This window comes from Dermacentor andersoni, chromosome 5 (genome assembly GCF_023375885.2).
Source record: "Dermacentor andersoni chromosome 5, qqDerAnde1_hic_scaffold, whole genome shotgun sequence".
NCBI classification, from domain to species: Eukaryota; Metazoa; Arthropoda; class Arachnida; order Ixodida; family Ixodidae; genus Dermacentor; species Dermacentor andersoni.
The window spans coordinates 192,698,511-193,786,007 of record NC_092818.1 but is presented as its reverse complement, the minus strand read 5'-3'; the positions used below and the strand labels follow the sequence as shown (position 1 = coordinate 193,786,007).

The window sequence follows — 1,087,497 nt, the reverse complement described above, 5'->3', positions numbered from 1 at the left end:
CAGACCGCCCTCGAAGAGAGGAGGTTAGCACCCACGTTTTCCACGTAGCATGCTTTCCCGCACGACACCGGCGCGACAATCAAATTGGAGCTCCGCGCTATTGTTCTTCACAAACACAAACATTAATTACTCGTGTACATTTTGGCGAAAATGCTTGTGCCGTTGCACGACATATTTTATTCTTTTCATCTTGTCGAATCTAAAGAATTACCTTTGCTTGATAGATTTTTGTGTGCCGAGAGGAATAGTCGCGCCACATGCACTTTGGTTCAAATGGCCTGTAATTCTAAGACGTTAAGCCAGTGGGAAAGAAATAGTCAGTTTTAGACAATACCCATCCGGAGGCCCGCAGCTATATAACCAACACCTGTGAAGAGAAATAGAATACGAAGAAATGAAGTCAAGGACGTCAAGTGGAAAAGCGTCCGGTTGGCTACCCAACGCAAGGAAGCGAGTTAGAAGCCGCATATGCGCACCAACTCGTGTTGTGAAGGGCCGCGCCGAAGTATGGCTGAGTGAAAATTTACTGACAGAAAAAATAATAATAAGATTTGGCCATTTCTGCCGGCTGTGGCGGCCATATTTTGATAAGGTCGGGATGCATAAACGCTTGTTTACCGGGCTTTGGGTGCACATTACAGAATCCTAGTCGATCAAAATTATTCTTGAGATATTTATGGGCAAACACTAATTCACCGGTATAAGACAGGTATTAACAGAAATAATAACATGATAAGTGCTACCTTGAACGTAAGACGCATAGATGGGAAGCTTAGTACACGCAGTTGCGAACTCTGGGAGATGCCAAGGACAAGGACTAATTGCACCTACCAAGCGTTGCGCTTTACATTACCGTCTTGTCTAAGCAAAATCTACGCTGTATAACTTTCATTATTGTGCTTTATATATACATATATATATATATATATATATATATATATACTTAGGTGATTCTAGCTAAATCTGTAACACCTCACCTTATGCTCTATCACTGCCTGTTAAAAGGGCTGCGGACCTCGTCAAGCCACAAAAGGCTTTTTGTTCGCGGTCCTCAACATTTTGGTGTTGAAATAAAGTGAATTGAATTCGGGACATCAAACCTCACAGTTTAATTAATGCGGGTTCTGACAAACTGCCCTCTCTCCAAAGCAGCTGAATATCGCCCCTGTTGATGCATCAATCTCTCCAAGAGTACTTACGCCTCCCTTACGCCTTCCAACTCCCTTCTCGACCCTCACTCCAAATCAATTGAAACGCACTAATTCATCGTTGAATCTGACCTGTTATAAAATTGGGGCAAATGTATCGCTTAACATGTGGCACTGTTCGTCAAATGTAGTATAATCCCCTCGCGCTTGGGCCAAACGTGGTCTGTAGCATAAATAAACAATAATTAAAAACAGAATGGGGTTGCGACAGCCTGGCGCGTTGGAGCAGCCGCCGCAGATGTCCTATTATATGCCAGCGGGAAAACTGCGGCGTGTCCGAACACATGCTTTCCGTTTCCTTGCTGCCTATCTGCTCTGGCACGTGCGTACACTATAGGCTCGCTAACCGAGCACAATATCGGGGTCGGTCGTAAGCGGTGCCCCTTTCCGACGTCTTTTCTGTTAAAGATTAACGGTAAAAGCATCTGCGGTCTCGATGTTGCCCGTTTAGATGTAGCGAAGTGTGCCGAGCGAAAAACGGTGCCGGGAGGAGTGTCTCTCTTTTCTTCAACGTACATTGCAGGATGTTAAAAACAAATCACGAGACCGAGTGGGTGTAGTAGGATATGCGGACCAAAATTCACCACACAGTCTGCTTCTGGTGACATCACACTCACGCAACCTACACAGATTTCGTATACGTATAAGTGCAGAGTCGTCGGTGGACGGAAAGAGAAGTGGTTCTGTGTGAGGAAATGAAAGGTTGGCAGTATATCTTCTGCAGCCCTTAAGAGAGTAAGGCTCAATGCCAAAGTGGACGGATATGTCTCAGCTGTCGGATAAACATACTCCTCTCTCTCTTCAATTTTAACCTTCCTTTACATACGGCGATCACGTGCCCCGTCAAGTGTGTGTGTACACGCGTCATTATCACCTAGGCAGCACGAATCGCCACCGACCTACACAGACTATTTTATTCTTCCTTGGGTGCATATTGACCCACTGTTCTCTGTCCGATCACATGTACGCATGGCCCTGCGTCTTGCGAGGGGAACAATTAATGCAAGCTATAGACCACGACTCGACGATATATATCAAGCCCGCCCTAAATCATAATTAATAAAGTTATGCCACATCGTTCCAAGGTTGTTTAGCAAGCAACTATGTATGCGGAGTGTGTAAAGTGAAGTTGTTTAGAGGCGGCTTGTGCACTGTTGTCGCGCAAGCTCGGCTCCCTGTCGTGACACGTACCGCCACGCCACTTTCGCAGCAGGAAAAACGGCAGTGCGCTGTCACTTGCGAAACGGAAAATGAAAAAAAAAAAGAAAAAAAAAGAAAAGAAACGAAGCTGTGGGTTCTCGTGCACTTTCCCCGTTGTCTTGACGTCGGCCCGATGTACAAAAACTTCCGGCAGTGCACACCACGCAGATAAAACTGTGCACGCGTACGGATCGTGCTTCAGCTAACATGCATACCGGCCCGTTCCACGGCGGTTTTATCGTGATTCGCGCTGTTTTCGTTCATTGTCAAATGGCGCGCACATTCGGTCGGTTTAAGTTCGGAAGCATAACGTACAGTTGCGTTCAATATGAGCTGTGCGACACAGTGCCCGTGGTCGACGAAGGGACTCCAAGACGAATGGGGTTTAATATTTATTCAATACACGTCCCTAGATAAGCAACTTATTCAAGGCAGCACGGCAGCGCTGAAATACGAAAAATTGGAGAATTAAACACCGTTCCAATTTGCATGGTATTCCTCAGTGAAAACAAGTCGTTCATAGAACATCCGAATAATTCCCCAATGTTCATGCACAATTTCGAATACTACTAGGACACCCGCTGCACGTCCAGTTCCTAATATCATATTACAGACGTCTCAAGGATATCGCACATGAGCCTGTTTTGGGTATACTACCACGGATGTCTAAAGGTTATCCCACATGGACCTTTCTTGGCATACACGTGAGTATTTGTCCTCCAAACGAGGCTTTCTCTTTGAGTTTCCTAGTAACAGTATTTTCTCGCATATTTGAATTATAATACGGAGCTGCGTCGTATCGTGCCACTGGTCAAATCAAGACGGCTAGGTGACCATGTCACCATCGTCATCATCATCAGCCTGGTTACGCCCACTGCAGGGCAAAGGCCTCTCCCATACTTCTCCAACAACCCCGGTCATGTACTAGTTGCGGCCATGACGTCCCTGCAAACTTCTTAATCTCATCCGCCCACCTAACTTTCTGCCGCCCCCTGCTACGCTTCCCTTCCCTTTGAATCCAGTCCGTAACCCTTAATGACCATCGGTTATCTTCCCTCCTCATTACATGTCCTTCCCATATGCCCATTTCTTTTTCTTGATTTCAACTATGATGTCATTAACTCGCGTTTGTTCCCTCACCCAATCTGCTCTTTTCTTATCCCTTAACGTTACACCCATCATTCTTCTTTCCATAGCTCGTTGCGTGGTCCTCAATTTAAGTAGAACCCTTTTCGTAATTCTCCAGGTTTCTGCCCCGTAGGTGAGTACTGGTAAGACACAGCTGTTATACACTTTTCTCTTGAGGGATAATGGCAACCTGCTGTTCATGATCTGAGAATGCCTGCCAAACGCACCCCAGCCCATTCTTATTCTTTTAAATATTTCCGTCTCACGATCCGGATTCGCCGTCACTACCTACCCTAAGTAGATGTATTCCCTTACCACTTCCAGTGCCTCGCTACCTATTGTAAGTTGCTGTTCTCTTCCGAGACTGTTAAACATTACTTTAGTTTTCTGCAGATTAATTTTTAGACCCACTCTTCTGCTTTGCCTCTCCAGGTCAGTGAGCATGCATTGCAATTGGTCCCCTGAGTCACTAAGTAAGGCAATATCATCAGCGAATCGCAAGTTACTAAGGTATTCTCCATTAACTTTTATCCCCAATTCTTCTCAATCCAGGTCGCTGAATACCTCCTGTAAACACGCTGTGAATAGCATTGGAGAGATCGTATCTCCCTGCCTGACGCTTTTCTTTATTGGGATTTTGTTGCTTTCTTTATGGAGGACTACGGTGGCTGTGGAGCCGCTATAGATATCTTTCAGTATTTTTACATACCGCCGCGTTTCAAAGGGGATGCCAATAAATCACCATCATAATCGTCATTAGCATTGTACCGTGTTTGCCGTTCGTGTGTACGTCGTATTTCACCAATTTTCTGACACTGTTTACTTTGAAAAATTCAGTTAGTTTAATTAGGCACTTAATTGCGTTTTGCGGTAGACCCGGCTCGGAGCACGCTGCACTTCCACCCACGTGCGCAACGCGGGCACACGACGTGCATCTGTTATTGATGTGCGGGCGTTCTGCCCGTTGCATCTGTCACACAGCGTGCGCTGCGACCGTAATCGACATTATGGCAAACACTGGGCAAAAGGCCCTGGCATATGCCCGTAAAATGTACGCAGCATGTCCCGACAATTTCCACATGCAAGGGATGCCCACAGGACACGGAAAGTGCGGCCAAACGGTCATGTGAGGGACGTCCACTGGACCTATTCTTCGTATGTCGGTGCCGCCGTACATCTTGCAGGAGCCCTTTCGACCAAGGACACCACGTTGCCGCTCATAGAGAACGCGAGTATATGCGTCAACTGTGACCGCACCAAGGAAACGCGGTCATCGGAAGACATACCTGTACAGGTGCCCGGTTTCGTGGTGTGATCTCGGAATATCCCTTTTTACTCATAAATATGTGTTCCGTTCAATGGCACTTCTTTGTATGAAAATGGAAGTTTCGCGTTGTTGGCCTTCTACATGGTTGCGCCGTAATACAACATTACGACGCCGCCGGCCAGCGGTGAACAGTTCTAGCGAGTACAGCCGCGGCACCCTGTGAAAGTGCGGGCGGGGGTGTCGGTGCATATCCGCGTTCTGCAACCGTCATGCTTGGGCCGAGCGAGCCCCACCGGAGAGGCCCCATGGGCGCGTGCCGCAGCTGCCCGCGGGGCGCGCGATGATATGCACCCCGGAGCGGCGGGGCCTCGTCCAGCCACAGCGTGACTTGCGGTCCCCCCCTTCTCCACGCAGGGAGGTTCCGCGGTGTCAGAGACGCCGCTGTGAACGCGTCGCGTACGTCGGTCTCGCTCGGGTCGCGGCTTTCGAGCTTGCAACGACACGGAAAGGAAGTCCGGCGGCAGGTCGGTCCCCGCTCATTGTGGACACACACAGCGACCGAGGACAAAGAGGCGGAAGGGGCTCAGGACAAGGGCACGCTGAATCACGGCTGCTCGTAATTAGTAAGAGGAATATCAGACAAAGCAACCAAGAAATAAGGAAATCAAACATAAATAATAAATACAGCCTTCAATATGTGCGCATAGAATAAAGCACCATAGTAATTTAGATCAAGGGTAAGAATTGTGCTGTCTGCCATAGGCAATCGTTAAAAAAAATTGGTGCAGCTAAAAAGAACACACGCACACCCTGTATTTATACTATATGGACAGAAAAGCGATCGTTTTCTAGTTTTCTAGAACTTGAAAACGATCGCTTTTCTATCCATATAGTATATAACATATGCATTATAAAGATATGCGTATGGCCGTCGTCAGAGAGAGAGAGAGAGCAGAAAATTTATTATAAAGTGAAATGGTTTATGTGGTTGGGGCCCCCAGTCCAGGGTCCCAATGGCTGTCGCTACCGCTCGTAATCGTCGTATCAGGGCCAGCCAGATCTGAGGCTCGGATTGTTGGTTGGGGGGACCGTCGTCAGGGAAAGCGTTATCCTACAATAATCAACGGTGAAATCTGGATTAGACCGCAAACTAACGCGCACTGCTTTTATACCTGGGTCGACTCAAGGAATGCGGCAGAGAGTTCCACTAACAAGCATGAGACTGGATGACGTGCAATTATCGACCGAAACTTGACCGATGGCCCAGCCATCACGCTTGCCACTCCAACAGAGGCATTGGGAGCGTGTGGCACAAGTCCTGGGAGTCTAGACATCATGGCTTCGCCTGAATAGGGCAAATGGATGATAGACTGATGGGCGACGCCCCTTTTGCCAAACCGGTATCTTGCTCATGGGAAAATTGGTCGCAGGTGAATATGTGATCGAAGGACGTGGTTTTGTAAATTATATGTAGACAATGAAACACCGCCTCTCTATAAGGCGCCGACATTGCAAACCGAACAGATGTACAGTCGGCTCCCAACTTCTTTTAAAAACGCAGAATGCTATGCAATCATAATTTATAAAGCACACACACCGAAAGGCTTATCTTGCAGCCCATCTCGACTGTTTGAGTGATGGGGTTTGACGTCCCAAAGAAACATCCTGGGGCCTGTTGTGGTTGGCTCCGGATTTTGATCACCTGGCCCTTTAACATGCACCTTAACCTATGAGCACCTGGCATTATTTTTGCACACAGCCACCATCGAATGAATGCGGTCACAAAATCCGGGAACCGAATCCACGACCACGCACGTACACAGCAGCAGGCCGCCACATCCATCTGAAACAGCCCGTCGGATTTCAGTTCCCCGTGTACTAAATACATGCTGATGTCATATTTCGCTGTTCTGAAAAAATAGTACTGAGCAAGTACCTAGCTCAGAATATTTTGCTTCACTCGGTCTTGATACGTCCACTGATCTTGTCTCTTCGTTCTGCTTTATACTGCCAACAGCATGTTCAGAACGAGGCAGGCGCCACTTACACAAGCTTTCGCGCGCCTACAACGTATGCCGCCTTCTATGCCTGGCATGTGAGGACGACGTACGTTGTTCGTGCACATCGGGAGGCGTGCGAGAATGACTGTCTATGCAAACCCGACGGCCGAGCGGCGTGTCCCCACGCCGATGTTCTCACGGGCCACTGCGTGGGAAACGCAAGCCAATGCGCCACGGCACAGGCTCAACCTTGGCAGTGCAGGCTCGGGCGACCTCCTGTGCGGTCCTCGCGACGACGAAAGTACGCACTCGCGGGAAGTCTCCCCTCAGCTACGTAGTTGCTTCTTGTCCTTTGTTACAGACCTTTTGGTAGAACCGTTCGAGTAGCGAAATTTTCAAATTACTAAAAGAAAGTAAGGTTTAAGCAAAAAATAATGGCAAATCCTTCACAGCTTCTAAATGCAGGAAAAGAAACATGTAAAGAAAATGCTTATTTCTATCAAAGTCAGCTCAACTGGGCAGCTTGTAAATGAGCAAAATGTTGAGTTCACTCCAGTTCCTGCATAACTGGTGCACAATATAGACTTGCAAGTGGTGAGTAGACCATACGTGTGCATGCGCCCACTTCATAAAAGGCAGAGATATTTCAGCCGTACTGTTTCGAATATCGGATTCTTAGATCTGATATTCCTATCGTTATCTTAAAATTACGAGTAATCAAGCCGCCCCTCTCTTCATAATATTGCCCAAGAAAAGTTTTTGCACTCACTATCTTCAAAAAAACCTGTGTCGGTGTGCGTATCAAAGCGTCAACAAGGTATGACAAAATGTCGATAGGCACATGTACATCAATTCTAAAAAAAAATAATAATATAAAAATAAAATAGTTATAAGTAAGAAGGAACCGAATTACCACAGTACACAGTGTGCAACTGGGCGTTGAAAAACTGCGCTGTTACAAAGCGCAGGCCCGCTTCACGCGTTGCACACGAGTTTGGCCTTTAGGGGAACCAAGGACAAAAGTTATTAGTGCGGGACTCTTGAAGATGACCTGCTCAGCGAACGCTCAAAGCTTGCGCCATTGTTTGCACATTTATTTTATTTCTCTTGAGGGTGATTCAAGGCTCATCGTCGAAAGGAAGCGTGTACCAAACTTCGCCATCGCACGGTGGCCGTTACACGGAGAGAAACAGGATACGCACAGTCAGCTACAATGAACCTGTGCCCTCGAAGGAAACATCTGTTGCCGACCAGCATATAGAAACCATGCGAAAAGATATTAACGTTCCCTTCTATACACGCCGAAAACACATCGGAAATGCGACTGATCCAACCAGACGAATCTATAGGTCAATTTTCTCGGTCGCTTGCTTTTCGAACCAAAACTTCTCCCATTCCGGCGCAGAAAAAGAAAATGGCATTATTTAGCACAAAATTCATGCAGGTCCCATGCACTGTAGGGGCCAGCGCACTTGAGCGAAGCATTGATTGGTCAGTTTCAGTGATGTACCAACATATATTTATTAAGGGGGGGGGGGGGGGGGGTGAGCGAAGGCTAAAGGCAATCTGTAAAACATCCGACCACTCCTCATCTCTCTACCTATATAAATTGTGAATTGCTACTGCATTAAGAGAAAGAGCCTGCAAATACATCTGTCAGTTAATATTGTAATTGCCAGCCATATAAGTGATTATCAATCTTACATGATGAACCATGGTGGATTAGAAAATTATCATATATTGCCTGAAATTATATAAAATCTCAAGATGATGCAGTGACAAAAGGTGACCGAAGTCCCTGAACCCGCACAGTAGCAGCAGTACAGCGCATCCATAACTTGACATTTCCTAATGCAAAAACGGGTAAGGCGTGCAGACACTGACACAAGAGAAGTGGACCACACGAACGCCGACTATCAACTGAACGAAGCACTGAGGCGAAAAAAGAAAGAAGACAAAACTCATCTGCGCATGCTCTGGAATGGAAGCACCACATGTCAATCAGGTACACGTGCCGCTCTACGTGAGAGATAACTGTTAAGGCAACTGATCTCTTCCCTATGCAAGGCTATCGGAGGCTGACTCACGCATGCACTTCCACCATTATTGATATGCCATACCTAGACTATAAGACGCGTATCTTCATTGCTATGCCTGTACAATATCGCGCATTAATCTAAATCAGGCGTGCAGTTACAATATTGGCAGTCTTGGCAATGTAAGGAAAGATTAGAAGGCGATCCACCGGTTAACGGACTTTTATGTTCCATTAGCCTCTGAATGATACACCACCCCATTTGCCCTACGTTGAAATGGCCACAGCTAAAGGGAACTTTATATAACACACCTATACGACAGTCCGTAAAATTGTTCTTGATGTGCTTCACATTTCATTTTTTGCCTTTCACCTGCTCCTTTTTCCTCTGCACGGCAGCGCATATTTTACCTAGCTTATTGGGAGCAGTGAAAACACTTGCAACTTTTTTGAGTCTGTATGGTATGGTATGGTAAAACTTTAATGAAGTCCTGCAGATCGTGAGTCTTCACGAAGCGGGCCGCTCCCACGTGGGAACCGGAAGGAGTTGGTCAGCCAGAAGAGGGCTGCAGAGAACCGCCTCCCATCTGGCCGAGCTGTTAGTGATGATAGAGCGTGACCGGGCACACCGCCAGAGCATATGGTCTAACGTGGCTATATCTCCACAATCATGGCAGGTAGCATTGGTGTAAGTATCCGGAGAGATTTTATGTAAGAGCGACGGATTCGGATAGGTATTCGTTTGCAGCAGACGGAATGTTAATGCTTGAGCTCTATTGAGGCGCGGATGAGGAACAAAGTAGGTTCTATGGCTGAGATAGTAGTGTTTAGTAATCTCGTAGGTGGAGGGCGTGTCCCTGTGTTCTGGGGAGTCGGCTTCCGATTGGTCGAGAGTAGCGCGGTGGGCAAGTTCACGCGCAGCCCCGTGAGCCGACTCGTTGAGGTTGGGAGGAGCACCCTTTATCTGACCCTGATGTGCCGGAAACCAATAAATGAAGTGGTGTGCGATTGCCTTGCCCCCAATAAGTCTGAGGGCCTGTTTGGAAACGGTGCCTTTTTCAAATGCTCTGACTGCAGATCTTGAATCACTATAGATGACATCCCGTGAGCTATCCAACAGGGCTAGTGCAATAGCCATTTCAGCTATTTCGGAGTCCCTCGTCCGAACTAAGGAAGCATTGGTGATTTCTTGCCGACCATCAACTGTGACGATGGTGAACGCCCGACGTCCCTTACAAGAAGCGGCATCCATAAAGCTGACCTGTCGCTGATCACTGTGTATTTGCCTAAGGAGGTTGGCCGCCCTTGCACTCCTTCTACCGCGATTATGATCGGGGTGCATGTTCCTAGGTATTGGCGCGACCGTAATGTTCGCACGAATCGACGGAGGAACGTCAGAGAACTCCTCCGCTACTCTATCGGGGTGATATCCGAGTTCCTACAAGATGGATCTCCCTGCCTTCGTTGTTGTGAGGCGAGTTAGCTGTGCGCGCTCCTGGGCCTCTGCAATCTCTTCAAGAGTGTTATGAATGCCAAGCTGCATTAAGCGCTCTGTACAAGTGTATACGGGTAACCCGAGAACCCGCTTGGTAATCTTCCTAAGCTGTGCATTCAATTTATCCCGCTCTGCCCGTTTCCATCGATGCATGGCTGCCACGTATCTAAAGTGGCACAGAACGGAGGAATGCATTAGTCGAATGAGGTCATCCTTCTCGAGTCCATGATGCCGATTTGATACCCTCCGAACTAAACGAACAGCACTTTCAGTTTTAGCAATTAGCTTGCGTATAGTCTTGCCATTTGTACCTCCTGACTCAACGATCATGCCCAAGACCTTGATTGAATCAACTCTGGGTATACGGCAACCGTTTCTTGTATATAAGTTAATGTCTCAGTCTTCTAACGATGTCCATCCCTTGGGCCTTGGACCGCGTTTCTTGGGACTATACAGCAAAAGTTCCGACTTCAAGGGGGAGCATCTGAGACTGGTGGGTTCGAGATAGGTTTCAAGAGTGTCTATTGCCTCCTGTGCACCATATAGTTATATCGTCAGCATACATAGTGTGTTTGATGCCTTCAATCTCGAGAAGCTTTCTGCTTAGGTCAACCATGGCTATATTGAATAAACAGGGGGAAATGACTGACCCCTGTGGGGTGCCCCTCTCGCAAAGTTCCAGCAGTTGTGATTCGAGATCGGCCACCCGGAGGGTAGCCTTCCTATCCGAGAGAAATGATCTAACATAGTTATAAAATCTCTCACCTAGATTGAGCCGAGATATCGAGGCTAGGATATGCGAATGTAGAACGCTATCGAAGGCCTTCTCAAGATCAAGTCCCAAAACGGCTCGAGTGTCGCTAGAGTCGTTGTCTATGATTTGATGCTTAATCAGTTTCATGGTATCTTGTGTGGATAGGCCTGGTCTGAATCCTATCATACTATGGGGGTAAATGTCGTTATTCTCCAGGAACCGGGAGAGTCGATTCAGGACCGCGTGCTCCACTACCTTATATCCACACAGGATGTAAGCGAGGTGGGCCTCAAGGTGTCAACGCTAGGTGTTTTGCCAGGTGTGGGGAAGAGTACTGCGATAGCAGTCTTTTTGAGCCTGTGCGATACTGAATTAATGCAGGGAATAGTCGCTACTCTTTTCTTGCTATTACTGCCTTCTGTAATCACGTCCGTTCCCCTCGAAATCGACTTCTTTAGGCGTTCAGCCACAGCGGCCACTGCCACGCTAGGCTAACCAGCTGCTAATAGGCGCCGGACCTGTGCATTAAAACTGGCGATCATTTCGCGCATGCACGATCTGGTGAGAGAAGACTTAAGGCACGACATGGGAATTCCGTTTTTTACTACTTTAGAATGCTTGGATTGAAAGTTTAACAATGGCTTCGATGACCTAGGGGAGTACTAGGGATCTAGGGGAGACATTTCCTATTTTAATAATTCTACAAGTGATTATTACCTGGTGTATAAGTCTACTGCACACATTTATCGCTAGTTAAGGCAATAGTATTGTCGCTGTTAGCACAACAAAGCATTAAAAAAAAAAGAGACTAACAATATTCCCGGTAAAAAATGGTCCGCGACCCTAATCTTTTACTTCGGTCTCTCTTAATGGCACTCGGCGTTCTTTAAAGGGACACTAAAGGCAAATACTAAGTCAAGTTAAAGTGATCGATTAGTGCTCGAGAATCTCTCAGGCGTCAATACTATCGCGAACGGAGCTTTAATAATCGGTAAGGTGAAGTAAATGCAGGACATGATTAGAGACTCCCCTGGGACATTCAAGCACTCGCCCGATGATGAAAGCACTCTTCAGTTAACTTCTGTCACTAGTACTCAACTACTCGTTGCAAAAAAAAACATACTTGTATCGTATTACAAGATGAAATAAAATTCTACTTAAAAAAAAAAGACAGCCCTCGACGACGCGGGCGGTCGAAAGGTTTCGTTTTTGCTCGACTCCGCGCCGCCCACGCTGGCTCTCGAAACTCGCACAAACTGCAAGTAGCAGAGAATTCAACTTCAATGTGATATCGCGGGATGCCTGAATGGTCTATGCGACTTGACCAAAAAGCAGAACCCGTCGCTGTCTTGGCTCAGTACTGCTGTCTGCCGCCGTTTTACTCACCGACGGCAGCAAAGGGTGGTGATGGCGTATGCAGTCACCACTCCCCCGGTTCAGTGGCAGGAGATTTGAATTTCCAATATTCCGACCCTTCAGATGTAATTTTCTCGTGAACGAAGTCTTTCTCAGCACGAAACAAGCGTTGCGAGGTTTCAGGAACGGTATGTAAACAGTCCACGTCGACTTAATATTTGCCTTTAGTGTCCGTTTAAGTTCACTTTAGGCGAATGCAACGCATGAATTGAACTCGGAGGAAACTGCTTTCCATTAATTAGCCGGTTAAATATGCCACCCTCGTGTATGACATCATTACTTCAGCTTCTACTTCCGGGTTTCCAAGAATTTCGCCAGTTGTGCTCACGTGGCGGGTCTACCGATTCTGTGCTTTGGTGCACGGTCATCAGCAATTTCCAATTAAACACTTCTGTAATTGAACTTATGCTGATATATCTATAATAAAACCCAGTAATTTTGTACTGCAGTATTTTTTATATTTTCCGATTTATTTTGAATTTCACCCCGTCTCACAAATTATTATTCCAGACACTTCAGTAACTCAACTTGTAAATAAACTTATGCTCTGATATATCTAAACAAAGCCTATAAATTTTGCACTGTACTCTTTTTTTGAATTGTTTTCCAGATTTCTTTCGAATTTCCTCCACAGTCTCAGGAGGTGAACTGGAACTGCTGCTCAAGAAACTAAAGTGTCGCTCGATGCTCATGCCACTAAAAAACCATCCAATGTTTGCAACCTTGAAGAATTGCAAAACTATTTCCAGCAAAGTCGTTTCTCTCAAGCAGTTGAAAAAGTGACTCCTATAATTTCTTTAAAAGGTTGCCAGCATATGTTGCCTTCGTTTGAAACGGAGCAAGGCTTTCGAGCACTTATTGTGAGCAATTTTTATAAGCTAGTAATACATCAACATACATTTCACCACAACATTGTCAGAAATCACACTTGTCATGACCAAGCCTCCCATTTCTGCAATATATAAACATGTAATCTATAGCTATGTCAGGACAATGGAAAGCAGCTGATAGCCTTATCGCACATTCTAAAACTCGAAAGACTTTTTTAAAAGAGCTGTGTTATATCAAACTCATTTAACTACATATATTTTAGTGTTCCATGCATTTTTGCTTAAGCAAATGAATAGTTTCTGAATAATAACCAAGGGAGTGTTAGCCAGCACCACTCTATATGAAGGCAGCACAACAAAAATAGGGCACCTTGGTTCATTCTTGTTCATACTACTATAGTAGGAATTAATTTCTGTACTTAGGTTGCGAGGGCTGGGTGACAAAGCCAAAGGAAGAAAATGTTTGTGCACTAGATGTTATTTATTCACAGCTCATGCATCTTCTGCCTTGGTTGTCCTTGTGTAGATGATTTGGCTGTGGTGCTTGACAACCTGTTTGATGAGTCCTGCAAAGACAAAACAAGTCTCACTAAATGATTTCACTTCTGCTGGATGAAAAGCAAATGAAAAATTTGCCAACACATTTAAATCCAAGAACCAGGTCATTACGTGTACACACAATGCTTCTTCCAATGTAGGGCGTGAATCCAGATAAATGACCCTTAATTTCTGCTTTAGCGATAACAAATACTTAGTCAATCCAAACCAAAATTGATGCAGCAACTACGTCCTTAAGGGGAGACGCTCCTCGAAAAATTAAAAAAAAAAAAAATATTTGTACTAGATATTTGAAAATCCACCCACTTGTATAAGCATTACAAGTAGATACAAATTTTTTCCAAAATCACATGAAAATAACCTTGCACATTTATAATTTTTTTACACGAACGAAATATGGCATGCATACTCTTGAAGATATGTATAGTGCTGACACCTACTTGAAATTGTAAAATTTCCAGCAAGTAGTTGCAAGCAAAAGTGCAAGGTTATATTTCAGGGAATCGAGGAAAAAGTTAGTTGAAATGCTCTAATCTTTTTGCATAGTTTCAGGTTTTGCTAGATATCAGCACTTTGTAAAAATTTAGTACATAAAGAAGTGCCCACAAAGATGGCTGTATTTTGCTATTGTGCATCACCTAACTGAAAAACTATAATTGGCTGAATTTTGAAACCTCTAGTACAAGTAATAAAAAAAAAGTCATTTTGAGGAGAGTCTCCACTTAATCTTTGTACTATAGATTTGAAAATCCCCGAACTTATAGAGCATTTCAAGCAGATTTCAATAATGTCAGTTTGTGTAGCTGCTATAGTCCTTGAGTTAAGCCCTACACAATGGCAAAATAGTGATTTTGCATGCACTTTATTGTGTAATGAAAAAATGCAGGCGGGGCCATTGACGTATGCGTCACGCGATCCTCGAGGTCTGGTATGGGAGAATGCAGGGAAGGAATTTTGCTTGCAAAGGCTAGACGGGGCGAGTGGAGAGAGCGTCTTGCTTAGCAGTGGAGCCTGCCTGCTGAAATCGTGGATTCGTGGCACCGAAATATTTCTAGCTTGGCTATTAATGAGCCGATTTGAAAAATTTTTGTGGCAGAATGCTCCCTAGAGGACACGTAACAACTTCCAGCATATAACCAAAATTTGCTATGGGGCCTGGTAAGGGCCCTTTAGAAGTCATTCAGGAAGCAATCCACTGCAAGAACATTTAAAGGGTGTGTAGTAGCAGCAAAGACAAAAGCAAAAAATGAAAGAACACAATTTGAGGATGCAAGCCATACAGTCTCTTTTCAGTTGATTAGGCCTGTGAAGGCAGGAGAAATTAATTTCCTGCCTCCTATGACGTGGAAACGTTTGGCATAGCCACTGCTTTGTACGCTTGCCTTATGTTATATCGCCCGATGCAGTCACCCTCTAGTAAGCACATAAAAAAAAAAAAAAAACCTACTTAATCCAATTTTAATGCAATTAAGCAGTGTTTATGTTATTCAAAAAGAGAATAGAAGGGAGGGGTTAGTAGAATGCAGAGCAAATAAAATGTCTTCGAAAAAAATTGCAAATCGAGTCAGACATTCTCAAATACGAATAAAAAGGAGATGCATAAAAAAGCAAATATTTTCGAATATGAGCTATTTCTATCAACTGATGGCAAGCTCAGTGGTATAAGGCCCGAACTTTGTCATAATTGAGATTCTCAAGAGCTTGTAAGTCAACCTTCTCTGTCCTTACATACTCTCAGCCCACGCACAACACCTCAGTGTTGTGTTTCACTGCTTTAAAGAGTTTATTTTGGTTTGCATGAGGGACACTTGCATCTCGGCATCAGCCACTTTTTTTGAGCTCAAGCACCTTAAAAACGGCGGCAGCACGCATCCTTTCCCATTCATTCCTCAATGCTTAGGTCGTTTCTGTTCTTGTCCTCTTTCCGCCACTCATTCGCCCCACGGACCATTTGAAGCATCTTCTTGATCAGTTGCACAGTTTACGTCCGATTTTTCAAACTCCCTAGGGGCCGCGAAAACATCCGAAAAATCGGCCAGTTGGGGAAAAAAATAATAAAAAAAGGCATGTCATTCGGTGCCCTTAAAGGCTCAAACCGCCACAGGCCCATTCGAAAATGCTCTGAAGGCCTGTCGGTACATGTATTAGGCATATCAGTGCTCGTATTTAAGTACAGCACAGCTTGTGGATCACAGCAAAACAAACTGAACCAAAATCGGTCCAGCCATTGTTGTGCTACGCTTTCCACGAGTGAGGTGATTGACAAAAAAAATGCAATTGAGAAAACTGGCTGCAAAGTTTTAAAAGCAATGCAAATTTATTAAAAAGCGCCAGGGCTGTAATATTTTGAATCATTGCTGTCAGGCATCTTCTTACACCTTTGCCTCTTTGTTTGGTGGGCTTTGGATGCCTTCTTCAGGCGTTCTTTATCCTTTTCTTGCACCATATGGAGTAGTGCATGACCACAGTTTTCACTGCCAGGCCGAGCCTGGTATCGCAGTGTACACCCACAGAACGCTGTTGGCATCTTGGGCACAGAGCTTTAGCGATCAATGAGTTCATCGCGGAAACAGGCATAATAATGAACTCGCAGTCACAAGGGGCCTAAATTTGTTCTTGGCATTGCTGCTTCCGCTCAGTCGCGGACACTGCGCAAAGGGAGTCGCGAACGCTGCATGCCTGCGCTTCTGCAGTCACCGCTGACACAAAACGCGGCTTGAGGTGCGTCTGAATCGTGCGACGATTCGTCTGGTGAGCCTTGAGTCACCATACAGTATGTAGCTCGTCGACGGTTGGGGCTCACTCGCAGGCTGCGTGTCCCTGTCGCACGATGCATTGGAAACGCACACCGTCTCTGCCAGCGATGGAGACCTTCGACCCGCGTCGCCTCCAACAACGCGATCTCTGTTGCTGACTCGCGCAGCCGTACGCACAGGTGCGAGAACCTCCGTTGGCACGTCTTCCGGTGGCTTAGTTATCAGTATCGATGTCACAGGGCGATTGTCGGCTTCGCTGCTGGAATAGCACGGTGCAAGATAACGCGGCACGTTATCCGCGTGTTCAGTCGGGTTCTCCGCTTCTCCCGCTGGCCGCCGTCTTTTTCTCGCCGTAGGAGGCTTGCGCTTCCGTTTTCCGAAGGCATGCTTCATTTAAAAGTTCTTTTCGAACGAGCGACGATCCATCACTGACCTGGGAGCTTTCATAAATCCGAATTCTGCGAGTGTCAAGCGAAGAAAGACGCCGGCGTGGTTTTCAAAGCAGACAACTGCCGTCCGCTGTGGTTGCCAGCTTGCCCGCTACTGCAGCAACAACCAATGGCGAGACGCCTTTCAGTACGGCAACCAATCGGAGGCCCGCTTTCATCGCAGGGCCCGTGTGACCGCCTCTAGCAGACCCGCGCTTCTTTTGTGTTTGTGCGTTTGTTACAAGATGGCGACGACCGAAGAATTCAGGAACGGAATGGCGAAACTTCGAGCGTTCGAACGATACCAAGATGGCGGTGTTCGGTGGCGGGAAAGACGAGTTAGGGCTCCGCGAACTGCAGTGATTTTACGCGATTTAAAGCTGTTTTCTCGCCCTACGCACTGATAAATTAATTTTTTTTCGGGCACTTTTAGTGCGTTTTCAGTCAAACCATTTTGATACAATGTAGATTAGGCATTGCAGATACCGAAACGCGTCATTGCCAAAAATCTATCTTTTTTGCGATTTTCGCGATCTGATCCCCGCGTCCGTCCCCCCTTAAGGAATACATACCGTGTCCCTTGACAATAGCTCCTTCCTACGCTTGTTATGCTTCACCAAGTAATATTTCTGTACAAAGGCGAAGCTGACTATCGGAAACCGGCATTATGCAACGCGCCTAGCTTTCCAAGCTTCTAAGCCAATCGCGAGAACCATAAAGGTGGAGTCCGTGCCACTGCTGACAGCAGTGAATTCTCTCAATGCAAAACATGGCACCCAATGGCAAGAAGTTTAATAGCCAACGTCGAAGCAGCTATGTCTAGCGTTGCCGCAGTGGTGGCTAGGGCTGCCAGCAGATCTGCGTGTGAGAGCGCCGGTTTGAGGCGGCGAAGTAATCGAAATGGCAGCGGTGGTGGCTTTAATGCCGTTTCGGACCTACGGTAACAGCAAAAAAAGTCAAGAAAATTGGACGGCAAAGGGTTCTTGCGGCCGAAATTTCAGAGGTTCTAATACATTGACTCTATGGGTTACGTGGTGCCGCCGCGAAGCTGTCCAAATAATCGGGCATCCGGAAAGTCGGTCGTTGACTGTACATTGGCAACTCCTCCAGCCTACGACAGGGTGTCAAAGACGATTCCTCTCCGTTACTCGAGCTGCATTACCGCGACTTTCGACCCTTCCAATAAAACTACAGCTAATTTTCCCTAATAGAGGCACAAATTCCCTGACTTTTTCCAGACTACTCAAAATCCCTGAGAATTGCCGGTTTTCCCAGTTGGTAGACACCCTGATTTGATATAAAATTGGCTTAGAACATCATACTTGCTTATTTGCACTCTTTGTTAGTTCCACATCATTTTTGGATGTCGATATTTATTATTGCCACGTAGAGTTTGTAGATAGCTCACCACCAGGCAAATTATGCAATGAAGCAGAATTTCTTCAATTTCTGGAAGGTTATTTTGCAAGAAAACTGGATGTATATTTAAAGCTAGCCCATTGAAATACATTAACTCGGCATGTGTCAACAAAATAGACAAAAAAAAAAAAAAAAATGTTTTCAGGCGCAGGCTAAAGTGTGCCTTATATGTTGAAAAACACCATTATAAGAATGATAATTGTCAACATGAAAATGGTACAAGTACACCTGTAACCGGTATAATGAAAAGGAAGAAACTACAGCACAGCAGACTGAGTGGGTTGTCTGCTAACATGTGTAATAAACTTATTTCAAGGAACAAAGAAAGCCTGGTTCCAGCACAGTATGTTCAGAGTGATCGCTCAGTCCACTTTAACACTCGGAAGGCCAACTCACCCTTCTGGAGCAGTTCTTCAAGTGCCTTGCGGGCAAGAGAGCCTCGCACCTTGAGTCGCTCAGAGACAACAGAGGGTGTGATCAGCTTGTAGCTGGGCACCTCCTTGAGAAGCTTGTCATACGTGGCCTTGTCGAAGAGCACCAAGTTGTTCAACTTGTCACGTACTTTTCCCTTGGACCACTTCTGCACATGGAAAAGCACTGCGACAGTCACTCTCAAGATACACAAGATACACCCAACCAACCACAGAGACTTGACTAATATGAGCGATAATTATTTAAACAGGTTCAGGAACCCTAAGCACTATGGTGGAAACATAATATACCAAGGAAACAGCAAGACTGCACATGCTAATTGCCCAAGCTTAAAGCCGGAAATTTCTTAATACAAAACCGATAACGTGTTCAGGGTTGTGGTGCACTTTTAAGGCTCAGTGACAAATTCATTCCAAACAACAATGTTCACTTGCCAAACTTTTACAGCACAGAAAAGTCATATCTTAGATTCAAGGGGCCCTGAACCACTTTTCGTAGAAGTGGAGAAATGCATTTGAAGTTAAAACAGGCTATTTCAGAAATACTTTGTCGCAAAAAGGACTTCAATGCATTTACTGGCAATCAAACATGCCCTTCGTGATGCTTTTGCTTCTTTAGTGCCTTGCACTTCTCAAGGCTACAGCGGTGCGGTCCCACAATGCTCCTACTGATCACCACTATCGTGCACAGTTCACATTTGATTTTACATGTTCACATAGATGCCACAACTTTTGATTTTGGGACCTACGACATGCCGACCCAAATGTCGTCCTCGGTGAGCTGCAGCGACCTCAGCCAGCAGACTCGTCGCAGCACCTTACGGTATCTACGCTATGTAGCAGATCGCAGACACATGCAATTGTAGTAGCGCGTGTTCTCACTTGTGTGCTCCAGCCTGGTCGTGCTATGTGGTGCGGACTGGCTCTGTCCTGCACCACACTTCACCGACGGATAGCAGCCACACTAACTTGCACATTTTGAAGTTTTATGATAGCCCAATACGAAGCAAAGTCCACCAAGGCATCTAAGCAAGAGCGACCAGGAGTGATCCCACAGTGGCAAGCATGTGCGTGTTCCAACCTTAAGTTTTACATGGTTCAAGGCTAGTTAAATGTTTAAATCTAGGCGAAATAAGCAAGAGCCGACAATAGTTCGTTTCTTTCAGAGTAAGCAATTTGAAATTAGATTTTTTCCTTACTTCAGCCTGTTTGCTATACTTCAAGAAATATGCACAGTAAAAGCAGGATGAAGCACACCAATCTAAACACCCTTCTTCATTCAGCTATTGGCCACTAGCAGCCGCGTATGGGAATCTGCTATATTACAAAATAAAGCAACTGGGAAAGAGTAAGGAGCAGGCTTTGCTGAAAAGAGCGTTTGAGAGAAAGGCGACTGCGCCGCGCATGACTAGATAACTTGGCCGAGATATTCACAGCAGCGCGTGCTATCTGCGGGTTTTTTCCCCATGCCTAAAGGGTGGTCTAGAACTCCTTTGACTGCAACTGGACCAGTTTGGCTTCCTCACAAGAAGAAAGCCTGGTTAACAGCAGTGTACACTGAACACTAACTCTCACAATTAGATTTTCATAGCGAAGCTGTATATGGCTAGCTGATTTGTCCGTCTATCTGTTGGTCGCCTGTACACCAAAAACACCTCCTGCACAACCCCATGTGCAAAAGAGGGCACGCAATTGGCCAACACCACCTAGATAGCACAAGGCCTGCTTACTCTGATCCGTGACGTCAGGCTACCTCGTCTGAAATTTCAACTGACAAGGCTGGCGCAATGACATCAAGATCAATGTTGCCTACTTGGGATCATCCCCATTAGATTCCTTGGCAGACAGGCCGGGTTATATGACATGGATCCGAGTGAAGGTGGTGTTGGATTAGCTGCGCCAGTAGTGAAATCGTTCTCAATCGCAGTGTGTCATATGTACTCCTTAGAAGCAAGCAGCTTTCCATCAGTAACGCCATGAGCAGAACCAGGAACGAGTTTACCCCGTTCCTCGTGAACAATTTTGCCGTGCTCGAAATGCGGCGCAGGAGTAATTGGCAAATGGTATTATTGACATTTCTTGTGATTAGACATTCACCTCGGGTGCGATCTGCAGTGATGCTGCGTCGGCCAAACATACAACCCATATCGTGTAAACAATCTCGCAGCACGCCAAATGCCGAGCACACGAAATCAGCAAACCATTTTTTTTTTGCAATAATAAATGCTTAACACTGCAGCATACATACTAGCACATGTGCCAGGGGTATACTAACCTGTTATAACTGGTAACATGTAAACGCTTGATTATACTATATTGAGATCTAGGACAGCTACATCTTTTTTCCCCGCCTCTGATCTTTCTTTCTGTTCAGCAGTAGCCGTATTGTAAATACTGTACTTTGATGGTACACTAAATTGCCAATTGTTGGATTTGAAAACTGCTTGCAGAACTTCACTCTATAAACAGTCTGCTGTCCACTCATGCATTATTGCTTTCTGCCCAATACGTTTTACCTACTGTCTCCACAAGCAATAGTAATGGAATTTTAATTATCTCCATAATTATTTACTCTATCAAAAGATCATTGCACTGTTGCAATGAACTCAAAGTTGAATGAGATTAAGGGGCGGGCTATGGAGACAAAAATATTCACAAACTGATTTTATTTTTGTTATTCTTCTAACCCCCATACCAGGGCGCACCTGCTGACAAAAAATTTGCTCAAAATGAGATGTCACTGAGGAAGAAAAGACTGCGTTAGTCTTATGAATGCTCAGTTTTCCCCATGAAAGTTCTGAAATGACGTTTCTGTCATGCACCATTTCAAAACCATCATAGCCAGGCCATCTTGGTCTTGCTTGAAAAAGCATCTTTGCAGCTTGCTTTGCTGCCAACTCAACCCTCAATGCTGCTTCAGAAAGAAACTACCTGGTGTTGTAGCATAGAATGTCATTCTTGCACTGTGTTTAATATTGTGCATTTTCTTCCATGTCAAAAATTTTCGGGAGGCACTGTGTCCATCAATCCTCTTGATTTCCTTTTCCCCTCAATGTTACGAGAGTCAGAGAGTGCACAAAAGCTACGATATAGTGCTTCAGAACACTGCAACATTTCGAAATTTTGTATAAATCACCAATAAAGATTCACATTTGCAAATTTGTAGCTTTAGAATTTCGTAACGTAAGCTAAAATACAGATATAAACATTAAAATGCAAACTTGCATTCTTTGAACAGTGGGGAAGATACCTTCTTAATTATAGCTCTTGAGTGCAGTGCATTTCTTGGAATTCACATCACAAACTTATAACACAAAAACAATTGTCTTTTTTTTGCACTAAGAAACAAACATAGCACATTTGTAATTAGCATACAAGATTGACTTTCAGAGCCAAGTGAAGGTGGTAAGACCTGCCAAAACAAGGTTTTCAATGTGCGGCCAAACAAAGAAAAGCTGAATAGGTGCAATTCAATATCAATTTAGTAAAGATTTATTCATCCTGTATTAGGGATTGGAAACTTGGTCATGTACCATAAAGACAAGGAGTACAGGTGGTGGGTGTGCCTCAGTATATAGTGCTACACCCAAGAGGTGAGGAATGCAGCAAGATCTCACCGAGGTGATCACTTAATGTTGCGCGATGTCTGGACCTGTTGGGGCAATCAGCAGCTCACCACAGGAATTCGTTCGCGCTGCCTGAGCATTCGTGTAAGACAACAAAACAGCAGCCACAGAACTTGCACAGCAATGCACTGCCCACGATCTTGCAGTATAGTACTAAAGGAAAACCTGACCCCACCAACTATACCGTTTCAGCAATTCCTCACAGCAAAGCTACAACGCCTGCAAGTGCGAATTATTGTGCAGCAAGATTTAGTGCCATAGTCTGAAACTAAAAGGCCTTAACAAGTGGTCTCATTGGCAGGTGTTTACTTGAGAGCTTCTTGGCAGGTTACAGCAATGCTTTTTTCTAAGACTGTGCTTCGCATTTAAATGAAAGGTTGTCACAAAAGCATCAAATGGCCTATTGAGTGGAAAAAGTGGTGCCTGTAGCAGCGAAACGGCACCTAAATCTGCACTAGCTGCAATACCACGTCACGTGCACACCTCGACAGAGCAGTGCAGACTTGCTACCATGAAAGGTGTTCCATGAAGGGAGAGGGCATCACCATGATGTACTCGCTCTCGGAGGCCTTTGTTATCTGCACATTCCCTGCCTAGCGCAAGCTCTCGCCCGAGTTCTAATTTCGCTTTGATAATCGCTTATAAAGAAATTAATGCATAAAACAATAAATTTGAAATGAAAAACACCGGCGGTAGTGAGTTCTGAACCTGTGACCCCTTGCTCAGAAGCCGATTCTCTTACCCACTGGCCTAACTAGACAGCAGGCCTGTGCACTCAAGTGCATCAACCTTATGCTATCTAGGAGGCATTCGCCAAGCATCTCAATGCGATCGCTTACCTGCGAGTTCTTAACTCGGAAGGACTGCCCAGCAACATTTAAATGGACAATGCTTTCACATTCAAAGCTCGTGAGAAGTGCTTAGGTGCCTTGAATTTTTGAGGCTCTACGCTACTGAAAATAGAATTCTACACTTGTTAGAGCGAAAATGTGAAGAGAAATCAATGTAACACTACCATATAGACATTTGTATTTAGAAAGTAAAAACAATTGCTTTGCCAATGGCTAAATTCATGCGTAGTCAGCACAGCCACAGTACCATGGATGGATCCCTCCTGGGTCGTGTTTCATACTCTGAAAATGGCATCCACAGACTCGCCACAGACTCCACAGCTGCTATATTACGCAAGACAAGGCCGCTGGCGTTGAAAGTGCTTGGAACAGTGTGGAAAGGTGCAAGCCCAAACATTAAAACGGCTGCAATTACGAATCGGCGAGCGCAGCCTGTGCAATAGCATGTTACATGAGGAATTGAGACGGCACCACCATCTCAGGTGATGTTGCATGCTGGCCGAGCGCTTCTTGTGAATCCTCTACAACCTTCCAACTTCGCTATCTCAAGAGTATTAAAAAACTCTTATCTCGAAGATGCCTGCCTTATCGGTATCGGAGAAAATGTTCTACTGCTGCTATCCCATCAGCTGATCTCTGCCCAGTTCCAGTGTTAGATGCTGCCATAACCTGTGCTGCAGCAGTTGTTAGCAGAAAAAGCGTAGGACACCATTTTTCCTGTATTACATCATGCATTAACATTTGCTCCCTGATGACTAGTGAACAGAAACACATGCTTGAAAGATGTAAATGAAAGCTGACCTCATCATGCTTCAATTCAGCAATCCCGCTGGTGTACAGCTAACAAGGCATATGCATATTCTTATATTACACAGCAAAAACAGCGCCCGAGTAGCCTAACGTTTCTTGTGATATCCAAGAACACAATCCTAAGAGCACTTCATTGGATTTACATTTTACTTGCCTTCTTCTTGGCCTTGCCTCCGGAGGATCCCTCCTTCTTCTTGGCAGTCCCCTTCGTGTCCGTCTTTTTCTTACTATCCTGTTTGGGCGGCTGAAATATGCAAGCAAAATGCCAAAGCGTAAGTGGGCTTAAGTCCCGACGGATGAACACAAATGTGTTTTTTGGTACGGGGACAACGTGCGCGTGCTTGAAAAACTGGGTCCAAATAGCAACGCACACGTCTCACACTGTATGAACGGTACTCGTGTTCTCAAAGCATGAGGAATTTGTTGCAAGAACCAGTAAGGTTTGCAGCACAAAGGCATAAGAACTTACTTATGACGGGCTGAAAAACTGGCACAGCGACAGTCCTAAATTTACCACTTATGGTCAAAAACGTGGCGTGCTATTGACAACGATCAGCAGCGGAGAGGGCCAGGAACGTAGGTGCGTCCGGCCTTTTAACGCTATAAACGAAATATCGCACTCGGAGCTTCTTAATTAGAGTAAGTTTGGCACACTGGAACAATCAAATGCACCTCGCGCATAAACGCTCACACAGTGCCTCGAACATGCCCAGTAGACGGACTAGGGAAAATAGGCAAAGGAGCATACTGCTACATAGTCTATGCCAAACCCCTGGGGCTAGGAATTAAACTGAGGCACAAGCACGAACATACATAAATGAACAGCTGTATCACTATGTAATTAGCCTCGTCCGAGTTCGCGGTACCGCTGCATCACACAAGCACGCACACGCGTAGAGATCTAGGCCTTGCATGCAACACGTGTGCCATAGTTGAAGACACAGAATATTTCACCAAATAGCTCAGCAGTTCTTGATTCAGTTAAACCTTATCCTCTTTAAAGAGCTCCACAGAAAACAAGAAATACTGAATATAGTGGCTAACTACAAATTACACGGAAACAGCGAACATACCATCTCCGGCGTCTATTCGGACAGAATGCCGCAAAAGAAAAGGCCCTTACGCCTACCGGAAAGAACCCCGTGCCAGCGCTTACGACTCGATGTGGCCAGGAGAAAAGCGAAAACTCTCCTATGTACCTGATCAGGAAGATTCTTTGAGACTGTAAGTACCTGTCAAGACAAGATTAATAAATATTTAGAAAAACAAATTCACTTTAATTCTCATAGCTTGGTTTTGCATAACGTTGAAATGAGGTTGCTGTAAAAGATAGTAAAAATTAATTCACTAAAATGTTTATATTAAACCAAAACTGCATTGTAAGGCAAACTTATTATTCAGTAGTGTAATGATCAAGTAATAGTTTAGAATGATAATATTTAAACCAGTTAGCGTCAACAAGTTGCACATTTTATTACTTTATATATTATTTAGACGAAGCCGTGTAGCCGTCAAGCAACACTGTATGAAACGTCTTTTCGGCAGTGCTGAGGACCCCGTGCCCTTTTTTGCTTCAGTCAGGCTCTACTCTAGTAAGTGCGTTTTTTCCATCTCTGCATTTTCGGGAAATATCTGTTTGTGAGTAATCAAATTTTCGGCTGGTTGTGTCCGCCAGTGGCAAAAGTGTCCTGGAAGTACATTTTCTAGCGATGTGCTTATGTTGTATGTTTTTCATGGTAGCGTAAATGGCACGTTTCGGAAGATAGCGGCCGGCGTTGTCCGATCAGGCAGGCTAACCGGCGTTCTTCTTTCTGCGGACACTGTTGTGCCAGTAATATTTATGTACATTTGCGTGACAGGAACCCGCTTGAAGCGGCCATTTGCGGAATCGTGGGGCAGAAGAGACGAGTGGCAGATGCGCGTTGGCGAGCCTACCTCGTGTCATAACATTCCGCGTTCCTACGGCTATGCTACGTTGAACTTTGACCAATTCGGAAACCGCAAGAGTAACTTTAGACAGACTGCAAGACGCAGCGAGACAGACCTGAATGACCCCGCATAGCTTGCGCTCAAAGTTCTTGCATATGTATGCCACTTAAACCATGCATCAATTCGCAGCAGAAATACGTTGATTTTATCTACTCCGCTCTTTGCTTTATCAATTTAGTGATTTTTTTTAGGAGGGGCTACGCAGTCTGCGGTTAACATGGCTAGAGCTGCTAACTTTTTTCCTTGGGCCATTGAACAATAATACCTTTGCGCTTGGAACGTTCCATGTTGATAGCCCCCACCCTAAACAGGCATGCAAACGAGTGAGTTACCGGTTTCAGCCGAGCTTGATAAATGTGCTACAGCACTGGCCTATTTGCGTGACGATATTTTTCTGCTTAAGTATGTGCCTTAACTTGTATGCAGATCTGCACCAGCGAAATTTTGCTTAAGGCTTATTTTGTCTTGCAGCTGACATGCATCAGCAAGTGTTCGTGCGTGGCCTTGATGGCCGGACGCTGGTTGTGGACCTAGCGCCTGGTGCGCTGGTTTCCGAGCTCAAGGAAGATTTGCGATCCCGCCTTGGCTTGCCATGCGACCAGCAGCGTCTCCTGTTGGCCTCGGGCAGGCCACTGGACGATGCCGACACCCTGGAGGCCGGCTGCAGCCTGGACCTGAGCCTGCGCCTGGTCGGTGGTGTGATTGAGCCCAGCTTGCGCATCCTAGCCCAGAAGTACAACTGCGACAAGATGATCTGCCGCAAGTGAGTGAGAAGGATGCGCCAATCTGGACTTGTTGCCCTGTAGGAGTACTTAACCCTTTCAAGGTCGATTTATTTCGTCATGTGCCGACTGCCTAGGGCCGATCTTTTTTTGCGGATTCCAATTCATCTGAAGGACCTATTCCGAAAAAAAAAATAATTACTTCAATTTTTCTAGGGTGACTGTAAAGTGAGAAAAAAATATTTTGCGTTGGTATATATGTACTGTTTATTCATGAATAAGAACAATAAAAAAGGAAATAAACTTATAATTAAAATATTGATGAATTGTTATACACATAGTTCAAGGCTTAGAAAATGCGCGCACGAGAATATTTTGCAAGTCTCAAATGTTCATGCTCTTAGACTAATATTTACATCCATAGCGTAATCGAACTACGTAGATGAGCGCACTAAAAAAAACTGTGTGGTTGTGGGCCTGTCGTAAAAGCAAAACGTGCAACAAACTGCCACCAATCTTTGTCTTATCGCCAACCAGAGGTAATTAGTTTTCGCGAGTCTCAAAAAAGAAAAGGAAACGCATGCACGGCGGCATCCTTCCTATGCACACCCCTGCGAGCACTAAACGAGCGAGAGACAGGTGGTCGCCCTTTGAGCAATTGATAATGAGATAGCCATCAGTTTTGCGAGCACAAGAAGCCGAAACTGCCTGCGGAACAAAACACAAACTGCCGCCCGCCAGTGCGCAAGCGGTAGTAATAGATGCGCCAGAGCAAACTAGCTCTAAAACAAACCATGGTATGAAAACCGAGAGAGGGAGGCACGAGAAAAAAATTCCTTGTATTCCCGCATAGTGTCAGCATATGCCAAGAAAGAAAAAAATCAGAAAATTGGAGCGCTTTTTAAGCATACAGATGGCGCCGTAAATATATGGCATTGACCATTTTGGGCTTCTTTGTGGCGCTGTATATTTACGTCATTGGCCCTGAAAGGGTTAACAGACGTGTTTAACCTCAAATGTGGGTAAATGTTGTGCTTGACATGAAGTTACAAGAAAAGACAACCTCGTTTAACATTGCCTTGAGCCACACTATTCAGCAATAGAAGCCGTATTCTTTAATACAAGCTCTCACTTACAATGCATACCAATTTCCTAGACCAGAAACTGCAAGCTGGTCTGTCAGAATTAGTTCGCAAGCAAAGGTGTTCCTTGTCATACAGGTATGTCGACATGATGGTTGAAAGTATTGCCTCAGACATATGTGCACAAAGGGAAATGTCGTTAGATTGATGCCACACAGTACAGGGTTTGCACTGGTCGTTGAAACCCGCTCAATTAAGAATTGCATTTTCAGGGTCTAAATGTCTGGAATTTTCTTCCTCTTGAAAACCCTCGAATTATGATCATACAGAATAAACTTGATTACGCAACCCGCTTTTCGTGACGAGATACATGGTTTTGGCAAACTATGCTATAGAACAATGCATCTAAATTTTAAAGCTGGTGTGAGAGTACACACATTTCGCTTGATACAACATGCAAAACTGGAAATTCCCACAGTGGACGAGAGAGAAACAGGTGCTGGTTCCTTTCCTGCATTTGATGCTGCTTTCATCGTCCTTTTGGCCTGGCACAATGCATTTCTGAGGTACCGCAGTTTCACACCCTTTGTCATGATTGGACTGCTGTAGCTAGCTAGTGTTCTTCCTGGGTGCAAAAAGTGCTTCATGAGAGTTGATATGAAGCTCATACGGTGAATGTAATAATGCATACATTAGCACTGAAATGAAAAGTGCAAAAAAAATGTTGCACATTGTGTGCCACAGCATTTTTGAAATTTCTTTGTAATGGCCTTCAGTTTTTGTCCAGGAAAACTACAAAACCTGTAGCAGATGCATGTGTGTGCCATGGGACCACTATTAACGTTTATGTATTGTAATGTGCTACAAATTATTCCATCTTGTTAGGCTATGCCATTCTAACATAAACAACACAGTACAGTGTGCCTGTGTGGTTCTTGTAATTACTTTCCAGTGCCACAAGCATCCTTGACGCCATGTTTCTCTAGCCTATGCAGGAAGATGGCAGTGCTGACTGTTTCACTTGGTGCTGTATGCAATGCTGTGGCATTCTGCCATGCTGTTTTCCTATGCTTGTGCACTTTTTCTCATACTCTTCTAGGTCACCTTGTTCTTTTCAACTTTTGAGTTCTAGATTTGCATGTTGCGCGTAAAAGGTAGGAAATGAAAGCATTTTTGATATTCTGACAAGTGCTGCTAATGTGCCACTGGTCTCTGATTTTGTAGCATTCAAACAAAACACTGCGATTGCAGTGCATTTTTTGCATGTCATTTACAGTTGGCAAATTCTTGCTTTTGGAAAAATAACCCACCAAGCCATTTATTTGTCTTCCTCATTATCTTTCTTTCTCATTACCTGTTTATTTCATAGCACCTTTACAACCACTGAGTAAATGCTGCTATTAGTGCTCACAATTTATCAGTGTCTTTGTAAGCTAATTGGTTGGAGCCTCAATTTTTTTAAAGTTCTGTAGTGGTCATTTGTGGGCAACTCACATAAATTGCCTACAGCAGCAACCAGTTTCAGTGTCGTGAATACAGCTGAAGTCTCTGCGACAACTGTCGCTGCGATATTTTACTTTGAGAACAATATTTTCACAACTGCGACCATTCTCTATTGTCACCATAATGAAAATTTTCAGGTTTCATAAAATGCTGGTTAAACATTAGGTGTAGTAAATGTCATTGGGTGCAGTAAATGTCACAAAATTTAGCAGGTGATAAGGAGGCCACCTATTTCGAGTTCTACCTTCTTTTTTTTTTGCAGAAGTATGGAGTTTTAATTGGGGAGCAGGCCACTTGCCCTCTAGGCATAAGTGTCAACTTGTGTCCTGCACATTGAATGGTCAATGCTGCCAGAGTATTGTGACACGGCTGTTCTATTTGTGTGCAGGTGCTATGCCCGGCTGCATCCAAAGGCCACAAACTGCCGCAAGCGCAAGTGTGGCCACTCCAACAACTTGCGTCCCAAGAAGAAGCTCAAGTAGACTGCATGCCTATGCTTGTTACCTTCTATGGTTGCTGGGCCAGGAATAAAAGTCATCTTATGAACCTTGTATGTTTTCACTTGTATCTTGGGACACGCATTGCATAAGTTCATAGGTATTGGCCTACACAGTCTTTGTGTTTGATTAAACAGATGGTGCCCTGCATAAACACAAGCACCTATTAGTATTGCGATGGTGGCTTGCGTGTAATTGGCAATTGGTGTTTTGACATCTTACGAGTACATCTCAAACTTTGGAGAACAAGTGATAACAAAAATGTACTGAGCATTCAGTGGTGGTCGAACTGTGCTACTTTGCTACAATTCTTGCCTGCACCCACTCAAATGCCATTTGTGACAAAATTCGGTATTTTTGCCTGCTTTCACGGCAATTCACCGTTTTCTGTAGGGAGTGTGCATATGCTCAAATATACAAAACAAATAGTGAATGCTCAAATAACTTTAGTCACAAATAGATTACTACTACCGCTTTTAAATACGGTACAATTTTGGTTAACAGAATTGCCTGTTAATTCAACTGCTGTGACAAACTTCGAAAACAATTTCAAATGTGCAGGATTTTCTTTAGGCCTGCATTTTTTTTGCAATTTTTTCTAAAAAATTTGTTACCACGAATGTCCATTGCATTTATACTGGTCTTGTTGAAAAAACAATTCGAAAGTCTTGTATTTATTTGCCAAAATTACAAGAAAGTGCACACACCATACACACGTGAAAATTGCAGAAAGTTCATGATGAGTTAATGAGTCACTGGCAGTTAAGTGGAACAACAGGCTCTCAATTAGATAATTTTTAGGTTTGGACAATGCCTCTGGTTTCGTTTACTGAGTTGTGAAAATTTTGGCTCTGATTAACGGATGTTATTTTTCAATATAATTCCAACCAATTTAGAGGCTGTTCCATTTAAGTGGCAATTCTGTTTACTGAGTCCACTGTATATGCGGATCTGGACAGCTTCACAGCACCACCATTTGCCTCATAAATGATTAAAATAAGGTCAACTGAAAGGGGGCAGTCTTGTGGGCATCTCTTCTACTGTTCACATCCTATCTTGGAGGTACACTCTATTTGAAAGCAATCTGTGGTGGGTTCAAAGGCTAGCCGACTTGAGATAGATGATGGCTTCGTGTGCGCTGTGTTCTTGCGTGCCTGCACAGGATGTCCCATATTACTTGAGCCAAGAATTTAAATAGGAAAGGCGCATCGGGAGTGAATTGAACCAAACGCATACTATTCGCAATAGCCTGTATTAACTCGTACAATTTTTTGTTTTCCCCACAACTCTAAGTTTAATTACCCTACCTTTTAATTATTGGCTGAGGACCCCAAGTATGATATGCAGATTTGTAGACCACCGATCGAGTTGTTTATGATACGTCTCTTGTAGTCCTTTTTTCCGGGTTGCAAAGAAAGCCCACGAAATAGGAAAAAAGCCACGTGACTGAGCCCTTGTGCGGTGGTGCTGTGCTGCTGTCAAGCGTGTGTTCGGTGAACAAGGTCGGCTCCCATCGCATGAATGCGTAAATGCATACTGCTGGCCAAGCGCTGCCGATGAGATAAAGGATGCCCTGCCACTTCCTTGTCGCCAGTCAAGATTTACGTTGCAAAATAGAGCTGAGAGCAATCGATAATCTTTCATTCAAGAGAATCAACCGGACCTTCCTTCTCTAGACAACTTACTTAGGATCACTGAAGTTTTCAGTAGGGAAATTGCTCTTTGTTAAGGCAACTGATCACTGAAAATAAGTCTGTTTGAAACTCGCTATCTTACGACCACTTGAATGCACCATTTCCCGCATATGCAACATTACGTTTCTAAATCGCACAAATTACGGATTTCAAAAACTAACGTACTTAATACCACACACACTGAATTCATACCAACAAATACTAGAATTATTCCCGAATATGTCACATGCTTGTTATAAAAAACCACAAATTGTTCAGTAAATTATGAATGCTGTGTTGTAATTTCTTTCATTGTTTGCACTGTGTACATCGCTATCTATTGATGAATTTGTTTAATCATCTGCTGCTTTGTTTTATTTTTCATTCTAATGTGCATAATTACTGTCAATGCTGTCTTTTTATTGTTCTCTTATTTTTATTTTGTTTGATGAGAGGGTGGGCCTACGTGAGATGTTTGTGACGCCTTTTAGCCCACTTTCCCTCAGTTTACCAAGCTCATGTACTGGAAAACTTAAGATAATAAATCAATGAGAAACAATGGGCAAATGAAGAAAAGAAAGAGCGAGTGCATGCCACGTACAGTACCTTGAGTGTCCGTGAAAATTGCCCCTTAATGTTTATTCTGGATTTATAATTTGAATGCGAAACTCTCAGCATGGAGCATTGCAACAATCGCACATTTCGTTGAATGCGGAACAAACTGCTTGGTTGAAAGAAAGAAGCCTTGCACAGAGTCACTGTCAACATTGCGTGTACTTAGGATCTATGGAAATGGGTTGAAGAGATGGTCAAAGCTTACTTGAATTAAAGTACTTTTCAACTTGGACAGTACGCATATGTTCCACAGGCGGCAAAACTAGCTTACCCTTCAGCTGTAAATGTTTAGCTCTCTGCCTCATCGCTATCGCACCACTGAAGCGAGGGTGCGGCAAGGTTTGCTCTGTGATCGTCTTGACCAGCGCAGGCTGGTCAAGACGATCAGCAGCAGACGACGCTGCAAACCAATAGAGAAATTTAGTGCGCTGTGAGTATAAAACATTACGTGCAAGATCTCCTGTGGGAGTAATCTAAGGGATGCGTAAGGAATTGCTACTAATCACGTGCTGTTTCGTCGTCGTATGCTGCCGTGTTTGGTATAATTGTGAGAAACACCACGAAACAATCGTGAAATGGAGGAGCTCGGCAGCAACACAGAAACCTTAACTGAGTCTAACTTCCTACAAAGTATTTACTAAGGTAGATCGACAGAAAGCTGAGCTAGTTGGTAAGGATTCGTTCGTGTTGTCCACTTCTCTACTCGTGTCTTTTTTTTTGCATAATGAATCCTTACCAACTAGCTCAGCTTTCTGTTGTTCTAAGCTTCATTTCTGGTACTCTGAGCCCTTTTCCATGTTCCCATACTTATCCTGTGTTCGTGTTGTCCACTTCTCTACGCTTGTGTCCTATTTGCACGCCTCACCTCTTATTTACTAAGGTAATCGCAAATAGAATCAGGAACACCTTAAACTTCTGTCAACCAAAGGACCAGGCGGGATTCCACAAAGGCTACTCAACAATAGACCATATTCACACTATCAGTAAGGTGAGAGAAATGTACAGAATATAACCAACCCTTATATATAGCTTTCATTGATTACGAGAAAGCTTTTGATGAAGTCGAAACCTCAGCAGTCATGGAGGCATTACAGAATCAGGGTGTAGACGAGCCGTACGTAAAAATACTGAAAGATATCTATAACGGCTCCACAGCCACCATAGTCCTCCATAAAGAAAGGCCTCAGGCAGGGAGATACGATATCTCCAATACTGTTCACAGCGTGTTTACAGAAGGTATTCAGAGACCTGGATTGGGAAGAATTGGGGATAAAAGTTAATGGAGAATACCTTAGTAACTTGCGATTCGCTGATGATATTGCCTTGCTTAGTAACTCAGGGGACCAATTGCAATGCATGCTCACTGACCTGGAGAGGCAAAGCAGAAGGGCGAGTCTAAAAATTAATCTGCAGGATACTAAAGTAATGTTTAACAGTCTCGGAAGAGAACAGCAGTTTACGATACGTAGCGAGGCACTGGAAGTGGTAAGGGAATACATCTACTTAGGGCAGGTAGTGACCGCAGATCCGGATCATGAGACGGAAATAATCAGAAGAATAAGAAAGGGCTGGGGTGTGCTTTGCAGGCATTCTCAGATCATGAACAGCAGGTTGCCATTATCCCTCAAGAGAAAAGTGTATAACAGCTGCGTCTTACCAGTACTCACGTACGGTGCAGAAACCTGGAGGCTTACTAAGAGGGTTCTACTTAAATTGACGACGACGAAACGAGCTATGGAAAGAAGAATGATGGGTGTAACGTTAAGGGATAAGAAAAAAGCAGATTGGGTGAGGGAACAAACGCGAGTTAATGACATCCTAGTTGAAATCAAGGAAAAGAAATGGGCTTGGGCAGGACATGTAATGAGGAGGGAAGATAACCGATGGTCATCAAGGATTACGAACTGGATTCCAAGGAAAGGGAAGCGTAGCAGGGGACGGCAGAAAGTGAGGTGGGCAGATGAGATTAAGAAGTTTGCAGGGACAACATGGCCACAATTAGTACATGACCGGGGTGGTTGGAGAAGTATGGGAGAGGCCTTTGCCCTGCAGTGGGTGTAACCAGGCTGATGATGATGATGACATCTGAGCCATCCAGCAGGCCCGCGAGGCGGTGGCGAGGCAACATTTCGACGTCCCCACGTGGGAGACCTAAAGCCCCATCGGCGAAAGCTCTGCAGGACGATAAATAAAGTTGTTGCCAACCAACTAACGTTAGATGACGAAGAAGAGGCGAGTAGTCGCAATGTTCACTTATGTTATGAGATGGTGCGTTTGGATGATACCACTGCTTCGTGGACAATGGGCACTGGTCCATGCATGCTGCAGTACGGGACATAATTTAACAATGTCACGTTTAGCAGACTTCGTACATATAGACGTGGTCGATGGCGCTGCCTCTTCTCGATGCGAACCATTATCTACTGTGCTGTGGTGGCTGCGTATGGTGCAGCCGCACAGGTCTTATTTTGAAAGCGAGTGCGCCGAATGCTGATAGCCTTGCGCTGTGTTGCTTGCTCGCCACTTAGTACGCGTTGGACTGAGAGACAGCACGAAGGTCAATTCGCTCGCTGCTGCAGGCGCTATCTTGAAAGCGATCGTCTTATGTGATGGATGGATGGACGGGTTTCCTCACTGGGTAGGCATAGAAATGCTTACACATTTAAAAGAAAAAGAAGTTCTGGCAACACCCATCTCACGATGAATGTCGACATCAACGCAATTAGCATTGAAGCAATGTAGCGACGCACTGTGTTGCCAAATTCTCCATTTCTCTGTTGCTGACTTCTTCAATTTCCTGTTGCCGCTTCTTGACTTCTTGCCTCTTGTTTTACTTGTCTGTGCGGGCATGCCTACCCAGTGGCACATACCCGGTCTGGAGTTCTGGGTACCTAGTGTCATATGGCACAATGGCCCAAGTTGATGTGAAAGAGGTCAGATACGAAGGGATATGCTGAAATGTGCATGAAGTTCCGGAATAATGTTAATCACATAAGAACTATACAGTGAAATGGTGCATGATTTAACGTCGTTGGTGCAGCATCGTATTTATGTCTTAGACGCAGTGAAATGCTGTTTTCGCAAACTGAACATTCCACCTTTCTTACTATTTAAATGGTGTCCAGACTAGTGGAGGTAAATATAGCTAACTAGCCAAGCCATAGTTTTCTTCGCCAAAGCGGACAAAAAGTAGCCCAATCTGTCAACCTATAATAAAGAGCTCAACGCATCGGCGGCCAAAAACAAAGTTACATCAGCTGCGCTGTGTACGCTGGCATGGAAAAAACGGCGCGTGCTGCGCCTTGCACGCCGACGGCGATGTATAACGTTCACATTCGTGTTATCTTTAGGTACTCATTTATTTCATTTGTGTGGCCAATGCATGTGCGTATGTGCCATGCTGTAATGGAATCAACATCAACATTCGAGCACGCTGAGCATCAATCATGAACGAGCCGGCATGTGACAACTGACCGCGAGCGAAGAAGGATCGTCCGTCTATGTTGGGTCATCTGGAATGGCCGACTGACATGCTTCGCGCTGACGAGTGAGCCATCATCGTCTCGTCTATGTATAAATAGACGTCTAAATCTATAAACAGCGAGTATTTTGCCTGAGTTCTTCAATGTACTGCTGCTAAAGCGTTCGTGATCCCATTGTGTCGCTGACCAAGATTCATCGAGTGTCGGCGACAAGGCAGACAGGACTCCTGTGCCTCTGAAGGGTGCAGACAGCCGTGTAGAATGCGGTGAAGTTGTACCACTTGTGCAGAAGGTCTACACGGATGGTAACAGCGACCTGAAGGTGGTCCATGCTATGCTCACACGGACCGGTGTTTTGTGGCCGGAGCTGAGCAACTCGTCGCAGCCCATGCTCCTGTGGATATTGGCCGGGGCCCAGAACTGGGGCACGGTCGTTGAGCTCCTCACGGACAAGCCCGGCGAGTTCACCGTGTGGCCGGTCATGGTTTAGCACCTGATGCGCCAAGTACTTTGTTTCTTTGTCTTTAGGTCAATCTCCTCACAGAAAAGTCAGCAAAGTTCAGTCCTTCCTTCGGCTCCGAACTCATTTGCTGCGACGACAACATTCTCTCGCTGTGAAGGCGACCATGTTAGTTTTGTTTGCTTGTTTATAAGTTCGCTCACTCACCACAGGGAATAGAACGAGAAGCCAGCAGTTATAGCGCGGTTCGTTGTGTGGAGGGGTGCCGCCGTATAAATATGCAATAGACTTAAGTAAGAATTTGAAAAAAAATATGTAAATGGTGTTTGTTATTTAATCTATAGACCATAAGTTCCTTGATATTACAGAAAAGGAAGCATGAATTAGATAAATAGGCTCTTAATTTTCCGTTGTACGCAACTTCCTCTCTGTGACATAGCTTAATGTATGTTGTGGAGTACGACAGACTTAAGCACTCGCCGACTGTTACAGCTAGATTTATTTGCTTGAAATCTATAGCTTTATGGAACCTTTAGTTCGCAACCGTTCGGACAGAGGCTTATGCTGATTTTTTTGGTGTTGTTTTTAATGGCGGTTCAACATTTTACTGTTTCAATGCACTTGATTCAGACAATCTTATTGCATCATGTTTAATTTCTTTTGTGTGCTACATGGTGAGCTTTTGTTGTGGTCAATGTGCTAAGTTTCGAGAACTTGCTTAAAAAAGTATTTTCTGCTGCCAGTCAGTGGGACAACGTCCAAGCACCTACCTGGCCAATGTTCTGGCACCGTGGAATTTAATATTACCTTTAAATATAAGATTTCCTAACACCATTTCTTAAATTATTTATGTCAATCAATGTTTAAGCCGCTAGGGATGAGGAAGTTAATGTGTTGAAGACTTCCGGTTTTCAGGCTCCAAGAGTCGCTGTGAAGGCCCTGCTTGGGGATAAATCAACTTCGAGGTCATAACTTCTACTACAACTTATGCCACTGAACAAATGACGCAATTCCAGCTGCGAGATTTGAGGGATTTTTTTTCTCTACACCTGCATTTGCTGTGCTGGGCACTTGGCGGCTGTAACTACACTGTAGATATGTGGCGTTATCGCTGCGACATCGTTGTTGGCATTCACGCTGTCTAGGCTTTTTTCGTTGTTTTCCACGAACCACAAGATGATTCTTGGCGCATTGTGGGTATGTGCCGCGTTTGAGGCTGATGGTCATTATTGTCTGGTACGCCTCATTTGTGCCGCCGACACTGCTCTCGCGAGCATGACAATGAAAAATTCCAGGTCAACACTGCACCATTTTGTCAAGAACAATTTCTATGCGATGCACATAATGTCATTCTGGTTCACTATACAGTATTGTTCCTTCTGGTCTCCGGAATACATGCATGGGCGACATCGCTTTCAGAGTCTGGTAAGGAGCGCAAAAACTCGCAGTACTAGTTCGAACTGCTGTTTTGCTCGAAAACATGGTGGTTAAGCGTGCTTGACTCCCAAGTGTATACTGTTCCAGTAACATGGATTCGAATCCCAGTGGCGGCGTTTTTGGATAAGTTTTCTTTTTTCTCTCCTGGTGGCGATGGTGAAGCTTGACATAGGGCATGACGACGAAAAGAATCATTATGGGTCGTCGATGGCGAGAAGGGCCGTCGTCAGCGTATCGCAGTGACTGACAAGGCGAACCATATTTTGAGCACGCAATGGCCACTGTCGCAGTCTCGGCGAGTTTGTTATCGCTGTGCCGAGTTCTTGTTATAGTCTGGTTGCGAGTAAAGTATCTTGTTACTGAGCAAAATCATAAAGAACCCGTTTACAGGTGCATACTAATAGATGTTCGATTGGTTTCAATGTAATTTATTTATTCATATGTTTATTCATATACTTCACAGGCTCCAGAAAGTGTATCGCGTGGACAGGAGGGGAGCATGGCATTACCGATAATTATGAAGAAGGAGCTAAAAACAAGTTACACAATGATATAGATATGAACAGAACGTGAAGTAATTAAATATAATATTTTCCAGAGATGAGCGCAAATTATACTATTGTAAGGTGAAAGCCTGTCACACGACAGCAAGTTATACAGTTAACACAATTGTTACATAATTATGTAAACGATTACATAAAGCTATTAGATAATCTAAGCTACTTTTGTGGGATTAACTATTTGTGTGTGTTACATCTATCTTAGTTGTTGAGAATTATCTTACTTTTAAATGGAGTTCCTTCATTATCCCTGACCGCCTCAGAGCACAAGCACAGTAAACGCAGTAAGAGAACTTTCATAAGGAGAGTTAAATGGGACAAAGTCAGTCCACAAGAAACCCGCCAGCATGCCTTTGTTTGTAGATTGGTACCGACACGGCTGTTCCTTCCCTCATGCTCCAGCGCAGGAGGGCTATGCTCAAAAGTGCCAACGAAGGTAAGTATCAAGAAGATGGTGGAAGCATTTGGGAGACTCAACGTGAGAGCAGAGCCTTACGAAGCGCTTGTCAAGCTGGAACACACAGTGGTGCCACGCCTCCAGCGCTTCTACTAGGCGCCCTACTGGAGCTCGCTGGATAACGCAAGCTTGGATGACGTGGCGGAAATGACGAAGTCGATGGTGTCCCGATCTGCCTGGGTGGAGCAGCTGCGTACGAACTTCGGCGAGATGCCGACCGAGAACTTTTACGTGGAGAATCGCGTGTACTTCACCGCTTTCTTCGACCTGGTGGCGGAAGTGGGTGAGTCCAAGATGGCGTACTACGTGGGCTGGGCAACCGTGCAGGTCATGGCTATGGTGGCTGGCCATCATATCATGGCGTTGCTTTCCAATGTGGAGCTCATCCGGTCAGTTATCAGCGCTCCACACTCTTTTGTTTTGTCCGCAAGAACGTCGAGGGCGCTGCCGCAGTGAGTAGCAAGTTGCGAACAGCTTGTTGTAGGCGGTTCTCTTAAATCGAAAACCAAGATTATTGTGATTTGTGGTCAAACTGATCAGTGTTAATAGTTGTTGCTTCGTTGTGACAAGGCCACGGGCGATACTTTGCTTGTCTAAAGTGTTGGCCAACTTGTTGGCTAGTGACAGGGCATGAAGAAAACTACATTACCTAATGAAAAAGCAAATCAATAGTTGCTGACAATTGTTCAGGACCATTTAAACGTTTGCTTGGCGGAAAAGCGCAGCATAATGATCGTGGAATGTCTGCCCTTGAATTTCTTTCGTTTTTGCTTTCTGAGTTAGCCAGAACAAGATGCTGTCAAACTTGCCAGAAAACTTGTACGTCAATGAAAAGCTTTTGACGGATACAAGTCTATTTGTTGGAGCGTTGACACATGGGAAGTCTCTCTCTCTCTCTCTCTCACTCTCGTTCTCACACTTTTCTTGTGCGAGCTGTAGCACACATGTCTATGCATTATCAAATTTTGCTCATGTCGGTCGACGCACAATGCAGGTACTACTACCTGAGCATATCCGAGGCTGAGAGAGGGCACGCGTGCTTTTGCACGGGATTGGCTCACATCTACACGGGTGTCGCTTTCTATGTGGGCTATATACGTCAGGGAGGAAATTGGGTGGAACGAGATGCAAGACGTCGTAGACATTAATTGTGCACTCCATCCGCTACTCGTACAGCGAAGGCCTGCACCTTGCGTCATTGTCGCTCAGCAGCCTCACCTCTGGTGGGCCGTGGCTGAGTGGCAGCACTCGGCAACAAGAGGACGAGTTCACCATGGCTGTCGTGGCGCATGCCCAGTCTGAGGACACTCTGGACAGCATATACCAGGTATGCAGTCTCTTGCGATTGCATGCAGGCAGGGTCCAAGCCATGGGTGGAGGAAAGCTGGAGACCGGCCCTAACAGTTCTAGAAAGGCGAAAGTTGCGCCTAATTTCTTGATCCCGGTAGGAAAACGCATGGGAATTGAGGGACGCTCGGTTGCAGGCACAGGAGGGGCAAACGGGGACGAGAGCTTCCTCATAGGCAGAGACGCTTCGGGCGACGTCGCGAAGAGTGACATCAGGTTCCACACCTATTCAGTTTTTCATTTCTCTGTGGCTATAATACATTGGGGCATATATATCGTTTTTAAAAAGGTACAAACTAGATATACAGGGTATCCCAACTATCATGCACCAAGATATTAAAATATGCAAATGCTACGTAGATGGACAGAACCAAGGTAATTTTGTTTGCCGTTGCTCGGAGATATTCAGATATCTTTTTGCATTCTGCCTCATTGCATAATTTGTCTTCATTAATTAATTAACTTCTCAAATATTATAATTAGATGAAAAATGTCAATGACAATATTGCAGAGAAACATGAAAACCTCCGGATACAGCTTTGTGTTGCTCAATATGTGAAGAATCATTGAAAGACTCTGATATGTGCTACATAAGTGTTTCTCCTAACGTGAAAGAAGCCTGCGAATACACACACTGTCTCGAGCGGCCAGTCGCGCGGCAATTTCGTGGGCATTCGTGGACTTCTTTCACAATCGGAAAAACCTTTATGTAGTACGTAGTCAGCAACACAAAGCTGTATCGGGAGTCTTTCATGTTGCTATACAATTTTCTCATCGACACTTTCCATATAATTATATAATATCTTAGAAGTTGATCAATTAATTAAGACTATGTAGTTAGGCGGAATGCGAAAAATAATCTGAGTATCGCCAAGCGACGGCAAACAACATTACCTTGATTCTGTCCAGCTACTCGGCATTTGCATATTTTTAATATCTTGTTGCATGATAACTGGGACACAATGTATAGTGCCTCATGCAGGCTGGTCGCTGTACCGATCGGTGGCCTTGCCAACCTGGGTGCGTTAGTTTAGGTGAATTGCCCCCACGGGAAGGAGTGGTTTGCGTGTGTGTGTGGGGGGGGGGGGGGGGGGGTAACGTCGTTGCTGGTGGTGGCGGCTATTCAAGAGGTATAAGAAGAGTGCTGGCGCATATTCGCACAGTTTGTGTCGTCCTAAAGGACGCTCCACGCCCTCCATGTGGAAACTTGCTCTCGGGAGTTTCCACGCATGACGGACAGCGTGCTGGACCAGCGCAACCGCTGCGCGCCGCCGCACCACGCGGATGGAGTGCTTCTCGGCCAACCACAGACACCGCGTGGCCCGCCGTGGTTGCTCAGTGGCTATGGTGTTGGGCTGCTGAGCACGAGGCCGCGTGATCGAATCCCAGCCACGACGGCTGCATTTCGATGGGGGCGAAATGCGAAGCACCCGTGTACTTAGATTTATGTGCACGTTAAAGAACCCCAGGTGGTCAAAATTTCCGGAGTCCTCCACTACGGCGTGCCTCATAATCAGAAAGTGGTTTCGGCACGTAAAACCCCATGATTTTTTTTTCCAAAGCCACCGGGTGCTGCTCCTTAGAAGCGACCAGTTCCTGCCGACGGCGTTCGAGGTGCCGCTGTTCGAGGTGCCGACGCTCCGGTGGCCACCCGCCGTGTTTCAGTGGCTATGGTGTTGGGCTGCTGAGCACGAGGTCGCGGGATCGAATCCCGGCCACGGCGGCCGCATTTCGATGGGGGCGAAATGCGAAAACACCCGTGTACTTGGATTTAGGTGCACGTTAAAGAACTCCAGGTGGTCGAAATTTCCGGAGTCCTCCACTACGGCGTGCCTCATAATCAGAAAGTGGTTTTGGCACGTAAAACCCCATAATTATTATTATCCGGTGGCCGCAATCGGCAGCGCTCTTGGAAGCGCTCGTCTCGCCGCTGCCTTCTCGGCGCTCCTCTACCGGGCGCTCCTACGCCCCGACAATGAGACCTGGAAAGCGTTCACGGAAAGGACCTCTTGTGTGTCCGACGCAGCTCCGCAATGGACTATAGCTATGCCATACTATAGCTCCGCCGACCGACAGCTTTGGCGTAAGCCTGGATTCGAATGGCTCGTGCAGAAAACCCAAAGATACCGTTTGGGTTCGGCGCACGCGCTGTGGCAAGACGCTAATTGTTAGGGGCCTCCAACTTTGGGGGACCCTATTCTAAAACAGCATAATACCTGTACAACGAAGAAATGCTTTTATGACATAACCGCTGCACGGACGTGAAGTGAATTTGTAGCATTTGAGAAATAAATTTAAGTTCTAGCAAACCTAGGAAGCGAAAGCTTTATTTAGCTCTCAATATTTTTTCAATAACATTTCCAAGAGTAAGCAAGTTTAAAGCGGAGAAATTTGATCAATGAGCTGACAGCATACGTGGAATAGTCACAATGTTTACAAGGGTTTTGAAGAAGGCCTCTTCACAAATTAAAGGTACATTTCAGAGCGCTGTAAGACGCATCAATTTTGTTCACGTTACATGTACTATTAAGTGAAGCTTACAGAATTTTGATATCGTTTTTGATTGCCTAATTAATTTTGTGCTTGTGTTTTTAAATTTCAGAAATCACCTCCCCCCAAATTATGGCATAAATACAAAAAATTAACTTCCTTCAGTCACTATACATTTTAGCTTTTCCTTTTAGGTGCAACAAAGCGAACCAAAATCGGTGGGCGGTTACCGAGAAAACCGATTTCCATGTTCCCATGTAATAACATAAAGGAACTGCCGAGCTAAAGGTTCCTCTCGATTTGGAAGCTCTTACGCATCATGGTCTCCGTCGCAGGTCCTTCCGAAAGCCGTTTCTGTGCGCGTGCTGCACAAAGCATTCACGCACGCCCTGAATCGGACGGAGTCGCAGCCGCGCCTGGAATACCTGCAGCAGCTGAGCTACGTACTCTGTTCATCGTGTGGTGCTACTTGCAGTGCGGACTGCCCGGAGAGCAGCGCCCGTGTGACTAGCCGGTGGCCGTGTTCCGAGCCTTCGGAGGAGCCTTCTAGTGTTCCGTTGGAAGCCCCATGAGCTCGAGAAGGGACTGCACTTTCCTCGAGTGACGGCGACCGTTCTCTGCTTCTGCCACCTCCTCCTTCGCGAGCTTACCCAGATTTCAAGACTCGTCTCTGCGAAATATATACGTGGGCGCGCTAAGAACAAAAGAACTGACGGAAAACTCGCTTTCCGGGAGTAACCGCTTGTGCTCTATTCAACTCTTTTGTTTGGAATTCTTAATGCTACTCCTCACTCGAGCATGTTCGCCTTTGGAACGTGTCCGCTCTGCCGATGCCGAAGCGAAGTCAGCAGACGGCGTCGGAGAGTGCACGACTCGAAAACTGCGTCGGATATCGGACTAGTATAGTTAAGCCCGCAAAAAAGAGTAGCAAGCACTCATGTCGCTTTCAGTGCGTGGAACGTCTAGTGGGCAACACGAATGAATCATTGTTAGCTTACGGTGATAGAATTCGCTATTACTTTCTCGTTTTTTCTCTTGAGCGCTGACGCTTTGCAGCAAGGTACAGATAACTTAAGTTTATTCGTTTCTTAAGTTAGACTGAACTGGACCGTTCTCACATTGGCTGTGTCGTCGCTTGAGTTTCTAGAACTGTGTAGCCGACGCGTGACGCTGCGGGATACGTGCGTAGTTTGCTTTCCCAGAACTTCAGGCATTGCGTTAATTACGTGAGAGAGCGTTAGTGTTCGCGTATGCGGTCATCTGCGGTGCCCATCGCGCAACTTCATTATTAATCGGTATTCTGAGCCCATGCACAGCTTATCGGAATAAATTCGCTGTAATGGTAGCGTTAAACCGTATCACGTGTGCCTTATGTCAGCTGTATGTGATTTTCTTTTATTGACATGAACTACAGCAAATTATTTTTATTTATTATGATATTTTGGTGGCGTCAATACAGCTCAGTGCCGTATTCGAGCAGCAGGCCGAAACCTGATGTTCTAATTGTAAAATGGACACTATCCATGCAGATGGTGTACCACACACAGAACCTACGAAGGCGCTTTCGTCTTGCGTGGCAGGACAGACTGGTGCTAAGCACCGATTCGTCCTACTGGCACCTACGATTACTTGCAGCACACCGCGTCGCGGGATCCTCATTTCTAAAACAGATTAAAAAGGCCACAACAACACTTTTATGTTTGCCTTTGTTCATGCACGGGACACGACTGCCGTTTCATTATAGCACCTGAACTGGGAAACGCTTGCCTTCATGCTCCGAGCAAAATGCATGTCAACTGCCGGTTGTAGCGTAACCGTGGGAAGGGAGGGGTATTCTAGTCTGAGAACCCGTTATAGACATCGTCGTGAGGCTATACCAGCCATGCCTATCTTTTTGTAGCTCGCGCTCTCGTGCCTGGCTAAAAACTTCATTTCAGAAGCTCTGCGAGCAGGGATGTCCAGTTGCAAGGAATATCGCAGCTGAAACCCCGCGAGCGCATGTAAGGCAAGTTGCCAAAATTGCCACGGCATTGCCAAAAAAGAGGCAGCGCTCAACGTTTAGTGCTGTGGTTTCTGCCTCCATTAGGTCATGTTCCGCATTAAAGCCCCTACATCCACGCGTCACCGCCGACCAGAAAGCGGCGGTGGCGCGTGGATGGAGGAGCTTTATTCCGCATAAGAGGCAAGACCGCCGTTTACTCTATGATGTCTTACTCGGCTTTAAGTACACTCTTACAAAATCTTTTGTAGAGAGTCTATAGACATGTCTCAACGAAGTTCATAGACTGTCTATAGATATTTCTTTAGACTAGTCTATAGGCAGTCTATAGACTTACGGCCTTACGGACTCTTTATAGACGAGTCCATAAAATGTCTGAGTCTATAGACTGTCTATAGATGAATGAAAGTTCACGTTTGTGGACAATTGTCTGCAGAATGTCTATAGACAAAAGCGTACAGTTCTACTTTTGTAGACAAAAGTCTATGGAATGTCTATAGAGAAATGCTTATAGACTGTCTATACTCTATTCCGATAGACCAGTCCATAGACAGTCTATGGACTTATGGTCTTAAACTTTTTGTAGACTAGTTTAAAGTGTCTGAGTCTATATACACTCTATAGACTGTCTATAGATGAAGGAGAATTCACGTTTGTAGACAAATGCCTGCAGGATGTCTATAGACAAAAGTGTATACAGTTCTACTTTTCTAGACTGAAGTCTATGCAGAGAAATGTCTATAGACTATCTATAAACAATTCCTATAGACCAATCTATAGATTAGTGACCTTAGACTTTTTGTAGACTAGTCTATAAAATGTCTGAGTCTATCCACACTCTATAGACTGTCTATAGATTAATGAAAATTCACGTTTGTAGACAAATGTCTGCAGAATATCTACAGACAAAAGTGTATAGGGTTATACAGTTCTATTTTTGTCAACTGAAGCCTATGGAATGTCTATAGAGCAGAAGCAGACAAAAAGGAACAAACAGCTTATCAACTTTTGTCTATAGACAATCTATAAACCGGGAGTAGGCAAAAATAAATAAAGACTGTATCGACCTTCGTCTATGGGTAGCCTATTTAGGGGAAGTAGACAAAAAGAAACAAACACCTTACCGACTTTTTTCTACAGATCGTCTGTAGAATGCAAGTAGACAAAAAGAAATAGAAACCGCATCGACTCTCGTCTATAGACAGTTTGTAGGCTTTGTATCAACAAAAGGCCAAATCTATAGAAAGTCAAAGTCGTCTATAAGAAGCCTGTATACTTTCTATAGACAGTCTAAACTCATTTTTGTAAGGAAACCTTCCGATTTATCAGATTCAGATAAGTTCAATCTAATGACAGTGACGCACCACCTCATTTCAGTCTATTTATAGAAAGTACTGTAGCCGATCTAACGCGTGCGAAGTTTATCTTTTACAAGTAAAGTAATATGTACAAAATAATTATATCTGACTACTTCCATTTTGTATTCGCGTAATGAAACTTTTTTAGTCTCAGGGACGTAAGCAATGAAGCAAAAAAAAAAAAAAAAAGACGATTTTTATACAGGACACAAGATAGGCTGCACTTAAATTCGCTGGAGAAACAAGGACGTCCCGCATGACCCATTCCAGAGCAGCTGGATGGATGGATAAGTTTGAACCCTCTAAATCGGGTAGTGGCACTCGCCACCTAGCCGTGACTAGTAATATATTTTCACTCTTGCCTTGATTTTAGCAACCAATCAGATAACCTCGGTTTGGTTATTTCTACCCGCTTGAAGTCTATTTTTCCTCTACTGTTCCTAAACCCCAATGCTTTCAGCAAAAGCACGTTAAAGATCCTCTAGCGGTCAAAGTCAATCTAGAGTCCCCCACTCCGCCGTGCTTCATAATCAAATCGTGGTTTTGGCACGTAAAACCCTATAATCCATTCAAATCAGCAACGCTCGTGTACACTTCTGGTCTGATGCGGCCCGCATTGAGCTTGTGTACGAGAAATATTATTGCTGTTTATGCTTGTTGTCACCCTTTTCCAACCTCGAGCCGCACAGGTATTAACTAGAGGAGGGAAATTGGCAAGCTAAATGAAGTGAATGCACACATGAATGTAATGAGAAAAATAAGACCATAACAACCGGCTGATTACGATAAAAAAGGAGCATCCAACAAGAACAAAAACAAAGAGTACGTTTTTCACAACGTGCGAAGGTGTCCAACAATATCTAACTTAACCGAAATCAGATGTATCAGTATACAGCATTTCATAACACTACACTAAAACGTTATTTCTTGGGGAACAGCGTAAGATAGCAATCAAATATCATGACTAAGTGACTAACTGCGTTTATATTGTACCGCTTGACTGCCTGTTCTGTGATATCATAAAAGCTGACGGAAAAGCCGAATACTTGTAAATATTGAATTTTGATATGAATGTGGCCTATTGCTTTTCTCGTACTTCGTTCGACTCGAATGACGAAAATGTGCCATTTATAATTAATGTAGCCGTGGTACAGACAAAGAAGCTTAATGGTAACTAGTGGTTAATTAGCTGTGTAGCCTATGTTGGGATGAATGCTTGACTGCGTGGTACTGTCATACTTTCACATATATAAAAAAACCTTATTCATAATGTTCTGTGTCTTAGCCAATCAAGTAGTTCTGATGAATGTATATGATTTAAACATATGGGGATTCTAAAATAGATTTGGCTAACAGAAGGTGGAGATGTGCCTAGTTTCCCGCGTAAAAGGGGGGGGGGGCGGTAGGCTAGCATGGGTCTTTTCTACTTCGGTCGCGGCTGCCTACGGCGCGCGCGGGCATGGCGCGACCTAGTGCGCCCGTGCGTGCCCTATCTCGGATCTAGTATGCGGTAGGTGCAAAGTTTAGGCGACCCGAGATGGCTGATGGCCCCGGTTGTCTGGTTCGCGTTGGAGCGGGAGGCAGCATGAAGGGGAATTCGCTCGCTGCTGCTGCCGCTCTTTATCACTATAGCGTAGTGACAGCGAGTGCCCGTGTCCGTCGAGTGAGATCTGTCCATGTTTGCCCGTACGCGCGTGACACATGATTGATAGTTTATTTAGTAAGCGAATGTTTACTGCATTTTATACGGCCGATAAAACTATGAATCTTGCGTCCAATACTTTGCTATCGCTATCAATGTTTCGCCTTTCGGTTAAAACTGCGATATTTTAAGGAAAACCGTTCTAGACGAATGCTTGCAAGAAAACGTTCATCGTGAGGGAGCAAATACGTCAATGAACATTCATCTGCGGGTGCGCACACAATGACCTTCCTTCTCATCTTCCCTTCCCCCTTCTCCACATGTGGAGTAGTCAACCGGGTGAGGTCTTGGTTCTCCTCCTCACGTTTCCGTCTTATCTCTCTTTCATGTTTTGGGAATGGCCAGGGCACAGAACGTGTTTGTATTCGTTTCGGTGAGTAAAGGTGCCCGATCACCATCGTCGTCAGCATCAGCTGTGCGCTGTCGGCTCGCGGCAGAGCACGAGACAGAAGAAGAAACAAGCCGGACGGCGACACCATGTTATGAGGCAACAACAACGACAACAATGTCGTTCTTGGAAATCCTGGGAACCCTTGCCCTCATCGCGTACTACATCGGCATCGCCTACGTAGGCACCCGTTGGACAAACGTTGAGTACGACGAGGACGAGTCGGATAACCAGCAGCCTGGGTACGTGAGCGCATCGCATGACCAAACCGTGCATTTACCTGCGCTGCCACGCTTTGCCCGAACTATAGTACAGCAACGACAGTCTAGAATTACTACAAATTTACGACTTGGAGGCGGTTGGAGAGCAGTTGGAAAGTGACGCAATGATTTTGAAGCACATGTTTACAGCGAACGTTATCGCATTGGAGGTCTGCCTTGTTTCACGCTCGAATTATTCGAAGTGGGTTCAACTCTCTCGTCTGAAACTGGCGTTGTTATGAATACTCAAATATGCAGAAGTCTTTAAAGGAATAAATGTCCCGTGGCAGTATCGATCTCGAGAGAGAGAGAGAGAGAGAGAGAGAGAGAGGAAAACGTATGCAGACAAGTGGCTTGCAGAACAAGGTTTGCGACTTTGCCAGTTCAATTCAAGCTAACGTCAGCATTCAATTGGCATGCCTACTCGCCGTAGTTGTTTAGTGACATTGACGTTGCAGTGCTAAGCGCGATAAGCACGATGTCGAGGTATGGAATGCCGGCTCTGGTGGTTGCATTTCGATGGGGGCGATACGCAAAAACGCCCGTGTGCTGTGCATTGGGTCCACAATAAAGTTGTGTATCTGGTTAGGTCACTTTTATACCGTAGTGCCCATACAATATCTGCCGCACGCACAAGATGTTTCACACCACCCCCTAGGGCTACGTCTCTGCCGTTCATGCTGCGAGCGTCGGCGTCATCCCTCGGCGTCCTCGTAACCGAGCGAACGAGCACAGCGAAGGATGAAAGAGCTAATAACAAGGAGCGTGGTTGAAAGACGGCGATAGCGAATAGACCACCTGTGTTTTAGAACCCCAGGTGGTCGAAATTAATCCGTAGTCCACCACTACGGCATGCTGCATAATCGGATCGTGGTTTCGGCACGTAAAACCCCTGATTTCTTTTTTAAACTGGCATGCGGCATTTTCCCGGCGGTGTAAATTTCATTTTTTTTGAAATTTTGTTGGTTGCATACAGTTCAAGTAACATATCTAAGAACCGACTGCAATCCTCGTGCTTTAAAAAATGACTTTGTTCCCTTGTTTAAAATCGTTGCGGACGAATTCGCTCGGCGTCATTCTTTTTTTCTTTCTGATAAGGCCACTCTTTGATTTGAACCATTCTTGGCACAGAACACTTCTGTTCTTACGTCTGTTTTTACCTCTTCTCGCAAGCTGCACATAGTGGTCGATGTTCTTTGTCCAAGAGCCAGTGCATGTAAATGCTATTGCTTACAGTACAAGGCGACTGACGTCAGCGTCCTAGCACTCACGTCTTAGTATTAACTTCACTTTTTTTTTTTTGTATTCACATCAGGGAAGTAGTTATAAATAGCCGGTCTGAAGGACAATGGTGAAAAATTATCGCTACAGAGTTGGTCGATCATAACAGTTCTGAAATCGCGCTTAGAATTCCAGATATGGTCGGGCACCTTTCTGGTGGTATTTAAATAAGTAACGCGCCATCAGTAAGAGACAATATGTAACTTCTCGTCACACATCGCCTGTTAAGAAGTGTTTGAAATGGCTAATCTGACTAAAGACGAAAAGGGCGGGGGGACATTTGAGGATAATCTGGTTTACTTACACTGGCAATATCTTAATTGGTTGTGTGTTTTTTTAATTTACTGACGATTGCGATACTCCCTAAAGCGAAATTTGAGCGCAGCTCAAAGTGTTCTCTGGTCATACAAATAGCGCTAAGCCACATGAACCGCGATATTTTGAACGTATGAGCTTCTATGGAAGCTTCCCTACCAGGCGCATTTACCTTGCAATTTGTTCGAAAATGCGGAAAGTTATTTTCTCTTTCACTTTCTCACAGTCGTGTCATTCAAAAAAGTTCACCGACGATTACGATACTCCCTAATGCGAAATTTGAGTGCAGTTCTATATGTGTTTTCATTTCGCGATATATTGGCTGGCGCAATATTATCTGTCTCGTGCGGAACATTGCAAACGGAGCGCGGTGTGGCGCGACTGTCTCGCTAATCGGAAGATCGAGAGAGGCAGGGCGTGAGTGACGCGTGGGCGCGATTCACAGCCGCTGCCGCACACAGACTTCCGCTCATGCAGCGCTTCGTTTCCATATATGGTATCGGTGGCGTCATCAGTGAACAGATGACGCGCGCTGCTCTGGCACCATCTCGTGGTCATCGTCGCCGCAAAGCCCGTATTGCGCGGCACTAAGATTTTATTCTCACGCTGTCGCCATACCCTCCTCCTTCACTTTCCGCCTCATGGTTCCGCTGCACCGTCCTTCTCCACTTCCCTCCTCGCGCTCTATTCGCTATCGCCGTCTTTCAACCACGCTCCTTGTTAGCTCTTTCATCCTTCGCTGTGCTCGTTCGCTCGGTTACGAGGATGCCGAGGGACGACGCCGACGCTCGCCGCAGGAACGGCAGAGACGTAGCCCCAGGGGGTGGTGTGAAACATCTTGTGCGTGCGGCAGATATTGTATGGGCACTACGGTACAAAAGTGACCTAACCAGATGCACAATTTTATTTATTTATTTGTACCCCCAGGGCCCGAAGACATTACAGTGAAGAATGGGTTGAGCAGTGTAGACAAACGAGATACAATGAGTAAAAATAAACTTTCTAATCATGCAACTTTAGCTGATGGTAACAGCGCAAATAGCAAATAGAAGTGTGTATAATAGATAAGCAGCTGCCCAATTGAATTGAACTCGGCTTTTACGTGCCAAAACCACGATTTGATTAGAGGCACGCCGTAGCGGGGGGCTCCGGATTAATTTTGACCATCAGGGGATCTTTAACACTCACCCAATGCACGGTACACGGGTGTTTTTTGCATTTCACCCCCACCGAAATGCGGCCGCCGGGGCAGGGATATTATCCCGTGACCTCGAGCTTAGCAGCGCAGTACCATAGCCGCTAAGCCACCGCGGCAGGTAAGCAGTTGTGCAGTTATACAGTATTAGCTAATATTACAAAAGTAAACAGAAATGCGGCAATTAGCAAATTCCGGTTACACAGTGCTATTTAATGTGAATGATGACATAGCTTATGAAAATATGTTAACCTCGACAATTGACAACGGGAAGCAAGAGATGGAAGTTCAAGGTGAGTTTGCAGTTGTACTTGCAGTTCGATCGTAACTTGAAGATATAAAATGAGAGGAGTAATATTGGACAAGTCCTTTAGAAATGATAAGGTAGTGTTGTTAGAACCTCATACGGCAGATGCAAGTCTAATTTTGGTCATAGCCGAGTAAGCGTGAAATCTTTCCAACAAATTGCACATCTGTAGGCTTTACAACTCTTGATGATCACTAGTTTGAGTTTCATCAATTATAATTACTATGTCATAGTGAGCTCTCTAACGTGACCATTCCTGCTCGGATTGACAAACGGACTGCCGAGCTACGCCCCTCTGAACGCCTCACGCGAGGCGAAATTTAGCTCCGATTACGTCAAGCGTGGCACGACAAGGGCGCTATCTACGCACGTGGCACATGCATCGTCGAATAATGGCTCATTTCCTTTATGCAAATACACCAAACTAAGGTGCGTGGGTAGTATGGTCGCAAATATATATGCGATAATGCTATAATGTGTTTTCGTTACATAGGCTTCAGCATGCAAGCGACTCCCTTTGGGCCTTTTTAAAGACATTTCACTTCAAAATTCTTCACGTATGTATGCTAAACCGAGCAACTCATACATGGGAGGCAGCTCAGCTGCATGAGGTAGCTCTCACACCCTTCGGAAGTATACTAGCGGACTGTTCTGCCACTGTTCGAAATCCACCCAAGACGATACACTATATTCGGTGCAATTCCTTCGCTGCAGCCGAGCTTTTTTATAAGCTTCACTTTATCCGAGCTTTGTGCGGTAAGCTGTGATTCTCTTCTAGAACCATTAAAAAAATAAACGATAAGGCACGAACGTACATATACTAGAATTTACCTTAGCGAAATAGCCCAGACGCGGTACCCACAAAATGTTTCTCGATTTGGGCCCCTCCAAGCTAACCATGCAACTTTGAGCTGGTGGAACGCCACATGGGAAACAAAAATTACGAATTACTTACTGCAATAAACCATGCCAATAAGTTGTTATTCGAGTGAGGTATACGCAAGGTTAACGTTGCAAATTACGTTTCAAAGCAGGTTCGGGCCTCCGACGCGGGCTGTGTTCGCTCGCTCTTATTTTATGGACAGTTGACGCCGACCGTGCCGCACAGAAAACGGTTGTGGAACGTTGGCCGTACAGTGGCGTGTACGTGTCACATACTTGTTGCCTATAGGTGACGCTACAGTCGGCAGACCCCCGGACTGTTTGCCAGTCACAATGCCCGGGTTTCGAAATGTGCGACTCTGTCCATAGTGTCGCAGTTGATATGATAGAAGAGCTACATGCACTGCCCGCATTTTGTACAACGTTCCATTCACATACTTTTCTTGTCGCTCGGCACTCCGAGTGGCCGATGGCGGCGAGCAATCCGAGTCAACGACGAAGGGCGAAAAGATGGGTAATATGAAGTGGAATGTAAATAAAACAGAAGGGTCAGTAACACAGCATCTTGGTTCCCGTTCGGTTGCGCAGGCAAACCGCGGCTGCAAAACCGGAGGATAAGAGCGGGGACGACCTGCTGCGCCTGTTTCTCGCCAACCGGGGCCTTCCGCTTTCGCTGGGCTTCGTTTCTATGACCGGTACGTGTTGGCTTCCGAGTGCCGCACCCTTACACTCTTGTGAACCTGATAACTTCCTCTTGTCCTTTATCACCTGAGCGAGTGGACAGCGCACACGGAAAAGTAAGACATCTTGTTTATGTAAACACGTGTGATAGTCCTGCTTGCAGTATATTGAACTGGAGTTCAACTGTGCCTTGCAATTCACGAGAATTGTCGGGCACGGGAATGAGCTCTGGTGGCTTACAAGTTTCTAAATGCGTAAACTTTTTAAGCTGAAATTTTGTCGCGGAAATTCTCTAGGCCTGAAGCTACGGTAAGCCAGCATGACTATTTGCGATTCGCTACTTTCATGGACTGTTACACACGTACGTATAGCACTGCAAACATTTCGAATGGAATGTCATTGCAGTGAAAATACGCTAAATAGCGGATGGCGGAGGATGCGACTCTTTTTCAAGGACACGTTACATTGGGCCCTAAAGAAGTACGGCACTTCGAGATGCCGAACAGACTAGAAGATCTGAAGGTTGAAGTTAGATTGTTGGTACAGGTTGCAGTGAAAGGGCACTACTGAACCAGCAGATCACACGAAAAGTGTCGTGTTCACGTGTCGTGCGCGTCCTTCTCGGGCGTTCTGTCCCCCAGGAGCGCGTTTCACTTCGCCATACCCGAACAGGCGCTTTCGGTTGCCTACAACGCTGTTCGCGAAAGAAACGTAAATATTGCCCTAAGGGACATGGCGAACAGCACAAAGATGTGAATATAGTAGAGTAGCTAGATAGTATGGTAGGTAGTAGGCGATTATGGTTCCGACAGCAGGCTTTCCAGTTCCTGCTCAACCAATGTCTGCTCCTTCCAAAAGGAGAAGAAATGTCTAGTCCTCCGCAAGTATAACTTGTTATTTTCATCACGAAGACTCCGGCACATAACGAGACGCACGAGAGCCTGTGTTCTAGAGGCAGATGTAAATTTATCTAGAAAGGTCAAGCACGTTGATAATACCTTATTCACCATAAGTTTTCTCAGGGTTGCTACGACCCTGAGACCGAGTCGCTGAGACCGTGCGCTCGGAATAATGCGTTTCATTCATTGTAAGTACGCAGGTCTGATATCTCTTAATTAAATCAACACACAATAACGTAGCCGACAGCACCGTTTGCTTGTAACCACCGCACATAGGTGAGCACATGGGCGCTAATTTCACCTATTTTCCTTGCATTCATTTCTTGTCAATCACCCCGATGAGTGGCCGATCCCCGCAACCTACGCAAGGTCTACAGTCTGACGAAGACAGGCGAGAAGTACCGGCACAAAATCTGGCTCTAAAATAAAATTAAATCAAAGTAATTGTTACGAAAAAAAGACCCAGTTGTCCGTTGAATTCAGATTCGAGCTCTTGAAAGTGCGGGGTAAAATAGGCAGACTTCAGAAGTCTTCTCTGGCTCTGAACCCTTATTTAATGCATGCAACATGTCCGGCTGTCAGTGAGTACACTGCTTTCTTCCAAATAACGAGTACTTCGCCGTGCGCAAAATAATAAAAAAAGGGCCCCTTGTCTTTTACAGCAACTTGGGTCGGAGCCGGTTACATCAACGGAACCGCCGAAGCTGTGTTCAACTACGGCCTCGTCTGGTGCCAGGCTCCACTAGGCTACGCGCTCAGCCTGGTCATCGGTGAGTGTTCTTCACTACGAACGTGCGAACCGCTGCCGAAGCGCTCTCCCGCTCGAGCTGGTGGCGTTGGGAAAGAAGTGCAGATACTTTCGCCATTCCAGCAATGGAGGAGGCGCATACCTCCGTGCTTTCCGTCATCTGCTTTCATCGCAGAGTGACAATGCACTGGCCCGTCGAGAGCAGCGCTACGTCCTTTAGCCCTTAGCACAGCAGCGTGCTTGGTCATGGCGCACCGCTGCGCGGAAGGGATACAGTTGAGAAACTAACTGCGCACCGCTGCCCTAGCCTCGACACTATTCTCTCTCTCTCTTTTTTCTTTTTGCTTTTTCTTTTTGCATTGGATCGGCAGCTCGAGATCTTTCTCGTGTTTGCCCGAGCGTTGTGCGCATGCATGAATTACGCGAGAGATACGTGGGGACGTTTGCGACTCGAAATCTGCCTATATCTGCATGCCTGTACAATGGAGAACGGTGCGTTTCTCCGTTTGTCCATAGCCAAGCTGCACTATGCGTCGGATAAATACTCCGGGGTAAGCTAGTTATTTCCATTTTTGTGGCGCCGTGCCAAAACGTTCGGCTCGTGTCTGAATGGTTCTGTGTTCAAAATCAGCGCTTGAACTTGTTTTCTTTTAGTTTTAGTTTTTTCCTGCACAATTATATCATTTCCGTCGTTCACTTCTACAGTGCCTGTTCTGTTTCTCCTATGTTTCGCCACCACGCGTAACACCGAGGGCTTCTGCCAAGGGGAGCGAAGCGAGAGCGGGGGGGGGGGGGGGGAGGCTTCTAGTAGACTACAGACGCCGCTTTAGCGGCCGCAGATTAATGAATGATGACATGTTGTTACTGGGAATTCGTTTAGTGTTAACTATTCAATTACGCATTGTACTGAAGCGCGTTCACGGTATGGGCGGCGCATATACGCAGAGGGTGCCCATGTCTCACGTACTCCTCCCGTCGCCGACGATCGTGCCAATGGCTGAGCTCCGAAGACGCACTGTGAAGCAGCAAACTTTAGCTCGCGTGCGCCTCAATGACACATGGGTCTACCACTAACGAGAAAAAACTTGCGCTTCGACATGACACTCCATGTATCGGCCACTGTGATCCCGTTTTGACGGAAATTTAGACGGCCGACGGAGCAAAGCGCGTCGTCCTCCTCACTATTTACGCAAACGCACATTTTGAGGCACAACAGAAGCAAGGTTCCCTTGCAGTAACTGCCCACATTTTTACCGACTTTTTCGAGTTTGGCAAGCGTGAGAAAAAAACATCTCGCATCGACAGCGGCGTTTCAGAGAGACCCTCGCACCCAATAGCTCGATCATTTAGCGCCCGGCACTGCAGGTTTGAGGCAACGGTCGGTCCTCTGTCCGCGCGAGGAGTTTTCGTCCGCTGGACGCCCGCCGTGTTAAGTCACTGGTTGCGGGTTCGATTCCCGGCCTCGGTGAGCCACTCACTACCACGCCTTGTGACCCCGTCTGTGCTGTTTCGGGACGATAAATCCCACGATTGATTTCATTTTATTGACTGAGGTTGTCACTTTCAAAACAGCGTTCCGCACGCGGAGTTTCCAAAGAGGCTGCTTCCCTTCAGGACCGCAAGTCGTAGTCGCCTTCTCTGCAATACCAACTGCTGCCATAAGATCCGAAGCCCACTTTCTTCCGAGTCCAAGGACGTAACGCGAAAGCGTGCGGACATATGGGCGTTCTTTCGCATTAGGCCACCATTCTAGTTTTCGTAAGTCCGCAAATATCACTGTGATGCTTAAAACGAATTTTGTATGTTTAAGCTGACATACAAGCGTTCTTCAGTGTCGCTCAAATGCCTTCCTATTACGATTTGTACTTTTTTTTGGATAAACGTGAATCTCGTGGAAAAGTTTTACCGGTGGATGTCAGTAAGACATCTCATTGCTGAACTTAATCAAAAGCGCAAATGTCAACCAGGAGTGCACGCATGTGGTCGCCCAGCTGGACTGTTCTTCGCGGGCAGAATGCATGCAACCAAGGCGTTTACAATGCTGGACCCGTTCCAGCAGCACTACGGCTGTTGGATTGGCCTCTTGCTCTGCGTGCCAGCGGTCTCTGGCGAAGTCTTCTGGACAGCCTCCAACCTGTCTGCCTTGGGTAAGAAACGCAGAGCGTAATCTGTGCAAATAAACCAATATTGCTTTCTGTACAGCACAGTTGCCCGTTCCTTTATTTTCGTTATAGATTGTAGTACTTTCTTCTCAGCAGAGTGCTCTACTTGTTATAGTATTTGCATAACGCGACTGGTTGATGCCAATAACACCTTATAGTACATATTTTCCTTGCTCAAGATAGTGTATAATTTTCTGTCATATACAAGCTTAGTCGAGCCAATTGGTTTGATCAGGAAATTTTATGCCCGTCTTTGGAAGTATTACAAGCAAATGTGAAGTTGTTTTTGTACGGAGAAGCTTGAACGAAACTCAGATGACATGCGCGCTAATGGGGCAGTGCAGCTGTGTGTTGGGCATGTAGGTGAACATACTTGGAGAGCATTGTTTTCTTGTAAGCTTGTGCCGTGCAACGGGTTTTCAAACTACTCAAACATCAGTTTACTGTTCATTCTTCTGTATAAGGGTATAGGATGAAGATGCGTACGAAATCAGCACATTTACTTGTCATATGGGGGTGTTTCTGTTCGTTAATATAGAGCTTGCAAAAGCCAAATCTGTTGTCAGAGAGTGGGATATGCATGTGCTAGCATTAGGAACAACTGAGCAGGTTTCATCAGCTGTGGCCAGCTTCACTGATTTGCCTCCGAGGTTCGTGCTGGCCATGCCGTTCATTGCATTCCTTTCTTGACACTGTTTTCAATGAATCACGTGCACGCAACCGAAGCCTGGCTGCATTGCTGCCATTCTTTCAGGCAAGACCGTGGGCACCCTTACGCAACTAAACGTCACCCTGATCATAGTTGTGTCCACCAGCCTAATCCTGTTATACACGTCGAGGGGAGGTCTCGCCTCTGTGATGTACACGGACGTCTTCCAGCTGTGCAGCACCATCATAGGCCTAGTGAGTGACTGGTATATATAGGCGGCAAGCCATGTTATCGGCATGTCCCCATGCCTATAACGCATTGAGATGCGCGGAAGAGAGATAAAAATGAGGGAAAAGAGTAGAAGGAAGGAAGCTATAGTACGCATAGAGTTTCTCACTATAACACCTAGAGGGAAATGTGGCGCTACCGTCTATGGGAGTTTCCTAAGGGGCGCTGTGCCGTCATGGGAATGACGGTATATGTGTCTGCGAGGCTTGTGCCGGCTGGTGTTGCAAGAGGCTTCGTCTAAAACGTGGATATGGTTACACAAATAACGCGTTCTTAAAGTAAGATCTTCATAAAATGTTTCCATTCACGCAAATTGCATCTTTATTCACCTGCAATGCATGACGAAGGGAAGAAAAGCAAGAACAGACGACAAACTGTTTCAAAGCGAGCGCGAATCTTGTCGTCTGTCCTCCAACTTTAGCGGCCCGCTGATACCTTTTACGTATCATATAATTGTACATGCAATAACAAGTTCTCATAGTTAAACAGAACATGTTCTTGTGTAATAATAAAGCTAAAACAGCTTTTTACGTGCAGTTCTAGTAGAAAATGAATCATTGTGACAGACGGAACGGTGCTTGCCTGGTTCTCCGAGAACGATGCTTATCCGAGGGTCCGAGGTCACAATATTCCGGCATTCCCATGCATGTATACCACAGCGCAGCAGCGCCAGATTTCCCTCTAGGTAATATAGTGAGAAACTCTATGGTAGTACGTAAGTGTCTGTACATAAGCGAGCAAATTTTTATAAAGCGACGGATATGTGCCGATTTTGTGAGTGACTCCTTTAAAGCAAAGCTGTGCAGCTTCTTGAAGGAGCAGCTGTAAGGTCGTTCTATATACCCGCGGTGAGGCAATTCCCGGATAACCGTGATTCTAATTGCGAATCTTGACTCGGTTATGTAGTCTTTTGACAAAGGTTGGATACCAGGATGTTGATTGGTTTTTGGTTATGAATAAGTTGGGCGTATCATGTGCATGTGTTACAATCTTTATTTAGCACTTTTAAACGCTCTTGCGGCGCTGCCCATACGCAGTGGTGCTGTGTGCCCTTCATCGCGACCAACCAGGCCGTAGCGAAGATAAGCGACGCACAAAAAGAGTGGGTTGGCGTCATTAAAAACCAAGATGTGAGTCAGATCTTGGACCAGCTCTTCATGACCATCTTCGGCGGCATACCCTGGCAGGTTTGTCGTGCCCTGTGTGGGCCTTTTTTTTTCCTTATGGCACTGCTTTTGGTGCCGTGTGTGCTAAAAGTAATCTGAATCCGCATGAAATTGTTTCCCGCGTTCACCGAGTTCATGGTTGCGGAATCGTGTGACCTGCATTATTTTAGCGTCATAATTGATGCACGTGTTGGAATGGACGCGATCTAGCTATTCGGCCCACGTGCGGGCTAAGAACGAACTGATCAGTCCGCTCTTCTGTGTGTGTGTGTGAAGTGATTTTAGGAAAGGAAACGGAAGAGATGAGTGCTTCTCTCGGCTGCGCAGGTATACTTCCAGCGGGTGTTGAGCTCCGATTCCGCCTTCACCGCGAAAATGCTCTCATTCTTGTCCGCCCTGGGATGCGTGTTCCTGTCCCTCCCACCGGTCATCGTTGGTGCCACTGGGAAAAGCGCTAGTAGGTGTTCAAAAATTCCGATGTATTACGTGCCAAAACCGCAATCTGATTGAGGCGCGCCATAATGAGGGACTCCGGAATAATTTTCACCACCGGGGCGTCTTTATCGTGCAGCCATTGCACGGCACAAGGGCGTTCTTGCATTCGGCCCCCATCGATCTGCGGTCGCCGCGACCGCAGTAGGTGTTTGGACTTTCTGCGATTCTGCCACGAGATGTTGATCGAAATGTGTGTTGCCTATATGCAAAACTATTTGAATGAAAATTTTCTCTCTGCTTAGGCAAATAACGGTTTACTATGTTCACTAAGAAAATAAATGGTGGTAAACTAAGCCCATCCTAACCGAGAATCATTCAATCAACGCGGACAAAACATGTGGCGTCTGCATGTCATTTGGTGTCGGCTGTTGCTTGACTGCGCCGCACTGCGTTCGGCAAGCCGATATTATTCTTCTGTTGTTAATTACCATTTAACTTCTGTTTCATGCGCGCTAATGGACTTTTCCTCGATTTCCTATCGCACACTATGCGGAAAGAGCTATATCTGTCTTTTTTGTGCTGTTTGATTTATGCAAATAACTACTTCGCGTTTAGCATCCAACTGCTTAATCCTTGTGCGGAGTGATCTGAAGTCTTTCATTCATCTAACAAATTACCGTGGTACGGAAGCCAGGGACATATTTGTAGTTAACATTTTCCGTACCGAAATGAACGAATAAAATATCTTAAATCGGTGAATATAAATTGTTTTTCCTTTTTAACAAAACAATATGAACTAAGCACATCGCTTTCGATTGCAGACTTCACGGCGGTGGGCTACCCTGGTTCGTACAACCTGGACGAGGAACACCGCAAGGAAATCATGCCGTATGCCATACGCTACCTGACGCCGGGCATGATTTCGATCCTGGGCCAACTGGCCATCACGGCGGCAGTAATGTCGTCCGTCGACTCGTCCATGCTGAGTGCTTCGTCACTCATCGCGCGCAACGTCTACCAGCTTATTTTTAGGCCCACGGTGCGCAGACAAGCTCACTGTAGCACTAAAACTGGCGCCGTGTTACTTATGGTGACGCAAGATTTGTTTCGTTTTGTTTAGAGCTGCAAGTTGCAAGTTGGCTTTGTAGCATAATTATATCATCCTCGGTGAACGGTTTATATACTGCAACTCCGTATGCTGCTATCAGAATATATTAATGTTGTCCTGGAGTAGCGTTGCTATATACAACGTTTCTTTCTCCGCCATGTACTGCTTGAAGCAATTCACATCCTGCCGAACGAATAACGAGTTCTGCGTTTTTCGCCAAACGAAATCAAGGTTTGGCGTCCTTCTGCATACATTGAGAGACGGAATAAACTCGATATATTTAACTTGATGATTCATTTTAATGCGAGAAAGCCTAAAGGTGCGAATATTTTGCCAGCGCCAAATTCAAATTTTTTTATCTGAAGGGCTAATGTCTTGTTGGTAGGGCTGACAACTCGGCGTATCAAACACACCACGCAAGCGATATTCGATATTTCATGAGGGTCTGAAGCGCTGTGCAATGTAGACAATGTAGAATGGAAAGAACGGCTGAGGGAAAGAGCAATACGGTGCTTCATACTCCACATTTGTCGTTCACAATTACGATCGCTCAGAAATAACGGCATGTCGCTGATAAGCTACGGCATTTCTTTCGGAATATGTAAAGTATTGTAAGTTATACTGTTGTAATTGAGGCTGAACCGTTGCTAATACAAATAAATTTCAGTCGAACAGTTTGCGCGAGCTAATGCTCCCAAGCCCGTTCCCTGCAGTTTAGACAATTAACTGCACTAATCAAATGGTGGTTAGAACCTTTCACCCACAACCTCTGAATATTTTTGCACATGACCAACAATGCGAATACAGTTACATATGACGTCATGGTCCGATGCTTGTTCGCTAGTTTACTAGATAGCACATATCAGGGCCCCTGTAATGTGTGTTGCAAGCACGTGTAACAAGCTCTAATCCACCAGGAGAGCGGCAGCACGAGTGTTCTGCACTCTGTCGGAGCATTTCTGAAATGACGTGCTCTGGCCTTCCGGTAATACAGACGGCGGGGAACCGATTTCGCTACTCAGCTGTTAGAAGCACGCGCTGGTACAACTGAAACGACTCGACGCATTCACGTACGTGCGCTCTCTATATAAAACAGCACAGAAAGTGGGTGCCTTCGTCTCTGTGCAATATAAAAGAAAGGCCTGTTGGTGAGGCAGGGTTTTGTTCTGCGCAGGGTGATTGAAATTGCTGTTGTGACCGTGCAGGCATCCGAGGTCGAGCTGTGCGCTGCGCTTCGATGCGCCCTGTGGGTGGTCGGCTTGTTGGCGATGACCATGGCCCTCAAAGTGCAGTCGGTGTTTGCGCTCTGGACGCTCTCCTCGGACCTTGTCTACGTGCTGCTCTTCCCTCAGTTCATCGCGCTCTTTTTCATGCCTAGCAAGATCAACGCCTACGGCGCAGCCAGTGGTAGATTTTTCTTTTTCTCACTCTTAAGCTAAGCCTCAACCTTGAATTTAAGGATGCCTCGCAGTCTCTCTCACAGCGCACACAGTTTATGACCACACACATTATTTATAGAATGAAGAAGTCACAAAAAGGGCTATATCAAAAGACCTGAAGATTGGTCGTCATAAGTAGAAGCCAGATCTTTAGGCACTAAAATGTGGGTTCTAGGCGCCTAAAACAGGTACTTAGACTCATCTTAGATGCTATAAGGACCACGATAGGCACTATAAACTGCTCGGAAACAACGACTTGTTTTATGCATTGAATGCGTAAAGCTCATTTTCATGGTAAGGAAATTGAAGTAGCATAGAAGTGTGAGAATTCAAACGCAGCAGCCGTTTTGTACAAGCCATTGCTTCGTAGGGCTTTGCTGGGCAGACAAGCGGCGGCTTTTTTGACAGCCCATTTATAATGCAGCTAACAGGCTTAATACGTTTATCCTAATGCTATGAGCAGGTATATTGTCTATTAAATAGCCAAACTTCATTGCTTTCACTGACGCATCAAGTGGAGCAAGCACGGAAAATACAAAATTCGGTAGGATAGCTGTTGATGTGCGGGGATAGCTGTGTGATAGCCAGGGTTTATTGCAGAGGAGCCGAGTTAGCGGCTGGTATACCGCAGAGTTCAGGTGTGCTGCCATTGGCAGGTATATCTGTGCAACCACAGAAAAAGCGGAGGAGCCGAAAAAGGCAGTCATGTAACTGGAGTATGCAGTACTTGCAGCGAATTTTGCACGCTTCCGCCTAACACACGCGCAGCGCAGTGTATACAATAAAAAGAATTTCCAAGCACCAGTGGGCACTACACCTGTTGTACCTTTCTCTGTCAAATTCCCGCCTGCAATGCAACACGGAGTTACGTGCCCACTGCCGAAGAAGGGTGCTTTCTCAGACATTGCTAGCCAGTCAGTGTGAGGAAGATGGTGAGAGGCCCTCACAAGCTTTGTCTACGCAAGCACTTATTTGCTAGGTCACATTGCCAGGTGCGTTGCCATTATCAGCAGTGTCTGTTAATGCTAAGGTATTGTGGAAATAAGTAAGCCAATGTGCTTTCGCATCAAAAGAAAAAAAAAGAAAGAAAAGGCACAAGGTAGTCCGAAAAGTGAAGCATTGATAGCACTAGCAAAGTTTAGACAACTACATAGGGTTCGTATTTTTTACCGGCCATGTAAATTGCATTAAACATTCGCTCACTAAATATATTACCTAGCATGGTGTCACACTCGCCCAGACAAACATGGACAGATCTCTCTAGATGACCGCGAACACTCGCTGTCACAACGTGATGAAGAGCGCGGCAGCAGCGGCGAGCGAATTGCCCTTCGTGCTGGCCCCCTCATGGAAACGCGCATTGACGCGCGAGGACCTACCATGGTTCCTTAGCGGCTATGATGTTGGGATGCTAAGATCGGGGGATCAAATCCCGGCCATGTCAGCCGCATTTAGATGGGGGCGAAATGCGAAAACACCCGTGTACTTATATTTAGCTGAACATTAAAGAACCCCAGGTGGTCCAAATTATTCCGCAGTCCCCTACTACGGCGTGCCTTATAATCAAATCGTGGATTTGACACGTCAAACCCCTACAGCGAAGCTGTTAAGGGCTACTTTTTCCAGGATCGTGACCGTGTGTTAACACAAAACTATCATCATCACGACATGCTCTATCGGCGTCGTCTAGCTGGCTCGTTGGCGCTACCGCGCAAACGCGCTCGTGCCAGTGCCCCCGCGCTCGTCGTCGTCAATAATTTAGAAACACAAAGACGAAACCAATTTTACAGCGAAGCTAATAACGGCTAGTTCCCCGAGGATCGTGTCCGTACGTAGACACAAAACACCCCACACGTGTGCCGATCCCGAAGATAGTGCACTACTGGACCGGCCCGCTGCGGAGGTCAAGCAGGCGTTAAGCACTCTCCATACGTGCGCTGAACCCAAAGGTAGGGCAATACCGGTGTTGGATTTGGAGACGATCCCACCGCTGTCAACCAGTTGTTGGATCTTGAGACGATCCCAATTGCTGTCCCCCAGATATTTGGACCTTGCCGTTGGGTGCGGGAGTTGGCCGAGGTTGAGGAGGACATTGAGATGAAAACTGGAGGTTTATTTACATTATTTAGAGTGAGAGGACCAAGAAATTAACAGTCATAGAGTCATTACGGGACGGCAGCAACTCTGACTCTGCGGCCCGTGGCAAGAAGCTCGAAAGAGATGAATGAAGGAATGCTCTCTTGTTGCTCCCGGTCTCTGGCTTTTAAGCCTTTCGGTGTCTCGAATTCACGTCACGTTCGGCCAATCGGCGAGCCCGCTCAGGTGACGCCATTTGCGGCCAAGTGGCAAGCCCGCTCAGGTGTCGTCATTTTCGGCCAATGGTAGGCGCCCGTGCGATTGTGTCACATCCGGCGAGGATGGTCGCTCCTTGGGCCCCAATTGTCCGAGGGCTTACTTCTCCCTGCGGTATTTCCTTGCTGGCTTGCAAGCGCCGTCACAATAGGCGGAAGGGGGCGACGTTTCAGTGCTGCAAAGCAGCTTTGCTCGGGACCTGCGTTACCTGGAACCGTGCCAGGCTCCCGCTACACTTTCGGGAAGAGTCAAGCAGTGAATAGCTCCACCTGCGGCGCACGAGGTGGGGGACGCCAACTCGTTTGCACGTGCCGCGCCTCTGGAACGGGGTAGGTGTGCTTCTGTGCTCCTTAATTAGCTGTGGCGCGATTCGATGTGGTCTGGTGAACTCGAAGGAGGCTCAGGAAAAGGTCCCGTATCTAACACCGGGCCGGCCCGCGGCGAAGGTCAAGCAGGCGTTAAGCACTCTCCATACGTGCGCTGAACCCAAAGGTAGGGCAATACCGGTGTTGGATTTGGAGACGATCCCACCGCTGTCAACCAGTTGTTGGATCTTGAGACGATCCCAATTGCTGTCCCCCAGATATTTGGACCTTGCCGTTGGGTGCGGGAGTTGGCCGAGGTTGAGGAGGACATTGAGATGAAAACTGGAGGTTTATTTCCATTATATACAGTGAGAGGACCAAGAAATTAACAGTCATAGAGTCATTACGGGACGGCAGCAACTCTGACGCTGCGGCCCGTGGCAAGAAGCTCGAAAGAGATGAATGAAGGAATGCTCACTTGTTGCTCCCGGTCTCTGGGTTTTAAGCCTTTCGGTGTCTCGAAGTCACGTCACGTTCGGCCAATCGGCGAGCCCGCTCAGGTGTCGTCATTTTCGGCCAATGGTTGGCGCCCGTGCGATTGTGTCACACCCGGCGGAGAGGGTTGCTCCTTGGGTCCCAATTGTCCGAGGGCTTACTTCTCCCTGCGGTATTGCCTTGCTTGCTTGCAAGCGCCGTCTCAATAGGCGGAAGGGGGCGACGTTTCAGTGCTGCAAAGGAGCTTTGCTCGGGACCTGCGTTACCTGGAACCGTGCCAGGCTCCCGCTACACTTTCGGGAAGAGTCAAGCAGTGAATAGCTCCACCTGCGGCGCACGAAGTGGGGGACGCCAACTCGTTTGCACGTTCCGCGCCTCGGGAACGGGGTAGATGTGCTTCTGCGCTCCTTAATTAGCTGTGGCGCGATTCGATGTGGTCTGGTGAACTCGAAGGAGGCTCAGGAAAAGGTCCCGTATCTAACACCGGGCCGGCCCGCGGCGAAGGTCAAGCAGGCGTTAAGCACTCTCCATACGTGGGCCGAACCCGAAGTTTGTGCAGTACCGGGCCGGCCCGCGGCGGAGGTCAAGCAGGTGTTAAAGGGACACTAAATGTTGCTATGAAGTCAAGTTAAAGTGATAAAGCAATGCTCTGGATCGTGTAAGGCGTCAATATCATCGCGAACAGAGCTTTATTAACCGAGAAATTGAGGTAAATGCATGACACGATTTGAGACCCCCCAGGGACATTCCGGTACTAGCCCCATCACGAAGGCACTAGTATTCAGCTACTCGTATTAAAAAGATCATTTCAGTAGATTATAAGAAGGAAGAAAATGCTACTTGTCTACTTCTATTCGATCCCATGAAAAAATGACATTTTGACGTTACCCTTGAGTAGTATAGGTGGTTGGAAAGGTTTCGCTCGACTCTGCGCCGCGCGCGCTTTGGAGTTTGTTGTTTCGTTATCGCGTCGTGGTGTGCTGGTTCTGCTGGCTCGCGAAACTTGCATTTGGAACAAGCAGCGAGAATGCCACGGCCATGTGATGTCATGGGATGCGCGAACGGTCCGCGGAACTTGGCCAAGGGCAGTTGCAGCGGTGAATCCAATGCTACTTATCACTGTGTGCCAACGAGTGAACCTCTCCGTTCGAAGGGGTTCAGTGCCGTACCTCTGCCGCAGCGCGTTGGCAAAGAGCCGAAAAATCGCACAGTCTGCTCGCTGAACTTTCTTCCAGAGGATTACGAGTTCAACGCCGACTTACTGAAGTCGTGTGAAGTGTCTTTCAATGTAATGCTTTCCCATAGCGCGGTTCCGTCGGTCTTGCCTGCATTCTCCGAAGCGCAAGAACAACTGCAGGTCGAAGACGGGGCGGTGAGTGCGGCATTTGGTTTTCACAGAGGAAAAGCTACAAATGTGCGAATATGTACAGCCATGACATACAGTTGCCGTCGTAGTAGTACGCAACGACGCCGGCAGCGCGAGCCCTCAGCAGTAGGTCGCGTTCATCAGTGCTTCAATCGCTGAAGTCGAGCCCAGCATCGCGAGCCAATGTGTCGTTGTCAGGGTCGTCCATTGCAACTAGCGTCGAAGTTGGCGCCATAATATAAAGAACCAGCTTATCGTCGCGCGCTTTCCCTTCCGCTAGACACCATAGTTTCGCTTTCGCGCTGCTGTCGGCTCTGTCTTGGCTCTGTTTCTGGCCGCGCGTTTAGGTTTTGCGCAGAAAAGCCGTAGCGCCGTCTGCGGGCGCCGTTTTACTCACCGACGGCGCAATGTCACTATGAGACCATGACGTCACCACTCCTCGATCGTAGGGCGGGTGATTTGACTCCTCTAGAGGTACGCGGACGCTTCAGAACGCATTTTCTCTTAAAATAAGTTTCTTCTTCGCATGAAACAAGCGCTTCGAGGTTTCTGGGATGGTATCTCAACAGTCCACGTTGACCTAATATTAACCTTTAGTGTCCCTTTAAGCACTCCCCATACGTGCGCTGATCCCGAAGATAGTGCACTGCCGGGCCGACCCGCGGAGGTGCAGTTCGCCATCAAGGGGCCCACATACACAGCTTCGCTGGTCATCCTTCTTCACAGAGCGGAAGGGCTCTGACTTTTAGTTATTCAGGTCTGTACATTATCGGAAGTTTTTATGGGCATTAAGTGCAAAATAAATGCACGTGTGACATAAATGAAAAATGATAGAAACTAGACCTGACTCACTTTCTCGACGCCTCTTAGAGAACTAAATCGTATTAGTTCATACTACAATAAACCTACCTAACAATTTCCTTAATCGACATCATAAAGGTCGAGAGTCGAACCCACGACCATTGGTGTTAATTAAGGCAAAGTTAATAAGGTACTCGAACCCACGACCCAACATGGAGATTCGGGCGAACCGGCCATATCTCCAAGTTGGATTCCAACCGACATCGGGAAGGTCGAGAGCTGAGTCGAGAGCCAGTATTCCTTGGCTTAAGAAACAGTCGCAGCTGCGACGCAGATGGCATGCAAATAAAACCAGTGAAACATGTTATTGATCAGATTAGTCCAGCACTAACACATATATTTAATCTCTGTATTCCGACAGGAGTTTTTCCTTCGAAAATGCAAACGGCACGCGTAATAGCTCTCTACAAAAAGGGGAACAAGCATAACGTTGCCAATTATCGACCGATATCTATTCTCCCCGTATTTTATAAAGGTTTCGAAAAAATTATTTTTACTCTTTTATCCTGTTCTTGCACCAAATATGTCCTGACAAAATCACAATATGGCTTTCAAAAATATAAGTCTACAGAACACGCCCTACTGGATAAAAAAGAATACATCCTACAACAGTTTGAACAAAAAAATAAAGTAGTCAGAATTTTTGTGGACTTCACAAAAGTATTTGACTACATCCACCAGGGCATTTCATTTGAAAAAATAAACCATTTGGGCATTCGTGGGCTCCCACTCGCGTTACTTAAAAGCTATCTTGCGCATAGATGTCAATTTGTTTCTATAAATGATTTCGGATCAGATAAGAAGAAGATAATTTCAGGTGTACCACAGGGGAGCATTCTTGGCCCTTTATTGTTCACTTTAAATATTAATGACATAGTCCATATCTCCCCAGAAGTTAAGTTTATTATCTATGCAGATGACACGAGTATATTTGCCACCTCAGCATCAGATCTTATTCTTTCTAGTAAAGCTAATGACGTCTTACAGAAGTTAGACAACTGGACAAGTAACAATAAGTTAAAAATAAATGCAACTAAAACAAAAGCCGTAGTTTTTCATTCGAAAGGTCAACAAGTGACTTTCCAGAATAACCTTGTACTTAGAGGCTCAGATATAGAAATAGTGAAGTCAATGAAAGTACTTGGGGTACATTTTTCCAGTTCTTTGCAATGGGATGACCACGTCAATAATATTCAAATAAAAATAAGTCGGATAACTGGAATATTAAGCCGTATCCGGTACCTTATTTCCAACTCAGTGAGGTTATTGATATACAAATCGCTGTTTAGTTCTTATCTTGACTACTACTATTTGGTTTGGGGAACAACTACAGAAACAAACTTAACGAAATTATTGAGAATACAGAAAAAAATACTGAGGCTGATAGACAACGCTATAGTTCTAGCACGTAGCGACCCACTATTTAAAAACTCTGGGATCATCAAAAAGAATGACCTATATCAATACAGACTACTAAGAGAGTACTGTCTTAGCTGCAAACGCTCAAACTTTTTGTTCATGGAGATGGCGAATCTTTGCTTAAAGGAAAAGGCCTATGAAACAAGAAATACAGAAATGTGGAACGTTCCTTACTTTCGTACTAATTATGGCTTTCAGATGCTTCGATGTACTCTTCCGCGAATTCTAAATAATTACACTAGCAAAGGTATAGATGTGTCTCATTTAAGTGTCGCAGAATTAGCGGATATTTTTGTTGTATAAACTATGTAGCAATTTATTTAAGGGCAGAAGATTGCAGCCGTTTTCTTCTTTGTATAAGCTATGTATAAACTATGTTTTCAGTTTTCCTTAATGTCTTGATCTTCAACTAAAACAATGTGTCACTTAAAAAAAAAGAAATAAAGAAAGAGTGCTGTGATATTGTGACGTCCTTCAGCTGCTGCCATTGTTCACAAAGGGGGCGGAGGATCCCTCAAGCCTTCATTTGAACGGCTTTTCGCTCCGCCTCCTATTACACGGTACTGTGACGAAGCAAATCAATCAATCAATCAATCAATCAATCAATCAATCAATCAATCAATCAATCAATCAATCAATCAATCAATCAATCAATCAATCAATCAACCTAGCTACTACCTTTGGTGTTAATTAAGGCGAAGTTAATAGAGCCACAGTTAATTAAGATAGAGTTCATTAGGGCACTAGGACCCACGACCTGTGGTGCGAGTCGAAACCGCGACCTTTGGTTGAGAGAAAACAATAAGAAGTAACAACACATTAGAATGAAAATGTGAAGTAATGTAATGAATGTATCGGGTGCGCGCAGGCTTTCACCTTCATCCTATTTAGCGTAAGCTAAGGTGACTGTCAACGTTTTCCACGTCGCTACCGTTTTCAAGTGCATCGAAGGGTTATTCGTCGCAACAGCGAGACCGAATTAAAGCACGTAAAGATAAAAATGCTCCCCTCCCCCCAATTTTGGGGCAGAGGGAGGGAGATGTTTAAGAACTACTTGGATATTTAAAAGTAGCACTAAAACCAGCAACCAAGCAATGCGAACTGGCAGCTTACAAATCCCTCGTGACGGCCACCCTAGAATATGCATATGTTGTCTAGACTGCGTATCTGATGTATCAAAGCTTGAGGCTGTGCAGAAGAAAGCTGTTAGATTTATTTGTAATCGGTACGATCGCAATTTCTCGCCTTCTTTGTATGCTGGTCTGCTATCGCTTAAACCGTTAGTACATAGGCGTACGTATGAAAAGATTACAATCTTGCACAAAATTGTACATGCTTCTGTCATTGTCGACATACCTGTGACATTTGTTGGCTCCTCGGCACGTGTAACGCGAAGAGCCAATCTCTTGAATATTGTTCCCTTTCGAGTTCCCTTAAGTAGCTTCAAATTTTCTTCCTTGCCATTTACCATTGTATCGTGGAATAACCTACACACTCATCTCCGAGAATTGCCACATGAGTGTTGTGTAGACGAAGTTCGTTTACATGTGACATGTTGAGTGTATGTTGTCTTGATGCACTTACCCACTCCTGCTATGCCTCAAATCTGAGACAACAGTATTTGTAAATAAATAAATAAATGGTCTACCGAGAATACAGCCTTTGGACTGTGCTTCGTTCCGTTCGTTGGCTCGCAGGCTTCATGATAGGCCTGATGGCGCGGACCCTTTGCGGCGAGCCGCAATTCGGCGTTCCGGTTCTCTTGGCGCTGCCTCTGTACGACGCTGAGCGGGGCCAGCAGTTTCCTTTCCGGACCTTCTGCATGCTGCTGAGCCTGGCCAGTCTCCTCGGCTGCTCGGAGCTCGCTGCGTACCTGTTCCGCTCGGGTCACCTGGAAGCGCACCGGGATGTGTGGGGCTGCTTTGTGGAGGAGCCGTCGGTCGCGAATCTGCGCAGCGGCTTGTCGACGAACGCGCCTTTCAGCGCCACCGCCGGCGGTGGCGTGAGCGCGATGTCCACACATATACAAACCGCTGGCATCAAGTCACGCGGCCGGCAAGTCCCCGACAATGAAGGCACGGGAGAACAGCGGAAAGACTGTAGCGCATCGACGAAGAGCCAGCGGCCAGCTGCTGCACAGCATCACTACGAGACCGGCGCCCGGGAAAGCAAGCAGCCGAGCAATGCGGACTCGAAGGGCAGCGGTCATAGCGTCAAGTTGGCGAACATTGCTGCCGGGCAGAAGACCCTGCCCAAGAAAAGCAAAGAGCGGAAGGGCGAAACCGCCCCGGCGAAAAGCGAGACCGCCCCGGCAAAGGGCGCGAGAGCGAAGAAGCATCCTAAGTAGCTCCATCCCTTCAAAAAACAAAAAGATTTTGTCCGAGACGCTGATTTGGCGTATATCATGACACATTTGAAATTCGTCGCTTAATGCAATAGCCAGTCCGTTATTTTTTTCTTCTTTTTCCGTTTCCTTCTTTTTTGCGGTAGAACGTGTAGCAAAGCTTCACAATCGTTCGGCGCATTTTTTTTTTTTTTTACTACACAGCTTCTCAATTCGTACGCAGCGAAGAACGCCGACTCGCTTAGCTTCTTTCTTCACTGAACTTTTTTGCATTCGCGTTTGTTTAGAAAAGCACATCGCCACCAGTTGGAGATGCATTGCTAGCCAAGGAAGGCGAGTGCATGCTGTATGTATGACCCACAAGAGGTGGTGAACAGGACTGAGAACTCTTTCTGCATGAAAGCAGATGTTCAACGTTTTTTGTTGCGTTAGCGTATATGAAGTAAAGCGCAGGCTGCTTTTTGAGAATGTCGTAAGCACGGCTAGCAGCCGCGTTAATTCGAAGGGCTCCTCGTTATGTGTACGGAGTCTTTTTCTCTCTAGCCCAAGTGGTCTTTATGCGCTGAGGGTGCAGTACATACGCGAGAGGTCGATCCTTGTATCTGATCCTTCTGCAGGCCTCCGACCGTGCATATGAAGTGAGTCGCGGGATCTTTCATTGCTTTTTCATGCAGCAAAAATGCCTTCTGGCTAGTACGCAATGTCTTCTAAGGTGAATTGGCAATTCTATTCCAGATGAAAGGATGCGCTTTGTCCCTCTGTCGAAACAGCTGCTATCCCTTGGTCGTGCAGTGTTCATCAGTTGAGATCTCTATCTTTCTGTGAAGACTTGAAGTTATAAACGGTACCTCAGGCTGGAGCGAACGTTTCGACAAGGAGACTTAGTCTTTGTCGCGAACGGACTGTCAGGCGCACACTGGGACATAGGCTGAAGCGATTCCACGGTGTCTTTTTATGTGCGCGTTACAAACCTTGTGTTCAGTGCGTTCCCGCACAGTACTATGCACAGATCTTTTGAAGCCGGCGAATTCTACCTTGTGAAGGTATTAAAACTTTTGACTGTGCGAGCGACGCATATCGTTATTTGAAAAAGTTCTGTGGACGTCAACGCGCATGCAAGCCGCAAATTCATTTTAGAGTGTTCTACCGTGATCAATTGCATGCACTTGCTTTGATTGTCACTAAAGAACGCCTATAGCGCATGGCTTTTATGTTAAATCTTTTCATACTGAAACAATAAAAGTGCGAGACGATAACAGAAGATCGTCCCACGCAAGAGGCCGAGTTCCTAGCAGAAAACGCCTTCGTGCATAGCATAGTCTTCGTGCAAGTTTTGTCTTACGTAATAGAAAGTGCAGGGTTCATTGATATAGGAGTGTCGGGACAGGGAGCTCGCTCTTATACACGAATTTAAGGTCACTCTTACGCCCGCCTTGATCGGATTTAGGTTTCTTCATCACTTCTCTCCCGAGCACTGTCCTGTATTACTATCCCAGTTTCGTTCTCTGATCATTGCATGGTTATTGCAAAGATTGGTGAGAAAGCTGCAACCAATTTCCGACCACAGTGGGCACTCTGGAAGCTTAACTCTGAGCTCCTAAATAATCAGGAAATTATTAATCGCGTGCGCATGGCGCTAAAAAATTCTCTTTCTACTGACTTGCCGTTATTTGCAGCTTGGGAACTCTTTAAACAAGAGGTTTGTACAGTGGCTATAGAAATTAGATCGCCGAAAGCGTTCTATAGAAAGAATGAAGAAACAGTACTTCTTAAGAGCCTACACAACCTTTATCAGATGGAATACGAAATGCCATGCACTTACATTGTTGACATAGAAAATCTTAAATGTGACTTACAAAAGCATGATGCATTGCGTTACAGAGGTGCGCGAGTTCGATCTGGAAATAGGCGTGCTCTGCAGTCTGAGCAGCCAACAAGTCAAGCTTTACTTGACGAGCGACGTCATGCTGTTTCCAAAGTAATTCCGGAAATATACTCCGAAGGTAATCTTCTAACAAATACGAATGACATAATTTCTAAGTTCGAAACTTACTACAGTGTTTTGTTTAGTGCCCGGCCCTATGATCACGATGCAAAAGTCTTAGAGTGCTTGTGTGTCTTGTAAAACCTTTACAGGATGATGACTGTGCATTCATTAGTGACACCCTCACGATACAAGAAATTGAGCTAGCTGTTGATCAGCTGCCTGTGTCGAAAACACCCTGCCCTGATGGACTTTCCTGTGAATTTTACGAAGCTTTCAAATCAATTATCAGTCCCATACTATTAGACCTTTTTATTACAAGTTTAGAGATAAACGTCCTTCCGCAATCTTTTTGCAAAACCCACACAGTTTTAATTCCGAAAAGTTCAGATAAGGAGAAACTGCGTTCTGTTGAAAGCTACCGACCAATCACACTGTCAAACGTGGATTATAAAATTTTTGCAAAAGTTTTATCTAATAGATTGCAATTTGCGACGTCAATTCTCATTGGTTCCCATCAGACGTGTGGAATTAGGGGTCGATCCATTGAAACTAACATACATATCGCCCGTACACTTCTTCAATACTGTTACGGTTCCACTGAGCAGCTTGCAATGCTCCAGGTAGACCTTGCTAAAGCTTTTGATCGTGTCAGTCACTCCTATTTATTTTCTATTCTGGAGCATGCCAATGTTGGCTCCATTGTGCTTAAAGGCGTTAAACTTTGCTATACGTGTTGTACTACTCGTTTAGTTATTAATGGCCAACTCTCTAAACCCGTTTCCATTTGCTCTTCAGTAAAACAAGGATGCCCGATGTCCCCATTACTATTCGCCCTTTATCTGGAACTGCTATGCTTAAGCGTAATTCAATCGAGTTACATCCATGGCTTCAATATACTGGGTAATGAAGTAATAGTCTTAGCTTATGCAGATGATTTAGCGTTCTTCTGCACGGATAAGTCCAGTGTTGAAAAGGTAGTATCAACAATAGAGGATTTTGGCAGTGTATCAGGAGCACAAATGAACTCCAGAAAAAGCTTAGGCTTGTGGTTTGGCTCATGGTGCAATACACCAGAACCGTTTGATGGCGTTAAGTGGACCGGTGTCCCGCCAAAGTATCTTGGCCTGCCGCTAGACGCATATAAATTAAGCGCACACTATTGGAAAAAACGGGTTTCGGCCCTACAAAGTTACGCCCAGACATTCGTTCCACAACGACTTTCTATTTTGGGGAAAGCTGAGGCCTGCAATAAGTTCTTGGCAACAAAAATTTACTGTGTATTGCAAGTTATTCATTGTGCCAGGCTCTACATCCAACGCTTTCACCGAATCTTTGCAGCCTTCGTATGGTCTTCAACTATCGAGCCCATGAGGCGAGACAATATTTTCAGGCCCGTTAGTGAAGGTGGGCTGGGCTTAGTACATCTTTATGTGCAGTAAATAGTGTCTCGTTTCTTCTTTTTTAGCGATACTTCGCATCCTATAATTCGGTCATACATGCAAGTCGCACTTGTTAATGTGTTACCTTATTTAATTGTTTCTTCCAATTTTTCTTCGCGTTTACGCTTGTTGGGGTTCATGCAAGAAGTTTACTTGCCGGTTCGTTTCCAGACAGTTCGGTTTTCCACTGAATACTTGTACTCTGTGTCGTGTAAAACGTTATACAAAGATTTATTGTCCATGCTATTTCCGCCTCCATATTACCGATCACTATACATTCAATGGCCAGGTCACGACGTACTAAATCGAATTCGTAAAATCTATATATCCCCTTGCTGCAAAACATTCTTTTATAAACTTCATAGTGAAACCATACCGGTAAAAACATGGCTACAGAAAAAGGGTATCTTTGTCTCTTCTGTTAACTGTCGCCTTTGTGACGTGCCAGAGGCGACTGAACATTGTTTTATTAGCTGCACCGACGCCATACTATTTTGGGATGTCCTCCAACGGACTTTAAAAAAAGACTGAGATTAACGCTCATACTGTGCGATACCTGCTGCCGACCTCTGATAACAGTGCACCTTTTGATATGTTTTTTCTCATTGGAATGCACAGTTTGTTGAAAACGCGAATGATGGACCGAAACGCCGAAACGGTTGTACCTACAAGGGCAAATTTCATCCAAGTGACACTACACCTAAAGCAGGTTTATGATGGACTCGATACGCAGCCGGACTGGTACCCCATTTTGGTGAGGTGCCTATCCTTACCACCCTTCCCTGGAGAGTCAATTGTGCCATTTTATATCAACGCAAAGAGTTGTATTGGACGTGTAGATACGAACGATGAGTGAATGGCATGTAAAAGCTATAGTTACAATGTTCTCTTCAGCAAGTAACACGAACACAAATTGACACCTTTTTTATTTCAGAAATAGGAAGCACATAGCGTTGATATTGCCGTATTACGTGGCTAACTGTAGATAGTTCAGCGAACTTTGGTCGATAGATAAACATACTGTAACACACTTTCGAGGTTGACTCTGTAGCCCGGCTCAGTAGCCTGCCATTCACTGAGGTAACGCTCGCAACATAACAACGGAAATGGCTGTTCTGCAGGGCACGGGAGCGTAGCGCTGCAAGTTTACGTCTGCAGCATCATATTACGATACCACTAGTGCACCGTTACGGCGCCCTACAACCACCATCCCCAGCACCTTAAGACACGAAATCCTCGTGAACATCACACTAAAAAAAAAAAAAAAAGCCACTAGGTATACGACGATAGGTGACGGCATAAAATGTAGCTGGCAAAACTGTAACTGGCACGCTACAGTGCGCTACATTTACAACTCCAAAGCCGCGCGAAGCTGCAGCCAGAAGTAATGGCGCACACTTTCGTCGGCGTCTTCGGGTGGTGCCTGTACGTAGGTCTTCGTCCTGAATAGGTAGCTCAGCAAAGGGCACAGGGTGGACTCGTCCATCGGCTCACGGCGTATGAAGACCATCTGGTTCTCGCGGTTCGACTCGAACAGGCGATGCTGCGCCAGCGTAAGCTCAAACATGCACCAGCGACTCGCGGAAAACTGACTACTCAGCACGAACAATGACTTACGGCTCTGCGCTATGCCTCGGCACACGTTCTCCGCGATTGGGAGTCCCGGTATGAAGTCCCGTTCCGCGACACACAAACGGAATCGAAGTACCGTTGATTCCAGCGCCGGAACTATGTGCTCGTGCACCCATTCGGCGTCCGAGTGGTGATAGGAGACGAAGGCGTCCCACAGAAAGCGGTCCGCCGAACGCAGTCGCTTATAAGCCTTGGTTTTGACGCGGAGGAAGAGCAAGAAGTATCGGATGTACCACCTGTTCGTGTACACGGCGTAAGACGTCACCGAGCCGAGAAGGACGATCATAATGATTGGCACACCTATCATGACGTAGTAGTCCGGTGGCTGGCATGCCTTTTCGGTACCGGGAGCTGCGTCCATGACGGGGATGTGGGACAGCGACCCCTGGCCGTCACTGCAGACGACGCAATCCACGCAGCAGTGATTGCGGCCAGTTTCGAGCAGGAACAGTTGCACGTTCTTGATGTCACAGTTGGTGCATTCCCAGGGATTATAGCAGATGTGAACGTTCGACACGTTGGCAACGTCTTTGTACATGTTGTCGTCTAAGACGTGAATCTTGTTACCATCCAGGCGCAAGTTATCGAGGTAAGTCATGCGGGAGAAGATAGGTCGCGACCACGCCGATATGTAGTTGAGCGCTAGCGTGAGCTTTGACACGGAAAGACTGACGAATATTTCTGGAAAGAGGACATCGATCCTGTTTTCGCCCAAATGGAGAATGTTCAGACTAACCAGTGGAGCGAACACAGGTGTAGGATCGTGAAATGCTATCCTGTTTTTCGTGAGCTTCAGTGTCGTTAAGCTCACCAGGCCTTGGAAGGTTTCGTTAGTTATAGTTGTTAGTTCGTTGTTCTTGAGCTTTAGGCACTTTAGGCGTCGGAGACAGATGAAAGGGGAGCTGTACATCATTTTCAAGGAACACTGTTGCAAATTCAAATTTTCAAGCATGGGAAAGTTGCAGAAGGCGCGATCAGCCAGGGAATACAGCGCTGTCCCTTTCAAATTCAGATTCGTGATCGAACTGTTCTTCATAGGACTCGGCGGAACGATTGAGAAAGATTGGTTAGACCCAATTACTGTATGTTTAACGCTTAGGCTTTGAAGAGTGTCAATGGAAAATATCGCTTGAGGAATTGAGCTCATTATGGACTTTAAGAAAGATAGCTTTTGTACGCCCAGAGGGGGTTCAAGTGCTTCAATCGTTGAATTTTTAAATGAAGTGCCATAAAATTTAACGTGCTTTAAATTTGGTGCTAACTTCAACTCACCTATTACGAACGTGTCGAACGAACAGCCATATATTATAACTCGCGTAGCATATTTAAAGGCGTCCTGACTTTGCAGTATTTGGGACAAATTTTTAGTGCCTCCTAAGAAGGTGACATTTGTGGCAAGAGCAGAGTCCGAGATGGCCCCATCAGGCGTCTCAATGGAAATACGGCACGTGCTCTGTGATTTGTTGTATATGTTAGGCTTGTCAGCCACATCTTCCTTCACCGATAACGGTATAAACACTTTTACGCTACAGCTGATACGGGTATGATCTCTTGCGCATTCTCCAATCTGGGCTATAATGGGTTCGTTAATCTGCGAAATACGTCGAAGTTTACTTACATCATGAGCAGAATGTGATGATGTCTCATTTATGTTATACTGGTAACAGCAATCAAAGCTAACGTTACGAAGAGACTCGCAGGTGCCCCAAATGCGTTCACGAACTGTCCACAATGAGAGGTGAGAGGTTACAGTAGCTTTTATGACGCCTGCTTTTGGAAGGAATTGTGAGCGCGACCTCTCGATTGCGAAACACTCGACGTCCGCTTGGTTGTAGCCTTTTGGAATCATCATACAGTCCTGTAGTAGCACAGCTTCCACGTGTAGGCCCGCTTGCTCGTGGCACGGCGATTTCATCTGGGCGGCGACCGCAAGGAGCCACAGGGCAGCAAGTAGTACTTCTGCTCGCATGCTCTCCTGTGATAAAGATGATAAAGGCGCAAAAATTCGCGGTAACAAACAAACAAACAAACAAACAAACAAACAAACAAACAAACAAACAAACAAACAAACAAACAAACAAACAAACAAACAAACAAACAAACAAACAAACAAACAAACAAACGAACGAACAAACGAACGAACAAACAAACAAACAAAAACAAACAACAAACAGACAGACAGACAGACAGACAGACAGACAGACAGACAGACAGACAGACAGACAGACAGACAGACAGACAGACAGACGGACGGACGGACAGACAGACAGACAGACAGACAGACAGACAGACAGACAGACAGACAGATAGACAGACAGACAGACGGACAGACAGACAAATTGTTGATCGGTACAGGTGTCGACATTAAGACAGATTTAATCCGACTGCTGCTGATCACCTATGGGAAGCAGTGTCAATGGAGCCAGAGATAGGCTCCTCAATGAATGCTGCAAAGCTTCGCCTGGTGGTGCGCCTGGCATGCTCCTCCAGGTGTGACTGATGACAAATGAAATGGTACGCACAGTGGTCTCAGTAACGAAGGGTAAATGTCTAATTTGTGTAGGGTAATTACATCTTTTATTGAAAGTTAATTATTCTAACTTTCCATAGCGTCGTTGCTGTGATTCGCAATGTTTCCCAGACTCCTAAAACAACTGCACAATATACCAACTTCAAGTTCGGTGAAAAGAGGGAGAATTTAATGTGAATTGTTTGGCAAGACTTTAACTTTCAATAAAACTGAACCGTAGTTTTTTTCTCTATTTTCGTACATCATACGAGGTTCGTTTGTTTATCCGGTGTCCTCGGTAAACTAAGGAATGCTACTCATTTTTATTTGAGGAGAATAAGGGGCACGTTACGGTGAGGCAAGTTCCCGAATGGGTGGGTTAAATAGACCTATTGAAATATGTATTTAAGTGCTTCGGATCGCAGTATGCTTTACTGTAGCGTCGTAAAATTTAGACCGCTGTCCTTGCGTAATTACATATGCCACCAATATCAGTTGCATAGCGAACATCGGGGAGCACAACGAAAAGTATTTGCGTGGACTTAAATGCGTGTTGACCAAATACACCTTTTGCGAAAAAATTCCTATTCAAGCGTTTGAAAAGGTGACGCTGCCGTTATTAGTCGCGTCTTCACATGTCCCGAGAGAACTTTGCCTGACGCAAACTTTCTATTTAGGAGAAACGGGGGGCAACTTAAGTGAAATATGTCACGAAATTTTAACGTTTCTGGGTTATTTGCGGTTGTTACAAATAAATATTGAACTCGTTATTCTTTGCTTTTTTCATACGGGATATGAAGTGCGCCTGGTGTCCTCGCAGCTAAATGAGGCCGCTTCTTTAAGTGTATACTGACAGCAAGGGCAAGGTGATGTGTAGGCAAAGTTGCATGTGGGTGGGCATTGGCAACAAATTATGTATGCAAGTGCTCTGTAGCGCTATAAGTGTGCTGTCGAGCCGCGCAGAATTAAGCCAGTTTCCATAGCAGGAATGCAAATGCCACTGAGATCAAATTTACGGAGAGTGGGTGGAACGCTATAAAAAATCTCTGTGCGTTGTTAAATGCGGTTGTATCATATACAGCCATTGTGAAAATCTTTTAATTCATGTGTTAGAAAGTGTGATACTACCGCAATCATCTATGATTTCAGATATGCCCACATAGTTGCAGGTTACAACAGTTCTAGATCTCGTGTGAAGGTGGCCATGGTAAGCGCAATGTGTGAGTAAATATTTACTTTCCTCATCTAATTCTGAGCACTGCAAATAATTACCGTACCCTCATCTTGTTTTTACTTTTTTCATGCGCTTTACGACGTACGTTGTTTTTCTCCGGTGCACATGTCTTCGGCGAAATAAACAAGGCACCTTGCTTATATTTGGCGAAAATGAGGGGAGCGTTATGGGTAATCTGTAAGCTAAGTGGAAAGTGTGAGGACTAATTATGACGTTTTCCTTAAATTACGCATACGAGTGATCTGGATCTTTAAGAGTGCGCTTTAAGAACAAAGCAGAATTTATTTCGCTACCCTGGAAAGACTGTGGACTCAACCGAAATTAAACGTAGCAAAAATGAATGAGGGGAGGGGTTCACGAGTGACATTAGCTATGGCTGTTGTTGTGACGCAGTAAAATGTGTGTGTATGAATTACTCCTTTAAAAAAAAGTGCCCGACAGCATTATTTGCGGGAAAGATTTCAAACAGAGCAGACAACGTTCTAAATTATGTGATATAATTACAGAAAACAAATTCTTTTTGGAATTGCTCGACAGAAACCGCTTCGCTGGAAATGAGGGCTGTGATTCTGTATGGTCGCACACATCTGCTGTCTTTTATATATATATATATATATATATATATATAGGTGTGTGCGTGTGTGTGCGTGCGTGTGCGTGTGCGTGCGTGTGTGTGTGTGGAGGGTCGGGTGGTTTACTCTTAGCCCCCGTACTCGAGAACTAGTTGGTACGCCACTGAAATTAGATGTCTTTCGTTGCGCTGTCAAGACAACCAATTCAGAATACTAAACAAAGGTGAAAGCACATTTACTTCAAACAGCCTGCAATAGATAGCACCACTCCGCATTTCATGGGTGGGCAAAATGAATTTTAACAGATTATGGAATCCATTGAGTGGATATTATGCTTTTCCGTCTTTTCCGAGAAAAAAGCAACGACGACAGAGAAAGAAAATTCGAAGCCCAGGACAGGCACCTGCTGAGCCCATTCTTGTATAACAGTGGATGGGCAGCGGCAATGAGTGCCGAGCGCACTTCTTGCAGCCACAGCAGCGTTGGCTACAACACAGGTACAACTTCGGCGGTGTTCCGCCGAAGGGAAGTTTATTACACCCAAGATGCAAAGTGAAGACAGACCACAAAAAAGAAAGGACTGGATAAAATTCATGCTTTCACTCAGATTGTGGAGTTCAATGCTGTGTTCGCTGAGGCAACAATGGCCGCGAACATGAGATAAGTGCAAGAAGTATTTGCCAGTGCACAATTGAGAAACATAACGTAATGGAATACATCTACTTAGGCCAGGTAGTGACCGCGGATCCGGATTATGAGACTGAAATAATCAGAACAATAAGAATGGGCTGGGGTGCGTTTGGCTGGTATTCTCAGATCATGAACAGCAGGTTGCCGTTATCCCTCATGAGAAAAGTGTATAACAGTTGTGTCATAAAAGTACTCACCTATGGCGCAGAAACCTGGAGGCTTACGAAAAGTGTTCTACTTAAATTGAGGACGACGCAACGAGCTATGGAAAGAAGAATGATGGGTGTAACGTTAAGGGATAAGAAAACAGCAGATTGGGTGAGGGAACAAACGCGAGTTAATGACATCTCAGTTGAAATCAACAAATTAAATGGGCATGAGCAGGACATGTAATGGGGAGGGAAGATAACCGATGGTCTTTAAGGGTTACGGACTGGATTCCAAGGGAAAGGAAGCGTAGCAGGGAGCGGCAGAAAGTTAGGTGGGCGGATGAGATTAAGAAGTTTGCAGGGACAACATGGCCACAATTAGTACATGACCGGGGTAGTTGGAGAAGTATGGGAGAGGCCTTTGGCCTGCAGTGGGCGTAACTAGGCTGATGATGATGATGATGAATTGAGAAAGCTCCACGACTTAAAGGGCCCCTGAAACGGCTCGGACAAATTTTGTAGACGCGTAGGGTACAGCTAAAGTTAATCATTCGCACCACAATTTGTGTGAAGAGTCTCATATTAAGAGAGCTACGGACGATTACAAGTTACCCTCCTCCATAGTCATGCATTTTCTCCTCAACTCGTTCGCCAAGTGATCGGGGCTAAGCTCCGCCTTCACTGATTCTGCGTCATGATGGCACGTCGTGTCGTCAACTTCCGGTTCTCTAGGAGCGAGCGCGCGAAGCCTCTCCAAACTCTCCGCTATCTGCTTGGCAGTCGACCTCAAGCGAGAGCTATCAATGCGAACATTCTGTCACAGCGCCGAACGTGTCTGGTATTCCGGTAACCACAGGCGAGCTGGGGGTTTCGACGGATGGCTGAAGGCATAAACTCCAGCTGATGAAGGAACTTTAGCGTAGACGTACATGAGCGGCCTGATCGGTCTGCACGGTCCAGCCACTTGTTGGCGCAGAGCTTAACCAGCCAAACAAAGAACTAATATTGCTCTAACCAAGTGTAGAACATTTTAAACATTTACAAAAACCAACTTGTTGATGATTACACTTCTACGAAAAATTTACACCAGCAGCAAAGAAGAATACATTTCGTTACTGCTACTGTGTATGGTTGAGCTCTGTGCCATCAGGTGACTGCACCGTGCAGACCATTCATGCTTGCACTTCTGCTCATCCCGTTAAATGGCACGGTCAGACGGCCAGGCCCTGTCCCCTTGCGCTTGCGTTTACCCGAATGCCGGACTCACAAAACGCTATTGCGGTGGTAATCCTTCGGTGTAATATGACAGCCGCAAACGCGCAAATCCTGGCGCCGATCAAATAGCGGCAGTCCGATGCGCTGCAGCCAGTCCGCTCGACCGCTGCCTTGCAGAGGGACACGATGTCGCAGCTTGACATATTGCCAGTCGCTACGTTTGCAGCCCACAACGCGACAAATTCGAATCATGGTGCTCGCGAAAAGACTGAGACCGACTCTGACCGCGGAGCTCTCGTCAAAATGGAGCACGTTGTAACACAAACAGACGACGCTTGCGATGTTCCGTAAGTGCTTAAGTGTAGTGGGAAATTGTTCTTGTGCATTCTCTTTATGTTACTTTCTTTTTATAGAAACAAATGAACTAAAATTCTAACAATTACGAATATCATTTGTTCACCATAAAGGTGGAAAATTATCGATGAGGCGCCCTGGCCAGCCAATCGGATAGCTCGCCCTACTGACGTGCACACTCGGCACACACTCGGCGGCAGTGGCTTCATTTGGTCTTGCTGCTCTGATTCCAAGCAAGCATCATCTTTCTTCACAGGAACCGACACGTCACATACCAGATAAGAGCCCGGCGCATCCCGTGACCTAGACGACTGCCATTGGCTCCATGATAGAACCAGCTCCTTACGTCAGCGCAAGCTTCTACAAAAGGACGCTGCCATCCTGCAGGCACCCGTACACACTCGGCAGCAATGGCTTCACTTGGTCTTGCTGCTCTGATTCTAAGAAAGCACCATCTTTCTTCACAGGTTGGTTGTTTTTCAACATGTACTCTTACGGTCTAGTGCTACCACTGCTGCCGAGTGGTCGTGTTTTTCGATGTGACAACTAAATCATGTCGGACTGTCTTGCTTGCCACAAACTGCTTCACGATGAGCCATACCTATCATGCTGTGAATGTGGTTTTAGTTATCATGCGGGCACTTGCTCGGGAGTAACATTAAGTGCGTACCAAAAAAAAAAGAAATTCCGAAACTGCCTTGAAATCTTGGAAGTGCGCCACATGGCAAAACAGGCAGGACCAGAAGCGGTCCGAGCACAGCAAATGACGACGAAGGGCCAGAATTGAGCCTAATAAACGAAATTTCAGATATACACCGCAAGTTTGCTGTGCTTCTTGAAATGAAAGTCAAGATAGACACTCTGGAAGAATTAAAAGAAACGGTGGAAAGCGTTGAGCACGCAATGCAGGAAATGGCTACAAAATATGAGGTCATCCTTGAGATGAAGCAGCAAAATGCAGACATTGCAGGCCTTCGAAAGCGTGTGGAAAAACTTGAGATCAAGGTAAAAGAGCAAGAAATCCACAAACTTAGGAAAGACTTGAATGATATCGATCAGTACGGCAAACGCCTGAATTTGGAAGTGCATGGTCTGCCGCATCATGTGAATGAAAACTTGCTAGAAAAGTTGAACTGTTTAGCGGATGATCTCGAGCTTCCAGAACTTTCGAAGCAGGGCATTGAAGCCGTCCACCGCATTCCGTTGAAGGTCAGGGCTGACTCAGTTGATGTTGAAAATGAAACAATCAGCACAGAAAAAGCAGAAAGAGTCCCACCTATCCTGGTTCGCTTCACTTCTCGCGCGACCAGAGATGCTTGGCTCGGGAAAAAAATCCAACTGAAAAAATTAAAGTAAAATATTTACCTGAGTGAAAATCTCGCTGCACAGAACAAAAAGCTTTTCTGGCATATGAAGACGCGGGCGGCTGAAAAAGAGTACAAGTTGGCCTAGCACAAGAATGGAATATTCTCCGTGCGTCGTGGTCCTCGTGATCGAGTCATCAGGGTTACCACAATGGACAGAATAAGATAACCGGGCAGTATGGTTTTGTATGTGCGTTCTTCAATATGGCAATCCCTCTCCAAGAATGCAAGTACTACGACAAGCTTTCCTTCAGACAGAGCAGAGAGTTACGTGATAGAAATCAGATGTCTTTGTTTCATTTGAATGCACAAAGTTTAAAAAGCAAGCACGAATCTGTATGCATGCTTCTACGTGAATTGCAGCATGAATTTGATATTTTAGCGTTCTCTGAGACTTGGTTCTGCGACGAGTACGATGCTGTAAACTTCTCAGGCTAAAAGTGTTGTTCACTGTCCCGAAAACATAAGAAAGGGGGTGGGGTAGCTTTTTATGTAAAACACGATCTACGCTTTGAAGTAAATTCTGAGGTTTTGTAATGCACGAGCACTATGAATCCCTCGTGATCAAGCATGCGAATACTATATTTGTGGTTATCTACAGGCCTCCATCTGGTGTTGTATCCAGGTTATTAGATTTCATTGAATGTATGTTGGATTTTTGTACACAGCATGGCACTCCCCTCATTGTAATGGGAGATTTTAAGATTTACCTGATTTCAATAGACCGATCCAAACAAGCGTTTCTGGATGTTTTCTTTTCGTTTGGCTACGAAAATGTATTAATGTTCCAACCAGGGTGACGAACAATTCTGAAAGCGTACTTGACTTGTGTTTTACAACGCGATTAACTGGATTAGAGTCGGGTGTCCTCATCTCTGATGTAAGCGATCACATGCCTATTTTCCTGTTCTTTAGACGTGAGACGAAAGCGTGCCGACAGCACAACAGTGACACGCGCTTACAGTACAGATTGATAACCAAGAACACGATTGCTGATTCTGAAGCGTCAGTCAGCAAAGCGGAATGGTCCGAAATATGTGCATTGACGTCAAGGCTTTCAATCGCTTTCTCGGTGTAATCAAAGACCTTTATTAAAACGCTTTCCCTCTAAGAGAAGCTAGAAGAAGCAAGAAATGCAGGCAACCGTGGGTTGACACCACGCTTCTGAAACGAATAAAGGAACGCGATAGACTTCTCGCTACTTTTATATAGACAAGGCAACCAGAGTACTTAATGAAATACAAAAAGGTCAGGTATAAATTAGGCCGTGATATAAAACTGGCAAATGAGAGGTATTATGAGAATAAGTTCACTCATATTCTTAGTGATCTAAAAGAAGTTTGGAAAACATTGAACGATCTGCTTCCGAACAGTGACCGAAATTCTGTCTTTGAGGTTATGGATGAAGGCGTATCTTCCACGGGGACTGCACTGGCCGATAAGTTTAATCAGCATTTCTTACAATGTGGCGCGTCTGATGCGTTTGATGCTGATAGCCCAACTTACAGGTCTTATGTTCCAGGTAGTATTAGCAGGTCGCTATTTCTTGCACCAACAGTTGAGGCTGAAATAAGTAACTTATTTCTAAAGTTAAATAATTCTACAGCATGTGGTGTGGATGGCACAAACGCAGAACCAATAAAAGCTGTGGCGCTGCAGATCTGTAAAGCACTGTCACGCGTATGCAATTTAATTTTGTGTACTGGCGCATTCCCCGATAAATGAAAGATTGCACGGGTATCGGTAGTTTCTAAAGGGGGAGGCAGGAATGACGTGAACAACTACAGACCGATTTCAGTTCTCCCAATCTTTTCCAAAATAGTAGAGCAGGTCATTAACGCAAGAACTTTAAATTTCTGTACCTAAAATAATATTATAACAGAAAAGCAATACGGTTTCCGAAAACACCAATGTACTGAAATGGCGTTGCTAAAGATCAAAGAAAAAATAATAAGTAACTTCGAGGACAAGCTGTACAAAATAGGAATATTTCTTGACTTTAAAAAGGCATTCGATTCCATTAAACACGATATCTTGTTACAAAAGGTAAATGAGTACAGCATTAGGGGAACTGCTCTTAACCTAATTAAAAATTATTTAACCAACCGACTACAATACACATACATTTGTCATTACAAATCAGCAATGGGTGAAATCAAATACGGTGTTCCGCAGGGGTCCATCCTAGAGCCACTTCTTTTTTATTGTACATTAATGGCATCACAAACGTGCCTCTAACACCTGACATAATCATGTATGCTGATGAGATATCTTATTTTCTGGTGGAAACTTGCTTACTCTAGAGAAAGAAGCAAATATTTGGCGCAGTAATCTTTCAGACTGGCTTAGAGCAAATAAGTTGGAATTAAACACTAAAAAGACAAAATACATTATTTTTCGGCTTCGTAACAAGGGTATTGATGATAGCTTAGTACTACAATTCCGTGATGAAGTCATTACACGTTCTACGTCTCAGAGGTTCCTTGGTGTTACGTTTGAAGAAAATTGAAACTGGTACAGTCATGTCGGCAACATTAAAACCAGCATTGCAACAACCATCGGAGCTATTAGTAAATTAAAGCGCTATTACCTTCAAGATTAAAAAACAATTATACTATAGCCTAGTGCATTTGCGCCTCCAATATTGTTTATCTGTCTGGTGTACCACGACGAAAACCAACATCCATAGTTTACTAACCATGCAGAAAGGCATGATTCGGGTAATTCAGGATGCGCCCTATGCGCCCCGCTTTTCAAGAAGAACTGTATTTTAACAAAACAGGAAAAAAAAAACAGCCATTGCAATATTTAAAGAGGTAAGGCTCAATCAAAGCGCCTTTTCTAAAGCATGCTTCCCGAATGAACATAAATACAACACAATTAACTTACAACAAGGACAAGATCCGTACAAATTACGGCATGCAAGAGCAGGCATTCATAGTTGCAAATATTCTGAATCATCACCCTGGCTTACTCACTACAATAAGTGAATCCCCGTCCCTAAGCACTTAAAAAAAAGTGAACATGTATTTGCTGTTGCTTCAGGTATGACTGTTCATTCTTTTGTACGCAAATCGCATTCAATATTTCTGTTACGTATTTCATGTACTTTTCATTTTTTTTCTGTCTGTATCCACTTTGTGTACCATGCTTACCCTGTGTACTTGAGTGTTTTGTGCACTGGAGCGGGTCGGGGAAGGGGTCTGACACTTAAGTCAGGCATTCGCGCCTTTTTGTCAGCCTCTTTGACAGAGATTCTTTGTATTTTTTTTCTGGTAAAATAAACATTCATTCATTCAACGTCAATTGGGGGATTTAGGTCATATGGGTAGGGGCGGCTGAAAATTCCACCGAGCAGTGTGCTGCGATCGGCAGCGATGTACATTTTTAAAACCTTATAACAAATTACACGCTTTACGCGGAGCACATAGATGCGTCAATGAATGATCAGAGAGACCTACTATAACGAGTCAGTACGTTTGTACAATATCGTCAAAATCGTTTCAGGGTCCTTTAAGAAAAACTGGCTATTGGGGGACCGTAGGTTAAGCTCACATAAATATCCACCTCCAGTACAAATAGGATATCGAAGTAATCAGAAAGGTGCGCAAGATTAATGATGGACCATACTGATATAACGCACCCTCACAACTCGTTGAAACGCCATGGCTTGGAAACGTTGTTTCTGTAATCTCTGATGAAGTAAAGCACACCTGCTCGGGGCATCAAGCCGTCAATTAAAGATGTGAAAACACTGCTATTATCGATATTAAAGGCTGCTACAGGAAGAAAGAGAAAAGAAAAGGACAGTCAAACGTAAACCGGTCTCTTCGCGCCTGGAGACAGACCAACTTGTACACTTACCTCGTGCGAACACTGCAATATTACTTTTGTGTACACTGGCGCGAGGTCGTGGGCCTGGGTCTATAAACGAAGCGCGCAATCCATGCCCAGTAGGTAAGCATCTGTCAGCTTTAGGCGCGCAGGTCTTCCTCTGCAGCTGGTTGAATGCAGGAAGGCGGCCCGTTACGACGCCTGTCACGTGGCCCGATCTCTCTCGTTTCACCACGCACACGCAAGTGGCGCACCCTCCTATGGCGCGCGCAACGCCTGACGCACCCGTTAGACACGGGCGCGCTGTCAGCGCCTGCGGCAGGAAGGCGTCTGTTCGGCTGATTTGGATCCTGCGCCGGAAGATTGCTTTGTTGACACGTAACAACGACGGAGGCATCACGTTGCCTTTAGTTCATAAAAGACCGCAGCTGATAGCTTAGCCACAATATTAGCCACTGCCTTCGGTAAATGTTAAGGGAATGTTTGCCTATATATCGCAAGGCGTTGATTCTACCGAAAATGGCTGCATGTCGTTATTTAGAGAAAGTGGACGGCTTCGCCACACTCAATTTACATTAAAGTAGAAAAGAAGTAAACAAAACAAAGGGAAGAAAGTAAACATTCACCCGCCGCGGCAGCTCAGTGGAGTTCTGCAGTTGAGCACGAGGTCTAAGGTTCGCATCCCGGCGGCGGCCGCATTACGATGGGGGAGGCATGCAAGAACGCTCGTGCACCGCGTGCTTTGTGTGCCGTGTTAGAAAACAGGCAGGTTCAACTCCTGTTGACATCCACAGTAAAGTGAAGCATCCTTGATGTGAGTTGCTCATGAACCATGTGCGCGTGTATGCCAAGTGTGGCTTTCGAGGTGTAAACGTTGGTATTAAAGAGCAGCATGCCACACGAAGACATGATTTTATTTGCAGTGAAGTATAGACAGGCTGGGTATTATATTCACACGCAATACACCACGCCATCTATGTTGTCCGTTGCACCCACACTGTTTCTGATGCGTCGGTTTCTTCTAGTGCACGGCCGTGTTCTAGCGCAAACAAGAAACCGAAACGCACCAAGCGTCTCAGCGCGCTCGTTTGCAGGCGAGAAAGTGTTTTCTATATGCGGCTTGCGGGCGCACGCGTTCGTGGCGTAATAGTTTCAGAATCAGGCTTGTGGTGCTAGAGGTCCTGCGTTCGAATTCTGCCGTAGGACAGTTTTATTAATGCTTATTTAATTAGTTATAATGCCACACTTTGTTGAAAATGGTTAGTTTTCAAAGTCAGAAAGCCGGTTGAAGCCAAAAGGATGAAGTTTGGGCAAATCAACTATACCAACCATGATACCAACCATCATTCCCATGCTGACTGAATCGCCCTGCTTGCCGCTCCCGAAGACGCTAGCGCCACAGTTCCCTCTGGGAATTATCGAATGGAACTCCACGCCTGAAACGTAGAACTCGTAAACTGCTTGTCCGCTGTACCATTCCTAAATGGCGCCACCATCCTGTTAAACGTCAAGGTGCTTTAGTTAAACGCGTTCGGCGTTAGAGGCCAGATACGTGCGAAAACGTGACCCCTTTTACGGCGCAACTCATAGGCCATGTGCCGGATTTGGGACATTAAACTCCATAATCTACTTTTGTTGAAGCAAATGCGAGCGCTGTGGAACTTTGTGTAAGCCTAATCGCTGCACGTGTTCGCAAAACTGAAGGGCAGGCAGTGGCGAAACGAAGGCGAGTGCAACGAGCGGCGCGCGTGGCCGGGCGAGAGAGGGCCGCGCTTGCGCCGGGGACGTTCGCTTACGACGGGGCGGAACAGGAGACCGGCGTCTGCTCTCCTCAACGGACGGAAACGCGAGCGCCCGAGTGAATGAACGGCGTGCAACGTGGTCGCTTTCTGGGGCAGCAGGAGCTAACGCGATCGAATACTGTCATTTACTTCCGCTACACATTGTTTAGAACCAGAAGAGAGAGAGAGAGAGGACAACTAACGGAGCCGTTGAAGGCACAGGACGTTGCGCTCATCTAGTCACTGTTTTTTGTCTCCGTCGCGGGAACGGACCTCTTCGGCAAACTTGCGTTAAAGGAAGCCGCTTAACTGTTATGGTGTAAGAGGGCGCGAAACAATGTGACCTAAGAACAGGACAGGAAAGAGCGTCACTTGCAAGTATGTTTATACAGAGCAGACAGGTTTAATTTTTGATATACAGGGAATGTGCCAGCGTGCAAAAGCACATTTACACCTCGCATGCAGACCACGATGACGAAATTTCAAGAATGCATGCTTATGCATTCTAATTATTGTATAATCTTTGAGTAACTCTCCCTACTTACACAATCCCTCCAGGGGCCTGTAAGGTATCTTTAAATAAATAAATAAATAAATAAATAAATAAATAAATAAATAAATAAATAAATAAATAAATAACGTACAATAACAGAATTGATGTCCAACTCTGTATACAGAGCTACGTACGCCGTATCTCTGATACAAATTTCGAGTTTCTTTTTGGTGTACTGTGAGAAAGCGTTTTTTATTCTGCCGAGTACGCATATGTTGAAAGACTTGGCTCACACATGCAGGAACCATAGCGAAGGAAATTCAGTCTGAGGTACGTCTCGCATTTCACTCGTATAGGTGCTCATTCTAAATAGAGAGTATAGGAACGTGACTTCTACTATTCTGATTCAAATTCGGAAGCAGATACGGCGGTAAAAAATATTTACAGCCGCAAAATAGGTAGGGCCGGTGGCTGTTCTTTCGCCGCTAGTATGGTGGCAATATGTCTGGCCTCTCAGCACAAAAGCTTCTCTTCTCGCATTTGTACGCTCGTGAGCAGCGTTGTCGCCCCTCTTTTTTTTTGTTTTATTGAAAGGAATATTAGGAGAGGTTGGCGTCTTTATGGTGGCACCGGCTACTCCTTGTCACTTGGCAAAGGAAACAAATTTGCGTAAAAAGGGAGAATAGCAGCACAAAATATGATACTCAGTAGAACACTGGATATAAAAATAAACAGTCCAACAGTACATGAATCGCAAAGTTTTGTGCATGAGTTCAGCACACGTATGCATTATAAAGTCAGATATTCTGAACAGCCAAAACACACAACACATGTATTACACTGCAAGTACCGAACAAAATTATACAAATTGCGTAAAACTTGCGATCACCACACAAACCAGTTATGTACCACGAACAACATTTGTGTTATTCATTTAGCGAATTCAGATCATCTGAAACTTATTATTTTCCCAAAATGTTAGTGTCCTCTAAAAACGTTTTCAGAGCAAGAAGTGCTCTTTTCTGAAGGGCCGCAGTTGGCCATGGGCCAAGTATCTTTTTTAGAGTGAATGGTCTTCTGTGTAATATAAACAACTTTACTTTCAGTACCCTTCTTTGTGGATCGTATTTCGTGCACTCGAGGAGAAGATGATGCACATATTCGTCAGGATGGCCACAAGAACAATGCGGACTAGATACACGTTTTATCTTGTACAAGAAGTGTTTCGTAAATGCAGTACCAAGACGCAGGCGGTGTACCAATGTTTCAAATTTTCTGTTGTCTCTTTGATTTTCCAGTAGTGATACTTTTATACATGGGTCTATAAAGTATAACTCAGCGTTTTTAGTTTGCTGATCAAACCAGGTAGTTTTGCTGAGGCGACAGGAAATCTGTTTCAGGATCAGACGGACTTCACTACGCAATAGGGGAAGATGGTTGTCTCTGCGTTATTGTGCGCTCGATTCGCAGCTACATCCGCTGCAGTGTTACCAGGAATATTGCAGTGCCCAGGTATCCACTGAAACGCAATTACATGGTTCATTGCGCTTGCTTTTGTAAGTTCTTTGAGCGTCTCATACAATAGCAAAGTGTTCAAAGAATTTTTCTTATTGTTCTGAAGTAATGTGAGAGCGGCTTGCGAATCGCTAAAGATAACCCCTTTTTGCGAATGCTTTTCTGATGTTATGAAACGCAAAGCACACAGGATTGCAAACAGTTCTGTCACAGTGGAAGATGTTTCTCGGGATAATTTAAATGTTTGCTCTAACGCTAAATGCGGAATGACGAATACTGAAGTCGAGGAATTTTTATGACACGAACCATCTGTATAAACGTGGATGTACTGGGGATATAAGGAGTAAATTTGGAAGAGTGCCAGTTGTTGTGCAGCTACTATGAACATGTCTCTCTTAGATATATAATCCCGTCAACCGATATTTCTATTTTAAGAGATGTTAACATCCAGGGAGGATAACTAAAATCCACTTTGCATAATTCAAATCTTGGTAATAATGCTTTATGTTCTCGAACAACATCGGGAATTTTTTTTTTGACCCGCCGTGGTTGCTCAGTGGCTATGGTGTTAGGCTGCTGAGCACGAGGTCGCGGGATCGAATCCCGGCCACGGCGGCCGCATTTCGATGGGGGCGAAATGCGAAAACACCCGTGTACTTAGATTTAGGTGCACGTTAAAGAACCCCAGGTGGTCGAAATTTTCGGAGCCCTCAACTACGGCGTGCCTCATAATCAGAAAGTGGTTTTGGCACGTAAAACTCCATAATTTAAACATAGGGAATTTTGCTTTTGTTTATTTTGGTAAGCGCGAGGTTTAGTGGATGCTTCTCGTGTTGGGTTAAGATGCGATAAATGTGTCGGCATGTTCCAACCGTTCGTATGACTGGAAATGGTGGGTGACGAACTTCGGCAATTACTAAAGAACTCGAGGTAGCCTGCGGAACCCCATGACACACTCGCAGCTCCCTTGCCAGTAAACGTTGAAGACGTTCCTCAGAAGTGTGCGATAAACCATGGAGAACTGGTGCCGAGTAAGCATTTTTTTTTGTTTTATGAGTGCGTTAATTATGAACTTCTAGTATTGAAGAGACGTAACATACGTAACACCATCTGGGCCTGCGGTTGTTCTTGTACGGCATGACGAAACAGCACATTTCAATTCATTTAAGCTGAACTCACAGTCAACTTGAGGATGTTGTGACATAAAGCACGCATGAACCTTCAGTTCTACTAGTGTTGTTGAACTTGCAAATTGTAGGCAAGTAAACGGAATTCCTGGTCAGGATATAAGTTGACAGAATTCGTCAGCAGCAGATGTTTCCGGAGTGCTTCGAGCTACGGGAAGGGCTCGGAAGGGATGGCTCTGGGTAACTGAACCACTAAAGGATCGTACAACTGACCATATTCTGGGAACTGGAGTAAACGGAGTATTCTCGCCATCTTCTCGTACCTAATTTTTGTAAGCGCCTGCGCAAAGTTGACTGAACTTTCTGTGCCATCTTGTAGCCATCCAGCTTTCCACTGCGGCGGTAAGCCCGTTCTGCGCGTCTTCTAATTGCTCTTAAACATTCATATTCCCCGTCGACTACAGCGTATTCATTTGGAACAATGACTTGCTTTGTGCAGATCTTGTAAGACTCACACAGTACATTTGCAAAACTTTGAAAGTTCGGATTTTTGCCCAATGAGTTGCCTAAATGATGACGAAAACTTTGCCAATTAGTATATTTTGAGTAGCGCCGGGTCCCTTCACTTCGTATGAGACGATGTTTTACCAGGATCGGGAAATGATCACTACCGTGCGTTTCTATGTCCGTTGACCATTCAACGCCATCAAGAAGGTCTTGTGAGCAGAGCGTAACATCTATACAGCTTGAGTAACGAAACCCGCGCAAGAGCGTTGGAGAGCTGCCATTTAACACGACCAGATTACTTTTTTCTGCGGCAGACTCTATAATGCTTCCTCGGGAATCGTTATATTCACTGCCCCAGATGACGTTATGTGCGTTGAAGTCCTCACAAATCAGCATGCACATGTGAGTTTGCGATACCAAACACATTCACCAAGCTGTCTACTGATATTTTGCTAGAACATTGTAGATAATGACTGATGACTGTGACGCTTGTATTTCTAAAAAGATATATTGCATGCTACGAACTCCGGTATATTTAAGTCACTCGACTGTATTAAATAGGACGGCAGGTCATTTCTCACGCATAACGTCGCTCTGCTACTTCCGGCAATGCGCGATGATTTATATATAACATAGTTTGAAAGACGAAAGTCATCTCGTACGCCTGCCTCCTGTATACATAAAACAGGAAAGTTATATTGAGCTAGTAGTTTGCGAAAATCAGCTGACTTATTTCGAAGGCTATTAGCATTCCACTGAAATATGAAAACGTCGTTGTAACGATTATTCATTGTAAGCCTGCCGTGGAGCTGTTGGTGGTTGTGGAAGCACCAACGATTTCATAGAAAGCAGTGCTTTTACCTCTGGTAGGTTGTTTGCCTGTGGAAAGGCACTGAGAATTACATGGAAAGCTGTGAATAGCATGGGCAGGATCATCTGTGCCACAGGTAAAGACGCGTAATCACCAAACGACGCTGAAGCTCCATGTGTGCTCGAAGCAGGTTGCTGAAGAGCTGACTGAGGTGGTCACTGGGATGACTGGTGTGGTTGAGGCGAATGCTGAGGTAGTCGTTCAGATGTTATATGAGGTTGCTGTGTCAATGGCAGAGGGCGTTGCTGAGAAGGTCGGCGAATTCCACTTGAAGCCTGGGCAAGATGAGTAGTATTCTCTGAAGGTGGGTCGTGTCGCTCGCTGTCAGAACGTTGTCGACCTGAGTGCTTTAGAGCTGCAGAATAGTTCATATTGACCCCTTGCTCTTTTTCTTTGTTGGGAGTTGGAGGCGCGCATCTTACAGCATCGAGGTTGGGTGGGGGCGCATTATGAGGAGGCAGCCTTCCGTATTTCAACTCATGTCTGCGTAACCTTGAGGCAGCTCTGCTCTGAGGGCACCCGGAGTAGGAAGCTGTATGGTTTCCGCCACAGTTGGCACACTTTGGCTGACACACAGACTTGCACTCTGAATGGTTGTGGTCTTCTGAGCATATCTTGCAGCGACGTGGACTGCGGCAGTTCTTCGATAAATGTCCAAATCTCTGGCAGTTGTATCATCTTAGAGCAGGGCCGTGATATTCTTCTACGGGATGACTCTTGAAACCTAAATGCACTCATTGCGGCATTGGTTTGTCTTCTCTGAAATGGAGAATGACGGTTCTCAGAGGGCGTGATTCTACCGCTCCGTCTTCTTGGCGATTGTAGCGCGCCTGACGACGGGCAGATGTCACTCCAAAATCCTTCAGGAAGTCAACTAGTTGTTCTTCCGTATACTCAACTGGCACATGGCGTATCTTGCGAACATTCTTGGTATAAGATGCCGGAATTAATGGCTTGACCCCCAAACCAGCCACTTCGCTCATCGGCAGTAGATGTCTTGCAGATGAGACTGAAGTAACGTTGACAGAGAAACTTCCATCTCTATTCACGCGGAATGACTGTACCTTTTCCTTTGCCGCGGAGACAGTTTCCGACGCAGCGCGGTTTGAATTCACTTGCCAGAAGTTGCGCCCTTCCTGTGAGGGTCGAAAAACAACTGGAATTCCCTCAGGCCGCTTCTTTTTATACGTTACCAAGGAGAACGGCGTTTCATCGCAGTCTACGTCTTCATCTTCACTTAGCTCATAGGTAGATGTCTTGTCGTGGTCAACCCGTGGTTTCTTGGCTTCACTTTCGCTTGTCTCAGCCATATTCACTGAAGGTGCGCTGGAAGGTAGGGCAGCGTTGAAAACTAGCGTCGCCGGCTTGATGACATTAGGCGCGTGCTGTGGCACTTCCGAGTGCGGCGCCGATTCTGCGGCACTCATGCGCCTAGGAACGCGTTGTCGGACATATGGCTCGTGCCGGTGTTCGTTGCTGTCTACCGCCGTGGTAGGCGTAGATGCGCTGCGGAGCGCAGCAGAACTACGCGATATTGTGCGTGATCTTTAGCACATACGTATCCCACGGGATGTCTGTTCTCTCTGGACAACAGCGAAGTCTCAACACAGCACTGATTCTTCGAAGAAAACAGAAAATAATATCTCACCGAAGAAGCAGCGGTCGCTCGGGGGGACTTCTTCTTCTCTCTCGCCCTACTTACTCGTTTTGCACGTTGAAGCTCGTCTGGTCGACTTCCTTGCTTTTCCTCTCCTTGCTTTCTCTCTCTCTCTCTTTTATGGTGGTGCAGGAATCTCACGTCTGTGCATCGTCGTTGCCGCACCCTTTTACAACGCAGCTGTATATGCCTAGGTGAAATTTACTCTCGTGGTCCGACCATGGAAACCCTACTGCGGGGGTACGAGTCACTGTTTAGGGGGGCATATGAGCCATTGCATTCGTCTTACGTGGCGGATGGACAAATTTTTCCTCGAGTAGGCATAGAAATCTACGTATTATTGCAGGGAAGGGACACAGAGGCGGACGGGGTTAGGACAATACCATGATGACATAATTAAAGAAATAGTTTTCCGGCGAAGCTGTATATGCCTAGGCGAAACGCTCGCGGTGTCGGTGACGTCGTTTCTATCTCACAGCAGAGCACGCGCGCAGCAGTCTCTCTCCGACTTCGCAATAGGTTCAAAAATGTGTCCCTGTCCCTGTCTTTAATTAAATGAAATGTGCGGCCTCGGTGTGTCATTTGGTAAATACAATGCACAACGGAGTCATAAACACTATGATTAACGCATTGCGAAACACAAATGCGTAACATAATTCAGAAAGACTTTGATGCACCCGCTGGATTACCACAATAAACCGCTCATTGACCTCCTCCATGATGATGATTACGCGAAGCCCAATGTGCGGCATTTCAAATAAACGCTGTGATAAACACGAGCCAAACATGTGCGTAACCTCATTTATAAACACAAAGACATGACCAATAATTGAGAACGAGTTTAACGAACCGTCGGAATTAACCCAGCGATAAACATCCGGGCCGCACATTTCAGCTTCGCTGGTTTACCATCTGTACGGTGTGCATGGGCGTTCTTTTTTTTTGTATGCGCGTTGCTGCGTTGAACTGAAGCTGAACTGAAGAAAAGAGACGTTGCGCAGTTCCATGTTGCTCGACCAGCGTCATCAGCACACCGGAGTAACCGGAACCCGTGAACTTCCGTGAACATAGAACATGCAGTCAACTGTGGAGTGGGAACTTCCGCTACGCAGGCGCTTCGAGCTCTTACCATTGGTAGCGAGGGTTTATGTCAGCGGGGGGGGGGGGGGGGGGGGGGGAAAGAAGACAGCGCAAAATTTTAGTCGCTGGCATGCATCTCTCCTTTGAAATTTCTTGGCTGAATAACTTCGCACTGCGTATTCTATCGCTGCCATTCTTGTAGCATTTATCTCTCCAACCGTCAGTCCACGCGAACCCCTACCGAAAACTTGAACAGTGGCGTGAAAAGTGTTCGACGGCCCCTTTAAGCGAATTGTTCGATATAGAGAGGTTTGCGTTTGGACAATATCTTGTAATCTAGCGGAAACAATTCAAAGATTGCTGGCCAGAAGCCTTCGCATATGCCTTGGTGTTCCGCGTGCATCTGCAAGGGCTTTGGTCATTGCCGAGTCCCGCCAACCAATTTCTCATGCACTAAGATTTACGGAAACTTGTCACTTTTTTTTGGTTACATAACACGCTAATCATTCATTATGCCAAGACCTTCAGGATGGAACCGCTGCACGCATAGATGAAGAAATACGGCGGTGAAAAAACTTACCCTGTTTACGAATACTGGCCTATCGCGCAACTCATCGCCTATGGCGACTAGCAATTCCAGAAATAGTCACTTCAACTCCTGGAGTAGGTCGCAAATGTGACATGCCCATAGTTGCGATACAACAATTAACTTTATCACATCTTTACACTTAGTACGTAGATCGCATTCACGTGTATACCGATGGATCATGCTGGAAACAATGCCCTACTTCTGCGTTTTATATACTTGCATACCAAGAGAAAAGAGCTTATAAGCTTTTCCACTTTACAACGTCCACAACGGCAGAACTTTACGCAATACTTTCTGTTTTACGTTACATATGTCAGCAGTCAGAACCACATTGTTGGGTAATTCTGAGTGACTCACAAGCCTCATTGCTGTGCCTATAAAAGAAATCAGCTTAAGAAAAGCAAACAGCACATTGACATAATAAATACAGAAGACATACGCCATAGCAAAAGATCTACGACACGACGTAAGTTTCCAGTGGATTCCAAGTTAATGTGAAATCATGGGAAATATAACAGCTGATCACATTGCACGTGCAGCACATCAAGAGAATGAATTACTACTACTTCCTCTAGCGGCGAGTGATGCGCGATGTCTGTTGAACAAACTATGCGGTAGATCTTCCAAGAAAACTTGGTTTGTAAATGATGCGCAGAACTATCAATTATATAATATAGATCCTGGAATGGAATTCAATGTGCCGTTTAAAATTAGTTGGTGTGTTGAAACAACAGTTCATAGGCTTCGACTAGGCACTGCCTATACTAAAAGCTTCCTGTATAGATAAGAAAAACTAACAGTGCTACATGCTCATGTGAAGAGGTTGAAGAAGACATAGAACACCGTCTTCTACACTGCAAAAATCATGATGCTCCCTGCAAGAACCTCTCGAAAATACTGCATGGCTTAAATAGACGGCCACTATCCTGAGGAAAAATTTTAGGTCCATGGGCAACAGAAAAAGTTCAAACCATCGCTGAGCGCGCCTTAGTACAAATTTTGGAGCAATAAAAAATATACCAAAAATACTAAGTCATAAAATAGCTATTGCTTGCGTTGTTATCATTAACAGGCACCCTTAATTATATGTTCATTGTGTCTTCGTGTTCATGTAGCATTTGTATTTGTTGCTCTTAGAGTGCGGCATTCAAGTGCCCAACACCTTCTGTGTGAACATCTTGGTTTTTCGAACATTTATGCTGTGTGAATTCATGTGTTGCGTGTGAAAATTTTGGTTTTGTGAGTATTTATTGTATGTGAACTCTTCTGTTGCGCGAACATATATTTATATTGCAGTACTGAGACTTAGTACGTGAATCTTCGTTCATGTGTTTATTAGTCCAGTTAGGTGATTGTTGACAACTTTTCCGCGATAACTATCATGTAAGAGATGAGGAGTAGCCGACGCCACAGATAGGTACCAACCTCTCCTTAAATGCATTTAATAATAAAAAAAGAGCGACGCGCAAAAATGTTTGTAGTTTCGTCTTAAGTGCGGACATAGGCGAGTCTCAACAGTGCATGTTGTTGGGCGATTAGGTCGTACATCGTTAAGCAAAAGGCTGCGTAATACAAACATGGACGAGAAGAGCAAAAGAACGGGCGTAGACTTGCGACAGGGTTTTATTCAGAAGAACACACATATTTTTAACGTCATGTCTGCTAAATCATCGCCTAGTGCGTGCTAAAAACCTGCTTTCATGGTCATACAGGCTGATCAAGGTATCACTGACACCATCATCACCCTTGTTCCCTATGAAAAACTGTTCAGCAAGCTCACGTGCCATCTGGTCACGAATACGTCTCAAAATTTTTGTTAGTGCCAGTAGAGGCCGGCATGGATTATCACGTGTAGCCAAAGGGCATGCGCTACAGTGCAAGCGGAAATTCGACACTTTTCCTCTCTTTACCGAAAGCTGGTGCTCCATTAGTCGTTCCTTTATACATCGGCCCGGTTGACCGATGTACACCGTCTTTCATTCGGATGCCCAGCATGCGACTGAGAGACGTGATGCTTAGTGCAGTCTCGCACTTTCCTTTCTCCGGAGGCGATCCGGAGCACAGTGAGGCCAACTTGCGTGGGGCGTAAAATACCACCGACTCACCGTAGCGCACGGCTGCATTCTTCTGGTTGTGAGTCACCCTATGAATATAGGGGACCATGACGTTCCTGGGATGCTCTAGCCTTCAATCGTTGCAGGACTCTCCTCCACCACAGCGACCGTGACTGAAATAGGGAAACCAACTTTAAGCATCCTACCAACCTGACTGTTGGTATGTTGGTATACCATGCCCATGTTCACACACGCATCTTCAATAGTTCCATAAAATCTAGTACGCTTTTCAGCCCTCGCAAGTTAGCACAGTAGCAAGGTAGCATAGTAGCGCCCGTGCCTAAATCGGGGGCTTTAGAGGTCCAATTAGTAACTACATGTCTATATCTTCTGCGCTGCGTTTCAGGAGTTTGAATATTGCATTACTTGCTTTTTGATAGTGTTAAGAACCTTTTAATAGATGATCAGCGTGGCTTTGTATTAGGGCGCTTTACAACAACGAACTTGTCTACATTTCTGGCCCATGCTTCCAGTTTGGCACCTATTAGGGGCCAACCGCACGATGTTTACTTTGACCTAAATAAAGCATTTGGTGTAGTTTGCCCTGAGCGCCTCATTACAAAGCTAACGAAAATGAACATTCCTTCTCCCAGCACTACTCTGGTATCTAATTACCTAAGCAATATAGATCTTGCTTCTTTGGTAATAATGGGGACATCTCTGTTAGCTACGAGGTCACTAGCGGAGTTCGTCAAGAATCCGTTCTTGGCTCTATCCTCTTCTTACTGTTCATAACGGATATATCGTTAGCAATTAGATCCTCCTCATTTCTTCTACACGCTAAGGACCTGAAGCTATTTAAGACTATCAACATCGTTGGTGACTCCACTCTCCTGCAAAAAGACAGTTTTCACTGTAAAACTGGTGCAAAGAGCTATTGATCTTAACATAAACTTCACTCTTGGCTCTCTTCTAACATTGAAAACAACAACAACAACAACAACAACAACAACAACAACAACAACAACAACAACAACAACAACAACAACAACAACAATAATAATAATCCTATTTTACGTCCACTGCAGGACGAAGGTCTCTCCCTGCGATCTCCAACTAGCTCTGTCTTGTGCCAACCGATTCCAACAAGCGCCCGCGAATCTCCTAATTTCATCGCACCACCTAGTCTTCTGCCGTCTTCGACTGCGTTTCCCTTCTCTTGGTATCCATTCTGTAACCCTAATGGTCCAACGGTTGTCTAACCTGCACATTACATGACTTGCCCAGCTCCATTTTTTTCTCTTAATGTTAATTAGAATATCGGCTATATAACCATTTGCTCTCTGATCCAAACCACTCTCTTTCTCTCTTAACGTTATGCCTAGCATTCTTCGTTCCATCGCTCTTTGCGTGGTCTTTAACTTGTTCTCAAGCTATATCATCACCGATTTGCTAACACCGATACTGGACCTTGTTCTAGCACTGTGGGATTACTATAATGCGTAGCCATTATATGTCACGTGGCAGAAAATCCAGCGTGATCAAGTGATGCTACAAAAGAATCATCAACATCAGTGACGTCATCAGCGTCTTGTATGACTCCAGTATTAATATAGAAAATACTAAATGGCATAACAATGGTAATTAGTAGTTTTTATGGCTAATTCATGTGAATCAAGGGGAATTAAGGTGAACTGGAGGGAAGTTAGAACACATTACAGTAAGGTGACTTCATCACCACCTTTTTCTCTTCCATTATCGTCGTGGGTGCCACTGGTACTGTATAAATCTCTATAGAACTCCTCAGCCACTTGAAATGTCTTATCCATATTAGTAATGATATTGCCGGTTTTGTCTCTTAACGCATACATCTGATTCTTGCCTATTCCTAGTTTCTTCTTCACTGCTTTTAGGCTTCCTCCGTTCCTGAGAGCATGTTCAATTCTATCCATATTATACTTCCTTATGTCAGCTGTCTTACGCTTGTTGATTAACTTGGAAAGTTCTGCCAATTCTATTCTAGCTGTAGGGTTAGAGGCTTTCATACATTGGCGTTTCTTAATCAGATCTTTCGTCTCCTGCGATAGCTTACCGGTATCCTGTCTAACGAAGTTACCACCGACTTCTATTGCACACTCCTTAATGATGCGCATAAGGTTGTCGTTCATTGCTTCAACACTAAGGTCCTCTTCCTGAGTTAAAGTCGAATACCTGTTCTGTAGCTTGATCCGGAATTCCTCTATTTTCCCTCTTACCGCTAACTTATTTATCGGCTTCTCAAAGGGACACTGAAGCGAAACAATAAACCAGTTTAGTCTAATGAAGCATTGTTTGAAATCCCTGCAGGCAATCATTTAAAAAAATAGTTTGATTATTAGATGAGAAAATGAAGGTCCAAGTATCAGTATTTGAATTTCGCGCCGAAACCACAGCGCCGGCACGTCAGCGTGACGTCAGGGATTCCAAAGTATGTTTTCGCATTTAGGCCACGTTGGCTGAATAAAGGTTCCCGAAACTTGCCATGTTTAATGTTTGGTTCCTTTAGAACACAATGTAATAAATCTGTACCGTTATATGTAATTAGTAGGCCCTAGAAGATGCCATCAAAATCCAAGACATCACAGCCCCCAGGTGCGGAAACTTAAGTAGGCGTCGCCACCCGTATTTCGTTCTTTCGCTTTTTCTGGCTTGCCAAACGTCTTATCCTTGTAAGAGTGGTTTTTTTTTTTTTGTGTTGTAGAACGGTAATTTACTGATGCAGAAGAAATCATTTTTCACTTTAGTGTTCCTTTAAGTACCAGTTTCTTCCGTTCCCTCCTCAAGTCTAGGCTACATCGAGATCTTACCATCCGATGGTCACTGCAGCTCACATTGACGAGCATATGCACATCTTGTATGATGCCAGGGTTAGCGCCCAGAGCATGAAGTCTATTTCATTTTCTGGTATCGCCATTCGGGCTCCTCCACGTCCACTTTCGGTTATCCCGCTTGCGGAAGAAGGTATTCATTGTACACAAATTATTCCGTTCTGCAAACTCTACTAATAGCTCTCCCCTGCTATTCCTAGAACCTATGCCATATTACCCACTGACTTGTCTCCAGTCTGCTTCTTGCCTACCCTGGCATTGAAGTCGCCCATCAGTATAATGTACTTTGTTTTCACTTTACCCATCGCCGATTCCACGTCTTCATAGAAGCTTTCGACTTGCTGGTCATCATGACTGGATCTAGGCGCGTAGACCTGCACGACCTTCTGTAAGGTGACTTAAGGTGAGGTAAAGTGAATGAAGATGAATTAAAGTGGATTAAGGTGGTTTAAAGTTGATTAGGATGGATTAAGAGGAAGCTTTAGCTCGGGTGCTCCTATCTAAATACATGTACAAGGAGAATTCGTTTTTCTCGGCAACCACTGCACCAAATTTGACGGGGTTTGCTGCATATAAAAGAAAAGCTTAAAATCTAGTGACTGTTGGTTTCGAATGTTCGATTTAGGTCGTCAAATTTTTATAAAAATTTGGCAAAAATAGCAAATTTTCAGAAAACGAAACTATCAAGTTTACAACTCCGTAACTCAGCAAGAAAAAATGATATCGCAATTCTGTGAATTGTACCTGATAGTACATCTAAAGCGGACAAAATTGATGTTACACATGAACCTCAAAAAATGGAGTAATGTGTAATTACAACTTTTGCAGAACCTTCGTAAACAACGTAACAAATTCACGTAAGATGTAAACTGACATATCAAATTTGTCCGCTTTGAATGGTCTAATGGATGCCGTTTACAGAATCGCAATATCTGTTCTTGATGCAGAGCTATTAGCTTGTAAACTTCGTGCTTCTATTTTTTTCAAACGTCTGAATTTTTGAAAATCATTTTAACAAAATTCAAGCCCTAAATCAAAATTCCGCTTCCAACAGTCACTAGAATTTAACTTTCTCTCTCAAATGCAACAAATTTCATTAAAATCGGTCCAGGGGGTGTCTCAAAAAAACGTTTTTGCGTTTTTACATGTATTTGAATAGGCCGCGTCGGAGTTGGGCCCGAGCTAAAGCTTCCTCTTAAGGCTTGTACAAATTAGAGCAAGGTGGATTAAGGCAGATTACAGTGGCTTAAGGTGGATTAAGCTTTGTACAAAGTAGAACAAGGTGGATTAAGGTAGAGTTGGAAAGGCCACGTGACAATTTATGACGTCACGTGTGATGAACGTAACCAATTAATTAGAGAAGACGTTATGCTTTCGCATTTGAATTACGTAAGGATACTTAAGTGGCTGTCATTTTTTGTCGTGGCTCTTATTCGCTGCCGACGTAATCGCGCTGACCTTTTGTTTCTTTTCAAACTCCTTCATGGTATCCTCACCTGCCCCGAACTCCTCAGTTGTATCTTGTTTCGTATTTCGCGCAAGATCACCAGATCCATGTTCCTGCCTGTCGTCACCAACACTCAACTGTTCACAGAATACTGAATCTTTATAACGCTTATTTTCATGATCTCGTTATTTTCCACAACTCGCTATCGTTGTTCTTTTCCGAGTATTGCGTTGTTGTGTCACAGTTTCTGACATTGTTCAACTGCCCGCCTCCTCCTTTTTCATTTATATTCACCTTACGCCTTGTTGTACGTACACTCTTCTTTGGAAAATCGTGTTTTCTTATTTATTGATTTTTTACTTTTATTTCCTTGCATTTCTTTTGTTTTGTTCTGTTCTTGATATATGCGTGCGCCAGAACTCAGACCTTATGCTTGTTCCTCGGCACGGTAAATAAATAAATGATTCTTATTACCATTACTTGGTCTGAAAATAATTAACAGAGATGATGAAGAAAAGGAAGGATCAATGAAAGAACAAGATGGCGTATCACAAAGGCACTGACAATAACAAAGGCAATGACAAAGAATACATAAAGTATGACTGTAGGGACGAGAACGAAAACATATCACCGCAGATCACACTAATTAATTATTAAATAATTAGTGATTCATTCAACATATCACCTAGAGGAAGCTTCCTAAGAGCATATTACATGGGAAGTGCACAGAGCAGGTAATTCAAACATAGAAAGAAACAATAGAAAACAACGTCATTTTTTTTTAATTGAAATGAATATTAGGAGAGGTTGGCGCCTTTTGGTGGCACCGGTTACTCCTTGTCACTTGGCAAAGGAATCAAATTTGCGTAAAAAGGGAGAATAGCGACACGAAATATGGCACTCAGTAGAACACTGGATGAATAAAAAATATACAGTCCAACAGTACATGAGTCGCAAAATTCTGTGCATTAGTTCAGTCCACGTACGCATATATAAAGTCAGATGTTTTGAACAGCCAAAACACACAACACATGTAATGCACTGCAAGTACAGAACAGAATTATACATATTGCGTAAAAGTTGCGATCACCACATAAACCAATTATGAACCACGAACAACGAACAATGTACAGTTAATATGACGTTGTTTTTTTAGCGTATTCGGATCATCTCAAAATATTAGGTATGAGATGATCCGAATACGCTAAAAAAGCAACGTCATGTTAACTGTACATTGAGACTAAGCACAGAAGCGTTGCAAAGCGTGGAAAATGTAAATTAACCAGGCACTGATCAACGGTAGCTTAACACGTTAAAATTTAGAATCGCTTGTTCTGACAAAAATAAAGGAAAAAACAATGCGTTTTGGTGTGTACAATTCGTGGAATAAAACAACCTCAGTAGACAGCTTTCATATCAGCAAGGAAAATATAAAAAAAAAAAAAAAACTGAATGATCCTGCCTACTGTGAGAAAAGAAAAAGAATTAGTCTGATACCTATCGACGATGATCGTCAACGTAAGCGAACGAGCAGACGAATGAACGAGCGAGCTACCGAGCCCGCCCCTTCCCGCCACTTGGTTACGCGAGAGGTACCGCGTGATGTCCCTCCCCTCCATTCCCTCACCCCACTTCGCAACTCGGTTGCCCGATAGTACGCGACCTTTCCCTCGGCGCGTTTCGTCGCCTTCCCTCGCCCAAGTCCGACCACCTACCTACCACGCTCATTAGCTCTCGCGCTTGTTGGTCGCGGGAAGGCGAGGAAAAGGGCGCGTGTGCTCAGAACAGGAGTGAGGACGAGGAGAGGTTGTCGCTCGCTCGTTCGTCGCATGTCTCCCTGGCCGCCCGGCGGTGGTCGCTCGCTCGCTCGATCCTCTGTTCGTTCCTGCTATTCGCTTACATTGACGATCATCGTTGATGGTTTATGCATATCTTTTTTTTATAATTCGGACAATGCTTTCCGGTGAATAAATCGAGTTAATATCTAATGCATCAACTTTCGAAGTACGCGCGCTGCAGTAGAAGCCATGCCGAATTACAGCGCGCTCTGTTTTCCAACAAGGCAAGCGCGCGCTGCTCTCTCTCATCCGCCTGGCCAGCACCTCTTACACTATTCCCCGCGAGATGGCAGAACCAGGCCTGATCGTCTAGGGTGCCTCGATGTGACCGTCTAATTCATATTCTTACGACGTCAACTTTTACATTTGTTCATTCAGCGGATTCGCATAGTACTGTCCCGCGAGTACCGGTTCCCTCAGTAAACTGAAGAATGGCCTTGCCGATGATAATAGGCACTTCACAAGTTAAATCTTTGCAAACGTACAAAAACATGCTCAGACGCATCAAGGCTCCTTACGCCACCACAAAAATATTCTTCGTAACGTGCCATTGGTTTCGGTCTGGAAAAAGGTCGTAGCGGGCCGGCGTTGCGCGTACCCGGTGGTTCGAACGGGTGCGTTGCGTTCACCCAAATAGCCAACTAATACTGATTTGGCTTGGCTCCCGTTGGATTTTTAAAAGGCAGCGGTAGTGCGCTTTGGACATTTCTTGGATTTCTTGTGAGCGACTGTAAAACGGGGTGTAACCTTTCTCTGTGGTGAAACCTTTACGAGGTGTTTCTGCGTTGTATTTTCGATTTAAGTGGTCTTCACTGCCGTGGTTAGTTTGTTTGGCTGGTTAGTACATGTGCAAACGCTCTTTTGTGATGTTCTGGAGTTGTGGAAGGTCGTCGCCCCTATCGCAAGTACTTGCGTTGTCGCGACATCATTCGAACACTATACAATCAGAGCAGAAACAAGTGCTATAACCTACCCCGGTGGTCGTGTAGGCGTCAGCTCTCGAAGTATTGGGCATTGCACGGTGGGAGCCCGTTTTATCTGCGGATGCGTGCTTGCACCAACTCTGACGAAACTCTGATCATTCGGGACCTATGAAAGCAGTGCTGTGTTGTTTTTGTTCCCTGCTTAGTTCGCCTGTTTACATACTCGCCTGAATGTGTGCTATTGTGATTTGTAAGTTTTCCCCCGTCGGTATGTACCAGATACCTCGCATTCATCTGCTTGTCACCTGTGGTCGTTTTATAACTTTGCTGCCAAATTTTGTCCTTAAGTCGAATAAACTTGGGAAGGAAATCGTGAAGCTTTACTCCCGGAAAGCGCTTGTACGTCCATAGAATTTACAGTTCAAATGCAACACATATCCTCATTTAAATTTTAGAAGAACTTATGATTTCAGTAAATTGAAATTGCAGTTAAACAGAATTCAATAACTTGAAGATTTCTATATGCACACCAAATAAGCTCTGCAAAGTAAAACGGTTTGTTACATTAAAGTTCAATATATGGAGGTCTAATTGTACAAAATTGATTGATATAGGGGTTGATTGGATACAGGGTGTGCATATTCACACGCCTGCTCCCTTAGTCAGTCGTTACGTGCCGGTCTACTTGGGCAATAAACCAAGCAACAATGTTAATGTTTTCGAACTGTTCACCAAGAAGGTGATCTAAAACCTCCAGGCATATAGTGACTTTCTGTTCCAAAAGAAAAAAAAAGTAATAGTAATAATGTGTACAGTGGCATAGCAGAGTAAAAAAACAAAAAAAACTGTCTTTTTAAGGCAATGCTACATTTTTTTTTTCCTAATTACAGCAGCCGTGCAAGGTGTTCTAGATCAGTTACAATATTTGAAAATTCATTGTGATGGGCAAGTCTGTTTCCCTTAGTGTTATAATGGCCTCATATTCTTGTGAAGTTAATCATAGTACTCCTGTATCCTTACCACATTGAACTCCTGAAATGTTTTATCCTGGCCACTCCTCCTCATCCACCATGCTTCTTCTGCTTAATAGTTCTCAAGGCAATTATATTGCCCTCCTCTCCCTATTATTAAGGCAAAGAAACAGATCCACATGGCCATCACAAACTAATTTTCACTTGCACATGCCCTGACGTTCAAAACATTGCAGTTGAGCTAGAAGCTAGAGGGAAGCTAGAATTAGCACTAGTGAAATGTGAAGGTTGTTAGCAAAGGTGCCCACAGTGTGTGAGGCCACAGTTTATGCGAAGATAAAAGTTTTGAGAAAAATTATATAAATTTTGCAGTTGATATTGTTGTTTTATTAATGCTGCTCTTGCTTTAGTTATCTTTTTTTTTGTCACCATATGTGTTAAATGTCACAGCATTTGATATTATAGCATTGACATATATCAGTGGGGGGGGGGGGGGGGGGGAGTCCTCATCTGGATAGTTCATTTCTAATGCATACACTTTGCATGGCTTGTTCGCGTTGCCAACACCTACTGTATTACTTTGCAATTAAAACCTTCACAATTGTTTTTCACACAAAAATAAAACAAGCAGTCTAAAAATGTTCCTTTGTATCATGCAATATAGCGCTCCTCTCACCTAAAGCTGTATGTTCTCGAGACACAAGTAAACAGCTACATGTTTGCTGCAAAACCTCTTAAATTTACAACAATATCGAATATATTGAGACAAAAAAAATACCTTGGTGAACATATTGCTGCAGATGCTGACCAGCACATGAGTAGTGCTTCTTTTATTACAAACATTTAATCACCTTGCAGAGAGTGTCTACCACTTAAATCACAATCATTTTATTGAGATATTTTTGTGTCATTTGCATGTGGCAGAAGCAGGAAATAGTAAGCTGACTCTGCCTTAAAGCAAACATATGCATGAGAGAACGCTTAAAGCATTACTTGTTCAAACCGAGGCTTTGGTGTCTAGACTTCACGACGAAGAGAGTAAAATGTGAGGTCACTTACCCTGTATTCTGAAACCATCTACGACTGGAAGCTTCATTCCACTGAGCTGAGCGCAGTGCCACCCCTCGACTGAAGCCAACGCTGTGTTTCACAGTAATTGACATGAAGTTTAATTAAAGCTAAGCAACCACCTCTGTCAAGGAGCGGGGCTGCTGTGCATTTGAATCCAGGTGGAGTGGTGAGTGGAGAATACGGGAGTTAGTCATCTTTACCTATCCTCGAGCCTCTTAAGAGATTTCCTACAACATTTAAGCTCAGCCTTTCTGTTTTCTTACAGCATGGTTATTACAGGTGGTACAAAACATTCCATTGTACAGTTTCTATAATTCTTTGGGAAAACATCCATCACCTCATTAAACAGGAATAGGCTCAATAGGTTCACTGGTATCATCTATAGTGTCTCCATCCAAGACCTATTGCTATTACAAGGCATTGCAGACATTCAGTGACGTAGCCAGAAATTTATTTCAGGGAAGGATTCTCCACTGGCCATTACCACTCCCCCATCACCTCTCTCTCTCGCACTATATAAATGTGTGGAGGGTTTTACATCACACCAGGACAAACTCCTAGCACTCCCCGGACAGGAATGCTTTAGCAATGAGGATGCACATGTTTACGTTGCCAAAACAACTTTGCTTAACTTCTGACAAAAGTTTTTCATTGCTAAGGCATGCCGCCACTATGCTTAAAATTATGCTATCATTCTTGTGCTGTTTTTAAAAATGATTATATTAAAAATAACATTTTGTTTACAAATTGATGTACTTATATAATGTATATTATGACCTAGTTGGTACATTACTTAGGAAAGCGAACTGTGCTAAAAACATGACAGCGCTCTGTCTTGTGTCTTCTTGTTTGCAGCCCAGACTTGTTGCAGCCCAAGTAACAGTGGAGGTCAGCGTTATTTTCTTACCAGGTTTGCTAGTGAGTGGTTCAGCCATGGCTGTGTATGGAAGAGAGCGGGCACTATTTTGCAAGTCGCCTATTACTTAATTGCAGGCATTAGGGGCATGCTGCCCTGACACCTGGCTATTCTAAAGACTGCAGAGCAGCAAGCACAGCACATGCTATGACAGGGTAGGCGAATCTCGGCTAAGGCAACTGGCCACGGCCATCTGGTGTTGAGCGATCGAGCAGTGATGAGACAATCCCCCTATGTTCCATAATTTTTCACTTAACTTCATTCTTGACTCCCTTAATGCGCATCACCATCCTAGCCCCCTTACTTTATCCACCTCCCACTCCCTGGAGCTCTCTGAAACTCTTTTCAGCTAATCACTGTCGCACTTTTCAACATTCACGGGGTTGTTGAATGACACAGCATTCTCTAACATTCCTATATTTATGTTTCTGTGTGGACATCGAAGCCATTCACCTAGCTCCCCTAGTTTGTTGTGGCGGCTTCTTAGCTTCCCTGGTCCAGCACCCCATCCTTGATATAAATTGCCGCGCGCAAATCAACATTCTGTAGGCCTTTCTTTCTTGTCCCGTTTTCTCTCCATTTTTTCATTCTTAGCAGTGTGTACAAACTAGCCTGAGAGCAAGCTCTTCTGAAGTTAATTAACACACTGAAAGTCAGAGTCAATGGAAAGTAAAAGAAGAAAAAAAACAGGGGGGGGGGGGAGTGTTTTTTATGAGTTTTCTAAACAAGCAAGTTGTAGTATAAGTAAGTTGTATAATAGCAAGCACAAAGTATGAAAGAATAAAAAACAAATTTGCACTTCTCGTCTGACGAAATTTACTGTGCTTTTACAGAAATGAAAATCATTGAAAAGGAAGTAAGTGTTCACGTTGAGATACGAGCACGTAATCTGTAAGCCTTGTAAGCTTATGTCAAGTAAAACAACATGAAATCCTGAGAGATTGAGCTTCTTAAGTAGACGTGTTATAATAGGAACACCAACCTTCTTCAGGATGATAAAAGCACTGTAGATCAAGGTTCTCCACGTAGTGGAAACATTGTTAAATCTGTTAAGATGTGAATGTGGGCAAGTTGGTAACAAATTTCTAACTTGCTAAAGCACATTACTGTCCTCATCGAACTAATAACTATAGTTTCTTGTACATGTGTCTTGATCACATTCAGCACAACATTATGCATTTTATCTTTCTTTAATACATTCTGTAGCCCCTCAATGGATTCAAGATGCTAGAAATTTATGTTGTACCACACAGTGCTTGCCTTTAGAAAAGACAAGAAGTCAGTTCCTGTGTTAGAAATATGTATTAGTTAGAGAAAGGCTAAAATTTAGTATGAACATTAGCCATGTTTTGAAGTTCTCATCATACTCATTTTACAGTTGAAGCTAGCTTGCTTCTCAGGTTACTTGTGCTTAGAATTAAAGCAAAACAAACAGATGAATGGCTTGCCGGGGTGTTATCCCCAGAAAGTGGTCACTTTTCTCACTCTCACCGTAGTGTTTGGGCTACTGCTGGTACTGTTTGCCGCATAGCAGCCAGTGCAGTGCCACTGAGTGTCGTGTGCCGATGTGCCAGTTTTTCTTAGCATGTGGACACTTCTCCCACGAGTTTCTTCGATGTCTTGACGAGGGCCGAACAGTGAATGAGCCAGTTCATCTTGAAATTTTATAATTGGCGTAGAGTTTCCTTCAAGCATGCCACGAATGTTCCACGCATTTATGATGGCACTTCCAACAAGCAACTCAACAGCTACCTTTCTGTACCACTTGAGTCCTTTTCTAAGGCAGTTGTGGTATAACGTCATTTGTTCACTATAGTCGACGCCCTTTTTTGCTGCATTGCAATCGAGACCGGCCTGATGTTTCATGATTGGTGCGCCGTCCCTTGTTTTCTTCCCACTGTCCACCAAAGTTGCTTCATATTTGGCGACAGATGTGAGTATCAGAACAGGCCTCTTGTCCATCCACTTCTGTGCCTTCACTCCATTTTTGGACTGAAGTCCGGTAACACTGCCATTTGCAACCTTTACTTCAGTGAGATCTTTTGGCAGCCCTTTCCTCACTGAGCGAACTGTGCCACGAATGAATTCGTCTTCCTTTAGAAGGCGAAGAGTGAGCGGCAAGCTCATGTAGAAGTTGTCTACGTACAGCGGGCACACGACTTCCTTGTAATTTTGCAGGAGTTTCAAGCATACATCTTCGGCATGTCCGATGCCAACTGTTCAGTCACACTTTCCGGCATATACATCAACCTTTAGCCTGTAACCGTCTTTGGTACATGCCTTGAACAACCTGACTCTGTAAGAACGAAAGTCTGCCACGCCATGGCACTATTGTTTCATCTATCACAACCTCCTTTCCCGGCTCAAGCACAGTTGCAAAAATTTTGGTTCAATTTCTCTACCAGAGGATGGATCTTAAAGACATGATCCTGCAACTCTGCAACCAGTTAATTGTCCGTCCGCAAAACGCCGGAACCTCAAAAGTAGGGAAAAGGCGGCCACGGCTCATATTTTGACGAATGAGTTCAACACCATACAGGTTACTTTTTGCCCAGTAGTGACTCAGATAGGAAGATGGACGAGATTAATACAAATTGGTATTTCAACAAATGCTTTCGTTTGTTGGAGATTGGTTTCCATCCAATTTTTCAACTTTGATTTAGATTTGGGAGTAGGAAGACAGAGGAGACCAATACAAATCAGTATTCGAATAAATGCTTTAATTTCTTGGGCATTGGTTTCCGTCCAATTTTTCAACCGTGATTTAGATTTAGGAGTAGTTGACTTCAACACTTGTTGTGTGAACCTGTTTGTTTCATTGACCATCATTTGCCAAATGTCATCCGTAATAAACAGTGAACATAAAGATGGGGCATAACGGCTAGATGGCAACTGAATGATAGTGGGCGGCCTAGAGTGCAGTGTCACACTAGGCGAAGTGGTTGTTGCCGGTGTCCATTTCTCTAGAGATGGGCTGTGGGAAATGAGAGCATCATATCCTGAATCATTCACCTCAGAATCATCAGTCAGGTCTGACTCTCCATTCGACATGCTGGCTGAGGTCTGTGATGGTTCGTAAACACTATCTTTGTCACTGATTTCACTGTCTGTCCACTGCTGAACATCTGACACTGAAGCACTTGACTCATCCGCTGGTGATAGCGAAGTTGCTGGTGCATTCTTCTGGCCCAAAACTAAGTTTATTTGTTTCCTCTGCATTGTGCTTTTTTTTTTTTTTTGCATCCGTAAGGGGCATGAGGATCTATCTATTAGACACGCTGAAAAGTTTGGGAGTAGCAAGAAAAATGCAGGTACTTATTCCAACGGCACGTATTTCAAAAACTGCGGCGAAAGTTTGCAAGAAACCCAACTGAGAAATGCGCCGCCACTCGACTCTCCGAAACAAACATGCCACCCCGTGTCCAATGCAATAAAAATATATGTTAGTTGCAATTTCAAACCTCAGATGGCAACACAAGAGCGAGAATTCTTGCGTGTGGGTCACTGGAGAGTCACGCCGCACACAGCATAAAAACGTTTTCATTGAGTGCATCGTGGATTGCCAGTGGGTCATAGCATTTAACATCAGACAAGTAGTCTACTGGCTATCTATAACCTCACACAACAGAAATCGTACCTCTGAGTTCAAGTGTCATAATGTTATCGCAGCAGCAAGCAGATGAATGCCCATAACTTTGCTGCTGCGTAGGAGCACAGGCTGTGCTGTGATGTCATTCAGAGTGACACGTGACTTAGATTCAAGGCAGCATCAGTTATTTGTTGAATCTGTTGCTTCAGTGGACTAATTAAAGTTTAGAGAAATAATGAAAAATACAACCCGAATGTCTGGGTGCTTTTGTTTTACTTCGTACTGTAGCAATATGAATTTCCGTTTCGTCTCCTTTTTCCGACGTTTGCACGCGCGCAGAGAACGAAACTATACGTCATTGTCTACTGTGTTCCAGCATTGCGATCATGCTCCTTCTCGCGTTTGCCTCAGTGCTGGGGCACTGACTTATACCGCTAATCACGTGTTCTCGTGTAGAGCGCGCATTATCGTCCGCTACAGGAAACGAGACAAGCGCAACAGCTCGCACGACACCGTCACCGGAAGTGTGCCGGTGACGGTGAAAAAAAGAAGACGGCAGTGTATACCCGCCGCGCGACCCCTCGGCTCCGGTATGGGAGAACGCAGTGAAGGAAATTCGCTTACACATGTGTTCATCACATGTGTTCAAATCATGTGTTCGCGGCGCTTCAATCATTCTCTCTCTGCTGTTAATGAACCAATTTGAAAAATGCTTGCGGTAGAACACTTCTTAGAGGGCACGTAACAACTTTCAGCGTATAACCAAAATTTGTTATGTAGCCTGTGAGGGGCCCTTTAAAACAAACGCGGTAAAAATCGGGTGTACCGTGGGATGTTGTTACAGCTGCGTCGAGCTTCACAGCCCCCTACACAAGCATTGCTGTGAAGCCTGTGGCAGAAATAGAGTTTTATTAAATCAAAGGACTGCATAGAGCGCGCTCTCGTGTTGTGCTACGTGAATTAAATCATTCGTTTCCTGCCTGCACAAACGTCTGCATCTCGAGTGGATTTCGAGCACACCGTATAATAATGTGCAGTTCCGTCGTGCTTCGCAGCACTATACACAAGCACTGCCGTAAAGCTAGTGGCAAAAGTACGATGTCATGAAACCAGATCAATGCATATACCACGCTCTTTTGGTGCGCTGCGTGAATGGAAACATTGCTTGCCTGCCTGCACAAACGTTTGCATCTCGAGTTAATATCAAACAAACCATATAATATATGTGCAGTTTTGTCGAGCGCTTCACCGCACTGCATGCAAGCGTTGCCGTAAAGCCTGTAGTATAAATAGGGTTTCATGAAGTCAAATGAATGCGCAAACCTCGCACTTGTGGTGTACAAGGTAAACAAAGAATTCGTTGCCATGTCTCCACAGTAGTTGGTCACGTTGATTTGTGTGAGCATATAGGTTCATGTGCCCCATCTACCTCTGTGATGAGAAAATAAGCAAGAATATCAGCTGCTATGTGTCGATGCATATGCTTTTTATTACAAGGTGTAGGAGCAGTACATCTTACTGCATGAGTAAACCACTCATGGAAACAGTACGTTCCTTGAACATTGTAGCTATTTAATAGCCTAGGAAGCGCGCTATATTGGAAGTCGCAATTTTTTTTCTGTTCGCAAAATTCAATAACTCAGTGCTTTTTCTAAAAGCAAATTTCGCAATGATACGTGTGCTGCGTCAGTAAGTTAAGTAGGCAGCACATAATTAGGCTAAACCAGAGGAATATCTGCAGGTAGGGATTTATACAAATGTACAGAGTATTTTTAAAAAAATGTTTTCTCAGATGTTTTCAGTGTGGATCCAGTTGCATATGCGCGCAGCGCTGATTTCCAGCGCTTAATTTTTGTTGAACCTTGATGTAACAAAGACGTAACACTCAGCACTCTATACTTTGTTACATCAGAATGTTTTTTACAATGGAACACTGCATTCTACTATACGTGCCGCTCATGCGCCCCAAAATTTTGGCCCCTCTAAGGAAGTCACTGTTTTAAGTCACTGTTCTCTAAGTTTCGTCCGAAACTTGAATAACGCTACTTCCAACACTCGTGAAACCAGCAGCCACGTCGGCTTGCCGCCTTTACACCGGCCGCAAATTACTTTTAAAAAATGTGGCACGCGCGGGCCGTGTATATGCACTCTGCTGCGCGCGGACAGCCGTATGCACGGGCACGGCCGGGCAAGAGACGTCGCGCGCTCTCCTACCCTAGCGCGCGCTTGATCACGGGACGTGGACAGCGCGCATAAAGCTGCCATCCTTCTCGGCTCACCCTCGCACCATTTCATTCGCAATTAACCCCAGCACGTGGGATGCAACGGGGCACTATAATTTTTGTCACACTTGGACTTTAAACCAAACATCAGGGCGATGGCGAAAATTCACTTAGGGTGTCCAAAAATTGCTATCGCAATAATACACTATGGAGAAAGGTATTATGGAAATTATCTGTGGATGGGTCGAAACCCCCTAATTTCCCAAACACGCACCCATCCACTGGCACGCTGCACACCACGGATCCCGCGCGGCACGCTGCATCATTAAGGCGTATCGTTCTTCTCTAGCTCTATGATCATTTCTGCAGTAGTCACTTGGCGAGAAGCTTAATTTCCAACCTATGCGCAAGTGTCGTACCTGAATTTCGAAAGTACACGGACCATATATATGTTGGCAAAATAATCGGAACTCACTATTTAGACTCGCCAAAATTATACTTAGCTGCTCACTTGAACTCATAAGAATATACTACTCAGCCGAGCTCACTCGGGCTCAAACTCGCCAAAATACTGCTCAGCTGGGCTCACTCAGACTCATGGGATGATCTGAGGGGGTTGACTCATCAGTGAGCTTGCCAGCGTATGATGTGTGCTGAACCACAAACCTGGCTTTCTTGAATAAAAACAGTTGGTCGCTGCAGCATATGGATGCACATAAGTGTAATTCAGAGAGCATGGCATTGTAAAGGCTGCCACAGTTACCATGCCATGCTGCAGCTGATTTCAATCATGTCAAATGCAATACCCCTGCCAGCTTTTAGTCAGTCGATCAAATGTGATTGCTATTTATCTCATCACAACACCTCATTTTCCTGCCTAAGGCTTTGGGTGAATTTTCCTTGGCATCCATTTTGTTACTCTAACAGGTTACCAGTTATCTGTTGCCTATACGAAATTTGAAGTTGTGCACATTTCATGTGGACTCTATGCCAAACTCGTAGTACTGCATGCGTTTTTGCAGTTAGGTCTAGAGTTACAGAATCGCATGTGGGAGTTACTTTAGTTAGCAACTGTAGCTTTGGAACAAACATGTGCATGAGAGGGTGCTTAAGTGTTACCTGTCAAGACTGGGAGCACCAAGGCAACTTGTGCAGTAAAGGCATGGGCAGTACGAGCCCACAGAGTTTTTAAGTGTGGCTGAGGTGATGCGTCTAGACTTCACTATGAAGAGAGCCAAATAAAAGGTTGCCTATCCATCATACATATTCTGGAGCCTTTTCTTGAGCTTTTCTAAAACATTAAGCTCAGCGTGTACACTTTATCACAGCATAATTATTACATGTGATATAAAACATTGTATTGTGCAGTTTCTCCAACTCTTCGTGAAGGCATCTATCCATAGATTAAACAGGAAGAGGCTCAATGTTGACATATCTCCACAGTAGCATCTCCAGGACCTCGTACTGTCACAATGCATCACAGACATTATTTAAGTGAACTCCAAAAGTGAAGCTCTTCGTTAACATTGGCTAAAATTGTATCTTTATATAGCAAAGTGATCATGCATAAATCTGTATGTCATGACAGAACACTTCGTTTCTCACGGACTTTAGTTTACAATTGTTTTCAAGTTCAGGAAAATTGTGCAGTGGGCTAGTTGGTTCGACATACTTAACACTGTTGTGCGGAGTGACGAAGGGACAGGACTTGAGTGAGGAAACAACACACGACACCTGAGCACAAACTATCAACTGGTGATTATCACAAAACAATGATTCTGCTGAAAAGTAGGAACCAAAGGAAAAGAGAAGTTGTGGAAGCATACAACCTCAAGGTGGACCCACAGGGCTCATGTGTCAGCCCGCCGTCTATTTCACTCAGCAATAAAGAGATTAGCATAATCGCTGACAATAGAGGGTGTAGGTAGACCGGGAAGAGGACTCCTGTGCATGCGTGTAGGCTTTATGTACGCTTCACTTGCAGAAAAATAAACCAGTTCGTAGTTTGCGCTCAGGTGTCGTGTTGTTTTCTCGCTCAAATCCTGACCCTTCATCGCTCTGCGCAACAGTGTTAAGTTTTCAGGTTGTTCACTATGTGATGTAAGAAGGGTAAAATTGATGGGAAATCCCAATATTCTCGGGCATATTGCGAAAAATATGGCCCAAGTTAAGTGTCATTTTAGGCTTCACTGTCCCCTATTATAGGGCAAATAGTAATAGTTTGAATTCTATGGATGCTGGTTGCTTTTTCTGACTTAACCTAGGCGGTGCTCAGCTCTCAGTTGAAAAGAACAGGTAAACAGGAGGACTTGCCACATAAGCAGGAGGTAGCACTCCACACAGACTTAAGCTTAATATACTGCGTGCTTCCACAGCCCTAGGGGGCTAGTCTGTAAGTGTTGACTAAGTGGACTGTCCATTCCAGTACACGCTGAATGAATAGAGCACGAGAGCCCACGGTGACGATTGCCGCTTGCTCTACCAGCTTAGAGCTCTACCTAATCAGTGTGTGCTGAAATAGTCCACTTAGTGGATCCTCACAGAATCCTTCCCGACTGATGTTTGTGTTGGTAGGTTGCAAGCATTGCACTTTCCTTCCTTTCATGTGGGCAGTTCCCACATATGGATGTCATTTAACATATTGTATTCATATTGCCTTTGATCTATAAATTTCTAATTCATGCTTATAACCAGGCCTACCAGCTCTTGTCCTGCATATTTATATAGCCTTCTCATTTCTGCATCAACACTGCACATATTTATAGCAAATTGGAGTCATTCTCCATTATACCCTCAAGCATTTGAAGTAGACACTGCAATAACCCCAAGGGAGGGGGGACAGTAACGCAAAAACCTTATTGGGCTTGTAGTGCTGCTGAAGGATGCACACATACCATGTATGCTAAAATTCTCAGCAGACATTCCAAAGTTTGTACGAGTTCGACTTTAGCTGGCTAAACTGAATGATTCATATTGAAGGCAATTCTTGCAACACTTGGTCAAACTGAATGAAACTGGACAGCACAATTAGCTGTGTTCATCTACCATTTATACGACTGCTGCCCAGAGCATTTTGCCTGTTACTTTGCCTTTCGTTTCTGTACTATCAAGTTCAAGTACACATGTACTTTATCACTGTACAAGTAGAATGGCTTCAAGGCTTTTCCTGGGCATTCAACAGTCACTATTTATTCCTATAAACCTTCCTGCATGTGAAGGCAAAAAAAACTTATTAATTCATGCTGGAAGTATAAAAAGACAGGTATTTGCACAGAAAATGTTTATTTTGAGCACCGAGGTTCTTGCTGATGTAGATATGGTGCTGGCTCCCTCCTTGCCCGAAGCATGTGCTTGCTGTACACAGCACCAGATGATGGCTTCCTAGGTCAAAAGATCAAATTGAAATAAGAGGCATTTTGTTTTAGCTCCGGAAAGAGAAAGCAGGACTGAGACATTAACATGTATAAAAAATACTTGCCTAAAGAAAAATTAATACACAAGCAAATTCACTAAAGAGGTTCACTTTCAAGAGCAAAAGTATGGTTACGATGAAAATTACAAGGACGCTTCACTGCTCATTGAGGTTTCGGTTCAGTAGTTGTTGAGCCACGAGGGTTAGCATGCTACATTTTACATATTATGTTTTGTAGAACAATTTTGCACTTTGAACAATGTAGTGCCTATTTAAATGTACTGACAAGGAATGCTGAAACTCCAGGCTAGTTTGGTCTGCACAAGATATGATACAGACACTGTACTGCATTCATTTAGTGTTTTTGTCACTGATCTCATGCACAAAGGTCATTCACACCTATCCTACATGAAATGCAGTTTCTTTGAAGCTTCATCTAGTCCTTGAATTTGCTGCATGCTTATGTCTAAGGGAATTCGTTTGGTTCCTTTTAATGTAGTACATCTAAGCAACTGCTATCAAATGCCCATAGTGTTCCCTTGCATGTACAAAACATTTTTGGCCCTTTCAATGCACAATACTCATTACATTTGACACTTGGGACTCGTGCAAGGCGCCATTTAGTATTATATGCTTGTCCACATCTGATAATACCTTCATAGCTGGGTCATTCCCATGCCAAATGCCTTGGTTATTACTGTGACCATCTCACACTTTTCCTTTAGAATCTTCTTGTCCACTTTTAAGGAAGCATCCCACGACACAAGGTCTCCATCCTAGTGGTGCTATGGAGTTAACTTATGTGCTAGTTGTAGCAGATGACGTCAACTGAAGGCCACTGAAGATAAAACTCTCTGCGAGAATTCCTTTTGCACAATAAATGCAGACAATACAGAATAGTCAAAATGTAGTTATCTGGCAAGACTGGCTGCATCCATCATCTTTGTTTGGTGCAATTCTGAGGTGGCTCCATGTTACAAGACGCTTGGCGATTATTGCCATGTGACTGTTCGGGACTCTATAAAACACAAGAATTGCCTTACTCCGGCCTTTCTCTTTGTGCAGCAGCCAACGTTATTATTCGTCCAATCGCACCGTGTACTGTTCGTGTGTCCATAGACTAAATTCTTCACCACATTGTTTTTGCGGTATTTCGTGAGTGACCCATGAACTCATCTTGGGGTGGGACTTCTTTGGCGTCTGCTTCTATCTCTTGTCCTCAGCGCCTCACACAACTGGATGCCACTGGCAATTCTTTTCCTAACCACGAAGAATGCATTCGTCTCGTCACCTCTTCCGATTACGTTCTTTGGCCACCTAGAGAAGAGATTATAGGTGTCAACTCCTGTAACATTGTGGATGGCGGCATACTCATTCTACCCTATGACCATACCCTATCTCGAGCAATTCTGATTACCCCTGGCCTTATTCGCTTCTCTGAGGGGTCTGCATTGCTTACTGCAATAAACCAAACTCTCGAACCCCAACTGTTGCCTCGTGGATCAACTGTTACTTGAGCTGTTGACACTCATGTCGTTGCAATTGTCACGAAGACAGCTCAGTGTGTTCTTGCGTCTATTACCGTGCGCTGAACAAAATTGTGCGCAAAGATGTTTACCCTGTGTCACGGATGGATGATGCACTAGATTCACTCCACGGTGCTGAATAATTTTCTAGCCTTGACTTTAGACCAGGCTACTGGCAAATACCGATGTCCAAATCCGACAAAGAAAAACGACATTTGCTACCCCTGATAGGCTCTACGAGTTCAGTGCGATGCCTTTTGGACTCTGCAATGTGCCTGCCACATTCGAACGCATGATCGATAAGTCTTGTGTAGCTTGAAATGGAAAACCTGTCTGTGCTATCTCGACGACATTGTGTTTTCAACCATGTTCTCACAACATTTGCAACGTCTTGATGAAGTCCTTGCCTCTCTTGCAAATGCTGGTTTGTAGCTCAACACACGCACACGCACACACACACACACACACAAATGCAGTTTCGCCAGCAAGGCCATCAAAGTTCTGGGGCACATAGTCAGCAAAGAAGGTATTCGACCGGACCCCGAGAAGCTTACTGCCATCCTCAAATTTTGCGTCCACTGCGTCAAAAAGACATGCACAGTTTTCTTGGACTTGCTTCTTCCAGATGCAACTTCGCTACGCTTACGTCCCCGCTCCATCAACTCCTCGCCAGTAATGCGCCCTTTGTTTCGTCCGACGAATGTGAACATGCTTTCCTGCTTTTGCAACATGCCCTGACGTCAGACCCAGTACTGTGCCACTTTGATCCGACCGCGCCCACCATCTTTCAAACCGACGCTAGCAGTCAGTCTCGGTGCCATTCTACTGCAACGTGACAACACATTCCGCGAACGAGTAATTACTTATGCTAGTCGTGCACTAACCAGTGCAGAGAATTACTACACCATAACCAAGCAGGAGTGCCTTGCTGTTGGGCAATGCAAAAGTTTCGCCCATATCTTCATGGCCGCCATTTCACAGTCGTTACCGACCATAACACACTGTGCTGGCTTTTATTGCTAAAGAATTTATCAGGTCACCTGGGTTGCTGTGTGCTTCACCTACAGGAGTACGATTTCAATGTCACCTACGGGGCTGCAAAGAAGCATCAAGACACCAATGCTCTCTCTTGCTACCCTCTGAAGAATCATGACGATTCACCATAACCTCTCCGTGATTGTGTACGTCCTGAGTCCTCTTCATCGGCTTTACCCATTGTAACCCTCGAATGGCTAAGACACGACAGCCCATTTGTCCTTGTGTCCCACCAACGCATCGACCCATACTGCTGAACTATTCTCCAACGCATGAAAGATTCTTCGTCACCTCCAAACGCCTGACTTCGTCGACAACTTAATCAATGCAAGCTGCACAATGAGGTTTTACATCGCAACATTTATCACATCGATGGCAACAAATGGGTCGCGGTCATACCATGTTCTCTGCAATGTGAGGTGCTTGAAGCCTTTCACGATCATGCGACGACTGGTCATCTAGGCTACCACAAGACTTACAACAGAATATGAAGTCGCTGCTCCTGGCGTGGCCCATCTTCAGCCGTTGTGAAGTATGTTGCACCCTGCGTTCATTGTCAAAGCCGCAAACGACCAACAGCTCCTTCTGGCTCTTTACAACCTCTGCCTTGTCCCGCTTCGCCTTTTGAAGTAGTTGGAATAGACTTGTACGGTCCTCTTCCCACGACCTTACATGGCAATCGTTGGATTATAACGGCCATAGACCATCCAACACGCTATGCGGAGACAGCATCTCTACAATCCGGGACTGCTGCTGAAGTCGCTGATTTCTTTCTACACAACATTATCTTACACCGCAGCGCTCCGCGCATTCTCCTCAGTGACCGTAGCAGTCTTCCTCTCTTCTATCCTTACCGAAGTTCTGTGCGCCTCTAACACAATTCGCAAGACGACTTCCAGTTACCATCCGCAGACCAACAGCTTGACGGAGTGTTTTCACCATACCCTCTCTGACATAATTGTGATGTACATCCGCCCTGGCCACACGAACAGGGATGCAATCCTGCCGTTCATGACATTCGCCTATAACATGGCTACGCAATGTACTACTGGCTTTTAACATTTTTTCTTCATCTATGGCTGTTCACCAAGTTTCATTCTTGATGTATCATTCCTTTCGACTCCTGTACCCCCATCAGTTCCTTTCTTGGAACAATTTGTGTCTCGCCTTGCGGAGTGCAGTCGCCTCGCCCCGCTTAACACAGGCATCTCCCAGGACGCTCGCAAGTTTCGTTACGACTCGACCCACTGTGCTGTGACTTTTTCTCCTGGTGACGAAGTTCTTTGGACTCCTGTGTGCGTTCCTGGCTTAAGCAAAAAATTTCTGGTGTTTTACTCGACTTTCCGCGGTCGTTGAGCAGACATCACCTGTCAGTTACCATGTCTCGCTTGTTAGAACGCCACCCGATTCCCGTTGCTGTGGCACAGAGATAGTGCATGTCTCCCGCTTAAAACCAAATACTTGACCCATTTTATAGTACTTACGCGCAGCCAGGCGGCCGCTTCCACAGCGAGAGAGAATTAGCATGGGCACAACACATGCCTGACTTTCAACTTCATCATCTGCACATCTTTTTCATCTGCATATATCATCACTAGCAGCACAGTTTAATCCTCGAGGTAGTAGTCCGAGCTTGGCTGGAATAAAGCGGTTCCTTACGATACATATATATATATATATATATTTCTTGCACTTCAAGAAACTTCGTTTGACCTCGAAGACTTGAGCACTGAAGTAACGGCGCTAAGTATATACAAGACCTCATAGTAGGAGACAGTTCAATTTCACAGCCTGGGTCCCCTTGCTGGTGTAATCTTCCTTCGTGTAATTGTCGCATACTTGGCTATCACTAACACTGCTTCGCCTTTCTGCAAAACTGCAGCCTCTCCTTTTTTTTTTTCTGCTAGTCCAAGCATAAGTGCTGCCGCACATGACTGCTGTTGATTCTGATTTCGAGTGAATCTGGCTTGGCCTCATTTCGGTTACTGAGTGAATTATACAGAGAGAGAGAAATAGAAGAGAGGTTAACCAGACACATGTCCGATTTGCTACCCTGCACTGGGGAAAGGGGTATGGGGATGAAGAGAGTGTTCCACAGCTATCAGGCACTAAGATATAAAAAAGGAACAGTACCGATACTCGAAGAAAACCTAGTGCATATTGTTTCCAGTAAAGTGGAGTAGTAGCCAGTAATTCTTTCGTTACTGAGATTTAATTTGGTAATTACAATTATCTAACTCGAGAAGTACTCTCATAATTTTCAAAGTGTCAATGAGGCATTTGTTGGCATCCCAAAATGACATCTAACTGCAGTGTTTTCAGCGACATACTAATTGCGTACAATTTTACCGACTGGAAAATAACCTCACGAACTATGAAAAATACCGTGTGAGTGAACTCTCACCCGCATCATAAAGCAGTGCCCTCAAATAAGCTGATTGAAAGTAACTGCATTGCCTATCGCAAACCCGAAGAGACAGCGCACCACCTTGATAATGGTACGGAAGGAGCCCCAACAGCAGGTTTCGCAGCTTCTCCTTTCTCTCTACGTCACACTTATTATCCCTCTCTCAAGGCCGACTGATAAATGATAACAAAAGCACCTTGATAACGCAGCCAAAGTGCAGCTCTGACCACACACGAAATGTGAAGAGCAATGTAATAGGCACAGAATGTTTCAAAATCCAGACTTTGCTCGCACCGCATCGAAAGAGTGTGGGCAAAGTTATATTTCGCACCAGAAACTTGCTTCGGACCAAAGCCAATATAAAGTGAGCGTTTTATTTTTCATGAAAGTGTACACGTGCTGCAAGAACAGGTTTGTGTCAACAAATAAAAGCGAAATAAACACACTGGAAAGCGACCAACTTGTAGAGAAAAGGCAAAACCAATGCGTTCACGAAATTAAATATACCACTTCTATGAGCCGAACTGGCAATCAGAACGTCGGCACACACACACACACACACAGACAAAAAAAAAAAAAAACTGTGTGCTCTTACTATCTATTAATTCGTAAGCTGCGTTGAACATCAGCCTAGAGGACGTGTTCAAATAGGTCTCCTTTTGCAGCTACGCAGTACTGTCTATATTATCACACCTTTAGTGGCTTTCTTGATGACCGATGCCGGAATTCTATGGCAGACATCCGTTATCCTTACCTTGAACAAATGTGACGTCCGTCTAAGCTGACGTCCGGCACAATCTTTCACATAACCCCAAAGAAAGAAACTTAACGGAGAGGTCAGGTGACCTAGCCGGCCTCTTTACAGGCTCGTGCCTTCCAATCTATTTGAAAAGTAGCACCCAACCAGTTTCGTGCTCGGCTGCTGCTGCATGCAGGTGGCCCATCTTGCTGATACAGCAGAAGTGGAAGATGTGACAGCGGGACTTTGCTGAGAAACTCATCAACCACTCCTTCAAGGATTTCGTTCACATAACGCTGTCCAGTCAGTGCGTGATTGAAGATGGTACTGATTATTGCACTGGCGTAAATTCCAAACCACACATTGAGCGACCACTGGTACTGGCGCCGATTGCGCTGTACTTAATGTAGATTGGAGTCCCTCCAATAGTGTGCGTGAATGACATTGAATGTATATATGATGGCACCTGCACTGTTCTTTTGCGCAAACTCATCATGCCACAGGTTCTTAGTGTCAAGATGTAAAACTTACCAGACCCAGCTTGTCAGTTAACAATATACACTATAGAATTAGCGTCTAAGGTTATCATTAAGATGAGTGCTAAAACCCCTTAATGCTTACATAGGACCAGAATTCACAAGTGGCTGTAATATCAACGTGCAAGTGCTCAGAGGGTTCCTGAAGCACTCTTGAGCACATGAACATAACTTTCAGCCGGGATATACACGTGCGATGGGAGACAATGATTCGTTACAAAGCCATACACAACACCCTTTCTCACAAAACCTTATAACACTAGTAAAATTTGTTGGCCAAGTTACGATTTATCCTACTTTGAAGCAAGCACATAAAGAGAACATCCCAGTCTTCATCCACGATTAAATCACCAGTATTAAATGGACCCACCTTAAGGGTTATTTGGCAACAACATGTGTATGTCCATGCTTGTATCGTTTATTGATTGTCCCGCTCTAGTAGAATGGACGACCACGCAGCCTGATCATGCACTTTGGAATGAAGCTTCTTTCTAGAAAATCACAAATACCGACCGCACACACAACCTTTGTCACATCTGCACAGAGCACTCGAGCGTTACGCTGCGGAGAAAGGTTACCAGAGAATGGCTGTTGACAGCGCAGCGATATTGCTATGTAAAGGCTCATATTACTATGTAAACGAACGCTGTTTCCCGCGCGTTTAATGACGCCGCAAAGCACTCATTTAGCGACTTCATTCACTACCGCCCTTAGTCGGCGGACGGCAGACCTGAACCATGTGTCAGGAATGTGCGTTTACATTGCGAGATAAATGATGAATACTCCTTATTTTCTCTAAACAAGTGCGCGCACATGCCGCACTTGGGTCATCTGCCATTTACACATTTTGCCGTGTAGCAGCACCGTAACCAGGTAATGTTACGTTTAAGTGATTGTGAAAAAGGCTCTTACAAGTTTGAAGGAACTTAAGATAAACAGTGTCGTCTAATATGCGTTCTCGGCGCTAGTACACTGTAGCACTGGCTGATCGGTGCGGCGGTCCGCGGGATGCGTCACAAGGAAAATAAGCTGGTAAGGAACCTGGAAATGAAGTATCAGGCAGCCGAAAGCGTAGGTTTGCATAGTAGAGGCACATCGAATGGAAAAGTGAAGTACTTACGATAGCTTACGCTAGCACAAGCCCTAAAAAATAAACAATCCACATCTTTGTCCAGTTGTTTGAGCGTAGCTCACCTGGCTCACCTTTGAGCTTGCCATTCTGCCGCCAAAACCAAAGACGGATGTGACATCACGGACGCGAAAAACAAAGAATGAATGCGACATCCCGGACGTGACGTTTGGGTGAACCTAACGTCTGCGTTCCGTCGACCGGGTGAACGCAGACACTTTCTTTCGGGGCCGCGCTCTGTACGAAACCGGAGCCGCAACCGAAGCCGGAGCGAATCGAGCGCGGCCTGGCGGGCGCCGGCAAAAGCGGCCGGGCACCGGCGAGTGAACCAGCGCGGCTGCGGTGTGCGCGAGTGCGAGCGATCGAGCGGCTACCGAGACGAAGCTGTGCGCCGAAACAGCCGCCGCGAGAGCCGCAAGAGAGGCGACGGCGAGGAGAGGGGCTGGGCTGGGCGCCGTCGCCTGCCGCTGCAGAAGGACGACAGGCAACGAATTCGTCGCGGGCCGTTTTGATCACGGAGAGCGCGCGCGCGCTCGCAGCACGCGCCTCGGGCTTCGCCGATTCCCAAGCGGGCACGCCGTTCTCGCCTCGCCTGCGTTCCTCTCGCCCCGCGTCGTGACCCTTCTCAAGAACCATGGCGGGGGGACCTTCCTCCAGAAGCCGCGGCGGCGAGCAGCCGACGCACTGGTTCAACGTGACTTGGGCCGATCTCGTGGAACGGCTGGCCCTCTTCTTCTACACGGACGAGTCGTTCGAGACGCTGGACTACCTGAACGTTATGCTGCTCGGATGGGCGCTGTTCGGCCTCTTCGTATACGTGGTGGGCACGCTGCTGGCGAACCGATTCGGCCGCCAGCGGCCCGGCGTTGCCTCTTCGGCGAAAAGAGCCGACGACACGGAGCCCGTCGACGAGGCCGTGTCAGCTGGGAAAGCCGAGGAACAGCAGTCTCACGTCGCCTCGGTGGCCCGGTGGGCGAAAGCGGGTGCTAAGGATTCCGATGGTGTACCCTTCGCGGTGTCGGCTTCGGGGTCCGACCCCGACGCTGTGCTTTGGACCAACCGGGTCCTGTCGTGGGTGCTAGCGCGCAAGGACCATGAGTTCCTGTCCAAGCCGTGGATTCAGGCGCTCAACGAGAAGCTGGCCAAGACACCGCCTAAGGTAAGTGGGCGCCGCCACTGCATAGCGCTTCCCTGATAGACAACGTGGCCTGCTGTTGTAGCATCCATGCCGGCGGCGCGATATGCTCGAAATTTACCTGACGTATTTCACGGATGTCGTGCGGAAGTAAACATGCGCAGTTTATTGGGACAACTTCTATTGTAGTGCGATGCCGATCTTTCCCATGCATACTCTTGCGTGCGGCGCTTTTGTGACGCGAGTATCGGCTATGTTTACACGACAAGCGATTCAGTATTCGCAGAAAATGTCTTATACCGTGACAGCAACGGGTATGAGGAAGAAGTATGTCTTCTATGAGGGACGAGAGCAGCCGAATGACAAAGATATATCGACGTCACTACAACAATGGCGAAACAGCACCTGCTCTCACACGTCTGCGTTATTAAGAGTACATATCCATTCCCGACGCTGGCAGTTCCATAGAATTCATAGACATTTGAAGGATGTTGCATTATTTTATCGCGCATTCGTGGGTATCGTAAAGACTGATGTAGAACTTGTCTTCTACAACGTATGATCATCAATAATTGTCTTAATTGATGATGAGAGCTGGTGAAGCTTCCGCAATTGCTCAGGAAAACCGCAGGTTGTATCAAGTAATAGCTCAGAAGTTGGATAAACAGGGATAAAGTGCCTCAGAATGGCTGGCTAGCCTTTGTTGGGCACGTTATGCCTGTTTATCTAACTTCTATACCACAGTGGGCTACTTCATCTGTCGGTCCCCTTAATCAAGTAATAGTTTGTGGCGTATGCGCTGTCAGAAAAAAGAAAAGTGCCCCTGGAATCTTACAATGCAGCACGCAAGCTATTTTGAAACGTAGTACGTCACAGCGGCTTCGCCCTTTCGTGGAAGTAAAAAAAAAAATCAACATAGATAGCTGCGGCGCGGATGAAAACAGCTGTCCAAGCAGGCGCGCATGTGAGCGGCGTCGTCTGCTTGCGCGCGCGCTCCCCGCGTGATTGGTCCTTGCCGCTGCAGTTGGCACGCGTGGCCTGCGCAGCCTATTGATCGCCGCCAGTTTTCCTTCTTTTCTTTCCTGCCTAGTATCTTGGAGCCTGCTTTCATGCACACACTGCTGGTCTCCGTTTGCGTTATTTTCGTTTTTTTTTCCAAGATCGCTGAACGGACGCGCCTCGAATATGGAATCCGTCGAAAAGGATGCTTCGCAAGAACGTGCGCCGCATGCAGCGATTTTAGCAAAATGGCTAAAGTTTCTTGACTCTCAGTGGCCGTTTTCTTGCGTGTATGGCTCGACCAAAACCGAAGCCACGAGCCCTTCAGCACTGGCGTCCTTGAAGTATTTCTCTAAGCTGTAGTGGCGTGCATGGAACATGCATTTATTCGCATAGACAGCAATTGAGTGAAATATAGCGCGCTTATTAGCGAAAAGAGATAAGTAGACATCCGCCGGAGGCGTAAATACAACCGCCGTAATCAAGTAGCGTATTAGCTTTTGTCTGAGTGCTGACGGGTGCTGACTGAGTGCTGAGCTTTTGTCTGAGTGTTGGTGATGGAGCTTCCAGAATCGTATCCGGGTCGGTTTCTCTGTTTGTCAACCTACTTTAGCAGCGCCATTTGGGCTTACCGCGCTTATCAATGAAGTCGTGGTGTGACCTTTCATAGAACTAGTGATAGCCCGCGATTGTAGGCGAGCTGGCAGGCCTCCGTATCGAGCTGCCTATCTGAAAAGAGCGCGTTTATTTTTCCGCACTACATTAGGCTAGAAACTGCCCTCGTGTGGTCGAGCGGAAGGGCGGCCACAGTGACTTGACAGAATCCACGACCACAGATTTTGAAAGATTCTCTGTTCACAATGACCCCCAAGTGACAGTTTCAACTTCGTAGTTGTCTAGAACTGGACGATGTCCGGACGAATATACGAATTTTTAACGTAGCATAAGCTAAAATCGATATCTACAGAAAACAGTAATAACTACCGTTGATCAGCGCTGTCAAAATTAATTTCCGTAACGAGAAGCTCTTCAGCTGAGCCAGTTATTTTAGTGAACGTCTAAAGCATAATCGAGCTTTCAGAATATCATAATTTAGTTCCTATGAGACACCGAGACAGGTAGAAGTGTTGCCTCAAGTTGTTGGATTTTACTGTAAAAATGACAACGGAATTTTGAAATTTTACGAAGCAGCTGTTTGAAGGAGTCGGCCATAGAGGATGTTTCACAGGACTTAAGTTCACGTCGAAATCATCCATCCCTTTTGACCCACCTAGTTAGTAGTACACTAATTGTACGAACAAAATTTGTAACACTAGGAACGCCTTCGCAGACTGCGTGACAGAGCCCACAGAAACAGTTCTGTATCGTGTGTGTGTGTGTATTATTATTATTCTCTCTCTCACCTATTGCATCCCTTGGCACTGTCCCGGGTACAGGGTAACCAACCGGATATAATCTCTTGTTAACCTCCCTGTCTTTCCTTTGCCTCTCGGTCTCGCTCTCTCTATTAATGTTAGTGAACAACGAAGGGGCCTATGCGAGTTGAATAAGCTGTTTGTGGCTACCAGTTCGGTTGTCTATTCCAAATGTGTTCCTTTTTTTATTATGTACAAATATAATAGCAAACAAGCACGCGGTGTATAAATAGGGTAAATCTCGTGAGCAACATGTGTACCTTGCTATTGGTCCATCTTGTGCGCTCTTTCACGGCGCGTCACACGCTGACCTCTCAGTGCAGTCATCCTTCATAAACGGCTTCGCTGTCATACATTTTTGCTACAGATGTTGCGATTTACGCAAAGTAGGCCGCATCCAAGATTGCAGGGTGTCAAGGGCGAGCAATTTGATACGTTCAAACTGTTGCATACCGCCCCCTCTCCGCCTGTTATAAAAAAATTCTTTTGGTTTTTCTTTACTATTGTTATTATTTTCTTTTTCTTTTTTCCCCTTCGCGTCGTCGACTTACTTCCTCCCACGCGAACCGCTCGCAGACTCGTCGTAGGTGTCAGACACGCGCGCCACCATTGGGAGAGAGAGAAAGGAAGACGCAACGAACCGCAGTCGAACAAAGAAAAGAAAACCGAGAGCGCCCTTCAAGGACGTGTGGGAAACCTCCGGGGTCAACTGTTCTGCGCGCTCACGGTGCCCCAAATGTGGCAGGTACGAAGGAAAGCAAGCAAGAAACAAAGACAATGATAAAGTGGCCAGCGCACATCTCCGACGTATTCCAGCTGTTGTATACTATATGCGCTCACGACGTAGGAATAGCGTCGGAACGAAGGAAAAGAGCGGGAGAGAATGAAATAGGCAAAGAGAGCAGAGCATCGGACTTTTCTTTTTTATTTTTTTATTTTTATATGAGAGGGAAGAAAGAATAACTGACGAGGAAAGCGGCGAGGTATATGTCTTGCTTCGCCGGTCGTCTTGTTGACGTGCCCGGTTACGTGTCTTCTTTTTTCCGCCAACCTTGAAAGAACGACGCGTCATCCGGCGGCGGTTTCAGCGCGCGCAGCCCCCGAGGCCGTCCTTCTTCGCTGGGCGCGAGGACGTCGGCAAATTGCTCGCGAAAATTTGCATCGATATGAGAGTGTCTTTGTACGGAAAGCCTACATCAGTGGCTGTACGAAAAGTGCGTGAAAGAGGGTCAGTTGCAAGTGAGCGTCTGTTATGGGTACCGTTCTACGTGGCGTGCTTCGACTAGGTCACGAGAGGAAACCGCGATATCCCCAGTAATAATCCAGTTTGCATTCATGCAAGTCGTTGGAGAGGCAATGGAGAAACAGCTCAAGGTTGGCGGCATATTTCTCTGCGATTTCTTTTAGCTACGAGAATACTCGAAATGGTAGCTGCGTACGTAGTGACAGAAATGTCACTCGCCAATAAACAGCGAAATAAATCAATAAATGAAATACTTGAAGAAGGCCAGCGCGCGGTATGTCGGGGACAAGTTTCTTCAAGTTTCTGTCTCAAGCTCTTGAGTGGTTTCGATCGCCTTAGTGAACTGCAGCTCAGCCTAAACAAGCCCCTTACAGGAATTGTGCAAAGTCCTTCTTGAAGTCACTTTTCAAACCTGCGGATACCTTGTCGCACGAGTGATAAATTATTTATTTATTTATTTATTTATTTATTTACTTACTTACTTATTTATTCTACCTTCAAGGCCCCAAGGCGTTACTGAAGGGAAACGAAATACAGGACATGCAGATTAACAAAAATATTCTTCAATAGTAGTTCTAAAAGCAGATGTCTCGGGTATGTTAACCATTGAGGCCGGCAGATGATTCCATTCATTGGTAGTTTTAGGAATAAATGAATAAAAAAAGAGGCTCGTGCGACAATATATCCCTGTTTATGCGGTCTTCGCGGGATATTAGCGTGTGTTACGCAATAACCCTGTCGGTGTGTCATAACACCAGATGTGTAATTGGACTATGTGTTTGCTTGCGTGAAGCCTGAGACAAGCTATATACGAAAAACCGGGTACCGTTCGCATGCGAATTTGGCACTGAGTGGGGCTGTTTGTGTTTTGTTCGATGAAACCTTGTTACGTAGTTGAGGAATTGAGGTAGAGAAATTTTCCCCCTCTCTTTCTATCATCTTTCATTCCCTTTACCCCAGCACAGAGTAGCCAGCCAGTCCACACTGGCTAACCTCCCTGTCTTTCTCTCTCTTGAGGAAAGTGCCCATACAATTGGAAATGCGTATCTGTACAGTGGTGCTCGAGCAAGTCTCAGAGCAAGTGTTGTGCTTGCGTAACATTTTTTACCACCGATACAAATTGAGAAATAGCTCTGTCCATTTTCCTGTATGCTGCTTTCAGCGTTTAATCTTTTTCGTTCTTCTTTTCTTACGAAAAAGTATATGTATATATATATATATAGAGAGAGAAAGTACACAAAAAGTATAGATAACCGCACCCGAAGAATTACATGTTCGTTGTTGCAACCGATACAGCACTTCTCGTCGCTTAATGAGCTTTCGCGAGAAGGTCATTAAATTGTCGTTTCTGTGGTCCCAGACTTCGCGTACGTTAGTAATTATGTCATGTGGATCGGGCGTGCAATTTTTCCAGTACTTCCCTGTGGTGCCCGATCAACTGGTGGTCACAGCACCTCCACATCCGCCAACTCTCGTGCTTTTGGCGGCAGACGACGCGACGACGCTACCTGTACTCATTGGGCATCGGCTTTCGCGAAGTGTTGCGCTCTCCACGCGCTTCCGCGTAATAGTATAACTAACGCAATAAAAAAAAATCTATTATAAAGTTATGTTGTAAATCTCTAAATTCGAGAACTGTAGATCGTCCAGCTGCTCCTTCGGCTAACAATATTCACTGAACCATTCTGCTACGTCCGATCAGAGATGCCACAGCCAAGCGCAACTCGCTTTCTTTCTTTCTTTCTTTCTTTCTTTCTTTCTTTCTTTCTTTCTTTCTTTCTTTCTTTCTTTCTTTCTTCCTTTCTTTCTTTCTTTCTTTCTTTCTTTCTTTCTCCGCTGCCAAGCAACCAGCAAACTATCTTCTTTCCTGATTTGCTGTTTACAAAGAGGGCTATTTATTTGCTGTGTGATCGCAACCTGTTCTCCTACCACGCATAACTGTCCTGATCCTGAAAGAATGCCTTCCCGCGCGCGCACCTCGTTTTCGTTTTGTAATCTGCAATAGATTGATGCTTTCAGTTTTCATTTTCCCGCTTACTGACGTCAGCACTGACGTCAGCACGCACGCATGCACGCATTATCCATGACTATGTGCCCTCTCTGGAAATTCAAAAGTGTGTTAACGTGAGCTCTTGGTGACGCTACTGGCAATAACTTCACGACTATAATGTGAGGACAACGATCGCGAAACACGGTTCTTTCTGAGACGAGCTTGGGGTCAACCATCTCTGTGCGCTTCGCTGCTTCGAAAACGCCGAAAGTGTTTGTTCTGACGGAATTTACTGGCCAATGACAGACCCGGTGCTTGGACTGATTGCTTGCGACAAAGAGAGCAAGACGATTTATTCGTGAAAAGACGACAGAGAGAGAGAGAGAGAGAGAGAGAGAGAGAGAGAGAGTCGATTGCTTGAGAAGGAAATAAATAAATAAATAAATAAATAAATAAATAAATAAATAAATAAAGGAAGGGGCTACTGGACTCGAAGGGGATACCGCGTTTGTGGAGCCCGTCGTGCCGTTTAGTTTTATTTCACCACTCATGTGAGCCACCGTCAAGTATACATATACAAAAACCTAACAGCCAGAAGACGATTTGAGCCGCGGTTGATCTCTTTTCCACTTTGGGCTTTCTCGTGGCCTTGTAAACGTGTTATCCCGGTGTTTAGTTCGTTACTTGCGGACGTTCTGCTTTGTCGCATTCGGACGTTTTGGCAGGAAGCAGGGCAGCAGCGGCGCGGGGTTTGTGCAACTCGCTTCGGCGATCTTGTCACAGCAAAGGCGGCGTTCGCGGAAGACCTATTTCCCTGACACGTATTGTGTTCTTCTTTAATCATTTTTATCGCTTTGTTTGGTTTCGCGGGCGTTGTTTACTCGGTGAATGAAATGTCTTTTGTCACGTTTAATTTTGCACACCAGTGAGCTGAGTTGTTTTCGGATGCTGTGAAGTCTGCGATAAAAAAAGTGCGAATTGTAGCTGAAGCCTGTCACCATTTGTTTAATTTCATAGAAACAAGGGGGGGGGGGGGGTTCTGCTCAAAAGAAAGGAAGGAAGGAAGGAAGGAAGGAAGGAATGACGACGAGGGGCAGAGAGAGAAAGAGAGAGAGAAAAGGGATGCTCAAATGTGCGGGAAGGCTCGTAATTATTATTTGTGGCTGAGTATTCTGAGAAAACACTAGTAAGCACTGATGTATCACGTTGGCTGTGTCGTAGAGCACTATGTCGCCGGTTGATTCGCAGTCGCGGTTGCTGGGTTTGGGTGTGGAGTAAATGACCCTTAAGTTCCGAAATTAGTCTGGAGCGTCCGGCTACAACGTCTCTCATAGCACATGTAATCAATCAATCAGTCAGTCAGTCAATCAATCAATCAATCAATCAATCAATCAATCAATCAATCAATCAATCAATCAATCAATCAATCAATCAATCAATCAATCAATCAATCAATCAATCAATCAATCAATCAATCAATCGATCAATCAATCAATCCCATTCAATATTACAAATTCATCGTTAGTCTTAGGTATATAACTAGGATTTCTTTATATGATCATTTCACTAAAGAAAATCCGGTGCCATCGGTCAGGAAAAACCAAACAAACAACATTTTCTTTTGTTGGGCTATGGGGAAGAAAACTTCTTGCGGGCCTTCGACGAATGTGTGAGGACACGCCAGCATGCTCAGCTTAAACCTTACGCCGAGCCAGCTCGCTACGACTACCGGCACGACCGATTTCGAGCTTTCCGTCCGAGCCTTGTGTTGAACGTTCTTAAAGCTCTCGAGGCGGTCACACTCGCCTCAGGCACAGCGACGTTCAACTCCCCTGCACACGCTGTTCCTATGGGCTGCAATACTGCGCTGCACATGCATGTATACGTACGAAGTTGTGGCGTAATTTCATCTCCAGCCGTGCTCGTATTGAATATTCATACAACGGACGCCGCGGTGGGAATGCCTTCCCCCACGCGCGCGGTCGTTTTTCATTCGCGTGGTCGATCGTTCCTCTGCCCGAGCCGGCTCTGTTGTACGCGTTGCCGAAAAAAGAAGAAGAACGCTATGCGGCCCCACGTTATCGCATTTTCGGGCGACCTTGCCTATCCCGCTACGTCTCTCTTAAGGAGAAATATCACTGTGACGTCGATGGCGAGAATCCATAGTTCTCTGTGGCGTGCTGTTTGAGCCACCTAAGGAAAGCTAGTATGCCTGGCTCTATAATTGCGTCAGGTACGTACGAGCGGTTCTTTAGAAAAATAAATATTTTATTTAGCAGATTTTATACGCATCGAATAATTTTAAGCTTTCAGCGAGAAGTGCGCGCTATAGCAGCAACAACATATTTACTTGCAAACACCTTACTGTGTTACGGATGCAAGATCATGACTAAATTTTGATAACCGCCAGGAGTAAAATTTGTCGGGTTCATATAGGCACCACTGAACTTTTCCCATTCCAGGGGCGTTCGCATGTGTGTACTACAGGGATGGTGCGGCTTCTACCATCCTGCCTTTAGTATGAGCAGCTGTCGGACGATTAAAGATGGTATTCGTGATTCGTTTGCTGCGAGGAGAATGTCTGTTTTCTAGTGTTCTTTTTCTTGATTTATTTCTTGTGCGAGTTAAACCAATATCATCTGCAAGTCTCTAGTGAGTGAAAACTTTATTTGAAATTTCTGGCGATTTTAGCGGGGTGCGGCCATAAGCACCCCAGCCTAGGTGACGGCCTCGAGTCCTTGGACACGGGTGGCTTCAGCACTTTAGCGCAGCGCACGCATTTTCACGTTGCCCCTAGATAAAGCGGCGCCAGAATTTGAACAACGAAATTCCGCGAATATTCGCCAATAACTTGTGCTCCGCACGACGCATGTGCCCAGCTCGTCGTCTGCAAATCGTTGCCGCGCGCGGTCTCCGGCCCGCGTTATGGCGGCGGTCTCCCTCAGGGATAAATATTAAGAAGCTTGGTCACTTGCCAAGGCCGCCACTGCGATGCTTTGAGCTTTTTTCTTTTGCCGGCCCGCCGCTCGATGCCCTGCCAGGCTCGTCTCGTCTTTCTCCGCACTCTCTCTCTCTCCCTCTCTCTCTCTCTGAGCAGACGCTCTTCGAAAGCGCTTGGCTGCCAGAGGTCTTTTATCATACAAGTTGAGAAACACCGTTTCCAAAATCGGCCATCTTCCATATAACCAGCTTCCGGCCGTCAGTAGACGCATGCAACCCACTGCGAGTAAAAAAAAAAAAAAAAAAAAGAAAGAAAAAAAAAGAAAGAAAAAAGGGGGAAACAGGAACTTGTACAGGCCAGGAATTTTTGAATGCCAGCGTTATCATATAGAGGACAGCGTGCCTCCGCAATGGCTGGAACATTCTGGGAATCGTGGGAGTTGGGTCGTGTATCTATCCCATTGATGAGAACGAACTCGCAGATTTACATTTAAAAAAATTCTACCTTCCACGACAAGTGTAGTATCCCACGTGAAGAAATGTGTCGCGAGGAAAGCGAATTTCGCGCTCATAATCTTTATTGTTGTTATTATTAGTGTTACGCTAATGAGCAAAGAAATAAAACATTTTTTTTCATAAGCGCCCGCATTCACAACAGATGCCGAAAGTGACAAACATGCAGCTAGATGATGCAGATTCGTTGCTAAGGGGCACACGGAAGAGAAAAAAAGAAAAAAAAAGAAAGGTAGCAAGATCAGCTAACTTCAACGATTCCTCCGACTCGGAACTTCCAACAGCAGCAGGATCACACAGGAGGCACTGCCATCCTGCTCGTTTGCTGCTCAAATAATAGCGTTATCTTCTCGAAAACAAGCTGTCTCCGATGTGTACGGCGAGTCTTGGTCCGCTAGAGTATCGCCTTCCTACAGTCTTCGGGGCCAACAGAGCCCCGCATGGAATGCCAAGCGTGAACGTTGCGAGGTAGCTTAGTGGCTCTTAATTGCAGAACGGTATATAGGGTGTCTTTTCTTATTTTTTTTTAGCTGCACCAACTTTTTGAAAATTGCCTGTGGCAGAAGGAGGAGGAGGTCAAATAGAGGGAAAGACAGGGAGGTTAACCAGTTCTCAGACCGGCTTGCTACCCTGTGCTGAGGAAAGGGGTAAGGCGAATAAAAGATAATAAAATAGATATTAAAGAGATAATAAAAGAAAAGAGATATTATAAAAAAAAGCGAGGAGCAGCAATAAAAGAGAAAAAAAGAAAGGAGAATACGGCACTGCTTAACGTCTGTCTCTAAAATTATCCCTCCGCAACAAGCGCAACAGCGCTTTCAAAGCCTTCTGTGCTGAGGAGGGTCTCGGCCAGTGTCCCAGGAGCTTTTCCGCCGACAAAGGACATCTGTCAAGACTATCTAGCACTCTTGGCAGATTGCACAATTCTAACCTTTGGTCTAAATTACTCGATGAAGCGGCCATTACGTCAACGAAAAATCAAAATACACTATTACGCTAATTAACTTTTTAATGAACTACGGCACATATTTGAATCTACGAATAATAACCGGTGAGTTGGCAAGGCTTATTCACTTGGAACGAATCCTCAGGACTTCACTTTCGAGATATTACTTTCATTAAGAAACCGCTGTTTTTGCACAGATGTACAAAATTAACTGGAACACCAATGCATTTCGTAGGTTACATTGAAGATTAATACCTTGAATCTGGTACAGTCCGGAGAATTCGTTACAAGGGGATACGCCTTGCGAACTCGCCGGTTATAATTCGCAGATTCAAACATTTGCAGTATAGTAATTAATTAAAAAGTGAATTAGCGTGATTATGCTAATCATTCAATTAAGTATTTAGATTTCTCGTAGAAGTAATGGCCGGCTCACAAAGTAATTTAGATCAAAATTGTGCTATATACCACAGGCATTTTTTAGAAATTTGGTGCAGGTATAAAGGAAAAAAAGAGAACACCCTGTATAGTCAGCCATTCCGGTTGCTTCACCCTGAAAAAGCGCGCTGAAGTAGCGCTACTATGCGTGCTCGGCAGCACATTTTCTCGCGCTGTGATAGCGCATCGACCTGCCAACTTTATTCCGGGGCTCAACAAAGGCGTGCACTGTTGCGCTGGCCGTGGTGTCAGCCATTCGACGACCGAATTTACGACGTTTTCACCTAACAAAGTTCATGACTGCTCTGCGTCTGGTGCACCGGTCGATCGTCTTTCGCGAACAATGCTAAAGTTGCGATTGCACATCAGACGCTGGCCGGGCAACGTACAGCTGGAACTTGCGGAGGCCTCCGCGAATTAGTCTACCGGTTAGCTGACGGCGGCTGTGTAGCTTCTCGGACGTTGCACGGTTTTGCGCGAGACGGAGCACGGACGAGAATCCTGCTCCTCCCACCTACAGGGCCACCAAGTGTCGGGACCATATGGGTGCGACTACTAGTACCCGAGTCCTGGACCTCCGTTTTCTCCCTCCGTCTTCCGCCTCCTTTCTTTCTTTTTTTTTTTCTTTTCGCGCGCGCTAAGAGTGGCGTAGGCCTTTTGTGGCGGCACTGCATACGTTAGCGCACTCTCGCCGGTAACCTCGTTCCAAGCGTTGCGCGTGTTCGCGAATGACGAGGCGCCGTTTAGCGGCGGCGAGTTCGCGTGAGCGCGCTTACGCACGATGCTTTGCAAAGACTAAAAACCTTCCTGCTCGCCCATGCTTAAACAGTAGCGTGCTCGCCATTTCCTCGTGTTTTCTTGGCCGACTATTCGGTGTACGCGCTGACGAAGGGTTCGGAAAATATAGTGGTTTGTTACCCTGCGACAAAGCTGCGCGGTTGTTTCATGCTCATGTCTGGCGTCACCAGAGCCGCATCTCCAAGTTTTAGTTAAGGAAATCATCAGAAAGAGAGCTTCTGAGTTCGAACTGAGACAAAAAAAAAAATCAAAATGGGGGGGATGGTGCGTTGTAGCTGCAGGCGGGTTTAGCCTGGCGATATAGTAACGGAATGCATGACGGGTACGCCTGCGAGAGGGATACGCGGTTTGATGTTTTACTTTGCTGCAAGGGTATACAGCAGAGAACGCTCCAACATGCATTCTTAGTGGCACGAGATACGACGACAGCTGCACAGACACAAATCGAGCACGCACTCCCAACCCATTGTGATGTCGTACACCGCGTCTGCGAATTTGCGCGTTTAATTTCCCAGGCACCTCGTCTTGCACATGTTGCGAAATGTACTTTCTCTTGCGTAAGAACTGCCGGCGTAAAATTAGCTGCGAGCAGTGGTGCGTATAATGCGAATACATGCGCCATGAAGCTACATTATTTTTTCGTCTACTTTTTTTTTTTGCACTGCATTTCTCGGTGCACTCTTGTTGCCTCCGGCAGCGTGAGTTTAAGCCAGAAACGTCTGAGCAGCTCGAAATTTACCTGTCCTCGTTCACTGACGACAAGGGATCCGAGGCGGCTGACGTGCCTCGGCTACGCTGGTGATCACGTTAATCACCCCCATCTCGTTTTTATTTTTCGTGTTGCCTGGAGAAAAGAAATGTAACCAGTCACTCTTTCGTCCCCGTATATGCAAACGCGAAACATTAGGAGAGTAGTCTAAATGACCTCACACGGGGGGAGCGAAAGGGAAATTTAAGTTGTTCAACTTGTCACCGGCATGGAAAAAATAAGCTCGTCGCGTAGGAAAGAAATATGAAGTTTAGTATTGTTAGTTAAGCGATTAATAATCAGTGGTACGATACGCTGGCTAATCAGTGCGCCTGTAAGTCACAAACTATGCTAAACGTAATATTTCACGAATGTAGGTTTTGTATTCAATAAGCTTCTGACGTTTAAGAGAGTCAGCAATGTAATAACAAATTAACTACTAATGAACGAGGCCATAGGCTAATGCACCGACGGGGCTCAAAGCTTGGTTGCTTAAATGCGTAACAAAAGTTTATTGAACGTGGCTGTTGAGCTGGTAAAGACCGCATGAACGAGATATCAGTCTTATTTCGACATGGCATCGTCTGGCGCGGACATTATCCATTTTACCTCGCACAATAACCGTATTATTATTATGGCTTAAAAGCGTCTCAATTAGCTGCTTCAATTATTAACCACGTATAACACGTTTCAGCATTTATTTCAGCGAGATAACTGCACAGCGTAACAATGGTGCACCCGCGCCTGGCGAGGCCACGCCGTGAGCACGTCAGAAACTACTAATCGGCAGAACGCCGCTACACTGTTCGATACTAACGAGCACGCAGGGACAGTGCGTAACGTGCTTGCTGTAGTCTCTTTTAACATTGGCGAATGTTATAGATTTAATCCAAAGAAGGAATTCCTGTTGTTTTCAGAACGACGTGCTCCCATCGTCAATAAACTTTGTGTATAAATGAAGTACGTACATGGTTACTTTCTGTGCCCTTCGATCCACCCAATATTCAGTGGCCTCGGTGTATTCGAAAGGGCGCACTTCTATTTTCGAGTGCTTTTCTGTGCTTTTCAATGAGTGGTCTTTTTCAGCAGTGTCAAAATAGTTGATTTTATTTCACTGGAGGAGCTGTTCAGTAAACGAAGTCATATTCCCAGTGAAAAAGCCGCTTCCACGCTTGAACGCATCAAATGATGATCTTTTGAGAGGCATCGCACCTCCGGCGCGGTTCGGACCACATCGGTTTGGCGGTCACTGAAAATTATGCTCAAACGATTGAACACCTGGAATGGTAGACTTTGAACGTTTTGCGGTTGTGATGCATGCTTGTGCAGTTCTTCAATAATAATAATAAAAAAGTATTGGACAAAATGTGGCGGGATTTGTCGGAGGAACATTGGGCAGATATAGTGCTGGTCTTGGTTACGCGGTCCTTTAATTTAGTACAGAAGCATTTGTAAGCGGTCATCTTTCGAAGGTGACTACGAGTGCGTTGGGATATATATATATATATATATATATATATATATATATATATATATATATATATATATATATATATATATATATATATATATATATATATATATATATTATTATTATTATTATTATTATTATTATTATTTATACCCTGCACGTTCAGAGTCGGGAAATGGCTGAATACTTAAATTTGGTAAGTAACGCATACGACTGCGTTGCACTCATTCAACAACAAACCGACGAATTATACCACCTGACTGAAAAACGGGTTATATCGGGAGTGCATTGACGCAGTCGGATTTTATGACAGTCACATGCAAGGCAAATAATCAAGCGCTCTTCGATACAGTAAAGAACCCGCCGCGATTGCTCGGCAGCTGTGTCATTCTGTTGCTGTACAACGATCCAACTACTTTTCTCAGCGCAAGTTTCCTGCATCCAGGTGATCTAACTTGGGGTGGAGTGGAAGGCGGTAGTCGTCATAACAAGGACGCGGATGCAGAGATGGGGGGTGGGGGGCGGGGGGGGCGAGTATTTTGTGAGAGTCCACCTAGTGGACTGTCCATTTCGGCCGCTGCTGATTGGATATAGGGCCGCTCGTCTCCACCTCTTTCGTACAGCTGCATTCAATCAGCAGCGGCCAAAATGGACAGTCCAGATGAACTCTTACAGTAACGCCCCCCCCCCCCCCCCCCCAGATCGATAGATTCCTCACACCCGTAACTGTTGCGCAAAGGTGGGTCAATCATCCCAATGAAGAACGTTTTTGTGAATGCCACACCCATGAATAAGCTACAGAATTATGTTACGTCGCAGCGGCAGAGGTGTAGTATATGTAATTCCGCGGCGGCCGCATTTCGATGGGGGCGAAATGCGAAAACACCCGTGTACTTAGATTTAGGTGCACGTTAAAGAACCCCAGGTGGTCGAAATTTCCGGAGTCCTTCACTACGGCGTGCCTCAAAATCAGAAAGTGGTTTTGGCACGTAAAACCCCATAATTAATTAGATGTAATTTGATGGAACGGTCGATAATTCGTAGGTGAGTTTTTGGACCGCACATTGGACCTTTATCAGACCGATAGACACCCAGAAGAGCGCTTAACAATGACAAAAAAGAAAGGGAAAAATGAAGGTCTTATATACTGACTTTGCAAGTCAGTATAGGATGTCGAGACGCACTTGCCCGAAAGACTGAACCCTTCACATAGTTTCTCGACTATTACTTATGCGCCTTTAACCACAAAATCAACTCACTGTGGTTCTCGCGGTACACATTCTGTCAACGGTTACCGAACGCAACGGGCAATGTTGTCGTCCTTGTTCTTTGTTCTTTGTGGAATGTCAGGCGGGCGTAACAGTCGTATCGTCGAATAACGATTTAGAAAGTGCTCATTTTCCCGTGTGCCATAAGCCAGCTCGGTGTGCCACTGCACCGGCGCGTCTTTTCACTCAGGTCTGCGGTGTCGACACGGAGTCTGCAAACTGTTGCGTCATCTGTTTCGCGCGGATGAACAAGTAGGCACCGCTCATTGTTGGCTCTTCTTTGTTTATCGACAGCGGGGTGCGCGTACGTCCGGCAGCCCTCTGAAATTGCTGCAGAGGCCAGCCGGTTATTGATGCGGGCTTTCGCAACCGATGTAGTCAAAGACCTCTCTCGGCGTTCTCAAAACACCGTCATATCTCAACGTATTTATGTCGAGCATTTTCTGCCTCAGCCGCGGTTGCATTCTGCTCGCCGAAAGACTGCAGTATAGCACTATGCGCAGACAATGCATTGCAGTAGTGAGCGCACTGCTGTGATTGGTTTTTGCTAGCCCCGAGATTCTAAGTTCTCTACGCGGTTGTTGCGAGGCTGATATATCCTGCAGGCTCCTGCTGCGTCTGCAACCGGCGACGTCGTCTAGATTGAAAGTCACGAAAGTCGAGCCACCGCTTCCTCTACAAAGAACCTCTCTCGCTTCCTCGTAACCCCCGTGACTTCCTTCCTGGAACGTACACGCGCACCCGCCCTCTCAGTCCGCTTATTTCGATCTCACAATAGGGACTTCAGCATCGGCAGCAGCAGCAGCAGAAGGGCCGCGGGTACACGGCGGGCGTGCAGCGTAATCGCGACCTAATTACGCGGCGGCGACGGAACAGGGCCCGCTTTTCCTGCGATGAGAATCGGCCGGCTCTCCTAGGATACGCTGTGCTTGGCGCACTCCGTGCGTGCGCAAGCACCCAACGCAATATGTGAAAGTGGTCGGTTGAGCGACGAACCAGTTGTGATTGCCGAGTCTCCGCTCTGGGATAGGCGGCGACCTGCGTTACCGTGGGAGCAGCGGCCGAGAGCGCACGAATGTCACCGCGCGGAGTGAGACGGATGCGAAATCGCGTTCTTCTCGACACGATATACGCACCGCTGAGCGATGTAGTCTCGTTCAGCGGTATCTATAGACGGCTGCTGCCACGCAGCGCGTTGCGAGCGCCGTAAGATGTAAATGCGTGTTATAGATCTTTCGGCTGTAGTATAGTGGTGTTCGTTTTGCCATTGTTCTAACTTTTTAGGTTCGTTCATTGTCCAATTATGATGCAAGAACATCAACTTCCTAGTTAAGAGCTCGATAAAATTGTGTTGATGAGATTGACGAATATTGGAGGTATATGAACGAGGGTGCTAATTATTAACGTTTTCCTGGATAACTTTTTATGCAAACCGCCAAAGCTTGCATATAAAGACGAATACTATACTTTATATTAGTGAGGTACGCTTAATCTTGTATACACTAGGACCGTCCCGGATAGTGTAGCGCGAAAAATACGGCGTCATTTTCTTTGTATTCTCGAGTACGCTCTTTCTGCTCAATCGCGTGTATCACTTTATAAGCACTTCCCGTTGCAGACGGTCGGTGATTGTGTAGCGCCGAGGCGAAGTTGCGGCAACGGCTTACCATTCTTGCCGTAGCGAGGAAGATCCTCAAGGACGGTCGAACGGGAATCGTGATCGTTGCCACGTTCGAAATGCATTCTCTGTCAACGGACGCGATGGCGAACTCGCATTCTCGGTTTGACGTCGGCGATAGTGGGCAAGGCGCCAGCCAGACCGTCCTAGAAGATAAGATTGACCCGGACTGCTTGGCAATACTCGCATTCCGCTCCTCATACGACGTTCTTTTCGTGTCTTCTCACTGCATTAACACTTCGTTCTGTTCTTCGTCCGGGTTGCGCTGCCCACCTCTAGGAATATCTTCTCACTGCCTCTGGTATATTGCTACAGCGACAACCCTGCAGTGCTGTTTTGGCAGTTCCACCCTTGGGACAATGCTTTGCGCAAGTTGTAACGAGGAATACCTATCATCTCCGGCTGTCGGTCTCGACATCACATCTAGTGCCTTAAATATGTTCCATTGATAGAGTGTACACGGGTTCTTTTTGTTTTTTTCTAGGAGTCTGCCTGATGAAATGGTGGCTGTTGGGAATGAAGGGATGATAGGGGGGGGGGGGGGGGAGAGGTGCAGCAGGAGGAAGTGGTTTGATCCTTACCTAGACATGATGCCCAAGTAATGCCTCTAAATGGCGCAAAGCCGCAATGCGCGCATTGCCTAGTTGACGCCATGCATTTCCCTAGTTGACGCCATGCGCCCGGAACCGTGACGTCACGTTTCCGGACACAAAGGCTTTGCATTGAAATGGCAACGACGGCCGTCGAGGAGCGATGCTTATCACACGCCAGCAGGCTATAGCTGAGGGATCAGGTAGAGAAGTTGGCAACCTTTGCTTTCTGCTACTCCATTTCACGTTTATATGGATAAGCTGCCATGATTGATAAAAACTATTATGAAAGCCGGGTACGAACGGCCTGTGTGATGTCGTGACTTCCACATGCTAGCCTATAGCTTTACCGAAAGTTGGACGAGTTGGTATGCATTCATGGTTGAGAAAATTACAAGCAGCGCGAGAAAAAAGCGCGGACGGAGGGGCAGATCCGCGATGTAAATGTTTCGTTGTCGCAGAGGTCCAGACTCCGCCGTATTTATCAAACACCACTTTATCAAAGCGGTGTGCACCACGCACCCCGGTGAGGCGAGACAAGAATACCTGAGTGAAGACGAAGAGCAGCGAGGTAGTAGTGAGGTGAATGCACTTCAAAGTGTGGGACGAAATCTGTATTTTGATGATGCTGGAACGGAAAAAATCATTCAAGTTTACCGCCCACTTTTAAAGTAAGGATCATTTTGTAATGCTTTTTTGCTGTTCACTGGGTCATCACGGGAACGTTGGGGCGTTGACGTGACGAGTAGTTTTATAACGTGTTGTTGAGGTTAATTCTTGGAAGTACTCGGCATTTTTCCTGGTATCTGTGATGGGGAGGGCTACCCTGAGCGAAGGATGAAATTCGCGGTGAGTAAATAGATGAAGTAGCGTGGCGTATTGCGTTCCGACATGTCAGTGACTTTTCCAACCCCTGTTGACCTAGAAGCGCGATAAAGCGAATGGAGGTGGATGGGATTGCGAACGTGGGAATGGGCAACAGTGGAGTCAGCATCTCGTGTGTTATCCGTTCGGTTTCTTCTCTCGCCCTGAACTCCTCACCGATGAACTCAGTTTTTATCTCTGTTATGACGTTTCCATAAAAGCATTCTTGTTATTATTTTTTCTTTATTTACGTGGTGGCAGGATATCGCGGTAGAGCTTATTTGTCGAACTTACGGCCTCAGGCGATGTCTGCGATAACACCGGCCCAGTTTTCATCGATCCTTCACGGAAGGCCGTGTAGTCTGCTCTGCGACACGTGAAAATGCCCACATCGTGGTTCGCTCAGCTTCAAAATTGTAGCTGTTGTCTTCGTTGCATGCATATAGACTTTACTTAACTGCTTTTTTTCCCCTCAGTGATTTGAAAGGATGCACAGACGTCGTGAAGCAACGCTTCTGATTCACGCTCACTATGCGGTAAATCAAACCGCAGTAAGACGTTTGTAAAAGTGACAAAGAGGGAACACCGAACGTCTGATATTGCCTGCGAACACAGGCGGCGAGTTGCCCATAGTGCACCAAACTCCCTATCTGCCCTTTCCTTAAATGCCATATAGCCTAACTTTGTATTTCTCAATAGTTTGTCTTGAACGGGCTTCGGTTCTGCGATCTGATTTCTTCACGATTGAGTTTCTCGCCGTTGTTTCTCACGTTCCGCGTTGGCTGTCGGTACAGAGGGGGAATAACTTTCCATAGCATTCACGAGGGGAACTTTACCGCAACTAGTCCTCCTATGACGGTCATGTCGCCCCCTTTTCTTGCTTGTGCCATTCTCCATTGTCAGCCAACGAGGTCCCCGGAAGATCTGGAAGGCGTTGTGCGCCTCTCGGTGGCAGTTGTCAGCTTGCTCCCTCCCTGTTTCCTTTGTGTGCTTGTATGTTTCAATAATAATAATAATAATAATAATAATAATAATAATAATAATAATAATAATAATAATAATAATAATAATAATAATAATAATAATAATAATAATGAGGTCTCTTCCGGGAAGTAAGCATAATCTGTCATATTGAAAGACGGTGATAATAGCACAGTGATGCTACAAATCTTTTGTGTCACGTTCAAGCGAATCTCGATCGCACGTTTTAACAGAGCACGTTCCGATGACGGTGTAGTTCATGTTCATATGGTTACGCGATACGAATAATGCATTATCTATGAGGGACAATAGGCAACACCAAGTGTATTGTTGCACATCCGTATACTTGTCTTTCGGCTATGTGCAGTGCTTACTGCGAACGTTATTTGTAATATTTGAATAACGGACCGAGTGGTTGTAGCTGCGCTTGCTGGAACCTTCCAAGGTTCTTGTCTCCCCAGGCGCAGTGCCGCGCCTGTGGAAGCCGCCCGTCGCCAACACACGCACACCTCGGATGACATCACCGCAGCTGGTGCACCAGTTTTGGCGGCGTCCCTGCTGCCGGAGGGGCTTCTCTCAGTCTGCCGCCGGAGCCCCCGCTATATTTAGCCAGGCAGGCGCTCTCCACATGGCACGGAGCGAGCCCCGCGCGCCGCTTATAACCGTGGCTGCCGCCGCTGTTGCTGCTGCGTCGACGTCTTCGCCTTGGCTCTGGTCCTGGAACGTTTCACGCTTGTGGGTTTGAGCGGAGAAGGAGCGGAAGAGCCTGGTGGGCGTGCCACGTGCGGCGTCCCTTCAGCGCGACGCGGCTGACAGCGCCGGCGCTGCTAACGCGTCCTTAGCGTGCTGCCAGTGTCTTATAGATGCACGCTGGCTGGTTGCTGACCGGGCAAGACTGGTCAGTAACCAGCCTTGCCTGGTCGCGGTCGGTCGTGCACTAAAGGCAAATTCGCTATAGAAGCCGCGCTTGTCTCCCTGCGAAACTCACTCGACGTGAGCTGACGCCACTGCGTGCTGGGTCCGCCGACTCGGCGTATACGAAATACAAAAATAAAGCACATCTCTGTTCTCAAAATTCTGCGGTGCACCACGGCCGTTGTAGGGCAAAATATAGCCGCTTGCTGTGTCAGTGACCTTGGTTTTGACGTTTTCTCTTTTTCACCATTGGCAGCAGCGCTGAACGTGTTCCTCTGATTTGTGGCACCTGTTGCTACGCCTCGTTCTGGCTCCTCTTGCACAGTTAAACGTTTGGAAAACGTAGAAAGTATTACACTTCATTCGCGGGCATTCTTTTTACATCTCTCTTGCGAAGATGTTGCGAAGCTTATGTGTTTTGCTCAGCTTTCGGCCGATTTTCTACTCTTAGATTTTAAAGCGAAGCTTGCCCACTTTCCCAGATTTGGCATGGCTGCCTGAATGATAGGTGCTGTTGGGCCGGTCGCTATCTCGGTCGACACATTTGTGGGTGTATATGTACAAATGTTATACGTGCACCCAATGGAAGTTCCAGCTAACTGACCTTGTATATACTGACCAAGTATGCGCATCTCCGTTCAGTGTAACAATAACAACTAAAATCTCCCATGGAACCTGAACAAATACTGTCGGCTCACTAGCATATCCAAAGCCCACCGATCTGGTAATGGAATGGGGAATTATATTTAACAGATTCTTTGATTTACTGCATTTCATTTTGTTTGGTCACTCAGTATGTGGCACTGAGTGTGTGTGTGTCCTTTCTTGGCCAATCATTCAGGATGTCTCACTGGCACACAAGAGGCACACGAAACCTAAATGTTGCTTGATATGCGTCGTACATTTCTGTGCAAGGACCTGTCATCTCTATTCTTCTCTCGACAAGCACCATACATCACAATTCGTCCTTGTGACATCACTGCGCCTACGTCTGACACTTTGCATCCACCTGCTATGGAGTTTATGCACAGCTTGCGAACGATGCAGTACATAAAGATAGCTTGACGATAAACTTGTGACCTTTGTGGTGAACACACACACACACACGCACGCGCACGCGCACGCGCACACGCACACACACACACACACACACACACACACACACACACACACACACACACACACACACACACACACACACACACACACACACACACACACACACACACACACACACACACACACATGCGCGCGCGCGCTGTCAACAAATTTTTCCACCTACAGAATAGGTCAGGTGGCAACAGAAGTTACAATGCCTATAACTTTTTTTTTAATTCCACGTTAATTTTATTGGTACAGCTCCGCACTCTGTCGCAGAACGATGCATAAAGCCAAGACTCTCTCTGAAGCGCTCTGAACTGTACACGTGAAAAACCTTTAGTAGAAGCCTCTCTGCAACAAAGTGTAGTCGTAATATTGAATTGTAGCGCATACTTCCTCCACGAGCGATGTCCCTGTTTTGAATCGTGGTGCGAAAGCGTAGTTCATCAAGGCAATACAGGGACGCCGCGCTTTTCCCAAGTGGGACAAGTTTGCTGCAACTTCCGTAAGCTCGTTAAAAGCGGAAGCTGCTGCAATCAGCTGTGCCCGGTTTTCTCCAACGCGGGAAGTCGTTTGCGAAGCGCACAGTAAGCTAGGAAAGATAATACGTTTCGCCTTGCTGATGCACGGAGGTTTCACACTGCTAAACTTTTGTTGAACCTTCGCGTATCCTTTAATCAAGAGGGTGCTGCGTCACTTTCCTCTGAAGCGGGAAATGCACATAATTTGCATGACGCTCTTTTTTTCCGCGTCTTGTTTCTTGTTCAGTTTAATTACAGTCCCTTCAGTGGAGCGCATAGCGCCCTACTATACAATGGCACAGAGTGCTCGTTTCTTCCATTCTTCTTCCTTTTCGAGTTTAGTTTCGAATTTTTCGTTTTCTAGACATAAAGACATGTGCGCGCAAATAAAGCAGTTAGCATGCACTTCACACCGAAAAGAGAAGTCTTTGGGCTAAAGGCAGCGAACAGTAAGACAACACGTGTCTACAACACTCGCCTTCGAGCACTGCCGTCGCGTGTAGCGCCTCGCCTCTAGCTGAGCGCTGGTTGGGAACTTCTGTCGAGAAACGAACATTTGAACGAGTGTGTCAACACGTGAGAGAAGATTCGACGAAACTATAGCTTTGTCCCTGCGCTTAATTTATTCGGAACGCTCCGTTACTGCTGCCTTCGAGATTGTATGTGTGTCGGCTCACCAAGGAAACTGCTAGCGACGCTGTCTGGGACAACGTTCGTCTAGAACGCAACGGAAGACGGGAAGTCGTTGGCGTCGCGGCGACATTTGAATCTCTACACGTGCAGCTCGACTTAGCACCGAATCTCATTCTAAATCGGTACGCGGAGCTGAGGAAACACCGCTGTCGGAGGTCCGCACACAAAAGACAGCGCGCATTTGGTGCCGCAACGGCGTGAGACAAAGCAAGAGGTTCGGCGGCGAGCTACAGGATTGGCGGCGCGGTGCGTGTAGCGAGATGGCGGGCGCCGATTGGCGCGCGTAAACTGCGATTGCGTGCGGCGGGAAACAGGAAAGCGGGGCTGCGGGTGAGACGCTCGAGGAAGTGGCAGCTGGTTTGGCGAGTTTGAGCGCTCGCGACGCAGAGGTGGAGCAGAACGAATTTTAACTGACGGGTGTTGGAACGAGTCTGCAGGCGGTCTTGCTGGTTAAGGCATCTACAGCAGCGCCATGAAGTGGAACAGGGTACAGGAGTGCGTGACAGGACAAGTTTTATTTGCAGCGATGCCTGTTATAACGACAACAACGCGACGACAACAGCAACAGTGACAACGACAAGATTGTTCGTTCCGGGTTTGTAAATATTATTTGCAAACTATGCTGTCTCGAAACACGGTTATGAAGCTACTGGGCATAATCGTGCCCTTGCTATCTTCTCTCTCTTCCCCTTCTCCCATCCCCCAGCGTAAGGTAGCCAACCAGACCATTGACTGGTTACAATCCCTGCCTTCCTGTATTCCTGGCTCTCTCTCTCTCGCTCTTTGCTATCGTCACCGCTAATTTGCAATTCAGAAAAACTGCGACTTTCTTGCCCCCCCCCCCCCCCCCCCCCCGTTTTTTCTTTTTTCTTTTGACATAACGAAGAATGACATACTCCCGCTTCGCATTGGCGCTTCGCTTTGGCGACGTATAGTGTCCCCCGCAAGGACGATTTTTCTAAAGGTGAGAGGCGCCTGTATACGTGTGCAGTAACTCTGATGGTTGGTTACTGTAGCGAATGGCCTTGTTCTTTGTCGTTACTTTGAGTTTATCACTTGAGATGTATAGAAGGCGGCTCACGGTAGGTACGAAAGGGCTTGGTAGGGTAATTGGTCTTCCTTCCTATTCACTTCGCTTGTGCACAGTTAGCTTGCTGTTCAAACGGCCGGCTTGAATATGCTGTTTGTCCCAGCTTAACATCGATATGTGTGCACAGCGCGAAAGACGAGGACTGAAAGGAAGAACACAACACATGCACTGTGTTGTGTCTTTCCTTTCAGTCCTCGTCTTTTGAGCTGTGCACAAATGTCGATATTGAATCACCAACTCGCCCAAGCTTCCACCTTATCGGCTCATCTTAACATTTGTACAATCTGTAGCCCTTGCATATCGACGTGGCTCTTGTGCAGAGCGGCAACATTGCGCAGAACATGCGTAGCTTGTTTTCTCTGAAGCCCACCACTTACACCTCATCATATTCGTCTTCCTAAATAGGTATGAGACACAAGCTAGCAAAATGTATCGACGCCGCTTTTCTGGCATGCAACAGTACATTGGTACTGGATCCACCTACACTAGACGAAACGCATTGTCATTGCACGATGCAAGGCGAACATGTATTCGTATGCCTCATTACATCTCTAAATGCTTCGCTTGGGATGATGACCTTTTCGTTTCCTTTCTTGTAATTCCAGCTGTGCACGCTACGGGATCTCAAAACCATATAGGCCCGGCCTTTCGCTGTAAACAGTGTCTTGCAAAAGAGATAAAGTTAGTCATTTTCCCTGCTTTCCCGCTCTATTACTGTCTGTATTAATTTGGTTTCGTTAATTGCATTTATAGCCTGTTTACACAGGCTCTATAGCGCTGTTATGCACACATAGCTACTTGAGTAACCGTTCTCTCCGGCCAATAACAACGGACCAAAATCGTATTTGCCTACACATGCAAATATAGAACACAGAAAAGAATAAACAACCCACTGCAAGGCGAATAAATACAACGACGAGAAAGAAAAACAACAAAAGATCACGAGTAACTAACGAAGGGGCTAGTCGGCTCTCTCACGCAAGCCGTGACGACGAACGCGCCAGGCTTCTGGCGTCCCGGCTTAGTGCGCGCGAGACAATGCAGCCCTCTCGGCTTAACCGGTCCACCTGGCTGTGCGTGACGTTCATCGGCACTGACAGCGCCGTTGTCTGACGGCAGCACGTCGTGGCTGTAGGATAACCAGGCGGGCAGCGAGCGAGCTCTGGCGGAGCACTCGACCGCAGCCGCTGCGCCGCGCTAATGACTGCAACGAGACGCGGGACGCGCAACTCGACCCGAGCGTCTCACTTAGCGCGGAAGACAAAGGGGACGAGTTGGCGTCGAAAAGCGAGCGACGTGCGGTGGCGTTGAGTGTTCCCCCCACGCTGGGCGCGGCGACGCGCCGGTGACATAAGGATGACGGGACATCTTCGGCAGTGGGGTTGCACGGCGCGCGTTCGCTTCGCCGGCGTGATCTGTTTTGTAGACACGTCGTGGGGAACGTCTTTACTGTTAGCACCTCGAGGGTGTAATTGAACCCGTACGCGAGACCGGCCCTTTTCTTGTTAACAAACGAATGATCGCTCAGTTTCACTCAGAGCGCAAAACAGTGGCAGAAGTAGCTTTAAGAACTTCGAGTATCTAGCACTTATGAATATGTTCATTTCTTGGCTTCATTTCACGCCGCAATGGTTGTTTCTTTAGGATAGATTACTCATAAGGACAGCACTGCGTAGCGAAGAATTCTCAAGCATGCACTCTAGAAACTGTGCTAACTTTTTTGAGCGTAAGCTCTACGCAAAGGTACACACCCTTGAACATTGAAAGAACGGGTTACTTCAGGCGCTAGCGACACCGCCGACGACTTCGAGCACAGTCAATAGACTGAATGGCTTAAAAAAGATGTTTAGAAGAGACAGCGAATAATAAGGCTGGTTTGAGAAATGCTGCAATATACGGCGCCTTTTGAGATCCATATTTTGTAACGATTTCCTTCCTTCGATTTCTCCGGCGATGACGGTGGCCCAGGGGCGTACAAGCCATAGAGAGCGAGAAAATGATGGTAAAACTAAATCTCTACGGGAACATACGGCTTGGCACTCAAACAAGGGAGAGGTTTAGGAGGACCACAGGCGGGAAACGTTAAAACGGTCGGCAGTGTTTTATTACATTGCAGGTACGTGTCTCTCATCTCATCCGCGCTCCAGCGTGACCGAGCGGCTTACGTGACTACTCGAGTTCGAGTCTCCTTAACTTTCCTCAAGCCTCGCGTATGTGTTCTTGACCATGCGCGTCGCTAGCGCTTGCTACTCACAAGGCTCATTGACAGACTTCTCCTGCACTTAAGCGGATGCACAATGGGCGCATTTGCCCAGTTTGGCACTTGACCCGACAACTTTCTCCCATGTGCGAGGCCGCAATACCTAATTTGGGGTGATGGCTTAAGGCTAACAAATTCCGGTACTTTGTTGCGCAAGATAGCTGCACAACACGAACACCGCTCCCAGCTCGTGTCACGGTCAACGTGGTCACGCATGTGAAGAGGCCCGCTGGAAGGCGCACGTGTGCCAGCAGGATGCCCCGTGGGTTCAGCGAGCTCGACCTGCGTGCACCTTGGCGCTCGTAACTCCGCGTGCGGGACCTATTCCTGGCGACTCCTTTCCGTGGCTGACTTGGCATTCGCCCTTCCCCGCGCTCTCACCGCGAACCGTGGCTTCGCCGCGACCGACCGCGGCTCATTGACGCTCTTTCGCTTACATATGTGCTTGCGACTCGACCTGGCGCACGCATTGCGTAATAGACTGCATTAGCACTAGCATATGCGTTAAGCCCCTACATTTACTTTCTTCTCTCTCTTACTGTAGCCGCTGTTTACCTCGCCATGACTGATATGCTTTAAGCAGCCACACATTTGCGCGCTTTGTTACACATGCATGGGTTGCTGTGGAGAGACTGAGGCAGAGGGCCGCTCGGCTACTCCATCTTTTTCTGTCTTATATAACAATCATGTGCGCGTGAGATCACGATGCAGCGCTCGCGTTCTGTATCGTTCGCTGTAACGGGCTCTTCGGCGCTAAATTCGACGTGGGATCGTTTCCCACCGGTGGCACGTTGTTTTTTCATCCAATGTCATTTCCTTTATCATTTCTTTAATTCAATTAGTAGGAACAAATAATTTCCCCTGCGTTGTCTTTGGTGTCTTTATTTAGTGGCTTCTTATGACATGATATATATATATATATATATTTGTCGTTGCCTTTTTCAAAACGGTTCATAGTAACACAAAGACATAAATGATGTGAGCTATGAAAAATAAGAATAAAGGAAGCAGAAGTGAGCAGTTTATCGCCGACACGTTTGCAACTATCAAGCCCGCGCGGGATATGGCTGAGGGCCCGACACGTGTAGCCATTGCAGCTTACAAGTTTGTCGCTTGCACCGTGTAAGAAGGCACCTTTTTGAACCGAGCCGCTGCGAAACGCAGAAGACAGGCACGCGACGCGTAAATGTTTAATCAGTGCATGTCATCATTTTCCTTGTTGTGGTTTCGGCTATTAAAATAAAACAAGGCGATATGGGCAACTCAGTTATCTTTTTATATTGAAATGAAAATAAAAGAAAAAGATGTAGTCACCCAGTTGATATGTTCATTCTGGGTTTGCGCCTTCAGGGCGAAATTTAAATGTTGCTGATTTTCAGCTTTTTTCTGTACTGCTGCATTGTTTAGATGTAAGCAAGTCTCGAGGTGAGCAAGTAAAAAATACAGGCGATGATGATGATGAAGCAACATTTACTGGGCCCGAAATAAATCGGTGGTGCACGCAGGCACCAGATTGGGTGGTTCCCTAGTTACAGGACCCATATGTTTCCAGCAGCTCCTGGCCCCTGTCCGTCAGTCACGGTATTGCATCATTACACGCATCGTCACAAACTGGCGCGGGCGCAGACTATACGAGACTACCGAGGTTCGGTTGTTCGTGAGGTGACTACTACTGTTTGGAAACCCGAGATCTGTAAAACAGAGTAAGGGGAGGATAAATGGTCCTGAAACCTTTATGGAGGTGAATAGGCTTGAAAAATTTCACGCCGTATGGTCGAAACATGATGAAAAAGATTATGAGGACATGAGGCACCGCGCGTGAGTCCCAGAGGCGGGCTACTCAGGCTGAAACGGACGGCTGGCTTCCGCGTGATCTCGCTGTTGGGGCACGAATCTAGCGCGGTAAAAAGTTGGAAAATACTATTCACACGCAATGCTATCCGACGGGCGCTCTGAGCTAAAAGGAGGTCCTCGCGTAGAACAAAACAAAATTTGTGGCTGTCAAGCAGAAAGATCGAGACACGTGGCCTCTGACCTTGACTGCTGTGTGTAAAATGTCTGTGCAAACACGAACGCGGAAGCACGCGTGGCTGATCCATTCTACTCGCCTGTGCGTCGTCTACGAGAACATGCACAGGGCGTGCTTGTGGACAGAGTGTTTGCGGGAACGACGCTGGAAAAAGAAAAAAAAATGATGGCGAAGAAACCTGGAAGGCAGCAGATGTCTATCTCTCTCTCTTTGGTTTAACGTTATCGCTCGAGCGAATGATGCATCATCCACGGATTTATTTGTCGAAGGCGGCGTCACAAGGATCACAAAAGCTGTCACCGGCTGGCGTAAGAGCCCTCGCTGTTATGTCGAAGTGGAAGAACCTGTGGTTCTGAGGATTCCAATGCGAACGCTTTGACTGCAGAAATAGCTGTGAACCCGTAAAGTATCATTCCCTACGAAGGTCATCGCGACATAGTGAAGAACTGGGATACATTTTGAAACGACTGCTTTTCTTCGATTCTGGACTCTCATCCCCCCATTCATTGCGCACTCTCACGGCAATGACGACCGCTTGGGAACCTATACGTAAAAAAAAAGGGGGGAGGATGCATCTGAAAAATAAAGATAATGTCGCAATATCTGCTCCCAAACTTACAGAAGACAGGGAGAGAGAAAAGAACAAAACGTAGAGAATGCTTATGAGCCTAATAACTGACAGTTGAGCTGCAGCCACGCACACGTGCGAGAGTATAATATAGCTGAGGTGTCGTGCATCGCTGCTCAGTACAAGACGATAGCGCCGGCCCTGTACTACGCACCAATCATCCGTCAAAAAGTGCTTGCGCAGACACGTCCCGAGGCGCAACGCTGCCCACGCCTCGCTCGTCGCGCGTGCGGCGCGAAGGAAAGGTATGCAGATCCGGCGAAACGGGAAATGAGGTTGCTTATCGGCTGCGGTTCTTCTCCCCCGGATATGCGGTGCCTGGCCCTTGCTTGTAATACGCTGCGTGAAGGGCGAGGCGGGAGGATGGCGACGTATATATCGAGAACGCGCGAAGGTTGGGATGCCTCGGAGGGTGAGGGCAAGAATTTTCGCGTCTATGCGCATGTTGAACACGGTGATTGATAATGTGCAGGCAACGGTTATACATGGTCAGAATACCAGGAGATCTGCCTCCGTCTGTTCGGTCTTCGGTGAAAGGCGAGCGTTGAAGATTGAAGGCCGTCTTAAGGAACCTTGTGCACCGTTAGGAGGCTATAGTCGGAAGCACCGGAAAGAGGCAGTCGCTTAAAGTGCTCTTTCGAGTTAATATGATGCGTTCGAAGGGCGGGGTTCAACATTTGCAGTGAGTTGAGTAGATTTCCCCTATCGGAGCAGAAATAAACGACTAGATGACGTGCTGGCAGCTTCAGTGAGATATGAGAACGCTTGGGCATGACCTTCTTCCACGCACAGCGATGCATATTTCTAGAAATATGTCTGATAGCAAGGAAGGAAGGCGGGCTGCGGCTAGAACTATCGTATTTGAGAACTGAACACAGTGAACGCTGAGGCAGCTCAGAGAAATTAGACGGGAATCTGGCCGTAATGCATAACCCAGCGCACGTGACGAACAGGATCGTTTTTTTCCCCCCGACTTACTTGTAACATTTCTATAGTAGTGTTTCTTGGAACAATAAGTTCTATGATCGGTTCTCTCTATACCCTGGCTTCTTAGCAAAGCTTTTGTCTTGTGCATTCACCAGGAATACATCTCATGTTCACTCTACTTCTCAGCACGTGCGTACACACGCCTAAGCGCACATGCACCACGTCCGTGAAGCTTCGTGATTTTAAAACCAGACAATCAATACTTCTGCACATGCGCAAAGAGAAACCTAACTTTTCAGGCATCGTTATAACCGCGGAGTAACAAAAGCCCGCCCTTAAATCCAGCCCCACATGTTATTCGCTTGCAATTGCCATTTGTCAAGGGCTTCGTGAACCAAATAATGGCTTTTGTCAACTGTGAATTGCGATTGAAGCCTGCTCACAGCTCATCGCTGCGGACAAAACGAGGGTGGCCTTCGTTCGGCATCGAAGCTCTAAAGTCGCATGCGTGCACACCGTGGCTTGAACTGCCGATGCGGAACGGGACACGATCATCGTGAGAGCGCGCTGCCCCGCCCTCCTGAAGTGGATCGACCAGGGCTTCAACTTCCTGCGCCCGGTGCACGTCATCGAACCGACGATAGCGCAAAGGTCGTCGCGGCTGGCACGGAGTAGAGCGAGGCCTCCTCTCGCTTTGTGAGGGCGCACCTCCGCATATTTATGCCGTATAGTATGATATGACAACACTGGGGAAATCTTGAAGCTGGGCAGGTTGCCTTATAGACGTACAGATGCGACCGCTTTTAGCACAATATATAGAGTTTTAGGCACATATTATAAGCACAATGTGCCTCCTTTTCGTTCTTTTCATGCACAGTATGAACGAGAAGGGGGAGAAGGTGCCATTTATATATCGAGCATGTTTACTATGAGATAAACGCGTTCTTTCGTCGAAAAAAAAAAAAAAAAAATCACAGGGCTTAGAATCACAAAGAAAAGAAAAAAAAGAAAGAAAAGTAGATAAAGCGGCATATTCTACGCAACAAGTGGCTGACACAACGAAGAAGTGTACAAGAGTTCTAATACAGTGGTACTGAGTCAAATGACATGGAGACACATACAGGAGAGCATTATTTCTTTAATTCTAAATGGCAGAAATAGAAGCGCGAAAAAAACGAAAAACATGCGCACTAAAGCTTCCGCTATGCGAAGTGTTACAGAAGAATGCAGAGAGAAGCAGCAATAAATAAGGCGTGAGATGAGGTCATTGGGCGACAAAGAATGGACGAGGCTCTCGATAAGGCAAGGAGTGATCTAAAGAAAATGGTGCAAATTACTTCTTTTTGGGGCAGGGCGCGGTATAACTGGTGATGCCGATGATCATAGCATGTATTGCCCACTTGGAAAAGTCTTGCTCTAGTTCTTTATCTTTGTGCCTGCGCGTTGCGTGCATGATAATGTGTTTCATTCGTTACGTGTAACATTTTTTTTTGCTTCTGTTCGTAAACGGGCCGGATGCGTCGTGAACGCTGCCCTAACTCACCATAAGGATGTTTAAAGTAGTGAGTGGAAAACGCAATAGGCACTGTCTTCAGTCTTGCTGCTACGATGGACCCTTTGAAGCACCGTACACAAAATCCGCCTTTCGCCACCACCATCTGCATTCCGTTCGTTCCCTCGCTTGCGCCCTCACTTGTTTCTGCCGACATCTGACCATCTCTGATGCAAAAGAAAGCACACAAGGAAACAAGGTGGCATGTATTTGCCGTAACGTTGCGCAGCGAAAAAAATCCTGTGTTCCGAAACAGACGAGAATGTTGAAGAAGTGTACGAAAAAAGTACCTCTGGCTTGAGGGGCGCGCTTCAGTGCGAGTGTTCTACGAAATTAGTGCGACTTCGTTTGCGCTCTAAATCAGTTGGAAGTTCTTCATTAGATAGAAGTTGACAATATAGTGCAGGGCTTTTCCGCATGCATATACGCCATCCAAGTAAGCCTTAATAATTAAACTTATCTGAGCCAGTGGATGAGAAATTCCATCTGTGGCCTATCGTGAACGTTGCCGAGATAAATTTTGGGACGCGTGACTTCATTGCTGAAGTAACCGAAAGGGCTTTGCAGGCCTTCCAATTTCCATTAAAAAAAAATGTAATAGAAATTACTGCTAAGTGGACAAACTCAAAAATTAGTTTTTATTTTTTCACCTTAATAACAGGCTTTTTAATATTCAAGCAATTTCTTTTTTTCACCTTACGTGACAGAATGTAGTGTTGACCGGGCATTCTTTCGTTACAAACAATCGCCTCGCGACCTGCTCTATGGCAAAGACGTCATTGTATACACGTACCACGTTGTACCGTAGACATTATGGCCGAGATGCCAGCGTTGGCACAAATATCGTAAAAGCATTGGAAAGATCGCGTAGAGATAAGTGGCCACGATAACACCAGCGATAGAGGGACGGGCCCGCACCTAGCCACACAATACACCGTTATATGCATAGGGTCCTGCGCGTGCAGTTGAGGAGACCCCGTGCGGCCTGCGCGCTTCTGCGAGCCTGTTGCGGGCCCGGGTTGCTTTGAAGCCGCCGTCTTCGGGCGATACCTGCACACACCGCGTGAACTGCCCGTAGAGGGAAAGGAGGCGAGATTGCCCGGGACAAGAGGATGGCGCACGAGCGTGGGCTTTCGCGTCGTGAGTCGTAAAGCGTTTGTTTGTTTGACGCCTCTTGCGCGCGCCCGTTTCCTGCGGCTGCGCAACGACCGCAGTCAGTGCGGCGCCGCCGCTGCCGCCGTGCGTACAGGTGTGCGTGCAGGGCGTCGAGCCACATATAGGGCGAATGAGCCGCGGGCGCACAGGGGGTCGTTTAAAGGCCGGCCGACGCGGGCCATCATAAAGAACACGCTAATTGTGTGCGAGCCGCCCATTTAACGCTGCAGTCGGTATTAACCTTAACGCGAATGGCTCATCTTTCTGCACATTCTGGTACCCCGGCAGGTGAAAATGGCATTTCCTTTCGATTCTGCTCCCAATACATATTACATATACGGGCTGGCCGTTCTGGGCTCTAAAGGTGGGTCTTGGAACATGACTGAACTGGGAAAAGCGCTATGTGCTGGTATATTGCACAGATATTTAGATGCAGTAGACGTATTATAAACAGTCTACGGGCAGATATACGTACAAGGCACTGTTGGAGTAGGAGCAAGATTAAGGGGGCTGCGATCAGATGCGATCTTTACTGCGACATATTGCGACTCACTTGCTCCCGTAATGTCAGGAACGTCTCGAAAGCTAGCACTACGCTGAATCCTGCTGGCAGGGCAGGAGAAAGAGAGAGAGTTTGCGTGCGTGCGTGCGTGCGTGCGTGCGTGCGTGCGCGCGCGCGCGCGAGCGTGCTATAGGCGTCGTATAGGAGCTTGCAAAAGGCTTCCTTCACTAAAGGCGGACCTGGTCATGACTGACCGCGCCGGGGACTCGAACCTGTAGTTGAGCGTCAATGCGTTCTTACCATTTCGTGGATTTGGTTCCAGATTGACTGACCGCACGCCACGTCAATAACTATAGAAAAGCGGGTCGTACTTGTTAAAGACTTAATAATATATTGGCCACGTTATTTACTTATTTCTTACTAACATCAGCTAGTAAATGTATACTTAATAAAAGTTACTAAGTAGAAAACGTACTATAATTAAGCATTAGTGAGGCACTCCATTTGCGAGCCGTAATATGCAGTAAACATTATTGGGGGAGGGGGGGGGGGGGGCTGAAGTTAAAGGAGCACGGACGCATATTTTCAATGTCGCAAGCGTTTCTCGCACGTAAAATGATGACAGAAAGCAATTGCGGAGTTCAGGCAATGCTTGTAAGACAACTTATTATAGTACTAAAGCAGGATTCTAAATGACGGACCTGACATCATTGACATTATCTTCACGTCATGACAGAGAGCAAAATTTGCTGACTTTGTGGAACAATAATATATAATAATAAGAGCGCTGCGCGCATTTCTTCCGGTCGCGCTCGCGTTTGGCAGCCGCAGTGATCACGGGAAGGCAGAAAACCAATATGTAGTGACGTCATGACGCACCACCTCCTGGGTACCGAGTACTAGAGATGAGTATTATAATAAGTTATCTCGGGCAGTCTGATGCTCGGCAATATATTTTCTAAGGCTTACAGGGTTTGAAGCTTCATGCAACGCAAAATAGAAAGTATTCGAACATGTCATTTCAGCAACTTTTTAAGTTAACTTGGTCATCCGCACTCGAAGAAGGCCTAGCTGGCGTTAGCAACGCTCCTGTCCCCACCACGTAGAGGGCACTGTTGTATTCGCAACTCATACCGATTCATAATCATATCATGTTTTTGGCACGTGATACCCGAGAAACTAACGCATACCCTCGCTTTACGAATGAAGAGAACAATAATAAAGAAATAAGGACAAGTACGTTCTGGGTTTGTTTCCTGGTGGCGAAGTCACATTCGTGACGCCATCACGTGCTCAGCAAGAATTATAAGCGAGTAATGGACACACTGCAGGGAACAAAACAAACGGTAATAAAAGGTGAATAGGGAGATTAACGAACGAGTCTAACGGCATTGACATAAGTGTCTTTGGGGAGACTAGTCAACTGATAAAGCACTTAGCCCGTCTCTCTCTCTCTCTCTCTCTCTGTCGCAAACCTGAACAATCAAGACAATTAATTTCCGAAAGCTACAGTCTGACCATGGGCATGTGTGCCATGATCGAGCACAGGGGTTTCCAAACTCTCTGGCCTTGGGGAACTCGACCTGGCTTCCCAGAGTGCCGCTGACCGCCCCTTAGACCCCCTTCTCTCTCAACCCCTCCCCCGCCCGGCAAACAATCGCACTGTGCGCTAAGTAATGTTACTTTAATAAAGTCCTTAAGTTTCTTAATGTCATCACACCACTTAGTTTTCTGCCGTCCTCTACTGCGCTTCCCTTCTCTTGGCACCCATTCTGTAACTCGAATGGTCCACCGGTTATCTGCCCAACGCATTACATGGTCTGTGCAGCTCCATTTTAAGGTCAATTAGAATAATGGCTATCCCTGTTTGCTCTCTGATCTACACCGCTCCCTTCCCGCCTCTTAACGTCGCGCCTAACGTTTTTTATTTCATCGCTCGTTGCGATATATTCTTTACTTGTTCTCTAGCTTATTTGTTAAGCTCCAAGTTTCTGCTTGGAAAGTATATTGGTCTAAATAAGATATAATAAGCTATAATTTAACTGTCTTTTCACAGCTCCTTTCTGAGAGAGTATCAGCAAAAAGAACTCGGAATTATTTTGCTGAGGCAGCCAGACTGCATATTGCTCGGGGCACATGCAAAAATTCGGGTCCCATCAATAGCTCTTGTTTGCTGCGCGTGCCTTCCCGAACGCTGTTTAACGAGAAGAGAGAGGGAGAAGGGGGAGGAGGTGAAAGTAGTTCCCGCGGTTACTGCACGTGTGTGCACGCGAGGAGGCGTGTGTTTTCGCAAGCTAGCACATTTGCATACGCCAAACGGCAGTGCCTTGCGCACGGAATGCAGCAATCAGCCTTCACCCCAGCTATATGGCGTATAGAGGAACTGAACCGCACCGCAGGTCAGCGACCTGCTTAGCTTTGTCCAGGATTCGCAGTTGTTAGGCGCACTGCATAATGTGCGGCGGATGCGTCGGAGAAGTGCCACAGGGAGGCACGAAGTCGGGCTTATAGATTGGCGTCCCAGAATTTCGGAAGTGTCAGTTTTACCAAAAACAAAGCTTTCGCGAGCGATTAAGTGACGATAGCTGAGAACAGGTTCGGTACAACCACAATGAAAATATGCAACCGGCTCCCGATAATTATGAAATCGTATTGTCCTTTGGCAAGTGACGAGCAGTAACCAGAGAATATAAGAAATGCCATTATATTCCAGCTTAACATAGAGACCGACAGAGTTAGGCTACTTCTGTGGGTTTTCTTACAGACTAGTTTTCTACGTCATAACGCCATTTTGTTTATTGCCTGTGTGCGTTGCCTTCTTACTCACAGGAGTGGTAGTGCTATACAGAGCATTGATTTGGATATTGCCGTCGAAACGCATGATTTCTGTGCTGCGCCAACATGCGGAGTGGATGTTGTATTTCCACTCGTTTTCCCGGGCGATCTTCTTGCATAAGAATCTCACAGCGACCAATTCATTGCGCGGTGGAAAACAAACTTCGACGGGTATTTAGAAACACAATGTAACTCTCGCTAAACTTGATCGTTACGTTTAGTGTCCTTTCGACAAAGAATGTGAGTCTAGCGTGTGCGTGTTACCGTTGAACTGTACAGTGCCGAGGCATGGTACTTGTAGTGTTAATATTATCTGCGCATCATCTGGCACGAATGTGCTTGCAACGTAATCTTATTATCACCGCTTTTTTTTCACACGCTGTCAAGGCAATTCGCACAAGCATTTGTAAAATACATACGTATATATAGAACAAAAAGATGTCCATTTTTTTTTTTGGCTGTATATCTTGAGAATCGACTCCTGAGTACTCATTCCTTCGGCTTTGGACACGCCCCGTCCCCTCCCCTTGATGACTAAATGGCTTTCTCCGGCAGCAGCCTAGCTATAGACAATGTGGAAGCCACCAAGAAATATTTGCACGGAAAGCTCCTGCGTAGAGTGAAATCGACAGCAAAGAAGTGCGCCAAAACCGTATGCAGCTGCTCTCGCCGACGTCCAAAGGAAGCCTTCATGAAGCCGCCTCGCAAACGACGCTGTTTAGTCCTAACCGTTGCTGCCCCAATTAGTCCGGCCCAAGGAGCCATCAGGCTTCAAGCGGGCCATGCAGAAGGCCTCATGCGCGTGTCTTTCCCGCTTTGTAGACCGTTTATTTTGCCCTGCCTGTCTGTTTTTTCCTTCTTTTTTCTTAAATAAGAGGGGGCTTCCTGCTGCAGCCGTACGCCTAGGCGGCGCCGAACTATTTCTGAACCGACGCATTGGAAACCTTTCCCTTGTGCACGCATGCGCAGCGCACCGAGACCAAAGCGTTATTGTCTGGCGCGCAGCGTTATCCTCCAGGCGGCTTGTATTCGGAAACGACCATTCCAGCTGCCTCTTTACTGGAGACTCATGTGTGCACAGAGACAGAAGGAATGGGTGAAAATAAATGTAGCCGGGTAGGTGGGGGGGATTAACCAAAATAGAATCCGGGCGGGCACGCCTGACACGTGGTCCGCAGGAGATAGCAGACCATGTATGCATGCTTACTCGGACTCACTAAATGCGTGCAACGTTGCAGAAGCCGCGCGTACCCCGCGTTAGCGGGTTGAAGGCGCCGAATTTGCACTGCGGTGAGCGGACGGTTTTTGATTACCGAGCAGACCCATGCAGCCAGCCAGTTTTTACGCGTAACCATTTTGTGGAAACAGTTCTGCCCTTATAGGAATGCATTTACCAGTGCGCAGCGCATGCACATTTATATAGTGACCACAGCCTTTCTATAGACATATTGTCTATGTAAACTCGTGGGTTTGTACATTCATCAACCGATGTCTATGTATTCGTAGATTGCGCATAAAAATAAAACGATTAGATATGACGGTGAGGTAGTCTTTATGATTTCTACGGAGAACGTACAGACTGTCTCAATTTATCTGAATTGTTGACACTTAACAGCTGACGTGACTGGCCGCGGCGTCTGTGGGCCGACTAATCGCCAGAGATTTTTAATGTCTACAAAGATCAGCGCACAAAACGCAACTCATATTGCCTCCGTGATATACGATGAAATATCCCTCCAAGTTCTTGCGTGAATAACATTGTGAATTAGCCTCCTTATTAGCTGGTGCGAGCTATCTGACTGCCCAAATGCTGCTCACTTTTAGTGACATCAAATACGGTGGAAAGAGGCAAGCGGCAACGGGCTTACGCTTGTGCAACGCTTGGTCTCCGAAGTCGGCGGCACGAGAGCTCGGCGTCGCTCCTCTGGAGCCCATATTTGATTTTCGTTTCAGTAACTGCGGGTGTTTATCTCTATTAAAGTCTCTCTCTATATAGCCGTCTGTATACTTTCAAGCCACAAAACATTCCAGCTGGAAGCGCTCATTGCCGGACTTGGCATAACACCTTCAGACGGCGTTATTTTAGCTGGCACCTGACTATTTTTAATGCGCTAGCATTCAGAGTGTCAAAGTAGAAAAAAAAGATTGCACGCGCGCGCGCACGTGTGTGTGAACGAGAAAAGAAGGGAAACCGAAGACGAGGAACTCGACTTTGTTAATCAAGACCACATAAAAGCCAATAGACTGTGAAGTCAAGGAAAGCATCGGGGAAATTAGCTGTGGTTGAACTTGACATGTAAAAAATAATAAAACAAAGGAAAAATGAATATATATATATATATATATATATATATATATATCATGGTGCGACTGACGTTGGTGCACTCCGGACCACCGTAAGTTGCGCCTCACTCCTCGAAGAGGCAGGACGTACGTGTGTCGAGTCAGCTTCCGGAACAGCACATTGCAATGTGGTGAACGCGCTTTAAATCATGGATCCCTGGCCTCAAAGCGGTGTGACGTAATTCCTACGCATTTATCTCGCATTAAACGCTAAATCGCCACTGAATTATTTTTTGGACGTAGTGGAGTATCGAAGACTAGACACGGTGTACACTGCAAAACGGGCGGGGTTGCGGTGACCACGCTGCTTCGAGTCCGGTCTACAGTTGCGGGTGCTCTCTGTCCCATCCTGGGGGCCTGTGCGGTGGGTCTTTCCAAGCTTGAACCGCGATGCAGCGTCCCCGCGCGCAGCCACGAGTGAGTCGGTCACTCGCGAGCGTGTCCGCCGAGCGCGTTCTCTTCGGTCCTTCGTCGTGCGCCGCGGGACAGCTCCGCCGGTGCCCAACGTGTTCCGCCCGGCGCACTACACGCGGGAACAGGAAAGATTGCGGCGCACGCCGGCCATGATGGCCACGTGTTTGCGACTTAACGCGCAACCCGGAGGAGGAAGACAACGCGAGAAAGAAAAGGGGACGCGGAAAAAGAAAAGAACGACAGCGGCCGCGGCTGTCGTTCTATGCCGAGTCTTAAATCGGTTGGGCGCAAGCTCCGCCTGCGGCTGCGCGCCATGCGGCCATACAGGACTGGTAAGCTATTGTGCTGTAGTGGTACGCTTTGTTGGGCTAGTTAGTGCGAGTTGTACTTTCAGCGTGAAACACACGAAAACGCGAACGATGACAAAACGATTTGCTGCTTTATTTCGGAATCAAGGAGGCGAATTTTAAAGGGACATTTAAGGGCAAAACTGATTTCACATGTATTAGGTAAATTACCTTTTCTACAATACCCCAAAAGTCACTCGTACCTTGAGGTAAGCCAGAAAAGGACGAATGATTGTTGGTGAAGCGCCGCCCCGAACTTCCCGCGCAGGCTTGCCGTGACGTCGTGTATTTTAATTGTTTAATGATATGAATTTATTACATCGCGTTCTAAACGAGCCAAAGATTAATCATACTATTGTCAAATTACAAAAAAAAAACATTTTTTTGCGAAGGATAATTTATCAGTCTGTAGTAACTTAGTGTTTTTTTTTTGTTCAGCGTCCCTTTAAGAAGGGGTGGAGGGTATCACGTGCAAAGGCAGTGAAAGCGAGATGGATGGATGGATGGATGAATGGATGGATGGAAAAACTTTATTAAGGTCCATCAGAACATGCACTAGCACGTAGCAGGCCGCTCGCACGCAGCATACGAGAGAAGAACACAGAAAGCCTATTCGCGAGCAAGGTGCGCACGTCAGAAGGCGCCTCTCAAGTTTCGTTATCGTTTTTCGCTGAAGAATTAACCGCTTGCTTTGGAAAAAAGCGTTACCGATGCCGCGTTGATGCACACTTCGTCCTTCGTTTGCTTCCCTCAGCTCATGGGTGATTACGTCACGGCTTCTTCCAAGAATTTTGGTGTTTGAGAAAATTGGTCCGCGTGCGCAGTGCTTGCAGTTAGGTGGCAAATGCGAACTCGTTCCATTTTCCTGCGACAAATTGCGTTGCCTATGCTTGCGCCTTTTTTTTTTTTGCGCTGGAAGCCAAGATGTACAACAGCCAAGACCTCTGCTCAACTACGTTGTCTTTACGTGTCCTGTAGTCGTCTCTCGAAAGACGCGGTATCTGATGAATTAATCCGTTAACGCCTACTAAGGCTTCTTCAACGGCAAGAAAGGCAAATTATTTACCCTCCTGACTAAATTATAAATTCGGCTTAGTTGTTGATGAGGGGCGGGGCACAATAGAGAACATACTCTTTGTAAGCCTTTTTTGCATCGCAATGACCGTGGCTGTACGCGTTGTTTTGCGTATCATCGTGTCGAATCTTTTGCCAAGAGAATTGAGGAATTTTTAAAAAAATAGGATCGAGGAGTACTGTACTGTATTGTACTGTACTGTAATGTACTGTACGTAATATTTGCTGATAAGTTTAAGTATAACGAGGGACAAATAAAATACTAATATTTCTAAGCTTTTCAGAAAGCGAGAACTTCATAGCTTCCACATTCGGTGGATCAGTGGAGAAACCGTTGTCTTAAGTAACGACGCGTCCAAAAGTATTGAATGCAGAGCTGTAGTTTCGGCCTATAACTTGCGCAGGTTGCTGGCAGGCGGTGTGCAATGCTATATAGGTAGACTTCACTGCACTGTGTTTGGACGTGCTTATATGTATTTTTATGTAGTTTTTTTTTGACGGCGCACATATCAGCAACCTTGGGTTTGCAGATGACATTGTTCTATTCAGCAACACTGCAGACGAATTACAACAAATGATTGAGGACCTTAACAGACAGGGTGGAAGGGTGGGGTTGAATATTAATATGCAGAAGACAAAGATAATGATCAATAGCCGGGCAAGGAAACAAGAGTTCAGGATCGCCAGTCAGCCTCTATAGTCTGTGAAGGAGTAAGTTTACTTAGGTCAATTACTCACAGGGGACCCTGATTATGAGAAGAAAATTCACAGAAGAATAAAAATAGGCTGGAGCGCATACGGTCGATAGACATTGTCAGCTCCTGACTGCAGGCTTACCATTATCATTGAAAAGGAAGGTGTACAATTAGTGCGTTTTACCGGTGCCGAAATATGGGGCGGAAACATGGAGACTGAAAAAAGATCTTGAGAATAAGTTAGGGACCGCGCAAAAAGCGATGGAAGGAAGATTGCTAGGCACAACGTTAAGAGACAAAAAGCGAGCGGTTTGGATCAGAGAGCAAACGGTATAGCCGATATTCTAATTGACATTAAGATAAAGACAGTGGAGCTGGGCAGGTCATGTACGGGGCAGGTTAGATAACCGGCGGACCGTTAGGGTTACAGAATGGGTGTCAACAGAAGGGAAGCGCAGTCGAGAACGGCAGAAAACTAGGTGGGGCGATGAAATTAGGAAATTCGCGGGCGCTAGGTGGAATTGGTTGGCGCAGGACAGGAGTAATTGGAAATGGCAGGGAGAGGCCTTCGTCCTGCAGTGGACATAAAAGATGATGATGATGATTATGATGATGATGATGACGACGACGACGACGACGACGACGATGATGATGATGATGATGATGATGATGATCTTTAGCGAGTCTCCAGCATATATAGTTGTCGCAGAGACGAGAAGCTTTTAGAGACTATCGCAAGTATCGGATGGTCTCCACGGACATCAAGCTAATCGTCTTGTTGAGCATTAGCGAGCAGAACCATCTGCAGCAACTGCTCGAGCTGTGAACAAAATCCTTAGGTGGGCGTCATGTAACACAGAAAAAAAGATTAAAAACACACTGCACTAGGGGTACCAAAGAGCGCATGTTTCCACGTATTCATAAAAAAGCAAAAAAAAAAATAACGATAAGTTCGGCTGGTTCAACCTGCGTTCAGCAGAATTAACGGATTGGCTAGTTTTTTAGATGTCTGCGTGCGCTGCGGTAGGGATCTTACGTTTGTATAGTGCATTTGTAGTGCATTTGTATAGTGCATTTGTATAGTGCATCGCCCTTGCACTTTACATGGAGTATCACGGCGACGACGATGGCGACGACGACGGCAGGAATGCGCTTGGAGTGCCCATGTAATTGCTGTCGCAATAGAAAGAGTCTTGTGTAGTGTATCATGCGTATCTTCGGTACAGAAAGTTCTCACGGTAGCTGCCAGCCAGCTTTTTCTCGTTTCTTTCCGTGACCGAATACAGCCTTATGCTTGTTCGCTTCTTCACTGTCGTTTGAAGTCTACAAAGTCGCATATTTCTTCTTTTTTTTAATACTTACGTGACTTCGCTTACGTTCTGGCCGATTTCATTTTTCGTCCACGACACACAGTCTAGTTCTTCGCCTTGCGTTCATTCACAGTTTTTTCTTTCTTTCTTTGGTTTTGTCGCGAACCCCATTTCTTCCCGCTTTGGTACGATTTAGTACGCCTGAGCCTCCATGGCGCGTCGTGGGGTACGCGTCTCGTATACCGAGAGTGCAACGAGACTCCCATTTCGCCGCTGAACCACCCGTGCGCTTTTTGGCCAGGCGCCCCTGCGGCTCGCGCTCGTGACCCGGGGTCGCGGTAAAGGGATAGTTTTGCAGTACTCCCCTGCCACCTTCTCTCACCGTGGCCTACCAGAGACGCGATCTCCAACAAACTCAGCTCGCCACGCGTCAATGGCTCTTTTCTCTCTCTCCGACTTTCTGCACTTGGTCGGGCAGCAACGTATATAGGCGTACATAAAGAATAGCCTCTCAAGCTGTGTTCCTCTCCTCTTTAGTTCATGTTTCGTACAAGAAAAACGTACTTGACCTTTGTGGCGCTTGCTATAGCTTGGTGCTATTGTTCAAAATCTGAGCTTCCTGCTTTCTCATCGTTTCTTTTTCTTTTTTCTTTTTGCCTTCGTTATAACTTTCTTATCTGTACTCTTTGCCCCTAGCGTAAAGAACGACAATTACAATACTTGTTTTCTTTTCAGTACTCATGACCTCCCTTGATACTAACTTCGAGTCACCTTTCCCCACCACTAAATGCATACCGCTCGTCTTTCATTTTCGTGCTCTTTCTTTCGCATCGTAACTTTGTTTTTATTTCTAGCCTTTTATTTTTTTTCTCTCATTCTGTGCTCTTTCCTGTGTAACGCGCGCAGTGGCGTCCGGTTCCCTAGCTCGCGCCGTTTGCAAACTAGTCTCCTGTGCATAGCGCGCTCGAAACAGGAGCTGTCCACCCAAAGTGCAAAGTCTTGCTTGCCTGTCTTTCCGTTTCTTTCACTCGTACTCACTCTTGCTTCTTTTTTTAGATTCCTTCGCGTTTTGCCTTCTCCTTTTAGCATTCGGTGCGTGCACTTGGCTGCATAAGAACCGATGCAAAGTTCTTGCGTGTCGCGCGGCCAAGAAGAATGTTTCCTGTTTCGAGAGGACGAATTCTCTCTTACCTCTTCGTTCAGCAGAAGCAACTTTCTCTTTCAGCTCTTCCCTTCCCGTATCGCGTCCTGCCTTGGAATTCCCGTGCGCGTACATTGTCCATGGCCAGCGAACCCCAAATGGTTCCGGTTCGGTTTTCACTATGCGAAATATGATATCACGGAGACGACGCAAAAGCGAAATGAGGGCCTCGTGTTTCCCGGCCATTTTTAATATCTTCCTCATAGACTTTGCCTCGTATACACCACACATGTGCGCAAACATTTGTGCGACATGCTCATTGGCCATTTTGCTGTTTGAGAAAATTTAACGACAATGTCGCGTTTCTTTCTTTCTTTCATCTTCTTTGTCTTTTTCTTTTTTTTATTGGCGATAACGAGCTTTCGTGGCTTTTGCGGCGTTACTGACGTTTGTGGGCGCCTCCTCGCATTCGCCTTTGAATCAGCTTGGATCACACTGCGCGCTGCAATCAGTTGACTTCCCGTTTGCATGCTTCCGGACAGCGCCGGTATCTAGTGGAGTGGCTCGAGTCCAGCCCTTCTTTTCAGTGACGAAAAAAGCCGCGCTCTACAAGCGCAGTATGAGTCACACCTAAAGGGAACGTAGAATTACCGTTCTAGGGACATTAACCTCGACCATGTTATTGAATAAAACGTGACCGGCAATTAGGATGTCATGTACACCACATAAACATCCGGATTAAATTCAAATTTCTTGAATCTATCGGGATTTCTCAAAAGTAAGAGAAAAAAGAAGTTCAGATTACGTGCTTCGCATTCCAGTTTACTGAGCTGTAATGTTAGCACATCATTAAAGCTCTCTGGGATGTGATGAATGCTCGAGTACTAATTATGAGCACCCCGTAAGCTCTGTCGGCGCTCTTCGTGAGCAGTTTCGAGACGCGTCTGCGGGCGCCCACGTTTGCCACCTCCGCTCAAAGGGGGGCAACTTCTGGGGCTTTTGGGAGGCGATACTTTCTGCAGGGCACCCGCACGCAGTCTGCAGACTGCGCGTCTCGCGATGCGCACTAGCTGGGACACCTGCAGTTCAGAAGAATACTGCTATACTGTATAGGGAATGCTATATCGCTATATGACCGTATATACCTGGTATTATTATTATTATTATTACTATTATTATTATTATTATTATTATTATTACATTAGCGCGCCCGCCTTCGTGGTGGATTATTAGCCAAGAATCGGGCGGCACGAGGAAAGTAAATTTAAAGTAGCCCTAAATTAAACTTGTGAAATTTGTAGCGAAAGTGAGAAAAAGAAATTGAGAAGCAGTTAGATTGTAAGGAACATAGGGAGAGAAAGAGAGAAGGGAGAGCATGTTGATGAAACACATCCTGACCGTTCTCTTATGACGTTCGATTGACATAGCCGGCCACGTCCACATTTTAGATTGTATCTTGCTCCCTAGCGACTCCCACTTGACAGCTCGCAACCGAGCGAGAGCGCGTGCGCGAACGCCTCAACCTGCGTCGTCGCGAACCCGTTGCACCGAGCATGGCGGCCGAGCACTGCGCGCGCATGGGCAACGCTCATTGGTCGCCGTGGCCCGATCTCGGCCCGCGCCGTCGGGTTTGCCTTCACCCTGCCCTCTCGTGAAGGCGCACCCGGCGTTGGCGGCCAATTCTCAAGGGATATAACAGCCTTCTTTGGATCTATGCAGTGGCTTTCCTTCGAGTGCAAGTAATTTCGGTGAACTGCCGGTAGAATTCAGTATAGCATGATTAAGTGTACGTAATATGTATACGTTACGCTGCATTGGCGCCGATGGCATTATTGATGGCATTATTGTTTCTTGTGATTTAATCGATTGTATTTTTATCTTGTCACATGAGTGGCACTGTATAACACCGAGTTTATGCATACTTTGCGCTTCACTCGCGCTCCTGTCCATCGCGCGCTTTTGTTTGTTACTTTACCTCTGATATATTATTCACCATTCGCATGTCTGCAACCCTGTCACTCTATTATCTCGTATCTGTGTAAAGGTGTCGTCAAGTTATCCTACGCGATGAATGTACGGGTCTTAGGCACTCTCGAGATGTTTGCGACAAATTTCCGCCTAAACAGACCTCAGAATAAGGAACATTTTCCCACTGAATGTTGGAAATAAACTTTGACTTCCTTTGGATTCCAAACGGCTGTCATTGGATCGCGGGTTTCTGCAACGGTAATTCACTATCTGAGAATTCCGTGGTCTCAAAGCACTTGTTTGTATATGCATTCGCGAAAACATACCATGACAAAATTTGCTTTATGTTATTTTTGTTCTAGAAAGTAGCTGGAAAATTAATAGTGGTTCTTTCTGAGCTAGATATAGCGTGCTGATCTATTCGTAGTATTTGAGGAACGTTGTACGGATCCTGGTAGAGGTGATCAGAATAACATACCCAGACTGCAGAGAAAACAAGTACGTCTGGTCTTTCAATCTTGACATTCTCTCTCGCTGCATATATATATATTCCCTTTCGTTTGAGGTAATTCTTAATGAAGTAAATGTCCATCTCTTTCTTTTTGTACATCGCATCTTATATCCTTAGTGCCGGCCAATACGTGTTCCTGTCGTCTTGCGCGAGCCGGTATCCACCGCTCGATAATGGCGCGCGAGTTTACGCTAATAAATTTTCTCTTCGTCTGAGGCAGCGATCTAATTACGCATGTGCATACAGGACACTGACGTTTGTTTACCAATACCGTAATACCTGTTGTAATTTAATCGTTCACGCATAATGCGCCAGGTGCCATTGTCCATTTATTTATTTATCTTTATCACTCCTTATCACTTGCAGGAGACATGTTCCTTTTCCCCACCTTCTTATGCTTCACCAGTTGATTTCACTAGTGCGTGAAAAGATATCCTGTTTATATTGTACATGCAACGGCTATAAAGGCAACAGCAGCGACAATAATGAAAGGCCATTCTTGGGCGAGAAGCGGTTCGTTAGCGGCCATTACGTCGAGTAGCCGTCCTCGCCTTCGCAAAGCAGGGATTTCCCTAAAGTATGCTGCCGTGGCGGCCGCTGGCGACTTTAGCGGCCGCCTCGACAGTATTCGCGAGATCCTCTTTCGCACGTACGGGCAACGAGCTTAAGACCTCACGAAGCGTCGTGTTTCGCGGTCGCTCCTCGCATCCTAATCCGGCCGCGACATTCGGCTCACATCGCTCGCTGAGCGACATTCGTGCCGAGCTAAGCGGGCGTCTGATCCTGGCTTACATGCCGACGCTCGGAAGGCACGGACACTGGAGCGCCCGTACCTTGTGCACCGGAGTCCGTCCGAGTGCGTGTGCCGACGGCGAAGGATTTGTATATGAGCTACAGAGGGCAGACGGGCTTCCGATGCGGTGGCGCGTATTTATAGACGCCGTAAACAAGACTTCCCGTCGTTGCGATAATCAGCGCTTCGCTCGCTGCATTTGCCGCTTGAGCGAGCTCAGCTTCTGGTGACCGCTGACTTAGCCCAACTTGTAGGATCGGCGCTGTTCGGAAGACGCACGGCTTTCTCCTCGCTATATGGGAAGCGTTTTCTGCAAGGGCGAGCTGCAATGCTCTACATGGTGGTCCTAGAGATGTGTTTTTTGTTCCACTATCACGAAATCTTGTAACAATGCCTTCACAGAAACTGTTCTCCTTTTACATTTGTTTTGTACCGCCGGTACAACACATTCATATGGTTCAGACATATATTCACATTGTGCTAGCGTAGGTGTTTAGCTGAGTGCCTGAGACAGTCTGCTTCTGAGCAGGGGTCGTAGGTTCGAAACTCACTATACCGTCAACGTATTTCCTTTCGAATTTATTTTGTTTTATACATTAATTTCTTTATAGCGATTCGTTTTACGTGACGGATGGACGGACGGACGGACGGATGGGTTTCGTCATTGCGTATAGGCATAAAAATGCTTACGCATTTAATATGGCCAACGCACGCGCTGCATTCAGCTAAAGAAGACACACGGGTCTGACGCTTTCTTATCGAAAATAAATGTGGAGCTTGCTTGCCTATGGCGCGTATAGGCAGCTTTTGTAATAGTGTGCTGCTGTAAAAGCAACGAACAAGGCTAAGACAGTAAGCTGCAGTAGAGCGTAAACATAAATAGTCCGACGTATTTCTTTTCTCACTTTTTTTCACCTCCTGCTCATTCTTTCATTATACTGTATATTTCGGCTTTCGTTCCGGGGGGCTTCAGCGTGCAAGATTCAATCACCTCACGCTTCTTCTGCGCAGAGGATTATCGGATTTTATGTGGCGAGGATGAGCTCGTCTGATTGGCTGACGCCAACTCCGTAGCTTTCAGCGCTTCGCGTGAGTGTAGCTAGAGAGAGAGAGAGGGAAGAGCCTGTGCATAGACGTTTGATTGCTTATAGTTGGTTCGTTTACATCATTTCGAGGCAAACGGATCGGGTCCGTTTGCCTCGAAAAAAAGCTAAACCAACCCGACCGACCGCTTTATGTGAACATTAAGTTCCTAGCAAGCCGACGTGACGGTATACCGTCAAGGGTGAGTAGATGCTGTGGACAGAGCGGTCAGCTTCTATAGTAGCAGACCGTACACGGCTGGTGCGACTCGACCGCGTGTACATGCACCTCATACCATGTGGGTCAAGCTGAGTCAGCCTATCCTTTGGGGGGTTCCTGTAGGTCCAACCTGACCTGACTCTAGCTCAGAACGAGCCGCTATAGCCCTTACATATGAGCCCGAATGCTTGATTACACCCGCTTCTGTCCGGTTCGTCTAAACGTTTCGACAGCTGCACAAACGCGCTGCATTTTCTACGCACACTTTACACAGCATGAAACGTAAAATATTGATATCGTATCTGAACAGTATTTTATAAGAATACCTCGCTAACACTGCAAGTTTCGCCGCCGCTTTAGAGACATTTGGGTTTCTTGCTTAAATATTTCTTCAATGTTGTATAACAGCCGTGGAGTGTCGACCGTGGCGTTAACAGCGCACGCATGTTAGCCTGCCGTCTTACTGAACCAGTATAGTATTGGAAAGCATATTTAGCGCCAGCGGACAAGGACAGAAGGGAGACGACACCACAATGCGCCCTTCGCAAGGACTGGGTGTTTGTAACACGAACACAATGAGGTAGTCAGCTTTTAAGCATGAAATGCTTTTAGCTTCCGTTGTCGGCGACCTTCAAGTGACCTTGAGCCAAAAGCTAGAGCCATTACCCAGGCAGTCAAACGATAACACCCAGGCAACTCGCGAGAACAAAACGAGATCATAAGGGCAACCAGTCATATCGCATTGTGCATGGTGTCGCCTCCCGCCTGTCCTTGTCAGCTGGCGATAATTATGCTTTCCAAGTCAATTTACCAACACGCCCAACAAATGACAATGTAGCATAGTGTATTGCGTCCATAATCATACGTTGCCGTCGTGAGCGTGAACCGACCACCCCTGCCCGGTGATGGGTAACGAGTCCCATGAATGCCAGCCGGCCTGCATCCCTGTGGCTGTGATGGTGCTCACTTGAAGAACGCTTGATAAACACCCCGGGCGATGATACGGCGACAGGGGAAGCCTTGCAGGAAAGCCAGCGGCTTCCTTCTTTTCTTTACTTTTTGCCACGAAAGTTTGTTGTCGTCGGGCGCCGCTCTCTCGTCGTCTCGTCACCTTGGCCCCCTGTCCCCAATCCGCAGTCTGCTGTGGAGACTGGTGGAGAACGTGTCTTATCGGGCGTTTCCGTCGAGCGGCGAAGGCGCAGGTGCATGCCGCAGGGCTCACGCCAGCACACGCGCGCCTATACGCGAACGCGTGTGTATGCGCACGTGCGCATGCTCGTGTCTCGCGTCTTACTGAGTTGTGCGTGCTATCAGAACTTCGATACCGAGACACAGTGGCTGCACGGCCTCGGGAACGCCCCTTCCTCTCGCGTATCGGCCGCAATTTCCAGATCGATGTCTACCTACTGCCTGGCACTTTTTTTTTTCGCTCGTGTTCTAGCTTTGCTCGCCTTTGGCCTTTTAGAGGCGCTGGATTGCCTTTCTCATATCCCGGAGAAGCAAACGCGCCACTTTGTGTCCGGTGCCACTACAGCGACACAGACTAATTTCCCACGGATAAATTCTGTATATTTCTGGTATATTGTGCTTATGGCGATAACGCTGTCTACTGACGCATATACGTGCAGGGCTGCAGACGGGGTCCGATCACTTGCTGCGTGCCTGCGACGTGTGCCCACATGGTTGCAAGGACTGGGAGTGTGCAACACGAACACAATGAGCTAGTCAATTTTTGAGCGTGAAATGCTTTTAGCTTCCGTTGTTGGCGACCTTCAAGTGACCTTGAGCCAAAAGCCAGAGCCGTTATCCGGGCACTCAAACGATAACACCCAGGCAACTCGCGAGAACAAAACGATATCATAAGGGCAAACAGTCATAACTTAAGAAAACGCGGTCTCTAGCCCCCAACCCTTTGTAAAGGACCGCATTACATACTCTAGTTACTGCCCAAATAAGCTTTAAAAAAAATTCTGACTTCTTTCTAATGTTTGTTCACACTATCACTCAAGCTGTAACTTCCAGTACGCTGAAGATTTATTTGTCATTTCCAATAGCGACGTTCTAAGGGCAGATACAGGGCGCCATACACTTCATTGTCATCTTTTGACGCTGAGACAGGGTTGCCTCTGCTTTGAACGCCAGCGGTCCGTGAGTTCCGCGACGCGGGAATTGCGTCGCCTCGAGGGATGGCGTCACGCTGCGTGGCGCCTCTTTCAGGCGCCACGTATTTTCTTCTTCCAGCTGGTTTAGGAGCCGGAAAAGTGGCCTCGTAGCGTGGCGTCACACATAGGGTCGCTCTCTCGCCTAGGCCGCCGGTGAGTGTCGTAGCGGGCAGGTGGCCTACGCTACTGGGGCGTCACACGGAGGCTAAGCGCGCTGTTACGTTTCGCCTACAACGCGCGGTATTGCCGGCGCGGATGCAACGGACGCCGGGGCTTTGTTCAAAGCGGCGGACATTTTGGCCGTTCGACGCCGCCGCAACGCCTACCCGCCAAGCGTGTCCAGGCGTGTTTCAGTGCCACGTGTCTTCGTGTGTGCGTGTGTGTGTGTGTGTGCCCTCGCTTGTCAAAGCGCGGCAGCCGGGGAGCGGAGTTCCCCGAATGAGGAGCCTGGACGTCTCTCGGCTCAACTGTTCGCGCCGTCGTGTGGGTGAAGGTTGGCGATGCGTCACTACACTCGGTTCAGCAGGTCTCTCGGCCCGACAGTTCGCGCCGTCGTGGGCTCATGCTCCGCCGTCCCGTGACCTTCATCCCGTGACCTTCATCCCGTGACCTTCCCTTTTGGACCGCGACGCCGAGAGTATAAGAGCAGCTGCCCCCGGACGCCAGGAGAGAGGCTCCGATTTGTACTGTTGAGTTACGTGCTCTCCCGTCTCTCCACTCCGGTCGACCTGACCGGCCGCTCTTTTGCTATGTTAGAATAAACAAGTTGTTCTGTTACCAGTCTTCTCTTGCTTTGCCGGGACCTTCGGATGCTTCCAGTGCCCCAGGCCGCCAGGCCAACGCTACCCTTGGGGCTTGCGACCCATTGGCAATAACGGGCGTCAGCACCGAGACCCCATCAACTCGTGCCAGCGGTGCGATTCCTACATCTGGTTGCCAGCGGTGAGATCGCGACAACGGAGGCCAGCAGCGAAGAGATGCGGTTGACTGTATGCTGAGCAGCTCAACGACCATCCGGGAGCAGTGCAACGAGCCCTGTGTGATGACTGGTTGCCTGCAGCGGAACGACTGCGCTGAATTCTTGGCTGCGAGGTTTGGTGAGTGCGGGACTTTCTTCTTCTGAGTTTTGCCAGGCTTTTGTTAGTGTTAGAAACAGAGCTGGTAATTGTGGTTGTCGTTGCTGCCGGGTTAGTTTGCGGCAAGACAATAGTAGGCAGTAGAGAAAGCAGCATTCAGAGCAGCCATGGATTTGAAGTCGTTGCGCAAACCGAAATTGCTGGAGCTTGCGAGAGAGTTGGGTCTGGATGTCTCAGACAAACTCAGAAAACCAGAACTGCTAAGGGCTATTCTTGAGTTAGAAGCTGAGGATGACGAGCTGTCGGAATGCCTTGAGACCATTGAGGAGAGGGAGGCGCAAAAAGAGAAACAGGAGCGCGAACTTAAAGAACAGAAACAGAAAGATGAGCGCGAACGTAAAGAGCAACAAGAGAAAGAAAGAGAGCGCGACCGTCAACACGCTTTGGAAATGAAGCGTCTCGAGTTAGAGATGGAACGCGCTCGTAATGGAAGTCAGGCACACGGTGCAGGAGAACGAGTATTGTTCAAAATGACTGACCTGATGCGGCCGTTTAAGCTTGGAGAGGACATTGGTTTGTTCCTGGTTAACTTTGAGCGAACGTGCGAGAAGCAGGGGTTCTCTCGGGAAACGTGGCCACAGCGCTTGCTCACTTTGCTACCCGGCGAGGCGGCCGACGTAGTCGCTCGCTTGGAGAGAGAGGAGGCAGAGGATTTCGACAAAGTGAAATCGAGTCTGCTAAAAAAGTACCGGCTGTCAGCGGAGGCGTTCCGTCGGAAGTTTCGGGAAAATGAGAAAGGCAGAAGTGAGTCATATACAGAGTTTGCGTACAAGCTTATGTCAAACATGCAGGAGTGGCTCAAAGAAGAGAAAGCGTTTGGTGACCACGAGAAAGTTCTGCAGTGTTTCGGGCTAGAACAGTTTTATAGTCGGTTACCTGAGAACGTGCGGTACTGGGTCTTGGATAGGCCAGACGTTAGTACGGTGGCTAGAGCCGCTGAGTTAGCCGAGGAGTTTGTGACGCGTCGGGCTCGTGGAGCTAAGGACGGTCAAAAGGGTGAATTTGGCTCCAAGTTTGAGAGGCCAAAGTTCACGCCCATGAGAGCAAAGGGGGATACACGTAGTGCGGATGCGAGTGAAAGCAGTCCGACCGAACGTAAGGAGACGGCGGCAACCGAAGCCGAACGCAGAAAGAGGTTCGAGACGAGGCAAGCGCGCGTGTGTTATACGTGCCAGAAGCCGGGTCACTTTTCGGCGCAGTGTCCGACCGAACGTAAGGAGACGGCGGCAGCCGAAGCCGAACGCAGAAAGCGGTTCGAGGCGAGGCAAGCGCGCCTGTGTTATACGTGCCAGAAGCCGGGTCACTTTTCGGCGCAGTGCCCAGAAACAAAACCAAAAGTCGTGTTTTTTTCATTAGGCAGCACTGACGAGAACATGAAGCTTCTCGAGCCTTACATGCGAGACCTCCTCGTGAACGGGAAAGAGTGCCGAGTGCTTCGCGATTCCGCAGCTACAATGGATGTAGTTCACCCCTCTTACGTAGAACCCGATATGTTCACGGGCGAGTGCGCATGGATCAAGCAAGCAGTGGAAGCTCATAGCGTGTGTCTGCCGGTAGCAAAAGTGCTTATTGAAGGACCTTTCGGAGCACTTGAGACGGAGGCCGCAGTGTCATCTATGCTGCCCCCCCAGTACCCGTACCTATTTTCGAACAGGTCCGATCACCTCCTGCGCGAGAAGGGGCTTTTGTTTGGTGAGGCTAGCGTTCAGGCCTTAACCAGATCGAAGGTTCGGGAGCTCGCTGCAAAGGCGGTAGTTGCGGGGCCGACGTTGTTGAACGATGAGAAAGGGTCAGAGGCGCAGCAAGCTGGTATTCAGAGCACGCCCGAACAGAATAAAATTGAGCCTGTAGCGTTAAAGGCAGCAGATACTGGAGAGGAAATTCCCGACACGGGAAAGTTAGAAGAGCTGTCTCCAGATTTGCTCATCGCGCCTACGTCAGACGGACTTAACAGGTTGCTAAAAGTCAGCCGCTCGGCTTTGATAGCCGAGCAAAAGAAGGATGGCAGCCTAGAAAACATACGCTGCATTATCAAGGAAGGTATCGCCAAGAAAAATGCTCGCTTTGTAGAAAGAGGTGGGGTCCTGTACCGGAAGTATCTAGACCGCAGAGGAGTGGAGTTCGATCAGCTGATCGTGCCTCAATGCTATCGTCAGGATCTGTTGCGCTTGTCGCATGGGGGTTCGTGGTCCGGACACCTAGGAGTTAAGAAAACTAAGGACCGTCTCTTGCAGGAGTACTGTTGGCCAGGGTGTTTTCGGGACGCAGACCACTTTGTGAAGACATGCGACACCTGTCAGCGGGTGGGCAAGCCAGGGGACAAATCGAGGGCGCCGTTGAAGTTGGTACCTATCATTACGGAGCCTTTTAGACGGCTCGTTATTGATACAGTGGGACCTCTGCCGGTAACAGCCACGGGGTACCGACACATTTTGACTGTGATCTGCCCAGCGACAAAGTTCCCTGAAGCAGTGCCGCTTAAAGAACTCAGCTCAGTTGAGATAGTCAATGCACTACTGTCCATATTTGCGCGAGTTGGTTTTCCTGCAGAAATCCAGTCAGATCAGGGTACAGTGTTTACTAGCGCTTTGACGACAGCCTTTCTCGAAAGGTGCGGGGTGGGGCTGTTACACAGCTCAGTGCACCACCCCCAGTCGAATTCCGTTGAGAAGCTCCACTCCGTCATGAAGCGCGTGTTGAGAGCATTGTGTTTTGAACATCAAACTGACTGGGAGCTGTGTCTGCCTGGAGTGATGTTTGCTTTAAGAACCGCACCGCATGCGGCTACGGGGTTCTCGCCAGCTGAGCTGGTGTACGGTCGCTCGCTGCGATCTCCGCTTCGCATGCTTCGAGAATCATGGGAAGGCAGGGGCGACGACCCAGTCGTGGTAGAGTACGTGCTTAAGCTCCTCGAACGCTTAAGAAGGGCACAGGAGTTGTCAGGTGAAGCAATGGCAGCGGCCCAGCAGAGGGCCAAGGTTTATTATGATCGGACAGCCAGGGCCCGTCGTTTTGAGGTGGGCGATGAGGTCATGATATTGCGCACATCGCTAAAGAACAAACTCGACGTGCAGTGGGAGGGCCCAGCACGGATTGTTCAAAAACTGTCGGACGTTAACTACGTGGTGAGTCTGCCAGGAAAGCGGAAAGCACAGCAAGTTTACCACTGTAATCTGCTCAAACCCTATAAGCAACGGGAAGCAGTGGTGTGCATGATGGTAAACGTGCCCGAAGAGCTTCCGGTCGAGCTTCCGGGACTAGGCTCAGTGACGAACAGGAAAGACACCGATCAAGTCATTAGTGACTTAATAAGTAAGGCATCGCTGTCGCCTGAGCAGAAAACCGAACTACACCAGCTCTTACAAGAGTTTCAAGGTCTGTTCTCTGAGAGGCCTGGTAGGACTTCTGTCCTTACTCATGACATAGAACTTACCTCCCCAGAGCCAGTACGATCCAAGGCGTACCGGGTGTCACCCCGCCAGAGCGATATTATGGAGGCTGAGGTAAAGAAAATGCTACAGCTCGGTGTTATTGAAGCGGGTGAGAGTGATTATACCTCCCCTTTGATTTTAGTTGAGGTACCGGGCAAGGAACCTCGTCCTTGCGTCGACTACCGCAGGCTTAATTCCATCACTAAGGATCAAATTTATCCGATCCCTAACATCGAGGAGCGCCTTGAGAGAGTGAGTAGCGCTCAGTGTATTTCCACCCTAGATCTTGTCAGGGGTTATTGGCAGGTTCCACTTACAGAAGAGGCTAGTAGGTATGCGGCGTTCATTTCACCAATGGGGACATTCCTTCCTAAAGTTTTGAGTTTTGGTTTGAAGAACGCGCCATACTGCTTTTCAAGCCTCATGGATAAAGTGTTGCGGGGACAGCAAGAATTCGCTTTACCGTATCTAGACGACGTAGCGATATTCTCCGCATCCTGGCCTGAGCATATGGCGCACTTGCGGGCAGTGCTAACCCGCCTGCGCGATGCGGGCTTGACAGTCAAGGCTCCCAAGTGCCAGTTAGCACAGGCCGAGGTTGTCTACCTCGGACACGTGATTGGTCGGGGTCGTCGCCGCCCCTCTGAAATAAAGGTGGCCGCTGTGCGAGACTTCCCGCAACCGCGCACGAAGACCGATATTCGGTCGTTCTTAGGTGTCGCCGGCTACTATCAGAGGTACATCCCCAGGTACTCTGATATCGCGGCTCCCTTGACGGATGCTCTAAGAAAGACAGAGCCGCAAACAGTCGTCTGGGATGAGACGAAGGAAAGAGCTTTTAGCGCCCTAAAGAGCGCCCTAACAAGCCAGCCTGTGCTACGATCGCCCGACTACACAAAAGGGTTCGTTGTTCAGTGTGATGCTAGTGAGCGAGGCATGGGCGTTGTACTGTGCCAACGGGAAAATGGAGAAGTAGAACACCCCGTCCTGTATGCTAGTCGTAAGCTGACCAGTCGTGAGCAGGCGTATAGCGCCACCGAGAAAGAGTGTGCGTGTATCGTGTGGGCCGTTCAGAAATTGTCATGTTACCTAGCCGGCTCGAGGTTTATCATTGAAACGGATCACTGCCCTCTCCAATGGCTGCAGACCATCTCTCCCAAAAATGGCCGCCTCCTGCGCTGGAGCCTCGCTTTGCAACAATATTCCTTTGAGGTGCGTTACAAAAAGGGGAGTCTCAACGGTAACGCCGATGGCTTAAGTCGAAGCCCCTAACGTGGGAATCAGCCTCAAAATTGCTTGTTACTGATGTTTTTCTTCCTGAGGCAGGATTTTTAACCTATTGCTTTTGTGTAGTGTTTCAAAGTGATGATGTGCTTTTTAGTGCAATTTTTCCGATTTGTGGACGCGTTCTGAGTGCTGCTAAACTACTGTAAGGAACTAGGCAGCAGTATAAAAGGGGAAAGAGCCTGGCAGGGCTTAGTGAGGGTTGTGCCGTGCTTGCTGACTGAGCGGTTGACTTTTGGCGTAGTTCTAACGCTTGCCGGAAACGAGAACAAAAATGTCAACTCTCCCGAAGTCACTTTGCAGTGTCCTGTGTGAACCTGAACGTGAGAACGAGGCCTTCTCTGTGCGCTGCGCTCAAGAAACGCCAAAGGACGCCCGACTACGGTTATGAGCATCATCGAGCGACATCCCTCCGGACAGCGGATGCAGTCCCCTGACCATCGGGATCTCCTTCCCCCGGCGGGGCGGTCTGTTACGTTTCGCCTACAACGCGCGGTATTGCCGGCGCGGATGCAACGGACGCCGGGGCTTTGTTCAAAGCGGCGGACATTTTGGCCGTTCGACGCCGCCGCAACGCCTACCCGCCAAGCGTGTCCAGGCGTGTTTCAGTGCCACGTGTCTTCGTGTGTGCGTGTGTGTGTGTGTGTGCCCTCGCTTGTCAAAGCGCGGCAGCCGGGGAGCGGAGTTCCCCGAATGAGGAGCCTGGACGTCTCTCGGCTCAACTGTTCGCGCCGTCGTGTGGGTGAAGGTTGGCGATGCGTCACTACACTCGGTTCAGCAGGTCTCTCGGCCCGACAGTTCGCGCCGTCGTGGGCTCATGCTCCGCCGTCCCGTGACCTTCATCCCGTGACCTTCATCCCGTGACCTTCCCTTTTGGACCGCGACGCCGAGAGTATAAGAGCAGCTGCCCCCGGACGCCAGGAGAGAGGCTCCGATTTGTACTGTTGAGTTACGTGCTCTCCCGTCTCTCCACTCCGGTCGACCTGACCGGCCGCTCTTTTGCTATGTTAGAATAAACAAGTTGTTCTGTTACCAGTCTTCTCTTGCTTTGCCGGGACCTTCGGATGCTTCCAGTGCCCCAGGCCGCCAGGCCAACGCTACCCTTGGGGCTTGCGACCCATTGGCAATAACGGGCGTCAGCACCGAGACCCCATCAACTCGTGCCAGCGGTGCGATTCCAACAGCGCCCAGACCGTCGCCCGAGATTTTTTGACGAGTGTTGCTTCTTTAGTGAAGATTACGAGGTCGAAAGGGTGAGCAATGAAACAGGGGGTTTATTTACATTAAGAAGGCAAACCTATCTACATAGAACAAGGGGTACTTGTATTGGTCGGAGCATGGAGCGCAGTACATCATTCTCGTAGCATGAGGTACAGGTCAGACGGCTACATCTCTTTGGTGAGCACACATCAGAGGGCGTCAGCGCACCAGAGCACACTCTAGCACAATTCTTCACGGAACGCCATCGGAGAAATATCCCCGGGCGCACAGGGCTCACTGGCCCAAAGACAGGGGTTTCGCCCTTGAATCCGTTTGCGTGTCTTGGCTCCTGGCATGGCCCAGCAATCAGTTGGTTGTCTTTCGATCGGCTTTGGCGGTTAGCAGCGGCCGCAACGAAACGCCCTATAACGTCCGAGGCGACGTATTGTGAGCCTCACGAAGTGATTCGTCGCAGAAGAGCAGGATAGGCCCAAAGATCGCTTCCCCCACTGGCCGATTGTAACACTGGGCAGTGCGCTCTCTCTCCCTGGCGTCTTTCCCCTGCCTGCCGTGCCGCCTTCAGCTGGTTTTCTTATAGCTGGGCAGCGTCCACGTGGACCAGTGCACAGTATGGTGTGGTATGGTGTGGTGAGGTGTGCCGTTGCGAACATGCACTATACCCATATTAAGATTGCACCTATAGTATCATCTACAACCAATGTCTCTTGCCGGTTGCCATTCCATGCTTACATCTACTCTCGATTGCGGGAGAGCCAGCAATTTATTTTTCTGACGCTTTCGTGTTTCTGCAACAGACGCCGAGTCCTTGCAACCACGTGGGTACACGTCCGAACTTATCAATGCATTGAATTTTGTAGGAATTGGAAACATCAGTGATCCATTTAAACCATGGTCAGCACAGTCTTTCTATACAGGTGCTCCTGCTGTTCACTTCCGACGTAGTTACGACGGCTCCCATGTGTAATTCATAGTAGCTCATTTAGCTGGTACGTGAGTTTTCCCAATTTTCTGCAGTGACAGGAAGTGCCAGAAGATATACAAGTACGGTAAATGATAAGAAAGCTCTATATTAGTTGCCGCCGTAAAGTGGGATGCTTAATATTGGGGTGGTGCTGTGAGCAGAGCGACAACGACGAACATTTTAGCATCAATGGTCAGGCAACTCGGCTTAACTTTTTACATACTAAATGTTATAAATATAAGTACTGACCCTACGGAAACAGTGGGTATAGGAAATCTCAGATGTAAAAAAAAGAGAAAGAAAAAAACAAGGTCCCGGCCAAAGGCGCGCCTTAGAGCTCGGTCATTTTCCCTCTGCTCTTCAACCTGACATTGAGCACCTTACCGAACATTCTCGGTGAAGTGAAGGGAATTCGACATGCCCTGTATGCGGATGACGCTTGCATATGGGCGCTTGGCGGATCGACGGGAAGACAGCAAGAAGCGTTACAGGAGGCCGTAGAGAGAACTGGAAGGTACCTTGGTGCTTGTGGACTATCATGTGCCTCCGAGAAATCAGAACTCGTGATTCTGAGACAGAGAACAAGAGGGCGCCCCCCACAAGGGACATTAGATCCTGAAGTAACATTAAATGGAATCCACATCCGAAAGGTTAATAGACTTCGTATCCTTGGATTAGTCTTCCAGTCTACACGCGATGTCTACACGCGATGTAGCCCTCAACATTTACAAGAGATTGCCAACACTGCAATTCACCAGACACCCTTTACCACATTGTCTGGGAATGCAAAAATAACCCGTGGACAACGCCTGACCAAGCAACAACGGAAGACCAGTCGGAGGCACAGCTGACAAGCTGAAAACATGAGGACCAACTTCGGCTGATAAACAGACAGGCTATCAGCACAGAGCCACGGCTACCTAAAATAGGGTGGCCGTCCACATTGGGGCATCAACAGCTTGGTCTCCGAAATAAAGTTTATTCACTCACTCTAAATATTTTTGTCTCTAGGAGCCTCCTCTCTTGGAAACTACCACAGGGATGTTTGCTTAGCCGTGGAGGAATTCATAGTTGTGTCAAAGCGATTCTATTAAATTCTTCAATCATTACTTTTATCCATTTCAACTTGACACTTTTACCAATTTTTGTAATAACAGAATCTTCCTAATACCACCCAAATCTCGGCCAATCCCCCGCAGTGAATATGCGCCATCGTTACAAGGATATTATATATTATCCTATCCTGCGCACGAATGGGTTGTCCTTTAATTCCTTATCCTTTGTTGTTTTGTAAGAAGCTGGTTCTTGTACATAGTGGGGAAATGTTCCGTAAAACACATTTCTCTGTATCTATGGTGTTTCATTGGCATCGGATGTAATTTATGCCACACCTGTAATGTCACTCGACGTCTATACGCAGGAGCTGTGATAGGAAATCCTTCTTTCGGCACTTCGTGTATAAGCGACAGCTGCCCGGCTGTCGCTTACGGAACTACAAGCGCTCCGCACGTGACGTTAACGCTGATATTTTCGCGGCGTAGCTGAAAATAATTTGCGCGAATTTAACCGTCTTTTATCATACTGTCAAAAACTACAAGTTTCAACTCACCAGCGCTTGTTGCATAGACACGAAATTAGGCAAGTGTACATACAGTACTGATCAGCAACCCAGTGGAAAGTTACTGAGGGGAGAGGGAAATGCGCATTGTTCCCCGAGCACTTGATAACTGTAGCGAATTTCCACGATGTCGTGGAGAAAGTGTCCTGCACAGTGCAAGGAAGCTCGCTTGTAATACCCGTGTCACACGGGCGTTTGGAAGGCCTTCCAACCGATAGTCAGTTGACTCAAAGGTCAAGTTCGAGCTGCTACACGGGCGGTTTCGAAGGCCGCCGAGTCAATAGTCTATCGACTCAACGGAGCACCCTACAACTCTATCGAAATCTCAATGGCCTCTGAGCAACGGAAGCGGAAACAGCGCGAACATGCCCGCTCGTTCACAATGTGCTCGTACTCACGGTTAGAAAGAACAAATCAAAACAAATGCTCTAAAAATACTATATATGAGTGTTATTCATTATTCAATAAAGCGTTTTGCCACTTGACATGTGTGAACACACACCAAAACGGCAGCCGCATCGAGAGGCGCAAACGTTGCCGCAGTTTCGCTACTCAACAACTTGAAAACTAAACATATATGTATGGCAATGTATAAACAAATTTTTTTTAATGTAAAAACAAACATAAAAGAAATTATAGTGTTTTTAAATGGTTTTAATGTTGTTTAACTTTTCGTGACATGAAAACGAAAATAAAGATCCGCAGCGCCACACAGTTTTGCGAGAAACGCCTGAACCACTCGACGGCCTTTCAAAAGTGCCGTGTAGCAGCGCGACAACTGCTTTGAGTCGATAGAGTTGTGGCGTTTCAAAGGCCGTTGACTGGAAGGCCTTCCAAATGTGCCCGTGTGTCACAGGTATAAGTTTCGCAAGGCGTGCAGTCTCAAGTGTGGGTCCCCCATCGCTCGAAAATTCTGTGCATGCTCGTTGTCCCGATTATTATCAACTGGTATCTCGACTTTCGAGCTCTCGTGTATCCCTTTATCGGCACCGCTGTCAGCATGGCAGGCGGCGCGTCAGAGACCTTGTCCTCGAGATGAACAGTGCTGGTGCAGCGTCAAGGCAGACGGCGACAACTGCGTTAGCTACCAAGTGACTCATCTCAGCAATCATCTGCTTCGTTTTTCTCTCCACCAAAGGCCTTGAAACGAAGAAAGCGTCGTGCGACGCCTTGCACGAAAGAGCCACGCATAAACCAGCGAGGATACAGCGTGGCGTGTTTTCCGACTAAGCTAAAGCAGCCGACTGCGTTATAGTGTATTCTTGCCCCTTGCTTGTGGCGAACGTACTAACGTTGACCTATCGTGAACGGTTGTTGGAACGGTTAGGGTGTTTCTTCTCTAGCACTATACTCGTCTTTGACTTTATATGTAAAGTGAACCTCCGTTGTACAGTTGTGTAGAGAACGCGCAGGGGCACTTTGAATGCAGTTAATCCCCTTGCAGAGAGTCGCTTCGTCTAGGCAACCTGTGGTAATCGATAAAGATGCATGCCATTCAGCAATTAACTTTGCTTCTGAACCTTGTAAAAAATTCGACAAGAGGGGCGGCATGAATATAGCCTTACTAATGCTGTCAGCATTTCGTTGCTGCGAGAAGAAATATCTCACCCTCTTCCTTTACGTGATTAACATTAGAATAACTGCTTACAGCCAGCGACAGGACTGCATTCATGCCTACGTAACTCACCGCATTGGGGCGTTGCTGAGCGACATTAAAGGCGGAAATTTGAGTCATCTTTTGAATCCGGGGTTGGGGGGCTTTAGGGTGTGGGGCGAAGGAGGGACGGCTGCGGATCTAGTGGCAGACGGGATGAATTGAGTGATCCGCTGCTCGCTGAGCTAGTGGAGGAATGCCGAGCTCAGTCCGATGCAGAGACACCTCAGCTTTTACGAGTTGTCAACTGCGGATTGGCTTGGCATGAGCTTCCTTGCGCGGTAGCGCTTGCTTCACTGCATGGTGATCTCGCCGTGTCGCACGTGCTGAAACATGAAATATGCTGAGCGTTCTGAGGGGCATGAAAAATGAGTAATTAGCCGCAGCACTTGCGTTCAACATGTTTAGTACAGGTACGGATTGAATGAAATTAAAACAAAGTAATGTAATTATTTATGCAAATGAAGATAAAAGAGGCAAGTGTAGGGGGTTGTGCAAAGGCCATCGTCTCCGGCGCAACCGCAACCACATGCACGAGATGCACATAGTTGTGCATTGTTGCGGCAAATTGCGCTTTCATCGTAACTCGCATACGTAACTCATGACTTCTTTATAGCGGCATTTACGTGTCACAGAAGGATATATGCGAACGCAATACAGATATAAACGTACTCATCTACATATTTATGTCGTGAAATGACTGTTACATATGGCAGAGTATAAGCATGTACGAGTAGTATAGTATAAGTAGTATAGGTCTGCTACTTAAAATATACTTGTTGCTGGAATAAATTTCTTAATAGCAGAATCATGAGCGCGCGCAATGTAACGAAGTAGTAACGGTTTTCTTTTTCTGCTGACAAATTCCTGCAACCTTTGAATTTACTGGCTCTAACACCTAAAGTCCCCTTAAGTTTAGACAATTAGGCACATTCGCCTTCGATCTATTTGATGATTTTGTTTGTTTAAAAAGCCTCCGGTGCAAATACAAGAGCAAGCGCCCTACAAACGGCATTGCGGTGTTCATATTAGGGGACACATTGAAAACGAAAAAGAAAAATTAATGCTAAGTCATTCGCAGTCTGGTTCATGCGCGTCTGTTTCCTTAAATATAGCGTGGAATCTTCCTGGACATGCAAGCATCTAGTCTCTTGTATATACATATCTTTCTACGTATGCAAACAGAGAGAATCGCAGCTGTTAGGAGAGGCGGCCCATGCGCGCGTCGTGCTTTTTCAAACATGTGCGCCGATTTGACAGCGGTTGAATGAGGAGGAACGTGTTGGACACGCCAGCTGCGTCTTCCCTTGCTTCACTGGTTGCATGCTCTGACGCTGAAGCAGCATCAAGCTAGCAGGAAAGATGAGAGCCGGATAGCACTGAAGCCTTCCGACAAATGTGATGCTACAATATATGCAAGAAAACTGGTCTTTCCTTTGCTCATCTGCAACATATTTTGTAATTGTCGCAATCTCGTGTTCATTGAAGGAAAACAACAAAACAATAATGTAAGGTCGTGTTCGAACAATTCAATTTCGACGCGCGGCAATGTCCTTGCGATCGCCGACATTGGAATTTTCAGACCGGGTTTACAACTCGATTTACTCTTGCGCACGCAGGGACGCCACACTTGCAATATTTACTCACGCTTGTCAGAGACAGCGATCGATGAGGTTCTGTGAATACTGCTGGAGTTAGCTGATATCTCATCTAATATAAAATTTCTGCTGGTACAGTAGCATTACCGTGGTCCGTAAATGACTACAGCACTGTATTTCTGCTCAATGTGCCAGTTTCTGACAAAAAATAAATAAATAAATAAAAATAAAACAAAGCAAAATAGAAAGGATGAAGTACAGTTTTTATATTTCTTAAGGTTCTTCTAGAGAAACAGGGCCCTTTTTGGGCGAGTTCGTAACTGCAATCCACATCGGCGGGTTAATGCGTCGAATTTGAAAACGTGAAATGACAGACACGAGTGCTCCTCTTTGTGACTTAGATTGTTTTCCGCCTTTCATTCTTGCGCAATAACACACCGTACTGCTCTTCCAGAGAAACCACGCTCAATGCGACTAACATATGTGTGAGCAAAGGTTCGTAGACATTCGTCAGCTAGCAATGCCTGTGTGAAGTATAGGAAGCAACAAGAGAACGAGGCGGGCATTCTGCACACGTGTCATTTTCGTTCCCTGCGCGGATTCCTGAACGCTCGCCTGGAAAAACTGCTTCGAAAGTATCCGCGCACAATTTACGTGCGTGTTTACTTTTCTTACTACTTGCTTCATATGTGTGTATTGTGACTTCCGAGTGTAAAAAAGATAAATCAAGGAAGGAAGCGAAAGAGTGATGCCTTCTTTCGAAAGAACGAGGGGGGTAGGAAAAAGAAGTGCCAGTCGGAGCTCCACATTCCTTTATGTTCTGTGTCCCGCATCGTTCAATGAAACGTTATGCTCTATTCTTTTGGTTGTTTGTTATTGCTTCCCTCGTTTCTTCTTGACGGCGGATGGCGGATTGTATGGAACGCAGCTGCACAACTGACATGACGAACGCGCGCATTTCCCGCACGCAGTTTCTAAAAAACCACCGGGAGTATAACCGACTGCTTCTATAGACAGAAGTACGGACGGACGGACGGACGGACGGACGGACGGACGGACGGACGGACGGACGGACGGACGGACGGATTTCGCTAGTTCGAGACAACGAAATATCGCTACGAACGATGTTGTAGATTTACTAACATCAGACGACGCTCTCAACAGTGACGAAAATCTTTCTCTCGGCGAAGACGTGAGAAAACAGGTTAGTTTCTTGGGCAGCGCTTTTTTGCCACTAATTGCATTTCTTTTCTTCAGACATACGTAAATACAGCCGGCGATAAAGAACCCATTTCCCGTTTTGCCTTCTACGCATATATTTCGCTTGTGCTGGAGGTGTGACACAGCTAGTCCACGCGCAGGCTCCGTGCTCCATGCGACTTCCGCGTGCATTCTTCGGACGCGGTGGCTAGTTTTTATATCTCGAATGAAATATTGATGGCCTGACCAACCCTCGCCAATATTCGACCGGCAGAACAACACTGGGCATCGATTCGGGACCAAACGGGTGCTGCAGGATATTTCTTTCCGCTTTCCTCCTCTCTCATTTGTTGCTGGGCACGCGAGTGACCTCTTGGCATTTTCGTTGTTCCATTCCGATTTTGTTTCCCTTGTGATGCCCGTGTATTTGCTCCCGACGACATTACCTGTAGGCTGCTGAACGCTGCTTTGGTTGTTAATGCTGCAGAGGCAGTCGGGGATGAACCGCAAATGCTCAATGTTCAGGGCCAGGTTGCAAACGACAAGGAGACGTGCTTGAGGTGTTGCATGGCGTTGAGGAACTTCAACAACAACTACAACAACAACAAGATTCTTCGGCACTCTGTTTATATTAGTTTAAATTCTTGGCATAAGTAAATAGCGTGTTATTCCTACAGCGCTTTCACATGGGCCTGCAAGAATACAGAGAGGGATAGCGAAAACGAACATGAGAGATGGCCTGCGCGCTGGTACGGCCCCAGTGTTTATCTTGTTCGAACCGGCAGGGACCTTCGTCACCTCTCGCAACAACAAAAAGGAGTCCACTTCGCCTGAATAAGGAGCGAGGCCAAACAAGATTTGTGGCGGCAGCGTCGTTCTCTTCGCGCTGCCTGTGTACCGAGCGTCACCTTCTTTTACAGCCTTTGACACACGCCCCTGCGCCGTCCTACTTTTCTTTCTTTTTTCCTCAGCCGTGTGCTAGCAGAATGTCTTGTTGGAATTGTTTTGCCAGGTTTTATTTTACGCACCGACATAGAGTGTGCAGAGCACTAGCGCATACGTACAGATTAAAGGTCATCCGCGTTTACTGCTGTTTCTTCTTTAACTTCCTTTATTTTTAGAGGGCGTCTTCTCTCTTTTTGGAAGCAATACTTGCGGGACAACAGGGTGCACTCGCTCGACGAGGCGACCTGCGAAGCACCGCTGTTCCCAAGCCGCTTCGTTGAAGATTAACGAAGGTTGGTGAACAAAAAGAGAAAAGCGCGAGCTGTTCGACCGGAAAGAGGGAGGCCTAGGTGCATTTTACACCGAGAAAACGTGTCGTCCTGTTTCCAGCGTTCTGCTTCTATTGTGCGGTTCGTTCGCGTGTGCAATGAATGTTCGCGCGAAGCTACGCAAAGAAGTGTGAGGCGAATTGAAGCGGACCCTTAAAATCAGGTCGGTGAACGATCCCTGGGAAAGAAAACAAAAAATGTCAGAAGGAGACAAGATCGAGACAGAAAACAAGGAACAGCGTTGAGCCCAAGCCAGATTTCGTTTGCGCTGTTTTCATGTTTTAGATGAAACCTCTCGCTAGTTAAGCGCGTGTTCCCTCTTCTTGCCGCATTTTATGCTGTTTTGCCTTTACACTGATACGAAGACCTTTGCACCTGCAAAATGGCAGTTTGTAGCACCTATGCAGACAGCGTGCGACCCTCAATTATTATTTTTTCCTTACGTAGCAAGCCCACGCGCCAGCCTTATTTCTTCATTTACTTCTGCTTTATCTTTTCAAATGACACAGTCTCACACACCGAGCAGCTTTTACGGAGTGAATGTACGCAAGTCGTTTTCCACTTTGGATGTCTGCAGCGCGCGTGTACGCTGATGAGGGCAGAAAAATGTTGTTTGGCAAATTCAGAGTATGCCATCTCTAATAATTTGTCAATCAAGCCAATGCAATATTCACTGTGCCAAATATTCGTACACATTCAAATTGTACCAGTTCAGTTATTCTACCAGCCGGCCCATTTCAATACGTTTCTGCAATACGCTTCGCGAGAGTTGCAATGGGACTCACTCAGATTCGTTGGCAATGAATGCAACTACTCTATGCGTCCACACTCGCCACGCTGGCGCAGTGGACTGGCTTTCTGCAGCTGAGGACGGAGTGACGGGTTCGATTCACTGCGGCGGCGGCGTCCTCATTCCGACGGCTGCGGTATGCGAGAACCCTCGATTACACAGGACTTTGGGCGCACGTAAAAAAGAAACGTTGCGGCCAAAACTAATCCCGAGCCCCTGAACTACCTAACAGGCCTCGCATTTATTTGGTACGTCAAGGTAACACGCATGCAATTGCTCAGTGTATGTGCTGGAGCGACAGACGCTTAAGGGCTTTATAGGCAGCGTTAGCAGGCGACAGCTGTCAGAGGGCACTGTTTTTCCGCGCGTGTTATGATACAATGCGAGGCAGACAACGTTATTGGAATTCTTGCGTGTCACGGGACTGGATGGGTGTCTTAAGTAGAGCCGCCGTGTGACGTATCCCTCGCTTCTCGCCAACATTATTCGTCCCTGCTTTTGCTCTCAGCCATGTTCCTCAGTGCAGAGGAGAAAGCTATAGAGCGAATATGCTCGGGTCTACTTCTCTGCCTATCCTGTAGATGGCATATATATATATATATATATATGTATATATATATATATGTATATATATATATATGTATATATATATATATATATATGGTACATTAAACTACGCAAATGAATGATTTGGCGGCGGATTACATTTATATAATGCTGCCACAAGAATCCGGGAGACTTGACTATAACAGCGTTCTGCCTCCTCGCTGTTCCGACCTGCAACCGCGACACGTTACGTGCGCCCTTGTGTGACCTTCTGCTCCATTGAGGCAAGCCCTTGCGGAACCAGCCGTGCGCCGGTTGAAGAGAGGAGAGAGTTTGTGCTCACGCAGCACACAGACGACAACACGACGTTGAAGCGCGAGGAATGCAATGTCAGCCGGCAGAACAGTTGTCCCGTGTGTAGGTCGAAAACTGCGCAGTAAACGAGAGAGAGAAATACAAAACAAAAATCGAGTAGGAATGCACACTTTGTTCTGCTATTGTTCGTGCGCGACGTACATTTAGTATTTGTAGCGCCATTTTTTTTTCTTCGTTTATTTCGAGCAGCGCCAAACGGCGCCCGCTAGTGCACGAAGAAATGTGTGCAATCATGGGAACGCGTGAGCACGAGTCAAATAGTAGTTAAGTGTGATTTTGTGTGCGTCAAGTGTTAGAAAAGCAAATAATATCTGTAAGGTGTAGGTAGATTTAGGGTGACTCTATAAAACCAGTCAATCGAGCTTCATTATTTTTTAAAGACGCAATTCATTTTCTTATAAAGATGGAACCCCAGAACATTTTCGAGTGTTGTTAGAGAGGAAAACCAGTCGTTACATGTTATATGCATATAATGATTTCTGTCAAGTTTTAATCTTCCAAACTTTTGCTCACCAAACAACCTAGCAGAGAAATATTCATTAGCACCAGAAAGCTGTAAAACAAACACAATGTCAACTTCCGCTGGGCAAAAAAGAAAAAGTAGCTTGAAATATTTTCTGTATATGAGCGGTGATGTTCTATTTCTATTTGTCTATTTGTTTCTAGTGTCTTGTGAACCTGACAACGGTACCCTTTTGTTGTTGTCGAGGATTCAGCCGTGGCGCATAGATGGGCTTGTGCGTCTGTTTCTCAGCGATAACCAACACATGTACACACAACGGCGGAGGAATGTGGTTGCCCCGACAATGGAAGCACTGACATTTTGCGCACCTGCGCACTGTGATAGCTTCTCTGCTTTCGAGAGCTTCGGCCTCTGTTTTTCTCTTTTTATCTTGTCCAGTGGAGTTGACGCAAGCACTCTTTTGTTTCATGGACTTGTATACGCGGTGATTGGGGTGAATAGACGGGCTTCACGATTGTTGGCTCAACAGACTGAAAGAAAGCCTGACTGCGTGAGCGAAAAGAGTTGCTACGTTGCTACGAGCTGTCTACAAGAAACTGTTTTAGCGCTCACCTTCTTTTGCAGTCGATGAACTAAACCTATATAAGTATGTAGATCGCCTAGCCAGTTTGAGAGGCAAATGGTTAGGACGCGCCCTAAACAAGTTTCTGTCGTGCGGCATTGGTCGAAATGAATGAGCTCATGTGTTCCCTCTCTTTGTCGATCAGATGAGCGGTCACCGCTGATCAGGCGTTATCGTGGCGGTGTTCGAACCTACCGATTTGAGGAGGGGCTCGTTACATGACAGACGCTCACGTACATGCAGCGTCCAGCTCGACGTGATTGGTCGCAGCGACCTCCACGCTTTTGTCGTCGCGCAACAGGCGCAGAGACGGTGGATGGGGAAAGGGCAGCAGCCGCGTAATTGAGTTTGAGACAAACGCCCCTTCTATCCGAGCTCGCTTGTAGCTCTTCGCTGTGGTGGTCGCACTCCCTCTGTCGTGCTGGCCCTCGTTCGGCCATAGTTCGGCTTCCTCGCGTTGCGGAATAACGAAGTCCGTGCGGCGTTGAAGCTGCTAAAGCAGGCGTCAGTTGATCGGGCAGCGAATTTACGACACTGATTTGTGAATTCGCTGCCCTAGCAAATTTGGAGTTTGTGGTTTCTGGCGGAAGTGGACAGGAAATTACAAAGCTAACGAGTCCATCAAGCATTCGGCAGACTTATATCTTTAAGAAGCTGCATGCGCTCCGACTTTGTTGAATGAATAGCGCCTGCTGTATCCCCTGCATTGCTTAATATTTTTAACGTCGCCGGAGTCCAGGAGAGCATATTGTGACTTTGTTGGTTGACGTGTTTCTTTGTGTAGACGGTCGCCACCAGCTGTATTTGTCGTAGCTTATAATCGTGTTACTGTAGCTGTGGACACCTTGCGTAATTAATTACTTGCTTAACCTGTTATTTCAGTGTGCCTATTTGTTCCACGCGTAAGAAATAATATATGTTTGTAAACCAGATGACTGCACCACTTACAGGTCGTGGTATATTCATAACGGACCCTTTTCCTAATTCACAATTCTCTACATTTCCCGTTTGCCCCGTTGTCATCAACGGTAAGTTGAAGGTGACAACTGCGCAAACTGGCACTCACGGCTTCATGTAATTAGCCACGCCTACGTCTCCAATCACACAAAATGCATAAAGTGCTACATACATATATGCACAGATGAAAAAAAAAAGATGCCTCCACTGCCATTAGGTTGGCAAACTGACTTGTGAAAAATGTAGCCCTACAACCAGGAATGGTCTAAAGAAGGAATAAAGATAACTGTTGTACGCAATTCTAATGATTCCAAAAATGCTTACGCATTCATTAGTTCCCTATTCTTCATTCTATAAGGAAAGCTCAAGCGCACTGAGCGTTCGGGCAATTTCGCTCGTTTACATTGAGTTGTGCAAAGCACGAGGATGCAATTGTACGGGCCAGCAAGCAATATCAATTCCTAGTGACGGACGCGTTTTCACTGCACATAAAGCGGCTATGAAAGCGAGGATGGGTAGACTGTATAGCCTCAAGAGGAAATGCCATCATCGGTTTGCAAATGGAGAAAAAGAAAGATATTCGTGTTGCAGCACATTTCTTTATTCGTTAAAATACGCCTGTACCGTTATATGCGCAACTCTTTTGGCCAGCGTTATATGTGCTCTAACACCGATTTTTGACTCACACAGTCGCTGCGGAACTTCGATTGTTTTTTAAGAGAACTCTTTCACGAATATAATCTATTCGGAAAAAGCATAATATTTTTGTGGTTTCGTGACATGGAATGTGAAAGAAAAAAGAAAGGGTTCCGTTTACGGCTACACTTGCGTTGGCCTTCTTCCGGAAGCCGACTTGCGTGGTTCCTAAAGATCAATTCTGAAAGTTCATTTCGGCAGCGTCCTTTGCTAGCGGCTTCTCGTTCAAGGAATTTAGTTGCTCGCTCTTGCATCCCTGGCGTTCACGGGGATACGGCTATACGTTGGCCCGAGAATTATCCCGAGTTCGCCGCAAAACTCACTGGAGCTTCTATGAAAGGCTCGCAAGTGTTGAAGGTAAAAAAGAAGTACCATGGCTTGAATTTGAGGTGGGAAAACTCGCGGTTATGTATTTTCCGCTCTGTGGTTGTCCACCTCCACCAAAAAGTAGTTGCAATGCTCGCGTTGCCGTATGGAAGCGCCATTTAAACCTTTTTTGTTTTCTTCGAGCGGTTTTCTGACATTGCTTGCGTGAGCTGCTGCAGAATTTTTGCCGCTAAAGTTCTTAGTGTCCCACTAAACACAAGCTGCTCTCATGCGTGGCTGTCAAAGCCAGTTTATTACGACTACTTTGGCGAAAGAAAGAAACGCGCGAATGCTTAATACCCCTGTCACACGGGCACTCGCGAACTCCGTTGACATGGAACTCCCTAATGGAGATTTACGGCAGTGGAGTGGCGACCGTGCTACATGGCACACTGCGAGCTTTCGACGGGCGCCGCATGGGACAGGAACGGCGCTGCTGCGCTTACTTTCGCGTGCAACTGCTCGCATGCATAGAGTCGTCATTAAAGGCAGGCTTTTTTTTTTTTACGCAGTACGTAATCTAATAAAATCGCAGCAAGAGAGTTTGCTGTATGTATGTTACCGCAAGACTTGTTTTCCAAGCATAGCGAAGTTGAAAGCGATGCTGGCCACACTGCGCTCTTGCTTTCGTGCGTGGGCAGCGAGGGTCACGTTGTTCGACCGGTGCGCTTCGAGTTGTGATTCTGTGCGGTGTAATTGTGCGTGTGTTAGCGGTGAGCTCACCTGCTTCCGAATGAGTGACGAAGCGGATAAACAAATGACATAAAGACGAAGGAGTTAAATCTAGTTCGCGGGTGCCCGTGTGACAAGAATATAACCCAAAGGTGCCATAGCAGAGCTAACCTTGTGCTATTGTTTCAGGAATTTCAGTAATATTTATTTTGCCAGAACTGCATTAACTACGCATGTTTATGCACACTGGAAAACAGCACAGCAATGTAAATGAAGAAAATCTTGCGTGTGGCGTCTGACCGAAGCACATATCTGTTTAAAGAAACCTTTGTGAACACCGTAAATGTGGCGCCATAATATATTTAAACACAAGGCGGAGAAAGCGAGCACGGTATCGTCAGACGCAAAGCATTCAGGTCTTGATAGCACAGTTGCAGTGATGGTGATAATAACGGCGTAAGTATGCATTGCTGATTAATAATAACAGCGTGACACTTGCAACAATTATCGAGTTTTCTATTTCCGTGACGCATTGTCATATCTTTCTGTGATAACGACCGCACTCAGTCGACCCTGAGATTAACCACATGCAAACATAAATCGCTTTGTAACCAGTACAGCACGCTTTTGTTCTTCTTAGCATGGGCCTTCCTCGCGCGATAGGAGTCGTGCCGCGATTGCGGTCGTCTATTGTTCCCAATGGGTCAGCGACACACAGTGCTGATAGGACGCCACGTTTCAGCGGTTGCCAAGTCCAGGCTGCAAGTTACGACAACACGATGTCAACGCACCGACGCGTACGCGCAGCCGTGCATGGCACTAGTCTGCCGCATGTCTTTAACAAGTGCAGGCGTTGATGCTTATGCACCCATTGCACAATACTAACTGAACATAGCAGTTCCTGTTAAACCAACCGAATTGAGGTAACCCGCTGTGCGAGAGCCTGCAGTGCAGTATAACATTTATCCCCGCGTTTGTTGGCCTCGAGGAGGTCTAAAAAATTTAATAAAAGTACTTGGAATCCTCCTTGCTTGATCTTTCGGAAAACAAAGGCTGCGGTCAGAATTGAGATTTGATTTACAAATTTTGTGCTGTCCGTGCTAAATTTAAACATATACACCAACAGTCGTGCTTATCGCATGGTTGTCGACAAAACTATTTTTCTACTGACGATCATACGTAACATGGTGTTTTTGTTAGTGTTAATGGCAGTTAAGGTTTCTGCGTCAGTATCCTGATTACCATTCCTAATGCTAACTGAAGCTAATACGGGTTTAGCACAAGCAAAGCTGAACTACCTTACGTTACCTGCGCGAGAACCTTCATCAAGCTTGCGCAGCGGTCAATTTAATTTCCCACCTGACGCTTGCTGTATATATGTATATGTAGCAAACTATCTGCCTGAATGTTACATATATTTGTGCTGTATGATTCATGCAGAAAAGACTGAAATTAGAAGGCAGGCTGTGCTTGTAGACTGATTTCATGCAACACACTTGAACAGTCTCTTCGAAAACAATAGTATAGGCGGCCTGTTAGTCAGCTAAAGCGAGGGACACTATCACACTGCCTTCATAGGCTGTGTTCTTCTCGTTGGATTAACTCTTGTGAACAAAAGACGAAACAAACTAGCTGGGAAATACTGCAATAGACATTCCAAGGCAACTGCTGCCGCCATCGAGAAACGCATTGTAACTTTCACCAAAAGAGCCGAATGGCGTCGGTTCGCTGATGACAGCCAGCAGCGACTCAGCTGCACCGAAAGGCCGCGTGTGTTTTCCCTTGATCCGTGGCAACCGCGGTAATTAGCCTCTATAAATAAGTCTTAGCGACGACTTACCTCTGTGCGTTAGTGTGCATGCGAGTGCGAGCCGGCATGTGTGCTTTAGAGCCTGCGTGCGGGATTGCCTGCTCGCGTGACAGCCTGCGTGCGGGAGCGTTTCGCAATCATTTCTCTTCTCGCGCTTCGCAGGCTCTCGGCCGGGTCGAAGTTTCTCGACGTCATTAGCGTGGCTGCTATCTGCATCTCTCTGAGCGGATTAAAAAGGGCGGTGCGTCGATGGGTACTTGTGGAATACCGGCGTACCAGGAAATGCGAGAAGTAGATCTGCGCACTTTGATCTTTATTGGTTATTAAATTCTATAGCTGGCTCACTGCCACATTTGGTATAAGTTTTCAGTGATTGTGTTGCGGAACCAGAACGTATCTTTTTTTTTCAGTGTTCCAGAAAGGTGCCGAAAGTTCATGCTTCCGCTTTCATAGTGCTTGCGAATAGATGCTTATGAGTGCCTAGAATTGCCGTTCACCGATAATGGCGCCGCCTAGAGATCTCGCTTGAAGCGAAAGGTCAAATCTATGCGATTGTGACATTATAATTGAAACACATAATCGGTGTAAGTGGAGCCATGGACTTTGTTTGTTTCACGAACTCACTGGCGTCTCCTTCGGATGAGGCCTTTCGTTCTCATTTTATTCTAGCCAGTTCACAGAGAAACATTTTCTAATGCTATGCCGCGATCGTATCGAGAGTTCTTTTTTTTTTCTTTTCATTCCGAGACTGGCTATCACTCGTCATGAGGACAACCCGTATTACTCTACTGCTTTTGCAGGTGATTGATGTCGGACGGTGATGTCGATGGTAGCTACCAGCAGCCTCGAAGCAGGCATGCCGGCAATACTCACTCTTTTTTTTTTCGCTGTGGCGGCTGTCGATATGTGATATTCCCCGTATGCCGTCGAAACATGGAATAAATGCCGAACAAGCGGCTCGCAAGGACCGGGAGAGAATGGTATATATACTACGCACAGAATAGGCAAGGTTGTCACCCGATTTCTTTTTCAATATAATGCGGATGAGCGTGTAATCTTGTGCGGCTTTTATACAACTTTACCCGTTTATAGTTCATTTATTCAATTTTTAGGGCTATTTACGAATGTGTACACCATCGGCCGTTGCAGCTGGTCGCGCCATTCACCTGAACGGGTCTCACACTAATGTCTTGTTCGCTGAAACAGAAGCGGTGGGATCATTTTATGCTGAAATCGATGCTTGCTAACGCGCAGTACGCACGTATTTAGCAGTGTAGTCGTTCCAAAGCGCACCGCATTGGTGTTGTTGCTCAGCGTGCACTTGCGGCGAAGCCGCAACTGCGCACGACGGTTGGAATCTGCTTTGAGCGACCTTCAGAGAGCGACCTATGTGACCCCGCGAACTTGGGCTCGGTGGATATAAGCACCGCGCGTGCCTCGTTGGCATGCGGACGCGAGCGTGACTGCCTCGTCGCCACCCACGCCCGCTGAGGGGCGCCTGGAGACCATTTATGCTAGGGTGCCTAGATACTCGCCTGTCACTCTGTGCGGGGTAGGAGGTACGCGTTGAGGCGCCCTAACTTATGCAACGCTGTGGACACCACGCTAGAGGAATTTACTGCGCAGCGCTACTGACGACTTGCTCACGCCTACGCATTCACGAGGCGCATGCGCTAAGTATACTACTTTTTCCTGCAGTGTGTGCAGACGTGGGTACGTTCATGTTCGGCTATAGTTGTCATGGAGATGGTGCATCGATGATTATGAGGATGAGTCCAACAATAGTAAAATTTGTGGGCTACACAAACGGTGAATATGTGCCCATCTACGTTGCCAAGTGATGAAAATACTGATAAAACGATCATTAGAATAGTTTGAAAGTATACAAAGTAGCACAACATAAATGGAATAGAAAAAAAAGAAAACAAGGAATGAGTCAAAAGCAGTCGAAATCGATTAAATTATGACGTTTTATGCGCCAGCACCACGATCTGACTATGAGGCACGCCGTAGTGGGAGACTCCGGTAATTTGGACCACCTGGCCTGGTGTTCTTTAACGTGCATCTAAATTTATAAGTACACGGCTGTTTTTGTCGCCATCGAAATGCGGCCGCCGTGGCCGAGATTCGATCCCGTGACCCTGTGCTTAGCAGCCCAACATCATAGCCACTAAGCAACGTCGGCGGGTTGTAAAGCAGTCGAACACCGTATAGATTAAGTGGTCTTATGTGTCTTGAGTAGAAAGGACCTGCGTGCATCTGGCCGATGGTCTTCTTGTGTGCGGCTTCCTGCAGTGTGCCCACATGGGTGATATTCTCCAATTCACACGCCGGGCAGTTGGGAACAGCGTTCACTTTAGTTAGTCGGCGCGTTAATCTGCGAGGAAATATTTAGCGCCAGCCTTTCTTCCCCTTCTTCTCTGGCGGTATATATATTTAAACGTCCTCCTGATTATAGCTCATGGTGCCATATATGCGGTAACTGTCAAAATCTAAAGAAAAGGAACAATCTTCCACTGATTCACGAAAAATAAACATTCTCCATTATAGGCTCCCGACGAAACACTTACGAGTCGCCCTGCGGCGTGCGACATTCTCGCATTGAAGTATGGCGCCCTTCTCGACAGGGCATCGCACAAACATTAGAGCTGTACACCTCGCGCACTCGAGGTCGTAAAAATAGCACGACGAGCGGGTACGGGGTGCCGCTGAGGGAGAGACCGCGGAAGTTGTTCAGCTTTCACCCCTGCCACGCCTGTTTGGAAGCACCGCGACAAGATTGGAACGCTCTCGCATCGCCCGGTGACCGAAAGTGGTTCCGCGTTCGGAGAGCCACGTGTCGGAGGTGCTGTCGTCGCCAAGCGCCCTTGATGGCTGCTGCAACGAGGAAAGGCGCGCGTTCGAAGGCAGTCCGTCCCGTTTAGCACTTGTTTTGTCTGCGAGTGAAGCAAGCACAGAGGGAAACGGGGACCGGCATTATAAAGGGATGTGTGGTCGATTTCCTGTTGTGTATACCATAAGGTGAACTAGGGCGATAGCAAAGCGGCAGGAAGGGCCCGGTCGCTCGGTGCGCGCGATATGACGGTAAGGAGGTCATAGCAGTGCGCCTAGCAGGGCCAGCAGTTGACTGCTGGCCCTGCTAGGCGCGCTTGTTATCACAAATCAGCTCTCGCCATCACAAGTCGTCAGCTGAAGCTGCACGGCTGAAGGCATTCACAGGGTCTTATACAAATTCGCGGCGTCTAGGGCTGTAAAGATGCGCCGAGGGGCAGAACCAACGTCGCTCTACAGTGTCACCTTCTTCGTGCTTATACTTCTCAGCGTCCATTCAGTACTGAAAAAGTCCCGTTCTCGCACTGTGTGATCATCTGGACGGGTATGGTATATGTCTTTTGTCGATGCTGCATTGTTGACGCGTTTCTATAGAAAGGCTTCTAGATGTGTCATCCATCATTCTTCGCCGAAAGGAATGCCTGTATGGGTCTTCTATCCTGCGCTGGCTGCGGCTTGCTCATAATTTTGGGTAAAAGAGGAGTGGTAGGATGGGAGACTTGTCCCCCTTTTTTTCAAGCTTAAGTAGTTTATTTCTTCTAAGAGGAATAGGTTGGGCAGGCATTGGAGAGAAGAGCGCATGCCCCGGTTAGTTTTCGGATTCCTAAATTCTATCGAAGATCTGAATTCCTAGCCCGCACTACTAGCGTAACGAACGACGAGATTATACAGCTATTGACAATAAAGGTTTATTACGAAGCTGCTGCAATAGCTGCACTTGGCGCACGGGCAAAAGTGCAAAAGCAAGGGAAAGCGCCTTTCGCTTGCAGAGGGTGCATAGCCCTTCAAGTATGTGCGCCCACGGCCGCTCGAACAAGACGCTGCGTTTTCGTCGAGTGGCCGTGCACGGTGCGCCTTCACTTGGCGGGTAAAAATAGGCGATCTTCAATTTAGGCGCTTTTTCCATAGTACTGTGTTTTAAGCACAAGATGTGGTCCTTCACATTACTAGTAGCCTATCACGTGATGATATTTGTGATGATATCATGTGATGAGTCCATCTTCCGATGACATTTGGAGATGATGATCAGGAATTCATTTACTTTACTTAGGGGGAGGGGGGGAGGGAGTATTAGTGCAAATGGTTGCGATTGACGGCCTCTCTCCACAATGAAAAAAAAAAGTTCTTAAAAGCTGTGGAAGTTTTCCGTTGTAATTAAGAATTGTGGCATATCGTTGATAACATTTGTTATTATCACAAGTCCGAAGCAGTGTTCATTCGGCAGTTAGCCGCCGTGTGAAAATGTTCACTATTTTGGCCTTTCATATTTGAGTCATGAAAGAAAAGAAACTTGATTGCACAATGCCTCGGTATCGCCACGGCCTAAATGAAAGAGTGGAAATAAGTAACTCTTATTTATTATTTCTATTCTTTTTTTCTGCGTCCAAGCTCACGTTTACTTAATGTGTCCAGCGATGATGGAACGTAAGCTTTCGCGACAGCAGTTGAAGGCTTACTCAAAGTGTAACTGGATGTTCTCGAGGAACGTCATTGCACCACCGTGTTGCCGCTCTGGTAAGCCAAAACCCGAACAGCTCCGAAGAAAGAGAAACAGAAGGGATATTTTTGTCTAAGGAACACAATTATGCAAACAAGGCGTGCTCTGCCAGGCCTTCTCGAAACTGAGAAATCGCCGTCTATATGTATCCCCGAACCGAACCGCTCCCCGGCTGCAGCGTAACGCAAACGTTTCTTTCTTTTTTTCTCGTCCTCAGTGTGTCCATTTCCGTCACCGCCCCGTCCCGCCGTCTGGCACGTGTCGCGCTGCAGCTCCAGGGCTCAGCCCGAGCCTCGCCTTGCTTTCTTTTTCCTTGTTCACTGACGTGCTGCGCCTCCCGTTTGCTTGTTGGCTGCTGCTTGCTCTTGGTCAAGTTCCAGACGGCAGCGCCCCGGGCCCGGGACGATGAGACGCGGTCGTTCACCCTTCTGCTTCTACGCAGTCACGAAACCTACCGAGCAGAACGTAAACGACAAAAGAACAAAACACAGTGGAGGATGTGGACTGGACGCGGAGAGGCTCGCGGCTCTGTTATGTCAGTGGCAGGGAATGACAACGCGTAGCCGGCCGCTGCGACGCTTTTCTTTAAAGGTGCGGCTGGACGAGCGCTTCGTGATTGGCGTGTATTGCGTGCCACGTTTAGTTCTTCTCTTTTCGTGTGTAACTTACGAGAATGTCGTGCCTAGGTGAATGCCGCTCTTATTGCGCTGGTACGGTGGCTTCTATAGCCACTGTAGTGGTGGCGTGGGACGTTGGCACGCTGAAAATTTCACTTTGTGAAACGATGCCCGTCGAAATGCCTCTAGAGCACGCTGTTCGCTGCAGAGCAGTTGTTGCACAGCTGTCCTTTCGCCATTGATCACACTGCTTCACTTTGTGTTTTTGTGCCAAGCAGTGTCGACCGTCGATTACTACACGTACACTTTATGAACGCAGTAACGTTTACGAAGGCACAATTTTCCGCACCTCTATTTACTTTAAATAACGGCGGTCCGCGTTGGCTTGATTTTGCTTGTCAGTTTTCGTTAGGTATGAAGGGTGATTTTATTAGACTTTTCTGGGGCAATGTACAACTTCCGTCACTGAGTTTGCAGTGTATAGGTTATCCCGCCGCGGTGGCTTAGCGGCTGTGGCGTGGGGCTACTAAGCACGAGGTCGAGAGTTCGATTCCAGAACGCGGCGGCCGCACTTTGGTGTGAGCGAAATTCAAGAACGCTTGTGTGCTTAGATTTAGAGTCAGAGAGAAAATGATAAATGAAAGGCAGGGAGGTTAACCAGAACTGGGCCCGGTTGGCTACCCTACACTGGGGATAGGGAAAATGGGAGGAAACGATTAAAGAGAGAAAGTCCACTGTGGATATCGCCGACGTGGTAACAGTTTTCTGCTCTATATCACAGACGGTCACTCAGTCCGGATCACAGATGGTCGCTCAATCCGGTAGCTTTCAAATATCGCATCAGAGCTCTTGTACACTTTTGTATACCTGCGATATGCGAGGCCATGATCCCAAGAGCTTGTTGAAGGTGAACGGCTCTCTATCCAACTGATTTAGAGCTGTGCAGAGGTCACGTCTTTGATTTTCAAAAGATGGGCAGTAGCACACTAGATGTTCTACATTCTCCTCGACACCGCAGGCATTGCACTCGGCGCTATCAGCCATTCCGATCAAACTCCGTCTATGCATTGGTGAATGCGACTCCCAACCGTATGCAGCACGCCATTGTTTTCTCATTTCACGGCGGAAACCCAGGTAATTTAGCTTTTCGTTACATAAAGGGCCCCAGGTGGCCAAAATGATTTCGGAGTCCCATGCTACGGCGTGCGTCATAATCGTATTGCAGTTTCTTCACGTAAAATCCCCCAATTTATATTTTGATAGGCCCAAATGGGCATATTGCAAATGAGCAAAAGCTAGATATCTCCACAATTTTCCTTGGTCGTGCCACTGACAATAGACAAAAAAAAAGACACGTCACATTACTAAAATAGACACTGAGCGTCTAGAAAAAAAGCCCATAAACAGATAAAGAATGCGGCCCCGGAACGACAATACAATGCCACATCTCGCACCTTGTCCGTTTCTTCTGGTAATTTTTTATTCTCTTTTTTCTCTCCCGGGCGCGCGCGCGACCTCGCCTGTTGGTCGACGTGTCGAGTTTATCCTTCCACGATTTGCCGTCGCTTGTGACATAGCCTGACAGAAACGTATACTGTTTCCACGACCGGAACGACCTGCGTGAACCCTTCGCGCCTGGGTGTATCGCTCACGGGTGTATGAGCCATTGATGATGACAGTTTTCGACATGCTGTTCTGTATGTTGTATGCGGGATTAGAAAGAATTTAAGCACTGTTCGCTTCACTTTGCTGAGTGCTTGTAGCCTCTGCCGTACGGGGCTATGAGCCATTGCATTTTTTGCTTGCTTACGGGACCATGAATGCTTACGGGGGTGTGATCCATTGATGATGATAGTTTTTGTCCGCAGAGAAAAAAAGATTCACGTAAAACATGTGGTTCCGTGGCACTGCGCCACGATAAAATGAGCATACCGCAGAACTCACGTGGCGGGCGTCATTTGCTGCGACCGCGATAGTGTTAATTATCAGTCTAATTTAATTGCTTTATTAGAAAATACCTCTTGCGGTTCCCCGATACCATTTGTGTTATAATCCAGTTGTTAGTAATGTCCGCGCACATCAGAGCTACATATACCGTATACCTTTCATCTCCGACGACAGCAAATCTCCAAATATGGCTGTGGTCTGAACTTGCTGTTCGTCGTTCTTACACGTGATCCTGCGCTGTGGTGTACTGTGCGCTGATCGTGACCGGCTGGGATCGTGTGTCTGCCGCGCTACCGCTCTGTCTCTCTCTCTCTACTTTCTTCTCATGTTCCTGTTCAGTTGGCAAACCAGATTTGTTGTTGTTGTTGTTCTGGTTAACCTTCCTGTATTTCTCCTTTGATTAGTGCCTCTCTCATCTCAACAGCGGCATTCTGCGCGGAAGTATGTCCTCAAAGCTCGTTGGGTTTTGCTGGTGACCAGGCGCATGGAGTAAGCGTGCGCTGCTTTTTCTGGGGCTCCGTCGCTGTCCACACTCTCCTGCGTGGCGGCCTGCTGCTGTGGCATACAGTGAACTAGCCGTGTCGCGCCCTGTACGAAGCACGCAGTCCGGTACACCAGCACACGGCGCCACCTGTGCACCGCTACACAGGCGCCCACAATGGAGGCTCCGCTGAAATCGACGGAGCGGTCGACTGATCGCGTGTTACCGCGAACGGTGGCGTGACAGTGCCGACCGGCGGTACTAGAGGCTCGTTATTTTTTTTCTCTCGCTTGGCGCTGTCGAACGGGATCGAGTTTATCATAATCCTGCAGTCTTTTTCGAAACGCTAAATGCGGACCTTGTCTGCGTCGCCTACATATGTACGCGGAAGTCAGCGGACGAGTGTTTGTTTTCGCGGAAAGGTTACCGGATAGGCTTTCGACAAACGGCGAGCTAAATAGTCTACATTCCGTGCGTATGTAGGCTCTCTACGGCGAGCACATACGGCACGCACCTTGCGGTAGAATGTCGCGCTCACTTGATTACAACCGCCCTTGTTTCACATCTCCGGTTGCCTCCACGTAGGGTTAAATAGATGTTTCAATTTGAATGTACAACGCTGACTCCAACAACATGGCTGGGTTGTTGCGTGCTTCTATATGATAATAACATCGGACTTGCTTTTGGCCCTTAAGCCCATTAATCAAAAGAGGTTATCAAAACGAAAAGGCGTAGCCGGTGCCGAAGCAGCGAACAGCTGCTTCGGCACTGGCCGCACCTTTTCGTAATAAAATTCGAAATGGAATGATAAAATGCTTCACTGAACGAAAATGAAGGGCGAATTAATTAAGTGCAACATGAGTTGTTTTAGCTAAAACTGGATAAGCGTAGTCTGGAAAACTAATTTTTCTTCATTCAAAATTTGTCATTCTTGAGCGGGGAGGCATTTTCCAATCATGCAGTGATATCCAACGGAAGTACAAGTGCGAATGTTTCAGAGAGCGAGAAATATCCATATAAAAGGGGCACATTACGGGTTAAGTGGATTCTCCGACGGTCCATCGCGTCTGAATTTACAAGAGTGTTGGATTTCTTGGAAAACAGTTGCATGTCTTGCATATAGATGTGCGTGCCCATGTTAAGAGTGTAATGCGATGGACAGGTACATTGAAGTGTGCCGTGCTACGTAGTACTGCATTGCCATTTGTTGGGCGTGTTGGTAAATTGAAAGCATATTTAGCGCCAGCAAATATGCTTTCATAGTACTACTATGCTAAATATGCTTTCATAGTACTACTATGACGAAGTATTAGCCTGAGGCATTTATTGATTAGTGGTGTGATGTTAACTTAGCACCCAAAGCGCAGGAAAATGAGATGCGTTAATGCGGCGAATAAATGTTTTTTGACGTTTTTTTTTTTCCTTGCTCTAACGCATGGCGGAATTTTTCCTATGTGTAACTATCATAGAATTGTGTTGTCAACGTTCTAAATTTTTCCAACTTCCATTTGTCAGGATCGTGCTGAAAACCTCTACAACCGGCGAAATGAGACAATTGGACACAGGAGAAGCGTTTGCTGTGAAATTAGAGGAAAAATAAGCTTGCTCATTTCCTGCTTTCTGCGACGTTGTTTATTTATAAAAACGAAGAAATATATATGACAATCACAATTTGGCTGCATGCATGCGTAAATAAACATTAAATAAAACATAGGCACTAAGACAAAGGAGTCCATAACATGCGAAGAAAAAGCAAGGGAGAAAAAGACAAATCGCTTTCTGCGACCGGCACAGATGTATTTTTTCCGGGCATTGCTGACAGTCCTAGAATAGTAAAAGATCGGCTTTGCTTCGCATGTGATGTTTTGGTCGATTCCGTGCGCGTCGGTCGATCTCGTCGAACATAGCGACTCCATCGATTCTTGTGGCCAAAGAAAAGAGCTGCTTCTGTCGCCGGCGGCGACTCTCTGGGTTTCTTCGATCAGTCTATATTCTGCGCCAAGTGTACGCGTTCGAGCGCATTCGTTTTTTTCCCCTTAGCGGTATGCCAGTGGTGCACCTGCGTACAGGTCGCCCGTGCCCAGCCATATATACGCCGACAGGTGATGAGCTAAACACTGTCTGCCGCGGACGCTCCCGAGTGCGGGAGTTTGTAAGCCGGCAAGATGTTGCTGTTCGTTTGGCCAGCTTCATCGATTCAGCGTTCTTTGTTGCATTGGTCGAATGGTGCAGTGGGGTATTTTTAGTGGTGGGGGTATCCTCGGGTGTTCAGTTGAAACAGGTCGCTTTAGTCTTGCCTGATGGTGAAACCAGCTACATTGATTGAGTGTGCTATATTTTTGGCGTTCGAACGCGGTGCATCTTTTCTGGTTGCTGTGTTACCGTATAGGCGCCGCGCTGTACCAATATAGCAATCGGCCCGAACGAACGGGCTTTTTCTTTTCTTTTTGGCCGATCTTTGAGCACTGAAGTTCGGGAATCTTGTTCTTTCTTTTTTTCCCCCGCTTATTGGTCTCTTTTCCTCTTTGTGCGAGGCAGCGCCGACTTCTGATATGGAGCATCACTACGTCGAAGACGGTCATGTCACCATTGGTACTGTCTGAAAGGGAGGTACGGCATACCGTATATATATATATATATATATATATCATCGGGTCTCGCAAGACATTTTTTGGTTTCACTTTGGAGTAAGCAGCGATGTGTCGCACAAGATTCGCTCGTTATCTCAATACACTGCGGAATGCGGCGTCTTTTGGCGGCATGAATGCGGCGCTCAAGAATCTGATTGCGCACCCCTGCGATAATGCTGCATGTTTTTAAAGCAGCCACATTGATTTTGATTTGTTGCTTTCTGGGGTAACGTGTTTGCTTTACGGGCACCAACCTGCAATCTGGACGCACAGTGGCGTAGCTTGCCTCGCCGACGTAAAAACAAGCCAGCGAAACGAACCTAAATTCGTAATCAAGAGTACACGGTATAGTACAACCGCAAGGATATATAAACATAACTACGTTCTAAAATTAAAAAAAAACAAAAAACAAAATATAGCTAATTTTATAATGCCCAACATGTCACAGAGGAGCCGGCACCATCCCCTATCCTCATTTGTACGTGAGTTTGTTTTCGTCTGTTCAGGCTGTTAGGAATCGCACCGCTGGCACGAGTTGTTGGGGTCTCGGTGCTGACGCCCGTTATTGCCAATGGGTCGCAAGCCCCAAGGGTAGCGTTGGCCTGGCGGCCTGGGGCACTGGAAGCATCCGAAGGTCCCGGCAAAGCAAGAGAAGACTGGTAACAGAACAACTTGTTTATTCTAACATAGCAAAAGAGCGGCCGGTCAGGTCGACCGAAGTGGAGAGACGGGAGAGCACGTAACTCAACAGTACAAATCGGAGCCTCTCTCCTGGCGTCCGGGGGCAGCTGCTCTTATACTCTCGGCGTCGCGGTCCAAAAGGGAAGGTCACGGGATGAAGGTCACGGGACGGCGGAGCATGAGCCCACGACGGCGCGCACGGTCGAGCCTAGAGACCTGCTGAACCGAGTGCAGTGACGCATCGCCAACCCGCCCACATGACGGCGCGAACGGTTGAGCCGAGAGACCTCCAGGCTCCTCATTCGGGGAACTCCGCTCCCCGGCTGCCGCGCTTTGACAAGCGAGGGCACACACACACACACGCACACACGAAGACACGTGGCACTGAAACACGCCTGGACACGCTTGGCGGGGAAGCGTTGCGGCGGCGTCGCACGGGCCAAAATGTCCGCCGCTTTGAACGAAGCCCCGGCGTCCGTTGCATCCGCGCCGGCATTACCGCGCGTTGTAGGCGAAACGTAACAGACCGCCCCGCCGGGGGAAGGAGATCCCGATGGTCAGGGGACTGCATCCGCTGTCCGGAGGGATGTCGCTCGATGATGCTCATAACCGTAGTCGGGCGTCCTTTGGCGTTTCTTGAGCGCAGCGCACAGAGAAGGCCTCGTTCTCACGTTCAGGTGCACACAGGACACTGCAAAGTGACTTCGGGAGAGTTGACATTTTTGTTCTCGTTTCCGGCAAGCGTTAGAACTACGCCGAAAGTCAACCGCTCAGTTAGCAAGCACGGCACAACCCTCACTAAGCCCTGCCAGGCTCTTTCCCCTTTTATACTGCTGCCTAGTTCCTTACAGTAGTTTAGCAGCACTCAGAACGCGTCCACAAATCGGGAAATTGCACTAGAAAGCACATCATCACTTTGAAACACTACACAAAAGCAATAAGTTAAAAAAAATCCTGCCTCAGGAAGAAAAACATCAGTAACAAGCAATTTTGAGGCTGATTCCCACGTTAGGGGCTTCGACTTAAGCCATCGGCGTTACCGTTGAGACTCCCCTTTTTGTAACGCACCTCAAAGGAATATTGTTGCAAAGCGAGGCTCCAGCGCAGGAGGCGGCCATTTTTGGGAGAGATGGTCTGCAGCCATTGGAGAGGGCAGTGATCCGTCTCAATGATAAACCTCGAGCCAGCTAGGTAACATGACAATTTCTGAACGGCCCACACGATACACGCACACTCTTTCTCGGTGGCGCTATACGCCTGCTCACGACTCGTCAGCTTACGACTAGCATACAGGACGGGGTGTTCTACTTCTCCATTTTCCCGTTGGCACAGTACAACGCCCATGCCTCGCTCACTAGCATCACACTGAACAACGAACCCTTTTGTGTAGTCGGGCGATCGTAGCACAGGCTGGCTTGTTAGGGCGCTCTTTAGGGCGCTAAAAGCTCTTTCCTTTATCTCATCCCAGACGACTGTTTGCGGCTCTGTCTTTCTTAGAGCATCTGTCAAGGGAGCCGCGATATCAGAGTACCTGGGGATGTACCTCTGATAGTAGCCGGCGACACCTAAGAACGACCGAATATCGGTCTTCGTGCGCGGTTGCGGGAAGTCTCGCACAGCGGCCACCTTTATTTCAGAGGGGCGGCGACGACCCCGACCAATCACGTGTCCGAGGTAGACAACCTCGGCCTGTGCTAACTGGCACTTGGGAGCCTTGACTGTCAAGCCCGCATCGCGCAGGCGGGTTAGCACTGCCCGCAAGTGCGCCATATGCTCAGGCCAGGATGCGGAGAATATCGCTACGTCGTCTAGATACGGTAAAGCGAATTCTTGCTGTCCCCGCAACACTTTATCCATGAGGCTTGAAAAGCAGTATGGCGCGTTCTTCAAACCAAAACTCAAAACTTTAGGACGGAATGTCCCCATTGGTGAAATGAACGCCGCATACCTACTAGCCTCTTCTGTAAGTGGAACCTGCCAATAACCCCTGACAAGATCTAGGGTGGAAATAAACTGAGCGCTACTCACTCTCTCAAGGCGCTCCTCGATGTTAGGGATCGGATAAATTTGATCCTTAGTGATGGAATTAAGCCTGCGGTAGTCGACGCAAGGACGAGGTTCCTTGCCCGGTACCTCAACTAAAATCAAAGGGGAGGTATAATCACTCTCACCCGCTTCAATAACACCGAGCTGTAGCATTTTCGTTACCTCAGCCTCCATAATATCGCTCTGGCGGGGTGACACCCGGTACGCCTTGGATCGTACTGGCTCTGGGGAGGTAAGTTCTATGTCATGAGTAAGGACAGAAGTCCTACCAGGCCTCTCAGAGAACAGACCTTGAAACTCTTGTAAGAGCTGGTGTAGTTCTGTTTTCTGCTCAGGCGACAGCGATGCTTTACTTATTAAGTCACTAATGACTTGATCGGTGTCTTTCCTGTTTGTCACTGAGCCTAGTCCCGGAAGCTCGACCGGAAGCTCTTCGGACACGTTTACCATCATGCACACCACTGCTTCCCGTTGCTTATAGGGTTTGAGCAGATTACAGTGGTAAACTTGCTGTGCTTTCCGCTTTCCTGGCAGACTCACCACGTAGTTAACGTCCGACAGTTTTTGAACAATCCGTGCTGGGCCCTCCCACTGCACGTCGAGTTTGTTCTTTAGCGATGTGCGCAATATCATGACCTCATCGCCCACCTCAAAACGACGGGCCCTGGCTGTCCGATCATAATAAACCTTGGCCCTCTGCTGGGCCTCTGCCATTGCTTCACCTGACAACTCCTGTGCCCTTCTTAAGCGTTCGAGGAGCTTAAGCACGTACTCTACCACGACTGGGTCGTCGCCCCTGCCTTCCCATGATTCTCGAAGCATGCGAAGCGGAGATCGCAGCGAGCGACCGTACACCAGCTCCGCTGGCGAGAACCCCGTAGCCGCATGCGGCGCGGTTCTTAAAGCAAACATCACTCCAGGCAGACACAGCTCCCAGTCAGTTTGATGTTCAAAACACAATGCTCTCAACACGCGCTTCATGACGGAGTGGAGCTTCTCAACGGAATTCGACTGGGGGTGGTGCACTGAGCTGTGTAACAGCCTTACCCCGCACCTTTCGAGAAAGGCTGTCGTCAAAGCGCTAGTAAACACTGTACCCTGATCTGACTGGATTTCTGCAGGAAAACCAACTCGCGCAAATATGGACAGTAGTGCATTGACTATCTCAACTGAGCTGAGTTCTTTAAGCGGCACTGCTTCAGGGAACTTTGTCGCTGGGCAGATCACAGTCAAAATGTGTCGGTACCCCGTGGCTGTTACCGGCAGAGGTCCCACTGTATCAATAACGAGCCGTCTAAAAGGCTCCGTAATGATAGGTACCAACTTCAACGGCGCCCTCGATTTGTCCCCTGGCTTGCCCACCCGCTGACAGGTGTCGCATGTCTTCACAAAGTGGTCTGCGTCCCGAAAACACCCTGGCCAATAGTACTCCTGCAAGAGACGGTCCTTAGTTTTCTTAACTCCTAGGTGTCCGGACCACGAACCCCCATGCGACAAGCGCAACAGATCCTGACGATAGCATTGAGGCACGATCAGCTGATCGAACTCCACTCCCCTGCGGTCTAGATACTTCCGGTACAGGACCCCATCTCTTTCCACAAAGCGAGCATTTTTCTTGGCGATACCTTCCTTGACAATGCAGCGTATGTTTTCTAGGCTGCCATCCTTCTTTTGCTCGGCTATCAAAGCCGACCGGCTGACTTTTAGCAACCTGTTTAGTCCGTCTGACGTAGGCGCGATGAGCAAATCTGGAGACAGCTCTTCGAACTTTCCCGTGTCGGGATTTTCCTCTCCAGTATCTGGTGCCTTTAACGCTACAGGCTCAATTTTATTCAGTTCGGGCGTGCTCTGAATACCAGCTTGCTGCGCCTCTGACCCTTTCTCATCGTTCAACAACGTCGGCCCCGCAACTACCGCCTTTGCAGCGAGCTCCCGAACCTTCGATCTGGTTAAGGCCTGAACGCTAGCCTCACCAAACAAAAGCCCCTTCTCGCGCAGGAGGTGATCGGACCTGTTCGAAAATAAGTACGGGTACTGGGGGGGCAGCATAGATGACACTGCGGCCTCCGTCTCAAGTGCTCCGAAAGGTCCTTCAATAAGCACTTTTGCTACCGGCAGACACACGCTATGAGCTTCCACTGCTTGCTTGATCCATGCGCACTCGCCCGTGAACATATCGGGTTCTACGTAAGAGGGGTGAACTACATCCATTGTAGCTGCGGAATCGCGAAGCACTCGGCACTCTTTCCCGTTCACGAGGAGGTCTCGCATGTAAGGCTCGAGAAGCTTCATGTTCTCGTCAGTGCTGCATATAGACAAAAACACGCCTTGTGTTTTTGTTTCTGGACACTGCGCCGAAAAGTGACCCGGCTTCTGGCACGTATAACAAACGCGCGTTTGCCTCGTCTCGAACCGCTTTCTGCGTTCGGCTTCGGTTGCCGCCGTCTCCGTACGTTCGGTCGGACTGCTTTCACTCGCATCCGCACTACGTGTATCCCCCTTTGCTCTCATGGGTGTGAACTTCGGCCTCTCAAACTTGGAGCCAAATTCACCCTTTTGACCGTCCTTAGCTCCGCGAGCCCGACGCGTCACAAACTCCTCGGCTAACTCAGCGGCTCTAGCCACCGTACTAACGTCTGGCCTATCCAAGACCCAGTACCGCACGTTCTCAGGTAACCGACTATAAAACTGTTCTAGCCCGAAACACTGCAGAACTTTCTCGTGGTCACCAAACGCTTTCTCTTCTTTGAGCCACTCCTGCATGTTTGACATAAGCCTGTAGGCAAACTCTGTATATGACTCACTTCTGCCTTTCTCATTTTCCCGAAACTTCCGACGGAACGCCTCCGCTGACAGCCGGTACTTTTTTAGCAGACTCGATTTCACTTTGTCGAAATCCTCTGCCTCCTCTCTCTCCAAGCGAGCGACTACGTCGGCCGCCTCGCCGGGTAGCAAAGTGAGCAAGCGCTGTGGCCACGTTTCCCGAGAGAACCCCTGCTTCTCGCACGTTCGCTCAAAGTTAACCAGGAACAAACCAATGTCCTCTCCAAGCTTAAACGGCCGCATCAGGTCAGTCATTTTGAACAATACTCGTTCTCCTGCACCGTGTGCCTGACTTCCATTACGAGCGCGTTCCATCTCTACCTCGAGACGCTTCATTTCCAAAGCGTGTTCGCGCTCTTCTTTTTCTTTCTGTTCTTTTCGTTCACGCTCATCTTTCTCTTTCTGTTCTTTAAGTTCACGCTCATCTTTCTCTTTCTGTTCTTTACGTTCGCGCTCATCTTTCTCTTTCTGTTCTTTAAGTTCGCGCTCCTGTTTCTCTTTTTGCTCCTCCCTCTCCTCAATGGTCTCAAGGCATTCCGACAGCTCGTCATCCTCAGCTTCTAACTCAAGAATAGCCCTTAGCAGTTCTGGTTTTCTGAGTTTGTCTGAGACATCCAGACCCAACTCTCTTGCAAGCTTCAGCAATTTCGGTTTGCGCAACGACTTCAAATCCATGGTTGCTCTGAATGCTGCTTTCTCTACTGCCTACTATTGTCTTGCCGCAAACTAACCCGGCAGCAACGACAACCACAATTACCAGCTCTGTTTCTAACACTAACAAAAGCCTGGCAAAACTCAGAAGAAGAAAGTCCCGCACTCACCAAACCTCGCAGCCAAGACTTCAGCGCAGTCGTTCCGCTGCAGGCAACCAGTCATCACACAGGGCTCGTTGCGCTGCTCCCGGATGGTCGTTGTGCTGCTCAGCATACAGTCAACCGCATCTCTTCGCTGCTGGCCTCCGTTGTCGCGATCTCACCGCTGGCAACCAGTTGTTAGGAATCGCACCGCTGGCACGAGTTGTTGGGGTCTCGGTGCTGACGCCCGTTATTGCCAATGGGTCGCAAGCCCCAAGGGTAGCGTTGGCCTGGCGGCCTGGGGCACTGGAAGCATCCGAAGGTCCCGGCAAAGCAAGAGAAGACTGGTAACAGAACAACTTGTTTATTCTAACATAGCAAAAGAGCGGCCGGTCAGGTCGACCGAAGTGGAGAGACGGGAGAGCACGTAACTCAACAGTACAAATCGGAGCCTCTCTCCTGGCGTCCGGGGGCAGCTGCTCTTATACTCTCGGCGTCGCGGTCCAAAAGGGAAGGTCACGGGATGAAGGTCACGGGACGGCGGAGCATGAGCCCACGACGGCGCGCACGGTCGAGCCTAGAGACCTGCTGAACCGAGTGCAGTGACGCATCGCCAACCCGCCCACATGACGGCGCGAACGGTTGAGCCGAGAGACCTCCAGGCTCCTCATTCGGGGAACTCCGCTCCCCGGCTGCCGCGCTTTGACAAGCGAGGGCACACACACACACACGCACACACGAAGACACGTGGCACTGAAACACGCCTGGACACGCTTGGCGGGGAAGCGTTGCGGCGGCGTCGCACGGGCCAAAATGTCCGCCGCTTTGAACGAAGCCCCGGCGTCCGTTGCATCCGCGCCGGCATTACCGCGCGTTGTAGGCGAAACGTAACAAGGCACGTAACAGTGGCACCTATTGAAGTCCGAGGGTGCAAAAATATTGCCCGTCGCACAGAAACGTTTTGACTGTGCAGGTTCCTTCGGAGGCGCTACCACACCACGACATTTTACTGGACAGATATCACTCCAGAGGATTTTACCTCTTGTCATTGCATAACCAATCTCTTTAATGAAATATATTAAATTATATTTGGGTAATATTTCTTACAACGCAAAAGAAGTAACGCATTTTGCCATAAACATGCTATATTTTAGAATCCGTCAACAATTATAATATAAATTTGTTCTGGCGAACGTCGGCGGTATGAAAAAAAAAAAAGCACGCCGTAGAGTACACCACAGCGCCACCAACCTGCGCATTGAATATATTCGTGAGAGTGCCATATTACGCTCTGACGTAACCGCTGTGAAATGGACCCTCCCTCTGAGTAGACCTATGACGACACAGCTTTTTACGTGTTCCATCTGAATGGGCTTATACGAAATAGCTTTTTATAGCGGTGGGTTAGACGCTACGCCCAGCACGCAGGAGAGACTTGCTAGGCCGTGTCGTCTCCGTCGTTGACTCGACAGTTTCAATTGCTTTCTTTTTTTTTTCTGCTGCTTTAACGACGGTGAGTTATTGAAAGTTCCGGCTTCGTACGCGTGCATAGGTTCCATTCGCGTATATACGAAGCGATTGTTTTGACAGATGCGTGGTTCCGGTCAGAGTGTGTATTCTTGTGCGTCGTGATGACGCGCTCTGCTCTTGTGAGGGAGAAAAAGTGAAATCCCGGCGAGCACAAGACAAAGCTTATTTCATTTTTGTTATTTCTACGGGAGGTGTGCGCCTGAGTTGTAGAAAAAGAAATATTGGTGATTTATTGGATGATATTGGAAATGTCTGCAACTTTCGTCACCTGGCTTACAGCAAAGCTGTTAGCCTCTAGTTTGTTGGGATTTCGTGCGTCCGCGTGCGCGTTTTCGCTCGCACAAAAACAAGCGGCAGCTGTAAGCCTTTGTGTTTGGCTTTCCGCGTAACGGAATTACGTTTTTCGTAGATTCGAGTTACAATCCGATGCTGTCATATCTGCAGGTTGTGCGTAAGTCGTATTTTACGCTTTATTGCTTGAAATTGTTGTTTACGAAAACAAAAAACAGTGGAAAAACAATCATTCGCTCGGCTTGCGAACTGTGCTGCCGTCTTTTATTATTATTATTATTATTATTATTATTATTATTATTATTATTATTATTATTATTATTATTATTATTATTATTATTATTATTGTCGTCGTCGTTGTTGTACGTTTTATTCTTTCATTTTTTTATTTCCTGCCTTTTTTTTTTCCCTGTCGGCCTTTGCCCATTTGTCATGTTCACCCGGGCGAACAGCTACGGACACAGTAATGTGTATGAAGCGGAGAGGAAGTCGCGTACATGGAAATGACTCTTTTTGGAACGCTTGGGTATTCATATCATGGTTTGTTTTTGTTGCTTGGCCAGTAGTTGACCAGTTGCTTTTTTTGCTCAGTTGCTTTTTTAAATCATTATTATTGACATTTGACTAAATGAGAAGTTGTCGGAATTTATTAATTCCACAGTTTCTTGTTGTTGAGCCTGTGGTTCCTATTAAAAATAAGGCGACGCGGTAACAACATATGTTTGTTTGCATAGATGTCTGGATTTACTTGCATTCCTTGAAAGCCTTCCAGTCTTCTCATACATGCGCAGTGTATATATGTTAAGGTTCATGAAAATGGCAAGAAGGGCTGTAAGGTCCAACGTCACGCTCACAATTTGCGCACAAATAGCTGACTTTCGTTAGTATAGGCGTAGTGGAGTCATACACGTCGGCTTTGGTAAAACCCCTACGGTGAGAATTTCTTGCTATGTGGAAAATTAGCGCGCTTGTATTTTTATACTTAAACCTCGGCGCAACGTACGCGCTGTGTGAATGATGCCGTAAAACTACGTCGGTAGTATCACTTCGATATTTTTTTAATTTATTTATTGTGTCACTGGCGCACGACGCAATAAGATAGGCGCCAATGACTTAGCTAAGCACGGCTGCGTGTCAGTGTTGAAGCAGGTCATCATGCAAGGTGCGTTGAGCTACAAACGAGTTCTAGTGGGCGCGTCGCACATGGAACACGCTTCCAGCGTGACCTGAACTCATTTCCCACCCTTTTCCCGTTTTCTTTTTTTCAAACCTCCTGTGAGTATGAATAAAAATCGTGTGATCGACTATTCGTGTAGTCTGCGCACTGTCAATTCTTGAGCCTTTCCAGAGCAATAGAAACTTCAGACGTGCCTTGTAGTTGTAGCTAGACGGTCTAACTGGAAAGTAAGCTGACTTGCACATCTCCTGGTGATGGTGTTCACGCATAGTCGGAACGAGTCACGCATGCGTCGAGATCGAGCTCGGCATGCCACAGGTTTCCTCGAGCAAGCAGTCATTTCTCGCTTGTCGTAGTTTTGAATGCAAATGGTCCTTTCTCCATTAACACGACCCGCGTCCACGGCCACAAGTCACGTGAGTAGCCACGCCCCTTGCGTTTGGCAACGGCTGACTGGGCGCGCAGCGAATACGTGTAGTGCCGAGGTCGCATGCAAAGAAGCGGCTGAAGCCCGCGGTAAACAAAACAGAAAATCAGCAAAACCTGCGTTAGCCGGAGGTCGTGCTCATCATTGGGGCGCCAGAGCTTCCTGCCGTATTTAGACATATTCCCGCGTTGAACTTGCATAGTTACTGTGGGGCGTGTGTCCTTCCTTCCCCGTTTTCGTACACGAACCATCATTGACCTTTAGGCTTAACTATATTTGCAGAACGCCCAAAAGGTCATCACGACAAGTGCTCGTCACGACGGCCAGAGTCGCAGGCTGTTTCGCGCGTGTCTATATACTCGCAAGACACACCCTCGTTTTTTGCATAGCGTATATATATCTTTCTTTTTTATTCCTTCGTTTCCGTACCGAGCCAACATCACGCAAACGCTTTCTTCGGCCAGCTCAGCCGTGCCGAAGTAACGGCAGTAACTTTCACTCGTAATCAGGATGGCTGGTGCGGATGCTTGCTTACTATACAATGAGACGTACTCACTACGACTACAGGATTGTTTTCTTTTTCTCCACTTACAGTTATTTATGCTAATGGGGCGGGGCATAAGTAACACCTAGTGAACAGCATCCAAGCTCTTCCTGTTTTACTGAGACCTATATAAGAACGCTGCAATATGTCTTGCCTCACCTGGGGACGTTACTGAGTCTTACCTAAATCTCAACCAGCTCCTCTTAGGCCCCTCACGGGAGTCAGTCAACAATTCCTGTCAACAGAAGGCGACGGCATGCGGCAAGCGGTCACGGCCGCGCTTACCCCTCGACTGAAAGAAAACAGTGGCGACCAGCCCACACACGTATACCGGTCGTTTCTTTTTTCTCGCCTTGGTTGACATTCCTGCCTTGCTTATCTCTCTCTCCCTCTCTGATTGCGTCATGTCTAATTTACGTAGTTTGTTGAAAATTTTAAACATTAAACTCGCTTAAGTGTATCTCAAACTTGGCTGGTATTAACTTTCTTGGCGATTCTTTGGCCGTCTAATCGTGATTTGTTGTTATGGTGGCGCGCCGTTGAAAGCTGATGGTCCCGTCAAAGTTGTATCTCTGAATAGTACAACAATTCCGTAGTGTGATGGGAACTCAGTGTTGTATAAGGTTCACTTGCGCATTTCATATTTATTCTTATCCTATTTTTTCGACTCTCCTCTGAAATTTTTTGATCTTATGGATTTCCCATCCCTATACAGAGGAGCATGCCACCCATTGTATACGCGCCGGAAGAAATCCCTGTTTTTCTAATAAAGAGCCCTCTCTCTCTCTCTTTGTCTTAGTGTTGTCTATAGCTTGAAAAACAAACATATGAAAGAAAAAGGTTATTCAGTGTCATTCATACCAACAAATATAGCATGTAGTATATACCTATGTATACTTGACGTTAGAATTGGGATCATGCTATATGAAAAAAAAAATATATATGTGAAAAATAAACAGAGAAAAGAGCTGCATTTAGGAGATTTAGGTGATCCACCTACTGCCTCCCATCGGAGCTTCAGTGTGAAGCGACACCTGTTGAAGTGACAACAGACACACGATAACGAACACACAGCAAGCGACTTCGCAGAGCGTGAAGAACACGTGGTAAATACTCATATGGAACATGGAATTATTGAACTGGAGGAGTTTACTTATAACGAGCCATCGACTGAAATAATATTTCAGCGTTCCTTGGGAATATTATATCAAAGGAAATTACGTATCATGTAAACAGTATACTTATCAAATAATTACGCGCAAAACTGTCCTCTCTCTCCGTGTATATATATATATATATATATATATATATATATATATATATATATATATATATATATATATATATATATATATATATATATATATATATATATATCATGACCATATACCTTTGAAGCCACATGTGCTTGCTGTATAGCTTAATACCCCAGCAGCGCACGTTGACCATTCACCAGTGGTTCTCCTGCTGGAGTTCGCTTCCCGGCGGATGAGTCCTCGCGCGCACCACGCAGAAGCGCTTCTGTGGAAATACCGTGGGACCTAGCCGAGAAAGTGTGCGCCGGATCTTTTTCATTTGCCAAGGGCCAACTCGCTGCGCGGGTGACGTGTTGAAAGGATCGCAAGACCCTGGCAATCGGTGGGTGGGAAGGCGCGGATAGGGCCGAGGTGTGTGAACACGCATCGCGCTCCGGGTGCGACGCAGTCCCCTAAATAATTCTCAGGAGCGCTTCGCTCGTCCAAATTGAAAATCGATGCCAGCTCGGGTGACAGCCGCAGCGGCCGCTCTCACCTCACGACGCCAACTCGTTGTGTCGGTGAAGACAGGGTACTCCAGTTCGTTTGCTCTGTTTGCGGCAACTGTCCGCAAACCTATGTGGCGGATGGCAGCAGGTGCCCACGACTGGTTACGTCGCATGCTTTTTCTTCCATTTCCGATCTCGTTTTTTGCCGCGGTGGTGGCAGTAGGGTTGATTCAGCAGGGTCTAACATGGCTGCCTGCAGGGCCGCCAATTGCTCCGGCTGAGCTTGTCCTTTTGGTGACTCGAAGCTGCCCTGTCAGGAGTCCAGCAACTCAGTATATTTCTTAGAAAGGCGGACAGTATAGGCGCGGAGTCTCCTTTGACACTATCCCCGGTCAGTCTACATTGGTTGCTGCGCGCTAACTTACGGGGCAATTCCCTTCAATTTGCGCCAAAGTCTTTTCTACACTCCACACTGAAGCTTTGGCAGGACCAGATTAAGTGCTTTTTTGTACCACCCGCTTCCTTTGCTTCTCCTGCAAAATTGAAAAAGGATGCGCCCATTGTGACATGTCGAAGCTTTTGTGTGAACTTTGCTGAGCCTGTTCATACGCTGTGAACCAACGCGCATTTACAGTGGTTTAACTTTGTGACGGCGGAGCCGGGTCTCGTGAAGCGACGTTCAAATAAATTGAAAATGGCTTTTGACTGCCACTCTACATAGACAGTGACTGCAACGTACTGTACTTTAACCCCCCCTCCCCCCCATACCTGGCTACGCCCCTGAACTTGGGCTATACGAACTTGGAAAAAAAAAAAAAAACAGCACCGACAGTGAAAACACATTTTCAGCGCCAAATTTGCGAGTCCACACAATGTTGTGCGTCGTGCTAATATACTATAGTGCTGCACCTAAGGCGCACATGGCGATGTCCATTCTCGAAGACGACATTTGTGTCTTGGTGAGCAGATCATAAACAAGAGGGCCGCAGTGCATTTGCTTATGTCGGCACGAAGCGTGATCGAGGAAGAGATTTCGTGCGGTGTATTCTGCTGGCGACAGCGAAAATTTCCAATCTGCGGGGGAACACGAAAAAGCCAGACGACGGCGTGTATGCATACACTAACATGCTGCCTAAACGACACATGTTCGTGCAACTCCTAATGACACTCGCTGAAATAGGAGCGTGTCAGCGGCATAATGATATTGACAAAGCTGTGCCTTCCGCAAATATTTAAATGCAAATCTTATTTCGATTTAGTTTTTTTCCGTGGCAGAATATGAACAAATATAGGATCTGCCACGTGCGAGAGCTTCTGTCTCGGCGTCGTTATTTGATCCAGCAAAGAGGATCAATACACGCCCCGTGGCAAACGGCTACCTTCCGGAGATCGTCGTCGCGTTCACTTCGTTCCGGATTGATTGCGCGGTATCGTGCGAGGTCCTTTTTTTGGACACATCTGTCGATCGCATATCGATCTTGTTCTTCTGACCCGAATCCAAGCTTCCTATTGTAATGCTGTATGGACTTACCACCTTGTCGTCGCTGTTGTTTCAACTTGTCCAAACCTAACCTTTCTTTGACTATTTTCTGTTTTTTTCACGCACCAAAGAATTAACCGGGCTCGTACACATACGTATTTTCACACAAGAAAGTAATAGTCTTCTCTTCGAGCCCACCTTTGTTTCAGTAACGGCTCTTATGCATCGCTAGTATTTTGAAATAATTTTAATGATGATCGTGTTGCTCGTTACGAGGCTCATTTGAAACCTATTGGACATGTCCACAGTGAGACATGTGTTGGATAACTTTGGCATGCTAATTTTGGAACTCTACATTTTTGTAGCGACGAGTACGTGGCGCACGAATTTGTTTTTTTTGTATAGTCTATAACGGGTATACCTCCTAGGAGCAGAGGTATGAAAACACAGGGTTAAGCGTTTACTGGTCTGACTTATTTGTTAGCACTGTTGAGTTGGTACGCTTTGACTCATTTCTCGCATAAAGAGGCCACTCTGCTTTTGTTTGTAGAAGGGGTAATGTTCCCGAGAGAACTGCCATCGCGTACATGCATCACCCGCTGCTTTCTACAAATAAATGTGCGCGAGAGTTTGACATCTCGGTAACGAATCGGCGCTCCGTCTGAAGAGTAAACGAGGAATGTGTGACCAGTTCACACTCAATAAAATAAAGTCATGCTGGCGCTAGTAGAAAGAATAATGTGAATTGCATCGTCGATTGAGGGGGGGGGGGGGGGGGGCGTAGTCACACATCCATGTCAGACCTGCGTCGAAGTAAACAAAGCGCTTTCACCTCGAGGGAATATGCGCTGGTGCCTGTCTTCCATTTCGTTTTTTTCTTCTGTGATGGCAACTATACGGACGCTCGAGGCGCGTTCTCGCCTTCGACGTCGACGCCGGCGTCGTCGTGTAGACCCACTATCGACGGTGCAGGCGCCGCTCGCGCAATGCAGAGCGGCGGGTACGTTGTTCTGCAAAAACGACAAAGTGGACGCACCGTCAACGTGCCACTCAATCGGCTCGATGGCTGCCTCTATAGGACCGCGTTTTGCCGTCGGCTTCTGGTATGAGTGTTTTGCACATGGAGTACTAGCGTCCCAGATCATAGGTATTATGCTCATACACCGGTCGGAGCGGAACGAACAGCAAATGACATGCAACAGCAAGATGAGCCCTGTTAATCTCGACTCATACACCATCGCGGTGCCATGGCCGCAACGTCACTGTCATCGCGCCAGCGTTGTGAGACGCCTGGTAGCTGCCAGGGCGATGTTCCTTCTGCTCTCCCCAGCAACAGTTTCATTGTGTGCAGCGTCGCGCCAGCATGACGCCCGCACATACTGTAGTTGTAACACCGTCCAAGCAGTTCGGACGCAATGCGAGACCTTGTCGCTGCCAACGATTCGCCCTTTCATTGACTGATCATATTGAAGGTTTCTGATACTTTGACCGCGGAATTTTCCACAACATTTGATTGTCTAATGAATATACAGAAATAACATGGCGATGAGCAAATAACAATATATGCACACTCGTATACATGCAGTGACGAGCATTTAGCGTTACGGCTGTTGAATCAATGAGCCATGTAGCGGGCGCGACAACATTTTCGACAATGTGCACATAAGTGTTAAAGAAAGAACAAAGAATGAACAATCACTTTTACGCTTGTTTGCATTGCCTACCCCCCCCCCCCCCCCATGTGTAATGCCTTTGAGACTTCAAGGTGATAAGAAATGAATTGAAATAAGCAACAAGGAATTGAAAAAGAAACAATAAATTGTACAAAGTAAGAATCAGTCGCTACTGTAGGGACACTTGCACAATGAATACAGAAGTGGCGAGCAAACACAAGTTATACATGTATTGAAAAATTCATATACATCAATAAATGAACAAACGAATTGGAAAACAAAGTTTGCCTCGTAGGAAGCTGGGAGAATAAAATAAACACAAATAAATATTCTAGCACGCTGTGGAGGCCACCGCTACGTATTCGGTAGGCACCGAGTTCAAATCTCGGTGCCGTCGGAAAACCACCGTATTATCCTAATTGTAGATGCTCCCTGACCTGGCGCTGGGCTCTCGTGGGGGGTTCACATCTCGAATAAGCGGCCTAATCGAGATTTCCGGGTTTTCTCCGGGCGTCTCTTGTCCAACCACAGACGGCTCTGTTGGAGAGCATCCGCCGCGGCTGTGGGTGGCAAGTGCTGCCGCTGGGTGCCTACCGGTAAAATAGGTGCAAGCGCGCTCCCGGCCTGGTGCTCGGCCATTGTGAGACCTCAGCGCTTGGAAAGGGGGTTTGTCTCCAACCCGAAGGCGTCCCCGCCTCAAGAGGTGTATTTGGGGCGCCACATTGGAAATGATCGCCATGGAAGCTGCTCAAGCCTCCTTTTCAGTGGCGTAGCTAGGTCGTCTGGCACCCGGGGCCCTTAGCTCTTCTGTCCCCCCCCCCTCCCCCCCCCCCCCCCGGTTGTAGTCGAGGAAGACGAGGATATCGACAATTTTCGGGTATCTTCAGACGTATATAACCCCCCCCCCCCTCCCTACTGGCTCCGTGTACCCGGGGCCGTTACTGTACCCGGGGCCGATACTCCGGCTGCGCGCCGCCGGAGTATCGCAGGCAGCCTCGTTCTCAACACAAACAGGCTGCAGACGTGATCGGAATATATCTCGAGAACGAGAAATTCGCAATGCACGCGCCGCTATAGCATAGAAGGACCGACCTCTGCAAACGGATTCCGCCTCGATATGTCTACGTTTGTTAGAAGTATTTGAATATCTTACAAACGGGGTCACCTCCATAACGCGTCGCACCCTTGCTTTCTTTTTTTTGGAATTTTGCTGTTGTTTTTGCGTACGTGCTTTACGTTCGTGCTTAGGAAAGCACGAAGAGACAGAGACGACTAAAATACAGAGAACGAGCGCTTCTAAGACCTATATAGTGAGTTAGATTTCGTACCGCCTGCTCTGAGCAGTGTCAGATAATGTAGGCCCGTCTTCATCCGCGAGACCTCTCATTCGAACGTGCAGGCCCTCCTTTATTTTTTCTTCTGCCTACACCTTTGAATCGCGTTGCTCCCTTTTTTGCCCCCTCTTAGCCATCCGGATTCTGTGTTCAGGCTCCCTGTCGTTACACCCTCTATTTTCGCTTTTTTCTGTGTTGCACCATTTGGAATAACAGTGCCTCCGTGTCGTTGCTTTCAGAGCTGCTCCTTATCTTTTAACCCAGGAAAGGCTGCCATGAATACCAACGAAAGGCGCAGTGTTTTCATGTTGTCGAACACCGAACTTAGAATAATTACGGGCTTATATCGCAAGAAAAAGTTACGGGGCGCCAGTTACTAACGGCACCTTCCATTGGTTATTTCGAAGCTCTGGCGCTTCGAGGTCACCAGTAGAACAGGCCGATCGAAGTGGTGCCTCAAAACGTTTTCAGGCTTCAGTGGTTATGAACGATAGTAACTATGTTTTGGCGCAAAAAAAAAAAAAGAAAACTTGCTCTAACAGCAACACTCATGTCTCATTATCGCCGTTAGAGACAGTTTATTCTCGCGGTATCAGTCTTAATGCCGCACTACGTCTCTTTTGTAGCACTGCCGGGGCACTTTGAAACGACGAGTAGGAAATACTCATCACAAATTTTATTTTATTTTATTATTTTATTTCTTCAGTTTTTCCTTTATCATGTTTTGATCTTTCTAGTAATGTTGATGAGCCCTGCATTGGGACGCATCTTTTGTACCATACTTCAGAAGGCTGCTTACTCATTTTTTAAATTTTATGCCTTTGATTTTGTAACCCTCCTTACACAAGGCCTGTATAAGGCCTGTAAGGTATTTTAAATAAAAAAAAAAGGAGGAAGGTGTAGGCTGGCGTACGGCGATAACGCTGAGACGATACGTTACGTTGTAGTAATAGAGTTATAGTAGGCATATGGCTGGCTAGGTTACCGTGCCGTCAGGTTCAGTATGTCTGGAAAGTCAAAGAAAAGAATAAAGAGAAGCATTGTACCCCCGAAACAAGAAGGTGATGATTGTATCGTTTTGAAACAGAGCAGCTGAACACAAGAAAGAAGAAGAAGTATTTTAATGATTGGAAATGTAGAGAGGTCGGCCGGATAATGGAGCATCTGGCCTGCTACTCTACGTAAGGGAAGGGGAAGAGGGGAAGAAAAAGGGTCACAATGGGGGATGATAATGGGACAAGTATTTAAGGAGAACATCGGGGAGAACAATATTTGCAATCATGAAACTGCTACACATGGAAAGACGATGGCCCCTGCCCCACCTGCGCTATGAATCCTCTTAAGACGGATGTTAATCCAGAAAGTCTTGGTATCTGTAGCAAATTATAAAAAAATGAAAATAAAAATAAGTAAAGAACAACTTACTAGGGATGGACTTGTATCATGCAGAGACAACGAACGTGTTCAAAAAAGAGCGAGCAGCTTGGGATATATGGAAGAAAACTCACAAAAAAAAAATGAGAAGGGTGCCCCCCGTTCCCCAGTCCGAGCTATTGAGCAAAAGCACTCCGACGAATGAACACAAGCAAAACAAAGAGCATAGCTCGTCGACTGTCGGCAGCTGAAGCGAGCGGAATGCGACCCCATCTCCGATAGGAACCCGTCTACGACGAAAAGGCCTCGCTTTCGGCTTGTCGAGGCTTCAACGTGAGCGGGTCCGCGTGCCCTTTCGCGGCTGTTCTCACGCGAGATGTTTTTTTGGTGTCTGCCAACGACAACGGCCAATGCGCACTTTCCCTTCATTGTTCGGCTACCCAACAACGGCTTATCGACTCGCACGAGAAGGACTGCTTTTTATTTTCTCCAGTGGTCTTGTTGTCCGGTGAGCGCCCGTGGAAGGTCGAGTGTTATTCAGGCATCCACAAGATGGCCGGAGGGGCAGCGCAATCTTTCTCAACCACCTGGTTGATACGTAATCTCGCTAAGGTGGCGGCAGAGCGGGCTGACCTGCTAAGTAGACCGGCGACACTTCTTATCCGCATCGTTTTACGCGCTTTTGTCATGCTTTATTTCTGCCACCGCTATTATTCCGAGGTTCTGATTGCTGCGTGACGTCTTCATTTCGTCACTGAGCATCGAGGCGTGATGCGGACGGAGCCGCCAGTGACGACGGCGGTAGTTCAGGTCTTGCCAGTCTCGCTTGTCGGCTCAGGCCCTAACAGCGAAGGACTTTTTTTTTGTCCGCATTTGCCCTCGCACGTTCGTTGTGCAGCCGCCTAGGCATTCTAGCTGCAGCGGACACGTCTCGTAGGTGCGTCCAGCGGTAGCCTCGCCCGTCCTGTCACCTGCGTTCCGTAAGCGTGAGTGTTGTCACACTTTCGGTGGTTATGTTACTGTTATTAGTTTGTCTTGCCGGCCACCGTCTCTGCACCTTCTGTAGCGAGGACCGCCGCTAAGAGTGTGAGGTGCTGAACCAGTGGTTTAACTTTGTGAGAAGGAACGTTATAACTTCGGCGACCTATCTTCGTCGTTGTTGGCAGCACAGGATGGCAGATTTGGCAGATTGTTACGGGCGGTGTTTATCAAACGGGAAATTTCTAGCCTGGCGCGACATTTGACCAAAGGCGGGACTGATCGCACACCTTGAAGCTCGCCTGCAGTTGTCATTCTTCAACCTTGCCGACTCTTCGGGAACGGTAATTGCTGACGATTTCAACTGGTGTACACGCGTCGCCGGTGCGCATAACATTGTTATGTACCCGCTATCGTACAGGCGTGTGGCAAGCGAAGTCGGTCTAAGCTGAAACCTCGAATCTATAGTTTTGCTCTGGCAACGCGAAAACCTACGAAAACAGGGGACTACTAAGGTTATATCCGTCCTATCATTCTGTCGCTCCTGCCTAGACGTCACGCTGCCCTGGCTGCGGTGGCACATTTGTCTAAGCGCTCAACGGTTGAAGAAGCGAAATTCAGTAAAAGCTCACTAGCATCCCCCCCCCCCCCCCCCAAAAAAAAAAAAGAGAAAATTGAGAAATAAGATATTGAGGTTTAGGCATATAATCAAAAACAGCAAAAGCAAAAGGCGTCCTTCATATGACCGTGAGACAGTCTGTTATTTTGGGACAAATATGTTTACTAATTTCTTTTAATTCGTGCTCATTTCATTCTTTACAGAACTAAAAAAAAATATATATGTTTATTTTATATATGTTATCTCTGGCGCAATGAAAGTTAAAGCCGTGCTTGGTTTCTTCTACACTCGATGGAGACCTGCATATTTTTGTGGATCAAACATGACGCGAACCCTATTCTCACGTGTAGCAAATAAAATTCGAACTTTTCTACGCATGGCAGCAGAGTAATGGCTAAGCACGTTGTTTGTGCACTGCGAACCACGTGAGGACATTTAGATAAGATGCTTTTACGAGGACCACGTGTTGCCGCAGTCTCACATAAATTGCCGTGCGACTGGCCTCTCGAAGCACATTGCGGGTATTCGCGGGCTTCTTCACGCTCAGAAAAACACTTTTATGTAGCACGTATTGAGCAACACAAAGCTGTATCGGGAGTTTTTCATGTTGCTCTACAATGTTCTCGTTGACACTTTTAATCTAATTCTAATATACGAGAAGTTAGTTAATTAATTAACACTAATTATCTAATTAGGGGAACTAAAATATAGGAGTATCTCCAAGTGACGGCAAACAACATTACCTTGGTTCTGTCCAGCTATGTGGCACTTGATGATTTTTAGTGTTTGGCTCAAGCCTACATGGGGCACCCTGCATAGGTAGATGCTACATGCTTCAATCTCTTGTGCCCACTTCCGCAGTGTATGGTATCTGAGCAAGGCGCAGGCTTCCCGTTATCACATTTTCTTTATATATGAGTTTTTATTATTTTTCTTTTTTTTTCTGTTTCAGGCCTATATGCATACACAACCTGTACAGACCTCGAAATTGTCAACACGATTACGCTATAGAGGTTATTTGTCATCGAGCTCTATGCGTTGCCTCCTTAGGCAGCGAGTGCACGTCTCATGAAAGACGAGGTAGCGGCTCTAGATAGAAAGCATAGAGACCTCAAAATCATTAGCAGAAATGGGCGAGCGTTGTTAATTGTTGTTGGCAGTTCTATAGACTGCACTTAGAGTCGAGTGAGTCTTTGCGTGTCGCCTGTGTGCGCTGTTGTTTCAGAGTGCAGCTCTTTTAGGCTACGTACGTGCGCTGTCGCTGCAGCTGTTTCTGAAACAGCACGCTGGCTGCGAGTCCGACGCTTTGCCCGTGTAGCGCGCAAGGGTATAGGAACCATCGCGTTGGCTGCCCCCTGGCTCCTTGATTATCGAATGCGTTGAGTCTGCCTCCGAGACCAGGCTTCGCTTCTCGATGCCCATTAAATACCAAAAGAGGAACGTTCGGATGATATTGTGTCGGCTTTGTTACTGTTCATCGAGGTTGCGCCTGAGCAGCTCTCGACTCTGGCCTAATTAGACTCGATCAGCCCAATGCTGTTCGCGTACTTAGGCTGTCTTGGGAATCGTGCAGCTGCCGTCGCGCGAGACCGGCACAATTTCAGACTCTGTTCGCAGTAATTTTCTGCCGCATCTTGACTTCCCCGCCGGGGTGGGCAGTAAGGCTTATAGCCGTCGACTTGTGCCCAATACTGCCAGGCCAAAGCAGGTGCGCCCCTCCGCATCGTTCTGCGCCATTCGCGACGCTGCGGAGAGAGAGCAGAAATGGGTCTTTTTTCGGTTTACTCTTTACACTTAATATTACTCAACCAAGTCAGATCTCACCCCACTTTAGCGACAAGATTTCACTTGCTTAATTTATGATCAGTCTAAACAAAGTGCCTGTTCTGCTAGCATTAAGGCGCCGTAAGCATCATCTTGAATTGTAGCGCGAAGTGACACAGACATAGACTAGAAGTAGACAGGACGAGCGCTACCGTACGCACGTTACCGTGTACCACCAACTCGCCCAACTTTCTATCCTTTCGCCGCAAGCAGCCGTGTATATATCGGTACAGCCTCTCAGTTTGGCAGCTCGCTCTTGCAGTGAAAAAGATTGCTTACGCAGTGGTTTGCAGATAAGAGTGCGTTTCCAGACAGTCGCGTCCTAGGTAGCGTCTTATCGCCCATGCAAATTTCACATGCGCCTGGATACACGGCGTTCAGCCGACCTGACGCGAACTGTGCAATCGGCGCGCGTTCTGTGCATACATATACGCGTGTGCTTTCGAAACGCTGTCTTGTTGCCGCCTCATGCCACGACACAATCGACCCCTCTCGAGAGGGCGAGGTCTCTTCGGCGATGCGTGGTGTATCGCCATAGGCTAAAGCAACCGTTTGACCTGTGTCTTTGTTCGAGGTGTCGTCATTAGAGCATTGCGGCTGCGCGAACGCATCTGAAGCTCGCTGGTAGCGTTCTGTTGCCTTACGTCGTGCCGTGTGTTGATGGGAGGTTATATATATAGGGCGTTTTTAGTTAAGTGAGGAGGTCCACCGCTGTTTTTTCTCTGTTCAGATTGTATGTAGACTCTGAGCACCTCGGATTTCTCCGTTTGAAGTCTTGGATCGATGCGCGAAGGATGTAGTCGCTCGCGTGGATTGCCGCTAGGCTAGTCTGTCTTTAAAAGACAAACAAAGGCTAGCAGAGTGCAACTTTAATGAGGCGTCTATAAAATCTCAATAAATGCTTCATTCTGCGCTTGCTGCGTGCATGTACGACGTGTAGGCGCAAGCACTGCTGTCGCAGATGCGACTGCTGCAAGAAAAGAAAAAAGTAATAGAAGAATTAAGAATAATAATATAAAAAGAGCAGTAGTAGCTTCTCCCTAAGGAGAGTGCGAAGCCATTTATGGCAAGCAGTACAGAAAATTCAAAATATGCTATAGGTGCAAAATTCCGCACGTGAACTTCTCCGCACGTCTCGTAATCTCACGAGCAGGCGCCGCCATCTTTGCCACCCATTCGTCCTCGATCCATCTTCGATTTTTGCATGTGGTCCTGAGCTGGAACATTGCTGTCAGCTTGACGTAGGCCACCTTGTGCAAGGAAGTGTAGACGTGTCGGAAAGCCTCCTTGCAACAATTGCGCTATTAACGGCCTGCTTTACTTCAGGCTGTTTATGTGAAAGCGCTCGTCCTTGTGTTGCCCCTATTCTTCGTCCCTGTTTGTTTGCGCACAAAAAGTATAAATGTGAAATTACCACTGTAATGTACTTTTTATTATATATATATATATATATATATATATATATATATATATATAATAAAAAGTACATTATAGTGGTAATTTCACATAAACAGCCTGAAGCAAAGCAGGCCGTTAATAGCGCAATTGTTCGATCCTTACTGTTCCACAGTATCTCCAGTTGCGGTTTTTACGGTACCGCCTCCTCGCTGGATGCCCAATCGTCAACTAATTCGATTACAGCGATGTTCGGAATATTCTTTAATGAATCGGTTTCACACCTGCGTCACAATTTTTATAATGACCAACACACAAAACGCTGCTTTATGTACGATAGGTGGGGAGAGCAATATCCACGGACGCGCGCGCGCGCGCGCGCACGAGAGAGAGAGAATTACGCGGCTATTAAGCGCACACATTTGCCTCGGGAATTTGGTTTTCTTCTCTAAGGAAGGGAGCGCTGAGGAGATATTTCATTGAAAATTCCAAGCTTTAGGTGTAATCTAATGGCCGCGGATCCAGTTCCCGTCTCTTTTATTCATTTGCAAGCGTCATTTATGATGATTAAGTCTAATCAATGAACGCGCAACGCCATGTGCCATATATATATATATATATATATATATATATATATATATATATATATATATATATATATATATATATATGTATATAAACTTACCGGTTAAGGCAAATCCTGTGCGCCACTTTATGATGGTGTTGGCACAGTTCCCTAAAGCTTTGCGAGACATAAGGGAGCGCGCTGTTATTATACACATGAACGTGTGAACAAATAGATGCGCAATACGTGCAGAACCGTTCTTGAAGCGTCAGACTTGTAATCCTGACGTTCTAAGACACGAGCATATATATATCCCTAAGGTAGGTGAGTACTCTTTTTGGAACTCGGACCTTGGGAAGCGAAGAGAAGCTTCTGGAGAACATCATGATGCTGACGATTTGCCATATCAGGTTTGGAACCTGCCGTGGTCAATAGATGAGATGTTCTGTTGCAGAGCACAAGGTCGTGTCTATACGATTCCCTGCCGCAGCGGATACTTTGGAAAGGGCGGCGTTTGTGATGATGGATTTGCAGGTTCGCTCTTGCCGGCTTGACGCAAAAATTTATAAAACGTTCTCATAGTATTTCTGTTGAAGTCCACAGTCACTACATGGTCGCGCATACCTTGCGCGTAGCCATATAACGCATTAGGACATAACTGGATTCCGACATCTATAGCGTGTGCCAGCACGAGCACACTGAAAATGTCAAGGAGCTGACAAGGATTATACAGAAGCCATCGACCCTGTGAGTGCCAAAGTAAGCGAACAACTTTCCGAATCCGCTCAACTAAGTCGCTGGTGCAACGTTTTTTCTCGTTCCTCAGTGGTCATGGCGGCCTGCCATTGACGCTGAGCCTTACGTTAAAACGAGAAGCTGACAAAGAATAGAGAGTAGAAATTAAATACGCGACGTCCTAATATCGAAGATCGATTAATTCAGTGAGAAATCTTCATTTCTCCTTGCACGATATCACATAAAATGATAGATCGTGAAGATTTATTATGCACTTTAAAAGAGACGCGCAACAAGGCGCACACGTTTATTCATTCCTGCTCTGCCTGAGTCATTTCAATTCAGTTGCTTAATTATACTATATTGAGGTTGTCACTGACCTCGCTGCCTCATTGCGCATTCATTATACTTCCAGCACGTTGCGGGTTTTTTTTTTTGTCGTTGGAAATATTGCGTCATGTGCAGTGTTTTATCCCTGCTCTCTTTTTTTTTATTGTACAATCACCAAAAACGCGTCAGTGGAACAGCAGTTCTTCTCACTTTCTCTATAGCTTCGTGCCCTGGGCGCAGAAAAAGTACATCTCGCTCAGGTACATTTCGCTGTATATAAGGGGGCTCGAACGTGATTTCGACCCCACTGGGTGCTCTTTGAAGGGAACCTCCGTCGAAATACGGCCTCCGCTGCTAGGGATCGAACCCGCAACCTTGTGCTCAGCAACCAGGTTCATGACAAATGCCCATACTTTTGAGAATACCAAACATTGGCACACGATTAACGTTATGATGCTTTCGTTAGTATGTGTGGTCATCACGGTTATCACTTACAATTTATTCTTATTAATACCAGCTTGCCACGCTTGATTGATCAGCCAGTATAGGCAAATGATAGTTACTCAAGGTTCCCAAGCCTACTCTTAAATTATCAATATATTTTGCATATGCATGATCCGCATGGAATTAAATGCATAAAGATTATACTTTCGTTTGCCAAAGTCAATGCATCTTGACAAAGCTCGGGACAAGGCTTAAACAGTCGAAATCAAGCGCCTATATATATATGCTTCTTTTTGGATGTTTCATAACTATTGCCGAATAATTAAGTAATGGTTACGCGCATTCTTTGTTTCTTTGTCACTTAGTGGCGAAAACAAAATCGTATAAATAATTCGGTTACACACCAGTGCGTGTTTCGTAAGGGCAAGCGTTGCAGTGAACAGCTTGGTTGAAATTTGATGTCTCCATTTTGCTGATATCGCGCCACATCTGGTGTAGGATAGTTTCATTTAGCAGCAAAAAAAAAAAAGGGGGGGGGGGGGCGTCTTTAAAGGGGGGGGGGGGGGGGGGTCTTCCTTCCGCAGCCAGATGCGAGGCTGGGAGAGGCGTTAGACAAAATTTATCTATCCTGTTGCATTTGCGTCCCAGGTACCTCTTTGAGCTGCTATAGTCGCTCCTCAGCTTCAAGTTTTCGTTTTTCGTGTCAGCAGCGACGAACAAGATCACAGGGCAGCTTCTTCGTCTGGGCGCGGGCCGGCGCTTTTTGCGTTGCTAGAGCCCGTATATATCCTTCGCCAACTCACTAGTCGCGGCCGGGATACCCGCAATGATGGCTTGGGGCCGCGTACGAGCATAATTCACGGCCAGAGTGCCGTACCATGTCTCGACAGTGTGCGGACAGTGACAGGGGATGCGATAAGCGCGCGGACAACCAGGGGACATGGGATGATGGCCGGAACAGATCGGAGTGGTGCTCTGCGAGAAGATATAGTATAGACGCACAGAAGCTTCGACGACGTCCTCCGCAGTACGAGAGGCACGACTCTCGAAATTGGACCGCGCGGAAAGGTAGAGCTTGTTCGCCATGCTAAAACTGTGCAACGTTGTATAAGCTTCACTGAGGGCTAGCTTAGTCAAACGACACAAAAAAGCATAGGTGCGCTCTCTGGCATATGTGCAGGTATTTACGCGTTGTTTGATGTCCTGAAGCAAGATGTGCGCCGCAAGATGTGCGCCGTTCTTTTGAGGTACTCACGGTGGAGCGTTATGACGGGCTTATCACTTATGAGTGAGTCGCAAACATGAAATGAAACGATAATGAATGCGCTCCGGTGTCATTACGCTTGCCTGAAGTTCGGCGACGGCGTTTTGTTAATTGTACCACCTTCACGGCAGCAGATAAGCATTAAAAACGTTGCTGTCTCACTGTGGAGAATGCTGTATAAGTGTGAAGATACTACGGCGAGCCTCATATAGCCCGCAGAGCAGTATAGGGATGCTGACAATAAAACAACATATTCAGTTGGGCTCAGTAAATTGCTGTTGCTTCGAACTACCACAACTATTGTGTAGCATTGTGCTTAGGAAGGCTACACTTAATTAAGCAAAATTTGCGGGAACTTTCTAACTTTTTGTTGTTGTTCATTAAATGACGAGATTTCTGTAAAATTGGCTGTCGAAGTGCGGAATATCCGGATCTTGAAAAATGAACTCCGACTATGATATGTAAAAAAAAGAAAGAAAAACAAAAACAGAAATGAAAAGAAATAGAGGAACATAACGGTAGATAACTGAGGCATAGCCTGCTATACAGCATGCATAGTCAGAGGCATCACGCAACCGTCCAGTGACAGAGCCCTTTACTATAGGGCAGTCACTTTGCACCCGTACAGTGGCTATGCGAAAAACCAAACTAAATAATCTATCCCAACCGCGCTTTTCGTCCTCTCGTACTACCTTCCACAACACTGCATGTTATTAGCACAAAGCCAGACTCGCTGAAGTGCTCGTGAATGGGGCTGTGTCGCGGACATGTAGCTCTTACGTGGTGAGAATGAACGGTGGCAGGCACTGTGCTCTGGCGGCACGGGGACTGGCGTGCAGACGTAAGATAAAACATATATAGCGCCCGGAGGACAGAGCCTCGTATTGCTCTGGCGATTTGTTTTTTCACCCGGGAACGGTGCTATACCTTGAACAGAGGAAAATACGTGGGCTTCGAGAAGGCGCGTTTGTGTGTGGACCGGAAATTGGGCGACCGTTCTCGAGGAAGCCTATTGGCGGAAGCAGAAGCCGCGTTTGTGGTCGGCGAATTTGGCGTGGTGAATGAGGATAGACAGAAATCTGGTAAACCAACTCAGCGGAAACAAAGAATCGATACTTTGCAGAAACAGGCGTTGGCAACGACGCCATGAGGTCTGTTGTACGCTCGGTAGGAACTGCTGTGAACTTTCCGTACGAGACTGCGTTTTCAACATAAAAAGTGCCATTGCGAGCACACTATTGTGCGTGGCTTTTATGCATGAAGAGCAGCTTCGAAATAGCAACTTCCACAATATGTTTGTGCGTTGTCTCGTGCACAACACAACGCAGTTGACAATCCGTGCTTCGTTAGTCCGCTTCGTATGCCCAGCTACTGCGCTGTGTTTTCGTGCGTCATAAGCCTCATTATGTACCTTGTGAGCGCTGCAGGAAATAGCCCGGAGCTTGCGTGTCAGCGGGCTTACGTTTTCAAGACTTCAATCCGGGACTTTATCTGCAAAGCAGGTGCCGTTGGTTGGTGAAAGTGCGCTGTCGACTTCTGAGAACCTTGCTGATCGTATGGTGATTTCTGTTGAAAATAAAAAACCCGACATCTTAGACGTATACTGAAGGGTTCTTGTGCAAGAGCGCTCGTCTGCCTAGGTTTACGTCAACTTTTATGAATTCACCCAACGTGGTCAAAATGAATAATGATACATACACTACGGCGAGCCTCATAGCCTGCAGAACAGCTTTTAGTATAGGTGATCAAAAGGAACGCGCACCATGTGGAGGTTAGTGGATGGGGGAAAAAGCTATAAGAAAACGATGAGCCGAAGATACATGTAGCTAATTGAGGTTCGTATTATCGCGAGCCACCTAAGACGAGCCCATACTCACCGATTATCCCTTAGAAATAAACTGGCTCCCGGCCTTAGGTGTAATCCATTAAAGTTGAACTGCTGATAAGCAATCTCTTTCATTAAACGCAGTTGGTTAGCTGCTGCAGTGAATGATTTCACTATTTTATGCACGTTGCAGGTTGTGCTTTTACGTGTTCGCAAAATAAACTTTACAGCTATTTACAACACTTACTATGCTTTTCTGAAAAAAGAAAAAAAGAAGAAAGAGCCATCTGCTCCAAATATAGCGACAAAACGGCGAAAGGTTAGACCAGCAGCTTTGGCGTTCGAAGTGTGAAAGTTGGCCGTGATCTATTCATTTTTTCTTTATAGGCGGCGACGAATGAAACGTGTTGTTGCAGATGTTTTTATTTAATGCCAACTTTTAATATCAGGTTATACGGAGAAAACAGCAGGCAATCTAGAAGCATCCGGCATCGCTCATGATGCAGGCGCATTCTTCAGTCCTCAGAAACATTTAAAAAAGAAACCCTATCGGTAATGGAAGCAAAAAGAGAGAGAGAGAAAATTATATTATTTTGTTCTTTGACGCAATAGTTCTGCGTAAACCCGCAAGTTCGCGAGAAATAATAAAGGGTTAAATGAGACATCCACCCAAACGTAGCTAATTGCTACAAAGGAAACCCATACGGGTTCCTCGAAAGAAAAGCCTCGCAGTTGAAGAAATATTCGTCCTGGTCCGGGACTCGAACCCGGGACCACCGCCTTTCCGGGGCCGCCGCTCTACCATCTGAGCTAACCGGGTGGCTAGCAGATGGCAGGGCGAAGTCGAATTGATCAACAACTCGAAGCAAACTCAAGAGTTTTTGTAGCATTAGTAGCAAGTAGCTACGTTTGGGTGGATGTCTCATTTTCCCTTTATTAATAATTTTGTTCTTGTAGTTGTTTTGTTTTATGAGGTCATTGATTATATCTTCAGTGTACATGCCTAAATCGACAAAAAAGAGAAATAAAGCAGAAGTACGAGTTAATGTCACGATATATTTACGTTACCGTGTTATATCTAACTATATACCGTTGTGGTGGTTCATAACGATAACAGATACTAACACATCAGTAACCTCTGAGTCATTGCGCGCTGGCAACTTAGGCCCAGTCGCGACTACCATGAACGATCTGGCATGTTCACTTCGCTAAAAGGCCTCGTCGCAAAGTAACGAAGGGTGCTTTTCCGCACTGGCATTCAGTGCAGCGCGGCGCACTGCTGGAAAGCTTGGGGAGGAAAGGAAAAACTGGGTGGAAGGAGGGGGGGGGGGGCGAAATGCAGTGCCGGTGCGACCGGTCGGCGACAGTGCGCTTGCTTTCCTTCCCCTCGGTAATCGATGGGGGAGCCGGGGCCCCGCGCGCAAACCCGGAAACCCGCGTGGCGGACCCGCCGCGACAGCCGGGCGCCGCTTGGGCGCACAGCGCGCCTGGCCGGCGTAGCGGCTCGATGCGTCGACGCCGGCTATTGTAATGCGCTGCAGAGCAAGGACGTGTGCGGGAAAGCTAAGGGCACGGGCCGGACGGTGGCGCGAATCGAATCACGCCAGTCGCGGTATGTGCCAGCCGAATGGAAGATACGGTCCCCGTGCGCGCCATGTTCTGGAGAAAACACCGCAGCTCAATGAAAGCGATGGTTGGTCTATTTTTTGTTGTCGGTTCATCGTTGCTCAGGAAGGGGGTGACCAAGTTCGCAAATGACAGAAAATACAGGCCAGGCGCCGACGTGCAATAGGAGGTTATTGAAAGAAAAAAGCGTCATTAAATATTGCGCTGATCACGTAGTCAGAGATGTGGAAAAAACATATAGTTGCTCCAGTAAGCGTTTGTGGCATCCTTCCTATTCTTTTGGTGAGTATATTTTCTATCGGCCCACTCTCTCACCGTCATAAGGACTTCTCACCAACTGTGGTGGCAGTTCTCGCAGATCGTGCCTCTTCGTCCCTGTTCTGGTCATCTCTGGGCATAGCAAAGTTTAACGCATATTCGCCTCTTCCTGCACCGTGCCAGTGAGACCCCATTTCCATGCGAGATTGCGTGGATAGAGCCTTGTGTATTTAATTAGTTCATTAGCCGACGGCAGCTCTATCCTCCGGCTGCCGATGCTTGGAATTTGTGAGATACCGTGACATTAAAGTGGAGGCTAGTCGATCGCACTGGGTCTTATCGACGCACGCGTACCTGCTTCGGCTATGGCGTTGGGCTTCCGAGCGCGAGCTAGGCGGCCGGTTCGAATCCTGGTCGTGGCAGCCGCGTTCCGACGGGTACGGCATGCAAAAACGATCGTCTCCTTTGGTTGCATTGTAAGGGAACCCAGGTGGTCAAAATTTATTCGGCAGCTCTTCATTGCGTCGTATGCTATAGGCTCTGTGTTACACGTTAATTCCCATGGATTAGTTCCCAGGCATGTTTGCGAAAATTTCTTTATTGTTACAATATGGTTCTTTTTTTTCGCCTTAAGCTTATTTAAGCGCAGTGACAGACCGGGACCAACAAGTGGACATACACTTGCTCGTTCTGGTCTGTCACTGTGCCTTACCAACAAGGCCGAATCGCAACACTCGTCAAGTTCTTTGATCTCATATCCTCGTTCGTTAATAACTGAAAAATTCATAGTTAGCCAAAAGTATGGAGACAAAATATTTACCCCAGTAGCCAACTACACTCAAATAAAACACTCGGCCACATATTTGACACACAGTATAGTCAAAGATATTTGGCTTCGTGTCATCGCGTGAAGGCACGCACGGTGGCTTAAGTAAATTTGTGACATCTGTAGTATTGTGCACTCGTGTTGCATTTCTGACACATTCGCTGCTAGAGCTTTGTAAATCACTTTTCTTGGCCGCGATTTTGGCTCTCACGACTGTACAAAGACGTTAGAACATTAGCTAGCGAAAACATGCGGGTAAGACTGTATAGAGACGAAAACGTGCACGCGTGCCTAATGAATTGCTCGAACTGTGCGTGAGGAGTACTTAATTGTCTGGTTACAGTAGTCTCAAACGACTGTATAAGGAGCTTAATTTGAAATGGCCGTCTGGCGGACGGCACGTTATTTCCCCGTCCGCCAATCGATCGTCTGCGCTGTGAATGCTGTGATAAGCGCGCCCATATACAACGTGTTTCAGCGAACACTTTCAAAAATTTATTTAAATTACCCGTGGCAGATAACACAACTCTGGTCCGTGAGCTGGTCTATTCGAAGAGGCGGACATTGCTTTTACACATCTCGTATGCACCCTATAATAATATTAAAAGAAACTTGCACAAGAAATTGAAATGCATAATCGAATAATTAACAAAAATGAGAAACTGCCGGAAAAAAAATGCGTACTAATTCCTCTTTAAATTTTTTTCTTTATCGCTCCTTTGCATTTTTCAAAGCAAGAATAAAACATGTCTACTTACGTATCCACCCTTATTGGCCAATATTACTTCGGGTTACCTTTTTTACTTCTTCTATATAAGCGTGTTGGTGCATGATTATTCATAAATAGTTACGCTGTGGGATGAGCGGCAAGTTTTTCGATTAGCGGCTCGTGTGCACGGGATTCGCTTTCTACGGTGGGCGCATGCGTAATATCATCGCTTCGGTGACCAAATATCCCAGGTGTTTCCGGAGCGAAAGCTTTTATTCGCGGCGGAAGCGGTCGAAAGCGGTTGTGGTCGCGTCGTTTGACTTGAAATTGCGGCTCTCCAAAAGTGGAGGTTTTTCCCCACTTATAATGGCTGGCGGAACTCAACTGCAAACTAGAGATTATCGGACCGATTTTCGCAACCGCATATTCGTGCACAGACGCGAAAGGTCTCCGGGAACGTGATATCCGCATTTTTTGTTTCTTTCGGCACTCTCTGAGTTTAATGAGACTTGGTTTATAGTCCCTGGGTGGAGTAGGTTACGAAGCCTGGCATAGTTTACGGTAACTTATGATGCCGACGGTATTTATATATAATTTCTTGTCATTTTTCTCTTACAGGTAACACATATAGTTGTACTTTAAACGACCCCTCAGTTCTCCTGTCCCCTATGCTGTTGCTTTACCTGCAGAACTAGTTGCTGTCACACCATTAGATGTCAATTAGGGTGAATGCATTTACACGCAGTCGACAACATTCGTCAAACTGGCATCATTCTGGAAATTTATTCCAAGTGGATACGCCTCGCAAACTTAACGGCTAGAATTCGTAAATTGCAATATGTGCCGCAAATTAATTCATTCAGAAGATAATTAGTGGAACGCATAAATATTTCTATGCCAACCCAATGATGAAATCTGTCCGTCCGTCCGTCTACCCAACCACACACCACCAAAGTTGCTCATACCTTGCCTTTCATACTTTACAAAGATATTCCTCGGAATTTTGACAACGGAGCCCTCAAACAAATGTAATGAAAAAAAAAAAAAAAACACCGACAGCGCACATCTTTTATGTTAGCTCTTCTCAGACTGAAATATCAAAAGTGCGAAACAATGACAGGAGATCGACCCACGCAAGAGGCCGTGCTAATTTCTGCCAGAAAGCCTGCCTTCGTGCATAGCGTTCGCCGCCAGTGTTTCCCGGTAAACGTTACGGTTACATGAGCTGCAGTTTCCGGGAAGCATGAAATGCAATCAAGGGTCTTTGAATGCCATCACGTTCCACTCTTAAAGGCGAAGCTTAAGCGTCCTCCAAATTTTTTACCTAACCAGGCGCAGGCTATACGAGTGGTAATTTTTAAGTTTTCCCGAATTTTTCAAGATCGTCAGTTGCAGATAACATAATTCTAGTCCTTGAGATGGATTATTCAAAGAAGCGGACATTACTTTCACGAGAAATCAAAACACATATTCAACTAATAAACAAAAATTCACTAATTTACTAATTATTTTTTACGGCATACAAAATAATTTACGAGTTATAGCCGGTAAGGTTGCAAGACTTATAATGGCTGGCGGAACTCAACTGCAAACTAGTCCTCGAGATGGATTATTCAGAGAAGCGGACATTACTTTCACGAGAAATCGAAACACATATTCAACTAATCAACAAAAATTCACTAACTTACTAATTATTTTTTACGGCATACAAAATAATTTACGAGTTATAGCCGGTAAGGTTGCAAGACGTATTGACTTATAATGAATTTCCAGAATTATACTAGTTCGCAGATATGCACCATAGAACTCTCCGTCAATGTGCATTGTTGTTCTACTTACTTTTTTAAGAAAGCGATCTTATGCATTGAAGCACGAAAGTAACTGGAACACCCATGTATTTCGTCCCACACTATAGGAAATATCTAGAAACTGGTGCAATCCTGAAAAGTAATTTCAAGTGGACACGCGTTTCAAGCTCACCGGCTACAATTCGTAAATTACAGTATGTGCCGTAAAATAATTAAGAAGTTAATTAGTGAACTTATGTTAATTAATTGAAGTTGTGCTTCGAGTCCTCGTGCTAGTAATGGCCGCCTCTTCGATTAGTACACCTTAAGAACAATAAATATGCTATCTGCAATAGGCGATATGTAAAAATTGCGTAATGCTTAAAAATTATCACCCTGTATACAGATGGAGCGACTAAAATGCGTTTTGCATCTAACCTATCTCGCAGAACAAGTATGAGTTGGACTGCTGAGTTAATTTATTGACAAAGAATGTTATCGCTGGCTTGTCCGCCAGTTATAAATTCTTCAATAATTAAAATATGAGAACAAGCGATGAAATGAGCAAATAAAAATTTGCAGGCGTAGTCGTCCGAGTTGCTGCCGGCCCGTAATGACTTTATGACTGTTAATTTCTTTGTACTCTCACTGTGAATAAGGTACATAAACCTCCAGTTTTCATCTCAAAGTCCTCCTCAACCTCGGCCAACTCCCGCACCCAACGGCAAGGTCCAAATATCTGGGGGACAGCAATTGGGATTGTCCTCCAGATCCAACAACAGACTGACAGCGGTGGGATCGTCTTCGAACCCCAACACCAGCCATTTGAGAAAGAAACGCCATGTCTCTAAAGCAGTTATTTCCGGTTCGTGTATGCAACGCAAATATTACTAGTACGGATGCGATATTAAGCAATGTTTGCTGTACTTTGCAGAACTAGCAATTGTCTGTGGAAGAGCTACTGTCTCTCTCGTGTCGAGTTTAGTTGCCACACCGTTTTCTAAGTGAATTCAACATAGTATATTAACGTTATTATAATAGCGCGGTGAATAACAGACGTCCCATTCTTCCAGGCGTGCGGTTTTAAATTACAGCGCTTCGTCATCAAAAATTTAACCGACCTAGTTTTGCGCAAACAGTATTCTTGTGATTGTAAATCTTGCTAGAAATTTCTTTTTAATTTGTCTACGGTCGTAAATACTGTGGCGTCTTCTTTTTTTTTTCTATTGCGCAGTTACGATGTTCTAGTATTAAAGTACTTAGCATTCGAATCAGACGGTCATGGATGTTGTGTACCAATAATAAACGACTATTGGAGCTTGACAGGGCTGCAAGGATCTTGAGCTTCTGAAGTAATGAACTTATTGTATAGCTACGGTATAGAAGCGTTATTTGTGTTCCAAAGCAAAAAACAAGAAACGAAGAAACGTCGCAACATTAAGTTTGTGCTTTTTCTGCGCTTACATTTTCGTGTACGCATCGTGTACGTACATTTCGTTATGGGTTTTGTGTATGTTTCGTGTGGCGACTCATGCATCACATGATGGTGCTTTTCTAGATTTTTTCTCCTTTCTGCATAAGCAGACATTTAGCACGTTCCACGTGCTTTCAACCTTCTTGCTTCATCGATTGAGCAGGCAAAAATATTTATCCTGCCTGTTGTGCCCTCGGTTCTCCGCACGCACTGATCGATTCCTGCATCGACCTGGAGGCCCGGCTTTGGTGAAGCCGTGTCAGCTACTCTGCGGCTATGGTGAAAGCGATACGGAAACGGGCAGGGTCGTACACGTTACAACGCCTCCGCTTTGCAGCTTGTGAGGCACTGGCAAGCTTGCTGCAAACCGTTCACCTCCGACAACGCCACTCGCTTGTAATGCCGTAAACAGCCAGTGCTATTTCGAGTTGGTCTCAAGGAGGCTGTCTCGTCCTTTCGCGACTGCTCAAACTGATCTTGGCGAACAAGTACATTCCACGCTGGGCATCTTTGAATCAGATCAGGTCATCGCGCTGCCGAGTTTCCAAAGGCAACAGTGCACAAGTGACTTGCGCATCCCTACGTAATTTTCTTAAATAATTTAACACTGTGAATCAGCGCAGCACCAAGTAATACAGCGAACGCAACCAGCAATATATGTTAAACTATGCGTGCAGTAAAAGCAAACAAGTGTGCCTAAGCACTAGGCGCGTCGTCGGCGGAAGGGTAAGAAAAAAAATTGTCGTCTTTAAAAACACTGATCTCTTTCGTTGCACTGTGTATGAATAATTAATGAACTGAAGTAATTCAGTGATAAACCGTGCGTGGTCTGTATACGGTTGTGTACACGCAAGGCGGGCTCTTACAAAGCTTCCTAAACTCTTGAGTCGCCCTGTATGATATCGCACGCACTGTAGACAGCACCGCACTCAATTAAGAAGCGACTGATCTTAACTGAAGTGGTCTGGCTGGCAAACAAGTGGATTCGCTGCAGCTGAGAAATATGAAGAACGATATGGCATACAGCCCATTGATTGATTAATTGATTGATTGATTGATTGATTGATTTTTTGTAGCATTATAAAACTACACTTGAGACGTCGCAGTGGAAGTCCTTGGACCGATCCAACCGTTTGGGTTTCTTTAACGTCCTCCGGAAGCTCAGCACATAGACAGCCTTTTTATTCGTCTCACACCGAAATGCGCAATCGGCTGCGGCGAAAGGCATCGACCCCGTTACTGTGTGGCTAGCATCAGAGCCGCCATAGCCGCTTAATCACTGCGGAAGGTACGTACAGCAAACAGAAAAACGAGAATAATTCCGAACGGTAACTGGAATTGAGCTTGAAACCGCAATAATCAACGTGCATTAGTAAGATCAGATAACATATTAATTATGTGATCTGTCATCTCTCCGCTATTAGTTCAGCGGTTGTGTCGTCTACCTAATGCTTGCTGTTTAGCGCCGTTCACAGTATCGTCCAGATTCCAGAATGTAGCCGTGGCTATTCCGTGTTCTCAGTCGAAAGAGTCGATCACGCGCAACGTTCGCATCACATTCCGAAGCAGTCGGTTACTTGAGTGGCGGAAGAAAACATACTGCAATCGACTAGCGCGGAAACGAAAAGTTAAATGATTCAATGGAGCTTTTATTTCTGGATAAAATATGAAAATATCGCAATGCGAACAGTATGCTACTAAAGTGATGAGCGAAACGTTGCGTTTTTGCTTTCTTCTGCGTGCTTTTACGTACTGCAGTACGTAAAAGTACGCAAATGCAAAGGGCAGCACGTGGCCATGGCCATGTGCTGCCCTTTGCCAGCCACTGACTGATTAACCAGCCGCTGACTGATTAATATCATATACCTCGTCTTTTTACTCCGATCGTTGCTTATTAACTGAAACATCATTTCGTACTCTTGGCAGCTTGCACTGTTATTCCAATCAAAACCTTAAAAAAATTAAGTTATGGGGTTTTACGTGCCAAAACCATTTTCTGATTATGAGGCACGCCGTAGTGGGGGACTCCGGAAATTTCGACCACCTGGGGTTCTTTAAGATGCACCTAAATCTAAGTACACGGATGTTTTCGCATTTCGCCCCCATCGAATTGCGGCCGCCGTGGCCGGGATTCGATCCCGCGACCTTGTGCTCAGCAGCCCAACACCATAGCCACTGAGCAACCACGACGGGTATCAAAACCTTTCTGACCGCTGGTGGCAACCTTGTCGGATCGTTATAGCTGACCTTTCCCGTGTGTTCTATGCCCCGCTTTGACAGCATTAGCGCTCTAATTTTCCTTCACTTTTTCTTGCCGTTTCACAACACTCGCATCAGGGCCCCTCCTGTAGGCAAAGAGGTCACAGCTGACAGCCTGTCTTTGAAGGATATCAAAAACAAACGCACAATAAAGCACCGACAGGTGTCACCACTGTCGGGATGCGCGGGCCATGCTGTTCAGAGCGCAGTTTCGCAAGCGGCGATATTCAATAGCCCTGCCACGTCGTGTGTCGTACCGCCCGACGTTGTCTCAGAGCGGCTGGCTGCGTCGACGACATGGTCACGAAACAAGTCGACGCAGCACCGCCGCGCCCTTCGTGACAAGCTGTCGGTGGGTTGCGTCGCTTCTCTTTGCGCAGCCATGCACTTGCCAGCGCGCGGTGTCACAAAACCTTAGAAGAGCTGCAAGCAGTAACGCGCCGCGTCTCGCATAATTAGGCACGTTGAGATTGCCGTTCGCGAGCGCTGCCTGTGTACTCAGAAGAAAGGGCAGCGCGCTGAAAGCAGCTACCGGACACTTTTTTGCGATGCACCTCACTTCGTCAGAAGCACACGGGCGCTGGCGCACGAGGCAAGTGCAGGTCGTCCGACAACTGCGGTTTCCCTCCGATTTTCTTCGCATGTATAATTTAGCAGCGCAGACGAGAGAGACTAGACATTTTGTGAATTAATGACCTGCGACCGCCTTAAGAAAATTAATGAATTACGTGGTGGTGCCCGCAAAAGAAAAGGAGCTAAGGCGAAAAATTCAAAACGTCTGTGTAAACATTGCGAAAGTGGAAGTTTGTCAAGTCCTCAGCGAGGAAGAGATTTGAAACTTTATTGCTTGTGACTACTTCACGCTGCCATTATTTGATTATCTTAGTCCTGGCGTAGAACGTGGACAATATAAGAATGATGGCGAAATCTGGAGTAATTGGAGCCAAAGAGAGAAAAGGCAGGGAGGTTAACTAGAGGTGTGTTTCCGGTTTGCTACCCTGCACTGGGGGTGGCTAAATATAGGGGTTGGAATGAGGGCAAAGCGAGAGAATTGAAGCGGGAATTTTCAAAGGAACAGTGAGACGATATAATCTTATAATGGGAGAAACGAGGCTGGTACATCGATAAGTAAAGATTGAAGTTCGAGACACAGGAAGACAAGGTCGATTTAAGATAGTGTTGGAGCGATGCCTGAAATGTTACATTATTATAACCACTGATCCCCCAAATAACCGGGAGATCATTACTTAGGGCATCCAAAACTGTGACGCTTTATATGAATGGTCAGATCCGATTATTGCAACAAGTTTCGCTTGACTTGCTCTTCTCGTTGATTTTATTTTTCCTATCATGAAACAGTTGAAAAGCGCGTGCGGAACGTGCTAAGTCACCGCCGTGAATAACGTAGCCGTCTTCTGCTACGCCGATTTGTCAAGCGTTCGTCAGTAAAGAGCTTCGAAGATCTGAAGTGTGTACGCCATGGGGTGTCGTCGAAACGGTGTCACCTCGTTCATCACGCCCGAACAAACGGCGTCTTGACGGCAATCGGTCTCGACGCGTTGCCGACATCTGGGGCTCTATTCGGGACATTCCGCCATTTTTGTCGAGGCGTGACGTAGGCGTGACGCGTACAAAATGGCGCTGATGGCCCCGTTTTGCTTGACGCAAACGTGACGCAAACTTGACGTTTTGCCTAAGAAACCGAAATGAAGGGACTGAACCTAACGTTCTTGATAAAGCAAAATAGCTTTCCTCCTCAGTAAAAATAAAGCAGCTATAGTTCATTAAAACTCCTTTCTGGGCGAGTTGGTACATAGCTGATTTGAAAATTATAACAGCTCTAACACATGCATCCACAAAGGAACAAGGCACAGCGCTTGTGTCTCGTCCTTGTTCCTTGGTGGATGCATGTGTTAGCGCTGTTATAATTTTCAAATCAGCTACAGCTCAAAGCGTACGATTATTCAGTCGACAGCGCTTCTCGCTTTCGTCGTCTGCTGCGTACAAGCCGTCGTCAGCTTCATTAGCTAGGATTCGTGTCCCCGGGAAACGAAATGACTCATCATAAATTGGCGCCAACGCGCTTGGTTTCTACCTTGAGACATGTGCGACCTACCAGTGGTGATGAGTGCATGTTCTAGGCCGCGTTATTGCTATCGCGCAGGCTCCACGTGCGATATGTTTGTTTATTAACTTATTGACTTGGCGTGTCTATAATGAGCGATATTGCTGATGTTAAGGTCGTTGAGGCATCCATTCTTACAAGACACTTGCAGGACTTAAAACATGACGATGACATTTGGTCTGGCTGCTTAAAATCGGACGACGAGCTGAAAGAGCTAAAACGATCACTGGCTGCTGCCAACGTGCAATTCGCGTTCGTCACGAAGAAAGTCAGGGCAGTGCACTAATCTGTGAAGATGGTTCATACCGCTGTCTAGGGGGCACTTTAGATCGCGGACTACCTCGATCCAGATAGAATTCGGACAAAGCGCTGCTACACAGTCATTTGCAATCGGATATTTGACTTTCACCGTTCTTATCCCAAATATGATCAGACGTTTGATTCGGGTTGACCTCAATCGCTAGTGAAAGTAGAGATGCCAGAAGGCCGTGAACGCTGGCATTTTAGAGGTTGAATGTTCGCGCTAGCTGAGCGTGGCTCGCTGTACCTGCTTGTGTGGCGAGCGCGAATATTTTGGGCACAGGAAGTGTTAATGGTACCGCGCAGAGCGGCGTAAATTTTTTCACTTAACACTTATAATTTTCGTGCTATAGAAACGAAGGAGTTTCACATTCTTATATAAAGCAAATGCACGCTTCTGTCTTGACGGCTAAATCGACGACACAATTCATTTAATCAACTTTTGTTTTTTAACGCTGCAGCTGGGTCAACTACGGAAGATGAATTACCGGAACAGAGATCTGCAGACTCCGCATGGACGATGAACCAATCGTTGCATGGCACATCGAGTACACGTTACAACAAACACAATAATTCAATTTGAACACTATAGAGAGGATGCACTTAACCATGCCACAACAATATGAATACAGACCGGAGCTGTTTAGCGGCCGTGGACAAGAATAATAATAATAGAAAAGGCAGTGTGATCGTTCTACAGCAAATTACTTCATGCAAGTGAGTGCTTTCTAGGAATGAGCGCCTGTTTTGTGTATCGCGGCGAGGTAATCAAAAGTTGGCGCTTCGCCTCATCTAATGTTACGTACAAATTAAAAAGAAACGTGCTTGTATGTTCCCGAAGCGTCTGGCGCAGGGTTGAAGAGCTGCGGGTATCGAGGCACCCTATAAAAGAATTTTGAACAACGCCGCCTAGGAGAACTTACACAAACAATAACATCAGAAAAAGAAATTATACTTTCGCCCACGTGACGTGTGAAGTCGCTGAAGGTGGCGGTGCAGAGGCCCCACCCTAGATTAACGAGTTGTGAAAACGCCTCCGATCATGAACCAGCACCACATATTCAGGAAGTTGCAGATGCATTGCACCGGCTTCCGCACGCTACCGCTCACTTTCTTTTTAAAGAGCTAAACTCGCAAAATAGCTGCCAAGAACTAGAAAAAAGTCTGTTGATAAAATTTGCGGCTACATGTCACGTTTCGTCATTTGGATGAAAATGCAAAATTGCATTTTGCAAAACTTTTTCAAGACACGTGATTTCAAGGCACTTGAGCTCTCGACAGCCAATCAGAGAGTCAAAATGGCAGACAATGGCGGCGGTGCCGCCGCCATTCTCGCGCTTTAACATACCCCGTTCCCGCGCTTTAAACAAACCTGCTGTTTGGTCGAACGAAGCGCAACCACCTCGTTGACAGGCTGTCTCGTTTCAGCTATGGAGTTGCCTGACTGGCAGCAATCGTGAGTTCGCTCGCCTGCCAGCTTTGTAACTCAACGCCGGTCAAGCCAAGTAGTACTGCGAGCTAAACAATGCAAAAGAGAGCGCGCCCGCTGTCCTCGCCTTTGTAGAGCCTCCCTGTCACGCTTGTATTCAACGCGGTAATCCCCCCCCCCCCCCTATCCCCCCTACCCTATCTGTATTTTGTTTTTTCAAGCGTTGTCATCTTTCGGCACACATTTCGTCGCGGACACGACGAGGCGCTCCAGTGCGTGGCTTACCTGTCGTGCTCCATGCATGCACACTTTTAAGCTTCGAAGGGCGCTTGACACGCTGTCTGCGTGGCTTCGCTGTGATGCCCTCAATTTTCCGAATGCGCTTTCAGAGCTCGTGACGTTGATTACCGTAGTTGCATAAGCACTTTAGAGAGGGAGGTGTCTTTCTGAGTCACGTGTTCTTTAGCGACCGTGGAGCTGCATGGTGCAAACTTGGCGCCTTTTCCCGTGTTCCGCCCACACGTACACGTCGTAGAAAAGTATTAAAGTAAAAGGTGTTATGCTGTGTGAACCGCAGTTGGCGAAGGAAACTCTGGCTGTTTAGAACTTTATTATTTTGGGCTGCTATAAGTTAAAGCTCGAATAATTATAAACAAAGCACAATATCTTGAGCTTTGTGAAAATTATTGCTGAAAAATGTGGTTCTTAAACTTCAGTATGCCGCCAAAAATAAAATCCAGTTTTTACAAATTTGTCTTCGAAATTTAACATGTGTAGTAGTTCATTGCATAACTTTTATAAGGGGACAATGCGCAGCAAATTTTGATTGAACTAGGTTTCTCATTCTAGAGTTATCCGTGTAGCAAAACAGTACCGCCACGATATCGCCTATAATAGCTGATGTCGGGAACGCTGCTCAGAACGATGGCTTTCTTTTTTCTTTCTTTGCAGAACAACATCGTCGTGGAGTTCGAAGGCATTCATCCCGACAGCGCAAAGCCGAAGCTACACGATGCCCACGTCGTGCTGGAGTCAAAAGAGAGTCTTGTGAGTGTGCCGTGCTGGCACGGTAGTAGTGCTGCCGGCTATTTCCCTATTACCATGTGTGTCTGAGTGGGAAAATGTTCTAATAGAATCGAACGCGAATATTCGAACTACACAGGCTTTAAATATGACGTCAAATGCGACATACTTCCTTCTCTCTGCTTCTAAATGCAGAAAAGAAAAATGAAATATGGAGAGTAAACTAGCTTCATTTACTTCAATGCATGCAGCATTATAGGTGCGAAAAAGCCGGCGTTTGTCTATGGCAGCGAAACGGCACCTAAATTCCCACCGGCTACGACGCCTCGTCAGCCGCGCTCTCGGACGCCTGTGTTGTCCGCACGTGCCTTGTTCGCACAAGCCCTCGCCTGCACCCCACTGCGCCTCGGTGAGGCCAGATCGAGAAGCGCTGAGTGTTTCAACGCGCTCGCTTGCTCGCGAGGAGTTCATAACTCGATGGACCGCTGAGCGGCGTTCAATTGGACATTAATGCTTCCGCATTCTCAACTCATAAGAAGTGCCTAAATGTCCTCGTATTTTTTTTTGTTGTCCGTTCAACTGTGTCTATAGACTAGCAATATATGGGAGGTCACCGATTTTACTGGTTGGCTCGGGCACCCAAAGTGGCCAGTGGAACATTGACTCTTTCCATATAAAGCTCCAGTAATCGTAATATTCATGAGATCCGCTGCGGTGGCCTAGCGGCTATGGCGTTGCGCTGCTAACCACGAGGTCGCGGAATCGAATCCTTGCCGCGGCGGCCGCATTTCGATTGATGCGAAATGCAAAAACGCCTGTGGTCCCGTGCATTGGGAGCTCCTTAGAGATCCCCTGGTGGTCAAAATTAATCCGGTCTACGGCGTGCCTCATAATCGAATCGGGTTTTGGCGCGTAAAACCCCAGAATTCGATTCAGTATTCATCGTATATATATTTTTTTATTTAAGTATACCTTACAGACCCGTAGATGCATTGTATAAGGGGGGAGAGTACACTGAAAGATCATAATATACGATAATTAGAATACATATTTGAATACATATACAAAGAGAGAGAGAGAGATGAAGAGGAAAGGCAGGGAGGTTAACCAGATATCACTCTCCGGTTTGCTACCCTACACCCTACATATAAAAAAATACAGTGTAAGAAACACATACTTGCTAAGATACGTTATGTGGTGTAAAAAATGTGGTGTTAAAATTGTACAATGGATAAGCTGAAATACTCGGAAGTAATTGAACATTCTCAGAAATTGACAAATATCAAACTTGATTCGTGTTCGAAATTTATTTTACATTTTTGAACTAATGTAACTGTAAGCGGGGAGGGTAGGGGTGGAGGAGGGGAGCCGGTTGCTACTTAATTATTTTTCATGAAGATATAAGGCCTGCAGACAGATTAGAAACGGCATATATGTGTTGTTGTTTTGACACGAGAGACAACCGAATCGGCAAATTTCAAAACAAGGAGGCCGAGTGCGAAGAATAAATACACGGGAGGGAAATTGGAGGAACCGAAGCGCGGTTCTAGCGTATCGACAAGTGAAGTTATCATCGTAAGGGCGCTCATTAGGCGTGTGTTACGAAGTCAGCGGCTTGGCGAAGACTCTTATAGTAAGCATGGTACTATCGGGGGAAAGCATCGACTTACAGCGGCGCTATTTTGCCGCTAATAGGGTCTTCTAAGACCCTATTATTCTAAGACCCTATTATTTCTATGTATAAAATTCGGGATGTGCGCGGGATGATAGTACACTGAAGTACTCGGCACTGTTTGATCGGAAGGACCTCGCAGTGATAAAGAAAAGAGCAAAAGAAAAATATAACTTCCTACCTTTCGTTCGTGAGTCAGAAAAATATGCCTATGCTTCGTAAGTTTATTTCGTTAGGTCACAGCTCCTTTTTTGCGCCTTGTCTGGCATGTCGAAGAGAAAAGAAAGGCGAGCCATTACCGAAACGCGAACGTACTAATAAATGTGCGATTACCTGCTGATCAACGTTGTTTTAACCTTTTTAATGAAGCTTCGTGAGCAGTAGAACATTGCCGAAATATGGAGATTATAAGCTGTTATATCATCGTATTATTTAAGCTCATTCGCAGGTTCCTGCTACGCATACAGTATGCGTATACTTGAGCAGTATATGTAGTATCACGCAAAGTATATGCAAGCTTTAAAGCGCATAGATTAGCCATCGTTATATATATACAGGGTCTTTCTTTTTGTTTATTGCAATGACTGGGAAAATTATTGAAAATTTATTGTGGCATATAGCACAATTTTAGTCATTGAGCTGAATTACTCGAAAAGGCAGGAATTACTTGCACGAGAAATCGAAATGCGATATTGAATTAACAAAATTTTATTGCTTGAGCTTTAGCTAATTACGTTACGGCACATATTGCACTTCGCGAATTATAACCGGCCAGTTCACAAGGCGTATCACCTTTTACTGAACCGATATTTGATCTACCGCTAAATACTGATATTTTCATGATGGCAAAGGTATATATATATTTAATACATGCACCTCGTAGATGAAACTCAACTTTAGAGAATGTCGCATCCTCGTTTTTACTGAATTGCCCGCAACTGCATTCCGGTTGACATTTATCGCGGTTCATTTGCTGCTGAGTTTACTAGAGACATTACACTTTAATAGGCATTAGACATTTTCTTTCCTAAGCGCGTGAACAGATACTTGTTTGGTAAGTTCATAGAAAGTGACTTCGCAGTGACTTCCTGGCATACGCTGCTAGGGCTATTCCTGTTGTAGCAATTTCCGCGTCTACGCGATATTGGATCTCTGTGTTGTTTCCTTTCTTGTTCCAGACAATCACGACCGGAATCACCTGCGAGCGACTGATTTTGGTGATCAAAGTCAAGAAGACCGACGACCCGGAAAGGACTGTCCACCGGTACAACCTCCTCGTTGAAAACCTTAACGGAAAGGCAAGTCTCGCGTGTTCCCGTGGGCTGGCTGCCTCCAGGGAGCCGCTTGTCGGGCCAAGACGAACGTGCTCAAACTGCTAAGCGAGCTTCCACCGCCTTACCCCGACAAGCTGGGAAGGACTTCTAAAGGAACTGAGTTCCGCGGTTCGACGTCCCCACTTTCGCTCAGGCGCAGGCTATGCCTGTAGCAATAACGCGCTGTGGAAGCTAGAGCTACCGCGTTAGCTAAAAGTGCCGAATTTTTCGAACTTTGTGCACTCATTAAATGAATTTATTTTCTCGAAAGTGTAAGGTCTTGTTTTGGCCCTTGAGATTGTTTATGAGCGCCTAGGGACCTCGTAACACGGCATGATACTGGGGGCACGCGTACATACAGGGTGTTTCAGCGAACACTTTCAAAAATTTTATAGGTTGCCTGTGACAGATAGCTCAATTCTAGTTTATGAGCCGGTCTACTCGAAACGGCGGACACTGCTTGTACAAAAAAAATGACTAATTAACAAGAGTTATTAATTAACATTTATCTAATTATCTTATGACCTATATTGCAATTTACAAATTCTCGCAGTGGACTTCGCAAGGCGGATCCACTTGGAACGAATTCTCAGGACGACAAGTTTCGATATGTAGATTCCCGAACTTTGCGGAGAAATGCATTGGTGTTCCAGTTACTTGTGTGCTTCAGTGCTGAAACGACGTTTTTCTAACAAATTAGCTGGAACGCCAATCCATTTCTCCGCAAAGTTTGGGTATTTATATGTCGAAACTGGTGTCATCATGAAAATTCGTTCTAAGTGGAACCGAATTGCAAGCTCCACGGCTGTGATTTGTAAATTGCGATATGGGCCATAATGTAATTAGTTAGAAATTTAATTAGTGAATTTTTAATAATTAGTCGATTTTGCATCTAAATTTTTCGTGCAAGCATTGTCCGCCGCTTCGAGTAAACCAGCTCATGAACTAGAATTATGATATCTTCCACAGGCAACATTTAAAGATTTTCGAAAGTGCTCGCTGACACACCCTGTATACAGGGTGTCCCACGCAACTTGAGCCAAGGTTTAAAAAAAATGAAAGGCGCGTCGGAAGCGATTTGAACCGATCGCATTCTATTCGCACTGGCATATAGTAACTCACGTAATTTTTTATTTTCCCCATAATTCAACAATTAAGCTTAATTACCCTACTTTCTAGTTATTAGCTGAGGACCCGAAGTATGATACGAAGATTTGTAGAGCACCTTCAGAAACCACTGATCGAGTTATTTCTTGTACGATACGTCTCACGTAGTCCTTTTTTCCGGGTTGCACAGAAAATCCGCGAAATATGAAAAAAAAAAAGCCACGTGACGGAGCGGTTGCGCAGTGCTATCGTGCTGCTCTCAAGCGTGCGTTCGGTGAACAAAGTCAGCTCTCGTCGTATGACGACGCCAATGCATGCTGCTGGCCGACGGGTGCATATGACCCTTCTTTTAAAATCCTCCTCACTGATGACCTTAAGGTTCCGGCCTCCGCACTGGCGTCGCGCACACTACCGCGAGGGTTAGACGCAAGGAATGCCAAAACATCTGTTTCCGCTTCTTGAACTACCGTCACAGTCGTGTGTCGCTTTCTTATGAAGCTACCCGTCTCGCAAAGGACTTGTATTGTTGACGCATTAGGGCATCCTCCACAATGCCACATCCGGAATAGCTTGGCTGCCTTCCTCTCGTCGCCGTGCGCTGCCGCCGGAGCCAGGATCATTTTAGCCTTATGCAGGTCTGGCGTGGTACCGTTGAGATGTCCCGTTATAATCTACTCACTGACACGTCAAGCAAAAATGAGTTACGTAATCGACAGCAGCACGTGCTGGCCGTACAAATCCGCCAAAACGCATTAGATGGGCATAGCCTGCGCATGGCTTGTCTCTATTGCTAAAGGGAACAAAAGGAACATATGGTCCGAGCGCGCCTATCGGTGGAACAAGATGAGTGCGCAAAATTGCAGTTCCAAGTGCGCCGATTTCTACGATTTCGGTACGATTTCGGTATGGTGCGAGTTCTCTAGAGCTCTTGGTTTCTTTTTTTGATGCTAACTGGGACACCCGGTATATAAATGTCGGCGAACACATGAAATCCGAAAGGAAAAAAGAAAGAAAAAGGAAAAGGGTATGTGATTCAAACACGAGTTACATAACGAGATTAAAACACGTGTCCTCTGTGTTTGAAAGCCTTAACCGCTACACAAAGTGCCACGAAATTGAGAAAACTGGGAAATTATGGCCGTTATGTTTAATTGGGTAATTATCCAAAATGAATTTGCCAAATGAATGATTACTGGTCTTTAGTCGTATCTTCTATGGCCTGTCATCGATCTGCGGTCTAAGCTAGAAGTCGAGACATTTTCCAGGAGGTACCTTTGTTGTTCAGTGTCTACGTTACGTTGTGGTCTTAGACTGTTTTGGCTGGGCATCCGCAACCACCGACGTACGCAGCTCGCGAGGTTGTTCGAAGGGGATTGCTGACTTGCACGCGCAGGAATTGGCACTAATTGTGCTACTCAGCGCTGCCATGTGCCACCTTCTGGGTAGCCAATATCAGCCGCCATGAAGTCAAACTACAAGCCGCGGTCATATCTTCAGCAAGAGCCATATCGGAAGATGCGCTCTCGTGCACTTTTCAAAAGCTGCGCCCGCAGCTTTTGAAAAGCTGCGGGCGCATGCAAGAGGCCACGCGTGCTCCTGCGTACTGCGCATGCGCACTGTCACCTCCACGGGTTTCCTGCATATACGCAAAGCTGTTGCGGACGCCCAACTAAAGCTGTCTATTGTGGCCTAACCAAAAATTACGATGCCTTCAATCTGTTTTCTGGAGTGTCAATTAGAAGACGCGCACCTGTTATGAACCAAGCTCGTGGCGGATGGAAAAAAGAAACAAAACAAGCAAAGCAAATGTAACCGGGTTTTTACGTCTCTATTCTGCGTTTATATTTCGCAGTTGAGGATATGCTGCATTAGCACGGAGCAGCTCTTTGTCGTCCGCTTCGTTCAGCGACCTGACGTCAAGGTTTCGCTGCAGTCCTCGGTTGCTGAAAACGTAAGTGCCTGTTTCTGTTCTGTTCTGAGATTAAGGTAGAAAGTACCTCGGCTATACCACACTTCTCTATGTCTTAAATAAATAAATAAATAAGTAAATAAGTAAATAAATAAATAAATAAATAAATTTGGCAATGAAACTAATAAAGATAACAACGTCGCAACGGAGAGTTCACTTGAGGTATACGCACATGCTGCAAACGGAACAGTGTGTCATCAATTCAATTTAACTCAATTCAGTTTTATTTTCAACATTGGAAGACAATGACGTTATAAAAAGCCTCGGAAATGGGCTTGTAACCGTCCACTGACCACCATAGTTGACAGACAGCAGAACAACGGTGCAAAATATAAAACGAAATTAGCATTGCACATACGAATATACTAAACAATCGAAGGAGTACGTTCTGTCTAGTTTACAGGTCAAACGAGCGCACTTGTAGTCCTCATTCATTGGGGCAACATTTGTCCACCTACTAATTGGATGCGACCTCCACAGTCTGTTAAAATAATCACAAACAAAAAATCACCGACGCCGTAATTTTTAACGTATGAAACTGAGATAGTCTTCTTTTTTTAATATACTTCTGCCGTAACAGAAGCGCTGCGGTAACGGGAGTGTTACCTTCTGAGATATTTGGCCCACCTTATTTCTTTTTTGATCCAGCTCGCACACCAATAAATGCAAAGAGAGACAGAAAAAGAAAGAAAGAAAGAAAGAAAGAAAGAAAGAAAGAAAGAAAGAAAGAAAGAAAGAAAGAAAGAAAGAAAGAAAGGCGGATCATCAACTGTCCGCTCTCGCTCCCTCAGTCCACGGCGAAATGGCCGAGGAATCTAAAATAGTTTGCTCATTAACGCAGACTTCCAGAGAGATACGCTTTGTGTCGCTAATACCGTGCAGGGCTTTCGAAGCTTGCAGCAGCGCGTGTGAAATAGGATGCGTAGTCACGAAGTCTTCATCACAGCACGTCTTCTACCATGTCCCTAGCTGGTTATCCTTATTGGCTTATGTGCTTCTGCGCTGGCTCACCACCGATGAGGCTCCCTTTTGTATTTACTCATTTTGTTGACTGAATATATACATGCGTACTTAGTATGCTGTGTGGACTTTCGTCCTGTAGCTTCGTTTAACCGGGAGCCTATATAAACAATTTATTTTCTGTGTGTCGTCGCCCGACGCACTGCATATATATCCACAACAGTACCATAACTGATCTTGAATCTTAGTCGAAACGAGCACCGTATGGCTACCGGTTAGAGTAAACATTGCTTATATGAATGTGCGCGCATCGGTTGGGATAAAACCGAGGCTCTTAATGAATGCAGCAACGCCAAGCAGCGCCACCAATCGAAATGCGTCGGATACGTACCCCATGTGGCCGCCGGTGTAACCTGCACAAAGCTTATACACGTGCTAGTAGTCACACATGTAGCAACTACATGTGTGACACCACCAGAAGAAGTCAGCAGACTTAACGTGAACATGCTGTATAGTGGTGGGCCGATCACTACGAGGAGTTGATCACTATATCTCTTTGTATGAGGAGTTCCGTAAATTACTCTCCTCACCATACCACACAAATTCTAACTTAAGCGCTGCAAGATATCTTGGAAAATTACAAAAATCTGCTACTCGTCTATGTCCGCGCTTTGCGCAATGCTCGTGTGCCTAAGCGCATACAACGCAGCTGCATGCTTCGCGAAGTAGCTCGCGCGAAGGAGTCCTTCGAGAGGCTACTCAAAAAAAAAAAAAATCGCTGGCTCAATGAAATCCGTGCAGACGATGCGTATAACGAAATTTCCTTTGCTCCGGCTGCCCTAATCCAAAATTCCTTATCGCTGGGTAAACTTTTCTAAGCACCTGGTTTTCATGCTGAACATCTCCAAGTTTCGCCGGACTATACTACCGCGAGCTACGAAGCTGAGAAAAAAACGACAAGTTTGGCGTCGCTTTGCATATTTATAACATTCTTTCAGTGCTGCGAGCTTCCTTGCGTAATTTTTAGCATTTGTTTTCGCTTGCAGCGGCGTATGAGCGCAGTGTTTTGCTCGGATCAAGGGCTTCATTTCTTGGGAGTGCAGCAGATGGCGTATACATTGCGATTATTCTGAGGATCAAACCCATGATAATTTGACTGGGCATAGCGCTTAACCTAGAACCATGTACTCTATTTTGTTTGATGCGCCATAAATGACTTCGTTCGCTTTTTATTTATTTTTTTCTAGAAAAAATACAATTATACTTTTGTGTTCGTCGCGGCAGGGGCTGTGTTTCAGCATATTTAGTTAGCTTTTTATTTTCTTTGTGTTTTTGTAATGAAATCTGCCGCGCCGCTTCCGTTTTATTTCCTTAATTGCTTTCGAGTCGAGATGCTCGAAAATCGCGGTCCCAAATTATCTGCTTGAGGAGACTTGTTGATAAGCCTCTTAGATAGCGTTCGCGATCTAAGCTGATTAACATTTCTTCACGCATATTAATAAGTTCGAATCACAAACTAATTCCTGACGACATGCCACGACTGTCGTCATGATTTCATTGCATTTTACCTGCAGTGCCGGCCAGCAGCTTTCACTGCTTTTTTTTTTTGTGTCTAGTCGCAGAATAGGTTAAAATACGCAACTGTTATTTCGCGTGTATCTTCCGCGGGACAAATCCTTTTTATGCTTGTGATGTATAATTTTTGTTCTTGTTGGCGTGGGCGCCTTCGGTGTTTATCCGGGTGTAATAAATGGAGTTACCCGCCGCTCTTATTCAGTTTAAGAGTATTTCAATCTTAGTTTGTGCACTCTATATAACTAGGGTGCATCACTGCAAACTGCAGAACCAGACACAAACACGAAACAAACAAGTATGCAAAAAGAACACGTCGACCTCGTTTCGCGTAACATTTCGTTTCTTTTATTCAATTCTAGTTCTTTCCATTAATATAGCTTCCATCATAGGACGTAAAAGATGTCCGTCCTTCACAGCGCACGTGCCCAGAACATTACGCAAACGTAACCAATTTACACAAACGTAGTAGTTGGGCATTCAGTCGCTTAAACTCAGCCGGTAGAGAAATAAGAAATCGTGTTTCGCTGATGCGCTCGCTTTTTCTTTTGTTCATGCAAAAGGCTGATTTTCGCACCAGAAAGCTTTGCCAAACGGAGATATCGGTTTTCGTTTTTTCTTCTAATGCATATAATTTCAGCACGGCTTCCGGAATACGTAAGACGATGCTTGCTGCACGGGACTAAAAACGTTAGCTGCACGTACTTGAGAAATGTTTCTTTTGGTTCATTAAATTGAATTTGTGCTTCACATCGGCAAGCTTGTTCGTCATGAAATATGGGAATCAGCGTAACGACTCAAACAAACCAAAACACGCTGAGGCAAAATGCTCACGTGGAAGTCATTGCCTACTTGTGTTGCTTGTGAGAAGCCAGACGAACGCGCAAAAACATTCATGTGAAAACAGACATACCTGCAAGCACGTAGGTGAAAATGTAAAAAAAAAATGCTTTATTGCCTTTTGCAATGGTTTGTATTATAGCGTACGATTTACCTGATTAAACATCAGACTACATGCACTCGCGATATAAGAGGGATCATGAATCTCGACTATTGTATCCACTCGTAGAAAGAGGAGGAATAAACATTTTGTAAAAAGAGAGAGGAACGCAACTTCTTGCTTGTACCAGATAAAACCGACGTGCGAGAACCGACTTCTTTAGCATGTTCTTACCTTGTGCGGTTATCGCATGGTAATGTGTTTAGAAAAAACATTATTCCAACAAAAGACGATACGATCATATTGAGTCACAATGACCGGCACAATACCACCACGACGGTAACATATGCAAAGTACTGAGCAGGGCATGCACAGCACGTTTTTATAGAAATATTCGAATCCACATGGCCTCACTAGGTATTACCACTTAGACCAACAGAAACATATAATTACACATAAACTAATTGTCATATTATGTTTAGAGTGTACGGCGATGGATTCTATAGACAGTGAACAGCATTTTAAGCGCAGCAGTTCATTCGATGACCTCCGACCATCGCTGACCACGCTTGTTTTTCACCGCTGCTGAGTTGTGCTAATTGGTCTAAGGGCACAAGCAAGTTCGTCCGATACAAAAAAAAAGAAAAAAGTTTACTTCCAAGTTGGTCGTTTTTACCCCTGTCTGTCTACCTACAGGCCTGCGCCCCTCGCTTATATATACCACGTGACAGTATATTCGACATGCGCAGTGATTATTCCTTGTGAATGGCAAGGCTTAAATGCGTACACTGGCGCTGGTTAATACAACACAGTGTCATTGCGGTCAATTCGTGATCCCTAAGCACTTCGGAGGCTCGCTGGCCGCATCGATGTCTTTGTTGCCCGCAGAAGCCGCACTCGGTGGACCAGCGCGCCCTGGACGACGTTGTGCTGGAGGCGGTGGTGGACGCGCTGTCTTACACCGTGGCCGACATCAGTTGCTCGGGACAGAAGGATTTCCCTAGCTTCAAACACCGGGCACCTGTCTCCGAGATAATACAGAGCACGCAACTTAGTCAGGTGGTGAGTGTGATCCTTTTTTCTCTATTTCCCTTTGACGTCATTTATCCCTGCGCGTGCCCTCAGTGGACAGCAGGGCAGCGGGACACCTGCACAATTCAAATTTTATTTTGCTCTATTTATTCACCTATGGGCAGTTTTCGTTCTCTATTTTTCTTTCTCGGCCGTTTTGTTCGGGCCGTTTTTATGCATTAAATGTAACAAGAACTCACCAGGGCGAACCCCCGTTTATTTTAGAACGGGATGTAATATTTCTTCATTTATAAACACTTGTGTAGCCACAAGGAGACACTTTTGAAATGCGTGACATGTATGGCATGAGACAGAGCTGGTCAAGGCGACATGGCCACTCTCTTCTGGTTTACCAAGCACACCAAGCACACCAATGCACACCACTCACGGTGTGCATTGGGTATATTCCAGAAATGCAGTCTAGCTTATCTACTTGAGTTGGCTACTATTTTCATTGGTCCATTCAATGTACTGTGCATGGCTAACTGGCAGACCGTTGAGACAAGCTCGTTTTATAGCTGCGTCAGTGCTTTAATTTTCCTCGCATAGCGTTCGATTTTTGTGCTTGCAGGATGCTTCAGCGCCGTCCCACAAAGTCAAGCACGATCACCGACTCCTTGTGAAGGTCATAAAGGCTTCCAACTTAGGCGGAAACAAAGGTACGTGTTACGTTGCTTATATATTATTAGTGTTACTTTCTAGTGATTATTGTTTGTTGGTTCGGGTTTAACGGCGCAAAGGCTACTCGGGCCATTCTGCGCCACGTTCTAGGGATTATTAGTACTCTGCTTTGTCATCTGATAAAATATTTGCTTCTAGACGATTTGCTACATGAATTTGTATGTTCGTGTTTCGTGTTACATGGTAAGTTCTTGTCGTTATGCCTAAGGCATAGGGGAAAAGAAAACAAGGATTACTGGTAAGAATTTCAACTTCATTATCGATAATTCAGAGCACCGCACACTAGTGAGCAAGGCGCGGCGAAGCACCTGATAAAATGTGCCAGTTGACACGGCAAAAAAACATTTCGCGTTTGTCACGACAGAGGGAATTATTCGAAATCGTAAGCCGCAGAAGTATGCGAGGTAAAATTAAATAATAAAGCATATAATATATAAAACATATAATAAAGCATGGCCATAACGATCGGGTTGTTCGACCGCCAGCGAAGTAAAAGGTAAGGGAAGGCAAACCTCTGTGAACACCCGCCGTGGTTGCTCAGTGGCGATGGTGTTAGGCTGCTGAGCACGAGGTCGCGAGATCGAATCCCGGCCACGGCGCCCGCATTTCGATGGGGGCGAAATGCGAAGACACCCGTGTGCTTACACTTAGGTGCACGTTAAAGAACCCTAGGTGGTCAATATTTCCGGAGTCCTCCACTACGGCGTGCCTCATAATCAGAAAGTGGCTTTGGCATGTAAAACCCTATAATCTAATCGAACCTCTGTGCACAGGCTGCAAGGAAGTGTACTGCGTGGTGGAGCTCGACGAGCCCCCGCATCGCTGCACGACTACCGTTGCCAAGGAGACGACGAGTCCTTTCTGGGACGAGCATTTCCTCTTGTGAGTTCTCTGCTCTTTAATCCTGGGAACGCTTGCGCTGCCTTTTGCGTAGCTGTCTCAGTGCCGCACCATGACCCGAGTGTGTAGGCTGGGGCAAACAGGCCGCAACGGTCTTTCCTGAAGGGAAGCCGCGCATGTCTGTTTTCACTATAGAGGAAAAACACAAGAGCGAGAGGAGGAGGGTTAGAAAAGGTATAAAAATAACGCTAAAGACGCCATGATGCAGCGATAGAACGAAAAAAAAAAGAAAATAAGGCTGACTTAAAAAAAAAGCTATATTAAAGGCATTTAGATTCTTCTCGTAAGACAGAAGCCAAAATTCTCGTTGAAGTTCCGTCCTTAGAAGCAAGCAGTCACTGATTGGACTCTTTCTTTCAGCACCCTCGACCAGAATTCCTCCGAAATACTGTTCGAGATATACGACAAGAGCAGGCCTCAAGGAGGTACGTAGCAGGCACGGAACTTTCACTCTTGCTTTTCCTTTCGTGCTTTCCGCAAATCGAAATCGTGGCTTAAGACTTTCCATCATAGAACTTTGTCCTGGAGGTTAAGTTTTGGGTGTTAATTTTGGGTTTCCTTGCTCACAACAGCGCATCTCTGTAAATGGAGCAAGGTAGGTAATAACATAAGTATCATGGATTAAAGTAACTTTTCATTACCATTTACTATTTCTTGCGCTCAATTCTCGGAAAAGTGCCGCAGACGGGCTCCGCAATGAATCGGCTGTTCAAATTTTAATCCACAGAGCTAAAGACATGTTTCACAGATTGCCGCTTTTAATGTCCAGAACCCTGATTTTACATCCATGGCGCAAGCCGCTGTCTACGTGTCAGAAGTCCGACGGCATATTATGAGCTTCTCATAACACAATGACTGCATCCTATTTTTCCAGCACGCTTCAGGGCACAGCTTTGGTGTCGTCGCAGCTTATGATCTCTAATGCGTGCAGTCTGGAATCCATATTTGTTTTGGACCACTTTTCAGATGAACGCCTTGCAAACGTAATACCTGTCAATGTTTTTCTTCTGGAACGCGCTTATGTAAAACCAGCAATGCAGTGCTGAACTCCAAAAGTTGCAGCTTGTAAACATCCCTCAGTCATTGCACCTATGCCTTAATTGTTTGTCATTGTCTCGCAGCATTTTCCCATCTGCTTTCAATATGGCCCTCGTATCCTGTAAAAGAAAGGTATGTTTCGCCGCAAAAGCGAGACGTTCACAACGACAGTGACGTATTAAACAATTTCACGACGTAAGGTTCGTAGTCGTTCAGACCGTATAAATTGCAGTAAATATTCGCTTAGGGACTCAACAGGCATGATTTCATACGTGCGCAGAAAAACATGAACACATCTCACTCTGTCAGCGCGAGCACTTGCTGTAACAACGCTGGCGTGATACAGAGCGCCGGCAGCAGGAAACACATGTACCTGTCCCAAAATGAGCATGTCGTGCTGCCGCTCGCTTCAACATTTTATCTGTGTCCGTCTCCAAAACTCTGTTTTCGCGATCTCCAGACCTAGGCGCGCACGAATCTACCGCCCATCTCAGCGCGCCCTTGCTCTCTTCGCCCTAGCAGCCGCAGCCGTGGGCCTCCAACGCGCGCGGCGCGCAACCAACGTATGCGCGCTCTCCTCCTCAAGCCCGGCCGTGGGGCAGCGTGGGCTCGATCACGTGACCTTCAACGCCGGGTACGCGGAAAGACTGCGCGCATCAAGCCTTCATCCTTCTCGGCTTGCCCTCGCGTCGGACCGCAGCGCATCAAGTGACTGCTAACATACGGTGCGCGGGCCGCTCATCGCACACTTGGACTTTATTCGGCACGGCATGGCGATGACGACTGCTCTTTCACTTCAACATATGTGGAAAGGCAGTACTTGAAAACACATGCGCCACGTGCTTAATGGAAATGCGTGTCAGTGTACCGTTTAAAGTATGCTGAAAATCATACGAACTCGTTTCCTTTGGTATTCATTGTCCGCGGCTGACTCGGTTTGCTGACGTTTCCCGTCCTCACGGCTGAGATGGAAGCCGAGCAGCAACATTCGTTGATATGCGCTTGTTTCTCCGTTCTCTCACAGTGGACATTCTTCAAACAACCAGTCTTTTCATGTCAGCGTTGCCATCACCACTGTGCATTAAAGTTATTAGTGGCACGAGCATCGAGTGACACTCTTGTTTCTTGTGCAGCACTTGTGGTTCACCTCCTGGGACGACAGGGGAGGAAATTGAAAATAAATAAGAAAAAAAAATAGAAAAAATAATAGTACAGTACAAAATTCATGGGTTTCATTATAGACATGATATCAGAGGATAAGTTTAGTTACAAGTTGAGCTACTGAAGTGTCTGGAATAATTAGAATTAGAAATCACTGGGACAACTGAGAACAAAATTCAAAATAAATCAGAAAAATATAGAAAGAGTACAGTACAAATTCATGGGTTCCATTATATACATGATATCACAGCGTAAGTATAGTTACAAGTTGAATTACTGAACTGTCTGGAATAAGTAGAATTAATTAAAAATCACTCATCGCACATCAAAGCACATAGTCATAGACTTTAGAGACTCGCCACGTGAGCACGACTTTGGCGAAATTCCTGGAAACTCTGAAGTAGAAAGCGAACTAATGACATCACACACAAGAAGGTGGCATAATATTTCACCGGCTAATTAATGGAAAACATTTGCCCTCGAGTTCGGTTTGTGTGTTGTGTTAGCCTAAAGTTAACCTAAGGAACACCAACGCCGAGGTGCGAGTCCCACTAAGAGACACCTAAGTCAAAGATTAAGGTCGCCTACCACTATTTTCCTCAGGTCACTAAGGTGTCAGGAAAGCAACATCCGCTTTTTCATGCGTCTGCGAAAGTATTTTCTTCTTTTCTCCTGTTTCCTAATTTATATTGCTTCTTGCCAGATCGGCTAGAGAATGACCGAGAGAAGTTACGAAATGAACGAATCTCACAAGTGCACCGCATCGCAGACAGCAAAAGAGGCAGGAAGGGAGGGGCTGTGTGATCGTTATGTCGGTGGTCGGATTCTGTATTAGATTAAAACAAATTTCACTGAGCTCAAAGGCCCAGTGCTTCAATTTCTATTATGACTTGGTCTTTTTGCGCATGAATTGCAGCTGTGAATATATATATATATATATATATATATATATATATATATATATATATATATATATATACACGCTATTTAGCTTGTGCATAAATATGAGATTTAAATTTCTTTTTTGATTACTTCTTCCTGTTCGTCACTGCTTGCCAAAGAGAGCCATCATATTTGGGCTACACAATGGGTCTTTCGGCGTCAAGTTCCGAAGAAGATGGTGTTAGGAATGACTAGTTGACAGAAAGAACTTCAGAGGACATATCTTTTAGCTAAGAATATTTAGATATTGCAGTATGTGACAAGCTATGACATGACATCTAACGTCTCAGTTACCCCAAAATTACTCCTTTAATACTTACTTCAATGTGCTTTGAAGCATGTCGAAAAATAATTAAACCAAGCAATACGACTCTTACGAATATACTCAAAGTAAAAACCTGCCTTTTACCTAGGCACGTGAAGTTGGACACCTGTATAAAGATCCCCCCCACCCCTTTTTCTTTAACCATGGTTTGGGAAACAGCTAGCTGCTTTGTTGCTATGCGTACAAATGGACTTTGCAGCTTTGATTTTTTCTGGTGGTTCAGAGGCTTTTTTTTGTGTGTGTGTGTGACGAAGGCACGTGTTGCTGCATGCTTCTTTCTAGACAACTTCCTTGGTCTTGGAATTGTTAGCATTTCGGAACTTAGAAGAGTGCCCAGTCAACGTCAGATCATCACGTTGCAGTCGAGGCCCTTGGAGTATGACAATGTGTCCGGCTCCCTGACAGTAGAGGTAAGGCACGCCTTCAATTTACACATTCATGCTATATAACGGAGGAGGCCCCATGATTGCCTGCAGCAATTCTTCTGGCTCCGTATAGCTGGTATGAAACAAAGGCAACCGTATGAACGTGAGTGACTTTACGGTGGAATACGCCGCACTGAAGCAAATGCATAAATAAATGAAAAGATAAGCGGCGGGGAAACACTGAAGGCATATGCAAGCACACACATCCTACATCAAAAAGCACGAATCTGCTGCTTGATTCCTTGGCGCCTTTATTAATGTTAGCAGCACGGCACCATGCTTAAAGCCGTTCATGCAGATTTATTTCGAAATTGCTGCCCGACACTTCAGCTCTAGATTCTCTACAATTGATCGCTGGGCACTGTACTACCTTAATTAGAATGACACTGGACAGTGGCACAGGTATCTTTTGTTCAGGGAAAACGTGCCCATTCTGCATGCCCCCCTCCCCTAGCTACGTCACTGGGCATTTCGCCTCCACCATCAACATAAAAAAAAATCTGCTGCAAGTATGAAAGGGTGTTGTTCGTGTGTCGAGATTCGTCTCTTAAACATTTTAAAACCTAGGAACACCATATATAGGGCGCTACTGAAGCACTCATTCCCGTTGAAGTATTTGCTTTTTATTTATTTATTTCTTTATTTTCAGTCTCTTTCCGAGACCATAGCAGGTGGGCGTAAAGATTGTACTTGCAGATATAATAATACACCAACACCACATGGCAAAACAGAAACGGGAATCCAATGCAGTGACAGTCATCACAAAGGTATAAGAGCTAAAGGTATACACAATAAATTTCCTTAATGATAATTAGGAATTTATGCAGAGTTGAAATCCTTTGAACAACATATATAAAGCCTATAACTTATACACATTTATAATAGAAATAATATACAAAGCACACATTTTTAACCTAACATGACACAAAGTAAACAACAGCAAAAGATAACAGAAGTTATACATGAAATGGAGTGGTACACAGGCAGATAACAGCAAACCTGAAAGCACTCTGTTGTGAGCACTCGGAAACTCATTCGCTTCCAATGACTGTGAAATGCCTCTGGGGCTGAGGGCGTTGCTGCATTAACAGATAATATTTTCTATTTTTGAGGCAAAGTCCAGTAATGAATTGACATTAGTAACTGAGGGATCTAAACAATTCCATTCCTTGACAGCAAGTGGAAAAAAAGTGCTTGAAAGTGTCATTGTAGTAAGAGTACTCTTTCAGTGTGTGTGAATGTTTGTGCCGGTTGACGCGGGATTCTGATGGACGGATGTACAGTGATGTGTCAATGTTATAATTGTTGTGAAGTAGCTAAAAAAGAAATTTCAGGCGCGCTTGTTTTGCTCTAATCGCCAGTGTTTGAAGGCCAGAACTGGTTAACATATTTGTGGGAGAATCAGTGCGCTTATATTTGTTGCAGATTAATCTTGCAGCCTTCCTCTGTATATTTTCTAGTTTTTTAATGTTAGTGACTGTATAAGGAAACCATGCTGTGTTAGCGTATTCTAATAGCGGTCTAACATAGGTAGTATAGGCTAAAAGCTTGGTAGATTGAGGGGCCAGCCGGAGGCATCTGCGAAGATAAAACAGCTTGCGCAGAGCAACTGAAGTAATATAAGACATGTGCGCATCCCATCTGAGGTTTGAAGCAATCATGACACCTAAATATTTTTGTTCATTCATGTTTCGAAGCCTAGTGCCTTTAATGCTGTAATCATATTTGATAACTTCTTTCTTTCGCGTTATCGCCATGCATACTGTTTTTTGGGGTTAATCGACATTTAATTCTATTGGTAAGTACAAGTCATGCACACATGTAATTATGCGCATGAAGGTAGCTTGGTATATTCGTTAAACTAATATTTGCATAAAGATAGAAAGAAAAAAGAAAGGGGGAGGGGGTTAGTAAGGAGAGCAACATGTTCACTTTCAGCACGTTTATAATTTAAAAAGGAATGAAAGTTAAAGGGACCCTGAAGCGATCTTGACGATTTTGTACCAACGTGCTGAGTCGTTAGAGTAGGTCCTTCTGATGATTAATTGATGCATCTTAGCGCTCCGGGTAAAGTGGGTAGTTTATTATACGGTTTTAAAATTGTACATCACTCCCGATCGCAGCACACTGCTCGGCTGAATATTCAGCCGCCCCTACCCATTTGATGTCAATTTCCCTAATGATGTCAGTAGGGCGAGCAATCCGATTGGCTGCCCAGGGCGTGTCATCAATAATTTTCCAACTTAATGGTGAACAAATGTTGTTCGTAATAGTTGGAATGTTAGTTAATTTGTTTCTACAAGAAGAAAGTAACAGAAAGAGAATGCACAAGAACAATTTCTCAGTACACTTAAGCACTTCCAGCACACAGCAAGTGTCGTCTGCTTGTGTTACAACGTGCTCCGTCTTGACGAGAGCTTCGCGGTCAGTGTGGGTCTGTCTTTTCGTGAGCACCATGAATTGCGTTTGTTGCGTTGTGGGCGGCAAGCGTAGCCACTGGCAATACGTCAAGCTGCGACATCGTGTCCCTCTGCAAAGCAGCACACGAGCGGAGTTTCTGCAGTGCATACCAGTGTTTGGTATCCGATTGGTGCCAGGATTTGCGCGTTTGCGGCCGCTACTATACACCGGAGGATTACTTCCACAACTTCGCGAGTCTAGTATTCGGGTAAACACAAGCGAGGGGACAGGGCCTGGCCACTAGACCATGCCGTTTCACGGGATGAGCAGAAGCGCAAACGTGAATAATCTGCACGGTGCAGCCACCTGGTGGCACAGAGCCCAACCAAACACAGCAGCAGTAACGAAGTGTATTCGTCTTTGTTGCTGTTGTAAATTTTTCGGCGGAGCGTAATCGTTAACATGTTGCTTTTGTAAATGTTTAAAATGTTTTACACTTGCAAGATTAGAGCAATATTAGGTCTTTGTATGGCTGGTTAAGCTCTGCGCCAACAGGTGGTTGGACCGCCGTGAAGACCGATCAGGCCGCTCAGGTGCGTCTACGCTAAAGTTGCTTCATCAGCTTGAGTTTATGCCTCCAGCCATCCGTCGAAACGCCAAGCTCGCCTGTGTTTACCGGAATAACAGACAGGTTTGGCGCTGCGACAGGATTCCCACAACGCACGCTGCTTCGATAGCTCTCGCTTGCGGTCGACTGCCATGCAAGCAGCTGGAGGAGAGGTTGGAGAGGCTTCGCGCGCTCACTCCAAGAGAACCGGAAGTAGACGGCACGACGCGCCATCATGACGCAGAGCCAGTAAAGACGGAGCTTAGCCCTGATCACTCGGCGAACAAGTTGAGGAGAAAATGCATAGCTATGGAGGAAGGTAACTTGTAATTGTCCCTAGCTTTCTTAATATGAGACGCTTCGCACAAATTGTGGTGCGAATGATTAACTTTAGCTGTACCCTACGCGCCTACAAAATTTGACCGAACCGTTTCAGGGGCCCTTTAAGTAAAGCAGCCAGATAAATGCAACACTGTTCTGAGTGTTTACTTGATTATCAAGTAATCACTCAGGTATGTATTAACAAAATATTCGAACAATGTGTGCTGGATGAAAAAATCTGGACATAGCCATCCAGGGGACATTTGTGGGATTTCAAGTGTAGACATTGATTACAGAAACGTTGATGAGATATCTAGAGGATATTCATGATAAATCTGGAATTTATTGTTAGGTTGTGTTGGTGCACCACCTTCCTCATACTGCGGCTTTTTCAATGCTTTAGAAGCTGTGCTCTGCCTGACAACCAATGTAATATTTATATGTACCATGCTGCACCCAATTGCTTTACTGTTTACTTTTTAATTACAATTGCTTTACTAAATTGCGTCCTCAAATAAGGGAGGATTACAAAAGTGGAGTCGGTGCCATTGCTAACAGCGGCGAATAATGAGAAACACGGCACTGAATAGCAAGAAGCTTGGTAGAGAACGCCGAAGCAGCTAGGCCTAGCGTTGCCGCGGTGGTCGCTACGGCTACGGCTGCCAGCGGATCTGCATGCGAGAGCTCCTGTTAGAGGCAGCGAGATAATGAAAATGGCGGCGGTAGCGGTGACTTCGATCAATGCTGTTTTGGACCTGCGGTCATGGCAAAAAGTCCGAAAAATTGGATGGCGAGGGGTTTTTGTGTCCGAAATTTCAGATGTTGACTACGTGGTGGTGCCGCGAAGGCGTCCGAATTATCGGGCATGTCTGAAAAATCGGGCGTCCGGGAAATCGGTCGTTTATTGTAGTTGCATAACCCTACTGAAAACATTGCATTGCCGTGAAAACGCGAAAATACCGCACTTTTGCGCAGTTTGCGCAAATGCCACTTGAGTGAGTGCTGCCAGGAGCACGCAAGCCGAATTGCAGCAAAATGGCGCACATGGCGCAGTTGGATCACCACTGCTACTATTAACAGCATACCGTGCTGTGTGAATCACGTTTGTCGAGTGGTCGAGCGACCGGCTGCGAACTGCGGGAGCGTCCGAAGCAGTGGTATATAGATGACGGGTTATATATAGATATATGCGCAGAGAAGTAACCCAGCTATGGGTACACATCAGGCAATGATCGAAAGTCATTCTCCCATTCGTTCTGCCACAGCTTCAGTTCGCCACTTTGGTTTGGTCTTAGACCATGGGCTTAGCCCATAGTCTAAGCCCTTGGTTTAATCCTGCGGCATGACCATGCAAGGTCTTATTACGGCGCTAGCAGGTGCTTTTTCTTTCGAAAGAGGATGAAAACCGATTTCGTTTTTTGGTTTTCTTGGTCCCGTCGTCTACAACGTGCTCACTGCTTTTTCGGAAATTATATCCTCACAAATAGCCGTCCGATTCTTTTTATGCGTTGCCCTTTGGATATTACTGCTTTACAGAGTAAAAAGGCAATGGCGGAGCACAACACTTACATGTATCATATGGCTTACCAACCGCAATGATTGCTGTATTGAGCAATGCCATCGGCGCCATACAGGAGGCTAACAGAAACTTGAGGTAAATGGCATGGCGATTTCAGGTTAACTAGACTTGAGATGGGTGAGAACGATGCCGGTCGCTGACGCATATATTTTATGCTTAGATGTTTCGGGGTTGCATTAGGTTTGCCTACACGAGCACTCATGTATTAACGCGACAGCGTTAAGGAGCTCGTGTCGCAGAAAAGCCAGTGTCGTCGGCGTCGGCGGCGTTAGCCGTGAGCGAAAAATGGCGGAAAGCAATTAATAAATAAAAACAACTTGCAAGATGGGCTGGGTGGGAATCGAACCAGGGTCTCCGGAGTGTAAGACGGGGACGCTACCACTCAGCCATAAGTTCGATGGTTTAAAGCGGGACAAAAGCGCCTCTAGTGAATGTGGTGTTGCCTTAGAAACTTGCCGTAGAAAGGTATACTGCGGTGTATATCGGTAATTATGAGCATGTAAATTACAGAAGTCGCAGTTAAACGCGTAGCGAAGGGCGTTTCCGCTACATTTCTTCTGCGCTTGGCGCAGACGCGGAGCCATCTTGCGGCAAACACAGAGGACCCCCTCCTCGCAATGTACGGTGCTGCCCCGACAGGTGGCGCGCCACTCGCCCGCTTCTCTCCTTCGTCTCGTTTGAGCGCATTGGGGCCGTGCGGGGACCGGTGCGATGATGATAGTGATCTAAATAAAGGAAGGACGCTTGATTCTGCAACCCGTGAGGGAGCACGGCGAAGCGTCGTAGGTGCGAGGATGCCCAATACCCTTGCGCTTAATAAGTTTCCTCGCTCTCTCCCCTTCCAACTTCCAGCGTGCGTCACTCGAACCCTCGTTTTAGGCGACGCGGCTCCTCTTTCCGCTCACAGCGCGATTCCTAGGCGCAGCGTTCGATGCGGGACGCCTCTGAAGGGATCGCTGCGCCGTAGCGCGTCTGGTGCGAAAGCGTCTCCTGCGATATGGGCCATGCTGCTGGCGAGGAGTCATGCGTCTGCGTGGTGCTCCTGAAACAAATAATTAGAAAAAAGTTGTGCTGTGGACTTAGAAGTGTTGTATATGAAAACTATGTCTTTGTGGCTCAAGAGCATGCCGAGCGAATGAGTGGGCTGTCCGAACGGGGTGCGATAACGCTATCGCGTTCCACTCTTGAAGGCGAAGCTTAAGCGACCTCCAATTTTTTTTATTTCTTATGCCAAGTGATCAGATAGTGAGAACATTTTCTCATTCACGCTCGCTTATAGATGCCACTGCCCTTCGTTGAATACAAACTGACAGCCAAAGTAACAAAGTAGTTCCAAACACACACACACACCCTGGTTGATGATGCGCATCGCGTATGTTTGCGCAGTCAAGAGAAATTTCCGCATACTGTAGTTGCCACTGCATTGAAAGTTTACGTAGTGATTCTTCAATGACCTCCTATGAACTGGCATCACCTAATTTGCACGTAAAGCGAGCTAAAGCACCTCTAAATCGTTCCACAGCATGCGATGGCAACACATACAAGCCACTGACCTTCACTAGGTCGGTGATTCAAGCAGCGCCATGCCGGTTTGCAGAAGCCAGAGAGGAGTGCCCACCGCGCACCTTTTCCTCCTTGCTGAATGAAAAAGTCTGTTTGCGCGCTCCGCACCATCTGCTCGGCGTTTATTTGGCATTTGCTCACCACCGTCATCACATACCCAACTAGAGCGAAATAGTAAATGAATGATGCAGTGAACAATTATGTCTTTATAGCGTTCCATATCGTCAACCCATCACCAGTGCTGATGCTGTAGTGCCATCTGCTTTATTTGTATTTATTTGTAAAATACTTTACAAGGTCACTGCATGGTGCATTGAGTACAAGGGGGCGGGGGAGGGGTGCATAGAATCAATTATATGCATAAAAAGTGGCGAACTCGCGGCAACATCGTGGTAAAAAAACATCAGCTAGGTGCACAGTCTAGAAATTGCAGAAACATATTAACGCATAATTAAGTGATTTAAGTGGGGAGACCAAACCAGCGCAGCGAACTCAAGCTGTGGCAGAACAAATGTGAGAATGATTTTCGATCATTGCCTGATGTGTGGCCAAAGGTCTATGGCTGGGTTACTTCTCGACGCACAAGTGTGTATGGCTCAGAGTGTATCCCAGTGAGAATAAATTCACGTGGTCTGAAACGCGATTGAATTAATGGAAAGCTGATGCGCATCTAGAAACACTGCTAACAAAAATCAATTTAGTAGATGTCTGCTTTCTTAAGAAAGCAGGCAGTTATACTTTCTTTGCGTTTGCATCAGACTTGTATGTCTGAATTTCCAGCCTGTTTTCCACTCGCTTATCTTCTTCATCCACGCCTGACTGTCTCCTGATATGTTCAAGTTCTGGTCGCTCTGTTTTGAACGCTTCGTACGTTTCATTTCCGCGGCAGCACTTTCAACAGCAACTGCATATATGTGGCATTACATCGCGTGTATTCATGCACTGAATGCACCCAAGAGAGAATGCTCCCATCGCTGATGATATGCACAAAGCGTGCACTCCGGTAAATATTTTGAAGAGTGAAAGCACTATGTCAATAAAGAAGCTTGTTCAAGAAAGCTACTCTTCACTGTTAATTAATGAGTTACACCTACCTCTCTGCACACATCTCATTCACATGCACTTCGTTTATGCATGTTGCCATATGTCAACAGTTTTGTTTACAATAATTAGCAAGAATGAAATCACAGACACACCATATCGCTTCTTTGGCGGTATTCGAACTTCGGCTACTGTCCGTTTGCTTTTTGCGCCGATGGCTTCGTAAAGCACATACAGCAAGGGTTGCTAGGTCCAAAAAGTGAAAAGTAGCCAGGAAATTGCGTAAGTAGCCACTTCATTGCAGGTGCTTAAAAGGTAGCCAAAAAAGTCAGTAGGCTGCCGCCATGGCCAATAACTTAAGAAGAAAACTAATGTCGCCGATTGTGAACTTCTCGTTTTGTAGCTGATATGCGGGTCTTTATACGAAGTGTCAATCGACTGCAAGGGTCCCAGAAAACTTGAAGAATGCAAACATAATACTAATCCACAAAAAGGGAGACGTTAAAGAATTGAAAAATTATAGGCCCATTAGCTTACTCCCAGTATATAAAATATTTACCCAAATAACCTCCAGTAGAGTAAGGGCAACACTGGACTTTAGTCAACCAAGGGAACAGGCTGGCTTCAGGAAGGGATACTCTACAATGGATCGCATCCATGTCATTAATTAGGTTATCGAGAAATCCGCAGAGTACAATAAGCCTCTCTATATGGCTTTCATAGATTACGAAAAGGCATTTTATTCAGTAGAGATACCTGCAGTCATAGAGGCATTACATGATCAAGTACAGAACGCTTACGTAAATACCTTGTAAAATATATACAGAGGATCTACAGCTACAGCTAAGTAGGACGATACCTATAAAGAAAGGGGTCAGACAGGGAGACACAATCTCTCCAATGCTATTCACTGCGTGCTTGGAAGAAGTATTCAAGCTATTAAACTGGGAAGGCTTAGGAGTAAGGATCGACGGCGAATATGTCGGCAACCTTCGGTTTGCCGATGACATTGTTCTATTCAGCAACAATGCAGACAAGTTACAACTAATGACTGAGGACCTTAACAGAGAGAGTGTAAGAGTGGGATTGAAGATTAATATGCAGAAGACAAAGATAATGATGAATAGCCGGACAAGGGAACAAGAGTTTAAGATCGCCAGTCAGCCTCTGGACTATGTGAAGAAGTAGGTTTACTTAGGCAAATTAACCACGGGGAACCCTGATCTTTACTAGAAGAATAAAAATGGGTTTAATCGCATATGGCAGACATTGTCAGCTCCTGACTGGAAGCTTACCATCATCATTGAAAAGAAAGGTGTAGAATCAGTGCGTTTTACCAGTGCTGACATATGGGGCAGAGACTTGGAGAATGACAAAGAAGAACTGAGAACAAGTTAAGGACCGCGCAAAGAGCGACGGAACGAAGATGGTTAGGAGCGGGGAGGTCATGGAGCTGGGCAGGTCATGCAATGCGACGGTTAGATAAACATTGGACCATTAGGCTTACAGAATGGGTACCAAGAGAAGGGAAACACAGTTGAGGACGGCAGAAGACTAGGTGGAGCGGTGAAACTAGGAAATTCGCGGCTGCTAGTTGGAATCGGTTGGCGCAGGACAGGGGTAATTGGAGATCGTAGGGAGAGGCCTTCGTCCTGTTGTGGACATAAAACACCATGATGATGATGATGATGTTTATAGCCCTTCGACTTAATTAAAACGTGAATTTAGTGATCAAGTTAGAGCTGGTGGCTCCGTATTCGTATTATGGAATTGTTATCGCTATATAAATGATTAAGTAACCGGAAGTAGTTGTCATTGCACTCTAGTACCAGCGAATATGTGCTGTGAACAATTCTCGCTCTTTAGTTAACTTGTCAATGTATCCCTGTCCCATATCTCAATTTTTCAAGGGAATATTGTATGTTAGTCAGAATTTCTTATCATTGAAGAAAATTAAGTGTTTTTCTAGGTGTTTTCATAGCCATATATGATGCACTCTCACATGCCTTTACTCAAATTCATCATGGGACCGTAATAACACTTCTATTTCCACGTTATAATTTTCTAAGCACTCAAATATAAAAGGACACGTTCCATGAAATGGGCCAGAAAGTGTTGCTGTTAAATCAGTTTTGTCGGTTGCAAGGTGGAGATTGCGTCCTTCCTTCCAAATACATATAGTGAAAATGGTCGTTGCACATCGTGTGCGTCATAAGAGGCGAAGTACAGTAAATTATACAATTTATTTGTAATATTTTGTCGGGTTTGCCTGTAGTTCTTATAGAAAAATGTTGAGTTTAAATGTGGCCAGAGAGTAGCCAAGTAGCCAACCCAAAAATTTTCCTGCCACAAGCCTTTAAAAGTAGCCAATTTGGCTCAATGTTGCCAAACCTGGCAACCCTGACGTACAGCCAGCGAGGCAAGTGGAGCCTGTCGAGCTGGCGTCGGCGATGTTTCATATATGTGCAAGTCTTGGATTCCATGCTTTGGTTGAAATAGTTTTGTTGATCCCCGTGCGGTGGTGCTGCAAAGGTTCTCGTTCTCTGTAAAAAAAAAAGCCCTATGTTTTGTTATTATTTCTGCAAGTTTTGCCTGAATTATTGCTGGAGTGCATGGCAATGGAAGCAAGTATTAAGCAGCAATATATCAACAAAAAGCGACCAAAACATCAACGCATGAAGTATAAAAAAAAGGGAGAACAGCACCTCGTGCTGCGATTCGCACCCCAGTCATTTGTGTGGAAAGCAGACATTCTACCTCTGCACCATGGCTGCCTGTCTGCTACCAATCACGGCGCCCCCAATGGTGTTACATTCTTTTGGTTTCACTTTCAATGCATTGAAAGTGCAGCCATTCTGGGCACTCACCATGTTCTCGTACACTCTGCTTGCACGTAACGAATAATTTTAGTGCACTCTAGCAATGAATTACATGTTCTCTATTACATTTCTTGCTAATTTTCTAATTTAATGATTACATTTTTTACTTTGTGATGCTCACTGTAATTCAGTTAGGTTTTCAGTCAGCAGTTGCATTTAATTAGTTACTTTATGGACGAGACAAGCTGATACAGGTGACTCAGCTTTAGGTACCTGAATTTGGTGTGAACTACGCACGAGATCATGCCGCGCAGCAGCCTCGTAGATGCACAGTTCAGATAGGCAAATATGGGAGCACAACATTTGTTTCCTCATGTTAATGCTCCACCAGATGCATTCGCTGGTGAATTGAACAGTTGCTGGTATGTCTCCGTAGCGACGACCACTATCGATGTTAAAACCAGGAAATTGCCTGCGGAGAATTCGTATAGTTTTTCGTTGGCGCAACTGTAACGATAAAGTGATGCGTTTTACAGAGGACACAGATGCTGAGTAACAACAATCTTGTCTGCAATATGTCCATGTGTTAAAGCACATTATCCCCAAACGCACACATCGAGCAAGTTTTCATTGTCGCTGCTGATATATTCACAAGAAAAATTAGGGAAGATGACCAACAAAATTTTCGAAGCTCCATTGTCAGTAAAGATAAGCAATGCAGGAAGGGCTGCAGGGGACGCACTGGATGTACCAGGCCAGGTCATTCGGATTACGATATCTGTGCAATATTATAAAAAGTTTGAATGAAAGTACAATGTAAAATTAATTGATTGCCTTTGAATATTTATTCAATTATATTCGTTGGGCAGTGATTGGTTACTGTGACCAATTACATATTTTTAATGAAGTGCGAGTAAGTGTAATCGGTTACTTTTTTCTGTAACGTGTACAAATCTGGATGGGGGGGGGGGGGGGGGCTTTGGATCTTGGCTTCCTAGAACGGTTTATCATCAGATGAGCTGAGACCATAGCATGCACCACTGCGGTGAATATGTATGAATTGTATATGCAGATTAGATGCACCGTTGCTGTGTATATTGCTATGAATCGTATGTAAATATTTGCACCAACATAGTTGACTGAGTGGTATTTCTGTTACGTCACAGTTCCTCTACATGGAAGGCTCCCAGATTCCAGTGATGGCAGACTCCCAGACGACAACTGAGTTTGCGCCGCACTCGCCACAAAGTCGCATTGTCGAGAAGAACAGTCGAATAACCTCCGATGGAAGGGTCATCACCACAACCACCATCAAACGATCACCGACGACAGAAAGTGAGCCCGTGTCGCTCTTGCATTTCTTCTCTGTATTCGGAATCATCAAAACTCGCCGAGATGCCTCGTTGTACTTGTACCTTGATGCAACAATAGAGCAGTACCAGCACTATAGTGACCTTTGTTTAATAATGCCCTGCAACACTTTTTTTATATGGGAAATGATCTTGCTGAGTTACTAGACATACACACAGTCATGAACATCTCACCCAAGTATTACTACTTCTGTTGTGCTGCTTTGAGTTCAAACTTTTGCTCAGATGGTTGCCAACCCTTTTGTTCAACGTTTGAAAACTTCAGCCATTTCCTTTCCCGACTCTTACACAGAAGTAATCACAATGGCTACTGGAACCCGTACCTCAGGCATCAGCTAAATCACAAAGATCTCATCACCAATGAAGTGATATGCCTAGCTGGTGGCGGAAAACATTATATGCGCCGATATATTAGCAGTGCAGCATTACATGACCTCTGAGATTAGGAGCTTGACGAATGGTCATACCTATCTCGAAGTACAAAGCTCAATGCCATGATGAGCATGCTAACTATCTGGGGGCAGAGCGTGGTGTGGATGGGCATTATTGCGTGTATATAGGCACTATGCACAGCTTTGTGTACAGTGTAGGAATGACATGACTATATAGGTGAGCTAGGTGGCACATTATTTGAGCACAAAACAGAGCTAAGAAAGAGAAGTGGCTACGGCAAGAAAGGGGGACTACTCTAAGCAACATGAGTTTAATTGCTGATGACTCAGTTAACACAAGGTGTATAAAGAAAGATTCATGAGGAGGTGTCTTTTAATATCAGACATTGTGCATGTTTCATTAAAGGTCTTGGATGGCCCATTAATTATAATTTGCTTAATCAACACGAATTGGTTTGTAAATCATGTTACATATAAAATTTGGGTGCTGTCCACTGTGCGATAAAAGCTACTTCATACTAGTTCATGTACATGAGCGACTAGTATCAATTAAAATATTAGCACATGCTTCTGTGAAAATGGCCCCAGCAATGATGAAATCCTAGCAGTATTATACTCAGAGGGAGTTAGATGCAGTTAAGTGCCTTCATAGATTTTGCTGAAGAAACAATTTGGTCGCCATAAAACTCAGCTCTGTGAATTCCTCTTTTGTGTCATCTGTGCTTCTCTTACATCCAGTGGCTGCAAATTTTGTCCATTCAAGCACAGGCTTGAAACATGATAGCGGCTTTACAAAATGAAGCAGCCTTCCCTTTGCATGCATACTCAAGCATACCATATTTTGTGCATTATGTTGAAAGGCACATTCCATGTTGATGCTTCTGAAACAAAGTCATAGTAGAATCTACCCATGTCTGTTTTAGCATTGCGACTGAGTGTGTATGCCAAATTATAGCTAGCAACACAGCCATATGCTTATATTTTGTGCCATTTGCTTATAGGTAAAAAGCTTTAGTTTTAATTGTGGCACGCATGTTCACTCTGCCTTATGCTATAGGCGTGGACGAGGTGCACTTGCCTATAGGCAGAGGGGAATTGGAGGAGCTGACCCATAAAGAGAGGTGCTTTGTCATGCATCATGAAGAGTGATGTCAGGGCCTGTACTGAGTTTTTGTTCTTCCATGAATGGCAGTGGCAGTTGTATAATACGTCATTTTCTCTCAGCAGTGGTGTTTCAGTAACTGTGAATATCGCAAACTTGTAATGCTGTTATGACAGTGACCATTACAAAAATGCTTCCTTTTGTGTCAGTTTTATGCTGCTGAGAAGTTATGTCACATTCTAGCATATTGCGTTCAAATATGACACTCGTACTGAGCAATGCTTCTGAAACTGTATCTCACTTTGAAATACCTGGTATCATAAACAGAAATCACGGCAAGCTAACAAGTGGATACGAGTGTCAAAGTACCAAATATACTAAGTACAGAGCCTGAATATGCATGTCGCATAGTGTCATCCGGTTTGAGCTGACTTAAGAATTTGTTCACTTGATTTAGGGGTCTTCTGAATGACGTTATGTAGTTTGCACGTCTGAAGTAGTTCTATTTCTTTTGATGCTTTCTAGTGTGTGGCAGTAAAAATATAGGATGATGACGTCATTCGTCCAAAGTGGCAAAGTGCGGATGAATGCCACGAAGGCATTGAGGGAATAACTTATGAAGGCAGCCATCGCCACCTGTAAAAGCTGAGCTTGCTCTGCATGAGTTACCTCGCATAAGGGTGTCCTTGTGTGGCCTATTAACACTATATTAATACCTAGTGCCTGTAGCATGTAGTTGTAAATTACATTTTGATATGTCTGCTTGCAGTTACACATGTATGTTTTTTCTCTTGCAATGTCTGCCTGCAATGTTGAAGTAGTCATTAGTGATGCAATCTGTGCTCTTGCTGTTCACATGTGTCGCCTGAGATTCACATGAGGTGTAAGGTAGGTTTGCATGAGTAGCCTTCTGATTTATCAGTTACCTTTATAAAGTATGGTTGAGGAAAGATCTTTCTGCCAATGCCAATTGACTTCGCTCCTGTTTTGGCTAATGCTTAATGTATTACATACTGCTTACGTTCCATGTATTTCAAAGCTGACTTATATTTTAGCTTTTCCAGATTTGCAATGAGCTTCACCAGCATTGTAAAATTTAATTACCTAGAGCTGTCACCTACTCGATGGGCTGGTGGTTGGAAGCTTGGGTCACTACCATGCTGCAAACACAGAATTAACTTCCAGCTTTTACTTTGTGCAGTTGCATAAACAATGTCCCACTGAAACAATCGATGAAAGAAAGAAAGAAAGAAAGAAAGAAAGAAAGAAAGAAAGAAAGAAAGAAAGAAAGAAAGAAAGAAGCAGAACAATGCTACTTCTAAAATAGAATGCATAATAAGGTTGTCTTCAGCAGTTTTACCTACTCTGCTCTAAAAATGAGATGCTTGCATCACATTTTGCTTTTTTGTTTTTTACTTCCTTGTTCATCTAGACCTGCATTGTGAACATTTTTGTTTGGACTGCATCTTGCATGTTACCAAAATTCTCATTTATGCATGCCTGTTCCTTATGGCCCATGTTTGTGTAGCTAAAACAAGAGACCTCGAGTGGGAAGCTCTTCTTGCCATCGAGGAGAAACTGCGTCTCATGGAAAATCAGTCATCACCTATGAAGCCACTTGACGAGTCTATGGTCGAGTTCCTTCGTAGCCAGATCGCCAGCAGCCCAGCTGATACCATCGAGCACATAACATCTAAGGTGAAGACTTCCTTGACAGCTGAGCCCGTGTCAAGTAGCGCTCACGTGAGCAAAACCACGGCCAATAGCCAGGAAATGTCAGTCATTGCAGCTGCTGATTGCACTACCACAAACGCCTCTGCCTGTCCTTTGGCAACAAAGGACCCTGACACGTCAACAACACTGTCCTCGGACAGCACTGACTTGTTCTCAGGACAAGACGGCATCTACCAGGAAGACGACATAGCAGATGACATCCCTCCCCCTCTCCCGTCCTCTCCTCCGCCGGACATATGCGACGCTGATGACAGTGCTACTGATGATGGTGTAGATGTGGATGACCTTGTTGTGTGCAAAGTTAGGAGAGCGGTTCTTGTGAACGGCTTCGATGGATCAGGGAATGATGCCTCCACTGAGTTTCTTGCCACGAAGTTGGTAGAAGAAGGTACAAGCGGTTTGTCGTCTGAAGAAGAGAGTGAAGCCGACATTTGTGGTAGCAGAATTTCAACCTGGAGTGGCACATTGGGAGTGGATGGCTTGATGGCTTATGGTGGCGCTCCCAATGGTGGTCCAAGAGCGGACCAAAATGGCAACATTCATCACGATGGTGAGAGTCCTCCTCCAACTTTTTTTCCAGGAAGTCTTGCAGGCCTTCTCCTCTGTCTTCCGAAAGGCACACTACGGAGCTGGCTACTGTCCCTTTTGTGTGTTTCTCTATGTTTTGTGCACTATGTGATTGCCTGCCCTGTAGCTGTGCCTGCATAAAAATACCTGTGCCTCTTGTGTACTCTGCCCTGTGAGCACCCGCACCTACCCCGCCCACCTGTGGCCTGTGTTTGGGACAGTGTTGTGACTGCACGACGCCTCGGTCGCATGTGGGCACCTTCTGCAGTGGTGCATGTGGCATGTCTGGCACTCCTCACATCTACGTGACCTCGGCGGTGGCTGCCGTGCCTGCTTCTGCAACTAACATTTTCACCTGCTGTGTTCATCAACTAGCTGTCTTTCAAACTGTGTGTCGTTTTCCAGAGCCAAAGAAGAGGAAGTTCTTGCAGTGAAAGTTAAATTAGCTGACAACTGATTATTCAAAGCAACAATGATCTGGAAAGTGTCTCATGCCATCAAAGCTCAGGAATCTGAGCTACTTTATACATTTTTTCACTGTAAACATAGACTGAGAGAAATGGCAGAGATAAAAAATATACAGGCTAGAACTGTGTATGCGATGCATCGCTACAAATTAAAACACGAACTGGAAATAACGGATCAGAACACCTGTTATGTGTAATTACATGGAAGTGCAACTCTAATCACTCCGTAGCTGATATTTAAGCATGGAGTAGTTTCAAGAGTATGTTTTGCAATCTGAATTAAACCACTGTTAAAAATGCAGGTGAACCTGAAAACAAAATAGCGCAGTGGAACTAGTCTCGGAATTGTTCCCGTTTGAATATATGCTGGTAGTAGATGCAACTCAGTATCAGGTGCATTAAAAATCTTCGTTGTTTGCGTGTTTCTTTCACTGCTTTGTCATGGAACTCCTTTGTCCAAAGTTTTATGATGATGGAAGATTTCATATAATATGCAGCCCTTCAATGCAGAAGCAAATCTTGCGCCACATTTTTTGTTTAAGCTTTAAGGATACAAAGCACCTCTATTTTCTTTGCAGGGTTCTAGAACATATATCGGTTGTCCAAAAAGTAGTTGTGCAGTGGTAATGCTAGTTTTCAAATTTGAAGCTTTACTTACGGCAGTGCTGTAATCCCTACAGGAGATGCTTGAAATGGCCACCACCAGCTTAAAGACATGTCTTGAAGACACACGATGCTGCATATTGTTAAACACTCGGCATAGGGTTGCTGGAGTTATCTGTATAATGTGCAGGTAATGGCTGTCTGTAACTACTGCAGTGCGTGAGGATTGTTCTTGTACACTCATCCTTTGGGTGCACCCACAGACGTTATTAGACGAACTGCAGGTCTTGCACTATCATATCACATGTGAAACTGCAATGTCATTCACAATTATTATTGTATCTTTGTCTAGTTTATCACTGCATAGTTACTTTTTGGACACCCAGTATGAGCTTTGTGCCTTCCCAAGCACCAATTGCCATTTCCCATCTCGCTGTCAGTGCAGTTGAAGCTCCAGGAGTTACTGTGTGTTTACCACACATGTACATTTGCAGCCGAAAAAGATTAGCACAAGTGGTGGCCGGAGCGGCAAAATCGCGACATGCGGTGCTGTTTTTCTAGAGTGCGCCGATAGCGAGAGTTCAAGGCACATTTCATTGTGCAAAGCAAGGGCGACCGGCAGAAACCGACCGATATTAAAGGCCGCATTTCGAGAGCTACCATATGCCTCACTTTTCGGCCAAGCTATGCGCCAATGAGGCTGTGCAATCAGGCTGCGATAAAGAAACTACCATAGCTGATAACGCCTGTGCATAAAAAATACATAAATGGGCTCACGTGCGCAGCCTCGTTGGCGTATAGCTTGGCCAAAAAGTGAGGCGTATGATAGCTTTCGAAATACAGGCTTTAAGATGGATCGGTTTCTGCCGGCCACCCCTGCTTTAGAAAACGGAATGTGCCTTGCACTATCGGTATCGGCGCGCTCGGGAACAACAGCGCTGCGTGTCGATTTTGCCGCTCTGGCCACATTAACGTTGGCTCTGGCCACCAGTCACTTGTGCTAATCTTTTTCCGCTGGGACTGTACACTAGATGGAAGGAACATTTCCTAGATAGATTACATATCAGAGCCACATTATCTTTGAGAACAAGTTACGGGGTGACATTCAATAGCAATATCTCAATTCATCACTGGCACGTTTCTGGAACTGAAATTACTTTACCACACCGTCTTAGCTTCAGTACATTCTTCACTTGCAGCAGCCAAGCTGTTATGGACTGAATGATGCGAACTCTGGAACAGTTTAAAAAATGTAAAGAATGCTTTTCAGGTTCACTTTTTTTCAGTGATTGCATTTTTGATATACACTGTTCCTGTAGGAGTAACTTGAGTTAGCATTTAGCATGCTAGTCCCTAGCAAGTGAGAAATTTTTCTTAGCTATTTTGCAAATTAATTAAGCTAAATTACATACACAGATTCTAATCAAACTTGTGTAAGCAAATAATTAGGCGGATCATATATATATATATATATATATATATATATATATATATGTATATATATATATTGTGGAGTTACAGTAGTTGAGTTTTGATTTATAGCCCTGCCCACACACATGAGAACAAGCCTGCTGACAAAAACGTTGCTCTTAGACATTTCATTTCTATACCAATTAACTTTAATGAATTAAAATTCGATAGCTTTATAAAAGCGTATTTCATGTGTTTCCAGAAAGAGCTTATGACCTGTTCACTGTTGTTTGAATCACTGAAAGGGCACTATCATGCAAAACTTGAAAATTTTATACTTATGAGCCACGAAGAGCTGCTGTTAATATTTTTGATCGAGAAGGCGGGCCAACATCAAATTTCTTTATGTGATATGCTGAGAATGGAATTAAAGCAACATAAAAATATCTTCACATGCCTCTTATTATAACTGCGGTGGGGGGGGGGGGGGGACGGCGCCTCTGCTTTTACTACTAGCTGCGGTGTCATGGATTAAGGCAGCAGTTGCCGCAACTTTAACAACATTCGGGTATTGCGTAAGGTTTTTAGGCATTCTGGATGATCACGCCCATATTGTATTGGAGAAAAAGCAACATTGCATATTGCTGCTCCTGTTTTGTGAGTAAAGTGCGCCTGCAAACCATATTTAGATGTCAATGAGGCATATTTGTGCTTTAGCCACATCCATGATGAATAACCAATATTTAAGCAGTTAAGTAAAAGAGAAAGAGGGGAATCACATGCTAGTTTCAAGATCTACCTGGCAGTTCCTTCCTTTTTCCTTGCTCATACTTCTTTGGAACTTCTCAAACTTTTTCTCATGTACCTTTATATGCATTTCTAAATAAACCTGTCAATTACTAGGCTGCATGAAAAAGGTTTTTGTGACTGCGTTATTTCTGGGATGCTGTAGATATCAGACTAGTATGTAACGAATTACATGCAAATAATTACTTGTAATCAATTACATTTTTTGTAACTTTTTCATTTAATGATCACTTTGCTTACTCGGTAATGTTCATTTAATTTAATTACTTTTTTTCAGTAACCAATTACTTTATTGACGAGACGAGTGGTAACAGGTGATGCAGCTTTGAGAACCTTAATTTGGTGGGAACTACAGTAGAATGTCTGAGGTCGTTCCACAAAGCAGCTTTGCGGACATGCATGTTTAGACAGGCAAACCCGGACCTCAATATTTGTTTCATCAGCTTAACGCTCCACAAGGTGTTGGCCAACTAATTAAACCGGTGTTGGTACGTCTTGACAGCTACGGCCACTTAAGATGTTAATAAAAATCACCTACAGGCAATTTTTTAGCTTTTCATTGGCCCGACCGGGAACATCTATTCCAAGTGCACCCAGATCTTGAGTAACGTCCATCTTGTGCAGAAGATGTTCGCGCCTTGCAACACCACTCTACCCAAAACGCACACATTGAGCGAGTTTTCAGTGTCGCTGCTGATCTCTTCACAACAAAAATGAAGAAAGACCAATTAAATTTTTGGAAAGTAGTTGTTAGTGAAAAAAAGCATTGTGTGACATACTGCAGAGGACGCACCTAAATTGCCAGGCCAGCTTGTTCTTTTAATGTATGAGTGTGATGGTCACAAAAGTTCAGAGGAAAGTAACATAAAAGTAATAGATTATTCTTGAGTATTTCCCTAATTACTTTCATGGAGCAGTAATTGGTTACTAATTAGTAATTTGAATGAAGTAATGGTAATTGGTTACATATTCTGTAACTTGTACAAGACTGTTAGATAGTCAAGTACTTCGAGGAGCACCCCTTTTAGAACATATTGTCAGTTTTCACCAGCACGAACAAAAGTCAGTTGATGTGTGTAGCTGTGATTTGCCATTTGTAAAGTACACTGTGCACCTTGCTTACAGTACCACTTTTTCAGCATGCATTAAGCAGATTGGTGCATTTTCAGAACAGGCTAACTGGAACTTAGAATGAGATGAAATCCAGATTCTTAAGTTGTTCACAAAATGCTGTTAGGAACAGCTGTAGAAGAACAGCTTCAAAGGACCAGTATACTGTTTATGTTAAATTGGCGTGGTTACCAAACCCAATTAACATTCAGCAGACTCACTTTGTGGCTATGGTATTATGCTACTGAGCTCGAGAGGTTGTAGGTTCGATCCCCACATAAGTGGCTACATTCAGGTTGGGGAAAAATGAAAAAAGAAAGCTTGCAATTAGATTTAGGTGCATAGTAAAGAACCCCAGGTGGCTGAAATTAATCCAGAGTGCCCCATTATGGCGTGCCTCATAATCAATGGTTTTGGCATGTAAAACAGAGAATTTAGTTTTAATTCTTAGTTACCATTCAGCAGTTGAATAATTATTTCAAGAATTTTAATGGATATTACCATTGAAGGTAAGAATAAATATATTTCTAATATTAACATTTCATCAGATCACAATGGATTTAGTGGTACTTTCTTGGGCACCTAGCAAGGAAATGTCCCTGGTTTGAAGACATTTCTCATCCTTTATAGAAAGAGGTGAATGTATATGCACTCTAAGAGCAATAAAATGGAACTATTTGCATCTGTGAAAATCTTTTTTCTGTTTCCTGCATCAGCACCTCTTCTATGTGGCATTCTGTGCAATGCTTTTTTGTATTTGTGGGATGTCTCTTGCACCACTTCCACGCCATTTGTATGAGACAAGATGCAACCTTGCTTGGTGAGGTTGATTGTACATTGCTGTGTGCGTGTGTTGTTTTTGATGTTCTTTATTTTTGCTTATTAACACATTGCCTACCCCAGCTGATCATGAATGTGTTTTTGACACTTCTCTCACTCAAAACAGATGGAGGATCGCTAGCAGAAGCTGCTCTTAAGGAACTGGAAGCCAAAAATAGGAGTCCTACAGCAACAAAGAGCACACTTATTATCCACAGCGTTCAGAGAGTGAGTACATGATGGCGTGATGCACTATTTAACTAGTTGGGAGGCACTAAGCCTCACATGGCTTCTTATGCTTGTTATACCCCTGTCACACTCGATATTTGAATGTCATTAGATTCGAATGACATTGGGCTCAACGAATGCCATTTGACCTTTCGTGGTGCTACACAGGAAACATTAATGTCATTTGGTCATAATCAACAGCGCGCTCATTGCATAAAATTGGTGAGAAAAGTAGAGAAGGTATGTGTAGAATGTCTGAAAAGTCAATCCATTTACTTTAACGTAAATATGGGGCGTCGCTTCACTGAGAGATCACACATATAAAACTTCTAATTCCAGAATGTATGGCCACTATAAGCCAAAACAAGGCTTAGCCAGCTTAGTAGCCATAGCCAATCAATTTAAGACAAACAATATGACTCACATGGCTGTCTATCCACCGTAGACATGTCAGGGCTGAGCAATCATGCTCAGTTGCAGTAAGTGAAGCGGTTGATGTGTGCTTGTTATTGCGAGCAAAGCGTACTAATCAGAGGAGGAGGCTCGATCGTCAAATAGATGCAGATGCCATGCGCGACGCTAAAAACATGTGCACGCAAGCACCTGTTTGACTTAATAGTTCTGCGGAACCAGAAAGGTAGAGGGAAGTAATTAATCAAGAAAAATGAGACATCCACCCAATCGTAGCAATCGCTACAAAGGAAACCCATACGGGTTCCTCGAATGTTCCTCCTTTGTAGCAATTGCTACGATTAGGTGGATGTCTCATTCTTTTTATTAGTTGTTAAGCACCTGATTGTTTACATTATGGCCGACTAGTAAAGCGACGGCGGTCAGACACCACTGAGGTGCAGAGTAAAACCATTTTGTGACAGACTGCCGTATATCTTTTCTCTAGTTAAAATGACAGATGCCTTAAACCACGCAAAATTAATGACCTCTTTACACGAATGCTTTTCAAATTACGAATGCTCGATGTCATATTTTACCTTGTTTCTGGAGCAGACAGTATACATTTGCTTCGAGTACGAAGCCAAATTAGTTTCTGGAACTCATTCGCTTGCGGAAGTCATTCGATTTTGATGGCATAAAATATCACTGTGTAGGAACCGAATAATGTCGTTCGGTGCTAATGCCATTCGATTTGTATGACATTAAAATGTCTAGTGTGACAGGGGTTTACATGCAGCATTTGGTTTAGGTGGTTGCTTTACGTATTTTTGGTAGACTAACACACTGCTAATAGCATTGGAATGTTTTGCATTTGTTGCCAGTCGCATGATCTGGTGTGCTGTATTACAGGGCAGAGGTTATCGCGAATTTCTGGCTATCTTAATCTGTAGCGGACAGTAGTAATTGAACTAAAACAACTATTTGGTAGTGTAGGTTGATGCTCATGATGTCACTCATAGCAGCACGAAAAGAAAACACAAGGCAGGCCTACCCCTATACACATATATTTTCAATCTCGTTTCTTTTTATTTTCAAGTAGCTTTAAGTAAGGTTATGGCTGCAGTGTCCTTAGCTGTGATATTGTCTTTAATAGCAAATGTTTTGTCACTGCCGTTCCTAAAGAAGAGTCACAGTTTCACCCAAAAGGCGAAGCATATTGATTGCAATAGCAAATTAATAGGCAGCTATACGAAGTAAGGTTAGTCGTATTATCAGCTGCATATATACTGCTGTAAACATTCTCTTGCTAATTAAACCAACAAACACATTGTCATGCGCCATCCAGGCAAACAAACACGAAAACATCTCACTCGATGGCCACGGACACACTCTGTCAGAATGCCGCCGTGAAGCAGCGGCGAGCGTATTCCCCTTCGTGCTGCCCCCTGTTTCAATGCAAACTAGGTGTGTGAGAACACAGTGTACAAGAAGCCATGAGCTATCTCAGGTCCTCTATCCTTTGAACCCACTGCAGATTGCCTCCAAGATAGCATGCGCGCAGCCACACTCAGCTGGAGTAGAAGAGGAGATGCACACTAACCTGACACCTCCCCCCTCTCATAATGCGTGCACATTTGCCTGCTTCCCACCCTCACCCTATGCGCACATAAGAAGATGGTGCACATCCTCCTCGCTTTCCTTCCATGTGAGGTCGGGAAGACGTAAGACAAGTTGAAGGAACAGGAAGGCAGCCTTTTGAGAAAGATATGCCTGTATATGCTGCTAGCAGCATACACAGGCATAATATTTGGCGAAGATGTTTATGACAGTATTTTCTAGTGGCTATGAAAGTGTTTTCCACGTATTCAAACGTATTGCAGGGCACCTCTAACAGATTAAGCTCGCAGGGGCCATATAGCTATATGTCAAAATGAACTGTCTCTTGGAGCTGTGGATGGCCTAGTCTACCAGAAGTAGTCGTACATAGAGCTTCTGCATGGGAGTCTTGGAGTCTTGTGTCTTTTTTCTGATGGTGTGTGCCCCCCTTTTTGCATGTGTCTGAATAGGAAGCTGCCATTCCGAGCCTAAAGGTATGTGCTCATTCTTTGCATGCGTTTCCAATCAATATTTTTTGTCTTTACTAACCAACTAACAGTTAAAGAACACAAGTGTATGTGTGCACAGGCAACTAATTGTCACTGAGCTGCACCAAGAGTTTTAGAGAAATTATTTAAACACGGAGTGGGAACACCTTCCTCTTGTACGTCTACTGCAGTGTAGTTTGTATTTTGATTTTACAGGCTGTGATAATGTCTATTTTTTTAGTTCAAAGCATTGCAAGGAGTTGAGACAGTTTGTTGAGATCCTCCACACGCATGCAAAAACCTTGCTGAGCACACACCAAATTTTTTGTTGCATACAAGATGCATGTTGGGCAGGATTTTAAAACAGTGAAGTCTTGGACCTAAGTTGTGAAATGAATCACACGACTAGACTTTCTTATTCATAACCCACGCCTAAATGTCTAGCAGGGTTTATAATATGGTAACGAACCTAGAAGGTGACTCTACTGCATCAGTGTTGTGATAATTCCGGGAGTACATGTTTTTTTCAAGGCAGCATCTGACTAAAAGAGCATTGGTATTGTTTAAGAACGGTTAGGTAAGTTAATAATTCCAGCACATGCACATTAAGCGTGAATGAATGGAACAAAATCTGTAATCTTTCTGTAACATTTGGTCACTAGCAAGTGACTCTCCTTATAAAAAGGCTAGTTTATAGACCACTGTCCCACTGTAACACATCTGTGCAAAATATATGTACATGAATGCAGCACTGTGTTGCATTTCTTTTTAAAATATAACTTAGAAAATGTTGAACCTGTTTTACTTGGAACCAATTTGGTCTACCTTTACAATGGCAGTAGCTCCTAGCATATGGAATTATTTTGACACTTATGCGACATGTTCTCATAAAAGGTTCTGCTGTGCACTATTCATCTCTAGGTGAAAATCGACAAGCAAGGACATTGGCGTGAGGTTTCTCAGGTACTGAGTCAAATGTGTTTTTTCACGGATGACACTCATCATGAGCTGCCTACTGCTTTTTTATAACAGCTCATTTGGGGCTGTGCTGTACATTCCGATGCCCCCACCAGCGTGCTTAATTCATTTGCTGCTTAGCTTGCTTGAGTTCATAATGCTGCTTGTTCTCTGTTCCTTTAATTTATATAGGGCTGCACATCAGAAGAATACACGTTAGAATGCCAGGATATGTAGAGTCACATAAATATTTAGGTTTACCCTCTAGGATTGAAGTTTGTTAGTCATTGTAAGCCACGTTATCAAAAGGACTCTGAAGGTCATTTACCTCTCAGGTGTGAAAGTGATGTGTTGACTGTGAAATAGAGGAGGGGCTTAAAATAAATTTTAAAAGGAAGCATTTGTTTTCTCAGGAGTGTCCTCATGTGACAGGAAAAGAAAGACGCTCACGAACTTGTGCTGAACCATTTTACAGTTTCTGAAGGATACTGAAATTTGTGGTACTTAAAGGTACACAACTATTACAGGCCAAAATGCAATGAAAATAAGATTGTCAGATATACAAACCCAGTACCAGTCTTTTAGCACTTTGGAATCATACTTTCTCGATTTGTAATATGCAATAACATAAAAAAGATAAAAACAAAACCATGTCGTGCCACTAAAAAAAAATTCAGACATTTTCATTTAGGATGCATGTTCCGAGGTGCTGTTTTCAGAGGTTACTAACAGTTCTAACATATGTGCATGTGTAAACACGTAGCACTAAAATTGTATATAATGTGGCGAGGAAAGCATATGTCGCTTTGAAGAAGACAAGTCCACTTGTCGAAATGTTGGCTCCTGCTTTCACCTTTTTCTCATTTTGCTCATATGTGCATGTGTGTATGTCATGTTTTAACTTTAACTGGATAGTATGCATACAAGAAACACAGCAAATTGCTTGTATTGCTTGCTTTTTTTCTTTTTTAGATATTTTAGCTGTTACAACTTTAATCTCAAGAAGACAAACTTTATTTCAAATAGGACCCACTGTCAATGCCTTTACCACACCGACAGTAGGTCGTACTGCTGAAACTAGATGTAATATATTGTGTAAATTTAGTTTGATCTGAAACCATTGCAAGCGGTATTTCCTCCTGTCATGTGCATTAATATGCACCTTCAAAGATTAGTAGGCAATGTGACTCTTCGAACTATTTGCGCAAAGGCCAATTAAAGGTGCCCTACTGATCACTCCTGGTAGAATTAACACTGGAAAGGGCTTAAATACCACAAAACGTGCTTAAATAATCATTTCTTACACTTGATAGCTTTTTGTACTCAATACCTAAGGATGCTATAATCCGGAAAAGCTCTTGGTTCATTTCAGCTCTGCATTGCAACCTTACACCTTTGCTCATTTCAAACGAATCTCGCAACTTCATTAAGCAATCCTTTGCTTAGATATCGCTTGTAACAGCAGGACGATGGGTATGAAGTAGGATGGACATACTCAAACGAACAAAGGAGAAGCTTTATTAGTAAATTATCCTAATTGAATATAAAAAAAGTCACTCTTACTAATAAAGGGGGCTTAGTAAGCCAGAAAGAAATGCAAAAACGAAAGACAGGTGGTGGTCTCGCCTTGTGAAATTCTCGCACCAGCCTGTCATGGTGTCATAGATTTTGATGGTGTCTGCTCGAGCCCAGTAAACTTTTTGGACCACAAGATGGACTGCATTGTACTCTAGCAGAGGCAAATACTATAGAACTTAGCAAGTTTCAAAAATTTTTATTTCACCAGAATGGCCAAACTACTAAAAAGTACTTCAAAATTTGTGACATATGACACAGATGTACTGTGGTGTGGGGGCTCAGCAAAACTGGAAGTCTGGCCTTGATTAATTTTTCTAGTAATCAACCTTTTGACGTAATAGTTTTTCGGAAACCTGCAAGGTGGAGAGAAGTAATTAATTAATAAAGGGAAAATGAGACATTTACCCAATCATAGTAATTACTACAAGGGAAACCCCTATGGGTTCCTTGAAAGAAAAGCCTCGCAGTTGAAGAAAAATTCATCCTGGTCCGGCACTCAAACCCGTGGTCACCGCCTTTCTGGGGCAGTCGCTCTACCATCTGAGCTAACCAGGCAGCGAGCAGATGGCAGGGCGAAGCCGAATTCGTCAACATCTCGAAGCAAAGGCAAGAGTTTGATGTAATAGTTCTGCAGAAATCCGCTAGGTGGAAAGAAGTAATTAATAAAGGGAAAACCAGACATCCACCCAACCGTAGCAATTGCCACAATGGAAACACATATAGGTTCCTTGAAAGAAAAAGCTTCGCAGTTGAAGAAAAACGTCCTGTTCCGGGAGTCGAACTGGGTGGATGTCTGATTTTCCCTTTATTAATCAACCTTTTACCATAAAGTTAAAAAATACAGTTCTTAAAGAATGCTTTATCATTCTAAACTAAATATAATTTGTAGTTGGTGTCCCAGTAATATTTCTGACCCGTTGGCTTGTTAGTAATTGCAGAACCAGCTTTATTCCTGCAATAGTTTAGGCCATCATATTTTTTTTAGTTGCCTTAGGTGCTTGTTGCTGCTTCTCGAGCCCTGTTTCATGAGGTGCTTAGGTGCAATGAGTGCTTTATGTCTTACTGTAGCTCCGAACATCCCAATTCTTGATTGTCCTGTGGATGCAGGTGGACGACGCATCTCTCTCCATCTCACCAAGCAGTCTGCGAAATCAGAACCAGCACTCTGGTGATAGGAGCGTCTCTTCATCGTGCAGCGAAGCAGAAGGAGAAGGTAAAGTTAGCTTTTCATCATAAACTTTTCCCTTCAAATTTTTCTTCAACACGCAAAGAATGTGAAGCCGGTTACTTTTGAACATGCCATGATAATCAAGGACTCTTCGCTGTTTATAGTTATGAGTGCAAGTGCAATACTCATTTTGTGCGGGTTAAATTGATAAGAGGTTCTCTTTCCATTCTGTGATTCCTTAACTTTTGTTCTGAGCAAGCATTTAGGATTCTTAGTTTTTGAGTAAAACCAGATAATTCCAGAATTTTTCATCCCAAGCAAGATTTATGAAAATGGGTTAACCAAGATTTCTTCTCCAAGTTTTGCTGTTTCATAAGTTGTAATAATAAATACAGGTGCTAAAATACAGGTACTGCCCGCCTTGCGACATGCATCACATTTACCACACGTATAGATACATGCAGCACCACGGCAGCACCACGGCAGCACCACGGCAGCACCACGAAGCACCATTCGGCAGCACCACGAAGTGAACGCAGTGCTGATGTTGCTCTATATTGCGAATGAAGAACAGTAGTTGTGACATTGGAAGAACATTTTCCCCTGGAAAGGTGAATGAAGACAGAAGTTTTCTAAATGCAAATTACCATGTACATCAGCAAGGGCTTGCTTGATAAGGAAAAGCATCACACTACTTGCAAAGCATGCCCGTGCGCACTACCATTCATGCTTTTTGTTTCCTTTGCTGAAAAAAAGTGCAGAGAACAAAGTAAACAATGTACTGCCAAACGCGTCTCTGTTTGTTGTTTTAATGCGTTAGCATTTTTTGGGTACTTTATGCATTTACCTCTCGCCTACTTGGGTCACTGAGTAGGTATGTGCCACTGAGTGTGCAGCAAGCAAGCAAATAATTCTCAGCATTCGCAGGCACCAATGTGCCATGCTTCTCATCTCGGAGGCCACGTGGAGACTTCTCAGCAATGCCACTAGATGGCGCAGCCAGTCCAGAAACAAGTGCGAAAGAGTAGTCCAGTTGCCACATGACGTGTTTCTCAGCATTTGCGCACACTTATGCACCATGCATTTCGGCAAACTGAAGCAAGAGCTCATTCGCCACCATGTCATCATCAGTTTGAGTGAAAAACTGCAACTAGACCCGAAGCTCATGCTAGAGACAGCTGTGAAGGTGAAGGTAGCACGAAACTCCGAAATCATTAAAAACAGCAGAGTAAACTATGTGAGGCAACAGAAAATGCAACGTTGGACGAACTATGGCACCAGAAGGGACGAAATGACTATGGATATGTACCGCAGGAGTTGAGCAAGCTACCATTAGGAAAGCGAACCATGCAAAACATGTGCAAATGATGTGGCAGAACTCAGACGCATGTCAAGAATCCAGTACCCCGCGACCGGCAAACAATGTAAGAACTGCGGAAAGAAAGGACACTATGCGACGGCGTGCCTGCAGGATGACAAACCAGCGGAACCCAGTGCTTTAGAGTGTTTACGAGCATGTGGAAGAGCAGAGCACACACAGAAGAGGCTTCCTAGGTGAACTCTCAGAAAGTGACAACCAGGAGACATGGTACATTGTTGCTTGAAGTAGTAAAGGCAAGGTGCAGAAGACCAGGACTCAAGAAGAACACAAATGACAGGAGGCGCCGGTCCTGTCGTTTGTGTTCTTCTTCTTGAGTCCTGGTCTTCTGCGCCTTGCCTTTACTACTTCAAGCATGAACCAACTAGCCAAAGGAAGAGTTTTACTTGTACATTGTTGCACTCGTGAACGGGCGCTCGGTCCATTTCAAAGGCGACGCAGGGGCAGATGTCATGGTCATTCCTGCCTTGAAGTATGCGAAAAGCAGTATGGGTGAGTTGGTTCCTGTTGACAAAAAACTCTTTGGCCCTGGAAGAACTCTCATCAAGACGAAGGGAATGTTTGACGTCACAATCACTTGGCAAGGAAGCTTAACAAATCAATGCATGTTTGTCGTACAAGGGCTGCAAACAGCACTTCTGCGATGACAAGTCATACTCTCTTAGTGTCCTCGCACAGCTGTAGGCAGTTGAAGCTGGAGCAAGCAGCCAAACACTGCTAAGAATGCCTAGAGAGAGACCCTAGTTCCGCATACTGTTCAGTGGGCCAGAAGAGAAGAGAACAAATACAAAGTGATGCTGTAACCAAATGCCACGCTATATGCAGTTGCCGTGCTTTGACGGGTTCCGGTAAAACAAAAGAGGAGACTGAATGGAAGAAAAACGCTTCGGGTGATTCAGCAAGTTGAACATGCAACACCATGGTGTGCATCAATGGTCATTGTGAAGAAACAAAACGACAAGATAAGGATCTGCATTGACTGCGCACAACTCAACCAGCAAGTGATTTGCGAGTGAGTGATCGTGTCGACAGTCAAAGAGAACTTGGCCAAGCTGGCTGACGTAAGACTGTTGACGAAGCTGGATGCTAATGTCAGTTACTGGTGGATGCCACTTGCACCCGAGTCACAAGATTTCAGCATTATCATAACACCGTTTGAAAGGTTCCAGTTCCTGTGTCTACACTTCAGTATATCGCAACAGCACACAAACCCTAGTTGAATGCACTCTTCATGGAGGGTTCCACCAACCTGTGGGGAAGACTGAAAACAAAGCATGTGCAAAGTTGGTCACTCGGGCCGGCAGAATAGGATGGAACATGTCATGACATAAATGCAAGTTGATGAATCTAAGGAAAATCATTGCAGTTAGTACGGTTCGTACTGCTACTGAACTATTACTTTATTCTCCACTGCATAATGCATGAACGTTGTTGTTGCTTTACAGCAAAACGCTTTATTTTTGACTAGATGCAGCAGAAAATGCCTGCTTCAAAGCACATGCTTCAAACGTCCACTCAAAGTGATGAATATTTTTTTATAGAACCATTAGCACTACCTTAAAGGGGCCCTGAACGACTTCTTATCGGAGTCAAAAAATGCGTTTGAAGTTAAATTAGACTATTTCAGAAATACTTTGTCGCAAAAAGTTCTTCAATGCATTCAGTAGAAGTGGAGTTACTGGCAATCAAACATAACATTCACAGTGTTTCCGCTCCTTCTTCAGTGATTTGCACTGCAAAGACTAAGGTGGAGTGGGATGTGCCCACAACGCTCCGCCTACTGAACGCCACCATGGCGCGCAATCCTAATTTAATTTTGGATGTTCACGTAGACACCACTATTTCCGATTTCGGCACCTATGACGCACCAGGCACAATTGTCCTCAGCGAGCCGCAGTGCACCCAGCCAGTGGACTCGTTGTGGCACCCTTCGGCAGCCGTGGTATCTACGCTAAGTAGCAGAGTGCAGCTGCATGCACTGCACCGGTTGCTTTGGGCACAACAGGGTCAGAGTGAGTGCTCACGCTCATATGCTCCTATCTGGCTGTGCTACATCGTGCTGACCGGATAGTAGCCACATCCAACTTCCGCATCTTGAAGTGCTATCAATTAGTCTGCCAATTTGTCCTGGCCATGGGAGCAGCCAGGAGTTAGGCTGCGCTGGCAAGCGTGCATGTGGTCTGACCTGAAGTTTCGCATGGTTCGAGGGTAGTTGAGCATTCAAAACTAGTCTAAATTAGTGAGACCCATTGGCTGCGACAATGATAAGCAGGGCAGCCAAAGTTTAATTCCTACGCAGGCGGCTACGGTCGAGCGTGAGCAGATGATAGTTGGCTTCTTCTGGAAGTACGTAATTACTATAGAAATTTGAAAGAACACTTTTGCATACTTCATCCTGTTTATTGAACTTTGTCAGTAAATACACACAGTAACAGTAAGAAGAAGCGCGCTGATCCAAATACCCTTTTTGATTGATGTCAGCTATAGCCCAATAGCTGACATCACTCATGGGAATCTGCTATATTACGAAATAGAGCGTCCAGAAAAGAGTGAGGAGCAGGCTTCTATTGAAAAAAAAGTGTTTGACAGAAAAGTGACTTCACGCTCCGTGTTCGAGATCCACGCGTCATGCCCGACTGCAAAATTTGGCGGAGATGTTCACAGCAGCGTATTGCTACATCCTATTCTAAAAAAATTATGTGGGCGCTTGGATTTATTGGGACGTACCCATAAGCGGCTTCTGGCTGATCTGAGGATGACGGCGTGCCTTGCTTGATGTTGGCTGGCTTCCATGTTGTCCAGTGCTTGCTACCTCTTATAAATACACCGTGTAAATAGTTTACGTACTTTGCTTCCGCGTGTTTTTTCACCAAGCCCAAGGGGTGGTTCAGGGCCCTTTTTAATAAAATAAGGTGGAAGGGGGTGGGGTTGTCAGCATGATAAAGGAGGATGTGTGGGTGATGTTAGAAAGCTGATCGATAATTAGGTACATTGTAGGAAATTACCAATGTTCTGCTAAATTTGCTTTGGCAATCTCAATAGCTTGTTTTTAAAATCTCTGAAATCAGTACATTCTGTTTTGGTACTATTGACCTTTAGGTATGTACACTCTCTTGAAACAGAAAAAAAAAACATGATGAGCAAAGCTTTTGACAATACTATATGTATGCATTTTCCTTGTAAAGTGTATTGTGTTTCAACACAGCGCACCTTACAGCGTGCCTAAAGTTTGACAGCTACAATCTAACTGCAAGTCTTAAGAAGTGCTTAGGTTACAAGAAGCTATTCACAGCATTTGGCTCTTTGATGTTCCCGTAAATTTACAGCATGGGTACTTTAAAGTTCCTACAGATTTAGTTACTGCGAAGAGATTCCCTTTCCCTACCCACCCCACTTTTCTCATTGAAAACAACACTGTGCTCAGAGCTGTCTAGAACACAAAGTAATGCTCTAGTCTGATGCAGATATCCGACACATTCGTTCTAATGCATAGAACCTTGCCGCATGATTCTTTAGTTTCACTGTTTTCAACAATGCAGGTGGCCCAGAAAAACCAAAGAAACGGACATTACTGGGTAAAATACGGAAACGGCTCAGCTTCAAGAAGAATCGCTCCAAGTCTATGGAAGCTCGGTCAGATGCTGACACGCACAGCCGCAGTAGTAGCCGTAGCATCTCCACCGACCGTGCAAAGTCGGTGCCACTTGGAAGTAAGTGTCCTGAAGCGCAATACTGAAATTTCCAATTTGCTTTGTGCCTTGCATGCATTTAAATATGGCTGGCTTAAATGCACACTGCCACCGCAGCTTGGCCAACCTATTTCTTTTTTTGCATGAAGAAAGCATTGATCTACACAAAGCCGAAGGTTTTCATGCAGAAAAAAAAAGCAGCGTGTGCACTGGTAGGATTGCTAAACATACATTTGTTGCACTCTTCCCAACAAGCTTGCTAGCTCAGTCTAATGTGCCACACACAGAATTGTTGATTAAAGTTTATCACTGAGATTGAAAGATACATTTGTGTAGATTTTTTCCATGCAGTCTTAATTTAGGATTTAATAATGTGGAGCTACTAATGTATACTTAAGTTTGGTACAGCTTCTGCGTCCTGACACAGACCAATAAAATTGCAGGAGTACTTCGTATTTAATAGCACAGTGTTGTCGGGTATTTTTTGCATAAGGATATGAGTCTGCAAAATCATTTTTCCTGGTGTAACAATAGCTTTTCAGGAACAGTGTCACTAATACCAGCAGAAAAACAGAAATGAAGAATTAAACTTTGCAAGAATTACTGAGGTGAAGTCTTTGCATAAGTGCTTTTTATTATGTCTTCAATGATCCCTTATAAAATTAAAAAGTGCCTATTTTAATGAATGTCATTGAAAGGAGCACGCATTCGAAACTGCCCATGATATTTTTAAACAATTAAAACTGTACTGTTTGTTCGTTGGACGTAACTTGAGCTGTCACCATGACTAGGAGCTGTTGCTTCCACTATATTAAATGACATCATCAAAAGCACGATGTACAGAAGTTGCACAAGGCAATGCTGAGTCATCAAAAATATGAAACTCACGCTGAACCTGTTTCTCAACAGTGGTTTCTAACCACCAAAATATCTGATCTGTATGCATTTTTAAAGGAATGTTTGTGGCTTATCTTGACTGTGTCCCATATATTAGTTCGTTCTCTAGTGATGCTTTATGTTACTTGGTAACATAAGACTAGAACAAAATCACGTTGCCACTTAACATATGTGTTGCTTAAATAGCCATTTCATTTTTCTTATACTGATGATGCCAACTGATGATACTTAGACTATAGCCATGACTTAAATGCAGTAAAGATCTTGAGGTGACTTTGTTTATAAGGCAATTATTGAAATGTACGATTTACATCGTCCTGTTTACTCTGTAGTGAAAATGTTTATTTGAAGGACATGGAGAGCTTGGCTAGTGAAAAAAAAGTGCTTATTTCCAAAGGAACAAAGATCTATAAAGACATTCAAAATATTAACTTCAGTAAATCCTTTGCGACCTCAACTATTCCAGCATTTAATTTACTATTGCACCCGGTATTTGCTCTGCGACTCCTCTGAATAAAGTGGCCAGGTGTACGTTTTCAATTCCAGCCTCAAATGGTCCTTTCTGTAGACTATTGCAAGGTATGTGAGTTGTGATGAGTTTTCATTTGCTCCTGTGATACCAGAGGACATCTAAAGCACAAATACAGTATGTAGTCATGGAAGTTATAAATGGTCAAACACCATTTAATCAAAGTATCAATTTCTTCGCTGGTAATATTGCAACACAGCTTAATAAGCAAGAACCCATCATGCTTTGTAAAAACTGAAAACAGAAAGATGGATAGTCAATCTTTGAAAACCCTCTAAGTAAAGCAAATCACTTGTACACATAAGCACTGCTTCTGTATGTGCTTTGTGAATTGTGGCCAGCGCATCTTCGATTTTTTGTTTAAGCAGCACTGCAGCGCAAAACTGCTTTCTTGCACCCATCTTTCTCGTTCTCTTTTCCCTTGTCACTTTTTGTCTTTCTCTCTTTCGCTCTTGCAGTCGGCAGCGTAACGGTATAAACCACTTTTTCTCCCAACTTTTTTCACCACTGCACATTTCTTGAATTGCGACCTCTTTTGACGTGCATTCTATCTCAGTAGTTCCCTTCAGTAGTGCCAAAGCTACATAGTGTAATGAAGTGGCATCAGTGTGTTCTTCCACTCTGAAACACAGATTCATGAAAATCATCTTTTGGTCATGACCTGCCTACTGACACTGGGAAATATATTTATGCATTGCACAGACAGTGCTTCAACTTTAAGGCCTCCTGTTTGTTTTTAGCATGCTTTCACTCTGCCTTGTCTCTCCCTTTGACCCTTCTCATGTTGAGTACAGCATCTGGTCAGTCTTCATCTATAAAATGGAAGTTCGAATGTGAGACGTGTCCAAGTGTATTGGGATGCATGCACAAACAGGACATTCAACTATGTAAATTCTTCTGCCTGCTAACAGTCACTTATGCATCATATGAATGTAATGCACTTATTCTTACATATTATTACAGCTTTTATATAATAGTATAGCACTGATACCATAGCGATTGCAGACAAACCTCAATAACACAAGTGACAAGAAAGAGCACCGAGGGCCCGTCATTCATAGTCTGGATGACAGGATTAGGCTAGCCGCTCAGACTTACGTCTGGTACACATTATTGTCATTGTGGCACTCTGTGTGCGAAGCGAAAATTCAAGGCCGCTACTCGAGTACTTTTGTTTGTTTTTATTTATATCTAACTATTTAATTTTTACTTAACCTACCCTCATTCCCCCTCTCTCTCCCTAGGCCAGAGATTCATCCTGTGTAATAAAGTTTTGCGCACTCAGATATAACAAATTATTTAGTATAATAAGTAATGAAGTATAATGAAGTAAATCTACACATTTTTTATCCAATATTAATGGGGAAAAGAACATGCGATTATTACGAATATTGCATATAACAGGCATATTTTTGTTGAATTCGACTCCGCCATTAATGAAGTTTGACTTTAATCTTTTTGTTTGATGCATTTGCAATTGTGTCAGGTGAAAGCACTGAGCAGGTGACAACCAGAGATAAACCATACATCTATGCGCTACGACAGTCGTTCAAATTCACTATTGGCTAAGGCTGTAGCTTCCATACTGCTGATGGGCATTACTGAGATAGATTGTCTTTGAATCTTGCTAGTTGAAACATTCATGTGACAGAGAACAAGGTGCTTTTCTTTGCCTCAACATAGTTCCTGCTCTTTCATCTTTCTAGGAGATCTCATACCTTAGCCTTAGTGTACATTTTCTTTTACCTCAAAGTCATTTAACGATTTTTTAATGGCTGGGGAATTTAGATGGCATTCTGATCAACACAATCCTGCGACAAAGATTGACTGTACGCCCATGTCTTGTAGGCCGTCAAGAATTTTGCCAATGGGGAGATATAAAGAGAAAATGCAAAGGAGTTCTGCACTGTGGTGCATCATGTAACAGCGTTTTTTTTCTGCATTGGCTTGGACCTATGTGCACGCATTCGTACAAGTTCATTTTGACTTCTGTGGAAGTGGTACAATATGAGCAACTTCTAAGGCTATTTACAGCCTTGAACACCTTATCACCTAAATGAAATTCCGAAAATGGCTGAAAGGTTAGGAACAGTCAATTATTTATCCGACAAGCAAACACCTGCTTCGATGCAATGAGGGCCATATCTTGACTGCATTTAAAGGGGACCTGAAACACTTTTTGAACATAGTAAGAAAACGTTGTCGATCTGTCGTAAAGTCTGCTGTGAACATGTGAGCGAAATGTCACTGCACTGCATGCAGCAGGGAATTTACCACATCGTGTCAAAAACAGCAAAATATTGCTTGCACTCGCATCTGCAATGCCGCCACGCAGCATTATCGAGAGCAGCTGGCCCACCAACGCTATTGATAGATTTCGTATCGTGAGAGCGTTCTCAGTGACACATAATTGCGAATTATGAGCTAAATAAATGAGAAATATATATTTCTGGGATGCCAAAACGACAGAAATATCATTTCATCTCTGCACTGTGCATAGCTGCGTCAAGTGCACATGACCTCTGAGATGACGATGGCATGCTGTGTAACATAGTCTACCACCGATGCCATGTGGTGTCGCGGCAAGCCATTTTGCTGCCGCGACACTCAGCTTTTAGTCTGAGCTTTGCACGCTTGGCTTCTCCACTGCATAGTTTCCAGCGTGCTTGTGGAAACGAAAAGAGAGCAAGCCGGGTATTGGTGCGATAACTGCACTTATAGTTGAATGATGTGAAAAATTATTGCGGCATGTGATTCGTGAGATAAGGTCCTTTAATAGTGAGGCCATTCTACGATTAGCTAAAGAAGTGTTTCAGGGCCTCTTTATAGGCATGCCTGCAGAAACTATTCGTGTTCACATTATAAACAACACCCTCCTTTCTTTATCTTTTGCAAAGCTCTCTTCTACATGCTGATCCTAATATTTCAGAAACATGAAGGGCTAAAGAAAATCTTAAAGTAACTCCCACCATTTGTAGTTGCATTTCTGTTATTGTTGACTAAGTTATGCTGATCTTTCTAACTTGCAGCTTTCAGGGATTCTGTGCATTGTTTAGTTTACAATGTATTCTGTCATGTCATGGGACCATATATCTCACAGGGGTACATGAAAGCCTTTGATAGTTGCACGGAAAGCCTGTTCAGTTTCCAACTTAATTTTCATTATTGTTGGTTGTCTTCATCTCCAAATTAATGAATATTGCATTTTTTGACTCCGCATGCATTTCTGAGATGTTGTTGCATAAAAGGTAAGGTCTAAATTTTCTTGGATCACACATTTCTTCACTGAGTGTATGTACTCAGCCTTGGGCACATATAACTTTCTGCACACTTTGAACTTGCACAATGCACACATTCAACACATTTTGAGGTGTACTGTTAGCTCATGCACTCTTCCTTGCCCAAACTGCAATGATTATCAACAAACTATCTCTTTCCAAAATCTGGATTTGTAAGCTGCAGGCAGATCAAAGGTGTTAGTATAGCAGACTGTAGTATCAGTTGCCACCTTTACGTTTGTACGAGAAACTGGTGTCAGTGACAACTATCGCATCTGTATGCCATTATTGAACCGCAGTTCATTGAGCACTGGTTTTGTAGCAGACACCAGTTTTTCTAACTTTTGCTGTCTTCATAGTTAACTCAGAGCATTAGATTGTTTGCTGTGTGAAATACGACAAGAATTTGCTAATTTTTCTTGCTTTTGTAATGTTGAAGATCCATAATGGGGAACATGATGCATCACTCATATGTTTCACATGTGGCTGCCAGTATTGTGAAAGCTATAGAGTAGCGACATAAAAAAAAAAAACACAGATAAGGCTTTCTTTCTCTTATTCTGTTAATGCCTACTTTCTCTCTACTGTATTTTCTTGAAGGTTTGCCTGCAAAGCAGATTTTTACAAGTATGCTATCTCACTTTGTTCCGATACTGAATCATTTACAGCACACTTCTTTTTTCGTTTTTCGGTGTTTCTTAACGATTGGCTGACAGTTACTGCCTCCATATCGCTTCCTTGTTTTGTGTTAGTTGAAGATGGGTTATTTTCTTCGGAGGCGGAAATAAAGCAAGAATATGCTGAGCCAAATGTGGCTAAAGATACAAATGTTGGTACTTTAGGGTATTCACTCTAATTCTCCGGCTCATATTCATCAGATCAACTCTGAGCTTCATAACTGAACATAAGAAATTACGGAGCAGCCAGACGAAATTTTGAGCAGCCCTGTGATAAAACAGGGCATGGCAAGAATACTTTAGTTTACACCAATTGGCAGAAATATTAATTAATATTGCCTTTTTTTTTCTCCCTCTCTTACAATAAATTTTTTTCCTTTAGCTATCAAACAGCCACTGGCAGTGGTAATTTCTTTTCAGCAGCAATCACTGCATCGTACTCACGTTACGGGGCCTTTGTGATCAACTAGAGTGAACACTGCTCAGCCTACACTTGTTGTCGCGTTTTATGTGTGCCATGAAACATAATACTCTACCCTTTAAGCACATTCACGTTTGTGTGCAGTCATAGAATGTCTTGGTTGGAAGAATATATGAGTCGTAACCACATAGCACTAAAACATGGACACAACCACGAAGTTGTACTACCATTGGCAGTCTGTGTGCAATGTTGGCTTTTCACTAACTTGTGAATACTGTCACTGTACTCATCAATGTTACCACTGCTCTCACCATAGTCTTGCATGTGAAGAAGCGGGATGAGCCTAAGGCACATTTTCACAAGTATTAATGAGTTGCGAAGCACATTAATGCGGCTAAATTTACTCAAATGCGTAAACGTCCAGACAGATTCAGATGACTGCTTGCTACTGTAAGATGCACTGCTGTGCATTGCCAATGCCAGGCTGTGTTCGCTACTCTTGTCTACCTTGACATCGAGGTAAAAAAAAAGGCAGCCTAGTCCTATTGGGTTGGTTCTTTCTGAGCACCCATTTCTGTAAGCAGACGGTGAACAATACAAGTTGTTTGTTTGAAGCAATCTGTAACAACCTTAATTTATTTTCTTAAAGAGGGAGGACAGTAGAAAGGCAGGAAAGCCTGTGATGCTTGCTCCACTGCTCCCTAAAGCAGTCATGTGAATGTTCTGTGCTTTACATCGATATGCACTATGTAATGACCCACACAATACACACCTTTTTATGGTAATATTAAACGGTGACGTGATCATCTCTTCTGTCTATTTAGTGCTGCCATGATGTACATTCACTTCAGTTATATATATATATGTGTGTGTGTGTGTGTGTGTGTGTGTGTGTGTGTGTGTGTGTGTGTGTGTGTGTGCGTGCGCGTGTGCGTGCGTGTGTGTGTGTGTGTGTGTGTGTGTGTGTGTGTGTGTGTGTGTGTGTGTGTGTGTGTGTGTGTGTGTGTGTGTGTGTGTGTGTGTGTGTGTGTGTGTGTGTGTGTGTGTGTGTGTGTGTGTGTGTGTGTGTGTGTGTGTGTGTGTGTGTGTGTGTGTGTGTGTGTGTGTGTGTGTGTGTGTGTGTGTGTGTGTGTGTGGCACACTACTACATGCCACAATAGTCCGGTCACAAAAGACAAGGCCAGCACGCTGACGGTGCGCGAGCTGAAATCGGGCTTCTGCCGGATTGAGCTAGCGCTGCTAAAAATATAATTTGTAGATACCAAGCACCAGCGTCTGTCTGGTTTTTCTTCACTCATTCATATATATATATGAACGAGGAGAGAGGGGGTTAACCGAGGGTCCCGATTTTTATTAGTCATATCATGAGAAGCCAACAAACACGGACACCCTGGACGACATAGGGGAAATTACTTGTGCTTAATAGATGAAATAAAGAAACGATAAATTTATGGAAATTAAAGTGGATGAAAAAACAGCTTGCCGCAGGTGGGAACCGAACCCACAACCTTCGCATTTCGCCTGCGATGCTCTACCAATTGAGCTACCGCGGCGCTGTTTTCCCATCCACTATCTTGGGTATTTATGTGTCCTAGTAGGACCCTGGGAGTGTTTACCAGCGCCACAACTCACACACCTTGGCGGCGGACGTGGAACGTTCCACGTCCACGTCCACGTCCATATATATGTATATGTATATATATATATATATACCTTCGCACAAGTATGCAAAGGTTGTGGGTTCGGTTCCCACCTGCGGCAAGTTGTTTTTTCATCCACTTTAATTTCTATTAATATATCATTTCTTCATTTCATTTATTAAGCACAAGTAATTTCCCCTATGTTGTCCTTGGTGTCAATGTTTGTTGGCTTCTTAGATATGACTAATAAAAATCGGGCCCCTCGGTTAACCCCCTTTCTTCTCGTTATAATATATATATATATATATATATATATATATATATATATATAATAACTCTACTCACCTTTTAATATTACGAAATAACGGTGTGTATTTTTGTTGTGAGACTTTTCATAGTGCACATCTATGTAAACACCATGGGCTCCATATATATATATATATATATGGAGCCCATGGTGTATTTTATGCTTTTCCTTAACTGTAATATTTGCCCCATGTTTTCACTTGAGTTGGTTGTGTGCCGCCAATAACACTGGCAGAGCCTTCCAAGTTAATCACCAAGCGTAAGACAGCTGACATAAGAAAGTATAATATGGATAGAATTGAACATGCTCTCAGGAACGGAGGAAACCTAAAAGCAGTGAAGGAGAAACTAGGAATAGGCAAGAATCAGATGTAAGAGACAAAGCCGGCAATATCATTACTAATATGGATGAGACAGTTCAAGTGGCTGAGGAGTTCTATAAAGATTTGTACAGTACCAGTGGCACCTACGACGATAATGGAAGAGATAATAGTCTAGAAGAATTTGAAATCCCACAAGTAACGCCGGACGAAGTAAAGAAAGCCTTGGGAGCTATGCAAAGGGGAAAGGCAGCTGGGGAGGATCAAGTAACAGGAGATTTCTTGAAGGATGGTGGGCAGATTATTCTAGAAAAACTGGCCACTTTGTGTATGCAATGCCTCATGACCTCGACCGTACAGGAATCTTGGAAGAACGCTAACATAATCCTAATCCATAAGAAAGGGGACGCCAAAGACTTAAAAAATTGTAGACCGCTCAGCTTACTGTCCGTTGCCTACAAAGTATTTACTAGGGTAATCGCAAGTAGAATCAGGAACACCTTAGACTTCTCTCAACCAAAGGACCAGGCAGGATTCCGTAAAGGCTACTCAACAATAGACCATATTCACACCATATATCAGGTGATAGAGAAATGTGCGGAATATAACCAACCCTTAAACATAGCTTTCATTGATTACGAGAAAGCGTTTGATTAAGTCGAAACCTCAGGAGTCATGGAGGCATTATGGAATCAGTGTGTAGACGAGCCGTATGTAAAGATACTGAAAGATATCCATGGCGGCTCCAGAGCTAGCGTAGTCATTCATAAAGAAAGCAACAAAATCCCAATAAAGAAAGGCGTCAGGCAAGGAGATACGATCTCTCCAATGCTATTCACAGCATGTTTACAGGAGGTATTCAGAGACCTGGATTGGGAAGAATTGGGGATAAGAGTTAATGGAGAATACCTTAGTAACTTGCGATTCGCTGACGATATTGCCTTGCTTAGTAACTCAGGGGATCAATTGCAATGCATGATCACTGACCTGGAGAGGCAAAGCAGAAGGGTGGGTCTAAAGATGAATCTGCAGAAAATTAAAGTAATGTTTAACAGTCTCAGAAGAAAAGAGCAGTTTACGATAGGTAGCGAGGCACTGGAAGTGGTAAGAGAACGATCTACTTAGGACACGTAGTGACCGCGGATCCGGATCATGAGACTGAAATAATCAGAAGAATAAGAGTTGGCTGGGGTGCGTTTGGCAGGCATTCTCAAATCATGAACAGCAGGTTGCCATTATCCCTGAAGAGAAGAGTGCATAACAGCTGTGTCTTACCAGTACTTACGCACGGGGCAGAAACCTGGAGGCTTACGAAAAGGGTTCTACTCAAATTGAGGACGACGTAACGAGCTATGAAAAGAAGAATGATGGGTGTAACTTAAGGGATAAGAAAATAGCAGATTGGGTGAGGGAACAAACGCGAGTTTATGACATCTTAGTTGAAATCAAGAAAAAGAAATAGGAATGGGCGGGACATGTAATGAGGAGGGAAGATAACCGATGGTCATTAAGGGTTACGGACTGGATTCCAAGGGAAGGGATGTGTAGCAGAGGGCGGCAGAAAGTTAGGTGGGCGGATGAGATAAAGAAGTTTGCAGGGACAACATGGCCACAATTAGTATATGACCGGGGTAGTTGGAGAAGTATGGGAGAGGCCTTTGCCCTGCAGAGGGCGTAACCAGGCTGATGATGATGATGATGAACCTCACCCAGCACTCGGCATTTGTGGCATCTGGGTGCCTAGTCACTGTGCAAACCACAGTCACAAGGCACTGTGGTTTGCAGTCGAGCGTTTATCAGAAGCAAACATCATCAAAGTATTCTTGAAATAACCTCCTTGCATTCTTGTTTCTCTGTATGTTTTGTTTTTGATTTGCTAGATGGCTTGCACGATGTGACACGCAGAACATGGTGTGAGGCAATGTCACCCACAAAAGTGCCATGCAACAGCTCCTACAGGGTTACTAGCAGCCAACAACTTGTGTTTCGAAACAGGCATTATGGCCATAGAATTATGTTGGCAAGCCCTGAGCCACAGGTTTTGGTCCTGCTGCCAATGAGAAAGTGGTTGCAGGAAATTGAAGATGTCCAGCACTATTTAGGAACCATTGAGGGCCCCAGCTGACTAAATGTCACTATTGTGTTCATTTTCCTTGTGCATGGTTCTTCTATTATTGCACTCAGCTCTTTAATAACACTTAATTAACTTGTCCTACAGCGAATTCCTCTTAACTTCACTATAGGCTATACTTTAGCTTGACCTTCTTTTCATTGTTTTTGAGTGACCTGCTCATACAACTGATGTGGTCACTGACTGAACTGAAACAAATATGTTGATTTCAACCTTTATTTAATGTAGTGTCAGATTTATCAGTGCTCTTGTGCAATATATAGTGGTATTCCTTCGTAGCTTCATATGCTCCTGTCAGGTGTGTGGTAATTTTTTTCGTCTATGAAGTTGCCTCCACTTTATGGATTTCCGCAAAACTGAATTGGCCATATTTAGTGCCATTGTGATTTCAGTTGTTAATTAATTTGGCCTCACCCTGCGATCTACTCACTACCTACTTAGCTCAAAGGGTAAAGCAACTACCCCAAAGAGGCATTGGTTTTGGGTTTGATTTCCAACGCAGGACAAATTTTTCTTCAACTGGAAAAGTTTATCTCCTGGAAACCTGTATGGGTTTCCTTTGTAGCATCGTGGTACAGTCCAGCGGACGATAATTTTTCTCATTCGTGAAACTTCCTTCGCCTTGCGGATTTTCACAGCACTGATTTGCCACATAGTGGTACTGATTTCGTCCACAATGTATCGTTTAGCACTTATTAAGTGTTCATAATTATAATACATGCTTGCAGACCAGTGCATTGAATAAATGGCAGATAATGAATCTGTCATTTATTTACCCACATTTACCTGCCAGTTGAAGTTTCGCCCATAAACAAAAGAATGCTTTGATATTCTAAGAAGCCATGACGTGCTGGGCTAAGATTGCGCAAGTATCTTCCTTTTCGACCGTTCGCTTGAGCTCTGTAATTCGCTGGCACCACACTTTTGTAGACGGTCGTAAGTGACTTGAGAGGTGAAGCAAACGTCCAGAAAGCGAGATGCTTGCACTATCTCGCCCCTGGGCATCCTTCCGTACTGCTTTGTCTCTGAGAGACCTCGTGCGCTAACGCAATAAGATGCGGCAACTATGGAAAGGTCTTGATGCGATCAAGAAATGAAGTTTCTGTTGCAGTACTCTAAGCAGTACAATTGGCTACATAAGAAAAATAGACCAGCAATATCTTTCTGCACAACCAAAACACGAGATGAACAGACAGCAGCAACCGTGGTCTTGCATGTTTGTGCCCTCGTCATCGGACTACCTGCCAAGGTCACACGAAGAAAGCTGGAAGTTCCCATGCTGTTTGCTTCCCTCGGAACAACTGAGTGTAGAGGGTCATTGTTGATGGGCAGCAACATCCATTATTCCTGTTGTTTCCTAAGGAATCAATTTCTTCGCTCAACTCCTAAGAGCACGTGCTCTTTGATGGGCCTGATATCCATACTGGAACATCTTAATGCACAATTAAATAATGTATTTTATTTACATATTATGTTTTCATTAAGTTGACATGAATTCAGTATCATTTTTCTAACATTCCCTCAAAGATAGCACGAGAACCATAATGCATTGTTGCATTCAGTATGAAAAGATTTTCTTAATACGAAATAGAGCAGTGTTTGGTACACTTTGCTGTTCTTTCTACTTATGGATGCGTGGTTAATATAAAATGCAAATGCTGAGTGTCACAGCTCATTCAAGATTGAGCAAGCGTGCTCTAAATAATAAACAAGGCTGGATCTCATAATGTTACTATAGCATTGCTTGCAAGTGGTAACAAAGATTTAATTCACTCATTTGGTATTTTCTATGTACGTTTAGCCATTTGAGAGGCTGTCATGCTGATTATGTGATGAAATGGTCATCTTTTCTGTTTCCAATTAGTTTTTCTAGTTCTGTTTGTTCAGTTTGTTCTAGTTTGGCAGTTTGTTCTCGACTGGTGTAGGTTGAGGAATTACTTGCAACAACCAATGCTTGCCTCTTGCTATTTTTTCTTGTATATTTCTCTGTCCCCTCCATGAGCAAAACACCAGAAATGAGCCATATTTGCTCTTTTGCTATGATGTTGCGCTAACTTGCTATTTCTTCTCGTTTGTTTTCTTTCTATAGGAAATACTCACCTGGATGTTCCAGGTAAGGTACTTTAATTATTGATCTCCTTTTATTTTCTTGCATGTAAACTGTAGGCAACGTATTCTAATTTTTAGTTCAGTCTATGGTGGTTTATTAAGCTCTAGCTTTTACAACTATATTTGTCTCATCTTATCTGGAACTAGCTGTTCAGAGTGCAGACACAGTATTCTAAATGCCACAGTAAAAAGATCAAGGCTGTTGTCTTAATGTAGTGTAGAGTAGAACTATAATTAGTAATATTTCTAGGTCATTTTTTTGGATGTGAGGGTAAGAATTTGGATGTCCGGAACTAATATGAAATAATACCGTGTCAAAATGGCATGCTCACACAACCTCTTGTTAGACATATATGCCTTTTGTAATGCAAGCACTTGACTTGAATATGTTCTTGCATACATGCAAAAGTGTGTTTTGTTTTCTAATCAAAATGGACTTTTCCATTACTTAGTTGCCACAAGGTCAATCTGCATAAGAAAAACAAATTATAGTATTTTACGGGCCATAACCACGATCTTATTATGAGGCACACAGTAGTCGGGAGCTCTAGAATAGTTTTGACCATCTGGGGTTTAACGTGCATATAAATATAAAAATGTGAGCATTTTTGCTTGCCTTCTATCAAGATGTGGCTGGGATCGAACCCGCAACCTCGAGCATCCATCAGCGCAACAGCTACTGTGGCGGGTGATCTGTGTGAGAGGTCCGCATCGCAATCGTCCAAGGTGTCCACAAAGTTAGGAAATTATTTTCAGAAAAACAAAGCACAAAAGTACGATAATGAAATGCAATAAACAAATGGATGGTGTTCATAATGGTGTACATCAAGTTGTATTCAGATCTAAATCCTCAGAAACTGGTGAAACTTGCTCTAAGAGATTATAGATAAAAATTTTATTATGTTAACAGGCGTTCGCAACAATGGTAGCACAAGGAGCAGCATCAGCGATGGGTCCGGAATCAGTGCTGCCTCTAGCCGGACCTACGTGAGCGATAAGTCACTACTTGTCGTCGAAGCAAAAGAGAACGGTGTCATCAGGTATGGCATTGATCTCACTTAGGAAGACACTCTTTTTGATGTCTTTCTATACTGAAATTGCTGGAAGTGGAGGCTTTGTCCCTGGAAGTTACTGAAAAAGGAGTGACTTGAGTATAGATAAATCAGATCTTAATCAGCACATGCTGTTTCTTTGCTGGCTAGGGGATCATTGCTTCGCAAAAAGGAACTGGATGGGTACAGAGTTATATATCACTTGTGCTTGCACCTTCTAGTGGCATCTTGTGTTGTCTATTGGGCTGTTTTTAATGTTTTAAATTACATCCAACATTCCCCGTTGACTGTGTTATTTTTCATGGTAGCGAACCAGAAACACCACTTACACACCAAAATACACTGAGAAGTGAATAATGTAGAGTGCCAGAACTTGTTCATGTGGTAAATGAGTGGCAATAAAGCTTTAGAAATTGGGTTTTGGTTAAAGAAATGGAAAACAGTTACTTAGTGGCACCCATTTCTAGTTTTTCAGAAAAGAGAAGTTAGTAGTAAATAAATTAAATACCTTCACTGTTAAGGCCCTGATAGACAACTGCTGTTAATATACCTTTAGCGGCGACACAAACACCAAATGAACACTAAGCTAAGGGTAGCTACTGCCTGATGCATAGGACAGCAAAGCGTGAGTATTTCTGCTTCATTTCATAAGTGACATAGACATCGTACAAGCACACAACATAATTTCCTAAAGGCACCCGGAAAGACATTTAAACATAGTTAGATAAGGTCGCCGATCTGTAGAAGAGGCCCCTATGGACATGTGAACCAAATATGACTGCACTTCATGCCGCAGGGAATTTACAATCTTGTGTCAAAAAGAGTGGAAAATTGCATGCTCTCACCTTAATAATGTCATCAGAAGCAGCAAAGTCTACCAACAGGTTTTGGCTGATTTCGTGATCAAGAGAATATTCTCAGTAGTGCTGGTATTGCTAATTTTGAGGTAAATAAGTGAAAAATATATATGCCTGTGAGGTCAGAGACAGAAAATGCATTTCATCTTTGCACTGCCAGTCTGCACACGACAGTTAGCATAACTGTTTGGCCTCCGAGGTAGCATCAGCGTGCTGCGTAGATGCGTAGATGCCGACGCTATCACAGGTTGGTGCAGCGAGCCTCTCACCGCTGAGATACTGAGATACTCAAATTTTGGGCTGAACCTTGCCCCCTTGCCAGCTCTCAGTGTAGCTTCCAGCACGCTAGTGCAGACGAAAGGAGAGAGAAAGCCACTCATCGGTGCGACAACTACGTCTAACTCAGCTTATGCCAGAAGGATTTCAAAAACATTTTGCAGCAGGAGATTGTGATGTGATGTCCTTTAATAGTGAGGCTCCCCGTAGGGGCGTCTGCGTCAGCAGGCGTTTGGTGTGTTGCGACACCACGTACCCTAGCACACGAGGTTTGGACCCTTTCGCGTGTAGCCGTGCGCGGCTTAGCCGTGTCCAGGGAAAGGGGGATCCTGGGGGTTGAGCCGATGCCGGCTGTTCGGACCGTTAAGGGCCCCGGAGGAGGCAACACAGCTCTTTGGCCTCTGCTTCACGTAGACGGCACCCCCGGACTGACCCACCCGGGGGAAATCGGCAGTTGTCTTTTCCTGTCCCCCTCTTCACTCTTTTTCTTTCCTCTCTTTCTTTTACTGTCCTATCACCTCTTCTCTTCCGTCACTTCTTAATTTTCCTAGGCGGCTAGGGTTGACCTTGTGTATGTGCTCTCCCTTAGGTATATTATATTAGGTTATAGCAGCAATGCACGGCTGGCGTCCGCAGCCTTACACATTAAGTGCTACAGCGCCCCCCTGTTGGTCTCCGCGGTGGGTGGCCGCCATTGCCGCCGAAAATGGCCGAAATATTACGGGAACACCTGCTTTTCCACGTCTACTTGATCGTCACCCTCAAAAGAGGGGACGCACTGATGAAATCATAAGCCTTTTCAAACCAAAATAAATTTTCCCCCGATTTCAAGTTGTGCATAGCGAAAGAACTGAAAAACCAGCTAGAATTGTATCCCCATTCCTTGTTGCAAAAGGCTTGACTGATACACTTGGCCCAGGCTATAAGGTCACTAAAATGGCGAGCGGGGACCTCCTGCTTGAGATACGTGAGAAAGAACAGCACAACAAACTAAACACACTGGTGGCATTTGGAGATATTCCTGTTACCGTTTCACCCCATCGGTCAATGAACACAGCACGCGGCGTAGTATCTGATGCAGATCTCATCGACTTGTCCGAAACAGAACTATTAGAAGGCTGGAAAGAGCAAAATGTAACCAACGTGCAGCGCATCACCATCAGAAGAGAAAATAAAGAAATCCCTACAAAGCACCCGATCTTTACTTTTGCCACATGTGATCTGCCACAAACTATAGAAACTGGATACACAAAGATAACTGTCAGACCATACATCCCTAATCCCAGAAGATGCTTCCAATGTCAAAGGTTCGGCCACGGATCACAGAGCTGCCGTGGTAGACTCACATGTGCGAAATGTGGAGTCCAAGGTCACGCCTCAGACAAGTGTGAAGCGACACCTCATTGTGTAAACTGTGATGGTGAACATCCAGCATACTCCCGATCATGTCCCAACTGGAAAAAAGAAAAGGAAATTATTACTCTTAAAGTACGCGAGAACATCTCTTTCAAGGAAGCACGTAAAAGGTGCTCACCCTTCCATACCACAACGTGTGCCGATGCGACGCGTCAGGGGGCAGCGCCGCACCGACCTTCGCCACCTGCCCAACCCGCGCACAGCGAGTCGTTGGCTGCGGCATCCCCCGCCCCCGAAGTGGCAGCAGTCAAATCTGCTCCACCCACCAAGACACAGAGGCTGGCTACCCCGGGTACGTCGGACCCCAAGACCACGCCTCGCCAGGCGAGGTCTGACAAACTAGGAGCCCGCACGCGCTGCCACCCAGTGCTTCCCAGGAGGCAATGGACACAACACCGGCACGTTTGGTGCCGAAAAACCGGCGTGGCTCTCTCGAGCTCGCCAAAACTAACAAAAAACCCATAACAGGGCCAGACGACGGTCCTGTTACCTAAATTACACCACTACACATCTGAACACAGAACATTTCTCATCCTAATAAAATGGCTGTACAAATTATTGATTGGAATACCCGTGGCATTCTAAACAACTTAGATGACATGAAGGAAATAATACATGAGTATAATCCTAGGCTGTTCTGCGTTCAGGAAATACTTGAAAACATGAAATACAAATTTCTTAACACAATACACATTATTCCGCAAAGATCGCGATGATGGCCATGCCGCGTCTGGTGGCATGGCTATTATAGCTCAGGGGTCAGTTGCTTGCCGACACCTCCATCTTCAAACTAATTTGAGGCAGTAGCAGTTAGGGCAATCCTAACTACGACAGGTTGGTTACGGTCTGTTCATTTTACGTACCACCCGAACGTCGAGTGCAACTAAGGGAACTTGAAACGCTTGTCAATCAGCTCCCTGAGCCATTCATTTTAACCGGTGATGAGAACGCCCATAACTCGCGCTGCGATGCAAGATGGCGCACTGTAGAAGGCTTTCTTTTATGTACCGGTGCGGTTCTGCTGAATAAAAAAGAACCCACTTTTTAGAGCACCACACATGTCATATTCTTCAATACACTTAACCATAACCTCTCCATCTATAACGATGTACCTTGATTGAAAGGTCCTAAAAAACCCTTACGGAAGTGACCACTTCCCTATTCTCTTAACTTTAACAAAACGAGCTGATTGTGCTCCCCAGATTTCTCGATGAAAAATCGACTCGTCGAATTTGGAACTCTTTGAAAAGATTACGTATTTACAGCGCGATGATTTGCTTTCTTTAAACATAGATGATGCTGTGGCATACTTGACACGTTTTATTATTGACGCCGGTGAAAAATACATAAAACAAACTAACGGACTTGCTAATAAGCGTCGTTTGACTTGGCGGAATGACGAATGCAAAGAGGCACGGAAAAAACAAAATAAAGCTTGGGGCTTGCTTCGTGACTCTCCAACTGCGGAGAACCTCATTAATTTCAAGAAGGCAAAATCACAGGGCAGGAGAACACGTCGATGTGCTAAGTGAGAAAGCTGGGAAAGGTACATATGTAGTATCAATTCGTACAAGGATGAGGGTAAGGTAAAAAACAGGGTGAACAGATTAAAGGGCAGGGAAACACAACCGCTTTCTTTAGTAAACGTTCAAGGCGACACCATGAAAGATCAGGCAGATTTCCTGGGTAAGCATTTTCAAAATATTTCTAGTGCATCACACTACGCGCCAACTTTCCTAAAGTTCAAGGAACGCATAGAGCGAGAGCGCCTTGAACGAAAATGTGCAGCAGATGAACCTTACAACCGTCCCTTTAGTCTCGCTGAGCTGAAGGCTGCTCTCAGTTCCTGCAGCAACTCAGCACCAGGTGGTGACCGCATAATGTATGCAATGATCAAGAATATGCATCCAGAAACATTGAACACACTTCTGTCTCTTTACAACACCATGTGGGTATCTGGGCATATTCCATCCTCATGGAAAGAAGTGATCGTCATCCCAATTCATAAGCAAGGCAAATACCCCGCATTAGTCAGTAGTTATAGGCCAATAGCACTAACAAGCTGTATGTGTAAGTTATATTAAAATATGGTAAATCGGCGTCTAATCTATTTCCTGGAAAGCAACCGTCTGCGTGATCCCCTTCAATGTGGTTTCAGGGAGGGTAGGTCAACAATAGACCACCTTGTTCGCATTGAGGCAAACATTAGAGATGCTTATATACACAAACAGTTCTTTCTCTCTGTGTTTCTTGACTTGGAGAAAGCCTATGACACAGCACGCGATTCGGAATCCTGCGAGACCTATCTGCAATGGGCGTACGGGCAATATGTTAAACATGATAGAAAACTACTTGTCTAACCGTACGTTCCGTGTTAGAGTGGGCAATGCCTTGTCCAGGCTGTTCACCCAAGGGTCTGGTGTGCCACAAGGGGGCGTGCTTAGTTGCACCTTCTTCATTGTGAAATGAATTCCCTTCACAAAGTCATTTCATCCTCAACGTTTTATTCAATATATGTGGATGATGTGCAACTAGGATTTAAGTCTTGTAACCTTGCAGTCTGCGAGCGCCAAGTCTAACTCGGACTGAACAAGATCTCAAAATGGGCAAATGAAAATGGCTTCCAGCTAAACCCCTTCAAAAGCTCGTGCGTACTTTTTTCTAGAAAGAGAGGCTTGATACAAGATCCTGATATTACGCTGCATAGACAGCACATAACACTCAACACTGAACATAAATTTTTAGGCATAATACTTGACTCAAAACTAACCTTCATTCCTCATATCAAGTATCTGAAAGCTAAATGCTTTAAAACAATGAACATCCTGAAAATACCGTCACACACAACACGGGGAAGCGACAGGAAATGCCTCATGAACCTCTACAAGAGCCTTGTACGATCACGGTTAGACTACGGTGCCGTAGTGTATCACTCTGCTACGCCCAGTGCTCTCAAGATGCTGGACCCTGTGCATCATCTTGGTATCCGCCTCGCCACCGGTGCCTTTAGGACGAGTCCCATCGAACGCCTCTACGTGGAATCGAATGAATGGTCCGTAGATCTGCAGCGGTCATATTTTACTCTTAAATATTTTCTGAAAGTACATGCTAACAAAAATCATCCTTGTTATCCCACCATAAACAATATGACCTCTGCAACGCTCTTTCATAACAAACCTGCAGCCAAAGAGCCATTGTTGATCCGTGTGAGAAAGCTGAGCGAGGATATGGATGTTCCTATTCATGAAAATCGTCTAATGGCTTCTGCCATGCCGTTTCCGTCGTGGTTGTGGCGCATCATTGACTACGACACGTCATTCGTGGAGGTAACGAAGCACGCTCCAGAGGCCCACATTCATATGCATTTTATAGAATTACAGTATAAATACTCGTATCCAGAATATTACACAGATGCACCTAAATCACATGCTGGCGTGTCGTATGCAGCCGTCGGCCCATCCTTTTCTGAGTCCGATATTCTGCACCCTCAAACAAGCATCTTTACAGCAGAGGCGTATGCAATATGGTCGGCTGCGAAACACATCAAACAGTTAAAACTAAATAAAGCGGTCATATACACAGACGCACTAAGCGTTGTGAAAACATTGATGTCATGCTTCAACCACAGAAATCCACTAATAGCAGATCTTTTCTCTCTGCTCTGCACTATTTATGCCTCTGGCCAACATGTAACGGTATGCTGGGTGCCTGGACACAGAGGTATTGAAGGTAACGTCCTGGCAGACCGAATAGCTACCTCCTTAGACACGAAAGCTTGCAACATGTCCGTAGCCGTTCCAGTCTCAGACCTAAAGCCATACTTACGGAAAAAACTGAGAAACTACTGGCAGCATAAATGGGACGTTGAAATCCTTAATAAACTCCACATAGTTAAGCCACATTTAGGATACTGGCCACCACTGACCAAGTCCAGACGAAGTGATGTCCTATTCTGTCGTCGCAGAATAGGGCGCACTTACGGTACACATAGCTTTTTGTTGACTGGCGGAGAACGCCTAATGTTTAGTAGATGTGGGGAGACCCTCAGTGTTCAGCATGTCTTCCTAGAATGCCGCGAAACACAAGTCGAGAGGAAGACACTTTCCCTTAGCATATATTCAGTGTATACTACTTCACCTGACACTGTTTCTAGGCAGAGAACCTCTATTTGACATGCAATCTACCTTAGCCTTTTTAAATGACGTTGACACGCTCCATGTTTTCTGTCCGAGAAATTCGTAACACGGCCTCTTGCGAAAGGCCACGGTTGCGATGTCAACCTTTGGTATAGCACATGCCTCCGGGTCCTTGTGCTCAAGGTATCCGCTGAGGCTGTTGTGCTACCGTCAACAACAATCACCTGTCGATTTATATTCATGTAACGCTATAACACCATTGTTGTACATCCCATACTTATAGCATACCCTACTTCATTCATTCTCATATTTTTATTCCTTATGTATTTTAAGCAATTTATAGCTCTCAGTTTTAGGCCTCTCTACAGCCACGTCACATCAGCCATTAGTCAATTCAGTGCTCATCACCACTGCCTTGGCGCTCTTTGGCCACACTTGGCCCTTGCGCCAATAAACACTGCATATCATCATTAATAGTGAGGGTATTTTATGAATAATTATAAAAGTGTTTCAGTGCCCCCTTAAGGACAACAGGAATCATTAGAAATGATTCTGACATGTGCAAAAGGTGGACATGTGATCATTTTACTGCGACAGCAGTGCTGAAAATTGGGTTTGCCTTGTCTATCTGTCCATCTGTCTCATGTCCGTCTGTCCCATCTGTTGCGCTGACGACAAGCGTTGTCACCCTTGACGCCACACAACGCCGATTTTTGTCGTTGTTAAGCCACCTTGTCATTCGCAGCTTCGCTATTGTCGCAGAGTGAAAAAATCAAAGAAAAAGACAATGCTCCCATGCTTTCCTGGACTGAGGATGCTGCTCATCTGCGGCGCAGACTCTTGCGTGTTAATTTCTTTATTAAAGTTTATTCTTGATCCTCCTCTCCACAACCACTTAAACTGGTATTTGAACCAATGGGAGTGAAGCAGTGCGCACTTGGAAGTTGAAGGCACTAACCATTGAGCTATTGTGCCACAACAGTGCTGGGCAATTACTGCAAGGCCTTGCGCTCCACAGAGACTAAAAGAAATGGCACCTATGCATGTATTTCAGAGGCTAGAATGAGCAATACTGTAGTGGATGAGGATTAAATTATGTGGCACCGCATAAAAATTGTTCTTGACAAAATGATGTGTTTGCATGCTGTTCTTTGTTATCATGCTCGTGAAAAGAGCTTCAGTGATAAGCCTGATGCTGCAGCGATAAGCCTCAAACATGGCACATACCTGCGATAGAGGATGCACTGAAAATAATGTTGAAAGCATCAATAACATTAATGCCAACAGCAACATTGCAGCAATAATGCCACATAGTTTACACAGTGAGAAGAAAGGGGGTTAACCGAGGGGCCCGATCTTTATTGGTCATATCATAAGAAGCCAACAAACACTGACACCAAGGACAACATAGGGGAAGTTACTTGTGCTTAATAAATGAAATAAAGACACGATAAATTATTGGAAATTACAGTGGATGAAAAACTACTTGCCGCAGGTGGGAACCGAACCCACAACCTTCGAATTTCGCGTGCGATGCTCTACAAATTGAGCTATCTTGGGTATTTATGTAGTGGCGCCACACAGTGGCGAATGGCGGCGGCTATGCGTTTAGGCTTGGGCAACAACACGTCATCGAGATCAGCCACCATCGAGCCGGCGCTCTGATTGCTGCCGCACAGGGGTGACATTGGAGGAGGAGTGAAGAGAGCAAGGCTCGCGCCATGCGCAAGAGATGGCGCGAGGAGTGCGCGCTGCTAGAGCAGCGCGCTGGCCTTGGCTACGAAGCTGGTTACGGTGAGGGACAACAGCGAGGGAAAACGGGGAGGCTCGACGGCAACACGAAACGCAGGAAGGGGCATCAAACAACTGCGCTCTAAAAAAATGTGACTGTATTACACAAGCTCTCGAAACTTGTTACGCTCACCACAATGCCATGTCACCTTGATGATGCACAAAAGCAGCAAAAATAAACAATGTTGCATCAAGATTATCTGAATCAAATACTTTCGAAGAGTAAAATGTTGGATTGCCTTAAAACATATAAAAGGACAAGGATTAGTACAAGCTTTTTACCCAACACCTGCTAATAAGAAACTCATAATGCTATTCGGAATGCCTGTGGACTGTCGCGCCACACCACGGTGCACAAGAGGAATGACACGAGTAGGATGAGCAGACAACGCAGTATGGCTGCGTTTTCACGTGCCTAGTCTGGGCTGTGTCACCACCTGCCGTGCAGGCATGGGCCCTATTTTTTTACCTCTTTCGCTTGTACGATGGTCAAGAACAACAATAGTAAACGCATGTGCTGTGTTTCCTAGTGCATAAACCGAATTTCCCGCTAGGAGATAAGTCTTCTTTCCAGTGAAATCCGCCGAGAAACAATGGGTGGTGAGGCAATGTATAAGCAGGGTCGTGACTCCCCCGATGAAGAGGATTATGCACAATTACAGAAAATGGCAGCGGGCACTTCAGGAAGAATAAAGAAGCGTGAACTGGACAGAGAATATAAAAAAGATACTCGTGCGTATGGGCCATGCCTACGTTTGCTTTAGTTAGTTGTTTTCTTTCCTTTCTTTTCTTTCAGTGCACCGGTTGTAGGATTTTCGACAGTCATATTAGGCAAATAAAATTTTTGTGGTATGCTTATTTCTATTTTATGTGTTACTGTATGGTCAACGCATCCAGGTTTACGCGGCATATGAAACTATGCATAAATTAGGTTGAAAAACATGTTTCGTAGTGGCCTTGCAAGAAGTCGAAGCAATATGTCAAAAACAAGCAGATATATGTCTTCCAATGCAGTACGGTAAAGTTATTATTATTCATATTGTACGTGCATTGCAATACATTTTCCCAGAGGGAAATGTGCAAAAATGAAGTATGTTAGATGTTGAAAGTTCAGATATTGAAGATTACTACGAACATTGGCGAATGAATTTTCTTACCTGAGCATGTCATGTTCATAAAGTCGAGCATATTTAAGTGTTTGAAGAACTGCTTCATGCTCAAGAAATACCAGAAATAGCTGAGAGATAAAATGGTATTACTTGTCGCACATCAGATCTGACAGCTTCTTTCCGATTTTTTTTATGTTCGAGTGATAAAGCATCAGGTAGGGTATGTACTGGGGCATTTGCGTCCCTCCTTTTAAAGTTCTCCCATGGCACTGTCATGTACGCGAGTGGAACCAAATATATAAGGTCACAGAATATGCATTAGCATGGATTTAATTTGTACTTATTCATCTTTAATTAGCTATATAATCGCAGTTTTGCTTCCATGCGGCTCAATATGTCAAGTAATAAAAGTGACGGGGTGTCGCAAAGTTGTCACAACGTGCTATACAATGCATTTCCGTGCCCTCCCCTTCGCTTGCGATCCTCCTCCGGACAGCCATCTGGTTTACCATGCGTACCTATAGGTTGCGGGCATTGGGAATACATTCTAATTAAATCTAGCCTACTTAGACATGGGGAGCCTGAGAGTGCCGAAGTCTGCCCATGGACACATTTACAATTTTATAATAACATTATACGAGCGTTGACTGCACGGCATGTTAGCGAAGGGTGGTGGGATCAGCAAAATTATGTGCGGGCCCGCAAGGCGATTTCCAGTTCCGATGCCATCTGCGGTGCTGTTCAGTTGAGGAGTACCCTTTGCTGCTATAAGGCGGCTGACATGTCGTTTGGTCTACGCTTGTACGTCATTGCTAAAATCTTGCAAGAGTTTACATATTTCGAATTCCACAACATGCATTACTATAGTAATGTCATGCAGAAAGGAAGTTGCGTGCATCACAAAGAAGAAAGAAGTCAAAACCTATTTAGTATCTAATCCACACTATTCTTTCTGTTCTATCACACAATTATAACTATAATTTAAATATTTTAATTCTTTAATACTATTGCTTATGGGTATGCAGAAAGGTAGAGGTAATCCTGCCCGTGTTTCAGCAATATTTGGGCTGCAGCCACTTCGGTGGATGAACTGGGAGAGTTCACTGATGGTAACACGAGCTTGAATCTACTTAGCCATTTTTCCCGGTATTATTTGTTGGAGCTTTGTAGCCACAAAATGTTGCAAATACCTTCATTCTATTTCTGTTTGATGTCAAAAAACATTCACTCTTAATAGCTGTATACATAGTCATATTCCAGTATGGCATTTAAGGTTTGCTAGACTGCTAATCAAAAAATTGTTCTCAGTATTGGATGCAACTACAGTGTTAAAGGGCAACATCTTAGCCATCCAGCATGTTTCAGTCTCAACAAAATTAGCGAACCATAATTTCACTGAAAAAAGCCTGATGATAGTTCATTTGGAAGTGTATATTAACAGAAAAATAAACTAGCTTTTGGGAGAAAATGAAAACAAGAAAAAGTATGCCAACATGTGGGAAAAAAAGACTTAAAATGCTGAGCTTTAGTTAAGCAGTATTGGTTCCAGGAATTACAGTATTCAACCAGCGAAGGCAACATTATCTAAGTTTCGCAAGAGGCAAGAAAGAAAAAAGCTGCAGAGCAGCTAAAGTCCTCACTTTGTGCAGCAGATAGCATACTCAATTAAGATGGATCTCTGAAACCTGGGCATGTGGCAAGAGCTTGAAACTTAAATAAATGCTGAATAATATGTTCAGCACGCAGCTCACCATGATGGTTCCATTCTGCAACTTTTTCATGATACACCATGTCACTGTACTCCACAGCAATTGCGAGTTTATCAACTAGGATCATAGCACATTGACTGTATTGTGAACTGAACTGATCATCAGGTTTCCTCCTTCAATCATATTTGCGAATAATTAAGCAACATTTTCTCTTGCAGGCATTACTTGATCCCACCACATTTGGCACATCGCAGTAAGTGGCGAAGGAAAGGTGTCAAACTGCACATTTTCAACGATCACATATTTGTGGCCAGGCATATCCCAGGGTAAGAGCCTTAGCAGACATTTACATTCTAAACCACTTGCATTATCCCTCATGAGGCAGTTCATGCACTCATAATCTTCATGTCTATAGCAATAAGTGCCACAAATAGAAATAAACATGTAAGTGCTTAATACGGCAGGTGATAATCATAGCAGTGATGATGCCAATTGGTAGCCATTGCAAATGTGTCGCAAGGTTTTGCACAAGTTTTGACAAAACTTGGAACTTGCCTGCAAGTGTGCCTTCGAGATGTCTGTTATTCTTTAGCATGCTTTCTTAGCCTATGGGGAAGTTTACTGCATTTACTCCATGCTGTATTGTAAGAACCTGTTGTTAATGAAATTTGTATGTTTATCAGATTCTTATGATGTCATTAACATCCAGTGTTTTGATATGTAGTATTTTAAGCAAACATGGCCAGAAATTTCATGTCTACTGTCATTTGTATCGATATTTGTATCTTAACATTTAAAAACTGATACTTGCTTAGTTTCTGAAAGTATCACAATAAGAAATTCTGGAGTTAGGTAGGCACATCCAAAAGTTGAAACGCCTAGAATCAATTTAACCCAAGAAAAGGGGAAAGATTTAAGATATTGCATTCCTTACCAAAATCAGATTGCCTTCATATTCTCAATCTTGCAGCGGAGTTCAGTGTCACGTTTGTTCAAGGCTACTGACAAGAAGGCTAGGAAAACAAGGTTACGTCTGCAGAGGTAGGTATTTCTGCCGTTATGCCCTTCTCTGTGTTAATGGCGATTTCAAAAGAAAATATGGCATATTTGCTTTTTGCAGTCTACCCTGCAGAGAAAAAGAGTACCATGTGTCCTGTTCTCATACCACAACCCCTTGAACAATTTCAGGTTGTAACCTGCTTTGCCACAAGTCTTGCCATGTGAAAACAGAGAGTATATGCAACAATAGCTCTGTGGCGACCATGCAAATGTATGTATGAAATGCTTCACTGCACTTGGACAAACTGACGTTGACATGTTAAAGAAGGGAGATACCTGTGCCTATGCTGAGTAGTAAAATTGTTACATGCCGTAAACATTACAAGAGCACTTATTTCTAAGTTCTAGCATTCAGACTTGATGATAGCATTAACATAGTTCTAATTATCTTGAGAATCAACCATAGGTTTGAAATTCCTGAGTTCATTCAAACAGAAGTTGAGCTCTACAGTTGCTGAAAACATCTGGGCATTTCAATTGCTTTCAGCGGTAAAAAACATGTACCAGTTTTCTGTGCATCATATTGTAAGAGCTAACTCAAACTTTGTATTTCCTTAAAACTGCGCCGAAAAATAATTTATTGTTTCTTGTCACATACTTTATCACAAACAACATTTTATTTGGTGTACTACTCCTCCTGTAGCCCATCAGATATATAAATAAATGTTCTCTTGTCATATGACGATACCTGCATCCTGATGAGAGCATTTGCTCAAGACCTCCAAATAAAGTTAGCTCGTAATCATCATGGCAGTTTAGCATAGTGCGGATGTTCCACTGTGCTTGTACACAGGAATGTGGAGAATGTATCTGCAAACAACGGCTTTAGTGGCGATATGGTTATTTTTATGATCAACCATGAACCACTAGACATTTTTGCTGCATTGATATTTAAAAAAAAGATACAGAAATACCTTTCTCTTGATTACATCACTGCCACATGCTGATGCCAGCAGAGAAGTGGAACACACTTAGTCATTTTCATGAAGCTTCTGTGCACCTTTAATTATATGCATCACAACAAGATGTCTCATGCAACACAGCTATTTGCGTTTATGCTGATGTATGTGTGCAGCACGCAGCTCTCACATATACTTAGCTATTAAGTATAACAGCTAAGTATATTTGTGATTCAATTTTTTATTGACACTACCAACACTGACATGCTGAAGAGAACATATGTGGAACACAATGCCAGGCTTTCCCGCATTGGCGGATGATAGTGCCTGTTTTTGCTGCAGCATCATATTTGAATCATTAAATTTTGCAATACAAGATTTGGTGGTACATTTTCTTCTTGTAGTAATTCCTGTAATTGCACTGTCTATTTTCTTCAGCCGAGATGGGAAAACCTGCATACCAAATCTGACAGAGTGCACATCACTTTACTTTCATTTTTGTATACCCTTGAGATGTATTGATCTATGAATCAAATATCAGTGTAATATTTTCATCAAGAACTTCTGAGAAGATGTCATACTGTAGCTGATCATAAAGCATGAATTGTACAATAGGCACCAAATATGTATACTGTAGTGATCCCAGAGCCTAGTGGGATGAACGTGTACAGTGCACCTTCAACATACATCCTTCCGTCACAGCTATGATTTGCAGTTTTTTATACTGCTTGTAGCTTTCAAATAATATTGCTGTACAACTACTGTCCAGGTATAGTAACTGGTAACTTTCATGAAATATATTACAGCAATTAATTTGACTGCTTGTTTAACAAAGCTTGGGATTTTAATTTTCTTTTCACAGGGATGTAAGTTGAAAATTTATTGCATTCTCTACATATATTGTTTTGGCATTTGTTTATAAAGAATGTACTGGATGTTGGGCAATAATTATCTACTGCTATAGGAGTGCGGTGCCTCAATACAGAGATCCAGACTCGTCTTAGGCAGCCAGTGTTCCGACACAAAAATTGGCCATCAATATAATGGGGTTATACCCCTTGCTTAAGTGGCTACACAGCTTGGTGCATAATGATACGTTACTGAAGTTATTGGAACATTTGGGTGGTCGAGTCAGAGTGCTCTAGCAGTGCCGCAAAAATTTTGTAAAATAGCACTTAAACATTACTGCTAGCGTAAGTGTGCCTCACTGATGATAAGGAAGCAGGATTGCCACTTCCATACCCAGTTATATTCCTAATATGGTTTTAAAGCTACTTTTATTCTGCTTCGTAGCTCAACCAGAACACTCTGAAACAAACACCTGAATTTGCCATATGTGTAACAACCTTCATTCGAGTGCGTAGGTAGCTTGTCTGATAACAAAGTCCGAAAATTTTGGCAAATGTGTGGTAGACAAATTTACATTGACAGCAAAAGTCTCGGAGATAAGCATTCAGTATAGAGCATTTAAATTCTCACATATTACACGGGACTATACCTGCCTAGCTTGTGCAGCCCCCCTTATGGATTTGCTCACTTAGTGTCCCAGTCATACACAAGTATGAATATATAGTGTACTGTTTGCTAATATACTTCTTCAGGTATTATACCTAAATGACCTTAACTTTACAAGGCATTTTAACCTCATAACCTTATAATGTTTAGGTGTCGTATGCCTTAGCTCGCCTCCTCATCATTAGATGCAAGTGAAAAGCAGAAATGTTCTTGTCAGGCAATCAGTGAGCATATCTAAATTAACTTTCTTACATTTTCAAAGAATGACTGAGGTTCTAGTCCTTGTCTGAGTAAATTTATTATTTTGGTCCTGAAGATTTCATCGAAAACTAAAAATACTGAAAACATAGAACAATTGGATCGTAATGTTTACTGCTCTATGATCATGTCACATGATACCTTGTCACATAAAGCAAACATTGCAGTTATGTATCCTGCATCTCTTTCATTGTTGCAAGCAAGAAACATCAATACATTAGTTTGCACTTTGTGTGTAGTAGTTATTTTAGTAACGTAAATTTTACAAACATTTTATTTAGAAAATGATAGTTCTTCTGACACCCACGTGTAATGTAATTATGTCTGCTTGAACGCTCTTGCATTTGTCGTTTACTAGGTTACAACATATGTGTTTTTTGTGGAGTTACGATGGGTGTAAAATATACAATTAAGATTTTTGTTATCAGTTGTAGAGAATTTGACGAGTGAAGCAAAAATTCTACTTCAGACTGTCAGGGGATCTAACATTATATTTCTTTCAGTGCAATAAATCTTATAAAATATTTATTTTTTAAAACAAGGGCACAATTGTACTAAACCTTGGCCTCAAATAACAATGCCACTTCATACTCCTTGTTGGTGTAAGGTTGTGTTGTTGAATGTGTTACATTCTGAGGTGCCATGTTTTTCCCATCTCTCAGCAATGAGCTGTTTATTATGGCAAAAACTAAAACCACATTGCATCTGTGCATAGTGCTATTTCAGGGTATCAATACGCAGGCATGGGAGAGTAATGACAATTTCTGTTGAGATATAAAATTAGGAATCTTTACGTACGGGGGCATGAACTAATTGGTGCAGCAATTTTTTTTCTTAGGATATGGTGCACTGCAAGGATAAACTGAATACAGAGACAGTATATATATTTATTCTTTTGTGTGCACACATACGATTATAGCATGGATATCTTGCAGTGTGGGTTTGAAAAGACATTATGTTACACCTTCTGTCCTTCTTTTTCTATTGTATTTTTGTAGGTTTGAGTTTTCATTTTTCTTTCGGGAGTCTGGAAGCTGCTGGGAGAAATGCACATGAATGATTTGCGACGTGAGGCAGGCTTACCTTTTGTTACCTGCACTTTTGGCCAATATGTAGCACGCTTATTTAAATATCAGTACAATTGCTCTCTTGCACTTCTTATATCATATATTGATCTGTACTAAAGCACAAAAGGCTTGCATATATGTGCATTCGTTTTGTTGTAGATTGAGGAATTAAATAAGCTGTCTGCTGTGTACAGCTACTATATTTCTTAGGAATAATATCAAATAAATTATTTTTAGGCTTCTTGCATAATTTAGTTGAGCGTTATGTATTCATCATCTATAGTTATTTTCTTGATGCAGTATTTGTTTGGTGCAAAAGCTATACAAGTGATTGTTGCAAGCTTCGTGATTCACAAATGTGTATGTCTTGCTGAAGAAATTTAAACATTCGATTGCAACTTAAGTGTTAAAAGTCAACAACACATACATCTTAAGGAAGTAATTGACAATCAGGCTGATGTAATGTTAGCTCCAGAACTCAATATGCTAATGGACTGCGTATTTTTCTTTACATATTGCTTTGTTGTATGAAATTCTCACATATGTCTTAAACACGTGTCTGATTTGCAACTGCTGCCTTGCTATCCTAGTTTGCAATTTCGGTGTTTTCTGTGCTCACCTCTTCGTTTTTGTCTGGAGTTTAATACTAGTTGTCATAGCATTCAATTTATTAAGGCTGTGTATGGTCAGGATGGCGTGTCTGAAAAGATCTTGCAATCTTTTTGCCACTACAAGAACTTAAAATATGTAAAATATTTTGAGCTGTACTCGTCACAGCACATCATTCTGTCAAAAGAGTTCTACGCATTTGATTTTAAGAGCTTTTATGTTCTTGCTGTGGTCACCTTGCTTTCAGTATTGCCAGGCTAGATTAGCAAAATAATATAGTAAATATGGAATTTGATTATGATTAGAAGTAACTGGCACAATTCATTATTTTTGGGCTCCATGTAAGTGAAGACAACATGTATGTATGCTACCCTTTAATTGAAGTTTGTACCTTTAAGCCAGCGACTAATGTAACCCTTTTTCTTTAAGTTTTGTTGAGCGATACCCTACTTTCAGTATGCTAATATCACTTGATATATTGGTTTTAGGCCAACATCGACCCGTTTCCTTTAGTGTTACTTGCTCTCTTTTATGAGAAGTGAGGTGATCCTTCCCAGAGGGGACTTGGCCATTCAGAATCTATGCATGAGACATGCACATATATATGCATGAGACATGCATATATATAGGCATGTTGGCAATAGGTTTAGAGCATATAAGGAGATTTAATAGAGCAATGAAGTGTTGGTAGTGATGTTTATTCAAAGCTCTCACTATGTTAAGGATTGTGTGAACATTGAATTTGTACTGATATGAGAGCTAATAAATGAAGAATGAATGGCGACTTTGAGCATATATTAGGTAGTAGGATATTTTACAGTTGCTTTCTTTTCTCTCGTATATTTGCATTTTCCCCTTTTTTTAAGTTTTGAGCCCACTTTCTTATTATACTTTGGCTTTGCTGTTTCAGGGAACCCGTGGAAGATCCGCATCCGCCACAGGTGAAGACAAGTTGATGCGAGCACTCAGAAACTGCTGCATAAGAACGTGACACTGCGCAAGACTTGCTTAAGTACAGAGCATGAAGTTACTTTGGTTGTCTCCATCCTCAGTTAAGGCGAATAGCTTTGTGTTACTGCATTTTACTCCATTTATGAAACTTTTCGTTCACTGCAAACCAGTTACATTGTGGCCTTCAGGCAGCTCCTGAACATTGATGCAAAAGATTTTGTTAAGCGCTTATCTTGAAACTATATGAAAGCTGGATGCCCGTCGATAACTACTGATTTCAATCAGGAAGCATCATTGATGTAGAAAAATTGAGTGTACTGAAACATGCGCAGAAAAGTAAAATAATTACTAAGTGTGCACACAACCAGCCTTCAGGGCCATAAGAGGGCTACACTAAAGTTGCTCACTGGGAAAGAAAAAAACGCTGATAAAATTTGCTCATTTTCCGGAACACAGGAGCATACACAATTGCCTTCCCATTAAAAAATAACCATAAAGCACTGAAGCTGCACTTGTTGGAAGACAACATATGGTCAGATAGCTTGATGACCCTGCAGTACCTTGAATAGAACAAAAGCTTTGGTAACACCCATGGTACACACAGCACATGACGGTGTGTGCTGGATAGATAATCAGCCCATTGGGAAGATGCCCATGACATTACCAAATGGTCACGAGGTGGTGCACCATGCTAGCTATCGTTATTGCAGTTCTTTTACCACACAATTTTTATTATGTGCTGTGAAGGCAATTTTGCTGGCCCCAAGCCGGTATACCTGGCTACGGCTTGTTATACACAAAGAATCAGCTTCTTTGTGCGATTGCGAGTGTGGCCGTCTTGTTTCAATGTGACAACCGAAATTTTTTGGTAATAAAATATCTGTGCAGCACAGAAGCCCAACGTGAAGCAGTTCGCTTTTCACCAAGGTGGAAGCCATCAAATGAATTTTGAGCTCCCTGCCTGCTTTTATGCGTTCAGCTTGTTTTTCTTTAAATGCAGAATTTTTAACAGGTTGACTACACAGAGTTGTGTGATGACATACCTGAGACAAGCTTGCAGTTGATCATGACTGCCGTCAAGTCATAGTCATGTACACAACATTCTCCCATCAGACATTTTTGTATTCATTGCCCTTTATAGGTCCTTCCCTGGACCTATAACGTGTAGCTTTGAAAGAGCAGTGCGGGGCCGCACATTTTGTCAAAGGAGGCTTGAGCGCATTCGGCATGATATTGTGAGCAATATGTGTAGTGCAATAACAATGTTGAAAATTTGCTACTAAGGCATACTGTAATGTGTTCTTTTATATATATACAATTATATATATGGATGTTGATGTATATAAACTTAGCACGCTTTTTCGTTATCTTTTAAATGACAACAGCTTGTACGAATTTCACTTTATGTATGCCTGTTTATGTATGTGCTTGCATGTTTTGAGACCTGTGTAAAATAAAGTCAGGTACAGTCTTTGTGCAATGTGTAATTGATTTAAAATACTTTGGTTGACATAATTATAGCCTTATTTTCCCATGGGAAAACTATTGCTAAAGATCAGGCACGTTTTAAATAGAGTGAAAAAGCGGAAAGCAATCAGCCATTTAAAGCATTTGTTGCAAAGAGAGAGTATATTTTAACACCTTATTATTTGAATTTGCATCAATGCAGCTATTTCAGTGTGCATGAGCAGGTATGTTCACTCGATTGGCAATACTTTGAGTAGTTGTTGCTGCTGTGGTAAAAGAGAAATTCTAATGCCATATGAAATGAGAGCCACTTACTCTAGTTTGGTTTATCTTTAGCTTATGCTGCTAGTAATTTTATATGGAGCATGCTTTTCAGTGAATCGCTAGTGCTTATGACAAGTTTTTTAATGAGAAATACGTGTATAATAGATGTTCGCTGATAAAAGCTGTTGCACGTGCACATTTCCTGTTGCAAAATAGCTGTTCAAACACAAGCCAGGTGCATTTTTGCAGCATTTTACTATGCCATGTTTGAAAACTGTTTTTCTTCACGGGTGGAGTATGTAACATTGGTTGATTTGAACATCATCAAATTGGGGGCGGCTGAAAAACATGTCTGACCAAAAAATCTTATTTAGTCATATGATTTTTATAACTCGTTAACTATGGCAAATTTTACACTAACGGTATAAAAAATAAATGTACATTGTAGTAATTATATATATATATATATATATATATATATATATGCTAGCTTTCTGGATAGCATGGCATATTAGAAAAATAAATCTGCACCTGGCTCAAAAGGAAGTGCCTGTAAGAATGGTAGTTCATGTTTTAGTCATTGCCGAGTTGTAAGTGTAAACTCTGATCATGTGGTGTTTATAAAGATACCTGCCAGAAGAAGCACATGAGCTTAAGGGGAGACTCCTCGAAACAACTTCTTTTATTACTTGTATTAGAGGTTTCAAAATTCAGTCAAGCGTAGAGTTTTCTATGCAGATTTCAAATATGGCACTACTTTTTGTGTAGCTTTGTAGTTTTAGAGTTATATGATGCACAATGGCATAATTTAGTCATCTTTATTGTCACTTTTCTATGTAATAAATTTCACAAAACACATCGTGTCGTAGCTTGTTTAGCTCTTTGTAGATCGCAGAGTTCCAATATCTAGCCAAACAGTGTGTACAGTTACTGAAACTATGCACAAAAATAGAACACTTCAACTAATCTATTTCTCATTTCTCTGAAATATAACCATGTACTTTTGCAACTTACTGCTCAGAGATATTGCAATTTCAAGTAGATAATAGCACTGTACATATCTTGAAGAGTATGTATGCCAAATTCCATTAATATAAGACAATTGTAAGTCTTTCGTGCGATTGCGAAAAAAATTACTTGAAGTGTCCTAATTTTTTTATAATTCCATTAATTGTACACACTGTTTGAACAGATATCAGCATTTTGCGGTCTACAAAGAGCTAAATAAGCTGCAGCACAAAGTGTTTTGCACAAATTTATTACACAAGAAAGTGCCCACAAGATCACCCTATATTGCCATTGTGTAGGACTTAACTCAATAACAATACCAGCTGCACAAAAACTAATGACATATTTGAAATCTGCTTAAGATGCTCTATAAGTGGATGTGTTTTCAAATCTCTAGCACAAATATTAAAGAAATGTTTTTTGAGGAGCGTCTACCTTTAAGCAGACATGAAAAAATGATGAGAGGAAATTAACGGCTGTATCGTTCACCCTGCGGAGCACGATTCCATGGCTATGGGGACTTACTACAATGTTTGTGTCGTGACCATGGCTATGAAGCAAACATAATGGGTAGCATCAGAAATATTCCATGCTTATTTTGTGAACATTTTTTCTAGTCTTCACATGAAGTTAAAATGCCTTATTCACTACTGCAGTTATTGAATACTTTCCAGAGAACCGCATGTAAACCGTGTGAAAATATCTTTACTGAAATGGCACACTTGACGACATTCCACTGGCTATTGAGCGACTGTACATACTGGTTGTAATCGATCCATGTGGATGAACATGCAACTAGTATTGCAAAAATTTGTTCAGTAGCTGGAGAAAAGTTGATTTTGTGTGAAGAACAGGCATGGTAAAAAATTTAATGAAAGCTAACACACTCTAAGAGCAGTATAAGGAACTGTTATCAGTGTTCAATAAAGTATGTCAGGGTGGGCATTAAAATATAAGATTCCTGCTCAGGGCACTAGTTACACTTGAAAGAAGTGATTTACCTTTGCTGCTCTAGAAATAGCTGACTTCTCGTTCGGGAACAATTGCTCTAACTGCTTTTTATTTCATTATCGCAATCGACGGCTTTTTAGTCGACATGCAGAACTGCTGTGCATTTTATGAACAAAAGAATGTGTAAGTGCTATTTTAGGAGCTTGTTAATGTTTGCTCACGTGGTAAACATAACTTTTCAAGAGCATGTTGCATAACTATCTATGCTGCTTTGTTAATGGTTCCGAAAATAAATTGTTGCACTGGTGCATACCATTCTGTCACTTTGCCTCCTCGAAGTATATGCTAGTGGAAAATGTTGCGGTATTTTTCACAGCCTCTAAATGTTTGTTACATTTTATTTGCAATGGCCATATGATACTTATTTCTGTGAGGTGTCGATATGTCAAGCAGACTGCAATGTTGTGATCCTGAATGCCATGTCCGGTCACCGGAAGAGCTTTTTGTGTGATTTTCCCTTTTGGTACTGCTACATCGAACGAATGTCTTCATGTTCGATTGAAATAAATAATTAGGTTTTCATTTATTCACGTGAATGATGTCTGTGCACTACATTTCTTCAAACCAGGAATGTTTAAGAAAAGCTGTGTATTTACTTACGTGCCATGGCTCTTATAAAGAAACCCTGAAATATCTGTCAGTTTTTACTGTTTTGTGTTCGCATTCTTGAGTTCATCAACTTTGATGCTTTAGGTTTCATAAGAGGGTTCATTAGCTGGCTCCAAAGACTAAGATCCACATCGTGCCATCACTCCTAATGTCTGTTTCATATTTGCAGCCATGGCTGTTAATGTCACTTGCTGACACTTGCCTAACTAATAGATGAAAGAGCAGCTGCCATATTAGAACATTAGAGTGGCATACATGTGATATGCATACTAATTTTACATGCTGCTAACACTAAAATTTTCTTCAGCGTTCACTTAGGACAAAACTTATCTCAAACGTATAAATAATTTAAAAGTGCAGTCTAACTCTTTCATTGTCACGCCTATTTAAATTGATCACCGGTGACCTATGATTTTGATTGCTGATTTCAGCCCTTTGAAATCGTTTCTCACATGCCTATGCTATCTAGAAGGTAGCCCAGGAAAAGGGCTTTAAAATTGGGTCTGGCACTGTTTCTGTGGCAGAATTGATTCGTGATGCAACACTTAGTAAATGGAGGCATGTGAACTGTGGCGAAAGTTTGCCTTTTCACCACGTCTGAAAAAAGTGCATGCAGCTTGTGGGATCTCATACGTGCTCTTGGGACAAAGGAATGACAACACATCAGTGCAAACAATCACAAGGGCATTTATTGCACCTTTCATACACTAATGCCTGCTAGTCGCATTGCTATCCACAGAACATGCCGATGGACGCGCGACAAATCTAGGAAGGCCTACTCCCCGCAACTGGATATCGAGCGAAAATGTTTGCCCCCATGCTGGATGCCAATGCCTGGTCGTTCGTGTCTACAGTCATGAGAACGGTGGCACGTTTGCACACTTGTGTTCGTCCATTCCGGTGTCCTGCACCTAGGCCTCGTAAGACGGTCTTACAGAAGCATGGAATGGTGCATGTGCAGATCGTCCGCGCCGCTTGCCGAACCCAAGCCAAAAGGGAAGAGCCTACTCCATGTCGTGCCCGAGTAACCCTGCTAGGTGGCGTTAGCAGCGCAACACTCGTGCCATGTCTTGTAATATGCTGCAACCATACGACCTCCAGCGGCACTTAGCTGCAGGGAGAAGCCGGATTACAGGAGACACAAGAGCCATGCGGAGGAAACATGATCAGCATGAGAGTCGAACATTCCTACAAGCTCGGGATCTTGGTGCATCATCAAACTTTTCTGGTCATCGCACCAGTGCTAAGTCAGGAGTACAACATTACAGTGTCAGTTTTAAGGTCTCGCAGTGCTGAAGGATAATAATGTTAGCAGTTAAGGCTGAAAACTGGGCTAGTTAATTTTAGTACGTTGACATATATTTACAGTGTGGGAAATACAAACATGCAGAAGACAGGACAGGTGCCACATAGCACCCAGATGGTACTACACAGTACTCAGATAGACTGCACTGCCTAGATGGCAAACATATCCCCACCTTGCCTTCATGTTGCGTTTTTCTCCCTAACCCGATTAGTATTGTTTGGATACCTCAAGCACTTTTCGGTCTGCCGGTGTCCGACCAAAAATTCTTGCCGATCGTGTAGGTCGGGCAGTCTAAAAATGTGGGCCCAACCTCTTTCATGGCACTCTTAAATGAAACAGAAACACTCCAAAAATCTTTTTTTTTTTGTTCTAAGCAGAATCAAGCCAGTCACTCAGTTGCCTCAAGCACAGCAGCTCGACGCTTTAGCATCGCTGCACCACGAATGCCCGCGGAGGAGGAATTAAGACTCAGTGTTCGAACGCACCTGCGCGCCACGGATCGCGGAGGCCGCGCGCGGACTTCGTGGGCGCTCCGCTAGCTGGTTCAGTGTGTCCAGATGAAAGCGAGAGAGTAACCCGGCAGCAGTACACTACTTATAAGCACGGCGCGCCACCGGTGCAGTCTCGGAGGTCATGCAAATGACTTAGCGCGGACTTCACGGCGACGCTGCTAGATGGCACAGTACCTCCAGAGGGAATAGAGAGAAGTCAGGTTGCAGTACACGCCTCATACATGACGCGTTTCGGTGGCGGCAATACGGCTTGTCGCTATATTTTCAAGTGAAGCTTGTATTGCCTGACTCGCGCCGTCGGTGTGGCTGTCGTCGTATGCGAAAAACCAAGTCTGCCTCACCCACAGCCGCTTGACAGGTTCTCCTCCTCACCCGCACCGCGCGCGCCGTTTCAAGGTCAGCTGCGCGGTTGGTCCGATCCACCGAAGAGGAGGCAGCCTTCAAACTACGACAACGGGAGAGGGCCCGTCGACATGCGCGAGTTCGCCGAAGTAATCCTAAGTTTGGCCAAGCCGAAGCGGAAGCCAGACGCCAATGCCGCACCGATGAAGGAGTTCTACAAGACGAAGCAGAAGCGGAACAATTAGGATTAGGCTTGCCAAGGGAGAAAGAGGACGGCGGGACAATCCGGCGGTTCGACAGGCCGACGTGGGGTCAAAACGACAACGGCGCTCGGATCCCGAGGTAGGGGCCGTCGAAGCACAGGCGAAAGCCGCCTATCGAGAGGCAAACCCAAAAGTCCACAAGCGTGAAAACGAAGCTAGACGCGGGCAGCGGGAAGAGAATCGTGCTCGCCAGGCGAATCCACCGTTTCTCATCCATCAACAGCCATGCCTCTTTAATGATTCTCAAATGCCCAACAAACTAACCAACCCCTCCCCTAGGGTTGGGCAAGCTTTGCGTGCACCGCTGTTCACGGTAGGGGAGGGGGCTCTAATTCTTTATCGCTACTAATCGCATTAACCTTTACATTCATCGTGAGATGGATCCTGCGGGATTCTTTTGGGCGCTTTAATGTGGAAATATTGGCAGCTGTCCGCCAGCAAATTTAGGTTTGGACTGAGCGGTTTTATTCCTTTCACTTGCGCTATAAGATGTATGCCAAACCTCCAATGCTCAAAATGGTGCTTTCTCGATATTTTAGAACCTTTTGGCAGCTTTGGTCAGTTGTTCAGGATTTAGCTTGTCAGGCAGCCGCTGGGTCTCAACATACGTCACGAAGATCTTCCTACTTGAAAAGAAGTACCAGATTGAACATCAACGCCAACTCAGGAAGATGTAAATAGGCGATACTGCAACATGTGAGCGTAAAAGCAAGAAAAAATTGGCAGTTTCGCCCGATAGGCGGAGTATTAGACGATAGCGAGGCATATTACACTCCTACACGAAGATTCGTAGCTATGATCGGTCGCATAAATTGCAGTAAACATTCGCCTACCAAATAAATTAGCAAAAAAAAGCGCGGTGTTACGCGCGCAGAGGGAAACATGAACAGATCTCACTCGATTACCGTGAAGACTCACTGTCCCAAGACTGGCTTGATGAAAAGCGAGAACAAAGTGAAGTGAACGCTTCTGCTTTCTCATCATTCAACGCGCCTACGACACTTGGGATTACATGACCTTCAGCACTAGGCGTGCTCGAAAATGCATGCCTAGTGCAGCCATCTCGGCTCACCCATCTTTGCACCCACGGGAGATTACTTCTAAGATTGGGCGTGGGTGGCGGACGGCTGGGCTAGAGGAAGAGGCGCGCTCTCACCTGTCCCCCCTAGCGCGCGCATTGTTGCGTGACCTCAAACAATGGGAGCGCACCAAGCCACCATTCTTTGACTCAACCTTCCATGCTTCCCGTCGCAGCCACAGCATACGGCGTGCAGAGCGTCATATGTACTTAATCTACTTAAGCTTTTTACGGAACATTACGCCGACGCCGAGAATTAACCTGGAGGGTCCTAGTAATTGCTATCGCAATAAAAGAGTAATTTGCTGCCAGAAATGCACTCTACTTTTGCCTCACGAAGTAGAGAAACCGCATCACTGGATAGCATGGGTACTGGAAAGACTAATCTTTTTGCGTTTTGTACCCAAAGAACAGCTGTATGCGAAATAATCTCCTGCAACATTTATCTGTGAATAGCATATTGTAACTGGGAACCTCAATAGCGTTTAAAAGATAGGGACAGACCGAAAAGACAACGCACGGCGCTAACTTCCAACTATTTCGGAAAGACGCATGCCTTCTTATGGACTTTCTGTGCATACATGTAAATGAGGGCACGCGTACATGACCTACAGGGTTCAAGATTACTGTGAACTTTTTCATACAACCACCAGAACTTGTCAAGCAACGTTTTTTACAGTAACATTATGACGTAAGAAATGCTTGGCAGATACAATATACAAGTTAAATGACTCCACAGTTCTGTAGAAGTCTCAAAAATGCAAATGATACTGTCGCCTAATAATACAGTCTCTAGTCAGCCGGTTGTGCATACATCGTGCAAATGTATTATCAAGTATAGTCACAACAGAAGAGTCAACGTAACATAATCCACAAACACATACATATATACAGCGACATTATTTTTATTATTTATTTTTATTTAGTAATGCTGCAGTCCCAGGAAGGGATTCTGCAGGGTGGGCGTACAGATACAAGCGCGGATCAAGTATTTACAAAAAAGAAGCCAAAAAATAAAGGCCGTAAATGATTAGTAAACAAATAAAATGGATCAGCATTGGCGACAAAAAAGTTTAATGATGGCAGTGCAACATAGGAGTAGACATAGCAGCATAGTAACGTTTATGGCATATCTTAATTATTCAAGAACACATAAAATATTGAGTACTACTATAATACAAAATGTAAGGGCCATAAAGTTGATAACAATAAGAAATTAGTATCTATATGGGCAGCAGGGAATGAATAAAACAAAATAGATGTTAATGGACCCTGAGGCTTCTGGTGAATGACGTCAGAGATTGCTGTAGTACTTGATCGTTAGTAAGCCGATTCGATTCCGTTACTGTTCTTGAAAAAAGAAATGAATATTTAGAGCAGTTATTGCGCTGACGAAAAGGGGTGATTGTGAGATTATGACGTTGTCTTGTAGTGTAATCTGAAGAGAAGGATATTAGTCCGTCAATAGCAATCTTAAAATCACCTTTCATTAATTGGTATAAGAACGTAAGTCGGGAAACGCGATTTCTTTCGGATACAGATATCAAGCCAGCCCTATTTAACTGATCAGTTACTGATGTGTGTCCATATAGCTGTAAACAAAACGAACCGCTTTCTTTTGTACTTTTTTCAATTTTATTATTGTTCGTTTTAGTAAATAGATCCCAAATTATCGCCGCATAATCTAATATTGGAAGGACAACAGATTTGTAAGCTAGGAGCCGGACTCTGCGTGTGGAGAGTTTTAGGGCTCGCCTAAGAAAAAAAAGTTTACGGTTAGCATTGCTTATAACCTGATCAATGTGTTTAGTCTTGTCAAGGTCGTTAGTAATTCATAATCCTAGATATTTGTATTGTGCAACTTCCGAAAGGATATTGTCAGCAAAAAAAATATTGGAGTATGAGGGGATTTTTCTTGCGAGTTATTCTCATGAAAACGGTTTGTTGAAATTTATCGGCATCTGCCAGGCATCGCACCATTCAGTAAGCTGTGGAAGACCTCGTTCAGTCTTTGATCTGATATGGTTGTAATTTCTGAGTAGAGCACGCAATCATCCGCGTATAATTTACTATGAGATGGAATGTCTTTAACGATGTCGTTTATATAAATGGTGAATATAAATGATAAAATCCCATTAGTAAACTTGTTATTTTTTATTGTGCTATTAATTTTGGAAAGCAGCTTTTTGTGAGAAACTTTATCAAATGCTTTTGTGAAATCCATAAATATGGCATCTGTTTGGTTTCCGTTATTAATAGAGTTAGCAAAGTCATGTACAGTCTAGACTAATTGGGTGCAAGTAGAATAACCTTTCCGGAATCCGTGCTGAAGATTTGTAATAAAATCATGTTTTTCAGGAAAATCAGAGATGTGGGTATGTATTATGTGCTCCATAATTTTGCAAGTTGTCGATGTTAGTGAGATTGGACTATAATTATTGGTCAATCTGATACGTTCTCTTTTTTCTGTATCCCAGGCATACAAAACACCATCTATGCTTATTTTATCGAAGACCAGCTTTACTTTAGCGCCGTTAGCTTTTTCTTCCGTTGCACTGTCCCACAAAGTTTTCGCACATCACTAACGCGCTTGGAAAGTCTTCGGATAAAGACAGCGACGAGCCTTTTAGTTTGTGAGATGCATGTAAAATTGACGTCTTTTCCCGATAGTCAAGAAATTTTATAATAACTGGCCTAGATTTCCCATTAGATTTACGGCCAAGCCTATGAAGTCTTTCATTACCTGTAGGCGTTATACCTATCTTTTATTTATTGAGTCGTCCTTTATCTTCTTCTCAAGTTCTTTAAACATCTTGTTTCCCGACTCTTCTAAACCATAAACAATAAGGTTATTGCGACCGCTTCGGTTTTCTAATTCATCTACGTTATTTGCGAGAAATAATAATTGACTGTCAAACTCTAATCGTTTTTTTTATTTCACTCACTTGTTTCGGCAGTGAGCCCAAACTGGATAACTGTTCCTCAATATCATCTATTCTATTGCTTAGTCTCGAGATTTGATCTTTGATGTCATTCTGTGTAACGAGAATTCCTTCGATAGTTACTTGGACCTTCCTTTGCCCATCTAGTAGCTCTGATAGCAGCTCCTTTTCAGAAGGTCCTGGGTTTGTCTCAATGCCGCCCGAAAGATGTAGGCTAGTAGGCAGTAACGCAATGTTTGTCAAAATACATCTGATACACTTCGGGCAGGGCAGCAGCAACAAAAACCGGTCATCGCTACGGTAACAGTACATAGGAATGTTTTTACAAACCTGTAGAGCAAAGCAGAACTGGTTGCTGAACATGTTGCCGATACTGCTGCTGAGCTGCCAGCTGACGAAAGGCGATGTTGCTCGGTCTTTTAAAGAAGCACGGCGAGCCACGTGATGTGACGTCACAGTTGTCGAGAAAGGGCAATACGCTGTTACTTTTGGAACGTAAGGTACTTTAATCACCGGACATCTGGCACGTGTCAGAGTTTCTGCAGTCAGCTCATTGAACACATCCACGTCGATTGTCGTTGATGCGCAGTCGAAGGGCCACCGATGATTCCCGTGATGCATAGGCTCGTAGGTCTGGTCCACGCACGTAGCCGCTGAGTCGCAGCCATGCAGTGGAAGCGGTCCGCTCAGAAGGGCCGCCAAAACCTGTAGAGCAAAGCAGAAGTGCTTGCTGAACATGTGGCTGGTACTGCTGCTGGCCTGAAATGAAAGGAACATTAAAAGCGTTAATAACGGCTGACAATGCCGCTGGTTTGGAGAAAAGCTTTTAATGATATTAAAGCGCTCTTTTGCAAGGCCGTTGTTGTGGACATGCTCAGAAAGTCCATAAAAATACATATATGCCTTTCTGAGATAAACAGTTGGAAGTTAGCGCCGTGTGCTGCCGTTGCTGTCTGTCCCCGTCTTTTCAGCACTATTGAGGTTCATAGTATGACAGATCAACTAGCCCGAATCAATGCCTTGGTTAAGTATATTCTAAGTTTCGTTTGTCATTATTTGATTGGTGTGATTTTCATGCAAATAAAAACAAAATGTCAGGCTCAGAAGACATTGTTAGTAATATTTTTGTTGCAACCTATGTATTTGGAAACTATATATATATATATATATATATATATATATATATATATATATATATATATATATATATATATATATATATATATATATATAGTGATGTACCTTATGCTAAAATGTTTGTGCTGGCGGCAAAATTCATTCAAGCGAATAGCTTTTGGCTAAACTGTTTGGCATGTTTGGGCGCTGCCGGCCGGGTATCTTGCCGAGTGAAAGGCAGCGTGGACGCCGGAAGTCGGAGGAGGAGAGAACGCTCGCTGCGCTTGACAGGAGACAGCAGAAAACAGTGGTGTCTATCTTTAAAGCCTAAAGCACTATATCACTATCACTATCACTATCACTATCACTAAATCACTATAGCGTACCCAGAATTTTGTCGCGGCGGGGGGGGGGCGCTCCGACAATTTTGCATGAAATATATAAATATATTGTGACACGCTGACGAAGAAGATGTTGTCAGCTTGGTCGGTAGAAGACGACGCTCTGGACTTCGCGCGCTGTCTACCATCTTGTCAGCCACTACGATTATTGTAAATATCCTGTAAATATACGTCTGACTGTTTTTAACTCCGTAACATTTTTGGTGGAGGTTACGGGATCATTATCAAGACGGATTTACGCAGTGGGTGCTCCTTGGCTGCATCTACAATGCCAGCACAAGGCGAGGATGCTTCAGGCCCGTCGGCACCCACGCCCACCGTCATTCTACCACAAACCCGCGACCCAGGAACCTTTTCTGGCACCGACGACACTGATGTTGAAGACTGGCTTCAACTATATGAGCGGGTGAGCTCCAGCAACCACTGGGATCAGACCATCATGCTCGCTAATTTGATATTTTACCTCGCGGGCACGGCACGCGTATGGTTTCAGACCCACGAGGAGGAACTTACCAGCTGGGACATTTGTAAACAGAAGCTGAAAGATTTGTTTGGCAAGCCTGTTGGACGTCAGCGCGCCGCCCAAGAAGACCTCGCTTCGCGTGTCCAGGCGTGCACTGAATCCTACCTCACGTACATCCAGGACGTGCTCGCTCTGTGCCGCAAAGTGGATCCGAAGATGTCCGAACTTGATAAAGTTGCACACGTCATTAAGGGCATAGCAGATGATGCCTTCCACCTCCTTGTTTTCAAGAATTATTCCACTGTGCAAGCCATTATTACCGAATGCCGGCGGTTTGAAGAAGCCAAGAGTCGCCGCATTGCCCAGCCATTTCCCCGCCTTCCCAACACGGCTGCCACGTCCACCTGCGAAGACCTCCGCAGTCCGCCCACGCCCGATCGCTCTGATGACGTCCTACATATCATCCGATGTGAAATAGAAGCCGCATCTCCTCTCACAAGCCCAATCCATGGCTCCGACAATTGGCAGGCGACCGTCTCACTAATACGGTCCGTTGTGTGCCAGGAATTGGCCAACATTGGCTTGACCAATGTCTGCTCAGTTAATCGACCGTCCAGCACTGTCATACGCACCCGCAGCCTGAATGCCCCAACGCGGTATCGCAATCCGGCCGAATGGCGCACTCAAGACGACAAGCCTATATATGCTTCACTTGTGGCCGTATCGGCCATATTTCACGTTACTGCCGGTCTTCGTGGATTTCAACCCCCTGGCCCTACCTCTCATCCCACAGTCCTCATGCTGCTCCTCGGTTCCCCCCGCAAACGCAGCCAGTACATTCTGGCGACACTTCTCTGCCTACCCGCTCTAGCCGTTCTCCTTCGCCACGTCGCCGCTTCTCCCGATCGCCCCCATCTCGCCGATCACCGTCCCCTAGCTCCTTCCGGCGCACCCTTCCGGAAAACTAACGGGTGCAGCACCTGGAGGTAATGCTGCCAAACCGACCCGACGCAAAATGCCTCTTCTGACCTTGCCCACACATCGGAACCTCATTAAAGCGAACGTGGATGGTGTACCTGCTACGGCTCTGATTGACACTGGCGCGCACATATCTGTGATGAATGCTCAGCTTCGGAATCGCCTCAAGAAAGTCCTTACTCCTGCGCCGTCGCCCGTGGTCCAAGTCGCCGACGGTGGAACACCAGCCGTTATTGGCATGTGTCCGGCTCGCCTGAGTGTCGCCGGACATCATACTTCTGTTTTATTTTATGTTCTAGAGCATTGCCCTCACGACCCCATTCTGGGCCTTGACTTTCTGTCTACACATTCCGCTTTGATAGACTGTTGTGCTGGTGTTGTGCAACTCGCTCTACCTGCTGCCATTGACCCTCCCGATAGTGCTCCGATACGGCTATGTTCCACAGAGCATATTCGCCTCCCACACCGTGCCGTTACCTACATAGGTGTCTCCCCCGTTCCACCTATACCAGACGGTGACTACATCGTATCCCCTAATCCGGATGTCCTGCTCTCGTATAACGTCACTTTTCCTCACACCGTCATTACCATTTCGGACAACGCGTCCTGCCTTCCACTTGTGAACTTTGGACTTTGTATACAAGTACTCCCGCGCGGAATATCCCTGGCGCAAATAACGCCGGCCAGAGGCTACAACATTTCGACTTTAACTTGTAACAGCTCCTCGTGTTCAACTCTTGCTTCGCCCCCTGTCCCTTCAGACTTGTATGCCCTAACAAAAATGATTGCTCCCGACCTTCCACCCCAGCGTGCTAATGAACTACGTTGCATCCTTGCCTCATACTGGGACATATTCGACCTTGGAGAGCGCCCTCTAGGACAAACATCTGTCGTAAAACATCGAATAAACACCGGTGATGCGAGCCCGATCCATCGGCGACCCTACCGCGTCTCACATACTGAGCGACAAATCACCCAGCATGAAGTTGACAAGATGCTTTCTCGAGACATCATCGAACCATTCTTGCAGCCCATGGGCATCCCCTGTTGTACTAGTTAAAAAGAAGGACAACAGTTGACGATCTCGCGTGGATTATCGACACCTCAACAAGGTAACCAAGAGGGACGTCTATCCGCTACCACGCATTGACGATGCCCTGGATTGCCTGCATGGAGCACAATATTTTTTGTCCATCGACCTTCGCTCCGGCTACTAGCAAATTGCCGTCGACGACATGGACCGCGAGAAGACAGCATTTATTACTCCCGATGGCCTTTATCAGTTCGAAATGATGACTTTCGGTTTATGTAATGCCCCGGCCACATTTTAACGAATGATGGACGCCCTCCTACATGGTTTCAAGGGGTCCATCTGCCTCTGTTACCTGGACGACGTGATCGTGTTTTCTCCGACTTTTGCGACACACCTCGAACGCCTATTGACAATCCTATTTGTTTTCCGTCAGGCGGGGCTACAATTAAATTCGTCCAAATGCCACTTCAGTCGTCGGGAAATCTCTGTGCTCGGGCATCTCGTCGATTCTTCTGGTGTACGCCCCGATACCGATAAAATACGGGCAGTGAAAGGCTTTTCCGAGCCGACATGTGCCAAGGATGTTCGCAGCTTCTTGGGCCTTGGCTCCTACTTATGCCGGTTTGTCCGAAATTTTGCGAACGTGGCGCGCCCTCTTAATCAGCTCCTCAAGAAAGACACTGTCTTCATTTGGGGCCCTGAGTAAGCTGGTGCTTTCACCGAGCTGATTGGCCCGCCCATTATCAATCAGTTTGATGCGTCAGCTCCAACAGAAGTCCGTACCGATGCCAGTGGCCACGGTATTGGCGCTATCTTGGTACAGAAACAACAAGGGCCAGAGCGTGTTATTGCCTACGCCAGCCGCCTTCTTTCCTCTGCTGAGCGCAATTATTCCATCACCGAACGCGAGTGTCTGGCTCTCGTTTGGGCAGTGGGCAAATTCCGCCCCTATTTGTACAGCCGCCAATACACAGTCATCACTGATCACCACGCTCTGTGTTGGCTTTCGTCCCTCAAAGATCCTTCAGGGCGCCTTGGCCGCTGGGCTCTGCGCCTTCAAGAATACAGCTATTCAGTTGTATACAAGACCGGCCGGTTACATCAAGATGCGGACTGCTTGTCGCGCCATCCTGTCGACCCTCCTGACGTTTCTGCGGCCGGCAAACCTCTCAGCCTTCTCTTTGTGGCTGCTTTTTGCGATATTGGAGCCGAACAACGTCGGGACGCCTCCTTACAAGACCTTATTCAACGGCTCACTTCAACAACGCCCGATCCTTCCCTTCGCATGTTTCAACTCCAAGATGGTATATTGTACCGCTCTAACATGCGCCCGGACGGCCCTGCCCGACTCTTCGTTGTGCCTGAGCATCTGCGTCAGACTGTTCTTGCCCAGCTTCATGATGTCCCGACTGCCGATCACCTTGGAGTGTCACGGACCTATGACCGCGTTCGTCGGCGCTTCTATTGGCCTGGTCTTTACCGTGACGTCTGCCGTTATGTCGCTGCGTGTGACCTTTGTCAACGACGCAAAAAGCCGACCGCACTCTCTGCTGGTCGCCTTCAACCACTTGACGTACCATCAGAACCATTCTTCCGTGTAGGTGTTGACCTTGTATGCTCTTTTCCTACGTCTGATTCGGGAAACAAGTAAATTGCTGTAGCAACGGACTACGCCACCCGATATGCAATCACACGGGCTCTTCCGACAAGCTGTGCAACCGATGTCGCCGACTTCCTCCTAGAGAACATCATCCTTCACCATGGCGCCCCTCGACAGCTTCTCACCGACCGCGGCCGCTACTTTCTTTCTAAAGTTGTCAACGACATTCTGCACTCGTGCGCGACTAAACACAAACTTGCTGCTGCTTTCCATCCACAGAGGAACGGTCTAACCGAGCGCCTTAACCGCACCCTTACTGACATGCTGTCCATGTATGTCTCCGCTGACCATCGCGACTGGGACGTTGCGCTGCCGTTCGTTACTTTCGCCTATAATTCGTCTCGCCATGATACCGCAGGCTCCTCTCCAGTCTTCCTCTTGTTTGGCCGCGACCCTACGCTACCTTTCGACACCATTCTGCCTGCTAGCCTGAATTCCACGTCTGAGTACGCCCGTGAAGCTATACTCAAAAGCTTAAGAAACACACCATATTGCCCGACGTCGACTTGTGGAGTCGCAGGACAATCAGCGGCGCTTATATGACGCCCGCCATCGTGACATCCATTACACACCGGGCACCCTGGTTCTCCTTGGGTTGCCGTCGCGACGCGTTGGCCTCTCGGAGAAGTTACTTTCACGCTACTCTGGCCCTTACCGTGTCTTGCGTAAGGTAACTGACGTCACGTACGAAATCACCCCTCTTGAGCCAACCGTGGCTCAGCATCGCTCCGGCGTGGTCCATGTCGCGCGTGTTAAGTTGTATCACTTGCCCGCCTCCTAACCAGCACCGAGCCGGTGCTTCAGCCGCCGGGGGTCATGTGACACGCTGACGAAGAAGATGATTTAATCATCCTCGGAAGAAGACGATCTTCTGGGCTTCGCACGCCGTCTACCATTTTGTCAGCCGCTACGATTATTGTAAGTATTCTGTAAATATACGTCTGACTGTTTTTAACCCCGTAACAATATATATGAAGAGATAAATGCTATTTCATCGAAAGATTGCCTCTACCCCAATGACCAACCCTGACTTATTGCTGCGACTGCACTACAAGTCCAGTCGCAAATGAGTCCTGTTTTTGCTTCGTTGTCAATTCATCCATCTCTTCCGCATATAAAGAAACTTTTCTGTGCACTTTTAACAGCGCTAGACCATTCAATCTCAACACCCCTGTCGTGCTGCGGGGGTAGGTTTTCAAGCGCTTCATCGTTGAAAGAGATCTCTCAATTGCAGACGCCGTTACTGTGAGGGTCGCCGTTAATTATTCTAAGCAGCCTTCGAATCCAAAAACAGGCATGTCTTAAATGCCTCAACTGGAAACTTGGAACACTGATCTATAGCTGCTGAATTTTCACCCGCCAAATGCGTAGATCTCCAACTATAGAGGAGATGTAGTCCCCAACATCATCATGGTAACGGTCAGAGAGTTGGCGCATCACCTCCATGTCGTCTTGATTAGGGAACTGGGTTGGCGACGAGTGTAGCATAACTTGATATTGCGAAAACACGCTCTTGTGTTTTATAAATCGTTCATACATTGGCTCGGCAAAAGCTATGACGTATGGAATAAATGTACAAAGATGAAAGCACTCATCCGCAGTTTCCGACTGTTTGCCGATCCACAACCCTCAAAAATTTTATCTCCAAGCCCACAAATCATGAATCGTTCTTCAAATTCTTTCGAACAGCTCGTGTAATATTTGGTCAGGTTTCGAGCATAGACTACGTGTCGTTTCCAAAACGTCCTCAGCCAAGCGGAGAGCAGAGGAAAGATCAAAGCTCACAGAGCAGCAAGACGATAGCCGCTTTTGGGCATGGCTGATCAGATCATGCGCTGCGCACAAACAAGCCAAGCGAGCCGTTGGCGTTCCTCTATGGCGTTCATAGTAACTGCCGTTTACCAAGGGTTTCTTCCGGTGGTAACGAAACTGATCTACACTCTTGTAATTCGTGCTACCTATGCTTCTTGTTAGATTCATGCATGCTTTACTGCTAGAGGAAGCAAGCTTCAAGGCGTGGATGGTTCGGAGGAAGCGTTGCGCTGACTGATCGATCAAATATGCTAATAGCTATAGGAGCTCACATACGAGCTCGTATACAGTTAAACGCGCATAAACTTAACTCATAGAATGCTAGCAAGTAATATGACCTGCCCGAAAATGTCACATGTGATGCCAAACCTGACATGTGACATGTCTTGGTGAACGCAGTAACTTACGTTAGGGTTAATTGCTGCCCTGACGAAGACAAGTCCCCTTGTCGAAACATTGCTTTCAGCACATTCCTTGATCTACCCCTGGCTGTTAATCACAGACAAAAAGATTCATAAATACGTCTAAACTAGTACTTTTTAAATAATAACCAAAACGTCTAAAGGAAATTTTAGTTTAGGCGTTATGTAGATGGATACTTTCTGAAAGCTTGCTGTAGCTTCACGCTAACGCCACGTTACTAGTGGTCTAGAAAAAGTATTGAAAGGTTTCAGGAATTTTATTTGCAAATGAACTCAACTGCAATAATCGCATATGGTTTACGCCAGAATTAACAATAGCCATTTTTACAGCAATAAAGGGTCACTGGGCTGAAAAAAAAAAACGATGACCCCCAAAGTAGAATTGGAGCTCACGTCCTCGCGTTCGCGAGCCAGATGCTTGAACCACTAGATCACAGCAGCTTATTTTTCTATATTTCCAGCATGTAATTAGCAATACAAATGTTTTTCCGAATCCAATATACGTAAGTTAAGATTTGGCAACACTAGAGCTTCTTCAAGTACGCAGGGCAATCTAGCAACTTCAGCCACAATGGAGGAACAGGCTGTGCCCTGCAACGTCACGAATGTGTGCCACACTTTCAATGAAATTTTCTCCCACTAGAGCACAGCACCTTCATTGGACTGGCAGAATAGTGGAGGCATGTCATGCAGCTCAACGCATGTTCGAAAATGGGGCATAGACGCATCACTTTGCGTATATTCTGCAGGGAGACTGGTGTTACATGTACGTTGCAACCATGTGCGACTGCAAAAGGACAGCTGCTTAATTTCTCTTACGCCGATTATACCTGAGACACATCGCGTAATGTGTAGTGCAAACGGGACACGGAAGATCACGGCGAAGCTTCTCTGTCATTTTGCGTGCCCCATTTGCACTACACATCGTGCCATGCATTACCAGCTGGTCCACTAGCTTCTGAGCAGGGCCAGATTAACCTATGAGCTAAAAGGGCTGCAGCTCCCGGCCCCCGACTGCCAGGGGGCCCTATTATTGTTTTTTTCTTTCATGAGCCCCTCAACAATTTCAAAGAGTCCCGCAGCGAAGTCCAGTCGGAAATGTTGTACAAGAGAGGTTTTAAAACACCACCCAGGAAGCGTTCTACGACAAGAATTCTTAATGATGGTTTAGTAGTGGCCGAAAAAAGCTTCTGTGATTGGAAAAGGGTGAAGAGAAATTCAATAGCACACGAAAACAGCGCTGACCCCCGAAAGGTAACTGTCGCACGGCTGGCTTGGTCTACTGGCGTTGAGACAATTGACAAAAGTCTTGGCACAGCTTACCATCCAAACGATTTATTGAAAGGAGGTGCTGACGCGCCTACTGGCTGTTGTCAGAAAGCTGGCTGAGCGAGGTTTGGCGCTTAGAGGTTAGCGAGGAGGCATTCAGTTCTCCTAGAAGTGAAAATCTTTCGGACATTCTAGAGACTATCGTAGAGTTGGACCCATTCCTAAGTAAGCACATTGTTTCTTCATGGTGACAGGAACAAGGGTTACCCATCTCACCTTTCCTAGTCGACCGGAGACAAATATTTTATTTGTCAATACTGTAAGCCTTAAAATGATCATACAGGAGTGGGCATACAAACAGAACAAGCGTAGCGTTTTGCTATACAAGGGATGCATCAAGCTCTGGAGGAAAAGGCAATGGTTAAAATGGACACACCATGCAAGTAAATACAAGGAAACAAAAACAAAATATAAAATGGGTACGCCATGTAAAGTGCAGCAAGCAGTTATTACAGAAAAAATACACAATAAATGTGCCGTGTAATGTACTGACAGTATCCAAAACAATGAATAGTTATATGTGCATCCAATGGACAAACGTGTGCAAAAACGCATCGCAAAAAGGTACAAAAGAACATACGGACACCGGCGCGTGTGCAAGAAGTTGCAGCACGGAAATGCGTCAGTGATAACTTTTTAAAAAGCGCTCGGCCAAGACGGCAACAATGCGTTCATCATTCTGATTTTCACTCAAGGTGCAATTAGAGTGGCGAAACAAATGAGTGCACGGATTGTGAACAATGTCACTTGGAAGGGAATTCTAAAGCCCTACTGTTGAAGGGGAAAAAAAAAGAGTGTGTTAGTGTGATACAACATGAAAAAAAAATGGTCTAATACATTTAGCATGGTTAGTTCTACTCGAGTGACGTCCGGGGGGCACCAAGTAGTCGGATTTTGTTAAGTTTATGAGGTCATGCTAAAGAACATAAAGAAACTTCAAAAAGGCCAACTTTCTCCGGCCAGCTAATGTCTACTTTGGTGCGAAGCGCAGTTACCCTTCATACCTTGAATACTTTGGGTATATGAACCGGCGTGGCCTGTTTTTTTTTTTTCTAATGCCAAGTTTAAATATTTTTGATGCGGGTTCCATACTATGTGGCCATATTCTAATATCAGCCTAAGCAGAGTCTTACCAGCAGTTAATTTTACCGAGGTGGGGGCGGTGGCTAGTCTTCAGCGTAAAAAACCGAGTTGTCTGAACGCCTGTGCGCAAATGTTATCGATATGTACATCCCACTTTAACGATATTGTTATGGTGGACACCAAGATACTGGACTGAGTCAGCTCTTTCCGCAGAAGCATTCATTAATTTATGTGAAATTTAAGGGCTCTTTTTTACGTGTAACAGTCATACACATAGTTTGTGTTGATGTGCATGCCCCATTTTTTTGCACCAGGTAACGATGTTTTCTAAGGACTTGTTAAACTTTGTCTGTTTATCGACTGTTTTCGCAAGTGTATAAATGACACAGTCGTTCGCAAAAAGCCTTATTGTAACCCCTTGTTCTGTACATGTACAGATATCGCGCTCTTTTCGGCTACCTCATTTTTTCCTGTATTCGCTCCTTTTTAGGCGCAAATCTTCCTAAAACATAGCCATGCACCAACTCGCCCAACAAAAAGTTCTTCTAAACATGTATAGATGTCGTTAATATACACTAGAAACAGAGCTGGCCCCAGAGCCGATCCCTGTGGCACACCAGAGAGAACATCTAGATGATCTGATTCACCATTATTTACGCAAACAAACTGAGACCGATTCGAGAGACATACTTCAATCCATGAAACATTCTTGGAGCTAATACCAATTGATTTGAGTTTGACGATTAGTAAAGTATGTAGAACGCGATCAAAAGCCTTCGAGAAATCGGTAAAAATTACGTCAGCTTACAGTCTTGAATCGATTATGGTAGCGAAGTCATGTATAATTTCTAAAAGTTGAGTTACAGTTAAAAGCCCTTTCCTGAAGCCGTGCTGTGTGAAGTATAGGTTATTTTCTTCCAGATAAATCACCATAGCCTTATTTATTATATGTTCCACTAGTTTGCAACATGTGCTGGTTAGGGATATTGGCCTCTATGTGTCTAGAAGCTGCTTGTTTCCACCGTTGTGAATTGGCACGACTTTTTCGTACAACCAGTCTGCGGGAAGCAGGGCCGTTTCAAGCGATGCACTGAAAATTTTGTGCAGAAAGGGCGACAGCTGACCCGCGTATTGCTTGAGGAAAGTGCTTGATAAATTATCAGGGTCAGGAGATTTTTTTAGCGCTTGCTTGTAGCAGCAAGTTAAGAATGCCGGGCTCTGTTATCAGGATATCAGGCATGGCTGATTCGTACTGTGACAAGGGCATATTAGTGGCGTGAGCACGGGAGAAGACAGATATGTATTGAATGAGCTAGCGATAGTACGCGCCACCCTCAACCTCAATTCCAATCTGCGTGGAGCACTTTCCAGCTTTGATAGATACCGCCAAAATTTCCTAGGCTGATTCGTCATGAACTCAGGTACCGTATTAGAAAAACAGTTGTCTCTCACGCTTTTTAACCTTACTTTCAGTTGTTGTGAAACCTGGCTAATCATAGTGCAATTATGTTTTCTCTTGCGCATCCTTTGTAGCCTTCCTTTCAGGTGTATGATAGTTCTTGTAATTGTTTTCCGCTTTATTTTTGTTTAGCTTGGTAGGAATAAAATTATTTTTACAATGTAAAATCCCAACTTTTAATTTTAATCATAGGTCGTTGGGGTTCGACGTGTTATCATCAAAATCATCTTGCATAATTTCTAAAAAATTAATGACGGCTTCATCATTTGCCCTTGTGTAATGCGTAACCGAAATTCTGGTGTCAGTATGCTAGGGTGCATTGCACCTATTCTAAGGTCGTCAACCGTCAATAAAATCATTTTATGGTCGGTTATACCCGGTTCTATGCTAACTTCAGAGGTTAAAAATGCGGACACAAAGACAAGGCCTAGCACTGAGCCCGCTTGCCCTTGAACGCGTGTTTGCTGATGCACAAGTTGAGCTAGCGAGAAACTCTGCATGATATCAAAAAGATGGTCACAACTTTTGACTTCTTTGTTGCCAATTAAGAAGTTATCCCAATCGATTCCCCTCAACTTGAAGTCTCCAACTAGAATTAATTTGGTTCTTTGGCTGATGCGGTTATGCAGGAAGTCGTACAGTTAGTTCTACAAGGTAGCTGTCCGGAGCACGCAGACGTCTATAGACACCGCCGATAAGTAAAGTGACATCATTGATATTTATTATACACCATGAGCTCTCATGATCAGCGATGCCAGTTTCTCTGTCAAAAAACAAACGCCGCTTAACAGCAACGACAATGCCACCAAGACCGTCCCGATCTCTGTGTAAAAATGCAAAGGACGGAGGAACCACCTCAGAATCGCGGATATCTGCTTTCAGCCACCACCAGTCCTTCAAATTTTTCAAGTTTATTGACAATGCTTCTCGCATTAAAGCACATTAACGTCAGCGGTACAGTATTTCGTATTGGTCCTTCATTGGAAGTGCTAGCGTTCGCTGTCACGTGGTGCTTTGAGCTTTGTAATAACACCATTGTGTCCTAATCGTCACTCCAGACGTACAGGTCCTCATTAAACCTTGCTTTGTCAAAAAGGCAGTGTGACTTTATCACCGTCATCCCAACTAATTGCCGAGGCTTTCCGTTCCTTCCTGCGTAATTCGCAAATGTCTGCAGAAAAATCTTCAGGAATTGAATTTTTTTCCCTTTCAGATTGAAACAATTCCGAAGAACTGTCGTTTTTGCTGCAAAGTCATAAAAGCGTAGTATGACTGGTCGATATCGTCCTGTATTTTTGAAGCCAATTCGGTGCGCACGTTCCACAGTTCTGACTTGTACGCCTAGAATATTATGCAATATATCTTTTGTTGCGAACGATCACAATGCTGCAGGATTTTCTTTATCGGGCTCTTTCCCGCCATATATGACGAGGTTATTGCGTCGGCTCCCATTTTCCAGGTCATCAATTTTTCTAGTCATTTGGGCAACTTCGCTGCACATAGCGTGCACAGTTGCTTCACACTAGTCAATTTTCTCGTGATATTGCTTGAGTGACGAGAGGGTCGTTTCAATTTGTGAAAGCTTCTGCTGCACGTTTGACACACCAGATTCTAAGGCCAAGTGTGAAGTTGGGATTTCAGTTACAGTGCACAATATTTCATCTAGTTTATCGGGGCCAGGATTTCGCTCTACGCCACCACTCAGTTGCAATAGCATGACAATAACACGAAATGATTCCAAACTACACAGCAGTAAGCACTGTGCGCTCGGAGGCACTACCAGACACACATCATTGCTCTTAACGCAGGCACAAGAACACCATTCATTACCAATCTGTACGAAGAACAGTATAAAGTAAGTCATAGTGCTCCGGGCGGGGCCACCAAGCCCACTGAGTCACGCGTGGCTGCTGGGCTTCCTTTTAAGCTGGTCTGCCGATGTTCCAGAGGTCACTGGTGAGCCAAGCGAACGATCCAGGCCTGCTCAGCCGGCACGGAATCGACATGATGTGAGCACATCAGTATCAATGTTGACGGTACACCCAATGCAGCATGACATGATGTATACCCGGTTATACATCATGTCATGCAGATCGCCGTGATCATGATTGCAGATACTGCAAGGAGACAGATCGTTGAGGAGGTGCACGAAGCCAGACATATTGCTACCTCTTTGTCGATTTCACGCCAGGCGTCTCCCATTTTGACCAGCTTTCCGTTGTCCTCCGGTGCAGGCTACATGGTGACGCTCACAAACTGATATTCATTGGGTTTGCAGTGTCAATTGAATGGCACACCGGTGACACCTAGCACCATCCATGTGTTCTCTTGTTCAGGAGAACGGCACTTCATTTGACAGTTGCCGAGGCCAGTCCCCACGACAATGCCACAACATAGCAGGAAAATACAAGGGCCTGCAGCAGGACACAAAAGAGAAGAAGTCGTTGGCTATTTCGGTATCATGCTGCGGTCACATTAGATTTGGTTCGTGCTCGGAGTGTCGATTTTTGTGTCGAGGCAGTTACATTATTTAGTACATGTCTGAGAGCAAACAGAAATTTTGAGTATTTTTCCTAATGTCTAGTCTATATATTGCCCTTAAGATTTATCTTCGTAATCCAGTCTCAGACTGTGAGACTGTACGGTAACTTTCAATCTCCTCATTAAGAACTGTCTGCGCTCCACCCTCGACGAGAGGCGGCTGAAATCCTCTAGCCATTATGACCACCAAATGGAACTTCTTGAGGAATAATTCTTTTTGATAAAACAATATCAGAGTTCGCTAGCCGCAAAAAGCGAAAGACGCACTTCTACATGTAAAAGAAAGGGGGCTGTGAAGTGGGGGTCCGAATTTCACATGGACTAAATCTCGAATCTTGTATTAGGGCTAAATGTTGGACCGTACATGCGCTTTCTGGCAACTGCGTAGATTCTATGCCACATATGCTGAGCAATTTAAAGCGAGACTAAAAGAAACTACTACGTCGAGTTAGATCCATAGATAATTCTAGAAATCTATCATTTTTGTGTGTGTGCCCATACATGACTTTGTTGAGTAGAAAATTGCCACCGAAAGTCTTCCTGATGCTCCTCAATTTGAATCGCCTGCGCTAAAGTGGATGAGTTGACGTAATCTCCACGTGACCTTCCTCTTTGCTGTCCTTTGTGAATCAGCCAGTTCCGAACTCATATGAGTGGTACCACAGTCGACTATATCTGGCGCCATCAATTCGATATTAGGGAAGGCTAATAGTTCTACCTCACTTAATATTTATCTTTAGCGTTGTCTTAAGGTGTCCATTTGTAATTAAATGTTTATTGCTTCACAATACGTGGTTCTATTTTTACTGAATAATCGCGATTTCGCAGTTCGTGGATACGCGACTAATTTTGCGGTTAAATGATAGCGACATGCCCGACTGACAATAAGCATTCGATAACAATTTAACAGAAACAAAGGAACGCATTTTCTTGAAGCAGAAATGTTGTAAACGCTATATCTAGATGCTAGATGCCCTCGTATGTATGTTCATGGGTATGCAATCTTTAACTGAGAGTACTCGAAAAGAACAGCGCGAACCTGTAGCAGTCGAAATATTTAGCATCTTAAACAGATCGCCGTGATCATCGTCGCCGTAATTTTCGTCACTATCGTCACTGCTAAACCATAATTATCATTACCGAGGCTCCTAGATAAATTTAGCCCCGCGTCCCGAAATTACTTATCCAGCACTGCTTCTGACACACATATGTTGCAAGGAATCTCAGCAAATGGGCATTGTCTACGCATATTTATACAGATAATGGCGTAACGGCTCTGCTCTGTGTATAAATACATCGATCACAGGAAACGCAGATTTACTTTGTCTGTCATAATTACATGTTAGTTTTTTGTTTCATTTCATGGGAAGCCATGGGAGGCCATTTGGGATTTTTTATAATTCTATATTTATAAACACAATTACATGCGCAGGCTTCAGTAAGCGTGGAGAATCAAGGCAATACAACTTTTTAAAGTGCAAGAATCATAACCTTTCGGAAACATTTTTACTAATTTTAGAAACATAAGTACACAATGTGGATGGCAGTAATGCTGGTCAAAAACAACGGTATCTAAATAAGCTTCTGATGTGGACTATTGCTAGGAGTGTTTATTCAACATTTTATAACATACCCATAGGTCTACACGATTTTCAAGTCACTTCAAGAAGTTTTCTAGAAATTTTGTTTTGTGTTTGTGTGACGGCATGCGCGACGAACCTTACGTCGCCTTACGTATAGTAACTGCATATGCTCCACACGGGTTCCTCAAGCACAGCAGCCCAACATTACATTTCTTGAATGTATTAGCGTCGAGAATCATCGTGAGATCGGTTGCACTGTAATTTATTTCACGTAGACGTGGTTATGGAACTATATTGGTTTCTAATTCACTAGCAGCCAGGCTAGATTGAGAACGGAACACTTCGTATGGTAGGATGGTTCCTAATAATCAGCGCCCACCAGACATGCAATAGCGAGCATATTATTCCTAAAGGCAGCTCATACGAAAAAGCTTTGTGAATTCCGCACATGGGTGTTTCGGACGCCAAGACGCGCACGAACGGGGCATGAGGAGCAAGTCCCGAGCAAGCCGTGCGCTGCATTCCCGGTAGCAACAGCAGTTGCGACGACAGCAACCTCCCCGCTGTGTCGTCTTTGACGGCGCAGACCGCAGGCGATGAAAAAGTACTAGAAACGCACATCTAGAAAGAAGTTGGCATTGTGTGCCGTTAAATGTATCACGAGCAGCTGCGCGAAAAAAGGTGTCAAGACAAGCTGCTTTGCGGCAAGCTTCAAACCTTCGTCTCTAAGCTGTATGTTTGATTCTTGCATTACGTTCTTTGATTCTTTTTGCTCTTGTTTTCTGTTGGCCCCTCGCTTTCGAAACCGTTTCTTTTTTTTTTGCTCTTCCCTAGAAACACTTCGTGCTGCGGAAATTGGGACTGATTCAAGTACAAGGGCAGATGGGGTTCGACGGCGAGAATAGAACTGGAGTGTAAAGCAACACGTTGTGATCGCAGCGTGCACTACTAAATAAAGCTATCGCTGGTAGTTTCCCGCGATTGGTGTCTAGTGGCAATTGTACTATACATTACTCTTTTTCGATGGGAGTGAATCGCTGGAAGATATCGCGAGAGGCTCTGACGGCGTTCTTCACAAAGAGGTCACTTTGATTGTAGGCTGTGTCACTAAAACTGCGCCGTGCAGTGGAGCCTCGATTAAAATCAACATACATTTGGTCTATGAGAAGCCTCGCCATACGCATCCAAAATGTTCGCAGCTGAGGATGGTTAGTAGATGCTTTGGCTATATATCGTATCTTTGAAATTGACAATCGCGACTGACCAGTACAACTGCACCAAGCAGTTGCGAAACGTAATTGTCTCATGAAAGCTGATGCAGGATTTTTCTTGAATGCGAATAGTCTGCACGCAGCACTTGCTGTCTGTAGAAGTGAAACGGGCTACTGAGTGACAAGAATGAACAGGGGAAGAGACACACACGATACCTGCTGGAGAGCCGCTGTGGTCCAAGTGTTGCTTGGGTCCATTCTGCTGTTAGTTGTGGTTTGGTTTCATTTCAACATGTACAACCAACTAGTCCCAGTCTTAACTCTGTTAGTCCGTATCGGCATCACGTGGAAGATGAACTTGGAAACGCCCTGTATGTTCGAGCTCGAGCAAAACAAAATATGTGTGGTTGCGCTGGCATGATCATATTTTCTGGCATCCACTTGCACCTCACTTTCTGTGTCACCTGGCAGAGATATTCGCAACACGCGCGCCTGCGGCTGACTGGACGCCGTGAGCGCGAAATATTAAAGTTTTTCGATTCTGCAGCGTATCGTAGCAACAAATCCACTTGGCAGGTCTTTCCATCATAACGGGAGCTCAAGCTCTAATAAAAAAGTATGATTAACTCTCAGCTTCTTTGAAAGTCTACACGCTTAGGAAATAAATAAAAGGGTTGTTGTCCTTACTACACGGTTGTCACACCATAGTCACCTTGGCATAACTGCAGTTGTTAATGGTAGAGTTAGGTAACATTACTGACTAAGCAAGATACCCACATTTACTAATGAGCTTCTTCTACCAGTTCCAAACCCAGTTAGCCACCACTGGATACAAAATTTCTAGCCTTTAACAGATACATCAAGCCCAATCTGGAATGCGCCAGAGCTGGTCCTATATATGCATTATGGGCTAGAATCTTTGTATCAGGTGATGCTAACAGTGTTTGGAATAGGTTGCTGAAACTCGTCAGTAAAATCAGTAATGTCACCTAACTCTACCGTTACCAATTGCTGTTATACTAAGGTAGTAAAGAGTGTGACAACTGGGTAGCAAGGACAACATCCTTTGTTTTAAGAGTGTACTCCCGCACCGCCTACCTACAACGAGCCCCGTACGGATGACGCCAATGCCGCCAACTTCGACTATAGTTGCCTATAGTCCGAAGATTTTGCCAATCATTTTGAAGATACCTGCTTCGCTTTTCCAAAAAGAAAATACTTTTTCTTTCTAATTTTTGCCCCTACTGAGTCAGTTACCACAAAAGAAAAGGGTTAAATGCGATTTCTATCGGAAAAGCTTGCCCAGAAACAATTTACAAACTGAGATGTTGCTGACTGATGCGCTCCACGCGCTTCTAACAGTTCCGATTAAGTTTCCAACTGCACTCTTCGAACGTCACTTAATTGTCGTCAGTTAAGTGAGGCGGCCGGGCTGGAGATTTTCTGTTCCTATTCAGAGGGACATGATGAGCGACGGTTTGTGATCGTCCGAAGTGCATTAGTATTAATTTCTTCCTTTTCCTCTTCCGCGGTGCAGTTAACTGACAAACATGCTCCACCAGAGCTACAAACTAACCTTTCGCATGAAGACCTTTATCTATGTACAGTCGAACACAAAAGTTTACGGACCTCGGGATATCATACAACGTTGAATTTCCGAGCAGCTCTTAAAAGTAGCCAGTAAAACCGCACATCACAATATTGTTAGCCTATGCTAATAGAAGCTGGCAACGCGAATACCAGGCTGCATCGTGAGGCTGCGGAGATAGTCAGCTTTTTCACAAAAGGCGGCGGTCCTGTCGTTTGTGTTCTTCTTCTTGAGTCCTGGTCTTCTGCGCCTTGCCTTTACTAATTCAAGCATGAACCAACTAGCCCAAGCAAGAGTTTTATTTTTCACAAATTCCATGGGCCGTAAAATTTTCTTGCCGATTCTACGTGTGATTGTCTGCAGTGCGTACGCGTACATGTTATTATGTATGTGCGTGAATGGGCGAGCGAGCGCGTACGTCTCTCTATGTGTGTGCATGTGTTGCGGTGTGTGCAAGCATGGAGGAAGGGAATAAAGTGTAGCAAGGAGCATCACGTCAACTCAGCCAACCTTGGCAAGCCAACTCTCCGTGAAGCCGTTTCCTTCGCGTTTTTCCTCGAAAAATCGGCCCAACACGTGACCTCTGAGGTTCGGTGTATTGGCCGAGTATGTTTGGGTCAAGGTAGTTTTACAGCGAAGCTGTATAGCTCTACCTGACAATGGGTCTGTCGTGTCCGTAGGCAAAATCTCAACCAATCAGCGAGGTGCGTGCTGCTGGGTTCCGTGCAGAACCGATGTTCCTTACCAGCAGCCGCCATGCAGCTGCTGCAACGCTTTGTTACCATACAGACGACGCGCGCTGCTCTGGCACCATATCATAGCCATCGTCACACCACAGCCCGTCTTGCGCGGCACTACGCTTTTCTTCGCACGTTTTGGTTCCACCAATGACGAAAGCGGCCCTTCGTCGCGGCGAAATTGTGCCACCGGTTTCAGCGGCGACAACACCCAAGGGTGTGTCATATCGAGCCTTACTCGTAGCCGCTCGCCATCGCCTCTTGCCGGAGCAGTGATTCCCATCACACACGCTGGTACGGTGGACCTCTGCAGCTGACACCGTGGACGATCGCAGCCCTCTCAACCTCACGCCACCCTGCCTCCCCCTCCCCCCTCGGAAGCGCAGATGAATCACCCTCGCGACTGCAGATGCCGTGCCCGCCTGTAACTCAGCGCATGCCTAGGCTGTCTCTTCTTCATTCCTTAATTATGCTGTTGCGGATGCTATCTCCAGGTAACATTAAGTTTTAAGTTCCGTTTAAATTGCAGGACACAACCAGGATGTACTATAGGAATGTCATCCCCTTTCTTCACAATGCGAATTTCTTTTTCGGTTCCCACAGGTTACGGCTCAAGCTCCAACCCCGATGGGTACTTCTCATCCAAGCGATTCAAGACTTTGCAGGGCGTCCCTGCAAAGTCTAGTCTAATCTTGTAGCTTCGCTCAGTCCAGGAATGCGGAAATAGTTTTAGTTGCTCCAAGAGCACTTCGAGCGTTTTCGGACCTTTTGCTAGAAGCTGTCGCTGCAAATCTCTAGGTAGGCCGTGAATGACAAGTACAAGAAGCGATGACAGCGACATTCCAAGTTCAGCGAGGCGAAGAAGTCGCTGTTTCTCTAGAAAATACTCTCTAGTGGCGTGTTGGACTTGAAACGGTAGAGTAATGCCTCATGCCACCGTTCAACTGGATTCTTGCTGAAAGTCAGGAGGCAGCACTCCTTCCATTTAAGCCAAGGTTCAGGCTCTTGTTACGAAAGTCGCCGCTTGTGCCACTTTCTTGCAAGCCCGCTAAGGAATAGTTGCATGTTTATCTCTAGGTCTTCATCAGACAGCCATCCATTCTTCTGCGCAGCTTGTTCATAGAAAACTATCCATCCTTCTGGGCTGTCAGATAAGCCGTCGAACGTTTCACGACGTGCTATTCGTGATGAATTGTTTGCTCGCTTGGTTAAAGCAGAATACAGAGTCTCAATAATAAAGCTTTGCTGCGAAATCTGCTGCTGTTGAATTGATATGGCTCGAAGAATTGTCGGTAGCTCGTCAGATGGAGCTTGCCGGAGCATGAAAGTTCTTTCTAGCGGTGTCAACACCAGCTTGTTTAACGGACGCCGCGGAATATTTTTTCACTGAATGTCACTCCAAAAGTTCCTCTGCCGACACTGAGGCTTCATCTGGAATGAAATTCAGAATCTCACGTGTAGTGACGTGTTCAGGAAGGCCAATGGTGGCTTCGTCCTCGACTTGATATTTCTTGAATACCACAGCGTTGCTGCGGTTATCCACAAAGAAAGTCACCCACATATTGGTTCTTGTCGCCGACTGCACCAAATTATGCAACAACTCGCACATAATAAATAGACAGAGTATTCTTCATGCCGCCATTTCTAACTTCTTTATTCCCTTCTGCCCGCCTAGCCCCCTTACTGCGCAGTTGTTCTCTTGAGTGGCTGTGGCGCATAACCACAGTGGGAGATTGGCCATGAATCGGGTGGTTAAATTAGGTGTATAAAAACAAGGGAATTGACAAGTTGAGCGTTATTTTTTGTGAGGGAAAAATGCAAGCAGAAGAAAACCGTGAATAAAGAAAACTGATAGTAGATAAATAATTAAATGAATAAATAAATAAATAAATAAATAAATAAATAAATAAATAAATAAATAAATAAATAACAAAAACTGCTGGGGAGGGGTTAGGATCAGTCTAACGTGGTAATCGATTAGTTTCAATCAGTTAATTTTGGAGTGCTAAGCGAACATTTCTGTGGCTGAACCCAACAATGGAGGCTTCAAAAGATCACAGTTGCAGATAAATCTGGGCCAATATTGCGAAGCGGGATTTCCAGTAGTCTTTTTTTTTTATAGAAAAACGCCTACAATACAACAAGAAATGGTCTATTGTCTCCGTTTCGCCACAGGATAAGCATAATGGTGAGGGGACCATACCAGACCTTGTATAGATAGAAGTTTAACGTAGGCATACGGCAGCGCAGCCTCGTGATGGACACTTCAATTTTTCGTGTTTGGCAAAAATTTCTTTGCGAAGGATATAGAAGATGTTGGTTATCCATAGAGTTAGCCTGAATCTGCCTGCATAATGACACTTCTGCGAAATCTAGCAGCAGTGACGGGAGCAGTCAAATGACAATAGGGGAGAATCGGGCCCCTTATCGATGCCTTGACTAAAGAATCTACAATTTCATTTATAATTAGTCTTTTATGGTCAGGCACCCAAATTAAACGCGCACTTCTCAAGTACTCAGGTACCAATGAATGAAACGTCCTCATTACGCGAGAGTGACGAGAAGCAGTAAGGGATGATCACAATGATAATCAATCGGGGACTGTTACGGCTGACGTAATTGATGGGCCTAATTTGCGTAGAGCCAGCACCACTGCCATGAATTCGCCTGAAAAGACGGGCATAAAATCTGGCAGCCGAAGAGAAAATGTCCAATCAAGAATCGGGGAAAATATAGCTACACCTGACTTTTCTTCACATTGCGAAGCATCTGTCACAATTACAATGTTTGTTTTAAAGTTCCGCAAATCTTGTAAAAGACCGTTTATTTATTTATTTATTTATTTATTTATTTATTTATTTATTTATTTATTTATACTCTCAATCCCAATAGGGATTATAACAGGAGGGCAAAAAAGAGACGCGGATTTTAGTACGAGGCAAAAAATAAAACATATTAAAACCAAATGTCGTGCAATTGACGGCTGTAAGGTATACAACAAAATCTATAAAAGTAAACTGAACAAGCAAAATGACATTGACAATTGGGTTATATGAGGACAAGGGCAAAAACATAACACTGCTTTAAAATTGCGAGGCTAACAAATCGCTTTCAATCCGTTTAGAGAAATGAGCTAAAGATGTGCTACTGGTAAAGATGTGCTGTCAGGTTATTCCATCCTCTCATCGCCAGGGGGAAAAAAAGGAGAATTCGAGGGCCTCTGTGTGGGGAAATTGTAAGAAGCAAGGGTATGGCAAGTTTTCTGGCTGGCAGTTCTTGCTGTGGATTGCTTAATATAACGGCACTTGTCTATATTCAGGTGGTTGTGTAATAGCAGGTACATTACCTTCAAGCGCACCAATTTTGCCCGGTTTATTATGGTTAGTAATCCAGCCTCCTTAAGCAGTTCTGTGGGCGAATCTGTTCGGTTAAATTTCTTGATAATGAACCTAAGCGCTTTTCTTTGAACTCCATCGAGCTTGTTGGCTGCTTTTTCGTCTCCGGAAACCAAGCAGTTTCATTTAATTTCATTTTTATTTCCTTAACGACCCCCTGTAGGGGGTTTTACATAAGGAGTGGCGTTAACGTGAGAAAGTAAAACATTTTTTTTTTCATGATGACAGGTGGGATGTAACTTTTTCTAGGAACGTTGATGGGCAGGTGATGGCTGAAATTTCATGGGGAAGGTAGTTCCAGTCGCTTGCTGTTCGGAGGAAAAATGACTTGCAAAATGTAGTCGTACGGGCACGTTGGCGTGACACTTTTAGCGGATGACCAATTCGGCGAAACGTGCGTGATGTCGGTGCGCAGATGTATGGCTGCTGTTTGAGCCGGGAATAATAAAAATTGTGAAATAGGCACAGGCTAGAAATACGGCGACGGAGGGAAAGACTGCATAATTAGGACTGTAGCTTTAGAGATGAAACACTAATATAGGATAAGTATGAGCGGTGAATGAAACGCGCGGCTCTGTTTTGCACAGCTTCAAATGAGTCAATGAGGTAAGCTTGCTGTGGATTCCAGACGGCGGCTGCATACTCAAGTTTTGGCCTGATTAATGATTTATAAGCAAGTAGCTTTACATTTTGAGGGGTGTCGTGAAGATGACGTTTAACGTGCTTGTGTTTGTGTATGTGTTTGTGTATTCCAGGATGGATCAGGTAAGTCTATTAAAGGCCAGTAACCTTGGGTCTGGTGGTGCTAGCTGTAATCGTCTTTTTCGAAAAAGCAGTCTTTTTAGTGCAGATGATGTGATGTGTTGAATATGAGAATCCCATCGTAGATCTTGTGACAATATGACACCTAGGTAATTATGCTCCTTAACTTTAGACAGGCTAGGTGAATTAATGGCATAATTAAAGTTCGATGAATGCTTTTTATAGTTATGGATAGTACAGCGGACTTTTTTTCGTTGATGGGCATTTGCCAGTCACTGCAGCACACTGAAACTGCCTCTAAGGCTGTATTTAAGTTGATGTGGTCATCGTGGGAATTGATTTCTAGGTACAGAATGCGGTCGTATGAAAACAATCCGCATCCGACATTAACAGATGAAGGCAAATTGTTAACAAAAAGTAAGAATAATACCGGCGCCAAAGCACGGCCCTGTGGACACTAGAGGTCACCGGCACGACTAAGGATTTGATATGATTAGTTCTACAAATTTCCGATTTGTCTGTGAGGAAGTTAGTGACCAAGTCAATAATTTGTCCCTTGCCCAGGGTAAATTGGAAGTTTCAGAATAAGTTTGTTATGCGACAGCCTATCAAAAGCTTTTGAAAAATCCAGCAGAATGAGATCGATTTGTTCTTGATGATCGATGCTTAAGGAGTCGCCGTGGACCGATTCGAGAAGTTGGGTTACCGTGGACCTGTTCTGGCGGAAACCGTGTTGAAGAAGAGATAAAATTTTGTATTCTTGAAGGTGATTCGTTATGTGTTTTAGGATTATGTGCTCGAGCAGTTTACGAACTGTACAAGTCAACGAAATCGGTCTATAATTGGAAAGCTCGCTCTTATTTCCGGACTTGTATATAGGGATCACTTTTGCTATCTTCCAGTCTTTCGAGATGATGCGCAAAGATAGTAATCGGTTAAAGAGCAAGCACATGTATTTTGATATCCACTCGGCATATCTCTTTAAAAACGCATTAGGTATGTTATCCAGTCCAGAGCTTTCTTTCCCATTCAAGTTCAAAGGTAAATTAAAGACTCCCGCTTCAGAAACAACTAATGGTTGAATCCACTTTACCTCCCTAATTTGTACGTTAGGCTGTCTTCCGTCATCAATGGCGAAATAGATTGAAAGTAGCTATTTAATATGTTGGATAAATTAGCACTTTCTTGACGCGTTTCTTGGGCTGTTTATCGGACCTTGGGATTCATATATTGCCAAAATTTTGTAGAGGAGCTTTCTACGAATTTCGGTAGGGTTGTAGCGAAATAAATGGACTTGGCTGTCATTATTTTAAGTTTCATATCAGTTATGCCTGCACTCAGGCTTTGTTTGCTACAAGTATTCGGTTTGTTTTATAGAGATTTATTGAAACGCTTCACCTTTCAGTTGCATTCGAGGTGTGGTGTTAGATACTGAGGACTGCATCGGTGTCTTAGTAGTCTGCATTATTTATATCATTTGACTTGAAATTATCTGTGCCAAGCATTCTGATAGGCTACGAATATAAACTTATTCATAGGTTTAGCAATTGCCTTCTTCACAACAGAGTCAATTGCTTCCGAGAGATTATGATCCATGCTTGAGGTGTTGCGCGCTGTAACACCAGAGTATCCGAAGGCCCTGTTTTTAACAACTGCAAATCCATCTCTTCGGGAGCATCGACGGCGCTTGATTATTTCAAGAATTTGTATTTCTTGAGTGCGAGCTGAGCAGTACGAATAGTCTGCTGGGTGTTTTCCAACACAGAGGCAGCCCTTTTCACATTGCGGGGAGCATTCACTTGAGGGGAGACCATCTGAACAGGTGCGGCAACACAAGCTCTACTTACGTCCTCCTGCGCTGTGCCCAAATCTCCGACAATTCGTGCATTGGATTGGACGTGACGCGAGTGGTTCTGCACCGGACACAAGAGGCCACACCTTTATTTCTGGCGGACATGATGTCCCCGTCAACGTGGCAACTACTGATTCAGTCGTAATCCTCTCGTTACTTACATGACGATTGCAATGGTAACTAGCAATGACGCCTGCTGCAAAATGCTTGTTCACAGCTTCAGTTGGACTTAAGCAAAATTTATGCCCAGGAGTCTAGACCCTTCGTGTACGCAAGGTGAGGTGAGATAAAAGCACTCACCAAGGTGGAAACGAATGAAGTGGATTTTAGTAGGTCTTCAACGCAGGTCTCGTCTGGTGACCGACACACTCAGCACCTCCCTGTCCGAACGCTCGCACGTCAGTGATGGTGTGGAAGTGGCTAGACATGGTCTTAAGTTCATTCTGGACAGCTTGTGGGTTCGTAAGCCTGATTGAACCTCCATTGGCAGGTATAAGCGCAACACGAATGATGCTGACACCACTGGGAAATAATAAATCTAGAGGCAATTCTTTAGGTGGCAGGGATGCTGACCAGGCGGATCACGCCTGGCCAGGAGAATTGGTCGACATTCGCCAAGGCGGCTAATGCAAGGAATGCTAATAAATCGAGGACTAAAGTAAGGTTAGTGAAAAACCTGAAACCGCCCGATACTCAGCCAAAACACCACTGCAGATCAACGAAGCTTCAAGAGGCACCAAACGAGAGAATCTGCGGATTCTGTATTGTCTTCTTCCTCTTCAACTGCCTGAGTACGCTTGAAAAGACATTTAAAGTGCGCTGCACACAAAAAAAGAAAGGTTGTTTCGCACAAGTACCTCTTTTTCTCTTGCTTTTTTTCATGACTTGCTTCGTGCCGTTGACGTAAGGATGCAAGGCTAGCTGTGCTTTCGCGACGTTTCAGCAGTGAAAATAATCGTTCGAGCTTGATCCAAATCAGATGGTGTAGATGTTCTTCGACACGAAGCACTTGCGGCAAACCATCGCCGTAAAATTTATGCACGCAGTTCGGCGCGCGCAGAATGTCGTGCTTCAACATAACAGTAAAACGGAGGAGGTCCGTGCACTGTACCTCCAGTAGTTGTAATTTTTTTGCTGCAGGTGGAGTCCGGTGACGATGGTGGTGGTGATGGTGATGATAATGATAACGATGATGATGGTGATGATGATGATGATGATGATTTATTGGCATCCCCTGAGAAATGATCACCTAGGCTGCTTGATTTAGTCAAGTATGACCGGTTGATGCTTCCGCCCACTTGAAATCCAAGCGCTTCTGGAAGGTGTTCTTTACCTACGGGTCTCACTGGGTGAATCACATCGCATTCCATTAGGATGTGCTCAGTGGTCTCCGGCATTTTGCTGCAGCATACACATGCATCATCGTATTGCGAATATTTGCCCCGGTACGTTTTTGTCCTTAGGCAACCAGCTCGAGCCTCAAATAGCAAAGCGCTACCCTTTGTTCTACCGCACAGACTTTCTTTTCCCATTCCTTTCTCGTAATTCTCCATGATCTGCTTTGTTTCCGCGAGTGGCACGGCAGCGCCCCCGCGCAGTGCTGTGGTTGTCTACCGTCGTGTAGTCTGCTCGACACCCGCGCATCTCGCGCGCTGTAAAAGGAACCGCGTCTGCTATGTCGGTGTGTGCGCCCGAAATTCGCCGCCATATCAGTGGTGCTCGTAAAATGATCCGGCAAAGCAGGTGTTAGAGCGGTCATCGACTCGGCGCCCGGGCGTACACACACGGGCGGGCGCCCCGAAGCGCGCGCACATGCTCGCGAACACAACGGCTACTCAAACAAAGGTTGGCGATCGTATTTCTCGCCCGGAGGAGCCGCGCGCGCCTTCTCTCCACAGCGACGGAGGTGGTGACGGGGATTCGAGCGCGAGCTATATCGGGCAGCGTCCGGCACCCGCTGGCAGCCTGCGCGTTCGCCACTGATTCGCGCGGCCAATGGGGCGACCAGTAGCGTGCGTTGTATGTGTTTGTGCGTATGTGTGCGTGGGCACCAAGTCCCTCTGGTCCTCATAATGGGGCAGAGATAATCGTCCAAGCCATCGACTGTATATTTTGGTGATGGTTCGGTAGCCTTTCTGTATACCGTACGCGCCACCGTGCGCTGTTGGAAAGTATACGACCATGTGTGAATGCGAAAAAAAGGCAGATGCGGCGAATAACCTAACGCCTGTGGGAATGGAAACAGAGTCCCGAGAGAAAATCGCCCCACGCGGCTCCGTAAACGCGAATGCGAGCGGCGCGCACCAAGGAGAGTCAAGCACGTGCACGGCTGTTTCTCTCGTTCCATGTCTGTCTTTCTTAAAAACACCATGTAGGCCCCGACAGCCACGGGCACCATCGTATGCCAGCAGCAGCAAATGAACTAACGCCCAAACAGAAGGGCGTTGGCAGTTGCTTCGTCATCGTGTCGTCTTTCTTCAGGCGCAAGCATTTATACCCAACGTACGGTGCCTTCGGTTTTCATATTTCGAAAATTTCGCGTATGCTACTTGCTTTTTCTTAGGGGAGAAAATTCACGCTGTTTACTCGTGTTTCGTGTTTTCAGTAATGAATTTTTTCAGGGAAAAGCTTAATGATTTTCCAATTTTTTATTGATGCACAGAAAAAGATATTTCTGTGCTATTTGGGCTATAAAGGATGGCATTTATGCGTATTATAAACAATACACTGATTGTCTCTATATCTCGGGTATGTAGGTGTAGTTCCAAGCACTACATAGATAAGAGTTTCACACACAGGTGGCTCTGTAATAAACAGTATGTAGCTGTTGATCAAAAATCGCAAGTTAGTCTAACATGGTATTGCGTCGACAGCGGTAGGTAGCGAGTTATCGCGCTCTCTTTTGCAGTATACACATTAGCAAGGGCACTCGTACGATCTCCTCATCGCTCTAATACGATGCACTGGCCTGGAGTATCCTGGAGGCCAGCGCCCCCTCCCCCCTACGATATATGCCGGTTGACAGCAGTAAGCGTGCAGCGAGGCCCCGCCGCCCCCCATCTATGTGTGATTTACGTTTTAGAATATTTACTATAAGACAGCTCGAATTTCATAGAGAATGCGATCACTGCCAAAGTCACTTTCAAGTAAAATTATTTATTGTTTTCACGTATAAATATATAATTAAATAAAACCAGGAGGTAGAGGGGAGCGTCGTGTTGGCCTAACTCACGGAGCAAATCCCCGGAATAGAGTAAGATCTTCGCGAGGAAGTCGCCAGCTTTCACCTGACTGTCGCTGCCCAGCGTTTACAAATTCAACAACTGCTTCATCGCGCTACGCATTCATCGGCTTAAGAAGCGGGTGCCGGTGTCAAGCGATGCTCGCGACCACTCTCGCTTCGCGCCCAGCCGGTCTTCCGGCTCAGCTAACCAGCGTTGACTCATCCGCGCAGCGACCAACGCTAGAACGCGCGCGCGCTCGTCTCTCCCTCGGCGGGCAGGACATCCTGTCCCGCACCTTTATCCGGCTGCGTCTCGGAATAGTCACTCGCTCAGACCGGACCCGCAGCCGGCAGTGCCAAGAGACTTCATTTTTCAAAAGCTTTTGTTTTGTTGGGCACGTATACGTTTACTCTTATAACTAGCTATTGGGTTGCTCGTGTTTCTGCACCGTGACGCAAAGTCTCGGTTAAATATATATGGCTTATTCAGCTTGCAATATTGCCATTTGTTTTATCTTTTGGATGCGTATTTTACGTTTTGTGCGCTTTACAGTTCGCGTCGATTCGCTGGCCTGTCCGAAGGAGGGCAGCGCGACGCAGATCAGCCGCGGGGGTCGCCTCGGGGAATCTCACCTTGTTCGTGGCTCGGCGCTGTCGCTGGCCGAGTGTGTTCCCAAGGACATCTCAGAAATGCCGGCCGCTATGAACTTTGTTGGAAGCAGGGCATTCCGCAGTGTCTGTGTATGAACAACGCGTACTTAATCGTCTTGCAGGAGGTCCAGCTCCAGCTCATTTTACATTTCACTAGCTGATTTAACTATCACTACTTTTACTGTATACTAGCACATAATAACAAATATGTGGCAAGGCGTGAATTTTTTTTTCACACGCGGCTTCTTCACTGTCTTGAATTGCTTCTTACAAATTTATGGGGGAGGCATATTTAAAACATGTGCTATCTGTTTCCATTAGAACGCTTGGCTTGAGCCAACACTTCTGACTGAGAAATTATTAAAACGGCAACGATTTATCTTGAGAAGGCATATCTTCATTGCTGAACTTGCGCAGCGAATTTTTTAAATCTTACATTTATCGGTGTCGACAGCTTCAATAAAGATGTGGCATATTAAGTTATACTACACAGATGCTCATATAGTGGGCTTCGTGAGCTTCACAAATGTCATATTTCTTAAAAAGAAGATAAAAATAGTTTCCAACCTGTAGCTGGGGCGTATACTCGCGCATTGCGACGATTTGGAAGTTGTGGTGTTCTGATCTTGGTCGCGAGGTCGTGGGTTCGATTCCCCATGGCCGTGGCTGGCATTCCGATTGGGTGGAACGCTTTTGTGCCGAGCATGGCAAAGCATCACGTCTACGTTAAGCTGAGCCCGAAGCCATCCATATGTCTCTTATAAACTCTTTGTTGCTTTGGGATGTCGATGATAAATCTGCAGTAATAGGAGATAAACAGTTATGTTACCTTTTCTACCAGCATTATGGCTACATGTTTTCGCCGCAGTTTGCATAATGTCGTCCCTTTTTCCTGGATATATCCGTGTCACGCTTATCGCCGGGTAATTTGACCTTTTTCGCAAATCCGTAATGCTAACCCGTTATAACAAACACGATACTGCAATGTTTAGAAGGTCCTCTCCCTTTAAATGAACCCATTATCAACACGGCTCTCGCAGCTGTTATTTTATTTATTTATTTATTTATTTATTTATTTATTTATTTATTAATACCGCAATCTCCTCTTTCAAGATTTTAGCAGGGTGGTTTACAAAATACAATAGAAAACAAAATATACACAAACAGTCAAACAATGCAGGTTTCACATAAACCTGGTGACGCGACAAAATATGCATTGCAGTCACTCTAAGCTAGATACAAACGATGTTAGCGTTGGCGTCAGCACAGACTGATTAGTTAGGCTATTCTAATCGGTAACAGTTCTTGAAAAAAAAAATGAATATTTAAAACAATTACTTCTAGTAGTGAATGGCGTTATTGATAGATCATGGCGTTGCCTAGTGGCATATACAGAGGAGAAATTAATCAGTTCTGTCGTGTCTATGTTATAACGCTCTTTAATTAATTGATAAAGAACTTTCAGACGGGAATAGTGGTCTCTCTGGTTTATAGGTTGGCTGTCGACAATAGATCAGTTATGGATGTGCGGCCGAAACTATTAAAAGCAAAACAGCCTCTGTTTTTGCACTCTTTCCAGTTTGTCAATATTTGTTTTTGTGTATGGGTTTCAAATAATCGCGGCATAATCAAGTGTTGGTAGTGTAACTGTCTTGTATGCCAGCAGACGGACTTGAGGGCAGGCGAGGTACAGCTTACGGCATGCATTGCTAATTTCATGATTGGTATGTTGAGTCCAATTAAGGTTATTGCTAATCAAAACACCTAAATGCTTTTACTCTGTAACTTCAGAGAGGTACATATTATTAGCCGAATAGACGAAGGTAAGAGGGTTCTTCCTGTTCGTAATTTTCATAAAGACTGTTTTGTTAACGATGGACATTTGCCAGGCTTCACACCACGCACAATCTTTCTGAAACGCCTTGTTGATCGGCAGAATTTTTGACAGTTGGGTGCAGCGCACAGTCATCGGCGAACAGCTTATGTTAATGGAGACATCGCGTACAATGGCATTAATAGACATTAAGGAAAGTAATGGCTCAAGCACGGAGCCTTGTGGGACGCCAGAGTCAACTGGAAGCCGTTTTAGCAGGTGATCTTTGAAAATGACATATAGCTGGCTATTGCTAAGATAAGCGTTCAGTCATGTTACAAGTTGTCTGTTCTGCTGTGTTTTTTTGAAGCTTAAAAACTAATTTTTTCACGCGAAAGAAAGCTTTTTCAAAGTCCATAAAAATTGCATCAGTTTAGAGTCCATTATTTGTTGAGTCGACAAAATCATGCAGCGTTTACACACGCTGGGTGCAAGTTGAAAACCTTCTAAATCCATGCTGGTGTTCAGTTAGTATATCATGTTTCTCAAGAAATTCCGATATGTGCTTATGAATGATGTTCTCGAGTAGTTTACAAACAGTTGACGTTATTGATATTGGACGGTAGTGAGTAATGTATTTCTTATTTCCACTTTTATGAAAAGGTTTTACAGACCCGTTTTTCGTCGCGTCCCACATTAGGTTAGTGGTGGTGGCGATGTTGCTGTATAAAGGCGGGGTTAGCTTGGTAGGCTTCGCTGGCAATTTCTCCGCCTGAGCGACATTGCGATACTTAACCCTATGGCCGCCGGCTCTGAGAGAAGTAATAGCTCCTCCCTGCACAAGCACGCTGATATGTATGTATGAACTCATGTGTTGTTAAGGCAGAGGTCGCTGCATCAATATGCTTGGGGTCTGATTAGAAGCTTTACCAGTGGGACAGGATTTCCTTTGCTTTGTTTTATTTCTTGATGATCGCTGACACGTGAATTTAGACAAGACTCAATGAAATGCCTCTCTTGAAACATGCCTGATGGCGCCTAAATTGCATACTGTAATGAATAGAACGTTCTCGACAAAGAACATCACTCAAGATGTCATTATTTCGTCCTTGAGCAAGTCCTGTACTTACGTAACAAGTGTATCTTTGCATTTTTGCGTGTTTAGACACGTGTATTCGGTCGCACAGCGGGGTTGCTGTAGCTGAGTACCTTTCACACACTCGGCATCGGAGTGTTAAAACGCGATGTGCAATGGTGAGCATGTTGGAGTTATCATTTTTTGTACCTTCCCCTCCATATTATTAAGAATAAGGCAGATTAATGATTCAATTTTTTATCAGTCGCTTTATTTATTTGTTTACAAATACTGCTATCCCATGAATTGGGACATTGCAGGAGTGGTACAGAAGATTATACTTAAACAATATTAGGAAGGTGCATGATTACAAATGTGAGTGCAAAGATTTACAGCGAAAACAGTACACTTCCAGTGCAAAACAGTGCACTTCCACGCTTGCGAGGCTACAACTACGTGGAAATATTTTTTTATTCGTTGCCTTACTTCAGCACAATGCGTTGGCGGGCTAGTTGGTGCGGATCCATGAATACTTTTTTTAGCGCAATACAACAGACACAAGAAAGGCGACCCCCCCCAGGACAAGACGCTACTCTCAAGTGACATCATTTTATTGCGCCACTCCTTTATAGACAGCAGAAACTAGAGGAACATGCGCAGTGAGCACCATGAGCAGGAACCACCAACATCCGATAACAAGAGCGCACTCATGCGACAGATTCTAAAAAACCATATTCAGCACTGTACAAGTTTAAAGAAGGCACACTAATGCACTGTGACCCTAACGACTGTATGAAGAATGCTTCCGATAACTCTCGGGCGGTGGTATCGCGGCTCTTTTTCAAAATCGTGGTATCACGAAACATGGGTTTGCACTTGCATATTTTACAATGTTGAGCCAAATGGGAACCTGTGCCTGTTGGTATGGATCGCTCATGTTCTCTAAGGCGCTCGTTAACACAGCGGCCTGACTGCCCTACATACACTTTGCCACATGACAACGGAATCTTATAAACCACACCGACGCTGGAATCTACAAACTTCGCATGGTTATTTTCACAATCTGGTTTTTTACTTGTTTTAGAAATACGGCTGCACAACATTGACAGTTTCTGAGGAGCCGAAAACACTACCGGAATTTGGTATCTAGTGGCGACATTCTTTAGATTGTGAGACACTCTATGGCAATACGGCACAACTTCAGGCCTCTTCTTTTGTGTACTACAGTTACTTTTGTGCAGCTTCCTTTTCAGTTTTTGAAGCAATACCTCTGAGACTGACGTCACCATCACACTTTGGTATCCCGCAGCCTGTAGCCTTTTTAACTGTGCAATGAAACTCTGGTTCGCAGAGTCATGACAAGATTTCATTAACGAAGATTCTAGACACATCAAAGCAATGGTGCGTTTCACTATCTTTGAGTGCGCAGACGCGTAAGCTAAAAGTTCCTTACGCGCACGTGGAGAGTATATCCAACAGGCGTGACCTGGTTGTAAGGATAGCTGCAAATCTAAAAACTGGAGTTTACCGTCCCTAGATAGCTCATGTGTGAAAGTTAAACCTTTGCCATTGTCATTGCCATGTGTCAAAGTTTATCTGTCTTGCTATCTTAGGTTGTACATGTCAGTTAAGTTTATCTAAAACCAGCGTTTCTCTTTTCATTATGACTGTCTTCGTCGTTATGCCCTTAATCTTGCAGTGAAGCCAATCTCTCCCAGTTGTCGTCCCATCTGTACTAAATGAAGGATGTGGGAGCATAACAGGGCCGGTGCTTAGAGCTTTTATTAAACTTATTTATGCGGACAGCCCTTACGTAATGGAGAAATCGAATAAAGGGCTGCGGGCCCGTTTCACGCAGCTGTAATTCAACAAGGCGAATTTGATAAAACTTATTTTTTTATGAGCACAGTGGACAGCTGGACGTTAGAAGCTTCACGAGGGTCGTAACCATTATAGGAGCACTGCTGCCCAGCAACATCAAATGTACAGTCGTGCAAGCAAGTAGATGGAAGCATATCAAGGAGAACGCGTCGAGAAAAGCGACAGAATTAGAGTCCTTTCGAGGATGCATGTATGCACTGCAGCCTCGGCCCACCAAGTCACGACTTTCAATTACACTGTCTCTGTGGTCGGCACAGCTTCGATTACGTTATCTCCTGGAATGAGCTCATTGACTCGACCAGGCAGACAACTGCATCCCGCTCTCTCTAGAGAAAGAGAGGGGGGAGATAGCTATGAATATCTTTTTTTTTTAAATGCGAGGCAGTGTACATTTATATAAGTGCTCATATTCAGAATGTGCATTGTCACAATATAATTTTGGCATTCTTTCTTTTTCGCGAAGCCCGCCTGGCGGCATGGGTGCTTATTTAAATGAAAACCTGCAGACCCTTATCATGTATAAAAAGCCCGGTTTACCTCACAAACCAGAGCCTGTGTTCGTTGCCTTCCAATCTTTACCTTCCTGTTTTCCAAGATTTGACGATGAGGTCCGCCTTACTGACATGCTATGATGACTGTATATCATGCATGCGCTTTGTAATCATCATACAAGAAAGAAACAAACACACACTATCCAGTTATCCGCGTTGTGTGTCTGGGCTTTGTGCTTTTCTGACGCGGAGCTCGATTTCTCGCATCATGTCTCACCCCGTCGTTGTACGCTCACGAACTGTAATTAAGGTCGTATTGCGACCTGCGTGTTTCCCGCTTTAATACTTTCATGGATAGCAAGACATGTCGGTCCTTTTCTTCATGGCAGCTTCCCTGCGTTGCAGTAGTCAAATGCAACAGATACGATTAAACTTTCTTGACAGCACTTCACTTCATATGGACATTTTTTGTTGGTAGATGAGCGACCTTTACAAAAGCCCACCATGGTGTACATCGAGATGCCATTTCAGGCGAGCAAGAATAATTATTTCCATTACTTTGCCGACACAGCTGGAAAGCTCAATCGGACGATATGTTGATAAATCGATCGTATACTTCCCAGATTTTAGAACGGGTATCAAGCGGCTCAATTTCCATTGTTTAGGAACGACGACCTTGTGCCACGACTCAGTGTAGTACTTGAACAGCTCACCACGTGCTTGATGTTCAAGGTAGCCTAGGGCAGCGTACGTGATGCCATCTGGTCCCGGTGATAGAGAACGCCTGCAGGTCGCCAACGCAGCGCCGAGCTTCTTGAGTGAAAATGGCCCGTTAATTTCTGGTACACATGCCTCATAGATTCCAGGGACGTTATTGACCTCGTTACCTGGGTCCAAGAGCAAAATTAGGGCAGAAGCTCCTCACTGGAGAATTTTCATTGCGTAGCATTCTTTAAAATCATTACTTATGAAGCTCATAGTCTATACCCTTTAAACTAAGACTGCCGTACTCTGAGAGTTAAGCAACTCTAAAGAATACCACGCACACTATGACGATCTTCCCATTAAACTAACTTTTACTACCAATGTTGTGTTTGATAAATTGAAGCCAACGCCTTAATGATCCCACCAGAAAGATCGAAGCGTTTCGTCCGTCCTTACCAAACTTGGTGACGCGCGCCCAAGTAGGTGTCGGTAAGCGTATAGAAGTTTCTGTAATCAGAGAAATTCACCTACTAAAGCCTAGATGGCGCTATGCGTTTTTTGGCTCACAAAATGGAAAGACGAAGTCAACGAAACAGAAAGTGACTCCGGGAACATAGCCAAGGTATGCTACAGGAATTAAAAGGGCTGCATTGCAGTCTAAACAAACTAAAAACATTTGAGAACTTTTCTCTAGGCAAGGCGGTCTAGATACGTTCAATAATTCGACATGAACATGAGTATTACTTCACGAATGCTTACACCTTGCTATACTCCATTTCAAGCGTCAGGTGCGACGTTGTGGAAGCTACGCAAAAAGGTCGGCGACCAAAATTTATCACTCCGCGCGTTCCGTCAATGCTTCGCTGCGCGCCAACGGAGTTCGTTCGCGCGAGCATGCACGCGAGGCTCCTTGCGACGGGCTGCAAATAGAAAACCCCCAAACGAACAACAACAAAAAATCAAAACGATCTAAAACAACGCCGTATACCGCGGTATGTTTGTTTCTGGGAGTTAAAACTTGTTTCATTCAATTCTGAGCCTATGTAAAAAACAATTGCACACAACTGCGCTAAAAAAAAAAAACCATCCAACTATATCCAAGTGCGAACGCGGCCACTGCAAAAAGTATCTCTAGCTTCCACAGCGTTGCACCCGATTTCTGCAACGGAGCATAGGTATACGTAAGATCACATTTTTGTTCATTCTTCTGTAATGCGAATACCGCGGAAGCTTCACGGCAATACCTGTGTGTTTGTAAAAGACTCATCACTGCAGTAACCTGCAGGCGTCATACTATATGCGCACGTGGAAGCAGCTGCACGCATGGTGCCCAATACGAGTACGTTAGCGCAGATTGCTCTAAAGAAAAGGTGAAACGCTTCGCTACCAACCAACAGAAAATGCATTCCACACCCATCGACGAAGATGCGCACCGATTTAAAGTAGGCATCTTAATGAGCCCTCTGCATCACGTCTGCGTCGGCGCCGTTTAATTAATTTATGGGAGAAGCGATCGATGGCTGAAGCGTATATACGCATAAGTGCTACAAGGAAGAAAGCTGTGGTGGTTGTAGACAATTTCGTTACGCCCTGTTCGGCCCTGTCATCTTGGTCAACGAGACGTAAACCCGGCTGCTTTCTCATTACTTCCCAATGTGACGCCAATTTGGCTCTTTCAAGATGCCCTCTGCGATCATGGAACGTTGAGGAGGCCAACGAGGGAAAGGCAACGTTAGTGAATGGAGAATGAATGAATGAATATTTGATGTTTAATGGCGCAAGGGCCAGGTGTAGCCAAAGAGCGCCATGCTAGTGTTAATGAGTTCGCAGTGGACTAGTGAATGGAGAAAGATATGGAAGTGTGTGTGCTTGAGTGTGTGCGTTTTAACACTTCGTGTGTTGGCTATGGCTCGGCAAGTTCTATTTATATATGCCATCGTTTTGTGTGAATGGCACAGGAAGACATTTGAAGCTTCGCTCGTGCTAGACAGACAGTGAGTTCACCTGCTTGCGACGCGTAACAGTAGCAAGGCTTCCAATAATTGTCAGGTAATCACACCTTGACAACGTCTACACTGATGGAGAAAATTTCACTCCATTACATGCAAACAACAAAAGGAAGCCAGGATAAAGACAGCGGTGTCTATATCCATAAAGTTGAACGCTCTGGAGAGGTCGGAAAGATTTGTAGCTTTATTCCAATATCGCAATCAATCAATCAATAAATCAACAATCAATCAACCAATAAATAAATAAATAAATAAATAAATAAATAAATAAATAAATAAATAAATAAATAAATAAATCAACAGGGGTGGTGCTTCTATGTAACTCACAGATGCAATTTCTTTATTATTTGCTTTAAGTATACTTTCAACAACAACCCGTGTGTTCGTAAAGACTTGTAGCACATATTGTAGTTAGAAACCAAAGAAGGCTTTTGAGCTTGATTTCATTTACAGGTCTGCAGGCAATAGGCAAGTTCTTGTTATGTTTAGACAACCAATCACAGACCAACGGCACAAGTGCTTGAAGTGCAAATGCGTGTTGCGTATACTTAGTTCCCTCGAACGGCATTTCAAATACATAGAATAAAGAAAAACTCGGTACAATTAAACCGATCCCACTTCCCTGTCTGAGCCGTTACCTCGTTCAGCTTTAATTGGCAACGTTGACTTTTGTGTTGTCTACATTGCAATGCATTATTTACCGGTGCATTTGCCAAAAGTAGACCCCTCGACAAGGCCGTCCGAGGTATGGGAATGGGAAGACAGAATGACCAGGTTCAAGGACATCACCAACCATTACAAGATGCAAAGATGCACTTATCCACCACCCCATCCATAACTCAGTAGATCGCAAGCTGTCCAGTGGCGACAACTACAAACCAAATCATACGAGACTCCTATACTAATGCACGCTATCTATCCAGAAATATACGCAACAGAGATAGATGCAAAGTGTGTGGCACCAGAGCCACGCCAGAACACATGCTATAGGAATGCCAGGGACCAATACACGATAACGAGAGCGAGACCTCCACCGACAGCCTCCGCGCGCGATGGCAGGCCGTGCTGCTCAGATCGAACCTGGAAGACCAACTCTGGGCAGCCTAGCGGGCCAAGGAAGCCGCCGGGAGACAAGAACTCTTGGCCGTAACCTCGGCGGGTGCTCCGGCCCACTAACTCATGCACCAGCCGCGAATCGTTCTGATTCGAAATAAAGTTTTCTCATTACTCTCACCGCATGGAATTTGCTGCTGATCGCACTGACGGTGTAAACGTATTGAAATTTTTTTTATTTACATGATGTAAATAATTTCTACTTCATCGATTTGCTTGAAGTCTGTGAATCAAGGCGAAACAAAATAAATAACTCTTGTGGTAAGTCCCTCTAACGACATCTGCTGTATCAGTAATGTTGCGTGGTGCACATAAACAATGTTTTGAGCTCAGAGTATGCTTTTCCATTTGTAAATTCAATCCTGCAAGTCTGGCCCTGTTCTGAGTTTTTTTTCTTCGTATATTTATTTGACAATTTCACTTCCTCAGTCCCATTCTTTATTTTAAACCCTGATAGAGCACGAAAATTGGGTATAATGTACATAAATTTACGCGGTGCACATGAAGGGCGATGTAACTGTTTCTTTATGTAGCCTAAAAACGCTTTAAACGAATGTTTTAAGGGAAACGTGTTTATGCTTTGCGTCACCAAAGCACACACGCTTGCTCTAGAACTTTTCCTGTGCGAAGCACCGCTTTGATTTCTTTTTCAATATCTATCAGCCTGCCCTCAGGGGAAACGCGTCATTTGGACATTCACGATACATCACAGATGAAGGCCCATAGAAAGATGATCTGTTCCTAAGGGTTCATACTCGTGCATCAAGCGCCTTCAGCCTGGGGACACTTGCTGGCCAACAACACCGCTTTTATGGCAACGCGAGGACGCCAGAACGACGTGCAATGCTGGGGAACATCAGCGGTTGGGCAACTGCTTCGGAAATTTAGCTAATCACGGATGAGCAAAATAGTAGAGTTTGAAAGAGAGAGAGAGAAATTATGCATAGAAAGGCATAGAGGTTAACGAGATGTAGTTCCGGTTGGCTACCCGGCACGGGGGGAAGGAGTAGGGGGATAAAAAGAGAAAGGGATGGGAAGGGGAAATCTATGGAGAGAAAGAGACACGGGCACAAACAAAGTAACCGCGTACGCTACAGAATGGTTGCGGGAGGAGCTCTTAAAAGCCTGTCACGAGAGCCCGAAGGCCGCAGGAACCTGAGTAGCGCGAATAACGCCTTCTGCGCTGAGTTTCTTTGAGAGAGTGAAAAGGCCGATTGTCGCCCGGTAGGAAACGTGCTTCCTTCTTTTTTTCTTTTTGCTGTAGTGTGAAGTTGAACATTTCAAACAAGAGAAGCGAATCGCTTTTATGAATGTGTTCTAATTCTGCCTTACATTGATGCCTGTCTAAGTTAACGGCTAGAAGAACAGCTCTTATCAGAAGTATGGGATTCATGTGGAACTCGTATCTGCAACTTGACGCAGCTTACAAAAAAAAAAAAAAACACGCTTATGTGGGCGCAACTCATGAGGAACTTAGTGTAGCTTACATTAAGGGTGAAAGAAAACCTGACTGTACGCGTTCTTTTGTGCAGGGGAACTTTCCGCCGACCTTCCAGGCAGGCGGCTCAGCCGTCATATCACTTGTACAGCAAGGTAGCCTTTCAGTGCTTTTTCGCGAAATGCCCTCTTTGCCGGCTCCATCAAAATTGGAACGATATTTAAGATGGTCGTTTTTTGCTGAGCTGTCCACGACGAGCAATGTAACACAACATACGTTTATCTCCACGAAATGCAGCTGTATCATTTGTCATATCATGCGAAAAGTGTGCCACTGATAATCTTGTGCCTTCGAAAAGCGGTGTTGAGAATAACCAACCATCTGCAAGTAGCATTATAGCGAGTGTAGGGTACTGATTCAGTCGAGTTGGTAGCATTCGCAAAAGATTTTCTTGCGAGAGTTAGTTAATATCTGAGAAGGAAATATAGTAGCGCGAAAAAACAAGGATGATACGAGTACACAGGACTAGCGCATCATAGCATAGCAATCCATGCCGGCAGGCTTTTGCGCACAAACTAGGGTACGGTCACAGAAGACGAAACAGACACGAGCGCAAACGTTCAGCTGAAATTTTATTAGGGAGTAGGGTGAAATTTTATATACAGAAGAGCTTTGACGTAATTTATGAAGTATGACACACACACACACACAAGATACATTTAAGCGAGCGAGTGACTGTACGTGAGGCAAGTCCACTGTACGTAAGGCAAGTCCACTGTGCGTGAGGCACTCACACACTATCCTTTCTATGCCCAACACGCATAGAAAAGATTAACATGCATATAACATTTGTGCTTGTGTGTCTCTTGAATGTCGCCACCATCCACTCGTTTGTGAGCAGAAACCTGCTGTCATGGCATGCTATAGCGGACTTCAAGTGGCGGGGTAACGTGCGCATAGCTGCGCCGATACACACCACCATGTCCAAACTGCCCCCACCCCCTCCACCACCTCCCCAATATAAATAAATAACCACACATTAGCACAAGAAGCCGTATTTGGGATATAATATTTCCACCTTCTATTTTTTTTTACGCTTCATCAATGACTCACGCAAAGCCGCACCCCTTTTATCGCCGAGGTTTGCCACTCGGTAGGACGCATGGTAGAAAATGAATAATTACTACAAAAAGAATCTTTAAGAAATCCAGGCATTGGGCACCACAGCATCGCATTAGCAATTTTGTAGCTCGGCATGGCTGTGTCCAACTGTTGTTAACAGTGTTGAGGTGCCTTTTTACAGTTTTTGGTGCCACATTTTCTTCGTTTTTTACACATATGCCAACTCAACCAATCCGTGACCTTGCTGCGCCTCTATAGGATAGGACCCTTTTAGGCAGCTCACTTCAACATGCCGTCGATGTTCAAGCGTACGTCATGGGAGTGGAAGGCAGAACGCTGTCAACAGGGCAGGGCAGGAAGCGACTGTACTTTCTTATTGTCCTGAAGAACGGACTGAGTCAGCACCGTTACTGTTAGCATTCTCTGCCAGATGTAATTGTAGTGTAATAAACAGAACAATAAGAACTCGAATTTTGTTTTTTGTTTTACGAATTGTTGTTTCGACTTTCGCAGCTCTCCATAGAGATACACTGGATGGGAGAGAATGCACGAATACGCCTGCTGAAAAATGACAGTGGGAGTCCAATTGTTAATCAACCAACTAGCGTATCGTAATGCCTCACGCCGGATATTTGAATAGTGTTGGTGCTGTCACCCCGCTACCCTTTGGTGGCAAAACAAGTTGGCGACCGCATCTAGCAATGGGTTCATTCATGAAAGCAGCAGAAAAACCCGCGTTGGTAGACCGCTACAGAGTTTGTTTCTCTTTCAAGTTACTTTGTTACATTTGTCGTTGAAGTGACGGTAGCAAAAGTGTTCATTAAGGTGAAAACAGGCGGCAGGGACTCTGCTTTTGCCTACAGTTGCCCTGCAACGCAACGGAGTCGAGCTGTGTTTATATGGTTCCGTGGCTGCGCTGCGGGACCCTTCCGCTGCGGTTCAATGACGCGCGGGACCATGTGTCGCCGCAACCTTTGCCCCCTATAACTACGCTGCGTGCAAAAGAAAATGAAAAAAAAATGATGAGAGAAAGAGAGAGAAAGAAGAAATGATGAAAGAGCTCACTCCCTTGTTGACGTCGAATTCATCACACATCGCAGCTGCGTGTCAACTAGACGAGCGTACGCGATATGCAAGACGAAAGAGTTCAGCCAAAGGACGGGTCGCCATTCCCTGCTCTCATCGCAAACCCATCCGCCGCGCGGCGCACCTCATCAACTGAGCCTCAGTTAACGGGAAATACAAACGCATTCGCGAGTATTGTATTTTCCTTTTAACAAAGTCCAGCAGGGGAGTGGCAAGAAAGAACGAAACACGCGAAAAGTGAGCCATTTCATATACAGTTTTCACGGCGGGTAGGTCGAAACGCTTGGCGCTGACTCTTTCCCGTTAGTATAGTGATGAAAACGCACCGTCGCTTCAGCAGAGGCTGCTGCAGCGTCTCAAGCGCTATTTCTGGCTATTGCTTTGTATCTCCAGGCAAAGCAGCGTTAAACAAAACAAATAGAAATGCGCAGAAGAGACCAGTTCATCAGACAAAACGAGTCGTCGAACGAGTGACAATATAAGAGGCGAGACCGAGCCAGCTGCGTTTGACAGATGGTCGTATCTGCATCACAGCGGAAGAGAAACGTAAGAGCAAACAGAAAGAGTAAAAATGTTCTAGCCAGTAGCCAATAATATGATGCGATGCTTCGCAAACGACCCATACGCTCTGTTCGGGCAGCACGGTAGATTTGCTATATGCGTTGCAGTCGCCGTGCATCGTGGAATCTGAAATTTGCGTATAAGGACCGAACATGCCTTGCATTTTGGCGCGTTGTTTGTTATTTGAGATAAATGTGTAGAGTTACCAGCACGCCTGTGATAACTTTTTTTTTTCCATTTATTTAGAATCATTGCTTGTGAATACACTGCCGCAGCATATTGAAACGGTTTAAAAAATGATATATTGCAAATAACACAATGAGAGAGTAACTATGTTTGTAACCACATGAAAGCTCAAAACTAACACCGGCATTCTTTAACCAAAAGTTCGCTTAATAGCCGAGAAAGGTTAGTACGAGCAAACAGTAATCATAACTGTGCACTTGTGTCTAGAAACCAATTTCTGTAATAAGCGAAACGACGATGCAACATCTTATTCTGTAAACGTGTCAACATCTCGAACCGCCAGAAGCCTGGAATGACCGCAAGCAGCTGATATCACTTTGACGTTACACTGTGGGATATCGCCGCTATGCGTCTTGATTTCGTTAGAATACACACTACACAATTAAATAGTTATATATATATATATACACACACACACTGTGGAGAAGGGGAACTAAGAGGCCCGATTTTCACTCGTCACAACCATATGAAGCCAATAGGTAAGGAAGCCAAGGAAAAGCACACGGCAACTTAGTTGTAGTTTAATTGAAGTTTAGAAATGATAAGTTCAAGGTAAATGAACGCGGAATAAAAAACAACTTGCCGCCAGCGGAAGCCGACCGAACCCACAACATGGGCATTAAGCGTGAGTTGTACTACCGCCCCCCCCCCCCCCCCCCCAAACTGTGTGCGGCAACATGACTACTTAAACGCTCGACAACTTGTACCTATACAGACCTGGTTTGCCGTATTCGCATTTTAGGCACCTGATATAAATACGCTTTGAAGATGTAGACTAGCTGCGCTGAAGCTTGGCAAACTGACACGTATTGAGCACAACATTTTCTTGTTTCAGATTTATTTCGCATTGCATGCCAACTGGCTTTAATCACTTTAGCGCGATATATGTTTCCTTACTTCCATGCATGCTTTTTCAATAAACTGACATTAGATTGAAAAGATGCCGACTAATCGGCATGTAGAAACTAAAAAAAAAAAAGAAAGAAGCAGAGAGAGGAAAATTTATCGACGCACTTAGGACGCAGCTCGTTAGGTGTTTTGGATTCGCGATGTATTGTGGCAAAGAATTTGATCCTGAACTACAGGGCCATCTCGGCGGCGGAGCTCAGCATCTGGCCGGGCAGCCAGTTTAGCAGCTGCGGCAGACGAAGCACTTCCACCGGTTGCATCGCTCACTGTTTAGAAGAAACTGGCTCACACTATTTTGTCACTCGGCGACGGCAGCGCCAGGCCGCTCGAACGCTTCAGCCGGCCTAAAGTGTTACCTTCCGTATTCGCAGGCCTGGCGACCGTGCATGCTGTTTTTGGACATCAGGGAATTACATCTTGGCTGCTGAACAGTTTCGCCGATAGCCGTACACCGAAGACAAGTGCCGAAGGAATACGTCACTACCGCTCAATGATCCGGCCGTGTCCGTCCCCCTCATTCTGTGAGTTCGGCGACGGCAGCGGCAGGCGGCTGGAACGCTTCACCCGGCCTAAAGTGTTACCTTCCGTATTCGCAGGTTGGTAGATTATACTTGTTTACTATTGCGTAAAACACTATTCAGATAGCATTGCTACTGCCTCTGCCGTCGCACGAGTTACATTTGTATACATGTTCTAATGGCGGACTCAGAAGATTCGGTGATGCGTAATGATGTTTGTGGCACTTGCGTCAAACATTTTTTAGACAATCAGCAATCATTGACATGCAGCGAGTGTGAAGCATGTGTCCATGTAGGAAAGTTTGCGAGAGTGACAGCAAAGGCGTTTAAGCAGATGAATGTGCAGTTGCAAAATGACTGGCAGTGCAAATCCTGACCATGGCAGGTCGTCAAATATCGACTTTAAAGCAAAGGAAGAGCCGAGCAATGTTGATAAACTGAGCAACATTCAGAAAATGCTAACTACTTTGCTGCCCCTCTCCTAGAAATTCGAATTAGTACTAGGAATGAAACAAACCATTGATAGCATTAAGAGTTCTGTGCAAATGCTCTCTGATAAGTATGATGAGTTTGCAACACGGTTGAACAAGCAAGACTAGGCGATAAATAATCTTCAGAAAAGGGTGACTGAAATAGAAGCGGGAAATCCAAGGGAAGAAATACCTCGGTTGAAGAAAGAGCTAAATGAACTTCAGCAATATAGTAGGCGACGGAAACTGGAGGTTCACGCCATTCAAGTAACAACAAATGAGAATTTGTTGGCCGTAGTAAACTCTGGGTGAGCCACTGGGGCTGCAGGAATTGACCGACTCTGACATTGATAGCATTCATAGGTTGCCCTCACGCCCCAATCGGGTGCCACCCATCATCATTCGTTTTGCCACTCGCAATACGAAAGAGCAATGGAAGGCAAAGGCTAAGCTACTGAGAGAAAGACAGTCGGATGTCAATTTTTTTGAAAACTTGACACCGCTAAATAAGAAGCTTCTTTATTTTGCACGTTCAAAGGCAGTGGAAGGAGGCTCCAAGTTCGTTTGGGAACATTGCGCAACTGTGCTCGCACGCAAGAAAATAACGAAACTCTGTAATTAAAATTTCTACTGAGAGCGATCTCGAGAAGATGGTATAAATGTTCTGGCCAGCTTAAATTGCTGGATTATTCGATAAACTCGTAAATACCATGGAGGGTTCAATGCATAGTCCAGATTACTTTAACCAGTACGTAAGACAGAATGCGGGGGCATGAAATGCGTTTTCTATTCTGCATTTCAATGCACGTAGTTTGAAAAACAAGGGGGAACAAAGTGAGTGCCAACTGGAAAAGATGCCATTGAAGTTTGATGTATTATGCGTCACTGAAACATGGTTTGCGAGTGATAGGGATGTCTATTTGTTCAATGGCTATAGGGAATTTAGTGTATTTCGCAAGTCCAAAAAGGGTGGTGGTATCACTGTTTACATAAGGCACGACGTTGATTGCTCTATCTAAAAAGAATACTCAGTGATTTCAAATGACTACGAAATCGCTACAATATCGTTTTGCAACACTCACCTAGTTGTTATATACAGGCCTCCATCGGGAAATGCCACGCGCTTCTTTGAGTATCTTGACCATGTTCTTGCATATCTGTCAACTTTTGCGAAAAATTTATAGTTACTGGTGACATAAATATTAACCTTTTGTCAAACAGCCCTGCAGAAATGCTTTCTTCTCTTAGGTCTAGTTATTGTTGCGAAAATGTCGTGAAATGTGCTACGCGAATAACTGTTGCCAACCAGGCAATGCTAGATACTTGTTATACAAATAGTGTGGAAAACAATATAGCCTCTGGGGCACTATCTATAGATGTTAGTGATCGTTTGCCTGTATTTTGTATCTTAGGAAAAACAGTAAGGAAGAAATATTATGATAAATGCCATAAATTTAGAAGAATAGATGATTCTAAAATAGATATGTTCAAGGAGATCATGCTTGATGCAGACGGGCACGAAGTCCTGAATGAAGACTGCTCTTCAGTCTGTTTTTCAAGATTTTACGAAAAGATACTGGACTTATACCACCAGGTTTTTCGAGTAGTTATATAAAAAATGGTTGGGAAACCACGGATGACACCTTCAATTTATAAACAAATACAAGACAGGAACAAACAGTTTCAAGAGTTCTTGAGACTGAAAGATAGCGATCAGTGCAATGAATATAAAAGGTATCGCAATAAATTAAACAAGGAAATCATAAAGGCAAAAGACAACTTTTACGATAATAAATTTGATGGCGTTGATGATCCCAGTAATCTATGAAATATCTATAAAGAAATATGTCATTCAAAGACCACTCATTTAATCCCTGTTGAAATTAAATTTTTCGGCAAAGCTATCACAGGTCGAGACCGTTCCAAGAAAGTTAATCAGCATTTTCTAACTTGTGACATGAAATTAAATGATACGTTAAAAATTGACCCAAGCAGTTATATAAACATAAATTGTTCTGATACGTTATACCAGATGCCTACTAGCGAAATCGAAATAATTAGCATAATTGAATCTGTTATTAGTAAAACTGCAGCTGTTCTCGGCGAGATTAAGGCTGATCCGATCAACGCTATAGCGTCGACGATTTCAGTTCCACTGGCACCGCATCCACGGGTTGCTCGTGTGTTCAGGTTTGTTGATGATTATTTAGTTTTATTAGAAAATGTTGAAAACAAGACTCAGTTGCCGTTGACACACATAGAAAGAATGTTCAGAGAGGGGCTAGAGCCATTGGTGATCACAAGTGAAGAGCCAGGCGGTGGATCAATTAGGTTTCTTGACGTAAAACTAAGTCTGGGCTCCAGTCATTGTTGTTGGCAATACGAACCGCGTGCAAATAATCCACTTTTACCCTTCGAATCTGCGCATTCGGAAGTCGTAAAACGAGCCATAGTGAAGTCATGCTACAGAAACGCGTTGCAAAAATCGTGCCATCGTAGCATTGCTGACAGCATTCGGGAACAAGCGCGCAGGCTCACGGAGGCAGGTTATCATTTGCATGCATCAGTATCAGTGGCACAATGTTTGCTCAAGGAAATCGGAACCAGGGCACCATTATCTGGGAAGGAGCGGTCCAAACACACGAGAAAAAATCGTGGTGATGCCGTACATTCATTCGATCGCGCACCGAGTAAAGAAAATGGTAAAAGATGCTATGTAAAAGTGGTGTTTTCCGCACTGGGAAAATTGCTGAGCATGTGTGCAAAAGTAAATCCAGGTGCCACACAGAAATGAGGCTGTGAAACACAATACAGAAAAAAGTTTGTCGACTGCACTGAGGGAGTGGTATATTCATTCCACTTCAGTGCGGCAGAAAGTACATCGGACAGACTTGACGATGTTTGAACGAAAGATTAAGGGAGCATGATTATAACGTTTCAAAAGCAGTCGCCGGACACCTTGGGATGCATTCTAGAGATTGCGGATGTCGGCCATTCTTTAAGAATTGCAAGATTCTGAGCAAAGATGGCAGCTAAATGACGCCAGAGATAATCGAAGCCGCTGAGATTGCGCGTTTGGGAAGTATGTGCGTGAGCATGCCATCAGTGTCTCTCAGTGCAAAGGAAATAGATTTCCTCATGCGCTAATCTAAAATGCTGATTCTGTTTCCTTTTTGCGATGTCGAGTGCAGCAAAAATGATCATATGACAAAGCCGGCTTGGCATTGGTAGATGGCCATGTTTGTAAAACTTTATTTATTTATTTGTTTTTTGTTTATTTGTTCTTTGTCGCTACGTTCCCCTCCCCCGCTGCCCCCCCCCCCCCACCCCTCCACCCCCGAGTATCTTCCTGTATTTATTCCATTGACAGGGGGATAAAACGATAGTTGCAAGTAGCGTTCTGTGGTGTGTTTTTCTCTTCTGTGTGTCTAGTCAAAATGCTGCGCAATCCAACCTCTAATAAACTGGCACACATTAGACGGATACTTTACCGATGAATTAAATGTAGCACGCGCAACTCCTGTACACGAAGGTGGAAAAAAGGATGACTTAGGAAACTATCGTCCTATCTCCGTTTTGAATGTATTCTCGAAAGTAATTGAACGTGTTATATATAGGAGAATAACTGAATTCCCAAGAAAACACAAGTGGATAGTGCCCTAGTTGTGTGGATTTCAAAAAACAAAGAAAGCAAGTCCACTGAGCTAGCGCTACTAGGCATTAAAGAAAATTAGTTGAGAATATTTAAAACAAACAGTTTGCGGTGGGAATACTTTTAGATATTAAGAAAGCGTTTGATTCAGTTACTCACTCTAAATTATTAAATAGCACGAGGTCGCGGGATCGAATCCCGGCCACGGCGGCCGCATTTCGATGGGGGCGAGATGCGAAAACGCCCGTGTACTTAGATTTAGGTGCACGTTAAAGAAACCCAGGTAGTCGAAATTTCCGGAGTCCTCCACTACGGCGTGCCTCATAATCAGAAAGTGGTTTTGACACGTAAAACTCCATAATTTAATTTTTTTTAAAGTTATTAAATAAGCTACCCTGTTACGGCTTAAGGGGCCAGGCTTATCAATTAATCAAAAGTTAATCGCTAACAGTACGTGATATTAAACAGCTGTTCTTCAGATCATAACATAATCACAACGGGAGTACCCCAAGGCTCGATATTAGGACCCCTTTTATTTATTTTATACGTTAATGACATCTGCAACATACCCCATATTGAGGAGATAGTACTTTTCGCCGACGATACAAATGTATTTTTTCATAGTAGAAATTTGGAACAGGCTGAATTAAAAGCTCATATGTGGCTAAGAGAACTAACCCTATGGTTAGATGCAAATGAGTTACAGTTAAATACAAGTAAAACGAAATATGTCATGTTCAGAGCTCGAAACTCGCATATAAGTAATAGTTTCAACCTGCGTTTTGAAAACGCAGTGCTTGAAAAGACGAGCAGTGTAACGTTCCAGGGTGTATTTTTTCAGGAATATTTATCATGGAATGACCACACATCCCACCTCCAAAATAAGCTATCTGGAACAATTGGCGCACTATAGAAAATAGGTTCTTTAATTCCAAACAGATTAAAACCGGCTATATATCATGCACTAACTCAGTCCCATCTATAATACTGCTTACTGATATGAGGCTCTACAACGACGAATTTAAATAAACTACAGGTTTTACAAAAGAGAGCTGTTGGTGCTCTTGAACGCGTCCGCTTCAATGATGCCACACCTCCATATAAAATGAGGTATAAATTAGTTCCACCAAATCTTCTTTATACAGAGAAGCTCTTACTTTATATGTTCACGCAAATTAAAGAAAACTGGGCAAATATTGAGTCTATCTATCTTCAAACGACTACAGACCACAACTTTCGCGTGATTAACCATAAGCTACCAAAGATTAGAACTAATTATGGGACGCAAAGCTTGATGTATAAGATTCCAAAGCTCCTAAATGAATACAAGGAAATGTTAGACCTAATAAAGCAATCGCCTTCAATAAAAGTTTACTATAAAAGAAATATATGTAACCGAACATAGCTATTTGGTGTGGTGTGCTGTTTTCATGCGAACTCTGTGTTTTTACGAAGTGAGTTTTAAATGCTTATTCATGCCAGTTTGAGCCCAATGAATACTGTAGCGTATCTATATGTAAGACATTGTAAAGTACTCTGTCTGTTTTTGTTTTCTGATTCGTATGTTTATTCCCGAATGCGGACTGTTGCAAATCGTGACGTTAAGAACTGAAATAACAGTGCTACAAATATGGTTAATTACGTTTCTTTTATTATTCGGCCAAACTGTATTGCTCATGCCGTTTTTATGGTTGCACATCGTGTGCTTGTTTTTCTTAGCTTGTAGTGCATAATTTTTTTCTCGGTCTTGCCTCATAAATTCCTTGTTGAAATCCCCCCCCCCCCCCTCTTTTTTCCTTTTCTCCTCATTCTTACGCTGTCCTGATTGTTTCGCTGAAGCGCAGATTGTACAGCGGTCAGGGCCTCAGTCAGGCACACGCTTGTGCCTTTAGTCCTGACCCTTCTGGTTTTGTGTAAGCAAACTGGAACATTCGTGAATAAAAAAAAAGAACGCGTTGTTGTGCGGACTACGAGTTGTCAAGGGATCATTTAGGAACGCGTTCTTAAATTCGTTATTATTTTCATTATTGAACGTTCGTGCAAGCCGCACAGGGACCCGGCCGAACGCTAGTCTAGATATCTTCATACGGGCTATTTTTTTTGCGCGATAATTTCACCAGCTCCCGGGAACTTGTTCCGCCGGTTTTTGTTTATATGGGTTCCAACAACACCGCGTTGTTTGAACATTTTGACCTGGGAAGCCTGAAAGCGCCAGCTTTCATCGCGCAGACTGGCACCCTAATTAGCGATATTGAACCAACGTTAGGCTTCGGGCTTCAAACAACCACTACCATATTTCTGCATATTGGAACAAATTGCATAATGTCAAACTCTGAAGAGTCAACTTTTGGAACGTACTGCCACTTCACAAGCCTTATGACGAAGCACTGCTCTTAAATCAGACGAGTGTACGCAATCCTCGTGCTCTCAAAGACGACGATCCGACGACGAGGCAGCCGCAACTACGGCTCTGGTTACCGTTTTCATAAAGGAGCTCTCCGATTTAACATGCTTGCTCCATCTTCTTGCAGGAAGTCCCGCCTTGTGTACTTCTTGGACCACAATTTTAAGTGCCTACAGGCGTGTAGCTCGTGTTCACGCATTGCTGATGGTACTCACCTTAGTGTTGAGGGAGTAGCGCTTTTGGCCAGCCGCATATATACGAGCACTCTGCTTTAGAAAACGTTTTGACAAAACTACGTCATGCTGGTTAGCCTCAGTGCCTGCTATTGCCTCTAAGAGCACCACTGAAGTTCCCGTCACGAACGTTTCTTTTCTCCCTGAGGATTTACTTGCCAAAACCACGATTTGATCTTTAGGCATGTCATAATGAGGAAATCCGGATTAATTTTAACCACCTCGGGTTCTTTACCGTGCGTCCAATCCATGGTACACGGGCGTTTTTGCATTTCGCCCGCACCGAAATGCGGCCGCCGCGGCCATGATTTGATCCTACGACCTTGTGCTTAGCAGCGCAACGCCATAGCCGCTAAGCCACCGCGGCAGGTATGTCACGATCTTGCCTTCACTTGACAACACCGTTCTTAACGGAAACACAGGGGAAAAGAAAATTTCCGACTATGTGTTGAAAAGTGCAGACCCAAGGCCCCCCTTTGCGACAACAAAAGTAACCAATCCGCCGGCAATAAAACAAAAGCAGTTCCAAGCAAGACGCCTATACCTACATCAAGACGGCAAGTTGGGCCAGTTGGTTGGGATTCATAGTATGGCTCGTTACAGCGCAGCCCAAGACGAGAACAAAAGAAGGCATAATCAACACCGTATCGTCGTGTCATACCTTCTTTTGTCCTCGTCTTGTGTTGCGCTGTAACGAACCGCCTATATATACCTAGACCACCCCAGAACATCCCCCCCCCCTGCCGTCCCCCCCCCATATTTTTTTTTCGCTTGAATTGCAAGCTCGCTTCGGCACGGCGTACGTTCTTCACCAGGATGACGTAAGGAGTCGTCGTCTTCGGTCCCCTCGTCTCTTTACAACTTCGAAGAAAAAAAACCCTTCAGGTTGTGCTGAGTCAAACAAGTGTACCGGGAAGCCATCGCCATGTGGTTCTGTTTAATAACTCAAGAAGCTTCCTTAAAATTAGAAAGGAGAAATGTGATGCAAACGCATTTACTGCGAATTTGATGTTTGTGGTCTGAGTGGGTGCATGGGTTCAAAGTTTAATATGAATAGTATTTCTTTTCAATCAAGTGTGACATCACGTTATCCATCACATGATTGTTTTTCATTTTTCCATGTTAATCAGTATTTCTTGTAGGCGGGCGAATATCAATTTCTTAAAAAGAAAAATTGAATAGAAATAGCAAGTATCGAATATTGAATAACCAAACGCCGGCGCATAAGCCCATATGCAGCAAAATATTCACTTCTCTGTACCGCGCCTGTACTCACCAGTTCAAGAAAGGCACTTATCGGCGATAACGAGTCAGTTTTAAGCACAAGATCAAATTGTCATTAAAAGAACAGCACAAATACTCTCTCAGGATCTTTAGCTCCTGCGGTTTCAAACCAGCTTTTCAAGGAATAATGGATGTTTTATGGTATAGAGCTTTACTAGAAGACTAAATAACTGGTTGCTGATAAACGTAAGAAGTTGTGAAGAAAGGAGAGTGAAATAGCTGATCATGGGTTTTCGTGCCGCAAACACACGTAACAGGACCCGTTGCACGCAAAACATCTCTGGTCGTAGCGTAAAAGATAAAAATGTTACCCGACTACACTGCCGAAAACACTAAATGACAGATTACAAACAGAAATACAGGTTGTCATGTAGCCTTCCACCGCGAAACAGAATACTTCCAGTATTCATTTCGTTTCTTTAATCCTACTCAAGCTTTGTCTAACTTCTCACAATTTGGGGTACTATGTTTAGCAGACGTAGAAAAGTAAAAAAAAAATATTCCAATCGGTTGTTGTGAAATATTTGATTAGATTGTATGTGCGAAAATGTAACTCTGCGTTGAAATGAAACTCTGCGTTTCCGTGTGTCTATGTAGTTATATGTTAGTGAGTGTGGAATCAGACATTTCTTTCAAAACGGACCATGTATACAATGTTTCGTACTTTGCATATGTGATCGTCTGGGTGGGATTGTGCCCTGATTGTGGCTCAGTGTTCATTTCGTCTCTTGTTGAAATAAACGTTTTCTAAACAACACAGAGAAGCATCTTCTTACTACTAAAAACCAGCTAACTGAGCAGTCCTCATTGTTGACTATGTCATCAGCATCATAATAATCTTCATCATTATAATCATCAGCCTGGCTAATCCCACTGCAGGGAAAAGACCTCTCCCATACTTCTCCAACTACCCCGGTCATGTGCTAATTGTGTCCATGTTGTCCCTGCAAACTTCATATTCTCATCCGTCCACCTAACTTTCTGCCGCCCCCTGCTACGCTTCCATTCTCTTGGAATCCAATCCGTAACCCTTAATGACCACCGGTTATCTTCCCTCCTCATTACATGTCCTGGCCATGCATATTTCTTTTTCTGTTGACTATGTATTCAAAGCAAAAGTTGAAGAAATTCTTTTCGCTAAATATAAATTCTTGCACGATAAGTTTAGACTGCTATGTCAGCACCATGGAACATTTGCTTGTATTGTAAACAAGCAGCCAGGAGTCTCACAAAAGGCGTTTTAAATATCTCGTGTCCTAGTTCATGCGACGAAGAAATAAAGGCATTATCTCGATGCCTTAGCTTCTACCAGGCCACCGGTGGTTATACTTAATTCCAATTGGCGAAAGTCCACGAAAACTTCAGACGGAATTTGCGATAGTGGGTATAGTTTTGCGACCGACTTATTTTCGAAGGTGAACCTAATAATTCACATCCAATTAGTAGTTGGACTCCGCCGCGCCGAACACAAGTGCCCAGACCATTGTAGTAAAGCCACGTGGCGGGTATAGCCCGCGTCTACGAAAAATGTGCGACGTTTAATGTAACCTTTTTCAGAAAAGAATCCCTAGCTATTAAGTCTTGCACCAATTGGTAACTTCTATTAGCAGGTGAAAAAAGGACACAGGACAAAGATAAGTAGTTACGCGTGTCAATATAGTGATCAAACAGGCTAGCAAAGTTGGTGTTTGTGAAAATGAACAAAGTGAACATATGACAGAGGCTCACATGCAGTTGGTAGATCAATCTTTTGATAAGCGCGAGGGTTCTGATAATACAAGTGGGTGCAAATTATCATATGAACAATATCCTGAAGGTTTAGTTAAAAAAATGAAATTAGCGAAACTATTCCATTCTTTTGTTCCACTTTGCCCTGTCGCCAGTCGCTATTATCTGTTACCGGAAATTCATAGTATGTATGGGAAAAATAATCCGGGTCGATAAAATTATTTATGATATTGGTTAATTCCAAACCTTTCTCGCTGCTCGGATACGCTTCATTATACCTATTTTTAAGGCGCTAAAAAACAACACACAGTACACAAGAGAGGACAACGGGACAGAGCACCTAAACTAGGTATAATGAATCAATAGCAACTTGCCCAGCAAGAAGTTCTCTTAATTTGATACGCTTATTAATGCAATCCCGACAATCTTATTGTTGTGCATTACGGACGCCAGTCCCCTGTGTAAAAAAACATTACTGGTTTGAAAATTGTCAGGTTTGTTATAATGGTTGTCATAACTATCTATATGAATATCTCTCATGCTGATGGTATTCGTGAAACTGTTAACTTGCATGATCCGCACTACCCTGTCAAATCGGTAACTTGTAGCATCTTTTCTACGCCTTTGAAGCTAATTCTGAAGCTAAATGACTTCACATTTGACGGTGAGCACTATGCTCAGGCTTGCGATACATCGATCGGGATCAATGTAGGGCCCAACAATGCAATTGTATTTATGGGTGTTCTTGAAAATAAGTATTTGGGTAGCCGAACTTGGGAAGTCATTCTCTACAAGTGCTTTATAGACAATATTTTCCTATTTGGGAAGCACGAAGTAGTAAAACTTGCTTACTTTATCTCATATTTTAAGACCGTCGTCGTTCTATATCATTTTCGCATGAATAAACTTTCTAGATGTCACTTCATCTCTTTAAGTGAGAAAACTAACGACTACTTCGTACCAAAAACCGGTTGACCGGCACCGCTATTTGCATTCCGAGAGCTGTCATTCTAAACATTGCAGGACGGGCACACGTTATAATCATACCTGTGGCACAAGGTAATCTGCTGCAAATATTTTCCTGCGCAGCTGTAGTGCATTGTGGGACTTCCCTCATTAAACAAAAATGTCCATAGGAAATCATTGATGATGCATCGCAGCGAGCGCATTTATTAAGCCGCCTCAAGCTTGATCTCAATCCAACTTTGTTTTAACCTATTCTGCGAGTGCGCACAAAATAAGGGCTGCAGATAACAAGCATCATAACGTAGCATTAGAAAGCGAACATCTCAAGCAAACATTCGCAGCACCACCCGGATTAGATTAAAGACGGCATTAGAAATCACGAAGATATAGTGGCTTCTTCAAAAAAAAAAAAAAAAAAAGAAAGGAAAAGAGACCTTCGTATATGCTCGTTGCTGTCCCTGCAACGAGCCCCGGTGCTCAGTTTGTTATCACATGGTTACAGCACTGCATCAAATTCTACCTATAAAACTGAAGGGAATTTTGATTGTGACAGATGTAATCGTGCTCATCTGCCCATGTGCTTATGCTTCGGACTACAATGTGTTCGACAGACAGACATTCTTTAGGTACCGTTTATTCATCATAACTCACATCGTAGTTCTGTCCTGAACTTTCCCATATCAAAACATCACAATTCTTGGGCATCAGTTTCATAAATTTAGAGCAACCATATTGGAATCGGGTTTTAGGTCACAGTACAAGAATATGTGCACCAATCTTCTTTTCTTTCTTATTTCACAGATTCATTTTAATTTCATCAGTCTTGAAGAGAACACGGGAAGATTAACCTGTCCGCTATGTAGAAGCATGTAATTTTGTTTTCATTGCTTGATAATGCTGAATAACTTAGACCTTCAAGGCTGGTTTGCTACATTCGCATGTTGCCTCCTTGGCGTAAGCAAGTTCCGAAGATATAGACTACAACTACGCGAAACCTTGCGCAACTGGACACGTATTGGGAGGACCGTTTTCTATTTTCTTATATACTGTAGCACTTATTCTAACAATTCGCATGCCAACTGGCTCTAATCAGTACAAGTCCACGCGCGTGCATCCTCGTAAGCTGATATTATATTTAAAAGGTGCTACGTTGTTGTCATGCGCTCATTAAAAGAAGAAGCGAATAAAAATAAAGGAAATAAGTGATTCCTATAATCTTGCGTGACGCTTCGCGTGAACCATATAAGTATTTAAGTTAAAGCAATGAGCTAAACAATTTTTTATTTTTCGAAAATTTATATTTTCTTAGATCTAACGTTCAGCCTAGGCAAATTCTATCATCTCGTCGGCCTTGCATAGGGTCACGCGCCAAGTACACGCCGCACTCTGAATTCGCGGCGGAATGCTTGGTTTATCAACCGCACAATATGGAACAGCAGTCGTGAAGACTCGTACCTTTTCTCTCTGCTTCTTGCTGCAATAAACTTTGGTCAATTTCACAAAAGCATTTAGTTCGCAAGTGCTCTTCACCATTGGTCAGCCGCCTTCCTTAATAATGTGTCCAGTAACAGGAATGGCTGGCACCTGCTTTTATTTAGGGTTCTCGCGTAAAATCTTTCGTTTTCTTTGTGAATACCTGTCGTGGCTCGTAACATGCGATACTTTTATCAGGCTCTCGTCTACCGCCGCAACACCGAAAGCGGTTGACGGATTGCACTGACGCATCAATCAGGCGAGCTTGTTTAAGTGGCTACGACGCAGAGCGGGGATCGTCAGCGCGGGAGGATCTGCAAGGAGCAACTATCTAGCTGGAACACGGCCTCCTTCCGTTCGTCTGCCTCGTTTACGGCCTTTGTAGTTGCGACGATCTTCTTGCTTGAGGAACCCGCTTATCCGCTGATGTTGCACAACTTCAGAACAACGCTATGACGATTGTCTGTCAACGCGTTCCGGCAGCGTCTAATCGCATCACACAGCTGCGGTATCCCGTTTGATACGACCTCTTACGTGCTTCCGTCGTGTCCACATTCTGTTTCCGCTTTGAGATTTGAATGCGTATACCGTGCGGAAGTGACGCGGCTTCTTTGAAGTCAGCAGCCCGAGGGTTTCGCCGAGGACGTTTATACTATCTCTGACACCGACCGTGAGCCCACTTCCAACTTCTCGTTTTCTTTAGCCGCTGTGTGCGCCTGCGCCGAAGCGGACTCGCTCGTATAGGACCTTGTATCAGGCTCGGTGACCTGTTATTCTTAACGGAATATCTCCCGGAATATAGTCCCGGAATATGCTTACTATTATTATTATTTTTACGTGGCGTCGCTGCTTGTGACTCCCTAATATTTTGTTTCTGCATTGCCTTTTCTACTTAGAAGCTCACCTTTATAGTTGTGTGGCTGTGACATCATTCTCCTCATTAATTCCTCAGGGCGGCTTTTTTCATCGTTACCACTGGCCACCGTCTTTGTTACAGTTTGGACATGTTTATTTTGGTGTCTTCTCACTGCACCACTAAATCGCTTTGTTTTCTTCGATTAACGTTTTCGGAATGTCACTACTGATCCGGAGCATCTACGACCCACGTATAAATGTCACATCCTGACACAAACCGTGTGCACTGTGAAGCTTTTGGTGACATTGACGATTATTTGTTAGTTTCCTCAATATGATACTGGACGTAATGTGTTAATAGATGAACTCAAGGGTAGAATAGTGAATGGCATCGCACACCGGCGCACGTGACAGTTTGTTCTCGCGAGGGCATTGGATGCTCATGAGGAAGGTGTTCCGGCGCCTCCTGAAATTCATCTGCGATTAAGCATCGGTTACTGCCTCGCACGCACGCACGCACGCACGCACGCACGCACGCACGCACGCACGCGCACGCCCAATGCGTTGGCGGGATAGTTGGCGGGATAGCGCCTTGTCCTGTCGTCTTTCTTGTGTCCGTGGTTTTGTGCTAAACAAAGTAAAGATGGACACACGCACACGCATGCGCACACATGTACACGCGCTATTTATGCGGCTCTTTATGAGCATTAACAAAAAGTTCTTACGCCAACCACTGGGGATATCGCGAAAAGTACCCATTTTAAGCGGCAACGCGGACAGCTGCGTAACAACGCTAGTTATAGGTTCTATCCATGGCCGCGTTCGACTACAGGAGGAGTACAGTATAGGCCAGTGAGGAGTAGTAGGTTAGAGACACTGTCCAGGCCGACCTCACCCCCTTTCTGTTCATTAATGTCTCCTCCTCCTCCTGATGTTGTGCCGTATGTATGCTATGCGTCCATACTTTAATTTCTAACTGTAAAAGCTGAAAATAAATAAATAAATAAATAAATAAATAAATAAATAAATAAATAAATAAATAAATAAATAAATTTTTATTCCGTGCCACGCTGCTGGTTGGATAGGTTTTGTCGCTGAAGGAGTGATTTAATTTAGACTGTTGGGACAAACACCTGTACGTTGTATGCAACGTCTTCTTTACGAGCCTGCACTATGGATGTCAAGTGTACGAAGTTAACCACGTCTCAAAGCACTATAAACTAGGGGAAATAAACCTGCCGATGTGGTGCACATAGTCAGCCCGTGAACATGCAGACAGCTGCCTCTATTCGAAACAGGAGCCATGCCGCAGACCATCTAGTTGCGTGAGCTCTGTTACGTCTGCATACGGCGATGAACATTCCTTGGACGTTTCCCCCGAGGCAGCTCTTTTCATCAGCGCCGCCCAGACGGCGACAGTGCCCGACACCGACTATGACAGGCGAACAAGCGCCCCAACTCGGCAGTGCGTATTTTTTGGGTGCTTACCCCGAGGTTTCATCAGCGTACGCCTACCTGGCGACGGGGCGCGACACCGACTGTGACGCGCAAAGGAAGAAGCCTACTTAGATACGACAACATCCGCCGCCCTCCGTGGAAGCGGTGACGTGCGTGGAGACCAGTCTCCTGACCATGACAAGATGACCGTCACAGAAAGCAAGGAATCAGGTCGATGACTTTTACACAGCAGCTGTTAGAACCACGGTGGGTTTCTCTTTACGTCCGCAGCTTCGCCGAGCTGGTGGAGAGAGAGCTGAGAGAGAGTGAAAGCAGAGTATAAAAAATTGGCAGTGGCTTAGCTCGGCTATGCCAGGATATACGTAGCGAAAGCTAAGGCATAGCATGGTTAGCCTTGGTTAATCTTGATGGAAAGTCCAGGCTGGTCTCTTTGTCTAGCTATGCTGCGGCGTTTAGCCAGTCGTTCGGCGCGCTGTTCGTCTGTTTCCTGGGCGATTTGTTTCCTCTTCATCTCTGTTAGGCTGCTGAGCACGAGGTCGCGGGATCGAATCCCAGCCACGGCGGCCGCATTTCGATGGGGGCGAAATGCGAAAACACCCGTGTACTTAGATTTAGGTGCACGTTAAAGAACCCCAGGTGGTCGAAATTTCCGGAGTCCTCCACTACGGCGTGCCTCATAATCAGAAAGTGGTTCTGGCACGTAAAACCCCATAATTTAATTTTTTTCCTCTTCATCTCGTTCCGATGTCGATTCCAGGCTTCCTGCTGCTTATCAGAATTGTCGCCGTCCATACTGCCGCCTCAATTGTGGTTGCGGCGCACGCGTGCTCTCCTTTTCGATCCTCCGACATGTTATCAGGCATGCGACGCAGCTGGCGAAGCAAGCGGAGGCGAGCGCAACGACGAGGAACGCGATGTGACGTCATACCAAACGTTGGAAGCGGAAAGGCGCGGCGCTGCGCAGCGGCGGAACACCTGTGGCTCGGTGCTACTAGTGGCGCATGCGCAGTAGCGTTACCCTAGAACCCCAAGTGGCCAAAATTAATCCAGCGTCATTCACAACGGCGTCCTTCATAATGAAGTGTGCCGTTTTTCGGGTTGGTAAATCGTAAGATGTAATTAAAAACATTAACCATTCACTAAATTAAGCCACTCAGTTTCCTCGAGTATTCCGACCTTGACGTGCTAATTGCTTATAGTTTTTTGTTTTTGTGAAGCGAAGGAGCCAGAGAAAGTCGGTAGGCTAATTAATCAAAGCAGGATTCATACGCGTGTCGGCAGTGCGGAAGGAGACTGAGTCGCGAAGCGCTTCTCGTTCTGCGATGCGGAGCTGAGAACGTGGCGTAATGCTAAAGTGTTTTCAAAACCTTCAGCAAATGTGGCGTAATCATCCCTTAACAAAAAAAAGAAAGATGCTGCAACACCATTAGAAAGGATAATTCTACACACACTAAAATGCTTACAGAACGCTTCTGCAAATAATAAGAATCAAGAAAGGGTTTACCGGCGTCCGGAAGGACGGTCTCCGGTTTACGTTTCCTTCGATTGCCTCTGCATCCTGGTGTCGCTGCTTATTCCTGCGCCTATGTATAGAGTTCCTGTTTGCAAGGAATGAAAAAATATATATATATAAACAATACTCCCCTATGACGTACAGAACACCTACGTCCGATCGGATGACACAAACCTTCAGGAATGGCGCAAGTGCAGAAACATTTCTTTCCGTACATCGATAAAGCTGCATCCTTCTTTTCTATTTCTTTAATAAAGTGAACTCTCCTCCACTGCAATTCTGGTCCTTAGCAGAACGTAATCTCATAGTTGCTCTTTCCCTTGTCGCATAAGAGACTAAATAGAGCAACATGAACGCCTGAAGTTCAAATAGTGTTTGCGCACGTGATTGTCCAAGTAGATTGGCAGGCATTGCGCGTCTACCTGTTGATGTGAATGTGCGCTAGGGTTGCAATTTTACGCCTCGCACTCGTCTCTACGACATACCGGTTCAATTTTGAAGATTCTACTAATTTCGTGGCATCGGTGAGCCCCAGCAACCTTCAACTTCGGAAGACCTTGAAACTTTGGTGCGGTATTATTGGACCCCAACATTCCAACGATTTCCACAGAACTTGCGCTCTTCAGGGTCGTTAGAACTACTGAAGACCCTGCCTAATTTGTTCTGTATGCACGAATAACGAGAATCGACTTTTTTCAAACATTACGCGCAGGTTGTTCTTGAGGCGGCCCCTTACTTTTCTCAGAATTGGAGGTTAGTGCTTGATAAATCCTAATTTCTCTTCGTCTACATTTCGGGACCTCAATTACCCATGCGTGTAGTGGCTTGGATGTCGTACTGCAGATAATAAATTTCCACCAAGTGGATCAAGGTAAAGCGAGAGTTGTGAAATCCAAGCTGTGCGTTTAGCTGCTGAGAAATTCAACTAATTCTATAACGCAATAACATCATTATTTACGAATTTCTGCTGTCATAAAGAGGGCTTACAGCCGCGCGCAGAGGTCTTGTGACAGTTGGCCAAGACACCCGATTCAGCTCGGCCAAGCAGAATCGGAGCCCCAACGCACTCGCCCCCTACCGCACGCCGCTGAGCCAGCGCACGGCACCCACCCGGCACCGCCCCGCCCAACCTGCGCCGATCATTCGTTTTGGCGGCTGCAGCGCCGGCAAACGACGAACGCCGCACAACGAGCGCCCCCCTCCATCGTCGTGGGTTCACTTGGCGTGAGCTCGCGCAACGAGCAGACGACGCGCCTTCAGCCTCGTGCGCGCAGCGCGAGTGGCACTGCCTGCTTAGTAGTCACCTGTGCTTCCGCCTCTCTCTCTATTTCTACGTCTCTACTCTTTGGACCTTAGCCAACGCCCGCAGTGTTAACGCTGTTTACTCGTTCTCTAGCTATACGCGCGAAGAAGCTTTCCTCTCCCGACGTGAACGTCGCGACACTGTTTGTCTGCGGCGGCGTGGACCCGCAAGAACTCTCTTTGAAGTGCGTCGTCTGTCCCGTGACTAGCACTGTGTGTTCTGCGAGAGCATCGTGCGTGGACATTTCTAAAGATTGATCTACTCTCCTACGTGTGCGAAGTCGGACGCCTTATAACCCTCCCTCGTCAAGAGAAACCTCTTTGGCTTCTCTGCACGGATTTTCGGTCATGTAAGTCAGCCACACTTTCATCTTTTAGCGTATACGCTAAGCGACCTCTCTGGTGTTACGTTGTGCCCTGGTGTTGCTTGATGGCGCATTAGATTACAAAAAGCACAAGGAAATATACTTGATATGTAAGGAACCATGCAGTGATTATTGTTCTCGTATAGCGCACTTGAAGGAGCGCCTCTCTTCAGTACAGATTTGTTGAAACAATGACAGCGTTGGTTATTCTTCAAAAGTAGACGAGGTGCTAGCTGCACACGTTGGAACTTGTATTTTGCGTATGATTTGATCACGACCAATATGCCTACATTAACTGCGCCCGTACGCCGTGATCGCAAAAAATGACAACGTTGCCATTTGCTAGGCAAAATGTCTAGCATGCCAGCTAGCTTTACAAGCCAGAGATTAAAAAAAAAAATTCCTGTACTTTGTTGCCCTGGAAAAAAAGTATGACGCAGGAATATAAGAGGAAGCATAACTTCAACAAAGTTCAACAAATGTGATGTCAGGTATAAGGAGGAGCCAGAACTAAAGCAAATTGAGATGTCTAGTTTAAGGATTGCAGCAGTTGGGCGTTCCACTGAAGCAATAGCACTCTTAATCAGTTCTTCTTGTGTATCCTGCTCAATTTTAAGTTTGAGATGCTGATAAAATTAAGCTAAAACGAAGCGAGAAAATTTTGGGACATATAACCGGCCTAAGAAGTTGGTGAATGATATGTCAAAAAACAAAAGAAAGAAAGAAAGGAAGAAAACTTTGCATAAAGTTGAGAGATAGAAATAGACCATCATTGAGAAATGGAATTTGTGTTCTCAAGTATTGACGACACAGGCAGCAGCCGTCCGCCGCGAAATGTTCAAAAACATGCCGTTACTCAACGGTTACGTTTATGTTCAGCGCTCAGATAGGCAGTGGGGATTGTGACTACTGCTATGCTCTCGCCAGCATTTGAGCGTATGAACAAACATAAGGGCGAACGACCACTCAAGTAAGCGGAACATCACACTCAAAAAAAAAAAAAATATCAAAAGAGAGAGAAGCAAGAAAACTATTTTTTTTTGCACCCTGAATTTAAAGCTTCTATAGGACACAGTTCTTTTTTGTTTAAGAAAAGAGACGAAGAAGAAATAATATGCTGTTAGATACTTTTTTAGATAGCACTGTAACCTTAGATAAATGCTTTTTTAAAGCGCTGCAGAAGTTAAATTACGGGACGTTGTTCAGCTTACGTTTGGGCAGCCGTGGTATTCCTCTCCACTCGAAAGAAAAGTTTAAAAAAAAGAGTGTCTATATATTCATTAAGCGACAAAAGCTAACAAAACCAGAAATAATTTTCTTTTGAAAGCTACGTGTTTTATTTTAGGAAAATATATTGTGTGCGAAGACGTGAACAGAACTTCTTCCTCGTATCACGTTTATCTACCACACTTAAGAAACTAGTGAAGTTTGGAAATGCTAACTAAAGAACAAGCATTAAACTAGACCGTGGCGGTTGAGTATTCAAGAATATTTCTCTTCGGAACAATGTTTCTGCTCTGCGAAAATCAGAAACAAAAAGTTTCGCGAATCTAGATTCCATGATGCAGGACATTTATTTAATCCTACGCCGCGAGCTTGTCTTAATCACTGTTCTACAAACTTGCGTTGTCTGTCAGATAATAGCGACCAATTCCAGCAAACCATGAGGTTAGCCGTCCCTTCGGCGAGGAAGGATTATCCGGTAGCACGAGAGGCTAGGAGAATAGCAATCGATTATTTAGGAAGGGTTTCGCCAGGGTTAACCATCTCCGGCAGAATAACTCGATTACGGCGCGTCCCATCTTTTCAGTCGTCAATTATTACCGCCTCGCGCCGCTGTGCCCAAGCCCGGAGGCCAAAGCTGCCACGAGCCTCGGATATTCCGGTTTCCGCTAAGACGAAACGTTCCTGCAACTTTGAAATTTCGGAGAGCAGTACCGCGGCATATGAGGTTGAATTGCTAGCATTTGCTTACCCCCTTGCTCCCAAAACCTCTTTGTTAATCAGTCCATTATAGGCGCTCCGCTTCTCCTTTATGCCGCCATGCGTTCCGTTCAGGCATGCACATTTTGGTAATGTCTGAAGTGGGAGCACAAATGTGCGAGTTGTGTATCGCATTCGTGTCGATAGGGCGATGCATAGAGGAGAATAATCTTATTGATGTGTACGAGGAGAAAACTTCCTGTTAAGCGGCTTGCGCATCTCCTCAAAGGGGCACAAAGTTGAATTTTGTGAGTACTCTCCCTGACTTTTGTGCTATTCTCGTGATGATGTGCGTTGTTTGCTTTGTTGCTAACCGGGCTTGCTAAAACTATTTTTTTCTGCTGAACCTTTCGGCGTATTAATGACGCCGAGAACCTTGAGCGTGTTGAATAGTTGGCACTCCTAACTCGCGCCTCTTATTTTTCATAAGGAGTAATCTTATAGGAGTAATCCGTATAGGCCACTGGGTCATGCGTAATATTACTTTCCTGTGAGAAAAGTCGTTTGCACTTTCTTTTGTTCATTCAGTGTTATTCAACACCCGGCGTTGAATCGCTGGCTCAGCGCTGCTCTCCGTGCGCGTGTGCTGCCTGGAAACGGGCAGCGGGAACTTGAGCGTCGGACGTGTCGCCCCCGTGCGCAACCAGCGGCACGCAAACACTCGATGCCTCACGCGCGCATGGTGGAACATTGGTTTCGCGTGAAGCGTCTGTGAGAGCGCTGCGCTCTTCTTGCCTTCACGCAGACGTGGTTTCAACTGTCAACTACTAAAAGCTTTTCGCTCCAGAGATTCGTTTTATTGGACGGCCACTTTGGTCAGAATATGATCGCCATCACAAACAATCGGTGCCTATTCTTGTAACGATATCTTTACTGATAGGCTCTAACCTCCAGTATGTGCAAGTATAGATCGTTGTGAACGAACCGCACTTCCTTCCTAAAAATGAAATTTTACGGTTTTACGTGCGAAAGCCACGATCTGAGTAGAAGGCATGTTGTGGTGGGGCACTCCGGATTATTTTAAACCACAGGGATTGAAGCCACCTGGGATTCTTTAACGGGCACTCAATGAAAGGTGCACGGGCGTTTTTGCATTTCGGTCCCATCGAAATGAGGCTGTCGCGGTTGGGATTTGATCCCGCGACCGCGTGCTTAGCAGCGCAACGCCAAAGCCACTAAGCAACAATGGTGGGTCACTTCTACGTGTTTTCCTGATGTTGTGCTGCTTCTATATCGTCGATTAGTTTCTTACCTTTACCTACCGTGGTGGCGCAGTGCCTCTTGCGCTGCGCTGCCAAACCCGAGGGCGTTGGATCAAATCCCGGCCGTGGCGGCAGCCTCATTTCGACGGGGGCGATGTGCAGCAACGGCCGCGTATTGGGTGCACCTCAAGGTACCCCGGGTGGTAGAAATTAATCCGGAGTAACCCCACTACAGCGTGCCTCATAATCAGATCGCGGTTTTGGCAGTTAAGACCCCATCATTTAAGTTCATTTGCTTAATTTAAGGAGCGGTTAGTGCCTTTAGGTGGCGTCGGCTGCTCTTCATCACAGAGCGACAAAAAAGAAGAAAAAAATCAATAATGGACGACAGTATAAGGTCACGAAGACACATGTAAAGTTCTGCACATGAAAGAAAGGAAGGCGCAAGAACAAAGACACGCAGATAAATGCACGATTACACAAGCGAAGTGAATGCTGGGCAGAACCCGAGAAATATGCACAGGTATGCATGGTTTTGCCGACGAGGGGACCAACACCACGACGCATATACATATAGCCTATAGCCATAGACATAGCTACATACCTATACACATAACAAACGTGCTTGACACACACAATCTGCTGTAGTAGGGCGTATATAACAGCCGCTATTGCTTATTTTACAAGAACCTAGCGGCGAACTTCATTCATGCTGCTTGCACGTTGATAGAGGCCATTGCACGTTGATAGCGCGTTAAGTGAGATTAATCGCAAACCAACCAACCGACCGCAGGAATTGGCTCTATCGAGGAAATGCATTCTTACAGTGAAAAAAAAAGCAGGTCCGCAAGCATAAAAGAAGAGGATTCATCTCGCCCTTTGCCGTGGCTGATTCGTGCCTTTGTGATCACTTGTCACTGGCGCGTGCGAGCGACACGCTAACGCGGTTACACCGTCGCCACTCATGCGCCACTCTGCCATTTGAGATAAAACCACTCGACTTCGGCAGCTTTAGGTCACGTGGAGGGAATTTAGGGGTATGAGCCATCATAGTGGCTCATAGGGCGTGTAGGGTGTAGGGGTGTAGGCGTGTAGGGGTATGAGCCATCATAGTGGCTCATACCCCTACACTAGAGTTTTATGCGTTGCATATTGCAATCATTCAGTTCAGCCCTTGGGCGCGGCCGGGCAGCCACCATTGACCTTTAGCGCAACCACGTGACGTGACGTCACGACAGCCGGAGGAAAAGCTGGGCCCCAACTCGCGCGCAATATGCAACGCATTCTTGGCTTAACCAAGCTAAGCCTGGCAATTTTTTTTTGTTTATAGATGAGGAGAGTCGTAAGAAGGTGACGGAACGAGAAATGCTATAGAGTTCGGCAGAGCTGTAGCACTCGACTCAATGATAACAAATCGATTACATCATCATCATCATTTCAGTATTAGCCTGCAACCTTCGGACTCCAGAGTCTAGGAACGGTAGCATGAAAATGACACTAATAGACATACAACTGCATGCTGCTGTTGACGTGACTGTTATAAAAAATATGCAAAGGTAATGCAATTGCGGAGAAATTTGTTTCTCACCAAAGCGGAGATAGTACGATAAAAACGAAACACAACTTGGCAAGGGCCGCTCAATAAAATCGAGTGGCCCGTGCCACCCACACTCCTGGTGAGATGCTGGCATTTACTGCGATAGCAATTACACGCACACGCCAAGCGAATTTTCGTCGCCGTCGTCGCCCTTTCAGTGACGCTCTGCATATACTTAGGTATATGTATGGTACATGCCATGATACCATGCTATATGCCAAGCTGTATATGTGGGTTACATTACTACACTATTATATCACTAAGGTTGTTCATACCAGGCCTTACATTTCTGACTAAGTTATACCTTAGAATTTTGAGAATGGCAGCCCACAAACAAATGTCGTGAAACATAACACCACAGCGCATGCCTGTCATTTTAAACCTTCTCAGAATGAGAAATATTAAAAGCGCAAAACAATGCCAGTGCTCAAACTTGAAAGTGATGTAATTTTACTGACGCGGCTCCTTACTGGCAGCGTAGTGTAGCCTGTGCGATGTCATTGCAGGCACTAACGGCGTGGTAAAGATTTAAAGGTGCCAGAAACTTTGACGCACCCGCGTATATCCCGTCCGCGTTCGTCGGACCCGCGTATACATAATTAGAACAACGTCCGGGAAGTTCAAGGCAGCGCTAAACCTTTCTATCGCAGTCAGTACGTGCTTCGCCTTTCGGGCGAAACTGCCTTTTCTCTATTTTTTTCATGACGCTTCGTGACAGGCGTGGACGTTCTGCAGGCAATACGACCACCCTTGCACTCACAGGCATATATAAACTCAAGGCACATCTATCTGCTGCACCGCGTAGTTTGGAACTACGAGCTCGAGGTTCAATATGCCTGCGATATTTTCAGTGTGCGTGCGTGCCGGTGCGAGTGTGTGGGGGAAGGAGGGGGAGAGAGCGACAGCGACGCAAATTGTTGCAGAACAAGATTCCCGCACACAGCATTGTCGACTGACCGGTACCAGCCGAACAACGCCCTGACGTGTCGTTAGTCCGAAATCACGAGTCTGAAAGCCACTGCTATAAGAAGCCACTCTTTATTACTTCTCTTTTTTTCTTTTTAATTGTTAGAGAGCGACGTAATAAGGGCCAAGTGCGGGGGCTCTGACCGCAGATACCGTGAAACGCTTGCTATTTTCTCCTGCATTTTCAGAAGAATTAATTTATGCCAACTGCATGTTAATCGGTAGCCTTCCGAACATACGTCGTGCTGTGAATGCATTTGGCCATATGAATTGTGCAGGTCGAGCAATAATGGGCCTACTCGTAAGTGGTACTATATAACTTTCATATATGTCTATTGTACACCCATTAGGCAGCGAGGTACTTGCGAGGTGAGATGCCCAGAGCCGCCTTGCCGTTAAGTGTTTTTGTTTGATCGTGGCACTATCTACTACTTCCGATAAGCTCCTCACACTCGAGAGCCTTACACCCCGTTATGCGCATCAGCGGCAGAGATGAAGAAACTGCGAGCAATGTAACAGGTAGAAGGATGTATACGGGATTGGAACAGATAACAGTGGCCTCTATAGATACTACACACTTGTATGCGCACTCCTGGACGAGCGCTCAGAACGCGCTGTGCTCTAGGTAGCTGGGATTGGAGAGTCGCAAGAGCCCTCAGACAAAGTACTGTACACGTGAGCTCGCAATTCGAGTTGAAATCTTCACTGCGACAAAAAAGAAAGAAACAAAAAAGATCAATAACGATTAACCGGTATATGTGAAAAAAAAAAACGCGTTAGCATGACGTCACTCTTCTTTGAGCACACGGGTGCATGATTTAAACTGCGTTCACCACATTGCAAAGTCTTGTTCAGTAGCTCATCCGTCAGGCGCCCTGTGCCTTCGAAGACTGAAGATGCATCATTTACATATACACATACACACGCTTCTCTGAGCTCACCCATCCCTTCTGTATACCTTTACCACGTGACCGGCTTCCCACACACTTCACACACATGCTTTCGTTTCTGTTCGAAACTCCTAATGCTCACGAATTAAAAAAAAAAAGATGTGTCTAGCTGAGTATATTGGCACTGCGTCAAATCCGCATTTTTCGCCATGTTCTGGCGCTTGGGTTGGTTTACTGCCATACAGCTGGCTATATCGTCTGGACCGACGAGGTTCCGTTACCGAAACGCCGCTTTTGCAGCACAATACACTTTGCACGTGCTATAGTCTTGGCCGCACTTCTTGTGAAAGATTGACAAGCAGTGTTGGCCCACGAGGTCCTCAGTGCAGTTTCAAATTGTATCGCGTGCTGCGCTGGCTTCGTTTCCGTTCAGTTCAGTCTCACAAAACGGTTCGGACGGCCACGCGTTGTGCGTTCCCCCGTGGATCGGGCAGCCTTCGACGAGCAGGGGCGAGAACTCGCCAGTGAAACGGCTCGCTGTCGGCGCGCCGATCTAGCCGTTAGAACCGCCCGAGCGCAGACCATTCAACAGCAACGAACAGAAGATCCCGAGCTGAGGGAGCGGGAGGCCGAAGCAATCCGGCACCCTTACCTGTAGGTTACTTAACTGTGACGAAGGTCAGGTGCACGCAGAACAAGCTTCGCTTACCCCAATTTCCCGGTAGGGGAAAAGTTAGTCATTGTATTTTGTCATATCTAAAATACCCTACACTCTTAGACAAACGTACACCCCTGGGGGTGTATACCTGCCACGCAACGATAATCGTCATCTGCCTTGCTTGCGTTTCCTTTCTTGAAAACGCCGCGCATGCTACTTTCCTTTTGGGAATGCTGTGTCATGCTGATAACGCGCATGCCGTTCGTTACTGGGAAGTACCAGGCTCGCAGCGTTAAAGAAAGGAAATGCGGACAAGACAGATGACGATTGTTGTTCTGTGGCAAGATACGACCCAAAGGGCGTAATTTTGTTTTAGAGTGTACACAACGCAACCCACAGAAACATATTTTATTTGTCGAATGGACTTGTTTTGCAATTAAGCAAGCGTCAACATTGCTTGTTATGGATGGTCGTGTTCAGAAAGCAAGAAGGGGTCCACGTTAATGAGACTATGGTGTGGCCCGCAGACGGCTTTTATTGTTTGTTTGAAATAACGATTACACCCTGTATTTCATATCACAAAAACAACGATGAAAAAGAAGAAAAGAACAAAAATACAGATCACATACATCGTGAATCTACGTTAATGTGCCCGCCGCGGTGGCTTAGCGGCTCTGGTGTTGAGTTGCCAAGCACGAGGTCGCGGGATCAAATCCCGGCCATGGCGGCCGCATTTCGATCGGAGCGAAATGCTAGATTAACGCCAGTGTGCCGTGCATTGGGATCACGGTAAAAGATTCCATGGTGGTCAACATTCATCCGGTGTCCCCAACTACGACGTGTCTCATAATCAAGTCGTGGTTTTGGCACCTAAAACCTCAGAAATGAATTCAATCTACGTTAGTGCGTAGCATTGCTGAACAACGAGCGACCGTCTTTTCATTGGCATCGCAGAATGTCTTCGACTGAACGCGCCTCATGACAGCTATCGTTCGCAAAAAAGATCGCGCACTCAAAAGGGGCTACGTATAGCTTAAAACCTGCTAAACTGACCTAACTTTAAATTAAACAGCCCACCGTATACCAAACACTCTAAGTTTACACCCTTTGGGGTGTATATCTGCCACCCAACAGCAATCGTCATCTGCCTTGCTTGCGTTTCCTTTCTTGAAAACGCCGCGCCTGCAACTTTCATGTCGAGAATGCTCTGTCATGCTGATAACGTGCATGCCGTTCGTGGCTTGGAAGTACCGGGTTCGCAGCGATAAATAGAGGAAATGCGGGCAAGACAGAAGACGATTATTGTTCTGTGACAAATAACACCCCAAAGGGCGCAGCTGTTTTTAGAGTGAAGCACATCAGTCAGCTCCGTAATCAAGGAGAGACGAGATAGGGGACGCGTTTTCGAGAAGTCTGTTAAAGTGTTGCGTATAATCTTTTTTCTTTAATTTCCTGTTAGGAGGCACCAAGGAGGGGTAATGGCCTCAGTACTTCTCTCTTTCACCCATAACGCTGTTGTTCATCTTCGGCGAAGGAGAAGGACAGATGTGTTGTGCAGGACAAACAAACGTAGGAAAGCTTGTTACTCATCGCACAGCTTTGACTGCAAGAAAAGCCAACGTATGAACCTTACTGACTTGGTGAAATAAATCAACGAACAAAGTAACTGCGGCGGCTGGATTCTCTGGCCTAGCTTCAAAGGTAAGCTTGCTATTAAAGAGGGCTTGCTCGAGAGCGCGGGATCGGCTGTACGTAAAAATTGTCAGAGGGCGTCTGTTTCTAACCTGCATCCCGCTCTGATAACCAACCAGCAGAAGCGCTTTACTCTTTACGCACAACTTCGTTCCGTTTGCACTGCGAATTCCAAGGTTGGTGTGCAGAGTAACTGATGCAATGTCACAGCGGTTGATTTGACAGGCGGCGAATATGTGTTGTAGGCCGTGTGTTAGTGCGTCGACGCCACGGCCATTACCATGTTTCTGAAGAATAGTAATATCGTGTTTGAATACTATGAAGTCGTGCATAATTATCCAATTTATTTTTGTCTTTATTTTGCTTGTTTGCGCATAACAGGGAGTCGCTGTTGAAGAACAAACACAGCAACGACGACGACAACATGCTCTATGCGAACAAAAATTATCAGCCACCTGAAGAATCCTCCAACATATATTGTTCTGCCATAGGTTAATTATTTGGTAACTGATTAATTACCTTTGTAATTGTGTTATTTACACCAAATATGTCAATATTACCTTTTAGAATGCATTAGAAAAAATTTCACTTCGAATTGTTAGAAAGATGAAAAAGCTTCTTTCTTTTTTTTTCATGCTTCTATTTGTTTGATTCTCATCTTTGTTGTTTCTCTCGCCATTTCCCCATGCTTACTTTTGTGAGTGTTCTTTCAATTAAACGTCCCGCTTAAATTTTTTGTACCATTTAATAACTGTCTGTACGAAGGCGTTGTTGAAGGTAAGCGAGTGAGGATTGTGAGCATTTCGAAATCCAGTCAGAATCATCATTCACTTTAGGTTAGTGCACTCGCTTACTCTACTTTAACTGGACGCAGTGTTTCTGCAAGCGATGTGCTTTCCGAAAATGTTCTTGAATATCATTAGTTCATTGTAGCGTCCTCTAAGACGGGAAGCTTTGGCAGTAGCATACCTCAGGGCCTAAATAAAGTTCTCTGTCTGTCTGTCTACCACTTAAAGCTAATGAACAGTGCCGCATAGTACTTGATAAAAGAGAAGGAAGAAAACTTGGGTGTACTTCCATCTCGTGCGTGATCTTACCCTTTGCATATGCAGATTAATTACTGGGTAATTATTACCAATGATTAGTCGCGCACTCCCTGTTCATAAATGCAGCAACGTGTTGAGACCACGTCTTCCCTATTTCTATGGATTTAAAAATTAAAATTAGATTTTGCGGTTTTCCGTGCCATAACCACGATATGATCATGAGGAACGCCATAGAGGGGGACTCCGGATTAATTTTGACCGTTGCTTAGAGCGCCCCCTATGCATGGTACGCGGACATCTATACATTTCGCCTCCATCGAAACACGGCTGCCGCCGCGGCCGGGATTTGGTCTCGCGCGCTCGGGCTTAGCAGCGCAACGCCAAAATTGTGTGAATTGGAGCAACTTGTGTTTACTGTCTTTTGACAGACAACGGGAATACTTCAACACAGTATTTACACTCGCCTACAACTCAAACTCTTCTGGCGTACGAAAACCACACTGAACTTAATTATATTATCGACTGGAAGAAGAAACGCTGATGGCGACACGCAGGCGAAGGTCATCGCCAGCGTGACCCAAGACAATAAAGAAAGAGCGAGAGAGTTTGCAGTAACGAAGCTGTGTACATGTACTCATCGCTTCTTGGCCCTGCTAGAGTAGAATATGGGAACAGATACTGCGAGGTTTTGTTCCTGTGCCAGTCGGAGATTGTGACCAGTCGATGCTCGATCCATTGGACGCGCTCTGCAGGGACAGATGAACCGTGTGTTCCCGCTTTTCGTGTTTCCGTGTTGGCCCGCCTAACAATCAGAAATCGGGAACTTCCTTGTAAACAGTGCCCGAAGTGTTAAAAGGTGAGGCGTATGAAGAAGATAACGGTCCGTTGTAGGGACGCATATCTTTTACGGAAAGGGAACGGGCGGGCTGATATCCTGGCGCTGCTCTCTTGTCTAGACGCCTGCCCGAGACGTATACGCTCGCATACTGCTGAACCTTGTCGCGTTGCGCTGTAAAAAAAAAAAAGAAAAAAAAAAGGAAAAGAAAAGAAGAAAAAAAAGAAGAAAAAGAAAAGAAGACCGAGAGGAAGAAAAACAACACGTACCTCGCACCTCGGGGTCGGTGGTTATGGTTTTCTTTTTCACGCTTCTTGACAGAGTGCAGTCACATTTTCTTGGCGCGAAGATCGAAAACAGCGTCATTGCGACGAACGCTGCGATAAAGCTACGCTGCGCAGAGGAGCAGACGGTAGCAGCGTTGGAGAAGCGGGCGGTGATGAGACGGTGGCCACTTGCCACTCGAAACGAACTTCGCAAATAAACACAAACATTCTGATGACCGGGGCCGGTGCATATTGGGAGAGGGGGCGACGTGACCTCGGGCACCTAAATCACGGTTCATATTTTACGCGCGGTAGATGTGTTGCACGGAAGAAGACACATGTACTTTTTCCGTGCGGGATGGCACATTTCCGCCGAACCCTTCTCTTTTGCGCTGTGTTTCGTTTCAAATTGTTCAACGCTGAAATTTGTCTCACTGACGAAGCGAAGCTTGTTTTGATGGGACACTGAGCATAAATACCGTCGCAAATTGATTTCCTTCTTCTATTTCTCGGTCACGAGGGAATCAGGAACTGGCACGAATATTGAGACTGTTCGAAAAAAGAAAGGAACAGCGAAATAATAATTCTCATCTTGATCGCTGGTCCTCCGAAAAATTCGTGAACGGTTTCCTCTTCAAAGCAGTAGCGCGTAATTAGTTTTTTGTATTCTTTCCCCGCAAAACTTTCCTTTTTATAACTGTTCTTACCTCCACTGAGTCGTGAAATATATATTTGTTACTCGCGTACAACCGTGGCCCTTGCGTTATTTCCTCCTAATTTCCTTCGCTTCCCTCCAGTGAACTTTATTATCCCTACTTATGGATGAATGGTGGAAAGACCTCGGCAGTAGCGGCTTCGAATTATATCGGGGTTGCAAACACTGAAGTTCTCTAACGATTCATTCCTTCTTTTTTTCAGACCATGTCGCAACCGTGGTGCACCAGTGTACTCGTGAATAGTTAGGTTAATTATGCAAAATTATGCAAATCCAACGCACGTGCTGGAATTTATATCGAGCTACGCTTGAGTGATTAATTAATTATTAATAAATTCTGGAACTGTGCGTGCCAAAACCAAGATGTGATCCACGCTGCAGTGGGGAACACCGGATAATTTAGACCGCCTGAGCTTTTTTAACGTGCACCCAATGCACGGTACTCGGGCGTTCTTGGATTTCAAAATTAGGGGTATATTTCACAGAGGTGTATAATACATCAATGTTGTCCGCTTTAGACTTTCTGTTAAGAATAGTTTACATAGTTGTGGTATCGCTTTTATTGCTCAGTTACAGAGTTGTAAACCTGATAGCTTTGTTTTTTGAAATTTTTCAATGTTCAACAGATTTTATGAAAATGTAGATGGCTTAACTGAATAAAAAATAAACAGCTTCTTAGGTTCACTAGATTTTAACTTTTTCTTTTAACTGTAAGAAACTTCGCCAAATTTGGCGCAGTGGTTGCCGATAAAACCGATTTCCCCGTTCCCACGTATTTAGACAGTAGCCGCCGAGCTAAACCTTCCTCTTAAAAGGTTCGTTTGCTTTAGAAGTGTCTGTGAGCAGATATTATATAAACGGGGGTAGCCAATATTGTAGTCGAAATTAAGAGAAAGGAATGGAGCTGAGCAAGCCCCGTAATGCGTATGGCAAATGAGCCGTGGAGAATTATAATTGCGCAATGGGAGCCGAGAGAAGGGAAGCGCAGTCAAGGACGGCAGAAAATTAGGTGGGCCGATGAAATTAGGAAATTTGCAGGCGCATCTTGGAATCAGCCAGCGCAAGACAGGGATAATTGGAGACTGCTGGGAGAGGCCTTCGTGCTGCAGTAGACATAGAAATGAGTGATGATGACGATGACGTGTCTAATAACAACCATTATTTTTCCCTTTTACACACTAACTGTGGTACACTTGAAGGATGCGTTATTGGGCCACACTTATTTCACGTATTCGCAAATAACATCGTAAACATAGACAGTGGGGTACGTTCAATTTACTATGTACCCGGCTGATTGAACATTGTGTGTTTCAGGTTCTGATGAAAGCAGGCTTGCGCGAAAATGTAATGCAGCTATGGTAAACTTCTCAGTTTGGTCGCAGGGGCAAACATGCTTTGAGTGATTTCCACGAAAACAAAAGTTGTCATATTTCGTGCTGAAAATAAACCTTTTAATATTCGTCACGCTATTTAATTTCAGATTCAACGCATCGAGTTAGTTGAGGAGCACAAAATTCTTAGAGTGTATTTTTCCTCTAAGTTGCGCTGTGACGCTCACGCGAAGCACCTGTGCGGTAAACTTTGCGCCCTCACTGAAGCTGCGGCACGCTGCCGCCCAGTTCTTCCTCCGGAAGCACATCTTCAAATACATTATGGCCCATTCCTGTCACATATGAGCTACTAGCTGTAGCCCTGTATGGGCGACATTCAAGTCTAATATGCATTGGCTCGTTATACTGAGAAAAAAAAAAAAACTCCTCCGATATATACAGAATGGTGAGCGACATTCATCAACAAATATATTTATGTACATCTTAAATCGCCTACACCAGTTATATGAGCATAATCTATTAGAAACAACTTACATTTCGTCCGAATAACTTCAATTTTCTTGCGTCACTTACTACCTTAGAGGCCCCCTTTAATACAATATGTTTTCGAAATATTGAGGTATGGAAATTACGGTGGTTTCGAAGCAACTACAAGCTGCAGTCCTTAGCACATAATGTATCAACAGTACTTAAATATAAACACGCAGTTGGGCTAAATAAAATGAACCTACGCAAGTACTTTTTTCATAATGGCAGTTAATTAAATTGTATTCTATGTACCACGTTTATTCTGTTAGCACATAATCTCAAAATTACATATTCGTGACGTTACAATTTTCGTTTTCACTTATCTAAAATGTTATGCATAAGGCCCCTCTTGTTTCTTTCAAGACGTATGTTATTATATGATGGTAGTTGTAGTTATTTATAGGGCGATATTGATCGTTGTGGTGGAATGGTATTTTTCTATATCGTGTTTTTGTGTTTCGTGCTAAAAATGTTAGAGATTTGTGAATGCCACTTGCTTATAATGTGTGTTGTAATGTGTATTATGTTATATTATATTATATTATATTATATTATATTATATTATATTATATTATATTATATTATATAATGTATATTATGTTATATATAGCAACATTTTAGATATTTGAAAACGAAGATTGCATCATCATGAATATTGAATTTTGAGATTCTGTGATAACATAACAAAAGTGGTACGCAGGCAATTCCCATTGCCACATTCAAAACTGAACAGGGCTCAGGCAATTTCACTGCGCTTATTGCAAGCAGGTACATGACCCACACCGTACCACATTAATAAAATGTATCCAGAGAGAGAGATTAATATGGACTGCAACAATTGTAACGACATCATGTGGAATCAGACATATGCTGGCGGGGTGTCCCGCGACTCTCCACGACTTCGTTGAAGAATGGACACAGTGGGAAAAAAGGATTCAAAGCCCATTGTTTCAAGACCAACTAAGGGCCGCCCAGAGAGCCCATGATGTCGCTGAAGGGCTTGGCCTGACAGTGCCAACATGGGAGCCTTGGATTAAAAAGTCGAGCCGCCAGACCTAACTTCAATAAACGTTTTCACACACACACGCGCACGCACGCGCGTGCGCGCACACACGCACACACGCACACACGCACACACGCACACGCACACACACACACACACACGCGCACGCGCGCACGCACGCACGCACGCACGCACACACACACACACACACACACACACACACGCACACGCACACGCTGAGGACACGTAAGAACATGTCTGTTTGAGCGATCGAGTTTTTTGACTGTGTGGCGTCTACCACATTACTGTGAGTTATTATTATTATTATTTGTTTCGAAAACATACATACACTAAACAGGAAAGGGAAAGCGAGGAGCAGGCTGGCTACTGCCACCGAAAGGGGCACAACACTTGCCTACTCTTCAGAAGGGAGGTGACAGAAATAGGGAAACGGAAGATGGGAAGGAGTGGAGGAAAGTGAGGCTTCAATTATACTTGTACTTTTGTATCTGAATGGTTGTGTAAATGTAATTAATGCGAAAGTCTTATGCGCCCCATTACGCGAAAATCCGTCTTAGTCGGCGTGACCGAAAAGTTGGTGCCAAAAATGGGAAGCGACGCAAAGAGTAAGAACACTTAAAAAGCGCTCGGATTGACGACAAATTTTTTTCAGAGATGTTCCTGTAAAGAAAATAAATCCCGATAACTGCCGGGTAATGAGCATGCACACGCGGTCGCCCACAAAATTTCCCTCCGGGCGGCCCAGCGCCGGGAGGGGACCGTCCACAGGGCGGGAGGATTGCCTGCTCACGTGTACAGAGACATCCTCGGTTACCACACACGCGGCCGTCGCATTCACACCGCGCCACCGCCATGCATCTCGTGAGAGGAAGCTCTGCGCCTGTTACAGACCAACCCTTTCCCAAATTTGAAATCTGCCATGCAGGTTATTACAATTAGGATTGTTTGTTAATATTAAATCCGTGTAAGTGATTCCCCTGTCGCGCACGTATGCGTTTGCAGGGGCTGCTCGCCTTATCCAGAATGAACGGCTGTGACATGATGACAGGATGAAAAGCACAGCACTGCAGGGCTTACGCCGGTCTTTATCACGTCGCGCGAGACGCTTCGCGTTCTGAGGAAACTCCTGGTTATAAACGAAGACACCAGAGAGGCCGCGCAATTGTGTCGAAAGAACACGGCGAATTAATGGACACAGGGCATAGTACATCAATTCAAAATGGTTTTATACCGAAAGCATTATATGCCCCATTACGCGAAAATCCGGCTTCATCGTCTGTGGTGTGACCGAGCGATGGTACCAAGAATGGCCAACGGCCCAAAGAGTAAATACACATAAAGATGCTCTGATTGATGTCAAGCTTCTCAGGGAGATTCCAGTAAACAACGTAAATTCATTAGTGTGACAATAAAAGTTTGTACATTTTGGTCTGGGGGGGGGGGGGAGAAGGGAGGAATCGGGCCCGAGTCTCCGGGATGCGAGACATGCACGCTACCCTGACGCCACGATGGCGCCATGGGTCTGGCTGACTAAAGGTGTGCATAGCGCGTGCGTCATTGCGGACGTCACGTCTGCGCCATCTGGCTGACTAAAGGTGGGGCCTAGTGCGTGCCTCATTGGGCACGTGACGGCGCAGCCAATTTGGAGGAGGTGGCGCCACGTCATGGGTGTGTAAAATGAGCGCGCTTGTGACGTTCCGAGGTCTACAAACGGTATAATGCTTTCGCATTCCCACACGTAAGCAGTGTTAAGTGTCTCTGCTGAATATTTTTTCCATGGTGTTGTGGATTCGAGCGCATTCTACTAGTCTTAACGGAATGATAGATTCTTTGATTTGAATATGTTACCTTGTAAATCATTACAGGTTGCAAATTTAAAACCTTTCACAATGCTACCAGAAATTATATCGCGCCTAAACCTTTGTGTCGGAAAACAGTGACTTACTCTGTCGCAGATACGACGCAGCTCTTTACTTGTAAAGGCCATTTCGTTTTTCCGGTGATAAGGAGCCACGCATATGCACTATTCGGATTCGTCGTTGCTCAAATCGCCAGTGAAAATTCAATTTCTATGGATCTTAGCACCGAACCACGTGATAGAAAGAGGGGGGGGGGGTAATCGGAACGAGATCAAAGACTGCGGCACCCTATGGGGTACTTTTGAAATATAGAAAAGGAATGTAACGGTATCAACAAATCTAGGCTAGCAAAGCCAGACGCGAGCGAGGACTGATGAGTCGTCGTCATTCTAAATGGCTTCTTCTCTCCATGGCGACCGCGGACGATGTGCCAGAGCCCAGCATCGGGCAACACGCAGCAACTACCATTTCAGACATTCGCGATGGGTAGCTGAAAAGAGGCACACAAATTGAAATTTTGCTGAAACCAAGTGCGATTGCCTTACGAATCATCTATGTCTTAGGGACCGTCATTTTTTTCCGCGAAGTAGCAATATGCACATAGAAACGCAGTCATTTAGGCGCGAGATAAAAAAAATTTACGAAAGAGCCCTGTATTTGTTGTATCAAATCTTGAATACGGTACATTATGCGTGGTACAAAGGACAAAGAAAACATTCCATACTGGTGAAACCTCTGTGCGCCCACATACATAAAGTAAAGTTACGCTGCTCATGTCCGGATGTCTCTTCGTCCATTGTGGCCCTTTCTTCACTATACTCGAAAGCAAGCGCATATTTTGATGAATGTGTGCGATCGCATTGCCATTAAATTCATGCAGTGTCGCTCACTCTTTATCGACATGCAAGAACCAATTAAGCCATGAAAGACGAATAAAAATTGACCTGTGTATATTCGTCAGAAGAATAGAAATTTCACTGTCTTTGTCACCTGCAGATACAGAAAAAAAAAATGCTCAAGCAAATCGGAATGCACAATAACTAGCCAGTGGCTCCCCGGATGGATGGATGGATGGATGGATGGATGGATGGATGAATGCATGGATGTTATGAGCGTCCCCTTTGGAACGTAGTGGTGGGTTGCGCCACCAAGCTCTTGTTATTTTATTGCTTAATGTCCTACCTATGTTAAAGAAGAAAAAAAGAAAAGGAAGAAAAAGCACTATGAATTTCCATAATCAAAGTTTCTGAATCTCTATTGTGAACTTTCTTGTTGTACGCCTCCGTTGTTTGTCGTTTCCCTACTTTTCTTTCACCAATCTTCCAATTGCCTTTTACTAATCTCTATAGCGGGCATGTTTAACTTTCCCCTTGCATTCGCTGAACCCAAGGGCTTCAAGGAGGCAGTGATTCCTAAATCGACCACTGGGCAGATATCTTCATATTCTAACAAAACATGCTCCATTGTTTCCCTAGGTTTACCGCAGCAAGCACATGTTTCTTCCTTCTTATATCTCGCTTTATATCTTCCAAGTGTATCGTACCGGCGCCTCCAATGGCTCCCTAACCCACGAGCTCCCCAACGTATCTAGCCGCGATCCTCCCTATAGACGTATGGTTGTACCATTCTGCCCTCCCGCGTTGCTTCTGTAGAGTCCTCTGAAACGTTCAACATTCTCTCGTAGACGCAGACGTCGCATGAAACACTGACAACCACTCTTGTGAATGTTGCATATGCTTTAATGAAGCATCTCAGTCTGGGGCACTCACCAGATATTGTGACCTCAACTTGACTGAGAGGCAATCTGTTTGATGGATCGCTCTCCATTCAGATGCTACTTGAACATCGACCTCAGACCTCGTCGGCACGCAACTCAATGAAAGGACTTGTGTGCTTCTTGAAATCGATTGGCCTTTGCGGACTTCTATTATTGTGTGGCACTGTTACATGCGTTCACCGCCATCGTCCTTCCTGTCTCTGCCAAGTTTTCTATTATCCTGCTCATATCCATAGCATAGTGAAGCGAACCAGACTTTTTCTCGTTCACATTCCTGCCTTTTCTCCTTCCTTTCTGACCCTCAAAATATCAACATTGATATATGTGTTACAGTGTAGTTATACAGCCGAGAGTGCACTTGAGAGTTCCAGAATCTTAGTTGGTAAATACATAGCACAGTTCAGCAAAACGCATGCTGAGTTAGCTGAGTCACCCGACTCGCTTTTGACGAAATGGCAGAGAATGATCAGGTCGAAATTTTCTCAGTTTATCAGATTAACTATTGTAACCTTGTATTTCGAGCTCAGTTTCGACGTATGGTTTTTTCAGTGACGTTTAATAAAGGTTACCATTCAACTGCTTTTTATCCCGATTTTTTTTCTTCCGAAGAACGCTTTCCCATGTGCCCTTTGGTGGAAAAATATGGAACGTGGACGTTCCCTCTAACAAAAGCAAGCTATTGAAAATGAGGAGGAAATCCAGAGACGTACGTCATTTAAGAAAAAGTTCGACTCTGAAGTTTTGTGGCATTGCTAATTTAAATGTGCCATGAAACATCTCTCACGTCAAATGGCCATCGTATTTCGCATTAAAAAAAAAGAAAAACCGTGTCCAGGATTACGGATCATGTACACGTGGAGCCATCTATCGGCGGCGACCACGCGCCCCACCGTAACTGTAGGGGAAAAGACAAAAAAAAAAAAATAATCTCAGGAGCCCAAATTGGTTATCGAAAACGACTTGCTGTTATTCATACTAAAGGCCCACTGGGACATTGTGGTGAAATTCCAGTAGCGTGCCGCAAAGCTCGTAGGTTACCAAGGCACCTGGAAATTTTACTATAGAGTCTACAAGAGAGCCCCACAGGCTCTATTGTAAAATATTCAAATTTGCTGAGAACCTACGTACTTTGTGGCATGCTACTGGAATTTCACTTCAATGTCCCCGTGGGCCTCTAATATGAATAACCGCGAGTCGTCTTCGATAACTAATTTTGTTCGTGAGGTATGAGTTTTCAGTCTTTTCCCTATTCAGTTACGGCAGGGCGCGCGGTCGCCGCCAAAAGATGGCGCGACGGGTACATGTCCCGAAATCCTGTGGATGAAACCGTGGTTCCCGACACAGAGGTTTTAACACGTGAAAAGTACGCACTCTAATGAGGCTTGCGTGTTTTAGAAGACCCATGATTCACTTCGCTGCGTCTCCATTTGTTGGGAAATGTCCACGTGAGCATCCCCTCTCGTTCCATCCTTCACCAAACATGAAACGCTTCAACGTTCTGTGTCGCGTAGTCCTGTCATTCTCCCAGAATATACGCGTATACCTCGGCCTGCTGCCTAAATAGATGCAGTGGCCATACTTAAGCACTCACACAATGTCTGCAGCAAAATTCTTTTAGAAGAAAATTGGACTTGCATTTAACTTGGACATCATAAAGAGTTGTTGAATAGCTAGTGAATAATATACGTCCTGCTGCCACTACTACAGCATTAATGACTTCCTAAGCGGCATTAAACTACCTGTTCTCGAAGTTGCACCTGAAATCATATACTCGTAACACAGTATACGATAGAAAGCTGCCATTTCTGGCTCACGTTGGGGTACTTATTATTCCTGCCTAAAGATTTCAGAAGAAGACTAATTCGTCTACAGCGATTATCAGGCAGCAATGATGCCACCCAAATCTTGAATGCGATTAGTAGTTTTTTAAGTAATCCTCACTTTTGGGGAAGCGCGTATTTCAAAACTCATTAAAGCTGACAAGAAGTAATTTTATAATGAACTTATTTAATTGGGTTAACATGTGCACAGTGACTCTACAGCATAAACGAACCAACATTTTAGCTCTACCGCGCAGAATACTATATCCATATGGCTGAAGAGGAGGAAGAACATTTATTGAAAACAAGAGGGTCCGAGCTGGTCAGCACGGCCTCCCACTGCTCGGTTGTGGGTATCTGCGGGGCTGCCTTTACGCTGGGGCACGTCCATGTGGCTGAAAACATGCTCCATGTTGAATTTCACTGGAATCCAACCGCGAAAACATTTTGTAGGGATCAACTGTTGGTTTATCTACCCATAACGGTCGACAAATTGCGAAGCAAGAAATGGATGTGCCCGAAGGTTTGTCAGAAACAAGGCTCATCAATGCAAATTTAAATGGAAGAATGATAATATTATTTAAACAAATTTTGTCAGTTCATTATGTCCTTCTCGTCCGTGTTCAATTGTGCGCTGGAACGATGTTTCCTAATGCCAATCATAACCAACTAGCCCAGCTGTCCATATTTATCAGTTCAGCTGTATTCGCATGGTGCACTGAATATCCCACTCACTCCGCACGCAGAGTGTGACGTGGCTCAGCGGCATCGCATCGTGTCGTGCATAAGGAGACAGGCTGCCGGTACCGTGACTATGCAATCCTGACTAATGTCACACACTGCCGGCTGAATGAGTCGGCAATTCAGCTCTTTATGTGCATTTATACATTTAACGAAGGTGAAGGGGTATGAGGATGACTCTAGCTTAGTCTCACTGTGTAAGGGTGTGTAAAGTTAGGCAAAAAATATTCGCCTGTTTTCGCTATTTTTCACCTTTTTAATCTCACGAAATGCGAGGCTTCACTTGTTTTGGCGGGAAAGGGAGAGTTTTCTATTTCTTCTTTCTTCTTTAAAAAAACTACGGTTTGTTTTCGCTTTGAGGGCCAGTCAAACTAACAGTTCTGTTTTTGTTTTAACTTGCATGTGCACTTTATCTTATTTTATTTTGAATAGACTGAATGAGCTATACTAAACTACGGTATATTTACTTAAATACGCAAGCAAAGGTCAATCCTAGGATATCATGCTATTAGCAACGAACACGCAAACGGATAATTACGTCAGTGTAGTTTCTTTTTCTCATTCTTAATACCAGCTCGACTTGCTAGTCTCCCTGTGCAATCAGTGTTTAATAAAATGAGAAACAAGTCCTGAAAACACTGCGAATTGCTCTTAGCACAAGAGAGCACTCGTTCACTTTACCGGAATTTGCGTAGCAGTTACAAAAGCACGCTTTTTCTTGTCGGGGGTAACAATTCTTGTTCCTCCAGAAACAGGAAGCATTACATACGAATCCTGAAGCTTAATCCGCGCCGTCCGTAGGTGGTCACGCTCAGGAATTTCTTCCGCCAAATGGACACGCTCGCTATTACATTAATGACCGTACTAAGTGCCCAGGTGGCACCCTCACTTGGAGGGCTGTGCTCAGAATAAAGTTCAATTTTTCTTCATATAACGGCACAGAGATTTGCAGACAACAGTTTGTCATTGATGTAGAAATTCCGGCTCGTGTTACTCGGTTCTTTGTTTCGCTGCTTCTGAATGTTGTTGCTAAATGGAGGCAGTTTACGGGACATTCCTAGAGAAACGAGTAAGCGAAAACAAATCTTTTCTTGGAAATATAGGTACGCACATCTTAACGAATTAATAAAAGGAGTGATTTACATAATGTCGAGGAAGACGGTCATCTTCCCAGGCATATATTCATATTTTTCTGAGTTTTAAGTACGGTATGCAAGCATATGAGCTGTATGCTCAGCCACAGCGGTTAAATGTTAAAACTCCAACAACATTATTACGCGCACGAAACTAGCTAATCAGTTCAAATATAACAACTACAATGATTGCGCTTAAGTATGTGAACGCAGCTTATTTCTGCGCATCATGGGAATGAGCGCCTATAGCAGAGAAATTCTTTATGTTGAAATATCATGAGTAGATTAAAATATTTGGCCACTTCAGTGGCTCCAAAATATTCTAATGGGTACTTTGCTGTATCTCATGCTCTGCGCGTATGGACAACTCCCTCTCCATGCAAACTTCGAACCCGGTTCTACTCATTCGCTCGCTTGCTCTGCAGCAAACGGTACTCACAGCTCCATGCCGAGATATTAAAATTGACTGTGGGCTGCACAGCAGTTCTACTATTACTTTTACAAAGCATTATATGGACAGCCACCGTGATACTTCACTAAACAGGCCACTAAGCGCCTTCTCGTTCATCCCGCGCTTGATATTTCTGGTTGGGGCGCCTTGAAACTGCCAGCAATGCGTCTTCTTTCCAAGGCATTCAATTTTCGGCCCTTACAGCTTGCGCTTCTTAGAAGTAAACTGCTCGGTATGTTTCTTGATTACTAGGGTTAAGCCTGATGTCGATTGTATGTCGTCACAGACGCATTATCTTGCCCAAAGAATTCCTTTTATCTCTTCCCGACATACTCTGTAGAGTGGACACGGCGTCTTAACCTCATGATGTGCCAGCGAGATTTGAGATTTGTACGAATGACTTTTTGAGTCTTCCTCGCGTAAACAAGCGGAACGTTGGTAGGCGTTCCAGTAACGCAGCGGTAGCTTTCTGTAGAGTTTTATTCATGGATACATGGTCATTTTTCTTGGAGTCCTGGGCACTCGCGTTTGATCGTATAGGCATGGTAAATACCAAGACTGTGACAGGAGGGCTCCATTCGTAATTTTGCATTGTTTCACTTAGAAAGAGAACACCAACGAAGCGCTGACACAAGCTTACCAAACATTTCATGGTTTCAGAGGAGGCTGGAGCATAAGGTAAGGAGAAGCAAACACTCTTTTTTGTATTATTATTGAAGACATGAAATAAAAGTACCGGAATTATTTTTTGTAGATAATAAGCTAGGACATCTGCGTGGACCAGCATGAATGTTACACCGAAAAGAATAACCATTTTTGTGAGGCGCATTATGTTTACAGGAAGGAAAATGGGGCTATCGCTCTCCAGTATAGCCGATTCATCCTTTACGATTCCTTTAGTCTTCTGAAACACTCATAACAATAATTTCGTCAAGATATCATCAAACTTGGTTCCAATAATCGATGTTGAGTATTTTGGATCTCTAGCTTTAATAAGGTGACATCATTTTCCATAGAAGCGACAAGGCGGTATAGATGCAGTTGCGGTGTGTTTGACCTATTACAGAACTGAACTGCTTCTAGCACTATGAAGAGGACCAAATGATAGTGATGCAGCCTATCTAGCGCGCATGACGTGAACGTAATCTTGTTTTCAAGCTCACTGTATTTTGAAACGTTACTGAAATGCAGTAGCCTTGTAATGCATGTATTTTTATTTGCCACTTTTCCTTGAATCCTCGTTGTTTTCCTCATAGTGCGGCATAAAAGCATTTATACTAACGCACGCATAATACTCGTTGGTGCAGCGCGAAGCGGGACAGCGGACACAGGAAAAAACGAGGACAAGCGCTTAGAAGGAAAACGACATAGAAAAAGTGCATATATAAAAAGAAAACATTAAAAAATAGAGATGAAAAATAAAGGTGCCATCATCGCTCACTGGTCGCGCTACCATTGTCTAAGAATGCCAACTCCCTCTGTGATAAGACCAGGGATGGCTTACTTATGCATGGACATACTTAACGTGTCACACTTCACATGACCAAAGCGCTTGTCCTCGTTTTTGTGTGTCCCACTTCGCGCTGCACCACACAGTCTCGTGGAGAACCAACTATAGCCCAAACCATCACCCTTCTAAGGCACGCATAATGCTTCCTTTTTGAAATTTATACTTTTCGCGACTTCGCCCCCTAGAACGCTTAGCAAGCACTGTTCACTATAGGCAGAACGCACACAAACGCAGTTGTCGCGTAATCCTGTAGACCCTCATATAGATTTTATGGCGACCTTCGTGGTGCATGCCTTAAGTTTGTTACTTTCCTCGGCATTCAAAGAGATGCGGGCATCCATAAACTCCTAAAGGCTACATAACTCAAGCTCGCTCTGTTGAATGTGCAGAATGAAGGGTCAGACAGGAATCTAAATTCTTGCTACTGGGCATAGGAGAAAATGCACTTTGCGTGGGAATATTATGTGACGAAGTAACTTAAGCTAAGGATTGCCTTTTCTTTACAGCAGCGTTTTCCGCATCATCGACAGTGTTGAATAAATTATTTATAGCCACAGTTCAGTGGTCAGTCTCGTCATTTGTGCTTGGCGAAATTTGGCGAAATTTCTGGCTTTTGTTTATAATACGAATGAGGTGTATATTTGCGTTTATTTATCTATAGCTTGAACTTTAATGTTTAATTTCGTTGCACTGCAAGAAATTGCAACAAAAAAACGTCCTATATTGTATCAACATTTAAACTGGCAGCTCATAGATAGTTCGCTGTCTCTCCTCAGTACTAGATGTTCCGGCACCAAATGATGGCCTGGCATTGCGCTTCAGCTGCCAAGGGAATGCATAGCCGCTGCAGTGTAAGCAAGCGAAGGATAACAAACGCACACTCTCGTTACTTGTTTGTTTGTGCTGGCTTAACTGTATTACATCTCTTGCAACAAGGCCTCCATTTCTATTCGCATTCACGAAAACGAATCTTTCCTAACTCATTTTTTTTCTCGTGTTTTTACGTTCTGTGAATTGATGAAAGTTAGCTTTAAGCACCGTGTCTAGAAGATGTCAAACGTTGCTCGTATTTCGATGCTACGGTATACAAGCCCCTGAAGGCTTGGTTATACTTTGGAAAACGATACGTGAGCACCAAGACAAAGCCGAAGCAAAAACGCGCGGTCGGAACGCATCGCTCCGGGAGGATTTCTGCGCTTACCAAAACACGTCGTTTCGGCATCACGTGGAAAGAACTAAAATGCAGCCCTTTAGCTTCGATTTCTCGCGCCTCGCGAACTGCTTACTTTTTCCGGCAGGCGGTCGCCGTTGCGTTCGCAGCTCCTTCCTTCATCTTTTGTCGTTTCCTCATTGCTTGTCACAGGCGCCGTTGCGGCGTTCCGGGTGCAATTTCCGCTGGAAACAGTAGCGTACGCGCTTTCCCTCAGGCGCAAGTCCTGACCCGCTGGTTCGACTGTTTATTTCGTCCTGGAACCACTTTCTGACGAGAATATGCCGGCTGCCGAAAAGTTGTCCGATGATGCCTCGTTTGGATATGCGAGTATGGTTTTAGGAGTGTATATGTCGTTGTTTCGTTCCCTTCGAAACATTCTTCACCGAATGTTATCCGCACATGACGTAGCGTCTAAACAATGGCCACTTTTGTGGCTTCTTTCTCAGTTTAGGGCGCAGGAGTGTGAACAGGAAGTAAGTTGGAACGCGACTTGATGTTTGTGAATAGAAGGGACGAAAAGGAAGAATAGAAAGAACAGGAACTGCATAGAGCGCAGTTTTCGTCTAAAAGGCTCAAACAGTGAAAGTCACAGACGAAAGCCTACCAGTGTATTTGAGGAGCAGTATAGGCGCGTAGCCGCCCTAAGTGTTTGCAAAAAGTACGCAAGTAACGCTGCCACCTACTTTAGGAATGGAAACATAGCACACATCAACCGACTGTAGAAGCGTATTCCGGCGAAAACTGTGGTGCTCTATTAGCGAGCGCATACCGTTGGTTTATGAACACGTTGACTTAGCGAGTGGAGCCGATGTGTTTGCTTCCCCTCCCACGAGCTTCCTGCTCACTTTAGCCTGTTTGCAAGGATATGTCCAATTTAGAAATCTGTAGTACCGTCAGTCATGAATTATGACCAATGGTCGGCAAACCTTTCAAAGTTGTATGTTTGCGTGGAAATGCAGCGCGACTACACAAACAAAGGGTTCCAGCCATTGCTAAGCCCGTCCTCACAATTACATATAGGTAACAATATATTGTGCTGATTCAGATGCTCCGATGCTTAGAAAATGAGATGAAATCTTAATTGAAAGAACCTGTTAAAATTATTCATGAACAAAGGGCTTTCTGACGCAGGGAGTAACAACCGATGTCAGCAATGGACGAAAGCAATGTGTCGGACTGTCCATGAAATGTGGTAACGTCTGTGCTAAAGCAATAAACTTGTGGTATTGTTTTAGGGTTTAACGTCCCAGAGGGCACCAGTATTTTTATTTGCAGAGATGTTGGAACGTACACTACGTGTTGGTCTCGCACTTTTCTATTTCCTTCTTTTTCTTCTTGTATCACCACAGTCAGAAATAAGCAACCACGCTCTCGGAAAAATATATGATGAAAAAGTTACGTATCTGTTTTTGAACACCATGTTTGACAGAGTTCCGTTCGTTTGCAAAATGTAGTCACAGGCGTGTAGTGGGATTGAGTCCGCGTTATTTTGCATTCAAGCAAGCGTACGCGTTCCGAGAAACTCTACACTGTACCAGTTTGTTAAGGATAACATTTGCACTTTGCTTTGACGTATTGCTTTTTTAACGCAGGTATTCAAGGATTTTGCTCTTGGCCGTGGTCTGCTTTACGGAATTCACACCTTACGTCACTTCCGAGGGCCTCGTGCCCGACCTTTGCAACCTTATCGACCAACCCATGTACTGCCGTTGCGACACCGCCGACATCACAGAGGAAGTAACTGAGGTTACGTGCTATGTGAGCCGCAAGCTGCCACCTGATCACATTGTCTTCGAATCATTTAAGCGCCAGCCTGCCATTACCGCTGTAGCGTTCAATGTCTTCGGCAGCGACTATAAGCTCGACTTTGTCCCAACGCAAGCTCTGCTCCACACGCCGCACGTGGAGCGGCTGAAGGTCTCCCAAGCCGAGCTCGGGGATGTCAAGCCTCACTCGTTCCACAACCTCTCGCGTCTCGCCGTGCTCTCACTGGACTCGAACGAGATTACGAGCTTGGACACCGAGGCCATCGCGGACCTTCCCCGCCTCAAGAAGCTCGAGCTCGGAGACAACAAGCTGTGGAGGCTGCGCGCCGGCTCCCTGAAGAACCTGCCCTCCCTCACGCATCTCTTCCTCGAGCGCAACCAGCTGGAGGTGGTCGACGACGGCGCCTTCGAGGATCTGGGCGCCCTGCGCGAGCTGGAGCTGAGCGACAACGCCATCGAGAAGCTGAGCGAGCAGAGCTTCCGCGGCCTGAGGCGCGTCGCGAGGCTCGACCTGTTCCGCAACAAGCTGACGCGCCTCGAGGCCCGCGTGTTCGGCAGCATGCCTCAGCTGGCCGAGCTGGACCTCAAGTACAACGCGCTGTCCGAGGTCGACCCGCTGGCCTTCGAAGGGCTGCCGCAGCTGACGGTTCTATACATGTCGTACAACCGACTGCGCGTGCTGCCCGCACACATGTTCCGCGGGGCTCCCAACCTGGTGTCCGTGGACCTGTCGCAGAACCAGCTGCTCACGCTTACCTGGAGGACGGTCCAGGACCTGGCCAAAATCGACGCCGAGTCCTTCGACATGAGCCTCACTGGTGAGTCTGCCTATCTTCCCTCTTATTGTGCCTGGATAGTCGTGGGCATTCAACGAGAACCATGACGGAGGCGTTGATAGGGATATCCGCTAAGTCTTTACGTTCTACGTTGGGCTGTTGACCATTTAAGGATGTTGGAGTAGAGGAGCTGCAAATAGCTTTGACCATTGGGGATTCCGGCCCTCCTCTACCCAAGTGCAGGAGCAGATCTTAATGATAGCCTTACCAGAATTCGGCAGCCACGACGGGGAACCGGCTCCTCGGCCTCGTTCTCAGCAGTAGAACGCAATAACCACTGTGCCCGTGGCAGGTATATATTTGACGTAATAAAAAAAAATATGGGGCATGCCAAAATGACTTTATGATTATGAGGCACGCCGTAGTGGAGGACTCCGGAAATTTCGACCACCTGGCGTTCTTAACGTGCACCTAAATCTAAGTACATGGGTGTTCTCGCGTTTCGCCCCCATCAAAATGCGGCCGCCGTGGCCGGGATTCGATCCCGCGACCTCGTGCTCAGCAGCCTAACACCATAGTCACTAAGTAACCATGGCGGGTATATTTGGCGTATTCATCAACAAATATAATTCCACAGAAAAGATAAAAAACAAAGGGAAGGGGAAAGCGTTTTGGTCAAAAGCTGTGATGGTAGAAGGCATTAGCAGCATAATGTGCCCCATTTATAGAAGAGATCGTACGGATGAAGCCGACAGCGCGAGAGGCTGAGCGAAGAGGAAGACGACGCTGTTCGATCTGTTGTCACCTCAGCTCTTTAATATTTGCACAGGTGTTGCTATTCATTAAGCGAGTTGTTTATATCCTTGGAAGACGGCCGAATCTTTAAGGTGGTACTGTCCTTATGAGAAGGGTACGGCTGCTCCGGCGCCGGCATCTTTAAAGGGACAGTGCCATCCGAAGGAAGCCAGCGTGGCGGAGGCGGCCATGGCCTCGCAAGGCGTGGAGCTGCCAGACATCAGGGACGATAAGCAGTCCAGTGTGTCATCATCGCTCAGTGGGGACGGCTCAACATCGTCGACCCTGACGAGGAAGTGGCTGATATGGCGGAAGTGGACAGCGAGGGCTTCAAGGTGGAGAGTCATCGGAAGCAAAGAACGGTCGGAATCCCAGTGGTAGTGTGGCCAACAGAGAAAGGTGTTGATTTGAGAGAGCGGAACCCTATCAGGCTTTTCGAAGACATTAAAGTACTGCTGGGGTCTGCTCCGATTCGCAGCCGCTTCACAACGCAAGGTGCTCTTTGTCTAGATATCGCAACGGAAGAGCAAGTTGACATTCTTCTCCGGTGCTCTCAGATTGGTGACATAAGAGTTAAATTAAAGCCCGGTTGCCCCACTCCTACATGACTAACACACGTGTTATTAGGGGAGTACCAGTGTGGTATTTGGAAAGCGACCTTCTTGACTACTTGAAACCGCAAGGTGTTCTGCACGTGAAACGTCTAATGCGCCGGGTGGAGACTCAAGAAAAAGAATGGGCAGCGAAACCTACTAACTCTGTTGTGATAACGTTTGCTCCCAACACCAAGCGCCCCGAAAAAATTGACCTCCGTTTTACCAAGCACGCAGTCAAAGAATTCGTTGAAACTCCTCCCCGATACTTTAGGTGCCAACGCTTTGGGTATGTAGCCAAAATTTGCATCAAAGATCAACGTTTCAAACGATGCGGTGGCGTACACGATTACAAAGCCTGCAAGGCAGATTTTGTTTGAGCTAATTGTGGTGGTGACCATCCAGCGAGTTTCGGTGGCTGCCCCTTCCGTGTAAGCGCCTTACACCGTCGAGTGTCCTTCATTAGTGGTCCCAAACCACAACCTACTGAGAAGCCGATACTTGGAAGTGACGAGTTCCCGGCGTTAGATTCGGAAGTTGAGTTCCCTGTGTTAGAGAGTCGGAAGTTCGTAGCGTGGTAACAAGCAACGTCACTGAGCGACCTGACCCTAGCAAGACGGCAAAGTCCTCTGTGGGTGAGTCGGTTGTTCGATCTGCAGCAGCAAAAAGTGTCCATGTTCCTCAGTGACCAGATCACAGCCAGACTCGACATCATGGAGGACATTCCCTTGCCTCAAAAGAGATGAAGAAACCAGCTGCAGTGGCCAAGAGTGGGTCCGAGTCTGCATCTTTTTTTGAAGTTGTGAGGCAGTGCGTACAGCAAAATAAGGAGCTCAAAAATCAGGATCTGTCCGACCTTCTGCGAGTTTTGTTTGAAGTCCTGCGTTCATATGTTCAAGCGATGCAGACTGGCACCCTGAAGAACTTCCTACAGCTCGTTCTTTCTTTTGAGTCCATGATTAACGCCTTCGTAGCGACCTTTACCTTATAAAATGGCTAGTCTTCTTCAACCTCGTGGAACTAAAAATCACCGAAAAGTGCCGTTTATTATGCAATGGAACTGCGCTGGGATTATAAGTCGATTAGCAGAACTGAAATTATTTTTGAAAGATACGTGTGTTCCAGTATTGGCCCGCTCGGAGGCTGGCCTACCAAGCGGGAGATCTTTGACTGGATATGTCGCCCACCAGAATTGCAGCATAATGTCGTTTCCCGCAGGAAGTGGTGCCGCCCTTTACATACGAAGAGAGATTCCTCATGTGGCTTTGAACGTCACCGATCTTTGCACCGATAGTATTGAGGTAGCGGCTGTGAGGATACGGCTTGGTTTCCGAACTCTTTCTGTTGCATCCGTATACGTGTCTCGGCGGAAGAAGGTAGCAATGGGTTTGTTTCTCCAACAGCTCTGTGACCGTTGCCCAGCGCCCTGAATTATCTGCGGTGACTTCAACGCCCATCACTCTGTCTGGGGTGACAGGAACACATATTCCCGCGGACGCAAACTTGTAGAAGTTATCGACAGTTTGGACCTGTGCGTGGCCAATGACGGAAGTCCCACTTTCTTTCGGCCTCCAGCCTCAGCCACATCTATAGACCTAACCTTGCATTCATCTGACGTCCGCGTGAAGTGGTCAACTGCACCTGACCGCATGGGAAGTGATCACTATCCAATTTTAGTGTTTACTGCCGACGTCCATATGTGTGGCTCTAAAATTAGCCATGTTGTTAATTGGGACAAATACAGGGAGCAACTTGCATGTGTTTCTGGTGATGTAATAGACAAAATGATTTCTGGTAAGATGGCTGCTACCACAGCGGTCAAGGTGCCTAATTATTTTCCGACTACGGATTTAAAACTCAGGAACCTTTGCTCAGCGCGCAGAAGGGCGGAGCGACAACTGATGCGGAAGAAGGACGACACATCCTTGAAGACGACCTTCAATAGGCTTAACTGTGCCATTCGACGCCATACGAACAAGCTTTGTAGGTCGCAGTGGGCATCCTTCTGCGCTAGCTTGACTGTTTTCTCACCGATGACGAGAATATGGCGAGTCATTGGCAGTCTTGCTCGTTCGAGTAAACATTTCCTAGTAAACCTTTCGAAGCGCTTGCACTGCGCAAGCAGAAACCTCTCGTGTGCGTGGCAGAGGAATTCGCAGATGTATTTGTAAGTGCAAGTTCAGGAATTCATCCCTGCGCTGTGCCTGCAACATCTACGTCTGTGATGGACGCCCCGTTCACACTTCGAGAGCCACAGACAGCACTCGGCAGCCTGCGGCGTCGACGTGCACCAGGTCCTGACGGCATTACCAACCAGATGATGCAGGACCTACATCTGGAACACCGGAAGATGCTCCTAAGCTATCTCAATCGAGTGTGGGAGACTGGCGACGTTCCTCCTTCATGGAAGGTGGCTTGTGTTGTCCCAGTGCTGAAGCCCGGCAAAGAAATGACAGACTTGGCCTCGTATCGTCCGGTATCACTGACGTCGCGTGTGGCTAAGCTGATGGAGAAGCTGGCAAGTAAGCGTTTATCTTGGTGGCTCGGACATAGAAGGGCTCTGCCAACATGCATGCATGGATTCCGAACAGGTTGAAGCGCGCAAGATAGCGTCTTGGACTTGATAAGCGATATTGAACATCATATAGCTTTCGGCCTTTCAACACTAGCTATTTTCCTAGACGTATCAAAGGCTTATGATAGCGTCCTTCAGAGCTCAATACTAAATAGTTTGCAGGCCATGGGCGTACATGGCTATCTTCTGTGATTCATTCACTCATTTATCAGTGATCGTAAAATTCAAGTGCGGTTAGGAAGTATCACAAGCACCGAAAGGGTGGTATCGCGAGGTGTACCTCAGGGAAGTGTTCTTTCCCCAACGCTCTTTGATGTCGTAATGGCTAGCCTTCCCGCTGAATTGCAAAAACATTGCAGGCATGTCCATATGTTGATATATGCGGACGACATTTGTTTTTGGTTAACCGGATGTCAACAGAAGCGTTTAACTCTGATAGCTCGACAGGCATTACTTTCAGTTCAAAATTACCTTCAATGTGTTGGGTTGACTCTCTCGGTGGAAACATCTGGCTTCATCATGTTTCCAGCAAGAGGAAGACGGTATGCGCGGCTGAAGATAGACCTTGATCAATCTTGCCTTCGTCAATTGACGCACAAGCGCTTTTTGGGCGTCATTATTGACTACCGTCTACAGTGGCCACGAGCTGGGGACTCGATTGTGACATCGCTATCTTCGCGTCTCAATGTGATCCGTAGAGTTGCAAGTGGGCAAAGGGGAAATCGCCCTTCTTCAATGATCAGTCTGCACGATGCACTGGTGACGAGTCGAATAATGTACCAGCTCCTTTTAATTTCCCCCTCGATATCACAGCTGGAACGACTTGAGGTTCTACACAGAAAGGGCCTAAGGAGGGCTCTTGGCGTTCCGCAGACTGCTCCTAACAATGCAGTACTTTATGAGTCTCTATCGAGAGCTCTTAGCCTAGTCGCTTCAGAAAGGTTATTGATGCAAATTGGCCGCCTCAAACAGATGGTTGCCGGGCGAGGCCTTCTATAGCACCTTCGAAAGAGATCTGAGTCCCGAGCGTACTTGGCACTAAATATTCTTGGTTACCTGGGTCTTGACGCTAGAGGTGGAACTAAGAGGTTGAAACCACCTTGGCCATTCGCGAGCCTCGATTGTTCGTTGACAATTCCTCACGTTCGCGTTAAGCGGAGTTCTCCTATGGCGGAAACGCGTTCGCTGGTACTGGAACATCTTGAGACTGAATGTGCACGTCATCTTCAAACTTTTACTGATGGCTCTGTGGACAAGGTCAGAGGATCTAGTGCAACTGCTTTTCACATTCCCTCTTTGAAGTTTGATTGGTCGGTTCGCTTCACTGCAGTCGTGTCCTCCACAACGGCCGAAAGCGTTGCCATTGAGGCAGCTCTGAAGAAACTACGGTTTTGTACGCCTCAACCTGTTGTCATTCTTACAGATTCAAAATCTGCCCTTCAAAGGTTAGAGCACGGGTTCCCTAGTGATGCCTTATGTCTTAGCTCCCTACGCTTGGTGCACAGTCTCCATATCAAAGGATTCTCCATACGTTTCCAATGGGTGCCCTCGCACATAGGTATCATAGGCAACGAGATGGCAGACAGCCTCGCCCATAGAGCGCTGTCTGGGAATCCATTGTGAAAAGTGCCTCAAGAGGACAAGGAACTTTTCAAAGAAGCGGTGTTGTGCCACTTCAGTTCTTTGTGGAGCTCGCCTCATAAGCCATGTGTGATCAAGGGTCTCAAAAGAAACCAAGCCACTTTACTGCTCAGCATTCGCACGGGCTCTGCTCGTGCCCCTGCGTGGATGTATGAGACTGGCCTGGCGTTGTCTCCATTATGTTCAACGTGTGGTGTGTGCGGTGACATAGAACATTAGCCTATGCGCCGTACTCTGTATAAAGCGGAAAGGAGTGTGTTATTTGGGTCCCTCAAGAAGACAGGAGTTCCTCACAGTTCTCTTCAGGACATTGTTTTTCCGCGCAGGAACCAGTTGTGTAGGAAGGAGGTTTCTCGCCTTCCCTTAAGTTACCTTTAGGACATGGATTTGGCCTCCACATGGTGAACTTAGGAGTGACCATTTGTAATTGTGAGGTCTGGGTCTGATTTATGTGATTTATTTATTTTAAGGGTCGCTACGGTGGAGTAATTGCCGGAAGCAACTGCAAGGCTAATCCCAGCAGTAGCCTACAAACACTCAACTCAACTCAGCGCGAGAGAATGTTTGGGTAACAGTTATAATGTCCTTCAGTTGATTTCGACCATAACCGTAACCGTAAGAGATAATGGACGCGATTTTTTATTTCTATTTGTTTAGACTTACATTACCTGGGATGAAGAGACTTAAGGCAGATTAACTCTGCCTGACTAGGGCCTCTCCACCAGTACATTGCTGCAAATTTGAAATGTAAGACGCCTTGCATTTCTCCTTGGAGTCATGCTTCTTCAAAACAATGCTATTAAGACTGTATATAGTTGAACTTTAGGATGCACGGAGAACCTCTGAAGGTGAGCAAACGCTATTCGCGACGCCGAAAGGAAACCTAAGAAATACAGCACACAGAAAGCGTTGTACACTCTTACACAAAAGTACACCCTTTGGGCTGTATATCTGCCATACAACAATAATCGTCATCTGCCTTGATTGCGTTGCTTTCTTGAAAACACCGCGCCCGCTACTTTCCAGTCGGGAATGCTATGTCATGCTGATAACGCGCATGCCGTTCGTTACTGGGAAGTACCGGGCTCGCCGCGTTAAAGAAAGGAAATGCGGACCAGACACATGAGGATCGTTGTTGTGTGGCAATAGGGTGTAATTTTGCTTAAGAATGTATGCCGAAATACCAAAAGTAATTGCTTTCTAAGCTATGCTGCTCGTTGGTTCATTTGCGTCCAGCATGTGGAGCACTACACGAAAGGAAGCCCGCTGTTTAATAACGAAATTATTGCAATAAACGTCTAGCATCATAGATTTATAATCAAGAACCCCACTTGAGCGCAGAAGGGAAATATGGGCCAGTTGTTCATTCATCATGTCCAAATAACACAGTGTAACATGCCTTTGTTTTATCGTATTCCTTATTTCACGCGCTGTCAGTTGCTGGTCGCTGCTTAATGAACACGCGCAGTACTCGTTGTGTTCATAATTGTTTGAATATACTGTCCAAGCGGTTTATCCAGGCGATGCGAATACATGCTACCGCATATATGTATGCCGGTGTGTCTTGCGCGTGCGCGCGCACTCGTCCATTTGTTCGCGCGTCTTGTTTAGGAATAGCTGAGTCGTGCACGAATGAACATCTCCGATAGTAATGCTGTATAAAGCTTGAATTAGCACAGGCTGCTTTTTGCGCGTAGAAGCTTAGCCCGAGTACGAGCGTTTAGATCGCTCCCCGCGATACTATAGCGGCACATTGCAGCGTGAAAGAACGGTCAGGTATATGGAAACTTGGCGCGCGAGGCGGCGCTTCACCGAAACGCAAAGGGGATAACTGCTTCCCCGTCTCAGTCGCCCCGCTTTCCGTTGTTGACCTTGAGGCGCCCTACAGAGCAAAAGAATCCAGCCGCAAGGGGAGTAGCTCGCAGCCAGAGGTCTGCTGGCATGGCGGAGAGAGGAAGCTGGTGTACACAAACTGAACCCTCTTCCTCTCCTCGCTTGACATGACACACACGCGCGCACTTCCAGCTGAGATGGTGCAGCGGCCGCCAAGCGCTCTCTCCCCCAGAGCAGTGGCGAGTTCCCACGTCGACAGATCGGCTACTGTCGCAGTTGCGGGAAAATAAAGAAAGAAAAGATAACGGCCGAAGGAGAGATGCTGCTGCCAATGGCTGTCTTTAGCATACAACCTACGCTGTACCATCGGTCGCGGTTTCTAGCCAATAGAGCAAGACTGGGCCCCACCATCCGATGCTCCTTTCATGCTTTCTATATTAGTAGAGACGATCTTCTTTATCTATTTCGTCGCGTCAGGTTTCTGCGCACACATGGGGACCAAAAGAATCTGCTGCTGCCCTGTCGAGTAAACGGCCGGCGGCTGCGTAGAGAGCCGCTCTCCCCCCCTCTCAGTCTTGCTTGTCGCTTTCGCTCATTATTGCCGAATGCTGTATACGGACGAGCGAGCGGCAGCGGTGCGCGACAAAGCGAAGCCGCATTCAACCGTGCCCCAGTACATCTTCTCGGCACTGGTCTGCCTTTCACTGTCTGATCGCTGAAGGAGGAGACCGAGCGGGCGCATTGATCCCCTTCCTCTCTCCGCCTAGCGTCCCCATGGCCCACGCAGCTGTTTACACCAATCCCTGTTTCGAAGTGATGCACCCTGGTCCGTGTATGCTACCAAAAGCAAACAAACGAAACAACGTGGTTCTTCAGCCTGGCATGATCCCTGTTAGCTTCCCTCTATGGTGACTTACCTTCTCTTCTTTTCTTTTTGTTGATTCTTAATATTTTCTTGCTCTCGTGTTCTCTGGCATTCTTCTTGCTATCAGTTTCAAGTTTTTTTTCTATTATTCTTTGCATCAGTTGCTGGTGCATCGCTGGTACATTATCCGTTGCTAATGCCCCCAAATTGCCATCACTGGCGCAGCGTCCAACTAGTTGGCAAACGTTCAGAAACATCCACTAGACAGGTTGCATAAATAATTTCGTAGAAACAGTCAACCTGTGCATATATTTACATTAAATCCTTATAAATCCCCTTTATGACGTGTCTTCTTTTTCCTTGTTCTTTTTTGCTAGGCCTTTCCATTATCTAGACTGTTACATTCATTTTGGGTGCGTGATTGTGTGCGCGCCTGGTTGCCATGGTTCGCACAAAGCGTCGGGCAAAAGGACCAACGATTCCTTTGAATGTCAAACAATTGCTGTCGTATAAATGTAGAAGCAGATACAGCGGAACGCGGCGTATTGTATGATACTACTCTGCCCTAAAGTAGTTCACTGATCTGATTACCGGAAATGGCTCAGTGTTAGAAGAGGTTCATAAATTGTTCTATAATTGGTAGAACTGCAGCGCCCACAATGAAGGAAGGACATGTGTAGTTTACGAACGAGCGCTTGTTTGTAGACTACCTGTGTCCTTCATCCTTTGCGGGCCGCTGCAGTTTTACCATGAGTAAATATCAACTCACGCAGCTTTCAGTTGTCCTATAGACTTCGGCCAATCACTTTTACTTTATCCGTCTATGAAATCAAAGTCGGTGTAGCTGAATAGCAGCAATAATTTTATTTGATTCGGATTGCTTATAGGAAGTTCGTCCCACGATGGACAAAGACTAAAGCGATTGAATTTTCTTCGGTTGAATCGGAACTTTCTCACTGTAGTCAGGGGCAGAACAACGTGTTTCTTCATTCCTCCTGGCTCACGGCACGAAAAGCTCAGACTGGAGAGCGCGAGAAGGGCAGCCAACGAAGAGGATGATGACCAGTAGAGCAACGATTACGTCTTTCCAAGCCGAAACATTTCTTCTTGTATGTGCGTAGTTGTGTGCGTGTGTACTTGGCATGCGTGCGTTTCTGTACCTGTAATTATACGCCGAGATAGAGTGATCCAAGGCAGAAAGTTTGCTGGCCTACTTTCGCGTCCGTATAGAAAGAAGCCAACAATGTTTCATTGATTCCTTGCTGCCGTCTGCGGAGTTTCCACCAAAATAGGAGAAACGCGCAGCATGCAGCCAAGGTGCATCATCCATGACCTCATCCTGTTCGATAGAATAGAGATCTACTTCCAAGGGCTGTCGGAACAGAGCTCGGCGATTGTTGGACGAAAACAGCTGTGAATGCGAAGCGATCAAGGAGATTAGGTGAAGCCAGTGGCGTAAAAGTATCCGAAATGCATAAAGCCATGGGGGACGCGACCGCAAATGCGAACGGTTGTCGAACCGTTGTCGAAGCGAGTGTCAATGCTTCCGTCTCCTTGATGGCGCGTGCGCACGTGGGAGTATAGGAGCTGCATTTTGCATCGATCAACGTCACCACAACAGGAGGGAGGCGCGGCGCGAGTGCAACGTTGCCAAAATACACACGGAAGCTGACGTGCGGCCGTGTGTGTGTCCCTCATATTCTAACAGCTAGAACAGTGCTTGGGTATAAGCCGCCTCGCATTTTATTGAGCCAGATGGCCTGTCTCGAGTCGCAACAAGTCGCGATTAGGGCAGGGAGCACCGCTATTTAGGACACCCGACTTGAGCGATTGACACCCTGGTGCAACATCACAGCAAAGCAAAATGTAACCACCTTCTGGAAACTATGCCGTTAAGGTTCGGTGTGCAGCCATGAAACTCGTGCGCACCTATGACCTTGCCCACCCTCTTCATTCCTTTTCTTTTCTTTATGCTTCAGCGTTTCACGTTTACCGCGCTACGGAATACATATGAAGGCTTGTATGGATAATGGTTTCATACGTGCAAGTGTTTCTCAGATATTTGGGTGTTCTCATTAAATTCTTTTCTGCGCAGCTCCCTATTTTATTATAAAATGCTAAGACCGGTTATAAGAAAGAAAAAAGACATGAGCTTTAGAGGAGAGGACAATGGCTATAGTGAAACAGACACAGGTAGAACAAAAATTCCACAAACAAGATAGTAATTTTTTTTTAAGATGAGCAACTAGTGAAAAATACCGATTTCATGCTGAACACTCGCAGAACGAAATGTCTCCAAAAGAGGGCATTTGGAGTAAGCCACTGTGATCCATCCATCCATCCAGTAATCCATCCATCCATGTGAAGCGAACACAGGTATCGTATCGGTTGCTCAATGCATTGTAGAGTATGCGGCTGCTAGTTTGTTTTCTGAGCCTCCTGTGGCACCTACGCTTTTCACTGCACGCTCTAAAGTGTTACGTACGCCAGCTGCCGGGGTGTTTAACTATGGACTAGACTCCGACAGTGCATAGCGCACCGTTCTTGTCGTTCTTTCTTGTCCACGTTTGGTCACGGGCTCACTATTTTACCGAAGAGCATGCCCCTTTCTGTAAGCTTTCTACCTAGTCTGCTGCACTTTAATCGCTCTGCATTGTACCGCTTTTGAAGAGCTTGATTGCTTCACTTCATGGCTTATGGAATCGCGTTTACGACGGTGTTAATCAATAGTGGCGGTAACTTTAAAAGTGTCGCTTCCTTCGACTGTAATTATAGAATAAAAGTAATACCAAAAACAAAAACTTCCGTTTACTATAACAGCTCTCCAGCAGGCTGCCGTCTCCCGTACTGCAAATCATGCCCTGCTAGTTTGGACGTGCCTATAGTTCGTTCCAGTGGCTAGAAATTTCGTTCGGGGGGGGGGGGGGGGGGGGGTGCTCACGTTCTAGCTTGGCCTGCTCTTTGTAGAATTTGTCGAGGGATCAAGTACATAAATGACAACTGCATTGCCATTGCCAAAGATGCTGCAAACGAATTCTTGAGCGCTGCGCACTGTCAAGACATGTAAAATATATATTTTTTCGTAAAAGAATATATACTTATGTCCAAAAAAATTGTGCCATGAATAACTGATATCAATGCTTCCACCTTTTTTGTCTACCTAAAAGAAGATATCCCACGAACTTTAAAACTATATCAGTTCGAAACCAGCAAAGGAGTACATGCCGCTGATATGAAAAACGTGAAGGCCATGACATGAACAAGTTGAGGACAAATACTTTAATGACACTTTGTAATTCAAGAACCATGTTTACATTTTTGTACATATCCTGCCAGGAAAAAATCTCAATGATGCTGTCCTTCGTTTTAATGTATTACGCAGGAGCAGCTGTCACCGGTCGTGTATTGTAAGTAATTGCACCAAAATTATAGTCGTAACAGAGAGCACATATAAAAACCAGGAATCCTGCAATATATACATTAGAAATGCGAAGATAGAATGTAATATACAAATGCGAAGATACAGCTTGACAAAGGGCAAAAAGTGTCACTGGAAATTCACTGCATGTATACTATACACAAAAGCTCGCAACAAGATATTTAAATATACGTATAAGTCGCCAATAAATCTACGTATCTAAGCAAAAGTCATTATATATAATGCGTCAAACAAGGCAAATAAACATGTCGCGCAATTACACATTCACAGATCATAGAATCCTAACGCTCCCCCCCCCCCCCCTTCTCCACTTCCCCGGATGCATCGCACGCGCTAGAAGGCGGCGCGCCTCCTCCCCACTTTTCTCCCTTGCGCACACAAGACCGATCCACCATCGCCGGCTCCCCTGTTCCCCATTCCCCTTGCCCTTTCACTCGCACGTAAGGATGCACAGGGTGACAATGTTATCCCCTTTGAACTTTGACGAATAAGTGCGAAAAGATGCACCGACCAAGATAACTGAAAATTTAATGACGTTTCGGCTCCCCATACGGGAGCCTTGTTCACAGTAAAACTCATAACATAGATGCAACGTATTTAAGTACGTTTCAGTACGTGAAGCAAGCAGCGAGTGTACACCATCGGAAGTGTCCCGCCACGCCTATTCAGTGTGTCCGCCATGGTCTGTATGTGCAAGGATTCTAGCTACAGGCGTGACGCTAGCTCCTTTTCCTTGTCAATACTGTGGCCTGTAGATTCCACATGTTCAGCAAGGGCACTCGAGGCCACATGCCGTTTCTTGACGTCATACTCAGGCTGTTTCACACGTTTCTTGAAGTCACCTGTCTCGCCGATATACTTGTAATCACAGATCTCGCACGTTATGGCGCAGGCTACACCGGGGATGTTTTCCTGCGGTAATTTGTCTTTTACGTTTACTAAAACATTTCTAGTTTGCGGGTTGGCACATGCGCAATTTTGACGTCGTACCTGCACATGATACGAGGGATGGTCTCACTTGTGCCAGGGACATAGGGAATGGCAGCCCACTTTTTCGGAGACGACGTAGAACGCTGTCTTTCTGGGAGTGACACTTCTTTCCTTACCGATGACAAAAAGGACGGAGGGTAGCCACAGGTTCTTAAATCTTCACAGGTGCTCCCAATATCACGCGTGAAGTCCTCCTGTCTTGTGCAAACGGTTTTTGCTCGCTGGAACAGCGTAGAAGGTACAGACCCCTTGTGTGAAAGCGGATGTACCGAGCTAAAATGCTGGTACCGGCCGGTATGTGTGGGCTTCCTGTAGACGTTGAAAGAAAGGCCACAGTCACCGCGCTTGACAATAACATCAAGAAACGGTAGACAACCGTATGCTTCTTGCTCGACAGTTAACTGAATCGCCTATTTCACGCTCTTAAGACGAGTAGTGAAGGCAGCGAAAGCATCATTGTGAATTATGCAGAAGCAATCTTCTACATATTCCAGGGAAACCGTTAGAGAAGGGGTAAAAGATGCAAACGCCCGACGTTCGACGTCCTCCATGACCATACTCGCAGCAGAAACTGATATAGATGCACCCATAACCGTAGCATGCGTTTCTAGGTAAAAATTCTGTTGGAAGACGAAGTGTGTATTGGACGAACAGAACCTAAGGAGACGGGACAGGTCTGAAACGTCAATCGCAGACCTGTTGGGCAGCGACCCCTTAGCTTCGAGGGAAGCGTTGCAAATCTTTAAAGCCAGTTCTACTGGAACGCTTGTGAATAGTGAATTAACATCATATGAGACCATGACGTCATCATGAGCACGAACAACGTGCCGTATCTTTTCAATAAAGTCGCCAGAATTGCGTACGTGAGTGCCGCTTTTTCCAACGAGTAACGAAATGACCCGGCGTAAGGAACCGGAAAGCTTTTACAGAGGTAAGCGAGTGTAGTCGACAATGGGCCACAAAGGGACACCTTCCTTGTGTATCTTTGGTAGGCCATAAAGTGCAGGAGCTGATCTATTGTGACAAAATAGTCGGTAATATAGTGATAGATGCTGGAGCGGGACCAAATGGGAGCCTCTCTTTGTAAACTTCGGGACGTACCGTTTCAGGATGGTCGCAGCCTTTCCAACTTGGCATGGTGCAGTGCGTCGCTATTTCGTGTTCTCATGCTTGATTGAAAGTTAGCGTGTAGCTGTATTGAAGCAAATTCGGCAGGGCACAGGAATTTTAGTCGGTGACGGGCATAGAAGGTATCATTTTACAGCATACGGGCCTTAGCCTTGCACACCGATACTCTTGCTTGTAGCAGTAATCGTTCAGCCCTTAAAATCACGCAGTCTTTTTGCGCTTATTCAACATCTATTTTTCCGGCCAGACGGGCCGCCATCAAACTTTCGATTTCAGCAATTGGAGTTTACACGGAACATGACGGTGACGTCAGGAATGCGCCTGAAGTGTCCATATAATTGCTATCGCAATAATATAAGTGTATCAGAGTCCCGTGGCCTATCACTTTCCACAAAAGAAGTAGTAACAAAATCGAACTTTCACCATACAACAATTCGCTGCGCCACAACAATGCCTTTCTTCTTTTGTGGGGCGGGAGTACCGAAGTGACAAAAAAAAAAAAGCGCGAAGGAAAGCATGTTGGCCACAATCTAATGCCTACATAGGCCGCCTAATGTGGCTACCGAAGGTATATCGAAGAAAACTGGAGACGCTTGGTCCACAGAGAACCATACGCATACTGCTCGATATCCTACACCGGAGAGACAAAAGACTTTCCGGAGAGGTTTCAATAACATCAAAGTGAAGGTGATGCCCTCAAGCGGAGGCGTTGCAATCCATCGAGACCCCCCAGTGATGGCGGCGAGCGACCATTGTTTCTTTTTCTCGTCAGCTAACTAGAAAGCGTCCAAAACTCTGCCAGGCCAAAATACACTCGGCCAGAGAAACATGAACGCGCACCAAATTGCGCCGCGCGGTCGTCGGGGCAAAACGAGAAAAACGCATGCGCTCTGGCTGGCTCTGGCAGCCCACGAGTATCGAGAACAAGAAACTTGAAAAGGCTGAATGTGTCCTTGCGAATAAAAGCCAAAGTAGAAAAATAAATAAGAACGTAGTTACCTTTGCTGGCTTTACTGTCTTGACATCGATGCTTTGGCGCAGGTGAAAAAAATTTTGATATTTCTTTCAGTGATATGACGCCGCTAATGAACCACCACAACACTTCGTCTTATAGTACCTCGCTACCTGCTTTGCCAAGCTGTATGATAGTGTGTTGATTTGGCTTGTCTCATTGTATGGTCCGATCTACGACTTTAGAAAAGTCAATGCACTTTTGGTATCAAATGTTTATAAGAACATTGAACCCACAAAGTTCTGGAACTGAAAATTTGGAGCACGACTTTGGAAATGTCAATGCAGCTTTCGCATCAAAAATGTATGAGAACATTATGCCCATAACGTTTCGGAATTGAAATCCATGCGCTACGTAGGTTCTGCGGCCTCCGCGAGATGCCTCGACGAGCCCGCTCGCCATGAAAACGCCCTTGAAACTTTGTGCTCGGATGGGACTCCTTGCGTTATGTGACTCCAGGTGCACGGGAGTTACCGCGAAATCCAGCCTGAGTTCGCAATGTTCGCACCGAAATGTCTTTTCGAGCATAAAAACGGCATTGTAGACAAATCCAGAATGATCCCCCCGCCCCCCCCCCCCCCCCCCCCGCGATTGTTTTGGCCGGCGGTGCATGACAGCACGGAAACATTTCGGGGGTGGGGGGGTCTCAAGCCCCACAAGCCCCCCCCCCCGCGCCCCCTCCCTGGCTACGCCCCTGGTTCATTCGTTTGTAAATGCCCCTCTCTTCAGCCTTCGCAGTTGAACATTTTTCAAGGGTGCCTTTGAGCTAACAGGTTCCATCGTTTCTCCAGCTCACAGAAGCTGGCAGTAGCGAACCGCTTCATGCGAAATACTTCTCCTGTCCATGCATAAGAATATTTCTCCGACTCTGATCTCATCATTGTGAGATTAACAAGCCTGCGATATCAAACGTAGTGAGCCATGGTAAATTGCAGCACGGCTTCGGATCCCCGAAGCGGGCCGCACTATTCGGCGGGAGCAAGAGAAAGAAAGCGCGCACACAAAAGCGTAATGAAAGAAGGGACAAAACTAAGAGTGCTGTATGGGTGGCGGGTAAGGCGGCGTGTACGCAGGGTAAAAGCAGCAGCTCGCTGCCTCCTGGCTGTCAGCTCGCATGTCTGTGCCCGTCGGGGGCGCGGCAAGCGGCGCCGCTTGCAATGACGCCTCGGGACGTCACTTCTCTGCAGAGCATGACTCCAACGCGACTGTGGCTACGGCGGCAGTTTTATTATTGTCGTTAACTCCCTCGTTTTCGCTATGTGAGATCTTATCATCACAAAGTCGGGGAGGTCTGACAGGAATCAATATGAGGCACGGCACGCCTGCACGCCAGCGTGCGCGCTTCGCTGCTGAGCAGTGGCGCACTTCAGCGGTGAGCTGCGCTCCCCTGCCGATGGAGGGCGTCGAGAGCGGCTCTCCGAGCTTCGCAATAGCAAGAAGACGCCGTGTTGCGTGCGAACAAGCCACTTATTTCACTTCGCTTACTCCGCGCTTTTTGGCAGCGTACTGCATAACAAATATACTTTATGAGAGTTCCGTGTTGGACTTCGCGCAGCGCTGTGTGTAGAAAATATAGCTTTCCACGGAGCATGATGCGACTTCTTGTCCTTGCATTTGTTCGCTACTTTCTAACTCCGATACAACTTTACTCGATGCAAACTCGTTATGCATGTCTCAACGCGCGTTATAATAAGACATGGAGAGAAACGTTTATTAAGACGATTTATATCTAAAACACCCGCCGTGGTTGCTCAGTGGCTATGGTGTTGGGCTGCTGAGCACGAGGTCGCGGGATCGAATCCCGGCCGCGGCAGCCGCATTTCGATGGGGGCGAAATGCGAAAACACCCGTGTACTTAGATTTAGGTGCATGTTAAAGAACCCCAGGTGGTCGAAATTTCTGGAGTCCTCCACTACGGCGTGCCTCATAATCAGAAAGTGGTTTTGGCACGTTAAACCCCATAATTTTTAATTTTTTATATCTAAAACACACTTCGAATGGAGTGGAAACAGAATCAGCCTACCATGTTATACGCAATGGTGCGAATATAATACAGGATAACACAAATTTAATATGATACAAAATATTATAGGTGATGCCCCTCACACTTTAACGTAAAACCCTAGAGCTCTAATTTTATGTTTACAACCCCTCCCCGCCTCCCTTCACACACACAAACACGGACGCACGCACGCACGCACGCACGCCCACACCTTTAGGCCGCAATCACAAATATTTCTCACGTGCCAACGCGAAGTAGCTTTTCAAACGGTTGACGCGTGCATCGCATCGCGTAGCAAGCGCGCGTGAGAGCGCGTTCGCGCAAGAAAACATGCGCGCCAGTTTCCGTGTGGTAGCAGACGTCGGAGTGAGAGAGATAGAGAGATTGAGGAGAAGAAACGCACGAATAGTAGTCAGCTTCAGTCCCTTCTTTCGCCGTCGTACTTCTCTCTGCACACACATCTCCTCACTAGCCTTCCCTCGACGAACATCGCCGTCGTCCTCGTGACATCTATGCGTCGACACCTCACAGTGTAAATCCGCATAAGCTACTCCTCACGTTTCGGCATAGCTTGTGGACGGTATAGTGCATAAGCATTGCATTGAATTAAGGTTGGGACCTCTGCGGAGCATAAACACAAGCATGGCATGAGATTGCACGCAGCATGGGATTAAAATGAAGTTGTACCCATGGCATTTAGTTTTCAGCATTTCATTAACCGCATCACTGAAGCTTCATTTCACACATATTCCAAGATGTGCGTTGGATCTCCATTCTTTTTCTTTTCCTGCCACAGTGGTTGCGTTCACGTATGCGCTTATTCCGCCAGCCATAAGAATGAGTTCACAGAGACGAAACGTACGACGAAGCAATCGAGCCAGAAGACAGCGCGACTATAAACGACTGCGCGCCTTCGCCGATAAGGGCGCCACGCTTCGTTTCAATTGTTTTGGCGCTGTTCTTGCCTTAGGTCGAACATCACCAGCAGCAGTAACGTAATAAAGCAAACCTCGGATCTTCCTGTGATCCGAGAAATTCTTCATTCTTTCCCCTAGGCGCCAACTTGTTTTGTGGCAGCCGTTCCACTTTGACGGCACCGCGATAACTGGCACCTTCGATGTGCAAACGAGTAGGGGAGACTAAGCGAATCCGTAGCTGCCGAGGTCGCCCTTCGGTATCCGCGTCTCTGTCAGTACACCGCCACGGTAGCCGAGTGCCTATAGCGTTGAGCTGCTGAACTTGAGGGCTGCAGGTCCGATCCCGGCCACGGTGGCCGCATTTCGATAGAGGTGAAACGCGAAAAACGCTCCTATACTTTGATTTAGCTGCACCTTAAACAGCCCTAAGTGGTCAAAATTAATCCGGAGTCTCCTACTACGGCGTGCCTTATAATGAGTCAGTGTTTTTGCCACGTAACACTCAAGAATGAAATTTTTAACAACTCTGTGTAATTCCTTTGTAATAGTATTCGGACAATACGGCTTCTATTTAAAAGACGTCTGCTAATTCGACGTTGTTTGGTAGGATTTATTGCACAGCAGGAGATGCCTGCGACGCCTGGCCGTTTCTGCTTTGCGGAACCATGTGACTGCCGGAGTCGAAAAGAGGCCCGATGGCACGAATCGTTCATAGTTGCAGGCGGCTCACGCGACAACAGATCTTTCCAGATATCGGAAGCGGGCTTCTTTTCCACGGCTGCAGCGTTGCCACGTGAAAGAGACACACCCTTAAATGCTTGAACCAACGGAACCATTTCCTTATAAGTGTCACTTTGTTCTAGTTGTTCAAGCTTTTCAAAATCTTGTGCACGTGAACTTAACAGATCTTCTCACAAGCGTGCCTATATTTAATCTAGGCTCTATAATAGGTGCCCTTCCTTTATTTTATAGTTTGTTTTCGAAGATGTGAAAACTAAAACAGTGTTTTGTCAATGTTGCTTGATGTTTTCATATTTACGGGCAAATTTGAGCCTCACAAGCAAAGTGCATTTACCATTCGTACAATTACACCTTTGTCATTGTTTAGAACCCATTGTCTAATGAACGTTCACTATCAATTTCCTGCCACCCCTTTCCTCCATTAAACATAGCCTACGAATTCGTGTCCGAACGTCTCGTTTATAAAATGAAGAGAGCAAAAAGACACAGAAGAACAAAACCAAGGCATGGCTCAGCTTCACGTATGCACTTGTATTGCGGCAACACTCACTTCTTGTTTTGTTTCTTGGTACAATATTATAGCCTTGCGCTATACTCACTGTTATCTGGCGCTAGTCGCTTGTACCAAAGGATCTGTTGGCTGTGACCACGCTACGTGCATTACCATCTCCGTACTTTCATCCTGCTACGGTGTCGATCCAGACGAATATGCCTCTATGCTACGATCAATCAAACGGCTTTTTGCGATCCCGTGTCGTACGCATGCAGCTTCCGCAGCTTGCCCGATTGGCAGCCTGACGCCTGTTACAGCCACCTACGCGACGGCCTACTATCGACGCTTCTAGTTTCCGAGAGCCGTTGCAGGCTGCGTTCGTCCGGCTACACTATATTGATGCCGTTGACTGGGTAGGTTGTGTTGCCGTCTCGACGAGCGTATGTTTATGTAGGTGAATTTGTTCTCACTGACGGCAGCACAAAAATTGCTGGGTCGCAATAGCAATTACTCGCAGAGCCAGTATCTATTGCCACGTTATAAAAATAAAGAAACTAAGCAGCCTTGTGCGACATCGAGGAATCCCATTCCAATTTAGATGCCGGCGAAACGGCAATAGATGCCGTTTCTTTCGCGCAGTTGTGTTAATAATTTTCAAATGCCAGCAATGAAACCAGAATGTTCAACCTTTCATACTTATTCATTGTCATATTTGTTATTATTTTGCCAGCATATTACAGATACTACCACGCCAATTTCCTGCAAATTTAAACTGCGTGTCGTCATCTGAAGGTGATGTGGAAACATGTGCTTGTAAAGATGCTTGTGTGACACTGACGGTGAATTTCCGTGAACCTTTGCATGCGTTCAGGTTTCATAAATGTTGAGATGCGCTTGGGCGAATTCACAGCTATGTATTTACAGAGTGAAGAAAGAAGTCGGAATATGTGTTTCCTAGCGGTCGGGATATGTCAATCCTTGTCGTTTTTTATCAAGCGCCTCTAAATTGAAGGTAGTTCACCGTCAGCATACATTGTTTGCATAAGAGTATCCGTTTTGTTTTTTCGTCAAAGGGACGGGCTTTGTTCTTTAGGGCTCACCGCGCATGTTCCCCACTATACTCACAATGAACAGTTGTCTACGCTTGTAAAGTGGCGCACACAGTGCTTGCTCTAGGGCTGCATACTTGGCCAGTTCAAGTATCACTGCGGGCCTAGTCACGGACAGCTTTTAGCGAGGCCACTGCTTCCGTAGACGAGTGCCTGCATTCACACATGTACCGTTACGTAAGAGCTTTTTCTCATACGCTGGCGTGTGGACGCCTGCCATTCATGACAGTAATTGCCGTGTCGACGCGTCGGCTGCAGCGAAGGTGGCACAATCGATAACGAAACTTACTAAAGAAAGAAAAATTTCCTCACACCTGCCCAGGTGCTTGGAAAGCGAAGACGAGAGTATGAATCTAATAAATGCTCTCGCATTACAGAAATGCAACTTCAGTTTAGGGTCAAGAAGACCGACGGTGAAAATGAGTGCTGAGCGGTGACAGGGTCTTTAGAACGTACTGTGACCCTACTACGCATAGCACCACCGGTTTCTGACGCCACCACAACGGCGCAGCCGAAAGCAGCACAACCAGAGCTTGGGAAGTCGTATTTCAGTGAGACCACACTGTAGCCCAGACTCGTTGCTAAGGCATGAGTGGCAGCCCGCTCTCGTGCCTTGCTTCAGCAGCACCGCTCTGAGTTTGTTATTTTTCCGAGGGTACGTCACTGCCACGAGAAAGGTAAATGCCTTTTGACGTAGCTGCTGTCTGTAGCGCACTGAACGGTTAGTCCCTGGCTCTTGCCAGCACAGGTATGACGCCTGGTTCAGAAGTTTCGCGTATTCTGTTCGGGTGCATCCTCGTGTGTGTACTTGCAGCTCTGAAGGCATTAGCAATTCAAATTCTTATCTCTGCCCTTCATAATTCTATAACAGATAACGTAAAGCGTATGAGCAAAGTCGCTTCTCGAGAGAAAATGTGAAAGCATTGTTGGGGACCAAACGCCGTTCAAACCGCATAAGGCGCAAAGGGGCACTAGACAACCACCAACTGCAAATGTGTCTCGTGGATAGCGAGCATAGTCAGCATTGCAAAATTTCGGTGCACTGCTGAAAGTGTGAGCCGCTTACGAAAAACCGAAGAAAGAAGGACCTGAAAGTGAGCTCATAGCGGGCACGCTTAGCACGTGTAAAAGCATTATTCATGAACATTCAAGTGAGTTCTCGCTCGGCGACTTCTGTGTCAGCGACGGGGCAAGCAGGGCAAGAGTCACTTGGAAAGTCGGACAGGCCAGCTCAGTAACAAGATTTTTCAATCCACCTACTTTATGGCTGCACCGTACTCCGGCGTTGCATAGCCGAGCTGTGGAGCGGGCAACTATACTGTTGGCCGGACGGCTCAGGCACTCGCTGTCTTAAGGAAATCTGCGATGTGTCATCATTTCGCTTTCTTCCTGTATTTTCAGTCTCGACTTCGCTTTCATTCTAGCTTAAAATCATGTGCCGTCTATTTTTTATAATATTGGTAGTCTAAGAAGTGCTTGAGTCACTCAGCCTTAATCGCGGCTGAGTGACCTTGCCACGATTCTGTTCCCATTCTTTGTTTTCTGTCATAAACACTTTAATCTGACTAACTACGTTTACACGTACTTCGTTTGAGCTGCCTGCGGAACCAGTGCATTTTACTTCGGTACAGTTTTTCGAGATCTCAACTATATTACGCACTGGGGAACGGTGCTGTGCAAAGTAAGATTTATTTGTACATGCAGCGTACCATGCGTCTACATGAATGTCTAAAAGCGAATCAAGGCTGCACAAATTGCGTATACTGAGTGAATAAATAATAACGCAATAAACATTGCTCATAAAACAAGAGGGTCGGTCAGTTGCAGTAGACATCACCCCGTTCTTTGTCTTCTGCGGAAACGGTATAAATAGGTGCGAAAGAAAGAACGCAGAAAAGGAAGCTGAGGACAAATCACCGCCAGAGAAAAACAGAACTCCACGCCCTTGCTCCATAGCCAGTCTCGTTCGTTCACACGCATATACGACCAAACGACAGTTTGGTATTCATTTCTTGTTTTCTTTTTTTCCCGCACTTGATCGCCCCGGGGGTTATTTATTATTTTTCCTTTGTTGAGCCTACTTTCTCGTTTCTTCAAACGCCAAAGCCTAAAAGCCCGGCGCTGTTTTGCGTGGATTACATTTGCGGCGAAAACATTGTTGAGCAGCGATACATAAGCAAAGGCAAAAGTAACTCGCCGAAAGTGCTGCGCAAGCTTTCGCGGCGCTTAACACATACACATCGTTCTCAGGAAAGCAGCCGCTGATGCTTAGTAAAAAAAGAAAAAGGAAAACAGATCAAGCTGGGCGATGTATTTTCATACGCGAAGACAGTTCGCGTCGCACACTCCTGTGGACCGCATAACGGGCCGGACGCCTCCAAAAGAGCAAGAAGACGAACGACGAGGCTGACCACAAAGCAGTGACCATAACCAGCGTCGTCGACAACGCCGCCCGCCCATCTGCGACGACGGGAGGCGAAGCGCCGCAAGCTCACGCGAATATCCTCTTTCTCTCGCCTCTATGTCGTGCGTCGGGCGTGCGTCTCCCACCGCGGCTTTCAGGCTCGCTTGGCGCGTGCTTTTCGACGCAAAAACTTGCAGCCAAGCGAAGTGCTCTGGCTTCCGCTGGATGGGCGACCCAGAGTGCGTCGGTACACACGCCACTCACATTCTGAACTTAGTGGTCTCTACGAAAGGATATGTACATATATATATATATAAAGCTTTTTGATAGTCCGCGGCTGCCTCTCGAGACATGATGGAGTGCAAGATGGCGATCTTTCCTTCCACAATAGGCTTTGCCTGTCAAAACCTTAAGTCAGTGCATTAGCGCATGTTTTTGGTCGGGAAAGAGTTTTCTACGCTGTACAGGTAAACCAGATTACCGACAATGCGCCGTGGTTGCTCGGTGGCTATGGTGTTGGGCTGCTGAGCACGAGGTCGCGGGATCGAATCCCGGCCACGGCGGCCGCATATCGATGGGGGCGAAATGCGAGAACACCCGTGTACTTCGATTTAGGTGCACGTTAAAGAACCCCAGGTGGTCGGAATTTCCGGAGTCCTCCACTACGGCGTGCCTCATAATCAGAAAGTGGTTTTTTCACGTAAAACCCCATAAATCTTTTTTTCAGATCACCTACACATTACGTGAAGTACGTTTGGATGGAGTATAAAAGAACAGTCTGACTGATTGCTGTTTACCGGAAGCGAAGAGAATAGACGATAGCGTATACCGTCTTCGTGCTTGGCGTAACCAGCGTAATCCGGCCCGCCTATAGCCCGGGTATTAACCCGGGAGGCACTGACCGGTTCGTACGTCACCCAGGAAAACGTGAATTTGGATCGGAATGAGCGGTTGAATATGACCGTCGTCTGCAGGTGGATTAGAAAAAGAGCCGTGTGAAATAACTGTTCAGATACTTGAACCAACTCGTACTTTGGTTGCTCCATTTTAGCGCATTTAGAGTTCTTGACGTTTAGTAAGAGCTAGGTGAAATTTTGGCCTGAAGTTGGAAAGCTAGGTTAGCATCGACATTAGTTGAAGAGGGTGGAAGAACTTTTTTTATTGATAATTCATTTTTCCTCTTTTGTAAGCATATGATCTTTATGTATCAAGGAACTTAGTATGCAGCCCACGACCAACAAAAGAAGCGAGGGAAAGCTACATTGGAAAGGCTCTTTATTTTCGCTAAATCCACAGGGACACACGCCAAGGAGAAGGAAATATCCATTCCACACGCGTAAAATTGAGTTACAAACCCCGAAAGTCAGAGTACAAGAGAAATCAACGGCACAATCAGAGCTGTGCGAACTGACCTGCTGAAAGAGAAATCAGGAGAAAGGTGTTTATTGGAACGCTTGTTCACTCACGTGGCAAGACAAGGGAGAGTAAAGTTTAGGGGAAGTCACACTGCGGATAATTCGCTTAGCAGAGAACGTGCATGACGCCTCTTTATCTAATCTGATTCTAGCGATGCGGCGAAACAAACAGCAAGACTTCTTCGCACAATTTCGCTTTTCGTGAGGCAGTATCCCCTTGGCCATAGCGAGCACTACTATAAAGCTTCGAATCAATCATATCGATTTACAGCTTTACAACTGTAGTAAGAGGTTTTAGTGGCCGTGCGTGACGAGAATAATTCAATTTGGATGGCATTAGATTAAAACATTGTCTTGATTTTTGGGTACACCTGAGGGACAACTGAAAAGCGTCAGCAGGATTTAGGAAGCGTTTTAGATTTTATTTTAAGCACGAAGTGCGTTTTCGTTCCGTTCTGAACTCTTTCAAAGAGAAAAATACAATACAGAGAAAGCCTTTTTTAATTAGCTGAGAATTTGAAGCAGGGAGAATTCAAATATTTCATGTGGGGGCGTTCATTGTCTCAAGAAGAAGGTACATAAATTCAGAGAATTGTTTCCTAACGCGTAGCATTCTTCAGCTCATCACTTACTTAGCGTTTGCTTTTGTTTCCCAAAATTCAGTTGGCCCACTCCAATATATCAGCTGACCACCCCCAAATTTCAAGTTGGCCCTCACCCCCAAATTTACATTAACCGACTCACAAATTCAATTTGGCCCACCCTAAATCTCAAGCTGGTCTATCTCGGAATTTAGGTTCATCATCATCATCAGCCTGGTTACGCCCACTGCAGAGCAAAGGCCTCTCCCATACTTCTCCAACTACCCCGGTCATGTACTAATTGTGGCCATGTTGTCCCTACAAACTACTTAATCTCATCCGCCCACTTAACTTTCTGCCGCCCCCTGCTACGCTTCCCTTCCCTTGAAATCCAGTCCGTAACCCTTAATGACCATCGGTTATCTTCCCTCCTCATTACATGTCCTGCCCATGCCCATTTATTTTTCTTGATTTCAACTAAGATATCATTAACTCGCGTTTGTTCCCTCACCCAATCTGCTCTTTTCTCATCCCTTAACGTTACACCCATCATTCTTCTTTCCATAGCTCGTTGCCTCGTCCTCAATTTAGTAGAACCCTTTTCGTAAGCCTCCAGGTTTCTGCCCCGTACGTGAGTACTGTTAAGACACAGCTTTTATACACTTTTCTCTTGAGCGATAATGGCAACCTGCAGTTCATGATCTGAGAATGTCTGCCAAATGCACCCCAATCCATTCTTATTCTTCTGATTATTTTAGCCTCATGATCCGGATCCGCGGTCACTACCTGTCCTAGGTAGATGTATTCCCTTACCACTTCCAGTGCCTCGCTACCTATCGTAAACTGCTGTTCCCTTCCGAGACTGTTAAACATTACTTTAGTTTTCTGCAGATTAATTTTTAGACCCACCCTTCTGCTTTGCCTTTCCAGGACAGTGAGCATGCATTGCAATTGGTCTCCTGAGTTACAAAGCAAGGCAATATCACCAGCGAAGCGCAAGTTACTGAGGTATTCTCCATTAACTCTTATCCCCAATTCATCCCAATCCAGGTCTCTGAATACCTCCTGCAAACACGCTGTGAATATAATGGAGAGATCGTATCTCCCTGCCTGACGCCTTCCTTTACTGACATTTAGTTGCTTTCTTTATGGAGGACTACGGTGGCTGTGGAGCCACTATAGATATCTCTCAGTATATTTATATACGGCTCGTCTAGCTACACCCTGATTCTGTAATGCCTCCATGACTGCTGAGGTTTCGACTGAATCAAACGCTTCCTCGTAATCAATGAAAGCTATATATATATAAGGGTTGGTTATATTCCGCACATTTCTCTATCACCTGATTGATGGCGTGAATATGGTCTTGTTGAGTAGCCTTCACGGAATCCTGCCTGGTCCTTTGGTTGGCAGAAGTGTAAGGCGTTCCTGATTCTATTTGCGATTACCTTAGTAAATACTTTGTGGGCAACGGACAGTAAGCTGATCGGTCTATAATTTTTCAAGTCTTCGGCGTCCCCTTTTTTGTGGGTTGATGAGATGAAAATTATGAGATGCAATGATGAGATGAGATGAGATTATGATGAGATGAATATATATATATATATATATATATATATATATATATATATATAGAGAGAGAGAGAGAGAGAGAGGGAAAATTATCAGTCATAGCACTCGTAGTACAGCCCTCTGGGCCGTTCACTTTTCGAATGTAGTCTTATTAGGGTTATTGTAATTACACAGAGGCATTTCGCTCTCGTGAGCAGCAGTCCTTGAGATAGTTACTCGGGCTAGCTTCCCAGGCTATGCGTGCCGCGCTCGCACATGCGTAAGCATTTCCTAGACTCTAGAGCCGCTCGAGTTCGCTCTATTCTAACTAAACTATGTCCGCGCAACCTTGGGCGATCGGAACGCACGTTATCTGCACTTGGCCGGCAGAGACGAGGGCTTTGTTCCGACCACAGAGCGCTCCATGTCTCAGTAAGGTGCCTGGTGTAGTCTCGTGCGGACGCCATCCTCTCGGGAAGCGCGGAGCCTATCTTATATTCCCTCATCCTTTAAAATTTTCAATACCTACAAGCATTTCTGTCGCAAACCACATTTAGTTAAATGGAATTTTCCATGTCTCAATAATTTCTCTCGTCGTATTCGAGTGCTGATTGCCATGTTATCGGTTGTTAACGAAACTTTTTCTCAAGTCTCTAAATTTATTAAGGCAGTTTTTCGCGTGCGTACCATGGCCACGCACGTTTATATCTCCTTCCGTTTCACTACCGCGGGTGCGCTTTAAAACCACGGCGCTGCAATTATGCTTCCGTAATTTTCCTTTCCTTTTTTTTCTCCTCCCTTAAACTCGTTCTCTTAACTACTACACGCAGAAACAAAGCAACGGCGCTCGCATTCGATCCCAAAGATGAGATGAAAATATATGTATATTGTCACGTGGTAGTGACGGTTAAGAAGGCAGCAAAACTGTTACTAACGAAACGAGCGTTTTATTGGGCGAACTTGTGCCCTCAAAAACAGGCTACACTTAGAGAACAACGGTAGCGGCGAACACACTCGGCGATGGTCGAAAATCTGATCAGCAGGTGAAGCGCGTCGGCTTTTATAGATCAGTCGTCGAATGTTCCAGAGTAATCGCTGGGACCCGCATACCTTCCACAAAGTTCTACGCCATTCGCGTCGCGCATACATGCAATCAGATTACACAAGGTTCGGCGACAACAGACAGCGGATGGAACCATCGATAACATTCCAGAAACTTCCGACACACACAAGCGCGTCCTGCGCTGTGTGATAACATTTGTTAGGCGGTGAAACCCACATATGCTACCTGAATGCATCAATGTTGCCGGATTCCAGACCCTCGTTATGTAATAAACGAGAAGAAAGGGGGTTAACCGAGGGGCCCCATTTTTATAAGTCATATCATGAGAAGCCAACAAAAACTGACACCAAGGACAACATAGGGGAAATTACTTGTGCTTAATAAATTAAATAAAGTAACGATGAATTAATGGAAATTAAAGTGGATGAAAAAACAACTTACCGCAGGTGGGAACCGAACCCACAACCTTCGCATTTCGCCTGCGATGCTCTACCAATTGAGCTACCGCGGCGGCGTTACCCCATCCACTTTCTTGGGTATTTATGTGTGCTAGTAGAACCCTGGGAGTGTTAGCCAGCGCCGCCACTCACATACCTTGGCGACGGACGTGGAACGTCCTTTTTTGCCGCAGGCGTCACGAGAACGTGATCTTTTTGGGTGAAGGCAACTGGTCAGTAAACCCACATATGCTACCTGAAGGCATCAATGTTGGCGGATTCGAGACCCTCGTTATGTAATAAACGAGAAGAAAGGGGGTTAACTGAGGGGCCCGATTTTTCTAAGTCATATCATGAGAAGCCAACAAACACTGGCGACAAACACTTGCAACAAACTACTACACGCAGAAACAAAGCAACGGAGCTCGCATTCGATACCAAAGTTGAGATGAATATATATATATATATATATATATATATATATATGTAGAAAATTATCAGTCATAGCTCTCGCAGTACAGCCCTCTGGGCCGTTCACTTCGCGAAAGTAGGCTTATTAGGGTTATTGTAATTACAGAAAGGTATTTCGCTCTCGTGAGCAGCAGTCCTTGAGATAGTTACTCGGGCTAGCTTCCCACGCTATGCGTGCCGCGCTCGCACCTGCGTAAGCTTTTCCTAGACTCTAGAGCCGCTCGAGTTCGCTCTCATCGACGGGCGGCCATTTTTTCCGAGAAAGTATGCCTTCCAACCACTCATCGTTGGGTTGTTGAGGTAAGGGCAGTCTGGGAGATCAGTGTTAAGTTCAGAAGTGACACGGAAGAGAAGACAGAGTTTAGTGCTTCGGATATTTTATGGTCGGGAACACGGTTATTGTCGTTATCATATAGTAATAATGGTTTACGGTTGTTTGGGCAAATGTATTTGCAGAATTGTTTGGGATTGTTTTGCAGCATGTTAGGGAGTGCTGTTGAGTAGAAGGTTGTTTTAGCTGTTGCGGCCAAAGAATCAAACTCCTTTTCACTGACGTAATATTTTTCCCAGGCCGGAGCGGTATTTGAGTGCTTGGCTTCACAAAACAATATTTTCTTTTTATTGTTTAGTCGTTTTAAAGTGTTGAACCATGGGGACGAAGGTCGCTCTGTTAGAATGATGGTTGGTATGTAATTCTCAGTGAGTTCGATCATATTATTTTTAAGAAGCGTCCAGTTGGTGTCTACTGTGCGCTTCGGGAAATCTATAATGTAGTAGTTGTAAAACTCGGTTAGTGCATTGTTGATGCTGATGTAATCACCTTTATCGTAAAGTGTTATTTTCCTTTTTCATTTTTTTGCACTGAGATACTGCCAAGATAATTTTGCATGCAGTACTCAGTGATCACTTAGCTCTGGTAGATGTGTTACTGAAGAAACACTGCCGGGATGGGATATTAAGATAAGGGGCAGTATGTTAGAGCAATGTTCGTTTTTTGGCGTTGGGGTAGATACAGCTTCGTCAAACCAAAGGTGAGGCATGTGTTAAGAAAATTGCATTCATGGTTATTCTTAGACAGTGTTATGGCTGGTTCGGACCATGTTATGTCAGGAAAGTTGAAGTCACCTAAGAGGAGTAGTTGCGCATGATTAAATGACGTCGTAACAGTTTGCAGTGCCTCGTGGAAGTGAATAGTGAAGGAAGCATCTGCGTCAAGAGGTCGATAGCATACACCGATAATAATTTGTAGGTACGAAGAACTGCACAATACGAATAAAATTTCTAGAGGTGAAGTGATATTGACAGCGGAGCAACAAAGGCTGCGATGGGCAGCTATCAGAACACCTCCTCCACGTTTGCCTACACGATCCCGCCTAAAAATGTCAAAATGAGGATTAGGACAATACCCTTTGGATTAAGACCTTTGTTTCATATTCTGGGTCACCTCAGTGTCATGAGTTAAACAGCTTCACTGATTGTTCACCTTCACACAGTGGAATAGCTCTATATTTTATTTTGTGCTGCAGACACGATTTTGCTACCAAAATTGCTGGGGTATTCGCCACGCCAAATAATACTAGGTATTAAAAGAACTTTGCTTACTGTCACCTAGAGGGAATGAACCCAAGCCAAGTCGTGCGTGCGTGCGTGTGTATGTGGTTGCATACGCGTGCGTTGTGTGTGTGTGTGTGTACACACGTACATGTGTGTGTGTACGTGGGTGCATGCGTGCGTGCGAGTGTGTCATTTGTTTGCAGTTTTTCTCTGAGAACCTCAATTTTCTTTTTCTTGTTTGGTTCGTGGCAACACTTCTGAAGCATTATTTGACAACAACGAGTAGAAAACAACTCCATGCTCTTTCGAATGTAGATAAAATCAAGGTAAAAATATATGTCGTCTACCATTGTAATTTTTCAACGCACAGATCCATGTTCTAATACTCGGTTTGGACTTCTTTTCAAAACACCACTTACGACCTCAGTCGTCTCTGTCCGTTCGCACACACTTTCACGCACATCGTTGGTCCCGCTGCACGGCTACGACTGGACATTGTTTGCTCTATAGATGATAATAGTGCACACGCATGTATATAAATTATTGGCAGGGATCGTATTCCGCCCCGACTGATTAACCTGACAACAGCAACTGTAGCTTTTATAATGGATACTGTTTCATGGACTTCCCATGATCACCCAATTTGACTCGAAATGTGTCAGAAGGAGAATTGCATCGTCCGGCACGACTTCAGGCAATCAGTTAGTGGACCAATTAAGCTATGAATGAGTCGACTTTCTCTTAAGTGAAACTGAATGTAATTGTGCTTCTTTCTTTTTTAACGCAGGCAACAAGTTCAGCTGCGACTGTCGGCTGTCCTGGATACTTCATCTAGAAAACGCCACACGCAACGCCAAATTCCGTCGCGAACTGCGCCACGTCAAGTGCGAGTTTGAAAGTCCCGCTGCTGCACCAGTGAACATGACTGCCAACAACAAGGTAGTCCGGCTAAGCCTGAAGCAGCTAGGATGCGCTGAGGACTACGAGAGACCAGCAGTGGGCACGAGACATCCGACGACGATGCTGCCACCTGCGCGTCGTCCGCATGATGACGACGATGACGAAGCTGACGTGACTGGTGGCCTGCGTTACTCAGACGAATCCGCACTGGGTACTCGTCCAAGCCAAGACGACCGTCGCGAAGAAGCTTCGCCAATGCCGAACGATGTCGAGGTGATTCTGAACCAGCGTAAATCAATCGAGAAAGATTCCTCCGCGTCTCCGACCAGGCTTAAGCCCAACGCCGACGCTTCAACAAGCGTACGCGACTTGGCGGAGTACACGCTTGTGTCATTTTTGCTGGTATTGTGTGTACTTGCCAGTAACCGCTGCAGGTGATTGGGCCCATTGTGCGCGAAATTCAGTCATAGTTTTTTTTTCTTCTTTCAGTCGTGTGCTTTGCAGCTCTGGTGATGACCTATTTTTGGCAGTATCGAAGCTGTCCGAACAAAAGAAAGAAAGGAGCCAGATGGACTAGCGGGGTGACTGGCGTTCAGATTTTAGTATCACTGTTTCTGTGTTCCCGAGATTGTAGATAACTGAGGGAAGAAAAACAAATGTTTGAAGCAAGTAATGCTTAACATCGGACTCTGCCGCTTTCCTTTCACGCAATCGTTGAAGCATCACGTGCCACCTTAGAACCCTTGGAAACTTGTATGCATACTCAAGATTTAGACAGGCCACTTTCCCCCGATACTGATAATTTGTAACTTGCCCTTCCACTACGGGTCACGTGACAAATCAGAGAGAGTATGAGGGCGAATCGGAAAGACTTGGCCCCTATCTTTCATTAGGCAAAATAAGGTAAATACAGGTAATTACAAATATACGTACCTACGTACATATATACGTACATGCCTAACACTATTTTTTCACATAGTCCCCACACCGGTTCAGACATCTGTCCCATCGCAGCACTAAATTTGAGATGTCCCTGTCATAAGACAGCGACGCACGTGGCCTCCCCGAGCGCTCATTGTCATGCAAGTCATCACAGCCTTTTCCGAACTCGCAACATCGCTACCTCACACTTATCAAAACGAGGCGCCTTTCCCCTTACGTGGGCTGCATTTCCCTGTGGATTTCGATGGGCATTCGTCCGTTGCTTCATAGAAAACGAATCACTTCGTTGCTCGCACGCTGTGGGCGTGTGAAGCACAACCGCCATCTTCAACAACTGACAGCAGCGCCGTGCCGCGGAGCTACCGGCTAATAAATCCGGGCCGGTCCAAGAGAGGTCCACCACTGGGAATGGATATGTTGGCTTCGCATTTACAGGCTTAATTTGGCTGAAGAAACGAATAGGGGCAAAGAATTTCTCATTCTCCCTCGTATGTACTTGTCCGATTATCTGCAGTGTATTTATTGGCGCAGGCGCATTGAAGGCCTCTATTCAAGGATGCTGGCCCGTAACGGCTCATGTTGATGTGAAGGCGTGTTATTAGATGCCTGCGCCCGGTCTTAGGCGAAGGAATTCGATGACGTGCGTGGCACTTCTTCATTAAAGCAGCCTCCGCAGTGGAGTCGGCGGCATGTGTATCGATGTCTGAGCGCTCCTGGAACGCCGCTGGCGTGTGCGCACAATAGTTCAGTGTTGCGTGGCCGCATCAGAATTCCCGCTCCCGCTTGTTTCGTGCGCCGCTATGAGCGGTACTCGTGTTGTGCTGTCCTGTGCTCCGGATGAAGCCCCGATGAAAAGAACTGACCCGTGATATACCCTTAGCTGCAAGATGTGACTCCGCGTACAGAACTAAAGTCGGTGTGCGCGCACGCATATGTGTCCACTCAATATGTGTCCACTCATAAAGTGCTCGTCGCCAACTGCCAGCAATCTAAGAGCCTCGATTGGTAGTGGTTAGTGTGATTTCCAAAAAGGCACTTCTAGTAGTTACCCGCTAGAAGTGCCTGAAGGCTGGAAACTAAACCCGCAAATTTGATTTGTCTTTATGTCATGAACTGTACACCTTATGCCTGTATTAATGCAATTTGCATGCGTTTATCGCGCTGCCAGTGCGACTGGAATATTTATGTTTGTACGTAATAAACACTGCCACATGGATTCGCGTGAGTAGTTAGCAATGACTCCGTAAAGTTCTCTAAGGGGTCACAGTACTTCTTCACGGGGAGGCAGGGAATGGAAGGAGGACGAAGGGAGCGGGCAAGAGAGGCTGCGAGCTGTCCAGTCTTAGCGACGGGTGCATCTTCGGATACTCAACTAGTGACCAGTACGCCACAAGTAGCATCTACAAAAGTTAATTATGGAGGTAAGTGCCATTTCTATGCAATCATTGTTACGTTATTCCAGTTTTCTTATTCCAGATTTTGAAAAGTGCCGGTGGGCACACGCTTCCTCGCTACGCTCATTCCTTACACGCAAGACAGCAGAAACCGGCCGAAACTGTTGTTATGAAAGTTTAAGCTTTATTTATTTATTTATTTATTTATTTATTTATTCAACCCTCAAGGCGTATGTGAGCACATTATATTGAGGGTGGAGCGAAAACTACTACAGCTTCATAATACATTTTCATAAGCAGCACCAGCGTATTAATATATCAAATAAAGCAGTGAACAAAAAGGAGCAAGGTTTGAAAGGCCACAATGGAAATGCACAATATATAAGAAAAAGGTCATGATATCATTGAAAAAAAAAGAAAGCGGAACAATAACATATTCTTATGCAAAGACAGATAAGCGGAATTGCAATGTTCCGTAACGTTGTCCAATGCATTTTTAAAGAATAAGTATATTACCAATGGTAATTAATGTCATAGGTTCCATTCATTGTATGCTTATGAAAGGAATAACTCTGAGCACGTGGCAGTGTTATATCGGGTTATGTTGACCCTATGGTGCTTTGCGAATGATATTTGACAGGTAGTGTCAGCAGACACATGCCATGCTCTAAACCTGAGTACAAGTGCTACTGTGATTGCCTTGGGCCTTGTAATAAACTTCGCCTTGAACATACACAAACCACCGTGGGATGAAAGGACGAGAGCATACATGTTATCTTACATTCTTTTGGCGAGTTGTCGTTGCCTCGTTATGTGGCCGATCCAATTTTTTCAGTAAAAGATGTTCGGCGCAAAGAGCGGCAAACAAGTGGCATTGACACCTGTCTAACGCAGGTGGTGCCCGCGAGCGCAGTTCGGTCTCGGCTGCCTGTATCGCCGCTGAATTCCATTAGGACTGCTCTTCCAGCTACTCTCTGCTATTCACATACGCTGCTATGCCCGACAAGAGGCGAAGCGGCAGGAACACACGGACTTCTCGCAGCGCACACGTGGCTCTTGGAAGCACACCTTTATTGTGCGCGGAGCTTACGCAACAGCAAGCGATGTACAATGAAAATCGAGGTCGCCTGAAAATTAAAAAAATAAGGGAGGTAAGAGCTTGACTCCTGCTCACGAAATCTCGTTGAGGGCACAGAACTACACAGATCTGACAACGACGTACGAGTAGAAGGGTTACTGCTCTCGCTTCTTGTGAAACGCGCGTGTGAGAAACCAAGAGAAATTGAAATGTGCAAGCGTGGCGAAACCTGTTCAATGGTTCAGGAATTGTAAATCGAAGAGCAGAAAAACAAAAAAGCAGAACGTACTTGTTGCGTTATCGCGTTAAAAGAAAGGATAAGCATAAGCCTTTGGCCAAACAGCCGCGAATAAGAGGTTGAATAAAACTACGCATCTCAATTAAATTAGTCCGTCCTATTTAGACGGGGGTGGCCTGAGAGTTTTGAAGCTCGTCCATGTACGTAGTTCGAATTCTACAGCTTGCGTTACTAGGTCATACAGAAAAGAAGTTCTTGTCCTGTTCTCCGTAGTGGGCGATACCTATTATTCGAAAAGGAGACAGGCGAGCCAAAGTGAAATAGTGCTCTTCACTTTGAGCGAATACTGCTGTCGCAGTAAATGAGTTAAGAACCGAAGGCATTGCCGAAGTCTGCTGTTTTTTTTCCATGTTAGGATAAGTAATTTTTCAATTTGCATAAGTTCTCCTGTCATACATATATGGGTTGATCAGCCGTGTGCAACGTAATTCCAAATTTTTCAGTTTTGTAGAGAACCTTTCATACACAGCCCGTGGAATCTTGTTTGGTTAAGGATGCCCAGTTAAGCGAAATGATAAAGTTATAGAGTTTAGATTGGTTAACTATCGGGGCAAGGCATTTTCGCTGCCCAGATGAAATTCGCACCGACGGTGTTGCAGACGCGTTACAATTAATTAATTAATTAATTAATCATATGTGTTTACTAATTTGCCCAGGAACAACCTCGAGGGTGCACGGGGTTGTTCAGTGCACGCCCAGTGCGTGCCCACATACACAGAGACACACGCGCATATATATATATATATATATATATATATATATATATATATATATAATTTCGCAAATACAGATCTTAACTGAGCATAATACGTGAACACAAAGGGAATACAACGCAAAAGTGGAGGAACAGAAAGAGGATTACAGAATGACGGAACGCTCAGTTAGTCCAGTTATCGAAATTCCTCTCCTACTCCTTTCAGGAAAATGCTAAAATTAGGCACGAAGATATCCAAGCACTCTGAATGGACGTTATGTGCCGCCTGCACTCTATACAGAGGGTCGCAAAAATCTGAAGGCTGAAGGACGCGCTGTGTTTTTTTTTTGTGTGCTTTTCTGCGGAATGCAAAAGCGCACATTAGAAAGCAAGTGTGGGCAGCAGATTTTTCCATGTATTAATGTGTGGAGAAAAAGAATATGCGATTTCATGCGTCTGTAGGAGAAGGTAGGTAACGTCAGTGTCTGTGTTAGCTCTATGAATATGGAAGGCTTTCGACATAATCGACGTTTAAATATAGATATGAACTTTTTTTGCACACTTTCGAGAAGTTGATAATTTGACCTACAAGTGCCGCCCCAGACGTCGAAGGCGTACTCAAGAAGTGGAAGGCGTACGCTCTTACGTAAAGTTACAAATGGTACAAGTTGTTTGATTCTCTCCTCATCCGACATACTGTGCCGAGCGTTCGAAGTGCTCACTGCCTCGTCTGTTGAGCGTAATAATAATAATAATAATAATAATAATAATAATAATAATAATAATAATAATAATAATAATAATAATAATAATAATAATAATAATAATAATAATAATAATATTGTGCTCTGTTGTAGGGTCAAAATATCATCAGCGATTGACCTAGGCGCTTGAAGCTTCCCTATCAGGCGGCCCTGATGGCATTCCCTCCGCAATTCTACAAGCTTACGGCAGTATATTTGCCCCAGTATAGATATCTATATTTTATAACTCTATCACTGTTTCCACTTTCCCTAATATGTGGAAAACTGCTTGTGTTTTCCCTGTATTTATGTCTGGCTGTAAAAGCAATGCCTCGAATAATCCGCTGATTTCTCTTCTCTGTGCCACGGGTAAAACTCTTGAGCTGCTCTTTTACTGTGAAGAGCTCATTGATTCTGAATCAGCATGGATTTATGTCGGGCCTCTCCACTATCGCAAACCTCGCAAGTTTCATGACGCGGATCAGCGTGCCTGTACTTCAGAGGACGCAAGCTGACACCATTTGCTCGGCAAATTTTTTGATGTAGTCAGCCACACATGGCTTCTAGTCAAGCTTATGCATCTTGGTGTTGACTCGTCGGCTCTCAGTCTTTTCGGCAGTTATCTTCTTTATAGATCATGCTATGTTATCGTCAATGGCGAAACGGCTTCTTTGTACGTGGCGACTAGCGACGTCCCACAATGGTCAGTATTAAGACCACTCCTTATAAAAATCTCTAATTATGACGTTTTTTTTTACAGCGAGAGCTGTATATGACTAACTTTCCGTAGTTTTTTTTTGGCGTCCGGCAACAGAAACGGACTTAGCAATCCATGACGTACGGGTACAGTGCGGAAGCGCAGATGTCAAAATGCGAAACAGATTAGAACGTTCGCCGTGAACCATAGCGTGACGTCAAAGTTATCGCAGTATATAAGCAAGAGAGGTGTTGGCGTTAAAGCCACTGCGTTATCTACGAGGCGGACACGTATAGTTCGTACACCCGGAGAAGAACATGCGTACGAGGAGCGCCAGAGGGAAGAGAAACAAGAATGTCAACAGCCCGGGCGCGAAATGACCACCGACGAAGAACGTTCCCGAGATGCTGAACGAAAACGACAATCGTAATGAGAACAAATGACGACCATTCCCCTCTGTGAAGATGGAATGTAGACAGTGTGGGGATGCGCGACTTTCGCGCGTCCCCTGATATGTTTTTCCCGCATGGCGCGTCTCCTGTAATCCGGCTTCGCCGCGTGGCCTGCGTGAACCCGCGGCGGTATGTGGTTGGGGCGCAGTGCGAGAGATGGCGCGAGTGTTGCGCTGCTAACGCCGCCTCACGGCAGGGTTACTTGGGGGCGCAGGGGAGAACAGGCTGGCTCTTTCCCGGCGGATCGGCGAACAGCGTGGACGTCCCGCGCGTGCGCCGACCCATGCTTCTGCGAGACCGCCTCGCGTGGCCTGCCTTCGATCGCGCCACCGTTCGCGTGACCGTACGCGCGAACGACCAGGCGTTGGGATCCAGCATGGGGCGAACATATTCGCTCGCTATCCGGTCGCGGTGAGTGGGACTTCTAGATTTGTCGCGCACCCATCGGCATGTTTTGTGGAAAGCAACTCGGCTAGCAGGCATTGATCTATGAAAGGTGCAATAAATGCCCGTGTGATTGTTTGCACTACTGTGTTGTCGTTCCTTTGTCCCAAGAGCATGGTTGAGATGGGTTGAGAACCCCACAACAGTAGAATATGGAGCGAATATGGGCGAGTAGTCAAAACTCTCAGACGAAAAGCAATGTGCTTTCGCTGCCATTCCATCTCCGCAGAGTAGAATGGTTGTCATTTTCTTTTCGCTATTCAGAATTTTTCTTTCCTTTTTTATGCCGCTGACATCAAGTTTTCATAGGGTTGGTGAGTGTCACATCCTGCAGTCTAACCTGCATTTTTTTTTCTCTAAATGACACAAAGGTAATAATTGCCTTAGCTTTCTTGTAATATATGATATTTAGGAGATGTTGGTGCCTTTAGGTGGCACGAGCTGCTTTCGCTTCTTATGTCATGTTTAATGACATAGGCAGTTCAACACACAAATCACATTAAAAACAAATTTTTATACAGAGGTCATCTCACATAAATGTCGAAATAACTCACAACGTTTTAGAGCCAAAGGTCAGTTCACATTGAATGTTGCTAAGACCAAAGCCATGACTTTCACTGGCAAAGCAGCAAGCATTTTTCTTATTCTGTAGATTCTGTACCATTGTGTAAGGTCTGTGAGATCAGTGATCTCAGTGTACATTTTGACAGAACTTTACGCTTCTCTGCTCGCGCTAAACGCGTTGCATTGCGGGTTATGGGCTCTCTGGACTCTGTTTGCAGGATGCCCCCACTCCGCAAGTTGCACACGACAATCTGTCTTCCTCAACCCGAATACGAGTCGGTCGTCTGGAACGGCCTTTCTATACTCAGCAGTGACATTGTGGGTTGGGTCCCGAAAGATTTTCTAAACGTAAGTCATCACCGCTTTGCTAACACGCGCAAAGGACTTTGTTCTAGCAACGTTTGATAATTGTCATTGCCGTTACTTCGCTGCCGACGTAATCACGCTGGCCATCTTCTTTTTATTTTTCAAACTCTTTTAAAGTAATCCTCACCTGGCGCCGAACTACTCAGCTGTCTTATGTCCCCATTATGAGCCAGATCACTCCTTTCCACGTACCTGTCGGCCATTGCCAACAATAAACCATTCCCAGAACACCGAGTCTTAATAACGCTTGCATTCATGATGTCGATTTCCTTCATAACTCACTGTCATTAAAGGGAAAATCAGACATCCACCCGTCTGTAGCAATTGCTACAAAGGAAACCCATACGGGTTCCTCGAAAGGAAAGCCTCAGAGTTGAAGAAAAATTCGTCCTGGGCCGGGACTCGAACCCGGGACCACCGCCTTTCCGGGGCAGCCGCTCTACCATCTGAGCTAACCAGGCTTTTCTTTTATTTATTGCCTGGTTGCGACGCAATACGAAAAAACATGAAATGGCTCAATTCACAATTTTGAATTCAAAGGAAAACCACATTCACAATGAAAAAAAAAGGCGATAAAAACACCGGCTGTATTATATAATATACAGCTTGCTTAAAGGTATTTTGTTGTCTTGAGGTGGTCAAAGATCCATAGCCATTCTGGGGGCTCGCATAAAGACCTATATGCGTCACGTACATATAGAATATTTTCAACAAAATACTCTTTTGCTGGTCGTGCAACTTGGTCTGCATTTCTGACCACCATTCGCGTCCTCCAGAGTCTGTGCATGCACAACAACCTTATTCGGTCATACGGCACCATCTCTGTTTGCTCAGCAGGCAGAAACCTTATCCCGAAAGGCGTTAATGGGAAATCTTTTTTGAGAGTTCTCTGTAGGATGCCCCATAAAAATATGGAATCCCAGCAATTCAAGAAAATGTCCTCTATTGTCTCTGGCTTTTTACAAATGATGCAGTTGACGCTCCCAGGCACAACGATACCTTTTTCCTGGAGCCAAGGTTTGACAGGGAGTGTGCCGCAATGTAACATAAAGAAGAAAGTTTTGGTAGAAGCCTTCACAGGGAAACCTTTTACACGTTTCAGCACATGCCGCTCTTATCCTAAATGATATGCTGAACGATAAATCGGCCTAGGGCACATGAAATAAATAAGGTCCTTGTAAAGCTTCTTTCTGGAAACATCTGAAAGATAATCTACTGAAAAATGCGCTCTGAGAAAACGGACACTATCCACAACTTCACGCATAAATCCTTTCACAACTACATTACGAAGCGTGTGTGACGTAACAATAAAATCAGGCAATGCATCACACAATCGCACTTGAATAACAGTGCGCAAAAACGCGTCACTTTGGTCGCGGAAAAACACAAATCTCGACACGACCTGTTTCAAGAAAAAATGAGATAAACCTACACCTCCATTCCCCACCGCATTAAACAAGTTTACACGATTCATCCTTTCCCAAGCAGATGCCCACAAAAAAAAAACAGTGAATATTCTGTGCAATTTTTGCACACAAATCCTTGACATACACAACACTTGTAACATATAAAACACTTTCGCTACCAAAAACAAGTTACACACCGTCGCACGGGTGAAAATAGACACACTTCGTCCGCCCCACTTTGATGTCTGTGCTTTCATTATCGTCGCCGACCTGCTTAAGTACCACACCCATACCTCTGTCCCTTGCGTCGCATTGAACTATGAATTCCTTTGTGTAGTCTGGCGCGCGAAGCACAGGACGAGAAATCAATATCGTTTTCAAACTTTGGAAAGCGTTCTCTTTGTCCTTATCCCAGTGTACGCTGCACGGTGCTCCCTTTCGGAGGGCGTCCGTTAAAGGACTTGCCATTTGCAGTAATTCGGAATGTACCGTTGATAGTACCCCACAAGTCCCAAAAATGAACGAAGGTCTGTTTTCGTGCGCGGCTGAGAAAATTCTCCAATCGTAGCTATTTTCAGCTCCGCCGGCCGTCTCATGCTTTGGCCGACAACATGGCCCAGATAAGTAACCTGCGAACAACCAGACCTACACTTTTCCGCTTTCATCGTTAAGCCGGCTTCCCTCAACCGTGAGAACACCTGTTTGAGGTGCGATACGTGTTGTTCCCAGCTGTCCGAAAAAATTGCTCCTTCATCAAGATGTGGCAAGGCGAACTCCTGCAAGTCTTTTAGTACAATATCCATTTATTTAGAACAGCTAAACGGCGCGTTCTTCAGCCCGAAGCTGAGTGCGACAGGGCGAAAAGTGCCTACAGGTGAGATGAATGCGGCATAGCGGCTGGCACTTTCTGAAAGGGGAACTTGCCAGTACACCCGCACGAGATCTATAGTTGAAATGTATTTAGCAGCGCTAACTCTTTCAATTCGTTCCTCAATGTTGGGCATCGGGTACAGCTGATCCCTAGTGATGGCATTTAACTTCCTGTAGTGAACACACGGACGAGGGTCTTTGTTAGGGGTTTCTACCAGTATTAGCGGTGACGTGGAGTCACTCTCAGCGGGCTCAATAACTCCCAACTCTAGCATGCGCTGTATCTCTGCCTCCATAATTTCTTTCTGTCTTGGAGACACCCTGTAAGGCTTTGATCTTACGGGTTCGGTTGATGTCGGCTCTATTTCATGCGTTATTAGTTCGGTTCTACCCGGCCGATCGCTGAATCTGTCGAGATATTCCCCTAACACCCCTTTTAGCTCATCTAGCTACTCGGGTGTTAGAGCGTGCGAGCTTACCGAATGTTTTACTGCTTCTTCTAGGCTGATTTCAGAGTTGGAGGTCGCCTTATACTCCTTAAATTTGGTACTAGTACCATCCTGCTCTTTGATGGTATAGTTAACGACTCCGCTCCGCTCTACATACGGCTTCATCAAATTGCAGTGATATATCCTCACCTCCTTCCTGCGACCGGGCATTTTAGGAGCGTATATAGTACGTATTTGAAAGTTTGTGTAACACTTTTAACGGGCCCGTCCCAGTGAACTTCAAGCTTATTCTTTCTTGATGGTTTGAGGATCATTACCTGGTCTCCGGGTTTAAAGTACGAAGCCTTGCATTCTTGTCGTAATAGAATTTGGCGTTCTATTGAGCTACTCCCATATTCTTTTCGACTAGTTCTTGGGTTGCGCTCAGCTGTTCCAGCAGATTTAGCACGTATTCAACCACTGTTGGACTCTCTCCTCTTTCCTCCCACATCTCTCTTAACATTCTTAGTGGAGAACGGAGTGTCCTCCCATACACTAGTTCTGCTGGCGAGAACCCTGTAGCCTCATGTGGAGCTGTTCGCAAAGCAAACAAAGTTGCCGGCAGACAGTTATCCCAGTCGTCCTTGTGCTCGTAACAGAGCGCACGCAAAACTCGCTTAAGCACTGAATGCCACCTCTCCACACTGTTTGACTGAGGATGATAGACGGAACTGTGTATCAACTTTACCCTGCACTTTTGCAAGAATGTGGAAGTCAGTGCGCTGGTGAATACTGACCCTCGATCCGCCTGAATTTCGGCTGCAAACCCAACTCGTGCAAATACTGTCAAAAGCGCGTCTACTACTTCGGTGGAGCTGAGCTCTTTCAGAGGGATTGCTTCTGGAAACTTTGTAGCCGGACACAGCATGGTAAACAAGTATCTGTAACCCGATTTTGTTTTTGGTAGAGGCCCTACCGTGTCTATCACAAGTCGTCTGAGAGGTTCGCCGTTTGGCTAGAGGATGACGGTGGCTTTCCAAGAAAAGCCGACGCCGCTGTCGCAACTGGCTGGCAAAAGTTGCACCTCAGTGGGCCGTTCTTAACACCATGGAGAGGCACGCAAGGACTTGCTCGAGGCGGCTGAGGGGCATCGCAAAGTCGTTGGAAACAACCTCAATGTCATCTAAATAACAGAGGCACGTTTTCCACTTCAGCCCTCGAAGAATGCTGTCCATCATTGGCTCGAAAGTGGCAGGCGCGTTGCAGAGGCCGAACGGCATGACGGTAAATTCATATAGCTCATAAGGGATTACAAAGGCTGTCTTTTGGCGATCGGCCTCTGGCACTGGCACTTGGCAGTACCCGGAGCGCAGATCTAGCGAGGAAAAGAATTCCACTCTTTGTAGACTGTCCAACGCCTCGTCGATTTGCGGCAGAGGATAGACATATTTGCGCGTTATTCGGTTAAAGCGGCGATAGTCGACGCAGAACCGTATGGAGCCATCTATCTTTTTTTAACGAGGACAACCGGAGATGCCCAGGAACTGTTAGAGGGCTGGATGATGCCACGCTCCAGCATGTCGTCAGCGTGCTGGTCGACGATCCGGCGTTCAGCGGCCGGCACACGATAGGGACGCGGGCGCAGTTGTTTTTGTTGACCAGTGTTGATACGGTGGACGACTGCGGACGCTAGACCCAAGGATGGTAGGTCAATGTCAAATGACAACATCATGTTGCCGGAATCTGTGCACGTCGTAAATGTGTTCCGAAGTTGCTAGCTTCAAAGCTTGCAACGGTGCCCCAGCTTTCTTTTTGATGTCCCGAACTGTCAATTGTACTTGCAGCCGGTGCAGACACCACAATTGGGCTGACAATCGCGTAGCAGGCGTGAATTGTGTTGGCAAGTAGGGCAGATGTCTTACAATACCTTTGGCAAATGTTGAATGTGCCCTCTTTGCTGGCAGAAGAGCAAGATTGTGTGAGAAAACTGAGTCAGGTGTCGGATGTGTGCTCTCAGGACATCTGTAGCAATGTAGACTGCCATAGTATATTCTCTGGCAATGGCCACTGTCGCAATCAATTACGTATTTTTTGGGCAGACCAAGACAAACTATGAGCGCTTGGAGTTGCACACTCTGAAGTTTGCCAATATTTGTAGTGCAAATATTTCCTATTACAAGTAAGCTGTGCCCCAGGAAGCCCAAAAATAGTGCTTTGTATAGTTGCAACATTGATGGTACAGTAAGGCCTCAGGGATTACCGCCGAGAAACGCGAGACAATGGTGGCCAAGCGTTTTGTGATGTACGAAACGTGAGGGCTCAAAAACAAGTCTTATCGATGATGACGCCAAGAAATTGGTGCGTTCGCCTATATGGTACATTTTGGCCATAACTCTGCAAAGCAAACGAGGCCATCACTTTGCGAGTAAAGCAACTAGTGCCCACTTCTCAGGTGACAGCTCCAGGCCTTGCCTTCTTATACATGTTGGCACTGCCGTTGGTGCGTTCAGAAGTAGTGCGCGGACTTGTACACGTGTCACTCCTAAAGCCCATATGCAAATGTCGCCCGCACATACGGAGAGCTGTACGGTTTGCGGCAACGAATCGGTGAGACCAACGAGCCATAGGTTAAATAGGGCAGGGCTAAGTACTCCGCCTTGCAGTACACGACGAATGGTACAACTAGACGCAATTGGTCTGTCTTCAGTCAAAACAAAGAAAGACCTTCCATTCAAATAGCTGCGTATCCAGCGAAAGACGTTGCCACCAATCCCTACAGCTTCTAAGGAGTCCAGAATTTCGGGATCAGCTACATGTTGTAGGTACCTTTAACATCAAGGAATAAGGCCGCAATGATTCGTTTCAGGTGTTTATGGTGCTGTGCATGCGTTACAACGTCACTAAAGCTGCTATTGACGAGCGTCTGCGTCGAAAGCCAGTCATTACTTCTGGATAGACCTTGTACAATTCCAAGTACCATTCTAACCGTGTAAAGATCATTATCTCCATTGCCATGCCGATGCAGCTAGCCAGTGATATTTGATGGTAAGATGGCAATTCCAATGAAGATTTGCCAGGCTTGAGGAGTGGAACAAGGCTACTGGATTTACACGTGATAGGGAGCAGGCCGTTACACAATGATGTGTATTTCTGACCTCTTGGCCAAGGTCTTCAAGAGAAGAGCACGCAATAGCATCGGGTCCTGGTGACTAAGAACGCCTGCACCTAGCGAGAGCGGCCTCCAGTTTTTTAATGGAGAAAGAAGCGTCCATACGAAGATCTCGGGAGCCAGGGCTGACAATGGGAATAGGTGTGCAAGGCGGCATCGTCGGGCCCGCAATCCTTGCGCTGTAATATTCTGATACATCGACTGCTCGACTTCCTTCATGGAGGGCTAGAGATTTAGATGAACGGCGCTGTTGAGGAGCTGTTCGAATTCCACGGACTGTTCTCCAGACAACTGAGAGAGGTTTACGCGGATCGAGAGGCTCACAAAAATATTTCCAGCGCTGATTTTGCAACACAGCAATGCGACGCTGAATTTTTTTTAGAATGCGTCTGGCCTCTCCAAAGCTGTAAATTGATGTAGTCCGTCTGTACCGTTGCTCCAGTTGCCGGTGGATTGCATGGAGGCGCTGCATTTCCGCCTGAAAATACGTGTATTTCTCCAATGGCCGAAATGAACGCATAGCATCTTGCATGGCCTTGGCCATATACATTTCCAGTAGGAACGAAAAGCCTTCAAGACGGACCATTCTATTGTTTGTTGAAGATTTCATGAAGCCGATTTTGCTAGGCACTTCATATTCGCTTTCTTGGATTTATATATCTACGAACCACTGGACGCTGCCAGTGAGACATCGGGAGACAAAGGCTAATTCTAAATAACTGCTGTACGTCCGGCCATGCAGAAACATGGGACTGCCATCGTTTAGACAGCAAAGTTCACGATCGCAGGGAAAGGAAACGAGGTTTCTGCCTTTGGAATTTACCTCGACCCTTCCGCGAAGAGAATGTTTTGCGCTAAAGTCCCCAACAACATTTGAACCAGAAGTCGTATCTAAAATGTGAGTCAGTTTTTGTCTGTCGAAACGACTTGATGGAGAAAAATAAGCGCCCACTCGAGCAAACGCAAGTTTGTTTTCTTTCCGGTCAGACAGACATGCTGAATATTATAACGAGGCCAGACTATGTGAACAACATGAATCAGTTGACACCGAATGCAGATGTCCACCCTGCTAATGTCATTACAAGTCGATGACACATAAGGTTCTAACAGGAGTGGGGGTATCCTGCAAACAGAGTCCAGAGAGCCCATAACCCGCACGGCAAACCTCGGCGCTGTGCTGCTCAGAGCATTTCGGGCACACGGTTGAATTTTTGCGAATGCCGGTGAGATACCCGATCTTCAAACAATTACGGCAGTGAAGAGGTCTCGGTACGAAAGGTTGCACTGGACGACGAAAAAAGTTGACTTTCACGCGTGACGGCACGCTTTCGCCCTTGAAGGTGTTACTGCTGACAGTAATTGTTACGAGCTCGTACGTCCAGTTGTTACGGGGACGGCGTTTCGGCGACCTTCAACAGCGTCTGCTTGGAGCTCGAACTAGACTGACCACCAGAGACGTTCGGGCAGGGAAGACTAGATGATATAAAAACAAATAACATAAGTTTAATACATGGTTATGGGTGAGCCGTTCGTCCCCAAGACAAAAAGTACAGAAACGTTCGGCGCGCGTACTCCTGCACGCAAGGACAGAGAAGATGTGTTCCTGGCGTTCTGGCCTTGTTATACACTCCAACATCCGGACAATTTCATTCTCTCTTGCTCCCTGTCAGAGGGCCTCGTCAGCACATTGGCCAGTTCACACAGACGAATACGGTGAAAGACCACTCACTAGTGCAGAGGTGTGGTGAACGTAGGACAAAGGAGAGTTGGGTTCGCACTGGCGCATAATCCCGTCGCGTACACGCGGCGGACAAGTATATTCATGTTCACGAGGGTGACGATTAGGCGCCCCGTGTCTCAGGCGCTTGGCATCCGTTTTCTTCATCGCCGCACACAGTGAACAGTAACGAAGGTTATCCTCACACAATGTGATTGTCCTAGAGGATGGAACTCAATAATAATTACATCCGCTGTGGCGGCTTTAATCAAAATAGGCCGATCTTGTTGTGGATTGACTCATCGGCATCATAAATCACACCTGATGAATTATTGCTGTCCTGTGGTATTATGTTGCGGACATTTATCGTGCCCAACACTTTGACTGTGCTCAAAATATCCAGCGCTGCTCTGTTCTTGGCATCGACTGCGAGAATATTCTTACGGGTGAATTAATTCTCATATCCATAATCTCACACCGAACAAGGGCCTCCAGTGAGACAGATATGGCTTGCCTGTTTAGCCGGTTAAGGTCATCGTTGGCGTCTCGGGCAAGAAGGGGATGGTATGGGCCGTGTCGGTGTTCTTTGCCATCGCCATCGTCCTTGTGTAAGTCGAGGATGCAGTGACTCTTCTCCGGGAATCTTTCCATTTGGCCTTACAATTGCCAAGTAGTCACCGTCATCGTCATGCGACACGTCTTCTTGTGAAGCAGAGTAGTAGAGCAGGGTGTCCTCGCTGCCTGTGTCGCTCATGAGGTGATTGCGCTTCCCCGGAGCGGTTGACGCTGTGACGTCTGTCTCGTCTCTTCCGGACGCGTAGCTGACTCCACTTCCATCGCTAAAGGGGTCGGGAGCGGCGCCTCGAGAAAACACGTAAAGATACCCGTAAAATGAGAGAAGTAGAAAACGGGGTTCCACACAAGAGCCACTTCTTAGTCCTGAACCGGAAAAAGTCACCTGGAAACCATAATTTGTTGAGATATTCGCCGTTGATCCTCAATCCTAAACCTACCCATTCTAATAGGTTGAGTACTTCTAAGAAAGCACTGAAAAGCATTGGAGAGATTGTGTCTCCTTGCCAGAGCTTGATAGGTAATTTTCTACTTTTCTTGTGCAGATACAAGGTAGCTGTGGAAGCTTTGTAGATATTTCCCAAGATATCCACGCAAAGAATGCTTCGCATTAAAAGGGGGGATGGAAATAGCAGCAATTTCTTTTTTTTTTGCACCGGTGTCCACCACACAGTAGATCACCGCTTGGACGTCGCGACCGTTTGTCCCATTCGATTCGCCCGCCACGAACGCCAGGAACCGAGTCTCTGTAGGAAGGTGGCGACCTCTTGTGTTGGCAGTGAAAGACGCGCACAGCGCAGTACGACGTGCTCGATCGTCTCGGGTTCTAGTACACTCGAGTCTCGGCATACTCGCCGCTCGCCAAACGACTGCACATCCATGTTGTCGATATTAGGGTCAAACCGACTGTGGTATTCAAACGTGAGGAGCGCACTGGATGGAGTTGGACTATGGAGTTGGAGCCAGGCCCCGCACCCTCTTAAGTTCTAGCGATCGCCACAGTGGGCGAAAAATCAACTGCGGCGCGTTTCAGCAAGAAGCGCGCAACTGGAGCTACCACGGAGGAAGTGGCCTCTCCTTAGTTTCCTTTCTCCGTGGGAGCTACTGTAATTTTGTCGTATACTTATATTTGTATTTTTTTCTGCTAGGGCCGCTCAACGCGGTTAAATATTTATCTAAAAATGTACATGTAATAACTGACAAACATGGTTAATATGCAACTTTTAACAAAATAAGCAGACAATTGTTTTTTTGGGGGGGACTTCTGTTATTAATGTTCGCGCTTTATTACTTGAATAAAGGTTTAGAGATATCACCGTCGTGTGATAAGCAGCAGCCCAATGGTATCGATTGCAGTCCGCTCCGTTTATCGATTCAAATTGTGCGGCGGTAATACTTGCGAACGTAGTGGTCGCTTCCTTTGAGCAGCATAACGCAGTTTTTTTTTTAATTACATAATAATATCTCAGCCAGTTTATAAGTTGAAGATTCCACAGCCGCCACCAAGCAAATGCGTTTAAAGGCGGTGAGTTTTATTAGTTGTGGCCTTTCACTGGAATAACGGCTGCGCGCACTGTTTCCGTCATTAATGATCTGCCGCGTCTGGCCGCGTAATGACCTGTTGGCTTAAAAACACGTGCTAGCTAGGGTGAAAATCGGTCGCTGGAACCGAGCACAGTCCGTTCGGACAATACCCACAAAAGCGGATTAACCTTGCAGCCTCTAGGTGTGTGCACCAGTGAGTAAAAAGAGCACTGCTTCGTATTTTCAACTTTGAATTTCCTTGCGTGTGAGGTGGATAAAACAGATTGCTGTAGTGATTTCTTAAACGCGAAAAATAATAATAATTATAAAGTTAGTGCTCTTCAACCATTGTTCTTGCTATTTTGCCACGGTGCTAAAGCTCCTAACACGGAGTACAGCATAAATATTAAATAGTTTTGGCTGTTTCTGCATAAATGATACACTGCGATAAAATCACTGTACGTTAGTACAAATTTACTTCCGGTAATACGGTTGGAGCAGTTGCATTTGATACATAATAATGTTACTGTGTTTATTACCTAGTATCTCGCAAAATATTTAATCTAATCGAGGCTTCACTAAGCACAGAGCACATAAGGACACCATTCTAACACATGCACACTTAGAACTGTGCGTCTGCGTGTGCGTGTGCGTGTGTGTGTGTTCTTTTCTGTCATGGAGCGTTCTGTGCATTGTTCTTAGTTATACATGAATCACAAGCTCACCCACACTTCCACCATAGTAATTCAGGCTTTTTCTTTCGACTCCACCCTCCAAGACGTTACTCATATTAGTTCACCCCTCTAACTCTATTGTCTCTGGACGTATAAGTCTACAGTGAATGTGACACCACTGGGACAGAATCCTCGCAAGGTATGTTTCTGAACACTTCACCTAGAATCGTGATTTGTTCATTTATTGGACTAACTTTTATTTCATAATCTTTTGCTTGCAAGTTTGTCATGGCTTCATCATTTCTCTTTTCGGGAAGACGAATAAAAGAGGGATTATTGGTCTGCAAGCTGGCCACGCCAAGCCATAAGAAGCTCAACGGTCACCATAATGACAACAGGTCCTCTTTAACTACGTGCCTCACCAAGAAATATTTGCCCGTTTATCAGAGAGAGGGGTGTGAGCGCTATCAGGAAACCAGCAGTCTACAGTTTTGTATCGTACCGAGCGAGAACACTAAGAGGTAACATACAAGCGTACTTGCTTTTAGGGCATTTTATGACAATCGGAGAAGTAACATGGGTCCCAACCTCTTTCTTTCCTAGTCATTATAGCCATGACGAGCAAAGCAGAAACAATGTAGCAAGCTCCTACTTGCTAATGCTCAAACTCTGTCATCTGCTCTTTGCAAATCAGCTTGACGGGCATTACCACCAAGCATCACATGCTCCCTCGCAGTGCTAGTCACACGAAAATGCAAAGAATTTTAAAACCTTCAAAAACACTGAATGCACTTTTGAGGAAATGATACTTCATGTTGACTAAAACTATGGCAGGCACTCTTCATATATTATTCTATTTTTCATTTAAAGTACCCTGAGGGCCACATGGCATTACCGAGGGGAGTGGTTACAGTGTACCAGAGTAAAGCAAACAAACTAGTGCAGTGATTTCTTGACGGTAATGATTCTCCTGATTATACAATGTTAGCTAATATTTCGTAAAAAGTTTGTTATTAGTGACGGCTTCGATGCTTGAGGGACGCTGGTTCCCTTCCTGATATGTGCGGGGCATAAAACATTGCAAGAAAGACATCGTGTAAAACGAATCAATTCCTACCTTACTGCGATGATGGACACGGTTTGAAATGTACTGAGGCCGCAATATGAAATCGTGAAGGGTGGTGTGATGGAAAAGTTTATGAAATAGCGAAAGTCGGGCGACCTTGCGGTGGTTAGCTAATGGAATATATGCTAGGTTAGGTTTCATTGAGGTTATACTCGCGGTACGGTTATAATTAGAAAGAATGAAAGGAGTAGAGTTATTTTGTACTAGTTCAAGCGAAGCAATATGATTAACGCGACTGGGATACCATATTGCAAGTGCAAATTCAAGTTTCGAGCATATTAGAGTCTTGTAAAGCTATAGTTTTAAAGTAGACGATGCTTTGGAAAAGTTGCGCCAAGGTACCTGATCATGTGATTATCATTGTAAACGGCGTACTCTATATTAATGGCCTAATTTAAGTTACTTGTAATGTGTACAATGAGACATTTATATGACATGACGACATTTAAATGAGAGAGAGACCGAGAACATTTATTTCAACCATCGAGCATTGCCCTTGCGACCGAGTTGGTGGTGTGTCGAGTCCTCATTCCAGGACTCCCCTGGCCATAGCTGTTCGACGAATTTGCTGAACGAGTACTTCTTGACCCGCCAAGGTATCGTGGGTCAGCTGCACCTCCCACCGCTCAAAAGATGTGCTAGCCGTCTTTAAGAGCTTACGTTTGCCCCCCGCACCCCCACTAGATGTGGAAGAATGTAGGGCGTGTGTCGCCGCACCAGGGACAGATGCCGCTATATGCTAGTGGGTACATTTTGCTGTATCTGTGTAGGTTTGGGAATGTATTTGTTTGTATAAATGCCGAGCTGTTTGTGATGGGGAGGATAAATCCTGCGGTTGAGCCGCTGGATCTCGAGGCGTTCGCCGTAATTGGATGGTAGAGGCATGAAGGTAAATGGTGGGGATTGATAGAATGATTGGTTTTGCTTCGCTCGGTTGGTTAGCGCTCGAGCAAAGGCGTTCGCCCTTTTGTTCACCTCCAGTCCCGCATGGCCCGGCGTCCACGTGATTGGATGGCATTCTTTCAGCCTCGGGCCTGGGATTTGAGCCGCCAGCAGCAGTGTAAGGGAGCATTGTTAAGATGATAAGTGCAAGGATTATGATTAGACCTGGAGTCGCGCGTTATTTCAAACTTGTGAACTACAACATGTTCATGTACAGTTTGCATGAAATCAATAACTAGACTAGCCCTGCACCGTAAGAGATAGCTAGAAGGCAAGTTCACACAACCTGCCGGCTCTACACTTCCTAAACATGAAAAATCACTAAATAATGTTTCTTTCTCTTCAAACAGCAGATGACAAACCTGAGCACAGTGCGTTCTCAAAAAGCTTTTGAAATAGACGCGGAGTAAGTTTCGCTTAACATTCAGCCAATCAGAAATTGACGAACAAATTAAGCCTCAGTGTGGGAACTTGTCTTCGTCACGGCCCTCATCAATATGTTTGCTTGTTGAAAGATGGCTCCAGGCTGAGGCTTCCCTTGCTGGCCTCTCTTACTCAGTTGAAGTGTTCAATGCCTTGCAACCTCTTTGTCTTGTTTGAATTCACAAACCGAGATGTTTTTTTCAACATGAAACCATAAAATGCATTTTCCGAGGATCCGCGAGCAATAATTTTTATTTATTTATTCAGTTTATTTATTCATTTAATCTCCTTTTTTATTCACAGAATATTTGCAGAGGTCCTTGTGATCAATGTTGTCTCCATAACGTTCGTCGTTTCCTACGAGTACTCAACTTGTACCGAAGGCTTTACTGTCGCACTTAAGCGCTAAATGTACAGCAGAAATATCAAGAGCCGACAATATGTGATGTACAATTTAGCATAATGCTTTTTTCCCCACACTTCGTGCCTCTCGCCAATGTGTTATAAAAAAACAATGGGACATTGCAGCACCAGCTTATTTTGCTGACAGTACATCGTTGCCGAGCGATCTTTGTGTGTTTTTTTTCTAATCTAGCTGAAATTATTGAATCCAGACAATATACATAAGTATAAGACACGCAGCGTTGTGCGCAATACAAGTACGAGGGTAGCCCAGTACAAACAACCTTGTCTAGAGCTTCGTTCTCCCTGCTTAAGCGCACGCCGAACACGATGAGAAAACATCACTCGATTTTAATTCCATTACATAGATGGTTATCTGTATTTCTGTATGTTGTAAACTCAGTGATTGACAGCACCAGTTCTACCTGGCATGTACTCAAATTGTGGGCACGTACAACTTCATTCACCATTGACAATAAACAAGGTAGGCTTACATGTTTCAAGCGTTTTTATATTGTCACGTGGTCGTGACGTTGACTAACACAGTAGCAGTACTGTGAACGACAAAACTAACTTTTATTGGGCGAACCTGTGCACACAAAACAGGTTACACTTATAGCACAACGATAGCGGCGAACACGCTCGGCGATCGTCGAAAATCTGCTCAGCGGGTCAAGCGCGTCGGCTTTTATACAGCAGTCGTCGAATGTTCCAGACTAATCGCTGGGACCCGCGCGTATTCCACAATGTTCTACGCCATTCGCGTCAGGCGATGAAATCAGATAACATAAGGTTCGGCGACAACAGACAGCCGGGTAGAATCATCGATAACTTTCCAGAAACGTCGGATACATGCAGGCGCGTCCGTCGCTGTGCGATTACAGTTGTTAAGCGGCGAAACGTGGTCGCCCGATAAAGATAAGTACACGTGTCAATACCCCCCTCTTAAAAAGCATCGACCCGATGCTGCAAACAAACGAAGTTAATAAACAAAAGCACTCGTAGCAAAGAAAAGAACAAAAATGACGAAGTTCGTCAGCGTCCGTAAAAGGGTTTAAGGCGCACCACGTGGACCACTTCAGATCGTGCGCGGCGCCGCTGTGAATGCGAAATGCCGTCTGGTACGACCTCATAGTCCAGAGCGCCAATACGTCGGATGACCTTGTAGGGTCCGAAATAGCGTCGGAGTAGCTTCTCACTGAGTCCTCGTCGGCGTATCGGGGTCCAGACCCAAACACGGTCGCCAGGCTGGTACTCGACGAAGCGTCGTCGGAGGTTGTAGTGTCGGCTGTCGGTCCTCTGCTGGCTCTTGATTCGCAGGCGGGCGAGCTGTCGGGCTTCTTCGGCGCGCTGGAGATAGCTAGCGACGTCAACATTCTCTTCGTCAGTTACGTGCGGCAGCATGGCGTCAAGCGTCGTCGTCGGGTTCCTGCCGTAGACCAGCTTGAACGGCGTGATCTGTGTTGTTTCTTGCACCGCCGTGTTGTAAGCGAATGTTACGTACGGCAGGACGGCATCCCACGTCTTGTGTTCGACGTCGACGTACATCGCTAGCATGTCGGCGAGGGTCTTATTCAGCCGCTCCGTAAGACCATTCGTCTGCGGATGGTAGGCCGTTGTCCTCCTGTGCCTTGTCTGACTGTAGTTCAGAATGGCTTGAGTGAGCTCCGCTGTAAAGGCCGTTCCTCTGTCGGTGATGAGGACTTCTGGAGCACCATGTCGCAACAGGATGTTCTCGACGAAAAATTTTGCCACTTCGGCTGCGCTGCCTTTCGGTAGAGCTTTAGTTTCAGCGAAGCGGGTGAGATAGTCCGTCGCCACGACAATCCACCTATTTCCGGAAGCTGATGTCGGAAACGGTCCCAACAAGTCCATCCCGATCTGCTGAAAAGGTCGGTAAGGAGGCTGGATCGGCTGTAGTAATCCCGCTGGTCTTGTCGGTGGTGTCTTGCGTCGCTGAATGTCTTGACGTAACGGGCGACATCGGCGGTTAGGCGCGGCCAGTAATACCTTTCTTGTATCCTCGATAGCGTCCGGGAGAAACCGAGGTGCCCAGCGGTCGGATCGTCATGTAGGGCGTGCAGTACTTCTGGACGTAGCGCCGACGGAACAACAAGAAGGTAGTTGGCGCGGACTGGTGAGAAGTTCTTCTTCACGAGTAGGTTGTTTTGAAGCGTGAACGAAGATAATCCACGCTTAAATGCCCTTGGGACAACGTCGGTGTGCCCTTCCAAATACTCGATTAGGGCTTTTAGCTCCGAGTCTCCTCGTTGCTGTTCGGCGAAGTCTTCCGCGCTTATTATTCCAAGGAAGGCGTCGTCATCCTCGTCATCTTGCGGCGGCGGGTCAATGGGGGCGCGGGATAGGCAATCGGCATCTGAGTGTTTTCGTCCGGACTTGTAGGTTACAGTGATGTCGTATTCTTGTAGCCTGAGGCTCCACCGTGCCAGCCGTCCTGAGGGGTCTTTTAGGTTAGCTAGCCAACACAACGCGTGATGATCGCTGACCACCTTGAATGGCCTGCCATATAGGTAAGGGCGAAATTTCGCTGTGGCCCAAACGATGGCGAGGCATTCCTTTTCGGTTGTAGAATAATTGCCTTCTGCTTTTGACAATGATCGGCTAGCGTAAGCTATCACGTGTTCATGTCCATCTTTTCTCTGGACTAGGACGGCACCGAGGCCTAGGCTACTGGCGTCAGTGTGTATTTCGGTATCGGCGTGCTCGTCGAAGTGCGCAAGTACGGGCGGCGACTGCATGCGTCGTTTTAGTTCTTGAAATGCGTCGGCCTGCGGCGTTTCCCACTTGAACTCGACGTCACATTTAGTTAGCTGTGTCAGCGGCTCAGCGATGCGTGAAAAGTCCTTGACAAATCGCCATGTAGTAGGCACACATGCCAAGAAATCTACGCACTGCCTTCTTGTCGGTGGGCTGCGGGAACTTTGCGATGGCAGCTGTTTTCTGCGGGTCGGGGCGTACTCCGGATTTGCTGATGACGTGGCCTAGGAATAGAAGCTCATCGTAAGCGAAGCGGCACTTTTCTGGCTTCAGAGTGAGCCCTGATGACTTGATGGCCTCTAGTACTGTGGCAAGCCGCCTAAGGTGATCGTCAAAATTTTCGGCGAATACAACGACGTCATCCAAGTAAACGAGACAGGTCTGCCACTTCAATCCTGCTAAAACCGTGTCCATCACGCGCTGGAACGTTGCAGGCGCCGAGCACAGTCCAAATGGCATAACCTTGAACTCGTAGAGGCCGTCTGGGGTGATGAAGGCGGTCTTTTCACGATCTCTTTCGTCGACTTCTATTTGCCAATAGCCAGACTTGAGGTCCATCGAGGAGAAGTATTTAGCGTTGCAGAGCCGATCCAATGCGTCGTCTATCCGTGGGAGAGGGTATACGTCCTTCTTCGTGATCTTGTTCAGACGACGATAATCGACGCAGAAACGAAGGGTTCCGTCCTTTTTCTTCACCAGCACAACAGGAGATGCCCACGGGCTTTTCGACGGCTGGATGATGTCGTCGCGCAGCATTTCGTCGACTTGTTCTCTTATAGCTTCACGTTCTCGCGGCGAAACTCGGCAAGGGCTCTGGCGAAGTGGTCGAGCGTACTCCTCGGTGATTATGCGATGCTTGGCGACTGGTGTTTGTCGAATCCTCGATGACGTCGAAAAGCAGCCTTTGTATCGCCGGAGCAGACTTCTGAGCTGCTGTTGCTTAATCACGGGGAGACTTGGATTAATGTCGTAGTCTGGTTCGGCAACCATGGTCGTCGGGGTAGATGCGGCGGAATCCGAGAGGACAAACGCATTGCTGTTTTCCAGAATTTCCTCGATGTATGCGATCGTCTTGCCCTTGTTGATGTGCTTGTACTCCTGGCTGAAGTTTGTCAGCAACACTTTCGTGTTTCCTCCGTGCAGTCGAGCGATCCCTCTTGCGATGCAAATTTCACGGTCTAGCAGTAGACGTTGGTCGCCTTCGATGACACCTTCTAAGTCAGCGGGTGTTTCGGTGCCGACCGAAATAACAATGCTGGAGCGAGGCGGGATGCTCACCTGATCTTCGAGCACACTCAAGGCGTGGTGACTACGAGGGTTCTCCGACGGTATCGCATGGTCTTCCGACAGAGTTATTGACTTCGACTTCAGGTCGATGACTGCGCCGTGTTGGTTGAGGAAGTCCATGCCGAGAATGACGTCTCGTGAACACTGTTGGAGGATAACGAAGGTGACAGGATAAGTCCGGTCGTGAATGGTAATTCTTGCCGTGCACATTCCAGTCGGCGTTATGAGGTGTCCTCCGGCGGTACGAATTTGAGGGCCTGCCCACGTAGTCTTAACTTTCTTCAACTGGGCGGCGATGTGTCCACTCATGACGGAGTAATCAGCCCCTGTGTCGACTAAGGCGGTGACTGCGTGGCCGTCGAGAAGCACGTCGAGGTCGGTGGCTCTTTGTCTTGCATTACAGTTCGGTCTTGGCGTCGGATCACGACTGCGTCGCGTTGACTTGTGGCTGGTATGTGACGTCGTCAGGTCGTCTTTCGTCGTCGCATTCTTTCCTTCCAAACTTCGTCGGGACGGCGGCGTGTCGTTATGTCGTCGAGGTAGTTTCTTCGGTGTCTTCGTCGGCGGCGGTGGATCTTCGACAGTTCGACGGACAGCAACCGCACCTCCATCGGTTGCTGCTTTTAGTTTTCCGGATATGGGCTCGCTGACCGGCCCCGAGCTGGGCCAGTGTATGGTCGGCGCTGCGGCGACAGGTAGCGGCCTGGTGATGGTGAACGCGACGGTCGTCGAGAACTTCACTGAGTAGCCGCGAGGTAGTCAGCGATATCGCGAGGGCGTTCACCTTGCTGCGGGCGCGGAGCGCTGACGGCGAAACCTCGCAGTCCCATTTCCCGGTATGGACATCGTCGGTAGACGTGACCCGCTTCCCCGCAGTGGTAGCAGAGCGGGCGGTGGTCAGGAGCGCGCCAAACGTCGGTCTTCCTCGGGTAGCTCCGCTGGGCGACGGGTGGGCGCGCTGTCGGCGGCGGCGGCGGTGGTCGACGGAATTGCGGCGTTACAGGGCCCTGGCGCGGTCGCTGAGGGGGGCCTTGACGGCGTACGACGGCGGCGTAGGTCATCGCTTCGGGTTGGGGTTGCGGTAATTGAGGTTGCACCTCCGGAACTCCAAGCGACCGCTGAACCTCATCTTTGACGATGTCAGCGATCGAGGCCACTTGAGGCTGCGACGACGGGAAGATCTTCTGAAGCTCCTCTCGTACGACTGCCCTGATAGCCTCGCGCAGGTCTTCGGAGGCCAGTGATTGAACTCCGGCAAAGTTTGTAGCATTGGTGCGGCGGTCGAATTGCCGGTTTCGCATCTCGAGTGTCTTCTCGATGCTAGTGGCCTCGCGAAGAAACTCGTCGACAGTCTTCGGTGGGTTTCGTACCATACCGGTGAAAAGTTCCTCCTTAACACCACGCATTAGTAGCCGGACTTTCTTTTCCTCGGACATTTCCGGGTCGGCGTGGCGGAATAGGCGGCTCATTTCTTCTGTAAAAATCGCGGTGGTCTCGTTGGGCAGCTGCACTCGGGTTTCCAGTAGTGCTTGGGCTCGTTCTCGGCGTACGACGCTTGTGAATGTCTGCAGGAAGCCACTTCGGAAAAGGTCCCAGGTCGTTAACGTGGCTTCTCTGTTCTCGAACCACGTCCTGGCAGCGTCTTCCAATGCGAAGAAGACATGTCGCAGTTTGTCGTCGCTGTTCCAGCTGTTAAATGCAGCGACCCTCTCGTACGTCTCGAGCCAGGTTTCCGGGTCCTCGAATGTTGAACCGCGGAACGTGGGGGGCTCCCTGGGCTGCTGCAGCACGACGGGGGATGCTGGGGCTGCCATTGGGGAGGACTTGGTGGCAATCTTCCTGCACGTCTCAGGTAGGAGTCCGTGCTCTGGGGGCAGTCCTTGCAGCCGGCGGCTAGCTCGCTGGTCTTGGGCGACGTTGGTTTTGTCCTCGGGCTTCGGGCTTGGATCGCGGCTTTGCGGGGGCGTTCGGTACATGAACGCACAAGCACCTCCACCAGATGTCACGTGGTCGTGACGTTGACTAACACAGTAGCAGTACTGTGAACGACAAAACTAACTTTTATTGGGCGAACCTGTGCCCACAAAACAGGCTACACTTATAGCACAACGATAGCGGCGAACACGCTCGGCGATCGTCGAAAATCTGCTCAGCGGGTCAAGCGCGTCGGCTTTTATACAGCAGTCGTCGAATGTTCCAGACTAATCGCTGGGACCCGCGCGTATTCCACAATGTTCTACGCCATTCGCGTCAGGCGATGAAATCAGATAACATAAGGTTCGGCGACAACAGACAGCCGGGTAGAATCATCGATAACTTTCCAGAAACGTCGGATACATGCAGGCGCGTCCGTCGCTGTGCGATTACAGTTGTTAAGCGGCGAAACGTGGTCGCCCGATAAAGATAAGTACACGTGTCAATATTCCCAGTTGAGGCCTCTCGGTTACCCGGCGACATAATCAAAATATGTGTAGTAATGTTAGAGTACGGTGCACACAATTAGCGCCCCAAAAACGGTAACAAAACACCAAAATTCAGCCAGCAAGAAGCGCGACGACCCCCGCCAGCTGCAACCATAGCGGCCATATTGCTCACTACGTAATCATGTTGGTATGCGAGGCATGGCTCGGCGCATACATCACTTCTCACGCACACGTCGATGCCGATTTACGCGAGGAATAAACAGACCCACGCCTATTGGCCAGCCCAAACAAAGGATGAACAAGATGAGGCTACAGCCCAATAAAATGTTCGCTCAGCCAGGGCCAATGACTTCTCAAAAGCCATCGTTCGGCGCATCACTTCTCCTACACGTGCCGATGCAGAATTACCCTAGTAATAAATGAATGCGCGCCGGTTCTGAAACCTGGAAAACAAAGAAATAAAAAAGAACAAAGAAAGAAAAGAAAGGATAGTGCGATAGCCAATTAAATTGTCGGCCCAGCCAGGTCCTATCATTCTTCTCGAAAGTGATGGTTCGGCACATACATCACTTGCAATGCAGCTTTTGATGCGGATTTACGCGATTAATCAACGGACACGCGCAGTTTGCACAGCGCAAAAGTAAGACAAAAAACGTAAGGCTATTATAGCCCATTAAAGTGTGGGCCCAGCCAGGTCCAATCATTCTTCTCGAAAGCGATGGTTCGGCGCATACATCACTTGCAATGGACGTTTTGATGCGGATTTACACGATTAATCAACGGACACGCGCAGTTTGGACAGCGCGAAAGTAAGACAAAAAAGGTAAGGCTATAGCCCATTAAAATGTTGGCCCAGCCAGGTCCTATCATTCTTCTCGAAAGTGATGATTCGGCGCATACACCACTTGCAATGCAGCTTTTGATGCGGATTTACGCGATTAATCAACGGATACGCGCCGTTTGGACAGCGCGAAAGTAGGACAAAAAAGGTAAGGCTATAGCCCATTAAAATGTTGGCCAAGCCAGGTCCTATCATTCTTCTCGAAAGTGATGATTCTGCGCATACATCACTTGGAATGCAGCTTTTGATGCGGATTTACGCGATTAATCAACGGACGCGCGCAGTTTGGAAAGCGCAAAAGTAAGACAAAAACGTTAGGACTATTATAGCCCATTAAAATGTTGGCCCAGCCAGGTCCAATCATTCTTCTCTGAAGTGATGGTTCGGCGCATACATCACTTGCAATGGACGTTTTGATGCGGATTTACACGATTAATCAACGGACACGCGCAGTTTGGACAGCGCGACAGTAAGACAAAAAAGGTAAGGCTATAGCCCATTAAAATATTGGCCCAGACAGGTCCTATCATTCTTCTCGAAAGTGATGGTTCGGCACATACATCACTTGCAATGCAGCTTTTGATGCGGATTTACGCGATTAATCAACGGACACGCGCAGTTTGCGCAGCGCAAAAGTAAGACAAAAAAGGTAAGGCTATTATAGCCCATTAAAATGTTGGCCCAGCCAGGTCCAATCCTTCTTCTCGAAAGCGATGGTTCGGCGCATACATCACTTGCAATGGACGTTTTGATGCGGATTTACACGATTAATCAACAGACACACGCAGATTGGGCAGCGCGAAAGTAAGACAAAAAAGGCAAGGCTGTAGCCCATTAAAATGTTGGCCCAGCCAGGTCCTATCATTCTTCTCGAAAGTGATGGTTCGGCACATACATCACTTGCAATGCAGCTTTTGATGCGGATTTACGCGATTAATCAACGGACACGCGCAGTTTGCACAGCGCAAAAGTAAGACAAAAAAGGTAATGCTATTATAGCCCGTTAAAATGTTGGCCCAGCCAGGTCCAATCCTTCTTCTCGAAAGCGATGGTTCGGCGCATACATCACTTGCAATGGACGTTTTGATGCGGATTTACACGATTAATCAACGGACACGCGCAGTTTGGACAGCGCGACAGTAAGATAAAAAAGGTAAGGCTATAGCCCATTAAAATGTTGGCCCAGCCAGGTCCAATCATTCTTCTCGAAAGTGATGGTTCCGTGCATAAATCACTTGCAATGTACCTTTTGATGCGGATTTACGCGATTAATCAACGGACACGCGCAGTTTGGACAGCGCGAAAGTAAGACAAAAAAAGTAAGGCTATAACCCATTAAAATGTTGGCCCAGCCAGGTCCTATCATTCTTCTCCAAAGTGATGATTCGGCGCATACATCCCTTGCAATGCAGCTTTTGATGCCGATTTACGCGATTAATCAACGACCACGCGCAGTTATGACAGCGCGAAAGTAAGACGAAAAAGGTAAGGCTATAACCCATTAAAATGTTGGCCCAGCCAGGTCCTATCATTCTTCTCGAAAGTGATGGTTCCGTGCATAAATCACTTGCAATGTACCTTTTGATGCGGATTTACACGATTAATCAACGGACACGCGCAGTTTGGACAGCGCGACAGTAAGACAAAAAAGGTAAGGCTATAGCCCATTAAAATGTTGGCCCAGCCAGGTCCTATCATTCTTCTCGAAAGTGATGGTTCGGCACATACATCACTTGCAATGCAGCTTTTGATGCGGATTTACGCGATTAATCAACGGACACGCGCAGTTTGCACAGCGCAAAAGTAAGACAAAAAAGGTAAGGCTATTATAGCCCATTAAAATGTTGGCCCAGCCAGGTCCAATCCTTCTTCTCGAAAGCGATGGTTCGGCGCATACATCACTTGCAATGGACGTTTTGATGCGGATTTACACGATTAATCAACAGACACACGCAGATTGGGCAGCGCGAAAGTAAGACAAAAAAGGCAAGGCTGTAGCCCATTAAAATGTTGGCCCAGCCAGGTCCTATCATTCTTCTCGAAAGTGATGGTTCGGCACATACATCACTTGCAATGCAGCTTTTGATGCGGATTTACGCGATTAATCAACGGACACGCGCAGTTTGCACAGCGCAAAAGTAAGACAAAAAAGGTAAGGCTATTATAGCCCATTAAAATGTTGGCCCAGCCGGGTCCAATCCTTCTTCTCGAAAGCGATGGTTCGGCGCATACATCACTTGCAATGGACGTTTTGATGCGGATTTACACGATTAATCAACGGACACGCGCAGTTTGGACAGCGCGACAGTAAGATAAAAAAGGTAAGGCTATAGCCCATTAAAATGTTGGCCCAGCCAGGTCCAATTATTCTTCTCGAAAGTGATGGTTCCGTGCATAAATCACTTGCAATGTACCTTTTGATGCGGATTTACGCAATTAATCAACGGACACGCGCAGTTTGGACAGCGCGAAAGTAAGACAAAAAAGGTAAGGCTATAGCCCATTAAAATTTTGGCCCAGCCAGGTCCTATCATTCTTCTCTGAAGTGATGGTTCGGCGCATACATCACTTGCAATGGACGTTTTCATGCGGATTTACACGATTAATCAACGGACACGCGCAGTTTGGACAGCGCGACAGTAAGACAAAAAAGGTAAGGCTATAGCCCATTAAAATGTTGGCCCAGCCAGGTGCATCATTCTTCTCGAAAGTGATGGTTCGGCACATACATCACTTGCAATGCAGCTTTTGATGCGGATTTACGCGATTAATCAACGGACACGCGCAGTTTGCACAGCGCAAAAGTAAGACAAAAAAGGTAAGGCTATTATAGCCCATTAAAATGTTGGCCCAGCAAGGTCCAATCCTTCTTCTTGAAAGCGATGGTTCGGCGCATACATCACTTGCAATGGACGTTTTGATGCGGATTTACACGATTAATCAACAGACACACGCAGATTGGGCAGCGCGAAAGTAAGACAAAAAAGGTAAGGCTATTATAGCCCATTAAAATGTTGGCCCAGCCAGGTCCTATCATTCTTCTCGAAAGTGATGGTTCGGCACATACATCACTTGCAATGCAGCTTTTGATGCGGATTTACGCGATTAATCAACGGACACGCGCAGTTTGCACAGCGCAAAAGTAAGACAAAAAAGGTAAGGCTATTATAGCCCATTCAAATGTTGGCCCAGCCAGGTCCAATCCTTCTTCTCGAAAGCGATGGTTCGGCGCATACATCACTTGCAATGGACGTTTTGATGCGGATTTACACGATTAATCAACGGACACGCGCAGTTTGGAAAGCGCAAAAGTAAGACAAAAACGTTAGGACTATTATAGCCCATTAAAATGTTGGCCCAGACAGGTCCAATCATTCTTCTCTGAAGTGATGGTTCCGTGCATAAATCACTTGCAATGTACCTTTTGATGCGGATTTACGCGATTAATCAACGGACACGCGCAGTTTGGACAGCGCGAAAGTAAGACAAAAAAAGTAAGGCTATAACCCATTAAAATGTTGGCCCAGCCAGGTCCTATCATTCTTCTCGAAAGTGATGATTCGGCGCATACATCCCTTGCAATGCAGCTTTTGATGCGGATTTACGCGATTAATCAACGGACACGCGCAGTTTGGACAGCGCGAAAGAAGACGAAAAAGGTAAGGCTATAACCCATTAAAATGTTGGCCCAGCCAGGTCCTATCATTCTTCTCGAAAGTGATGGTTCCGTGCATAAATCACTTGCAATGTACCTTTTGATGCGGATTTACACGATTAATCAACGGACACACGCAGATTGGGCAGCGCGAAAGTAAGACAAAAAAGGCAAGGCTGTAGCCAATTAAAATGTTGGCCCAGCCAGGTCCTATCATTCTTCTCGAAAGTGATGGTTCGGCACATACATCACTTGCAATGCAGCTTTTGATGCGGATTTACGCGATTAATCAACGGACACGCGCAGTTTGCACAGCGCAAAAGTAAGACAAAAAAAGGTAAGGCTATTATAGCCCATTAAAATGTTGGCCCAGCCAGGTCCAATCCTTCTTCTCGAAAGCGATGGTTCGGCGCATACATCACTTGCAATGGACGTTTTGATGCGGATTTACACGATTAATCAACGGACACGCGCAGTTTGGACAGCGCGACAGTAAGATAAAAAAGGTAAGGCTATAGCCCATTAAAATGTTGGCCCAGCCAGGTCCAATCATTCTTCTCGAAAGTGATGGTTCCGTGCATAAATCACTTGCAATGTACCTTTTGATGCGGATTTACGCGATTAATCAACGGACACGCGCAGTTTGGACAGCGCGAAAGTAAGACAAAAAAGGTAAGGCTATAGCCCATTAAAATTTTGGCCCAGCCAGGTCCTATCATTCTTCTCGAAAGTGATGATTCGGCGCATACATCCCTTGCAATGCAGCTTTTGATGCGGATTTACGCGATTAATCAACGGACACGCGCAGTTTGGACAGCGCGAAAGTAAGACAAAAAAGGTAAGGCTATAGCCCATTAAAATGTTGGCCCAGCCAGGTCCTATCATTCTTCTCGAAAGTGATGATTCGGCGCATACATCCCTTGCAATGCAGCTTTTGATGCGGATTTACGCGATTAATCAACGGACACGCGCAGTTTGGACAGCGCGAAAGTAAGACAAAAAAGGTAAGGCTATAGCCCATTAAAATGTTGGCCCAGCCAGGTCCTATCATTCTTCTCGAAAATGATGATTCGGCGCATACATCCCTTGCAATGCAGCTTTTGATGCGGATTTACGCGATTAATCAACGGACACGCGCAGTTTGGACAGCGCGAAAGTAAGACAAAAAAGGTAATGCTATAGCCCATTAAAATGTTGGCCCAGCCAGGTCCTATCATTCTTCTCGAAAGTGATGATTCGGCGCATACATCCCTTGCAATGCAGCTTTTGATGCGGATTTACGCGATTAATCAACGGACACGCGCAGTTTGGACAGCGCGAAAGTAAGACAAAAAAGGTAAGGCTATAACCCATTAAAATGTTGGCCCAGCCAGGTCCTATCATTCTTCTCGAAAGTGATGATTCGGCGCATACATCCCTTGCAATGCAGCTTTTGATGCGGATTTACGCGATTAATCAACGGACACGCGCAGTTTGGCAGCGCGAAAGTAAGACAAAAAAGGTAAGGCTATAGCCCATTAAAATGTTGGCCCAGCCAGGTCCAATCATTCCTCTCGAAAGTGATGATTCCGCGCATACATCACTTGCAATGCAGCTTTTGATGCGGATTTACGCGATTAATCAACGGACACGCGCAGTTTGGAAACCGCAAAAGTAAGACAAAAATGTTAGGACTATTATAGCCCATTAAAATGTTGGCCCAGCCAGGTCCAATCATTCTTCTCGAAAGCGATGGTTCGGTGCATACATCCCTTGCAATGGACGTTTTGATGCGGATTTACACGATTAATCAACGGACACGCGCAGTTTCGACAGCGCGACAGTAAGACACAAAAGGTAAGGCTATGGCCCATTAAAATGTTGGCCCAGCCAGGTCCAATCATTCTTCTCGAAAGTGATGATTCCGCGCATACATCACTTGGAATGCAGCTTTTGATGCGGATTTACGCGATTAATCGGACACGCGCACTTTGGACAGCGCGAAAGTAAGACAGAAAAGGTAAGCCCATTAATATGTTGGCCCAGCCAGGTCCAATGATTCTCGAAAGCAATGGTTCGGCGCATACATCTCTCGCAATACACGTTTTCATGCGGATTTTCACGATTAATCAACGGACACGCGCAGTTTAGACAGCGCGAAAGTAAGACAGAAAAGGTAAGGCTATAGCCAATTCAAATGTTGGCCCAGCCAGTTCCAGTCATTCTCCTCGAAAGCGATGGTTTGGCGCATACATCACTTGCAATGGACGTTTTCAGGCGGATTTACGCGATTAATAAACGTACACGCGCAGTTTGGACAAACCGAAAATAAGAGTAAAAAGGTAACCCCATTAATATTGACACGTGTGCTTGTTTGTCTTTATCGCGTGACATGTTTCACCGCCTAACAAATGTTATCGCACAGCGCAGGACGTGCCTGCATGTATCCCAAGTTTCTGGAATGTTATCGATGCTTCCATCCGCTGTCTGTGACCGAACCTTGTGTGATCTGATTGCATGTGTGCGCGATGAGAATAATGTAAATCTTTGTGGAAGGCACGCGGGTCCCAGCGATTACTCTGGAACATTTGACGACTGATGCATAAAAGCCGACGCGCTTGACCCGCTGATCAGATTTTTGACGATGGCCGACCGTGTTAGCCGATATCGTTGCGCTATAAGTGTAGCCTGTTTTGCAGTCACAGGTTCGCCCAATGAAAGTTAGTCTTGTTTTCACAGTATTGCTATTGTGTTCTTCAACGTCACCACCACGTGACACCTGGTGGAGGTGCTTTGCGTTCATGTACCGGACGCCCCCACAAAGCCGTGGCCCAAGGCCGCACGCGGAAGACATCAAAGTCGCCAAGAACCAGCGAGGTAGCCGCAGGCTGTAAGAACTGCCCTCGGAGCGCGGACTTTTGCCTGAGACGACCAGCAAGATCGTCGCCCAGTTAACCAAAACGGCAGCCCCAGCGTCCCCCATCGTGCTGCAACAGCAGCCCAGGGAGCCTCCGACATTCGAGGACCTGGAAACCTGGCTTGAGACGTACGAGAGGGTGGCTGCTTTTAACAGCTGGAACAGCGACGACAAACTTCGACATGTCTTTTTTGCATTGGAGGACGCCGCCAGGACAGGATTCTCGTTCGAGAATCGATAAGCCACCTTGACTACGTGGGACCTGTTCCGAAGCGGCTTCCTGCAAACATTTACAAGCGTCGTGCGAAAAGAGCAAGCCCAAGCTCTACTGGAGACCAGAGCGCAGCTGCCGAATGAGACGATCGCGATCTTCACAGAGGAAATGAGCCGTCTGTTCCACTGCGCCGACCCGGAAATGTCCGAGGAGAAGAAAGTCCGCCTACTGATGCGTGGTGTAAAGAAGGAACTTTTCGCCGGAATGGTAAGAAGCCCACCGAAGACCGTCGACGAGTTTCTTCGTGAGGCGACGAGCATCGAGAAGACACGGGAAATGCGGAACCGGCAATTCGACCGCCGCGCCAAGTCAACAAACTAAGCCGGAGTTCAATCACTGGCCACCGACTACCTGCGCGAGACTATGAGCGCAGTCGTACGAGAGGAGCTTCAGAAGATCTTCCCTTCATCGCAACCTCAAGTGGCCTCAATCGCCGAAATTGTCAAAGAAGAAGTCCAGCGATCGCTTGGAGTTCTCGAGGTGCAGCCAGAATCATCGCAGCCCCAGCCAGAAGCGATGACCGACGCCGCCGTCGCCCGCCGTCAAGGTCCCCTTCCACGACCGTGCCAGGGCCATGTAACGCCGCAGTTCCGTCGACCGCCGCTGCCGCCGCCAGCAGGCCCACCCGTCGCCCAGCACAGCTACCCGAGGAAGACAGACGTTTGGCGCGCTCCTGACGCCAAGGCCTAACTGTAACGCAAGACAAAGAACCACCGACCTCGACGTGCTTCTCGACGGCCACGCAGTCACCGCCTTAGTCGACACAGGGGCCGATTAGTCCGTCATGAGTCGACACATCGCCGCCCAGTTGAAGAAGGTTAAGACTGCATGAGGGGGCCCACAAATTCGGACCGCTGGAGGACACCTCATTACGCCGACTGGAATCTGCACGGCAAGGATTACCGTTCATGACCAGACTTACCCTGCCACCTTCGTTATCCTCCAACGGTATTCACGAGATGTCATTCTCAGCATGGACTTCCTGAACGAACACGGCGCAATCATCGACCTGAAGTCGAAGTCGATAACGCTGTCGGAAGATCGAGCGATACCGCCGGTGAGCTCTCGTAGTCACCATGCCTTAAGCGTGCTCGAAAGTCAAGTCAGCATCCCGCCTCGCTCCAGCGTTGTCATTTCCGTCGGCCCCAAAACACCTGCCGACGTAGAAGGCGTCATCGAGGGTGACCAACGTCTACTGCTAGACCGTGAAGTTTGCGTCGCAAGAGGGATCGCTCGACTGCACGAAGGGAAAACTAAAGTGTCGCTGACAAATTTCAGCCAGGAGTTCAAACACATCAACAAGGGCACTACAATCGCGTACATCGAGGAAATTCTGGAAACCAGTAATGCGTTTGTTCTCTCCGGTTCGGCTGCATCTACCCCAACGACCATAGTTCCCGAACCAGACTTCGACGTAAATCCAAGTCTCCCCATGAGCAAGCAGGAACAGCTCAGAAGTCTCCTCCGACGATACAAGGTCTGCTTTTCGACGTCATCGAGGATTCGACAAACACTAGTTGCAAAGCATCGCATAATAACCGAAGAGTGCGCTCAACCACTCCGCCAGAGCCCTTACCGAGTTTCGACGCGAGAACGTGAAGCTATTAGGCAACAAGTCGACGAAATGCTCCGCGACGACATCCTCCAGCCGTCGAATAGCCTGTGGGCATCTCCTGTTGTCCTGGTGAAGAAGGACGGAACCCTACGTTTCTGCGTCGATTATCGTCGACTGAACAAGAACACGAAGAAAGACGTATACCCCCTTCCAAGGATAGACGAGGCATTGGATCGGCTCTGCAACGCTAAATACCTCTTGTCGATGGACCTCAAGTCTGGCTACTGGCAAATAGAAGTCGACGAGAGAGATCTCGAAAAGACTGCCTTCATCACGCCAGACGGCTTCTACGAGTTCAAGGTCATGCCATTCGGACTGTGCTCGGCGCCTGCAACGTTCCAGCGCGTCATGGACATGGTGTTAGCAGGATTGAAGTGGCAGACCTGTCTTGTTTACTTGGATGACGTCGTCGTCCTCGCCGAAAATTTCGACGATCACCTTACGCGGCTTGCGACAGTACTAGAGGCCATCAAATCATCAGGGTTCACTCTGAAGATAGAAAAGTGCTGATTCGCTTACGATGAGCTTCTGTTCCTAGGCCACGTAATCAGCAAATCTGGTGTCCGCGCAGACCCGCAAAAGACAGCTGCCATCGCACAGTTCCCGCAACCCATCGACAAGAAGGCAGTGCGTGGATTCCTTGGCATGTGTGCCTACTACAGGCGCTTTGTCAAGGACAATTCACGCCTCGCTGAGCCGCTAACGCATCTAACCAAATCTGATGTCGAGTTCACGTGGCAAACGCCGCAGGCCGACGCATTTCAGGAACTAAAACGACGCATGCAATCACCGCTGGTACTTTCACATTTCGACGAAGACGCCGATACCGAAATCCACACTGACGCCCGTAGCCTAGACCTCGGTGCCGTCCTAGTCCAGAAGAAAGACGGACATGAACGGGTGATATGCTTACGGGTCGCTGTCAAAAGCGGAAGGCAATTATTCTACGACTGAAAAGGAATGCCTCGCCATCATTTGGGCTACAGCAAAATTCCGCCATACCTATATGGCAGGCCATTCAAAGTCGTCAGCGACCATCACGCGTTGTGTGGCTAGCTAACTTAAAGAACCCTTTAGGACGGCTGGCGAGGTGGAGCCTCAGACTGCAAGAATATGACATGACGGTAATCTACAAGTCCGGACGAAAACACTCAGACGCCGACTGTTTATCACGCGCCCCCATCGATCCCCCGCCGGAAGACGGCGAGGATGACGACGCCTTCCTCGGAATAATAAGCGCAGGAGACTTCACTAAACAGCAACGAGCAGACCCGGAGCTAAAAGGCCTCGTCGAGTATTTGGAAGGGAACACCGACGTAGAATTCAGGGCATTTAAGCGCGGATTGTCTTCGTTCACATTACAAAACAACCTGCTCGTAAAGAAGAACTCACCAGTCCGCGCCAGCTACCTTCTTGTTCCGTCAGCGCTGCGTTCAGAAGTACTGTACGCCCTACATGACGATCCAACCGCTGGGTACCTCGGATTCTCCGGAACGCTGTCGAGGATACAGGAAAGGTATTACTGGCCGCGTCTGACCGCCGACGTCGCCCGTTACGTCAAGAAATGCCGAGACTGTCAGCGACGCAAGACACCACCGACAAGGCTAGCAGGATTACTTCAGCCGATCAAACCTCCTTGCCGACCATATCAGTAGATCGGGATGGATTTGTTGGAACCGTTTCCGGAGTCAACATCCGGAAATAAGTGGATCGTCGTGGCGACGGACTATCCCACCCGCTTCGCTGAAACTAAAGCTCTACTGAAAGGCAGCGCAGCCGAAGTGGCGAAATTTTTCGTCGAGAACATTCTGCTGTGACATGGTGCCACAGAAGTCCTCATCACCGACAGAGGAACAGCGTTTACAACAGAGCTCACCCAAGCCATTCTGCAGTGCAGCCATACAAGCCACAGGAGGACAACTGCCTACCACCCGCAGACGAATGGTCTCACGGAGCGCCTGAACAAAACCCTCGCCGACATGCTAGCAATGTACGTCGACGTCGAGCACAAGACGTGGGACGCGGTTCTGCCGTACGTAACCTTTGCTTAAAACACAGCGGTGCAAGAAACAACACAGATCACGCCGTTTAAGGTGGTTTACGGCAGGAACCCGACGACGACGCTCGACGCCATGCTGCCGCACGTCACCGACGAAGAGAATCTTGACGTCGCGACCTATCTCCAGCGCGCCGAAGAAGCCCGACAGCTCGCCCGCCTACGGGTCAAGAACCAGCAGCGTACCGACAGCCGACACTACAACCTCCGACGACGCTTCATCGAGTACCAGCCCGGCGACCGTGTTTGGTTTTGGACCCCTATGCGCCGACAAATACTGAGCGAGAAGCTTTTGCGTCGCTATTTCGGACCGTACAAGATCATCCGACGTATTGGTGCACTGGACTATGAGGTCGTGCCAGACGGCATTTCGCTATCACAGCGGCGCCGCTCACGACCTCAAATAGTCCACGTTGTGCGACTCAAGCCGTACTACCAGCGTTAATGAACTTTGGGACTTAGCGTAATTGACCTTTGGACTTTGTTTCTTTTCGTTGTTTTGTCACTTTTGTTTAATAAGTGTGCTTTTGTGTTTCTCTCTCTTATATTTGTAGCATCGGGACGATGCTTGTTAAGAAGGGGGTAATTACACGTGTACTTCTTTATCTTTATCGGGCGACCACTTCTCACCCCCTAACAAATGTTATCGCACAGCGCAGGACGCGTCTGCATGTAAAAGAAGTTTCTGGAATGTTATCGATGGTTCCATACGCAGTCTTTCCCCGCAACTTGCGTAATCTGATTGCATGTATGCGCGACGCGAATAGTGTAGAACTTTGTGGAAGACGCGTGGGTCCCAGCGGTTAAGGCACATTCACACCGAAAGCGGCGCGTCTAAGCGGCCAAGCGGATTTTCAACGCGGCGAGGCGGTGAGCGCGTACGCCTGTTCAGACCGGACAAGCTTGCCTGGCGTCCCGCGTCGCACGGAAGGCGGGGCATCTCGCAATTTCTTTAGCAATGTCAGGGACGTGCCGCCATCTCGCGGCACTTTCTGTTTGTACGCGCACTTTCGATATTTTTTTCGTCGTGGGTTGGCGCGCTCCCGTCCGCTATCTACTTCTGCAAAATGATGAGCTCAGACGAAGAAGACGAGATCGTTGGCATTTTACTCGCCCCTTGCGTAGCGCTGTTACAAATATTGAAGAGCGACAACACAAGACAAGGGCCAAAAAAAAGTATAAAGCGACGACACGGTGCCGTGTCGTCGTTTTATACCTTCTTTGGTCCTTGTATTGTGTTGCGCTGTAACAAACCTTACTATGAATCCCAACCAACTGGCCCAACTTGCCTTTTTTACGCTTTTCAAGAACATAAGCGAAAAGCCCAGAGAAACGCATTTGTTTACATTCGTTCACCAGCGCTTCCTCAGCGTCGGGCTCTGATTGGCTGCGGCCAAAGCGGCCAACTTGTCCGCGCGGAAAAAATCGGTCCGGGCGCGATCCGGCCAAGCGGCCGCGTATTTTCCGCAAAGCGGAAAATCCGCGGCCGCTTGGCCGGATCCGCTTGGCCGCTTGTCCGCTCCGCCTTCGGTGTGAACGTATTCGACGACTGATCTATAGAAGCCGACGCACTTGACCCGCTGATCGGATTTTCGACGATCGCCGACTGTGTTCGCCGCTATCGTTGTGCTTTAAGTATAGCCTGTCTTTGTGGGCACAGGTTCGCCCAATAAAAGCTAGTTTTGTATTTCACAGTATTGCTACAGTGTTCTTTTTGCGTTTCACTGTTACGTAGCTCTCAGGTTGCCGTTTGAGCATGTTGAAGTTCTGTGATATCTTTTTTCAGTAAACATAGAATTTCCAAAACGTCAATGGAAATTTAATACTAAGGCTATGGAAATTCTTTCTTTTTGCTTTGAAGTACAAGAATAGTGCACTTCAATTCGTTCGATTTCCTGAAGAGGCTATCCACGCACAACAAAAGGCCGGGACCGCACTTTTTTTTAATGCATATGAAACGCAGAAACACGTTGAACAACAGCTGAACCAATTTGTGTGAATGATGAATTCGAGGAAGATAGTTATATTCTAGCTACTTGTAGGTAGAATAAAACTATATTCCGGAAATCGGTAATGCAACAAGCTCACCACTCTTGAATTCCGCACCAAAACAGCCATCACATTTATGTAAACTGCCCATGTTTAAAGTCTGAAACGGAGAAATATAACGCAATTATTGTGAACTCTTAGGTTCGTTGATATGAGCTGTGTAATAGTTTTGTTGGCACTATGCCAGCGGTATATTTCACGCCAGTGTTTGAATTAATTATTAATAACTTTATTTTGGTGAGCTTGCAGATAGTGCTGAAAGAAGAATACGTACAGATGCAGTCTTTCTCGATTATCGCAAAGCCTTTGACTCCGTATCACATGATCTGTTAATACATAAAATGAGCACTCTTAATTTGGATGCGAAAGTCATGAAGGTTATTGAAGATTACCTGAACGACAGAATACAATGCGTAGTTATAGGACGCAAGAATTCTAGTTTTGCCCAAGTTACTTCTAGAGTGCCGCAAGGCTCGGTGCTGGGGCCGCTGCTGTTCTTAATTTACATCAATGACATCGCTTCATACATTTCCTCACATATTAGACTTTTCGCAGATGACTGCGTTGTTTACAGATCCATTCGCAATCAACATGATATAGACGTACTCCAGCAGGACCTCAACAGCATAGCATCCTGGTGTCAAAACTGGGAACTTAGCCTGAATACAGATAAATGTTACCAGGTAACATTCACTAAATCTTAAATCACCAATGAACCTACTTACAAACTGGGAGGTTCCATGCTCAGGAAGGTTAACAAAATTAAATACTTAGGTGTTCATCTAACTGCTGATCTGTCCTTTTCCAGCCATATTGATATGACCGTCAGGAAAGCCGGGAAAATGCTTAGCCTACTTATACGAACCCTTAGAACTGCCCCTCAGATTCTTAAAACCATAGCATATAAGTCGCTGGTAAGGCCGCAATTAGAATATGCCACCGCCTTGTGGGATCCCCACCAGCGGTACTTGATTGATAAGTTAGAAGGCGTACAAAACCGCGCTGCCAGGGTTATATCAAAGCAGTACTCCAGACACGCAAGCATAACAGCAATAAAGAAACACATCGGACTAGAGCCGCTACAGATAAGACGCCAGAAGCACCGACTGAAACTTCTGCACGCAATATACACTGACGCGACAGGCATTGACAAGCTAAAATACCTTAAAGCACCCCACTACAGTGAACTCTCACTTGAGTGAACTTCAAGGGACCGAAGGAAATAGTTCACTTAACTGAAAGTTCACTAAACTGAATATTCACTAGACCAACATAAGACATGGCATACAGAGTCAAAAGTTTGAAGTGCAATTCATGGAGCAAAAGACATGGTATCCATAGTGTTAGAAATGTGTGAAATGGAATTGGTACATATCAGTGAAAAACACACCACGTGGTCGTTTGTGTGCACATGCGGAACCGACGAGACTGGAAAGAAAGAGACAACGACCATGCCACGACTAGCCGGTCGGAAAAACACACACCACGTGGTTTGTGGTGTGACAGATCGCCGCTTTGCTCTGGCGGCGTTGTAAGCGCCAGCGATGTTACTTTGTTCATGGCCTCCGAGATTACATGTTTGCTCGTTTTGTGCGGGCGATCTCGGAGGCCATGCCTCGTTGCCGTTCGTTTTTTGCGCCGCCGCTTTGCCCCAGGGGCGCTGTAGCGCCAGCGGCGTTACATTAGAGACTTTTAGCGTGTCCGCTATTCCGGCAAACTGGGGCGGTTTGGGCGGATTACCGGATGGTCGGGGGCGTAAACGCGAGCGGCCGGAGCGGTGAAGCCGCCTGGTGGTGTAGAGCTCAACCAGACAAATACAGAGCTAAAATTGCAGCAACCTACTTTATTCTGTTTCGCTGCTGGTGCAAATTTCGGCAGTGGCGTAATTGTGTTCACAATTACGCCGCTGTCGAAATCTTACACCCCAGCTAAGAAGAATATAGTAATTGGCTCTGTGTTTAGGTGGTTGAGCTTTGCGCCACCAGCTGGCACCACCAACTTGGCCACTCACGTTTACGCCCCCGCTAAACCGGCTAACCACCCGCGCTTGCCGGAATACCGGACACGCTAAATGTCTCTATTAGAGACTTTTAGCTTGTACGCTATTCCGGTAAACGGGAGCGGTTTGGGCGGATTACCGGATGGTCGGGGCGTAAACGTGAGCGGTGAAGCCGCCTGGTGTTGTAGAGCTCAACCAGACAAACGCATAGCTAAAGTTGCAATAACTCACCATATCCTGCTTCGCCACCCGTGCAAATTTTTGGCAGCGGCGTAATTGTGAACACGATTACGCCACTGTCGAAAATTTACGCCAGCAGCTAAGCAGAATATAGTAATTAGCTCTGTGTTTGTGTGGTTGAGCTTTGCGCCACCAGCTGGCGCCACCAATCTGGCCGCTCACGTTGACGCCCCCGCTAAACCGGAAAACCGCCCGCGCTTGCCCGAATACCGGACACGCTAAAAGTCTCTATTGCCGCTGGAGCGGCGGTTTGATGAGGGCGGGCATCGGTTGCGCCTGCAGTGCAGTGCAGTGCAAGCCATGGTCCTCTGAGCGAGTTCGTTAAACTGAAATATTGACTGTTCCGAAATTCGTTTATGTGAAGCATTTTTGCATAGAATCTATAAGAAAACTGCCAGGGATTTTTAAAAAGTTCGTGATTCTGAAATATTCGATAAACCGACGTTCGTACAACTGAGAGTTTACTGTATATCTCAAACAGAAGAGACCACAGTTTCAAAATACGTGAAATTTCCTGCAAAACAAACTATATGAAGTTTTCTTTTTTTCCCCACAGTATTTCTGAATGGAATAAGTTGCCAGTTGAAGTTGTGAGTGCTTCCCGGGATGCATTTTTAAGACTAATCAATAATTTGTAATTGCAATCGTCTTCCAAACCAATGACTGCAGGCTGAATGAACCTTTTTTCTTGTACTGTTTTTCTTGTACTGTTTTTCTTGTACTTATTTTTATCTTGATGCATTGCTCCTTTGTCATCCCTCCCTTTTGTGTGATTATATTCTCGTGCTAGTCACTTTATGTTGTACCCACTCCCCTGCTATAATGCTTCGGCGCTGCAGGGTGTACTGTAAATAAAAAATAAATAAAAGGCTGCAGCTGGGGATTAGGTGGGAAAGTACATCAACTTTGCCCGCTTCTTCAAGTCTTATTTGATGGAGCTCGCGGTATTGTGGAATTTGTTTTGTCCTAAACGTGATGCTTCTGATTTTGTTGCTCGATATTCCCAGTCTTTCGTGCGAAAACGAAGCACCTAGAAAGTATCAGGCCTTTTAACATCTGCGAGAATTCGATATATAGAGCCAGTGAAAGAAAAACACGTCAATAAAATCACTTCTGCAGTGATCAAATGAGAACAGTTTTATATTTGCCGCATATTGGTAGACGAAAGCTCCAAGCTAGTGGTAACCCTTAACGTTTGGGAGTTACGAAGTGCATCGCGTATACGTTGCGAGGGCCCAGGACGCGGCCCGAGCTCGAGGCATTCTGCAATGAGGACCCCTCTCCAAATCTTCATTTATGTAATAAACGTGTTTAATTCTCTCTCTCTCCAGATGCAAGTGCATAATACACGTTGGTGGGTTAGGCGGCTAATTATTTGATAATTATTGCTGTTTACGCATTCCTATATTGTTGCTTGTGGACAAGCGTGCGTTGATGTTAGGTAACTGGGAAATCTCACCGCGTTCACAACCGAAATCTCACCGAAATCTCGCAACAGGATAGACGGAAGCCTGAAGCACATCCTTGCCTTGCTGTTCGCTACACCGCGTTTCAGTGGTGTACGCAACGAGTCACTATAGTAACAGACGACACTTTCCTGGTAACATGTACTTTTATTCAGATCAGCAATAAATAAATAGGTGAAGTGTAGAACATCTCTTATATTATTTATTATGTACAGATATCTCACACGGAGAGACACATTTAATTATCGTGAGAAGATATAACAGGGTTTCATTAAATAATGAACAAATAAGAAATAATAATAATAATAATGTGTCCTTAAACAACGCTCTAGGTAGGGAACAATGGGAGATAACAGTTAGACGCGAAATTCCACTGTGGCTTCTGCGAAAGTGTTACAGGAAAAAGAAGCAGTATGCGGAGAAGAGATACAAATGCTGCTGACTACTACAGGTCCGCTTCACAGAGTCACCTGAACAGCGTTTTTTTTTTTACAAGAACAGCCCCGCTCGCCCCCACGACAGCGAGAGTGCACAGGACCAGGAAGATACGTTGCGCTGACGCAAACTTTGGTCCAAATACACTTGTCCGAGTGTAAGTACACATACTACAGGCTTAATGCAGAGTCCAGTAACTATTAGGGAAGGAGAGGGGAGACGAATCTAGAGGTTTGGCGCGACGCGGAAATCTGCTGTAAATTCCACAAGCTTGACAATGCGACAGGTATCGGGACAATAAGTCTCCCACGTATAGGAAGAAAGGCAGAATGACTTGTGAAAAAGCGTGCCGGAATAGATTATAGCTCAGAGAGGCCCTGACGAATCATTTTTCTTCCTACTTGGGCTAAGAAAATGAAGGAGTACGCCACCGGAAATGGTGCGTGCTTGCCTCTCTTCTTTATTATAGGTGTGGTAAAGCGGATCTTCGTCTCCTTAGACAACACCGACTACTATTCCTTTCTGATCGGTTACAAAATGAACAGAGTTACAAAGAAAGGCTGTAATGAATAAGAGGAGAAAATTCCGCAATGCAAACGATTCCGGGGCTGGTGCATGCGCTCAGTGTTGAGCAGTCGCTCCATTACAGAAAAAAAGAAAGAAGAGCACAGTCCTTGTAGCGCCACTGAGGCATTAACCCAAGATTGAAAATAAGTTGAAATGCAGTTTTGGGATGTGTTTGAGAATTCCCTGAAAGTAGTGATAATGAAAGCCCCAGCAGAAGCACGAAACGCGGCCGCGTCGCCCAGATAGCGTGTTCCCAAGGTTGACATCTTCTTTCCGCTTGCTGGTACATACAGGCAACAGTAGTGTTGACATGGTGGTTCTCCTACAGGCGAATACAGAAAAAGACGTCACAGAAAGCCGTTTGCCAGGAAGACGGCATTTCGAAATACATTGAAGGCCAACGGTTAACTACAGGGTCTCATGCGCGCTATACGAATGCAGACGAACGACAAACTTTTGCAAGGGACAGGAAAGTCATACACAGTACTGTGTACAGAATACCACTACGGCAGGTATGATCAAAGTAGCGCAACTTGTCTTTTGTCATCTTCGATATACATTGTATATGTATGTATATATATTTATATATATGTACCACTGTAACTTTCGGAACGACATAAATCGATATTATATATGTATGTATGAAGTCGTGGGAGCGTACACATCCATGCACGCAATGTTGAAGTGCATTGCTTGCCTATGTATACGTATGTACATAACATTACATACGTACACAGAGCTATATAAAAAAGTAAAACTGTTGAGATAGCTGCGACTGTTTAGAAACTCTACCACTACAGCGATAACTGGTCATTCGCACACCTGTCCAGCGAACACTTGTGCCGTTTCTCACGATATCGTCCCGCCAACGAGATGTCATTAATTGCACATTATACGGAAAGCCTCTGCGAAGCTTAGCATTGCTTTGCCAGTTCTAAGCTCCTTCGTGTCTGACTAAATAAATTGTTACTGCTTTCTTCACGCTGTCGCAGCGGTTAAAGTTGTCCTAGACATGCAAAACATAACGGCCTTGCACGCTTGCAGAGTTAGACGTAATGTGATAAACTTCACAAGAAATCCTACGCATCCGAGAACATGTATGCTATTCGCACAAGCGCTGATTTCTTCAGAAGGCTATAAATGCGAAATAAAAACCTAAGCTTGTTAGATTTTCGTCAGGATACGCGAAGCAGAAAAGAGAGATTCACATGCACTGCAAAAGCGTTCTCGATTGCGTACAGTTTGACCTATAGCTACGTAGAAATGGTCTCTCTACAACAAAGAACCGTTGGAACGCGAGGATGGGGTCCTTCAGCTTTCCGCGTCATGGCCTATGCTTTGCGATAGGGAATCCTGCGCTTAACCGACGGCCTATGACTTCATAACCAGGGCTTGTTAAGTTGTTCAAAAATTGGTGCTGAGAAAAGGGAAAACGACGTGAACAGAAGGCTTTTGTACCAATTAATGTGGATGCCACACGCGAATGTGATACACAGCGAATGAGATACAGGGCGAATGAAACACACGTGTGCATAAATTGTATTTCTTTCTGATGGCTATTCCATAATACACACGGTAAATGGCTTTCTGTACTTCATACATTTACAACAAACGTTACAGGGTACCTCTGAACTAGAGGTACGGGCTTTTTACGGTTGCCGTTTGAAAGAGATCCTAGGGAACCCATGTGTTGAGACCTAGTCTGGCCTTCCATCAACAATGGGATCATACATTCACAGGGTTCGCAGTGTGACTACATAACGACATTTAAGTAAGCAGTTGACCGTATTTACCTTGCTGGAGATAATAGTGGGGCACGGGGTTCATTGCATTAACATAAAAGTAAAAATTGAAATAAGAAGAAAAGACAGAAGAAAGTTGCGCGTTGTCGCAGCTCGGAGACATATATACCACACTCCTTGACACAACGTGAAAAATGACGGACTTATGCAAAACTATATCTATTTATATTTTTTTCTACGTACATGATATGATTAGTTATTTATCATCGCTGTTTAAGCTTTCATCGTGCGGTCTGTTCTCACTAGCGCTTGAATCAAGTTAAATATATTTTACACGATAGAAATGCTATGTATATATATAAACATATTTTTTTTCTCCGCAAACATGCACATGAACAGCACTTCGTATGTAAATAAGTTAACAACGCAGTCATTAAAAACACGCCACGCCTTCTCTCACCAGCAAGTGCGCACCTCAGCTGGCTCCCTTGTGGAGCAATGGCTACACAAGCCAGCAAGTACTAAGGGTGCGGTGCCTTCGTACATCAGCAGAAACCTCGCTTGCCGCCGCAGGTCGTGGGACATCGCATAGGCGGCTTTGTGGCCACGTCTCTTTGTGGGTACCTTTCTAAACCTGTGTTCGTACTAAACTACTTGCAGTTGGGAGTAGAACTAGAACCAACGCATGCGTTAGGATTTCAGTTTTCATGTGCTCTTTTTCTTATTTGCAGCCCCACAACGTGTGCACCCTGGCAAGGAAATACTCACCGTGCCATTGATGTCGAAACTAGGACAAACCGGCCGTAGTAGCCTGGTGGCTACGGCATTGCGCTGGTGAACTCGAGTTCATGGGTTCATGGGTTCACGGGTAACAGCGGCTGCATTTCGATAGAAGCGAAATGCAAAAGTGCTCGTTTACTTAAATTTAGGTGCAGACTAAAGAGCAACAGCTGCTCAAAATTAAACCGGAATCTTCCACTACGGCTTGCCTCATATCGCGGTTTTGGTACGTAAGACCCCAGAACTGAATTTCATGTAAATATATAACTAGAGCGGGTCAAAAAGCCTCAACTGTTCGCGGAATTCCTTTCACCATCTCGTGGGCTCAGGTATGGCACAAGCAAGCAAGTTTTCGCCATTTAATATGGACCACTTTGGGGTATTAGAAATACCGCAAGAACCTCTCTCCCCGACCCCGATGCCGTAAAACATGTGCTATGACCAGCCTGTTGCCGCGGATAAATGCTACGCAGGTGGTACCACTCTTATTGCAATACAAACAGCGAAGCTGACAGAAACAAAAGTGAAGCAGGTTATACGAAAGCCTGTGCGAAATAAATTTTGCCGTGGGTGCACATAATTACGGTGCCAGTGTTTTAGCTGCATCAGGCAGTACTTTGCCCTTTCCGAGTTTGCACTATCGCTTCCCTGCTCTGCTTTCATTCGACCATTACGCTTCATTCAAATGTGAAAGCGCGCTAAAGTACAGGTAAGCGATCATGTACTGCGATGTCCCGCGTTCCTGGGTCCTAAACATGTGGATTTTCAACAGTAGTGCAAAGCAGGCGGAAACAAAAAAACACACACACACAGCAAAACGCTGCGCAGCCAGTAAGAAACGTATCAGGCTGGTCGTTGGAGACCACGGTGGAGCTTTCGAGGCTACTTAGCCTTCGCTACCGAGCAAAATGTGGTCATTACATTATGCACTTAGTGTGGCTAGAAGAACCTATAGAATATACACGTGTCTCTCACGTGAGAAATGTTCATTGCTGTATGTACAGTAACGGGTGCAAACCATGCGGACGTGCAAAGCTGCAGCGAAAGAGACGTCACGCAAAATCGCCGTTCATATATTGCGGACTTCACTCGCATCTACCACGCCACCCCGCAGAGCAGTACTTTGTGAATGTCAGCTTTCTATTCCGTCTTCCTATTTTTGATGAGTGAAAGCAATCGTCTGCAAGATGAGACGCTGCTTTTATCCGAGATTAAGTCTACCAATAGCATGCTATATATATACTCCCGTGCAAGGCAAAATAAAGGCCATTTAGAAGAGATGAGTATCTCGTGAATGTCAACAGATTGCTTCCCGCAATCTGTATCTCAATCCTTAGATACCTAGGACGGCTTCTAGTGTCAGCAACAGGCTAGAACTCAGCACCAACAATATTGTACTTGCCCCCTAAGTTAAGACCACGGAGAACGTTTACAAAAGGAATAAAATAAAGGACGTCGCAACCACGTCTAAAGATCAATCGCTTTAAGAGCTAACCGGAAACAAATTATTCTGAGATATGAACGTTCACATGAGAACGTAGGGCTTAGCAACACAAAGAAAGAGACGTTTAAAAAGTTTTGTACACGCTTTCACTAAGGCACGATATATAAAGAAGCCAGCTTTAGAAAGCCTTGCATTTCAAACATCCAAGGTAGTGTGTACATCAAGGTGGACATACTATGCATAATGAAGCTTTACCAGGGACCGAATCACACGAATGAAAAAGAAAAAAAATCATTTTTTTCCTGCTTAGGGGCTCATGAGAGCGGCTCTACGTTTATTTTCACCACACTAATTTTAGAGATACGTGGAGTCACCATTTTCAAAGCTATCGAAAGTACCTAGATTCTTAGTCTTCTCCTATTTTTCTTCCTTTAGATGCGATGGAAAAATTTTAAGAATGATAAAGTGGGTAGGGTCATAGATGTTGGTCGGTGGTGTCCAGAAGGTGACCATACACAACGGTGGAGGATGCAAAAGCTGAGATTCACAAACTGGTCCGCTAAGGACACGATCGTAGCACACTGAAGAAAGCACAATCATTCGCGAGGAGAATCGGATATGCTACAACAGACAGAAATGTTCTTTCAGTTGGTGGTGCCCAAAATGAACCGAAGATAACCGAAGATAACCGAAGATGGCGCCACAGCCGGTTCATGGGAACCCTCTGGCGCGTGTACAGTTTTCTCTGTGGGCCATGACCAAGGGCAAGGGGCGTTTCGGAGTACGCTTTCGACTACTCGCGCATTACACAACAAAAAAGCTTGCCCACAGCAAAAAACTGGGCTTCGGGATGCGCTTCAGCTAGCGGCTCAAGGAAAGAAATATTAGACTCGTCTGCCCAGAAGCCGTGGCTACCACTGTATATGCCGAGATCACTGGGCGATGCACACCGCGTCGTAATAATAACGACATAACGCGCGATTTCGGATGTCACATAGCTCAAACTGTTGCACCTGCAGAGTCACCGCACTGTTATGAAGTTGAAGAGCGCTTAAAAGGTGAATATATGCACGACACTTCCTGGATTGTTTTCATTCTAAAGCCAATCCAAATCATAACGTACATACTTATCGACAATTATTTTTCCACCTTCAGCTCCTTAGTGCAGTTTGGGCGCCACTTACATCACGCATAAAATTGTACGAGAAAAAATATTTCGCTAGTTTGCTTACGTTAAAGAAAGCACATATTGTATATATGCAGTTTACAGAGCAATCGTACGGGAACATTTTTGTGCATACTAAAGAGAATATAAGCGGTAACGTTAAAACGTGTAAGGGTTCATTATGCAAAAAAGTGAGGCGTGCAGACAGGACACAAGAGAAGAGAAGTGGACAACACATGTTGTCCACTTCTCTTGTGTCCTGTCTGCACGCCTCACCTTTTTGCACAATGAATCCTTACCAACTAGCTCAGCTTTCTGTAGTTCTAAGGTGTAAGGGTTAATAATAAGTCATATACATTTATAGAATACAAAATAAATATCATCGAACGCGCGCGAAGCAACTCGAATGTTTTATATTCACATTTCTGAGACTTCAATGGATTAAATAATGAACAGGCGTTGCTATCAAGCGGCTCATGGTGCAGTAAAAAGAAGCGAAGCGTGGCGCTTTTATCCACGAAAAGTAAGCTTTAGTGATTTGCTCTGTAACGTTTAGCAGTCTGTACACATCTGGTCTTCCGTTCAGGCGCAGTCATAACAAAACTCAACAAACGTTTTCTCGCTCAAATAGCGCAACGGAACTCGACAAACGCGCGCACAGTTCCACATCGCTCTTGAGAGCAAATCGTTTTAACACGCATAAAAGCACGTGCCCACACGTTCACAGGCGAACACGCATCAAGCAGCAGCCAGCGAGTGCACATGGAACGCCGCTAGGACCCTGGTCAAGAAGGTAAAGCGCCGACGAATGGGCAATGTCTATACAGATGTATGTACAAGGTATAAATAAGTTAACAAGATAACGCGTCAACTAAATGCAGTCTCTGTAACCGACAACGGCTCGGGAGCCGATGTAGGTGCACAAGAGTGGCACGACACGTAACGCGCGAACCTCTGCTCCAGTCACGAGCAGCAGCAACAACGACGCCAATGAGCAGCTGCCGAGAGCGAAAGCAGTGGAGGAAAGCCGCGGAAGATGGCGCTCCCGTCTCCGGGCGAGAATCACGACTTCCTGAAGGAGAAGAAGGGGAACCTGGACTTGCTTGTCGGGGCTGGCGCCATGAGCATGGGCATCTGGTTCTTGTGGGTTATCTGTATCTGCGAAAAGCAAACACACAAGAGTGCGGAGCACTCTGAAGGAATACTGTCGCATATATTTTAGAAGTTTCAGAAACTCTAGCACACAATTTTTAGCACGTAAAAGGAAGATACTTATATATGAATGTATTGGAATATAAATATGCCGGCATTCTTGCACTTCGCGCCCATCAAAATGCGGCCCGGGCGGCCGGTATCGAAGCCGCGACCTCAGCAGCGCAACGCTATAGCCGCTGGGCAACCGCGCCGCGTGTATCGTAATGTCATGACGCGTCCCTCTCCTGTGTACCGAATCCAAAACTGGTCCGTAGATACGAGTGTCGAAGTAAATTATTTTGGGCAGTCTGACGCCTGCCAGTACACTTCCCTTAAAGGCGTAGGACCTTCTTTGGAAACCAAGAATAGGACGTCAAAAAAGTAATACAGGTACCTCTTTAAAATTATCTAGCGGTAATCCACAACCTCAGTTAAATTAAGATGATTAAAGATAATTTAAGCAGTGAACGCACGCACTCCGCTTATGACACACACGCAAACACACGCATGCATGCATGCAGCGCACACATTCCTGATATCATTCCCCAGGGTATATCGTCTAGTTGTCTCAAAGTGGTAAAAAATGCAAGCCTTTAAACGTCAAAGGGTGGGCAGTTTCACAACACTGCTCTAAAGCTCAGGTACTTACAGTGCCTAAAAAGGTATTCGATGAATAATTAATACATGCTAATACTTTCATTAAGCAGAACACAAATACGCTCTGAATGTTGCTATAGTATAATAGCACCTTTAGCTCCATCCGCATAGGAGGATTTGATTTTGTCTTAGTTTTCTACAAGCTAGCTGTGTCACCTTGTATAATAGCTTCCCCCCCCCCCCCCCCCCCCCCACGTGCAGTTTAGTAAACCAGACTTATTCCTTGTTAACCACCCTGCCTTTCATTTACCCTTTCTTCTTTCTTTTTAACTCAAGATATCGGAAAACGAAAGAATTAAGTCATGCCAGGCAATCTTGACTTGTCCATTTGTTTTCGTGATCTCGTTTTGTCTATTCTTACCGTGCACGGTGGCTGTACCCAAGGCTCACCGTCAATTTGCATCGGAAATCTTTTCCTTGTCCTGCAAGTTTATAATGAAAGTCATGTGTCACAGTGACCGCTGAAGAGTCAATAAAAGCAACACATTCATGAACAAAAATAACCAAAATAAAGAAAAGAGCATGAAAAGCTAAACTTCATTTTCCGTGCATTAGATAAGACTCCTTAAGAACAAACTATTCCATTTTTATGTACAGCATGGCAATCATGCTTTGCTGCTACCGGTTGATGATTGGCGAGCCAAACAATGGGCTGGCGCTACAAAAATAAACAAACGAAGTGAACGAGATTGGGAACTGAGTTCTGAGCAAATCCTCCACGTATACTAGGAAGCTTTACCAAAAATATACGTTGAAATCCACCTGACAGCATGTCGAAATTACTAAAAAAAAGTGTATTATATGATTAGATGAGAAAAACAAGAACCCAAGGGGTGCATACACATGTCATAGTTTGTTTCACAAGTTTGCACACAACAGTGTGGGACGTGGGACAGTTCTATACCAACACACATACAGTGTGCTTCAGCGAACACTTCCAAAATTCTTAAAGGTTGCCTGTGGCAGATAGCACAATTCTAGTTCATGACTTGGTCTACTGGAAAAGGCGGACATTACTTGCACAAAAATTGAAATGCATATTCGACTAATTAAACAATTAACAAATTACCTTCCCAACGAATTACCTTATGGCCCATATTGCAATTTACAAATTCTAGCCGTGTAGTGCGCAAGGCCGATCCACTTGGAACGAATTCTCAGGATGACACCAGTTTCGAGATATGAATTCCCGAACTTTAGGGAGAAATGCATTGGTGTTGCCGCTACTTTCGTGCTTGAATGAATAAAACGACGTTTTGTTAAGAAAGTAACTGGAACGCCAATGCATTTCTCCACAAAGTACGGGAATTAATATCTCGAAACTGGTGTCATCCTGAGAATGCATTCCCAGTGCATGCGCCTTGCGAACTCTACAATTGTAAATTGTAATATGGGCCGTAAGGTAATTAGTGAGAAAGTTAATTTGGGAACTTTTGTTAATTAGTCCAATATGCATCTCAATTGTTTCTGCAAGTAATGTCCGCCTCTTCGAGTAGATCAGCTCAAGAACTAGAATTGTGCTATCTGAGACAGGGAACCTTTAAAATATTTTAAGAGTGTTCACTTAAACAGCCGGTATACCAATATAATAAACAGGTCCGCTTAGCCCCATAAACGCAAGAGATCAACTTTTAATGTAGCGTGACCTGCTCCACTACTACCTAAAATTCCCATAGAATATTATGTGTTATAGATGCCAAGAACAATAGCACTAGCTGATTAAGGTAAAACGCTGGCAATGAGGTAATTTTTGCCTTTTTGTGCCGGCAACGTATAATTGACAACGGTATAAAGTGAAAGGGTTTTGAGCTGGGCTAATCAGTTCACTTTCAACATGGCGAACAGGGCAGATGTTCGGACACGTGAATCTTGTCGATGGGACACGACGGAGCAGCACCTCTGTCGCTCACTTTCTCCGTGGTCTGCGCTGCTAGGCACGTTGAACGTAAACAAATTGCGGCGGAGTTCTCGAAGGCCACAAGAAGCTGCTCACCGTATGACCACCGAGGAGCACTGCGCCAGTCTGCGACCCGAAGCTCGGAGACCAGCCTTGACTTGACCCATGTGCATGCTGCTTTCCAGGCCGATCACTTCAATCAGCCGGTCGCCGATGTCTGCGCAGAAAAACGCCATCAGTCGCAAAAAGGGAACGCACACAGAATCACAGCACATGGCATCGGTGATACGATCGACAGTGCACGCTAGTTATCTAGGCTGCTTTCAAAATTTAGATAACAAAACAGCGAGCGAGAGAGAGAGAGAGAGAGAGAGAGAGAGAGAGGCTGCGACAGTTTGTCGCTATTTAAAAGCCAAGCGACAGCTCTAGATTGACTGTTAAGCTGAAGCACGCAAAATAGGCTGTCGGAAAGAGCAGACTCGAGCGCGCCCAAATAGGTGAGTACATTAGCGACCCGATAACGCCACACTGCTGATAAACTTTAGATGACGAAAGCATGGTAATTCTGAGACAGTTTTCCGCCGCTCGCTGATGAACCGGAGTAACGCGGCGGATAAGATCGAGAGGACAGGGAGCGAAGCATGGATACACAAAAATGAGTCGCATTCTCGGTCGCTCACTCTGGCGAACACTTTTGCTTATGCGTGACGTGGAAACTGACCCAATGGAAAGTGACCCTTGCAACATTTAACACCCGACCCTCTCGAGTGAGGCTAGCTTAGCGGGACTCTTCGAAGAACTATCAGACATTTTTGGGGATATTATCGGCCTGAGTGAGATTAGACGAACTGGTGAGGCTTACACATTACTGAATAACGGCCATGTCCTCTGCTATAGAGTTCTCCTGGATCAGAAGCAATACGGGGTAGGATTCCTAATCCATAAGGACATAGCGGGAAACATTCATGAATTCTACAGCATCAACGAGAGAGTAGCAGTAGTCGTAATCAAACTGAACAAGAGGTATAGAATAAAGGTAGTAAATCTACGCTCCAACGTCCAGTCTCGACGATGAGGAAGTAGATCAGTTTTATGAAGATGTTGAATTAGCGATGAGAAAAGTGCAAACACGGTATACGGTAGTAATGGGTGACTTCAATGCAAAAGTGGGGAAAAAGCAGGCGGGTGAAGAGGCAACTGGCAACTACGGTGTCGATTCTAGAAACGCTAGAGGAGAGATGCTGGTAGAAATTGCAGAAAGGAATAAGCTGAGAATAATGAACACCTTTTTCAGGAAACGTAGCAAAAGAAAATGGACCTGGAAAAGTCATAATGGTGAAACAAGCAATGAAATTAATTTCATACTTTCTGCCGATGCCAGCATAGTGCAGGGTCTAGAAGTGATAAGTAGGGTAAAGTGAAGTGATCATAGGTTAGTGAGGGCCAGGATTCACCTCAATTTGAACAGAGAAAGAGTAAAATTGGTCAAGAAAAAACAGGTCAACTTAGAGGCAGTAAGGATAAAAGCAGTCAAATTTAGGATGGTACTTGCAAACAAATATGCAGCCTTAGAACAGAGAGATGATGATGATCACATAGACGTAATGAATGAAACCGTAACGAGGCTAGCTTCAGAGGCAGCAATTGAAGTGGGGAGTAAGACACCAAGGCAACAAGTAGGCAAGCTATCCCAAGTAACAAAGGACCTAATAAAGAAACGACAAAGAATGAAAGTGTCCAACTGAAGAGATAAGATAGAATTCGCGGAAATGTTAAAACTGATCAACAAAGCGAAAATAAGGGATATTAGAAATTATGACGTAAGACTGAAGAAGCTGTAAATAATGGACGCAGCCTGAAATCAGTGAGAAGGAAACTTGGCATAGGACAAACCAAGATGTATGCACTGAAAGATAAGCAGGGTAATATCATCAGCAATCTCGAAGGTATAATAAAAGCAGCGGAAGAATTCTATACTGACCTGTACAGCACCGAGAGGACTCAGGAGTACTCTGTTCGAAACAATAATGAACAGTATACAGAAACTCTTCCTATAGCTTCAGATGACGTCAGACGGGCCTCAAGCCATGAAACGGGAAAAAGCGGCAGGAGAGGATGAAATAGCAGTCGATTTAATCAAAGATGGAGGAGACTTAATGCTAGGAAAACTGGCGGCTCTCTATACGAAGTGTCTATCGACTGCAAGGGCCCCAGAAAACTGGAAGAATGCAAACATTATACTAATCCACAAAAAGGGCGACGTTAAAGAACTGAAAATGATAGGCCCATTAGCTTACTCCCAGTATCACATAAAATATTTACCAAAATAATCTTCAATGGAATAAGGGCAAAAGTGGACTTTAGTCAACCGAGGGAGCAGGCTGGATTCAGGAAAGGATGGATCACATCCATGCAATTAATCAGGTTATCGAGAAATTCGCACAGTACAATAAGCCTCTCTATATAGCTGTCATAGATTACGAAAAAAAATTTGATTCAGTAGAGATACCAGCAGTCATAGAGGCATTGCATAATCAAGGAGTACAGACCGTTTACGTAAGTACCGTGGAAAAGATATACAGAGATTTCACAGCCACTTTAATTCTACACAAGAAAAGTAGGAAGATACCTATGAAGAAAGGGGTCAGACAAGGAGACACAATCTCTCCAATGCTATTCACTGCGTGCTTGGAAGAAGTATTCAAGCTATGAAACTGGGAAGGTTTAGGAGTAATGATCGACGGTGAATACCTCAGAAACCTTCGGTTTGCCGATGACATTGTTCGATTCAGCAACACTGCGGACGAGTTACAACAAATGATGGAGGACCTTAATAGGGAGAGTGTAAGAGTGGGGTTGAAGATTAATATGCAGAAGACAAAGATAATGATAAATAACCGGGCAGGGGAACAAGAGTTCAAGATCCCAAGTCAGCCTCTAGAGTCTGTGAAGAAGTACGTTTACCTAGGTCAACTAATCACAGGGAACCCTGACCATGAGAAGGAAATTCGCAGAAGAATAAAAATGCGTTGGATCGCAAACGGCAGACATCGTGAGTTCCTGACTCGGAGCTTACCGTTATAATTGAAAAGGAAAGTATAAAATCAGTGCATTTTACCGGTGCTGACATATGGCGCAGAGACTTGGAGACTGACAAATAAGCTTGAGCACAAGTTAAGGACTGCGCAAAGAGCGATGGAACGAAGAATGCTAGGCATAACTATAAGAGACAGAAAGAGAGCGGGTTGGATCAGAGAGCAAACGGGTATAGATGATATTATAATAGACAATAAGAGAAAAAAATGGCGCTGGGCAGGTCCTGTAATGCGCAGATTAGATAACCGTTGGACCATTAGGGTGACAGAATGGGTACCAAGAGAAGGGAAGCGCAGTAGAGGACGCCAGAAGACTAGGTGGTGCGACGAAATTAGGAAATGTGCGGGTGCGAGTTGGAATCGGTTGGCGCAGGACAGTGGTAATTAGAGATCGCAGGGAGAGGCCTTCGTCCTGTAGTGGACAGAAAACAGGCTGATCATGATGATGATGATGATGATGATGATGACGACGTACTTTCAAGCGTGACACCTCACTAGAGAGACCGCGTCTTTTCGATATGCCATCGGGCACTACACGACACGTAAAATGACTTTCACGGCGTCCCTTCTTGAAATTCACTTCTGTTGCATTACAAAGTTACAGAACAATGACCTCGAAGTGATCGATCATCGATCGATGTACGACTGCCGCTTGTTTGTTACGAAGTACAAATAAATGGAGCACAAACTATCTACACGTTAGCATCCCGCGGTCGATTTCAGGTAAAATGCCGGCGATACCTTGTACGGCACTGCTAAGGTCGATCGAGTTGAAGCTGTTGGTGGAGATGTCCCGGTCGTGTTTCTTGCGTCGCTTGGAACGTGAGCGCCGACGTGACGAGGCGTTGTCTCCCCACAAGTTGGAGCCGCCGTAGATGCTGGGGATGTTGAGCACTGCGATGCCCTGCAGCGACGGACCGCTGGACAGTTCCAGCGAGACGCCATCGCACTGCGTGTGCAGAGAGAACAGTGCGCCCCCTTCCCTTGGAGTAATCGAGGCTATAGAGAGCGGCGCTTAGAGGGACACCGCGGCGGAGTGCTCCGTTTTAATTTTGACCGCTTGTGGCACACGTGCCTCAATGATCACAGACACATCGGTACATACTACACGGGAGTTGGTACATTACGCCACCTTTTGAATGCGGCCGCATCCTAGCCTGTTCTCGATGACGCTACCCTTTCTTGGCTCTTTTTAACCGCGCGCGTGTGCTGCTAGACTATATTACTGCTTTTTTGTGTTACGATGCAGTTCGGCTTCAAGACAAACCCTTAAGAAGAAGCAGAAAAATTAGCACTATAGCATGGAAAATATGGAGCTGACTACGGGGCAAGGCGGACACTATTGTTATTTACTTTTGTATACGAACTAGAGCTGCCCAATTGTTCGACAATATTAGCGCGTCAGCGTCTTGCGGAGTGGCAGACGTGGCAGTGAACGGAACAGCCTCGCAGACGATGCGGCTCACGTGCGACCACACCTGCCCCCTAGCAAGGCGCTAACGCGTGGGTATTATTAAATGCGCTTATGTAATAAAATAACTGAGGGGCTGTAAGTGTCAAGACAAGCTTTTCGGTATGATGATGTGCTTGCCTGAAAAGAAGCCTACGGCAGCCCGCTGCCAGAGTCGATTGTGCAGTTGACGATGAAGCGACGCGAAGGTGCGAACGCAAATGACAGCTGCCGCCTGAATGAACAGGCCTCAAGGACTGTTGCGCGTGAGTAAGCGAACTGGGAAGCACCGCACGTGGACTTGATGCACTCGGCTTCTGCAACAGTTCGCGTACAATGTGCCGGCACAGCGCTTGCGTTTTATTGGTGGGTTTGGGCAAGAAACTGACGCATCAAGGCGCACTGCTCCTTCCTGGAACCCGCCGCTCAACGAGTCATGCAGCGAAAAACACTTTTCCCTAATCATACGAGATGAGAGGATGGCGTTTGACTCGTGTACAAACTAGTTCAATCTGGGTGGGCTGAAGCATTATTTCAGACGCGAAGAAACAGTGCTAGAAAAGAAGGAACTCAAAGGGGACAAAATACACACTAACTGCGATGCAAAAGCCCCTCTACCCCCCCCCCCCCCCCCCCCCCCGGAAAAAAAAAAAAAAAAAAAACGGGCGTCTCGTCAGTCTTGTATGTTTACCCAACACTTCAACTGTTTCTTCGTGACCAAAGAATCTCCTCCAAGCTTTCATTATAGTGGCTCCTGCAATTACCATTTAGGCAGCCAAAACTAAATAAATATTACATTGTGATGACAAGCAAAGGTTTCTCTAGAAATCGTATCAGTCAAAAGAACGGCCGAGAGATTCGGCATTGACATGCACAGACGCGAAGATTAAAAACTACATTATGGGGATTTACGTGCCAAAACCACGATCTGATTATGAGGCATGCCGTAGTGGGGGACTCCGGACATATGGACCATCTGGGGTTCTTTAACATGCACCTAAATCTAAGTAGATGGGAGTTCTCGCATTTCGCCCCCATCAAAATGCGGCTGCCGTGGTGAGATTCGATCCCGCGACCTCGTGTTTAGTAGCCTTAGCTGCTAAGCACGAGCAACCTTAGCCGCTAAGCAAGCGCGGTGGGTGCGCGAAGTTTCCTTCGTCACTTTGTGCGTTTTACATGAGAAAGTCTAACCATGGACACGATCGCCAAAGCACTAACTTTCCTTAATTTGGGCATAACAATTTAATCCTGGGACTTCAGACCCCTCTCCCCCTCAACACACGCAGGCACACGCACGCACACAGACACAAGAAAAAGAAACAATAATAAGATTTTGCTCTTATGTTGCAGCGCAATAATGGCGCTTATAACCTATTTACGTTAGGAATACTTAACAATCATGGCGTTTCAGCGTTAGTTACTGTTCCTTGCACTGAATCTTAAGTGGACTCACCATGATGTCTACGTCGTCGTGGAGGTTTTTACATGTTGCGAAGAACGTTTCAGACGTGGCGAATTCGAAATACCACATTTTGTTCTTCATCCTGTCGGTAACAAAAGAGAGAGCGAGGTCGTTACCCAACTTACAAAAATAACGGCCACAGTACGCTTAATTTTCAATTTATTGTAGCTTTCTTCTTGCTTCATAAGCAAGAGATTTATTTATTTATTTATTTATTTATTTATTTATTTATTTATTTATTTATTGTAGTTATCAGTGGTTAGCCATCACAAGCCTGTGTGCGTGAGTTGGTGGCAGTAATGTCAAGGCTTCCGTAATATAAGACAGTTCACGAAACATACCTGCTGTTGAACTTTTCAGGGTGCTTTTCCCTTTCCAAATGAAACTTGATCGCTATGGATGCGTCCTGCACAAAAGAAAAGCGGGGCGAAAGAAAAAGGAATTAAATGGTTGCTTAATTTCGTTGCGTTAAACTCTATGAAAACGCGTGGACTTTCTGTAATGGTATTGTGTAGGTGTTCGGTGAATGTATGATTCAGTGAAATACTAGTATGTGATAAGAGAGAGGCTACATTCTAAGAAAAAAAGTAACAGTTTCACCCGGAAGGCGAAGTATCGATTGCGATATCAAATTAGCAGAGAGCCATACGAATAAAGATAGTACTTGTATCGGCCGTATCAACTTGCAACCCTTCGCTTACTAAGTAAATTGACAGGCCTGGTGTCAGCGCGCACAGCAAACATTAACACGCCACACATGATGACCGCGGTCAAAACGCTGGCGTGAGGAAACGCGTCAGCAGCAGCGAGCGAAGTGACCTTCGCGCTGTCATTGCTTCAACGCAAATTGAGCGTGCAGAACACACCACACGCACAACGCTACGAGCCGCCGACGCACGTAGATACTCTGCCCCGAACGCAGATCGCTCTCCAGATAGAGCTAGCTATAAGGCTGCGCGACCGCGCGCAGCCGCCACATGCGCAGTTGCAGCCGCAGCATAAATCCAGCGCCCCTCCCTACCCTCCCCCTGGTGTCTCACAGGGTTGGGTGCCTCGCGCGTGACGGAAGACAGCGCGCTTCGTCCCCGCTTTCCTCCCTTTCGCGCAGGAGAGACTGAGCCGCGATCGTCGGCTCTCTCGCACGTTTTCACTCGCAAATACAGCGCAGGGCGCGCGGCGACGGTGTTATCGCCGTTGGACTTTCTGCGGAACATCACGGCGACGGCGGCGGTAGAAATGCGTCTGGAGTGTCAACACGATTGCTATCGCAATAAAAAGTCACGGGCCTGCGCGGCACACGAAACACGCAGCATAAGCTGGAGGAGCGGCTCCATAGGAGCTCCATTTTCGGCATCACGCACAGCAGGGTCTCGCAGTGAAACCTCTTCGGGTCGTTTTCTCGAGAACGACCTGAACCAATGTATGAACTGCCCGCCCGGTGTCGACGGCGAGCTGCGACTTGTGCTTTCTGCACAGCGATCTGCTTAGCCCGACGTTGCCTGGTTGCCGCCGCGCGCGTAGCCCTACGATTCGCTTCTTCAGCAGCAGTTGGTACCTCGTGAGAAGGCGCAATAACGAGTACCGAAGAGTAAGCACAGGTACCCACACTACGTGGTGCACATGTCATATTCCTTTACCCGCGGCATTGTTGCTGTTGATGATGATGATGGTTTATTGACATCTCCTTCGAAACGGGGTTATGATAAATAGTCACCTAGCCTGCTTGAGTTAACCAGGTCAAGCTACTTGCATGATTCAACTGTTACATGCAACTGCTACATGTCAGGACACCTGGCGGAATATAACGCAACTGCAATGTAAAGTTTGCACGCATATCGCGCTTGCACGCGTTTATAGGGCATCTTTCCGCTGAAAGCTAGCAAGCGCTGGCGTGGCTCAGTGGTAGAGAAGCTGACAGGCAGGAATTTGGTGTATTTTTCTCATTCGCGGCGATAGCTACGACAGACACCGGACATTGGTGGCGGCGGACACTATCGCCAAGCGAAACGGCTATTGGAATGAGCCCATAACAGCTTAATTACGCCGTAAGAGAAACAGCAACATGTTCGTAAGTGTTGTAGTCTGCTAAGCATGTGCCATCAGGAAGCTGACGAAGTAGCACTGGTGTTCTTATTTACTTTAACTGTGTACCATGGATCGCCACAGAAGTTTAGCGTCCGCTGTACGGTACTGAAGACGATGGAAAAGGATTATGCGGATCATTTGCACACTCTGGCAAACACGTGCTGTAAATGTATAAGATTCATAAACGAGATTCAATATTTATTTCAAACTTCGTTTACATGAAGTGAGGCTTTTTTCATGCTATTCAGTAAATTTGCACTTGCGCTTCGGCATTAGTCCAGGCGTTTCCAATAACACGTGCGAGACAAGTAAGACGGCATGAAGACGAAGACCATTGCACTTTGTTTTCGCTGCGGCTCGTTAGCCAACGCATTGAGAAGTCTAATGTAGCTGGATCGAGAAAACTTACGAGCCGTAACTGGGCGTGCTTTCTATGTCTCACCTCCGGCAGTGCTTCACTTAGTTTGCCACCTGCCTCCCGAGTATTTTTGAAGAACACCACCGAGAAAGCGAACTGCCGATTCGGCACCACACAGCAGGCATGTCGGGAAAGCTCGGCGTCGGGAAAGCTCGGCGTCGGGAGAGGTCAAAGCGGTACAAAACACCATCCATACATAACTTGTGGGACAGCACGACCACAGGGGTAAAAGCGGGACGTGGCCCGCCTGAGTCGGGACGTATGGTCACCTTAACTATGGCACGACTTGAATTTGTCTCTTCAACGCAGTAAGAGTGTTAAAACACAGTAAATACTCGATGAATACATCAGGCAGACCGAGAAGAAGAATACTTTTGGGCTGCTTAATAACAAATACGGGTTCGTAAAACAGCACTATCGTCAGCCTAACAAAGTTTTACGAAATGCCTACGTGTAATAGCGCACTACCTAAGTGCTTCAAGCGCTGTGTGCACTCCCGGAAGGAAAACATGTATAGTCGTATTATTTCCAATAAAAAAAAAAAAAAAACTTTAGTTTTTCAGTGTGGCCTGCAAACAAAGATTCAAAAATAGATGAATATATATACGCATTTCCGACTCTTGCCTTGCAAGAAGGCCTAACAAAGTGGGTGACTCACCACGCCTATGGAAAAGTAGTTGTTGAAGATGTTGCAGGGAATAGGGTCGCCACGCTCGTCGGAATTTGCCGTGTTACTGATGTCGATCTTCCAGCGGTCCATCATGACCGTCGTGGATTTCTCAACTTTCTGCAGTATCTTCTCTAGGCTCTCGTTTTCGTAACCTGAAGAGGGGAATAGAGAATAAAAAAGAGCTTTAGAAAATATATGCAAGAGCGAGAGACACAGAAGACAGTAAAGGCAAAGAGGCTAACCCAGACCAGTTTGCTACTCTTTGCTGGGGAATATAGGGAATCTCCTTTTAAACATAGTAATGACCGCTGGCAGTGAACGCGTAACAGGCCCACGAAGATTTCCAAATGAAACGTCTAGCCGACTTTGGAGCCTTCGGAGAGATCACTTAAGTGCGCAGAAGTTTACATGCACAGTATTAGAAACTCCCAGGAGGCCCTTCTTCCGTTGCTGGAGCGCCCGACCGAAGTACAAGGTTTATTTCAACTTTGGCAATTAATTACGAGCTTTAGAATTTCGACATTAAAGTTCTTTGTCCGCCTGTCTGTTTAGAATTTCGGGACTCAATATTCATGGTATTATCTCATATTTACCCAAGCTCTACTCGTTTCCTGCCTTTCGACCTCGGTATGTCGCCTCGTCTTCCTGTGGCGATCATTTGAGCCCGCAGTATTTCCCCAACGAGCCTGCATGCGCTCCTAGGGGCTGATGCTACCACAGTCCCTTGTCACGTCCTAGGTATGTACACGTGCGTAGGCACATTGGACGGGGGAGCGGCGAGAAAGAGAGAATAACCTTTTATTTCGAGCAAGCGCAGTCTGCGCCCTAGGTGGGCGGCCTCCTTATTCTGGGTAGCCGCGGGCCACGGCCATCTCCTGTGCCCCTTCGATAAGGCTGCGCTGTCTCTCCGGGTCCGGGTCCGATAGCTTGGCCTCTCGCTGCTCTTCGGTTAGTATTTAGGTCTCTACGGTGCCATTTTTCGCGACACATCCCCAAACCGTATGGCGTTGGTTGTCTTGGACATTACAGTATGTGCAGAAATATTAATGCTGAGTAGGTGAGATTCAGTGAAATAGGATAGCGTGGACGTAGCTGCTGGTTTGTAATTTCCTGAGGGTTACTGTCTCTTCCCTACTTGTACTCTTTCTGGACTTCATCCGGTCTCCTTGGCACGTCCTGTGAGAAAGCCCGGTCAACATGAGCTCGGGCGAAGGAATCGGCTGCCTCATTCCCCAGCAGGGATTCGTGCCCAAACGATGTATATTTCTGGTAGCTTTTTCTTTGCCGTTTCCGTGAGGATTTGTAGGGCTTACCTGGAGATTCTTCCTTTCTGAACATTGCTGCAAGCTGCTTGTGAATCTGTGAGTGAATCTCAACAGGTTGAGATGGTGAAGCTAGTGCTGTTTCTTCTGCGTATCTATTTCTCTCGTTAATATGCTAGCTGCCTATGCTAGCTGTCGACAACACTGATCGCATGGGCCGGAGTTCCTGTATATTTCGATTTCACAGAACATGTATTTTATGACGGTACTTCAACATTTTCCATTATTTTTGCCCGTTGTCAATAGCTTGCACAAATTATGCCTCGCCACCGCTATTTCCGGTATCGGCGATAGTGGCAGGAGAGAGAGGACATTTATTATTGAAGGACTGTTACAGTAGTCCCTGCTTTCGAAGTGAAGCTGGTTTCAAACAACCGGGGGTGTAACATCATCGGTCACTTGGGAAACAAGAAGTAATGGCAAGGAAAAAACCCACTTAATTTAAAAGAAACACTGAATTAACTGAGTTTGCAGACCCAGCAACTGTGATATGGACCACTTCCTCAAGCCACTACGTACGGCAATTTCTCCATGCTTTCATTTAAATAAACAACTACGCTTCACGAAAGAAAAATTCAGCAGACTGCCTCTTTCAAAGGGAGTGGCTTCAACAACAGAAATCTGTATTCTCTCAAGCAGTGGCTCCATTGCTGTTGACTGAGAAGTTCTAAATGTATAGTGCACTGGGTCTTCGGAGTCACACAGACCTTAAATCAAATTCATGTGCTTGAGTTATGAGCAAAAGAGATATTTCGATTTCTTTGGCACACTTTCAGATTGTATACATGCTATGCCGATTTTGCATGGTATGCGTATACCGAGGCCTTACCTGGCCCCCACCGAAGACACCGCGCCAAGTCGTTCCCTGTTCCAAGAGGGAGGATTCCTACTGGAGGAAGCTGGGCGTAGTTTAGCTTGTCTGTTGAGGAAATTGACAAGGGCGTCTGTTATCACACATTGAACCAAACAATCGCGACAACGGAGAACAGTACGCTCACCATCACCCCTTTCAACCAAATCAAAGGCCCGGAGAAGGCTAACCGCGTCTACAATTATCCCTGGGTGGATACTGTGTCATTCTAACCGAGCACGCATGCATGCTCTCAGCATGGATTCTGTCCAGCTTTGAGAAGTTATAAACGAATCATGTTCATTTGAAAATATTCTCCTATGTCTCTTTTTTCAGACAGCCACATCTGGCTTCAAAAAGCAAGGCAGGGCCCCTTAAATTATAATAAAAATTTCCCAGTAAGCTCACACCTTTGGCTGGTCTATATAGTTCCATGACTGCCTTCCTTGCCATTGCGCCTGTCCAATACACTGTTTCTGCATTTCTGATTTTACGTCTCACACCATTTCCTGCACTGTTGTTTGCATTAGCGTTTTGTTTATTGTTCAGTTGCTGGTTATTTCTTCTCCCGCTTGAATAAACGTTCCTTCTGCACAGATAAATACTCGTCTCTACGGGAGCGCGACAGCCTTGCGCTTGCTCTGCCAGTGTGTCTATAAAGCTGTAGATAGAAAATGTTAAATTAAAATGCTAGAGAGCGAGAAATTGTCAAGTTCTAACAATATAATAAATGTTGCACATATACGCGTATTGCACAATTAGTTCAGAGAATATATTTAAATAAATAATATAGAATCCGTAGGCTCACAAGTTCTGGCCTCGTATACAAATTTTTTTTCTGCCTGGTAAAATAGCAATAGTAAATCTTCCCGTTATACGTCCGAGAAACTCTCGCTCATCAGCTCACAACCAGAAAAAAATACCCTCCCCCTGACTAGCAACTCAGTGGAGAGGACCGGGGTTTTCCACCATCTTAAATCACAAAATGCCATGTTCTTCATTCGCTACATGACTGACTGCCCGTGGTGCGACGGCATACCAACATTATAACACATTACACGGGATTGTGAATCACACCCGTTTGCTAAAACACGCCACACAATGGAGTAATGGGAGGCGCAGCTAACCAGCTCAGACCTGGCGGGACAACAGTCTTTCATAAGCGAGGTTAAGCGGGCGGCCGAGGCCAGTGGGGCCCTGGACTAAAGCGGCTCCGACCATTCCGCCAAACTTCTTTTCAACAATAAAAATTTTCTCTCTGTCTCCCGTTTTAGAGCTACGAGTTCAGAAAATATATAACCGCTCCTCAAAACAAGGGTCAATATATCGTTCAATCCTGGTGATTTGCGTGAGCTTAGATGAAAAGGCAGCCTACAACAAAATTCTTTACTGACGTGTCGAGTTGGTCAGTCCAGACACATGTGAGCTGATATCCGTCCCTTCGATAGACGGCGCTATTTGAAATTGCAAGAAATCCGGCTGCAAGGAATGGACCGTTAATCCGAAAAAAAAAAAAAGCATCGTGCGCGACAAAAATGCTAAGTTCCTTTAGTGGCTCGCGCATGTTCAGTGGCGACGCCGTATATGCATTTCTTTTGGGCCCGTATTCTGAAACTCCCTAACGAACCAAATGTAGTATTCACGGTCCGCATCACGAGAAGCTCTGACGCTTGCAGGCTCGTGAGAGAAAAAAAAAAATGCAAGCAATCCTGATGCTGGACATATTATCAGCGAAGGCGGCCAACCAATGGCAGAGGGCACTTACGAATGAAAAGCGTTGTGAACACGGCCCCAAAAAAGGGTGAACAACTTTAGTTCCAGAAAACGGCGATTCCTCGGCGAGAAATCATTATGATGACTTACCTATGGTGTCTAGTACCCAGCCCACTGTACCGTCGCCTCCGCAACACAAGACGCGGTAATTCGAAATGTCCTTAAAAAATTGAAGCCTGAAAATAGTAGGAAAATATGCGACACGTAAGCAATGCCCTTCAAATCTTTAGTGTTGTATCTTCAACAGCGTAGCAATAGCACGTGTGGCGACAGCAAACGTGGTTTTATGGTGCAAGGGCCCAGTGATGGTAAAAGGGCGCAAAGAAACGGTATCATATAGCCGAGGGTGTGTTCAATGGAAAAGGACATTACAAAAGGCGCAGAAATAAAAAAATTAAAGTGCGCAGCATCAATGCCCTTAAACGCACAGTTTCTTCAACACACATGCAGCGCTTCTTCTAGCGACACCTTGGTGGACGCACTTGTATTTCGTACAAATTTCGCTAAGGTAATGACAAGCCTAGAAGATTCATAGATGGCAATACATGAATGTAACGTAAGTGTCCACCGATATGCTTTCAGTTTCAGTTTATTGTTAATTAAAGATGCATAGTTGGTTGTTAGTAGTACACAGGCGAGGGTATCAAAGTCAAACGACTGCAGCGGGACGCTCGGTTAACAAGAACATTGGTACGAAATGATTATTTGATACAGCAGTGTAAAATTATGCAATCTACAAGTAAATAAAAAGTGAACCAAGTAGTAAAAAGGAATCCATTCGACACTTATACAAGCAGTCATACATGTAAAATAAAAAAAAGACGCACATTATCAATCTAAATTGTATAAACATATTTAACAAGTTCACACTTTATATACAAAGTAAATTAATCAGGGCAACTAGTTATACAAAATGAAATCCTTAAGTTCACATCTGAATGCATGCAAAGATGTTGATGATTTAAGGGCATGGGGTAAGTCATTCCACAATTTAATCGCCGAGAAGGAGGAAGTAGTTTTACCATAGTTCGTGCTGCATTTAGGTAACAGAAAGTTGTGATTATGGGCAAACCTAGTGTTTTCGGTATTTGTGAGCAAACTAGAGTCTATTATTTGACACGCGAGCTGTTCGTTAAGTAATTTAAGTACAGTGATAAGTAAATAAAATTTAAACAAGCCAGACATAGGAAGAATGAAGTTAGCCGGAATATGCGGAGAATCATTAGAATAAGAAGAACTGTTGGTAATAATACGAATGGCCTGGTTTTGAATGTGCTGTATGGACAAAAGGTGACAGTTATATATATTTCCCCGCGAAGTAATGCCATATGTGGTGTAACTATGTACGAAGGCAAAGTATAAAGACAATAAGAGGTGAACAGAAAGAAAATGGACGAGATTTATTGAGAGCTCTTATACGAAAAGCAGTTTTTTGTTCAACATAAGCAACAAGATTATTAGACTTCAAAGTAGGGTCTAATTTTATGCCAATGAAAATTACACAGTCAGCCGCTGGGATTAAATGATGGTCTATGGATACTTGCAGTAGATAAGGGAGAACATTTTGAGATGATCTAAGAATCATGAACTGAGCTTTAAGTGGCTTCAAAATTAGGTTGTTTAAAGAACATAATTGAATAACTTTGGTTAATTCATTGTTCAACGTAGTAATTAGCGTAGTTAACGATTTATGTTACTTGAAAATGGTGGTATCATCAGCGTAAAGGACAACTTTAGGAAGATTAATGCACTAAGGTAAATCGTTAATGTAGATACAAAACAATAAAAGTCCAAGTATTGAGCCCTGTGGTACCCATTGGTTAATGACCTTAACATTTCAATAAACGCCACCTATACAGCCTGATTGTTCGCGATCAACTAGTATTTTTTAAAAGTTATATGTGGACCAGTTATACCCAATGATTCTAGTTTAGTAAATAAAATATTCTTATTAACGGCGTCAAAGGCTTTAGTAAAATGAAGAAATACAGAACCGACGGAATCGCCGTTGTCGATGGAAGGTTTTAAGAAATCGGTTAATGATAGTAAAGCGAAATTGGTTGAACTACCTGCACAGAAACCGGATTGGGACGGTTTTAGCACCTTAAATTTGTCAAGGTACTTATTAATACGTTTCAGAAATAATTTTTGAATAATTTTGCTAAGTGATGACAGAATAGAGATAGGGCGATAGTTTAGGACCTCTGTAATATCACCTTTCTTATGCACCGAGATTAATTTTGCCTTCTTAAGTGAGCTCGGAAAGGTACCACATTTAAAAATGAGATTAATTAGATCGATTAATACTTCCGCAATTTATATGAAGCAGCGAGCTTTAAGTGATCTGCATAAATATTATCTAGCCCGACAATAGAGATTTTTAATTTAGGATTGTAGAACACACTTCATCAGGGGTGACAGGTGTTGTGCCATATCACGTGCCTGTCATAGAGGCGACGGGAGCTGCCATACTACGTGCACCACGTGCATATCAGCGAGGCGACGGGAGCTCCCACTTCTCTGCGATGAATCAAGAATTCGACACAGGAGGTGACTTCAAGAAGCGCCGAGCCATCTCCGCGACGAATCAAGAATTCGACGCAGGCGATGTTATCACCCCACCCAGCCTGGTTCCTGCCGACGAGGTGTTGCCGAAGGGATTGGAGAGAGAACCGGCCCATTGTGAGAAGAGAAAGTCGCTTCCAGCCGCCCAGTCAGTCTGATGCGCTCCTGCTGCTACCTGTACGCCATCATCCACTATCTGTAAATATTGTATAGAGTTTTTCGTTTCGTCTTCGTCTGCGGAAAGAGTCCCTCTCTCGTCCTCCACTCCGAGGTCACAAAAGTGGACGGCAAGCTGTGGGATTCGAAGACAGATAACGCCCGCTACACCGCTCAACGGCAGCCACGAGGACCACCGGCGTCAGCTAATTTGGAGAGGTGAGTGCCCGACGTTTGTCTTTCGCTACGGCAGACATTTGTCACACACGTAAATGCTAAGGGCCATTGCTCAAGTATTCTGAAAGGGCTGTAGTGGTTTTGCCTTAGTTCGCTTCAGGCCTTGCATAGATTTCTGGCTTCGAAAGCAAAGCTAATTTAGAGGCAAAACCGGAGAGTTAGATCGCGATGGAGAAGCTCAGGATACAGGACCTTCTCAATGTTTGTCAGGAGACGGGCATTTCGGTTGCCGCGGCAAGGCGAAAGAAAGCCATTCTGAGACGTTATGAGGGCACAAGAGGTAACTGAGGAGGAAGTCGAAGACGTTTGGGGAGAAATTCTTAAGAGGAGAAGCGAGAAGAAAAGGCGCGAGGAGGCAGAGGTGAAATAAAGGCGCGAAAAGCGAGATCATGCTCTTAAAATGAGAGAAATGGAAATAGAGCAAATTCGAATCGGCTTGGCGCGTTCAAGTCCTCTTTCCGGTGGAGACGATACGCCTAAACTGAGAAATACGTTTCTGATGCTACCGAACAGGATAGGCGGTGATATTGCACTTTTTCTCGTGAATTTCGAACGTACGTGTGAAAAGACAGAGCTGGACGAAAGCCTTTGGTCTCAAAAACTTCTTTCGGTTGTTCCAAAAGAGGCCGCGGGAGTTCTCGCACGCTTGTCTAAAGAAGACTACGAGAACTATGGAAAGGTAAAAGCCGCACTCCTTCGCCAATACCGCCTCTCTGCCGAGGCATTTCGATAGCAGTTTAGACAGGCAAAAAGGGGTAGCGAGTCACACACTGAGTTCGCGTACGAGTTAAAGTCTAGCTTAAAGAGTGGCTCAAAAGTGCAGAATTGTATGGCAACCACGACAAGGTGCTTGAATGCATAGCACTGGAGCAGTTTTACCAGTTCTTCCAGAAGAAGTTAGAATCTGGCTGCAGGACTGGTTCCCAGAGGCAGACATAGAAAAGGCAGCGCAGCTCGCGGAGGAATATTACACGCGCCGAAACTTCCAAGGAAAACCGATCCAGGAAGATAGGCTAGAAACAAAGGACTATTCTGTAAAGCGGTTTTCCCCTCGCAACCCAGCTTCACCGAATAAGAAATCATCCACGAGCCACGAATTCAGCAAGGGAGTATCGACTAAGGCTGAGGTGGCGAGGGAAGGGCTAGCAGGGACAGCCCAGTTAGCTGGGGTCGCTAAATCTAAGGCAGACGTAGAGCGCGCGTTCGAGGCCCGGAGATCAATTATCTGCTTCTGTTGCAACAAGGAAGGCCATATTTCCTCAAATTCCAAGGAACAAATCGCGTTCGCCAGCATTAGCCATTCAGAGGAAAATTGGAGGCTGCTCGAGCCATATATGCAGGATGTCGTGGTAAACGGGAAAATGTGCAGGGCACTTCGCGATTCCGCCGCCACCATTGATGTTAGTCATTCATCCTGTGTTTCTCCCGGCGACTATACAGGGGAATGCGCCTTAATCAGACAAGTCGCAGAAGAGCACAGCGCGTGCTTGCCAGTTGCCAGGGTAACCCTCGAGGGCGCTTTTGGAAGGTTGCAAATGCAAGCAGCCGTGAATCCATGTTTATCCGAACACTTTTCATATCTTTTTTCTCCACCAAATCGGAGCAGCTTTTAGAAAACGAGGGCCGGTCGTTCTCTACCAGTCTCGCTTGCATGGCATTACCGCGATCGCGGTCACGCGCCCTCTCAAAGAAACGTGAAAGCTCATCTTCAAACGAAGAAACTGACAATGTAACGTCCTCACAGCGGCAGTCTAGGCCGGGAGATAGGGCTGATGAAAAGCAGAGGACTCAGAGTTGTGACGGATCAATTGCCGGATCAGTGACAGTTGGTGAGGAGCCTTTCGATAGCCGGGAAAACGGGGCGCCTAGGGCTGAAGTGAAAGGTTCACTGCTTAATCCCGCATCCTTTTGCTGGGAGCAGCTTAGTAGGGTTGAACGAGCGGCGCTTATCGCGGCACAGAAAAGTGACCCTTCGCTAACTGTGCTGCAGGCTAATGTAAATGAAGGGGTGGCCCGAAAGAACATCTCGTTCTACAATAAGTCAGGCCTCAAGTACCGGGAATATCAAGATTCCAAGGATCGGACATACAACCAACTTCTCGTGCCAGAAAAGTACCGACCACAGCTTTTAGAGTTAGCGCAGGGGAATTCTTGGGCGGGTCACTTCGGTATCAAGAAGACAAAGGCTAGGCTAGCGCCAGATTTATATTGGCCATGATGCTGGAAAGAGGTTGAAACACTTGTTCGGTCATGCGATGCATGTCAGCAAGTTGGTAAGTCCAATGACAAGTGACAGAATTTCACTCGGAGCGAGACAGGGCAAAATATAAACTTTATTCGATCGCCTGAGATGTGTCTTGCCTGCCCGAATGACTGTTAGGAATTGCTTTGCAATCTATTCTTTAGCTGTTTATTCTCTTTGAATGTGTCTTCTTTGAGAGCACTATTCGTGGAAGTCTGTATCCCGGGCTCCTTATCGGGTGCGTGTTCCGTGCTGAGTACAATAATCGTAATGGCGCTGTTGAGAGTTTGTAATTGTCATGTAGTTTGGTCTGGCGTTGTGGAGAGCATTGGGAGAGTGCTCACTTTCACCGAAGTGGTCGGCGTTGATATTGGTCATTCCGTGAGCTTTCTCAGATCCAAGAAAAGGAAAGACCAGGGGATGAAAGGGCGGCAAAGACATTTCCTTGGCCCCATCAAGGACGTCGCTCAATCAGTACATCGCATACGCCGAGCCGCGTCGAACAGCTCGACTTCTGGATGTATTATCTGGCGGTGGGGGTTCTGTTGTGCCATACCACGTGCCTCTCATCGAGGCGACGGGCGCTGCCATACTACACCCCGTGCATATCAGCGAGGCGACGGGAGCTGCCACTTCTCCGCGAAGAATTAAGAATTCGACACGGGAGGCAACTTCAAGAAGCGCTCTGCCATCTCCACGACGAATCAAGAATTCGACGCGGGCGACGTCATCACCCTGCCCCGCCTGGTTCCTGCCGACGAGGAGTCGCCGAAGGGATTTAAGGGAGAACGCGCCCATCGTGAGAAGAGACAGCCGTTTCCAGCCGCCCAGTCGATCTGATGCGCCCTTCCGCTACCTGTGCGCTATCATCCACTATCTAAATATTGTATAAAGTTTTTTGTTTATTCTTCGTCTACGAAAAGAGTCCGTCGCTCGTCCTTCACCCCGAAGTCACAACACAGGAAAGAAAAAAAAAATGCATGGTTATAACGTGTACGGTGAAGCTACAGGCCTATTGTTGTGTATCTCATAGAAGTAATCACTAAACGAGTTAGCAATGCCAGATGCCTCAGTGTAGATTTGTTCTTTATAAATTAATTGATAAATTATTCCACTAACCTGCGGTCTATTCAAAAAGTAATTCAAAAGCTTCCATTTTTTTCTTGTGGTTATCTTTTGTCTTACAAAATTATCTTTCATAATGAAGTCGTTTTGATTTTTTTAGTAGGTTATTCAACAAATTACTAAATCTTTATAACTAAGTTTTAGACTCACAACGAATGGCTGTTTTCTAGTTTTCCTATATAGATTATCTTTGTTTCGCAAGCTAGTTAACAAACCTTTTGTTAACCAGGGATTATAGGGGAATTTAAATATTTTCTTGCATCTTACAGTTCTGGTGTTTGCATACACTGCTTTAGGAAATAAGGAGCAGAATTTCTCTAGTGCTCTTTCAGGATCACGCAAGTTGCCAATGGAAGTCCAGTCAGTGCCATGTATTGTGTTGATAAAGTTGTCCTTGTTTAAGCTAGAGGTAAAATGGCACGTGTTATAGCGAGGTAGTTTTGCGGCGAAAGTCACAAGTTTCAGTTATCCCAATAACTGTACTTAAACTCTCACGAAGCTTATTTTTAAGCGCGCGATTGCAGCATTATTACACGCAATTCATCGCAAAATCATACATAGCAATATTATTTCAGGAAGTTCAAGTGGCATACGCACCCTTGAATTGGTCCCCCTTTGGCAACATTGTACACTTGTCGAGGATTCAGCAAGTACTGAAATTTTCTTAATATTCTGCAAATAGAAATGCACATGATGGCTACAATGTATTGGAAGGGACGTGACACTTTGATCAGGCTTGAAATGCAATATGTCACACAGTGGTTTCTGCCATTTTTCGCAGCACGCGTTAAACATATGCGACACTGCTCTGCTAATAAGCAGTTGGCCTAAGCATGAATGAAGTCAGAGGCAGACGGTATGACTTGTACACGTTTGGCGATGACTACAGCTAACTACATATTTATGTACGTAGAACACGGTTTGATCCAAGTTTCACGAACCGCAAGCTTTTCCGCTTTTCAACAGACTTGCGTCGTTAACGAAACGTCGAAAAACATAGTTTTTATACAAGTTATGCGAACGACAAACGCAACAGGTTTCTTTTTATTACCTGCTATGGCTATAGCACTAACTGACTAATTCGCTTTCTCGTTTTTTACTAGTACAGTCTGCTAGCAACTAAACATTTTTTATCAATTAAACTTTCTGAATAGTTTAATATTATCACAGTGTCACTATTGAGCATGATAATTTTCCTTCTACCATGTATGCAAGCGTACTCGCTTGTGCTATCACCACAAGAACAAACCACGTACTTACAATGCCAGCGCACTATACGATTCATTTACGATTCACCTCTGCTGTGTAGTTGAACCATTGTATGGCACCGTCATAATTTCTGCCTAGTATTTATATCCCGGCGTGTCAACGTCGTGTATTTGTGTCTTTTTGTTAGCATTTTTAGTAATGCAGTTCTACATTTGCTTTTCTATATGATACACTGCCCCAGTCCATGTCCGAAATATGTAGAATTATCAAATAAATTTTGCTTTCTGAAAGAAGTTCTGTAAAAGAAGCATTAGGTGTCCCTCTAAACTAGATATCCGTGTGGCAAGGCCAAACAGACTGCACTGACCTCATGCCCTGCCGACCTCCACTCTTGGGGTTGATGAGCACTAGAAGGGGATGGGTTCCAGAGACGGGTGTGACTTGGAATGACATGGCAGAAACCTGGGTGGCAAGAACAGCAATGCTCGCACTGCGCCCTCCAGGACAAAAATGCAGAGCAGCTGAGCTCTCACAGTGCAAATGTCATCTACTCACATTGCCTTGGCCGCTGTCGGAAACTTTGTTGGAATCTGACCTAGACAGCTGTTTCTTCTGGCCACTGCCGACACTTCGTTGCCTCTCCTGGAAGCCGAAAGCGCTTTCAGCTTGCTGCCATCACGAAAGCCGCAAGACGGAAGACTGAATGAAACATTTAATTTTGCCTCACAACAAGCATTAGGCACGCTTAAAAACGCTCGCACATAGTGCACGTCTACATAGCACTACAGAATTAACCTCTGCTCTTCGACGTTTGAACGCACTCAGTGGTGCCTTTCACAGGGGCAGTTTCAAAATAACACTATACGAACAATATGAACAGCATCTGCAATCGCAGCAATGAGTGCTGGCATTCCGCGGAATGATTCAATGTGCGAGACCTGCTGTGGCATTTCATTGTAGCTGAGAGATTTCTCTGAAAGGACTAGTCTTTGTAAAGGGAACATAGATATAGTTGTGCGGAAACACTACTTTTGTAAAACAATGGACCTGCGGCAACGCTATCATTCATCACTGGAACTCGCCTATGGAATTACTGAGAGGGAACCCAGATTCTCATTAAAGAACGGCTTGTGCTGCAACAAAGTTGCTTATAGTCGTGCTTACCAAAACAGCGGGGCATATAGACGTTGGCGGCAGGATGTGGTCTCGGTGTGGTCCAAGGCCGCAGTCGGGCTTCACTTGTGGCGCGCAATGGTTGTGAAGCTGCAACACGAATGTAAGGCGAAAAATGTGCACCACGAATAACGAACACGCGGAGCAATAATTCCGTTGATCGTACACGGAGGCACACGTGCCTGTCACTCTGGTCTTGCAACGCTTGCGAAGGGAAGTTATTTTGAGCACGTCGGCGCTTATTTTGACGCCCTCTGCGAGTTTGGCGAGTTCCCGTGTATCGCCTGAAGCAATAAGCGTGCATTGCGAAGCAATAATTCCGTTTAACGTGCACGGATGTACCTGTCACTCTGGTTAAGCTCTTTAAAGCCCGTTGGCGCTCATTTTGATGCTCTCCGCGTGTTTGGCCAGTTCCTATATATCGTCTAAAACGATAAATAAACTTAGTTGTTACATGTCTATAATAAAAACGATTAATATCGTGTTGTCATATATTAATAGGCCTGCGTGCCATGCAATCGCCTAAGACATGAATACGCAATAAAAGGGTCCTATGGGACTTATTGTTGGATCATGCAGAACAGAGATGCGCTCCCTGGCACTACTATGTGGGTCAGAATTCCACATTACTGAAACCTGCATTTCCTGCGCGAGAACTTTGCTCGCTAGTGTGTTCGATTCTTTGTGCTCTGTGAATGCTCTGTGCATTTCGCGGTTGCAAAGAGCGCCTGCTCTAAGCCTTCGAACGGGACACGCGCTGGCCTTGCGTGAGGAACGATGCCGTTAAATTCTGCGCGCGGGTCGGACTGGTCAAGAACAAAACACATGTGGTTGAATTCATGTGTGTTTTCTCATGGTGTCTGTTATTAAAGGACTAGTGTTAATTAGTTCGGATAATTCCATGTCACAGGATGCCACGAGTGCGGAGCGAAGTCCTCTTGATTATGAAATACAGTTCTGATGAGTTCACATGGCTTTTCGCTCCACTAAAGCGACAGGGGCCGGGAGCTTTCATGAAAACTACTGAATAACAATTATTAATGACGACGCTTGAGTAGGGTGACTGTTGTAACTATTTTCTTAGCGCTTCTGTAGCTGCTTTTTAAAGTGTTTTGCTGACCAAGGGAACGCGAACGCGGAAACTATGCGAGCTGACGCTCTGATGTTTCTACAAGAGAAAGACAATGTACACATTAGCCACGTTTGACGCTCTGTGCGAAAGCTGAACATAGCAGACGACTGCAGATGCTGTCTGCGTAGCAGACAGCAATTGCATCATTGTAGACATGTTTACCCAATAAAAAATTGTGCACCATTATAAGATTACCGTCATAAAACCTTTGCAACAAATGAATCTTATTTGTAAATTTTAGTCATTTTACGAACATAAACTCATCATGCTGTGTCCTTGAATCCCACATAACCAAAACCAAACTACTATGGCATTACTATAGCGGTTTTGACTGGCTTCTATGCCATGTACTTCTATACTTTGAATCATGCAAAAAGAAAAGCAAGCGACTATGACATTGTTAAAGTGGTTCTAACTGACTTCTATGCCATGTACTTCTATGCTGTGAATCATGCATAATCAAAAGCAAACTACTATGGAATTGCTATAGTAGTTTTGACTGACTTCTATGCCATGTACTGACATAGCAGCACAATGGTTACGCGTTTCATTTCATTTTTATTTCCTTAAAGGCTGCGTAGTGGGAGTATTACATAAGGGGAAATAATTGGAGCCGTCTCTACGTGCTTCACTGCATATGGGGCGTCAGTGCCCACTGCTTCACCTGTTTCGGCGCGCCGGCAGCCAGCGTGCGAGCGTAAACAAACTCGACCCCACTCTGCAATACCAGCACGCCTAAGGACGAACGCATACAACACGAGCAAAGAAGCTTTTCCTCCGTAATGCCAAGGCAGAGTCAGATATTCAAGGAGCAAAAGCCCCCACATTTTCTCTCTCACACCCGCTCTTACTCACGCATGCGCACAAACGACCGGCGCCTCCTGAAATGCGACGCCCCGCTCTACTTACTAACAATTGTAAATCCGCTACCCGGTTTTCCAGAACGTTTCTACGCGGTACACACCGCCTAGACGCCTAAAATAGAGTGGTCAATTCGCTGCAATGGCACCTGACCACGCCGAGTCCTGAACAAAATTTGCACAACAGATCCATTGAAGTGTGACTCTGAAGGAAGTTCTCGTTATCGCAAAGTCCGAGAAATGGTGGTGTTTATTTCTAATAGGAAGTAGCTCGCAAGGCTTATCGATGGGACGGAGCGATTAAAGCAGTGCGGCTAAGCTGGCAGCGTGTATGGAGGAGAAGTTTTATTGAACCGTTCTGTCTTTTTTTGTCGAGAGGCGCGGCGCTGAGCTCCAATCGTAAAATAAAATTTAAAAATAAGCTTCACATCTAGGCCCGTTTGCGAATACCAGTCCAAAATGCAATTTTTTTTTTATATGTAAATAACTGGAGATCGCTGTGGAGGTCCTATTGCAGCAGGCATAATGATTATGATGATGGCGATGTAACTGGTGAGGTTTAATGCCTGAAAGCTGCGTAATTGGCTTCCGCACAGGATTAATTTGGAATAGTTTTGAAACCAGGGTTGTAAACTGGAAGAGACATGAAATACAAATATTATTTTCTTTTTTTTAACAGGAACCTAAAACTATCTTTTTACTATTCTTATGTATCTACGCGTGTCCATTACCATATAAAATTTGGTATTCCATCGGGCCGGACCAAGGAGTACTCTGACTCGTTTAACCCAAAGACTAGTCAAGACGGGAATAACCTTCCCACTACGAACGTTTACATTATGGACCAAGATGTTTCGGAGTCCGAAATTACCGCTCATTTCTTGCAATACGTATTTTATGAAAGTACATGTATTTTCTCGACTCCTCTTTGTAAATGCTCAGCGGCCCTGAGAGTAACTAAATGAATAAATAAGAAATAAATAAAGCCGTAATAAAGATCATACAAGCCAGCGTCACAACGAACGTAGAGTTTGGTATGAGAAAGAAAACGTAAAGAAACAAAGACAATTGCCTTTGTTTGGCGACACCTTATCAAAATTTGGTATATCTCGGCATCGTCTGGTCAAGGCTAGCTGATTCATTATGATGAAAAACAATTTTCAGTGCATATTAACAATAAAACATGCTCCGCTTTGCTCCGCTTTGCAACTTTGCATTTTAGCTTCAATGAACTATGCGGACATACAGGCCACAAATGCGTGAACGTAGTGCAAAAAACGCGCATACGAAATTGCTAATCCTATAAAGACGGAAATGACGTTCAAGGTGCCTCAGTATTTCTTCAATGAAAAACGAAGGCCGAAAGAACACCTCTGTACTCGTACATTTCTCTGGGCGATTCTTCATCTCAGCAGCTCTCTTTCTACGACTTCGATTTGCTTTTTCAATGCGCACACGTTCAAAATGTAAGAGCACTTGTGCTGCCTATGAACTCATGGCAGTTGCTGACTTTTATAAGCATCAATGAGAATCTAAGACAGAAATAAACTAAAATGAGAATCTTCTTAATAAAATCTTTATATTTTCTTGTTTTTATTTTGTTGCGTCATTGATAGTGGGAAGGCTCCTAGTGAAATTTTTCACTCTAGTAAAAAATAAATAAAATGCGTACGCTTCAGGGAAACAGCTTTTTTGAATCGGTCTTTCTTCTTGTCTACAACGTCAAGGCGCGTAGCGTGACATATAAGAGACTTAGTGATCTTACGACAACACGGCCACGTATATTTATGTGAGCACGACGACATCGTGTGTTTTCCTAGCGTGAGTGTCTTCCTGAGCGTGAAAGAAGCCGGCAAATGCACGCAACATTGGCGCACGACTGGCTGCTCCAGGCACTTTGCGTGTATTCTCGGGCTTGTTTCACGCTCGGAAAAACCCTTTAATATAGCACGTATTGAGCAACAGAAAGCTGTTTCGGAGAGTTTTTCATCTTGCTCCACAATTTTCTCATTGACACTTTTCATCTAATTAAAATAAATGAGAATTTGATTAATTAATTAAGGATACATAATTAGGCGCAATTCAAAAAATACTTTGAGTACCTCCAAGCGACGGCAAGAAACACTACCTTGGTTTTGCCCAGCTACGCGGTATTTGCATATTTGTAAAGCTTGGCTAAAGTTACGTGGGACACCCTGTAACGTGCGTGCACCACGCCGAAATGACGTTATCGGACATAGTAACTAGGCAAATATGCTAAGTGAACCTCATGAGAAGCTGGCTGAAAATGAACAGTAAAGGTGTGGCATTGTCTACAGTGCGTACACAGTGACTTGACCTACGCACTTACCATCCCTTTCCGCCTCGAGTACGTGTGAACGTGTGCCCGCGCGTGCGTATACGTTCGTGCGCGTAGGACCGTTCCTTAAATTGGTGTAGGTCGTCAGGGAGTTAAAGCAGCAGAGGCCCAGAGAAGCAAATCCAATGGTTCTTGGGCGATTTCTTCGCATGAGGCGTTAGCGCTCATCACACTCCTGGCCAGTAACACAGTCGCGTGAACACCGATTTCCGCAGCGTAAGAATCGAGCGTAAGCCTGTCGGCGAAGCGGTAGTATCACGTTCACTACCGAGGCTCCAAGTGCAAGGCAAACAACGCGCTTAGAGGAGAGAGCAGCAAGAGCTCGCGCAGAACATAACGCAGCCGGAGGGGCGGCTGCCTCCGTCATTTATCACGGGGCAATGTATCAACGTCATCGCTCGCGTGGGTGGCGGTAACCTTATCCCCGGAGTCGGTGCGAAGGCGAGCTCTGCGAACCCGCGGCCTTCCTCGGCGCAGATTGTCGACGAGGAGAGAGCGAGTGCCATGCGCCGTTGTTAATTGAGTCGATTATCGGAGAAGGCGTGCGGTCGCGCTTGAACGGCGCCGCAGACAGACGTGTCAGGATGTGCACTATATAAATGGAATTTATGACGATGATGATGATGATGATGACGAAGCCTCAATGAATGGCACAAACCCACTGTGGATAATAGACCAAGAACCGGGCGGTAAAATGATTGGAAAATGAAATGAATTAGTTAATAAATAAATAAGTAATAAAAAATGAAAACAAGTGAATAATCGAAGATGAGAAACAACCTGGTAATGAATGAAACATAGTAGTGTATAATATGGTAGTCAGCCTTGCCTAAATAGGAATAGTAACACGAAATTATTAATAAAATACATAAATCAGAGAATAGACGTAAAAATGAACGAGCTAAATTTTGAATATAATATTAATAATATTATAACTGTGAATTTGTATTTTTACTTTTTGAATTTTCTAAATCTATATATTTATTGAAAGAGAAATAAATAAATCCTGGAGAATGCGAAATATTAATAAAGCAGTCTTTCGGTGTTACAGAGAAAATTATAAATGACTCGGGAAACGTTCCTGTGGCTGTATCCTAATACCGTTGCTCCAAGTGAGAGCATAACAGTAGTGCATAAAGGCAGTCCTAGATTTCGAAGCGGAATTTCTAAACATCGTTTTCGATGAGTAGAAGACCGCCGACACGGTAACAAAAAAGTGATCGATGGACTCCGGTGCACTGCAGAGGTAGCGTAAAGGGGGCACCGCCAGACCCGTGTTTGTGCAAGTAAAAAAATTACCTGGTGGCATACGGCAACGCAGCCTTGTAAATGATACCTCGAATTGCCGGTTAGGACGCCATTGTCGGCTCCAAGAATAATTTAGATGCATGAAGTGTGTAGATATTGCTAATGACAGGCTTTTCTTTGTCTTCGGTCAAAGAAAACTGCCTCTATCTGGATGCAATGATATGCGCAGTTTCCGGCAGCACAGATATCACAGCACCTCTTAAAGAAGCTCGTGCTAAAAAATCGACTATTTCATTAAGATGAATGTCTCGATGGCCTGGCACCCATACTAAATGAACTAAACTTAAGTGTGGCGGAGCTAATGTATAAAACGTGTTCAAAGCCACATAATTTGTTGACACGTTAAGAGCACGCTGCGTACAGCAAGATGATCTGTGACGATAGCTTTTGTAGCATGAAGGTGTAACTTTCGCAAAGCAAGAACTATTGCCAGAAGTACGGCCTGAAAAACTTATATGTAATCTGGCGGGTAAAGTTAACAAGACCAATAGAGGGATCGTTAGTCGATACCCACGCCTGCCTACTCTTCACACGAAGAAGCACCAGTCGCTATTACATGTATATAGGGAAATAGGCCAAATAGTCTTCCAAAAGGGCATTAAAATATGTTGGGGGCAGCAATTTTGCGTTATTGAGAAAATGTCTGCAAATTCAATCTTGAGCGACAACGTGGACCTATCAAACGGAATGATTTCCCTAAGTCGAACATTAAACTCTCTCCCTACCATGGGTAAAATAGGTGTTTCTTGCAGCTTACGCCAGATATTTTTTTATGAAGGAACTGCTGTACTCAATATTTTATGTAATACATAACCAAAAAGCAGAGTAAATGCAGTTTTCACGCATAAATATTCTGTTAACGAGATGTATGTCATAAAAGATATAAATTGCCAGAATCAAGATTGTGGGATAAAATTGAACAAACTTTTTGTTGCGGCACATAGGAAGTGATGGTGTTTTTCATACTACTCGTCTTTGGCACTCGATACCGTTCTCTTAAATGTAGTAGCTGCGAACTTATAATTACTCCAGCTACTCGGACACTGATTGTAAACTAACTTTTTTCAAGCGGCTTTTCGTCGTCTATAATCCCACGTACACTCCGAATTCCACCAAGGCGACATTTTAATACAGAGCAAAGCATCATGGCTTTGATATCATCCGGTAGCGTTATCTGAGAGTTGAGGACCGTTCTCAAGAAACTGAAATTTCAGGTAACTGACAAAAGTGCGCGCCGGAGACTGAAGAAATAAGAGCGCATACAATATCAAACCTAACAGGTAGATGATCACTTTTTCAGGAAGAGTCGACAGTAGACCTGGAAGTGACGGAAATCCGTGAACTGGCAAATGTTAGATCCAATGCTGATTTAGAAAGACCTTGAATATACGTAACTACTTTCGTGTTTAAGCAACAAAAAAATTTGATTGCTTGCCCAGTCCGACAATCGCTTTCCACATGAGTCCGTTTTAAAACCCCAAAACAGATGATGCGAATTAAAGTCTCCGGCTATCAGAATTTCTTTTTTTTACAAGTGTATCAAGGTAACGAATGTCCTCAACACCTGTGAGAAAATATTTATTAACTAAGGAAAATGGGTAACAAACAGGAATTGTAACATCTATTGCTAGTATCTCGCACTCCGTAAACATATACTGATAGGATATTTGGGCTTTGTGGCATATTCTAGTTGTTATCAAGAAACCAAGTCCTCCGCCTGAACGGTCCAATCGAAATAAACGATAATTTCTTATGTGAAAATATTTGACATTTGAAAGCCAAGTCTCCTGCAAAAGAATAATATCGGAAGAAAATTGTCAACAAAGATATATTAAATCTGCCGCTGCAGAAATAATGAAAGGTCAGTTCCACTGTCATACCTTTAAGTAACCTATGATGAATTATTGCCTACTTTAGAAACCGCATGCTGTAAAATACTTTCTTTTAAAAGATCTGTCTTCGAAGGACTGTCTTTACCGTACTTTGTGGGTTTTGATTGAGGGACAAAGCTGGAAGAATTAGGATTAGCACCTGTCTTGGAAAGACTATCTTCAACAAACTTTTTGGTTTTTGAGGGCGGGACATCGATAATTATTATTAGGTGATCTTTCGCGTTTAAGCATCGGAAAAACCATTTCTACATTCTGGTTGTTTTCCGACACTGATTTGGAGAAGCACCCGTTGTTGGTCTGCGGAGTCGAAGTTAATGGCCTTGCAATTTCAGCGTTTTCTACAACAGCTGGCAAAGGATCGATCAGCCGCTCAGGTTCGATGTAAGGGGATGAGTAGGAATCTGCGATCTAGCATTATAACTCGCTACAGAACTGAAATTATGAATAATTTGGGATGAGCTAGCGTCACCGACAAGCTTGATGTTAGTCATTCCGCACCTCTTGACAACGCGTCGCGTTGGAATTCCTCGCGTGACCGGTAAGCACGTGCATTACTCTTTCTTTTTCTCTCTCTCTCTCTCTGTCTTTATTTGCCTTACTCGCATATACATGGCCGTTCGCTCTGGACGCCCGACGTGCGGATATTAGCTTCCATTTTGACGGCATAGCATTGAGGGGACAGATTTCGCAATGAACTGATAGTGCCATTCGCAGGGAGGAAAACAAACATGGAAACAACAACAACAACGACAACTAGACAAACGAATAAATAAGCGGACATCAACAACAACAACAGCAAAAGAAAGCAAATAAGGCAAACAAAGCTAACCGTCATCTGGCACCAGCGGCAATGTAGTCCGGTGATGCCATTGTAGCTTTTGATAGCCTTTTTGCACTTGCTGCATTTTCCCGTGCAGTTACCTTCCGTCCAGTGATGAACTAGAGCCTGAAAAAAAAAAGGACAAATAAATTCAAGGTGCGCGAAATTTAAAAGATTGTACTCCGAAACAAAGGCAAGTGCGGATAAAAGATGCCTCTTGTTGACACTAGCCGCTCGGCTTTCTAATAGGCGCAGACAGAACATAGAAACGACAACGTTTCTCTGAGTGCTACCACAGCGTGCCCTTTCCGAGCAGTCGACAGTGTTGAAGTTGAACTCACATTCTATTGTCATCATCGGTACCCTTAAAAATCAGATTGCTTCCAATACGCTCGATATCGCACTCGCTCTTTCAGAGCACCTTGAGGCTTGTCTCTACAGTACAACTCGGACGCGCCGTCAACAAGTGTAGCCTCTTTGATATCCATGTTTCTCGAACCATTATCCCCGTTTACTAGAACCAGCCATAATTATCAGCGTTTGGCATGCGATGCCTACAGGGAGCCCTGTGCCGACGGGCATTAACAACTGACATAGGCACCCGGTATCCTCATTAGGCGATCGATCAAGCACCTCTTTGAGAATCCAGAAGACCGATGTTGGATACCTGTTGATGTGGCGTCATCCGTTGTTGCCACGGAAAGTGCTACAGGGTACGCGTTCACATCTATATTTACTAACAGCTGCCATATTCCAAACAAATAGCGTTTTTTTATTTATTTTTTATAGCGGCCTCGTTATGTGGAAATGCCAACCTTGAGGTTGGCATTTGTCTTTGGTGTCATGCCAACAAATTCATGCATACACTGCAAGTACTCGAGGCCTGTCGCTACTGACGTCTGCAGAAAACAACGCATGTATAACAAGCCGCGCTTTTATGCTAGGTCATTAACACGTCAGAAACTATGACGGCTAGTAGCACACAAGTTCTCGTTCTTGTATACCGCTACGGTATGACTCACGTGGAGACAAAACAATAGCGCAACAAGCTTTTCCTTTTAGGATGCTGATGATAATATGTGGAGTTTTACGGAACAGTTTCCGTTTGAAGAGCAGAAGCAATGCGTACGAAATACACAATACGCGTTGCACTAGTAAGCGTAAACTTGCACTAAATAAGTACCTCAGTTATGTTTAGTTACTCAGCATTAAGGAATTGCATACTGAGTGAGAAAATGAGCGTCTGGCAAGAATATTTCGCGGATATTTATTCATTGAGTGAAAGCACAACCTGTACTTAAAAGGGCAAATCAAATGTGACACTACCGGTGACATCCTAGTTAGTTGCTAACTAGGCCTCGCAAATGCGCTACTTGTCACGAGGAATTTCGGATTACTTGTGGAAGTACATTCCGAACGTGCATAGCTACAATACTCCAGTAGCAAACTTTGAAAACGAAGCGATCATATTTATATGAATAGCGCAACACAACATATAAGTGGTGCATTTTCTCCTTTTATTTTCTCCTGTAAATTTGTGTTAACTCTTTCAAAAAAAAAGTGCTGGGTACTTACATTGTTAGAAAGTCGCGCGTTCGTTATGCATTTGCTCCTGGTGTATTTACAGTTGTTCTTGTTTTTCTTTGTTTAGTAGCTCTATTAGCCAGGCAAATTTTTAGTAACCAGTGTGGACCATTTCTTGTCCCATATTTTCCTTGACTTTTGCTTGCTACAGAAGGCTAAATATATTATCCTAATTTGTTCTGATACCGGAAGCTTTAGCAGTTTAGTTTGGTATACTGTTGGAGCTAATTAGCGATAGATAACAAGTTCAACTTCGTCACAACCAAAGTGAGCCCAACTCTGATCATGGATCTGAATGTAACATGAACAATTTTTGCTTGGCGCTCCACGAGCGTTGTCGGGAGTGCGGCGTGAAGAACACCTATGCGTTATACGGCGACGTAAACTTAAAATTAAGAGAATAGTCCATCAACATAAGAAACGGTGTGTGCCAACCGCAGCTGGCTTCCTTCGAGAAAGCGTGCTTTCTAGCCAACCGCGGCAACCATGCGATGGTGTGCGTTGCACATGGTCCCATTATCCACATCTTTGGTCGCAAAAAATATGGCTGCAGCGTGCTCATGGTAAAGTAATGCTTGCAAATTATTTTAATGCGTCACGTTCTTCGACCATGACCTAGATCCAGACAGTGAGACAGTTATAGGTATTCGAGCACCCTAACAGGCCGCCATGCCTGCCTCATCGTGTGGCGGTGGCCATCAATAAAACAAGAACATCGTCGAAAAAAAGTACACAACATTCGAGCAACGAGAGCCAATCTCAGAACTCGTAATTACTGCGATAATTCACTGGCACCGTGCTGCACCGGAACTAGCTAGGCATCACGAAATTATCAAAGCGAGAGGGAAAGGGGACGAGATTCCGGAAACGAGAAGAGAACCGACCATGAAGGGAGCGAGGGGAGCACGAGAAGCCACAGGCGGGAACAGGAAAAGAGATTGGAGTACGGCATGAAACCGCGGCAAGTGCACGAGAGGATAGTGCCCTCGCCAGCTGCCTGCCGTAACGATGATGAAATGCTAATGGGTTTCCGAAGCACTCGCACGTGCCACCATTATGCCCTCTAATTAACATAAATTCCAGGGTTTTCTTCTTTTTCGTGGGGTTCGCCTTCTGCCCTGTTACAACCTTCTTGGGCAAAGAGAAGGTATCTGTTTTAAGTTGTAAGGAGTCACGGCGGAAGATTAACGTAAGTCCGCGGCTTTGAACGGGAGTCAAGAGAGCTTAAGATGTTGAACTGACGGGCGTGGAGCGATCGCTGTATTTCAACAAACAACGCGCGTTCTCTTGGGCGATGGAGTTTCACGCCCCGAACCAACACAGGTGCTATATGGGAAACACTGTCGTGGAGTGCTCCGCATTAATTTTGACCACCTAGTATTCAACGCGTACGCAAAGCTTGGTACACGAGCGTTTCGGCACAAAGCTCCCACCGGAACCTGGCCACCACAGCAAGGAACTGGATCCGCTACCTGTTTAGTTGAGTGTAGTTGTAGGCTACTGGTGGGATTAGCCTTGCAGTTGCTGCCGGCAATTGCTCCACCGTAGCGACACTTAAAATAAATAAATCACATAATCAGACACAGACCTCACAATTACAAATGGTCAGTCCTCAGTTCACCATGTGGAGGCCAAATCGGTGTCCTGTAGGTAATTTAAAAGAAAGCGAGAGACCTCCTTCCTACACAACCGGTTCCCGCGCGGGAAAACAATGTCCTGAAGAGAACTGTGAGGAACTCCTGTCTTCTTGAGGGACCCGAATAACACCCTCCTTTCCGCGTTATACACAGTACAGCACATTAGGTAATGTTCTATGTCACTGCGCACACCACACGTTGAGTATGGAGAAGCCTTTGATATGTATATTGTGCACCGAGCGTAGGGAGCTAAGACATAAGGCATCAGTAGGGAACCCGTGCTCTAACCTTTGAAGGGCAGATTTTGAATCTGTAAGAATGACAACAGGTTGAGGTGTACAAAACCGTAGTTTCATTAGAGTTGCCTCAATGGCAACGCTTTCGGCCGTTGTGGAGGACACGACTGCAGTGAAGCGAACACACCAATCATACTTCAAACAGGGAATGTGAAAAGCAGCTGCACTAGATCCTCTGACCTTGACCACAGAGCCATCAGTAAAGATTTGAAGATGACGTGCATGTTCAGTCTCAAGATGTTCCAGTACCAGAGAACGCGTTGCCGCCAGAGGAGAACTCCGCTTAGCGCGTACGTGAGGAATTGTCAACGAACAATCGAGGCTCGCGAATGACCAAGGTGGTTTCAACCTCTTAGTTCGACCTCTAGCGTCAAGACCCAGGTAACCAAGAGTATTTAATGCCAAGTACGCTCGGGACTCAGATCTCTTTCGAAGGCACTGTAGAAGGGCTCGGCCGGCTGCCGTCTGTTTGAGGCGGCCAATTTGCATCAATAACCTTTGTGAAGCGACTAGGCTCAGAGGTCTCGATAGAGATTCATAAAGTACTGCATTGTTAGGAGTAGTCTGCGGAACGCCAAGAGCCCTTTTTAGGCCCTTTCTGTGCAGAACCTCAAGTCGCTCCAGCTGTGATATCGAAGGGGAACTTAAAGGGAGCTGATACATTATTCGACTCGTCACTAGTGCATCGTGCAACATGATCATTGAAGAAGGGTGATTTCCCCATTGCTCACTTGCAACTCTACGGATCACATTTAGACGCGAAGATATCGATGTCACAACCGAGTGCACAGCTCGTCGCCACTGTAGGCGGTGGTCAATAATGACGCCCAAAAAGCGCGTGTGTTTTAATTGTTAAAGGCAAGATTGATCAAGGTCTATCTTCAGCCGCGCATACCTTCTTCCTCTACCTGGAAACATGATGAAGCCAGGTTTTTCCACCGAGAGAGTCAACCCAACACCTTGAAGGTAATTTTGAACTGAAAGTAATGCCTGTCGAGCTATCAGAGCTAAACGCTTGTGTTGATATCCGGTTAACCAAAGACAAATGTCGTCCGCGTATATCGACATATGGACATGCCTGCAATGTTTTTGCACTTCAGCGGGAAGACCAGCCAATACAACGTTAAAGAGCGTTGGGGAAAGAACACTTCCCTGAGGTACACCTCGCGTTACCACCCTTTCGGTGCTTGTGGTACTTCCTAACCGCACTTGAATTTTACGACCACTGATAAATGAGTGAATGAATCGCAGAAGATAGCCCTGTACGCCCATGGCCTGCAAACTATTTAGTATTGAGCTCTGAAGGACGCTATCATAAGCCTTTGATCACACACCAGATGATGCAGAACCTACCTCTGAAACACCGGAAGATGCTCCTAAGCTATCTCAATCGAGTGTGGGAGACTGGAGACGTTCCTCCTTCATGGAAGGTGGCTTGTGTTGTCCCCAGTACTGAAGCCCGGCAAAGAAATGACAGACTTGGCCTCATATCGTCCTTTATCACTGACGTCGTGCGTGGCTAAGCTCATGGAGAAGCTGGCAAGTAAGCGTTTATCTTGGTGGCTCGAAGATAGAAGGGCTCTGCCAACATGCATGACTGGATTCCGAACAGGTTTAAGCGCGCAAGATAGCGTCTTGGACTTGATAAGGCATATTGAACATCATAGAGCTTTCGGCCTTTCAACACTAGTTATTTTCCTAGACGGATCCGCTACCATGACTACTACGTACCAATATACAAATGTGGAGGAGAGGCGGACACTATACTAACATTGCAGTTCATCGAGTTTGTGTTTCCGGTTGCGCAAACGATCAAACACTGGCACGCGGCTACGTTCGTGATTAAATTAATTATTTCTGACGAGCAAACCTGAAGGAAAGGAAAGTATACACAACTTCGCACGTAAAGCACTTTCATGCTCTCGTTACGCGATGTTTTAAGCTGAAGTTTAAAAAAGAGAACACGCTATATTCCAGTGTTGCTGACCTATTGAAGTTGAGAACTGTCCAGATAAATTCCTCGAAATTTTGCAATGTTCTTCAACGGTCTGTAATTTTTACATTTTACATGGCCTAAATCGAAATTGTCTGGCCATTACTTTAGTGTAACCCGACTTCTCTGCATGGAAAGTGTTTTCATCATAATTCAGTGAATGCCTGAAGAGTATTGGTGCGTTTCATATATATATGAAACGTTCGGTATATATATATATATATATATATATATATATATATATATATACCGTACTTACTCATGACATGACTTTCCACGGAGAGCCGTCGACCTTAAACAACAACAACAACAAAGTGGCGATGTTTAGCGCATGTGTTCAAGCACATTGTACATGGACAACGACACAACATTTGAGGGCATTCTGAACTACCGCTATCTCGACAATCTCATTTTAAAAAAGTGCGAGTGCCAAGTGCGCAAATCGTCGGTTTCACACGTACATCCTCATACTTAACTCGTACATCCTCATCCTTCACACGTACATACTCATCGCCTCTGATCTTTGTTTTCACGTGCGGTCGCTCGCACGTTTTCCAGATGAAGTATTCGGTCGCCATCCGTCTTTTTGAAGAGGTGGAAATGCTCCTCGATTCCAACGTCCTCCTAGTCTTGGATCTTCTTAGAGCTACGTTCTGGTCGCCTTTAAGCCCATACGTCAACCGCTTGAGAAACCGAGACCAACGTAACGCCTTACTTGAAGAACAAATGAACGCCTGAACGTTATGCAGAAGATCAAGGGCGATGATGATAACGGCTAACTACGTGTGCAAGCGATGATGAAACAAGCAGTAATGTACCTGCGAGCTCTTCTTGGACTTGACGTAAGTGTTAATGCACGATGCAGGGGCCCTCTGCACGCAGCGTTCATGGACAGTATACCTGCAGACTGAAAAAAAAAAGGGACAAGCACTGTGATCGTGTCTTGGAGCTTGGCGTGTTCTGTAGCGGTTGTAGACATCAAAGCGCACTAGCAGGTAAAGAAACTTTCGGGGTGTAATTCTGGAGGTTGTTGTATTCATCCATATTGTAGAAGTCCGCCATATTGCCTACCCTTCTTAGCCCAGGGGGCTGCTACGGCCTCTCTGAACGGGTCAGAATACTGCCATTTCGGAATTGCACAATATGGTAAAAATTGTCTAAGTCCGGAATAGCAGCCCTATGTCAGCGTACTGACACCAGCTTGAACACGTAGACCACACGTGGGGCCAAATATACAAAAGGTATAACGTGTCAGGTAACAGCGCTAAAAAAATCAAAGCCCCTTTCTTAAAGAAAAATGGTTGAACGCGAAGCCTTCCCCCAAGGTAAACTGAATCAGTCAAAGTCCGAAGCCAACGACCACGCAAGGAACTGAAGAAATGCTGAGCGACCCGATGCTATGCATATGTGATTTGATTGCTTGTTTAGGGAGGTATTTTTTTAACGAAGATACATTTCGTTAAGTTGCATAGCCTTTATTTTAGATCACGTAGCTGTTGATTACACGCACGCATTCACACTTTCACGGACGACTCTACACTTGCACAGTATTGCCTTGTGATCGCTCTGCCATCGTAACGTGACACAGCCTGCTTGCAAACGTGAGATCAATGCAGCAACGGTAGCGTCTTGGCCGAGCCGGTAGCGTCTCTGTAGCGTCTTGGCCGAGCCGGACAGAGCACGCTCGGGCCGTCCTACGCAAGATAGGATGGCAAATTGAACAGCAATCGACAACGGAGCCGCTCCCCACAACGTGGAGAGACATTATTAAGACCAAGCCCCTCCCCCGGAACATGCAGCCGGGGAGGAACGACGAGAGACGCTCTGCGCGGGCCAAGGCACTGGCTCGACAGCTGGAAGAGTACCCCGAAGTACTCTACGCGGACGCCTCCCTTCCCAAACACGGCACCAGGGCAACGGCGGTCGTCACCACCATCGATAAACCGGTCACAGGCGCGTCGATACAGACGACGAATACAGCCGGAGCAGAAGAAGTGGCCGTGGCGCTCGCACTCGCACAACCGGGAGTGAGGACCGTGGTTACAGACTCCAAGAACGCCTACGCAAGCTACCGCAAGGGTAACATCTCTCTCGCGGCACTAGCGATCCTCACAAAACGCAAATCACCGAGACGGGCCGTTGAGCTCGTGTGGGTCCCGGCTCGCTCGCAAGTGGAAGGCAACGCACTCGCCGACCACTATGCCCGAGAACTGTAAATCCGGGCCGAGGACGAGCCAGAACTACCGCACCTCGTGACAAATTACAAAGACATCACCCAAATGCACAGATGCGGCAGATGTAGGCTTCCCCGTCCGCATCCTCAACTCAGCCGAAGGCAGCAAACAATCGTGCGACGCGCGCAAGCGGGGTCGCTAGCGCATCCCAGGCTCTTGCACAAGATGTTCCCAGCAGAGCATGACACTTCACGCTCGTTTTGCAGACGATCGGAAGGCCCTCTATAGCACACATCCTTGCAGAGTGCACTAAGCTCAAGAACCCCCACCATCCCTACCCCCCACCTTCCCCAGCCCCAACCCCCTCGAGCGATGGGAGACCTTGTTGTCCAGCCCCGACCTACCGACCCAGCTCGCGCTGGCGGCTAGGGGTCAGGAACTGCTGGACGCATATGGGACCTGAGAAGAACGTTCCACCCCATCTGGTGCCAGCGCGCAAAAACCTTTACTAAGGGCTCAGTAAAAGTTGATTCAGTTTCAACGAAATACCGATCTAGCATGAAACTCTCGATCCATTTACTGTGCTCTTTTCGCCACATCGATACTAAAGTAACCGCACGCAAGGATTGGCGTACTATGCGGCTTTAAGTTCTTCATCGTTTCTGCCAGGAATGTTTCCGCATCACAACGAGACGTGTTTGGTCTGATGTACACGCTGACGATCACAAGACCAGTAGGCATCTCCACTGCACAAGCGTCTCCCACATGGGTTTTGAATGAAGTTGCCGACACACCGGATCGGCCTTATGGGCACGATCGCACTCGCGCTTACGCTCGCGTACGGCAGCCTCTTCTGCCGTGCGCTGCAGCCGCGGCCTACCCATGGTGACGGCCGGGAATGCATTGCGTGACGTGCGTAATGCGATGCAGATATATACAGTTCCTCTGGGTAGCGTGGCGTTCAACCATCTTTCTTTAAGAAAGGGGGCTTTGACTTTCTTTCCAGATCTTAAGACGAGCCCGCGTTCATGCGCACTTGCTGTCTGCGATAAGCAGGGAAGCTCAGTTAATCGCGACAAGGGTGGTGTAAATGCCTAGCAGACGCAACTTGCGCTTCCAGTGAACTTGTGCGCATGCACTACTCTTGCTGAGCTCGTCGCTTTGGGCCGTTATTAGGCCCTGACCGGCTGGCCAGTCGACGCTGGCGTGGTACTGCGAATGTAAACTGTAACGTTCTACGCAGATGTGTAAGTTGGCTTTCCTGCAGGGCGCTTTTTCGGTGCTCACGGATGAATTAGAGAGGCATAGAAAGCTTCGCTTTAATAAAAGGTTATCAGTCAGGAGAAACGCTGTAACTCACAGACGCAGCAGAGTCCCTTCTTTCCGAGCCCGACAAGCATGTTCAGGCAGAGATTGCAGTAGGCAGGGCGGTTGAAGTGCTTAAGGCGCCAAACGTGGTTGCCGTCATCTTTGACGTTCTGCAGAGAGGGAAGAAGAGGCAAGATGGTTACTACGAACAAAGCAACTGGCAGCCCGCTGTTTACTGCGCATTTAGTACGAAATTTACAGGGAAGAATAACGCAACGCAAGAAGTATACACAAGAGGAACGCTACACTCACAATTCAAATTTATCACGACAAGGAGGATATGAACAAGCGTGGAAAGCAGCGAACATGGACAAAAGCAAACGTAGCAACTCTTAGAGGTTTGTTTCTGTCCTTCCTTGTCATGTCACATGTATTATATACATGTACGCTAGTTGTGAATATATACGAGTGCCCAGCGCTCCGTTGTCTTTCATCGCGTTACGTGCTACTTTCGCCATACAACAGCTGCGAAACTTGTGTCACCTTCTGCGATGTGACTAAACGTGCTCTTTTGGAGCAGACAATGCAACATTACGCAAACGCTGCACCCCACGCCAATTCTCAGAAAAAAATTTAAGAAGCTTGTGAGTATTTTCACTACTCGTTAAAAGCAATCACAGCTTCCAGAAGAGGGTTATAGCGCCGAAATAACACAACACACAGCAAGCGAGACGGGACAGGTGCAACGGGCGATGGGCGCCTGTCCCGTCTCGCTTGCTGTGTGTTGTGTTATTTCGGCGCTATAACCCTCTTCTGGAAACATGCACCAACTAGCCCCCCAACAAGTATTACTCAATCACAGCTTTATGTATGCTCAAAAGATTACTCGCGTGGTTGGGTGTTGCTCATTCATCGACGCGAAAGCTGATCACAAGAGTGGAACATTGTCGATGTGTGATACTAATAATTCTGCACTCGCATTGCGATACAGCTGCTGCCTACACGTTGATAACGTTGCTGAAATACGGCAAAATGGCCTTTCGCAGGATGGTGTTTGTGGCTCGTGGAGTTGCACCTCTTCCAAGGTCTCAAGGCTTTGTTACCACGTGTACGTCGACGGGAAAGACAAGCAAAATGCGCGACGTCTCACGTATAATGACTCTAACCTCCCAAAAGGAATAGCTGTCACATGGAGACCGGTCATGCGTGAAATGTCAAGATTCAGGGGCGGAAAACATTTTTGCACAGTATATCGAGCAATGTTTTCTTACTATGTGCATTTGTTCAGAAGCCACTTCAAACCTGACTCGCAAACTGCTACGCAATATGGACAGAGATAATAAGCTAGGACTCGGAATAGATTTTCAATCATGCATAAATCAACATTTACGCTATATTTGCATGCAATAAAGCAAAAGTAGACAGCATGTACGCACTGTTGGCGCATGTTAGTGTTAGTGAGGGTATCTTCATAGACGACGAATCAACTGGGGCACGATGTGCGCTATATTAGTTGTAACCCAGCGTCAGAGTATATAGTTTCAAGAAAGAGACCACTCACAGCGTCCAGCCCGAGCAACACAAGCAGCGGGATGGTGGTCATGCCGCCACGTTTCCATTCTTCTAGCGACACAGTGCCGTCAGCGTCGTAGTCGATCTCCACCATCATCTCTTGAAGGATCTGCGTAAAAAATTGCGAATCTTGAGAGACAGACGTATTGGTCACCCATATACGCACCCATCCACACCCATGCCAAAGAGTTCACGGTTCATGGCTTTTATTCTGCAACGCTCCCGCTTAGCCTAGGTGGAGCACGTGCAAGTGAATCATATCGGATGCATCTACAACTGGCGTTAAAGTAGAATTTACTTTCCCTTATCCGTTCCCTTTATCGCAGTGCATATCACGCATGCCAAGCGTGCGAAACGTTTGTAGAAGCATACTGTGAATTTCTCCGCGTCTGTCACAGATCGAAGTTTTCTAGTTTTGCCGCATTTCTCGCGCCACTGAATATCAGCAGCATCAGAATAAATTCAAATGAGAGCAACCATTCAACGGCGCACTTACTTGATGCGACGCCTCCTGTTTCTTCTGCGCAGCGTAGCCAACAGGACGTCTACCTGGATAACGTCGTGCGCATAGGAGAAAGAACTCCACCGCAAATGTAGGCGGCCGTGCAGGTTTAAAGACTTCCAGGTATTTTAGCAGTGATCCGCGACCGCTGATGCGTGCATCTAATGCTCTTTCTCTTCCTTCTCTCTGTCTCGTTTCAACCTTTCGATTTCCTCCATTAGCGCAGCGTATAGCAAACTGAGCGGCCGACCAGTCCCCACCAGGTTGGTTTCGCGCACGTGCGAATTGTTGGCTCGAGAAATTTCCCCACCGTTAGTCTGCACACCTTCACAGACTACTCACGCTTCCGAATCAAACGTGCAACACTACAGCGGCCATTTGTTTGGCGAAATTCAGCCTCTTAACAACCCCCCTTGTGGAGCACGCAGTACCGATTTCCGTATTGATAGTCGCGACTTCTCTTCTTTTTCGAAAAACATTTTCGAGATACATTTTCAGTCATTTATAAAGGTACGTATTGAACACGTTTTTAAAGAGGGTAAGTTCACATGAAACAGCCCTTATGTTAAACTGAAGAACATGAATGATGCCATGTTATGGTGGCTTTGTTAATTGTGGGGCTCTTCCGATTGAATAGACTTCGCATTCGTGCAGCGCAAATTTAGGTACGAATAACTACGACTTGTGCTGTCTCTGTAAATTATGCTATTCTTTTTTCATTTAAAAAGAAGCTCATATTACAGCCATAGCTATAATGAATTTCTTATCTTTCTTTTTTTGCTCTTATTGAAATGCAAATGCTATCAGTCGTCAACCTATGTGAAACCGTTAGATCCATAAGCATTTTGATGCACCTGAGCTCGGTCTCTACTGCTTGCAACAAACTTCATTTGCACACATCACCGGCGCACGCATAGTTTTGGGTTGAGGGAATGCCCCTCGCCACTGGTGCGATTCAAGCGGGCACGTTGCTAAAGGAGAGAAATAGTGGGCATAATGGCTGGACTTCAGTGTGAACAAACCTATAAGCGAAACGTGGGCACAGGCAAGAAAGCAGGACAGCGAACTGCACACAACAACAGCCGACTGCGTGGACTCGCGAGAAACGATGTTCGCTTGATTGCACTTACCGGCTTCAGTTCTGACACGTCCCAACCAAGGTACTCGGCGACGCTCATCATTTGATTCACTATGCATTCTGTCTCCTGGAAAGCAGGGAAAAATAACACAAACTCAGTCCACTTGTTACTTTTTTGCTAGCGACCGCTCTAGAGCAGGCACATTCTAAACTCTATTTGCTTCAATGTCTTAGTACAATAGCTTGCCAAGGAAGCAGGGAAACAAACGATAGTAAATTAAAGCTGCATGTAAGTGACATATAATGCAGCGCGAGCGTTCTACTTGCGCGCTTATTTTGTCGTCTATAAACAGCGCCGCTTCACTCAACACCTAGAACCAAAGAGTGGATGCAAAGAGAACTGATTATCATGCAGCCAATTAAGTCGGCGCCGCCGAGCTTCATGCTAATATGTGCCTCTCTTTTTTTCACTGTTGCACCGTATTGCATAGACTGTAAGCAGGCAAAACTTCTCAAACATTGGCACATGTCGCTGCGCCCCAGCCTCAAATTCCAATCGTGCGGCATGAACTCTAAACGAATCGCAACCTCCACGGCAGTGATCTGTCACTTGACTGCTAACAAAAGGCTTTCTAGTTCAGTTTTCTTACATATTTACTGAAACTCACTGTTGTCGTTGTTCAGGAGGAGAGAAAAAAGCGAGAACAAAGAATTGACATTCACTGATTCGTTTCTCCCGTGTGTCGCAATAGCCATGCCAGAATAAAACCAGCTCCCAAGAAAGTCATAAGCTAAAAAGAATACAAACATCGCTGTAAATGCAATTGCAAACTACATACGTGAAAGAAAGCAAAGTGTAATTTCGGTAACAAGGAACAAGCGGATCTGGGGCTGAATTCACATACTTTCGTTCTTAGTTGTTTGCCACTGGACGGCCGCCTTTGCTGATGACATGTCCAACAAAACTTATTAATAGCAGTTGCAGGGTCGAGTGTTTCTGTGAAGATGGGCCCTGCTCTGTTTTAGGGGACGCCATCGCTCGCAGGCGTTCGATTCGAATACGCCAGTACAGCTCCCATATATTCGCGTTACAGGTCGCATTGCTGACAACTACGTCGCCGTGACTGCGCTCGCCGCAGGCTTATCGGTTTTAGATCGAGCTGGAATCCCGGCTCGTTCAGCGTTCTGCGTCGATAAAACCATGCGCGATTATGGAAGTTGCAGGTGTCGTAAACGAAAACGGAGAGCGAAGCTATAAGAGGGCGGCGTTGTTTCAGGTCATGCGCACAGAAGCTACGCTGTCTGCTCACTGGAACAAAAAACTACGACGGCGAAGAAGCCCACCTTCAACGGGTGACAATCGTCAAGCCCAAAAAAGAAAAATTAAAACTAACGAGTACTTAGCCATTACAGAATTTCTGCCCAAACGAGAATAACGAGACACTATTATTCGATGCACAGAAACCGCCGATACTGCTTTCACAACACACAACTGTTTTTTACAGGCTTCATCTCTTCCCTCCCGCGTCTCTCTCTCTCTCCGTCTCTTGCTCTTCTGGCGCTCATCCATGCTCTCTAAAGATTTGCGGGAAGTAGCGCCTGTTCTTCTCCACAATCACTTTCTCTCTTTTGTAGCAGGCGCAAAAGCCACTGCGAAACATCTGCAACAGCGTCCCCAATTATTGAGCTTTAGCTATCATGCAAGACCAGGAGGTCCTGTTTTGCGAAGATGCAGCAGTCTCCTTGAAGTGGACGTCAGAGGATGTCAGAAATTAAGCGCCTTCATTAGAGGAGGACGACGAGCGCAGCATGAACAAAGCGCACCGGTGAGGCAGAAACTGTTTGACGCTCATCAAAGATACAGATATTTCGGATGACAGACAAAAACAGTTTCACCAAGTTTCAAGATGACTTGGCAGCGGAGGAATGCCTGACTTCAACTTGGCAACGCCTAGTCTTTAAGATTGCGCACAGATTTTAAAGTTGGGTTAAGAAAACCCGACGTGCGAACATGCTACATGTTCAGTAGCGTGTAAATAACCAAAACGACCACTTGGTAATAAATTTGGTTAGGATCTGGTCACGAACACCTCCTTACGCTTTTCTAACGAAACAATACTTGCGGTTCAAGCTTACACATTACCAGACGCAGCAAAGAAAATCGAAAAACCTGTTTTGTCATAGAGTACTTACATTGTTGTCAAGGTAACCGTTTCCATCTGTGTCGTACAATCTGAACATGACTGGAACGAAAGAACGCGCGCAGAAATAGTATCAGCAAGCACCTCAACCAAGATCAAAAGAACACGCGTCTGTCATCTTGTCTTGTTGCCATTCAGAACAATCGGAACACACTTTTAATTGTTAGTCCGTTAGTCTTGAGCAACGGCAGAGAGATAAATGCATAACGTTAGTTTCATTCTTGCGTAAAGGCAAGGGGAATAGGGGCAGCACGTATGCTCTATGACCGCCCGCAACAGCCCAGAAAGGCGAACAGTCTAGCAACTTCTTGCGAGAGTAAGCGCTCTCCTCAGCAGGCTCGGTGGAACGGCATAAATGTGCACAACTCAACTGCTAAAGGCGCTTATACCACGCTTTTCTATCAGCGGCATCCGACGTTCATACAAAAACAAAAGACTTCCCCCAAGCGTACCATGCAAAGAATTGCTTAAACGAGTGATTCGCTGTGCCAAAAGCACAATCCTGGATAGTTCATGTCAAACTACGCAAACACGGCGCAAGTACGCGCTGAAAAAGGGGACCAACACGGGACGGGATAGGCGTAAGCCCACTGGCGACTACATTCACCCAAAGAAAAATGAAAGCGGGAAAGAACAAAGAAAACATGCACAAGAAAGCTTTGTTTGTATGTGGGAGATCCAACGAGCACGTCACTCGACAGGCATAACTTGTGGGGCTCCAGTAGAATATCTATACACAGCCCCATAAAGGCTTAAATCATTACATATCATTACATATCAGCGTCGCGTCGAAGTCTGTACCAAACAGAACTCCAGCCTTCATTTATATAACTTTTTATATTGTGTCTTCTGGGGTGTCAAAGCATAGCTTACGCTTGCTTTGTAACACGCTCTGTATAGCTTTTGCGCAAGTTAGCGTAGGTGTCTGCGCATACTTTTCGCTTTTTTGTTTTTTGCGAGTAAAATCATTTGCAAACTAGTGCGCGTCTCACCGTGTGTCACCGCGTGCGCTTGTGACACCTTTATGGAGAGACTCACGAGGCACGAACTCACATTCCAACTTGTCCTCGGGCCGCCCTGCTTCCATGAGCGAGAGGTAGCATATGATATCTTTCAGGGGGACGCGCACAGTGTGAACATCGATGTGGCTGCTCGTTTTCCGCAGAGGCTTCAAGTCCACTGCACCGTAAGAGAGAAAAGAGGAGTTTGCGAGCTCATCCAAATAAGAATTAATCTGAGAAAATATTGAAGAAGAGTTCCTCACTCTAGGAATCTTTAGAGATTTCAGTAAGGCATTCGACACCATAAATGTTAAGGCGCTTTTTCCTAAACACGAACGCTACGGTACCCGCGGTCGTGCTCTTAACTTAATAATATCGCATCTCAGTTTCAGACAACAATATGTAGTAATGAACCACTTCATTTCTGGCCCTTCGAAAATTTCTATTGTGGCGTTTCCCAGGGCATCATCTTAGAATCTCTCCTCATTATTATTTATTTTTTTATTTTTTTTTATTTGAACCTCAAGGGCCCCAGACGAGAATATTTACAATGCCAACGACAATGTAAATATTAGTAATCTGGCGAAAGTTAATACATACGCTCATGGTTGCACCGTTTTGTTAACCTCCTCTGATTTAAACGAAATAGCTAACAAAGTAAGCAATATATTACACGTACTATAGCAATGGGCCGCAGCACATTCTCTCATTATAAACAAGAATAAAACTAAAGCGATGACTTTCAACCTAAAAGGTAAATGCATGAACAGCGCGGGGTGACGAGGCTAGCCAAGTGGTGGTTAATACTGATTTCTTCTCGCCACCCTCGGTTTATTCTCTGAAACTGAAATAAAAGGATAAAATGGACTGATATCATGAACTGAACTGAATTTAGCATCAGACCCCATTTCAAGGTAAAATTTTCTGCATCCCTCCTTCAATCCTACGAGCAACTGAAAGCAACCTTTGAATTAACCTTACCCGCTGGCATTTCCATGCAATCTAGTATAGTAGGTAAGTCGCAAGTGTGGCTGCGTGCGTCGCTGTTCACACACAATTAACTCAAACACATGCTTAGAGATGCTGAACGCAATGAGGCAATCTCTGAAACTAACTACCACGCGTTTTCTGCCACAGTGGAAGGAATCATATTGCCTTTCTGCTGTGATAACCTTGAATATTACGAAATCGACATCCGTAGAAACACAAATTTACTAGACTACACGGTGCCGCTTGTAATCGCTTTAGAGCGGCACTGTAAACAGAACTCAGAAGCTAGGTGCTGCAGTATTTGGCGGAAGACTAAAAAGTAACGCTAAGAATGACCATATATGCCTGCTGAAGGGCATTTAAAGCATTAGCTTAAAGACAAGTGAGCTGTTTCGCTCACACCTTCGCTACAACACTCCACCCTTACCCATCTCAGGCACTCTTCCCTCTTCGCTGCATTCCTCCCTAGTTAACGCATTAATACCACTTAATACTACGTCAGTACCGAACGCTACGTTGCGCTGTTTGTTCGTTTGACAACTTCACTTATCATGATATGGTGCTCTGCACTTTTCAGCTGTACGCTGTTGTCGCCGCACGCGGAGCAAAAGAAAGGCTGCTCGAATCAAAATAAGCCGATTGCGCACGACAGGAGCAAGCCGAGGAAGAACGGCTGTGCGACTGTGTGACAAAGGCGTGCTAGCAGATAGATTGGAACTGGGGACGTATTCTCGGACGATCGCTTTCGGCGATGCTATCACCTTCGCGTGACGCAGTGCGCAACCAGTCAATCAGCTAATCGGGTTTTGATCAACCCGTCACTAAGCGCGCACCGAAAGTGATATCGCCGAAAGCGATCGTCCGAGAATACGTCCACTTATGTCCCTCGTGGACCTGGTGATGTTACCTGCATGACCATGTTGGTGTCACAACCTTTGCAAAAAAGGAGCGTAAAGGGACCCGAAGAGGAGCACGCGATTGTATTTTGAATTATCAGAGTTGGTTTCGTCACCATCATCATAATCATTTTCATATACCGTGTGTCCCAACTATCGTTGTGGCCAAGCTGTTCAAAGAAAGAAAAATATTTTAAAAAGACACGTTGCAAGATCTTATTTTAGAACCTAGGATATTTGGTTGTCCGGTCTCTGACGAGGGAACAGCGTATGTATCAAATACGAATCTTCCACCATGTTTTTTAAATGTTTTTTTTCTTTGAACAGCTTGGGCAACTTTAGCTGGGGCCCCCTACATAGGTCCACTGCAGGACGAAGGCCTCTCCCAGCAAACCCTAATTGTCCTATCTTGCGCCAGCCGATTCCATCGTATGACTAATTAACTTCCTCATTTCGTCGCACCACCTAATTCTATGCCACCCTCGAGTGCGCTTTCCTTCCCTTTAGCTCTAATAGACCACCGGTTATCTGCCCTATGCATTACATATCCTGCCCAAATCCATTTTTCCTCTTAATCTCAACTTGACTATCAGCTACCCCTGTCTTCTTGTCGTTCAACATTAGCTTAACAGTTTCCGCTCCATAATTTTTTGAGCGGTCGTTAACTTGTTCTATTGCCAGGCTACTGAACATTACCTTTGTCTTCCACACATTGAACTTCAACCCTATCTTACACTTTCTAGGTTAAGTTCCTCAACCATTTGTTGCAAGTTCTCATTTGCATTGCTGAACAGGAAAATGTCATCTGCAAACCGTATCTTGCTCAAATATTCGCCATCAACCCTCACTCTTAATCTTTTTCAGCGTAATAGCTTGCATTTCGAGTGTGCTCTCTCTTTCTCTTCATCCCTATATTCCCTTCCCCCATAGCAGGGAAGCAAACCGAACGTGTGTCTGTTTGAGCTCTCTGCCTTTACTCTCTTATGTTTCATCTCTCTCTCTCTCAGCACGAAGTAAAGAGCATTGAAGAGGTTGTGTCTTCAAGCATCACCCCTTTCTCGATCAGTACTTTTCCGCTTTCTTTGCGGAGAATTGAAGTAGGGATGGAGTCTTTACAGATATTTCCTAAGATATTCAGGTATGCTTCCTGTACTCCTTGGAAAGGCAATGCCTTCATTACCACTGGTATCTCTGTTGAGACAAAAGCCTTCTCGCAATTTATTAAAGCCATATGAAGAGGTCGGTCAATTGCACTGCGCAGATTTCTCAATCCCCTGACTGATGATATGAATACACGATGAAGCCAGATGACGAAGCGAGGTCGCACATTGAGCCAAGTAATGCTCCCGCATCAAAAAGGCGCCGGCAAATACAAGGCAGGCTCACCGCTGTGCACGAGCAGTGAGCTGTTTGACTTTCTGGAAGAGTTCCGCGACACTTGGCTCTGGTTGGGTGAGGAGTCGGTCGAGTCGCCGTAGTTCTGCGTCACCGTCACCACCGGGTGGATAGAAGCACTCCCTGCGTTTCAAGGTCAAACCATTTGTCACTGCACGTCGGCCGATCATAAGGACAGAAGCAGAGACACGAACAATACTGGGCTGTGCGAGAAAACGTTGTTTACACACTAGGACCCACGCTTTGCAAGATGACGTCGTAAGAATAAATATTCATGCACATAGCAATTCGTCTTTGTCGACAAGGAACAGCTCGTAAAATGTAGCACTATTATTTTATTAGGGAAGCAAATTCTACGTGAGAGAACACAGCTTAACTGCGAAACCAGTCAGTGAAAGCTACAAATTGATAATGTATAGTAAAAGCGGGATAGTCGTTCTCAATGCAATGAAGCTGTTAAGACAAAACTGTTGGTGATAGTAGCATTAACGTGTCAAATCACTGCTTGCCATCCCAGTTCACAAACTAGCTCGCTGGTTATATCATAGTAGCGGTTGTCATTTTCTTTTTTACAGAAATAGATTATTAGCCTTTGCTAATAATGCAGCACACCTTTTGGTTCCCTGATGTCCAGGGGCGTTTTATACTAAAATATTTTTTCTGCCGTGTGCGTCCAGTTGCAAGAAATCAGGCAATCATTGGGAAGTCACAAGCTATAACACACTGAAATACGCTGGAGTTAAGGTCGTCACAGCTAATATTTTGTAATTACGCAGCTTAAAGAAACAGTGACTACTTTCAGTTATTGACTTGGCACGCAAAATTGCCGGGCGACTGGCCCCTCAAGGAAGTTTGCGTGTATTCGCTGGTTTCTTTCACGCTCGGAAAAACACTTTTATGTAGCCCGTATTGAGCAACAGAAAGCTGCATCGGGAGTTTTTCATGTTGCCCTAGAATTTTCTCATTGACACTTTTCGTCTAAATATAATATTTGAGAAGCTGGCAGGACTAATTATGTAATTAAGTAGAATAAAAAGAAATAATCTGAGTATCTCCAAGCGACGGTAAACAACGTTATCGTGGTCCACCTACGCGGCATTCGAATATTTTTAAAGTCTGGCTAAATTTAGCTTGGACACACTGTATAAAAAGAAAGGAATCTGCAGTTTGGGCGCTGTCGGAGCAATAAAGAGGCAACTAGAGTGCACTAGGACATTTTGCCATATTAGAGCGGACATAATTCAGATGGTGAGTATGATGATGGTGCTACCTCTGTTACCTTCGAACTGGTAAATGCTAGGCCCGACTTGTTGTGCCCTAAGTATCATAGGTTTTCAATAAAGGCATTTCCATCAAATACACCTGGCAATCTTAAAAAGAAGCGAAAGTTGATTCTTTAATGACGCTAATTATTACTTTATACAAGTTATATTTAAGGAAGTTCAGGTTTTTTCTGTATGTGAAATCGAGTAGCCTTTTCCGACCTCTCCAGTTGGACTCCATTCAACCTTGTCAACGTGCCTGCAGAACTGAAAGGTCTCTGGCCTCAGTGAACAAAATGGCAGACCAGCTAGCTTAGAGCGATAAAACATATTGTAGCGGCTTCGCGAAACGAGGTTTACTCGCATAACGGGCGGAATGGCTACATGACAGGAAGAGTGCTAGAAATCACTTTTGTCACCCAGGAAGGACAATGCGGCAAGGGTGCATAACAGACGTCGTGGCGGATGGAAGTGACGAACTTTCGGGGCGAGGAATCTGTTTCCCATGTGCATCACGCTTGTTCGTTTTTCGCGTTTTGAGATTGATATAAGTCGGTGATGTCTGTGATAAATGCTAAGTGAACTACTGCATGAAATGCGTGGAGTATGCTTCACCGATTCGTTTAATATATAGAATGACGGCAGTGTGGCTTCAGTACTATCATTCTTTCTAATAAAAGGAACCAATAAATTGATGACTCGTATCCCGCATGTTCCATGCAATACTGTACTTAACATTCATTAGTTTTAAACTTGTTTCATTGCGTAGCCCACCACGGTTTCATATCAGCCCGAGGTCGGGTGGCCTGTCTACCGGTTGGTGAACTGTCTCGCCCGCGATACTTGTAGCCTATACTGGCCTATACAGTAGCTAGGACACTGCTTGATTATCAACAAAGTTGAGCCAGTGAGCGCATCTGTGTTCTGCATAAACGAGTAATAAATCACGACAAAATCTGCAAGTTTAATGCCAGCTCATAGGTATATATCTCCGAAGCCGACATATATTTTAATGAAATGGCGCATTATTTCCCACGGCCTTTTTTTATTTCAATACACTTCTTATCCTCAGACCACTGGGTACGGTGCCACTGGGTATACGCCCATTCTCGGCACACGGCACACTTCAGCGTGGAAAATTTCGTCAGCGCAGCGCTGCAGTACGCCGTCAGCGAATACCTAGACACAGGGTTTTTACAGCCTTGCCATTCTGAATAATAAAGTGTTCTTCCTCTCTCCAAAATCGGCACACGCCACCGTGACAGAAAGAATGTGAAAGCCTTAAATTTGTTTACACGTGTATGTCGTACTTCTCTCTGCATGTACCTCTCCTCACCATTCCACACGCGACAAACGTCCAATATCGCCTTCGTCCTGGTGACGTCATTGCGTCGAGTCCCACATTGTACATCCGAACAAGTTGCTGTTTGAATTGAGGCATATCTATCACGCATATCTCGTGAAAGGTGTAGTGCGCAAACATAAAAGTTGCACGGCATTAAAGTTGTAACTAGTGTTCGGCGCCGAAACATAAACACTGCATGAGGTTACACGTTGCATAGGATGAAATTAGACACAGTTGCACGCACCGCATTTAGCTTTAGAGACTTTAATTAAACTCATTACGAAAACTTCGCTTCAGATTGATTACAACATGTCTATTGCATAAGCATATTCCTTTTGGCTTGTTTGCTAAGCGTCTGTAGCGCTTTCAGACGTACCCCTAAAAAAAAAAGAAACTGCCATTTGTTTCTTTGTTCGTGAGTGCTGCTGTTTGGCGAGTGCTGTAGCGCAATATTACCCACGTAAGATTACTAATGAGTGACAAAACGACCAACAAGGGTATTAAAAGCATCCTTTAAAGTAGGGTAGCACATAATAGCACCCCCCCCCCCCTCCCAATGCACCTTCCGCTAGAGCAATCTCCCGCGTTGGCGCGCCAAGTGCGCATGCGTACATACACGGTGTGGCGCATCATTATACCGCAACGTGTATCCGAAATGGCAACGTGCTTTCGGTTACTAACGCATATTTATAGGAAAAAAAATCGACAAAGAAAATTTATTTCTGACATATTTATGTATATGCACCTCATAGTAAGATTGGCACCATTAAAAGGTTATCAAAGCACTCTAGTACTACAGGAAACATATCTAGTATGTGTCGCCGTTCTATTCTTGTCTCAGGCATATCCACGCACCCTCCGCAATCTTGAATTTCATCAAGGCGAAAGCTTTAAACGCCTGATCAAACGGTGGTTCTGAAAACGCGGTGTGCGATACAGAAAGTCGTGTGAGCTCGCCTAACGCAGACACGCGCTCGTGCCCACTGCTCGTGCTTTCATCGTCGTCTTCTCCCACAGCTGGCTCGGATGCCACTCATCATGCCAAAGAAAATAACATAAAAAAAGGCCAAGTTAATAAAGATAGAGTTAATTCGGGCACTCGAACATACGACCGTCGGTAAGAGTCGAACCGACGACCTTTGGTATTAAGGCGAAGTTAATAAGACAAATCTAATTAAAATAGAGTTAATTAAGGCACTAGGACCCACAACATATGGTGTTAATTAGGACGAAGCTAATTACGACACAGCTAATTAAGATACTGTCCATTAAGGCACTCTAACCCACGACCTCTGGTGGGAGATAACAAGTAATGAGAAGTAACAACGCATTCGAATGAGAATGTCAAGTAATCTAATTAATGTCACTTGAGCACGCAGGGTTTGGCATTCACCCAATTTGTCGTATGCTAAAAGTGACTATCAATTTTTTTTTTAATTTCTGTTTGACAACACCCTCCCACGAACACCTTACTGGCTATATATAGTTAGTTTTTGTTCATAAAGCCTTATAGATGATTATAACTAAGCTCGTTATCGCTTCGCACAGCTGTTTTTTCGCAAGCAAGAGCTATCATCACCACTATCGTACTTTCGTTCCCTATTTGCTACTCACAAGCTAAGCCCTTTAGTCGTGAGGCTGTCATAACTTCAGCAGCGCATGGCTGGTTCCACAATAGGGGTCGTATAAGTGCGACGTCAGAGCTAGCCATATAGTGACTCACCTCCGCTAGCAGCACTATACGTCGTGACTGCTCTTTCAAGCTTCTTCTAATCCAACCACGGAGGCAGCATCTCGATATGGAGACCATTAGTTCAACCAGCGGCAAGAATCTGCCGGCTGAGTGCGCACGCTGATTACACACAGCTGCACTGTTACGGCGCTCCTCCGCACAAGCAAAAAAAAAGAAAAGGAACTCCGCGCTCTAGCAACGCCGAGCTTCACATTAGTGCAGCAAAGGAATAAATACAGCGCTAACGCAGCGCGACGCTATGAATCGGACGAGCAGCCACTTGTGCGCCTCCGACAAGTGGTGGGCGGCATACGGCACGCCGTCGACGGTGCTCACCGCGCCTGACACATCGGCGGCTGCGACTGCGCAGCCTCGGTCGAGCTCCGCCTGCAAGCAAACACGTGGGCGCAGAGCGGCGCGACTTCCTTCGCGCTGGAAAGGCCTGTGGTCGACTCTCAATGAACAGCGCACACGCCGGCGCTTGTGTGAAGAAATATCATTCTTTACGTCGTGAACAATGCTCGCGGAGCTACGCCGAGCTGTCGTTGTTTTCATCGCTATTCTGTAGTGAAACACAGCTGCAGTGTGCATCTCGGTATTGTGCACGTAGCGCGCGAGCGGTTCATTTCTTTCCCTCAACAACCCATGTATTTTAACTTCGCCTATCCTTAGTTTGCTGTGGCTCACGGACACCTTATAAGGAGTAATTTATTTCTGTTCAACACACCGCCGTGATCGAACGCACCTGGAATGCAAGTACATACTGTAATAGTAAACGCGACAGGCGGTATGTGCACTCAACGGTCCGGCACAAAGGCGAACTGCGCAAGCGGAATATCTGCTTCAGTTGTATCCTGTGTCAGCGATAAGCAAATTGAGCCCTTGAGCTTTCCGAGCGCTATTCGGGCCTTTGCAGCAGAGGAAGAAGCACGTCATTGTTCACATGCATAGGTACTGACTAATAGCTGGCATTTCTCGCTGGAAGAGTTTTGTGGGCATTAAAGACCCCATTCCCGTCTAAGTGTTTCTTCCCCGCCAGTAGCTCTACAGGATTAGGGTTGTCAATTTCCTTCTAGCTGTCGTATACCTAATGGCATTTGCAGGCGTAGGTTAGAGAGCCATCAATTAAAGCGGAGTCAACTGCAGTGGCAAGTACCGGTGTTCAAATAAATGAAAAGAAAAAAAATTGTGTCTTCAAGTCAAAATGCGTGTAATCTGAATACAGACTATCACCTCCCAGGCCTGCGGTGTACGACACTTGACGAATATTTGTACCCCAGTGGTTGTGCGTCTAAACGTAATCAGGCTCATAGCGCTCTACTTACTTTTCTAGAACTAACTTAGGTTCACGTTTGTAGCGTCGAAACTATTCTATTCAACGTTCTGTAGTAGCGTGACCTTCAGTGATCGGCCCTACTGTGTGTGATCTGGGGCGCGATAACGTAAAACTATTCCAAACTTTTCTATTCCAATTCTGCTATCAGCCCTCCACGATTGGTCAAAAACTTTTTTCGACCACCCCTACTTCGCCTGTCTGTCACGCGACGTCACGAAAACCGCGATACCTCCCCATCTGATATGATGTGTACACACTGATTATGCATGATTTGACAGAAGAAAGAAAAACAGTTATTTCTTATTCGACCCCTTTTCGCCATTAGCCCTCAGCTATTGGTAAAAAGTTTTCGGGCTGCACCCACTTCACCTGCCTGTCACGCGACGTCACAGAACCGCAAGAACTCACCGCGTCAAAGTGACGTCTATGCGATAAAGATGTATTAATATGCCGAACAAAAACTGAATTTTCTTCGGAATAGCCGCAGGCTGCCCCGTTCCGAAAGGAATAGAAGACGGCTGCCGCCGATCGCTCAGACGCTGGCTACTCGCACCTGCCGGAGAGCATGGGTGTATTTGCGTATAATAAAACTTCTTGCGTGGCCGTGTGACGTTTTCGAGCATTTTCGGCACGTTTACCCCCTCATTCTGCCAACTCTTATTTGCTGAGGGTCCGTTTTAGCGTCATTCTTGAGCTTCCGTTGCATGCCGCTGCGATTATCGACCAGCCGCCGCAAGCTAAGTAAGGGAAAGCCGACCAATCGTAGCCGCCGGCACCACCCTCTTCATCCGGTTATCGACTTTCAGTGCAGTGGCTCAGCCCCATCGAATCCCTCTCCACTTGAGCGTTCTCCTCGCCTCTTGTCAGCCAATTAGATACGACAAGCCGCTCAGTGTAGGCAATGTTATTCGTTTTTCAAGCAAACAAAAGTGACCTCCTATGAACGAGGAGAGCGTTTGATTGGTCTGTTCAGACAACCCTGTGGATGACCGCCCGGTGCTTGTGTCGGTGGTTACGCAAATTTGACGTCAGGAAATTGGAATAGAAACATATTGGAATAGTTTTACGTTATAGGGCCCCTGTACTGTGTTCTACTTTATTCTTTCGATTTGTCCTGTTGCTCTTCTTTTCCTCTTTCCTCATCTCCTTCCTATCTTCCATTTCTGTGTTGCTCTCACCTCCATTCTGAAGCGTAGGCAGGCGTTGTGCCCCTTCCGGTGGTAGTTGCCAGCCTGCTCCTCGCTTTCCCTTTCCTGTTAATTGTATATATGCATTCAAAACAATAATAATAATTTTAGTAAAACATTGTGCGGTGGTATCGCGTGCGGAGTCCTCCATATCTGAAGGAGTTGTGGCCAAAACACCATTCCTCGGCGAGATTTGCTGTTTTCGTTACAGTCGCCAGAAAGTAGGAATTTAATTTCAAAAGCGAAAGTGGAACCAAAATGTTGGCTTTGGAGATTTCAGAGCGCAAAAAAAAAAAAAAAACACTATTACCACGCGTGCCGTCCGGCTTAACTCAGCGTGTAACCGTCAACAGGCGCAGACGTGTGTTTTAAAAAAGAACGAAGCAGCACGAGTGCGTCTTTGCGAACGCTATCGAAGGACGAGGACACCTTAACAACCGCCCATAAGAACGCACGTTGTTTTTATTCATGCTGCAGGGTTCAGCAGTAGTCTAGCATTCGGTAGTGACGTCGGCACAAAAATGAAGTGGATAGAACCTTCTTGCCACTGTCGACACTTCCGTCTTTGTTGTGCTCCTCTTTTAAACGTTTTTTAACGTTGCGAGCTTATCTCCTTCTTCAGAGGCTCTAACCTCTGTCAAGATTCAGTGTCTATCTCCTTTTTATTGAGCAAAAGGTCGCTGGTGCGATTTCAGTGCGCGGAGGCCTCATGTCTATGGGAACGGAATGCAAGGACGCTTTGGGAGAGCCTCCCTCTGCGGCATCTTAGTCCAGTAGACAGCGTTGTTTGATCAGAATGTCGTTACTTTCAGACGTTAAACCCTCTCACTCACACAATTTCGCGGCCGCGAAACGATGTTAACACGACGAGAAATGCATCCTGAATGCATCTTGCATTGCTGTTGGAATTTCAAAATGGCGGATGGACAAGGACCACGGGACAGCACTTAAACGGTTCCATTTTCGCGTATAGATATATTCCTTGTTACGAGACGAAATTTTCGCTATGATTCAATACGCAATAATGAGCTCAGCGCCCGTACTGTGAAGCTTTCGTGTCTGCGACATCTTTCAGAATACTTGGAGCATAGTTTAGAGAACACAGACCGCTCCCTCATTCCTGTGGTATATACCAAGAACGCAGTCGGAAAGAACAATGCTGATGGCGACGCCAATGGCTCTGTATCCAACCAAAATATGCAGAAGTGTCATTACAATGAACAAATATGAGCAAATGTGTTTTAAAAATCTGCTAGTGTAATGGCAGCGTTCATGAATGTATATATGACTTCCTAAGTTCTGCTTTTCTGCATGGAGAATAGTGCAATACGAGACATTAAATCGGAATAGAGCCCTACAACACGTCGCCACAAGCGCCGCTATTCTCGTAAATATCCCTTGTATCTGGCAATCATTCAGTAAAGGCACCCCATGCATCTCGGATTGAATGTATGCAATGACTAAGTTATGAACACCCAGTGACTAAAATCTTTGCCCTGCGGCACGGGTGGTATTGTGACCACCTTTACCAAAGTACGGCAGTATCTTTGTACCTGTCCTGACACCAATCTTTAATAACTGTTTGAATAATTCCATTTTTCCGCATGCTTAAAAAACCGCTCGCGTTCTCCCGGCTTCTCGCCTTTTCCCGGAATATCAATCAGCCGATTTCTGTGCTCTGTACAATCTCCACGTTTTTTTTCGAAGGAGCTATTCACAGCGTATAGCTGTACTGCGAAAAAAAAGTTCTTGCTAAATGGCAGCCCGGATTTCGTCCTGGCCGCTCAATGACCACCAACCGTGTCAGCTTTACGATGCAGGTTTCCACGCCCGTACGTAACGCAAAGGGGGCAAGTTGGTGCTGTGTACTGAGACTTCAGCAAGGCCTTGGATGCAGTCAATCATTCCCTACTGCTAGAGAAGCTTGCGCACTACGGTGTTGAAGCTGCTATTGTAGCTGTACACTGCAGCTATCTTCTCGATACGTCCTGCTTTGTGATCGTCAATGATCAATCATTGATCATTGTTTCGTTTGTTTGTACGGTATCTAGCGTGTGCTCCAAGGTTCCGTGTCAGGTGCGGTTCTCTTTCTAATTTTCATCAATGACGTTTCCTCAGCAATCCAGAAGTCTTCATTTCTTCTTTACGCTGACGACATCAAAATATTTAAGGAGGTACACAGTATAGAGGACTGCCACGCTCTGCAGTCCGGCCTATTCTCATTCTCTGAATGGTGCCAGCAAAACGGGTTCACTTTAAATTAATCAAGACCGGAGTTTCCTCACGTTCGCGTAAAACCCATAATATAATCTTCCCTTCAATTATTTTCATATCATCTTGCCTTCCCTTCACTTAAACAACTAGAGTTGTCTAAGTATGTGTAAGCATTGTGCCATTTGCTCATCTACACGCAGCCCGGTGTCATTATCAATCTTATCAAACTTGATACAACCAGCATAAACATTTATCAACCCTTATCGGTCGTTATCAATCTTCTCGGACTAGATCTCAACATTATCAACCATTGTCATTTGTTATCAACCTTATCGGACACGATCTGACCATTATCAACCATTATCGGTCGCTATCAGCCTTATATGACATAATACGACCCTTATCAACTACTATCGGTTGTTATCAACCTTACCGGACTCGGTCTGATCCTTATCAACTCTTATCGGTCCTCATCAACCTTATCAGAATTGTCCCGACCATTCTACAGCTAGAGAGAGATAAACAGGGTCGGAAAGGCAGGGAGGTTAACCGGAGAAGATTCTGGTTTGCTACCCTGCACTGGGGGTAGGTAAAACCGTATTGCTCTTTAGCACCTTATCCATCCGCGTCGAACTGTTATTAACCGTGATGAGACCCATATAACCCCTCTTCACTCATTATCATCCTTATCAACTCAATGACTGCTTATCTGTCTATGTTGCACTACGTTAAGCATATGAGCCTTCAGAGATCGGTGGCATATTGGTCGGTCAATAAACGCCCCAACGGAAAGCGCATCCCGGAAGGCGATCACTGAAACGCATCGGGGATGTGGCGTGCTTGTCATTAAATTTTCGCAAAATAGGAATTTTCCTAGTGCTCCAAGCCGGTTCTATGTGTGGCCCTAGAGATGAATTTTATTCCACCATAACCAACTCTTTCAAGAAGGCCTTCATAGAAGCCGTTCTCCTTCGACATTTGTTTTTTTACCATCGGTACAACACATTTATGTTGTTCAGATAGATTCGACTTCTGCAAGTGCGGGTGTTTAGCCCAGGAAACAATGGTTCTATGTTCTCCCTTTTCGTGCGCCTTATTGGGCGAAATGCGAAAACGCTCGTGTAACGTACACTGGGTGCACGCTAAAAAAACCCTCGTGGTAAAAATTAATCCGGACTGTCCCTTTGCGGCGTGCCTCATAATCATATCGTGGTTTTGGCACGTAAAACCCCAGAATTTTTTACTTTTTTTTAGCCTTCTTTCTTGCTGCGCTCCTCTCCTGTCTTCTCATAGTTCCCCCCTCCTTCCATACTTGTTCTCCGTCTTTAAATTGTGTGTTATTGCTGTATCGTTGTTCATTATGTAGCTGCTTGTCCAGTTCTTTATTCTACAAATATACTATAACATTTCGTTGTAGCTGTTTTACATTCTCACTTATTTGTTTTTACATTTTGAGCCAGGCCTTAATGTTGTTCCTGAGCACATTAGGTAATTGACCGACTCAACGATTGATCGATCGATCGATCGATCGATATCGATCGATCGATTGATTGATTGATTGATTGATTGATTTTGTTACTGCCCCCATGAACCAGTAGTCAAATTATAGGGTTATTCCTGGCCACGAAAAGTACACAATTCATTAATAAATTGATTGATTACGATTATTACTATTGCCTGTTCCCCGTGCTCCAACCTCTCCTGCAGGGAGCCATGCAAAGTTGTCTGCCACAGTTTTATCAGCGCGCAGAAGGCACTCGCTTGCAGGCTAGCAGCGAATGTCGTCTGCCTTTATTTGGATCAATTAAGTTGCCAGACGCAACGATGCGTGTTCGAGGCCATCAACAGTTGCTTCTACATCCACCTTGCTCAGGAATACGACGGTAAATGACGAGAGGAACGTTAAATCGCTCATACGCGTATGTCGGAAAAACGCAGGTGTGCATATTGACATGCTGAAAACTACAAAGGCTCACAAAAACGAATGGCTCAAGGGGACGGCAGTTTCGTGCACTTCGTTGTGAGAACGACAATGATGATTGTAAATTATAGACGTTGTAAGTGAAGCTCACTGAAGGAGCCAGTTGTTTTGGTTCCGTGGGGATAAGACTCAAGGGTCAGTGGTGAAGACTGAACGGAAATAGAAATGCGGCGAAAGCACGTAGTAATTCCCAGCTAAGGTTTGTTATGGCTCCATATTTAAGAAAAATAAAGAAAGAATAGAAAAAAAGGAAAAAGGAAAGTAAAAAAGGAAACAATAATGAAGGATAAAGTCAAATAAAAAGAAAGAAAATGAGTTCTCACGATAGAACTGTTCCTAAGAGCAAGTTCCTGCCAATTGCGACGGTAGACATGTTATTAGTAAAGGGGGCCGACCAACTGCAAATACTTTTTACGAATGATAAGCTTTGTGAGTTCCACCCATGATTTTAGGCCACAGCAGGTAACGCACTATAAACAATGCCGCAGTTACGCCGTAAAGGCGAAGCATCGATTGCGATGGATAGTAGTAACCATAGAGTTTCTCACTATAACACCTAGAGGGTAATCTGGCGCCACCGTCTATGGGAGTTTCTTAAGGGGGCACCGTGCCGTCATGGGAATGACGGTATATGTGCCTGCGAGGCTCGTGTTGGCTGGTGTTGTAAGAGGCTTCGTCTAAAACGTGGATATGGCTACGCAAATAACGCGTTCTCAAAGCAAAATCTTCATAAAATGTTTCCATTCACGCATATTACATCTTTACTCACCCACGATGCATGACCAAGCGAAGAAAAGCAAGAACAGACGACCAACTGTTTCAAAGCGAGCGCGAACCTTGTCGTCTGTCCTCCAACTTTAGCGGCCCGCTGATACTTTTTACGTAACATGTAGTCGTACACACAATAACAAGTTCTCATAGTTAAAGAAAACATGTTTTCGAGTAATAATAAAGCTAAAACAGCTTTTCACGTGCTGTTCTAGTAGAAAATGAATCATTGTGACAGACGGAACGGTACTTGCCAAGCGCGTCTTCAAGGTGTCCTGTCTCTACGAGAACGATGCCAATCCGAATCCACAATATACCGGCATTCCCATGCATACCACAGCGCAGCAGCGCCAGATTTCCCTCTAGGTAATGTAGTGAGTAACTCTATGGTAGTAACGATAGTAGCTTGCAGGCCATGTAATTCTAAACATTCGCTTACTAATTAACAACCATGGCGTCACGCGCACACAGGCAAATATGAATACCGCTCGCTCGAAGACCGCGAACACTTGCTGTCAATAAGCTGGCGTGAGGAAGAGCGGCAGCAGAGGCGAGCGAATTGACCTTCGTGCTCCCTGTCGCTTCAACGCGAACTAAGCGGAGAGAACACAGCCCACACGAAGCTAACAGCCCTCGGTGCGCGTGCACTCGACATCCATCGCAGATGGCTTTTTAGATAGGGCCCACGCAGCCGCGCTTCGCCACGCCATACGCAGCCACAGCCGAAGTAAAACGCTTCCCCCCACCTCTCCGCCAGGTGCCTTGCGCGCGATGGAACACGGCACACCTTCTCCTTGGGGCGCACGAGAGCGAGGCCCCATCCTTAGCCTCACACCCACAGCATACGATGTTATCAGCATACGATGGCCACGATGTTATCTTTATGCGGAACATTACGGAGACGCCGACGGCGGTGGCCGAAATGCGCCGGTATTGTCCATATAATTGAATAAAACAAATATTTCCAAGGCCATTGTAAATGCGTTTCACTGCGGCAGCAGCGTGGTAGGTACAAGATCGTTGAAGGGGATGACACCCACAAAGCAGGTAAAAGCAGGAGTACCTGTGCGCCCCCTGGTATCAGAGCCCTCTCCTCGCAGGTGGCTGTGCAGCTTCTCTGTGAGGCCGTGCAGCCGCTCGGCGAAGCCCAGGTGCAGGTGCGGTCGTTCCTCGGTGCGGCGGGGTGCCTGCTGCGGCTGCTCCTGGCCGGCACCGTGCGCTGTCGCCTGCGCCATGCCGGCCTGCGCGCCGCCGCCCTGTGCTGCCTGCTTGGCCAGCTCCGGGAGGGACCCGCTGTGCGCCGCCGCCGTGTGCGAGGTGATGGGCGCGCACGCAGTCGTCGACGTCACGGCCGCCATCTGTGCGCATCAAGCCAAGAAGTGAGAATGGCGTCATGCGCCACTGAGAGACGTTGGCTTCCCGTACTATCCACACATTCCACGTGACATAGTTCGAAGATTGAATTGCGAGTGCTGTCGCTAGGCTAAGATGGAGGAGGTTCTTCTGAAGCTGCTTGTAGTTTATATATATATATATATATATATATATATATATATATATATATATATATATATAGGATCCTAGTGTATGCCAGGTTCCCAAAAGAAAATCTGTCCCGTATATACGCGCACGGAAGAGTTCTGACGGCTTAAAAGTAACCATGTGAACAGATAAAAATTCTGTAAAACACATTACCTTCTAGTTGTTGACAAGTCGGAGAACTGCAAGTTAACGAAAGACAAACAACGACTAAGAAACGTTCTATTAGCGCAGCAGGGACTTGACTCCATCCTTTTCACAACTCCTCAACAAATATTTGGACAAACGCTGCAAAAGGAGCTTTAGTGACTGCTAAAGTGGTGTTGTACAGCCCGCTGTTCCTCCTACTTAGAAGTGCCTCGTACACACGACCTTGCAATCTCAGGCGCTGTACCAATGTTATCATAAATTACTGATGCTGACAGTTCCGCCGCGACCTTCGACAAAGCCCGCAACGAGTATGCAGTGTATCCATTTGCAGCGTCTTGGAGGTACGAAGCTGCGTATGATGATGACTTTACAAAACCCTATATTGCTTATTAGACCGGCATGCAATATCTTTATTAAAGTGTAACCTGTAATGGAGACTTTGTTATTATAACCAACCTAAACGAGCGACATTATTTTTTCATCTGGTCGTCGGAATAATCCATGCGGTCGTTGCATTTATTATTTGGAGCTCTACCGGTATTTAGCTGCACTTTACGCGTCACAAGGTTCTTCCTTTTTAATGCATTTCTAATATTAAAAATACATGTGTATGGCAAAGGTCCGTCTATATATTTTCCATTACAACTATTGAAAGACGCTGGTATGATCTACGAATGCACATGTTTCTCTGAGTTCCAATTACCAGCTAAATGTGACATATATATAAAAAAAACAAGACCAGAAATTTCAGAATAATGCGGCAGCCGGCGGGAAATCTTTCGATTAAGTTCTACCATGTTTAGTTAAGCAACGCCTTACCTAGCGTTCGCTGCAAGTAAAATACATTGAGACCACCTGGATTCACGAGTATTTGAATGAGACGGTTCATGTTAAGATGTTTAGGGAATCTGATATCATAGCGGCGTTTCAGCGTAACAAAACCGCGACTTACATATTGAAAAAAAACTCACTATTGCTTGCCTAGAGTTGCTAGGCAGAAAGAAAACAAGCGATAGGCCAATATGGACTCGCAGTAGCAAATAAAATGGTCTCTTGTATGACCAACTGCCCAAAATCATGTATGCCGAAATTCCAGAGAAATAGGGTACTGTTTGAACTGCTTAGCAGCGGAGGGATGAGTCATCCTCGTATGAAAGATAAATGCCCACTCTACCTATAAGCAAGAGAAGAGAGACAAATAATTTTAGCTGAAATAATTATTGCGGCCTCGGTAGATGATAATTAAAAACCACAGCATGGTGTTGCAGCCGCCTGAGACACAGGCGCCGCATCATAAAACCCGACGTATAGCGTCAACTATAAACAAGCTCAGTATACACCAATCTGGAGACGCCAAACAGGCGTCCATTAAAGATACAGCTATGTTCCAACATTCTGCATCAATTACTCTTGCGGCCACCTTACCACCCTATGCTTTTTTGTAGCGTGAAGTTGTGACCCCCGTTAAAGTATACTGGTCCTGGCAGGATAATGGAAGACCTGGGCGAGGCCGACGCCTGCTCATACGCAGAGGTCCAATACAGATTGATTTTTATAGAGCCCGGCAGATGCACGTACAGGCATTTTTTAACAAGAGGGTAATTCGCTTTAAGATGTATCGTGGACAGCTTTGAAAAAAATTTTAACGGGGAACACGTTGTGTGCTTCAATCTAAAACACCGCTAGAGAGCCCCAGTTGGCACTTATTTCTTAGATGCTGTTCATCAAGAAGGAGTAACAAAAACTAAAACAGGAGTGACATCCCGTAAGGAAAAGCATTATAAAAGAAACCTCGTTTGCATAATGACAAAATCAATTTCGGATCGAACGGCGTAGTGGCCAACCCTTAAGCATCGCTTGCACATATCCAAAACTGGGAGCATTGTTTGCGTAAGCCAACGTCCTTCCATCTAAGAGTAAATGCAATGAGCCCGTTGTCCTTGACCCCCCCACTGAAGCAAGAGTGCATTTGAAGTTAGCACTGCTGCATCGAGCGCGTGTGATGTAATCAACCACGACATAATGAGGACGTTTTGCAAATGAATGCCGAAGCGCTCTCACAGGCTACATTTAATCGTCGGCGTAGCGTCAGATGTACGTATCAGGTCACGTGTGTAAGCATTAGAAGGTAGCTCCAGATCGAAGCCAACTCCGGTCTCGATATTCGCATAAATGTAACACAAAGAAATGCTCCCGTACGTTCTCACCAGGTAACAGGCTTCAATGAAGTTTACTCATGCAAAAGAATGAATGAATGAACTTTATTTCCGTTTTGAAAGAAAAATAAGTTAAGCCGATCGCTTGCAGCAAGTTCAGCGCTTTATCAGTAAATGTTCTATCAAAATTACAAAAGTTGCGAGATCAAAAAAAAAGAAAAGAAGCCCACCCCCACGCTTACAACCTTCTAACCGTGCGCCTAAAGCAGAGATCACAATTCCCTATACATACTGCGTTCATTAGAGCACCTTAAGCTCACAAAAGCAGCCCATTATTGCAGAGACTACTTGAAATCATTATTTCATATGATGCTCGAGAGTTACAAAGGTCTAGTTTGCAAATTATTGGCAGGTTAACGCCACATGCATCATCAACGACAGCCGCTAACTGGTAGCCCTGCGTGCGGTTCTTCATTTCATTCAGGAGGAACCACCCCATGCATGGTCAATCTTCTGTGATTCCAAGGCACCCCTACAGAGTGTACTCTCAGCACTGCGCCATGGATCACATGAGCAGCTCATCGCAGAGATCAGAGAAGTCCGCAATTTCATAGTTTTCAATCTCAATCTAAATCTCATAGTGACGAAGGACTCGATATAGTATATCAGTGGTTGCCTAGTCCCTGAGGCATACATGGCAATAATCGAGCGGACGCAGCTGCGCGATCTGCCAATGACGGCGTCAACTGCGTTGCCATTCCTCTTTCGAGAGCCGACGCCGCGAAAAAACTTTCCGCACTTGCACGTTAATTAACATTGGCTCAATGGGATTCATCCGAATTCACAAGTGCATGCCTTCATACCCTGAACCCTAATTTACAGCTCCGTATTCCGCCCGAGCTTCCACGACGTAACTGCACCCTTCTAGTCCTTCTATGGCTTGGAGTAGCATTTTCAAATGCATGCTCCTTTCTTATCGGAATGGCCAACAGCCCACTTTGTGACTCCTGCGGATTCAACGAAACAATCGCACACTTTCTTTCTGAGTGCCCTTGTTTGAACCCGCAAAGAGCTGCCCTCTCAGCCATCGTAGACCAACTGGACAAGCGTCCAATAACGGAAAACAACATCTTTGGAAATTGGTCTAAGCGAACATCACCACGATCTTCTATGAACGCCCTGCTGCGTCATTTAAAAGACACGGTACTTTGTGACAAATTGTGACTGCACACTGTGTGACGTAGGATTGGACGGTGACACTTCGTAACACTAGGAACGCCTTCGCAGACTGCGTCACAGTGCGTGGACGCGCGCGCGCGCGCGTGTTTGTGTGTGTTGGGTTTGTGTGTGTGTGTGTGTGCGTGTGTGTGTGTGTTTTCTCTTTTAATTCTTTTTCTCTATCTCACCTATCGCACCCCTTTGCCCCTCCCCCGATACAGGGTAGCCAACCGGAGATAATCTCTGGTTAACCTGCCTGTCTTTCCTTTGCCTTTCTCTCTCTCTCTCTCTCTGTCTGCATTGACCCTGTGGCTCTTTCATTGACGGAGCTTTCGAAATTATTATGTTTATATTTATTGCGATGTTGCATGGTGGTTGTAATTTTTCAGGTTCAATTCCTATAGAAACGTACTGCAATTTGGGAGTTTTAGAAAGAAATTCCTTATAAAAAAATATTGTGGAAGCAGTCGATGGAGTTAATCCTTGCTTTCGAACGTAACAGCTTTAACTAAAATAGGTTAAGCATTTGCCAAGTACTTCCGCACCTAATATGCATATGAAAGGAAAGAGTAAAAGCTACACCTTTGTCCTAAAAGAACGAAAGCTGCAGAGCGCTAATGCTACTGCAGGACACATTTCCACATTTGTTCCTTTCTAGTATAAGAAACGAATTCTTAATCTACAGTCTAAACGAGCATATCAACGTCATCACTGCACTTACGTTTCCATTCCTTATATGTACAAAATTAACTAATACGAGCCCCCCCCCCCCCCCCTCCCTCCATTTTAAGCCTCCACCTCCGCCATAGTTCTCTAATTTACCGTATATTTTTGCACATAATAAGCTTCACTGCTTGAAAGGCTTTTGGATGGAAGTACAATTAAACAAGACAGAGCGAAGCTGTTACTTCATCGAGGAGTGTTGTATGTTACTGGATGAACGAAATGAACAAAGTTCAACACTTGGGGATTGAAAAACTGGGAGTCCAGTAAAAATGATCGCAATAAATAAAAACTAAGAAAAGTTATTCTGGCTTGCAGTCTTGCTTGATTTTTGGGTAAATATCAAAGACGCTAAATTATTCATTAATTTCTTTTCGGCCTCTTGCATGCGTAATCGTCGAGACTCATTCTGCACAATTCTTGCTTTATTTATTCGGGCACTTCCCTGCTTTCTTAGGGCCAAACAATGAAATCTTCCTTACCTCAGTAAGGAAGCCTTCATTGCGGTGAGGCCACCTTACGTCACTCTGAAAGCTTCCTTACCGAGGGGCCCTCAGTGAACGCTTCCGTGGTGCTTCCTCAGCGTAAGGTGGCTCCGAAGCTACCATCTTGCGTCCTTACGCCGCTCCTGGCCCTGAACGAGCGCTTCACCTCACTGCTTAGCCACGTGACGTTTGCTTGCGCATGCGCACTGTCGCACGCCTACGGAGAAGCGCGAGCACGGTCAGGCACGGTACGTCTTGCCAAGCATGCTTGCTTCAGTCGCACGTTCGGCATAAGTGGCGCTCGGGGCGTTCCCAGGCGTTGCTAGGCGTTGCACAACGCCGGCGTACAGCGTTGCTGGAGCACATCAAGTTTTGCGCTTTAATGTGGTACTTCTTTACGTTCAGTATACAAAACTAGAAGAAAGTGCTCACGCATCTCTATATTAGCTATATTAGTACTTCAATTTAAAAATTATGCGACGATACAACATATTTTTATTGAATAATGGTGTTCGCGTAAAGTATTTAAGTGATCCTCTCGAACACAGGCATACGGCAACCGTTCCTTACGTGAGGACGGGCGAAGGAAGCTTTCAGAGTGCGCTTGCGTCCTCTATCGGTACTTCGCTGTAAGGAGGCCTCACGTAAGGTTAGGAAGCGGTCTAAGGAAAGGAGCATTTCATTGTTTGGGCCTTAAGCGTGTTGCTGATTCCTAGCTTCCTTCTGCGTGGTGTTGTCTCAAAGAAGCGTGAACTGGGTGACATGCCGAAGCTTTTCTTAATGAAAGCGCAAAAAAACACGATTTCATACTGCAATGAATAATTACTACGCAGCTTCGTGCAGAAAGAAATTCTATTGGAAGCTGTGCCAGCTCTCATCAATATTACAACCACGCATGGCTCACGTATAAAAGAACACGTAAGCAAAAAAAAAAGAAAGCACTAACGTTCGGGATATGCACTGTGCACAAGCATAGGGAACTTGAACGAACAAACGGAAACGATGCGGAAAGCGCCCGTGCCCCGACGTCACGCGAGTGGCGCTCGCAGCGCCCCTGTAGGTCTCTTCTTGGGGCTAATAGGCTTCCGCTGAAATGCAGACTCAGCCTTTCTTTCTTTGTTTCGCTCTCTCTCTCTTGAATCGCAAGGCTTTCCCTCTTATCCTTATGTTAACGAAAAGGGTATGTGAAAGCAAACGGCCCTACTGCGCAGTGGTCAGCGATTCCCAACACGTACGAAACCTTCTCTTCGGATCGGCCGATGTTCCGACGTTTTCCAACGCGGTGGTATTGAGATTTGACAAAAGATATGCCCGCAACCGGCACGAGCCAGCGCAATAAAGACACCGGCGGCAAGCGCGAGCACCTGCCTCTGCGTGCTCTGGCAGCTATCGAGGAAGCGGCAGTGCGCGTTGCAAGACACCAGGCGTTACTTGGCCGTCCGTCCACAGCCTAGAAGCACCCGTGTTGAATGGTTGAGATCTTCAAGTCGCGTGGTAGGGTCAACATTTTGTTTGCGTATCAGTAAGTTTACCAGAATCATATATGGCGAGCCATGGTGTACCCGAGGGCTCAATTGCTGAGCCTATTCTTTTTAATTTGTTCATGAATTATCGCGTTCCTTGCATCCCAAATGCCAGACTGATGCAGTATGCTGACGATATAGCACTGTTCTCTACTGGTAAAGACAGCAGGTACCACCATGCTTTACAAATTAATGTTAATTCAGTGGCGAAGTGCTGCGGTTCTAATTGCGTACTTACCAATGCAGAAAAAGACAACGTCTTTAATGTCTGCTACTAGAAAAAGCTGCCCTCTCCATTTTGCGTACACTTTGGATGACACACTGTTGAACAATATGTATGTAACTAAACATCTAAGTTTCTATTTGTTATGTTAACCACATCGTAAACGAATGGATCTTTCAGCGTTCTTGGGTTTGTATCCCAAAGAACTTGTGGTTTTAGTGATCATTAATTTATCATTATATTGTTTCAAGCTTTGGTTGTTAGTAAATTTGAATATTGTTGAGCAATAGAGAATAGCATTGTCGTTGTTCTTCATAAACAAAAATTGAAGAAGTGTAACACAGATCTATTAGTATATGTTTTGAACGGTTCATGGGCCGTTCATATTATTACAGCTACATGAGAGTTCTTCATAGGTGCACCATGGAAACATTGAATCGGTGATAAAAAATTCGGGGTGCAGTTCGAAATGTTTGCAGAGGTGCATTCATGGGTATATTTAAAGTGCATTTTTGATTGAATCTATTTGTTTTTCTTTCCCAGAAAGGTGATCTAGGTGGAAACATTTGTTTAGAGCAAATAAAGTAAGTAACCCGAGTCCCATAATTCATTTGCGATATTTATTTAACTGCGTGAAAAACAATGACAATGCGGACATTTACGTAAATGATACCTATACTATTAAAATACTATTGAATCATTCTTCCATCTTATATGTATCTTGTGATATGTATTGCAGCGAAGCTGTATACCGCTACCCCCTAATGCATTTGTCGTGTCCGTGTGCAAGAACTCAACCAATCACAGTGAGAAGCGTGCGCCGCTGGGTTTCTAGCACCACCACCAGATGGCGCTAGCCTCCACGCATCCGCGGCAGCGTCGTCGTCGTCCGTGCGGGCGAAAGAAGGAAAAAATAGAAAGCTCGCTTTCGCGCGCAGCGTTCGCCGCAAGCGTTTCCCGGTAAAGATTATGGTTGCGTAAGCTGCAGTTGCCGGGAAGCGGCAAGTGTAGCATACGAACTAAGAAGTGACGTAACTAGACTTTCGTATGTAAAAGAACCCGCCTAGATACTGATTTCATCTGTGTTCTGATAGCGCTATGGAAAGGCCACGCATAGTTAGGACTCCCGAAGAGCAGCATGAACACGATGAGCGGCGACGGGAACAGCAACGTCGATATACAAAACGGCCTCGTGCCCAGGCTAGGTAGGAGGCAGCGGTTCTTGCCCAAAGCAAACCACGTACGGTTAGAACGCCTGAAGAGCAGCGCGAATACGATGAGTGACGAAAGAAACAGCAACGTCAGTATGCCCAACGGCTCAAGCTCGGCATGACTCAGTTCAAGGCTACGTCACATTGGCCCATCGGATCAGGTGATAGTACAGTTTCGCTGGCCAAACACCTTCACAAAGTGGATAGGAGCCTATTTTGTTTTTCTTTGTTTACGATGCCTTATTTTGTCTTGTTCTTTACTGCGCATCAAATTAAAAGTATTTTGTATGCTGTTTTTGGGCACGTCAATGGAAAATTCAATTCAATTCAATAGTGTCACTTTAACAAGGCGACATGACGTAAACAATACATAGAAAAATGATAAGCTAAATTCGTGGAGGAACGACGATGAAAGTCTCTCCCTGAAAGTAAAGAGTCCGACTCTCGGCGTAAGGAGATACAGAATTCCGGCGCAGCGCGAACCTTCGCAAAACGAGGTCTTCTATGAAAGAAAATGACCTTGGTGGGACGAGTGCCCATGACCTTGCGCTTTTCGAAGTGCAGGTGCCGTCATCGTCATGATTAAGTAGAGTCATGAGGCGCTGGAACTATGTTGGTCTGGCATTTTCCTCTGCGATGACTGTCTGCTTTCATTCATAGCTGTCACTATCGCAAAATGAAGGATTTTGCGCGTAATCGACGATCTTTTGCTGAGATTACTCCGAGTGGCGAATGAAAACAGTTCACCTATTAAGCTATGGTTAATTTCAATTTATTTGCATCAAACACCAATAATCATGCGCGTTATTTCAGTTTGAAATGTTTCTTTACCGTTGACTTTCACACCTAGTGAGGGCTGCAACGCATTACGGAGAATAGAACGGTTGGTGTGAGCAGTATTCACTGCGAGTGGCCTTACTTCCTGCAGTTGGTGATAAAATGATGCGAACGGCTTCACGGAGTAGACACTCGTGAATTTGACGTTTTCTCTGCACAAATAAAGCGGGAAGTGTTGAAAGGCCAACTCCTCAGCAACTACAATAATTGCATAAACGTGGCCATCTTTATCTTTACACCTACCTCTGAGGTCATTGCTACAGCTTTCGTTTAAGAACAGATGTGATTCTGATGACATTGACATTTAGACAATTTATCACCGCTCTAAAGGTCAGTGGTCACAGAAGTGATCATGTGAGGCCAGTCTCGTTCAGACGCTTAAGATACCAGTGCACGTAATGATTTGTGCTTTACTTACCTATGCAAGAATTTCCACAAGAATTCCTTAAGAAATTTTCACAATTTGTTCGCAGTTCACAGCAATACACGAATACGCATGATTACAACAAGGCGTGTGGAAGTGCTTGCAGTGCTTGCAACGCGGGTGCACTCAATGCATCATTGGGTGTGAAAACAGTACGGCATTTATGACACACACGTTTTCAAACGCAACAAGTAATCTTGTAGCGGTCGAAAACGTTGTAGTTACGGTAAGAAAAGAGCGCTCGCAGCGGCATGAGGGCGGGCAGTATGCAAGACAATTTCCGAGAGAGAACATTGTTGGCTTTGCCGGATGGGACACCAGGAGGGTTCAACGTCGACGAACCACGCAACACAACGGACGAATGCAGCAAAGAGACACAACGGCTGTACAAGCAAACAGTGGTTGAGGATCAAAGCAGACGGCGTGTCAAGCACGGGGATAACGTACGCCACGTCCAGGGTCGCCATTGGCGGGCACAGTGCGCGAGCAGCAGCGCGCCAGTTGGTGCACACAACACCACTGTCCGATGACAGCAAACGCACACGGGGCCGGTGTAGACGCGCAGTGTTGGGCAGACGGGGTAGGCCACAGAGAGAGACAGAGGGTGATTGTGAAGAGGAAGAGGCGCTACTTTCTGCAACCCTTTAAGGAGAACTACTCAGCGCCTTGGGGAAGGGGAAGGGGATATAAATAAGAAAGAAGAGAGAAAAGGCCAAGGCTGCCACAGTGCCCTTTGCTGTCAGCGATAGGTAAGCAGTGCATTCACAAGTTACGCGACAGCCCCGCGTCCTCGAGGAACGAGAGAAGGTGCCTCAATGGTAGGCCATACGAAGAAAAAAGAGGGCGCCACGAAGGAGAGAGGAAGGCACGAAGTAGGGAGAAGAAGAGGAGGCCTTACCTTGGCGCTTTTGTCAAGGGAACCGCCGGTTAGCGTCCTATGCAACACGGCCGTCGTCTTCCTATCATCTAGCGTTTCGTCCTTCTGAAATTTGCCCGCCACCAGATGACGGAACTGAATGAGGAGGAGGAGGAAGGCGAGGAAGAAGGAAGGAAGGGCAAGGGGGAGAGGCAGAATACACGTCAGTCACCGGTGGCCCACACACGCGCACACACGCACGCACAGAACGACTTCCTGCGATTCGAGCACAAGCGGTATCACTGGCCCAGGCAGCAGCGGCGGCAGCAGCAGAAGCAGCAGCAGCAGCAGCGACGGCGACAGTGGAGGACGCGGTGTCCCCCTGCCTCGGCTACAACAATGGCGTTCGGATGCGTAGGCTTCGGCAAAACGCTTCCGGAGACTATACCTGGAAGCGCGCAACTACCGAGCGGGGCCACCTATTATAACGCGGGCTAGGCGAGAGCAGCAAGCATCCAGACACAACCACGAGCAGCGTTCACGAAGTGCAACGCCATCAGATTACAACATGCAACGGAGTGTTTCATACGCACTCAAAGCTTGCATAAAACGGGAGACAAGCAGTAACCCTGCAAAATGTTAGCATACGTCCGCGTTAGAGTTCAGGTTAGTGCTCGTTCTTGGACCTTTATTTTGTAAAATGATCTTGTTGGTTGCTACCGAGGCTAGCGCACTCAACTGTATAATTACCCCTTGCCTTTTACTGCATTGTACCTTTTGTGCATTAGAGTGTACTATACCTGTTGCCGTTTAAAACGAATTTATGCATAGCGCGAAAGTTTTGTCACTCGTCGTTTTCATTTCACACAAGTAAACTACTTTGGTACTGTAAACTAGCCCACACCTTGAAGTTCGCGTTTTCCTTTTTTCTGTGACTTCATTCCACGTCATCTGTTTGTAACAATTAAACAAGCATGAGTGTTAGTAAATATTGCTCCTTTGCCTCATCTCTTTTGTTTCGTTTGCCAGCTGATAACTTCTATTCACAGAAGAAGGTCGGCACCGAGTCCGCCTACGATTGGCGTCTCTCAGTTCTGACAACTAGGTCACATTCCCTTCTGATATCACTGCTTCCGACGGGTTTGGTCCACTACGCTCTATCGCTCGTCCGCTCCTGCTGTAGGGCTCGTGGCATTGAGATTTTTCGCAACAGCGTAGTGCCACATTATCTTATGCCGCGGTCGCCTCCTTTCGCCACCGGAATCGAACCGATACTGACTTTCTTTGTTACTCACGCGAATAAATACCACTTCTTACTCTGGTTGTTGGTATTTAATTTAAAAAAGTACAAAACGGTAGTGAGGAACCTGGAAGCAAGAACGCGACCGAACTGTATTCCATCTGTTCCATCTGATCTTCTTCAGAAAGCTTTTTCCAAGGGGGATCTCAACTTTTGTTTTATAACTATGTAGTCGAACAATCCTTTGAACGTGCCTTCCCGTGTATAAAACATTTCTGGGAGCATTAAGTATAGATAAACAGCATGTTGATTCCTGTTGCGACCAGCTGTTTCTTGCTAGGTGCCCACAATTTATCTACCGAAAACAACAAGCATTCGACATTTCGTCTTTCTACAGCCAAGTTCATGGTACTCTTGCACTCATTATACGTCCTGACATGGAATCGCTCTTCGGCCTACAATTAAAAGAAATGTTATGGATACGCGTACAATAGTTGAAGTCCCATGCCATCGAAAATCTAGAGAACAATTGGCGTAGAAGCTACCGGCGGTTGGCACACGCCATTCTTGCACGAAAGACTGAGATATGAAAGAGAAAGTACAGATGAGGCTAGTATGTTTATTTTTTTTGTTTTAGTTTTGATTAAGGCTTGTGCGAAAAAACTAAAAGAAAATGGCATGCAGTAGTTATGGCACGAAAAAATGAAGTTATAAAGGGCTGCCGGAGAGTAACAGGTACCGTTGTAATCTGAAGCCCACTGGCCCTAACCATCGTGCGCTGTATTCGAGGCTGGTCAAGCTGCCACGAGCAGCTTTGTTCCCCACTCTCCCGCGGCAATACTGTGTTTTGTTTCGTGGAAAATAGAGCTTATATATATATTGTTACGTGCGGAAAGAGCTCGGTGTAGCGACCGCTGCGGAGCTCCGTGGCGAGAACGGGGATCGCAAACCTCCATAAAAATGTTACGTGCGGAAAGACAAAGAAAAAAAAAAAGACTATTTACACTGCATTTACCAGAGCAGCGCAGCCAGAGACTAAGATGGTGACCAGCACGTGTCAAGCCGAGATGCCCGTATTGGTCTTCCTTTGGCAATATATATATATATATATATATATATATATATATATATATATATATATATATATATATATATATATATATATATATATATATATATATATAATGTGCTAACAAACAAAAGCGTAACTGAAAGCTAAAAGAGTTACACTGCAGAAAACAGACACGCAGTTGACATGAATGTCCATTTAATTGGCTATAGTGTCTGCACATGAGGGTTATGATATCCTACGTTTCCTAACCATGTTGCGAGTAAGACAAATGGGAACACAATTACCATTTTTAATATGAAAACGCCTCGTTGGTCTTTTCTGTTACACGGATGTTTTCTTAGCGAGGAATTGAGGTAACGAGTGCCTAGGATACTCCTTCTCTGTGTTTTTATAACAACAGCACCGCGAGGTGATGTTAGGGTAGCTAAACTCTAGCGCTGCAATCACTTTCTCGCTTCATGACTTCTTGTGTATGCACTTAACTGCGAACTCGACTATTACAGTACACTGTGAAAACCAGCCGCCAACTTAACGTTCATGTTTTTATCATATACCCGTTTCTCTACCGCCGTGAACAAAGGGGAGACTATTACCGTGAACAAAGAGGGAAGCAGGGACTGACGAATGCCACCAGGAAAAAAAAAAGAAACAATTCACTCGTGATAATAGCGCGATTTAATTGGCTGCCATTTGCAGTACATCTTGGTACAGGCCTTACAAGATGACGGCCTGTTGTCCATTTAACGCTCAAATGATTGGAAATCGAGCTGCCGCCATATTTGCTGTCATTTACAGCATTTTTTTTTTTTTACGGCGTCTGGTTGGAGGCTAAGTGCTCGCGTTTCCACAGTTCACGCGTTGGCTCACATCACATGTAATATTTATACTTTTGTACACCGCACTATGTACTTATTAGGCAGTTATATTTGTACCTTACAGCTCTGTTCTTAGTATGCAGTTTCGCTAGCGAGGCTTCTTTTTCTTTCTTTTCTTACTTGCTTCGCCTTAAATGGTTTTCATAATTTCCTTATTTCTATATTGTTTTCTTGTTGAGAACTTTGTTTACATCTACAATATCGCGACAGCGGGAACTTAGCCGAATTTCCCATTTTGCCGCAGTTAATAAACAACGACAACAAGTTTCACTTAGACATCTGTTGATACGCACAGAATCACTCTATACGATAAATAAGGAAGCCCAAAACGCCGTCTTGCGTCGATGCCTGAAAGCTGCCCTCACCACAGAGCAGACATGGTACGAACTCGTCTGCACCGCCGTTACGTACGCAGCAACGTGCATATCTCTTACGCGGCAAAGAATCATTTGCGGGAAGCTTCGCCCTTGACCCCCTTCTTCACACCTTTTCCCTATGCAGAGTAACATGCCAGAGGTCATATGCTCGCCGGCAAAAATCTCTGGTTTTCAATAAAAACATTCTCTCTCGTCTGTTCTAGTTCTCACAAATCTTGGGCCTAACCATCACCCTGAGTATACGATTGAGTATAACCACAGATAAGTGCCATGGGAATTTATAAAATGTCTCTGCGTACTACTGACGCGAGAAACTTCCGCCGCTGACAAAGAACAACAAAAACCAGAGCAACATGCCGTGTCCTCTTTTCTCAATCATGATGCACAAGCGTACAATGGCAACTCCTTCTTACGGCAAGCTCAGCTGTTATGTATGCACTTTATCGTCAACCACTCTATAAGCCATTTGTCGACACGAAAGTTCAGTTGCCCCAGATATTTCTTTAGTCAGAGATTCCTGTGCTGTGCTTTCGTGGAGCATTGAGATTTATTTCGTGCTGTGAGACCAGGATTCAAAATTCTCCATCGGAATTTTTTTTCAGTGAGCGGCTGTTTGCGTCATAAGCCATCGAAGCGAGAAACTGACCCAGCCATTGAGCTATATGTCATCTATTGTATAAGAAAGAAGAGAGGCCATGTGACATCACGGGCGAAACACCTGCTCGCAACATAAAGGGCTGCGGCACGGAGGCTTTACTCCGACGGCTAAAAAAAAAAAAGGCCCAGGGATTAAAAAATAAATTTCCACATAGAGTTGCCGTTGTACTCACTTTCTCGATATTATACGTTTGATCAGTACGCTAACATGCGTAACACAGGGGCAACTGTAACTTAAAGAAACTGTCCCTGTCAGTTCTCGTTTTCCCAATAAATGAAAATCTCCGAGATAGAAGACCCCAACACAACTCCTTTTTCATCGCCAGTATACAACTGTGCTACCTTCTGTACAAGCACAAGAACAAGCTGGACGGTCTCTTCTGAATCTTTCCAAGTTCCTTATCTTTAATTTTTCAAACGCATCCGAAATAGCACAATCACTTTTAAAATGTGCCAAACGCATGTAAGGTAGGCAGAATTTGACTCAACGTAACAGGTTGGGCGTCACAATTGAATACACTTCTAAAGTTCTCGCGTTCCACGCCATTGCTCTTTAGGTCACTGAGCCATGCCTGTGATTAAAGTTTATTGTCTCTCACTTCTAAGCACCTGCGCGTATTGGGCTCAAGCCTCACTCAGACTGAAGTTTCGTACGATATTTCGTATTTATGCTAACTTTTGATCTCAACGAAGTTGGTGCCGCGTATATGTAACAAAAAAGAATAGGTTTCTCGCCTGTGGCAAGGTCTAACGGCAACACACAATAATTGTGGGTAATGCAAAGCACCTCGTGTACTTCGCTTATTTCGGAATCAGAAAGGAAATTTCCGCAATACTCGAAACGAGCCAAAACTTACAGTCAAGTGAGAAATCGGCGCAATGTTTCATACCATACTCCGAAAATGACTCGGGCAGGGACTACGCAACAATTACGCGGAACGCGGTCTGTTTTCTGTCTCTTCTACCCGAAGGGTAGCCTACAAGATAAAGCAGAAAAAACAGGCAAATAAACGGCACGGAATTACACGAGGCTCCGCCAAAAGTAAGAAATCTTTAAATACATCAGTTTTGGTAGCCGCGACGCCTTTCCACCGAAGCTGCCCAAGAAACAGTCATTAAAGAAGGTGTGAAGCAGAAGTTTCCTGCTGCGAGAAATCTTACCTCGGCGCAAGGAACTCGGCAAATACAAGTGCGCTGCTCTAATCGCTACAATCGGCAGGCGGTTATCACAAAGGGCGCCGTGAAGGGAGACAAACTTGTCAGGCTTCTTTCGTTGCGAAGCCGCGTCATTGTTCGGAGCAGCTGTGATGAAGGAGTGCGAAATGAAAGAAAATAACGTGAAATTGATTGGGGCACACAGAAGTGGTCCTAACGTAAGACAGTGGCCGCTGCGCCCCCATAAATCCGCCGGAAACTGCAATTCAGCGCAATGCCAATAAGAGCATCCAGCATGAAATCCTTCCATCCTTTGCTCTGCCGCGGGCCGCGCCATTTGTCAAACGTAATCCCACTCCTGGCGTGTTCCCTTCATTTTTCCCGGAAAAGTACGCGCATCGGCTTTTATTTTGCCGTTTGCCTTCTTTAAATCGCGGCGCTCATTTCGTTCCCTGACACGCGCGCCTCGGGCCGCGGTTCCGCCCGTACACTGCGCTCGTGGCGCAGTTTTTGCGATGAACCTCTTTCGCAGCTCAAACCTGAGGCACTCGTGGTCGCGTGTTTTTGATATCAAGCTAAATACGCGAATTCGAATAGCGCGCTCATGCGACCATCTCATTCACAGCACTAGGGGATGGCTGGGTCGAAACGTCTATATTCAACCTCAGGTTGCTAGGTGACAACGCGTGGGAGAGCTGCCACTGAAGGGGGCCAGTTTATACGTGCAGTTTCGACTGCGTTAACACCGTTGTCGGACATCGTAAAGAAGCACGCAAGCACTGCCTGCTCATTAGCTCTCGCGTGAACTTGTTGCCCCGCGCTGATTGGCTCGTCTGCCCCATGGCCACATTGTGTTCTTGTAACTGACAGTGGTCGCTTCCTTGTGGACGCGTTCAGACTACGTATCTGGCAGAAGCTGCCGCTTAGATTATGCGGAAATGAGAGCCTAATTGAGTAGAATATTAGTGAAGGAGTAATTTCTCTTAGCGGGGAGCTTTTACAGTTGCTAGTCGGCAGATGTGGGCGTTTCCTAAGTACACCACTGATTAACTCGTTCTATTGGGAAGCCTCCTTTGCCTATACACTTCACCAGCCCTTGGCGCGATTCGTCGGTTTCTCGCCTGACAGGCGCGTGAGCCAGGCTGATGTATACAGTACTGACTGTCGACCGACGAATTAGCGCCAGCAAGAGCTCCTCTGTTCTCAGTAATCAAGCAATAAATTAGGCCATAAAATGTGTTCATATAATGACACGTCATAGGTATCTGCAATGCACACATCATATTCAACGGATTCCTCGATCTTCATAAATTTCTTACACTTATAGGCTACATAATTTTGGGAAAACTGGGTGTATGCTACCATCCATAAAACAACTCCTCTCAAACTTTCACGTTACCAATGACCACGAGGGTTGCAATGTGGGCTTGTTGGTAATGCATCTTCAAGGATGTACGGTAGCGCGATTAAAAGACGGGACAAAACAAGACACACAGGAACACACACAGCGCTAACTTAAAGAAAATTGTCCGCCGAGGTAACACTGATATGGTTTTTTCTGCACCTAACAAACTAATCAGCCTGTGCAGGAAAATAAGACCAGAAAAGAAAGAAAGTGCTCCTAGCTTCCAAGTTAAACACAGGAAGAAGTTTAGAGATTGTAAGACATTAATTATATATCGTATACCCTTATCGTGTGAGAAGTATTACGTCGGACAGTCAGGAAGATACATTCATGATAGACTGCGCGAACACAAAAATAAAGTCGACAAACTTGCATCAGATGTGTTTCTCTCCCTTCATTGTAAGCAACATACGTGCTCCCCTCTCTTCGAATCAACAATCATTACCGGTAGAAATAAGTGCGAGCTAACTAGACTTGTAATAGAAGCCGAGCAGATTGATGCCCTAGGAGATTCATGTATCAGCAAACCGTCATTGGCTCTCTCTGAAAAAGAGCTGAAATTTTTGCGCATAGCTTACCATATCACAATAATGTGTCACTCTGATTTTTAATCTGTTCACGTGGCTGTGACTCATGTTGGCTGAGTGTATAAGTACGACCTGGTTTTCGATAATAAACATTGTTGGAAGTTAGCGCTGTGTGTGCTCCTGTGTGTCTTCTTTTGTCCCGTCTTTTAATCGCGCTACCGTACACCCTTTGAAGTTACCAATGACGCCATTTAGTTTCCACATTTTATTCCCGTGCCCTGCAATAGCGCCTACTGCCTCGAATGCCATTTCACCACTATCACCAGCAGCGGCAGTTCAAGACAGCTTTTCATTCGCGTAACAGTAATTCCACGATTTAAAACCACGGTCTTTGTTTCCCGAGTCTAGGCCCATTTTGCAACTCTCCTCAGTTTTCTTTTTCTTTTTTTGCTGCTTATCAAGCTTTGTGAATCCAACTAGCCACTCATTGCTATTATTGAAACGTTTTGTGTTTCCGCCGCTACCAGGACACTATACGTTAAATCAAAGCATTTAGTCATTGCAAGAGCAATGATACATTTCATAATTTCATCTCTTGTCAATACCTTTTGCGTTCAGGTATAGCATTTGTGATTTGTATCTGCAAGTACATACCAGCATCTTCGCCACAAAACAACAGATAACGAAACGAACAGTTGTTGACTTCATCAGCTTCTGTCAGCAGACAATAGCACTCGAGCGTGAAACACTGGCTGCGCTTCCGGGCGTGTTCGGTTCGCGTGCTCGTTGCGGTCTTGCGAAACGGATGCCTGCCGCTCATACAGCCACGTTGCCCTCTATGCAGATCCCCCATTAGCCATCGGGGCTACCGCATCCAATGACTCCACACGAGCATGGCTGCTCAAGCGGGCGTCCGCTGCATCGCGCACACAAACAAACCACCTTGCTGCAACGGCACATCCGCTTTTCGAGTCGGACTGAACCGACTTAGTGCGCAGTTGATGTTTCGATGACTCGCGCGAACGGAGCATAGGTGTCCCAGCGGCCGCTGTTTAATGCGAAAATATTGCAACGGCAGCGAGCGAACAAATTCTGTATGCCGTATAAGTCAGCATTTAGGCTGCTTTAGTTATGCGCATGCCGCAGCTCCATCTGCGAAAGTCGGACCATTACGTAGGAAATTACGTCGCTTTCCTGTGTTCGCTTACTTCCGCGAATAATGTAGCCGTCTTCTGTAGCCTGCGTTCGACATTCGCTAAGCCTTGAGCCCACAACGTTCTGTGATATTAGTGCACATGTCGGATAAGCACAACACTTTCCACAGGCCATTCAAGTGTTTGCCGAGGAAGCGAGAAAATACTGAATGTAGGACGGACAACTGGAACCGTGCCCTGTTTTCTACCCTACACTGAGCGAGGGGGCACATTCCTGCCTCGAATCCAACGTTCGGTTTGTCTCTATTTCCGGCCTGAGTGCACAACCTTCCTGGCAGCACCAAGTTCAATTAATAAGCGGACGTATGCAGAAGTTCAACTGAAGACAGCTTCTGGCGCAAAGCGGACGCCCAAAAACATTTCACGGAGACGAAAGAATGTCTTTGGGGTTATAAGATTACGACGCAGCACCGTGTCGTCGAACGGGAGAAAAAGAGAGAAAAAAACTCTTCAGTAGCGGTCTCCAGCGTATTGAAAAGGAAAGTGGTGACGCGTGCGATAATCGATGCGAAGAAAAGAAAAATAAATAAATAAAACAGAAATCACTCTCGCCAAGTGCTCGTCACAAGGGTCCCTTTTCCAGCGCCCAGCAAGAAACAGCAGCTGCGCTGACACAGTCTCGACGATTCTATGAAAATGAAAGAGCTGACGCCGCATTGAGGCATCTCATTATTTTTAACGAAGCCCAGCAGGCAAACGTTATTCAGGGAGATGCTTGCGAGCTCTCTGCATTGTTACGCCGTTTCCTTGCTTCTTTCAGTTTTATTTAATTTCTTCATTTACCTGCGTGCTTCGTAATTGCCGTCTTCACACCATTTCGCTTTTTTCTATTTATTTTCAAGTGTGCCACATGAAGAAGGCGATGAGATTTCAACCACTTTCGTCAAGATTCATTCGCAGTTCTCAGAAGGATTGATCGTTACCACAACCAACGCATCGCGCATATAAGACGTTAACTACAAACAAGATTCGGAATGTCGAGTGATGAACACGACTTTATTGAAGAGCAGTGAAGATTCCTGTGCTGCTTTCAACGCGTTCTACTTAGACAGGAAAGGTCGGGATTCCCGACTTGATGCCACATAATGAGGTTGGAACAAATTATTTACTTTTTTCGAACCCCAAAGTTCTGCTAAAAGTCAGGGTACTACTGTCAAATTACAAGCTTCTGCATGTCGACGAGCGAAAGTTCATTTAGTTTTTCTACACAGGACCGCTGTAGGCGTAGGTTTCGTAATGGTTCCTCGAGAAGAAATGCGACGGCGAATGCCAATTCTGAACTTTTCAGTTATCGCCCACTCTTGACCCATTCCCTAGCTACGCCTCCGCTCATTCACTGTCAGCTCCTCAGTAAAAATTACGCCGATCGGCGAGCGAATAGCGCTCAAAAGCCTCACTGACTCCCTAAAACCATGCTGCATTGCGAAAGCTGTAGTCGATATCAGTCACTCCGGTAGGCTTGCCCATACATATGCACAGAATTCCTTCAGTGTCTATAAAATGTAGCGCACGTGGCGCGCTCTTCGCAGTTGAGAGGGCTGTGCCGGCCGCGAACTGCGGGCTCAAGGTCAAAATTTGTCGCGCACGACAGAAAAAGCAGCACATCCGAAACGCACTTCGGTGACACACTATTCTTGCTTACCGTGAAAGAGGGAAAGCATCTCACACGACCCCATCCATAACACCTAGGTGCTTTCACAGTGTAACACGGTTGTATTGCTAGATATATCTACAATTTATGGATCAGCAGCGCCATGAAAACGCTGCAGGATTCTATAATGTCTACAAGCCTCAACAAAACTGTGTGAAAAGCTTTACAGCGCATGTGTGTGTCTTTGGGCATGTGTGTTGTACTATATTTGTCACCCGGCAACTGAAATAGCATGCCAGGCTAGCCCACCCAGCTTCTCATTAAAGTCAGCATCTCTGCAAACAGATGTTCGGGAACGATTTAAGGCCCCATTAAGGCCAGTAAAAGTCTAATGCCCGAGAAACAAATGATTAGCCTCGTTTTTCGAACTCGCCGACTTTACAGCGCCGCGCCTTGCAATTACAAAGGTTCAAACGTTCGAAATCACTTTGTTTGCATTTGCCCCCTTGCCTTCGTTCCGTTCCGCTATGCGAATACCTCGTTATCGAATTCATAGATCACATCCATTCTTGGCAAACACGACACGTACACGCATGACCGTATTTCACGGCCCGCACCGGAAGCGATGCCGTAAGCTTTCGTGTTTTATACGGCTGTCTCGTTAGATTGCTGAGCGTGTCTTCGCTGAAGCTAAACGCGCCAGATAACGGCGTTCTTCTGGGACTCGCAAACGCACACAAACGACCGCAAGAGCCGTACTGAGCGCTTGTTGGAAAAGCGCATTAACGCGATCCGCGCACATGGATATCGCGAACGCGTCAAACATGCCGGTATCACACAAAGGCGATTTGTTTTGTTCGTAGTGGGTGGCGCTTTAGCGCCGCTAAAGGCATTTGTGGATGTTCACGAGATGGCGGGCTATGGGCGCCGACCAGGAAGCGGGGGTGCCCTATTCACGCCAACGACGTCGGTATGTAAACAAGACGCGCCCGTACCATGTTTCACAACAACCGTGGATGCAGTGTCACCAAAGGCATGGCTGGTGTTATAAGCTGAATACCTAACACTAACGATAGGCGATAGGTCGGCGTCTGTAAGCAAGCCAGTCAGCAGCCAGCGTTTGCGGTATAGTAAACACACAAGTCAAACAGAACGAGCCGTTTTAAACGTTGATTCCTGTGAATGCGGCCACTGATTGGTCGATGTGTCCTGAGATCGTTACATCACTTTACATTATGCGTCTTTCTGGGTGTCACTGGGTGTAGTTCTCAATCACTTTCGTAAACATAGTCACGCTAAAGAGCAAGCTTAGAAGCGGGCGCTTTTCTTGGAAGCAGAAAGGAAGTACCGAAGAAGATACCATAAGCTTTATCATCAGATTTTTGACGATGCATATAACTATAGAATGCTGAGGAACGGAGTACACATGAGGCAGCTTAACAATATTTTCGCGCTACGTCTCTCATTAAGTTTTACTCCCGAAGACAGATGTATACTGTGCCTACGAGGAAGCCGTGAAATCACAAGCGCGTAAAGAAGGAGAATGCACGCAGAGAGATAGACAGGCACTATTCCTTGCATTTCCCTGCGCCATCGCCCACCCGCACACCACATACGTAAATGTGCGTGTTATTTTGTCCTTCTCTTTGAGTTTCTTGTGTTCATGCTTCCTCACAAGCATTGTTTATGCTTTACACAATGTAACGATTTCTCGAGTAATGAAAACACAAGCAAGCGAACCTTTCTTGCACTTTAAGTAATGTATGTCTTGTAGGTTGGTTGTGCGGTACAGCGAAACTTCAAGAAAACAGTTGGATGTCAAATGAGAAGGCTAGGAACACGTAGGATATAACACAAACGGCGGAATAGCGGGGCTCTCATTCTTGGCATATTCAATATTCCAGACAACAAGGTCGCAATACGTGTCAAGCGGGAAGGCTACAGGAACATCGCGTACGACCACCACGCCGCACGACTACACTAAGTGGGCAAATTCTCTGAGATGCACAGGACGTTCACGCACTCCAAACTGATACGTCAAACGTGAGTGCGGTGCTATGAGCGCAGAGGCCGTAAAGTGAGAGTAAGAAAAGTATAAAGGTGAGGATGATTTCACCAAGACGCTAGTTCAAGTGAAAGTCATAGCTGTAGTATGCAATTTTGTTTAATTGCTGTTGTTCGTCACAGAATGAAGCTTGTTGCTTAATAAGCAGACAGGCGATACACCTGAGAGGTCGAAACGATAACAACGGCAACATTTGTGCGTTTAAACTCATTGACACTCTGGAATCGGTGGCTCCAACGACCATTGATTGAAACATTGTCCGAAAAGCATTCTTTTCAAAGTTCTAAGGAAATGAGATAGAAGACAAGCGTACTAACTACATTCTACGAAGTTTAGTCCACAAGCAAAAGAACAAGAATGAACCCAGGAAAAAGAAACAATGCACTACTCACGTCGCTAAAAACAGCTTGAAAAAAATGCAAGCAAGGAAGCATGGCCTAAAAGGAATCAATCAAGGCACTGCGAATGCTACTCTACCGCTAAGACTGTAGGCATCCTCGAGCAGGGCGGACGGTCAGCAGGCGATGCAAGCTCGAGCATTCGTCACGGTATCAAGCTGAGTCGGCCGCATCAACACTGTCACAAGGCCGGCGCATGATCGCACCGCAGCTTGAAGCATCCTTTTCAGCGAGTCAGCCGTGCTACAAGGCTTCATCCAAAGATCCAGTCGTTTGCCGCTATGAAACTTCACGCAGAGATTGTTGTAGCCGTGTTATGCTTATTAGCACAACGACCACACGCACGCGTCTCCAGCGCGCATCATCACTCCGCAAATGTACGAGTATGTGTGTACGACCATCTTCGCGCAGTTCAGACGCGAACAACCGTGCCCCATTACTAAATCGTTGTTGCATCGTTTTCTTCCTAAGAGCTTAGATAGTTTGCTAGATATATATATATATAACAGAGAAGAAAGGGATAATTCATTTATTTACAAATGCTGGGACTGATTGTTTTATTAGTCACAATCATAAGCCAAAAAACTTATGCTTATAATTGTGACTACATACCTGTACATATATACGTCTGCTCACCAGGCCCAGCAGGCTGATGCATAGATACGAAGTCGCATGCTGTTGTGAGATGCTGACGCGTGCGTGTGGTAACCGCTTAAACTTGCATTTCCTTAGAAGTAGAAACACAAAAATTTCAACTTTTAATTCTTGTAAGACTGGCATAACAAACGTTTAATTCCTTGGCACCACAAGTCCGCTTGATGGGCAGTGGCACTCAAACATTGCGAACCGTGTTTGTTGTTCATCATCACGGTGATTGGAAGCCCCGCAGGTGAAGTGAATCGAACCAATAAGGACAAAATGGCGAGTTATTTGTATACATTTTCGCTTCACTTTTAAACACACGGCATACAAACACTGATCCCACAATCCATTCTTGAAACTGCGGCTGTGCAGCAGCAAACAATTCATCAATTAATGCCAAGCATACAAAGAAGCGCTGCGCCTTTTGAATACGTGCCACCATAGTTCCAGAGAAATTCCCAAATACAAAATTTGCTTTCCTTGTTGACAGATTTCCGAGCCGTTCACCTTTGCGTTTCGTTCCACGTTATTCAGTTTGCCAACACATTGTTCGCTGTTAAGATTAGCGAAATTCTATTTCGCTTACGGGTGGGTGTATACAGGGTAAAGTACGCTATGTAGAACTGTAATGCGATCTCATCATTAGCGCTGCCAGTGATGGCGCATGCCACAAGGCTCCAGACAACAAGTGCAACATTTCCGTGCATATCTTGAAGTGAGTGTTTTAAAATGCATTTACGATTCCGTTCTGATGGAGGTGGGTAGCGAAGGCACTCGAGTACTTAGGTTTGCGTGCTGACAAAGAACCCGGGTTGGCCAAAATAAACGCGGAGCACTTCACTACGGCGTCTGTGATAGCCTTTGTATAGGTTTGCGATGCTGTACTACATTTTAGGTTAACTTAATTTACTTTAGTTACACTCCAGCAGCGACTTTTACCAAAAAAGCACTCGACCTAGATTAACGTTTAACAACACATGCTCTAGCCGCACAGTGAACGCACTCATCAAACGATGACGCCAAATCGCGCGTTGTCCTCAGCTATCGACGCCACAGTTGCCGCCCTGAGCTCACGGCCGAGCAGCCACCGCTTGTTTGCATAATTTAATGGTTCGTACGTTCAGAAAATGATACCGCCATGGTGCTATAGCTAGCGACAACCCCCTCCTTTTCTTGAACAGTTCCTTAACTGAACTATGTTGAATGCGATAACCTGCCTAAAGTAGCTTGCGTCGAGTAGTAATTTATTACGGGGTAAATACCACACCACATCATGAGGAACTTACTTTCCAGATTTGAGGAACTAACTCAATATTTGCAACGCAAGACCGCCTCCGTTAGCGCCACAGCAATTTTGCTTCAGTCAACGATTAAAAAAAATAATTTTGTATACTTGAGAGGCAAAACAACGCATAATGTCCCTGCTGACCAAGTACGATTTGATTGTAGTTGTGACTCCTGCAGTTTGAGTTCATGAGCGACAAAGCGGGCAGAGCCGGGCGCATACCTTGAGCAGCCGTCCGTCGGCGATCTGTGGCCGCGGCGGAGCGGGCTTTCGGACGAACGAGAGGAACAGGTGTTTGACGAGGTCCCGGGGAGTGTCCATCTCCAGGTAGGTGTCCATGAACGCCTGGAAACCCTCCAGGTCGATGTCCTGCGGGAAGGGGCGGGAGTAGGCTTCTGAGCTTGGGAGCGCGGCCATGGTTTGGAACGCGTGCTAAATAGTGCATTACCTCGTGCATTAGCACCCGCCACGGTGACTCAGTGCTCAGCGACTGCTACTGAGCACGAGCTCATGGGCTCGACTGCCGGCCGCGGCGACCACTTTCGTACGGGGGTGGAATGCAAAAACGCTCGTGCACGGTGCTTTGGTTACACGTTAAACAAGCCCAGGTCAAGCTGCTCGGCAGCCCTCCACTACTGCGCCACACATGGGCCCCTAGTTACATGGGTACATTTACATCAGTCAATCAATCAATCAATCAATCAATCAATTTAAGCATAAAAGCAGCTTGAGCGAAGGATGATGGGGAGTGACAGAAGTTTCTGCACGGCAAGGGCACGAGAAAGAGATTTTATTGATAGGAAAGATAGAAGCCTAGTGCGCTATAGTCTGCTACTCTGCAGTGGGGAAGATGGAAGGGTAGTGAAAGCACTGTGATGGATGAAAATGATAACAGAAGTGGTGAGTGCTTATGTACGCCCGGGAGCAAAAGTAAACGGATCACAGGGTCGCCGGAAAAACTGTATTTCTTTGTAATTAACACGTACAAACGGAAACTGACGAGTGCACTAGAAAGTTCGTAATGCCAAGTTTGCACTGCAGCCTTTAATTTCAGATTGCATTCAGAGACAGAAGAGAAAATTATATTTATGGCGCCATCCCTGGTCTGCATATTTTGCTCACGAGTGCACATTAGACAGTGGCGCCACTAGAGTGAACGTAAAGTGCAATGTTATTAATGTACGAATTACAGCTCCTTAACATCAGATACTTTCTCGATACCACGCACCGAAGCATCGGGAGCGAACCATATGAGTTGAGTAGAAGTAGCCTTCTAGCAGTGTGCGGTCAGCGAACATGGCCACTTCTCTTTGCCGGCAACCTTGAACACTGTTATTGCCCGAGTTTCACCAGAAATGAGGAGCTCCAAATACGATGCCGGCTGTGAGGAGAAAAAATCTTTTTTCATGAGTATTTAAACAATAGTTTAAACGTTTTGGAATGTTGACTGGTGTTGACTGGTAACGCCGTTGACAAACTCGAATTCTAGCCGTCCAGTGAGCCACTTCAGAATGAGTGTTCATAAAGGCTGCAGTGACAATTCTACGTTACCTCTACGCGTGTGAAACGACGGACGCAGTTATGAGACTAGCAATAATTCACATGGACGTAAGAGAGCAGCAACATCATCACACTTGCAAAATGAAGACGTCCTCGCAGGGTCTGTAATCGACGACTTCGTGGCACAGGAACCATGCGCGACGCGGCGTATTTTAAAAATCTTGACTCGATACTTTCTGCCTCGTTGGTTACTACGAAGCTCAGGTGAAAACAAAATTATGTGCGAGAGCACGCGCAACACAAAGCAGGCAAACAGTGGGGTCGGCCTACAAATCCGGATTCCGTGATACTGGCGAAAATTATCTCGCGAACTTGAAATCGTTCAGGAAGTACAATCACGATGAAAAAGATTTATAGGAATGTCATTCTGCCACGTGCAACGACGTGGCCACGTTCTGGTTCAACAGCGTTTTTTGCTGTTATCTAAATTTGCGACACACGACCTGATGTTGAACTTTGGCCTTGCTGTGAACAGTATGAAGAACCAGAGAAACTGACCTTTCGTTCTACACCCGGAAGCAAGTAAACAAGTAAAAAAAAAATTTTTGTGCTCCTTATTCAAGCATCAACTGTACTTTAATGCTTCATCAAACTTCTGACTACCTGCAGAAACTTTTTTTGTACGTTCGTTAAAGCAAGACGTGAATTAACGAGCTTCGTCAAGCTCAATGCAACGCGCACACGTAAATCAATGCACAGCTTCAGTCTTCCTGGGCAGGTCCGCACGACTGTTTATGAGTGGTTCGTCTGTGCCCTCCATATATTATGGTCGACCCGTACCAGCGCGAAGGTATACCCAAATGTTTAGGCCAGTCCCGACTGCCGACTCGTAAGGATTCAGGAGGTTCTATTCAGCCCATTATAAGTTCTTCAGCTTATCACAGTGGTCCATTTGGAATTAATTTAGTGTGACCGCGGCTACATCTTACACTAATCATCGCCATTTAAGCTAGCAAAGAAACGGTGGCTGCTGTGTACCGAAAGAAAGTGATGAACTCATCCAGCGTGGGTCTGGCGACAAGCCATAAGGTAAAAAACTCGCCTAAAGGTTCGCGTAAGTATACGACCACCTAGGTTGAGAAGGACTAGACTACTTCGATAAGCGTGTTTTGTCCAGCCATCAAAACCAGTGCAGTTGGTCGACGCTAATTCTGTCCAAGAGCTCGCTACAGACGCCGGGCACTCGAGAGCCTCCTGCGCGCAGACAGCGGTGAAGAAAGAAGCACTGCACCAAGCTCGGCTTCATTTGTTACTCTATTCGCCTAGCTTAAACCCCGGCCGCTTGGGTGCTGCGTCGGAAACAGCGGCTCTGGCACCGATGCGGTAAATCGGAGCGCCAGCAGCAGCCAGACTACGTCGGTGCCTGATGAAAGGCAGGTCCCACGGGCCGTTCTCGTACACTGAAACGGCGGCTCATTACATCAACATAGCAGCATAGAGTATAAAGCTGGACATAGAAGCCTGCGACCGTGTCTGCGCGAAAAATTACGACGTGCCTCCAAAAAAGTATGCAGGAGGTCTGATAACAAAGCTCTTCAATGCATTTATAGAAAACTGGACTTCAAGGGCAGGCTTTTGTTTTTCCTGATCCGGCGCACTCATGAGACAGTCCAGGAAAATTCTGCAGTGGCCTAATTAGTAGTTAGACAGTAGTGCAGTATAGTAGCGATATCGTTGCTGTGTGCTGGTTGTCATCTCTGCAATAAGCCCCGTTGTAAAGTTTGTACACATATGACCCCATCAAAGACTGCTAGAAGCACAGCATCCAATTTTTCTGTTAAAATCAACGGCGACTTCACTTGCGACAGTACTAACATCATCTATCTGCTTGAATGTTCAGTGTGTCATATGTACTGTATCGGTCAGACCGAAACATCTTTTCATATCAGATTCAACAACAACAAAGCACACGTTAACAGCTTACCGCACCTTCTATTATCTAAACATGTTCGACTGCCAGGTCATACGTTTAAGAGCATCAATACGAGCGGCAAGAGCAGCAATACAATCAGGTTTCAAATCGCCCCATGATCGAGAAGTACGAGAATCTTTTCTCATTCATAAATTTAATACTGTGTCATCCGGTATCAACGAGAGCGTAGAAAAAATGTGGTGCCTTTCTGCCATATCTTGATGTGTATCTTCTTGTACAGAATTGACAATCAATTTGTTCCTAGTTTTGCCATGTCGCAATTCATATCATTCTGTAACTTCATGTTCAATCACCGTGATACCATAATGATATTTCATACATATCATTTATCGTGCTTAAGTTATACTTGCTGCTGCACTTTATTCTTTTATTATTTGCATGCAAGTGTACACGTGCACGTACTGCTGATTATGCCCACGTGCGCATGCTCATAAAAGTGGCTGCGCACTTGTATCTGTGTTTATTCTGACGAAGGCCGTGCCGCGGCCGAAACGTTACAACATTAAAAATTTCGTATATATATATATATATATATATATATATATATATATATATATATATATATATATATATATATATATATATATATATATATATATATATATATGCGAGTATTTTTCGAATACCTTTTCAATATTTCAGAATATCAACTGCGCGCAAATAAACATACGATTGCAGCAAAAGTACGGTACATTTCCGCCCCCGCGGGCATGACATAGACACATAAAACATGAGAACTCGTGTAGTGCAGCAGGCTATGTCATTTAAATAGCCCTACTTTACATGCTGTTCAGCGACCATTCGCACTCTCTAGAGCCCTGTGCACGCGAAGGAACTATTTGTCTCCTCTTAATGCTCAATTTTTGATTTTAATAAATGCCACTTTGTAACGTACTATGTAATAACAGAAAGTTGCTAACATGAGGAATACTGGAATGTACACATCGTTTTATATCAATTCTAATAAAGCTGTCCACTATTCGGAAACCATTCGAAAGGCGTTCGATATTCGATTCGATTCGCTCATGGCACTACTCCATTCGTATTCGATTCGGTCTAAAAAATCACTATTCGCACACGCCTACAAATTCGTGAGTGTCACTTTTGCAATACCCTGGCAAGCATTGTAACAACTTCACGTAAGATATAACTTGATATACCGAATTGCTCGTTTTAGATGCTCTAATAGACGTAGTTTACAGAATTGTGATATCCGTTTAGGTGAAGAGCTACCGATTTGTAAACTTCGTGCTTATATATTATATTTTTGTAGCCAATCAAATTTCTGCATCTTTTTTTTACGTAATTTACAGTCCCTATATAAATATTCTGTTTAAAGAGGAAAAGAACCGCAACTTCACACGGGACGCGACGAAGAAGTGGACAGGACGAGCCAAGACCCGCGTTGAGGGCGAGGGTCCACACACTCACACCCGCACCTTTGTTCCCTGGATACGCCAAAACGAGGTGGAGGGGGGGGGGGCTTCGTAGACAGGGCTTGTCATGCTTGACTCAAGCTGGCACGGCTTGGTTCCTGGGGTGACCCAGCAGTCAGCTGGGGCGGCTGTCAAACGACCGTGGCGGTTACCGGAGTCCGTGAGGAAATGCCTTAGAATACCCTTTTCCAGGAGTTTCTTCCTCCCAGTGGTCTGTGAAGGCGACAGTGAACGAACAAGCAATACTCGGTCCGCCAAGCGTGTCTCGCCTTACTGACGTCATATGCCTGTCCGAAGGGGACGCATTGTTGGCTTCACGAAACGATTGATCGTAGCGGGGCAGGAGAGGCTAGAAGGTCACTAGCCCCGCTGGCCGATCGTAACACTGCATTGACGGCCCGAAGTGCAAAACCTCTGTTGACCTTTGCTCACATACAGAACCTAACTGAAGTTTTTGTTAACGGTGTGCCTCTTAGGGCTTCATTGATACCGGAGCTCATGTGTCAGCAATGCACTCAGATCTTCGTAGTCGTCTCCGGAAAGTTCTGACACTTGCCGAGTCGCCAGCCGTGCGAGTAGCCAACGGCAGCACCACAGCCGTGTTGGGAATGTGTACAGCCTGCTTAACCACTGTCGGTCACCCAACATCCGTTCTTTTCTTTGTGCTCGCCGAGTGTTCTCACGAACTGATTCTTCGAATGGGCTTCTTGACCGTCCACTCTGCGCTAATTGATTGTTCAACCAACGTTCTCTGCCTCGAACTGCCCGAATACTCTTCCGACACTGCCGCAGGCGAATCCCGACTTTGGTGCGTTGAATTTGTCCGGCTGCAACTTGACGCTGTGACCTACGTCCCCACGACTCCTTTTCCACGTCTTCGCGACGGTCGCTCGTACCTGTGTAGCTTTTTTTGCTGCTGCTGGCGGTTGGTAGCACCCTGTATGTTATGAAGTGTTGTTTTCTGCATCTCTGTCTGTCACTCTCTCCCCCCTCCATCTTTTGCTGTGATGCCATGGGGCGCTGTAGGTATGACGCAAATGCATAAATGAACAAATGCAGCTTATTCTCAGAGACCGAATTCACAAAGCTTTTCTTTCGTAAGTATTCTTTGCCATTGGCTGGTCGCCTTCGCTACTGATATGTGCAGTATCAGCATCGGCTGGAATCTGCTCTTACAAACAATTCTAGCATAAGAGTTTTTCTTCTTTTAAATATTGAGCCCAGATTTTCTTTACGTCAAAGAAAACGCAGTCAGATGTTAAGGCTGCACGCAAAAGCACGACAAGCTTTGTCAGTTCAGGCATATAATATCGGTCGGCTGTTGCACGGCTTTGATGACACCGAGCGTCGGCTCCGCTAAACTTGTCGCTCCTAGGTGCTGCTACGAGATTAGCGATCGGTCCTAATGAGCAGCTCTGCGAGCGAGCGCCCTTCGGCTATGTTTAGACGCTTAGAGGCGGCGCAGATATACGAGTAACGCCAGTAACAGCGCACAGTCAATACCACGCGCTATTATAGCCGAGGACGGGACGGGATTTGTGTTGTTGTCAGGACGTCAAAAAATAATATCGAATTCTGGAAAAGCTAGACATTACGCCCCTATGTTTTTTTTTCATTTCTATAACAATAACGGGAACGTGTAAGGCCAACCGATAACGGTGGTGTTAGCCCCTATAAAATCGGGGATGCGAGAGAGACGAAGAGCTTGCGGGATGAGGCTTTAATGGCTAACACACTGGGCCCACTATACGAGTCGATTATAGTTTTACACTGGAATGAGCTTGGCGAAAGTTTGGTAAGACGATTTGAAGCGTTGGTAAAGCTCTGGCAATGCGACAAAATTCTTTTGTTCCCACGCATGTATCTCAGTACACATTCGCGGAAAATACTGTGTCATGCCACAAAACGCACTCAGTAACAATAAAATGAGTCAATGAATGAATGAATGAATGAATGAACGATATTTTTCGGTTGTAAAGAAAGGTTCTGAATATGCTCTATGAAAATGTATAACTCAGAAATTTCACGACTTCTTGTTTTTACCATGGCTCTGGACTCATAAGAAAAGAGCTCAACAATCATGGCATGGACGCCTGTCAACGGCATGATGACTGCTGCGCAAGAAATGACAGAAAAGCAACACCTATCGGTTAAAAGGAGCATTTCATACGACTGTATTCCAAATTTCAGGTCTTTAAGGGGAAGCTTTATCACGGAGCCAAATCCAATTCTCTCATTGAAATGCATACATGAAACGCAGAAGTGATCTTACCAGATTACTGCTGAATCGATTTGCAGGTTATTCATTCAAGTTGAGAGAGAAAGCTAGCTTTACCGACTTCTAGAAGTATAATTTTAATTTAAGGTCTGGAATGCTTCACAATATCACCGAAAATACGTACATTTCAAGAAAATTCAACTACTAAGCTACAGCTCTGTGCCAAATACAGGTATTGCAATTTTGTAAATACATCTGTTAGAGCGTCTGAAGCGGGAAAATATGAAGTAAGCAATGTAAAGCACTACTTGGGTAAAATCGTTAAGTTGCTTCATGGAGCTTTTCGCCAAAGTAATATTCTAAGATTGCTGATATATTTTAAAGCTTTTAAGGTATCAGGGCCAGTATAATGTCGCGATTCCTCTCACTCGACTGTATATTTCCCTATCAAGCACTATTCAGGACTCTCAGATTATGGTGACAATGCCGGCTGAGAGCCCCTGATACACTGACAAGAGAAAATGAAAAAGGAAAATTGGAATATAACCGTTATATTATCCCGGCTTGGCTTTTCTCCCGTTTTGTATTTGCCAATAAATGCAGTTTAGGGGTTTCTGATACTTGTATTTTATTGCTGACTCGCAAGCTTAATTCTTCAGGGACCGAATTCGTCCAGCGTTTCGTTCGCGACTGCTATCCTTTAATTGGTCGTCGGCCACCTTCGCTAGCGATACGCCCAGCAACACGCTCGGCTATTCTTATAAGTGATTCTAATGCAAGAACTATTTTGTCAATGCGCACCTAGCTCTTGAAATTCTTAAAATTTCCAACAATTTCCCCTAAATGATTACCTAAATAAATATCAGATCCCGTAGTTGCAAGAACACGTTCTTACTCTAAAATTGTTCGTAAGAGTAAACAAACGCCATCCAATTCCAGGCCCGTATTCGCAAAATTCTCCTGCGCTATGATTATTCGTAATAGCAAATTCCAGTCAATGCTGGTGCTGGGCACATCATCAGTGACGGCCGTCCGCCAATAGCAAAGAGCACTCACGAACGAAAAGATTTAAGAATTCGGCCCTTAATCCCGAGCAACCGGTGTATTTTGCTCTTTCTCTTTTAAGAGCCGCTATCCTAATCAAGTACTACGGTGCAATGGCGGCAGATCAAAGCTATTACTCCGTTCTCATGCATTTAGATAGGAGCGCCCGCGGCGAAGCTTCCTCTGTACTCGTGTTCGTGCCGTGTGCCGAAACAAAACTAATCGCGCATTTGACTGTTCGCCTCGCTCCTCCGGATCAGGGTCCGCACGTCTCTTGCTCCGAATCCAATCTAGTGGGCTATTACGCAAGCGTACTGTGCGCCGCAGTGTCAGCGTAGCCAGATGAGTAAAGCAGAGTTGCGAAATACTTCCCATCTTATGCCGGAGCCGCTCAGAAGACAATGCAAGCGTTTCGAACAGGCCGACAATAGACTAAGGAGGTAGTAAAGCATGACGAACATTCGCGCTATTCCCAACTATCGAACATTTAATGAAGAAACAAAAAGTGCATAAGTTGGGCGAAGGGCACAACCGCGTATGCGCCAATGCTACACCATTTTAATAAAATATAAGGTAAAACACAAGTGAAAGGAATAAAAAGGAAATTCGTAACCACTCACATAAAGTACATTCGAGGAAATTTACCTCATTAGAAGACAACGAGGCAAAAGTGCGGCTGTCGAATTGGCCATCCTTCGTAAGAATACTGTAAGCTACGATTACTTCTCGTGTGGCTCGCTGCTCTCCCCTTGTCTGTTCGAGCTTTGTTTTGAAGACGAGCGTATGCCAACTTTTCCAGGTTCTTTTACAATGTATAGGCACCGGGCCGAGCAGACTGTTGACAGCGCACAAGCTGTGGCTATAACCGGAGTTTAGCAAAGCCGGCATACATTAGAGTGAACTCAAGTAGTGATGTCAAAGACGCGAGTTCACAAGATAGCCGCAAAAGCAATAAGGCATTTAGAAAGGTAGGGCTTGGTCCCTTGATTTTAAGTCGAATCCCGCCAACCCCCCCAAAGGTCAGAGTGCCCTGTGACAAAGGCTTGCGGTAGAAAATCACCTGTCCCTTATATTACGAGCGTCACGCTTCCGGCAGTCAAGGAGCAATTGTCTGGCGAGAGTTCTCAAGTGCGATCGAAAACGAAGAGTTAGATAATGCGTAATTGACGCTGTTGCAGACCTCTTGAGGAAGGCGAAATTAACTTGAAGATGACTTGTTTGACTGGGTGGATCCTTCCAGTCAGAAACCTCGTAAGTATGCGAGCTCCCCAGACGACTCTATTCAATCTCATTAGATTGTATTCAATTTATCAAATATATAGCGATACCTCAAACATCGACTGAGTAGAAAGGAGACTTCAGTTACTGCTTCTAAAATTCAATTCTCAAACATGAGAACAATGGAAATAATCGTTGTAGGGAGCCTATCTCCCCCTCAGATCTTACCCGACCTCCACGAGTATTCTTGCCCCTTCGAGGATTACCAAAAAGCACCTGTGCTGGTCAGCATCTCAGAATTCTATCTCACCTCGCTTAGAAGAAAGCAAATAAATGCTCGAAGGGGCCTCGGATGAAGATTACGAAATGAAGCAAAAGTTACTAGGCTGATCAATGTCATTTTCAGTGGAAGCTCGCCGTACATCATGAAACGAGCCATCATGAAATGTCTTCTCGCAGTTGCGAAGAAAGATTCCATTGAAAACCCGCCATAGACAAATTTATTCACACCAATACAAGAGTGCAAATGTGGACTCACCCCTTCGGCGTTGTACTTGGACAGGGCTCCATTCTCCTTGAATTCCTCAAGAACATCTGGAAGCTTCTTTGATGAATCTGCGTGCAGGATAAAAAAAAAGACAGCAAATGAAGATCAGATATGCATGCATCGTTCGGTTACGTAAGCACGGAAGCTCGCGTATGGACGAACACTATAAGCGACTAGTCTGTTCTCAGCGAACATCAGTCAACCAAAAGCTGCAGTATAATCATTATTAACATGCGCGACTGTCGGCTCTAAACATCGCCTGCGGCAGATGGCGCCGTTCCGCCTCTCTATAGGTGGATTAGCTGGGGCGGCAATAACTACAGCTGTGAGGTGTCAGTGGCGACAACCGCTCAGCAGTACTGTAGATGGTCCGGACTGCGCCGCCACGACCGAGAGAGCAGCAGTTTTACTGATTGTAACAAAAATTGGAGGACGCTTAAGCTTCACCTTCAAGAATGGAACGCGATAGCGTTATAGCACCCCGTTCGCACCGCCCACTCTTTCGCTCGGCATGCTCTTGACGAGACGAAGGGGAGAAGCAGGCGAGTGGCGTGCCACCGGTCGAGGCAGCGCCATACATTGCGAGGAGGGGGTCTTCTGTGTTTGCCGCAAGATGGCTCTGCGTGTGCGTCAAGCGCAGAAGAAATGTAGCGGAAACATACTTCACTACTCGTTTAACTGCGACTTCTGTAATTTACATGCTCATAATTACCGATATACACCGCAGTATAACTTTCTACGGCACGTTTATAAGGCAAAACCGCCTTCACTAGAGGCGCTTTTGTGCCGATTTGAACCATCGAGCTCATGGCTGAGTCACTTCCTCTTCAGTCACCGAGGTGAGCGGACGCGGAAAGTCGAGCTCTTCACGAGCGGTCTCAGCAGCCCAACCGGGTCGCGGTAACAGGATGGTAGCCCAAGTGGACAAGGATATTGAGATTATTTTACCGCATTTGCCAACAGGACGCGTCCTTTTGAACACATTTTTCTTGCACGGAGATGTTCGAGCGCGGCCCTTTAGGGTCAATTATTTCCGGGCCGCTTTGAATAAGGAACGGCTGCTCCCTTACGTTGTGGCTCTGGGTGCCTACCAGATCAACTATGTGTTGGCCGTGACATTAAACAGCCCAGAGGCGACGAAGCGGTTGGCTAGATTGAAAGAACTTCAGGTCAAGGGGCGACGCTGTCTCGTCATCGACCGGCAGGAGCAGCAGGTGAGGCTTCGGCTTCATTGGTTGCTACATGGCGTGGCGGACGACGACGTGCGTACGGTGTTGGCGGCGTTTGGCAAAGTGACCGAGGTTACTCGGGTACGCTGGCGTGTGGAGTGAGGGAACGAGAAAGGTTCGACTACTCGGACTGTGCTCCTGAAACTCAACAGTGGTTCTGACGGTTGACGACCTGACCTGCTTCACCAGATTCGCCTCGCCGGTGAACTAGCGCTGTTGGTTGCACCAGGTCGGCCTATGCAGTGCTTGCGCTGCCACGGTTCGAGACATGTGCGTCGCGAGTGCAAGGTGCCACGTTGCTCACACTGCCGGCGTTTCGGTCACGTCGATGCCGACTGCGTTCTTTCCGACGCCGCGTGACCGGAACAGCCAGTGATGAGGATTCAACGGTGCACATTATAGACGTGACCGAGGCGGAGGACGCAGCGAAAGGTAGCGGGGATGTGATCACAAGTGGGCCACATTGCGATGCCTCAACTCCAGCAAGTGAAGGTCGATCAGAAGCAGTACACAGCCCGCCGGACTCTGCGGAAGAAATGGCTGAGGGAACAGACGATTCTGCAAGAGATGTAAGTTCTCAAGTAGCCGAAACTTGCACACACGAAGTATCTAAACAGGGGGGGGAGGGGCGCAAAAAGCGTCTTTTGTAGTTCAAGTGCTGACTTGGACGCTGTCGGCGCGTCACCGAACGCCAGCGGCGTCGCGGGGAGTACTGGCGTCAGCTGGGCATTTAAACGACCCCTGGAGGACGCCACAAGGCAAGGAGACAAGGTCGGCGCGCGAAGCATGGAGGGACCACCTGCGAAGACACCAACGGGTAGGCGCACGAACCTCAGGGCAAGGCCTGAGGGCACGGCGGATAGAAGAGTTGACGACAAGCCACTTTCGCAAAGTGGCGAGACCGTCTCACCGGGCGGTCCCGGAGGCGTCTAGCATTGAGCTAGACGCGCAATGTAAGCGCGATGCTCCGGGCATACCTTTTCCAGAAATCAACCATGGCTTCTCAAACGTCACTTACACTCGCCACTTTAAAAGTTCGAGGTCTGGTCTCGAGGAAAAAACAAAGTCAACTGTACCGGTTGTTAATGGAAGAAGATCTTGACGTTTTGGCTGTGCAGGAGACAAAAGTGGAAGGAGAAGAGGAGACGGCGAACATGCTGCGGAGGTTCGCTGCACGGTACCACGCCGTTGTGAGCCATGCTATCGGCAGGTCCGGAGGGTGCGTCCTCCTTGTTCGAAGGAATCCAGGACTGTCAGTGCAAAATGTTTCTTCGTGTTCTTCCGGTAGACTTGAGCTGTGTGATTTCACATATAGTGATATTGCATGACGTGTTTTGTGTGTTTATTCTCGAAGTGTGGCCCAGGAGCGCGTAAATTTCTTTTCTAACCTAATACAGTATTTGTGCATTGATAAGCAGCTTATTTTGGTTGGGGATTTTAATTGCGTGTTGAACTCAAGTGATAGGTCAAGTGGAAGAATGGTTAAAGACAAAAACAGTGATATGTTGTCACAAATTATTGCAGAGCATGAGCTAGAGGATATTGCAGAGTGCCTGGAGGGCTCCCGAGCTGTGAAGTACGCTCATTTTCAGGGCAACAGCCATGCCCGCCTGGACCGACTGTACCTGTGAGTGGATACGGTCCCAAAGTGTCGCAGTTATGGTGTTTTGCCAATTTCTTTTACTGATCACTGCCTTGTAAAATGTCAAATAGGATCAAGGAAAGAGAGCAAGAGTTTTTCATGGGAGCAATGGAAATTGAATTCCAATTTATTAAGGGATGAATCTTTCAATGAAGCAGTGATGCATGCAATTAAGAATATCCATGAAGATAGTGGGGACAAACTAGGAGAGCAGTGAGAAATTTTTAAGTAACAGATAAAAATTAAAGCGATAGAAAGATCCAGCATTTTATTGTTCGAAGCCAAAAAGAAAGAGAAAGAGCTCAAGATGATTTTTGAAAAGCTAACAGCGCTTGAATGCTAAACGCCAGGTGTGTATGCCGAAGATCTGCGCAGTATCAAACAGAAACTGGAGCTTTATGATGAGAAGCGTTATCGCGGAGCGCAAGTGAGAACAAGGGTAGACGCGATGGCTATAGATGAATGTCCAACAAGCGCGCCCGGCGGAACCATATAGATGTTATTGAAGATAATGGGATAGTAATGACAGACAAGGACAGCATAGGACGTGCGTTTGCTCGACATTACGAAGCGCTTTTTGCTTCTAGACCTGTGAATGCAGAGAGGTTTAAAGAAGAATTTTTTGAGAGAATGCCACGGTTGCAAGATGACACCAGAACAGAGTTGGAATCGCCCATATCACAAACGGAAGTAGAAAAGGCTATAGCTAACCTGAATCTAGGCAAGTCAACAGGGCTTGACGGTCTGAGCGCTTCGTTTTACACGACCTTTAAAAAAGAATTGTCTGATCTGCTTACAGTTATCTTTATTGAGGCTTACGAACTAGATGTCCTGCCCCGGTCATTTGGGGAAGCACATGCTGTATTAATACCAAAGACAGAAGAGACAGAGAAGTTAAAATTGGCTTCCTCATACAGGCCTATATCACAATCTAATTGTGATTATAAAATCTTGATGAAAGTGGTAGCAAGGCGGTTACAGAAAGTAATTAAGGAATTGGTTGGTCCTCAGCAAACATGTGGAATTATGGGGCGTTCGATTGTGACTAATATACATAAGATGCGGTGCGTGTTGGAGTGCTGCGACATTATGCAAGCAGGGGTAGCAATTCTACGGCTCGATCTTGAGAAAGCGTTTGATTGTGTACCTCATGGTATGTTGCTTGCCATTCTAGACCATATTAATGTCGGATCCATCATTAGAAATGGGGTAGCTTTGGCGTACCGAAACTGCACTACGCGTTTAATTGTTAACAAGACAGTGGTCAGTCAGTGGTCAGCAGTATTCACGGGCCCCCATTAACCTAAAGCGTTCTGTACGCCAAGGCTGCCCCCCGAGTCCCCTTCTGTTCTGTATATATATATAGAAACAATGTGCCTAGCGATAATTGAAAACAGCAGTATTCACGGCTTCAGATTAAATGTTAAATGCATAGGAAGTTAAAATTCTGGCGTATGCGGACGACGTCGCAGTTTGTTGTACAGATTAAGATAGTGTAGCTGCAGCTATGGCTTTAGTGAACGGTTTCGGCAAGGTAACTGGATAAATGGTAAACTGGGGAAAGTGCCTTGGCTTCTGGCCCGGATAATGGCCTTCCACCCCGGTCACTTTCCCCAACGTCAAGTGGCTGACGACACCCGTTAAATACCTAGGCGTCCCGCTGGAATACTACAAAAATAACGATGAGTATTGGCAAGATCAAACAAGAGAAACACAGATGAAGGCGAACAAGTTGAAAGGTGGACATCTGTCAATGTTTGCAACAGCTACAGTTTGCAATCTATTTTTTGTCGCAAAACTCTAGTATGTAATGCAGGTATTTCATTGTTCAAGGGTAAATATACAGAAGTTGCACCGAGTCTTCGCAGTATTTGTGTGGGCTTCGAATTGCGAACGATGCAGTAGAACGAATTTCTTCAGGCGAGTTAAAGACGGAGGTTTGGGAATGATGCGGCTTTTTATACGACAAGTCATAAACCGGTTTTTATTTTTCCGCGACTTAAGCGATCCTTTCTTGTGCACGGTGTGTCAAGTGAGGCTAAGGAGCGCGTTACCTGGCTATGTATTCTGTACAGAGAATATGAGCGGTCCTGTTTGTGGATATCTTAAAGAAGTTATTTTAAGTGTACGGTTCTTGTCCGTTAGATTTTCAAATGAGTACCTTTTTTCAGTGAAATGTAAAACTCTGTACAATGATGTATGCGATGCAGTTCTCCCTGTGTCAATGTACAGGGCCATATACAGTGGAGCCCAGGGGCGAGACGTGCTTAAGCGGGTGAAAAGAATGCAAGTGACGCCAGGGACCAAGTCTTTCTTTTTTTAAGCTTCACACGGGTACGTTGACTGTCAAAACCTTTTTAGAAGATCGCGGCTTTTTCTTACCCTGGGGCTCGCATTGCTTGATCCGTAAGAAACCACTAACTATAGATCATGTATTTCTAGATTGCTGGGGGGTGTCTTCTTTTGGGATGTACTTCAGAGGACTATCAAAAAGGACTTTCCTTTATATCCACAGGGTAATAGATATTTACCTATAGAAAATGATGATGGACTGCCGTTTGACCTTATTATGCTAATTGGCCTTCACTGTCTATGGCGCACCCGTATGGCGGGGTATCACTGCGATCCAGATGCTCGGCCTGCACGAATGCTTTTTCGAGAATGCATGTCGAGATTTGTAGAAATTCAGAAAGCACAAGATTGTGTACCTGCGTGGCTTTCAAGGGTGGAACCCTTGACCGCGCTCAAAGAATTCTAAAATAGTCAGCCCTGTAAGGCTGGCACTTGGTGCTGAAAACTTGCTAATTTATCTTGTTTTCTCAAATGTCATTTGTTGTTTTATATAGTTGTGCAAAATTGACAATAAATAAAAATAAACTCATGGCTTAGTGGTAGAGTCTACGTCTCGCATTCCGGAGACCCTGGTTCGATTCCCACCCAGCCCATCTCACAAGTTGTTTTTGTTTACGAATTGCCTTCCGGAATTTTCCGCTCACGGCCAACGCCGCCGACGCCGACGACACCGGCTTTTCTGCGACACGAGTTCCTTAACGCTGTCGCGTTAAAACTGCACCACAAGAAGAAAAAGTAAGTGCGCAGAAACCGCCGACGATGATTGCCGACGTAAAGGAATAGCCGAACGCTATTCGCTGTATTAAATGAATGATGCGCTTGCAGGCGATTATTCGTTGCCTAACGTTGCAGTAAGGAAATTTCTATAGCCTGCTCACGGCCGTCGCATTTCGATATCTGCGAAATGCAAACGCGCCTGTGTACCGTGCATTGGGTGTACGTTAAAGACCCCAAGTGGTCAAAAATAATCCGGAGTCCCTCACTGAGGCGTACTCCATAATCAAATCCTGGTTTGAAACGTAAAACCCCAGAACTAAAAATAAGGCTAATAAGAAAAATAAAGAGAACATTCAGAGCCCCTCCACTATGTGAAGATGGAACACAAGCGAAGCTGTATTGCTCAATAGCTATATTAAGTTCTATATGCTGGTTATGCTATATTAGTTGAATAAAGGCACAAGCGCATAACTTCGTTGTTTCGTCTTTTTTTCGTCTTTCGTCACAGGTGACCTAGACTGTTGAAGAAAGGTACGAACATACTTAATGTCCTAATTTGTGGTCATCGTCGCGATATAGGTACGCACACACATTCGCGTATCAGCTCTTGTTACCATAGGCCTGCAAGGGTACCGACCTGCGAACCTTTCCCAGCCCGCTGCAGCTGTTTCGATCGACCTGCGTGGGTAGCGACCTTCGACCTTTCCCAGCCCTCTGCGACGAGTCGCTTTGTAAAGCCAACAATGCGCCTCCTTCGGACAGCCAGCGACGCCAACAAGGAAAGCCACGTTTGGCGGACCAAGTATTGTTAGTTGGTTCGTTGTCGCCTTCATGGTCTACTTGCAGCAAGAGAACTCCTGGAAAAGGGTGTTTTGCGGTGCGTTTTCGCGGGCCCTAGAATTCGTCACAGTCTGCTGATAGTCGTGGCGGCTACCTGAGGAGTCAACTCTGCTATCAAGAGGCACCAGCAGGCGTCAAGCGTGACAACCCATGTCTACGGAGGCCCGCTCCACTGGGTGTGTTCTGTGAATCCAAAGTGCAGATGCGAGTGTGTGAACCCTCCCCCTCAAAGGCGGGTCGACTATGCCTCCAACGACTGTGGACGGTCTGATTGGACGAACGTTGGACGGCAGTTTTCCCTCACCTAGGGATCTAAGGAGGACATAGGGTTTTTAAGTAGCAGTTTTCGTGCTTCGCTGGGTGCTTCGTCTTTCGTGCTCCATTTGGCAGTCATGCTAGACTGTTGAAATGTATCTCCTGTCTTAATGTAAATATTGTAAATAAATCTCGTACTCCAAGTTCTCGATGAGAGCGAGTTCCTCCCTGCAACCACGTCCCAAGCGTGGGTGAGTTGGACGACGGCATGGGCCAGCTACCACTTATTTCATGCCCGACCACAAACCGTACAACTGGTTGCCAGCGGCGCCATTGCCCTCCAACTCTTACACTCTGTTATTAAATGTGTTATTAAATATTAAATGTCCGTCGCGTCGTGTAAGACAATGAATGCCTCATACTCCCTTAAGCAATGGTTCATGCCCCCGTAAACGCGGCATCCCCATTAGGACGACAGAAGTGAAATTCTGCGTTTGTATGATGAGCGGCAACGGACCCAGCTGTGGAAGACGACGACGCTCGAGCCACTGCTGATGATGATCGTTTTTTGCACAACGGAGCCAGCTGTGGAAGAAGACGACGACGAACGCGCGAACAGTGGCACTAGCGCGTTTGCGCGGTCGGCGCCGAATATATTTTAAAAGTTGTACAAAGCATTTTTTTCAAATATATCTCTTCTTACCCTTGTGTCTGGAACCTCTTTGGGTTCCACATGTGACAAGGGTAGTTCAAGGGCGTGTAACAGGTCCACGAGCCCGCAGGGTTACGTGCCATTGATCTTGGACCATTTCTGCACTACCACCAGGATCGGCCACATGATGATTTGTTTTTGTCAACATCTCAGACACAACTGTTTTTTACAGATCCTAGTCATAGACAGCTTGGCTGTAAAAATGTCGCAGTATCGCTCGAAAGGCGAAGCATTGATTGCGACAGCAAATTAGCAGACAGCCATACGAAGTAAAGATAGTACTTTATTGGCCGTATAAACTTGTAAATATTCGATTGCTAACTAAATTAACAAGCATTGTGTCAGCGCGCAGCAAGCATGAACACATCACACTCGATCTCCCATCACACTCGATCTCACATCTCCCTCTCTCCCCTTTCCCCGGCCCCTCGCAATGTCGGGTGCCTCGGGCGCGACGGAATACGGCGCGCGTTCTCCGCTTTTGTGCCTTTCGCGCGGCAAAGACTGAGCCGTGATCGTCGGCTCCCCTTGCACGGTTTCACCCGCACATACAGCGCAGGGTGCGCGGCGACGGTGTTATCACCCTTGAACTTTATACAAAACGTCACGGCGACGGGGGCCGATGCCAACGCAGAAATGCGCTTGGAGTGTCCATATAATTGCTATCGCAATAAAACACATATATACATGTCTCCGACGTCGCGATCACCGGCGTTGGAAGCCGACTTACATGGCCCTTGCAACCACCACAGGGGGAAAGGGCAGCGGGAAAAGAGTGGGACCGACGTGACCAGCTTCAGACGCCCCAAAGTCCTCGTGCGACAGCACATGCGTCTCAAGCAGCTATGCGAATTGGCGTTTGGCAACAAAGGCGCTCAGCTATTTCATTGCGCGAGAGCACTGTCCGATAACATCGGTGGTGAAAGTGCGACCACAAAGCACTTCGAAAGCGGGCGGGAAAGGCAAAGAAAGAAGCCATTCTATTTAAGAAAAATAATTTGCGGGATTACCCAGCACTGGCACATTAGAGGCCAGCCTCTGACGGTCTGTTTCTGTTCTCAAGGCCTGTTTCAGTTTTCCAGACTACAAAGCATGTAAGGACTTGTTGACCTCAGACAGGTAGCACATTTATTGAGGCCTCTATGCTATTACGAGTAATCTACCGTATGAACGCTCTTATACTGTGGACTCTGAATCCCTTCCTTATTATGCATTTCTTCTTCAACTTTGACTCCTAGGCCTGGCGGAGTCAAGCCTATGGCAACAAGGTCGTGCCGAGAAATATCTATAGCCGCGATTACATGAATGAGACAGTGTCGCATCGCATTTCTAGCACATCGCATTCATGTAAACAGCGGTAATGCGCTAGGAAGGCGCATCCCATTAATGCGCCAAGCGAGGCTAGATTTACCGGCGCGAGTCGATTCTCGCGGAGCATGTAAACGCAGGATCGTCACATTAAGAATTATGGGAAGGAATTAGCTGCGGGAGTGCCGCGCTGGTGAAGCTGCGAGACAACAACTTTCGAAGCAGAAGCAAAATGGCATCCCCCACGGCAACTTCGCTCGCCGCTGCGTGCTCTACGCGACCCTATTTCTCCGCAGAGGAAACCACTGCTTTCCTTGCCATCATACCTGAATTAAATAATTAAAATTGCATGGCAGCCAAATCGTTGACGGCAGAGCATGTCGCCAACCTTCTTGCGTGCAAAAGTGCTTTCATGTAAACGGACCGTATCCGACGACGTCGCTGCTGATGCTGCATGCAGGCGACAGCGTACAAGATGACGTGAAAGTTAGTCCATGCAGACAAAAGTAGCATAAGGTGGAGATGGAACGCTGCATTCCCAAGTGTTTTGCACAAGCGTCAGGCGATCGGTAGTCTGTACAGTCGGCACTCAGCGATGCACCAACATGCACTCGGCCCACTACCGGAAACCAGTTACACGGGAAGTCGGCTGCACTTCACTTATACGACACCATGTGGCACTACGTTCTCGCGAGAGTTAATGCGCTACATGTAAACGGCATTGCATCGCCTTTCCCAAATGCGCTTGGAAATGCGATGCGATACTGTCGTATTCATGTAAACGGGGCTTATCGCTGCACTTACATGAACCAAACACGAGCGGGTCGAATCAGGAGTCGTGCTCACCGACGTGTTCTCGCTTACATGAATTCGCTTCTGACAGCTCTGGATAAAGGCGGCACACATCGTCGAGTCGAGACATCAACGCATTGGAACTGGGCTTCCCGTTCCCGCTGCCATCTGCAACAGCTCCATTTTATAGGCTTTATCGCTACCATGAAGTTGCTTGTCTTGGCCTTGTCCTGATACTATTCGCGCTGCCGGCGCATAAATCGCGACGCCATAATGGTCCCGTGCAAGTATCGGCTCTATCGAACCCGAACCGTCTGAGTTTACATGCACGCTGCAAACGGGTCGCGCTGGGTCAAGCTACCCCATGCAGTCAGGCTGAGTCAGCCCGACTGGACGTTCGTTCAGCTCAACCGGCAAGCGTTTCCATGCACTCGACAGGCATATTCCAGCCCGACGAGCCGACTCGACCTGCTTCTGTCTGGTTCATGTAAACACCCTGAATATTGAAGCCTGGCCCACACAACCAAAATTACAGCCGTAGCCACAGCCGCAAACACTGCCACAGCCACTCCCGCAGCCACTGCCTCAGCTACAGCCGATGCCTCAGCCGATGCCACAGGCGGAGCCACAGCCACTTGAACTGATACAGCGCACCACCGTTGAGTCCACAGCGCTGACTCCCGATAAATTAACCGAAGACCACCAAATGGCTGTGATGCTTCGGTCCCTCATGAATAGCTTTCGGTCATTCTGGAGCGAATTGGATACTCCGTCAACGCGAAGTGCAGCGCAAGTGCTGCATGATCTTAATCCAGTGCTTGCAAATCTCGAGTAAGCCCCGTGGCTCACCCGCGGCCTTCCATTCACTCTGAAGTAAAAAAAAAATGCTTGCGATTTACTGTTAATGGAATACTACCACGTACTGCGAACGACTACTGATCCTTGGGTTATACGAGATGATTTCAACACACGTAACCAGCTGTCGGACTTCACTTTGGTGTCACCACGCATCGGTGCACACAGTGCAGCGTGCGCACACAGTGTTCACTCTCTCCCTCTTTCCTCTTTCTATTTCCTTTTCCCCTTAACCACAGTACAGCGTAGCAAAACGGATGCTCGCCCGGCTGACTTCCTTGCCTTTCTGCTCCTTGATTTCTCTCGCTCTCTCCCTTCAACTTTATTTTTTATCGGAATAAAAAATTGTAATTACGCACTCATGTTGATTACTTCAAAGTGCGTATTCAATTTCCAGGACGAAGTGTAATGTCTAAATAGCTGATGAACGAAGTTACACTGAAGATTTTTAATTGCACTACATTAAAGGGGTCCTGAACCACCCTTCGGGATTGCTGGGGGAAAAAACCCAGTTCACGGATAGGATACGCTGCTGTGGACATCTCGGCCAGGTTTCGCAGTCCTGCGGGAATGCGGCGGAGCGCGAAGTCTTCTTTCCCTCAAAAGTGCTCTATTCAACAGAAGCCTGCTGCTCCCTCTTCTCTGGACATTTATAGTAGATTCCTATGCGCGGCGGCTGCTATTGGCCAATAGCTGACATAAACCAAGAAATGTGTTTGGAACAGTGCGCCTCTTCTTACTGTTCCCTTGTATATTTATTGACGTAGTTTAATAGAGAGGCTGAAGTAAGCGAAATCTGCTTTAGAATTTCGATAATAATTACGCCCTTCCGGAAGAAGCTGTCTATCGTCTGCTCACGCTTGGCCGCGGCCGCTGTTGTGCCATTACCACCAGCCCGGATTCCGAATCTACAAGATGCAGAATTTATCCTGCGAGCGCCCTTTGGACAAACCCGGGGCTGCGCCGAAAGGCACAGCGCCCTAATTCTCCCTTGACAAGTCAAGATGCTGAGCCGTCAGGCAGCGGTGTCCTGCGGAGAAGTATCGGTGAGCAACGTGTCCAAACGTGCCACCAAGTGCCAGACAGCCCGGCGCCGCACCTCCTTTTCCTGGAGGTCACCGCGCACGCGAACTTTGAACCGGGTGGCCAGCGCGGTCGCTGGTTGGACCTCTCGGACGACCGTCGAGTGCTGGCTTTGTATTGGGCCGTTTGAGTGACAATGGTTTCTCGGGGCTTATAAGCCGCGACGCGTCGCCTGAAAAACCGGATCCGCCGACCCACCGGGAGCCAGTGCCGCTCTCGACTGGAGTGAGATGTGTCACGCGTTTTCGCCGGACGTCGCCGTGCGGGAACAGTCGCGTTTGCTGTGAGCTCTCGGCCCCAGTGCCGATCCCTTCATGTCCTGTATAATGACCTGTATATAGTGTATAAAGTCCCTTTTGTTATTCTCACCGACGCCTGACTCGGAGTCTTCGCTACCAACGCTCTGTCACGAAACGGGTGACGAGCGCTACGGGACCACCTCAAAGTCGGAATAGCGGTGGCAGCGGTGCAAAGTCGTAACACCGCCCTCGTAGCCATTAAACTTCGGCCACTTCTTATCGGTGTCGTAGCCGTCGGGCCTCGCTAATTTCGACTAGTTTTGAACACTTAACTAGCTTATAACCACGTGAAACTTAAGGGCAGACCAGACGCACGCTTGACAGCGCGCAGTCACTCCTAGCTGCTCCTGGTTAGACGCCTGGCAGACTTTGCTACGTATTAATGGTGCTTCAAAATGCGCAAGTTGGAAGTGGCTACTATCCGTCAATCAAGCTGGTGCAGGCCAAAGCCAGTCCGTACCATGTAGCACGGCCAGACTGGAGCACATGAGCGCGAGCATATTCAAGCCCTTTCGTGCACAAAGCAAACGCTGCGCACAACACTGCCGTTGCATGCAGCTGCGGTCTGCTACGTAGCGTAGACACCGTGACCGCCGCGAAGTGCCGCGATGTGTCCGCTGGCTGAGCGCGCAGCGGCTCGCTGAAAACAACCGCGTTTGGTTACGTTTGGCGCGTCGGAAATAGTGGTGTCTCCGTGGGCATCCAAAATCAAATGTCAACTGCGCGCCACGGTGACGTTCAGTAGGCGGAGCGTTGTTGGCACGCCCCGCTCCGCCGCAGCCTTCGCCGTGGAAGGCATTGAAGAAGGAACGGAAGCACCGCTAACGCGATGTTTGACTGCCAATAACTCCGATTCTGTTGAACGCATTGAAATATTTTTCGTGGCAAATTATTTCTCAAATAGTAAATGTAACTTCAAATGCCTTTCTCGGCTTCGATAAAAAATGGCTCAGGGCACCTTTAAGGTTCATTTTGCATTCGCGGAGCTGACACCAAGCAGTAATAAACTCAAATGCTTTCAGCAGATATCATGGAACTATAGCGCCACTAGTGAATCACTAGAGAGCGACTGAATTTTTTCTTGGTATGCCCTCGCCAAATTTACCACCTAGTTATAGAAGGCCAAAGTTTCGCAGTAGAGATGCCTAATTATGCCCTATGCACTAAATGCCGAGGAAGTGTACAACGAAAGCGCACAAAAACATCAAGTCGTCTCGAGTTCCAACACTGAGTTTAAACAGTCTTCGGGCCGACACCACATACGCAGTTACTTTGTCATTCGGGCGACCGGGAGAGACACACGCGTTACTCTCCGTCTTCACTCTCTGGCAAACTTGTTTCCGCTTGCAGGCGCCTATACACCATTCTCGCCATTTATCGCAGGCAAAGGTCTTTCTGAGCAGGACGTCACGTTATTCTTATTGAAGCGAGCGACCAGACGCGCGATGAGCTTGCAGCATTCTCTCTCAGTTGAAACAGTCGCCGAGATTCACGGCGGCTAACATCGAGTTTTCATGACGCAGCAGCGAAAGTTTATATGCACCCGTTGAACGCAGCCGCAGGAACTGGCCGCGGTGTACTATGCACTCGAACAGAGGAAAGGGGGCCCCGGGGACCCATTACTGCGGCGCGAACCACCACGTTCCACAGTATCGTTGGCAGCACGGAGAGTGCGCTGAAAAGAGTATTGCAGTGGCGCCCGAGGGAGGCGGCAACAGCGCTGGCGTGAACACAACGGCTGGCCACGCGAACAGCCCACTCAGAGCGGCCGTCTATATAACGCGCGCGAGCGAGCTATGCATGCACATTAAACGAGATGCTCCGAGTCTCGTTTCCGTTCTTTGCTGGCATCCTTCCTCTGTCCATTTCCGGACACAATCGATCTCCGCCACCGTACACGTGGACTCCTCCCTGGGCGCGAACGCCGTGCTCTTTGCGCACTTCAGCTGCCTTCCGGCTCGCTCTGTATCCGGCCGAACGAGTACGCACCTCAGCGTCGAAAGAGAGCCGCCCCTCGAGGGGCGGGTCTCATTGGACGGCTCTCCTGTACACGAGCCTCATTTTAGGGACGCCGCGAACCGAAGTGGAGAGCGGGGCAAACGTTTCCGAAGTTCAGTCGTGCGCCTTTTCAGTTGGCGGAGTTTGGCTATACACTGAGAGGAGGGAAATGTTGTTTCGGTCTGATTAGCTAGTACTTCAAATGGGAGGGCCGATTGCGAGACTTGCCGTCTAAAAATAAAGGTCGCGTTCCGCGTAATGAGGCGTTGAGAACAACATTTTCAGGTGAGGTACCGAGCGTTTGTTAAGAGTCAAATTTAATGCAGCGATAGTTGCTATGGTAAATGACTTTGTTCGAGCTACCGGAGAATACTTGTGGGGCAGTGGCAGATTGAGAGCTAGCTCAACGAAACATGCTCGTGAGCATGAGCGACTACGGTGCAGTGAGAGACAAAACCCCCATTGCTTGTAGTGACTTCGCTGCAGAGGACTTGGAATTAATTTTCTATTAACAGAGCTTTTTAGTGTGTGCTAAAATACCCGTACACGAGCGTCGAGGCCACTGCGGAAGTTCGACGCTCGGCTTTGTGCTACAATGGCATACCGGGAGCATCCTTTAGAAGGTGCAAAATTAAAAAAAAAATTACCTGTGGCAGATAGCACAATTCTAACCCTTGATCTGAATGACCCGATGAGGCGGCCATTAGTTCTACGATAAATCAATGCGCTTAATTGCATAAATAACATAATTACGCAAATTAACCTTTAAGATAATTACATTAAGGCACATATATAAATCTCATAATTATAGCTGGTGAGTTCGCAAGGCGTATCCACTTGTAATGAATTATTTGGACTGCACCAGTTTCGAAATATTAATTTTAATAACGTCCGACGAAATGCACTGGCGTTGCAAGTACTTCTTTTAAGAGAACGTTGCTTTATGCATTGAAGCAAAAAAAATTCTGGAACTTAAGAACGTTCAAAAATAATACCCGTTATAGACACTGAGGTGCATCGGCTACCTCACGTTCCTAGAAAGCGCGAATCAAGCAGAGAAAATTGAACTAAGCAGCACTTTCTGCCGGATGACAAACAAACGACCGAATAAGAAGCAGAAAGACAATGGACGACGTTCTTCTGCTGTTCTGGCTTCTTTACGTGCTCAGCTTTTACCTGAGAGCCCGTACCAACTAGCCCAGCACTCAGTTTAGCTGAGCACGGAACAATAGGTTGAGGAAACAAGACACAACGTGCCTACACAGGACGCAGTGCGTTCGCAAATTGTTTTCACTTTGTTACTTTTTGTTGCGTATTGTTTTCCTTGCTGTTCCCTGCCACTTTTCTTGCATGTCGGTGGGTAGATAGATTGTGATCGCTGTAATAGGTCGTTATTCGGGAGTAAAGAAAAAGAAAACCAGCGCTTTGCACTGTATCCCTAAGTTGTCCGGGCGTATAATCAGGCTCGCAAACATAGCCGCAAGGCACTATACAAACGTCACAGATCGTGAGTGCTCTGGAATAGGAAGCTATCTCGCCTGTTGTTTCTGTGACATGACAAAAACTTTGTGGCCGCTGCAAGTTCATTGCATCGTATGTGCGCTACAAGATAACTCTTAGAACTTACAGCAGAACATCTCCTAGGAAGTAGCTGGTTGGTAATAAGACACCGAATTATTTACTTGTGCGTTTTCAGTTGGGAAGAGCACTGTTCTCATTCGTTGGCTACAATTTTTGTGCAAGTATCTAGCCCTTTATTGGAAAACTAGCAGAACACTCTGTGGTGACGGATATCAGATCAGCATCACTTCTGAGGCTGGCCTTTTTTGCCAATTTCTGAAGGCCCTTAGATTACGCTGAATCTCGACCTCATGTGCTCTATTTTCTTTCTACCAAGTATCCAATCTTCGGTGCTACTTTTGATTTGTTGGATCACGTCAAAAACTCATATCCCATAATAGCATCTCTTTACCCAATGTCGTGGCTAATGAGATTTCCCATCTGATGTGATTTCCAGTCTGATGTACTCCGGCATCGGCTGCGTATGGCGCGGCTGAGCACGACCGCGTGCGCCCTATCTCGAAAGCAGTCTGCGGTGGGTACAGAGTCAAGGCGCACCAAGGGCTCATGGCTTCGTGTGCGCTGTGTTCTCACCGCTCAGTTCTTGTTCAAGCGAGAGGCAGCACGAAAGTCAATTCGCGCATATTCTTTGTCTGTAGCGCGAAGTGACACACACAGACTAGAAGAAGACAGGACGAGCACTAACTCTCAACAGTGAGTGAGTGAGTGAAGAAACTTTGTTGTGAATGCGTGCAGAACGGTTAGCCTTCCCCTGCTAGGGAGGCGTCACCGTGACGCCGCCATGACGTCTTCGCGGCGTGTGGCGCCTCTACTTCGGCCGCGGCCGCACTACTCCCTTTGGTTGATCGCGCCTGCCCCTCTTTTGGGGTGGCAGCCTCCCCCTGGTTTCGTTAGGTCGTTGCCCTTCGAGGGCCGCCGAGATCTGCTGGACGACCTGGGCTTGGAGATCTTGATCATAGCACCTCGTTGCGGCATCGAGCCGCGGCGACATCCTTGTTATGGTTGCAGCTTCGTGCGGATTCTTAGCACAGTCCCAAAGGATGTGAGCTGCAGTGGCTCTTTCCTTTTGGCACACAAAACACAGGTCACTTAAATACTTGGACACACGTGCCTCATACGCACCGGGGTGAATAACGACCCCGTTTGAAGTTGTCGATATAGAACCCCTTCCTTACGGGTCAAGCCCGGATGAGGTGGCGGTATAATCCTTCGCTCTAGTCTGTACCACTTCACAATTTCGTTGTAGGAAGTCATTTTGTCCTTGGTTTCCCACCACCACGACAGGTCGACCGCAGTAGCAGCGGCACGGTTGGTTAGTCCTCGCGCCGCCACGTTCGCCGTCTCGTTGTGGTTTGCGTTGCCGCGATCCGACACCTGTGGACATCGGAATATTCTGGTGACGTGTCGATGATTTTCGTTGTCGCACGGAAGTCTGTCTGAATTTGTCGGATGCATTCCTGCAGAGTCTCTGGTGTTGCTTGCGCCGCTTTCGGAACTTGTCCCTATCAGCCATCTGTGTTTTACGTTCTTTGATTTTTACTCGGGGTGTTATAAGATGCGCTTCTATTATGTTGTGGTCTTTACGGAGGGTCTCATCAAGGTTGTGCCAGCTGTGGCACCTGATGTTTTCGATCAGCGTAAGGTTCGGGCATGTAGCGATTCTACATCGCACAATTCTAACGTCACCATAGCTGAATCATTCCCTCTATAATTTGTGACGTAAAGCTTCTTGGTCAGCACTTTACGACTTCGTGTGCATAACTGATATTTCCGACTGGGCCTATAGAAGGGCCCCCTTTAACCGAAATAACTTACTGCTTCATATCTGCAACTATTTCCACTTTTCAAACAGAAATCACAGGAAGACGGAGACCAAGAGTTAAGTAACGGTCAAACAGTTGGCCGATCTTCCGTAGTACGTATGATGCAGTGTTTGGACACAAGAATAAGAAGCCAAATCCCTTTGTCGAAACGTTGGTTCCTACTACAAGAATTGTTTTCCACCACTGTTGATTATTTCCATCTTTATGATACGTTAACTAGGCATTTGATTATTCCTGTTTATTGGTAGCGTTACGTGTTGTTAAATGCAGAGATTTTCTGTGTAATCTTTGAAACACTGCTACGGGGCATGTCTCGTAGCCACCCCAGAACAATGCCAAGATAAAGGGTTTCTCGAGGTGAGGTGTGAAAAGAGAAACCCCACGCTGCCCTCCATCCAACTTGTTTCGTACTCCCTGTTCTTCGAGGGGCAGCGAAACTGTGCAATGAAGGGCCAGCTCACAAAGCGCCCGCGTGGTGAGATTCCTACTAGTAACAAATAATAGGGGCCGGAAATGTAGCGCCGGAGTACGTGCTATACGGCCGGGCGACTTTCTCCAGCACATATGGAAAGTGAACAATCGCATATCCATTATCCGACTTACCTCCCCTTTACTAATTCACGAATGACGCTTTTGTCCAACGGATATATTCATTTATTCTTTCCGAATGGCGCGAGAAAAGTGAGTCTTTTCCTATTAGTCAAGAGGAAAGCAAAGAAGCCACCTGGCAGGAGTTGAGTGCACGTATGTTACAGCGTTCTTCAAGAGGAAGTAAATTTGGCGCGATGCACAGATAGGCGGAACTGGCTTTTGATATGCGATACATTGAGTGGTAGAGACTCACATTTTTAATACATCTGTTGTAGAAAAAGTGAAAGTTGCTGCTTGAATAAATATACGTGTGCCTAATGTTCAACTGAACCTCAGCAATTAATGAACTTCACATGAGCACGGTCCAAAGTCCACGTCTGCCACACTTCTCCAATAACTGTAAACTTAAGCGTTTTTGCTTAAGTTCATCCAAGTCGCTTACGCACGGGGCGCACACTGAGTAAAGCAGTAGGAAAAACAGTGAACGAGGCAGATTAGATTAGATTAGCTTATGAGGTTTTACGTGCAAAACCACTTTCTTATTATGAGGCACGCCGTAGTGGAGGACTCCGGAAGTGAACGAGGCAGTAGGCGATGCTAATGTGCATGATTGTACCCATTTAAACACACGCGAGCCGTATGGTGATATTTGCTACAGTAAGGCGAAGGGTCGCTTGCGCAACAGGTAGTTTGAGTCCCAAGTTTACGAAGCCCTTTAAAGCCACCTGTGAATCCTGTCGTAAAAGATTGCGTATGCCAGGGACCGGAAGTTTCGCATGAACAGAGTGGAGACATGAAGAAAAAAAAGTTAAAAGAAAGTGACCTCTAGGAAAATCAAACGAAACGAAAGCACACGAGCGTGCCCGCCCATAAAGACTGTCGTTTTTTCTAGGAAAAGCAAAGCAGATGAGCGTGCCGCCCATAAAGACCGTCGTTTTAGAGCTACCATCTCCGTTGCACGAGATAAACTGAGCACTAAATCCCACGGGAAGAAAATCCCATCAATACACAGGAGGTTCCGCTGCTTAGGAACCTAGCAGGCAGGCCAGCTGCCCCAGAAATGCGAGGGTTTCGCAAAACAGTCCTTGTTGTTGAAGCCATTCGGTGCGCGCCAAGCAAAGACTAGGCTCTCAGCTGTAGCGATCAAATTCCTTCTTCTTCAACAGCAGCACTGAACATCCCGGTTGACCTGGATAGTTGTAGACTTACTAAGTGCGCACTGTGGTTAAATTAGGCAAGGAATGGCCAGGTTATGCAATCGAGTATCTGATGGACTTGGTCGAAGTTCACAGTAGTTAGCAGACACAGCCTCAACTAAAGTAAAATACTGTTACGCTAAAGTTACCGGAAGAACGGAGGAAGAGGAGAACGAAGTGCGCTTGTCATTGCAGCGGCTCGGTTTCGGCGCGGCCCCTTTTGACCAATTCATCTTTAAATAAACGCACCTCATCGTAACAGGTTTGGTGGACGGTGCGGGGTAAAACAACGGCGGCCTCGAAGAACGACGACGAAGCACCCGCAGAAACTCAATCCGTAGAGCTTCGCCGAAGTCGCCAAATTGCCGGTCTGCCACCACAGATGGCTTCCGACGGCGACAACCCGCCACCTTCTTCCAGCTACTTATGGCAGCCCTACATCGAACCACGAACCTTCGCCGGAAAAGCCGGGGAAGACGTGGGCGGATGGCTCAGCTTATACCAACGCGCAAGTCGGTTCAATGGTTGGAATGCCACCACCCAGCTTAACACCGTTGCCTTCTTCCTCAAAATAACCACGTCCGTGTGGCTTGAAAACCACGAAAAAAACATGAAGACGTGGGAAAGGTTGGTAGACGAAATCAGGAAGGTTTTCGGAGATCCGGCAGCTAAAAAGAAGCGTGCAGAGCAAACCCTAATGCAGCGAGCCTAAGCTCCTGGTGGAACCTGCACGATGTACATCGAGGAAATGCCGAAGTTGTGCAGGGCCTTGGCCTTCAGATGACAGAAGAGGACAAATTTGGTCATCTTTTAAAAGGGATCGCCGAGGATGTGTACCAGTTCCTAATCGGAAAAGACAGCCTGGACGCCTTAAGTGACGTGATTCATCACTGCCGTACATTTGAAGCCTTGAAAGATCGACGTATCACACCGAAGCTCGGCCGCCTGGCCAAGCTAACTAACGTCGCCAGTGTTGACGTGGTCCCAGCTCCATCCGACTTTGCGTCAGCTATTTGGCAAGTGGTGCGCCAAGAGCTTGACCGACGTGAGGCGGCTTCCCTCTCGACTCCGCGGGCTCGAGAGCCCTTTTCTCACTGCGACTTCCGTGAGACTTCCATCAACGCCACCTCCTTAGACGCCTACAAGTTCGCTCCTCGTTCAAGAGCACCAAACCCTACTATGAACGCGCATCCCAGTTATCAGTTCCACGACGGTTACTAACCCAACGAAGTTTTTAGCTCGTAGGGGATCTTCGCCATTGCCAGGCGGCCTTCTCCAACTATATGTCCTGCTTAAGCATTGACTGGAATTTTCCCGTACGGATAATTATAGCGTAAAATATTTTTAGGAATACGAGCTCTGATTTCTTATACATATTCTCGCAGTCGTTTTCGGGCTGTCTTTAAATAGAAGTTCACAAAATTCACAACAGTGTTAGCACGTGAAAGTTGTACAATGATTGCCAATGTCGCAGCACTTGTCAGTCGCGATCGTTTCAAATGTGACTGTCAAACTGTACCAGCGAATCCCAATCCCATCTCTGGCGTGTATGAAACAGCGTCGAGGCATCATATTCCACGACCAGGTGGCGCGCGGTCGACAGCTCCCACAACGCTAGTAATGGAAACCCCTCTAGCAAAGGAAAGTTGCGGGTTGCTTTCACGAGCAAATGTGAACGCTTCTGGTAGCAGATTCCGGTAAGAAACATCAGCCATTGCGGACAGGTGGAAAAGTGGAAGAATCGATAATGTGCCGGCATGCCTGTTTGAGTGCAGAGAAGGCTGCTGCTCACGCATATAGGTGTATATTCAGTTTGTTTCATTATTCGGAAGGGAGATAAAAGCAACACTAGACCATATTGCTCCGGCAGGAAACATTTCTTTGCCGATTTCTTCATTTCAGAGTGGGCACGGAAGAGCGGCTATCATGCGGACGTCGCTCAAAAAGCCATTTCTTTACTTCATGTAGTTTGTCACACTATTGGTCAGATGGCGTTCTTTGCGTTCCGGTACGTCCCTGACTCCTGTCCTGTCGCCAACGTTGTGCTCGACGCAGCCGCATTTGCAGCCACAACTGTCAACGGAGCTGCTGGCAGGCCAAGGTCGTCGGTGGAATCAATCCAATGCACTGACCATAATCGCTTCGCCACCCCGTGCCCTGAAACCAACCTCAATTATGTCATCCACCTGAGCCTGTACAAGAGGCAGCCATCGTCTGACTGCCTTTAGTGGGCACGGAAGAGCGGCTATCATGCGGGCGTCGCTCAAAAACCTATTTCTGTACTTCATGCAAGTTGGCGATTTACCATCACATTATTCGAAACGTACTAGCGACATTTGCCTGCTGCTTTTCCCGTGCCCAACGGTATTGTGTGTCGCATTTTGTGAGTGTATTCTTGTCGGGAAGCTTCTTATACTTTGCGGCGATGTTGAACAAGACCCTGACCTTGAGAAACATGCTGAATTGTTTGTCACCATTGCTAACCTTTCCTTGAAAGTCGGCACGCGTCACGCGGAACTAATGTCTTCGTTTGCTGAGCTTAAGCAAATGCAAGAAATACCTGCTCAGACAACAGCCGATTTGAGCTCTAGACTGACTGCTGTAGAAAGCATTGTTGAAAATTTTGACGGCATGTCTACGGCTACGGATATATCTAGGGCGGTCAACAAGGCTGTAAGCAATCGGAGCACCAAACTGCTGTCACGCTTTGACAACCTATAACACAGACCTCGGGGAGACAATTCGGTTTTCTACGTCATTGCTGGCAGCGCATCAGATACATGAGCGTAATCAGAAGGCCTCGTGAGCGACCTCCTAAACTGCCAGCTCGAACTTCAAGCACACGGAAACATGACTTCAAGACCTCATCGACTTGGTTCATTCCCGCCCACAAAGACGTGGCCGATTATTATAAGATTTTCATGTTCTAAAACGAAAGGAGGTACTCTTTCCGAGAAATCAAAGCTGAAGGCCACGGGAGTGTCAGTCACTGAAGACTTCTGTAAAGCAACGAGGCAAACAAGGAAAAAAGATGATTGAGTATCCGCCAGGGAACCGTTCACTTTGCGTTTCAATAAGCTTTTCTTAAATAAAAAAAAAATGTTATCTGCGTCGGTTATCTGCGCCGGAATGTTCCCTGTGCACCACCTTCTCTTAAACTCTCTCTTTATACAACACTTGTTAGACCGAAACTCGGATACGCCTCTGCTATTTGGGACCCCTGTCAGCTCACTCTTATTAATACACTCGAATGTATTCAGAATAGAGCTGCTCGTTTCGTTCTTTCCAATTATTTCCGTCATGCCAGCGTCACGTCGATGAAGATCAATTTAAACCTTCCAGATGTTTCAGTACTTCTTTAGTGTTCCCGTCTCTGCCTCTTCCATAACGTTTACCATTATAACCATGCTTTGAAAGAAGCTAACTCTTCTCTACCCACTAACACTTTATCCACGCTGGATCACAAGTATAAAGCTGAAGTTTCTGTCTTCCATACGGATATGTTTAGCGATTCTTTCATCCCCAGGACAAGGTCCGACTGGAACCCCCTTCCTGCCACCATTGCTTTTATCCCAGACTCTGGCATACTCAAAGCTGCCGTTTATAGTGCTTTTTCTTGAACCAATTGCATATGTATTTTTTTCTGTCCCACTCCTATCTGTAACGCCATGTGGCCTTGAGAGTATTTGAAAAAAATATATATATATACCCGGACAGCCACCCTAACTCTCCCTCAGAGCGCGCGGAGAAACCTTGCGGTTTTCGCGACGAGAGAGCAAAAGAAAATTATTGCGGTACGAGAGGAACGATAATGTGGGCTGGATGCGCGCTGCACGCAGAAAGCGTGGAAGCCAAACATTTTCCCAGCGTTCGTGCAAGCATACCCGCTGTGCGAGCGAAGAGACATCGCACCTTGCACCTGAACTGGCCATGTCTCCACGCGTTTGCCGTCACAAGCGACGCAGAACTAAAATCTGATTACGTGGGCGGTAATTTGTGAAAGCACACTTTATTCGCCATCGTTTCCGCCCTTAGTCGTTGGCTAGAACTTCGTCGCGCCGTCGTTTTCACGTTTTCGGTCACTCAGCGCGAGGAAAGATAAGTACATCAGGAAATGGAATCGATTGTGATAAAATACAGCGCCTGCATTTTTGGCATTACGTTTTCGAGACGGTGCAAACGCCTGAGACTGGAGCTTCCTGGTGAAAAACTTATCGATAGCTAACCCCAATACACACCGTGTTTTCCTTGTACACACACAGCTCTCATGTTGCAGTTTATAAGCGACGACATTCGCAAAGCGCTTCGGGCGGTAGAGCTTATTCTCATTTTTTTCTTTTTGTACGTAACGGTTTCTTCTTTTTTTTTTTTTGCCGTAAGACATGGATGCCGGGAGAACAAACAGGCATCTTAAAGAGACTTCTGTTTGTTCTCTGTCTTAGCTGTGTACACAAGATACCAGCTACGCGGGAACGTTATACATGCTTTTTCATTCTTGTAGCGTTTTCCTTTTTGCCCATAGTCGCATCGGCGGAGTTGCGGTTATGATGAACTGCAGCACGTGGGACAGTTTGCACTACCTCGAAACGCTATCACTTGGGAAAATATATTCTTCAAACAGTGTTCGGACAGCCATACAACAACACTGTTGTCGTCAGGTCTTTATTGTTTGCGCCCTCGCCTTGAAATTATACAACTTAAAGGAAACACATCGCTGTCTCTTGGAAAACACCGCGACTCCGCGTCCTGAAGGAAGACCGAAGCTCTGAGCATACCGGGAAAAACATTTCCGGACCTTTCAGTTATCTTACTTTTAAGAATTATTATTATTATTATTATTATTATTATTATTATTATTATTATTATTATAAGTCCCGCAGCATGGCACCCAGCAAAGGCGAATGTGTGCTCTACTCGTGCCCTTTTTTCGGTAAGCAGCACTTTTGTCGGTGTTTAAGCTGTGAAAAACATGTGCACGCATATTGGGTAACTTGGCTGAACGAAGAACTACAGTTACTGAAGTCCGGATTGCACTCATTTTGTTCGAACATGTGCGATGTGTCCAAGCAAAGTGGTAGGCAACCGCCTTTCCTGTCCAAAGTGCCACCTTTTGCTTCAGGCAAGCCGTCATCTAGAGACCATCAGCGAGAAGATGAACAACTTGGTGCGGGTTTTCCGCATGCCCTCGTTTCCTCGGCTGGCAAATCCACTGAGACGAATGAGACTGCTAAAGAGAGAGAGAGAGATTCGGTGTCAACTGGAGCCCTGACGACGTCGACTTTATTAAGCGATCGCAGCGACCAGAGGCTATCTTCGTCTCCAAGCCGACACCAGATCTGCCCGCTTCAAGAAACACCTCGAATATATACACATTTCTCTCCTCTCTTGCCGGAAGCTTAAGACGAAATACGACTCCTATTCGTCTCTAAAACCTTCCTGTACGCGCTTTGGCGTGCTTGCTACCTCAACGTACCATAGTAGAAATACGGATACAGGACCCCTGAAATCTGAAGCTCAAATCAATTCAAGACTAAAAAAAATTCGCAGTTCTGCCCGAAAGTCGAAGCACCGATTGCGATAGCAAATTAGTAGATAGCTGTACGAAGTAAGGATAGTTGTTTTATCGGCCGTATAAACTTTGTAAGCTAAATTAACAATGATAGAATGCGTAAGCGTGACTCAACGAGGACGTATAAAGAAGGACACAGAGACAGCGCTGTTTCTGTGTGTCTGCTTCTTTCTACGTCCTCGTTCAGTTGCGCTTACACATTCTATCATGAATACAAACCAACTAGCCCGGTAACGTGTTTTAACTAAAGTAACCAGCACGGTGCCAAGCATGCACAGGTAAACATGAACACATCTCGCTCGATGAGCGCGGAAACTCACTGTCAAAATTCTGGAGTGCAGAATCGCGGCAGTAGCTTGCGAATTGACCTTCATGCATCCCTCGCTTCAACGCGAACAAAACGTCGAAAGCACAACGCATACGAAGCTACCGGCACTACGTGCACTCTGCAAACATCGCAGGTCGCTTTGAAGATGAAGCCCGTGCGGGTCACGCCGCAGATCACATTGGCCACGCCGCAGATCTCTTTCAAGACACACGAGCACCGGCAACGCGTCCCTACGGCGTCCACCAAAGGCGTTTACTACGGCGTCCACGATTGGCGTGGCCACCGCCGCAGTAGACGCCGCGGTTGTCTCCACTCTGTACGGAGTGGCGGGCGAGGAGGACATCGAGGCACCCAAGCAGCTGCCGGAGAAGAACTCCTTCCCCCTTCGCCTGACTGCCCCTCCCCCACCTCGCGGGACAGGAGAGGGCACGCATTGGGCCGCGCTCTTCATTCACGCACGCGAGATTTAACCGCGTTCGCCGGCTCACCCTCGTAGGCTTTCAATCACACGAAACCTGACGGCGACGGCAGAAATGCGCCTGGGGTGTCCATATAATTCCTATCGCAATAGAAGAGGCAAACAGGAAACAACCTCAGTCATTCCTTTTTTTTGAACAAAAATAATTAATTCAAAATTCAATATGACCGCGATTTTTATTTAATTATTAGAACGAGACACATTGTTGGGATGACCATACATGGGTCTTAAAGAAGGCTATATTTTCTCACCTAAAAGAAAAAAACGCAACGTGTTTTTTTGCAGTACTACATTTAACAGTCCTTGGTACCAGGTATTCAATAAAATTTGCATAAAGATCGGCGATAATTATTTTTGAAATGTTTCTAACATTTTCGAACTTTGTTTACTTCTGCAATAGTGGCATTTTTGGAATTTTACAACGAAATAAATACTTGGTGTAGTTGCATACTTCATTATTAGGTTTGCGAAAAATCTTTTGAAGAAATTTCAGAAATACTTTTAGCTTGATCGCCTTAGCTAAAAGGGTCCAAAAAAACCTTCATTTCGGGATCAGTCAGAGGAAGTTGCGCAAAAACCAAGTTGTGCAATTTTTCAAGAAAACATACTATGAGTGGCATAAATTTAACTTCTAGAGGGTCAATAGTACTAGTGGTGTAGATTTACCGAAAAAAGCATAACGGGGTACATTTCGTTAATTTTAGAGTGATAGGCCTTCGAATTTGCAAAATCTGCAAGTCGTTAAAACTCGGTTATCTAGCTTCAGTGAAATAAGAATTTGCTTAAAGAAATCCGTGCTAACTTTCGCAAAAGAAAGGTTGGTTCCTTTCTAAAGAGACGTTTTCCCACCTCATATGAAAATTTCGCTGAAAACTAAAAATAGTCGGGACCCCCCAGGAATACAGTTTTTGGGCTAGTTGGTTCGCTGCATCCATTGAAATCATAGCGCTCGATTGACACGGTCAAGAAAGACGACAGGGCGTGCGGTCCTCCTCCTCTAAACACACCGACCTACCCCTCCAGGTCCGTTTTTGGAAGTTTAAATAAATAAATAAATAAATAAATAAATAAATAAATAAATAAATAAATAAATAAATAAATAAATAAATGTTAGAGAGCGTCCCTTTGGTACATATATGCGGACGCTTAAATCTGCCAAAAGCAATCAATGTATATATAAAATATTCTACAGATTTAACATTCCTTCTACTAGGCTGCCGTTTTAGATAGGAGGCGGCCAAAGTCCACAACGCTCACAAAGGGAAAGCAGCCATCACTGTAAGGCAACGAATGCTCTACCTTGAGGCCCACTGCACGGGGGATGCGCTGCAACCAGAGTCAAAGGAGCGACACGCAGTAAAGAGAACGAAAGAGCGTGAAACCGAGAAAACCATAAGAGGCGCACGTATGCACCGATTCCACCGAGCCTCTGCAGTCAGCAGATAAGCCACGGGGTTTTACGCGAGAGCGAGTAGCCGAGAAGGATGCCGATTGGGAGCGTAAATATCGGCCGGAGCTCGAGCACCACGCTGCACGAGGTGTGCGAGCAAACACACGAAGAAACGCGCACTCGTCGACCAAAAAAGCCACAGCCAATGGTAGCAGCCGCCGCGCAAGGAAACAGCGGACGCATCTCAAAGCCGAGAAGATGAAGACGAGAGCGAGGATAGATAGCACGCTCATCCAAAGTTTCGCGCGATTCGCGGGTGTCGAAAAGAAGAGAGGAAAAAAAAAAGCGCAGAAAGCAGAATGAAGCAAGTTGAAGTGACAAGTATAGGAAAGAAAAGGTGCACGCTGGTAGCGCAGCCTCCGAGAGCGGCAATCGATAGTTTTTCTTCCTTAATTCCCCCTGTCGCCTTCTCCGACGGCGACGCTTTTTTCCCGGCTTCGCCACACGTCGCCCTACGGCTGTTCGTCTCCACTATGAGGCGCCTTTTCACCTTTATTTTTTCTGGCTTTCTACTCGACGGTGGCTGCAAACCTTGTCACAGCCGGCGTCCTATTTTCCTTGCGTTCTTCCTCTTGAGCGCTCCCGCAGACTTCGTCACACCACATAATTTCCGTCGCCAATTCCTCTGACAGCTTCGTTACAGTTCAGCCACGGTGTATATATATATATATATATATATATATATATATATATATATATATATATATATATATATATATATATATACATATATATATATACACACACACACTCGATTTTGTGGAACCCCCTCTCAATGTACGGTTTCACGAGAGGTTCAGCTAGAAATGCCGCGCCGCTGTTTCGTGGCCGCCCAAGATTCGGTGATAAGGATAGCAGTGCCGCACGCCAGTTCTTTTCCACCAAGCTCGTGTCGCGTCCTTACCCTCCATCTGCTTTTATTGGACAGCTGACGTCTTGTTTCGCCGACGTCGCCAATTCGTGGTTCGGCGACGTGAGGGATCTGCGGCTCATCGTGAGTGCGCCCGAGTCCTTCATTGGTGTTTTTTTTTACCCATGCACCAATTCCACCAGTCAACGCTTTCTGGTCAGAATGCTGGAGTGAGATTACACCCATTTGACGGCACAGACCTCATTTACCCACATGTAATCTCCGGTAAAAACCAAGGAGCCAATACGGCGGACTAAATGTAGTTAGGCTTAAAAAAATAAGTAATAGTGTGGAGAACAGCTCCGGAATTCACAAGCACTGCGCCTATTTGATAGGACAATTTCCGGAAGCTCGAACTCGTGACGTCTGGCCAGTTCTCTAACTGCTAGTGCAATCAAAAGGAACAAGCCAACTGGTAAGTGGCGACACTTGTGATGCTAATCTTCTCGTAGGAGAAAAACAGAACAAAGAACAAAACAAAACAAAGGTACCGAGTACTTTGCTTGCTGTCATGGTCGTGCTCGTCGGTCATCTGTCATCTAGAAAGGAACTGCTATGACGCAGTAGTTGACAACTCTTCCATTGTAGAAAAGCAAAAATAGATAGATAGATAGATAGATAGATAGATAGATAGATAGATAGATAGATAGATAGATAGATAGATAGATAGATAGATAGATAGATAGATAGATAGATAGACAGACAGACAGACAGACAGACAGACAGACAGACAGACAGACAGACAGACAGACAGACAGACAGACAGACAGACAGACAGACAGACAGACAGACAGACAGACAGACAGACAGACAGACAGATAGATAGATAGATAGATAGATAGATAGATAGATAGATAGATAGATAGATAGATAGATAGATAGATAGATAGATAGATAGATAGATAGATAGATAGATAGATAGATAGATAGATAGATAGATAGATAGATAGATAGAAAAGTGACACAGTCAAGATAGACAGGTAAGAAATGAAGCAGCCAATCACACAATACTATTGTCCATGGGTCCCGTGTGCCACTTAATCGACGTCACCTCCGGCGCGATGGCTTCACGGCAGCTTCGCGGCAGCGTCTCAATAGGCGGTAACAACCGAAGAATTACAAAGAAGCTCCACCGTAAAAAACGTAGTTCATCTGCTCTTCATCTCTGAAAGAGAGCTGAACCAGCTGGAGTCCGCTCGCAGTTTATTTACTTTGGTCGGCTAATGTAAATGCTAGGCTAATTAGAAAAAAGAAAGCTAGTCGTTTCAAGTTAAAAAATAACTTCGACTGAGCAGTGACATTACGATGCCCTATAAAATATATCTAATATTAGGATACCTAATAAAATATATCGCGCCTGTTGTCAAGACAACGACAGCGCTTGCGTGTGGTACCAAACAGCCGTGAATGTGAGACACACGCGCTCACAAACGGCGTCTGAAAACGCCAGGAAAATGCTGTCTTCAGAGGGTTCTGCGTCATCAGAATCAACGGCGACACCCTCCAAAAATGCAAGAAAGTGCCACGAAACACCACTAACATGAACGTTGTCTCCGATTCGGAGACATGCCAACGATGGCGCCTTACTTCTGCTGCCCGCAAGGGTTGCTTCTCCTCTGCTCCCCGCTACGAGGCTGAGGCCGCACTGACGGAACGATGCTCGGCGCAGACGCATCGCGTTCCCGTCCCTGTGCGAGCCTCCGCAACCTTGGTATCTTAGGAATAAGCTTGCTTCCGGCTAACCTATGTGAAGAAAATTAAAAATTAAATTAAATTAGGGGGCTTTACGTGCCAAAGCCATGATCTGGGCCGCTATTTTGTAGCGATGCCTTATGCCTTATTCTATGCTATTCTTATCATCCACCACACACGGCCGCCTGATCCCGTTGATAATGTGGCAGACCGTCGCTCTGACCACTGGCCAAGCGCGAAAAGCCTGAAAAAGCATAGAATCGGAAAAGGCATCGCTATAAAATACCGGCCCTGATTATGAGGCACGCCGTAGCGGGGGAGGGTCTTCAGATTACCTGGGGTTCTTTAACGTGCACCTAAATATATCTACGCTGGTGTTTTCGCATTTAGCCCCCATCGACATGTGGCCGTCCTGGCCGGGATTCGATCCCGCGACCTCGTTCTTAGCAGCCCAACACCATGGCCACTAAGCAACCACGGCGGTTGTGAAGAACATGAGGAGCGCCCGTTTCGCATTCGCTGCTGTTATACTCCTATGCCCTTTTATTACGACAGCAATTATATGGACACCCCACGCACATTTCTACCGTCGCCGTCGCCGTGCGGTTCCGTATGCGTGAACGCGCGTGAGGGTGAGCTGGTGAACGCCGCTCAGATGCGTGCCCTCTCCCAAAAGCCTCTCCTGTGGCGCGCGAGGCAGTGGGGTCAGGCGAAGGAGGAGGGGCGTTCTTTTCCGGCGGCTGCCAGGGTGCCTTGATGTCCTCCTCTCCCGCCGTTTCGTACAGAGTGGAGACAACCACGGCTTCTACTACGGCGTTGGCCACGCGAATCGCAGACGCTGTAGCAGACGCCTTTGTCAGACGCCGTAAGGGCGCGTTGCCATCGCTCGTGTGTCTTGAAAGCGGTCTGCGACGTGGCTAAAGTGCGCGCCCACGAGGGAATCATCTTCAAAGCGATCTGCGATGTTTGCAGAGTGCGCATAGTGTCGGTAGCTTCGTATGCGCTGTGCTTTCGACGTTTCGTTCGCGTTGAAACGACAGGTGCACGGAGGTCAATTGGCTCGCGGCTGCTGCAGCGATTCCTAACTCTAGCATTTTTAGAGACTGTTTCCTCTGTCATAGAGCGATATGCATTCATGTTTACCTGTGTGCGCGTGACACCGTGCTGGTTAATTTAGTTAAAACTCGTTGACGGCCTAGTTGGTTTGAATCCACAGTAAAATGTGCAAGCGAGACTTAAGAAGAGCGTAGAAAGAAGCAGGCACACGAAGACAGCGCTGTCTCCGTGTGTCTGTTTTTATCTACGTCCTCATTGATTCACGCTTACACATTCTATCATTGTTAATTTAGTTAGTAAGAGAATGTTTACAATTTTTCACAGTCGATAAAACTACTATCTTCAATGCGTACAGCTATCTACTAATTTGCTATTGTAGTCGGTGCTTCGCCTTTCGGGCGGAATTGCGAATTTTTTACTTCGCTGCGTTCTGCCCGTTGCAACGATGTAGGAAGCCGATTCAGTGCGCAACTTATTTGTGGTAAGCCATTTGCCTTAGTCTACTTTTGTGCGCATCTAATCCACCGTGTATTTGCACATATTGACAATTAACGCACAAGGATTTCCTAGCAGAGATAAGCAGAGAGAAATGATTAATTTTTGCCGTGAGAAAAAAAACTAGGCCTCTTCTTTCTTCAGTAGCGTAGCAAGAAACAAGCAGTAAGTTAAAAGGTATTGTGATGAATTTTCTGTAAAAGCATAATTTTCATACAGCCCCGGGCGATGTCGTCGTGTAGAAGTTGTTTTTCGTAGGGTGCTTCCGCAAAGAAGTCACCGCTTATTTGATTCGGAAGGTCGTGTAATAGCTTTTGATTTTTTCTGGGGCGAGAGGAAAGTTCTGGCATTGAATGCTTATGGGCCCGCCGTACGTTCAAACCGCAGTAGCTTCTTTGCAAGACTCTCCCCATTTTTGTTATACAACCACCTATTCTACATGGTTGGCGATACTAACTGTGTACTCGGCCCCATACGTGACTTCCGAGGGGCAAGGCAAAATGCGTCCAATGCGCATGCAGCTGAATTATCTCGTAGAGTGAAAGAATACAATTTATCAGATGCCTAGGTATATATGCACAGTGGAAGTTTTGGGGCCACATGACAGCAAAGGCAATCGCAATGTCGTCTAGCTCAAATGTATTTCCCCCCTGAATTAACATCGCAATTTGTCCAGTGCAGCATCCTCGGTCTCCCCGCAGACACGGGACACATTATGCATGTGGGACATTATGCATCTAAATTATTTTTGGAACCGACAATGGTGTCTAAACCGACAAATCGAAGTATTATTTACAAAGCTGCGTCGCCATATTCCGCCACTTTTACTTGTGCAGACGTGGTCTGGCGGTATCCCTGTTACGCTAACTCTGCGATGAGACGAAATCAATCAATCACTTTTTACTATCGTGCCGGCGGTTTTTTACTAATAGAAAACGATCTTTAGAAGTTCCGCGTCGGAATTTAAGACTACCTCTATGCAGTACTGTTCAACTCTCACTAGGTGCAATGGTATTAGGATACAGTCACAGGAAGGATTGCCAAGCCATGTATAATTACCTCTGTGACGCAAAAATATTGCCTTATTAATATTTATGATTTCCATGACCGATTTATTTCTCCTCAATAAGTTATTAGTTTAGAAAATTGAAATAATTAAAACACAAGTTCACAGTAATATTATTATGAACATAATTATTTAAAATGTAACTTACTCATTCTTTTCGTCTACCCCTTACGTATATTTAATATTCAGTTCATGTTACCATTGCAGCCTATGCAAGGCTCCCTATCTTATTATACACTATTTTATTTCATTTATTATCAGTTTATTTCTTATCTTCGACTTTTCATTAATTTTTATTGTTTTTTATCATATTACCACCCGGATCGTGGCCTTTACCCCTCAGTGGGTTGGCGCCATTAAATAAATCATCATCATCATCAATTACGGTTGCCGTAATCCCCCATAGTGGTCACGTGTATCTACACCTGGCCGTAAGACTGAAATTTCTGAGCGAGGACCATGAACCATACAGACCCGACACCCCATCCGGAACCTGCTCCGGAAACGATACCCGAGATCGTGCTGCTGCCTAAGCAGGATTCCGCTGCCATCCTCGCCAGTGGTGGAGTTCCACCCAAGAAGGAACATCAAGGCGTCGGTCAGGCGCTCCAGGTGAGACCGAGTGCCGCAAGGGAGATGGTGCAATTGGAATGGCGATTTTCAAGGCACTTTAGGGCGTCCTTCTGTCCAGTGCGGAAGCACATAGGCCTTTGTTGCAAGCGCTCCTCCAAAGAGTAGTCGCGTCCTACTTTTATTTCTTTACTTAACCGTAAAGCGAACATTTCTTTTCAAAGCCTCTCGGCCTTTTGTCATTGCGGCTTACAGGTGCCCTGGTTGCTACAAGATAACTCAGTGATAAAGCAAATGACACCTAAATATCCCCACTGCAACAAATATACATCATCATGAGCACAATTCCTTTAATGAAGGAAACCTTTCTTTGCCTATTTTGCTACGATCTAGCACTAGGCGCATCTGCTTGCTCGGCCTTCCGCCGAGTAAATTGCAGTATACTATTGCGTGTTCGACCTGAAAGATGGGGCCGCTTTAGTTGGTGTGCCGACGATACATGTAGTCTCAGAGCAAAGGGGGTCATTCCAGAGCGACAGTGAAATGCGTGGTCACGTAGGTCACGTGGCGCGTAACCGCATCTTGCAGTCTTCACTAGCAGGCAGATAATCAGTAAGGCGCAAAATGGTGTGCACGAAAATGGACAGCCACTTAAGTATCCTTACTTGATTTGAATGCGAAAGCATGACTTCTCTAAGGTATCACCTTACATTAAAGCTCTACCTAATTTGTAGCAAGTTTAGTCCACCTTAACCCATATTAATTCAATTTAACCCACCTTCATTCAATTTTGCGAGTGGTCCAGGTCGGTTTTTGGGGTGTGGACCAGGGCGTGGGATGCACGCTATGGCATTTCGCAGTGCGAGCCACAGCAGGTCCAACGCCGGGAGCGGGACGCCACCACTTGATCACGTGGCTTTCGGTGCCATCGGATGTTAACGCCGGACGGACGCCCGGTTTTAATGCGATAGCGTTAAGGTCCCCGTGTCGAGGAAAATACGGCGTCAGCGTCCGGCGTCGTTTCGGCAAAAAGATTTCGAAACTACCCATACCCAGGCCCTCCATGTGGCGCAAGGATTTGGTGAAATAATTGAATTTCTCAAACTAAAATACGTGAAATAATGGTAAACTACGACTTACACACCATCTGCAGACATGATAGCGTCGGATAGCAATTTAGCTATACAAGAAAACATAATTATATCAGACAGAAACTCAATGAAACACATTTTTAACATTTCTACCATTCATAGACCGGCCACGGCGTCCGCCAAGTGCGCGCGCCGACGTGCGGATATCTTGGAGGCCACGGAGCGGCGCGCCCGGTTCCTTGCAATACCTCCAGCTGGCACTCGCCTCCACCGTATTGTGGCCCACGCAAGAGTCTGCGTTTCTACCAGAAAGGCCGCCTTGGTGCATAGCGTTCGCGGTTAGCGATTCCTGGTAAACATTACGGTTACATGCGCTCCAGTTGCCGGGAAGCGTGAGAAGCAGTCAGGGATAAAAAAAAATTAAATTATGTGGTTTTACGCGCCAAAACCACTTTCTGATTATGAGTCACGCCGTAGTGGGAGACTCCGCAAATTTTCACCACCTGGGGTTCTTTAACGTGCACCTAAATCTAAGTACACGGGTGTTTTCGCATGTCGCCCCCATCGAAATGCGGCCGCCGTGGCCGGGATTCGATCCCGCGACCTCGTGCTCAGCAGCCCAACACCATAGCCAAGCAGTCAGGGAACTTTGAATGCTATCGCGTTACACTCTTAAAGGCGAAGCTTAAGAGCCCTCCACATTTATTTCCCTTCGTGGGGCATACAAGGCTTTCGCTTTAACATAATCAATTACACGGCATTACACTTCACGAAAGCTTTGCTTCTCAGATTCCAACATGTGGATTGGATCAGCATAATTTTTTCAGCGTAGAATCACAGAAATGTCGTTGCTCAAGAGGAAACGCAACGCAGATTTTAGGAACCCGTTCTAATACCTATATTTAACAAATCATCAACAACTTTGCGCACAAAACAAAATTAATACTGGTTGTTAATCTACCGCTAGTGATTCTGTGACCTTGCTAAACTAAATGTTCCAGACTTGCGTGTGCAACATATAAGCACGTATTTTTGTTACTGTCGTCTGGTGTTTTCAATTGTGAGTGCGCAAGCCTTTTGCATTCGTTATAATAAACGCCTGGTTCTGCAGCCTTTCGCTATTCTGTGGTTTTGAGTTAAGCTGGCACAAACCAGGCGCTGAATGCGCCGTTGTCAGGTTTTAAAAAAGCATGCGCGGAGAGCGGAGGCGACCCTAGTGTCGATGACGCGGTCTTAAAGAGGACAGGTCGACATATTTCTGGCTGCTCTCACTAAGCCCATTGTCAAAGTAAACAGATCTAAATATTAGTGTGATTTCCACCGATCTGTTGTTCAGTATACGAAGACCTACAGAGAATCTTCTGGATTGCCCCAGTGCCTCGATACAACTGTTGTGGCGAGTGCGAACGATTCTTTAGCAAAAGCGAACAGAGTGAGAGGATAAGCTATGCTTGTACTAGTAAATAAACTAGCGCCGCATTTATGAGAGGGGATTACGGCAATTTACCCGCGTATATCCTCGTATTTTTTTTTTTAAATTATGGGGTATTACGTGCAAAAACCACGATCTGATTATGGGGCACGCCGTAGCTGGGGACTCCGGAAATTTGGACCACCTGGGCTTAAACGTGCACCTAAATCTAAGTACACGGGTGTTTTCGCATTTCGACCCCATCGAAATGTGGCCGCCGTGACCGGGATTCGATGCCGTGACCTAGTGCTTAGCAGCTCGACACCCTAACCACTGAGCAACCTCGACGAGTCCCTCGTGTTTTCTGAGCTTCCTGGCTTGGTCTAGAAATGCACCTCACAATGCAAGCGAGCGCTCGGAAGAAACAAGTTCACTGTGGTTTAAAGCCACCTTTCACAACCTCGCAATATTAACAGCTTGAAAGTTTCGGGAACTGAATGATACCAGTGCTTCTGCGAGTAAGTTAGTGCTAATAATGCATAGTTTTCTTTATACTACTAATTGTTTCGCTCGAAATGAAATTCATGTGATAAAGTGAGTGCTGCAGATCTATATACGAGCGACTTTATCATCATCAAAAAGATGTTATGAAGTCATTTCTAGTTTTCTTCACTGAAATGTAAGTAAACTGGTTCTTCGACACTGTATGGTTGTGACGGTGACTCCTTGCTTACTTACGAACTAAAATGTGATATAATATAGTCTCCTTCACATGAAGCGTACATATGCTTACCTTAGACGCAGGGCCCGCTGCCAGATACTGAAAATTGTAACCTGCTAGCCTATTACACTGCACTCTAAGAAAAGTTTACACCCTTTCAGTCGTATCTTGCCACACAGCAATAAACGTCATCTGTCTTGTCCCCAGTTCCTTTTTTTAACGCCGCGACTCCGGTACTTCAGTAACGAACGGCATACGCGTTATCAGCATGACAAGCATCCCTGACAGGAAAGTAGTGGGCGCGGCGTTTTCAAAAAAGGAAGCGCAAGCAAGGCAGATTATAATTATCGTTGTGTGACAGATATACGCCCCAAAGGAGTGTACCTTCGTCCGAGAGCGTACGTTTTTTCCTACATGTATAACACACGGAGACAAATTGTTCTCGCCTTAGTTTCAATATATGCGAACACTGACTAACTTGCTCCTGTTTTGTGGCGTCACGTTGTTATGCATTCCAATAGATTCTACGCTTGATTTTTCTGACATCTTATCGCATTTCGCCTCCTACAGTACAGACAAGAACGGGTTCTGGACTTAACGACAATAATCAACCGGTCTGAAAGTAGTGGACATTTCCACGAGCATACCGGTTCGCTGTAGACGAGAGTTCTCGTTAAACCATGACCAATGAACACCCTACCAAGGAGCTGTTATGGGGGAGGGAGAGTGAAGTCGACAGTAGGAGCTGTGCGGACACCTGCTAAGTAACGGCGAAACTATCAAAAGTTCTTACAGTCAGCACTTGTAGGCAACGTGCAAGAAAGACTGCGGCACCGCAGCTGGTGTTTGTGTCACGTTCACTTGTTCCACGCCAAGCGTACGCCTAACCAATTCTGCGGCAGAACAGGGGCCCTTCTCGGATCGTCCTCCTCCCAAGAAACTACCCGTCCCAACGCTCTTAGCTTCGTTGACCGGCGTAACTGGGGAACCGGCGTATTCAGAGTGGAATGGCTAGTGACTACTCAATATTCTAGCGACAAAAACAAAGAAGCCTGATTGTGAGTATTTCTACTGAGAATGCTGACATGTCTATAGTGAGTTCTGGGTGTTATTGTGTCAGTGTCTTATAGTACAAAGAAAAGCGCTTTCCGAAGTCTTCGACAGTGAAATGGTCTCGTAAGGGGCCACCTCTGTTCGGTATTTCTCATCCACGCCGGCCTTATGCGATCGCGGCTCCACAAAGGGTCTACTTGGAATGTTGTTCATCTATTTTTTGCATGCAGTGTTGGCACCGTCTAATTCACGCCGTACATTTCCCAACTCGTAACAGCAGCTTGATTGCGCTGCTTGAAATTGTCACTGATGGCGCAGACAGCATGAAACGAGTTCGCAACCATTACTACAACGACATCATCACATGGTATCAGCTAGAAACACAAACCCTGGCGACAAAAATATGAACGCTGTTGCTACTTTAAGTTATCTGTAGACGTGTTCAAAATGGGTTCTCGTCATAGCATATTTGACATGATTTTTTTTTCAATTCATCGTAAAGTCAAGAGGAGGCAGTGACTAACGGACCATAGTTTGACAGAGGGCACTGCCCGTTAGGCAGCTTTGTATCCGCATAAATCATACAACATCTCGTTTAGCAGTCATTATTACGAATCTAAAAAAAAAAATGCGGTTTTAACAAATTGCATTTAGAGCATATACGTAGCATGCAAGGATCACTTTCGCATGCCAAGAAACTTTCGCTGAAATCGCAGTATTGTCGGTGAGTGCTCTCTACCGACGCTTTCCCATTGTGCGCAGAGCTCCGCTCTCCAAACGACCCCGGTGGCCGGCGACCTGCCGCCGCGCCGCTTCCTCTCACTGACGGGAGCCACTGCGGCCATGCTGGCGTTCACCTTCCTGGTCGTGGTGGTGTACGCCTTCACGCGACCATCGCCGCTGCACCAGAATGCCGACTGCGACACGGACGATTGCATGCAGCACGCATTCCTGCTGTCGGCCACGCTGAACCGCAGCCTCGACCCGTGCGAGGACTTCGGCGCGTTCGTCTGCAGCGCCTGGCTCACTAGCTCGGCGCACTCACGGAGCCTCCAGGAGGACCTCTGGTACAGGTCCGTGCGCCAACTCGACCCATTGTGACGCAAAGCAGCTATGCATCTTGACTAATTGAACTTAGCGCCTGGAAACTATATCCGGCAATGATAATCGAACCCGCGACTTCGTGTTCAGCAGCAGGCCATGGCTAATCATGTGTGTGTGTATGTGTGTGCGTGTGTGCGCGCGTGGCGTGTAGCCATGCACAAATGGAACGCTAACAAGAAATTTCAAACTAGAAGATCATTCGTAAGTATAATAACCGAGAGCGTGGACTCGCAGCGCTAGTTTTATACTGCCGCCGAAGATAGCATAGACCTCACATTATTGTTTTCTATCTTTATTTTATTTCCAAAACTCCACTCCTGTAATATAGTCCTACCAAAGAGCAGACAGTATTAATAAATAAATAAATAAATAAATGAGTAAATAAACAAATAAATAAATTTTAGCATACGAGTCGAAGTGATGACCACCCGCAGAGGTGACTTAACGGCTATGGTGTCGTGCTGCTAAGCACGAGGTCGCGGGATCAAATCCCGGCCGCGTCTCGACGGGGGCGAGATGCAAAAAAGGCCGTGTCCCGTGCACTGGGTGCCCTCAAAGAACGCCAGGTGGTCAAAATTTTCCCGGAGTCCCCCACCATGGCGTGCCTCATGGTCAAATCGTGGCTTTGGCACGTCAAACCCCAAAAGTCAATTCAATTCGAAGTGATGTCGATATTGGACATGCTGGCGGAAGCAGAAACGAAAGACCGCGTTCTAATTAGCCCTAGCTTGTTCGTATTTCAATTCTCCATAAGAGTACGTGCGCAAGCACATCAAGGCGTGGGCCTGTGCCTCTTATCTAATCACGTATTTTCTCAAATTTTTTGGCACACCACGCGCGCTCAGTCGCAATGTGTTCAAGCCTCGCTTGTTCTAAAAAAGTCAATGTTCCTAGCCTTTGAACTGCCTTTTGAGTACAGACCCAGTGTTCGTGTTCATAGAGCATTTCTTACACTGTTTGCAGGCAATGTTGGCCAACATGTTGCCCCGTGTGATGACGCTCTTAGTGGACGTCTCCTATGAAATATCTGTCGTCTCATTGTGCTTTTTTCTGCTTACCGAAATCTCAGTACTCGGTGGGCTCTGCATTTCACCCTTACATAAGTGCCAATGGGTAACAACAAATCTGTGCAGTTGTGCGCAGCAGCAAAACGGCACAGCCGTTGGTGCACACTGTATGATAGTCTAATGTTCCAATAGCACCGGCCTCACGACCACGACCTTCATCTGCACGTGCAGGTGGACGAAGCAAACGGCGCTGGAGCTGGAGAGGCTACGGCTCTACCCGGATGCACGGCCGATCGTCAAGGCAGCCGGCCTGCTGCAGCGATGTCTCGACATGGATGCGGATGCAAGCCACGAGAACACGCTATTCTTGCGCCACTTCTTCAGCCAGAGGAATCTGGGCGCCGTACCAGGTGGAGTGCCCAACGAAGGGGTGCACGCCCTGGACGTGCTCCTGGACCTGGCTATCAACTGGCGCATGCCCTTGTGGTTCTCCGTAGCTGTACTCAAAGCAGGCGGAAACGGCTCACTGGGCGTGCTTCTAGACTATGGCCGATACGACGCCTACTGGGTCAATCGAGAACCGACCCAGGTCGACGACAACAGCGAAGACGCCACCATGGACAACTTTATACTAAAGGTCAGCGCCTCAACCGAACTCATGTACACTGTAGGGCAAAGGGCGCACACACGGCGACAGAAAAGGTGGGTACATGACACTGCTTCAACCACTGCCTCCGTGCCCGGTTATGATGCGCAGCCTGGTGCACTCGAAGAAAGAGAGCGTCCTCCCCCACACCTTGTATGCTCCAGCTTGTCGCTGAAATCAAAACTTTTGAGGCCTGAGTTCTAGCGATAGGCTCGAGTACACAGGGAGGCCATCTTCCTTCGAGCGCATCAAGCTGCGCATCGAAACCGGGCACAGGCGCAGTGGTTGGAGTATCACCATGTGCCTGTATTTTTTGTCGCCCTGTGCGCGCCCAAAGTAATGGAACTGTACGGCGGCTTTGTCACTTTGTTGTATCTAACGCACTTGATGCCGCACCAACTAACCCACAGTCCATTCTTTTGACCCCACCCAACCATCGGTCTGCTTATCGCACCGCCTTATATTTTGCACGTGATCTTGCGCTATATGTTCTTTTGGGACCCCTATGGTAAAGGCAAAACTTACCACAGGAGTATAGCGTCAATGCCAGACTTGCACCTTGTACTCCGCAGCACACTGTCCTATGAAAGATTAGGAACAGCTTCCCTTAAGGCGCGTTCACTGGGCCCCATCTGAAACTATATAACTGTGTACTTTCTACGCGCTCAATGACGCACAGTGTCCTCGTAAAAGAAAGTAAAGAAAAAGCAATAAGGAAAAGAAAAATGTAAGAGAAAGCTCCTGCTTGAGCGGGTGTTCGCGAGGCGACGCTTACCTAGAGTCCGTATTCTCATAACTTTCTTGGCATAAATAGCACCACCTGTCTGTTGACCTCATTGGCGCAGCGATAGTCCGTTTACGCTGACCGCTATCATGACTCGGGACCGTTTTCCGTGACTTAACTCAGGCAAATAACACAAATAAATTATTATGGCCCCTGAGAATGGTACTGTAAGTAATACAGTATGAGAATGGTACTGTAAAAAATACGCTATACAATATGGCTGTAAAAATTCAGGAACACACCTGGTCAGGCGCCAATATAACACAATACGGGAGTCGCGCTTCATTCCAGCCCTGCACGTCACGGGATCTCCATTTTGGAGAGTTACGTTCGCGCTTTTAAAGCGAAGCTTTCTTTGCCTCTTTCTTCGACTTTCCGCTGCTGCTGCTGCTGTGGTCCTGCATTCCACCAACGCCGACCACGTTGGGAAATAGTTGAGACGTGGCCATGTCACAAAAACATAAAATGCAGGTGCAGTCGGTGTTTTGTTTCATGACATTTGTTTCTGAGCTGTCATTCTCAAAATTCCAAGGAATAACTTTGTAAAGAATGTAAGACAAGATATGTGCCACGTGGAGGGCCTGAGCGAGAATGATTATTCGCCAAGCTACGCCCGCGGCGTTGACAACGGATTTTCTGCGACACGGGGCCCTTAATGATATCGCATTAGTACATGCCAGGAGTGTGGCACAAAGGAAAGACGACCCGAGAAGCTCGTGTCAATATTTACGCCGCGTAGCATGTGCACAATGCCATCTTGACGCCGTATAACTATAGGCGTGACCCCCACACAAATGCAGTGCAGGCGCTGCCGCGCTTGTCCCCGAGCTCACCCATAACAGCAACGACAGTAGTGGGATGGGACAAGGAGAATGTTAACGAGAGAATAGAGAGAGAGAGAGAGAGAGGGATGCAGTTTTGTCAGCTACAAAGCTACAACCCAGAATGGCGCCGAAGTGTGCCCTTAGTGTCGAGAAGACGAAGGCTTGCATAAAGCGTCCAGCGGAGCAGGCAAGGTAACATTTCACATCACGTCACGTCTGTCGTATGCCGTCAATATATCACCGCCATATGACGTCAATGAACGCAATCAGCAAACAAAGCTTCGCTTACATCGATTCCCACAGTGCGTGGTATCTGCATATTCACTATTGTACGCGTCAACGGGTATTGCCGTGCACTGAGCGTAACTCGTCTACCCATTTCTCTCGTCACTGTTGCAGACTCTCCGGGACTTGTCGGACATCCGGCTGCAGTTTAAGCCGAAGGCGATCCAGATCATGAACATAACTAGGCTGACGCCGAGCTGGAGCAGCGACCTTTGGTTAAAGTTCCTCAATAAACACCTGGCGCCAGCCTTTACGGTGGTCATGCAAGACCACATACTGCTCACTGACAGCAACATGCTCGAAATAATCGGTGGGATAAGCGTGCAATATGACAACGCCGCAGTGCTGCAACACATTGCTCGAGTATTGAACAAAATATTCTCGAACCTTGTCAGCAACAGAACGCCGCACTTCTACGATCCAGACGAGGCCTACCCCGCGTTGCCGGAGAACTTTACACTTGTTTGCCATCTCCAAGTAGAAGACTTGTTCAAACCTGTCCTCGCCGTGAACTACGTTGTCGCGAAGAAGCTCGTCGTTCACCGTGCAACGGTGGACGCAATTTTGCAGAACGTTATCCAGACTACCATAGACATGTTAGCAGAGACTAAGTGGATACGAGAAGAGACCAAGAAAAGCATGCTGCAACAGGTGAAGGCATTAACAATTAATGTGCTGCCCGACCAACAGTTCATGATTGACAAGACGCTCTCAGACCTCTATCGTAACTTTCCGGGTTCTCGAGACATTTACGCTCGCGACATGATCGAGTCACTAACCGTCATTCGCCGACACCTAGGCACAGACTTATACACCGACCTCACGTCAACTCCGCACGGTGGTCGTGACCCGTACCTGTTGTACAACGTGTTCAACAACTCCTTCATGGTCGCAGTTGGGGCGCTGTCGGCGCCACTCTTTTACCCGGAAGGAACGACAGCCATGAACTACGGTGGACTCGGCGCAGCGTTCGCTAGCGTTCTGCTCAGAGCCATCGATGGCGGTCACGCCACTGTCGGCCCAAACGGGTGGACGCTGAATAAGGCGGAATCGATGTACGTAACGGCCCCCTGCGTGGACATGAGCTTTGAGGGCTTTTATCCCAGTCTTCCATCTTTAGAGGTAACGCACAGATCCTACCTCGACGCTCTCAAGAAGACGGGCCGATCCGCGGACGAGAAGCTGGCATCGCTCGGAGAGTTTACCGCGGAGCAAGTGTTCTTTCTAACCTTCTGCCAGCGCACGTGCAGGCAGTTCGACGGCGTGAAGACCTCGAGCGAGTGCAACGTTGCCGTGCGAAATTTCGCGCCCTTTATCAAGGCCTTCAGCTGTCGGCGTGGCTCGAACATGAACCCTAATGCCAAGTGTGCTTTTTTCACGTGATGCCGAAGTCGAGCCATTCGCTCCATTTATTTATTTATTTATTTATTTATTTATTTATTTATTTATTTATTGACTATTGGAAGATACTTGCGAAATATATCTGTGTTCAACTTGTAAGAGAAGCGCGGAAGCAGAAATGAAATGCACTATTTTACGGATTCAAAGTTGTCTCCAAACTTTTCTCAACTTACGTTCGTATAATTGTCTGTGATGAGCCGTAAGCGAAGTGGCGATTTCGAAGCGTACAGCCTCGCACTCACATTGAACGTAGTCCTGCAGCTGCTGGAACTCCGCCGGAGAGAGCTTCTCCCACTTGACGGCCATGGCGTCTTGCCGGGCCGAGCTGCCGCGCTGGTCATCTGCATCCGGGGTCGCACGGCTCGGGACGCTCGCCGCTTCCAGGCGCGCCCCGGAGCACCATGCTCTGCGGACAGAACCGCGCAACATGGTGAGCATAATAGGCCACCCTCTCGCACATGCAGGGCCCGCAAAAATCTTCGCAATTTTGATCACACGCGGTTCTTTAACGTGCACCCAATGCACGGTATTTTGAATTCGACCCCCATCGGAATACGGCCGCCGCGGCCGCGTTCAAGCCCGCGACCTCGTGCTCAGCAGCGCAGCGCCATGTAGCCACTGGGCCAACGCGGGGAGGTATTCATTCGTTTGCTCCGCTCGTATAATTTTGTAAGCTAGGAAGCTCTTGAAAGCCGATTTTGTGCGTTAGTGGTGAGAAATTGGCAGCGTCAACACTGAGGGTTTTGATAGCCACGCGCTCGCTGGCCTTCATTACAGTATTCAATGAAAATTCCAGCGAAGGAAACGCCGATACAAACCAACTACATTACTGTGCCATTCAGTTAATTTTGCACAATACACTGTGACTCATGACTGGTTGTTTTGAAGCTGGAACAAAAAATAGCTGCGACGCAAAATCTTCCGTACAGTGGCGATTGCATCGGGCCGTACGAAATGACTATTACTAGACAATAAAGAAGATACACAAGCAGGCTGCAGCGGTGAATAAACACAACATTAAGAAATGATGCACCATTTACGGTATAATAAATAGCTTCAGTGAACCTTCCCGTGTCATGGATTGAAACCTACAGGAAAAGAAACATATATATATATATATATATATATATATATATATATATATATATATATATACATGGTTGTGAAATCTATCATTGACGATTTCTCGTGCTTTGGTCAGAAGTGCTCACAATTTTTCCTTTCATAATCGCCATGCGTGCCTGGCATTATCAAACGACTGCCTTCTCATCTAACAATTCCACGTCACTTTCACCGGAGCACAGGATGCGCACAGAGAGAGAAAAGGCGGAAGTCGGCAGAGATTTGCTATGCTGCACTTCGGCAGGAGAAAATGGGAACGAGAGAGTTAATTACACCATGTCATTCTTAAAACACTGAGTTTAGTCCCGTGCGGTGCTACATTTGTAGCATAGCCCATGTTGTCACGAGTGCACATAATACTTGCAAGACATCTGGTGCGGGAACATATATGTAAGATGAAGTCCTCCGAGAATGAGCGGCCGTTTGCCAAGGAAGTCGCTGAAGTCTACCGCTCCTGAGTGCATATGCTGTGCAGGGGCAAAATATGAGTGCCGGCGTCTCTAGTAGACGGAACTGGTCACAAGCTGGGCTGCTCTCATGGCCGACGAGACGCGAAACCTGACCCAGGGTATATGATTACAGTGAAATGTCCGTAAAGCTTAAAACGGAGAGCACTTTCCGTATATTAACGGCAGATTTTGCCGTATTTTGGAAATATGATATACTTTCCGTATTTTTACCTGCAGTTCTCCGTATAATGACGGAAATCCTCTGTATAATGACGGAATTTTTTTACAGTGATATGCAAGTCGTGTCCTGTACGCCAAACTTGCGTCACCAGTTCAATTCAAATAGCGCACGCAGAATAGACATGGGAACTATTACATTGCAAATATGCACATTGCCTCGAATATAAACAATATTCTTCCCCGCCATTGCACACTTAACGGCATGGCACGGGCGCTCGTACTACCGAACTCTGTGCGAAACGGAAGCGCCAGATGCATTTCCCTTCAAGCAGAGGCTTGTCACGGGCCAAGCGAAAATGGACTTGCGTGTTATTGGCAAGAAGAGCGAAAATGTGAAACGCCGTTGTAGGAGGCCGCCGTTGTGCCTCCACACGCGCTGTTCTCCACCCCGGCTCGCACTGCGACAGCGCTGGCCAGATCGCTTAACGTTCTACCTGTAGCTGATCTTCGTCGTCAGTGGTGCGACCACAAGCTGCAGCGCCGCTACGCAAAAAAAAAAAAAAAAGAGAAGAGAACAAAAACCTTCATTTACAGTGCGCAGTTCGAAAACCAAGATTTGAAATTTTAAGCATTCCCGGACGGTCAAAATAATGCTGCCCCAAATCAGTATAGGCAAGCTAAAGATGGATGTACGATTTTGTTTTCCAGCTTGTATAAAGGCGCGCGATGGTGCTATACAGCAACGGGCGTTTATATTCTGCTAGTACAATCCATAATGACGAGTTCGCTTCTCCTACAACGGGCCACAGTGACACAAGCGTGCAAACACGGGGCGCCAACTGCGACAACTGGTGGCTGCACAGTGGAGCAAGGGGCAAGTCGCCGCGGCAACGCGCCTTTGTTCGCAAACTTCAACGAGGTCGATAGGCGCGTAAACGCGAACGCCGTCGGACTAGAATTCTTCCTTTTGCTCGGGCAATTTTTGTGACAAAGACGTACCCCACACCGTGCTCGGTTCAGTTCCCCGGTCCTGCTGCTTCGTGGCTCTGCACCAGTGCGCACCACACTTGGACGCCTATTCTGGGAAGTCATGCATATTTAACTGCGCGCCGCCGTCTACCAACGGGTCTCCTTTGTGATGCAAGTTCACCGCAGCACTTGTGAAGCTTTGCTCCCGCTTACTTTTGTTATTTCTTTCGGTGTGCAGTGAGGGGGGGGGGGGGGGGGGCGGCATGGGCAGAATTCAGGCTGCGAAGGTCCACTTGCGCTGATGCTTGGGCAATGGCTCTCATTTTTATTTTATCCTTCCCTATAGTTATCTATATTCTTCGCAGTGTCGCTTCGCCGCCGTGACAAATAGGCGATGAGGACAAGAAAGATAAAAAAAAAGATAGACGCAGGGATCTTTAGTCCGAAGGAGCAATAAAAGGAGGCATAACCGGAACGTGAAAGGATTATTCACGCTCGCAGCGCAACGAGAGAGGCAAGTTGCGAAAGCGCGAGCCGGCGCGTAGCAGCGGAAAAGGAACAGAATGGAATAAGGTAGAATGGATCAAAATAGAACGAATCAGTATACAATGAACTAGAACGAAACAGAACGCGTAGAAGAAGTCACGTCCGTACAATGTCAACATATGGATTTCCACAGCACCGAGTAAAAAAAAAAAAAAAAAACCTAATTGCTGTAGCCAGAACTCTTTACACGCGCCGGCGCCTGAAATAATGGCGATAATCCATGACATCGTCAATCCGAAGTAATAGTAGCCTTGCGAAGCTAAAGCCTCACCAAGTAAATTTCTGAGCACTTCCAAATGCTCGAGCATCGTTAAGCTCGGCGTGTTGCTACGGGTGGTAAAGTATAATAAGGTTATGTTGGGAGCAGAACTGTTCCTCTTCGAAGCCCACATGGCTATCATGGACGCATGATCTTCTTTTTTAAGGGAAAGCCTAGCATGGTTAACAAAGCCAGTTGGGCTAGTTGGCGCATTTTCGAAGGCTAAGACAAACGCAATAAAAATCGTTGGACGTGAAGAAACAGAAAGACAAGTCTGACCGCTAACTTCACCTGACGTTTAGTGATCACAAAGCACAAGCTTCATACACGGAAGACTTCACCAATGCGCAACCTTCGTCGCATGTATTTTAAAGAATGTGTCTCGGCGACAAAGGCTGTTTGCCAAGAAGCGTAGGAATTAGAGAACAAGAAAATCTCTCCAGTAAGCGTTGCTGTTGCGTACATCAACACTTCGATGCGACGGGCTCGCAGTGGCGGTAGCAGTGGCAGTGGTCAAAGACTCGATTCGCTTTTACTTAGTTCGGAAAATGACAGAAAGATGTAAAATATCGGAATTTGAAGGCAAAGTTCACAAAATCAGTTGAGGAGGTTCGGCCTCTAGCTCTGCATGCCCTGTACTTGTCGCGAAAGCGTTGGTCATGTGGTTTGCACAGCCACAGTAAAAATTATCCGATAGGGAGAAGCTGAGTAAGTTGGTTCGTTGACTGCGTGCCAGCAACTGCATATCCCATTTTTATGCTGCGTGCAGTGACTAACGACACATAGTTACTCACTGTGCGTGTATGATACGTACATTGCAGAAAGTACGAATTTCAATGTCTCAGTGCTCCGCACGGTGGCGAAACAGGCACATTGAACAAGATGCCTGATCTCTTTTTTTTTTTTTTTAATGTTCATGCAGACAAGCGAAATCTACAGCGCCTGAAAGCAGACACTTCATCACTGAACTCTCTTGACCGCAGCCAACGCGGCGGCGGGACATACACAGCGGTGCCTTTGGCGGTATACGGCTGCAATGCGTCAGCTGTTCGCAGCAGGTTCCAATCCCGGCTGCTGAAGTTCAGCGCTCACTACACCGATTGTTTTCTTTCTTTCCTTTTTTTCTATTAAATATAGAGAAGCTGTTCAGGGAACTTCTACAACCGTTTTCATGTCACGCCGTTTTCTTCGTCAAAGTAAAAGAACAGCCAACAATGCAACCTGCATTCAAGTCCCCAATTTTTGCTTCGAAATGTAAAAATCAGTGATCGTAAAGTAAATGTTTCCTTGGGTACGTGTACCTCACTTGAACTGAGAACTTCCTCGCACGCACTCTATTTTAAAGTCAGTAGTGATCCGTCATTCTCACTTCTCCCGTCGCGTCTTACCGGCTCAGCGTTGGAGGTCAGCAGCGGCGGTGAACGCTGACGGCGTGGTCCAGCAACGCAGCCTGACGAAGAGGCGGCATGACCGGGAAGTAGGAGAGGACGCACGCGAGGCGTCTCTTATATATAAGCACTATAGAAAAACCAGCAACCATACCCGTACCCGCCGTGGTTGCTCAGTGGCTATGGTGTTAGGCTGCTGAGCACGAGGTCGCGGGATCGAATCCCGGCCACGGCGGCCGCATTTCGATGGGGGCGAAATGCGAAAACACCCGTGTACTTAGATTTAGGTGCACGTTAAAGAACCCCTGGTGGTCGAAATTTCCGGAGTCCCCCACTACGGCGAGCCTCATAATCAGAAGTGGTTTTGGCACGTAGAACCCCACAATTTAATTTTTAACCATACCCGTAAATACGTTCTACGTAGGGTGTGACAACTTGTTTTTCGAAATTGTATTTGATGCATCAGTTGCTCTGAATGACATACACATGCAAATGTTTTTCTTTTAATATGCAAATTCGTGGCAACATTTGTAAAAACCTCAGATGCTAAATGAAAATAGTGTTTCCAATAGCCGTTAGAAACGTGAGCTTCCTCTTAAGTGCGACTTATTTCCTTCAAATCGGTTCAGTAGTCATCTGAAGCAAGAATGTCAGCGCTTTACAAGTATTTGAATTGGCACGTTCCAGTCAGCCTACAGCTAGAGCTTCATCTTAAGTTGAGCAGTTGTTCTAATATTATGTTGGATACCTCTCGATGCGGCCATGGAGACCCACAAAGCCACAGGAAGAAAAATTAGGGACATCGCAAGGGAGAAGGCAATTCTTAATGAATAAGCGAAAACGTTCATTGGCCATTTTTCTTGTACGCACTCACCGTGTCTGTTTATTTGAACTTTCTTTCACCTCCCTCACTCATTAGCTTCTGAAACTAAGGGCACATGATATGAAAGGAAGCTTGCGAGGATTACTCGACTCTAAAGGGATGAAACGTTGGAAGCTCCGCCACTCTTATATATTAAACACTGTGTGCTGGAGTTTGGAATGCCTCGTTCGTTCGGCACGCTTTCAGTGGAAACACTTTATTAATGAATCTCAAAGTATGGAAGATGTTGCAATTTTATAAGCTCTTTGCCGCGAGCCTGAACAACGCTTGTGTGAGGGAATCGGGGCAGGCACGCAGTGCTCGCAGTTTCTTTCATGCGAGCCCTCGGGAGCTTGCGCAAAAGCACATCAGCATTTTTGCGAGAGGATAACAAAGAGCGATCAGCCTTCCAGTAACTTTCGGACAGAATTTCAGTAAATTAATGCCTGTTAATGACTTCCGTCGTGCTCTTATAGCGTCGATACAAACAGCAAGCGCAGGCAAACAAAATCGTTGTTAGCCGGGCTTGTTGGTATGAGGACATAATACGGCGAACAGCTAAAAAAATTGGACAAAAGGTTAAGGGAACGCACGACGCAGGCGCTGACTTCCAACTTGTACTGATATGCAAGCGTGAGTCTGTCGAACGTACTGGCGCTCTCTGCTTTCTCAACTTGAAAGCTCAGAAAGCCTGTTTACAGAACCATAGACAAGCGGCTGAACGTAAACAGACGCAAAGTATGAATAATGAGAGCACCAAAGCGATACTCTCATGGTTGGCACGCATTACAGTGTCGAGAGCTTGACATGACTTCATCAGTTTGTGAAACAAACCATAGCTTATAGTAATTAATGTTTTCTTAATTCAGTGCGAGAATATAGATGTGGTAAACGTACGAAGGGCCATTTTTTTTTTGCAGTGTCCAGTTAAACAACTTTTTTTCGTTAATTCCGTGCGACAAGTAAGTGTAGTTTATGTGAAGGACCATTTCCTTTACAGTATTACAGTGAAAATGATCTTTTTCTTTCTTTCTTTTTCATGAGACTTTCAAACTTATACTCACTGAACTATACCGCTAATAGCATGCAGACATATCGCCCGTATGCGCACTCACGCAAGCAGAAGGGCGATCGCACGCGCACGTGCTACGTGCGGGCAAGAATCGCCGCCATACAATTTTAGATCTGGGAGGTCATGCACGTGCAGGAAGAGTAGAAAAAACAGGAGGAGGTTCGCGGGATTGGCTGCCTATTCGTACGGGCACTTAAGGACGCGAGCACAGGGGCGAAGTAGATTCAGGCAAGTGCAGAGAGACGGCGGCGGGAAAATACCACTAGTGAGATCGCTTTCGACTGCAGCCACGTACAGAAGGGGTTTCGCAGTGACAGCTACGAGGCTGCCAAAAGCAGTGTACGCTTCAACCGCGCATATAAATATGCGCACGAACACGCACATGCCACGCAGACACAAACACACAAGCGTGTAAACGGACAAAGCAGGCCTCCTTTCCCTTTTATTCTCTTTCTTTTTTTTTTGACACCGCATGCCTCGCAAGAAGGGAATGCCACTTTCGGCACGGCACGAGGTCGGGCGAGTCGCGTTGTCTCCGCGCGCGGCGGCCCCGATTAGGCGCCAAGAAAGCGCGCTCTGCTACGTCGGAGCAGTAGTTCGGCGCTGCCGCGTGTACAGCACTGCGTGTGAATGAGTCGCAAATGAAGACGAATCGAAGCCGCCGGCGCCGCAAACGGTGCGCTAGCTCGCTTGGCCGCCAGGGCCGGAGTTGCGGAAGGAAGAAACCGGGAGCGGAAATTTGCCCCAGGAACCAGATTGCGAAGTGTGGCTCAGAAGGACGATAGTCCAGGCGACGCCGTTGTTAGCAGAGAGATATCCGAGTCGGGGGCGAGGGCGCCCAAGCATGGAGTAGCTACGTAATGGGCGTGCTCCCGCGGAAGCGAAGGGCACTTGGCGCGCCGGGTGCGAGCAGTGTATTGGTACATACGAGTTAGGAGGCCCAGGATTACAGCCGAGCGAAGATGTTTGTCCGCCGCGGTTACAGCCCGCCGATCTCGGCTCGTGCCGCGGCAGCTTTCCGAGCCCATTCGGGCGGCGGCGATTGCAGGCGCCGCATTTACAGGACTCCCGCCTGCTGCGAGCTTAACGAAGTACGCGCACTGTCTCAACAAAACTGTGCAGCACCATGAGTGCCAGTGCGGGGGTCAGCTAGTTAATTCGCAGGGTTCGCAGATAAAACGTGTACGAACTTTGCGACTGGTCGGGCACAAGTGTTGGGCCGTCCACAATGGGCACACCAGGCTAATATTTCTTACGCGCAAACAGCTTTGCAAATTTAGCCACTTTAATTGAATTATGGGGTACTATGTGCCGAAACCACGATATGATTATGAGGCACGCCACAGTGGGGGACTCCGGATTAATTTTGACCAGCGTAAACCTTAACTTAAGTACACGAGCATTTTCGCATTTCGCCCCCATCGAATCCGCGACCTCGTGCTTAGCAGTGCAATGCCATAGCCGCGAAACCACCGGCGATTTTCGCACACATAGCCACCCATCTGATGATGGCAGCTACCAAGGCGCTGCACAGTTTTAGGAGAAAGCTTTAGCTCGGGTGCTCCTATCTAAATACATGTAAAAAGAGAATGAGTTTTTCTTGGCAACCACTGCACCAAACCTGACGGGGTTTGTTGCGTTTAAAAGAAAAACTTAAAATATAGTGACTGATGGTTTCTAATTTTCGATCTAGGTCGTCAACATTTTACTAAAATTGGCAACAATGGCAAACTTTCAGAAAACGAAACTACCAAGTTTACAACTCTGTTCATTCAACAATGAAACATTATGTCCAAATTATGTGAATTCCACCTAATAGCACATCTAAAGTGGACAAGATTGATATGTTACACATGAGTCTCAAAAATTTAGCAATGTGTAAACACAGCTTTTGCAGAACCCTTGTACACAACGTAACAAATTCACGTAATATATAAATTGACATACCGAATGTGTCCGCTTTGAATGATCTAGTGGATGCCGTTAACACAACCGCGATATCTTTTGTTGATGCAGAGCTATAAATTTGTAAACTTACTCCTTCTATATTTTTCGAACTTTTGAATTTTTGATAAATGTTTCAATCAAATTCAGGTCCTAAACCAAGATTTCGCTTCCAACAGTCACTATAATTTTACTTTCTCTCTCAAATGCAACAACTTTCATTAAAATCAGTGCAGGGGTTACTTTAGAAAAGTGTTTTTGCGTTTTACATGTATTTGAATAGGCCGCGTCAGAGTTCGGCCCGGGCTAAAACTTCCTCTTAATGGCGACACAGCTTATGCGTGGTCGTGCTTCGACGCCTCCGATTTGCTGCGTCCTTCTCGTTCCCGCCCTGAAGGCTGCAAGCGGCTCGCAAATGGACTGGAAAAAAGGCCACATGTACGCACACTGCAAACAAACTATAGCTCCAGCACAGCTTGGTTCTGAACGCAGTGAATGCAATTAGTATGCTGGCCAATCCGAAGAAATTCTCGGGGAATTTGTCATGGTGCACCGCTGCTTCGTTGCCTGCGTTACATTATTTCATCCTCCGACTACTCGGGCTTCCACTTGTACGTGCTCTGTATTCGTAGGCTCGGTCAAGTAGGGCCCACAGAATGACGAAAACGTGGGCATACAGAAATTGAAAAAGTACACGACAGTATATCTTCCCCACAACAGATAGGCAGCCACTAACTAGTGTAGCGGCGTTATATATACAGGAAATGCACCCGACGAATGCGCTGAATGATTTATATTTCTTGGCGAAGTCCTTTACCGCAGCGCCCACCATGTGTAAAGGCAGCTAGTGCGTGTCATCCCCAAGGTGGGTCGATTTGGCTGCTCGCATTTTTTATCGTGATTTTATGAATATAAGGTTTGACCATGACGATGGTGATGATGCACAGTTGTGTGTGCGTACAGCGGATTTTGGCGGTTGCCGTTCGTAGAAATCCCGCTGTGACATCACGTGCTAGCTTTAAGTACCAAGAAAAATATCCTGTGCTGAACGGTATTTATATTGACAGCGATCATGGCCACCCACACGACTTATCCCGCCTGAGCTAGAACATTTATTTAAATTATAGGGTATTGCGTGCCAAAACCACTTTCTGATTATGAGGCACGCCTTGGTGGGGAACTCCCGAAATTTGGACCACCTGGGGTTCCTTTTCGTGCACCTAAATCTAAGTACACGGGTATTTCCCATTTCGTCCCCACAGAAATGTGGCCGCCGTGGCCGGGATTCGATCCCGCGACCTCGTGCCGGAACATTTATTAAAGCGAAGCTTTCGGTGTCTCACTGATTCACCCGTGAGCGCCGAAAACGCACTGCAAGAAAGCCAACTTACACATCTACGTGGAACACTACCGTTTACATTCGCATTACCACGCTAGCGTCGACTGACCGGCCGGTCAGTGCCTGATAACGGCGCGAAGCGAGGAGCTCAGCAAGAGTAGCGCATGCGCACAAAGTTCACTGGAAGAGCAAGGCAAGTCGCATCTGCCATGCGTGACACCACCCCTGTCGCGATTAACTTAGCTTCCCTGCCTACCGGAGACAGCAAGTGCGCGTGAACACGGGCTCGCCTTAGGATCTGGAAAAAAATAAAAATAAAAGCTCCCTTTCTTAAAGAAAGATGGTCGAACGCCACGCTACCCAGATGAACTGTTTATATCTGAATTGCATTACGCACGTCATGCAATGCATTCCCGGCAGTCACCATGGGTAGGCCACGGCTGCAGCGCACGGCAGAAGAAGAGGCTGCTGCACGCGAACGTAAGCGCGAGCACGATCGTGCCCGTAAGGCCGATCCCCTGTATCGGCAACGGCATGCAGAAGCCATGTGGGAGACGCTTGTGTAGTGGAGGTGCCTACTGGTCTTGTGGTCGTCAGCGTGTACATCAGACCAAAGACGTCTCGTTGTGACGCGTAAACATTCCTGGCAGAAACGATGAAGACCTTAAAACCACATGATACGCAGATCCTTGCGTGCGGTGACATTAACATAGATGTGGCGAAAGATCTCAACACATGGATCGAGAGTTTATGCTAGATTGCTACTCGTTGAAACTGAAGACGTTACAGAGACCTACGACGCAACACCGTTCCTGCATTGAGCGCTCACGTTTGCAAGCAGGCTGTGTCACGTTACGATGGACGAGCCTCTGACCGTTTACCGCAGCGATCACAAGGCAATACTGTGCAAGTGTAGAGTCGTCCGTGAAAGTGTGTGTGCGTGTAATCAACGGCTACATGATCTAAAATTACAGGCTATGCAAATTTACAAATGTGTCTTCATTCAACTTCAACGTTCAAAAAATACAATCATAAGCAAGCAATCAAATTACATATGCATAGCATCGGGTCGCTCAGCATTCTTTGGGTTCGTTGCGTGGTCGTTGGCTTTGGACTTTGACTTTGATTCAGTTTGCATTGGGTGAAAGCTGCGCGTTCAGCCATCTTTCCTAAGAAAGGGGCTTTGATTTTTCTGAATAATTTAGTAGGATTCTGTACGGCACTACAGCAAAGTCCTTGCGATGACAGCAAAGCACAATTTGCACTCACATTTACCATCATGATCTAGTCTGGCTAACACTGTTATCAAAACAAAAAGCTATTTCGCGCTTTATTAAACTATAGCGCGGCGGTCACGTGCAGCTATTGAATGGTCATTTCGTTTCAATTTGGTATTCTTCATACGCATTGCCTGAAGCACAAAAATACTTCTCATTTTCATTATAGAACTGCTAGATACATTAGATCAAGGCATTCCACAACCTGGAGGCGAACAATGGATGCGTTACGAATAGCAAGTTAAAATGAGAAACGTTGTTCTTCATAACATAATCGATCCCCGTCAACCACGCTGGTGCAGAGGATGGTTTTGACCATGACCTGCTGAACTCCAGACCTGCACAGATGTTCTTTGCCCAGCACGCCTGGTCTAGTTCGTTTTGCCGCTAAGGACAGAACGTACGGACAGAGTGGCGCTAGTTAAAACCTGTTCGCTGTGGTCTGCTTCTGCAGTCTGTTCCAATGCTCGTGCTGCCATTTCGGTAGGCACAAAGAACTCGTATTAGTGGTGAATGATTAAATAAACAAATATAAAAGGAAAATGAAATTTGTGAATGTTTTGTGTTTGAATAGTGATATTAGAGGAGGAGGAGGAGCGGTGCAAGAAAGGTAAGTAACGAGCGCAAGTGGCAGCTGCAATGCTAGATGGCATAACCTTCCCTTTACTAGCCTCCGTAAGATACTGAAAAAAAATTTTGAAAGGATTCATAGGATAAAATAGTTTTCTTGAGTTGATTACAGATAGCCTAATATCAGAAATGACATAAGAATTTACTGCTGTGTGCCTTAATGAAAAGCAGAGGATCTGCAGGGTAAAGGTTTTCACAAGTAATTCCTGCGCCCGATGTACGTATGCAAGAAACTGCTCGAGTCTGTTCCAAGGAAAGGTGAGCGTCGATATTCTTTTTTAATTTTGCTTGATGTCTAGGTGAGTTGAAAGCTTGCAAAAGGGATCCCAGTGCTTTAAAACGTGCTGCACTGCAGGCCTTGTGTCACGGAACTATTTTCAAACTGCAAAGCTAGCTTTTCTTCGTGGTACGGCGGCAGCATAAAGGTGGCGAGAAAGATACGCAGGCAGTAAATTCGAAGTTGTATGCATAATTCTTTTTTTGAACTCGCGAAAAACTGACGGGCAACATTTAAGAGTCAAAAGGAGTGGTTGTCGTTCTGTCGTCGAACTTTAGGGTGGTTTCCAGTTTCTGAAAAGTGCAGAAGCGAACTGTACAATGTAAACAATAAAATTGTTATGAACTTTACGAACTCTATAAACAATGTGGCTTAATGTGCAAGAGCTGTGCGATTTGTTACTGCGTGAAATAGGCACTGTGAGCGGCTATTTGACGCTATTTTAGAGAGCAGCGGACTACACGCACCGACATTTTTGAGGTTCCGGCAATCAGCTCTTGGAGCCAAGTGACCTATCAAAGCTTTGTGCCATCACTGTCGCCGTGTTCGCAAAAATCATCAACCATCCGAGCAGTTCGTTACAACACAACAGCAGCCGCCGATCTAACTGCAACGCCGCCCCAGTCAACCGTAGAGTAGCAGACGAACAGGTCATAAAAGCGGCACCAACTGCCACCGGTGAACGAGGGTGGGCGGAGGCGATTCCCGTAGAAGTTGGAGTCCCAGTAGGTCGTGGTTTTGACATTGCAAGCGCAAGAAAGTCAAAGAGCCACGCATGCGCGTTAATGCGTAGCTCCGTCCCTGCCCCCCTTTTTTTCTTTTTTTTCTGCTATGTTTCATCTTCCTATTCACTTTCTGCGTGCCTGCCTCACTGGCGATCGACAGCCAGTTCTGCGACAAGAGACGCGAGGCGGCAAGGTGATTAGTCGAGCACGCATGAAAATGAGCAGATCCATCATCTACAGAGAAAAGTGTCCCGTTTACTGCATGACATCGGTTTTGACGAACGTGACGTCGTGAGCACCAGCCAGGATCACTTATAACGCATATGTGGGTTCTGCTGAGTCCAGTGCCGATACTTATATATTCAGACGGCCTGGGGACTCGTCAGAGCCAGATACCACGAGTCACCATAATCGCGTGGCTCGGCATGCATACATACGGACGACGCGCATACATACACGGCACCATTGCGAAAATGCCGGATATATACGTCGGCGGACAGCCCGACTCTCTCTTGTTTCGATTTCGACAAGACTGCGGAGTATGGCGATGTGAACTACTTTTCATGCCCATGCACAAGCGATCCAATCAATCAGGGCCACTCGCGATCCCACTCTTAGTCCAACCGCGCGAAGATGATACCGAACGACTCTTTACAAGTGTCTCTGCTTAAGCTCATGCTTGACTTTAAAAACCTGGGTGTTCAAGCAGCGCAAAAATAACTGATAATAATTCTATTTACTAGCTGAGTGCACCTTGAAAAGCCGCAAGTTCTGCTGCTGTCGACGTGGTATTATAAGAGTACAGCCTTCGTTAACCTCCCTATTTTTCTATCGTCGTCTCTCTCTCTCTCTCTCTCTGTTTATTAACTTTGATGCCCATCACTGCCTACTGCGCCTGTGTAGTGAGATTGCAGCGTGCACCGAATAATATGCCACGAGATTATTTAATTATTTAATTAGTGTGTTTTTACAAACCTCCCACTATACTGTAAACGAAAATAAACCCACCTGGGAGTCTTTAATAGGTGATGTGCCCTAAAACCTCCCCTCCTCAAATATTTACTCCGATGTATGGGAGCAAAACAGCGCCATTCCCTCGTTTCACTCCGCTGGCTAGCTGCGGGAGTATTAAGGCGACATGACGCGATTTTACTCCGCTTAAAAATCTTGTTCTCCCGTGAAACTCCGACAGGGAGTTTTAAAAAACTCCCCTCCGCCGATACAGGTTGGTCACGTGGCGCTTCTGATGAGGCTGTGCGCCTCGCCAGCGACCGGGCGCGTTCGGCGGAGCGGGCAGTGTTCATGGCTGACGGTTTGTTTACGTGTGTGAAGTGTCGTTCCGTGACAGCGTTTCGTCAATTTGTTTCCCGTATTTCCTTCCAGAAAGTGTTATAGGCATGCCTGAAGCTCACTGTATCTCAGCTTCAAGTACATTAGCTGTGATCACTTTGCTGACAACGATGATTGCAAGAGCCACGTTTTCAAGTGCGGAAAAAGGCTTAGGTATACCTCGAAGCTGCTCACTGGCTCGTGATGTCGGCTCACGTTCTGGCTGTGTTTTCGTGCTGCGTCACCCTGTCTTGTGTTCTTCAGTACGTGAAATGCGACTTCTACGTCCTTTTGAGTACATGCTGACAACGCCCAGTGTAGTGTTTGAAAGGACCGCGTAGCAATGGCAACAGCAGCCACTGTTCGAGCGACGACATCCGTGCTAGTCGCGCATGAATGGCGTAACCCAAGTTCGTTGCGGTGCTGTGTTGCCAGTGAGAAAGACCGGAGTGCAAGCAACTGTTTTTATGTATCTGTGAACGGATATCCTCGCCCGAAGAAAAAGGGTAGGACATAAGTATGCGCACTGAAAATAAAGCTTCTTATTGAGCGATGTGAATCGAATTGTTATCGCGCATATAGGTTTTGGTCACGTCGTTGCTTCCGATATTGCATTAACATTACGCTCTATCCGAGACACTGATTTAGGCGCATGCCTGCTGGCTCCGAGTTTAGGGATTCACTCGACAGATCAGCGATGTAGCTCCTTTTCGTCTCGATTGCTTTGACGCAGAGAAAGTAGTGCGGTGTATAAAATGTATGACTGCGCATTTTTCGGTGTTACGTCGGCTGCTGCGGGTCATGCTCACACGTAATAATTTCTTGCTACGCTACCACTATATCGCAAAAATTTAATTTTGCTATGCAGCACATACTTACATTTTTCTTGCTTACTGTAACTAACGCACTACTTTTTAGCCGCGAACGCCGGCAGTGTGCGAAGTCGCTTCAGCACTCACAGAATGGCATGATAATTTTGAAAAATTACGCCATTAACTTTTTTCTCTCACTATTTTGAATTAACAGTTTTGTGTTGATTAAGGTATTCTATGAATTTCAGAGAGGCAGATCTCGTATGAACGAGTATGTGAGTCGTAATTCTGAAAACAGCACAGCTGCTCCCTAGGCGGTTTCGAGGCACACAGTATCGTGGCTATATATATACTGGCACCGTTGCTTCTTGAGTATCGCGTGTACGTGGGATGTCTTTCAAATTTCTGCATTGGGCGTTTCTGAAATGTTTATGTATGTCATGATATATGTGCTTTCATTGACTTGTGTCGTCGAATTTGACGCGGTCTCGTGCGCATATTTCGAAATTTGACCAGCAGCCTCTCCATGTAAACATGTTCGCGCAAACTCACGCGATGCCTCTTTTTATACTCCCGTTGCACCTCGAAAAAACTCCGTCAATTGCAAAGCAAAAAATAAAGAAAAGACAGAAAAAAATGCTCCCATAATTCCATGCAAAAATTCCGCTCCTACGGAGTAAAAATTGTACTCCGATCATACGGAGCATAACTCCGAACCGGGGGGTCGCTAGAGGACAAGCAGTATACTCCCACCTCAGAGTGATTTCCGTTTACAGTGTATGGTGTTGGTCATTTCCTATGCTCAGATTCGGGTTGCTAAATCCAACCAACCAATCGACCTTCTGCAATTAGCGTCACAATTGATGTAACGCTATTACAAAGGCTGAATGCGCCATTTTTGTACCGTACTTTGTTGGTTGTAGTCGTCACGTAGAGTGAACTCCCAACGTCAGCTGCCGCTTTGTGATAATCGAATCTTGCGTTGTCGTTTGCAAGCGGTTTAGCGTTTTGATAATGATTAGTTTCTGACTGCGGGGATGCCTTGCTCTTCGCTGTTCTTCAAGGCCCGACTGGCACGCCACTCCAAACTGTCTGCTTCAACTAAGTCCTAATGCCCTTCGACTGCTAGCTTTGTTTTAGGCTGTAAGACGGGCAATAGGCTTCTAAAACACGTTCGTGCAATTTCGCACCAGATGAGCCAACCTTTGTATCGAGTTCAGGTACAAGAAAAGAAGGAGAGAGGATCGGAACTCTCGGCGAGCTCAAACGAAGCTGAAGCCTCGCTTGAGTCACTTTAGGAGCAGCCAAGCAATCAGCACAGTGACAAAAAAACATTTCGCAAGATGCAGCTTAGCGAGGGTTTCAAAATGGAAATTAAAGAATTGAGCGAAAGCCATGCTCCTCAGGCAGCAGCAGAGTGATTGGTCGAGTACCGTTTCAAACGGATCATCCGAGCAGCGGAGGAGAGCGGCGTCCCTTCTCGGCGTGATCCGCACAGCTGGTCATCTGGGCGGAACAACAAAGCCGGCATGGTAAAGCTGCAGCAAGAAAGAAAAAGGGCTCCGCTACACTTGGCAAGCGCAGCCTCGCCGTCATGCACCGACGTGGCCGCAGCGAAGATCAAGAATGAGCAAATCTCGCGCTGATTTAACGCGCGTGGGAAATTGCGCAAGCTGCGCAGCAGTACACACCGTATATTGAATCAGCAGCGCCGTTGCCGCGTCACTGCAGACCCGCTCACGTTTTACTCAACTTTACAAATCTTTAAGCAGTAAGCGAAGAGTGTGCTTATATATGTATGTACGTATATATATATATATATATATATATATATATATATATATATATATATATATATTGTCACGTGGTAGTGACGGTGAAGAAAGCAGCAATACGGTGGAATACAAAACTACCTTTTATTGGACGAGCCTGTGCCCACAAAAACAGGCTACACTTATAGCAGAACGATAGCGGCGAACACGGTCGGCGATCGTCGGAAATCTGATCAGCGGGTCAAGCGCGTCGGCTTTTATACAGCAGTCGTCGAATGTTCCAGACTAATCGTTCGGACCCGCGTGCCTTCCACAAAGTTCTACACCATTCGCGTCACGCGATGAAATCAGATAACGCAACGTTCGGCGACAACAGACAGCCGGGTAGAAGCATCGATAACTTTCCAGAAACTTTGGATACATGCAGGCGCGTCCCGCGCTGTGCGATTACATTTGTTAGGCGGCGAAACGTGGTCGCCTGATAAAGATAAGTACACGTGTCAATATATATATATATATATATATATATATATATATATATATATATATATATATATATATATATATATAACATGTTTAGCGGAACTATTGGCTAAAAAAATACGGTACAGCGTTCCCCTTCCACATCAACTTTTAATTGTTTTAACAACCATGTTTGCGTCTTCACGTTCGTGGCATGAAACACACGTTCTTTGTCGAAATTACTACACCAGATGTCACAAAAAAATGAGACAGCCTTAGTTTTAGCCTAATACAAGTACCCCTATATTGTCGCAGTTTTCCTTCGTCTGATGGTCAAGTGGCATCGTCGTGCTCGTATTGCGATCGTTGCAGGAGACGTAGTTTCTATTTTCGTGTTCGTGTCCGGAATAATCCCTTACAAAACTTTTTATACAAAGTCTATAGACAGTCTATTGACGTCTATAGACTGTCTATAGACTTTCTATAAAAATTTTTGTAAGGGATACAACCATTCTATTCTAACAATATTCATTTTCGCGCTTCATGAGTGGTCGAGCGGATCTCCGCTTACATTGTTACTGGGATCGGCTGGTTACGAATGGCGAATGATAGAGGAATGGAATCGAGCGAAAGGAATTCCTACATTATACCAGCCCTTATCTCTCACATTTCTTAATAAGTTATGACAAGTCATGTAGTGTCACTAACTGGCCGAAATGTCAACCTTGATATGTGTAGCACTGTTTATCCTTTGGTGAAACCATGGCGCATCAGGCATTGCCACAGTGTACTCGTGAAGCTGTTCTCCCCTACCCCACCATTCCTCCACATTCAGTCCAAGAAGAGTACACGCGCTCTTGACCAAAGTTCGTTTGTTGCCTGCGTCATCAGCGCCCGGGCAGAGCCGTTCAACGTACCATTCCCTCTTCTCTGAACGCCCCTATTTTCTCCTATTCAGATGCCTTTGGTCACTCCATGCGCGGAGGTGTCAAGAAGCAGCCCAAGGCAAACAACCAGACAGAAAACACCTTCGTGGACTCCGGCATCGAAATCGCTGCGTTAAAACAAACGAGCGAGCGCTGACGCAACGTGCAGCGTGCGCAGCTTGTGGAAATTAACACAAACAAAAGCCGTGCCCCAGAACCTGGAGATAGATTCCATTGTTCACAATTTCACTGAAATGAGCGTGTAAGAAGCAAAACAACAATGACGGACAAATTAAGACACCGCCCAAATAATGGGCGGTGTCTCAAATAATGGCTCAATAATGGCTCATTCAGCCAAGAAATCGTAAAACACTCTTGCAGATTCACAACTATTCCACTGATTTACTGCTCTGATTGCTTGCTTGTTTCACGTGCGGTGAAATATGTGTGAAATAAACAATCTTGAAATGTCTAGGTCTGAGTTCTTTTCTCCAGTTTTTTTTTTATTTTCTTATTTCTGAATTTTTTAATGTGAATGCCTAATGAAGAACCTGTTGCCTACAGTAAATAACATTTAGCGTTCTTTCTTTGAAATGTGATAAATTTTATTCGATTCGATTCACCTGTTGTGTAAGGAAGCCTTCCCGTGTTTCACTATTCTTAAGAAGAACGACTGGACGTAAGCTTCTTAAGAACGCAGAATTCTACCAAGCTTCACCCAATGTCATGCCTCGCTTAATGTCAAGCTCGACAAGAAAAACATAAATTAAATTGCGTTGCGAATCTCTCGAAACAGAAAAGGAGGCGGCTTCTAAAGTCATTTTCAGCAGGAGACAGGAGATAAAGAAGTAGCGGTAGAAGCCAAGAAAGAATGTCACAAAGTAACTGCCATCAACCTCAAAGCCGACATGACGGTCACAAACAGACCACGGTGTCTGCAACGACGCAGCACAGCAGAATAGCAGATAATGAGGTTGTGCAGCCGTGGCTGGAGAAAATGAGCGAGCTTGGTCTTCTAAACACGTCCACGCGCGCTTTGAAGCCAGCAGAGCTCGCTTACTGACGAGCAGCTAGCGGTTCCTTTATTCGTAGCAGAGAAAAAACCACAACAACACACTCTCCAGTCGAGACGACACCGCTGCAGGCAGCGACCGTGCGAAGAGACACAGAGAAGCTGTGCTGATAACCGACTCCAACTAGAGAAACAGGAAGAAAGAGACACACCCCCTCCCCTTTATCCCCTTTTCTTTCTTTCTTTCCTTCTTTCTGAGCTCTTGAAACAACCAACGCCGCAGGAATCGGGAAGGAAAAAATAAACAGCTGAAATAAGCGCCACACGCTACGAAGTCGACATCTTTGTCCGGTACGTGCCCTCGCTGCCCCGTTAGTACGACGGGTTGGCCGTGCACAAGAGCATGCGCATACAAGCCTTCCACGTTGATGAGGTGAATTTTTGTTTCGCGTTCCTCCTCGCTTTGTCTCGACTCTTCGTGTGAAGCAAAAATGCGTGGCATAATAACTTTAGGAAACGAAGAACTTCGCTCCAGGCTTTCAAAATTGCGAAAGAATAGCCGAATAAAGAAAAAGAAACGACGACGGAACCTTTCTTATTCGATGTTGCCGACAGTGGGATGCAAGAACGCTGTCGTCGCCAGATGCAGTTGCAGAGAGAGAGAGTTTGGCACAGATTGTTTATTATTTGTATTGAGCGCACGTGGGAAATACGGCTACTTCCAGACGTTCTCGCTTCAGAGAAGAACGCTGCTAGCGCACGTTCCACGAGAGTTCCAGGGTGGGGGGAGGGGCTAGCTTGCATATGTTTCAGTCCGTTTGCATCGAATCTCTTCCCAAGTCATTCTCGAACGTTTTTCAGTCAGCAGCTCAGTCTTTCTCTTTTTCCTTTACAGTGCCTCGTCCAGTGGTTGGTGAGCGGTGAGTTTTAGCGGTGCCCTAGAAATCAGAGTTTTTGTAAACATCAGAATTCTCGCGGTGCTCAGACAGCGCAGACATCTCTACTTCTTCATTTTTAAGAAAATCCTTACTTAGTTTTAACTAGCGTTCATACGCACGTAAGCACAACTTGTTTTCAAACAGAAACTACCAATAGCCGGGAGCTGATTTTCCGTTGTGTTGACAGAGCACTCGGTCGCAAGCTCCGACACATAAGGTAAATAAATAAATAAATAAATAAATAAATAAATAAATAAATAAATAAATAAATAAAAATATAAATAAATAAATAAATGAAGAAAGAAAGGAAGAAAGGAAGAACGTTGGAAGCAAGTTGTTTTTTCATCCACTTTCATTTCCATTAAATTATCGTTTCTTTATTTCATTTATTAAGCACAAGTAATTTCCCCTATGTTGTCCTTGGTGTCAGTGTTTGTTGACTTCTTATGATACGTTCAAATGGATGACACACATAAAAGGCTCGAAAATAAACTCCGGACACTAATGACAACATTAGAAATACACTGGGCACTTTTGACCAGAAAAAAGGAAGACGAAAAAAGAAAAAAAAAAAAAAAACAGAATGTGAACTTGATTGGCGGCTCTGCCGTGAATCTCCAGTTCTCATCTACAGGCCGGACTAGAAATCAGGATCCCGTTCGGCGCAGCCAGAGATCCTTGCACCTGTTGTCAGTCTGAACAGCACACAGGACAGAAAGCTCACAGCTGGCGGCAAAGCGGAACATGCACATAGTCTAGTGCTGCACGCATGCGGTCGGGAAACGTGGCACTCGGGCGGCTCGTGTAGCACCATTTGACCTCGGCTTCATAGCACGCGGACACTTGCGGCGGCGAAATAGTGGAGATGGCAAGAAAATGGTCCTGGATTGTCGGTTGTTGCGTGCTCTGCATCTGCCTAAGTATGCGGCCCTGCGAAGCCCTCGAAATATGTAAGTAATATGTTTGCTTTTCAAGCTCGAGGAGCATAAGGGCGCCATTGGACAGACGCAATATGGTCCGCAGGTGGGATACGATGGTTTGCATAAAGGGATAGATAGGCAAGCGCGCACAACTGCGTCGCCGGTGCGAAGCGCACACTTGCAGCATATGCCGAGTAGGAAGCGCTAAGCAGCATTAACCGCTAGATTTGCCTGAAATCCTAGAACACCACAAATCACGTCGTTTTTACTGGCGCATGTCGGACACACAGACGTTGCTCTAAATCCATCAAAGCACGGTTTTCATGATGGCTAAATAGACGCCACACTATCAGGTTCCGTATTTGGCTGTGTAGACAAGGATGACAATAGCTTGGATAAGCGCAGCGACTGCAAGTGTGCCCGCAGGTCTCACAGCTAGACTAGGCGTCCTTGCTCACAAACACCGTGGAAGTGCAAGCCTCAAGGCAGGCAGGTCGTCGAAGCGGTGCCTCCAAGATTTACTTATTCTCCGCACTCGAAGATCACCGAGCACGCACGTCTCAGCATTCCCGCCTCTTCAACTGCTGCGTGAATAAAACCCAAGCCCAAAGGGTGATTCATCTGCGGGAGTTGTCAATCGGGGTCATTTTCGGGAAGTGAATCCAGCAATATGAGTGTCACTCGCGCTCTAGTTGGCACAAACTGATAGCGCATCCTAGATAGTACTCTACGGGCGACGTGCTTGCACAAATTTTAGTGACTCTATGCGGCGCCTGACGTTACCAAAGTGGTTTTCGTGAGCATTCAATGTTGCCACAGAAAAGCTGAATGTTGGAAGGCTACGTAGCTCCTTGGGACGTGTAACCGAAAAAGTGTCCATTTCTTCACTACAGCGGAGGGTTGCCGTAAAATTACCGAATAAATGTCAAAGAGAAACCGTACACAGAGCTTTCTAGGCCAGTGCACCGCCAAAGTGAAAAGAATTTCGAGGCATATTGCTAAGGTTTTGCAACAGTACAGTATTTTGCATCAGTTTGTTCCGCTATGGTTTACGTGCGTGCTGCGTGTCACAATGATCCGCTGTTGTAGCGTGCACCAGACGGATCCATTTAACACCGCTTTAATATGAATAGACAAGCACTGCCCCATGAAATTATAAAATTTGAGTACACAAAGATGGCTGGTCAGAAATGGGTGTGCGAAATTTTGGCTTAACTATTGTTGAGTACCGCACCACACAGCTGCAAAGGAATCACAAGCTATACAAAAGTGTGGGTGTACTGTGAAGATGTTACAAAAAAGTGTATTTATGTCTGTAAATAGCGCCTAATATTTGTCTGCTAGCCTACTGCTTATTTTGAGAACACTTTGCGCAAACTGCCGAACTTTTTCTTACACAACCTGTAATGTTTTCAAACAGAACTAGAGGTGACACCTAAAAAAAATTCATTCCAAACAAAATCAGCCACTTTTGTTACCCTTGGCCAACATTCGCGAAATATTCGCGCGCAAGATTGAATCGCCAGAATTTACGTGAATTCTTACAAGAATTTCCTTTTGCCTGTCTATAGAACGCCTACGAAGCCAACAGATTGAATGTTATCACGCGTACTCTATTTTTATATCGCCGATGACTGTTTTTTATCAAATTATTGCTGTTATCAAGTTATCATTCGACGCAAAACTTACTTATTGTAAAGCGTGAGAATATACGGAGGGATCATTTTTAAGCTTCACGGAATTTTTAGATACCGCTTGTTGCAGTTAGCATAATTCTTGTATTCTTGTTATTGAGCTGCATTATTCAAAGAGGCAGACATTACTAACATGAGACATCGAAACACATATTCAACTAAAGAACAAAAAATTACTAATTAACTTCTTAATTAGTTGCTTTAGAGCAAATATCGCAATTTGCCATAGGTAGCCGGTGACATTGCAAGATGTTTCCACTTAAAATAAGTTTCTAGGATGACAACAATTAAGAGATATTTCCCAAGATGTGGGACGAAATGCATGAGTGTTCCAGTTACCTTTGTGCTTAAATGCACAAAAGAGCGTTTTCATAAAAAAGGAAGTGGAACAAAAGTGCATATTTTACGGCGAGTTTGATGGGCGCTTATTTTCAAACTGGTGTCATTCTGGAAATCTACTCCAAGTGGATACAATTCGTAAATTGCAACATGTTTCGTATATTAATTCATTAGGATGTTAAGGATCTTTCGTTAATTAGTTAAATATGTGTTTTCATTTCACGTGCAAATATGTCGTCCTCTCTAAATAATCCTCTTCAAGGACTAGAATTATGTTATCAGCAACAGCTGATTTAAAAAAAAATTCTTAATACCTAACCATGATCACCCTGTAGGTAGTTATTCGGGGCAGTTCAGAATATAAAGCGAGAATATCCAGTCTGTGACTTTTGATTTCTCCGTCTATTCAAGAGTGACATCGCTTCCCTGATCATATCTTCAGGGCATTTTCAATGAAGGTTTATTGTGACTATTATAAGTCGTCCATATATTACAATGGGCAAAACGAAAGCATAGTAAAAAAAATGACTGTGCCTAGACTACATAGAGAGAGATTATAAATCAAGAGAGAGAGAGAGAGAGAGAAATGGGTGCATAGAAAGGCAGGGAGGTTAACCAGAGGCAGTTCCGGTTGGCTACCCTGCACGGACGGAAGGGTGCAGGGGGGGGATAAAAAGAGAACGAGAGCGGAAGGGGGAGATAGAAATAGAGACGAGCACGACCAAACCACGTACACTACAGAGCAGTAGGGGCGGTGTTCTTATAGTCTATCGTGAAGCCCCGAGACCGCAGGAACCTTAATAACGCGATTAAGGCCTTTAGCGTGGATGTTCTGTGGGAGTACTGATCTAAAGCTTTCAGTTCTGATAGTGATCGATTGTCCAACTGGTCCAGTACTCTGTACAGGACTTCTCTCTGAGCACTATAACTCGGGCAGACACAGATCAAATATATATATATATATATATATATATATATATATATATATATATGTGTGTGTGTGTGTGTGTGTGTGTGTGTATATATATATATCAAATTTTATAATACAGACAGTGGGCGACGACCACGCAGGCGATAACAAGGGCGTCAACCAATTCAAAAGCTTTGCCAAGAGCGGAAAACTGTCCGAATTCAAGCTTTTGTTCATTGCTAGATTTAAATATAGGCGTACGACAACTTTAACTGATCACTGTTTGCAAGATGTGATCGAGAAAACCACAGCACTTACATGCGCTCCCTTCACAAGTCGTTTCGGTGCACTACACGCCAGCTTCAAGCCTAGCACACAGAGAACGAGATCTGCCCGCCGTAGCGCTAATTCCAACTGCCTTAAATAGTGCATAATAAATAAAATCTTGAATGATATAAAAAAACAGACGTGTACGACGTGCTTGCAGACTGTGGGAGACGCGGGTAGTGCGTCACTGTGCCCCGGAATAAAGGAAACATAACCCGGCGTAGCAGCCATACAGACGAGCAGATCGCATGAACAAAGCCAAAGTAGAAAGAACAAACAAGAAAGCAGCAAAGCAGCAGAGTGACAGGGATTTGCCGCTTGTTTGTCGGAAACGCTACAGCGTGCTTACCAACTTTTACCACAGCGTTCAAAGAACAATTTCCCACTTACAGTAGCCGAAAATAAAGGTAATCCATTCACAAACGTACCAAATAATAGGTCGGCTCATCTTACACAGTCATATTCATAATTATGACCAAGACTACATCTGGAACGGCGTTTCGCCGCTGTCATTTACGAAGAATGCATGGGACATGCTATTACAAAGTGAATAGTGTAAGCAAGAAGAAACATAGTGCGCGGGTCAGTACAAAAGGATGACTGCACAAAAACGAAGGAGCAAGTGACCAAAATCATACGATTGGAAGAACAGAAAACAAGGTAAGGAAAGACAGCGCATGCCACAATCACGTCACGCAATAAACAGGGACGCGCACAATCCCGAATGCTGCCTTTATGCTTAGCTTTATGCATTGTCGAAAAACGCCACTAAAATTAATTCACGCATGTCTCATGCACATCGTCTGGCATCTTCGGTCATGTGAAATGAATAATTAATTCATAATTAATAGAATTTCGCCAGTAAAAGGCCTTCGCCCCAAGGGCTCCATCACGTAGACTGGCTTGTAGAAAAGCAAAAGAGAGATACTTGAAAACAGTAACATGAGTCAATTCAGGCATCTGCAGAAGTTAACAAAGTTGATCGTGCACATGTGTTAAATGAGATGGTATATAGCTACTGCCCTTGACAAGCGTCCAGTGCACACTCAAACAGAAATAAAAATATATTTAAATATGGGTCTAGGCCTATTTGAGGAAGCAGCTAAGGGAGCTTCACTATAGAAGCTTCACATGCGAAGCTCTATATATCATGAGCTAAGCGTCCTCAAACGACGTAACCACGTTGATCAGTACATTTCCGCGGAAAACAAACACACACACACACGTCTTCTGAGACATTTTGTTCGTATTTGGCGGATCAAGAAAATATTGGCAGCTTCAAGATTTGAACTAGTCACCATGTGATTGTGCATGCCCCGCTCCTGGGTTCTGACACATGTGATGTTCGTGTTGCCTATGTCCTTGACCTTTTGCAGACAGTGCGCGGGTTTCGCACTACTCAGCATGCGCCGACTGGATAAAACCAAGAAGGCGGGACGTCAAATCGTGGGCGGGGACACTCGTCGTCAGTATAGCGCTCACGTGGCGTCACATTAACGCGACAGCGTTAAGGAGCTCGTGTCGCAGAAAAGCCGGTGTCGTCGGCGTCGGTGGCGTTGGCCGTGAGCAAGTATCCCGGCAGGCAATTCATAAATAAAAACAACTTGCCAGGTGGGCTGGGTGGGAATAGAACCAGGGTGTCCGGAGTGTGAGACGGAGACGCTAACACTCAGCCATGAGTTCGATCGTTCAAAGTGGGACAAAAACGCCTCTAGTGAATGCGGTGTTGCCTTACAAACGTGCCGTAGAAAGCTATACTGCTGTGTATATCGGTAATTATGAGCATGTAAATTACAGAACTCGCAGTTAAACGCGTAGCGAAGTACATTTCCGCTACATTTCTTCGGCGCTTTCCGCACACGCAGAGCCATCTTGCGGCAAACACAGAAGACCCCCTCCTCGCAATGTACGGCGCAGCCCCGACAGGTGGCGCGCCACGCGCGCCACCTGTCGGAGACGTACAAAAGCACAGTTCGCACTAGGGGATCAGAAAGTTTGGACGTGGTAGTTTATAGTGTTTTTTTTTTCATTGGTTAACCTAGGTAGGATATTAGGCAGCATAGTAGCAAGAGCTTGGTGGCGCAACCCACCGCCCCGTTCCAAAGGGGACGCTCATAACATCCATCCATCCATCCATCCATCGGGGCTGTGCGGGGACCGGTGCGAGGCGCGTCGCGGCCCGGCTGTCCGTGCGGATGACGACGTTTGGCGTCCTTCCTTTCTTTAGATCACTATCATCGCATAGATCGTTTCCCTCTCCGAGACACCGAGTTCTTTGGTTCGTTCCGCTTGCTCAGGAGCACGTTTCGTTGCCGCGCCGAACGCTTCGTTGCTCGACGCTCACCACGTGATTGGTGGGTGCAAAGTCCGATGCGGGGCACCTCGTAAGTGATCGCTGCTCTGTAGCGCATAGTCTTACACCCCTTGGAGGGTCGACGGGAACGCTGTCGCGTTCCACTCTTGAAGGCGAAGCTTAAGCGTCCTCCAATTTTTGAACGTCTAGCCATTATGGGATACTATTCAGCACAGTCGGCAGATTCATTCAGAAGTACGCCTTGGAAAAGTAAAGCCGAAAGCACTATTCAAACCTACAGACAGTATTTAGGACAGTATTTAGTGGCACCGGGCAGAGCCACTTCTCCATTACGTGCGCTCTGGCTTCTTTACTTAGCTGGTATCAGAATTATTTTTTTAAGTATGCCTGAAATGGGTGGGGGGAGTAGGGCGGGAGTGTTTGAGCTAACCAATGAACTGTTTAATGCGGTCGTTATACCGATACTCGTTTATGTTAGCTTACCCCAGTAATTGTTGCCTTGCAGAGAAACGGTGGTTTATAGCAGTTTCGTAAGTGCTTTACGAATTCCAGAAAGCAGAATGTACGCCTGAAATGGCATCGGCAGGCTGAATTTGATCACGATCTGGGAGCTTCGTTTGCCGTGTCTGGCGCTTTCATAGCCGAGCCTTACGCATGGCTCTGAGGCCACGGTATGCCAACCAAATTCAATAAAATCTATGAATCCAACGAAATGCTACCTTTCCGTAGCAGATTTCGGTACCGTTGATTTCTGATTCAACATACAGCTGTATTATTACTTTCGTGCTCCTTGCTGTTCATATCCAGCAATCCATTTTAGTATAGAGTAAGAGTGATTCAAGCGTCTTTCTCTTTATATTAACTGTTTTGTTCATTCTGCGCTTCCGTTGCGTGACACGAACTGTATAATGGCAAATACGAAATAAAACTTGATAGACATGATCGAAAATATACGCAAATAAATTGCAGAATAGAAAGTGAACGATGAGATGGACAATCAAAAATGTAATAATTAAGAAACACTTATTAAATTCTGTCTCGCGTTTCTCATTAATAGAGTTTCGGTCACTGGACTTCCTTTTAATGTAGCTTTTATTTCAACTTTCTAATGAAAATCCACTGAAAGAAAAAGTAAATATAAAATGAATCGGCCTATGCGTTTATTCCTTTTGTTTTTACGAATGAGAGAGTTTTTACGAATGGCGAGAGAGAAAAATGAGATGCGAAAAACTGGGAAGTTAATAGGAAGATAAACACCAAGTTTGACACAGTAATGAATCGATTTTTAAATGCGTAAGTATTTCTATGCCTACCCAACGAGAAAACACGTCCGTTCGTTCATCACGTAAGACAAGGTAGATCGCTTTCAAGATAAGGTCCGCACCAGCGAGCGAATTGACCTTCGTGCTGCCTCTCGCTTCAACGTGAACTAAGCGCTGACAACACAGCGCACACGAATCTATCAGCACTCGGTGAACTATGCTGCCATCGTAGATCGCTTTGAAGATAGGGCTCGCGCGGCCACGCCATGCGTAGTCGTTGCTGGAGTACGGTTGAGCACGGTTGATAATAGTTCGTATCGAGAGGAGGCAGCGTTATCGACCACGTCTAAGTACGAGATCTGCCAAACGTGACACCGTTCAATTACGTCTCGCTCTACAGCACGCATCGGCCAGTGCTAATCTTCCATGAAGCAGCGGCATCATTAAAACGCATCCTAATTTGACATCAGTGAACCTTGCTACAACTCGCCTCTTCTTCACCGTCTCATGCTGGTGGTCTCACTTAACGTCACCGAACCCTTGGCTATGGGCCCAAGAATACTGGCTAGTATGGCGTCCGCGCGCCGCGCCGTATGGAGAGGGCGGGACGCTTTTTGAATGAAAGCGCAGAGGGCGCTGCGAGCAGTCCTGATGCTACGCTCTTCGCTCGACCGGACAGTGTGCACTGTTTCCGGCTAGTGCGGCTGGCAGACAGTCCTCGCTTCTCAGCCTAAGCGATCGTCAAACAATGTCGTTTTGCCACGAGATCAGTCACGTGTGCGGTCGCAATCACCAGTGGGAATGTGCCTTTACGTTGTGTGTGTGCTTAGGGGATCAGCTTGACAAAACGTTATATCCGCAGGCAAACGTGAAAAGTGCGACAGCTCGTCATTTGCACTTCGTGTCAGATTTTACCCATATAGTCAAAAACGCTAGAAACGCATTTGTGGGTGCCGGCTTCAACACAGGCGAAGGCCGGGGGCATGTAGAGCCCATTCAAGAAGCTTGGAAAAAAGATAATAACAATCTTTCACTTAAAGTGATGCCAATGATTACCAGCAGTCACATTCATCCCAATTCATTGGTAAACATGAGGGTTGCCTCAGCTTTCCAAATAACTGGCGACGAAGTAATCAAGGGGCTCTTCGTTTTCCCTGTTCCCAAGGTGAAACCAGAAAATCAGATTGCAATAATGGACGAACTGATCGATGCAAGAAAGTTTGGTGATGCCGAAAGTGCACTGGAATGTCATACTGTGTGCAGACGCATTTTGTCAGACTGCATTGTTATCGTGAGTGCAAGAAGCCACGCCAAGCTCATATATTATGTAGCAGGGCATACGGCAAGGAAGGAGTTTATGTTTGCCTCGATGTTGGTGAGGTAAATTGAAGGTGTTGTGGATGTCGCGAAGTCACACTACATTAGAGAAGGCTGTCACGCTGATTGCAAGGGGTTAACTGTTTAATAAGATAGAACAGGCAAGCGATAGAATGGAAGCTATTTACACTGACATAAGACTACGAGTCAAGAGTTACAATGATGACACCGTTTTGGTCTTCTTTCTCTTAACCGAATCTCCGCCGAATCCCCCTCCAACGGCCATGCACGTACCGAAAAGCATCCCTAACATCTCGCTTGCCCCGTCGTTCGTCCAATCACACTGCGGTGCGCGCAGTGTGCACACAACGGTGCTCTATAGGTTGACACTATCCAGAGTTCCAATGTGCAACGGGTCTCTTGTCTCACAACCTCACAGTTCGCAGTGCAACGGGTCTCTTGTCTCATAACCTCGCAAGACACACCTCCCCAAAGAAACCACTTCCCTACCAGGTGGGGCATCCGGTCCGTTCGCCGAATGTGTCGGCGGTGTGCGGTTCAGCGGCTGATTTGTGGTTGATGTCAAAGCCATGGCACTGCTTCTGCGAACCGTCTGGCGGCAGCCCCGACTCACAAAGAACTCGCTTACCCGCTCTCCGTAAACCGCGGCTCTTCCACCCCCGATGGCTATAACTCTCCGCCGCCGTCTTGGTGTCGAACCACGCGTCCCTTTCGACCACCCCGCGTGACCCTTACATGCAGCCGCCTGCACAAACAACGCTGAACTCCACCCCTCCCGGCCGAGAATGTCACAGGGATACTTGTTGTCAGCGTGACATTTCACACACACCACCCGCAAACACAATACACTACACACCACGAAGTGCGCTTGCAATTCATGAAGCAGGGCACAAATTTGCTATCAGGTCGCCCAAGCATCCCCGACCCGCCGTGGTTGCTCAGTGGATATGGTGTTAGGCTGCTGAGCACGAGGCCGCGGGATCGAATCCCGGCTACGGCGGCCGCATTTCGATGGGGGCGAAATGCGAAAACACCCGTGTACTTAGATTTAGGTGCACGTTAAAGAACCCCAGGTGGTCGAAATTTCCGGAGTCCTCCACTACGGCGTGCCTCATAATCAGAAAGTGGTTTTGGCACGTAAAACCCCACAATTAAAAAGAAGGCATCCGCGGTAGAAACAACAAAAATAACTTCGCTGTCGGCCTTGAGGCCTGTCGACCGCCGCACCCGCGAACACTGGAAATGAGCACGCGCGCACTAACCCATGCGCACACATACACACAGGTATATACACACAAAAGCTCAGCAGAGCCATATTGGCCGCACGCTTCCCACATCAGGTGTTACTCACCCTAACCGTTGTCAAATTCGTAAATTTCCAGCGCATATGACCAGCGCAGAAACCTCGTGTCGGTAGATCGAGCCCACCATGCTTGCAGAGTGTGGTCCGTGGCCACCTTCATTCTCGCTCCAAATAGCCAGGTGCGAAGCCTCCCTAGCGTCATTACGGCCGCAAACACCTCTCTCTCCCTCTATGATTAACCACTCTGCCTGTGCTACCGTCAACCTTTTACTGAGGAATGCCACCGGTGTTCTACATATACAAGCTGCGATAGGCAGGTCCCTATCGGTAGCTTGGAGGCATCGGTTGTCAACAGAAAATCGAGACTATGACCTGCGGCAGTGATGCTAACGCATTCTTTACTGCACAAAATGAGTTTCCTGCTTCTACATTATGAGGGAGCGTCAGGGTATCTCACGGTCGGACAAGTCGGAGAGAGGGCACACCCCTTTGGAATATTCAGAAGCACGATCGCGGTAATAGGTTACAAGGCCGAGCCCAGTTTTCAGATCTGTCTTTGTTTCTGTTGTTTGAAACCTTAACACTGGGCTCCAAAGCATTTGCTTCGTTTTTTCCTCAGACAAGGATTCCCCACTCGGTCAGTCGAGCGCGAGTTCTAAATCTTCTGTCGTTTTGGATTTGATCAATAGCAATTGCTTCTGAATTTGGCCATTAACTTTTTCATGAAAAAGCAATCTATCCTGGAGATTCCTTCTGTGCGTACCCTCAACTACTTGCACACAAACTTCATACAGGGAATCGCCCTCTTTCTGTTCTGCCCTGAAACTAGCCACAGGCGTTACACAATCTGAACCCACAGCTTCATTTCCAGCTAGGCCCACAGAAGCAACTATCATATCCTCCTCCGTCTTCTCATCGAGCTCTGGACCTCCTGCCGGCCAGTCTGCGACCTCAGTATCTGTAGTGATAAACACTTGCTCGAGAGTGGTTCTATATATCCTTCGCTTCTTCATCCACCAGAAGTTCATGTGCCCCTGGTGTTAACAATGCGCCTATCCCTTGTGACAACAACTCGGTGACTGCACACAGAGTCAGCACCTGTTGGTGACAGCATCCATCCTTTCCGGCTAGAGACAGTGGTACATAAAGCAAGTCAGCATCAACAACCTGACCAAACGCACCCTTTAATTTAATTTTACCTGAACTCTTGCCCTTACAAACCTCGACTACCGTCTTTATCCTTAATCTACACCTGAGTCGAGACAAGCCCTGACGGAATTCCCCCAACTTTCAAAGCGACCTACTTTAACACCGCCGACGCCGCTTGCTGGTTTCCCTTATCACACTGCTCGAACTGAAGCCAAAAACTGTCCGATAGAATTATACCCGCCCTTGCTACGAATTTGCTCCTCTCCTCCAGGGGCTGCACCTCATCGAACCCCTGCCGCGGGTCTGGACAATTGTTGACATAGTGTCCAAATTTCTTGCATCGGAAGCATCGGATAGCTCCCGTTTGAGATTTCTTGCCTGCATTTCTTGGCCACTCGTCTGCCCCACGCGTCTGTCTCCTTCACGGAGTGGCTTATCCAAACGCACTCGGGTCCCGCCCATGCGTCTGCTTTCCTCACATGTCTCGGCTAGCTCCGCAGTTTCCCTAGCGACAAACCAGTCCTTGGCTTCATTCTGTATTACGCATGTCCTTACTTCTTCTGATGATATATTTTTAAACATATCGGCGATAACCAAATCTTTTACATCCCTCAAGGTTGTGACATCCCTAGTGTTTAGGTAGTATGAGAACAGTCTCTAACCTGGTAGCCACCTGATGCCACGGATCATCCTGTTCTTTCTTTACAAACACGAATGACTGCCCAATTTTTGTTCTCTTTATTTTTTATTAAAGCCAACAAAGAACATCAAGTGGCAAGATTATACATATAAACGCTTTCTTTTTTTTTAGACAATGCAGATTTCTCATAAAGAAGTAATAAGCGCAGCGAACGTGGCATTATTGCAGACGACTTCCTAGTCGAGGCGGACATAATTTGCTGCAAGTAAAGTGAACTTCAGAAGACGAATTAAGAAAGATGCATTAATGAACTGTTCTTATTAGTGCCTTGGGGGCGTTTGTCTAAAAGGCAAATTTGGAGGCAGTGACATTTTCATGCGGACAAATCTTTTTAAAATCTTGAAAATCGCACTTATTTCAAGATATTCATCATTAAATTCCAAAGCTCAATCGAGGCAATACCGAGACTGAGCGCGTCCCGCAGCGCAGCAGGCGGCAACGCCCCGTAAAGACCGAGAGAGAAACATTTATTGTTCAAAAGGATTTTCGTGGAATCGTCGGAGCCACTTCGCTAGCCCGAGGGAGACTCGACTGGGACTGTCCCGGGACGCCACCGTAATAACCCCAATCCAACGAATGCCCGATAGATTCTCGCTCATCAGCGTACAACCAGAAATAGATACCCTCCTTCTCACCCACAACCCAGTCAACAGGAAGCCGCCAGCTGGCTCGAAATTTAGACCGGTGTATTGCCCCAGCTTGAATGAGAAAATGCCATGTTCCCTACTCGCTACAGGCCCGACTTCCCGTTGTGCCGTGGCATATCAACACTACAACATATTACATGAGATTGCGAATCGCATCTCGCAAAAAAGTATAGGGTGAAGATTGAATGATAACACGCCGCGGCAAATTCTCTGCATATTTACCGTTGAAATTTGATGATAAACATCTCGAATTTGGTGCGACTTTGAAGATGGAGAAAAATGATAGTGCATTAAAATGCGACTGCGTTGAAATTCGCCATTTTGACAACTGCCCCTAAGGCACTAATAAAAGATTAATTTTTGTTGGTTAGTCTTAATTGTTAATTGTACCTTGACTGCAATAACGCCCTGCTCGCTGTACTTATTGCCGTTTTATACAAAGATCTGCATGGTCTAAAAAACACCCAATATATATATATATATATATATATATATAAACGCGAGACAGTCCGGGACAAGTGCAAGGCTGCTTGGATGTACACTTTTTCCAAGGTAGCATTGAATTCCCGTTGAAATACACGGATAAATTGAGAACAAATATAAAACATACAAATAAAGAAAGACATCCGGAACGAGTGAACCCGGTACGATAGGTCTTTTTTCGTTTTCTTTTTAGATTGCCCCCTTCTCCGATCTTCTGAATTAGTAAGCAGTATTAAGGCAAGGTGGCCGAGAAAGGAACAAGCATAGGGAATTCTGTGCGATGAGAAAATGCCAGCAAATGTGGAAGGCCGTATGTAGGGCCATCAGGCACGGAATTAAGAAAAAAAATGTTCTTACGTCAGGAATGCTCGTAAAAGCAAATGCCAGGCGACTTTCCTGTTGGACAATATTTCTGAAGACGGCCGGCTAATGGCAAACATCGCGTACGAATAAAAAGCTTTGTCGATTCGACCGCTATACTTTATGGCACGGCAAACGTTCCGACGGAGAAAACTGACACTGGAAACGCACAGAGAGAGAGAGAGAGAGAGAGAGAGAACAAAACCAAACCTATGAAACGCAGGGCACGACAGTAAGTGTTCCGTTGGCTACTCCACATTGGGGAAGAGGAAGAAAGGCTACAATAGATGAGGAGAAAAAGAAGAGAAGATATGACAAGAATCGGGGGTTGAATTCGCAGAGCTTGCGGAGCAACGAGCTAGTATATATGGCAAGAACGCGTACAAGCTGGCACGAAATAAAGGTTTTGTGGGACGAATTCACAAAGATTTTCATTCGTAAGTGTCCATTAAAACTGGCCAGGGACCTTCGCTAATGATATGTCCAGCATCAGTATTGGCTTCAGCATTTTTTCTTACGAACAATTCTAGCTTGAAACGTTTTTTTGAGTAGATACCCAGAGGCCTATAACTTGCAAAGCGTTTCGATCGTAAGGGATATTTGCCATTGGTCAGCACCGCTCACACGTCCAGCATCGCGATTTGCTAAAATTTTCTGTTACGAACACTTCTAGCCTAAGAGCTTTTCGTGAATACGAACTCTGAGACGGGAATTCATAAAGATTTTTGCTCGCAGGTGTTCTTTGCCGTTAGCCCACTGCCTTCACTACTAACATGTGCAGCATCAGGATTCAGTGGAATTCGCTTTTAAGAACAATCCTATCGTAAGATAATTTTGTGAATACAGGCCCTGCACGGGCTCTACGAAAGACTGTTATGAGTCCCTTCTTTTTGATAGCTGTATTTTTTACTTTTGGGTATATGTGGCACCGGCTACTCCTCTTCTCTGACATGAACGCTGAAATCATAATGGTGATAACATAAACTACAATACTAAAACAGACGCACAGGGACACCATTTCTGAGGTTCGCATGCACGAAATATAAATTTTCGGCCAAAGTGGTAGACATCACATCTCAGTTTCAAGATAGCAGATTGGGTTGGCTTGGCCGCATGATATGAAATCAGAACCGCGATGGTCAAACGACAGTGAGGAATAATGTTTAGGACAAGTGGAAATGAAGTCGCGAAAAGCAGAAGCAATGATGAGACACCACTACGGGAGCTCAGTTCCGTATCAGGACTACCGAGAAGGAATGCGTGACGGAAAGAGTTAAAGTGGGAGAAGACAGCGACGTCCCACAGCAATGAGTCGTGCGTCAATAATCGATACTTCACTGTGGCGTACACAAAACATATAAATATTCATAAGTTTGTGGGTGGTTTCTTGCCTCTTTTAATAAACATCGGTGTGCTTTTTTTGCGTAGGGAGATATAAATGCATGTTGACGAAATTAGGGAACTGCGGGAGCGTAGCGTTTAGGATTCCTGCGATTGTGCTAAATTTTTTAAATTCACTTTGAATAGCACCATCTCTTTGGATGAAACAGCACCAATATTTTATTTTATTAACATATCTGTATTTCTTCTTCCAGTCGAAAGCGTCATTAGCGCCCGCAGATTGGAGCTGATTAAGATGAAGGCTTGGCAGTGGGACCCATTCCTGCGTCGCCTCAACGCCAGCGTCCACAGAAAAGATAACGTGAGCACCGAGTGCCGGGCCCACATGCAGAGATTCATCGACGCCATGATACTCCGTCAAGTACCCGGTCTTAAGCGTAAGTTTGTAAATATTGCCAGGAGATTTTACGAGTGGGGCAAGGCAAAATGCCATACAGACGTCAGAGATCCAGAGTCAGAACGTTGGCTATAAAAGTGAAGCTAGCACAGGTATGGGATGGCAGAGAGACTAGAGGACATTCGTTTAGATGTTCAGCTTGGAAGGGATGCAGCTGATTCGCTGCTCTGGTTTCCTCAGTGTGGAGTAGCAGGCTAGACGAACTTCGCTCAGCCCAAACTTTCCATCTTCGCGCCATTAAATTTGTATCTCTCTCTGGCTGCGCTGGCCAGCTGTCTGCTGAGTTTTTAGCGCACGTGCGCAGTTGCGTTTTCAATTAGAGGTCGAGAGAGTGAACAGAAAGAGGTCACAGGGGATGGCTGGCCACTTAACAGGGATGGCTTTAATCAGACACAAACAAAATCAAATAGATAACCTTGTTGCAATGGTTACTGGTAAGGCAGTTATTGCGCATAAGTACACACTCATGCGTTAAACAGGCGATCATGGGCGGCCCGATCGACTGCAGAAACGGGGACAGGCCTGCTGTGCCTACGAATACCCCACGCGCGTGGCTGTGGTAGCTAATTGACGACACAAATACGGTGGGTGCAGTTCCGAGCGGAGGAAATCGTAAACTATCGAGCGGAATCAGACAGGTGTAGAAACTAGACATGGAAGCAAGCGCTGATGGTTGACCAGATAACGCCGCTCGAACAATATCGAAGAAAAAAGTTTGAAGGCGATCCAAGCACTAGTTGACGTCGATCAAAGACAATGTCTCACAATGTCTTCCTGAGCGATTTGGCGGCGAGAGTGAGGCGCAGTCACCACGCATGGCACACTATCGCGTTATCCTTCAAGCGGGGGGAGTAGGAGGAGCGGCGGACTGCCTAAATGTTTAGACTGCACAATGGTCAGGATCGGCCCACATTTTTAGACTGCACATCTCCGCGATATTAGCCTACAGCTTCAGACTATACATACCCAGGTGAACAGGCCAGATTATTAGACTGCGCTACCTACGGGACCGGCTCAAATTTTCAGATTGCACGCTATTCGGGATCCGCCCACATATTAAAACCCACTGTCTCCGAATTAGCGCACGAAAGAGGCTAGAAGCACATATACCCAACACAAAACAGTGTGTGTGTGGGGGGGGAGGGGTGGGGGAGTTAACTCACTGAACATGACACTGTTTCTAAAAGAAAGAATGCGGAGCACGGAAGCACCGATGAGCGGGCAATGGTTATGTCGTACTCAAGATTACAGCGGAGCAAAAATTTGAGGCTGGGAATTTTCGGCCGCCGTCTGGTACTAGTAGTACATAGCACGATTTCTGACATTTTGCACAATTTTGATGCCCAAGCATAAAGTGGCCCATTGAGCGAAAAAGAAGGCGTCTTTAGCAGCGAAACGGCAGCCAAATTACCATTGGCTGCGACGTCACTTCACGTGCGCGCCTCGACGGAGCAGAGCGGGCGGAAGGGGACAACTGCTGGCGCGGCAGGTGTGACGTGAAGGGAGAGGGCATAACCGCAACGCCACTTCGCCCTCGCTCTCGTCCTCGGAAGCCTATGGTAAGCGCGGGTTTCTTTCTTCATAGCCTCGGTAATCGCCGTGAAGAAATGAACGGATAAAAAATTGAATAAATTCCAAGAGAAAAATGTTCGCGGTAAGGAGCATCGAGGCCGGGTGTCTTACCCACTGGGCTAAACCTGCGCCTTTTAGATAGCAGGCCTGTATAATCTCCTTTATGACGCCATGCTACTTAGACCGAAATTTACATTGCCAAGCCAGCGTGACGAAAGCGGTGACGTCAAAATCACCGTGACTTACTCAGGAGCTTCCCCATTAGATTCTATGGTAGTCGGGATAGGTAGACGACGTCACGGAGCGAAGTGTATCGGCTTTGTGCTATCTATACGAGGTGTTGGCCAAGCGTCTCAACACGCTCGCTTGCCCACGAGGAGTTTACAACTCTAAGGACCACTCAGTGACGTTTAATTGGACATTAATGTTCTGGCATTCACAACACATAAGTGCCTAGGTGTACTCGGATTTCTTAAACAGTTCAATCGCGCCGGAAATAAATTTAGGACCTTCGTCAAACCTAACTTCGTTCCATGAATGCAGTCACTTAAACCCCTATCTTCAAATTTTAAAGCGCAGCTCTGAGGCGCCCGTTCCTACGGCGAACGTCGGCGTCGCTTGTAACCGAGCGAAGGAGCACAGCGAAAGATGAGAGCGAACGCGGCGCGCAGCGAAGCACGATAAAAGCGGCGAGAGCGAAGAGGCGCGAAGAGAAACGCGGGAGGAGGGTGCAGCAGAACCAAGAGGTGGAAAGCGGAGGAGTGCATGGCGAACGGGTGAGCAGGAAAGAGGAGTACCGGCGGCGACCAGGCATGTAGGCAGCGCGGAAACAAAAACGCTGGTGTGGTAACGGGCCCAGTGAGCATGCGCTACTTCGGCCGCGGTGACGCCGCTAGATAATGCGCTCTGCGCAAGCCACAAGTTTGCATGTTCACGCTTTCTTTCTGAACAATGAGCGACGCAACCGCTGGAAATGCTCCGTCTGCCGCTGCTGCTAAGTGAGCTAGCTGCCCGAGCAGAGGTTCAGCGCCGCCACCGTGAACACCCTGTCGTTAAGAATGAAATTCTCTGCCACAATATATCGCGAATTCAAAACACCCAAACAGCTAAGCTCAAAATTCGCAAAAGGGACTATCGTAATCGTCGGTGAAATTATTTTACAGCGAAACTCTATATGGCTAGCTGATTCGTCCGCCTATGCGTCTGTCCGCCTGCCTGTCGCCTGTACGCTGAAAACTCCTTCGGCGCAACCTCGTGCGCATGAGCAAAAGAAAAAATGAGAAACGGAGGCGTCAGTAATGCTCCGCCGGTACTGACGTCGTTGCTCTCTGTCGCAGCCGAGGACTCGCGCAACAGTTTCTCTCCGCCTCCGAAATGGGTGGGCAACGAGTCATACGTACTTCCCAGGAGCAGGCGGCTTTCGATCAGCAAAGCCGCGAGCGAAACCGGGAACGAGGTCTTCTACGCCGTGCCGATGCTGCAGCCCGGGAACAAGAACAGGCTCATGCACCCGAACGCAAGAGGCAACTGCGTACCGAGGATCCGACAGCCTACCAAGCCCTCATTTAATGAACCGGCGGGATTAATCCACTGATAAGCACCGGGGCCACAGGTTTCAGCTTCGCTGGTTAACCATCTGCACGGAGTGCTTGGGCGGTTATTTTTTTAGCAAAGCCATTGAGAGCAAAAAAGTATCCCGGATATAATACTACGTAAAAATGCATGAGAAATTGCTACTGAAAGCCGACAATTTAGCAAGTAGTGACCAAACCATGTGCTAGAACACTCGCCTACATGTTCATGGAGCAACGACGCACGAGTATACGAGCAATGGTCCCGAAGCACGCGAGATTGACCACTCGCATTCGTCGAGAAACTAGGCAACCTTTTACCTCCGTTACTGGTTTCCGATACTGAAGCAGGATATAACCGGTGTTAGGATCGGCCTGCAGCTATTTCAGCCCGCTGCACGTGTTCCGATCCAACCGAGACGGTGGCGTACTTCAGAGAACTGCGGATAACCGGCAGCCACGTGGCGAGGGGTCAGCTCAGGGGAGTTCTCGAGGGGAGGTAATTGTCGGAACCTCCCCATGCGCTTTTCGAGACACCAGACAATGTGCTACCCGGGCGAGCCACCCGGGCCGGCTCCGAGTTCGACGAAGCAAGCTTTGTGCGCAACATGACAACGCCGCCCTGTTCTGCTATGAGTGAGGGAGTTGCCGCGGGAACGCCGTCGAAGGCTCCTTCCCATGCACTTTTCGAGACACCAGACAATGTGCTACTCGGACGCGCCACCCGGGTAAGCTCCGAGTTCTACGAAGCCCCTCTGACGTCGGCTGTGTACCATTGCACCTTTGTGTGTGTGTGTTCGTGTGTGTTAGCCCTCATCCTCCTCCAAGTCGAGAGCCCGTCTCCTCCAAAAGGGCGGGTCATCTTCAATGACGTCGAACTATGACGTCGAGTGGAGTGCTTATAAGCAGCGATTGTCGGCTGCTAGTGGGTGCTCGTTGTCGTGCTCAAAATGTACTCGTGAGCCGTGTGCTCGTAAGCTGTTTGCTGTATGCTCGTCTTGCGCGACCCATTTGGGTGTCACGCTAGACTGTCGATGTATCTCATGTTCAACTGTAAATAACATGTAAATAAATCCTGCTCTCCTAAGTCCCGACGAAGAGTCAAGCTCCTTCCTACAGCTACGACTGCCAAATCTTACATCTGAATGGCAGCGGTGAGATCGGCCTACAGCTCGTAGATCGTCCGACAACTCTAACAAATGGTGGCAGCGGCGAGATCGTCCGATGAATCTTACACCGGCCAAAAAGGCTGAAGGAGCGGTCTAACTGGCGTTGCTTCCATTTCTGAACGCACCCGTTCAGAAATGGCAAGCAAAACCGCCAAAGACAGCAAGAGAACATGAAGAGAAGGTGGGGAAGTAAGCCAGTTAAGCATCCGGTTGAGTAGGTTAGGTTTACTGCGCTGTTTCGTTCACAGAAAGGAGAAAATAGTGTAATCAACGGAACGATGCCATGCTAGCTAGTCCCAGTCGAAGCCTATTCATCTGGCTGACTACGACATAACGCTATAAGGGGGAAAACGAATACAAAAATGAGAGAGCAAGTGAGAGAGAGAAAGATAGAGAGAGAGAGAGGAGAGAGAGAGAGGAGAAAGTACTGTGAACACACCCGCGAAGAAGGAAGACATCACGTGATCAAAAGCGATCACAGAGGACCACGAATCTTCAAAAAATAAACGTAAGAGCGCCCGTAGACCCTCATGGTGTCAAAATGGCTGCAAAACTGCGCGAGGTGTTCTTGCCAAATTTCATCACAATCCACAACCTGGTGCAGTAAATTGATTTATAAAGGCTTAATTCTGTTCTATTCATCTGCCAGGTCTAATCGTGCAGGTTCGTTGAGTCTAGACAACACACCTGGCGTCACATTGTTGGAATAACAATTTTCCACGAATTTATTCATTTACTATCACCGAGGGCAGTAACATACCGATCTCAGCTATAACGCCAGTGCGCGGTCACGCGAGGTCATGACAAAGGGCTAAAGAAATTGAAACGAAAATAATCGTAACATTTGAGGTTGTGGAAAAGGTTGACCTCGGCAGTTGACTCTATCGTTGAACACGCAGTGGTTTACATATGCTGTCTAACTCAGTGAAAACCGAAGACGGCCAAACTTTTCAACACTGCACACACCGGGGAGTTCCGCAGGGTGTTGTCTCAAGCCCCATGCTCTTGAACGTGTTCTCATTGGTCTCGTAGAATGCCTACTAAATACGCTGAAGTTGTCAATTTATGCCGATGACATCAGCGTCTGGGCATCTGGCGGGAGACGTCCTCAAGTGCCCGTGCAAGGCTAAAAAATATCTGTCACGTTGACAACGCGCCTTAGCGAACAAGGCCTCAATATTTTATCAAAAAAAATGTGCATTGGTCGCGTTCAGCTGGAAACCAATAACTTCATGCGTAATATGCACCGATGGACAAAATATCCCTTCTATCAGAACGCCCAGGTTCTTAGGGGTAATCATCGACCATGACATCTATTGGAGTCTCCAAGTAGCCTTCCCTAAAAAAGCGCCTGACTGCCATCTCTCATCTTTTCAAGTTTCTTGGAGGAAAAAAACCTGGGGTACTTGAGTACACGCGATGGGGCAACTTTACAGGACGCTGTTTCTCGGGTATCTGAGGTACAGCTTGGCAGTGCTGACCAATAGCTGCAGAACATCGGCACAATCGAAAGTGGTCAGGCCCAGGCGCTCAGGGGCTGTCTAGGCTTTCCGCAATGTACATCAACACCAGAAACTATTCCAATTGCGCATGACTACCCAGCCAATATTCACATTTTTATGGGAGCGCTCAGAGTACACGTCAAGCACACTGCTCGCGCCCCATTCTTTCCACTATCTAGCCTCACTGCCTGTGACGAGTGGAGACGAGTCTTCTGGATGAACAGAGAGAGAAAGAAATGAAGAGGGAAACGTAAGCAGTTTAACCAGGGACGTGCTCGGTTGGCTACCCTACAATTGGGGAGGCATAAAAGGGAAGAACAGATAAGGATTTAGATTGGATAAACTTTATTAAAGGTCCTGCAGAACGCACGTCAGCGCGCAGTGGGCGTCTCCCACGCAGGGACCGACAGGGATTACCTGGCGGCCGCTGCGCGGTCCTGCTGGGCGGCCCATTGCTGGTATGGAGTAGCGGGCTTCCTAGGGTCCTCTCCCACTTGTCCGATGTAGAGTCAGGCAGAGCGTTTCTACACACCCAGAGCACGTGCGCGAGTGTCGCCATGTCGCCGCACGAGGGGCAGGCATCGTCGGGATAGACGTCCGGGTAGATTATGTGTAACGTGGCGGGGTTGGGATAGGTATGCGTCTGTAACAAGCGTAGTGTTATCTCCTGCGGCCTGTTTAGTTTTGGTTGCGGGGCAGAAAGAGACCTCGTCCCAAGTAAAAGTGTTTAGTGATTTCATTGTACGTTACTGGGACGTCCCTGTTCGCCTCCAACTCGTCGAGACGTGGTTGTCCGGGGGTGACGGCGCGGTCGATAAGCGCACGCGCAGCGTCGTGGGCTGTCTTGTTAAGGTTGGGCGGGGCGCCCGGGATGCCACCTAGGTGGCGGGAAACCAAATGAGGTGTGGTGCTTGAGGGTGCTCGGATCAACGCCGGGGAGGACACGTAACGCCTGGTTGGAGACGACTACTCTCTCGAACGCTTTGATGGCCAGTCTCAAGTCGCTGAATATTACCTCTCGCTTGTCGTCGAGCATTGCCAGGGCTATGGCCACTTGCTCCGCCACTTCGGGGTCGTGCATGAGTACCGTGGTGGCGTTTAGGGTCCACTGCGAGGACGAGACCGCGACTGAGACGAAGGCTCGGTTGCATCGGTAGACGGCGGCATCTACGAAAGCGACCTCGTCCGCTTTCTTGTCTATGCGTTTGTGGAATGCGGTCGCCCGGTCTAGGCACCTGCCTCGATTGTGTTCCGGATGTAATTTTCGAGGAATGAGTGCGATCGTGATCAGGTCGCGGAGCTCACAGGGAACCGGCGTGAACTCCAGTAGATCCTGTGTGTTCGGTGACAATTAGCCGAGCTCGCGCAAGATGTGGCGGCCCGTCCTGGTTGTCGTCAGTCGTATTAACTGCGCTCTCTCCTGAGCCTCAGCGATCTCTTCGAGCGTACTGTACCCCCCGAGTTCGAGGAGTCGATACATCGGCGTGGTGATGGGTAGCCCCGAGGGCCCGCTTCACTACCTTTTGAATGAGTGCATTGAGCTTGTCACGCTCCGATTGTTTCCACTTGTGCATTGCTGCGACGTAGGTAAAGTGACATAGGACGAACGCGTGTACGAGACGTAGCAGATTGTATTCTTTGAGGCCACAGTAACGGTTAGCCACTCTGCGTACGAGTCGTATCGCGTTGTCCGTCTTTGTCATCAGCTTGTGTACCGTTTGAGTGTTTGATTCGCCTCCTCGATTATCACTGCCAGTACTCGGATGAAGTCGACCCTGGAGATGGGGCGACCGTCTCTGGTGCGGACGGTGATGTTGCGCTCGGTTGGGGCTTTCCACCCCTTGGGCATTTTGCCTTGTCGTTTTGTACAGTACGGCAGCAGCTCCGATTTGTCGGAAGAGCACTTGAGGCCCATGTGGTCGAGGTAGGACACGGCGAACGAGTGGACGAAGAGGAAGTGTGCGTGATGGTTTGCAGTGGCGTGGCACGCGAGGAGAGTGCACGCTGTGGTTCGCATTTGGACGGGTCGGTAGAACCAGCACGGGCCGGCGACGAGCTGGCGAGACGTATATTAGAGGCGATCGAGACGGCTTCCAGTGCGCCTTGGCGCCTGTTTTGGAACTGAGCTGGGCCAGCCCACGCATAAGCGGCTAACGGTCCGCTCGGGCAACCGTCCGAGGCTCGAGACCAGGGAACGACTCCGGCGACTCGGCGTGAAAGCCGTTGCCGAAACCAACGCAACGCTGCAGTTCGCGTGCCCGCCAGCAGTGCTGCCGGCCCTGTTACGCAGGCAGGAGCCAGAGGACCTCGCCGACAACGGGCCTGTAACGCTCCTCGAGCCCAGAGCGATGAGCGTCTATTTCGCCCTCTCCCCCGGTGCCGGGGCGCGGCAGTTCCACCAAACGTCACGGCCGCGGTCATTCGGAGTACCTTGAAGACATAGCCGTGGCCGTGGTTAGTCGCATGTCTTGTGAAATCGGGCACTTCAACACAGTGAACTTGACCGCATAGCCACGGACGACTAGAACAGAACCGCGAAGCCTGCTCTAGACTTGTTAAGTGTTGTATGTATTCTTGTATTTGTGTACATGTAAATGCCGTACGCACACTGACCTACAAGTGATAAAGGCAATGTAAGTTTTCCATGTCTTTCTCACTGTGTTCTGAGCACCTGGGCCCACGAACATCTATCAAACTGTCACAAGACCGACTACGGGCCTCTTTTTGTCACAGGATACTGTCTTGTCGTGTATACCAAGACTACATAGCTGCAGCGAGAATTCTCTTTCCGCCTTGGAGCTTGGCTTTGCTTCAAGTTCGACTGATAGTACCAGGATTCAAATGAAAGCACAACTTTTGCAGATCTTGGTGTACGAAAAATACAACGAACATACTGATGGTTCAGCCACCGTGCAAGATTCTACAGGATCAGTGATCATTCCTGCGAAACTCCCCGGACCTGAAGTTCAAGGCATCACACTAAACGACATCGACAGCCGAGGAGTTTGCTGCCGTAATTCGTAGCGCATTTCGCATAATTCGAGAGGAACCACTTTAAAATTGGAGTGTTTTCAGTTACTCCAAGACAGCTGTACATTGCTTGCTTTCCGCCTTTCGCCGTGGACCCTACTAACAAGTCGAGCAAGGACACGACGTCACATTTCTTTTAACGATTTCTGTACCAACTATTGGACGAGCAAAAAAAAAAAAAAGCGGCCAAATGAAATAGTTAGGCACTACACTCATGTGGTCCTTGGGTTAGCTTTCCTTATATGAGCTTATTATTCATTTGGGTTAACGATGGGTTGTTTGTCAAGCCGAAACTGATAATTGTCGGAAAATCGTTTTTTTTTATGATGAATATCCTGCGCCGCTTGATTCTGTTGGTGTTTTTTTCCGTGCTGTTCCATCTTTTTTATAAACTTGCCTGCCACATGGCTCAGCTGCCGCGAATAAGCACCTAACGGCGTTATATAAACTTTCCTTTTGTCGGCAGCTTTTCGAGTCACACCAGGGTTGCTTTCAATCTCAGGTGTGCTAGCTATGAAATGTTATTCGGGCCATCGCTTTTGTTTATTTATTTAGCTTTTTTTTCTGCACAGAGCAAGACACTCTGGAGATATGGCAGAACTCAATGTGAAATCCGGTTTTACCACAGCAAATTCGTCTCAGTCCCTGCCGGTAGCAAACGGACAACTTTGTAGTTTTGTGGCATTACTTTTCGTTATGGTTTCTGAAAACATGATCCAAATGCGCAACTTATGGTCCTTCAGCGCGTGCGGATGACATGCCATCGCTGCCGGGGGCCTTTCGAAGATCACGAAAGCACATGTATAAAAAGACGCACGTGAAGTGTTGGTTTCCCACTCTATTTTTTCTTCTTCCTTTCTTTCTCTTTTTTTGCGCACTCTATAAAAATAGAAGGTGCCCAGATAACCACGCCTTTAAAGAGCACAAGAAACGGGCAAATGACAAAGATTTTCAGCGTTTTCGCAATGCGACCAAACTCGAGCAGGTGCTTTTAATGTCCCGTTGACTTAAGCTATGTCTTACGACGCCTTTCTATGGGCCAGACTTTGGCAGACGTGAATGAAAAACAACCGCCTGTTCTGGAAGTGCGCTTAACAGTAGAGAACGGCAACTGGAAATAGCAGATGTTGAGGAGACACGTTGCTAAATTACAGCTGCCTGGAGAAAGTTATTCAACCATTCCGCCCGCGACCGGTGCATTATTTCAACTTTCTGCTATCTTCATTGCGATGGGATCAGTGTGGTGGGTGCGTGATACGTGCACCGCCGCCTGACTGTCGGTATATATTGTAATTTGTGAAGTACGTGGGGGCTCTTCGAGGGCTTCGTGCAGTGCGTCAGTCACAGCCAGCACATCGACGGTGATTTAGTACGCCTGGTGGCTCTTGCTTAGCAAATACGTACTCTTGGGCGCGCGTGGTTCAGCGTCGAGGCGGTGTATTCCAACTGCCGCTCGCGTACCGCCGGGCGTCGTGCGGGATGAAGCTTTCACGTAAAAGGGAGTGGCAAAAGAGCTGGCTAGGCTCTCCATGCGAAGATTTGCGAAGCACTTTCTGCCCTCTGGGTGGCGGCGCGGGTGCATACGCCCTGGCAGAGGTCGTGAGTCGACTAGTTGCGTATGTCTCCCAAGGTGGCGTCAGTGGTTAGGCTCCAACTCCAAATGCTGGGTTTCGCCAAGAGCGCGTAGGAAAGCGCGGCCCTGGCAAGTAGAGTGGCGTCGGAGCTGATCTACATAGGGCCGACGTTCGATAATGTGTTGAAAACTGCGTACAGCGTCGCAGATCATCCAGCCATGCGTGGTGCGGCAGCCCGCTGACAACGCGGAGTGCGTCGTTGTACAGCACTTCCAGCTGCTAGACGTGTTGTTTCGTCAGTCTGTACGCAAGCGCTCCATATGTTGCACGGGACACCAGCGTAGCCAGGACAGAAGGGCAGGCTTGGTCTTGGTTCCGGCCCCTCCAAGGAGCCACGGTATTCCCCGTATCAAATGATGGATCCGGTGCCAAGTTGTAGGTAATTGCCGGATCCATATGTCGGGCCGACCGTCTACTGCTACTGGCACACCAAAAAATGTTCACGTAGCCTTCAGTCACTGGGTGGGTGGGCCTGCCCACGAAGTGTAAGGTCATTTTGTGGCGGCGTTCGTCGAGGCCACTAATGGTGATGTATGAGGATTTCGGGGGAGGAACTCATCCTCGTGTTTTCCAGGAATGCTTTGGTCATGTCCAGGACTGTTTTCAGTGCGGCCACTTGATCGGTGATTCCTTCCTCGCAAGACATCCACAGCGTAATGTCGTCTGTGTAGATTGTAAAATGCAGCTCATCCACTTCCTCGAGCTGCCATACCAGGCGGGCCATTGATATATTGAAGAGCCTCGAGAAGACGATGGCTCCTTGCGGCACGCCTACTGCATTACTGTAGCGCGTTGTCGCCGTGCCCTGCATGCGGACTTCAAAGTTGCGGCCCTCCAAGAAACCCTTCATGAAGTTAAGTGGGCGGCCAGTTAGCCCTGCTGCGCGAGCAGCGTCCATCACCGATTCATCCGTTACAGTGTCAAATACTTTCTTTAAGTGAACTGCCACCAAGAGATCGGGTTCTACATCCTGATTGCTACGAGGTGGTTGCGCAGTCTTGCGCAGATGGTACGAACTGTTGTGCGTGCACAGGCCTTGGCGGAATCCGATCTGAAGCGGATGATACCATACCGTTGTCTCCAGGTGGCAGCTGATGCGAGCCAAAACCATGCGCTCCGATAGTTTGCACAAGAAGAAATCGAGTGGGATAGGACACAGGTGCATCAAACGGTCAGGTGTCTTTCTAGACTTAGGAATAGGCACCACAACGAGATGCTTCTAGTCGTCGGGCAGTACATCTGTGGTCCAGACGTCGTCGGTCAACACAAGAAGGCCATCCAGATTAATATCATCTAGATTCAAAACTGCCAACCATGTTAGGCCGTCTCGATCTGGTGCACTCCACGCGATGGCAGTATTTGGGGCGGCAAGCAATTCTGTCTTGCTAAAAGGGGGAATTTATGCCCTCTTCGAAGAGTACTGGGTCACGTTCGTACAAAACGGGCACTGGGGGTGCTGCCGGTTGTGGAAAAATAGTATGTGCGGCTTCATCTTGGAACTCGAGTGGTGTTAACCCGGTGGCTAGCAGGATGACGTTTGTGTTCTGTGGCGCTTGCCTCCACTTCCGCTGCCATTGATGACACGAAAGGTGGACCACATCTTTGAGAAACCCGTGTGTTCGTTCAAAGAAGCACAGTGCTCTTCACAACGGTCCAGATGGAGTTTGCGACCATAGCTTCGTGCGGCACTAGTGAGCTGGCGAGCTTTGACCAAATCTTTGTAGCAACGACTGTTGGCGCAGTAGCTGGTTTGAAACTCCTGCGGTCCCACAAGTTAAGTAGATGGGCGTCAGGTGAAGGAACGTCGATGTTGCCTTCAAAATCCCGTGCAGCTGTGCGGCTGACCCGCTGCAAGCGTACCATGCACCAAAGGCAACGATCCCTCGTAGTTGTCTATCTTTTCTGCCTGCTTGCGACACCTGCGGCAGCGAAGAGACGACTGCGCACCTCCTCTGTGACTGTCCACGTTACAATGTGCCAAGAAAAGTGCTCGTGACCGCGCTCGAAAAACTGGACAATCGCCCCTTCACAGAAGAGAAAGTTCTAGGACACTGGTCCAGACGAGTTTCGGCACTCAAGGCCTTAAGGGCTTTGCTCAAGTTTTTAAGTACATGTGAATTGTACGACCGTCTTTGACTACTGTTGCGCGTAACAGCGCGTTACTGTGTGAATTTTTCTTGTTTTTTCTCTCTTCCTTCTCCTTTTATTCCCTTTACCCCTTTTCCCAGCACAGGGTAGCCAGCAGGTATTTGCACTGGCTCACCTCCCTGTCTTTCCTTCCCTTTTCTCTCTCTCTCTCTCTCTATCTATCTATCTATCTATCTATCTATCTATCTATCTATCTATCTATCTATCTATCTATCTATCTATCTATCTATCTATCTATCTATCTATCTATCTATCTATCTATCTATCTATCTATCTATCTATCTATCTATCTATCTAATCTATCTATCTATCTATCTATCTATCTATCTATCTATCTATCTATCTATCTATCTATCTATCTATCTATCTATCTATCTATCTATCTATCTATCTATCTATCTATCTTTTCCCCGAAGGCTGCCCAATCAATAGTGCGAATTTGACGCCTGAGTCTTCGGATGGCGGCTTTATAAAGGTTGATCCAGAAAGCGTAGTGGTCGCTACCATAGTGTCTGGGTGACATTGCCATTCGCGCACAAGTCCTTGGGGCGCCCACGTCAGGACAGGTGTCGTGTTGCGCTGCTGCGGGTGTATTGCATGACGAGTTGGGTAGTAAGGTTGTTCTGCCTCTAAATTCCAGAGCTGCCTTTCTCCTGTAGTCGCCACGAGTGTCAGCAGACTGTGACGAATTCTGGGGCCCCCGTACCGCAAAGCCCCCTTTTGTTAGGGAGAGCTCTTCTTGCTGCAGAGAGACCATGACGACCCGGCAAATTAACCAACAATACGTTGGGTGCCAAACGTGGCCCGCCCTGCTGTCGTCACCGATTCTCCGAACGAGGCGCATGGTGGATTAGCGCTGTCGTCCTCACTGGTTGTAACAACCCTGTAACAGCCCCTCTAACAAGTTGTACAGGAGTAACAAGAAGTAACAAGTTGCTCGGTAGCACATCAGGCCATAGTGAAAGGAGTCACAACTTGCTTTTTTGCATACGCGCCATAGCCTTTCTCAAAAACGGAGCTATCTTCAAGCTACGTCACAGAACAGCTCTACGAAGGCTGCAAAACGGCGAGAAAAGCTTTTCCCATGCGTGAAAATGGAAGCACTTAATAACTTTGTTTTTTTTTTTACAATGTTGCATCGGCGTTCGCAATATAAGTGGTTGTGCTCGTTCTGAACTCCTGGCTTACACTCCCTCCTATACGAAGCTGCTATGGAGCTTTACCAGTGGCCGGGGAAACAGACATAGTCGAGGAATGCAAGAAGAACTGGCGTCGGTTCGCGGCTTGCTCACAGCCCTTGTCCACAGGAGCGCTCGCTGCCAGACGCCATCGTCGTAAACCAGGAAGCATGGAGTCACGCATGCTTCGACAAACGCTCACTTTTCAAGAAAGTTTATCACTTCTCGGCCCCGCACTTATATGAAATTTGTGCATGACTGGCGCCTGAGAGAAAGCGAGATAGAGTGGAAAGGTTCTGCGGAAAAGAGCAGATTGTCCTGGCTAGTTAGTTTAGTTATTTAGTCAGGTTAAGTAAAGCGACTTTCATCACATTTCATCGTGCTGCAAGCATGAAAGCGGGCTCAAATATTGAGCAATGACATGTCATTATCTAACTGACACCACTGCAGTAAGAGTCTGAGGAGGACAAGGTCACCTTTCTGAGCTGTATTCGACATTGACTATAGTTTCAGAATTCTTTGCAGCGTAGGGCGCATCAAGCGAATAAAACATCATCGTAAACCAGGAAGCATGGAATCACGCATGCTTCGACAAACGCTCAGTTTTCAAGAAAGTTTATCACTTCTCGGCCCCGCACTTATATGAAATTTGTGCATAACTGGCGGCTGAGAGAAAGCGAGATAGAGTGGAAAGGTTCTGCGGAAAAGAGCAGAGTTTTTGATACACTGCACTGTTGATGTAGGCAAGGGGAGGTAGATGGAAAGAGAAACGGATGAATTAAAGCACATGCGCGAAAGCAATCTTGCTGCATTGCCGGAGCATACGCGAAAGTAAACGTGTTGGGAGCGTATGCGTAGGTAATGTGCTTTCTTAGCACTTTACAACTTAGCATCACCAGAGATTCCTGGTGATGTTAAGTAGGTGCGGAAATATTTGTCCGCCATCGCGAAAAAGTGCTCCGAAATTAGAATTGTAGCTGAGCCTAGCTGTGTCTATGGGCGGCATTACCTACTGTCACCGAGTTAGGCCCTCTGTTCATATCCACAGTTCATCTGTAGCTGCATTGCTAATCTCCTACATGGTGTATTGGAAGGAAGTGTCAGGTTCATGGTGACGTGGTTGCACGTGTAACATAGAACGAACTTGCTCACTGCTACTCATGAAGGACACAGTGACACTGCCTTCGGATTGCCGAGTCTGTCAAAACATAATATGGTCCATTGTGGCGCTTCTAGAAGCTCTGGAGAGCGGCAGCCATGGCCACCGATTGCACCAGCAATACTTTACTGTCAGACGTTTCTTTTTTTCTTACAAATTGTTGACACAGATAGCGTGATACTAATACCGTCGCGCATGTGGTAGCACTGAACAAATCTGGCACTCATGAATAACCACGTGGGTGCTGAATCGCGTCTTCAGGCACGACTGCGTTCATTAAGAATGAAATTTAGTCTTGTTTCGTTAGGTTTGTCTCGCTTCTCTCAATTGTGACTTGGCTACATATCGAGCTCCTCCATTAACGGATACTCAATGGTATTACAGGCACGTTCTCAGTACTTGCGAATTGGGCATCTGTTTCAACCATTCTCCATCTAGCCGTGAGTAGCCGAATGCCACCACGAAAGCGCATTACATGTAAAAGCATATGCGTCTCCTGCCCCTGCTTAAAGCGCAGTTTTCCCTGCACATCTTAAGTCATCTCGCGACAAGAACTATCGTTTGCGACCGTCATGCTTCTTTACAAGCTTACGCAGTTTTCTTCGGCATGAGCGCTTAAACGAGGAGACAAGGGTGCGAGGTAAAAGCCGTGCACTCAGGATTATGCGTCTGGCCGCGGCGGCTGGCTAGCGCTTGGCCAAGTAGGGAACGTAATTGCTCGCTAAGCAGCTTATGCTGATCGAAGGCACGCAAAAGAACGCGCGCGTGCCTAAGGCCTGGCAACCTTCCTTCGTGCAGGCTTTGAATAACGGCTCAAAATATGCTGCCCCCCGATCCGCCTTTTCTGTCTTCCTGTCCTCCCTCTCTTGCTCTTTTCTCTGAACACTGCCCACGCGCCGGCACAGTTCTGTCTCGTTTTTGTGACAGATCTGCATTTTAATTCTACGAATAGTTTCACAAGAGAAAAAGAAAACATCACATATCGACTTGCCAAGCTTTCGCGTGTGTCTGTTCGTATGTACGTGTGCGCGTGCAGGTGCATGCGTGTGTGTCAACACGCATTTTACCAAGCAGGAAATGAAATCACACCCTCCCGTGCTTTATCATTTCCTCGCTGTTTCCATTCACGCATAAGAACTAAATAAGTCGGTTAAATTGCTCAAACGGTTCGACGTCGCGCCCCTGACAGTAAGATCAGTCCCTAAATAATAATAATAGTAGCTTGAAAGCCATCCATCGAAAAAAAGATCACTTTTGTTGTTTAAGTAAGAAAGGCTAAGGCCAGAAAGTCAATACTACTGCCAAAACCCTGGGGGCTGCTGCATAACCGACTTCCGGTATTTCAGTTATTCTTTTCTAGTTGTAATGTCCAGATATCTCCTTAAAATTGTTTTAAATGTCCACTGTTCAAACCCTTCCATGTTACATTCGATTTGTAACAGTGGCTCACAGAGCGCTCGGCTAAGGCAACTGCTCCTAACTCAAAAGTCATCCACCAATTTTAGGATTGAAATTATTACAGGATCCATTAACATTTCTCACAGCTAGAGTTACGCCACAGACAATATGCAAGAAAGCGCCTGCCTATATCAAAACAAGCATTCCCTCGGCTTTTCTGGTTCCGCTCGCGTCCCGCTGCGTTCACAAACGCACTATGGTTATTTGTGAGCGCTATGACCTAAAATACGCCGCCATAAAGAACAATAAGTTACGAACTCACGTACTAAGTTACAGATAAATAGCGCCATATATACTTCCGTCGTGGCACTTTTGGCTGATGTTGACAACCTTTCAGGGAAGAACGCGCCACAATTACCACACTGACACGCACATGCCCACGGGTATTTCATGCTTACACCTGGACGGAAAAGGTTGTGGTGGACCTTATGTGAAAATGGGAGCACTAAATTTGTACGGAGAGGAAGCAGAGAACTTGAGCAGGGATGACACTCGTTGCACAATATGTCACATAAGCTATCCCACCAATTAGCCAATCTGAAGTAACGGTTTACACCTTGTTGTTGTTGTTGCTTAATTAGTGCACAGAGATGGGAAGGTAGGCTACATTAGAGCCGTCTATCCCAACACACACTTGAAAAGTACAGTAAAGCAGTAGAAAAGAACATCGCCTTTACCCAGCGCCATGGCTCGGTGTATAATGGGGTTTTCCCGGTGAGAAGGAAGTTGTTGGTTCGATTCCTGACCTCGGCTGTGTTACAATGTAGGCGCAACGCAATAACGCTCGGTAACTAGCATTTGCAGGGATGAAGAGCCACAGCTGGCCAAAATTATTCACGAAGCATCTCTCACAGAGCACTGTGCAATTTTGGACCGTAGGACCTATATCAATCAATCAATCAATCAATCAATCAATCAATCAATCAATCAATCAATCAATCAATCAATCAATCAATCAATCAATCAATCAATCAATCAATCAATCGGCGCTTGAATAAATTCTTGTGGTTATTCTTCCATGGCTTCTCTGCTCAGTGCTGGACTCGCATGGCTCCTTCCCGACGGGAGTTCTCCATGGTTCATTGGCCGAGATCGGTTCGCACAAGGAGTGCTTCGCTGCGGGAATCGTTGACGAGAGAGGCGACGTCATCGCGAGGAAATTTTGCTCGCTTTATGTCTTCAACGCCGATCCGCTGCCCTCTTTTCCGGAGATCAGCCAGAAAGAGGTAAGCGCGGCCACATTATTCCGCTGCCGTTTTACACTACTACGGAATATATCGGTGTGAAACGACTGGGGCCCTTTTCACGCGACCAATTGCCACTAGGGTTGCAGCGACGCTAATACTCCAGTTGCTTACTTTCCAAGCAAGAGCAGCAACGTCAAATGCACGGCGCCGCTAACAGAGCCGAGTTATATTGCTAACGCAAAATTTATTGTCAACTTCGCGCTTTTACTACAGACGGTGAGGGCGAACATAACCGTGGTTCACTATGCGCAACATTCGGCACCCTTACTGGTGGCCATTCAACACCTTGACCATTTGAAAGGCTTTTCGACACGCTATACGTGAATTACAAATCCGTGCGTCTTTTAGGCTGTGCCTGGACATGCTACCGACTGCTTTGCTCAAAACCTCCCTATTCGGCTTATGCCATCGTCACACGGACACTTTCGACCGCGACCAAGCCCTATTCGAATCATAATTTTCTACCAAGATCGGCTGCTTTGCGCAAGCTGCGGGAGGGAGCAAATTACGGTAGGAAATTTTGATTCCAATCCGACTCGATTGCGATCGAAATTGGCCGTGTGACAACGCCATTATACTAGGGCGTAGGTGCAGTATTTCGGAAAAGCTTCAGAAGTTGTCTTGCACAGCAAATTAGTTCAATGTGAAGCAAATTGCGTTTGGATGTGTAGCTTTTGTAATGAGAAATTTATTCGTATAGTGGTGTGCCTGCCCGTGCGATAACCAACTCCCGTTTCCGTTACGTTGCAGCAAAAGAATGCTAAGATGTTCGCCTTCCAGCAGTCAGCGTTGAAGATAGGCGCCTGCATCCCATCATCGTGCAACGACGACAATTTCACGACCATATTGAACGAAGGTGGCTGACTGCTCAATATTTCTAAAAAAAATAGACTCCCGGATGCCGCCTATTGAAAACATTTTCGCGCGAACAGGCACTACTGTCAGGCCAAATCTTATGTTTGACTCTTAGACGTGCACTGCAAGTGACTTGAAGCTGTTTGCTCAAAGACCGCTTTACATTTGGGACTCCTGGTTTATTGAGATATAATTGATGAAATCAAAAATTTTGGAACTTTTCATTTGCTGGATTTTTAACACGTTTGATTATTATATAAACAGACACGCGGAAATGACACACGCACACACACGCATGTGCACACACTCACAGGCACAATACGAGCATATAATGTCGATGCACTTGTATCGATTATAAATGAAGTGCACTCGTTAAGACACTTGGTACAAAGGGCCCGTAGATGTACACAGCTGAAGAAAAAGGATTTGGAGAGGATGGCGGAATATGCAAAACAAGCATCAAACAGTAATGTAGAAATGCGTTAAACGCTGGTCCAGTGAAGGCAAAAATGGATAACTGAGGACAAGCCACACATGTTGGAAATACGTATAAAACCAATAATAAAGTATCAAATTAGCAGGCAAACCACAACCAGGTTATCGAAAAAGAAGAAATAAGTAAGATATAGGTGTACATAATAACACAAATTGCCACTGTTCCTTTAAAAACATATTATAGCAACTGTTGCGATGGCGGGAAGGGCTCCAGAGGTGTGCTGTCACTGTGTTCACGTATGTGTTCCTTTAGGCATCATCCTGTCTGCCATATACAAACATATGACCATAAGTGTCCTGGCGTTTGTTTTCAATTCGCACTTGTCATTGAGTCCTTTGCAGTGCATATATAAGCAGCCAGCCCCCGGCCGTCGTTATACCGAATTTCAAGGATGGCCATTTTATTAACACCCCATACAGGGAACGCGGAACGAAATACAGCGAATCTTGTAGGCAGGCGCTAAGACGTTACAAATAGTTTATTAAAATGCACATCATCGTACACTCTTAAAACTGCTGGCACAAATTTGGTATGGCGCTAAGCAAGAGTATTCAAAAAGCGCCACAGCGACACAAATAATTGGGCGTAATATTAACTAAATAACTCATTGCGGCGGTATAACAACTACAGAGATGGGAAACAAAAGGAAGAGAAACAGTGGCTGCGGTATTCAGAAGATGAGTAAGCAATCGGAGAACTATTTAGCAAAGAACACTACTCACGCCGTTCAACAGTGCCAAGGACGATGTGTTCACGCATTGCAGCCCTTTCCTGAACGGCGTACGCCGCGTAGATTTTCTGGTGAGCTCCCTATATGTTCTTCCTTTTTCGCTTTTTTAATTCAATATTATTAAACAAGAAGTGCACATCTGCATATGTTGCGTATAGTGTGATGCCTTCGTGTTACTGCCTGTGTGTTTCAAATTTCCACAATAATACGGATGTCACGTTTTTTTAGACTAACGAGAATTTTTTTAAAAATTCACTGTGGCAGAAAGCACTATTATAATCGTTTAAGTGAATTCCTCAGGCGAGCATTACTTTCACAAGAATTCGAATAGCTAATTGACTGATAAACAAAATTGTTCTAATTAATATTTTAGCTAATTACTTTATGGCGCACCTTTCAATTTACGAATTGTAGCCGGTGTGTTTGGAAGGCATATCGCTTTGGAACAAAACCCAAATGATGACATCAGTTTCGAGAAATGCGCCTTCATACTTGCGTTAAAAATGCGCTTGTTCCCTTTACTTTTGTTAAGGAAACATGGCGATACGTGAATTGCAATAAGCGCCACAAAGTAATTAGTTCAAGCTCGGTGAAATTTTGTTGCTTGTCGATAATGAATTTTGGGTCCTTGTGGAAGGAATGTCCACCTCTTCTTCGAGATTTCTAGGTCAAGAAATAGAATTGTGGTATGTGCCAAACACCTCCTTCCTATTAAAAAAAAAGAAATATATATATATATATATATATATATATATATATATATATATATATATATATAAACGAGAGGAAAGGGGGTTAACCGAGGACATGCCATGACAAGAACTTCATTTGAGTCCTGAGGGACTGAGATCTTGGGGAGATCATGAGAAGCCAACAAACGCTGACACCAAGGACAACAAAGGGGAAATTACTTGTGCTTAATAAATGGAATGAAGAAACGATAAATTAATGGAAATTAAAGTGGATGAAAAAACAACTTGCCGCAAGTGGGAACCGAACCCACAATCTTCGCATTTCGCGTGCGATGCTCTACCAATTGAGCTACCGCGGCACACTTGGTAGAGCATCGCACGCGAAATGCGAAGATTGTGGGTTCGGTTCCCACTTGCGGCAAGTTGTTTTTTCATCCACTTTAATTTCCATTAATTTATCGTTTCTTCATTCCATTTATTAAGCACAAGTAATTTCCCTTATGTTGTCCTTAGTGTTTGTTGACTTCTCATTATATATACATATATATATATATATATATATATCACTATAGCCAAGCCACACGAATTGGTTTTTTCTTCAAAGCTACAAATAAATCCGCCGGATAGCCGTTTACCTATAGCTCTAATAATACGGAAATTTCTTTCAGGTGTCCGTGTCAGTTGCAATTATTCGGGTCCCAGCTCTACTGCCACAATAAAAAGAAAATCGAGAATGAATTTCCAAAAAACAAAGGATAGTGCTGTAGAAATCTACCAGAAGCACGCATAAACCTATGAGGTGCCTAGGCATTACCGTTGTTTGTAGCACTCCTCTAGTTTTCTAGTTTTCTTGGAAGAAAAATGGAAAGAAAGATGCAGGAGAAAGAGAGCTTGGAGGGCGAGAGAATATCAAAGCAATCGCATTTTTTATTTTTATTTTTCTGAAACTTTCTTTCCAATCTTGCTCCGCTGTCCCAATAAATATGAGGCAAGCGCGAACAAGGTCGCGGCAAAGCGAGATGACATTTGTTGGTGCGCTTCAGCTGAGGAACTTTCCTCTGCGACGTTCGCAGCACTGTCGGAGTGGAAGCTGTCCAGCTTTGTTTCCGCCTGCGACTACAATGTTCCGCCCGACGAGCCGTCCATCTTTGTCATGTAAGTGACTCGCCTCGACGCCCGCGCACGAGAACGGAACGCATCCATTGAGACGCCTGCTCTATCATCGGCAGTGTAGCAGACCCGTGGGAGAACAGCAAGGGCTCACATTCGTTCCCACGGGACGTGTCCTCCGGGATAAACACATTTGAGACGATATTTGCTGGTTCACGTTACGTTTGGTTAAGTGGCATATAAAACAAGAAAGAAAGAAAACGTGATCTGCGCGAAAATGTGATCGAGGTTAAAAGCACATAAGACTAGGAAGCGCTGCTAACAACATTCATACGAAAGACAATAGAGATCGACATAAAATTTTATACTGACACGCGCGACAAATACGCCCCCCCCCCCCAAAAGAAAAGAAAGAAAAGGGGGCGTTAGCGATAATCTACGCCTGCGCATTGCTATAGGGTAAGTTATATCAGCCTCTTCTGCTAACATCCAAGAAAAATGTCTGATTTACAAAAACATCTGCCACTTGTTTGAGCAAGATCTTTAAGTATTTCTCAAACATTGTGTAATACAGATTGCTGCTTCGCCGGCATGTGGACATCAGGAGCTTGCAATAGTTCCTCATATTGACTGAATTGGCTTCAAATTATTGATTTTGCCGCATATGTTTGAAATGGTCGTGACGAAGCCGGTAAGCGTGCAGGGAGTGTCTGTTTAGCAACAGTGCAGAGATTAGCGTCAATTTCAAGTTTTTTTGTTCCTGAAATCTGTCACGACAGAAGAGTGCGAAAATGCAGCAGAAAGGCAGATAGATTAACCTGAAAAATATTCCGTTGGATACGCCGCACTGTGTAAAAAAGAAAGGGTATACAATCGATAAAAATCTGTGTTCTACATGACAAAAAAGAGAACCTTGAGAGAAAATTTGTTTAATTGCAAAAGAACGATCTCAGCCAATGTCAAAATCAATTTATTAGCTAATTTAAGTTAATTAGGAAAACACAGTGGAAATTTCAGCAAAGTCCTCGCTGCCACTGTATCGAATAATGTGTCATTGCTGAAATAACGTCTTAATTAAAACGTATACTACCTTTTCTAAAAGCATCGCTTAATTTTTCGCTGAAGTACTTGGTGTAGAAGCTTGATAACGCAAGTGGAATACCATTTACTCAACCTGTTTAACCACACTCATGATCTTTATGGCTATTAGTAGTATTGTTGTATATTTTGTACCTTTCAGAATGTTCGCGGGTTTGCTTGCGGCCTCACCGCGACCTCTTGTTCAGCATCACAACGACCACTGAGCCAGCGAAAAATGTGCCCTCGAGGTGTGCAAATATAATGAACATAGGACCGTAGAGAATCGAGAGAGAGAGAGAGAGCAAATGATAAAGGAAAGGTAGGGAAGTTAACCAGGACTGAGCCCGGTTGGCTACCCTACACTGAAGAAAGGGAAAAAGGGACGGAAAGAATCAAAGAAGAGAAAGAACTGCAAAGAGTAATAAGCTACTGGGAATGTACACGGAAACTTAGTACTGATACTATAAGAATGACTGGTATTTTGCGTGTGATCATGAAAGAAAGCTCAACTGAGAGAGAGAGAGAGAGCAAATGATAAATGAAAGGTAGGGAGGTTAACCAGGACTGAGCCCGGTTGGCTGCCCTACACTGGGGAAAGGGAAACGGGGACGGAAAGATTAAAGAAAGAAGAGAAAGTCCACCGGGGATATCGTTCAGTCACTCAGTCCGGATCACAGACGCTGACTCAATCCTGTATCTTTCAAATATCGCAGCAGCGCTTTTGTGGCCTTTTGTAGCTGCGATATGCGAGGCCATGGTCCCAAGATCTTGTTCAAGGTGAACGGTTTTCTATCTAACTGGTTGAGAGCTGTGCAGAGTTCTTGTCTTTCATTTTCAAATGATGGGCAGTAGCACAGTAGATGGTCTATAGTTTCTTCGACACCGCAGGCATTGCACTCGGCGCTATCAGCCATTCCAATTAAGAACGTATATGCATTCGTGAATGCGACGCCCAAGCGTAAGCGGCACAGCATTGTTTCCTCATTACGCGGAAGCCCTGGTAACAGCCGCAGTTGCATAGATGGATCGAGGGAATGCAATCGATGTTGAGTGAAATCAGGTGTGTGCCACTTCTCCAATGTCATACGGTGCGCTAGCTTGCCTAAGTGTTGGGCTGCGTCAGTCCGCGATAAAGGTATAGAAACAAGGGTTGCTCCTTCATGTGCTTTCTTAGCAGCTTCGTCAGCGACGTCGTTGCCGGAGATACCGCAATGGCCAGGCAGCCACTGAAACACGACGTCGTGTCCTTTCGCAATCATGTGATGGTGCATTTCTCGTATCTCCGATACGAGTTGTTCACAGGACCCGCGACGAAGAGATGACAGAAGACATTGTAAGGCCGCCTTTGAATCACAGAATATTGCCCACCGATTAGCCGGTTGGTTGTTAATATACTCTACGGCACCTCGGAGGGCAACAAGCTCCGAACCGGTCGATGTTGTCAAGTGAGAAATCTTGTATCGGATGCTTAGTGATCGTGATGGTATAACCACTGCCCCGGTGGAGCTGGTCTGGGTGGAAGAGCCATCCGTATATATGTGGACGCGGTCAAAGTAGAAAGTGTGCAAACAATCCAGAGCTGCTTGCTTCAAGGCCAAGGTAGGCAGGTCGGTCTTCTTTCTTATCCCTGGAACCGTAAGACGCACTTGAGGTTGTTTTAAACACCACAAAGCTGAGGTTGAACGCGCTGATGGTGTGAAGCCCGATGGTAGGGAGGCACGATGCTTGCTGACCTCGTTGGAGAAGGATGCCTGTGGTCGTCGTTCTGGCAGACAGGCAAGAAAGCTTGATTGAATCCGTGAAATATGACGAACATGGGCCCTAAGCGAGTCGGTGCTGATGTAAGTCGTGATCGGATGGTCTTGAGCCATTATAATGGTTCCTGCTGTTGAGGTGCTCCGCGGAAGGCCTAGGCAAACACGTAGTGCCTGTGCTTGCACGCTCTGAAGTTCTCGAAGATTTGACTTGCATGTTTTAGCAAGCACGGGAGAACTATAGCGTAGAAATCCGATAAAGAGTGCTCGATATAACTGTAGCATGGAGCCCACTGACGATCCCCATGTTTTGCCGGCGATGAACTTGAAGATGTGAACAATAGATGTGAGCCTCTTCTTCAAGTGGGCAACCTGAGGGCTCCAAGAGAGGTCCCGGTCTACAATGACACCCAAAAACCGATGATTTTTCTTGTAGCAGATAGGCTGGCCATTGATGTACACTGGATAACCAGACATCGCTTTTCGCGTAAAAGCGACTGACGCACATTTTTCTGTTGAGATGGTAAGCCCTTGTGTCCGAAGATAGTCAGATGCCTGTGTTGCTGCTTGCTGTAGCCTTGCGCGAACCTGCAGGCGAGTGACCGCTGATGTCCAGATGCAGATGTCGTCGGCGTATATTGAAACACTCACTGTTTCCGGTAGGGATTCAGCCAGCCCAAGAAGCGCGAGGTTGAAAAGAACAGGGCTTAGAACACCGCCTTGGGGAACGCCTCGGCATGTGTAGTGGTCGGTAGTCGGACCATCTTCCGTACGCACGAACAAGGACCTTTGTGTCAAGTAGTTTCTGATCCATCGATATACTCGCCCTCCTAGTTCAACTGTCAGAAGTGCGTCTAGAATGGTTTGATGGGAAACATTGTCGTAGGCGCCTTTCACGTCAAGAAAGAGTGCTGCTGATAATCGCTTCCGAGATTTTTGTTGTTCTACAGATGATACCAGATCGATGACACTATCAATCGATGAACGGCCTCGTCGAAATCCCGCCATTGAGTCAGGGTAAATTTTGTTGTGTTCAAGGTACCATTCGAGACGCATGAGGATCATACGTTCCATGAGTTTCCCGACGCAGCTGGCAAGTGCTATCGGCCGATACGATGCCAGTTCGAGCGGTGACTTTCCAGTTTTTAATAGCGGTACCAGGCGGCTTCGTTTCCATTCCTGTGGGACGACACCATCTCGCCATGAGCTGTTAAAAAGGCTGAGGAGTTCTCTTCGTGCTTCTTGACCTAGGTGGCGCAAAGCACTATATGTTATCCCATCGGGCCCTGGTGAAGATGAACACCTACAGAGCGCCATAGCAGCTTCTAACTCGTCCATAGAGAATGGAACGTCCATACTTGTATCTCGTGGACCGGGGATGTCACCTAAAGTCATGTCAAAGGCTAAATTTGTGCCGCCGGCGACTTTCGCACAAAAATCCTCTGCAACTTCTATCTCGCGGCGGTTTTCATAGAGAGCAAGGGCGTTGAAAGGGCGTCGTTGCTGGGGGCTTGAGCTAAGACCCCGTAGGGTACGCCACACACGGGATAATGGCTTGCGGGGGTCCAGTGACTCGCAAAAGCATTTCCATCTTTGATCCGCTAGCTTATCCATTCACCGCTTTATCTTCTTTTGCATACGTCGAGCTTCTCTAAGGTCAAGAATTGACTTCGTGCGCCTGTACCTCCTTTCAGCTCGGCGACGTAGTGCACGAAGCCTTTCCAACTCTATGTCATTCTCTGTACGCTTTGATGAATGTGTGAAGCAACGCGTGCAATCTTGCATTGCGTCAGCAATTATTTCTTCTAATTTGCGTGCAATACGTTTCTTGCATGAGTCTTCTACACGAGCTTGAAAGACTGACCAGTCATTTTGGCGAGATACAACCGGTAATGCGGCGTCTAATCCATCGATTCTCACATAGGTCGGAATGTGATCACTTCCATGGGTTTCAATATCGGTGAACCACTGCACGCTCGAAGTCAGGCAACGTGACACAAAAGTCAAGTCAAGGCAGCTGCTGTACGTCGTTCCTCGCAGAAATGTCGGGCTTCCGTCGTTTAGAAGACATAGGTTGTGGTCAGATGCAAAAGATATTAGTGACCTGCCCCTCGAGTTTATCCTGGAGCTTCCCCATATATGGTGGTGAGCGTTGAAATCCCCTGTTATTATCCAAGGACCGGGAGTAGCAGTCATGATATCTTCTAGTCTTTTGCTATCAAACTGACTGGTTGGGGATAGGTAGACGCCAATAAGAGTAAAAGACAGCCTCTTCTTTTTCACAGTAATACAGACATATTGGTTTCCTTCGTGTGGCGCTACGGGTTGGGAAAAATACGTAAGGTCTTTGCGGATGTAAACCAAAACCTTACTACTTCGGACACACGTGGTTGAAACAAAAGGTTCATACCCTGATAGTCTTATGGAGGCTGATAAGTTCGGTTCACAGATAACCAGTATAGGGAAGTGGTTGTCAAACACGAACTGCCGCAACTCCGAAATACGTGACCTCAAGCCTCTCGCATTCCATTGGAATATGGAGGCACTTCTGACATAATCCCGGAACGATCGCTGTTGTTGTCGATGAGCCGTGGTTCTGCTGTAGAAGCCCTCAAGCACTGGACTTCTGAAGGTTCTCAAGAACCGGATTGATGGCATCCAGCACTTGCAACGCACTTCGAGCTGTTGGTGTCTGTAGCTTGTCCAGGAGAACACGAATAGCGCTCATCAGAGAGCTTATCATGACAACAACTTGTTGATCCTGGTCTGACAATTTATCAGGAACAGATGAGGTATCCCTTGCTGTAGAGCTCTGATTTCGCTCAGTAGGGGCGTGTAGCCGCGGGAGCGCAGGCCAAGCGTCAGCAGCCGTGCTGTTCGATGCACCTGTGTCCTTTGAGCTGACTGCGTTTGGCCGGGGCGGAAGAGCGGGTAGTAATGTCCGCGGCTGGCGTTCTGCAGAGGCTTTGGAGGTTCTTGATCGACGTCGGCGACGTGATCGTCGTCGCTTAATAGATGCTGCTGCTTCTCGGTGAGACGAGTGGTCTCTAACCATTTTTTTCAATATTGCCATTTCCTTTCGTATCAAAGGGCATTCCTTCGAGGATGCATCGTGAGGGCCGCTACAGTTTGTGCACTTCAGCACATTGGCCTTGCACGTGTTAGTGGTGTGGGGCCCAGTGCAGCGAGAACAGACGGTAGTGTTCTTGCACACACTACTCACGTGTCCAAACTTCATGCATTTCCAACACTGCAGCGGTTTTGGTATAAATGGGCGAACTGCGTGTCGAAAGTGGCCCACTTTTACATGCGATGGGAGGGATTCGCCCTTAAATATGATCTTCACACACCGTAACGTGCCGAGACGAAACGCGTTTGTGATGACGGTGGTTTCGGTAGCCGGCTTGATTAAGATCGACAGATCGGAGTCGACAATGGTCTCGTCAACATCGTAAATTACGCCAGTACTGACTTGTTTGCCCAGCGGAATATGAGGGCGGACTTTCATCCCGTCAAGTTCCGTGACATTGCGCGAAGAATCCAACGCAGCTGCGTGTTCTACGTCAATCGCAAGGACGTTCTTACGGGTGTTCACTCTGATGTCTTTGATTTCATTCGGAACTAGCGCCTCTAGATGTGAAAGCTCAACTGAACTTGTGCTCTGGTCTGGTGGCTGTGTGACGACTCGGTGCGTGAGCGTGATTATTTTTGAACTGTTTGAACAAAGTGGCGTTTCAACTAGGGCGAATAAGAAAGTCCTTGGCCCCATTTTTTTTAGCCAAATTGCGGCTGTAAATGCGAAGTCGACATATCCGTTCCTAGCGGTGGTCCTTTCTTGGGACGGCCCGGCCTTATCAGTGGATAGCTCCGCGGCGCGGCGCTGCTGTACATTGTTGAAGATCGCGGTTGTGCTTCATACGTCCACGGCGTACGAGCAAGGAAGTGTGTTCCGTTTTCTATGGAGCAAGGGACGAACACTCATCGAAATTCACAGGAAGGAAGGAAGGAAGGAAGGAAGGAAGGAAGGAAGGAAGGAAGGAAGGAAGGAAGGAAGAAAAAAGTGGAGAAGGAAAGGCAGGGAGGTTAACAAGTTTAGCTCAACCGGTTTGCTACCCTACACATGGGAGCGGGATGAGGGGGGTGAAAGATGGGGAGGAGAGAGAGAAAGAGCACATAGCACAGCACACACATCGTCAGTTACAGTCCGTCACTATTGCGCGGTACGTGACATCACTGTCACAGCCGCTTGTCCAAGCCCGTCTCTTTCAAAAACCGAAGTAGTCCCTTCGTCGCCTTCAGCTGCGATGTCTTCTGTCAGCGACATGTGAAAATCGTTTCAATTGATAATGGTCTATTGTAAAGGTGCGCTAGAACGGACGCCGGGAACTGTCTCTGACGATTATATTCAGGACAGTCGCACAGAATGTGTTCTAGCGTCTCCTCGCAGACAGGCATTGCAGAGAGCATTGTCGGCCATTCCAATGCGAACTGAATAAGATTTCGTGAATGCCACCCCTAGCCATAAGCGATAAAGCAGAGTGGCCTCTCTTCGGCGGAGTCCAGTTGGCATACAGAGATGCATCAAAGAGGGAAGGTGGTATTGACGATTGCTCCGGTTGGTCTGGCTGCTTGGTGTGCACTATAGAGAGAGCGTGATCTCCTGTGCAAGCACTTGAAGTCTGCTGGCTGCGTCGGAAATTCACAGGGATATGCATCCAACGTATGCGAAAAGGTGTCTCGCTTTGAGAAGTGTGAGGTGGTGGTGTTGTGAGTTCGCAAAAGGCCGTGAAGTCTTGCATGACAATGAGCGTTTGGGGGAGGCCGCGTGCGTCGCTGACTGACGACAACATTTGCCGCGAGGATGAACTGGTAAAAGCGGGTGGGCGTTAATGCCGACAGTTATTGTTCCACACTGTCACGTCTGCCGGCTGTCATCAGGCGAAAACGCCGAGGGAATCTCGATGTGGACAACACGGTTATCCTCCACGACAGTGCAAGGCCACATGTGGCAATCAGAACCGCCGACAAGCTCGGGTCATTTCACTGGGAGAGTCTGGACCACCCACAATACAGTCCGGACCTCGTCCCTAGTGATTTGGACGTTTTAGGTCCGCTGAAGAAGTTCCCGGCCGGACCGCGATCCACGTGTAACGATGAAGTCAAGACAGCAGTCCGACAGTGCTTCCACAGTCAGCCGGACGAACTCACATTTAGTGCTGCGATGGGACAAATGTCCGAACCGGTGTGGGGAATATGTGGAAAAATAGTGTAATGTACGCAGAACAGTACGTTATATTTGCAACTACCTGTATGCACCTTATTTTGGCTAACAAAATTATAGAGGCAAGGACCTTCTGATTTGCCCTCGTATATCGCTATAATTGTCTATTCTGTGCTGAATGTCTTTCTAATAATGACACATCCAAGCGAACGAGTTGACCGTGCGTGTAAGACGCACTGTAATGTTCGGGGTAGGGCATGAAATAGATGGTAGCTGGCCCATGCCGTCGTCCAACTTATCCACGCTGAGGACGTTGTTGAAGGGAGAGAATTGTTCTCATCGAGAACGAGGAATATGGGTTTATTTAGATTATTTACATGAGAACGTTACAGTTCATCAGTCTAACATGACTGAAAGAGAAATGCACCCTAAGGAGCCGCCAACGGCTCCTTAAATAATGTATGTCCTCCCTAGATCCATAGGTGAGGGAAAACGGCCGTTCAACCTGCTACCAATTCGGAGCGTTCAAAGTCATCGTACCCACCCCGCCATTCAGGGGGAGGGTTCACACACTCACTTCCGCACATGTTTCACTGACCACACCAAATTGAGGGGGTTTTCGCAGACAGGGGTCTTGCCCCGAGCAAGCGCCTCTTCATCCCAGTGTTGACTCCGCAGATAATGACCGCCATGTCTGACCATGACTTCTAAGCCCTTTGAGACGGCCGCACGACATTTTCTCCCAGGATTTCCACCACTTCTAACAAGCCGTGACGGTGACGGCGAATCCACCAACAATACTTGGTCCGCCGACCGCGTTTAGTCATAGCGGCGCCAAAGGGGTACTGATGCGGCACATCGTCGCCCCTAGAATACGAGTCACCGCCGCAGGTGGGGAAGGGTTCCACGGTCGCTTCTCGGAAGCCCGCCACCTCCGCAGCTTCAGCTGGCTGGGAAATTTTTGTGGGCCGGTTCCCTTGCTGGCGATTCGTAACAGCACCTACACATCCGTAAATGTTTGTGGCCCTTAATTGTTACATAGTATAACAAAGAAAGGACAACCCACCCACCTCACACACACTCACACACACACACACACACACACACAGACACACACACACACACACACACACACACACACACACACACACACACACACACACACACACACATGTGGAAGAAGAAATAGGAGCAGCGTCGGCAGAATTCTGCGTAAGCACCCTGCAACAATGTTTTGCAATATTTTGACAAGTTGCAATCAAGACACAGGATGAACCACTTATTCGTTAACATGCTGGTGCATTTCGAAGGAGACGGAAAGAAAACGAAAGAAAAGAGCCGTGCACCGTACTTTGGTTGCACGTTCTTTCTAACTTTCTAATAATTTATAGTTCTAAATTTTTAACTCATCGTCAGCAATTTACCGTTTTGAACAATTTTACATCCCTCCTCACCTACGTAACTTCCGGCGTACCGCAGGGCAGCGTATTATGACCTTTGCTTTTTCTAATTTACATCAACGAGCTGCCATACAACATCTCCTCTTGCACGCGAATTTTTGTCGATAACTGTATAATATACCGACGAATTACCAGCTTTGAGGACCACCTTATTCTTCAAGGTGACCGTCATCGCATTAGCGACCGGTGCAACACCGGGCAAATGACACTCAATTCATCTAAATGCAAAGTGATGACTTGCAAACGCAGACACTTTAAATCGAGTTTTTTCCTATTATATAATTACGGATCCAGTATAGGAAGCTTCACTGTACAAATATCTAGGCGTTAATCTCGCATCAGATCTTTCCTGGGCCTCTCATATAACAACCATATGCGCTAATGCTTCAACAAGACTAGGGTACATTCGTCGCAACCTACGTAAATTCCCGTCTAACATCCGAAAATTAGCCGTCCGGACTTTCGTCCGTCCGCAGCTCAAGTTCGCATCCCCGATATCATCTCCTTATCATTAATATTTAATCTTCATGTCAGAAGCCATACAAAACCGAGCTAATCAATTCATTTCCCGCAATTACGATAGGCAGTCAAACGTAACTCGAATCAAACTTGATCTTTCACTTCCTGCACTAAGTAGTCGTCGTGACGTGGCATTGCTGTCCTTGTTCCATTAATATGTTCATCAATTGAAGTCATCGTCTTTGCTTCTGGAACATGCAAGTTGTATATCACGATGACTGAATAACGAGTTAAGTTTAAATCTCATCTACGGAAGCACGGATGCATTTAATCTGTCAGCTTTGCCACGAGCCATCCGTTTACGGAATTCCTTTCTCGAGAGAACTGTCACGCAAACGGACAGAGATAAATTTACGCAACTCCTGAACATGCAGTTTCTGTCCTAAAAATGTGTCATACTCTGTATACCGGGTGTAGCGTCAAGCAGATATTTTTCCTCTTTCATGTGTTAAATTACACATTTTTATTATGTGCGCGAGCAATGTGCGTGGTATATATAAAGTTTATCAGACGTTTTGTACGTTCTCCCAAAATGTAATTTCTGTTTATCCGATTATTGTTAGTATTGATTTTGTATCTCCTTTTCATGCTTTAAACTACACTTGTTTTACCCGATGTTTGATTATGTCTGCGAGCAATGTGGGTTATCCAATTTATCCAATGTTTGTTTACTACCGCAGTTATGCAGTTGTGACCCTGTTTTGCAGCGATTATTTCCACTCATCTCGGCGGTATTCTCGTGTGCAACTTTCATGCAGCAATGCCCCCCTTACTCAATGCTCCTCGTGGGGCCTGTAAGGTATCTCGAAAAAATATATATATAAAGAACCCTGCATGGTGCAAATTACTCATTTGCCTTTCGCCATGGAACCTCTGGTATCAGCTGCTATGGGTCATCAAACACAATAATTTATTTAACCTTACTGATATTTCCCGCGCTCAACACTGCTAACACGCAAATTGATGGATTCACTGGGCATATCAACCCGTCAACGAACAAGGTGCATCAGGTATGTACATTTTGCTTCTTGCATCAGTTTTATCCTGGCAGCGTTCGTGACCGCGGTGGTGCTGGCGACTGCTCTGGATGTAATCAATCGACAAGATCTCATCCTCGTCGACCAAGCGCAGGCAGACGCAGATGCTGGTAAGGGCAATCCACAACAAGTTCCGCGCAGGCAAAATAGCAGCACTTAAAATGACGGGCCTCGCCAAGAAGCGAACATATTTAAAACGAAGCCAAAGAAACGTTCCTGTCGAGTTCCCTGACCTTCAGCTTAAGAGGCGTGTACCATTTTCATTCTCTGGCACGTGTCACAAGATGTGTTTTCCTGTTCTTGTTTATGCTTGTTGTCATTCTCCTTCTCCTATTCGCCTTTATTTATAGCTAAAAGTTCATGTTTCTTTGTTAACGACGTGTTCTAAGCAGATCTAAGCTACCCTTTCCTTTCATCCTTGTGTGTCAAGGACCGTGTCATCTTGTAGAGTTCTTTCTCTTTCTTTTAACCAGCAATCAGAAGTCGAAGGCACCCGGCAGTGCTATCTTACCTCACAGTGTTACGCAAAGTAGGTCTGAGCAAATTGAAACTTTGTGGCAGGCAGAACAGTGTCGCTCGTACATTTATCAAGCCGAAAAGTTGCAAAACTTTGTCACTGGACTGACTGATTCGCTTCTCCATCCCTTTTGCTCCCCCCCCCCCCCCCTACGCGCGCACGTAAAAAAACACACGACGCGGTCTTCCATGCGTTGGCAGCAGGGAGCCGCATTCTGGCGCGATTCCAGACACTGTCCTTGCTTCGGACTGCGCGTTCCACGTTCCGCATGGAAGGCGGCGCTAGCGGCGGAAAAGGGGAAAGACTCGACATCTTCAACGGTCTACGCGTCATCGGCCTGGTCTGGGTGATCACCATTCACACGCACATCTACATGGACGAAGCGCTCATGGGTGAGACAAGAAACAAATGCGCTTTCGTTGGTATCGCGCGTACTGTCGAGTGCACCGAAATATTTCCGAAAAATAAATGAACAATAGACATCACCCACAACAATTCTTTCTTTGAAAACATGTTGAGGCTGGACGATTTAAGCTCCAGGCATATAGAAATGTGGTGGAGCGAAGCTGATTAAAGGCAGGTAAATGTTATATGAAGAGGTGCACTTCGCAAGATTGTCCTGGCTAGTTAGTTTAGTTATTTAGTCAGGTTAAGTAAAGCGACTTTCATCACATTTCATCGTGCTGCAAGCATGAAAGCGGGCTCAAAGATTGAGCAATGACATGTCATTATCTAACTGACACCATTGCAGTAAGAGTCTGAGAAGGACAAGGCCACCTTTCGGAGCTGTATTCGACATTGCCTATAGTTTCAGAATTCTTTGCAGCGTAGGGCACATCAAGCGAATAAAACTGCACAACAATGGGCCATTTGGTAAAAAGGGACTCATGTAGAACTCAGAGAGAGTCATCTTTCATAACGAACAACATGCATCATTCATACTTGGTACGATGGTGAGCCGGTTGCTAGAAGGCATGGCCAATATTACGGAGGGCAGTAGACGCTTTTTGCGAATGATATCTTTATTACATGACTACAAATATATCGAACCTTGAAGTGGCGCCCACTATTTTACGCGCACACAAATACATAATACATTACAGGTAAGCATGATGTGACCAACACGAACACTGGGTGAGGGCACAGAGACATACAGTAAGAGACACATCGCTCCAGCATATTTCCGTGATTGTTACATCTAATTGCGTAGTAAAAACACGACCAGCTTATCTGGCCCCACAGTTGCTAACCATTTCTATCCTAACCTTATGTTATGCCCTTCACAATATGCAACTCTCCCAGGAAGTAATTGAACTTCGCACATATCTCTTCAACTACAGAAAATTTATTTACGGAAAAGCAGACGGAAAGCAGATAGGCTTGCTTGGGGAAAGTTACTCTGACCTGCAAGGCTGCGCTAAGTGATTGCGGAATGATGGCAAGAAATGACGACGATGAAGGGAAGGAAGTTCGTCCATAAATGCACCCAGCCGTGTGGAATTCTTAAAGCTGACTGTTTAACAACAGAAGTCAGATACGTCGATAGGAATTCAATGGAAATGATAGTGTAACAATAATTTTCAGCTGTGTTGTCACTTTTAACAGTTAAAATAGCGATAACAGCAGACTGTGAAACAAAGAGAACACATCCTGATTAGTCATTCACGTCCCTGTATTAAAGCGAACATTTCTTGGCTAACACCTCCCACTCCCGGACAGTGGCTTCTGCTGCTGTCTTGCACAATAGCTCACACTTTTTAAAAAATAATAATTACGTGCCCGATGGTGGGCTCGAACCTTGTCCCCAAGCACAGCAGCCCTAACTATTAAGCCACAATCGCACGTGTACTTCAGTCATGCCAACACCAAAATACTCTTTGATATTATCAAAGTGTGTGTCAGATTGCGCAGCATGGGTGTGCAAGAGCACACGCGTACGCCTGCGCCAATTTCCTCTACGTCAAAGACGCAGCAATGAAGTGGTGGAGCTGAAACAGTCTTTATTTTAAAAATCGCATACTGGCCTCTGGACCTATATGTCGGTCTCACTTCTCCGATATCAGGGAACCCAGACAAGAATCAATGATTAGGAGAGGAGTTAATGGGCAAATTTATTAAGCGCTTCACGATTGCTTCGCTTCACGTAAATTCCTAGATCTGCGTTGGATCTGCATAACTTTTCCCTTGGTTTATTGCAGACAATAACGACGAAGTATACGAAATGTCGAGAACATTGGCGCGGCAATTCATTGTTAACGCTACTATGAGCGTTGCAATTTTCACGACAATCAGGTAAGTCATAGCAAATGGTATGCTTTTTTCTGTTGAAACTTCGTCTTACCTTCGTCTAGCAGACGATTATTCATCATCATTGTTTTCCTCCTCACGAGCTCCGCTCACTCGAGGACATTAAGGCAATTTTATTTCGCTGTTCTATTAAAAAAAAAAAGAACATGCGCAGCTTGCACTAGTGGTGCAGGACTGGAGTCAATAGCGGAGATCGTGATCACCAAGCGTTTACGTGGTGTACCTAAGTTGTTTGTGGGTTTTGCGAGGTTACGCGAGGTTTTACTAAGTTGTTGGTAGGCTTGGATAAGTCGTTTCTAGGTTTTGCGCGGTTATGGTAGGCTTGGCTAAGTTGTTTCTAGGTTTTGCGAGGTCATGCTAGGTTTTGCTAAGTTGTCCCGGCGGGCTTGACGCTGGAAGTTTTCGAGTTAATTACGACAACGTGGTAGCCAGCGGACCATGAGGTCCACCACATTTTATTTTTACTTTTTTTCTCACTTTGAACTCCGTCTTGGCGGCAAGGCTTGATCAGACTATGTTGTCTAGAAGAATCCGGCAAAAGTGTAGTTTGTGTTCTGGGTCAGAGTTCGTATAGTTGGGTGTTTGAAACGTTAGAACTTCAGTACACTGAACTCACTGTCTTTCACAAGGATTTTGAAGCTAATAAGACCTAACAATAATGGTTACATGCTGTTTCCGGCACTTTTTCTCCGGTTTAACTTACATTTGCTGGCAGAAATCATCTGATGTGTGGACTTTTCTTTATTAGTTATGAAGTTATAGTTATTTAGTCCCCACTATTAACTTTTAATTAAGCGTATTTGAGAAATCTTGCAGTTCGTGAGGGACGGTGATGTGCTTTTCACAATCGCCCTTCCCTCTGTCGTAGACGTTGACTTTGTCCTGTATTTTGCATAGTCTAATAAAAGGCTTATGTGAGAGCTAATGCCAAGGTTTCATTTCAGTGAAAGTGACAACACTTCACATGATTGACGTAGTAGTTCTGCGGAAACACGCAAGGTGCAGAGAAATAATGAATAAAGGGAAAATCAGACATCCACCCGTTTGTAGGAATTGCTACAAAGGAAACCCATACGGCTTCCTCGAAAGAAAAGCCTCATAGTTGAAGAAAAATTCGTCCTGGTCCGGGACTCGAACCCGGGACCACCGCCTTTCCGGGGCAGACGCTCTTGAGGCTTTTCTTTCGAGGAACCCGTATGGGTTTCCTTTGTAGCAATTGCTCCAAACGGGTGGATGTCTGATTTTCCCTTTATTCAAACACTTCACATGTACATATATTGCCCCTCATGCTCATATCAAACTTTCTTCACAAATTTTGACAACGACCAATGTATATCTTTTGGTATTTACAGTGGATTCATGCAATGGATGACAGTTTCAAAGCGATCAAACGAAGAGCATGGCAAGGCTAGTTGCTTCGCGATGGTACTTCACAGGTACCTCAGGTAAGCGGACACCTTCCTGAGGAGAAAAGTGGCGATGTTCAGACTTAAGCGGAGTTAAACTGCACCTGCGTGATGGCTTGTTCCTCCCTTCAGAGTGAGACCAAGGAAGAAACTAGCGGGGGTGTCCACTAAAAACACTGAATTGCCATCATGTATACGAACTACTTAGAAGGAATACAATAGAAGAAGCTGTTCGTCAGCGAGGTGGTTGAACTTCACGCTTATTGTTTTTCTTCTTGTGTATGTGTCTATCGCTTAGAGATGCGATCCCTGTCTTAAAAAGACATACAATGAGCGTTACATATTTGCAGTAAACGTGACTTAGATTATCGACACCTAACAAGAAAGATGTTCAGGGGAAGATGGGGACCTGAAATGATCAACAATGGATGAGTAGACAGGGCGTCGCATTAGCCAACGTTTCGGCGAGGCGACTTGCATTTGTCAGCGCCCTGTCGAAAAGAACTCCACTTGTAGCGTTGGCTGAAATGGCAACCTTTGACCACTATCCATCGCTTAGATCATTTATAAAACACAACGCATTTAACTTCAGTGCACGCCTTCATACCCTGGACCCTAATTTACAGCTCCGTATTCCTCCCGACCTTCCACGACGTATATGCTCCCTTCAAGTCCATCTATGACTTGGAGTAGCATTTTCAAATGCGTACACTTTTCTTATCGGAGTGGCTAACAGCCTACTTTGTGACTTCTGCGGTTGCAACGAAACAATCGCACACTTTTGTGAGTGCCCTCGTTTCAACCTGCAAAGAGCAGCCCTCTTACCCACCCTAGAACAACTGGACAAGCGGCCACTAACAGAAAACATCCTTGGAAATTAGCCTACGCGAACATCAGCGCGATCCGCTATGAAGGCGCTGCCGCGCTACTTAAGAGATAAATTGGCGACAAATTGTGACTGTGTGTGACCTAGGATGGGATGGTGAAACTGCGTAACGCTAGGAACGCCTTCGCAGACTGCGTGATAGTGCCCACAGAAACAGTTCTGTATCGTGTGTGTGTATGTGTGTGTTTGTGTATGTCATTTTTTTCTTTTTCTTTTTCTCATCTATCGCATCCCTTTACCCCTCCCCCAGTACAGGGTAGCCAACCGGAGATAATATCTGGTTAACCTCCCTGTCTTTCCTTTGCCTTTCTTTCTCTCTATCTTCGACTGCAGCTTTAGGACACCGTGAAAAGGCGAATGTCGCAATATCTCCCAACGGATATTTTGATAGAACGTTGCAAAACTAAGCAATGCGCCCGATGCCCGAAGCTAGATAGCAGATTACTGTTATCCTTATTTCTGTGACATTTCTCGATTTTAATGTGCTACATTCAAACACGAACGTGTGACAGAAGCGCGCTCGGTTTTTTGTTTCTTTTTTTTTTTTTTGTAGATCAGGTGGTGTAATACCCGCCGTGGTTGCTCAGTGGCTATGGTGTTGGGCTGCTGAGCACGAGGTCGCGGGATCGTATCCCGGCCGCGACGGCCACATATCGATGGGGGCGAGATGCGAAAACATTCGTGTACTTAGATTTAGGTGCCTGTTAAAGAACCCCAGGTGGTCTAAATTTCCGGAGCTATGCACTACGGCGTGCCTCATAATCAGAAAGTGGTTTTGGCACGTTAAACCCCATCATTAAACTTTTTTAAGGTGGTGTAATGCATTACGGGACTTGCGCTTTTCTATTCTTTCGTATCACATTATTTCTTGATACTCTGTTTACAATGCTGTACCAACCAACCCAGTGTTCTACTCTGCTGAGCTGTATTTCGGTCCTATGCCTGCCCTCGTCCCCTAGAACCATGATATGTTCGGTACATTAATTAATTAGGGCGACTTTACGAATATACGTGATAAATTCTTGAAAGCATGATTTACCTTCTGCTCGTGCCTGTCGTCCACGGCTTTCAGTTTGGGGGCGAATAATTAACCCGCAGGTTGTTCCCGCTTGTGTGTCTGACGGCGTGCTTCCACCACTTAGTGCCAGTTTCGGGGTATGGTCCCCTCTGGGCCACCTTCGGAGAACTGCGCAAACGGGCCTTTCCTGACCACTGGCCATATTACATCACCGGAATGCTCAACCTGCTCGATTTTGAAAACATAGTGAGTAGCCCTGATGATGATTGATGATGATGACGATTTATTGGCATCCCCTTTGAAGCGGGGCGGTGACAAATAGTCACTTAGCTTGCTTGATTTAATCAGGTATATTGTACATGTATTTCATTCTAGCATTTTTGTATACATCTTCATAAGCATCTTTTTTATAACGCTATACTCTTCTCCGGTCAACCGATAAGTCGGGCCCTCAGTTTGAAAATGATGAAGCTATATAAAGCAAACAAGATTCACAGGCATTATGCCCATGTGGACATTCCTTCGAGCCAACAGAATACGCTGCTGATAAAGCTGGACTTGCTGCCTGCATTGCAACATGTAATTTAATATTTGCAGCACGTAACTCTTATGTTCTCACGATGAGGCATCCATCCCATCATGCTAAATCATTCGTTTCACAATAAATAAAGGCAACAGTAAACGTATGATTAAGAACTTCCCTTCGTTGTCGGTTAAAACAGGCTTTAAATAAGGAAGAAGAATCGTGCAAAGATTCCTGGTTCTGCAGGGGAATTATTTGGAATCTTTGCACGATTCTTCTTCCTTATTTAAAGCCTGTTTTAACCGACAACGAAGGGAAGTTCTTAATCATACGTTTACTGTTGCCTTTATTTATTGTGAAAGATTCCTGGTTCTGCAGGGGAATTATTTGGGCCAAGGAAGACGACGAAGTGTCTTCTTGACAGAACGCTTGTTTCTGTGCTCTCTGCATGTTTGGTGAACTCTTTGCCTTTCGGGGTGCCTCACCTCCCCGTCTTGCGACCATGGACGCGGAGCATGCCACAGGCCCGCCTGGCCAGAAGTCATCACGGCTGTCAACCGCAAGGAAGCGAGTTGGCTCCCCCAGCGACACCGAGGACACCGAGCTGTACTCTATGTCGGAAGACGACTCATCCGACGACGGCTTCATACCCGTCCGGAGTAAGAGGGTGAAGAGAAAGATCGCCAACACAGCGCCGTCAGCTCCTGCGAGCACTACGACTATGAAGTCACGGCCTGCGCGCTGGCCACACGTCATCATCTTTATGCCGGAAGAACCGTCAAGACACCTACGGTTGCTGAACAGGCAAGCCCTATCCATTTTTCTGGAACGGGCGGTGCCGGATCAAATTAAAGACATCAGAATAAACCCACGCAAGAATATACTCGCCATAGACGTGTACAACGCGAGTGCGCTTGGAACACTTCAAGAAATCACGGAGCTTGGCGGCATCAAAATGCGCCCCTTCATCCCGATCGACGACACATCGATAGCCGGTGTAATTTACGACATTGACATTGCCATTCCCAATGAAGATTTACCTAGCCTCATAAAGCCGGCAAACGAGGGCACGATCATTACGCAAGTGCGCCGTCTTGGGAATACGCGCTGCGTAAAAGTAATCTTCAAGGGGGATTGCATACCCTCCCACGTTAAAGTCGCACATTTTCGACATCCAGTTCGACCATTCATCCAGAAGCCGCTTCAATGCCATCAGTGCTTCAGGCTAGGACACGTAAAGGGCGTGTGTCCCAACTCGCTTCTGTGTCCCCGTTGCGCTGAACCTCATGCAGAAGTGACCTGCGGTGCCACAGTTCTGAAGTGCGCCAACTGTAGCGGCCCTCACGCAGCCTCGTCGAAAGACTGTCCCCGCATCAAGAGGGAGCGCGCGGTTCTGAAGCAAATGGCCAGAGACAATTCGGCCCACAGGGAGGCAGCCGAAGTAGTCCGGCGTCGGCGTCGACGTCGGCACCGTCGTACGCCTTCAAAGAAGGCGCATGAGCGAAGCGACAGTACCCGCTCCACTACGGTACCACCTAGTCGCGACGCGAAAGGGCCCACCACTTCCACGAGGGCATCAGATAACTCTCTTTCTTTAGAGGAATGGCCTACGCTACCGAGCCGCTTCCTTGCTAAGGAACCTCAGAAGGTCACGGCGCCACCGGAGCCTTCTCCGGCCAATGATGAGTCACCTAAAACAGATCAAGTCATCTCGGTGCTACGTTCCCTCATGGAGGCCATCCGAACGATTTTAGTTGAGATGGGGACACCGTCTGCTCGAAGAGCACTTAAAGTGCTGGACGCCTTAAGCCCAGTACTTGAATCCCTCAACTAGAAAGATGGCTACCCATACCCCATCCTTCCGAAAAGAAGTCAAGGCAGCGTCCGTCATGCAGTGGAACGCCAGAGGGCTAAAATCACGAATTTCAGATTTCCGTCAGTATGTGTACACCAATGTGTTTCCACTCATCGTCATTTGTGAGCCCAACTTGTCGAAGCCAATCAGACTGTCAGGGTACGAATGTTTCATGTCATCAACAAATAGTGCATGCAGCAAAATCATCATTTTTGTTCGTCGGGAACTCACCTACGTTTTGCAACCGATTGCGCCCCACGACGACAATCAGTATATATGCGTCACAGTTAAAAAGAACAAACTCTTGTTTACTCTCATAGGCGTGTATATATCGCCTTCCAACAATTTCGACACTAAAAGATTAGCGGATATCTTGAGTGTTTGCCCCGCCCCATGGGTCATCATAGGAGATTTCAATGCACACCATCCAGCATGGGGAAGTACAAAGACAAATGCAAGAGGACGAAGATTATCAAGCATCGCCTACAACTATGGCCTTACTCTCTTGAACGATGGTAGCCCCACCTTTCTTCGAGGCGTGACATACGGCAGCTGCCTCGACCTTGCTTTTGTCTCCAACTCTCTCGCCAGATATGTGAAGTGGTTTCCAGATATTGAGACACATGGGAGTGATCACATTCGCACCTATCTGAACATCAAAGGCTTGTCGTCTAGATCTGGCCCACGGAATACCATTCGGACGATTCAATGGGCCAACTTCAAATCTGATATGGAAGATGCCTGCAGCGAGGGCCCACCCTCTGGGTTAGAACAAACAATTAAAAATACGATGCGGAACGCCACTCGCATACTGACGATCTCTCACACGCGAAACGACTTCGACATAGAATTAGAGCGACTTCGCGCACTTCGTCGCCGGGCGGAACGTCGATATCGGCGTACGAGATCAATCCATGACCTTAGGGCAGCCAGGAGGATACAAAAGAAGATTCAGCGTCGAATGGATAGAATAGCGTCGGAACGTTGGGCAACGTTTTGCCAGACACTCGACCCCCGCAAGCCGCTGTCTCACATTTGGAAAACGGTGCAAGGTCTGCGTTGCCTTCCGGAACAGCGTTTTCCATTCAAGGCGCTCGCGCTTTTCCAAAGGCGGCAAGACATCGATGTCGCAGAAGACATTTGTGCGCGAATGGCAGACCAAGCGACACGTCCAGATCCTCCAGCCCGAGATGATGTCCCCCATTCCCGAGATTGCCGCATGGACCTTCCTTTTACAATGGAAGAGCTCGAGGCGGCACTAGCTCTCTGCAGGCGCTCATCATCTCCGGGTCCAGATGGTATATCATACCGAGCCTTGTGCTATCTAGGAGAATCCGCACGGATAGCACTATTGAGTCTCTACAACACCTCATGGCAGGAGGGAAATGTTTCTGACGAATGGAAAGTGAGCCGCCTGGTGCCAATCTTGAAGCAGGGCAAATCCCCGCTAGAGCTCACCTCTTACCGCCCGATAGCGTTGGCCAGCTGTGTAGGAAAGATAATGGAACGGATGATCCTTGGCCGCCTGGATTGGTACCTTGAACACTACAAGATTTATCCGAGTTCCATGGCTGGTTTCCGACGTGACCGCTCTTCCATCGACAATGTAGTTGATCTCGTTTCATATGTCCAGCACGAAAGGTCCCGTAAACGTTTATCTGCCGCTTTATTCTTAGATGTGAAAGGGGCATACGATAACGTATTACATGAGGCTATTCTCGACGCTCTTGTGACGGTTGGCCTAGGTGGTCGAGTATTTTTATGGATTGCAAGTTACCTATCTGCAAGATCATTCTATGTATTAACTGACGATGGCCCAACTACGCGACGCTATACCAGCAAGGGCGTTCCTCAAGGCGGTGCTCTCAGCCCGACGCTATTCAACTTCGCTCTTATTGGGCTTGCTGAACACTTGCCAACTACCACCAAAATTTCAGTATACGCAGATAACATCTGTCTCTGGACTTCGGCAGTCACACGTCCTCAGATACCTGCACGGCTTCAGAGAGCGGCTACTTTGACAGCGAGCTACTTGTGTGAACAAGGTCTCAGCATATCGCCAGAAACATGCGCCCTAGTGGCGTTTACTCGCAAACCAATGACGCCTTATGTCATCTCAATCAATGGGCGGACCATTTCCTATGTCAGAACCTACAGATTTCTTGGCGTAATTATCGACCGAGACCTCTGTTGGAGCCCGCACGTGGCTTACATGAAACGACGCCTAACATCAACCTCCCAGTTGTTTATATACCTGACAGGAAAGACGTGGGGGATGTCAGTAGACGCAATGCTGAGACTCTACAGAGCTCTCTTTCTCGGTTTTTTAAGATACAGTCTACCTGTACTGAACAACACCTGCAAGACAAATATTCGTGTTCTGCAAGCAGCGCAAGCTCAAGCACTCAGAGTTTGTCTTGGTTTGCCGAGATGCACGTCAACTGAGGCAACTATTGCGATTGCTCGGGACCATCCAATGCAGACTCACATCACGGTGGAAACCCTGAGAACGCATATCAGACATTTGGCACGGGCCCCCTATCACCACCTTGCAACACTACCTTCAGACAGGCACCAAGCATCATTCTCAAAAACTATCGTCAAGTACAACGACAAACTTCCCTCGGGCTTCACGGCTGCATCTAAACCATCGATACCCCCTTGGTGCCTTGTCAGCCCCACAGTCCATCTCAGCGTACCAGGAATCGGGAAAAAGTCTGAGCTGTCGTCGCCTGTGCTGAAACAACTGTCTCTGCTTCTTCTGCACGAGAGGTACGCAGACAGTGCACATATTTATACTGACGGTTCCACAAACATCCAGTGTTCGTCCGGTGCTGTAGTCGTCCCAGAAAGAGGTATTACCATCAGCTTTAGGACTGACCACCCAACGACATCTACATCTGCGGAACTAGCTGCTCTTCGAGCTGCACTTTGTTTTGTCAATCGGGAACCACCTCGACAATGGTCAATTTTCAGCGACTCAAAGGCAGCCCTACAATCTGTACTATCAGCTCTGCGTCGCGGGCCATTCGAACAGCTCGTATTCGATATTAGATGCCTACTCCATACATCACATGAGAAAGGACATCACGTGACGTTTCAGTGGCTGCCAAGTCACTGCGGCGTCATCGGAAATGAAGACGCCGATAAAGCCGCTCGGACAGCCCTTGAAGACACACAGGAAGAGGCCATACCACTTTCACGGTCCGACGCAGCCAGCAGACTTCAGGTGCTTGCTCGGGAGATCACGCTCTCTCTATGGTGCACACCAAGCAGCCAGACCAACCGCAGCAATCATCAACACGACCTGCCCTCCTTGATGCATCTGTGTATGCCAACTGGACTCCGCCGAAGTGAGGCCACCCTGCTTTATCGCTTATGGCTAGGGGCGGCCTTCACGAAATCTTACTCGTTTCGCATTGGAATGGCCGACAACGCTCTCTGCAATGCCTGTCTTTGCGAGGAGACACTGGAACACATTCTGTGCGACTGTCCTGAATATAATGTTCAGAGACAGTCCATGGCGTCCGTTCTAGCGCACCTTGACAATAGACCATTGTCAGTTGCAACCATTTTCACATATCGCCGACTGAAGACATCGCAGCTGAAGGCGACGAAGGGACTGCTTCGGTTTATGAAGGATACGGGCTTGGACAAGCGGCTGTGACAGTGATGTCGCGTACCGCACAAGAGTGACAGACTGTAACCAACGATGTGTGTGCCGTGTTATGTGCCCTCTATCTCTTCTCCCCATCTTTCAGCCCCCCCATCCCGCTCCCATGTGTAGGGTAGCAAACCGGTTAGGCTAAACTGGTTAACCTCCCTGCCTTCCTTCTCCACTTTTTCCTTCCTTCCTTGGGCCAAGATTTGATTGCCGCTGAAGGTATTTATTCAATGCACCTGACATTCTTGGAGTACGCTTACTTAGAAAAAAAGGAAACAGAAAGACGTTATGTGTCGGTTGTAGACAAGATGCAGTGAGAGGAACGGTCTAATTACATGAATATTCCATCGCATCGCCTGGCTAAACTTACAGCGCAAGGAGCACACATCTTTTTTCTGCTGTAACGACGTCATTAAAACATCGATCTTTCAACCTCTCCAGAATTCTTGCTTCGTAAATCTAAAGGAAATGCATGCTGATTACCGGTTAGCCGGGAAACATTAGCGGAAACATCTTTCGCCAATTCGTACTTCCAAATAGCTCGAGCAGGGCTTCACATTACTTTACATGCTGGGCACTTTCCCTCCCTCTTACATATTCATACATTGTAGTCCTATTTATATCGCATAAAATATTATTATCATTCGGTCTTAACTCTCGGCTTGAACCCTGGCAAGATGAAGGAGGGGACCCGCCCAGATTGAAGGTAGCCATAAGAAATTCATCAGAAAGCACGGGTAATTCCGAGCGCTATCTGTCATCGAGTAAGCAGCGACATGTGACACCAGAGGACACCAGGCATACTGGGTCGGTAATGAAGAAACATACTGAACACTGGTCTTCCGTCTACAAACTTGCCTCGGTGCGACAGATAGCAGGTGCCGTCTTGAATCCTTTACAGCGGTCAGATGAGCCAAAGCAACCTCTGTTCGATAGCAGACCGTTAGCTGAACACACAAATCCTGTCCTCCTCTGTCTCGCCGTTCTCTCACGCTTTTCTTTCCATCGGCCAGGCCTTGCGTTTTATTAATGGCGCACTATGGCATCCTCGCGGCAAAACAACCGACGGTTACCATTAATACGGATCATTCTTGCTGGGCCTGCAAGCCACAGCCGCAGCGCGTCCTTCGAGTCACTACAATGGCACAGCCCTGCGCCGGCCTTCAGATGAATGCACGCAGAAGCTTACGTGGCAACGTCGGAGAACCGACGCGGTCATTTTTCTTTGAGAGAGAAAGCGTCTCCGGCCAGCGAGTCTGCAATACGTTTCAGAAACAGCCGGAATGTCGCCTCTAGGGAGTGAGATAACTGGAACAGCTGTTTTCCGCCTAATGGTAGATTTCAATAATAGAAGAAAGCGTGGTGGGTTATCAGTAATCTGAAAACTTTGTGGAACAAGGTACATAGTCAGGGAACTTGAATATGCTTTGTCTCGGGAAGGGAAAAGCGCGGTCCCAGAAAAGACAAACGATCTTTGGGTGTAAGAGTTTTGTGACTAAGCATGCGGGATCATGCGTAGCCTATTCCATCGACATCCCCTCCTCTGCGTATGTATTGCAATAGAAGCTTTGGGAAAGGGTGCGCAATTTCATAAGGACAGAGAAGTTCAAACTTAGCGGGAACCACTTGAAATATGCATAAAGCCACGCTATACCACGTAATCACGCTACCGATAACATCGTCACGGCGTTCCTTGTTCCCGTATTGCAGTGCAGTCCTCAGCACTGGTATACAGCACTGGACTTTCAAGTTTTCATGCTCATGCTCTACTTCACACGGAGACTAAAAAGGCAAGCACTTTCTATTTCTTTTTTTCTTTCAAATACCACAATAAAAACTATGCTCAGACAATTGCTCTCACACAGTAATGTCGGCTGCCTTTTAAACGATATCTCATAGCAACAGAACAGGATAACATGTTCCAATAAACAATACATTTAGTCAAAATTATCGAGAATTCGTTCTTCCACCTTCGCCAGCGTTCGTTGCATTGAATTGATTCACGCTTGATTTAAGATCTAAAGGCCTACAGCTTGTTCAAGCACAGGTTTAACGAACGAACTAGTGCGGTTACAGTATCACAGCATTGCTGCCACGCGTAGGAACTCTCCTTGTTCACCATACAGGGTGTTTCAGCGAACACTTTCAATTTTGTTTTTGTTTTTTGATTGCCTTTGACAGTCAGAACAATTCTAGTCAATGAGCTGCTCTACTCGAAGAGGCGGACATTCTTGCACAAAATTTTGAATTGCATAATCGACGCATTAACAAACCTTTACTAATTAAATTTTTAACTAAGTACCTATTGGTAAATATAGCACTTTACAAGTTCTAGCGGGTGAGACTGCAAGACATATCCACTTGAAGATAATTTACGAGATATGCGCCGTCAAACTGCGGGAAAAATGCACTGTCGTTTCACTTGCTTTCTTAACAAAACGTTGTTTTATGAATTGAAACACAAAAGTAACTAGAAAGTAAATGGATTTCTCCGCAATGTTCGGGACTGGTGTCATCCTGAGAATTTATTCCAAGTAGATCCGCCTTGCGAACTCCCCGGCTGGAATTTATAAATTACAATACGTGACACAAGGTAATTAGTAAAAAACTTATTTATTGAATTTTTGTTAGCTTATCGATTATGCATTTGAATTTCTTTGTGCAAGTATTGCACACCTCTTTGAGTAGACCAGGTCACGGAATAGAATTGTGCTATCTGCCACAAGCAATCTAAAAAAAAATTAGAAGTGTTCGCTGAAAGAGTCGGTATTCCACTGTGCTCATTGTATTTGAAGCCATGGTAGTACGTGCAGTAGCATGCACCTGCACATGAAATTACGAGATCATTCCGTCTGGCTTATCTATTTAGACACAAATTAACTGCATGAGATATTATCATGTTTTCGATTTTATGCTCCTAGACAAAGAATGTAACTAAATTATGCCCTTTCTTGCGTAAAATCGTCTATACTGTGCAGGATTGCAAAACTTCCGTTGCTACATCGGTTATCAGCGCAATGAAGCGGAGCGTTTCTGTTAAAATTGAAGTCCAATCACTGGAACCATATCCCCAAAACTCAATCGCGAAAAGTTCAGGCACAGTTTAATTGTCTGTTTCAGTAAGTACGCCGAGCGAATAATCAATGATAGCTAAAGCATTGGAGAAAAGGCCGTAAAAAGGCTGTACGTAATCTGGGAGGAGCAATGCGAAAAAAAAAAATACATGCTCGATCATTCTTGAAGCCGCTATCCCAATCTACTAACAACGAAATAACGAACGAAATCATTCTAATGAACAGGAAAAGAAAATGAAGGCAAACTATAAAGGACGAGTGTAGATGTCGTGTGCTAACGAAGAAACGACGATGCGCGTAAAGTCTACAACATTCCCGGCAAAACTGCCGAAAGCCACAGTAGTCGCTGCTCGGATGCGGAACCGGAGCAAAGTTTTATAATCGATGCCGAAAGAGCTTGATCTGTAATATTGGGATCTTGTAAGCACCAGATATCTGTTTAATGTTTCCTTTAACGTTACATTTATTCCTTCGTGCTAGAGGATTCATTGTATTCGTTAACGAGCAAGGAACGCCGAGTCATCTCACGAAATGTATTTTACAACAAAGATGAATAGTAACCGCGAATAATGGACTAAATGTCTACTTTCATCACTTTTGCTTCCCTTCAGGACTGGCAGCAAACGGCCGCTTCTTATTATCATGGCGCTATCGATGTTGTTCACCTACGTCCAGAACCACATGCTGGAACTTACTCCCGGACTTCTGTACTACACTCCTCTGGGAAGGTGACAGTGAACCGAATAAGGTCTTATGAATTGTTTTGTGTGACACGTTAATCATGATGTCGAAAGATGCACGTTACTGGCCACTCGAGGCACTTTGTGTTATTCGCGGGCTTCTTTCACGCTTGGAAAAGCACTTTTATGTATCGAGCAACAGAAAGCTGTATCGGGAGCATTTCATGTTACCCTACAATTTTTTCATTCACACTTTTTATCTAATTGAAACATTTTAGAGAAATTGAATAATTAATTTCTAATTAGGTGGAATGTAAAAAAAGAGAATCTGAGTATCTCCAAGCGACGGCAAACAGCATTAACTGGTTCCTGTCCAGCTACATGGCTTTGCATGTTTCCAATGTTTGGCTCAAGTTACGTGGGACACTCTATATATATATATATATATATATATATATATATATATATATATATATATATATATATATATATAATGCGGAGCGGAGACGTAATGCGTAATGCGTAATATAATGCGTAATGCGGAGACGAGCTCGAGAAACCACACAGACGGGCCAGGTCAAACATTTCTTCTTGTCTTCTGCAGGCACAGCTATGCCGGTTTCGTGTATTACATGCCATACACCCACATTCCGAGCTACTGCATCGGAATTCTTGCCGGCTACTACTACACGAAACATTCTTCACGAAGGCTGTCCAAGGCAAGCACAGAGATACATAGTTGGCTATCTCTTTATCGTCCATTTTCCTTTCTTTCCTGAGGAGATGTAAGAACGGTTACAGTCTCTCGCTACTTGTCGCCAGGCAAGCTTTTCCCTCCCATTGACTGTCTTATGGCCGGGCTAGTTGGTGGTCAGCAATTAATAAAACGACTGCAGGGGAAGCTTAACAGCACAGGCCCATTCACCAAAGGAAATTCACAATGCGACCCCAGAAATGAAGCTTCGCGGCTGAGGAAATATTAATCCTTTTCAGCGAACCAAGGCAGTCTCCAGTCGATGCCTCTGAGCAGCTCTCTCTCTCTCTCTCTCTCTCTGTCTTTCTCTTTGCCCTCTTTCAAACACCTAAATCCCCCATCCCAGTACAGGGCAGCAAACCGGAAACTAGCCCCTGGTTAAACCACCCTGCCTTTCCTCCTTCACTCTCTCTCTCACCAGTACAGGCAGGCAGCAAAAGACACCGCTGCCAAACAAAAATATAGAAGTCGAAAAAAAGAAAAGAAAACAAGGAAAGATTTGGAAGAGCAACGCATTTGGTTTTGTTTTTCCTCGTTTCTTTAACAAGTTACCAGAAAAACATAACTGAAAAATTACTGGCACAATTTTTCAGCGTTTAGAACAGGTGGTGCCCAAATTTACCATTCAGAGCAATGACTTCCCCCTCAGTAATGCAAGTTGATGAACGGTAGGATATAAGCAAGGAAAAAATATTGGCGAGGGTCTTCCTCACGAAGTGAATTCTTAATGGTATTAAAGCAAATCACGAACCTTTATGAAAGCATTCTGTTTTTACTTACTGCTATTTGCGATTCACTTTGCCCTCTGAATTTTTCTTTGCTTCACTATCACCATCCTTACTATGTTCGAACATGGGTACTAAAGTGCGCAACTTAAGTGAAACTTTTACTGCGTCTACAGAAGTAAGTTTTATTCCAGCCGGCGTCCAAGTAACACTCTGTTTATTGATTTTCCAGTGTTTTCGTCTGCAACGTTGCGAAACTATTAGTTGGTTTGTTTAGTACACAAGATACTTAACACCAACTCTCGTTTTTGTAATAACATATTTACGTTTCCACATTCGCACATTAAAAAACTACAGAATTGTGAGTTGAACCTTCGCAACAGTAGTAATTGTGTAGGGATTTTCCTGCTGCATTATTATCGAATTTTGTGACAATTAAAGTAAAAGTAACCAGAAACTTAGAGCTTGCTTGTAAACATTTTTATTTCTGTTATAAAGGGCGATAACCAATTCCTTCGCGATCTTTGAAAATTTCTTGCTTTTGATAGTAATGTCTTTGTTAGCGAATATTTGTTGTTTTCCCAGAAATGTTTATTTTTCATTAGTCCTGTGGCTGGTCTAGTGTGACCTTCTTGCAATGGACCAAATACTAGCCGGAAAGGCTATTGGTCCAAATATTTCTGCTCGCATGTTTTGGACATTGTAGAGTATAGATATGATTGATAAGATTATTGATTGAATCCTGCACAGCGGAAAGTGGCCTTGATGTGGGTGGCAGCGGCTGCCGCCATCGGAATTTCCCTGTTCGGCACCGTCTTGTGGACGGGACACGAGCTGCCATCCACGGTCGCCACGGCTGTCTATGCCGCCACCACCCGGACGCTCTACTGCGGGGGCCTTGCTTGGGTCATGTACGCTTGTCTCACAGACAGAGGCGGTGAGAAACACGCCATTTCATGTATGCACGCGCCCCCAAAGAAGCTCCACAGCAGTCTCTTATAGGGAACAGAGGTTGCGAAAGAGAAAACTTTATTGTCTCTTTTCTAGCTGTGACCAACTAAACTTCCTGTCCCTCGGATACTCTTCTCGCTCACTAAATAGCGATGGCTTCAAATTTGGAAGCCTTGATGTCATGAGGCATACAATGTACGAGGGTTTATTGGACAACTATCTGCTCCTAAGCTCACGTTCTACGTAACACCTGCTGTTAAAACTTAAAAGGGTGTTCCGTGGGCGGCTCCGGCTGATACTTTCGAGGCTAATATTGAACACAAATAAAAAATAAAGTGGTTGGGAGGATAGCCGCCGAGGTTACCCAATTGGTAAAGCACCGCACGCGTAATGCGGAGGTTGTGGATTCGGATTTCACCGACGGAATGTGTGTCTTTTTCCAAACTTCCAATTTCCTTTACATTCATTGTTCGTTTATTCGAATGGTTGTGACTATAAAAATTGCGCTTCACAGATTACCTCATTAATAGTTCTCGCTCAAAAAGAAAAGCGAACGTGCTCCTGTTACTTAGTAATCTCAAAGATTGGGCTAGTTGGTTCGGCACGATTTAAAATGTAACAGTGCGACTTTGGACGATCACGACGAAACCGAAGAGCAGACAATTTGGTGCTCGCCCTTGTCTAAACACAGGTTTACGACTGACAAAAGCCGCGCTCTTACCTTTTCAATCCTGCCAATGTTAATAAAAATTTGGATTCAATTCCATTTCATTAATCTCGTACAAACAGCAAGATTATATAGCTGCGTCTGGTGCTGTTTTAGGCGAGTTGGTAACTGTAATCGATGTCGGCGCGTCTTTGCGCACAAACAGAGGAAGAAATCAAAGGTGTAACCTCGTGCGCTTGCATCATCCATGGGATGTATTCTGCGACGATCACTCCGGCGATACTGTCGTCTTCGCGTGGCGTAGTGCTCAACCAGCCAATCAGCTCATACGATTTTGCTCAACCAGCCACTCAGCGCGCGCCTGACGGAGATACTATCGCCGAGGCGACACTATTGCCGAAAGTAATATGTTCCCATATTTGCACGAAAAGCCACAGATATGAATGAGCAAGGTTCATAACGCATGAGTAATTATACAACTCAGAAAAGCTAACAGTTTGAGTTACCTAGTTGAGGTTCAAAAATGTAAGTGACAATTTTCTAGGGAAAGAATACTTCGCAATCGTGAGGAAGGACGCTTCGTGACAAAGAACGCTCGTCCCCAGCTTACATTTCTCCCACCCTAAGTGCGGTGCACTGAGCAAGGAACCTCGAGCACGAACGCTTTCCGAGAACTATTTGGAAATCTCGATACCGTCGCTGCTCTCCGTATGCGAGAGCACGAGTATTGTTTCCATTCGATAGCCTCACCTCGACTACCAACGAATCCACCCGGACCTCTTCTCATTCCTGGAATTTGGCGGTGGTAAAGGAGAGGCATGGCAACAATACTTCTCCTCTCCTTGTGATGTGGAGAACGCGCGCGGGCGAACTCTACGATGGCATGAAATTTTCGGAATAATTGATAGTTCCTCTAAGGCCCTCGCTGTCGCTCTTTCGCCGCTCAGAGGATCTCGTTTACAGGGCACATGGAATCTGCGGACTGAAACAGTCTGTAGTTCGTCGATGTCTGCGGAAGACAGCCTTGTAGGGCAGCCCACTTACAGAATTTCGCAAACTGTTCACTAGAAAACCAGGAAGCGATTGCATATCTTTGTTCGTATTTTCACTGCGCTGCTTGGAATTTCAGAGCAATGTGCACAATGAAATACGTCTGCCCTGGCTTTTCCGATGCGTGGTTATTTAGTAGACAAAAAGTTAAGACAAGTTTTTTTTTTTTTCTTGGCGTTGCCGTCGGTTATTTGCGCATGCTTCCTTGTATTAACATCAAATGCAGCTCACACTTAGTCAGGACGAGAACTCCAAACGCTGCTGCTTGCTTGCTTTGAGTTGTGTAAAAAAATTGTATGGTCTGACGTCCCGGAACTGCCCAGGAGGTTATGACTGTCGCTGTAGTGGAGGGCTAAAGGCTAATTTTGGCCGCCATGGGATTCACTGACGTGCACCGAAATCCGAGGTGTCGTTTTTCTCGCCCCCATCGAAGTGCGGCCATCGCTGCCGGGAATCGAGCCCGCGCGACCTCGTGCTCCGAAGCAGAGCCCCACAGCAGCTGGGTTACGCGGCGTGTTTGAACTCTGTTCCTGCATTTTATTGCGAGTTTTCATTTTCTTTAAATAAAAAAGAAATGCTGGCTGGTTAAGTTGTCATTTCTAGACATGCTCCCTTTCGAGGTTTCTCGAAGCTTGACACCCGTTCTACTGCCACGAATTATTCTTAAATATGCATTGTGCTGTTGGCGGAGTCATGTGTCATGTGTAATGTAACATTGAATGTTTGCCGACATTAACTACACTAGGCGTGTTCGCGAACCGGCAACTATTTCAATTATTGAAAGGTTCCACCCAACGTGGTTGCTTAGTGGCTTTGAATTTGCGCTGCAAAGCTAGAGGTCGTGGTGTCAAATCCCGGCCACGGCGGCCGCATTTCGATGGGGTCAAAATGAAAGAACGCCCGTGTACCGTGCATTGGGGGCAGGTTAAAGAATTCCAGGTGGTCAAAATTAATCCGGAGTCCCCGCTACGGCGTGCCTCATATTCAGATCGTGGCTGTGGCACGTAAAAGCCCAGAATTTAATTTTTGTTAATGTTTTCCATTATTCTGTTTGTTTCTTGTTTCTGTAAAGACCGCCCGTGATGTTTGATGCGCAGGATTCGTGACTAGTGTCCTGGCGTGGCCCGGATGGGCTCCAATCAGTAGACTTTCCTTCTGCATTTATATCATCCATGACTTTATGCTCTACTACCAGTGGATCAGTTTCCCGGGCAAAGTTCACGGCGGCTACTATTTCATGGTAAGCATGCTCAACCTTTTCCATTCCAGTTCGCGAATGAAACAATGGCGTTCTGCATCCTCTTTCTAGAGCGCAGCCCGACAATGTGAACCGGGATATTGCGTACGGGCAGAGGTCAAATTATTGTGAAAGGAAAAGGGCAGAGGAGCAGTAGAGTTGACCGAATTAGTATAGACGGCTACCGCATCACAGGAAGGGCTGACATGAGGAATAACGACACATCGAGTTCGCCACATAAATTGCTTAAAAAAAAAAAAAAAACTCTGGCGCTGCGATAGTCTAGCTACCATGGGAATTATGGGTAGTACATGGCTTTATCGGATATTCGCCTTTGTAGCTCCAGATGTTCTTGTGGCATTTCGTCACGCTTAGTCTTTCCAAATTTCCCAAGAAATCATAATTACTAAACGTATGATCGCAATAAATTTCTGTGCATATGCATAATAATTGGTAATAGTTGCATTTACAACGCAATCTATTCTTAAAGGTGATCAACGTCTCTATGTCGTTTCAAGCCCGAACGGCCAAGTTTAAGAAAATCTGTGTAGTATAGCCCGTTAGAACCATGCTGGCTGAACGGCTTATACTTGATGTATTAGTTCTGCAGAAAGCCGGAAGGTGGAGAGAAGTAATTAATTAAGGAAAATTGAGTGGATGCCTCATTTTCCCTTAATTAGGGGCTATACTTGTAGCTCCCGTAGAGATTAACGCCAGAGTTCATTATATATATATATATATATATATATATATATATATATATATATATATATATATATATATATATATATAAAACTCATGCTCCGCCCAAACATGAACGCGCCTAGTGACACTGCGCCGCAGTACACCATCCATTCAAAATGTTCCGGGTGTGATGTTTCGGGCACGCATGCAGACATGGCCATGGTGACGCGAGGCTTTTTAATCAGCATGCATCCGGTGGTTCTCATAAATGAAGTCTTTCAACTTAAGTTACCAATCCTGACGTTGCGGTTCGCCAACTCACTATAGATTTGTTCGTCCCTGATTAAGCAGGCCTTGCATGCTTAGATAACGGCTGGCTCAGGCGATAGCTCTATGTTCTATGGCTATGGATATGGAAATAGCTATAGCCATGGATGTTGAGTGCCGCCCTATTGTCTTCTGTATCCCTATGTTCACAAAGCTCTTGCTCGACTTCACCGAGGGGAGCACAACACTGACCCTCGACTGAACAACATACGACTCCTGAAGAACCTTCCTTGCAGATTCCAGCGACCAGACGTTGCTTGAGAAGCGCGCCTTCAGCCGCGTGCATTCCACAGTAGATGTAGAGCACGAGCAGCGTCAGAATTTTAGTCCAGCAATCTCCGAAAGGCGCCGCTGCAACGCACTTTCTTGAGGGGGAGTGCCGAGTAGAGTTCCGTTCTCCATTAAGGGCTCCGCCAGGGTTCTACAAGTGCACCCAGATCAGACACTGATAAACCAAAATATACGTATATAAAATCATGTTAGCACTTTTAAAATGTCGGAAGCCGCCTTGGCTCGTTCCTCACCGAGCTAGGCTGCGGTACTGACAATAACCTCCCAGCATTATGAAAGCTATATAGCCGTAGTCGTAGAACCAGCAGTCGAAGCTGCAAAACTGTTCACATCTTTAGTACAGTTCGTCATCACCGGATGAGTCGCTGTGGGAGTTCATAAAAGCACGGATGACCCTTAGTTTCGAACGTCGTTTTAGAATTTGGTGTTTGATCAGGTAAAGAAATTTCTAGCTTACGCATAACTGAATGGTTCTACAGCGACAGATTCTACACTCAAAGCCCTTCGCAATTTTAGCGAAATGACGCTCAGTGTATTGCTCCGGCCCGACTGACGTTCGTGCAAGCAGCGGAGCCGCTGGCAATGCGAAAGAGCCCCAATCTCATCCCGTCGAGAAGCCATCGCGAAGTCCCCCTTGAGCGCACTCCATATGAGAACTCCCGATGCGTTGGGGTACTTGTACCTCCAGTGATGGCTGCTGCCAGCCTTTAATAAAGTTCGCTTTCACGGCAACGGTTATAGGCGCTCGACAACGTCGACGGTAGGAGAGATCACGTGGAGCAGATGTACAACAAACGAGAAACAAAAAACACGAAAGGCTGAAGGGGAGAGCGGACAAAGTTATTAGCTGCAGCTATAGGCCAGCATACGAATAGCTGTTTCGGTAAAAGCGCAAGGAAGCGGCACGGCTTTCCGAGGGCCATGAAATTAGTAAATCAAGTCAATCAGCTTAGTCAAAGACATCCTTGTGATTCTCAATAAAATTCATTTGATTTGAAATGAACAAGCGTTTCCCCCACACTAATTATTTCCAACAATTACGTCGGTATCGAACATTTCCACACACGCATTGTAATATGGCTGAATCAGTCAGAATGTGTGATCGAAGTTGGTCAAGACTTACACAAAAAAATAAACAAGAAAAGCAAGCCATCTTAAGTACAAAAGAAAGGAGACTTTAAAGTTCTTGTTTTATTGCGATAGCAAGTCTATGGACACTTCTAGCGCATTTCCGTCATCGGCGTCTGCGTGATGTAGTATAAATGCCAAAAGATAACATCGTCGCCGCGCGCTGTATGCTGTACGTGCAAGTGAAAGTGTGCGACGCTGCGTGCAGGAAGAAAGCGCGCCGTGGGTAGATGGGCATGAAGGTCAAATTGCTCGCTGCTGCTGCCGCACTTCCTCACTCCAGCGTTTTGACAGCGAGTGTGAACGGTGTTCCAGTGAGCCGTAGTGTTCCGTATATAGTTCAAGTGCGATAACATCGCGGGCGCGCGCTGTATGCAGTAGGTGCGAGCGAAAGCTTACGAGGGTGAGCAGAGAGGCGTCGTGGCTCGACCTCGCGCGCGCGAGGGTGGAAGCGTGCCCTCTTCCATTGCGCGCAAGACAGCAGTGGGTGGGGGGCGTTCTACTCCGGTTGCGGGTGTTTATGGCGCAAGCTGAGCGCCGCCACGCAGGCCCTGTGTTGAAAGCGATCTGCGGTCGGCGCAGAGTCTACGCGCGCTTTCGCCGTTCGCGTTGAAGCGAGTCACAGCACGAAGGTCAATTCGCTCTCGCTGCTGCTGACGCTTTCTTTCTTCGCGCTAGCGTTCTGACAGCGAGTGTCCGCGGTCATATCGAGTGAGATGCTTCCATGTTTCCCCGTGCGCGCGTGACAACGTGCTTGCTAATTTAGTTAGCGAATGTTTAAAGCATTATACCTTACTTCGTATAGCTGTCTAATAATTTGCTATTGCAATCAGTGGTTCGCCTTTTGGGAGAAACTGGACTTTTCATGAAGCGGCTGCCTTAATTCCTGCATTCTGTAGGCTCTAAGCAACAAAAGAAAAGAAAGAAAAAGAAACAGTGGATTTTAAAGATTTAGAAACAAACAAACAAAAGGGAGCTGGCTCAATATGTTCATACAAGATGGAACTGTCTCAAACGGTAACGACACCGGAGTGGAGGAAGAGCTCAGGCGAAGCGCAGTTTTGCTCTCGAAAGCCGTTCTCTTTCAGATGACCGTGGTGGCTGGGAACTGCGTCGGCTCATTCGTGATGGCCTTCGCGCTGCACGCATTCTTCGAGAGGCCTCTCATCCTGATGGCCACCGTGCTGGAAGAGCGCTGCCTGCCATGGCGGAGGTCCACCGCCTCCGACGGGCGGGCCGCCTCTGCGCAGGAGGACGGCGTCGTCACCCCACGCAGGGTCACCACCGTCAGAGGTCGAAACGACCGCACTAAGCGCCTCTGAAGAAACGCACGCCAAAGGATGCTACGCCGTAGCAGCCTTATGTACAGTCATGCGCCTGTCGAACTGCCCAGGAAGCAAATGGATGCAGCGCCGCTATCCGGACTTCTTTGTTCACCAACCAGGGCGCCACGGTTTAGGGAATTGTAGGACGTCTAACATATTTACGTAAGCCTCTGTACGTCCGAAAAAAAAAAACGTGACGGTCGCCCAACAGGTATTTAAAATAAAACAAATTGAAGGACCGGGCAGGACTGGAAAACTTTATTGTGGTGCTGCCGGACGCGCTTTGCGCGTAGCAGGCGTCTCCCACGTAGGGACCGACAGGGCGTATGCCTGGCGGCCGCTTCGCGGGCCTGCTGGGCGGCCCATTGCAGGTAGGCGAGAAGTGAGCTTCTGAGGGATTCGCGCTTGAAGTATACCTTATGTAACACACCGAGACTAAGAGGCACAGTGTGTCGTCACTCGAACTTCTTTGTCCTCTTTTTCTGTCTAGCTCCTGTCAACAGAATTGAAGTAGTGGTCTTTTATTTAGAAAAAAAAAGATGTGATATGAATGGGTGGGGCTAAAACCCTGGTTTAGGTGTCGTCTCCAGACCCAGGCATAAAATATTAAAAGACAAAAATATGAAAATAGTGGTTGCATCTGGTTAACAACAATTCCTTTGGCGCCGTTTTTTTTTTTCAACTGCTCACTTCAATATGCTTTGTTCTCCTTAAAAAAAAAAAATCCGCCCATAAGCTTTCCATGGCTTACATCACGTACTTTTTATTTGTATTTCACTTCCTTCTTCAGTTTAATAATTTACCTTCTATATACTATAACTGTTTTCTGTTGTCATTTTCTGTCTCGGTGCGTATTAAGGCTTCGATGTACGAGTGATTAATCCGCTCTTTCTCGAACCACATTTTGTCTTGCAGTACCCTGTACGCTAAAGTAAACAAGTAAAGTTGAAATAAACGAGTTTTCCCCTTAACAGTGAAAATAACTTGTCTCCCACTTTATCCACCTTGACATGTTTTCAAGGTTTTCTTCCTCATGTCAGAAAAAAGAAAGAGACTTTCCTTTATGTGAAAACTATTTTACTTCTTTTTGTGACGGAGGCTCGTTCTCTGCAAAAAGATAGACAAAAACGTGAGTGCACCAAAAGCGCAGGTGAAGCTTTTGCTATGTTCTACGGGGCATTTTTACGTATGCAACCAGATGACTAGTTAAGCACACTCACTCTAACTTATTCTCCACGCACTTTTAGAAAGTTTCTTTATTGCTGCAGTGCGTTCGCTCACTTTACCTCATCATTATTTATTTGTTGAAGAATAGAAAGTTTGAGCAAAGCCAGCGACAACGTTCAAACCTATACAGCTTTGTAAATAAATAAATAAATAAATAAATAAATAAATAAATAAGGGGATGCAGCGCGAGAGATTTCGATGGCAGCAACTGCATCCCTATTTCTGGCGCTTTCGAATATTTGTTTCTTATTTGATTAAGTTCAACTACAATATCTTAATAATCCCTTTCGCACCAGTGATTCCGCGCTATGTTTTTACAAATGGCGCGGGAGATATTTTTTTCCCAGCACCCAGTCGTATCTTGAGAACAATGAGAAATTCATTTACCTAGGTTTTATCCCAATCATATTCACCACACAAACCAGCAGGTATCCTATGTGGCGACATAGCCAGGGAGATTCTAATGCAGATTGAACGGCTCCTTTCAAGCAGATGATAAACAGTAGCAAATTGCACTGCAATACGATTCGTTTTTAGTACTGCCCTGCAACTGCCACTTTTTTCCAGTTGCTGCATCTTGCTATGGCACTCGCACTTGTGCGAGTCAAAGGCGTTCAGTTCCATCCATGTTCTCCTTAAGCGAAGATAACGTAACATGGAGGAGCAACCACCGTGATGCCCGTGGGAATATCGTTCAATGCGCCGCGGAAAGTTCCAATCTGTCAGTATTAAATGATGGATCTGTCACATTTATGCGTGGATACCGATATACAAGTCGCATAGGCGTAGCACTGTGCTCTAATCTTGTTACCGATGCATGGTGCTGTGCCTGATTAAGAAATTTCGGGGCCCGGGGCTGACTGCATCATTGGCGCCTTAATGACGACGATGATGATAATGACTATTGGTTTAACACGCCGAATTTTTTGAAGCCCAGATGTTTCGTTCGCTGATTAGTGATAAAATAACATCATCTTTATGGGTTCGGGAAACTAAACTCGTGGCGGGATTTCTAGTATTATTTATCTGACGTGCACGTCGGTATGTTTGAAGCGCCAGTCCATCACAAACATAGAGTTTCTCGCTACATTACCCAGAGGGAAATCTGGCGCTGCTGCGCTGTGGTATGCATGGAAATGCCGGGATATTGTGACTTCGGATTGGCATCGTTCTCGTAGAGACAGGACACCTTGAAGACGCGCTTGGCAAGTACCGTTCCGTCGGTCACAATGATTCATTTTCTAGTAGAACAGCACGTGAAAAGCTGTTTTAACTTTATTATTACGCGAAAACATGTTTTGTTTAACTATGAGAACTTGTTATTGTGTGTACGACTACATGTTACGTAAAAAGTATCAGCGGGCCGCTAAAGTTGGAGGACAGACGACAAGGTTCGCGCTCGCTTTGAAACAGTTGGTCGCCTGTTCTTGCTTTTCTTCGCTTGGCCATGCATTGCAGGTGAGCAAAGATGCAATATGCGTGAACTCAAACATTTTATGAAGATTTTACTTTGAGAACGTGTTATTTGTGTAGCCACATCCACGTTTCAGACGAAGCCTCTTACAACACCAGCCAACATGAGCCTCGCAGACACATATACCGTCATTCCCATGACGGCACGGTGCCGCCTTAAGAAACTCCCATAGAGGGTGGCGCCAGATTTCCCTCTAGGTGTTATAGTGAGAAACTCTATGATCACAAATTCACAATTAGCCGAAGTGCCGCATCGGCACGCAGCATGGACAAAAAACCAGAAGAGCATATTCTTCAAAACAAGAAAAATTTTATTACGCGCTCGAACTTCAGGTTATAAACGCATAAAATTCAACAAAACGTATGTACGATTGTACATGCGTACAATACGATGTACGTGTGTATAACGTGGGCAGCAAACATGGTCAGCAACTTTTTTTTTTTTCGAATGGTCGAGTGGGGCCTCTGAAAATTAGGGGCCCGGGGCTGCAGCCCACATAGCTCTCACCTTAATCCGGCACGGGCCTCGTTGACAAGAGACTCAGAAACACACGGAAGCGATCACTTCCCAATTTTTTTTTTATCACATCCACGATTAAAATGTACTGCGAAACGAAGATACATGGATATAACAAACTACCAGATCTTTCATCAACCTTTGTTCAGTCGATTGGATATGAAGCTTGACAAACACTGACAAAGATTGACAAAGTTTGACAAATTGTGAAGCTGGCCCGCGATTTCTTAACGATGCCTTTTACGATGCTAATGCCTTTCGGCGCTTTTCACGTTCGTGAAGGGTCAAGGGACGTCGAACGAGGCAACTCACGAACACGAAAAGCGCCAAGAGGTATTACCATGGGGAAAATGCACTGCTACAATATTGCGGCCCAGATGTAGAGAAACTCATATCAGTAATATAAGAAACAATGGAGCGAGAGAGAGAGAGAGAGAGAGAGAGAGAGAGAGGGAGAACAAGGACAGAAAAGGCACGGAGATCAACCGGATGAAGAAACAATGAAAATGTGTACGAAACAAGTGCACATTCCTGATGAGCACACATCTGTTGATGGAGAATATGAACACTTGCGAGCTGCAAGAAGAAGAGTAGAAAGAGCTTATCACCGGTGCGGAAATATGGAGGCGTAAAGGAATTCGCAGCAAATTCATCCAGCCATGCGGACACGACTACAAAAATTAAGGGAGAAAAGATGGCGTGAATTTTGCGATACTTTGTCTCCCCTAACGCCAGTTCCTCGAATATGGATGACTATTCGTGCATTAAGCGGCCCTGTTGTTCAAACAAAGCAATTTCGTGGTCTCGCAATAGCCAAGGATACTTCAGAATTAGTGTTTGCGGAGGAATTCTGTAATGTTATAACTAGAAGAAGCGTACCTATTGCTTGTGCTGAGTGTCAATATTCAGTTGAAATGGCAAAATAAAAGGCTCTTGCGTGTGTTCAATGTACAATTAGACTACGAATTTTCTATGATTCGGCTGAAATGCGCGCTTGCGTCTTGAAAGACAATGACTGCTGCTGGGCCAGATTTCATTACTTACTGTATGTTGCAAAACATGAAACCTAATAGTAGATTGGCGCTTTTGAAGTTACTCAATGGCTTAAGAAAAAAGTAGTGTGTCCCTGACTGTTGGAAAACAGCACGCGTGATATCTGTATGCTTGCTTGCTTGCTCGCCTCCGAAAGTGACTCACACCCACTATGGGGGATTGGCCAAGAATCAAGTGATTTAAGAAAAAGATTAACCGAGTCTGAAAAGACTCACTATTGGGAAATTTTGAATGCATAATGGAATGAAGTGGGATACATTTCAAGAATTTAACAAGGAAATCGTCCTGGTTTAATTATAGACCCCAGAACAGCTGCACCAACATCCCTATGTCCTAGAGAACCCAAAGATGGAATATCAGGAATTGTTATATTCAATCCAGCACTAGGAAATTTTTCTTGTTTTCTTACTGCGAAAAAACGGCGGCATGACAGGAAGTGTTCTATTGTTTCAACTTCACCACAGCATGACCATAAGGAAGCGGAGGCCAGATCGATTCAGATAATAGTTTAATGCAGGTAATAGAAATCGGAATTTCGTCAACAGGACTCCCACTTTTCTGTTCCAAGGTAATGGGAAGTGTCGGTAATCAGTTAAATTTGTTAACGATAGGTTCCGAAAATCATGCATAATTGCCCGTCTCCCGAACCTAGCAGAAGTTGTGAAAGCAGATACAGGAAGGATCGAGAGAATTGAACCACTAATGGCAGCTCTCGCCAAGCTGTCTGCTAATTCAATGATAAATAATACTCTATGACCGGGAACCCACACCAATCTAATCACTGTTAAGTGAGAGGATATTAAACGATGAAAGGTACATGAAATATGTGAGCCACTGTTTGCAGAGAGAGCTGAAGATAAAGAATCCGTTATTATTATAACTTCCGAGATCAATAAGTTGACTTTTTGTAGAGCCAACGGAACCCCCAGAAACTCAGCTATAAATACTGCTATGTAGTCAGGAAGTCTTAAAGAGAAGGACCAGTCAAAATGGGAAGAAAAAATTCCAATTATGGATTTTTATTCTGTTTACGATGCATCTGTCGCTACGACAGCGTTTATTTTTAGGTCCAATAAGTGATTTTGTAATAGCCGATTTAATATTCAAGCCTGCTAAAACTTCTCTTTCTCTTCAGTCTTTTCGTCCTGTGAGTCTGACTAGCTGTTTATGCAAGGTCATGGATAAAATGATTGACACTAGGCTACAATGGTGGTGTGAGCAAACAGAAGCACTTCCGGATCACATGATGACAGGATTTCGAAGGTGGCGATGCACCGTGGATGCAATTTTGAATATCGTTACCGATGTTGAACATGAACGAGTTAGGGGGAATGTCACAATAGCGGTTTTTTTTTAGACAATAAACGTGCCTTCGACACACTCTACCATGCTCATATATTGTGCGGAATACTAGAAATGGGAGTCTCTGGAAGGGTGCTACGGTGGATATCCAACTTCTTGAATGCCAGATAAATATTTATTCAAACAAGCGAAGGAAGAAGTTCCTCTCATAATCATATTCAAGGATTCCCACAATGCGGTGTCTAAAGTCTGTTTCTCTTTGTGTGATGGGAGATTCAACGCGGAGACCTTCACCTGCACTGCACTACTCTATACGTGTGGAAAATGTTTGTATTGGGCCTCTGGCTCATGTGCCCGCCTTGTTCAACCAACATTTCATGAAGGCCTCAACATTGTGGAAAAATTCTCAAATGATAGAGGAATCTAGCTGTCTTACAATAACACGGTGTTGCTGCCTTACAGCAGAGGATATCTCAAGGACTTTCAGCTTTGCCTTGAGGGACAAACTTTACACATAGTAAAAGAACACAAATTTTGGGGGGTTACACTACACAGGAAAATTTATTGAAATTCTCACAATAAAGCCCTCAAAGAACGAATAAACTGAATAATAAATGTTCTTCCCCACGCAGCAGGCACGACATGGGGAGGGTCGGTTTCATCCTTACTAAAGGAAGGAAGGAAGGAAAAAGTGGAGAAGGAAAGGCAGGGAGGTTAACCAGTTTAGCTTAACCGGTTTGCTACCCTACACATGGGAGAGGGATGGGGGCGATGAAAGATGGGGAAGGGGGAGAGAGAGAGAACACATAGCACAACACACACACATCGTTCGTTAGAGACCATCAATCTGGCATGGTACGTGATATCACTGTCACAGCCGCTTGTCCAATCCCGTCTCTTTCAAAAACCGAAGTAGTCCCTTCGTCGCCCTCAGCTGGGATGTCGTCTGTCGGCGGCATGTGAAAATCGTTTCGAGGGACAATGGTCTAGTGTCAAGGTGCGCTAGAACGGATGCCAGGGACTGTCGCTGAACATTATATTCAGGACAGTCGCACAGAATGTGTTCCAGCATCTCCTCGCAAAGACAGGCATTGCAGAGAGCGTTGTCGGCGATTCCATGCGGAATGAGTAAGATTTCGTGAAAGCCACCCCTAACCATAAGCGATAAAGAAGAGTCGCCTCTCTTCGGCGGAGTCCAGTTGGCATATAGAGGTGCATCAAAGAGGGCAGGTGGTATTGACCGTTGCTCTGGTTGGTCTGGCTGTTTGGTGTGCACCATAGTGAGAGCGTGATCTCCTGTGCAAGCACTCGAAGTCTGCTAGCTGCGTCGGATCGTGAAAGCGGTATGGCCTCTTCTTGTGTGTCTTCAAGAGCTGCCCGAGCGGCATTATCGGCGTCTTCGGTTCCAGTGACGCCGCAGTGACTTAGCAGCCACTGAAACGTCACGTGGTGTCCTTTCACCTGTGATGTATGGAGTAAGCATCTAATATCGAATACGAGCTGTTCGAATGGCCCGCGACGCAGAGCTGATAGTACAGATTGTAGGGCTGCCTTTGAGTCGCTGAAGATTGACCATTGTCGAGGTGGCTCCCGATTGACGAAACGAAGTGCAGCGCGAAGAGCAGCTAGTTCAGCAGCTGTCGATTTTGTTGGGTGGTCAGTTCTAAAGCTGAGGGTAATAGCTTTTGCTGGGGGGGGGGGGGGGGGGGGGGACAACAACCACAGCACCGAACGAGCACTGGATGTTTGTGGAACCATCAGTATAAATGTGTTCACTGTCCGCGTACCTCTCGTGCAGAAGAAGCAGAGACAGTTGTTTCAGCACAGGCGACGACAGTTCAGACTTGTTCCCGATTCCTGGTACACTGAGATGGACTGTGGGGCTCATAAGACACCAAGGGGGTATCGATGGTTTAGATGCAGCGGTGAAGCCCGAGGGAAGTTTGTCGTTGTACTTGATGATAGTTTTAGAGAATGATGATTGGTGCCTGCCTGAAGGTAGTGCTGCAAGGTGGTGATAGGGGGAACGTGCAAAATGTCTGATGTGCGTTCTCAGGGCTTCCACCGCAATGTGAGTTTACATTGGATGGTCCCAAGCAATCGCAAGAGTTGCCTCTGTTGACGTGCATCTGGGCAAACCCAGGCAGACTCTGAGTGCTTGAGCTTGTGCTGCCTGCAGAACACTAATATTTGTCTTGCAGGTGTTGTTCAGTACAGGTAGACTATATCTTAAAAAACCGAGAAGGAGAGCTCTGTGGAGTTTAAGCATTGCGTCTACTGGCATTCCCCACGTCTTTCCTGCCAAGTATTTAAATAACTGGGAAGTTGCTGTCAGGCGCCGTTTCATGTAGGCCACGTGCGGGCTCCAACAGAGGTCTTGGTCAATAATTACGCCAAGGAATCTGTGGGTTCGGACATAGGAAATGGTCCGCCCATTGATTGAGATGACATAAGGCGTCATCGGTTTGCGAGTAAATGCTACTAGTGCGCATTTTTCTGGTGATATGCTGAGACCCTGTTTACACAAGTAGTTCGCTGTCAAGGTGGCCGCTCTTAGAAGTCGCGCACGTATCTGAGGACGCGTGACTGTCGAAGTCCAGACACAGATGTCGTCAGCGTATATTGAAATTTTGATGGTAGTTGGCAAGTATTCAGAAAGTCCAACAAGAGCGAGGTTGAATAGCGTCGGGCTGAGAGCACCGCCTTGAGACGCCCCTGCTGGTATAGCGCCGCGTAGTTGGGCCATCGTCAGTTAACACATAGAATGATCTTGCAGATAGGTAACTTGCAATCCACAAAGAAACTCGACCACCTAGGCCAACCGTTGCAAGAGCGTCGATAATGGCCTAATGTAATACGTTATCGTATGCCTCTTTCACATCTAAAAATAAAGCTGCAGATAAACGCTTACGGGACCTTTCGTGCTGGACATATGAAACGAGATCAACTACATTTTCGATGGAAGAGCGGTCACGTCGGAAACCAGCCATGGAAATCGGATAAATCTTGTAGTATTCAAGGTACCATTCCAGGCGGCCAAGGATCATCCGTTCTATTATCTTCCTACACAGCTGGCCAACGCTATTGGGCGGTAAGAGGTGAGCTCTACCGGAGATTTGCCCTGCTTCAAGATTGGCACCAGGCGGCTCACTTTACATTCGTCAGGAACATTTCCCTCCTGCCATGAGGAGTTGTAAAGGCTCAACAATTCTATCAATGCGAACTCTCCGAGATAGCACAAGGCCCGGTATGATATACCATCTGGACCCGGAGATGATGAGCGCCTGCAGAGAGCTAGTGCCGCTTCGAGCTCCTCCATTGTAAAAGGAAGGTCCATGCGGCAATCACGGGAATGGGGGACGTCAGCTCGGGCTGGAGGATCTGGACGAGTCGCTTGGTCTGCGATCCGCGCACAAAAGTCTTCTGCAACATCGATGTCTTGCCGCCCTTGGCAAAGCGCTAGCGCCTTGAATGGAAAACGCCGTTCCGGAAGGCAACGGAGACCTTGCACCGTTTTCCAAATGTGAGACAGTGGCTTGCGGGGGTCGAGTGTCTGGCAAAACGTTGCCCAACGTTCCGACGCTACTCTATCCATACGACGCTGAATCTTCTTTTGCACCCTCCTGGCTGCCCTAAGGTCATGGATTGATTTTGTACGCCGATATCGACGTTCCGCCCGGCGACGAAGCGCTAGAAGTCGCTCTAATTCTATGTCGAAGTGATTTCGCGTGAAAGAGATCGTCATCATGCGAGTGGCGTTTTGCATCGTAATTTTAATCGTTTGCTCTAACCCAGAGGGTAGGGCCTCGCGGCGGGCATCTTCCGTCTCAGATTTGAAGTTGGCGCATTGAATCGTCCGAATGGTATTCCGTGGGCCTGATCTAGACGACAAGCCTTTGATGTTCAGATAGGCGGGAATGTGGTCACTCCCATGTGTCTCAATGTCGGGAAACCACTTCACACATCTGGCGAGAGAGTTGGAGACGAAAGCAAGGTCGAGGCAGCTGCCGTATGTCACGCGTCGAAGAAAGGTGGGGCTACCATCGTTCAGGAGAGTAAGGCCATAGTTGTGGGAGATGCTTGCTAATCTTCGTCCTCTTGAGTTTGTGCTTGTACTTCCCCATGCTGGATGGTGTGCATTGAAATCTCCTATGATGACCCATGGGGCGGGACAAACACTCAAGATATCCGCAAATCTTTTGGCATCGAGATTGCTGGAAGGTGATATATACACGCCTATGAGAGTAAACAAGAGTTTGTTCTTTTTAACTATGACGCGTATATATTGACTGTCGTCGTGGGCCGCAATTAGTTGCAAAACATAAGTGAGTTCACGACGAACAAAAACGACAATTTTGCTGCATGCACCATTTGTTGATGACATGATAAATTCGTATCCTGACAGTCTTATCGGTTTCTACATGTTGGGCTCACAAATGACGATGAGCGGAAACACATTGGTGTACACAAACTGACGAAAATCTTAAATTCGTGATTTTAGCCCTCTGGCGTTCCACTGGATGACGGACGCTGCCTTGACTTCTTTCCGGAAGGATGGGGTATGGGTAGCCATCTTTCTAGTTGAGGGATGCAAGCACTGGGCTTAAGGCGTCCAGCACTTTAAGTGCGCTTCGAGCAGACGGTGTCGCCATGTTCACTAAAAGCGCTCGAATGGCCTCCATGAGAGAACGTATATCACCGAGATGACTTGACGATCTGTTTTAGGTGAATCATCAATGGCCGGAGAAGCCTCCGGTGGGGCCGCGACCTTCTGAGGTTCCTTAGCAAGGGAGCGGCTCGGTAGCGTAGGCCATTCCTCTAAAGAAAGAGTCTTGTCTGATTCCCTCGTGGAAGTTGTGGGCCCTTTCGCGGCGCGACTAAGTGGTACCGTAGTGGAGCGTGTACTATCGCTTCGCGCATGCGCCTTCTTCGAAGACGTACGATGGTGACGACATCGACGCCGACGCCGGACTACTTCGGTTGCCTCCCTGTGGGCCGAATTGTCTCTGGCCATTTGCTTGAGAACCACGCGCTTCCTCTTGATGCGGGGACAGTCTTTCGACGAGGGCGCGTGAGGGCCGCTACAGTTGGCCACTTCAGGACCGTGGCACCGCAGGTCTGTTCTGCATGAGGTTCAACGCAACGGGGACACAGTAGCGAGTTGGGACACACGCCCTTGGCGTGTCCTTGCCTGAAACACTGATGGCATTGAGGCGGCTTCTGGATGAATGGTCGAACCGGATGTCGGAAATGTCCGACTTTAACGTGGGATGGTATGCAATCCCCCTTGAAAATAACTTTTACGCAGCGCGTATTCCCAAGGCGGCGCACTTGCGTAATGATCGTGTCTTCGTATGCCGGCTTGATGAGGCTAGGTAAGTCATCATTGGTAATGGCAATGTCAATGTCGTAAATCCCACCGACTATGGATGTGTCGTCGATCGGGATAAAGGGGAGCATTTTGATTCCGTCTAGCTCTGCGATTTGTTTAAGTTTTCCAAGCGCACTCGCGTTGTACACGTCTATGGCGAGTATATTCTTGCGTGGATTTATTCTTATGTCTTTAATTTGATCCGGCACCGCACATTCCAGAAAAATGGATAGGGCTTGCCTGTTCAGCAATCGTAGGTTGCTTGACGGTTCTTGCGGCATAAAGATGATGACGTGTGGCCAGCGCGCAGGCCTTGACTTCACAGTCGTTGTGCTCGCAGGAGTTGACGGCGCTGTGTTGACGATTTTTCTCCTCGCCTTCTTACTCCGGACGGGTATGAAGCCGTCGTCGGATGAGTCGTTTTCCGACATAGAGTACAGCTCGGTGTCTTCGGTGTCATTGGGGAGCCAACTCGCTTCCTTGCGGTTGACGGCCGTGATGACTTCTGGCCAGGCGGGCCTCTGGCATGCTCCGCGTCCATGGCCGCAAGACGGGGAGGCGAGGCACCTCGAAAGGCGAAGATTTTACCAAAAATTCACAGAGCACAGAAACAAGTGTTCTGCCAAGAAGACACTTCGTCGTCTTCCTCATCCTTACTAAAAGTACATAATGCAGTAGTAGTGCATCCTTACTAAAAGTACATAATGCACTTATAAAGCAAAAGATAGCATATTCTTCACCTGTTCTGTATGAAACCTCCCGTTCATCTGAAGGGAGACCCCAACGATGAACAGCTAGGAGCCTTATAATACGCTTAGGTGTTCCTCGAGCAACCTGAAGTTCCTTAATAATTGCAGAGGCACGTCATCCTCCGTTTCCTATTACGAGGACGGTTGAAACCTTCCGACACTACTTTCGCGTTTCAGCGCAGCACAAAAGGCACCCACTAGCAATTGCATTTATAGAGACAGGGCGAGTATTAGTATGGTGATTCAGGAGCACAAAAATCTACTACTACATCGCGGATTTTGGAACTCAGTAATCTCCTACACACTATGGCTACTCGTCGCCCCGAAAACAGAACTTTCCATTGAAGGAATTATTCGCTAACGAGACATGTTTATGCTAGCAGCAAAACAACTAGCGTTATACCAGATATACTATCGATGCCCGGGTTATATTCAAGCGTACACAGATGGTTCTTGCCAAAATAATTATTATACAGCCGCCTTCGTCATTCAAGAATGGAACTGCATGCAGACGTTTAGACTGTCTCACATAACATCATAAACTGCATCTGAGCTTCTTGCAATGTGGTCTTTTTTACTATACATAAATTAACTGCAAAAAAAAAAATCAGAGCCATTCAACTTTGTGAAGGTGGATAACCAGCGGACCTGTATATATGGTGATAAATGTGTAGATAATCAATATGTTGATTGAAAATAAAAGACACATACCACAATGAATTTCGTTTCCGCGATATTTTTTGTTGTTGTTTTATTAAAGTGCAAGCTCAATGCTGTTTTTTTATTTTGAACCTTCAATTGTTTGCTTTTCTGGATTTATTATTTGGTCACCAAGGTGACTATATATCGCTTTATGATCGCTATGATATACGGTCAATGGCTCTGTGGCGACACTGGAAAGGGTCTTGGCCAATGTGAGGCCTTTACGCTGCAGCGATGGCGTGTCTTGGGCACACTGATGTTTGTGTAACATTGAATGCCGAACCTTTCCAAGAGAAACACACGAACCACTTTCCGTCTGGCCGAGACACGTCTATGTTGAAATCATCCACAATAACGGAGTCCAAATCATCCACAATATGGGAACGGAGTCGGTGGGGTGATCCAGACAAAGGTGCATACGCTTCGCGTTTGCGGCGCGGCCCTCGTCTGTATTACCTGCCGCCTGCCGTCGCCGCGCACATTCTCGCTTCTGTTCGCGACGGTGTTCTTTCTTAGGCGCTCTGTTCTTCCGCAGTCCTCACCGCACGCGTCCTACCATTGCACGGGTGGAAGGGAACTGAGATAACGTTACGTGGTTTGCCTATAGATCCCGTGACATCAAACCGGAATTCATACTAAACAGTGTCTATACCGGTTTTACTTTCTTATTACTATATTTTTTATCACAATACGTTTTAACACTTCTCGCGATTAAGCGCAGCTGAGGCATATCCGGCGATGCGCTTTTGCTTTATGCTTTAGTTCTTCTAGCTCTTCTCGCGGGTACGTGGCAAGAGCTAGAAGAACTAAAGCATAAAGCACGGCCACGGCGGTGGTGGCGGACGGCGACGGGAATCTGATCACATGTGCGACGGCAAAGGCAGCCGGCACAGCGGAGGCCGAAGAAATTGCCGTGGCGCTGGCGGCAGTAGAAGGATATAGGACAGGCAGGCCTCTAAACATCTTAACAGACTCGAAGGAAGCGTGCAGAAATTACATGAGGGCCAGGATTAGCAAAGCCGCCCTCAGAATTCTTGGCGGAGCCAACTTCGCCGAGAGGAACGTTACGCACAAGTTAATCTGGATTCCGGCCCACGCAGGCATAGAGGGTAACGAAAGGGCAGACAGCCTAGCTCGAGAGACCACGTTCCGAGCAGAGCAGTCGCACGCCCCGGAGTATCACCCACACGCTTGTGAAGGAGGATACACAGAAATCTTAAACTTACACAGAGGGACGAGAGCCAAATATCCCCCACCGCACAAAGCTCTAACGAAGGAGGAAGCAACGAGTTGGCGCAGATTGCAGACAAACTCCTTCCGAAATTTATACATCCTAAACAAAATGTACCCAACACAATACAGAGACACCTGCCCATGGTGCGGGGCCACACCCACACTCTATCATGTCACATGGGAATGCAAACACAATCAATCACTCCACCAACACAATAACCCGAGTGCGGAGCAATGGGAGAGTCGGCTTACGAGCTGCGAGCTCACGGCCCAAAGGGCCTTAGTGCAGCAGGCTAGTGAGGTAGCTAGGCTCAGTGGAGCCCTAGAATAGGGGCCCACCCTTGCCGGAAGAGGCTCCAAGTCGCCGGCGCCCAAGAAGACGACGGAGACCTCGAGACGCTAAATCCTTGAAAGAACCAAATAAAGTTTCTCTCTCTCTCTCTCTCTCTCTCTCTCTTCTAGCTCTGGGGTGGCCGCCATTTTGTTTGCCTGCGCACACAAACCACATTAACCTCGCGTATAACAGCTAAGCTGTAAAAGGCAAACAATCCGTCATCCTTTGTGACTCGTAGGTAGCTTTGTCACCACAAAGTGGCGCATCGGCAATTGGCAAAACATGGCGTTAGTTTACAAGACACTTAAGGAACTCACAAAAGCAAGTGAACAGTGTCGTACAATAATGTTCCTATGGCTACCTGTTCACTGCAAAAATCCCTGGGAATGTTGCAGCAGACAAGGCAGCTGGACAAGCGCATGTTAATAACGCCGCATATCGTCTCTCTCATAACAAGGCGAATTGCGGTACGTACTAAGACAGATCTCAACCCGTGGTTGCAAAGCAACACAGTTTAATCAGAATTCGAAATCTTCAGATTTATTTCACATTGCCCCTTCGCTTCAATTCAAGGTCCCGTCCACATTGCATACAAACAGAGCCTTTGAAACGCTCGTTCACCGACTGCGGTTCGGTACCGCGTACACAGAACACCTTCTACGAAAAATTTCGAGCTGATATTCCGGAATGCACTTGTGGCCACGCGGATGAGGATGTACAGCATCTTCTGCAAGAATGTCCGCGACATGACACACATAGAAGATGTTTAGCATGTGATTTAGCGGCATTAAACAGCAGGCCCTTCAGCCTCGGGAAATTCTTAGGCCCTTGGCCAACATGTTCATTGCACAGACGAGCATTACTGGCCCGCCAATGATTTCTAGAAGCGAGCAATATTCTCGGCAACTACTGAGTAGAGTGCTTGTCTGTGATAAGCTCACTCTATGGGATCTTTTTTACCCGACTCAATTCAGTGCCTGGATTCATGTGCCTGCCTTTGAATCTACTCTGTGCTTTCTCATGTGTCCTGATTTTAGTGTAGTTATGTGACCGGACTTTTTGTTTACATTAGTGCGCCTGTGACTGGACTTTGCGTTATTGTGATTTCGAGTTGCATTTTAGTTTTATCTCTTTCCATTCCTTGTAATGCTTCCACTTATGAACATATATATTGTATCATGCCCCCCCCCCCCCTCACACAACACTCCTGCTGGAGCCTGTGAGGATTTTGAATAAATAAATAAATAAATAAATAAATAAATAAATAAATAAATAAATGATGCGTTTAAGCTCTTTTTTGTTTTTCATATCTCTATGTGAACAGGGGTAGCCGGCGCCAATGAAAGGCGACATCTCCTAAGTACTATATATTAACAAAAGAAAAAAAATGTGACGCCCACTTTACCCGCTCAAAAATGTATCCCGAATTCCGGATTTGTGCCGTGGCATGGACAGAAGTCAGATGTTGTTCTGACGCTCCTTTAGTTGTTGTGTAGTTATCACGCTTATTTATTTATTTATTTATTTATTTATTTATTTATTTATTTATTTAACGCACTTGTTCTCTCTTTAACATGTGTTCGCCGAGCATGCGCGAATTTCCTCTGCGGGAATTTTCGCCACATGAAATGCGAAAGGCGGCGCTGCATCTGAGACATGCGTGGTGCGTCGGCAACAATTTCACGAGCACCAGATACTTCACCAGATACACTCTGTTTGAACATCTCCACAGCAACGCATTTTAAACCAGAAGGACGCAAGCTTATGGAGCAGGATACATCGGCGCTTTGCAAAACGTGCACTCTGCAGTCGACACACAGGAACAGCTGAAGCGAGAAAAAATGCGGAGGACAACTGCAAGGAAATAACAATTCCATCTGCGCAATGAAATATTGCTACATACCGGTGCTTGATATATCGCACTAAATAGTGTGCGATATCTTATGCGATAGCTCTGATTGTGGAGCTACCACATTTCCCTCCGAACTCTGAATCGAATAGCATATATCTGTTCGAACGTCCTAGAGGAGCCAGCCCATTGCAAGGCTACCGGCGCCAAGGATAACTTAGCAGCGCGAGAAGGCTAGTCGACACCAGTCAGCAGAATACATAAGCCATTCTGGCCACAGCACACGTTCATCGAAATATCGCTCGCCTTTCTGGAAGAGCATTTGTGTAAATAATGGCCATACAAATTTTAAGCATCATTTCTCAAATGCGAGCTAGGTAGTACACACCGGTTTCATCACTAATTTAATGTAACTAGTATTTGCAGCACGTGTGGCCCGTGCTGACGGTCGGCTGCGATTTTTCATTAGCAAAAAATTATGCGGGGCTGTCTGAGAGAAGTTTCTTTTAAAGGAAAATAGAGATTAAGAATTTCTTGTGATAAACCGTACATAAATTATGCGCTCTTTCATATATTCGATCTAACGCTTAGAAGCTCGATCCCAGCCGTGCAAGGCAATAAAAGGTTCCGTGTTGTTTTCGTAAAAGCGCGACCTGATTTAAATTTTCCGGCCAATAAACAACGGCACGAAGGAAGCACGACAGCCTTTAATAATAAGCTTGAGCACACTGGAGTAACAGCGCGCCAGGAGATTAAACACGCCCATTTTGCTGTCGTTCGACACGCTTCCTTGCTTCACGAAGATATGAGACAAACTAAACAGCTGTAATTGATCAACAACAACAACAAAACAAAACTCAACGTGTGCACGGGCTTCTATGCAATTTTAGTTCAATGGAAATTCCCCTTACTTAATTAAACTCGCCTCGTCGAAGAGAGTACGCCCTAGAATATTATTTGACGTCGCGTCTATAGCCCGCTTAATTTTCTGTACACGGCAATAGCAATGAAACACCTCACAGCGGCGGCAGCCCCAGTTTTTCGCGCCCGAGTAACCTTAAGCCGCACCGAAAGAGGTGCTGGAAGCGGGAACGCGATGTATTTGCGAGGCTTGTTGACAACATCGACCCGGTATTCAGCACAATAGCTAGCGTGCTATGTACGTAGGCGGTAACCGAAGCCGAGCTTATCTTTCCAGCGCGTATTTGTCAAGCGAAAAGACACAATTGATTAAAAATATAGGAAATCTCTTGAAATTAACTTAAGAAAAATTGAAGCGTACTTTCCACGTTCTTAGCAAATTACGATGGCCACGGGAAGAGCTTTAACGAACATTTCGTATGCCCTGGAAAAACCTTACTGAGAATGACAGTTGTATTCCCGTCTTATTGTTCCGTGAATTGTGCACATATTAACGCGTTCAGCATTTTTGTTTTTGTTTACTTCCTTTTTCTCCCTTAATTCTGCTTTGTCAGCGGTTTTGTCGGTGTAGCCTTTTCTGCAGTAGTGGTAGTCGGATTTCATCAATGTTGCGCAGCTAATGAGAAAAAAAATTCGTGGATTGTCCTCCTTTTAATTATCCAGTTTTAAGCAATTAACGCAGCAACAAAGAAACAACATTGCAAAAAAAAGTAGCCCTTCTAGTTTCCTTCAAAAGGAAAATTGAAAAAAAGAAGGAAAGAAAAGTGAGCTGAAGGGCTTTCTGACGCTTCGCTGCAAACAAAGCGCAGGCCCACCTTCCTCGGCTATTCTGACAGGTGCCAACAATAAACGCCCATTTGCATGTCATACTCATCAGCGGTGCTTCCCAGTAACAGCAGAAACTCGTGGAAAAAGGAAAGCAGCACGATGCGAGGGCTGTTCGTTGAATGCATTACGGGAGTGTCCGGTTTATTTGCATTCTGATCCGACGATGCGCTTCTTCCATTGTCACAAGAGCCGAGGGAAAAGTGTCCCCAGAAGAGGCTGCTCTCGAGCCGCTACAGCGTCGTCTCCCCTATGCGATCGCGAGAGAGACTTGCAGCGGTCCTCCTTGCGACGCAACGACGAGACTTCCGGTGCAAACGCTTTTTGAGGGAAACCCAACCTCGGGCTCGACAAATATTTCCGTCCCCAGATTACACGTGCGCCACGCAGAAACGGTCTCATTAGAAACAAACGTGACCGACGACGTGAACAGAACTTAATCCATTTCAATAAACGCGCTTTACGTTAGAACCGAATCACCAGCAGGACTTCGATTCGTGAAACATCGTTTCGTTCTTAAAGGAAAATCGCGAAAAGTAGAGACATTTAATGATTGTGAAACAGTGCGTTTACCTGTAGAAAGTTATAGGACTACCTTCCCAAGTTACTACACCTAAGATTTAAAAAGAAAGCATCTAATTTGGTTAATAAATTACTATAAAAGCTTAACGAGATGCGGCTCTTAGAGCGATAGAAACAAGTAAAAACATTCAATCTTAAATTTGATTGTACAGGGATAGCTAATTGAAAAGACTTAGGAATGACAGTTTAACACAAACTGTGCAATCAGCGCATAGCCGCGGGCGCAGAAACGTGAACTGAATACTGAAAGCAGTAACCGACAGAAACATATAAAATGAAAACACCCATCACTTTTGCTTACGGATGTCCGAAAAAAGTGCTTTTAATTTTCTTTTGAACATGTCGATGTGCTTACCAAACTGTGCAGGTGTTTGCCATTGTATTGTTTAACGTTTTTCTTTTCGTTTCTTTCTTTTTTTGAGCTAATATATGATGTAAGAGTAGATGAGTAGCCGTCGCGTCTAGCACGCACATATCCCCTTGCATCCAGTTAATAATACATACAAACTCAAAACCTTCTAGCATACCCCTTTGATGACGATGTTCTCGATTGCTCCTTTCTGTCTTTATTTTCATTCGGACATTATTTTCCAATGATTCCGTCAATTATACAGACAATTAATCTTCACATGAGAAATAGTTCCATAATAGTAATTCTGAATAGATGCACGGTCGATATGAAAAAAATGATAAGACAGCTCAAGTGCTTACCCCTGTAATACACACGTCAGTTTTTATCGTTTAGTTTTGTCGTGTATCGGAACACGACACCTCATTACTTCCTGAAATCTTTCACTCTGCCATATTCTTTAATGAAACAGCAACAATTAACACTATCGTTTGATGACCCAACAGAGTGGACATTTCCTTCTATTAGCAAATGTCAATCCAAATTAGGCACCGGTTGCGAAGCCTCATCATGGCTGCGCTCACCGTCTGTTTGGACTGGAAAGAATGGCAGTTCGGCCGCCGTTAATGCACCTGTTTAGTCCCTCACAGCTCCGAACACGTGGGACACGACGCTGAATGCAAACGTCGGCTTCAACATCGTCAACTCTTTAATTTTTCTATCCAAAAGCTGGATAAGCACACCTAGTTGACCTTCGATTCAGCGTAAGAACACTGAATTAATTAATGAACCTTGCGAAATTTCAGTCAAGCCGTCTTGTCAATTTGTTCACTTATATTGCGAGAGACGAAAGAACCGCGCGATGAGTCCAGCCAGCTCATCACTTAAATCGTTCGATCAAATACAGCAGTACCCCCGCACTTGCGCTAGAAACAATCTACAATCTGCCCCTCACCTTTTTTATTTTTTAAGCTTATACTGCATGTACCCCTATTTCAATATCCTAGTCCATATCCTTCGTACTCAATATCAGTAGCCGTCCACCATCATTTCCTAACGTTATTGCCCAATCTAGAAATAAGACGCGTTATATCCATTAGGAGTGCAGTTCATCACGCCGCAAATGAAACGCATTCAATCTATTTTTCCGCTCACCCTAACGGAGCGCGCTTGTGCCGCGTACGCGTTGCGACGTTGACATATGATTCAGGGTAACAGCCGTACACCACGGTGCCGTCATCGCCAATCTACTTTCTCTCCGTCTATATCTTGCATTCGAAGACGCAGCTAGTCTGTATCGTTTGTATATGGTGAATATAGGTGTATAGTAGACGGGCAACCTCCTTTTGGCGACCAGAGACACTCACCCTATCGTTCCGGTTCACGGGCAGCACCTGCGAAGGAACAGGAAGAAAGAAGTAGCGCCAACTATGAGAAGCTGAAAAGCAGCGACCGAAAAGCTGGCGGTTGCATCACTCGCCAAAGGTTGCACATGCAGAGAGGTACACACACACACACCAACTGCGCCGCTCGTTCGGCGTAAACACCATTAGTCTCATGCCAGAGCCCCCAGTACCACAGAACCTAACGAGAAGGCGCGTGTTTTCTATCCATGTGGCCAAATACGTCAGCTTCGTTGTAGCTGTCTGTTGCGCATGATATCAACAAATACATGAATTATTCTTTTCTTGTTGCTTGCCAAATAGCACTATCTTTCTTTATTAATGAAGTCCAGTGGCGCAGTAATGAGGCCGCGTTTCCTCTTTATTCCTTCTTTCTTCCTTTATTTCTCTGTTTTCATCTGCATGAGACGTAGAACCAGTTAAGGTAGTGAGACAATAAATAAATAAATAAATAAATAAATAAATAAATAAATAGATAAATAAATAAATAAATACAAAGAACGTGCCATTGCACTACACAACACTAAGCACCCTTGAATGAGGTGGCAGATTGCGCGGCGAAGTTAACCATTCCTAATGAGTCTTTCGTTTATACGCTGGAGCTCTGCCTCTGTGCTTTCGTACCTATTGCAACGGAAAGGTTAAACGATACCCAGCGGTAAAGGCAAATTGGTCACATGGCAATAGCTTGTGGAAAACTGTTAATTTTGGCACGGGGCACTCTTTGACGGCAGAGTAAAATTAACACACAACTCGGCACATAACGCATATAATGCATATACTTATTACTGCTGGCACTTAACCATAGGGTTCTGCGTGTACAGATATTACTTAAAACAGATTTTGCCAAAGGAGCGAAAGCTGCATAATAGATTCCGTGCATTGTAGCTATGTTCCTCCCCATCCCGCCCTCCTTCAATTTAGTCTAAGCCTTACGTAAATGTATGCGTAAATTTCAGTTATGCCAAGCCAACTAGCCCACTGCCAAGCTTGCAGAGTTCTCTATGCAAGTAATGCACTTGGCTCTGGAACATAAATGACGAGTATCTCGACCTTCAGCAGCCCTGTGTGACACTCGTGATCGCGGAGTCTCATTAAATATTTACTTATTCTACAGGTGGCGGGGGCTACATATGACCCCCTAAGCGTGGGGATGGGGAGAAAGGATACGGCAGCACTGCGAAATTTCGAGCAAAAGACGAAAAAAAAAAAAAAAGGTGACAAATGGCAATGTAGGTAGGCGTGTACGTGCGTGCGTGCGTGCGCGCGCGTGTGTGCGTGTGTGTACTGCCCATAAATGCACATTAGAAAAGATGGCGGCGCGCAAAGCGTCGCCTTCAGCATATTGCCAATAGCACAAAGTGTTTAGTGTGTTTTCACAGGAGGACAGGCCGATGGGTCAAGTGCCGCTACCGAAGAAAACTGTACAAATGTTTGTTTGCCTTATGCCTCAACAGTTATGTGTTTCTGATAGAAATAGCGGAGACTGAAGCATGGCTGAGACAGCGTTGAGGTCACACAGTGTGCAGACACTTTCATCAAGGCCTGTCCCAGAGTTCAGCCTTCCAGATCTACCTGCAAACTTAACTGACCTTTACTGTACGCCGACCTCAAAGTGATACGTAGAAACAATCTTTGCTATGTCATGCAGCGTCAATTCAACACCGTGAGTATAATATTGCAAGACGGAATAAGAAGTACGATACACGACGAGGCTATAGCTTCTCTCTCTTGACAATTTATCAGAAATGTCATGCTATCATTGCCGTGTAACGTATGGCGTGGCGAACAATGGCCTTTCATTGCATACTGCACATGCATCCCTCTATGAAACGTTGTTTCCGTTTGGAAACGTTGTCTGTTTGCCGGATGCTCTAGGCTAAACGACATCTTTTTCTCGAGGGCTGGCACTGCCTCATCGCTTGTGCCTATTTTTGTTTCCTTCCGACGAAGCGCGTCATTGTTTTATCGAGATCAAATCAAGGGCGCGAGAACGGCACAGCTCGCTTGCTGGCATCCACATTGAAGCATTATCTATCTATCTATCTATCTATCTATCTATCTATCTATCTATCTATCTATCTATCTATCTATCTATCTATCTATCTATCTATCTATCTATCTATCTATCTATCTATCTATCTATCTATCTATCTATCTATCTATCTATCTATATATCTATCTATCTATCTATCTATTCTGTACTAAGGGATGATAATAAATGATTCCCGATGCTTGTAGCGAAACGCAGGATTACAACTCGCTAGTGGTTCTCCCGTGACGTCATCAGCGAGACAGAACACCCGAGAAAGTGATTATACAAGACGAAAAGAAAATGGAAGTTGTACTTAAACGAGATGGGAACAAAGCACTTTCCAGTATTGGGTACAAGCTGTCATCAACGAAGCGACATCCCCTTACTTAAAGCTCGAAGAAAAAATCGAGCAAAAAATGAGAAATGTTCGAGCTGATCCCAAATTCTTGATAGCAAGACAAGCAGACATGCGGCGAGAAAATAACTGCGCCAGGCACACGTTGTGATCAGCGAAGCGACTCGCTCTTTATATACACTTCTCATATACCTTCACACATAAAGAAAGAGAAAGAAACAAAATAGCAAAATAAGTCCATCTTGCCATTTCTGCGAAGTTTAGACGCAAATAATGAAAGGGAACTGCTAGAATCGCTCTCAAGGCGTAACGTGGTTATGGAAAATGAAAAACAACACATGTGCTAACGAGCCGAAAATACTTTAACGACCCAAGGGGAAAAAAGAAGAAGAAAAGGAAACAGAACGCACTGCCGCGCCTTCGTTTTCTTAATTTTCCCAGCGACTCATTTTCTTAACTCGCAGCTCATTGCACACAGACAGCAAGGCGCAGCCATTTAAGGCAAACACATTGCCCAGCACCCTTTGAAAGAAAGAAAGAAAGAAAGATTCATTGACGTTTCCGGGTGCTTTTATCTGCACCGTCTGGGCTGGCTATTAGAAAAACTTAAAGCGCGATATATAGCAGTGCTCTCTGGTGTAGCTCCACCATTCTGGCCTATGCGGAGCGACTTTGACTGCTACGTTATGTTGATTTCCTGCATGTAGCATTTGCCTCCTCGAATTCAGACTTAATAGGCACCGTGATAAGATAATGAATTTATAGAAAAGCACAAGGCTCGGTGGTTTATTCTCTGTATATACAAAGAAATGCCTGTTTACTTTTAAAAGCAGCACATAACATTAAATCAGCCGAGTTTTAGTGAGCCTGAACACAGCTGAGATGAGGTTTCTTGCAGGCTGTGTTTTCTTACTATGCACTATGGCTTAAGTTACGTACAGTCATCCTATAGCTGGCTATAGCGGCATGTAGAAGGCTACTTCAGACTAAACTTTACCTGCTGCATGCCATCATCACTGTCGTTGGAAGTGTAGAAAAGAGGGAACATCATAAAAGCAGCAAACTAATAGCAACAACACAAATGCTTCAGGATAACAAGAAAGCAGTTAAACACAAACTTCCTATACACCAGATAACTTTAGAGCAAGGAAAACGTGCTTTCAGCAGCACGAGTACCTAAATTGGAGCAACTTTTATAGGTGTGCCGCCGGCCAATCTGGCTAGTTTTTATTAAAGAGCCTCTCTCAGTCTCGCAAAAAATGGCTAACAACACCGTCCGCATTCCGTGAGAGGCTAACATCGCCAGTGCATTGGCTGCCGGCGCGCACATCAGTGGCACTCGCGCTCCTTCGAGCATATTTAGCATGAGCTTAGCCACGCACGACGTCAGTGATACAGGACGATACGAGGCCAAGTCCGTCATTTCTTTGCCGGGCTTCAGCACTGGGAAAACACAAGCCACCTTCCATGAAGGAGGAACGTCGCCAGTCTCCCACACTCGATTGAGATAGCTTAGGAGCATCACCAGTAGCCTACAACAACTCAACTCAACTGAACTCACATTTAGCAGCCCAAGACTCGTGATCTCAGGCTGTTTTTGTTTCTCGGATTTATTAACCAACTCGCCTAGCTTAACCAACTCGCCAACTCGGTCCTTGTTTGTAATTTTGCACATTCGTTCTTTTATATATATTTCCGTAAGAAGTCCCAAGATCTCTGGATTTCAAGTGGCTTCAATTGCAGATTACGTAAACTGGACCCGACGCTACGGCTACAACTGCCATCTAGCCTTCCCCGCGGCGAAACAACCTTGTTGTGTCGCTTGTGGCTGGGAGTGGCGTTCACGAACGCATACTCCTACCGTATAGGAATGGCCGAGAGCCCGATGTGCGACTCCTGTGGGTGCGAGGAGACCATCGAGCACCTATTGTGTACCTGCCCTCGCTACGATGTCCAACGCCTCTCTCTGCGGGCAACTTTACGCAGACTGGACTCGAGATGTTTCACCGAGTCAAAGATACTCGGACCGTGGCCACATCCGTCACTGGCTCGAAAAGCGATTCGTGCACTAGTGCGGTACTTGAAGTGCACGGGCTTAACAGACCGTTTATAGTGTCCTTTTGTATGGTGTCGCTCCCACACGTACTCAGTGCTTCCTCTCTCCCTTTCTTCCTCTTTCTATTCCCCTTTCCCCCACCCCCAGTGTAGGGTAGCAAACCGGATGCTGTTCTGGTTGACCTCCCTGCCTTTCCTACCCTTGTTTTCTCTCTCTCTCTCTCTCCCCTCCACCCCGACTTTCCCATTCCCTAAGTGTAGGGTTGCCAAATGAGCATGACTGGTTCGATTCAATTCAATTCGATTCAATTCCCCTTATTTACCAGAAAATATCCGGGCTGGACTCCGGGTCTAAAAGCTGCAAGAAAACAGCTTGACGGGGCCCAGGAGACCATACATACATGGCAACATGTGACAGGTAAACCGATAACAGATGTTTAAAAGCATCATACACGAAAGTTATTTACACAGGTAGTAGAATATCATTATACATTAATTAAGAACGCGCACTCTTACTCGAAAAAAGAACAATGCCTTTGTGTTGCAATGCACAACAAACATAAATTGAAGAAACTAACCAAGCACAATTCTACCACATTACTTAACACTAATTTTAGTAACAGAATGAAATGTCAACATCACTAATATGAAAACTCCTAGCCTTTGCATTTTGCTCATCTCTCACTCTGCTAATCTTCATTATTAAATCGCTAGCTTTGTTTAGCTACTTGGATCACATTGGATAGACGCCAGCCGATCTCGCGCAATAAAAACCGGAAGGACAGTCAACGTGGGCCACTGGTTATGTGCTGACTGTTGTCTTGTCGACCAGACAACATGGGCCACTGGGTGCGGACACAAGCAGACAAATTCGGCACTGGATGAGTGACATTGGTGTGTGCCCATTCTTGGCCAATAAGTGTGCCAAGATGGCACACATGGTTGACACAACCCAACACGATTGTGCTGTGATTACAAGCTATACTCTGCCGTGCTATCATTGGGCATTGTGCTTGGCAGAGAGAGAGAGAGAAAGAGAAAGCAAGGAGAGGAGAGGCAGGGAGGTCAACCACACGGGCGTCCGGTTTGTTATCCTTCACCGGGGGTAAGAAGAAAGGGGGGAACAGAAAGACGACAAGAGTGAGCACTGAGCTCACCTGGGAGGATGCACTAGACCGCCACTTCGAGCGCATGCTGATTTGCCCCCGCATGGTTCCGTGATTCACGAATAGCGCGGGGATACGCAGCAGGTCTCACAAGAAAACTGTCGCAGAGTTCGACAATCACGTTCGATGGTTGCTGCCACATTTATTATTATTATTATTATTATTATTATTATTATTATTATTATTATTATTATTATTATTATTATTAATTATTATTATTATTTCACAGTGCTTTGCCTGCCCCATTTTCCTTCTGTGTACATTTTGCCTCGCGTATTACTTTTAAGTGCATCCGTACGAAGGCACAGTTGCTGTTCCTAGACAATATAATAAACATCTGAATGACTGTTTGATTGATTGATTGATTGATTGATTGACTGACTGACTGACTGACTGACTGACTGACTGACTGACTGACTGACTGACTGACTGACTGACTGACTGATTGATTGATTGATTGATTGATTGATTGATATTAATTACACAATCAGTATGCTGATGAGCGGGTGAGACAAGACTGCCTAAACCACGAAGGTTGGTTCCTGAAATAGGCGCATTTTTGCTTCCCCGTCTATGACTGAATTGTGCCTTTATTTCTAGAACAGTATACCACGAACAAATGCTGACCTGTGCAACATTTTTGGAGTGTCCCAGACTTATCAAAAACATCTTCAATGCAAGCTTTGTAGTTCTCCTTGCCGTTTGTCATTGACTTGGGCCCAACAGCACCGCCGTTATCGACGTGATAGGCCACTCGGTGCAACGGATGACAATGAAAGAATAGAAATTGAAAAGCATGACGTCGCCGTATCGACATCTTGGGTCTTTTCATGACTTTTTTTTTTTTTCAGCGAAATGAACGTGACGCTGATCGAACATCTTTTCGGCCGTCACCGTGGTCGTCGTGTTCGTTGTTGTTGTGGTGGTCGTTGTTTAGCTGATGCGTGCCAAGAAAGATATTCCATAGAAACGCCCATTATCACACAAATATGATGAAGCATGTTGGCGTTTACAAGTTCAATTCCTCATCCCTGCTTTCTTTTCTTCAACCTTTCAAATTAATGCTATAACGTCCCCACCACGTCACCAGCACTACCACTACGTCACCATTACGGCGACGTAGTGGTAGTGGATTTGGCGTTGCGCGGCTAAGCCCGAGGGCGCGGTATCAGATCCCGGCCACGGCGGCCGCATATTGATCGGGAAAAAGTCTGGAAGAAGCTTAAGCTTCGCCTTTAAGAGTGGAACGCGATAGCTTTCAAAGACCCTTACTGCTCTTCATGCTTCCCGGCAACTGCAGCTTGTGTAACCGTAACGTTTACCGGGAAACGCGGCTGCGAACGCTATGTGCGAAGGCGAGCTTTCTGGTAGAAACACGGCCTTTTCCGTGGGTCGATCTCCTGTTACTGTTTCGCACTTTAACATTTCAGTCTGAGAAGAGCTTACATAAAGGCCAAACAATGTCGGTGTTTTCCCACTACATTTGCTTGTGGGCTGCCGTTTTCAAAATTCCGAGGAATAACTTTGGAAAGAATGAAAGACAAGGTATGAGCAACTTTGGCGGTAGAGAAGCGGTTGGGTATGCACGTTCGGAAAAATTATTTTCGTAATAAATTCGCTGGACGCCAGACGCGCGGGACGCCGGATTTTCTGCTACACGGGCTCCTTCAACGCTATCACGTTAAAATGCAAGAACGCCAGCGCACCGAGCATTGCGCGCGCGTTACAGAACCCCAAGTGGTCGAAATTAATCTGGGGTGCCCCACAGCGGCGTGCCTAATAATGATATCGTGGTTGAATTCTCCGGCCCGAAAAATCACAGATATTTATGCTAATCTGAATTTTGATATTCTATTTCATATTACTTTTCTTCGCCTCAGAGGCTCACTTGCACACACCGATTAACGATCTTTCGTACCTAATATGTCAATCTACAGGGTCGATTATGAAAGTAATGAGCAATTTCTGGGAAAAATAGATTTATTGACCAGACCCGTACAAATGGTCAAAATTCTTCAAAATACTCTCCCCCGGCATCAATACATTTGCGTAGACGTGTTTGCTGCCATGAAAGTCCTCGACGGGAATGTCTCTCAGGAACGCTCATATCATAAGATGCCAACACTGACAGCAAGGACAACACAGGCGAAATTACTTGTGCTTAACAAATCAAATAAAGAAACGATAAATTAATGGAAATGAAAGTGGATGAAAAAAGAACTTGCCGCAGGTGGGGAACGATCCCACAACCTCCGCATTTTGCGTGCGATGCTCTACGAATTGAGCTACCGCGGCGCCGTTTCCCCATCCACTTTCTTGGGTATATTATGTTTCCTAGTAAAACCCTGGGAGTGTTAGCCAGTGCCACCACTCACAGACCTTGGCGGCGGATGTGGAACATCCTTTCTGCCGCAGGCGTCAGGAGAATGTGATCTTTTCGGGTGAAGGCAACCAGTGAATAAACCCACACATGCTACCTGAAGGCATCAATGTTGCCGGATTCGTTACCCTCGTTGTGTAATAAACGAGAAGAAAGGGGTTAATCGAGGGGCCCGATCCTTATTAGTCATGTCATAAGAAGCCAACAAACACTGATTCGGGAAAGGCGGCCTTACAATGTCTTCTGGCATCTCTTCGTCGCGGGTCATGTGAACAACTCGTGTCGGAGATACGAGAAATGCGCCATCACATGATCGCGAAAGGACACGACGTCGTGTTTCAGTGGCTGCCTGGTCATTGCGGTATCTCCGGCAACGACCTCGCTGACGAAGCTGCTAGAAAAGCTCACGAGGGAGCAACCCTTGTTTCAATACCTTTATCGCGGACCGACGCAGCCCAACACTTAGGCAAGCTAGCGCACTCTTTGACATTGGAGAAGTGGCACACACCTGAATTCACTCACCATCGCTTGCATTCCCTCGATCCCTCTATGCAACTGCGGCTGCTACCAGGTCTTCCGCGAAATGAGGAAACAATGCTGTGCCGCTTACGTTTGGGCGTCGCATTCACAAATGCTTATGCATTTCTGATTGGAATGGCTGATAGCGCCGAGTGCAATGCCTGCGGTGTCGAGGAAACTATAGAACACCTACTGTGCTACTGCCCATCTTATGAAAATGAAAGGCAGGACCTCTGCACAGCTCTTAATCAGCTAGATGGAAAGCCGTTCACCTTGAACAAGATCTTGGGATCATGGCCTCGCATATCACAGCTACAAAAGGCCACAAAAGCGCTGCTGCGATATTTGAAAGTGACCGGATTGAGTCAGCGTCTGTGATCCGGACTGAGTGACCGACTGATATCTCCAGTGGACTTTCTCTCTCTTTTTTTTTAAATCTTTCCGTCCCCCTTTCCCTTTCCCCAGTGTAGGGTAGCCAACCGGGCTCAGTCGTGGTTAACCTCCCTACCTTTCATTTATCATTTTCTCTCTCTCTCTCTCTCTGACACCAAGGACAACATAAGGGAAAATACTTGTGCTTAATAAATCAAATAAAGAAACGCTGTAACATGCTTTTGGATGTTTTCCACGGTCTCCCAATGCTTTCCTTTCAGCGCTCTCTTCAGTCGGGGAAATAAAAAAAAGTCACATGGAGCCAAGTCGGGACTGTAAGGGGGATGGGTTATCAGCGCGGCGCTGCTGCGGGCCCGGAAGTTGGTAACGATGAGGGACATGTGGCTGGGGGCATTGTCATGGTGGAGTTTGACCGTGTCTTTTGATGCCAGCCCTCACACGCGCGGCCCGGCGTTTCAATCTTTTGAGTACCTCCAGGTAAAAGGCTGAGTTGACAGTTTCTCCCTGCGGTACAAACTGAAAATGGACGATTCCTCGGGCGTCAAAGAAGACAATGAGCATCGTTTTGATGTGAGACTTGCCCATTCGCGCTTTCTGGGCGCGGGGGGATGATCTTGTGTGCCGCTCGCTGCACTGCCTTTTCGATTCTGGGTCGTACTCGAACATCCAGGATTCGTCTCCGCTTATTACAGAGTTAAGAAAGTCCGGCTCATTTTGAATCAAATCCAGCAATTCTTGACAGCTCAAAACTCGAAGTTCTTGCTGACGTTTCGTCAACACTTTTGGTGCAAGCTTCGTGCAGACCTTGCGCATTTGCAGATTTCTTATCCACTCACACTGCTCAGAGTAAACTGACGACCAGCTGCCTTGGCAGGACAGAACCCTCGCCACATTTCCCCACCGGTTTTACCGCGCTGCCATGGATAGTCGCGTCACAATAAAATCATGTGCATTAGTTTCATAATGGACCGTGTAAAAATGCACCCACAACAAATACATTTTCTGTCTCACCAGTAGCCGAGAAGACGTTATTTTATTTAGTTTTCTCAGCGTAATGACGACGTCCGTAATCTCTTGTTCTCGCAGCACCGTTAAGCGGCATCAGCTCCTCTTTCCGCGTTCCTTGGCGCGTTCCAACCGCTCACCTCCAACTTCGCGCTCCCTATCGGCAGCCCGGGTTCAGCTGGTGCGGCTGCGTAAACGACCGAGACGCTCCACTAAGCAGCAGCGAACGAGCCAAGCACAACGCTCCATGCCCGAGAAGGAGGTAACGGCAGCGTTTCGAGTCAGGCAGCTGGGCCTTTCAGAATGAATCATACACGGTTTCCTGGCCACCACTCAATTGTATCCGGCAGGCAAGCCTGATCTTCCTCTTTCTCGTGAGGGACGGCAGCACTCTCGGGAATAAGCATTCGATTAGTAGCAACGGAGAGAAATGAGCGCGACAGAAGAAAAGAATCGCCCCCAGTAGCAAAAATTTAGCTGCTTTTTCATTTACGCTACTCATTTTAGAGGCAAAAAACTGTCAAAAATTGCAAGAACCCCCCGGTCGTTCAGCGATGCCACGGTGGGGGATTGCTATTTAGATAACGATTATTTCGTCTTCGTTTCCAAAAGTGCTCTCTGCATCAGTGGGCGTACACGGAACAGTGAGCGGCCCTCGCTCCGTTCTAGCGTACATTCCATTTCCTATACTACCCGGGCTGAGCACGGCGACTCTAGATTCGCGTCCCACAATTTCTGCCCCGCACGTTACGTAATCGGCCACTGCCACTCATTACGTCTTTATTTTGGCAATAACGAGAGAGAGAGAGAGAGAGAGCGAATAAAGAAAATGTGAGCACTGAGACCGGTGTCGTGCGGAAATCGCTGCTCTTTGGACAGGACGTCCTGCGCATTTCGAATGCAGCGCCAGAGTCGCAGCTTGCCTTGTATATGCTCCTCCTCTACAGTACAGTGCAGCCTTTGCTGAAGCTGCTCACAGCTCGCAATTTCATTCGAATTCAGGAGCAGCCGTGATTGGTCGGAAGCTTATATTTATCTTTCGTTTATGTGGTTGGTAACAGCACAGCTGTCACCAATGGCATGTGTTCCATGTTCTAACGACACTCTAAATTCAGCCCCTGATTCGTCGACGAAGCTGCAGTAATTTCGCTGCACTTCAGAAAAAGGCGTCAACGAATGTGATTAACGTAAAACGGGAAAGCGAAGCTCCTTTCAGTGGATTTTTGGCTGAGCCAAACAAGGGCACTCTAAACGATCTCAGCATTCCTGCAGTAAAAGTGAAGAGCTTTGCCGCCTATTCAGCCCGCGTCACTAGGTATAAGCCTTTGCGACATAGAGCAAAATTAAACGTTGAGTATCTGTTTACCTTAAGAGTGCTTTCTTCGTAAGGATGCATAAGTTTGGATTTCAACAGGCCTTAACGGTAGAGGCTGCCCACCTTGATTTAAAATTCTTTTTCCTGTTATAACAGAACGCTGAACGACTCGTTTTTTCAAGGATGGCGATTAGCCGTCTAATGTCAGGTTTGTTCAATATGAATCTTTAAAAGCGTTTCTCATGACCGTTTAATGAATTTGAGAATTCTTATGCTGCTAACCCTGGACCAACGGAACATGAGGTGCACTCAATTCCTTCCGGTTTACGAATATGAAATAACTTACAATGAAAGCAATGAAAAGCGATGCAAATTATATTGCAGTGCTCGTCAGCTCTGCATAAATAAATAAGTACTAGTGCCTAATCCCACTGGAAATTCCGTTGAGCAAGTTTGTCCAAAACGTTATGCAGGAAAACGGACACACGCGAAGAAATTCGCACGTGTATAAACTCATTGGACACGGCCTGTACATATCAGCTGTCTCTAATATTTAATAAGCATTTTGATACTGGAGCTGTTAACAAAGAAGGAGTGAGAATACAAAGTAAATCATACCAAAAAATTACAAGTGATAACCGCAGTACACTTTCAAAATACACGACACACATTAAAGTAGGTTTGGGGGAGCGCATTCAATGGCATTCAAAAACTCCTTAAAGGGTATAAAGCGCGTATAGTATAAGGTATATATTTCGATGATCAATATTTTTTAGGGGAAACTACTTAAATGGGTTAGGGCGAGTGTGAAATACAGGTAAATTAAGCTCGTGACTGTTCCCTGCCATGCAGGCGACAGGTTCGAGGAAGTGCAGTGGTGGGAGTAAAACAGGAAATGCAGGAGCTTGAGAGAGTAGGAGCACAAAATAAAGAAGAATGCAAAAGTAGAAACCGGTAGACATTACAAATGCTCGTCAGCATTTATCTTGTCTACGTTTTCTTATTTATGCCTTCGTCTTTATTTTGAGCTCCGTAATCTTTCCCGGAGATATGAACCAACTAGAACAGCAAAAAGCAATCCAAGTTTTAGAGACCCAACGTGGTGGGCGCCGGCAAGGTAATTAAATTGAACCAGAGACGTCTGGATGAGACAGGAGTGAATTTTTTTCTGTCTTAACAGTGATAGATGAAATGAATAGCCTTTTCTCTGAAGAGGCGGTATCTTGTTAATATTGGACATTATGTAAGCGCTCCAGATTTGCTTTCATATCAAGAACTACCATGATTCGCCGGAACCATATTCAGGACTGCGAGAACCCAGAAAGGATCAAGCGTATGTCAGACTGCTTGAATATTTTATAAATGATTCTGTACAGATATCCACGACATGAAATAAGCCTGCGATTCCGACAGTTTGGATTTTTGTCCAAAGAGGGTACTACAGATTTCATTTCGAGCCTGCGTTTTTTTTCCCTGACTTTCCTCTCTTCTATTTCTCTCTTTTTCTCTCTCTGCGGCAAATCGAGGAGAAGCATGCAGAATCGTTTTACGTTGGCTTCAAACAATTCGAGAAGACTAAAAAATAGGAAGTCAGAGCCATAGCGGTAACTATTGAAAAGTTTTAGACAAAATAGCCCAAATATACTTTGATTAATGAAATGTACCTGGCAGCAAAGATGGCGGTTCGCTGCTGCCGTGTCGAAGTCAGGAATCAGTAAACGGTATGGAAGCTGCATCAAAGGTCATTACGTCGTCGGCCTATATGAAGCGCGAAGTTTATCCAGAGGAAGGTTTTAAAGTCGAAAAAATGGGAAAAGTGAGTAAATGAGAAGAGGGTGGGCAAAAAGCTCATTAATCACACCTACCTAATATAGGAACAGCACAGAAAGGCACAATCTAGCCTGCTCTTGTAGCGAGTGTCCATTCTTTTCTGTTTATTTAAGTTTCTGCATCAAACCCTGGCCAACATTTTCATGCGGGCCCACGGCACTAGTGCTGTGCACACAAAAGCAACAAGGACACCCTATAACCAGTGCTACCCTCTTCGGGCACATGCGAGAAATTATTGTTGAAGGAACTGTTACGGAAGGCAGTTACGTGCTGCCGATTACACTCTCACGCAAGCCAGCGACCCGCCGTGGTTGCTTAGTGGCTTTTTCATAGCGCTGCTAGGCAACAGGTCACGGAATCACATCCCGGCCGCGGCGGCCGTATTTCGATGGGGGCGAAATGCAAAAACGCCGGTGTACCGTGCATTGGGTGCGCGTTAAAGAACCCCAGGAGGTCAAAATTAACCCGGAGTCCGTTACTACTTCATGCCTCATACTCAGATCATAGTTTTGGCGCGTAAAACCACAGAATTTAATTTAATCTTATGGAAGCCAGCTCTATTATCACTGTAGCGTGTATTAGCCGCAGCAAGCAAGCCATGCATAAACATAGACACTGTTATCGCCTGAGGCCAGCGCGACGTTGGCAGCTGTAGAACTGTGTTATGGCCCGCTCCTATTTGTGCCAGGTATGCAGTCGTTGTTCCCGCTCAGGACCAGGTTTTGTCTCTATTCTTTTCATTTTCGAGCCTTATTGTCAACCGTCGCACCGCGTTGCCGATATCATCGACAAAGGTGGGGCGTCGTCGTCGGCGACTGGCGTAAAGATTGTAAAGTGAAATATAACTGTCGCAAACGTTTGCGTCCGTTTTGCTATAGCTTACCTTTTTTTCTTAGGCCGACACATATATTATCTGTACTCTGCTTCGTATCAAAACTGATTCGATCATAAACATGCATGCCTGACAGAGTGCCTTACGGCATGTTTGGATCAACTCCCGCTGTGTTTTCAAGTCACGCTTCGTGCTATAGCTGCAAGTTGCTGTGCCAATGTCCGTATGCTATAATTGTTTGGCTAATACACGCATTTTTGTGTATCCAACATTTCTGGCATCAAGCCCCATACGTCGGGAATTGAGCCACACTCTCGGTAACAGAGGAGATGTGCTTGCGATGGCTCTAAATGCATTCACAGGCGCTGGACACATGGATGCGGCACATCATGTAACCTTTGTGTAAAACGTAGACAACGTTGAGAAAGCATATGGTCCTGACAACACATTATTAGCACAATGTGAATACGTCTCCCCTTTCGTCATTCGTGGAGGTGCACTGTGAATTTGCATCCAAAAAGCTGAGAGAACTTGCTTCGTCAAGCGGCAACACCCTTCGCCCGGTACCTTCCCTGGCCATGAAGTAAGATAATTATGCCATTTCTTATGGAAAAAATTCGGCGGAGACACTTAAGACTGCTTACGTGTGGGAATGAAAGATCATTATAGTCTCGTTGGCGAAATGTTATCGAGCGATGTTTTCTACATGCATTAAAGTTCTTTCTGCTGATTCGGAGCGTGTGTTTGCGTATGTATTGACAGTAGAGCGGATTATCTTATAGACTTGTAGCAGTATCGACGTCGAGGAAGATGAGAACGGTGGCTGGCTAGGGACTATAGGGCTTCCCTATAAGAAGCGAAGGGGGCGCGTGACTCGGATCACGAGCGGCCATCGCGAGGTGGCCGGAAGATTTATCCGCCGAGGAATGACGGTTAGCTAGGGCCTTCTGCTGAGTAAAAATATACCTCTGTTTATTATGGTTCATCGTCATCAGTGATTTTGCACGCCACACACTCATGACGTGAGGTCAAGAGTCCATCGCCGTAGACACAGCGCCGGTGAAATCCGGACAGCAAGTGAGGCGCGGGAGGCAGCGCGCTCATTTTATATACTCAGGACGTGGCGTTACCCCCTTCCCATTGCCTACGCCGTCACGTGTGTAATGACGCATACACTGGGCACACCCTAAGCCAGCCAGAACCCTGAAGCCACCGTGGCGTCAGGGAAGCGTGCTCGTCTCACGCCCCGGAGGCTCGGCTACGACCCTCCCAGACCGAAATGTACCAACTTTTCTTTTCCAAATCAATAATTTACTTTGTTTACAGGAACCACCCGGATAGATGTGTCATCAACCCTAGCATTTTCGACGTGTACTTACTCCTCGCTCCATCGGCCATTTTTGGTACCATCGATCGGTCACGCCGCTGACGGCGACGGATTTTCAGGATTTTCAGTCATATAACAATCTCGCATAAAAATTCTTGAGCAGAAAAGATGTCCCGCGGCTTTCTGCGAGCGAGAGAGAAATGCAATGCTTTTTGATAACTGTAGAGTTTAGTCTGGCTCTGGCAATTTTATCTCGCATCGTACCGCATGTTCTTCGTGCACGCTACAATCAAAAGTGTCTGTGAATAGCGTCCGAGATCTTTCCTGCGATGTGCACGAGCTGTGGGTTTCCTGATTACGTAGCGTTAGACCACCGTGGCGACACTTCTTCCAAACGAATATGAAGAACCGGGCGGATATGAGTACAAACAGTTATGCGTCGACTCCGCCGCCCGCAATTGAATCCCAGAATGCGAATCAAGCGTATACCAGTAGCTCAGGGCTACCGGACGAAAGTCTTTATGTTTAGTCTGAAACTATCGCTCTCGCATAACCGGTTAACCTAACATATGTTAACCCGGTCATAAGACAGGGGCATTCACACGTGTAGGAGCCTTACCGCGCAAAAAGAAACGCAGGCTGCTGCGCGTTTATGTGCAATTGACAAGCGACACGTCTCAGTCGGGATCGCAGTTTCCATAACAGCGGCTTCTTTGAGGTCATAAGTTCCTGGGCGCGTTGGTGTTATCACGCAAATTACATTCCTCAATCAAGACATCCGCCGAGTCGTGCTGTGATGAGAAGGCGTCGGCAAACACCCAAGCCGAGCCCACGAGCAAACACTCTCGGAGCCGACGAAGCGATAATGAGCGCGGCAGGCGCCGCCTCTAATTGCGTCGCAGATCCCTCGGGGTCAGAAGATGGGAAAGAAAGGCATACAGAAGGAGGAGGGACACACCAGCCGCTATCAACGTCGCTACTCGTGCTTCGATTATTCTGCTTTGCGAAGCACTCGGTCCGCGCAGGTGCGTAACATGGAGGGTGGGTTGAGGCATTAGCATATCTGAAAGCAATCTAAACAAGCAGAACTCCTCTCAGACAACTATAAATAGCGCAGGCTACTTATCAAGCAACACGCCACTGTAACACGCCGTTCAAGGACGAGGAGTTTACAGATGAAACGAGACAGCGATAATTTTCGCTGAAGTAACTACCGAGATCACATCTAGGATAATTAGGAATATAAATGGAGAAAATCTCAGAAAACGCCTCCAGGCTGTCTTGCTCAAACTCTTTTAAAACGCTTTGTGCGCTGCTTTAAAAAATTTTTTTTGAAAGCTTGTTTGAAAGAAGATTCAACTAGTCCGCAGTTTTTTGCAGTGGACGACTTTGTCTATAAGCGCTATGATTAGAGCGTTTATGGCTTTGGTAAGAAAAGCTCGCAATATCTTCACCGAACAACAGAGAGAGAGAGAGAGAGAAAGGCAAAGGAAAGACAGGGAAGTTAACCAGAGATTATCTGCGGTTGGCTACCCTGTACCAGGGGAGGGGCAAAGGGATGGCATAGGTGAAAGGGAGAAAAATAATTAAAAATGACACACACACACACACACACACACACACACACACACACACACACACACACACACACACACACACACACACACACACACACACACACACACACACACACACACACACACACACACACACACACACACGCACACACACACAGAGAGAGAGAGAGAGAGAGAGAGGGAGGTACACACGAACTGTTTCTGTGGGCACTGTGACGCAGTCTGCGAAGGCGTTCCTAGTGTTACGCAGTGTCACCGTCCAATCCTATGTCACACAATGTACAGTCACAATTTCTCACAATGTCCCGTGTCTTTTAAGTACCGCAGTAGCGCCTTCATACCGGATCGCGCTGATGTTCGCGTAGGCCAGCTTCCAAGGATGTTGTTTTCTGTCATTGGGCGCTTGTCCAGATCGTCTAGGCTGGCTGAAAGGGCTACTGTTTGCGGGTTGAAGCGCGGGCACTCACAAAGAAGGTGTGCGATTGTTTCGTTGCACCCGCAGAAGTCACGTCACAAAGTGGGCTGTTCGCCATTCCGATCAGAAAGGAGTACGCATTTGAAGAAGCTGCTCCAAGCTATAAACGGACTAAAAGGGCGCAGTTACGTCGTGAAAGATCAGGCGGAATACGAAGCTGTAAAGTAGGGTCCAGTGTATGAAGGCGTGCGCTTGTGAACTCAGATAAATTGCATTGAGCTAATGTTAGGTCACGCGCAAGTGCGGAAAGTTTTTTCGCTGCATCGGCTCTCGAAAGAGGAATGACAACGCAGTAGACGCCGTCATGGGCAGATCGGGCAGCTGTGTCCGCTCGATCATTGCTATGTATGCCACAGTGACTGGGCAACCACTGATATATCGTGTCCTTCGTCAACTATGCGATGGTGGACTTCTCTGATCTCTGCGACGAGCTGCTCATGTGATCCATTGCGCAGTGCTGAGAGTACACTCTGTAGAACAGCCTTGGAATCAAAGGACGATTGATCATGCATGGGGTGGTTCCTCCTGAATGAAATGAAGAACAGCACGCAGGGCTACCAGTTAGCGGCTGTCGTTGATGATACATGTTACGTTTTTAGCTGTATTTTGACGGATCTTGCTGGTATCACTACAGCGGCAGCTGAACTTGTAGGTGTGACTGAGCCATCGATGTAAACATGTACGTGGCCACTGTGGACCTCATGTAAAAGTCCTAATGTGGCCTGCTTTAGGGCAAACGACGGAATGTTAGCTTTCTTCGTGATTTCTGGGATGGAAAGGTGTATTTCAGATTTGTGCAAGCACCATAAAGGTGAGAATGGTCTTGCTGCAGACATGTATAGTTCGATAACAACGAGGTACGATTGGCAACTATTATACGACTGAAAGTAGTGTGTGGCCTTTCTGCGGGCAAAGCAGCAAGATGGTGAGGAGGTAGTCGGGCAACGTGCCGATTATGCGCCCGGAGAGCGCCGGTTGCCAAATACGTTGATGTTGGGTGATTTCGAGCCATGACAAGCGTTGCCGCTGTAGACGCACACTTCGGAAGACCGAGACACGTCCTTAGGGCGTGAGCTTGTAGTCCCTCGAGTACACGCAGGCTTGTTTTGCAGGTGTTACTAAGCACAGGGAGGTTGTATCTTGCGAAACCGAGGAACAAGCCGTTACAAAGCTGCAGCATTGACCGCACCGATGTGCCCCCTGACTTTTCGCCCAGAAATTTGAGGATTTGAGGAGACGTATTATTTTCACTAACCTCCTCTTCAGGTATGAAACGTGCGGGCTCCATGATAGGTCGCGGTCAATAATTACCCCTAAATCGGGTCTTTCCAAGGGTTTGCAATTGCTTTCCCATTGACACTTACAAAGTAAGGCTTCATTGCCTTCCGAGTGAATGTAACAAGTCAGCATTTCTCTGAAGACAGCTCTAAGTTCTGTTTTCGCAAGTACAGTGATGTTAACGTAGCTGCCTTTTGTATCCTTGCTCGTACCTGCTGTCGTGTTACAACAGACGCCCAAATGCAGCTGTCGTCCATATAGATCGATACTTGAACTGTGTTGGGCAAGCACCTGACTAGGCCAAAGAGCACTAGGTTGAACAGCGTCGGGATCAACACCCCACCTTGCGGTACTCCATGGAATGTTTGGTTTTGAGTCGTGGTGCCATCATCGGTCATCGAAAAGAAATGCCCGTTGGTCAAATAACTGCACCGCCACTGAAAAGTGCGGCCACCGATTCCGGCTTCAATCAAAGCCTCTATAAAGGCATAATGTGCTACATTATCATAGGCGCCTTTTATGTCAAGGCATAATGCCGCAGTGAGTCATTTTAGACGTTTTTGATGTTGAACAAACGTCGGAATCGATGACATAATCTATGGATGAGCGTCCACAGCGGAGGCCAGCGATAGCATCAGGGTACACGTTGTAGTTTTCCATGTACCATTCCAGGCGCGTCAAAATCATTCTTTCCTTGATTTTCCCTATGCAATTGGCCAGAGCAATGGCGCGGTACGATAAGAAATCTAACGGTGATTTACCGGGTTTGAGAGGAGGAGGAGAAGGAGGAGGAGGAGGAACTTTATTATTGCACAAACCGTTGCGCGGTTTATTCCTGGGTGGTTCCCTCTAACAGGGCTCCACTGGCGATCGCGGCTCGCCGGGCCTGGTCGAGGGTCGCCAGTTGGCTTTCCAGGTCCAGTTCGGAGAGTCTCGCCTCCCAAGACCACGTAGTGAATGTGTGTGTTGTGACTCGTGGCGAAATTGCGTCGCCCGGGCGGTCGGTGCATTCGTGTGTTATGTGCGCGAGTGTCGCTGTGTGGTTGCTACACCAGGGACATGTCCGGGACGAATAACTGTCTGGGGAGATTGCGTGTAGACGAGACAAGTGTGGGTATGTGTTAGTTTGCAGGCGGCACCAGTCCCTTGCCTGGAGTTTATTGAAAGCTTTGTGTGGTGGAGCGAATTGTGTTCTTCCGAGACGTTGGTCCCGTAGTATTTGTTGACTTGTCGTTAATAACTCGTGGGTCGCTCGTCGGTATGTCGGGGGCTGCAGAACGGTGTGGTCTGCCGCTCGGCTAGTGAGACCTCGAGCTGCGCAGTCCGCCTCTTCGTTGCCCCGCAGGCCTTCGTGCCCGGGGCACCAGACGATACCGTGGGTCCATTCTAGTAAGCAAAGCAGGATTCGAATGGCTTGTATGGGGAGTGTTCCATTCATGTATAAACGACACGCCGCTTGTGAGTCCGTAAGGACGCGGGCGGACCTTCCCTTGCTCTCGGCCTCGCGAAGTGCGAGAGCGATCACTGCTGCTTTTGCTGCTGCGCTGCATGTGGCGCGGATGGAGGCAGAGGCTACCAGGTTCCCTTGATTGACAACGGCGAGTGTGTATTTGGGCCCGCAACGTGGCGACGATGGATACGGGCTAGCGTCCGTGTAGTATGTATCTGGGTCTCTGAAACAGCGTTTGTGCAACATGCGGGCACGCGCTGCTCTTCTCTCTTGATTGTGGGTGGGGTGCATGTTTGAGAAGTGGAACCATGCGGCTGCATTTCCATTCACGTGGAACCAAACCACTGCGCCAAGACTGGTAATGGTTCAGCAGCATCAGTCGTGCTTTCTGCCCAAGATTGCTGAGCACCGCATAGGTAACGCCGTCCGGCGCAGGTGACGAAGAACGCCTGAAAGTCGCCAGTGCCGCTTCAAGCTCCTCCACCGAAAACATTACATCCATGGGGGTATCCCGAGGCACAGGAGTGGCACATGGTGTAAGTGCGCGTTGGGGCTGCGAGCTGGCAAGTCTTGAGCGAAATTTTTCAGCAATGTCAATTTCTCTGCAACCATGGTATACAAAGCGAGAGATTTGAAAACACTGAACAAGAAAATAAATAATTATGCGTTTATCTAGAATTTTAGTCAATACACGCGCCTGCCAGTGTACTGGAGGGAGCTTGATCAAACCACATTACTTCAATTATTATTTTGTTCAGCGTCAATCCTGAAAAGCCTTGAAATACCGTAGTCGATCAGGGTACACGAACTGCTTTAAGGCGTCTCTATAAAAGCCACAATACTTGAAAGCAGTGTTCATCAAAAGTAATAGCGTTTGAGACCGCGAGCTTTAAGAAGAGTTTAATTAATTATTTCTCCACTGCCCGCAGTCACCAGTGTACAAAGTGCACATAAAATAAATGTGTGCATAAGAGCTAGTGATTAATTTTCCCAGACTCATTCACAGCGCATGTTAATGCCATTTCTTCTCAACTAACAGAAAAGCATGTCAACGTTAAGCCGCTTCATTAGACCGTCTCTCTAATAATAGATACCATCACATCACCGTTTTTATGAATCTTGCTTTTAGTCGGTGCCATTTTCTCTCAGAAAGACCAGCATCCATGGAAATTATATACTTACGAATAATAAAACAGCTGCAGAAGATTGACTCATGCAAGTTGCAGAAAAGCGGAAACTCTGCAGCAATCGCATTGGTTTGAAGATTAAATACGGCTTTCTAATAAGAAATAATGTGCTGTCTCTTAGGTATCTCGAGCTACCGAATGATGAGCAGCCAAAAAGCGCCCACCCCGTTGCCTTACACGCGTCCTCTGTAGCTCATTTTACCTGCTGCTGCAAAGCCAACATCAATGTTTTCCACGCTGGCGCTGAAGAATACTGAAACTTATTCCACGTTGTCGTCGTTTCGAACAAAATCTTTAAAAAGAAGCCCCGGCTATCGCTAGTGCCGGAAGCGAGGTTGAGTCCGTGTTTTCTTTCACAAAACAGCGCAGTGCTACGCATGCTACAATTGACGTTGGCCCGAAGCAACTTAAGTGGGTAATAAGCAAACGCATAGCTGCTGACACCGGTGCGCTCACGTAAAGTTGAGCCGGAACCGCATCGAACTTGTCAAAAGGAGAGCGCGTCAAAGCCCCAAGTTTACGCGAAAGAACCCATCGTTTCCCGTCCTCAGGAGCAAAAAAAAAGAAAAAAAAAGAAAAAAAATAGAAGATACAAAAGGCGAGCGAGTGTACCTGAAAAAACATTGTGCTATGCTTATGCTGCAACTTAAAGGCAGAGTATTGCTGAGAATGAGTGGCAAGTCGCACCTCCTTCCTCCCTACTAAATGTACGTCTACATACCATAACATGTACCTTAAACGAGGCTTTCATTACAAACAGCAAAGCAAAAAAGAAATACCTGGAAAATGACGCAGTACTAATTCATAAAAATTATGATGGCCGAATAAAAAGGAGTGCCTCAATGGTGTCGCCCCTGAAAACTCCAATAAGCCGTAATGAACCACCTGTGAAATAAGCCATGCGGTGACGGAGTGCAAAAAGAAAGCGGGACTAGAGATCACAAATGTAGAGAAGTATTTTATTCTAGGACAAAAAAAAAGAAAAACATGCACGCGGCTTATAGCTACACGACGGTGGAAACACACGAAGGGCCTCCTAAAGGAGAAAGCTGAATGTCTCCAGATAGCTAAAAGCATAATGAAACGATTCCGTATTTCAGAATACCGGGGCGGAAGGTCCCATGGGAGAGGACATTGAACGAGCGCTCGACAGCCCCTCGACACCTTCACCTGTCGATAGGCGAAAGCTTAGACATTTCATCTCCGGTCATGGCGTTAAAGGGCCCCTGAAACGGTTCGGACAAATTTTGTAGACGCGTAGGGTACAGCTTAAGTAGAACATTCACACCACAATTTAAGTGAAGCATTACGTATTAATGGAGGTACAAGCGATTAGAAGTTACCCTCCTCCCTAGTCATGCTTTTCCTCCTCAACTCGTTCGCCGAGCGATCGGGGCTAAGCTCCGCCTTCACTGGTTTCGCGTCACGATGCGACGTCACATCGTCCACTTCCGGTTGTTTTGGAGCCCGCCCCCGCCCGCGTGAAACCTCTCCGCTAGCTAGCCGCTTGGCCGTCGAGCCCAAGCGAGAGCTATCGAAGCAGCGTGCGTTGCGAGCATTCTGTCGTAGCGCCGAACGTGTCTGGTATTCCGGTAACCACAGGCAAGCTGGTCATTTCGGCAAATGACTGGAGGCATAAACTCAAGCTGATGAAGGAACTTTAGCGTAGACGTACGTGCGGCCTGACCGGTCTGCACGGTCCAGCCACTTGTTGGCGCAGCGCTTAACCAGCCAAACAAAGCGCTAATATTGCTCTAACCAAGTGTAAAACATTTTAAACATTTATAAAAACAAAGTGTTGATGGTTACACTCCTGCGAAAAATACACACCAGCAGCCAAAGAAGAATACACTTCGTTACTGCCACTGTGTATGGTTGAGCTCTGTGCCACCAGGTGGCTGCACCGTGCAGACCATTCGCATTTGCGATTCTGCTCATCCCATGGCTCATCCCGTTATGGCACAGTCAAGCGGCCAGACCCTGTACCCTTGCGGTTGCATTTGCCCTAATACCGGACTCGCGAAACGCTATTGCGTTAGTAATCTTCCGGTGTAAAGTGACGGCCACAAACGCGCAAACCCTGGCGCCGATCGGATAGCGGCAGTCCGATGCGCAGCAGCCAGCTCGCTCTATGCTGCCTTGCAGAGGGACACGATGTCGCAGCTTGACATATTGCCAGTCGCTACGTTTGCAGTCCACAAAGCAACAAAGCCGAATCGTAGTGCTCGCGAAAAGACTGAGACCGACTCTGACCGCGGAGCTCTCGTCAAAATGGAGTACGTAGTAACACAAGCAGACGACATTTGCTGTGTGCCGGAAGTGCTTAATTGTATTGAAAAATCGTTCTTGTGCATTCTCTTTATGTTACTTTCTGTTTATAAAAACAAATGAACTAAGATTCCAACTATTACGAAGATCATTTGTTTACCATAAAGTTGGAAAAATTATTGATCACGCGCCCTGGTCAGCCAATCGGATAGCTCGCCCCACTGACGTCATATGGGTGATTTTCGTCATATGGGCAGGCCCCGCACACTCTCAAGTTCAACAAATGGCCACAGAGGGCGAAAAATCAATCGAGGCGCGTTTCAGCGTAAGCGCGCAAGTGGAGCTACTGTAATTTGGTCGAATACTTTAATTTGTGCTTTCTCTGCTAGGGGCGCATGCTGAATTTTTTAATTTACACAAACCATTGACATAAACAATCGAGGTGTCTAAGGATGCTTTTTTACCTCAGGCAAATAGGCAGTTGATTTTTTTTTTAAATTTGATTGTTGAAGCTGCTTTTTAGTCATAGCGTCTAGGTTTTTGTGCTCGATTAACCACCGACAGCCGACAGCCTATTGGTATCGATGTGTTTCCTGGCCGTCCGAACTCGCTTCTGTGTCCCCGTTGCGCTGAACCTCATGCAGAAGTGACCTGCGGTGCCACAGTTCTGAAGTGCGCCAACTGTAGCGGCCCTCACGCAGCCTCGTCGAAAGACTGCCCCCGCATCAAGAGGGAGCGCGCGGTTCTGAAGCAAATGGCCAGAGACAATTCGGCCCACAGGGAGGCAGCCGAAGTAGTCCGGCGTCGGCGTCGACGTCGGCACCGTCGTAAGTCTTCAAAGAAGGCGCATGAGCGAAGCGATAGTACCCGCTCCACTACGGTACCACTTAGTCGCGACGCGATAGGGCCCACCACTTCCACGAGGGCATCAGATAAGACTCTTTCTTTAGAGGAATGGCCTACGCTACCGAGCCGCTCCCTTGCTAAGGAACCTCAGAAGGTCACGGCGCCACCGGAGCCTTCTCCGGCCATTGATGATTCACCTAAAACAGATCAAGTCATCTCGGTGCTACGTTCCCTCATGGAGGCCATCCGAACGATTTTAGTTGAGATGGGGACACCGTCTGCTCGAAGCGCACTTAAAGTGCTGGACGCCTTAAGCCCAGTGCTTGAATCCCTCAACTAGAAAGATGGCTACCCATACCCCATCCTTCCGAAAAGAAGTCAAGGCCAGAGGGCTAAAATCACGAATTTCAGATTTCCGTCAGTATGTGTACAACAATGTGTTTCCACTCATCGTCATTTGTGAGCCCAACTTGTCGAAACCAATCAGACTGTCAGGGTACGAATGTTTCATGTCATCAACAAATAGTGCATGCAGCAAAATCATCACTTTTGTTCGTCGGGAACTCACCTATGTTTTGCAACCGATTGCGCCCCACGACGACAATCAGTATATATGCGTCACAGTTAAAAAGAACAAACTCTTGTTTACTCTCATAGGCGTGTATATATCGCCTTCCAACAATTTCGACACTAAAAGATTAGCGGATATCTTGAGTGTTTGCCCCGCTCCATGGGTCATCATAGGAGATTTCAATGCACACCATCCAGCATGGGGAAGTACAAAGACAAATGCAAGAGGACGAAGATTATCAAGCATCGCCTACAACTATGGCCTTACTCTCTTGAACGATGGTAGCCCCACCTTTCTTCGAGGCGTGACATACGGAAGCTGCCTCGACCTTGCTTTTGTCTCCAACTCTCTCGCCAGAATGTGAAGTGGTTTCCAGATATTGAGACCCATGGGAGTGATCACATTCCCACCTATCTGAACATCAAAGGCTTGATGTCTAGATCTGGCCCACGGAATACCATTCGGACGATTCAATGGGCCAACTTCAAATCTGATATGGAAGATGCCTGCAGCGAGGGCCTACCCTCTGGGTTAGAAGAAACAATTAAAAATACGATGCGGAACGCCACTCGCATACTGACGATCTCTCACACGCGAAACGACTTCGACATAGAATTAGAGCGACTTCGCGCACTTCGTCGCCGGGCGGAACGTCGATATCGGCGTACAAGATCAATCCATGACCTTAGGGCAGCCAGGAGGATACAAAAGAAGATTCAGCGTCGAATGAATAGATTAGCGTCGGAACGTTGGGCAACGTTTTGCCAAACACTCGACCCCCGCAAGCCGCTGTCTCACATTTGGAAAACGGTGCAAGGTCTGCGTTGCCTTCCGGAACAGCGTTTTCCATTCAAGGCACTCGCGCTTTTCCAAGGGCGGCAAGACATCGATGTCGCAGAAGACTTTTGTGTGCGAATGGCAGACCAAGCGACACGCCCAGATCCTCCAGCCCTAGATGATGTCCCCCATTCCCGAGATCGCCGCATGGACCTTCCTTTTACAATGGAGGAGCTCGAGGCGGCACTAGCTCTCTGCAGGCGCTCATCATCTCCGGGTCCAGATGGTATATCATACCGAGCCTTGTGCTATCTCGGAGAATCCGCACGGACAGCACTATTGAGTCTCTACAACACCTCATGGCAGGAGGGAAATGTTCCTGACGAATGGAAAGTGAGCCGCCTGGTGCCAATATTGAAGCAGGGCAAATCCCCACCAGAGCTCAGCTCTTACCGCCCGATAGCGTTGGCCAGCTGTGTAGGAAAGATAATGGAACGGATGATCCTTGGCCGCCTGGAATGGTACCTTGAACACTACAAGATTTATCCGAGTTCCATGGCTGGTTTCCGACGTGACCGCTCTTCCATCGACAATGTAGTTGATCTCGCTTCATATGTCCAGCACGAAAGGTCCCGTAAACGTTTATCTGCAGCTTTATTCTTAGATGTGAAAGGGGCATACGATAACGTATTGCATGAGGCTATTCTCGACGCTCTTGTGACGGTTGGCCTAGGTGGCCGAGTATTTTTATGGATTGCAAGTTACCTATCTGCAAGATCATTCTATGTATTAACTGACGATGGCCCAACTACGCGACGCTATACCAGCAAGGGCGTTCCTCAAGGCGGTGCTCTCAGCCCGACGCTATTCAACCTCGCTCTTATTGGGCTTGCTGAACACTTGCCAACTACCACCAAAATTTCAGTATACGCAGACGACATCTGTCTCTGGACTTCGGCAGTCACACGTCCTCAGATACGTGCACGGCTTCAGAGAGCGGCTACTTTGACAGCGAGCTACTTGTGTGAACAAGGTCTCAGCATATCGCCAGAAAAATGCGCCCTAGTGGCGTTTACTCGCAAACCAATGACGCCTTATGTCATCTCAATCAACGGGCGGACCATTTCCTATGTCAGAACCTACAGATTTCTAGGCGTAATTATCGACCGAGACCTCTGTTGGAGCCCGCACGTGGCTTACATGAAACGACGCCTAACAGCAACCTCCCAGTTGTTTAAATACCTGACAGGAAAGACGTGGGGGATGTCAGTAGACGCAATGCTGAGACTCTACAGAGCTCTCTTTCTCGGTTTTTTAAGATACAGTCTACCTGTACTGAACAACACCTGCAAGACAAATATTCGTGTTCTGCAAGCAGCGCAAGCTCAAGCACTCAGAGTTTGTCTTGGTTTGCCGAGATGCACGTCAACTGAGGCAACTATTGCGATTGCTCGGGACCATCCAATGCAGACTCACATCACGGTGGAAACCCTGAGAACGCATATCAGACATTTGGCACGGGCCCCCTATCACCACCTTGCAACACTACCTTCAGACAGGCACCAAGCATCATTCTCAAAAACTATTGTCAAGTACAACGACAAACTTCCCTCGGGCTTCACCGCTGCATCTAAACCATCGATGCCCCCTTGGTGCCTTGTCAGCCCCACAGTCCATCTCAACGTGCCAGGAATCGGGAAAAAGTCTGAGCTGTCGTCGCCTGTGCTGAAACAACTGTCTCTGCTTCTTCTGCACGAGAGGTACGCAGACAGTGCACATATTTATACTGACGGTTCCACAAACATCCAGTGTTCGTCCGGTGCTGCAGTCGTCCCAGAAAGAGGTATTACCATCAGCTTTAGGACTGACCACCCAACGACATCTACATCTGCGGAACTAGCTGCTCTTCGAGCTGCACTTTGTTTTGTCAATCGGGAACCACCTCGACAATGGTCAATTTTCAGCGACTCAAAGGCAGCCCTACAATCTGTACTATCAGCTCTGCGTCGCGGGCCATCTGAACAGCTCGTATTCGATATTAGATGCCTACTTCATACATCACATGAGAAAGGACATCACGTGACGTTTCAGTGGCTGCCAAGTCACTGCGGCGTCATCGGAAATGAAGACGCCGATAAAGCCGCTCGGACAGCTCTTGAAGACACACAGGAAGAGGCCATACCACTTTCACGTTCCGACGCAGCCAGCAGACTTCAAGTGCTTGCACAGGAGATCACGCTCTCTCTATGGTTCACACCAAGCAGCCAGACCAACCGCAGCGATCATCAACACGACCTGCCCTCCTTGATGCATCTCTGTATGCCAACCGGACTCCGCCGAAGTGAGGCCACCCTGCTTTATCGCTTATGGCTAGGGGTGGCCTTCACGAAATCTTACTCGTTTCGCATTGGAATGGCCGACAACGCTCTCTGCAATGCCTGTCTTTGCGAGGAGACGCTGGAACACATTCTGTGCGACTGTCCTGAATATAATGTTCAGAGACAGTCCATGGCGTCCGTTCTAGCGCACCTTGACAGTAGACCATTGTCAGTGTCGTAGCGCAAGCTTCGTGTGTGACGTCTTGTGATATCTAACTATGCCCTGATATAGTGACGCCACATGACCCTGTGACGTCATAGGGTTTTCTGTATAAGAACAAGCCGTTCTTGGCAATAAAGAGAGTTGCCTTTCTGCTCCTGGACCGTTGTCGCTCTTCTGCGTTAGTTCATCTGGCGACGAAGATGGGATCACCGTGATCTGGCCTACTGGACGCCATCAACGAAGATGCGGCGGCTCAACGAGGCCACGCTACTACTGGAGGCGTCGCTACCATAGGCTAGCAAGAGATCCGGAATCCAAACAAGTAACACATTTACTTCTCCTACCAAGCCATGTCTCGGCTCGGCAGACTAGACGAGTACGACCCTAAGGTTCAGAACTTCGAATCTTATGTCGAACGATTTGAGCATTACGTCAGGGCAAACGAGATAGCGGAAGCGAAGAAACTGTCTGTTTTCTTGACAGTAATTGGTGCAGAAGCATATGAAATTCTCAAAAACTTGGTCGTTCCATTGCTACCAGGAGATAAGACCTTCGCGGAAGTAAAAGAGCTCTTGCAAAGCCACTACAACCCGAAGACGTCTGTAATTGCAGAAAGGTGCAATTTCAACCGCCGAGTGCAACTTGACCACGAAAGTGTCGAAGACTTCGTAGTAGAGTTGAAGCACCTAGCCCGCAAATGTAACTTCGGGCCATTTCTCCTGGACGCGCTACGCGACAGATTGGTAGCTGGAATCCGAAGTGAAGAAACGCAGAAGGCGTTGTTCACGGCTGACGCACTCACGTTTGAAAGGGCATGTAAAATAGCTCTTGACAGCGAATTGGCCGCGAAACAAACAGCCGCAATACAAGCAGGAAGCCGCGCAGAGAGCATAAACGCAGTGAAAATGAAGACTAACGAGCATCAGCGCAGCGACCGTGACCAAGCGAAGGGTAAAAGCTCGGCGCGAGACAAGACCAAGAAACAAAAATGTTACCACTGTGGCAAGACACACGCGCCAGAACAGTGCTGGTATAAAAACTACACGTGCAGACTATGTTCAAAAGTTGGGCACCTTCAAAACATGTGTCGAACGAGCAAAAGTGAGCTGAAGGCACATGCAGTAATGGAATCGTCAGACGAAGAAGAGCACACTCTGTACAACTGCACAGTCGACACATCTGTGAAGAACGGTTATGTGGTGACTGTAAATGTGGAGGGCCAGAAAGTGTCAATGCAGGTGGACACGGGGGCCGCAGTGACAGTTGTACCTGAAAGTGTGTACAAAGAGAAGTTTGCGCATGTGCATTGTGAACCTACTCGGGTTGTTCTAAAGACGTACACAGGCGAGAAAATGGATGTTATAGGGCAATGCAATGTAACCGCGACCTATGACGGGCAGAGTGCAGTTTTACCAATCGTTGTTGTGAAAAACCGCGAACGCGAGTTACCTGTATTGCTGGGAAGAACCTGGCTTAACAAGCTTCGGCTGAATTGGAAATCGCTTTGCAGTGTGCGCAGCGAAGACAGAGTAGATAAGATTCGCGCAAAGTTTCCAAACGTGTTTTCGCAATCGCTGGGTGCTATCAGGAACTTCGAGGCGCAAATTGTTTTACAACCGGGTTGTACGCCGGTGTTTTGTAAAGCACGCCCGCTTCCTTTTTCTTTGCGCGAACAAGCAGACAAACGCCTCGCTGAGCTCGAAAGCCAAGGCGTAATCACGCCTGTGAGTAAAAGCGATTGGGCAACTCCACTGGTTCTGGTCCCAAAGAAACAAGGCGATCAAATACGCCTTTGTGGTGATTACAAGATCACTGTAAATCCCGTACTTAAAATAGACCACTACCCACTACCACAACCAGAGGAATTGTTCACAGCACTGTGTGGAGGCAAAGTATTTTGTGTCTTAGATTTGTCATCGGCATACCAACAAGTGGTACTGAGCCCAGAATCAAGACATATTCTGACGGTTAACACGCACAAGGGGCTCTATCAATATAACAGACTTCCTTATGGAATAGCCAGTGCCCCTGCTTTGTTCCAGTGCATGATGGATAAGGTTTTGCATGGTATTCCGAATGTTGGTTGCTATATTGATGATGTCATAATTGCAGGCCAGGACGTGGACGATTGCCAAAAAACGCTCGAGCGGGTGCTAGGCAAGCTTTCGGAGCATAACATAACGTTAAAGCTGGAAAAATGCAAGTTTTTCCAAGATTCTGTCTCGTACCTTGGGCACAAGGTCAGCGCCGATGGCATCTACCCGACAGAAGAGAAAGTGAAGGCAATCCTGCACGCTCCTGAGCCAACAAATGTAACCGAATTAAGAGCATACTTAGGGCTGCTCAATTTTTACAGCAAATTTATGAAGAATGTGTCATCTATAGCAGAACCAATGTACAGATTGTTACGGAAGGGAGAACGATGGCTGTGGACGGAGCAGTGTAGTAATGCTTTTAAAGCGACTAAGCATCTGCTTGTAAACAGCCATGCTCTTACCTACTACGACGCACGCAAGCCGCTTGGGTTGCAATGTGACGCGTCTGCGTACGGCGTTGGAGCTGTAATTTTTCACGTGCTACCGGACGGAGAAGAGCGTCCGATAGCCTTTGCTTCACGAACTCTGACGTCAGCTGAGAAAAATTATGCACAATGTGAAAGAGAGGCCCTAGCGCTTATCTTTGGGCTTCAAAAGTTCCACAAGTTTCTTTTCGGTAGGCAGTTTATGTTGTACACAGACCATCAGCCACTCGTAAGCATCTTGGGACAAAACAAAGCGACACCGTCGCAAGCAGCTGCGAGATTGCAAAGATGGTCCTTGATAATGTCCGCGTACCGGTATACGCTTAAGTACCGCAAAGGGGCTGAAATCGAAGTGGCTGATGCTCTGTCTCGTCTACCTCTACCGTCTTGTCCCAAATCTGAGAGTTCGGAATGTTTTTCCGTGTTCGAAAGCACTCCGTTGAACTCTTCTGACGTAGCTAAGGCCACTGCACGGGATGGCAAACTGTGCAGAGTGGTCGAGTACACGCGGTATGGTTGGCCTTCAGAAGTGCCTAATGATCTCCAGCCATACTACGTTAGACGTCTAGAGCTATCACTCGAGCAAGGTTGTGTCACGTGGGGCACAAGGGTGATCGTGCCCGAGGCATTACAACCGGCTGTGTTGTCCTTGCTACATGAGGACCACCCTGGCACCTCAAGGATGAAAATGCTGGCTAGAGGCTTCATTTGGTGGCCAGGTCTCGATAAAGCAGTAGAAGATTACGTACGAACCTGTCGGGTTTGCCAAGTCGTGCAACCTGCCGCGCAGCCTGTACCATTACACCCTTGGCCTTATCCGTCCAAGGTTTGGCAAAGGCTGCATGTTGACTTTGCCATGAAAGGACAGCTTAACCTTCTAGTCTTAGTGGACGCCTATTCTAAGTGGATTGAAGTATGGCTAATGACGTCAACCGTCACAAGACAAATGATTTCCAAACTTCGAAGCGTCTTCGCGGCGTACGGATTTCCCGACGAAATTGTGAGCGATAATGGGCCGCAATTCGTATCACAAGAGTTCGAAGACTTCTTGGCTAAGAATAACATAAAACATACAAGAACGCCGCCCTATCACCCAATTTCGAACGGGGCAGCCGAACGTCTAGTCCAAACAACGAAGCGCGCATTGCTGAAACAGCTGTTATCAGATGTCTCGCAAAACCGAGAATCGGTGCAAGCCGGGTTAGACAGCTTTTTGATGAGCTATCGGAACACGCCACATAGTGTGACAGGCAGCACGCCTGCGCAGCTCTTCTTAAAGAGGCAACCTAAGACCAAGTTGTCATTCCTCAAACCCGATTTTAAGCAAGATATGCTCAACAAACAGCTGAACAGCAAGCGGCAGAAAGATAAGCACCGGGGTACTGAACGCGGATTCTTAGTGAGTGACAAAGTGTTTGTTAAATGCGTTCGTGGTGAAAATGTGGCTTGGGAAGACGGCGTAGTTACTCAGATTGTAAGCCAAGTGACATATCTTGTGAATGTGGCGGGTGAAGTGCGCTTTGTGCATGCTGACCATTTGCGTCACTCCTTTGCGAGACCTGTCTCAGCTGAACCATTGCAGCTACTTCCCGACACAAGGCGCCTGGCTGAGCCGCAACAACCGCCAGATACCGATCCCGTCGTCATCCCTACAAGACTCCCGATGGCTGCCGCGGAATCTGCATTACGCGACTCTATGCAGAGTCCAACTCCTCAGGCTTCAACCGACCCTCCGATTACGGCAACAACGACTTCACACAAGGACACATCCCCAGCAGAGCAGAGCACAGAAGTTCCAAGCAAGCCCGAAGTTATGCCTCGACGAAGCGGCCGTGCGCGACGTCCGCCGGATAGGTTTAGGCATGAGGACTTTAGGAAGTGAAGTGCGGACTCAATCTAAGTGGGAAGGAATGTCGTAGCGCAAGCTTCGTGTGTGACGTCTTGTGATATCTAACTATGCCCTGATATAGTGACGCCACATGACCCTGTGACGTCATAGGGTTTTCTGTATAAGAACAAGCCGTTCTTGGCAATAAAGAGAGTTGCCTTTCTGCTCCTGGACCGTTGTCGCTCTTCTGCGTTAGTTCAGTCAGTTGCAACCATTTTCACATATCGCCGACTGAAGACATCGCAGCTGAAGGCGACGAAGGGACTACTTCGGTTTATGAAGGATACGGGCTTGGACAAGCGACTGTGACAGTGATGTCACGTACCACACAAGAGTGACAGACTGTAACCAACGATGTGTGTGCCGTGTTATGTGCCCTCTATCTCTTCTCCCCATCTTTCATCCCCCCCATCCCGCTCCCATGTGTAGGGTAGCAAACCGGTTAGGCAAAACTGGTTAACCTCCCTGCCTTCCTTCTCCACTTTTTCCTTCCTTCCTTCCTGGCCGTTGGCGTTCGAATACTACGGCGGTAAAACATTTTCGAAAGCATGCTGGTTTCGTCTGCGAGTCATTACATAGACTTGCTGTAAAAAGGTCTACTCTTGGCAAAGAATAGTGCCTCATTTTGTTTAGGCGTTGATTATCATAATGAATGCGGCGGAGGTTGAGGGAGTACGCTTGAAGGTACGTTTTTATGCCGTTGATCTCCATAACACCGTAAGTACGCAAACCGATGTCACAGAACACCCGATGCATCATTGTGTGTTCTCCGTCATCGCTTGTTTGCTGTATGCCTACTAATTCTTCATTTCTTCAAGTGTTGTATCCTCCTTTTGTCCTTGTTCTCTTGTGCTTCACTTACAGTATGTAGTTCCGTCAGCTGTAATGCGCATTTGCAAAACCAATACGTTTGATAAGACGCAGTGGTTATAATTTCACTACACGTGTATTAAGCTGGCACATATGGTTCAGATACAGATACCTGTATGCGAACTTGCACGACGTTGATGCGGAGATTAGGATAATTATGACACCCGTAAGGAAGAGGCAGCTGACGGCCGTATAAGCTGTTGCGTTCTTTCCGCCAAACTACCCGGCCTAGTAGTGCTGTAAAGATGCTGTATAAAAGTGACGCGCAGTGACAGGGAAATTATTATACTTAGCAGCCGACCGTACGTTTTGTAGCTTAGGTCTTCTTTCTTGTGCGTTTGTGCTACCCTTATTAATGAGCCATTTCTTGACTATGTTCTTGACTATGTAACCGCGTTTGTGTGGATGCGTAGACGTGTGCTTTTTGTTGTACTTGTAAAATGCAAATAAAATATTTTCAGGCTTACTCAATCTTTGGTGTCCTGTGCGTTTATTCCAGTCGAGGCCATCGTGCCACCTGGAAACCGCATTCTGTCAGTAGCCCTACACGAAATGCAACAGCTGGAGCGCGGCGGCACAATTTAACTCAGGGTAACGGCGGCATAATAAACGAAAAACCGCTCGGGTTCCCCTCAAAGTCAGTTCAGAGTGTGCCTTAACTCGATATGACTCAGCGCTACATCTATTCAGCTGCGCCTCGATCGTGCTCCCGCCAGTTTGGTTGCTGTGTGGCAAACGTAGCGCCTACATAAATATGTAGGCGCTACGTTTGCTACACAGCAACTAAACTGGCGGGAGCACGATCGAGGCGCAGCAGCCAGAAACCCAGTAAAGCCACAGAACACCTGGTAAAGCGTGTGCAAAACCCCGTTTCCTGTTGTACAGCGCCACTTGTGGTCACATACTTTAGTTCACGACGCCACCGCTACGCTTATTTCCGTAGCATTGTGGAAGGCACAGTTTCCCTTCTCTAAGTTTGTATAGGTGTTCTGTGATATGGGTAGGGGCGGCTTAAAATTCCGCCGAGCAGCGTGCTCCGATCGGCAGCGATGTGCATTTTTAAAACCTTATAATAAATTACACGCTTTACGCGGAGCACTTAGATGTGTCAATTAATGATTACAAGGACCTACTCTAACGACTCATTACGTTTGTAGAAAATCGTCAGAATCGTTTCAGGGTCCCTTTAAGGACGCCTTTCCCCCATATCCCGGTCTCTTCCTCCTTCTAGCGAAGAAAAACCGTGCGTTGAGCGGCCCGAGCACCCGAGTAAGGCAAGGGGCTGCAGCGTTGCTAGGAGGATCGTAAAATAGCAAAGAGTTAGCGCGTGCGTGTGCGTGCGTGCGTGTAAGCCTAGCCCGTCAGCCCCGCTGCAGCCTGTTGCCAAGCCACGCACGCAGCTTCTTGGCCCCTCTCGCGAAAACACCAGCCACTTTTATAATACAAAGTCCCAACAGAACGGCGGCTCTTGGAGCACGGCGAACGCAATACCCTGCGCGCATATGATATGCAATCTTCTCATCTTTCTTGGCGGCACCGCGGGCACAGCGATGCGCTGGAGCGAAGCGCTATGCAAAGGGTGGCCGCGGCGCGAGGGCTTCGCTGAATGCCGAGCCGCACTCCGAGAAGAGCGCCGGCTTCGTATTCTCGACGCACCGCGTGCGCCTTCGTGACTTGGCGACGCCGCGACGGGAAAGTCCGTGCCGGGACGGCTTTCGCTACAGCGCACAGTGTATGCGGGCATAGCACCCACGGGGAAAAACGGTTTGCTCTATCCGTCTCCTTTCTTTCTTTTGCTTCACATTTAACGAGCCACGCTGCATACACTACAGGCGCGTTACGATCGGGGGCTGTGCTCTTGCTCCTCCAGTTTATACGCGTGGCCTATGCGGAAAGCACGCTATTCAAGAGGCGAGCGAAGTTTAAACTTTCGAGAGACTCGACTATAAGAGGCAAAGTGCACTGTAGGAGGGTCGCGTAAACGGCCTTGGTGTAGGGGAAGAAGTGGTGTGTCACGAAGAATGACTCTTGAACCTAACGTTGGCCCTGGATGGGTATAATATAAATAATCGCTACGAACGACTTCCTGACAAGTAACGCTCTCAGACTTTATACTAGACTACAGGAGAAATCTGCAGCAATCTCAATGCTACTTCCGGGTTCTTGGAGCTTGTAACACAAACGCTTCTGCATTCACTTTTCTTGGGAGGGAGCGCGAAGGAAGAGAAAACGGTCGCATATTTCTTAAATAGCGAACAGCTAAATAGGACTCTTTACTTGCTTTGTGCATATTAACGTCCGCTAGTACTTACCTAGAGAAGTGTAACTTGAAGTAAGATGTAGGCACCTGAATGCCTTGAAGTGTACTTAATTTGCACCTTAGTATTATGCAAACGTGACCCAATGGGGTACCGGAAAGCTTTACGGACTTTTGCCCTTTACGTCCAAGATTGCTGTTAAATAGACGCAGCGCAAATACTTTGGAGGTTTTCATTTTGGAGGCTTTCAGCACCTGCAACAATAAGCCATCGCTTTTCTTTAGAAAAACTAAGTCTAGTCCGTCTTAAAACACAGCGCTCAATTATAGTATAGAAATGTGCTGACTTTTATAAGAAGTTGGAGACGTTAGCCTGTCTGATGGCCAGGCATATTACTCCAGCTGTTGGCTTAGAAGTCGGGGCGAAGAAGTACGCAACGCACAGAAACTACCGTTCAGTGTTAAACATATCGCCGTGCTCCAAGCAACCTCGAACCAACGACATGACGGTAAAGAAGTAGCATTCAGGGTAACGAGAAGCTTTAAACCTAAGAGCCAGTATTGTTCCACAGTGGCAAAATCTGTAAGTATCCTGCCTTTATGGTCCCTTTGTGCTTTTGAAGAACAATGACGAATGGCTACCGTCCTTCCTCATCGGAATGTTCGGCAGTCACGAATGTGAAGCTTGTGAGTACAGAGACACGACTGTACAGCTTCTCTTCGAGTGCTTTCATTTTGGTGCGTGAAGAACTGCGCTCTCCGAGCCGTCCAGTTATGGAGGAAAAAAATTCCTTGGACTTTCGTTGCAGGTGATGATAGTCCGAGTGATTATAAATGCACGACGGCCTTGTTTGAATGTCAAAGACTGAAATCGTTCCCAAGTGCCTCACCCGGTGTGTGCGGTCAGTTCTCTTTACTTTTGTCTTTCTCCTTATATCTTCCACCCTTGCTGCTCCCCTTTAGCGCGGAGCTACCGAACGTTCGGTTATACTCTGGTTAAACTCTCTGCGCCCAATCTTCGATTTTTCATTTTGTTCTCTTTCTCCGGAAAACACATTTGGGGGCTAAAATGTTCTACGATATATCTACGCTACTTAGTAAGAACTAAAGCACTTTATTTTAACATCAGACATGCAACCTGGATCACACTATAAGCGGTTTCTGTATTCTATAAGCGTCATTCTTAAATAGTGGCTTAAGTTTCACAGACTCACCACCAACCACTTGCACTTTTAAATTGGCGTATTCACGAAGAGAATGTAGTCTGTATATATAAAGCATATGCTGGCTTCGATTGGAGGTAGGAAAGAATTCTACCTAAAAAAAAAAAAACGAGAGCACACCAAATTTTCTTAGAGAATTGGTTGAGCGTTCCATGGTCATTCTTATTTGGTTAGTTGTTTGCTGCCTTCATTGTGCTCAACTAGCTCAAGTGAACAAATCGGTCGACTTTGCGGGTCAGCAGATTTGCCTGTGTTATACATTGCCAATCTTTCCCACATAACGCTTGGGCAAACTTGCTGTGAAGAGATTTGTTTGTTCAATCTCTAGAAACCACAGTCCGAAACCACAGTCCGAACCCACAGATTCCCCACTGATCTACTACCTGTAATGTCGTAGCTAAGTACAAATAGCAGGGCTGTTCGAAGGGTAACTTTCGACACCAAATTGAATACGATTTGAATAGTGCCGGAAGCAAATTGAATATTGAATATTATTTGAATAGTTACCAAACCATGAGGAGGAGGAAGAGGAGGAGGAGGGAGGAGGAAAAAACTTTATTCTTGTCCTGTACAAGCTGTTGCCACCTGCCTGGCTAGTCCCATGTTGGGACCGGGAGGAGCCATTTCTACCATTAAAATAAAACGTCCTAGTATATTCTCAACTTGCAAGTTCCTGTCATTATATTTCGCATTATGCAGCGTAGTTTATTAAAGTCCCGACTGGAGCTTTATGAGCAAATAATCATTTATTCACATACTCAGAACTCATTGGTGAGTGCCAATTGTATAGTTTAGCCGGAATAACCTGACTCCCTGAGCGATGTATAGCGTGCTCCACTATGAAACTTCTCGTGTTTTAGTAAATGTTTACTATTGCTACCGGGATTAAATCTATCGCTCTTTAACTGCAATTTTATGACTGATCGCGCACAGTTGACAATCGGAAATCTTCGAGAACTATCCGATAAATATTCGTATTTGCAAACAGCGACTAATCTCGGACAGGGCAGTATTCGATTCGTTATTCGAAAGCTTCGAGTAATTGCACACTCCTAAAAAAAAGCAGCGCCCCTTTCGCCAACAAAGGTCGTTTCTGCTTCATATTCCTGTTATTTTTCCCGCACAACGACGTACAAGACTAGACAAGTTATATCATTCCTAAACAAGTGTGTTATCATCGTACAATGCCTCATGAAGGACGACACAAGCTTGCTGAAGCCTGCATGATGACCCGGTTCTCCAAGTTCGCTCGTCTATTTTTCCTTCTCCTTCAGCCGCCACATTCTTGTCAATTACAGCAGAGGCTGCGGAACAGCGCTGTCAGCGCGGTCACGAAGATAAAAGAAAGAAAAGGAAAGAAACTTGCTTCTTGTGAGCGCAAGTTGATGCCTGTTTGCTTCGGTGCTGCATATAGCCTTCGTAAGTGCAGACGACCGTTGTTTCATGGTCACAGAGCCAGCACACCAATTTCAGCCGCCTGTTTGTACATAGAACCATTGCATACGCTTGCAATAACTCCAGCTTTATCAATCTCTTCCCTGCTTTTTCTCACCAATAATCTTAACGTCTCTCATTTTGACTGCTGACCAGCTTATCCTTCCATCTTCTTTTATTCCCGACGCACATTCTCTGTGGATCTTGGCATTTCATTACGATGTGCCGAGTCGATTTCTGGCTTTTATTCGTTTTTATTCTTTTTTCTTTTTACAGCGCACAGATGCCTCATCCTGTGGCGCATATTTTCTCGCCAGATTGCGAATGTTTTGTTCACAGGCAGTCAGCGTGGGCCTCAAACAGCAAGACACTGTTTGATGCGTTATCATACAAATGTGCCCTCCTGATTTCTTTCTTGCCGTGTTTGTAAACCTCCATGGCCTTTTATTTCCATTCCTTGCATCCAATTTACCACCTCGGCTTCTCTCACTTTCTTTTTACATGACACCTGGTTGTCTATTTCCCTGTGGATACGTTGCGCCACCTAGCGGTGCCGGCGCATATTCCGCGCGTGGCACGTGTGTGAACATACATTCAGGCAAAACTACCCGAATATATATGACATGGGTTTGATTCAGCCAAGTGCAATAGAAGCGTTAAAGGACTTTTTTTTTTGTCATTGAAGAGCGGCACATGTCACATACCCAGGGACCCAAGTTGGCCCGACGGTAGGTTTCAAACCCTGTTTCCTCAGCACAGCACCCCTATGCTACACCCATTGGCCATTTATTGACAGCAGATACAAATACTTGTGAGAAATCTTTGTTTTCTATCTAAATGTGTAAAATTCATTGAGGCTAAGCATATTCTGCAAATAGAAAAACATATGCCGATCTCACGCACTGTGAAATCGACGTAAGCGAAGCTTTGTGTGTTTGCTTTGATTGACGGTAATTAGCGGTGTTTTTGACGGCGAATTTTTCGTTTCTTCAGCGTTCATGCAATACCAGGGTGGTGAGTTGATAGTAAATGTTACTTTGCGGGCACCACTGCTGTTTTTCTGCGCAGTACACACAACACACAGCGAGACGTGTTTGCTTGAGGCGTTGTTGTGCGCCATTGTTCATAACCTCCGAGAAGGTTAGTATTGTCATTCCCTCACACGGCACATCGCACCGTGGAAGAAGTGTTAAGATTTAAATGGAATCATGGGGCTGTGCGTGCCAAAACCACAATCAGATTATGATGCACGCCGTAGTGGCAAACTACGGATTAATCTTGACCTCCTGGGTTTGTTTAACAAGCACTTAAACCTAAGTACACGAGCGTTTTCCTATTTCTCCGCCGTCTAAATATGGCTGCCGCAGTCTGGATCGAACCCGCGACCTCGAGCAATGACATAACCACAAAGCTACCACGGCGGGTACAGAAGAGCTGTATTAAAGTGCGACGCCTAGACTCTACAGCACTACGATGTCGCCTCGACGCTACGGTGCCCTGATGCGGCTGGGAGTCTGCATGCCGTGCGTCAGTTGTCCACTTGACAAATTTGCATGAAATTATCCAGTTTGTCCGCAACCGGCTGTCGTGTCTAGTAGTAGCTAGGGTGCCTCGGGGGAGCGCGCATCAAGACACCAGAGCACCAGAGTTTCCTCGCATTCTCACGTCGCCTTTTTCTTCTCCAAGCCTGTCCCCATGGACGCGAGTTGCAAGCGAAGAACTCAATGACATTTATTCATTTGCTTCGTGGCTGTCGATTCTACGCATTGTCTGTCGCCTCTACCATTCTATATGCCTAGTATTTCCCCTATGGACGGTTGCACGTTAGTAGAAAAGTAAGCGCTGCAGTGTCTGTAATAAATTTGCAGGGGGTTACGGGTAATTACAGCCGTCAAGAGGGTATTGTGGTGACGCCCAGGGAGCTCCGGAGGGCATTATGCACAATCGACGTGGTACCAAGGTCCAAACGAGTTTCTCGCGTCGCCTTTACTCTCTGCCACGCTCCTGCCATGTGCACGTATATACGCGCTCTGAACCACCTCCGAACGTGGCGTGCATAGCAGTAGCAGCAGCAGCAGCAGCGGCAGTGGAAAACTGGAATACCAGGCAGAAAACTGGAACTGGCATTCACCGCAAGCCACTTAAGGTATTGTTTAGAAATTGTATAGACAGCGCTCATCAAATGTAAACCACCAGTATACATTTCATTTGCTTTACATCACCTATGTGAAACCACAGCAGCTGGATATCTTGCATCGGTCCGTCTCCGCTTACCATTCTTTCAAAAGAAAACGAGTCGTGTGTCAAACTTCTTCCTCGCCCAGTGTTCCTGCTCTATACCAACAAATGACCCTTTCTGCTTGCCTGTCATTCGGTATTGGCCGAAGACATTTAGCCAGTAATTTCGTACTCACTACCACAACTCAGGAAGGAAAAAAGTCGTAGTTTCACCCGAAATGCGAAGCATCGATTGCGATAGCAAATTAGTAGACAGCTATACGTAGTAAGGATAGTATTTACCGGCCGTGTAAACTTGGAAACATTCGCTTATTCACTAAATTAAGAAACATGGCGTCAGCGCGCACAGGTAAATATGAACACATCACACTCGATGACCGCAGAGACTCACTGTCGAAACGCTGACGTGAAGAAGCGCGGCAGCAGCAGCGAGCGAAGTGACCTTCATGCTGTCTATCACTTCAACGCAAACTGAGCGGCGAGAACACAGATATGACCCGACCCGTCTGCATATAGCGCCCTGCAGCGCTTTCGCGCGGCCGCGCAAAGTATGCAGTTGCTGCCGGCATAGAATGCCGTCCTGCCTCCCCGGTTTCCTCCCCTGCGCGCGCGAGATTGAGCCGTGATCGTCGGTTCCCCTTGCGCGCGGTCGCTAAATACGCAGTTGCTGCCGTAGAACAATGCAGCCACCACCCCCTCTCCCATCCTCCCCCCGGCCTTTCGCGCGACAGAAGACAGGGCGTTTCCTCTCAGCTGTCCTCCCTTGCGCGCGCTAGACTAAGCCACGATTCTCGGCTCCCCTCATGCGCTTTCACTCGCACACACAATCTACGGCGCGCGACGACGCTGTTATCGCCCTTGGACTTCATACAGAACATCACAACGATGCCGAAGCGGACGGCAAAGATGCGATTGGAGCGTCCATATAATTGCAATCGCAATAAAAAAATTTGTTAAGTTGCCTAAAGGGTTAGACCATGAACCACCCAATAAACCAAGTTGGCATTGGTCGGGGAAAACGCTTAGACACCCCCCCCCCCCCACACACACACACACATACACACAAACACGCGCGCGCCCGCACACACACACACATACAAGGAAGCATAGTGTATGCATGCATGCATACATACATCGTGATCATTTTTAAGCTTCAAGGAATGTTCAAAAATAGACTGTTGCAGATAACATAATTCTAGTCATTGAGGTAGATTATCCAGAGAGGCGGACATACTTGCACGAGAAATCGAAACGCATATTCCCCGAATTAACAAAAGTCCACTAATTATCTCCTAAATTATTTACTTTACGGGAGATATTGCAATTTACGAATTGTAGCCAGTGAGCTTGCAAGGCGTATTCACTTCGAATGAATTTCTAGAATGACGTCAATATATATATATATATATATATATATATATATATATATATATATATATATATATATATATATATATATATATATATATATATACACACACAGAGACACAGAGAGAGAGAGAGAGTTTTGAGAGCTAAAACAAGGTTCTCCATGAAAGGAGTGACTTTAACGCGTACATGATTCGAGGGCGGCACAGAGGGGCTAATATGCCCTTCTCACCTCCCGATTTCATGAGCCACGCTCTGTACTTTCGCGCAGGCTGCACGGAATTAGCATTCCTCTCCTAACAGCTGCGTAGGCTGCGGCGCTCCGCCGGGTAAACACACCGCGCGGGCTTGCCGCGAAACTGGGGGCTCCTCTGTTTATTTACCGAGGGAGTGCCGGGGAGGTGAAGACAACAAGGGCAGAAAGGTTTACGACCGCGCAGGGGCGAATTTAAACTCGTAAAAAGGGCGGACGTGGCTGCGGTAATAAAGCACGAGGTCGTCGTTGAGTCATCGCTTGGGAGGAAAGAAAATTGGGCGAACCCACGCTCGAATCAGAACACGTGGAACAGAGACAAAAAAAGAAAAGGAAGAGGAACCGTTATAGTAGTGGTTATAAAGATGTTGCGGTGTATGAAGCAATTGGCCCTGGAACATGTCGCTCGCCCATACCAGTACCAGTAGCAAACAAATAACATACGATCAGCATAAATATTTCTAGTGTTTACAGTCATCTACTGTGCATGCTCTGTAAGCTACCTGATGACCACACGTCTGCCGTTTAGAAAAGTTCTGACTTAAGAAGTAATAATTCTCGCGTAATATCTAGCACTCACGAAGTACGAACTCTTGCATGGAACACACATTGGTCAATTGCATGAACTAACTGGTGAACCTTGGAGCATTTGTTGGTAATAGTCCCGTAATTTTTCTTGCTGTAGATTTCTACTCAAGTTATGCATATTCATCGACATACTGTCATCAGCTGTCAATATCACGTGACCATGGCTGAGCAACACACGGCAAGCGAGCCTCATGCTGATTGTTTAGCGGCCCTTTTACTTATACTTACATGTACTTTATAGGCGCTACACTTAAGTGATTAGGCTGGATCGATCCATAAACACATACCTGTTCTGTGTTTGACTCCAAGGATGTGATGACAGACAATAAGAAATTAAGTCATACCTGCCGAATTTACGAATCGAGCGGCACATACATGAGAAATGTAGCATGCTTTTTTTAACTTCAATACAGCAGCAAACGCGTCTTCCATTAAGAGAGAGACAGAGAGAGAGCAAGCACAGGAAAGGCAGGGAGGGCAACCAGACGAGTGCCCGGTTTGCTACCCTGCACTGAGGGGGGGGGGGGGGAAACGGGAATAGAAAGAGAAAAAGATGGACAGAGGGAGCACTGATTGCGTGTGGGAGGATGCGCGGGGACACTATAAACGGTCTCCTAAGCCGATGCACTTCAAGTGGTGTACTAGTGCACGAATCACTTTTCGTGCCAGTGACGGGTGTGGCCATGGCCCGATTATCTTTGACTCTAAGAACCGTCTTGAGTCCAATCTCTTTAAAGCTGTCCTCAGAGAGAGGCGTTATACTTCGTAGCGAGGGCAGGTACACAATAAGCGTTCGATGGTTTCCTCGCACCTGCAGGAGTCGTACATTGGGCTCTCGGCCATTCTGATACAGTAGCAGTAGGCGTTCGTTAACGCCACTCCCAGCCACAAGCGGCATAGCAAGGGTGTTTCGCAGTTGTAGCCGTAGCATGGGGTCTTTGTTTATACACTCGGCTATGTAAGGCACTTTAACTCCAGAAATCTTACCATAGCCTCAATAACCTTGGCCAAGAGTTATTTATTCCCATGCTCGTCACGAAGAAGGTGACATATACGTGGAACTAGTAGAGCTGGTATGTAAGCGACTCAATAGCTGTGGGCAGAGAGCTACTCAACATCGAATCACCAGTGGAAGAGCACTTAACAAGCATAAACAGCGGTGATAGTTATGCTAAACTCTCGCAATCATCTCGCAGTGAATATCGAAAAGCGAAACCGGAGGCGCGTTAAAGTCACAATGGTGTTTGTACCAGGTGATGTTGCAGCAGGCGGGGTTAGCCTGGCCTACATAGCCGGCGCTTGTTCCACCTGAGCCTCATATAAGAATTGAGATCAGGGGTGTATCACCAGGTGTCGACGAGCCCCATATCTCGCAGGAAAGCAATCAGGAGTCGTTGCACTCTCTTCCTGATTGCCGCGGGCCCTCCGGGAAAAACCAAGTCTTCAAAGGTCCTGCGCGTAAGAGCACTATTTTGCAAGCTGTCGACCATCGCTTTTCTTTCTGTGTGGAACTGCGGGCATAGCCAAATGAAATGGTCAATGCCGCCGATAACACCACAGAAGGCAGACAGCGGGGTAGCGCAACGTCCGGTCTTGAATAACGCGGACTCAGTTCTGATGCGGTGCAACAGCGTCGCTTCCTCGCGAGTAAGTCCATGGATCACACAGGCTTGATGTGGAGTCTTCTGGATCGCCCTAAAGTGATTGCGGATTGAATCCTTAGAGTTGTGAGAAAATGTTTGGCGTTCTCACTTTTGCGACACATGTCATCAGTATAGGCCTGCAGGAGCGTCAGCTTTTTCGTTTCCGTCAATTCCCACGCCGCATGGGAAACATTGGAATTTTAGGCTAAATTTCTTTATCATGAGATCTTTAATCAGCCCCTGAGATTGCCTCGCGAACTTCTGTCGAGGTAGGCCACGATGTACTCTTTGTAACACTAACTTTGAGTCCCTCAACACTAGGACATTTCGTCAAGAATAGGCACGTAGTTCTCGCAAAGCCCCGGTAGTTGTGGCGCTTTATACTGTTGTAGACGAAACTACGCAATCCAGACGGCCAGACCACGTCACATCAAGGGAGGGTATGTAGAATGCCGCTGTGCAGCTATCTGTCTGTGCACACACCGACCCGTCTGTGTAGACTGGTAAGTGGCTTTGATACATTGTGCTCATGTGGTCCCGTACAATAAATTTTGCTTTGGCAGTTGGAATGGTGCGTTTCACCGGTAGCTGGGGTACACTAAGGCAGCAGGTAACGTTCGAAAAGGAACATGGCGGCTCAAGAAGGCTCCGTTTCAGACATTCCAATCCTAAAAATCGGAAGGTGTTCAGCGCCGGATGGACATGGAAGCGAGTTTTTGCAATTAACCACCGGAGAAGCGCCGTGCCCTACGGGTGACTTACCCAGCATTAATAGCAGCGTCAACAAGGCCTGAGATGACAAAAAGTGGAATGAGAAATACTGCTTAATTAGCATTAATTAGTAACCTTCTAGTTTGAAACCACCCGAGTAAATCCCATCGCCAAGCAAAGTATACTTTCTATGTACAGCCTCCAAAGGCTCGAAGTTACTCGGTGATAGTGATATCAGCGGCAGCTGATAGAGAATACAGCTTGTTATCATTGCAGCGTTCCGTTTAAGCATGGACATAGGATTGTTTCCCCAACGTACACCTGCCATGTGACGAAGTGCATTGACTCTTTGCACTGGCGCAACCACAGCACTTTCGACCGCGCGTCGCCACAGTAGCTTGCTGTCGATGATGACGCCCAGGAAACGAACACTAGTTGCACGACAAATGGGATGGCCTGTGATATTCAGCGTCAGGCACGTTGACTACCGTCTCACTCCCGAGAAAAGCATGAAGGCAGATTTTTCCGCCGATAAACATAGGTCAAACGTCGATAAGCGGCGTTTAATTATGGAGATTGCGCCCTGGGCTAACCGGGCCAAACGTTTGTGCTGGTACCCTGAGATCGGAATGCAGATCTGCGCAGATGGACACTTTTTCTACTGCCCAACCTACTTTCAGTGCGTCTAGAAGGCTGGTCATGGCGACGTTAAAAAACAAGGGAGAATTCCCCTGCCTTGCGGAAAAACTTGTGTTGGACAGACGGGGCGTTGCGTGAATGACTGACTTAGGGAACACGCAAAAGATGTAGAAAATAGCGATGGTTAACAGGCTAGTAGAACATTGCAGGTCTTGCACTGATAGTACTACACGCTTCCGAGATGTGAGCATTTTGGGTAGATGCAGACAACAAACGGCACGTGAAAATTTGGAAGCTTTTTACATTAGAAAACCTGGTCTGAATCGCGTAAGTGACACATCTGTTTTTCTATATGAGGCCGTGCAGGCATTTCTTTCACGCTTACTCAGATAATGTTTTTTACCCTAATCTACTTGATGCCATGTACGCGTGCGCATGCGCTCGGGTCTGGGACTGCTGTATATGCAGGATGCTTTTACGCTTATTAAACAGTTGAAGTAAGCGCCCGTGTTGTCTCCTTTCTTATGTGTGTGGTCTTGTCGCAAAACTCGTTTATTAGGTCCCTAAAAGTGACGAGTGTCGAGTAGCCGTCGACGCAATGGTCTTGAACCACTGTCTGTATTAGTCAGTATTAGCAATAGTACGTTCATAAATCTATTCAGAATGGGAAAAATACGTTTACAAACCAATTGTCTATACCTGTGTGGAATTGATAACGATAATTGTTGTCCTTGTTAAAATGTTGCAATCAAAACGACGCAACTGAGTGTGCGTCTACGTCATAGGCGCCCTGTAAATCTGCTAACGCTACAAATTGGCAAACCGCGCTAAATGGACCTTGTAGGCGAGGTCGGTAGCTGGCGTTATTGATAAACTGGCCAGCGAGCAGATCTCCCTGCCAGCAGAGTCAAATAAAAAATATAAATAAAAAAAGTGAGAGCGGCCAGGTTGCTGGGCGGGTACTGGTGTTCCGGTGAGACGCCGCTGCGTATAAACAGGCGGGAAACCAGACACAGTCCATGCACCACTCCTACCATTATGCAGACGCCGGCCGCCTTCCAAAGGCAAAGGTAACAAACGACTTCGCGCGCACACGCGAATACTGCGTGGGAGGGTTGGCTCGGGGCAACTCGCACACTGCCGCGAAAGGGCCCCGAGTGTGAGCATTGTCGAAAACACTCGGCGGTCCAAGCGTGTAAGTAAAGAGCACGGCACAGGACTCGCACTCCCCTTCCCTGGGCGGCGAGTTGTTCAATTATGGAAAGTAGAATACCATTCTCTTTTTTTGTTTTTCCTGAACCGCTGGGCATCAGTGATTCCCAGACGGCAATACGAAACTTCGCCAACGGTCGAATCTCCCGACATGCACTATGACTCCTAAAATTAGCTAATAACCACGACGAAAGTGTCCATCTTATCTCGACCTCGACACCCACTGACACACTACAAGACGGTACCAATGAGGCGGCGCACCGCATGGCCCGAGAGCTTACAAACCGAGCCTCGGTTAGCCCCACCTCGCCGACTACCGACGAGTGGGAGTGGGAAGATTGAATGACCAGATTTCACGAAATTACGCAACACGACAGATTGCAGAGGCGCACATTCCCGTCGCAGCACCCAAAATTAAGCAAAAATCAGTCTGTCGATTGGCGGCAGTTACAGAATAAAGTGGAAGCTTGGGCGAGTTGGTGATTCAATATCGACACGTTTGCACAGCGCAAAAGACGAGGACTGAAGGAAGAACACAACACAGGCGCTGACTTCAACTGATTTTTATTTGCGAAATCACCAGAACTATATACATGAGCAAAAGTAATCAAAAAACAACTTTTGCATTATGTCACACATGAACCCCTATTCTATCACAGCCAGATACTTGATTTCGTTTTTGGTGAGGGCAATAGACGGCGTGCTTATGCAAAGGTCACCCAGCTGCTGTATTTTGTCAGCCTCTATGATTTCACGTGTAAGCTGTACTAGGTGTTTGAAAATTACGACGCAGTTTTCAAATTCAGGGTCACAATGGCAGTCCCTGCAGGGAATGCCAAGATGGCCTTGCACGGCGGTATAAACATTGTAAAAATGCTCTCTCAATCGCCCATTTAAACGTCTGCCTGTTCGGCCAACGTATTTCTTTCCGCAAGTTAAGGGAATCATGTAAACCACACCCAGGGCACAGGCTCAGAACCGATTCCTATAGTTAGCAGTGCCAATATTTCGTCGTGTGGCATGCGCATTCACACGCCTACAGAGCAGTGATAATTTTCCCTGGGCAGAAAAAACAACTTTAACATCTACTTCACTGCCTAACTTCCTCAAGCTGTGCGATATCTTGTGTAAGTAAGGGAGCACTGCGACTGGCTTATTGTCTCTGGCAGCGCTTTGAGCTGGTGCTTTGTCTCCCAGCTCGATTTTCTTTAATATCCTTTCTGCCACTTAAACTAACACAAGCTCGAGGTACACAGTATATGTTAGGCGGGAGGCTTGCGCTTGGAAACTGCGCGTTAAAGAGTGGAAGCAAGAGTGGAAGCTTACCATGACCGAGTTCTTGCTAGCCGCCATGGTAACACAGTGGTTGTAAAAATTTTTCGTTTTGTGGATGACTTGTTACTTTTTGCGTGGGAAGGTCAAGGTTTTTAGCCTGCTGTTTCAGATGTACTTAGCTAATTCAACGAGTGTAATTCAACGAGGGAGTCTGCGTTGCTCAGCTCGGACCTGCAGCACCAACTCTGGGCGATCCAGCGAGCCGAGGAAGCCGCCAAGGGCCAGCAACCCGTGGCTGATATCGTAGGCGGGGTCCAGCCCCACCCAATCAAATCGCAGGGCACTCAATAAAGTTATTTGAATGATGAACTGCTTCACATTGCTCCACTCATAAAACTTCGTTCTGAGCAAGTTACTGCAAGCAGGGCCGTGAGGGTGCTTTGAATCATATCAACGAGAAATCACTGAACTGGTGCCGGACGTCCGTAAGTCCCATTGCCCTTTCTGCACTTGCGCATGCGCGCACACACACGCACAAAGACATGTGCACCTACAAGACACTGGCATGAATGAGTAATAGCGCGGTGTTTGCCACATTCTACAGTAATGTCTACCGGTGAGGCAAACGCCAGGCATATTTAGCGCCGGTGGTAAGCTTAATTATATCCCCGAGACAATTCCCTCCATTCATAACGCAGCGCGACCTCGTCAGGCAAAATGATTTGATTTTTGCCGATATCAAAGAGTCTCCATCACTTTTTGTATGTATATCATCAGGATACACGTTTGTATACAGTATACACCAGGTTCGCTATCGCATATGATGCATGTTCATAGGCATATGCCATATGAACATGTGACAATATGAAACTATGAATATGTACGACATAATGCACATGTGAGCGTATAGGTAAGCATGAGGCACAAGATAATTTTTTTGTAGCAGTGCTTATCAGAAACTGGCACACATGAATGTTAATGGCAACCTGAATGTCTTTCCAGATCTCCAGCTCCCGCTGTGTTCATGCATTCTATCCCATCCAAGCTTGAAGACATTTCGTCGCTTGATTAGTTTCCACAGTACACTTGATATCGCGGCCAATTTCGACGACATAAATTGCCGCCACCACGTCAGAACAACGAGAAAGGCGATCGGGGACCGCGTTTCATCTGCAGCTGTCGCCTGAGATATGCAGCCTCTAAATCTCCTTGGGCAACAGCTGCTTAGACGCATTCCAATAGCGGGTATTTAGCCGAATGCGAATCGCAGCAAGCGGAAGCATCCACGAAGCAGCGTCTTCTCCTCTCTTTTTCCTTTCTTTTTTTCATTTTTTTTCATTTTTTTTTTTTTTCAGGGAAGCTGTCTATGGCTACCCTCCGGAAAAATCGTGGCGCCGAACAGAAAACGCCTTGCGGCAAAGGCAGCTTTGTCGCGAATGCTCTGTAGCTCTCCCCTTATAAAAATGAGTTTAGACTGTCTATATAAAGTACAGACGACATTGCCTTTCTGTAGATTTGGCCTTTAGTGATACAAAGTCTATAGACAGTCTATAGACGAAATTCAATAAGGTTTGTATTTATTTTTGTCTACTCACATTTTAGAGGCGGTCTGTAGAAAAAAAGTCGACAAGATGTTTGCTTCTTTTTGTCTACGTCCCCTCGATAGACTGCCTATAGGCAAAAGTCAATACAGTCTCTATTCACTTTTGTCCATTCTTTGTCTATAGACTGTCTATTGACGAAAGTCATTGAAGTTTCTATTTCTTTTCGTCTACTTCCCTCTATAGATTACCTATAGAAGAAAGTTGATACGGTCTCTATTTACTTTTATTCTCTTTTATTTACTTATATATATATATATATATATATATATATTGAGCAGCACAAAGCTGTATCGAGAGTTTCTCATGTTGCTCTAGAATTTTCTCATTGAGAACTTTCATCTAATTATAAGAATTGGGAAGTTAATTAATTAATACTAATTATCTAATCAGCGGGAATGACAAAATAAGCTGAGTATCTCCAAGCGACAGCAAACAACATTACCTTGGTTCTCTCCAGCTACGTAGCATTCGCATATTTTAAAATCCGGCTCAAATTAAGTTAAACACCCCGTAAACTTTGCAATTCGAATTATTCTCCATGGTTTCCTATATCACCGCCGACGAAGGCCATAGTGTGGGATGTCACCAAAGGTCATGTAACTTGAGCGAACCGCCCGTATACCAATTGTGGTAAGGCGCGAGATGAACTAGAAAACAGCCGACACTGTAAAAGTCTTATTGCTAAGGCTTACATGCCGTCTATAGATTGACTATAGACAAAAGTCGTTAATGTCAACCAAACGCGTGTACGCTGTAACCAAGCGCAGGTACCAGTGGATAATAGGGAGCTACGTTCGATATAAGCCACTGAAGTTGTATACTGCTGAGATTGCTGTGGAGCCTATTTGTAGACTTTAGTATACACATAGTGTATACCTCCGCATTTGTTGACCACATCATATGATCTACGTAGTCGCTCTTGGCAATCCCAGACAGCCTTCCCAGTTGTCATAGTATGAGTTTTGAGGCAGTAGATTAAAGACAACAGAACGCCGATCCAATCATGATAATAGATGCTATGAACGCCAACTTTAGCTACAAGTGGATTCCAAACAGACATCAAACTAACAGCACAGAGACTCGTAATGTTTGTAGCTGACAACGCAGGCTTTGTGAGTGTGCGATGAACCGATGTCGCGCATGTGGTGTGCCCATTGTGGGTCGTCCGATCCTCAGATTCTTTTAACGTTGTCCTCATATCTCGGCTGCATCACTAACACCGAGTGGTTTTTTTGTTGACTGATATCCTGCACTATAACCTCATCGAAGTTTCTCATTCACTTAAAATATGTGCCAGTTCTTCTGAGCCCACACAGTCCTTCGCAGGCGATATGCCTGTGCAGCCGAGTATATGCGTACGTTGTTACTGTACTGATTGCTTTGACCTATCATCCGAACAGACAGCTTCACTGTATTTATGTTAGGTCGAACACCCTGCATCTACAATAATCGACAAACAGTGTAAGGCTAAAGTCTATGGATTAGCTATAGACTGATCTGCAGGAATCGTCTGCAGACATTCTATGGACTTATGGCTTTACACTTTTTGCAGACTAGACTATAATATGTCTGGGTCTATAGACACTCCATAAGCTGTCTATAGATTAATGAAAATTGATGTTTGTAGACAAATGTCTGCAGGATGTCTATAGAGAAAAATGTACATGAATAACAGCTCTTCTTTTGTAGACTGAAGTCTATGGAATGTCTATAGATAGTCTATAGACATTTGTTTATAGACAGTTTATAGACTTCAGTCTGCAAAAGTAAAACTGTATGTAGTTCTATTTATGTAGACTTGCTTCAAGCTTGCTTGCTCCTAAAAGAAGGTGCAAATTGTGTCAGCGCTCCGTCGATTTCTCTGAGCAGAAAGGAAATGGCCTATCTGGAAGATGCTGGGTTGCGCGTGCGATGATTACCACCCATTTGAGCCTGCATAAATACCATTATTTTCTGCAATAAAATTCTGTTGATAGTTAGCGCACGTCCTATTGTCTTTATTGTCCGTGTCAATTTAGCACTATGACTTCAATTTATTTATTCTGCGCTGTTTGCGCCCTAAGATAAAGTATTATAATATATGCGTAAAATGGACAGTGGACACCGACTTCTAATTTCCAACTGCAAATTCATCACGGTGGAATATGGAAGACTGTGGAATTAGGTAGACAGAAATAAATTAATTAATCAATCAAGGACGATTGCATCAATGAAACATTTTGTTCTTATTTTACCATGTGGCCATCTGTTTTCTTTTTAATCGGTAACTAGAACACTGATTGCCAATAAGGTGACCTTCAGAATTCATACGACAGAGACCTCCCGGCAGGGAGCATCCCGGCGCAAGTCTGGTATGATTAAAGTGCTTGTTCTTTCTATCCTTGACGTCAAAAAGCTTAGGAATCCATAGCATACTTTAGTTGCCCGAATTCAGAGCTCGCAGTCCTTAACAGGGAATCAATCGACCGGAGGGGAACGCCATGACCAGGCTCTCTCGCTGCAAACGATCTCAAGCAAAAATGGCTGCACGATATACACAAGACCATTATCGGACAAGCGTAGCTGAAAGAAAAGGCAAGAAGTGGGGCACGGTCAGATAGCATAATAGAAGTGTCGATCAAATAGCATACTGTCGACACTGCTAGCGACCCACCCAAGGTCAACAAAGCAAGAGCTCGAGCTCCACTGCCGTCCGCGGAACAACGCGGCAAACAAAGCGAGGGGAAAAGGTGGTCGCACCGACTGGAGTCACTTGGGTGGTAACGTCTTCCGGCGCAAGATGCTGCAACCGCCACTACGGCGCGTGCTCCTGCCAGCGGCGACGGGAAAACAGGGCGTCCGCAAGGAAAGAGATAAATTCAGCAAGTGGTCCAGCTGAATAGACGGCGCAGCAGCTGCTACTTGGAGCACGAAGGGAATTTCGACAGTGGAGCAAGAGGGCTTTACTAAATTAAATGAGAACAATAAACTGGGGAAAAGGAAGCTGGCTAGTAGGGCGAAGGAAGAAAGAGGACAAAGCTCTACCTCAACAGCGATGCAGACGAAGAAGCGAGCACAAATATGCAAAAATGAGGTAGCTGGGACGGTAGAGACGCCCCCCGCTTGAATACGATCGAGACAACAAGCAGACAATCAGACGGATTTAGGGAAGAAGATAGAAAGAGCAGAAAACGAGGAGCTGAGCAATATCTCTCACCAGCGCCGTGTACGAAGGAGGATCTCCGAATAAGGGAGGAACAGCAATTGGGAAAGCGGGGGGAGGTGCCTCGTTGGGCGAGAAGGGCAGAAGGGACGGAGCAAAGGGAAGTCAGTTTGGAGAGAGGGCTATGGCCTCTCCCGCTCATCCCGCCGGGGCAGATCGAAGGCGGATGCAGGGACGAGAAGAACACCCTTTCTTTCTCGCCCACCTCCGCGTTGCTGTTGGAGACCGTTGCTGGGCAACAACCCACATCATTACGCACGCGACTTGTCCATTTCCTGGTCGACAGGATAAACGCTTGCCAGCCCATTGGTTAGACTGGATTTACTTTTTCTGTCTTCGGCACAAACAACGACCCGTTGATAGTTTTTTCTTTGTATCTTCCTCTGCCCAGAGGCGACGCAGGACGGCCTAACGGCGCATCCCAGCCCAGAGGTGCGGCAAGCTCGTCAGCAGGCCTTGCACGCCACGGGAGCCCAGTCCAGCCAGCGCGCTAACAGGGAAACGGGCGCGCGATTTCCCTGGGGCAGGTGTCGGCGCTCGTCGGGCTTCGGCCCAAGGCAAACGCAGACATTATTGCTTGTTTGTCGTCGCCTCGCGGAAGGCAAGCGTCCGTTCCGCTCAAGCAGGCCGTGCAGCGCCTATCTGTGCGCCGCGTCCCCGGCATTTGTTCCAGATTGATTTATAAACTGCCAACACCTGTATCACACAGCGTGTAAGCACGTGTGACCGGGTGCTTGCACCCCGCTGATAACTGCGTCTGCCTGAGTACGCAGAGGTTTCCCTTCTGTGCGCTTAATATGCGCGGAAGGTCAATGTTCTTTTCTTTTTTGTTGCCATGAGTCTTCATGTTTGACTATACTTGTACTACTGAGTGGCTTGTACTTCCCCTGTACTGCAAATCATATAGCAGAAGAGCTCAATTAAGAATTATCTCCTTGAATTGTATGTTAATTCTCACACATACACGTAATTTCGTACTATATAGTGAGAATAGGGTTGTTCAGCTTTTTGCGTGTATATTTGCTTCTTCATATTCGAATGAGTACGTCCAGTACTCTTAAACCCCACTTTTTCTTAGCAGCAATAAATAAATAAATAAATAAATAAATAAATAAATAAATACATGCAAAGGGAGCGGTGACCGCTCTTACGCTGCGTAGGATTATACACGCCTGCGCGTATAAGCGGTCACTCCTGCTCCCTTCGGCCCTTTGTGCTGCAGCGCGCCGAATTAGCTAGGAAGGCCACTGGTAGAGGAACGAAAGAGCTGACTGGAACAAAGTATTGATAAGCTTCATGGCCAATATTGGACGCCCAGACTTCCACCTGCGAATCTTATTAATTTGCGCGTTTGCTGCTGAGACGAACTCATGGCTTCGCTGCCGAAGCGCTTCTCCTTCAGTGTTCCAACTTTCCGAGCTGCGTGCAGCAACAATAAGCCCATTGACATACTCGACGACAATTTTTTTTGTAAGTACGGCCAAAGCTATAAAGTTAAAGCACTACCTTGACTTCGCACGCAGTTCAACATAGCGGCGCATAACCGTCTGTGCGCGTGAGAAGCAATTAGCTGAAAACTAAGATTTCAGTAATTCCCTATGGTAACATCGTATAGCACACAGTGCGCGCAAATTGCAAAGCCTGAAAGTGATATTTTCTTGCTTCGCCTTTTGGAGGTTTGGGTCCGTCGAAAACAAGTGCGCCGCGAACGAGAGGTGGCGACCGTGTTCTGATACGCGGCGCCTCGTCGACTCTCGCGGCGAAAGAGTGCCCGTGGCTCTGTGTTGCTGTCGAAAAAGCGTCGTAACTTCCTTTATCGAAGACAATGAGTGATTTTACAACCGCTAGCCTTCGCACACGAGCCTGTCAGGGTGAGCGCTCAGGTGCGTTTGTGCCACCACTCTAAACTTATAACCTGCGATCTCGTCAGACTGCCGGGATTGGCGCGGAGGAACGGCGAACTGACCTCGACACTCGCGCCTGAGCGACAAGTGCGCGTTTTTGCCTCGACCGCAACTAGATTGCGAAGCAGGTGTGCTTAGCGGACAGTCCAGCAACGAGGATCACAGTTCACGAAGGTTTGCCGAAACCGAGAAATGGAAGTGCCATCGGTTTGTGTCTAAACTGCATCGACAGGAACCGCCATTCATGCGGTGGGATCTAAAGACGACTCAGCACATTGTAATGGAATGCAAAAATATTGACCAAGCAGCACCGTACGGAACGTCCGCCTTTCATAAGCGCTGGGGTTCAAAACTGATAGAAGCGCTGACTGGCCAGCGGTCGAGATAAGCAGAAGACGTTTAGTGTATTTAAAGTGTTGATGGATCAAAATCAGAGATGAGACAGAGTCGTTACAGGTTTAGCTAAAGTTACGAGATAAAATAGAGACGGAAAAAATGCTTGATTGCAATATCTATAGTAAAACCTGATTAGCTCACGCAGGCTAGGTGCCTAGTTGCCACCAACCCTTTATCAAAGGAGGTGCCACTAGAAATCATCATCATTGCCAAGCACGCCTACTCTAGCGGGAAGTTTCCGTGGCAGCTTAAGTATAACAATTTCAGCTTCAATTGTGTGCATAGCGTGTTAAATTTAATGTGCTTTTTTGAGGATATGACTCGAAGACAGACGAGCCGAATGTTTATTTAGCAGTCCCACACACGACATTCATCGCACTCATTTGCGAGTCGTTCTGCGGCTGTCGGTCGCTTGTATCGCTGGTGATTTCAATCGCCTTGTAGGATAATTACCGGGTAAACAATTGCTTTTCATATATTTGAGTTGTGTCGCGTGTGTGTTCATCCTCAAAGTGACGCAACGGAAATGTGAGTTGCGTGCTGCCTATCAAGTGCTTCTAAATCGCAACACAAAAACAGCTTAAGAAAAGCATAAAGATGAGGATTAGCAATGAACTATTTTCAAAACTGGTCTCTATATAGTTTATCTTCTTTAAGTAAATCACATTTTTTTTTCATCTGCTTTGCCCCGAGCAAAACACATACCGACAATAAATGAAGCCACAGTCCCGAACGAAGTCGCACAGCTCGAACTACTTTAGGGAGAACTTCGCATAGCGTGGAAGCTGTGCCTCAATTGCATTTCCTCCATTGCGAAGAAAAGTTGTCGTCGGGTGCAGTAAACACGTGATGACGCGGATTTCCCTCAGGGTTAAACATGGACATTCCGCACGCGACTCCTCGCTCACCAACCCACCTACCAATCTGTTTAAGCACTTGACTTCAGCAGCTTTAACTTCCTGCCCCGCCTTATCCCTTTAATAATGTTACCAAATGGAATTTCGTATTTATTTTGCATTTATTATGCCCTTGTCACTTTAAACGAGTTGGAAAAACTAGTGAGCGCACAGAGTAAACCTAGCACTATCTTCTGACGAACGACTGCGTAAGCGGGATGTAGATAGCCGCTTTCTCATACTTTTTTTCATACTTTTTGTTCATCGTTCACTGACCCTTTAATCTTGTTTGGATTATATCAATCACACATACGCTGCTGTAGCTAAAGCAGACAAATGCACCCTCGCACAAATCTGATGGTTCCACGCTTAAAATGTTGTTTGAAGCCAAAACTGAAACATCGAAAACCAGGACGGAGGCCGAGAAGGAGGCACAGACACACACACACACACACACAGTCGCCATGCCTCCTTTTGGTCCTACATCTTGGTTTTCGCTCGTTCCTCTTTCGCTTAAAACACGAACTAACTAGCCCAACAATTCAGGCTTCTAAAATGTTGTGTGGTGAATTAATACAAAGGGCGCCACTAAACAGTCCCTGAACAGACAAATTATTTCTTGAATTAAGCGGACACAGAGCCTTCTATTGTTTGTATAAGGGGCTGTTGCTGTGTCCGACACCCGTATTACGACAACTTGCCTGATCAACGTGCCGATCATGATGCATATGGATGCCAACCTGTTAATGAAAATGTTCAGCAGGCCTTGAGTGCCATAGTTACGGCGTGTTACGTCTCAACACCACCAACGGTGTTGATTGAACGTTTGCCACGTGTCAAACAATCGCACCTCCTAACCAGACATCAGCGCGGCGTGGGCAATGACTAAAAGCGCTCACCCCACCATTACCTGGAAACCGGAGAAAAGGATGAACGGGAGAGAACCAGGACAACGAATTGATAGGCGCAGTTAGTTAGATGAGTCAAATAACCACTCATCCTTCGGCACTTATCCAGCCGTCAAATCAGCGTGTAAACCGGCTGTTGCATGGTTCCACGAAAGACCCTCAGCCCGCCCTTCACCTGGCAGACTTAGCGAAGAACGGGGTGGGCAGCGACGAACGAACCAGGTGTCGCCGGATGATTTCTTTCCACAGATTCCAAACCAGTTTCTTTAGGCGGAGTTACTGCTGGTTATGGATAGCATGGTCGTGGTATCGCATCAGAGTCGACGATGGCGATTTCCTGCTGGAGAGTCTTCAGATTCCCTAGTCTACTCGCCCAGGAAAGACGACCGGAGTAAAAGGAGATACTTTTCGTAAGTGAGGACAGATGGTCCTCATGTGAACTGAGACGTTTAACTTGCTCCTGCATGGAGTGGAATTCCGTAGCGCAGCCGTGTAACTAAGATAAATAAACCCTTTTTCATTCATTTTCTACACGCGTGACGTAGTAGTCGATGGGCTTGGCGGATTCTGTACCCCAATCGCCACTCTAGCCGCAACAAGTGCTGGAAGCGGTGGGATCAAGACGGCACTCCTCACGATCTGGGATCGGCGAACCTGTGTACGTGGCTCCGGAAAACACGAACTTCGCAAGATCGAGGGAAACTAGGGACGGAAGAGCGACTTCTGCGGATGCGGCATCAGCATACCTTCTCTTCGTGGCTCAGGGAGGCACAAACGTCGCAGTAACGGCATGGAGTCGTGGACGGGCTCGAGGAATTTGGAAGGAAGAGCAGCAGAAGGCAGTTCCACCATCTGGGATCGGCGGACCTGGGAACAGACTTCTGCAGAGAAGTCGTGTCTCCGGGAAACACGACTTTCGCAAGCTCGAATTTGGGTGAATGCTTGAGCGACTACGTTTTGTCGGACGATAAGGACAGGCTTCTATCGGGCAATTAGCTGTAATTAATAGCCGCCGGGTGTGGGGGCAATACAGGCGAAGTAGTAGTCAGCTCTCGAAAAGCATGGTTATTACAGCGTTAATAAAAGAGGAACTGCTGCTCTTGGCAGCAGAGCTCGGCATGGAAATTAACCATAGGTTGAGGAAGCCCGAAATTCGTGCGGCGGTTGACAAAGTGGGTTTCGATGAGGACGAGCTCACAGAGGCCTGGGAAAAGATATGTCACAAGAGGGAAAGAAAGAACGGAAGAGAGGCAGCATGAAATTGAGCTCACGGAAATAAGACCAGACATCGCGAGATTAAGGCGCAGGGCGCCGCCACAAGCACAAAGCGTGAAAACGACGAATTTGCTTCAGTCGTACAAAACAGGCTATGACATCGGTATATACCTGATTAATTTCGAACGGATTTGTGAGAAGCGATCATATCACCAGGGCACATGGCCGGAGCTGTTGTTTGAGTTGATGCCGGTAGAAGTCACGCAAGTCGTAGTCCGACTGAGCGACGCGGAGGCAGGCTAGTGCAGTTTAGTGAAGGCAGGTTTGCTCGCTAAATTCAAGCTCTCCGCAGAATAATGTCGGGAGGAACCAATTTCCTCGACCGAAATTTCGGAAGAAGGTCTGGCGCGGTGTTACGAAGTCGAACACAGCACAAAGAAAGAGGATGAAATGGCTAGTCCGGGAGGTAGTAATTAAGCCGGAGGAAATCCTTCCGATTTCCTTGACAGAAAATCAGAACGAGGAGCAGGCGCTGTGTTGCGACGCGGAACAGAGTGCAGAGAAGGAGGTTGAAGTAGCTAGCTCTGGGAGACGTAATTCAGCCGGAGGAGATAATGTTGCCGATTTTCCCTCCCTAAATTCAGGGAGAGAGTTAGGCGCTGAACTACGATGAACTCCGTACGAAGAAGGAAGATGAAACAGCTATATATAGCTCGGGAGGCGTACTTAAGCCGAAGGAGGAAATCCTTCCGATTTCCTCGATAGAAACTCAGAAAGAGGACCAGACACTGTGTTGTGACGCTGAACACCTTACAGAGAAGGAGGATGAAGTAGGTAGCTCGGAAAATGTAGTTCAGCCGGAGGAGGAAATCTTTCCGATTTCCCCTTCCGAAAGTCGGGAAGAGAGTCAGGCGCTTAACTACAATGAAGAACTCAGTGCGAAGAAGGAAGATGAAACAGCTAGCTCTGGAGGCATAGTTAAGTCGGAGGAGGTCATCTTTCTGATTTCCCCGACCGAAATTCAAGAAGCTGGTCAGGCCAAGGAGCCGCCAACTGAAAGAAAAGAGAGCACTCGAAACGGCGCACCAGAATCAGCGCCAATAAAGAAAGGCGTCACAAATTCAGAATTGCGGTAGAGAAGAAAACGCGGTAGAGTAAATCTAAAGCCACTAAACCCTGTGGGGAGCGCAGAGAAAGATTTAAAAATGTGCGTCTGTCGGTTGGAATGTTTTCAGTCAGAGCGCGTCCGAATTGTCAAACGAGGTTAATAAGAAAGCGACGTTCGATGCGGAGGAGGACAAAAGCCAGGGGGCAATTATGTTCACCCCTTTAGTTAGCCCTTCTCGAAGTGTAGCCCGTCTGACAGGGGAGAACGCGGCGGTCAGGCGACGCCACATGGTCATACCAAGCAGTGCACTCCGAGGGCCATACCAAAAACGCAGGTGGATAGTACGAAAGGTATCGGGGTTTCGCAGCGAGAGGAGTGACATACGTGCCTTTTGTATTCCCGGGTCGACAAGTTTGACAGGAGCGTTCAGACAGCGCCCACCTTGAGTACGGTTTAAGGAGACGGTATTCTCGCGTGTAAAGTTTGGGAACTTTGTTTTTTCGATATGTAGTTTTTGGTTTTGCAGATAGTATTCCCTGTTTTAAGATACGCTTGCACCGCCAAGTCTGGGTTAGTTGTTGGAAACGTGTATAGGCGCGTTTAGGTATCAGTTCGTTTTTCATAAGTGGTCCCGAGATTTTCTTTCTTTGAAAGAAAGACGCGTTAGATTAGCGGAGCTTACTCAAAAATGTGTATTGCTGGAGAATGAAGCTTTGTCTTCACGGCCTGTACTTGGCTCGCCAGACTTCTGCAGAGAATGCATTCTCTGGTGTGACGCCAACAGCCATGGTCAAGGTGTCGTCCTTGCCCAAATTAATGAAAGCGGTGAAGCGCATCCTGCGCTGTACCTCAGTCGAAAACTGAAACCTCGAGAACAGACTTTTAGCGCCTCGGACAAAGAGTTTTTGCACGCTAAAGGCAATTCAAAAGCTAAGATATGATATTCAAGGTGGAAAATTCTCGGTCGAGAGCGACCATGGCCCTCTTGCATGGCTGAACCAAATGTCGGAGAGAAACGGGAAACCAACGAGATGGTCACATTTGGCCGGAATTAGAATGCAGATGAGCTGGGCCGGAACGACGAGCTCAGAGTTTTTTGTTGTAGTTGTTGTTGTTGTAGTTAGAAACGTGTTTTCTATGTATTGATAGTGATGCTATAAAGTTAGGCAACCTATTTTTATCTTGTAGAGAGCTGACCGCAACTAGAAAGGAGAAAGACAGAGAGAGGGGCAAACATTGTAATGCGATAGAAAAATCATAGCGTCCAGTAGGCGTGTCGCTCGGGCACGCCGACGAGTGTGTGTGTGTGCCTGTGTATTCCAAACGAGGGGGACACAAAGAAGCGAGGGCTGGGCCCTCGGGCTGCCGTGTGACATCAGCCATCAAACCAAGAACGATCCCTCAGGCCGCGACCGAACATCGACGCTTCGGGCAACCTAACATCTGGTCACCCTCAGGTCGGATCTCTTGGCGGCGGAGGTGTTTGTTACGTCTCAGCGCCACCAAGGGTGTTAATTGAACGTTTGCCACGTGTCAAACCACCGCACCTCCTGACCAGCCGTCAGCACGGCGTGGACAACGACTGAAAGCGCTCACCCCACCATTACCTGAAAACCGGAGAAAAGGATGAACCGGTGGGAATCACGACAACGAATTGATAGGCGCAGTTAATTAGACGAGTGAAATCACCACCCATCCCTCGGCACTTATCCAGCCGTCAAGACAGCGTGTGGACCGGCTTTTGCAGGGTTCCACGAAAGGCCCTCAGCCCGCCCTTTACCTGAGCGAAGAACGGGGTGGGCAGCGACGAACGAACCAGGTGTCGCCGGAAGATTTCTTTCCACAGATTCCAAACCAGTTTCTTCGAGGCGGAGTTACTGCGGGTTATGGATATCATGGGCGTGGTATCGCATCATAGTCTTCAGATTCCTTAGTCTACTCGCCCAGGAAAGACGACCGGATTAAATGAGAGACTTTTCGAAAGTGAGGACAGATGGTCCTCATGTGAACTGAGACATTTAACTTGCTCCTGCATGTAGCGGGCATCCGTAGTAGAGCCGTGTAACTGAGCTAAATAAACCATTTTCCTTCATTTTCTACACGGCTGACGTAGTCGTCGATAGGCTCGGCGGATTCCTTGCCCCGAACGCCACCCTAGCCGCAACAGGTGTTTACGGCAGAAAATTTCTCGCACCCGCTCACACCACAGGCCCCATCTGCTGATCACAAAATTCACAATTTACCAGTGATAACTTGTGCACAACCAAATACTACAATCGAATTGTTGTTATCGTGTTTGTGTGGACAGATTCTTTTCATATGTTGTCTTCTTCTCACATTTCTTATATACTTTTTCCTTAGCCTCAAGTGCCGATAGCCAACCGGACAGCTACTCTAGTTAGTAGCTTTGCGTTACATGTCTTTTTTTTATATATTTCTCTTTTTCATTATTCTAAACTCACAGCGCCTGTCTGCCTGCTGATCACTACCAAAAGGTTGACGGTACGCTGCCGTCCAAATTAACAGACCACTATGAATCGCAATGGCTGAAGTCTTCTTCAGACGCACATTAAGATACTACTTTAGCCTAGCATTTTCTCTTTTTTAGACGGAAATGCATAAACTCACAAACGGCTACCTGAATGAAATTTATTGCAAGCTGACACACGGGCTGTTCAAGCTAGCTCTTCCAAAAGACGAGACAAACCTGCCCCGACACGCGCCCTGAGACCCCAACACCTCATGAAACATTGATGTTGAAATGAGCGTACGCGGAGCACGGCCCACGATCATTTTATTGTTCGCGATTTAAGCCTTGTAGCACGGCGAAAATTACACTTCAATAATAAAAACGATTAAATACTGAGGGAGAATATCTGGTGACAAAGAGAGAAAAGAAAGAACTGAGGCGCAGCAGCAGGAAGTGTATCTGTGCGCGCGGGTGAAAGGACAAAAGATGGCGGGTGCGGGGTTATGCTATAGCTTCAAGCACTAATCCCTTTCGTAAACAATTAAACCTCGTACAAAGGAGCGCACGTAAAAGCAGTAAGCCCCCAGCCACTCAGTAAGGGCCGAACTCAGGGCAACGTTCTGCTATACGATGTTTTTTTTTTTATGTCATTCTAAGCGCGACTGAGACCACAGTCATATGCAAGTGCCCTAGTTAAGACTAATTGCACGTTATACGTACACGAATAGAATAGCTACTTAATTAAGGTTCACGTACAGTTATAAATATAAAATTGTAACTTATAACTATAAAAACTTGTTTCATAATTGTGGAAACATGACGTTATCATTTTTGGCGGGGTGATGATATGCGGTGTTTAAGGCGCAAGGGCCAGGTCTGGCCAAAGAGCACCGTGCAAGCAAGTGATTATGAGTTGTCAACTGAGCAATGAAGTGCAACGCATAGGTGGAACTCGGCTGTATATGGGCCTAAAAAATGGAGTCGCTGTAGAGTGTATAAAATGTAAACGTGTTAAAATTATGAAAACGAGTGGTAAAGTATCCTGTGAATGTAAAACATATGCTTTGAAAGGATGGTGTACTAATATGTGTAAGTGCCCGTAGCACTACTGCCTCATCAGAAACATTGGCGACGAGTGCACTGTTGCGGTTCTTGAGGGCGACAGAATTGGACAGGCGGCTGTAGCCTGAACAGGTGTTGACAGTGCTTCAAGTGTCACTGTGCTGTGCGATGACAGTATTCAGTGACAGTGACCGACTGTGATTGTGTGTCTATTCTTCTTCCTTTCCTTATTTCTACTTTTTTACCACTTTACCTCCCCCTCCCCTCTCTCCCCAGCGTAGGGTAGCCAACCGGACCTTATTCTCTGGTTAACCTCCCTGCCTTTCCCCTTTCCTTTCTCTCTCTCTCTCTCTCTCTTTTTGGATGCAAGGCCTTGGAGGCACGTGCCATAGAAATGCTACTATCGCAGCAGTAGCCTCTGCTGAGAGGTAATGTTACGAATTTATTGGGCTTATAACTTGCAATGAACCAACATCACGTAAATAGTTTAAAATTGATTTAGTACTAAAAAATTAGTCCACATGAAGGAACATTTCGTGATTGAGAGGACTATTTTGTCTGTAAGTTAGAGGAAAGTGCTTTTATTTTCTTTCATCCTTCGATTCACGGCACTCCACCAGGATATGAAGGATGGTCAGCGCCTCTCCATATTTAACGCAGAGGGCAAATTCACCAGACAGCAAGTAAGAGTTGGTGCCGTAGGTATGGCCTATCTTAAGTCAGCACAGAATTACTTCACTTCGCCGTATTTTTGTGGTTGGTCGCCAATTACCCAATTGAGGCTTAATTAAATGATGCTTATTCGATATTTCTGTGCCCACATTCACTGTCAGTAGGTCCTAACTTTCCTGCGCTGACAAGCCTTCAAATCTGCCACACGGACAGATATGAAAGTGTTGCTCGTTTTCGCTGCAACAGATGTGGCCATATGGTATCGCACCATGCTCCCTTGGACGTCTCTTTAGCCGGACACCCAGCCGATCCCAACACGCTGGTTAGACATGTACGCAGTGCACAGAAGTGAATAAAGCTAATTTACTACAAGATTTTTAAATTTGCCGAATGACATTAAAGTCTTTACTACAATGAAATAATAAGTGAATGTGATGGTCTTTGGTAGGCTGCATTGTTGTCCTGATACATTTAACAGCCGACATGACTGCGCATGCGTCTGGGAAAAAGAAACTTGTGTCTGGATGGAAAACATCGTATTGTAAAAATGATGGACTGACAGCTGCATAAGACACGCCAGCATGGGTTCTTGATGCGTCAGTGAAAAATTCCGGGCGTGAGTACCTTAACTGAAGTTCTAGGCAATCCATTCGGATCAGGGCCTCTTGAGCGTGGGTTTCTAACATGTACAAACGACGTGTCACATTTAATGAGCTGCCACTGCCACGGCGGTAAGAGGTTTGCTGGGGCCTTTAGACGAGGTTTTAAAAGTAGGACGCCCATTCCACCACTAAGCTTCCTCACACGCAGCGAGAAGGGCTCCTTTGTTGTGGGTCGGCTATGAAGCAGTGCGGTACAGGTCATATATTTTACACTAGCACGGATGTTCACTAGAACACGGATGTTCTGCGTTCGAATGTACTTTGAGCGAATATGTAAAGCTAGGATATGACATTTGCACGTTAAGTGACCACTCATTCGATTCTGTGTACAGGCTTTGTATAGGACTTGTCTTTGAAAGGAAGCTTTAGCTCGGGCGCAAATCCAACGTGGCCTATTGAAATACTCGTGAAACGCAAAAACGTTTTTCTGAGATAGCCCCCGGACAATTTTAATGAAATTTGTTGCATTTGAGAGAGAAAATTCAATTACGGCGACTGTTGTAACTGGAATTTCGATTTAGGGCTTACATATTGTTACAAGTATTTTCAAAAATTCGAAAGTTCGTAAAAATAGAAGCACGAAGTTTACAAATCAATAGCTCTGTATCAAAACAGATATCGCGGTTCTGTAAACGGCATCCATTAGATCATTGAAAGCGGACAAATTTGGTATGTCATTTTACCTCTTACGTGAATTTCTTACGTTGTGTACAAGGGTTCTACAAAAGCTGTATTTCCATATTACTAAATTTTTTTAGATCCATGTGTAACATATCAATTTTGTTTGCTTTAGATGTACTATTAGATGTAATTCACAGAATTCTGGTATCATTTTTCATTGCTGAGTTAGAGTTGTAAACATGATTGTTTCGTTTTCTGAATTTTTTTGCCACTTCTTAATAAAAAATTGACGGCCTCAATCAAAAATTTAAAACGAAATGTCACTAAATTTTAAGTTTTTGTTTTAAATGCAACAAACCTCGCCAAATTTTGTGCACTGGTTGCTGAGAAAAACGAATTCTCCTTTTACGTGTATTTAGATAGGAGCACCCGAGCTAAAGAGAGAGAGAGAGAGAAAGCTTTATTGTCGCTTACTGGATTACCGAGCAGGTGGCCTCAGACAAGGCCGCCTCTGTCAACGTGCTTGATGGCGGTTGAGATGTACGCTGCCAGGTATTCCTGTTCCTCATATGTAGTGGCTGTAGTCAGCCACCTGGGGTTTGGTGGTAAGGATAAAGAGGTGGGATAAGGAAGTCTAGGAGGGGGCGGGCAGCATATCCACAAGATATGATTGGTGTTAGGCCGGTCGCCGCAGTGTATGCAAGGAGGGGTTTGGTGGTAAGGATAAAGAGGTGGGATAAGGAAGTCTAGGAGGGGGCGGGCAGCATATCCACAAGATATGATTGGTGTTAGGCCGGTCGCCGCAGTGTATGCAGGGAGGGGTTTGGTGGTAAGGATAAAGAGGTGGGATAAGGAAGTCTAGGAGGGGGCGGGCAGCATATCCACAAGATATGATTGGTGTTAGGCCGGTCGCCGCAGTGTATGCAAGGAGGGGGATTTTCTGTGAGACCGTGGAGAAGGTGAAGCCGGGCTAGTGTTGGAAGGGTGTCTGTGCTTTGCGGGTGATGGTGCCTTGACGTGTGATGTTGGGATGCAGGGCAGGGAATAAGTGGAGCGAATGCATGTGTGGCTCGGGGGAAGGTTAGGTTGTGGTGTTCGTCTGGGTAGATCCAAGGATGACGGGACCCCGGAAAAGAGTTTCTCGGGCAAGCAGGTTAGCTCGTTCATTACCCGGCATACACTGGTGACCTGGGATTAAGATGAGTTCGACATGTGAGTGTAGGTCGCGTTGTATATGGGGAGCGATGCCGTGTAGGAGCGAGTTATGTATCAGTCGCCAGCAAGCTGCCATGGAGTCCGTGAAAAAGAAAAGAGCGCGAACAAACGTCGGCATGACTGGCAAGCACCTTTCATGCAAGTAAACACGCCAAGAGCGACAAGAATGTATCTCTCTACGCAAGCGCTCACTGGAGAAATACTCGGGCTGGGCCTGCAAGGTCAGCATCTCACTTTCAGAGCCTTCGCAGTGTCACGAAGCCGTCTGACGATAACAGACACTGATAAGCGTGCAACACAGCCCAAACGAACAGGAACAAAAGGCGCAAAATACGAGGACACGGCGGTGACTCCTATTATTATATTTATTATTAATTATATTATTATGAAATTTTAAAGCTTATATACATTGGACAGGAAAGGAAGAAGTGGAGGAAAAAGGAACGGAAGAACAAGATGACAAATGTCAAAGAATAAAGCAGAACACACACAGTACAGGTCATGCACGGTATAGTCACGCTTCCAAAAAATGTTAAGATAGAAGACATAGTGTGTGAGGTCTTGTCATTTCAAAACATGAATAAGGTACAAACGTGAACCTAGGTTCGTTACTTCTAGAAAAGTAAGGAGAGCACGTTGAGCCTGATCACGTGGAAACGCGCAACCAATGGGGTACAAACATTCATCGAGTGTCGTACACCACAGGCCTAGGAGATGATAGTCCCTCACTAGCGAGATGCGCTGCGCAGTGAAAGCGGGACACTCCAATATCAGGTGCTGAAGTGTCTCGCACCAACCGCAATATGTACATACATGATGGACTGTCCACATGTCCTTGTCAGCATAAACGTTCGCCCATTTTCACAAAGGCAACAGTATAATTGTGCTCTAGCGCGACGAGTCAAACCCCGACCGCGAACACGGGTTGGGAACGTCCTATTTGCGACGCGCTGGCCTGGATGCTGCTTGAGTAGGTGGCGACGAATCAGCACACGAGCGTCATCAAGCTTGTACAAAATTTCTGGGTAGACATAGTCGTTATAAGCGACTGTTGAAGCCAGCCGATCAGCTTCTTCATTCCTGCGATCCCTACGTGTGAAGGTATCCACTGGGAAACGAGAGATGACCAAGGTATTTCATTAGGAAAACATCACGCACATATAAAGGAACGAAATGTCTAACAAAAACCAAACGCAAAACGCAGGACACGCGCAGGACGCAGGGCAAGCTGCAATGATGTAATGAAAAGTAAAACTATCAAGATTGATGCAAGTAAATAAAGTTCTTTCGCGTGACTGCACACTTATGGATGTGCCATCCTTAATTCATCCGTTGTAGTTCTTCCGCCATCTCTTTTTCGAAATGGCTTGCATGCTTGTACATTATAGCTGTTTCTTTCAAAAATGGTACACACCATATGATGTGCAATGCACCGCAACATGCAGTGCCGCGATCCCATTCAGAGATAGTTCAAGCCCTCTAAGTCTAACATTAACACTGCGCTTCGTTTGTCTAGTGCATTCATTACCAAACGACAATGGAATTACGTACACAAACCCTTCTACTCACACGATATATTTGGTGACATTATTGACGCTACATCTGCCTTTATTTGTTTGCTTATCCGCCAACAAACCTGTGCCCATATTTTAAGAAACAGCTGTAATCTACGGGCATGCAAGCCAGTTCGCAAGAGCAATAGCGGAAGCCAACAAGATGTATGCTGTGTCATGTTTGGTTAATTACGTATGGAAGCAACTTGTGTACCCACCCCTGCAATGCCTCACAATGAGACTGCAGTATATATGAATGAAGTATAGGGATGCTGAACGCATACGTGGACCATCGGTGATTCTTCATGAGGAGGAATTTCACTACTAGCATCAATATTGAGCTTTACTTTCATCATATCATTGCGGCATGCCCTGCGTCCTGCGCATGTGTTCTTTTTTTGCATTTAGTTTTTGTTGGACCTACGGTTCCTCTATGTGACTAATGCATTCTTTTTTTATCAGTAGAGAGTCAGCGCCGTGTCATCGTTATTTCTGCTTGTTGTCCTTATTCGCTTGGGGCTGTGTTACGCGTTCAAAATGAAGCAACCAAGGACCTCGATAGTGTTAAAGCTTAAGTACAGTGTGCCTCTGTACAATGTGCCTCTGCCTCTGCCACGCCTGTAGCCAATATAGAAAATTTCGTATATCAACGTCGTCGGCGACACAACAACCCTAATGAAGCGCTAAATGAAGCGGTCTAATGAAACAGTAGAATTGACTAACAAAAGTGTGGCAGGCTGTCACCCTTGTTAGGTGAAGGAAAATCTTACGTACGTGACTGTGGGTGACTGTGAAACGTCACAGTCAATTTTAAGTATCATGCAGCAATACCTGATCTGAAAAGCAGAAGGCAAGCATTTTTAAGCATGAAATACTTTTAGCTCCCATTGTCGGAGACCTTCAAGTCACCTTGAGCCAAAAGCCAGCACCTTTATCCGGGCAAGCTGCGAGAACAAAACGAGATAATCCGGGCAACCAGCCAAAGCATAAAAAAATACGGTCTCTGGCCCCCAACCGTTTCTACAAGACCGCATTACATATGCTTGTTACTGCCCAAACAAGCTACAAAAATAATTGATTCCTAGTTCTTCCTCATGTTTGTTCACAATATCACTCAAGCTGTAACTTCTAGTACGCTGAAGTTTTATTTGTCACTTCAAATAGGGGGGGGGGGGGCCACGTTCAAAAGGCAAGTACCGGGCACCATACTTTTTATTGTCATCTTTTGGCACTGAACGCCAGCGGTCCGTGAGTTCCGCGGCGCGGGTATTGCGTTGTCTCGAGAGATGGCGCCACGTTGCGTGGCGCCTACTTCAGGCGCTTCCACCCGCAGCGGCGGCTTAGCGGTTATGGCATTCCGCTGCTAACTACGAGGACGCTGGATCAAACCTTTGCTGCGGCGGCCGCATTTCAATGGAGGCGAAATGCGAAGAAGCCCATGTCCCGTGCATTGGGGGCACGTTAAAAATACCCTGGTGGTCAAAATTAATCCGGAGTCCTCCGCTACGGCGTTCTTCATAATAAAATTGTGGTTTTGGCAGATAAAACCCCAGAATACAAATCATTCTTTTTGCTGGGCAGTGCACTCTCTCTCCATGGCATCTTTCGCTGCCTGTCATGCGGCCTTCAGTCGCTTTTCTACTAGATGTGCCGCGTCCATATGGACCAGTGCACAGTATGGACTGTGGTGTGGTGTGGTGGTGTGAGTGTGCCGTTGCGATCATGCACTACATTTTAAGATTGTGGCTAGTATGATCTCCAACCAATCTGTTTTGCCGATTGCCGTTTCATGCTTACGTCTACTCTAGATTAGGGCAGAGCCAGCAATTTCTTTAACGAGGCTAGTCGGCAAGTTCCGAACTCTTTGCTGAACAAAACTCGCACGTCAAATCGGTCTCTGGGTGGAAGCGGCTAGGCAGAAGTGCGTGTAATTTCGCTTGTGTACTGGCAACAGAGCAAGCTCGCCGCAAATTTCAATGTGGCCTCACGCAGTGCTCACGCAAAATACTGCGCGCACTAACTGAGGCATGCGCAAATGCACCTTGTAACCGAAAACAAGTTCCTTTGCTGCACAAAGACCAGCGCTAACAAATCGATAACAAAAGACGATAACGATTTCTCAAATTTCATTTTCTATCATTTCCCCCGCGTTGAAGAGCCAACTCTATACCGTGGCAATTTTAGTTTCCAAAACATCGACCAAGGCTTCGCGAAATGTGGCATTCGTGCAGTATGACCAAAAGCTTACACAGCACTAAACAATAAAGCGAGAAGCAGATAATTAACCTAGTTTCTCAAACATTTTATCATATTGAGTCCAGAGTTAAGCCTTGTTTTGTGAGCTGGCTTAAAACTTTGCGATCGCGTACACAAACATACACATCTGGTACCCACTGCTGAGCACTGCCTGAATTCTTATCACGCAGCGGAGGACAGCAGCGTGGAAAAGAGCGCGAGGAAGCTTCGCGTCCAGGATGGATTATAGGCAGACTTCTTCGTTCGATCCTTCCAGTTCGCCATCCCGGCTCTCCGGCGGCAGACTCCCAGCAGAGCTATAATTAGGTCGCTGTAGTTCGGGAAAAGTGGCTCGATAAACGGTGTTAATCCTTAGTAGCTCGGGCGGATGAGATGCAAGAACGCTGTCGCGGCGCGCGAAGGTTGACGACCATCTTCGCATCTGTAGAACGGGTGTGATCGCTGTCGAGGCTGGTACTGAGTCTCAATAATGAAGTGCAGCGTTGTGGCAGATAGAGCAAGATACGGCTTATTGCGGGAAGAATGCATTAAACTATTCCCTTTACATGACTGGTTTGAGGTCAGCCGGTGTACGCGTTAGCTAGTTACAATGGCGAAAGAAGCGCCAGCAGTAATTTGGGCTATATACATGTACACAGAACATCTCTGCTGCCTTCATTGTTGACCTCCAAATTGCAACTTTGTACATAGCGGTTGTCGCGATCTACACCAATATGAGCCGACAGCACAAAGACAGCGCTTTCGCCTTCCACCGTATTGCACGGTTTTAGTTCATTGACTGGAAGCGAAGTATACTTTTCTGTCCTCTCTCTAATCCCCAGGGAAGGCTGCTAAGGTCAGCTTATATTAGAAAGAAAAAAAATCGTTTTTTTTTTTCATATGACACACCTGTGCCAACGGACTCTAAACAGTTACAGCGGCCACGCTGTCCCGGACAATGAGGGGACCGTCGCCTTCAAAGAAAGCTCAATATCGCGAAATTTCTGAAGAAAAGCGATCGAAACGAACACCGAGACTCCGTCTCTCCACATTTAGTGGGTCAAGTGCTCCTAGTTGCCGACAGGACTGTGGAAAGAAAGATCGTAGAAAAAGATACGCACGCAGACACGAAGTAGGTGGGCTCATCCTTCCACTGGAAGCATGAAGATTGATTAAAAGAAGAGAATTTCTTTTTTTACTTACTTCCTTTTCGTTTAATTTGAGCGCGTAGCGCTACAATGTGTCGGCCACGCGAGACTCGCTCACGGATGGTTGACAAAACGTTTCGCCTTCGTCGTTCGGCCCGCGCTCCTTTTGTTCGTGCTTGCGAACAATGGATGAGACCGGAAAATAAGCTGCCCGGCCACCGGCCATTGCAGCAACGCCTGCCTACACGGTCCCTTCCTTTTTGATCCCCTGCTGGGAGCAGCAAGAAAACGGGCACGCAGGAACAACAATAGGCGTGGAGAGGAAAGAAGAGAACGTGTCCTAAACTAGCAAAGCACACAAATAAGCAATGCACAGCGCCCAGCACACACCATCGTCACACGACACATGCGAGGATGCGGCATTCGTTCTGGTCGTGCCTTTTAGTGACAGTGAAGAAGAGGAACACTTCCACTGGCAAAGCGTACGTGAAAGAATACAAAACAAAGGAAAATGATAAATATACGTTCTTTTACCGTGAATATTCACAATAACCCTTATTCGGGAAGAATAAATGCTCATTTCTGCGATACGAGAAGAGGTTTGAAATACTCAACGTAGAACTTCCTTTTGCCGTTAATATTCGTTAAAGAGACAGAAATAAAGATTGAACGTTCTTTCACCACAAACCATTACAAAGGATGGATGAAAAACGCGATATTTAATTTCTGTGAATGTAGACAAAGAGAGGAAACAAAATATTTCGTTCTTTTTTTTTTCTGAGGACAGAACATTCTTCTACGTTCTATGTTCTCTTCAATGTATTCAATTCTATCTATGTTCTCGGACAGATGTGCAGTTCAAGCTGATCTTGCAAGCGGTCTCAACTGCGCTTTCAGTCTGAGCCAGTTCCGCAACACTGTTTTATTTCATGTCACTGTGAGCATTGATGCGTCGTTGACAGCAATGAACATGACCATGGCACATGAAAAAAGCAACCTGGAAGCGATCAGCACTATCCGCGCCCATCGGCCTAAGTGAGCGCTGTATATAGAGAAAGGCTCATGCACGAAATAATTAATGGGAACAAAATAAAATCGTGAAATAAGAATAAAGACAGACTATAAGAATGGAGCGAAATGTTGAAGAGTTGACAGGAATTACGACGATGAAATTATAATTAAAAACGACAGTGGCAAGTGCGATGGAACGCCTGCTCATACTTTGATTTCAAACCTCTCTTCGATGCACGAGAAGTGCAGGGTGGACACCCTCTATCTGTGTGTGTGGATGAAAAGGCCAGCAGGATGAATCAAAGAGAAACGCGACGAGACTAACTAAAAATAGACATGCACTTGGGAAAATCTTGACAGAGCAGTACATAATAAAAAAACCGCTTGGCTAGAGACCCCGACACTATAGAGATCAGGCCCAGCCCTACATTTGGCTCTGGAAAGAACTGTGCGACGTTCACAAGATTCCTTTCTTCTAGTGCGCTCAAGAAAAGGAGAAAGCATTAGGGGCGCTCCATGAGCACCCGAAGATCCGGAAGCAATCCGCATTTGTCTCCACAGCCTCGACACATTACTGATATTCAAGGACTCGCGCGTGGTTGCCCGGACAACGGGTACACATTCGGAAGAAAATCCGTGGCACACTGGATAGCGGAAGAAGAGCTTCCGAGTGGACGGACGCTGGAATAACCGTCAGCAGAGAAGGAACGCCGCTTCTGTTGGGCTCAAAGAATTCTGTTGATCCTAGGAATCCCGGTAGGTTTGATCCGATTTAAATTGGAAAGAGCTGGTCGAAGACTGGACACGTGTCAGTGGACACGCATGGTCGTATGGCACCAAAAACGACGATTGGCTGTCGACAAGAGGTCGTGATTTCAAATCCGTAGGAGGGATTGAATATACAAGTGGAAATGGGGCGGGTGCATAATGGGCACAGTGGTGATTAACGCTCATAATTTGCTTATTTCAAAGTTTTGTTATTCAGGAGTCGCTTATAGAGCGGCTCAGCCACATGTGGCGGCTTTTAGACCCTTCTCTCACTTTTTGTTGCTATAGATTGTACCTTGTTGTAGCTCTGGCGTTATTGAGTCTTTAGGCTTGGCAGGTTACTCAGGTGTTCCAGTAAGACACGTTCACTTTGAAATGAAACTTTCATAGGAAGCTAGAAAAACAGCCTAGAAAGTCTAAAGCCCTGCCTAGATAAAGATGGCATTGTTATTAGTGATGACGACCAGTGCTCGACCATTATTGATCTATAGGTCATTAAATTACATATATAAATGTTCGACATCACAAATCATATGTTCTATTAAAACGAGTATCATTTCTATAAATGATGGTTAATTATAAACACCCTCGTCAAAGAAACCACCAATAGAAACACTAATACAGAAAAGGGCTGATTTGGGGTGGTTAGTACGCCTTGACGTAGAGGGAAAAAAAAGTGCAAGGTCGATACAAAAGATGCGCACAAGCGAAATACTATCCGCCTTCACTTAGGATGCACAATGCAACATATAGGATCCAGAAGGGAACGGGAACAAAACTGAAGAGGAAAAGAAAGAGAAGGAAAAGGGTGGCGTGTGTTGTCCCTATATGTGGTTGTTCTTCCTATCAGTCCCCTTTCTCTTCTGTACGTCGTACACTCTACTGTGCACAATAAACGTTGATGACTGTTCGGTTGTAGAAATTGTTCGTATTGAGCTTGCACCGTTTTCTCAATTTCGCAATTAGTTGCAAAGTTCTTCTCACACTGTATACAGCTGTCTCCCCGTACAGTCGGATAAATAGGCCGAAATACAGCGATGCTCACAATGTAAAGTAACTGCATCAAAGTGTCTATCTATGATTCCAATCAGAGATGACATAAATTAATTTTCCCAAAGTACACCGCTGTAGTAAGGTAACTTCCACTGAACGCCTTATGTTTGTGTCTCCAGTAAGTTATGCAGATGACATGGCACCCATTTATAGATAACGACCATAGTGTTAGATACGGTACTCATTATCGCCTATTTCGGTAGTGACTTTATTATTTTATGCAATAAGGTTTTGTTATTATTTGCGACTGTGGTTGTCTGATATATATAACGTGCTTGGAGGGTAATTACGACTTGTATTACGCGCGGCGTCTCCCGTTATCGTCGCGTCCACTTCGCGCCTTACGATAACCACGACGTAATCCCGAAGGAAAGGCGTACAGTACAGTGGAGAATCATCGGATGACATTACAACGCTGTCATCACGCAAAGCAAAATTGAATCGCTTGCGCCACCTGAAGCAATGCCTAAAACACGACGTAGAAACGTTTCACGCGGTTGTCCGCCATTTTAATATAGCTGATCATAATACTGGTTTTCACGCTCCATACATATACCAAGGTCTTCATCTTATGAACAATAAAGTGCGTTTGAATGTGCAAAAAAAAAAAAAAAGAAAGAGGCTGACGACAAAAAGTATGCCAGCAGAACTTGGTTATCTCCTTTCCTGCGTACTGACAACACCTTTAGCGAGACGCAATCAATTTTGCGCCTCCTCGCCTGCTATAATCTACAATCCTTAGCAAGGTATGTTTAGGCCCTACGAAATTCCTACCATTTTATCTTCGCTCCCCTTTTATGCACATGAAGTAGTCTAGGCTATCCTTGTTCTTTCCTAGAACATATGTGATGGTCTTCGTTCTCTCCTATTTCACTTCTCTTTTTTGTTCCAGGCTTTCAACCCCCTCACGCTCCAGCAACTTCACCATTTCTTCGCTCACAAGGTTATGACTACCATCAAAGGTGGAAGAAATACCTGCGTCGGTAAATAATCAATCATACAGAATAAGATTTGTAATTCGTCATAATTCCACCAATTTAAGGCGCTGAAACACCGTTTCGTCTTACCGTACAGGGTTGCCACGTGAGGCTTCAATTGCGTGGGGTTTATATTGCCGGGCTAAGCTGGACATGCGAGATGGCTCAAAACATCACGGATCCCTAGAACAATCTGCCGAATTCTGCGAAGCAACTCTTCCTTTTGTCCATTTGTGCAGTTCGACGGCATTTAAGGAAAGGAACAAACGCACGTCACGTTGTTGCTGAAAAAGCTCACTGCCCAGAAAAGCATCACTGGGTCTTCTTAACTGTCAGTGCTCGGGGTCCTTAGCTGAGCGCACCTAAGACAGCGATTCGCTGGACGGCCGCAGTTTAGAGGCTTCGGGACACTGTTTAAAAAATGCCACACTTACGAATATCGGTACTGGTGTAGAACGAGGCAACCTTTATTTCAAGCTCAGTATGACTTAACAGAGCACAGTGGAATTATGGATATGCGCGAGGCGTTGATAAACATTCGTTTGCATTCGCTTTTATGATGCCAGGGATGCCCGCCGTAGCAACCATAACGACGTGCTCGGGACATAGGATCTGGAAGCCACGGTTGTACAAAACGCAGTGAAATCGTTTCAATCAATCAAAATTTATTGAGCGTCACACTGAGCATTACTTGAGCCGCCTTAAGCGACAGGCACAGATAACGATGACATTTGTTCTTTTTGTAAAATAAAAAGAAACAACTAATAACTATAGCTGCTATGGGTGAATAAGTATTGTTTACAATGCTCAGTTAATGAGCCGGCACTTAATCATAATAGTATTGAGCCCGAAAAGGCTACCATGCAAACGTGAAAGACAAACGCGCGCAAGAAAGTGGATGCCCTGAAGCAACCAGCCGTAGGCACATTTAAGTATCGGCAAGTATCAAACAGCTCGTATGAGCGACAGGCCTTCTTAATTGGGATCCACAGTCCGAATTCAGTTTGTACGTGCAGACATTTCGTCAGAAAACACGCCGACCAATTTTGGCAGTGGCTAGCGATGGCCTGTCGACCAATGACAAACTAATGATTGAAAAACTTTGTGAAGTCGGCCACTGGTTATTTGCTGCATGAAAATATATTTCCTAAAATTAGGAGCAGGTTGAAGACAACCCTCTAAATACGAAACGGCGCGAACATTACGTCGTCTAAGCAGTGCTGTGCGCGAAGTCGTCTTTCGCAAATCACCAATAGCTTTGTGACTTCTAATTTGATGAGCCCAGCTGTAGCTTGCACAGCGCTGGCCAATTTTCGTGAAACAGGGCGCCGACGACAGCGCGAGGAGCTTCGAAGCACTCGACCTCACGGTTTCTTAAGACAGCCGCACTTGTCTGCGAAAAGCTATGCTGCAGGTATCACCCAACGACGTTACTTGTTTCAGAAGAGAAAGCTTGACAGAAAGCGATGCTTAACCAAAACGAAGTTACATTCCTTTTTTTATCTGTTTTGAAAAGAACGACTCTCGGTTCACTACACGTAACCCGTCGCTCAAGGAAACCGTCTGGACAGTGCTTTGGGGCATTCTCTCGTATATATTGTTGCGTGCATTCAGCTTTCCAGTTAACGCTTTTAGAACTTTGAAACTTTCCAGAAGACGGCACTGACAACGCTGTTACGGTTTCCAAATGTAACGTGAATATTCCGCCGCGCTTCGACAGATCGTGCACGGTGAATATCTGTTCAGCAGTTGCATAACGTGCGCGCTACAACTGCATGATGTTGTTGTTGTACATATGCGCAAAAAATAACGTTACTCACGGTCAGGTTGTTCCCAGCGCAGACGATAAACTGCACGAAAGAAAAGAAACAGTCAAGTGAGAATTGCGTGCGAGACTTTTTTTTTATGCTGAAGAACGCAAATGTCTATAAATGAACATGATGGTTGAATTCGCACTTAGAAAGAACCACACAACGTCGGTCACTTAAAGGCACGCGCGAGTCTCGATGATAATACTTACGACATTCGTTGTTCCGGCAAGTATTGAGCTTACTGCTTATATAATTCTCTGTCTTTGTTATTAAGTTTTATTTCTCCTTCCTACGTCACCATTTCTGTTTCTCTTCTGAGGAGTACAGTGTTTATCATATTGAGAGGGAACTACAAGCTGATTGTAGCGTCTACTTTCAGCGCACAAAATAGACCAAGCAGCCGGCATTTCACTCGTCTACAGACGAGAATACATTCTGTTTTGCCGAGCACCCCTTTTTTGTGTTTGTTGTACAAGCAGCATTATGATTCCTTAACACGAGATCTATGCCATTCGTATCTCAGTTTTCTAGAGAAGCATGCTTATTAAGCTTTCTTTAGCTGTACCCAGTAAAAAGGACGAATAGTATATATGTAGACACATTCACTGTTTGATTACACTTTCATTTTCTTACATTTATTCTGCGTAGCGGTCACTTTTGTTTTAAACTTCTACCCTAAAATGTCCTTTTGCTGCACAGTGTACGTGCCCGTTCTCCCCATTCCCTCGGCAAAGCTCCTATCTCCTTCCCCATCTTGCTCGTGCTATTGCAAAGAAAGAATAGGAACGAATAACACTATCAATACAGTTACTTTCCAAACCCAGAAATTCATGTTCCCGACTGGAAGTCTCGCCTGTGTAAATATGTTTTCTGGAATCTGAAGGCCATTAGATAAGAGAACACGACATATAGAAGGCTATCTGTGCTGGACTCGCTGTATGCAAACGCAAGAACGGGAAACGGGAATGGAGCATTTTTGGCGCAATACCATTTGCAAATTGCCTACGATATGTTCGAGGACGCGCACGTTCCTTCGAATGGGGGGAAGGGAGGGGGGGGGGCTCCAGGCCGAATGAAATGCGAGCTCGACTTCCGGAGTGCGTGCGTGCCGGCCCTCTCAAGAGATCACGTGCCAGCTCATAAACAAAGGACGGACAGGCTCGTTTAAGGCTATGAAAATGAGCGACAAAAAGAAATCCACCTTATAACTACGCTGTATGTACTTCAGTCTGCGCAGTTAGTCAGTTTTTATAAAGTACACATTGTCTTAACTAAATGTCCACACGGCTTAAAAACGTAATCGATATATCTAGGCAGATGGCACCAACTGAGTGAAGCTTGCAACATTCTGTATTCTAGTTGTAAATGTCTGTGAACATGCGCCGAAATATTTACTAAATCTAACCTAATGCAGAAATAGACTCAGGGAAGCGAAATTTGGCACTCGAGTGGGTACGATAATGTGCTTTCATTAATAACAAGGCAAGTTTGTAATTTACGGCGAAATGACTGAGCTGTCAGAAAGTTTTCATGGAGAGCTAACAGTAACGACAAGAAGATAAATATTTCAGGTTTTTGGTAAATCTTCTCACCTAAGAAGGTAGGACCTTTTAACTATAGAGAACGCTGTGTGGCTCTTATTTCTTTCCTAAATAGCATTAACTGGATTTAGAGAGCACGACATTCATTTCCAAGGCTTGTACTTTTGCAGCATAAACAAAACATCGTTAAATCACTTGATCTGTGTGTTTCCACGCTCACTCAACTCTAACTGACAAATCAATCTGTACGATAATAATTGCATTAATCGTTAAGCGCTTCTAGCTTATACGAAACCTAGTCGCATTGAAGTAAATGTCTGCTCAGAAAAAGTGGAAGCATTGACACTAGTGGTTGCCCTCGCAGATTCTTCAGCTACTCTGAAGCATCTGTACGCTTATTTAGATATGTGACAGCTCGCCGATCTAAGTTAGACAATTGTCTATGAGGGATGTAAATTGCAAGCGCTTTTTTCTTGCCTCACGGTATTTATGTTGACTAGCTATATTTAACAGCTGGGATTAAACAAATTGAGTAGACTGAGAACCATACAGAAAGATAAAAAAGAAAGCAATTGGCTCGGGTAAAGCCAAAAACCCCAAGAAGTTTACAGGGTGTGGAACTTACCACAGTGCCAAGTCCTTCGAAGATGTAGAGCTATAGCGCTATGACGAACAGAGCTGCCTTCATTATAACGAAGTCCCAAACCGAAGGAACGCTCAGGTACTCCAAGATACTCTTGCTCTAGTTGGCACATGTTATTTAGAACTCAGACAACGTCGACGTGTCTGGTTAGTTGGCGCCGTTTTAGTTACGTATATAGGTTATAAACAAATAGCCCTTGTTTACAGCGTTCTGTTTTTTTTTATGCGGCTAACATGGCTCCCTTTTTTTTAATTTCCCAGTAGTGCAACCATTCGCTTTCCTGTGTGCCGCACTTGTCTCTTCACCGTTAAAGGGCATTACGCTTGCCCCACGGCTCGAAGGCACAAGTGCAAGAAACGCCAAGGGGGCCGCGTTGGCACAGAACTGCTGAGCACGCGGCTTTAAGAGAGCCGCCATGTAGCGTATTTTTCAATGTACGCATTTTTTTTTTTATTTCCATGATCACCGCCCTTTACCACCATCGTCTTCACCACTCTTCAACGAACAGTGGCAAGCAAGAATGCTGCAGCTCAGGCGGTACTTTGCATTTCCTGTAAATAAAACTTCTCTGTTTTGTCTTTGAAAACGGCGACAACCTGCACTCTCTATAACGGACTTTGTGGTGAAGAAGTCGTTTTTTTTTATTGATATGGTATAAGGAGATGTTGATGCACAATTTAAGAGAGAGAGAGAGAGAGAGAGAAGGGAAGAAGGAAAGGCAGGGAGGTTAACCAGACTGAGTCCAGTTTGCTACCCTACACGTGTGGAGGGGAATGGGGAGTGAAAGAGACAAAGGCGCACGCTAGTCCTTAGCTTTTGAATGAGTCTAGCCTGCAACATACAGGGTTCAAGATTACATATCAAATAAGCTTTTAATACAAGCACCAGAAATTGCCAAGCAACGTTTTCCCAGTAGCACTATATGACGTAAGAAATACTTGGTACATACAATATATAAGTTAAATGACTGCACAGTTCAGCAGAAGAAAGTCTCAAAAATACAAATGATACTGTTGCCTAATCATACATTCTCCAGTCAGCGGATGGTACATACATTGTGTAAATATGTTATCACACATAGTCACAACAGAACAGTCAACATAATCCACAAGCATATACATATATACAGCGATATTGAAATGAAAGGAACATTAAAACCGTTAATAAAGGCCAGCAATTCCACTGTCTTCGAGAAACGTTTTAATGCTCTTAAAGCGCTCCTCTGCAACGCCGTTGTTGGCCAATGACCCAAAAGTTTCTTTAAACTGGAAGGTCTGCGGTCTGATGTAGTTAGGGTTGATTTAAGTCAGCGACTTGGTGTGTCGTGATGTGGGCAATCTAGAAGGTGGTGATGTATATCTTCATCTAGAAATCCGCAATCACATTCGGGGGTTTCCGCACGGCCAATTCTATGTCAGAAATGTTTTGTGTAGGCAGTACCTAGCCTTAATCGATGAATAAGGGTTTCCATATTTTTGTCTAATGACAACGAAAATTTGAATTCGATAAACGGATCAATATGATAAAAATTCGTGCTCTTGTGATTCTGGTCAAACCACGTATTTCTACACATTATCAAAGACGTTGTCCTTATAATGCAGCGTAATTCATTATTTGATATTGGGAGCGAAAGTGCATCATCTTTGAGGTGCGCTTGTCGTGCTGCTTCATCGGCTACTGTGTTGCCAGGAATGTTACAATGCCCTGATATCCCCTGGAATGCTATTTCTTGCTTCAATTGGCTTGCCTTTGTGAGGTCTTTAAGTGTTTCGTATAATATAATATCACTGATTGTTTTTCCTTTCGTGCTGCAGATTGATGTTAGAGCCGCCTGTGAATCGCTGAGAATTACCCATTTTTGCGCATTTCTTACTGACAATATAAATTTTATCGCACATAGGATTGCGAACAGTTCAGCCGTTGTGGACGAAGTCACACGAGATAACTTAAATTATTCTTGTTTGTTGAGGTGCGGTATAATGAATGATGAAGTTCAAGAGGTTGCTGTACTGGAGCCGTCTGTATAGACGTGTGTGTATCCTGAATACCGCATATATACCTGGTATAGTGCTAGTTGTTGAGCAGCTTGAATGAATATGTCTCTTTTTCTGAACATCCCGTCTACTGACGATTCGATTTTTGGAAGTGTAAGCAGCCATGGAGGACATTCGACGTCTGAGTTCCAAATTTCATTTTTCTGCAATATATGAAGATTTTCTCGAATTTCTTTACGAACATAACTTCTATCTCGTTTCATTATGTGTAGAGTCAATGGGTGGCTTTTATGCTGTGTTTGAAGACGGAAATAATGTCGGCATGTTTCTGTAGTTCTCATAACTGGAAACGAGGATTGGCGAGCCTCAGCTTTTACAAGACAGCTAGAAGTCGCTCGTGGAACTCCTAGACATATGCGTAGTCCTAGCTAAAGTCTTTAAGTCGTTTTTCTGACGTGTGGGAATATTCGTGTAAGATGGGTGCGGAATACGCAATTTTTTTGTCGTATTAATGCGTTGTAAACAGTCAGCATGAACGATGCTGATCCCCCCCACAATGTGCCTGCAAGTCTACGAAGTACAGTCACTATTGCATTGACCTCGCTTTCCAGTTTTTTTTTATGTGGGGTGCCCAGGATAGCTGCCTATCAAGTATTATGCCAAGAAATCGATGCTACTGACATTTGAGGGTGTCCTTCTAGATTAAGAGTGAATTTTTTTAACTGCCTCCGAAGAAAGGGCAATACAGCTGTCTATGCGTGTGATAGAACCGTGCCTCTCTCTCCCTCTCAAAAATTGGTTAATGATATTTACACCGTCCTGGAATGTTATCTGAAGCAATTGAAAATTAGACCCAGATGTCCAAATGCTCACATGATCTGCATGAAGTGAAAGTATTCACTGTGATGGCAGTCATCTTCTTAAAGCAGCCACGACACAGTTGAGTAGACAAGGGCTGAGTACGCTTCCCAGTGGTACTCCCTGTTTGACAACATGCTCAGCACTCTTTCCTACACCCATCTGAACAAATATTTTGCGACCTTATAAAAAATTCAGAAATCAATCTCAAGAACCTCCCAGACCTTTCAAGTTCTAACATACTTAGGAGAACATGAACGTTACTAACAGTGTTAAATGCCCTCTTGATGTCTAGGAATACTGCTATCGTAATGTTTCCACGTGCACGTTCATGTCCCACACAGGTTACTACCTCCAATATTGCATCCATTGTGCTTCTGTTGTCTAAAAGCTGCTAAGTAGTTGGACAACACATCTGTTTTTTGTGCAAGTATTGTTCGCCGCTTCGAGTAGACCCGCTTATGAACTAAAATTGTGATATCTGCCACACGCAAAAATTAAAGATTTTTGAAAGTGTTCGCTCAAACACCCTATATACATTATACATTATACCCTGTATACACCCTGTATACATTATAATGAGCTATTTTGAAGATTTTTACTAGCTCTTCTACTGAAATACGGTTTGAGGGTTGTAGATATAGAGTAATCATTGTTATGCACAGCTTACCAAAGGATACTTTACGTGCGATGAATTCTGGAAAGTCCGGAACACTGGACTGCATTTGATAAGATGCTAAGCCCTTTCTGACGCACAGGAACACTCTGGTAACAGCACCTTGTCGAGACGTCTTGTATATCACATAACTCGATAAGCGAAAGTCGTCACTGATTCCCGCCTCTTGAATGCAAAGTATTGGAAAGTTGCATTGTACAAGCAGTTTACGAAAGTCAGCACGCTTCCTTCGAAGACTTTGTATTCCACTGAAATTTGGAGACATTTTTGTAGCGGCTATTCATGTACTGCTTGCCGCAGTTTTAGCCAGTATTGTTGACACAATAGTGCTTCCAGAGGCAACGAGGCTTTCACTTCTCGTAGGTTGTTTGCTTCCGGCAGAGCAGATAGGATTGCCCTAAGAGCTGCGAAAAGAATTGGCAAAATCAGTTGCGTCCCCGATGCGGTGGTATGGTCGCTTTTAATTGGCGTTACCTCTGCAGTAGGTACGTAAAATCGCTGATAAGTAGTTATTCAATGAAATTATGTGTGTCGGCTTTCATAGCTCTCTTTCTATCTCTTTGTCACTCTCTTAATGAAAATTGGCCTACGTGGCACCAAACACGAGAAACGCTACTCTTATAAAACAAAGTCTGTGTACTAATGACCACTTCCAAGTGTAAGAAAAGGAATATGCGTGTGAACCGAAGTCATGAACAAATCACTGAAAAGAGAGGAGCATCCGTGTATTATGGCCGAAGTCATCTGTACGGATTGCCAAACAAGACAGCCGGCAATAGGGGGAACGCACGTGGCAGCTCAGTAACCTGTAAAACTTGGTGCTGGTAGCGCTTCAACCACACGCGATCCGTGTAAACTTCTGCTACGCTATCTGCTGCGCATGCTTTTTCTATACGAAAAGCGATGCAAAGACAAAGCGGTAGGGCGTCGCTCTTGCTGAAGCAGCAAGCTGTCTCGCTGCCGTTTTCTGACTGGCTTTTCTTTTCGGACGCGCTTGAACAGCCATATATAGCTGGAATGAGTAGGAAAAAAAAAAACATTTTGCAGGGTGCTCGGTGGAATCGGCGATACAAAATCACAGCAGCTATTGAGAGTGAGCAGCTGAAGGGTAAACACAGGGAGGAAAGTATATAGCAGCAAAACAAAATGGGAAATAAAGAAAACATCGGATCAAGGATCCGTGCCTCAAAGCGCAAGCGGCCAATCAGCGGACGTATAGCATGCGCGATCTGCTTTCCTTTTTCTTTCTTCGCTAGGAAGCATTACTTATTCTCGCACGCACGTGCCTGCGCGCCCAAAGCAACTAGAAGAAGCTTATTCCAGCAAGAAACAAGAAGGAAGTCGGTGGCTGAATAAAATAAAGGCTGTAGCCATTATGCGCGAAAATACGTGTAACATTGTTCCGGACGTCGCCAGAGCCCCAATGGAATGGAAAAACGATCGTGCCATCAAAGCGAACCGCTTCAGGCGCCGTCCATTCAATCGCGCGCGCATCGCTGAATCGGGAGCCTTAATTTGGCTCGAAAGTGAGACGGCGAGCAAGCGGCGCTGCACGCAGCTTCCATGGATGTTCCGGTTCTTTTGATCTGGCATCCGCGGTTTTCTTTATTCGCAATAATTTTCGCGTTGCCTCTCTAGATCCATTGAATTCCTGGCGATTTAATAAGCCCGCGCAATAGTCGTAATGTCCACACCAGTTGCACTCTGTGATAGCGCGGAGAGGCGCTGTACGCGTGGAAGAGAACGCTTGCAGTGGCTGAACATAGCAGTAGAGCATAGCTGGCCTCAACGAGGGTGCAAGCCGCGATACCTTGTTTGCATAGGCAGAGATATTCACGGGAGCGCGCCGTCAGTTTGCGCAAGAGGTGCGTTCGTGCTGTTGTGAAAGTCGAACTGCGGTCGCAGCAGAAGCGTAGCGACGTTTCAATTCGGTAGCTTGTTCTTTCGCATTTGAAGAGACCGGCGGGTGATTTCTTTTGTCGTTTTCTTTTCTTTCTTTTTTTTTTACGGGCATAGTCTCGTTGCCAGAACATTCAAAGCACGCGTCGTTTCCTATAGTACACGATACTCGTGATTAGTTGCCAACACGGGAACTGAAATCCTAGTGCCAGTTTTACGTTCCTGTATGCTGGGATCTCTGCTGTGAGGTATTTTTAGTGAATTTACGTCAGCTTGTTTTGGCATTTCGTTTATAGTATACGCCTTCATTTTACGTCAAAAGGAGTAGCCGGCGCCGCTTAGAGGCGCCAAAATATCCTAAATGTCGTGGCATAAGAATAGCGGAGATCACGTGCCCCAATTTGTCCGAAGTTTCTTTAATGTTATTTCCTTAAGGTCTTCTTCAAAGCGTGGACGGTTCACTAGGTCTTTATTCACACTTTCATTTCTTTTTCGCGCGGTCGTTCGGCAAGAATGGCTGCACGCTTCCATTGCCAAGCGGCCACTCGGCGACGCAGATGTAGGACATAAATCAATTGAAAAGAAAAAGCTCTTCGCATTATAGCAGACCTTTGCATTCCACAATGAACATGACGTCTTGTGCCACGGTACTACCAACCCCCAGAGCTCCCATTGTGGCGTGCGTGCACTTTAGAGACAAGCATGAAAAGCTACTGGGAACATGACAATTTGAACATTTAAATTATTTTGCTGGCACATGCAAACTCTAAACATTCGTCTCTGCTATCTATGAATCGCTGGCGCTACACCATCATCAGTCTACACTTAGGTCCACTATAGAACAAAGACCTTTTCCAGCGACCATCAATGGCTCCGGTTCTGCGTGATCCGACTGAATGCTACTCTTGCGAAATTACTAATCAAACACATACATATACCAGGTGCTTCTTGCTTTGCCTGAACAATTTTGTTTTTAATTTTCTGGGGTAGGCAGCGCAATTCTAATACTTGAGCTGGATTACTCTAAGAACGGCACGTTAGTTGCGCGATAAATTCGAATACACAATTTGCTAAATAATAAGTTAATTTAAATGTGTTTTACACTATTTATTTTACTGCACGTATTTCAATTTACGAGCGATAGGCGGGGAGCTTGCAAGGCATATGCAATTGTAATAAATTCTGAGGATGCCACCAGCTCCAAAATATGCACTGTTAAACTTGCGATAAAAATGCGCTGTTTTTTTCTCTAACTTGTTTTTTGAATGAGCTCATTTTTTACGGATGCCACGACAAAAATAAATAGAACGACTATCTGTTTCGTAGCACACTTTTAGCATTAACTTACCCCGAAACTGGTTTTTTCCTCAGAATTCGTTGCAAGTGGATACGCCTTGCGATGTCGCCGGCTACAATTAGTGAATTACAAAATGTACTGTAAATAAATTAGTCACTTAATTAGTGTTTTTAATTATTTAATTATTTCTTTCGATTATCGAAGGCAGTCGAAGCCAGAGGGTTCCTGGACTAAGAAGCCTTCCCACCTTAGGGAAATACCGGGCCTCACTCGAGACACTGTTTCGTATAGTAAACGTTTCTTTTTCTCTCTCTCTCTCTTTCCATTTCTCGTGCTATATTGTCCGCGTCAGCCCAAGGAGTAGAATTGCGCCATCTGCAGCAGGCAAAGTTCAGAAATTTTGTTCTAAATAAAAAGATGATATAGCCGGGAGTATTTGCAAGTATAATTGCGTTTGGCCCTGGTGAACTCTATTTCTATGCAGTCATTCTACGCCAGATACACCCGCTTCTCTGCAGCAGCGCCATTTTATTCATCTCAGTGGCGGCGACGCTAAAGGAAGAAAATAACAATGATAAAGGGCGGTTCCGGAACCAGGTCATGGGGGGACAGAACGCGTGCACTTACAGAATGACGATGCATAAAATAAGACCTAAGCGGAAAGCGACACAGAACACGCGTACTCCGGCTTTTCCCAAGAAAGCGTTCTCTCCAATACCACCTCACCGCCATCTTTATTCGAGAAGAGAGCGCGCGAAGGCGAAGAGCTGACCCCGCTTATTTGAGATGTGGATGAGGTTGGCGGCTAACCTAATGAGAAAGGAAATCGAAACGCGCGCATATAAGCTACCCGCCCCAGCGTCGTCGCGAAACCATCTTTGCGTGTGCCGCCCTCCTCATTACTCCCGCGCAAACCCGGCAACAGAGAGACCCGAGGCTTACTAATCAAATCGAGCGCGCTCGGTCCCCTCGCCAGCCGCGACGACGTGGACTAAGCTCGCACTGTGTCGGGCGGCGAACATATTTGACGAAGGCTCTATACGTTACGCCATGCGGGCGTCGCAGCGAGCCTTCGCTTCGCCTTTAACGACGTGTGCGTTCAGCACTCCCCCCTCTTTCGAGTGCTTATAGTTCAGGCCAAAACTCGCACTCACTCTACACTTGTCACTGCAACTTTGTTTTACATCTCATAGAAATACGCGTGGTGCCAGAAGCACAATGCAACTCGTTTCCTCGTGCACTCTTTGCCCGCTTCGTTTTCGAGCCGTGGAGAACGCGCACGCATTGTGTCTCTACACAGTATGTGCGCCTTGCGTTTTGACAGCGTACTTCTCCGCGCATGCGCCTACACGCTTTCGTCATTCGCTTTCTTATACGACTTCGATGACGGCCGCATCCCGCCCCATTTTGCTACTCGCTGCAACATGAGCGCCTAATAAACGGGGGGCCAAGTTCCCGCCTGCTAAATGAATTAGGCGCGCAGCCAGGCCATCAGTATGAGTGACGCGCGTGGAAACAAGAGTATTGCCTTGATACGCGCTGGTTTCCTTTCCGCGCATCATTCATGCACTGCCTGTTCTTTTTTCTTTTCTTTTTTTTTCGCTCTCACTGACTTTGTGGCCTTCGCAGCTCGTATCATAATCCAGATTTTTTTTCGTTTCTTTATTCCTACAACGCTGAGCAAGCTCAGAATAAAGGCAGGCAGTTAGGAAGGCCCGTCAATCTGCATTTTCTTTTTACTTTGCTATGCTTCGCTAGAACGACCGGTTCTACAATGCAGTCAAGAACATCACCGGGCAGTCTTGAAAGAAAAACAGAAGAAAAATACAGGGTACCATGCAAAGAAACCTAATGCTATGTCCTATAATTTACACCTTCTAGATTGCTGAATTTCTGAAAATTATTCAAAAACGAACTATTTAAAACACCGCAAAAAAGAGTAAACTGGAACGTGAGTTATATCCTTCAATGTGAGATCGAGTTTTCAGGATTTTACGCATTGTTGTTGTTTGCTACTGCACAGCGCACACAGATGAGAACGTCGGCTAGCATAAATCCGGTTACACCAACACACCTGCTCCGATACTAGGTCTCAATAGCTGGACATAATATATTAAAAATTGCTTGAAACTGGTATTGTTCCCGAAGAATGGAGGACGGCTTTGGTTGCACCCATTCACGAAAATGGCCATAAGTCTATAGTAGCCAATCATAGGCCGATTTCCTTGTGCTGTATATCTTGCAAGATGCTTCAACATATTGTATACAGTAATGTGATAAAACATTTGGAAGGCAATATTTTTTTTTTCTTCCAGAACCGAGAAAGGTTTTGCGCTGGTGTTTTATGTACCACCAAATTAATAGATCTTTCTCGTGACCGTGCCAATGCGGCTGACAACATATTGCGGACTGATGCATTATTCATAGACTTTAGACAAGCATTCGATTCTGTTTCGCATGAATTATTAAAGCACAAACTGTCTGCCTTCAGCACTAATCAAAATATGTTGAAATGGATTGGAGAATCGGGAAAGGAACTTCGGGTGTGCCACGAGGCTCGGTATTGGGGCCATTATTAGTCTTCATTTTCATCAATGACATCGTGCCTAATATTTCTTTCACTGTCAGATTATATTCCGATGACTGATTAATATGCAGGGCAGTCAGTACAGATAATGACATGCATTCACTTCAACAAGGTCTTGATTATATCACCTTATGGTGTAACACGAGGAAAATAGGTCTAAACGCATACAAAAGCTACCACGTAACAGGGAGCAAAGGGAAGCGCATACCGAACACAAGATACGCAGTCGGTAATAAAGTACCCCTAAAATTCCCCGAATTCAAATATCTAGGCGCGTTTCTTTCAGAATATATTTCATTTAACCAGCATATTAATAACACTGTAAAAAAAAGCGGCCAGCATATTTAGCCTTTTTATTCGGAATCTTCATGGCACTACTCAAATGCTGAAAATGGCGCCATCCAATCCCTAGTAAGATCGCCCTCTGAATACGCGTCCAGCTTGTGGGACCCCCATCAAAAATGCCTCACTGATAAAATTGAAGGTATACAGAACCATGCGGTGAAGTTTGTATTGAAACAATATTCTCGGGGAGCTAGTGTCACAAAAAATGAAGGTTAGCATATGAATCAAACCCGTTGACAGAAGGCGGAAGGAAAACCAGGTGAAGCTATTGCATGCAATCTATAACTTCACTCGTATGGGCATACTTAAGTATATCAAGTCTCCCCACTACCTCTCAAGCAGGAGGGATCACAACTGTAAAATTATAGAAATTAAATGTCGTACAAATTACATGAAATTATCTTTCTTCGCAAAAACAATATGTAGTTGTAGATCCTTGTGATCTACTGGCACGTACACACTCTGTTCTATTGGCCAAGATTCTGGCAGGTTTTGAATGGAACAATTTAGCAGTGGAGTAGATGGTCACAGCTGATGGAGTCCCTTCGCTCAACTGATGAATAATTTGTAATTAGTCGAGTTATTCTTGCACTGTGCTGTTCTCATGGCTTGTATAGCATATACTGAAATTGCGAATGTCTCGTTCTATAGTAAGCATCTCTTTAACTGCTTGTCTGTTTGCTTATCTGTACCGTTTTTATTTTTTGTGCAATTTCTCCTGTTGTAATGCTTCGGCGCTGTAGGCTATGTCGTAAAATACACATTTGAGAAATTGTGACTGCCCATTTACTCTACAATATGCACACGCGTATCACAGACACTCAAACCCAAACATAATAAGCATATAAAAAGTAATGTGAAAAAGACAAACAATTACAAGTAGAAGCGATAAAAATTATTTCGAATATTTATAGGTTGTACAAGGCTACTCGGCAAACCAGGGAGGAAGCGTGTAGAAAGGTAGTTTGTAAGAGGATTGCATACAACTGTTCGCTGAAATTGTGTCAACTCGATCGAAGAGTCACTAGGAGTCTAATACTTGTTTCCGTCTTGCATCTTGTCACCCGTCGATCGACACCAGACCGTCGACCTTGCGTGCTGCGAAACACGCGCCGCGCATTTCCCCGGGAGCAGTAGCTACTCCGGTTATGGTAAGTTCGCGGTCCAGTCAAGAGCTCAGTCAGGGGACAGAGAGGTTACGAATGCGAGTCCCGACTGTGACAATGAAGGAGTTTCGTCGCGCCTACTTCCGTTGTTGAATGATCAGGTTTGACGAGGAGCTTCGCGACGTCAATGAAATCGGCCACAGTCCACATAGCCATTGAAACACCGACACTGCGCGTGTGAAACCTCGTTCCCGCCACGCGTGTAAGAATTTCACATATCCGACAGCGATTCTTCACCAGCCTGCTGAAAAATCTTGGAATTCAATACAGCTCTTGCACGAAAGATCTGCGTGTGTGAATTTTGCTTGGCGTGAAGAGCAATCCACCCATGCAAGAGAATGCGCCCTCAAAGATAACGGCCGCCATGTGAAATACAGCACCGTTACGCAGACGAGTTGACGAGTTTAGGACGACTGCAATTTGAGCAAGTCGATAGGGATTCGCCTTATTTAAAGGCAGGCATGCCAGCACCAACATGAGTGGAAACGAAACACAGACGCCGGCATTCGCGCTGTTCTTTTCGTTCCTGCTTGTTTTGGTACTAAAGTTTTGTGCTTTTCATTAGTATAAATGGTGCCCGTATTTGCACACATGGCTTTCGATGCCACGGGTTCAAGTGACTGAAGTGAAACTACAGGAACTCGAGCTGCATAATGCGCCGAGTGACGCGCTTCTTTACCAGCGTTCATCCCTTCGGCGCGGTCGAGGAGAATTTAACAATTATACGCTGAAATATTATCGAAAAATACCCTGGAGGCCCGCATAGCCACGCAAGTGCAAAAAGAGGGCGATGTCATCGACGAGGAGGCAGCGCCGCGTTCCGAGGCCACTAATGTCGATGTACGCCCTCGCCGTAAATAAACGATGACGAGGAGAATAAAGGCAACTTTTGGCGCAGAAGAAGGAAAAGAGAAACAGGGAGCGGGCCCCTGCGGACGGACGGAAGTGCCAAAGACCCCAGCTCGCTCGCCATTACGACCGTGATGACGCTACCCGTGCAGTGCGGGTCCACGCAACGCCCAAAGAGCAAGAGAGGGGGAAGGCATCGTAAAAACTTTATCGCGGGCTACTGTCATCAGCCAGTGCAGCGGTCATTCGGGGCACGGCATGAAAGTTGCCTCGAAATCCTCTTTGGTGCCAATGAGACGCGTCCAAGAGTGAACGAAGAAGAGGGAAATGATTGCTACGCCATAGGACTAACGGGGGCACAACAAGATTACGAGTGAAACGAATGAAGAAAAAGAAAGCTCCGCGGAAACAGGGACAAATTGAAATCTGTGAACCTCTTTTTGTCGGTTGATGCTGTCACCCTGGCACATCGCCTCGTTTCTGAATATCTGTGACACTGCTTGTTAACTGGTCGTAAATACACGCCAAGTTTGCGATTAGGACGATTGCTTCGGGATTGTCCCCGTGAACTGCAGAGTGCCGGTTATGTTCCACAAGGTCTTTCTCCGATCCTGTTGGCAACCCCAACCTTTCTTTCCCTTGTTGCCACGTGCCACACATTACCGCCACGCGCCTCACTCGTGTCTGCCAGACAGAGCCTATATTTGCGTCCCCACTAAGAACAAAAGACATCAGAGTCGGGATGAGCCCTCCCTCCCCCCCCCCCCCCGCCCCCCGCCAACAGAAAAGAACAATGGAAACCAAAGATGAAATAAATATGCCGTAGAACCGACATAAAACTGGTTGGCAACTGAACTCCGTGTGACCGGCACTATTTGCGCTGCCAAATACGTAGCTTAGTCTTAATTAATTAGTTCGCACTTTTTGCAAGGTGCGTCTTACTACTTACGTTGAGCCCAAACAAACATCGGGAATTGCTTCTGAGCGCTGGGGACGAAAGGTCTTCATCGTAAGGCTCGGAAAAACCTACGTTGGACAATATTCACGCCATGTGTCGGTACTTGATCCCCATCTAAGCGCGCTACCATGTAGGAAGATCACGCCTAACTTTTTCGCGGGTAGCCCCGTTGGCTACCCTGCACTAGACAAGGGGCAAAGGGGACTTGAAGTTGAGGAGAGAAGTTCACAGTATGCTCGGACATACACGCAATGAAGCGATCATCGTTTAGTTCATCACAGGCTGACATAAAGGCTGCTGCATCTCAAGAAATGCAGCAGCGCGTTCTTGACTTTTCACATCGCAGACGCACGAGGCAAAGATTGCCCCAGAACTTCTCTTGCGTAAAACAACTGTCATCCAATTGAAACAAACGCTTGAGCAAGGAGCCGAAAGCCCACTCTTTGGGACTTTCAGTTTTAATGCCAAAATTAACTGCACTGCATGATTGAAACAAGACACTTACCAAGTACAGTAGCGCGCACAGTAAGTATAGTAAGGTTATTCATTGTACGTTCTTTCTTTGTTTTTTTTTTAGTTCAGACGAGTAAATAGAGAAAGAACAAACCCACCATGGTGTCTCAGTAGATATATGGCGTTAGGCTGCTGAGCAGGAAGTCACGGTTTCGATTCCTGGTCACGACGACCGCATTCCGATAGGGGCGGAATACAAAAACGCTCGCGTACCATACCTTGGGCGCATCCTAAAGAACCCTAGGTGGTAAACATTTTTACAGGCGTTCTTCCCTACGGCATTCTTCATAACACACTATGGAGTTTCGGGGCGTCAGACACCCACAATTTTAGAGAAGGAAGAATATTATCAAAACTTCTTTAATGCACTGTAGCATGCTCCATTAGTGATGTTCTCAAAGCCGGTCTCCTGGCACACGTTACGAATAAGTTTCGAGCAACACTGCCACTTGCCACGAGTATCAGTGTCTGCAAATCTAGAGACAGAACAGCGTATGAGTGAAACGCGGGAAACCCAACGTGATGCGTGACGTGATGTCACTGCTCGTGCTCTCTGTTATCACAATGAACGTTGTTTAAGCTTCCCTGAAAAAAAAAGGAGACTCAGTGTCATCCATCACATATCATTGCTCGCTTGTCATTTTAGCAGACGAGAGGCAAAACGAGATCAGAATGCCTGGGCCTAATTCGATACAAGGAGGCGACGGCTCCACCATAGTGATTCGATTGGCTTCGCTGCCGACAGCGTCGCCCAATTCCCGCACGCAGATGCACGTTCCTTGCTGGTCTGTAAAGCTATATTGTAAGCAATGTCACAACAGTTTTTCTCCGAGAAAACGTGGCACAAGGATGACGTAAATGCGTAAGCTCTTGCCCTTTCTTATCAGAACAGTATAGCATCCTGGGAGCTATACTCATGAGGCCTACTAGCAAAAAGATTATTGGCTCCTTCGACCGATCGTTTTACAGTGTTCCGCGAAATGCCACAAAGGTCTTCTAACAAAGCAACCTAACACTCTTCTGATAGCATAACAATGGGATTACCTACTGGGCAAATTTTGTATGTTGTGACCGACAATGTGCAGATTTCAACTTTCTGTTAACTATGCTTCAGCGTATTGCAATCTTTATTTGCATTTTATTTTATTATTCAAATTAATTTCTTTGTGTGTTTGTTGGAGCCGGCCTATCTTTGCTAGGTACCATTTGCCTAAGAGAGTAGTAGTAGCGGGTATCAGTTATGATGCCAACTTCTCCTACATGCCCATCTCAATATAAAAAAAAGAAAGCCTGATTATCACCGTTAGGACTAGCGTAAGTTCTCAATACAGTTTGAATGTTCTGCTGCACGACCTTTGTATCACTTCTGGAGATGTCTAAAACAATCTGTCGACACTGTCATAAATAATATTACATGTTCTCACGCAATGCCACCATCTATCAGACTGGTTCTCTGCAGCGCTTCTTTTTTTATTTATTTTTCTCTCTCTTTACCAAGAGATGCCAGTAGTGGTTGGTCGCAGTAAAACAAACGAATCTGGAGCACGTTATATGGGATACGTTACAGTCTGTCCAAGCTCAAGCTCTGCAAATATGCCTTGGTCTTCCCAGGTGTGCACCTACGGCAGCAACAATAGCCATCGCGCATGACCACTCCTTCAATACGTACACTCAAGTCGACGCTTTAAGGATGCACACCAGGCACTTCGCCCAATTTGAATCTCATCATCTCACCTCCCTTGCTGCCACTCGACCTCATTCAGCGTTTAGCAGGACTATCGCTGCCAACCATGGAACTTTACTGTTGAACTTCGTGCCTGCAGCACGACCACGTCTACCGCTGCGGTGCCTGCCTTCACTCACAAGCCATTCTTGACATTTCCAGCATCCAAACGAAAACAGAGATTTTCGTCCTCAACCAAACCGTACTTTCATTCCTGTGTGAGAAGCACAGAGAACGCATCCATGCTTACACAGACGGTTCTGTCTTCTCCAAAAGTTCCAGATGGAGCCGTGATAATTCCAGCGAAATACATCATCATCCAGTTCAATACGTCTCACATTACATCATCAACTGCTGCAGAACTCGCAGCTATCCGTGATGCTCTGGAGTTTATTGGTCACGAATAATCACAGTCACGGTCCACCTTTTGTGGCTCGAAGTCTTCAGCGTCTGCTGCCCCTTTTCAACCACGGACCTAACGTGCAATTAGTCGCAGACATCCAACGACTTCACCATTACGTAATCGACAAGGGTCGCAACATCATCAATCAGTGGATAACGGGTCATTGTGGAATTTCTGGAAATCACAGTACGGATGACGCTGCACGATCGGTCCGTGACGGTGTCCATATTATATCAATACCACTGTCGAGAACAGATGCATCCACAAGGCTTCGCCCCCTCGCACGCGAGCTTACACAGACTCTGTGGAACACCAATAAATTCACCAAAGCACGTCTCCGCAAATTGGGTTCGCGTCCTTAACTTCGTTTTCACCACGGATACCGAGAGCGAAAGCAACACTTCCGTGCCACCTATGGCTTGGCGTGGCATTGACGAACGCCTATTCCTTCCGCATTGGAATGTCCCACAGCCATTCCAATGCGGAATGGCTGTCGACAGCATGCGACAACTGTGGTCGCGAGGAGACAATCAAGCACCTCCCCTGTGATTGCCCCCGCTACAATGTGGCAAGAAAAGTGCTCGTGATCTCGCTCGAAAAACCGGACGATCACCCCTTGACAGAGGACACTGGTCCAGACGGGTTTCGGCACTCGAGGACTTAAGTGCTTCTCATGAGTCTGTGGAAAGCGTCTGCTGAATATTGAAAAACGCGGTGACAAAACACTGCGGAACAGCGGCAGCTCCAAATACCCTCGAGTCGCTGACAAAGAAGAAGACCTTGGTGGGCGGTGGCACAAGCTATCGGACGAGGGAGGAAGAACATCACCCAGTAAGGGGGCGGCACGAGGCCAGTGGGACGGGGAACCAGGAGAGAGGAGGAGGAGAGACTGGAACGCAGGGAGAAGAGATCGCTCGGGAACGGGGCTCGAAGACCGCTGGCGTCGAAGTCGGTGTCGTCGAGGTCCAGGCCCGAACTCGAGAGCCTCGACAGAACAAGGACGACCGCGGCTGTTCACTATGCAAAAAATGTGAGGCATGCAGACAGAACACAAGCAAAGAGAAGTGGACAACACGAACGCGTTCGTGTTGTCAACTTCTCTTGTGTCCTGTTTGCACGACTCACCTTTTTTGCGTAATAAATATTTACCAACTAGCTCAGCTTTATGTCGTTCTAAGCGACCGCAGCTGTTCCTGGAGAAACCCGCCGAGCATAGGGCTTGACTGTTCCGGCTGCACCTGCTGCTATTGGTGCTGATCCTGATCCTGGCCCTGATCCTGAGCCGCCGTGCGGAGAGCGGCGGTTGCTGGAGGCGACCAGAGGACTGGGACGACGTTGGCGAGAGGCGCCCGGGAAGAACCACGAGCCAAGGACGCCGTACGGGCGCCGCTCAGCTGTATCAGTCATCCTTATATGGCCTTGGACTCCGACAGCCTTGGCCTTGGACTTGGGCCATGGACTCGGTCGTCCGGCGTCTGCACTATCGTGCGTCCGAGCCCTCGTTTGCCATTGCCCGCCACGCCGCTACCACCGTCAATGCAAAGGCAATTGCTGTTAACGCGTCGCCATACGAGTAAATAAGACTTCCGATGTCCGTTCTTTTTTTTTTTCTTATTTTGGATCATGAGGGATTTAAGCTAATTGCATGGACTAACGTGGCAAACTGTACTTTTGTTATTCTGTACTTTTTGTGTGCACCTGGTTATTCTCTTGACGTTTTGAATGAATATTAAGTTTTGTTTTTCGAAAAAAGATGGTTTCGTCTTTCCTGGACTGAGGCTCTGCCTCAGTTGAGTAACGCGTACTCGAGCAACATGTCGTCACAGTGCTCTGCTCATGTTCTTAAGGGCTTGTAAATTGTGCGACCGACTTCGAAAATTGCAGCGCGTAGCAACGCGTTATTGTGTGAATTTTTCTCACTTTATTTTTTTATTTGTTTCTTCTATAACCTTTTATTCTATTTCCCCTTTACCCTGCACAGGGTAGCCAGCCGGTACTTACACTGGCTATCTTCCCTGTCTTTCCTTCCCTTTTTCTCTCTCTCTCAAGTGAAGCTTCAAATGCCAGACCATGACGTAGTTATTTCCTCTTGTACTGACGATTCTCTTCCACATATTCTTGCGCCTTTCTGAACTTACATATTTATGAACCAAATTAGGTGTTTGACGTTAAGTATGAGTGTGTTTTTACGTGATTTTCAATACATGTGCCCTTCATTGGATGTATTTCTAAGCTCAAAAGAGTAGCTGGCGCCATTTAGAGGCCTCTCCGAAGCATCATATTGTTAGGGTTAAGGTTGAGCATTGTTTATTTACAGAACGAGATTGATAGTCAGGTAAAAAATAACGTCAATAGGCTGCGCCAGCTAACGTCTGCTTCTTCTCGTTGCCCGGCTCATGCCGTAGCAACGTATTTAAAAAAAAAAGATTTGAATGCGTTACACGATGAAAGCGTACACAGGGTGTTTAAGCTAACTTTAGTCAGAGTTACTAGATGCACTCTAATACCCTAGTTACAGGGGCAGTGTAACAGCGGTTAAACTTAACCGTGGTTAAGTCGATCAACCGTGGTTAACGCGAACCGTAGTCTGCCAGAGTTACACGGGCTATCCCGATCGCGGTTGATGGTCTGATGACGCGACACGTGATCTCTTGCGTACGGTCTTCAGTTTGAATAATTTTTCTTCGACATTTGATTACAGTGGTATAAAGATGGTATTTTTCAGCAAAACAATTGTCATACTCGAGAACTGTAAGGTGTAAGACTGAGGTTTGCACGTGTAGGTTATTTATTTTCGATACTCCTGCTCTCAGTTGTGAGCATGCCTGGTGGGCATACAACTATATAAAAAGTCAAAATTAAGAGTCACACATGGGTAAATATTAAATAAAATTAAGTTCACTGAACGAAAAGGTAAAAAAATATTCTTAATGAGCAAATGAACGTTTCAGCTAACAAAGACTGGTTACATAATTAAAGGGAGTACAACTTTACGCGAGTGCACTTTGGAACTATACGCTTGCGCTTACAAAAGAAAAAGAAGAAAGAAGGAAGAAAAGGCAGTGCTTTCAGGTGTTAATGTATGTACACTCGGACTTCACATGGCACAAATTATCCCAAAAAAGTACATGTTAAAAATACCGAAGTTATAAGTTTAAAAGCAGCGCCATCAAACTGGACAAAAGTGAGACGTACACAAACACACAGCTTTTGTGTGTTTCTCACTTGTCCAGTTTGATTGCGCTGTTCGTAAATTTTGAAATTTCTGCGTAGCCGTCATCTCTGTGCAGAGGCATGCGTTTCGACTACTTGAACACAGAGCGGCCAGATTATCTTTCCAAATGCGTTTCAGAGCCTCAGTTGTCGCGTCAGGCCAAATGATTCATACGGAACCTCACGGCGACGGCGACGCCGTTAGCAAATGAGTTCTGTTGATAGAACGACAGCACCACTCGATTCACCCTGGCGCAGGAATCGAACACAAAGGATCATTCTACCAGTCAACGAGAATAGTGGATCATTTGCCAATATGGGTTTAGAGAAGAACGAGCAAGCGCGAAAAGCCACCTATATGCCCTCTATTGTAGTGTTGTGTTAGGTCGCGTTCAATTTTTCGCTGAGCGCAGCAACGCGCTCAGCACTGAACTTGCTACAAAGCTCCAGTTTTTCAAGCTCACAGTTATCGGTATATCTTTGTTTCTGTGCAACCTTTCGAAATTTGATGTCGTAAGGTTTATTATTTATTTTAAAGGTATTTTCAATTCTCAATCCACGAACTTAAGGCAGCATTAGCTTTGTGTTGCCGTGCATCAGCACCAGGACCTGATGGAATTTCCTACCGAGCTCTGTGTCATCTTGGTGAGCGAGCGAGAGGTGCTCTCCTTGAGTTGTACAATGAATCTTGGAGAGATGGTGCTCTACCAACAAGCTGGAAGACAAGTCGCCTTGTTCCACTGCTGAAGCTGGCAAGTCGCCGTTGGAACTCTCGTCATATCGCCCGATCGCTTCGGCAAGCTGTGTGGACAAAGTAATGGAGAGGATGGTCCTAGGACGCCTGGAATGGTACTTGGAGTACCATAACACCTACCCGGATGCCATGGCGGGCTTTCGACGTGATCGATCATCGATCGATAACATCGTCTACCTGGTCACCTACATTCAGCATGAGAAATGCCGTAAGCGTCTCTGCGCTTCTTTGTTCCTCGACGTCAAAGGGGCGTATGACAACGTTAAGCATGAAGCCATCTTCTCTGCTCTCTCAGACGTATACGAGTGGTTGGTCGGATGTTTCAATGGATACGGATTTATCTCTCCATGCGATGCTTTTTTGTAAGCACCGAGGAAGGCCATACTTCTCTACATTATAGCTGCCGCGGCGTCCCCCAGGGCGGTGCTATTTAATCTAACTCTAATTGCTCTCCTTGAGCACGTGCCAAGCACAGTCACGTTATCAATGTACGCGGATGACATTGCATATGGACGTCTGCAGTAACACGCCTACAACTGCGAGTGAGAATTCAGAGAGCCGCCACCCAAACTGCTATCTACCTCCGTAATCGAGGCCTGGAAATTTCCTCCGAGAAATGCGCACTAGTGCCATTTACGCGCAAACCCATGACAAACTACAGCGTAATGATAAATGGCCAAATAATACCATGTGTTCGATCGCACAAGTTTCTAGGCGTCATAATCGACAAGGACTGGTCATGGAGCCCTCACGTATCATATGTGAAAAAAACGGTTCATAAAGATCCGCCACCTGTTCAAGTTTTTCACTGGCAAGACTTGGGGAATGTCGACAAGTGCAATGTTACAACTGTACAGGGTGCTTTTTACAGGCCTTCTTCGATACAGCTTGCCAGCAGTAACCAACACAGGTAAAACGAATCTACGCACAATACAAAGTGTTCAGGCTCAAGCACTCCGGATCTGTCTAGGCCAGCCTCGGAGTGCATCAACAGTGGCTACGATAGCAATCGCTAGAGACCACCTTCTCAAGACGCACATTGAAATTGAAGCGCTCGGGACCAATATAAGGCATCTAACCAGGACTCCTCGTCACCACTTAGCCTCTCTACCAGCGGACAGACCTCGAACATCTTTCAGCCAAACGATTACCGCACATGATGAATCACTGCCATCATGTTTCAACTCCGGCTGCGAGACCTTCGATTCCTCCATGGTGCCTCACTCAGCCAAAAATCAATCTCACAATACCTGGTATCACAAAAAAGCCGATCTATCATCACTAGCCCTTAAACAGCTCACACTACTATTTTTTTTACGAGAGCTACCGTTGCTCTACACATATCTACACTGATGGATCTCTCTTGCCAAATAGCTCCGCGGCGGCAATCGTGATACCAGCGATAGCCACAACAATAAATTTAAGACAACTCACGCGACAACGTCGACGGCAGCAGAGCTCGCAGCGCTCTTTACTGCCCTTCATTACATTGGTAATTAACAGCCACACAAGTGGACACTATTCAGTGATTCGAAGGCAGCACTGCAGTCTCTACTGTCACCTTTACGACGCGGACCGCACGAGTGGCTAATATTTCACATTACAGAGACGTTACACCATATAAGTAATGCAGGCCATGAAATAACCTTTCAATGGCTTCAAAGTCACTGCGGGATTATCGGCAATGAACGGGCCAATCGAGCTGCCCCCTCAGCCCATATTGAGGAGCACCACGTACCAATTCCACTTTCTAGAACTGACGCAGCACGGAAGCTCCGCCTGCTTGCTCGACAGTGCACCACGTCGCAATGTAATTAGCCACATTTAAGAACTACTCGACTGTACTCCCTTGATCCAACATTGTCTCCGAGCGACACCAAAGCTTCGCCGTGGAGACGCCACGCTCTTGTATCGACTGTGGTTGCGCGTTGCCTTCACCAAAGCCTATGCATTCCGCGTAGGGATGACCGACACCGCAACCTGTGACCACTGCGGCCATGACGAATCAATTGACCATATTTTTTACGCTTGCCCGCAGTACAGTTCACAGAGGGAATACCTTCGACACGAATATGACCAACTGGACGACCAACCGCTATCGGAAAAAAAGAATTCTACACCACCGAAGGGACCTAACGTCACAGAAGAAGGCCGTGGAAGCGCTATTGCGCTTTCTGCGATCTACCGGCCTTTGCGAATTCTTTAAATGGAACGCCCTTTGTGTGTGTGCCTCCATGTGTGTGTGTGTGTGTGTGTGTGTTTTTTAGCGTTTTCCTCTCTGTCATCTTTCTAAGCCCTATCTCCATCCCCAGTGTAGGGTAGCAAACCGGATACTGATATCTGGTTAACCTCCCTACCTTCCTTCTTTATCTCGTTCTCTCTCTCTTTTAAAAGTATTCATTGCTCATGTTATTGTAACTATTTGTGAGCGCAGAGCTCGACGTCGGCGTTCTGAACCCTATAGGTGACAGAGCGGCTTTTTTCCAAGTTTTTCTCACGATGACTGGGCACCTGAGCTGCTGAACACTAGGTAGCAGGTTCAATCCCGGCTCCATCCTGAAGAGCGTGCAATGCAAGAAACACTCGTGCACAGTGCATCGTGTGCACGTTAAAAGAGCCCCATGTAATCCAAATGATTTTTGGAGCCCTCCACCATACAGCTTCCCTTATAATACGTGGTACAGTTTCGGAATAATAAAGCCCACAATTTAATTTTAGTTTTAGCTAGGCACGTGAAAACGCGCGTTCCGTGGAATCACCGGATCAAGCCGCTGATTACTACGGCACAGACGTGAGCCTGATTTTTAAAAGCAGTACCAAGGAAGGACGTCATTTTCGTGTTGGGATTAGCAAACTGTGTGGCCTATCCCGCTACTCAAGTCTCGTCTCCACCGAGCCCTGGGCCACTATCTTGTACACGTTTGAAAAGCCGACGTTCGATTTCGCCTCACGCGATTGGACTAGATTGGCCTAGGCCGCGATATCGGCGCTGCCTGGACAATCGCGCGAGGCGAAATCGAACGTCGGCTTTTCGAACGTGTACAAGATAGCGGTCCAGGTGGTCGACAATTATAAGCTGAACATAAATCATGCCCCCTCCCAACGTGAGGCGCGAAAGCAATGTCAAGATTTTTAAAAAAAAACGTGCCCGACAATTACGATGCTCCCTTCGCAGAGGGAGGGGCATATGGGAACGCTGGTATGATCAGAGGCATCGGAACCGGCAAGTTCCAAAACATAGCATTACGAAAACTACGGTTTCAGCTGGTACTACATGCGAAGAAGCGAAGACGTCGGTAAGGAAAGGCATTTCGTTATCTCAAACAAGGACCACGCTGAAAGCCACGAACACACAGCAAAGCGTCAAGACAACATAAGATGAAGATGATAATGAAACTTAGAACTTCAAAGAATCCAGGGACTGGGACGCCAACAGAGCGTAACATGAGCCATCTTTCTCTTGCACCAAAAGCTGTGCAGAAGCTTTAAGTAGAGCTCACATCAGCCCTCAGACACGCCCGTCTTTACAAGTGCTGTCGACGGAATGTCGAGTACCATCCCGGTGACTACGTGTGTATGTGCACACGCGTCCGCCACTGTGGGCTATCGGAGATATTGCTGCGACAATACTTCGGCCCGTACGAGGTTCTGCGTCACCTTAGCTATGTGAATTACGAGGCCCTGCGCCAAAATGTTGATCCTCGGTTCAGCCGACGACGTCCCCGTCTCGATGTTGTGCACGTAGTACGGACGAATCCGTACTGCGCCAGCGAGTGAAGTGCGCCATTCAAACCCTTCGCCGTCGTGCGCAGTATTGTGGTTATTGTTTGCTTTCTCTGACCACACTTGCCATTAGAGCAGTCCTATCACTCTATGCACTTTATTTTAACCAGCCGACCGGGACGGCCAGTCGCTTTTGATATGGGAGAAAGGACGCGAGGAAGGCTAGCACCTGCGGCCGCCGGCCACTTGAACGAGAACGACGAAGTGCGGAGTGGTACGCGCGTACTCCGAGTGTGAGCCATTACTAAAAGCACACCGTTTAGCAAAGTTTCGCTTGTTAACTTCGCGCAATATTGTAAACACCGAAAAGCCGGCTTCTCCACTTGCGCTTTCTAGTCACATTGCTTCAAATTAGTTTTTAAAGAAACGAAGGAGGGGAAAAACGTAATAACCATATTGGTATATTTTCTGCAGGAAGGTCCAATGCCTCAAAAGAAAAAAAAATCAATAAAAGGCTACACATAAGCGCGGCACAGCTGAGCGTCCCTTTGAAAGTGCAAGGACGGCAGCCTCGCGCTTTGAAAAGCGCCGATGCTTTTTAAAACTGCCCGGCCTGTCTTTCATCTTGCGCTTCCTAGGCAATGGCCAGCGGCTTTTCACTACTGCGGACACGGAGGGGCACTCAGCGCCATGAGCCTGCAGGAGCAGCAGATCATCCATCTTGGACGCAGCATCGCACGGGGTGGACGTACGCTCCATTTCACGTGTCGCAATAGCAATGAAAAAAAAAAAAAGAATCCGGAAGCACTCGGAGTATAGTCTGTTAACTTGGAAACCCTAATGCAGATTTTAACATATTTTGAGATTAATCATTGTGTTTAATGTCCCAAAGCAACTCGCAGGATATGAAGAGGCCGTGGTGGAGGACTCTGGATTAATTACGAACATATGGAGGGGTGCGAAAGCTTCCATAGTTGACGCCCGTTGAAGTCTCGTCGATCCTGTTAGCCAATAAAGTGCAACAGTAGGTCTGAAGATTAATATGGGCAAGACTAAGGTAATGTTAATCGGCCTAGCAAGAAAACGAGAATTCGCGATTCGCAGTCAGCTTCTAAAGATTGGTCAAAGAGTGCACCCGTCAGCCCCGTACACGGACCAGAGTTCAACCGAAATAAACTGAATTTGTTCGCAATTAACGTGCATAAACTGAAATGTAATGTTTGTACTGCAGTCCTCAATTTCAAGCTACATTCACAGGCAGAGGATAAAATCAGTTTTATCGCGAAATCGTATAATTTTGCTCACATATATATAGGCCACTAAGTCACAGCTGGCCCGAATCATCACAAGGACATTTACAGAAGAATAAAAATGGTTTCGAGCGCACGCGGCAGTAATCGCCACGTCATGGTCAACAGCTTACCGCTATCCTCGAAAAGAAAAGTGTATAATCCTTGCATTCTGTCGGTGCTAAAATATGGGGCATGCAGAAACTTGGAGGTTGACAAAGAAACGTGAGAAGAAAGTAAGCACCGCAAAACGAGAGATAAAACGAGAAATGCCAGGTGTAACGGTAAATACCAAGTTGTACTGCAGCGTTTTCAGTTCACCTAACTACGCTGACCAAAGCTAGCTGCGTAGCGTCGGAGGCGCGAGCTCGACGAAAATTAAGACTCTCTGCATAACAACCGGCCGGAACTGCACCGGCGGCGTGCGTTGCCACAGCAACCGTCGCGCACGTGCAGTGATCCACCTCCGCGGCCACGCACACCGGCGAAGGTAGGGTGCTGCTCCCAGCGTTACTAGAACTAAATATTTACATACAGAGCCCCCTCTCCCCAGAAAAAAAAAGAAGAAAAAAATGGAATTTCTGGTTTCGTCTCAGCAGCAGCTAGCGTAATTTAGAAAGAAACAAACGAAATAGGAAATTACGAAAGCCTACAACTACGTAGAACCAACCGTCTGGCACTCACTTCGGTACGCAGTTAAAATGTTGTTTCATAAGTATACTGCTAAATAAAGCGGCACACATATTCCGGAAGTGTGTGGCGCGTATCGCGTATCTGAACATTTCACCAACGCACGAACACACCGACCGCCCACAGTGTGCAAAAGCACAAAATGCTTTGTTTTTCGCGTCAAATTTAGCTGCCAGGACCACGGAAGCGGAAGTTTTCTGGGGTCACAAACAACACGCTGCTGATACCGCGCGGACAAGTCTTGACAAGCGCCCGCGATCTCAGCACTTCCGCTCAGTGGAAGCGAATCCCACCGCAGTGCCGAGCGCAGAAGCGTCCCTGGGGAGAGTGTGCTCGTTTCTTTGCGACCGTTGCGTCTCGCACGGCTGAGTCTTTGACGTCGAGCAAGAAAAGCAGGCAGCGCCACCGGCTGAATATGACGGCCATCAACCCATCCCACGCGCACTTTGCACATCACTCTTTCGGGCTACCTCTTCGCGCCTCAAAGCTCCCTTCCACTAAGCGCGCCACCCATGCCAAGGGCAGGACGAAGTTTGAAATGTCAAAGTACCGTCGTGACACAATCTTCGAAGAAACACATAAAACCTCTATACTGCAAGAGTTTCGCAAACCTCGCCCATTTCTCACAAACACATGCAGGTTTCCCTTATCTGATGTTATAGTAACACTGCACCTATACTGAACCCATTTGCTTGACTATTATATTTGAGTCTTGTATATGTACAGCCTCCAAGATTTTTAATAATAACGCGCGAGCATCAACCACACACAAAAACACGGACTCAGGTTTGTTTCTTAAAGAAGGGGGGTCTGAGTTGAAGATGGTAATTAATGATAATGATGTTGATGATGAGCGTTTTGCATGCTGCCGGGTTCTCTGTGTTAATAATTAAACCTTTATTTTCTCTCCAGAGCAAAGAACAGTAACAGCTGGGAAGTAGAACTTGATGAGTCTGTTACCTGGTGTATTCTTCGCTGCACGTGCAAATTGTAAGGGGGCGGGAGCGGGGGCGGAGGGGTGTCAGGGGTCAGGGCATCTGGACACCCCCAGAATCAGCGCATGACCACCCAGCATGTCAGCGCCTTTTAACGGCCAGAAGCTGTGAGATTGTTGAAGTAAGCGCAAGGGCGCAAATCTCTGCAGTGCGAGCACGTGAGACCATCGTCAGCTACGCTGTTCCCTTCAGAAAGACAGACACCCTTGCCAGTGCTATCTGCGTTGTCATGAGAACCGGTGTGTGAACACGTGAGAACATGGGTGATTTCGATGCGCGTTCTTTTACTTTGTATCACCAGAGAACTAAGATAATAAAAAAGAAAATAAATTGTTAAGCACATGCAAAGTATCGTCATAAAGAAAGAAAGGTTTAGAGATTCTTGAAAACACATTTTGCTACCGTGGCGCCCGATGGAACCTCGAGAACAGTAAATGCATGGCGCCACGCTGCCACGCTGGCGGTTGACGGCAGCATTATTGGAGTTTCCAGAAGCTGTACTGGCTGTACAAGGCGCCAGAACGACACCTTGTCTGACCCCTATGCAACGAGCGTAGCAGAAAGTCGAGCCAACGGTCCTTGCGGTCACGGCGGCCGCGGATGTTAAAACGGCGATGAAACACTATTCTCGATGCTTAAAGAATTAATGTAGAAATGAACCATTAAAAAATCTTACACAAGTATAATGTCGCGTTTCACGTTCTTATGCATTTAAACCCAAGAGAAATAGCGCCATGAAGGGCGCGTGTGTTTCAATGTCCCATTCTTGTTTCTTCTACCAACATCGAGTAATAGAAAACTTGTCGTCTCACTCCAGATTTCCAAATTAGTAGTTCAGCGTAACATAACAACCACCACTGCGCAGTCACCAGTTCTATCTATATTGTGCGCATGTCCACATTGATCATTGAACTGGTACGAAGCAGCCGTGAATAAAAGCAAAACTAGGTGACGTGCCAATACAGTTGTTGCGCGAAAGGCCTCAGCTGTTTCACTGCTGCTAACAGTGAACACAGAGAAGACACACTATAGTCGAGCGTTCCGTGCTCTCATTATTTTGATCGTTATACTGATTTAATTCGCACTGTTCAAGATATCTTCGAGGGCGCACTGCTTGAGAAGATTACTTGCCCCCGTAACGGCAGCATCGAAGTGCGTAAAGACCTATAAGAACGAACAGACTTCACAGGGCATCCGTAGTAGCATCAAGTGATCCGCAGGTCGTTATAACACGAGCATTTTCAACAGACATGCAGCCATTGAAGCGTCGTCGTAAACAACGTTATTGTTTTCGGGGTCAACTCTAAACAATAGCAGAGGCCGAAGAGGCTCGTCGACTAGAGCTAAATATAGCAGGGTCTTTCATTTCAGACCACCCATGGCAGCAACTTCAGTAAGGAAGGAAAAATGAACGGCAGCTTTAACAGAAGGAAGAAAAGTGCATCGGGTCTGAACCGCTGGTCGTCATCGTGGTTCTCAAGCGAACGCCCCTACCCGCTCAGTGCGTCAGCTTCATCACGCTGCGTTGACAAAAAGAAAAAGAAAGAAGGCCCCAGCCTCTGCCAGCGGTGGCTATTCTGCAGTCTCTTGACTGCTGTTCGCCATACGTCATGAAGCTTTCACGGTGTTCCTACTTTTTGGAACAACATCGATCATAAGCAGCAACTCATAGCCTTTTTATTGATCTTGCGTAGTCTTAAGTCCTGGATATATTTTTATTGTGCACCTCCTGAGTTCGGCATTGGCCGCTGACTCTACTACGTTGAACCTCAATGCCGCATTTTCTATTTTACTCTGTTTTTTTTTGCACCTTTCCTTAACAGTGCGGTCCCACGCTTATGTATTACGTCGTTTTGTGCACGAGCTTCAAAGCAATGATTCGAATAAAAGGAAACTGACAGAAATACGTATTTTTGGCTTACTCACACTCGGAGAATTAGGCAAGGCAGACCTTCGGTCCTTTCTTTTTTGTTACAGAAACGGGGCACTCTGTTTACAGCGCCAGAGTTTCCGCTCTTGTTTGCCCTTCAGCCTCCGAGAATATGCTTGCAGCGTCACCATAATTCTTACTTCAGATGCTAATTTTCCACGCTTTCCGATGGCAGCACTTATGGACCTTTGATACCTACTTCGCTCTATGACTCATTGTTATCAATGCATGTGCGCGTATATGGTATATTGCGGCCGCAACTCCATGATCTTACAATGAGGCGAACCATCTTGAGCAGGTACAGCTCTGAAATTTGCAGAAAACAAGCATGGTGTCTTCTTCTTCTACCGTAGTACATTCTTATACAGCATCTAATGGTGTCGAAGGACTCACCTCGCCTGGAGGTGATCGGCGTAAACTTTTTCCTGAGTTCTTCCCTTGTAATTAGCTGACAAATTGAAGCATTCTGGTCTGTAAACGACAGCGCTCATCGTGACGTCTACTCTGTGCGTCAGGGGCACATCGTCAGCAGGAAGCGTTCAGAAAGTGGAATTTATGTAAGGTTTTCCAGTAACCATGAGGCAACGAGTCTCCGTTATCTTTTAACTCGATAGTCGAGCCATATCGTCATCTTCCCTACACTTGCGCGCCTCATTCACGTCTGCTGCTTCCAAAAACGTCTACGTTATAATCTCCGTTCAGAGATACAAACAATTCTCATAACCACAGACGTACGGCAAAAGAATGCCGTTTGTCAGTCTCGCGACTTACTTTGTGGAAGTCACAAAGTCTCTACAAGATGGTCACTTTCTTTATTTCTCTCTGCTTTCTGCACTCGAAGGTCAGCTCCGCTGAAAAGAAATGATTCCTTTCACAGAAGATGTCTCCAGCAAGTCCCTAATCATGTTCCAGCGTATTCTGGCAATAAAAGCGAAATGAAAATAGAACCAAGAACGTCTGAAATGTCCTGCTCCGACAAGACACCCTCTTTTGATTCTTTACCGGCGGACGCAACTGCGTCTGTGTCCGAAACAGACGGCAAAAACGCACTGGCGGACGTTCGGAGCACATAGTTCCAAAAAAGAAAACAACCAACCAAGTAGACTCTGGAGGGTACGCGAGCATAGAGGCAAATTGCAAACAACACAACAATGATCAGTTGTCCCGTTGTCGCTGCACACACACACACACACACGCACACACACACACACACACACACACACACACACACACACACACACACACACACACACACACGCGCGCGCGCACGCACGCATATATATATATATATATATATATATATATATAGCGTGGGAGGAGGAGAGGGTTGTGTACAGGACAGGCGGTGGTGTCGCTGTTCGTTTGTTGTTTGTTCGTTCGCCCCAATGTTCGTTCCGTCCTTGAACGAGCGCTCGCGAGGAGCAAGAAACGCGATCGTGTTTCGGCCGCCCCGGAAGCTCTCTCGTCGCCGGAGCGTAAAAAGGGAGCAAGGATGGCGAAAACTTCCACAAGCCGCATCGTCGCTGCTTCCTTCGGCATGCAAAGTTCACGGATAGATAGGAAGTGCGCTTCTCGGGCGCAACTAAAAGCGGCGACGTAAGATTGACGTCATATGCAGTATGGATGGCGCAAAATGCACACCTACGCACTCAGAAAATGTTCCTGACTAACGGAAGGGATAAATGCGCTATACCCCCTTCACCGTAAGCTCAATTGAAACGCCTGCACCGAAGAGATAAGAAAATAATATTTTCAAGCTCTAATGCACCAACGCCTATTTTTCGGGAGTTTAAACTCCAACAAATTTATCCTTGTCGATAATGCTTACGAATTCTGTAACAATGCCTTATAGTTGTCTTAGCCGGCATAACAGCTTCAGTCTCTATAAAGGCAGTTCCTTAAGACAGTGCCGGACAGAAGAAAATGCGATCTCTGGCGATAACCAGCGCGAAACTGACAACTACATGAGACAGGCGACGCCATACGAGCATCTCATCATTTTTTACGAGGAAACATGGCTGTATAGCACTGGCGTGCTTCAGTTTATCAACGTCAGTGCACGCATAGCGTGATTCATTAGGATATGCAGGCATTTAGATAAGAAATCTGAGTATTAGCATCGGTGTTTAAATTTCCGACAGACGCTGCCGCGAAAACATTGTTACCAAAGAAGTCATATTTTACGCTTGCCGCGCTGGCTTTATGGTCGCACCTCCTCGGAAACACGCGGTTACGTCAGTTGCACGCAACCGGCCTGTGGAAGTAGGAGGACTTCGACATGTGGCCAACCTACATCAATGACGTGAACACGAGTTGTGTTCTTGCTCTCACAAGCTTCGGGGCTGCATAGAAGGAAATTCAGAGTAAGCGCACGCCGAAAACACCTTCTCAGACATGCATCTGAATGAATAAAGCAGACTGCCCGCTGTGGTGGCGTAGCGGCTATGGTGTTGCGCTACTAAGCCCGAGGACGAGGGATGGAATCGCGGCCGCGGCGGCGGCATTTCGTTGGGGGTGAAATGCAAAAGCGCCCGTGAACCGCGCATTGGGTTCGCGTCAAAGACCCCTAGGTGGTCAAAATTAATCCGGAGTCCCCCGCCACAGCGTGCCTCATAATCATATCGTGGGTATGGCACGTAAGCACCCATAATTTTAATTTAGTACAACAGGCTACTTTCCATCACTTTGCAACGCGCAAAGCATCGCAACAATGAAACGTGTGGAACTCGTCGGATTCGTTGGCGTAAGTATTACTTCGAAACCTACTATAGGCTGGAGAAGTGTATCGTATACCATACAAAAAAGACTGTCGTATAAAAGTTCGACGGCAACCGAGCCAGTATGTACGCTGCGTCTGCAATAAGCCTCAAAAAATCCTCTGAATGAATACCCCGTCTTGTATATACTATTTATCTCAAAAGCATGTCGAATTGTGAGGTCCACGTTCAGTGCTCGGATAATTGCTGAATAAAGACGTACGACAAGTCTGCAACGACACATTCATGAACCATTTAACTGTCGACATCGACGTATATTGTTAAATGACTAGCTGACAGAAGACACAACGTAAAACCGGCCAATTAGCTGAATTGTCGTAACGAGCCTTTCTAAGCAATGTCTGCTGGCTAGATGGCTCATGAATGTCCCTAATTGCATATATGAAAGCGCAAGCGTCTTTAATGACACATTTCTAGATTAATAGGCAAACAGACTCGGCGAGTTTATATTTTATTTTTATTATTTTCGTCCTGTAGACCTGTTCGTGAGTTATTGTGTGCTTCGAAGTGTTCGCACAGCACGTGAATGGCCATTACTAGCACGTAGACGTTTTCTCACTGCTAACTGCGTTGTCAGTTGTCAGAAAGGATACAGTGATTTTGTTAGTGGCCAAGCATGTTATCGCTTTACTTGCCTGTCTCCTTTATTGGCTATGGCAAATAACATGGTGGCTATGTTGCCATGCACAACGTACACTTGTGCTATCACGGTGTAAGACGGCTCAGTTCATCAGCACCCATCCTCACAGCTGGAGCTCCGTCCTGACCTACGTAGAGTTGAATCGACACTCGTATGTCGTCCGTCGTTTGGCGTGACGTTCAGACCGCAACCACTTTTCCTTTAGCCAAGAGCATTGGTGACCCCTTTCTTTGGCTCCCATAGAACAATGGAGAATTTTTTTCGCCACAGCACCTTCTGCAGTGTGCCAAAAACAACGCTCAGCAATCGAAATTGACAGGTCAGGGTGGAAAAAAGAACTCCGAGCACTGTACCGACCGGCAATTGAGCAGACAACACGTGTTGCGCAATTCGAGGGCCGTTTGAGTAGCATTTTAGGTCACTACAGCTGTTGAACGGTCCTTCGGACTATGCACGCGTGTTCTTTTTACTTGTTATTTTAAATCATGACAATTTCATATTTTTGAATTATTCCAACATCTATTTAAAATTGTTATTTTGTTCTACTCCCATCTGTCAAGCATTTTATTCCCTTCATCCATTAACAGCGTAGGAAACTGTAAAATGCTATCGTTGACGAACCTGTCGTTCCCTGTGCATATTCCCTCTTTTTCTTGTTCCTATATAGCACAAGTATAATAATCAGTTTTACAGCAGTAACTAAACCTCTTAACTAGATTTAAGGAGTACAGTATAACCACGCAGACGCACGTGGTTGGCAAACCACTGGCATAATAGATTATTTTTCAAAAAATGAAAAATTGTAAACAGAAAATTAGCAGCAGAAATGCAAAGAAAAAAAATGAGAGTGATACTAACTGTCACGATGTGTCAGGTAGAGACATGTTGCACCATAGCAACGTTCGCAGCAGACATGTAGTCGGCTGCGATCGCATTTCTACCCACAGTATCGTGCGAACACCGCTTTCAGTAACATCTCGGTTACCGTATGGAGACACACAGCGCAACACACACAAAAAAAAAACTAAATGAAAACTGAATAAAGGAAACAAATATACCCCAGATTTCTTAGCAGATGAAACGCTCTTAGCAGTCTTGCATGAATCTCCCTGGCGTTCCCGCCCCCGGAAAACATCTAGGCTGCAGTGCTTCTAATTAAAAATGATATTTACTTAATTTCTCGGTCCCATTCCAAGGTTTGGAAATTAAGTCTGTCCTCGCTTCGTTCGTTACAATGATAAAGGTGGGCCGAGATAAACTCCTGCTGGAAAATTCCATCTGCGAAGATTACTTCTTTTGTTCGTATTTATGATTACATTAAGAAAATGTTCACAGTTTTCACCACTCCCTGCGATTTAGCTTCACCTGGGTATGCGCGACGTGATTTAAGAACATTTGCTTTTTAAGAAGCTCCTCCGTCGTTCACTCCGTCGTCTGATTCGTCATCTGCTTCGTCGTCCACGAATAAGCAGAGAACAGCCTAGGTTCTTCCCTTTAAGAAGAGCGCCAGGACGAGTGTATCTATTTGCTAATGGCATTAACCTCGCACAAAAACATCCTCTTCGTTATGTGGTTGCAAGAAAAAAATGGCAATAAACTCCGCTATGGAGCCTATGTTAATATTCTGTCAAATTCACTGATGTCGAGTTTCATAAAGAGTTACAAAGTTCTATAAAGCTCTATGAGGGAGTACCACAACGGTTTTCATGAGATGACGGCAGCGGCGGCGGCAACGTTTCGCCATGCGGCCATTGTCGAGGAGGCACATGCGCATTACGCAGAGCGGCACCGTAGAGGCGACGCCGGATGCAAGAACAATGGTTCATACATGGCAGAGAGTTTTAAAGTACTAAGACCAGATATAGTGAAGCACTGGAATATACTTCTGTATTTGAACCGGACATATTGTAACGCCTGCAGAGTATTGGGTCGAAAATAAAGAACAAGTTTTGTTAGGCAACTAATTAAGAATGTCAATTAAGTGTCAACCACAAAGCAATATTTTTAACGCTACCTGCTTATACATTTAGAACGAAAGTATTTTATTACATACGCGAAGAACATTTCCCCGGCGACTTCTGTGCGCAAAGTAAAATGATTGAATAATGGACAACAGAAGAAGAAAGCACTTTGAAAAGTGATGTCGCAGGCAGGCTGTAGGCTGCCACAAATCACATTATAAGCGCCCGAAAAATAACCATACAGCATGTAAGCTGCCACAAAAAATGGATCGGTGGTTTCTGAATCCCTTCTAATAAGGCAACGAAACGCTCTTGGCCCTAAAGTGAATATTAACAATGTTGCATAATTCGTCTTAGTTAATTAACCAAATAGGTGGAATATATAAAAATACTTTAAGGAGCGCCACGTAGCATCAACGAGGAGGAATGAGGACAGTGGCACGACTGCATGCCAACAATGGTATGATGCAGGAATGAGAACATCGACACGACAACTGAAGGAGGAAAGCGGAATCGAAACAGTGGCACGACGGCGAGTGTGTACCAAGAATGGCTCGACGACCAGATATCGACGATGGAATAATGCAGGAATAAAAACAGCGGCACGACGTCGACTGTGCGCAAACGATCGAATAACGAAGGAATAATTACGACAATGGCACGATGACTGTATGTCAACAAATACATGAGGGATAAAGAGGACGGCGGCAGGACGATGACTGCATTCAAGCGATGACATGGCGAAAGAGGAATTATGCCAGTGGCACGACGACCGATTGCGGTGGTGGATTGATAAAGTAGGACAGCGACACGACGACTTTGTGTCGGTGCCAGAATGACGGCTGCGAAACGACGGCCGTCATTTGTGCAGCCAGGCCGTCGTTCTGCTTTCCGCTCTCGGGATTATCGTTGGGCTCAGGCGCACCAGCATCCCCGCTCAGTGGCTATGTGCCAATCATAGGAACACACTGAACGGACTGTAAGTAAAGGCTGAGTTAAAGAAAGTCGCAGTTTCGCCCAAAATGTGAAGCATCGATTGAGATAGCAAATTAGTAGACCGCTATACGAAATAAGGATAGCAGTCTTATAGGCCATATGAACTTGGAAATATTCGCTTACTGACTGAATCAACAAGTGTGGTGTCAGCGCGCACAAGCCAACATGAACACATCACACTCTATGAGCGCGGACACTGGCTGTAAAAACGCTGGCGTGAGCAAGCGCGGCAGGAGCAGCGAACGAAGTGACCTTCGTGCGGTCTGTCGCTTCAACGCAAGTGCGGCGAGAACACGGCACGCACAATAATATGAACCACCTGCAGATCCTTTCAAGAACCAGCACGCACGACCGCACGCGGCCGTGCAACGTACGCACTTGGTGGAGTTGATGCCGCCGCCCTCCCTCCCTCCCGCGTTGCCTCCCCGCGTTCGTCCATACATGGCGCGCCAGAACGAGCCGCGATCGTGAGTTTCCCATGCGCCCGGCCGCGAAATGCGCAGTCGCTGCTGGAGCACAACGCTGCCCCCCTCTCTCCCATTTCTCTAAGGCCTCTCGCGCGACAGAACACGGCGCGTTTGCTCTCCGCTTTCTTTCGCACGCACCAGATTGAGCCGCCATCGCAGGCTCACCCTCGCACGCCTTCACTCGCACATACAGCATACGGGGCGCGGCGACAATTTTATCGCCCTTGGGCTTTATACGGAACCTCACGGCAACGGCGACGCCGGCGGCAGGAGTGCGTCTGGAGTGCCCATATATCGCTATCGCAATAAAATATCGTTCCAATCAATTGTCCGTCAGCGCAAGTTTAGTTTTGTAAAGGATGCTTCACCTTAAGCAATACAGGCAGAAGGCAAAGCGCTACGAGCAGTATCAAATTTAAAAAAAAAAATGGGCAAAAGTTCGCGTGCATTTAGGCGCTCTAAGGTGTCGCCAATAGTGAACAAAGCATAGGCCGATCGTTAGTAAGCAGCCTTCCTCAACCCAAGTTTACTGACGTCTCTTGCTCTTCTGACCCCTGCCTACTGAATAAGCGCGTTGTCAAGATAATTCGTTTAATACATCGTACACCATAATTAACACTACGCTAATTACACACGAGAAAGCTTGGCGCCGGATTTCGCACTGCTTTTCCACTTTTAACATCAAAATTTATCTAGTGCTTCAGTTGGCAGAGACACATTATGTTCTTTCGGGTTCTTGGCACTGCGTTGGCGGGCGTAACTAAAACATCCTGCGGTGAACACGTGAGAATCGCGGTCTGAAAACGCTTATTCGTGTGACGGCCGCATCAGGCAGGATATTAGAAGAACAACACATAGCCGTCATTTCGACGCTGTCATCTGACGACATAAAATGGACGCGTTCATGCAATAACGCCGAAAAGACGACCGAAATAGTAGCTACCACGCCTTTGCCACTTTAAAGTACCCGTGCCGCAACAATGCAACGTCATTCATGAACTAACCTTTGTCAACATCCTCTTGTCCCAACTGTCTGCTCAAAAAGCAGGAAATGTGAGAGATAAAATGCGGCACATGTTTTTTTTATTATTATTATTATTATTGCGTAGATCTTGTTCCAACTTCATTTTGAGTCAATAGCGATAAAATCAGAGGGTTAACAAAAGTGCAACGACAGAAGGCATCGGCTCTTTTATTCTGACTTTCGCTGCGACCAAATCATCCGTGTAGGTTGCCTTTTTTTCTCGGAAGGTTGCCGTTATACTGTGGCGTGTGAAGATTCCCGTTAAGATTCCTCTTCTTTCGTCATGGCTAGCGGTGTCTCTTTCGTGATGTGGAAAATGTTATTTTAATGTGCCATAAGCTTAAAGCGTGCCATGAAGTCGTCTAATGCAAGAACTATGCATATACATTTAGATATGCCTTAAACCACTTAAGAAAATCGAGGTCATTCCGCCCTGCGAAGGTGGATGACTAGCGCATCTGCAAACGTCGTGGTATGAAAACTTGTGCCAAAGATTTTATTGCGTCACTCACTGTCACTTAATAACGACGGTCACAATGGCTTTGTGGTCGCTATGATATACACTCGGCATACTCGAAACTACAGACACATTCCTTGGAAATGTCAAATCGATGCACGCAACCCTGCTGGGTAGTCGGTTGGCATTGCAAGCGAAATATATCCAACACAAAACGCGCAAACCAATCCTTCTTCGTTCTCGACACATCCACCTTGAAATCACCGACAACGACCACAAGGATAGTGTCATGGCAACTAACCCACGCAAAGTGAATAGCCATGAACCTTACGAGGCTATGAGTCATTGTTTACGGGGTATGAGCAATTGATCACAAAAGTTTTCGACATGCTGTTCTGCAAGTTGTTTGCGTGATTAGAAAGACTCTAAACACTGTTCGCTTCACTTTGCTGAGTGCTTGTAGCCTCTGCCTTACGGGGCTACAAGCCATCCCACTTTTGCTTGCTTACGGGTGATAAGCCATTGATGACGATAGTTTGTGTGCGGACACAAAAATTCTATGTTATTCTAGCCATATACAGCTCCGCTGGAAACGCTAACACGGCTCGGCTCGTTACTAATGCTCACGTCTTACAACACACTTTTATTCCTACATCAAACGCTGGCTATTGCAACCTCGAACTGTTTTCAGCGATGCTAGCGACTATCTTCAGGTGACAGTAGCTTGTATTGCAACCAAGGGATACTAGAAAAAGAACAAAGACCGCAGAACTGATAATTACGACACGGCCATAAGATGACGAGAGACACGCACGTCAAAGAAAGCAGAACGAAAGGAGGAAATCCAGTGATTTGGATTAGCACGGCTAAAGTTAGCCGCTGCTGCGGATAAAAATACAGCTTCGAGCGTGCGCTCGGGACCTTTTCTGCGACGCGCAACAACACTGGTTTCAAGCGGCGGGAAAGGCGGCCGCGTATTTTTGGGAGCCCGCGGCTGGGCCCATCCCGTTCCACTCTCTCTGCACTCCTTCCACCTCTGCACCACTCGAGAAGAAACAGTCTTGTTTCGGCTGCCCACACGCTCTTCGCGCTCCGGCTTACGCGACCTTCCCCAGAGGCTTTCTCCTGCTTCGCCGCCCGTGCTTCCGTAGCCACCGAGCTCCCTCCGCCTCTGCCGTACCTGCCTCCTCTCGGCTCCGCAGACAGTTGTACCTGGCTCTTCTCAGCTCGAGTGATGCAGGCCCCTCGAAAAAGAAAGGCCGGGCAAATGTCAAGTTCGCCGACGACAGGCAGGAGCGGTCGGCCTGTCGTTCTTCAACCACCGAGCACGCATGGCAGCGAAGCGCGCACAGTCAAGTTTGCGATGAAGAATCGACGCAATCGAAGGTCACCGGAAATGTCTCCGAGGGAGTCGAGGCATCGAGGTTTTTGACCAGGTTACCTCTTTTCGAATTCAATTAAATTGTAACACCTACAAATATGCGACGTGAAATAATCCACCTCCTGGCCCAAAGTTCGTAACAATAAGATGGCACGCGGTGAGGGTGACTGATATCAACTACAGCGAGTGGTTCACCAAATAAGGCAGTATCGACACCGTAAATGGTACACGCGTTTGCTTTGAGGGGGCAACGCGCATTCTGACCATGATTACACGGACAGAATCCGCTAGTGCGCAGGAATTCTTTTTAATCGCACCGCTTGCTCACCACCAGCTTTCCGCTTGTTGAGTTGTCGAACGTGGAGTGATTAGCGCATCACGACGCCATAACTTCTGTGCACAAACGTTGCGAAGATTTCTGTAGAGTGACTTTTGTGAGGCTCTTGAAACGAAAATAAAATATAATAGGCAGATCCCATGTACTGTGGGAATCGATGTAAGCGAAGCATTTTGGGCCGCTTACTTTGATTGACGATAATTAGCGGTGACGTTGACGGCAAATGTTTAATTTCCTTCAACGTTTTGTCCAACACGAGAGCGGTGAGTTGCTGTTAAACGTTACCTGGCGTGCACCAGTGCTTTTTGTCTGCGTAGTAGACAGAACACATAGCGGGGGGCGTTTGCTTGAGGCGTTGTCCTGCGCCATACTTCATAACCTTTGAGAGGGTTCAGCATATTCATTGCCTGACATGGCACATCGCCCCGTGGCAGAAATATCAAACTTTAATTGAATTATGTGGCTGTACGTGCCAAAACCGCAATCTGATTATGAGGCACGCCGTAGTGGCGGACTCCAGATTAATTTTGACGCCGTGGTGTTTTTTAGCGTGTCCCTAAATCTAAGTGCAGGAGCGTTTTCTTTTTATTTCACCCCCATCGAAATGTGTCTGCCGCGGTCGGGCTCAAACTCACGACCTCGAGCAATGCCATAGCTGCAAAGCTACTGCGGTGGGCACAAAAGTGTTGTTTCGCGTGTGACCGCTTCCGTAGTGTCGCCTAGATGCTATACGGTGTGCTTTAATGCGGCTCTGCTTCTGCGCGCCCTGCGTAAGTTGTCCGCTTGACACATTTGCTTGCTGTTTATTTTTCAGAAATAGCAGAAAGACCGTACCGTCCTTACCTTGAACTAAAATTTTATCGCGTTTGCCCGCAATCGCTGTCGTGGACACAGTGGTAGCGTTTCCTTGCCTTCTCACGTCACTTTTTCCCAATGCCCCAACCTCTCTGTATGGGAATTGCGATTATTATTATTATTATTATTATTATTATTATTATTATTATTATTATTATTATTATAGAAACTCGGCCCATTCTAACCAATTAATTCTCTCTTTCCTTTTTTTCTTCTTTTCTTGTGATGAAGCAGCTACACAATGAGACGGGAAACGTATTCCGTAATGAAGACACTGACAGGAAGAGCGCAGACAGCTATCACCGCCTAATGGGCACTGTCCAGGCCAGCGAGAAGCTTCGAACGAACACAGCCTGTTCAATCTGGGCAGCCCCGGCCTCAACATGTACTGCTCGTGTATTGCGCAAGCACATGGAAGCCGCGCTCCGCATGCCCGGCGACAGGGAGGGCGGCTGGTTGCGCTGATGCAATTTACGCGGCGATTCCACACCGATTCCGCAGCAAGTCGACTGTGCAGGAGCTTTAATGAAGCGTGGAAAGCGCGCTCGCGGCGGTCCGACAGCGATGGGCCGGAAAGCCTCGGGAAAGTCAACTGAAAATCAACGTCGTGGTCAACCGACGAGAGAGGGGGAGGGGGACTTGCGCTCTTGGGCGGAGTGTGGCACTCGCAAAGGATCAGGGAGAACGGGCGGCGTACTGCCCCGCATGGACCCGGGGGGGGGGGGGGGGGGGGGGTCGCCGCCATTAACTTGCACGCTTCGGCCGATGCCGGCAACCAAGGCTGCGGCAAGGAAAACCAGGCCGCAGATGCAAATTACGTTACACGGTTCTTCTACCAACGGCTTCGCTCTCCGCTGCAGAGCGGTATTTTTTTTTTGGCGCTCACGTGAGCGCACGCAGGAAGCAGTGCTTTTTCTTTTTTCTTTTTCTTTTTGTGTGTCGGCAGCGAAACACGAATTGGTTGGCAACTGATCCCCAAGGCGCCGTCAGATTTAGAGAAGCTTTTGGTTACGAAAGAGAAACCCCCTCCCACACACACACACACACACACACACAGAGAGAGAGAGAGAGAAATAACTGATTCTCTAAAGAACGCCCAATCGGACTGAAGTTCTAACTGGCTCGTGAAAATAAGCTGACCTTCCTAAGTATCGCGGCGTTTGGTATTACAGGGAGCCTAAAAATTCAAGAGAAACAACCATGTGCCCTCAATGGCGTCGGAAACAAATCCAACTTAGCCAATCAAGCTGACGTCAGCTGCATTTTCATGGCGTATCCATACCCCACGCTCTGATTGCTCCATCACTACCACAAGTATCACCTATATATTTACAATTTGTTGTTCTGTCATTTCTGTTGCTGATATAAGCAAGACAACATACGTAGGCCTTTATGTAAACTACAAGCGCAAGCCAGAAAAACACAGTGAACACCAAAACACGTCCATTGTCCTTTATTATTTATTTATTTTTGTCAATAGAGAATCCCACTAGTGAATAATAGCAGCTGTACAAAGCAACTATTACTACGATAACACTAAAGAGAAGGAGGTAGAAAAGGAGGAAAGGCAGGTAGATTAGAGTTTACAGTTTGCTATCCTGTGCTGGCGTGGTGCAATACGGGTTGGAAAAACAGTACGAAATCCACCACGGTAGTCCAGCGGCTTCGGCGTTGCGCCGCTGAGCTCGAGGTCACGGGATCAAATCTCGGCGGCGGTGGCCGCATTGCGATCGGGGCGCAATGCAAAAACGGTCGTGCAACGCGCATTGGGCGCACGTTAAAGAACTCCAGGTGGCCAAAATTAATCCGGAGCCCCCCACTATGGCGTGCCTCACGATGGTTTCTGCCACGTAAAACACCAGAAGTTAATTTTTTAGGGTGGTAGAAAGAAACAGGTATTAAACAAAACAAGTAGAAAGCTTCAACTATAGGTACAAGCCTGTGGATCGCACAAAGCGTAGTAATGCTTCCATGGCATTCTGAGGTGATGGTGAGTAATAAACTTTTGTTTGGGCCAGTTGCTTCATAGGTGAAAGCCTTGACGAGTAGCGCAAGAAACATGGACCAAGAAAGATGCCCATCCTGTGTACTTGTATCTTTCTTGGCCCATGTTTTTTGCGCTACTCGTCAAGGTTTTCAGTGATGGTGAGTCCCGTCGATTCTGTGGTATTCTCTCTTCCGACAGAAGCATGTAGTCCAAGAGGTTGAACACGACGGAAAGTGATTCTTTCTCTACACTCTACTGCGGGTACTGGCACAGAATATGACATATTGTTTCCTTGTCACCATTATGGCGGCCGACCTGCGGTGTCAGCCAACTCTATCCGGAACTACCAGGCCTTGGTGAACGCCACGACCAAACTTAGCATACACAAAAGGGGTCGTGTCTCATCGGGAATATCCGTGGGAATATCTGTAGTGCAGTTCTTCCTACTCAGATACTTGCAGACCTACTTCCTTTTTTCTTGTCTTTATTCCCCTTTCCCTCTCCTCTCCCCATTGTGTAAGGTAGCCAACCCGTCGAGACTTTGGTTACATCACTGTCATTTCTTCTCATGTATATATATATATATATATATATATATATATATATTCATTGGCTCATGCTAACCTTGACACTCGCTACTTTGCACTGTCTACGTCAAGGAAAAACCTCAAAAATGTAAAAGATGGAAAGAGTTCGAATAAAGAAGCAACAAATGACAGGAGTAAAACATATCCTTTATTTATTCATTGCCATCCTTAAAGCCACGAATTACAGAAATATATGTCCCATGCATGTGCACTGACATTTGCGCAGAAGGGTCGCTTCGCGTGTCAGTGAGTACGCGACACTTAAGTCAGCGCGTAAGTGGCAGAATAAGTGGAGACGTAGCACCAGACCCCTTCTCCGCATCCCCATGCCTGCACTTAAACTGATGTCAGTGCCAGAAGAGCGACAATGAAGGCCCGAATGAGCGAACAGTCCTTCCTACTCATGTTCGCTCGAGCCGCTTCCGACAGCCGTGACATCCCTTCCGGCTACAGTCGAGGCTACAGGGAGTCAGTGAACGCGCGAACGTTCATTCTGGTCTCATAAAACTGTGCAGTGGTGCGACGCCAACGCTGGCATAAATTGTAATCAAGGCTCGAATTCCCACACCCGTTGTAAGGCAAGAACAATCTATGGTTGGCTGACGCTTTCGCTGCTGTGCCGTGAGTCACTGGAATTGGCTGGCGAATCGTCCTAACGCATGAATAGCTTTGTGAACTTGGCTGCTGGTTAGTTGAGGTTAACTGTAGCTTCTGCGACGCTGCATGTTATTCATGGCACTAGATTTGAGCATTTCTTCCCACTGGGCCCGAGCCAACAAGAGCACAGAGCGTAGCGGCAATGCCAGACAAGCATTACTAGGAAGTGGCATCGTGCCGACAGCACAATGAACCGCCTGCTTCTTTCAATTGTAACGATTTCCTGCTTTCCCTCGAAACATCAGAGCTTATGTAAAGACAGTGAGTATGATTTGTGTCTTTGCGAGTAGACTTTTGCTGCTGCTCTTTTAATTTTTTAACTTCCAAACGCGTATGCGTGCGGGCGTGCGGGCGTGCGACTATGGCACAGCCCAGGGAGCAAAATAAAAGCAACTAAGTATTGCTTGCTAGTATTAATCAATTGAAGGACAATCCAGATATAATGGGACTCTGGGAAAACCCACGGCGTTGCGAAGTGTTCATTACATTATTAAGAACACAAGTACTGCAGATCACACTTTTAGACATATTGGGGTATCCATGGCCCGCAAAAGAAAGTAAAGCCCTCGTAAAGTGGCGATATATTGTACGCATGCGAGATGGAGCCTATCGAAGAACCGATGTCACGCTGTGTTTTAGGGGTAAAAAGCAATGCGTCACGCAAAAGCCATCCCCATTATCCCCGAGCAGCGACGCCAGCAGGCGCCGTGTGCAAATGCGCCACGATCACCGCTCTTGCGCAACCGCGCTAACGGCGGGTGTGCCTCGTACACGGCACCGCCGGAGTACAGCGAGCACGTAAGGCGGCGTGCAAAGGGGAGCAGCACCGCTTCGAAGGGCGCCCGCCTCGCTCCTTTTCCCACGTCCGCACTAATAGAGGGACGCACGTTGTGGACAGGGACACGTCGGTGCCCGTATAATTAATCCTCAACTATTTTAATACGCGCCTGCGGTGTACTTCCCCCGCCGCATGGCTTCCGGTTGCCTCCGCCAGTGGTCCTATCGAACCGCCAAGCTCGGCTCGAAACACGTGGCCAAAACCGTGCTGGCGTATACGTTTCCATACCCACCTTCTGTACTTCGCCTGTTTCTTCTAATTCCTTGCCTCATACTTTTTTTTTCTTAATTCACCAAGCTCATTTCTCCCTTTTCCTTTTCCACTTCTTTCTAACCTTGGGTTTGTTCCTCATTTCTTGTCTCTCTTAATGCGAAGCATTCCTTCCCTCATTCTAGGAACATCGTAGTATATGTCGGTAGGTATTTCCTGTCTCAGCATGCATCGGACCTCTGTACGAAAACAAATGGGTGACACGACGGTGGAATCGAACATTTAAAAAAAATTCCAGTGCAGCACTCGTTCGCACCATGGCTTTGAGAGCAGCAGTCATGCCCGTCGTTACTTCTGCAAACGTGGCTCCTTTGGCTGTTTTGGATGTCACTCAACGAAGTGTGGTCGTCATGCCGCCGCCACCATCATCATCATCATCATTATTGTTGTTGTCATCCTAATTGTTGTAACACACATTTGAAAGTCTTTCCAGGCGATTTCAAGAATTTACGCGAAGTTGAGGGTTTTGAACACAGTCGTTGGAGTAACTGCGGTCTTAGTAAATAAATTCAGGGGCAGCTGAGGAGTCAAGTCTAATCTTTATGGGGGGGCGCGGTGACTACAAAGTGGATTTCAGGGTAGCAAACTTGTCAGAACTCCTTTTAGTGCATCATGCGAAAGTTTATAAGTTGCACTTATGAAAACTTTTCCGCAGCAATTCCCGATTATTTTTCAGCAAACGCTTCCTGGCTATTTCTCACATGTCTTTCCACCATGGGATATTTTTACGTGCGACAAGTGTTTCACAGCGAGATATAATCATCAATAATTCACTCTTTGCCGTTGGATCACACGCATGAATTCTACTAAATAAGCTGTGGGGTCCACGGTCAACCATACGTTTAAAGAATGCGTACTCGTGAAGTTTAAATAGCTTTTTGGAAGCGAATCATAATTTCGGGCACTATTAATATAAAAATTGATAAACGTAAAGCTTCTGAGTGGTTAGAATGATATTGTACGCTGTGTATTTCCGACCGTTTTTGGAAGCAGTGATGTCATTTTTTTTTTAATCCTCAGTGGCGCTGTAGGCAAATCTTTGTTTTTCATTGCGCACAGCGTCGTCTTCGCCACATGATGAGGATTGAGAGGCTGAGGAGGTGACCTGCTGACGATAACCCGATGATCACGTCGAAGACAGCGCAACGGAAAAGATACATGAACGGACGGATTCAGAAAACCAAGTTTCGGAGCTCCTAACTGCTGTCGTTAGTGCATAAAAGAAGTTGTTAGTTAAATATATTCGACAAGACAATTTCCAGGAATTACACTCAGAAGATTCCAGTTATCTCCGCTGACGAACTAAACCGCCTGCATACACAGAATAATGTGCAACCTAGATATGCGGAATACCCTAGAAGCCACATCAGAGCCTCCGTGCCAAGCTCGCGCTCGTTGCATAAGAGTCGTTTCTGAGCTGCCCATTGAGAATTGCACGTCTGGCTGCTTCTTAATAACCCGCTGCGAACCGCGAACGCGACGGAGCGAGCGAAGCCGTCAACGCGCGCCTACACACGCGTGCGATCCACGCATGGGGGACAGTCGGCGCAACACGTCGCGTGGGAGGCCTCTTAGTGAGAGCGCGGCGAGCCCCTATCTTGCCAAACTTCGACTACGTACAAATCGTACACTCGATATGGAAACGTGGAAACGCGGAGTAGGCGGGCGTCACGTGATCCCAACCCAGCGGATACAGCGGGCGTGGGCCCTGCGCTGCACTTCGAGGCACTGACGACGCCGACGACGCCCCGAACACCACGTGACTGTGACTACACGAGCCCCCTAAACATCCCCGGCGCTGTCGTCACAAACATGAGGCACGTGTTCGGCGGCCAGATAACTAGCGTCGGGGCGCGTTGTCGCCTCTTTCGCCTGGTACTGTATGCGTGGGCGTGAGTGAACGCGCATTTACAGAAACGGACGCGTTCACTATCCTTGCCGGCACGCGAGCAGCGTTTCTCGAAGCAGCCACCGTGACGTCAGAGAAGCGGAGCGTTCCCGAAATAGGCACGACCCCGGGCCACGAGAATCGCGCCGCTGCCGCGCTATGGCACGCTTACGGCGATACCGCATGTATCCGATGAGCACTTCCACCAGTGTCATTGTACAGGAACCAAAGACCGTCGAGTTTCCCACAACTGCTAGACGGAACTCTGGCGCTGCGATCGTTCAGCCAGCACGCACGGAAATGACGGGCCGTGCATTTATTTGTCTGATCTTCGTGATTAGGGCTTCAGGCGTCCGTGTGTTTATTGCGCTCCATCTGAGCCACTGTTAGCGTGCCATATAAAAGGGGCATTGCTGCCTGTCGGAAGTTTTATTCGAAGTAAATTATGTTCTTGTCATTCGTAAAACATGCCCATTCAAGAGACTCAAGATCATCCCCTGAGTTTATTACGCGGAAGTATAAAACGGGCCAAGATAAACTACAAGTCTGTAAAGCGTATACCTGGAATGATTCTGATGGCACTCTTGAGTGCTTTACAGATTCGTTATTTCAGTCTAAACAGCAGGGTGGACAAATAAGTTGGAAACGACTGGACGCAATTAGGAGTCAACTGAAAAGAAGGAAAATGACGTGACCGACATGACGCCGGTACACACCAAATCATTCGAATATATCCAATACGTTATTAGCGTACAAAGATAGCGACAACAAAGCGGATTACGGCGTCCTCCTAAACACTTTTTCCTAAGCTTTTCTTTTTATGCCACAGTTGGCACCACTTTCTCCACGCCGATATAATGACAATACGTGGAACGAAACTTCTGTCAACATTCGTACGCTATAACTGCATGCAGCGAGGTGCCTTGAATGCACTTAAACATCGCGCTGCTCCGACTTGCAGCCGCTTTGGTCCTGAAGTCAAATTATGCTGCTACGTTTTTCATCTTCCACTGGATCCACGAAATCTAAATTTTTTCATCTTTCGGCACTTTGATTACATTCCGCACCACAAAACACCTGCGACACATCCGGAACAACTTGCGGTACAGTATGCCAAGGGCGTAGGCAGGAGGGGGGGGAGTGGCTTATGGAGATTTAGCCCCCTCCCCTCCGACTTATTTTCGTGCTGTCCATGCACCGCCGACCAAAGCAAGCACCGGCGCCAGAAATAATTCTGGATTTTGTCTAGAATGTCTTTTTCCTCGCTCGAAAAGACATTTCACGGCGAACATTGCGAACTCAGGCTGGATTTCGCGGCAACGCCCATAAACCGGGAGTCACATAACGCAAGCAGCCCCAACCGAGCACAAAGTTTCAATGGCGTTTTGATGGCGAACTGGATCGCCGCGGCATCTCGCGGAGGCCGCGAAATCTACGGAGCGCATGGATGTCAATTCCGAAACTTTATAGGTACAAGTCTCATAAACCTTTGATGCGAAAGGTGCATTGACATTTCCAAAGTTGTGCTTTAGATGTTCAATTGCTGAACTTCGTGGGTTTAATGCATTCGACGCCAAAGGTGCATTGACTATTCTCGGAACATACAACGAGACAAGCCAAATCAACACACTATCAGACGAGTTGACTAAGCACGCAGCGAGGTCTGATGAGACGAAGCGCTGTGGTGGTTCATTTATGCCGTCATGTCACATAAAAAATATCAACTTTTTTTTTTCACCTACGCCAAGGCATCCATGTCAAGTCACTAAAGCCAGCCAAGGTAACAACGTTCTTATTTTTTTTTTCTAGTTTGACTTTTATTCGCGAGGACACATTGGACCTCTTCAATTTATTTGTTGTCGCTGCCCTACCCGCTGGCTGCCAGAGCCAGCCAGAGCGCATACGTTTTTCTCGTGTTGCCCCGACCACCGCGCGGCACAATTCGGTGCGCGTTCGGTTTGCTCTGGCCGAGTTGATTTTCACCTGGCAAGAGTCTAAATTGACACTTCCGGCCAGGAACACTGTACAGGCCCCCAATCAACGCGCTGGACAAGAAAAGCCGCAGAGCAGCTCTGGCCGCAAGAACACTGCAACAGCGGCGCAGCTCCCATTATCGAAGCAAGCTTGGCCTCCGCTGACTCCACGCAACGAGGAGAGACCGCCCATCAACCATACAAAGGTGAGCTGGGCAGGAGTAGTCTCCCACAATAGCAGCTCCTCACAAGATGCTGATAGCTCTCTCATCAAATACTTGCTAAATCAGAACGAAATGCTTAAAAACGCAATCAAGCAGATCAAAGCCTGCTACTTCCAAACCACTGCCACAAACGCTTGCGCCCACACTCACAGGTCCTCCGACAGAACAAATGGACACTCTCGCATCCACTGCTACGACGGAAGCCGCAACTCCAATGCCGCCTTCATCACACACGCAGCCCCCACCCGCAAAAAGGAAGAACGCCGAAATAACAAACACCGAGAACACCGTTGAAAACGCCATATTTGTCCTCACTGACCGCATGGACATCCTGGAAAACAAACTTGTTGCCCTTGAAAATCGGCTACAGAGCAAGCTTGATGCATTTATTTGTGAGGCACCTGCACAGTTTTGCCGGTTCCAAGAGCTAATCGACAGCTGGGAAGACGCTCCGCGACGTCACAAGTTCCAGTCCTTCAAAACGACAATAATGATGAAGCCAGCCCATAGTCTAGTCATCTGGCAGTGGGACTGCAGGGGGTTCCGCCACAAGCGCGCATGTCTAACACTATTTCTACAGAGTCGTAATGAGCTCCATGACATTATAGCCTTGCAGGAAACACACGGGAAAGTCACGCTACCTGGATACAACACGTTTCAAGACCCTCACATAGACAAGCCCAACACTGCCATACTTGCAAGACGACATCTTTCTGTTAAATGGGACACATCCAGCATTACTGCAATCCCCCACGATTTGATCAAAATTCTACCTCAAAGCCACACACAACCCACCCTATGCGTGTTGAATGTTTATAGCCCTCCCAATGCTCGACAACACCGCTTTGAGAACATGCTTGCTCAGGCCAAGGCTAACGCCAATGAACAGCCGCTAGTCGTAACGGGCGACTTCAATGCCCCCATCAAATGTGGGACCACTCCGCATCCACTCCTAAGGGAAGAGCTCTATGGCAGCACATACAAAATCAAGGTTTCACCATCTACAATGACTTCACTCTTCCTACCCGGCTAGGAAATAGCGTCAGTAGGGATACATCCCCCGACCTCACCCTAACTAACCGCATCACTCAGGCGACGTGGCAAAACCTCCAAAACAACTTAGGAAGCGACCATTACATCCTCGAACTCCGTGTAGATTTTAAGCACAGACCGCTGGCCACGAAACCACTAAGGCTTACCAATTGGACGCAATTCAGAAAATCTCGCTGCAACACTAACGAAGGAACCATTACCGGCATTGAGCAATGGGCGAACGCCTTGCAGGCAGACGTAGAGGCCCATACCACCACTCTCCCGCTAGACACACCCTTGGCCACAATTGATTCCAAGCTACTACACATGTGGGAAGCGAAGCAAGCTGTACTTAGGAAATGACCAACAGCACGTTACAATCACAAACTCCGAATCCGGATCGCCAAATTAGACTCTCAGATCCAACAATACGCCATCAAATTGGCGGCACAGCAATGGACTCACGTTTGCGAAGGAGCGCATGGTAATCTCAGCACTAAAAAGACCTGGCAATTGCTCCGGCACCTGCTCGACCCCACCACGTCTAGGACGCACAATAACCACCAGATGAATAAACTGCTTCATGAACATGCAGCAGACCTGCCGGCCATGTTCAGCAACCTGACCTCCAAACATATGCCCCCTCTTACGCAAATACCCATGCCCGACTATGCTGGTGAAACCAACGAGGAGCTTTGCAGCCCCATCACAGAAGCGGAGGTTCGACATGCCCTCAACCAAGTGCGAACCACCATGGCACCAGGCCCAGACTCTGTGACTAATAAAACGCTTCGCAACCTCGATGAGAAATCCATAAGCAAACTCACCGAGTATTACAACCACTGTCTCGAAGAGGGGGAGATACCCCAACAATGGAAAGCAGCCAAAGTGATCTTCATTCCAAAGCCGAATAAGCCAATTCACATAACTTCCGTCCAATTTCTCTCACTTCATGCATAGGGAAGATCTTGGGGCACGTAATCCACCTACGCCTCTCCAAATACATCGAACATAATCACTTGTTCCCTTCGGACATGACTGGCTTTCGCAAATCTCTTTCTTGTCAGGATGTCATGCTAAGGCTCAAAGAAGACATTATCGAACCGAGCGACGCACGTGACACACAAGCGTTGCTCGGCCTCGACCTCAAGGGCGCCTTCAACAACGTGACCCACTTGGCCATACTACGCGAACTTAGCAGTATAAACTGCGGGGAGCGAATCTACCGCTATATACGCAGCTTCCTCACGAAGCGCACTGCGACGCTACAATTAGGCAGCGAACAATCTGGCCAAAATAAGTTTAGCAAGCACTGGCACGCCCCAAGGGGCAGTACTTTCCCCCCTCCTCTTCAATTTGGCTATGAGACCTTTAGCTTGCACTCTCAGGAAGATTCCTGACCTCCGATTCACGCTGTACGCGGACGATATTACGCTGTGGATGACCGGAGGTTCTGACGGGCACATCCAAGACACCCTGCAAGCCGCAATTGATCAGGTCGAACAAGTAGGTCACGAGTTGAATCTGAGGTGCTCCCCCACCAAATCACAGCTTCTCCTTCTGCGCCCCACAAGACGCTTCAGGGCTTCACCCCCGAATATCCAACTCACGGTTGAAGGGCACCCTATACCCCAAGTAGACAGGATAAGGGTCCTAGGATTACACCTCCAATGCAACCGAACAAATCAGCATACCTTGCAAGCACTACAAACAACGGTAGATAATACGCTCCGCCTGATAGGGAGGACCTCCAACAAACACGGAGGGCTTCGAGAGAAGGAGCTAATTCAGCTAATCAAGGCTTTTGTCTTAAGCAAAATCACCTTTGCACTACCGTACCTCTCACTCTCTAGGCAGGAAGAGGATACTGTGAATTGCTTGATCCGCAAGATACACAAAGTCGTTCTCGGTGTTCCAATTAGAGCATCCACACAAAGGGTGATGGCCACGGCCACACTAAATACCCTTCAAGAATGAACCGAAGCACATCTATCATCGCAATACCATAGACTCACCACCACTGAAGCTGGGCGTGAGATACTGAGACAACTTCATCATGTTCCATCGTTCAACGAAAGCAAGCGACATCAACTTCCTCCGAACATACACGGCCAATACCACATCCAGCCCCTACCCAGAAACATACACCCCGAATTTCACGCCAAACGCCGCAAACTTCGAGCCAAGGCGCTACAGCGCAGCTATGGACAGGCTGAAGGAGTGTACTATGTAGACGCTGCAGCCTACGCCCCTAAACATCGTTACGCTATAGCGGTTGTAGACAACCAGGGCAACACTGTTTGTTCAGCATCAGTCAAGACCACCTCGGCGGGTGACGCGGAAGAGGCCGCCATTGCACATGCATCGGGGCTACCCGATTGCGACGTCATCATTAGCGACTCTAAGACTGCTATCCGGAACTTCAGTAACGGCTACATTAACAGCCTCGCGCACTCTCTACTTGTAGCTCACCCACCAGAAAAAGACATCGCTCTCGTATGGACTCCAGCACATCAAGGACTCCATGGCAACGAAATGGCTCATGCCGCTGCTCGAGGATTCACGGACCGAGTGGCCGGAAATATGGGCCTAACTCTAGAAGCCAATGACTCCCAACAACACACCAATGAAGACACACTCGTCACATTCCATGAAATTTGCACACATTACAGAAACCAACGCCTAATGTATCCACCTCTCTCTGTGTCTAGAATGCGTCAGAGAGAAATACTGTGGCGACAACTACAAACTCGCACTTTTCTTACCCCGCGCACTTTGCACTTGTTCTTTCCCGCCACATACCTAACACCCAAGTGTCGCTTTTGCCCTGTCCCCATAGCAGATCTCTCCCATATAATGTGCCAATGCCCCATCAAGGACACCCAGGACACCAAAGCGGCAACGGGGACATCAAAGCTAGAACCTGAACTGGTCCGTGGGTTGGAGCTCACCGAGGCCTGCGCGTGCCAGGGATGTATAATATCGGCTGTCCGCTGACAGCCAATTATTTTATGCGAAGACCCCCTGGCACGCTTCGGCCTTCGCGGCCCCAACCCACGGACCACCCTGCTTCCAGCTTTGATCCCCCCGCTACCCCTTGGGTGCCCCGGAGATCCTGCGCGCCTGCTTTATTATAATCTCAGGTGCTCTCTTGAGGCCTCCATTTCTCGGTTGCATGTGCCCTCCTGGAGCAGTGCTGGTAAAAAAATCCAATCTATCGTCGCGACGAAAAAAGCGATCCGCGACTTGTACGACACCAGTCAGAACCTTGCCCCTTCAGACACAGCGATCACCAAATGCGGCGTTCGTGCCCATTGCCTCACCGCGCGGGCAGCCAGCGGCGGAGCGTAAACAAACTCGACCGCACTCCGCAATGCCGGCATGTCTGGGGACAAACGAATGCAACGCACGCTAAGAAACCTCCTCCGTAGTGCCTAGGCAGAGGAGGAGCAAAAGCCCCCAAATTTTCTCTCTCGCGCCCACTCTTACTCCCGCTTGCGCACAAACGGCTGGCGATCCCTCAAATGAACGTCTCGTCTTTCTGGCTTGCAGACGAGAAAAAGAAACAATGGTCGCTCGCCGCCATCAGTGTGGGGACTCAACGGATTGCACCGCATTCGCTTGAGCGCAACCTCTCCGGAAAGTCTTGCCTTGCCGGTGTAAGATACCGAGCAGTATGTGTATGGTTCTCGGTGGACCAATCGTCTCACATTTTCTTCGATATTCCTTCGGCAGCAACACTAGGTGCACAAAGTAGGCATTCGATTGCAGCCAACATACTTTCCTTTGAGTTTCTTTTTTTTTTTCAATTCGGTGCCCCCGCCCAACAAAAGGAAAAGAAATAGATTATTGGGGCGCAGTGAATTGTCGCATGGTGAAAGTTCGATTTTGCTACTTCTTCTTTTGCGGAAAGTAATGAGCCACGGGACGCTTCAGTTGCCGGATACTCTTATTATATTATTGCGATAGCAATTATATGGACACTCCAGGCGCATTCCTACAGTCGCCGTCGCCCTCATGTTTCGTATAAAGTTCAAGGGCGATAACATCGTGACCGAGCGCCGCAAGCTGTATATGCGAGTGAAAGCTAGGGGGTGGGGGGGTGGGGGGGTTGTATGGGCGAGCTGACGATGGTGGCTTAGTCTTGTGTGCGCAAGGGAGAAAAGTGAGGAGAAAGCGCACCGCCTCCTGTGGCTCGCGATACATCAAGGGGAGCGGAGGGAGGAGGCGCTGTAATCTTTGTATCTCTGATTTCGCAACATGTTTATTTGCCTTGTTTGACGCATTTTATAGTGACTTTTTCTTAGATACATAGATTAATTGGAGACGTAGACGTATATTTAAATATCTTATTGCGAGATTTTCTGTATACGTGAAAACTGTTTCCAGTTACACTCTTTTGCCCTTTATCAAGCTGTATCTTCACATTTGTATATGCCATTGTATCTTCTAATTTCTAATGTACGAGGACGAGTCAAGCGAAAATGAGCCAACACACCACGCAATAATGGTTCGGATCTTTATGTGCGAGGCACGCGCGTATCCCAGGGGCATCTCTCATTTAGAAAAGTGACACGCAGGTGTGCCGATAAAGGTTCTTTAATGCCCTCATACACTGGGTTGAACATGGTTGCGTGACATAATGGACACTCCAGAAGTTGAACAGCGCGGTGTCGTGAGGTCTTTGACAGCTGAAGGTGTCTCTTAAAAAGAAATTAGTCGCCGTATGGCTGCCGTGTACATTGAACATTGCATTTAATTCGCCACTGTGAAGTGTTGGAGCAAACGGTTCAAAGAAGGACGTGAAAGTTGCAAAGACGACCCAAGACCGGGCCGAAGCCATCGTGCAATCACCAATAACAAAATTGCAAAGGTTGATGAGCTGATGAGACAAGAACGGAGGATAAGCTCGATGAACTTGCACAGCGTGTGAACATCAGTCACGGTTCCGTTCACGCCATAATTCATGAACATCTCCGTTATCGGCTCTTGTGTGCGCAACGAATGCTCAAGATTTGGAACCACCGCCAGAAGATGGAGAAGTTCGGCGCTGCCTTGACTCATCTCATCCGGTATCACAATGAGGGTGACGACTTCTTGTCTGCAATTGTGATCGGGGACGAACCATGGTGCCACTAGTATACGAGCCTGAAACACGACGGCAAAGCTTACAGTGGAAACATTCGAATTCAACACGCCCAAAGAGATAGAGAGAGAGAAAGGGGAAAGGCAGGGAGGTTAACTAGAGGGGAAGATCCGGTTTGCTACCCTACGCTGGGGAAAGAGGGGAGGCGGAGGTAAAGTGATAACGAAGTAGAGATAAAGAAAGAAAGGAGCACAGACATACAATTGCAGTTGGTCATGTCGCCGCACACTGTCACCGCACAGCACAGTAGCACTTGCAGCACTATGAACATCTGTTCATGCTACAGCCGCTTGTCCAATTCTGTAGCCCTTAAAAACTGCAACAGTGCCCTCGTCGCCTTCTGCTGCGATGGCTTGTGATGGCGGCATTTTAATATAAGTTCCTCTGTTAGAGGTATTCGGTCAAATCGCCCTATCGCGTTTGCGAGCGATCGTCTCTGTAAATTATAGCGACGACAGTCACAGAGAAGGTGCTGAAGAGTCTCCTCGTTACCACAGTTATCACACGAGGCGGCGTCGGCCCATCCGATTCGGAAAGCAAAAGACTTGGTGAACGCCACCACTAGCCATATTCGACAAAGCAGGGTGGCTTCGCGACGGCAGAGTCCAGCTGGAATGCAAAGGCGTAGAGAAGAGTCTAGGTTGTGCAGCCGGTTGTTTTGAAAACTTCCTGCATTCCCCAAGGAGAACGTGATATCATGGCTGAGCATTCAAAGTATTCTTGCGGCATCTGTCCTTGATAATGGTATCGGCTCCTCTTCGTCGCCTTGAAGAGCCGACCGAGCAGCGTTATCGGCGTGTTCGTTTCCTATGACGCGGCAGTGACTTGGAAGCCACTGAAATGTCACGTGGTGTCCTTTCTCAGTCAGGGTATGGATTAGTTCTCTAATCTCGTGTCCCAGTTGTTCGTGTGGTACACGCCGCAAGGCTGATAGCAAAGACTGCAGTGCTGCCTTCGAGTCACTAAATATTGATCATCTTCGAGGTTGTTCTTGGCTGACGAAACGAAGTGCAGCGCGAAGAGCTGCAAGTTCCGCAACCATCGGTGTCGTTGGGTGACATGTCTTGAAACATATGGTGGTGGTGGATTTCGCTGGGAAAACCACAGCTCCAGAGGAACACTGGAGAGTTGCCGATCCTTCAGTATAAATATGTACGTGGTCAGCATACCTCTCGTGCAAAAGGAGCAGAGTTAGTTGTTTAAGAGCAGGTGATGACAGCTCAGATTTTTTCCTGGTTCCTGGTATGGTGAGGTACACTGCAAGTCGAGCCAAACACCATGGAGGAATCGATGGCTTAGTTGCGGGGGTGAAGCCTGATGGAAGGCAGGTGTAATAATTCGAAATCATAGTACAAAATGATGCCTGCGGCCTTTCTGGCGGTAGTGTTGCCAGATGATGGGAACGGGCATGGGCAACGTGCCTAATGTGCACTCTCGACACTTCCACCGCAATGTGTGTTTGTATGGATTGGTCCCGGGCTATCGCGATAGTCGCTACTGTCGATGTGCATTTTGGAAAACCAAGACAAACCCTGAGAGCCCGAGCTTGAATAGCCTGTAGAGCACGAAGATTTGCCTGGCAAGAAGTGTTGGTCAGTACGGGCAAACTGTACCTCAGGAAGCCCAGAAAAAGAGCCCTGTACAATTCCAACATTGCATGCAATGACATTTCCCTAGTGTTTCCGCCCAGAAACTTGAAAAGCCGGGAGATTGCTGTCAGACGCTGTTTCAAGTAGGTCACGTGAGGGTTCCATGGTAGATCTCTATCAACGATTATTCCAAGAAATCTGTGAGTCTTCTCGTAAGAAATTATCTGGCCATCTATTGAGATGGTGTAGGGTGCCATTGGTTTGCGAGTGAATGCCATCAGTGCACATTTGCCTAACGAAATTTGAAGGCCTTGGTTGCGGAGTTATATAGCTGTCAGAGTAGCAGCTTTTTGAAGTCTTGCACGTATCTGAGGACGTGTCACACCTGAAGTCCATATACATATGTCGTCTGCGTACACTGATATCTTGATCGCTGCTGACAGATGATCAACGAGACCAATGAGTGTGAGGTTAAATAGGGTAGGGCTTAGTACACCGCCTTAAGGAACACCTCGGTAGGTGTAGTGTCGTGCGGTCTTACCACCGCCGGTACACACAAAGAAAGATCTCATAAAAAGGTAATGAGAAATCGGAAAACTCGTCAACCTAGGCCAACCATCTCAAAAGCATCGAGGATAGCCTCGTGGGATACGTTATCGTATGCCCCATTGACATCCAAGCCAAGGCGGTCATTTCCGTCGGAAAAGTGCTGACTTTTTTTTTTTTTGATAATCAGGGGTCATTACTGATAAAATTTGCTAAATCTTGAGAGACTGTCAATTGTTTCTGATAAAGTCAAACGCCTAAACGGCTACGTGTCGCAATCAAGAACAAACGACGTGGAAAATTGAGTAATTGGGTCGTCTTGCTCCACGACAATGCTCGTCCCCACGTCACTGATGTGGTTAATATAAAACCGGCAAAGTTCAAGTGGGAAACGCTGCAACATGCGCCATACAGCTCAGACCTGTCGACTTGGGATTTCCACATTTTGAGGCAACCGAAAAAACAGCCCAAGGGAATCAGATTCGTGTCGGACGATGACGTGAGAGAGTCAGTTGCAGACGTTTTGAAGCAGCAACCGAAAGAGTTTTATGAGACGGGAATCATGCGAATCGTTAGTCAATGGGACAAATGTCTAAATTCTAATGGAGACTTTTAAATAAAGTACCCCGTTTGTCATATATTCGCATTGGCTCACTTTCATTTGACTCGCCCTCGTATATTTTGCAGAACTCCTGCTTTTTATACGTGCGCTCTGTTGCGACTACAATTTCTGTGCAATTACTCACGATACACGACCGGTGACAGCTGCTCCTGCGTAATACATCGGAACAAACGACAGCGGCATTGAGGTTTTTCACTGGCCATTGCATATGTACAAGAATGTAAACACGGGTCTTGAATGACAAAGTTTCATTAACATATTTGTCCTCAACTTATTCATTTCATGGCCTTTACATTCTTCATATCAGCGGCATGAACTGCTTTGCTGGTTTTGAACTCATATAGTTCTAAATTTCGTGCGATATTTCTTAACTTACTATATAGACAAAAGACATGGAAGCATTCATATCAGTTATTTTGGGCACAACTTTTGGCACATACGAGTATGAAAAAATACGTATTTTACTTGTTTTGACAGTGCGTAGCGTTCAAGAATTCGTTTGCAGCATCTTTGGCAATGGCAATGCAATTACTATTCATGTATTTGATCCCGCGACAAATTGTTTGAGGAAGCTTTAGCTCGAGCCCAACTCCGACGCGGCCTACTCAAATACATGTAAAACGCGGAAACGCTTTTCTGAGATAACGCCTGGATAGCTTTTCATGAAATTTGTTGCATTTGAGAGAGAAAGTTAAATTCTAGTGTCGGTTGCAAGCGGAATTTTGATTTAGGGCCTGAATTTTGTTTTAAAGAAATTTCGAAAAATATAAAAGCTAGAACGAAATAGAAGCTAGAACGAGATATAGAAGTTAGAAATATAGAACGTCGTTTACAATCTAATAGATCTGCATCAAGAACAGATATCGCGGTTTTGTAAACGGCATCTATTATAACAGTCAAAGCGAACTAATTTGATATGTCAATTTGTATCATATGTGAGTTGGTTACGTTTTGTATAAGGGTTCTGCAAAAGCCCTATTTACATAATGCTAATTTTTTTTAGATTCAGGTGTAACATATCAATTTTGTCCACTGTAGATGTACTATTATATTCAATTCACAGAATTGTGATATCATTTTTTACTGTTGAGTTACAGAGTGTTGAACTTGATAGTTTCGTCTGCCGAAACTTTGCGATTTTCGCCAATTTTTATTAAAGAATTGACAACCTAAATGAAAAATTCGAAACTAGCAGTCACTATAATTTAAGTTCTTCTTTGGAATTCAAGAAACCTGGTCAAATTTGGTGCATCAGTTGCCGAGAAAAACGAACTCCCCTTCTACATGTATTTAGATAGGAGCATCCGAGCTAAAGCTTCTTCTTAAAGAAGAGGCCAATTTGCAACGTGAGCCCCACCGAACGAAATTTCTGGCTACGCCACTGAAGTGTGCTTACATATATATATATATATATATGGGCTCTGGTGACATTGAACTGATGCATTATGGTATACGGTGAAAGCGAGCGCCTTTGCGATGCGCTGCGGCTGCATTCGGCCTCCCAGCGCTCACCGACGGCGGCGAAAAAGCGACGAGCGCCGTGCGGTTCGACCATCACGTTTGAATCGCCGAGCAGTGTACGCGACTCACTGAAACAGTAATGGCATTGCGAGCAGATAGGTGCACGAAGCGCATTTTAGATCTAATACGTCGGTACACCCATTGGAGAAGAAAAGGAAATTGGTTGATCCCGCTTTCACAGGAATTGGTCATAACACGAAAGTAATACCTGCATCCGTGAGGCATTGGCAGCTCTGTTGCCCACTCGCAAATACAAGTCCATAAATGTGCACCCTTCCATTAGTTGCAGACGATCGGAACCATGTGGTACACTCGGCTGGTCCCTGCCGCGCTCTGACTCGGATTGCAACGATGCGGTACCCGCTCTTGTAGGAGCTAGAGAAAGCCTGAGCAAGCCGAACATGCTGCCGCTCGCCAGAGCAATCGGAAGCCGGAAGAGGAAATACGTCAACACTTCTGTTGTAAACAAACAAGATGCACAGGCGCGGTAACTTACCGCCACGGCTGACGTCACGTCAACAACGAAAGCTGTAGGTGCCACGTGACCAGAACTCTACCAGATTTTGGTCGCGCTCACAAGTCGAAGGTGAGAGCGCCTCCGAGTGGAATGAACTGGAGCACGGCGCTTTGAAAAAACCAGCCGAATGTGTTCGCAGCGCTCGAGTTTGACCAACCGAGTGCACGTGTAGTTTGTCGCTATGGAGCCAAATTTATTGTAAATTCATATGTGAGTGGGCGACGTTTGCACACCACCAAACGTCGCCCTGAAGGTCATTCTGGCCAGTCGTTTGGTTCTCCTTTTAGATATTTCATGTACTGTTGATCACTAGGTAAGAACAAAAATGATGAAACACTACGTTTGCGGTATACAAACATCTTATTAATGTTGTTTCCAATGCTAGTGCAGAAAATACACAAAAAGCCACAGTTGGAATTATTGATCGGGCGTTGCAGCTGCAACAGGAATGCCGGGAAATTTGCTCGATGATGATTGCGTGACGTACAGCCAACCACAAAATTTTACTGAACCCGAGATCTGATAAAAAACTGAATGTCTGCGCAGCCTCACAACGCAGCCTAGCATTCGCATTTACAGCCTCTGCCAGTATACGTGAACAACATTGTGATGTTCGGTTTTACTGACTACTGTTGCAGGCTGCTCGGAAATTGAAGTTTTTCTAAGATCCCGTGGTCCGCAAACACTTGTGGTTGACTGTACGTTCGTACATGAGGCAGACTTACTCTCGAGCTCGGCAGAGGACATTTTCTTGTTAAAAAAGCACTGAAGCGATAAGCGTACAAAGAACTCATATTTACGCACAATACGCTTTGCACGCTTTATGGTGACCACAATATCACAGCGCACACAGCGAGCAGAAGCTGACGCCATTTTATGAGTCGGTGGTTTCTTCAACACAGCGGGAAGTAAGAGGAAACATGTTTACGAGCAGCGCTCTCCTCGAGTGAAGAGGCGCGCTTCACACACGCAGCTCCTTTCTGTTTTACGGGAATGCTCGAAGACACGCGTCTCGCCTCGCCGTCAAAGGCTTCTTCGAAAGGTCACACAGCGAGACAGGTTTCTCTCGGTGGCGCTTAAAAATATCCTCCTCCCGCTTTAACAGACTTCATTCAGCAAAGAAGGTGCTTTAAAAAGAGGACTTCATTAAAGGACGCAGACTGTGCGTGAGTGGCGCCTAGTGGTTTGTTCCTGCCATCATTCCTCTTAAAAGCTTGATTTAGCCTGTAACTAAATCTCGTCCTTGCCTGTTTGTCTGGCAGGAAGCCTTTCTTCATGGTAGTGATCTAATTGATGAGTACAAATACCATGCAAGGTACGAATGAAAAAGCTCATATTGGTGCCGCCCACAAGTATAGTAATAGCAATCTCGTTGCTTACCGCTGCCGGCGACTGCTGATCAACTAGGCCAGAAACCTTCAAATGATTGAACGCTTTCTATACCACTTACACTTTCCTCGTTTTATGCTTTTATGATCTGCAACACGCATTCTTTGTCCCCAAATGTACACGAAATGTAATCCCAAATCTTTTATATAGGCGTTTTACTTAAAGGCTGGCGTCTTATTCAAAGAAGCCATTGCACATTCTTTCAACGTCGACATATACCCTATATTTAGAGCAGAAAAATTTTTTCTTAATGATGCCGCTTTCATACCCAACAATATCTGTATCTCCATCAGTTGTGGGATAAGCTGTCTTCCTCAGTGACATCAGGCACTTACCGTTAAATGTGAGCGAACGATGTGAAAGTCTCATGGTTGCGGCGTCAAACACTGTATACTAGGCTGTGCTATTTTTTTTTTACGATGATGAACGGTTATGATTTATCGAGCAACTTCGTCAAGTTATTGCACTCTTTTATTTTATTTTTGCACATGTAGGCGAGCACTAACAATGTGAAACATCACTTCAAGCTTTTGTGATGCAGATATTGGTGTGTCGTGTTTCATTCTACGCCCGGCTGCACAAAGTGAACAAATTACGTTCTCTTGAAATTAAGATTACTGATCTGCTATGCCTTATTCCGCGTCCAATTTCACATTTTTGTTTGTTACAGTGCGCTCGCCACTTCATGAGGCTCCTTCATACTTTATGCTTGTATACTAAGAGAGAAAGCTCTTTATGGAATAAGCAGAGTCTAGCCAGGTATTTTTCACCTACGCGCTACACTGTAGGGAATGGAATATGCTTATTTAGCACTATATATAAATATATATAAAATTTTTATGCTTGTTTAAAAATTTTATATGAAGCCTCTAGGTCTTGAATAGAGGTCTTACAGAGAGCTGTGTGGTGAGATGAAATTAGCCAATTCGCAGGCATAAGATGAGGTCAGCTTGCGCAAGACAGGGTAATTGGAGATCGCTTGGAGATGCCTACATCTTGCAGTGAACATAAATTTCTGGATATAAATTGGCTGACCATGACGTTCTGAAAATAAATTTTGGCTGTGTGATTCAGCGAGAATCTGCCGGCAATACTGAAAGTGGAATTGTGGAGCATCGTCAAGACTGATAAGTCTATCGCCGCTTTTGCAATTCAGTAATCCGATATCAGTGAAACGTCGTGAGGAGGATCACTGTGAATGTAAAATAATGGATAGTCATGAAACTTAATCACACCTCAATCCTCAAACCCTATCCTGGCTACCACCTTGTTAGACCAATTCATAAGCTTTTCTTGGGTAAATCAGTTATGCGGAATCTCGCTAGGTGGAGGAAGTGTCGCGAAAGGGAAAATTCTCATCCACCTGAATGTAGCACGAAGCTACAGAGTAAATCCACACGGGCTTCTCAGAAAGAAAGCCTCGCAATTTAGCAAGAACTAGGCGTGGTGAAGCCTCACAGTGGAGAAAAAATTGTCCTGCTCCCGTCCCAGACCAAGACGAATTTCTTTCTGAACTGCGAGAAAGAAAGCCGCATGGGCTTCTTTTGTATAGGTGACATTCGGGTGGATGGCAATTTTCCCTTTGATAAGCTTTTCTTTCGAACCGGGAGTACTTACGTGTAGACAGATTTCCAACACATCATTGTTAAGCGAAATTAGGTTTATCCTTTAATCAGCTGAACTCAAGGCACACGGGACACATCGCTGTGTCCTGTGTGCCTTCTCTCGTGTCGTGCGCTTCTTTGCGCTAAAGATATCAACATGCAATACCAACTAGCCCACCATTCGGTTTTGTCCAACGCGCATGTTGGAATCTACGTGACGTAGTTAATTAAATCCTGTAAACCTTACGGCGATGCGTACAATTACGTTTGCTTTCACCCTATGCAGCATTCAACCTCATGCAACGCTTACGTTTATCCACTATAATGTTCATAACTTTAGTACAACGCAATTTTTTATGTCTATGCCCTACGCCGCTCACATGCGATACCGAAATGAAAACATCAAATCAGGCGGATGCACTGCAGTGCGAGGCGTCTACACGGAGCGAGTTCGCAACGATGAATTGGGATGTGTGTGACGCTTGTCGAAGGAAGACTGGCGATGGCAGGTGCCACGCACAGAGAAGTGCAACAGATGCATAAATACGTTTAAAAATGTTATCCCTGTTGCATCACAGTGGTTGATACTCATTCTTGAGGCTTGGCCAGGATAAGGCATACATTTAGTGGCGTATGCCGAATCATGAAGTCAATGTCGTGTCGTGTATAGGCGCTCGAAAAACATAGGCGACATACTAATGTCTTCAAAAATCGCCACTTCTAACACGACCGGTTGCAGCCGCTGCAATAAACCACGTTGCAAAGTCTGCGCTCATGTAACACCTACATCGACCGCCACCGGCACAGGCAGCCAATTCACGTTCACAAGTCGGCCCTGGCATTTCCCGGAATCGGTTTTTAGGAATGATAAGATCTCCAGATCATATCCCTCAAGTCCTGGCTGTCCAGTACGCCCGTGATAGGGCTAGGAGGCTTGACCTCCCGGTCCCAACATGGGACTAGCCAGGCGGGTGGCAACACCTTGTACAGGACAAGAATAAAGTTTTTTTCCTCCTCCTCCTCCTCCTCCTAAAGGCAGTTTCAACTGTGATTCATGTAACGTAGTGTACTTGCTCGAGTGCGGCACTTGCCGCATGCAATACATAGGCCAGACTGAAACACCTTTCAGGATCGGTTTTAACAACAACAGGTCGCATGCCAAATCCTAACCAAACCTACAACTCTCGAAACATGTTAGCATGCCGGGCCACTCATTTAACAATTTCAAAGTAACAATACTCGAATCTGGATTCCGCACCAGCCATGACCGCGAGCTTCGCGAACCTTACCTGATTCATAAATTTAACACTGTCTCGTCCGGAATAAATGAAAACAAAGGAAAACTAACCTGTCTAACTTTAGATTGAGCACAAATATACACTTCCCACACAGTGTACATGTATGATTTCAACGCTTTTCTTTTACATGTGGCTTTCTTGACGTATGTGGCTTGAAGTTGTACGCTTAACCCCTCAATTTTTAGATAATTCGAGGTTGCACTTAGAGATGCTATGTGCTAAACATCACGCCTTTGTATCTGCATGTGTACGTCATTTTATTTTCACAACACACAATCATGGTAACCGCTGGCACTTACCTGAGAGTCATCTTTGGATATATTGTATCGTGAATACGTCTGCATTTCAATTTTTGCATTCCAAAATGCGTGTCATTGATAATCATTTATAATTCGCAATGATAATGATTTATGATGCGCAGTGTAAGGTCTACTCAGCGCAGATAGTGCGCCCTCTGCTCTTGATACGGTGCTTTTAAAACTGTGTATATGTTGTTCATCATGCGTGACTGTACTCTGACGAAGGCTGGTCCACCAGCCGAAAACGTTTAGTAAATAAGTTTTCCAAAACGTTCGTCGTCTCTTTCCTGTATATATATATATATATATATATATATATATATATATATATATATATATATATATATATATATATATATATATATATGGGTAGGTAGGTAGATACATAGATAGAAAGGAAAATTGAAAACTAGAATGACAGCTGTCTTAATGATGCGTACCCCAACTACGCATCCACATGGTTTCAATGGTCAACAAACCAGGTACGCGCTGTATATATAGACCTCAAATTAAGCCATGTCTTCCCATATGCATTAAGCACACACACACAGTTCGTTACACATCTAACTATTCGTGTCATACTCGTCATGGCGGCCGCTGCGGCATGACTAGCGTGGCCACGCCCCTTACGTAAGCACATAAGCGCGACAGCGCGCGAAGGAGGCCGCCAACTTGACGCACGCACGGTGTGTCTGTCGCGTTCCCGCTATAGACGCGGCAACGTGATCGCACGCTCGAGTGCGCGCGAGTGTCTCGCGGCGTCGATCAACCTCGACGCATCCCGCGCTAACGAGTGTCCGGAGTGATTGTCTTCAAACAGGCGCGCAGGCTGAGGCAGTGCTTGCCGCTACGTCATCGCAAAACGCTGGCGTAGCACGCCAAGAGCTGTCAAGGGGTTGCATAATACAAGTCATATAGTGCAGCAGCGTATCATCATAGACAATGACAAAATATCCGATTGTACATGCAATGTGGCGGACTCTGTATTTCGTAGGTAGCTTCAGGGAAGCAGTGGGCGACACACTGGGAGGGTTATTTCAGCATACTTGAGAAGTGTCCACGCTTGTTGTTCCACGTCTGCGACTCCGTCTTCCACCAGCGTTACCACGAGCGGAAGCAACTCTTCTGTGCCGCCTGTGGCTCGGCGTGGCATTCACGAACTCCTATTCCTTCCGCGTTGGAATGGCCGACAGCCCTACTTGCGACACCGGCGCGGCTGTGAGGAGACGTTCGAGCACCTCTTCTGTGGCTGTCCCCGTTAGAATGTGCCAAGAAAAGTGCTCGTGACTGCGCTCGAAAAACTGAACAATCGGCCCTTCACAGAAGAACAAGTTCTAGGACACTGGTCCAGACGGGCTTCGGCACTCAAGGCCTAAAGGGGTTTGTGAAGTTTTTAAGGACATGCGAATTGTGCGACCGTCTTTGAATGTCGTAGCGCAGAGGAATTTGTTGCACAGAGGTGTTTACTACCGCTTGTTGTTTGACTGCGAAATTACTATACAGAACAGGGACGGCCACCGGCACATCCGTAGGGCGGAGCTAGATAGAAGTCGGTATGCGTTAAAAGAGCGCTGCCCTGTGTGGGAGCTATTGGGCAAGACAGCAGCAGCAGTAGTCACGATCGGCAAAGTCCGAGATGGTTTGCTAAGAAAGCATCGCTTAAAGATATGCAAAGTAGCTCCGTTCATATTCGGCACGGCGACCATCACAGACCTGAATTACGAAAATTTCATAAGCGTTGCTCGAGCTATCCGCAACAAATTTCTCCACAACCCGGTCAGATTCGCTCCTCTTAGCCGCCTTAATTTCGTTATCCACAAACCGCGCCTCATCAAAGGGTAGAGGCGTCCCTCCGTAGCCTGCCGGAGCTGTCTGAGGCAATGGGGTCGATATGCCGTAGAATCTGAGTGGGCTGCCGCAGCTTCGCATGTGGCCTGCGCAAGAGGAGGCTTCCGTCTATGCACTCAGCCGGAAAAGCGATACTGCAGCGGCCTCAGATTGGCCATTCAACTTGCGCTACCGGCTTTCGCTCTGACGGCCGGCAGTTTTTGCGCAACGTCTGCCGACATTCGGCGAATGCTCTTCCTGCAATCTCCACGTGCGCGCCGGCCGGCGATTTTGCATAACCGCTATATGCAAGGCGTCTTGTCTGTCGGTGGTAGTTTAATGGATGATTTTCTTCGTTTTTTTTTTTTTTCGTTTCAGCTTCACACCAAGACATCTTTTACTAGGTTGTGTCTTATTCTTTTGTGTTTATAACTTTCTTAAGCGGCGTTATTACATCCGTTGTCTCTGTTTAGCATGCGTAGATAATAAGAAATTAGCCTTGCGTGTGCGAACGCCACTGGCTGCTCGTTATATGACGAAATAATTGCATCTTCTCAAAGTGCCTTATATCTAGCATAACTCCTTTGTAAATGGAAAATGTGCTACCACTGCAATTATTGATTAGCACTTTGACAAGCTACAGCAGTGGCAGCGTTGTGCCCGTCATTTATTTTTTTAGAATTTCTTCTAATCAGAAAACATCAACACTTCCATTATTAGCTGCTTTTAATCACGTATACGCAGGCCGTTATCTAAAGATATAATAAGTAAAATTAGTTCAGTGGTAATGCATAATAAAAAATGTTGTGCGGCTACACAATGTAGCACATCCAAAAATTGCCGCTAGCGTATCAGTCCGCTCTCAGCTCTCCTTTCAGTAGCGTAAGGTTATACTTTGTAAATCGAAGTCTGAGTTGAGAAATGGACCTTCAAGTTTTATAAGATAAAGATCGCTATGGAAAGTGTGAGAAGTCGTGGATCGTGCCATATGGGTTGCGTACGATTCAACGCTGTCGCGCGATTCGTCCCATATTGGACACAGTGGAAGGTGCAAGAATTTGAGGGTTATCGAACTCGAGAAATCCGCAACTAGCGGCAACCATGCTTTTCTTTTTTCTCGCAGGGCGGCACGTGACAAAAGTCTCGGCTGGGCTCCACATTTCAAGAATACGAGCAGTGCCAGGTGAGAGTGCCCACAGTGTCATTCTTAGCGCATTGCCTGGCACAGAGAGAGTGACAATACCTTGATTTGGGTGAGTTGGTTCATATTGACGGTTCTCATAAAGACAGTGCTAAAGACGAAGACGAAGTCAAAGGAACACATACGACAGGACTGGCGCCAGTCCTGTCGTATGTGTTCCTTCGACTACGCCTTCGTCTTTAGTGCTTTCTTTATGAAAACCGTAGAGACAGTGAGTCGCAACTGATATTGTCTAGAAGCCTCTAACACAAGGAAAATAGGTGACGATTACTTTAGCTACTATATTAGGGTTCGCATGGCGCTACAATAATTATGCATACCTGAAGAATGATTAATTCCTATTCGTTTTCCCTGTTTACATGGGGCGTGGTGGCTCTCTGTTGCGCATTTTAAGCGACTGCGTAATAAAGCTTTAGTTGAGAGCCAAAGCTTGTCGTTTATCGTAGACCAAGTTTCGTGCGCGCTGCTTCAGCATGAATTGCACAGCGGACGCGTGTGCGTTGTCTCCCGTGGCTAGTGACGTCCGACATCGGACTCCGCTTTTTTTCCACGCAGTTCCCGCAGCGCTGCAGCGACGATTTCATCGTGTCGTTTTTTTTTTTTTCATGGGCGCTTCGCTTGGAAGAGAACCGCCTTAATAAATGAGCCTTAATTACTTTTTAGGGAGAACAAAGCGCTGCATTTCGAAAGCAGCTTTCCACAATTACACTTTCGTCTGGACTTCCAAATAGGCACAGTCGAATAACTAATCGCGCATCTCTAATCAACCTAAAGCGCGGCTCTTCAACCTCTATTCGACTGTTGTTTCTCTGCGAGCTTTCGCAACCACGGGCGAGAGATTAAAATAATGATTAATCAAGGCTGACGAGTGGACTGCACGGGCAGCCTTGCCGTAAGCATGAAATGCAAGAAAAAGTCAGTTTTAAAGCAGGTTTTCTAAACATGTGCCCGAATACTTGTCGTCGAACATGTGGTTTGTTTCGGAGCGCTTGTGTTGCTCACTGACGCTTTTTGCCGCATGTGTGCATCTAATTGATTACTCACTCCCTTCGTCGCTTGTGCCTCATTGGAGAGCGATGCGACGCTGCTAATATCCTGTCATAGCTTTTTTGTTGTCTTTAATGGCAACGGTCATTATGCAGATCACAAATGAGTCTTCATCGATGATGTCTGTCGCTCCCTCTATCACCCAAAGATGCTGCCGAACAGAAAACAAGTCCGCCTCCCGTGTTCGAGCACAGGAATTACAGTCGTAAGCCAGGTGTTATAACCACAGCACCATGGCAGTTCGCTTTAATGTGAAACACTTTTACCCTCATACCAGGTACTTTGCGGTAACTTCCTGTCTCACTTCGTTTCTTTACCGCATCAATAAAAAAAACATTCTTGAGCCATTCCACTCTGTGAAGGTGGATGACCAGTGAAGCCGTTTAGCGCACGACACAGAGGTGACCCAAAATACTGAACGAAAGTACGAACGTATTTATTGTCCTAATCTGTGGTCATCGTCGCGATGTAGGTACTCGCACACATTCTCTTATCACCTTTGTTATTAAATGTGTCCGTTACGTAGACAATGAATGGCCCATACCTCCTTAAGCAATGGTTCATGCCCCCGTAAACGCGGCCTCCCCATTACGAAGACAGAAGAGAAGTGAAATTCTGCATTAGAATGATGAGCGGCAACGGACCCAGCTGTGGAAAACGACGACGCTCGAGCCATTGCTGATGATGATAGTTTTTGCGCAACGTAGCCAGCTGCGGAAGACGACGACGACGACGAACGCGCGAGCAGTGGCACTAGCGCGTTTGCGCGGTTGGCGCCGAGGATGTCTAACAGTCCTTTTTGAAAAAACGTTGTGCGAAACATTTTTGTCAAAAACACCTGTTCTTACCCTTGTGCCTGGGACCTCTTTGGGTCCCACATGTGACAAGGGTAGTTCAAGGGCGCATTACAGGACCCCGAGCGCACAGAGGTATGGCCCATTCATTGATCTTGGACCCTTTCTGTACTATCACCAGGATCGCCCTACATGATGACTTGTTTTTGTCAATGCAACGTATCGGACACATTTTTTTTTTTTTTCAGATCCTATCCAGAGTCAGCATCGCTATAAAAAAAGAGGTCCCTAGAACAAAAACCTGCTCTACCTAGTAGGCAAAATATATGCATGTTTCGCTTTCAGTTATTGACGCGTGCGTCACGCCACATAGCTACAACGTGAATCTAAAAACGAGAGCACATGCGCGTGCATCACTTTCCAACAGACCACATACGCAGCAAAGACACACGCGAACAACCGACCAGCTCTACCGCCATCCCTCTCGTGCGTCACGTCGCCGAGCGACAATCTGCTTATAAAAGCCAGAGCGCACCGGTTTCCTCCATATTCTACCGCCTTCGTGATCAGCCCAGATCGCAACAGAACAGGTTGTAACGTTTCTTCGCCAGATCACAATAAATAAGTTGTTACTCCATCGCCGTCAGCGTCATACTATCGTGATGGCTATTTAATCGAGCATCAACGTGCATTACAGAGTAATTGCTAGTCCTAGCATACGTTCTAGAACGTACTTCAGTCGCGTACGCAATCCGACGAAACTATATATGTTGGTATGGAATCACTTTTCGCGTGCTTCGTGTAAAACAAGTCTGTCGTTGCGAGCATTGGAATGCTATTAGCAACGATAAGCAGAAAGATGTCTTTCTGTCTGCAGCAACGCGTCCGGATGCAGACGACCCGGGCGCAGTGCAGGTGCGAGCGATCGAACTTCGACGCGTGCCAAAAAAAAAACCCAGCAAGCGTTCTCGAGCGGTCTTTCCCTAAAAAGGACATCAAATGAACAGATAGCACGTATTCCAACAGGGCTGCAATACGCATGCATGGATCAATGCGCAGGATTGTTTAAAACGAAATATTTCGCGATGGAGAAATGGAAACTATTTCTAAAGGGGTATACGACTTCGTGCCAGCGATATTTTCACACTCTCTAAATAAACCATAAAATATTAAAATGTGTGCGCCACGTACAGGCGGGCTCCTTACGAAACTCATCACGGGCGGGTTTACACAAAGTCTGCATCGCAGACGCTGCAAAACGCACGACGTAGTATGTACAGCCATCTCACTGTCAACAGAACATGAGCTGCGTAGGAAGTTATTTGCACTCCTGGCGGAATTCCATCTCCGGCACAGAGGGATGCGGGCGGTGTCGTGCGCAAGAGCGGATGAAGCGAGGCGCATGCAGGGCCCGTCTCCCCAAGCTTCCGTGCAGTGCTGACAGGAGTGCGAGCCGCACAAACCGACGACGTAAAGAAACGAACGGGCACAAGCAGTGCAAAGAGCGTACGGGGAGCGAAGTTCTGAACACGCATTCAAAGGCTGGAAGCGTTTGTGGTACAGAAAAGCACTGCCGAATATAAAGTACGAGAGCACTGCGCAGCACGTGGTATGGAGAGAGAGACATAATGAGAATCGCTAGCAAAGAAAGGATTTCCTTCTGTCTAAAGTACCAGTGCAAGTCGCGCGTTGATAGGACCGTTGGCCGTCCTCGGGTAAGTGATACTGTTGGATTTTGTACCTCTTTTCGTTTTGCTTTTTTTTTTTAACTACGCTTGAATGTCCATTCGTACGTATATTATATTGACATACGTAAATTATTTATCTTTTTCTTCCGGTGACCGCTCTTACACCATCTAACTACTAAAAAGATATCGCTCGGCGCAAGACGAGCCCATGTGTATTCGAACTGCCTCGAACGTTCTCGCTGATTCCATTGCGGAAGAATCCTCGCTAATCAGATTGCGTGCGCGACACGCATAGCGGTGCGCATTTCGAACCAGCAGCTATTACGCCGGGATTATACACCGGTCGGTTACGTGGTTGTTCGTCTGAATACCTTTTCAATTGAAGCCGCGGGAAAATTTGGCGGGAAAAGGAGCAAACAGTGCTTTCTCTGTTCTCTCATTTTTTCCCACAAATTTCTGTCTCTGCTTCAACTGTCTGTCTGTCAGTCCGTCCGTCGGTCCGTCTCTGTGTCTGCTTGCTTGCTAGCTGGCTTGTTTGTTTGTTTGTTTAGTCGCAAGACTGGGATGTCTGATTTGTAAAACGTTTGCGATGTGCATTCTTCTACCAGAAGAGCATGTTCATTTATCTTCTGAGTGATGTAGACTTTGAGCGCTTGCTGACGCTTCCCTAAACTGATTAAAATTAAATAATGGGGTTTTACGTGCCAAAACCACGACCTGATTATGAGGCATGCCATATCGGGGACTCCTGAAATTTCGACCACCTAGGGTTCTTTAACGTGCACCTAAATACACGGGTGCTCTCGCATTTCCCCCCGATCGAAATGAGGCCGCCGTGGCAGGGATTCGATCCCGCGACCTCGTGCTCAGCAGCCCAACACCATAGCCACTAAGCAACCGCGGCGGGTGCTTCCCTAAATTGTACGAAAGCGATTGGTCGGGATGACTTTGCGGATGCGTGACCGAGCAATACGCAGAACAGCTAAACTCAGTTCTGTAGCTCGAATTTGACCTCGTTTGTCTTCGTCTGTAGCAATAGAAACTATAGACTCGTGTGTTAGCCTTTAGCTTGTGCATTCGGAGGACGATGGTCGAGGGAAGAGGAGTTGCGGGCGACCTTCCAAAGGCTATGAGTGCGTACTACAACGACGTGACTTCCACATCTTAACTCCCGTCACCGTTTCTATTCGGATTGCTCTAGCATGGTTTACAGGCTCCAGCCAGTCCAGGCCGAGCATAACGTTTTTCAACTTTTCCGCCTTGCAACACCCCCTGTAACTTTGGCTGGACTGTACGGTTTTGGAGGGACTGAGTGAAGATATCTGTTTGCGTCCACCCGCGACATAATGGGCGCCATGCCTATACATATAATATATGCCTACCGGCACGTGACACAGTCGCCTGGCCCGTCTATGCACGCAGCGCTGCGCAAGATAATTGCTGCGGGTCGTCCAAACTCAAGGGTAATATGAAAAAAACGTAAAACTTAAAACATGGCATAGCATGAAATTGATTCTTCGGCCGTGTTCCGTTAATTTTTTTATATACACACGTTTGGCTACAATTCTAAATTAGTCATATTTATCTTTAACGCGTGGTCATCGGCAACGCTGACTGGAAATTGACGCCGCGGAGACGCAGTGCATTCTTTTTCTTGCTTGCGATTCATGCTTGCAATATTTATCATTACATTGATTGTGCTGCGAAGCTGAACACAGTTTCGAACCAACAAAACAGGAAACCCGGTTATAAAATTTGATCACGAGATGTCATCGACTATACAGCAATGAAACCAGTCATTCTCCTGCACTGGAAAATTAAAAGCAGACGCATGTTAGTTTAAAGCTCTCGAAAGTGCAAAAGTCTTCGACGCTTGGAGCAGGCGGAAAATGTATAATGAAGCCTAGCATTGCCGCGTTCTTTGGGCAAAATTATTTGAGCTTTAGCATACCACTCTACTGTTATCGCTGCTTTTTCTACCACACACCAGCATTGCTCGTGGCTCGCACAAAGCTGTGCTGTGCAAGTACCCGGCTCGGCTTAGCTCGCTCCGTGCTTAGTAAACTGCGATGCTCGTGCGGCGGATATAGTTAGCGGTCTTGCTAAAACCATGCCTTATGGTACGCCGGCACACTTCCCGAACTCGTTAAGGAGGTGTCGCACATGCATGCTGTTCATTTCCCCAGTGCAATGCGTCGTCGTCTATACGTTGCCATTAGTTTCACTCGGCGAATAGACTACGCGCAGAACCCGCCGTGGTTGCTTAGTGGCTATGGTGTTGGGCTGCTAAGCACGAGGTCGTGGGATCGAATCCCGGCCACGGCGGCCCCATTTCGATGGGGACGAAATGCGAAAACACCCGTGCACGTAGATTTAGGCGCGCGTTAAAGAACCCCAGGTGGTCTAAATTTCCGGAGCTCTCCACTACGGCGTGCCTCATAATCAGAAAGTGGTTTTGGCACGTAAAATCCCATAATTTTCAAATTTTTTTTCCTTCTAGTTCGTCTAAAGCCCAACGGATGTCCCTGTAGTTTTCTGTGCATCTTTACTTTTCTTTGGGTCATAATTCTTCAGGCAAGCGGCTGTCATCACGTTCAAACTCAGCGAAGTCCGCCAACGATTGGCTGTGAGGATTTGAATCTGTGCGGCCTGATTGGCCCTGGTCAACGAGGAGTTGGTATTGGTGTTCTGTTTGCTCTTTGGCGGGATGTTGCGATGTTTCCCGAGGGTCCCAGGGGAGTTCGCCCCGGAGACACCAAGGGACGAGGTCGCAGCGAGTGCTGCTGAGATGTCGCAGTTATGAATTGTACAAGTGCCTAAATGTTTATATTCGATTAACTGAAGTTCAAATAAATCGAATCAGGAAATGTCTACGGATTTCCAGTGTGCTCGCTTCATCTCTCATCCTTCTTCACAGAGCGGAAGGGCTCATGAATTTATTTTATACCGATGCTTTCTTTCTCAAGTCGGACGGGTTTCGGTGCTGGTGTCAGTAGTTGGGACTGAGTTGCGGCGAAGGTCACCTCTCTGCGTTACTGGTCACATCGTGGAGGTGACATTCAAAGCGACGCTTTCTTTGTGGCGTCTGTCGGGTTTAGATGCTGTAGTCGGCGGTGGTACTAGTAGCTTGACCTGTTGGACTTCGTAGAAGACGGCTCAGTTGGCAAGGAGAGGTAAAAGGGGTGGTGCTGGTGGGATGCAAGCGATGACGCCATAGAGCGAGGAGAGAGCGTGGCGCCGATTGGTTCGCTAAAGCGATGACGTCATCAGGACGTGGCGGTGTATTAGAGACAGCGCGATTGCCAGGTGCGGCACGATGCGTCGGCGCTCGGTCGGCCGGGGCCACAAAAGCATCGCTTGCACCGATTCACGCATTGCGTAGGATCTGCATTATTTTTTTCTATCTTTATTACATTAAGCCTTTGAAACTTCTCAACAGCCACGTCGCAGGATTCCTCATTTGCTTGAGAAAGCTTAATCTCGTTGTTAAAAGTAAAGAAAAATAGAGAAACAGCCAAACACTCGAATAAAAATTAACTCAAATGCTTACGCATTATTTCAGTTTGCTTCAAACCGAAGGTCAAGGTCGGCGAATTAGGTACGACTGCTTTAGTCAAGAAAAAAAATACATTGTGCCTATCGAACGCACATTTTGGAATCTATCTGAAGCGAAGCATTCGTGAAGTGGTTAATTAGGCGCTATAAATCTCTCCATTCCATTCCTGCGTCTTGGGCGTAAAGGAAGCCGGCGCATGTGCTGTCGTGCACTCGTGCGCCATATGCACGCAGTGTGACAGCCCCTACAAACATATAGCCTTGCATTTCCTCGTGCCATCTCATACATTTTAAATGTAGTACCGCCCACTTCTTGGCCAATCCCCCCGTTGCGGGCTGTGCTGTAGTACGAAAATCATCGCTGCATCTCGTGATTACAGGGCAACCTCGTGGTTCAGCTTTCAGTGACACTGAATAGAAATTATACATGTAAGCTAACGATTTCAAGCTGGTCATAAGCATGTATACTAACAACTTGCGAGCTATTCGATTTCACAGCATCCCTGCCTTCGCCGGCGGTATACACAGGCGCGACACGATTCCGCCCAGAGCACGCATATTCGTTCGTGCCGAGGCGTATACAGGTAGCATGTGTGCTTCGTATGTTTTGAAAGTCGCTTCCATCCCCCACGTCTAGAATTCCTTGAGTTTTTTTTTTTTTTTTTTTTGTAAGGCTCTTGCATTACGGGCGACATGCGCCGGCGGACAACGGTAAAACCCTCATTTTATTGCGCTAGGAATGTCCTGGATTTCTAAACGCGCTCAGCTTCCTTTTCACCGCCGAGAGCACCACCACGTGGCACGCCATGCAAGCTGAGAATTCATACTAGCACACGCGCGCTGTTTCTATAATATGCAAAGCGCCTCGCTTCGCATTGCCAGCCAGAATCTGGCGCGTCAGTCATTTCGCGTGAACCGCGCACGAACCGAGCCAACATCCCCTAGGAACGGTGTTCGTCACAACGCGGGACGTCAGGTGAGGATGTAAAAAGAAATAAAGAAAATATCAAGAAAAGAGGCACGAATAACCTAAAGAAAGAAAGAAACAATTGCGCTATTCTGATCCGTCTAAATAAATCAAACACGTACTCGCGCGCATGTGAAGGTCCCAGGCTTTATACGGAGTAGCAACATTTGTAAAATGCCTGGCGCGCCTATGCCGCCGGCGCACCGCCTGCGTACCAACCTCGCGTGCGTGTTGCGAAAGAGTTAAACGAAAGAGGCGCAGGGGCGAATCACGGTGAGGTGGCGCTCGTAAACAAATGGCACCCAGGTCGCGCTATGCCAAGCTGATGTCACGCCGCGATCAGAACGATTGCGCACTGCCTCGCGCTCCCCGCGCACTGCCCTATAGATTTCGTTCATCCTGCGTGAAAAGTAAAAAAAAATGAAGGGCAACGCTGGGCAACGGACGCGAAAGCAAAGTCACAGAGCGAACTGAGGCCGAACCCTATGGGCAAGAGCGACGCTGCGGCGCCATTTTGCGCGAGCGCTGTATTGCTTTTTTGCCGTGCGAAGCAATATGTGACTCGGGGCGCAAATAGCGATCCCGGAGCTCTCCACTTGGACTGTGACACTATTCCGAGGGTGTCCATGAGGGTGCAATAGAAAAAAAAAAAGAGTCGCAATAACATTCGGTTCAGAAGAGGAAGAAAAAGTTAGGAAAAACTTTTTATCACTTTTCTTTTCTCTCGGGATGGAGAAATACAGGGAAAGCTGAAAAAACAGTCGGGTAGGAAGAGCGAGTGAAGGAGCGAAGGCCCCCCATCTGTCCTTGAGAAGACGACGAACCACGGGCGTTTCCAAGCTAAAGAGAAGTGCGGGGAAAGGTCAAAACGTATTGTTGGGCTAGTTGGTCGCTGCAGTCAGGAAAAACGGCAGTGCTTCAGTGAGGATCAAGGAAAGAAGGAATACACAGCTGCCAAAATGCGGAGACACGGACGAGTAAAACGAATTCGTCGCACTTTGTCCTCGACATTACACGCAGTAGACAAAAGGGAAAAAGATTGAACGAAGCGTACTAGTTCTCTGAGGAGCGGCATGGGTTCCCCTACATTATGTGGACGTCCGTTAGAGTCCCTTCCTATCCACCTCTTTGAAGTACTAGAGGACGCAAAGAATCACCGTAATACTAATCGTAATGCACTGGAACAGCACTGCGCGATACAATAGCCACAATGTAGTAATGCAAGCGCCATCGTTAATGTTGGTCTTGTTCTCTTATATTTCGCTGATGTGCTGATATCCCTGACATCGATGTCTTGGCAATCTTCAGACATAACGTTAAACGGTGGAGTTTAAGTACTTGTCCTGGGTATAGCAAACACTAATGACCGAAATCGCAAAAAAAAGTAAAGATGCCATGCTCGAACACTTCTTTCAAATATATCAGTAGCGGCTGGAACTCTACGGGACATATTAAAGAACACTGCGTGAAAATCTTGTTCGACGTTTCCGTTCCATGTTCCGCTCAACTATACAACGCCCTTAATTACACCCTAAATCAAACTCCGCCGGCCAACAGATGAACTCTTTTTCTAACTCCAGTATTCTTCCTCTGAGACGCGCAGAATGAATTAATCACGGTCTCTAACGGTGTCTTATTCTAACGGAGGATCAACGCCCACTGAGAGGGGAAAGTGAGGTACAACATGTAAATGAGGGTGGTCATTTAAGAGGAAGAAAACTACATCACCAATAGTCTTTACGTTTCGTCTCGCAAAGATTAGGACAAAGTACCACTTTGTATAAGGAATGCATTTCTACGTATAAAAGGGGAAAAAACACATTTTCTTTCTGACTGATTTTTGTTACGTAGACACAGCTTTAATAGAGAAAGTCCAACGATGAGCTAGTAAAAGAAACTGGTGATTTTATCGCTTTTGTAACACTGGTGAGAAATGAAGTAGGAAAAGAATAGAAAAGGAGGAAGAAAACTATGTGATTTTTTCAAATGAATATTCGGTTTTATTGGCACACTACAGGGGAACCAAGATATACGGTATCCTCCCCCACATGAATCACTCACTAGGGCGGATGCCGCTGATTGGAGACAGCTCCAGACAGGAGTTTTCCCCAACTTAAACCTACTCGGTAAGATGTGACCCACCAGATACGCAGCTAAATGTCCGGGGTGCGGTCAGAAGTCCACCTTGTATCACACCACATGGGAATTCCAACTTACAACAGCAGTCTCCAAAGTCATAAATCCAAGTGCGGAGCAATGGGGGGCACTGCTGGCCAGCGACCACTGCGAAGACCAAGTTGGCCTCGTGCAGAGAGCACGCAGGGCAGCTGAGGCCGTTGGAGCCCTGGACAAAGGGCTCCACCCATACTAAACCCAGTCAAGAGCGTCCAAGAAGACTCTGACGGACTACAACAAAACATATTGCAGAGACCAATAAATGTTTTTAATGATGATGATGATGACTTTACGGAGGCATGGCGGTTTCACGAATGTGCTCTTTAGCAAAAAGAAATATTCTCAAAATTAAGAATGACAAAAAGAGGATACTACGTGACGATATTTTGCACAATCTTGAATACGTCAGTGAAAGGAAAGAAAGCGCATAAATCAGCTATCCAAAATTGAACGCTTCATCATTACGCATAGCTTTTAACTAAACAAGTGAACATGTTATTAATTAGGCATTAACTTAAAGAAAACCCGGCTTTAGCCTGTGGATTGCCTCATTCGCCAACTGTTGGTTCCTTCAAGTCATCACCTTCCTCTGAATCTCTGCCGTGTGTGGATGCCCACAGCTACTTATTGCGACCTAATGTAGCTGCGCCAACGTCGCACGCCTTGTTCGCAGCCAGACAACAATGTCGCAGTAATCTGCGTAAAGAATCGTTCTAGAGCAATGACAGAGTGATCATTTCACGAAGAATGTCAAAAATATTTGCAGTGTATTTACAAAGCATTAACTGGCATACAAGATGGAAGCCAGTCCGCGCGACATCAGCAGTGCGTGTGTGTGTGCGTGTGTGCGTGTGCGTGCGTGTGTGTGTGTGTGTGTGTGTGTGTGTGTGTGTGTGTGTGTGTGTGTGTGTGTGTGTGTGTGTGTGTGTGTGTGTGTGTGTGTGTGTGTGTGTGTGTGTGTGTGTGTGTGTGTGTGTGTGTGTGTGTGTGTGTGTGTGTGTGTGTGTGTGTGTGTGTGTGTGTGTGTGTGTTTGTGTGTGTGTGTGTGTGTGTGTGTGTGTGTGTGTGTGTGTGTGTGTTTTCTCTATAATCCTTTTAACATTTCCACAACTGTGAAACAAGGGAGATGATTCGTAGGTGCCATCTCCAACGGTAAACATATCCTTGAACGTATACAGCTATAAAAAAAAGGAACGGGTCGGAATTAAGTATAAAAAGAAGATGAAAAGAAGAAAAACATCGAACTACTTCACCTACTAAGCCGAATGTTCAAACTTGCAAAGCGCTTCGGTTCTCCCTTCCATTGGTCGGATAAATATTGAATCAGGCTCTCAACAAGACCAAAGATACAGAACACCGATCGATGCGATGTGGACGAGGTAAGTTGGCACCGCCATATTAAATATGTAGCGAGACTGTTTTAACGAGGATTAGTGGTCTGGAAATCCAATCAGAGCCAGTCTATACCATAAGGCTCGCTCGCACGGAGGCCATTCGCCCTTCTAGCCTAGTCCAATCCGGTTGATGCGTCGACGTGCCGCGGTGACGTCGTCTGGAGCAGCACAGTGGTGCACCCACGAACGGCAGGCCGCGCACGTACGACCTCTGAAGTCCGGGAGCAAAGAAAGAAGGAACTCCGCAGCAGAAAGCCATATGCTAGATTCTTCGTAAAGCTTGGCGTCCAGCTCGGTAACGGGAGGGTCTTGAGGAACCTTTCATGCAACGCCCACTTGCTGCGTTCTTCTTTTTCACAGTTTTTGTTTCTTCCTTTTTTTCCTGGCCCAAGACACTTTTACCTCAAGGGTCTGCGGCGCTGGATAGATGTAATCTCAGTGAGAGCCGTCTACCCCAGAATGATCTAATTGTCGCTACTCTCGGGGATGTTTTCCCTTGTTTTTCTTCTCCCATTTTCTGTTGTTCTTCAGACGCGACTTGCTGCTGCTGTATTTCACATTCCTCTCGTTTCGTGCTCCACGGGTGAGAACAGGCAGCCCAACAATTTCGTCTTTTTCAGGCGCAGGTCAGAAGCTCTTTTATCTTTATTGATCCTAGCTTAACCACTGGCGTCATATCTCTACCGCTCAACTAACGCGTATATCTCTCATACAAATGAAAACTGCACTATTCCTTCTTTCTATGCATATTATTAGATATAAACACGATCTTCCACCATCTATATTGATACGTGTACTTGTTTATCGGGTGACAGCGTTTCACCGTCTAACAAATGTTATCGCTCAGCGCAGGACGCGCCTGCATGTATCGAAAGTTTCTCGAATCTTATCGATGGTTCTATCGCTGTCCGTTGTCACCGAGCCTTGTGTAATCTGATTGTATGCGCGACGCGAATTGTGTAGTACCTTCTGGAAGACACGTGGGCATACATCAGCGATCACTATGAAACATTCAGTGACTTATGTATAAAAGCCGACGCGCTTGACCCACTGATCAGATTTTCGACGATCGCTGGCTGTGTTCGCCGCTATCGTTGTGATTTAAGTGTAGCCTCTTTTTTGTGGGCACAGGTTCACCCAATGCAAGTTTCGTCATTCACAGTATTGCTACTGTGTTCTTTACCGTCATTATACTAGGTGACATCTGGTGGAGGTGCGAGGTATCGATCTCTGTACCTCTCGGGGCCTCTGTTCAGTGATTTGACTACTTTAGCCGGTCCGTTGTGGGATGACACCGCTGTATCCCAGGTACCTGGAGTAGGCTCCAGGCCTGGGAAATCAGTATCCCTCTTTGAAGTTCCTGTGATGTTGTCTGACTCTCTGCGACTCTCCGTCTTTTTCTTCGTCTTATTCTTCTTATTTTTTCCCTTTGGTCCCAAAATAAACGTTTTCTTTCGCTTTATTGACACTGCCCGAGCAGAACACCTGCTATAACTAGCTGGGTCGTCACCGCCACAATTTGCACAAAGTTCTCGCTGCACGCGCACGTTTTGAAATCGTGCGGCCCTCCGCATCTCTTACTCACCACGGCAGTACTTGGCCACTTGTTCATATATATAGCGCTGATACTTAAAGCATCGAGGTGATGTCTCAACGTAGTCAATGGTCTCGTGTCTTGTGAAGCCCAAGTTGATCTTCTCTGGACGATCCGTGTTTAGAGCGAACGTTACAACCACGGTGTTGGTTCGCCTGGACTCCCATTCAGATTCAGAAGTTTGAACGCGTCGCGTAACTCTCTTTGCATGATAAACTACTAGTGGTTTTATGTAGTCCAACAGCTCCTCGTTTGTGTACCACTTCCGCACTCCTAATAATAGAAGTGTTTTGCAGGTAAGAATTGGGCACTCGTGCTGAGATTGCAATCCCTGAGACTGACTTGCAACTAAGAAGGGCGCTTACATGCTTTATTGCATGGACACCTAAAAGCAGTGCCTCTTGAGCTGTGGATCTGCTCCTAACTAGCGATGCGCAAAAAATTCTTCAATCTGCGTAGACAGGGCAATGAGATTTACTTTTCCGGGTCAGATCCTTCCGTGACAGGTGTAAATATTACTGGAATTCTGACAGTCCTCTCTTTGTGGTGGCTCACAAGCGTGAAGCCTTCATCGTCCAGATCTGTGATGTCAGCTATATCACAATCATCAATAAGCGCAGACTTGTCGTCTGCTTCCGTACACTCATATAGCTTGCATTCACGGTTGCTCTCGTAGTCAGTCGGCTGCCTATGGGCCGGTGTCAGGTTAGCCGTAGTCATGACGGAGCTTTCGCGGCTACACCAGATCGGGCTCTTCTGCAGGCTGCGATCGAAGCGGCGGGAGGCGAATACGCGGAAAATTTCCAAGCGACTGGCCTATCGAGGCATTTTGCGTACATCTGCGGGCTGCTCTTACGCTCGGAAAAACACTTTTATGTAGCACGTATTGAGGAACAGAAAGCTGTATCGGGAGTTTTCATCTTTTCACACTTTTCATCTAACTATAATATTTGACAAGATGATTAATTAATGAAGACTAATTATATCATTAGGCGGAATGAAAAAAAATATTTTGAGTATCTTCAAGCGACGGCAACAACACTACCTTTGTTCTGTCCAGCTACGTGGCAGCTGCATATTTTTAAACTCTGGCTAAAGTTAGCTGCGACACCCTTTATATGCAATGAAGAGACTCCATGCTACGTGTTGTCTCCACGTTTATTCATTTGTTCTTCCTTTGCAGAAACTCTTTATAGGCGAGGAGGACAAATACCGTGAGAACTATCGTCTACTTTCACGCCGATGGCTCTGAACAGTTAAATGGACGGTAGTTTAGGCTCACGATCAGATTGATGTCGCATGTGTGACTGTAACGTGCACGATAGCTAACCATAAAAAGTTGGTTCTCACTACTGCTAAGCCTGATGCAGATGTGTGCGCTACAATAGCAAAATATTGCGCCAACAGCTGCTGCTATAGAGAATAATATCTCGCGTGGACAGATACCAGGCGTGTACGCCATGTCGCGTTTGTAGGACATCGCGTTGCAAGGCCGTACCTTGTGGCACAAGGTAGCCGCAAGTGACCAGTTTTTGCGAGAGCAATCGTTTTAAGACAGGTAGCTTCTGTTCGACAGCAGCTCCTACTGCGGTCAGAGGCACATATTCCAACGAGAGATAAAGGTATTAAAAAAGTGAAAACTGTGTAAGAAGCAGTTGTGCCTGTATTTATCTACCCAAATCTTGCTTAGTATTCATAGAAAAATTTTTCTTTCTTCTCCATAGCTTCAGCTCATGCTTCGCCAACTCTAGACAGAGGCTTTCGTTCTTCACTGCTACTTTATTTTTGGTCAATTAAGTGCTTTGCATCAGCCGTTTGCTTTCAAATTTTTGTAACGGATCTGATATCACAGCTGTGACACATCTGTATCGCCGTGGTGTTTAATTTCGCATACCCGAATCACCACGTGATGTCCTGAAAAGGTCAATCACTCAAATTCCATATTCACTTACTGTAGCCCAGGAACTAAGAATTCTTAAAGCATATACCGTTCTTCATTTGTTTGTGAACTGTCATGAAGTTTTGCATCTGCAGTCGCTCATAACACACTCTCGCCTGTGAAACCTCGCGAGAGAGAACATACCAGTGACCACTAAAGGTGCGCCCAGAGCCCACCGTAGGGCATAGCGTTATAGAGCCCCGCTGCACGTCGTCCAACCGCAAACTACGCCCCACAATTTGATCAAACTCTATTTCACTTTCCCAACCCGCTGTGGTTGCTCAGTGGCTATGGTGTTAGGCTCCTGAGCACAAGGTCGCAGGATCGAATCCCGGCCACGGCGGCCGCATTTCGATGGGGGCGAATTACGAAAACCCCCGTGTACTTAGATTTAGGTGCACGTTAAAGAACCCCAGGTAGTCGAAACTTACGGAGTCCTCCACTACGGCGTGCCTCGTAATCAGAAAGTGGTTTTGGCACGTAAAACCCCATAACGTAATTTTTATTTCACTTTCCCCTTGAGCTCTGCAAGTCGGAGGGAAGTAACAATATTACCGGTGCGATTCACTGATAATGTTCTTAACGCGTGAATAAAGCCGAGACATGTAATGCGACGTGGTCCCGAGCAGCTCGTCGTCCTCGGCGGCGCGGGGCGTTTCCGATTACGATTCGTAGCTCGTAAAGTCCGCTCACTATGGCGCGCAGCGATCTCAGTCGGTGGAAGTCCTCTGCTGGCTCAATTTGCTGCGTAGCGACAGGCCGAACACTCTGCCAACTCCTCGACTGCAGGGTCTTCCACGTGGGACAAACATGAAAGTCGCGGTCTCATCACGGCAATGGTCTCCATAGAAGTGCCACGGCGCGCGATTAAGCGTGCGCACTTAGCACAATTGCGCGAAATAGGTTCTCTGCCACGCCAGACCTGCCTTTCTGCCAAACAAAGCAGAGCCTCCGAGGACGGCACGGTTTCGCGTGCTGTTCAGCGCAGAACGGAAGTGTACATTGCTCAGCAGACGGGCGCTATTATTACTCGGCATACACGCCGGAAGCCAACTAGCGGTCAGCTCGCGCCACTGCACGAACACAAGTGCTCTCAAGTCAACACGACCACGCACCACGTTTAAGCTCTTAGCTGCAGCCGTTATACACGGAAGGATTACAGCGGCGTATACTTGAAGCTCGAATAAATGTTACTGTGCCAACGCGTTACCACCTCACACGTGCACCAGGGCAGCTAACTTCATTAGCGCAGCTCATTGGCGACACGTAACTACGCATTTCGTCGACAGTTAACAAAAAGTGTTGGTTCAGGAGTGAGGCTTAGTAATTCCAGTATTGCGACGTTCTCGATAAGGAAAATTACAGAACTGATAGTTTGACGTACAAGCTATTTTGATCTCCCTCCTCGCCTATACCCGAAGCAACGCGGTCTCGGTAAGATTTATTTTGGCTACACGTCTCTCCAATTCTCATGATCTCATTTTTCGCTGACCTTAAACAAATGACTGGGAAATTTTAGAAGAGGGACTCAGCGAAATGATAACCATGTGAGCCATTCGAGCACAGCGACATCTGACCATAATCTCGAATCTCACTTGTCGCTTCACGTAATAGCCGGAGGAATATGCATTCTTTTGTACTATATTGGTTGTGCTTTGTAATATCGCAATTTGATAGGTTTTAGAAATCCAGCGGCGTACTCTGGGAGGATGTTTTTATTTAATTATTAACTCGTTTCAAGGCTTTAATGTTCTTTAAAGTAATATGAGCTGTACTTGATCCAAGCTGGAAGTCGTCTCGAGGCATCGTCGCTCCTTACAAAGCCCACCAGTTGTTCTACAAGCACACGTCTAATTGTTATTATTATTTTTGCTGTCTCTTTTTCTATCTCAATTGTAGGAAACGCCGCGTTTTTTTTTTTTTTACCAATGAACCGGTATAAGCGAAAGAAATCGAAGCGCGAAGACTGCGCCATGGTAATACTTGTAGCAATATCGTAACCGCCGACACGATATGTGCAAGGCCAGGGTACAAAGAGGAAAAATAGTCACTCACCGCCGAGGGCCTTCATATGAGCATCAGGCGTTGCACGAATACGCCATGGAGCTTTACATCACAGTGCTTCCACCAGACAGAAAACGATCCCCCGATTGAGAAAGCAGCACCTTCATAAAGGCAGCTTTTGTCGACAAACTAAAATGGTTCATAACAGGACGAGAATTTGGCGCCAGCATGCTATATGAGTTTGATCGTTAAAAAATCAATTTGCAGCGTCACCCGAAGGGAGAAGCATTGACAGTGATAACAAGGTATAGTGTTGCGCTTGAACTTCTCAGACGGTGCTGTAACTACACACGGGCGCGAAGTGTTGACGAGCAGCAGCACGCGAGGCAGCCACCAGGAGTCTGACCGCGCCATGAGCGCCGCCAGGGGCGCTGCAGGCGTCGAACCTTAGCTGAAAAAGGAGCTGGTGCTGACGAACTTCAACTTGATGAAAGCGGGAGAGAAAAATCTTAAGCGCACAGCCACTGGACTAGACGAGGTTCCCGTTAGGCTGATTAATGAACTAGGACCAGAAAGTACGGAAGCTCTGTTAAAAGCAGTAGAGAGAAAGAAAAACCTTAAAGGATAGACGAATCCCAGATAGTTGGTGAGAAAGTAGAATGAACCTAATTTATAAAAGTAAGGATGGAAAATATAGAATTCACTCATATAGACCCTTCGCGCGCCATTACATCGGTAATATACAGGTTAGCAGTGTAGGCTATTAAATTAAAGCTGCAAGCATGGCAAGAGAATAATGACATATTGGGAGAACTTCAGAATGGCTTCAGGATCAGTAGGCGTATGGATGATAACTTATCTTACTTAGTGTATAGAAATAAGCAAAGAAAGGAGACCGGTATATATGGCTTTTTACCGGAGCGTATGGCAACGTAAACTGCAACGCATTGTGAGATATTCTGGAAGGGGAATGCACAGGCGACGACTGTATACAGCTTTTGAGAGAGATTTACCTAGAAAATATCGTTTGCGTTGAATGGGAAGGGATGAGGAGCGAAGAGAAATCAACATCAACGATATCAACAAGGGACTGAGAAAAGGGTGCCCTCTAGATCCCCGCCGCTGTTTATGATGCACATGGTAAGAATGGAAACGGTGCTAGAGGGAATCAATACCGGGTTTAATCTCTCATAGATACAGGCGGGTGCAGTACTAATGCAGCAGCTTCCAGGTTTGTTTCATGCGAACGACATCGTGTTGGTAGCTAACACACAAAGTGATATTCAACGTCGGCCAATTTCTGTGCACAGGAAGGCGAGAATTAAGGTCTGAAATTTAGCGTTAGGAAATCAGGTCTTATGGCATTCAATGAAAACAGTCAACAGACAGTGATAATAGAGGGCTAGGAAATACCTCGGGTAAAAGAATATAAATACCTTGTTGTATAGATAAACGAAGGCAGTAGATATATGGAAACATAGTAAAAGCAATAACAACAAAGTGGATGAGAAAAGCGGCTATACTGAAACACAGAGCGCTATGGGGATAAAATAGGTACGATGGGCTCCGGGGTACATGCAAAGCTGTAATGGTTCCAGGACTACACATTTGGAAATGCGGTTGTTTGCTTTAAGTCAGGGGTACAATCGGGACTCGATGGCAACCAAAGGTCAGTGGAACGCCTCGCATTGGGCGCTCACGGGAAGACTACAAATGAAGCTGTGCACGGTGGTATGGGTTGGACCATTTTTGAAGTGAGGGAAGCTCAGAGCAAAATTGATTATAAAGAACGACTGAGGAATATGGAAGAAAGTAAATGGGCTGGGAGAGTGTGCCAGATATTTCTACAGGAGAAACATTGATTCACAGTGGAGGAAAAGAACTAGGAAGCTTACCACCAAGTAAGCGACCGGTATGGTGAGCAACATGGCAACAAAGAACGTCAAGCGGAAAGCCAGAGAGACAGATGATTTTATGCATGGCGGCAATGGAAAAGAAACCTGCTATGAGTAACTACTTAAGAAGAAAAAACGAAATCAGGAAAGAAACAATTTATGATAATACGAAGGGAAGCTCATTACTTTTCGAAGCGAGATTGGATTCCTTAGGAGATGCACTTATAAAGCGAGATACAACAAGGAAGAAGGAGCATGTACTTGCTGCGGTAAAGCTAGGGAAACGATGGATCATGTTTTAATATAATGTGAAGGTATCTGCCCAGCAGTCGATTTAGGCACCTCTGGCCTCCTTTAAGCCCTCGTGTTCAGCGAGAGCAAGGAGAAAGACATGTCCGCTAGAGAGATTAGTAAAAGGCGATCGTAAGATTGGTGGAAGAAAAGTAGGGAAACGACAAACAACGCAGGCGTACAAAAACTAAGTTCCTAATAGGGGTTCCCAAAGTTTTAATGATGGGAAGTCTTCATGGGATGGTTTTTTATTTTCTGTCTTTCCTCTTCTGTTTTTTAACATAGGTAGGACATTATGCAACATAATAACAATAGCTTCGTGGCGAAACCTAGCGCCCCGTTCCAAAGGGGAGGCTCATAGCATCCATCTATCCTCGACGATGCACGAGATGATGCCGACGGTTTCCCGTCGGCATCAGTCATCGCCTAGTGAAATATTAGATTCGTAAAGAGCATTGGCACCGATACCAGTGAAATTAAAAAGTTTGAGCCCTAATATTCTTTTGCCATAGTTATAGATTTAGGATAAAATGCATCCGCTGTGAATATATTGTTGAAGACCATTCTTTGAGCGGAGCAGAAATGAGCAAAACTTGGATGAATAAATCAGTCAAGACCATAAAGCCTGGCGAGAACCTTGGCGCTTCGTTAACACAGTATCTACCTAGCATACCGAAGCAGAAATGCGGATCGGGATAATTTTGACTACCCGGGGTTGCTTGAAGTGCACCGATACAGGAGCTTTTTTGCATTTCGGCCGCGCTCGAACCCGTGACCTCAAGCAGCGCAGCTCCATAGCCGCTGGACTAGCGTGGCGGTTGGCTCGGCGGTGCGAGCCTGCAGAGCCGCTGCCCGGGTGCAATGCGCAGTCGCGGCTGCATTGACTTTGAGCCGACCTCTGGTAAGCCCCAGCCAGAGCCATTTCAGCATAAAACTCGTACCACACGCTCAATTATCTACCGTATTGCGCGATCACTAAGGACCACGTGCTTCCTGATCGAAGAGCGAAGAGCGCGCGCATTTTAAAACAGTTAATTGAGGTAAAGCGTTCCGGTTCTATTATAGTAAAGGCGCTTGCGTAGCGTTCGCATACGTTGGAAGCCTGAGAGTGAGTAAAAAATTAATTACGTTTCAACAGTTTTAACTGCCGCCTCGCCTCCATAGTGCAGCTATGCAGCACAAGATGCGCGGCGCGCCTTATTACAGACTCGTATCTTGTGAGGAATGACACTGGCGTTCGCGTCCCGAAGGCGCGTGATGCAATTTGTCTCCATTCCTCGGGTGACAGCCGCTGATATACGGGGCCATAGCGGAACACCCTGCATATTTCGGCCTGGGCTAATGGAAAATACGGGATAAATTACTCATGCCCCTCCGGCTGCATGGCTGCACCAATGGACTCTTCTAAGGGATGTAGGGTTGGGTGCTGAGGGGCTCCTCGGGCGCGAGGAGAGCGATGGGGTGCCCTCTCTACTCGGCAACCACGTTGTCTGGTGTCTCTCCTACGCGTGACCGCAATGCGACTAGCGCTCAACATTTCCCCTGTTCAACGCCATTTCGCACACTTATGTTGCTTCGTAACCGTAGCATAATTTTAGAATATGTTGTTTAGAGTTTCGCGTGACGCTTGCTCTAATCTATGATGCTCACTAGTGGCTATAGGTTGATCTTTTATCTCCATGTACAAACCGGTAATCACTAAAAACTAAAAAATAGTCACCAGCTATGGCAACTTTGCACTCGTTGCGCACCGGTATATACTTTATGGAGTGATTGCCAAGAGAAATTATCGACGACCAATCCATAATTTGTTGTCAGCCATTTTCAGAAAGCACAGAACAAATGTTACCATCAATAATTAATTAATTGACTAATTAATTAATTAATTAATTAATTAATTAATTAATATGTTTGTTCGTTTGTTATTGTTATTAGGTGATCAACCAGTCTGTCTGATTGATTGATTGATTGATTGATTGATTGATTGATTGATTGATTGATTGATTGATTGATTGATTGATTGATTGATTGATTGATTGATTGATTGATTGATTATTCTGGGGCAACCCACACTGCATGCAGCAAATGCGTTAATATAGATGCGCAAAGCACCGCCTAGTGATAACCACTGGCAATGCCGCTAGCGCTGCGCGCCTGAGCAACCGCCATACTGGGCTCACGCATCGTATGTGTTTGCAAATGTCCGTGCTCATTTTCGGGCTGCGCCGCGTTGAATTTAATTATGGGGTTTCACGTGCCAAAACCACTTTCTGATTATGAGGCACGCCGTAGTGGAGGACTCTGGAAATTTCGACCACCTGGGGTTCTTTAACGTGCACCTAAATCTAAGTACACGGGTGTTTTCGCATTTCACCCCCATCGAAATGCGGCCGCCGTGGCCGGGATTACGCCGCGTTGCTGCCAGTCTTTGTTAGCACATTCGTGTGCACGCGTTATTATTCCGCTAGGAATTATAGGAACCTCCGAGCGAATTTCGCCGTCGTCGCCGTTGTGAAGTTCCACATATTTACGCATATGCAAGCTATATGTCATGCAATAGGCGGACGGGTGGACCTCCGCGTGTACGCGACTCGGGGCTTCTCGGTAAGCGCTGAAACCTTTTTCATTTTTCTTGCTTTTCTTTGTCACACACGTTTTTAAGTGCTGTTCAAGTTCGTCGAAAATATATCGTGTACCTAGGCACGTTCATGGCCGCCTGCGTGCGTGAGGACCATTGACAATTGAAACTTTATTGTGCAACCTATGGTGATCAGCAAAACGCGCCGATGGCGGATAAATCAAGGAATCTCTTAGGCATACACTACTGGCATACCTTGTGCATAATTTCTAGCGATAGCATAATTTCGCTCCATGGTGCCTCGCTCAGCCAAAAATCAACCTCGCAATACCTGGTATCTCGAAAAAAGCTGATCTGTCATCACCAGCCCTTAGACAGCTCACGCTACTATATTTGTACGAGAACTACCGTGACTCTACGCATATTTACACTGATGGATCTGTCCTTCCAAGCAGCTCCGCGGCGGCAATCGTCATACCAGCGAAAGCTACAACAATTAAATTTAAGACGACCCACGCGACAACATCGACGGCAGCAGAGCTCGCAGCGCTCTTTACTGCCCTTCATCACATTCGTGATGAACCGCCACACAAGTGGACAATATTCTGCGTTTCCAAGGCGGCACTGCAGTCTCTACTGTCACCTTTACGACGCGGACCGCACGAACAACTAATATTCCATATTACAGAGACGTTACACCATATAAGTGATGCAGGCCATGAAATAACCTTCCAGTGGCTTCCAAGTCACTGGGGGATTATCGGCAATGAACGGGCGGATCACGCTGCCCGCTCAGCCCATACTGAGGAGCGCCACGTCCCAATTCCTGTTTCTAGAACTGACGCGGCACGGAAGCTCCGCCTACTTGCTCGGCAGTGCACCGCGTCGCAATGGAACGAGCCACATTTAAGAAATACGCGACTGTACTCACTTGATCCAACATTAAGTCTTCGAGCGCCATCACAGCTTCGCCGTAGAGACGCCACGCTTTTATATCGACTTTGGTTGGGCGTTGCCTTTACTAAAGCCCATGCATTCCGCATAGGCATGACCGACACACCAACCTGTGACCACTGCGGCCATGAAGAATCAATTGGCCATATTTTGTGCGCCTGCCCGCAGTACAGTCCACAGAGGGCATGCCTTAGCCACGAACTTGACCAACTGGACGACCAACCGCTATCCGAAAAAAGAATTCTACAACATCGAAAGGACCTACCTTCACAGAAGAAGGCCGTGCAAGCACTTTTGCGCTTCTTGCGATCTACCGGCCTGTGTGAACGACTTTAACTGGAACGCCTTTTGTGTGTGTGTCTCCATGTGTGCGCGTTCCTTTTTTTTTATTTTTTTTCGTTTTCCTCTCTGTCATCTTTCTAACCCCTATCCCCCATCCCCAGTGTAGGGTAGCAAACCGGAGACTCATATCTGTTTAACCTCCCTGCCTTTCCTCTTCATTCTCTCTCTCTCTCTCTAGCGACAGCATCCGAAAATATAACGCGGACAAATTCCTAACATCTGTATATGCCGCGATGACGTTGTAAAAAAATAGACAAGATTTTCTCTTTGTAAGTCTACATACATATAAATCTGCTTATACAGATCTCGCAAATGTATTCGGGGAACCTAATGCGCGAAGAATGCATGTTAGCACTGCACACTCGATACCACTGCAAATGCTCAAGAATTTATCCACAGCAACTTACGAGATACGCTGCCGAAACGGGCTTTCTTTGACGACGGATAAATCAAGTTTTCTTAGGCATGTACAGCCCTGTGGGCTGAACTTCTTAAGGTAGCCTCGCCACCCACAGGGATTACCTGACTGAGTTATGTCGGATGCTCGTTTACCAACATCGGAAATTCGAACCCTCGTATGAAAAAAGTTTTTTTTTTTTTTAATCTGAGGATGGTGACCTCGAATTTCACCTACTCCAGGGCACTACATCTCCAGGCTTAAGATAAGCAGGGTAATATTATCAGCAATCGCGAAGGTATAGTAAAAGCAGTAAAATAATTCTATACTGAGCTGTACAGTACCCAGAGGAGCCACGATACCTCCATTCGAAACTGTAATGAACAGGTTGCAGAGAATCCTCCTGTATCTAACGATGAGGTCAGAAGTGCCTTGCAAGACATGAAACGAGGAAAAGCGGCAGGAGAAGATGGACTACCAGTCGATTTAATCAAAGATGGTGGAGACATAATGCTTGAAAAACTAGCGGCCCTTTATACAAACTGTCTATCGACTTCAAGGGTCCCAGAGAACTGGAGGAATGCCAACATTATACTAATCTACAAAAAGGGAGACGTTAAAGAATTGAAAAATTATAGGCCCATTAGCTTACTTCCAGTATTATATAATATATTCACCAAGATAATCTACAAAAGAATAAGGGCAACACTGGACTGTAGTCAACCAAGGGAACATGTAGGTTTCAGGAAGGGATACTCTAGAATAGATCACATCCATGTCATCAATCAGGTAATCGAGAAATCTGCAGAGTACAATCAGCCTCTCTATATGGCTTTCATGGATTACGAAAAGGCATTTGATTCAGTCGAGATACCAGTAGTCATAGAGGCATTACGTAAGCAAGGAGTGCAGGACACTTACGTAAATATCTTGGAAAATATGTACAGAGATTCCACAGCTACCTTAATTCTCCACAAGAAAAGAAAGAAGATACCTAAAACGAAAGAGGGATACCTAAAACGAAAGGGGTACTTGGAGGAAGTATTCAAGCTATTAAACTGGGAAGGCTTAGGAGTAAGGATCAATGGAGAATATCTCAGCAAGCTTCGGTTTGCAGATGACATTGTCCTTCCTCTTCAGCAACACTGGGAACGAGTTACAACAAATGATTGAGGGGCTTAACAGAGAGAGTATAATAGTGGTGTTGAAGATTAATATGCAGAAGACAAAGATAATGATCAGTAGCTGGGCAAAGGAACAAGAGATCAGGATCACCAGTCAGCCTCTAGTCTGCAAAGGAGCACGTTTACCTTGGTCAATTACTCACAGGTGAAAATGAGCATGAGAAGGAAATTTACAGAAGAAAATAGATGGGTTGGAGCGCATTCGGCAGACATTGTTAGATCCTGACTGGAAGCTTTCCATTATCATTAAAAAGAAAGGTGTACAATCAATGCATTCTACCGGTGCTGATATATGCGGCAGAAACTTGGAGACTGACAAACAAGCTCGAAAACAAGTTAAGGACCGCGCAAGAAGCGATGGAACGAAGTATGTTAGGCATAACGTCAAGCGACAGGAAGAGAGCGGTGTGGATCATAGGGCAATCAGGGATGGCCGATATTCTAATTGACATTAAGAGAAAGAAATAGAGCTGGGCAGGTCATGTAATGCGTAGGTAAGATAACCGGTGGACCATTAGGATGGAAGGCAGGGAGGTTAACCAGTTTAGCTTAACCGGTTTTCTACCCTACACATGGGAGCGGGATGGGGGGATTAGGGTCACATAATGGGTGCCAAGAGAAGGGAAGCGCAGTCGAAGACAGCAGAAGACTAGGTGGGGCGATGAAATTGGGAAATTCGCGGGTACTAGCTGGAATCGGTTGGCGAAGGACATGAGTAATTGGAGATCGCAGGGAGAGTCCTGCAGCGGACATCAATAGGATGATGATGATTACGATGATTATGATGATGATGATGTCATGTCATGTTACATGCCATGCGGTATATGTGGGCTACATTGCCACACCATTCTGTCACTAAAGTTGCCCACACCAGGTCTTACAACCTTGACAAAACTCCTCAGAATTTCGATAATCGCAGCGCATAAACAAATTTCAAGAAGCAAACACCGACGGCGCATGCCTTTCACCTTAAATTTTCTCAGAATGGAATATTAAAAGTGCGAAACGATAACAGAGCTGAAACCTGAAAATTATGCAATTTTATTGGCGCTGCTGTCCACTACCTCCGAGATAGGCCCAGAGAAGAGGTTTTGGACATACCCGACACGAAGAAGAGGTGGTAAAGTAGCTAAGAAAGACGTTGGCTTTAATTATTACACATATATTAAATTGTCCGATGGCAGGATTCAGCCAGAGGACCGCTAGCACAAAAGCTCGTTTTTACTTAGCTTACTTTTACTTCAATTCATTCTGCCACTACAGCTACGAATCGTATGCTTCATCTAATATTCTAACATGTTGCTATCGCATTCATTGCTCCCTCTTATGGCTAAACTGCGATTCTTTTTTTTACTTGTGACGTACTTACAATAACTAAACAGATGGGCGCAGTATATGCGTATAACGATACGTTTTATACAGTGGCTCTGCAACGAGATATCACCGAGAAAATTGTTGTGTAGAATCCTGCGCTTAGCAAATGTATTACGCAACCTGAGACAGGTCAGCCAGTGCAGTGATTAGCACCAAAGTGCATATACAGTGTGGCTGATCAAATGCAGTTTTGACAGCGTTTAGTTTCTCGCCGTTTGCTCATTATTTCAGCTGTTTTTATTTAGAAGTAACCACTACTGCGAACATTGTGACCAAGTTGACGCTTCCCCGCGCTCTTTCGTACAGCAGCTGTGCGGTGGTGCCTTCGCGTGACAGCGAGCCATACGCGTTCGTTAACTCACGCCTGCCCTCTCGGCATTGCCCTGGGGTTCTGCTCGCCCATTTACAGACGGTCTGAACTCTCACCTTCATTGCCTATGCGCGGCGCAGTGCACATCGTGCGTCTAAGTTTGCTCTGATATTGCGCAGTTCGCGAAGGATCCGATGCGCCAATAAAATTGCCTAGCAGTTGTTGCCGCGACCATAACGAAGCTGTATTATTATTTGTTTTTTTGGACACAACAATCACGGTAATACACGTGGTACGTAGTTGCACAGCGACTGTCGACAACAATAAAAACCAACGAACAGGTCAAGTCCATTCTACTTTCCTGTTGGTAGCGTCTTACAAAACATTATAACTGCTACTTCGGCGGAAATATTATTGGCACAAGGAAATACAACAGGAAAACGAAAAGATAAATCAAATATAATAAGAAGCAAGTACACGAGCTGATAATAAAAAGAAATAAAGATACGTCTATACGTATATACAGAGCGCCGTGGTCTAGAAAATTCGACCACAGCAGAGGAAATGAACGATAGCGCAGCGTTACGTAATAACTTAATTCAAAACTTACGAAATGCACCCTGAGGCAACGCTCTATTGCTATAGAGTTGGCTCTAAAGCGATATACCGAACAATATTTGGTGCAGTGTTCGAGGTGGAACAGTTGCAGGCATACTGCGGCGCGAGACGTCAAGCGCTGCCTGTACCGTGCCGCACCCGCTGCACGACGCGGTGCACCTGCGATTTGTGTCGCGGTCGCTGTGGCGAATATCCGGCGTTGAAAGACGAGACCGTCTGACCGCTTAATGAGTAGAGCTACGTCGGCGAGAGCATTACGGACGTTGGAGCTCCATGGATGTAAGGAGAATTAATTAATTATTCATTTAACGAATCAATCGACGAAAGCTTGTCCACCGTGTGGAGGGTGTATAGCTAAGAAGCACGAAAGTTAGTTGCTTCTTTTTGTCAATGCTATAGCTCGCGAAGCTCGGGAGAATGCTAATGCGAATCGAATATTCGTTTGACAACAGCTGGCACAAACAGTGAGAACGAAGTCGGCGTAAGCAGAGGTCGCGACACGCCGTCGAGGATTGTCTGAATGCCTAAGCGTTGCCGACTAAACGATGGAGAGAAAAGGGAACAGTCCCACAGGTAACGGCACCACCGTGGAAAGGAACAAGCAGCTGACTGAAGCAGCTGAAAAAAGCCAGGAATCGCAGTGTAAAAACAAAGCACAAAAAAAGCAGAAACGTAGGAAAGATAAAGAAAAAGAAAAATTGATGGAGCAGCAAAAATCACGAAAAAAATGTCTACGAGTGTATTCGCCATCACCCAAAGAAATTCGTCCTGCTTGCTTGTGTTCACGCTGCAAACAAAGCAATGCAGCTTTTGCAGTTGCTTTAGTGAAGAGCTACGCCCCCTGTATTGCAGCAATGTCTTACATCAGGCTTTTGTTGTCCGCGAACGCTGTGAACAGCGCCTGTATATGCAAAGTACAAAACGCTCGGACAAAGCGTCGGCAATGTTAGGGAGAGTATGAACAAGAAAAACATTGAATAGCTTAAAAAGACGTTGAAGCAATTCCATCGAGACGTAAAGCCATCCGGACTTCTTCGGGACTTATGGGAGTTACACATCACTTCAATGGGAAGTCGGCTTTTCTAAGTTGTCATAAGGAGAAAAAACAGCAGCATCCTCGCATGTGAAAAGTATGTATTGTGAAGTTAAAAAATTGCCTGGCGGAAGAATCCAATCGAAACGCTGGAATTTTTTTTTTTTTTTAATGAACAAGTAGTGGGGGAGGGGAAGGGAAGCACAAGTGAGGTAAGCGACGCCTTTTAAAGAGCCTTTTGTCAGAGGATTTTATTTAGGTAAGTCGCTCGGCTGACATTATGTGTGCCAAAGTAATCTTTACTTTAGTTCGATTCGACATTTGCAGTAGAATAACACCGCTGCATACAAACCTGACGCATCAAGAGATCATGCAAGCCCAGCCATATTCGCTGGCGCCGAGAAGCTGAATGTAGCTTAATCGATAATGAAGTGCCCCACTCATGCCTAAGAAGACAACCATTTGCTACGGTCGGTTTACAGGCGAACCGTCACGCACGTCAGAAACAAATCAATGAGCCACCCGTTCTTATGTTTTGTCAACCTGCTGAAGCATCGCATGGCAAACAGTGAATGCAAGTAAAGCAATAACTAAGTGCGAGAATTCATCACTCAGAAAAATTGCAACGTACCATCCATTACAGGCGCAACTATTATTATTATTATTATTATTATTATTATTATTATTATTGTTGTTGTTGTTGTTGTTGTTGTTGTTGTTGTTGTTGTTGTTGTTGTTGTTGTTGTTGTTGTTGTTGTTGTTGTTGTTGTTGTTGTTGTTGTTGTTGTTGTTGTAATGAAGAAAGGAATATAATGACATCCTGATCATCATCAAGAGCGGAGGGCACGAGATCAGCGCTCGAACACCACCATCTTGTGCTCAAGACGTACTGTTCCGAGCTACCGCCTGTTTGTTGGACACGTCCAATAAACCTCCTTTACATTTGGTGGATGTGCTGGGTACGCACATCGCCGGCACCCTGGAACTCCGATCCCGCACGTTGCACTCGACCACGCAAGCTGACGCTGCCCAACCGCCGCCATCTCTCCCGGCCACCGTTTGCCCCGGCCCGGTTCGCCAGCGAGACCCCCCGGTATTTTCGGGTACGGAAGACCAGGACGTCGAGGACTGGCTGTCGGCCTACGAAAAAGTTAGTGGACCCAACAAGTGGGATGACGCTGCTAAGTTGAGTACCGCGAACTTTTACCTGGCTGGCGTGGCGAAGCTGTGGTATACGAACCATGAATCGGAATTTGAGAACTGGTCCGCTTTTAAGGAGGCAATATCTGCCGTTTTCGGTCGCCCTGCCGTGCGGAAGTTACCCGCCGAGCAACGACTGCGCACACGGGCACAGGAACCAAACGAAACTTTTACCGCCTATATTGAGGACATAATCAATCTCGTGCCCTCCGCTCTTGATGATAATCGGGATGTCATGATATTCCTTTCTTCATTACAATAATAATAATAATAATAATAATAATAATAATAATAATAATAATAATAATAATAATAATAATAATAGTAGTAGTAGTTGCGCCTGTAATGGATGGTGCGTTGCAATTTTTCTGAGTGATGAATTCTCGTGCTTAGTTATTATTAACGTAAATAAACACCATACAGAAAGAAAAAGAATTGGGCTAGCAATTGCCTCCTGAGAAGGACACCACGCCCATTTGCTCCAAGGAGAAAAATAAGAAAAGGAAGGCACACTGCCGCCCATTAAATGCATAAAATATAAAGGAAAATAATGCGTGAAACCATGCGGACTCCAAGGACACAATTGTTTTCGTAAGCGTGTTATCATCTGTTGCCTGTTCAATTTACATACACATTCCAGATCTCAGCAATAAAACGGCATAAATGCTCGCACGATCCTTTTATTTCTCTCACAAGGTTGGACTTGTACTTGCACTGTTCAGAATGTTTCTCTAATCACATCGGAGCCGCCGGCCAAATCCAATACTCCTATATGCCCGCTGTCATACACAGCGCGAGGTGCAGCCTCGTTTGTATTACAGTATGTATGGAGACAGGAAAGGCAACGCTGCGAGTACGCTGACCGCTACGACTTAAGGCGTAACGTATGCGCCGGGCATGTGACAAGCGGCTGCAAGCCTCTGCACATTCATGGCACGGCTGACGTGTCAGCACAACGGGGATGCCAACACGTCAACTTCCATCAGAGACCGCGTTGAAAACGAGCCAAGTGTGCGAACAGCGGGAGACGAGGAACGGCGCGTAGCCTTTTGCGAATTCCACAAACGGCGTTCTAGACAGAAGCAAGGAGTCTGTAATGAATAACATCAGTTTGTCAACCTGGTAAGAACAAGAAGGAAATGTACGACACAGAGCTAAACAAAGAAAACAATGGTAATAGCTTCGCGCATTCGTCTGCGTGCGGAAGGAAGCGTATTATCCAGACGACGCCGCAACGGAACAGGCAATGCCCGATAACACAGCCAACTGGGACGCTCGTTAAGTCTTTCAGGACGCACAAGAAAAGTGAAACAATTGTTCGACAGCGATATGGAAAGAAAATTACCGGGCTATCTCAATACGTAGACTCCAGACCGCAAGCACGATATGCTTCCTTGCCCACACAGACTTGCACGCAGTGTATACTGGTTGCGCCTTTCTAGTGCCAGACGGCGCAAGCGCAACTGGAGGCTGCTTTTCAATTTTTTGGCAGTCCTTCAGATGCGAAGTCGCTTGACGAGCGCTGCTTCACTCATGTATCCTGGAGTAGACACACCTTAGCAAGACATATTGTTCCTCAGCCGCTGTGGCATGTTGTCAACGAGTGCAATGAAAACTCCAGCCAAGAGGAGGCGCTGCCCTGCTCTGAAGAGCTGCGCAGTGTCCATTAAACGATAAACGCGGACGCACTTAACCTAAGGCATTGCATTTCAAAGACAGTGCAGGAAACGTAAGTGTACCTACAGTGGAAAATAGCAAGAGACGGCGGTAAGATTGATGGCACACAAGGCTTCAACTTAGCGCACAAAAGCACCCTAAATGTAAAACACCGCAAAGAGATGTAAACGAAGAGAATTCGTGGCTCCGCTATGTTTAAAAACAGAGGGCGCTCACGTTGCAGAAATGGTGAAGAACCAAACACTGCCAGAAGCGTGAATTACACCTACTTAAAGGGCGAATATGTTCACAGGAAGACAAGCAACACTGAAATAACAACGGGTCACGTAGAACTTGTAGTAGTTAATGTATTATTGGTTGCAATAGGCTTAGCGCGAAGAAAACGAGCACAAATGAAAAAGACACACAATGACTATGCGTCCTCGCAAACTATTCATCTAGTTCCGCATAAGCTTCACTGAGTAGGTGAAACGGTTTTGCAAAGATGGTTGCAGTTAGCGAAGCTAACATGGGACAAAATTAAGAGTTTTCTATTAGCAGTGGCAAGAAACTCCGCCGGTGGAATGGCCGACGCTCAAGGACCTTTCTTCCACGTAGATTCCACTCAGAAAGTAGAATATATTTTTTTAGTGGACTTTCTCTTCTTTTAATCTTTCCGTCGCCCTTTCCCTTTCCCCAGTGTATGGTAGCCAACCGGGCTCAGTCCTGGTTAACCTCCCTACATTTCATTTATCATTTGGTCTCTTTCTCTTTTTTTCAGAAATCTCTCACTTACATAATGGAACTTATTGGAACAAGATCAAGAGCGTACAAATATGCACGGTCTGTTTGTGTCTTTTTGTGATCGCTTGCTTCGTGCTAAACCTATTGTGAACGATAATGGGTCAAGTCTGTCCGCTATTCTTACGTGTCTCACCATACATTCCAGCGTAATCGCTGATGCTCGCGTACATTCGAAAATTGACAACACTATTCGCATCGTGCGCGTAATCTCATCAGGCCCGTCTCATTCGCTGTAGAATCGGCGACAACATTAAAGAAATTTCTGATACGCTGTGCCCGTCTTAAGCCGCGGGATAACAATGATAGCCCAGCGTGAAATTGTCACGGGCAAAAAGTAAAACAATGTACGTGTGACAATACCGCCACCACCTCCATCATTATCATCATCAACATGACGTCGAGGGGGGTGGGCCGAATAGACGTACAGTTAACGAAACGATTGAATTATTTTATATTTTCTCGCATGAAGAAACAAAAGACTGCATGATCATTTTTAGGGCAAGGACGATGTGTCCCTCGAATACTGAAAATAAAGTCGAGAAAAAGGCCTTTGCTACGTCTTTCAATGATGAAAGAAATGAGAAGCGTTAAGCGCTGAATATTCGAAATAAATTCCTCATTACTGCTGAACAATCCCGTTAATTTCACTTACTTTAATGTCTAACTGAATAAGAATGATAGTTTACGAATAATTGTGCGTGTAGTACTAGCACATAAAAAGCGCATTTAACGCTCAAACGCTTGTACTTGGGTCCCTTAATACGCCGAAACAGAGGGAGAGAGAAACGTTTAGTGATAAGAAAGATGGAAAGGTTAGCCGGAGAAGCTTGTCTCGAGCCTGACACTCTTCAACTGGAACGAAGGGTGAGGCAAAGACAGAGAAAGAAATAGGGGGAAACGAGGTGACGATGCAATACTAGTAGTCAGTCCTATGTACGGTACGCACATCGTGTACAGCTACTACAGATACACGACACGTGCTCTCTTCAGCCTATTGCAGACGAATGCAAAGTGATATGACGTCCGCATGTTCATACGTGATGGTGCCTACACATGAGCACATTAGAGATGTGTAATTGCTACCGTGAAGCAGCATAGCAGCAAACACAGGCGCGAGAACTTCAAACATTTAAACCGTTATCGTGCTACTGGTGTTTTGACGCCACCGAGCCAGATTCGCAAGGCACTAATCAACTTCATGTATATAACCTTGATTTGCTCATCCGATGACGAAAATTCAGTTTGGTTGTGTAGCGGCTGTGCTTCTACACTAATATCTTGCGACGGCGTGGAACGCGTACATAGCGCAGAATCTCCGTCTGCCAATCTTGAATTAGCTGAAGATGGCTCCCGTGACGGCAAAGAAGCCATGCAAGTTCACTTACCAGTCGGCTCTACTTGATGACGCAGTTGCTTTCAGTGCAAGCCGAGCACAACCTGAAAGAAGTAAAACACGCTATTACAAAAGCATTCGCAGCAACTTACGCAATGTAACTATTAAAGAAAGGAGGGAACTTCAAGATAATTTGACGCTGCTGATGCAGGGATATAACGGAGCCCGGGTTTCCAGAAATACGAGCAGAAAAAGTCACTCGTTTTCATAATCCGAGATCTTCCACGTGATAACTTGATCGTAAATTATTTACGCTTATGTATTTTTCGTGCCAAGTAAATTAGGTTCGCCATACCAGATGCAAGGAAGTCAGGAAAGATGCAACAGCGCCGTCGTTGCGCAACGCGTGAAGGCTCCCAGTTTCGCAAGGCTTCGCTTCGGTAGAAATGAAATGCCGCAGTACACTCCGTCATCGATTATACAGCCTTCATAAAACTTACACAGACGAGACAGCACCTATCTATAACTGACTGCGAGCTAAGTAGCAAAGCACTGGCGTCCGCAGAACTCGAGCCTCCTGAATAAAGGTGACTATAATCCGCAGCGTCCAAAGCCTTACAATACAAGAAGGTTTTTCAAAACTATCGCCAATTCGTTTATCATCCTCATATCCACGTGTACAATGAACTGTGTTGCTTTTCAAGATTGTTTTTGTTTTTACGGCCTTCATATTTTCAAGAAAGTTATATACATCTGGTCACAAAATAAGGTAAACCATTTTCCTGTCCTATTTGATGGACATTTACGGCCAAATAAAAACGTCATGACATATAAGCTTTTAACAGGACACAAGACAAGGACGCAGACACAAGTGAACACACCTACGCCTGCGTCCTTGTCTTTTTTTTTAACAAACAAATAAAATACAGTTAAATTTGTTTCTTGAAGGAGAATGAAGGAGTATGAATGAGAAAGAGAAGAAGTCCCCCCGAGTGGCCGCTGCTTCTTCGGTGAGATATTGTTCTCTGTTTTCTTGAAGAATCAGTGCTGTGTTGGGACTTCGCTGTTATCCAGAGAGAACGGACATCCCGTGGGATACCTGTGTGCTGGAGATCGCGCACAGTATCGCGTGGTTTTGCTGCGCTCCGCAGCGTACCTACGCCTGCCACGGCGGGGGGCAGCAAAGAACACCGGCACGAGCCATATGTCCGACAGCGCGTTCTTAGGCGCATGAGTGCCGCAGAATCAGCGCCGCACTCGGAAGTGCCACAACACGCGCCTAATGTCATCAAGCCGGCGACGCTAGTTTTCAACGCTGCCCTACCTTCCAGCACACCTTCAATGAATATGGCTGAGACAAGCGAAAGTGAAGCCAAGGAACCACGGGTTGACGACGATAAGACATCTACCTATGAGCTAAGTGAAGATGAAGACATAGACTGCGATGAAACGCCGTTCTCCTTGGTAACGTATAAAAAGAAGCGGCCTGAGATAATTCCAGTTGTTTTTCGACCCTTACAGGAAGGACGCAACTTCTGGCAAGTGAATCCAAACCGCGCTGCGTCGGAAATTGTCTCCGCGGCAAAGGAAAAAGAACAGTGATTCTGCGTAAACAGAGATGGAAGTTTCTCTGTCAACGTTACTTCAGTCTCATCTGCAAGACATCTACTGTCGATGAGCGAAATGGCTGGTTTGGGAGTCAAACCATTCATTCCGGCATCTTATACCAAGAATGTCGGCAAGATACGCCATGTGCCAGTTGAGTACACAGAAGAACAACTGGTTGACTTCCTGAAGGACTTTGGCGTGACATCTGCCCGTCGTCAGGCACGCTACGATCGCCAAGAAGACGGAGCGGTAGAATCACGCCCTCTGAGAACTGTCTTTCTCCATTTCAGAGAAGACAAACCAATGCCGCAACGAGTGCAATTAGGTCTCACGAGTCATCCCGTAGAAGAATATCACGGCCCTGCTCTGAGATGCTACAAATGCTAGAGCTTTGGACATTTATCGAAGAACTGCCGCAGTCCACGTCGCTGCAAGATATACTCAGAAGACCACGACCATTCAGAGTGCAAGTCTGTGTGTCAGCTAAAGTGTGCCAACTGTGGTGGAAACCATACAGCTTCCTTCTCCGGGTGCCCTCAAAGCAGAGCTGCCTCAAGGTTGCGCAGACATGAGTTGAAATACGGAAGGCTGCCTCCTCGTAATGCGCCCCCACCCAACCTTGATGCTGTAAGATGCGCGCCTCCAACTTCCAACAAAGAGAAAGAGCAAGGGGTCAATATGAACTATTCTGCAGCTGTAAAGCACTCAGGTCGACAACGTTCTGACAGCGAGCGACACGATCCACCTCCAGAGAACACTACTCATCTTGCCCAAGCTTCGAGTGAACTTCGCCGACCTTCTAAACAACGCCCTATGTCATTGACACAGTAACCTAACCTAACATCTGAGCGACTACCTCAACATTCGCCTCAACCACACCAGTCATCCTAGCGACCATCACAGGCAGCTCTTCAGTGACCTGCTTCGAGCACACATGGAGCTTCAGCGTCGTTTGGTGATTACGCGTCTTTACCCGTGGCACAGATGATCCTGCCCATGCAATTCACAGCTCTGCGTGTAATTCTCAGTGCCATTCCACACGCAAACAACCTTCCAGAGGTAACAGCACTGCTTTCTATGGAATCGTTGGTGCTTCCACAACCACCAACAGCTCCACTGCAGGCTTACAATGAATAATCGTTATAACAATGTTTTCATATTTCAGTGGAATGCTAATAGCCTTCTAAATAAATCAGCTGATTTTCGCAAACTACTAGCTCAACATAACTTTCCTGCTTTATGTATACAGGAGGCAGGCGTATGAGATGACTTTCGTCTTTCGAACTATGTTATATATAAATCATCGCGCATTGCTGGAAGTAGCAGAGCGATGTTATGCGTGAGAAAAGACCTGCCGTCCTATTTAATACAGTCGAGCGATTTAAATATACCGGAGGTCGTAGCATGCAAGATATCTTTTAGAAATACAAGCGTCACAGTGATCAGTCTTTATCTACAATGTTCTAGCAAAATATCAGTAGATCGCTTGGTGAATGTGTTTGGTATCGCAAACTCACATGTGCATGCTGGTTTGTGAGGACTTCAACGCACATAACGTCATCTGGGGCAGTGAATATAATGATTCCCGTGGAAGCATTATAGAGTCTGTCGCAGAAAAAAGTAATCTGATTGTGTTAAATGACAGCTCTCCAACGTTCTTGCGGGGGTTTCGTTACTCAAGCTGTATAGATGTTACGCTCTGCTCACAAGACCTTCTTGATGGCGTTGAATGGTCAACGGACATAGAAACGCACAGTAGTAATCATTTTCCGATCCTGGTAAAACATCGCCTCATACGGAGTGAGGGGACCCGACGCTACTCAAAATATACTAATTGGCAAAGTTTTCTGCACTATTTAAGTAACTCATTGGGCGAAAATCCGAACTTTCAAAGTTTCGCAAATATATTGTGTGAGTCTTACAAGATCTGCACAAAGCAAGTCATTATTCCAAATGAATACGCTGCAGTCGACGGCGAATATGAATGCCTAAGAGCAATTAGAAGACGCGCAGAACGGGCTGGATGACTACAAGATGGCACAGAAAGTTCAGTCAACTTCGCGCAGACGCTTACAAAAATTAGGTACGACAGGGTGGTGAGAATACTGCGCGTCGTTGTCTCCGTTTACTCCAGTTCCCAGAATATGGTCCGTTGTCCGATCTTTTAGTGGTCCAGTTACCCAGAGCCATCCCTTCCGAGCCCTTGCCGTAGCTCGAAGCTCTCCGGAAACATCTGTTGCTGACGAATTCTGTCAACTTATATCCAGACCAGGAATTCCGTTTACTTGCCTACGATTTGCAAGTTCGACAACACTAGCAGAACAGAAGGTTCGTGCGTGCTTTATGTCACAACATCCTCAACTTGACTGTGAGTTTAGTTTAAATGAATTGAAAAGTGCTCTTTCGTCATGCCGTGCAAGGACAACCGCAGGCCCAGACGGTGTTACGTATGTGATGTTAAAGAACTTATGTCCAGTATGAAGAATTGCTCTTTTGGAGATATTTAATGACATCTGGATAAGAGGGACTCTTCCGGATTCATGGAAATTAGCTCAGATAATTCCAGTGCTAAAACCAGGAAAGACTCCACTTTGTCTTGACACCTACCGACCGGTCAATCTCACAAGCTGTTTTTCCAAATTAATGGAGAAGATGATAGACAGTCGACTGCAATGGTGGTGTGAACACACAAATGTGTTTTCCGACCACATGACCGGTTTTCGACAAAATCAGTGTACAATGGATGCAGTATTAGATATTGCCACATGCGTCGAACATGAACGAAGCTGCGGAAATGTGACAGTAGCAGTATTCCTAGACATTCAAAAAGCATTCGACGCTGTAAGTCACATACACGTCCTTGTTGGTATGTTAAAGCTTGGCCTACACGGTCGAACACTGCGATGGGCATCAAATTTCTTGAAAGATAGAAAAATATTTATGGAAACAATTGAAGGAGAAAGTAATTATCACAGCATCTCGCACGGCGTTCCGCAGGGCAGTGTTCTCAGTCCGTTTTTATTCAACTGTGTCATGGCAGCCGTGCCACAAAAACTCCCGTCTGGTCTACAGTATTCTCTGTATGCAGATGACATCTGCATATGGGCCTCTGGATCTCATATACAAGACATTCAAACAACGCTGCAAGAGGGTCTTGATAGTATCGACACCTTTTTAAAAGAAAGAGGCATGAGTCTTTCATACGCAAAGACAGCCGTACTTCCTTTCACTAGACGACAGTTGATTAATTTCCAACTTAGGCTTAACGGGCAAACTTTGATGTTTGTGAAAGAGCATAAATTTCTTGGAGTTATCCTTGACCGCCAACTTACATAGGCTTCACACATCCGCGCAATTGAAAAACAGACCAATGCAGTAATAAACGTACTTCGGCGACTCGCAGGCACAACGTGGGGGGGGGGGGATCAGTCTCTTCGCTACTACACGTTCATAATGCACTCGTAAAACAAACAATTGCTTACTCGGCACCTATTCTACGTGGTTTATCGCACTCTTCTGAGGAACGTCTTCAACGTGTACTAGCAATGGGGCTACGAGTTTGTCTTGGGGTTCTGCAGGCTACTCCGAGTTCTTTAGTACTTGCTGAAGCTCGTCACCCCCCATTTCCAGTCATACGAACGGTTGAAACATGCCGACACATTTATCGCATCTTAACCCAACATGAGAAGCATCCATTAAACCTCGCGCTTACCAAAAAAAAACAAAAGCAAAATTCACGATGTTGTTCGAGAACATAAAGCATTATTACCAAGATTTGAATTATGCAAAGTGGATGTCAGTTATTCTCCCTAGATGTTAACATGCCCTAAAATAGAATTATCGGTTGACGGGATTATATCTAAGAGAGACATGTTCATAGTAGCCGCACAGCAACTGGCACTCTTCCAAATTTACTCATTATACCCCCAGTACATCCACGTTTATACAGATGGTTCGTGTCATAAAAATTCCTCGACTTCAGCATTCGTCATTCCACATTTAGCGCTAGAGCAAACATTTAAATTATCCCAGGAGACATCTTCCACCATGGCAGAACTATTTGCAATCCTGTGTGGTTTGCGTTTCATAACATTAGAAAAACATTCGCAACAATGGGTTATCTTTAGCGATTCGCAAGCCGCTCTCACATTACTACAGAGCAATAAGAAAAATTCTTTGAACACTTCGCTATTGTATGAGACGCTCAAAGAACTTACAAAAGCAAGCGCAACGAACCACGTAATTGCATTTCAGTGGATTCCTGGGCACTGCAATATTCCTGGTAATACTGCAGCGGACGCAGCTGCGAATAGAGCGCACAATAACGCAGAGACAGCCAATCTTCCCCTATTGCGTAGTGAAGTCCGTTTGATCCTGAGACAGATTTGTTGTCGCCTCAGTAAAACTACCTGGTTTGACCAGCGAACTAAAAACTCGGAGTTATACTCTATAGACCCATGTAAAAACTTATCAATGCCGGAAACTCTAAGAGACAACAGAAAATTTGAAACATTGGTACACCGGCTGCGTCTTGGTACTGCATTTACGAAACACTTCTTGTACAGGATAAAACGTGTCTTTATTCCGCAGTGTTCTTGTGGCCATCCAGACGAAGATGCGCATCATCTTCTTCTCGAGTGCGCGAAATACGATACACAAAGAATGGTACTGCAATCTAATTTGTTTGTATTAAACAGAAGACCATTCACTCTAAAAAAGATACTTGGCTCATGGCCAACTGCGGGCTTTCAAAAAAGAGCACTTCTTGCTCTTAAAAAGTTTTTAGAGGACACCAAGATTTTGGGAAAATATTAAGTATCGGATGATCCGAATACGCTAAATGAATTACATAAACGTTGTTCGTGGTTCATAATCGGTTTATGTGGTGATAGCAACTTTTACACAATATGTATAATTCTGCCTGTACTTGCAGTGTATTACATGTGTTGTGTGTTTTGGCTGTTCAAAACATCTGACTTTATATATGCGTACATAGACTGATCTAATGCACAGAACTTTGCGACTCATATACTGTTGGACTGTATATTTATTATTGATCCGGTGTTCTACTGAGTGTTATATTTTGTGTCGCTATTCTCCCTTTTCACGCAAATTTGTTTCGTTTGCCAAGTGACAAGGAGTAGCCGGTGCCACCATAAAGGCGCCAACCTCTCCTAACAGTTACTTCAATAAAAAAAAGTTTTTTCAGAGGCAAATGGGCAGGTGGATCACAGGCTCTGACTTTACACTCCATTGGGGGCGGACAGGGAGAGAGAGAATGGGAGACGAGGAGTGATAACAGTGTTACGCACACACTGCACGATTCAATATGTGCGCACCGTCTCCAGTAATGCTGAGCCAAACAAAATGTGCACATGCGAACCCTGCACACCGTGTGCGCAAAGCCTGGCAAGGCACGCGCACACGAACTGTCGCAGGCGCGATCACAGCCCACGCTGCGTGGGCAGGCACGAGAAAGCGCTCTCGGGTAAGGACACGGAGAGAGGGAGAGAGAGATACAAGGAAGGCAGGAATGCTAACCCAGTCAAGAGTCCGGTTGGCTACCCTACGCTGGGGGAAGGGAGAAGGGGAACAGAGAGAAGGTATATAGGGACGTGCAGGGACAGTACTTGAGTCAAAGCCGCTCGTACAAACCAGACGTTCTCAGAAAGCACAAAAGTGCATTCAGTGTACAAATGCGGCTGAAATCGGGGGTAGGGTGCCCCAGCTTTTAATGCGAAGAATTCTTCTCGGAGACTAGCCATTTTCTGGCTGGTGAGACTATCTGGCGGTTTTCTTGGCCGAACCCAGTGATTATATAGTCTAAAATTATGTGCCACTGTGGCGATAGGGTATGTCCCACTGCGAATGTATCCCTGGGCCGGCCACTGGGTATGTACCATTAGATTTAATTACTTTCAATCTTTTATTATTATTATTATTATTATTATTATTATTATTATTATTATTATTATTATTATTATTATTATTATTATATCGTATTTAAGAGATGCTGTTACCTTTGTTTGGCGCCAGTTACTCCTTTTCACAAATGAACTTGAAAAAAAAATCATCATAAAAATAATAAAATAACAACACAAATATCAGTCACATAAGTACACTAATGCCACACTAAGAATGAAAGTCAACTAATGTACACAGCAACGCAAATTCCAGTCACATATGTGCACTAATGTAAACACAAAGTACGGTCACTTACTAAACTAAAATCAGGACACGTAATAAATCACGGATTAAATTCATATGAAGGTACATAAAATCAGGCATTGGATTGGCCAATGTCGGGTAAAAGAAAAACATGGAATGCGTTTATCACATTTAAACATTCTACTCAATACTTTCAATCTTATATATTGTCATTACAAACAGTCCGTGGTCATCATTACTGGCGCAGCACTGAATGACATCTCTGAGGCACGTGTACCAGAAATGAACGTGCTATTTTCACTCCAAGAGCTCGACACTACGTTGGCGACCTGCAGGCGTTCTTCATCACCAGGACCAGATGGCATCATGTACGCTGCCCTACCCACCTTGGACATGACGCACGTGGTGAGCTGCTCAACTACTACAATGAGTCTTGGCACAACGGCGTCGTTCCTAAATAATGAAAATAGAGCCGCTTGATCCCCATTATGAAACCTGGAAAGTCTCCGCTTGATCTATCATGATATCGTCCGATTACGTTTTCGAGCTGTGTCGTCAAAGTGATGGAAAGAATGATTCTTCCTCGCTTGGAATGGTACCTAAAGCGATTCAACATCTATGCAGACGCCATGGCAGGCTTTCGTTGAGGTGGCTCGTCTATTGACAACGACATGGTAACCTGGGTCCAAGAACAAAAAGGCCTCAAGCGCCTATGCAGTGGAACTTTTTTTAGATATCAAAGGAGCATACGACAACGTCGCCCATGAGGCCATACTGAACTCACTTGAGGCTGTGGGCGTTGGTGGCCGGATGTATCAATTTATTCGGGACTATTTGACTGAGAAGTGCATTTTATTACAGACCGAAGACGGCCCAACTGCGGTACATTACATCTGCCATGGTGTGCCGCAGGGTGGAGTGTCGAGCCCCATGTTGTTCAGCCTCGTCCTGGTAGGACTATCGGAGTACTTATCGCGGACAGTTCATGTCTCAATATACGCCGACGACATTTGCATCTGAGCCACTGCGGCGACTCGCCCTCAGGTACGCGCCAGGTTTCAGCGGGCGGCAACCTTAACGCCGTTTTATCTCCGAGAACAAAGCCTCAGTGTGTCTACCGAAAAGTGCGCAATGGTTGGCTTTACGCGCAAACCAATGTCATTGTATCCCGTTTCAATCAAGCTGTGTCCTATGTGAAGACGCATCACGTTCTGGGTGTCATCATTGACCGCGACGTCTCGTGGAGCCCTCACTGCGTCTATCTGAAGAGGAAATTAGTTGCAATTCTGCAGGTCTTCAAATTTCTCTGCGGGAAAAACTGGGATACACCAGTCCATTCTACGCTGCAGCTGTACAGGGTACTGTTTCTCGGACTCTTACGTTAAAGTCTACCAGTTTTGTCAAATACATGCAAGACGAACATTCGCGCTTTGAAGAGCATATAAGGTCACGTCCTACGCACCTGTTTAGGGCTACCTCGGTGCACCTCAACTGCAGCAACAATTGCCGTCGCGGGAGACCATATGATCTAGACACTCTAGCTGTCTACTTTCTCAGAGCACACATTCGCCATCTGTCAAGGATCCCCGACCATCACTTAGCCTCCCTACCAGCCGAGAGACCTCAAGCGACCGTTTCAAATATGATTAGTGCTCATCAAGTGTCCATACCGTCATCTTATACACCGGCCCTCGCTACGGCGTACAACGCCCCTCTCTGAGTACGACTTTAAACAGATTGGACTCAAGACCGTTCTCCTAGTCAAAGATACCCCGGCCGTGGCCACACCCGTCCCTGGCAGGAAAAGCGATTCGTGCACTATACTACACTACTTGAAGTGTACCGGCTGAACAGACCGTTTATAGTGTCCCTGTGCATCCTCCCACACCCACTCAGTGCTCACTCTCTCCCTCTTTTCCTCTTTATATTCCCCTTTCCCCCACCCCCAGTGCAGGGTAGCAAACCGGGTACTCGTCTGGTTGTCCTCCCTGCCTTTCCTGTGCTTGCTCTCTCTCAACTCTGTCTCTGTCTATGTCTTGCCTACTAGAAGTATAACCACTACGGGCTATAATATATATATAATCGTTCGTTACAGAGCAGTTGCATTTCTATACGACCATCCTCTAAAAATCATGAACATTTCGTATTACGGAAACATCAACTACAGTTAAGTCCGCGATTATCTTTCTGCGGGATCCACGTAACCATGCGATGGCGGTTATGAACAGAACTCGGACAATAATTTGTGATGCCACACAGCGAGATGCTCCTGGCCGAGCGTTCAAAACGTCAGCAGACCTAAGAAAACCTTCCTGCCAAGCGTGGCACGGGAGAGCGTTAAAAGAGCGAAAACAAAAGTTGGGAGCGGCGCAAGACGACGGCGTCGCTAGTTTACAAACGACTCTCGTTCTGCCTCTTTCGACATGCGAGGTGACGCAAAAGAAAACAGCGATTCACGGACAATTGCTACTTTCCTTTTCGTGTTCGTTCCTTCATCTTGCAACAAACGAGAAGAGAAAACCATCTAGGCGCACTTGTATTGACGGGCCCAAAAATAAAAGCGAGCAAGCACATCGATCGCGCGCTACGGCACCCCTCCTTCAACGTGTGGGCCGCATAGCAGGAATCGATGACCCAACAAATATCGCGGCCACGTAACAACCTGCCTCACAAAGGCGCTCGGGACATTGCCGTCGTGCGACGACCGCGGTCGACGCTGCCATGCCGCCGGTCGCGGTATTCTGCCTTGAGAATCAAAGCATGTCAAAGCCTCGCTTCTTCCAGTCATTCGCGTCCGCCGCGTGTGTGAAAGCGCGAATGCGCCGTCACCCATAAAGGGAACACCCCCCCCCCCCCCCCTCCTCGCCGCGTGCACGCCTTTTTTCTCCACGCAAATGGGGCGTCTGTAATTGAAGATTTTCTCGCTAGAACCGTATACAGACCGAACTACAATACAGAACCACGGGCAGCAGTGATCGTTGAGCGAACTCTAAAAGAGTGTTTTACGAATATAACAGCTCTTAATGGGCAAGGGTCTCGGCTGTCGCGTAAGTCGATGTCGTGACCCACGTGTGCACCGCCAAATCCCGAAGCCGTCCTCATTTTGCGTGTGAGAGAGACAGAGAGAGAGAGAGACAAAAGGAGAGGAACGACAGGGAGGTCAGCCAGTGTAAGTACCGGGTGGCTAGCCTGGGCTGAGGAAAGTGGTAAAGAGAATAAAAGGAGAATGAAGCAGAAAAAAACACAAAAGTTCACGCAGAACGCGATGCTACGCGCTACAACATTCAAAGTCGGTCGCACAATTCGCATGCCCTTAAAAATTTCAGGAAAACCCTTAAGGCCTTCAGTGCGGAAATCCGTCTGGACCAGTGTCCTAGAACTTTTTCTTCTGTGAAAGGGCGATTGTCCAGTTTTTTTTAGCGCGGTCGCGAGCACTTTTCTTGGCACATTGTAACGGGGACAGCCACAGAGGAGGTACGCGATCGTGTCCTCGCAGCCTCAGGTATCGCAAGTAGGGCTGTCGGCCATTCCAATGCGGAATGAATAGGAGTTCGTGAGTGCCACGCCAAGCCAGAGGCGGCACAGAAGTGTTGCTTCCGCTCGTGGTAACCCTGGTGGAAGACGGAGTTTCAGACGTGGATCCAATCTGTGGCAACGTGCGTTCATGAATTCACCGGTGTTCCACAGATTCTGCGTAAACTCGCGTGCGAGGAAGCGAAGACTTGTGGCTGCATCTATTCTTGACAGTGATATTGGTATAATACGGGCACCATCGTGGGCCGATCGGGCAGCATCATCCTCACTGCGATTTTCTGAAATTCCGCAGTGACCGGTATCCATTGGTACCATATGTGCGAATTCCCCAGGCGACGGACTTACAATATGGGAATTCCCTCTGTCGCCGGCTTGATGAGTATATGCAGTTCAGCATCGCTTATGGAATTATCTACGTCATACACAACACCAGCCGCAGAGTCTTGATCATCCTGTTTAGAGCAGCAGTGTACGTTGATGCTATCCAGCCCCTTAACATTGCTCAGAACGTCTAGCGCGCTGCGGTTTGTGACATCAATAGCGAGAATGTTCTTACGTGCTTTGATTCTTACATCTTTCATCTGACCCGGAGCAGGGGCTTTGAGCGACACAGATGTAGCTTGGAGGTTGAGCCGGTTTAGATTGTCGCTAGCAGCCCCAGGCACAAATAAAATTCTGTGGTCCGATGACTTTCGCGTCGGGATCACCGTTGTCTTACTTGTGGCAGTAAATGTCCTGACAAGGCTTCTCTTTGCTTTGTGCTTCGCTACGGGCACGAAGTCACTGTCATCAGAGGTTTCATCACTGGTCGCTGAGTATATCACAATGTCCTCGCTGTCGGTGTCACTCGGGCGACTAGACCGCTTCCTCGGAGCGGCCGCTGTTGAGGTGGCAGGACCCGCTACCTCCCCCCCCCCCCCCCCCCAGGTGACTCTACGTCCATCACCGTCGCTAAGGGAGCGGCGTCCCCCACAATATAGCTTGAAATTCGCAGAGACAAAAAAAAAAAGCAGTGTTCCACACAGCACACACTTCGTCGTCGTCTCCATTTTGCGTATAAAGTTTCCTGAAAACATTATGAGAGCTAACTCTGGCGCACCGATCATTCAGCTACCATCGGAACGATCGGCGGCGAGTAGATTTGTCGAATCTTCTGTCTTCGCTGATTAAGGTAATGTAACTATGACTTGCCTTGTTGAAATATTGCCCAAGACAATTCACGTATCAATGTACGCTGACGATACTTGTCCTCAATCTTCTGCGGTGACTTGTCCTCAAGTGCGCGGCAAAAATTCAGCGGGCAGCCACCCTAACTTGTTCGTATCTCCACAAACAAGGCCTTACTGTGTCTATCGAAAAATACGCGTTAATCGCGTTTACTCGCAAACTCATCCCACCGTACCCTGTTTCTCTCAATGGTCAGACTATCAAATACGAGAAGTCTCACCGCTTCTTAGGTGTGATTATTCACAGGGACTTTTCATGGAGCCGCCACTGCATCTACCTGAAGTGGAAACTAATTCGATTGTAAATATATTGAGGTTCCTGTGCGGAAAAACCTGGGGCACGTCGGTAAGGTCTATGCTGCAGCTTTACAGAGCATTGCTTCTGGGCTCCTTGCGGTACAGATTACCGGTTTTGGCAGACACGTAAAACAAACATTCGTACCCTCGAAAGTTTGCAAGGCCAGGCTCTACGGACACGTTTTGGACTACCACAATGCGGCTCGACTCACGTAACAATCATGATTGCTAGAGACTACTTGGTTCCGACATATAGAACCACTGACAACCTTCGGGCACACATTAGACATCTGTGGGGCGTACCCAGTCACTATATTGCTGCTTTGCAAGCATAAAGACCTCAAGGCACATGTTGCAAACTTGTTGCTACAAATCAAGGCTACCTTCCGTCGGGCTTTACACTAGCAGCAAGACCCCTGTAACCCCTGTCGTGCCTACGATAGCCGCAAGTACCCCTCACGATTCTGGGAATTACGAAGAAGACCCGTCACTCAGCTGTGGCTCTACGTGAGTTCGCACTGTCCTTACTGAACGAGGCATATGAACAAATAACGCTACGTTTACACCGATGGATGTGTCTCAGCCACCAGCTCCACAGGCGCTGTTATGATCCCTGCTTCACAAGTTACAGTTACATTCAAAGTGTCCCATATAACGACCTCTATACGGCAATGGAACTTGCGGCTCTACGTGCCGCTGTTAATTACTTTGCACAAACCAAGCCTCGAAAGTGGGTCATTTTTTGTGACTCCAAGGCAGCCCTTCAGAGTTTGCAGTCAGCCTTACTGGACCAGTTGGACAATCGCCCACTTTCAGAACTAAAAGCTTTAGGCCAATGCTCCCAAAGAACATCCGCGTTGAAGGCCTTACTCGCGCTATTAAGGTTCTTGCGGTCTACGGGGCTTCACGACAGACTCTAAGAATGCCGCCCCCTACCGCTCTGTAGTGTACGCGCTTTGTTCGTGCTTGTCTCCCTTTCTTTCTATCTCCCCCTTCCACTCTGTTTCTCTTTTTATCCCCCTTAACCCTTCCCCCTGCGCAGGGTAGCCAACCGGAACTACCTCTGGTTAACCTCCCTGCCTTTCTCTGCATTATTCTCTCTCTCTCTCTCTCTTACGACGCAAGATGCATGAACAACTGGTGTTTGAGACCAGAGAGGTTCTTCATCAAGCCCTCATAAACGGACATGACATCATCTTCCAATGGCTTCCGGGGCACTGTGGCATCGTTGGAAACGACCTTGCTGGTGATGCCACCCAGTCAGCCCATAAAGAAACCCTGACACTTCCTATATCATTATCAGAGACAGACGCTGCGAGGGGTATTCATTTACTTGCTCAAACCAAGACTGAAACTTTGCGGAACACCCCGATTTTCTCCGACTGCCGTCTCCACCGGCTGGATCCCACATTGAAGCTGCAGATTCCATCGAACTTCTCCCGCCGTGATGCAGCTTTACTGTGCCGCCTCTGGTTAGGAGTGGCTGTTAAGAAAGCATAATCATTCCTTATTGCAATATCCGACACACCAATGTGTGACTCATGCAAATGTGAAGAGACGATCGAGCACGTGTTGCGTTTTTGTTATCTCAATGAGGTCGAGCGCGACATACTTCGGAGGGTGTTAAGCCGATTAAATAGCAGACCATTTTCAGAAACTAAGATTCTCGGACCATGGCCTCACGTGTCGCAGGGTTACAAAGCGACGCACGTACTGCTGCGTTTGATGAAATCGACTGGCCTCAGCGAGTGATTATAGGCGTGACGTTATTGAAAACCGCACGTGTTCACACTTATAGTACCTTCTTCCCTCCCTCGTCTTTATTTTCTTCCGTTAGACCACTTCCCCTGTGTACGGTAGCAGACCAGACGAGCGTCTTTTTGACATCCCTACCTTTCGTTCCTTCTTTTCCTCCTCCTCCTCCTGGATTCGCACGTTCTTGCCGCATTTACACTTCTTACGCTTTATTTAAAGAGAATTAAATGAAAAGGTGTATACTGTCCCCAAACTGCACAGTGGAGTATGAAATGCGCCATAGTAGAGGACTTGGGAAAAAATTTCGACTGCCTGGAATTATTTAACGCGAATGCAAAAAAGCGCGATACACTGGCGTTCTTGAATTTCGCCACGCTCTCACTGCGGTCGGGAGTCGAACGCGCCACCTCGTCCTGGGCACCTCAACGCAACAGCCACTCAGGCTCCACGGCGAGATTTATTTTTCGATATTGCCATGTAATCCCAATTTTATAAACGTGCGAATGTAGCAAGTCTACGAACGCATGACTAATACTTGCAATTTGTTGCTTTTAATTCGTAATATGTTGTCGAGTACGATCCACTTGCGAAATCGGAACATTGTTTGACGCCAAAAGACCGAAGTAGAGGCCGACACATGTACTGTACCCATCACTGATTGCCACGCTGATCGAAGCGCCACACTTGCAGTTCCCGTAGACACTGTCGCCCAATTTACCTCCAGCAATTTTCATAGAAAATTACGATTTTCAAAGAGCTTTGTAAAACTTTTTCAATCCGAAGTTTTGTTAGCAAACAGCCTTGAGAATTCTGACTATAGCTGACATCTACTCCGGCTCGCAGAACGGTGCACGGTTCCGCGCATGACCACCAAAATAATTATTTTTCTCGTTGCAGTGAAACAGAATGCGAAGAAAAATAGCCTTTGTAGGTCTTTTCCTGTGCGCCTTCTCTTTCATTCCTTATTTTTGCTGGCTAAATAATTGCGAAGAAAATTTCGTAACTACGCTCTACGTACCAGGCGTTTCGCTCGGTCATTTCAGTTGAGATAACATCTAAAATAAATGCAGTAAAGGAAACAATATCATTCTAGTACTCGTGTATTTCTTTTTTTTTTCATTCATACAGATTCGTTATTGTCAAATCGCCAATTTCGTCACCTTTCATGCGTGCTTTCGGGTCACCTATGCGATAAAACTTGAGCGTCCTCTTGGTTTTCTCTTTCATTTTACACCGGGTAAGTGTTTCTTACTTTTTTTTCATCTCCTCTTCGGGTATAGTCTGCAAATCTCGCTGAAACTGCGCCTCGCTGCGACGGCGAGCGAATGCGCACAGCTGGACACTTAGCGCTATTTCGTCACCGCCGCGCGAAGAACGTGAAGTAAACAACACTATTACCAACCACGTAAAGGCGTATACCGCTTTCACGGCACTGCACAGCGCCGCAGTTCAATGTAGCCCCCACCGCACTGCGCTGCAACGCTAAATCCACGTCGTGAGTTCTTAAAATAAAAATCAAATTATGGGATTTTACGTGCCAGAACACGATCTGATTATGAGGCACGCCGTTGTGGGGGACTTCGGAAATTTGGACCGCCTGGGGTTCTTCAACGTGCACCTAAATCTAAGTACACGGATGTTTTCGCATTTCGCCCCAATCGAAATGCGGCGGCCGTGGCCGGGATTCGATCCCGCGACCTCGTGCTTAGCAGCCGAACTCCATAGCCACTAAGCAACCACGGCTCGTGTCGCCAGTTCCAGAAAAGCGCAGAAGGCTATTTCAATGTAGTGCAACGGCACGGAAAACTCGCTGGCGCTGCGCACGGCGCACGCGAGCCAGTAGCCAAAGACTGCACGCGCATTGCATCACCACCGCGTCTCTCTAGCACGCAGGCGAGCCGGTTAGCTCGCAAGCCGCTTGGAGTCCCTACGGAACTGTTATTATTGCATATGAAAACGCACACGCAACTCACATAGAGGAAAATAGGGAAGGACAGACTGGCAACGGCTGCCGAGAGGGGTACATATCGATCGCCTGCCTATACTCTTTAGGAAGGAGGGGATAGACAAGACGTTGAGGCTAAGAAGGGATTATTATTATTATTATTATTATTATTATTATTATTATTATTATTATTATTATTATTATTATTATTATTATTTGTTTTGAAAACCTGTACACACTGTAGGAATAGTAGGAACAGTAGGAATAGTTGCTGATTATTTAGATACACTATCTAAATGGGGAACTGAAATGACAATCCATGCAGCAACTCGCGAAGAATTCCTATCTCAACGTCTTGTTTCATCCTGCATTGATCACGTAAATGTTAGAGCCCATAATCTGGAAGTAAAATCTACCATTGCACAGGTTAAGCTTTCTGACCACTACTTCGTCTGCTGTTCACTGAAACAGACTGTGAATCCTTTGTTATCGGAGGCTATTAACTCTGTCAAACAAATTTGTATAATTGACCCAAGGCTTTTTGATAAACTAGTCCAGAAAAATGATTGGGATAATTTTTTATGCACTGTGTCACCGGAAAACATGTACCGCGAATTTGTAGCTGCGTTTGATGCTTTTAGGCAGGCGGCAACACGCGTTGTCAAAATCAGGCAACGTAACCTGAGCCAGAAATGGATGACCAGCGAAATCCTAGCGGCTATAAAGGAAAAAGACTTGTTGTGGACCAAGGCCAAGCAGTCGTCAAACTGCAACGACACGCGCTTAAGATACAAATGTGCCAGAAACAAAGTGAATGCAATGATCAGACTTGCGAAGCGCGTTTATTTCAGAAAGAAATTTCAAGAAGCTCGATCTGACATAAAGAAAACATGGTCCCTAATCAATAACCTTAGAGGCGGCAACATTTCAACGCCTAAACAGCGCCTTTCATTGTATTTTTCTGCAGACGACGAAACTGTGGCAAACTTATTTAATCAGTTCTTTTCAAGTGTCTCGGGATCGAGGACACGGCGACCATCGGTGTGTACTTTAACAGATAGCTTGCTAGATTCCGCATATCTTCCTTTACTATCGCTTGAAGAATTAAGGTCCATTGTCTTCAGTCTCAAGACGAACAAATCACCTGGCTTCGACAAAATTTCTGTCAGTGAACTTCAGAGAAATTTTGACGCAATTAAACATGTATTGCTATCCCTTTTAAACTTTGTTTTGGATGGTGGTGTGATTCCAGTTGATATGAAAACCGCAATTGTAATTCAGCTTCACAAGAAAGGTGCACGCAATAGTATTGAAAATTACAGACCTATTTCGATAATTCCCTGTATAGCTCAAATATTAGAAAAACATGTGGCTCTTACGGTAACACAGTTTCTAGATAAGCATAATGCATTGTCATCACATCAGTATGGATTTGTACAGGGGAAGGGTACACAAACACTGTTAGAAGCTTTCTCCGATCTTTTAAACTTGACACTAGACCGCAACCGGGTAGCATGTGCCCTCTTTATGGATGCCTCTAAGGCATTTGACAGTGTTTGTCATGAGATTTTGTTGCAGAAACTGTCTCTCCTAGGCCTTCGTGGGTCATTCTTGAATTTACTAGCTAACTTTCTGCAGGATAGACGACAGTGTGTAAAGGTGGGAAATAGTTTAAGTGTTTTTACCAGTATTTATTCTGGAGTCCCTCAGGGCTCAATATTAAGCCCCCTGCTTTTTAACATTTATGTGAATGATTTGTCCAATGTAGTAGGTAATTATATATATCAATATGCCGATGATACTGTTCTTGTATCTTGTGCAACTAATTACTCTGATGCAATCAGCTCCTTACAGAATGAGGCAACTAAAGCTATGGACTGGTTTGCGGCTAATTTAATAAGCATCAACCCTTCTAAAACGCGGCTTGTCTGTTTCCATAACCCCATGAAAAAAATCCTGCCTACGACACCATTATTCTTGCACACATCAGACTGTTTTGGATGTACATGTCAACCTGTTAAAAATGCCTCTTCTGTTAAGTCTCTTGGGTTGCTTTTTGACTGTGATCTTTTATGGAACTCGCAATTATCCCACATCTGTAAAAGGCTGCGCGCGGTCTCCTGTGTATTATACAATATGCGATGTCTTATGCCAATCTCCGTTCGAAAAATTATTGTGCATGCTTTAGTCTACAGTGTGCTACGTTATGGCTTGACTGTGTATGGTCATTGTACTCTTAGGTGGAGCTCAAGAATTAATTCAATTTTACGTTCACTGCTGTCAACAGTGGCTTACGATTTGTGTCCAAAGCAAGATACAGACGTGTTTAGGTTGTTGAATTTGCCAAACTTCACTTCTCTGATTATCGAAAGTGTTGTCATTAAACACTTCTGGCATAATGATTTTAAAACACTATATACGTCTGTCCGCTCCTTAAGACCGAAGGAACCCTACGTCATCCCCAAGAGTGCGACAAAGTACGGAAGGAGAACGCGGCAATACTATGTTCCAGCCATATTTAATAAATTGCCTACGCCTGTGTTAGAAGCAAACACAAGACGTGAGATTAACAAACAACTTAGAATTGCCGATGTTTGATGTAACATTTAGTATAACTGTTCGACATTTTGCTCCGACCCGCTAATAGCTAACTCCGCTATTAACCCTGTGCAATTTTCTGTGAACTGACTGTCAGGCACTGCCAGTCAAGCCCTCTGAGGCTTTGGTAGGCCTGCTATATGTACTCTGTTTTCCTTATGCACAATAAAGATTGTATTGTATTGTATTGTATTGTGCTTGACAGGAAACGGAAAGCGAGGAGCACGCTGCCACCCGAAGGGGCACCACGCTTGCCTACTCTTCAGAAAGGAGGAGACAGAACATGGAAATGGAAGATAGGAAGAAAGAGAGGGAAGAGGAAAGAAAGAGCGGGCTCGATCACTGCAGGTCATGCTACGAAAGAATGTTAAAATAGAAGAAATAGTGTCTGAGGTCTTGTTGTTTGAGAACAGCAATAAGCTACAATCGTGAACTTAAGTTAGCTACTTCTAGAAAAGTAAGGAGAGCGCGATGATCTTGATTGCGCCTAGACGCACAACCACTGGGGTACAAACACAGGAAAGCATGACAAACGAAATAAACGCCCGAGGTATGTATATACATAATGGAACCCGTCGTACGTGTACGGCGGAGCCGTAATACAGTGCACGCGAGCAAGACACTTACGCATGATGAACGTGCGCCTCGTGCCTATATCGTCCGGTACATGACGCTATAGTGTACGACACGCAAGGCCATTCGGCAACACATGGGCACTACAGTGCAGGTTCTAAATGGTCATAGATGCAGCGTATAGGCAGCGTAGCAGGCTTTCATGTGTATGTGGCCCGCAGCGGGCATTGATATGGCGCACGCATGGACCTCGTGTTTGCCTATACATGAATACTACATCTCACGATATAGAACGCAGCACAAGAGCGCTGTAGGAAAACGGCTATTCGGGGCAGGTTGATAATCACGGCAATGTCGACGACAGCGCCGTTGTAGTCGCTAACACAATCGGGCTCCACTGAGGGCAATGCTGAAGCCACGTAGTTAGTGCTTGAGTAGTGCAGAAGATAATTTCGACAAAGCGCAACGCCACGGAACACGGCGTGCAGAGTGCTAGCAAGCTAAACGTCCACTGCGCAGCTTCAGTGGAGAAAGGCAGCGATAGGCGCTTGCAGCCCACCGGCAGAAAGCCAGGCGAAAAATTCCGTCACGACCTGGTACCTAGACGGCCGCTTAATTGGCTTTCCAGTGAGCCCCGGTGAAATTCTGATGCCGAGTTACGAAGGTGCGAATAAAATAGATGTTTCTGGTCTGGCAAGCGCACACGTACGTTTCGTGCTATAAGTATAAACACGTCGTACACGGCAATTTGTTACGCTTCATCCGTATACCAAGATGTCATTCCCGCATTCTTGCACATTATACGTTTGCGATAGAAATGAGATTTGAAAGAGCCATTAAACAGCTAATTACATCGCAAAACTTCAAGGCATCTTCATGCAAATATTCACGAGTCAGGTTTTTACACTACAGCGACAATCATGAATTTGTTTTTATCTAGGTTGTGAAGAAACGAGAGAGGTAACAGAGATAAGAAAAATTATGAGTGTGATAAGGTAATGTAAGATTGGGATGAAAGAAATAGAAGGAAAAAAACTGTCCGTCCGCCACGCAAGCATGTGCTTGCTATATCGCAGGATATCTGTTTGCATCGGCAGTCGCATTCGGTAAGTGGGGTTTGTAAAAGAGAAGGTGTACTTCGACGCATCATACTCGATACTCTCACTTTCGCGGTACTTGAAATGCGAACATGCTCGAACAAGTAAGAAAAGAAAAAGAGACAATGCCTTTTGAAACGCTGAAGGCCTTTAACCGGCAAGCCAAGTTCACAACAAACTTCGTTTCGTAGAATCACCTAATGCGGTCGGAAGTTCGTTTCCTCATTCACTGAGCAACTTTCGAAGAGACCATGCATGGAGCATTCTTGCCATGCCTTTCCTGTGCTTCGATCTGCCGGAATATTTCCTCGACGGTGTCGCGTTCGGGTGCGTTCTGTTCCGAGGTCAAGGATTAAAAAAAGTGAATAAGGATAACGAAATAGGCTGGAGGAAATCCCAGAGCACATTTTACTGCAAGTCAGAAAATCAACTTCGTCAGTCGCCAGTTTCTTCATGCGGAATAACTAATCCCTTTCCTCTTCCTTTTTTTATTTTTTGAAGCATCAGCCACCGTAAGAAAAAGAAGCAACAACAAAGCAAGAAAGAAAGAAAGAAAAAGAACGAAATATGCGCGGTGTGTGCATGAATGGTCGCAAGCATTGCACAACATGCGTCAATCTCACCTCCGTCAAGTTCATATAGCATGCCTCCAGCGAAGATAAAATAATAGGAAAAGTTCCACAGAATAACAAATGGCACACCGACTTACTACAACTTGCACACAATTCGCCCTCGTATAGACATCGTAAAAACACAAGATTGGTCCATACAGCGATAAAATCAACACTGTACACAGATAACCAACAGACTGTGTGTTTCGAAAGAGGAGAGCGACAGATAGGTAGCGTAAAATATCTGTGCAAGAAATCTGTGGAGAGCCTAATTTCAATTTAGCTCTGTATCTAATTCACGTCCGTTTAATACACTGGTTCTTCCAACGAAAGTTCAGTTCACGCGCTTTACACAAATCGCTTCGGCAGGGCCTTCGGATCCATCATCCCAGTGAATGTTCCGCCGCCCACTGGCTGCTCGAAAGAGATTCGCGGAGCAACTGCGTCGACGAGGAGCTGCAGCCGAGTGGCCCCGTCACGCGGCAGCTTAGGCGAGGGAGCAAGACGAAGCCTGGCGTGCATGCGGATGGGTATTGATTATGAAAAGCGGAGATCGGGTAGGGCATTAGCGCACGACGTACATCCCTTCTATTCGCGTCCAGTCTTGGCCGAGATATTGCGCGGCCGCGGTCAATACCGACTCCTTCCGGCCGGCCATGTTATCCTCTACTTCCACTCTGCACCATTATTCGCTCAGTGCCAATCTACTACGACCGACGGCAAGCAGCTCTCAGTTTAGCATAGAGAAAGACAATATACTAGACATAATATGAAAAAGAAAGATGAGCACAAAGTAGCTCTTGAGCCCTCGGCCAACGAATATGCTCTTCAAAGACGCGCGCTTGTTGCTCTAAACTGTTTTTGGAGGTCAGTGATGTCGCCGGCTATTATTAGGATAGGAAGTTAATGTAATGGGTTTGCTTGGCCAGAATGAAAATGTGCGTTGTATTTCCTATTCTTCTTGAAGCACTGATATACGCGATCTCTTTTCTCTGCCTTGTGACGTGCCGTGATATTAGTATTTGTGTTATTTTATGATGTGTTTCTTTCGCCTTTGAGTATGTGAATTTGAAGTATTCCTAGATTTGTGTTACAAGGGTTCGCCGGCAAATATTTTTGTGTCAGTATCTCCTTATATTGACGTGTCAATAAGCAAACAAATAAATAAATAAAGAAGTCACAGTTTTGCCTGAAAGGCGAAGCATCGATAGCGATAGCGAATTAGTGGACAGCTATACTAAGTAAGGATAGTAGTTTTATCGGCCGTATAATGTTCTAAACATAGGCATACTAATTAAATTAACAAGCACGATGTCAGGCGCGCACAAGCAAACATGAACACATCTCACTCGATGACCGCAGAATCTTGCTGTCAAAACGCTGGAGTGAGTAAGCGGGGCAGCAGCAGCGAGCGAATTGACCTTTGGCTGCCGCTCGCATCGACGCGAACTAAGCGAAAACACAGTGCGCGGCGGACTCAGCACACGTCGCAGGTGGCTTTCGAGACATTGAGAGACGGGCTGGCGCGCCGCCTCGAGTTGAACGCCCCACCCTCATCCCTGCCCACGGCGGACCTCGTCCCCGCCGAAGATCCCTTTGAAGATACAACGGCGCGGGCGGGCGCGGGCGGACGCGCCCGGAGGAGAACCGTAGATGGTTCCGAGAAGAGAAGCTTTCTTTTTTCGCTAAACTTGTGATCCGTGGTAAATGAAAAAAAAATGTTCTTAATAGGCTATATAAAATGAGAATCAGAAGAACTGAAAACACAAAAAAAAATGAAGGGGGGGATTGATGTATTGGAGATCATTTTCAAATCTAACAAATAAACACTGAACGCAAGCTGTACCTGCTTTGAGCGAAAGAGCGCGAAGAATTGAAACATGGGAAAACCCGAAGACGAGCGTAGCGACAAATTGCAAGGCATAACGTCATAGAATTGCGTTGCCTTCCGATGCAGTTTTTAAAACGTGCTTGATTAGAGCGCCTTGTTTCCAAATATGAGGATAATATTTGGAAGCAAGTTCCCAAAATATATTTTGTACGAAGCGGTCAATACCGAAGAAAAATGCGTGCCTTGTGCTTTTTTTTATATATATACGCTATATGCGTACTTAAGTCCCTCTATCTAGAAACAAGTAGCTTGTCTGTTGTTGCACCTTTACGCGTCCGTTAGGAAAATAGGCAGTATAAGTGACCGCAGCTATGACTTTAACATTTGTTCACACTCTTTAGTGATAATTGCTGAGTACCGGGCACCAACTTATCCGGCGTGACACCTAACGACGCGGCATAGTAAATTAGTTGTCAGCCAGCGTCATCCACTCTTTTGATCAATATTTGCTTAACATAACATAGGTGTTTACAGCGTAATAAGATTGATCATGACCGCTTACAGACTGCCCTGTAGACTTAGGAGGGAGAGAAAACAAAAGTTGAAAGGCAGAGAGGTTGACCAGATTAAGTGTCCGGTTTTGGTTACTCTGCACAGGGGGATGGGGTAAGGGCGGAAAAGATAAGAAAACAAGACATGATAAAAAAAGGAACGTATCAGTTCGCACATTCAATGAGCCCCGTTTCTTTCAAAAAACACGTGTAGACTGAGACTATTTATACCGACCACTGCGATCACAGCAGAGTTTTTCGGCGAAGCGTTTCGTGTTGGCAGGAAACGTCTGCACATTAGAGAACCCCATATATATATATATATATATATATATATATATATATATATATACAGCGATAGTATGCCGGGCTTCTTTCACGCTAGGAAGTACACTTTTATGTAGCACTTATGAGCAACAGAAAGCTGTATCGGGAGTCTCTCTTATCGCTCTGCATTTTCTTCATTGACACTTTTCACCTAATTTTAATATTTGAGAACATGACTAATTAATTAGGACTAATCTAATTAAACGAAATGAAGATATAGTTTGAGTATCTCCAAGCGACGCAAACAACATTGTTTTGTCCAGCTACGTGGCATTTGCATGTTCTTAAACTCTGGCTAAAGTTAGTTGGGACACCCTGTATATACTTGTGAACATAGCTGGGCAGTCGACTTATTAGTAGCCTTACTGGTGCGCTACACAGAAGAATAACATCGTAATACGACGCACCTGAAATTTATGCAATGCTTAACAGTATACTGAAAAAGGTCATGAAATGCTAGAATGGCAGTAAACAACGGATGACAACAAAAAGCCCTGTAAACAAGTGAAAAAGACATCAGTGACAAGGCAGGAAGAGCAACAGCCTTGTCGCCATGGATAGTGCAATAGAACTGTGCGCATTAAAACATGTGTACGAGGACATGCGTTCCATACGTTGTCTAAAACACATGACCTTGAACCGTTTTACTTCCAAAGTCTACTTGACATTTCAAGGCGTTTGCAGATAAACGCCGACACGCGTAAAGCACGCAAGACTGCAGGAAAGTCACGAAATTCACGTGACAAATGTCAGAATGTGTGGTCCATCCCGCAGTGTATGCGCAGACGTCGCTCGTCCTTTCAGATATACCGCGTCGCACACCACGTGTCCGCTGCTTTATGGTTCAGCGATACCAACACTGCACGCTATTTTTTTCTGGCTGGCTGAAAAGAAAGCATATTCAGAGAAAAAAGAAAACACAAATAGCTTCTGGGATCCTTTCACTCGAGCCCGAAGTATTCGAAATGCAATTACTGCTCGGTAATCCGATTTCGACGTAGCCTCGATGTCAGCCCTCGCAATGCAGCCCGAGCGCCCCTTATCGGACGTGACGTCGGAAAGCCCTTGCCGCGGGGGGCTGGACTGAGTTTTGCAAAGCCGTTAAATACTCGTGCAACACTTCGGCCGCTTCCAGAAATACTGAATTAAAAACCTTTGATCATCTGCCTGTGCACAGCCAGCCGCTCGATTCTGTTTGTTCTTGTTCTCCCGTTCAGCGCCGTAGCACGCATAGGCTACACTGAAACTTGAAGCTCCTCTTCCTTGGGCCAGTCACGTAAACACGTCCTATCACCGCTTTTTGTTTTCGCTTTTTATAAAAATGTGTGCATCTCTAAGCTCAAGGGTGCCAGCTTGAGCTATTTCTCCTCCTCCTTGTAGTTCTTCTTATTGTTCTTGTTCTGACTTTTGTTTCTGCATTGACGTTTTCTTGTTTCCTTGTTTGTTTAACTAAATTTTTTGTGTTCTAATCGGTTTTAAATCCCTGAAATTCTCGCTAAAGCGGCTTCCTACTTTTTTATGACGGTAATAATGAGAAAATATTACCAGTATAGACATAAGATCGTTCGAGCACAACGACGTTCCGTGCTCCTGTCTTATGACTGTGCTCAGTGGCCGGCATTATTATTTTTTAGCCACCCTAAAGGCCCGTTAAGGCATCATATACACAAGTGATGGGAGGGAGCAACATAACGTTTTCGCTCCCTTGCGTTTAAATAGCTTATACAACAATATTTGCACAAGGAAAACTTCGCGAGGTTTATTGTCATGCGAGGCTGACTGCAACGTAGCGCAAGATATCGCGTGACTCGCTTCCAAATGTGTAATAAAACAAACTGAAAGAGCACCCACGCGGCTGTCTAATCAGAATGACAATCTCTTAACCATGGAGAAAATATTGGCTTTTTCCTTTCTGGTCCTAACCATTAGAAGACGCCACCGCGCCCGATCATTCAACGAGTATATAAGAAACACGTCTGAGACATAAAAATTGGTGGCAACATCTCTTCAAATCGCACGATTGTTATACTCAAGATACTTGATGTAAAAATTATGAATAGAGCTAAGCGGTTTCATTTTTATCAGACCGGGTGAAAATATCTTACCTAAACAACAAAATAAAAGAGGAGGGAGCAGAAGCTTAGAGCGGCGAGCCAGATGCTGAAGATAAAGCAAAGGGCAGAGCGATCACGCTTCGGAACGTGTTAACATCGTGTCTCGGGGTATGAAATGAAAAATGGGTGAAGACATCAGAACAAAACAAAAACGACGGTTCTCTAGAGTTGCACCAGCTATGGGTGCGAGTGCTTCTCATTTTTGACAAAGCTGTTCCGTCTTTATTTTTTTTTTCTGCTTGTGTGACTTAACGTGACGTTGCTTTAGGCTATAACTGCGCGCCTCTTCTAACATCCCCTGTTTACACCATATATGCAAATTTAGCGGACCGAAAGAGACGAGGCAAGGCGCAGAATGGGCGCTACAGGTGCTGCCGCATGCAAAACGCAGATTTGAGCTGTTGCTATTGACAATGCCAGCATTCCCAGAAGCCCTGATCGAGCGACAGACAGGATCCATTCTCTGCACATCCGTTTCGAGTCGCGTTTTTCGCACCTGTCTGACGGCGTACTTTAGAATGCCTTTTCCTTCTTTTGGTCTAGTGAACAATGGTTTCCGTCTTTGAGCACTTAAGCGTTCCCAGCGACGTCTCGGAACTTTTCGAACATTAGAAGAAACGTGATGGGGAAAACGTAGAAAGCGCACTAAATATGAAACAACAACAGCAAAAAGAAGGTACCTTAAAATGCGGATCGTCCTGGCACCCACACATTATATCCAAATAACTAAAAATAATTTCCGGCTTCCGGCCTCGGCAACTGTCAACAAAGGCAGAAAATGGCTATACGAGGGCCAAAGCGGCTTCGTGGGCGTCAACACTGACGTCGAAAAAGAGAAAAGCGCACCTGCTAACAGCACTAAACCGTAGAAGTAGCAAGAAATAAAGAAAGGTGCGCACAATGCGCTGACGTTCCCGTTCCATTCCCTAGCTACAGCGTCGGAATAATTTAAACCAGTAATGCGCCAACCGTCAAAAGAAGCACGGCAAGCGTGAATTGTGCCCATGTCTGCGCACAGCATGCGTGTGCATTCTTGAATTGTTTGCCTACCGGCTGCACGTTCAGTTCAACCTTTTCAACGTTTACGTCGCTGCCGCATCGCATTGCGTCCATCTGAGCTCCTGGGCACGTCCACGGTATGCGCGTCCGGTTCGTGCGCACGCCGTCGCAGCGACCGTCACGTGGAGGACGCCTTTAGGCCCCGCAAGAACGTGCGATGCCTGGTAACGATTCTGGCGCTGCAGTGGGCAACGCAACACTAGTTTGCTCTTTCCTGAGGTCGCTATGGCTAAACTGCCGCGTTTTGCATCCAGAAACCCGAATCAGCCTTTGCGAGCTCTTGTGCGACCTACGTATAGCACGGCATTCTCTCGGACGTGCTTCCCAATCCCGTGCATACGACCACATGTGTATATATCGCGGGGGTGGCGCAGTGGCACCACTTCGAGAAAGCCGGCTGTGAGCGGCCACGCATTTCAGCATACGCCGAGAGTAGTTTCGTCAGGCGGAGCCGAATCACAGCGCAAGACGGTCGTGTTGCTTTATGTCACCCCATCATAAGACCTCAAGGAATCAATGCTATGCTACCCAAAGGGAGTCCAGCAAAGAAAGACGGGAAGATTTACTTGGCCTGGCTCTGCTTGGCTATCCTAGGCTGAAGGAAGCCGACAGAACTTTTCAAAGATGAACAGCCATGAATAAAAGAAATAGCAGAACAAACCTCTGAATGGAAAACGATATGTATAGGGTGATTTCAGTGATCATACACACAAAGTTGATAGGAGAAGACAGAGCTTACAGCCGAATCAGAATCAGTTTATCCATGATAAAAATGTGGATAATTACATGATAAGTATATACAGAAGAATACATGGCTTGTACATGAGTAAAAACAATATTTATTTTCTTGACAGCGTAAAACAGCAATGCTTAGATACGATTATGTTTCTAATACCGATATAGCAGGATCAACGGTTGCTAGATAAGCTCGTGTTACCTTTATGACCATGACACAATCCTGTAGTGCGTTAAATATAAGATCCAGTGTCCTTGTGGAGACACTGTATTAACAAGGGCTGGCAGCTCGTGGATTAGCGCGCCATCTTTGTGCCTATCTCTACAGGTATCAAGATTTCTTGATCAATTTAACCTTCCATGACAAAAATTGCGCGTTCTGTGACTCATGATGGTGTAGCCTTCCATCGGTATGACTTTTTGTGAAGTATTGTGACGACTTGTCCTGATCCTTTCTTGTAGGTATAAATTATGGGGTTTTACGTGCCAAAACCACGATCTGATTATGAGGCACGCCGCAGTGGGAGACTCCGGAAATTTGGACCACCTGGGATTCTTAAACGTGCACCTTAATCTAAGTACACGGCTGTTTTCGCATTTCGCCTCCATCGAAATGCGGCGGCCGTGGTTGGGATTCGATCCCGCGACCTCGTGCTCAACAGTCCAAAACCATAGCCATTAAGCAACCACGGCGGGTGCATGTCAATATCTTTTACTCAATCACTAATTACCTCAAATAAAGGCAATGTATCGGGTGTGTACGTGGAGATAAATGAGATTTCTATATGGAGATAATTTTAAAGCAGCATGTTTCTGGCTACACCATTTCACTATTGCTGAAAAAAAAGCAATACGTTGAAACAAATAGCCACAACAGAGATCACATGCTATCGCAAGCCAGTATTGACACATATAGCAGCAAATAAATATTAAAAACAGAGGATAAACAAATACGCCTATATGATAATATCACACGCGAAATAGCCGCTGTTGTGCACATAAATAAAGTGAACTGTGAGAACATGTGCTGTTTATATGAAACCAAACATTTATAACACATAGAGAAGAAAAAGCGTGGATATGCGGTAAAGACACTTCTGGCCACTGGTTCTAGAAGCTCTGGTTGCGTAAGAAATATGCAAACACTATCGTACATCTCTCTCACAGTGAATCAAGCACCTAATCCTTTGGAACCGTGAAGGTAGAAAGTCATGTCAGCTCCTTTTTGTTTGTGCGAATTTAGAGATGTATAGCCCGCTTGCTCAACCACAGCCTCAGAAGGCAAGAACGGCATGATTCCGTCTTCTCTTTTTTCACTTCTGTTCTGTTTACATGGACTGCTGTAGAAATATTGAAGTAGAAAGGCCCTCGACTACTTCATTCCTCTCTGTATTTTACAGCAAAAACATAACATCAAAATACATAAAGAGGTGAAAAATATGCACTGAAGCTAATAAAGATTGCAACACGACAACGGAGATTTCACTTGACGTCTCCTCTCTGCTTACGTGCGTGAGCAACTGTGGTGCGCTAGAGCATCACTCGTTTATTTCCTTCTCTACAAAGAACTTATTTGCAGCACAGACACAACCTGAAAAGATCAAAAGAAGAACAAGAACAGGAAAGATGAGCAAAAGCAAATCAATTTTTTCGAACTCGACCGATGCTTAGAGGAACCGCATGCGTATGCGCGAACATATTCTGCTGCGCTCTCTTACAAAACAAGCGTTCGCTGCACGACAGCGCTGCGTGGATTATGAAGAGTACGCACCGCGTAAAGAGACGAAAGAAACAAGCGTCACGTGTGTGGATGTGGTCCAAAAGTTCTCTTGCGTAAGTGCAGTTCATTCTATTGTATTCACAGCCTGCACTCGCTTGCGTAACATTTCCGAAAGCTATCGCGCAGAATTCCTCGTAAGCCGCCGGACTGACATGAGAGGGGGATGAAAAAAAAATGCCCTCAAAAGAAGAAGTCAGATTGGTACACCAAGAAGAACGGAAGCAGCAACGGATCGGCTGGAAGGGTCCGGCGAATCCGAAGCATCCGACCGCTCTAGAGAGAAGACGACCATGCGGCAACCTCAGTTCCGATCGCGACACCCCCGTCGGCATTGATGTCAGCGCACGGACCACCCCGGATGAGAAGGGCCTCTGGGTGCCCGTCGACTCAGGAAATGGAACGTCATTCAAAGTCCTTCGAGCCAGAACTGCGCGGCGCCGGCGGCTCTCAAAAAAAGGGATCGGCGAAAAGTCGGCGAGGCTGACTAGACAGACGGGGCTCCGATAGCCCGACGTCTCCAAATTGAGCGGCACTCGCTGCGCTGTAGCGCCGATTCGACCACATGAACCTGCACTGTTTTCCGACTGCTGGCGAGTGCTCAAGGCCGCGCCTTGCGCCTGCGGAAAATATGCGTCGGAGGTTATGTACGGCAATGTGAATTCCAATAAAGTGCTGTCGAAAGCACAGCGTCCGTCCGTGTCTAATGCCTTTTTCTTGTGTGCGCGTCCTTTGTGTTTCGCTGGTACCCCCTTTTTCAAGTTGATCCAGCGGATGAGCTAATTATTCAGCTACGCTGTGCCTTGAGAAGCACCAGCGTATGCAGTCATTTAGGTAACGACTGCGTATACAAGACTTCGGTATTTCGTTCATTCTTAGAGCACGTGGTGCTATGTGCGACGTGACGATACTGTAAACGTGCCGATATCTCAAGAACTCCACCACTGACTACTTCGCCGGTCTGGAAGTCATTTGAAGTCACGCAGGAACTGGTATTTGTCCACTTGAATATGAAATCTTGTTTCTGTTTTGGGAGGGAACTTGTACCTATATGCTTAGCGTAGAACGGCAAATTACGCAATCATTGATATTTTGAATATTATTTCTCATTGACTATACATGCAATTAAAAAAAGCAGGACGCTTGATTATATTGCAAGAAATTCCGAAATGCAGGCAGAGAATTTCAGACATTGGCACTGATTTCAACGCAATTTGAAAGAGAAATAACCTCCGCTAAAAGACATCACATGACCATGACCTCATGTTGGCAAGGTACGGATGTTCTTGGCGTTTAGAAGACGTAAAAGGAAACCAGAACGCAAATTATTAAGTGTTCTTTTTTCTTTCATATGCGTCCGTCTATTCACCCAGATCTCTACGTAATGAATTCGCACCGTAATATTTTAGCATATAATTATTACGCCGTTATTGAAGCCGTCAACTACATCCCCAGTACAATAAGAAAAGTTGAGCGTCACACGAGGAACACGACAAAGTGTCTTCTTGACAGAACACTTGTTTCTGTGCTCGGTGAATTTTCGGTGAAATCTTCACCTGTCTGGGTGCCTCACCTCCCCGTCTTGCGGCCATGGACGCGGAGCATGCCAGAGGCCCGCCTGGCCAGAAGTCATCACGGCCGTCAACCACAAGGAAGCGAGTTGGCACCCCAAGCGACACCGAGGACACCGAGCTGTACTCTATGTCGGAAGGCGATTCATCCGACGACGGCTTCATACCCGTCCGGAGTAAGAGGGCGAAGAGAAAGATCGCCAACACAGCGCCGTCAACTCCTGCGAGTACTACGACTATGAAGTCAAGCCCTGCGCGCTGGCCACACGTCATCTTTATGCCGGAAGATGCGTCAAGCAACCTATGGTTGCTGAACAGGCAAGCCCTATCCATGTTTTCTGGAATGTGCGGTGCCGGATCAAATTAAAGACATCAGAATAAATGCACGCAAGAATATACTCGCCATAGACGTGTACAACTCAAGTGCGCTTGGAAAACTTCAAGAAATCACGGAGCTAGGCGGAATCAAAATACGCCCATTCATCCCGATCGACGACACATCCATAGCCGAGGTAATTTACGACATTGACATTGCCATTCCCAATGATGATTTACCTAGCCTCATCAAGCCGGCAAACGAGGGCACAATGATTACGCAAGTGCGCCGTCTTGGGAATACGCGCTGCGTAAAACTAATGTTCCAGGGGGATTGTATACCATCCCACGTTGAAGTCGGACATTTTTGACATCCGGTTCGACCATTCATCCAGAAGCCGCTTCAATGCCATCAGTGCTTCAGGCTAGGATACGTCAACGGCGTGTGTCCCTACTCGCTACTGTGTCCCCGTTGCGCTGAACCTCATGCATAAGAGACCTGTGGTGCCACAGTTCTGAAGTGCGCCAACTGTAGCGGCCCTCACGCTGCCTCGTCGAAAGACTGTCCCCGCATCAAGAGGGAGCGCGCAGTTCTGAAGCAAATGGCCAGAGATAATTCCGCCCACAGGGAGGCAGCCGAAGTAGTCCGGAGTCGGCGTCGACGTCGGCACCATCGTACGTCATCAAAGAAGGCGCATGCGCGAAGCGATAGTACCCGCTCCACTACGGTACCACTTAGTCGCGCCGAGAAAGGGCCCACCACTTCCACGAGGGAATAAGATAAGACTCTTTCTTTAGAGGAATGGCCGACGGTACCGAGCCGCTCCCTTGCTAAGGAACCTCAGAAGGTCGCGGCCCCCCCGGAGCCTTCTCCGGCCATTGATGATTCACCTAAAACAGATCGTCAAGTCATCTCGGTGCTACGTTCCCTCATGGAGGCCATCCGAACGATTTTAGTGGACATGGCGACATCGCCTGCTCGAAGCGCACTTAAAGTGCTGGACGCCTTAAGCCCAGTGCTTGAATCCCTCAGCTAGAAAGATGGATACCCATACCCCATCCTTCCGAAAAGAAGTCAAGGCAGCGTCCGTCATCCAGTGGAACGCCAGAGGGCTAAAATCACGAATTTCAGATTTCCGTCAGTATGTGTACACCAATATGTTTCCACTCATCGTCATTTGTGAGCCCAACTTGTCGAAACCAATCAGACTGTCAGGGTACGAATGTTTCATGTCATCAACAAATAGTGCATGCAGCAAAATCATCATTTTTGTTCGTCGGGAACTCACCTATGTTTTGCAACCGATTGCGCCCCACGACGACAATCAGTATATATGCGTCACAGTTAAAAAGAACAACCTCTTGTTTACTCTCATAGGCGTGTATATATCGCCTTCCAACAATTTCGACACTAAAAGATTAGCGGATATCTTGAGTGCTTGCCCCGCCCCATGGGTCATCATAGGAGATTTCAATGCACACCATCCAGCATGGGGAAGTACAAAGACAAATGCAAGAGGACGAAGATTATCAAGCATCGCCTACAACTATGGCCTTACTCTATGGCCCCACCTTTCTTCGAGGCGTGACATACGGCAGCTGCCTCGACCTTGCTTTTGTCTCCAACTCTCTCGCCAGGTACGTGAAGTGGTTTCCATATATTGAGACACATGGGAGTGATCACATTCCCACCTATCGAACATCAAAGGCTTGTCGTCTAGATCTGGCCCACGGAATACCATTCGGACGATTCAATGGGCCCACTTCAAATCTGATATGGAAGATGCCTGCCGCGAGGGCCTACCCTCTGGGTTAGAGCAAACAATTAAATATACGATGCAAAACGCCACTCGCATGCTGACGATCTCTTACACGCGAAACGACTTCGACATAGAATTAGAGCGTCTTCGAGCACTTCGTCGCCGGGCGGAACGTCGATATCGGCGCACAAAATCAATCCATGACCTCAGGGCAGCCAGGAGGATGCAAAAGAAGATTCAGCGTCGAATGGATAGATTAGCGTCGGAACGTTGGGCAACGTTTTGCCAGACACTCGACCCCCGCAAGCCACTGTCTCACATTTGGAAAACGGTGCAAGGTCTGCGTTGCCTTCCGGAACAGCGTTTTCCACTTAACGCGCTCGCGCTTTTCCAAGGCCGGCAAGACACCGATGTCACAGAAGACTTTTGTGCGCGGATCGCAGACCAAGCGACACGTCCAGATCCTCCAGCCCGAGATGACGTCCCCCATTCCCGTGATTGCCGCATGGACCTTCTGCAATGGCGGAGCTCGAGGCGGCACTAGCTCTCTGCAGGCGCTCATCATTTCCGGGTCCAGATGGTATATCATACCGAGCCTTGTGCTATCTCGGAGAATCCGCACGGATAGCATTGTTGAGTCTCTACAACACCTCATGGCAGGAGGGAAATGTTCCTCACGAATGTAAAGTGAGCCGCCTGGTGCCAATCTTGAACCAGGGCAAATCCCCGGTAGAGCTCACCTCTTACCGCCCAATAGCGTTGGCCAGCTGTGTAGGAAAGATAATGGAACAGATGATCCTTGGCCGCCTGGAATGGTACCTTGAATACTACAAGATTTCTCGGAATTCCATGGCTGGTTTCCGACGTGACCGCTCTTCCATCGACAATGTAGTTGATCTCGTTTCATATCTCCAGCACGAAAGGGCTCGTAAACGTTTATCTGGAGCTTTATTCTTAGATGTGAAAGGGGCATACGATGAAGTATTACATGAGGCCATTCTCGACGCTCTTGTGATGGTTGGCCTAGGTGGTCGAGTATTTTTGTGGATTGCAAGTTACCTATATGCAAGATCATTCTAGTGTTAACTGACGATGGCCCAACTACGCGACGCTATACCAGCAGGGGCGTTCCTCAAGGCGGTGCTCTCAGCCCGAAGCTATTCAACCTCGCTCTTATCGGGCTTGCTGAATACTTGCCAGCTACCACCAAAATTTCAATATACGCAGACGACATCTGTGTCTGGACTTCAGCAGTCACACGTCATCAGATACGTGCGCGGCTTCAAAGAGCCGCAACTTTGACAGCGAGCTACTTGTGTGAACAAAGTATCAGCATATCACCAGAAAAATGCGCCCTAGTGGCATTTGCTCGCAAACCAATGACGCCTTATGTCATCTCAATCAATGGGCGGACCATTTCCTATGTCAGAACCCACAGATTTTTTGGCGTAATTATCGACCGAGACCTCTGTTGGAGCCCGCACGTGGCCTCACAGCAACCCGCACGTGGCCGCACGTGGCACGTGGCCTCACAGCAACCTCCCAGTTGTTTAAATACTTGAAAGGAAAGACGTGGGGGATGACAGTAGACTCAATGCTGAGACTCTACAGAGCTCTCTTTCTCGGTTTTTTAAGATACAGTCTACCTGTACTGAACAACACCTGCAAGACAAATATTCATGTTCTGCAGGCAGCACAAGCTCAAGCACTCAGAGTTTGCCTTGGTTTGCCCAGATGCACGCCAACAGAGGCAACTATTGCGATTGCTCAGGACCATCCAATGCAAACTCACATCACGGTGGAAGCCCTGAGAACGCACATCAGACATTTTGCACGTGCCCCCTATCACCACCTTGCAACACTACCTTCAGACAGGCACCAAGCATCATTCTCTAAAGCTATCGTATAGTACAACGACAAACTTCCCTCGGGCTTCACCGCTGCATCTAAACCATCGATACCCCCTTGGTGTCTTATCAGCCCCACAGTCCATCTCAGTGTACCAGGAATCGAGAAAAAGTCTGAGCTGTCGTCACCTGTCCTGAAACAAGTGTCTCTGCTTCTTCTGCACGAGAGGTACGCGGACAGTGCACATATTTATACTGATGGTTCCACAAACATCCAGTGTTCGTCCGGTGCTGTGATCGTAGCAACAAGAGGTATTACCATCAGCTTTAGGACTGACCATCCAACGACATCTATATCTGCGGAGCTAGCTGCTCTTCGCGCTGCACTTTGTTTCGTCAATCGGGAACCACCTCGACAATGGTCAATTTTCAGTGACTCAAAAGCAGCCAGCCCTACAATCTGTGCTATCAGCTCTGCGTCGCGGGCCATTCGAACAGCTCATGCTCGATATTAGATGCCTACTCCATACATCACATGAGAAAGGACATCACGTGACGTTTCAGTGGCTGCCAAGTCATTGCGGCGTCATAGGAAATGAAGACGCCGATAAAGCCGATCGGACAGCTCTTGAAGACACACAGGGAGAGGCCATACCACTTTCACGGTCCGATGCAGCCAGCATACTTCGAGTGCTTGCGCGGGAGATCACGCTCTCTCTGTGGTGCACACCAAGCAGCCAGACCAACCGGAGCAATCGTCAACACGACCTGCCCTCCTTGATGCATCTCTGTATGCCAACTGGACTGCACCGAAGTGAGGCCACCCTGCTTTATCGCTTATGGCTAGGGGTGGCCTTCACGAAATCTTACTCGTTTCGCATTGGAGTGGCCGACAACGCTCTCTGTATTGCCTGTCTTTGCGAGGAGACGCTGGAACACATTCTGTGCGACTGTCCCGGATATAATGTTCAGAGACAGTCCCTAGCGTCTGTTCTAGCGCACCTTGACAATAGACCATTGTCAGTTGCAACTATTTTCACATATCGCCGACAGAAGACATCGCAGCTGAAGGTGCCGAAAGGACTACTTCGGCTTATGAAAGAGACGGGCTTGGACAAGCGGCTGTGACAGTGATGTAACGTACCGCGCAAGAGTGACAGACTGTAACTAACGATGTGTGTGCCGTGTTATGTGCTCTCTATCTCTTCTCCCCATCTTTCATCCCCCCCATCCCGCTCCCATGTGTAGGGTAGCAAACCGTATAAGCTAAACTGGTTAACCTCGCTGCTTTCCTTCTCCACTTTTTCCTTCCTTTCCTTGAGCGTCACATCACGCTGCCAGATCCAAAGTTCCTACGAAAACTTATTTCACCCGCTTATGGAAAGTCTATAGACATGTCTGTTTGAGGTCTACAAATTCCGTATAGGCAATTCATATAGGCATTTATAGCCTGTCACGGCATATAGGAGGTGATTCTATGTGCTTCGCGCTTTTGATAGACAACTCTTAAGATGTTGCTAGATAGTTTACACGCAGAGGAAAGAGAACGTATAAATTGGCGGCATAGTTTGTACACAAGCCTTAAGATAATATAAATAAATGTTACATTAGTTCAATTACCGTCGGAGACTGCAAGCATATAAAGGAACATCCCTCTATACGGCGCATACAGAATGCGTTCTACTTTCGCGTTGGTCAAGCTTGGAGCAAGATTCAATTCGACGCCTAACGCCCTCGTCGTGCGCGTGCACTAATCAAATGGCGAAGACGCATTTTGGATCTTTTTGGCTAACAGCTTGCAAGATGTCAAACTGCGCCTTCCAACGTCCAATTTAGAGCAACATTTACTTCTGAGTAACGCAAAAGCAAGAATCTCTTAACACGAACACAGAACACAGGCTGCGCACTGGTAGTGACGCGTCACCTGGTTGTCGCGGAAGAGCAAGGAAGCGCGAAAGCGTCAACGTGTGCTTGCCACACAACCACATTTCATTGCGTAAGTTTGCTGCTCCCAAATATAAAACACGTCATGGGCACACCGCAGCTGCAGTTAATGGCCTGTTCGCATACGACCGAGAAATTAAATAAAGCACTCGCTTCCATTTGTGCAGTGACAAAAACGAAAACGGAATTCTGCATAGCAACCGCATGAAGAACAGCATCTCTGGGATCTGTGATGACTCTTAATCAAAACATGTTTGCCGGAGTTGAGATTTCACTTGCGCTTGCGCTTCAATGCTGTGGACAACTTTAACGTGTTTACGACGTTCTCGTCTGCCACAATAGACTGGAAGTGACTAAGTTGCTGCACACAACTTTCGTGTTCTGTATGTCTCACGACTGACCCGACCGAAGAAGCTGTAGTCGAAATACCTGCAATCAACAACGATTACCTTGTCTTTTTTTGTATTTAGTGTACGACAGCTGACTGTGCGTTCTGGGGTGTCTTATACGACATCTGTTTTGATTTGTATTAACTGCATATGAGCCGGCTTTGCTGCTCTAATCTGTTGTGAGTTGTCTCTTCTACATTTATGTCAGATTACTTTGTGTTCATATTCATTTTTGAAGTGATTCGTGTGGTGAACCGTTTCAGCGCATTTACGTCACCTGACTGTCTGATTCTTTCCTTGTTACCTTTCTTTCCACAAGTGCTTGTTTGTTATTTCACATTTAGTATACACTTGTTCTATGAGAAAAGAAGTAGCCGGTGCCACATAAAGGCGCAATTTTCTACCTATTGTGTATTAAAAAGAACGTTTGCCAATGTTCACCCGTATCCTGTGGAACTACACTGTCAGCGTGGGCGACACATACGTCGTAGGATAATTTACACCGTTACCGTCAGTGTTACCAAAGTATCAATATCAATTATCACCGGCTGATGTCATTGCCTGGACAGTCTTTCAGACGGAACCTGCGATTCTCTGGCTGCGACTATCTAGTCACTGGCTGTCCCGGTGCGGCATTATTTGATTCGGCGAAGCACCGTTCAACGGGCGCCAAAAGGTCGCAGGAATAGGAACCAACGAGCAGGACGGTTATTGCCGGCCACTCGGGCAAGCGGCCGAAAAAAGTCGAAAGCAGGTTTAGAGTTCTTCTTTTTTCCTTTTTTGGCGCGACCGTGACGCCCCGACGGCTTTTTGTAGGAACCCCAGCGTACTCCCTGCCCCGCGCGTGCATTGAGAAGCTTGCTAAGAAGTTCCAGCAGAACTTCTTAGCAAGAACTTAGCAAGCAAGAAGAACTTCTTGCTAAGTAGGCAGGGGTGCGAATATTCCTAAATATGTGGTGTCTCTGTGCAATCCTGTGTCCACGAATTGCTGAAAGTGCATGTGTGCCGACAGTGCCGTATGGCCGGCTGCCGTCGTTTCTCATGTGTTTGTGAACGGACAATAGAAGTCCGCCACGGACTCAAGGGTGTGCGCGTATGGTGCGACACAAGCGCGCGACCTTTAACAGAAGGGGGGAATCACCCGTTCCCTCGCCCCTATTTAAAAGGGGCGCGGCCAAGACCTTGGAAGAAGCCGGGATACATCTGGGTGAACTTGATTGGATCGTCATCAATATCTTCCGTTCCCCAAAGCAGGAAACTAAGGAAAGGAGAAGTTATTTAAACGCAGGTTTTAGACCGAGCTAAGCAGTCTAGAAGCTGAGCCTACAATCTGCTGAGAAGCGTCAAGGAGCTAGTGCCGTCCAGTATCGCCTGGGCCGCCTAGCCGCGTCTGAATTGCGAGTTACTAGTTGCAGCGAAGCTCACGGTAGTTCCCCTCAAGTTAGCTCAACCTACTCGAGGGAAGACGTCAGACCTAAACTCCCGGGAAACCCAGCCCAGCAATCGCATCCACCGCAGCGAGATCGACTTGCCAGCGTTCTTTGGGAAAGCTCTGCCGTCGACTCCACGCTTTATGGACTTGCTGCTGCTGCCCGGCCATGCGTATGTCATCATTTGTTTTCTTTTGAACTCTCTTTAGCTGACCACCGTTAAGTGTGTTTTGTGCAGTGTTAATTTCTATATCCATGGTTAACTGTTCATTGTATTTCTGTTGTCTTCACCACTGATCTATATTAAGTGTCTTAAATTTGTCTATCATCGTCAGTCGATCCGACTCTGACTCCTTCACTGTGTTCGCTTGAGTACGGAACGACCAACGGGCCTGTATATCCCGTCGACGACTTCGCGCCGACGGCGAACGGGTGACAAGTCGTGAGACTGACATTTGAAGAACTGCTCAGACAGATTTGGATTTCGCAAACATGAAGGTGACGAGCGCCCAGCGAAGAATCACTAGTCAAGAAGAACTAAAAGGCGTTAATCAACCAATCAGTCACTTCGTGAGTCGACGAAACTTTGAACCTGAACTAGTGCTTTTCTACTGAAATGTTGGCTTGATACCCTTAGAGAGGGAGAGAGAGAAAGGCAAATGAAAGACAGGGAGGTTAACCAGAGATTATCTCCGGTTGGCGACCCTGTACTTGGGGAGGGGAAAGGGGGTGCGATAGGTGAGAGAGAGAAGGATTAAAAAAAGAAGGAAGAACCTACACACGCACGTACACGCACGCAAACATGAAATGTTTCTGTGGGCACTGCCACGCAGCCCGCAAAGACGTTCCTAGTCTTACATAGTGTCACCGTACAATCCTACGTCACACAGTGTACAGTCACAATCTGTCAAAAAGTCCCGTGTCTTTCAAGTACCGCAGCAGCGCTTTCATAGCGGATCGCGCTGATGTTCACGTAGGCCAGTTTCCAAGGATCTTGTTCTCTGTCATTGGATGCTTGTCCAGTTTGTCTAGGGTGGCTGAGAGGACTGCTCCTTGGGGGTTGAAACGAGGGCACTGACAAAGGAGGTGCTCGATTGTTTCATTGCACCCGCAGAAGTCACAAAGTGGGCTGTTGGCCATTACAATAAGAAAATTGCACGCATTTGAAAATGCTACTCCAAACCATACACAGACTAGAAGGGTGCCGTCACGTCGTGAAAGCTCGGGCGGAATACGGAGCTGTAAGTTAGGGTCCAGGGTATGAAGGCGTGCATTTATGAACTCAGATGATGTCCACTGAGCTAATGTCAGGTCACGCGCAAGTGCGGAAAGTTTTTTCGCTGCGTCGGCTCTCGAAAGAGGAATAGCAACGCAGCTGACGCTGTCATGGGCAGATAGGGCTGCTGCGTCTGCTCGATCATTGCCATGTTTTCCACAGTGACTAGGCAACCGCTGATATATTATATCATGTCCTTCGTCAACTATGCGATGGTGGACTTCTCTGATCTCTGCGACCATCTGCTCATGTGATACATGGCGCAGTGCTGAGAGTACACTCTGTAGGGCTGCCTTGGAATCACAGAAGACTGACCATGCATGGGGTGGTTCCTCCTGAATGAAATGAAGAGCCGCACGCAGGGCTACCAGTTCAGCAGCTGTCGTTGATGATACATGTGACGTTTTTAGCTGTATTTTGACGGATCTTGTTGGTATCACCACAGCGGCAGCTGAACTTGCAGATGTGACTGAGCCATCGATGTAAACGTGTACGCGGCCACTGTGCACCTCATGTAAAAGTTCTAATGTGGCTTGCTTCAGGGCAAACGACGTCATGTTGGCTTTCTTCATGATTCCTGGGATGGTGAGACGTATTTCAGGTCTGTGCAGGCATCATAAAGGTGATGATGATCTTGCTGCAGGCACGTAGTTCGATGGCAGTGAGGCACGACCGGCGACAATTGTACGACGGAAAGTTGCGGGTGGCCTTTCTGCCTGCAGAAAGGCAAGATGGTGAGAAGGTAGTCGGGCAACGTGCCGAATATGCGCCTTGAGAGCGTCGGTTGCCTAGTACGTTGATATTGGGTGATATTGAGCTGTGAATACAATCGTTGCCGCTGTAGACGCACTGATGCCCTTAGGTGGCACAAGACAGTGTGTGCTAACTCAAGGCACTTAACATGTCAAGCAAAACCACCACATTTCCTTTTAATGCGGTTGTAGGTAACTAGAATTTAATGATAAAGAGCACAAGTGACTACTTCAATGTTTTGGAATGGTTTATATTTAGGTAAAAATAATTGCAATCCGACGTGCACTCGTTGGTCTCACTGTATACAGCACATCCATCTTAACACGACAAAGCTACAAGTTAGTCAGAGCATCAAACACAAACTCCTCTACATACCTAAATCTGAAGGACTTCATTGTGAACGCGACATTCCTCATTATCATACAAGACAACAAGACACACACGCTCCGCGTGTTTCACACTTATTTGGACCGCCTGTCAATAACGTCTCCAGCGACTGTTACACCGGCCGCGTAGCCCAGACTGGGAAAACAAAGGACAAGGTAGTTGCTGCGGTTCTTGTCTTCCACTTTTCATTTTTCCTAAACCAATATTTCTCTCCGGCTAATGAAAAAGAGCAAATGTCTTGTGTTCACTTTTGCCTTCTTTCTCTACGCCCCATCAAACCGGCACGAAGCCACTCGGACAACACAAACGGCTCGCACACAAAAATAGCGAGAGATTTCATATGTGAGACGGCAGCACTTCTTCCGTTTCCCCCAATATTTGCTTTGTCCCCGCGGCGGCGACTCTGCGGCGTGTGTTTACGCAGTGCCTGCGTAATGGGCTTCTCCTTCGGCGGGGACCCACTCAACCTAATTAGTTTCCGCACATGGACGTGCATGTGAGTGAGGACACGAGCACTTGCCATTCACAAGGGAGCGTCCTTCGAGCGGTATTAGTGGGCGGATCGGTAAGCACCTCGGCGTGCTGCCAACGCCGTCGCCCGCCCGTTGTTTTCTTTGCATGGGCGCTGCTCGCACAAGACCCTCTGTTCTTCGGACGGCGTTACACGAACAGTGTGTGATCAGAATTCTCGCGCGTGTTGCTCCTGAACAGAGAGGAAGCACGCAAAATTAGCGATGTGGCCACGAACGTGGCCACTGGCAGAGCACAAAGCTTGCCTTCTCAATGAAGAAACTAAAAGGGCGGAGACAAAAAGGAAAAAAAGGAAAGGATGCAGAACCAATAACATTAAAAAGTCACTGAATGCTGGCGAGCAGCCCAACTCGAGAGAGAGAGACAGAGGGAGAAAGAATAAGAAAGGCAGGGAAGTCACCATTGCAAATCGTGGCCTAGTGGGTGCCGGCCATATTTAAAAAAAATGAAATTTGGGCGCTTTACGGGCCAAAACCACGATGTGATTATGAGGCATGCCGTATTGGGGGACTGCGGAAATTTTGACCACCTGGGGTTTTTTAACGTGCACCTAATTCTAAGTACACGGGTGTTTTTCGCATTTCGCCCCCATCGAAATGCGGCCGCCGTGGCCGGGATTCGATCCCGGACCTCGTGCTTAGCAGCCCAACACAATATCCACTAAGCAATTGCGGCGGGTTGCCATATTTTAAATATTACAACAACAACCACGTCTCCGGCTCGATACTACGTACACAAAACACATTCTACCTCAAATTTCAAGAGATGATAGTACGAAATGCATTTGTGGCCACGCTGATGAAGATCTACAGCATCTTCTGCTAGAATGTCCGTGACACGACACACACAGACAACGCTTAGCACTTGATTTAGTGGCTTTAGATCGCAGGCCCTTCAGCCTCAGAGAGATCTTAGGTCCTTGGCCAACATATTCATTGCAAGAACGAGCGTTACTGGCCCTTCAAAGATTTCTAGAAGCGAGCAATATTCTCGTTGAGTATTGAGTAGAGCGTTTAAATGGGAAAGCGCATTCTATGTTTTTCTTTTACCCGACTTTGGCCAATCCAATGCCTGTTTTTTTTTGTAACTTCATAAAAAATTAAACCGTAATTTCTTATGTGCCCTTATTTTAGTCTAGCTAAGTGACCGGACTTCTGTTTATTTTAGTGCACATCTGTTACTGGACTTTGTGTTGTGGTGTTCCTGAGTTGACCTTCAGCTTTAGTGTGGCATTAGTCTATTTACGTGACTGGACTTTGTGTTTTTATGATTTGGAGTTGTCTTTCAGTTATAGTGTAACATTAGTGTATTAATGTAATCCGGAATTTGTGTTGTTATGATTTCACTTTTTTGTTATGATTTATTCTTCTTCTCTAAATCCTTATGTGAAAAGGAGTAGCCAGTGCCAATTAAAGGCGACATCATCTCCTGAATACCGTATAATAAAACAACAACAAGCAGCTTACACCTGGCATTCTACAAGGTGGAGAACGTGAAGAGGATGACAGCAAAGGGGTGAGGGCGAAATAAGGAGGGAGGAAAGCGTTGCGCTCCCGACAGGAGTGCTGACAGAAAGTGGCTGGTGTTTAAATTATTGCTTGCTTCTTTCTTAGTTTTTCACCTCGCATGCCGTGTTTAGCTAAAGATCAAAGACGTTGCAGAAGCACCCAACATCTGAATCATGATGATCGCGAGCAACAACCGATTAGCGTAGAGGAGAGAGAATGCGAGACTCATTCAAATCTGAATTAACTTACCTGTCGAAATTATGTCGTAAACGACCCCTAATCATTCATACGCCTCAAGGTTATTTCCGATGATCGCGTCAGTCTAAGATGGAGAGAAGCAGAGTGGAAAGAGTACTGAAACGTTACCCCATCAACTGGATTTCTGGTGCAAGGAAGCTCTTCCACTGTTGTTGTTGTTGTTGTTGTTGTTGTTGTTGTTGTTGTTCGTAGATGCGTCATCCCGCAACTCTTCATTCACAAAACACCAAGGGAGCACTGCCCTTTCAAATATTGTCCTCGCCTTCTCACGTACAGGAGTAACGCTTTGACACTCACAGGATAATTAAACAATGGCCAAAATATATGTTGCCCAAATATATGTTGCCCATAGCCTTGTAACTAATATAACTTTGCCACGCAGTGAGCACAAAAGGTGATGTTGCGAAATGATACGTGGAAGACTGAAGTTTTCATGCCACTTTTCGGAGAAATACTTCGAAATTTCTTCCTTATAAATGAACGCCTCGTGAGTTCCCATCAGCTTCACATACACAGTTAGAATATTTCAACTAAAGTTGGTAATTATAAATTATTCATAAATTGAAGTCAATTACCAAGCATACTAGTTATTATTACACTATTTCCTAAACCTTGTGCCGCAAAAACGTATATTGCCGAAGAAATGACGTCTTTATCGCTACTGCAAAAACTTTGCAAATCACTCAAAGCATCTAGCAAAAATTCTAGTATACTGAACGTTCAACGAGCTCAACAAGGCAGCTCTTGAACCAACGCGCACAAGGCATTAATCGATCCAACTTCGCCCTATAGTTTTTTGTCACGCATTCACATAATTTGCCTGACTTGCGTCAAAGTCTGAGATACACAACCATATAGGGTTTGTATATAGGTCTCCAGGGTGTCTGCATTAACGCTCGAGGGCACAGAAAGACGAAAAAAGTAAAGGATGAACGCAGGGAGGTTAACCAGAACAGAAAATCCTGTTTTCAGCTCTACAGTGAAGTGGGGTAAGGGAGAGATGGAGGGGGGGAGCCGAAAGATAGGATGGAGTCAGTGTTGTTAAACTCCTTATTCCCGCCTTATTCCCCGCGAAATAACGCATGCTATTCACGTGCACCCGAGGCTCATTTGCGAAAACGCCTTCCGAGTGCGCCGAAAAGTCAGGAAAACCTAGGGACTTCGCTGTTCAGCTTCAAGCCGCACGGATCTTGACGGACTCCTCAGTGCGCTCTACCACATAGAGTCTCTTCCCTTCCAAACTTATTCGCATTTCGTTCGCAGGCATGTTTTTTTTTTTTTTTTTTTCGCACAAGTGCGCTCTGACCAAGAAAAGGTGCGAGTGACCAATTCTCCTTCTTGCCGAAATCTCGGCACAGCGATCGAGGCGAGATGGGAGAGCGCAGAAAAGGAAGAACGCCAAGAACAGGCCCGGTGGCCGAGCTCAATCGGACCGGCCGCCTTTACGCTCCACGCGCACGGAACTGGTGGAGATCGAAGAGAGCGCTTTGCTGGGCATGGTCAGGAAAGGAGCCCGGCGCTGACCCGGCCTATAGGCAACGAGGTCCGAAGTAGGCAGTTTCGTAACACTCAATGGGCCAACCGTTGTTGGAAGTGCGCGCTTTCCTATTTTCGTTCTAGATTGCGCTCGTACGTTGGCGCTTCGGGCTGCAACTATACAGCAAAGCAGCCGCAGTGCAACCTGCCGGCGGTGAGGGACTCTGCAATTCACGACGGCAGCTGTGCGACAGCACGTGAGCAAGGCCGTTGTGTTCCCTGCCCTTTGCGACATCTGTGACGGTAATGCGTTAGATGTGCTAGGCGAGGGTAATAAGAAGAGAAATGTTACTGACAACAACGCGGCTAACAATCGCAATTTCAGTACAAAATAGAATTTGAAGTATAAGCTGAGTGGTTCTCAACGGGGGGGGGGGGGGGTCAAGGCCACCGTACGGCCTTAGGATTGCTACACAACTCGGAGGTTTGCTCGCCCGCAACAGGCCGTAGCGAATGCACGCATCAGAGGTGTCAACAGCAAATGCAGCAGGCCAATGATAAAATGATGTAAAACCTTCGCGACGAGAACAACTCGTACTCGACCAGGCCGAAGTTATCTGATAGAGGTTCTAGTACAACGGACAATCCCACTCGCCTTGTTTTTCTTTCATCAGAAAAATGAAAGCGTTACGAAGATTTCATCGTGCCAGCCGTGGCATAACAACCCCTGACTGGCGAACCAGTATTATAAACAGAAATATGAGTTCAGTGAAAGGGTGCGTTCTTCTCACGTTGTGCAAAATATTAATGGCGCCAGACGATACGCAACCCGACGACTGTTGGAATTCACAAATGGCTCTCCCATCCAGTGGTGACGTTACTAGCGCCACAGAGGACTTAAGGCGGGGCAAATGTCGCAGCGATACAGCCAGATTACCGCTCTGCGGAATAAACTCACCAGAGTGGTCTGAAGAAACGAATGCGGTGCGCCGAAATCAAACCGTCTTTTTTTTTTATTTGAGCCAAAAGCGCAATTTCCGTGGGTGAAGTACGAAATTAAACAAAAAAAAAAACTAAATGCTGCGAGCATGTACGCCACCCACCCACGGAGCATTTTCGTTCAAAAACAGGCTTCTCTATGCATGTATAAAAAAGAAGCGGTAAGTGCGAGAATAATGCGTTCATATTACATCACGCCTCTTTGAGGTCGCGGATCTATGGTTTAAACCGCGTTCACCATATTCCAAGGTGCTGTTCAGGTATATATATATGTCGTCGTGTGCGTGTGTGTGTGTGTGTGCGCGCGCGCGCGCGCGCGTGTTTGGTGTGTGTGTGTGTGTGTGTGTGTGTGTGTGTGTGTGTGTGTGTGTGTGTGTGTGTGTGTGTGTGTGTGTGTGTGTGTGTGTGTGTGTGTGTGTGTGTGTGTGTGTGTGTGTGTGTGTGTGTGTGTGTGTGTGTGTGTGTGTGTGTGTGTGTGTGTGTGTGTGTGTGTGTGTGTGTGTGTGTGTGTGTGTGTGTGTGTGTGTGTGTGTGTGTGTGTGTGTGTGTGTGTGTGTGTGTGTGTGTGTGTGTGTGTGTGTGTGTGTGTGTGTGTGTGTGTGTGTGTGTGTGTGTGTGTGTGTGTGTGTGTGTGTGTGTGTGTGTGTGTGTGTGTGTGTGTGTGTGTGTGTGTGTGTGTGTGTGTGTGTGTGTGTGTGTGTGTGTGTGTGTGTGTGTGTGTGTGTGTGTGTGTGTGTGTGTGTGTGTGTGTGTGTGTGTGTGTGTGTGTGTGTGTGTGTGTGTGTGTGTGTGTGTGTGTGTGTGTGTGTGTGTGTGTGTGTGTGTGTGTGTGTGTGTGTGTGTGTGTGTGTGTGTGTGTGTGTGTGTGTGTGTGTGTGTGTGTGTGTGTGTGTGTGTGTGTGTGTGTGTGTGTGTGTGTGTGTGTGTGTGTGTGTGTGTGTGTGTGTGTGTGTGTGTGTGTGTGTGTGTGTGTGTGTGTGTGTGTGTGTGTGTGTGTGTGTGTGTGTGTGTGTGTGTGTGTGTGTGTGTGCGTGCGTGCGTGCGTGCGTGCGTGCGTGCGTGCGTGCGTGCGTGCGTGTGTGTGTGCGTGTGTGTGTGTGTGTGTGTGTGTGTGTGTGTGTGGTCGCCCGCGAATACACGCAAAATTGCCGCGCGACTGGCTGTTCGAGGCACTTCGTGTGTATTCGCAGTCTTCTTTCACGCTCAGAAAAGCACTTTTATGTAGCCCATATTGAGCAACAGAAAGCAGTATCGGGAGTTTTTCATGCTGCTCTACAATTTTCTCATTGACAATTTTTATCTAATTATTATAATTGAGAAGTTGATTCATTAAGACTAATCGTCTAATTAAGCGGAATGCAAGAAACAGAGTATCTCGAAGCGACGGCAAAAAACATTACCTTGGTTCTGTCCAGTTATCTAGCATGTGCATATTTTTAAGATCGGCTCAAGTTACCCTGCATAGAGCTTCCTTTTCGCTGCTTTGTGTTATCAACGGGCGGTGTTTAGCGAGAGCTCGCGTAATTCTACGAATTTAGTTTAAGGCTAGCTTGCAACGTCTATAAACATCACGTCAGTAAAATGCGAACGGCAGAGAGAGAGAGAGAGAAACAACTTTATTTGCCACTGTAGGGTAGGAAGTTAGGGCAGGTAGGGCCTAGTGTGGCTCCCAGGTGGGGGCGACGAGAGCTGTCAACGGCTTTGTCTGAACTACGGTGTGCGCGACTGATTGCAAGAAATCGGGCAACGCAAGACGCGCAGCAGGCGGCGATCGCCGAGAAGCCAGTGAACGCGGAAAAGCACAAGCGCTGTGTGCGCACGCGACGCAGACAATCTTCCCAAATGCAGAGGGAAAAGAGGAGGAGGAGGCACCACCGACAAGGAAGCACTCGGTCGTGGCATTCGAGAGCAGCGCTGCAATTAAACCATCCACGCTGTCCAAATGTTGCACAGAAACCATCGATCCACAAGGAAGAGACAGTCAATCAATAAAAACGAACGCTCATCAGCGCTTCCGGCAACATTTGTTCTGCCAGATACGATACGTCGGTGGAAAAGGACAGCCGATGTAAGTTAGATTAAGCTGACATCCGCATGGATATAACAAAAAACTTTTGTAAAGAATCCCGTAAGCTTTTTAACCTTTCAAGTCGTAACTTCGAAAAGCTTAAATTATAAATTCTAGCGTCAAGCCTATGTTATTTCAGAGACAGAAAATACAGAGAGTCATATCTCATCCGTAAGTTATACGAACTGAAACAAACAGGAGTTAATGTGTCAAAGGAAGCACTGGAATCACCGTCGTAGCCGCTATGATACTAGTGATAAGAATATAAGCAATAGCAGTTAAATTTCGAAGTGTCAAATTAGGTCAGAATAGAGCTAGCATATATATCCCCCTCTTTACCTATATTTTTATTCTAGTTGTCTTTTTCTTACAAAGGTTCTTTTTTTTTTCAACAATAACTGATCATTTTTAATTAATATTAGCCTAACGTTGATTATTAGTGTATTTCTCTGAATTTAATAGGTGCGTAATATTTATATAATCTCTTTATTCTTTCTCAGCTTTAGACAAGAAATGTATTTGCACTCATTTCTCTCATTTCTTCAATTTCCTATCAACACACCTTACTCTTGACTGGACCCTTCTTGAAAGCATTCAGCTTTGTGAGTGTTCTTTGAAACCTCACTTTTCCATTCACCAAACCTGCCTCTATTTTCTTACTGTTTGCTGGCAAAACTAAATGCGCGCTTACACGTTTAGGTGTCTTACCTTTTTCTTCTCTTTTGCCTGTGACTCCGACTAAACAAGCACCTGAAGCCCCCGACCTCCTTGTCGTTATCACATTTTGAACATTTTCGCTTCCCTTACCCAGCTCTCACCTTACTATTCTTACAGGCTTAGGCCCTTCACCCTCGAGGAAAGGATAATCACATAAACGCTGCCAAGGAAAATTTTGGGGTTTCACGTGCCAAAACCACAATTTCATTATGAGGCTTTCTTTTTTAACGTTCACATAGAACGTGCTCAACAATAGACCATATTCAACAATAGACCATAGGCTACTCAACAATAGACCATATTCACACTATCAATCATGTGATAGAAAAATGTGCGGAATATAACCAACCTTCATATATAGCTTTCATTGATTACGAGAAAGCGTTTGATTCAGTCGAAACCTCAGCAGTCATGGAGGCATTGCGGAATCAGGGTGTAGACGAGCCGTATGTAAAAATACTGAAAGATATATATAGCGGCTCCACAGCCACCGTAGTCCTCCATAAAGAAAGCAACAAAATCCCAATAAAGAAAGGCGTCAGGCAGGGAGATACGATTTCTCCTATGCTATTCACAGCGTGTTTACAGGAGGTATTCAGAGACCAGGATTGGGAAGAATTGGGGATAAGAGTTAATGGAGAATACCTTAGTAACTTACGATTCGCTGATGATATTGCCTTGCTTAGTAACTCAGGGGACCAACTGCAATGCATGCTCACTGACCTAGAGAGGCAAAGCAGAAGGGTGGGTCTAAAAATTTATCTGCAGAAAACTAAAGTAATGTTTAACAGTCTCGCAAGGGAACAACAGTTTACAATAGGTAGTGAGGCAGTGGAAGTGGTAAGGGAATACATCTACTTAGGACAGGTAGTGACTGCGGATCCGGATCACGAGACTGAAATAATCAGAAGAATAAGAATGGGCTGGGGTGCGTTTGGCAAGCATTCTCAGATCATCAACAGCAGGTTGCCATTATCCCTCAAGAGAAAAGTTTATAACAGTTGTGTCTTACCAGTACTCACGTACGGGGCAGAAACCTGGAGGCTTACGAAAAGGGTTCTACTTAAATTGAGGACGACGCGACGAGTTATGGAAAGAAGAATGATAGGTGTAACGTTAAGGGATAAGAAAAGAGCAGATTGGGTGAGGGAACAAACGCGAGTTAATGATATCTTAGTTGAAATCAAGAAAAAGAAATGGGCATGGGCAGGACACGTAATGAGGAGGGAAGATAACCGATGGTCATTAAGAGTTACGGAATGGATTCCAAGGGAAGGAAAGCGCAGCAGAGGGCGGCAGAAAGTTAGGTGGGCGGATGAGATTAAGAAGTTTGCAGGGACAACATGGCCACAATTAGTACATGACCGGGGTAGTTGGAGAAGTATGGGAGAGGCCTTTGCGCTGCAGTGGGCATAACCAGGCTGATGACGATGATGATGAGAACGTGCACACGCGAACGTTTTTACGTCCAAGCCAGAATGCGGCCACCGAGGCCAGGATCGAACCTTAACGTTCACATAGAACGTGCACACGCGAACGTTTTTACGTCCAAGCCAGAATGCGGCCACCGAGACCAGGATCGAACCCGCGACCTCGATCTCAGCAGCACAAAGCCTGTTGAGCCACTGTGCTATACCGCGGCAGGCAACGTGCATGCAAATAGTGCCAAGGAAAGTTAATAATTGAGCGCTCACCATGTGCACTTTCCTTGTGCTAATTTTTCAAATAAAACTCTACTAACTGACACGATGGGTTACAAGTCACCCTGTGGAAACAACGGGCCCAGACTGAGGTTTCGTCTCTTGTTTGCTCATTGCTGACCAATATTACAGGTCGTTTTATGGCACTGCTCTACATGATACGTGACGACGTGAGCTGAGAGATAAATGAGAAGGAAGGCAGGGAGGTTAGCTATAGTAAAGCCCGGCTCAGTATCCTGACGTGATGCGGTAAAATGATAAATTGATTGAAAGATTATATTTAAAAAAAAATAATAAAACAATATAGGGGTGCTATAACGTAAAACTATTCCAAACTTTTCTATTCCAATTCTGCTATCAGCCCTCCACGATTGGTCAAAAACTTTTTTCGACCACCCCCACTTCACCTGTCTGTCACGCGACGTCACGAACACCACGATACCTCCCCATCTGATATGATGTGTACACACTGATTATGCATGATTTGACAGAAAAAATAAAAACAGTTATTTCTGATTCGACCCCTTTTCGCCATTAACCCTCGGCTATTGGTAAAAAGTTTTCGGGCTGCACCCACTTCACCTGCCTGTCACGCGACGTCACAAAACCGCAAGAACTCACCGCGTCAAAGTGACGTGTACGCGATAAAGATGCATTAATATGCCGAACAAAACGGAATTTTCATCGGAATAGCCGCAGGCTGCCCCGTTCCGAAAGGAATAGAAGATAGCTGCCGCCGATCGCTCAGACGCTGGCTACTCGCACCTGCGTATAATAAAACTTCTTGCGTGGCCGTGTAACGTTTTCGAGCACTTTCGGCACGTTTACGAGCTCATTCGGCCAACTCTTCTTTGCTGAGGGTCCGTTTTAGCGTCATTCTTGAGGTTCCGTTGCATGCCGCCGCGATTTTCGACCAGCCACCGCAAGCTAAGTAAGGGAAAGCCGACCAACCGTAGACGCCGGCACCACCCTCTTCATCCGGTTATCGACTTTCAGCGCAGTGGCTCGGCCCCATCGAATCCCTCTCCACTTGAGCGTTCTCCTCGCCCCTTGTCAGCCAATTAGATACGACAAGCCGCTCAGTGTAGGCAATGTTATTCGTTTTTCAAGCAAACAAATGTTACCTCCCATGAACGAGGAGAGCGTTTGATTGGTCTGTTCAGACAACCCGGCGGGTGACCGCCCGGTGCTTGCGTTGGTGGTTACGCAAATTTGACGTCAGCAGATTGGAATAGAAACATATTGGAATAGTTTTACGTTATAGGGCCCTAGCTTGCGCGCGTAAACGCGATGAAGCGCGCGAGAACTCGTAAAGCCTGTAAACCATTCCGCGTGTCTTTATTAAACTCAGCAACGCCTTTAAAGTGCTCTATGCAGACAACTAGACGAGTGTCCCACGATTTTCTGCTCAGATGAGGGGCGATGGTTTAGTTTGTCTGGCGTGGTCAACATCCCCTTGCGCAATGCAGCGAGGACCGTCACAAAGAGGATGCTTCCACGATTGTTCAGCTAGGGTAGCCAAGTAGCACGGAAGCGTGGAATTTTCATTTTAAGGAGACCTCAAAAGAAACCGCTTAGGAACTACATAGTCAAGAGCCCTGTGTATGAAATGACCATCTCAGCGCTCCTACGTAGCTTTCGTAACACTTAGGGTCTCCGGTCTAGTAGTCTCAGCGAGCGAGCGCACCATCCGAGTCCTGCGAGCGCGGAGGGCGGCCGCCCTCTCCGGCGGCCCGCTCCAGCCGTGGGTCGCGCAAAGGGCGAAGGTTGGCCGCCGCCGAAGGCCCGACGCGAGAGGCGGCCTGCGCGTCGCAGGGGGCGCGGTCGATTCAGTGCGCGCTGCCTTTTATATATCCTGGTCGATCTTCATCTCACGCCAGGAAGGAAGCGGCCGCACTGGACGCCGATAAAAGCGGAGGATACGCTCCCTCCCATCTTGACCGTGCTTGCACGTCTTATCACTTCTTCTGCCGATCCTTCTGTACAGCGCTTTTTCGAAGCGTTTTCTCGACGGCTCTGATTTTAGGAGGAGGCGTCAGCAGCGGAGCCTGTCTCGCCATTTTGCTCCAATGTTGATTAGAAAGTGGGACATCCTGCTGGGATAAGCTCCATTTCGTTCACGCGGTTGTAAACGTGGGCGCACATTATCGAACTTGAAGGCACAACACAGTTGTTGTCGTTAATAATAATAATAATAATAATAATAATAATAACTCTCGTAGAAAGTTAGACATGTGACGATTTTCTTGCACTTTTAGTAAAGATTAGCATGGCGTTACACTAATATTTAAGAGTTGATTCTTTCTACACATATTACATCCTTGCGAAATCGTGCTTAACGATCACTTCGCCTTTGCGACTGACAGCATCTTTGTGAACTGCATTGTAGTAACCATGGTGACCTCACAGTGGCATGAATAATTTCCGCATAATATGTGGGTTATGAGAACTTGGCTATTTCAGGTATCATCGCGACAACGTCGCAGAGAGGGAGGAAAATATTCAGCGGAGAAGTACATGGATGAAGGCACTTTCAATTATGACATATACAGAGAGAGAGAGAGAGAGAGAGAAAGAGTGAGTAGGCAGAGATGTTAACCAGAAAAGTGTCTGGTTAGCTACTTCGCACTAGGGGAAGGGAAATGGGGAGCATGAAGAAGGGAAAAAGAGAAAAGAATGCTGTGAATGTGTGCACGTGCGCGGACAGCACCACGAAGTCAAAGGCGCTATAATGATGCAACAGCAACATGGAGGTGCTTCCAATATAGCTGATGCCACACCAATCGTTACTTTTTCGTAAGCTTGCTCTTTAAAGTACATGGGCTTCCTTGAGTTGGTAATGGTAGGCTTTCCTTCGGGCGAAGCCAACTTTGCAGCCCGGTGGCCAGATCAGTAAATGAACGAGTGGAATTGATATGGTCTGCTATGTGTTCAGTAATAATATCAACGCCGACATGAACATGAGCTGCAAGCATAAATATGTTATATTCCGCCTTTTCTTTTTTTTATCTTAACAAGTTGCCGTAAGGTGAAGTGTTATATACCCACTGCGGGTCACTGCTGGTGCAAGAGAAAAAGGGAATGAAATACACGAGTGTTAACTGGACTAGCTTTATGCAGTTTGCTGCCCTCCGCATGAAGAGGAGGTGTGAGAATGAAGGAAAGAGATAGAGAGAGAAGACTTAATTTAAATAAACCACGCTGCAGGTGCAGAGTGAGTGAGAGTCCAGGGGTGTCCTTAGCCGTGAATAACACCTGGCGCCTCTCTCTCTCTCTCTCTCTCTCTCAACGTGACCAGGATGATTTTATGTTTGTTAGGCAGAGTGCGAAGTAGGCGAGGGGGGAGGGGTTAATCGAGTTTTGAGGAAAAGTATATGGCTCGTGCACGGAAGATGGTTCCACGGTGTGTGTTCTCGGGAAATTTAAATATGGGCATCTCACGGCAATTCAGCTTTACGCGGCACCGGCCTGACTGTGGCCAAACATTACGAGGCTTCACCTTGAGGTCATTGCCGCTGGCTAGAGTTAGCACCAATTGCTTTATTTATGTACAACTGTAACGACGCACCCATTCAATTTATTTCCAGCAGCTCACAATGAGAAGAGCTGGTGAAACAAGGAGCGGAGAAAACGTTCCCCGTTAGTAGGGTATACCTACTACCTCTCATACTGCCATATTAAATGACTAATTGCTGAGGTGTCCAAAATGCGACGCAATGTTTTCGCTGCGCCTGAGAGGCACTATCAACCAGAGGAATGGGACAGAAGGTTGACGGTAACTAAGTCTTCTAAAGAACTGCAGTCCCTGCCAAAGACAGTGGCAAACGCACAATCATTATGCTACGCCAAACTTAACCAAACGCATCCATGCAGTGCAGGACAGCCGCGGTAATCGCCTTCGCCTTCGGCGAGTTCGGCGAGTACCAAATGTGCACGCTTTTGCACGCTTTGTCCACATTTTCAGTACTACACTTTGAGTAGTCGTACCTGAAGTGTTATGTGCAGATGAAAATGCTTCAACATTGTATTAAATGACTATGGTATTTGTTTTAAGAGGAAAAAAATATTCTGAGGAATAAGTCGACGCATTATAACCGCACTGCAGTTTAGCTGTAAGCGGCTAAATATGGCTCCGGCTCTTGTACGGAGGCATCTCCTCGCCTCCCAAACGGTTCGATACAAGAACTTTCAACTGTGCTATGTACGATAAAATAAAATCACTTGCAGACTACTCACACATGGCCGTATGTAAATCATTCATTCGACCCAATAGCCGCGCAGCTCTTCCATTAGTTCTGTTTTCTTTCTTGTCCATCAGGCGACAGAATAAGCTGCGGGCACTCGGTCAATATTGCACGCTGCATTCATTCATGATCGAGCAGGAGAGTATTTTATCCTTCCTCAGGGCTGCCTAGATTAGGCGAAGCTAGCTGTTCACGCGATCACCGCATGGCAGCGGCTGAGACCCCGTTCAATATCCTGGAGATTGACAGTAACGTACGAACATTACGCGTGAACAGCTGCAAGGTCTTGCAAGCTACAGACAATTAAAGAGAGAAAAAATCACCGAGAACCTATTCTAAACGCCAAGGTAAACATGTACGGGCCTGCCACACGCAAACAACGCACTGTGTATAGGCATACAGGCAGGTAAGACAGCGTACACGCTCGAAGCATTCGCGATCAATGCGTCCCGCTGCCCCTCCGAAATTGCTCAAGAGTCCGAGTATCGCGAAGAGGAGGAGCAGGAGGGGAGGCGACTAACGCCGTTTGCACGCGGAAACTGCGCGACCGAACGGCCAAGCATGTACTAGAGCCCGTCGGAGAAGGCCAATCGAAAAAGCCAGATAACCTTTTCACGTCGCTCGATCGCACCGCCCCACTCCTCCTCGGTCTTCGCTCTGCCCAAATCAATCTGGATTCCTTTCTTTTCTTTTCCCTCTTTTTCGCTCTTTTTGCCAGCTTCCCCCTACCGGTTTGTTTTTTGCATGCGTGCTCCTACGTTCTCGTCACCGATGCAGACCGAACAAATGGGAGGTGCGTGTATACAGGGGGGCCACCCGAGCTATGACGATACGAGCGTTCCGGCAAGTGGGGCTCTTTGATTAGACCCGACGGCCCCAATCCGCTGACCAGCTGCCGGTATTTACGGTCCAGCGGCGGGCATTGGATTTCCTCGAGCAATCAGCGGCTGTAAAAGGACGCCGTAGCTAGTGTGTGTGGAACCTGTTCTCATCGTGCAGAGGGCGCCGCATTAAAAACAAACGTGCGGTCTATTTCGGCGTCCTCACAAATTTTTCGGTTACCTGTCGTCATGCGTCGAATTAGACCAAAGTGAATTCATGGCTAATGGAGCTAAACGGACGCAGTCGGCTGTCAGCTCCTTTGTTCCATGCTTCTACACCAGATGTTCTTACAAAGTTTTGTCCCCTGGCATGCGACACTTTCTACACAGGCGACAAACTGACGCGCAAGCGATGTTGGTTCTAGGACATTCTTGTTGAGGTGTGTGCGAATTTTTGAGACCGAATCAAACCGGAATCTAATAGTGCAAGAAACGAATCAAATCGCATCGAATATGGAATAGCTTTCGAATAGTTTTCGAATAATGAACAGCCGTTATCAGAATTAATACAAAACGATGTTCACATCCCAGTATTTTTAAGTTAGCAAGCTTCTGTCATTACAATGTACGTTATAAAGCGTTGTTTATTAAAAGTACAAATTAAAAGCAAGCAAGTAGTCTGTAGGCACGCACAGGGCTCTTTAGGGAGTGCGAATGATCGCTTTAAATCTAGCCTGTAAAGTATGGCTACCTATAAGCGACGTCGCCTGCATAACTACACAAGTTCTCATATTTTATGCCTATGTTATGCGCGCGGGGGTGAAAACTTACCGTACTTTCGCTCCCACTTTATATTTATTTGGGCGCAGTTGACGTTTTGATATATTGAAATGTATTTCAATTCAATTCAATTCAATTCAGTTTATTTGGACATACATAGATGGTACAGGATGTCCACGAGGCGCGGCAGAAGGAGGCAACTATGCCTCCTGACAGGGCCTTTCCATTTATATTCCCATTTACGAATTATGACTATTCGATTCGAAGACCGAATCGAAAAGGACACGGTTCAATTCGTTATTCAAATGTTTCGAATATTCGCACCGCCTTACGAAGCTAGTTTCTTCTTTCTATTCTCCACAAACAACATTTGTAAATAAGGTAATAGAACACCGACCTAAAAGATGACCCTAGAGTTGCACTGACCCTAAAGACTCTATAAAGTGTTCCCAATATTTTTTATCTGTGTGATCACTTTAATCATGTGACCTCTTCCTTGCGTGTGGAAGTGTTCAACGAACCTTCTCTTTCACTTTCTTGCCTTTCTTTGTAGTGATGGTGATGAGTTGAAGCAACAGGCGAGCTTAGCTTGGCGATCGTGGCCGCCAATTGTTCCGCCTGGGCATCCTCTTATGCTCTTCTCCTCCTAGGGTAGCCAACCGGGCGCTTTTCCGGCTAACCCCTTACCTTCCTGACCGCTCCTCTTCTTTCGCATTTTCTCTCTTCCTTTCTTTCTTTCTTTCTTTCTTTCTTTCTTCCTGCTACAATCCATCTTAGTTACATCGTGAACTTTATTATATCACAATTATTTATGGTGTGACTGGCCAGTGTTCCTCTGTAGGAAACCATCGCATCACTATGCGTAAGTGGCTGAGAATAGCAGGCGTTGCACTTGGTGCAGCATTAATAACAAGGACACAAAGACAGCGACAGAGATAAACAAATAAAATCCAGTGAGGTGGTCCGTACATACATGATCGTACATGATCGCACATACCAATAAGCTTCCAAGCACCATCCTACAAAACGTCTTGCTAGTGTAGACATTCAGCTGCTCCGACCGAGCGATCGATAACACTCGCCTTTGAGCCAGCCTCGTTAGCTCGCGAACCTGCAACAGAGGCTTTAGAAGCAGCTCCTGTAAAGAGGAGAATTCGGCACCTTGTACGTGCCCGGACGCTGACACTCCGGGCACTTCAAGCCTCGGACAACCGGGCTTGGCCCTTTTAACGGGGCACGCCGTTTCCGAAATGCCGGACCCCGTTTCCTGCCCTCTCTTCACTCTGATGGCGCAAGTCGCATTCTGAAACGGCAGCGTGCCAGAACACGAGGCGAAGTGCGCACGACTCGGGGCGCAGGCGCGCGCGATTAAAAGTTCATTACCGAAGAGCGAGCCGCGACGCTTCGTGGCACTCCCTGGGCTCAACAGCGACTGCGCCTGCGAAGCCGCACATTATCCGGCACTCTGAGGCACCCGCGCGCTCCACCTCCGCGAGTGACACTGAGCGGGGAATGAAAGGGCGAGGGCGAGATGAAAAGGGGGAGGATGACGGGGAGGTTAGCCAGTGTAAGGACTGGCTGCCTACCGTGTGTTGCGGAAAGCGTTAGAGGGAATAAAAGGTGATAGACGAAACAAATAAAAAATGAGAAAGTGAGAAAAATTAACACAATAACGCGATGCGACGCGCTACAACTTTCAAAGTCGTGAGTTGTAGCGCGTAGTTGGAGTAACAATAAACTAAGTTGGAGGCAAACTGTAGAATGAAACAAAAGAAGGGAGAAGGTATGAGTGGGGCAACTCAGCGATTAAGGTATATAGAGAACCGGAGAGGGTGAACCCAGCAGTATATTAATGAATAAATGAATTAATGAAAACAGAAATGCTGGGACAGGATTGTGTCTTAAGAAAGAACAGAAAGAAAGGACGTAGAAACAAATCACGGAATCATTAATTTCCCGGTTTTTCGTGCCACAACCATGATTTCATTATGAGGCATGCCGTAGTGAGGGACACGGTAATAATTTTGACCACCTGGGGTTCTTTATTGTCGTGCACCCAATGCACAGTACACGGGCGTTCTTGCATTTCACCCCCATCGAAATGCGGCCGGAGCGGCCGGGATTAGATCGCGCGCTCTCGGGCTTAGCCACGCAACGCCTTGGCCACTGCGCCTTCACGGCGGGTCGAATCACGGATTCAGAAATACAGATATAAATGCATACAGGAACAGTGGCAGGAATTACCCGAGAAACAACGGAATCAAATATAAAAAAAGCAGCAGTTTCGCCAGAAAGGGGAAGCATCGATTGCGATAGCAAATTAGCAGCCAGCCATACGAAGTAAGGATAGCACTTTTATCGGCCGTATAAAGCTTTATGTCTTATTGAACATGCATAGTGTCAGTGCGCACAGCAAACATGAACACACCACACTCGACGACCGCGTACTCTTGCTGTCGAAACGCTGGCGTAAGCAAACGCGGCAGCTGCAACGAGCGAAGTGACCTTCGGGCTGCGTATCGCTTCAAAGCAAACTCCGCGCCGAGAACACACAGCACGCACAAAGCCACGAGCCTTCTACGCAGGTAGACTCTGCCCCCAAAGCTGATCGCTCTCGAGATACGGCCACGCGGATGCACGTATTCGCCACCTACGCAGTTGAAACCAGAGGAAAACTCCGTCCCCTCCCTCCTCGCAATGTACGGCGCTGCCCCGACACGTCGCGCGCCACTCGCCCCATGATCGCGTCCGCCTTCGTGGCGCGTCGGGGCCCGGCTATCTGTGCCGATCGCGACGTTTGGCTGGCGTAGCGCGTTAGAGTAGGTGGTGCGAACGGGGTGCGATAACGCTATCGCGTTCCAGTCTTGAAGGCGAAGCTTAAGCGTCCTCCAATTTTTCTTATAGTAATGTAACACCACTGTCCTACCCACGCTTTCAAAGAGCGTTCGAACCGAAGAGAATTGAAATCTGAGGGCCCCACTGGATTCTTCTGTGTGCTTGCGCAGAGGAGCCAATAAGGCTCGCAGATTTTGTCTTGGCATTGAACCGTCTTTGATAGAGCACATGTGACAGGAGTATAAGTGTGTCACACGCAACATGACCTTGAACGTGCCAGCCAACGTATGCGATAGCGGTTGCGGCAGTAGGAGGTTTTCTGCAGACTTATGGATTTATTATTTAAATACCATTACTTGTCTCTCTTTCTGTCTCCTCTCCCCTTCCGTTTTCTCTCTCTTCTTAGATCGCCGACTTCTAGATCAACGACTTCCAAGATCGCCGCTGACAGCCGGGGACGTCTGCATCCCCTGTGAACAGGGAACCTAGAGGCGTCTCGAGGAGCATTTCTCATGAATAAACGATATAGTGCAGCTGTCGGTTCAAAGACCTCTGAAGACTTCACCGCCTCGTCCCGGAGGGTTTGCGTCGCACCTCCTTTCTATATAAAACGGTTCACGAAAGCGCTCAGTAGTCTCGCATGTAGGCATAAGCCGCTGGGAGAGAAGAGACGACAGAAGAACCACACAGGCGTCGCATCGTGACGCGTGCTTGCGTCAATGTGTTTCGTAGACTATACTACGAAATGTTTATAAACTTCGTGTCCGAGTATTTGACCTTTGTAGTTCAGAGTAAATACAAGGCTCAGCAAATGACCGTGTACCTATAGTCAAAGTCACGCTGTTACTAGATCATTTGAAGTTGTAGATAGCAATTAACACGAATACCCTATCGACATATGCACACGGGATGCTGATGATAGCAATAATTAATAATTTACAGCCAGGGCACATGCACTTGCCTGACATTCCAGCGTTGAATGATGTAAGTGAATGTGAAAATCGAGGAGGTTGAAACGCTGAGCTATAACTTCGCGTTGAGTTACGCAATGCAACCATTCCTCATATATCGAGAGACATCTACACCACCTATCTCCCAACAAAAATATTTCAAAAGAACCAGCGTCTGCACATGCCACTACCTAATTTTAATAACACTGTGAGACTATGTCACCACGTCGACAAATGCCCTGTACAACGCAGTCGCTTGTCTACGTATCAGCTCTACTTATTCGGTGAAATTCTCGAGCTGTCGGTAGAGTGCCAGCGATTTTTTGTCTGCGTTTGCCTTCCTGCCAGGTTATATCAGACTTGGCGTTTACACCTCGAAAAACGCACACGCCCCAAGCATGCATATAGTTTTGGTAGCTGGCCGGCGTTGCTCTGCAGTGTTGTCCTCTCGCTGCGGAGTAGCGGGCAATGTATATGCAGACCACGCTACTGGTTGAGCACGCAAATCTAGAGCAGCCCGCGATACATTTTGCTAGGAGTGGCAGATCAGCTCGTGTGTCTCGTTTTGAGTTTCAAGCGCGCCGTGCTGTCTGGACTGACTGTAGCAGCAGTACAGACCTAATCGTATCGCATTTTCTCAAACTTCTCCTCCGCACCCTCGCTGTCGCGCTGGTGCTTGTCATAGTTGATAAATTTCTAGTGAAGCGTTCGGCTGCTCTGCTGCTGCTGACGGTCGGGACGAAGGGGCGCGTGAAGGAACCAGAATACGTTGTATTTTTGTTTTTTGTCGGCGATTTGCAGTCGCGGACACAATAAAATGAAGCGTGGCTTCGGTTAAAAAACGCGGACCATTGCCAACTAGTGAAAAAGGCGCCTGGTCGAGACGTCTGCTCTTGCATGCGCGTCCCTTTTAGCTCGCAGCCTCTCTAAACCTTTAGCATCGGCTTAGCGCCATTTAATCGTAGGAAGCAGCGCGAGCTATAGCCGCAACGTCTGATGCGCTGCCGAAATGGGTTGTCAGGGGTGCGATTGTTCTCTGCGCCCAGCTCACGCTGCAGCTCACGGCTGCCCACCTTAAAGCCTCAGACACTATATACTAGCAAATTCTAGCAAGTTCATGCCTAAACGTTTTATGCACCATTACCACGTTACAGATGTAAAGCAGCCGTATAACGTGGAATGCTGGGTAACTTGGAATTTACGAATTCTTTGAATGAGCGCGAAAAACGCCGGCAACACAAAAAAGGACACAGGACGAGCACTGTCTAACAACTGAAGATTATTTTTTAAAAGTGCAAAAAAAAGGAAGATACCATCTGGGTGTGCATATCATTAGGTCGCACGAAGTAAATCACCAAAAATTTGCGTCTCACAATCTAGCCAAGAGATCGACGGCCTCGATACGCAATCATCGCGCATCTTTTGTTTGTGAAAGGCTTCTGCGAATTCACGAGCTTTATTTTCCTTGTGCTTGACGATGACCTTAGTTCCGTCGAAGAAAGGCTTACAACCGTATGCTTTGCAGTGTCTTCACAGATGGCCAGTCGCAGTAAGCACGTGCAGCAAGCATATACGTCGGCATCGTGCTAGCGGCGCGTTATACACTCCCAGACAAAATTACATCCTTTGGGTCGTTTCTTGCCAAACAACGATAATCGTCATCTGTCTTGTCCGCCCTTCCTTTCTTTAACGCTGCGATCCCGGTACTTCCAAATCACGAATGGCAGGCACGTTAACAGCGTGACAGAGCATTCTCGACAGGAAAGTAGCGAGCGCAGCGTCTTCAAGAAAGGAAACGCAAGCAAAACAGATGACGATTATCGTTGCGTGGCAAATATACACCCCAAAGGGTGTATATTTGTTTAAAGAGTGTACGCTACACGGCCTAAACCCAGCCTATGCGGACGATTAATTGCCACAGAGTTGAAAACTGCGTCGTTCGTGTATCTGTAAACTGCAGACGCGCCGAAATTCGGTAAGCAATGCGGAATGGCTAGAAACATGGCTCATCTTCCCAACAATGCGATTAGTTGGTTTAAGGTTATTTATATATTTATTTATTTATTTATTTATTTATTTATTTATTTATTTAAAAAGCATTCGCCGCTGTAGAAGGCTTCTCTTATTAGAAAGGCATTTTCCCTTCGTAACACATTTTGCAAAGGCCTGTCCCATACTTGTTGGAGAAGTATGGGAGAGGCCTTTGCCCTGCAGTGGGCGTAACCAGGCTGATGATGATGATGATGATGATGGTGGTGGTGGTGATGATGATGATGATGATGATGATGATGATGAAGAACGCATTTTGCGTATTTTCTTTCTGATCCATCTGTACTATAACGACCATCATCGGCTTATGACACTTTATTTTGTGATGAAGAGATCGGAAAATATACTAAAGCAAAACCGGCTCATTAATTTGACGTATCGCATGATAAAACAACAGCGCACACAAGTGAATAGAAAACCGAAAGAACAAAACCAGTAAGACATCGCTGTCACATCCAAGCGGCGTGCAATATGCAGCGTCAGATCAACCGCTGGCATTGAGCACCAGCTTCTCGGCTTACTGCGCGTAGCTTCCGAGGACACAGTAACCGGAGACGACGCCTGCCGAATGTGTCCTCGCTCAAGATGCCGGCTGCAGCGCGCCTTGACGCAGGCGTGTAATAGGGCCGTATTGAGTTACGTCAGCAGGAGAACATGCTCCGCCTCACCAGCAGTGTTCGCGAATTGCTGCCCAAGCCATAGCTTATGCCCGCCCAACCCGGGCCTGAAACGCGAACTGCTTCGACCGCTGGATATGGATGTGTCTCCGAGTGGCTGTTGCTTAGCGAGCTGGTAAATGGGGCGGCATTAATTTTTAAAAAACTTCACACTGTTGATAACTGTTTCATCCTGCGGTCGAACCTGCTTTCTTTTTCTAAATGGTGCAAAGATAATAACCTCAGCTTGAATGCTGCTGTGACCAAACTCTTAACTTTCACACGAAAAAACAGCCAGCATTTCTTTTTCTTATTCTGTAGAATCTGTGCCATTGTGTAAGGCCGGTCAGATCAATGACCTTGGCGTACTCTTTCCATGCAACCTTACACTTTTCTGCTCACACTAAACGCGTTGCTACGCGAGGTATTTGCTCTCTTGGCTCTGTTTGCAGACTATGGAGAGAATTCAGTTCTCCTGCACTGTTCCGCAAGATGTAGACAACTATCTGCCTTTCTCAACTCGAATAGGCGTCGGTCGTTTGGAATGGCATTTCTAGATTCAATACTAACATTATTGAATGGGCCCAGAAAACGTTTCTAAGCATATATCATCATCGCTTTGCTAACACGGACATTAGAATTCCAATATTGTTGGATTATTGTCATTGTCCTTACTTCCCTGTCAACGTAATTGCGCTGACCTTCTGTTTATTTCTTTATTTTATTTTATTTTTCAAACTGCTTCACGGTATCCTTACCTGTCCCGAACTACTCAGTTGTATCAAGTTTCGTATTCCGCGCAAGGTCTCCAGAGAACATATACCTTTACATGTTCCTGTCTGTCATCACGAACACACAACCATCCACAAAATACTGGGTCTTTATAACACTTAATTTCATTTCCTCGATATTTTTCATAACTCGCTGTCATTGTTCTTTTCCGAGCTTTGCATTCTTGCGTCATAGTTTCATACATTGTTCAACTGCGCTTCTCTTTTTTGTGTGTGTGTGTGTTCACCTTGCACCTTGTTGTATGTACACTGTTCTTGTTGTTACTTCCTGGGCGTTTTTTTACGTGTATTCCCCTCCAGTTTGTTCTTGGTGTTGTTGTTTTTTAAGTGTATGCGCGCGCAAGCACTCAGACCTTATGGTTATTCCTGGAAACGGTTAATATATGATTAAGTGATTGACTGATTATTATTATTATTATTATTATTATTATTATTATTATTATTATTATTATCCTTCACAGTTGTTTTCTTGGACCCTACCGTATTATTGAGCGAATTCCACATGTTAATTACCGCATCTCGCCTCTTTATACTCCCTCCGATGGCCGTTGTCGTGAAACCGAGATTGCGCACGTGTCTCGTTTGAAGCTTTATGGACGGCACGTTTCATAGCACACTTCTTCGGCCAAGCTGGCCGCTTCCGCCCAGAGGGGTAAGTTAGTCTAAGCACAATATTAGCACCTCATCTTCCTCATCTGTACATATAATCATCACCACGAGCCGCGACTTCTTTGTCATCGTGATTATTATTAGTTTTTTTCGATCATACAATCTTTTTTTCCTTTTTATTATACGTATTTCTTGTCCTATAACGACGCTTCTGGGCCTGGACGTTCAATAATTTTTCTCCCGACTTTCGGGCCTCAACTGTTCGTAACACCCCGCTCACCGAACGGCGTTCCACAAACGGGCAATTTCTTGATGAACAAGCTCCACTGCAAATATAAACCACAACGGGAGAAGGTCGCGTCAGCGGTCACATGGACGTTGAAAAATGAGAACCAGCGGCGCATCCGTCAGTAGGTTTCTAACATAACTGGAGTCGAAGATGTCATGGGAAAGCAGTGTGTGTGTGCGCGTGCGCGTACACTCGTGTGTGTGTGTGTGTGTGTGTGTGTGTGTGTGTGTGTGTGTGTGTGTGTGTGTGTGTGTGTGTGTGTGTGTGTGTGTGTGTGTGTGTGTGTGTGTGTGTGTGTGTGTGTGTGTGTGTGTGTGTGTGTGTGTGTGTGTGTGTGTGTGTGTGTGTGTGTGTGTGTGTGTGTGTGTGTGTGTGTGTGTGTGTGTGTGTGTGTGTGTGTGTGTGTGTGTGTGTGTGTGTGTGTGTGTGTGTGTGTGTGTGTGTGTGTGTGTGTGTGTGTGTGTGTGTGTGTGTGTGTGTGTGTGTGTGTGTGTGTGTGTGTGTGTGTGTGTGTGTGTGTGTGTGTGTGTGTGTGTGTGTGTGTGTGTGTGTGTGTGTGTGTGTGTGTGTGTGTGTGTGTGTGTGTGTGTGTGTGTGTGTGTGTGTGTGTGTGTGTGTGTGTGTGTGTGTGTGTGTGTGTGTGTGTGTGTGTGTGTGTGTGTGTGTGTGTGTGTGTGTGTGTGTGTGTGTGTGTGTGTGTGTGTGTGTGTGTGTGTGTGTGTGTGTGTGTGTGTGTGTGTGTGTGTGTGTGTGTGTGTGTGTGTGTGTGTGTGTGTGTGTGTGTGTGTGTGTGTGTGTGTGAAGGGAGGGGGTGCGTAGGAGGAAGGGGCGAGCTGTGCCTGGAAGGAGGGTTGCGAGGCAGTTGGAAGTTGCAGAGAAGTGCAACGTCACCGGGCTCTGAATTTGACACAGATCCGTGGGACGTCAAAGGCGGCACGCATCGCGGATCTGCGACCCTCGCGAAGCGTGTGACAGTGCTACGAATTGTGCTGGGTTCTCGCTGCTCAGGAAAAGAACAGACGAAATGAAGAATGCAAAGAACAGCGGAAAGAAAGAGAAAGAGGAAGTCGAAGAAAAATGCACGAAGGCACGAAGAAGATCAAGCGGTCAAGCACGAAAAATGACAATTGGTGCCAATCAATGCGCGAAAGGGCGAAGTGGTTGCGTTGCCGCCAGTTCTTTTCTCACTTGCTCGGTCCTTTCATTCTTCTCACATTTACATCGACTTCTTGTTGCATTCACAAACGAGCACGGCGCGCCATCAATGCTGCCCCAAAGGCTGTCGTGACAAGTCCATGGACATCCCCTTGACGCCTGGCCCTTTCTTCCCTGCGTGGCCACACTTACGAAGGAACATCGAGTTACTCTAGCGAGGACGAGCGCGAACGAAGGGACATAAAAATATCGGCGATCATCCGTACCCGTGTTCTGGGGGACACGGGCCACCGATCTCCATTGTCAGACTGACATCCATGAGCGCAACGTGCGTGTCGAGGTGGACGCGCGAGGCACGAAGCCCTTCTGCAGACTGCAATACCTTTGGCAACGTTCCTTCGTGGCTGTAACGGCAATTGACGTTTCTGCGGCGAATCATCTGCGCAAATATCGGTGCAGATAGATAAGATTAAGCGGGCGCAATGACCTATCTCCGAAGCGGTAAATACAAAACGAATTCTTACAAAGAGAGAGAGATGAGGAAAGGCCGGAAATTTGACCACGTTGCGCCCAGTATGCTATCCTATACACTATACACAAGGGACAAGCGGGTAGAAAAGAGAAAAGGGGAAACGGAAAGGAATAAAAATAAAGCGATGTGCACGCACACAGAACCGCGTTCGCTCTGAATTGAAAAACGGTCACGTAAGTGGTATATACTTCGATCGGCCGGCTGATGATGCCCTTGAACAAAACATCACACTGAGTGCTTCTCACGCTTCCCGTCAACTGCAGCTTATGTAACCGTAATGTTGACTGGGAAACGCAGGCGGCGAACGCTATGCACGAAGGCGAGCTTTGTGGTTCTTTTTTTGGATGGCGTGCAAGGAATCGAGGGGGCCGCGCCGCTCCTTCTAAGACAGACCTCAAGCGGCAGCTGGAAAACGCTATCACGTTAAAAGGAGTTGTGTTAGAATTTCCGCGTAACAGAATTATGTTTTCTCGTATAATCAAATTACACTCCGACGTTATCATGCCTGTAGGTTGTAAGTCATACCTTACAATTTTTCTACACATTTTAACTTGATAAATTCAATTAGTTCAGTAATTTCCTTGCACCGCATGGAGTGCCTGCGTAGTTGGGCATGTGCGGTTCGAAATTCTTTTTACCAAAGCTACGTCCGACGCGGGACGCCGACGCCGGGTTCTCTGCGAAGCGGGGCCCTTAACACTATCGCGTTAAAACACGGTTTGACTTCGCAGCCTGATAGCAGTTTGAACAAGCCTTTGATAGTGCATTCCTGTACAGCGCAAGCCGAAAGCGAGAATGGCCGTCTACAAACTCTTCTGGTTATGTCAAACAAACCTTGCGCCAACCCTGCGGTAGCAGCCTATTCACATGGCGTGAGGACAGCTGCGCTCTTTCCTGCACGTTCTCGCCAGAAAGGGCGAAGTCATCGCTGCAAGCATGCGGTTCTTCTCGACGCTGTCTTCATCTCGACAACATTTTACAGCAGTGACAGCGAATAGCGCGATCATGATATTCATCTGCAGAAAATAAATTGTCTTGTAATGTGTTTCTCTCTGTGTTGTCACCAACACTGTATTACATTCGACAATGAAAGCAAAAAGGCAAATGCATTTGGCAAACAAAGACAGAGCAGGAAAGGGAAAGGCACGGGTTCAGCCAATGGTCGCTCACGGTTGGCCACCCGTCACGTGGGGAAGGGGAAAGAAGCAAAGAAAGTTGAGAAGAAAAAAGGAGGGTCAGTTTGCGCACACCCACGGATGATCTCTTACGTATAGTAACGAGCGTTCGTGCAGTGCAGTTTCCTTTGAGAAAGGCATTGGCGATGTTGTGGCCTTCTGCATATGCATACATAGTGCTTCGGAAATTGTCACAGGACCTTTACTTCCGAGAAAAGCCTGTCGTCTAAGCGCCCGAGGCAAGTACGCAGAGCACATCGTTGAGTGTCGAAGGGTGGACATTTTCACAGAATGTGACTCATAGTGTCGTCATACGCGAAAGAAGGGAATACGGCTGCGTTGGCCATTGCCATCAGGAGTGAACAAGAGCTCGCAAACGAGACACCCATCCACATGCGGCAAACTTAAGTTATACCGTGGCGGGATACTCCGGGTGGAAGGCAAAGTCGCCAGTAAAGGTCCACTGAACTCAAGTGACAGCATTAACAATGAATGCACGCTCCAACATGCATGTTAAAAGACTTGATGCAATTCGAAAGAGAGCTCAGAAAACTCGCGGACGTATATTTCCCCGGCAACAGACAGGCTGCATGTTTGTACACAAACAGGTTTAGAGGACACAGAAAGAGCAGGAGTCGCATTCACAAAGCTTGGTCGCCAGTGCTTTTTACCATTGGTTGGCCACTTTCGCCAACAATATGTCCAGCATCACCAATCTCTAGAATTTGCTCTTACGAACATTTCTTAGCGTAAGAGCTTTTTTTTTTGTGAGTACTGGTACAGATGACTGCGTCGACACGTTTTCGTCACTGTTCACGGTTTCGAACAGCAATCTTTACCACGTGAACATTTGAAAAAACGGCCACCTCTACTTTCTTTGCTTTCCGAGAAACCAGTCGAGTTTCGAAACCCCTTCTCTCACCTGCACAGAATGCGGCGGCATGCCGTCACATCTTGACGACATGCTCACGAAATTGTGTATAGCCTCGTTCTTCTGCTGACACACGTATAGTAAGAAGACATATTCTTCGTGTATACATTATCACGCTCGGCTGGCGTCTCATAAAGAGGACGCACACATTGTTTTCGAAAGTTTGTTGACAGGCGTCCAATGAAAGTTGGTTTGCTGTTCTTGAGAATACCAGACTTACAGAAGCAAACTCTTCCTTGTGCCACGTAAAATTATATTCATGCTGTCAGGCAGGTTCGAGAGACCCGCACGGAATAACTGCGTTGATTCACACGTGGAATTTGCCGACAGGTCATCGCATTGCTGCTATCAGAACTAAGCCCTCGGCACCCTTATCCTCGTAATTTGTGTGTAAATGTTTGTGCAGCGTTTAATTTTTTCATATTATGATGTTCGAACCACACTCGAGAAAACGAAACAGCACAGACTACATGAAAGGGAAAAGTTGGCACCTACCTAGACTGTAGCATGAAGCTACATGGGAAACCCTATATCGGTTTATTTGTCTAGGTAGATACGAATTTCGGCTGTCATGAAACTTCCTCCATCATTGCGGGCTTTCGCCGAAATAGATTGCCCTACTATAAAATTCGTACTTCATAGCTTTACGTACGATAGGACACGTCATCACAGCAACGTAAAATTGTGCACTGTATTTGTCGAACCCATTATCTGTGGCTATGTGTTCAGGAAATCAGCGCAGGAGTGTGAACTCGGCATTATGAAAGAAATAAATCAACTCAATAATAACACCGTCGACTTACCACCACAGAAAATAACAGACCGCAGGTGGAACCGGGTAATTCTGTGCTAGCCGAACATCCACATGAATTACGGGCCTCAAGCGCTACTAAGCTAAACTGCTGTATGACTTAACTGTTACAAAGAATGCAGAAGAAGAAGAAACATTATTGAAGAATAGTCCGGCAGTTCTTGCTGTGGTGGCTTCAGGTGGCGGCTCGAAGTCCTTGGACTCAGGCGGCATCTTCGGCTTGCCGGACGGCCCAGAGCTGGTCTGCCAGCTCTGAACTTTTGATAGCCGCCTTCCAGCGGTGGCGACGCCAACTAAAACTGTTATCAACTTTTTTTGTTTGTAACATAGCAGGCGTGCTGAGTGCATTTCAACTGACCTGTATTGGTAGCGAAATGTGTTTGTTAAGAAATTAATAACCTAGTCTGCACCATGTTCTGAGAGTAAGCTACTGATATGGCCGAATACCTCCTGCGAATATCAGTCATACCTGCTTGATCTAATTTAGTACAAATATACATATATGGTATATATATGGTGTATGTATGTATGTGTGTGTATATATATATATATATATATATATATATATATAATTCTTATTTCAGAACAATAGGGAGTCAGGACCAAGCAAAGTTTTTGACCACCTAGGCAATATTTCGTTGCTCCCCTTTCCTATTTTGTTTTGTTTCATTCTTATTCTCTATTCATTTTGATAGACCATTTCAATCACCTCCACCTTAGACAACCAGCTCCGGGCGCTTCAGGTTCCTCTCTCCCCAGGCATTTCTCGGCGCTGGCGTCACAGCAACCGTCACAGTAATTAGTCTTTGATCTCTCTTTGTGGAACCGAGAGAGAGAGAGAGTAGTCAATGTGTACACTGCATCTCAAATACCCTCCTTAACAGCCTTCTATAAAATGCAGAAGAACGTGAGCCAGAAGCCTGTGCCTCTAAATAGGTGAGAGCTTCTTGAAACAGGCCGTCCGAATACTATCTCGCGGGGCGACGATCAATGTTGCACCGCGCGCCGTGACAAACAGTCGGCTGCGCCGGGACGTCTCCGACCAATCTACGCGGCGCGGCTGCAGCGGCGTTTTTCTCTCGGCGCCCCGAGACCGTTGGCAGTGACAAATCGATGTCATCGAGCGGTGCGCGTACGGGAGGAAACAATCCTTTTATGGGCCGGAATATCGGTGAGGGGAACGTGTCCCCCCCTCTTCCATCGCTGTTTGTGTGGCTCGGTACACGAGCGCCTGTGCGCGTCTCTCGGCAAGAGGAGCTCGAAGGGTCGCCTTTAAGGGCCCTCGATTTCGCGAATATAGCATGCCAGCCTCCTTTTGAGACGATGCCACAACGAGGGAGAGAGCTCTGAAACCGAAGAAAAATGGCCCTGGCTTAGACCTTGAGATGTGCGTTTTACAATGGGAAGAGAAAGGTCAAAGCGAGAACCGAAGGAAACGTTTCCGGAACAGTATACTATTAGATTGATTGATTGATTGATTGATTGATTGATTGATTGATTGATTGATTGATTGATTGATTGATTGATTGATTGATTGAGTGAGTGAGTGAGTGAGTGAGTGAGTGAGTGAGTGAGTGAGTGAGTGAGTGAGTGAGTGAGTGAGTGAGTGAGTGAGTGAGTGAGTGAGTGAGTGAGTGAGTTTGATAGCAACCGTTTATGGGAAAATGTACTAATCAGACGCACGTCATTACCACGTTGCTAGAAGCCAGAGAAACCCACGTAATTCTAGCAGCCCATTTCGTTTGTTTCAAGTGTCCCCGTCCACGGATTGTACGTCACACAGCATTTTGCAGATGACTTACGTAATCTAGGAGATGACGGACGCCCACAAGCCAGGGATCTCGTTTGCCTTGAGTAACAGCCATATCTATGACCGCACCATGCGTGCATTCTACCATGCGTGCATTCTTGATAGGCTTTAAATTCCAATAAATAAGAGCCTGTACAGTCGTTTCCTGTTACATTCTTCTCAGTGATGCACTCTTCAACAACTGCAGCGTCAAGGTGGGCAACAAGAAGTAGCAATCATGTTGGAATGAAATAGTGAACGGCACGGAAAGGCAGTGCAGACGCTAACTTTCACCCAAGCGGTAACTCGCCACTGCATTGTCTGCATATGCAGATTTTTGTAAGTGCAACTTAGGAAACTGCGTTCATTCAATTCACAATAGTGCAGCAGTAATGGAGGCAATCTGTACAACAACATTTCTTGAACCACCCATGGTAGCACATAAACAGCAAAAACGAAACGGGCCAAGTCGACCGCACGAAGCGCATGTGCAGATACAGCTTTTGCGTATTTGCTGCTCCAAGAAATTCATTTTTCTGTGGTGTCAAAGACGCAGTTTCTTAAAAGTGACATGATGAAACTGCTCCTCGCGTTATACTCTAGAGATTTGTTATACTTCGGAAAGATCACTCACTCGGAAAACTTAAGCCTTCCCGCTTCCCCCACTAGCGCATAGCCAGCACTGAAAGGAGTCGTACCAGGATGTTCCCAATACAGACACCTTATTCCGCATTTAAGACCACTCACGCGAAAACATCGAAGGCAACAGAGCTCGCAGCGCTCTTCACTGTCCTTCATTACATCGATGATGAACCGCCACACAAGTGGACGATCTTCTGCGATTCAGAGGCGGCACTACAGTCTGTACTGTCACCTTTACGACGCGGACCGCACGAACAGCTAGTATTTCAGATTACAGAGACGATGCACTATATAAGTTTTGCAGGCCATCAATTAACTTTCCAGTGGCTTCTAAGTCACTGCGGGATTATTGGCGATGAACGGGCCGATCAAGCTGCCCGTTCAGCCCATACGGAGGACCACCACGTATCCATACCACTTTCTAGAACAGACGCAGCACGGAAGCTCCACCTGCTTGCTCGCCAGTGCACTACGTCGCAATGGAATGAGCCACATTTCAGGAATTCCCGACTATACTCCCTTGATCCCACATTAAGCCTTCGAGTCCCATCAAAGCTTCGCCGTGGAGACGCCACGCTTTTGTATCGACTGTGGTTGGGCGTTGCTTTTACCAAAGCCTATGTGTTCCATACAGGGATGGCCGACACCGCAACCTGTGACCGCTGCGGCCATGAAGAATCGATTGGCCATATTTTGTGCGACTGCCCGCAGTACGGTTCACAGAGGTAAACCCTTCGCTACGAACTCGACCAGTTGGACCACCGACCACTATCGGAATAATGAATTCTACACGAACGGCAGGACCTAACGTCACAGAAGAAGGTCGCGAGAGCACTACTGCCCTTCTTGCGATCTACCGGTCTTTGTGAACGTCTCTAACTGGAACGCCTTTCGTGTGTGTGTCTCTGTGTGTACATTTTTCTTCCTTTCTTTTTACCTTTTCCTATCTGTAGGAATAGCGAGCGATCTCATCAGCACGCTATATCGAGGACTGTCACAATGAATTTGTTTATGGACTCCTCAACACCACAGTCGTCAAACAAAGAGTGGCCGGCCATTGCAATAAGGAAGACAAAATACTTACGCTATACAGGGTGTCCCAACTATCATGCACCAAGATTTAAAAATATGCAAATGCCACGTAGCTGGACTGTTGTTTGCTTTCGCTTGGAGATACTTAAAGCACTTTTTGCATTCCGCCTAAGTGCATAAGTAGTCTTAATTAATCAACTTCTTTAATATTATAATTAGATTAAAAGTGTCAATGATAAAATTGTACAGCAACATGAAACCTCCCGATACAGCTTTCTGTTGTTCGATATGTGCTACATAAAAGTGTCTTTCCAATCGTAAAAGAAGCCCGCGAATACGCGCAAAATTGCCGCGCGCGACAGTTTTTGAAGCCTATCTTCGTTTTCAATCCTATCGTTCAATTTTGCAATCCTATCTTTGCTTCATACTGACAAGTTCGGTGTTTTGACCCAAAGCAGTACATGTCCCCACTTGCAAAGAGACAAGCATGCCACCGCTAAGTCGCATTCTCTAACACTGTACTTCATAAGAACCGATATGTATAATGACTTTTTTTCTGAAAGCTTTAATAGAGTGGAACAGATAAAATTTTTCGGTGTATACCTTTTCACGAGCTTTCGTACGCCCGGCGTCTTGCGTCTGCTAGCTTTGGGAGCGCAATAATTAAAAATTCGTAGAGGCTCAATACTTACGGCGCCTTTCTCTCTTCCTCCTATACTTGTCTCAGATTAGTGTGAAGAACTGAATGTGGGATATGAAGTGTGTGGGGGGGGGGACAAGGGGAGGGGGGGAGTGAGGGGGCGCACAACAGAGAGGGAGAAATGGGCGGGAGTAGTGCGGCGCCCCATTGTTTGTTTGGCGCAGCCCGCAGCGGACGCGTCGCTGTTGAACCTAAGCTGGTGCCGCCACGGGCGAAAGCTGCCTCCTGTGTTCGGCCGACAGAGCAAGAGGCGATCGCCTTCTAGCTTCCGTACATCCGCCATCTATACCAGCCTCTGCTGCCGGACGGCCGGTCCGTTAGTCGAGCGCGCACCCTCCCGTTAAAGCGGTGCAGTGTTGCGGAAGATACAGATCACGCCAACAGATCACTGGGCCAGTTCACATGGTTGCTTGCCTTCCTTATACGTTTGTGAAGCGCGAGTGTCTTTTCTATTGGAACGTTAACTATTCATATTTGTCAGCAGATACCTTTCCTTGGGGGGGGGGGGGGGGGGGGGGTGCGCCTGTTTTTCTACGCAGCATAGTGTGGGAATAAAAATATATGTTAGCATGGATATCCATTTCACGCAGGTATACTGTAAGATCGACTTATGAAAGCCATTGTTCATAGTCGTTCTGTTGAGCTCAGACAATCGCCGGCCAATCATATACGGTTCTTAATTGCGAATTCGGCGTGCGATTGGCTGATGGCAGCTCTGTAGCTTCCAGAGCGCTGCAGCGCTGCAACGTTTAAGTAAACCGATGAGGTATAACGTGCTGGCCAGGCGAGAAAACTTGCTTTCACGTCGAGAGGGGTCGGTTGAGGAACAGGAAACGGTGCTCGGGCGAACGCGGGGAAGATTTAGACATCGTTTACCGCCGACGTTCTGCCGAGCGTTGCAGCCAGCGGCGTCAGAGCTTTCTTGTAAATATTAGGGAATCGCCCGTGCTGTGCTTCTATTTCATGCGCAGTGTGTGTAAGCGCGCTATAAACAGGCGCGCTGCAACCGGAGGTGAACGAAAAACTGAGACGAAAATGGGGCGCTCCTGTGAGGGCACTTGTAAAAGAGGCGCCGACGTAAACAGGACGCCGCTACCAGTGAAAGTGGGGCGTTGTGCTCAGAAAAGCGGGCGCTTTTCTTAAAGGTCGCACTGACAAGTTGACGATTAGAGTGTTCGAACGCGCCAAAAGTGGCGAGCGACGATATTTGATTCTTTCTTAGAGGCAACGTAAGGCCCGGCGCGTCTTTGCTATCGCAAAGGCGGACGCCTACCAGGTGCTAAATTTCGAACTTCAGCACAATTTTCCATGCTCTCTCGTGGTCACACGCTGTATTAAATGCGTAAGTATTTCTAGGCCTACCCATCGAGCAAACCCGTCCGTCCAACTTTCCATCACGTAAGACGATCGCTTTCAACATAGGGCCCGCAGCAGCGAGCGAATTCACCTTCGTGCTGCCTCTCGCTTCAACGCGTGCTAAGCGACGAAAATACGGCGCACACGAAGCTATCAGCTCTTGGCGCATTCTGCACCATCGCAAATCGCTTTCAAGATAGCGCGCGCGCGACCACACCTTACGCAGCTGCTGCCGGAGTATACGGTTGATCACGGTTAGTAAAGATTCGACGCGGATGGATAAGGCGTACAAGAGCGATAGCGGCTTGTAATGATCGGAACGTCATCAGCGCACATTGCATCGCCACCAGCAGTAGTTTGCTTGCGTCATCAATACGCCTTGCGCCGCCATCCGCAGCAGTTCGCGTCGCCGCAGTGTTGTCGTTTATACAGGTCGGGTCAAGTTTCGCAACACTGATAATGATACCCGGTTGAGTGAGCAGTTTTTAAGAGCAGTTTATCCCAGAGCGCCTTCTGCGTGAATTCTTAATTTTTTGTACTGGGAATCAGATAAGAACGCCACGCCTCCAGGCGGTTGTATCGATAGACAACCGCAATGCGCACAATCCAAAGCGCAGGAAATCATCATGGGTGGCATGCCAATGAACCATAGTAACGCGCCCCGGCCCTATCTAAACCCACTCCTCGGAAAGATCGAGGCCCACGTAAATGCGTGGACGGCTCTACATTCATGCGTTCTGTTTGAAAACCACTGCCGCAAGGCGAGTACAGATTTTGCAAGGCCATTGAAGGAAACTGCTTATAGGCATTTCTTTCTCTAACTGATGCCATATTCCATCGTCTTTCATCGCGTTTGCGTGGTTTCAAATACGAACCAACTCGCTCAATTGACCACTTTGCCGCATAGAAATTCGGTCAGCAAAAGTTTACTATTAAGTTAACGAGGTAATTAAAGCTCTCTTGTATCGCGAGCCAAATATGGCATGCATGAACTGCGCGTCTCTTCGTGAGCAAGAAAGCGGGAGCAACGATGCTGAAAGGCACCTAATGAGAATGGGTCCGGAAATAAGAGCTAAGGCAAATAGGAATCTGGCATTGTTTCGTTTCGTTCGCGACGTATCCTCCCAGTTTCCTTTACTCAGTCGTTCATTATTCTTGGCAGAGGGCTCGCGTGTGAGCACACCAGCTATGGCGCTCGCTTCTACCTTGGCAGTGGCGCATGCACGGCGAAGACACACGTGGCTCGGACAGCGACCGGATTCTGTTCCACCGACGAGCTCCAACGAAAGCAGAGTAAAAAGGAAAGACTAGGGACACGACCGCGGAAACAACGCGTCTGAGGAGAAGAAATAGGAAGCTCTAGGGGCGGTGAGGGAGAAGACAGCAATGTCTAACAGCAACGCCCACGCTCGCTTCCCTGTCGAGGGAAATTAATTCTGCCGCGACAATCAATGAGGTGGCGCAAGAGGCAAAGGCGCGCGTCCTCTGCACACGCAAAGGAAGCCCGTTTGGATGTCTCCCCGCTTCCAACCATCCCGCCCATTCCCCGTCTGACCTTGAGCCACGCGCGGTAATCGTCGGCGGCAATTCGTGGCGATGCCATCCCAGCCAGAGGACAACGACGAAAACAGCGCGGGCGCTGCTGCAGTCTCACGAAAAAAAAAGCGAGGCACCGAAAGGTCGACCGTGTCTCGGGGCCTTCGGCCAGTTACGAGACAGGCTTTCAAGAGCGACGCCAACGTCCCGTCTCAAAAGAACGCGCACTCAGCGTATACCTCCACAAGAACGCCAGGCACGCGGCCAGAGATTCGAAAAGCGATCGTTTTTCGCGTTTCTTTTCTGATACTCCACTTTACAGATCCTTTATTGCGATAACAGTTATATGGACACTCGAGGTGAATTTCCGCTGTCGTCCTCGGCGCCGCCGTGTGGTTCCGTATAAAGTCGATATGCGACAAAGTCGCGACCGCGCACCGAATGCTGTAGGTGCGAGGGAAAGCATGCGAGGGTGAACCGAGAAGGATGGTGGCTTGGTGCGGTGGCTTGGTCATCCTCTTCACATGTAGCACTGTTGGTTTTTCTTATCCTATACAGGAAGCTTTTAGTGTAGGCAGTGCTTAGTCGAAGCCTATGAACTGTTGTTTCAACAGATCGACTAATTTTAAACGGAATATTGAATTCTATTCCAGGATCTATATTATACGAGTATAATTGAGTTCTGCGCATCATTTATGAACCAAGCTTCCTTGGACAATCTACCCTATAGTTTGTTCAACAGACATCGCGCATCACTCGCCGCTAGAGGAAGTAGTGAGATTTCATTCTCTCGATGTGCTGCACGTGCCATGTGATCAGCTGTTACATTTCCCATGATTTCACAGTAACTTGATATCCACTGGAAAGTCATGTCGTGTCGTAGATCTTTCGCTATGGCGTATGTCTTCTGTATTTCGTATGTCCATGTGCCGTTTGATTTTCTTAAGCTGATTTCTTTTAAGCACAGCAATGAGGCTTGTGAGTCACTCAGAATTACCCAACGAAGTGGTTCTGACTTCTGACATATGTAACGTAAAGCAGAAAGTATTGCGTAAAGTTGTGCAGTTGTGGACGTTGCCAAGTGGAAAAGCTTATAAGCTCTTTTCTCTTGGTGTGCCGGCATATAAAACGCACATGTAAAGCTTTGTTGCCAGCATGATCCATCGGTATACACGTGATGCGATCTACGTACTTAGTGTAAAGATGTGATAAAGTTAGTAGCTTTATCGCAACTACGGGCATATCACATTTGCGACCTACTCCAGGAATTGGTGACTACATCTGGAATTGCTAGTCACCATGGGGGATGAGTTGCGCAAGTAGGCCAATATTTGTAAGCAGGCAGTAAGTTTTTGCACCGCCATATTTCTTCATCTATGCGTGCAGCGGTTCTATCCTAAAGGTCTTGGCATAGTGGAAAATTAGCGTGTTGTGTAGCCAAACGAAAAAAAAGCGACGACAAGTTTCTGTAAATCTTAGTGCATGAAAAGTTGGTCGGCGAGACTCAGCAATTACCAAAGCACTTGTAGATGAACACGGAACAACAAGACATATGCGAAGGCTTCTGGCCAGCAATCTTTGAATTCTTTCCTCTAGATTAAAGGATATTCCATGTAGCACAGGAGCAGAGTATGCTATCTTTTGTCTAATGATTGCCGAGTGAATGCGCAATAAGGAAGAGGTTGAACTGCCCCATCTCACCCCAACAAATCGACGGAGAATGTTGATTAGGGAATTGACTTTCTCCTTTAATGCTTTTATTTGGGGAGCCCATGATAGCCGTCTGTCTATGATAATACCCAAGAACTTGTGTTGCCGCACAAGTTGCAGACGCTGAGAGTTTAGCACAAGCTGGAATCTCTTGAGGCATTTCCTTATAAAAGGAACTACAACAGTTTTCTCATGTGAAATAATCATACCTCTGCTTTTCAAAAGATCATCAATTAGTGTTAAGCCAGCTTGTAGATTTTGCTGAAAGGCTTGAGCACTCGAGTCAGATGCCCATGTGCACAAGTCATCTGCATATAGTGAATAATTCAAGGTAGCAGGCAGGATATGGGGCACTTCAGCCATAACCCAGTTAAATAGAAATGGACTGAGAACACTACCCTGCGGAGCGCCTTGATTCACATTATGCTTTTGCCATCAATAGTTTCAATAAAGATTTTCCTGTCTCTTAAGAAATCCGCAATCCATCTCAGTGTTCGGCCAACTATGCCCAACTGAATTAACTCATGGAGTACGTGAGTGCGGCTGGCTGTGTCAAATGCACGCTTTAAGTCTAGAAACACTGCAATAGTGATTCTTCCACAGCTCCTCTTATGATCTACGATGTAACAAGGTCTAAAACAGCATGCATCGTACACCGGCGCCTGCGGAAGCCCGCCATATTTTCGGGTAGTGCGTCGGTGCATTCTGTCCACCACTGCAGCCTAGCGTCTATCATTTTTTCCATAAGTTTACATAGGCAGCTTGTCAGACTGACAGGGCGGAATGAATCTAGCGATAAAGGCGTTTTATCCGGTTTTAGTATCGGAACCACTCGTGCAATTTCCCAGGAAGGAGGAAGACATTCCGATATCCACGCATCGTTCAGTAAATTTAACAAAGTTGTTGTGGCCACAGCACCCAGGTTTTTCAGTGCAGCATATGTGACCCCGTAAGGTCGAGCCCCTGTCCTCTGGCGGCACGATAACAGTGCGTTCTTTAATTCTTCTAATGAAAACGGCTGATCCAGGTCATGATGATGGCTATTGATAGGAAAATTGATCGATGCTTTGACATCTTCGACAGAGTTACTGTATTCAGGTGTGTTTACTGCTGCACTTGGGCGTATTAATCTGACAGAACTCGTTTGCAACGGTCGTTTCCGTTACTTTCTGAACTAAAGCTAGAGCTCTGAATCGTTGTTTATGTCTTACTGGCCCATTAAAAGAGCGCAGTTGGAGCATTCCATAATCTTGATTCAGGTGTAAGGGGACTAAGTGAAGTGCAGAATTCTTGCCAGCACTTTGTGCCTATGCGCTCCAGCTGCCGACCCATACGATTATACATCTTTTGACATTCTCGGTAATCTTCAATAAGGCCTGTTGGTCGGTATTTTTTTTTCAGCTTTGCGGCGTATAGGCCCTGAGTCTTTCGTATTCAGAGTCTACACCAGCGTAACTTTCAGGAACTTTGAACAAAGGTTTAATTTCTCTTCTATAATCGATAATAGACTGTCTGTATCACTGACCACATCAGCTTGACTTGTAATGTGATAGCGAAATGCCTGCCAATTTGTTGTGCTTGTCCGTCAACAGCAATGTGTGATCAGCCACTAGTCCGCCTGACAATAGTGTGGGTTCCATTATCGTAGAAAAATCTTATGTGGCATAGCATAGTTTTGATTTTTTTTTTTATGCGAAAGCTGCGTAAGAGTTACATACGTGGAAAACGCATGACCGATTCAGGGTGAGAGGTGCTCACTGCCGGTTTGCCGATGGATTCATCATCACGTCAAAAGATACCCAGCTGTCTTTCCTCGTGCATCGTATATATTATGGCTAAATTGAGAACGCGAACTACTAGGACACAGGCTAAAGCACAAGAAAAGCCTTTTTCCGTGTACGTGCTCTGAATTTAGCCTCGCTTCCATACCAACTGGCCTATTTTTCACTTTTTATCGTATATGTGACTGGACTTGAAATGTTCCCCCTACGAGTAGTCTTTGTTCGTCTGTCTAAAGAAACCTCATAATTTTCGTCCCTGTTTCTAGAAAATTTTGAGTGTTCCAATGCTTCCATCAATGTTCCGCTCACCAATGCCGCCGACCCTGCGCGACAGTAAACGGTAAAAATAAAACAGCAAAATGTTGCGGTAACACAGAAAGTAGGTAGTTTGCTAGAGCACCGCATTAATTATTTAATTATTTATTTAATCAATTAATTAACTAATTTGAAATGTCAGTGAGTACAGTATGCCACCTGTTTTTCCAGAATGGTAAATCGTTGAACGAATGAAGGATGCTGATTTGTGAAGTGAAGCATTTCAGCTACTCAGCAGTCCGCTACTACTTGCAGTGCAGTCACTTGCTATTCAAAATAGGGTCAAATAAAGATAAAACATATCACATTCTGCTGCCCTAATCAAACGCCCGTAACTTGCAAAAAAAAAAAAACGTTTCCCCTAATCTCTAACGCTGCTTTACGTTTATATGAACGTTTATGGGGAACATTGCTTTACATTAGTATGCTCTAGTAAAGCCGCTGTCTAATGTACATAAGCATTCACTCCTTCACTTCTCCTTATTACCATGCATCCCTGCGCTCTCGCGCACTTTCGTTCTTCCCCAGTGCAGAGTAGTCGACTAGAGCGCACCAGCTCAGGTCGACGTATTTGCCTTTCCTGTAAATAACACATTTCCCTGCGTTTATACGCAAGGCCGTTTCAGCCATTTAGAATTTTGTTTATGTACTCAGTCATTTACTAAACAGTCTGCGAAATTTTACCGCTCTCCCCCGTTGTACTCAGTGAGCGGCTGCATTATCTTGTGCTCTAACATTTTTTTCTTAATTATTCACATTTGTGCATTTGTATTGTTACGTATCCTATCTGCCCCCCCCCCCCCCCCTGCTTGTACCTCCGATAACAATGTATTGAGGTAAGTAAAATCAACTAAACATAAGTATAATTCATTTATCATTTATTAATTAATGTATTCGTAGTGACTGCATCAGCTTTGAAAAAGAGTGGCGAAGCACTGCCCCTATACACACTATTAACAAAAATCAGAGTGGGACAAACTATTTTACGGAGTCAACTGCGAAAGTGAAGAGTAGAGGACAGCGCGCAAGCACGAAGAACGACAGCAAAGGCAAGCGACGTCGAAGCAGCGTCGTCATGGCGATGACGACGTGCGCCTAATGCACTGTCACTCTCGGTTCTAATTAGCGAAGTCTCTCTGCAGGCACGGCGCGGCGGTAGCAGCGCAACTTCATTAAGGCCGCTCGAATCAGTCCCTTCTGCGAAGAGACGCCAGGGTGCGGAGAGGTTGCACACAGGTTCGCTGCGGAGCCGAGTCTGTCGGCAGGCCGCCGAAACCGCTTGACGCCGCCTCTGCGGATGCAACCATGACACACGGCGGCGGCGGCAGGCTTATAGCCTACAGACACGGGGCTGCCATGTCGCAGTGCGCGCCCGAACGGAACACGCGTTAGCAGTGCGCTTGAAAAGAACGGAGAGGGAAACGGGAAAGGCGGAGAGGAAAACAGAAAGAAAGGTTCAGTCTGCGACCCTGCACGGTAGGAACGGGAAAATGTATTTGACGAATTAGGAACGAAAAAGACGAGTCGCGAAACGAAATAAAGATGGCGGAAAGTATATGGCATAAAGAACTTTGCATTGAAAATGCTGGGCATGGGCATTGGCGACACTTCTGCAATACCAGCCATGCTAGTGGCATTCTATTTTAAGTCACTAACGACGAAGCAGAGGATAACTAAAGGCCCCAAGATAAAATCAAACTTCCGCATACCCTGTACCCGTCCGCCCAAACCAAACCAACAGAAAATATCTTTTATAGCTTGCTACCTCATTACAAAAGCTGCACAAGGTTTGAGTGCCACGTTTGCAAAGACTGAACATGTTGCTCACTTTAGTGCTCGCGGAACATGTGAGAGCGATCGGGATGCCGTCTGCTGAAGGACAACAATGCGTCATCCTGCAGCCCTAGTCTGGATCGATCACTCAAAGACTATCGGAAGCAACGGACACAGAAATGACATTTCTGTCTCCGGCGTGCCGCTGTCCAGTATAGTTATGGCGTCGTGGAAAGGAGGAATGCTTTGGAATCGAGGAATGTCGTTCGCTGTAGGCCTCGAGCTGAACCCCACTTCACGCGTGAGGGAAAGAATTGCGAGGCCCACGGTGCGCTTGTTGGGTGCTAGTCAGGGTAAGGCTGAATTCCAATACTAAAGAGGGAATATAAAATAAAATAATGTTGGCTAGTGTAAATGCATTGCAGTGGTGGAAATCAGGAATTCTGCGATAATTGATGATACGCTCTTCTATTAAAAAGGCATCACTAACTAACCTTCTCATAAAAAATTTCAGGTCAAATCTTGCAATTACGAAGTGAGGCTAGTGACTTCTCAAGACCCGTCCCACTGAGAAAGAATTTTCCCAAAACCACCATTTTATAGGTAGTCGCCCCCAAAGTAATGCGAAAGAACGCATTTCGTTCCATGAGGAATCGTCCCATATTCCCCGAAGTAGGCACTGTGGAGAAATTTTGTCGCCATTTTGGTGAACGTGATCTCAAAGTTGGTGCTAGACAGCATTCCTACTTCACGAATTAGCTCAAGCGCTGAAAGGTTCCAATTTCGCAATTGTAATAATATGCGCGCTAACTTTTTTCATAAAGAGCTGGAGAAAATGAAACTCGATTTTAATGGTGGTTCTCACACTAATTTTGATGTCTCAGAATACTATGAATATTGAGCAGCAATAATTATTTTGTCTCGAATCCCCTGCTCTTATACACATGGGAACAGCTGTCGCTGAAACAACCGGCGCAGGAGCCATCGTTCTCGATACGGTCTTTAAGGTTACTGAATTATGTGACAACAGTTAAATCGTGCTACGTTAAAGTGCATGTACGATACCAGGACCTTGACACGTGCTAGAGGTGAAGCAAGTGTACTTCTACCCAGTAGTGTTGGAGCATAAGCACGACAACTTTTCCGCACTTGAGGCCCACAGCCTGCGTAGCCTCGCGCAGTAGGCTCCCGGCGCTGAGGCTCGCGGAGAAAGCAAACTCAATGCTCAGATGTCGGGAAGAACCCTCTTCTCCAGGTTTTTCGGGTCGGCGCCTTCTCACAAGCAAAAATCTGCAACGGCATCCCAGCCCATGGCACGAACAGTAGGGTGCAACCATAGGTCGCGCACAGCAACAGCAGCGGGGTCATGATTTCGCCTCCTCACTTAGCCACCTTCCTGCTTCGTTACACACTGTCCAAGCCTGTCTGGCTCCTCCCTTCTTTCGCTCCGGCAACCTTTCCATCACTCGATTCTCCCTCGGTTTTGCGGCTACGCGCGAAGTCGTAGACTGGCCCTAAAAGCTCCCGAATTCGGTCCGCGAACGAGAACGGGACAACTCGACGATCGGCAGTGCTGACGATCCGCGCGGACAAGCGCCGGGAAGGTGGCAACGAAAGCGCAGACCGACTCCGCAAGCCAGCGGCAGCCAGCGACGCGCGGGCATACCCCGTTCGGCCCTAACAAGCTGTCAGTGTACGGCCAGTTTCCTTCACTGACAGCTTCGAAGTGCAGTGACAGCAGCCGCATTCTGCAAGTCATACAGGAGAGAGGGCGTGAGAGAGAAGGTGCAAATAGAGAAAAAAAAGCGAGCGACAAAACAGGCAAAGAACCAGTGGCGGCTGACAGCTTTGACGGAGCAATTCGACAGGAGCGGATTCTGCACCGCTGACTGCCGCCCTCTCGCCTTCTGTGCTTCGAGAATCCACTCAGAACCGGCACAGAACCGCCTCCTCCTCCGAACGAACGCATAGCATGGAGTCGTCAAAGGAACGACAGCTCACTCGGCCACCCCTGTTATCTCACAGGCTGCCGCAAAACCTTTGGACGTCACAGAGTCACGGGCATTTTAGGTGCCCCTCGCATTTGGCAAGACTGGAACTCGAGTCGTGATGCTGCTAACAGGAAGGAATGAAAGTGCTGGATGCCTTCGTCTCTCAGCACAACTGACGGATGTAAAGTGGTGCAAAGACGTCTTCCTACTCGCATATTGGCTGCAGTCTGCGAGGTAACCACTCGCCTTGGCAGCGTGCACGGTATAATGTTCAGCGCAGTGCTCTCCGCACAAATCAAGAACTCATTAGCAGAATCACAGTTCGAAACGACACGCTTATATTCTAACACACTACCACTCGCACATTCATTTGTTTGTTTATTTGTTTGTTTGTTTGTTTGTTTGTGTTTACTTATTTATTCGGGGGGACCAGTACAATTTCAAGAGCGACACATAACAGACAGCAACAGCTGTCAGGCGATAGGTTGCAGTGAGGACCTATTTGTGATTGCATCATGGAAATCGAAACATAACAATTGCGTGCCTGGACGCTACTTACATTCATAAAAGGCCCTGATTTGCTGAACAGGGGGTAAATAGCCCAGTGACACTGCAAGAGAGGATCAGGCGGCTCAACTGCCGGCCGCCTCCATCGCCAGGTTAAAACCGCCTGTCACAGAGTCACGGGCATACGACACTCCTTGCACACCAACGCCACAACTATCATCGCGCGATGCTGCAGACATATATAGTTCCTCGGGCCGACGCTTCACTGCACTTCGCTGCACTTCGCTGCACTTCTGCCCGAGTAGACAGATAGAGAGAGAGAGAGTGATAAATCAGATGGGAAAGGCAAGGAGGTTAACAGGAAGAGGGTACGTCTCACTAAATCCAAGTGTCCACATCACCTCCTTCGAATAGCTCGTAGCATGGCCGCTGGTGGCAGAAGCGCCGGTCTGGCGCCACTAAGAACCCACAGCATTCCCCTTCCTCCAGTGCACGGCTTTGCTACCCTGCCCTGGGGTAAGTGGAAACGAAAGGCAGGAAGAATATAGGAGAAATAAAGCAAATTATTAGCTCTTGGTCATAGCTGCAGCGAATAATGACCATTTCTTAGGTTTGCTGACTCTTCCTCCACGCCTACAGGGTAGAGCTCACTGCAGGTGAGCACATTTAGTTTTCAGAAATCATGGTCCCTGTGGCGGTTCAAAACGTTCGCGTGAAAGCGCTCCCAATCTGCACCTGCCTTTCCTTCTCTGCCCTGCGCCTCTTCCTTCCTTGCGTCATTCGCGTCATTCCTAATGACGCGAATTCCCCAGACCAAGTGCAGTATACATGCAGTACACGACAGTATGTTCCGTGCATTCCACGGGCTTCCGAGTCATTATCTCTATCTTACCACATACTGTAGCCTAACTTGGAGATTCGCAAATCCGAAAGCCGTACTCGAGTTCGCCACGCGCCCGACGACGAGCCCAGGCACGCACGGCAGCGCAAGCACACGAATACGCGCCAACGCGAAGCGCAAGAATAAACGGACGCCGAGGAACCCGGTGCACCGCTTACGCTAACGAACCGAAAGTTGACGCATCTGTTCGCGAGGAACCCGCCAGCTTTCCGGTTCCAGATTTATTTCCGGCAAGTTGCAACGAACTTTGCAGCGAGCTTCATTTAAGGGGCTCCCGAACTCGCGCTCCGCTGTCCACGGGCGCGATTCGCGGCGCGGTCCGGATTTTCGGGAGCGAGAGGCGCTCGCTTAGTTACGGCGGTCGCGCGCACGGTCGGTTTTTCGCTCGAGCGTTCGCTTTCGTTAGCATAATTTTGGGGAGCTCGTGAGCTAGCGTCCTCTTTCGGAGAAAAAAGTCGAGGAAAGAGCAAGAAAAAAAATCAAGGAACTAACGATATCCCTAAGAGATGAAAAAGAAACCGAATGCATATTAAGCTCGGAACAACCAGGAGAAATCGCGTCCTTCTGGGGCACGCGGCGGCAGCAGCCGCTCAGCGCTCGGGAGCGGGGCGCTTCGCAGCACGCTATGAAGATGAACAGGAAAGCCTCTCTTGGGCGCAGGAAATGAGTTGTGCGCAGCGTCATTTCCGAGAGGCAGTGGGCATAACGGCGAACTAGCGCTCACCTCTCCCTTCCCTCTGCAGGCCTCACAGCAAGAACTAAAATCACAGAAGTGTAATCCCAGTATTTCTTTTATATTTTTTTTATCGTTTCTCTTTCTGTTACACTTTTCAGAAAAGCGCTCTCGCAAATGCAGCTTCCTCGCTCGGCATTTTAAATCTGGAGAGCAGGACAGTCTCGTTCTCCGGAATGCATACGTAAGCTGGCACAACTTTTGTTGCGAAGACGACGAAATGAGAGCGTCGGTTTCCGAATACGCATGCCGGAATGTCTGACTGCTTGTCGGCTTCTCTCGTTGTTTTGCCTCTAACTCTTAAGCAAACTTAGCGCGTGCCGAACACCCCATATTTTTGCAGAGTAGAACGCACTCTGTTGGTGTAGCCACCCGCGCGCCGCAGTCCCCTTTAAGCCAGCATGAATTCAGTTATTTCAGCGTTGCACTCAGGCGGCAACCGCGTAGATACGCTGAGAAGGAATGTATGATGTCCAAATGAAGAGCCCCAATGATTTCCAGAAAACGCGTGTGACCGTGAGAAAAGAAATACCGTGTGGCGTGAATCTCTCGAAATTTCAGATCCGCTTGCTGAACGAGATTTTTCATTCTTCCTATGTATGAAAAAAAAAATTGCTCTGCTCGTAGCAACAATATCATCATCCTGCGATCCATTAGAATTGCAACCGAAGCCTAATATTCTTCATCGGTGAGTTATTAAATTAGTGCCTCGTGTAAGCAATTGCACATTTCGAAAGGTTGTTTTGTGATATGCAGCATGCAAATACATGGCACAGAGAAAGCGCTGAACCTTGAAAAGTTATTTCCACTAATATAGTACACACACTTGACAAAGCTTCACAAAACACTTGCTACTTCGCGTGTGAAGAGCACCATGGCACACCAGCTTCATGAATAATAAGTGTGCCGGGTGCGAGAAGCAAAGCAGCCAATTACGCTGACAGACAGCGTTTCTAAAGTAAGCCAATGCATAGCGTGAGCATGCCCCCAGAATAGAAACTGTGTGTGCTTATAGCGTATACGCTCTACACGAATGGGCAAAACGCTTGGAAGCGAACGTCACGTGCTTTCGCTCCGAAGTATGCGCGCCACAACCGTGGTTCGTCAAAGGGCATCGCTACCTCAACCCAACCGCAGTTCACGTTACTCATAGTTGCAGGTGAAGTAGTTTTCTTTCGCACAAATAAAATGCTTATGAGTAGGTAATACTACACTTAATTTCACGAACGCCCTCAAACAGCGAATATTAAATATTATTTATTGGCGAACATACCGTGCGCGCAAGCAAAATAACCGGTATCACTACAGTACGTTCCAGTGACCCTCTAACACAAGGTTATTCCAATCTCCTGACGTCAGATTTAAGTAACCGCCAACGCAAGCATCGGGCGGTGACCCACAGCTTAGTCCGAACAGCTCAATCAAACATTATCCTCGTTTATAGCAAGTCACTATTGTTTGTGTTTAAAACGAATAGCATTGCCTAGATTGACAGGTTCTTCATATCTAATTGGCTGACAAGAGGCGAAGAACACGCAGAAGTGGAGAGGGTTTCGGTAGGATCGAGCAAGAGCAGTGAAAGTATGGATAACCGGATGAGAAGGGTGGTGCAGGCGTCTGCGATTGGCCCGCTTCGCCTTACTTAGCTTGCGGTGGCTGGTCTAAAATCACAGCGACGTGCAACGGACGGGTTAAATACGCCGCTAAAACGGATCCTCAGTGAAGAGTTTGGCAGAGCGATGTCGTATATATGTGTCGAAAGAGTCCGGCAACGTTATATCACCACGCAAAATTTGTTGTTTTACGCAAATAAATAAATTCTCCCCCGGTAGCTACGAGTAGCCAGTGCCAGAGTGACCGGCAGGCAGTGATCTTATATTCCTTTCTTTTTTTTTTATTGAAATGAAAATAAAAGAAAGAGACGTAGTTACCTTGTAATGGTGACGGCTACTCCTTTTCTCATAGCGGAAACAACAATCTCAACAATATGTAGGAAAATGAAATGAAACCACTCCATATCGTCAGAAATCCACAGCACAGTCCTATACGCCCATGAACATAACAGTGTAAAAGTCAAATGCAAGTTGCACCACAATGAGTTCGTAAACAAAGTCACAAACAAACACAAACGGCCGTGATGTAGACTTCGATGAGCATATACACAAATGAGGAATTACACAGTTCCTTTCAGAACGGGGAAGTCTTCGGCCATTCCGAAAAATGTTCAGTTTTGTTCGACATATTAATGCATCTTTAATGCGTACGCGTAACTGTGACGCGGAGTGTTTTCGTGATTTTGTGACGTCGCGGTGAGAGATAGCCGAAGTGAGCGCAGCCCGAAATCTTTTTACCAATAGCGGAGCGCTAACGGCGAGAAAGGCGTATAATCAAAAGTAATTATATTTCGTTTGTTCAGTCTAATCATGCATAATCAGTCTGTACACGTCATAACACATGCGGAGTTCTCGCGCTTTTCGTGACGTCGCGTGACAGACAGGCAAAGTGAAGGGGGCCCGAATTTTCTTCTTTTCTTTCTTCTTTTACGACTTGTGGAGGGCTGATTGCAGAAATGGAACAGAATCAGATTGGAATAGCTTTACGTTACAGTGCCCGAGGCTGAGACAAACAGGCAAAGCCAGCACTCCAGCGGACTGCACAGATTCGACTTTTAACGGTGAAGGCTTCTTGCTTAAAAATGTTAATATGGGCCTTTTACGTCAAAGCCGACTCACCATTACCCTATACACCGCAGGGGGTGCCGGTGAGTGTGCAAATTTGAAGCATTTACGCAATTTCATAACGTATAGCTACGTACAACGAGCAAGAGGTACAAGTTAACGCAACACGCTCTTAGCGTATACGTTAGAACGCAAGCGCTGCACAAGCGTGTGTACTTATGCGATTATGTCACGTTAATGCTTAGTGCAGGGGCGATAAACTCACGGACAGGCACAAGTGACGATAATGACAGTGCAAACTACTCCGCTACGCCGGTAAAGCAAAGACAAGTGACGAAGCTCAGATACATAAAAAATTACATTATTTATATATAATTCGCTTAAATCACACGTATCAATATTCCAACGCCTATTACCCGCGATGCTCACTGCTGGACACGAGAATCTTGTTTTGCATTTGCCTGAAGCCAGTAACGGCGAGGGAATGGAGGAGGCAAAGCTTAATGATAGGATCTTCGACACGCGCAATTTAAGCGACACGGAAAAATAAATACCAGCTACGTACCGAAACAAACGAGGTTTTTTCGCGCCCTGGGAGGTTATTAACCTGGCTGTTGGCGGCTGCTTTTCTTTCTTCGGGCTTCCCTAGATGACAAATTCCTCGATCTCCTTATAGGGGGCGTTGCTCGGGGCCTGCCAGCCTTAAGCGAATGCTTTAGAGAAGCGCCTATGCTCTACTTAATGACTTGTGCGATGTACGGGCACCGACCGATATTACTTAGGCACACGGCATTCCACGAACACGGGGGACACCGGCGCCACCTACCCTTTGCAGAAGGTCAAAATGAGGGTCGCTGCTTATTTTGCGCCGACACAGGCGCTAAAGTACGCCTTGCGACGTCATAGATGGGTGAGTTCAGTAAGTGCACGTGCTCCGCTGTATACCAAAGAGAAGAGACGGATGCTTGATTGCAGTTAACGCGACCATATGCGAGCCAGGTTTAGAGATCCTCTAAGCTGGATAGATGGTCGGGCTAAATAAAGCAGTAATTGCGCCCGCGCTGGTCATGGTTTATTTGATTTCTTTATTATGGTATTGGAAATGTTGGCAACAAACATGTCGCCGGATTCTCCACATCGTTAAACTGTTGTGCAAATGGAATGATGATGCGAGGCGAATTCTAACAACTGTTGCGTAATTCGCTATATACCGCACACCGGGGATACGAAAAAAAGGAAAGAAAAGGAAAAATAAAAGGAAACCAACAGTAAAATAAAATTATAGCACTTACTCCATAGTTTTTCAACAAGAACAGAAGGAGGGAAGAAAACTGATTCTGCGTAGCTTTGCAATACCATACATGAAGCACTAAAGACTTCATAAAAGCCAAACACACACATAAACGCAGTCGCACTTCTAATGGCGCAAAAAGAACAATCCGCCACCTACAAAAGCGAAGGGCACTGACCAATAAACGCTAAATAAAAGCGCGCGTCTGCGCTGGACAGGTCGGAATAAATTCAGAAGGAAAATGGGTGGGGCGTATTCACCTAATTCATATTCCACATTTATCCCGGATAGCGATATTGTAACATTATTGAAGTAGCATTAGTCACTGCGTGCTTGTACTGCACAACAGAATGCTGGCTCTCCTATATCTTTATCGTTCTGATCGCGGATGCCTCATCTTGCAGGGATTTTGCTTTTCTCTTATTGCGATAGCAATTATATGGACACTCCAGGTGCACTTCTGCTGCCGCCGTGATGCTCTGAACAAAGTCCAACGGTGATAATATCGTTGCTGCACGCGGTATGCTGTATGTCTGAGCGAAAGCGTGTGAGGGTGAGCCGACGTTGGCGGCTCAATCTCGCGCGCGCTGTGGAGGAAAGCGGGGAGGAAGCACGCCGTCTTCCGCCGTGTGCAAGGCACCGCTGGGAGGGTAAGGGAGGGCGTTCTGCTTCGGCGGCTGCTGTGTATGGCGCGGCACTTATCTTGAAGGGCCACTGTGTCCCTATCTGCGATCGGAACATAGTACGCCGACTGCCAACGCTTCATGCTCGCTTTGTGTCACGCTCTTAGTTCGCGTCGAAGCGAGAGGCAGCACGAAGGTAAATTAATTCACTGCTACTGCCGCGCTTCTTCACTCCAGCGTTTTGACAGCGAGTTCCCGCGGTCATCGAGTGAGAGAGAGAGAGAACTAATGCAGAGAAATTTAGGCAGGGAGGTTAACCAGAGGCAGTTCCGGTTGGCTACCCTGCGCAGGGGAAAGGGTTAAGGGGGATAAAAAGAGAAACAGAGTGGGAGTGGGAGATAGAAAGAAAGGGAGACAAGCACGAACAAAGCACGTACACTACAGAGCGGTAGGGGGTGGCATTCTTAGAGTCTGTCGTGAAGCCCCGTAGACCGCAAGTACCTTAATAGCGCGAGTAAGGCCTTCAACGCGGATGTTCTTTCGGAGCATTGGCCTAAAGCTTTTAGTTCTGAAAGTGGACGATTGTCCAACTGGTCCAGTACTCTGCACATCACTTGGCTCTGGGCACTATATCGCGGGCAGACACAGATAATGTGTGCGAGCGTCTCGTCGATGTTACATGTGTCGCACGTGGGGCTGTTGGTCATTCCTATGAGGAAAGCATATGAGTTTGTAAAGGCAACGCCTAGCCACAGACGATAGAGCACGGTCTGTTCACGTCGTGGTAATCAAGGCGGGAGGTGCATCCGTATGTCCGGAGACAACGAACGCAACCGACACATGGTGAAAACATTTGAGTCCCACAGGGGCAAATTACACTCACGGGACATCAATCGCAGCTCAGCCGCAGCGTCTGTTCGCGAAAGCGGAATGAAGACTCGTGGACCACTCTCATGTGCAGATCGGGCGGCTTCGTCGGCGTGGTCATTCCCGCTGATGTTACAATGTCCTGGAAGCCACTGAAAGATTATGTTGTGTCCCTTGTCATGGCTTTGATGATATATGCGCCGAATTTCTGAGGCCAGTTGTTCATTGGGTCCGTGGCGCATTGGGCTTCGTATGCACTGAAGGACTGCCTTGGAGTCACTAAAGACTGTCCATTGTTGCGGTGGCTTCTGCTTAATGAAATCAAGTGCAGCACGGAGCGCCGCGAGTTCTGCACCCGTCGATGTGGTCACACATGAAGTTCTTGATTTGATTTCCTCAGATTGTGCCGGGATGATGACTGCAGCGGCGGAGCTGTTGAGTTTTACTGAACCATCTGTGTATACATGTTGTCGGAATCTGTGCACGTTGTGAATGTGCTCCAAAGTTGCTTGTTTCAAAGCTTGCAATGGCGCTCCAGCTTTCTTTCTGATTCCTGGAATTGTCAGTTGCACTTGCCGCCGGTGCAGACACCACAATGGATCTGACAATCGTGTAGCGGGCGTAAATTCTGATGGCAAGTAGGACTGATGTCTGACAATAGTTTTAGCAAAAGTTGAAAGTGGCCTTTTTGCTGGCAAGCAAGCAAGATGGTGTGAGGGAATCCGAGTCAGGTGTCGGATGTGTGCTCTCAGGACATCTGTATCAATGTAGAATGTCAAAGGAGCGTCTCTGGCTATGGCCACTGTCGCAATCGATGACGTAGTTTTGGGAAGACTGAGACAAGTCCTGAGTGCTTGGCCTTGCACGCTCTGCAGTTTGCGAATATTCGTAGTGCAAGTATTTCCTAGTACAGGTAAGCTGTGCCGCAGGAAGCCCAAAAACAGTGCTTTATATAGTTGCAACATTGACGGTACTGTTGCGCCCCAGGACTTCCCGCCGAGAAACGCAAGAAGGTCCACAATGGCGGCCAAACGCTTTGTCATGTACGAAATGTGAGGGCTCCAAGACAAGTCTCTATCAATGATGACGCCCAGAAATCGGCGCGTTCGTCTATTTCGTATAGTTTGGTCATTAATCCGCAAAGCATACAGGGCCATCGCTTTGCGAGTAAAAGCAACGAGTGCACATTTCTCAGCGGAAAGCTCCAGGCCTTGCCTTCTTAGGTATGTTGACACAGCCGTTGAGGCTTTCTGAAGTCGCGCGCGGACTTGTACACGTGTCACGCCTGAAGCCCATATGCAAATGTCGTCTGCATATACGAAGAGCTGAACGGTTTGCGGTAACGAATCAGCGAGACCAACGAGCACCAGGTTGAAAAGGGTAGGGCTGAGTACTCCGCCTTGTGGTACACCACGACTGGTATAGCTAGATGGCGTTGGTCCGTCTTCAGTCAAAATAAAGAAAGATCTCCCATTCAAATAGTTGCATATCCAGCGAAAGGTGCGTCCACCAATCCCTACAGCTTCTAAGGCGCCCAGAATTGCATGATGATCAACATTGTCGTACGCACCTTTAACATCAAGGAATAGAGCCGCAGTGATTCGTTTCAGATGTTTCTGGTGTTGTACCAGGTCGATAACGCTATCTACTGATGAGCGGCCACGTCGAAAACCAGCCATTACCTCTGGATAGACGTTGTAAAATTCCAAGTACCATTCTAACCGTGTAAGGATCATTCTCTCCATTACCTTGCCGACACAGCTGGCCAGTGCTATTGGGCGGTAAGATGACAATTCCAACGGGGATTTGCCAGCCTTGAGGAGTCTAACAAGCCGACTGGATTTCCACGTTGTAGGGACCAGGCCTTCACGCCATGATACGTTGTATAGGCCAAGAAGGGCATCTCTAGTCTCTTGACCAAGGTTTGCAAGCGCAGAGTATGTGATGCCATCGTGTCCTGGTGACGAAGATCGCCTGCGCCCAGAAAGTGCGGCCTCCAGTTCTTCAGTGGAGAAAGTAGCGTCCATACGAGGATCTTGGGAGCAAGGGGGGACAATAGGAATAGGTGCGCAAGGTGAATACGTGAGCGCCGGACCCGCGATGCTTGCGCAGTAATCTTCGGCTACCTCGACTTCTCGGCGTCCTTGATGTAGGGCTAGAGACTTAAATGGACGACGCTGTTGAGGAGCTGTTCGAAGTCGACGGATTGTTCTCCAGATAACCGACAGAGGTTTACGCGGGTCGAGAGACTCACAAAACGATTTCCAGCGTTGATTTTTCTTTTGAATGGGTCTGGCCTCTCTAAGCTCGTAGAATGATTTAGTCCGTCTGTACCGTCGCTCCGCTCGCTGGCGGATTGCACGGAGGCTCTGTATTTCCGAATCAAAATCTGTGTATTTCTCTAATGGGTGAAATGAGCGCATAGCATCCTGCATAGCCTTGGCGATCTCAAATTCTAGTGTGGACGAAATGCCTTCGTGGCATGCGTATTCCATAAGTGATTTAAACACGGGCCAATCTATTATTTGTTTAAAATTTGATGGAACGGATTTGGTGAGGCCTTTTATCTTCAGGTAGGTAGGAATGTGGTCGCTTCCGTTGGTTTCTATATCTGCGAACCAATGGACGCAGCGAGTGAAGCATCGCGAAACAAATGTTAAGTCTAAACAACTACTGTGCGTCCGGTCGCGCAGAAACGTGGGACTGCAATCATTTAGACAACAAAGTTCATGGTCGCAAGCAAGGGACACGAGGTTTCTTCCTTTGGAATTTATCTTGTTGCTTCCCCAAAGTGAATGATGCGCGTTTAAGTCCCCAACAACAATCCATGGACCAGGTGTCGCATCTGTAATGTCCCTCAGTCTCTGCCTATCGAAACGACTTGATGAAGAAAGGTAAGCGCCCACTAAAGTAAACGCAAGCTTTTGTTTTTTCACGGTCAAACACACATACTTCATGCTTGCTTGTGCGCTTAGGACCATGCTTGTTAATTTAGTTAGCAAGCTAATGTTTGTAAACTTATACAGCCGATACAACTACTATTCTTACTTCGTGTAGCTGTCTACTAAATGGCTATCACAATCGATACTTCGCCTTTCGGGCGAAACTGCGGATTCTTTTTTTTTTTTGACAGAGTTACCTTTGAAAGAATGGCTCATTAAGATCACTCTCTATCGGTACTTCCAAGGGCACCTGCTGTGATTGCTTAGTGGCTATGCTATTGGCCTGCTATACACGAAGTCACGGGATTGAACCCAGGCCACGGCAGCCGCATGTCGATGCGGGTGCAAGCGAGATTTCTAGGTGCAAGTTAAAGAAGCCCAGCTGGTCCACATTTCCGGAGTCCGGCACTACGGCGTGCCTCATAATTGGATAGTAGTTTTGGCACGTAAAGCCCCATTACTTTAAGAAAAGGCATAACGACCGGCGACACTAAGCAGAGAATACGGGTCTTTTGAACTTTTCTCAGTGAACTGATAATCGGGAACAGCCGGCACTTTTGTAGAGCCGCAGCCTAGGCGACGTCCAAACCTAGGTTACAATATACACTGCACAAATGGATCGCAACGAACGTCGGTTCGACAGTGTTTAACTGCTGTCACATCCCTTAGCGACATCCGTCAGAGACGTTCTGATGTATGTAACCGCTAGTAGCAACCTGGCATTATCTCAATGCCAATGCTTCACAACGGCAGCATGTAACGACGCAGTCTCTGGTACCATAACTCAATATACATATGGTCTTCGCCTACATATTCAGTTGAATGAGTTGAAATATGGTGCGTGTGCATTGAATGCAACGGTTCGCGGTTTTTCACGTCGTTTGGGTGATTATGCGGAAATAACAAATCAGAAAGGAACTTCTAGTCACGAAAGAGGACATAGTGTACGTCAAAGAGCAGCATGATACCCGCGTCCATTAGAAGCAGCTCACCAGCACGCATACTATGAGTGCGGCGAGAGATGTATGACGCTCCTGATATCATCGACGGGGCCGTAAGATTAAAAAACCTAGGCCAACGATTCTCGTCGCCCCTTCCCTCCCTGTCCAGCATACGGAAGCGCGAGCAGCCGCGATAAAGAAGAGCACGACACACTGGGAATAAATGAGGAGCTGAGACGCAAGCCAGCAAACAAGATGGGATGGATAATAAAAAGAAGCATAAGAGAAAACTCAAACAGGCCCGCGGGGTTGCGCGATGCCGGGTGTTCCGCGGCGGCGTTTGTCGGCTCTGCAGCGGCGTATTGCGTACGTCGCCTCGAAGGGCATTAATAGCCCTTGAAAAATGTGGAATGCCTGTCGCGACACGCTGACAGTGCGCGCATGCCAGCGCTGAGCACAACGACGGCCGAACAGCGCGAGCTTTTGTTCGAACTCCCCGCCCCACCCCCCTTCGCCCCTCGGCGCTGGCGGGCGTGTCGGCTAAGGGGGAGGGGGTTGCGTCGAGCGCGTGGTGCCTTTAATGAGTTACACGCGTCGCGCCCCCACGCACCATACACCTCCATGAGTGATCAGACGGATGCAGGAAGCGGAAAAAAGAAGTAAACAAAACGCAGCCAAGGGTGCAAAGGGTCGTCGCCAAAGTGAATGGTTTCGGTGTCAAAAGGAGGAGCCGGACGAGAGTATACAAGGGATTCTCAGCTGAAGGGAATCAATAGGCCGGAACTCGCCTGGCCTCACAGAGGGAAAGGGTCAAGTGGAAAAAAGGTCGCACGTGTAGGGTCTCGCTGGAGCGCTCCCGCCGCTTATGCGCCATCGACTGGAAAGCAATTGCGTAATACGCAATCGCGAGCCCGTCACTCCTTTCCGACGAGTTCCCATTTTTCGCTCCTGGCGGCCGAACGTAAATCAAAGCGTGAAGGTGGCGAAAGGGGAGGGCGAAACCCGAGCCACTGAGTGGCAACACTGGTAGGAGCTCCTCCTCTTCGCGCTGTGCGGTGCCGGCGAACGAGCCACTCGGAGCGCGCGAGCGCAGAAAAGTTATTTCTGGGCCCGAACCGTAAAATTTAATCGTCAAGGACTTGGGCAGGAAAAAGAAAGAAAATAAACATACAAGAAACGAGTGAAGGCAAAAAGTCGTGGGCAAGGTGAAGGCGTGATACTCAGATACAGACTTTCCGCTAAAAGGCTTGAGCAGAGAAGCACTCAATCCCCCGACGTACCACTTCTTCCACAAGTGCCATGTGTGCCTACACAATTTCACTGCGCTGGAAAGGGTTCACTGTGCTGGAAAGAATAGGTCATATAACTTTCGCCATACCGGAGCTTGACATGTTCGACGCAGCTTGCTTTTAAAGCTCGCTCTGCCAGACTGAAAGCCCGTCGCCACTACTCACGAGCGCTTCCTTGATGGCGAAAATTCCCTGAACGTGGGAGCCATAGTGGGCTGACCTTTTCATTGCAAAGCACGCAAGAATGAAACCGTGAACCCGATAGACGTAGCCGCTGGATTGGCGCTGCTCCTTGAATGTACGGGATAGGTCCGATGGGCGTGATGTCACCGCTTAGAGCTTCCGAATCTTGGGTATTTTAGAAGAGTTATTCTTGCGGTGCTTTCCTGAATTTCTATTTCCGTAGACTACTCAATGTCATAGATCGGATATTGCACATTGTATCTAAATTATATGCAGCTGGTTCCCACCGCTGTGGATGACAGGTAACAAGCTGAAATAAGACACGTCTCCTTTTACAGCTTGACTCCTGCTAAGGTTTCCTCGACTGCTGAGCAGAGCTAGCTGCACGACTCGTAGAACACTGAGAGGGGCGACCAGTGGCGCCTCGCATAGCATTTAGCGCTAGCTCAGAGATATCTGTCTAGAAACAATCGCTTCACAGAAACGCAGCCATGACTACACAGACGCAAGAGTGCAGAACATACCAAAATCAAAATGCTGTTTTTCACCCTTTGATTAAGCCATTGCTACTGCAACAGCGCAAGTACGGTTTCGTTCTCAGGATGCAATGCAAAGAGCTCTGCACCGTCGTAATGCACCCTGTGAATCATGTCCCTGGACCTCGGCTTCCATCTGGAATCTCACTATACGAGGTGACCCGGTCCCGTCAACCGTTGCTGAGAGTGGCCTTGATGAATGCTTGATCTTTATGCATTAGAGAGGCCTATAGTTCTCCGTGTGATGTCTGAGCACGCGATGGGACCATCGAAAACCTCCTCTTTGTCACCAAATACAATGGCCGCACATCACGGAGCCTCTACCGTCAGGCAGGCAGTTTCGACAAGTAGTCGCACTCTGTCTGGAATGTGCTCAATAACCGAACTCCAGAGTCTCGAGCACAAGAGGTACACTCATGAAATAAATTTGTTTGCCTTTCGCCTGCTGTATTCACAATGGGTCGACGGAAAGCTCATTGGCTCTTTTATACGAGGTGTGACACAAAAGAAACGAGACTAGGTGTGTGGCTTGAAAAAAGAGTGGAGTTGGCAAAAACTGTTTTGCTGACGTAATCCCACACACCTCCTCTATTCATGCGTCCAGTTTCGATGGAATCGATCACTCCAGTTGGGAGTGTTGCGACATTGAGGGAACATGTGCAGCTGCATTATGCCGGAAAAATGTCTGATGTAAAAACCGAACAGCGAATCAACATCAACTTTCTTGTGAAACTTAAGAAATCAGCCATGGAAACATTTCAAATAATAACCGAGGCTTATGGAGATGTAACTTTGTCTCGTGCACGTGTGTTTGAATGGCATAAGCGGTTTTCAGGGGGAAGGGGCAGTGTGGAAGATGATGAACGTGCTTGGCGCCCAAGGTCAGCGATTACAGTCCAAAACATTGCCAAAGTTCGTGATGTGATCAGTGGTGACTGAAGATTAAGTGTTCGTGCAGTGGCGGAGTTGGTTCACTTGGATAGGGAAGCTATTTGACGCATTTTAACGGACGGATTACACATGAGGAAGGTTTGTGCGAAGGTTGTTACAATAGTTCTGTCCGTTAACCAAAAACAGTGCCGTAAAGACGTCTGTGTGGACATGTTAGAACGCATTGCAAACGAGCCAAATTTGTTGGAATCTGTTGTAACATGTGATGAGACATGTATTTTTACCTATGACCCAGAAAGTAAGCGCCAGTCAATGCAGTGGAAGTCTCCAGGATCCCCAAGACCCAAAAAAGCACGGATGTCAAAATCAAAATTGAGTGGGTTCCCAGTGGTCAGACTGTTAATCAAAACTACTACATTGAAGTACTAAAAAGACTTCGTGAAAAAATTAGGAAAAAAAGGTCACAGTTGTGGAGTGACGGATGGCTGTTGCGCCAGGACAATGCACCCGCTCACACGGCCCTACCTGTCAAGCAGTTTCTGACCAGCAAAAACATTACTGTGATGGGGCATCCTCCTTATTCACCTGATTTGGCTCCATGCGACATTGTTTTACTTCCTAAAGTTAAATCTTGCTTAAAGGCACTCCGTTTTACCTCTGAAGAGGCTCAGGCAAAAATAGAGAATCTCCTGAAGGGCCTTCCAAAAACCTCGTTCCAGACCGGTTACCAGCAATGGCAGCATCGAATGCAGAAGTGTGTGAATGCTGAAGGGGACAACTTTGAAGGTGATAATGTCACAGAGAACTGATTCAGTAAGTACAGTAAGTTATTGGACCAGTCTCGTTTTTTTATTTTTTGTGTCGCACCTCGTATATTTAAAAATAGAATTCCGCTTACGGGAAACTTGCCTGCGCCTAACTAAGCATTCAAGTTAACTATATTTCTCAACAACATCAATACCTGCAAAATTCACCATGGTTTTGAAGAAACACAAGCACCATGATGATTTTTCGGATCGATTACTTCTTTGCGCATGCGTGAGGCACACCGTATACAGTATGCTCTTCATACACAACGCCGTTTCCCGGAAATATTGTGCAGTATCAGATATCCGCAGCGTGGCATACCGCGAAGTCTCGCTATCACTTCGTGCACATCTGCGATCAGAGTCCTTTAATAACTTCTCTACAATGTAGTCCTTCAACACCGTAAGCGTTTCAACACTATTTGTTTAGAAACCCGCTTTCAACGTCTATGCCACTTTATGACAACAGACTTCCTGAAAATTATTCGTAGAGGCGTTCCGCAATGTTTATTTCTTTCACTTTATTATCGTTATTTCATTTATTATCAGGCGTATGCTCGGTATACGTATCGTTCGCCTAAACAGAAAGTAGTAGCCGGCATTTAATTTAAAATAATTAGGCATCCAAACCGTTAATTGAAATGTCAAGAGAGATATTGCTATCTACAATCGCAAGCGCTGCCCTTAACATGCTGTTTATTTTCATCTGATTTTCAGCACGGAGGGCGCTATAAATTAAAGCTATTCCAAACTTTTCTATTCCAATTCTGCAATCAGCCCTGCGCGATTGGTCAAAAACTTTTTTGGACCACCCCCACTTCACCCATCTGTCACGCGACGTCACGGAAACCGCGATAGCTCCCCATCTGATATGACGCGTACACACTAATTATGCATGACTGGACCGAACAAAAGAAAATAGTTATTTCTGATTCGATCCCTTTTCGCTATTAGCCATCGGCTATTGGTCAAAAGTTTCGGGCTGCACCCACTTCACCTGCCTGTCACGCGACGTCACAAAAGCGCGAGAACTCACCGCGTCAAAGTGACGTGTACGCGGATTTTCTTCTGAATAGCCGCAGACTGTCCCGTTACGAAAGGAATAAAAGATGGCTGCCGCCGATCGCTCAGGCACTGGCTACTTGCACCTGCGGGAGAGCTTGGGTTTATTTGCGCACAATAAACCTTTTTGCGCGGCCGTGTAACGTTTTCGAGCACTTTCGGCATGTTTACGACATCGCTCTGCCAACTCTTCTTCACTGAGGATCCGCTTTCGCGGAATTCTTACCCTTCCGTTGCATGCCGCCAAGATTTTCGACCAGCCACCGCAAGCTAAGTAAGGGAAAGCGGACCAATCGCAGACGCCGGCACCATCCTCTTCATCCGGTTATCGATTTTCAGTGCACTGGCTCGGCCCCATCGAATCCTTCTCAGCAGCCAGTTAGATAAGACAAGCCACTCAGTGGACGCAATGTTATTCGTTTTTAAAGAAAAGTCATCTATAAACGAGGAGAGCATTAGATTGGCCCGTTCAGACAACCGTGCGGGTCACCGCCCGATGCTTGCGTTGGCAGTTACGCAAATTTGACGTCAGGAGATTGTAATAAAAACATATTGGAAAAGTTTTACGTTACATATAGTGCCCGGAAATTATCCTTTTTCCTTCACGTCAGCGTTTCGCGCGTTCCAGCTCAGCGCGTCATTCATGCTCAACGAGGACTGTCGACAACACGATGACGCACACGCGTGTGCGTCATCTCTTGCGTTCAGAATCGATCCCTCCAAATAAGCTTTAATGCAGCCTGGCGCTGGAAGTTCCCGAATACATATGCTTGATCGGAAACTTAGGGACGAAGGAATTGGGAAGGAGAGGCATGGCGCTTACAAACGAGCGGCATTAGTTGTGTAATTACTAGCCACGCTTCGTCGTGCCGTGCACGTTTATCGTAAATAGGTACCCATCAAGCGTGACGTGTCGTGGAACTTTATAAACGTTCCGAACGTAGGCGTGTTTTTCGAACAAAGCAGGCGCATCCGTCGGACCGTAAGGGCGCCTAATCATTTTCCGTTCTATCTGATATCAATAATAGGGACACAATTCGCACTCAGCCCACTTCGCAGTCTACTTAGTACGATTCGTGAACCGATTGCCGCAACTGCTAACGTCGAGTTGCAAAACCTTATTCCTCTTTATTAATGTATGCAAAATACCAATCAGCCACGACTTACTGTGCGACGTGGTAGTGACATTTTATTTACTTACTTGCTAACTATGCTATTGTTATATTTACGAAAGCTAAAGACAGGCTAGATGGTGGTGAGGAGTGCGGGCAACGTGCCTTACGTGCACTCTTTGTGCTTCAACTGCGATGTGGGTCTTGATGACGTGGTCTCTGGCGATTGCAGAGAGACCACGTAGCCCGTTCTGCCGAACGGTATCCGCACAACTTGAGGCTATGCCATCTTGCTTCGCCGCGATACCTTCGATTCCTCCTTGGTGCCTCATTCAGACAAAGATCAACCTGACAATACCTGGCATCCGGTAAAAGTCAGATATGTCATCACCGGCTATTACATTATATTACATTACATTACAACAGCTTACATTACTCCTATTAAATGAGAAGTACCGGAATTACACCCGCATATACACCGACGGCTCCGTCCTGCCGAACAGCTCTACCGGAGCTCACGTCATTACAGTAAAAGCCACACCATCAAGTTGAGAACGTCTTACTTCACACTGTCGACGGCAGCAGAACTCGCAGCGCTTTGAGCCGCACGATACTTTATTAATGACGAATCAACACACAAACGGTCGATTTTCTGCGACTCGAAGCCGGCGCTGCAGTGTCAGCCTTATGGCGCTGTCCCCGTGAATAGATGGCATTCGAAATTACAGAGGCCATACACCACCTGACTTAGAAATGGTATCAAAAAATTTTTCAGTGGCTACGACGTCACTGTGGTATCGTCGGCAATGAACGAGCCGAGTTGAGCTCATCAAGAAGACAACCGGTTATCGATCCCGCTGTCTAGGACAGGCGCTGCAAGTATGCTCCGCCTACTTACACGCCAATTCACTACATCAGAGTGAAAAAGAAATTATAGAGTTTTACGTGCCAAAACCACCTTCTGATTATGAGGCACGCCGTAGTGGAGGACTCCGGAAATTTCGACCACCTGGGGTTCTTTAATGTGCACCTAAATCTAAGTACCACGGGTGTTTCCGCATTTCGCCCCCATCGAAACGCGGCCGCCGTGGCCGGGATTTTGTTTCATCTTGCATGATGAAACACCTTTTGTTTCATATTGTATGACACCTCTTGTGCGTCATACGTCTAATCAAATAAAGAAAGCAAAGCGGGATTGGAAACACGTAAATTTGTAGACATAATACCTTACCGCAAACGCGTAGGTTTCACCAAGGTCCGTATTTTATTCTTGCTAGAGCAAGTTCGTCAACGAGCATCTGAAGCAGCGGTTGATAAGCTAGAGCACGTCATCGGAACTGGGTGCCAGAGACCTGAAATTTCTATTGAGTGTACTTTCAGTAGCAGTGTTACGTGAAGAGCCTTTCTTTTTTTTTCTATTTTACAGCCATAGTTTTTATTGGCTCACTCCCTTGGTCATGTTGACGTCCGCCGGTACCACCGGTATGAGTCGTAAGAATCCCACACTGCTTAGAATTTAAAAAACACCATGACCACCAAGTGTTTGGAACCTTGGGAACACAGGTCGCCAGGCGCAGGTTCTGCCTCTCAGCCACTCGGGCGATGCTGCAGTAAAGAATACTGTACGCTTCTGGACAATGTTGAATGCTTGCTAAAATGATACGCTGCAGGTGACACGCTCTGCAGCTTATCCACAAACAAGTAACCATGGAAAGGTACACAAGCGAAGCAAATGGAAAGAAGCGATAGGTTGGATATATAGGAACGAGGATGAAGAAATAGTCGTATCTCGATTCCTCCCCCACGGGGGAGTGCCACCTAGACAAACGAAGACGACCGGTTCTTGAAGGATCCCTGACTAAAGCTTTCTTTTCGAAAGTATAGTGCTTGCACATATCTGCCAAAGTATAATCCAACAGATACCGCACAATACAGTGCAAGATCAACTTACTACTTACTGCGCGTAATATCCCGGCAGGTATGGCTTCACTGCTTTGCAATAAGAGCAAAACCGCACATCTATTCTACAAGTAAACGCCACCCTTGTCAGTGGCGTCTTGGTGCTCTGCAAAAGGCACACTCACGAAAGAGGTGACGACAAAGTGCATGCTGTATGCCGACTGTGTATGCCACCGGCTTTCACACTAGAGAAGAAAGTCACAGTTTCGCCCGGAAGGCGTAGTAGCATCGATTTCGATAGCAAATTAGTAGACAGCTATACGAAGTAATGATAGCAGTTTTATCGGCTGTATAAACTTGTAAAAATTCGCTTGCTAACTAAATTAACAAGCATGATGTCACGCGCGCCCAAATAAGCATGAGCACATCTCACTCGATGACCGCGTAAACTTGCGGTCAAAACGCTGGAGGGAGGAAGCGCAGCAGCAAGAGCGAGCTAATTGACCTTCGTGCTACCTTTCGATTCAACGGAAACTAAACGGCGAGAACTCAGCACACATGAAGCTATCCGCCCTCAGTGCACCTAGACGCCTAGATTCTGTCCCTATCAGATATCGCTTTCAAGATAGGGCCCACGCGGCTGCGCGCAGCCGCGCCATACGCAGCCGTCGCTGGAGTAGATCCCCCCTCCCTCCTTCCCCGGTGCCTTGCGTGCGACGAAAGACGGGGCGCTTCCTTGTGCGCGCGAGATTGAGCCGTGATCGTCGGCTCACCCTCACACACTTACACTCGCACATACAGCACAGGGCGCGCGGACGATGTTGTCGCCCTTGGACTTTATATGGAACATCGCGGCGATGGCGGCGGCAATGGTAGAAATGCGCCTAGAGTGTCCATATAATTGCTATCGCCATAAAACGCTTCCAGAAGTTTCGCTTCAACAGATTGGACTAGATTCAAATGCCCTCATTGTTTTACATTATCTTGGAATATCAGCGAGAGGCATTCGCTTACAGGGAAGTTTGTAGTGATAAATTTAGTTTTTTACGTGAAACAGAAAGTTCAGCGTGCTAATTCGATTTTTTTTTATTTCTGACAACATATCCCATTATTTTTGTCCTTACAGGTCCCTTTAAAATACTTGCTCTTCTTACGCTTCCTCCTGCCTCTCGATTCATGCTTTTTTTTTATGTATATGGAAATTAAAGAAAGAGATGTAGCCACCTTATAATGGTGACGCCTACTCCTTTTCGCATAGCAGAAACAACAAAATCTGTAGTAAGAAAATGAAAAGAAACAACGTCCTAAGGCCGGAAATTGACAGCACACAGCCCTCCCGCGAACATACAAACCTAAAAGGCAGAGGCAATTCTTGGTCTATCTGCGGTAGTCGGTGCACACTATAGTTGAGGACTGTCACCATTATATTCATCGTCGTTGTCCCCTATATGCATACGCAGTATTTTGCATATAATGGGGGCGAGTTCCACACTGGAAAAGCTGGCGCTGCCGTCGGCGTGACGTGGTATAAGTGATCAAGTGGACACAGCGGTCGCGTGGGCTGCTTCGGAAGCGCCGAAGCAAGCTGAAAACTAAAGTTTACTGGCGCACCTGCGCTGCGGTTCTGATGAAGTGGGGAGGTTTTCCCATTCCGGGTGTCTGCTTGACAACACTTGAAATCACTATAATAGGTAGTGGCTGCCTTTGAAAACGTCCAACACGGTAGGCTATGCGCGGTGCCGCATTGCTGAACGCACGCAACGGAGCCCGGTGCTAGCCTTCACATGTACCCGCAGGACAGGAAGCGGCGTCAAGCTTGGATCGCGAAACTTCGAACCAACAAGCAGCCATCGGTTAGAACTAGGGTGTGCAGCAAGCACTTCCGCGAGAAAGATTCGTGCTACGGCGTCGGGGCTGCATGCAATGTTTGGCGAGAAACAGAAAGCGCGCACTAAGACGCTCGTCCGCGCGCTGCCCGGCTGATGTCATGAAGCTTTGGTCTATGAGCTTGCTGATGCTAGATACTGGAAAGTTCACTGGAATGGAAAGGTAACGGTGAGAAGCGCATTAAAAAAAGGCATGGCAAATGCTCATGTTTGTGTTAGCGCGTACCAAACGATGAATGCACTTGATTGAGAATAAGCAGCGGGAAATTGTTCGCTGAGAAGACTGATAAAGATACAGTGCGACGAAACTTGAAAAATTATGATATTGAAACGTTCAAGGATTTATAAGAAAATAAAAATAGAAGATCAAATCACCGTGACGGCGAACCGTACGATCCCGTACCAACGTATGAACCCCTACGATCGCTGCATTGAGGCTTCATTCTCTTATGCTCCATTTGGTTATACAGACAGCCCACTATAGGAACATATTTGCCGTAGTTCGCTCTCGGCGATTGCCTACACTTCATGCAAGAAACCGGTTGGGGTGACTCCATCGTGCCGACCGCGTGCAGTGGGCGTTCACTGTACCATATTCGGTAATGAGATAGCGTCTGTAAACCATTCTGTGCTTTCTGTTTGCCCAAGATTATTAATTTAACAGCAAAAAACTTCCTTCGTTTCGAGAGTAGTTACAGAAATGCCCAGGAGGCCCCCCGCGTAGTGTTTTTATCGAGCGCCGACAGCCAAACCTATGAGGAGCGCGCCGCGTTATCCTTCATACTACGCAAGCGAGGCGCTTCCGGCAGATGGCGACTCCGTAAGTCCTCGCCGCCAATACTTGTTCTGCTCCTGCCCGTAAAAACTCCGTCTTAATGAGAAGAAGCAGGTGCTAATTGCTACTGCACCTGCATGAGTGCATTCTCTCGTACTTGAAGGTGGCGCGCGGAAAAAAAACGCGCTCAACATGCGTGTCCCCTCTCCGTGCTGAGCGTGTCGCAAAACTTCGGCCGCATCGACGCTGGCACTTGCACGCAGCCAACTGCCGAGGCCATTTGCCCTGTGCGTACATCAGGCCTAGTTTACACAGTCTTGCAAATTGAATATTGCGTACTACAGAAAGAAAGGAATCTAACTGAATGTTCAACGTCCATTCGACATCCAACGGAGGTCTTAATATTTAACGAAAGAGCCCTGGCCGTGGGCACTTAAATAATAACGAGTTCTTTAATTCGTGCGTGCCCTAATTATTTCTCTAATTGCCCTTGCTGTTGTTCTTTTTGTCTATGTTATACTCGCACCGGCCGGCAATTGATGGCACAGCAAAACCCACAGTGCTGGGTGCGTTACGAAAATTGCCAGCTATAGCTCCACAGGTAAGTAGGAAGTCGGGTGGAACTCTAAATGTATAGCACGATGCACAGCGATTTCTTTCCTTCCTTATTATCCTATGTTCTACATTAATCCCACTCACTGGAAGTGCTTCGTCTTAACCATACGCAAACAGCCTATAGGCGTTTAATGTCTGTTAGGGCAAATAATTCGTATTTTAACCACACATAGATTGTGAACGTGAATGGTATTAACAAGAGATGTAATAATCGTTATTTCTCTTGATGTTCACTCTTTGTCTTGAAACCTTCTACGACGCAGCTCCTGGTAAATTAGAATAAAAATCGTAGTGCGTAAACCTTTCGATGGGGCAATGCTTTGTGGCATACGTTAGCCATATTGTGAATAAAAGACTATCCTCTCATTGCTCTCAAATAGGAACTCCTTTAGACGTGAAGCTGAATCTAGCAAAACACATTACGTTATTGTTTTGTTCGGCACGTTGCAATGCAGCCCTTCAAGACACACGAGCGTTCAAGCTGAATATGTGCTTTTGTTGGAGGATAAACCTTCTCGTTTGAATGAACACAGTGCCAATAACGGTTACAAAACAATAAGATATGGATTACTCCATGGCGCCAATGTGAAAAGAGACCGGATCTTTCAAATGTAACAAATGGGGACAATATAAGTAAATGGAGTGACGGGAACGACACCGACGTGTCTAAACGCAGACAGTCGCTTAGCAACGTACGATCCTGGACTATAGTTGGTGCATAGCTGAAGATGTTTGTGGCGCAAAAGATTATGAGAGGAATGAAGAAACGGACAGAAAGAGCGCTCTTTCTGTCTGTTTCTTCTTTCCTTCCATAACCTATTGCGCCACAAACATCGTCAGCAGATAGTCGCATCTGCAAAGGACGAATTGTTTTTATACCTGAGTGGCAACAATTGAGAGTTATGCTAAGGAAAAACAGGCATGTTAGCGAAAGCGGGTTTCTGTTATATTTTCTGCACTGCTGGGTGCATGAACGAAGACTTAAAATACCACCTGCTGTATTATTTGCGTGCGTGCGTGCGTGCGTGCGTGCGTGCGTGCGTGCGTGCGTGCGTGCGTGCGTGCGTGCGTTCGTTCGTTCGTTTACTCAGCGCAATTCCGCTTGTTGAATTACTGAAAGAGCTGGTCATTAATATATGAATAATCGCAATGTCCAATTAGCTTATTAACAGAGGTTTACCGACGCCCTTGAAATTGAAAATGTATAATCCTTACATTCTACAAGTACTAGCTTATGAACCATTGAATGAGTCTTTAGGATATGTATTTCTAATTTAACTTTGAGTTTTATCGTTTTACAGTGCTTGGACGTGAAGAAAACCCGTAGTGTTTTCGTTATTAGTAATTGAGGTAAATGTTATTTTCTTTATTCGGTAAAAACTTTCATTTCTGTTGTACACCAGCCTTTCGCACTGAATTAGGATCGATAAGAGAGTGGAAGGCACGTGAACCTATTGAAATAGACAGCCATGATTGAAACAGTGGTAGTTCTCCAAGTGTCGTCGGCGCTCACGCAACCCTATTGCTTACAATTACAACATTTCCCGCTGTATTTCTGCCGCCATCACAAGACAATGACATACACGATGCAAGAAACTCAGCCTTGGTCGCACTGCCTGCTGGGTTCTTTCCTCGTATAGCAACGCATGTCATTCCATAGCAAAATTTGCGTAAAATACGCGGAGGTAACAGCGCTTACGCTCTGATACACCTGCTCGCCACTTTCGTAATGTTGCGCTAGAGAAAATTATGGCGCATAACTGCTCGCGCAAGCCATCCAATAACTATCGACATTTTGCTCGGGTTCTACGTTTTTTATATGATAGGAGAACAATGCAGGCCTGCTCAGTGTCGAAATGAACCATCCTCTTCAAGTCGCCAAACACAATTAGAGAAAGAAATGAAAGAAAAAAAGCCATGGATATCAAATAAATAAGACACAGCAAACAGGATTGCCGACTATAATTTGTGTCTCAAACCTACCAGCAAGATCCGCTGACAGGCTATAAATTAATAGACCAAAATACATTCTGATTCGTGGAATACCGTTGCTTAGAAGCGCTCATCATTAATTCCGCGCTGTCAGATTGACCGGACTGCGAAAGGTCAAGCCGGTATTCTCATTGTGCCAGGTTGCCCCCGTCTGCTTTTTCGTCCAAGTTTCGCATCACAAGTCGCCAAGCGACCATCACTCAGACATGCTTGGCGGCGGTAACATATTTGCGACGGTCAGCTATTAAAACATTATTTTTAACACAGGATATCAAAAGCCTTTAAAAATGTCTTAAAAAATTTTTAAAGGCATGTAAGCTTTCTAGCCCGCGCAAACTGCCAGAATTTCTTACACGGTGCGACTGAAAACAACCACGTGCCGTTATGTCAAATTGTGTGGTCCCAATTGAACGCACGGACTATGCCGTAATGAAGGGCTCCGGTTTAATTTTGACCATGTGGGGTTCTTTAATCTGCACCCAAATCTAAGTAAATAGCATTTTTTTGCACTCTGCTCCAATAGGGAACATGACTCCCGCGGTTGGGAAACAAACCCTCGACTTCGTGCTGAGCCGCAGAACGCCATATATGGCGCTATGCTTCGCTGAGTCACCAGGGCGGGTGACGGCTGTATCTGACGCGAAGGGTCTCGTCTTAACGCGCGTACCACCTACGACAGCGAATTGAGCTGATGTTGTGTGCAGTGACGGCCAATGTCAGTAGTTGTAGTCGCCTACATTGCAGGGAAGGAGTCACCTTCATGAAGAGGTGGGAGATTGAAAAGAGCACCACGCGACATTCACAAAGTGGTGCGCTCAACGAAATGCGCTCGAGGATGTGAGAGGGTAGCGCTCTTCAAAGCATGCAGCACGCAAGCTTCGGCGACACTTAGCTGCGCGAAGACTCAGCACGCGGACTGCAATTCAGAGCTTAGTTGCGGGAACTGCGCGAAGCACACACTGCAAAACCATTTTCAAAGCTGCGCGGTCGAAAAGCGAACCTTTGGCTCGGAGCCAATTCCGATTCTTTTATTTCAAATGTACGTGAAAGCAGAGTGCACTCATTAGTCACAGCTGTGCCGATTTGAATGTAGTTTGTTGAATCTATTAAATTTAGGTTTAAAGGACTGCTGGTAACAAAATATTGATTTACAATTGCAAAAAAGAAAAAAGATGGTCAGGAGGAGGAGGAAAGAAAGGGAGAAGGGAGGGATGTTAACCAGGAATGTGTCTGGTTGGCTACTCTATGCTGGGGTTCGGAAAAGGTGGAAAGGAAAGATTATGTATATATATATATATATATAGAAAGAGAGAGAGAGAGAGTGATGAAAGGCGATGACATCGCGCACGTGCCCAGACGGTACCACTAAGTCAAAGGCGTTCACACATGCCACTGGCCCTGTGTAAAAGGGTAGATTTTAAAACATTCAAGAACTAAGTTTACAACTCCATCAATAGGCACTAAAAACAGGTGTCGCAGAGAAAGAGAGAGGGGGAGAGGGGCGAACGAGAAATGAGATAGGAAAAGCAGGAAGCAGAGGCTTCTGGTTTGCTAACCTACACTTTGAGAACGGTAAGGAGGGAAATAAAGATGGAAAGAAGAGCTGAGAAAAAAAAAAGCGAAAGCGTGAGGAGTAGGACCACGGGGGGAGTGGAGAGGACGCAGGAGTATCGGTGTCAGTCTAATAAGTTAGTCGGTGCAGAAATTGTTTGAACTACCTACTACAGCGCCTACAGCGGATAAATATTCTGGATTAGCTTAAACTTTACATGAAGTCGTTACACTGGGTCTCCATGATTTCCGCAAAAGCCATATTCATGAATTAGTAGAGTAATTAGCGAATGATACATGATACACCAATTTTATCCGATTCAGACATACTAGTTGATTCATCTCACCGCGCAATCTCACTGGGGAGTTGATCAGTTGGAAACTTGATGCTCCATTCCTTTTCTACTTGCCTGCAAATCGGCTCATTGAAGGTTCAAGTAAAACGTTCTCCAGCTGTCTGTGGATTTTAAACATCTCTCCTAATTAAAACAAACCTTATCATACGCGCTTCTCGTGTTGCGTTTGTCCAGGCAAGAGCTTCGGAGGTGCAGCGCGCTGTCTTTCAAAAGGCAGCTTTCCAAGCACAGAGGTGTGATGGATAACGCTGAACGGAGTCGTGCAGGTGTCACTGCGCTAGTGAAGCGAACCGCTGAAACCACTTTTCTAATAACTAACTCTAATACAACATCTTATTTTCCGAAATCTTATCAAGCATCATGCGGACATTCAGTATGCCGCTATATCAAAATTTTCGTAAATATGGGTCAGTTTCTCATTTTCCTCTAGCAATGGTTATAATCGTTACATGTAGCGATTTTCCACCCGGATTGATAGCACTGACTATGCAATGAGTAAATCGCCGTCAGCCAAGAAGTCATGAGACGCTTTCGACCACTTTCCGTTGTGCCACTTTTGGTGGCTGCACGGGGCCAAGCATGAATACTAAAGACCCATGCAAGTCCATCACGCGGTTTCAAAGTCGCGTGACTCTTGTTCAAAGCTTGTGGGTTTTACCGTGTTCTTCCATTTTGATATGCCAAGTTCAACAGCTCTATGCCGGTGCATGTGTTCTACAAGAGCGGGTACAGGAGCGGTACTACTGAGATCCTGTTAAAGATATATTTCTTTTAAACTTAAATTCCGTGCCTTTCCTCTCTCATCAAGCCAAGAAGAAAGAAAGGAGACCAAGAGAACGTACGCATCACCATCGACGGGACGACCATAACACCAACCACGCAAGCACCTATCCTGGGTGTCATCTTCCAGAACAATGGCAAGGCGGGGGCGTCGATCGACAAAATCAAAGTTTCAACGGAACAAATTTCGAACATGATCAGAAGAGTCACAAACAGACAAAGGGGATTGAAGGAGGACGATGTACTGACGCTCGTCCAGGCCTTCTTGACGTCGCGCATCGTTTACGCGGCGCCGTACCTCAAGTTACTGAAAAAAGACAGGGACCGGTTGAACGTCATTATACGAAAGGCAACCAAGATGGCGCTGGGCATTCCGAAGCATTCTTCGACCGACAAGCTTCTCGGCATGGCCAAGCACAACGTCGCCGAAGAGTTAATAGAAGCTCATCTGTCTAATCAAAGAGTTCGACTCAGTCAAACGTCGGCGGGACGTCGCGTTCTTGCCAAGTTGGGCTGGCAAGAGGCAGAGCGGAAGGAAACAGGGCCGTTACCCAGGTTGTGGGCGCATAAAATCCACAGTAAGCCACTGCCTAGAAACATGAGGTCGGGTCGTAACGACGGCCGCAGAGCGGCTCGTATAGCGGCCTTGACGGAGACTTTGGGTCAAATAGTAGAAGAGGAAGGGGGGGTCACTCTCTTCACAGACGCTTCGTTACCCAAGTTTTCATCGAAAGCAACGCTGGCAGTTACGACGCGGGATGTGCTGCGCCTCCATCAAGACGTCTTTTCCAGAGGTGGCAGAAGAGGCCGCGATAGCGCTAGCACTCGCGCAGCCCAAGGTGGGAAGAATTGTCACCGACTCGCAAAAGGCGTATAACAACTACAGGAAGGGGTGGGTGTCTCGTGCGGCACTAGATATTCTCCAAAGTAAATGCGACGTACCTGAGAGGAAAGTTGAGTCAATATGGACACCGGCTCACTCTGGGCTGGAGGGCAACGAACTTGCCCACCAGTTCGCCCGAGAGATGGAACACCGGGTTGAGGAAGGTGAGCCACAGTCCATATTTAGTTACAGAGACATTACGAACCATTATAAGACGGAGAGGCGCCGTTACCCCGATCCTCACAAATCTCTTAGCAAAGAACAGCAAGCGATCTACAGGCAAATACAGGCAGGATCCTTCCCGCACCCTTACCTTCAAAACAAGATGTACCCGGAAAGGTACGAGGAGGATTGTAGCTTCTGCAAAACTCAGTTAGGCACGCTCCAACACGTCATTGGAGTATGCGATTTCATCAAGGCGATCCCCCCACCTCTTAACTGCCCTGCTACCCTACCCCATCCCTCATCCACCCTTACCGAGCGATGGGAGACCTTGCTAACCAGCACCGCCCTGGAAGACCAGCTCGTCCTGATCTCCAGGGGCCAGGCGGCTAGGGAAGCATGTGGGTCCCGTGAAGAGGGAACCACTTCCATCGACGGCGTCTAAGAAGATGTCGAGCTCGGCTCAATAAAGTTGTTTCTCTCTCTCTCCTCTCTCTCCTCTCTCACGCTCTCTCCGTTTTATTAAACTTAACCCTCATTGTCGTTAATTTCTCGATAATTGCCTCTTCCAAGCATTATTTCCTTAATAATCCAGTCAAGTGAACGGAAACACAAATTTCCAAGTTATTAATCACTCCTCTTCGCAAGCACACACGAATTTTGCATGTCGGCACGGGAGCAACAATATATACCGAGACAACGTAAAGCAATTCGCCCAGCTTTCATTATTTCAAATGTCAATATCCGACCCATTCGCCCCGGTAATTAGTGCCACCAGTGACCGACCGCGCTCGACGTAATCAAACGACGCGTTCGCGACGTGGCGCCGTGCGTCGAAGCCTATGCGGCGCAAGCTCGCAACGGCGGCGCGTTAATTCCGCGTTGCGGATTACCGAACGAGAACCTCCGCTCTGAGAACGGAACGGCTTAATAAGTGCCACGAATAAGCGGTTGCGCCCCGTCGTCCCTCTCCAAATCACGACGCCCACAGCTCCATCGTGTCGCGTCCAAACTGTCAAAACTGCGCGTGTTCCAAGGAAGCTATAACGTCCGTGGAGCGCGCACAATGCACCCTGCGAAGCTTATGAATATGCAGCCGCACAGGCTGAGGTTGGCAAGATGAGGTGGAATTCACTCACCAATACTTTAATGCGAAAGCATTATATGGCTCACCAAGCGCAAAGTCCGGAGGCATGGCCGGAGATGATGCAAAGAGTCACGTGGTAAAAGAGGCGCAATAGTGCCACTGCTGACGCGTTCATCGTCGTCGACTTCCACAGCTGGCTCCGATGCCGCTGTCCAACCCAGACGACGCACCGCCAGAGCCCCAACAGTACTACGAGACGCTCGAGTACTACCGACAAAGTCACCATAACTATCCCCCTCCTCATCCTTTGCTTAATAGGGCACATGCCGCTGTCTGGCGGCAACTGCAGACCAATTCCTTTCCTTGTTTCCACATGCTACATATCTTTCATCCCACCCTGTACCCTTCCTATTGTCCCCACTGTGGGGCCAAACCCACGGTGTATCACTCCATATGGGAATGCCCTAACCCTTCAGGTGTTCCTCCTATACCCAACCCTACCCTTTCCTCTTAGGAGTCTGCGCTGCTCAGCACAAGCCAGCAGGAACAGCAACGGCTGATCCAGCGGGCTCGCAAAGTCGCGCATGGCAATGGAGCCCTGGACTGAGGGCCCCACTCATCGAGGAAATTTTCTACTCGCTTTCCGAAATAAATGTTTATTCTCTCTCTCTCTCCGATGCCGCTCGTCAATTCCCATACTGCCCCTACCTCTGCGAAGGCGGTGACGGCGCTGGCCCACTCCCAGTCGGTGCGGTGATTTCAGTGAGTTCTGTCGTACACGCTCCAAAGGACGAACTTTCGACGTCTCAGTCAGTAGCTGCGCCCAGCTCCTTTGGACGTCCAAGCAAGTACGTGAACGAGGCACGTGGTGCGATAAATAATAATCTAAGGCAATGGGAAAACAATATACTGCACTAACAACTCCACTGACGTAGGTTTAAGTTACTGTATTGACTGTCGGCTTGTTGTTTGACGTCACGGCTCAGAGCACATATAGGTCTTCCGTTAGCTATAGTCGGTCATGGCTGCACAGGCACGCAACTACAGCTGGAACAGCTGGAACAGGTAACAGAAGACCTATATGTGCTATGAGCTGTGACGTCAAACAACAAACTGAAAGCCAATACAGTAACTTAAACCTACGTTAGTGCAGCTGTGTGATGCTTTGGCTCGACGTCCTCACGGCCTTGTATGCATGGCTGGACCTTCAGCCCGTGCAACATTCTCACGGACGCTTGAATATGGAACAAAATGCATCACCTCTTCGCCGTGCTCGACGCTATGTAGGGTTTCCCAGATAACGCTAGCGATGCTGTTCAACGAAAAAATGTATTCAGAAACACGATGCGAGATGCGATTTTAAGGCCGACGGTGTTCAGTTGTCGGAACACTGACGACCGAGCCCCGTAAGTCTTATACTTGTATCTTGCACAGTGCTATTGAAATCTTCTTTCTTTTTCGTTGAACAGGTTGGCTAACCTGAGCCGGGTCAAGCTTATAGTGCGGCCTTGGACACTTCTGAATGATTCAGTGGGACTTTGAAAACCCGCGTGTATCGGAGGGGGAGCCCTCGGAGTATAATAGTCTGGTAGCATCGCCAACTACACGGCACATATATATATATATATATATATATATATATATATATATATATATATATATATATATATATATATATATATATATATATATATATATATATATTCACTTGTAGGCATCATAAGCGATGCTTTTCATACTGCAGGCGCCTTCATGGAGCTTGCTTGCATAGCAGATAGTGATTTTGAGCAGTTGCTCACGTGCGCTCGCAACAGTCGTTGAATATCTCCATCTACGGGCGAAACTGAGCAACATATAATGTTATATAACGCAGGACATGGTTCTGTATCATTTTGCGCCTGAACGCGCCTCTTCACTCTTAAGCTGCAATGTATGGGCCTTAATAAACGAGGCATATACAGGCGTCGTAGAATAGACGCGTCGCCGAAGTGCTGTCGAGAGTCAATCGGGAGAGGAGTGCGCGCTGTCCAATGTGGGCACGAACTCGAAGGTCGAGCAAGCTGACGCAGTTCGTTGCTTCAGCAATGAGCGACCACTGGGACTTCGTCCGGACGAAGCCCGAGATTTGATATCCACCTTCATCCCCATCCTCGCTACACTGAACGGCGCGCAAAGTAATCCGCGCGCCTGGAAATGGGGGGCTATATAACTGGCTGTATCACTCTGGTCGCATGCCGAATACACGCATAACGTCGGACGCGCTATATATACACGTACGCATACACGTCCGCGTGTACACGTTGAACGCCCGACAACTGCGCCTCTTCCTTCCGCGCGCCGAGCATCTTTCGCAAGGGCAGGCCCGAAATGAAAGCGTGCCCGGCCCTCGGACGACGAGTGTCCGGGGGAAGCTTCTCTCGATTGAGCCATCGTTGTGCCTCGTATGCTCTCGCGCGCAGCTGCGGCTATCTTATTGACGCAGGCTGATCGCACGGCTCTCGCTCCATTCCTGTCGTGGCGCGCAGCACGCCGGCTGCCGACACACACACATATATATATGTAACGCGGATCGCAAGTTCGCTCTCTTCATCGCATACACAGTGCGCACTGGTCAAACGCGAGAAGCACAGAGTGATGTGTATGTATGTATGTGTGTATATATATATATATATATATATATATATATATATATATATATATATATATATATATATATATATATATATATATATATATATATATATATATATATATATATATATATATATATATATATATATATATATATATATATATATATATATATATATAAGCGACGCGACGAGCATAGAAGCAACGGAAAGACCGTTCTGCGGGAAATTCTCGGAAAGGGAAACGCACTGCGTCGTATATACAGCGTGCAGTATTAAAGCCGCTAGAGCGTCGTCGGACAGCAGCTGGGACGAGAGCTGGGCGCCGCCCGCGGGCGATATTGAAGCGCAGGAGACGACGGCGAAAGTTGACTCGGTCGTGCAACTCATCTCAGACGTCGCGCCAAGCCCTTCGCTTATTCGTGCACGTTGGAGTTTGTGCGTGGCTGCCGCCGTCTTTCGAGCCCCGTGCCGGGAGGCAGTCTCGTATAGCACTGTAAGAATTCGAGTAAAGCGAGCGCGCAAGGAGATCGCGTCGCCGATTAATTCGAACACACTCGTAATAACATTAACAAGCAAAACATCCGGTTATAGCGACAACCTAATGTTCTACTTCACAATAGTGGCTAGCCGGGCCTGTTACGAACACATTCCTTAGCAAATAGCACGAATAACGGGACACGGAAAAGAGGCACATGACACGACACAGGCGCTGACTTCCAACAAGTATGCTTATTGCGCGAGCGCAGAATATATAGGCAGGGAAGTAATAGTAAAAACATAAATGGCGTGAAAACATGAAAAGAATGACTTGAGATTGCAGGTGGGCGGAGATCGGTTAAATTTGCAGATACGCGATTTCCTTGTCTAATTACTGGATGCATGGTAAACTTATGCATGAAGGACCATGTTGGATGGTGCCAAATGCTTCGATAATTTCACGCGTGCGCTGGTCAGCGTGCTTTTGGATGACAGTGACTTTTCTAAAATATGGGATACATTTACACGACCTGCAATGCAGCGCAAGATTGCTGCTGCATTCTTGTTTTATGTTGTTGGCCTGCTTCCGGAGGCGATCATTGAGCCAGCGTCCCGTTTGTCCTACGTAGGAGCGCCCGCTCTTCAAGGGTATTTCATAAACGGCTCCTGTCGTTTACTATTACTTCTCTGCTTATATATTTTGCGCTCGCTCAATAAACATACATGTTGGAAGTCAGCACCTGTGTCGTGTGCCTCTTTTCTGTGTCTCGTTATTAGCGCTGTTTGCTAAATAATGTTCTACAGGTGCGTGTCGATAACAGCAGTGAAGACCACGATACAGACGCCTAAGGCGAACACAATATAGCGGGCATACAAACAAAGCATAATGACGACAGTCAGCGCACTCTGCATTTTTGCAATCGTTTTCCGAGCACAGTGAAGTGGAAGAAGAAAAGCAGCACGCCGGCAGCGCGGGTTTTTTTTTTTTTTTTCTGGGCTCCACTTTCAATTTATTGAAAATATGAGATCTTTGGTGCGAGAACTGCTTACATGTGCTCAGTAACTTCGTGCAGCCTATTGCGTTTCGTTTTATGCTACACGATCATAACCCTAATGATGGTTACCGTTAGCATCTCAATCTCAGGTAGCTAAAGATGATAGATATACATCTCACTCACAAACATACACGCAGTCAGCGAGACAGAAAAGTAGCAAGTACGGTAGTTGTTAGTACGGTACGGTAGTTGTTCAAGCCCCCCCCATTGTGTGATTAAAATCTAATCTACCTATCGCAGCCACATACATAAATGCATTTTAAAAAAAAAGTCGCAAAGGGTACCTACCCTTTATGATGCATTCATCAAGTGATTCGAAGAGAAAGGATGCTTTTGTCGTTATATGCGTTTCGAGTAGACACAATGAACAGTTCATTTCTAAACTAGCTTGCGTCGTTTTAGAATGCCAACCCGCGTAATGACCTTCTTTTCCTTCTTTCTTTTTTTCTGTCTGTCATCAGTGAAGCAAATCTAGATGTACAAATTTTGTGACGGTTCCAAGCTTGACAAGTCACGAATTGAAAGCGACAGTAAGATATGTCACCTACGAGCAGAAATGTTTTCAGGTATGTTTTGTGATAAATCCCAACTGTCATTGGAAATCGCAAATTCAGAACGAGGCCCTTATTCGCCCGCACTTACGGCCATCTCTTTTCACCTCAGTTTGCATTCTCCTTGTGAGCCTCTCGAGGTAACAAGAAGGCTCGCCAAAACAAATCGGGCTAACGTTCTTCGAATAGTTACAAAGATAAGCCAGGTGGACATTTGAGCAAGTTGGAAATTATTCATCTTTGCCTTTACGGCAGCGGTGAGTCCCCTTGCTTCTGTCTCTCCTTTGAGGCGCTCGAGTCAAATACGAAAATTGATAAGGACGTTCTCTACGCATGCAGTAAGTGCCTAGCCTCGGGACATCTTCCCCGCACAAGGTGTGAGCAAAAAGTTCGGCCGTATAACTGCGTCGAGAATTGAGCGCTGAGGCAACAAAAGATGGCTACTGTCGAAGATAATCACAACAGGCACAACGATGCCGCAGAGGATAGTTCACTGGACATCTAAAGTCTGTCCGGACCGCTATCGCAATGCTACGCAAATCTTCATTGTCAATGTTTTGCTTTTACTTACTTAATTTTATTATCAACGTATTTGGCTTTTCTTGTTCTTTATTTACTTCTGTCTAACATAGAGAAATGAAGTAGCCAAGGCTATCTTCACAGTAATCGACTGAGAACAGTATCGTCGGAAATTATTATAAAAATTCGTAACTAAGGCAGTGTTGATTGAACAACGTTAAAGCCAGCATATTTATGACCCTTGCTGCCCTCTCACTACTCCACGCGGACTGCCGCCGCCTCGTCCATTACTGCAGGTGAAGTGAGCTTCGCAATTAAGTTGGGCAGATAGGGGCCAAGAAACTTAAAGCGCCAACGTAGTAGAGGTAATGCCAAGCTATAGCTTCACAACGTACGACGCGCAGGCAAGAATCAATCGACTGAAGTGCGAAAAACGCCAGCGCCTTGCTTTATTTGTGCTGGCGACTACTGCACGCTGCAGGACAAGCAGTATCCCAACAATACCGGCACACGAACGGACCAAACAGATCACGCACTCGCATCCCTCTTATTCCATCTACGCACCCATTAGTGTTAACTGCTAGGTTGGCGGATGACCGGAGCGGGTACCGAGTCTACCGCGCCTATAGTGTACCTTTACGAGAGGCGGTCAGTTACACGCGTCCATGTGTGGCCAGCGGTATCGACCACACATTCCGAGAGATTATTCAGTACGAGAGATTGTTCAGTTAGAACCGGGCGGCGCGCTCTGTGCTGCAACATCTAAGCAATTTTGAAAAGTGCCACGCGCGTGGATACAAATCCGGTGAAGGGAGCGGAGGAAGGCTCGCGTGTTGGGGCGAACCCAACTTGCGTAATGGGAGCAGAGGATCTGCATGATGCGCTGTCCCTTAGAAGCCCAACTCCGAATGTTGTACATCGCCGCTACTAACACGCGTGTGACCTGAATTCGCAAAGCGCTGTATAGTTGTAACCATACCCTTGGTCCACTGCAGTTGTACGATCGCACAAAGCTGCGTCGTGGGCACCAAACGTGTGCAAGGGAGACATAAAGCCATGAACATGCTTACGAGTGTCGGGTGCGTTTAAAGCACTGAAATAGGTTTTATTGCGATAACAACTATATGGTCACTCCCGGCACATTTCTACCGTCGCCGTCACCGTGATGTTCCGTATAAAAATTAAGGGCGATAACATCGCCTCCACGCGCCGTATGCTGTATGCGCGGGTGAAAGCCTGCGAGGGTGAGCCGACGGTGATGGCTCAATCTCCCACGAGCAAGGGAGGAAAGCGTCCACGCGCCGTCTTCTGGCGCGAGCAAGGCACTGGGGTGAGGGGAGGAAGGAATGGGGGGGGGGTTACTCCGGCGGCTGCTGCGCAGGCCCTATTTTGAAGGCGATCTGCAATGAGTGCTGATAGCTTCGTGTGCGTTATGTTTTCGCCGCTTAATTCGCGTTGAAGCAAGAGGCAACACGAAGGTCAATTCGCTCGCTGCAGCTGCCGCGTTTTCTCGCTCCAGCGTTTTGACAGTGAGCTTCCGGGGTGATCGAGGGAGATGTGTTCACGTTGACTTGGCGCACGTGACACCATGCTTGTTCATTTAGTTAGTAAGCTAATGTTTACAAGTTTATACGACCGGTAATAGTACTATCCTTACTTCGTATAGCTGTCAACTAATTTGCTATTGCAATCGATGGTTCACCTTCAAGGCGAAACTGCGACTTTTTTGTGGCGCCTGCTTATGTGATCGCTTTTGAGTACATGGTCAGCAGTTCTGAAGACTCCTATGGCTACTGTTACCGTAACGGTGGCATCCCAGTGCTAGTACCTCGACATTTACCCTAATTCCACCATTAAGTACCTCTGAATAATTGATGACGCGCTGTATAGAAAAGTGCTGTCTGTGCCACGTGACGCCAGTTTCTAGCACGCTTGACTTTAGGTCGACAGCCGATTGCGGTTTTGCGTTGGTCAAGAGCTTTGTGGCAAGCGCAAAATGCTCAGAATGGTCCATCTAGACAGCATTACAGAAAGACTAGACATGCCAGCTAAGTAAGGACGGGATAATTATGTTGACTGCGCTTTAAGTGCATATGCACCCCGCGAAGGGCACAGTACTGAACTATACATGTATTCACTAACATACATACATACATACATACATACATACATACATACATACATACATACATACATACATACATACATACATACATACATACATACATACATACATACATACATACATACATACATACATACATACATACATACATACATACATACATACATGTCTTTTCTTTATCTTTATTTTGAGGGATACGTATTGCACGCCTTACCGTCTGATGAAAAAAGATTCAGTAGTGATAACCTACCGACAAGGCCGACAATTTGCGTCTTTGATTAAGTACCGTCTCTATTTTCTCTTTCTCTCTTAATGCTCATAATTGAGTAAATTTTAATTGTGTCTTATAGGCCTAAATGAAAGCTTGTCACCTTCTGTGGTGATTGATACGAGCTCTCCTTGATTACGCAACTTATTGCAACACCGACACATAAATTGTTAAGAACACCTTCCTAAAGTAACAAATATAAATTACCTCGAGTGCGCCCTGAGGGGGCATTATGTAGCAAGAGCTTAATTTATATCTTCATAGAGTTCACATTGTGCAATGAATTTACAATATTAAAGCTATCTTAAAACTCGACTCTTAGCTATGTAGATCAAAACGTCTAGGTGACGTTTGAAGCATGCTCCGTCGGTCAAAAACAAACCGTACCTGACATGCTGTAATATTCACAGCGACACCCATAGTGTATGCGCCACCAAGAACATTAACTAGAGCATTAACATGCTATTTGGCTAACAGCCTAGCACAATGCTGCATCCACGTAAGGTCCTAATGCAACAGCAAATCAACTTATTTCAATTCCATTCAGTTTATTCATATCGTGGAAGTATGGAGCGACCCGTGCAAAACGCGAAACATTTCGGTTTTACCGGCGCCAAATCAAGCTACTCAGACTATTGACGGTCGTGAAATCGCGTGGCCAATGCGACTATTCGTAAGCTTTTACTGCGCTTTGTGATTCACTTCTGGAGGACTGTATAAAGTTCCGAGAGTGCTAATTACGAGCATCCAGGTTAATCTCTACGCTATCCTATACTTTGACCTCTACGTTAATGCCTACGCTATTCACATCACGTAGAGCGATGTGAAAACCTTTAAACATTAAAGAGCAGCCACGTGCACTGTCGGCCAAGAGGCTCAAAGCAGTAATGTGTGTGTAAAAGGAGGCGATGGCGCCTTAGGGCAAAGGACCACGAGATCAATCGTAATCGTCACGACAAAAGCAACTATTCCTATACTGTGCTGTTCAGTATCTCATTTGCACTTCAAACAAAATGCTAATTCAGTAACAGCCTTTCATGATAGTGAAATAAAGGCACTCGGGAACGGTTAGTTTGTCAGTGAAAGGCTCAGTGTTTTGACGTATGTGCAAGTATTTCAATCACAAAGTGGCTTGTCGTAAATAGTCATGCGAGTCCATCAGCAGCTGACTAAACAGTTGGACTGAAAAAAAGAAACGATGGGCTCTGTTTCCAATTCCCCGCATCACAGGTGGTCCGGAAAGTCGGTGCACACTTTAAAGCTGACATATAAGTTCCGAAGTTACATTCGTTTGGGCAAAAAAACTTCGTTACTAAGAAGAGGAGGCGAAATTCTTTCTTATATGCAAACTCGTACAGCTTTGTTGTAGTAGGGACGTCTTTCTTTTCTTCTTCAAACTTAATTTCTCCTTTCTTTCTTTCTTTTCTTTATTTTTTTTTTCTTTTTCTAAGCAACAGCGAAATTGAGTAGCCGAGGTATTTTATTTTTTACTACAATCTCTCCAAAACAACTCCTTTATAACAATTGCAGATGGTGGCGTCATTTAGGACAGTCCGCAGATGCCTAAAATTGCGCAAGGAGTTTTCGTGCGTTAACACACTTATGTGGCCTCCAGACTCGAAGAGCCCCGATTTGACATTACGCGTCCTCTTCCTGCGGTGCCGATCGGAAGAACAGGTTTATCGAACCAGTAAGCCGACTCCGGATTACCTGGATGCACGCATTCAAGGAGTCCTCAAGAACTCTCCATTGCCGTAGCTGCAGACATTCATGGATGGTATAGCCGAACGGCTTTGCGCATGCCAGTGGTCAACGCTGGCGCTGAATTGTTAATCTGCGTTGCACAAAATAACATTTGTTTCCTGGAACTACATGGTCAACAGATATCGAGAAAGAGGTTTACAAGCGTCAAAGTTAAAGTATATTACGGTGAGACAGGGGATGTACTTTAGGCAAGTCAGTCAATTTTGGGTGTGGACACGTCCAGCAATATGGCTGATGTTTATCGTAGTGCATTAGTGTCAACGGCTGCTCAAGTACGATTTGATTCTGTCCAGTGTACAGGTATAAAATTATGAGGTTTTACGTGCCGAAACCACTATCTGATTATGAGGCACGCCGTAGTGGAGGACTCTGGAAATTTCTACCACCTTGGTTTCCTTAACGTGCACCTAAATCTAAGTACACGGGTATTTTCGCATTTCGTGCCCATCGAAATGCGGCCGCCGTGGCCAGGATTCGATCCCGCGACATCGTGCTCCGCAGCCCAACACCATAGCCACTGAGCTATGTACACTGGACCCGACGGCGGGTCCAGTGTACAGTTATAGTGCACCCCAAATGCAAGTTTCCGTACATCTGGTTCAGTTTGCGCGCTCCGCACATCACAGTGCGCAGTGACCGCGTAATTCCCGCCACGACACAAACGGTAGATCGCGTGCGACCAAGCAGTGAACCGAACAGAAAAACATCTTTAAAAACTTGTACAAAAGAAATTACCTGCAGATAGTGTTGGCCCGCAGGCACTGAGACATAGTCTTAAATACGACACCACGCAAAGGTATCGCTCGGCGGTATTCTTTCAGACACACACATGAACAGGACACGGCTCTGCGCCTGCCTCCACCCGGCACGCGGAAACAACCGCATTTCCACCCCAACACCCACAGCAAACAATCAGTTCTCCTGTACTTGGCAGATTAAGTGAACTCACCACTTCCCGTAATTCTCCCGTAATAAAAGCCTGCTTACCAGGAGCCAGCCGCATATAACCGACAGGCGTGCAGATACGAAAGGTTGTCCCCGCGGTTCCTTGCTCTTTACACCTAAGGATTTTTTTTTCTGTTTTGCAGCATGAGGCAAATATTAGTTCATCTAGGAATGGCCAAATATAAAGGTCAGTTGTTAGCGCTTGCTTGTCTGCGTCCTTTCACGTCCTCGACGTTCCAGTTGCTCTAAGGTTGTGGCCCTGCTTCGCACCCGACTTTGTTAGCGCAGGGTTCACTGTCTCCCTCTTTTCCTCATTCTATTAGATCTTCCCTTCTCCCCAGTGTAGGGTAGCAAATCGGGCGCTCGTGTGGTTGACCTCCCTGCCTTTCCTCTCCTTGCTTTCTCTCTCTCTTAAAGTAGCATTGGATGTACATGGTCACTCTTCCTGATCAGGCATTCAGTGTTTTTGCCGCCCATTTGGTTTCTCCAAATGAAGGCTAAATAGTAACCTTGACTGCTTGACTGTGCTATTGTTGTAATGCTTTCACAATTAATTACTATGTCTCTTTAATATTTTCGTAAATCTAAGTTTTGTAACCCGAAGCCACATGCTCACACCGTAAGCAGTTAATGTACTATCAGCACTCATTAAACCTATAGATTCAGCTCTCCAGACAGTTCGAGTTTCTAATGCGACCACATGGGAATAATTACCCACGTCTATTCCGGAAAAAAAGCTTCAGGCATGACTACTTCAACGCATAGACGCAGATACCGGTCGTAGATTTTTTTGTAGGTTGTTTGGGTGAGCGGTAATGATCACCAAGATTATGGAGAACGCTTCGATGTGCGAACACAACGCTACAAACCGTAAAAAATAATCACATTTGATAAACATAAACGGTGTCAACGCAGTGTTTATAATTTATGCCCCTTCGGTTCTACCCGCGCGGGACATTACAGACAAAATTACGTCATTATATAATGTGCAACTTAACGCTTGTTTAAAGTAGTAACTGTCATTTACCGTAACAGTATGTGCGAGAAAATGGGATCATTTTCTAAAGCACGAGAACATATTGAGCAGTAAACAAAGAACACAAAATTTAATAAAGTCTTCGCACGAAAGGACTCAATGCGACTTGGCACTCTTAAAAAAAGTTGCGCCCTTTGGGGCTTATCTTGTCCCACAACCGTAATCATCATCTGCTTTGCTGCGTTTCCTTTTTTGAAAAGCTCTGCGCTCGCTACTTTCCCGTCGAGAATGCTATGTCACGCTGATAACGAGCACGCCGTTCGTGACTTGGAAGTACCGTACTCGAAGCGTTGAAGAAAGGAAATGCAGGCAAGATAGATGACGATTATCGTTTTGGGACAAGATAAGCCTCAAAGGGTTAAATCTGAAGAGCGTATGTTCTTACGTGCATATACGATGCACTGCACAACAAAGCGGCCGAGAAACCCCTTTATCTCGATATGCGGGATGTTTGTACTGCTGCTGCGTGAATTATAAACAGATTGTACAGAGACATCGGAGTATATTTTAATAAAAGTTAAGTTCGAAGTAATCTTTATAAAAGTGAGAACAACGAGGAAGGGGGAATAGAACAGCGGAACCCTCTGAAGCGGGGCGCCTCGCTGAGAGATGGCAAGCCGCCCTCCACAGCGAGGCACCCGAAGACCAGGAGTGGGCCGTCCAGCGGGCCAGGGCCGTTGCCGAGGATCTCGAAAGATCTTCCTCGGGCGATGGACCCCTGGCAGCCTAGCCCCGGGCACCAACATCAACAACCGTTGGACAAATAAAGTTTATTCCTATCCTATCCTATCCAGAAAGAGGGAAAGAGAAACACTTCGTTTCGACGAATCTCGTATGCTGAGCCTCGACTACCTTCGAAGACGCCAAGAAATCGAGAAGAAAGTGACGAAGTTATCGTCACATCGCAATGAAGATCTTAAGAAGCGGCCATATCCAGGGATAGCGAAAGGCAGCGAGTTAATGTCCTCTTGCGAAATACGGTGCGCTCGCTCGTTTCATCCATCCCTCATCGCTTCACGCCAGTACCCGGTGGATAGCAAAGCCACTCACCGCGCGCGCGCAGCTTATCGCAGGCTCACGTCCTCACCTCGACTCCGTCTACGCCAGTCTCGCCGGAGCTATAATTAGAGCTCCTTATCTCCGGTCCATCTAGCTCATCCCGCTCTTTTGATCAGCGATAAACACGAGGGTTGGCACTTGCTCGAGTGAGCGACGACGCAGTGGCTCGATGTCGCCACTGCATCCGGCGGCTATGGCGCGATGCTTTATAGAAGGCACGGCTGCTTAACGGTAAACAAACAATCCGGATGTGCCTTCATCGGCAACGTATGGCGAGCAAGAAGCTGTTCTCACAACGGTCGCGTGTCTTCTTCAGAGCCCTACGCCAAAATTTTTATGTAGCACATTTGCTCCGGTGGAAACAGGTTGTCCCGGAGAGCATAGTCGTTTCAAAGCGTTATATACTTCGTGAAGCACAGGCTTGATTTTCAGCTACTTAACAGGGCCACAGGTGAGGCGCTTGCTTCACGCCAATATAGTTTAATAAAGCAGGCACCGGCAGCGGTGATAGGCGGGACATGGAGCTGGTCCCTGCTTTATGATCTCGTTTGGTTTCATTGTATCAACGTGCCGCGCCATCACAACCAAGAACGAGAACAGCGGTCGCGCGGGCAGAACGAGAAGCTAAAGAAAGGAATAACCATGCCGCCGACGACGACAAACGGGAGTCGGGAGGCAGAAGAATAAGCGGCAACCCACCTCGGCAAGGCAGGGCCGTCGAAAGGCGTGGTCTCGTCACGACGGGACCTCCTCGGCAAAGGGGACTGTGACGCGAAGCTGTTTTTACGCAACCGCCCGCCGCCGGTTGTCCGCTGCAGACGACGCAGCACCGCCGCCGCTTGACGTCGTCTGCTCTCCGACGACGAGGACGACGACAGCAACTCTCTCCGGGGCTTCTTCGCTACCGTCGCCGGTGGCGCCGAATCCAAAGGCCGGCTGCACCGCGTTCTTCGCCGTTGAAGGGGGGAACACGGCAGCGACAGCGCCGGGCAGTCTCACTGGCGGCCGGATTCACCGAGGAACGGCGGGCGACGGGCTCAACACGGTGTGCCACAGACGGTGGATGGTGTAGTAGCAGGTGTGCCGAGAGTTACGTGTGAGTGGTTTTGGTAGGAAGTAGGGAGGAAAAGCCCGCCTCCTGTCTCTCTCTCTCGACAGCCCGAGCGGCCCACCCGAGGCAGCGCTATGCGCGGTGCAGGACCTGTGGCGAAAGCAGCACTATGCGGCGGCGGTTATAGGCAGCAGCGCGCCGCCGCGACGAGACGCCGAGCGCTGGCGCTGAGCGGCGCTCGCGACGTCGTCGCCGTAGCGCGCGCGCGCTAGGCGCTGGCGCGCCGGCGGCGACGCGCGCTTTTTGAGCGTCACAGCCGACGTCAAAGCAACGCAGTTCTGTTTGTACGGCCAGCGTATTAGTAGGTAAAAGCGGGGGCGGGGCATTTGCGGAGGCGCCAGAAGTTTGCGCGCATGCGCGAGTAAGAGCGGGTGCGAGAAAGGAAATGTAGGGACTTTTGGCTCTTTGAATATATGACTGCCTAGGCACCATGGAGGAGTTTCTTAGCGGGTGTTGTATGCGTTTTTCCCTAGGCGTGCCGGCAGAAGTCGTGGGGCACGGTAGCATTTTTATAATTGCTAGTAGATACAGCGGGGCATGGCGTTTCTCGAGACGCTCGACGTTTCTGCGCAGGAACGAGTAAGAGCTGGTGCGAGAGAGAAAACATGGGGGCCTTTGCTCCTTGAATATCTGACTCTGCCTTAGGCACTACGGTGGAGAAGTTTATTATTAAAGTATGGGGTTTTACGTGCCAAAACCATTTTCTGATTATGAGGCACGCCGTAGTGGAGAATTCCTGAAATTTCGACCACCTGGGGTTCTTTAACGTGCGCCTAAATCTAAGCACACGGGTGTTTTCACATTTTACCCCCATCGAAATAGCGGCCACCGTGGCCGGGATAAGATCCCGCGATCTCGTGCTCAGCAGCCCAGCACCATAGCCACTGAGCAAGCGCGGCTGGTGGTGAAGTTTCTTTGCGAGTGTTGTAGGCGTTTGTCCCTATAGGCGTGCCGGCATTGCGGAATGGGGTAGAGTTTGTTATAGTTTTTACGCTCGGACGCTGGCTGCCGGCGCGGTAAAACAGGTGAACCACCGCGCACTGACTGATTACTGTGATTGCTGAGTGATTGCTGTGTCTAAAGGTGCATCGGACAGACTTTCTCGTGCGTGCGGTGCCGGTGCTGAATCAGTCGTGCCGGATTCTAACTTCATCGCGCCTTACGGCACTTTACCTTGGAAGAAAAACGAGAAGAAGAAAAAGCTTATTTTCCCGAGGGAGCAATGTTCGTTTAGTAGAGGCTGGATCTGCTCTCCTGGACTTTTCAGGAGCATTTTTGAGTCGTCCCCTTTGAGTGAAATAAACGCACAGCGCCTTAGCAACCACGGTTGAACGCGATGTCCTGATGCCACGCCGTGAGGATTATTGGCTTTGCGTCTCGTCCACGTTAGGTTATGTTAGCTTAGGTTTAGGTTAGGTTTACGTTACCTCAGGTTACGTTTGGTTAGCGTAAAAGGCGTAGGCTGGCGCGGCATATTCTCACAACCGTTACGTCGTGAGCATTATTGTCATTTTGTCTCGGCCTCATTAGGTTAGGTTAACGTTAGGTTACGTTAGCGTAAAACGCATTAGGGGGGAGCGGCGTATTCTCATAGTGGTTGCAGGTGTGTCGAGCATCACCGGCGCCCTTTCAGCCATTAGCGTTCAACCGCACTTGCTAAGGCGCTCCAGATTTTCAATATATGCGGACCGGCCTCTTCCACCGTCCCTACTGCTCCCACTGAAACATCTGCGATGTTCTCACCTGTTTCACCGCGCCGGCAGCCAGCGTAGGACCGTAAACATACTCGACCCCACTCTACAATGCCGGCACGTCTAGGGACAAACGCATAGAACACGTGCTAAGAAACTCCTCCGTGGTGCCTAGGCAGAGTCATATATTCAAGGAGCAAAAGCCACCCGCCTCCAATTTCCTCTCTCGCACCCGCTCTTACCCGCGCATGCGCGCAAATGCACGGCGCCTCAGCAAGTGCCACGCCTCGCTGTACTTACTAGTAATTGTAAAGTCGCCACCGGGAGTCGCATAACGCAAGGAGCCCCATCTGAGCACAAAGTTTCGCGGGTGTTTTGATGGCGAGCAGGCTCGTTGCGGGATCTCGCGGTCGCCGCGGAATCTACGGAGCGCATGGATTTCAATTCTGAAACTTTATCGGTATAACGTTCACATAAACTTTTGATGCGAAAGGTGAGTCGACGATGATGACTCAGCCTTGCGTGAGCAAAGGAGAAAAGCGGTGAGGAAGCGCGCCGCCTTCCGTCGCGCGCGATACATCGGGGGGAGTGGAGGGAGAGTGGGCGGGCCTTAGCATTCTGCAATCTGTAAATAAGTGATTGTGTAACATGTTTATGTGCGTTGTTTGACACATTATATACAGCGACTTTTTCTTAGATACGCCGATTTATTGCAGATTTATACGTATATTTAAATATCTTTTTGCGAGGTTTTGTGTACACGTGTAGTGACACTTTCTTGCCCTTTATCAAGCTGTAGGTTTGCATTTGTATATCCCATTGTATCTTCGCATTTCTAATGTACGAGGGCGAGTCGGATGAAAGTGAGCCAACCAACCCCGCGAAATAATTGTTCTGTTCATTATCTGCGAGGAATGCGCGTAACACACCGGTATCTCTCGTTTACAAAAGTGACACGCAGGTGCGAGGAAAAATGCTCTTTAATGCTCTCGTGCACTGGGTTGAAAATGGTTGCGTGACATAATGGACGCTTCAAATGTTGAACAGCGTGGTGTTGTGGGGTTTTTGACAGCTGAAGGTGTTTCCCAAAAAGGAATTAGTCGCTGTGTGGCTGCCGTACGTGTACGTTGAATATTGAATCTTATTTAAAAAAAAAATTATGGGGTTTTACGTGCCAAAACCACTTTCTGATTATGAGGCACGCCGTAGTGGAGGACTCCGGAAATTTCGACCACCTGGGGTTCTTTAACGTGCACCTAAATCTAAGTACACGGGTGTTTTCGCATTTCGCCCCCATCGAAATGCGGCCACCGTGGCCGGGATTCGATCCCGCGACCTCGTGCTCAGCAGCCCAACACCATAGCCACTGAGCAACCACGGCGGATAATTGAATCTTATTGGCCACTGTGAAGCGTTTGCGCAAACAGTTCAAAGAAGGACGTGAAAGTTGCAAAGACGACCCAAGACCGGGCCAAAGCCACCGTGCAATCACCCCCAACACAATTGCAAAGGTTGATGAGCTGATTAGACAAGAATGGAGGATAAGCATCGATGAACTTGTAGAACGTGTGAACATCTATCAAGGTTCGGTTCCCACCATAATTCATGAAAATCTCGGTTATCGGCTCTTGTGTGCGCAATGGCTGCCCAAGATTTTGAACCACAGCCAGAAGACGAAATTCGGCGCTGCCTTCACTCATATGATCCGGTGTCACAATAAGGGTGACGACTTCTTTTCGGCAATTGTGACCGGGGACGAATCATTGTGCCACTAGTACGATCTTGAAACTCGACGGCAAAGCTTACAGAGGAAACATTCGAATTCACAACCCCCAAAGAAAGCAAAGGCCATCATTTCCGCCAGAAAGATGTTGCTGACTTTTTTTTTCAATCGTCAGGGGCCATTACAGATTAGATAGATAGATAGATAGATAGATAGATAGATAGATAGATAGATAGATAGATAGATAGATAGATAGATAGATAGATAGATAGATAGATAGATAGATAGATAGATAGATAGATAGATAGATAGATAGATAGATAGATAGATAGATAGATAGATAGATAGATAGATAGATAGATAGATAGATAGATAGATAGTACTTTTATTCATATCAATTCTCGTACACCAAAATCATGCCTACCAAAGCCTCACCAAGGGCTTGAGTGGCAGCGATAGAATTTGCTATACCTGAAGAGGCTATCAATCGCTCCCGATATTGTGAAACGCCGGATCGGCTGCGTCTCGCAATCAAGAAGAAACGACGTGGAAATTTGACGACTGTTGCCATCATCCTCCACGAGAATGCCCGTATCCACGTAGTCGATGTGGTTAGCACAAAATTGGCAAAGTTCAAGTGTGAAACGCTTCAACATCCGCCATACAGCCCAGACCTGTCGCCTTGCGATTTCCACTTTTGGGGGCAACTGGAAAAACAGCTCAAGGGAACCAGATTCGTGTCGGACGACGACGTGAAAGAGTCAGTTACAGACTTTTTGAAGCAACAACCCAAGGAGTTTTATGAGACAAATGTCTAAATGCTCATGGAGACTACCTTTAAATAAAATACCCCCTTTGTCATATATTCGCATTGGCTCACTTTCATTTGACTCGCCTTCATATATTTTGCAGAACACCTGCTTGTCGTATGTGATCTCTGTTGCGACTATAATTTCGGTGCAATTACTCATACACGACTGGTGACAGCTGCTCCTGCGCAATGCATTGGAACAAATGACAGCGTGATTGAGATTTTTCCCTGGCCGTTACATATGTAGAAAAATGAAAACAAAGTGCTTTAACGACAGTTTCATTACCATATTTGTCCTCAACGTGTTCATTTCATGGCCTTTACATTCTTCATATCAGCGGCATGCACTGCTTTGCGGGTTTCGAACACATATAGTTCTAAAGTTCGCGTGATAGTTTCTTTACCTATTAAATAGACAAAAAACATGGAATCATTGAGATCAATTATTTCGGGCACACTCTTTGGGACATATGAGTACATTCTTTTATGAAAAAATACATATTTTACTTGTCTCAACAGTGCATAGCGTTCAAGAATTCGTTTGAAGCATCTTTATTGGCAATGCAGTTATGTATTTGATGGGAAGAAGACAAAGTGCTTCTCTTGCGGAACACATCTCGCCCGTCTCTGTGCTTTTCTGGACTTCTCACTGCACCTGTGGGGTCTACCGCCCACTTCATCGCGGTGGTGGATGTACAACACCCCGAGGATCCTCCCGGTTCCCGTTCACCCGCGGACATCGGTTCGAGGAAGCGAGGAAATACGTCGAGTGGTAGCGAGGACACAGAGCTGTACTCCGCATCAGCTAACGAGTCCTCGGAAGACAGCTTTCGACTTGTCCAGTACCGCAAGGCCAAACGAAGAATTATCAATTCATCTTCGGCGTCCAGCTCGAACACTGTGAAAACAGCGCCTCAACGATGGCCTCACTCCATCCTGTTTGTGCTACAGAACGCTACCGACAACCTGCGCGTCCTCAACAGGCAAGCACTCTCCGTGTATCTAGAAAACACCGTGCCAAACGAGATCAAGGATGTCAGGATAAACACTAGGCGAAACATCCTGGCAATCAATGTGATGAACCCGAGCGCGCTGACCATATTACAACATGTAACGCAGCTGGGAAACATCAAGGTCCGATCCATCGTGCCAACGAATGGTGCCACAATAACAGGAGTCATCTATGACATTGACAATGAAATACCTAACGCAGACCTCCCACTTCTCATGAAACCAGCAAGTGCACACAACGTCATTGTGCATGTTTGTCGCCTCGGCAACACACGTTGTGTGAGGCTAACGTTCAAAGGCGACTGCCTTCCACCCTACGTGAAGGTCGGCCACTTTCGCCTCCAGGTTCGACCATTTATTCCAAGACCAATGCAATGCTTCAATTGTCAGAAGATTGGCCATGTGAAGGGTGTCTGCAGAAATTCGGCCGTGTGCCCTCGATGTGCCGAACCCCACTCAGAAGACAACTGCAGCGCAACCAAGTTGAAGTGTCCTAACTGTCAGGGAGATCACTGCGCCTCTTCCAAAGACTGTCCCCAGATTAAAAAAGAGATCACCATTCTTAAACAAATGGTGAGAGACAACTCTACCCACAAACAGGCCGCTGTGAAAGTACGGCGAAGAAGACGTCACCGTCGAAGGTCTTCACGACGCAAAACATCAAGCTTTCAGGAAAAGTCAACTCGTCAAGCAGCATCATCAGCGGAAGTTTCCAGCACTCCGAACACCGATGTTGGAAGGGAGAAAACCATTAGTTACGTAGTTTTGCCCCCCTGTGATTTATCGGCGGTTATTCGAGCCCTAAGGTTTAAAGTTGTAGCATCATCGTTCAATTTTATAACTACTACAAGGTAATTTGTGAACAAATGCAAAATTGTAGCAGCCTTCATCGCCTTCCATCGTTCCCGTGCTCTTCACCCTTTCCTTCTTTCAAGCAGAATCAAAATGCTGTCGTCCTTTCTTTTTCCTGGCCTTAGACGCTTTATCGCTTCGGCACCGCTCGGCCAGCAGCACGCATTTGCGCCGTCATGCGATAAAAGCCGCATGCACAGATACCTACATCAAGTATCACGCCCTGTCGCGGGCCAGTCTCGCTGCAGTCGACCTTGTTCATTCATCGCACGCTTGAGAGCAGCACAATAACAGTGCGCAATCTCCCCGTCACGTGGTATTTTTTTTTTTTTTCACATTTCGCGGCCTTTCTTTCGAACGCGGAAAAAAGGACGACGTGAGATATACCGTGTTGGAAACAATTTACTGAGAGGTTTCCCAAGCTGCTCTACAACTCTCCATATCACACTTGGGGTCTGCATCCAATACTTAAATAGTTGATTAATTAAACAAAACTAATCCGTTAGTGAAGGGGAAAGTAAAAAATGACCTGAGTAACTCTAGGCCAGTGCCAACATTATGCATTCAGTTCAACTCTCCAAAATTTGGCTCAAATTATGTGGGACATCCTATATATATATATATATATATATATATATATATATATATATAGTACAACAATAAAGTTAGGTATTTTAATTGATTAGAATATTTCAGTGCCACAACCAGACCTTTCTTCGACAAACAGGCGGTTGATTAACGGCCGATAATTACTTCCACGTCCACATTTAATAGCAGATCTAGCGTTATGTTCGAAAAGCGTGAGTATCCAAAACAAACGCTTCATATCTCGCATGCCAAGCAATCGGAAGCATCTGTATCACATTCCTTAGCCATCGAGTGTTGCCATACGCGAGACACAGAAAGCCGGTGCCGCCGGACGAGCTTGTTTCTACAAATTACTAGGAACCCAGCTTGCTGGACGCTATCGGGTAACAGCCTCCATAAAGCTGACAGCTTCAGGGAGCGCCACTGAACACTCCTGGACCCTTCTTGGGAGGGCAACTGTCCACTTCAGCACAGTGGGAGCGCCAAATGGCGGTAAGATTTCATCGCGGGCCCTTCCCCGCTGGTTATTGGAACGATCGGTCACACGGTTGTTTCTCTCTCTCTCTCTCTCATATATATATATATATATATATATATATATATATATATATATATATATATATATGTAATTCTTTTTTTACGTGCTATCGGAGTAGCAAAGTCGACGATGGTGGGAGCAGCCCGTTAACGGGCCGATTCGTTCTAGCTCCATGGGCAGCTATAGGAGCCGGTTCTCGCACGCCGCGGCGGCACACTGTTCGGTCTGGGAGAGCGCTAACGGGCCGCTGGAGAGGAACATCGGCTAGTAGGAACGATTGGGCTTCCGGGGCGTTCTCTATGACCCAGCATGTGGCGCACTCCAATCCACACTGGCGGATGGCCGGTGCCACTTGCTGCTTCAACCATCGTATAATGTTTAAAGCAGTACTTTACAGTGGCGTAGCCAGAAATTTCGTTCGGGGGGGTGGGGGGGAGGGCTCACTTTGCAGCTCGGCCTCCTCCTTAAGAGGAAGCTTTAGCTCCGGGGTTCGTGTCTAAATACATGTAGAAGGAGAATTCGTTTTTCTCGGCAACCACTGCACCAAATTTGACGAGGTTTCTTGCAATTATAATGACAACTTAAATTCTAGTGATTGTTCGTTTTGGATTTTTTATTTAGGCAGTGGCTTCTTCATTAAAAATTGGCATAAATCGCAAATTTTCAGAAAGCTAAACTATGAAGTTTAAAACTAACTCAATAACGAAAAATTATATCGAAATTCTGTGAATTGCATCTAATAGTATATCTATAGCGGACAAAATTCTTTTGTTATACGCTATTCTAAAAAAATTTTATATTATGGAAATACGGTTTTTGCAGAATCCTTGTACACAACGTAACAAATTCACGTAAGATACCAATTGACGTATCAAATTTGTCCGCTTTGAGTGTTTTAACAGATGCCGTTTACAGAACCGCAATATCTGTTCTTGATGCAGAGCAATTTGTAAACGTCGCGCTTCAACTTTTCTCGAAATTTTCAAAATATTTTAAACAAAATTCAGACCCTAAATCGAAATTCCGTTTCTAACAGACACTAGAATTTAACTTTCTCTCTCAAATGCAACAAATTTCATTAAAAGCGATCCAAGGGTTATCTCAGAAAAGCGTTTCTGCATTTCGCCACCATCTAAATGCTGCCTCTGTGGCCGGGATTCGATCCCGCGACCTCGTGCTCAGCAGCCCAACATCATAGCCACTAAGCAACCACGGCGGGTATAAGGTAGAATTCAGCACAAACCTCGTAGGCTACTTGCTTTGGTACGACCACAAGATATTCGCAACGTTCAAACGCGTGGCTTGTCTAAAAGCGGAATCATAAATGATGTAGCTTTTGCCTGAAAACTGTGTGAAGGCGCATATGTAAACAAGAACTTCGTGATCATGTCTATTCGCAAAATTTCTGCAACCTCTTTATATTTTTTTATCAAAATTGTGGGTGTGATAGTGCGAGACAGAGGTGCCAAGGCACAGAGGCAGATCCAGGGTAGCCTCCAGGATTAAGGGAGTTTGGAGGGGGGGGGGAGGTCAAGGTGCATGAGCAGCGTCCGCCAGTGCTGGGGCATAATACCATCCTTGATCGCACCATGTGGAGTATAGATGCTGAAAAACATACGCGCACGACGTTTGCTATAGGCCGATGGACTATACAGCTACCGTCGAAGCTTGGGCCTACGCGCCAATACAACACGCTTCTGTCTACGTTTTCGCCAACCACACTCAGCGTTTCAGCTTTCACCAGTTCTTTTCGGTGCGTCTAGGCTCAGACGTAATTGCCGTTACAGGCGGAAGCGATTGCGTCGCTCTGTATACGAACTAATTATGATCCGTAGAGGATTAAGTTCTCGCGGATTAATCATACGAACCAGGGACGTTGACCGGGCTACGGCTGTCATCGGAGCGAAATTGTCTGTGCCACGAATGCCGATGGTCACACAAGTCAATTGAGGCGTGGTACAGAGGCGACATACATTTCCACGACATAGGGTTTTGTTGCGGGCTTGTCGTTTTGTTGAAATAAAAGGAGAAAAAAAAGTTAACAGAGTGAAGCGAAAGACGCAGAAAGAAGGTACAATGAGAAACATCACACTCTTATGGCTTCCAACTTTCAAAGTTCGAAGTCAGCGCAATTCATCGAATGCCGTTCTTTTTCCTTTCTTCGTCCACATTCGCTCCGCAACGCTCGCTTATATTTTCACACCTTCTGAAAGGGGGCACAAAACGTTTGATGATGGGTAAGCCGTTCCTTGATCAAGTTCAACGTCGCAAAGAAAGATGAGAGCGTTGAGAGACACCGGACATAGTGGAGGGCTCCGTATTCATTTCAACCACCTGCTGTTTTCTTAACGGGCGACCAATCACAAGCGTTCTTACTGCTGATATTCGAACCCTCGACCCTGTGCACAGCATCAGAACGCTACAGCCATTGAGTCACCGTGTAGACTGCGGAATAGATAGGTAAATGTTTATTATGAAAGAATAAAAGTGATGGAAAGCAGGCAGTATAGAGGACACGCTGTTGCCGCAAGCACGGCGACACAAAGAGAGAAATAATGAAAGTCGCAGTTTCACCCAAAAGGCGAAGCATCGAATGCGATAGCAAATTAGTAGACAGCTCTACGAAATAAGCATAGTAGTTTTATCAGTCGTATATGCTTGTAAAATACTAGCTAAATTAACTAGCATGGTGCCACGCGTGCACAAGCAAACATGGACACATCTCACTCGATGACCGCGCACGCTCGCTGTCAAAACGCTGGAGTGAGATAGCGTGGCACCAGCAGCGAGCGAATTCACCTTCGTGCTGCCTCTCGCTTCAACGCGAACTAAGTGGCGAGAACATTGTACTCGCAGTTTCACCCAAAAGGCGAAGCATCGAATGCGATAGCAAATTAGTAGACAGCTCTACGAAATAAGCATAGTAGTTTTATCAGTCGTATATGCTTGTAAAATACTAGCTAAATTAACTAGCATGGTGCCACGCGTGCACAAGCAAACATGGACACATCTCACTCGATCTCATCTCACACATCTCACCAGCAGCGAGCGAATTCACCTTCGTGCTGCCTCTCGCTTCAACGCGAACTAAGTGGCGAGAACATTGTCCTCTGTACTCATCGCACATCGCTTTCAAGACAGGGCCCGGGCAGCCGCGCCATATGCAGCGGCTGCCGGAGTAGAACGCCCCACCCCTCCTATCCTCCCCCAGTGCCTTGCGCGCAACGTAAGACGGCGTGCTTCCTCCCCGCTTCCCTCTCATGCACGCGCAAGATTGAGCCACTATCGTCGGCTCATCCTCCCACACTTTCACCTGCACATACACCATAGGGCGCGAGGCGACGATATTATCGCCTTTGGACTTTATACGGAACATCGCGGCGACGAGGTTTTAAAAAAAATTTAATTATGGGGTTTTACGTGCCAAAACCACTTTCTGATTATGAGGTACGCCGTAGTGGAGGACTCCGGAAATTTCGACCACCTGGGGTTCTTTAACGTGCACCTAAATCTAAGTACAGGGGTGTTTTCCCATTTTGCCCCCATCGAAATGCGGCCGCCGTGGCCGGGATTCGATCCCGCGACCTCGTGCTCAGCAGCCTAACACCATAGCCACTGAGCAGCCACGGCGGGTGCTATTCGCCTTGAAAGGAAAAAGGAAACAAAAGCGACCTATAAAACGAGGAGAGTGTTGGATTGGGCTGGTCAAACAAGGCTGCGGGTCACCGCCCGGTGCTTACGTCGGCGGTTACGTAAATTTGACATCATGAGATTGGAATAAAAACAGATTAAAATAGTTTTACGTTATATGGACTCTGCTTGGAACCACACAATGGCGGCATTTAAATTTAATAAATCCGTACAGCCACTGTATAAAAAATATACATGGATGGATGGATGGATGGATGGAATAACTTTAATGAAAGGTCCTGCGAGCTACGGGGCGCAAGGTCCCATAGAGCGGGCTACTCCCACGTTGGGACCGGGAGTTGTAACTCCCTGGCCGCATCGTGGGCTCGCTGGACGGCCCAGAGCTGCTCCGCCAGGTCCGTGCTGCGTAATGCTTCTTGTAGCCTGGCGGAGTCTTGATTCTTGTTTGCGTGGGTCCGACCACACGGCCAGAGCATGTGATGTACGTCTAGTGTGCTATGGCAATTTTCGCAATATGATGTTTTGTATAGGTCAGGCATGTAGTGATGTAGTCTGTTCTGCGTGGGGTACGTGTTTATTTGAAGCATTCTGAACGTGAGGGTTTGAGGCCTGGTGAGCTTATTGGGAGGTGTGCTGTATATTCTGCGGTCTAGATAAAAGTGCTTTATGATCTCGTTATATGTGGAGGGAGGGTCCCGATTCTCGCTGGGATGGTCCCGACCAGAATAGGTGGCGTCGCGGAGGGTTAGGTCTCGCGCGCTCCTGTGAGCCATCTCATTGAGATTGCGAGGGGTGTCCTCGATCTCTCCGAGGTGTGCCGGGAACCAGCAGATGGTGTGATGCTGCAGTGGTGCGGATCTATTGATTATTTGTAGTGCTTGGCTTGCAACTGCTCATTTCTGAAAGGCTTTGACGGCCGAGCGTGGATCGCTGTAGACGTGGGTGGTCGGGTCTGTGAGCGTGAGTGCGATGGCGACCTGTTCTGCTATCTCGGACTTGTGGGTCTTAACTGTGAGAGCGTTTTTGACTTGAACTTGCTTATTGATCGTGGTGGCAACGAAGGCCTTCCTGGTCGGGTACTGTGCCGCGTCAACGAAACAGGCTAGGATCTTCTTATCACGTATTTCGCGCAGGATGAACGATCCGCGTGCCAGCCCTCTGGGTTGATGGTGCGCGGGGTTCATGTTCCGCGGGAGTGGGCGAACCGTGTAGGAGTTGCGTGCGTCCGTCGCAACGCTTTGATATAGATTCTCGATTACTGTGGTGTCATGACTTAGTTTGACTAGGATTTCTCTACCAGGTTTGGTTACAGAGAGTGTTGTCCATTGAGCCCGTTCTTGAGCTTCGGAGATTTTTTTCAAATGTGTTGTGTACCCCCAGTTGCAGCAGGAGCTCTGTCTCGGTGTTCTTGGGGATTCCCAGCGCCAGTTTGACTAGCTTCCTCAGTTGTACATTGAGTTTGTCCTTCTCCGCTACCTTCCATCTGTGCATCGCCGCCTCGTAGGTGAAGTGGCATAGCGCAAAGGCGTGTGTTAGCTTGAGGAGATTTTCTTCCTTAAGGCCGTGTTGTCTGTTTGTTACGCGTCGTATGAGATTCAAGGCATTATTCGACTTTGTCACGACCTTCTCCACTGTCGCGGCGTTAGAGCCGTTGCTCTCAATGAACATCCCAAGGACTCTGATTTTGCTGACGTGTGGAATGGTTCCTCCTTCTTTTGTTCCGAGAGTAATGGCGTGTGTGTCTCTGATTTCGTTCTTTGGTTTGGGACCACTCCTCGATGGTTTGTAGACGAGGAGCTCCGACTTCGCAGGCGAACATCGCAGGCCGGTGAGAGCGAGGTATTCCTCGATCGCGTCGATCGCTTGCTGCAGAGCGCTTTCAATTGATCCCAGGCTACCTCCGGGGACCCAGAGCGTTACGTCATCTGCGTATATCGTCTATTTGACGTTCTCGGTAGGATCCAGTTTCTTGCCTAGGCCGGCTAGCGCAAGGTTAAAAAGCGTCGGAGAGATGACCGAACCTTGCGGGGTGCCCCTGCCTCCGAGTTTGTATTTCTGGGACTTGATTTCCCCTAGACGGAGGGTGGCCGTTCTGTCGCTCAGGAACGATTTTGTATAAGCGTAGAGTCTCGTGCCGAGGTCGAGGTTGGAGATCGTGTCGAGTATGTAGTCATGTGATAAATTATCGAATGCCTTTTCGAGGTCTAGCCCTAGGATTACTCTCGCGTCTCTCGTGTCTGCGTCAATAATCTCATGCTTGAGGAGCTTCATGGCGTCTTGGGTGGATAGCCTGGGTCTAAAGCCGATCATTGCTGCGGGGTAGATATCTTTATCTTCGAGATGTTTCGAGAGCCTGTTTAGGACCGCGTGCTCGGCTACCTTGCCGACGCAAGACGTTAGCGAGATAGGTCTGAGGTTATCGATGTTGGGCGCCTTGCCAGGCTTTGGGACGAGCACGATGAGGGCCGTTTTCCAGTCTTCGGGTAGTGCTCCATTCCTCCAGATTTTGTTGATTTCCTCTGTGAGGGTTTCGATTGAGGTTTCGTCGAGGTTTCTAAGTGCCTTGTTAGTTACGCCGTCCGGCCCCGGCGCTGACTTGCTGTTTAGGTTCTGAAGCGCCGTGCGTATCACTTCGGTTGAGAAGTGCCGATCTAGCTCTGGGTTGGCTTTGCCGCGATATGCTTCGGCGGTCGTGCCTCTAGCATTTTTGGCCAGTGGGAGGTACTTGTCGGCGAGACGGTCAATGAGCTCATTTTCCATGGTAATTTTGAGTTCCTCGTGCATGATCGTGTTCAGCGTACGACCCTGGTCCGCTTTGGTTCTGGTTCTGTCTAAAAGTTGTTTGAGCAGGTGCCACGTCGTCCCGCTGTTGATGCGACCGTCCGCGGCGTCGCACACCTCGTTCCATTGCTGGTTAGATAGTTGCGTGCAATATTCTGCAATCAGCCGGTTGAGGGAAGAAAT

The 1,087,497-nt window shown here is 46.2% G+C and overlaps 10 protein-coding genes, 1 long non-coding RNA gene and 1 other non-coding gene across 22 annotated transcripts; 6 read left to right on the top strand and 6 right to left on the bottom strand.

The window, feature by feature from the left end:
• Positions 1-13,795: 13,795 nt before the first annotated feature.
• RpS25 (ribosomal protein S25) lies at positions 13,796-25,377 on the bottom strand. The gene is made up of 4 exons (XM_050179526.3): positions 25,286-25,377; positions 24,367-24,456; positions 18,891-19,074; positions 13,796-13,899 (listed from the first exon to the last, which is right to left on the bottom strand). The coding sequence occupies exons 1-4, from the start codon at positions 25,286-25,288 to the stop codon at positions 13,826-13,828; spliced, it is 351 nt and encodes a 116-aa protein (XP_050035483.1). The 5' UTR covers positions 25,289-25,377; the 3' UTR covers positions 13,796-13,825.
• A 322-nt stretch (positions 25,378-25,699) lies between these two features.
• Positions 25,700-30,054, top strand: RpL40 (ribosomal protein L40). The gene is made up of 3 exons (XM_050179524.3): positions 25,700-25,804; positions 26,673-26,964; positions 29,897-30,054. Exons 1-3 carry the CDS (start codon positions 25,738-25,740, stop codon positions 29,988-29,990), a joined length of 453 nt encoding a protein of 150 aa, XP_050035481.2. The 5' UTR covers positions 25,700-25,737; the 3' UTR covers positions 29,991-30,054.
• An 18,036-nt stretch (positions 30,055-48,090) lies between these two features.
• Positions 48,091-63,289, top strand: LOC126531799 (high-affinity choline transporter 1-like). The gene is made up of 10 exons (XM_072288401.1): positions 48,091-48,215; positions 52,802-52,908; positions 54,456-54,717; positions 55,907-56,006; positions 56,493-56,688; positions 57,458-57,606; positions 58,678-58,827; positions 59,134-59,263; positions 60,063-60,355; positions 61,486-63,289. The coding sequence occupies exons 1-10, from the start codon at positions 48,091-48,093 to the stop codon at positions 61,786-61,788; spliced, it is 1,815 nt and encodes a 604-aa protein (XP_072144502.1). The 3' UTR covers positions 61,789-63,289.
• An 11,978-nt stretch (positions 63,290-75,267) lies between these two features.
• Positions 75,268-78,271, bottom strand: LOC126531781 (uncharacterized). The gene has a single exon (XM_050179504.3). It carries the CDS (start codon positions 77,955-77,957, stop codon positions 75,705-75,707), a length of 2,253 nt encoding a protein of 750 aa, XP_050035461.1. The 5' UTR covers positions 77,958-78,271; the 3' UTR covers positions 75,268-75,704.
• A 40,421-nt stretch (positions 78,272-118,692) lies between these two features.
• LOC129383146 (uncharacterized) lies at positions 118,693-126,427 on the bottom strand. 2 transcript variants are annotated; one of them, XR_008611058.2, is made up of 2 exons: positions 126,286-126,427; positions 118,693-120,156 (listed from the first exon to the last, which is right to left on the bottom strand). It is a non-coding gene; the product is annotated as an uncharacterized lncRNA (long non-coding RNA). The 2 variants fall into 2 exon arrangements; XR_008611054.2 differs by lacking the exon at positions 126,286-126,427 and adding an exon at positions 126,203-126,278.
• Positions 126,428-126,521: 94 nt separating this feature from the next.
• Positions 126,522-334,667, top strand: LOC126531798 (uncharacterized). Of its 6 annotated transcripts, none has more exons than XM_050179528.2 (22): positions 126,522-127,370; positions 251,036-251,131; positions 253,958-254,077; positions 257,052-257,150; positions 261,529-261,702; positions 262,283-262,370; positions 263,166-263,274; positions 263,653-263,717; positions 267,041-267,168; positions 278,680-278,848; positions 281,906-282,661; positions 288,022-288,122; positions 290,582-290,605; positions 291,521-291,562; positions 294,242-294,347; positions 299,220-299,390; positions 311,658-311,681; positions 312,588-312,717; positions 324,242-324,349; positions 324,994-325,064; positions 325,212-325,293; positions 330,341-334,667. In XM_050179528.2, exons 1-22 carry the CDS (start codon positions 126,846-126,848, stop codon positions 330,384-330,386), a joined length of 3,234 nt encoding a protein of 1,077 aa, XP_050035485.1. In that variant the 5' UTR covers positions 126,522-126,845; the 3' UTR covers positions 330,387-334,667. The 6 variants fall into 6 exon arrangements, with proteins under 6 accessions (XP_050035485.1, XP_054927454.1, XP_054927456.1 ...); XM_055071479.1 differs by having other exon boundaries at positions 325,212-325,297; XM_055071481.1 differs by lacking the exon at positions 291,521-291,562 and having other exon boundaries at positions 325,212-325,297.
• A 68,009-nt stretch (positions 334,668-402,676) lies between these two features.
• LOC126531779 (uncharacterized) lies at positions 402,677-464,939 on the top strand. Of its 2 annotated transcripts, XM_055071478.2 has the most exons (5): positions 402,677-403,137; positions 429,982-430,973; positions 461,328-461,713; positions 463,671-463,803; positions 464,671-464,939. In XM_055071478.2, coding segments are annotated over exons 1-5 (1,572 nt in total). In that variant the 5' UTR covers positions 402,677-403,135; the 3' UTR covers positions 464,730-464,939. The 2 variants fall into 2 exon arrangements, with proteins under 2 accessions (XP_054927453.1, XP_050035456.1); XM_050179499.3 differs by lacking the exons at positions 463,671-463,803; positions 464,671-464,939 and having other exon boundaries at positions 402,678-403,137; positions 461,328-463,598.
• Positions 464,940-510,715: 45,776 nt separating this feature from the next.
• Positions 510,716-1,073,764, bottom strand: Dgk (diacyl glycerol kinase 1). 4 transcript variants are annotated; one of them, XM_050179474.3, is made up of 31 exons: positions 1,073,257-1,073,764; positions 946,842-946,893; positions 845,717-845,746; positions 768,879-768,905; positions 672,113-672,185; positions 655,742-655,905; positions 612,277-612,353; positions 602,552-602,698; positions 587,869-587,982; positions 577,545-577,839; positions 564,648-564,779; positions 561,428-561,553; positions 560,367-560,416; positions 558,226-558,300; positions 556,583-556,702; positions 555,074-555,191; positions 552,358-552,446; positions 546,039-546,155; positions 537,650-537,748; positions 537,041-537,127; positions 536,853-536,947; positions 535,874-535,948; positions 529,042-529,127; positions 527,158-527,247; positions 524,995-525,158; positions 522,175-522,239; positions 521,825-521,915; positions 519,663-519,870; positions 515,923-516,043; positions 514,291-514,351; positions 510,716-513,236 (listed from the first exon to the last, which is right to left on the bottom strand). In XM_050179474.3, exons 5-31 carry the CDS (start codon positions 672,127-672,129, stop codon positions 513,141-513,143), a joined length of 2,979 nt encoding a protein of 992 aa, XP_050035431.1. In that variant the 5' UTR covers positions 672,130-672,185; positions 768,879-768,905; positions 845,717-845,746; positions 946,842-946,893; positions 1,073,257-1,073,764; the 3' UTR covers positions 510,716-513,140. The 4 variants fall into 4 exon arrangements, with proteins under 4 accessions (XP_050035431.1, XP_050035435.1, XP_054927451.1 ...); XM_050179478.3 differs by lacking the exon at positions 587,869-587,982; XM_055071476.2 differs by lacking the exon at positions 672,113-672,185.
• On the bottom strand, positions 702,332-702,922 carry LOC140218595 (uncharacterized). The gene has a single exon (XM_072288400.1). The coding sequence runs from the start codon at positions 702,920-702,922 to the stop codon at positions 702,332-702,334; it is 591 nt and encodes a 196-aa protein (XP_072144501.1).
• LOC126532238 (uncharacterized) lies at positions 723,858-738,334 on the top strand. The gene is made up of 7 exons (XM_055070585.1): positions 723,858-724,065; positions 724,673-724,864; positions 726,671-726,764; positions 728,132-728,224; positions 730,170-730,335; positions 737,842-737,921; positions 738,313-738,334. The coding sequence occupies exons 1-7, from the start codon at positions 723,882-723,884 to the stop codon at positions 738,332-738,334; spliced, it is 831 nt and encodes a 276-aa protein (XP_054926560.1). The 5' UTR covers positions 723,858-723,881.
• Positions 741,972-749,263, top strand: LOC126531775 (nose resistant to fluoxetine protein 6-like). Its single transcript, XM_050179497.3, has 3 exons — positions 741,972-742,301; positions 745,130-745,272; positions 748,788-749,263. The coding sequence occupies exons 1-3, from the start codon at positions 742,130-742,132 to the stop codon at positions 749,019-749,021; spliced, it is 549 nt and encodes a 182-aa protein (XP_050035454.2). The 5' UTR covers positions 741,972-742,129; the 3' UTR covers positions 749,022-749,263.
• Positions 776,748-776,820, bottom strand: TRNAL-CAA (transfer RNA leucine (anticodon CAA)). The gene has a single exon. It is a non-coding gene; the product is annotated as a tRNA-Leu (tRNA).
• Positions 1,073,765-1,087,497: the final 13,733 nt, after the last annotated feature.

What these genes read in the sequence shown, in the direction of transcription:
- LOC126531799 (XM_072288401.1), top strand. Translation starts at nt 48,091, where the DNA reads ATGTCGTTCTTGGAAATCCTGGGAACCCTTGCCCTCATCGCGTACTAC. An exon ending in TCGGATAACCAGCAGCCTGG is followed by an intron (nt 48,216 to 52,801) that starts GTACGTGAGCGC and finishes TCGGTTGCGCAG; the next exon opens with GCAAACCGCGGCTGCAAAAC. An exon ending in CGCAAGATTTGTTTCGTTTT is followed by an intron (nt 60,356 to 61,485) that starts GTTTAGAGCTGC and finishes GCAATATAAAAG; the next exon opens with AAAGGCCTGTTGGTGAGGCA.
- RpL40 (XM_050179524.3), top strand. Translation starts at nt 25,738, where the DNA reads ATGAAACGTCTTTTCGGCAGTGCTGAGGACCCCGTGCCCTTTTTTGCT. An exon ending in TTCAGTCAGGCTCTACTCTA is followed by an intron (nt 25,805 to 26,672) that starts GTAAGTGCGTTT and finishes TTTGTCTTGCAG; the next exon opens with CTGACATGCATCAGCAAGTG. An exon ending in GACAAGATGATCTGCCGCAA is followed by an intron (nt 26,965 to 29,896) that starts GTGAGTGAGAAG and finishes ATTTGTGTGCAG; the next exon opens with GTGCTATGCCCGGCTGCATC.
- LOC126531775 (XM_050179497.3), top strand. Translation starts at nt 742,130, where the DNA reads ATGTGGGTGGCAGCGGCTGCCGCCATCGGAATTTCCCTGTTCGGCACC. An exon ending in TTGTCTCACAGACAGAGGCG is followed by an intron (nt 742,302 to 745,129) that starts GTGAGAAACACG and finishes TTTGATGCGCAG; the next exon opens with GATTCGTGACTAGTGTCCTG. An exon ending in ACGGCGGCTACTATTTCATG is followed by an intron (nt 745,273 to 748,787) that starts GTAAGCATGCTC and finishes GTTCTCTTTCAG; the next exon opens with ATGACCGTGGTGGCTGGGAA.
- LOC140218595 (XM_072288400.1), bottom strand. Translation starts at nt 702,922, where the DNA reads ATGGTTTTGGCTCGCATCAGCTGCCACCTGGAGACAACGGTATGGTAT.
- LOC126531781 (XM_050179504.3), bottom strand. Translation starts at nt 77,957, where the DNA reads ATGCGAGCAGAAGTACTACTTGCTGCCCTGTGGCTCCTTGCGGTCGCC.
- RpS25 (XM_050179526.3), bottom strand. An exon ending in GAGGCAAGGCCAAGAAGAAG is followed by an intron (nt 19,075 to 24,366) that starts GCAAGTAAAATG and finishes TTCCATGTGCAG; the next exon opens with AAGTGGTCCAAGGGAAAAGT. An exon ending in TGAAGAACTGCTCCAGAAGG is followed by an intron (nt 13,900 to 18,890) that starts GTGAGTTGGCCT and finishes TTGTCTTTGCAG; the next exon opens with GACTCATCAAACAGGTTGTC.
- LOC126531798 (XM_055071479.1), top strand. Translation starts at nt 126,846, where the DNA reads ATGGCGGGGGGACCTTCCTCCAGAAGCCGCGGCGGCGAGCAGCCGACG. An exon ending in TGGGACGAGCATTTCCTCTT is followed by an intron (nt 263,275 to 263,652) that starts GTGAGTTCTCTG and finishes TCTTTCTTTCAG; the next exon opens with CACCCTCGACCAGAATTCCT. An exon ending in CTGCCATTCCGAGCCTAAAG is followed by an intron (nt 290,606 to 291,520) that starts GTATGTGCTCAT and finishes ATTCATCTCTAG; the next exon opens with GTGAAAATCGACAAGCAAGG.
- Dgk (XM_050179474.3), bottom strand. An exon ending in CCAAGTACAACGCCGAAGGG is followed by an intron (nt 602,699 to 612,276) that starts GTGAGTCCACAT and finishes CCCTTCCCGCAG; the next exon opens with GACATCGACCTGGAGGGTTT. An exon ending in ACGACGACGTAGACATCATG is followed by an intron (nt 519,871 to 521,824) that starts GTGAGTCCACTT and finishes CTGCACACGCAG; the next exon opens with TGCGATGGCGTCTCGCTGGA.
- LOC126532238 (XM_055070585.1), top strand. Translation starts at nt 723,882, where the DNA reads ATGGATTCACTGGGCATATCAACCCGTCAACGAACAAGGTGCATCAGG. An exon ending in CATGGACGAAGCGCTCATGG is followed by an intron (nt 724,865 to 726,670) that starts GTGAGACAAGAA and finishes GGTTTATTGCAG; the next exon opens with ACAATAACGACGAAGTATAC. An exon ending in GTACTTCACAGGTACCTCAG is followed by an intron (nt 728,225 to 730,169) that starts GTAAGCGGACAC and finishes ATTAACCCGCAG; the next exon opens with GTTGTTCCCGCTTGTGTGTC.
- LOC126531779 (XM_055071478.2), top strand. An exon ending in CTTCGACATGAGCCTCACTG is followed by an intron (nt 430,974 to 461,327) that starts GTGAGTCTGCCT and finishes TTTTTAACGCAG; the next exon opens with GCAACAAGTTCAGCTGCGAC. An exon ending in CAATGCCGAACGATGTCGAG is followed by an intron (nt 461,714 to 463,670) that starts GTGATTCTGAAC and finishes ACGGGGAGGCAG; the next exon opens with GGAATGGAAGGAGGACGAAG.